Consider the following 1153433-nt stretch of genomic DNA (forward strand, 5'->3'; position numbering starts at 1 on the left):
GCACGTAACACTGCGTCGCGGTCGCAAAAGTTCATGATTCTGGCGATAATGGGTCGTGGTAGTTGGCCAGGGCGAGGTTAAAGCCCCAGAGACCTGTATGCGCGCTCAACAACGAAGCCAGCAGTGAAGGTGTCTCTGCCAAATAGTTCGATGAGAAGGGTTTCGACAAATGTGTCGAACCGGCCCGTGGCCGTTGTCTCTGCCACACCAAGAATGCGAATGTTATTGCGCCGACTACACGCTTCCAAGTCTTTGTTTTTGATAGCCACGTCTTTAAGTATTTTCTCAACCCGCTCCAGTCTCTTAAGCGACTTCGAGGCGCCATCTTCTATGTCCGATATCCTTTATTCAGCCACATCGAGCCTTCTGTCATGGGCCTGCACTTTGGAGCCCATGTCCACTAGCTTTTGCTCTAGGCTGTCGAAGCGGGTGTCAAGTGCCTTGAAGCCGGCGCGCATTTCGCCCATCATGGTGGCGACCATAGCCACGCCGTCACCCAAGTCCATTGAGGTAGAAGCTCCGGCTGCCGAACCAGGTGGAGGGTCCGTAGCGAGAAGGGGGGTCTTATCGAAGCTAAGCTTCCTCTGGTTAGGGTCTCTCTTTCCCATCTCCACGGTAGCCCCGAAGGCGAAATTGAGTTGGAAGCGACTGTGTGGGCAACTCGTAATGGGGGAGAGCGGCAGTGTAACACTAAGCTCCAGACAGTTCCACAAGCAGGTAGGCCTCAGCGTCGGACTGTTAATTGCGCACAGCCGAGGTGAATGAGAACCAGATCAGCGTCTCACGTGGAGAGTTATGGCGTCGGGTTGCAGCAGGGGCCCAGTTCCGAGTTGCAGCGCACCAAGTACGAAGTGCACCTGCTGTGTTCAGCGGGACGGGGAGCGGCCCTCTCCCGTCGCTAGAGCAGGAGGAATGGAGGGATTCGAAGATCTCCTCGAGTGCGTCCGAGGCGGGGCCACCGAATACCACTTAGCAGGGCCCACCGGCCACCTAGCCGCTGCGCTCTCCCACCCCCGCCGTCCCCCAGCGAGAGTCCCCACCCGCCGCCCAGCACCCGGCCAAGGCCCGCAAATCGATGCCCCGGTCCTGGCACCCCCCCCAGGCCAATGGGGTGAGGTCGCACCGGGAACCGGCAGCCCCCACCCGGGAGCCCGCAGGGGATGGGCAGCGCGCGAGAAACTCCGCAGGAGACGTTCGAAAGGGCGGAGGCCCGGCGACCAGGCACCGCGCGGCACTCACCAGGGATCCAGCGCAGTTAGAGAAGATGGCGCCGAGGTCCGAAGGCCCTGCTTCTCCTCCGCCGTGCACACTCTACAGGCCGCTCCCGCGCTCTCTCAAGTCACCCAGATGGTCGGGGCGACATCAGTGTTCGGATCCGCAAGGATGTAGGGAACAGGAGTGGCGGATTACATCTCAGTCGCCGCCGTCAGGAGCCCGCATGGAGGAGCTTCAGGGAAAGGCGGCCATTTCGATCGCCGCAGCGGCCACGCCCCAAGTAAAGTATAAGCTTAAGGTGACCAGAAAGAAGGAAATTGTCATGTTATGAATGTAAGTTACTCAGAGACAGCAAAATAAACCAGACGTTAGCTCCTTAGATAAAATTTGACCTGTGGTGTAAGTTATTGCAGACCCTTTGCCATATTTTGATGGTAGATCGAAACCTAGTGGAGCAATTAAGTTGGATAAGACCAACATCTAAGGGACATCTGGACTTTCAGAACATTGCAGTGTTGAGAGCTCCATTGAAGATATATTGAAGATAATAAAATGACTAAGTGCCTGAAATTGCTGGTACAAACCCTCAGCTGCCCATGTTTGTGGTTCTGTTTCTCCCTATTTGTTTTAGAACATTCTAACATCATTATGTGAAATGTCCTTCGTGCCATTCTGCCTCAAGCTATACCAGTTGTTAAAAGATGCTGCGACTCGGACTAGTAACACGGGAACAAGGCCTTTAACTATCATTATAGCCTTCAGAAGCGCCGCTGGTGGGGCGACAAGCAGCAGCCTTCCAAACCACAGTGGAATTTGTTTATGTGGTCGAACAAATGTATGCGTTTTTATTGATTTATTATCTACAGCACCGCGTTTGTAGCCTATGTTAATGTTAATGTTAATGTTAATGTTAAAACAGTCTTTTATAGCGCATGGCTACTCCAAAGGAGTGTCCCGGCGCTTTTATTGACAGCCAGAAACAGACAAACAAAACACAGTGAAGTAAGAACAGAACAGTAAGATAAGAACAGACCCAGCAATAGAAGAAGAAACAGAGCGCACTAATGCTTTGCAATGCACCGATTCACAGTTAAATATTCCTAGTGCTGTGATAAAATTAAGAATCCCAGAGCACATAAATGCGATTCCGACCTATAACCATCATTTTTCAGGTTCCAAATTGTGGCCCTTAATGCCTAAATGTGAAAGTGCTCCAACATATCCAAAGGATGATGTGGACTAATGGCCAGAGCTGCTAACTTTGAGAATCAGGTTCGAGTCTCGGCTCGGCTGAACATCCTGTGAATGTGTCTTTGTGTAATGTAACTGGTGGCACGGTGCTCATGTAAAGAGCTCCAATACCTTTGGGTTTGCGATAAATAAAACTGAAAACAAACCCGAAGGTGGTGCTGACAGGAAATCACTAAAATGTTTGAAATCCATACTTCTCATCCAAATGTAAAAAACAGAAAAGTGCGGCTTAAACACGGGCCAGGAAATGTATTTGTATCTAAGAAATAATTGAAAACTGGTATATTTTATTCCAAATGATATAAGTTTTACGTTTTCGGTGAAACTCACTCTGTGATTTGACACGATCAATCATGGGAATCAAATATGTAATGAATGACTGGACTTAACACATGAAACGGAATTAAATGACATTGGTTATGTTAAATTTGAAAACCAAGATGAATACAATCGAGCTTTTACTTGCAATCAAAAGCATTGTGAATAATATTGGTCTTATAAATCGCCTCCATCTAGTGGTAAACATGAGCATTACATGTAACTTGAAAGAGAGTTTAAGTAAAATGAGATGTCAAGTTTTAGTAAGCCTTCGGTGCCCACAACATTTCATTCTTAATGAATAACAATTAAAGAGTGATAAGCAAAATCAACTCACATTTAAGGATGAAGTTCCCAACCTTAGAAATCGTAGCTTCACTAGCAAATACGTGGGAGAATGACGAAGTCAAATCGATTGAAAACGAATTGAAATCTTGCGTTATAAATTCAATTATGCCTTGAATTACCAAGAATTCACTGACTATGTGTAGTATCAATGAAGAGTCACTGACGCAGGAAGCTTGTGTTTAAGTTTATTCGGCTCAAGAGCAGCACAGCGACAGGGACATAGTGCAGCATCCAACTGACCAACTGTCAGCATTCCACTCCCCAGCCTCAGAACTCCCAACACTCAGGGTTCCAACTACCAGTGCCATAAGGGCACAAACACAGAATACTACATTATCCTCATTTCTGCAAACAAAAGGAAGAAAAGAAAGGAGTAAAGAGACACACAAAGAAAACGGAGAAACAAAAGAGAAAACGAAAGAAAGAAGAAAGGAAAGAAAGTCTGGCAGTACACAAAACAAAATAAACACCTAACATAGCAAAGCTGGGAAGAAAGGTAGAACTATCTGAACCTGGCAGGAATCCTGGGTACTCTCAAACTCCTGCGAAGAGTGGGCGACAAAACATCTTTACTACAGTTGTTGCCAGAGTTGGTGGTTTCAGTGGAGACATTTTTAACTTTGACAAGCCTACAGACATTCCACCAATGGTTGTTGTTAACACGCACAGCATTGCCACAAACCATGTTGACAACAACCGGTTCAGAGAATTTACTCCTGCCCTTGGTGACATGAACAGGATTCTTAATGCGAACAACATCACCAACACAGAAACCATGAGACACCACCCTTTTCCTCTCATCAAATTGACTTTTCTGCCTAGTCTGTGCTTTGTTAACATTTTCCCTCACAAGACCATCAATGCCATCTATCACATTCATCTTGACCCACTTGGACATCCAACCTGGACAAATCTTTGTCGACGGCTTCCTCCCTCTTAGAAGCTCGAATGGGGAGAAACCAGTGGAAGAATGTGCGGTCGTACGGTAAAACCATAACATGGAGCGAACAGCGTTTTCTATCACACACTTACTGGCAATGGCCCATTGCACACAGTTATTCAACACACGGTTCATTCTCTCGACAAGACCATTAGTCTGGGGATGGTACAAAGAACTCTTCTTGTGAGAGACGCCACTTTGTCTGAGAAAACACTCGAAATCAGAACTAACAAACTGTACCCCATTGTCGGTCATGATACATGAAGGAAAACCCTCTCTTAGAAAAATATCCTTCAGGAACAGAATGACATTTGCCGAGGAAGGCTCATTGATGAACCGAACCTCAGGCCATTTAGAATAATAATCAATGGCCACGATTGCATATCGTGAAGTGGGTGGTAGGAAGTTAAAAGGTCCGACCAGGTCAACTCCAATTTTCTCCCAAGCTCTTTCTGGAAGTTGAACCGGTTCCAGGGGGGACGTCCTCACTTTAAGACTTTTGTCAGAACAATTGCATATGACACAACCATCAATCATTGAATCAACACACGCATCCATTTGTGGCCACCAAAATACATCTCGCAACCTGCGTTTGGTGAAAGTTTTCCCTAAGTGGCCTTCATGCGCACCATCCATAAGCCGTTCCCTCAAACTCTCCGGAGGAATCAGCCTTCCACATCGCAAAAGAATACCATTCTCTACAGTGAGTTCATCGGCAACCTTAACATACGTCTGAAACGGTCCAGAGACATACTTCTCCCTCGGCCAACCAGACTTCAAAAATTCAATGACACGAGCAAGAATAACATCCTTGGCCAATTCTCCTCTCCATTCAGTTTCATTCACAGCACACATGCCTTCCAAGTCTAATGCCGCTACAAAACAATCCTCCTGATCATCTTCCCTCTCAACCTCAGGGTCGTTAGCAGAGATAGGAAAGCATGAGAAATAGTCAGCCCTGACATTTTTTGCTCCAGGCAAATAGGTTATGTCAAAATCATACTGAAGTAGCTTGGTCGACAGTCTTGCAATTCTGGGGGTGTGCTCCTTAATCTTTTCACCAGACAAAATTGAGACCAAAGGACTATGATCCGTGCGTATAGTGAAATGACTACCCCTGGATAAGGTAACAGCACGCACGCGCGCTATGCTGTGGTAATTGTAGGCTGCAGCGCTGGTTATTTTAAAATCATACCGTTTTTCGATTTTCTTTCCTGTTAATTTTTATTTTACTCTGCTTTTAATAGTTCTGTATTGGCCACACACTTGCATTGTAAATTGGGCCCCTCACCGCGTTTTGAGCGGATTAACGATCTGTTTGCCTCGTTTTTGGCGCGTGGCCGCCATCTTGGGGGTGACTTGTGTTGACTGTGCCACTTGTTGAGCGCTCTAGCGCTTATCTGTAACACAGGTGAGCCCTACTTAAGGCGAGCATTCTCTCAGCTCGACCCTGGATAAGGTAACAGCACGCACGCGCGCTATGCTGTGGTAATTGTAGGCTGCAGCGCTGGTTATTTTAAAATCATACCGTTTTTCGATTTTCTTTCCTGTTAATTTTTATTTTACTCTGCTTTTAATAGTTCTGTATTGGCCACACACTTGCATTGTAAATTGGGCCCCTCACCGCGTTTTGAGCGGATTAACGATCTGTTTGCCTCGTTTTTGGCGCGTGGCCGCCATCTTGGGGGTGACTTGTGTTGACTGTGCCACTTGTTGAGTGCTCTAGCGCTTATCTGTAACACAGGTGAGCCCTACTTAAGGTGAGCATTCTCTCAGCTCGACCCTGGATAAGGTAACAGCACGCACGCGCGCTATGCTGTGGTAATTGTAGGCTGCAGCGCTGGTTATTTTAAAATCATACCGTTTTTCGATTTTCTTTCCTGTTAATTTTTATTTTACTCTGCTTTTAATAGTTCTGTATTGGCCACACACTTGCATTGTAAATTGGGCCCCTCACCGCGTTTTGAGTGGATTAACGATCTGTTTGCCTCGATTTTGGCGCGTGGCCGCCATCTTGGGGGTGACTTGTGTTGACTGTGCCACTTGTTGAGCGCTCTAGCGCTTATCTGTAACACAGGTGAGCCCTACTTAAGGCGAGCATTCTCTCAGCTCGACCCTGGATAAGGTAACAGCACGCACGCGCGCTATGCTGTGGTAATTGTAGGCTGCAGCGCTGGTTATTTTAAAATCATACCGTTTTTCGATTTTCTTTCCTGTTAATTTTTATTTTACTCTGCTTTTAATAGTTCTGTATTGGCCACACACTTGCATTGTAAATTGGGCCCCTCACCGCGTTTTGAGCGGATTAACGATCTGTTTGCCTCGTTTTTGGCACGTGGCCGCCATCTTGGGGGTGACTTGTGTTGACTGTGCCACTTGTTGAGCGCTCTAGCGCTTATCTGTAACACAGGTGAGCCCTACTTAAGGCGAGCATTCTCTCAGCTCGACCCTGGATAAGGTAACAGCACGCATGCGCGCTATGCTGTGGTAATTGTAGGCTGCAGCGCTGGTTATTTTAAAATCATACCGTTTTTCGATTTTCTTTCCTGTTAATTTTTATTTTACTCTGCTTTTAATAGTTCTGTATTGGCCACACACTTGCATTGTAAATTGGGCCCCTCACCGCGTTTTGAGCGGATTAACGATCTGTTTGCCTCGTTTTTGGCGCGTGGCCGCCATCTTGGGGGTGACTTGTGTTGACTGTGCCACTTGTTGAGCGCTCTAGCGCTTATCTGTAACACAGGTGAGCCCTACTTAAAGCTCGCTGCACCCGCGCAGCGGTGACGCGCAGCGGTAGCGCCTGACTCGCGCCGGAGTCAAGCCAGAGTCCTGCCCGTCTGCGCCCGTCCGCGCTAAGGACGCGTGGACTACGGCAGGACTCTGTGGTCAGTCATTATGAGTATCATTTACTCCCGTCTGGATCTCCTCCGGATTAGACATAGTCTGCCCCCCTGCCCCCATTCAGATCAGCATCCCCTGTGCGGTCCTCACTCCTGCCCATGTGGTCGGTGGGAACTATCAGCACCGCTTCTAGCTCCCAGCCAGGTACCACTACATCGGAAGAAGGCACCTCCTCCTCCTAGTACCTTCAAACTTTGGCACCATAATGTCAGGTCTCTGCCTAAGCACCATCGAGACATATACGAGCTGATCTCGCTAGAAGGCCCTGATGCCTTCTTCATGACGGAGACCTGGCTAGGTGATGAGGATGTGGCTATTATCAACTTGGCCCTTCCTCCTGGCTACGCAATCCATACCCTAAATCGTAAGGGAAGAGGAGGCGGTATAGCCATGGCTTTTAAAAATTGCCACACTTGTACCTGGAAGCCCATGGACTTGAGTGGGGCTGAGTGTGCCCATTTTTCCATCAGTGTCGGGCAGACACAAACTCTATCAGGCCTCTTGATTTATCGGCCCCCAGGGAGCGATTGTGCCTTTAGGAAAGCTCTTCCAGAGCTGGTTAGCTCTTTGTCTTTGTCCTCCTCCAATATAACCATCATCGGCGACCTTAACATACATTTTGATGCCACTGATATGCCAGCGGTTAGTAGTCTGTTGGATGATCTCGAAGCAATGCAGTTACCTCAACTGGTCTGTCTTCCGACCCACGAGGGTGGCCACACCCTTGATCCGGTTTTTACTAACCTCCAACTGGTCGAGGTTTCTACTCCCAGACCCATGGGATGGAGTGATCACCATCTCATTGAGCTTTGTGTCACTATGACAACACGCCAAACCGGGATGCCTGATAAAACATCTTAGAGGCGCCCCTGGAAAAAGCTCAAACTGGAGGATTTCCATCGTCTTTTGGCCACCTCTCCCTTGGATCTTAAGGAGGACATTGCAACCGGTTATAACACCTTCTGCAACTGGATTGTCCAAGCGCTAGACGCACTTATTCCAGCTAAATGGAGCAGAAATCGCTCTTCTCAACCGAACCCCTGGTATACAGAGGCACTTAGACGGATTAAAGCCACCTGCCGTCAAGCCGAAAGAGCATGGAGGAAAAACTACGACAGAGATCTAAAGGTACTCTACCTGGCGAGGGTTACGATTTATCATAGAGCTGTCTGTCAGGCTCGGGCCGACTACTATGCTGGAGAGTTTCAGGCTAGTTCCAATCCATCCAAGCTGGTCTTTAAGGTCTTGAAGGAGCTCTCTGCAAACAGACTTCCTAACACGGAGATATGCTCCCTTGCGCACTGTGATTTGTTAGCCAGCTTTTTTGTGGAGAAGGTAAATACCATCTACCGCTCCTTTCCTAAAGCTGACTCTGACAGTACGACCTTTACATTGCGCACATCACAATGCCTGGCTATTCTTCCCATACCGTCGGAACTGGAGTTTAATCTCCTAGTAGCCAAGGTTAAGTCTGGGTCGCCGGATGACCCTCTGAGACCGGCCCAGTTTTTGGACTCTGCACCTATCTGCCTCCCACCGATTCGAAAATTGGTGGATCAATCCCTCACCACCGGGTCAGTGCCACCTAGTTGGAAGACGGCCTGTGTTATGCCCATCATAAAAAAGCCGGGACTGGATCCAGTGAAGCCGGAGAGTTATCGACCCATCTCTCTCCTTCCATGGGTGTCAAAGATCACAGAGGCCCATGTGAATAACATCCTAACGAAACATCTGAACTCCGCTCACCTTCTAGATCCTACACAGAATGGTTTTAGATCTGGCCATAGTACAGAGACGGCACTCTTATATATGGTTGAACACCTCCGCTCTGTACTAGATGCAGGTCAAACGGCGGCACTGGTCTTATTAGACCTTAGTGCCGCCTTTGACACTGTATCCCATACCATTCTCATCCGCAGGCTTGGTGAGGCGGGCATATCTGGCAAGGCGTTGGATTGGTTCCAGTCGTTTCTCGCGGAACGATCATTTCAGGTAGTAGTGCCACCATTCAGATCAAAACCTCACGCCATTACTCAAGGAGTTCCGCAAGGTTCGGCGCTGAGCCCCACTCTTTTCAACTTATACGTCCAACCTTTGGCGACGGTTGCGAAGAGTTGGGGTCTCACAATGGTATCTTACGCCGATGATACCCAGCTGGCAGTGGTTCTTGATGGGGACTCTGACCAGTCGGCATCCAACTTTGTGGATGGTTTGAGGGCTGTTGCTAGCTGGCTCACTACCAACTGTCTACAGCTCAACGCCCTCAAAACCGAGGTGATGGTGCTAGGGAAACATCCTGATCTGTGGGGTGCGAGTTGGTGGCCCAACGAGTTGGGTCCCCCACCCAAACCGGTCTCTGAACTCAAAAACCTTGGCGTGTGGCTTGACTCCAAACTTACCTTCTCGTGCCACACTAAGAAGGTGGCATCTACATGCTTTGGCATCCTGCGTGGTTTGAGGCCCATCCTCAAATTTTTTGATGCCCCCACCCGCCAGTTGGTGATTCAAGCCAGCATAGCATCAAGGCTTGACTATGCTAGTTCACTGTTTTTAGGCGCCAATCAGGCGGAGGTCCTGCGACTCCAACGGGTGCAGAACGCGGCTGCCAGGGCTCTGGTAGGCCTGCCACGATTCTGTTCAGCCCGTAGTACAATTTGTAAATTACATTGGCTGCCAGTAATCAGGCGCATAGAGTTTAAGACAATGTGTTTCGCATTTAAAATTCTTAAAACCGACACCCCTTCCATCCTCCAGCATCTTTTGACCCTGTATATGCCATCTCGCAGTCTTCGCTCTGCTAGTCAAAATCTAGCACTTGTTCCACGCTTTAAAAAAAGTAGACTAGGTGGTCGTTCTTTTACTGTATTGGCTGCCAAGCTTTGGAATGCGCTTCCTGGGCACATTCGAGCCTTGGAAGATCTTCTGGTTTTTAGGAAGGCTGTTAAAACGCATCTCTTTCCCCTGCCTTATTAAAAATTTCTGTTCTTTCTGGTTCTGCCTGTTATGTTGCTTTTCCAGTTATACCGCCCCTTCGCTGGGGCAGCTGTGCGCTCAAAAATCTTAGTAACATAACATAACATAACATAACAGAGAAAGGAATTGAATTTTCTGACTGCCCACCAGCAGGCCAGCAACTCTTTCTCGATGACCGAGAAATTCATTTCTGCACCACGCAAAACTCTTGACGCATAAGCTATGGTGTTGTCATCCTGACCATTCTTCTGGGTGAGCACAACCCCTAGACCAAACCTGCTAGCATCAACAGTCACCACACATTCCTTATTGGGGTCAAAAGCTCTAAGAACACTGTCACTCACTAGCTGAGACTTGATCCAACGAAAAATTTCATCACAGTTCTCATTCCACACAAAAGGTACATTTTTCTTGAGCATGTTGGTTAAAGGTTGAATTTTAGACGCGTAATCCTTGATTAATCTAGAGTAGAGTAGAATTCACTCAAACCTATAAAGGATTTTAAACCAGGTTTATCCAGGGGAGGTGAGGCATCGACAATGGCTTTAACTAACCCTGGACGTGGTTCAACCCCATTGTAAGAGACTACATGACCAAGAAATTCCATTTTCTCTTTGAGGAAAACGCATTTCTCTCTTTTAAGAACAACACCTTTACTTTGCATAATACCTAACACCTGACTTAAAGAAACATCATGTTCCCCTTTGCTTTGCCCAAAAATTAAGACATTGTCTTGGAAAACGATCACTCCGGGAGTGTCCTTGAACATCTGACTCATTAACCTCTGGAAAACTGCTGCCGCAGAGGCAAGTCCAAAGGGCATTCTACAGTATTGGAAGCTGCCAAAAGGCGAAACAAAAGCAGTTAAATGCCTAGAGGACTCACTCAAAACCACCTGGTGATATGCAGATGCTAGATCCAACTTGGTGAACCATCTAGCACCCCTGGTAAGAGACAATAAATCGGTGATCTTAGGCAAAGGGTGCGAGTCAACCCAGATGTTTCTGTTAAGGCTGCGTAAGTCGAAACAGGCACGCAAATCTCCATTCCTTTTCCTTGCAACAACAAGGGGAGACAACCACAACGAAGACTCGATAGGTTCGATAATTCCTTTTTTGCACAAGTCCATAAGTTCTTTTTCAAGACTATCTCTGACACTAAAAGGGACACCCCTTACCTTATGCTTGACTGGAATGGCCCCTTCCTTTACTCTGATTTCGTGTTCGAAACCTTTAATCGTTCCAAGCTCCTTACTGAAAACAAAAGGAAACTTATTGGCCAAACCTACCACATAGTCATCAGTTTCTACAACTGCTAAAGTCTCTAAAAAAACATCCTCTTCCATCCCAACCTGTTCCTTAGCACCTGGTCTTAATATTAACCGAAACAATCCACCATGAAACCAACCCAAAATGTTAAGACCCTTGATAGCCACATAAATTTTCCCAAAGATTTTCCTCCCCCTGAACTGAATGATATCCTCAAAATACCCATCCAATGCTATTCTGCGCCCCTCAAAAGATACAGGAGCTCTGTCGGGAGGTTCTAGTTTCCTTCCTGGCCAAGTCTCATTAAATAGCTCTTGGGTGATCATAGTGACCTTTGCACCAGAGTCTACTAATAAGGAAATGATTTTATCACCTACACCAAAATTTTCATAAGGATCAACACAATCGGAAGGGTCTCCAACAATGACACCATCATCACGCACAGCTATGACCATGTCTTTGTCGACTTTGGTGGGCACATCAATGGAATTCTCCCCCTCACGAACCACAACAACCATATCTCTAAGGTCATCTTGGATGGTACTGATGTGATCTCCCCCCCTGCTGGTGTTTTCATTGCATTCAGCAACACATCCTACCCCAGTAGTGTTAACCTGACTCTGAGACTTATTGACAAAACTCGTATTACCCTGCCTAGGATTTTGGCAAATTTTTGCAAAATGACCATACTTCCCACAGGTGCGGCAAGTAGCACTCCTAGCCGGACAGAACTTATTATCCTTATTGTGAGAAGGATTCCCACATCTATAACAAATGTCACGTCTAGAAAACATATTTCTGTTGTTGCATTGTGGATAAGAAGGAAAGTTCTTCTCAAAAGGTTGTTGACCAGGACTAGGTCTGGTTTCTCTGTTCTCCTTGGACCTCACGATGGAGACTGTCTCTTCGTTCTTTCTTTCAAGTTCTTTAACCTCTTTCTTTGATAGTTCAATACTTTTGGCTGTGCGGATTATTTCTTCCAGAGTAGGATTCCCTAACGTGAGCAACTTCTGTTGTATCGACTTGTCGGTGCACTTGCAGATGTACTGATCCCTTATCAATTGTTCTCTGAATCCTTCAAACTCGCACTCTGCACTCAATTGTCTCAGAACGGAAGCATAGGTTTCCACATCTTCGCCTGGGAGTTGGTCCCTTTTGAAAAACGTATGTCTGATCACAACGAGACTTGGTTTCACGTCAAACCTCAACTCCAATTTCATTCTTGTCTCGACATACTCATCGATGTCATCTTCGTTGTTTCTTGCAATAGGGGGTAAGTGTTTAAAGATTTCCCTACCCTCGAAACCCAAAGAATGCAACAGAAGACACTTCTTCCTTTCTGCGCGGTATCTAGACGCGCCTATTGCACCTAGATAGGTTTCGAAGGCGTCGAACCACTTCCTCCAAATTATCGGTGGATTCCCTGGTGTCTCTAGGAAAGGTGGTGGAGGCGAAACTGACTGCATTGCAAGAAAAAGTAATTGGAATGAGAATAAGAGAAAACAACAGGTCTTGTGATGTCGCTGTGCCAACTGAGGAATAAAGTATTCCTTTGAACGTACTGGAAGCTGGCTAGTAAGGTTGCAAAACTGAATGCAGCAGTAAAAACTCGTTTAGCTTTTTTTTTCCTTTTTTTGGATTCAACTCACTGTTCGAGTAACAGTGGAGCGTTATGGAGGAGAGCGTTTTTTTTTCCCTTGTCTTTTTAAAAGTTCCTTGCCCCACAGCGTGTAGCGCACAACAGTATATTACTTTTAACTTGTATTCCGTTTTTAAATTGAACCTTGCCCCATAGCGTATAGCACACAACAGTATTTTGAGTCTCTTCGTGATTTGCCAACCACGTATGTTTTCGTTAGATAAAATGGCCGCTGCGTGCGTGGACCCGCGTTGCCAACCACAGACGTCACGTCACAGTCAAAATGGCCGACGGGTCGAGGTCAGCGTGCCTAACGCTGCCAACCACACGCTCCACTCAGCGCCAACCACGACCGTTGCGCAGCGGCTCTCCGCCCCCAAATGGACGCGCTGAAAAGCAAATCGGAAAACTTATCTTGAACTGTCCATCGTCGTGCGCTCCGCTCAGGACAGGTTCCTTCTCCTTCTGTGGGGACTGTTCTACTCCCAAAACGCGATTCCTCCTCCTCGCCGGCGCTGAGACACACCGACCTTCTCTCTCGATTCAGCAACATTCACGAGGTGAGACTGCAGGTCCGTTTCATGCTCTTGAGCATCGTCGCCATCAATTCTGTAGTATCAATGAAGAGTCACTGACGCAGGAAGCTTGTGTTTAAGTTTATTCGGCTCAAGAGCAGCACAGCGACAGGGACATAGTGCAGCATCCAACTGACCAACTGTCAGCATTCCACTCCCCAGCCTCAGAACTCCCAACACTCAGGGTTCCAACTACCAGTGCCATAAGGGCACAAACACAGAATACTACACTATGCCTACAGAGGAAAGCTTTCAGTGCGGTACTAATATCCTACGTCCGACGAAAGAGCCAGGAAACTGGCATTTCGAATAGTAAATATTAGACAATTGTTAGTTATTCAAATAAGCTGATAAATTGTAGCCGGAACAAAGTAAAAGTTAAACCGTGTCCTTTCACAATGCTAAGCAGTGGTACTCGGCCAAAAGCATTGCAAATTGGAGCACTGATCTACTTTTTGGCTCTACTGTGTATTGTTTTAACATTAAACATTGCTGAAAGTGCTGTGCCAAAAAGCTTTGTGTCGTGAAACGCCAACCTCTTTTTAAAGTACTTCTCAATGGCACCAGGGCACAAGTCCTAAAAATAGAAGTGGGGGGACGCTGTCACCGGAAGTGACTTTACGGCATGAAGTGACGTCACGGCAGGTGGCTCGGATCTCGTCCCAGAGAGGCCAAAGAATGAAGTCGAGCTGTTCGGCAGGGGGGACGGCGTCCCCCCAGTAAAATAAGTGGGGGGGATGCCGTCCACCCGCGTGGTACCGTGACTCGAGCCCTGAATGGCACCTATTCAGTATCTGCTGGCAGAGAACCAGAGTGGAGGGACGGGGAAGGGGTCGCAGGTTTACAAAATAAAAGCAGACACTTACCTTCTCGCCGCATCTCGAGTTGTCCCTCCTCCACATTCCTTGTTGTGATGTCCTCTCCGCCAGAAGCACACAGGTTCCCTCCTCTAAGCCAATCACAACGCTGCAATGCAACGTGGTGATTGGTCTGAGCACTGTGGCTCGGCGTTCAGACAGGGAATGGGAGGCTGGACATGTTCCCCACCACACTGTGTAATGCAGACTGGTGGGGAACATGCAAAGTGTGCAGGACAGGTTGGCTGGCCCGAGAGGGCCGGCCAAGCAGTCCTGCGCACTTTGGAGTGCAGCAACCACTGCAAGGAAGTTAGTTTCAGTTGTAGCCATATTATTTGCCAGGCAAAGACCCAGCAATTTTTCGCAAAAAACGCGAAACTTTTTGGATCCATTATCTGGACACAGTCCGTTTTGGGCACAATGAAGAAATCTCGTGGATAGTAACACTTCAATAATATGGCTACAACTGAAACTAACTTCCTTGCCACCTTAAAACACCTTGCCTCAGCGCAATACCTACCTTATGTCACGACAGACTGCGAACCTTCACAAATAGGTGTTGCTTATAGTCTTATTTTTACCAAATACTGTTAAGTTTTGCCACAATACGGTACCATGTACCTAATTTATGATCACCCTTTCCCATTCTAATATGGCCACCACAGTGCAAGGAAACTCAGCCCTAGTCTGTTAACTATGTTTCACTTCAATACAAAGCATTAGTCCTACCTCTCTGCGAATGACCTTTCACCTGGTCCCAATTGCTGCACCACATTTAAATTGTTTTCCTATGCCTGCAACCCTTTCATGCAGAGATCACTCCCCAGAACCCCCGGTCGCGGCAACAGCACTTCAAGCAATAGGTAAGAGACGCTTTCGAACGCGCCCCGCTCGTGCGCTCAGCCGCTTTAAGCTTATGTGAGCCACTCGTAATTCCAACGCTTGCCGCATTACTCGCTATACTGAATCTAACTTCCTCGATAGGATCTTAGCAAATTAAGGCAGTGTCTAAATAGTCTTAGCGTACCAACTGACCGCTGTTCCTATCACTTCTAGAGGCTGTAAACACGTGTATCTGAATAATTACCCACGTTGGGCTGAGTCCCTGGAAGCGCCGATCACGAAATCGGACCGTTAGGAATCAGGTAAGATGAGCCACTCTCAACATTTAATTCAATCCCCCACGCAGTATACAAACATGCTGCTGTATCAATCTATCGTGCTGCACCTCCAGTCCAAAGCCGCATTACCAACTCTTCTCCGTAAAAACGTAAACTACAGATCAGTTTTTAATCCATATGTAATTATCAAGTTTCAAAAAAACCCCGTAGCAGATACACATTTTAGGTTTCTGTCGACAATGTAGTGCAAATGTGAGAGCAGCTCCTGTTACCGCCGCGTGCTATAAAAACTGAGGTACAAAATCCTACTCCTGTCTACATGTTTTGTTATCTCTTCATACAGATAAAGGCGCTTTATACCAAACGTTCCATGTCTCCTTAATAAAAATATCGCGTAATACGAACGATCAGGTAACTAACCTACTACCTGGTGCAAACTCATTTTTGAGCCCTGCCTCTTATGCGGCCAGTTCATCGACTATATTTTTGGTATTTATACAGCGACTACCCCCCGACATACAGAAGTCCACCGGGTGGCTCTAAAACTGAGAAAACTTAAGGGAGCGCGCCTTGGACACTGAGGTAATTTAATACCAATCCCATTGTCACCTACAATACAGCCTCTCAATAAATAAAAAACTACAGAAATCCTTTTGTATCTTTTAGCACATGCCTCAAAGAGACAGGCCAGAACCTCACCTAAAACACGCCTAGACTCGCCATATCATAGGTATAGTTCTTTTATGTTAACCCAAGATCACAGTACTCCAAAACATTTTTTAAGCACTGCATGCACCTGGCACTTTCAATGTTAACACTCTGGGTGAACCAAATCTAATGGGTATATTTGGTGACTTTACCTCTCATCTCCTCACCATGTGGACTCACAACTCCTATGGTCTTTCTTATCTCTAGTCAGAAAGATGCTTTGTTAGCTATGAGCATTTATTAAATTTTAAAACCTGTAAAGAAGATATGTATATAAATGATGCCATTGATTAAGACTGTGATATATAAAAAAGTAAAAGAAATTCCGATACTTAAAAATCTTTTTGTTCTCTCTGTCTTTCAGAACCTTGTATCATGCCCTCTTATTTTTAAGATTTTATATTATATACTTGTATATTCATTGTCCTTGGCCCTGAGGAAGGTGACTTTCACCGAAACGTACGTCGGCCCAACATCTACTGTCCAGGATACAAACTGGTTAACTACATCCTAACCAGTAGAACCACACCATCTAGGTTCCTATACGTACCCCATTAAGTACACCTTAGAGCTACTACCTGTGTTAGTCTAATATTTTGTATAATTTTGTTTATGTGTTCATGTCGTTAGGTATGTTCCCTTTTTTCTCTTATGAAAATGTATGATTGATGTATGAGTCTGTGTTCTAGATCATTAGGACTAATTGCTATTAGAGGGCATTTTTGAATGATAAGATTACCACTAAAATATGTATGTAAAAATGTTGATTTTCACAGTGACAATGAAATGTACCTTTGCACAAATGTCTCTTAAAAAATTTTAAAAATGAAAAAATTGTTAAATAAACTTTCTATGTTGTGAATAATACTTCAAAGTATCTCTCCTTGGCATCTTTTTCACTAATTTTTATGATACACTCAATGTTAAAAGAAATATAGGTCCCTACAGAGGCTTTGTCTTTTTTCTACACCCGCAGCTAGGCCACCATCAAACTGGAGAGAAGTGTAAACAAACAGACAAGGCCTTTTCCATCCATGCTCGCAGGACCTGGAACAATATCCCCTATCCATCAGGGCTACCTCAAAACTTCTCCAGTTGAGGAAAAAAATAGAAAATGCACCTCTTTAAAGAATACTACATCACAATGCAAAAACTGTACACTTCTTATCCCAGGACCCAGCTGCCTCTTTTATCACTCATTATTCAAAGCTTGCTGGAAGAAACTGGGTTGTTGGTTGTCTGGGTTGCGAACCCTGGCCAAGCAGCAACCACAATCCTTGTCAGGGTGAGGCAAAAGCCAACGCTAAGCTGTTAGCTTGGCACTGAGCAGTCAGGTTTAACTTAGAGGCAATGTGTAAATTATTTGTGCAACACACTCCAAACAGTAATAAAGTGAAAAACACCACACAAAAAGGATGCCACACCAAGTTAGAAAAATAGAGTTAGTTTTAATAAACAGAACAAGATCAAAATGACAAAAATCCAATCAGTAGAACTAGAGATATGCAATTTTAAAGATTCAGCACAAAATACCACCAAAAAGCACAAAGCGCCAACTGTGGATATCAGGTCGCGCTGGACCGGGATAAAGTCACAAGTTAAGGCCAACCATTATGGAACATGGCCCAGCTACTGGGTCCCAGTGAGGTCCACTGAATAAAGTACAGTAAATCCTGGTTTGCGTAGCGTTACAAGGGTTTGTGTTGAAGATTTATGGTGCGGCCGAAGTGATGTGTCAGTTCCAAGATGTGCCGAGGTTGCAGTGAAAAGTTCTGAGTCAGCGAGGATTTCGTCAAAGAGAGCTTGCGATACGAAGTCAGGGCTATGCGTTGGTTCCGAGGAGCTGCGACGCAGAGTCTGATGTCATTGTCAAGGCTGCCGTTGGTGAGGGATAAAAGGGCCTGCGCTGAGGATGCATCATGCAGCAGCAGTTCCGATTAGGCAGTGGGCTGCGATATGGGTCTTTGCGCTGGAGGAGACCCACGCAGCAGATGCGATGCTTTGGTTTTGCTCGGGGTTGAGCCGCGCAGTAGAGAAGATGCGTTGGTTCCACTGGATCCACAAAGTTTTACAGAGCACCTTAGGCCCACTTCCAACGGTCCGGGACTGGGGTGGCACCCCTTGGCAGGGTAGACTCCTGGAAGGCAGAGTCCAGAGGCTGAGCTGAAGGTTGTTGGAGCTTTCTTTTCCTGTGGCTCAAGTCACTCAATAGCCTAAAGTGGAGACAGTAGATGGCGCTAGCGTGAGAGATCTCTTTCCTGGTCTCCACGCCACTTTCAACGCGACTCTGACCTGAGCGGACTGTAGCTTACTTCGACTCGGCGGCTTGGTATATTGGTCCGGCTTCTTCCTTGTTGGAGAGGATGAGCGGACTCAAACTGCCTGACACTGCCGAATCGCGGGTCCCGCAGGCATCCGCATTTGCTCGGCGCGGCCACAGAAGCTTTCCTGTGCATGTCAGGATTACAGCGATTTGGCACGTACGGGTTCGTGCTGGCGTACCTGCAACGGCCGACTGCTCCTCTGCCATTTCTAGTGAAACGCTGCATGTACTCCAAGGATGTTTAGGGCTGCCAAACTCTAACATCTCTATCAACGGCGGTGGTGGACTACCACCGGTACGATTGAACATCGTGAGGGGCGGACTTTTATCTGCTAAACGGAGCAGTGTGGTTAACAACAGAATGACCACACGTACAGAAAATGCTTAAAGCCAAAGAAAACCTGAGCCATGAAGAAAACGGAGACAGAGAAAAACTGGAAAAGGCTATTGAAAGAACAGAACTTCCTAAAAAAGGTACAAGGGAAGATGGGGGGGCAAAAAAGATAAGTTAAACTGGTGGGGCGAATAACATGAATGAAAACTCTGCTGCAGGCACTTTGCCCCAGGGAAATTATCCATCCATAGCTAGACATTTGAAGCAACGTGGCGGCAGAACCAGTTATATAGTATCCATGAATCCCATATGCGTCTACTGGATGATAATAGAAGGTGTTCTAGCCAGTGGTCCGATGGAGATGCCCCGATGTATTTGAGCAAGCCTTGATTAGTTACCAGAAGTCTTGTTCTACAAGGAGTGAGTGATCGGTAGTATCCCCCATACCGCAGGACGCCACACTGGCGTCCACTAGACGCATATGGGATTCATGGATACCTGGTAATTTTAATACGATGTTAAAGCAGCAAACTACTAAGTGACCTATTTTTCACCATTTATATACCCTACCAAGGTTGGTGCTTCGAGCCTTACTACACCTGTACCAACAGGGGTTATCAATATTTACCCCAGCGTACCCAGACTGTAAGGCTGGGAGATTTCTACTCACCCACCTCTGTACTCCCCTGTGGAGTCCCACAAGGTTCCTCGCTAAGTCCCATGCTATTTAACATTTATGTAGCAGACTTAGCGAGGGTAATAAAGGCACATGGAGTACGGCTAACATCTTATGCAGATGATACCCAGCTGGTCCTGAGCATCCATAAGGACGGCTGCGCTGTGGCAGCCAACTTCCAGAGAGCTATGCTTGAGGTCAGTACCTGGATGGCCTCTAATTGTCTTAGGCTCAACTCGGACAAGACCGAGGTTATGACCTTTGGAAAACTCTCTCCAGAATGGTCTTCTAACTGGTGGCCGGAAAAGCTCGGCTATCCACCTGTCCCAGTGGAAAAAGCCAGAAACCTGGGAATCATTTTTGACAGCAAGTTGGTATTTGACCTTCATACAAACAAGGTGGTGTCGTCTTCTTTCTTTATTCTGAAAAAGATTAAGAAGCTGCTGTCTTATCTCCCTCCCTCAGCTGGGAAGACTCTGGTCTCTACCTTAGTCTTCTCCAAAATGGATTATGGAAACGCTCTCTTTCTCCATACCCAGAAGCGTGTTATAACAAAGCTGCAATCCATCCAGAATGCGGCAGCCAGGATTCTCCTGAGCCTTCCTCGCCGCAACTCCACCACTCTTGGCATTCGTCAACTCCACTGGCTGAGAGTAGAGAGCCGCATTAAATTCAAGGCCCTCTGCATTGCATATAGGGCAGTACACGGCATAGGACCCAGGTTCCTGACGGAAGCCTTTCAGCCATACACTCCTAGACGGCAATTAAGATCGGCCAATACCAACCTCCTCACTGTGCCACGCACAAGAACGGCCACCTGGGGAGATAGACGTTTCTTGGTAGCCACCCCAAAACTCTGGAATCTTCTGCCACATTCCATCAAAACTGCCCCGAACCTGATGAGCTTCCGCAGGCTCTTAAAAACGTGGTTATTTAACCAGTGAGAGGATGACTGTCCCCAGTAGCTCCACAGCGCCGAGACACCCCAGGGTATTTGTTGCGCTATAAAAATTACGTAAATAAATAAATAAATAAATAAATAGGACATTGGTTATCATATTGATTATTCTGCTGATATACCGTCAAACTGGTTTACACCGGACGTTGTCCACTTGCAGTCTTTGGGACATTCCATTAAATGCATTATTATTTCTGCCCTGACGAACTTCCCTGGGTAGGAACGAATCGCGTTGGCTGTCTTGTGCACTTCTGAAAAATAAAAATAAAAGACATTTTAATACAACTAGATGCTTCAACTGTCTACTATATAACTGGTGCTGCCTCCACGTTGCTTCAAGTTGTTATCTGGAAATCCAGTGGGACCGAAACACAGCAGGTCCTGGAGGTCTGTCAGCACAGAACTCAAGATATTGTTTGGGACTACTTAAGTTCGAGGTGCTCACACTACAGTCCGCTGTGGTTGTTATTTTTTTGTCATAGCTAGACATTTCCCTGCTGTTAAAACCCCCCCATAATTATCCCTGTTCCTGCTTCTACTCCTGCTATAAATGAGTTAAGCCGCCCAGCTGATGTGGTTCCTGCAACAGCTTCAGATGTCGTGCAACCATTGCACCAGCATGCCCAATTAACCATGGATGCAACCAGAATAGAGCCTGCAGTAGACAAAGAAACAATGCCGCCAGCCTCAAATCACGATGTTCAGATTACCATATCTAGCGATGCCGCCCCTGATAATGGTACTTTATCTTTCACCGTTGATGTACCTATCATAACTGACTTTGAAGCGGTTAAAAGTGTCTCCAGCAAAGATAGAGGGGGCATGGAAGATAGCCTTGGAAATGCAAATAAGAGCTCTCTCGACCCACAGACCCCGGACCTAGTAAATGAGAACTTTTTCTCCGTCTCAGATGGCTCTGTGTCAGGGACGGATGATGAGGCGATAAGTTCACTTGAAAGTAGCAAGTCTGAAGGGGGGCAAAATGATTCAGCATTGAGCACAGTAAAAAGGAAAAAAGTTTGAAGCAGGAAACGCAGTCAGCCGAAATGGTGCCACTCAGGTTTACAAGGGACTTTGTCATTGTCCTCAGGGCATATTAGCCTCCAGCAAGGGGCTAGTCCACAGCTGGACTCCACAAGCACAAACAAACCATCTCTACTCTCAATTCTGGAGTCTATCAAACAGTTTCGAGATGAGGCTAAAACAGAAAGCTTAGCTGCAAGAGGGGCCTCTAAAAAACTCCAGGGCGGCATCCGAAAATTAAACAAAATTTGTACTGATCTTGAAGATAGGGTCGCCATGGTTGAAGGTAGAACAGAGTCTCTCGAGACGGAAGTGGCGCAAGTAAAAGAGCAATCTGCAACCCAGGAGGCTTGTCTTACGGATATGATGATAAAGCTGGAGGATCAAGAAAACCGAATGCGGAGAAACAACCTCAGATTATTAGGAATACCGGAGGGGGTCGAGGGGGACGAGGGGGAAGATCCCAGAGCATTTATGGTGAGACTTCTTTGGGCTGCCTTCCCCTCGCAGTCTAGCTGGAACTGGGATCAAGAAATCCAAAGGGCTCACTGGTTCCCCTTTAACTTGAAATCACGGCGGGACGGTACTAAATCTAGCAATGACAAACCAAGATTTTTTTTTGTTTTTTGGGGGAATTTTTGCTAAGACAGTTAGTATATGATCAGGCCAGGCCAAACTCTCCTAAAGAAGTAGATGGGATAAAATTCTTCTTGAAACCAGACTTTGGGCATGCAACGGTTGAGCGGAGGTGGCGGCTCCGCCAATTGATAACACCATTACAACAGTCAGGGGCTCAAGTTTACTTGATGACCCCGGCGAGACTGAAAGTTATTTTCGAAGGATCAACCTGAGTATTCTTGTCTGAGATTAAAGCCGGAGAATATCTGAAAGAGCTATCCAGAAGAAAGAAAACCTGAAAAACTGATTGCCGTCCTAAAAGATTCTTGACTCAGTTTAAGATCAAATAATATCTAATACAACATATCCAAGTTGGGACTATACCATGATCGACACTTTTGACCAAAATTCTTTTTTTTTCCTTTTTTTTAAATTATTTACTTAGTTTGCTTTCTTTTTTTCTGTCTCTTGTATAAATTGAGCTTCCTTATTTTCCTTTAGGGCTGTTCAGGTCAGATTACCAACTGACGAGGCCATAACCAGGGTGGAGACCAGGACCTCACATGTGCTCACCATCATTCAGGTTTATCCTGACGGTCTATTTTTTTTGGGTGGGGGGGAGGCTGACTGGGTCCCGGGTCAACATAGGCTTAAAAGACAACAGGCTGAGCTCGACTGTATTTAAGTTTCAATCTTTTTTTTGCACTGTAGCTCAGAGGAGTATTATGAGCGAGTTTTTGGATGGTGGGGGATATGGGAACATGATATGGGGGGGGAGGGAGAGACTGGGTGGGTGTGGGTTGGAGGTTATATGGGGGGAGGAGATGTATAGCGAAGGTACAAACTGGCACCACTCAGATATGGATCATCACCAGAATTAAATAATGGGCTCATTAAATAAACGTAAGATTGTTTCACTAACCATCTGTGGTTTGAATGATCCGTCAAATAGACAGAGAACTGCACAGACATTACGGCTAATGGGGGCAGATATAATTTGACTCCAAGAGACACACATTGAAGAGGCCCAGAGATCTTTGTTGAGTTCTCTTGGGTTTAAAGTTATCGGGGCAACGTCACAAGGGGCAAAGGTGAAGGGGGCTGGAATAATGGCTCGGAAAACCTTACCGTTAGTGGCCAGTCAAGTTAAAGTTGATGCACTAAGGAGATGGGTTATTGCGAGGTGCACCTTATTTCGTAAATCTGTATTCACTATTTGTTCTGTTCATGCTAGTAACCTGGACGACCCAGGGGTTATATACCAGGTAAATGAAGAGCTTGCTCATTGGCCGCTTCCTTTATTCTTGTGCGGCGACTTGAAATTAAATTTACCTAGTACATGGGATACAACAGGGGTATGGGCCTATCAGGGTAGGAACCCTAAAGTGTTTCGAGCGTTGCTTGATTTAGTTGGCACTCATGGTGTAAAAGATGTCTGGGCCTACTGGAAACCGGATCAGTTTGGCTTTACTTTTTCTCCGCTCCCCACTTGTCACTAGCCAGACTAGATTATTATTTTTTTATCTCCTGCTTTAATCCAAGACTGTTTTATTGACGTCGCCCCCCGTATTCTGTCTGACCATAACCCTCTTATTTTAACTTTAGAAGGCTGAGGCAGTCAGGAACCAGTCTCACACTGGACTTTTTATCTCACACTGGACCTTTGAAAAAGCACAGCTATATAACAATAATTATAGAGAACATATGGGCGGATGGATACAAGATTTTTTTAGTATAAATAATGGGTCTGCCTCCACTATGGTTGTGTGGGATACTCTTAAGGCCGGCATAAGGGGTGAGACACTCCGATTTTCTATTAGGAAGAATAAAAAAGAGAAGATGCAAATTAGTCTGTCACAAGTGCGGATGGTGGAAGCGGAGAAAAAAACTAATTAACGCGGTCCAGACCGGATCAGGAGTCGATGAGGCACAGTTGGCGGTTTCAGTGGCCAAATCAGAGATGGGCGCTGTGTTGGCAGAGAAAATAGCTATGAAATGGGCAGCTTCTAAAGAAAAATGCTACGAGCTAGGGGAGAGTATTGGTCATCAACTGGCCATTGCCACCAGACAGTAGATAACTGCTAACACCATCACCATAATAAACATAGATAATCTAGGAGTTTCTGATCCTAGGAAGATAGACGAAGCTTTAAGGAAATATTATGAGGAACTCTACTCAGAAGAAGTCGATTTGGATATGCAGATTAGAATTACGGCATATCTAGCTAGGATCCCCATTAGTAAACTTAATCCGAATGAACGGGAGGCAATTGAAACCTTTCCGACGTGGAGCGAGATTGTAACTGCACTCACTTGCCTACCGGATGGTAAAGCTGCCGGGACTGATAACATACCCGTAGAATTTTATAAAGTTTTCTCACTGCAGATAAAAGATATATTCACCGAGGTGGTGAGGTCTATTTTTGGAGGAGCCAAACCCCCAGAGTCTTGGTCATCTGCTAAGATAGTTATTTTTCCTAAAAGGATAAATCACTATTGGAAATGTCATCGTATCGACCTATAACCTTAATTAATACTGATTCAAAAATGTTCTCGAAAATTATTGCTACTAGACTCTCTGCCAACATTGAATCCAACTGGCAACACGGTTTTATTCCCAAAAAAGGGACCACTGAGCACATCCGCCGCTCGATCACCTTATTCGATGCCGCAGAAGTGTCAGGAGACCCGATTCTGTTAATTATTTTAGACGCAGAAAAGGCGTTTGATCGGGTCTCCTGGCAATTTCTATGGGCTACTATGCGGCGGATTGGCTTTGGTCCAAAAATAGTTCAGGCAATCCAGGCACTTTATCAAGACCCCACTGCTAAAATTCTTATTAATGGCCAGCTGACAGAGAAAATCAAGATCACAAGAGGGACGAGGCAGGGGTGTCCTTGATCCCCCCTGTTATTCGCTCTGTATATCGAGCCCCCTAGCCCTCGCCGAAAAGCATCCGAAAAGCCACCATGGGAGGAAGATCCTTCTCTTACCTGGCGGCCAAGACCTGGAATTCCCTCCCCTCTCACCTCCGTCTCACCCAGAACCATCTCTCATTCAGGAAGCACCTTAAGACTTGGTTATTCGATCAGTAACAATCCCCTTTCCCTTAAGCGCCTTGAGACCCTCTGGGTGAGTAGCGCGCTATACAAATTTCTGTGACTTGACTTGACTTGACTTGACTTGACTCCTCTTGCTACTACAATGGGGAAATCACTTCGGAAAATTGACAACTTGCACCCAACTATAGTAGGAAGGTGCAACGTCTTAAAGATGACGTATTTTCCCCAAACTACTATATTTGTTTCGGAATATCCCGCTTGTTTTCAGCAGCCAATCACTAGCTACGTTTGAGCGAATTTTCTCTTGGGTTAGGGGGGGTCCTGATAAAAAAAAAAAGAAGAAAAAGAAATCAAGTCAGGAGGCCAGCCGCTTAGCCCTGGGAGTCACTCTGGGGTTCTGGGCTCAACAAATTCAGGTCCAGTCCTTTTCACCCAGGCAAGAGCATAGCATGTCAGTCGACTGTATTTTTCACGAAGACTAACAAAAACATAAAATTCTTGACAAAAGAAGAGACTCACCGTGGAACGAAGGAGCAAAATACATTATACTCCTTACTCTCCCGTGTCGGGGCGGCCGGGGTCGGCGGGGTAGCCCTAGTCTGGCTGTCCTCCTTCCTAAGGGACCTCACCCAAGCAGTGCGGCTGGGCGAATTCTCGGCTGAGCCCTGCAAGGTGCCATGCGGGGTCCCCCAGGGTTCCTCTCTTTCCCCACTACTCTTCAATCTTTACATTGCCCCTCTTGTCTTCGCCCTTCAACACATGGAGGTCTCCGTATTCAATTATGCGGATGACCTCCAGCTCATATTCAATCTTTCTTCAGCCCCTGAATCCATATCTAACTTTCAAACCACTATGATCTTTATCCGGGACTGGATGAGTCACAACCACCTGAAACTTAACCCGGATAAAACCGAACTGGTTTTAACAGGTGGTTGTGCCTGTCCCTGGTCCTCTCTTTTTACGCCCTCTTCTCTGGGTCCCTCCCCTTCCCCCTCTCCTTCTGTCAAAGCGCTTGGATTCAAGATCAATGATCAACTTACCTTGCACTCCCAGGTGAGTTCGGTGGTGTCCTCTTCTTTTCTTTCTCTCCGCACTATCCGTAAGGTTTCCCGCTTCTTCTCTTTCCCTGCCCTGAAACTTATTGCACTGGCTATGGTCGTCTCTAAATTAGACTATGGCAACGCTCTATATTGTGGTATGCCCGCTTACAGTGTCCGACGGCTGCAGCTGGTACAAAACCAGGCCGCTCGCCTAGTCTATAAGTTGGCCAAGTCACACCACGTCACTCCGCTTCTAAAATCCCTGCACTGGCTCCCTATTCGTGAACGATCATTGTTCAAAATGGGTTGCATCACCTTTCAGGCTCAGTCATGATCCTCCCCAGCCTTTATCTCCTCTGAGATTAAACCCTATACCCCGGCAAGGGAACTACGATCTTCCTCACAACACTTGTTGGTCGTCCCCCGGTTTCGTCGAAAAAAATGGGGAGGCTCCAAATTTTCCACCATTGCCCCCATTTTCTGGAATTCATTTCCGCTTCATCTCAGGTCCCTCACCCAATATCCTCTGTTCCGGAAAGCATTAAAAAACCTTTCTTTTTTCACAAGACTTCCCCCAATGAGTTGCTTTTCTGTCTCCTGGCCCCCCTGCTAATTGAGGCACAGTGAACCACAACGCCATGAAACCGTCAGGTGTACGTGCGCTTTAGAAGTGATTTAAACTCAAACTCAAACTCTTCAAATGGAACATTCTTCGTTCCCTGCATAAATGGGCACAGAAAGATGTGCTGTGCATCCAAAAGGTATTACAAGGAATAGATTGTGTAAATATGAGGATTCAGGTGTGATCCCTTTTCAAACTGTGTACAGTTGTTAAAAAGATTATTTAAAAATTAATTTTGTAATAATGAATTAACGCTAGAAGGAGAACTGACTTTATCATCCAGTAACAAATCGAGGAAAAGCACAATTGTGCAAAACACTGTTATGAAATTAATACATTAAATTATGGCCTAGTGGTAACTCATTAATAGGTGTTACTACATTAAATAAGTAACTGGGTATTGGGTTGTATGACAGAACAACTCATTCCATTGTAACGCATGCCTTTATCATGCATGTATTACAACGCAAATGACTTTTCCAAGTATAGCCTTTACCACGCATGCGCAACAACGCAAATGCCTTTACCTCATATAACCTTTACCACTCATGCTTTTATAATATATTTTGATGTAAAGTATGTATATCAAAGGCCTATGTGTGATAAAAGTTTTCCCAGACCTCTGCCCTGAGTACTCAAGCCGGTCCCCGATGCTCCCCCACTCTGACCCTTTTAACAAATAGCCAACCCCTGCCCTATTCCCTAAAAATAGACCCAAGCGCAGCCCGCACAAAACCCTTGACCATGCACCTACCTTTACCACCGATACCTGCATTGTTTTTGCCTAGTCTTGTATTTTTGCCCTGTGCCTAACTTGCTTTCTTGCCCAGACTTGCTTGTATTCCCCTGTGCCTGTACTTGCTTTCTAGCCCAGACTTGTTTTTATTCCCCTGTGCCTGTACTTGGTTTTTTGCCCAGACTTGTTTTTATTCCGCTGTGCCTGTACTTGCTTTCTTGCCCAGACTTGTTTTTATTCCCATGTGCCTGTACTTGCTTTCTTGCCCAGACTTGATTTTATTCCCCTGTGCCTAACTTGCTCTCTTGCCCAGACTTGTTTTTATTCCTCTGTGCCTGTACTTGTTTTCTTCCCTAAACTTGTTTTTCCATCCTGTGCCCAGTTCCCCTGCGCCCCCCGCCCATTTTTCCCACCGCTGCGTCCCTGCACCCGCCCACCTGCAATCCCATTCCCCGACCGCTCCCGCCTCCCAGCTGCTCCTCCCTCCCACATCCCCTCATATGGAAGCCGCTACACGGCCGCGCTCAGCGGGGGCGCCGACGGCGCATCGCTGGCGCACCTAAGGCAAGCCCGTCCGTGCCTGGACCACTCCCACTCCCAGTGCCAGAACCCCTGACCCTGCACCCCCACCGCACCCGTCCCAGGCTCAGCTACGACGCCGACTCCCTCCACACTCTCAACACTGGCCGAGACCAACACTGCAACCAGGCCGCCCCGAAACACACCCACTGACCCTTCTCCTTCCGCAGCTGCAGATTCACCAGCGACAGAACCATCAAACCACCAAGAACCAGACCCAACCTCCTCCGCTGCATACTCCTCAACACCCGCACCGCACGCAAACACGCCATCGAGCTCTGGGACCTGCTTGACACCACAGGCCCGGACGTAGCCTTCCTGACCGAGACGTGGTGGAACGACTCCTCTGCACCAGACATCGCTGTAGCCATCCCAGACGGATACAAGATCACCCGCAGGGCCCACGCCAACAGCATCGGAGGAGGAATAGCCATCGTCCACAAGTCCACCCTCAAGGTCACCACCCACGCAGGCGATTTCCTCAGCACCGCCGAAGACCTGCACTTTCGGATCCACACCGACCCCAACACCACCCTCAGAGGAACTCTCATCTACAGACCCCCCCGGACCCCGGGCCCGCTTCAGTAACTCCACCAGCACCCACGCACTCGCCTCCATGGACTACATCCTCCTCGGGGACCTGAACTTCCACCTCGAGAACAACAACAACGCCAACTCCTCCACGCTGATCGCCAACCTCGGCCTCAGACAACTCGTCACCGCGCCTACCCACGCCGCCGGCCACACGCTGGACGCCATCTTCTCCACAAGCACCCATGTCACCTTCGACCACACAACCGAACCCCACTGGACCGACCACCGCTGCATTCACTTCACCTTCAAAAAACCAACCGCGCACCATCGCACCCAACAGCTGTCTCGCCGCTGCTGGAGCAAAGTCACCGAAGATCAGCTGACCACCACCCTCTCCAAGAACCCACCCACCAACCCATACCAACCCAGACGACGCAGCCCGCAACCTCAGACAGTGGATCAACGACTGTGCCAACACCCTCGCCCCACTGAAGAAACCCTCCAACAACCACGCCAGCAAGAGAGCCACCTGGTTCACCGACGAGCTCCTGGCCTCCAAGCGCGGAAACTGGAGAAGAAATGGCTCCACGAACGCACACCGGACAACCACGCAGCCCTCAAGGACGCCACCCGCAGACACCACCACCTCATCAGATCAGCCAAGAGATCCTCCTTCAAAGACCGCCTGGATAACAACGCACACGACAGCAAAGAGCTCTTCCGCATTTTTAAAGAACTCTCCAACCCCAGCGCCAACACCAACGACATCCCGCCCTCACAGGAACTGTGCGACTCACTGGCCATCTTCTTCCACCGCAAGATCGCCAACATCCATGAAAGCTTCAACACCACGACCGACCCGACCACGCCAGACTCCACCCCTCTCCCGAAAACCAACAGCACCAACCGCCTGACCTCCTGGTCCAACGTCAGCGACGTCGAGACACGCAAGGTCATGAACTCCATCCACTCAGGATCACCGTTGACCCGTACCCACACCACATATTTAACCAGGCAGACGCAGCCATCGCACCCCAACTACGGAAGATCATCAACATCTCCTTCAAAACAGCAACATTCCTGGAAAGCTGGAAGCACACTGAAATCAACGCCCTCCTCAAAAAGCCCAAGGTGGACCCCAAGGACCTCAAGAACTTCCAGCTCATCTCCCTGCTCCCGTTCCCGGCGAAGGGCATCGAGAAAATCGTCAACATGCAACTGACCTGCCACCTCGAAGACAACAACATTCTGGACCCGTACCAATCCGGTTTCAGACGAAACCACAGCACCGAGACAACCCTCATCGCCTCTACAGACGACATCAAGTGCCAATTAGACAACGGCAAAACATCTGCCCTCATCCTCCTGGACCTCTCGGCCGCGTTCGACACAGAGTGCCATCGCACTCTAGAAACACGCCTCCATGAAGCCGGTATCCAAGAGAATGCCCTCGACTGGACCACATCCTTCCTCTCCGACACATCCCAGAGCGTCCGCCTCCCACCTTTCCGATCCGAAGCCACCGACATCATCTGCGGCGTCCCCCAGGGCTCCTCCCTCAGTTCGACGCTGTTCAACATCTACAGGGCCCCCCTCGCACAAGTGGCCCGCCACCACAACCTCAACATCACCTCCTACGCTGACAACACTCAGCTCATCCTCTCCCTCACCAAGGACCCACGCACCGCCAAAACCAACATCCATGACGGAATGAAGGCCATTGCCGACTGGATGAGGATCAGTCGTCTGAAACTGAACTTGGACAAGACGGAGGTCCTCATCCTCGGACCCAACCCCTCAGCCTGGGACGATTCCTGCTGGCCAACCACTCTGGGGACAGCACCGACACCCACTGACCACGCACGCAATCTTGGATTCATTCTCAACTCCTCCCTCTCCATGTCCAAACAGGTCAACGCCGTCTCCTCCTCCTGCTACAACACCCTCCGCATGATCTTCAAGTGGATCCCGACCGAAACAAGAAGAACGGTGACACAGGCCCTCGTCAGCAGCAGGCTGGACTATGGCAATACACTCTACACCGGAATCCCAGCCAAACACCTACGACGACTACAGCGCATCCAAAATGCCTCCGCCAGACTGATCATCAACGTCCCCCGCCGCAGCCACATCACCCTCCACTTGAGAAACCTACACTGGCTCCCCGTCGACAAGAGGATCACCTTCAAACTCCTCACGCACACAAAGCACTCCACAACGCCAGACCAGCAGACTTAGCTTCCACACCCCTCGCCGCCAGCTCCGCTTCGCCAGCCTCGCCCTCGCTGCCGTCCCACGCATACAACAAACAACCTCAAGGGGCAGATCCTTCTCCTACCTCGCCGCCAAGGCCTGTAAAACCCTTCCTACCCACCTACGGCAGACCGAAGACCTACTCGCCTTCAGAAGACTCCTCAAGACCTGGCTCTTCGAAAAGTAGCGAAGCTTCCACTCCCCTCAGCGCCTTGAGACCCTCATGGGTAAATAGCGCTCTCTACAAATAGATTGATTGATACCAGCATATGCACTCACTGCATACATCATAATAAAACTCGTGATAGCTATGCATGGTAACAGTGCAGACGTTGTAATGCATGTGTGGTAAAGGCTCTGCGTGGAACAGTTATGTTGTAATGGCTGCTTCCCCTTTTAGAACCCCCTTCTTTCGATTATGAGAATGCAATCTTCGGCAGGAGACTCTTAGTAAATGTGGTGCTCCACAATTGCTGAAACCAGTGAGGCATTGGAAGAATGAATACCATACACATGTGGATTTCACTGCAAACACCATACCCTTGAAATTTTCCTAAAGTACATTTTGGCAGGTCAAACCTGTCAACATTTTCCGAGAGAAATATGCTTGTTAAATTCTGGGGCATATGGATTTTGGTGTGGGACCCCCAAAAAATCATGCTATGCCCATTTTTCAAGCAGAACTCTTAATAAGTGCTATATATAGCACCCACCTCTGGGCTTCTGGTAATTAGGGCTTTAGTGTTGAGTCTTTTCTCGGTAGTCACCTATAGATAATAAGTATTTCAATGTTAAGTTGGAGTGGAAGGTTGGACTTGGTGTTTCAGGTAAAGGGGGAACCCAAGGAAACTTTAGTTAGCTCCAAGTCCTCATTACAAGGATCAGTAAAAGAGTTCTGGGGGCTGGCTGAGTTCAGTGCATGGTTTGTCAAGTAGTATGCAGAGAAGACTCCCCCAATCAGAAATTTGCTGAAAAAGAATGTAAAGTTTGTGTGGAACATAGCAAACAAGGAGGCTCATTGTGAAGGCATTGTGATAACGGACAGTAGCGTAGCAAGTGGGGGCAGGAGGGGGTGGTCAGCCCCGGGTTGCATGAGTTTTTGGGGCGGTGGCCTCCCCCCCACTCTTACCTGTGGCTGTCGCGTGGGCCAAACACAGGAATCGGCAGCACCTCACCTCCTTGGTTGTGACCGCCCGCAGGGCGCCAAACGCAGGGACAGCCATGGGGTGCCAAAGGTCTAGCTACGCCACTGATAACGGAAGCTGGTGGATGTGGGTTGGAAGCAGTACTTGTAAAAGAGCATGATGGAGACAGAGTTATAGGGCGACTAGATTTTCAAATCTAAAAACTGGCCCCGATGATCACAGACATAGAAGTAGGACTATACGTTAGCAACAATCATAGATAGAGAATTACAATTTTAGCACTTACTGTTAGATAAAGGACTACAATGGTACTGCACATAGGCTAGATAAAACCATGGAAAGCGTTTTGTTGCTCATGTACTTAGCTTCTTTTTAGCTGGGGGCTGATGTCACTGCGGTGGGGGCTAATTTGGTTGATGGAGACCTGCGTGTGCTTTGCTTTTGAGCAGGAAGGGACAACTTCCTACACAAAAAAATCCTCTCGGGCATTGTCCTATCTCTATGTGTGCTGCTCAATGCAGCACATATAGCAAGAGGAACAAACAAGGTGAAAAAAAGATATTTCTCTTTGTTATGAATTACCTGGAAAAGCATAGCATTTTGACTCATTCCCAGGTCTACCAGTAATTGTAAATGGGGGAATGCACCAAAATCCATGGGTGGATGCATGGGAACACCCACTCTCCACCCATGGAACACCTCCCTGGAACACAGTAACGCAACGCAGTGCAAATCACTGTCTCTAGATTTATCAAGCCACTCAAGGTCGCCTTGTGTGGCTTGCTAAATCTAATTTAGTAGTTGTGTTGCTCTTGCGCACCCTTGCGTGGTGGTGCAAGGGCGATGCAACTGAATGATAAATATTTCCCTCAATATTTAATGAGGGGTAATTAGAGTGAGGGGAAGGCAATGTGGAAGGCTGCCAAATTGGTCCAGGCCCTGTGTGACTTACAACCAGGCTTTTTAGCCTATGGCACTTAGCATTCAAGGATTTCTTAACTACTTGACACAAAAAGCGAAACTACAAGTTTCACAAAGCACAGTTGGTTAAACTATGTTATACAAATGACAGGGCCACGTGGCAGCTTAGCACATGAATCTGTAATAGAAAAAATGCATATTCCATATGGTTTGGACTAGGCATGTGATATTAAGACTACTGTGCTTTCAAACCTCTATGTAGTGTTATCTTATTTAGAAAAAGAACCAGAGTATTACTAATTATACAAAACTAACTAACAAACAAAGGGTCAGGAAAGGCCTAGCTTTGAAGGCCTCAACTCTCTCTCCTTTCTGCAGAGATCTTCAGCAAGAAAATCGCAGGGAGTGGAGCAAAAAGATGGAAAGTGTTGTACATGTCTTGAACATCCTCCCTGTGTTTTCCCCCTGCTGTCCTGCTTGGCCCTTGGTGATGTAATTGGAATGTTGGGTGGGTTGTTGAGTAAGCAGATGTCAGTTGGCTTGAAAGGCTGAGCAGTGGAACTGCTCCTGGTGGGGTCTCCTGATTATCTCTAATAAACTTATGATCCTAACATACCTACAGACTATGGATCTTCTTTCATTGTAACACTGGCGACGTTGTAAAAGAACCTGCGTGCTACTTCAATAGATTTGGACTTCTGACTTGCAAGTAACTAAAGAATCTAGACTGCATTTGAAATTAATGAAACCTGGCACCGAAAAGACCCCACCAGTGACCATGTCATCGGTCGCCCTATTCATGTAAGTGCCAGTTTCAATGTCTTTGGATGAGCTGTTTGGAGAGATGCAGAACTGTTGCTGAGGATAACGTGAAAGCAGCGTGTGGTTTCATTACTTGCCTGCTTCACATACCGGATTTATCAGCTCTTGTTGGGAACAACTGTGACTGATGTGTGGAGCAACTATCTGTCTTGTCACGTTTTGGATGTCTCCAAAATCATCAGAGCCAAGTATCAAGGTTTTATTTGGCAGTTTTAATGTGGCCTGCCTCACTGTCTGGGATCTGCAAGCTGTTCTGTCTTACATTCAATGCCACAACGAGGGGTGGCTGGTGAGATCGTTTTCTTTGTTTTGTTTTAAAATCTACGCAGAGACTTGGGGCCTGTGGTGTTTCTAACTGCTAAATGGATCTGGCAGAAATTCATTTGCTTGTTCATTCCTATCGAGAGAGAACAACACGCATTTGGCAGCATATATTATCTAATTAAGTGTTTACTTTGGACTGTGCTGTACATCGCCTGCTCTGGAGCAAAGGGAGCGACGTTTTTGTTTGTGGATGGGCCCCCCAGTGGAAAGAGTGACGAGCTGTGGAGGTGAAACAGGACTTTGTTTGATTTTTTTTTTTCCCTTTGACTTTGCCTGATACCGTGCGTTTTTTTTCTCTGCGATGTAAAGGTTCGACCAGTTTAACTGTCATTTTCTATTTTTAAATGGTCGTGAGTGCTGCATAGCGCGTGTACTTTGAGCGAGTGCGCTCTTACCTCACAAGCTTCTTTCCTCAGAATTTCCTTGCTGTTCTGCTGCTGACAGACGCTCTGCAGCATATGCGTGCATGGAGCCACCCGGCGAGCGTAAGTTCAACGTGCCGTCCTTGTTCTTCCGTGATGTTGCCTCTCGGTGCTTATGAAGTGCTGGAGTTCACATGAGGCATGCTTCACATGTATATACGACCGATTACCATTAGGTTGCTGTGATGTCTGTAATTACGTAGGTCCACGTTCTTGGAATCTCTTGGCTGACAGGCACAGCTACTTTTTGATATGGACTATAACAACAAGTGAGCTTTCAGACATATCGTCGGCAACATCTGTTTCGGTATTGCTTAAAAGGATTGTCATCGTTTCTACTTTTAATATCATGACACACTGTTTCTTTAACTTGTTCTCCACTTGGATTGACATTCTCGGGTGAGAGATCGCTCACCGGAGTATAAGACTTTAATTTCGTTTTTGCCTTTATTCACTATTTAAGGGGGGTGAAATGTGTGTCTTCATGCAGATCTTGTGTCCAGTCACTTTAGTGTGTGTGATTCTTGGGTTGTTCTTTGAGTTTGGAGTAGTGTATTTTCCCTTGTCCTGCAGTTTTAATTTGTGTATGGAAAAAGGGAAGTGTGTGTGAGAGTGGTATCAGTGGTGTATGGAGAAGTGGTAGTACACGGTTTTCTAGTCTAGTTTTTGTATGCTCTATGTGGTTGTGTGGTTAGCGTTGGATTGTGCGTGACGGGTACGCACAAGAGAAGTTGATTTTTTTTTTTGTAGCTTCTCTTATTTGCTTCTGGTTTTACCCTTTGGATTTTGTTTTTACCTCCTGTGAGGAGTGGTATTTAAGGTTTTGTTTGAGTGTCTGGGAGTTTTTGTGCTCTCATTTGGTTGTGAGTAACTTAGTTGGTTACTCCATAGGCCATGTGCCGTTATCTTGGTTGTGGGTGACATAAGTCTGTCTCCCCATTAGTTTTTCTAGGTTTTTGGGAAGTGTTTTCCCTAATAGGGTGGTTATTTGCCCTATTTTACTGGTTTTTGTGTCTTTGGGAAATGTTTTTTCCCAATAGGGAGGTGATTTGCCCTTTATCTTATTTTTCTGTGTTTTTGGGATGTATGTTTTCCCAATTGGGTTGTGATTTACCCTTTACAGTATGTTTCTAGGTTTTGGGGAGGTGTTTCCCCAATTTTTTTTTTTTTGTATTTTCCTTTGGGAAGGAGGTGGGGTGAGGATGGTTTGCCTCCGTCGTTGTGTCTGTAAAGTCTGAGAAATCTAGTCCTTGTCTTTATTTAAATGTGTTTGGTGTGTTAGAAGATTTTGTACTTAGATGTCGAATCGTTGTGTTATTTGGCTCTTTGTTTCTTAATTTTCTTAACACTCTCTTTGGGCTTTTACATCTTTGCACTTTTACTTTCTTGTGATTTGTTTTGCATGTTTGCTTATTTTACATTTGTTGATTTTGATAAAAGGGGGATGTGTTGTAATGTACATGTCTTGTACATCCTCCCTGTGTTTTCCCCCTGCTGTCCTGCTTGGCCCTTGGTGATGTAATTGGAATGTTGGGTGGGTTGTTGAGTAAGCAGATGTCAGTTGGCTTGAAGGGCTGAGCAGTGGAACTGCTCCTGGTGGGGTCTCCTGATTATCTCTAATAAACTTATGATCCTAACATACCTACAGACTATGGATCTTCTTTCATTGTAACAGAAAGCTTCAGCATCATCAATGGAGATGGGCCAATGGCAGGCGTCCAACAACACACACAGATCAACATACAGTCAGGCACATCGGCGAAGAGACATATAAGCAGTCTTGCATACCTATGAACCCATGAATACACCTTAAAGCACTCTTGTACAAATATACCAACACACATACATGAACACACAGGCCCCAATTCACAAAGGTAAATTCAGGCGTCAATGTAAAATTATGACTAATTTACATTTGTTATGCTTGTCAAGAATCCACAAAGATTCCTGGTGGACATAAATCTATTTACTACCACAAATGTCTCCACTACGAGTTCATGAAAAACTGCATTAGTAAATCCTACTCTGGGGGTGTGCACTCCATTGGCGTGGTTTGCTTTGGCAGTTTGGGAACACCCACAAACAAATATGTTTGTAGGGATTCTTAGAACTCCTCGCTGATCCCTGTTCACACTATAAATTGTCAGAGATTAACTTTCCTTCCAGGACAGGAAGGTGAACAGACCTTCCCTAGACTTGCTGGGGGTGTTGGGTGGGGCTTTCACCTTGGGGTATATGGATGCAATGTAGAGGGGATAAAGGGGATTTTAAAAAAAAGTTGTTACTCGAAGTAGAATTTCCTTAAAAAAGCAGAAGGCAATAGGCATTTAGCAAAACAGGAACAATTTGTTTAAACAAACAGTTCGGCCCAGAGAACAGTACCAGGCACTTGGTCTGAGGACTGTCTCAATTTACATTGAGTTTGAGGTCTTTTTATATACAATATTACAACGAGCAAATTAAGGTTTCCAGCATACCATAGATGGTGAGGAATGTTGGTTGCTGCCTTTAGAGTCATAAATTAATAGTCAATGGTCGCTACAGGTAGGTCTTGACCTGCATGGACACAGTGAGACCAGTGATGAATATGTCCACAGGTCCGACATAGGGCGCGCTTGATCAGTACATGAGCTAGGTCACGATTGGCTATGTGTTCCTATCTCATGTAGCATCTGACTTAATGGTTTTTTTTGGAGCGCGGACCCCCACCGGTCATATGTGCTTTATTGGGGCAATCTCCCCTGACTATTGTAATCTTGTTGCGCCTATCTGTGGATTGATCAAGAGTTTACGGCGCGAGCGTTACCCATCAATCGGTAATCCTGGGCCTAGGTCGCAGAGCCTGCCTGACTACATACTTGCTTGTTGAGGTAGATGGGAAGTTCAGAATGGGTGAATCCATTAATAATTATGATTGTTCATTTTTATTGATAAATTCATCAATTCTTCACCTACACTATCAAATTAATGCGTTTGTACCATTATTTCATTTGGGTCCTACTGTTCTCTATGCTCGCTCTTGATTAAGACAGCCTTCCAAATTACTTGCATTTTACCTAGTTTGAGAGCTGCGTTATTACAGCAGGTGATCCCCAATTGTATAACCCCACAAACCAATAGAAAAACAACGATAACTGGCAACAGTGATTTACAGAGATGTAATATCCATCGTGGGAGCCAGGAGAGCCAATTCAAAAACCACTCCTGCTCAGGGGCACCTCCTTTTTCACAGATGCTTCTCTGTAGCTTATGCAGTGCTTGGATCACAAGTGTCAATGTTCAATTGTCCATGTCCTTCCCTTGGATGAAGGTGCAGCAGGTAGCACCTGCCTTGGCGCAGTCCCCTCCCTCCATTGCTGTCATTAAGTACAGCACACATCGGTACAGCATTACCATGAGGCGGTTGCAAGGATTCTGCACATACACAGAACTATGTGCAGGAACATAGGACCTCAGTGTATAGGGGTGTACCAACCTACCACATTAGTACCCAAAATCCAAAAACCAACTAGCTACAGTGTCTCATTTGTTCTCCTCCAAATATCACAAAGCTAGACAACAATCCAGACTCCCTCAGGAATCGCGGGACCAAGACATACTCTTTCGGTCACTCACTCGTACTTGTCCACAATAAGAACTGGCAGAGTCACTGAAAGAGTTAAAAATATTCATTTTAATCTATCGTGCTCTACAATACAGTATACGAACCACTACCAGCAGCAAAATTCATAAACTCAACACAGTTGCATTGTTACAATTCGATAGAGTATAAAGGGGGAAGTCATTATATAAAGACTGTGGAAAAAGGACAAGGCCTACCCCCCTCCGCTTCCCCCCTCCCCTTGACTAGAACAAGTTTTTTATATAAAGGAAGCTCTCTGGGCTTTGAAAGCAGACCCTATACCTTATAGCCTGAGCTCTTCTCCATGCAATGGCCTTCTTCAAGTATGTTAAAACAACATGCAACCCCGTAATATCTAAGCACGAGTCTTCAGAATTGCAGCTGTGTTTAGCATGTTATGTCTAGGTGCTAGGGCCTGACCAGAACAGAATAACAAGGGGCATTGTTTATCAGGCTTGCACATCGTGTTCAGACTAAACTCCAGGAAAAGCAGAGTACGTGAAAAGGCAGCCCGTTCTCATGTGAAAATGCACAAGCAGAGTCTTGCAAAAACAAGTTATGTAGTAACGTGCGCAAAAGCAGCATTATGGCAGCAAAGGGCATGCTAACTTAGCAATTTCGACAATGTCCCTAAGGGCCATATAACACCCTCGCCTTGGTACAGTCATAGGACATAGACAAAGGACTAAAACAGAGTTCACAAGTCAAGCAGAGTTCAAAACGTTTGAAAAAACCAGATTGAAAAAAATCGAGAAAAAAAAATCAATATTGTTATTAGGACATATGGAAACAGTGCTGCCTCGGGGATAACAAAGTTATTAGGGAGGAGGCGGTTAATCCATCAAGGTGTGAGAAACAAGGAATGAAATTTCCTCCAAAAGCTCATCCCTATAATTGGTAGAAAAAAGGGATGCAATCCACTTTAGTAAGTCAAAGGAATAAAAGTGCTGTTCGTATTCAGATGCATCTAAAAGCATAACTGGGCAACTTGCATGATATTTGATGAAACTTTGATGCAGGACGTTCTGCGCAGCCGCACATAGATCCCATTCAGCCAATACTCCCAGTGCCGCTGCACGTGCAATATGGCCATCCCCAGAACAAGCCTGGTCATGAGCCTCTAAGTGAACCATCAACTGGTTAAAATCCGGGCCTGGATACAGCGTGTTGGAGAGGCATATATCCATTGCCCAATAGAAGGGGCATCGCCAGCAGTAAAACACTGGTTGCACGCAAATGAAGTAGGTAAAGCGAAAAGTTCATCCATAACTCACACCGAGCGTCGCTAATGGCAAGCATCCAAAAACCTGTTGAATTCGATCACTTTACAGCTGCAATTGGCCTGGTCTGTGCATTACCACAAGATGAGCAGCCATTGCGCAGTGGGAACAGAAGAAGCAGGATTCCAACACCTAATACAAATACTAAGGGGAACCCTCTGAAGACGCTGGAGAAAGTAGAATGAAAAAAGGCCAGTATTACTCCAAATATCATCTAAAAGGAAGTCACAAGGCCAGGTCCCACACATTTAAAAAAAGTGCAAGGCCTTTAGAGTCAGACGCATTAAGTATTTGACGTATAAGCTTCCCAAAGTGAAGTGGGAGGTTAGTGTTCAGAAGGGACTGTATCTCATTAGAAGTACTAGCCATCTGTAACTCGAAGGTCTATCTGGCCGAAGTGGGAGCCACTTCTTGTAGGAATAATAGCGCTTTGGGCCTGCTCAACTTGTTGAAATCTGTTTTAAAAGTCAAAATGGAAGGCCAAATGGACCTATCTAAACTCCTTTGCTGGTGTGGAAAAAGCACATTGCTACAACAAGTTACATGCTGGGAAACCGTTACTAAATATGGGACTCCTGCGAGTAAACCACAGCAGTCTTGGTTGTTCAAAATAAGATAGCTGTCGTTAGTAAGCAATGAAAAAGCAGGAATTATTGATGGTACTGGGGTCCCTTTTAAGAAACAAGCCAGATTGGGCGCTGACACATTACATGCTCCGTGCAACTTAACGTGTTTGCCAACAAGGGAATGCCCTACTGTGGATTTTCTGTCCTCCCCTGTACGAAAAACTTCTTTACCCTCCCTCTGACATCTGCAAGTGAAAGACAGTGACAATAATTCATGTAGACATGCACAACCCAGTGGTTCAAACCGGCCAATCGGAAAATGTTGCATTCATGATTTAAATTGAAACAGTGAAAAAGGGAGAGAGATAACCCATGAATTAACCAAACAGCAGAGTCTGTTTCCGCTACCAAGAATGGCAAGGGCTCCAATTGTTCAATATGCAAGAGTGTATATTCAGCATCTTTCATGGACATAAATCTCTGTTTATCAGTTAGATTAAATGGCAAAAACAAAGCAGTGGCATTCAAATAATCCCAAGGCACGTTTCCAATTTTAAGAGTTTGCAATGTTCAAGCCAATTGCATAACAGATCGGAACTGAATTTGACCATGGTATAACACAGACACATCACTTTAAACAATATCAATAACAGATGAAACAATATTATCCAACGTAAAAATGCGGGAGGAAAGTGTGTTGATGCTATTGTCTACTACGGCACGAACATTTTCTAAGTTGGCATGATCAATTTGGCACAGACAAAAGGCAGCCTCCATCTGCGAACGTTTCCAAATGTCATTGTAAGCAGCATAAATAAATCTCTTAGATCTAGGAGACCTAGGACCTAAGATGAAATCAGACAAATTAATGTTGTTTGACAAGAGTGAAAGATGTTGTTTAACTGATGCCAATGTAGAATGTTCCAACCATTGTTGGCATAATTTGCCCACAGAGAATGTGGTGACCAAATGTGTAAGGGGATAACGAGGATCAGGTCTAGTCTGAATGAAACCAGGTGTAACATTAAAAAAAACGCAATTGGCATGCGTTTGTTTATGTTTGCCACACCAACAGCCCAGAAGAATCAATTTTAGAGACATTACAAGTGTAATTTCGAAGCAAAGCTTGCAATGCTTCAATAGTACATTTTGTTTGAGAGCGCCAATCGTCATATTCCGCTAAGGACGGGGTATTTACATTTTTTACAATTGCTAGGCCAAAATAAGTGGTTTGGTACACTGCATCATTTAAAAACAAAATTTGAGCTGGGATCAGGCAGGCACGATGTAAAGCCCCAGTTACCTGAACCTGCCAAGGCTTCGTGCCCCAGATTAATTTTAACTTGATGGTCTCTTTCCAGTGATCATAACCCTGTGTAGCTTATTTAGTTCTAAACAAGTTGGCGCAAATCCATTTAGTTTGGGTCAATAAAAATTGTGAAGACAATTGTATTTTAAAGAAATACGATTTCGGATTAGACGTGTCATAATCTGTAAAATAAGTGAAATTATCTCCAAGAGTTTTAGAACTCCCCTCTACGGGAGTAATCAATGTTCCCATTGTGTATAATTAAAAACAGGTCTTAAACTGTTTGTTTTGTGTAAAAAATTATCCCTATAATGTTGATAGCAAAATAGATCCCCATAATTGGCAAAATTTAAAAACAAATCTTCAGCATCAAAAGCAGCATAATATTTTAAATCTGAAAACAATGCATGTACTGCTTGTATATCCCAATCGTCAGAATGTATGTCCCATGGTACCACATCTCCTATTGAGTCACAAAACATGTATGGTACCCTGAGTACCTCAGTCCAACAATGGATTTCAAAGGCTACTTTATCCCAAACGAGGCCATCTGCAACCGGAAATGCTGAAATGTTCAAAAGTGTCTGATCACTTTTCATGATATGGGACGAAGTGTAAGGGGCCAGAATTCCATCTATCAAGTTCATAGCAGAGCGTTATGGCAAGTAATGACCATTGATGATCAAAAAGAACACTGTCACAAATCTAATTGACATGAAGAGGAAAATTAGTATGCACACCAATCAAATTTAGATCCATGGAGGGACCTGGTAAGTCTTTTTGAACCAAGAGAAGAAAATACTTAATACTTGGTGCATCTGCCAAACTGGATGCCGAGGAGGACAAGCCAGAAGAGAGGCTGTCATGATCTCCATAGTAGCCACTCGTAGGTCGATTAATCAGAGGTGGAAGTTCCGGGTCCGCCTGATGTTGTCGAAGACTGTTCAGCACCTCACTCACGGACTCATCAGCATGATATGTAGGCTCGACATCCATAGTGGAAGATAAAGGACGGATACGAGAAAGGTCAATTACAGTGTCCATCACCTACTTAGCCACCCGAGGACCAGTGGAAGATGATGAAGTTAGTGGGTCCATGAAATTGTGTTGCACAAAACAGCAGGCGTGACACTATTCAGAATCGGCCACACTGTGTAACTTGACATTGTCCACTGAAATGTATCTGTTGTCTTTACGACCAGGTAAAGGTGGTAAAATGACTGTATGAGTACCCTTCAGTCCAAGAACTGGAACCGGTGCACGATAAGAGGGTCCAAATTCTTTTTGTTTTCCAGCTTTCCTCGTATCAGATCTCTGATTTTTGGAAGCCAGCCGGCAACCGGAATCAGCAGTGCTGCATCAATGGAAGAGGGTAAGTGTTCAGTTGCATAGCTGTCATGGGTCTTTTGTAGATCCTGTAACACAGTAGAATGATTACCTACATCAAAGGTTGCGGCAGTCACCACAACGTCTAGACCATCAAGGTCTGGCACAAACATTTTAATGCCAAAAAGCATTCCATATGGGGTCCACCCACCCACAGATCTTCTAGGGAGATTATTAAATACATGTTGAACCCCATGCAAGTGGGCCAGCCAGTTCCTGCCAGTACCTAAGACTCTGAAACTGGGATGGTGCAGTGAGCTAAAACTGAAACTGGGATGGTGCAGTGAGCTAAAACTGAAACTGGGATGGTGCAGTGAGCTAAAACTGAAACTGGGATGGTGCAGTGAGCTAAAACTGAAACTGGGATGGTGCAGTGAGCTAAAAAACGGTGTTGGATCTAGCCCTGATCTCTTGACTGGGTGAGAGCTTTCTGCTTAATTCAGAGACTCTGTCCCTCACCACCCCTTGTTGTAAATAGTACCTAAGACTCTAGCTGTCAAGGATTGCTTTAAGTCACGGTTCATTTGCTCCACTATTGAATTGCCCTCAGGCCTGTATGGAGACGAAAACTGCACCAGCACCCCCATCGACTTCATCGCATCCTTGTTTGCCTTAGAGGCGAACGCTGGACCGTGGTCAGAATGGGAGGTGCCACAGGCAAACATCCTTACAAAGATACGCAAATCCCTGATGACATTTCGAGCATCAGCACTGTGTTGTGGCCAAACCCAAAGCAACCTAGTGCACAAATTAACTGCAACAAATATATAATTATACGCAGTATCTGAAGAGAGTGGACCGAAGTGATCAACATACACACAGCCAAAAGGTTGATTAGAAATACACAGCTGTGTTTGAGGTGGGCGTGTGGCGGTAGACGGTTTGATTTGCTAACAAACGTCACAAGAAAGTACACAATTAATGGTCTGTTTATATAAATCATGCCACTAGTAGCGTTGCTGTAAAATAGAGACTGTCGCTGACACACCGGCATGTGCAGACGAAATGCCTTCGTATGCGGGTTAGAGCAGAGCAGATCTGTGGTTCAAGTTGGGAATCATCTGTTCCCCAACTGAAGGAATCAGAGCATAAGGAACTTGTTCGGAAGTTATATGATAAGAATATTATCGAAGGGAAACCCTGAGGATAAGCTGTTCCCTCCCTCGTTACTGCCACCGCTGTCAAAGTCTCATTAACTATTTCAGTCATGGACCGTGTAACTGCTGCTAAGGAACAGGTGGCTATTGCAGATTTGGCTGCTTCATCAGCCAAAGAATTACCAAGAGCATGTGCTCCCACACGCTGAAGGCCAAGAGTATGTATAACATGTGAGAGGGGCAGATGTCGATTAAAGTCTGCCACTCGAACCCAAAGCGTTTCATGCTTAAATGCACTGCCTTTAGAATCTCGATAGTCATTTTGAGACCAAAAGAATAAGTTGTCACTAAAAGGCTGGACACAGTAAAAGGTATCGTACACAATAAGAGTATTCACATTAGGATAAGCACACTCTAGAGCAAGTACTAAAACCTGCAGCTCCGCCAATTGTGCCATACACTCGACAAGTGCCTGAGTGTGCACAATGGAAGACTTAAACTCTCCATTCATAATTGAGCCAGTAAAAATCAGGCAAGCCGCTGAATAAGCGTGTAAAGAACCGGTGGCCGGTTGTGCCGAGCCATCCATATAAATGATACAGTCGTACTCATGCAGAGGAAGCAGAGACAAGAGAGGAGGATGAACATGTTCATACTGTAAAAACTCCTATGTCTAAAGTACAGTGTCAAAGATAAACGTGAAATCAGAAGATATCAAAGAAGTTGTCTGATTTAGAAATTATTAGATCAAGGTTTGATCCTTTGTCGCGAGCGGGGCTGTCACAAATTTGGGTCAAATTGAGGTCGGATAGGAAAGCTTTTAAGGCTATTGACCTCTGGGTTGTCAAGATCGTTTCAGTGGAGGTTGAAGTCCCCCAGGAAGATCTGTGTATTCTGTTGTCCTACATTTGTCACTAAAATATCCATCATGTGTTCAATGAAGGTGAGGTTGTTACCAGGAGGAGGGTAGAAGGAGTGTAGTGAGCATATTGGCTTGCTATTCTTAGTAATGTGTAGGCAAAGGTATTCACAGGAAGAGAACATCGGGGTGGTAGAGCAACTCACAGAGATGTTGTTCCTATGAATGCAGGCAATACCACTGCCTATCCTATCGGGTCTATCTAGTCTTGTGATGTAGTAGGGGAACTAATATGTCTAGAATGGGCATGGATGACTCAGTTAGCCAGATTTCCGTTAAAATTATAAGGTCGGTTCATTGGTTATAATAAGGTCAGCTATGTCAGTGGCATGACGTGCTGCCGATCTACAATTTAATAGGATGCATTTTAACTGGGCCTTGGTCGAGGTGGTGTTCTGTTCATGGGAGATGGGTACTCTTGTGAGGTTGCTTTCAACAATACCTCTGGGAGCGTGTCTTGTCCATCTAGAGACATTGGGATAGATGGGTTGGATTAAGGATCGCTTCTGTGTATTCTCTAAGTGTACTGGTCCATCAGGTAGGGATGGAGGTTCATAGGAGTGAAGTAGGGAAGTAAGATCCTTTGGTGATAGTGTTCTTCTTTCCCTGGTCAGCCGGGATGAGGCATTGGGGTAAGGTACTGTTCTTCATTTGGGGAGCTCCTGAAGCGAGGGGCTAGAGCAAGGCTGCTGAATGGGTTTCGCTTTGGGCTTGGGTTGTTGCCAGGTCAGATCGTGAAAAGTTTGTATGTCTACTTTTATTTGTTGTAAGGACAGTATTTTTTTTTTTTTAATTTTTAAAACCTTTATTTTCAAATAGTGCACACAGCTATTCAGCCTTACATCCCGGAGGCTAGGCAGCAATTCCAGAAGCAGCAAATCAGAGTGCAAGAAGCAAGGTACCAGAACGAGTGAAGGTTATAATTTTCATTTTTTTAAATATTTTATAAGAAGAAGGAACAAGTACAGAAAGAGGCGCCAAAACTAGCGCTAAGAAAGAAGGCAATTAACCCATTATCAGTGAGGCCTAATCGAGGAGTCAGCTAGGCACAATGACAACAATTAGATTCAAAACAATATAGGTACAAAGAACCGATGGGGGAAGGAAGCACAGGATAATAGGGATATAGAACCGTCAGTTGGAGTTATAGGCTATGGGGTCAAGTGCTCTTCCAGTGGAGCGGATTCCGGTGGTATGCAGATGTCCCCTCTATACTCGTTCCAAGCCCCCCACAACTTCTGCCATTTTTTGGGTTTACCCCTGGCCACGTACACAGTCTTTTCTCGGAACATACACCAATCCATATTGGCCTTCCACTGTACCACTTTCGGGGCTGTTGTTGCTCCCCACATATGTGCAATGTCCCGCTTTGCGACCATATTCCCAAGGGTTACCCACTGGGTTTGAGCACTGTTATGATCTGTTGGGCCCCAGATATTTAAGAGGCATCTCCGGGCCTCCGCGTGTACTTCTACCCCGGTCACCTCACTCATGATCATGTGCACCCGTCTCCAATAGGAAGCTATCACGCTGCATTCCCAAATAATGTGCATAAAGGTGGCGAGAGCACCACAGCCACGCCGACAGAGGCCGTCAACCGAATGTCCCATATGTATTAATCTGGGGCCAGTGACGTAGACTCTGTGCAGGATCTTTAGTTGCACCAATCGAAGATGGGCGGGGATAGCGACCTCCTTAGGGGATGACACAGCACATTGCCAGTCCTCGTCGTCGATCTCTATCCCGTCCCGTACCCATTGCTCTCTCACCCCCAGAAGAAGATCCGTGCGGACATTTATCAGTTTTTTATATGTCAGAGAGATAGCGCTGTCCAGTACTCGGTCCTCCAAGGGAGAACTTTCGGGAATTGCCGCACCCTCCGGCACCGGGACAGGAGTGCGTGTCGCAGCTGAGCGTACCGAAAATATTCCGTTCCACCCAGCTGGAACTCCGTCTGTGGTTGGGCAAAAGACTTCACCTCCCCTCGCAACATCATGTCCTCAACCCTAGAGATCCCGATCATGTCCCACTTATCAAACCCCTTAGTGTGCCACAGTTTACCCAGAATCTCAGAGTCATAAAGTGGAGTTGCCATTGTAAGTTTATCTTTCCACCCCTGTGCCTTTGTGATCGTTCTCCAGATGTGCACAGCGGTTTTCGTTGGCCCAGACATCCGCCTATCAAGAGATCTCGTATACAGCGCCCTATGATATTTCCCGCCATCCAGGAGCCACCGATCCATGCCGTTCCCTGGACTATCCACCGGTCCGTATAGGCCATGATTAATGGCCGCCAACTGGGAGGCCCAATAGTATCTCCGCACGTCGGGTAATGCTATTCCCCCATCATACCACGGGAGCGTGAGCTTCGTGATAGGAATGCGTGGCCGGCCATCCCAGAGCAGGGCACGTTGCAAGCCCTCGATTTCGCCAAAGTATCTGGCCGGGACCGGGTCTTGAGTATTTTGCAGGGCATACAGGAATCTGGGCAAGGACATCATCTTAAATAACGCCGCGCACCCAAGCAGAGAGAGAGGGAGTTTACGCCACCCCTCCACATCACGTCGGAGACGAAGAAGGGGGGGAAGCAAATTGTTCTCATAGCGTGCTTTGGGGTCAGTGGAGATATAGATCCCCAGGTATTTGAATCCCTGTCTCGCCACCTGTATGCCACAGTCTCTCGGAAGACGAGGTGTCCCCCCTCTCAGAACGTATAAGTGCGACTTCGACCAATTAATAACCAGGCCAGAGTACTGACCAAAGAGTCGAAGCACGTCACACGCCACGATGAGAGACTTGCAAGGGGAGGTGAGATACAGAAGCATGTCATCTGCATATAATGACACTCGGTCCTCGAATTCAGGGGACCAGCGAATGCCATGTATGACAGGGTGGTTACGTATCCAGGCTGCCAATGGTTCAAGTGCAAGTGCGAACAAAAGGGGCGACAGAGGACAGCCCTGTCTGGTGCCCCTCTGAAGAGCAAAGGACGCGGAAACACGACCATTGACCGTCACATTAGCCAGCGGGCTGACATACAGAAGTTTAACCCACCCTACGAATTCCGGACCGAAGCCGAGCTTCGCCAACACTGCCCACAGGTAGTTCCATTCAAGGGAGTCAAACGCCATCGTGGCATCCAACGATGCCAGAACAGCTGGCTCCTCAAGGGTGTGGGCCCTAGCCAGGTCTCCGTGGAGTCTCCGAAGGTTAAGGGCAGTGTTGCGGTGTAGAATAAAGCCCGACTGGTCCGGGTGCACTAAGTCGCCGATAGCGCCAATCAAGCGGTTGGCCAGCAGTTTGGCAAGAATTTTAGGCTCTGCATTCAGCAGAGAGATGGGACGATACGATCGGCACAAATCTCTTGGTTGCCCTTCTTTATGGATAACCACAATGGTGGCCAGCCTCTGGTCGTGGGGAAGCATGCCCGTCTCTCGCGCCTCCAGGAACATGTTCCGTAGGGGCGGAGAAACGACATCTGGCTTGATTTTATACAGTTCCACTGGAATGCCATTGGGGCCGGGCGCCTTACCAGACCGGAGGGAATGAATGGCAAGGGCTATCTCGTCAGCAGTAATATTCCTGTCTAGGTCGGCACGGTCTGCCTCCGGCAGGCACGGGAGATCTATGTCCGCCAAAAGAGCACAGGAGTCGGCCTCAGACCGGTCCGAGACCGAAGTGTAAATGCCCTGAAAGTAGTCCGAGAACGACTCAACTATTGCCCTCGGATCAGTAACAAGCAGGCCATCGTCCCCCAGCACCTTCGGAACTACGCGGCCAGCTCTCTCCTTCCTGTCAAGCCAAGCAAGGAGCTTTCCCGCCTTGTCTCCGACATCATAAATTCTACCCTATTGTTCTCTACCCATGACGATGGCAGCATCGGAGGCATGATCGCGATATTCTGATTGCTTAAGAGAGAGGGCATGGAGCAACTCAGGCGTCGGGCCCGCTTCCAATTGGGAGTCCAGCTCCATAATCTCTGCTTCGATGCGCACCATGTTGGCATCTCTGTGCCTGCGGACTTCCGCTATGAGGGTGAGGGCCTCACCTCACAGAACCGCCTTAAATGCCTCCCATAAAGTGGCGGCTGATGCGACCGACCCAGTATTCTCAGTAAAATAGAGCTCAATAGCTCTGGCCAGGAGTCTGTGCGTCTTTGGGTTTCGAAAATTCCACGGGTTGACTACTACAGGCCGCTCGGTAACCACAATGTCGAAGTCAAAGGACTCCCACACTGGGGAGTGGTCCGAGATGCCCCTTGCCAACATGCGGGCCTCGGAAATCGCCGGCGCATGGGCCGCCAAGGCCAGGATATAATCTATTCTAGAGAGACTGCTGTGCGCCCCAGAATGAAACGAGTATTGACTCTGGGTAGGATGCATAAGTCTCCAGCAATCAATCAGTCCCATAGTGTCGAGGAAATCGGGCAACCAGGATTGTGAACCAGGGAGATCTCTAGGCGGATGTCTGTCCAAGGTCCCCGAGCAGACTGAGTTGAAGTCACCACCCACAATAAGGTAGACTCAAAATGGCGCCTCCAAGGTCCTGAAAGGTGTTGTTTTGTAACCCCGGGGGAACATAAACTGAAACCAGATTCAGGGACCGCCCCTCCCATCTCCCCGTGACCGCAGCGTACCGCCCCCTCTCATCCACGACACTGGAGTCAATTTCAAATGGGAGAGACGTGCGCACCATGATCCCTGCCCCCCGGTACCCCGAAAAGAACCCTGAGTGCGCCACCATCTTGAAACCCTTCCTGTTGAGTGCACGACACGTATTTCCCACCAAGTGTGTCTCCTGTAACAAAATACCATCAGGCATACTTCTCCTAAACAATTGCAAAACCACCCCTCTCTTGATGCGGTCACCCAAGCCATTAACATTCCAACACAGAACTTTTAATTTCCTACCCCCCATCGTCAAATCCCGGGCCTCCGCCGACCCCAGTAGGCCTCATCGATACATTAATAGAATTAGAGCAGACGTTGCATTGCCTTAAGAAAGGAAAGAAGAAACAAAGAAAGCAAACAAAACCAACCCCCATACCACCCCCCCACCCTGCACCAGACTAATTAGCCTCCCCAACCAGTAGTGTGCCTGTCGCCCCATGAACTAAACTACAAGAAGACCCTAGAGGAGAAAGGAGATCACGTAGTCCCCCCCGCCACCCTCCATGGTAAAAAAAGGATATTCACAGTAAAGTGCTACTGTAGGGCTTGTAGGCCATAGTCAACAGGACCACCGACCAACAAAGTTGGTGAAATGAATACTACTCCTGACGATCGGGGCCTCCCGAGGCACCCTCCAATTGCTCCTCCCGTTCCTCGCGTCTGTGCGGCAAGGTGTCCAGCCAGTCACTTACAGTCTCAGGCATGTTGAAAAATACAGCACGACCATCGTGCTCAATACGCAGTCTAGCGGGGAACATCATTGAGTATTTCATCCCCAAGTCTCTGAGACGTCGCTTCACTCCCGCAAAACTTTGACGCTGTCTCTGAACAGCCCTAGTAAAGTCCGGGTAAAAGTTGACATCCGCGTTCTGGAACTTGAGTGGCCCATGCCGTCTCGAGGCCTGTAGGATCACATCTCGATCTCTGAAATTGAACAGGCGGGCAATGATGGGTCGCAGCGTGGCGCCCGACTTCGGCGGTCCACCCGGCATTCTGTGGGCCCGCTCGACCGAACAGAAATGGCTGAGGCCCACAGGGGCCAGATGAGTCTTTATCAGGTCCTCGACGAAGAGGTCGGTGGCCGAGTCCTCTGCACCCTCCGGAACCCCAATGATTCGAACGTTCTGCCGCCTGGCACGTCCCTCAAAGTCTTCCAGCCGCTTTGAGAATAGGTCGTTGACAGACCTCAAATTCCGGACCTCCGTCTGCAGGTCCGAGACATCAGTCGTGAGGCTCGCAGTTTTGATATCCAGTGATTTCACTCTATCATTGGTTTTGCCAAGATCGGCCCTAATCAGGTTGAGGTCGATCGCCAGGGTGTCGACTTTGTGCGTCAGGACCTCGTGTTGCTTATGCATCTCCGTTCTGATGCCAGCCATAGCTCCCATGATGTCCCGGAGTGTCGGCTCGGACTCATCTGGCGAGCCCGCGCATAGAGTGTCTTTTGAATGAGCGGCCACAGTTGGCGAGGTTCTCTGTTAGGCATAGCGGTCAATCTTGTTGGTCTGGGGTTGGACCGTCTTCCTGCTGACCCGGTTCGCCGTTCTGTCTGGGTCGCCCTTGCCCGCCATGTTGAAACCAGGGACAGAACAAAGGGTGGCCCACCGGAACCCCTACAAGTATACAAGCAAGTGTGGAGCGTAGCAGCCGCGAATGTTCAGTCAGCGATAAGCCACTCTGCAACTCCGCTTGCTCCGCCAACTGGAACAGGAGTCATTCACTCGGCATATCGATCATACACTTCAGTGTCGCAGCCACCGGCCATCACTGAGACAATGGTCCGCCCCTGGCATGGAACTTCAACACGACGTATCTTCGTCAATGAGTGTCGGATTTTGAATCGGACAGCAGATCCCGTCACTACGACCATTCACCAACAAGAATCCACCACTGTGGAACAGGATTTCGATCAGGATTTATGCAGAGGGTCGGAGGGTCTCCGGAGCTCCGAGCTTACGCGGCCATCTTACTTGCACGCGAAGCTCCTCCCCCGTAAGGACAGTATTATCTCGTCTAGTCTGGGGTCAGACGTAGGGGTTGTCATACTGATGGTGGGAATGTGGTTAGGTGGGGAGGTGTTGAGGCTTGTGGTGGTGCCCCGGGGTGAGACTTGTGTTGGATCGATGGGTGGTGTGGTTACAGTGATGAGTCCCATGGGGATGGAAGGGGTGGAGAGTGCTTTGAGAGTATCAGAACTTTTGTGTGGCATTGTTGTGGAATGGAAGTCACTGGGCAGGGGGAGAGTGACGCGTGGATGTGCAGGTGTAATGATGTGTGCTGTGAGAAGACTGATTTTGAGATTCCGATTGCAGGGAGCGAGGGGGACTGCGGTCATGATAGGATTGGTTATGTATGGGGAGATTGGGGTAGAATTTGGAATAGAGTTAATGGGAGGGGTGTGGGTGGGGTGTGAGCTATCCAAAGAGGTGGAGAAGAAGAGAGTGTGGAGATGGGGAGAGGTAGTGTGGGGTGAAGTAGTGTGTGGGAAGGCCACGGATGAGGTGACGCGAGTGTGAGGCGCTGTGGGTGTAGTAGGAATAGTGGTATTACTGGGGGGGGAGCATGTATACTGTGGATGAGTATTATTCAATGGGGTGACAGTTGGACATGTGGATGTATTTGTGCTATGTGATAACGAGGGAGAATGTCTTGAGGGGGGATCAGGTAAAGAGATCCTCAGAGGATTAGGAGAGGTGGGATAGGGTCTTGTATCCTTCGCTTTGATGATTGGGAAGAAATTATCCAGTAGATTAAAGTTATAGTCTGATGCCTGCATGAGGATGATCCCATTATGATAAATGGTAATTGTGGCAGTTGCGTTGTAGAACGGAGAGGGAATGATGGATAGTGTAATACATTGTGCAGTTTTCTTAGTAGATGCAGTTGAGAATAGGGTGAGAATGGCTTTCCTTGATGTTCATTAATTCTCAGTGCAGTTGGAATGCAGATTATTTAGCAGCCTTTGTGCACCAATCCCATTCAGATTCATAAGGACTACATTGCCGGTATATTGTGAAGATATTAGATGGTGCCCTAGACTTGGGGAATGGGAATTGGCTGCATCTAGGTATGTGCTTAGGTCGACCAAGAAAAGTTTAAAGAGAATTGGTGCAAGAGCACAGCCTGCTTCAAGCCTCTTTTTATTGGCATTTTATTCGATAGGCGTTTGTCCAGGCCATGTTTAACCTGAGACCAGTTATTCGAATATAATAACTGGATGGTGTGTAACAGGTTTGTTGGAATATTCCAGCCAGTCAGTTTTCTCCACAATAGATTATGGTTAACATGACTGAAAGCTTTCAGGAAACCTACAAAACAGGCATATATATAATAGGTGTTGTTTAGAAAAAAGCATTTTTCAATAAACATAGTGAGAGCAACCAAATTATCTGTGGTGCTAGATTTTGCTCTAGATCCTGTTTGGTTAAATTGAATTACATTTTATTACATCCCAGTCCTCCACTTCAGGCCTGCAAAAAGTTTAGAATCAATATCCCCAAGAGTAATCATACAATAGCTATCAGGGGTGGTGGAAGCGCCTTTTATATAGATTGGTTGAAAAATTAAAACACCCCTGAAAGACAAAAAATAAACAATATACAGAAGCGTGAACTCCAAAAACCACAATCTTCTTTAAATGAAGTTGCAGGCAGCCCATTTGGGCTGGGACGCCATTACTTCTGCTATTCTTGATCTTTTCATCTATTTCACTTTGAGAGACGTCTAGAGGCAAAGTGAGCAGGGTTTCTGATGTGAAAGAAAAAAACTGATCTTGGCTAACGTTTAAAGAACCTATGTATATTAGCTATGCTTCTTGTGTTACATTATTACCTGTAGAGCTCGATGTATCTCTATCAAGATGATTTCTTAGGGACCACAGTGTTTTTGTTGTTGTTCTTTTTACACGCTTGAACAATGTCGATTCAGTCCTGATCAACTTGGGCCCTTTTCACATCTCAAAATGCATTTTGCTGTTCTTGAAATGTTAAACACTGTGCCACAGGATCCAAATGACATTTTATAGCCCTCACTTACTTTTCTAGTGCTTTACGCTGTAATTTGGGAGTTACTTGAATACTATATTTTACTCGTTGGCCGTGATGTAAATAGTGGACGATTACTAATAATGTAGCATAAAGCTTAACAGATTTTTCTTACCACTTACACTCAATCAATATCACTAAACCCATTTTCTAGCACAATGAGATCTTATAATCCCTTTACTCTTTACCCACCATTACCATGACATAGGTCCTCTGACGGATCTTTTTGTTGAGTTGATAGGAACTAGAATACTCGAAAGATGCAAACTATGAGGACCTGGAATATATAATTGCTAACGTGACCATAATCTTCTCTAACCTAAAACTAAACCTTCCTTAGCCACACACATTGACTCCTTGACATAATAGATAAGACCAAAAGGAATGAGACAAAATCTATAAAGATAATTCAGGAAAAACATTTATCTAATGCCTCAAATGGCATAGACAGATCAGGAATATATTTCAAGAACAGACTTTTAATTACAATATGTTAATGCAAATAATCACACAATTTAGCAAAGGTCATTTCAGCAGCACAATTCAGTCTATAGAGAGCACGGGAAAAATACAGATTCAGTTATTAATCACACAAACACAGGCAAGGCTGTTCCCTTCAGGTCTGTCCTCAGGTGATTCAGTTAAAGTTCAAGCTACAGCAGCGCATGCCATAGCAGGAGTCAAATGACCTCTCTGCCGAAAGGTTACTTAGCGCACAACTTTGCCAGCCGGCAAAGTACAGGATTTGGAGTTGCAGTTTGAAGTAAAGTTCAGTTCATTAGAGTCAATTCCACCAAGAGTGAGTGGATAAGGGACATAGAGCGAGTAATAGGAATCAAGAGTTAATCTGACAGCATGTCAAGCAGGAAAGATGAATGACAGCCAGCCCCATCTCCTTCCTGTATGGGGCAATTATACTCCAAATGTTCCAGGTTTACACCCACTTAACGTATCCATTTCATCAGTCCATTGGTCACTCACGGTCGGCTGTCATGGGGTAAATCATACAATTCCGGATGACTTAAATATTCCTTTTTTTGCAAGTCTCATTAAATTAATTATGCTTCATTTAGTTAGCATTTCGTCACATCCACAGAAGTAGGAGGTACTTTTATTCGTCCATAGTCAATCGGGCCCTGATTTTTCAATAATATCTGCTACAGTTCTATCGATTACACTTCTAGTGGGTCCATTGTTGGGCTGAACAGAAGTAAAACTTTACATAAAGTTCTCATTGGGCTTAGGTGACTGTTTCACATAATTTTACATTAGAGAAAAGGAAAAAGAAGATTTTGAGGCCTATGTACCAATAATTCTATATGTCTGCACCAACACAAAGTTTTTAATCCATATAACTTGAGGGGAGTGAGCACTCTTACACCTTGGTGTTATGTTAAAGGACAAGATTTTATGAAAAAGAGGGAGAGGTACAAACATATAATCCAAAACAGATTCAACTTTACAAGTTCTCCTTGTTGCAGTCATTGGAATATTTCCTAGGCAGCATCCATTTAGAGCCCGTAGGACAAGAGCCTCCAGAAAAGTCTTGGTCTAGTTTATTGATAGAGCTGAATTTGGAGAGTTAGATTGAGATACACCAGCGCATATCAGTCCGTTTTAAAATGCCACTTCTTCTTGCATGATTGGCCAACTTCAAGTTAAAATTGCCTGTAATTCCTCCATGTAAAATTTCTATATCCATAAGAAAAGAACATTTTCCAGTACCTTTAAATTCTGCCGTTTTTGTGAGGAACTAGGGGTTAATGTATGCAATCATGATTATAATGGGACCTATGTTATTAGCAAAGTTACACCAATTATGTGTTATTATACCAAGCATAAACAGTGAATTGATTGAATGGTGACACAAATATTTTCAAAAGTGGCAAATATCAGCCTTACTGGTCACCGCATTGGTGTTATATATGTATTCTGTGGCCGCTGTGACTTTTAAATGACCAGAATAGGTAAAAGCTGCAGGTTCAGTGCAGCAGCCAGATAAAAGGCACTGTTCTGAAAGACAAGACAGGAACCACCCACTTGGATATGTGTATTCCATGACAGCATGGTATGGTTGACATCATGTAGCAGAAATTAGCAGGTAGAACATATCTTCACTTTACCAACAAAGACATGATGAAAAGTAGAGGATATTCATTGTTTTTATGTGGTTTTCTTGTCCATGACATATGGTGCCTTGAACTCTGGGGAAGCTAGGAACCTGCTAACAAGCTTGCAGGCTCATGTTCTGTATCTAAACTCAAATTCGTTTTGTTTAAAATGGCGGATTCTCCCCACTAACATCTAGTAAAAAATGTAAAGTTCTTAAGCAGCATTTATTGATGCAATATGAAATAGCCTCTGTTAAAAAAAGGAAAGTACGGTTTGTCATTATTAAATTGCCACATTTGACACTTTGATAAGTCAGCATAAAAGTGGGCACACGTTTTGCACAGCTGCATATAATTTTGAGTTTACAATGTAAGCTTGAAGGATTTCCCCATCTTAAATTGAAAGATATAACATAGCCATGTTGTTTTCATGCGGCAGTGGTTTGCTTTTTAAAGTGTCAAAAAATGTCTATTTGTCTGACTTTTGACAAGAAGACTTCAAACTTGATGCATTTAGTTGAATTAGTAAGGCAACATCAATATAAACGCTGGTTTTGAGTTATATATCTTTCTTACAAAGTTTAAAACGTTTAGAAAAGGATATAAGTTATTGCACTATGGTTAGGCTAAACTAAAAGCATATTTTACCTTTTCCTTGGCAGAACCCCCTGTGAAGCACACCTAATTTTCCCACTTCATACCTCATATTTCCTGATACAATGTGGCCAATTGTCCATTGTCAAAGGCGCACAGTACAAGAGGCTTCACTAACACCCTTCACATTTAAAAGACACAAGTCTGTCAGGGGGAGCTCTGATTCATGCTCCCTCTCTTAAAATGAATCTCCAAACTACAGCACAGCTCTTCCCAGCATGGCTTGCTAGTAGATGTGTCCTTGAGGGGCAGGGATTTCCTTTGATGTTTTGGAGTCAGGAGTGGGCTAGCCTGGGTGGAGTTTGGGGAGAACCTGTGAGGAATTTAAAGAAGTAAGACATCAGTAATTATGATATGCCATAGGTCAAATCCCTCAGGGATAGATAGCTTTTGTAGTAAAACTTCATCGTGAATAAAGAAACTGGGCAACACAGTTGTACATATCTGGTGGGGGGAACTGTAAAAACTTCAGTTTAATTTGCTCAGGGGTTGTCACCAAACACAGCTGAGAGTACCTTTTAAATGTACTATGACTCTTTGAGGGAGCTAACTGGGACAGGGGAAGAGAACACTCCCTATTGTTGCCTGGAATAAACCCCATCTTCATGATAGGGGAATACAGAGAGAATTGTGCCTCTTTGATTCAAATGATGCTGCAATTACTAATTCATCTAGGTCAGGGGTCTCCAAACTGGTCCTGGAGGGCCGGATCCATGCCATATTTTTCCATTGAGATACATGTAGTTATTTTAAAAATCTGGCATGGATCCGGCCCTCCAGGACCGGTTTGGATACCCATGGTTATTGCTGCCTAAAGCATGTCCAGGTCCTCGAAGGGGATGGTTGACAGTTGGTTGGATCGTCTTTCCTGAAATGGTAAAGCGCAGAAAGGAAAGGGGGCCGCTCTGCCCCCACACACACATGGCTGGGCCCGGCCCCCCTCACCCGCCCTGATATATATAAAATTGTTTATAAGACAGCTCGTTTTGCACTAGCATACTGCTTACCACGGCCCAGTGGCAGCCTTTGATAAAGTGATCAGTGGGGAGCGAATTGTGTGTTTAAATCAGGCTGTGTGATTTAATAACAATTGAGGCAACGCATTTAGGAAGCTTTTACACAGTGGGGACGTAAAATCCCTCATTTTTTATAGCCAGAATTCGGTTTTTAACAATTTTCTCATTTTAGGCTCAAAGACAAGGGCCGCTGCGGACCGGGTAGCTGGGGAGCTCACAGTGGACGGCGGAATCCGAGGACACGGGCAGGCCTGCATTTCACTGCTTCTGGCGGGCCGCGGGGCTAGAGTTCGCTCGCCCAAACACTCCAAGCTAGCTGGTGTGTGCTGTCACAGTTGCGTGGTGCTTACGGACAGCCTGTGAGCCTCCAACTTGGACAGGTACAAGGCACATTGTGCCAATAATTAACGCATTGTGCAGTGTAGGTGCTAGAGCAGTAGATATGTCTGCCAGACGGGGTGCAGGGAGTTCGCGCATGGAGCTAAAGTTTCAAACCATGATGCGCAGAATATCAGCAATGGACAAGAGATTGGGGAAAGTGGACAAATTGGGTAAGACTGTCGCTGAGTTGGGTGCGAGGGTTGAAGTACAGGCAGGGCCGACGGGAAGGCCTAAGCGTACCATAGTGCCACCCAAACCAAGAGGGGACTTCGAGACACCACCAAAATGTAGCAGAACTAAGAAGGGTAGTAGTCGCCCCTCCAAGTCCGTTGTTGGAGGGGGGTCCCCGAGGCCAGTACCGAATAGAGCGCCTGTTGCACCTGGGTCACCCACGCCTGCTCCGCAATTTCCAGTGAGCATGCCAATATCTGCCAGTTACGCCACCCATTAACCCAGTCCCTGTCGCTGTCCCACAGGTAATTCCATCAAGCCCATCACCTGGGGCGGGTCAGGTACCACCAGAATTAGCGGCACAGATAGCAGCTGTGCTTCCATGGTTGGGGATTGGGGGAATGTTACCTCCCGTAGCTGACCCCACGGCAGAGGCACAGAGAAGGGTTGCACAAATCATGGTGGCTAGGGGCGAAAGTAGCATGCCGAGCACACCGATTTCCCCCCAAACAGGTCCAGCGAGCAATGGGGGCACAGTCAAGACCGTTGAAACAAAGCAACCCGCTGAAAGTGGTAAGGAGGTTGCCCTGCCGGTACTGGGCGAAGGCGCGATTCCTTCCAGGGGGGAGAGTTTGGCGCAGCATGTATCTCAAAGCGTGAAGGAATTGATTTGGGCAGATAAATATATTAATATTTTCTCATTGCTGATTGACAACAGGGAGTGGGAATATGCTAAATCACAGAAGGAGATGATGCTGCCTGGTGAATGGCGGTCTCAGTTGTACAAATGTAGGGTAGAGGAGACGCTCAACAACTGGATGAGGACTTTTTCTGTGTTTATGGCAGTTACCGCCGAATGTTCCCCCGGTATGCAAGCTGAGATGGCTTGCTAGCAGAGCAGGATTACAATGTTTAATGAGAATCATGGGGGGGGGACTCATGGAAAGAATATGACATAGGTTTCAGGAAAGCGAGGGAGTTTAACAGATCTTTAGCTTGGGATAAAGTTGACTCTATTTCCTGGCATTCTCAGTTTGAGAGGGGGCAACCTGCAGGTACTAGCACTAGCTGGAACAAAGGATATTCCCCGAAGCCCCAGCAGCCCTTTCAGCAGCCCTTTCGGCCGGCGCAAGGCGGGGAAGTGGCCAATAAGGCCTGAGGCAATACGGGTGGGAAAGGATTTCAATAGGCGAACTTGCAACAGGGCACCGGGCACTTGCAAATTCAGGCACACGTGTTACATATGCGGCCACCCTTCCCACCCAGAAACGGCATGCCGGTGAAAAAGTAGTGTGTCAGGTAACAGAGGGAGGAGGAAACCCCCATATTGCGCATTCACCTATTAGCGTGGCTGCTATGATTCCTTGGCTTAATAGATACCCAAACCATACTTCCGCAAGGATGCTCCAAGAAGGTTTCACACATGGTTTCCGGATTCCAGCTGGGGGTTATACCGGGACACCACAGTGTAGGAACCAGTTGTCAGTTAAGAACAATCCCGGGGTGGTAGCAAACAAAATAGAGAAGGAACTGCGCCTAGGTAGAGTAGCGGGGCCTTTCCCTGACATCCCTGTACAGAATTTTGTCTGCTCGCCTTTAGGAGTGGTCCCGAAGAACGAAAAGGGCGAGTATAGGCTCATACACAATCTGTCTGCACATAAGGGCTTATCATTGAATGATGTGATTGATGAGTCAATTTGTAGTGTGAAAACTACGTCTTTTGACCAGGCAGTTGAAATGTTGAGAGTGTTGGGTCCTGGGGCACTGATGGTGAAATCAGACATTGAGTCAGCGTTTAGACTACTCCCTGTGCATCAAGCAGACCAACACCTGCTAGGTTTTTCCTTCGAAGGCAAATACTACATGGATATGTGTATGCCCATGGGTTGCTCTATTTCATGTGCTTACTTTGAAACATTCAGTTCTTTCTTGGAGTGGGTTCTGAGACAATCTACGGGCCACTAGTATGTCATGCATTACCTAGACAATTTTCTTTTCCTGGGTCTGGCGGGCTCACAGGAGTGCGCGAGGGCATTGCAGGAATTTTGCGTGCTCATGTGTGCTTTTTGGGTCCCGCTCGGGCAAGGAAAAACTGTAGGGCCATCGACATGTTTGGAATTCTTGAGAATTGAATTGGATTCCGTGGAAGGCTGTTTCAGGTTACCCAAAGAAAAAAATTGAGAAATCCAAGGCAACCATTTAACTATGTTTGCTGAAAAAGAAAGTCACTTTACAGCAGTTGCAGCAGACAGTTGGCCAGCTAAATTTTGCCTTGAGGGTCATCCCTATGGCACGCCCATTTTCACGCTCAATTGCGCTAGCCATGAAGGGCTTGCGGGACAAGCATAATCGCACATGACTGTCAGTCGAGGTTCGCCAGGAAATGCGGATATGGATTGCATTCCTGGAGGATTTCAATGGCGGAGTACTGTGGGGTGCCCCCACGCTGACCTCAGCAGAGTTAGGACTATGGACTGACGCTGCCGGCGGTGTAGGGTTTGGCGCCATACTTGGCAATAAGTGGGTGGCCCAAAGATGGCCCAACTGGTGGGAGGAGAGCGATTTGACAGCAAACATTGGGTTCCTGGAACTGTTCCCAATCTGGGTTGCGTTAAAGGTATGGCCCGAGAAATTGGCTAATCGGTCGGTCATTTTCTGGTCAGATAACATGACTGTGGTTGAATGCATCAATCAACGGGCAGCGCGGTGTAAGTTCTTACTGCGCCTGATAAAGGAGATTGTGCTGAGGTGCATGAAATTGAATGTACATTTCAGGGCCAAACATGTGCTAGGGGTCTTGAATAATGCAGCTGACGCCCTTTCTCGCTTTAAGATGCAGGTATTCAGGGAACACCTACCAGCTGCAGAGGCCTCCCCAGCTCACTTCCCATCGACACTTTGGCAGATTGGTGCCCCCAACTACATGACTTCGTGGCAGCCAGCCTAGCTCCCAGGACCAGGACAGCTTACGAAGGGGCGTTCAGGTCTTACTGTAAATTTCTGGGACAGGATTGGAAGAACAAATGGGATCAGGAGGCCAGTTTTAATGGGTACATGGACACATTACACAAGGAGGGGCGCTCAGCAGCGACAGCAAGCAGACATAAGGCAGCTGTTTCCTTTTTCGCACAAGCGAGGGGAGCCAGGGATCCTACGAACAGCTTCCTAATACAGAAGGCGTTAAAGGGGTGGCGGCGCTTACAGGCAGTCACCGCCGATAGCAGAAGGCCGATAGGTCTAGAACGGTTGGCAGTAGTATTCCTCGCCCTGCCGGACACATGCAGCTCTTCGGGAGAGGTAATATTATTCAAGGCTGCCTTTTCCCTGGCTTTTTACGGGGCATTCCGGGTAGGCGAATTAGTGACTAGCAACAAACTAGACAGGATAGGTGGCCTTCAGCTCAGAGATACCAGTATACGGGGCGACACAATGCGGGTTACCATCCGGAAATCCAAGACTGATCAGGAGGGGGAGAGAGTTTAGTACTACATCGGGTACCGAATAACCCGTGCTGCCCGGTGTCACATGTGGAGGCGTTAATCAAACAACGGGCCAGTGAGGAAAGGGGGGCATTGCTAATGCATGCGGATGGTACCCCTTTGACTAAGTTTCAGTTAGAAAGAGTCTTAGCTATGAGTATTGCCAATGCAGGCTTAAACCCCAAGGAATTTGGGACACATTCTTTCCGGATGGGGCAGCCACCGAGGCCACTGCGAGGGGTTTGATTATCAATAGTGTGAAGAGGATTGGGAGATGGTCTTCCAATGCCTATAAGCGTTATGTGTGGCTGCACATGTTATAAGGGTCAGTCGACACCCCTGACGCCTGCTTTGTCTATGTTTATCTTCTAGTTTCTCTGGCCTGTGACGCAGGGCGGAAATTACTACAGGGTCATCAAAACCAACCATCAACATCTCGGCAACAGCAGGAAGACAAAAGGAGGACACATGTAGTATGGGTAGTCGGTCATTCTTATGTGAAACGTGCTAAACCAATTTTCCTTGCAGGATCGGGTAGACGGAGGGCGGAGTGCGGGGGTTTCAATGTTTCCTTCCATGGCAGAGGGGGGCTTCGCCTCAGTCAGCTTAGGGGCTACATGTCAGATTTACTCGAAAGACACACCCTGGTCATCCTGCACCTGGGGGGGAATGATTTAGTCGACTTAGGCAGAAGGGTCCTGTTGGAAGAAATCATTTCAGCAGCAGGTTGGCTGGCGAAACTGTTACCTGATTGCATTATAGTGTAGTCACAGTTGATACCGAGGCTTCAGTGGAGGGGGGTGAATCAGTCAGGGTGTTAAATCACTCGGTAAAGAGGGTCAACAATAAAATAGACAAGCTTTTTCGAACTCCTCACCTACAGAGTATACCTCATGGTTGCATTTGGGGGGAACAGTTCTACCTGCGGGATGGGGTCCACTTGACAGAGTCAGGGAATGCCCTATTGATAGGGAACATGCTAGCATGGGTAGAAGGTTTTGCTAGGAGGGTTTGACCTTTCAGTGTAGGCAGTCGGGGGGCCAGATAGTCGGTCAACTATGCTGGCCTGTGGTGGTAAGGTCATAATCAGTGAGCAGCAATTTAAGGTCCTTAGGGTGCGGCACCATTAGTGAATGGGGCTGCCCAGGGGAGGGGCCAATGGTCTCCTAGAACTTCAGGGGCAGGATATCCGCTTGCTTGGAAGGGTGCGGGGGAGAGAGTCACGCTTTCCTCGGGCTGGTAGCCACCCCGCACATACACTATGACGTCAGCAAATGGCGCGAATGTAAGGGCCCTCCTTTTTGGTTAAATGGCGCGAGACCCCATGCCTTCCAAAGAATTCTGTTGCTTGACTGATTAATAGGTTTTGTTAACTATAATTTGCATGTTAGGGCGGGGGTGGCCGGCAGTCCCAGACCATGTGTCCTGGAGACAGAAGAAGCTGTGTCTGCAGGGGAGAGAACCAGACGACCATTGGTATCTGGACCTGTGAAACTTCTTAAGTCTGAATAGTGGAGACGGCCTTGCTGGCTGAAGGAGTTGAAGCTGCTGCAGTTTAAACATAGGTACCAAAAACAACTGAACATTTTGCTGTAGACGTGACTGGCATTTGAGGGGAGCCTTTCTCTTTGCCGCATACGCTTTCTTAAAAATCCTCCAATCTATCTAAATTCCTTTGCAATCTATCCTTCAACTCAACTTTCACAGATCAGATGCATTCCCCTCAACTACACAAGACACACTAAAGTGTATGCACCATGCATCCTCAGAAACTCATGCATTTTCTTACCCATAGGCGCATTACTTGCGGTATGTTAGCTCTACAATAGGCTTCTTTCCACCTCCAACATATTCACTCCAATGCTCACAGCCCAGTGCAGACCCTACACTACAATTCTGTTGAATGTCTTCACTGGGAATCGGCTTGCAGAAGGTACAACAGTGTATTTTTTGATGGCTGACTCCACAAGATGTCAGAAAGTGCCCCATGTGATGTAAAGTGCACACATTTTCAGATACAAATTGTGACGGAACCACCCCCCCCCCCCCCCATCGTGAACAAAGCCATTGAAAGGTATATTGCTGACTGTGTTAGGGCCTGCCACAAACCTAGCCTTAGCCCATCCAGACAGATAGTCAACTAACAGGAAATGATATTTCAAGTCTATTAGCAGCACTTGTGAAGGTCCATAAAATTCACTGTAGTCTAATCCAAAGCCCTATTACCTCACCCAACATGTTGCTACAATGCCAACGTTTTAACCAAATACCTACTGTTATAACTAAATCACATCTGATGAATTACTTACTCAATATTGCAACCAATGACTGCTGCCCAAGAGGCAGCGCAATCATTCTTTTTCAAAATGAGTTATAAAAAGTGTTCACTATCTTCTCAGGCAGTGAAAAGTTTCACCCCACATTAAAAATTGGCAATATGTCAGCAGCATTCCATTTAGCATGAAGAGCCAGTTCTTGTCTACCCCCCCCCCCCCCGCACTCCCCCCCCATATATTCAGCCTTGGAATGCAATTATTACAATTTTGACGTCACCCAAACATACATGACTGTGGACTTTAACACTTTTCCAACTAGAAATATAGATCAATGTCCAATGGTCAGTATGTAGTACAAAATGTATGTCCCGCGAAATAGATTTAAAGTTCTCCACATCACAGGCAGAAGAAACATCTCTATCTCAGTGACAGAAAACTATTGCAAGCGTCTTGCCATAAACTGCATGATATTAAACTTGACCATCCTGCATGGTGAGAACAGACCCATAGCCATTGGCACTGCAAGCAAGGGTCAAGCTGCAGACTCTGATAACGATGAAGGCCTGTAGCGCTGTGGCACTGACAGTGTCACATATCATGGGATGAAACACGTTTCTCTTACTTCAGTTCTCAAACATGTAGCCCTTTTACAAGAAAATCGCTAAAACTCTTGGTCTTGTAGGCAAAATGTTTTAGACATTTTGCATAAAGCTCACTGAGTCCTGACAATGAGATTCAGTGGTTCCTGTCTTTTGGGATGAAATTTCACAAAGATTTCCACCAACCCCAAACTGGGTTTTACTCCCAAATACTCCACATCCTTTTACAATACATCATGCTCTTGCTCAGTGTACCCTCCTTCTTCTTTTACCGAGTTTCCAGAATCATTCCCAAGGCTATCATGGGATCCTGATAGCTTTGGCCAAACATTAGCAAACTGTCATGGAATGCCACAACTGTGGGGACACTTCTGGACAATTGCCCCATCAACCTCTGAAAGAAAGAAGTGGGCAAAGCAGAGCAAACAACATGCGGTAAAACTGATGTGCACCATAATGTTGGACAAATCCAATAAGATATTACTGCACCTGAGAATACACTGCCCTCACTGCCCTCTGTAAACTACTAGCATCACCCAGAGCAGTTCGTGGGTAACAGATGCCTGTCAACTAATATATCCCCTTTGGGACTGCAAACGTTAACACAAAAAAGCAAGGTTTCTTTTCTGCCACATAGACTAGTAAACTCCAGATGTAGACAATGTAAACTCAACTGCACAAGTTTTTCAGTAACTGAGTTAAATCCTCCTTTACGCTCAATAGTACATTTCACAATTGGTGTCTAACTAGAACTGTATTCTCTTTTCATTGTTGATCTATTTAAACTTTTCCATTTCCCTAGATTTTCTACCTGCCCAATAACATTCGGAAATCACCTTATGAACTAGTACAGGTCAGGTGCTTGAGTAGAAGAGCGAGGTTCTCTCCTGTGATGCGTATGCTTCCTCACAAACAGAGAACAGGTGCAGCACATGCACCTAAAGTGCAAGCGTCACTTGAGTGTGTATGTGTGTTGTTTGTTAGAACCGGGATACCTAGTTGGCTGAGGTGGGTACCTTAGGCCAAGTAGGGACCCTCATTTCCACGTCAGATAAAGGAAGGACACCTTCTCAGATAACCCCTGCTCACTCCCTTGGTAGCTTGGCACGAGCAGCCAGGCTTATCTTCAAGGCAAATGTGTAACGTATTTGCAACCATGCTCCCAGTGATCGAATGGTGACACCACAAAAGAACTCCATACGAGTTTCATATAAAAACAAGTATGTGTTTATATAAAAAAGATATACGGTGAGACCACACAATAAAAATCCAACATATGTGTATTTGTAATAGACCTCCCGGCCAGTTATTAGGTCAGTCAGCTCTTGTAAGTTCTGGCGGTATTAATGAGCACTTCTAGGTGTTTCTATGCAGTCCTACTGCAAGGCTGCAGGTCCTAATGCTAGAATCAGGCACTTTACAATGTAAGAATAATGCAGTTTGTGATGCAAACTAATGCAATGGATAATACAACCATCCGGCAATTCGTTATGCAGAAATAATGCAATGCGTAATGCAACAATCAGGTAGTTTGGTCTGCACACTAATGCAATGCGTAATACAACAATCAGGCAGTTCATTATGCAGAATTAATGCAATACGTAATGCAACAATCAGGTAGTTCATTCTGCAAACTAATGCAATGTGTAATACAACAATCAGGCAGTTCGTTATGCAGAATTAATGCAATGCGTAATGCAACACTCAAGTAGTTCATTCTGCACACTAATGCAATGCGTAATACAACAATCATGCAGTTTGTTATACAGAATGAATGCAACTCGTAATGCAACACTGAGGTTGGTTGTTTGTTCTGCAAACTAATGCAATGTGTAATACACTCCGGCACCGATCACAGGGCTTCAGACAGTCTCTCCGCCCCTCTGACTGACTCGCGGTCAGTTTCAGTTACCATATGCCCCCAACACAGATCTGGTGTAAACCACAGTGCAGCTCCCTTTCTCGGGCCCGGTACTTCCACTCGCGACACGAGCTGGGACAGAGGCTCACGCTGCCAGAAGGGGAGAGGCCGAGAGCGTCTCTCTCCGAGCCCGTACCCCGCCCCAGGCGCTGCCACATGTTACCTTGGGGGGTGGGGGGGGGAGGGGGGGACCTCGCTCTCCTCTCCGCCTCTCGAGACTTGGGCCTCCGATGCGCTTGGTTGATTTCGGGCTGATGACGATAACAAAGATCTCCGGCTGCAACAGGGCACATGCACACAGCGTCGCTGAGAATCCCTTGAGCCTTGGTTGTGCACGGTCACAGGGCAATCCTCAAAAAAGGTCCCAGGCTGCACGAAGCACATGCAAACAGCGTCGCCGAGACTCCCTTGAGCTCCTGGCGCCGCCCGATCACAGGGCAATTCTTCTGAGGGTCTCAGGCTGCAAAAAGCACACGCACACAACATCAGTGAGACTCACTTGAACTTCTGGTGCCCACAGGGCAATTCTTTCGAGGGTCTCATGCTGCAAAAAGAACACGCACACAGCGTCGCTGAGACACACTTGAACTTCTGGTGCCCACGATCACAAGGCAATTCTTCAAAGGGTCTCAGGCTGCAAGAAGCACAGGCACACAGCATCGCTGAGACACTCTTGACTTCTGGGATGCACGGCCACAGGGCAATCCTCATGAAGGTCTCAGGCTGCACGAAGCACATGCACACAGCGTCGCTGAGACTCACTTGGACACTAGGTGCACACAATCTCAGGGCACAGCTTACGAAGGTCTCAGGCTGCCAAAAAGCACACACACACACACACAGCGTTTGCTGAGATACTTCAGGAAACTGTTGTGTTCCTGAGTTTCCACAACAGGGAGCCAGCTCACCTCGGGCCCTTGGGGTTAAGTTACTTCAGAACACAGCACAGCAAAGTCCTTTCAAGCAGAGGGACACAGCACAGTCCCTGTAACCTCCTCCTTTGTCAAAACAACAAACTGCAGGCCAGCACCAAAACACACAGCAAGGGTCAGTTCTTTCCTTCAGTCTCTTCAGTTGTTCCTTCCTTGGCAAAGGTTTCTCTTGACCACGAAGTAGCTTTAGTCTTGTTAAAACTTGATCAATCCATTTCTCCAAAGTTCAGGGGCTTCAGCTCTCATAGTTATACCCCTAAATGTCTTTGAAGTCTTTGTGTTCAGGGGCACTGACCCCTGTTCAAACCAGTTCTGGGTGCCTCTCTACCAGTGACACCTTCTTCCTTTGATTAGTGAGGGTCTGGATTCTCAATCACTCAGCAGGAGATGGGACCATTGTTTTACGACAGCAACCCAGGCCTCTTTACCTCTAAGGGCTACTCCTCCCCCTACACTCCAGATGCAGGTCAGCCTGTTTCTGTCTCACCTCCTCCCCTGGGCCAAGACATTCCCCAGATCCTATTACTTTCAAATCCAGTCAATCCACAACCAGGCAGAGATACACAGAAATGTTGGAGCACAAAACCCAGCCACATCTAAAAGAGTAGCTTCTAAACACCCAATGCAAAAAACACCTTCATAAAAAAGATGTGTTCATAACATTGTGAGTTCAGGTATACTAAACTTCACCTCTCCATCTTCAGCCTTTGGGAAGATAGGCTGGGAAACATATTATACAGCCTCCCCATTCTGTCCTTTCAACAGTGAAAAACGAAATGGAGATTATTTCACTGCCAGGACATGGTACACACCTCAGTACATGTCTAACTTTCACATACACTGCACCCTGTCCAGGGGGTACATTGGGCTTACCATAGGGGTGGCTGATGTGCATAGAGAGAGAAGGGTAAAGACGGGCAGGTGGGTGCACTTGTCAGAACAACAAATACCGAATTTTACCGAATCGGTATTTAAGAAGCGGTAAAATAGAGGGGGGGGGGTGTAGGTATTACAGAATCGGTAAATACTGAATCGTTAAGATTCGGTATTTACCAATTCTGTAAATACCGATTCGGTAATGCCCATTGATTCCTATGGGCATTGAAGCCCATAGGAATCAATGGGCATTACCGGATCGGTATTTACCGATTCGGTAAATACCGATTCCAGCAAGGGTGCAGGGGGTGTCACTTTGACACCCTCTAGCACCCCAAATACAGGCTAGTGTGCAATGTGGCACAAAGACATGCCCTAAGGGCATGTCTGTGTGTCACATTGCACAGGTGTGCATGCACAGATGTGCATGCACACATGAATTCGGTATTTTACCACACAATAGGATTGTGTGGTAAAATACAGACTCTTAAGGGCCTGTGGCACTGTAAACTGTGCCACCTACATTTGTAATTACAGAATCAGTATATTTACCAATTCGGTAATTTTACAGAATCGGTAAATATACCAATTCTGTACTTTTCAGCCCCCTACATCTGAAAACCCTAATACCGGTCGGAAACGGCCGAAATCGGCCGTTTCCGACCGCTATTAGGGCCCCTACATCTGGCCCATGGTCATTTAACAAACTGCGCGCAGGCACTGCAATGGCAGGCCTGAGTTCCCTCTTTAAGGCTACTTGTGTGGGTGGCACAATTAGTGCTGCAGGCCCACTAGTAGCAGTTGCATTACCAGCACTGGCACACATAGTGCACTTTAATAGGGACTTTACTTGTAAGGCAAACATACCAATCATAGACAACCAATTCCCATTATACTTTACACAGGGAGCACTTGCACTTAGACACTGATCAGCAGTGGCAAAGTGCCCAAAGCATCTAAGTTGGCAACACTGATTCAGAAAAAATATCTAGGGGGAAAGCAAAAAGTTTTGGGAACTTTAGCCAAAAAGGGACAAGTCCATCAGTGGTGTATGTTGACATGAGGAGATCGATAAGGGGAGTGATGTAAACAGAGGATGGGGAGTCTGAGAAGGAGGAGAGGTGGGAGGAGAGATGGAAAGGGAGGGGGAAAATGGGTGAGGTAGAAAGGAGAGTTAAATGTATTCAGAGATCAAGACAAATGAAACTTAATAAGCAAATAAATATATAGGAGTGTGAGACAGGCCTGTGGACTGAGCCTCTTCAATAACACGTCTACAACTTCTACTGTTATACTGGTCTGGGGCGTTGTAGAACCTTGTTGACGTCTTTGCAGCAGTGGTGCTTGTGCTGGCACTGAGTAGTTCTTCTGCACTGAAGACTATGTGAATTGACTAGGATACTCCACAGATGATTATCTCAGAAAGCTCCAGTACGGTTTCCCAACGCACATGACCGCCGTTCGGCCACTGTTAGGAGTCGGGAACTGCTCACATTCAGGGGGGTAGAAGTAGAGGGCTAGGCAATGAATGTAGGGAAAGCCACGGTAACGTGTAATCTGCTTCTTATTTCTGAGCTGTATCCCTTACTACTAAGAGCGAGGCTATGGGAAGAGTAGCTGAAGAGAGTTCGGAAGCTCGCGGGTACCTTCCATCATGAAAGAGATGAAGCAGGGATCCCCCAACAGAAATGAAACAGGTGATGCATCAAGGCTGATAGGAAGTGAGTGGAACTATTGAAGTCCATCAAGTAAGGGCAATGGACAAAGTGCACAACAGACAGGCGTGGTGAGCCACTATGTGGAGATGTACTAGATAACGGAACAGCAGCCACAATTCTGTACCAGTAGCCACTTTTTATTTATTTTACATACACAGACTAGGCCAGTCTCTAAAATGCAGCCCCAGAGCTCACAGTCATCTGCAGAGCAACACTTTACTCACCATGAATTCTCTAGAGGTTCGCCTGGCTTCTGCGTCATGATCTTCTCACTGGTTTCTAAATGGTACCAGTCGGGATCTGTGCCAGCTATGATCTTACCAGACAGCCTTCACGGCCTTTTAGGCTGGGACCATTACTTCACCAGTCACCACATTTTATATGATGAGGAACAAGTTTTTTTTGTTGTAATAAAAGAATTCTGAAAGTTAAGGTGTAATGAAGGTTTATTTATCTTAGTTGCAAGTAAGAGATAAGATCCAATAATAACCTCAACCAACAACAGCCTCTCAGCTGCTCAGCCCATACAGCAACTGACCGTCCAGCACCTCACAGGCACCCTAACATTCCAACACAACACCATGCACCAACATTCAACACAGCACACTCATACTGGCTGAGCAGCAGGTAAAAGAGGTTTTTCACATTACAATTTAAACCATGCTGGGTCGTACAATACTCATAAAAATAATTATGTGGCATTATCAGTCGTGCCTGTGGAGGTAAGAGCGGTGGGGCCGGGTTGAGGGGGGTTCGACAGATGACCATGAGGGAAAATTACATAAATAAGTCATCGTCTATCGAAATCCACTGGCTCCAATGCTCTTACCTGCACGGGCTGCGGTTGGGCATTATTTAGATGAAGAATTCCTGAAATAAATAGTGTTCACTGCCATTCCCCTTGAATGTTTTGACACCCTACGGCTCATTTTCTTCATAGTTGGGGGATAAAGATAGGATGCCTTCTTCCTAAGAGGATCTTGTAGTGTAGTTCCTATTTTCCCAATAGGCCCTGCCCAGACGTCTATTGGAGTATTTACGGGAGAAAGGGGTCTGTGTGAAATATGCACGACTGAGTTACTCTAACGTCTTGCGTTAGTTTATCGCCTTACCAAACGTTGGGCGCCATGTAGCGTAGTTCCTATTTTCCCAATAGGCCCTGCGCATTGGAATAACATAAACAGTAGTATCGACGTAGAAGTGCGGATCTTCCAGGCCTCCACTGACTATGCTAAACTTAATTGGGTTTGTTACCAACTAGCTCAGAGGTCACTGGAAACTTTCTTGACTGAATAGGAAGTGATCAGCCTCCCTGGTACAGACAAGAAGGGATTCAGTTTTCCAACAACCGTGCAACATGACAACTTTGCTCCTCAGATAAGAGTCAATCTCTAGGGTCGTGTGAAACAATAGGCAGTTATTTTACTCAGTCAGTGGTTGTGCAGTTTACTTTCACAATATGTAGAGAATAGAGAGACGGGCGTTTTCAATAAAGGGTAACATTTATTGAACAGTCTTTCTTCTCGTACAAGAGAAATGAATTGCCACAATTGCAAGACTTGTTATTATAAAAAGTACGTACAGTAAGATGAGTATTGCGAAATAATACTGTAAAAGCATTGATATGGTTTCTTAGCTATACAATGGTTTAAAATGAATAAAACATATATACATTCATATATACATTAGGCTAAAATACTCAACCAATGCTTCTAACTACGCCTACCCCAGTGTACCTGACCTAAGCCTAATACTTGAGAGGGGAGTAAGTAAGTAGCTTTAAGTTAAGTTGGTTTTGCCAAGGTTTTCTTCAAGAATTCTCTCTAAGGGTTTAGTCAACACCATACCTCTGGAATAGAATGATGGAGGTCTGGTATCTCCTTCAGGGGGTCGATATCCCAGTCACCCGCAAGGGTAGCCTGGAAACGCCGGAGCTGGATTTCTCTGCAGGAGAAAAGACAGCATCTCTCTCAGCGCGTCGAGGAGGAGGGGCAGCGTCCGCGGGCAGCTTGCATCTGCTGGGCTCTTGCAGGGGGACGGCTATTCAGCTCCTAAGTTCACCACACCATCTTTCGCTCGTTAGCAGCAATAGCAGAAGCGATAGCAGATATGGTATCATCAGCATAACAGCAGCAACTTCAGCAACGAGACAGCGTTTGCTTAAGGCAACGTTGGTAATATTTATACCTGAAAGGTGCCTTGTTTGACGTAAGTTTTTGGACATAAGACGTCAATAAAGATGTCACTAGGAAGTGATCGTCTATCAGTGCTCATTAGAGTTCTATTACTAATCAAAACATAGCAAGCGGGGATTTACAGGTTGCTGAGTTTTTATCTTGTTGAAGAACTCGGAGTGTTAATCTAGGAATCTTAGATAGTAACTTCTGCTATGTCATTGCACTAATTGGTTGCAAAGGAAGTGGCAGAGAAAGTAATTCTGAAATGTGGCTCTGTTCGTGTGAGGCCAGAGACGAGTTTCTGAATATTGCATTTGATCGGTTATGCCAATATAGGGAATAAATGGATTTATAGCCGAATAGGGGCATAAGGTCACAGTATCGATCAGGGTCCTAGATTAGAATGCTACACCCACTCCACGAATTCATGTCCATCAAATTACTAAAACTAGAGCAATAAGATGCATGTGTAACATTGCCCACCCCAAAATACATATATGCATTTGAAATAGGCGTATTTGTAATACGTGAAAATTTAGGGACTGTACGTTTTTGAAGCATAGAAATCATTCAAATCATAGCATATGTAATAAATGAACGATTATGCAAAAAGAATTACACATGAAATATCTCTGAATACAGAAGAAGGGCGAGATAATTTCATCACATATAAATGCATTGCAGTAAAATGTGCTAGAGGCTGGTGTAAAGTTATTATGTCTCTAGATGTAAATAGAAATAGAATTATAAGCTTCTGTTCTCTATGAATAGTTCTACTTTAAGCAAAGAATTTTTCGTGCCAAAAAACATGAATATGAAAAAGTGTTCAATTGAAAAGAATTATTGCATGAACGGGGAAAATAGAGTTCCAACGCTTTTAGCAGTTTTTGTTGTTCAAAACTGAAGGCCGAATTCAGAGTTCATGGGAACGCTGTGTGTCGGAATGCTTCTCTAAAGTTATTGTTTCTGTTCGGGTGAGAACATCATATCAGACAGGCTCTCAAATAATTGGTCTACAAAATCAGGTGAAAGTTCGACCAAATTTGATAGTGCTGTAACTTGGAAGGTGTGAGAATGATTGCTGTCATCAAAGGCTGGATCAGCAATGCTCACAGAAGGTCGTACCTGGGTGATGTTGCTTTTGTCACTCGCTCCACTGTTACCACCTAGTCGTAGCACAGGAGTCTCAACGAATGCCGTCATCAGGATTGGTAGCCGCTGGGGACAACACAATGCGTGAGCCGTTATCGGACTTAGCAAAGTATCGATATCCATTGGTACTGCTGATGGAAGTGAAAGACAGGTGTCCAACACGCACTCATCTCCGCATAGCATACATCGAAGTACAGGTAAAATGCAGTTTTGCCATATCGGTCTGAATGAAAGGAACCAGGTCATGTTTAGATCTCTCAGCCTGGCCAATCCAAGGACTCTAGTTATTCTGTCCCGGTAGCGGATTGCTAGGATTGTTTCTTCCATTCCCATAGGAGTCATGTCTGAGCTGTGGCTTGCCATAACGAAGCAGGAGGGTCAAAAATAAAATCCCTGCTACAAGTACCAAAAATAGGGGTATGCGGCCAAAAACAGAGTGGACAAAATTTGGAACGATTCCCAGAATTGCTTGAAATGGTGTTAGCAGTCCCGTAAAAATCGTCTTAAATATGCCTGGGATGCCTGTGGCACTAGACATGTTAAGGAGTTGGCTCAACATTTTTACGAAATGCACGGGGCAATTTGTTGATAAAAGGTCATGAACCTCCGTAGCTGTCCTTGCAACTAGGAGATCATACGTCTCTTTTGATGACGTGATGGGCACTTTTGTCTGCAAAAGCACAGACTTCATTTTGCTTAAAGTATCAATTCGTATAGAAGAGAAATGCAGACGAGGCCAGATGGGAGTCTCTATGTCTCCAGGGCCAATCGGGAACAATGCTTGCATACAGCATTTGACCATGGAAGTTACGCTTACGAGATACGCTTTTCCTGGCAAAAGGCCACAACATCTGTGATCCGTTCCTAGAATGTAACTCCCATTCGCGAGTTGCATAAAGAAGGGCTCTATCTGCGTTGCAGGTGTGACAAGCTGGTGGCATGAAAGGTTGTTAGAATTACCTTCACAGGCTCCGTGTAAATTAATACCCTGGCACAAAAGTATACCGCTTAGTGAACGTTTACAATTTTCACCACTAATAAATACATTTCCTGTCACTATAGCATGAATGAGTGTATGGTAATTTCCATGCTGATTTAACATATCCTTTACCTAATCGTTCATACTGGCCAGTAGGTATGTATTCAAGGCATTTTTTAAATCGGACAGTTGTTATCGGAATAGTGATAATTCCGTGTATTATCCATTCAATGACAGGACTTTCTGACATTGTCAATGGTAATCTCTCAAGTTTTTCGATGCTCAGGATTGTATAGTCTGCTCCTTTCTGTGCCAAGCTGATTTGTTTATCAGTAAGGTTAAAAATGGAAAACAATGACGTTGTGTTGATTAAACGCCAAGGCACATAGCCTGAACGAAGATTTTGCAGCGTCCAGCCTAATTGTACAATAGAACGTAATTGTGGCTGGCCATGCTGTAACATTAGCAAGTCTCTGTCTATTATATCAAAGGCAGAGGATACAATATTGTCCAACGAATATATTCTGGAGGACAGAGCCATTAACCCATTGGCCACTACAGAAAGTGATTTTTCCAAATTAATACGATTAATTTCTCGTATTTTTTCTGCTTTTCAATTTGTGTGACTTTCCAAGCCTCGTTGTATGCAGCATAGATGCTGGCCGCTATGAAACGCTTTTGACACTGTTTGCGTGGTCCAAGAATGAAATCGCGCAAATCAGCACCATCTTTAAGTAAAGACAAGTGTTGCTTAATTTCAGCCAGTGTGGATGTTCCTAGCCATTCGAGGCAGAGTTTCCCTACACTGTATGTTGTTACTATCCCTGGATGTTGTCTCTGGGAGTATCTAGGGTCTTGTCTGGTCATTTTTAACCCCTGCGTTTTATTCAGGAATCTATCTTGACAGTTTTTTGTGTCAGTAGGCCAGATTAACCACTTTTTCCAATCAGGATGTGTTCTGTTTAAATGTAAAATTTTAGATACGTCTATCTCAATATCTGTTGTATTTTCAGGTATTGGTTTCGGAATAGACGGTTTGTTTAGGTCTTTGATCTTAGCTAGGCCAAGACAGGATGTTTGGTGAATTGTGTCATTTAAAAACATCATTTGTTCTGGTATCATGCAGGTTCTGAATAGTGCTTCTAGGCCTTGTACCTGCCAATCTTTCGTACCCCAAATGGTTTTTGTTTCAATGTTATTTTTCCAATAATCAAAACCAAATGTCATCATTTTTTCATAAAATGCTTCTGAATATATTAATTTAGTATTTGTCAGCATTGTTTTCGTTCCTGTTTTATCTAACAGTTTGTAATAAAATGTTTCTGCATCACTGGTGTTAAACCCTGAGAAGTACTTGAATTTCTCAAAGAATGTTTTAGAACTGCTTTTAGGTGGTGTAGCACAATGTTCTCATTGATTATACTTAAAAACATTTCTAGGCTGTGCAGATTTATGCAAATAATGATTGTCATAATGTGTATAACAGAACAACTGTTCATAACTAGACGAACCTTGTAAATAATCATGTTCTGTGAATCTAGCTGACATTACTAAATCAGACATCATGTCATTAATACTGTTAAAGTCCCAATCATCAGAGAATGTACTAGGTTTTACAAAGTCACTTAAGGAAACCTTCAGTTGATGAGGATACTTCAGGATCTCGACCGGACTATAGATCTCATAGTCAGTTTTCTCCCATACTACCCCACCAGGCATTGGAATGGCTGTGACATTTACTGTTGACAGTTCTCTTTTCTTCACGTGGGATGATCTGTGTGGTTTGAGGACTAGGTTGATGTTCTGACTTGCTGTGTCCATTCAATTGTAAAAAACGTTCCTAAAATTAAAACTAAAATTAGGCATAGTAGGAGTATAAATACCCCCGAAATAATCCAATGCTCAATCAAGGGTGCATCCAGATATACTTCTTTGACTTGTTGAAAGAGTTCTGTTGCTTTTTCTTTAAAAGTCTTTTTTATTTCTGGCATCACTTCGGGGTTACTTTGATCCTCGGAAAAGTTGTCGAAGTCGATGAAATAACCAGAGGCAGTTCTGTCAATTGTTGGGATTGTTCTTTCAATCTGTCTTTCGGTAGCACTTTCTGATGCCACATTATTGTAGACTGGTGCTTCTTGACGAACTGTTTCAATCTGTGTCTCAAGAGGCACGAGTTCCATGGCATTATTGCATAGTCCTTCTCTGTGCTCTGCAGGCTGATCGAATGTGATTAGTCTTTCAGTTTGAACCTCTTGGATTGTTGCAAGTTTGGGTATTCTGTTGTTTCTTGGGAGTCCACTGGGCCTACTTTTGATTATAGGCCACATGCTTGTGGCTTTACCAGGTCGATAGATACAACTCTGTTCTCCTTTTTACCAGCAAGGGGCGGTAGTACTACTGATCTTGTTCCGGTGACTGCCAAGACAGGTACTGCTTTTCTGTAAGAAGGCCCAAATTCCTTCTTCACCGCTATTTTTTCTCTGACTAGATCCCCAATCTTTGGAATCCAGACAGGCTTTGCTGGGGCTGTTGCTTGTGGTGCCTCGTCAGTGGTATCTGGCTGTTGCTTTAACTTTATGTTGCTTAAGGATTTTCTTGTTTCATTCAAGTCCTGTAAAACAGCCAAACGATCTTTGATGTCAAAATCTGTTTTCTTATCTTGTACCACTGATACTTGACTATCTAAGTCCTGAACCCTCATTCAAATTCCGAACAATAGTTCATATGGGCTGAAACCTTTTAGAGAATTTCTTGGCAAGTTATTAAGACTGATTTGGACACTTATTAGATGTTTGACCCACCCAGCACCTGAACCTAATACCTTCGCTGTTATAGATCGCTTTATATCTCGTTTTTTTCTTTCTACCACACTATTCCCTTCGGGGTGTGACGGACAAGAATACCGCAACCCAATTCCCATGCTGGCCATGGCCTCCTTATAAGCTCGAGAGCTGAAAGCAGGACCCTGGTCAGAATGGATTGTGGCAATTGCGTATGTGCCGATAAAGACTCGCAGATCTTTTATAACCGTTCTGGCGTCAGCCGAGCGCTGGGGGCCACATTTTTTAAGTGTGTTTAGCCTTAATGATGTACAGTGGGACGCGTTTCTCTTTTTTGATAGCGCGGATAGATTGTCTAATGCTTTCTATTAGGGCTTCTGACACTTCACTGGCCGATTCTCCACTGCGATCTCTGTTGCAGTCTTCACAGTTTTTTGCAAACTCATGAATGCCTTCACTCATTTCCGGCCACCAGTACTCTGATTCTAATTCTCTCAGAGACTCCCTGATTGTTTGGTGTCTCAGACCCAACCCCATATGTGCTTCCTGTAATAGGAAGCCCCTCCGGACCCTGTTTGGAATTACCCTATCCCCCACTCCAGGGATTCGAGCAAAAGGAACGGAGTTTGCATCGATTACGTATGCATAATTGAGTGGATAGTTCACGGGTAGTGCTGCACAGTCGCCTTTTACGGACGTTTTGACTGCCAGCATGGTTTCCCCGTCTATGTATTTTTCTGCATGCTTTTTTGTGGCTACGGAAGCCGGAATAGTTGCTTCCGCTGTGGCTGTGTCAGCCAATGAATTCCCTGCAACGTGAACGGCATCACGTTGAAGACTCTGTGCGTGTATCACGTGAGTCTTTTGTAGTTCTTTCTGTAAAAGAGCTACCTGTTTCCAGAGCAATTTATGCTTTATTGTGGCACCTGTGTCATCTTTGTAATCGTTTTCAATCCAGCTCTGCAGTTTATTATTGTAAGAGTTGACGCAACAATGAGAATCGCACACGATTAGTGTCGGGAATTCACGTTCTGCATTTTCAAGCGCCATCTTTAAACATCTGATTTCAGCTCTCTGAGCCGAACAGTACTTCACTGATTCAGTTTTTGTTATTTTCGGTCTGAATTTACGGCACAGCCAACGACCTTTAACAATCGCACAGGCTGCATCGTAGGATTTGCTCTCTATGTTGAAATGCTGTACAAATCTATCTGTATAGATTATACAGGCGTACTGTGGGAGAGGCAGAAGTTTGATTGGCAGAGGATATTCTTCTTCATATTCTAAATCATTCAGTTCTTTGAATTGCGGGGCGAAATAGTATTTCACATCTTCCGCTCCTAGAGAATCTATACACTGTATCCATTTTGGATCCAGTGACACTGTAGGCAGGTTTACTGGGCTGAATAGCGCCTCGAAGGCGAATTCCGCTGTGAGGATATTAATCCTTTTGCCGTGTGCTAGTTCTCGTTCATTTGCTAACGCAATTTGCAGTGCTTTCACAGTTCTTTCTGTGCGACTGAATGTTTTTTCTGCTTGTTTGTACAAGTGAGATTTAATTGAAATTGGTACCTTTTCTCCCTCATTAGAGGTCAGGTACGTGAATCCGCATCTTCCTGGGATGACTCGGATTACAAGATCGCGTGTGTTGTCACGTGTATCTAATTTTGTTTTTGCTAACATGTCTGTTTGCAGTGATCTCAAAATTTCTGTGTTTTTGAGTCCAATTGATTTGTTTAAAATCAGGTTTAATTAGTTCGTAGAGAGGTTTACCCTCTCTGCGTAATTTAGAATGTAAGTTCTTCCGAAATTCAGAAAACCTAGTATGGATTGTAAATTCTTCAGCGTTTTTGGAGCTTGGATTACAGCGCACTTCTCTAAGAAGTTGTCCGCTAGGCTTTTTCCTTCACTTGATAATTCGTATCCTAAGAATAGTACTGTCAGATGGGCAATTCGAGACTTTTTAAAGTTGAATTTGTAACCCTCTGCTGCGAACCCAAGTATAATGGTGTTCACTCTTTTCAAGTGAGTATCCAAGTCGTCGTCTGTGAGATAGATATCATCTACGTAAGATAATGCCTCATCATCATATATTTGTAGTAACTCTGTTACTCTCGCTGAGAATAGTCCTGGGCTGTTCTTGAACCCCTGTGGGAGCCTACAGAAATTTTTCTAAGACCCCTTTACGGAGAAAGCGGTCAAATACCTGCTTTCTGGTGCAATGTTTTGACAAAAGAAACCATTAGATATGTCTAATGTCGTTTTATACTTTTTCCTAACTATGTTATTCATTAGGGCTGCACTATGCGAGTTTTGTACTGCAAAGGTTTTGCAACATGCATTAAGGTGTCTGTAGTCCAAAACTAGACGATATGAATTGTCTGGCTTGGAGACAGGAAACAAAGGATTGTTCATTTGAGAGGTGCATGTTTCAATCACCCCCCGGTATTCAAGTTGATCTAAGATCTCCCTGACTTGTTTTTAGCTTCTTGCTTAATGGGATACTGCTGTTGGGCAGTTGGTTCACTTTTTAACTGGATTTTGTGAGGAGGTGAGTCCTCATCCCATCCTACATGATTTTTATATAATGCCGGTGCCTGGGCTACTGCCCATTTCCTTGCATAAGTATATTTTTTGTGAATCGGAATGTGATTAGAGAAGGCAGGCATAATCATTTCTTCGCCACGAGGGCACTCCCTGACAAACTCTGGGGGCCAATCCTTTTCAGCTAACAGAATATATCATAGCCTTTTGAGAGTTTATCCCAAAATAGACCCTTTATTTTCCTAGTCTTATCACCCTCTATACGCAATGTTATTTCGTATATCTTATGGGGCTTGCTAAGTCTGGTGCCGGCAGTTTCAACCTGAATGTATTCATTCGTGTCCACTGTCTCCAGATGACTCATCAGGATCTTGCGGGCTATAGTGATTTCTGCTGCACTGTCCAACATTGTCTGTGCCCACTCCCCGTTTTTCAACTGTGTCCTCAGTATTCTCGGCATGGTTGATTACTCTAATACTGGCTACCTTCTTTTTCGGAAATTGAGATTTTTTACTCTGAGCAGGTTCCTTGTCTTTGGACTTGGTGTGCTCTCCTGGGTCTGACCGTCCTCTTCTTTCCGATTTCTGCGAAAAAGATCGAGAGTGACATGTATCAATACTTTGATATCTATCAGGCTTTTTCAAATTATCCCTATTTCTAAGGTTATATCTCTTCTCAGAGGGCTCCCTCTGGGGAGACTGGTGTTCTCGAGTCGGAGTTCTTTCCCTCCGTCGAGGAGATCTTCCTCTGGGCTGGAAAACTCTTTCCTTGGGAGTGGATTGTTTATTTCCATCCCAGCTCTTTTTAGGAGTGTTTGAATTATTTTTAATAAATAATTTTTCAGGATTTTCGAGCAGTTGGTGCAAGTGGTCTGGCAAGCTCAATTGGCTGATCTGTTATATCTGTTTCCCTCAACTTCTGGCGGATCGCCACAGATGCTGCTTCTCCCTTTATGTTGTCTAATAATATAGCCGAGACCTGCTTGAAGTCTTTCAGTAATTTCATACCAAGAGTTAAAGCAGGTTCTGGACCGTATTCATTTTGAATCTGTTTTAGTACATCTGGTATTACCGCCATAGACGGAACACCATGTGTTTTTGTGTAAATGGAAGCAAAGACTGTACCCCAAGTGTATCAGTCCTCCACGTGTGGTGCGATTCCCATAGGAAGGCAGATGGTCAAGATTCTGTGTTTCTCTATAAGGGGCAGTTTTTGACCTAGGGCATGGAGATCCCCTATTTTTGTGAGGCTGTACTGCTCCCATTGTCTTCCCACAGCGCCGTAAAATAAGGGTGGTAAAAGTGAAGATCGCCACAGCTGAGTATATATGCAGTATTTTTGAAATCCTCATACATTTACCAATCTTGCACCATGCTTTCCAGGTGTTGAGTATCATCTTGAATCATACTTTCTTAAAGTAGCTCGGCTCAAATTGCCACAAAACCAGTCCATCAGACTTTTTTCCTAAAGCAAACTTGTAAATAGTGGGAAGGATATTGGGGCTTTCCTTAACTGTCCTTTCGGTATTTTCGGCAAAAAACTTACATGCGCATCTGTTGTAAAAGGGTCGTCCACTAGTACAGTGTGATGTTGGGGACTGACCAACCACCCCGTTGCTGAGGAAGAGAGAGACATTTTATAGTGCAACTCACCTTCCCATATTGCCAGATGAAGTTTATAAAGATAGAGTCCAATATTTTCAATTTTGACTCGTCAATAGCTACAGGTAATACTACAAATAAATATAGAATCTTTGGAAGCATGATCATCTTAAGGACATTGCCCCTGCCAATGATAGATAGGTGGAGCCCATTCATACACCTTAGATGGGTGGCTGCATCAACGCGCCGTGTATCAAGGTAGGTAATGTTATCTGTACCAATAATTCACATTTTCCCCTTATTCAGTGTATAGCCAGAGGCTTTTCCCATATTCTTCAGCAATAGATTCAATCTCCCTGCTTGCCCCTTCAGGATCAGTAGTAACTACAGCAACATCGTCAGCATATGCTAACACCTTAGTTTCATAGCTTTTACAGATAACCAGCTTTATTTTGTGGTTACTTAAAATTCTCTCAATCAGTGGATATATGCAAAGGCCAAACAGAATGCCTTGCTCATCTTGCCACCTTTATAATTTCCGACTCTTCACCCATTAGTTGGAGTCGAGTATATGGATCAAGTTACATAGCCTTAATGACTGTAATCATTCGAGAGCCAAGCCCTTTAATTCTAATATCCCCAAAAGAAACTTCAGGCCATCCGGTCAAAAGCCTTCTCAGCATCAAGGAGGAGCATAGCCATCTGACCCTCCTGTCTCTGCTGCAACATCAAATAGCGTTATAGCCCACCTTATGTGATCAGTTGTTCCTCTACAGGGTATAAAGCAATGCTGCCAAGGTGACACCAGGCAGGCTATAACCCTCCCCAGCCGACCCACCAAGATTTTTTACTATATCATGACGTCCATATTTATCAGTGATATTGGCCGATAGGAGGTAGGTCTATCCAGGGGCTTGTCCTTCTTCTGGAAGATAATGATATCAGTACCTTTCCATGACTCTGGTGGAAGTCCATTATGCTGAACTCCCAAAAACAAGTTTAATAAAAAAAGGAGTTAGCTCCGATTGGAATACCTTACAAAACTCAAGGGGTATTTTGTCGGGACCAGCCTCTTTACCTGAGGGTCGGTGATGTACAGCAGTTAGGGCCTCTTCGAGGGAGATGTCCACTTCTAACTTGTTGCTGGTGGATTGATCTAGGGCTGCCCCAAGGTCCGACTCGGGCACTACCCGAAAGGCGTCTGGGGTGTGCAGTTATCTTCATTATATAGTTCCTGATAAAATTCTTGGAACACATTCACTATGCCATTGACCTCTGTAAAGGTTGACCCGTCCTTTTTAACTGTAGCTATCCAATTCCTTGCTGTTTTTTGCCTTGTGCATAGAGCAAGTATTTTCCCTACTGATTTACCATACTCGTAGATCTCGTTCTTATGTGTCTGATACTCTTCGGCTGCTCTCAAGGTATAAAATCTATTCATCTCTGCTTTAAGTGTTGGAATTCTGAACGGAGTTTGCGAAACTCCTAGCCCTTGTGTAATCTTTGCCACGTGTTCTTGTTCTGCTTTGGCTAGTTCCCCCAACAACCTCTCATTCTCAGTTTTGTGCTGCCTCTTGGTGTGAGCAACAAAGTATAGAATCTCTCCCCTCAAGCCAACTTTAAAAGCATCTCAGAGTGTACCCCGTGGTGCACTAAATCTATTAGTATCAAAATACCCAAGTGTCCAGTTCTTTATGTGTTTAACAAGGGATGTATTAACCAGAAGTTTCCTATCAAAAGCCCAATTATACTGGCACTTGAAGTATTTGATATTATCATTGGGAGCTTCCTGGTCCCTGCTTTATCTGACAGACCTCTTGGTATTAGGAAACAGTCCAGCCGGACATATTTCTTGTGCGGGCATGAGTAATAGGTATACCCCGGATACCTAGGATGTTTATTATTTCAAGTGTCTACCAGGTCGAGGTAGCCATAAAAGCAGATCGGGCCCTATATACTAGGGGTTTTTTCCCCTGATATTGCAAGGCTAATGTGCTCTTAACTGGTTGATGTATATTCAGATCTCCGCAAATAACCACAGATAAGGCCAGGATGCTAATTCCACCTCGAGATCCTCCAGTACTTTGGGATAATCCTGGTTTGTCCCATAGATGGTACAAATAGTCAGTCCTACCTCCAACTCGACCAATGCCCACCTACCTATACTGTCTGCCAGTTTACGCCTGATAAACCCTATTTTGGGTTTAGCTACAATAGCCACTCCCCTGATATTAGAGCTCTGAGAGGTGCAGGTCAGCAAAATACACCCTCTAATTGATAACAGTGCCCTCCTGCCCCATGGAATATGTGTCTCCTACAGGCACACCAGATCAAGGGATGTGGTCCTCATAAACTCAGCCACCCTTGTTCGTTTGGTTTTATCATTCAGCCCTCCCACATTAACCAAACATATGGTTATTTTACCCACCTAATCAATGATCGAAATACCACGTTATTCATTCTCTTGGCTTTACTAAGTGAAAATTCGATATGGTCCTCATTATTCCATCTCTTGGTACGCTTTTCATATCCCCCCCCCCCCCACTGCACCATCCCTCTGTCAGCATGATCAGCCAACCCACCGTGCCCAATCCTCCAAGCCTTCCGTGCCCTCTCTCCCCAACACCCCAGAAACCCCTCCCTCCTCCCACCCCGTCCCCTCAGCAACCCTGAGAAGCTACCAGACTGCGACATGGTCTGTAGAGAGATGGATGCAGCGCCTGTGACCCGTGTGAATTATACATACATTTCTTCTTTCAATACATACACAAAAAAATAGCAGGCCATAAATCTAGCAGCAGGAACCTGGTGGTTCAATCACTAATCAGGTTTTTGATTCCCCATTTTCCTTTATTTCTCCCCTTGTCCTTTTTTTTTCTTTTTTCTCTTCACTTCTTTCAGAAACTTTTCACAAGAAACATCTAAAAAAGAGCCAAAAAGTATAATATAGGCAGGAATTATATACATATTAAGCCCTATTCTTGTGATTCTTATGGTTTAACACCATCTAGGAACTCCTTTGATCCCAGACCTTGATCCAGGACATCACTCTCCCCGACAGCACCGCGGCATCTGTGTCGCCCTCGAACTCAGCCGCCCTCTGTGGTAGGGTTTGCTCCCTCTCTGAACCCTGTTTTTGTCTAAGTATCCCACTTATTATACTGTTCCTGTGAGCCTGTATTAATTGTATTTGTGCCTGATTCCGTTGGCTGAGGTTATCCCTGTGCGCCCCCTAGTTGTGTTCCTCTATTTCCTCTGGTTTTTCACCCCGTTCCCGCCCCGCACTCGCCTCCCAGCTGCTCGTCCCTTCCCCTTCCCCAACAACTGGCGACCGTTGCGCAGTCGCGCCGCTGGTGCGCCGAAGGCAAGCCCGTCTGCGCCCGTCCGCACCTGGGCCGCGCCCGACCCCCTAGACCCCACAAACACCACGTCAAACACCGCCCCTACACCATCTGCACCCTCCATGCACTCAACACCGGACAACAGCACACCTGCTTCCTGGCTGATCAGAAACACACCAAAGGACCCTTCTCCTGCCAGAGCTGCTGCTTCACCAGCTTCCGAGCCCCCAAACCGCCCACTGTGACAGGACGCGACCACCTCAGGTGCATACTACTGAACACACGCTCCGCACGCAAACATGCCGTCGAACTCTGGGACCTGCTCCACACATCCTCCCCGGACGTCGCCTTCCTGAATGAGACCTGGATAAACGCCTCCTTGACACCCGACATCGCCATAGCCATCCCGGACGGCTACAAGATCACCCGTAGGGACCGCACCAACAGAGTAGGAGGTGGAATCGCCATCATCCACAAGAGCACCCTCAGCATCTCGACCCACACCGACGACACCCTCAGCACCGCCCAACACCTGCACTTCCAGATCCACACTGTTCCCAACATCATCCTAAGAGGAACTCTCGTCTACAGACCCCCCGGTCCCCGGCCCTAGTTCAGCGACTCCATCACCGACTTCGTCAGCACGCACGCCCTTGCCTCCACAGACTACATCCTCCTCGGAGATCTGAACTTCCACCTCAAGAACAACAACTCCACCAACTCCACCACCCTGATTGACAATCTCGCCAACCTCAGTCTCAGACAGCTTGTCACAACACCCACCCACCCCGCCAGTCACAAGCTTCACCCCATCTTCTCTGCAAGCATCCACGTCTCCTTCGGCCACACAACCAAACTCCACTGGACCAACCATTGCTGCATCCATTTCATCTTCCGGAAACCCACCACACACCACCACACTCAACAGATCCCCCGCCGCAGCTGGAGCAAAATCACCGAAGACCAGCTAAAACCACCCTCGCCCGAAGCCCACTTGCGACCCCGACACCGCTGCCCGCAACCTCAGGCGCTGGATCGATGATTGCACCAACACTCCCGCCCCAATCAAGAAACCCTCCAACAGACGCACTGACAAGTAAGCCAGCTGGTTCACCGCGGATCTCCAGGTCTCCAAGCAAACGTGCCGAATACTAAAGAAGAAATGGCACTGCGGACAGCTACGCAGCTCACAAGAAAGCCATCCGCCGACACCATTGCCTCATCAGATCCTTCAAAAGGGCCTCCTTCAAGGACCGCCTCGACAACAATGCGCACAACAGCAAAGAGCTCTTCAACATCATGAAGGAGCTCTCCAACCTCAGCTCCAACATCAACAACATCCCATCGCAAGACCTGTGCGACTCCCTTGCCACCTTCTTCCATCGCAAGATTGCAGACATCCACGACAGCTTCAACAACCTGACCGCCTCGACAGCCACCGACCCCACGGCCACCACCCACATCAACCCCCTGCTCACCTGGACCAACATAAACGACGACACCATCAAAAACATGAACACCATCCACTCCGGATCTCCGCCAGACCCATGCCCGCACCACATCTTCAACAAAGCTGGCGCTACCATCGCACCCCATCTCCACAAGGCCGTCAACATCTCCTTCGAGACCGCGACCTTCCCGGAGAGCTAGAAGCACGCCGAGATCAACGCCCTACTCAAGAAACCCAAGGCGGACCTGAAGGACATCAAGAACTTCCAGCCCATCTCCCTGCTCCTGTTCCCAGCGAAGGTCATCGAGAACACCGTCAACAGGCAGCTGACACGCTACCTCGAGGAGAACAACATCCTGGACCCCTCCCAGTCCGGGTTCAGCAGGAACCACAGCACCAAAACTACCCTCATCGCCGCCAATGATGACATCAGGGCCGTGCTGGACAATGGCAAAACTGCAGCCCTCATCCTCCAGGACCTATCAGCCGCCTTCAACACTGTCTGCCACCGCACCTTGCGCACACGCCTCCACAACGCAGGGATCCGTGACAAGGCTCTGGAATGGACCACCTCCTTCCTCTCCGGCAGAACCCAGAACGTCTGCATCCCCCCTTTCCACTCCAAAGCCTCCAAGATCATCTGTGGCGTACCCCAAGGATCATCCCTCAGCCCAATATTGTTCAACATCTACATGGCACCGCTCGCCCACGTCGCCCGACTGCGCGATCCCAACATCATCTCTTAAGCCGATGACACCCAGCTGATCCTCTCCCTCACCAAGGTCCCCCTCACCACCAAAACCAACCTCCACGAAGGAATGAAAGCCGTCACCGAGTGGATGAAGAACAGCCATCTGAAACTGAACTCGGACAAAACAGAGGTCCTCATCCTCGGCCCCACCCCCTCAGCCTGGAGTGACGCCTGGTGGCCGACCGCACTGGGAGCAGCACCAACACCCACCGACCACGCACGCAATCTGGGGTTTATCCTTGACTCAACACTCTCCTTGGCCAAGCAAGTCAACGCCGTCTCATCCTCCTGCTTCCACACCCTCTGCATGCTTCGCAAGATCTACAGGTGGATCCCCACCGAAAGAAGAAGAACGGTCACCCAGGCCCTCATCAGCAGCAGGCTGGACCACGGAAACGCCCTCTACGCAGGAGCCTCAGCCAAACTCCTGAAACATCTACAGCGCATACAGAACGCCTCTGCACGCCTGATCCTCGACATCCCTCATCACAGCCACATCACACCCCACCTGAGAGATCTACACTGGCTTCCTGTCAATAAGAGGATCACCTTCAAGCTACTCACCCACGCACACAAGGAGCTCCACAACACCGGACCAGCATACCTCAACAGACAACTCACCTTCTACACCCCGAACTGCCAGCTCAGCTCCACCGCCCTCGCCACAGTCCCCCGCATCCGAAGAGAGACAACCGGCGGCATATCGTTCTTCCACCTAGCCGCCAAGACCTGGAATACCCTCCCCATCCTCCTATGGCAGACCCAGGACCTACTAACCTTCAGGAGGCTACTCAAGACCTGGCTGTTCGAGCACTAGCACCCCCCCATCCCCCCAGCGCCTTGAGACCCTCACGGGTGAGTAGTGCACTTTACAAATCTTGTCATTGATTGATTTGGCTTAATTTCAGATACAAAAAAATCATGTTTGCCCCCACTCACTTTCAAGCATGGAGGATTAACCAAATATGCCTGTGCATTTTTGTCCAGAAAAGATTGATTAGCTGCTGCAACCGCCACTGTCTTTCTACAGTGGCATGGTACAAGTCAGGTTGGACAAAGAACGAGACATCACCACTGGACCGCTTTGCTTCAGGACTTGCTTTCTTGAAGATGATTGCCTTAAGAGAAAGTTTGCAAAATAAACTAGAATAGCCCACGGTTCAGAGTCCTCTCTAGATAGTTGTCTCAAGGCAGAGGGTACTCTGAGGCTCACTGCACTTCTTGCAACCAGTTCCATCCTGTTAGTTATGGGAGGGAGGTTTGTAGTAGTTCCACCACATAGGCCTGGATGTCCGGGCCTTCGATGCCTTCTGGGACGGCTAGCAAGCAGAGGTTGTTGCACCTCTGCCAGTTCTCATGATCTTTGAGCTTCCCCTCTATGTCGACCAGCTGGGACTCGTGTGCCTCTGGCAGGTCTGTTTCTGCCATGATAGTTCTTGTTTCAAGATCTGTCAGGCATTCCCTGATGGTATTACATACCTTAGAACGTTTTCTAACTACCCCTTGAACTTTCCTCAAAGCAGTTTGAGACTTGCTGCTGTCTTGTCGCGTTCCCTCACGGTGCATTATTATGGCCAGATATATGGCGTCCAGTGTGGGGGAGTCAGAGCCACCAACATCCTGTGAGGTTCCGGGGGGGGGGGGGGGGGAGGCCGATTAGACGTTCTGTGGGTGTGTAGTCCTGGGCTAGATCTTTGACCTCTGATATTTGACGGCCCACCTTCTTGACCAGCCTGTGTCAAACTGACCTAAAACACATTTTAATGGGCCTCGGTGCTTCGGCAGGCATTCTTCTAGCCTCTAGAGGCTGCTCTTGAGTGGCGCTGATCTTTGAAAGCCCCACGATTCCGCCTGCAGGGATGGTCCCTAAAACGGCTGATTGAGCACAGGAGGGGAAGGTCACGCACCCTCCTGTGATGACGACCACACCGGGCTCGGTGGAGCAGGGGAATGAGACCGTGGTGGCTGACGTCACATCAAGGCAGAAGTCGCCCTCCTTCTGCTCAGAAAGTGGAGCCTCCTCAGGAGAGGAAGTGGAGAGGCGGGCTGCCGGCAATCAAAGTCCGGCTGGCCAAACAGTAGTGTAGCAGCTGAATGGGTCAGCCGGGAAGCAGGGGGATCGGCAGACGCAGGGGGCACCTGGAGCGTCTAACTCAGGCTGGCCAGATACCGCAGTCATAGCAGCTCAGATGCTGATAGCTGCACCCAATCTAGGGGTGCTGGTTGGTAAGAGGTTATCGGACGCTGGGATACCCACCCTCTCTCAGGATGAAGGTATGCTTGCACCCTCTTTTTTCTGCCACTGCCCCTTGCTAAGGGAATGGGGAGCACCCTCATGTACCTTCTGTACTCACTGAGAAGGCTACGAATTCTAATCATGGCCTTGTAAATGTGGGGGAATGGGCCCTCAGGGGACAGTGGGGGGCGGATCAGTTAGGGGGAGCCAGTGATTTAAATAATGCACCTTTGAGAGCATTATTGAGCGGCGATTCTTTGAGTTGCTTCCCACCCGGTGAAAGCAACTACATTTTCCCTGACCCGGCAGAGACAACCTACGAAGCCAATGATCAACCCCAACGCCTCAATTAGCAATCCAGCAGGGGGGACAGAGATTGGAAAATATGATCCAGAAAGGGAGACAAGTGATTGCTTGTTTTCACTGTTCAATGTGGCAGAAGAGTCAGTGGATGGCTCTGGTTCTTCTTCTGATTCTAGTGAGATAGTGACTCAGATAAGGGCCCCTGATGGTATTTTCATCAAAGAAACCAGGCTCAACCCCTCCTCCAACTGACATCGCCACCACAACACCCAACCGCTACAAGATAACACACAGATCCTGCATCAGACAAACCCGGAGACGGTGTCGCCATCATCCACAAAAAAACAATCTGATGTACCACCACAGAGGACAACACCACACCGATCATGGAACCCCTCAATTCCCAACTCCACACCAACGATAGAACGATCTTCAGAGGCACCCATGCCTATAGACCCCTGGGACCACACACCAGTCTCTACGACGCCATCACTGACTTCATCGTCCCACTAGCCATCAGGTCCAAGCACTGCATCTTCTTCGGAGACCTCAACTTCCACCTGGACAACCCCACAGACACAAACTCCGCCAAACTCCTGGAACGCATGAACAACATCGGCCTGACCCAGCTATTCACCGACCCCACACAGAGCATGACACTGATTCCAATTATCACGGCTAGCGACTGAGTCAAATACAAGCATGCCACAGAACTCACCTTGATTGATCACTCTATCTTCCACTTAACCATCGCAGGATCACCATGCACCTCCACCAGCTCCCCCTACCCACATAGCCACGATTTGCAACTGGAACAAAGTAACACAGACCCAATGGATCAACGCTCTCAACACCACCGAGCCCGACCACCAAAGAATCTGGAACAAGCAGTCCAGAAATTCACCTCCTGGATCACCAAGTTGACCCCATCAAACAAGCTAGAACCCGCAGAGCCACAAAACAAGCTAGCTGGCACATGCCAGAACTCAGGATAATTGAACGCAGCTGCAAAGAAATGGAGAGAATATGGCACATCAGCAGAGACAGTACAGACCGAGCCACTTTGAAGTCCGCCCTCAACAAATTCCACCAGCGACTCAAAGACGCTAAAAAAAACGCTCTGGAAAACGACATTACAGCAAGTGCCAACCACACCAAGGGACTCTTCAGCATAGTCAGAGTTCTCCTGCCCTACAGCCACCGAGAACACAATTTCTCCCTCACAGGAACTCTATGACACTTTAGCAGACCACTTGCACAAGATATCCGCCATCTACAAGAACTTAGAGTCCCAAACCATTGACCTCCACATCCTGCTTGCTCCACCAGAAGCCTATCCTGATCAGACACTCACTGTTTGGGAACAGCTCCCCACACAGAACACCACAGTTACTTTGAACTCCATCCACTCTGGAGCACCCACGGACCCCTGCCCCTACCACCTCTTCAACCTCAGAGGCAAGGATATCAGCCACCAACTCACCACTATCCTCAAAGTATTCATCGCCAAAACCACCTTTCCCGACACATGGACACATGCAGAAGTCAGACTTCTCCTCAAGAAAGACTCCGCCAACCCCAGCGGACTCCAGAACTACCGTCCCATCTCGCTCCTCCCTTTTCCCACCAAAATCCTGGAGAAGGCCATCAATCAGCAGCTCACCGAATACCTGGAGAAAAACAACCTGCTTGATGCCTCTCAATCCGGTTTCCATACCAACCACCCAAATCATCGCAACTGATGACCTCTGCACCCTCCTTGATAGAGGAGAATCGGCGGCTCTAATCCTCTGCCACTTCTCTGCAGCATTTGACACCATATCCCTCCACATACTAATCAAGAGACTGCACCACATCAGGATCGGGGAAGATGCCCTCAGATGGATCACATTGTTCCTCACGGGACGAACTCAGAGAATCCACCTACCTTCCTTTGCCTCAAAACCAAGAGCACCATCTGAGGCATCCCTCAAGGTTCGTCCCTCAGCCCCACCCTCTACAACACTTACATGATGCCCCTGGCTGACATTGTCAGAACCCACGACCACAACATCATAGTCGACACCAACGACACCCAGATCATCCTTTCGCTCTCAGCAGACCCTACCATCATGAAGACCAACTTCTACAACAGCATGAAGAACATTTCCAACTGCATGAAGAAGGTCGCCAACTGGATGAAGATAAACTATCTGAAGCTCAACAATGACAAGACCGTAGGGCTGATCTTCAGCACAACGCCTCCTCCTGGAATGACAGCTGGCGGCCCGCCAAACTCAAACCTACTCCAACACCAACAGACCACGCCCACAACCTGGACAGCAAGCTCACAATGAAGCAACACAGTCTCCTCCGCCTGCTTCCACATCCTCCGCTTGATCTGAAGAATGTTTAAATGGCTCCCCATCAGCACGAGAACAATGTCACTCAAGCCCTAGTGACCAGCAGGCTGGACTATGGCGACACACTGTATGCAGGAACCACCATCAAACTCATTAAGAGACTACAGACATTACAGAACACAGCGGCCAGACTCATGCTCAACCCGCCCAAATGGACCCACATTACTCCACACCTTAAAAACCTCCACTGGCTCTCCGTCCAAAAAAAGATGCCAATTCAAGATACTGGCACACGCCTATAAAGCCCTCCATGATCCAGGACCAGCATATATCAACCACATCCTGAACTTCCACCAATCACCCAGACGCCTTTGCTCCGCCACCCTTGCCCTCACAGAGAACCCGCAAATCCCCCAAAGCGACAGCGGAGGCTATTCCTCATTCCTGGAACCACCTTCCCCTCCACCTCTGGACATCACCCTTGTTGGTGAAATTCAGGAAAAGACTCAAGACCTGGCTTTTCAGCCTGCTACCTAGACCTGGATACCCTCACGGGTAATTAGCTGCGCTATACAAATCCCTGATTGATTGATCCTTTCTGTTTCTAGTAATGGGCAACGCAGTGCACTCTTTTAGTCACACAACATTTGCAATGGATCCTGCTACTTCACGCTCCATCTTAAAGATCTTTCCCCAGTGGGTCCCCGATGTGCAAGTATAAAAAGTGATGTTTTGCTGTGGTCAAAATTATTGTTGAAAACTAAAACTAGGAGCTGGATTATTGATCTCTAACATCCAGTGCACTAACCTTAATGTCCAGGTTAGTGCCCCTTCATAAATATTGTTTGTTCCACAAGCAAAGGTGAATTACATGCTTGTCTCATTACAAGCACAAAAGCAAATCATTGTTGCCTGCCTCTGGTCCCAGCTCATCCGGGAGGTGCTTGTTAAGCACCTCAGATTCTAACACTGAACCCTACAAAAACAAACTTGTTAAACAGCATTTTAAAAATGTAGGTTTCTACAAAATCACACAGCACCATATTACTGGTAGTACATTTTTATTCTATGAAATGTGTACTTCATCTAATATTTCAAGAAATATAATTAGAAAACATGATCATCCATAGTGTACAAGCAGGGTAGTTGTTTCGTCCAGCGCTGTATATATGCGTCATATCCTACCACGCAGCCTATAAGGATGTGCTAGACCGGTTAAGACGGGCTTAACACGGTGAACGGCATTGATCATTAAGGCCCAACTGCATCAATGCAAACTTTCCTGCTCACTGTCTCTGGTCCACAACAATTGATTCCCTCATGACTTTAATCAAAGGCACAGAATAAGAGCAGAGTTTTACTGAGCAGGTCTTCAGACAAGATCCCTGCACCTTCCATTTGTATACACCTCAAGGAATGTCTGACTGATGTCCGCCAAATGATGGACACTTTATCACACAACACATTTCAGTACAGTCTGGGAAGTACAGGAATAACAATCGCATGGAGTCAACTTCATGGCACTGGAAACATTCTGATAAAGGCAGGAGGTGAAGCAGTAAACAGTGGTGAAGACCAACGAAGCATCCACACCAGGGCCATAAATCATGGCAAATATGGTACAAGCCTAAGGCCACTGTGAGCAGAAAGGGGTCAGCAAAAGGCGAAAGAGGTAAAGTGAGGTGGGAATTAAGGACCGGAGAGCACAATTTAGGGGATTATGGAATGAAGAAATAGTACAAGTTGACCTCGAACAAGAGATGGAATGGAGAAAAATGGCGGCTGCATGTATCTATTCCTGTGACAGTAATATTTTTGGACTCGGTACTCTCATCTCCATGAAGGGCTGTAGTAGAGCATCCGAGTCTGGTTAAATCACACTTTACAATGCCGGCTATGTTAATTTCTGTTAGGACAAAATTATTTAGACGGGTGGCTGACTAACCTAATTGCAGGGAATTAATTTAGATGGACAAATGGTTATTGTGACCCAAAAACATATTATAAATTCTTGATTGAAAAAGAAGAGCTTAGAAAGGCATTTGTAATAAGAAAATGGGTGAGGTAGGAAAGAGGCTTGGACTAAGAAGAACGAAAAAAAATAAAGTGGGCAGGACATATTTCAAAGAAAGATAATAGGTTATAGCAGCCATACAATTATGCTTTTATCAACCAGAAGGGTGATTGATGCTTTACACTGAATTTGAATTAACGGAGTAGAGACGTGTAGCAGCACGTTTAACAGCGCCTACTTCCAGATGCTCTATGCTTCTAGGTGGCGACAGACACGAAAAAAGGAACACACACCAGGGACCATTTGATTGATTACCCCTAACGTAGCAGCAAATACTTGCATATTAGCCAAATAATCTATTTTTTAAACCCAGTTTCAGTGGCACAGATGTTGAATTACCATTAATACTAATATTAAGAAATACTACTTCATAGGAAGCAAAATTGCAACCCGATGTTAAGCTTGATATTGATCATGTACTTGTAGGCAGTCTGTTGTCAGTTTTGGTGCAGTGGCATGTGCTCGGACGTCACATATCCAATTCTCAGATAGCAGGGGTTTCCCATTCAGCGGGTAATACACTACCCCAGGGTAAATGCTACAGCCTGCGGTATTTGTCCTTTACAGCGGCCATTACTCGACCAGGAGGTACCACGCACAAGCACCGTGTTTGGTTTATGCGCTACAGCTGCGTCCCTGAGTCTGCTGGTAAACCACGTGGGCATCCGTATGGGACACACGTCATGCACAGTATGCTATTCCTCAACGACCACAATCTGTATTGGGTACAGGTGCGCTGGACTGAAACAAAAAAGTAAAGAGTGCAGAAATAAGACTATGGCGGTAAAGCTCGTAGTAGCACTATGGCTGTGTAAGCTTCTAACCAGGCCACACACAACCACTCTGGATAACGAGGGCCCCTTCCGTCATACGGTCCACACACGACAGTCACCTGAAGTACGGGCGCAGGACCAGCAGGTGCCTCAGACTACGCTGATCCTGTTTTGAGGACGTCAACGTCATTGGCTGTGCGTCAGCGCGAGGCACCGTTGACGCTTCCCTGCGCATCAGTAAAACAGTCCATAGTGGGCCCGTTGTACTGCCGGGCCCATCTCAGGTGAGTTGTTAGTGTAATTTGTCTACTACAGCGGCATTTGTGACAGTTAGACTGCGGTGACAGCGTAAAGCGGAGACATATGTCCAGTTTAGGAGCCCAAAGTAATTAGTGTTATATAGCTCAATGTTATGTAGTTTCTTTTTAAAGCTCTTTGGATCTTTGCTACATTCTCTGAACGTACTAATATATAAAGGCGTAAAATACCTTTCAAGATTTTACACTGTGCTGTTTCAGCATTGATTATAGTGTTTATGAACGCTTGCTTCTCTCTGTGTGTGCTACATAAAGAGGCATGGTAACGGTTGAGACAGTTTACATTGTAATTTACGGAATTAAGAAGGAGCAATTCAAACATTGGGCGCAATTAAGAGCTAAGTGTACATTGTAAACTGAAAACTCCTCTTAAATTGCAATGATTACTGCACTATGTAAATTGTATTTTAACTTATGCTTTTCATATATCAATATAGTTTTTGGCACAGCGAATACTAAGGAAATTAGATTTTTTTTATTTAACTGACACATGGCAGACAACAACCTATCTTCTTAAAAGTGCAATGTCAACCCCAGCCTAGAACAGGAGCGCCAAAAAGGCCATATTTTCAACTACAACCTATTCGTTTAAAAAAATCCATGTTTAACTTCAAGAAGAGAGCTGGTCTTAAAAGGACCTTGCACTCATGTGTTATTGGCAGGTGAGTGGATGATACATGTTAACATGTTCAAGACTCGCACAGTTAGCAGCTAGACGCAGGACTTTACTCAGCAGCATTCTGCTGAGGACAACCTGCTGCCAGAGAATATGTAGTGTGGTCCACCAGAGTCCATAAATATGGATGAGTAAAGAACAGCATCAATTGCACATCTTTAAAAAATATAGTGGTCCCAGAAGTAAAATATCCACGAAGTTCTTGTACAAAAATACAGGTACCATTTAGAAATATATTTCTTTTGCAAAATTAAACAACCCCTTCACATTATCTACACGATGTACTAACTAAACATCTGTGTGCCTAACTGTCTTAAACTGCTGAGGAGAACACATATTTATGAGAAAAAACTGTGCAGGCTCCTGAAAGAAATGGTTCTGGTCTATACAATCAGTGCAGTTAATTTATATAAAAAGAGAGGAGGGACTACTGTGGCACTGGCGATCCTTGCAGTGCACATCAATTCCTTCATATATTTGACACCTTGGAGCCTCATTTTGGAGAGGAGCAAAGGCTCTAAATGGCAGGTAAGGTGCGCCTCTGCTGCAAGGTTAGCTCTGGGTGCCAGACGTCCACGATGAAGATGAGCCTGAAATCCTGTGCATCTTGCCACACTTCGTGCTCAAAAGAGTCATCAAAGATGAGCACCTTCCCATCCTCCCAGGACCTGAAATATCAAGAGATACATTACATTAATGTCGCCTTAATGAGGAACAGAAAAAGTGACTTACCTTCGGAAATGTTCCTTCAGGTGGACACTCTATCCACCTGCAGATTCCTGACCTTTGAATATCCCAGGCTCCACAGTGATAATCTGATAATAATACTTTATTTGATTTGTAAAAATCATAAAAGGGTGGATCTTACCACCATGAAATAAACGCTAACATCTTTGAGTCAGCATAGAAACAGCGTAAAATCACATAAAAAAAGGCACAGTGAAATGACACAAGTCATTAGCAACTTTGCACAAGTATGCAGCTAATGTGTACAATGAAGAAAAAAATATATTAAAAAACACAAGCAAGGCTGTGCAAGGGGATAACTGTCTCATTAAGGCTTCGGGACAACCAATGAATATTGTGACAAGGGATACAAATTGCTTGGGGGTTTAATTTAACTAGATATAACTTGAGACTTATTGACTCAGAATAAAGTGCATATGCCGGAAGAGTGGAAAAAAAAAAGGGTATCTATTGGGAAAATATGGGAGAGTCCAGGGCCAGCCGTGGGGGAACCATTTGGCCCAGTTCGTCTTTAATTACTGCCTTGTTTTCCAGCTCTTGGGCAGCGAAAGCCAGGAATTTTATAGTTTTGCAGGAAAGTTGTATCAATGACCCGCTGAGGCATTTTATCACAGCCGCCCTGCAAGTTCTGACTTGCGCTTCTCTTAAGAGTGGTATCAAGAGCATCTTCCTTAGATTTTGTAATACCGGGCAATTACACAATAAGTGCAATAGTGACTCTGCACCCTTGCCACAGAGTCGACAATCTGAAGTTGACCAGGTCCGTAGCCATTTGGGGGTAAGGTCTTTGCTCGAGAACCAACCCAGCCTCAGAAGGCTTAGTTTCCTCTTGTAATAATCTCTGAAACTTTCTTGCAAATATGGCTGTTGTTTCATTTGGTTATATGTTGGCATCACAATCCAGGCATGGCTTTTGCCAGCTACTGAATCTTTGTCCATTTACAGCGATGCTTGTTTGATAGCTTTGTTTGTAATCTGTTTAAAAACATTATAAGACATGGGAGAAAACCAGGCTTCTTCCAGATTTAACGATAGAAGCGCTTCCTGAGAGACTTACATGTTGAGTTGGAAAGCCTAGCCTGTTTTTCAACTTCTTCCCAGCAGAGGTGGGCAAGTGAGTTATCTTCGGCGTCCCTAATACGCCAATAGTATTTGACCAGGGCCCCTTGTCTTGCTGGAATCTGGTTTGTTAGCCCGTATTCCAGAAGTATTTGGGCATGTGAAATATGTCGCGGAATCGAGAAGAGGTTTTAAAACAATCTTGATTGGGCAAGGTTTAGCACTGTAGAGTCCCTGATTGCCATCATTTCCGAGCCGTATGAGAGCGAGGGCAGGAATTTTGCTGCTACAACCTTTAACATATGACCGGTTGAACTTCCACTTAGATGTTTTTGTATGGTTTTAAAAGCAAATTGAAGTTGTTTGGATTTTGATTTCCCCAGATCTAAGTGGTATTTGTACTTTAGTTGATGGTCCAGTAGTGGATCCGGAAACTTTTCCATAACTCTTCCATGGTGGTAGGTGACGCTAACTCTGTGTCGACTCCGGCAGTGAAGTCATCATGACATCAGCAAAGTCATAAAATGCCTGGCATGCTGACATCAGTTTCCCATCGATTTATCCCACATCAATGAGGCGAAAGCACGAAAATGGCATTATGTGAGTAGAGGTGCAACACAACAGCAAACCTGGAACCTTAACAGCCATTACAAGGGACTATCCTTAGAGGGTCCTGCAATTCTAACAGAGAACCATACTACAAGATGGGGAGGAGGGCAGAATTAGTGAGGAATCTGCATGTAGACAGAGTTTCCACCAGAAAGACTACCGCCATAGGTAAGTAAATATTTTTTTCTAATGGATACTTCTACCTGCAGATTCGTTGCCTTTTGAACAGATTAACAATTGGATTAGCAGTACCCCACTTGAAGAAGGGGCTTGAAGGAATAGTTAAACTAAAAGTTCAGACAAGGACGTCTTGAAGAATCAAGTAGGCAAAATAGCCGTATGATGCACTTCTGAATCCAAGCTGTAATGCTTAGCAAAAATGCAGATACCCATGTTGCTGCTCTGAAGATGTCAGCCACAGGAACTCCTCGTACCAAGGCTGGAGTGGAAGACTTGAATCTGGTAGAAAAAGCGCTTATGCAGTTTGAAGATTCTTTTCACGCCTAGGATAACATCCTAATACATTGGGCGTGCCCTCTTCTGGACAGCTCTGTCCTTCCTTTTGCCTGCGAACCCCACAAAGAGCTGGTCATCCGTCCAGAACGCCCTGGAGCAGTCGAAATAGAAACTGACTGCCCCTTTCGAGTCCAGCCTGTGCTGCCTCTTAGTGGGATGTGGTGGTGGATCGAAAAAAAAGGAGTAATTGATTGATCCAGATGGAATGGGGGTCACAACATTGGAGAGGAAAGCAGCCCTGGTTCAAAGAACCAACTTGTCAGGGAAAAAAATGCAAAATGCAGACAAAGCTCTGTGCCTGTAACTCACTGACATGGCTCACTGAAGTAACAGCAGCAAGAAATACAGTTTTAATAGTCAACAGACGTAACTGGCAACTATGAAGGGGCTATGGTGAACCCATCTGAACTGAGGTTCAATTGGGGCATAACAAAGGGAGTAAGGGAAATACATTGTTCAAGCCCCTGACAAAATGCAAAACAATGAGCATCGTAAACAAGGATGGTTGGTCTGGAAAACAGAGGACCTTTATGGTCCCTACCATGCAGTACTGCTGCACAAAGGCTAGCACACATTTTAAGATGTGCAACAGATGGAACTTCAGGAGATCCACCCCATTTTCTGGATACCAAGTGGAAAACCTGTTCCATCCTCCGAAGTACACCGTCGTGGTAGAATGATGGCGAGCAGACATAATAATTCCTACCACTTCCAACGGCAATTGGAATGTGGCCAGACTACCCCGCTCAATCTCCAGGCATGAAAGTGGAGGCTCTAAAGGTTGGGGATATAGAAACTGAACCCCTGATTGAGATAGGATATTTGGCCTGAGAGACTCCAGGGACACAGGTAAAGGTGCAGGAGATCTATGCACCTTCTCAGTCAATCTGGGTAGATGAAGATGACTTGAGTCAAGTCTTGGCGAATTTTGCTCAGGACTCGAGAAATCAAGGGCATGGTTGGAAGCACACAGTGAAGAGGAAAACTCCACATTGCATTTTAATTGTCTGTCAAGATCTGGACTGACCCACTGAGAATGGAGGGAAGGAATGCCTTGAGTGCCAAGTGGATTGCCTTCAGCTCCAGTAGACTATGTCAAAATCTATTGCTACAGAGACCAGAGGCGTCTGATCTCCAATGCCTTCAGATGACCACTGTGGACATAACTCGTGGGAGCTGAAAGGATATCCTTAACACTAGATGCTCCTCTACGCCCCATCAGGTTAGATTCACAGCAGTGTCCCGGGAGATTGCGATTAAATATGACAAGTCTTCCCCATGTTGGAACCACTGCCTGCAGAGGCATGACTTGAGAGCCCTTGTGCCAGCGTACAACCTTGACCAGAGGATACAAGAAACCTACAGACCGAGTAGGCACAAGACCAACTGCACTGGAATCTGAGCCAATTCCAGAAACGAAGGAAACAAGGATTAGATGTCTCAAATCCTCTTAAGAGGCGGGAAAGCTAGGAGTGATAGAGTATGCATGAGGCACTAAGAAGGCTTCAAGTGAGCTTTGGGCAGACTGATAATAAAAAAACCCAGGTTGAACAGCACGGATGCAGTTGACGACAAGTAGCATAGCACCATCTCTGAGGACTTGGCTTTCAGGAGCAAAAAAAGTGTCCAGGGTCTTTCCTTTTCTATATTTGTCGTTGTATCTCCTCCTCTTGTGTTTAAATATCTTCTCCCTCATTGAAGCTAGAAACCAGGGTAATCTCGAACGGGGACAACAGTACTGTTTGCCATGATGATCATCCCTGGCCCTGGCCATGAAGGATTTCTTTGTCTACATCTTCATGGCTTAAGGATGCATGGTCTGACAGGACACACAGGATCTAAAGTCATGGTCTCAGCATAGACACCACAAGTAGATGTGTTGAGGGTCAGTAATAGACATCTGACCTTGACAATCCTTGCAGGGTTTGAAGCCTGAATGCGTATGGAAAGACATGATAGCACTTGACCTGTTAACAAAAATTCTGAAGAGCTCCTGACAGAACTGCAAACAGCAAGCGCCTCATCCATGCCATAGTTGCAGAAATAGGAATGAATGTCGGTATGCCAGGTGGACACTTTATGACTCTGGTGACATCATGATGATGTTGCTTCTGGTGTCAACACAGAGCCAACACAACCTACTGCAGTGGAAGAGCAATTGAAAGGTTTTCAGGTCCAGTCTGGCACCTGGGATATTGAAAAGGTGAGGCGTCTGCTGGTAGAAGTACCCTTCAAAAGCATAATTTTTAAAATTTATTTATGCATTAAATATTTGTAATGTATAAGTAATTGCAGCAAAAAACCTGGTACAAAACGTGCAGCAATGGGAATGGGGACGGTGGAAAAGTAAGGTATGAGAAGAATGAAAGGCGGTAGTGAAGGAATGGAGAAAGGTGTGGTTGAATATTAATACATACTAATGCTAAAGAACTTCAGAAAGTCAATTTGCGATAAAACATTTTACCTCCTCAACCATTTTCCCCAATCCCATCCCAATGTGAGATCTGCCCTGTCCCATTGACAGTTTTTACCTACTAGCAAACAAAAACACCATCCACTACACACAATGTATAACTTTACTCTTCACTTTTCTGCCTAATCCTTAAGACACACCTTGCTTTCTCTGCAAGTTGGTTAGTGAATTATGGGATAGAGTTAGCATTTTCCATGTTACAATGTACCCTAGTAGCTGTGCACCTACCATTTCGTCATATGAATCCAGGCAATGAAGTACCTTCTAGCCCACTGGAAACCTGTGCCCAGAGATTACGAGACTCTAAAACCTGTGACTTTCCAGGTTTGACAGGCTCTTCAGTGGTAGCTAGAATTAAAGAATCTGGCATTTTTCTAGGTACCCATCCTCCCAATGCTTTAACTTAGATGCCAGCAGCAAACAATGGGGTGCAAATCTAGAAAAGGAATCAATCCAAGGTCATTGATCTTCAGAGGAGATTCGGAAGATTTCCAATTTGAACTAGCTAGCTGCCATATATCAAGCCTTGTACCATTTCTGTCCTCTGCTCAGAGGTCATGCAGTCCAAGTGAGAACTGGCAAACAGGTGGCCCAAGCCAATGTAAATTGTCAAGACGGCACTTGCATTGTGGTGTTGGCTTGTCTGGTACAGGAAATCTGCCAATGGGCAGAGCCCAATCTACTCTACCTGACAGCAATTTATCTGTCACAGATTGAAAATGGACCTACAAATGATCTGAGTTGAATCTTTCTGTCCTCAGTATTCTTGAACCTATGTACATTCTGTTTCAGAAGATTGCACTTTAGTTCAGTAATCCCTGGTTGAACCTGTTAGTTTCAATTACAATGTGTTTCTTCTGTATTTTTGTTCTCTGGTTCCATCTCCAAAGGCTATGGGCAGGAGAACTGAGGGAAGGTGAAGGGGTGAATGGTCCATCCATCTAATGGCCAAAAGCTCATCAGTAATCATGTTCCCTCAATTCCACCAAGCTCCATATCTTTCTCACCTGCCTATCATACTGGATATATTGGGAGTTCAGCTAACAGGGTCTCTGCAAGGCAGACTTCAAATGGGCCTCTTTGATATTCTTCTCTAACACAGCCACTTGCCATTTCCCATACTTTATGTCACATTATCAATTGCAGTTTGATGGAGGTTTTCTGTATATTTTCTTTCCAATCTTTTGAGCGCTATTTTTTACTTTGTCAAATAAAACAAGACTGCACAACATTATATTGCACAGCCCACTATTTTGTGGGTGGTGTTCTGATTTGTGTTGCCTCATGGTTACTTGTGAAGGTTTGAGTATTTCCTCACATTGTAAGGGTAGGAATGAGGAAGACGGACGGGGAAGTAATGGGCTAGTTATCTACCAGTAATCTTTATTACTTGCAGTCTTGGTCTTCTTGTCAGAGTCCTCTCACAGGGCCTATAAAAACTTGGCTATATTTTTTAGAAGTTCATAGGGTTAGCTCTGTACTTAAATTCATGTTGAGTAGGCCTAGACTAAGTTAGGTACCTTGGTTATTTTAATGTGCTAATTATTATTATTATTATTAGCGGGTTTATATAGCGCTATGAATAAACTCCCGGAGGAGTATCTCCGTGCTTGTGACAACCTGCCGGAGGAACTGAAGAGTGGAAAATGATATTAAAATGACTCAAAAAGAGCTCATTAGGACCCAACAAGGGTGGATGGCTAAAATGAGCTAAACTAAAAAGTTTTCAGATATTTTCTAAAGTGAAGCTAATGTAGGCAGAACTGTTTATGGAACAGGGCAGACATCACATTGTCAGAACTGTAATGATTTAGATCAGGGCTCGTGTAATAAAGACTACTGTTAAATAATCTGCACATTACCAACCCTGGTGAAAGGATGCAATAGCCTAAAAAATACAAATATTGTGGTTGATAGGGCTTTGAACATAGAAAGATAGATTTTTACCCCTTACTCTCTAAATGATCTGTCTTACTTGTTCTGTTTATAATTTGTATAATACACTTTGACCATTTTGCACACCCACATTGGCAATGGTTAAGTAGAAGTTAGTTAAAATGTTTAAACACAAGATACCGTTCTAGGAGGCTTTGTCAGCACAGAACAAAGGAGGAATATTGGTCTAAGTAACTGAACTACTGGTTAAGGGGGGACTTCCTACTCAAGCAGAAACCACAATCCTTCTCAAAGTTAAGTCACAAGCGAACCCTAAATTTAACCTGTGCCCAACCCCCTGATAGCTTGGCAGAGACCAGTCAGTCTTAACTTAGAGGCACTGTGTAAAGTATTTGTGCAACACTTCAAACAGTAACAACATACCACAAAAGGATTTCACATCAGTTTAGAAAAAATAGAATAATTTTTAATAAATAAAAGAAGACAAAAATGACAAAAATGCAATCCGTAGATACAGAGCTATGCTGGTTTAAAGATATCAGTGATAAATAATGCCAATAAGCACAAAGTAGTGGATATCTGGTCGAGCTCGACCGGGAAAAACTCACAAGTTCAGGCTGTCCATTATGGAGCGCAAGCCGGCTACAAGGACTCAGTTAGGTCCACTGAACAAAAGTACCTTAGGTAGTGGAGCATTGCAAAGTGCAGCCGAAGTAACACAACGGTTTAGAGGTGCTACGGAGCTGTGTTACGAGGTCTGGCGTCATCGTTGAGGGCTTGCGAAGCGAAGTCTGACGTCGAGGATGTGTCTTGCAGCTGAGTCAATGTTTTGGTTCTGAAGAGCTGTGAGGCTGCGATGTGAAAACCTGCCTCGTCATCGAGGCTGCTGTTGATGAGAGATTTGAAATGTAATTACCTGCGTCAAAAAAGCTTAGCACAAGCGGCAGTTTTGATGCAGGCTGCAATGTCTCTGTGGAGTCCTTGCATCAGGAGGAACCTCGCAGAAGAGGTCATGTGTCGGGTTCTGCTGGGGGTTGTGTTGCAGAGGAGATGTGTCAGTTCTGCTGGATCCACAGATGGGCTGGCAGAGACCCTTCTGACCCACTTCCAAGGGTCCAGGACTGGGGTAGCATCACTTGGCAGGGTAAGACTCACAGATCGCAGAGTCCAGGAGCTGAGTTCAGAGTTGTTGGAGCCTTTTGTCCCTGAGGCTCTAATCATGAGGCCAGTCAACTAGCTCTTAGAGTCACTTTGGAGTCCTCGGTTAAAAAGATGCAGGTCCAGTCCTTCTCACCCAGGCAATAGGGCAGCAGGCTGCAGGTCAGCACAGCAAGTCAGTAGTCCAGCATGGTAGCAGTTCAGCAGAGTGGCAATCCTTTCAGCAGCACAGCAGTCCTTCTTGACAGACTATCCACAGGTCCAACAGTGTACTGAAGAGGTGGTGTCTGAGGTCCAATATTCATACCTGGTGTCCTTCCTCTGGAAGGTGCGAGAAGTTAGTAGTTAATGAGTGTTATCAAGTACGGCCATTACATGGAGAATTGGGGTCTCTCTCTCTTTTCTGTTGTTTATTCCACATTGTTCTGTTTAGAAGCAGTTCCTGTTTGCAAAGCGCTGGGCTTCCGGCTATGTTGTTGATGAACTAGAAGCACGGTGGAGGAAAATATCCTCAAAACACCGCAAGTAGAAAGATGGGAACACAATGATACCCACAGAATGGAATGAGGAATTCAATATTTTACCTACTCATACTCTGATATACATGGCTCTCTTTTCAATTAAATGATAACAGAAAGGTGTGGGAATGTGGTCAAAAGGCGCTTATACGCAATATGGACCATAATCATGTACTAAAGAATGGACAGATGCTAGATCTCTGAGATTTTGTTATTTTGACAAGTTTAACTTGAATGGAGAGGGATCATCCCAAACAAAATGGAGTGCCAATGCAATGGGAATGAGCAAAACCTAAAGGCAATAAACTAAAGCCCTGATCCCATGGAGGTCTACTGAGATCATTCTGCAACGTCTACCTCATGGTATGTCCGGTGTAATGCATCAGTTTTGTTGTGAGCCATGAGCCTGTACAAATTGGAAGATTTCCTGAAGGGAAGATTGCAGCAGTTAATCTCCAATCTCAATTCGCAATGCCCGCAATGCAAACAAACCCGTTTCTAACAGCAAGACTGCACAAAGACTTTTAATGCGATTCGAAGAGGAGCAGGCAGGAGACATGCTGTCTTACCAGTTTAACAGCATTTCACAAGAAAGGACAGCAGGTTGAAAAGAGGAACATTTAGTATTAGATCTGTGTATGTGGGAGGAAAATGTCACACAAATTTTCGTTCACTCATGCTTAATTGCTCACTGTTTGATAAAAGATCCCAGACATATTCGATGAATGATCCCCACAGTATTTAGCTGTGCGGATCTCAACACCTGTGTGTTTATTATCATAGCTCACCTACATTAGTGCACTGCATGGAATGTAAAGACTAGGCATACCAGAAATTGCCCCTCAATATTATTTCAAGCTCTCCACTCTTTACTACCATAAACAAAATTTTAGTTTTGAAAAAAGCACAAACAATTTTGATTATGAATCATACCACTGCTAGACATAAAATGCACTGATTGGCCCTGGATGGGCCTTGTTCAAAAATCACTGCAATAACAATAATTACTAGAATAATATGGAAGCCTGAGGTTGCCTGACTGGAATTCGAAGCCATGATCTACACGTTACAATAGATATCAGCCACAAGCATTTAACTCACTGAGAGATCTTGCCACTTAAGCCACAGATGTAAAGTGCAGTTCCATTGTTCAATAAAATAGCCAAAACTGTTCAACAACATGAAGAAATATAAAGTAAAGATTGCAAGTGTTACCTGGTATCATTTGCGCAGCGGATCCTGCAGCCCTCTTTGGGTATGACTAGCCCCAAATGCATCCTCAGGCGACAGTTGGTCGGCCCAGTGTGAGGCCAGACGTGAGTACCTGGGTGCATGACTGAATACTTTATCTGCAAACAAAAGCACACTTCAATAAGCAGCATCCTTCACCAGCTATGTATAATGTTACACAAAATGTAAACACATGGGCACATAAAGACACATGCTCACAGCATTTTCACTTTGCTAGAGTCCTTAGTAACAAGTAAATATCAGTGGGAGGCAACGATAATGTCAACAGCAAACAAATGTGATTAAACAGATTAATAATGCTAGACTTTCAAGGGAATGCACCGATCACTATGTATTTCAGTAAATGGATAATCAGAAAATATTGTGTGACTTGCTAATGAATAGTCTACAACTGAAGGATGGATTATGAATGAAACAGCTACTAACAATGCCAGCACTCTTCTGGAGTTGTGCTCTCTACAAACCATAAAAACACAACTAGAAGATGTTGGAAACCTAATCTAAAAAAAGCAAAAACATCATAAGAGCCTTACCAATTCAGGTATCAGTAAGCAAGGAGAAGGTGCCAGGATACTCTTTGTATGTCACTATATTTCAAAGTCAGCAATCCTGACCTACAATAATAGCGTATCCACTATATCGACCAAGTACTTAATTACAGTTCTTAACCACTTCGATGCTGATGACGAGCTCAGCTCGTCATCAGGCTTACCTGCTGTGTGCTGATGACGAGCTGAGGCCGTTATGTAACGCGGTAATTTTAAAAATGCAGCACACAGCGGGGAAAGCCGCCGCCGCGATGCGGTTAAGACCACTTGTACTTACCTTAGAACGTGAGTGTGAGGGTGTTGGAAACAGCTCTTTCTAGAGTGCTTTCCCTCTACTTTTGCTTTTATTCCTCCTGGTTTTCTGCTAATCTAGGTGCTATCCTTAGGACTTTGAGCGCGTTTTACACTATCATGCAGTGCCAAAGTGCAGTGCTTGTCATATACATACTGGTGATGGGTGTATACATAATTGGCTGATTTGAGTTAGCAGTAAGTACTTGTATAGGGGTAAGACATATACCCAGGGCATGCAGTTTGAATGCTCCTCTGTGGGCCCGCATCACTAGTTGTGCCATTTACAGCGATAGCTCATCGAACGTGCCACAGGTTTGCCCTAGTGGGGCATATGTGTGCAGGTTACTGTTACTCGGCTTGGCACTTAAAAAGCTACATGCCAAGGTTCTGCATGTCTCTTGCTATATCAGAGTTCTCCCTGGGGACAAAGTGCAGTGTAGGGAAGAGGTAGAGTATGAGCGCGTGTGCGAAACATGCAAGGTTAGTGAATGGCACAAGATGGTGTATTCAGTACAATAGAGCCTGCTTCGCACATTGGATTAGCATAGGGGAATATAGGGAAAAGCTATTGAGAAGTTCGTAATGGTCAATCCTCTCAGGTAGTGCAAGTGGATTCCACATATTTTAACTTGGAAATGTCACTTTGGGAACGTGGGTATTTCGATGCTCGTGGCTCTGCATGCCCGTCAGCCTGTCTCCAATTCACATCTGGGTGCTGGGGGGAAAGCTACATCTGTGCATTCCTGATAGAAGGCCATAAACTAGGGGCTCAAGGGAAACTGCCAACCTCTGACTCTGAGGGGCATTCCTGGGATGGAGACTTGGGGTGTGGAATTGGCTCCTGCATGCTAAGGGACAGGGTCTTGGCCCCGATAAAGATAGTGATCAATCATCCCGGGGTAGAATGGCAGACAGGACAGAATTTAGATCGGCCTGTGTATTTCAAAGGTGGGCTTTTGAACTGATCGGATCTTCAAAGGCCATTGTGGGTATAACTACTGGGGCTCTGGCCTCAGAAGTTAGAGACGCTTTTGGGATTGGAACCATACTACACTGGTTTGAAGCTGGACATTGACAAGAGGGATCGTTAGGGCAGGAGGAACTGCAACTGGATTATCCGCAGCGTTGTTGCAGCCTGGGGCTTGCTGTGCTCCAGAAAGGGTACTATCACTCAGTGGTTTTTACCTGGACAATGCTGGCCTGTGGCTAAGTGCCAACTGTTGTGCCCCGGGTCCCTAAGTACCCTCCAAGGGCCAGTTGGATGGCCTCCTGTCCACAAGATCCCAGGGGCAAAATGGATCTCCTTGTTTACACAAGGTCGTAAGGACTGTGTAGGGTGCTGCGAAAACGGGTGGAAGGTATCATCGGTTGGGACAAGGATCACCTGACGCACATCGTCATCATGCTGTGTTGAGGAATGTCCTCATAAAGATCAGCAGCCCACCTGAGATGCCAGGATGTAAGGAGTATGAGTAGTTTGAGGACCCGTGCTCGCAACTCGATACCTGTGCTAGCTTGCATTCAGAAACCTGTGGTGTCTGAAGGGTGTTGGGAGACCTGAGAAGCCTATACTCTCTTTGAACTCCAGATCAGGAGGGCAACAGTACCTGACATTGTGGCCTTCATCCGAGGCCGTTAGCTCCCTCTCCCCGGACCCACACTACAAGGTACTCTGTTGGAGAGAACATATTGACTGGACCCAAGTGGTCTTGTTGTGCCTGGTGGCCACCTACTGCTGACTGCCAGGAGCTCGCACCTCCGCTTGAGGGGAAACCTTTCACCTGACTTGGAAGCGTGCCAGCTTCCTGTGTCACAACCTTTTCCCTACGGGGAAGGGATAGTGATCCCGTACTTGTGTAGGTGCTGCTGGTTGCCTGGAGGCTTAATACGGATGGGCGGAACTAAGTGACTGTTTCTTTCCGCTTTAGGTGGTTCCGACAATCAAATCAACGTGACACCAGCAGGGGCAAATTGTATCATTGGCTGGTGTGGTTGAGTTACTGAGGGACTGGGTCACGAGGTGTAGTCAAAGACCTGCTATTTCTTGACCATTGCAACTGTTGGTGGTATGCAATATTGGGAAATGTCAGATTTGAGGATTGCCTCTGAATAGGGCGTATATGTTCATGCCGTTCTGCTGCTAATAGGATAGTTCGACAATTGCATATAACTGTAAAATATATATTCAATGAGTATATCGTTTTGAATTTAGGCTGTGTGTAACACAAAGACCAGTGTTTTATACATATGGTGTGGAGTCTTCAGGCAGTGTACGCAGTGTGTTGAGAGGCTGATGTTGTTCCAATACTTTACACGGGGACCCGGAGGATAAGCCTGACTGCTCTGTAACAAGCTACCTAAGGGTGAGCACAGGTTATCAGACATGTGTATCGCACTCATCCTATCTAGGACGGTGGATTCTGACTGCCTTTGATGCATCCCAGCCAGCCGGAAATCTCTGGGTGTAACAGAGGGGAATTGGGAGATGTTATTACATATCTACATTACAATGTAGTGGTAGGCCGATGTAGTGATAAGATATCATTGCCATGAGATATATCACATGTGATATAGTGACCTCCTCCCCGGGCCAGAATTAAGGGTTGCAATGTAATGGACATAGCTACCACACAGAGCAAATGAGTAAGTACACAGAGTGAGAAGAGGTTAGGTAAGGCCCAGCTCTATTTACTATGTTATTTGCAGAACTCCTTTCTTACACTATATTCTAAGGTTGATCATGAAAAGGACTGGGAATAACAATCTGAAGGGCATAAAAACATTAACCAAAGTCACACAGTGAGGGAAAGCTGAAAATGCTAATAGTCTTTTATGAATGCATAGTTTGAAAAAAACAATCTGAGTCAGACAAATACAATCTGGTGCCATTGATAATCCTCTAATTTTGCACCAGATTGACACCATAACACATCTGTCAGTCACGCCTATATAAAGGATCTTTGAGTTATCGGCGTGCTGGTCAATACAGAAAGGAAAGCGTGCAATGAAGCCTGCTTGAGTTATCATACATATGTTAGAAAACAACAGTGATAGGGGGAGCCCCTTATGTCTCCCACAAGTTGCCATCTTTATCTAAGTTTTTAGCATGCAATCCATTACATCGCAACAAATTAGATCCATGAGCCATGTCTAAAACTGACTTGAAAGGGATTCAGTTGCTCAGTTCTAAGAAGTTCTAAAAGTGGATGATTCCTCTCATCCATTTAGTTGCATGGGGAATAGTACCTATAAGATAGGTCGAAATTACTCTGATGGCTAGTGAAGGATTGTTTTTGTTAATGGGATATTAGCTTGTAGAGAGCTATCCACTCCACTCTGTCCCCACCTTCTTTGACACATTCAAGGGATACATATCCTTAGGAGAAGGATATATACCTTTTACCGGGTTCTACTAAGGTTACAAGGCCTATATTGGATAGGAATTGAAATGTATTAAATGTGGCATATGTACTCCCAAATCACTAACTATTTAGTTAGTGGGTAGTGGTGTGACAGAAAAGTCCTCTGCATGGAAATGGATGTGCACCCTTGCCCTGAGTCCCCAACTTTACTGATATCTGGATCCTTAATGCTCATTTTTGTTGTTAGAGGCAAACACGGATAATGCGTGTGTGCCATGATATAGGCCTGTCTCACAGATAGCAGTTTGTTGGACTGGAAGGGGCACCCAAAGCGCTACCCTCATAGTGATGGAAGGCTACTGAATTCACCAAGAGATAAGTAGCACGAGCGCAGTGGTGGCATCATACCATGTAGGGATCAGTAGAAGTGAACAGGGCCTTTATAACCTGTGTCACTAAAGTGAGGCCTACTAGCTCATTCAGTTAAAGTTCCACTGCTTAACTAACCATTGGCCTACATTGGGTTTGTTTGTAGTGCTGCAGAGCACATGATTGGTGTAACTGTGCTGGGTGTATGTATTCCTGGTAAGGGTTCAATACAGGGATAACAAAGTACTGAGCAGTGTGTGCATGGTGAAGGCATGTGCTGTAGGTATCTGTGCCTATGAGTGTTACAATACATGGAGGAAGTAGTGCTGTGCATTGCGTGCAAGGTAAATGCATGTGATGGATGTATGTATGACTATAAGTGGTACATTGCATGAAGGATACTGTGCTGTGCAGTGCGTACATGTTAAATGTATGTGCTAGATGTATGTATGTATGCCTGTGAGTGTTACAGTACATAAAGGATACTGTGTTGTGCAGTGTGTGTAGGCTGTATACATGCATTGGGTGTATGTGTGCCTGTGGATAGTATAATACATGGAGGGTTCTGGGTTCCATTTTGGATAACCTGGGCCTGCATGGTGAAACATGGGGAGGAAGTGGAGGAAACCCCCCAGACAGATTTGTGTATAACTCCATTCCTGTAAGCAGATTGGAACACAGACTGGACATGGGAAAAGCCAGATTTCCCCCATACACTGCAAAGCTTGCTCTCTGATTCAGTGAGAGGTCACAAGGAAGGGGCCTGAGCACATCTCAGGAAGGAGATGGGGCTGATCAGAAAATAATAATGAGTAGGGCTGGGACCCTGGGTTAACCTTTTGATATACATGTCACTGTGGCTGACATCACTTTAAGAACTCTAGTCACTCCTGTGGACTGTGTTGTAGGGCTATCAGATTTGGAGTTTTTCCTGCTGTGACAGAATGCTTTCAAGAGGAAGAGAGGGGAGTGGGCACTTCACAAGAACAGACCCCCAATGTAAACTTCAAAGACTCAGACTCTAAATCACATTTGGTGTCTGGAAAAGGACAATAAGAAGGGGAGCTCAAGACCCCCAAAATAGTCATCTTCCAGGCAGCCAGACGGGCTGTGTGAGCTTTTCTCCCTGCTGGGTGAGGGGACATCACCCAGAGAATCCAAGACCACCTATCCTGGAGCCTGGAGTACAAGCACCTGTCTTCTTGCCAAGACCAGTGTGCTTTATGAGGAAGAGGAGAGCGCTGAAGGGAGATAAGTCCAGTGAGGAGCCCAGCCGAGTGGACTCCCATTGTGAGGTGTGAGGAAACTGCTGCTGCCCATTGTGAGGTGTGAGGAAACTGCTGCTGCACCGATTGGGTGGATGTCCATGTGACGGGCACTGTCGGCAACTCTTATATGCCTGAGGAGAGCCTCTGTGTGCATCCGATCTGGTCAGGGCCCGTGCATAGTGAGCAGCTCTGATCCTATAAGCCAGAATGGGCTGCCACGTGAAAACTGCTGTACAGTGAGGCCTTAGCCTTTTTGAGTCGTGGAGATTCGTGACCCCGTATACCAGGAGGGGTGCCACTAATGACTTTGCTGTGCCTTGCCGGCCGGTGCCCATGTTCAAGAGAGGTACAGTGACACCGGATACCAGATGGGATCACCGGGAGCAACAAGATGCGCAACCTGATCTACAACCTCCACCGCAGAAGTGAGACTGCAGTGGGAGCACCACCACTGTTGCCAAGATGTGGAACCTACTTTGGGATTGTCACATCACCCTCCCCTCTTCCCCCTCCCTATCGTTGGATGAACTGGACACTTACTCTGCACAGAGCAGTCACAAGGAACCTCTGGTAGCTTCGGTGGTACCACTTGTGAGGAACTCTGCGCCCCCTGATTGCAGCCTGCATTGGCAGTGTGCAGCAAACTCACCTGATTCCACTGCTGCCGTGGCACACTCGGAATCCAGATGCTTCAAGCCTGCGGGTGCGGACAAGACTGATTTTGTGCGAGTTGGCCCTGGGGAAACTTGTTTACAAGTTAGCGCTTCGGAGCTGGGACACTCTTGACCTTAAAGTAGAGTCAAAGTGGACTCTCTTGAGACTCAAACACTAGTTGGGTTTACCCTGGATGTTGCCTATAGTGGGTGGGAAATAACCACTATTGCTGGGAGCAAGAAAGGAGTTAGACCTTGGAAACCATCTAAAGAAAAACTAGAGCCTCGACTGTGTAGTTGTTTGTGAATGCTGTATTTTTCCTTTGTGTTAGCGGTAGAAATAAAATACTTCTCTCTTTTCATTAAAGTGAGTATTTGGCTGGGCAGTGATATATATATGCTGCTGCGTACATTTTGAGTTGTGAGTTTGTGTTCACTACACTGCATCCACCTCTCCCCCGAGGGAGACTTGGACTGCTCGACCACGTTACTATTGAGAGTCAAGTGCAAAAGGGGCGCTTGGCCCAGTTGCTCAGTGTCTATAGTAGGTCTGGCTCCTGGACATCAAGAGTAAAACTGCAACCTCTGCAGTTGGGTCCCAGTTATCCCTTTGTTTCTGTGGCCCGCTGAAAGGTGTTCTGACTTGGCGATAGTAAAAAAATAATCAAATCTCCTCACAAGGATGTAACAACACAAATGGTAATATTTCGCAAAAAAAATGAAAATCCTGATTTACTGTGAATAAATCATTGGTGTTTGTAGGTAATTAAATTAAATAGGTGATTTTATTTTTTAGTTGTCACAATAAACTAATAGTCTCTTAGATTTCTTAAGAATGCCATTATGTTTTCATCATTTTTGGTTATGCATCCATCATGTTCATTTTTGTACAGGATATCTGCTGACCATATAGAATCTTTACAGTGCTTATTACGGAGCAATAGATTTGTGGAGCAGTCTGGGAGTTTGCAACCTGCATGTCTCCTGGGCTTGCAAGCCTTCCCATTGAATTTTACATCACCTATATAGGCCTCTTGGTGAATGTCATTTAAATTATGCTGTTAATAAAATTGCAATACTCATAACCACCAGCCAGGGTCAGAACCGGCCAATTAATTTCCAACTCGTTTGCCATAAACATAGCACAAGACATGAGTATCTCCTTTCACCTCTGCTTTTGCACTCACAATGAAGCCCCTAGCCCTGCAACTGCGTAGTTGGGGGAGGGAATGGGGTATTCTCAGACAGTGAAATTCATGCTGTGTCATTATATGCTGATGATGTGCTGGTATACATAAAGGATATCCGAAAGAGAATGTCATCTAAGGCACAATTACTAAATACCTTTTAAGGAGCTTCCATCACTGGTGTGAACTGGGCTTAAACCTGCCTATTCCCAATGAACCCTACTTGTCCAGCCATGACATAGTACTGAACAAGCACCCGGTCAAATGAAAAGACATAACCTTTAAATATCTTGGCATTAACATCTACTGTTGGGATAAGGATATGCTAGATGGGAAATTACAGTGAGCAATGTCCTTACTTAAGACACAAATTACTTTCTGGAAGTACCTGCCCCTGTCGGTCCCGGGGTGAGTGGCCCTCAGAAAACTTGTCATGCTGCAGAGATTACTTTATTACTTTCCTAATCTACTTCTTTACTTCTTTACGTACTTAGGAGTATTTTCTATACACTTGATTGCATAATGGGAGACCGCATAGGGAAATCGCAATATTGAAAAATGAAATTGCAATTTTAATGAAAATCGGGATGTCATCCAGAACAAAGGTTGATACGGCACCCTGGGAATTTGTGGGGTGAGACTTCTGAACTGTAATCTAAGGTTAAGTCACAGAAATAGATTACTTGTTTGAAGCCCAGGAGAGTAGAGTCCCTCCTTCAGGACATCTCCATTACTTACAAGTTTATGAAGGAAGTCCATCAAATTGCCTCCACAGTACCAAATGTGGTGAGGTAAAGAGGCACCTGTGGAGCTAAATGCAGTTGCCGTACTCGATTCACGTCAATTTGTGTGCAGTCACGTGACTGAGCGTAAAGTTACAAAGTCCTATGGAAAAATAAACCACAAGGTGCCGCGCCATCTAGGATGCCTAATGCCCATATTGAAATGCAACAGAGACTGAGACAATCTTCTCTGTAACTCTATTATTTGACGAATTTCTAGTGAATGAGTCACTCAGTTGGTCCTATGTGTCAGGAACCAGCCCAATGAGCAAATTTAGCGTTCAGGAAAAAGGACTTAAATAGAGAAGCAAACTGCATGGTACCTTTACATGGGGGACCATGGTGACATACATCCTTGAAATCATAGATATAGGGTTTCTAAGTAAAGATGATTAACACGTTCTGTAATGGGAAACTCGTAGAGAAGAAACTAAAATAGACTTAAGATACTTTGGCACCAGTATGTCAATGACACTACACAGGAATGTATGAGTGAGAACATTTCGCCTTCTCAAAACTCTTGGCTACAGGTATATTTGAAACCCACCAACACTTCCTTTCATTGAAAAATGTATTTGGTCTAAAGATCAGCACAACAATTTATCAAAAGATAATAGACTTGGAAATCCAAGCCATTACAACAGTATAGTATGGAATGCCAAGTGAAAGATGCACTTGGACAGCTGTGCACCAACAATTACTTGGAGAAAAAAAGAAACACAATTTTGAACATTTTCCAATTTCCATGTCTCTCATTTTATTAATTTGCGTGGTCTCACTATCCCTGTATCTTCCCTGATGCTCTCCAGTTATAAGTTGTCGGAAACACTTCGGCAATACAGCATAAAAAGGGAAGCAGGTCCCATAGCGATATTCACATGGTCGCAAGAGAATGTATTGGGAATCCTCAGAGGTGACATTGGATAGTAGGGGCCTACTAAAACGAATACAATCAGACTTTGTCACCGCCCGGATGTCTACTTATATGAGATCTGAAATAAAGAATATAACATGCCCTGTAATGTTTTCTGTATTACTTTTGACCATGATTGGACATATTCGAATTAATTCGTAACTCAGGGTTAATATTAGACTAACCAATCCTATATTTGTCGTTATATATATATATATATATATATATATATATATATATATATATATATCTCCTACTGGCGATAGCTAGTAATAGTTAGGACCATTTGACGAATCTTCACAAAATGGGTTGATTCGTCAAGCAGGGATAGAAAAAGGGGGAGGGGGTCTCGAAACAATTTTTACCCATGTAATGTGTATGGGATTTTGTAATTTTTAGACATGGCGACAGGCCAAAACCGCTGAACAGATTAACACCACATTTGGCAGAAAGCTAGCTCTTGGTCCAGAAAGAGCCCTTTTTGTAATTTGGGGGAAGCCTGTTCAGTAGTTTTGGAGTTATTAAATAAATAAAACTTTGTATATCTAGGGAGTAGGATCCTCCGAGGGTCCAATTATAAGTTACTTTACGTTAAAAAACATATAAGAATTCACTGAAAAAAACGAAGGTTAAAGGGACGTTACAGTTAGGTTGACATTTTACCCACTCAATGCCACAGAAATTCAGCAGTTATATTTATAGTTATACTTATCTGAAGAAACGATAACTCGTGACGTTAAATAACTTTAGGTCAGGAGTTTTTGGTACATTTCTCCTCATATTATGGGACTGCCCTAATAATCATAACTATTGGAGACTAATCCTGGACAAACTTAGTAGAGTCCACAGGGTGCCCCTGGAAACAGACCCCAAATATATATCCTCCTAGGTATTCACAGAGAGATAGACATCCTGAGGGCCCAACTTCTCTTCTGCAATTTGAGTCTGGTGATAGCAAATAGAGATATAACCAAAACATGGGGCTCTCCTGACCCACCAACCCTGAGGAATGTAGAAGAGGAATGAACCTCTATATGGCGGTATAGGTCCATTCCCCTTTCACATTCCTAGGTATATGGCGTACAGAGCTAGAGGTTGCCCTAAGAAGTATATTAAGGTATGGGGTCCTTGGTGTAAATATCATGCAATAAACATGTTTGAAAATGAAGCCGGTCAGACTGATCGTCGAATATATAACTGTCACTCAGCATTATCACTGGTGGTGCATGGTCTATAAACCTGCCCATTGTAGGAATAAGATGCAATGCATAAATGTAAAAGTTTAATTGTAACTATTAACTCAATGAAAATGGCTGTTTTTCTGTTGGAAAATACAAAATATGTATACATTTTTTAAATAAATACAGTCAAGGCGCGAAGCCCACTTTTATAGTCACTATCCTATGCAGGCAGAGGACTTTGTTTATGAAGGCAATGGTAGCATGACATATTGTTTTGGGACATAGTAGGTTGCAGTTAAGATGCCTAATATAATTGATCTAGGCGTATATAAAGACATGGTGGCAAAGATGGAGAGTAAGTGCATGGAGGCTGTGGACAAACTCTTTGATTTACTCAGTGTGGAACCAGAGTCTGGGAGAGATGCAAGTGATTCAGGACCAAATATGGCTTTATCCAGGAAAGGACTTTGGGACAAACTGGAAAAACAGTATAGGAAAGAATTGTCCAAATAGTGGGAAGCTGTCTCACTGCAGAAGTACATTGACAGTGGAAGAATCTCAAGAACACTGCACATTTTTTTCTGTTCCAGCATATCAAAATCCTGATCCCGACATGCTAGAGAGGTGGACGGCAAATCTGCATGAATGTTCGCTTACAATGCTGTGTATAATGGTAAAATATGCATGGAAAGATCGAGAGAAGCTATTGTTGGTGAAATAAGCTGTAACTAAAGAACTAAAAAACATTATGGATCAGAAAAAATATGATACTTGAATGGAGAAATCATCTAAGAACTTAAAGAAAGTGGAAGAGGAGATTAGAATAAAAAAAACAAAGCTAATTTTATCAAAAATACAAGAACTAGCTTAATGGACTAGAGTTTCCTTTATTAATGAAGTATGATGCACTAAGGAGGGATGACAAATCTCTGACTATCTTAGAACAGAGAGTGCAGCCAACTGCATCTCGAAGATCAGAGGACAGCACAGTAAGACAAGAGGTGTCTGGTGATGACAGCAGTGTGAGCGACACTAATACATCAGTGAGTTCAGAGGTATCGGGACCCAAAAAGATTTTTTCACTGGAATTCCAATTGCTCATTAGGATTCAGTTGGAACTCAACGTTATCATGGTTCGGTGAGAGGAAGAGGCAAAAGCGGAAAAGATATAGAGAAGACAAGAATAGATGAAGACTCCGTGGGATTGAAGGCAAGAGCCCAATCAGCAGCAAAGTGAAAGAGTAGATATCAATGTGTTAAACCTGTCTGATTTGTCTCTTTCTGATACACAAATTGAAGTACTTTCTTTAGGATTATCTTTCTCCCCCACCTCTGATTTGAAAAAGCTGCATGATCTCTTCAACTTTACTAGAAAGTTAAAGTAATGGTTCGAGTTGAAAAGCACTAATGCGGTGTGTGCAGATACTGTAATAAGCTCACCTTCTATTCTGAGCATTGGGGATGTTGAGATGCTGCATCCATTGTGTGAATTAGTTGAGAATGTCAATAGCAGTGAGAACCAGTTTTTAAACAAAGGGAATTTTGCTTGATTTAATCTGCCCCAGTGGGTTTAAACCTAAAGAACAAGTTACTTACCTTCAGTAACGCTTTTTCTGGTAGATGCAGTATCTGCCTGTGGATTCCTCACCTTTTGTATACCTCCTGCGTCAGTTTTTCACAGAAATCCACAGGCAGAAGTATCCACCAGAATCTGTGTTTCTGCCTACAATGCCATTTGACACCATCGATGTATTTGAGAAATGTGTCAAAGGATTTGAAGAAATTAGATTTGCAAAGACAGTTGGTATAATCTGTCTAGAAAGCATCGAAAGGCATCAAATGAGCTGCAGGATAATAGGGAAATTGTCATCAGAAAATTTGACAAAGGAGGGAACATTGTGATTATGTTCAAAAATAAAGATTTACGAGAAGGTTACAGGCAACTGTCTGATAATTCATGTCATATTCTATGTGATAAAACAGTGGTTGAATGGGTGAACAAAAAATACTGGGAGAAATTGTTACACTAGTGGGAGCAAGGTCTTCTTGAGTGGAAGGAATATCAATTCTTAAAATGCAGTCACTGTAGAACACCAATTCTTTATCTTCTCCCAGAGTTACATAAGGATTTTAATAACCCCCTGGAAAGGTGTCTAGTTTCTTTTTATAGGTTGTCTGTTGGAAAATAACTTCCTGGTATGTTGATTATTTTCTGCAACCATTTGTAGAAGCGCTCCCTTCACATGTTAGGGATAGTGGTGACTTTCTTAGGATCAAAGATGGCAAAACCAGGGAGAGAGACTATCTGCTAATGGAATTGGATATTAATGACTTAAACACTTGCATTCCTTATGAGTTAGACGCCCAAGCTTGTCGTCATTTTTTGAGAGCAGGATCCCTATCCTATTTGTTGCATACTGAAATGATTACTGACATGATTTGGTTTTGTCTTCATAATAATTACTTCATCTTTGACAGATAACATTTGATGGAAACTCGTTTCGCCCCCAGCTGTGCATGTTTGTACATGGGCTGGTGAGAGGGGAGGTTCGTTGGTAACTTCCATCAATTTGATGACCACATAGTGCTCAGGGCCCAGTATATTGATGACATTTTCATCATTTGAAAGGGGTTGCAATAGGCGGCATTTGAATTTGTTACTGAACTCAATAAGAATGCGTACAATCTGAGTTTCAGCGGCAATATCCATTGGAGTATGCTAGAATTTCTTGACCTGAGGATTGAGGAGTGAGATTTGTGATTCTAGGATAGAGACAAGACTATTCCGCTAAGATACTGCTGGCAATAGTGTGCTACATTCCTATTGCAATCGCTCTAAAAACTTGATCTGTAGCATTCCTTATAGAGAACTATTAAGGACCAGAAGGAATTACAGCTGCAATGCGACCTTTGAAGAAGAAAAGAAGATTATGCTAGAGAGATTCAGTGCATGAAGGTATAATTCTGAGATTTTGAAAGTTGCAGTGATGAAGGTTGATGCACTAAAAAGAAAGACTTTGCTAATAAAGGATAGTAGAAATGGTAATGAGTTGTCTTCAGTTAGATTTATTACCACTTATACTAATCGGGCAAACAAGGTGAGAGGAGTCTTACCTAAGCACTGGCCCACCTTGCACACAGATGAAGTAGCATCCAAATATGTAGCAACTCATCCTAAAATTACTTTTAGGAAGAGTAAGTCATTGAAGGACATCCTGTCCAAGAGTATGGTCTCAAAAGGAGCAAGCGGGTAGAAAGGAACAAAAATTATGGGCCTTGTCTCATGCAGGAATTGTTAGGCGTGTAAATGCAAAAAAGTTTCTGTTCCTAATATGAGATCGCACTTTAGGATTCAGAAACACCTCTCTTGTGACTCTGCCTATTGTGTTTACACTCTAAAATGCACTTGCAACCAGTTCTATATTGGTAGTACCATTCAAAAAGTGAAGAAACATGATAGAGCACATGCAGGCTTTTGAAAAACAGCCATTACAACGCATCTTTTTCCACGCATGCCATTACACGCATGCCATTACAACGCAAGCGTTACACGCATGCATCATTACAACTCGTAGACTTTACCACGCATTTTTTTATTACGCATATGCTTTTACCACACATGCCTTTACAACGAATTTCGTGGTAAAGGTATGTATGGTAAAGGCATATGTGTAGTAAAAAATATATATGGAACAGTTGGCAACTATGTGCGTGGAAACAGCTGTGTTGGTAGGCAATCCACGTAGTTAGAGGAAACGGAGAGACTCTTCTATTTCCTCAAACGACATGCCCCGCCTCCCTCAGATGAGCTGCCTGCATGAAACACGAGGAGAAAGGTAAGGGGTATTGGGCCTGGGGGCTATTACTTTAGGGGCTGGAGGGCCAGGGAGGTTGTGAAGGGGTAGTGGTTAAGGGTAGGGAAAGGGCTGGGGTCGTGCAGGGTTAGTGGTATAGGGTAGGGAAATGGCTGGGGGTCTAGGGGGGTCCTGCAGGGGTAGTCGTTTAGGGTAGGGAATGGGCTGGAGGTCATGGGGGTCGCACAGAGATAGGGTTTTAGAGTTTGGGCAGGAGAAGGGCTGCTGGCCAGGGGGAGTCGCGTTGGGGTAGGGGTTTCGGGAAGGGGAAGTGTATTTTGGGTTGGGGCCAGGGGTGGGGTGCGGCAGGGAACAGAATTAGGGTTTAAGGTAGGGGTCAGGGAAACCTTTACCATGCATATGCTTTTATCATACATGCTTTTACAATGAATTAGTTGTAAAGGCATTCGTGGTATCAGCATAGTTGTTGAAAAAATATGCTTGGGAAAGGTTTGTGTTGTAATGGTATTCAAAGTTTAATACATGTGTGGTAAAGGCATGCATTACAATGGATGTGATGTAACATCATACAACCAGGCTATGCCTTGTTGTGAAAAGCAAAATCTGGTTGCAAGACACTTCAAGAAATATCACTCAAGTGATGTCAGTGAGTTGCAGTTCTTTGTCTTCGACAGGATCCCGCCCAGTAACCGGGGAGTGATAAAGAGATGGCATTAAGGAGACTGGGAATCTCGGTACATTATTAATTTCAACACTTACACCCCTCCGGACTGAACTTAGATGAGGAATTGGCCATACATTTCGGCTGAATGCAGGTTTTATTATTCAAAATATGTTACTAAAGAATCACGCAGTTGTCTGATGGTCTCCTGTGCAATGTACTTGGTTTGTAAAGTGCTTTTATTCTTACACAGGTGCACTTTACTTTGATTGCTAAAAGATGAATATGCAACTACTTAAGCTAAGACATTTATTTTGCTATTTCATGAAGTGTTTAATGTCTATGGATATTGTGTAATGTTAATGCTCATCCAAATGTTTATTAGGAGGGAATGAATTATGGATAATCTGAACATGACTTTTCCCACGTAGGCATGATTTAACATTTATGTTTTTGGTGATATGATCATTTTTGTGTATGTTAAATACAATTGAGGCTTTCTTTTTAAATGTTGAACATCACTATATGTATAAAATTTTGTAGAATGAAATCTCTTTATGGATGTAATGTTATTATTCTTATTAGGCTTGAAACACCCACTTGGGTAGAATGAGGTATATATCAATGTTTAAGCGTTATGCTTCGATGACATTTTGTTCATTCTATATATTTGCAGAATATAGAGATTTTGTTTTGTTCTGTTTTATCGATATTGATAAGCTTGAAAGTTTTAGGATGGTGGCATAGTAGACTGCATTTTTCAGAGGAAATATATGCTTTAAATTAAGCCCACTTGGACGTTATGAGAAATGCTGCTATCATTTAACATGTATGGAAATATGTACGAACAATTATTCATTGTCTTGTACCAGCGTAAAATTGTGCTTTTGAATGCATATGCGCCTAAAATGAAACCTTTCAAGATGGCATTAAATTAGATCACACATCTCTTAGGCCTTTGTTAGTGTTTGTTAATATTTGAGTTATGGGTACAACACATTAAATGTCCGTGTTCACTGTTGGGAACTATCTCGTAAACAAGGCATTTTTTTGCCAAAAGGCATTGATCGTTTTCTTTTTGCTGAATAAAATAACTTTTTTCTGCTAAATATTCCCCTATTGGCGTGCACGTGCCTTCTGTCATGTATTCAGCAGGAGTTTTCATAGATAGCCTAAATAGAGTGTCCTGTCTCTTTTAGGGAGGGAACCATGGAGCAAACAAAATGGTTACTGCTGAAAAAAACATGTTTTAAAATTGTTTTTGAATTGACAAAGTTGTTGAATAGACCAATGGAAGTGAGAAGGAGATTCCACTTTTTGATAGAATGATAACCACAACAAAATGCAATACAATAAAACGAGTTTTGCAAAGTCAATAAATACACATACACATGCGTAGAAAATAGTTTATGCTTTCTAACTAAACAATTTTGATCATAAGCGTGTATTCTATGAAAATGTTCAAGAAAACACTGAGTACCTGTCCTCTTCGGCACCCCGTGGACTCCGGAAATCTTTCAAGTACAGCACACGTTTTGGGAGCAGATTTGCAAGCATTCTCATTTTTCCTTCCTGGAAAAATTCAAGTTTTTTACTGAATAGTAATGATTGCATTTCAGAAATATGTTAGAACATGGTAAACATAAATTTCCAGTGAAAACAAGCATGATTGTTATAGCAGAAATAACTATGCATCATGCTAGAGTTTATCCTATCACTGTGATTGTCCTTTGTAACTTCCCTCCAGACTGGGTCTAACCTTCAATCTGCCTCATTGTTCTACCTGCTTCTCAGTCTGCACCCATATTTGACTTCTTTGGAACATTACTTGTGTATCCTTCTGATAGATGTATGGATGTTTCCAAGCATCGCGTGGAAGGGACGGTAGACAAGTTCATAGCTAACATATAGTTGTTAGCTCTCATTACTTGCATAAAGTGACCCGGGCGTGACAGAATGATGATGCTTTTCTTTTGATTGTTTGGTTAATTATTGTGTTATATTTGCACCAAACTGTATCCATGAAATGGACAATGAGGTACGAAAGAAAAAGGGAACCCCAGATAGGCAAATGGACAAACTATAACATCGGGGTAGGGTAAGGCCAATATACTGTCACTCCAATGAACCTACAACTGTGCCCCACATAGAGTATAAGAAAGCTACAGTGTATTTACATTGTAATACTGTTCAACTTAACCGGTACACTGAGCTTGAGTTGGTATAATATCATTATGTATGAATAAGCACATGGCAATTTTTGTAGTATTTAAAGCGGTTAGCAGAACCCAACCTCCTATGTGTACACTGTTACTTATATTAAAAATGCAAATAAAGATTTAAAAAAAATAGATTTTTCCAAGCTAATGAAGTATTTCTAACCCTTCCTTCTCTGCCGTCCATCTAAATTCTGATTTATGACAACTGATAGACCATCCATCTTAGCTGTCTCACGCTTACACCTTGATGTGCATGCTTGTTTACAACTTTTTGCTGCCACTGCTTTTGATGCAGTTTGATATAATGTATTGTCTTTTATGATCTAGTTATGATTATCTTTATCATTCTGTTTTGTACTTTTGAATTCCAATTTAAAAACTGATTGAAAATCACTAAAATCAAAAAACTAAGTTATGCACATGAAATGGACTTGGTAAAAAGTGTTGCATTGCTCAAGGTAACCATGGTTAATTTAGCAGCAACACTGTGCAGGTGACAATAAAGTTGCAGCCGCAGATGCCAACACAGGCATACTAACAACATGTGTAGGTGCCTGCATCTGTGAAGGTACACACTGTCTTAGCAGCATAAGCGCTACTCTGAGTCCATGGGCATGATAGCGAGCACTACTGTTACGAAGGAACTGAATAGCATGGGAAGTGCCTGAGAGGGTCTCTGATACAAGGAGGCTTAGATCACAGTCCAAGGAAATGCCTCCCTAACGGAGCCTGAATAATTGGATGCTACATGGCCTACAAGAATGCAGAAGGGGAAGTCTTTATGAAATCTGACAACCTTCAATGGCATATACAAACTCCCTTTTGCAGCACTAACTTTGATTTAATGGCTGTCGGGTGACTCAGAGAGCCTCAAATGAAGGAGGGGCTTGGGTGCATGCTATGATATTTGGCAGCCCCTGCTGTGAAGAGCGTTTGATACTAGGTAGTTAGGACCACACTGGAAAGGAGGAAACCTTGTAGAACTTGGACAGCATCAATGGGTCATAGAGTAGCAATTAGAAGTCCTGTCACAACCTTAAATCTCTGCATTGTAATTGATACCTAGATGGTACATATCTAAGTGATATAACTGCAAACACCAGTTCTTTCAGGACCACGCTTCAGATTAATTTTCAAAAATAAAATCTGGTGTTGGCCAGTTTTACATCCAATGTGTGTTGCATCTTTATGGTCTCCAGTTCTAAGTTCTTTAAAATTTTACTTTTAGAATATGTATGTGCTGCCATGGGCCCTATTACAGCGAACTCCCCGTGGGCATAACGGGCATGTGGGCCTGCTTTATGCGCCACCAGAGTACTTTGGTATTGCTAAAGAGGCCACAGGCACTTGTGCTGCCCCTTCTGTAATGCTGATAGCGTAGGCATACAGGCGCTAGCCTTAGAGGGCATTTTTTTATTTTCATGGGCACTTGGCCCTATCCAAAAGAGGGAATCACTTTGCTTCTGTGGCCGCACGATATTATGAACATGGGCACAGATGCAACCATGCCTTAAGGAGGCATACTGGAAGTGTGCCTTAAAAAGGTGGCTCAATTTCAGTGAGCCTCCTAAAATCAGTTCTCTCGAGGGCAGAAAGGGGATCCCATGTACCCTCCCACACATCTCCCAGACAACCTAATGCAGGAGGTTTGCCGCCTGCAAAGTGAAATACGGAGAGGCTTTGAAGCAGCCGCTTCATATTTCACATAAATCATGATGCTAACGTTTGATCTGGATACTATTGCTAGCGTCAAGTAATCAAAAAGAATCATGAAGAAAAAATACATACAAATGTACATACAGAGATGGACATTTGGCCAGCCCTTTTTAAATGGAATGAACATTTTGCTCCCACCTACCAATTCATCTATTGGCTCTCTTGCACTCTGAATGACGCTTTACTTAATCACATGTGCACATCCATCTAAAAAGAAGTGCACCTCAGTATCAGGGCTGGTAAGTCAACACGTTACTAGAAAGAAACTGCACTGTCTTATTACAATTATATGAAATTACTTTTTTATGCACTTAGATTTTTTATTACAAACAAAGCCACCACGTTTAGTCAGCAGAGCATTTTCCTTTTTTTTCTTTTTTGCGGTGTATGCTTGGAATAAATGAAAAATAAGCACCTGAGAAGCTTGCCAAGGTCAGACATATTAACATTGTCCATGCTTGTTTTTACCTTGCTGCCACAAGGTGTACTGGCTCCAGTCGCCCTTTTCTCGTAGATTTTCATCTTCAGGTAAAAAGAGTCCCTTTGTTGGGTCCATCACGGCCAGCCCCTCATCCCTAATAACCTTCCAGTTCTTTTCTAAGGCCTAAAACAAGATAGAATATTGAGTAGTTGAAAAATAAACCTACTGTGAACATTTACTGATTTCAGTCTCTTAGAAAGCATTAATAACCAATTTGCTTTAAAGTCCCGGGAAGCATAAAAATCAAGAACTTGAAAATATATGTCATATATTTAGTTAAATTGTTACAGCTGACAACTAAAATGCAGCATAGAAACAGGGGTTATAGTGCAATACTTAATCAGACAAGTTAAATCCTAAATAGCACACAAGTCACAAGAGGATCAGATAAGTGGTTCTCGTCTCTCTATTGAAGCAGGCATGTGATCGATCAAGTGCATGTGAGCGCTTCAAAGCTCATCATTACATACCTCTTGATGGCGTACTGTGCTGATTGTGGTCTTTTCGATCCACAGAATGGCTCCCACTTACTTACTGCCTCATTCATCTACAAAGCCATGCTGGCAAACGTTGATGCAATTCCCAGGCAATTACTGATCAGAACCAAAGGTAAAACCTCCAACGTCCAAGACTGTAGAATACTGATGAGACATTCTACCCATACAACAATATCTCTATGGAGAACCTAACCTACACAAGCATAGGGATGTATTAAGGACACTCTACAGACCAAATTACCTTTTGGTATGGATCTTAAAATAAATTTAAGCAAGCTAATGCTTTCTTAACACAATTACATCAGTATCTCTCGCTGGGTTGGGTGTTTGTGACTTTCTGCAACAACTACTACGTAAGTGTAAGACACATTAAGAAATGAAGTGAAAGACACCATTACAAACGTAAAGAAAGGTAGTATGTCCACCTCATTTGTGGTTAAGAAGGAATACTTTGCAAAGACTCCACACTAGCAGCCAGTCGGACACTTCCCCAACTTCAGAATACTTTCCAAATTCACTGTCATATCATTCACTTATTCAATCATCCAGTTACTATTTATTCGCTCAACTGCCAGGTTTAGAACTCTCCGAAGATGATTATAGAATGCTAAAGAGATTCATGTTTATGGCAAACGTCATGTAAGTAATTCAGAGCCCTACAAACCATGGGTGTAAATATTTGCAAGGTTAAACTGTATTCATTTTGAAGTTTTATAAACCACATTTCTTTTCGGTGACGTCTTGGCTCTGTACATCAAGTTCCAAGAAACTAGTAAAAGTTTTGCCCACTAATTTAAGCGTAGCAAAAAATCTAACTCTTAACTAGAAGAAGGTAGTGGACAAAAAACAATATGGGGATTGGGAGATCATAATTTTGCCATCTTCAGCCCATTTCAAATGTATTTATTTCATAAGGTGCAGGCAATCTAAGAACATGTTATGCTTCAAAGCACACATACAAAAAAATAATAGTAAATAAAATAATTAACCAATCTAAGATTTAATACACAGATTTTCAACAACTAAAACTCAAACCATAGAATACAACAAATGTGCCTGTGTTGTATGGTATAGCCGTTAACGCAGCAATGCTTTGGAGGGAGGCAGGCAATTAATTCCAAAGCCACGCTGATTTTTCGTCGCAAGTTTCAATACATGGTCGTCATATAAACGTTCAATAATTTCTTCATCTAATTTTGTTCAGTGGTAATATAGCTTGAATAATAATTTATTTAGTTGATACGACAGATTTATTGTGTATTAAAAAGAGGTCTATCACCGCAAGATGTGGACATATGCCATTTTATTCCTCCTTTTCTTTGTCTTTAACCCATCAAAAAAATGGATTAACATCATTCAGTATATGCACTCTTCTAGATTTTCCTGGGGATAGAATACCAAAGGTTGTTTTACATTTATAACTCAATTGGCTTAACATACTTCAGGAGTCAGAAGGCAAATGTAAGCAACTGTGTAAAGATACATAGATACACACATTGCATAAATCTTCCTAAGTTATTGATCTTAGTGTCTACTATAACTTTCCTTTGGAGGATGCAATTTAGTTCAATTTGCATGGGTGGAGGATTGGAGTAGTGAAGTAAAGCATTGTCTGTCCAAGATAATGTTGCAATGTCTAATTAACAAGATAGAAACTAAAAGACAATCAGCAGTATGGGTAAAGACATACGCATGCGAAATATAAATTAAAGTATCATAAAAATGAATACAAATCTCTCTAAAGACATAATTTTCATCCATATTTACACTTAAATCACCTAATATCAGAGTACACTTGGCCACTGCATTTCGTCTCAGCCAGGAATCTGCAGCTAAGTTCTCTGAATCAAATGTACAGATAGGTAAGGGATCTACAAATCTGCGGATGCAACAGGGGTGGTCAGAAAACAAAAAGAAAACAAATGATAGCCTAGGAGAAAAATCAACAATCAGGGTCACATTGGCGGTCATTTTAACATACATACACACTCACTCACCCACCCCCATTCACAACACTCACTCCCAAATATTCATACATACACTAATGCACCAAACATAAATAAAAAAATTAAAAACACTTACCGGCAGCAGGTCTGCATCGGAGGCCCCAGAAGGGTTGAAACTGCTGTCTTCTATCAATGGTTGTCACTACCTTGTCACACAGCGGGATGGAGTCAGTGAATGTTGCTGACCCCACCCCACTCTGTGCCGTGGTGTCGGTGATTGACACTCAGCTATGGGTACTTCAGGGCTTAAAACTGAAGCAACCAGATCAGAGAAAATCAGTGACACACTCCCCTCATTTCGAGGGGGAGGGCCTCAAGGTGCCTGCCAGGCTGAAGAGGCCCCACCCATAGGAGCTTTGATATCTTATGACTGGCAAAGTTCCACTCGAACAGTCAGGAGCCTGTGCATTCAGCTCACCTGGCTTCTGGCTGCCTGACCTGAAAATAAAGACTGCCTGTCAGACTGACCTTTGCTCAGCCTGACAGACACTCTTCTTATTGGGCAAATAGTGAGGGGGGTGGCCCCTCCGCCCATAAGGGCAGGCTGCAGCTCCAGGGTTATATGAAAAGGTCAGATCTGTACAAGGCAACTGAGATTACAACTAATTTATACCTCAAAAAATAAACAATTGTTACCTGACGAAAACGTTAATTAACCAGCACATAACCTTGCAATCAACTGTTTACATGTGGCCATTTGCACCAATACATATACACACAATACATTTTAAAACAATGAAAGGATCAATATGTTTATTCCGTATGTGAGGCAATTATGATTTTTCCTCTTAAAAAAACAATAGCTGAATAGATAAAAACCATAAAAAGACTTCTCTTTTTTTTAAAGCTGTTCAAAAATGCAATCAAGAACCAATTAAGTGGCATAGTGACGTTAGCTCCCACCTGTACCATTTCATTCCTTATTCAAATGTCCATGGCCTGTTAAGTCTTTAATGGATGCTATGCAAAGGAAGGGACAAGCCAATCCCATGCTCAGGTAGTTTGGGAAACGATTCCTAGAGCATGAGATGAAGTTGCAAGCAAACCCAACTGTTCATAAGGTTCATAAAAACAAACCTCCTTTTATTCCTAAGTTCTCATGTGAACTAGGGGTGGGCGGAATTTGCGTAATCGCGTTAGGCAAATCTCCGTGAAATGGTACGCGCGGAATTGCTTGTTCGCAAGTCTTTTTTCCTGTTCGCAATTGCTGTTTGCGTGCTCGGAGGGAAATATCTTGCGAACACGCTTTTTGAGAACGCGAACAAGCAAAAAATTTCGCGAAGTCGCGGAAAGCAGATTTTGGGCAGTTCCGCGGAACGCGAAATTGCCCAAATTCCGAGAGCAGAACGGAATTTACCACCCAGGCCTAATATGAACCATGTCATAGCCAGCTAACATGTATTTCATAAAATGATCATAACTCAGTGATTTATAAGCGCTTCTCAGTGTATATATAATGTAGGTGAATACAGCTTCCTGCAGAACTCTTTATGTGTTCTTGAAAGGTCATCAAATTACTGGAGATTGGTAGTGAGAACGTATCGAATGTGTGCTAAAAAGTAATCTTGGAATGGTATCCAGTGTAGTGGTGCAGCGTAAGGTTGTCCACTCTCTACATGTCATAAAAATCCCAAATTGAATGATCTATGATGCACAGAATAAATGTGCCTTTGCATCTAAATTATGTATGTCTTTGTGTTTCACAATGTTACATTTAATTACTGCTGAAGCAGAAGAGTCTTTACTACTTTGAGGTCTAGTTCTCATATTTAATATTTTACTATGCATAAATATGTTTATATGATTCTTACCACTAAAAGAGATTGATAAGAAATAACACATGTTGTACTGAATAATGAGACATTATAATGTGTGGTTCGGTTTAAACCATCTTTTCATTTTTATTGCTGAAGCTTTCTTACTTGACAATATTGTCCATTTTAGTTTGTGTAACTGCTAGAAATATCATTCATAACTTTAAATTATGTAGGTTGCAAATGTTTATTCCGTATGCGAGGCAATTATGATTTTTCCTCTTGCAAAAACAGTAGCTGAATCGATAAAAGCCATAACAAGACTTAGATTTTTTTTAAAGCTGTTCAAAAATGCAATCAAGAACCAATTAAGTGACATAGTGACGTTAGCTCCCACCTGTACCATTTCAATCCTTATTCAAATGCCCATGGCCTGTTAAGTCGTTAATGGATGCTATGAAAAGGAAGGGAGCAGCCACTCCCATGCTCAGGTAGTTAGGGAAACGATTCCTAGAGCATGAGATGAAGTTAAAGTTGCAAGCACACCCAACTGAAACACCAAATTGTCTTAACAGTTCATAAAAACAAACCTACTTGTATTCCTAGGTTCTCATGTGAACCATGTCATAGCCAGCTAACAGGTATTTCATAAAATGATCATAACTCAATGATTTATAAGGGCTTCTCAGTGTATATATAGTGTAGGTGAATACAGCTTCATGCAGAACTCTGTATGTGTTTTTGAAAGGTCATCAAATTACTGGAGATTGGTAGTGAGAAAGTATCGAATGTGTGCTAAAAAGTAATCTTGGAATGGTATCCAGTGTAGTGGTGCAGCGTAAGGTTGGACACTCTACGCATCATAAAAATCCCAAATTGACTGATCTATGATGCACAGAATAAATGTGCCTTTGCATCTAAATTATGTATGTCTTTGTGTTTCAGAATGTTACATGTAATACTGATGAAGCAGAAGTCTTTACTTTGAGGTCTAGGTCTCATATTTAATATTTTACTATGCATAAAAATGTTTATATGATTCTCACCACTGAAAGAGATTTATAAGAAATAAAACATGCTGTACTGAATAATGAGACATTATACCGTTCGTTTTAAACCATCTTCTCATTTTCATTGCTGAAGCTTTCTTACTTGACAATATAATAGTGTGCAATTTAGTCGGTGTAACTGCTAGAAATGTCATTCATGGCTTTAAATTATGTAGGTTGCAAATTTAGTTGAAACGATAAAAGTTTATGAATGTATGCATTTATGTTACACGTATAAACTTATGAATGTACTTCTCCAGCAGTTTCATTACTTACTACGTGAATTATTAGACTAAAATAATAAACAGAATTATTATGTTTGCATAGGTGATTTAAATGTGCATACACCTATATAAGGATGCACTTTAGGTTTAAATACTTTAAGTTAGCTGTTTCTATTAAAGGCCTGTCTCCTGTTCTCATAAAAATTAATTGCATTTCTACATTAGCTGACTTGCTTTCCTTCGCAGGAGTTCTCACCAACTGTTAGCTTGAAATAACACATTTCTTGTAACAAGTATTAGATACATGTCTGGGAATTGAATTGATAATGAGCACATGAGAATTCTGTGGACAAGCAATGGACTGATGTATTAACCCACGAGTATGGGACAGAGAGGATGTTCCCATGTTCAGTGTGTGAATTTACAACGGTGTTACTTCCTGAACACTATGTGCAACTATGTGGACTTTTTAAACAAATACAATGGGTTACTATTGATGACGTAGCAAAAGGGAAGTTGAGAACAAACTTTGTGGAATATAATTTATGAGTTGCCCTGGATGAAGGGGCAGATGAGCGAGCTGATGACTCTGGACTTTCTTGCAGTCCGTATTCTGAATCCCTTTGCTGAACTATCTCTGCAAATCCCTTTTAAGCCTTACCTTGGACTTCGACCTGAACTAATTTCCTATATTTCCTTTTGTCCTAGATCCCATGGCCCCTTAAAATTGAAGTTTAAAGACTTTTCCCTACATCATGATAACTTCCCTGACAGTGATTTAGACCAACTCTTTCGGACTCTGGAAGACTCTTAAATGAGGTTCTCAGAAGCTGTCGCTAATAAGCCTTGTACTCTTTTGCTCAATCCCCATTGTATTTTGTAAATTTATTCTGCGAGAAATCATGTGCCTTAGTTTGTATTGAAGAGGGCTAACTTGCTAATGCCTAAGAAAGAACAAGCTAGACTATATTCTGACGATCAGGTTCTAAAATTATTGTTCTGCACAGCAACTACAGAGCTGCTTGAGAGCTTAAATTTCCTTAGGAGGCTAGGCTCCCATGTCCCAATCCTGTATTTATACAGTTTAATATTGAGAGTGATTTATTTGAATTGATTTCTAACTTGTAAGAAAATTCCTTGAACTGGTTCCCGAAGGCTGGTCCTCATGGCGTAGCCAATTGTTTGCACTGTTAATTGATTGATCAAACAATAAATGCTAAATTGCCCCTCAATGTGACACAAAAAGGTCAATTGGAGGAACAAGATGGCATGTAAGTAAAGCGAAGTTAAATGATCCAGCCTAGGAGTAAATTAGAAGTGGAAAAGAATAATCTGGGCCAGTATTGTGGGGTATAACTCTGCTGGATCAATAGTGTGGAAACAGCTGAATGTCTTATGCTTGGGATATGTTCATGCTTTTATGATATTTTATATCGAATAAAGTACATACAACAACATTAACAGCCATGAGATATCCAGCAATCTCCACATTATGCACTCTAAATATATATGAGAAACCCTGATTGAAGTCATTGGGTTACGACCAATTGCCGAAACACGTCAGGTAGCTAGAACATGTTTCACATGAGAACCTAGGAATTCAAGAAGATTTGTTTTCATGGAGTGGAGGGATAACTTAGTGTATCATTAGTGTGTGCTTTCAAACTGCAGAAATAAAATCGGTTTATAGAACCAAAATCAGCAAATTAATATTCACAAGACATTTTAATACATACTAAATTCTAACAACAGTAATTGAGAAAAGTGCCACACATTTTACATGCTCTATAGTCAGTTCAACCTGACTTATACGTGGAAATGTTGTTCTTTTAACCATCCCTTTCCTCTAGATGCTTATTGGCTCTTGTGCAAATTTATAAAAATACTTAGAAGCAATAAGAGAAAGAACATTTCAATGCACAAATTATTTGATTGACAAATTATACCCCTCTCAATCAATGCACTGCATAATAACATAACCTTTCTTTCCAGCCCACCTCCTAGCGGTTCATTATTTCACATAATGGCTGAGAATTCTCCATGAATGCACCACACACTGTGAACATTCATGCACTAAATCTCTGGTTGATGGTAATTTACAAAACACTAAAGTGTCTATAGTGAAGAGCATGGTCCACCTCAATAAGGGGTGACTGTTGACTCTGAGAAAACTCTGTGGTACAAACTGATTTAAAAACAAACAACAACAAAAACTCAAAGTTTCCTATTTGAGTCCAGACAGGTTTAAATAAGACTTGCCCTCCCAGTTATCTTTGAATGACCTGTGCTCTGTTGTAGTGAGCATTAGAAATCAAAAAACTAAGTTAAATGTCCCTATCTAGGGTCATCCAAAAGGTCAATGGGACCTAACCTGAAGGGGCCATGAGCATGTAAGGGCCATATTTTAAATGAATGCAAAGAAGGCCAACCACAACCATATACTAAAACGTGTTATGCCCGAGGCCCAAATATACAGGGAGTAATGGAGCACGGAAAGAGACCCCAAGTAGCCTATTAGAAATTACATTCTCTAATGTTATTAATTTGGAGACATTTATGTGGCCCCATGGCTATGCATCGTATGCTGCTATGAGGAAATTGAGCTTCCAAACTACAGCAAGAATCACTTAGTTACACTCACTCTAAGACAACGTGTGGTCACACTTTATGCAATCTGATTGTTACATCTATAATAAGCACATATTCTCACCTCAAGGTAGTCAAGTTCGGGGGGGCGCTAGAGGGCGCCGGGCAAGATGGCCGCACCTATGTGAGGCTCCGCCAGACCGGGATAAAATCCTTTCAACATCCTGCACATCCTGCTTCTGACGCCTTCCAGCTTGATGGCTAATCGTAACTGAGGCGATACGGCGAAGAGTGAGGCCGTTTCTGATCGTCGATCGCTTCACCTGGGCTGCTTCCCAGCGGTTGCATGCCGGCCCGGGGCCGGGCCTAGTGGCGCAAGGACCCAATCGCGGAGCCCCACGGCTGATTAGGGGATCTGCGGCTCCTGCCCTCGGGCGAGGGGGCAGCGACGGTGGTCGGAGGTGCACGGAGAGGCGAGCGAAGGCAATTTCCATCGAACAGCGGAGTTCGGCTGTCCTTTGATCTGGCGCTCAGCCCTGCTGGAAGCGGTGAGTGGGGTAGGGGTCTAGGCGAGTTCGGGGCTGCGGAGGTGGTGCCGGGCCGCACTGGGCCGCTCTGCGCGAGCTGTGACCGGCGGGGACGCGGGCGGGGTGCGGACCCCGGCGGCTGAGGAGTACTGGAGGTGCGGTGTCGGCTGCGAAGCTACAGGGGGCTGCTGCCTGAGATTGGGAGCTTTTACTGGGCTCGAGGGCGGAGTGCGACAGGGTGACCGGCCTCCTGCGATAACGGAATTTGGCCCTACTCTGGTGCTATAGCTGGGCCGGCGGAGGCGCCCGGACGCCGCCTGGATCTACCTCCACGTGGGTGCTGGCTTCAGGTGTGCCACTGATCTGACCTGCGGGCACGACTGGATTGATCTCACATCACGAGCTACTTCTAGGGATATTTGTTGTAGCTATCAGAATACAGCATGGGCAGGCCTGAGAGAAACCAGCCCAAGATAAACTTTGAAGCCAAAAAAACTGCGATGTCTTCCTCGCAGGCGCCCCAAGACAATGACTCCACCGGGGCTCTTGGCGGCACCCCGAACTTGGAAGCCACACTGGTAGCAATGCAGAAAATGCTACAATCCATTGAAGGCACTATGGAAGCGGTCAATCACAGACTCGACCACATGGCGACACAGTTTGACCGGCAAAATGAACGGATAGGCGAAGTCGAACAGAGAGTATCGGCCACGGAGGATGGACTCGCCACGGTGACTACTAAGGTTTTCAACATGGAGCGTGTTTTGGCAGTAATTCAGGCCAAGAATGAGGAGTTGGAAGAGCGGTCCCGACGCAATAACATCCGCGTTACGGGACTGCCGGAATCCACAAATGTTGGCAGAATGGAAGAGTTCATGGAGCGAATGCTGATAGACATATTTGGGTCGGACCAACTGTCCCGAGTATTTATAGTGGAGCGTGCACATCGATCCTTGGCGAAACGGCCAGTGCCAGGGGCACAGCCTCGTCCTATCATTGCCCGTATTCTTAACTATAAAGACCGAGATGTAATCTTACGACTGGCGCGAGAGAAGGGTACTATAGAATATCAGGGCAACAAACTTGAATTTTATCCCGATTTCACAATGGCGGTGCAAACGGCGAGGAAAGAATTCGCTCTCGTGAAACAGCTTCTTCGCGCCGAAAATATCCCATACGCCATGTTGTATCCGGCTCGTCTTCGGATCGGAGCCCCATCGGACAACAACATTTTTGCCTCCCCTAAAGCGGCCATGGACTATGCCAAAAAGTAGAAAAAGCGAAAAAGGTACTCGAAAGTGGCGCAGGGCGGGGAGGAGGACCTATGGGATGAGGTGGCATGAGCCTTCGGTCTAGTACCTTAACTCAATGCTGACTCACACATTATACGAGTAGAGCTGCTGCTCAGTTTCGTGTCGTTCATATTGCTAATGCCTTGGAACCACATACTTTGAATTGCAGGGACTGTGCCTCCATCTACATGTTTCATGCGGCAGACACTCTTGATACTTGTGCATGGTTTAAGCATTGGGTACCTTTGAAATTGCGGAGATTACAACACTGGCCTTCTGCGCATACAATTATCATTGGGGAATTGCACAGTTGGCGGCTATGTTTGGGTGGTTAGTTGCCGATTTGGTATGGCCAGTACTATTATGTTTCACGTGACCTGCAGGTTGCACTAAGGCGGCGCACGAGACATTAATATGGCGCATGTCGATCGCTATGCGAATATAAGACTTTGATATCCTAAAGGCTGTGGAGCTGGAGTGGGGGGAGTGGGATGTTCATATCGCTTACTCGGTCCGCTCCTGATTTAGTTCGCTAACGGGAGCTGAGCGCCTCTACGCCCCAACATATGGGAGTTCCCCACATAATGATGGATGCACTGTTGGGATTTTGGGGTCTGGGGGGTTGGGGACGGCTTTGGCAGGGTGGGGGTGCTGAAGTGGGTGGAGGGGGGTTTGGGGTTTACCGGGGATTTCAGGTCTGGGTGGTCTGTTTTCTTGTCTATGACGGGAGGTTGGGATGGATTGAAAATGGGTTGGGGCAAAGTTGGTCAGTATATCGCCTTGATTGTAAGGCGGTTCCTGCAGATACTCGCTTGCTTGATTGCTGCATGCTTCGCACTTGGTGTTGGGCACTGGAGTTGTCCTACTGTTTTCAGGGTATTCTGAATGTCTGGTCATCTGGATAGGGGGGGTAAACTTACCTGTATCACTTGGAACGTGAGGGGATTGAACAGACCACAGAAAACTAGACAAATGTTAGCATTTATGAATAGGCACGGTGTACATGTGGCTTTCATTCAGGAGACACACCTTAGGGGGAAGGCGGCTGAAACTGTAGGTAGGTAATGGGCTGGCACCAGATTGGCGTCAAATTACTCTTCATATGCACGTGGAGTTATGATCCTAATCAAAAAAAATTTACCGTTCATTCCCCTACATGAGGAAATTGACAAGGATGGCCGATATATCATATTGCATGGGAAGCTGTGTGGAACACTGGTTACGCTGATTAATGTATATGGTCCGAATATTGATGATCCCGACTTTTATGTCACTCTGTGGAATAAGATCTATATGTTGCCCCCCTCGGCCATCATTTGTGGAGGGGATATGAATGTCATTCTGGATGGAGCGCTGGACAGGAAAAATGATAGGCCTTATGTACATAGGAAGGCTGCTGAAGCGGTGCGTGATGGTATGAGTGGGCTTGGGTTGGTGGATGTGTGGCGGCTAGGGCACCCTGGGATGAGAGAGGGCACTTGTTATACATCAGCACATGACACGTGGTCGAGACTGGACTATTGGTTGGTCACCCGGGATGTTAGCGGTTGGGTTATGACTGTAAGACACCTGCCTCGAACGCTTTCTGATCATGCTCCTGTTTGCATGGAGGCATGGATGCCATCGCATGCTCCGGCCCCCTTCTCCTGGCGACTACCGCCAGGGACCTTGACTGACCTAGTGTTGCGTGAAAGGCTAAGAACAATTATTGAAGAATTCTTTGATAAGAATGTTGGTTCTGTGGAGAGCATGTGCACGGTGTGGGAAGCCTTTAAGGTGACAATACGGGGAGCATGTATAGGGCTGCAGTCGGGAGTGCTTAAGTCGCTAAGGGACGCTATGACTAAATTGGAAAGGGAATTGTTATCTCTTGAACGGTAACTAGAGGCGCTACCGGAGGAGTCCTTATTGGCTACCATTCGGCTGAAAGTTACTGAATATAATGATCTAGCGGATCAGGATGTCCAATTCTTATCTAAACACACTAGGGAGCGGTATTATGGCGAAGGGGGACGTCCAGGGCGAGGATTGGCGGATCGAATAAAAGACCCATGGGCTAGGCACTGTGCAGTGCAGGAGATCGAGGACGGGGATGCCACTGTGACTAGTGCGACCGGAGTACTCGACTGTTTTGCGAGATACTATGAGCAGATGTATGAGTATAGGGAGACGGCGGGGGAGGAGGAGATAGCACAATACTTCGAGGATATAGCATTGGTCTGGCTATCGAAGTGCCAACAGGACTTTCTTATGCATCATATAACGGAGGGGGAGTTTCGTGATGCGATAGCGGCCCTGCCAAATGGCAAGGCAGCTGGAACTGATGGTTTACCATCCGAATTCTATAAAGAATATGTGGATCTCTTGCTTCCACACTTGGCGATGGTCCTGGAGGAGGCTTTGGAACAGGGTCAATTGCCGGCTACGATGAGAGAAGCGCTTCTGGTAGCACTGCCAAAACCGGGCAAACCGCGAAATAGGTGCGAGTCATATCGACCCTTGCCCCTTATGAATACCAATGTTAAAATCATTGCCAAAGTGCTAGCAACACGACTGCGCCTGCTCCTCCCGGTTATGGTGTTACCGGATCAGTCCGGTTTTGTCCCCCTCCGATCTACCACTCACAATTTGAGAGCTCTGTTTGCGGTACTACATCTCCTCAAACCAGATCTGGCTGCGGTGGCTGTAATGCTAGACGCCGCGAAAGCGTTCGACTCAGTTGCATGGCGGTATATTATAGCGGTACTGCACCGCATGGGAGTGCCTTTTTTCTTCACCTCACTAATCACTCTGCTCTACACGAATCCGATAGCGCGCGTATGAGTTAACGGTCATGTATCGGCACCATTCCCAGTGCAGAGGGGGACTAGACAGGGCTGTCCTCTTTCGCCTTTGCTATTTGCTATTGTGTTGGAACCTCTGGCGTGTGTTCTGCGGCAAAGATATGCTGATACGGCCCTGAAGTTCCCTCTCCGGTCCCTGGCGGTGTCCATGTATGCCGATGATATGGTCCTGTATGTGCGAGAACCTGCTCGACATCTAGAATCCATACTTCGGGATTTCATCCGGTTTGGGCGTTACTCGGGCCTTTCCATCAACTGGGAGAAATCTGTTATGCTGCCACTCACGGATATCACACTGCCTTTTCACTTGGAATTTCCGTTGGAATGGGCGACGGAACCGGTGCGTTATCTAGGGATCTGATGGCATAGGGATAGCCAAGAAATAATCCGGGCTAACTATGGCGTGGCCATTTCAAAATTAGAAGACCAGGTGGGACGATGGATTCGGCTACCTCTCACATTCGCTGATCGGGTATCTCTGATCAAAATGGTGGTACTTCCGAAATTTTTATATCTTTTTGTTAATATACCTCTTGCACTGGCGTCACATTTCTTCACCAGACTGCAATCCTTGTTGATTACCTTGACCTGGGCTGGGAAGAAGCCACGAGTGAAGTGGGAGGTGTTGACTAAGCCATATGGACTGGGGGGCTTCGCTATACCAGACATGAAACTGTACTATCTTTGCGCCCAAGCACACTTTGCCACTTACTGGCTTCAGGGGGATTGGCTTACATGCCAATCCCCCTGAAGGCGATGATAGTCAATTCACACTCGGTATTTGACAAGGGAGAAGTGGACACGGTGCAATCTATCTCTAAAGCTTGGCGCGAATTGGGTAGACGGGCGAGCAGACTGCCGTTGTATGCCCCAAATATGCCATTGCTGTATCATGCAGAGATCTCGGTCTCGAGCCAAATTGGGGCTTTACAGTTGCTACAGGGCGCGGGGATCCACACTGTCGGAGATCTCTTCCCAGGTGCCACATTCCTCTCATTACAGAAATTGTTGGAACAGTCCCCTAATGCTACTATGTCTACGTTTATATATGTTAGGCTCCGTGCTGCCATACATACTTTATATCCTACGTATCCCGAAGAACCTCCGGTGTTGGGAGCTTTACAGTTGCTGTATACCACAACAAATAGAGTAAAATTAATCTAGAGACTATACCGAGCCTCGCAAGAGGACGAGGGAGGAGGCGCAGAGATAGCCAAAACTAGATGGGATGAGTGCTTACCAGAACCGCTCACTGATGATGAGTGGTCAGAATGCTGCTCCATGACTGGAGGATTTGTGGCCAACGGCAATTTTCGCCACATTCATTATAAATTTTTGCACCAATGGTACTACACTCCAGTGCAGTTGGTTAGGTATGGTCTCTGTGATACGTCTAAATGTGTCCGTTGTGGTATGGAAAATGCAGACTTTGTACACCTGGCCTGGGGATGTTGCGTGTGTATGCCTTCTGGGTTGCTGTGATTGAGGCACTCTCTAAAATGACATTGACTGCTGTTGTGCTGGACATACGCTTGTGCTTGTTGGGATTGGCCTCCGGAGTGCCTGCAGGTGTGAGGCGCTTGATAGTGCTAGCACTGCAAATTGCTAAACGTAGGGTTGCTATGGCTTGGGGGGGGGAAGACGAGCACCAAATGTTCAAATATGGTTGGAAGACATGGCATATTGCAGGGACCAATTGACATGCTATTATGAGGGGCTGCCTGCAACGTCTCGGCCACGTGATATCTGGGGCCCATACACGGCATACATGTTCTCCCTACTCGATGATGATAGTGCCCAAAGTATAAGCGGGGATTCACCAACAGATGAGGGGGGTCCTGAGGGAATTTGAGTGTGTAGTGCCTGCCATACAGTAGTGACTGATGCGCTGTGCTTCTTCCCATCTACACGGATTGTTTCTTGATAACTGATAGAATGGACGCGTGGCTTTCCCCTCTGTGTACCAGTGGCTTGTATCCTACATTGGGATGGACGATCACGGGTTGCGGGATTTGACCAACATGTTCACTGATTGAATGCACTGTGTACGTTGCTTGCCCTATACTCTTCTGTATTACACGACAATGCTATGACCTGAATACTGGGATGTTTGGGTGGGGGGACGTTGTTGTTCTGGGTTGCTGTTTCTATAAAATCACAAAATGAGACTGCATCCAATATGTATAATGATAATACAAGATACACGCAGTGCCTGGAGCAATGTATATCGTTTACTTTTGCTGCTATCATACAGGTTTGCTGGATGCTAACGATTATATGCATCATGTTATTCTCCATTTGTTTGTTTGCAGCCGGCCCTATATATGGGTTGTAGGCTAACTGCTGTGTGCTTGTACCAAGTGAAATAAAGGTCTTCCAAAAAAAACAACAAGAAAAAGGTAGTCAAGTTCAATAACACACTCAAGCAGAATATTATTTTGGAACAAAAAAACTTATGGAGGGTCCAATACCAAATACTTGTTTTCCTTCATTTATGGTTAAACCTCCGGTAGAAGTTTGCAAATCTGTTGACCAGACAAGAGAGTCTTTTTGGGGTGCTGCATGAAACAGCTGAATCATCTGCAAAAAGAAGGGTAGTCACATGCTAACCACCTAATCTGTGCCTGTAAGAAAGTGCCACTTCTTGCATCGTCTCCCCAATTTTCTTGGCTTATGCTGTTGGATTTTGGACTTCTTAGCCTGGGATCCTGCTTACCAGCCCCCAGTGCCTAAGCTCTGACTCCTAAAATCTTGTAGAATTGGTTGAAATCCCTGATTGACACATTTAATTTACCTAGAAGTCCCTAGTATAAGTACCCAATGTGCCCAGGGCCTGTAAGTTAAATGGGACTAGTGAAGTGCAGCACTTATTGTGCCACCACCAAAGTGGCCATGTAAAGCGTGACTCTAGGCCTGCCACAGCAGCTTAGTTCATTTCTAAAGACAGTGGTCCCTAGACGAAGGATCAGAGAAAAGCAATAAATATAGACCCAATCAGTACTATATTGTAGTAGACATCAGTCCAGCCGGGCAGATATTTAATATGCTATTAGTTCAATATAAACAAAAATAAACAAAAAACTATTTTAAGTGGGACACAAGCCTGCATCCAACTCAAGCAACAAAAGACGTACAACATGAAGTGAAAAGGTTCAGGCAAGAAGAGATGTTTGTTTTAGGCACATTTCTCATAGAACAACCATGATATACTTAAATACCATCATATAAGCATTACGGCATTCAAAACAGGTGTATATGGTGTACAGGGTGTCAATGGCGTTTCGATCCCTTAAGTGGATGCCGGGATCATCTTCAGGATATTTAATAAGCAGGCTTGTTATACATATGTCTGAAGTGCGTGAATAAATGGCCAGATTGTTTAGCTACGACCGGCAACCATCATGTTGTAATGCACTGACGACCGGAGACGCATTGTTCCGGGACCCGAATTGAGACCACAATCGCGGCTCATAATTCATTACTGTACTTATACTTTGGAACCCTTCATCGCACTGGCCCAGGAACCGCAATCTGCACCTCACTTTAGACTGGATCATTGTACTTGCTATCCGGTCCCAGCGATTCGTTACGGTTTTTGATGGTAGCAAGGCTGACTGTGCTATAGAAAACACTGTGTTACTGTATTACACTTAATAAAGCTAACATCACATTGTTATTAGCTAGGAAAATACTTCATACACTCATTTGCATAATTAAATAAAATCCAACTTACTGCCAAAGTCAAATTGTGTCTAACTATTTTAGAATTAGTGGCGTTAGAAAGTCACTATTATTCTGTCTAAAGCCTCTGGTAACCTTTCCAGAGTTGATCCCCAGCTGTCACCTGGCAGCCTGTTGCCCCGCTGCAAGGAGGTGAAAATGTCTCCCAGGAAAGGCAACAAAATAGCCCGAGATGGGAGGAGGTGTAATCTCTTTCGCACAGGATGGCCCGGGAAATGTGCCAACCAGCTGCACTTGCTTCATAGGGGACTACCCATTCACAGGCTGATATAATGCACACCTAGGCATGCCCTTTCCATGGTCCAGGTAGTCTGAATGACACCAATCCCAGTGGAGGGAACCTGTTTCAGAACTGGTTTGCAGAGGGACTTTCTAATTTCCATGTGCACACCTTAGGGTGTGTCCAAAGCTCTGCCCAGGGGAAGAAAGGCTATGCCACTTTGGATTTTGACAGAGCAATGTATTGTGAGACGTTTACGGCAAACCCCCCAGAATGTGATGTCAAAGTGGGCATGGGTGCCCTTGAAAACTAATTTCCCTATTGGTCAGGGAGTTTTTCCCACCCTCGAGCTGGTGCCAGACAAAAATATGGCATTCCTGGCTACGTACATCTGGATTTGTGGAACACAATAGGAGGACTGCACCTGCTGATGAACCTGTGTAGAGAGACCCTAGAGGCAGGATATGCTCCCACTAGAACCCAGTGACAGAGAAGTGGCGTTAAAGGGTCAGTTGGTTTACCGCCTGTTAAGCTACCAGACCACTAAAGCTGCAAGAAGTCTACTTTTTACAAGAGCCCAGAGCCCTAGTTGCAACTGGATTTGCCCTAGACCCTGCTGGTGGCTCCTGTGAGAGTGAGTTCTAACCCTCAAGTGAGTCCACAGGGTAATTGAATGTTGTCCTATGACCATGAAACCTGCAAAACTATACACTAAGAAACGTTTTCAGAACTTTTTCTCCAGAGAAGTAGAGGAGACTGAGATTGACACCAAAGCTGCAAGCAAAAACCAATCAGACTCCATTTGCATGCTTTCCATGCTAAAAGTATTTTGATGTCCAGAAAAATATCCAAATTCGAAAATAGAGAGTCTTCATTCAAGTCGACGTTGAGCAACATCCAACTGCTGGCGAGATATTCCTGTGCAAAGATTCCGGAGTTTCCCACTGTGGTCTATGACTGTGCCAAGTTTCCTGCCAGAAACGGAGCTCCCACTGAGGACCCATACTTCACCTGGCTGCCGTCGTCAAGCAGTCCTTTGGACACAGCCTGCAGCCTGACCCTTCAAATAACCGATGATGAGGATTTCTCAGCAGAAAATCATCTAAGTCAAAAGGTAAACTTTAAACTGGGCAAAACCGAGCCCCTGTATCCAACCAGAAGAAGCTTGCGGTCAACCTCAATTTTTGACTCGGAACCGACCTAGCATGACCAGATAATGGTAATGGGCACTTGATGCTTTTAGGCACTATTTTGACTTAAAACTTCCAAAAACCATATTTTTGGTTCCCTACATCTAATGTTTGTTGTTTTTGTGTCCAATTGTTAATTACATTTTACTCTAGTTTTATAAATTGGAGTGCCATTTTTATTGTTGTCTGTTTTAACTTTTAACTGTTTTGGTACTGACAAATGCTTTACACATTTCTCCTTAGTTAAGCCTGTCAATGTTGAGCTCAGGCTTAAATTATTAAGATCTAACTGGAATTGTATGGAATTGTGACATTATTACTTGGTGTAGACTCACATCCACTTCAACTATTAATTCACTATCTCACAGGAACCATCTGCAAGTTCAACTGAGAAATAAGCATGCAGCTTTTATTAGATTAACAGAACAAGTCAAGACAGAGCAAAAACACAACCTTGCCGGATTCCACTGGGAACCTTCAATTCTCTTGTCAAGGCATCTCTTGTGCAGCACCTTACATATGCAAAATTATTAATGCATAATTATTTAACAGCATCTTGATAAAGTAGTATGGAATGCCCATTTTTTGAACAACAGTCCAGAGTTTGAACCAAGGAATGCTACTAAACACACACCTGATAATCACAAATGCTACATATACTGGCAGATTTTTTCAGGGTCATATATTTGGAAGTTATAATATTCAGGTAAAACTCTTGGTCAGCTGTGCTCAGATTAGTTTAAAATTCTGCTTGGAATTGAGAGGGGGTTGATAGTCAGATAAGAAGCAGGTGCTGGAGGAGTGGAATCCCATTAGCATAAATACATTGCTCAGCAATGATCATACCACTTGCCGTCAGGAATCTGAATCTCCTGTTATTTACAAACTTTTTCATCCTTTTTACAGACTGTAAGCCAAAATGATCTCTCTTAGTTGGATGTTCGTAGCAAAGGCTCTAAAAATGTCTTCCCACTCTTGCTTTTTCCATGCAACAAGATTTTTTATTTTGCTTCTGGGTTTTTGATGGTTTATTGTTATCTTCCCTCTGCACACCACTCTGCTTCTTTTAGGCTAAGTTTGCATACCGCATGCAAACATACTCTTTATGGAACCAACTTTTCAATTCATATTTATTTTTGCGTTAAAATAAGTAATGTATGAGTCCTTCACATCTCAACAAGCATTGATGTTATTGTGTGTGGATCAACTCACTAATAAAAAAAACTGCTCTGTAAATTTTGTATTTATGTCAAAAGATATTTAAAATTATATAGTGCAAAATCACTAGATTGCTACTTAATCCTTTTTCTATTGCTTGCAGCTACAAAACAATTTGAAATATGGCTAACTTCAAATATCTCGGGGCGGGGGTTAAGGGGAATTTGGGTCAAATTAAAGGGGATAACTGCAATTAAATTGGATCATGGTCATTTTCAGTGCATTCATCCACTCTTTATCAACCAACAAATGCAAGTTCAAAGTATTCGTAGTTGTGACTGTCAACTACTTTATTATTAGTCCAACCAGCATTAGTTACAAAACAGGTGATTTTGGGACTAACAAGTAGGTTTTTTAAAATGAAAATCCTTAGTCCTCTGAACAATTTTAAGTTTTGCACTCATTTATCACTTTTGGTTTTTCACTGCATCAACACACAAAAGAGCCAGCTCTGCTATAAACGCTGTAGCACACTGGGAGGACATTCGGTCCTTCCAGTGGGAACCCAATGATGAAGCATATCACCACCAGGTTTGTGAGTGAGGGTTCTTTTTATAATTAACTTTTGTGTTCCTTCACCAGGTTTAGCTATTTTTGGTTTTCTTGTTTTCTCATTGGTTTTCTCATTGAATTGCCACTTGAGGTGTTTTGTATTTATCACTCTTCTGTTGTTAACAAAAGTTTGATCTTAGGGGTAAAAGAGTGATTGTCTACACCCTGACTCTCCTATTGTTTAAAGATATATGAGCCGTGAGCTGAAACGCGTTGTTTGTTTTTGCTGCCAATAAATCTCCACAGCACAGCAGACTCTTGGTGTGTCGTCTACGTATTTTCTGGAATGGAAAGCGTGTGGTGAAATATATATATATATATATATATATACATACATATATATATACATACATACATGTATACACACACACACACACATACATTATATACATATATATATAAAAAAAAAAAATATATATATATATATATATGGGGAAAGTACTTTTACAAGGTATAGGACTTCAACACACATGCATTTGCGTTGAAATGGCATGCGTGATAAAGTCATTTGCGGGGTAAAAGTTTGCGCAATGATGGGTTTGCGGAGTAATTGCACCTGTGTTGTAAAAAATGTGGAGTGATGCAATGCGGGATTTTAGTTTGCGGGATCTCGTCATATATTTGTTTTAAAGATCTATTTTTTAATCACAAAATTCCTTTATGGCATTAATCTGAAAGTTCATCCTAAAATCTCTACAAAAACCAAAAACCCAAATGATTATCCTTGTCTATGAGTGTGGGGGTAATCACTCAGACAGAAAGGCCAACAGTCAGGTGGCCAGAGAGGATTCTTTCCCAGAAGCATACCTTTGGGTTTAGAAACATTAGGCTTGAGAACATTCTCATTAATCAAGGGTAGGATGGAAGTTGGACATCCTGACATGTGCTCAGTGATCTCTGAAGTGGGCTTATCTAGTCCATATGTGCACTCATGGTCAATTATACACCATCTTGAAATGCTATTGGATAAGCAGCTAAAGGTTTTTTTTTTTTATGAATTAGAATTATGGCCTCTGCTATACAAATTAAAAAGGTAGCTCACTTGACTAACATTAAAAATCAAACTCAAGATGCCATAGCAAGCGGTACATGAAAGCTCCCCTTTAGTCCACAATGCAAGGTCATTTGCCTAAAGGGTTAAACCAACTACATGCTAGAGAGCATTTTCAAGGGTGGAAAGTGAGTGTGGCCAGTGCTAGTGGTATTACAAATTTGCTGTAATTTGTAGGAGTGTTGGATATTTCCGCTCAGTCATCGTCATGTCATTCAGAACCGCTAGGCGAGAATTGAGTTTACTGTCTGCATGACCATGGGAAGTGACACAGCTGAAGAGAGGAATATATAAATGCACCCTTCACTATCAAAAGGGCAGCACTGGTCCTGTAAAAACTGGATTATACAGAAAATACAGCAGGGTGTGAATCTGGATGGTTGTTGGGTTGTTTTTTGGTTTGGAGCTTTATATAGTTCGAACTCGACCTGAAGGTATTGGAGCACTCCACATAACCACCAGTTACATTACACAAGGTCACATTCATTTTTTTTTAGCAAAGGAAGATTAAGTGATTTGCCCAGAATCAGAGTATGCTGAGACAACCCGGAGAGTTGAACCTGGTTCCCGATTTCCATTTCAGCAGCTCTGGCCGTAACGCCACATCCTCTACCCTAATTGATTTATCTTTCAGTGTTAATTTACAGTAATCAGATGTATCATGCACAGGACTAACACTGGTCACACTCACGGTTTCAAATCTAAATACAGATTTACTCTGGAATGTGTTTCTAAACCATGATTTAAATGTAATTGCTCAGTGAACTCAGTTCCTCATTTTGATTGCTTCTTTAATCAGGACCTTCCTACCACAAATACAGCTACACTGGCCACCCTCACGTCTCACTTGAAAAGGCGGTCAGTAGAAAGAGGGTGGTTCTAAACCAAGCTTGGGCAGCAGTACACACTACGGACATGGATCCTTTGAGATTGTGGACCTCGCTTCTTTCAGGCTGAGCCTTGTTTTCAGTATCCACAACTTAAAGGAGAGTTATGTTTCACGTGATTATCAATGATGCATATGGTGATGTTGTTCGAACTGATGTGGTAACAGGTATGAGACAATGGATGGGAGGATCAAAAGATTTGTTGGTAGGGAAGGAATATGAGGTTGTGCGCCTTGGGTCTTTAAATAACCTAAGGTATGTGGAGCCTTCTCCGTCCCAGCTTGAGTACTGCAAAGGGGCGTGGCCAGATTAAATACTGGTGCAAAGAAGCGCCAACATGTGTCTTTTAGACCTGATGTGAGTGATCTTTTGTGCCATATCAATGATCGCAGTCTCTTTTTAAGGCTCGGTATCATCATTTTCTTTGAAAGAGGTGGAACTCTACTATTCCAAGGTATCATGACCTTGAGGAAGGGACCATCTCCCTGTGGGACAGGAATCAATTCTCCAACTCCTGAATATTAGAACTTGATTTGAGTAACAGAGGTGCCCACTCTCCCCAGAGTTTAGCCTGTGAGGAGTTACTGAACTGATTCATGTTAAGCTTCTTGTGCCACAGGCAGGAGATGTTCTATTTTTTTTATTGCTGCTGACACTATCTTTTATCGGTGCCTGCTATGCGCTTCTCTGGTAAAGTAAACAGATGTAATTTATGATAGAAATGCATTGAAATGTCACGTGTGGATTTTCCACTTGACTCATAAAAAAGTGATGTGAATATGAACATGCGGCAGGTCTCCAACTGAGGCCTGCTGACTAATGTGAGGTCTTAACAGCCTAAGGGCAATTAGGCAGCTCATTATACACTGCAAGCTAACAAGGCTATTGATCGCCTGGGACCAGCGCTACATGGAAGGATTCAGAGGTTAATCTTTAAAGACAACACACCCAGGAGCTAAACGTGAAAGGCAAACTGCTGACCGAGGCTCTCAGCTTTGGGTGTCTGCAACGCATCTGGGATTGAGCTCTCACTTAAAGAACATGAGCCTGCACAAATGAACAAAAGTCTGCAGTCCAAACAAATAACAAAGACTGACACTCTGGATTGGCCTTCTCATCAGAAAAGGACACAGAAACAAACACAGACACAAAGTAGAGGCAGCATCGTTACACTTTTTTAGCACAGGACAAGTACAATCTTAGGCAGCGGGGGCTCTGATCCTCGCACACACAGTAACATGTAGGCAACAGACAGTGCTTAATTTGAGCCGGTGGGTGCAGGTGGGGACCACCAGAAGTCTTTTTTTTGAAGGCCAGAACTTATTTTTTCCATCGTAAGAACAGTAAAAACAGTGACAGAGATAGAAAGTAGGGATGAAAAAGAACCTGCAAGAGTGGGACAACGAGGGACAATTCTTCAAAACATGTTTATCCTGGACTCATTTTTAACAATGGTTCTTTAATAAACTTTGCCCATTAGGAAAACAGGCCTTTATCGTGTTTAATTTGCAGCACTTGTGACCCTTTTATTTATTTCCTGCATACCTTCCTCTTTATGTATTTCCTTCTTCCTTCCTTATTTCTCACATGCCTTCTGTTTGTTTCTTTCTTCTTTCATTCTTTCTTACTTTTTATCATTTCCTTCTTTCTGTTTTCCTTTCTTTCCTTCTTTCTTGGTTCCTTTTATTTCCTTTTTTTATCTTTCTACCCCCTTCCTTTCCTTCCTCTTTGCCTTTCTTTCTTTCCTCTAGTTCATGCTTTCCTTCTTTCTTTTATGCTTTCTTGCCTTTTGTGCCTTCTCTTTCTTTCTTTTTCCTTCGTTCAATCCTTCAAGCCTTCCTTCTTTCTTTTGTGCCTTCTTTATTCTTTTATTTCTTTTTCCTTTCTCTTTTCTTCCTTTCCTTCCTTCTTCCTTTCTTTTCTTCTTTCTCAAAGGCAAGAGGATGGCAGCCAATGGCAGAATGATTAGCTTTTTTAGGTCTGTGTTAGCCAAAACCTTTTGATTTTACTAAAATTAGGGGCATGACAGTTACTTATATGGATTTTCAGTCAAGCTTCACCCATTTGTCTGCGGTTGTGTTATTCACATTTCTCTCCAACCCACTGGTGCATGCATCATGGGGCAATGTGTCAGCCCACTTCATCCAGTGACTGGTCTCTCTTTCTCTCGATCTCTCTCTTTCTCTCCAAAACAGTGAATGTCTCGCTCCAAAATAGTGAATTCTATCAGGAATTATACCAAAATGCTCTACTATATGAACTATCATACTGCGCTGGCATAGGCTACTGAGCCAACAAATGAATATAAAGAAAACGTGTGCACTACATTATACATAATTATCATGCAAAGCAACACTGGGAAGTATAAAGGGCCACTTGCGCCATGAACCTGTACCTGCAAGTGATTTACTAGTCTGATGGAGTGCAGTCTTTTTTAAATACTGGTGTGTTGGTTTGTAGCGAAGACGTGCCTCACTTTCCCTGTCAACTGAGCACAAGCCTACCCACACTTCACTCTACAACACCCTTCTCAACAAACCCACTCTGGGTTCGAAGTTTCTCACCTTTTAGTCCAACAGTGAAGGACATTCTTCTTTCTTTCCATTTTAGCTTGTGCTGCAGGAGCAATCACACCCGCCAGGGGGCGGTCTCACTCCTTAGACGTTTCCCTTACAGAAATGACATGCCTCAGAGTGAGGAGCATTGGTAAACATGCTCCTACAATTCCAAATGGAAAACAAAAAAATTGTAGAAAAGCTAAAGGGATGACAGGGTATGGAAGTCAATGGCGGTGGGGTGGATCGCTAGATCGCGTACACCAGTAGCAAACCATGCCCCCATTAGAGCAGAAAATGTCAGTTTAGCTATGGAGGCAAAAGTCATTACACCCTGGCAGGTGTTCTTCATACAGTCCCATTTCTGACCAATTAGTATGCTGGAATGATGATGCCTCAACTTGGCAGGACATTTGTTGATTTTTGGTTTGGCTTGCTGCTTATGCTTCTGGCACCCGTATGAAGCTAAACCTCAGTCGCCATTAACATTGCCTCAAAGAGCACAATCGAAAATGTAAATGAAGAACCAGAGGCAGGGAGCGTACTGCTGAAAATATTTTTTAAAGGCCGGACAGAAGGGCACATTGTCAAGTGTTCTTAAAGCGACAGTGAGATACCACGAGATGGGATGAGACTGCAGAGCAATGGGTAGGGCAAGAAATTAATACCTTGAACTAGGATCAGTGTGAGAGAGTCACAAAAACAAATGTTTATTCAATTTCTTGCCTGTTTATAAATTCCCAAACATTTCGTCACACTTCTCTTTAGTGTCAGCAAATTTGTGTATTGGCAGCAGATAGTAGTGCGGACAAGCCTTTTTCGTGCTATCGGAAACATCTTGCAGTGGTTTTACTGTGGCACTCAAATAGTTTCTCTGTTGGAATCTAGTCTATAATGCATGACACATTTCCAATGGAAGGAGGAACACCGGGGTTAACCTGTGTTTGCCAAAACAAAGGGTTTCTGGGTGAGATCTAAGTGAGATGTTGCAGGACGGAAAAGCAACACACCAGAGGGGGATATCAGGAAGCATACCTGACTCTGGGGACGAGTGGCTTGTATCACGGGGGAAGGACCAGCATAAGAGGCTACCAGGAAGACACTAAGAAGTGCTGCTGCCCCCTCTTATGCCACCAGGGCTACAGGCAGTGTATGGGAAGGGAAGCCATGGATCTGTACAGAACGGATCTCTATGGTGAATAGAGGACACGCTGCTGTCTGATCCTTCTATCGTCCCCATCTAGGCTCTTCCATCCAGAAGGCCTTGACCCACACCCTTCTCCTGAATTTAAAAACAATGACAGTGGGGCAGCATCAATCTGAATTTAAACAAAATGAGTGAACCCCACTTGTACCAACATGACCTGCTGAGTAAATCACCATAAGAAGGTGAGCAGAGCATGTTATCCATGCTCTGCTGCCTTGTTACAAGCCACACTATTAAAACAGACCCTGCATTGGAGAGGACAAGGGCATAGAGGTCAAGAGAATCTGCATAACCAGGCAGACACAAGGTCTTTTTACTACCAGTACACGGATTGCTGATGGTGATCTGCTCTTTAAATTGTTATGTTATTATAATTTATAACGCGCACAGATACTCATGAGTGTCCCGGCGCGGAGCCACAGGTGAGAGAGAAGAGAGGGGACCGAAAAGCCAAATTAGACAAACAAGTGGGTCTTCAGTTTCCGTTTAAACAGTGCTGTATCCTGGATGGAGCGAAGTTCGAGGGGGAGTGCGTTCCAGGCCGAGCTGGTCTTCACAGTAAAGGAGCTACCTACAAGCCGCTGAAGCTTGTAACGAGGAACTCGGGCCAAGCGAAGGGACTGAGAGCGAAGAGCACGTGTAGGAAGATAAAAGGAAAAGCATCTCTGCAGGTATACAGGGCCAAGCTTATGGAGGGCACGGTGGGCCAAAACCAGAACTTTAAACCTGACTCTGTGCGCCACAGTGAGCCAGTGGAGAGAATGCAAATGATGTTGTACACTGATCCTAGACGAGATGCGTATATGTCAATAAATCACTATTGTCGTAAAGGGCTTTATACGAGCATCATTTTGGAAAGTAGTGTATCCCTACAGACCATTTGGATGCTCTCATTCTCTATACCCTTTGAAGCTTTTTATTTTCATTCTATTACTTTATTTTAAAGTGCCATTTCATAAATCAGGTGCCTCTTAGATGCCCTGCTCCTTATTGCAGGCAGTATCTAAGAGGCAAAAACCTCACATCTCAGACTCCAAGCCTCTGGAACTCTTTGCTAGAGTCAATTTTCCAGACATTGGATGCTATTGTCAGCAATGTCTTCAGCAGCAGACGAGGGAGTGCAGTTAGATACTAGAGAGGAGTCTCTTGGACAGACAGAAGTGGAGAAGAGTAAGATGATGACACAGTTCCCTGTAACTTCCCCAACAGGTTGGTCCAGGTTGCTGGTAGTGAGGCTTGGCCCAGAATAAAATCTGGTTATCAAGAGGGTGTTGATGGAGGAAGCTGCTGAGAGGGGGTACACCTTCCCGAGATCACCTAAAGCTGTCCAGTGGGGTAATTCCATTTTGTAATTCTGAGGATTTCATTCAACGCTGGGAGGTGTTTGCTGTATTGGACTGTTGTGGCAGACTGGACGAATGCATTCCTTAATGAGTTTAAAAGTAACGCATATGCTGAAACTCTGTGCAATTTGGAACAGCTGGAGTAATAGAAGTGTTATTTAAGCTAGAGATGGAGGAGGGATTGAATAACGAGAGCGAAAATTATAGGTTTGGTAGGAGGAACTACTACTTTTGACAGGATTTCGAATATATAGAAGGTTATGGCAGCAGTAGGGAATCTCTTCACTTTTAAAAATAATAGATATGAGATGGGGCTTAGTATATTTTTAAGCATGCACAAATGCATTGTGTGGGGTGATGAGTTTTGGACCAGATTTGCAGCTGCTAGTGTGCAGCAGGAAGTATTGTTAAGGCCATTTTGGTCCCTAGCAAGTTACACATATTGGTGTGAGATGGCTGCTGGAGGGTAAGGCGGGAAACGCAGTCCTTTGTTTAATAGTGAAATGTCTGATTGTAATTGATGTTTTGGGAGTGTATCTTTTTAGAAATGTAACATAGATTTGAATAGATCCTTGTGTAAGGAAAATAACAGAAGGATTATATTACTGAATGCGTTTCTGGTGCTTTGTAATTAGAAAAATAAAAAGCAGAAAGTGGACTTGAGAATGCAAATGATACGTCTTACCTGGCTTGCAGAAGATTTTGTATAGCTATAAACGACAACCAGATAAATTTGGGAATGCGTTGCAGATGTCCTTAGATTGCTATGGTTAGCATGAATATTTTTTGAGCATGTGCTACCTGCAAACATTATTTTTTATTGTTTTATCATTACATTATTTGCAGTGTTACTGTCTACTATTTATTACATTCTGATTGACAGAAAAACCCAGGACAGAGATGGATGGAGAGTCCTGGTTAATGGCCTATACCACTAGGAGGAGTAGTAGGCATGAGTAAGTAAGTAGTGTTAGCTAGTCATCTTTAGTCATTTTAATATCTCTTTATTTTTTCAAGCTTTTTAATTTTATAAATGTGTTTTTTTATGTATACCGTATTGGTTTAAGCTGGAAAAACAGATTACATTGGTATACAATATTAGGAAGCGGTTTTAAAAAAAGAGGTACATGCATAGCCCTCTCGTCTCACAGGAGTCAAAAAGACTGGAAGTAAAAGGACAGACAGCAATGAATAATCAAAGTACCAGAGCAAAGATAGAGCTGGAGGATTAGAAGAGTGGGCCGTGCTGCCCTAAGTAGCGAACAGGCACATGGATCTCTCTATATATCATTCAATGTGTTTACTTCTTATTCACCAGAGCCATAACAAAAATGAAATACCAGCAAATACGAATTTTGTAAACTTCTATACAATAGTTTCAAGCACAAGTAATTTAACACATATACCACCTAGCTTGGTTTCACTAGGCAAGGCCCCTCCCTTGCTGGAATGAAGGGTATTAGCTAGAAAGAGGGAGCACCCAATGGCATTGTATGTGATAAGGTCCCTTGGTGTTGGGCAACTCACTGGGAGAATAGATGGCAGATGATGCAGATTAACGTGTGAGTTATATTTCCCTGGGTATCTCAGCTAGCAGACTAATCACATCTCGTGCTACAAACAGTCACAGGGGAGTTAGAAGCCTGTACAATAGCTCTCTACAGAGAGTGGAAGAATTGATCTTGGTCCATAAAACAAACTCTCTTAGAATAAAGTATAGATAAACTATGGAAATAGATTCTATGTAAATAAATTTTTTTTAAACAAGTATGCTCAAGCCGGCATGCACATTTATTAAGGCATAACATGAAGTTTTCCCAACTATCTATCCAGGACACTGATCGTCTTGGGTTGGCTCATGATAATTGAGATGCACATGGTCTGTCCACTTAAAAAACGTCAGCATTTAAGGAAGCTAAAGCTCTAAATCAATCTTACTCTTGTAGTGGCCCTGAAGTCTGTAACTCATTACCACCCTACATTAGGACAAAGCCTCCCTACGAGGCATTCGAGAATTAGCTTAAAGTCTGGCTCTTCCTGCGTCTCTTTCAATCACAAGCATATATCTTAAACTCTAGCTATAACTGACTAGAGATTTACATTACAGAGACTACTGTGGGCCCTGAGTAACAGGGCTAAAGTCTATTACCTTCATAGCCCAATCCAGACACATGTGATTTAGTGCCTTAGTTAGGGCTCTTGAGCCAGGCATAGCTTGGTTCCAGTGGCACACTGAGCCCGGGACCCACGTCTGGGCATACCCCGTGCACCTAGTGTGTCAACTGCAAAAACATCAAGGTGATGGATGGAATGCTTGAATTAATCTCAGCCACTGATCAGGCCACATCCCAATTCATAGTTGTTTTGCCCACCATGCCAAATAAATTCGGACCCAGCCATAGGCAAATCAGTATTGACCTTGGTCCTCATGAGAACAGCCCAGCCAGAACTGCCAAGCCAGGCCCTCCCTGAACCAGAACACAAGCAACCTAGGACTGGTTTCTTCAGCCATGTATAGGTTAGTTCCATTGGCACAGTGAACATGTGACCTATGTCTGGGTATACCCGACAAACTCAGGGCAGCAAATGGAGAAAAAAACAAGGAAATGGATGGAATGCTTGAATTAATCATCAAGGAAAATATCTGACGAGAAAAAAAATCATAAATTCGTACAACTAAATGAAGAAAATGATACTAACATATGATGCAAACAACTACGGCTTAGGCATAATGTTGACGCAAAAAGGGAAGAATAAGGAAGAAATATTGTCATTTCCATCAAAAACACTTATGCCAACCAAAGAAAAGTATTGAACAATGAGAAGGAAACACAAGCATCTCAATGGGCAACTCATTTGGAAATATACCTTTAGGGTTGAGAGTTTCTTCAAACAGTTCACAAATCGTTATTAAAATGAGTAGAATCAGCAAGAATCAGGGCGAAGTGTCAGGCTAACAAGGCTGGCGTCCAGAAGGCAAAAATAGTTGTACAAAATAGGGTATATCCCTGAGTGGAAGACCAGCTGGCTGACTGCCTCTTCCACAAGACAGATGCAATGGAAAAAGGGGAAGAATAAGAAGTGGAGTATGAAACAATTGTAACTTGCCTACAAGAACTAGGAAAAGAAGAACACCGGTCTAAAAAGTATTGGCTAGAAGGATTAAAGAGAGACAAAACTATCCAAGTAGTGACTGAGTGCACTAAACATAGTTGGAAAGCCGACAAAAGTACTCAACATTCACTGCGATCTTATTCGAAAACAAGAGGAATCCTCATTAAAAGAGAAGTTTATATTCAGAAGAGAATAACTAGCAACACCATCAACCATGCACACATCGTTAATTCATTTAGCACATCAAGGGAACTTGGGAAGAGCAATGACAAAACGTAGGCTGAAAGATGACTACTGGTGGTCAGGGATAAACAATGCAGTGTAATCAGAGTGAAAAAATAGACTCATATCGCACAAAGCACTCTGGTATTGTAGGACTGGAGACGGTATGGTAGAAATTAAGCGTTATCACCAAGGGACTAATGCACGCCATACCACGTAATATAAGGTATGCAGCTGTTGTGGTAGAATATAAAAGCAAATGGATGACAGTAGATTAAAATATGAAATGGATTGAAGTACAATTTTACAGGAAATAACATTTACATTAGCATTTTTAGAAGAAATATTTTGCAGGGAAGGGTGCTACAGGAAATTGTCACAGGCAGTGGAGTACAATTTACGTTACACCAAATGAAGGAATATTTGAAAACATAACAACAAAAACCACAGAGTAACAGCACCTTATTATCCTCTAAGTAATGGAACTGTGGAAAGAATGAACGACATGGTAAAAGTAACCATCTAGATGATGATTTAAAGTAACGTGAATGTAAGAAAAGATATGTTATGTACTGATTACACTACAACCCATAACACTAATGGTATTCTCCAAACTTACGAGGAACACAAAACAAGCAACAAGGTAACACCATGGTGGACAAATACGGTGGACAAAAGGACAAATAGGCAACAAATGAATACTGGAAAAGAAGGAGAATGAGAAACCTGCAATGACCAAAAAGAACTAAATAAATGCAATTTTAAATATGAAATATGGTCAGAGTGAAACTACAAGAATTACAAAAACAAGCATTTGCAATGCATAGGTCTCGTATTAGGAAAGTTTGAGCTATTGGTATTGTAAATGACAAATTTTGTATTTAGGTTTTGTTTTTGAAAATAGCTAAATTAATAGCTTTGTCATTTACCATGCCAATAGTTATAACTTTCGCAAATGTGACACCTATAGCATTTGTAATGCAATATGTGTTGTATTTACGTGACTTACATGTATTGATATTACAAATAACAATGGTTTATAATTTTTTTAAATAATTAATACTTAAATAAAAGTTATTGTAATTTATAATGGCAATAGCTTAAACTTTTGTAAATAACATTTGTGAAGATTATGTTCAGTGTATTTTATTGTGACGAAAATCCAAGAACATATGTCAAATATTAACATCTTTTTCTTACATTTGTAATAAAGCTTGAAACATTGAGATAACATATTTGAACCAGTTGTTGTTGAATGGTTGCACAGATTGATGCTGTGGTGGAGCTCAGTGATGTTGTGGTGCCACAGAGTGATGCTGTGGTGGTGCTGAGTGATGCTGTATGCTATGCTATGTTTTGTTTTGCTATCCTATGTTTTGTTTTGTTTTGTTATGCTATGCTATGCTGTTTTGTTATGCTATGTTTTTTTATGCTATGCTACCCTATGTTTTGCTATGCTATGCTATGTTATGCTATGCTTTGTTATGCTATGCCATGCTTTGTTATGCTATGCTATGTTTTGCTATGCTATGCTTTGTTATGCTATGCTATGTTTTGTTGTGTTTTATTATGCTATGCTTTGTTTTGCTATGCTATACTTACTCTTTGCCTGCCATCTCAGGACTCTGTTGCCTGCTCCTTTAGCTCACCGCACAGCGGATTCAGCGCTGGTTGCGGACTCGAGCACTAAACAATTCCCGCCGCCATTACCGGCGAGCCGCGAGGCCACGCCCACTTTGAGGCCACGCCCCCACCCTGTTCTGCATAAAAACGCTGACTACGAGCGCTTGCATTAGAACCACGTATCCTCCTGAGGCGGAAGCCGGGAGTTCTCTGTACTTTTAAAATGTATGTGTCACTATAGTGTGCTGTTTTTAAATCCACTTACTCTTTGCCTGCCATCTCAGGACTCTGTTGCCTGCTCCTTTAGCTCACCGCACAGCGGATTCAGCGCTGGTTGCGGACTCGAGCACTAAACAATTCCCGCCGCCATTACCGGCGAGCCGCGAGGCCATGCCCACTTTGAGGCCACGCCCGCCCTGTTCTGCATAAAAACACTGACTACGAGCGCTTGCATTAGAACCACGTATCCTCCGGAGGCGAAAGCCGGGAGTTCTCTGTACTAATTTATGTGTCACTATATTGTGCTGTTTTTAAATCCACTTACTCTTTGCCTGCCATCTCAGGACTCTGTTGCCTGCTCCTTTAGCTCACCGCACAGCGGATTCAGCGCTGGTTGCGGACTCGAGCACTAAACAATTCCCGCCGCCATTACCGGAGAGCCGCGAGGCCACGCCCACTTTGAGGCCACGCCCCCGCCCTTCCCACCCCTTGATAACATGTGCATTCACCGTACTCGCAGCGGACGGGCGCAGCGGGCGCGCCATTTGCGCGCCTAAGGCAAGCCCATCTACGCCCGTCATCGCCAAGACATCGCCTCTCGCCTGTCCCCTGGCCAAGCTACACGGGAAGTCTACCACTATGATAGAGATCTCCTTATCGCCCTGAACCCTGGGAGGAGCTGCAGGATGATATCGGGACATCTCGGACAGACATGCCTTCAATGTAACTCATGTCATTTTTCCACCCCCAGCCCTTGTCTACCCCGGCGCCTCTCAGTTGCGCACAAACTAACTCCTCTCACTATCCTACAACTTAATGTTAGGTCTCTCTGCAAGCACCATCAAGAGGTTAATGCTCTTCTACTCGAAGAAAACCCTGACATTCTCTTTATCTGCGAAACCTGGCTACATGATGATACGACTAGTGTTTCTAACCTCACGCTACCAGAGAGCTACCAAATGAAATAGATAGAGATACCAGAGGTGGCGGCATTGCTGTCATCTACAAAAAGCAATTTCTCTGCTCCTTTACTAAAGAAAACATCTCGAGCTGTGAAGGTGCTCGCTTTAAGATCACAGCGGGCCCCCATTTCTCTCTATCTGGCCTCTATATATATATATCGACCCCCCGGACCTACGTCTACATTCATTGAAGCTTTCCTTGAAGCAGCGAACTCCCTTGTGGTGAGCTCGGCAAACTTCACTATACTAGGAGACCTCAATCTCCATTTCGACCGAAACCAAGACCCTATCATTAAAAACCTTCTTGCCGACCTTTCAGCCCTTCAACTCTACCCCCTGATCCAGGACGCTACTCACTCTGCTGGACACATACTAGACCCTGTTTTCACCAACATCCCAGAAACTATAACAGCGGCGCCCAAACCCATGGGATGGACAGACCATTACTTAATCAAATTCTCGATATTGATCAAGGAAACGTTCAACAGGGCTGAACCCACCCGTCGCCTAAAAAGATCATGGCACAAACTCTCAACCAGTGACATGCACTCCATCTTAGGAGAATTCCATCAAGAGACACATATGAATATCAATACAACATATGCTGCCTCCATGACTGGATCACTCAGGGACTAGATACCCTCATCCCTCTTAAATGGACTAAAGGACGTAGTTCCCCCTCCAATCCATGGTATAACAATACCTTGAAAACCATGCGGAGGGAATGTAAGAAAGCCGAGAGAGCCTGGAGACGAGAATACAATGACAGAGATAAAGCTTTCTATCTGTCCAAACAAAAGCTATACCACAAAGCTATTTGTTCCGCACGCGCCGCCTTCTATGCTGAAGAAATTAATTCCAGCCCTAACCCTGCCAAAGTTGTTTTCAAATTAGTAGTAGAGCTGCAGAGTAGCAGATCTCCTTCCTCCAGCATTACCTCTGCGCAGCAATGTGAGGACCTTGCCTCATTCTTTATTGAAAAAGTTCAAGAAATCTATAAATCTTTCCCATGCCACTCTGCTACACCACTCAGCTCCCCTATACCCACTAGTAATAGCACCACGATGACGCACATACCTGAAAATTCTCATCAGGACCTTACTAAACTATGTAGAAAGGTCAAATTGGGTTCCCCATCAGACCCTATGAGACCAGTCCACTTCATCCAATCCCTAGACTTCTTTTTACCCTCCCTGGCATCTATATTGAATCTCTCCTTCTCCTTGGCCAGTGTCCTGACTGCATGGAAACAAGCATGGGTCTCTCCCATTATTAAAAAATCGACCCTCGATCCCTCCAAATTGGAGAATTTTAGACCCATTTCATTGCTCCCATGGCTGTCCAAACTCGCAGAGGCCCATGTAAACATCATCTTGTCCAAACACATGGATCTAAACAACACCTTAGATCCATCTCAAAACAGGTTTAGGCCGGGCCACAGCACTGAGTCTGCCCTCCTAGCCACGTCGGAACATCTCCGGATGATACTTGATGCCAGTCAAAGTGCTGCACTGATCCTATTGGACCTCAGCGCGGCCTTTGACACGGTATCTCATAACATTCTACTAAATCGTCTGGCTACTGTGGGTATCTCGGACCTTGCCTTAGAATGGTTCCGCTCCTTCCTGAAGGATAGAACTTTCCGGGTATCAGCTCCTCCATTCCTCTCCCAGTCCCATTCCATCGGACAGGGAGTCCCTCAGGGCTCTGCACTCAGCCCATCCCTTTTCAACCTATATGTGCAACCACTTGCTGCAGTAGCCAGAAACTGGGACCTCACGCTGGTGTCATACGCCGATGACACACAGCTGGCCATCACTCTCACCGAGGGTCCCTCTACCTCTTCCGCAAAGTTCAGGGATGGTCTGGCTGCGGTGGCCCAGTGAATGTCAGATAACTGCCTGCAGCTTAATGCAGGCAAGACGGAGGTGCTGCTCCTCGGAAAGAATACTAACCACTGGAACCAACACTGGTGGCCATCGTCGCTGGGCACCAGCCCACCCCCCAAATCCTTGGTCAAAAACCTAGGCGTCTGGATGGACTCTTCACTTAACTTCCAAACTCACACAAAAAAAAGTAGCGGCCACCTATGTGGGCCTGCTGAGGAGCCTTAAACCCATACTCGGCTTCTTCGACTCCAAGATTCGCCAAATGATTATCCAAGCCACAATTCGTTCCCGCTTGGACTATGCCAATGTCTTACTTCTGGGCGCCAACAAAGCGGAGATAGCACGACTGCAACGCGTGCAGAATACCGCGGCAAGAACCTTGGTCGGTCTCCCCCACAGGTGTTCAGCCAAAGCCACAATCCGAAAGTTGCACTGGCTACCTATCGAGCCTCGAATCCAGTTTAAAGCTCTCATCATGATCTTTAAAATCCATAAAACTGGACGCCCAGGACTTCTCCGGCCACTCCTCACACCCTATGTGCCACAGCGCAACTTGCGCTCTTTAGGCCAACATCTACTGACGGTCCCCCGCACAAAGCTAGCCCGTACCGGTGGACGCTCTTTCAGGGTGCTAGGAGCCAAACTTTTGAACACCTTGCCAGTAAGCATTCGCTCTTTGGAAAATCTGTCTGCTTTCCGGAAAGCCGTCAAAACCCACCTATTCCCTGCCCTTTAGGTCCCCCGCCTCTTCCCTCTGTCCTCCTTTGAGCTTTCGTGGTTCTTTAGCGCCGGGACGCCTCTTTGCTGGGGCAGCTGTTTGCGCTCTATCAAATTTTAACATAATATAACATATGATTTGTTATGCTATGCTATGTTTTGCTGTGTTTGGTATGCTATGCTGTGTTTTGCTATGCTATTATATGTTTTGTTAAGCCATGCTATGTTTTGTTGTGTTTTGTTATGCTATGCTATGTTTTGTTGTGTTTTGCTAGGCTATGCTTTGTTATGAGATGTTTTGTTATGCTATGCTTTGTTGTGCTATGCTTTGGTATGCTATGTTTTGTTATGCTATGCTTTGTTATGCTATGTTTTGTTATGCTATGTTTTGTTATGCTATGCTAAGCTTTGTTTTGCTATGCTATGCTATGTTGTGTTTTGTTATGCTATGCTATGCTATGCTTTGTTGTGTTTTGTTATGCTATGCTATGTTTTGTTATATATGCTATGGTTTGTTGTGTTTTGCTATGTTTTGTTTTGCTATGTTTTGTTATGCTATGCTGTGTTATGCTATGCTTTGTTGTGTTTTGCTATGTTTTGTTTTTCAATGCTATGCTTTGTTATACTATTCTATGTTTTGTTTTGATATGCTTTGTTTTGTTATGCTATGTTTTGTTATGCTATGGTATGTTTTGTTGTGTTTTGTTATGCTATGCTTTGTTATGCTATGCTATGTTTTCCTATCCTATGCTTTGTTTTGTTATACTATGCTATGTTTTGTTATGCTATGCTGGTGAGGGTGAGTGAGGGTGGGTGGGTGAGTGGGTGAGTGAGTAAGGGTGGGTGAGTGAGGGTGGGTGAGTGAGTGAGTAAGTGAGTGAGTGTGGGTGGGTGAGGGTGGGTGAGTGTGTTAGAGCGAGGGTGAGGGTGAGAGGGTTGTGAGGTTGTGTATCCTATGCTTTTTTTGTTATGCCATGCTATGTTTTGTTATGCTATGCTGATGAGGGTGTATGAGGGTGAGTGAGTAAGGGTGAGTGAGGGTGAGTGAGGGTGTGTGGGGGGGTGTGAGGGTGAGGGCGAGGGTGTGATGGTGTGTGAGGGTGAGAGGGTTGGGAGGGTGAGGGGGTGTGAGGGTGAGGGTGTGAGGATGAGTGAGGGTGTGTGAGGGTGAGGGTGTGTGCGGGTGAGGGTGAGTGAGGGTGTGTGAAGGTGAGGGTGTGTGCGGGTGAGGGGGTGTGAGGGTGAGGGGGGTGAGGGTGTGAGGGTAAGGGTGTGTGAGGGTGTGAGAGGGGGTGTGAGGGTGAGGGTGTGAGGTTGAGTGAGGGTGCGTGAGGGTGTGAGTGAGGGTGTGTGATGGTGAGGAGGTGTGAGGGTGGGTGAGGGTGTGTTAGGGTGGGTGAGGGTGTGAGAGGGTGTGTGAGGGTGTGTGAGAGGGTGAGGGTGTGTGCGGTGAGGGTGGGTGAGGGTGTGTGAGGGTGAGGGTGTGTGAGAGTGAGGGTGTGTGAGGGTGAGGGTGTGTGTGAGGGTGTGTGGGGTCGCGGGTGTGAGAGTGAGGGTATGTAAGGGAGAGGGAGGGTGGGTGGGAGGGTGCGTGACGGTGAGAGGGTGTGTGAGGGTGGGGTGTGTGAGAGTTGTGAGGGTGAGGGTGTGAGGGTGAGTGAGGGAGGGTGTGTGGGTGAGTGAGGGTGAGGGGGTGGGGGGTGTGAGGGTGGGGGTTTGTGGGGTGTGAGGGTGAGGGAGGTGAGGGTGTGTGAGGGTGGGTGAGGGGGTGTGAGGGTGGGTGAGAGGGGGGTGAGGTTGAGGGGTGGGTGAGGGTTGTGAGGGTGAGGGGTGCGAGGGTGTGTGGGGGTGTGGGGGTGTGAGGGTGAGGGGGTGTGAGGGTGAGGGGATGTGAGGGTGAGGGTGTGTGTGTGAGGGTGTGTGGGGTCGCGGGTGTGTGAGTGAGGGCATGTAAGGGAGGGTGGGTGGGAGGGTGTGTGAGGGTGAGAGGGTGCGTGAGGGTGAGAGGGTGTGTGAGGGTGTGGTGTGTGAGAGTTGTGAGGGTAGGGTGTGAGGGTGTGTGAGGGTGAGTGAGGGTGTGTGGGTGAGTGAGGGTGAGGGGGTGGGGGGTGTGAGGGTGGGGGTTTGTGGGGTGTGAGGGTGAGCGAGGTGAGGGTGGGTGAGGGAGGTGAGGGTGGGTGAGGGGGTGTGAGGGTGGGTGAGGGTGGGTGAGGTTGAGGGGGTGTGTGAGGGTGAGGGTTGTGAGGGTGAGGGGTGCGAGGGTGTGTGGGGGTGTGAGGGTGTGGGGGTGTGAGGGTGAGGGGATGTGAGGGTGAGGGTGTGTGTGTGAGGGTGTGTGGGGTCGCGGGTGTGTGAGTGAGGGCATGTCAGGGTGCGTGAGGGTGAGAGGGTGTGTGAGGGTGAGTGAGGGTGTGTAAGGGTGAGGGGGTGTGAAGGTAAGGGTGAGGGGGTTTGAGGGGGTGTGTGAAGGGGTGTGTGGGGGTGTGATGGGGTGTGAGGGTGAGGGTGGGTGAGGGGGTATAAGTTTGCAAACAACAATTGCTTCCATGACGTCATAAATCGAGTGAAGGGAGATTAGTAGCATGTGTGTCTACAGACGCGGACTCTGAGGATTACTGTGTTAAACATTGCGCAGTCAGAGCAGGGAAGAATGTACAGCGCAACGGCCTGCGCAAGCCTACAGTACCATACAGCTTGGTAGCACCAAGAGATCCGTGGACGGGCTAGAAAGGGGCAGACATGACAAGTCCACTCTATCTCCCTCTGATTAGAGCACGCACAGCTGTATCAGGTAGCAATTCAAACAGGCGAGAAGTATTGGTTTTGCCAATGCTTGTTATGGTTGAAAGGACTACTATGAATAACCAAAAAGCAGCGATCCCATTGTTTCTAGCCAGCTGTATTCAGCTACATCTTGACTGCAGTACTTTATTAGAATTCCTTTAAACGTGTATCTTTATATCGTGTGGGTGCAATACGGTTTGCATTGCATGCGTACCTACTCTGCATTTTTAGGAAAGAGTGCCCCTATCTAAGCAACAAAATTCAGCTTATAGATGTTCACTTTTGACTATAGTACTTCAGCAGAATTCTTTTAATGTTTATCTTTGTGTTCCGTGTGTAATACGGTTCGTATTGCATACGTGTGAACTCTGCAGGTTTAGGAGGATGTACCCCATTTAAGCACAAATATTCAGTGTGTGCGTTTTCATTAGAATTCAAATCACCTACATTTTAGCAAGAGTGCGACATAGAGTACACCATCCTCTTCCCTCCAAGTGTTTCCCCGCAAGAATGTAACTTGCTGCAAACTCTTAGCAAAGAACGTTCCCTTGCATTCCAAAACAAAGAAATCATCGCGCAATAGAACATGTTGCTGGAGGCTGGTCATTCACTGTTACCCAACTTTCACTGGGGGAAGCAGCTGGAATGGTAAAACCCATAATCGGCGTTTTATTAAGCAAAGAAAGGCTGTTTGTGGAGTTGTCCTGTGGTGTCTCTCGGTGGTTAGACCTTTCTGGCCCTGTGTACAGTACGTGTGCACTGAACAATGAAAGAGGTGATTAGAAGCAGCGCTGCAGGATAATGAGGAAAGGCAGGCTTTCATTAGCGCTCGCAGCAAAATCGTGCTGCTGCTGGAAGCAAATGTACCAAAATGGTTGAGTTGCATTCTGAAAAGAGGGGGAGGAGAGGTGAGCTGAGGCAATGGAGGGGTGAATGTGAGAGGAGGGTCTCATGAGTGGCAGTACTACCTCTCGGAGAGGATGGAGGAGCAAAAAATATTTTTTAGCAGGCAGCTAGGCAGAGAGCCTGCTGCTCTTCTCTCGATTTCCCTTGTTTTTCTGCTGAAAGAAACCCTATTTTGCAAACGCCCGGTGTCAAAACAGCAGGGAGCGCACTATTGAGGGGGAGGGGGGAGCGGGGGGGGGGGTTAATGACGGATTTTGCAAGCGACAGTGCGGCAGTAACCCCAGCACTTGTGTGGAGTGCTCTCAGACAAAGAGAAGCACTCCTAAACAAACGTATTTAATGTGTGGTTACATTTAAAGCGGGGCCAAGGAATATGAATGCAGTTTTGCATTTGAAGCATTGTTGTAACATTTACGTATTGTTACATCAATCCCGATGCATTTCGGGCAACGGTGTGCCCTTCGTCAGGGGAAACATCTGTGAATGAGACCAGAAAAAACAGCGCTTACAAGAAGTATTCACCCATAGCGGGCGTATAATACTGTCAGGTCCATAACCGAACCTAGTAGCCCACATGTGCGCAATGAACCTGGAAAGGTGAAAAAATAGTAAAAGCATGTAGGCGAGTGCAGTTGTGAAATGCCCACGTGATATCTTAGCAAATGCAACACTAAACAGGGAAGAGTCTAAACAAGCATTGGCCATGAAAGAGACAGGGCCCTGAAAGTGTGGCCTTGAGATGCGCTCTGTGGTGGGGGAGGGGGGGTCAGGGGCTGTTGTGAGAGGCGCAACAACAAAGGAAAGGCAAAGGCAGAGGATGTTTATAAGATTCACCGAAAGTGTCCTATAAACGCCGTGAAGTGTGAAGCAGATCCCTTTGAAGCTCTCGGAGGCAGGAGCAAATGGTAATGGGAGGAGAAATGCTGCTGGAAGGCTCGGGCAAGCTCGTCTTGGCATTGCTGTGGGGAGGGGGAAGGAGAAATGCCGAAGGACTGGGAGGAAGGGTGACTGACGAGAGTGAATAATTATGGGAGGAGAGATGCTGTCCTGAGGCAGAGCGCACCATATGGAGAGGGAGGGGGTGGGCCGAGTGCAGGAGAAATGCTGCTGGCAGGGGGGAAGGCTCAGGCAAGCTCGTGCATGAGGAGCTTGTCAAGTGATTCTTTTCTCATGAACTCTTTGAAATCCGCCTGGTAGGAATTTTTTGGGTTGACAACAAAAGGTTCGAGTAAACTCGACCTAACAAGGGCTAAACAAGTGTGGACCACATGAAACAGTGAAGTCAAGGCACATATCATTGGGGTAGCTAGGTGATGTGAAAGGTGGAAGGTATCCAATGTTGCGCTGTACAAGAGGAAAGAGTGAAACACTGGAATAGATGAACAGAGAAAATCTTGATACTTTCCCCTCACCGGTGATGACTACATTCCACACAGTGAAAGTTCAAGGCAACAGAATGGAGAAAAACCAGATGCTGGGATTTCTTCAAAAACTGGACCACAGGGACCTAGGCATGAATGTGGACCACCGACAAAATAGAAGGACTGCTTGTGGTATTGCTTTCTTCCGTTCTCTCTCTTTTCTTCCTTTTTAGCGCTGTAGTGGTATTTGTGGAGATATAATTTTTTTTCTTCATGTCTTTTGCTACTTTACTCAATTAAGTTCTATGGGTCATTGAAGATTAGAAGAGAAGTGACGTGCACAAAGCAGTTATGAGAGTGGTGGGGTGGTCATAAAACTAAACAACTTGCAATGTGCAGTGGTGGCCTGATGATCTGAAACCCGTTCCATCACCGAAGGAGACGGTAAAGAACTTGGGTGTCTGGTTCGACACCGGTCTAACTTTTGAGAAGCAGACAAGAGCTGTTGCCGCTGTTTCCTTTGGGCTCCTGAGAGGACTGAGGCCCTTGCTTGGTTTCTTTCCTCCCAGAGTACACCAAACTATCTTGCAGGCCTCCATTCTTGCGAGGCTTGATTATGGCAACGCCTTATATCTAGGTGCCAATAAGGCGAGCATTAAACACCTGCAGAGGGTACAGAACACGGCTGCACGTATGCTAGTGGCACTCCCAAGATCTCAATCAGTGGCTCGGGAGCTCTTGAAGTTGCACTGGCTGCCAATTGAAGCCCGCATTCAGTTCAAGGTGCTGTGCAACCCGCACAAAATTCTGATGCATCAAGCCCATATGGGGCTATCGGATTTACTAAAGCCTTATTTGCCCAGAAGCGCTCTGCGTTCTGCCAACCATGGTCTGGTTTGTGTCCCTCAAGTAAGGAAAGCGAGGGCGGGGGGTCACTCGTTTGGCCTTTTGGCAGACAAACTTTGGAATTCCCTCCCAGCAAGCATCCGAGTCATCCCTAAACTTTTGACGTTTCGGAAGTCCCTAAAAACATGGCTGTTCCCCACTATCTGATATTTGACGCTTGTGAGTTTCCCTGTCTCCCTTCAATGCATAACGGCATACAGCTCCTTTTCTGCCATCAAGCCTTTAACTCTAACCCTTTAACACTGCTGCACAGTCTAGTGTTTCCACTCCCTCAATTATTCACTCTCTAATCTCAATATCTAATACAACGCCTGGATTATTCACATTTTAAAATCCCTCTACATTGCAGACAGTTAATCCCTCTTGAGCCCTGTTAAACGCATCCACTTCATGTTACAACAAAACAAGCGCGACCAGCGTCTACAATCACAAATGAAAATTGGACACACAGCCAAAGAGAAGAAATTGAAGTCAAAGGTAAATAAGCAGATGCCGTACGGCCAATTAACGTGGGTACATCTGTCATTAAAGAAAGCTAGGAATAAACACCTTATTAAAAAACGATTACATCTGCTAATTCTGTAAAAAAGATGTTTCCATAACATTGCAAGCATTTCCATTAACATGTGGAGTCAGAGCTGACAGATGGTTATTAGTATCTGTGATATAAACAAAGAGAAAATGCAGGTTAGGGCATTATGTACGCGTTTTTTTTTTTAAATGTTATTTTGTCCCAACTAAAATACCCAGTGGTCCCGCTAGATACAGCTCGTACCAATCAGGAGCCAGTGTGGAATGATAATGTAATAGAGGTGCCGTTCCTCCGAAACAGAACAATATTAATTTTAATTTACTTAAATTTTTTCTAATAAAATTAGAACAAGATATGCTGGCAGAGAGCATTTGTATTTACGCCGTGCCACGACAGACACTAGGATAGATTTTTAGGTTTGGATTTTCACAAAGCATTTTTAAACCATACTTACTGCTTACAATATACCTACAGTGAGCTTTGGGTAAGCTCCTTTCATTATCTTTCTTTGCTCGACTTCTTTAAGCCATCGGCCTCAGCCTTTGCCAACCCTGTCTTAGCCCAGTTACAATTTGGAGGTATCCTTCCACCTCCATTGGATACTTGCATTGAACTGCATGAGGGTCTACTTTACAACGGTGGTCCTCTCTCTGTCTGCGCCTGCTGGCTCACTCCAGTGTTTCACTCTATTGTACTAATGCCGCATGACAATTCTTAACCAATAAAATGGGTTATCTCGCACAGACTGTATTATACTCCCAGCATATCTTGTCAATAATGTTGAACAATGGAACTGCATTTCTTGTATTGTATTGCAATATTTATGTAGCACTTACTACCACTATGGGGCACTTGCTTACATGAGTAGCACACACTACACCTTGTAGGGATGTGGTTGGAAGTGTGTTGTTTTTGCTATGATCCTGTGTGGGAAGTGTTTCCATGTTGCGCGTGAGGACAACTGCGGATTGGTTATTGTGCTACAGGACATAGCGCTTTACAGTATGATGGATGAATAAGTGTGAAAGACAGGAGCACAGATTATGGCTTTGAGGAAGCTGGCAGCTTTGAGCAGCTCTGCGGGTCTCTTTATGGTGTTTCTTATGTTCAGAGTCCACTTAGCTGATTAACACACAGGGTTGTCCATTCTGATATACTTTGATAAAGGTTTATGATCCTGACCAGGAGAAATGGCAGCTGGGTTGGCCTTTGTTAATAAAATTCTCTTAAAATAGAGTGGGTCGAAGGTGGTGGTTGTCATTATGGAGCATGCAGTGGCGGCTCCTCCACTACGGAGGAGGAGCGTCGCCCCACTGAACAAAAGGAAAACTAGAATGAAAGTAACTATTGTTATTATCATTTTAGCTTTCCTTTGCGGTCAGTGGCTCGTCGGGCGGGGCGGGGCTAGGCACAACAGGGGAGAGGAGTGCTTAGCACTCTTTAAGTGGGCATGGCTGCTTGACCGGCCCTCTTGGGCTGGCCAGTTATGTCCACTTCGAATCTTCCTCACCAGGGTACATTACACAGACTGGTGAGGAACATGCAAAGCATCCCATTCCCCAGCTGAGCTCCGATCCACAGCGCTCAGACCAATCACTGTCATTGGCTCAGGGGAACCTGGGAGCTTGGATGCTTGCTGCTGCAGGCCGGGACTGCAGGAAGGAGGAGAGGTTGTGGACGGCCGTTTCAGGTAAGGTTTTTAAAAAAATCTTTTCTTCATAGTCGTCCTTCGTCCCCCCCCCCTTCACCCGAATCCGGTAGCAGCCGCCACTGGAAGCATGTGCACATCAGACTCATGTATGAGATGTAAGCATAGTTCGGGTTCCGCAGCTCTGTGACAGCTTTGCATGTGGTCAGCACACAAGGGTGACCAGGCGTCCCAGATTTGCCTGGACAGTCCCGGTTTTCTGACAACTGTCCCAGCAGATTTCAGGAAATTAAGCTCATGTCCCGGTTTTTTGAGAGGGTAGGCTGAAAAGGGTGGGAGGTATTTTTTTTATGTTTCGCAAAGCAGGGGTAGTTAGCAGCTGTTATAGGAAAGCAATTTAATTAACAGGCATGCAACTAGCTTTAAAAATGGCATTTTATGTATTTTCTTACTGCCTTTTCTGTAATTTTCTGCTAAGGAGCACTGTCCTTCTGTGCACTTTGAAGTAAAATTGTAGTCCCTCTTCTATTTTTGGGGAATGTCCCGGTTTTCTGCTTTAAAATTCTGGTCACCCTACAGCACACTCATCACATACTGTGGAGAAGCGCGTGTTAAGGTACGAAGCCCATTATTTATGCACAGCAGATGGCAAATTGCCATGTGCCATGTTGTGTAATACCACTCAGCTGGAGGCAGCTTTTCACCACTCCAGGTAAAGGTCACCAGCTCATAACAGAAACGTCAGTGTGATGAAGGTCAGCAGCCAACAGAAGGATGAACTAACGTGTAACACGTGACAGTATTTATTGTCTTTGTTTCACGCAGTATTCCCTGGTTGTACTCGCCGTAGTGCTGTTGTCGCGCCTCTACCAGCTTTTCACTTCAAAATAAAGCACTCGTCTTTGTCACGGGGTGCCTGACGCAGGGGCGGCTCTAGGCTCATGGTGGCCCTGGGCAGGGAACATAGGTAGAGGCCCCGGCCGGGGCCCGCACCATTTCTTAAGAGCGTCAGGGGCCCCGTCTGGGGCCCGCACCATTTCTTAAGAACCTCAGGGGCCCCGGGCGGGGCCCGCATCATTTCTTAATAGCCTCAGGGGCCCCGGCAAGGGGCCCGGACCATTTCTTAAGAGCCTTAGGGGCCCCGGCTGGGGCCCGTGCACCATTTATAAGTGCCTCAGGCCTGGCGTGGTGGCCCCTGGGGTTTGGTGGCCCTGTGCAGGTGCACAGCTTGACATGCCTAAGACCGGCCCTGACGTGGGCATCACTCTACAAATCCACAATAATGTTACATCGCTAAATGAACATGTTAATTATTAGAATCACCACACATTTGCATGCACGTTATTACCGTGGTTTTGCTATCTGCAAATACAAATTCTACATTAAAACTGTCCTTGTGACTGTCTCGGGGTCACAGTTATGGTGAGAGGGCAGCTTACCTTGACTAAGTCGATGTACCCAGTTTCCCTTGACGTCCACCACGGCTGAGCCTTCAGTCCGTTGACGTTGTAGAGGGAGCGCTGCCACACCGACGCGAAGTGCCCTCTCTTGTGGCCAGCTTCATACCACGTGTACGCCTGCAAGGTTAGAGTTTATAAAGTATCAAAAACCGCAACGTCCTCAGCGTCATTTATTCTGCCTAAAAATGACGAAAGCTCCATTCTGGCAGTGATGTATTTTCTATTAGATTGGGAGGCCAAATGATGAGCAGAAATAAACTACCTCTCAGAAAGCGCAGTATGAGGGAGTAATCTCCTACAACATATTCATTTCCCAGGGTTAGTTGTGCTGGGATTATCACGTTTAATGTTTTGCACATTTCTGAATTCCATGGAATCTGTGTGTTACAGTAGAGTTGGCTGGAGAGAAGACTGTTAAAACAAATTCATATAAAAACACAGTTAAAGTACAGTTTTGGTTACAAATTGAAACCAAAGAACATCTGCACTTAAATGCGCAAGTTATTTTGATAACTTTATTGCGGTCATAGACCATAAAAGCACAGATAAAATATGTACATACACAAGATAAAAAACATAAATAATTAAGAATACATTGTTAAAAAGTTATTAAACAGTAAGTTATCAAAAGAAAGGTAACAAACATCACAATTAATCACAATTTATCGCAATTCATTAAAGTGAGCCTTCTGCGCCACATACCATGTAAAAACCGGGAGACCGCAAACACAATAAGTGGGGAGGTGTCATATCTTAAAATTCTAGAAGCTTGTGCACATTGCTTTAGGCCAAAACCTCTGCATAACGGTGCCAACCAGCACCTCCGTATTATACTATAAGCTGGGCAGAAGAATAAAACATGGACGATATCCTCTGTGGTATTGTTACAGACTGGACAAATTCCCTCCTCTCGTCCATCCCATTTACAAGTAAATGCCCCAATAGGTAGACAACCATGTCTTAATTGTGTATAAAGTTTTCTTGCAAGGGGAGACTGTATTAAGTCCAGAAACTACTCCCTCTTGGACACGAGTTTTACCTGCAAAAATTCTGTGGACAATCTGCCCAAAGTTGTCGAGCAATGCAGCAGACTCAGGTTGTAATGTCTCAGGGAGGCCAAGAGCTCTATTCTCTTCACTTCCGGGCAGCTCACCTCCGGGGTCTCCCATAATTGGGGCATACCAATTTGATGTGCAAGGGTTTTAATATGGGCTAACCAGGGAATATTCTTGTTCTTCAACTGCCCCAAAACTGCAGTGAATTCAGCTCTATAATCCTCGAGCTCAGGTACTGTCCAAAGCCCTCTCCAATACAGGAGAGGTCGAGCAGCTAGCAGTTCTGAGATGGACTCTAAGCCTAGGTCTAGTCTCAGGGGTGTGAGCGGGGTGCTCTGGGGGAGGCCTACCAAATTCCTCATAAAGGCCTGCTCCACCTTAAGAAGGCTTGGTGTACTCTTATGGCCCCAGAGTTCTGCACCGTACATCACAGCTGGTCTAGCTTGTGCCCCATAGATCTCAAGGACTGGGGCAACTGGCTTAAACAGGGTTGTTCTCTGGAACTTGCCAATGCCCCCTACGATCTGCGACAAACTCAGAGCAGATTTGGATACCTGTGGGCCCCAGCCGAAATCTTCAGTCAGGGTGACACCCAGGTATACAAAGGTTCTCACCCTTTCCAGCGGGACACCATTTAATACAGGGTTAGGGCGAATGCGCTTTGGGGGATGAAAGATCATAAACTTCGTCTTTGCTAAATTTATCTCCAATCCCCTCGAAGCGCAGAATGATATAAAACCGTCCAGAACCCTCTGGATACCTGATGATGTTCGAGACAACAACAAGGTGTCGTCTGCAAACTTCAGAGCAGGCACCCGACCAGTGGCCAACCATGGAGCATCACTGTCCCTGACATTGTCCAGTTCACCCACCAGGCCATTTATATAAAGACTAAAGAGCTTGGGAGCCAGGGCACAGCCCTGGCGTACACCTCTGGTCACGGGGAAGCGGGCTGATAATTCCCCGTTCTTCCCACATCTCACCTGGTCGTAGTACCCTGCATGGAAACGCTTCAGGACGTCTAGTAGATAGGGCGGGAGGTCTAGTTCTTTCAGGACCCTCCATAAACTCTCCCAGGGAACAAGGTTGAAAGCTGCTCGCAGGTCTATGAAGACAAGGTAGAGGCTGCCACCCTCTACTCTTGCTGTCTTTCAAAAAAGGACCTGCAGCCTAAAGATTTGGTCCAGGGTCGAGATTCCAGCTCTAAAGCCGGCCTGAAGGGTAGTCAATACTTTATGCTCCTCCATCCACCCCAGCAGTCTATCCAGGAGGACTCGGCCCATTAGCTTCTGCGAAGTATCCAAGAGACTAATCGGCCGATAATTTCATGGTACTAAAGGGCAGCCCTTCTTAAAGATTGGGACAATCTCGGCCCCTGCCCAGGTGTCCGGTAACTTAGCTCCCCAAAGGACCGCATTAAATAAAACAGCCAAGTACGGCGCCCAGATTTTTGGCTGGGAGCGGAAAAGATCTCCAGGTAATCTGTCAAGGCCTGGGGCTTTATTAGGTAGCTGCCTGGTGATTGTCGATTCCACCTCTTTAACTGAGATATTCTCAATGTCTCCAGGGCCCACCCTTGCCCTGGTATCCCACTGTCCTATCGGATAGCCCAAGTCCGAGGCCCCCCGCAGTCGACACTCGTGCGGGAGGTCTGTGGCTAGGGGCATCCGGAGGGCATCATCTGGCACCAATATCTCTGCCCCATTTAAATATTCACTAGTGTCGGTCTCAGGGCTGGTGTAAAGCGCGCCTCCCAAACTGACGGCACAAGTTATGGTTAGCTCTGTAATCCTTGTAAAACTGCGATGCAAACCTAACTTGCACACCAAATACAATGCTGATGACTTCATCCTTGAAATAACACGCATTTACAAAGGACATAACTGATCCTTCAGGTTAGATTACATAGTACATTAGCACTATAACAGACAGCTATTAATTTAGTATTATTTCATGCTGTACCTTTAGGTGCTGTTATTGACTGGAATACATATTGTGAGGTTATGAGCATTGTATTTGGTGTTCCAGTTAGGTTTTACATTGCTGTGTTTTGAGTTATAGATTGCATAGCAAACCATAAATTGCCAATGTCAGTGTTTTTTTATTGGTTTTAATTGCTAACAACTGTACTCTGTGTTTTTTAAGTGAATGTATGATTTCTTTTAACATGATAAGGTTTTATAGAATATCCTAAACCATAATTTCATTTTAATTGTAGTTTTTTCACCAAATTTCCTTTTTTATGATATACCATAGTCAACTTCTATGAAATTGTTTCCTACGCTATGGTTGTACCTTTGGTGGCATACAGCAAGGACCGGTCTTCAGCCAAGCCTATCCCATAGATCAGACCTTGTCCCCAACCCACTGTAGGTGGTCAACCCAGACTGCGCATCAAACTTCCTGCAGAGTCTGGCCATCAGCTAGGCCTGATCTGATGCAAACGGCCACCCTGCTCAAGGCCTTCGACCACAGGAAGCGGTGTTGGACTGTAGGGCTTGGCCATGTGGCATGCTCTGTGCCCACCCTGCCACTGGTGGTGAAAATTGCAAAAAAAACAGTTGATGGACAGAATGTAGAACAATGTCATACATTCACCCCAGTACAAGGATCTGGGCCTAAATCCATCGTTTTTTTGCACTCCACACCATCCTGGGTTAGACACTGGCTATATGCAAATCAGCTCTGACCCTGTGCCTCATGGGAACAGTCCAGTCCGAACTACCAAGCCATGTCTTTCCCAGACCGGAATCAAGCATCCAAGGACCGGTTTCTGGCTATCAGCCTTCATCAGCCTGGGTAGCTTGACTCCAGTGGTGTGGAGAGCCTGGGACTCTCGTCTGAGTATACCCAGCACACTCGGGGTGAAAATTGCAAAAAACACAGTTGATGGAATTTTGCAATTTTCACCCTGCCACTGGTGGCATCTCCTGCTGCAGCGTGGGTTGGATGTAAGGCCTGGTCTTTGACAAGGTGCACAACCCCCACTCAAGCAAGCCATGCCGCACACAGTCACTGGCCATGTGCAACTGTGTGGTGTCATCTTTTTCCTAAAGAAGGATCCACAACCTTATACACATATCTTGAGACCACCAGGAGGATCCACGAGGCCCAGGATCTACAAATTCAGTCATGGATCCACAACTCCCCCAAAACCCACTTTTATATATTTTTTGTATGTTTTGAGGGTCCCTTTGGTGTCCCCCTAACAATACACGGGCCTGGGTAGTGTACATTCGTCCTGACCCCTCATGCCCTATTTTACTTTATTTTTCACAACAGAGTGCTCAGTGTATCAGCTTGGGTGATGACAGCAGTAACAGAATTTGTTTTGGACAGCCATCCAATCATGGTGCACCGGATTCACAAATCCATAGCAGGATTCACAAATCCCCAATCGACACCAACAGAAAAAGCTCATTAGCCCAGTAGTACTCCTTTATTTGTTGTACATAGATTCACAGATCTTCCAAAGATTTGTGACTCTGAGGAAGATGTGCAAATTAATGGTTCCGATATCTCTCCCTTTTTTTAAATCCTTTTCAGTCCACCCACATTTTTGTAATGCTTGCTTATTTCAAAATACTTAACAAGATTTATTCTCAAATTAAGCATATGCATTCTATAAGTGCAGCTCTACGTTCAGGCCAAGTTTGGTAAAATTCCGTTCAGTGTTTTTTTGTACTTAAGCAGAAACAAAGGATTTCTCTGGAAGTCAAAATGGGGAAAGCCACTTCATCGTCTTCCTTCTTTATCCCACACGCCCCGCCCCGTCCCTTTAATGGATTCGCACAAAATTTGCCATACCAAAACCAAATTGGATGGCATTTTTTGAAAAGTTTGTGCAGATTTGTCAATTGGCAACAAGGTTATTAAGAAAACAAAAAACAATTTTATAATGCAAATTCTAATCTACCCATAACTATAGAATTGCTACCACTGAATGTGTAAAGCTTCTTTTCCCATATAAATTAGAAATTTAAAGATAATTTACTTAACCAATGCACTGAGGGAAAAAAAGTAACAAGAAACTATTTTAAATGGTCATGATATTATGAAAATGCACATTACATTGTAAAATCCTTGGAGAAAAACATTGCAGCAAATAGCTCTATTTTAATGTAGCTGATATCTCTTTGCATATGTCTTGACATTCGTTAGTTCTGTCAAGACACAAACAATTAGTACTCTACCTTTGCATTAGTTTAATATCTTAGAATAATTGCACGGATAGTTTTAAATACATGATTTCAAACTCATACATTTAAAGCAGCAATGACCCAGACCATCCATTGTAGGGTCTTGTTAAACATACAATATTCACACATGTGAGCAGGAATTCATCACCGTATTCATAAGTGGCGCAAGTGATCTTTGTCATCAAATAAGATTCTGGAAAGATTCAGAACTTTCCAAATTTCAAGACTGGGACACCACCATCCTCCCAGGTGGTTTCCTAGTGTGGCATAGGTGGTTTTCTTACCCAACACTGGTTCGAACAACAAATCAGTGAGGCAAGTGAAAGTGTGGTAAGGGATTAACTCTCCTGCATTTCTTGCAGATGCATCAAAAAGGGCGACAATGTCTGTGCACTCTTTGGGAAAACTGTGGTTCGGCACCCAGCAAGGCTCAAGGGAACCTAACCTGAGAGATTCAGAGCTAGGGTCCGACCTGTGCCATAACTCATCGGTTTGGTCTGTCAGGCCAGATATCACTCACTGCTTTGCAGGAATCTATGGATGCGGGTTCCAATATTTGCTCTCTGTCTTCTGCCAAGTCCTCAGCTACAGATAACGTTGTATGAGAGAGCCCGAGAAAAAAGCCCATAGACAGCTTTGCTCAGCCCTTTCCTGTTCCATCTTATGCCCCCTGGATCACCAAAGACCTTATCCACCTCTTGCTGAGGCCGCTTTCTAGTCTATTAGCTACTCTGAGGACATCCAGCCAAAATTGACTACTTTACAACAAAAATTGGGGTAGCTAAAAACTCCTCTAAGGAGCTTTTTAATTCACTCCAATTCCCTATCTAAGCAGCAGCAGGAAAATCAGTTCAGGCCTGACCAAGCTTTCTGTAATAAGATGGCTAACTTCTTTCAAACGAAGGTGCAACTAATTTACGATGACCTCCTCTACACAGCTAATGTTGCGGCCATAACTAATAGGCTGCCTGCTGGGGAGAATGCCACTTAGAGCCAATTAACGAGTTTCTTGACCCTTACACAAGAGAAAGTGAATAACCTCCTCTTAAGAACTAAGTCAGGATCACCCAACGATCCTTGTCCCCCCCCCCCAATTTTACACCTAGTCTCAGAAACGATTAGCTCCCATTTAACTCCCCTCCTAAACAAAGTAGTTGAGTCAGGGATTTTTCTCTGTGCCTGGAAAAAAGCTGGTATTAGGCCGATACTCAAAAAGCCTGCCCTGGACTCGACTGAGGTAAAAAAATTATCAACTGATTTCATGCTTGCCAATAGCAGCCAAAATTCTCGAAAAATTGGTGAACAGGGAGTTAACTCAGTATCTTGATTCCAATAGCTTGTTAGACCCCAGTCAGCATGGCTTTTGATCATGCCATTCTACAGAGTCGGCTTTGATAATGGATACAGAGTAGATTCGAGACAGGTGGACGGGGGGGCTGGGCCGTCCTTATCCTTCTAGACCTATCAGCAGCATTTGACACCGTGAATCACACAGTGTTAGTGCGGCGGCTGTAGGGATTGGGGGGACGGCCCTGGCCCTCCTCGCCTCCTTTCTAGCTTGTAGGGAGCAGAGTATACTCTGGGACAATCTGCAATCTGACACTTTCCATCTCCTGTGCGGGTTGCCGCAGGGATCAGCCTTATCACCGACTCTATTTAACATCTATGTCACTCCCCTGGCCAGAATCATCAGAGAGCATGGTTTCACTTTGGTCTCATATGCGGATGACTCCTCGCTCTTGGCGTTACCTTGTTTGTGGAGACTCTTGCCCGTAATTGGATTTTCCTCTGCACCTAGCTGCACCCGCTTCGCTGGTGCCGCGTCGTCTGTGCCTGTCCTGGGGAGGCTGTTGGGAGCAGGAGTAGCTCACAGCCCAGGCGCTTTGGACTTTGTGCCCTGCACAGCACACCTGGTTCGCGCTGCCTCGGTGCCACGCCCACAGGTCATCAGCCGACCATAAACGCCTGCCAGCCCCTCTGACATTGGGGCTCTTGGCGTTACCTTGTTTGTGGAGACTCTTGCCCGTAATCGGATTTTCCTCTGCACCTAGCCGCACCCGCTTCGCCGGTGCCGCGTCGTCTGTGCCTGTCCTGGGGAGGCTGTTGGGAGCAGGAGTAGCTCACAGCCCAGGCGCTTTGGACTTTGTGGGGCCACCCTGTGGTGTGAGAGGCGGACAGAAGGAGCGGCGCAACTGCAGGGACTCGCTTTCCCAGGAGTCCCTGCCCTGGACAGCACACCTGGTCCGCGCTGCCTCGGTGCCACGCCCACAGGTTATCACACGTCATACTAGAGAGACCCTGAATCCCGCTGCGCGGGAGCGCAACGGGCGAAGCCCGGGCAAAGGGCGAGCCCTCTGAGGCCCTCGGAGACCGCAGGAGACTGGGCTGGGCCCCCTCCATTTCGTCGAACATTTCGTGATTAAGACGCTCTGCTGTATGTAATAGTAAGCCGTGGGTAATAACATTTTCCAGCCAGGTTGTTTGTAAAGTTAGTGGCTTGTATCATTTGGTGGGCCACAGCAGTGTGTTAGAATAAGCCCCATTAGTGATTGATGATGTCATCTCCCATTAAGGATAAGCAACTACTAATAGGAGGAGATAACCAGCGCACGCTTGATAATTTTATATTTAGGGTTGCCACTGGAACAGATAAGGAAATCGCCCTTTCTGAGCGACGAGCTGAGAGACGTCGTTCTATTGAATCTATTAAAAATAAGCTATCATCTTTAGGTTCGCTAAAGTTAACGATTTCACCTATTCACAGTATCTCCTCTGTGAATGGGGACTGTGAGGCATTCCTAAATGATAGTATCCCACTACTCTTGCAAGAAAGAACTCTCCCACTAGTTGCAGTCAGTGACCTGACTATAAATGAATCAGCTTTTTTGTAATATGACTCCAGAGGCAGAAGTCTTGCCCGACACTCTGCTGCCACGAGCGGATTTAACCCACACAGTAAAGGAAGCATCTAAAACCCCCAGAGCCCAAGGCCCACCACCCAAAAGAAAAAAAAAAGAGGGGGGACTCCTTACGTAAAAATAAGACTATTTGCAAAAATGGTGGGCCCAGCAAAAGACCCATTCTTAGTGTATCCACACCACCTATAACGGTTAACCCAACATCTATCCCGACAAATGACCCATCTAGCACTAATCTAATGGGCAGTATAGAACAATTAATAAGATCATTCACACTGTCATTGGTGGAGAGATTGAAAGGACTAACCCACCACCTCGAGAAGCTAGAAAAGGACATTGGGGAAATCAAATTGGCAATTAAGGATTTATCTAAATCAGCACTAGAGCCCCAAACCCCTGTCTTGCTTCCTACCACTATTGTCCAGAATGGAACAAAAACCGCCAATTTGCCCAAACCAAAACCCCGTAAAATATTACCCCTTAATACAGCGGTGCTAAATAGCAAAAATAATGTTAAGAAGACACAGGAAGGAGTAATATCAAATCCACTTGGAAATGCCTCGAAATTGAATTCTCGTGGTATTGCCCCCGAATCTAGTGGCCAAGAAAAACCTGCCAGGACACTCCCAGTCAAGAGGCTTAGAGTAGAACTGCCCCCGGAAGCGGTCCCGTATGTAGCGGTCCTCACCGGAGTGCCAGTCTTAGCGGACGGTTGTGGAGATCAGCGTGGACTGAAAAACAAAGTCATATATTGGTTGAGGCAGAATTGCCCAATCCACCACAAATAAATGGGGTAATTCTTAACGTTAGGCGTCTTCCCTGGCTGGGACTTAATGGGTGACATTGTTATAATAAGAAAAACCTGCCAGGACACTCCCAGTCAAGAGGCTTAGAGTAGAACTGCCCCCGGAAGCGGTCCCGTATGTAGCGGTCCTCACCGGAGTGCCAGTCTTAGCGGACGGTTGTGGAGATCAGCGTGGACTGAAAAACAAAGTCATATATTGGTTGAGGCAGAATTGCCCAATCCACCACAAATAAATTGGGTAATTCTTAACGTTAGGCGTCTTCCCTGGCTGGGACTTAATGGGTGACATTGTTATAATAAATTTTCAAGATGACAGAGTTGTCAGATACATTGTAAATGGGTTCCCCCAAAATGTTGGTAATTCAATCACTGTACGTGATCTGACTTACTTTTATCCCAGAGGAATAGTTGCTCCGGTATACAATCTTAGGCCCTTGGTTTATCAACAGAGCAACTATACTGGCCCTTCACTTTGTCATCCAAATATTGGCTTTGGGCCTTCATTCCAAATGCAGGAAGGTAGTTCCAGACCATTCTTTCACCATCAAGCTGATTACTCCTTGCCCACTTTTAATCGCATTGCAGCATTAGCGGGCATGGAGGGAGTCGATTGACTTTGCTTAGGGGGTGTAGCAGATAATGAAGTCGCTGGTCTACAAAAGGTTCCCTACATACTTGTAGAGCCAACTAAAACTAGCAATGTACATGTTCCTTCCCCAAAGTATACTTGGTCCCAAAATATATTGACTGAGAACGTGGCTGAAGATGAGGGGCAACCAGTTTATGCACAATTCTCAGGTAGGGGAGGCAAAAGGGGGGAGGTTGCTGATGAGGTAGTCAGAATGGTGACCTGGAATATAGCCGGTTTGGCTGCCAAATTTAATAACAAAGAATGGCGCCAGTACATAAGCAAATTCTCTATAATCTGCTTACAAGAAACTTGGGCAGTCGACAATAGCTCCCTACACATACAAGGGTACAAATGTTTCTTTGTTCCGGCAAGAAAATCTAGACCAGGTAGGGCTATGGGTGGGTTATCTGTATATGTGGACCTGAACCTCCCTGGCACATGGTCGACCTCAAATTGTAACTCTCACGATATTCAAGAGGTGCGGCTCAAGGGTAAAGGACTCAATCTGACAATGTTCAATGTTTACAATAATATGGTGGGCGGGGGTTGCAATGTACTGATAAGAGAACTGGAGTATAGATTGTGCCAGGATTCTACTTGTGAAGCCAGGACCCATGCCCAAAATAGTCTGGTCATGGGGGATTTTAACTGTCACCTCTGCCCAGCCCTTTTCCCACTAGATGAGACATGGTCGCGATGTCCAGAGGATAATGGAGCCCATTTTGAGCATTCATTAGAAGGTCATGCTTTTACAAAATTTTTGCATAGCCAAGACCTGATTCACACTATGGATATGGCATATATATCGCAGGATGAGATCTTGCCACCCACTTTCAAGGGCAGAGGATGTTCATCATATATTGACTATATTCTTGCCTCAAGGGCTTTTAAAAATAGAATTTCCAGGGTTGGGATTGATTGGAACCCGTTTAGCGATCATAACCCCTTGGCGTTAGATGTACTCTATCGGGCCTGTCCCAGCGGGAGAAAGCCCGAAGCGGTAACTGAGAGGGTCACTGATCAGGGTAGACGCCTTAGGTGGTCCAAGATTGATGGAGAAAGGTTTTATAGATCACTGATGGAGAAAGGAAAATGAGCCTTTGAGGTGTGTCTAGACGTGACAATAGAAGGGCAGCAGCTACTTATAGCATTTGAACATATTGCGGATTTAGTAGACGGTCTGTTAAAGACTAGCGCCCCGAAAAAAGGGACTGGTAGTCAGCCGCAGTGGTTTGACCGAGACTGCTCTAAAGCCCTGATGGAGCTCAAAGATAGTATTACAATAAGGCCAAGGGACGTCACACGAGTTGCCTCCTGTAGAAAAAAATATAAGAGTGAGCTGAGCAGGAGGAAAAAGGCATTACAAGAAGGTTGGGCGGATCTAAGGGAGGCGGGGGAAAAGAGGGACATGACATAGTTTTGGAGAATTATTAACAGACCCACTTTCCAGGATGATACGGACCCCAAATTAGGAAAAAACATTACGCCTGACATGTGGATTACTCATTACAGGGGTCTATATAACCACGAAACGGGCCCACAGAATGAACAAGGGAATGTTGACCAAGGCCAGCCCGTAGTTTTTTCACTAAAGGAAATCAAGGTCGGGATTGAGGGGCTGTCCAAAAACAAAGCCCCACGCCCAGATGGAATCCCGCCTGATTTGTTCCTAAGTTCTGTGGAACTATGGGCCCCTATAATGACAAGAGTTATTAACACTGCAATCCGCTGTGGCTTACCGCCCTCCTGGTCAACAGCTATCATTGTCCCTATTTTTAAAAAGGGTAGCAGGGACCCGCATAGTGCTGCATGGTTAGACAGTACTGCACGCGGCACATCACTGATCTCTGACTGCTGGTGGAATTCCCTATTCTTACCCCCACCACGGATTGGCATTGTGTATGCAGACTGGCGATCCGAATGCGGTCTCCAATTTCCGCTAAAACTGCCTCCAGCATCAAGAACCACTGCGTGGGTTGGTGAGGCGTTATCCGTGGCGGGAGGCGATTGCTGTCGACGCTGTACCTCCTCTCATCTAGAGCCTTGTGGGACTGCGGGGGCAGAGCGTGGTCTGTTGGGCGGAGTGTGACCGGAGAGCAAAATGGTGCGCCCCGAAAACCGCCAGCCAAAAATAAGCTTCGATGGCGCGAAGAAAGGTACAAAATCGGCGCCTGCTGACCCAGGGCCCAGTGATGCAAATTCGAGAGTAATACTTTTATTTGATTTATAATAAAAAATCATAAAAGGGTGGAGCTTACCACCATTTGAACAATGATGCAAATTCATCTACCGTTGCGTTGCCTGCCAAGGACCTTGACCTGCGCCACCTGTTCCAGGAGATGAGACAGGGGTTCGCCACAGTAGTGGAAAAAGTTGATGGGATGACGTCTCGGCTGGACGCCCTGGTACATAAGGTGGACCATCACGAAGAAAGGATAGCATCAACTGAGCAGCGTATATCGGACAATGACGATATCACCTCATCCCATACCACGCAATTGGTTCGCATCGACAACCTGCTTCGAATCATAGCAGCCAAGAACGAGGACTTGGAAGCCTGTAGCCGACGCAACAACATACGCGTTACGGGCATTCCGGAATCCACAGACACGGGCAGAATGGAACTCTATATCGAGAAGCTCCTCAGAGGATCAGTGGGGGAAGATGCGTTTTCTCCTCAATTCATTGTCGAACGAGCGCACAGGTCATTGGCTCCTATGCCTAAGCCCAGACTGCCGCCTAGGCTGATCATTGCTAAATTACTGAATTATCGCGATCGAGATGTGCCACTTAGGGCAGCCCGTACTCAACAAACCCTGCAATACAATGGAATTACTTTCTCCATATATCTTGATTTCACCCCGCTGGTGCAAGAGGAGCGCCGCAAATACATACCCATGAAAAAGAAGCTACGAGAGGCCCAGGTGGAATATGCCCTGCTCTACCCGGCGAAGCTACGTGTCACACACCAGGGGAAACATCGTTTTTTCACTAATCCCCAGAAAGCTGAGGACTTCCTAAAAACAATTCGTAGGGCCCGGAGGGACGGCCAAGATGCTGAGGCGGACCCGGAGGAAGAGGACCCTTGCTTAGAAGCGAATGAACACTGATCACATTGTTTCACCTCGTCCGGACTTTCTGCCATTTTACACGGCTACACCCGACCCCTGCTCAGGATGTGCAGAGGGCTTGGATTTTCTACTGCAGAGCGGGACTGGCTGACCTCTCCAGTGGTAATGTACTCCAAGGACCACTTTCTCTGCCCTGGCCTCACCGAAGGCCGTATAGTGTGGGAGGCCATCGGCGGGAGAAGTGGCTGTGCGCCCTTGCTGTTGTTTCCCTCACGGGTGCTCCCCATGTGTAATGTTAAGATGTTGCAGTTGAGGGGGGGAGGGAGGGGGGAAGTGGGGGGGAAAGGCGGCTGCTGCCATGATTGGGATGCTGGGGTGGGAGGGGGATGGGCTGGTTCGGGGGGGGGCTTTCCTTACTTGGAACGACTGTTCGAGTTATGCAATGTTATGGTAACTTATATCGTCCGCTTAGAGTGGGCACTGTCGCATCACGCAGGACAAGACTGGTTAAATTGATATCTTTCTGCCTATGGCTGCCTTAAATACTGATCCTTAAATACATGCGCCTGGACGCCCCTTAGCTGGGGCAGCAGTGCGCATTACAAATGTATGTAACATAACATAACATAACATGCGCAATTGACCTGTATGTCATGGTATGTTAGAGGGCTTAATAATGCTAAAAAATGTCGGAATGTCATTGCTTATCTCAATAGACATCATGTCCATGTGGCCATGTTGCAGGAAACTCACTTGTCACCGCAGGGGCCAACCACCTTTGCGAGCAAGTGGGCTGGAGTCCGCATATTCTCCTCATATTCCCCCTACGCGAGAGGGGTCACCATTCTTATTGGTCACACTGTACCCTTTCATAAATGCAGGGAATTGGTGGATAGCGAGGGACGTTATGCTCTCCTATAGGGGCGACTAGGTCGCGACACATATACATTTGTTAATTGCTATGCACCTAACATAGATGCACCCGCTTTTTTTTACTAAACTTTGGGGCAAAATCATGGACATCGGATCTCGCCATATTATCTGGGGTGGAGACTTTAATCTGGCACTGATATCACAAATGGATAGGGCGGACGGGGTGAATCACTACAAGCCTAGGTCTAGGGAGGCGCTGGATGGCGTGATTGCCAAGGACGGGCTGGTGGACATATGGCGGCACTTACACCCTACCGGGAGGGAAGGCACGCATTTTACCTCGCAAACGGGCACATGGGCACGGTTAGAATACTTTCTTCTTACCAGGGAGATAACTGCAGGGGTTTTAAGGGTGACACATTTGCCAAGGACATACTTTGACCATAGCCCTGCACTACTGCACCTCCGTATCCCTGGGTGGGATAGCCCCAGGCCGTACTGGAGACTACAACCTGAGGCATTGTTGGACAACCTGTTCCGAGTCGAGCTGGTTGAAGAAATAGCCGCATTCTTTCCCAGGAACAGGGGATCAGTAGACTCGGTTGAACACATTTGGGAGGCCTTTAAAGTCACAAATTACAGGATACTGCATATCCAAAAGCTTTGGGGTCCTGCGGGATATTCAAAACACTATTCGTACACTAGACAGGGAGCTGCGAGCACTAGAGCTTCGCATGACGGCAGACGACAGCCCTGATACGCATTCTGAGTTTAGGGACAAATTGTCGAAATATGAAGAGGAGGCTAATAGGGAAGCTACATTCCGAGGAAAACACTGGCAGGCCAGAAAATACTGCGAGGGCGACAGGCCGGGAAGGGCGCTTGCGATGCTTACGCGAGCCCCACGGGATCGCACCACCATACTGGAACTTACTGACGATCAAGGGACCACAGTCAGGGATTCGGATGCACTGCTAGATACCTTTACATCTCACTATCACACACTTTACACCTCTAACACCGTGGCTGATACACCTTACGCTGACTTTCTAGGTGATGTAGCGCTCTGCTGGCTCAGCGACGGTGACAGGGCGTTTCTGGCGTCCCCCTTCGAATTGGATGAAATTCGCGAGGCCATCATGTCACTCAAAAACGCAAAGGCTCCTGGTCTCGATGGCATCCCTGCTTAATTTTATAAAGCATACATAGACATCATCGCCCCCGTCCTCCGAGAGGTTTATGAGGAATCACTAGGCGATGGCGTCCTCCCTGGTTCCATGCGGGAGGTGGGTATTACTTCCCTCCTGAAGCCCGGCAAGGATCCTAGTTCCTGCGGTTCTTACCGCCCGCTTTCCCTCTTAAACTGCGATGTCAAGATTCTCGCAAAGGTCCTGGCTACTCGACTGTCCCTCCTTATGTCCAGGATTGTATTGCCCGATCAATCTGGGCTTGTATCTGGTCTTTCCACCTCTCATAACCTACGCACTTTATTCTCTTTACTCCGCACGGTACACCCTGACTTACCGGTAGCGGCCGTCTTCCTAGATGCCTCCAAGGCATTCGACTCGGTTGAATGGCCTTACTTATTTTCTGTCTTGGCTAGCATGGGATTCCCGAAACTCTTCATTTCCTGGATCCGCCTGCTCTATACTCATCCTACGGCGAAAGTCCTTGTCAATGGTCGCCTTTCGGAACCCATCGACATCACTAGAGGCACACGTCAGGGATGCCCACTATCTCCCCTCTTGTTTGCGATAGCTGTTGAACCTCTTGCCTCTAGACTCCGTCAGCTGCATCGAAAGGGAGCGGTACAGTGCCTGCAACGCCAAATTAATGTGTCTCTCTACGCTGACGACATCACGCTTTATATCAAACACCCTGACCTGAACCTCAACCCACTACTGAGAGAATTTGTGGTATTCGGCAGGATGTCAGGTATCCACATTAATTGATCCAAGTCGCAATTCTACCCCCTGACGGATGCAGTTGCCGTTTTTACCCTTGATTACCCACTGGAGTGGTGTCGGACCGATCTCCGATACCTAGGCATACAAATTTCCCGTGACAGAAACGAAACGCTGCGATCCAACTATGGAGTAGCAATCACGAAGCTTACCGCTGCAGTGGACCGCTGGATCACCCTGCCGCTATCCATGGCCGGAATGGGGCTTTCGCACACTCTGCGAAAGAGTGCGGGTTACCTGTTGGGGCGACCTGTTCTTGAACGGTCAGTTCAAATCTGCGGAACTGTTCTTTGCATCCCATGATCGCACCCCGCTCGATGTCTTTTACTACCTACGCCTTCGCACGGGATGAAGGACATCCTGCCTGAATTTCCCGTTGAACCTGATATCCTACCCCCACTTCATTTCTTATTGTGCTCACAGTAAGGGTCACACTTAGTTTCTGGCCTTTATCGTCAGATCAGGACTGCGGCTCCGATGCCGGTGGGTGCCCGGATACATTGGAGTGCTGAAATGGCCGTTGAGCTCACTGATGAGCAATGGCAATACTGCTGCGCCCTTACGTCTCGCAAATCTGCTAGTAGTAGACTCAAGATCATACACTACAAATTCCTGCAGCGATTATATTATACCCCGGTGAGGAAACATAGGTTTGGCTTGGCTGACAGTGACCGGTGAGAGCGCTGGCGTGCCGAGCATGCGGGCTTCCTGCATCTGGCGTGGGAGTGCCCTCTTGTACATCATTACTGGCAACAGGTGACTGACGCCCTCACTGTGATGACAAAGGAAACCATACCTATGGACCCGTTGTTCGCGCTTCTTGGGCATACACCACATATCCCTAAATCCTGTAGGAAATTCGTAGATACTGCACTCCTTTTGGCAAAGAGACGAGTGGCGTGTCGTTGGGGCCGAGGCAGAGGGCCTAAATTTAAGGACTGGCTGGCGGACCTGACCTACTGATCAACATACCACCTTCGCTGAATTGTTGCCGATCCTAAGCCGACCTAAAGATATTTGGGGCCCGCTAGTAGGTTATCTACTCGCACAGACAGATGACAGCGATGTTCCTGAGGGAGGACATACTAGCGACTAGAGGCGCTGCTTACACTCATAGAGGGGACACAATATCGGCCGGCTTATATACATTTCACCTCCTACACAGCAGGGGTGGTAGCCCATAGACCACGCAATGGATCAATGCCTTACCCGAAACACCTCACATGTCACCCATAGACGTTGTACTTCCGGACGTTGCCACCTGACCCCTCGCCCATACTATGGCTCTCCCGCTCTGCCCGCGACATGTGCCCGCCTCTCCACACTCAATGATACTCCATGACACCATATATGATGCTTCTTCTAATGTTAATTGTATATCGCCATGAGTGCTGCTATATAACTGTGTACTAAAGAAAGATCGTTACTACCTGAACTGCTTTGCTGACTCGGACCTCCACCTCCAAGTGTGTTTATCAGGCCTCATAGTTTGTTTACTGTTTGGAATTTAACAAAAAAATTAAAATTCTGTTCTACTGCAGTGCATCCTCAGGTATTCTTTTGCACTAGATACAGTACTCCTATCGACTTACCCTATTGTGCGCCGCCGGGCCTCTGGGATGCCGGTCACAAGGCTGTGTCACAACCAATTAATACGCTGCCGGCCTCAGGGTTATAGGCGAATGAAGCTGTGTACTGTGTGAACTATGCAATAAAGCAGTTTTGAACATCAAAAAAAAAAAAAAAAAGGGTAGCAGGGACGACCCTCAATGTTATCGCCCCATCTTCCTGATGTATCTGCATAAATGTTGGGAAGGGGGATATTAAACCGGTTGTCTGAGTGGACAGAAGTAAATAACATTATCTCAGACACACAGTACGGTTTTAGGACGGGTCGCTCCACGAGTGACCAATGCTTGAACCTTTACATGTTAGCAGCCAAATACACTAAGGCCAGTGATGAATCCATTTACATGGGGTTTATGGATCTGGCAGCTGCTTTCGACCATGTAAATAGGGACAAGCTTTGGGACATGATGACCAGTATGGGGATAGAGGTTGGCCTCATTAACATCTTAAGAGAATTGCATAGTAATACCTCAGCGCAAGTCAGGTATAACATGGAGGGCGGATGTACTGACTCCTTCTACTGTAGAAGTGGGGTACGCCAAGGCTGCATCTTGGCGCCTTTTTTATTCTCCCTTTATATTAATAATCTAGAGCAGCATCTCTTACAGATGGGATCCGATTGTCCACGAGTAGGGACGCGTCATGTTCCTGTGTTACTTTACGCAGATGACGCGGTCCTCCTCGGACGCACACCAAAGAGCTTACAGATTTTAATTGATGGTTTTGTATCTTTTATGGGCTTACTAGACCTTTCTGTTAATCTGGGTAAATCATACGTTTTATCCTTTGGTAATAAACCCTGCAACAAATGTACCTTCACGATAGGGAGCCACAAGATAGAGAAGGTTAAATCATTCTCGTATCTGGGCTTACTATTTGACGGGTTATTAAAATTTAACTGTTTGGTGGAGGAACGCTGCCGCAAGATGAATGTCACCAATGGGGCAATTGCAGGTTATGGTCGAAGGCTGGGGAGGTGGTGCCCTGAACAGGTGATGAACTTGTATAACTCCATGTGTTGCTCTAAAGTAACCTATGGGGCAGAGGTGTGGGGCTTCGCAAATACTTGTCCACTACAGCGGGAGGAGAATAAATATCTACGCTCCGTCCTGAAAGCCGCACATAGTTTAGCTGCAGCAATTGCACACAGGGAGTTAGGGATACCCTACCTTGAAGATTCGGTGAAGGTTAGGCCAATCCTAGCTTGGCTAAAAATTTGGGTAAACCCAGAGGCGAGCTTAAGCAGGGAAATAATGATGGACTGCTTGGGCAGAGAAAAATGGTTGCGAATCCCGTGGCTCAGTTATGTTAAGTCCGTATTGGAAACCCTGGGCCTCAGGAATCTCTTTACCGATCCGACAGTGATTATCCCTCAGCATAAGACAATTGTTAAAAAAGCGTTCTTGGCACGCAAAGCTACACAGAGAACAGAGCTAGAAAGGGCTAAAACCACGGTGTGTGCATATAATCTCATAAAGACCACAGAAGGAATGGAACCTTATCTATATTTGATACATAATGCACAGGACAGGTTTTTAATGAACAGTTTTAGGCTCAATCTTTTACCATATTTATTGGGATCACCACTAGGGTATTCACTTACAATTGAGCCGAAGGGAACCTGCGGCTGCGACAATAGGTCTCCGCAGGATTCCCTTCATTTTGTACTGTTATGTTCATTTTACTCCGAACCTAGGCGCAGATTCTTGGTAGATATCCTAAAAAAATCTAATATAAAATGTGCTCAAGAGGCCTTGATTTTTTTACAACAGGCGACTGATCCCCTTACACTGTGCTGCATCATCAATTTGATTAAAGTAGCGGTTCGATTGAGGGCAACAAGAGGGGGGGGAATTGTGAGACTTTTGTGATTGTTTTTAAAGGTTTTTAATGTCTTTTTTAACGTACTGTGACTTTGTTGTACCTACATTGGGATTCATGTTAATTTAATTGCCTTTTAAATAAAAGGAGTGTATATTGTATGTCTGTACTTTTATGGTGATTTTTAATCATCGAATAAAGAATCCTGACTGACTGACTCACTCCTCGCTTATTATATACGTATCTAAACATCCGGAGGCTACTGCCATCAGTTTCCATACCTGTCAGACTGAAATCATGAGCTGGATGAGTTAAAACTTTCTTAAAATTAACAACGAGAAAACAGAGGTTATGGAGTTTGGCAAGGGCCTCACCCTGTGGAACCAAACACGGTGGCCAACAGAGGCGGATGAGTGTCTTTGTGTGATAACTAAGGTCAGGAATCTAGGAGTGATCTTTGACAACCAACTAAATTTTGCAGGTCAGATAAACCGCCTAACGTCCTCCTGTTTCTTTTTAATGAAGATCTTACGTACGTTTTTCCACTTTATTCCTCAGAAACTCAGTGAAACTGTAGTAGTAGCTCCTTATCTCTCTAAAATAGACTAATGCAATGAACTCTTTCTGGACATTGACAAGGCCCAGATGACTAAATTGCAGTCCCTATAAAATCCAGCTACTCGATTGCTATTAAACATCCCTAAAGGCCATTCTACCTGTGCTGGTATAAGAACACTACATTGGCTCCCTATCCAGCAGCGAATGGAATTCAAGGCCCTATGTCTGGTTCACAAGGCACTACATGGAGGAAGTGCTGGTGACATTTAAAAATTGTTCTTATGGTATTCGCCCACAAAAAATATTAGATCCACAAATGCGGGTCTCATACAAATCTCCAAAACCCACAGAGCAAGATGGGGAGGCAGGAGCCTATCCCACTGTGCAGCTACACTGTGGAACAAGATGCTAGTTGCTATGAGGCTGCAGCCAAACAGGCAGCATTTTAGGAAATCGCTTAAATCCTGGTTGTTTCCTCCCAACTAAGTTGCAGGAACTAATAGAGCAGCCCCTCCTCAAACTTCCCAGCACCAAGACGCCGCGGCAATCGAGCGCTTCATAAACCTATTTGATTAATATGTAATTTATTATTATCTCTCTTACAAAGAGTTAGTGAGGTCAAAATCACACAACAAAGGTTTTCCCCAAACGGCAGTTTAAGACAATATAGCTCTCTTGGAATCATTTTGAACATTATCTCTTTGCTCAGTGCTATGACACTGTTATTTCAGGCACACAACCAATCAGTCACCTATAGAAAATGTCACTTGTACCGCGCCTAGCCCATTAACATTGTGGACACTCCTCCTGTTAATGAAGGAGAGAGTGACGGCCTTGCCTTCGACGGGGAACACTAACTGTGACACCCCAAGGAGGGCTCACTGGTAACCCTTCAAGACAGTGATAGCAAAAACAATTGAACAGAATGTTTCCTGGTTAGAAGAAGTAAATGAGGACAAAAGTGATCACAAAGGGAATGAGGGTGCAGTGTCACTGGCAAGCAGGGAAATCTGAGCCACTGAGAATGAGAAGATCTGATCAGAAGTGGTCTGATTATCATTGTGGCAGCACTTCACATATTGCTTCTTCAAAGAACTGACTAGCCAAAGGAAAAAAGTGCAATATCTGTAGGAGCAAGGGTCACTTTGGGAGAGTCTACACAGAGAACAAGTGAACCATCAAACCCAGGATGGCACAAAAAAGCCATATCAATCCATGTCAAGGTACACCCAGTGGGGCATTTCCCAAACCCATGTAATATGGTTGTTGTTATTCGTGACTCCACTGATAAACAGTGAGGAATTAATGAAGGAAAGCTTATAGAAGAAATAACATTTTCTTGTGGGTTTAACCCATTGTATTAGTCAACAAAAGTGCTGGAGGTTTGAGTTTTATGCATACATTTGGGGCATTAAACTCAAACATTTTCATTGATAAGCAACCACTGCACACAGTAGATTGGACTAATCCCTCCTTTAGATGGTGCTGCTTTGTTTTCCACTATCAAACGTGGGCACGCATATCATCAAGTTGAATTGGGGGAAGCATCAAGACAACTGACCGCCTTTATTATGCCCCTTGGGCTCTTCCAATACAGAAGGATTCAGTTTGGCCCTGCGCTGCCGGCGTTCTTTTTACAGCATGCTCTGTACCACCAGTTTAAAGACTTGGAAGAATACATGTTTCCAAAGAACATCTTAGTATTTACTAAGGATGCTAGTAGTCCCTTACAGACTCATGTTGAGCACATTATTCACTCCACATGAGAACATGGAGTAATTCCTAGAGAGCCACCGGTGTAGGTCATCAAGGATACAACATTTTTGTGGCATTTGGGAGCACTACTCAGAGTTTTTCCGAGTTTTCACCAAGTCATGTAACAATTTAGGAACCACCTACACAAAGGCATGGAGTACATGTTGGCCAGTGATCACCCTTTTTCCTGAGCAATTTGTGTATTATTACTGTCTATTCAGGTGCATATGGGCGGTGGACAGTGCTATCCCAAAGGGCTGGCAGGAAGCATAAGTTAGATTGGTACACCTTAAGAACTCTCAGCAAAGCTAAAAGAATATATGCAGTCATCCCAGCGAGAACCCTTGGTGTGTGTATGGGAAGTCAATCATTTTAGACTGTTCATTTGGGGCAACTTGTGGCCAAGGAATGGGTTGTTGAGCACTGTAAAGTTACTGAGGTTTTTGTTGCAACAAGCACACTCTTGTTGCCTTAACAAAGGCAACAAGTGTGTGCTTTAGGTGGACCACCAACCTTTGACTCACATCCTTTCCCCTGGGTGTTTATTTTATTTGAAAGGTTTTATATAGCGCTGGCTGGTCCCAGAGGTATCAGAGCGCTTTACATGAGCAGAAGCAGTCAAAAAAGCAATTGTTCAGGGCATTAAAAGTAAGCAAGTACATCTCTCATTAATTTAAGGGGGGCAGAATTATGGGTGGTAAAATGGTGGTAATGTCTTGAAGCAGAAAAGAGAGTATCGACAGGAAAGTCAAGTCAAGTCAAGTCAAATGATTTATATAGCGCGCTACATACCCAGAGGGTCTCAAGGCGCTTGAAGAAGGGTGGGGAATTACTTGTCGAATATCCAAGTTTTAAGTTGCTTTCTGAATGCTAGGTGGTTCTGAGTGAGGCGAAGGTGAGTGGGAAGTGAGTTCCAGGTTTTAGCTGCCAGGTAGGAGAAGGATCTACCTCCCATGGTGGTTTTGTTGATGCGAGGTACAGTAGCAAGGGCTTGGTTGGAGGATCGTAGCTGGCGGGAGGGGGTGTAGAAGGAAAGTCGTGTGTTGAGGCATTCGGGTCCAAGTTCGTAAAGTGCTTTGTGTGCGTGGGTTAGGAGGCGGAAAGTAATCCTCTTATTGACGGGGAGCCAGTGGAGGTTTTTCAGGTGACCAAAGATGTGGTCTTTACGCGGGATGTCTAGTATGAGTCTGGCTGAAGCGTTCTGGATGCGTTGGAGTTTTTTCTGGAGTTTTGCGGTGGTACCGGCGTATAGGGTGTTTCCGTAGTCCAGGCGGCTCGTGACCAGTGCGTGGGTGACCGTTTTTCTAGTTTCGGTGAGGATCCAGCAAAATGTTTTTTTGAGCATGCGAAGAATGTTGAAGCAAGATGATGAAACGGCGTTGACTTGTCTGTTCATAGAGAGTGAGGAGTCCAGGATGACGCCCAGGTTCCGTGCGTGGTCCGTCGGGATGGGTGCTTTTCCAAGGGCCTCTGGCCACCAAGAGTCATCCCAAGCGGAGGGGGAGGTACCTAAGATAAGGACTTCTGTTTTGTCTGAGTTCAGTTTCAGACGGCTGTGCTTAATCCACTCGGCTACTTCTTTCATTCCTTCATGTAGGTTGGTTTTGGCAGTGTTAGGGTCTCTTGTGAGTGATAGGATCAGTTGAGTGTCATCAGCGTAGGAGATGATGTTGAGGTTGTGTTGGCGTGCGATGACCGCGAAAGAACAAATTGTAGAGTTAGAGGGCAAGGGTAAGAGAGGGGGGATGGAGAGAAAAAGAGGATAAGATCAGGGTAAACAGGAGGATGTGTAAAAAGGGAGAGCCAGGTACACAGCAAGTAGAAAGTAGAAAAAGCATTGGATTTTGCTCAGGGTATTGTTTAAATGAAGTACATCAGAATGGGATTTGATCTTATAGTAGAGTTGGGTGTCATCAGCATAGAGGTGATAGTTGATTCCAGCTTGTTTCAAAATGAGAGTAAGGGGTTCCATAAAGAGGTTGAAGAGAGAAGGGTGGAGAATTGAGCCCTGGGGGACACCCAGAGAGGCAGGGGTAGAATTGGAGAGGCAGGCATTGATTTTTATTTGTTGTGTTCTGTGCTGGATGAAGGAAGAGGACCATTTGAGGACCAAACCATTAAGGCCAAAGCGAGCTTTAAGAGAATTAAGTAAGGACGAATGGTTGACTGTATCGAAAGCTGCAGAGACCTCAAGGAGGATAAGAAGTCAAGCTTCTCCATTGTCTAGGGAACTGTGAATGTCATCCACAATGTTCAACATGGCGGTTTCTGTACTACAGCCTTTCATGAAACCGGATTGCAAGGAGTCAAGTAAGTTAAATTTGCCTATGTCGTTGTCCAGTTGAAGTAATGTATATTTCCCAAGGGCTTTAGCAAGAAGTGGGAGGTTAGAGATAGGGCGGAGGTTGTTGGGATCATTGGGGTCAGCAGTAAGGTTTTTAAGAATTGGAGTGATTTGTCCGAGTTGGAGGGAGTCGGGACGTATCCAGTGGCAAAAGAGGTGTTAATGATTTTTCTCCAACAAAGGGCTATGATGTGGTTAAGGTTATGAACTAGGTTAGAAGGGAGTAGGTCTTTGGTGTGCGAGGTCGGCTTTAGTTTAGCAATGATATTAAAGACTTCGAGCTCTGTCACAGGAAAGAAATTATACCAGGAGGCGTTGTGTTTCAGTTGTAAATTGGAAAGGATGTCACCGGGCGAAGTTGGAATGGGTAGGTGAGTGAGAGGGTTAGGCGGTAGGAACGGTGCCGAACAAGGAGGTATTTCTATAGCTACGTCTATGGCATATTTGTGGGTTGAGTTCTAGGACCCAGATTTACAGGTTATGCTCCAGATTACAGGAGTATTGTTTTGAAGTGTCATCTGTGCCAAGAAAGAACAATAGGCATGCAGACTGTTAATCATGATTACCATGCCCTAGTTCTGAAAATATAATATGATTACAATGATTTTGACGTGGTTATTTGTATGTAGACTATTTGTATCTATCAGGAAAAGAGAACAAGAGAAAATATAGGAACTCACAAAAGAAATCATCTAACAAAAATAACAAGGGGTATTGGACAACATTCAGTAAAGATATCATGGAAACAACAGAGCTTTAACAAGAAACTTTTTGCTTAGGGAACAACCCCAAAACAGTTATTAGATCCTAGCTGAAGGATCGGTGACCACCCCCTCCATTTTTTTTTTTTTTTTTTCGTTTTTAAATTTTATTCAGAACTGTCCGGCATCTACAGAGCAGGCTTAGATTATGCCAATTTTGTTGGCTACATCCAGTGCATCATAGTCTGGAGCTAGTCGCACATATGCCTTCTTCTCGCCGTCTGGCCTGATCAGGGTGTTGACCTTGGCAACATCAATATCATAAAGCTTCTTTACAGCCTGTTTGATCTGGTGCTTGTTAGCCTTCACATCCACAATGAAGGCCAGCGTGTTGTTATCTTCAATCTTTTTCATGGCAGACTCCGTGGTAAGAGGGAACTTAATACACCACCCCCTCCATAACACCCACTCCTCCGGAGGAGGCACCAATTGTGTCAGTAAAATAACAAACTTGGCTCTTAGGATCACTGGTACGTCTGCATTATAATCATTTCCTAACATTCTCAATATACAAACACACAAATGTACTAGTATAAGAAAATAAAGTGCAGCAAATCTCCTAGTTTTGGAAATTAACAGTAATTGAGCTTAAATTGCAATTTGTGTAACAAAATAAGAGATTTTGGGAGATTGAGACAAAGAAAAAACAAAAAGCCTGGGCAAGGGAATCATATTTCACCTCCTTAACCCAAGGTCATTATATTCTGGATTGCATGACGTCATTCTCTACAATTCACATATCGAGAAACATGTAAAATCCGCATTGATGAAAAAGACTGCTATTTCAACATGCATACCTCTGGATTTCCAACTCGTTGCATGGCATCACCCAAGTGGAAATAAAATCTTCCATCATCAGTTCCAGGGTCACCAGATTCAAGTCCTTCCTATAATGAAAATAATACATTTATTATTTAGAATAACAGTTTCATTTCCTTTTGGAAAATGTACACCAACTAAAATGCACATTAAGTATGAGCTAGAAACAAATTAAAACAACATAATTTTGGGGCTTCCTTTGCCCCAAAAACAGTGGCGACAGCCTCTTCTTAAAGTGCTTTTGCATTCTGTTATTTTTTCTCCTCTTTAAATTCATTCTGTTTTTCATATATTCCATTTTCAGTTATTTCCGCTTCTTATGTCCATCTCAACAGCATGCAAGATAAAGTGCCACATTTTCATAGTTTCTCATATTCAAGCGGGCTCATCACACCCCTATTCATGAATACGTACAAAGGCACCATCCTTCTCTTTTGTCATTAGCAGTTTATTGTTGGCCCAATGCATTTCGGACCCCCACGGGTCCTTCGTCAGGGGAAACTGGCAATAACTGGCAACAACTATCACTGCGTTGTATATAATATTGAAAATGCTACTCTTTTCGTGGACAAAGTTGTTGCGTAAGACTAGAGCAGCCTACCTTTGAATTGAGAAAGCAGGTTTGAGGCTGACATCCTGTCATTCAAAAAGTCAATATGTCCTTATGTAATCTAACTGGTGCTCATGTAATGTGCTCCGAGTTTGTGAAACTGTATAACATGAGACATTAAGCCCATCATCATTATTGTGAAGGGGGAGCAAGCCCTCCCCATCACTACCTTCAGCACCACGGGGTGCCTCCTACCCTAACTTAACAACAGAGTCAGAACCTTAAATGATATTCAGCTCTCTGTTGGAAGGTGCAACATGGCAGAGGCACTGGGTTTGAGATTGGTTGAATTATGATCAATTGGACTTTCGTGATTTCGTACTCGGATATCGGTCAGGCTTGAGTCGAAGTCTGTCGGGGTCCTATATTAGCATTGGCACCTGTGAGAAATTGGGTTGTTGGTTGAGGGAAATGAAGCCCTACTCAAGCAACAGCCACAATCCCTATCATGATGAACCACAAAAAGTAAATGAATTAAACTGTGCTTAACCCTCTGGTAGCCCAGCACAAAATCAGTCAGGCTCAACTTAGAAGTAATTTGTAAAGTCTGTATGCAGCACTTTAACTGTAATAAAGTGAAAACACAGCACAAGAAAAATCCAACACCAATTTAGAAAAATAGAGTCAAAGTATTTTATACCAAAATGGCAAAAATCCAATAAGAAGAACAGAAGATATGCAATGTCAAATATTTTAGGTAATTATAGTGCCTAAAAGCTCCCGGTTATTTGGTTGTGCGAGAGCGATGAAAGTCACAAGTTCAGGCTGACCGCAATGGTGCACAGGCCAGAAACAGGGACCAAGTTAGTCCAGCTGAAAAAGTAACTTTTTCGAAGTCTGGCACAAATAGTCCAGTTCACAGTGGAGGAGGCCATGAGGAGCAAGGAGACGGACGGTCGTAGCGCGAAAAGCGGGCCGGGCTTCCCAGACGGTTGTCACTTTAGCTCGAATATTCTGTTTTGCATCACGGAGGGTCGTTGCTGGAGCTTTGCAATGGCGGTCACAGTGGGATGTCAATGTTGTCGCTCGTAGTGCAGCTCTTGCATTGCCGATCATTGATGTAGCGCGAAGAGTCAGGTTCACCAGAGCTTCATCTTGGCAGTCGTTGCAGGCAGCACTTCCCCAGTCTTTACCTAATTTACAGTCATAAAGAGCCCAAAACGTCAGCATTTCCCCTTTTATTTTACGAGATGCTCAACTGATGCCATACCAAAGGTCCAGAACCTGCTGTGGGGGGACCTCTTGGGGATCAGGAACTCATTCCAGCAGACGCCAGCAGGGATCGGAAAGTTCCAGCTTCAGGTCCAGTGTAGCCTGGGCAGTTGCAGAGAGTCCTCTGAAGCTTGGGGCGTCCTTGTAGCCCAGAACAGGAGGCCAACTAACTAGCCCTTGGAGTAACTCCTGTAGCCTGGGATGAAGTGAGCAGGTCTAGTCTTGCCTCTCAGGCAGCAGGGCAGGCTCTCAAAGAGCAGGGCAGGCCTCTTTCAGCAGGGTAGTTCTTCTTCTGTAGTATCCACAGGTCCTGGAGTGTACTGAATAGTGGGTTTAAGAGTCCTAGTTTTATACCTGGTGCCACCCAGTGGAAGAAAGTTCTGTAGTGTTCTCCCCCACAGAAGTGTCTGGGATTTACTGACTCCCTGCTCTGCAGTCACAATAGGATAGTGTGAAGGTCTTTGTAGGTGTGCTGACACAGTGTCTTTAAAGTATAAGTGGGGGTGTGCACACCTCTGCCCCCTATCCTGCTTGGATGGCCTATCCTGCCATTACCCAGTCCCTCTATTGTGTGGCTGTCTGGGAGGAATTACACAAAGGCCCACGGCCAAATACACCTAGTCATATGACCCAGGAAAAAGGCTGCAAAAAGTAAATGGTTAGTATAAGAAATTCCTTAGACATCAAACATGACAATTTCACCTGCTCCCAAGCAAATGTTATCACTTATTAAATGTAATAAGGTAACCCACTGTTATCCTATGGAAGAGGTGGACCTCATAGTAGTAAAAAATAAATTTGTGAGTTTTTCACTACGAGGACATGTAAAACTTAAAAGTTCATGTCCACCTTTTTAAATACAATGCACCCTGCCTTATGGCTATTAAGGGCCTGTCTTAGGGGTGACTTATATGCAACAAGAAGGGAATTCAAAGCATGGCAAGGACATTATTTTGTTAAGTCGAATTGGCAGTTTAAAACTGCAAAAAGGCTTCAATGACATGTTCAAAGGGGCGGCTTAGGAGGGTGGCACAATAAGTGTTTCAGGCCAATGAGGAGCATATAATTTACCAGCTCTGGGTATATGGTATACCACCTTACTATGGACTTATAAGCAAATTAAAGATGGCAATTAGGTGTAAACTAATTTTACCATGTTTTAGGGAGTGAGCACAAGCACTTTAGCACCAGTTAGCAATAGGAAGGTAGAAGGCAAAAAACTTGGGGGGAGGTCATCCTAATACGGACAGGTCTAACAACACCCAATCATCTTTCGGCTCAGGATGTTGCTGGTACTGGCATCTGGGAGCAGGGAGCAGCGTGGATCTCGTAGCTAAAGTAGAAGTCTGTATCAGTGTTGGGGATAAATGGCACTGGGGATGGACAAGCTAGCGGTAATCCGACTGGAGGACCCTGTGGTTCCATGGGGCTGAAGGCAGTCCAGAGGGAGCCAGAAAGACACAGAAAATTTGAAGCATGGCCTCCTTGAAGGCCTCTTTCTCTGGTGTGATCAAGGATGGCCAGGGACATTCAGGTGAGTCAGGACCAACTGAGTGAAGAATTCTGTGGTCGGAGACATCAAAGAAGTGTAATTGTCATTATGACTCTCTTGTTCCTTCTCTTTGAAATCAGAGTGGAGGGACATAGTTGAGCCCTGCTACACTTTTTTATACTTGCACTTGAACTTTCTGGAGGACATCAAGAACAAAGTTGAACAGTAGCAGGAGGTGCCCCAGGACAGAGTCTGAGACCGCAACTTGAAGCAAGTCCTATCGGAACACCACAACTTATTGCGTTATGCAACAAACAGCTTCATCTTCCGTTCACAGATCACCTTTGGGTGCATGAGGACACACTTAATGCATGACACAAAAGTCGTGAACAGAGCCCAAGCACTAAAGACGCAACTCCTTCTGGTCTATCTACTTCCTGTAGTCGTGGCATGGGTTGAAACTTGAAGTTTTTGGTGGGGACAACATTTCGAGGCACACAGTGAAATCGTTAAAAGTTGTCAGATAACAGACAAAAACAAGCATTAGGAATGCATTAGGGCTCGGGTTTGTTTTAAGTTAGAGATAATGGCATTGTAAATGGAAATGTGTTTTAGGCACTCTGCACTCTGCACTACCAATCTGCACTCTGCACTCTCAATCTGCACTCTGCACTCTCAATCTGCTCTCTCAATCTGCACTCTGCACTACCACTCTGCACTCTGCACTACCACTCTGTACTCTGCACTACCACTCTGCACTCTGCACTACCACTCTGCACTACCACTCTGCACTACCACTCTGCACTACCACTCTGCACTACCACTCTGCACTACCAATCTGCACTACCGCTCTGCACTCTGCACTCTGCACTACCAATCTGCACTCTGCACTACCACTCTGCACTCTGCACTACCACTCTGCACTCTGCACTACCACTCTGCCACTCTGCACTCTGCACTACCACTCTGCACTATGCACTACCACTCTGCACTCTGCACTACCACTCTGCACTCTGCACTACCACTCTGCACTCTGCACTACCACTCTGCACTACCACTCTGCACTACCACTCTGCACTACCACTCTGCACTACCACTCTGCACTACCACTCTGCACTACCACTCTGCACTACCACTCTGCACTACCACTCTGCACTCTGCACTACCAATCTGCACTCTGCACTACCAATCTGCACTCTGCACTACCACTCTGCACTACCACTCTGCACTACCACTCTGCACTACCACTCTGCACTACCACTCTGCACTACCACTCTGCACTCTGCACTACCACTCTGCACTACCACTCTGCACTTGCACTCTGCACTTGCACTCTGCACTACCAATCTGCACTCTGCACTACCAATCTGCACTACCAATCTGCACTACCACTCTGCACTACCACTCTGTACTCTGCACTACCACTCTGCACTCTGCACTACCACTCTGCACTACCACTCTGCACTACCACTCTGCACTACCACTCTGCACTACCACTCTGCACTACCACTCTGCACTACCACTCTGCACTACCAATCTGCACTCTGCACTACCACTCTGCACTCTGCACTACCACTCTGCACTCTGCACTACCACTCTACCACTCTGCACTCTGCACTACCACTCTGCACTATGCACTACCACTCTGCACTCTGCACTACCACTCTGCACTACCACTCTGCACTACCACTCTGCACTCTGCACTACCACTCTGCACTACCACTCTGCACTCTGCACTACCACTCTGCACTACCACTCTGCACTACCAATCTGCACTCTGCACTACCACTCTGCACTCTGCACTACCAATCTGCACTCTGCACTACCACTCTGCACTCTGCACTACCACTCTGCACTACCACTCTGCACTCTGCACTACCACTCTGCACTACCACTCTGCACTACCACTCTGCACTACCACTCTGCACTCTGCACTACCACTCTGCACTACCACTCTGCACTCTGCACTACCACTCTGCACTACCACTCTGCACTACCACTCTGCACTACCACTCTGCACTACCACTCTGCACTACCACTCTGCACTCTGCACTACCACTCTGCACTACCACTCTGCACTACCACTCTGCACTACCACTCTGCACTACCACTCTGCACTACCACTCTGCACTCTGCACTATCACTCTGCACTACCACTCTGCACTACCACTCTGCACTCTGCATCTGCACTCTGCACTACCACTCTGCACTACCACTCTGCACTACCACTCTGCACTCTGCACTACCACTCTGCACTACCAATCTGCACTCTGCACTACCACTCTGCACTCTGCACTACCACTCTGCACTCTGCACTACCACTCTGCACTCTGCACTACCACTCTGCACTCTGCACTACCAATCTGCACTACCACTCTGCACTACCACTCTGCACTACCACTCTGCACTACCACTCTGCACTCTGAATCTGCACTCTGCATTACCACTCTGCACTAACAATCTGCACTCTGCACTACCACTCTGCACTACCACTCGCACTCTCAATCTGCACTCTGCACTCTGCACTACCACTCTGCACTCTGCACTACCACTCTGCACTCTGCACTACCACTCTGCACTACCACTCTGCACTACCAATCTGCACTCTGCACTACCACTCTGCACTCTGCACTACCACTCTGCACTCTGCACTACCACTCTGCACTACCATTCTGCACTCTGCACTACCACTCTGCACTCTGCACTACCACTCTGCACTACCACTCTGCACTACCACTCTGCACTACCACTCTGCACTACCACTCTGCACTACCACTCTGCACTACCACTCTGCACTACCACTCTGCACTACCACTCTGCACTACCACTCTGCACTACCACTCTGCACTACCACTCTGCACTACCACTCTGCACTCTGCACTACCACTCTGCACTACCACTCTGCACTACCACTCTGCACTACCACTCTGCACTACCACTCTGCACTACCACACTCTGCACTACCACTCTGCACTCTGCACTACCACTCTGCACTACCACTCTGCACTACCACTCTGCACTACCACTCTGCACTACCACTCTGCACTACCACTCTGCACTCTGCACTACCACTCTGCACTCTGCACTACCAATCTGCACTACCACTCTGCACTCTGCACTACCACTCTGCACTCTGCACTACCACTCTGCACTCTCAATCTGCACTCTGCACTACCACTCTGCACTAACAATCTGCACTCTGCACTACCACTCTGCACTACCACTCGCACTCTCAATCTGCACTCTGCACTACCACTCTGCACTACCACTCTGCACTCTGCACTACCACTCTGCACTACCACTCTGCACTACCACTCTGCACTACCACTCTGCACTCTGCACTACCACTCTGCACTCTGCACTACCACTCTGCACTCTGCACTACCACTCTGCACTACCACTCTGCACTACCACTCTGCACTACCACTCTGCACTACCACTCTGCACTCTGCAAGACCACTCTGCACTACCACTCTGCACTCTGCACTATCACTCTGCACTACCGCTCTGCACTACCGCTCTGCACTACCGCTCTGCACTACCACTCTGCACTACCACTCTGCACTACCACTCTGCACTACCACTCTGCACTACCACTCTGCACTACCACTCTGCACTACCACTCTGCACTACCACTCTGCACTACCACTCTGCACTACCACTCTGCACTACCACTCTGCACTACCACTCTGCACTACCACTCTGCACTCTGCACTACCACTCTGCACTACCACTCTGCACTACCACTCTGCACTACCACTCTGCACTACCACTCTGCACTACCACACTCTGCACTACCACTCTGCACTCTGCACTACCACTCTGCACTACCACTCTGCACTACCACTCTGCACTACCACTCTGCACTACCACTCTGCACTACCACTCTGCACTCTGCACTACCACTCTGCACTCTGCACTACCAATCTGCACTACCACTCTGCACTCTGCACTACCACTCTGCACTCTGCACTACCACTCTGCACTCTCAATCTGCACTCTGCACTACCACTCTGCACTAACAATCTGCACTCTGCACTACCACTCTGCACTACCACTCGCACTCTCAATCTGCACTCTGCACTACCACTCTGCACTACCACTCTGCACTCTGCACTACCACTCTGCACTACCACTCTGCACTACCACTCTGCACTACCACTCTGCACTCTGCACTACCACTCTGCACTCTGCACTACCACTCTGCACTCTGCACTACCACTCTGCACTACCACTCTGCACTACCACTCTGCACTACCACTCTGCACTACCACTCTGCACTCTGCAAGACCACTCTGCACTACCACTCTGCACTCTGCACTATCACTCTGCACTACCGCTCTGCACTACCGCTCTGCACTACCGCTCTGCACTACCACTCTGCACTACCACTCTGCACTACCACTCTGCACTACCACTCTGCACTACCACTCTGCACTCTGCACTACCACTCTGCACTGCCCCTCTGCACTACCCCTCTGCACTCTGCACTACCACTCTGCACTACCCCTCTGCACTCTGCACTACCACTCTGCACTACCACTCTGCACTCTGCACTACCACTCTGCACTCTGCACTACCACTCTGCACTACCACTCTGCACTCTGCACTACCACTCTGCACTCTGCACTACCACTTTGCACTACCACTCTACACTCTGCACTACCACTCTGCACTACCACTCCACACTACCACTCTGAACTCTGCACTACCACTCTGCACTACCACTCTGCACTCCCACTCTGCCCTACCACTCGCACTCTCAATCTGCACTCTCACTCTGCACTCTACACTACCACTCTGCACTCTACACTACCACTCTGCACTCTACACTACCACTCTGCACTCTACACTACCACTCTGCACTCTACACTACCACTCTGCACTCTACACTACCACTCTGCACTACCACTCTGCACTACCACTCTGCACTACCACTCTGCACTACCACTCTGCACTACCACTCTGCACTACCACTCTGCACTACCACTCTGCACTACCACTCTGCACTACCACTCTACACTACCACTCTACACTACCACTCTGCACTCTACACTACCACTCTGCACTCTGCACTACCACTCTGCACTACCACTCTACACTACCACTCTGCACTCTACACTACCACTCTGCACTCTGCACTACCACTCTGCACTACCACTCTGCACTCTGCACTACCACTCTGCACTCTACACTACCACTCTGCACTCTGCACTACCACTCTGCACTCTGCACTACCACTCTGCACTCTGCACTACCACTCTGCACTCTGCACTACCACTCTGCACTCTGCACTACCACTCTGCACTCTGCACTACCACTTTGCACTCTGCACTACCACTCGCACTCTCAATCTGCACTTTCACTCTGCACTCTACACTACCACTCTGCACTCTACACTACCACTCTGCACTACCACTCTGCACTCTGCACTACCCCTCTGCACTACCACTCTGCACTACCACTCTGCACTACCACTCTGCACTACCACTCTGCACTACCACTCTGCACTCTGCACTACCACTCTGCACTACCACTCTGCACTCTGCACTACCACTCTGCACTACCACTCTGCACTACCACTCTGCACTACCACTCTGCACTACCACTCTGCACTCTGCAGTACCACTCTGTACTCTGCACTACCACTCTGTACTCTGCACTACCACTCTGTACTCTGCACTACCACTCTGCACTCTGCACTACCACTCTGCACTCTGCACTACCACTCTGCACTACCACTCTGCACTCTGCACTACCACTTTGCACTACCACTCTGCACAACCACTCTGCACAACCACTCTGCACAACCACTCTGCACAACCACTCTGCACAACCACTCTGCACAACCACTCTGCACAACCACTCTGCACAACCACTCTGCACAACCACTCTGCACTCTGCACTACCACTCTGCACTACCACTCTGCACTACCACTCTGCACTACCACTCTGCACTACCACTCTGCACTACCACTCTGCACTACCACTCTGCACTACCACTCTGCACTACCACTCTGCACTACCACTCTGCACTCTGCACTACCACTCTGTACTCTGCACTACCACTCTGTACTCTGCACTACCACTCTGTACTCTGCACTACCACTCTGCACTCTGCACTACCACTCTGTACTCTGCACTACAACTCTGCACTCTGCACTACCACTCTGCACTCTGCACTACCACTCTGCACTACCACTCTGCACTACCACTCTGCACTCTGCACTACCACTTTGCACAACCACTTTGCACAACCACTTTGCACAACCACTCTGCACAACCACGCTGCACAACCACTCTGCACAACCACTCTGCACAACCACTCTGCACAACCACTCTGCACAACCACTCTGCACAACCACTCTGCACAACCACTCTGCACAACCACTCTGCACAACCACTCTGCACAACCACTCTGCACAACCACTCTGCACAACCACTCTGCACAACCACTCTGCACAACCACTCTGCACAACCACTCTGCACAACCACTCTGCACAACCACTCTGCACAACCACTCTGCACAACCACTCTGCACAACCACTCTGCACTCTGCACTACCACTCTGCACTCTGCACTACCACTCTGCACTCTGCACTACCACTCTGCACTCTGCACTACCACTCTGCACTCTGCACTACCACTCTGCACTACCACTCTGCATAATCACTCTGCACTCTGCACTACCACTCTGCACTACCACTCTGCACTCTGCACTACCACTCTGCACTACCACTTTGCACTCTGCACTACCACTCTGCACTCTGCACTACCACTCTGCACTCTGCACTACCACTCTGCACTACCACTCTGCACTACCACTCTGCACTACCACTCTGCACTACCACTCTGCACTACCACTCTGCACTACCACTCTGCACTACCACTCTGCACTACCACTCTGCACTCTGCACTACCACTCTGCACAACCACTCTGCACAACCACTCTGCACAACCACTCTGCACTCTGCACAACCACTCTGCACTCTGCACTACCACTCTGCACTCTGCACTACCACTCTGCACTCTGCACTACCACTCTGCACTCTGCACTACCACTCTGCACTCTGCACTACCACTCTGCACTCTGCACTACCACTCTGCACTCTGCACTACCACTCTGCATAACCACTCTGCACTACCACTCTGCACTACCACTCTGCACTACCACTCTGCACTCTGCACTACCACTCTGCACTACCACTTTGCACTCTGCACTACCACTCTGCACTCTGCACTACCACTCTGCACTCTGCACTACCACTCTGCACTCTGCACTACCACTCTGCACTACCACTCTGCACTCTGCACTACCACTCTGCACTCTGCACTACCACTCTGCACTCTGCACTACCACTCTGCACTACCACTTTGCACTCTGCACTACCACTCTGCACTCTGCACTACCACTCTGCACTACCACTCTGCACTCTGCACTCAGCACTACCACTCTGCACTCTGCACTACCACTCTGCACAACCACTCTGCACAACCACTCTGCACAACCACTCTGCACAACCACTCTGCACAACCACTCTGCACTCTGCACTGCCACTCTGCACTCTGCACTACCACTCTGCACTCTGCACTACCACTCTGCACTCTGCACTACCACTCTGCACTCTGCAGTACCACTCTGCACTCTGCAGTACCACTCTGCACTCTGCACTACCACTCTGCATAACCACTCTGCACTACCACTCTGCACTCCCACTTTGCACTCTGCACTACCACTCTGCACTCTGCCTTACCACTCTGCACTCTGCACTACCACTCTGCACTCTGCACTACCACTCTGCACTCTGCACTACCACTCTGCACTCTGCACTACCACTCTGCACTCTGCACTACCACTCTGCACTCTGCACTACCACTCTGCCCTACCACTCTGCACTACCACTCTGCACTACCACTCTGCACTCTGCACTACCACTCTGCACTACCACTCTGCACGACCCCTCTGCACTACCACTCTGCACTCTGCACGACCCCTCTGCACTACCACTCTGCACTCTGCACTACCACTCTGCACTACCACTCTGCACTACCACTCTGCACTCTGCACTACCACTCTGCACTACCACTCTGCACTACCACTCTGCCCTCTGCACTAACACTCTGCCCTCTGCACTACCACTCTGCACTACTACTCTGCACTCTGCACTCTCAATCTGCACCCTGCACTACCACTCTGCACTACCAATCTGCACTCTGCACTACCACTCTGCACTACCACTCGCACTCTCAATCTGCACTCTGCACTACCACTCTGCACTACCACTCTGCACTACCACTCTGCACTCTGCACTACCACTCTGCACTCTGCACTACCACTCTGCACTCTGCACTACCACTCTCCACTCTGCACTACCAATCTGCGCTCTGCACTACCAATCTGCACTCTGCACTCTCAATCTGCACTCTGCACTACCACTCTGCACTACCACTCTGCACTACCACTCTGCACTCTGCACTACCAATCTGCACTCTCAATCTGCACTCTGCACTACCACTCTGCACTCTGCACTCTCAATCTGCACTAAGCACTCTGCACTACCACTCTGCACTCTGCACTACCATTCTGCACAACCACTCTGCACTCTGCACTACCAATCTGCACTCTGCACTACCAATCTGCACTACCAATCTGCACTCTGCACTACCACTCGCACTCTCAATCTGCACTCTCTCTGCACTCTACACTACCACTCTGCACTCTGCACTACCACTCTCCACTCTGCACTACCAATCTGCGCTCTGCACTACCAATCTGCACTCTGCACTCTCAATCTGCACTCTGCACTACCACTCTGCACTACCACTCTGCACTACCACTCTGCACTCTGCACTACCAATCTGCACTCTCAATCTGCACTCTGCACTACCACTCTGCACTCTGCACTCTCAATCTGCACTAAGCACTCTGCACTACCACTCTGCACTCTGCACTACCATTCTGCACAACCACTCTGCACTCTGCACTACCAATCTGCACTCTGCACTACCAATCTGCACTACCAATCTGCACTCTGCACTACCACTCGCACTCTCAATCTGCACTCTCTCTGCACTCTACACTACCACTCTGCACTCTGCACTACCACTCCGCACTCTGCACTACCACTCTGCACTACCACTCTGCACTACCACTCTGCACTACCACTCTGCACTACCACTCTGCATAATCACTCTGCACTCTGCACTACCACTCTGCACTCTGCACTACCACTCTGCACTCTGCACTACCACTCTGCACTACCACTCTGCACTCTGCACTACCACTCTGCACTCTGCACTACCACTCTGCACTCTGCACTACCACTCTGCACTACCACTCTGCACTACCACTCTGCACTCTGCACTACCACTCTCCACTCTGCACTACCAATCTGCGCTCTGCACTACCAATCTGCGCTCTGCACTACCAATCTGCGCTCTGCACTACCAATATGCGATCTGCACTACCAATCTGCACTCTGCACTACCAATCTGCACTCTGCACTATCACTCTGCACTACCACTCTGCACTACCAATCTGCACTCTGCACTACCAATCTGCACTCTCAATCTGCACTCTGCACTACCACTCTGCACTCTGCACTCTCAATCTGCACTAAGAACTCTGCACTACCACTCTGCACTCTGCACTACCACTCTGCACTACCATTCTGCACTACCACTCTGCACTCTGCACTACCACTCTGCACTACCAATCTGCACTCTGCACTACCAATCTGCACTACCAATCTGCACTCTGCACTACCACTCGCACTCTCAATCTGCACTCTCTCTGCACTCTACACTACCACTCTGCACTACCACTCTGCACTCTGCACTACCACTCCGCACTCTGCACTACCACTCTGCACTCTGCACTCTGCGCTACCACTCTGCACTACCACTCTGCACTACCACTTTGCACTACCACTCTGCACTACCACTCTGCACTACCACTCTGCACTACCACTCTGCACTCTGCACTACCACTCTGCACTACCACTCTGCACTCTGCACTACCACTCTGCACTACCACTCTGCACTCTGCACTACCACTCTGCATTACCACTCTGCACTACCACTCTGCACAACCACTCTGCACTCTGCACTACCACTCTGCACAACCACTCTGCACTCTGCACTACCACTCTGCACAACCACTCTGCACTCTGCACTACTCTGCACAACCACTCTGCACTACCACTCTGCACAACCACTCTGCACTCTGCACTACCACTCTGCACTACCACTCTGCACTCTGCACTACCACTCGCACTCTCAATCTGCACTCTCTCTGCACTCTACACTACCACTCTGCACTACCACTCTGCACTCTGCACTACCACTCTGCACTCTGCACTACCACTCCGCACTCTGCACTACCACTCTGCACTACCACTCTGCACTCTGCACTCTGCGCTACCACTCTGCACTACCACTCTGCACTCTGCACTACCACTTTGCACTACCACTCTGCACTACCACTCTGCACTCTGCACTACCACTCTGCACTACCACTCTGCACTCTGCACTACCACTCTGCACTCTGCACTACCACTCTGCACTACCACTCTGCACTCAGCACTACCACTCTGCACTCTGTACTACCACTCTGCACTACCACTCTGCACTCTGCACTACCACTCTGCACAACCACTCTGCACTCTGCACTACCACTCTGCACAACCACTCTGCACTCTGCACTACCACTCTGCACAACCACTCTGCACTCTGCACTACCACTCTGCACAACCACTCTGCACTCTGCACTACCACTCTGCACAACCACTCTGCACTCTGCACTACCACTCTGCACTACCACTCTGCACTCTGCACTACCACTCTGCACTCTGCACTACCACTCTGCATTACCACTCTGCACTCTCACTCTGCACTACCACTTTGCACTTTGCACTACCACTCTGCACTCTGCACTACCACTCTGCACTCTGCCCTACCACTCTGCACTACCACTCTGCACTCTGCACTACCACTCTGCCCTACCACTCTGCACTACCACTCTGCACTCTGCACTACCACTCTGCACTCTGCACTACCACTCTGCGCTCTGCACTAACCATCTGCACTCTGCACTCTCAATCTGCACTCTGCACTATCACTCTGCACTACCACTCTGCACTACCACTCTGCACTCTGCACTACCAATCTGCACTCTGCACTACCAATCTGCACTCTGCACTCTCAATCTGCACTCTGCACTACCACTCTGCACTACCACTCTGCACTCTCAATCTGCACTCAGCACTCTGCACTCTGCACTACCACTCTGCACTCTGCACTACCATTCTGCACTACCACTCTGCACTCTGCACTACCACTCTGCACTCTGCACTACCACTCTGCACTACCAATCTGCACTCTGCACTACCAATCTGCACTCTGCACTACCAATCTGCACTCTGCACTACCAATCTGCACTCTGCACTACCACTTGCACTCTCAATCTGCACTCTCTCTGCACTCTACACTACCACTCTGCACTACCACTCTGCACTCTGGACTACCACTCCGCACTCTGCACGGCCACTCTGCACTACCACTCCGCACTCTGCACGACCACTCTGCACTACCACTCTGCACTCTGCACTACCACTCTGCACTCTGCACTACCACTCTGCACTACCACTCTGCACTCTGCACTACCACTCTGCACTCTGCACTACCACTCTGCACTCTGCACTACCACTCTGCACTACCACTCTGCACTCTGCACTACCACTCTGCACTCTGCACTACCACTCTGCACTCTGCACTACCACTCTGCACTACCACTCTGCACTACCACTCTGCACTACCACTCTGCACTCTGCACTACCACTCTGTACTACCACTCTGCACTCTGCACTACCACTCTGCACTCTGCACTACCACTCTGCACTACCACTCTGCACTACCACTCTGCACTACCACTCTGCACTACCACTCTGCACTCTGCACTACCACTCTGCACTCTGCACTACCACTCTGCACTACCACTCTGCACTATCACTCTGCACTACCACTCTGCACTACCACTCTGCACTCTCAATCTGCACTCTGCACTACCACTCTGCACTACCACTCGCACTCTCAATTACCACTCTGCACTACCACTCTGCACTACCACTCTGCACTACCACTCTGCACCACCAATCTGCACTCTGCACTACCAATCTGCACTCTGCACTACCACTCTGCACTACCACTCTGCACTCTGCACTACCACTCTGCACTCTGCACTACCACTCTGCACTCTGCACTACCACTCTGCACTACCACTCTGCACTCTGCACTACCACTCTGCACTACCACTCTGCACTACCACTTTGCACTACCACTCTGCACTACCACTCTGCACTACCACTCTGCACTACTACTCTGCACTACCACTCTGCACTACCAAACTGCACTCTGCACTACCAAACTGCACTCTGCACATAACGTCGTCACCCCGAAGGCCATATCCTGCTCCCAACCATCGTTGTTCACAATGTCCCTATCCTTCACCCCAGCACAGAGCAGAACGGCGCCTTCCCTCATAGACTGACATACAGCATGGTGCCCAGTAGGACTGCGCCAGATTTATATTTAGCTGGTGTCGCAGCCGCCCAAACTCACACTGTGAACCCGAAGTAGGGCATGAAAAGCGCACTCTTTACCTCTTACTGAACTCGCCACCCGTAACCCTCAAATGTTCACAATAAGCCTGAAAGTTTAAATGCATAATTGTTGGAATGAGTGAATGTTCAATATCATCCGAAATTGCACTTTCCCACTTATTTATATCGCAGCTAAGAGTGACAGTCAAATATACAGCTGGTACCGTGTTCTTCCCTCGTTATTCCACTTACCATGTCAGCCGCTTAAATAAACAAACTGGCAAGCCAGCCCGAAGCACCCACCACGTCGACCCTGAAGTATCACCTCACAGGGCTATCAGTGCTCTAAAACAAACTCGCTTTACATTCCGTGTTCAAACAAGGAGGTGCAAGCTGGCTGAAAACTGTAAACCTTTTATTCCAAACAAACATTTTAAATTTCGGTAAAAGCATTTCAGCTATTCAAACATTTAAATTAGCTGAGTAAACCGGAGATGAAAGGAGCAACAAAAAAATGCATGGCGCGCGCCCACCAAAACGCACTGCAGAATGGTGAACGCGCCCACAGCATCTGGATTCCATTACAGCACCTCCCTGACAGCTCCTAATTGATATTTATGGATGCCCGTGCTCGTAACCACACAGAAAATGCCAGAAATGGCGGACGAAATTACATATAGCCTATCGTGTCAAGGCTACTAAAAGGACAGCACAGCGAAGACGAATCACTATGCAGATGCCATAACAAAAGCATGCGCACTAAGGAATCTATCTGGCCCGAGCCCTAAAGAAACCTTTTTTTTTTCTCTTTAACATAAGAGCTCGAAGCTCCGCCCCACTTCGTGGTGACGTAGGCCGAGCCCTAAAAAGGGAGCGGATATCCAGATCAATGTCACAAGGTGGAGAAAGAAAAGAACTGACATTAATTCTGAGGGGTGATGCTTATATTTGGCTTCGCTCCTTCCAGGGCGGTGTGGAGTTGCATGACGCTACATGGCGGTGTGCGGAAGTAATACTACAAGAAATTTTCCTGCACCAGTCTGGCACCTCAGGCGTATTCTAAGGTGAGTAATCCGTGATTAGAATTATCCATCGCAAATGTGTCAAATATGCACCCTTAAAATTTTTTAACAATTCAGTTACGTTTATACGTATTTTATGAAGTTCCTCTAGTGCTGATTTTAATTGAGGTAATTAACATTTCATATATGTAGAAAGAGGTGACAAATATTTGTGAATTACCTTTAGGAAGGGAATGCTCTCAGCAATGTGATTCTGTGCTTTCAGGATAAATCCATAATGTACCTTTGCAAAGCCATCATTAGGAGCCATGGACAGGACCTGTTAAAATAAATACAAGTCAAATACAATCCATTAATTCACCTGATTAAAAATTACTGCAGTGGCATTTAAATGAGTAATGTCCTTGCAGTGGAAATATCTACTAACCTGCTGTATAATCAGCATATTCTTTATGAACTACAAATTTAGTGCACATTGTGTTCATGGAACTATATTCTGGGCCAATGACGTTCAGAGATATGGTCCAAGTACAACATATATCATTCTTTTATAAAGTATGAACGTAGTTCCTAGATATTGCAATTTTGCCCCATGGTCTAATCACAGTTAAAGTGTGCAGGCATACTACAGTCTAAGCCTATGGTACTCGAGTATATAAAATGGCAGCAGGTGACTAAACTGGGCAGGAGAAACCTCTACATCTGAAACTACATTCCAATGGAACGGAAGCCGCCTGGGGGGCCAGGGAACTGGGAGCTAGTGGAGAGGCTGCGGAAGATTGCTCACAGACTGCATGGACTGAATCTGATACCGAAATGAGTCACATATGACATGTTCTTTCTTTATTATCTCATTTAACAAGAGAAAATATGATATACATGTTAGACGGACCGGGAGGGTCGGCCGAGGATAAGGGGAGAGGTCTCCGGGGAGAGCCGTCTCCAGCGATCGTACAGACAAGTAACTTCCCCCCCCACAGACGGACACCACACAAGGGTAAGGTTCAACGATACTTTATAGGCAATTCTTTAAGTACGATGGATTTGTACAAGGAGGTCTGGACTCAGGGGTCCCCTCGATTCTGGTCTCTGGTTTGGGAAAAGGGTAGCGGGACAGTCTTGTTACCAAAAAGTGGAAATAGCTCTCAATCCTCGAGCTCGGCGTTCTAGATGATCGGGCCGCGGCGGAGCCAGCAGGTCCCGAGATGGACGAAGGAAACGACGGTCCGCGGCGGAGCCAGCAGGTCCCGATGAGATGATGGTTGCAAACGGTCCGCGGCCACGCCAGCAGGTCCCGACGACGATGAAGGATTTGGAAGGTTACGAAGGTTGCGGCAGCGCCGGCAGGCAAGACGAAGGTGCACGAGGCAGAGCTATGGCAGCGCCAGTAGTCCGTCAAGGATGAGTTCTTCTTTGCGTCTCTCGACTCCAAGATACAACTACCCTCCTGCTCTGGGCTGCCCCAGTTATAGGGCTGATGTTCTTTGATGTCCGGACCCTCGCACCTGGAGGTCGGGAGGTCCGGGATGAGGGTGTCCCGACACCCAGCAGGGGGGTGGAGCCAGCGCCCGAGGAGGCGATGGCCGAGCGGCACTTGGCGGGGGAGAGCCATCGACACCTCTTTCTCCCATTGACTTACCAAGTAGCCCGCTCACCTCCTGGGTGGATGGTGGTGCCGGGATGTCTGAGGCCTGGCTAGGCCCAGGGTTGAGGTCGATCGGGGGCCAGGCGGCCTCGTGGTGGAGTGTCCAAGATGGCGTCCCGGAGGGCGCGTGGGCCAGCAGTGGATCGGGCCCACGAGGTCGATATGTTCGAAGGCAGAGGTCCCTGAGGGGACGGAGGGTGTGCAATGGTGGTGGGTGGTACTTGTGTGACCGGGCTCGGGCCTGGTCGGGCCGGGGGAGAGCGGCCCTTCATGTGGCCTGTCCAACATGCGTCCCCCCCAGCTGAAGGCGGGGAGAGTTACCCATCCTCTTGGGGACTCTCCTCGTCGAGGCGGAAAAACCGGGACAGGCCATCTGCGTTGGCGTGATCTGGCCCAGGCCGGTGTTCAACGGTGAAGTCCATCCCTTGTAGGGAGATGGACCAACGTAGTAACTTCGGGTTTTCTCCCCGCATCTGCATCAGCCACTGCAGGGGTCGGTGGTCGGTCTGTACCCGAAAGTGTGTGCCGAAGAGGTAGGGCCGGAGCTTCTTGAGGGCCCATACCACTGCGAAGGCCTCCCTCTCTATGGTGCTCCAGCGTTGTTCTCGTGGTAGGAGTCGTCTGCTGATGAAGGCCACTGGCTGATCAAGGCCCTCGGTGTTTACTTGAGACAGGACTGCCCCAATGCCATGGTCGGAGGCATCCGTCTGGACGACGAACTCCCTGCTGTAGTCGGGGGCCTGGAGCACAGGGGCGGAACACATGGCGGCTTTCAATTGCTCGAATGCTGTTTGACAATCGGCGGTCCAGTTGACTTTCTTGGGTTGATTTTTGGACGTAAGTTCTGTGAGGGGCCCCACTATAGTACCATAGTCTTTCACAAACCTTCGGTAATAGCCCGTGAGGCCCAGGAAGGCTCGTACCTCGGTCTGGGTGATGGGGGGCTGCCAGGACTGGATGGCGGCAATTTTGAGCTGCAGAGGGGCCACCAGGCCGCTTCCCACCTGGTGTCCGAGGTAGGTTACAGACCCTTGACCAATTTGACATTTGCTGGCCTTGATCGTGAGGCCAGCCTGCTGAAGGGCTTGTAACACGGCTCGGAGGTGGTGGAGGTGCTCGGGCCACTGGTGGCTGTATACAGCGATGTCGTCTAGGTAGGCAGCGCTGAACCCTTCGAGCCCCGCCAGGACCTGATTGACGAGCCGCTGAAAGGTTGCGGGAGCATTCTTCATGCCGAAGGGCATGACTTTGAAATGGTAATGGCCATCGGGGGTGGAAAAGGCAGAACGTTCTTGGGCCCGGGGTGTGAGGCCGATTTGCCAGTAGCCCGCCGTCAGGTCGAAAATACTGAGGTAGCGGGCAGCTCCCATGCGGTCAATCAGTTCATCTGCCCGGGGGATGGGATGTGCGTCTGTTCGGGTGACCGCATTCAAGCCCCGGTAGTCAACGCAGAACCGGAGTTCCGGTGTGGTGCCTGGTGCGGCCGCTTTGGGGACCAGTACTACAGGGCTGGCCCAGGGGCTGTCTGAGGGCTCGATGACCCCGAGCGTGAGCATTTTTGCTACCTCTTCCTGGACGCAGGCTCGTACCCGATCTGGCACGCGGTAGGCCCGGTGGCGGATAGGGGGACTGTCCCCCGTGTCCACATCGTGCACACACCAGGAAGTGACACCGGGGGTGAGGGAGAACAGGTTGGCGAACTGTGATAGGAGGGCCCGACACTCCTGGCGTTGCTCTTGGGTGAGGGCCTCTGAGAGTCGGACCCCGTCCACGGAGCCGTCTTTCTCCCGAGTCCGTAGGAGGTCAGGGAGGGGCTCGGAGTCTTCTTCAGCCCCATTGTCTGTGGCCATCAGGAGGCTGAGTTCGGAACGCACAAAGTGGGGTTTCAGTCTGTTAGCGTGGAGGACCCGGAGGGGGTTCCGGGAAGATTCCATGTTGATGAGATAGGTGGCAGGACCCTTGCGCTCGACTACTTTGAAGGGCCCCGTCCACTTGTCTTGCAGGGCGCAGGGTTCGGTGGGGGACATCACCCATACCTGTTGCCCAGGTTCAAATTCGATGGAGGAGGCATTCCGGTCATACCACTTTTTCATGTCCTCTTGGCTGGCCTCTAGGTTGGCTTTTGCCAGCTCTCTGAACCGCCGGGTCTGGTTGCGGAGGGTTAGGAGGTACCGGAAGACATCTGGTGGGTTCTTGAGAGGGGGCATCTCCCAGCCTTCCTTGACGAGGCTGAGCGGCCCCCGTACTGGGTGTCCATACAGCAGTTCAAACGGGCTGAAGCCCAAGGACTTCTGGGGGACCTCTCGATATGCGAAGAGGAGGCATGGCAGCAGCACATCCCACTGGCGACGGAGGGGCTCTTCCAACCCCCCGATCATCCCTTTTAGCGTGCGGTTGAACCGCTCAACGAGTCCGTTTCCTTGAGGGTGATAGGGGGTCGTGAATCGGTAGGTAACCCCGCATTGTTGCCAGAGGGACTTCATATATTTAGAAATAAAGTTCGTGCCTCTGTCGCTGACGACTTCTCGGGGGAAGCCCACACGGGAGAAGATCCCCATTAGGGCCCGGCCGACTACCGGGGCTGTCACAGTTCGCAGGGGAACAGCCTCGGGGTAGCGGGTGGCGTGGTCCACTAGCACCAGGATGAATCGATGGCCTTGTTTTGTACGCGGGTCCAAGGGCCCCACGATGTCGATCCCGACCCTCTCGAACGGGGTGGCGACCACGGGAAACGGTTGCAGGGGGGCTTTTAGTTTGCGGCCGCTCTTTCCACTGGCTTGGCATGTGGGGCAAGATCGGCAATGCTGGTGTACATCGTTCCTCATTTTGGGCCAGAAGAAGTGGGTCACCAGACGATTGTAGGTTTTATCTTGACCCAGGTGTCCCGCCAGGGGGACATCGTGGGCCAGGTTTAGCAGAAAGTCTCTAAAACGGAGGGGCACCACTAGTACTCGGCTGGCTCCCAGCTCCGCGATTCTTTGCTCACTGTAAAGCAGATCATTGTCCCAGTAGATCCAGTGTGTTCCGGAGGTATCCCCTGCGCTTTGGGCGAGCGCTTGCTGGCGGAGTCCCTCGAGGGAGGGACAGGTCTTCTGCTCTTGGCGAAATTGTTCTTGCGTGGGCCCCCCCTCTTGGGGCCACTGGTCGAGGTTAGCGAGGTCTGGAGAGTGAGCTGGTTCTGGGGGGGCGTCACGGTCAGTGGTTTCGGCCGGGGCGACCGGAGGCGGCGGCGCCGGCAATTCGGGTTCCTCTGGGCGGGGGTTGGCACGGGCGGCCATGGACCGGGTGGTGACACACGCCCAGTCCGGGACGCCCAACATCCCCAGGTGTTCTCTTCGTTCTACGGCTGCCCACGGAGAGCTTTCAAGGTCATTCCCCAGGAGGCAGTCTACGGGGGCATCGCCTCGGACCGTTACCTTCAACATGCCGGAGACCCCTCCCCACTCAAAGGGGACGCAGGCCATCCGACACAGGCTTTCTGAGTTATCGGCTGAGCGTACAGGGCAGAGAATGTTCGGCAGATACTGTTCTGGGGTCACCAGGTGACAGCGGACGGCTGTTACACTGGCCCCGGTGTCACGAAGGGCTTCGGCCCGGCGTCCATTGATGCTCACCCATTGGCTGTACTTCTGGGTGTTAGCGGGTAGGGGGACCCGCGGGACCATGTCCTTCCCCCCTAGGCAGGCTAGAGCCATGGCGGCTGGCTCCCATTCCTGATGCTCTTGCTCATATTCTTCTTGCTCCTCGGAGATCTGTTCTTCCCCCAGGGCAGCAGCAGCCACCTGGCGGGGTCTTGGGCTCTGGTACTGTGGGCAATTTGGGTCGTTTGCATAGTGGCCGACTCGTTGGCATCGATGGCACGTAACATTGGCTCGGTATCCCGGTCGCGCCGGGGTGCTGCCCCGGTTGGCCGGGGGGGTGGTGCTGGTAGCGGGGGCGACCGGGGCGTTGTCTCTTCCTCGTCCTTGGCCCCCTCCTCCTCCTCGGGGACGGTGCTGACCGTTGTTGTTCCGGTTCTGTTCGTAGGACCCATTCCGGCCCACTCTGGTGATCTCCCATCGGTCAGCTTCGGCTGCGAGCTGCCGGGGATCGGTTAACTTGCTGTCGAGGAGGTGTTGGCGGAGTTCAATAAAACAATTGTTTGATAGGTGCTCCCATACCATCAGATTGAACAGTTGTTCGTAGGTTGTGACCTTGCTTCCTTTGATCCAGCCCTCGAAGGCTCGGCTAAAGTAGTTTACATAGTCCACCCAAGTTGTACCCGGGATGCGGGTGCAGTCTCGGAACCTCTGACGGTACATCTCGGGTGTGAGGCCATAACGAGTGAGGAGTGCAGCTTTCATATGGTCATAGGAGGTCATCTGGTGGTCCGGGAGCTGTAACAGGGCGTCGCGGCCCTCATTGAGGAATCTCCCCCATAGCCCGGCTCCCCAATCGCTTCTATCGATCCGGTGTGCAGTCATAGCGATTTCATAGGCCTTAAACCATTGCTGGATGTCGTCCTCTCGGAAGTATTCTCGAACGACGTCTTTGGGGATGTGTACCTTTTTCTCTGTTGCCCCTGGGGTGTGGGGTTGCTCGTACACCCCTACTTCTTTATTCTGCTTGCGTAGATCGATCTCAGCTAGTTTTCGCTCGTGTTCATATGCCAGTCTCTTTTCCTCGAGCTCCCTTTGTCTCTGTTTCTCCTCTCTTTCTTCTCGGAGACGCAGGTGCTCTAAGTTGATTTTTTGTTCGGCCAATTTAAGTTCAATGTCCATTTTGAGTCGGGCCATTTCCAGCTCGTGTAGTCGGGTTTTTTCTCGTTCCTGGATCTCGTCTTGCGAGAGACCCGTTCTTTGCTCTTCAGGGGCCGTGGTGGTCTTTGCTGCGATGCTTTGATCCGGGGTTCCGGCAGCCCCGGTTTCTGCCCAAGATTCTAGGGCATGCTTAAAATCGTCTTTGGTACTTAGTCCGGTGGTAGCGATACCTAGTTCGATGCAGAATTGTTTTAGTTCACGATGGCTGTACTCGTCCAATTTCTCCATCTGGAATTTCTCGGTTGCTCCGCTTTCTTTAGTCGTCATCGTGATTTCGTTGTGGGGTGAGCTACTCTCTGTACGATTATGCGGTGATTCGGATCGCGCCGCTGGCCACCAATGTTAGACGGACCGGGAGGGTCGGCCGAGGATAAGGGGAGAGGTCTCCGGGGAGAGCCGTCTCCAGCGATCGTACAGACAAGTAACTTCCCCCCCCACAGACGGACACCACACAAGGGTAAGGTTCAACGATACTTTATAGGCAATTCTTTAAGTACGATGGATTTGTACAAGGAGGTCTGGACTCAGGGGTCCCCTCGATTCTGGTCTCTGGTTTGGGAAAAGGGTAGCGGGACAGTCTTGTTACCAAAAAGTGGAAATAGCTCTCAATCCTCGAGCTCGGCGTTCTAGATGATCGGGCCGCGGCGGAGCCAGCAGGTCCCGAGATGGACGAAGGAAACGACGGTCCGCGGCGGAGCCAGCAGGTCCCGATGAGATGATGGTTGCAAACGGTCCGCGGCCACGCCAGCAGGTCCCGACGACGATGAAGGATTTGGAAGGTTACGAAGGTTGCGGCAGCGCCGGCAGGCAAGACGAAGGTGCACGAGGCAGAGCTATGGCAGCGCCAGTAGTCCGTCAAGGATGAGTTCTTCTTTGCGTCTCTCGACTCCAAGATACAACTACCCTCCTGCTCTGGGCTGCCCCAGTTATAGGGCTGATGTTCTTTGATGTCCGGACCCTCGCACCTGGAGGTCGGGAGGTCCGGGATGAGGGTGTCCCGACACCCAGCAGGGGGGTGGAGCCAGCGCCCGAGGAGGCGATGGCCGAGCGGCACTTGGCGGGGGAGAGCCATCGACACCTCTTTCTCCCATTGACTTACCAAGTAGCCCGCTCACCTCCTGGGTGGATGGTGGTGCCGGGATGTCTGAGGCCTGGCTAGGCCCAGGGTTGAGGTCGATCGGGGGCCAGGCGGCCTCGTGGTGGAGTGTCCAAGATGGCGTCCCGGAGGGCGCGTGGGCCAGCAGTGGATCGGGCCCACGAGGTCGATATGTTCGAAGGCAGAGGTCCCTGAGGGGACGGAGGGTGTGCAATGGTGGTGGGTGGTACTTGTGTGACCGGGCTCGGGCCTGGTCGGGCCGGGGGAGAGCGGCCCTTCATGTGGCCTGTCCAACAATACACGTTTATGTTATTGTGTAACTCTATTATGTCACATTGATATCATCACCTGAAAAGTATTATCTCATCCAATGTATACATTTGAACCCTTAATCACCCCAGCATAGTACTGAGCACTTACTAGATATTTACTTAGAATTCTGTGTATTTCGTTTTTTTTCCCCATAGATAACACTTCTCTTTTGAATTTTTCTCCAACAAAGACGACAACACTTGGACCTTGCTCCTTAGTTTAAAATTACCTTGAATTAACCATGAAAGTCCCACCATATTATCTCAATTCCCCTCCTAGCATCACAAACGTTTCATTGTTTTTAACGTTCCTTATAATTTAACAAGCACTAGAAATCACACACCAACCATCCTTTGCATCCTGCCTGAGGTGCTTGTTTACACCTCGCTTCCATTCTTAGAGGTTCTTCGGTGGTTGATGGAGCAGTGAGTGCTACAGGTGTGGATTATAACTAATAAAATAGCCTTCTTCTTCTTACACCTTCATTTCACACTCTCTTTATGATGCGGTCTACCTTGCTAATCCAGTTCAGTTCACCGAGGTCAATCACGTGTGCTGTCCTGCTTTGGTTTTATCCTGCTCTTATGCTACGGTGGCCTCCAACTCTGCAGCACTGTGATTTCGGCATGGCATGGCATTTGTTACATTTTTTTCCAAATTGGCCAATTACTTTATTATGTGAGAAGCAGGCTGAGGAAGGGTAAGACAGAAAATGCTAAAGATAAAGGCCAAGTGATCTAATGCCCTAACCCTATGTTCCTTCCATGTCTCTTGACGTTGACCTTATCTTGCTCTGTGACTCCTTTGGTAGACATAAACTGCTCCTCAGCGCCCGACTACCTCAAAGCAAAGAAGTAGATCAGGCCCGGAAGATGGAATCTCTTTCCTGTGTTCCTGACCGCACATCTACTCCTTCTAGTGACCACACAGATTCTGGCATTCTACAGAGCTCTATCTCCTGGCATGATTCTAGGTTACGTCAATCAACGATCCAGGATATCAACATGTTGGGTTGTGTCTTGTAGAGCTGGTGAGCTCATGGTTATTGTGCAACATTAACAGTTCAGATAACCCTGGGAGTGTTTTCTGACCTAGAAGAGAGGAAAACAACTTTCTCTTCAATACTACTGTCATTCGAGTGGAAGAAGGAACTCCTGGGATCTACTCGCAGGCTAGGAGTGTGGAGACAGCTAAAGGTCAGGCTAGCAAATGCAAGGATTGAAATGGCCATTGTTAGAATATTCATTGCCTTCTTGGAAGAAACAAATGAAACATAATTTTACATTCTATGATATGGTACAAAGATTCCTACAGATTCAAGATTAATGCTGGAAACTATTCCATAATTATAGAAAATAGGATAGCCCAAAAAGAGACTGAGGTTGTCTTGATTGTTAAGAGTGACCAGGCTGCATGCACAAGTTGGATTCTAAGTGATATTACTGATGATATGGATCATATCTCGGAGACGTTTTAAGGCATGGACAAAGTGGGCAATTGCCAAGGGCCGCCACTTTCCAAGAGCTTTGGGTGGTTGTGGGTAGGTTCTATACAAACACTAACCTTACATAGATAGATGCTTGTGTACACGTGAAATGTGTTTTGTATTGCTTATACTGGTCCCCACCATACTGTGCACATGCCCATCATTCATTTAGGGCTTTCATGGTCAGAGTTTTCATAGGTTGAAAACTGTTGCATATTTCTTTTTATATTGATTATTATTATATCACAATGTGTTTTACATTCATCATGCAATTTTATGGTGTATTTACAGTTTTACATATTCACAAACTTATGTTTTGGCTAGCGTTTTAATATTAGTATAGAGACACCATCAGTGTAAAATAGGGAAATAATTCTCCAAATGATTTGATATTTTTCTCTCAATGAGTTTTCAGTCCTCTCAGGGACACAAACATGTCGACTCCTGTGAACATTTTGATTTTATATCAAGGTTGCAGGCTGAGAACATCCTGGCTTCTCCAAAATGTACAATGTTCTTGCAGCTGCTCTAGACTGTGTGCCAAATGCGTTGAGGTATGGCAAATCTTTTCAGTGCGAATTATCATTAGTGATAAAGTGAATCATATGATGTAATATGTTGTATGTGTTCATGATATCTACTACTGGCTCATTTATAGTCGCTAAAAGTATTTTAATATCTGGTACAATAATTTTACATATGCTATGCATTACATTCGCCTAAAATAAAACCTTATAAAATAAATCTTCATATTGTAGGTGTGTAAAATATTAGGGTAACGGAAAATGAAACCCATCTAAAGCCCTGTGTCTCTGACAGTTACTGTTTCTTTCTCTTGAGAGGTCAAGTAAAGACTCGTGGGATACCACCTGTCTGGCTTCCATGCTCATATTGGTAGGCTGGTATACCTATGCTTGCCTCAGGACCAAGGGATATCCATAGGGTGTGGTCAGGATTGACCCCCGACATGCAACCTGGTACTTAATCACGATTTAGTAAAAACTGAGTACCTTAAGGGGCCACGCGCAAGAGTAAAAACCAATACGGTGACATCTGGTTAATGTTGGTTTAAATCCATCCCTTAAATTGAATAGGAATCCCATGTCATGTTGCAGACAAGGATTGTTAAATTAATTATCAGATTCTTATAACCGGTTCAAAGAAGTTCACTCTCTTACTGTAGAGCTGACAGAGTTTTTTTTGCAGGTGACGTTTTCCAAAGCAGGCTAGTGAAGAAAGGGGTCTCAAAACGGAGCACATAAAACATGAGCATAAACCTGCATGAATACCTTGCATCTGGCATCCAAGACCCTGTGGGAGAAGTACCTATGGGTGAGAAAAAGGGGCAAACCTACCCTGGATGGTTCTCTCTGCATAGCAAATAAGGCATCTGTCTCCGCCCCCACACCCTGTATCGAGCCAAATGGTGGTGCTCAGCAAGAGACAATCAGCAGGCCTCGGCTAAAGGCCACTGCTGCATGACTAAAGCAGCCCCAACTCCATCCTCTCACATCTCACCGTATAAACCCAAAGCTCAGGAATGGCAGCAACACATTTTCCCCAATACACTTTGCTAGCCTCGGGAGGCTGTCCCTCTGCCTTCAGTGGGTGTCCTGCAATACCAGGAACAAGTCAGCTGGGAGCCCACTGGCCTCACTGTCACACACTAGCATTCAACATGGAACCTTCTCGCAGTCGCCATAGACACTCCCCGCGCACACATCACTCAGCCAAGGATGTCAACGCAGGATCCGTGAACATTATGGTAGCAGACATGCATGCAAGTGAGGCTTGAAGGGATCTCACTCTTCAAAGGCAAGCACAAGGCTTGTCCAATACTGTCTGCATATCAGAAAAACTGTGTGATGCCACCACCGCTCCATGAACATGTTCCTAGGACGTGGAGAGTAGCCTTGTGTTCAATGAAAATAAGCTTGGTGCGCCCCTCTAGACCACGCTCTGGGTTCTCGTACCTTTCACACAGACAACACCTTAGCACACGCATGATTATCGTGTGTACTGGGCACAAAAAAACTGGACTTCACTGAAAGCTACATCTGAATTACTCAGTGAAGAGGTGCCCATCTGTAGTACCATGATGGGTGGATTTCTGTTCCAATGAGCTTGTCATGTTAACTAGGAATGAATGGGAACTAGATTCCATACCAGAGCATCCTTCTACCCTGGCAATCCTTCCTGTGAGGTTACATCCCTTTCTTTGCTCCTGTAACATCATTGGATATTGAGTGTAGAATTAATGGGATGAACACTATTTAATGCAAAGAAACTCTTGCCCCGTATTCCTTTTAACGAGGACTGCTTCCATAATGTCTCTGTTAACCCTGTGTTTCTTACATTTTCTGTAATTGAGGGTAGAGTCCCTTAGAGTTTGAAGCACTCAAACCCCTTTACTGAAGAAGCCCTTAGTCCTCCTAATTCAGCAAATGATAGGCCATTAATGTGATCCCTACTTATAAAGCTTCGGAAGAAGCTGGTGATGAAATAGCTTCGAACACACCTTGATGACCACAGACTATAGTGGAAATTAGAATCTGAGCCCAGGCCTCGCGCAGCACGAATAGGTAGCCTTACTGAACATCAGTGAGAGGCTTCTCAATATGGTGGATGTGGCACTGGTAGCTCTTTATGCCTTCAAAATGTCTTGGTCTCTTTTGACACCATGTAGGACAGGAACTTACGGACTCTGAGCGACAGGTCAGGGTACACAAGCTAGTGTTTCACACCATGGAGGACCTCTAGATTCTCACCTGTCCCTGTGCTTTTCACTGTTTAGATGAAACATTTCATGGCTGACTGGAGACATAGGGTTAAATAGCTGTGCAGATTATACTCAGCTGTTGCTTCCTTTAAGGGGTGAGTTGAAGTCTGAGCCATTCCATGTGCGAAGCTTTGTGATGAGAATGAAGCATAGATGTGCTGGATAGCTCTGTATGTAAACAAGACCAAACTGTTGCTTGTGAGGTCTACTTTGGTTGTGAATAAAGCTTACAAAATGGGAAATGCAGACGGTGGACTTAATACGAAAGCACCGATGAAAGGGATCATCTCTGATGGTCATCTACCCATAGAAGGCCAGGTTAATCACTTAAAGACCAGCGATTATCATGTATATTTACTGACTGAACCCAAACCCATTCTGTCGGAATATAACTGAGCCACTATAGTACAGAGAAAGTTTGGCTCTAGACAAAAGGTCTTCAAACTGTGGGGGAGTGACCACGATAGCACCTGAAAATGAAGAAGGCCTTGAAGCCAGGCTTTGTTTATTTGCCGTGTTTACAGGCTATCTTATGTTACAAGCAGCGATTGAGGTGCATAAGACAGCATGGCAACTTCTATCTTGAGTGCTGTAGTGGTGGGGTCAAAGAGGTGGCTGAATAGAAGAAAATATTCTACAAGTATTTTGTTGTGTTTTTGCCCGGTTAGACAACTCCCTATAAAATAATGCACACAGGTTAGATAAAACATAAAAGCAAAATTAAATAATTTGTGGGTGAGGCACTCCCTTACGTTACAAAACCTCAATTCACTAATGTGATCACTCCAGGTGTCTGTTTGTGAGACTAGAGAGTCACAGAATTGAATCCAGGGTGACACAGTTCGGAATAGTTACTTTTTAGTGCTATGAGGTCCCAACCTGCAACAGAAAGCACTGTGACTATATATGTCATTATTTTAAAATTGTATTAGACACACTATAAGCAGAGCCACGCAATTCTGTGGCAGTGGAGGATCACATTTTGCAGGAGAGTAAACTATATTATGTGGTGCGAAATGGCAAAATATGTGGTGTAATGTGGCATATTTGTAATAGGATTACCTTATTTTCTGGTCATTCTTACACCAGGTCACCAGGTGAACACTCAAATTCAGCAACAGTCAACTGAAAGATGACCAGTCAACCTCTGCAAAGAGCTTTCTACTGTGCAGGAACACATTGCTGCGTTATCAGTACTTTTGATCCGTTTAAGCTTGATACAATTTTGTTTGTTAAAATCTGCTGATCAAGAAGCAGATGAAGGATTATGTGGCAATTATGGAAAATCCATAATCATACAGAAAATGCCGCAACCACAGAATCACATAGTTTCAGTGGTCCTGAGTGTAAGATAGGCTGCCACAAATGACTGGGGGCCTGCTTTTGAGTTTAAAGGAGAGGGCACTCCCCGCCGAATTCAAGGTCTGCCCGCCTCATTCATAGGCAGGCAGACCTTCAGTGTTTCGACAGCAGAGACTACACCACCTCTTCTGCCATCATACACCCCTGAAGGCCCGGCTGAGGAAAGGTCGACTGAGGTCTTGCACTTATCCGCCCACCCTACTTAGAGTAGGCGAACAAATGGCAAGTTTTCACTGTTTGTCACTGCCAGGTATTGTATGGGGCAGTGAAAACTGCCAAAATGCCCTCCACGCCATGGGAGAAAACTCCCATGTTGAGTGGGGATCATTGCTTTTTTATTTTACAAAACAAAATTCTACTTTGGGATTTTGTTTTTGAAAAAACCTTGAAAGTTTGCAGTACAGCTCCATCATGTGGACGAGTCGTCCATCAAACTTTCAATGCTTTGACAGGAACCAAAATGAAGTTGGATCCTGCCAATGTAAGCGAGGTCCTCTGGGCCTGAGGACATTGCTAAATTTGGCAGGCGGGTACTCTCTCAGGGTGATGGAGTATTTTACTTCTTGTCCCTGACAGAGTAAATACCATCCGCCTAGCTCTATATCAAGTCCCAAGTGTTTAGGATAAAACAAATGCTTTAAAAGAATACATTTTAGTAATAGGTAATTAGACGTTACCTTCTGCAAACATTCTTAAATGTCCATCAAATGGATACTTTTTCATTATTGAATCAAGTATAGTGCCACCGGGGTCCAGAAGTATGAGGGGCCAACTGCATAACAATTATGACACCCTTACTGTCCACAAGAAGCATGAAGGCTCATTTTCTTTGCTAGCATTAGTACCGAGAGCATCCTTGTTGCAAAGAAATGGGCAACAGGTGGAAGCTTCTTTTTTGATTTTATCAGCTACGGCGGTCGTGTGCTGATGATGAGCTGAGCTCGTCATGTAACCCGGCTTTTTGAAAATTGCCGCACACAGCGGGAAAAGCCGCCGCAGCGATGCGGTTAAGTCATGGTGAGGCATGGTGGCGAAGGTGTGAAAGAGGCAGAGGAGACAGCCTGGATCTCAGGACCGCAGCTATTAGTGCAGGAGGTGCTGTTGCATTGGGGCCCAGGAGTGTGAGGGGTTCACAACACCTCAGTTGTGTGAAGTCGTGTTTTTGTGGGTCAATTCCTACTTTTATTTGATGGTTTTGTTATTTTTTACGTCTTGCATTCAGCGTAGATTATGAGCTAAAGAAAAGGTACCCCAGAAATTTCCTCTTAAGGTCCGCCCCTTTCAATCAGCCTTGCTCCTTCTGGTAGCCCAAGTTTTGCTATAAAGCTTTGGTGGGGGGATCAACTTCAAAACATTTTGCTTAAGGGGGCTCAAAGCAAAAAGATTTGAAGACCTCTGCTCTAGACTTAACAATTGCTGTTTGACCTTTGTGGAACTTTCTCGAGGGGTGTTTAGATGCATAGAAAAAATAAGAATTCTGCAACTTGACTAAAAGCCAGTGTAAATCATTGTCAGTATCTCAGCCTTACTATTTCATGACCCCACTGGCTTCCCACTGTGAGCCATGTGAGAGTTTGAGCTGTGACAATGAAACATTAAATTACCAATGAGATGGGTGTGGACCATCAGATGTTCTGACTTAAACCCTATGAAAGGGAACCATTTAGGAAAGCAAGATAGGAATTAGAAATAAGATCTTCAGTTTAAAATGAAAACCTTGAAGGAACAACCGTTTCAAGCTACAGGGGTACATTGGTGCAACGACTCCCCCCTGGAATTCAAGAGGCTAATATGTCGGAGATAATTCGAAATACCCTGAAATGTTACCCGTTTCTAGGTTTTGTGGACAAAGGAATGGCTTATGAGGCATTATGCTATTGCTTGTATACCTTCTTTGAGCCTGTATACATTGCAAATATTCAAGGAAACATATGTCAAGCCACGGTAGTCTACAATGGCTGAGCCCTCTTACATGTAGGGGGTCATGGCCCAGTTGATATAACCCTCCTAGCAGGTGAGAGCGGGCGGTGAGGGGGGACTGCAAGGGCAGAGAGCAAGGGAAGGGAGGATATGGCAGAAGATGCATGCATTGGGGTGCTGGCAGTAGTATGTGCATCATCAGGAGTTGGCCAAACACCTCTTGGTCTGTGTGGCCTTAAGATCTGTTCCCCAGTGTGGCTCATTGACCCTCGTGTCAGGGGAGGAGTTCAGGTGGGAAGTGTCGACACATCTGTCATAAAGGGGTCCCAGAATATCAGATTGGTCATTCATCCTATAAGTGAGTTTTTTGTATCATGCTATGCGATACAGATCAAGGAACCATTTGGTCTGCGATGGGAGGTTGGGCTGGATCCAGTGTATGCAAAGTTTAGCCGCGGCGAGCGTGGTTGTGAGCCATCTATAGTCATGGTAAATTGGGTAGATCCGAGAAGTCACATAGAAGGGCAAGGGAAGGCGAGGGTGTAATTAGAAGGGCACTATATTATTGTATCTGACACCAAATGTGTCCAGTAGGGTGCAATCGCTGGGCAGGTCCACAGAATGCGGAGCAGGTTACTGTCATGGAGTAGGAGCTTGGCCCTATGGAATTTCCAGGGGGTCCAATACTGATCTCCCAAAATTTTAAATGAAAGAAACTTCAACCCGGATTCCTTGAGGGCCTGGTCATGATCAAGGAGAAGTGAGGTCTTCTGGGGGGTATGCTTTTCCCCGGAGATGCTGCCTGTGGAGTCTGGTAGCTGAGAGGGATGGGAGCGTGTATTGTCCTTTAATGAGGTCCCACTGTATAGGTTTTAGGTTTTCTGTCAAATTGCACTTTGCTTTAGATTTGATTTGTTCTTCTCCTAATTTGTTTCAGTTGCTTGAAAAAAACATGAAGTGAGGTGGAAAACATGGTCTAGAGCTCTCACCATAGGATCAGGAATTCAAATTGCATTTGATCACGGTTTTGATACTCATGATGCCAAACATTTTGGTTGCAAGCAAACAGCCCTATTTAGATTTTGGTTGCGGCCAAGACAGAAAGGTGGAGGTCTTAAGCTGGTGGATAACCACCAAACATATTTAGAAAGCTCAGCCTGCCTGGAGAAGATCGCTGTGAGTTCAGAGGAACCGCTTCCAAGGAGGCTCCGCTGAAGGCACTGTAGTTTGCTGAGTGGCTGTCCTGTTTCATGCAGATACTCAGCAAAGTTTCTTATTTTTTAAATGGAAAATACCAAAGTACGAGTTTGTTTTTGAAAAACAAACTAATGGCCCGACACCCTCCGAGTTTTCTTCGAGTGTGTGTGGATCATTATTATTTTTTCCTTTTTGAGTTCACTTTCCTGGCAGTTTCAAAGAGGAAAAAGTACATAAAAATATCAACTCTACATAGGGTGGATGATCTGAGGTACTTAGGACTGATGGCCCGATGACCATGGGTCTGACAGTGTAAGGTTTCTGGAGGAGGGTCTGGAAGCAGAAACATAATTGCTTATCCGCTGTCTAAATAGAGTGGGTGTGCCGAGAGTTTGGCAGGCAAAGTACTGTGTGCCCCTCCGCCAGGTTGTAGTCCCTTCAAGCGCTGCTATTATGGCACTAAATAGCCTGCTCCTCTTGATTCCCAAAGTTTGATTTTTATTACTTAGGAAATACTTTTTCTCATTTAGGTTGCTTGCACTCCTTCAAGTTTTATTATTCATATCAATTCATATAATTAAAACCACATGACAAATTTTCTTTAGTTGCAAGTTTTCACAATAGTGAGATTCATTGAAACTATTTTTCTAGGGATATCTCCTAGGCAGGGCACGAGAGGGGGTACACGCGGGTGGACAACGTCCACCCACTATTTTCAAAGGGTGAAAGCCGTTCACCCTGCCAAGAATTTGGGCCCCACTGAATAATGTGCTGAACTCATCCTGGTGTAATTTCCAAACACCGTGACACTTTCAGCAGCGCCTGCACGTTGTCTGCTTTCCATCTGCAACAAGTAACAACTTGCAGGTGGGGACTGGGGTTTTGTTATTTAAGACTCCTGCTGGGCCCATAACAAAGGTCGAATTTGAGGGGTAATCAGGCCTCCATTTGTTCGAGTCTCTTGGCAGGGAGCAGTCAGGAGCCTCACACCTGATGCAAATGAATTGGAGGGGGAAACAAAGGCTCACACCTTGTTAGCACTTCACACATACTTGAGAGGCAGCTTTTCACTCTGTTCAGTCCATGTTTGGAGATATGTATGCACTGTAAGAATATCAGATGTGTTGGTCTTTCAGTATTTGTACAAAGAAAATTGCATATTTATAGTGCTTACTTCTCCTGAGGAGGTGTTGAAATAATTTAAGTACCACTATTTTTTCTTGTCTAGCCCTACTCATCCCAATGCAGTGTCAGAGTGCTTTACATCAACACGTGCATATTACATGTACAATAAATTATATAAGTTTGTAAATGAATGTACATGATGTGTTACATAAAACTGGGGGTTTGCAAGGTGTAGAAGTCACATATCTTCCATAGCTCACATTGCTAAAATCCTCACAATGCGCTCAAACGTACACATGATATACCTACTAAACATATATTTGAGGGCTTTAGATCTGATGTCACTTCTTGTGATGCCACTCTGTAAAGTTGTGGCTTGTAATGCCGCTTTCTATGATGTCACTTCTTGTTATGCCACTTCCTGTAAAGTTGTGGCTTGTGACGCTACTTTCTATGATGTCAATTCCTGTGTTGCCATATGTGATGTTGTGTACCGTGATGTCACTTGCCTACTGCCCAACTAGGTAGGTCCCCCTACTGCTTTTTTTAGGACTTGCGCCCTACTCCTCTGCATTGCGAACGTGAGTCCATCTTCAGGGATATACTCTATATTCTGTGACTGATTCATCTCAAACAGATGTACAAAAAGGTTTTTATTTAATATAAATTAAGGCGAAGGGGTAAAAATCTGTGGGCTTGGCCAGCCAGACTCTAGTCCCTAATCTAGACACAGCCTGGTATTATTGTGGAGAACTGCTGTGTTAAAATAAATGTAAATCTGTATGCTACCTATACTGAGCTGCCATGAAGAAAGAAAAAAATAAACCAATTTGTTAATTCAGTGCATGTTAGACTGACACTATTATTCCTCATTGAAAATATTGCAGTAGTTATTCAAGAGATACAAGAAAAATGCCCGGTTACCTTATTCATCACAAGAGAAACGTATTGTTACGATGTACCTTGTAATGGCCTAAGCATTCAATCGCTATATATGGAATACGTAAGCAGTATAGTAACCAATACTTACCTAAAGTGATGGCATTCATAAAGTTGATTTGTAACAAGAATCCCACGAGAGGAGGAAATAAAAGTTATAAAAGTTGTTAGGAATACAATCTCTGTATACCTTCCCTGTGAAATTGAGCTCTAATGAATTACATGCAACCCACTTCCCGGAGAGAGTCATGTATGTGGTGGGAGGTGACCTCAATTCCCAGTTCAAACCCCTTGTCGGTTTACTGGATGCAGTAAACCAGGAAGAGGACGATGTCTGGGGAATCCCTCAAGTAGCTGGACCCGTTGCAAGAGTATGGTCCCCATTAGCTTTACAGATTACAACTCTAACATTGACCCACTCGATAAGGGCATTCAATGGGCGTGTGAAGTAAGATGTGCCACCCGCCTTTACTTTTTCCCAGTCAGGAAGGAGGGCACGCCTAGACTACATGTTTATTGAATGCAGGGAGTGGAAAAGAATTGTAGACTAAGATCATACAGAGGGAGAAGAGCGACCACGACCCACTGACGATAGTTCTTAGGATCCCTGGTGCTGGTGAGGTGCCTCTACCTGAACATGACAACTCCAACACAGCCACATTGTCCAGCAACAGACGCAGGATAAGATGGGACAAGCTGGCCAAAAACTCAACCGAATTGGCCAAAATGTATACCCAAAAAATCCCAGAACTCGAGGGCGTCGCTGCACTTGCCCCGGAGCACCCTCCGGGTGACTTCCATTTAAAACTAGTCAACTTGCATAAAGCATTAGTTAGTGCCATAAAAGAAACCTTAAATCCCGTTGGTGTAACAAAGATTGGGCACTATAGGAAGCCATCCTGGTACAATAAGGCGTGCAGACAGGCAAAAAGGGAGCTCCTAGAGGCGCTAAAACAAAACACAATATACAGGGACCTTACACGCCATGCCAGGGAGGAATGGGAAGCTGACAAATGGGCCGATCTAACCTTAACTTTGGTGGTCAAAGACGCCCGTAAGTTTTGGCAAATTGTAAGTACAGGCTCGGCGGAGCCTGAACAAGCAGTGACACCGAACATCTCACCCGAGGTTTGGGAACAACACTTTGCCAATCTTTATAAGGAAGCACCCAACGACCCCTCGGGGCACATACCTCTAAAGGTAAACTCCCAGGAATGTGACCAGCCTGGGCTCACCTTCTCTTTGACTGAGGTAAGAACAGCTATAGCAAACCTCCCTACGGGCAAGGCGGCAGGCCTGGATAAGGTACCGGGGGATTTATATAAACAGGAACCCGAGATATGGGCCCCCTACCTCCAAAAAATCTTTAATGCAATTCTAGGGGGAATGGCTCCTCCCAATACTTGGATGGAGGCCGAGATGGTGCCAATATTTAAGAAGGGCTCACCTCTCTTACCGCTGAATTACAGGCCTATCAGCCTCATAGATGTTTCGCAGAAACTCTTTTCAAGGTTGATCCTGGATCACCTTTTAGAATGGGTAGAAGATTCAGAAATCTTGAGTGTTTACCAGGCAGGCTTCCGAAAGAAGGTATCCACCGTCGACCAGATTTTTAGATTAAAGATGCTGTTCTGGAAAACGGTCAAAATAAAGAGGGGCTCTCTGCATACTGTTTTTGTTGACCTCCATGCGGCCTTCGATTTGGTCCCACGGGGGAAACTTTGGAGCGTACTAAGGGATTTAGGTATACCCCCGCCCCTTTTAAACATTCTAATTCACCTCCACTCACAGAACTTTGCAAGGGTAAGATGTGGGAGGCTAGGGACCCTGTCGGCAAGCTTCCCTGTTGGCAGAGGGGTAAGGCAGGGTTGTGTGTTAGCACCGACCCTGTTTTGCCTCTTTGTAAACGGGGTGATTGACTACCTGAACAGGGTCCCCAATAGGGACGCTCCTAGGTTGGCGGGAGCAGGTATCTCTGCGATCATGTTCCCCGATGATACCTTGCTGCTCGCAAAGACACCAATGGGTATACAGAGAGTCCTGGATGCCTTTGTTGCCTTCTGCCATGACAGGGGCCTGGAAATAAATAAATCCAAAACAAAGTATATGATCTTTAACCCACCGAGAACGTCTCGTCCTAACCCTATCATAGAAGGTGTACGCTTGGAGAGAGTCTCAACATTCGAATATCTGGGCCTAACTCTGAACGAAGATATGACCTGGGTACACCACCAGACCAAACCCCAACTAAAGCTTTCCCAAAAAATAGGCAGGATTTTTAAACTCCTTAAACAAACCACCTTTAAACCTGTATCTCCTCCTCTTGAAATTTTTAAGTCGCAGGCACGGGGTGCGGTGATCTACGGGGGCGAGTTAGGGGGAGACTGCTGCCACCCAGACATTATCACCACTGAAAACAGGTTTATTAGACAGCTGTTATCTCTACCACCCGGCACGCCCCTTCACCCCACTAGATTAGATTTGGGACTCAGATCGATAAAGGAAGAACTAGGTCTAAAACCTCTTACTTTCTGGAGACGACTATGGGCGAGTCCTGAATTGGCCAGTTATAGGAATGAATTGACTGAACTCCTACAACTACCAAACATCTGGAATATGCCATGGTTAAAACATATTAGGCAAGAGTTCGATAGATTGGGGTATCCCCAAATCTGGAGGAACCCTGTAGAAGCGTGTAGTGGGCTACCCCGGCGGGAATTGGTGAAAACATACTATCACAAAAATTTGTCTGATTACCAATCTAACCCCAAAATAGGGCCATTAACTATGTCATTCCTTGAGCAAAAGGATAATTACAAATTCGAGCCTGTCTTGGACATTATCAGCCCGAGCGCCCACAGGAAGCTATACCTCCAATGGAGATATGACTCCCTACCGCTCAGAGGTTTAACAGCACGATGGTACCATGATGCCCCTGCAAACTGTCCAGTGTGCGATGCCGAACTAGAGTCGGACGTACACATGGTCTTCTTCTGCCCCTCCTATATGACCCCTAGGAAGAAGTGGATTATTCCCATCTGCAAAAATCTGGGCATTAGGCAGTACCACCAATCATACCGAACATTAAAAACTGACTTGTCGCCATGTATTGTTTTTGGGGTCACAACATTTTTGGCTTCAATGTGGAATATCAGGAGGAAATGTCTGGAATAATTAACTATTTTGAGTGGTGTAACCTGGTAGGGGGTAATGAGTTCCTGTTGTATTAAAGGGACAGCTTAAGGGATACGCCCATCCCACGATGTTGGATAATGTGTGTTATATTTCTTTTCTAAACTTCTTATAGCAATTGATGTTTTAACATTTTTAAAGTTGTATTTTATTGTGTTTCTTTTATGACAGTCATATGTCGAAATGAAGATTTAATAAATAAATTACATGCAATGAATTTATGTTTCATAATTCCTCAAGGAGCATGCTGTAAACAAGTGGGAAAAAAACCTGTTAAATAATCAAACCTCTGTTTTTCTTGTTTTTTTTAACGAGGATATAACAAATTAGGAGAGGTAATATATTTATATGTGGATAACACAGTTGGGGGTGTCAGTGACACTTTGATAACAAAAAGAAATCTACACTTTTAGCAACGAAGAATCCACATCAAGATATATAGTTATAATCAGCTCGTCGGCTGAATTTAAGTTTTGCGGTAAGATGTTTAGCAAAGGATTGATATGTTTACAATTTATTATGTGGATAACATGAAACAATGTAGGGAGTTTTTGATATTGATGGTGAAAAAAAATGAGACAGAGGTTATGGAGTGAAGTGTTTGGACAATTGTGCTGACAATGAAGTCAATGGGGATGAGATACAATTGCTAGTTGGTTTAAATCTAGATTCAATGTTCTGGATGAGTAGATTTGTGAACTTTAAAATGAAGATTGTAATAATAACTAAACTTTATATTTTATTGCCAGTTATACAACAGTGAAGAGTGCATTGAATAGGATTTGCACAACACACAGGGCACATGTCAACGCTGACTTTGCCACTGGATTCAAGCTAGCCTGGCTGATGAGGGGTGTTACCCCGAAGCCGGTCCCAGGATGCTTGTTTCTGGTTCAGGGAAGACCTGGCTTGGCAGTTCGAGCTGGACTGTTCCCATGAGGCACAGGGTCAAGACTGATTTGCATATAGCTGGGTCTGAACTGAGGTGGCGAAGTGAGCTAAAGAACGATGATGGATTCAACTCAGATCTGTGACTGGGGGTGAGTGTTTGGAAAGTTTCAACGCTCCGTCCATCAGCTCCATGTGCTTGCTTTGTTTGCCCTAACTTGGCAGGGTATGCCCAGACGTGGGTCCCTTGCTCACTTTGCCACTGGATTCAAGCTAGCCTTGCTGATGAGGGGTGGTACCCCGGAACCGGTCCCAGTATGCTTGTTTCCGGTTCAGGGAAGACCTGACTTGGCAGTTCGGGCTGGACTGTTCCCATGAGGCACAGTGTCAAGACTGATTGCATATAGCTGGGTCTGAACTGAGGTGGCGAAGTGAGCTAAAGAACAATGATGGATTTAACCCAGATCTGTGACTGGGGGCGAGTGTCTGAAAAGTTTCAGTGCTCCGTCCATCATCTTCTTGTGTTTGCTTTGTTCGCCCTAAGTTGGCAGGGAATGCCCAGACGTTGGTCCCTTGCTCACTTTGCCACTGGATTCAAGGTAGCCTGACTGATGAGGGGTATTACCCTGAAACCGGTCCCAGGATGCTTGTTTCTGATTCAGGGAAGACCTGGCTTGGCAGTTCGGACTGGACTATTCCCATGAGGCACAGGGTCAAGACTGATTTGCATATAGCTGGGTCTGAACTGAGGTGGCGAAGTGAGCTAAAGAACGATGATGGGTTCATCCTAGTTATTTGACTAGGGGTGTTTGAAAGGTTTTAGTGCTCCGTCCATCATCTCCTTCTGTTTGCGTTAATGCCTATGCCAGGTTATGTCGCTTCCATGGCTAGAAAACCTGCTTTGGCTGCATTATTTTGGTTCTATGTCTATATATTTTCTTAGTAAACCTTGAAATGGTGAGGAAGAGATAGCTGACCTCGACAAATGTCGCCTTAGATGTTGTATCTATTTAATTAATCCAATAACCTGACGATATCACATTTCCCGGAAAGATAAGGTCTGGTGAAATCTGCGTTGAGAGGCGGCAAAGGTTCTGCATTAATAAGGGAATAAGGTGGTGTCCATTATCAAAGCTGAGGAAGATGGCGACTTCTATGGCCTAAGATGGAGTCTGGATTACATAAAATGGAGTTCGAGCCCAGGGACTTTATGTCAGAGGAAACCATATGGGCAAGTCTTAATACCCCTAAAACAATAATGATTTTAATATATGGAGATGGTGTGGGTATGTTTCTTACTCCTGAATTGGAACCTTTGACTAATGTCTTCAGAGCAACAGAAAGATTTACTGATCTACTAGTTACAAAATGAACAAACCTAATACAGAAGATATCTTGATTCAAAATTAAAATCTGAAATAACAGAAGAAATTCAAACTATGGTGACAAGGTAAGTGGTTAAATATCATGGGTCTAAGGTCAAAGGAGTAGTTTCTGAAACATATAAACTAAACTATGGACCTTTATTAACAAAAAAAAAAGAAAAAGACTTTGAGACATAGTGGTACAAGACGCTCTCTGTTGTAGGGCAGATAATATTAATTAAGATAGACGCCTTGCCACATTGCTTATTTTTGTTTCAATGCTTTTCATGTTGTTTATAACAATGATTGCGTCGCTAAACTGGATCAAACACATTGCTTTTGTGGGCAGGCAAAACCCATCATACTGCCTGAACTAAATCATGTGCTTCATTGATGGACAGTACAATTGCTGTGATTTATGTATAGGCTGTCCAGTTTTAGGTTTAAACCTATAATAACTGATAAAACCCCACTGAAAGAGAAATAGCCCTCACCAGTAAAAACATATAAACACTGAAAAAACACCTGCACAATCACAATCTAAAAGCCATTCAAAGAAAGGAAAAAGAGAGTGAAAGAGTCATTTTTTTCTTCCGGAAGGAGCTAATACAATATAATGTTGTTATACAAGCTAGCAGTAAGAAAGACTGGGCTTACATTATTCTGCTTGAGTTTGGTTGTTTAGGGATGCCACTAAAATATTGTTTCTTCTTCCCTTTGCTTTTTTCAGTTTTGTGGTCTTTGGTCTAAAGATGCAGGGTTCAGAAGCACGTTTTAAGTCTTGTTTAATTATTTTACAGACTGTAGAGAATCAGGAAATACCAAAATCATATTTCATATTGTGGCTGCGTTTGATTCTTTCACTGATAGGTAAAATGGCTGCTTTCATAAGAATCTTTCCTAATATGTGTCATCACATTTACCCACAGAGAATGGGTAAAAACCCTTAATACATCACCCCCAGTTTCTAGTGAGTCAGTACTGATAGTAGGTGAACTGCCAACACCTCAGGCTTTAAACATTCAATGCAAGGTATAGTGACAAGTATATTGTATTTGTATTGTAATTGCATTTATATAGCGCTTACTACCCTTGACGAGGCGTCAAAGTGCTTTTTCAGCGAGTAGCACGCTACTCCGGGACAAGTAAGGGATTAGTGTTCAATTAGTATAGTGAAATATGAAAGTAATTAAAGTGGTAGATAGGTTTGTCAGTTATTTGGATTCGGAAGGATAGCAGAAGGATAGAAGAGGAAAAAAGGCTTGTATTTATATAGCGCTTGTTACTCCTGATGGGGTGTTGAAGTGCTTTTTTTGGAGGGGGGGGAAACCCATAACGGATTAGTGGTGAATTAGTATGGTGAAATATGAAAGTAATTTGAGTGGTGGAAATTAGTCAGTTATTTTGAGTGAGAAGGATAACGGAGGGATAGAAGGTGAGAAAGGTTTGCATTCATTTAGCGTTTGTTACTCCTGAAGGGGTGTTAAAGCGCTTTTCTGGCGAGTAGCGCGCTACTCCGGAACCTATAGAGGAATAGTGTTGAAAATTAGTATAGTGAAATATGAAGTAATTTGAGTGGTGGATATGTTATTCAGTTATTTGGTTAGAGAAGGGTAGCGGCAGGATAGAAGAGGGAAAGAGGTTTGTATTTATGTGAAAAGAGCGCTATCACCAAGCATCTTGGATAGTGGTGAACACATGACACCAGACTTTTGGAAAACATGGAAGCAGTGTCACTTGGAATGCTCTGCAAAAAAGGTTCTTTGCAAGTTTAACAAAGATTGGAGTGCTATTGTTCATATTTGCAGTGATTTCGTTATGTGTATGAAAAATTTGTGTGATGACCTCTCAAAATTGATACTTGAGCTGAAGTACTTCCCTGTAAGAGATCATTGCCACTTGTTAGATGGTATGCTGAAACCATTTTACAATCTTCAGAGTTAATGAGGAATGCTATTGACTTTTTAGTCCATTAGGGTGCACCGTTTTCTTATGCACAGGAACGATAACATTCATCATTTTGTGTTTGCGTGGCATCAAAGAAAGAGTCATCCCAACTGTGTCCCTCAGATGATGGTTCTCGGTCTAAGGGGCTATAAATGCTATATTATCCACGTGGCAACTATGTACAGACTTTTAGCTGAGTGATGATGCCAAAGGTAAGAAATGGGAGTATCTTTGGTCACATATTGATATTGATATACAAAAAGGACACTCTACTGCATGCTTAGATTTGATTTGAAAACACCTTTGTCTGTCAAGTATTCAGCATAATTGGTGTTGATGTGAAACATCTCCTGGAGAGTAGGCTGGGCGACACCTTTAGTGACTTAGGCACTGCAACATGTTGCTTGTTAGATGGCTTGCCACTTGGTAAGCAAAGCAATGTTGAAGAGCAATTCAGGAACTTTTATTTTACAATGTATGAGAAATGGTTTGCATTGATGCATAGAAATGTCCCTTCACCACCAATGGCCTTTGAAGTCAATGATACCTCACTGTGGTACTCTGTACAAGTTCTAGATTCTTTCCGTAAAGGGGAATTTCTTCCATAGTTTCAAAAGTGCTGCTTAATTTTTGACCGCTTCAAAAACTCTGAGGGCATAAGCACCCAGCTCAATGCAATTTTTGCAGAACCAGCCCTGAGAATCGCAATCTTCAAGTGTACCCGTATTGGCATGGAAAGCTATGTCAGTGGCCAGAGTTAACAAATTGTGTACGGACTGTTTTGGCATTGCACGTCTCAAGTGCCAATGCTGAGAGGGCCTTTTCACATACGTTTACATGGAAAGGAAAAGCGAGTGCACAGGACCAAAGACTCACTGAAGAAGTATTGTATGGTGTACTACAATAAGTTTAATTTGCAAAAATCTATTTGGACCTCATCTATACTATACATACAAGGTCTATGTATAATGCCCTATCAGTGCAGAAAACAAACAATAATAAAAGCAAAACGTTCCATAAACATCGGAAAAACACTGTTTCTGGGTTTTTTAATGGCGCGAAAATGTGTAACCACAGATAACCACTGTTTTTTAAGGTATTGAAATCACTGGAAAACACTGAAAAAACCTCAACAGAATTTACCAAAAATAGAAACTGAAAACAGGAAAGCCTATTTATGTAATACATACAAAAGCAACACTGCATCTCAATTTGTTATCAAAAAATGAAAAACAATTTTTCGATAAGAACACACCAGGAGAAGAATTGACTAAAACAGAGTTGATTTACTCTTTTGTTATTTCAAAAAAATAACGAATATAAATATGGCTGTCACAAACACAGAGGTATTGCGGCAATACAAAGGTGACTGATGTGCAGAAGTGACATGTGGTGACAAGTAAAATCAGTGGTACACTATGTACATGACATACATCACCAGATCACACTAAAATCTGTGCCCAATACTAAGGCCTTCCACCTATGGGAACGGGAGGGATGCAGACCAACAGACCACCTTTTTGACGGGGATGGTCCTCTATCCTTTACGAGTCTAGGCTCAGACCTCGCCCTGTGTGAATTTGAGCGATATCCCTATAACCAAGTGCAACATTGGGTGCTGCACTCCTCAGTTCACCCCAATGCACAACAGCCTCTTACAAAACATGTATGTTTTCTAAAACCTCCAATGGTCGTTTATACACTGAGCTCTATAGTCTCACACCCCCTAGGCTACACAAAGGTAAACATGCCCGTAAGCCTGACTGCTGGCGAGACTTGTTGTGACATCCACTTCGATACACAGCTACCTTGCTTCCCGGCCTACGTTATGCTCGGATTACCCAACACACTTACATTCCCACTTAAGTCACACAGAGGCAAACAGATTGGCCTAACTCTGGGCATGGCATTGCAAAACATACTGTCCGACGGGGGTTTCGAACAGGGTGCCACCTATCAAGGATGGCTACAAAGACAATGGCATATGCTTGGCATGGAGAATTTCTCTCTATCACTGCTGAATCAGGGGTCCACTTTCCTAGCCTCTGCGCTCAATGCACCAAATGTGCAAACATTGTGGGGGCCTGGATACAATTAGTAAGGGAGTTCCCAAAAACATAAATCTTTTTGAGCCTCTAATCTTAAGAACCTGGAAAGGGTCTTGGGATTTAATTTGAATTATGGTCCAAAGCTTGGCCTACTTGGGAGGAGGTGAAATCACAGCAATTATGTCATGTCACTGAGAATGTAATCAGAATAATATGGATATCTGGAGGAGAGAGGTCTATTAAGCACTAGGCGACCTTCGAGATATCAAAAGACCTGGGGTCTGTTTTAGGACTGGTTTAGGACTTTGCCATGTAAAAAGCTGAATTAACAGCATGCATTAATTAAATGTATGTATAGAATTGATTAAATCAACTGAATTCTTTTTAAAGTAATTAAGTATATATTTGTAAGGAAACAGTTTTTTTGCAGTGTTCTGACCCATTGAAAAAGGTATGGTTAATTGGTTACAGCCAATCGGCAAGGACTGACTTACTCATAACTCCCTAGTATATGGTACCCAAGGTACCAAGGGCATTTAAGACAGAGTGTTCACTCAGGGACATAGCAATGTTTGTGCAACCCTGCATGTGAAAGAGACAAAATGGATCCCAGCCTATCAATGCAGACTGAAAAGTGACACTGCTAGTTCGACTTTGCCATTACACCTAATGGCAAAACCACCATTTCCCTTAAGGATATATGTAAGTCTCCCTTAGGAAGGCCTATGGAGCCCTATGGCAGGGATCTATATATTATTAAGTAGGACATATTATTTTTAGCAGCAACACTTCTAAATTGTTGCTTTCCTGTGGAAGGGTTAGGTGCCCCATTGGCTAACACAGGGTTACAGGCTGTCACCCCAGCCTGGCTAACTTCTGAATGAGACCACCTAACCAAGTCAAGTAAGGTATCAAATTAATTGTGACAATAACTCCGATCCGATGCCCAGGCCAGATTTAAAGTCACCATTAAAGTTAACCAACTTTTATAAAGTTGCCACTCTGTACTCCAGCTAGTCCAGTGGCCTCAGAAAGGCAATCACTCGTAGAAGAGTTTCTGACAACCTGAGGAGACATGTAAACGACTCCCAGGCCCTAGAACAAAGGCAGCTGCCGAGGAGAGAGGTGTCACCTCCTCCACCAGGATGGCCAATCAGGGAGTTAACCCAAAGGGCAGGCTTCAAATGTGAGGCGGCCTTTGAAGGGCCGCTTGTGACACACCCCTGAAAAAGATGCCTTCTGTTCCTGCAGACAAATAGGAGACAGAGTCAAGGAAGATAAACCTGTGCCCAAACCTGTTTTCCTGTGGGCATGTAGCCCACCGGTAGCCACACCTCTGGGGTGAGCTACCCAGCTTCCAACGACCAAGGCAGCATTATGTCATCTTGAAGGGGCAAGAATGGGGCACTCTGGGATAGCCAGATGCCACACATCACAGGAGCTTCTTCACGAGAGAGGAGGGGACCCAGTGGCCCATTGGTTAGTTACAGCTTGGTCCTCCTCAGGGTACGTTCCTGGGATAAGTGGGAAACCCCTGGCACCCTGACCCTCATTTCCCTTTGGAGAACAAGAAAGGACCGAAAAAGAACTGTCCTGCTGCCTTTAGTTCACATAATGAGAGGCTGCATCGTCGAAAGGACTGCATCTGCTGTATTTTTGGGTTGGTATCTGTGGCTCCTGACCAGGGAAAAAGTCGATTTCCCACCTTCACCAACTGCAGTGACTCCAAGGATCAGTCTGCTGCTCCTCTGGAACCAGCTACAGGGACACATGAACTGAAAGTGCTCAAATCGACAAAGTGGTAGCCACTGCAGTTGCTGTGCCGCTGCCAGTCACCGGACACACAGAGGCAAATCAAGATAGCCCAAACTTGCATCAGTGTTTGCCGGACCCGGGAGTGCTATCTTCTGTGACCAGGTTCATCACACCAAAGGGCACTAGCCCCCACCAAGGATATTCTCTGTGACCGCTGTCATGAGGCCAAGTGACCAGCCACAGCTGACCTTCTACTGTCGCAAAGAGGACGCTGTGGAACCCCAACTGCTCTGGTCAAAGTCATCTCAACGCACCGGTGCAGAAAGGGATCAACCGCACATCAACCCCAACGACAGCACAGCATCAGGAGCATCCTTTGAGTAGCCTTTGCCTGCATCCCTCAGCATCAGGACCACTACATTGAACTCTATGGCAGTCATCCTGTAAAGTTGGGAACTTGCTTCAAATACGCTATTGTGGCAAGGAAACTGATCAAAGTATCCATACTAGACTCCTAGACCTCTGCCCTGTCGGATTAAGTGGTGGAACCTGGGTAGGAATCGCTGAACTGTTTCAAACTTTGCAAAGTTTGTTTTAACCAATGTTTGTTTGTGATTGCATTTGAAAGTATTTATTGTTTTAAAAACTCTGTATCTCCGGAACACGCTACTCGATTTTGATGATCAGGACTGGAAAAATTCATAAAAATATACTCAATTATTATAAATTATTGGGGTGTCTCTTTCTTGAGTGACTTTATTTCGTTGTTTGGCGCAGTTAAATGCTTCACACAAAGAGCCCGATTTAGATCTTGGGGGATAGGTCACTCCCATCCGCCAAAGGGATTTATATTTCGGCGGACAGGATATCCGTTACTGTTATGACGGAGTAACCCATATGAAAAGATCTAAATCAGGCCAGTTCCTTTGCCAAGCCTTACTGCTACCCAAGGCCAAGCTAAGGTTGAGTAAACGATACTGACGGGACCCAAGATTGTGTCTGTGATTATATTCCAGGATAAAGCTCCACAACCATATCATATGGTACTCCCAGATCCTCACAATATTGAATTTAGCTAATGGTTATTTAAATTAAGATTAACCTCCTCTGTCTCTAACTAAAACAAACGAATGGTAGAACCCTGATATTAATGGATAACCATTTAACAGGAATGATGCAGCAAAGAAGTCCTACCTCTCGCTTTTTCCTACAAAGTGTGCTCCATTTTGTGGACAAGAAGAGTCGGCGCTGATATTACTGGCAAACAGCCCCCTCTCTGTTTAGATCTCGCCTACACTGCGTGCATGCGCTGCATAGGACGGAGGCCTTTAGCAAAGGATTCGCCTTTTCAGCCAAAAACGTGCACGCTTTGGATTGCCTTCAATGGCAACGCGTGCACGTTTGGCGATTCCCTTGCGGGAGCGAGCTTTAACATATGGTTCCTGCTAGGGAAACTGGAGCAGGCCCCCTCCTCTCTCCCCTCCCCCTGCTGCCTCTCCTAAAACTTTTATTTTGTTTTACCTTGAGCGTGTTGTGCGCGCTTATTTGACCTGCTAGAGGACAGGCTGTGCCAGCGCGGTCCGTCTTCTCTCAGCATGTTGTCCTTCTCGAAGATTGCTTGTGAATGCCTGTAGTCCTGGCGAATTGCCCTTTCACTGAGATCAAAGGTTGCACTCTGACCCTCTCGGCAAAGGTGCCTTGAAAGCGCCGACACCACAGTGATCACGGCGAGGCACTTTGCATGGTGAAAATGTCCTTGAAGCTGCAACCATATGTTATACTGGTTCTAGAAATAAATATTAGGCAGCGAGGCCACTGTTGGAGACTTCAGGGCGTAGGGCGGGGTTTGGTCCCTAGTCAGTGGCAGCTTCGATAGAGCAGACACAGCCCATTGAATCACCGTATTCTGACACTTTCCCTAAACTCTCTCTTGCTTTGCCTGCAGGGAGCTAGTGCCACCTGGCAACAAGAATTGTGGCTCTTTTGAAAGCCATGCTAAGGGGTTGAGGGAGTGCACTGTACTTGCACGCACAGTCTTGTTGTTTCCAAGCAGTGGGCGACTCTTGCGCAGTTGTGTATTTTGTGCCCCCCCATGTGGAGTGAATAAGAAGCTGAGATTCTCTCACTTTCACCGGGAAAAAGTGCCCCATATCTCTTCAGTCATTAGTTATTAGTAATACACCCCCCCCTCAAAGGTCAGAATCATATTGTAATCTCCTTCGTTTGTTCTGTTGAATCCGTTGATGTATGTGCAGCGTGGGCTCCTGGCTTCATCTTTTAGGCTAACTACAGAGGTGCCGTGTTATGCTTTTCTTTACTGAAACTTTGTATTAAGCTGAAGCTATCTCGGCATCGTGATACGTGTTCTGAGTGCATGCAGTATTTATTATGTTAATGTCATGTCAAAAACTGTAGCCAGCCTTCTAAATTGTGAGTAATTCCGCCCTGAGACAAAAACTGCTCTGCGCATGTTTTCCAGGGCCAATATTGTCTGTTTCCCCTCCACCCTACCACTAACACCCCCCTACGCAATTTTGAGATGTAGTGAGCGGAAACGATAAACATGGTTCAGAATCAGGTTGACTGCACCGGAGTTATGCACATTTTACCCCTTTCTGACCTATGATCTACTTGCTTGTATTATCTGGCGAAATGTGCACAACTTAATTCCGCGATCAGTCGCAAGCATTCTGTGCACCCCCCCCCCTTTGAAGAAGCAACTGTACAGTGTACGCACGCACATGCTCCTCAGATGAAAAAACCTTTAAGCAAATAGTTAAGGCCTTGAACAGACATTAGAGACTTACGTGGTAAACATGCACATCTGTTGCAGTTCAGAAATATGACATAGCATAAGTTGTAATAGCAGCATAGACATAGAATAAAGATCATGCATAGGCCTCCATTTTTGTTCTAAACCATACATCAAAGCAGGAACCCTTCAAACCTTAATTATCTCACCCAGGCTCCCCTCTGCTGCTTTAGAGGACTTCCCTTGTGTACACATACTTTTTGCCTATTTAAATGATCTTTTCTCCAACCTTTCACCCCCACCAGGCCTGGCTTTTCTTTCTGTTCTATTACGCACACTAAATAAATCTACACCGCCCCACACAGACACTTAATAATCAACACTATTAAGCAGCAGCAACCCCCTTAACACTATACACAACACTAGAACATACTGGTTTTTAAATACTTAATTAATCTGATTCCAACAGCCCTTGAAGTACACATTCAATTTAGAAATTCCTAACATTTAAAATGCATCAGTTGATCAATAAAACATTAAAGGCTATTTTATTATTGAACGTACGTACATTCTACACTCACTATAAACGCACACTAGTTCAGAACAAAGGGAAACAAGCATTGGCATAGCCAATAGGTCTCGCCATTGGACCTTATAAGTGTTTAGCCATGCAACAGTTGATGTTGTTGCACCAAGGATATTGTGCTGCATAACTAAATACTTCTAGGGTCCCAAAGGCGAGACCTATTGGCTATGCCAATGCTTTTTCCTTAGTTCTCAGTGTATTGCGATACACGCTCATTATGTTTTTTGGGCATTCCCTTGTATCATTGATCAAATAAAAACACAAAACTAAATATTTAAACATACATGAGATAGTAGTTTAGCCATCTCTAGTTATTTTGTCTTCTTGTTACAATATGAGTTGTAAGAAAATCTTCATGGTTCAGAATTATTCGACCCTTATTAAGGGCCTCATATCCCCATATCTCCTTAAGAATAAAAAAAAAATACCAACAGGGATTTGGGAAAATATACAAAATAAGCCATATGGTCCTCATAACATAATGAAAATTAGTCACTGCAAAGGGGAAAACAGAGTAAAGCACACCAGTATCCAAACAAACGGTATGAGAATATTTATGACGTATCTTTTATGGTTGTATGTGAACCGAAATAAAGAAATTTAGAATGTTTGAGTAAAGCATAAGGCATAATACGTTTTCTGAAGCTTGGAATTTACCTCCTCGTAGACTTTCCTTGCTGCGTTGTTGTCTCCGAGCAAGAGGTATCCAACCCCAAGGTCGTTTCTAACGGAAATATCCTCAGGGAAGAGCTGGACTAGTTTCAGCAGAGTATTCAGCGAATTCCTTGTGCGACCTTATTTTATTCAGAGGGGGAAAGCAGAATATAAATGAAGAGAAGTGTGTCACAAGCACATGAGAAGCACGCGCTATTAAGGTTCAGACTATATCCGGACGCCATTTTTCCATGTAGCGCCGTCTTCGCAAGAAAGGTTCATGGCACCCTAACGACTCCACAGGCAGCCCTGATGCCTGACAGCACTTATCCTAAAGGAGAAAATCATTTTAAGCTATGCTGGACTTGTGGGGGCTTTAGTTATTAATGATTATACGCGTATATTTGAATCCACTTGCATGAAAGACCCCTAATGAGTGCATAATGTAATTATGTGTTGCATATACTTGAAGGAGGTTGAGAGGCGCATTTAGAACAGAAATACTTTGGAAAGCGATTTGCCAACAGTGACGCAGCCGTGGAATGCAAATCTGGAGGTTACATAGATAATTTGTTTACAGGTGAGAAATTAAACAGGAGAACAATCTATATACACATGCACACATATCGGCAAAGCTTTATCAGGGTTTGGGAGAGTAAGAGGCTGATATCAGTGCACCACGCGGCAGGTTTGGGCTGGCCTGCCGGGCACTCAGTCACTCTGGCACTGCCAGATGAGCAGGGTTGAGAGGGCTAATGCATGGACCAGTTTAATCCCTCATGGTCCATAAGACCAAAAAAAATCACCTAACACTGGCCCTTTCAAGGCAGCTCATCTGGCAGTGCCTGAGTACCTGACAGGCCAGTCCAACACAGCCATGCGGGCAGCAAGGAGGGGAAGTTCTGCACAACAGAGTGGGGATAGGTCATAGATTGTACCGAGACCACCATGAGAAGGCTCAACTGGGCTCTGCTAGCAACACAAAACTGGATTAAGAGACATGGATTGGTGATGCGGGAGCTTGTGTACTGAAGACCAGGGGGTCAAATGAGTCTTTCAGAAGACAAATGAGCAGCAGCTGCAATAAACCAACCTAAAAAGTATGGCCCTATTTATGAAGGTAGATTCCCACAGGAGTAAATCAACACATGTAAATTTACTCTGACACTTTGTAGTAACTTTACTACTGTTGGATATTCACAATTTCCAAATGTTACTACTAAGTGTAGACGTACATGTCTTCACCCCCTGAATTGAGGGAGTGAAGCCTAATTTACGAGTGAAAAGTTGCTACCAGTAACGTTTCACACGTAAGCTGAGGTCTCGCCCACTGTACAGAGATCTTCCTGCGGTAAATTATAGGGGTATTTTAAAAAGCAAATTAAGCTTTACAAAACGCTGTGAAAATACTTTTATATTACATATTAATGTAAATTAATTTCATATATATTTTAAAAGACAAAAAGTTAATTTCTTTGTACATTATTTCCTAAGTACACCATTAATTTTTATGGGAGCGTGTTGCAGTACCAGTGGTTGGCCATGTGTTTTGTTGGAATAATTTTCGGTCTCAGACGAGTATATTTACGACTGTTTTGGGCTCTTTTTGGTTGCAGTAATTTTAAAAGCGCTGTTTGTCAATAGAGTGGGGTTACGCTTTTTTAGGTGGGTGCATGTCCCTCCCTGAACCATCCCATTCAGTAGTAATTATTGCCTATTTTACGGCCACTCCCCCATCCCTCCCACATTTACTACTAAAACAAAGGTGTACATATACAGAGATCTGTGCAGTTGTGGTGGAGAGTTCTGCAAAGGAGAGATAAGAGGTATAGGTGGCGACCATGTAGTACATGAGTAGTACTATTGAAGTTCAACTAAACATACTCAAAAAATACAGTTCGTGAATGGGCGCCCCTGTGAATGTGTAAATGAGTGATTTGATGATATACAATGTAATGTGATTGCACTTTTTAAAAACCAGAGTGAAATCTGGCAGCAGTGGCTGTGGACGGGGTGAATGATTTTAGACAAATCTTAGAGTCAAATACAATTAAAAGGTTTCTTGCAAAGGAGAAAGAGTGAAGGGCATAAGCACGGAACATGAATTGTAGGGGAGTCAGAGGAAGCTAGGAAATCAAACTAAGTGGTGGACAAGGAGTGTGAGAAATGGCAGGGGTCATGCAGAGACGAATGGTGGTCTACAGATTAAGATCTGAGTTGGAGTTTGAGGGGGGTCATGGAAAATAGAAGATAATTTGACTGTTGTCAGGAAAGGGGTTGTAAGAGCAGGGTAAGGAGGTGGGATGGCACCAAGGAAAGTGGGAAATATGTAAGAAAAATGGAGGGGGCAGAACCATTGCAACACCCTCAGAAACACATGTGCGCGAGCATTCAACTGAACACTGGAAGAGTGAGAATACACTTGAACTATTATCTCGAACTCTTTAAAGACTCTGCACCAATATGTACTACATGTTTGACCCCTTTGCCTATTTGTATTAGTTGTCTTATTGATTCAAATGATTGGCTTTGCATCCACCTATTTGTACTGTCAGCTCGATTGATTTATCTGTTTGACTATGCTCCCCTTCTATGTAAAGCGCTCTGATATCTGCAAAGATCTTGTCCGCGCTATATAAAACTTTCAAAATAAAAAATAAAAGAAACACTTAGAGAGAATTGTATAGAACCTTTCTAAAACAGTATCCATTCACTGTGAGGAGGTTCAGTAGGATCGTCTGAAGGTGTGAAAAGTGGTAAACAGGTTGCAGAGGAAGACAGATGACAGGCGATTATGATTATTATTAGAAGAGTTGGTGAAGTTAGAGAAGATTGAGGCAGTAGTCTCAGGGAAGAGGGGCTACAGAGTCCAGACAGAAGTTGGCTAAGTTGGTTATTTGAGAATATGTAGAGCTTAAGCTTGTTGAAGATCAACCATTCAAGAGCTTCTGAGAAGAAAAATAGTTATTTTTCTTATAAGTAGCAGTACTACAGCAGACCTGAAAAACTGTGGGTAGATTTCAGTCCAGAAAGAGCAACTGAATTATGTAAAGAGAGAAGTAAGATTTCTGGAGCAAAGCACCAAAGCTTTGACAAAAGCAGAATGGATTGGAAAGGGCACAAGAAGGGTAGGCAATTTTTAGGCTGAGGCGAAATTTGCTTTGAAGGTGTAACAGTGAAGAAGAGGCAACTGGCTAATCGGATGGAAGCAAATAGAAGAAGGACTGTAGGGACACTGGAGACGGTGTATTTTTTGCGTTTTTGATCTTTGTATAGAAGTAGCAAAGCTGCTGGCCAAGTAGTTTATGAAGATAATGGAAGTTGGAGGAGAAAATGGAATTGGCAAATGGGACAGATATTTTCAGTGTGGTTGAAGGACCTGCTTAGGTCTTGAATTTATTGAACTTTGGTTTCTCTGAGAGCAGTGATGTGGGAGTTTAACTGGAGAAGGGAGGTCCTTCCACTGGGCAGGCAGAGGCACACCTTCGTCTTGAAGGTGCAGATAAAGTGGGATAGTGACCCACTGATGGAAAGGTGGGATAGGCTAGAGGGCATTGAAGGTAGAGCCTAGTGTGAAATTATGTGCTTTGAAGGTGTTGCAGGTTCTTGCTAAGGCAAGGCTATTGTAAATCTGCTCAAGTAATGCCAAGATGGAGTCAGAAAGAAAACTACGTTTTTAGATGGGCACATCATTGTTGACTGGGAAGGGTGAGGGATCACTCCACAGTTGATTGGGAGTGTAACAGGAAATCAACAGATGAGAAGTCGTCACTGGAGAGGTGTATCAGGTGGTGATAAAGGGCAATTGCTTTATAGTGTTTTTAGAGTGAATTAAACAGGGCAAGAATCAAAGATTACGGCCGGTATCTTCACGTCAAAATCTGGCTATTACAAAATAATGACCTTGAAATGGGGAATAACCACACCAACTTGAAATAGTGGGTCCTTTTCAACTGTTTATCACCAATCCTGGGGATATGTCCATTCTTGCTGTGCACAAGTAGTAAATCTGCGTGGGGGCGGTGGGCCGTGACAGCTTGTCAGGCAGAAGCAGTGGGTGAGTGGGCCTCAGAGGCAGACTTCTGCAATGATGGTGGGAGAGCTGTGTGCTCCACCAGGGTCAGGTGGGTGCCTGGCTTTCATTCAGCTTACAGCCCCTTGCTGCCTGCGGTTTTACCAAGTGCATAATCGCACCTGGTAAACCGGGGCCTCTTGCGCTTGCACCCAGTACTCCTGGGTGGAAACACCAGGTAACTCATAGTCTGCCGGGTGGTATCCTCATGGGTATACACCTCCACCAGACTCACAAGGAGACCCTTAGTCGTCATCACAGCTCACTAAACCTCATCTGGAACACTTCCAAAGCACTGCAGCTCAATGCGTACCTACGGTGGTTCTCTCCCTGATCATGTGAGGGGTTCATGATACTATACTTCCTCAAAAACGCGAGGGTCCATATGTTCTTGTTATCTTAGTGCTAAATTATTGTGTAAAGTGGTTCATGTCTTTCGAAAAAATCAATAAAATGTTATAATGAAGAAATAAAAAATCGACCTCACCCAGGAACTGTTGCCTGTTGGCTCGCCTCTTCAGGGCCAGTTTCACCAGGTCTGATGGAACGTTCGGTAGATCGGCCACCTCTTCGTAAGTGCTGACAGCCTTCTGCAACATTTCATTGCTCCGCATTTTTTCTGCCAGGTCATCCTCACACTAGATGGAAGCACAAATAACATTTGAACCACTAGTTCTTATCTGTCCAGCTTTGTGACACAGTGAAAATCACAGACAGCTGATGAGATCTTCTGTGTGGCAGAATATGTGTGGTCATGAAAACAAAACAAAAAACTTAGAACTGCCATTAGAATTTGCAAACTCTTTTACACATCTCAACAGAGTATCAGATACACGTATTATATCCTCATATGCAAACATGAATTATTGCAAGGATGCTTACGATTGCCCATATGCCTTCTTGCTTGCTGTCGTGGGTAAGCTCTCCTATTACCACCAATGTAGGCAGCTCATTGTTTAAAACGTTCATGGAAGATAGTATGTTGGATATGGGAGAATCAAAATGTGAACAGACCAATGTGATGTAAATGTAAATGTAAATGTATTTGAGCTTATATAGCGCACAGCTACCCACAAAGGGTTTCCCGGCGCTTGCTTAGGGAACCCGTCCTGGTATTCCCCTGTGAGATAACCCCGGCAGGGTATCCACAAGGTGAAAGCCAGGCATCCCGCCGCGAGGGGCCGTTGTGGAGATTAAGCAAGCTATTGCCCAGAGTCGCAGAGTGTGAACTCGTGAGTTGAGAAGGCACCGGAGCGAGAATTATCGAGTCCGTGGAATTTTTTGAGCCCAAGACCCGCCGAGGCGGGGAATTGAACCCTGGTCCAGGGCCGATCTCAGCTTCCGGATCTGCCGCCTCTAACCCCTGAGCCACACTTCTCCACCAGCAATGTTTTTGTAAAGTTTCTGAACATGAAAATGTCACACGTGTGTCGTCACCGACAATGGTTAGTTTGTACCTGTCCTTGCTAGAAATGGACTCCGGAGCCTACTTCTGGGCACGGATCTACTTATGGACAATTGCCAACCACTTGATACAGCACTCACTCTTCTTCACAGTTGTGCAGCTGTGGCGTGCCCAGTGGGGCTGCCATATTCTGTGCTTGGCTCCTCCTCTGACCGGATCGACCTGGGTTCTGTTATGTGCTGGAGCGCTGGCTGTGCTTTCCCACCACACGGTGGTGGTTGGCAATGGCGAGTACTGTAAACTTCACAGGAGAGGAGGAGCTTACACAGGGGCATCTCTTCCACAATGGTGGAGGAGCAGCACCCGACTGCCTTGTTCAGATCCAGCAAATGAAAACTAAAATGATGATCTGGCATGGTTTTATTTTTCATTTGTCGGCTTTGAGCCAGCTTGTGCAGGCCGGGACGAGGCACAGGAGGAGGAGTGCTGTGTGCATTCCTTAAGTGTGCATATGTGTTTAGCCGGCCATCTCCGGTTGACCAAAATACACATGCCCACTTCGGTTTCTCTAGTCCAGCATTGAACAGCCGGGCTGGAGAAACCCCCACAGACTCGCTGGCCTGAGTAAAGCATCTTTTCGGCTCGCACAGGCCAATCCCTTCGCTGCTCTCTGTGACGTTGGGGTCCCAGTGTCTGCTAGGACAAGGCAGGGAAGAGGAAGTGCGACATGGGAGGTGCCCGGCACCCCGTGTGTGTCCCCTCCTGCACTCCTCCTCCTGCGTTTACCCATGCCTTAAAACTTTTCTGTCTCTCTGCCCACTTCCTGTGTGCCGAGTGTCTGCTGTGGTACCCTGGTCCATAAGTTGTTCGTTTGAGGGGATGTCCATTTTGGTTCAGCAGTGATACACCCTTAGAATCTCTGCTTCTACCACCCCGCCTAGCCTGACCTTCCATGTTTATTGTGATTCCCTTAACCACATGCGCGCTGCTTTGATTCTGCTGGAATGCTGACTTTTTAAAAAACCCATTGTTCATGACGAGCTGGGCTCGTCATCAGTGTTTGAGGAGGCTACACCATGACGAGCCCAGCTCGTCATCAGCCTCGAAGGGGTTAAGTCACCCAGTATGCGCATGGATACTTCAGTATACATAGAAAAGGGAAACCAGAGGCACGGGCTCTGCACTTCAGCTCCTCTAGCATATGGGAGCCAGCACTTCACCACATCACCCTCACTCATCACACCTCAGCGGTTACTAGCTGATGCTAGGCACATCTCCAAAATGGCATGCCTGGTGCATAAAAGAACTGAAAATCACATGGTCTCCGTACCTTTCAGAGCTACTATACTCTCCTCCATGAAACAAGGCACCATGTCACTGCCACTTCCACCTCCTCTGCACTCTAGCTCTCTACCTGCCATTCTGCTTTTAAGTTAGATCAAGGGGTGCGCACTTTTCCTTTGCCACAACTCTGAGAAATTGTGCAAGTCTCACAACTTGTGCAATATTCATCAATTTTGGCTGAGGGAGATCTTTGTGCTAATAAACGGGGCAAAAAAACAAGTGCAGCAAACCATACTCACTTGTTCACATTGTTCGGCTATCTGGTGATAGGATTTTTACATGAATGAAACTGGGATAATGGTGTAATTTCATGGAATGTGACATAAAAAGCGTAAAATGAAATGCTGGAAATTACACCGACATAACATGCATTTCTTTCCACCATCCTTTTAAAAAAAATATATAATAAACAGCTCTTTCCACCATCGTAGTAAGATCTAAAATACATTCCCCTCTGACAAACATCTTCTATGGAGCCCATCTTAATCACACCTTTTCTTCACGGGGCATCTAACTGTACCTATCCTTCCAAAGGACTCACCATTTCTTTGCTGTAGTACTGGGAATCTTTGAATATATCTCTCCACCAGTCTTGCTGCAATATTACAATGTGCCCCCAGTGCTTAATTTGTTAAAAAAAAAAGAAGTGCAGGTGCTGAAAAGTTTGTCAAGGAGGCCACAGCTCACTTCTTCCTCCGGTGAGCCCCACTTTCAACACTCTCACTGCCTAAGTCTCTATCTTCTAACCTTGATCTGCTGTCTGTCCCCTAAGTCTTTGCTTTAAAAGTCTATCATCTCACCTCTCTAACTGTTTTCTATCATCTTTGTCACAGCTGGTGTGTTACCTTATTCCCCGTATTTCTGACTTGCCCTCTATTCATTCTAGCCCTGCCCTTTTTCCTCTTCACTTTTATCCATGCTCTGCTCTCTCTCCCCTCGATCTTGGCTCTTTACTATCACTCTAGTGATTGGCTGTGTCTCCGCTTTATCATGTGTCTGCTTTTCTTCTTCTGTCATGTCCTCTACTTCCTTTCATTCCATCTTCTCTCTTCTTAATGCTCTCTTCTTCACATCATTGCTGCTTTCTCTTTGAATCTGATTTGCTCTGCCTTTTCTTCTACTTAGCTCCATCTTATCTCTGCTCTCCTGTTGTTTCTTTCTCATCTTTGCTCCTGCTCTCTCTCTCTCTCATCTATTAACACTGCTGCTGCCTGTAACCCTGTTGTCAGCCTATATATGTCCTTGCTATTTTGAACTCTGCGTTTTCCTGTTGTCATTCCTAAAGAAGTGGTAGATGGCGTGTTTTACTTTCTTACCTACACCGAGTGCAAAAACAATATACACCAAATGTAAATGCTTTTTTTGCATATATTAATCATGCGGTATGACTGGGTTTATTGCAGAACAGATGGCTGCTCTAGCACAGCTGGTGATGTCACTGCTAGTGCTGCCCTGTAATTAGTAGGTCCAGGGATGGCGACGGCATCGGCATCCACTGCTCCGCTTGCTGTGACCCTGCCTGCTACAACACAGGCATTGTCCCCAGCCTTAATGCTGCCAATGCTGGTAAGTATGGCTGTGGTGCCTACTGGACTCACGCATGCTTAGCAATTACCATGCTGCAGTGCAGCGCACAGATTCTACAGGTGACCCAATGGCGCACAAAAGTTGTGTTGGTCCACAGCCGCATTGAGCACATTGAGAATAGCAGCAATGCAGGGCTGCAGGAAATGCCTCTCTGGCTATGCAGCTCTGGCTACGCAGCAAGTGGAAAGTCCACCCTTACTTTCGTTTATTCTTCCTCAAGAGCCCTCACTCCCAAGTTCAAAATGTGCTCTTGCAGCTTCCTTGCCTCAACTCCATCATGAGCCAGCCACCAGCTACAATTATCCAATGGGAGGCTTAGGCTCAGCAGTGGCAGGGTGCAGCAGACTCAGGGAATAGAATGCAAGCCATAGTTTGTTGATGACTTCTTGGATTTGTGATCGGCGTGATGACATCATTACTAACGTGGGGATACACAATCATGCCTGCCTGGACAGGCGTATGCTGGGCTGTCTATGAACATTTACCAGCTAGTCACCATGCAATGCATTTTATTCTTTTTATTTTGAATTTGAACAATTAATATTGAGACCACCAACTGCAGGGTCAGAAATTGTAGCCCCGGCCCTGTGAAAGAAGTGCCGGTGCTGAGCACCTGCTCAAATCAAGCACTAGCTATGCGCTTAACAAATGCTGTTAATAATAATAATGTTAAAACGTCCGTATATTTGTAAAAATGGCGATACTTAACTTCTAATATGTAATTATACATTTACAATGTTTTCCTTTGCCTCCCTGTAAAGAGCTCTAATGTCCTTTAAGGCTGATTGGAGCTAAAATAAACAAATAAATACAATTATGGATATGACCTTCTACTTCACTACTAAATTGAAGTTCCAGGTCGGCTCTCACAGCAGCTATGCCATCACATTCACTTTAATGTAATATATCTAAAAAAAAAAAGCATTCGTAAGTTGTTTGCACAACATTCTGAGATAAGTGACAGTAATCTATACAAAAAAAATATCCAGCTTTATCTTGCCCATTCGCTTTTATTACAGAGAAACAGTTTAGAACATATTATTCTAAAATAACTCCTAGTATACAAACATGTTGAAAAGAATGGTGTATAACTTGCAAATCACAGGTTCTGATCCAGACTGACCGACATAGAATTTAATCATTAGAACATTGAAAAAAGAGAACAGTTGATTGGGGCAGTGCTCACTTTGTGCCGGTGGTTGCAGTTGGTGGGCACTGGAACTGATTTTATATCATCAAACTTTGACTCAATCATGAGGCAGAAAGGAGACAAGTGAGATGGAAAGCTTCAGAGCATGTGCAAAAGTCTTGCTAAGCAAACAGACAAGTTTTGCACGAGCAGAAAAACCTTGAAAAATATACCATTTGAGATTGTAAAGCGTACACTCTGTAATGTGTAACATTCGCAGCTTGCAGGTTGAAACCACATGAGGCATTGATCCTCTGATTATAAATAACTAATACGAGTGTCGTCAGAATACATTACTTTTTTTGCACCTTCGACAACAGACAAATTATTAGCAGTGACAAAGAGGCGGACGAAGACCGCTTCTATTTGGTGTAAGTAGCTGGCGACCACAGGAGAGATTGAGTAAGGGTCATAGACCCAACATTTTATCTTTGCCCTCCTCGAATATGCCACAACCTAGCATGTTAGACTTATAAAAACAAAAAACACCCTATGTTTGCCTGGAAGAAGCACCAAGAGCAGCTTGGAATTTAGCAAAGAATACGCAGCTTTAATTATACAAAAGCATGATTTCACGGTGAGAAGCAGTAAGTCTTTTCTTTTGCTTATATCTATTGAGTTTTAGTATGGCTTTGGTCTCAGAGGAGTTGTCAGTGGTACCTAGCACTCTTAACTCACTGGTTAAAAGGGATCCTTAGGGGATAATAGTTGTAATCCTGGCAGGGAACCCAACACAAAGGGCAAGGATGTCACAAAACTGGAGGCTAAGAAATGCAAAGACAGGGAGACAGGCCTTCTGCATCTTTGCACTGAGTGTCTGCAACAATAACTGCAGTGACCACAGGACTACTCCCACCGCCCGGCAAGCCAGAAACTAAGGAAAGATCTTTTCAGTGAATACTGCCACCCTACAGACAGAAGGCCACTTTCGCCTGACTTACTGGACTTATTTTTGGGGACATACGCTTATTATCCTCATCAGGCTCTGACCCAGAGGAAGACAGAGAAAAGCACAAAAGGAGAAAAGAAAGAGCAAGACAGAAAAACAGTTGCTAAGACTGCAAGGATGAAACATAACTTACAAGTGTGAGCTAAAGAGGCAAGAGGCAGGGAGAGGCTTGTGGTGGACGGAAAGGGCATGAGGTTGTATCAAGACGAGCAGTTGTGGTAATCGGACCCCTGCTTAGGTCTCGCCTAAGCAGCGCGCATGCGCTGCATAGGGAAAAGACCTTTAGCAATCGCTTTGGTTTTTGTCCCAAAAAACATGCATGCGTTCTGTTAGCGTGCACATTTGACGATTCCCTTGCAGGAGCAAGCTTGACACCTGGTTCGTTACCGCAAGGGAAATGCTTTGTGTGGTGTCGGCCGCACTCCCCTCAACCCTCCCACTTTTGGCATGCGCTCTTGTTTTTAACAGCGCTGGCTGCATACTTCCGTGTACAACTTTCGGCCCCTCAATCTTTTGCAAATGAAGCACTGACTCCTTAACTCTAGCCACTCTTCAGCACCATACTGCTCGCTCCCTCGTGGATTATAAACACCTCTACATACACATATATTTCATTACTATGAAATAAGGTATAGCTAGTTTATCCTTCTATGTTAATTAGGAAGGTTGGGTGAGTAGTACAGAGCATAAATACTGTTTACAATTAGTATTTTATCAAATAAATACGTCACTTCAGATTCCAAGAAATTAATGTACACCCGGAAGAGAGTGGTAGTCTGCTGCAATAAAATTGCTGAATTAATCTATTTCTGGGCCGAATAAAGGCGTTAGGGTTCATGTTAGGTTTTATCCCCTTTTATGGTGCTATGGACATTCATAGCATCTAATCTCTTGAAAAGATAATCATTTTTTGAATGTTATGCAAAAATTGTTTAATGTCCACTAGTGAGATAAAGATTAAATACTGCCTATTGACATTGTTCTTCTAAGTGAGTGCCAACTTAAAGTAGCTTTTGTTTTGTTGTTAGTGCACTATATGCAACACAATGATTGCGGTACTGACCCTATACTTCAGAAGAAAAACATTGTCATGTAGATCATTGAATGAACGGAAGCGTTGGGCTACAAAACAGTGTTTAAAGACTAGCAAATGGTGGTAAGGTGATGTACCAATTTACACTTTTTTTTATAGATCTTGGGAATTCTGCCCATTCAAAAAGAGATTTATATTTAAGAGGAATATTTTGCAGGGGCATAGCGGCAAAGCTTCAGGGAGGGGGTCTTTGGGGATGCACTCTCTCCCCCTCCCCCCAATGCGTCCTTGGCTTGGTAGTTGGGTCTGGGAGCACTGAATCAGGTCTGCTATATTTGTATTGTTTCTTTCTCCTGAGCCACCAACAACAAAAGATGAAACAGTGACCTTTTATGTAAAACAGAAGAGAGAGACCGAGATACACTTCTGTGCTGAATTTCAAAATGTGAAACTAAATAACCTGGAATCATTACCAGCTTCTATGCTTGTCCAAATTGTGTGAATCTAGTCAAACATTTTAATTCATAGAGGCTCTTTTTTCTTTAATATTACAATAAGAGCACTTTTGGATAATTGAGTTCAGGATGTGTGCTGTACCAGCACATCTTATATTTGACATAACAGACTACAATATTTTTCCACCTATAATAAGAATCTAGGCCTCATTTTTGGTTTACATGACTACTGACCTTCATCTTAGTCCACTAATGGCGCTGTTGGAGCACCTGCCTTCATGCACGGATTTGACCACCATTAATGCTTCTTGTAGCAGAGACAAAGAAGAGTGCATAAAGTCAAAATAGATTCAAAATACAAGATCCCAGGGCAGGGCCGCAGGGTCATTGTGTTGAACATGACCATAATCATGAGTTTTCTATGGAAACTAACAGGCCCAAGTGGAATGGGCAGGCAGCAAAGCTTCTGGGCAGGGGGTGGGGGCACATATGGGTGGTGACATTCCCCAAGCAAATTATTGGTTTGGGGGTTGGTCTGGGGGGTCGTGAGACAGGTCTCCTATGTCTGTGTCTGGTTTCCTTGTTGTTCTCATTTCCCTAAGATGATCTTGTTGCGTTTTTGGAGTGAAACGTACATATTTATAGTGACTGGTTTACCAAAAAAAGTAGTAAGTCTGCACCCTCTGAAGTACTCCTTGAATGGATGCAGAGTTACTACTTTTTCACAAACATTGGCAGTAGTAGGCTTAAATTCTGCACCTGTCTCAGGTTTCAAACAGACTACTGGTGATCAATCAACCAAAAGGAGAGTGGATGAAACCTTGTAAATAGTGTAAGGAGTGGCAAACGCTCGAAGTAGCATTCCAACCCATCTGTTTCCCCCCGCTGTGCAACTGTAGACATAGGACGACCCAATGCAAATCACTACTGACCCTGCTCCTCATGGAAACAGTCCATCCAGAACCTTGGTCATCTAAGCCTCCACGCACTGCATTTTTGGGGGATTGAAACTTGGGATTCACACCCCCTGAATTTTGTCCCCTGAAGAAGGCTACGTGAAATCAATGTAAGTCAAAACAACTGTGCTGCCAGCGGTACCAGCAATGATTCTCTTCTACAAAGGACTAGTGAGATCAATTTCTTCAAACTATGTTTCTAGTAACCAATCAGGAAATTAAGAAATATCCTAGTGTATGCTTTTAAATGATGTCAAAGAACAGACGGAGTTAAATGTTGTATTTGGATTCTGGTTGGTGCTAGTCAACATCCTGAGGGTGGTACGTGCATAAAAGTGACCAACGCTGCATCTTACTTCAGAATGAAGCGATCATAAACCCACATAAGTACAACAGACAGTTTGACACTTTAAAGCGTCCTGTACCTGAGCTTTGCCGTATCTGGCTCGTGGACTCTGTGGGTATTTTTTCACTAATTGCTCAAATGCTTTCACTGCGTCATCGGTTTTACCCTGTTAAAAAAGAAACAAAATATCAATCTCTTTCTAGCCTAGGTGTACATGTTCATTTTTAATGAGAACAATGCCATGTCACTCATAGCCACAGAGGTGTAAACAACAAACAGCATATTTAGCCCATAAAGATTTCAATGCCAGGCATTCCTCAAAAAGGAAAAAAATGAACCAGTACCTTTCCTACTTGGAGGAAAGACTTGCGGTCTGTAGGATATCAGAACAAGTAAGACCCAGAGCACATAAAACACTTAGAAAATGGGGATAAAACCGTATCAACCAAATAAACTGTAGCTTATTTTTCAAACTGAGCATAAAACCCCGAACAACATGCGATTTTGCTGTTGTTAAGCAGTGATCATCTCTCACCTGACTGTTTTATTTTGCATCGATCATACCTTTATTCGGTGAACTCATATTTTAGGTTGATTGCTTTCAGTACTATTTGACTAAAGCTAAATTATGAGTTAGCCTAGCAAAGCTCTGCGAGATTACTCAGCGAGTTAAACACTGGCTGATGACATCCAAGGGGCGGTAGAAGCTCCAATCCTGGTTAGGTGTGTGTAGTGGGCTGGTCCCACGTGTTCAGGTGATATAGAAGACGTAGCTGAGTTGAGTTTGCTGTGATTTATTAAGTCCATAAGTAGAAGTTACAGCAAGCCCCACCAGGAGCAGCCAGCTAGCTGCTCAGCCCATCTTCCAACTGACAACACTCACACACAGGCACCCAAGCATTCCACTCATGTCACTCACGTCAACATTCTACATGGAACACTCACACTGGCTGAGCAGCTATTGACAAGGTGTAAGGGAACATTACAGCATAACATGTGAATACTACAGGCAGCTCATCTTTCCATCCTGCCGAAGTCGGTATATTGGATAATAGCATCTGTGTTAAAAGTGGCAAACGTGTGGCATACCGCAGCACCGTGTACAAATAAGTTATTCTCAATCTTATTAATAACTGATCATCTCGGTCATATTGCTGTTTTATTTAAAATAATTTCAGAGCTAAACATACCAAAACGGATTCTAAAAGACTTGAAGGACCAAGTTTCAGTTAGAGTTTTCCCAAACGTTCAGTCATCAAATAAAACCAGCTCAGGACAGGCAAAGAAAACATGTCAATTTCACCAATTTCACACTTTACCAATTTTTTGTGAAAGCCAAACTTATTGGCTTCGTCAACAACTCTTTAGATTAACAAGCAGGCAGGCTGGTGACCAACATCGAAACTGACATAACACAATATGTATTGCCTGAAACCATCTGCATTTTACGTTTATAATAATTCGACAGTTTCTTGCACACAAGAGGATGATGGAAATGTAATATTACAAGAAGGGATGGGGTAAAAAGGGAACCAGTTGAGAAAAGAGGCAGGAAATTCCTTCTGGCGGAGAAGGGATACGAGTTTGGAAGAGAAGAGTAAATTAGGGCCAAGACTGGAAATCACATACAATGTACGAGTCAGCATTTCTGCAAATGTCTTTAAATAATTCCTTCCAGCTTAGGGTTTGGGAATTAAAAAATAAATACGAAAAAATAAATATGGATTTAAAAAATGAAAGGAGTGTAGAATAGACCAACCTGTTCAATCAGTCAGGTTCAACTGGGAAGGTGCTGGCTCCCTTAAACTTTCTGGGCCTTAGAAATTCTGGGAGACCCCTCCTCCCTTAAACCACCGCAGCCTATACACCTCGCAATCTCTCAATTCCGGAATGGGTGCACTCTAGACTTTCTTCAATCGGGATTTGAGTAGTAATTCAGCCAGAAGCTAGTATTCGTCTTTAGACACTCTTCCAGCTGATACACCATTGCCCCTTCCCCTCACATTCATCTTAAGTAAATGTTGAGTCTTTTGGCTGCATTACTTTCTTTTCCTGCAGACGCTAAGGCAACCATGTCTCTCTATAGTTCTCTGATGGAAGTCCTTTATACTCTGGTCCAGGATATCCTGCATTCTCCCTTCACGTTTCGCAATAAGGTCTATTTGATGGTGACTGTGGTTCCTTTTGTAGCCAGGATTATGCTCAGTTTCTGTACAGGTCTTTTCTGGTTGTCAAGGGGTGAGCTCTACTGGCCTCTCGGTCTTCGCTGCTACCACAACTAGCGCTTTGTCTAAAGTGGCCTCTGTCTGGCGTGCACCAGGTGGTTTCATATTTGGTAGCGGCATGTGCACGTCATGAATGTCAGTGGAAAAAGACATCCTCTGAAGTAGCACTTCAATAAAAGGGAGCCAGTCTTGGGGGGCGACTGTGTGTCTAGTTCTCTTCTTAGGACTTGTTGTGAATCTCTGGGATGCTTTTGAAAGTTAGGACCCTTAATGGGCCATATGACTTATTGTAAGTGAGGTAGATCTACAGCATTCTATGCAGCGCAGTGCATGAATATTCTCCTTGCAACTAATTTAATCCAAACCATAGGCACTCAAAAGATCAAACAGCAAATGCTTGTGAGGATTTTATGAAGGTGGTTTAGAAAAGAAAATGCCATGAAACTGTCAAGTTCACTTCTTCAGATTGCCACCCTCGGCTTCTCCTCTTACCCTCACTGTAACATCCTCCTCTTCTGTGCAGTCCTTACCTTCAGCATTCATCTTGCACCCTCAGGAGATAGACTTAGTCGTTAATTGTGCCTAATGCATCACAACTCCACCGACTGTGGTCCACAATATCACCATTTTGGGCTTGAGTGCCACAGAAATTTGAACTCACAATTCATCTAAATGTTCTCCGTTTTTGATTAATAGTACTCGAAAAACGTTGCGCTTGCAGTGATCTAATGTGTGTCACACCATAGAACCTTCCTGTTTCTCCCTAATACTCCAGCAGGAAACAGCATGGTTGGCCATAGGCAAGTGAAAGGGGACAGCCAATGCCACATTTACCTGACCAGGCCATGGCTTGTGGGCACTTGAATGACAGTCGGTGCGGCTTTACAACACTGTGCCAAAAGCAGTCTCTGTCTCCTTGCAGAATGAGTCTGATGTGTTGAAAAGAACAATTTATTGGCCTTCAGGAATGTTCTTTCTGAAGGATACTCTAACTACAGATTCCTAACCTTTTTAGAATATCCCCTGGTGCCAGACTGGATCCTGAAGATATTTCTGTTTAGCCCCTGTGTTCCTAGGTCGACCCAGTTCGATTCCAGAAGGAGAACTGGAGTCACATTATAAAAGTCAACCAAGTACGCTTACCTTAGTTTGTTACTTGAACTGTGCCTTAAGACGCAAAGGTCAAAAAACAATTATCTGTGCTAGTGTGCAGAACACTAATTTGGCACCTTTTTAGCCTTAAAAGAGGCCTGTCAATGGATTGGGGGAGAGGGGTATTCAAGGTGGCAGTGAGAAAACTGCTGTTAAGAATATCACCACAAAGAGCATTACTGAAGGTAAGTAATGGAGACTTCTAACCACAGATTCCTTATCCTTAGAATACATTTGAAAGAGTAACTCCGAAGGTGGTGGGTCTATCGAATGACTGAGGTCAAAAAGTTTTGCAGTACAGAACAGCAAAAATTAGCTTTTCATAGGACTCGGCTGTGAAGGCAGGAATGTTTCGTGAATGTGAGCACTGACGCCCAGTTTGCAACCAGACAAATATCTAGGACGGGCCCCTTGCATGCCAATGAAGTGATAGTAGCCTTGACACTGGTGGAATGGGCCCTCTATCCTTCTGGAGGCTTCTTATTTGGCAACGTGTAGCAGATTGTAATGCCTAGGACTATCCACCTGGACAAAGTCCTGTTTCTGCATTGTGTTGCCATTCCTTGCCCCAGATTTACCCACAAAAAAGCCAACTGTCCACCTGATGATCTTTGGAACGATCGATGTTAAAACTCAGCTGTCTTTTAGGGTCCAAACAATGGAGTCCCTCCTCCAATTTCAAGGGGGGAGGAGGGGAAAAGAATGTCTGAAGTGTTATGGATGTGAAAAAAAAGAGCCATAACCTATGTTAGAAAGGCTGCTCTACTCCTCAGCACCAATTTGTCCTGAAAGAAGGTCATGTAAGTTGGCTGGACTGAACGAGACTGAAGCTCACCAACACAACGAGATGAAGTCCTCACAATAAGATAGGCTGTTTTTAGGGTCAGGAGATGTAGAGGACAGCTGTGCAACAGCTCAAAAAAGATACACATACGCCTTGCTGCTGCAACAGAAGATCCTCCCAAAGTGTCAACCTGATTGGAGGACATCTGCTCATGCCCAAAGGTTTTGAGGACCACACTCTCTTGGCCCAATCTGAAGCCTCTAGGATGAACTGGGCCAGGACATTCTTGATCTTCTTCAGAACTCAGGGCAGGGAAGGCATATAAGAGTCCTGGGCTCTACTCCAGGCGGAATGTGTCTCTGAGAGAGAGCCTTCTTAAGAATGCCAGCAGGCAAAAGTACTGCCATTGAGCATTCTCATAAGTGGTGAAGAGATTGTGACAGGGTCTTCACCATTGCAGGAAGATGCCCTCCACCACCTCTGGGTGTTACTGCCATTCGCAATACGCTAGGCGTTGCCGGTTGAGTTAGTCTATCCTGCCATTTAAAGATCCTGCCAGGAGGTACATGATTAGGGAAATGCCCAGACTACTCAGCCAATTACAGAATTGCAGAGCCTCTTTTCAGAGGACTCAGGACTCCACCCCACTTGTTGCTATACCACATTGCTGGGAGGTAGAAAGGCTGCAATTCAAAGGGAAGGGCCTGCACCTTCAACAGGTTGACGTGAAGGCGGGTTTCTGCTGAAGACCAGAGTCCACTGATCTTTCCTAGATGACCTCCATATCCCAGCAGTGATACATATGTTACCACCATCAGCTTTGAGCAGGATTAGGAGAGGATAGTGCCACTGGTCCAACTGCAGTTGAGCTGCCACCCCTGCAGATCTTATGCAGTCTTCTCCAACACCTGTACAGAATGTGGCAAGTTTGCTTAGAACTAGGCTCACTGACACTTCTCCCTGATCTAGGGCAGATAGAACCCGGGCCAGCAGGGGCATCTTGAATTTGTCCTCCGTGATTGACATTTCTCATAGATTCTTTAAGTAGGCAAATCATCTAATTAAAAGAGGAATCATTCCGAATCTTAAGCAAAAACGTGCATAATAGTTGCACACCTGCAATTTGTAATACTACGAGGTATGGCATTTTGTGGATGTGTTATTGCCACACTGTTTCGATTTGCACACCTCATGAGTGATAACAAGCTAACTTCTCACCCTTTCCTAGATGTGCACACTTAGAATGTGGGGGTGTATGAACGAAGCAATTACACCAGGTATAATCATATGAAATTATCGAGGGCAAACTGCACGTGGGGTAATTAATACAAAACTTTCAACTCTGAACTGGGCTCAAACTGGAGCTTGCCTCCTATTCAGGATTTTTGCTAAGATAAAAAAAAAGGCCTAACGTATTTAGTGAAAAGTGCAAAGCAACCGGCCCATAAATTATATCACTTGCAAGCAACACAGTGATAAGAGGGAGAAATTCCATGATTGGCGGTGGAAGGGGTGACTGGTATGCAAGAGCATACAATATTCTGATCAACATTTATGTAGTAGGTACAGCATGAAAGAATATTAGGAAACATGATAAGGTGAACTGGGACCAGAATACCATATAATTGCTGGACTTGAGCAGTAGATGGTACAGTAATAAATAGGTCATTTTAAAGAAAGGGAAAATTAAAATAAAACCATCATGGGAGTACAATTATTCCTAGCTAAATGGCAAACAAAAACATTTTCCAAGCTATACTGTATCCAGTGGTAAGGAGATGGGCGGGAAGAGTGGAGGTAGAGTTTGATGGTATAGAGGTGTGTGGCGGAAATGCATCAAAAGTGCACAGAAAGCAACACAATTTGCAAGGGAGGGAGAAGATTGGTAAGATGTTGACAGGAAGCTGGAAAACTAGCACAAAAGGTAATTTTGTTCAAATATACCGTCACTCACATATCTGTCAACGATTTACCCAATTTTCCCTTTGAAAAAAAGATAAAAAACGTTATCTAACATCTCCACAAACCTTCTTCCGTAGCTTCTCTGCCACATCCAGCTCCACTTTGATAGATTTATCAAACTTATTTAATACTTTAGGCTTCTTTTTCTTGTCTATGAGAAACAAAGACACACTTTTGCATCAGTCTATTCACATTGTGCCCATTAAAAGACAAAACATAAAGCTGCAGTTCCATTATTTGAATTCATCAGTGGTATTCCTTAGAACTATCAGCTATTTAGAAGTTATAAACAGCTGTGCGTTACACAGATTCTCATATTCTATCAGTGGTGTTCGTTTCAAGACACTCACATATTCACAATTTAAACATATTTCCTGGTGATATGACAAAGTCTTAGAAATGTTATATTTTTGAAAAGGCGTCTGCAGAGAATATTTCAAAGTTGGTAACATAAGGAACTGTTCTGGACAAAAGTGGGTACTAGACTAAGGCAGCACTTTTGTTAAAGTAAAAGTTACTTACCTTTAGTAACGCTATATCTGGTAGAGACACAGTCTAGCCACAGCTTCCTTAACTTAGAATTTCCCCAGGCGTCGGTCTGAATCCAGAGATTTTTCAGCAGTACCTCTGCGCGCCAGGGGACGGCGTCGTAGTGCTCTGAAGCGACATCGACTATGGATATGACGTCAGAGGAGCCATATATTTACCCTCCGGCGTGCGGAAGTCAGTTTTCTACTGTGAAACATTTCAGCGCCAGAACGTGGAGCCACTACTAAAACTGAATGTGGAATCACTGTGCCAAAAAAGATCAAAAATCTTCGAAACAGTAAAATTAAACAACAAATGGTATGAATGTGGTTTGCTTCGTTTTTTAAATATGCATTATATATATATAGCAATTTGCATTGAAGTATGAGTGGATATATAAAAATAAATATATGGATGGATGACTTTAACAATGTATAGTGTCTCACTAAATATAGGGGATAGTGACTAAACTGTGTGAATATCTGTATCACTTTGTCAGTTGTTGTGTAAACTGGTTCTCCAGTTGGTTACTATCTATGTGAAAGTCTATATTAGTTATTGATTAGTTAATTGAATATTTATATGGGAGAGTGATTGTGTGTGTGGTTCGGGGAGGGTGTGTGACTGCCCAAAGATGTGTGAATAGTTGATTCAGTAGATATATGAAGTTAAAACGACATGTTCTAACAGTTGTTTGGGTGAGTGAATATCTTTATGGGTGTGGCGATGAGCAAATATATTTCTCAATGGTACATGTTCAACAAACTAGAAAAATAAAAGGCAGTGTATGTGTCAGTTGTTTTATATAAATAAGTATACATAAGACTCAATGATTGTGTGAGTGACTGTATGGATAACTGTATACTTGTAATAATGATTTTATAATATACTAAATAGGACTTACTATCTAAATGAATAGATGAAGTGGTGTTTGTATAAGTGTGTAGCTAAGTAAGTATGTAAGTATGATCCATTGTTTGCATAAGTGAGTAGGATAACTTCATATGTGAATAGGTTGTGTGCTGGTGTGTAATGTCGATATAGGTGTACAAGTATTTTTGTATATATATATATATATATATATATATATATATATATATATATATATATATATACACTCTCATTCGAAGAAAAACAATTCGTAACATCCTATCCAAGCCCTAAATGGCTAGAGTATGCAAAGCATGAGTATCTAGAGCACATATGCTTTGAACCTATAAAGTGTGTATCATCAGATACTCCTATTGGCCCATCCATTCACCGTATTGTATGAGCAGTGTATACTGCAAAAATGCAGGGACATGTAAAACTAGCCCACTACAGTATCAAAGTTCAGAAGCCGCAACATAACTTTGAGGCACCATAAGCTCCGAATATCAGGGCAACAAAAAAAGAACCTTCGGAACCGGCGGGGATTGCCTCTCTTGATGCCACTATGGCGTTCGACACGGTCGAGTGGCCCTATTTATAGGCAGTATTGGCTAAGTTTGGGTTTGGCCCCGAATTTATATCTTGGGTGCGCTTGTTATATTCTGAGCGGCTAGCACAGATTGTAGTCAATAACCGGGTCTCCTCGACTTTTTCTCTTGGCCATGGCACCCGTCAGGGTTGCCCTCTCTCTCCTCTCCTTGGCTTTGTAACCGTTGGCAGCCTGGCTGCGCTGGGAACCATCAATCCGAGGCATACGGTGGTCCCCTGAGTGGGAAGACCGGGTATCACAGTATGCGGATGATATTCTGCTTTATCTGACCTCTTCTCGTGCGTCCTTAGCCGTTGCCTGTGACGTTCTAGCTTCTTTTGGTAGAAACTCTGGGCTCTCCATTAATTGGGGTAAATCGGTTCTGTTAGTTCTCAAGGGGGATCCTCCGGTTCCCCCACACGGTTGCCCCATCCAGCTCAGCTCTGAGGTGTTCAAATATCTGGGGATCTATATTTCTCTTGACCCGAATGTCAGATATGCGATGAATCTCTTGCCACCTTTACAAAGACTTAGGGAAGACATTGCTAACTGGAGGAGTCTTCCGCTCTCATTGTTAAGACGGGCGGCGCTTTTCAAAATGATGGCTCTCCCTCTTTTTCTGTATGCCCTTCAGAACTCTCTAGACGTAGTTCCAGCTACTTATTTCCGAGAGGTGGAGAAATGACAGCGCACTTTGCTATGGGAGGGCAGGCCTCTTATTGCATTAGCAAAATTAACTTTGCCTTGGTATGACGGGGGGATCGCCCTCCCAGACATCAAGCGATATTACTGGGCCTCTCAACTGGCAGCGATTAATCACGGTACTTATGGCCCCACAACGGACTCGGGCTACGCTATGGATAGATGGTTATTGCCAAACAACAGTTCCAACAGGGCCTTATACTCTCAGTAATCCAAACTAGATTTGTCGGAACCGACCAAACATGCGGTTTGTATTTGGCACGATGCCTCACGCTCGCTGGGATGGTGCAATACACTGACATTAGCGACCCAACTTTTTGATTTGGACCTGCTTGGTAAACTTTGGAAGACGAGAGGGTTTGATAGAGGGGACCTAATAGGTATATCCACTGTTAAGGACATCTGGAGTAAAGGGAAGGTGAAGACATTTGAGGACTTACGAAAGGAATTCCAACTGTCCAGCTCCGAGTACTTTCGCTATGCTCAGGCTCGGCATGCATTGCGGGCAACCCTGCCTGATGACGCTGACCCCCCTGACACCTCCCCACTCGAAGATAGGATATTTGATGGACATCTTCCCGAAAAAATTATTTCTCTTATTTTGAAAAAGTTAATTAACCAGAGAGCGGACCTTCTTGGCGAGCTAAGGGATAGGTGGATCCGAGATGGCATGGAACTGGTCGACGAGGACTGGCAGTCAGCATTTTCATTCCCGAGGGTGGTGGCCATCTCTGCTAGACTCTGACTTGTACAATTAACATTTTTACATAGTGTATATGTCACTGGGCCCCGCCTGGTACTGATGGGACTCTCTGATTCTGATTTATGTCGACGCAAATGCGGCCTTAGTGGCACGTTCCTACATATTATCTGAGAATGTCGCCATGTTGCCGAGTATTGGAGCAAGATTCATAGTACCATACACAAAGTTTTAGGTACCGCCTTGTTCCCCGAGGCCAGGAGGTGCCTCCTTAATATATGGGAGCCGACTGACCTCAACTCAGCGCAGACAGGGTGGGTCACATTAAGTTATATGCTCGCCAAGAGAAACATTGCACAACATTGGGGATCAGAACAACCCCTCACCCTCGAAATCTGGAAAACTAGTTTAGATTGGTGTATGTTCCGGGAAAAATCAGTATACATTGCAAGGGGCCGTCCTCGAAAATGGGCTGCTGTGTGGGGTCTGTGGAACATGTACAGAGGTGAAATTTGTGTACCGCCTAGAAATGCAATTTTTGATGTACCTTCTTCCCCATAAACATGTATTTTATTTTGACCTTGACCACCTTGCTCTCCGCAAGTACCATGTTTCTTTAGATATCCATGCTCTGTGTTGATTGTATTACTGATGCCTGTTAAATAAAAAGAATTTTTTTTAAAAAAGTAAGGGGTCCCTACCAGCTCCTGTATTCATCCCCATAACTTAGCGAGTAAAACACTTTTTCTCGACAACTTGTGCAAGAAATCTAAAATAAATGGCAGTAATGCAAAAAAAAAAGAACCTTCTGTTCTCCCCCCTTTAAATAAATAAATGTTTAAAAAACAAGATGACGTAGTGAAAAGGGGTGCTCATAAAGTGCAGTTCAAATAGAAGTATAGCCCTGTCAACAACAGGTACATACAACAACTGTGATACATGACGATATGAGAGCACAGCAGCATGTAGTAATATGTATACTCTGTATATCATTATATATAACATCTCTGAAATTATATATTTGGTACAATTACACTGCCCCAAGAAAGAAGGGAGAGGGGCGAGAGGCCTGCCACCACCACAACAGTATAGGTGAAGCAAACATAAAAAACAGCCATGAAATCTCACAAAGTGAGAAATGCTGTAGAATAAGTTCATGCCCTCCAGAAGATAGGGAATGTAGACCAGACAGAACTACTATACAAAATACCGCACCACAGTGTGGAGCATGGATAGATACACCGTACCAGAACATGGAGCTTGGCTAGATATTGACTGTATTTGAGTATTAAAATCATGTACATACTAGAAACAGTTCTTTACCCGAAAGGCAGAACTCATAATCAAATACCATCTGAAGAATGCAAAATGTAAGTTGTGAACTGGGGCAACTCGCCAAAGCTCTGATGCACTCAAAGAAATACTTAGGCCACTAAGGAAGCAAAACATATCACACAGAAGCCACTGGGTTGGAAAAAAACATAGATGTGTGAAAATGCAGCATAACCTCGTAAAAAGACTATCACAATAAGAAAATAAAGCTCTTTGCTCACAAAAAAAGTGGACAGGGAAGACATACACTGCAAAGGTAGTATTCCTGAAGAGCTATACAATAGCAAACCAGTACTCCACCTAGAGTAAGTCATATACCCATAAAAAGGGTATAGTCTCTTGAGCCTAGCTCTTTATCAGTGATAAGGGAAAATACATTAAATCAGCTACCCAATGCAATGAAAGCCATAACACAGAGACATCATGGAACAAATTAAACAATACCTGATGAGGTCCAATCATAAGTTGCCAGCCATGAGGCGCTAGACTGCAGAATCAGCATGGCTATCGAATAAATTGAGGCCATCAAAATGTAAGTCCCTTAGACTCTCCTGAACATTCTCGGGGAAACTAGAATCATGCAGCCAAGCATGCCTCCTCAGAGCTACAGATGTAGCTATAGCCCTATCCGCGGAATGCATAGTGTCCATTACCGACCTGATAGTGAACTCAGCCATTTCATGACCATCCTGTACCAACTGAAAAAGTTCAGCTCTAACTTCTTCTGGAAGAGATGGAAGTAGTCGGTCTTCAGATTCCGAATAGGGCAAAAGAAGCCCTTCCAAACACACAGGATGTGTTCATCGACCTTAGGGCCGAGCTAGTGGACCCAAACAAATTTAGGCCACACATCTCCAACCATTGAGACTCCCTGCTTGGTGGAAGCAAGGGAGGAGCTTCCAAATTCAGTGAAGCCAAAGCTGCCTGCACAATAAGATCTCTAGCCTTAGGGTGCTGAGAAAGATGAACAGGGTCATCTGGAGCAGGTCGATGACGGTGTGCAATGGCATGCTCAACAAGTCAAGTCAAGTCAGGGAATTTATATAGCGCACTACATACCCAGAGGGTCCCAAGGCGCTTAGAAAGGGGAGGAGGGTTACTTGTCAAATATCCACGTTTTAAGTTGCTTTCTGAATGCTAGGTGGTTCTGGGTAAGGCGGAGGTGAGCGGGGAGTGAATTCCATGTCTTAGCAGCCAGGTAAGAGAAGGATCTGCCTCCCATGGTGGTCCTGTTGATGCGAGGTACCGTGGCAAGGGCTTGGCTGGAAGAACGTAGTTGGCGGGGGGGGGGTGTAGAAGGACAGACGTGAGTTGAGGCATTCAGGTCCGATGCCGTAGAGAGATTTGTGTGCGTGGGTTAGCAGTCGGAAAGTGATCCTCTTCTCGACGGGTAGCCAATGGAGGTCTTTAAGGTGACCCGAGATGTGTTCGTTGCGTGGGATGTCTAATATGATCCTGGCTGAGGCGTTTTGGATTCGTTGGAGTTTCTTCTGGAGTTTGGCGGTAGTGCCTGCGTAGAGGGTGTTTCCGTAGTCCAGTCGGCTCGTGACCAGAGCATGGGTGACTGTTTTCCTTGTTTCGGTGGGGATCCAGCGAAATGTTTTTCTGAGCATGCGAAGAATGTTGAAGCAGGAAGAGGAAACGGCGCTGACTTGTCTGTTCATTGAGAGTGAAGAATCCAGGATGACGCCTAGGTTCCGCACGTGGTCTGTCGGGATGGGTGCCTTTCCAAGGGCTTCCGGCCACCAGGAGTCGTCCCAAGCAGAGGGGGATGTACCTAAGATGAGGACTTCTGTTTTGTCTGAGTTCAGTTTCAGACGGCTTTGTTTCATCCATTCGGCAACTTCTTTCATTCCTTCGTGTAGGTTAGTTTTGGCGGTGTTGGGGTCTTTGGTGAGTGATAGGATCAATTGGGTGTCATCCGCGTAGGAGATGATGTTGAGGTTGTGTTGGCGTGCGATGGCCGCGAGGGGGCTCATGTATACGTTGAAGAGGGTGGGGCTGAGTGAGGATCCTTGTGGTACGCCGCAGATGACTTCAGTGGCCTCGGACTTGAATGGTGGAAGGCGGACTCTCTGTGTTCTTCCGGTGAGGAAGGAGGTGAGCCATTCAAGTGCTTTTCCTTGTATTCCGATGTTTTTGAGGCGCTGTAGAAGGGTGCTGTGCCAGACTGTGTCGAATGCTGCAGAGAGGTCGAGGAGGATGAGGGCGACGGTGTCTCCATTGTCCAGTAGAGTTCGAATGTCGTCTGTTGCAGCGATGAGGGCGGTCTCAGTGCTGTGTTTTGCTCGGAAGCCTGACTGTGAGGAGTCGAGGGATTTGTTGGCTTCGAGGAAGGCGGCGAGCTGGTTGTTGACCGCTTTCTCGATGACTTTGGCCGGGAATGGAAGGAGCGAGATGGGGCGGTAATTTTTGAGTTCGGTGGGGTCCGCTGTGGGTTTTTTCAGAAGGGCGGTGAGTTCAGCGTGTTTCCAGTCTTCCGGGTAGGTGGCGGAGTTGAAGGAGCAGTTGATGACGTCTTGGAGGTGCGGTGCTATGACGGAGTCTGCTTTGTTGAAGATGTGGTGAGGGCATGGGTCTGTGGGGGATCCTGAGTGGATGGAATTCATCAGGCGGATTGTGTCCTCAATGGAGATTGGGTTCCAGTCGTTAAGGGTGTTCACGGGGGGAGGATGTTCAACAGCTGGTAGGGTGGGTTGGTTTCCGGGTTGGTTGTCGAAGCTGTTGTGGATGTCTGCAATCTTGTTGTGGAAGAATGAGGCTAGGGAGTCGCAGAGGGCTTGAGAGGGGGTGATATCGTTGGAGTTGGCCGAGGGATTGGAAAATTCCTTGACGATGTTGAAAAGTTCCTTGCTGTTGTGAGCGTTGTTGTCAAGTCGATCCTTGAGTGCTGTTTTCTTGGCCTTTCGGATTAGTTGGTGGTGAGTGCGGGTGGCGTTTTTGAAGGCGTCCTTGGTGCTAGTGGTTGGGTCTTTTTTCCAGGCCTTTTCAAGGGAGCGGCAGAGTTTCTTGGACTTCTTAAGATCATCGTTGAACCATGAGGCCTTCTTGCTGCCAGGTTTGCTTTGACGTTTTTTCAGTGGTGCTAAGGTGTCGGCGGTGTTGGATAACCATAGGGTGAGGTTGGCGGCGGCTTCGTTTGCGTTAGAAGAGTGGGCTGGGGTGTTTAGAAGGAGCGATGCGGAGATCTGGTCGGTGGTGATTTTGTTCCAGTTTCTTTGCAGAGTTGGTTGGAGGTGGTTGGTGGGTTTTGGCTTGTTGTAGGTGAAGTGAACGCAGCTGTGGTCAGTCCAGAGGAGGTCTGTAGTGTGGCTGAAGGAGACATGATTGCTGGAGGTGAAGATGGGGTCGAGTGTGTGACCTGCGATGTGGGTGGGGGAAGTGACTAGTTGATTAAGTCCGAGGTTGGCGAGGTTGTCTAAGAGGGTGGCGGTGTTGCGGTCGTTGATCTTTTCGAGGTGGAAGTTGAGGTCTCCCAGGAGGATGTAGTCTTTGGAGGGGAGCGCGTGTGGGGTGATGAAGTCCGTGATGTCTTCACTGAATTTTGCGCGGGGTCCTGGTGGTCTGTAGAGGAGGGTGCCTCTGAGTGTGGTCTTGGGGTCGGTGTGGATTTGGAAGTGAAGGTGTTCAGAGTTAGCGAGGTTGACGTCAGAGCTGGTTGAGATGCGGATTATTTTCTTATGGACGATAGCGATTCCTCCTCCTGTGTGGCCGGTACGGTCCTTGCGTATGATCTTATAATCTTCTGGGATGGCAATGGTGATGTCTGGGGCGGAGGAAGTATTCATCCAAGTTCCTGTTAGGAAGGCGACGTCTGGAGAGATGGTGTCTAGTAGGTTCCAGAGGTCAATGGCGTGTCTGTGGACTGATCGGGTGTTGAGAAGGATGCACTGTAGGTGGTTGGGGTCGAGAGTCTGTGGTGTGATCGTAGCGGAGATGTTGTCGGTGCCGCTGAATTTGCAGGTGTGGCAGGAGAAAGGTCCATGGGTGTGTCCAGGAGCGGCTTGGACACAGTTGGGGGCGCGACCGGGGTCAAGGGCTTGGAGGGTGGCGGCATCGTAGGTAATGCGGGAGGGCAGGGGAGCGCGAGGGGCAGGGGGACTGGCACTGGGCGCGGTCCAGGCGCGGACGGGCGTAGACGGGCTTACCTTTGGCGCACCTTCGGCGTGTACGTAGCGCGTGGGACCATCTGACATTAATGGACAGAGGAGGGGGAGGGGCGAGGGCGGTTCAGCTGGGAGGCGGGTCGGGCTAAGGAGGAGGTCAACAATAACAAAATGGAGGCGGAGGGGTCAGGACGGAGAGAGCGCTTGGGGGGAAAACACTAATGCTGAGAAATACTGTGAAATCACAATGTCAATAAGCAAAGCGGCGATTTTGAGCACACGCAACTAATCAGGGAGCAAATCTGCTACTAAAGTTACGCTGGCAATGCAACAATTGAAACAATCAGCAAATCAAGTATGCAAATGGGCTAAAGCGTTACACAGAGCGCGCAGCGGCAATCCGAACACAAAGCAGGATATAATTGTAGGAAATACTGAAAATCTTGTAGTAAGCCTTCTGCAACGATAACGCAGCAGCAGGGGAGCGACCACTCTGCTCGGAAGCGAAGAGCGAAGACTCCTGACGTCGGCTCAGTCCATGTCTCCAAAAGAATGTCGTAGAGCGACTCTCCAAAGGGAAGCAGTGGCTTGACCCCAGTGCCTCCTTGATGGAGCAGATCCAATAAGGGATCAGAGGGCAGAGACACCACAGGAAGGTGCAGCTTTAAAATGTCAGCAGCCCGTTTAATGACCCCCGCAAAACTGCACTAGCCTCTTTTGCTATTCTAGGAGGTGAAAGTAAATCGTAGGTAGAGGATAGTTGAAGACTGACGTCCCACCAAAAAATAAAGAACCTCCTGCATGCATCTGGCCATGAGCACCCAAATGCTCAATACTACTAGTATTTGCAGGCTTGTCCTGCAACACTGGAGAAATGGCAACTGAAGGGGTCTCATCCTCAATTTGTAGTGGAACTGGAGCAGAAGCCTCAGTGGCAAGAAAAGGCGCCTCCGGCGACGACCAACGTCAAGACCGCCACCACTAGGGGTGTCTGGTGCCTAACGGCGTTAAGGTGGCTTTGTATCAATGTCCACCATGAAGGATGTTTTCGGCATCGCACAGCGTCGAGGTGGTGACAAGTCAACCTTTGCGTATGCCACCGATGTTATAGCAGGAAGCTGCACTGAGCTATGCTCTGACATCGTAGCGACTCCAGCTATGGAACCAGGGTCCTTGTTCAGCACCAAGGGTGAACCCCCTGGCAAACGTCCAATCAGAGTCCCCTCCACCTTCTTGGGGCCCGAAAGTGCTCCAGGGAGAGGAGCTGGCCAAAAAGGGCTTGTAAAGACTGGAAATACACATTTTTATTTGGGCTTTAGTCACCACCTCACCAGGATATGGTGGAAAACGCGGGGTCGACTCCAGTGCAACCTCCTCCAGTAGGAACTGGAAGGAGCTGGTACCAGCATCATGACTTCGCGAAGCCGAGGGCCTCCATGACTTCGATCACTTCTGATCGGATTTATCGCCTCGCGGCTAGGGTTCGATCCCCGGGGCCGGCGGCAGATTAGCCCAGCACCATGTGACTCTGGGCAATAGCTTGCTTAATCTTCCCAACGTACCCCCAGCGCCTAGAGACCCTTACGGGTGATTGTGCGCTTTACAAATGTGGATTATTATTATTATTATTATTATTATTATCTGATTTTGATGTGCACCGTCCACGGGAACGGCTTCTCGACGAGTGACGTCCATGGGAACGGCTTCTCAACCTGCCCAGAGCATGGTCCTGAGAACGGGAGGGAAATCAACGTTGCTTGCATTCCGAACGGGATAGCCGGGCCGACAGCAACTTCATCCGATGTTCCTGTAGCGACTTGGGCTTCAGCCTCCGACAGGTGCTCTCCCAAGCACCATATACAAATGGCATGCGGATCCATCGCCGACATATGATGCATACAGGTCCCGCACGTTTTAAAGCCAGAAGGCATCTCCTTGCTGTTCCAGATGCAAAGGCGTCGAGTAGGCCAAAAAACAGCCTGAGAAACCACTTCTCCTGGATCCTGGTTACAGAGCGGATAAGAAGAAAATTTACATCCGCACACCGCAGGGGTCTTATATGGCGCCACTGACATCATATTCGTAGTCACCGTCACTAAAGAGCAATACAACGTTGCCCCTGGTTCGCAGATGTACTGTTGAAAAATCTCCAGATCCAGACTGGCGCCTGGGGAAATTCTAAGTTAAAGAATCTGAGGCTAGATGTCTTTATCAGGTACATGCTTCATTAAGGTTTATTTATTTATAAATAATTTAATTTTATTTGCAAGGAAAAACAGCATATACAAAACAAAAGTCTCAAGTTACAAAGTAAGTACATTCATCCAAAAACAAGAAGATTTAGTGATAACATGGATGTACAGTACTAAGCAAGTCTTTAACTAAATCCACTCCGTAATAGGGACCCATATCTTTTCTCCCATCACCCTCCTCCTTATCCCTTTAGTTTTATATATCGGCAATTCCAAATTATACATAGATAGAAGTCTTTCGCGCCAGAAAATAAAAGGCGGCGGCTCAGGATTGATCCAATCTTTAGTGATACACGCCCGTATTACAGCCATACATATAAACAAAAAACATTTTGTAGCCTTGGGCCTTGGCTGATTAATAATTCCAGAGCCACATCCAGTCAATACTAACTCGCCAGTTATACTAATATTGTACCCCAGAATCGTAACCAAAAACCTTTTGATATGTAAGAAAATTTCAGAAAGTCTAGGGCATAAAAAAGCATATGGAGCGCATCCGCGGCATATAAGCCACACCTGTTACATCTTGTACCTATGGTCGAGCTCCATTTGGAAACCCTACTTGGAGTATAGTATAAATCGTGTACAGCCATAAAGTATTGTGAACGTATCCTCCCTGTAATAAGAACTCGATTGGCCAACGTTATAGACTCCAGAACATTAACTTCAGATATCCCAAGCTTACTTGGCCATTTACTTTAGCAGTTTTCCAAATAGTCTGGAAATTCTTGAATCAAGCAAGAGTAATATAGACCAATTGGCGTCTTTTTCAACATATATTCAATTAGGGGAATTCTAATCATTTGATGTTCAGATACTGAGTTTAAGGGCAGTAAAAAGCTGCGTATTTGAAGAAATTTAAAAAAGTCATTTTTCGATAAGCCAAAATTATTTTGTAAATCAGTAAAGGAAACTAAATGTCCCTCTTTAAACAAATCCCCTACGCAATAAATTCCATTAATCTTCCACCTAGTCGCAGTTTGATCGCGAAAAATATAGGGTAATAAGTCAGGTGCGGTCAAAGGAGTATATATATTTAACTTCGAAATCCCCATGTGGCGCCTAATCAGTTTCCAAACTGTGTAAGCAGCTGATAAAATCTTGAATTTGGTTTTCTTGAAGTAGCTGGGTTCAATTATCTTTAACAGGCATCCCTTTATCTCTTCACCCATCGCCAACTCGTAAATAGATGGAGTGTTACAGATTGGAATTTGAGCCTTTTAACCAACAACAAGTGGACTAATAAATTGTAGAGCAGCAGCAGCGTAGTAAAATAGAAAATAGGGAATACTCCTCCCACCTCGCTCCTTAGAGAGAATCATCTTTTTATGAGCTCTACTTTGTTGCTGATAACTCCACAAAAATCTTGATGTTACCCTCTCTATTTTTTTTAATAATATCAAAGGAAATTCAATGGGGATTGTGCAAAACATATATAAAAATGTTGGTAATATCAACATTTTCAGAACATTGGCTCGACCATACAAGGATAGGTGAAGATGATCTACTCTTTGTAATATCGCGCTGGTTTTCTCCAACATGGGGTTGAAGTTTAATTCTGGGATTTTGGAGACAAGGAGTGATATCTTGATTCCCAAGTATGTAACTTCAGGAACGGTTACTATAGTGGTAGGAGGGTTACCACCAACATATAGGGTCTGAGTTTTAGCTAGATTCAGCTTTTATCCTGAGAAGCATCCAAACTGTGTTGCTAAGTCACTAATGGCGGGAATTGCAGTGTCTATGTTTGTTGTAACTATGACTAAGTCATCTGCATAAGCTAGTGCTCGATAATCTGTTTTGGCTAGATGAATTGGTCCCACTTCAGTTACTGACAACGCGGATATGGACACTCTAGAGAGTCAAGTAAGTGCTAACACCCCAATTGATGTTGCAGCGATTGGCAGCTTGGCTCGAAGAGGCAGATCCTCTTCTTTGGACTTGGGCAATTCGGTACAAAATACTGGTAAAGCAGATGGCATTAATCCCAAAATACCGGGCATGTTTAAAAGGAAAGCTCAGCTTAAGGGCAAATCTTCAGTGCCAGAAGTGTTAAATCATATCGCTACAACTTTGCAATCTCAACAGTCTGGAATGGTACAACAGAAAACGATGGAGGCATTAGTTAGTAAGGAGGGTCAAACATTTTCACAGATGGAGATTGTTAATCCTGGCTCAGTGATGTTGCAACAAGTTATTTCTGATCCGGATTCTGGGGACTCTGCCGGTAAATTCTACTCAATGTCTGATTTATCCAATCTATCAGGCACTGATAGCATCGATAATGACTGTGCTGATGACAGGAGTTTGACTAGCTCTGCTCCATTGGAGGAAGACGAGGGTAGTTCTGTGAGAGTCAATGCGGTTCGAAGGGTTTCTCTCTTAGCTTGCCTCCCTATGACACGAACATCTCCTACTCAGCATTTTGTAAATGATGGGTCCCCTCTTTTGGCCCCCCCTCATTCTGAATCTGTTCCCTCTGGAGAAAATGGTATAACTTCACCACTCAGAGAGTCTGCAGGGCTTGTTGAGTATACCGCTGCAATCACTGAGGATAATGAAACCCATCAAGGGAATCAGACTGTATCAGATTCTGAAATTACTCTCGCAACAATCCTTCAAGCAATCACATTACATCGGGAGGAGACAAGAGTAGAAGCTTTACGCGTACATGGGGCAATACGCAAACTTCAGAACACAGTACGTCGGAATACCAAGTCAATGACTGAATTGACTATACGGGTTGCTGAAGCTGAAACCAGAATTTCCACAGTTGAAGATGAAATGGTCCAACAAAAGACGGAAGTGGCTGCTCTAACTGCCCTTAGAGATGATATTAACTGGAAGTTAATTGACTTGGAGAACAGAGGAAGAAGAAATAACCTTTGAGTCTTAGGTATTCCTGAAGGCTCTGAGGTGAGTAACATTCTGCAGTTTGTTCAAGAATTATTCTCAGAAGCATTTCCTGACTTAACCCAATGGGATTGGGAGCGTGAACTGCAAAGAGTCCACCGTTTTCCTTTTCATAAACGCACTGGCAGTAACTCTACTGAAGAGAAACCTAGAGCAATCTTGATTTGCTTAAATAATTTTCTTTACGAGAAATTTTGTATAATTTAGCTAGACCGGATAGAAAGAGAAAGGGAAAGGGCTTTGAGTTTTATGTTCACCCTGATTAATGTCAGGCAACAGTCCAACAGCGTTGGCATTTCCGACAGATGATACCCCAGTTTCAAGCTAAGGGAGCCGCAGCTTTTATGCTAAATCCTTCCAAGTTCAGAGTTGTTTATAAAGAGAAAATGTCTTTTTTTTGTTTCAGAGATAGCAGCTAAAAACTACCTAACTACATTAGGTTGACATCTTGTCTTGTTCTTGACCTATCTTATCAAATAGAACAAATGGTAATGATGTTCTCTCTTTTTACATTCATGGCTATAGTAATGATGTTAATATGTAAATGTTTTTTTTGTTTTTCTAGGTATTCTTACTAGCAATTTTTTTTTTGTTCTTGGGGGTAGGGATGACCCGTGGGGGGGCCGTTAGCTTCTCTCTCCATCACCTATGGGGACTTGTCAGTCCTGTCTCCTTTGGGTGGGTTGCAGGGTGGGTTCCTGGGTGGGTTGGATGGGCTCTCAGGGGAGGGGGGGTTTGGTGGGTGGGGCAAGGAAAAACAGTAAAGGAATATTTTGTGCTGTACAAATTTGTGCTCCTGGTAGATCATGTCATTCAATTGTTTTTTGGCCAATTTAAGTATTTTTTATGAGATCTTCTTTTGTATAATCCATCTTGAAAATGGGTAGATTTATAATATGTTCATGGAATATCTGTGGCTTAAATGATAAGAGGAAAAGGGGCATTATGGCTCGAATCTTGAAAAATATGAGAGTTGACCTCTTGTGTATTCAAGAAACTCATATAGCCTGGAAGAATAGGAATTGGTTTAGAGATCTAGGTCTTGAATTAATTGGCTGTTCTTGACAGGGTACAACCACAAGAGGAGTCGCGATACTAATAAGGCATGGGCGAGGTATAAGGATACGTGTCAAAGAGGATCCCTTGGGTCGGTGGGTAATTAGCGAATTATGGCTTGAAGCCACAGTTTTGACTATCTGCACTATCTACGGCCCTAATTCTGATGATCCGGATATGCTGAATTAGTTAAGTATAGAATTAGTGCTGTGGCCATCTCCCCTAATTCTATGTGGGGATCTTATTCTGCATTTGGATGGGCAAGTTGACATCTTTAGTAATTATATATATGGTGGTAAGAAGAAAAAAGTATTTACGGCTAGTAAAGGAATTATCGACTATTTTGGGTTGGTGGACACAGGTTATTTAAAGGGAGGTGGCGCCTCGGGGAGTACTTTCTATTCTGCCCTGCATCAGAGACATTTTCGTCTCGACTACTTCTTTGTAACAGCGGGATTTATAAACGCTGACACGAATATTAGGTTTGGAATTCTCCCCAAAATAATCTCAGACCACAACCCGATTATTCTTGATTTAGATATCAATTCTAGCTCACCGTCGAGGCCATGGACTTTCGAGCATAAACTATTGCTTGATCCCCTTTACATTGAATATATGGGGAAGTGGATTGAGGAACCGGAATTGATTTTTGGTTCTGTGAAACATATAATCACTGTTTAACAATTAGCATGATGTATCTAGATTACGTACCGCAAGTACGCAAACCCTAACATACACCCATATTGCAGTCATTTAGGGTTCTAACATACACTGCATTGCACATCTTTCACTTGCTTGACTTGACCGACGACATTTTGTGGCCTCGCTCGAAGTCCTGTATTAGCAGACCTTGTTCAAGCATTATAACAAAGTCGTTCCCCTGAGAAATAGCCCAACTGTTGCTAAACTGCTGTCTCTGCTCGTTAGGCCTGTCAAGGTTATAGGTAGAAGGAGGAGGCTAGATAGGCACATCCCGGCAGGGGTGCGGGACGGACTCTCTCGGAGTTAGCAGAAGGGAGTCACCCGTACGACCTTGCTAATCTAGGATGAGCTAAACCAAGAGCGCTTTGTCTCCCATATATGGTCATTCCCCCTGCACCAACCTGTACCAACTTGTATTCTTCCATCTTAGGCAAACGGTTTCGAGAATGTAACTGTATATATGTGATGCTCTGATAATGTGCCAGCAGTCTTCTTGGCGGACCTCAAGGGGTTAGGTCGCAAGGAGCTCCTCTGGCAGAGTTATGTTTGTTATAATAAACGATTGGACCTTCTACCATGCCAACCGACTGATTATTGGTAATGGGAATGGTATTGGTTGTAAATATAACTCTAATTGGGTGGTGGTAAATAGTTTTCGGTACTTCAGGATCCCTGAGTTTTTTTAAATCAATCAAGGTTCAGCATCAATTGGGTGGTGTGGGATGCTTTTAAATCTGGGGTTAGGGGAGAAACGCTTAGTTATTCAATTGACAAACAACGGGAAATGCGAAAGACAGTAGACACTGAGCTGGGTAAACTGCGAGATATTGAAATTCAGTTGATGACGGCCTGCAGTAGAGGATTAAATACAGATTTGATTTTAAAAAACTTAGCTATCCAGAAAGTAAGAATATATCAAAGCTTTGCCACAGCTCTAGCTCAACAAATTGTTGCCTTCACATCCGAAGTTTATGAGGTGGGAGAGAATTCGGGGAGACTGTTAGTGAAGAGACTGCGACAGAAGGAGGTTTCCGCAAGGATAGATAAAATCATGGATGACTCAGGCCAATTATATGATACTCCTTCAGAAATATTGGGGTCTTCCGTGACTTTTATTGCAAATTATACACAGAGGATATTATTGGTGGTATTGAAGGAAAGGTAGCTGAGTTCAGTGAAGCCTTCCCTAATATTATCTTGACACCCAAGGAGTCTGCACAATTAGATGCGCCAATCACTTGGGAAGAAATAGAGCAATCCTTAATGTCATTAGCTTCAGGCAAAGCTGTGGGACCAGATGCTATCCCTCTGGAATTTTTTAGAACTTTCCGTACTGTTCTTAAAAGAGAATTGACTACTCTTTTTTTAGAAGCCCAAAAGGGAAAGGCACCACCCTCATGGCAGTCTTCCATCATCACTGTTTTTCTTAAGAAAGACAAATCGCCCCTGCAACCATCTTCCTTTAGGCCTATATCGCTAATTAACACGGATAGCAAGGTGTATTCTAAGATCCTGGCCTCACATTTATCCAGTATTATCACACCATTGGTCTCAAAATTTCAACACAGGTTTATTCCCTCCAGAGACACTGCGGATCATATACGCAGTTTAATTATATTTTTGGATTGGGCTCAAGCAACTGGCTCTACCATTGGAGTAACCCTGTTGGATGCTGAGAAAGCATTCGACAGGGTTGCCTGGGCATATATGTGGGATTCTCTGACCAGTAAGGGATTTGGCCCAGGCATCCTAACTGCTCTGAAAACTATGTATCACTCGCCCTCTGCCTCAATACGGTTGGGTGACCAAATATCCTCATTGTTTCCGATTACTCGCGGTACACGGAAAGGGTATCCATGCTCACCCATGCTCTTTGCTTTTTATATAGACCCCTTCTTAAATCGTTTGAAGAGGCTGTAAATATTAAACCAATTCATCTAGCCAAAACAGATTATCGAGCATTAGCTTATGCAGATGACTAAGTCATTACGTTTTTGTAAAAAAAACATATGTCAATATGAAAGGAACTACGCTTTGCATGCAGCATTTTTGAGAAATCGTTACCAAATATCAGACTGTTGCAGAACTGTATACAAAATGGCTTTGTAAGACAGGGATCTGGTATTGAAGAACCAGAGCCAGCGGACAAATAGAGAGATGGAATATGAAAGCATGCTACATCAAATAAAACAGGATTAGGCGCAAGGAGAGGAAGGAAAAAACAAACGATAAACATGAAAATACATTCGCAAACTGCCACTGAGGCGTACTCTAAGACAAGGATGTTGTAAAGGTGTTGTTTGGTGGGAGAGGGCAGGTTTCAGAGAACCCAGCCCAGTAGTCACCCACCCGGGACATCTATCCCAAGCCAAGTCCACTTGCTCAGCAAGTTGTGACTCCTTAGGCTAGTCTGCCACCCATCCTCATCTCTAAGTGGGCAGTTCCGAAGGATCATTTCGCACGCCTGTGCATGACTAGTAGACCTCTCTGTGGTTCTAATTTCAACAGGGCACCCTCACACTCAGACCATGTAGTCTGCTCACGTCTCCACCCCTGAAGAGTAGGGCTAGTAGGGGATTTCCAAACCATGGACAGGTCCCGTCGGGTCAGGATAAGGGACACATTTGTAAATTGAGTAGTTACCAGTTCGGTCTTGGGTTTTAAGATAAAATCCCACCAGGCAGACCACAGGCGTCTTGTCTGGGTTTCGGTCCCTAGAGGTTTTAATGAGATTCAGGACATGAGAATAAGGGAGTCCCACATCACATTATAAAACTCTGCCCCTTCCAGCTGGCACCTAGAACACATTCCCTGCACTTCAGGGAATGTGACGTGATTCTTTGGGGAGTCTGATATACCCTATGCAGTATAGTATAGTAGAAACTGGATAAATATGAACTGGTCTTGTCAGGATATATGATGAGTGTATGTCAGGACAGAGGCCCAATCTGCATCCGTATGCTCCAGGCCCATGTCTGTGGCCCACTGCTAACAAAGTCCAGTTAGATTGCCCTTACTGTGGGCCAGTAGCAAACTACAGAGGAGCATTATCACCTGTCTGAACCTGCTAGTTGTACAAATATCTTTCAAACAACCATGTTCAGCAGGCTCTTGGTTGCCATTGCCACAGGAACGTCATATGGCAAATGTTACCATGTTCTATAATTGAAGTGTTGTGAGTGGAGCACAAACTCATACGTCAGGCCAGGGAAACTCCGCCACTGCCCATTAGGGGGCCAGTCTCCAAGAGGTCATGCCCCTGCAAGCCCAGACATGTAGATCAGACCAGTCACCGTCATGGGGGAGAAAAGCTGTGAGAGGGAGGTCCTTAATAGGGGAGCTTTGTCCTAGTGCGCTGGACCACACAAGCCCACATAAAACAAAGAGAGCTAAACAGAAACCCGGCTGTCTGCCTTCGCTGATGGAGCCAAGGTTGAAGCAATAAGGCCAGCAGGTCAGTACGGGAAGAGGTGAATAGTGTGTCAGTGGTCGCCCTGCTCCAGAGTTCATTCATCTAACAGGTTGCCCAGTTCAACTGTGTCACAAGTTAGAAAAGCTCCATGTCTGGAACCGATAACTCGCCTTCATCGATGGGAAGTCATTGTTTGCAAGAGCAATTCTGCAATGGTGCACCCCTCAAATAAGATAAGTCAATAGGCCATCCACCTTGCGGATGAGGGATTTAGGAAGGCAAATTGAAAAGGCAAAAAAGAAATATAGAAGGCGTGGAAGAAAAATCATCTTTGGAAGTGCGACCCTACCCATGACAGACAATAGCAGGGTCAAAAACAAGTTCAGTGAGGGAGGTAGGAACGCTAATGCAGCTCTGATGTTGCCCTCCAGTAATTCAGTTTCGGTGTGATAAACATTGATTCCCAAATAGCGGAACGTGACCGATTCCTCCGTAGATGTCTGGCCTAATTCAAGAGGGAGCGTCCACGATGCCGGGATATGTAGCGGGAATGCAATAGATTTGTCCCAATTCTCAAATAATCCTGAACGACAGCCAAAGTCGACTAGTGCCTTGAAGGCACCCTCAACATCGGAGTGTTCACCCTGTAGTTATAACAGTAGGTCATCTACATAGAAGATGTATGGGGGAGAGCCGGTCTGCAGTGAAAAACACTCTGAGCTTTGCACACCTGCCAGGTAATCCAGGAAAATTGATATTCTTGTATTTTCCACCAGGAAAGGGTCTGCAGTGCACACCTGTATCAGTAAATAATCTTGGTCTCAAAAGTGCAGAAGGAAGGCACCAACAGGCCATAGAGTGGCGCCGGGTTCAGGGCTGGCCAGAAAGGAACTCTGTCTGGTCTCTCTCTCTTTCTCTCACTGCATAGGCCTTGGATAGACCCTCCAGAGATATCACTTCCAGCAACCAATCCTCAAGGAAGCCTCGCCTCAATGTTCTCAGGTATTCCAACCAGTCTGATGTTATTGCGCCTAGCTAAATAGTGCAGAGCATGTTCCTGTGCATCTTGGGCCAAAATCTCCACTTTGTGCACTCGGTTAGCCATTTTCCAGTGGTCATCCCTTAGTAGGCTCAAATCTACCACTAGTGAATCAATTTTGCTTTCCAACACCTCTCTTGGAGAGCCTAAAGCAGTCAAGATACCATACAACTTATCTCCAGGGCACGGCCCGATTTAGTGGCTGTGGAGGAGGGAGGCAGATCTGATGTTGCCCCCCAGAAGAAGGGAGCATATGGGGGTTCCTCGCTGGGTATGTGCGTGTGCCCCATTACGCCAAAGGGTGAGCAGAGAAGGGAGTGGGAGAATAAAGAGATCCGTAGGGGGCAGGGCCTTCAATGGAGCAAGGATGACCAAAGAAACTGGGTATGTTCAGTTTGTAAAGCCCAGCTAATGAACAGCTGCTCAAACGTCAGCCTAAGTGGCACCCAAGGTGGCAGGCGAGTATCTTGAGATAACCTTAGGGTCTGAAAGGAGTACCGGTGAATGCAGCAGGAAGGTACAAAGCTGGTCAAGGGGGTAATTACCTCCACTGCAGCTAGACAGTCTCCCGTTGGCAGTGAAGACAACACGTTCCAGGCAACCGCCGAAGGAAGAGGTGCTTTCACTAAAGAGGGGAACTCCAGTAGCTCCAGTAGCCCAGTAGGTGGGTGGGGGTCAAGAGGGGAGACCCCCAGTCCCTTCAAGTCATTGTCCCAGTGCCCAATATATGAGAGTTGGAGGGCGTGCAGTCTTTCAGAGAAGGGGCACCCCAGGCTGCGAGCAAAAACGTTGAAGCCAGTGGCAGAGGGAGGAAAGGAATCTGCCACTCTCATCGGGAGCCCGGGCCTGGTAAGGAAGGCCGCCATCCCACCGTGGCCCTCGCCGGGCGTTCCCCTGTACCGCTGCCGAGCACTGAATCCTGCTCTCTCAGGGAAGGTGGAGGGGGGACTCCGCACAAACCCAAACTGATGCATGGCGGGGACTTTAGGGATAAGACTTTTCTGTGCATTCCGCCCGAGCATCGTGGTTGTCCTTCAGCTGATTTTCTGGCCACAATATCCTCACAGCTGCCTTCTTGGATAGAGACGTGGGCTTAGTCCTCTACTCACCAGAAAGGGCAACTGCAGGGTCTCTCAGCGTTCTACATGCTCCCATTCCTTCTCTATGCTTTAGAGCAGAGCCCAGGCAGTAGGGGTACGAGAAAGGCCCTGGGGGATACACGTAGGTTTGCAACGTCCTCCTCACTGCATGGCAGTTAGCTCTGCCCCACTTAAGGCAGCACTTGAAGATGTTGCCAGGTTGCCAAAATAGGCTACAAAGACTTTTTTGCAAAATAAGGCATCTCTAGTCTTACCTGATAGAATCTAAACACTCGTTTGTCACTCTTCCTCCTGTCTGTTACAGTAAGGGATGAGGATTTAGCAGTATCCTCAGCAGATTCGGGCATGAGCAAGAGATGTCAGAACAGTAACTTGGCACCATAGGTAAGTGTAAAAGGGTGCTGGTAGTGCTCGGGAGCATGAGCATGATGTGATTACCATAGTCATGTTCTTGATGATGGTGAGCCATTGACCCTGGTGCATGACAATGCTGGACTGAGGGTGGAATGGGGCTGCAGGTTTTCTCCTCTAAACATTAAGCATGGATATATTTTTTTAGAATGACCCACCATTGCAAAAACCATGATTCTCTGGAAAAGGAATCAATGCTTACTTTTAAATACAGCATGCGTTTTCAACTATTCAAACATAAGAATTTTCAGACTATTTAGCATATTTAGTAACCAGTTTATGTGGTAACAAGAACTCTATCAAACCGAAGGGATGGATAGAGCTTGAGTACGTCCGACGTACATGCCCTACACTCAAGTCCTGGATGCAGCGGAGCGGGATAGGTCTGCCGACGGGCTCCTAATGGGAGCCCATTAGGAGCCCATTCTGTCTTTTAGACTTCGCTGCAACTGATGAGGCAGTACTCGATACCAAACTAGGTTGCCTCTCTTCCCAAGAGTAATGCCCCAGGGGGACAACTAGTGGAAAGCCCCATTGGGACAACTAGTGGTAGGTAGCATTGCACCTTGCCACCCACGAGTAGATAATTTTTAATTCACTTGGTCCTGAAGAATAACCTATGATCACTACTTGACGATATAAGGCGAGAAACATGTTGACCATCTGGGAGTTGAGTGCATTTTTGTCAAATTATAACAAAAGAGCTACCCCTTTCGACTTTTAACCCGGTTGGATCCCTCGCAGAATAAATTTACCACAGAGGACTCCCTTACCTGTTTTACCATCACTCTATACATATACACTCACGTAGGACCCTCACACCCACAGCACCCTTACGGCGAGGAACAGAAGATCTCCGATAAAGAGCTCCTTTAAGGGTGCCCGTCGGGCATTGCAGCGCCGGCCTGACGAGGAGCAGGCCAATATGATGAAGCATGACACCTAGCTTGTTGGGTGTGTGAGGGCCCTAGTTCCAAAAGGAGGAATTCCCCCTCCTCACTACCTGTAGTATATGTTATTCCTTACCTTGTGAATGGTTAATACATCAATTAGGAACTTCGTACCCTCTTTTTTGTGGAACAAGAACTCTCTATCATAGGTTCCTAAATATTCATGTTGATTGTCTTGATAAATGTGATAATAGACTAAACTATGGAAGAATACCTTGGTCCGGCCCCTCTTGAAGAAAGAAAATCTGGACCCTAAGTACTGTGCTAAGTGCAGCCCAGAATCAATGCTGCCCATCATGGCGAAACTAATGGAGAAGCATGTTAACAGGAAACTCTACAATTATGTAGAGTCATAAGTCTATTTTGATACCTCTCAATCAGGGTTTAGGATGTAATACAGTACTGAATCCATCCTTCTAGGAGTTAAGGAACATCCAAGACGTCTCCAGGATGATGGTGAGATAGCCACATTGATTCTTCTCAACCTTAGCGCGGCCTTTGATACTGTGCCCCATGTCTCGCTCATAAACAGGCTAGTTGAGAAAGGAAAACAGGCAATGGACCTTGCTTGGTTGACATCCTTAGAAGACCAGTCTTTCCAGAATATTTAGGCCACTAACTCCTTCGAGCAGTACGCCCTTAACTCAGGAGTTTAATGTGCACCCACTTGCCAACCTGGTGGAAAGTGGTGGTCTCAACTTATTCTTTTTTTGCAGATGACACTCAAATCATCTTTTACTTGTCATCTGCAAAGCACCACAACTCGGAAGCCTTCAACTCATGTTTGAGTAAAGTGGCAGAGTGGATGAATCGCCACTCACTAAAAATGAATTGAGACAAGACAGAGATGTTGGTGCTGAGAAGAAATCTGTCCCTCTGGGGTCCTCATTATTGGTCCAAAAATACAGTCCCATTGCCAGAGCCAGCCCCTAAAAGTAAGAACCTGGGGTTTGTGCTCGATGACAAGGAGTCAATGAAGCCTCAGGTGTAAAAGGTGGCTGTGACATGTTTTACCATTTTGAAATGGTTGAGAATGATCTGGTCACTCCCATTTTTATCTCAACAGACGGTGGTACAGTGACTTATGGAGAGATTGGGTTACGGCAACATACTCTATTTGGGGACGGACACATCCTCCATTAGACGGTTGCAGGTGGGCCAAAACTCTGCAGCAGGGATACTCTACAGGTTTCCGAAGCAGACCTCGGTAATGGGTCTGCTGCAGGAATGGCCAGGCTCTCAATAGTGAAGCAGTTTCAGTTTAAAAACGTGTTATGTGCACAGAACAAGAGCTGTGGTGGGTCACGCTATCTACAGGACTTTGTGAAAGCCCTATCAACTGGCCTGCTCGCTTCGTTCCATTGGCCGGTCCTTATGTGGGATCCCAACAGTAAAACAGTCACCTATGGAAGGGCATTTGTTTGCATATCAGGGCCCCAAGCTGTGGAACTCTCTCTCTGAACAGCTGAGACAATGTCCCTGACTCATCATTCGAAGAAAGCTGAAAACTTGGATGCTCTCTGTTGCTTGTTCTGGCAGTTACTATCTGATGCTACCACCAGAAACCCCCCATGAGGCAACTGTGCGCTTTATCAATTTTTAAAATAAAAATCCTTTAGAAAATATGGAGAGGATGCAATTTTTGCCAAAAGATCTAGGACTAAAGCACATGTTCGACGGGGGCGTGGCTAGCGCCCGCAGGAGATGGCAGCGTTCTCGTAGCTCTCCCGAGCGGCGGCGGCGGAGAACATGACGCAGCTCCCTCCATTGTCCTGAGGCTTTCAAACAGCCACACCGGTTTTCGGATTGTCTGCTGCATTTGAGGGTCCCCTCAGCTGAAGCTTTTGAAATCGGAAGGCTCTGTTTGCATATCTGCGTAGCTGCGACGCCTGGTGAGAACGCGGCCATTTTCCGGTCCTCGCTGACGGAGCTTTGCTACTAGCGATATTCCGGTTCTTCTTTCAGTCACACTGTGATTTATCATGCCACTCCTTCCCTCTGTGCATTTGCTGAACTGCCTTCGCTGTGTGGAGACTTGAGTGCGGTCTGCAGCCTTTCTTTTGCCGCTTCATTTGTTTCCAGTGCCTCTGAGGTGGCGCGGCCGCCATTTTGCGAGACCTGCTGACGGAGCTTCGCTCCTAGCAGTTACTCGGCAGTTTATTTATGGAGGCAAGCGGTAGCTGGTTCTACTCTGGTTTCTAATGCTGCTTTCTATTGAAATGGTTCCTCAAGTTCACTGCTGCCTCAAGTTTATTTTTCTTCGCTGACTGCAGTTTCTCAGCTGTTATTATTCCTTTTCCTACTGCTATTACAGCTTGCTCTACAGCACATTCCCTGACTTGACTATATGTTGCCATTTCATCACCTTTCAGTTTCATGGATAATGTGCAGTTTCTGAATATTTTTTATATCGCAGTCTAACATTCCTACTTCAGGTTTGGAGGTCAGCTGTGCATGTACTCGTAATGCTTCATTTTCAGCTTCTCATTTGAGCTTTTGGAGCCTTTGTTCTTCCAATTACTTAAGCGGTTTTGCTTAAAGATCCCCTACACTCTCCTTGACTTTTATTATACAGTACCTCTTCTATTTTTTCTCATGTTCTTACTTTGCATTTTCAGTCGTTTTGAGGTCATATGTGCAATGTTTCTTTAACATTTATATACAAACATACCCTTATACCTTCCTTTATATTGTATTGAATGGTTTCTTTGATATATGTTTGCATCTTCTCATATTATTGCATTTTACTGGTCTTTGCTATGCTAGTACCTTACATATAGTGCAATTCTAATTCATTACTTTTGCATTTATGTCATTTGCATATTTCTGCTTCATTTTATAACCGTATGAATGTTTTATCCTCACTTCTATTTGTTTTATTTTACATGTAGACACATTTATCTAATGTAAAGTGTTATTCTATTTTTGGTACAATTTTTTCTTCCTCATGAGTAGGTTTTCAAAAGACTTGCATAAACCTTCAATTCCTTCACGAAAGTTCTTAATTCAGACGAGATCCAGATTTCAGTGTCTTGAAATGGAGGATTCACAGGAATCATCTTCTAAGCATACGTCACCATCATCGAATTTGTCCGTCTCTTCAGCTATTAAAGTTTCAACGAAAAGGCTTAAATAGGATCTTCCTTCTCCTCCAAAGCAGCCTAGCTTGGCTACCATGCACATACTTTTGGAAGAAATAAGAGCATTACGTCCCTTCATTGATGAGTCTAGAGCCACTCTTCAAACGATTACAGACAAGTTATTAGCTGTTGATGGCCGGGTCACCCAATTGGAACGTGATGTTGTTTCCTTGACCTCGTCTATCTCAAAGGTGGATCCGCTCTGTGCGCAAGTCTCAGCCATGCACAAGCAACTTGAAAATTTGGAAAATCGCAATAGAAGGAATAATTTACGAATTTATGGTCTTCCAGAAGGGACAGAGGGGTCAGACCCCCTGGGGTTTTTCAAGTCCTTCTTGCCAAAGGTTCTTTCACTGCCTGATAGTACCAATATTAATATACAAAGGGCGCACCGCTTAGGTCCTCCTTCAAATGCATCTTCCTCCTCAACTGTCAGGAAACCTAAAGAATTTATCATTTACTTCCTTGAATATACGGATCTGCTCAAGATTATCTCAGCTGCGCGAGCTATGAAACGAATCACATGGTCAGGCAATTCCCTCTTTTTCTCCCAAGACTATGCCAAAGCAACAGCGGACAGGCGCAAGGAATTCTTGTCACTAAGGCCTCAATTGCGTTCACTTGGTGCGCGTTATGGTTTGTTTCATCCTTGCCTTTTCAGGGTGACTCTTAATAACAAAACCACTACTTATGAAGACCTGCTGAAACTGAAGAGTTTTTTATACTCACATAGTTCTAGTGATACAGATGTTGCTTCTGTTTCCCAATTTACTTGATGTTCTCTGTGGTTGCCTTATGGTGCTGCTTATATATTTCTCTCACTGTGTTGGTTAGTTCTTAGGTACTGTTCTGTTTTGTATTACTTCTTTGAATTACCTAGTTAATGCTGTTCTTGTTTTTTGTCTCCACTTTATAGATCATTGCCCTACGTATTTTTCACTCTCCTCATTTTATTCCTGGAGTTCGCTGATTCGTCTCTCCCCCCCGCCTTCCCTCACGAGTTGCGTACCCGTCATTATCCTATGTGGCCTTCATCCCTCCCACCCGTACATGTCTTGGATGTTCTGTAAGTCATATTTCTCTCTTTTTATCTTCCTTTTTTGTTTTTTTCTTCTTCCCGTCCTCTAAGGTTTACCCGTTATTCATCTTTTTTCACTCTTCTCCTTCTCTCCTGGACGCTCTCCTATTTTCTCTATTCTTCTCTTTCATTTCTCATGCTTCTAGCTCATTCATCATTTGTTCTCTTGTTTTCTTTGATTATTTATGAATACATTTCTTTTCTCTTGTATTACTATATTGAAAGTTCATTTTTACACATTTTTACTTATTTATATATATAAAATTGGCACATTATGTATTGCTCCTCTTTCCACACTTTAACAGTTTTTTGTCATTTATTCTTCAGATTTATTATTGATTGCTTAATTTTCAGTCTGATTTTCATCATATTATTGAATAGTCTTTACCAGCTTATTATGTATTTTTTCTTGCTTTTTTGAATGCCTTTAAAGATTGTTTCATGGAACGTTAGAGGTTTGCATTCCCCCATAAAGAGGCAGAGAGTTTTGACACACCTAGCCAAACTTAAGGCTGACATTGCCTGTTTACAAGAATCACACCTCTCACCTGAGGAATCTATCAAACTTAAAAGAAATTGGGTTGGGGAGGTATTTTTTTCCCCAGGTGATGGTAAGCGCAATGGAGTTCTCATTTTATTTCATAAATCCCTTTCCGTCAAATTTGTTGCTGACTCAGCGGATCAATCTGGCAGATGGGTTTTAGTTAAATTTGTTGTAGATAGTACCCCAGTTTCCCTCCTCAATGTCTATGCCCCAACTACAGGTGATACTTCTTTTTGGTCTTCCCTATCTCCTCACATTACCCAATATTATGAAGATAATTTCATTTTGGCGGGAGATTGCAATGAAGTTCTTGATCCTTTTCTAGATAGGAATTCTGTCACCACTTACAATCCCCACAAATCACATAAATCTTTCACAGCACTCATACATCAATTTAAACTCATTGACGGCTGGAGGTTGTGTAACCCCACTCTAAGAGAATATTCTTTTTTCTCTCCACCACATCAGGCGCAATCTCGACTAGATTATTTCTTTATCTCACACCATCTTTCTCAATCTCTCTTTGCTTCTGACATTGGTTCCATTTTGATATCGGATCATGCGCCAGTCTCCATTCACCTCGACCTTTTGCAGAAGCCAGCTCTAAACAAAAAATTGAGTTTTAATAATTCTCTCCTTCTTGATTCTGATTTTGTTACACTCTTTACTGCTTTTTTTCACAATTTCTTCCTACGTAATGAATCTTCTGAGGTGTCTTTTCCTGTTGTGTGGGATGCCTTTAAGGCATCTGCTAGGGATTTCATTATTGGTTATGTATCTCGTAAACGTAAGAAAGCTGAGCAAATCACTAACGAACTCTTCTCTAAGATCAAGAATCTGGAGCACTCATACTTTGCTTCTAAATCGTCTATATGCCTAAACGAGCTCATAGCTACTAAGTTGCAATTTAATAAAGATACCACAAACAATGCTTCCAACTACTTATTGCGTTCTAGTGCTAAATTTTATGGAGGCCAAAATAAAGCTGGCAAACTATTGGCTAATTATTTGAAAATTAAAAAGAATAAGACTAATATAGATAGTATTTACGATCGGGATTCCGTTTTAAAACACACAGATGAAGACATCTTAACGGAATTTCTTCAGTTTTACAAATCACTATATTCCTCAGAAACAACCTCCTCATCACAGGATATTTCTCAATTTCTCTCCATTATTAATTCTCCTTTCACTACCCCTCCTGACTTTCCTTCATTAGAATCACATATAACTCAGAAAGAACTTCTTGGTGCTTTGAAGGCTCTCAAAAAAGATAAGGCTTCTGGTCTGGATGGATTCACAGTAGAATTTGTTCTTCACTTCTCAGCTTTACTTATTCCAAAATTAACTTCTCTTATTTCTTCTTTTCTTGATTCTGGTTCTTCCTCTGGTTCTTTTTCTGATGCTCTTATTTGCATTCTCCCCAAACCAGGTAAAGATCTGCAATATTGTAAAAATTATAGACCCATCTCTCTGGTAAATATTGATTACAAAATTTTCTCTAAATCCTTGACGCTTAGTTTGGAATCCTTCTTACCGGATTTATTAGGGAAGGAGCAGTCTGGTTTTGTTAAGGGTAGATTGCTTTCAGATAATACTAGACTGTTCTTTGACATTCTCTCCAAGACTTCACACCCCTCTCATTCTATTGCTGCTATTGCCTTGGATGCGGAAAAGGCTTTTGATAGAGTTGAGTGGTTGTATCTTTTCCAAACGTTGAAATGGTTCGGATTTGGTCCACGAATTTCGACCCTCATTTCTCTTTTGTATTCACACCCCAGAGCTGCTATTGCAGCGAATGGTGGCATTTCTTCTCATTTCCCTCTTGCTAGAGGGGTACGTCAAGGTTGTCCTCTTTCTCCTTTCCTATTTAATCTTGCCCTAGAACCCTTCCTTTTGCGTATCCGCCAAAATGCTGCTATAAAGGGCTTTACGTTTCAACAATCCACAATCAAAATGGCTGCTTATGCAGATGACGTTTTATTATTTTTGTCTGAACCCACACCCTCGCTACCTGCTTTTCTAAATGAAGTCAATTAATTTGCCTCTGTTTCAGGTTACACATTAAACAAAGATAAGTGTGAAATTGTACCTCTCACCAAATTTACTTATAAATCGGATTTCATCTCTTCCGGCTTTACGTGGAATTCTAATTGCATCAAATATTTGGGTCTTCACTTCACTCCCACTCTTTCAGGTACGATTTCTCGTTGTATGGATGAATGCCTTAAAAAATTGACAGATCTTACCACTAAATGGCATCCTTTATATCTTTCTTGGTGGGGTACATTGGATACGATCAAGATGATGCTTTCCCCCTTAATCTTATTTTTGATTTCCAACATTCGATTTTCTATTCCTTTATTTCATTTCAAGAAAATTAACTCCATCTTGTCTTCATTTCTATGAGGTCGCAAAAAGGCTTGCATGCCTTCATCTAAGTTAAGACCAAAGGCTGAGGGTGGGGTGAATTTCCCAAATTTTTCTTTGCACCATAAATCTTTTTTGTTAAACCAAGCTTCTAGATGGCTCGACGATTCACCCAGTTTCTCCCCCCTATGGACAACATTAGAATTGGAATATATATCTCCCTTTTCTTTCCTAGAATACCTCTCTTTTTCTTGTTCACCACAATCCATTTCTCCTCCGATTCTCAGATACACCTTAAAAATTCTACCGCCTCCTTTAATCTCTTCCTTTCACGATCAAACTATATGGCACAACTCATCGATTTTAATAAATAATAAACCTTTCTTCTGGAAGTCATGGAGAAGTCGTGGTCTTATATGGGTACATCAATTATTTCATCAATCGTGTATTCGCCCATTCTCAGTTGTTGCAGAATCCTTCCATCTCCCTTCTTCTTTTTGTACCAATTATCTTAGATTAACAGAAGCACTTCAATCTGCATTTGATTTGCATATCCGGTTATCCTCTACACCACTTCAGGAGTCTTCTAGCATATCTCAACTAAGCATTTTACTTACTAAAGGAACCAGGGCATCACAAATATATTCTTTCTTACATGCTCCAACATCACTACGCACCAAGACAAAGGTAGAGGAGGCATGGGAAGTTGACATGGGTTTTTCATGGCCTGTAGATCTCTGGGATAGACTATGGGTAAAGTTACGGAAATCATCAAGGGCTGCAAACACTATCCAGACTCTATTATTCATTTATAATCGACTCCTACTTTCCCCATTAACACTTATTTATTTATTGAAAGTTTTGTATAGCGCGAACAAGACCCGTAGGTATCAGAGCGCTTCACATTCCATGAGGTAGTTTTAGAGAATACACATATATAGTAATATGATTTAACGAGATACGATGTACATAATTATTCGACTATAAGGAGTGGGCATATGTATATATACATACAATAATGGTAGCAGAAGGTAAATGTCAACATATAGCTTGGTCACCATGTGTACCACTGTCCTGGTTTATAGGTCCTGATTCAAATCGTAGAGCATTTATCCCCATTAAGCCGGTAGCATTCCCTTCTAGTTCCCTAGATGTTCTGTATTGGAACGTCAATATTTCTTTGTCAGTTTCAATAGTTCGACAGTTTTGGGGATGGGTTGTCTTATCTATGTAAGGAACTTACTCATCAGGAGGATCTTCGTTTCCCTCTTAAATGTGACTGTGTTTCGAATTTTCCTAATGTTTGGAGGAAGAGAGTTCCAGATTTTGGGGGCTTTGTTCTGAGAATGCTCTGTCATAAGTTTTCTTCTTCCTGAAAATGGGTGGTCTCAACAACATCTCCTTAGCACTTCTAGCTGGTCTGCTTCCTCCTGATAATTCAATTTTCTCAGCGAGGTATCTCGGTGTATTATAGTTGAGTGCTTTGTGTGTGATGCAAGCTATTTTTAGCTGAATTCTGGCTTCATAGGGTAGCCAATTTAATGCTTTCAGGTGAGAAGAGATATGGCCAAATTTTTTAGATCTGGTGATGAGTCTCGCCGCTGCATTGAGGCATGCTTTTAATGGTGCTGTGGATATTTTTGGTAGACCGGCTAAGGTAGTGCATCCATATTCAATCCTTGAAATAACTAAGGACTGGACTGCCAGTTTGAGATCCATCTTTGATATGAAAGGTTTCACTTTTCTTATGTAGTTCAAATGAAAGCAGGCACTTTTTGCCATTGATTTAATGTGGGCTTTCATGTCTAGGTTCTCATCTAATGTAATTCCTAGTGATTTCGCAGAGTTAATTAGGGTAGGGGTGCATTTTAGTGCTGTCACCAGCTTGATCCATTCCTTCACTTCTGTATGGTTCTTTGGTGGTGAAATTAGTAGGAACTCTGTTTTGTGTGCATTTAGCTTCAGATGATTGGTTGTTAGCCATTGCAGTCTCATTTTTAATGCCTCATTTATTAGTTTGATGTCTTCCAGAGACGCAATCTTGATATATATTTGCGTGTCATCTGCATACATGTGATAGGATATCTTTGAATTTCGAAGAATTTCTGTAAGTGGCTCGACATACAGGTTGAACAGAGATGGAGATAATGTAGATCCTTGTGGGACTCCAATTGAGTTAGGACAATATGGTGAAAGTGATTGGTTGACCAGGAATCTTTGTGTTCTGTTTTGCAGGAAAGATTCAAACCATTTCAGCACATTTCCTGACATTCCAATCCTGTCCTTGAGCCTGGTTAGTAGTGCTTCATGGTTTACCGTGTCAAATGCAGACGATAGGTCCAGGAGGATCAGTAGGCATGTTTGATTTTGGTCAAGGGCCTGTAGTGCGTCATCGGCAATATGAAGGATCGCTGTTTCCGTGCTATGTCCTGTTCTGAATCCTGATTAGTAGTCGTCTAGGAGGGAGAAGTTGGTGATGTGTCGGCTCAGTTGATCTTGTACGCACTTCTTGATTAGTTTGGCAAGTAATGGAATATTGGTCACAGGGCGAAAATTATTAGGATCCGCCGGGTCCGCTGTGGGTTTTTTTAATGATGGGGACGACTTGACCTGTTTTTAGGCAATCTGGAAGGATCCCTTGTGATAACGAGCCATTTATTATATTGGTCCAAATAGGAGTCACAATATGGCTGATTCTTTTTAGGCATTTTGACGGGAGTGGGTCGTTGTAGTGGTTGTTAGGTTTGATATCGGAGAGTATTCTGGTGACGGTATTTTGGCCGTATAAATTGAAGGTATACCAATGTGCCTTGTTTTTTGTACTGTTATCGGCCGTTTTCGATCGAGTGTCAATCGTAGGAGGTCGGTAGTTGGGGAGGTTGTCCGCTGCGCTTTTGAGTTCTCTTTCAAGAGTGTTGGCCTTTTCAGTAAAATATGTCGCGAATTCTTCACAGCTTATTTTCGTTTTCGTGGTCTCTTGGGAAGATTTGGCTAGCTTATTGGATTGTTGCTTTAAGATTTCGAATAGTTTCTGTGGTCTATTTTTGGCATTATCCAATTCTGCTCTTATAAATTCTTTTTTTGGAGTTGAGGATCTTTTTGTTGTATTCGTTTCTGATTTTTCTGAGTGATTCCAGTTCGGGGGATGATGGGTGTTGCCTCCATTTTCTTTCAGCTAGTCTCAGTTTTTGCCTGTCTTCATTCAAGGTCCCATTATACCACGGATTTTTTATCTTCTCTGTGACTCTTTTCAGTTTTAGCGGCATGGCGGTGTTGACAATATTCGCTACTGATGTAGTGTAGTGGTGTGTTAGCTCATTCACATCCTGAAGGTTATTAGGTGGATTTAGGTCCCTCTTACAGCTTTCTACTAATAGATCAATATTGGACTCTTTGGTATCTCGGGACCATTTTTTATGTTTGATGGGTTGCGTGGTCATGCTCTTTTTCACTGTGGGAATCATGAAAGTTATGGCATAGTGGTCTGACCAGTCGCACGGCGTTATAGAGAGGATTGAAGTATCTTTGTGTCTTGATATTATCCAGTCTAACGTAGCTCCTTTCGAGTGTGTAGGTTGCGTGCATGCTTGGGTAAGGTTTAGCTCCGTTAGGAAGTCTTTGAGAGCGTCGACCTGTTTGTCATTGTAATCGTCCCAGTGTAAATTAAAATCCCCTAGGAATATGTTATTGGCGTTGGTGTTAGAGTTGGCTGTTATGATCTCCATTAACTCATCTATGAACGAGGCATTATCTCCTGGTGGTGGTAAAACGCATGTAGGTTGCATCTTTTATTGTCTGCCGATCTTAAATTTAGACCTAGGTATTCACAAGATTCTTGTGGGTAGGATTGGATTTGATTGACCTCTATCTCCGATTGGTGAATGCAGGCTATGCCACCTCCTATCTTTTTTAGTCTATCTAGTCTCACAATGTTGTATTGAGGGGGTACTAAAAGATCCATGATTGGAGACGAGGACTCTGACAGCCAAGTTTCTGTAAGGATTGTCACATTGATTTCCTTGCAGACGATGAGGTCCGCTATGTCTGATGCATGTTTTGTTGCAGACCGACAATTGAGAAGAAGGCATATTAGAGGTTTCCCTGAGCTACTTAGGTTCGGATTTTGTGATTCTGTTATTAGTTGGACATGTTGTAGATTGTTGAGGTTGGGTTTTCTTTCATTCTGTCTGGATGTTCTATTTGGGTCGATCGGTACTGTTTTAATTTCCTCCCCTCTAGTGCGGTCTGATGTCTCATAGGTTCGGAGTAAGTAAAAGATATCCTGCTCTGTCACACGCTTGTTGGTCCTGCTCAGCTCCTCAAGCAGATCTACTACACATGCTTTTCAATTGCACTCTGGTTCGCCTGTTTTGGGTTCAGGTATGGTCTCAAATTAACAAAAAAAATTCTACTACACATCCGTTTCATATCTCTCATATTTTTTTAGGTAGTATATCCCCTATTTAGAACCCTTGCAATCTCAATACAAAAATAATTGACTTACTTCTTGCAGTAGCTTTTCAGCAAATTACCAAGGCTTGGAAAGATTCCACTAAACTCTCTTATCAGGCTTGGTGGTACGCTGTTTGCTATGATCATAGGTTAGACACAACGTATGTTTACCCACTTGCTTTAGCCCCAAAACGAAAGCAGTTATGGGATCCGGTTACTTCATTTTTTGATTCATGTGCTCTTCGTTCTCTGCCTAAATCTCCCTTTCAACAAGAAGTTGCTAAACCTCCTTGAGTTCCTCATATTGTATCATCTTTTTTCTTTTTCATAATACTTACACAATTGCCCTGTTGTTTATTATTGTATTTAAAGGTGCTGTATTTATTCTTTATTTCCTAGCTGGTATTTTTTGTATTTACATTCTATGAATTGTTTTCTCTTATCTATTTTTGATTCTCATTATTATGTATCTTATTTTTTCTGTATTAATTTCATGTATCCATTTATTTAAATTGTTTATATGACTTTTTTTTCTTTCTTAAACTTTCAATAAACTTTACTTTGAACTTAAAAAAAAGCACACGTTCGACATCACAATAGATGTAATATGCACAAAATAAGATCATCTAACAGCACATCCCTGTATTCCACGTTCTGATTTTCCTCCAGAGCTTATGAAAAGGACAGCGGAAAGGTCTTTTGAAACACAAGGAGCTATGAGGAGCACATGATGAAAACCAGCAGCATAGGGGGTGGAGAGAGAGAAGCGCATGGACCAGAGGGAGAGCAACATGGAGCAAGAGGGGGAGAGAAGCAAACCGGGAAGAGTAAGAAAACCCATACACTTGTTATTTATACAATATTTCAGCTATGTAGAATTGGGGAGACAGAACCTCCACCACAAAATGCAATTTATACATTAGAGTGTCTAGGAAGTGTAGATTTAAAATCCTACCAGTTAATATTTACCATAGAACACACCTCACGCTCAAAAAGTCATCCTCTCCCAGATAAAGGGCCACCGAGGTGGATCTTTCCAGATGGTTTAGGCATACCTGCTCAATACTAGAAGAAACATGCATTTTTCTACAGCTCAAGCTACTGGGAAAACAGATAAATGGAAGCCAGAAATATGCCATTAGGCCTTTTACCTCACTAAGGAAAAATAAACCTTAGCAGTAGATTCATACATCTTGCACTGTTGCTGGCTAAGAAACAAATAGCATTGCATTAGAAGTCAGCCAGGGGTCTGTGCATTTCTAAGTGGGAAGCAGAAGTGTTGATGTGGGTTGGGACCTAAAGTACGGACGAAATAATTAATGCAATGATAACTGAGGAGACCCACCATTACTGGCGTCACAGGGATGGGATGACGTTACGTAGGCAGATACTGTATCCTTAGACATCGCCCTGATGGGTCGTACTGGAGTGTGAGACTAAGACTTGAAAATCGATTGTAGTGAGACCAAATGCGTGGGGAAGGTTGCTCCCTGCACTAGAGTTCACCCGTGAAAACGTATTAACCATGTAAGATAATACCATTCTGACTTAAAATATAAGGGCAGGAAAAGTATTTTCATTTACGCATGCTGAGTTTTCCCTTGTTTTCATTAAGGTTTACAGAAGTGACCATATCAGTTCAGACATTGTGACTGGGTCTACGTGAAGTTTGGGGTCATGCTGCATATATCAGTCTCGTAAGTGTACATTTAATGTCTTTGCTAACTATATTTTTCATGATAGAGTTAGGTTATTGAAAAATCAACTTACATTTTTAAAAAAAAATACAACTGCTGAAGCAAAATATCAATTTTAAAGCCACCCCCAGGTTTCCTGTACCAATAGGAGACGGTCTTACTATCTGGAGGAAAAGTCCTTGAATTGGGGGCTCGTGCAGTGTGGCTGGTAGTCGCAGTTAGACGGAGGCAGGGCTGTGCTACTGTCGGCCTCTCATTTCACTCTGCACACCATGCTCCCTCTCTTTGCCACCACCTGCAACTCCCCCGAACTGCTTGGTTGGCCAGGGCTTGTGAATACTTCAACTGAGCACAGTTCTGTCCCAGGTAGCCCTTTGGTTATTGGTATTTTAGGTAAAGACTTCCAGTCTAGTAAGAGATGTATGGTGATTGTTGAAAGATACGTATTGCTAGATTCTTTATGCACTAGTGGACCTGATAAAATGCATCAGATATTGTTTTTTCATTAAAATAGAATATTTAATTCTTTATATTTTGTCTCTGCATGATTAACAGTAGTTTGAACAGAATTGCAATACACATGAGAAGGTTAGCATTCTTTGTAGGAATTACATTGAATAATACTATAATTATTGAAGACATTTTCCACTGGAAAAACAATGTATCGGTTTACCTTTTTCGTGTTTGTCCTTGGTTGCATTGTCAGGAGTCCCTGTAAAAATGTAAATGAAGGTTATAGGGAGCCAGGAAAGGTAAACTGGGTATGGCTTGTTCAACCATTACACTTTAACACATTCCAAGCAGGAAAGAATATCTAATTTTCAATCTGTAGGGGGCAGATTAAGCACATCGGCCACATTGTCATCTGGATCAATTGCGTCAATACAGGATACATCAAAGAAGACATTGAATACGTATGTAATGGTATTTGTGGAGTGAGAACCTGCCTAGAGAAGAGGGAAGCACTGAGCACATGAGAAATGATTCATGCTTAATTACAACTTCAGGTGGAGCTAGGTACAAATGGTGTAGGGGAACAGAAATTCACATAAAGGTGTGACTTCATTTCCTTTCAGATTCACAGGAGCTTCGAATAAATTCTGGGCGCCTTACTGGAAAAAATATACCCTATGTTTACTTTTTTGTACTATATAGTTTCCAATATGGCAAAACATTTGTATCCAGTGTGGCACTTTTCACAAGAAGTGGTATTTTTTCAAACCATTGAGGAGACCTGCTGCCGCGTGTAAGGTGCCCTGCAGGGGAAGAATACAGTGTGAGGAGGTCATTTAGCAGAGTGTTGATTTCTTTCATGTGAGAGAGGGCACAGGTTTAATTATTATTCTGAAGTCAGTTTCTGGAACAAAAGATTTCACTTTTCTCAGGAGAGGGAATGGAGCCATGGAGTCTTCATTTTTGAGGCATTGCGTTCTCTGAAGCAGAGGTCTGTTTTGAGGGTGATTGTGCATGGCTGTCAGCCAGGGAAGTCAAGCCGCTTAATTTCATTTTGGATAGCCAGGTTTGAATCTGTGGTTTGGTTCCCTTGGTAACAAGCTCACATTCTATTTTGGCTGTGGGATAAGCTTCAGGGTGTTACTTGACTTTCGATTGAGGATGAACTAGAGGCAGATGTTGCGTTCCTAGATGCCATCAGCCAAGCATATTTTCAGGTCGAGTGGAGTGCCACTGGTGTTTTGATGGAGATGGATGTTACAGTCAGTGACAAAGGGGTGTGGGGTTCAATATACAAGCTGAAAAGATAGTTCTGGACCTTTCCAAAGTAGATGTGGGGCTTCTGCCATCTTTAAGCTCTCAAAGAGGAGTGATGGGGAGCTGACGAGGTAGGAGGCGAACTATTCTTGAGCCGTGCCAGAGAAGCCCAAGTATTCTTAATGAGTGTGGATTTATGCATGCTTAGTGAGCAACTGATTCAAAGGATGCAGCGAGAACAAGGATGATCAAGTTGCAAGAGCCATTCTTGTAGGTGATAAGGAAGGCATTGCAGACTATCCAACTTCTATTGTAGCATCGTTCCAAGCCAGTCTGGTAGCGTGGGTGATGTAATTCTTGCTGATATGATATTCTAATCATGCTGAAACTGCTTCTGAAAGATTTTGCCAATGAAAGTTAGGTGGATTATATGGCAATAGCTAGATTCTCAGCAGGAACGGCTTTGCTCGGATTAAAAATGCAAGGTTGGGAAGGATCATTGACAGAGTGGCATGGATTATGTCGAGATTGTGTGGAGAGATTTTATGATAAATGGTGCTTGAATGTCTTCTTTGTAGGTGTGGCCTTGAGTGAGTTGAAAACATTTGAGAGATCAGTGAGCGAGAGAAGGTCGAAAACTGTGAACTGGTTAGTGGGGGTTGAGGGGTATTGGAGGCAGTATGGATGTCGGTCTGATATTATTGTGGGGGTTCTGACTTTGCACATCTTCCTGGTAAAAAAATGATTCATACTCTTGCATTTGTCAACTGACAGTATAATTGGTGTTTCTGGGAGAAGAATGCAGCAGTGCTTTAAGGCCTTGAAGAGCGCTTTGCTTACTTTGTCATTTTAACAAATGTACCCTACTAACAAGGAGCCAAAATTAAAATATACTTTTTTGGTTGACGTCAAAGATAAGGCTGTTCCAGTTAGATGTTCAATGATGTACTAAAAGGCCATGTTACACCGCATGCATTTACATTGCATGTCATTACAACGCGGTCATTGCAACAACTGTGTAGTTACATCGCATACCATTACAACGCAGGTCATTACAACGACTTGCTGTAGGGGGGCGCTGGATTTTGGAATAGTATAATTCACTATTCCAACTCCAGTCTGTGCAACAGTAGGGAAGGTGTTGGCTTTAAAATCCAAAACCTTCTGCCCCCTACAGCAAGTCGTTGTACCGACTTGCGTTGTAATGGTATGCAATGAAACAACCCCGTCGTTGTAATGACCGTGTTGTAATGGCATGCGTTGTATTGCATGTGTTATAAATGATGTTTAACATGATGTACCGATAGCCAGACAGACTAGCAGCAGGACCTTTCAGTAATCATCAGAGAAGGAGATTGTATAGTTGTCAATTTTAGGACACTGCACCTGTGAAAACACTTTTAGATGGAAATGCAGGCACATGTAGTGATTTCGCAGATTCAGATACTTATCTTAGTTTATTTTCTCGAACTCACACTTGACTACACACAACAAATAGCAGCCCAGTGACAGGCAAGTATGCACGAAATCAACTCAATATGAGATAGCGAAATGTTTCCCAGGGACCGAAATTGTTCTAATTGCAGGTAATTTAAATTCTAAGGTTAGTATGGGCCACCAAATAACTACTTAAGTTTGTAAAGGATGCTCAGACATATACTGGAGTCCACGTCATGGTCTCCATTACTAAAGCTAATATCTTAACATAATCTGGTACTACTAAATGGCTGCTCCTCTATGAGATACAACAGAAAGACCGATCTATATCTCTAGAGGGCCAGGTAGTATTTGGCCTCACAAGATTATTTCAATAGCTCTGATGACTGAAGGTATAACAAGGTCGAGGAGTGATCAAAATCTTTTACTTCTCACATTGAAGTGACACTCAATAATGTAGGTCACCATCTTGAGCACAGCCAAGGCATTGGTAGGAAAATACGCAAAATAATAAAATCCTGAATGGGAATCATTTATCCAGATTCCATCACAGCAAAAACGGGAAAGAAGTACAGAAGCCTAGGTCCTGCAAAAGTCCTGGCCTCGATGGATTATCCCAAATGTACATACATTTAATCTCCAAGTATGTTGCACTCTACTGACTACAGTATTTAATGCCACTATGAGAACTAACAAACACTTCCAAAAATGCTGGGCAACCTCTATAATCATCCCAATATTTGATAATGAAAAAGGCCCAAAGCAGATCCCATACGGCATTAACCAAGTCCTGAATGTATTAATGTTGATAAAAGAGCAGAGAATACTCCATAACAGTACAATTGATTTGGTGTTCTTGGACCCACCCATAGCTTTTGGCAAAGTGAATAAATACTAAAGACACCGGCAAAATGCAATGACCTACAGAAACTTGCAAAGACTCTGATCTCAACTATATACTACAGTAATATTTGGTGCAAATCTAGAATACACGTTTTGTTGTGACTAGGAGTAGGGCAGGTCGTTGCCCCTCCTCAAGTGTTGTTACATTTTATTTGAGTGGAGAAATACCTTTGTAGCAGACAAACCAATAGTGGGGGCCTCTTCTCTGTGTAAACCGCACTTTACCGCAGTCCACGACGACAAATTGCCTCCGTAATGTAACCGATAATTATAAAACAGTTGCTGCCTTGCTGACCAAAATAAACAATATTTCTAAACCAGATGTGAAGGCATTAGGTCCAGAAAACCTACGGTGAATAGCAGATAAGCCAAAGTGTTTATATCAAAAAGAGTTTATTATTTTCCACTTGTATGAGTAAAGTTTTATGGGGCAGTAAGCTGGGCACCACACTTGACCAAATAACGCTTCATTCTAAGGCTCTGGGTGCCATTATTCTATTTACCACCCTTTCTGGTACAAAACCCATTACCCATGAGCTAAAAATCTATAAAGTAAACAGCGTGCAAGAGGTAATTTACAGTTCTGGTGTCTGGAGCTACGCAAAAGTGAAAACTTGACAGATTGAGGAAAAAATAATCTTAAGGCGCATGCTTGGATTTTATCCAGATTTGCACCTATACATGCAACGCAGCAAGAATATGCTGCCTGAGCTCAGCTGGGCCCTCAATGTCACTCCACTGGTGAAGCGAGCCAAGGCGGATCTCCAGCGGTGGCAGTCGTTGCCCCTCAACCCCATGGGAAGGTGGCCATTTTTAAGATGATGGTTCTCCCCCGCTTTCTGTACATGCTTCAGAACACCCCCATGTGCTTTCCCAGGGCCTGGTTCAGTGAACTTGACGGCTTAGCTTGCATGTTCTTATGGGGGAAGGGTAGGTCAAGGCTAGCGCTCAGTGCTTGCCGGATCCCCTCGTTTGACGGGATTTGGGGATGACTCACCTTTATCTATACTATTTTTTATCTATACTATTTAGCCACAGGACTTCTCTCCATGCATGATTAGTTCAACGGGTGTGGTCAGATCCGGCCTATAGGCTCGAGCTTAGGGACCTGCGCCTCGCCAGAATCCAATCCTTTCTATATGGGGCTCCGATTCCTTCCAGTCTTCTGGAAGTGACGCGTTCTGTGTTACTGGCCTGGCAGGCAGCACTGCGGCATACCAATTGGACACACACACTGACCCACTGTACACCCCTGTGGCACGGGACCTGGCTCAAGGAAGTGACCGGGCTTCGGGGATTTGATGCTTGGGACCTCATATGCATCACGTAGCTGGGAGACGTTTGGGTGGGGGACCATATGCGCTCCTTCGAAGATCTACGAACCCGGTACTCTCTGCACCACTCGCAATTCTTTCGTTGTTTCCAACTGCGGCACGCCCTACACTCACACCTCACAACAGGTACGTGACTGCCAGATCACAGCCCGCCTGAAGCCCAGATTATGTTTGGGGACCTGGGGAAAGGCGGCATTTCCCACACACAGAATAACACCCAGACTTCCTTGGACCGACTGCGGATGCAATGGGAGGACTGGGTGGGCCCCTTGGAAGAAGAAGACTGGAGAGACGCCCTGATGGCCCCTAGAATGGTCACTGCCTCCGCTAGGCTGCGTTTGGAGCAGCTCTATCTACATGCCGCATATCTCACCCCTGTACCCCTTCATCGCGCGGGGCTTAGTCCGCCCTCAGCCTGTACCAGATGTGGCCATGACCCTGCTGACTTCCTCCACATGGTTTGGGCCTGTCCCCTCCTGGCGGGACTTTGGAAAGGCATCGCAGAAGAACTCTCTGAGGTACTTGGGTGGGGGGTTCCACACGACCCTAAGCACATGATCCTGGGCATCACTGATGGGCTGGACGGGTCACGCAACGAAAACTTGTTCTTCACTACAGCTATGGTGGTAGCCAAGAGAGACGTTGCGGCCTCCTGGAAATGCCCCGAACCCCCAACTGTGGGACTTTTGCAGAATGGGGTGGACTGGTGCGCCACACAGGAGAAGGTTATGTGTGCGGCATGTGGTTGCCCCAAGAAATACCGCAGAATATGGGGGAAGTGGCTTTTGATACACTGTATCAAAAGCTGCGGATAAATCCAACAGTACTAGCAACACAGCTTGCTTATTATCAAAAGAACATCGGATATAATCTGTTACTGCTATCAGTGCCGATTCCATGCTATGCATAGGTCTAAAACCAGACTGTGTAGGGTCTAAACTACCAGTAGACTATGTATTATGTAAGTTTTTTGTTAATATTGATTTCCCCACAAAGAATTTGTAATGCAAAACATCAAAACTAGCCTACTGCTTGACTCCAAGATTGTGGTGCTCTATTCCTTATCATAGAAGACTGAATCCTTATCAAAATAGGTAAGTATAGATCCCACTACTACAAATTAGCTGTGCAAATTTCGGAAACCATGGTAGGCAGAGCTCATTTGATATCTGTAAATATTTTTTTTTTTAAAGTAGCTCTGAGCACCCAAATGGGAACTGAAGAGAGTGGAATTGGGAATCCAGATTCCTCTAGATACCTCAATGTCTGCTGGACAGACGTAATGAGATCCGGAATAGGCATTGCGAATATGGCAGAGCAGAAGATGTTTGGAGCAAGGAGGTTCAATAAAGTTTAGCTGTGTAACTTACCAATACTTCTATTAATAAGTGACATGAATAAAGACAATGACTTTCTACACTGCTCATCCTAAAGCAGGCCCAACTAGGATCTTATCCACATGAGTCCCTCAAGCAAAGACATTATCAGATGAGACTACGGATTTCAAAGCAGTGGATAAGAGGCACGTTGGTGTACCCACTCGTCCTAATAACTCAGAACTCTGGCCACTTCCACTGTCCATAAAGGAACCTGGTGTGGGACATGAGGTGGCTTTACCAGCAACGTCACCAACGCATGCGCATTTTGAAGAACTGTATGACACCACTAATAGGGATATCCTGCTAATTACTTTCAGTGCAACATTTTTCTTGGAAGAGGGAGATTGTTTTAATCAAGATATCTCGCAAACCTTTATTTATAGCATGGTTGACTCCAATAAATGTGAAGCTCACATCAGATGTCACTTTGCAAGAGTCCCAAAGTGACAATGTTAGATCTTACACCATACTTTTAGACTTGTTGATTGCCCAAGTGAAGGTCACATCCAGTCGCCAGAGTTAAACAGTCTTTTAAACCTAGTACTGGTAAAAGAGAAGTAAGGAAATACACTAATGTAGTTACTAGACCAATGCATGCAAAACTGGTAACATATGGAATTAAGTGAATTAAGGCATATGACATGTTTTAACTTAAGAGAAGTGAAATGTCAAATCAGACGGCTGACAGTGAGAATGGATCCTAGCATCCCAACTGATACACCAATGATGAATAAAACGGTGTCAAGAGATAGGTAACCTTTTTTTTTTTTTTTTTTAAGAGTACTAAAATATATTTTATAAGCACTGTTTTTACATACAAGTGTATGCATATGAATAGTTAGTGTTAAGTTTGAACTAAATCACTCAATAAATTATGAAAACCAGGGCACAGCCGAAGGCCCTACACAGCGGATTCTGAGGAACATATTGGGTGGGAACAGAGAATGACCTCTGGCCAAGCTTTGCATCCTAATCCTAGTACCAGTGACCACAATGTCAAACATTGTGCTACAAAGTAGCATTTTGTATATGTGAGTTTCTTAACGTCCCATACTGTATGTACATGTGCATTTGTATACAAATTACAAAGTAAGCAAGGTCAATGTGGGCATGATTAGGACCATTAGCCCCTACCACATGGAAATTAAACATTGCTAATCACTTTGGTGCAGATTGACAAACATGCAGCAGCCTAGTTCCTTCAGCTACAGTCCTCGGTTTCAGATTTCGTTCCGATTGGTAAGGGAAGGCAGGATTAGTTGGGACAGTACAAAAGTAAAAATTCACAATTAAATTCCTATAGGAATTTTTGCTCTAAAGCAAACACTATTGAATACAATTACACCACACTGTGTACTTTTTTGGATGTGTGTTGCAAATCAGTTTCAGGTTCAGCAGATTTTCCGTAGTTTGCAAACACTCAGGATCTCCGTGATCTGACCGGCTTCTGCAAGGATGAGGGAGAAGCACAGAGAGGCAAAATCTATACTTAAATGAATAGATCTATATATAAAACATGAGCTTTTGTAGTCCCTGTATAAATGAAGGTCTTTTTTGTTTATAACAGATGACTATTGACGCACTCATTCGCTGATTAAAAAGAAAAGACGTTGACTATTATAAGTTATTACAGTCGAGTTCTGACTTTACAATGCCTTTCTGCCAGAACCAGCACAGGAGGTAAAAGGCAGGTCAGGCCAGGCCACAGAGCATAACTGAAGCTGCTGTTTAAAGCAACAGAAATGGAACATTGCTGTTCTTTCTTATGCTTCATTTTAACAGCATACAATGACAAGCAGACAGAAAATATTTTTTGCACACCTTACACAGAGAAAAGCTAGAATCGAACTGCATGTTTCTACATATTCCGAGCTACTGCATCTTTTTTTTTTTAAACTGACTTGTATTGAACTCTTTCTAAAATCTGCTTGCAACAAATATCCAACAGGTTTTTGATGCGTTTAATTTTACACTAGAGGTTTTATTTTTATTCAATTGTTGCCATTCAGCTATTCACAAAACACCTATAATCCAATTTTGTGGCCATTCAAAAAAATTAATAAATAATCTTTGTAGCGTGGCCACAAGAATATTTTAAAGACGAATGTCTCCATCTCTATGTCCCTGGGCACCTGCTCGTCCCACAAGTCCATGAATGAGTTCTCACAGATGGGGAAAAGGCAGGTACACAATGCACTCCCTCTTAATTGATTATCTAGCATGCCATCAAACAAAATTAACATTTTCTTTGAGACCTAATTCGATCATTTTAAGCATTATCAAAGTGTATTTGTAGTATATAAATTATGTCAGTCCTCAGCCTCGATCCCCTTATGATGCTAAATTCGGACATAAAATAAGTTTACCTCTAGTATAACCATTATGTAAGAGAATACATTGACGTAGGTCATTGATCTTAGTGGTGAAGACATACTGTCCTTCATAAAAGAGGGTACAGTTGACACATATGGAAATAAATAGTGATTAATGTACACTAATGTCCTTTCTATTAAACTGTCAATGGACAGAACAGCTGGTCTTCTAGACTGGACCTTGTCCAATTGACAAACAGGATTATGAAACCGAAATTCATTCTTTGAAAGAACAGATATATTCACCAAATAGCAGATAACAAAACAATCACTTACCTAAAGAGAGAGAATGGAAATCAAAACACTCCAAACAAGGAAGGACAGAGTACTGGAAGAAGAGGGGTAAACGGAGGACAAATACTCACTGATAAGACTGGTAAAACTAAAGGGGGAAAAGTTATACTGAGATGATGGAGGCTGAGAACAGCACCCCCAAAACAAAGGTGGCAGACAGGAATGGATAAATGAGCATTCACAGAACTGAATCTACAGGGCAAAAATAGAATAAAACATGGGTAGCGTGGCTGGATTACTTCGAGTGAACAATACACACCTTTATTGCATTGTATTGTATTGTTTTCCACACCTCTTGCAAATGCATGATCTAAAGGGTTTTTGTGGTTTTGCCCAGGATGATGAGGTGCACGATGTTTGTACCATGCGCTGAATGTCGCTCTGCATAAGCATAAGCCTGGACATGCCATATTGTTTTTACTCTCTGCTACAAAGCCCTTTTGGCAACCAACGATTCATTTGAGCCCAAGTAAAGACAGTACAGAAGCAGCACACACAGGAACAAATGTCAGCACAGAAAGGGATTCCACCTGCCACCCAAAGTATTCTGCGGGACAGAGACGAGGCGCAATGGACCAGGTTCTGACGAGATGGTCGGGCCTCTCTACACTCTGTTTATTAGTTTTGCAAAGGGACACACAGCCAGACAAAAATGACAGGAAGTATGATCATCAGGAATTCCCCAGGAAAACCTGCTACAGTACAGAGACAGCATACTGATAGAGGAAATAACCTCAGTGTCCAAATACTCTCCAGCAGTGGCATCCGTGAACAGAGTGGTAAGGATTTAGAACAAATTTTCAGGAGGCATGATAAGCTTGAATATCAGGCGCATACACTAGCTAAAAGCAAGCTTCAGATGAATACATAACTATATACCCCCTGTAATAGTTCACTGAAAACTTGTCAACAATTTTTCATAATAACCACTGAGAACAGAAGAAAAAACGTGTCCATCACGGGGTCCTGGTGAATTCAAGCCACGGACGAACCTAGGAGTTTAAATACTGGAAGATGCAGGACCAATAAGTAATATCTTGGCTTATATCACACTGCCATGAACTGCTAGTTTGGAACCATCAAGGCAACAACAACACTGACATGGTTGTAACAAAAGTACCAATGTCAACAAGCTGCACCTGGGTTATATGGGTAACCTTGAAGTCTTACCAGTCACAAACCTTGAAGCAATACTGGAAGACCTTCAAGGGTCACTGTGGAAAGATATTAACAATTTCAAGGTATATGTTATACATGCGTCTGACCTTCTAGTGCCACATAACTTTCACTGGTGAGATACCCATTCATATGATACTTAAAAATGGTGGCTTTAAAGCTTTTATAAACAGGCCAATTCTCCTATAGTCTTAAAGCCCGAAGTAGTGGGCGCTACTGGCCTTTACAGGCCCAAGTCAAAGGCTAGGGCCTTTAACAAGATAGTGGGCATTTAGTGACTGTTAGAGCCCGCTATGGGGGGGCGCTCAGGCTATTAGAACATTCTGCCCCCTAGAGGGCAGAATGTTCTAATTTGTAAAAACAAAGGAATGTTGGAGCTCCAGGCTTATACCGGCTATTAGAAGCCCCGAGCACTCCATTTTTTCAATAGAGTTCCCAACATGCCAATGTTCTAATTTTGAATGCAAACCAGAATCCTCAAATCAAGCCGGGTTTATGGCAGCTACTGCTGTGACCTCAGTTACACCGGGACATCTATAGATCATTTTCTTTTCGACCACTACTAATGCACCTCCACATTGTGTCTTTTTCACAATGTAGTTCAATTCAATTCATGAAGCTTTATTCGGTACATATAAAATGACCATAAAAGCACAACAAAAAGAATCATACATAAGATAAAAAATACATCAGATTTCAGGGCAAAGAAAAACAGAACGTTACAGACATGGTTCTTAAAAACACATACTTTTCCTGACATTAATACACTGGGTTAAAAACATCGCAGCATAAAAACAGATATCGATAGATTGCAGGTTAAAAATTAGACTCATTGCCTGGTTAACTGTGCATACGCCATATTTAACAAACATAGGTTTCAGATAGGCAGTACGGAAATTCATATACAGTTTACAGAAAAGTAAAAAGTGCAAAGTGCTCAGTTTAGATACGCCATCACATATACATGGCCCTAGCGGATGTCTCTTCAGATTCGGCAGGGCCACTAACTGATGTGCTACTTCAAACCTTAGTCCGGTCAGCACAAACTTGTGTGATGACTGTCACCCAAACCAAATAATTGGGGAAACCTCCAGTGGTGAGATAACTATTATAAAACATAACAGTAGATAGAGATCCATAGGCTAAGGCCCGCTTCCTTGTTGTAAATGCCAAGAATTTGGTTTTCAGCTCTATTTTGGGTATCTGGGATGCTGTACTGGGATCAACCAAGACATTTAAATTAAACATCTCTGAAAAACAGACAACAATATATTTTAACCAGGGTATATTTAGATGTTTATCCAGCGAGATACAGTCCTCAATAATTGATCTGTTAAAAGATTTTTCTTCCTGGAGCCAAATTGACCGCCGGATCATAAGTGGCCTCAGGGATAACAGATCAATTAGAAAATTGGAATCCAGTTCCCGATGGATTAGCTCAGTGGGAGCAGAGGTTGGTAAACACAGGAGCTTTTTTAGAAAAGAGTTTTCATCCTGCTGCAAGCGATGGTCACTTCTATGACCCCACACACCTGCCCCATAAAGAGCGATTGTAACACACCTTGCTTGGTAAATCTTAAGCATATCCCTGGTGCGTCTGTCCCCCACCTTTGCAGCAAATCTAAAAACACCATGGGCACTTTTGGCCATTTTAATGCGAATATTACTAAATTCATTGGACCACTCTATCCTTGGAAAAGGTTATACCAAGGTAACAAAACTTATCTACTTGTTGCACCTTTTCTTGATCTATAAAAAAGGCATTTAAAAATTTACTTTTGGCCCCACACGTCATGGTGTGCGTTTTCCCCTTATTAATAATCCGTTTTCTGTCTTTAATAAAGACAGAAAATTTATTGAGCAGACGCTGTAGTCCCAGAGGAGTTCTAGAGAGCAAAACAGTGTCATTGGCGTATAATAACACCGGGACTGGTACACCTTTGATCTGGAGTGCATCTGCCTTAACATTTTTTAAGATTGCATCGATTCCGTTAATAAATAGTATAAAAAGTAGGGGGGCCAATACACAGCCCCGTCTAATCCCTCTTTTGACACTGAATTGTGGGGTGCATTCACCTTTTGCACCATAACGCACAGATGTTTGTAGTTTCCCGTACAGCCTCGCTAGGAAAAAGAGGATACCCTCAGCTGCTCCTAGCTGTAACAGGGTTGGCCATAAAATAGAATGGTCAACCATGTCAAAAGCACTACTTAGGTCTGCAAAATAAAGGTACAGTGATCCTTGTTTTGCTTCGGTATATTTCCTGATCAGTAAATCAAGGTTTATGCACTGATCGAGAGTACCCCGACCCTTTCTAAATCCGTACTGGCTATCGGCAAGGATTCCCTCTTGCTCTGCTCATTCCTCCAGCCTAACCAGCATGACTCTGCTCATGATCTTAACTGAGGAGTCAAGAAGGGAAATGGGGCGATAATTTTTTGCTTCAGACCTACTGCCCTTTTTATATATTGGGATAATAATAGATTCCTCCCATGTTTTTGGGGCCTCAGTGCATACTGCGGCATTAAAAACAATGGCCAAGAGAGGGTCCCACATCTTAGGCGCTGCTTTATAAACATCGACGGGCACCACATCATGTAGTTATTTTTGAAGATCGCAGGTAATAGCCCAGTTATTAGTCAGCCAGCTAGAGAGATTTCACACCACCTGAATTGACATTTAAAATGACAGTTACAGTACATGAGATGTCAAATTACATACTTTATTTCATTAAAAACTGTGCCAGTCAAGTACCGTGTTACAGCACAGAACTCAATTACAAGAGTGATTTACAGGAATGTGGTGAATTCGTTTTATATGGGACCCACAATCAAAGCTCTCATGCAATGTTGAAGAGGGGCCAAGAGGTACACCGACTTGCATGTTCAAATAGAACAGGACAGTGGAATTATATGAATAGATCCATCAATGAGAAGAAACGATGGGAAGATCTTAATAGCTAAACATTTGCGTTCAGAATTGGAATACATATGTGACCCTCTGGTGAACCAAAGACTGAATACTGGTAGAATCAAAACTGTCCTAAACCATGCTTAAACCCTAAGACAGGAACCTCTGTGTCAAGAAGAAATCATGAAAGTATGTCCTTTTCGGATCAACAGCCAAACTTTTATGTTACGCAGTTTATGTGTACCTATAGCGCAGTGTTTGTTTGCCATGTGGCCCTTCGGTTCTGTTGCAGCATCGGTAGCCATTGTACTTGATGGCCTTAGCTGAGAATCGGGATTATAATGCATTTGTTATGTAGTAAACTGTCAACTTTCTCCTGTCTTACTCTGTGAGTAGTGTATAGTTCCAACAGAGGACGTTCAAAAGGAGGAATAAGAGCTTTGCAACATTCCAAAAAATTCACATGCGGAGGAGTTTTTGAGTTGTTAAGAGAAAAGTAAATATACCGGTATCGATATATGAGAGTTCCTGGGGATGACCATTGATATAGCTTTGAAGAGGTGTCCGTAGTGTTAGATCCTGCGATCTTCCTGTGGACTCAAATTGTCATATTTGGGTGATATGGATGTACAAGGGAAATCCACGCTATGTGTGTGTTTCAAGGACTTGGGTGATGTGCTTTGCTAGTATGATCCATCAATGTGTCGGTGAAGTTTGTTAGATGGCACTTACCTCTACAAAGGGGTGCAATTTAATGGCATGAGTTACAAGGTGTCTAAAAGTGGGGGTGATGTGGAGAAGGTCTGTGCTGTGGTGTTGAGAAGTTAATATCAATGGGCAGAATCATGTGATGATTGTGTTAAGTTGCCCAAAACTGTATTGAGGAGTGCATGTTCCACAGTTTCCAGTGATACACTCTTATGACGTTCAATTATAACAGGACTCCAAATTGAAGTCATAAAACAGTGTAGAATTGTAGTGTACTGTATGACTGCTGTAGTCTGCACTATATTATTGAATGGTATTGTGAGCTAATTTCTTATGAAGCAGTGTCATTGGAATTGATACAGTGTGTGATACATGGCATCTGGAGTGGTCATGGACCTCTGATACATGTAATAGCAGATGTGGCAACGAAATATGGAGGGGGCAGTGGCAGTGTACGATGTAGTACTTAAGAGTCGACCTGTATGGAGTAGCAGATCTAAGAAGGAAAGCTTGGTGTGGAATGATTTTGAAACCTTTCATAAAATGAAGGTGATGGAATAGGTAGAAAAGGAGGGCCTACTGGTGTTTCTAGAAGACATTAGATGAAACCGGTTATCAACATGCTACTGTGATCAAAGGAAATACTTTAGATGCAAAAGGTGCTATTTGGAACCACTAGACTAAAATGGAGTTACATGGGGGTGGAGCAGAAGTGCTGTGCTCTGTCCTAAAAATGCATGGTAAATTGCATAGGTAGAAAGCCTTCCTAACATGCCTAAGAAATAGGGCCCTTGTAAAATGAATCCTGTGAAGGGGCAGTGGAATATTTTGAGAGATGAATGGATAGCACCAGCCAGATTGAAAAGAAGGGCAAAGGCTTGGTTGGGGGAGCACATCACAACCTGAGTGGAACGTTCTGAAGAACAAGTCCAAGTAGAGGTAGAAGTAAGTCCCTTCGTGCCAGAATGTGCCACCACTGTGATTAAGACTTTTGTGAATTGTCCAAAAAGAGAACATATCTCTATACGGAGTCTTTTATATTGACAATACTAACCCTTACCTTTCTCCGCAAGCCACGAACGAATACAGAATAAGATTTAGTTATTTCTATTGTCTAAGAACAGCTTAACCCCTTCCACGCTGATGACGAGCTGGGCTCGTCATGGCGTAGCCTCCTCGCACGCTGATGACGAGCCCAGCTCGTCACGTAACATGCGCTTTTAAAAATCTCAGCGTACGAGCGGAATTCCGCTAGCGCGCATGAGGTTAAAAAAGAGACAGTCTCCAATACAATGGGAGGCTATGAATTCCACAAAGGTGTCATTTTAAAGCTATTGAAAATAGATGGGTGTGGTCTGTATGCAGTCCCCTAAATAAACTTGCAATCAGTGAAGGATCTGGAGAAGAAGCCCTGGTGCGCTTCCTAAATGGTCAATAGGTGAATCAGACACACTGCAGTTCTTGACTGCATGTAAATGTAAGAATCCAAGACTAATGTCTTGAGCAGTTTAAAAAGTATATTTTGGGAAACGTGTGTATACAGAATGTGATCACTAGAACCAAAAAAGTTTTAAAGTGTACAACAATATCTTCCCTCTCTTTCTTCAAAGTAACAATTACATAGTGTAAAAATTTACTGTAATTTCATTGCATAATAAAATGTGAATTTAAATAAAATATCTTTAAATTTGTAGGCCTAGTGCGAAATTCAGTGTGTTAAGGTGCTAAGGTGGTATCAGGGAATTCTGTCCAACCTACCACCTCACAAATGTACTACCTGTATATTCATTACGGTTATCAGCCATCAAATTTTGTGAAAGCTTGATTTCAGATTTTTTCCCACAAATATTTGGAAACTGGGTTGTGTCCCACTTTCACTACGTGGAAAATCTTGCCAAGCTGTGCTTGAGAGCGGGAACTTTTTTCTTTTTATGGTGTGTATGAAAAAGGTGAAATGCAGGAAGACCAGGATCCGATCCACTATATAGACTTGAATGTCCTCTACATGACAATGCAAAAAGTGGAAAACAAAAAATTTGCAACTGGTATACTGGGTGGCATGCCATAAAGTTGGCCCTTATGGTAGAGTTTACTGCAGGCATATTCTAGCTTTTCAGTGAAGGTCCTCACGAACCAGAGATGTTCTAAATAATCCAGGGAGTTAGCACTAGTAATCTCACCTGTATCAGCAGGACTGAGTGTGTGTACAATTTGAGGGAAAAGGTATCTTGATACTCTACACTCACCCAACTGATCAATGTACAGAGGAGACCATTCTTCGGAATGGTCCTGGAATCGTGGGATCCACTCTGAAAGTATCGACATCGGGGAAAGTGCAAAGTTGGCAACAAGCCCTAAAACAGTTTAAAGATGTTTTCCATTAACTGTCATGCCAGAGACAGACTTTTCCTAATTCTTTTTTGCAGAAAAACCTAAGTTTCTCAGTAGTTTCTCAGCAACAGTTGCTAGCACTGTACAAAGCGTATCTGATGAATTTCCAACGTACAATCACCAAGCTGGTTAAACAGAATAGAAAAAAGTAATTTCTGACAAACTTTTAACAGTAAGGAATAATCAAATAATGGAAACTAGCAAACGTTATTTAAGACTCATTAAGGAATCCACTACCAGGAGAATTGAAAAAAAATAAATTGTAAAAACACTTCCCACAATTCCTAAAGGTGTATTAAAAAAAAAAAGGTCTTCAATAGTAGCCAGGGAAACGCGGTACAGAGGTAAAATAGAAAAACAAAAACGCAAGGAGTAAAAGGTAAAGGGTGAGGTACAGGAACAGAGTTTGAAGGGGTAAGCAGCAGAAACAAATAGAATGGGTAGTGGAATAAAATAAAACACATACTTCATTAGATATCTCTATGTAACACACAATGAAAGGTAAAACACATACTAATAACCCTGAGGCCCCAGAAGGGAATACACAAAACGAGAAAGATAGAACCTGCATAAAAAATGCAATAAAACAATTATACACATACCCATAGATTTGTTCCAAATTAAAACATCCATGATATTGTAGAATCCCACATCAATATATAAAAAATTGACAAAGAAGAGCAATACTGAGGAAGAAAGGGGCACAAGTGGGAGCCTCTGTAAAATATACTAATAAACGATGTTTGTAAATGAGAAGGAGTAGCATGAGGCAGAAGTAGGAGGTTGAAAGTACAAAAAAACCAGACAGATCTGAAACAAGAAGAAGGGGAAGAGAACAGAGACCAGAAAATCAAAAGAAGAATCAGTAGTTTGGCAATAGGAAAGGAATTCTGGGAGTATCCTTTCTAATAAGAATAACCAATAAAATACGAGTTTCAAAAGTAGCTGGGAAAACAAACCTGATAATTTATTTCTACCATACAGAGCACTGAGCAAGTTAAAAATGTGAGGAAATTAGAATAGCAGAAAGGTTTTGTCACAACCAGTTGGACCAGGTTAGTTTTTCTTCAGAATCACTTAAACAAGAGGACGGATGTAAGAGATAAAATGTAATCTATAATAATGAGACAGGCAGACAACATTCCACAAACAAAACAAAAAAAAGAATTTGAACAAAATATGTAAAACTCCTTTTCAGTGTCCAGGAAAGCAGCAGAGGTCTGAGCAATAAAGTGACATACAATCAAAGTTTTGGCAGCAAAAAAAGATTTGAAAAGTAGCCGGATCTGGGTGTAAAACAGGTTGTGTCTTCGATTGAGTCATATTACGTATGGAAAGTTTCACCTTCAACAGACGATTAAAGTCCATCAGCAAGATAGGACAGTAGTTGGCAGTCCAGTTTGCATACTTTCCAAGTTTGAGAATTAGAATATTCACTGTCTCCGTCACTAATGCCCAAAACATTTAATTTCAGTTAGCGTTTGAACTGTTTTGTCATGCAAACTGTGCAGTAATGTTCAAACAACTCTCCTGGCACCATGTCAGGCTCGAAAGCATTATTGTTTTATCTCAGCCCAAAGGACTCCACCTGAGGTGAAGCCATTGTGCAGCGTCTGGAAAGCAAGATAATTAACACTTTGTAAAGAATTTGCCCATGAGATCTTCAGGTACACCAAGTGGTGTAATCTAGTCTGCACCAGTTGGTAATTATCAAAGAGAGAACATGACTCATTTGCTGGCACCTACACTTTATAAAATATGCAAATCTACCTAATTGATTGAGTAAAATGCAACAACGTTTGTACCGCTTTTACTTTGCAATAGAACAGTCATTCCTTCACCATCCTTTTTGATCGTCCCTCACTTTGTTTTAGTTGTTCATAATCATAAATCTCTCTTGGAAGAGCCCTAAAGACATCATAGAACATGAGAAAAAATGCTAAGTAGGGGGTTTGTGATAAGCTAAAAGTTGTGGAAGCACTGTGAATGTTTATTTTGGATATTTATTTGAAGCATTATTTTAAATGTCTACTGTAAAATGTTGCACTGGAGTAAAGGTATTTCGAAAGCCCACTCACAAAATTAAATGATCCTGAAATGAATAAACTAGGCAACACTGACAGCAGAGAGAAATGTTTAGATTTGAGATTCCCAGGCAGACTTGATAGAAAAGTTGGAGCTTAAACTTAAGATGTTGGGCTAATTAAAAGAAGTTTGAAAGTACGGGTCCCCTGCAGTCAGTGAGTTGCAGCTAAATGCATCAGCCAAGTATTTGCACTCATGTCAAATATGAAAAATGACAAAACAACTCATTCTTCTGCTTTTTATTGCAGCCAAATGACTTTACAGAAGAAGTGCACATTGTTAAAAATCAAATCCTGTCAAAATTATCCACCTTGGCACACAGTTGTAAACTTGAAGCTTATTAAATCAGGCGATTAATTACAAAATACGCACAATTTGATCATTGCATGATACACTCTCAAATATTCCCAGCACTCTATAAATAGATTGTCAAATACAAAAGTTTTGCAAATAAAGGTTTATCTTCCACTTTCCCCATTCTTTATTAAAGACCCCAGGATTGCTCCATGAGATATGGCTTTAAACTGCTTCATAACAACCAAGTGGAATGAAGATTTTATTCATCCGAAAATATATATACTCTGCCACAAATATATCACAGCTTCATTGGAATATTGCTTGCATAACCATCTTTAAAAATAAATCACTTTGTCTATTACAGTGTAACTGTAAGAAAATTACAAGCTCATTTGAAAAAGTATTACAACTTAAAAGTTAACCTATAATTAGAAATAATAACTGTTAAAGTCAACACTTGACTTCTTGTAAAAATCTAGTTGTCGTCATTAATTTATCTCCCCTAGGTCCCACAAATGAATTGGCAACAGTAACATTACAACAACACATTTTGAATAAAGAAAAGCAGAAGTAAGACTATCTCTTTTGGGAAAACATTTTGTTTTACACAAATCCCCATAATTAGAACACTACTACCTATAAGCCCACACTAAATGGCACACACCATTAAAACTTAAAAGGTGCAGCAAATAACACTTTAAATAAAAACTATTTCAAAAAGGTAACTGCTTTGGGTGTATTGAACTACTTTGTTCTGCAAATGAATGGATAGCCTGTCTCCTTTACACCTGAGTACTAAAAATCCATCCAAGAGCAGGGGAATCCTCGCCACAGGAATATAATACCGTACACGTATTACCTACTTAGACTATATCAAGGAAAGTAAATCCAGAAAACAATAGCTACTACGAGCAATAGAAGTCCCAGCTGTTGCATCTTGGTGTCATACTCATGGCCTCAACAGGAGATATAACACTACAAGCTAACATTGCAATTTCTCATTACAAACGTTGTGCAAAAAATTTTTAAGTGAATACTAGACTGGTTAAAACCCCAGGTAAAATATAGATGTGTAAATCACAAAATGCTTTTCTTGTTAGCATCCACACTTCTACACTCCAACATACTAAATGCTGTCAGCAGCAATATTTCCAGCAAATTACACCTTCAGCTAAAAGGAGTAAAGTATTGTTTGTACTTGTGTCACCATTTTTTAAATGGAGACAAAGCAGAGAAATATCCCAAAATAAATAACAAGCTCACAAAGTTTCACTGTGCATTCATATCAGTGCAGATACAGTTCCAAACTTCCTTAACAAATAATACCTCTTGATTAGTGTTTTCGAAAAAAAGGGGAGAGGCCCAGACGTTGTGCTAGTGATCACAAAATGTTACAGTAAACAATGGCAACAACTGGATTAGCAAACCAATGAGCAAGTTTTACCTTGGATGCCCACAACTAAAGGTGTATATTAAAATCTGAAAACAGAATGCATTGCAGCTACATTTTTTAAAAACAAATGACTAATCAGTAAGTACATGTGAAATGCAGATCAGCTGCACATTAGTCCATGAAAGTACAAAAAAGTAATGCTACCATTTGACAAATAGGTTCTAAAAATGAAACAGAATGTAAATTAAAACCTAAAAATTGACTTTTAAAAACGTGTACCAAAAATACAATTGGCTAGAACCGATTCACAATATCTTAGTGTTCATTCCCAGAGATGCAAGGGGTGGTTAATTTACTTCATCTACTAAAACCATCTGCTCCCCTTGTGTAGCGTATGGTAAGAGATGGTCTTCTTGCGGAAGGGAAAGTCATTTTGAAGCTTTATAAATCTGCAAAGATAAGGGAAAATCTATATTAAGGACCAACAAAACAAATAAATGTAAAATAAAAAAGCAAATATAAAATAAAACTATTTTTTTCCTAAGATCAGCAACTTTAAATGCTAAGATCTACACCGTTGAAACTGACAGGTCTGCTAGAAAATTGCAGGTAATGGCAGCATCTTCAGTAGTGTTGAAAAACTGGCTGCTGACAGATACACAAACCATCAGTCTTCACAACCACAGGAAGATTACTATTCTCTTTATATGCCTTTGTCTCTCAACTGTAAGTAATTAATGGCAGAGAGGGGAAGATACCTAGTAATGGATGTCTGTCCCTGGGATCTAATATCGGCCATGCCACACTATTTTTATTCTGAAACATATTCTCCCTACAAATAGTGGGTTCAGGAAACTCCTCCTATGCCTGGTTCTGCCCATTATGCTTCAGAGGAAGCCTTGGTAGGTAGGCCATATAGTAACATACATTCCTTCTTTACAACTTCGAGGCATGGTGAAAGCTTTTTCTAGATTAGTTTCGCTAATACTCAACTTTAAGCCACTGATCAATTGACCATCTTGGAATGAGCATGATATTGTTGCAAGTCATCCAGTACTGGAGTACTTCAAGGAAACATTTGTTAAACTGAGTTATTTTAAAGTGCTATTGAGAAACAAGCTACTTACCTTCATAACATACTTTCTGATAGATACACATCTTCACACAGAATTATAATTTTTTAAATGGTAACCACACCCAGGAGCCACACCCAAAACACTGAACATTTTAAGCAGTTGCTCCAAACCAGCAATAGGTGATGTTGCTCGGCTTTGGTCACACGACTCCATGGTCGATGATGTTACACATTCTATAGAATGTGTCACAAGAGCCAGTGATATCACTTTCTCCCATTTTTCTATGGCCTTGGGTGGTAAAGGTGGACGCCAATAGTAAAACAAATATCATACTCTTCTCTCAAAAGAAGGGTGGGGGACAGTTGACAAAAAAGACCAGCAAGTTGATGTGCATCTATCAGAAAGAACGCTATCACAGGTAAGTAACACGGTTTCTGGAGGATACTCCTCCTCCTAGACTTCTTATAAGAAATACTCCTGACACTACACAAAGGACGTGGGGCGAGTGAAAATACAAGAATTACACAAGGAACTCTGAAGTACAGCATTTTCCAAGTTGTGAACCTTCTTTCAAGAGAGCATCCAAACAGAATAGTATTTCAAAAAAGAATGCAGGATTGACCAAGACGCTTCATGATTAACTGCTTACATCAGAACTCCTCTCAACAAAACCAAAGTATTGCTGGTAGTCTGAAACCCCAATAATGGGTCTTTTCCATCAGGCTCATACATTTTAACCAAAGAGGATTAACTCAAGTTAAATCCATCTAAAGAAGGTGTGCTTCGTGACCTAGGTTTTGCACACTCATAGGCTATAAGAAGGGTAGCTTCAATCTTGGAATCTTTAGTTCAGAAGAAATCATAATTAATAGCTCTCCTGAGATTGAGTCTATGTACCTTTTCTCCTGCTCTGACACACGAGGAGGGTAAAAAGAAGGAAAATAATAATACAGCTGCTAAGTAAACTTCAACAGTACATACACTGAAAACTTTCCCAGTTGAACTCCCTGAAACTGGAAGTATATCAACAATATCAGCCTGCACGCGATCCAGATTCCTTCGAGAACAGCTTTTAACAAGAATATTCAATCAGAATAAATGGCTTTCATAGACAATCTACTGGCTGTTAAAAAACAGATCAAACACTGAAGCAGGAAGACAATATTTTGACAGGACTATCTGACAGGGCAAGTTCCATGCAAGAAGACATATTTGGATGAAAAATCGCCCTTCCCCTGATGAGCTGCACTAGAAGGGCAAAAGAGCCACCATGCAACCAAGCTCCAACAGATCTAGAGATCAACAGGTCCTTATCCAATCTGGCGCTAGCAGAATGACATGCACTCCGTTTTGTCGTACTAACGGATCAATCGGAACTGTAGGTAATGAATAACAAAGACTAACATTCCATAGCATTGACAATGATGACGCAGATAAACTGCTGACTCTCCGGACACACAAAACCAATTATAACACATTTGAGAGAAAAATTACAAACGTCTATAAGTTGAAGAATCATGAGAAACAAATTAATGAGAGGACTTAGTTACTGCATCGTTAAAGCATGCAGATAAATTGTAGGGTAGAACAGAAAACATGCATTAAATAACATTGGTACATAATTAACTTGTTTCAGTTGCTAATCCAATGTGTAACAATCAAAGGCTGAATGTGATATATTTAGGTGCCAAACGATTTCTGATCATTCTTATCAAAATTAATTTAGAGACATTTATATGGGATACTGAAAGGTTTCATTCTTAAACTCCATATTTTGCATATGTGAAATTGTGCACCAAGTGAGAAATGGTGCTGCACGCTTATACTAAAGCCGATTATTCTGAAAATATTTGGGAATCATCTTCACATATGTACTGATATGAATTAACAGAAATTATATCAATAATTTATTTTTGAAATAATTTTACACACTGGCACTTTGAAAATGCAGTAATAGGTCATAGTTAAGTGTGTTATTTATAATGAAACTAAAATGCTTAAAAGTGCAAAGTTAGTTGATAAGAAATATATAAGGTCTCAAAAGGTTCTAAATGAAATGTATATTTCCATTGTTTTGCATACTGTATTTCATGAACCAAATTCAATTTAGGCCTGCATTTTCATGACTGCTTGATTCTGTTCTCACGGAAAGGCTTCGTAAACTTGCAATGTGAAATGAAACTATGTCTCATTAGAAGAGCTACCATTGGCATACTAAGAGTGTTCGCAACAATTTCGTTACTTTGGGAACATCTGCCATGGGAAATTGTCCTCTTGAACTCACTCATGTGCTTTTGCAAAAGAACTATTGTTTAGAAATTACCTACACTGGACAGTTTGACAGCTCACATGATAATCACCACCTTTTCTCTATAACATGTGTCTTCTTAATACTGCATGACAATCACCCTATACAAACGGACCAATGGACTGAGTGGTCTGACCAGAGGAGGTGACTCAGGAGGGGTCGCCCCGGAACTTGAGGAATATATTATAGGTTGATGTGACGGAAAGCGAACCTTCCTTCATCCCTTGTTCTTTCTTGCGGGCCGAGAAACCCATTATTCGGTTCTTGGAACTTCCTTGCGGACTGTATTGGCTTCCTTTTGTCCGATATATACCCTGCATGTGCTATACCTGGACAACTTTCCCTCCCATGGGAGAGTACTTTTGAGCTGTCATAGTTCCTGTCCCTTACTGAACTTTCCTAGAGCTTTGATAATTAATGGGAATCAAAGAGATTAATTTGATTATCCTGAACTCTTAAATCTTAAACACCTGATATGGATGTATTTTCTCCTCTTAATTTACTGATAAAACCTATTCCTGTTTCAGTCTCTTCGTGATTTCTCTCCAATAATTGATTGTGCATTCCAATTGAGTTAATCATGAGGGATGGGAATTGTAATAGAGAGATCTCTGGACAGCTGATACTAATGCTATATTGCATATCTTTAACTGAATTATTGGTCTGCATAATAGTTAGACTGAATTTCTTCAGGAGATTTGATCTAGCCGTGATAATATTTTACTTGTATAGCTTGGTTCTGAGAATTATATACATGACTAATTTTGTGTTTTTAGATCCGTTACACAATTCCTGGTCCTCATTGGGTAACTGGAGTGGATCACTTATGTCCAACTCCTCTCAGCACAGAAAAAGATCCATCGGAGGACCAAGTAAATGAACCTGAAGTACAGTGTGAGGGGAGAAAAAGATTGTAAAGAAATTGGGCCCAGTGGTATAGAACAGCACATCCTCCAGACAACCCTTTCTTTATGGAAACTATGTTCAACGAAATCTTACACACTTGTTGATCAGAGTAGCAAAAGGATTTACAAGGGGGAGACTACAACTACAAAAGAGCAGTCGAGACATCTGACGAGCTCTCACTCATAATTTATCTATAACTGTTTGCTCAGGAACTTTGCCTTCATATTCAGTTTTACACACCAGGTAACTTCAGGCAGATCGCTTTCTCTGCCAATGGCCCTCAATCACAGTTCTATCAACTTTTTGAAAAGTTCACATAAAACCCACACCTCTATTCTTGTAGGTATGGACACGATGGACATATCTATTACCAAATGTGCTTGCTTCCCCTGCATTCTTGAAAGGAATGTCCTAAGTGCCTACTTGACTACCCTTAATTCCTACATATTTATGCACAGATGCATTTCCCCATGAGAATATTTCAAATGCATATTGATATCCTAGTGATAAGCAACCCAGTGTAACGTGGAAACACCCATAACTGCTGTCACTTGAGGCAGGGGGATCCTGAGCGGCTGACATAGAAGGTGGCTGATCAAATACACCCATCACTTGAGATTAGACCAAAATGGGTGCTTTGTAGAGAACACATATCCGAAAGAACCTATGGTACCAAAGTAATGACGACACCAGTGACAATGGTGACCTCACTGCCTTACTACCTTCATAGCAAACTTCTGACTCATCGGCTGAATATTTTCCTCTCCTTCAGAAAGGGAAATGCTAATGCCTTTTCCATGTCCATTAAGGAACTTGTGTACTTTTCCTTCTTAAAGTAGAGCAAGTGAAAGGTTTCTCATTTATCAACAACTGAGAAGGTTAGAGATAATATTCTGCACGTGTAGCAACAGCAGTTTTCACCGGTCAATTGCCCAAACCACTGAGGATTAGGATGGGCTATCACCACATCAGAACATAACCAATCTTGTTGATCAGTAAGTGACCGAAGATGGGCCAAACGGAAGCTGGTGAATTTCCATATAGCAATAAGAAAATGACATCTTGGAGGACCAAGGACTTCAACCAATCCAGATCATGAAGAGCATGAAATACCAGTGTAGAGAAACCATCTTGAAATGCCTTTCCTCTGAAACCTAAGGGAAAGCAAGAGGAGATTAGGTCTAAAGCTTCCATCTTTTAAGGGGCTGATGAAATTTCTGGAACCAGTTCTACTGATCCAACTTAAAGAAGTTACAAAATCACCTTGATCTTCCACAATTAAATGATCACTAGGCCAAGGTGATTTCTCTCCATTTCTGACAAAACAGTAACAGAGACTGCGCAAATTGCAATAAATTTGACGGTTTCAAGAAGACCCTAGAGAGGCTGGGGAAGGGAGAATGAGTAAGCTGGATTTGGTCACTTTTCTCTACCAGAGTCTTGTCAGGTGTGGGCAAAAGAACTGCAGCAGAATAAGCGGAGGCTGTTTTGGTCTGCTGAACTGATGCTTCAAGCCAATGAAATTCCTGACTGGTACTAGAACTTTTATACGGAACAAGCCAAAAACAAAATATAAATAGTAGTCAGACTCTGCTTGAAGTTTTTAATTGAATAGCCAGCCATTACACCAAATAATTGCGGACAATGAAATGAAATATAACTAAAAAGAGAAAATGTTTTGCAATTGCACTTAGCAGTGATATTGGAGGTTTTTAATCACGCCACAAAAGTCTAACAATTCGATTTTTTTTAAATAAACTATTTAGAGTAAGCACTATAGCAGTTCTACACTGAAGGATTTAGAGATCCTACATATTACATGACTTGTAAAGATTATGCAAAGAAAAAAGGCTTCTGCTGTGACCACCAAAAGGAACAGCTATCTTCACGGGCATTAAAAGCATAGTTGGTCCGGAATACCAAGGCCAGCAAATGGAAGATATTGCAGATATTGTACACGCAAGGAAGCAGTATTTTCACAGTCAGCAAACAGATAAAAATAAGTCACTTCAGTGACATTCTTTATTCCTTGGTAATGCCATTTGTCATATGTCATGTCCTGTGTGTAAGCGCACTGTGCGGGATCATGGTTGTGTAGCTATTGACAACAGGGCAATGCCAAAGTTTTTTAGTTTTTTTTTTAGATTAAATATTTCAGGAAAATTGGAAGGACTTTAAAAATAAAATTGTTGGTAAACTATGGGAAGATTTTTATGTTATTTTTCTTACTATAATGGTCTGCATGTCTGCCATAAGCATGCTCTACATACAATCCTATGCTTTCCTTGTGCCCAGCGCAGATACGTCCTCCCCTGCAGTGCATAAACTGTCATTTTCATCTACACTGTTTGCCAAACCTCCCTATTCTCTGCTTGTGGACACAGTTCATAGTTGTGCCTGCCAGAACAACTTTGTTGCTACTCCTACTTTCTAAGTGCTACATTGGCAGGATCTAGGCACAGGTCCCTTTAAACATGCAATGGTGCTTCTAAATGTGCAAAGAGTAGTAAACAGATTATTTAGTCCCACACAGCAAAATAGAAATATTTGGTTTCAAAAGGCATTCTGTACTTCGGAGAGAAAGGGGGGGGGGGGGGGGTCTTTCTCCCACCTGAATGTCTAGACGTTGATATAGGCGTATATTTGTTGAGGACTAGGACAAGAAAGCTGGTTCGGTTCATGTATCTAGGAAACAGCTAACACCAAGCAGGTTCCCAGCTCAGATTCAAATTTCAGAAGGCAAATCAGCTTGCAAACTGTCTGAGGTGGCGAAGTGAGCTAAATAATGATGATGGATTCAACCCAGATCTGCGACTGGGAGTGAGTGTCTGAAAAGTTTCAGCGCTCCGTCCATCATCTCCTTGTTTTTTGCTTTGTTTGCTTTCAGTTGGCAGGGTATGCCCAGACGTGGGTCCCTTGCTCACTTTGACACTGGATTCTAGCTAGCCTGGCTGATGAAGGGTGTTACCCAGAAACTGGTCCCAGGATGCTTGTTTCCAGTTCAGGAAAGACCTGACTTGGCAGTTCGGCCTGGACTGTTCCCATGAGGCACAGGGTCAGGCCTGATTTGCATATAGCTGGGTCTGAACTGAGGTGGTGAAGTGAGCTAAAGAATGATGATGGATTCGACCCAGATCTGTGACTGGGGTGAGTGTCTGAAAAGTTTCAGTGCTCCATCCATCATCTCCTTGTGTTTGCTAGGCTTGACAAAGGACTGATAATATTTCTCCCCTTTACAGAGATAACCGGCGTAAAGTGCAAAGGCTTTACCCAACTTACCAAAGTTGAACTAAGTGTAGTTTTTCCCAATTGCAGAACGACAATGTGGAATAACTTAGTAATGATTAGCGTTGCAGTATTTCATGTTTGACTGCATACCTATTTACCTTTCAAACTTCTTCGACAGCTATAAACTCCTCTTGTCTAGCCTCTCTCTCTTCTGTACCATTTACAGAATGTACATTTGTATTCCATATATATTATTAACCATGCATCCATGGCCTCCCCATTAATTTACCTTCAAGCTAACCAATCTTCTCTCTCTACTTCTTCACTTTGTCTCTCACAACTCCACTCTTCTTTTTTTCACTGCCTCATATTCCCACCGGTCCACCTTCTTCTCAGTCATTCCTTTCCTCAACCTTTATTTCCTGTCTGTCCTCCCTCAGACGCGCTCCCTTGCTCTTCCCTTTCTTCTCTCATCCTCATTACCTAGTTTCACATTCAGTATAATTGTTCTCACTTCCCTTTGCACCATTTCCCTCTCCTCACACATCTGCCTCCTAAATGTCTCTGCTCCTCTTCATTAGCGCATTAAAAATCCACTACTGCCTTTTAAAAATGTGAAACCTTCACAACACATTGTGTAGATAATATACCTCTTTTTGGTAGATTGTGCTGCATTTAAAGAAATCACTACATACAAAATTAAATGTTAATTTGCTAGAGAGAGCAATATAGGGTCAGAAGGAGCAGCCCTTATTAGAACAAACGAGAAGCGGTAACTAGATTCTCTACCAGAGCTTTTAAAGTGAAAAACCAAGCAGTTCTCACAGAAAAGGTCCCAATAATTTATTTCAAAAAGAGTAAAATGCAGTCCTTCACCTCAAACACACACCTGTCAGTTTGCACAGTTCTCCAACTTTAAAGATAATTTCTAGGTGACAACATTGGGCTGGGCGTTGAACATTTCAATACTAATGGATTTAACAGCAGATCTTATTGAAAATGTAAATCTTAACCTCAAGACTCTTGCCCTGTAAAGTCACACTTTAAATATGTACCACTCCAGTACCATATTGAAAGATGTATACTAAAACAAGAAACTTGCTGGGACATCTTTCCAACTCAGAATTTTTCAGCACCGGAAACCAATTGATAAGTAGCGCAACATGGTGTCGGGTTAGAACTTGTACAGACCTAAAGAAAATAGCAACTTCCTTGCAATATACAAAATGAATGCATACTCACGTAACTAGCTCCCACAGTCTAATATCCCTCTACCTATTCACGTTTGTTACTCAGTCTTCCATGATGAAATTTATACAAAAAAACACAACGATATGCTAAACAAATGAGCTCCTTTTTAGGTCTCACAGACATGCGCAAGTGGTCTGATTGCGAAAGTCTTTGAGGAGATATTATGTTTTGCCAATGGGGTAGGTGGTGACTGATCCAGTCACAAACAAGGTGACCATGCTGACAGCACGCTACAGGGGTTCGGAGGCTGAGGCACCTGGAGGGTTGGGGAATTGGACAGTACGTTGGCTTTGAGTCCCACATCCTATGTGGGAACAATGTCCATGGCCACGAAAGGGTTGGTAAGTCTGGTGCCCTCGAGGGTATGGTTGACATTGCAGGCGCGGCTGGGAGCCTCTTGTTTAGCAGGGGCCAGGGAGGGCCCCAGCAACCTAGCAGTGACCCAACTCTCCTTCAAGTGCTTGAGCGCTGAACTGGCCTTGAAACCGAATAGGCTAGAGCGATCAAATGCCATATACAACAATGCCGTCTGAACGTCCCCAAGAAGCCAATTGATCTCAACCAGGCGTGGCGGTGAAGAGCCCTGTAAATGCAACTACCCTGCATAATGAGTCTGTGGTGTCCAATCCACACCTAATAGTGAACTTTGCTGCATCCCAGCCATCAAGTAGGGTCTGGTTCATTATAAGAAGAAATATTAAGAAACTTAAAAACGGCAATTCTTTCTTACAGAAGGCAAAATTCTCTCGTTCCCATTTGGGCAAACTTTCTCTCATTGATCATATTGTGCATGTTGAGAATCTATTGATCATGTGCGTGAATTGGTATCTAGAGCGTTCACTCCTAGATCGGTGTGTAGAGAGTGAATGCTGGTTTGCTAAAGGACAGTCCTGCTTGTCGTCCTTGTCCTTAATATGTAAAGGCTGGTGGATTAATTATGACTACAGTTGGTATCTTTGGCCGCAATGTGAGCCTAAAAACAGAGGCGGTCCTGTTAAGTGTATTACATGTCAAGCAAAATGGTGGCGACAAATGTCTTCTGGCTATAGATCAAAGGGAAGCTATCCGGGTAATGAGCGTTATTCTATGCATGCTCCTTTACAGTCGGAACTCTCGAAACAATTTTGTAATATCTCTGAACTATCAATCTTAGTTACTGGAGCACTTAAGATGTCATCTCACAAAAACATAGCCCCTCAGTGCATTGGTTTCAAGGCGGCGTGGTTGGTATATGTTAAGGTGAGAGTTCACTCGACTTCACCTGCTTTAATCATACCTTGATATATGAGGCGTTTACGGTGTAGGCTACTTCGAATTACGTCAAAACAAAGCCCCACGATGCATTGGTGTCAATGCGGCGCAATGTGTGTACTTAAATAATTCAATCGCTTTCACCCGCTGCTTGCCCTATACCGCATACCTTTTCGGAGTTCAATAAATGCCTCCTCGGGCGTGCTGAGAGTGGCTGTACCTGCTGAGAAATTACATATACACATTTCGTATTACACACATGTTTCCACATATACGCTACAGTTTTGTAGCGGAGAGGTTCTTGCGGCGTTCGTACTACCTCCTTTGCAGTTTTGTCACAACTTGTGCTATCTCTGCCTCTCAGTCCCCTGAAGCAGAGGTTGCTTTGTTTCCTGCCTGATGTAGGTCAGAGGAGGATAGACATGGAAAACAGACTTTGTGCTAATGCTGTAGTTATATGGAAATAAATTATACTCAAGTGTCAAAAGCCCAAAAAACAAAATTGTTGCATTTGTGAGAACTAAAAACTGAAAATTGTCTTCGTCTTTGGTATTAATTACAAATATGGGTTTCTCATCTTTTCACAAATCGTGAACCCGGCTCAAGATCGGTTGTCAGGGTGTGCTCAGTATCCTTGATAGGAAAGGGTATCAATGCATAATGGGGTGAAACCGTTCAACTCTACATTAATAAGTGTCCAATTATCAAGGGTTTCTCAAGGAGAGGAGTCTTATTGTGGACTCGTTACCAAAGAGTGTTGAAATAAGTTTTTCAGATATATGATGTTTAGAGAATTCAGCTATTCAGGCTGAGCCACGGAATGTTGTCATTGAGTCCATTGACAGTCGTTTGGAAGAGGTGGACCCATTTTTGCTCCTTTTCGAAAATAATTTTCTCAGCATTGTGGTTCTTGGTGGGTAGGGTTTCTAGTATTACCCATCTCAAATCTTTCACTGTATGTTTATTCTCAATATAGTGATCGCTCATTTTGGTGGTATTGCGTTGGCACTTGACATTGCTTCTGTGTTCTACTATTCTTTGTTCTACTATTCTTTGTTTTACCTTATATAGCGTTCCCAAAAGAAGATCTGGTGCAAGTAGGGGTTATCGGCATTCTGTATATGGGTCTCTTCAAAGTCACTGACGTAGAGCCCTGCGACGCTTGGGGCAAATGTGCTGGCCATTGAAGTTCCGTGGCACTGTTGGTACAAGGTGTTATACTCGAATAATTTTCTGTTAGCACTACACTCTAGAATGATCTGCCTCGGTGTTTTGTGGTCCCACTGTGAGTTGAAGAGTAGTTTTTCTAGGGTTTCTAGGGTCTTTCCTGGGGGGAGACTGGTATAAAGGCTCTTTACGTCCAGTCCTACTAGTAGCATTGTTTCCTCTGAATATGTTTTATCTGTTAAGAGGTTCAATAGATCCCTTGTGTCCTTGAGGTATGTAGAGGTCTCCTGGACTAGGGGTTTGAGATATTGGTCCGAAAACTGGGATAGTGGTTCCAAGACCGACCCAATCCCAGAGACAATTGGTCTCCCTGGTGGTGGTTTGCGGGCTTTGTGAGTCTTTGGAAGGTAATAGAGGTATGGTGTTCTAGGCGTAGGTGTTTGGAGAAAATCTGCCTCATTCTTTGAGATCCAATTGTTTGTTTCCGCCTCATCCACCATGAGAATGATGGTCCTTTGGAGACGTTCTGTTGGGTCAGTTGTTATCTTTTTGTAGAATTTCCAGTCAGAGAGTAATTTTGTGCACTGTAGGTCATATCATTCTTTTGTGAGTAGGACAAACCCTCCGCCTTTGTCCGCTGGCTTGATGATTAGATTGGCATTCTGTCGTAGTTTGTCTAATGCCTTCCGTACCGCATTCGTGATGTTCTGGAATGGTTGTATGGTCTATGCTTTCAGATCATCTATTTGCTTAATCACCGCCTGTTTGAAGGTCAGTATTTTAATTGGAATCTGACTATTCAGTGGGCAGAATTTGGATTTTCGCCAGAGGTTGGTATCTCCGTCCGTGATGCATTCATTCTGGTGGTTGAAGAAGGCTTTTAATTTTAGCTTCCGGCAGAATTCAGCCATTTCACATTGAAGTCTGAAGGTATCTAGTGGTGGTGTCGGGACAAAGCCAAGTCCTTTGTTTAGGATCCTTGTTTGTTCTTCTGTCAGTTCCTGGTCTGTTAAGTTGACGATGAGGTTGTTGTGCTTGTGCTGGGTTTGTTCCCTGTCATGCTTGTCGTTCCTGGTCTGTCCAGGTTACTCCTTTCCGTCTGGTCCTCTGATTCGGTTGGCCTCTCCCTAAAAAAGGAGTCCTTGGTGCGTTCTCTTGTCCCATTTGTGGTGCCATTGGTGGTGGGCCATGAAAGTATGGGTTCATCCAGCCCGTGAAGTTGGGATTGAATGGTTGGAATGCTATCCCTTGGTTTTAGTTTGCATGGTACAGAGTATGCCACGTATGTGGTCAACAGCGATTCATACGGCAATTTTGGCCTCTATTCCTTCTAGGTGTGGAGGTGTCTTCTCCACTCCAGTCTGAGTGGTCTGTGGAGGTTCCGGCGCTAGAGTTGTTGTCAGATGTGTTATCTGGTGCGCTATAGTCATCCGAACTGTATGGGTGCATACGTTCCATTGAAATTTTTTTTAAATCCTTTCCAAGTTTCTGTATTTTGTTCTATGTGAGATATTCCTTGGTCTCATCTCACGATTGATTTCATCAAGTCTCTTCTTGTACACTGTGATGTGTACCATATTTTTTAAATTGGTTTCACTCAATTGGATCTTTACGGTGAGTTCCTCAGTTAATCGGGTGGCTGTTTTAATGATGAGAATTAGGTAATACCTAGTGCACTTCCACGATATTGCAGACCAATCCTTCCGTAAGAGTATATCTTGTAGGAAAATACGGGGTGCATTACTCACCCAAAGGCCTTTGGGTGCTGCCTCTGCACGTAGATATTCTGTCATGATAATGCCATGGACGGCCGTTCTCACTTGTTCTATCTTGATCTCCGTGAGTTCATCCCAGTCAGTTGTTTGAGCTAGGGTATGAGAGAGGTCTTTGTCTTGTAATAAAGATGGTAGTGAAAGAATTGCGTTTATTTCTTCTGTCGTGTAACTCAGGCCAAAATTCTCGGCCATCGCACTCACCCTATTCAGGGTGGTTTTATTGAAGAAGAGAGATTCTTTGAGGGAGAACTCCCACAGCTGTGCGCTTCCGGGGACTAAAAGGCAGAGATAGCACAAGTCGTGACAAAACTGCAAAGGAGCAGGTACAGCCACTCTCAGCACACCCGAGGAGGCATTTATTGAACTCCGAAAAGGTACTATAAGGCCATTCCTAATTCTAGATAAGTAATTCTAAGAATCTAACCTAAAAACATAAGGTTATCTCACCTTTCTCTATTTTTACTAGAGATATTAGGTCCTGAAGAAAGCCAACTTGACCCCTTGAGGGCAACTTGTGGCTGAAACATGTCAACCTTTTTATGGACATAACACAGTGCGGAAGCCTCCTATTCAAGCTTCCTACGCACGCCCAATCTTTTTAACCAGGCCTTCCTTTCAGCACCAATTCAAATTTACCAGCACTGGTTAAAGAAGCTTTTTTAACTGCACACCCCCATCTTTTTGATCACTAAATCACTACTGTACTAACCAGTGGTTTACCTCCGGGTGGAGGAAGCATACAATCAAACTCAATGATGATGCTGTCACGTTGCGTACAACAAGGCGGAGAATCAAGATATATTGCCTATCGAGCCTTGGTACGTGAATGAGGGTTTTTTTTTGTATCGGCACCAGAACCGAATAAGAGACTAAAACCCTGGTTACTAAGGACAAGTGATCCCTTCCCCCATTGATTTCTTGACATTGCAACTAAGGAAGCTGAAAGGATCACAGACTTTTCCTCTCCCCCATCCTGATAAAAACTGGTTCATTATAGCCCAGATCTCGTCCTGGACTATGGGCAGCACTTGCGTAAACTGAATTCCAAAACTTGTGGGAATACTGGCCGAAAAGGCATGCAGTTTTCACCAACAACAATGCTAGGCTGTTAGAAGAGAAAATTATCTTCTCAAAGGTATCCAGACTCTACAATTCCCAGTCTGGTAGGGTGATAGGTTACGTGCTAAGAGTAGCTTCGACAATTGAGGCCAGCACCAGCAGGCTCTCGGGCGAGAAAAGCTGGGCCTGACGATGCAGGCAGTGGCAATGGGCAATCACCCAGTGCACTGGTGCAGGACTTGTCTAAGGCCCCAAGTAGAATATCTGTGAGGGCTTTGTTAAGGGGAGCTGGGGCTCCGCAAAGGATAGCCCCTGTTCGAGCACCTCTGTAAGGACACTGGGCTTGACTGTTACAGAGGGAAGATGCAGGTCAAAAACCTCTGCTGCCATGGGAAAGGATGCACCTTTCTCCGTACCAGAGTTGAAACTAGGCCAGAACTTGTAGATGTGTCCAGTCTGCTGGCACCCCCATCTCCACATACCAGTTGTCCTGTTTGAAGGATTCGGCCTGGTCATTGGTTGGGTCAGGGATAGTAATCATTATCACCAACCCCCACAAGTCTACGTCCGGACTGGGGGATTCACAGGGCAGTGGTCTGTACCCAACAGGCAAGGTCCAGTCACCGGCAGTGTGGATGTCTGAGGTGGACAGGAATATGGATTCCACACAGTCGGGGTGGCACTGGGGACATCTGGTGTGTCTTCAAAAGAACTTCCTCTGGCATGTGTCTGTCTCGAGACCGAGGTCAGTCCACATCCGGGAGTGGATCCAGAGGGCCCACCTGGTGTTGGGGGAAGACCTGCTGGCAGGAACCCAACTAAGGCACCTCTCTGCTCTGTGGTGTGCGAAGGCGAGCCAGAGGGAGTCGGTGGCCCAAAGATGGAGTTCATGGCTTAAAGAAGTCCTTTGGAATGCCTAGAAAGGTGGTGCACAAACACAAACTCAGTTGTGAGTTTTCCTCAAGTTAGTTTGTCGTCAATCCTAAACATGTTCTTAGCCCATTTACAAAGCTGAAAGAGTCAGGTTTTAATATTTTTATAGTCTTCCTATTTTATTTTACTATTATTAGGATTTATATCTATACATATTTATATTACTCCACAAATCCTGGTTTAACCAAAACAAAATGGGCCGCACTCATCGTAGGTACTTGCAATGAATTTCTTTTCTTTTCAGCATTTCAAGATATTTTCGGCATCCAGACAGACAGGCAAACAAACCTACGTGTTTCGGCACCACCTGTGCCTTGATCACAGTTTGAAAAGCGCGCCTATTCCCTCACATTTTATGTTTGAATACAACATTACATCTTTTCCTATAGCGCCAACCAGAACCCTGTGAATTCTGGGAGGTGTAGTTGCCTTGAAAATTAATGGCTTTTTAGGGATATAAAATCCGGAACGGATTATAACTAACATTCTTACTATGTTCTCTTTGAAAACAAAACTTAAGCGTATAGAGTGTCAAACATCAAGGATAAAGTGCTGTGCATCAATAATACAGTCAAAAGTGTCCCTTTCTGTAATCTCAAGTCCAATGTGAGTTCACTATTTATACATCGCTTATTTTTCATGTGCAGATTTTTCCTGCGTTCTAAGGTGAATTTATTACCGTATACCAAGAAGGACCCGTTTCTGCTTCGGGTCTTTTTCGAACTGTTACAGCACGTAAACATTGACCGCCTTTTTAAATAATAAAGTTTCAAAAGAATACCTGGGTTAACAATTACGTCATATCCGGTCAGTGAATGAACTTGGAGGATGCACTGTTAAATACAAGCAGTTAATTTGGCGGCCATCTTAGAGTGGTTGTATTACTCTGTGCACCACTATTCAAAATCAATTCATGTCATTTTTACATTGAAAAACAAACAAAAATAAAGATATTGAGCCTGAATGGGCAGTTGTGTGAAATTATTTACAGTGTATATGCGTGATAATACATTATACTCCATGGCTTCGCAGCGTGATTATATATACAATGTCAAATTCATTGTTATCCTCTCACAATTAATTATATAAGTACACCATAAATCATGATATCAATCATTTGCACATGGATTATTGGGAACAAGAAAATAATTATATGGTTCATACCAATCAAAGCCGATCCAACAAATCTAGACTAGATCTACTACTGATACAATTCGATATGTCTCAAATTGATACATCACAATTTAAAGTTTAGTTTCAAAAGAATATCCCGCGATGGATGGGCTAAAATTCAAATTACAATGTGCAGAACTAATCAATGTGAGAAAGTGATATTGCAACTCATTACGATCTCCTGTTCATCAACTCTATGGACGGGAAAGATCATTCTAAGGAGTAAGTGGTGCTTATTATCAGAAATAGTCTTTAAAGTGGATCTACGAAAAGACTATTAGAAGGAAAAAAAAAGGAAAGTCGGGCAATTACAGTAATTTACAGGGAGGAAGAGCTAGCAATTCACCTATATCTATATCTTGAATACACTGTTAAGACCTGGAGGAGTCTTGGTTTGAAGTCTATAATAAATCTGGATTCTAGTCTACGTAACCGGATTTCTCTGTCCCCTCCTCGTTCTTGGATCGGGACATGATCCAAACAGAAGAATCTGAGCAGATTACGATTGCTCTGGTGCTCTCTGGCAAAATGCCTTGCAACTGGGTAATTTGGGTCATTATGTTCTATTGCCCTTGCATGTTCCAATATTCTGTGCTTTGTGGGGTGTATCGTGCTACAGATGTATTTTAAATTGCATGGGCACACTTAACAATTTACACAGAAAGGTGTAATGCATCCAAATATACCAAGTATTTGATATGTCGTTACTTTTGTGCTGTTTTTACAAGCTTTCCACCGGTTACATGGGGAAAAACTCAGAAAGGCTGCCCAATCTCGGTGTGCGAGGAATTGAGTCAAAATGACTTTGGACCAGAAGATCTTTTAAAGAACGACTTCTTTTATATGTAGCTCTCGGGTGATCTGGGATAGCATTCCCAATCACACTATCGGACTTCAGAATATGCTAGTTGAGAGAAAGGATATGTTGAACTCTCTCAGAGTCCCTTGAATATGTCATGATTGTAGGAGAGTAGGGTCTGCAATCCTATGATCACCCAGATTTTTTGCTTTTGTTTCACTGGTTTACGACTTTCTCTGGCTGTGGGCCTGCCAATCAGACCCACAGCCTAGCTGTTCTCTCGCTAAATTGACATGTGTACCTTAGGTGCATTACCCAATTGGAACTGGGCCACCTTGTCAGACCCTGTAACTCAGGGCATCGGTGTACCCAGGGCCTACCAGGGGCTGAAGCATGTATTATGCCACCCCTGGATGGCCATCTAAATCTGACACAACTGGCTGCACGACAGCTGGGGCAAGGTGGCGTACTCGCCCTTTGCTTTAGATATAGTATACCTATATCTAACCCTAAAATGGACACCAGAACTCCTATCAGGCACTCCTATGGCAGGCCTTGACAATCCTGAAGGCAGAGTGCGTGGAATCGTGTGAATTGGGCTCTGGCACGAGCCGAGCCCGGTTGCAGCTTGCGGAACCAAGACCCAATGGCTGGTCCATGATAACGCATCCCATATCGCTAACTTCGGTATCGTGTTATCAAGACATGTCGAGTAAGGTGTCATACGAATCGGGATACTGACCCCTCACCAATGCTGGCGACGGGGTTAGCATTCCACCCTTCTAGAGGGACACGACATGTAGGTAACTGTGAACCCCGGTTAAAGTTAACTGAAGCCTCAGCTCCACAAAATGGATGCTGCCACCACAGACACCAGTCTGACCTCCTGCTGCTGGGAGTCCTTCCAGCAAGGAAAGCTTGGACAAAGGGTTTCCTGTCCGGGGCGGTGCTCGCACCATCCCAGACAGGGTTTTGTGTATCCTGGGTAGGCAGGGCTTTACAGGAAGGTGACTGCGGAGTGGCACCCCGGTGCTCACTACGCATCTGCCGGCTAGAACCAGTTCCAGGGGCACCCTTGCCCCTGACCTGGGGAAAGTCCGACATGGGACAGGGGTGTAACCACCCCCCTTTCTGGTCCCACCGCTAGGGCAGGACCTGGTCACGTACCCACCCCTTTCTTTAGGATAAAGGCAGGAGCGGGGACCCTTCCAGATTAGATCATCTTTGAATCAAGAACTACTTTCTACGAAAGGAAATTCAAGACTCTTCTCAAGATTTCTCCCTTGTGGCTAAGGAGTAGTCACCCTGCATCCGCAGGCACCATCTAAGAACTCTGCGGTTTGCTGCACGTCCTTCCTCAGGAATCCGACTGCCCAGCTCGACGAGAACCGGCTTCCCTGGCACCTCTGACCTCTACCCACATCGTCAGCTCAGCTGAGATCCGTGGGTGCGACGAGACCTCGAGGGACCGGCCATCATCAGAACCTGCACGATTTCTAAACCAGCACGACCACCGAGGGATCCTCTGGTGAGTGCTTTGGGGTCCGAGAAGCCCCGACCCTGAGCAGCTCCAGCATCAAAGTGCGGCCTCCCAGCATCTCCACGATCTGCGTGGGGCCCTTCTGCTTTTGTCGCTCATCACGTTGTCTGGTTACTAGCCCGCTGGCTTGTGGCCTTCTCGACGACGTCCGACAACAACGCTGCTGGTCTGGTTGCTCCAGACTGACCCTTGCTCCCTTTTGAAAGAGGAGCACCCCGGACCCTCCTGGTCCACTCAAGACGCCATTTAAGGTCCACCACGTGGCCCTGAATTTGCCAAGGCTTGTTGCCCCAATCCTGGGCCCAGCGACGCCGACAGCATCAATCTTCGTGGGACAGCTCGCACCTCGATCCTGGTCGCCGACAACCCCTCCTGGTCCGTGAGACTGCAGAGCCGAGCGTCGCCCACTCACCTAGTCGAGGTGACGATCATCCGGTACCCTCCTGGTACCCTCTGACTACTGGCTAGTAGTTACGAACTTGGTCCCCTCTGCTTTCAGGTGTCATCCATCCCTGATCCAGGCTTGGATCTCTACGAACTATCTCAACTGGTCGCCGGCCAGCAACTCCTTCCTTCCGGCTCCTGGTTCGTCAGCGAGGACTCCCGACGTCTGTAAAGACTTGTGCAGCCGCAGCTCCTGGGCTAGGTAATTTCGGCATTTCGGTGCCCGCATAGCCTCCTTATTGAAGGGTCCCGAGTCCCCATCGCTTCCGACTTACCTTATCGGGTTCGCCCGAGAACACAACTTTCCGTGCCCTCGGGCATTTGTGTAGATTGTGCACTTGAAGTATTTTCTTAAGAGTTTTGTTGTGTGCTTAGTACCCTGTCCTCATAAAGAGTACAGGGCTGTTGTGATTCTAATAAATACACTGTTTATTTTCATAACACTTGTGTGGTGTCTTTTCACTTGGTGTTCAAGGGGTATGTGATGGTATAACAGCTGGTTTAACACGCCCTCTAGAGTTTAGCCCGAAGACTGCTCGTATCCACGCTACTAGGATAGCTGGTCCAAGGTTGACTTACAACCAATCACCATACGGGTCGTTTGGACTGATGCATAGTGATCACTAGAATAGTGAGCACTGCATATCAGGCCAACTTCTCACATTGGTGGCAGCGGTGGGATTTGAGCTTGCTGTTGTTCTACCACGCGTATCCTAAGAATATCTTGGGAAAGATCGCATAAGTACTCCAGGTACATATAACTTAGCTTAGAATACTCTGAGTTCTACTGAACCAGCTGTTGTAGCTCCTCAAGGCTTAGCACACCTTGGCTGCAACTCTTAGCAAGGGATCAGTAGGTAAACATATAGTGTAGGTAGGTGCATCACTTACACCACACTAGAAGCAGCATGTCAGACAAAGGAGGAAACACTGAGTCTCCCCTTGTGTCAGTCGACCTTCCACAGGTCACTTCCAGATATGCTGCACTTAGCTTCCAAGAGATGCGACAAATCTGTACATCTCGGAAGCTAAAACAGGGTCCAAACCCTACCATTCTGTTTCTGATTGGTCTCTTGGAGACTTATGATGCTAGGAGGGCTGGTAACACCGACCCTTCTCATCCAGAAGGGAATATGCCCCCCCTCGAGGGAACCCTAGGTGACCCTGACCTTATCCACCTCTCCGCAGAAGGTGAAGAGGAGGACGAGGAGCCAGAGACATCTGGGGACGAGGCAGACAAAGGTCCAGTAGTAGTTAGCCAGCTAACTAGGGACAACTTAAGCCGGCACGAGAATGGTACTAGGAGACCCCTGGGGCCCCTCTCAGGCCAGCTTAACATTGGGAATGGACGAGTTAGGTCTCTATCGAGAGGCTCGAATAGTTCCGTTCGAACCAATGGCTCTCGAGGCTCTTCTCGAAGAGGGATGACATCCCCTCAGAGGAGAGTGTACGAAGCTAAAGAGCGGGAAGTCAATCTGCGGATCGAAAGGGAAGAACTTGCCCTGGCCAAAGAAAGACTTGCCTTTGCTAGAGAGCAAGAATTGAGTGGGAAGAACCCCACTGGTGGCAGCATTCCCCCACGGGAAAACAGGAGTTTAGACACTAGACACCTGAGTAAGATAGTGCCCCCCTTTAAGCAAGGGGATGACATCCACAAATGGATTACTGCTTTGGAGCGGGCCTGCACTGTACAGTGCGTCCCCCAAAGTCAGTGGGCAGCTATCTTGTGGCTCTCCTTTGAAGGTAAAGGTAGAGATAAGCTCCTCACTACTAGAGCTGAGGACGCTAACGATTACCAGGTCCTGAAGAACACACTGATTGATGGGTTCGGCCTAACCACTGAGCAGTACAGGTTGCTGTTCAGGGATACCCAGAAAACTCAGTCTCAGGACTGGTCTGATTTTGTCGATTGTGCCACTAAGGCTTTGGAGGGCTGGTTGCTGGGCAGTAAGGTTACTGATTACACAGGATTGTATAATTTGATCATGCGAGAACAGATTTTAAACAATTGTCAGAACCAGTTGTTGCATCAGCACCTTGTCGACTCTGATCTGACCTCTCCCCAAGAATTGGGAAAGAAGGCAGACAGATGGGTCAGAACAAGGGTTAAGCAAAACCAGGGCCAGCACCAGGGTGGTCAGAAGAAAGCAGACCAGAAGGGTAAAGATTCTAAAGGGGAGCAAAATGACCAGAAGTCTTCGACAGGTCCCCAACAACCCAAAGAGGGGGGTGGGGGCGTCAGGCTTCCCAGAAAAAGAAGAATCAAGAAGGCCAATCGAAAAGGTGGTGCCAATACTGTAAGAGTAAAACTCACTGGTTTAGTGAGTGCACCAAGAAAGGAGGGCAGACTCCTGCTACTGCAGCCCCTAAGGCACCTGTGCCCCCTAGTACAGCCAGCAGTAGTAGTGCACCTCCCAAGGGACTAGTTGGGTTAACCTTGGGTTCTGAGGGGTGTGACAACTTAGTTGGCACACTCACTCAGGCTGTCCTTGTCTATACAGGGGATGTGGATATGTCCCCTGATGTCAGTCCCAATACCTTGGGCAAATACCGACAGACGCCTTTAATAAATGGAAAAATGGCTCAGGCCTATAGGGACACTTGTGCCAGTGTCACCATGGTGACGCCTAACTTTGTGGACCCTGGACAGATTATGCCAGGTACAGATATCCTGGTGACCAATGCCAGCAACGTCACTACCAGTCATAGTATAGCGATTGTTGCTTTCTCCTGGGGAGGGGTAAATGGCCAGAAAAAGGTTGTTGTTAGTTCAGACCTCCCAGTGGATTGTTTGTTGGGCAATGATTTGGAGTCATCACAATGGTCAGAAGTGGAGCAACGGACTCACATGGAGATGTTAGGCTTGCCAGCACATGTGCTTGCTGTGACTAGGTCACAGGTCAGACGATGCCCCACTGAACCGGTGCTGGATCCTGGAACAATGGACCAGACACCTCCCAAGAAGAAGAGCAGTCGGGTTAAGGCGTCGCCTTCCCCCTTGCCCCAGGTTGAGGATCAAGTCTCAGAGGAGGCTGACCTCCAGGAATTGCGGGAAACTGAACCTAAAGAACTCGAACTTGATCAAGTTGAGTTTCTGGGCTCAGGGGGACCCTCACGAGAAGACCCGGGGAAGGATCAGTTAGACTGCCCTTCCCTTGAACCCCTCAGACAGCAGGCTGCTGCTGAGGCTGCTGGGAACGCCACAGGTACCCACAAGGTATACTGGGAGGATGGACTCCTGTACACTGAGGCAAGAGACCCCAAGCCTGGCATGACCAGGAGGCTGGTTATCCCCTTGTCTCAGCGTGGTTTCCTTCTTACCTTGGCCCACGAGATTCCCTTAGCAGGACACTTAGGCCAGACGAAGACGTGGGACAGGCTTGTCTCACACTTTCACTGGCCTCACATGAACGAGGATACCAAGGAGTTTTGTCGCTCCTGTGTCACTTGCCAAGCCAGTGGTAAGTCAGGTGGCACAACAAAGGCCCCCCTTATACCAATGCCTGTGGTGGGGGTGCCCTTTGAACGAGTGGGGATTGACATTGTCGGTCCAATGGAACCCCAAACAGCATCAGGGCACAAGTTTATACTGGTGGTAGTGGATCATGCCACCAGGTATCCTGAAGCTATTCCCCTTAGGACCACTACAGCACCTGTTGTGGCAAGAGCCCTAGTTGGAGTGTTCTCCAAAGTGGGCTTCCCTAAGGAGGAGGTCTCTGACAGAGGTGCAAACTTCATGTCGAGCTACTTGACTGCTATGTGGAAGGAATGTGGTGTCAACTACAAGTTCACCACACCCTATCATCCACAATGCAATGGGCTTGTTGAGCGGTTCAACAGGACCCTAAAAGGGATGATTCATGGACTACCTGAAAAGCTCCGGCGTAGATGGGACGTCCGGATTCCCTGCCTTTTATTCGCTTATAGAGAAGTCCCACAGAAGGGGGTTGGCTATAGCCCTTTTGAACTTTTGTATGGACATCCTGTAAGAGGACCCCTGTGTTTGGTGAAGGAAGGATGGGAGAGACCTCTCAAAAAGCCTGCAACCAAACATAGTGGACTATGCACTTGGTCTCCGCTCTCGGATGGCCGAGTACATGGAAAAGGCATCTGAAAACCTTAAGGCCAGCCAAGAACTCCAAAAAGCTTGGCATGACCAAAAGGCTGTCCTGACTGTTTATCAGCCTGGACAGAAGGTGTGGGTGTTTGAGTGCTGCTGGGGCCACTGGCTCCAAGACAAATGGTCTGGGCCCCACACAATTCTTGAGCAAAAGGGAGAGGTCACCTACCTGGTAGACCTTGGAACTCCCCGGAGCCCCCACAGGGTGCTCCATGTTAACAGGCTCAAAGCATATGTCGACAGGAAGGACATGAGCTTGCTCATGGCCATAGATGAGGGACAGGAGGAGGAGAGTGACCCTCTCCCAGACCTGCTCACTCAGAATCCTGATGATGGGTCAGTAGACGGTGTTGTCTTTTGTGGCAGCCTCTCTGAACATCAACAGAAGGATTGTAAACAGGTTCTTCAATCCTTCCGGCATATGTTCTCTCTAACACCCAGTCAGACCAATTGGTGTACCCATGAGGGTGACACTGGTGACAGCTTGCCCGTTTAGAGTAAAATCCACCGGCAGCCCTATCACGTTAGAGACTGCATCAAAACTGAAGTGCAGAAAATGTTGGAGTTGGGAGTCATTGAACCCTCGGATAGCCCTTGGGCTAGTCCCGTAGTTCTAGTGCCGAAGCCTCACACCCAGGGTGGTAAGAAAGAGATGAGGTTCTGCGTAGACTACAGGGGTCTCAATGCAGTCACTAAGACTGACGCCCACCCAATACCGAGGGAGGATGAGCTTATAGATAGATTGGCTTCTGCCAACTACTTAAGTACATTCGACCTGACAGCTGGGTATTGGCAAATCAGGTTAGCTGAGGACGCCAAGCCCAAGACAGCATTTTCTACCCCTGGTGGGCATTATCAATTTGTGGTAATGCCCTTTGGTTTGAAAAATGCACCCGCCACCTTCCAAAGGTTGGTGAATCACGTTCTCACTGGGCTGGACGACTTCTGTGCGGCGTATCTTGACGATATTGCTGTCTTTAGCTCCACCTGGGAGGATCACCTGATCCACCTGATGAAAGTGTTAGAGGCTCTGCAAGCAGCAGGTCTCACTATCAAGGCCACCAAGTGCCAGATAGGGCAGACACAGGTTGTATACTTGGGCCACCTTGTAGGTGGAGGCCAAGTTCAACCACTGGAGAGCAAAATACAGTCAATCAGGGACTGGGATCCTCCAACCACCCAGACTCAGGTTCAAGCTTTCTTGGGCCTGACTGGTTACTACCGAAAGTTTGTCAGAAATTACGGATCGATTGTGACTCCGCTTAATGAACTGACAAGTAAGAAAATGCCAAAAAAGGTTCAGTGGACAGCGAGCTGTCAAAAAGCATTCGATGACCTAAAACAGGCCATGTGCACGGCACCTATCCTCAAGAGTCCAGACTACTCCAAACCATTCATTGTCCAAACAGACGCTTCTGAGTTGGGTGTGGGAGCTGTTCTATCTCAACTGAATTTTGATGGTAATGACCAGCCCATTGCTTTTATAAGCAGACGGCTGACCCCCAGAGAGAAAAATTGGTCAGCTATTGAGAGGGAGGCCTTTGCTGTGGTTTGGGCCCTGAAGAAACTGAGGCCATACTTGTTTGGCACTCATTTCAAGATTCAGACCGACCATAAGCCCCTCTTATGGCTAAATCAGATGAAGGGTGAAAACCCCAAACTGCTTAGGTGGTCCATTTCCCTACAGGGGATGGACTTCACAGTGGAGCATAGACCTGGCACTGATCATGGCAATGCAGATGGGCTCTCCAGGTATTTCCACTTAGAACAAGAAGACTCACCTGGTCAAGGTTAGTTTATTGTCCCAACGTTTGGGGGGGGGGTCATGTAGGAGAGTAGGGTCTGCAATCCTATGATCACCCAGATTTTTTGCTTTTGTTTCACTGGTTTACGACTTTCTCTGGCTGTGGGCCTGCCAATCAGACCCACAGCCTAGCTGTTCTCTCGCTAAATTGACATGTGTACCTTAGGTGCATTACCCAATTGGAACTGGGCCACCTTGTCAGACCCTGTAACTCAGGGCATCGGTGTACCCAGGGCCTACCAGGGGCTGAAGCATGTATTATGCCACCCCTGGATGGCCATCTAAATCTGACACAACTGGCTGCACGACAGCTGGGGCAAGGTGGCGCACTCGCCCTTTGCTTTAGATATAGTATACCTATATCTAACCCTAAAATGGACACCCAAATTCCTATCAGACACTCCTATGGCAGGCCTTGACAATCCTGAAGGCAGAGTGCGTGGAATCGTGTGAATTGGGCTCTGGCACGAGCCGAGCCCGGTTGCAGCTTGCGGAACCAAGACCCAATGGCTGGTCCATGATAACGCATCCCATATCGCTAACTTCGGTATCGCGTTATCGCGTTATCAAGACATGTCGAGTAAGGTGTCATACGAATCGGGATACTGACCCCTCACCAATGCTGGCGACGGGGTTAGCATTCCACCCTTCTAGAGGGACACGACATGTAGGTAACTGTGAACCCCGGTTAAAGTTAACTGAAGCCTCAGCTCCACAAAATGGATGCTGCCACCACAGACACGAGTCTGACCTCCTGCTGCTGGGAGTCCTTCCAGCGAGGAGAGCTTGGACAAAGGGTTTCCTGTCCGGGGCGGTGCTCGCACCATCCCAGACAGGGTTTTGTGTATCCTGGGTAGGCAGGGCTTTACAGGAAGGTGACTGCGGAGTGGCACCCCGGTGCTCACTACGCATCTGCTGGCTAGAACCAGTTCCAGGGGCACCCTTGCCCCTGACCTGGGGAAAGTCCGACATGGGAGAGGGGTGTAACCACCCCCCTTTCTGGTACCACCCCTAGGGCAGGACCTGGTCACGTACCCACCCCTTTCTTTAGGATAAAGGCAGAAGCGGGGACCCTTCAAGATTAGATCATCTTTGAATCAAGAACTACTTTCTACGAAAGGAAATTCAAGACTCTTCTCAAGATTTCTCCCTTGTGGCTAAGGAGTAGTCACCCTGCATCCGCAGGCACCATCTAAGAACTCTGCGGTTTGCTGCACGTCCTTCCTCAGGAATCCGACTGCCCAGCTCGACGAGAACCGGCTTCCCTGGCACCTCTGACCTCTACCCACATCGTCAGCTCAGCTGAGATCCGTGGGTGCGACGAGACCTCGCGCGACCGGCCATCATCAGAACCTGCACGATTTCTAAACCAGCACGACCACCGAGGGATCCTCTGGTGAGTGCTTTGGGGTCCGAGAAGCCCCGACCCTGAGCAGCTCCAGCATCAAAGTGCGGCCTCCCAGCATCTCCACGATCTGCGTGGGGCCCTTCTGCTTTTGCAGCTCATCACGTTGTCTGGTTACTAGCCCGCTGGCTTGTGGCCTTCTCGACGACGTCCGACAACAACGCTGCTGGTCTGGTTGCTCCAGACTGACCCTTGCTCCCTTTTGAAAGAGGAGCACCCCGGACCCTCCTGGTCCACTCAAGACGCCATTTTAGGTCCACCACGTGGCCCTGAATTTGCCAAGGCTTGTTGCCCCAATCCTGGGCCCAGCGACGCCGACAGCATCAATCTTCGTGGGACAGCTCGCACAACCATCCTGGTCGCCGACAACGCCTCCTGGTCCGTGAGACTGCAGAGCCGAGCGTCGCCCACTCACCTAGTCGAGGTGACGATCATCCGGTACCCTCCTGGTACCCTCTGACTACTGGCTAGTAGTTACGAACTTGGTCCCCTCTGCTTTCAGGTGTCATCCATCCCTGATCCAGGCTTGGATCTCTACGAACTATCTCAACTTGTCGCCGGCCAGCAACTCCTTCCTTCCGGCTCCTGGTTCGTCAGCGAGGACTCCCGACGTCTGTAAAGACTTGTGCAGCCGCAGCCCCTGGGCTAGGTAATTTCGGCATTTCGGTGCCCGCATAGCCTCCTTATTGAAGGGTCCCGAGTCCCCATCGCTTCCGACTTACCTTATCGGGTTCGCCCGAGAACACTTAACTTTCCGTGCCCTCGGGCATTTGTGTAGATCGTGCACTTGAAGTATTTTCTTAAGAGTTTTGTTGTGTGCTTAGTACCCTGTCCTCATAAAGAGTACAGGGCTGTTGTGATTCTAATAAATACACTGTTTATTTTCATAACACTTGTGTGGTGTCTTTTCACTTGGTGTTCAAGGGGTATGTGATGGTATAACAGCTGGCTTAACACGCCCTCTAGAGTTTAGCCCGAAGACTGCTCGTATCCACGCTACTAGGATAGCTGGTCTAAGGTTGACTTACAACCAATCACCATAAGGGTCGTTTGGACTGATGCATAGTGATCACTAGAATAGTGAGCACTGCATATCAGGCCAACTTCTCACAATGATGAAGCGACGGGTACTCTGATCTTTTGCAGTTGGTTTCACTTTTTCTTTCAAAAGACATGATCTAGGGATTTTGATAACCTTTTCAAGATTTTTCTGTAGAATTTGATCAGGATATCCTCTCACTCTAAACCTATCAATTGACTCCTGTGCTGCTGCTAGGAAATCCTCAACTCTTGAACAGTTTCTCTTGAGCGTAATAGCTCCCCATGCGGGATACTATTCTTTAGAGGTTTAGGGTGGCTGCTCTTAGCTTCTAAAATGGAGTTCCCTGCGGTTACCTTACGGAACAAAGAAGTATATATTTTGCCTTCCCGGATAAAGACTTTCAGATCTAAAAAGTCAACTGCTGTGTCACTTATGTGGCCGCTGAAATGGAGATTCACTGAGTTTATGTTTAGATGTGCTATGTACGCTTCGCCGTCTGTCTTTGCAGCTTTCCGGAAAATGGAAAGGGCGACGATTTATCGGTACCACCCAATAATCGAAGAGACCCAGTGGTGATTCTCATTGGCCCAGGCAAACTGCTTCTCCCACCAGCCTAAAAACAAGTTTTCATAGCTGGGGGCGAAGCAGGTCACCATAGCCGTACCTTTGATCTGTCTGTAGGATTGCCGTTGGGAAAGAAAGATGTTATTGGTAAGGCAGAAGTTCCAAAATTCAAAAAAGCATAGCATTGTGTAATGCAAATTTCAAAGAACGACTTTTCAGAAAATATTATACATAATATGTTTCACCTTCGTTGGTATCACATTACTCCGTTTTCCTTTCTCTGTAGCGACACTATGCCTTCACAATAGTGTGGTAGGGTGTGAATTATTAGAGGTAGTGAACCTAAGGTTCCTTAATTGGGTGTTATGTGTCCTGCTGTGCCTAAACAGATGGAGGGCAGATTACATGCACTAATAAATTGTGTAGGTTAAGCTTATGAAAGTAATCCAACTTTTCATAGTAATTACCAAACCACGTAGTGCTTATTGATTATTTTTGCGTGGTAGGAGTGATTTACAGGGTGTAATACAACCTACAACCAGGACAACAGCAGTCAAGTAATTCGGCTGCCACAGCATTTTCACCTAAATATACATGTGCTGCATTTTCAACACAATCCAACATCTATAGCATCATTTTCAAAATTTCCACCTAAAATTATTTCAGTGCAAAAGTTACAAAAATGTTGAATATTTGGTACAACACTGTGAAAAAAAAACCTGTCACATGAGTGTTTACCTTTTAGCTAATGTTCCTATTTTCAAACATTTAAAAAAGTGATCATTTTGCCTTTGCCCTAGTGGTGTTTATACCCTCTATTGATAGGCTGGGAGGAGGGCTTTTGTCTGCAGCTGTAAACCAATACATTATATATGTTAATGTGATTCAAGCAGTGAGGAAATTGTAATTTTTCTATGGTATGAAAATGTTTTCTTTTTACTAGTTTCGCGAATTCTCGTTTATATCATTCGCTGTTCTCAAAACAGCAGTTATTTCAAGAGGCCACTCAAAGTTTTGGAACATTCCCAAAATATTGAACCCGTTTGGAAAGTCTGGTGTATATTTAGATCTCCCCTATCAGACACTGCAAGGTATCTCATTGAGAAAGACTATTGGGGATTTAGCAATAACTTAGTGAATTTAAAGCAGACCCATAGCTTGCTAATTATTGACTTTATTCTCAATCTTGTTTGCTTGCTTCTCTTTCTATGGCTTTTCTTGTCCGTCTTGTTGGATCTTGTGTTTGTTTTCTTTCTTGAAGCAAGGCCTCTTCACCATCCTCTTTGGGGCCTGATTTTAATCCTTCAACTGCTCACTTTTAGGGAACTACTTTTTTTATTTTTGGTTGAGCACACCATGATAGTGGATGTGCTTTTTAGATCTCCAACTCGTGTTCTGCTCACTCATGTGTTCCCCCCCCCACCCCTGCACGCCCTATGCTGTTCTCTCCAATATGAGCTTCTTACCTCACACCCAGTGTTGGTCTTGCTTATCCGCATTCTGCTTTCCCCTCCTCCCTTTATCTATTGCTCTGCTGTCTTCCCGCCAGATGCTGTTTTAGTTCACAAAGGGGAATCCATCTTCTTGGATCAGTAAATAAAGAAGAAAAGCAAATGACGTGTGCATCATTCTGCTAGCATGTGCATGCCTGGTGACGTGCACCAACGGAAAAACGTGACCAACAGAATCAGCCATATCATTGTGCCTTTATTTATTTTGCCAATACTTGATCAAATTGACAAAAAAATGTTGCTTTTCCGTGGTGCTGCACTGTAGTGGCAAAAGGTAATGACAAAACTAATAGGTCAGCATGGAGAGACCTATGGATTTTGCCAATGTTAGTTTAGAGGAGTTTTCAAAATAGCAGCTGTTTGAAAACAAGCTGCTACCAGCAACAATCTTTCTTAAAAAATGTAATTACATAAAAAAGGTAATGACGGACTCTCTGACCACAAGTTAACATAATAGAGTATGACATGCATTTTCTGAGTAGTCCAACCTTATGCACACACTTGAACTAACGCACCAATTCAAGAACATGAATAAAAAGTTAAAGCTCCTATGGGGACCCTGCCACCTAGAGGCGGAACCAGAAACTGCTTATCTCCGTTTCTATACTGAGATTTTTTTTCCAGTGCATTATACATGGCATTAACAAAACCCTCTACATATGTGCACTTGCACCAGTACCCATCAATGAAAAGAAAGAGCAATCAGTGTTGGTTTTTTAAACAACAGCTGAGGGGTTGATGGGAAGCTGTTAATATGAAAAACTAGTCTAATGTCTATGAGTGATAAGTCATCATAAATGCAACTTTATCCTCCTCTGAAGCGAAGGCTCATCTCGCTATAAGTGTAAACAGGAAAGGAAGGAGGAGAAAGTCAGTACTGGGAAATTTAGGCCAGGCAAGTAGGTTTTGTAGACCTTCTTTGCCAAACTCTGCGTTGCTCCAGGATTAAGTCCAGAGACCGTAGCGTCAACATAATCCAGGGAACACACCATGTGGCTGCAACCATGTAGGTCTGACAAGGACACGCCACAGGATGCCACCACCAATATCTTTGCTCTGATGCAATGTGTCCTGACAGCACATGGAAGCGGGGCTCCATGCAGATTGCATTAATGAGTAATGTGCAATGGTTTCCATCTGGAAATAGTGTCCTCCGCATCTGCTCGGCTGACATCCATGCCCACAAAAGTGAAAATCAGTTAATATGTTTAAGACACCGATCTTAAGTTCAATCCAGATAAGAGTGGAAGGTGTGCTCAATGTCCAAACTGGGCAGGTTCCCCTCAGGCAAAGGGATGTGTGAAAGAGGAGAAAATGCCTGGATAATGTCCTATTTCAGACGGAACTGAACAATACTCTTGGAAAGAAGGAAGAGTCTAGAGAAGCACTCGATCAATAAGGAACATAGACAAGAGCATTCAGCTAAAAGAGGTTTGCAGCGGTTATGTACCTGGTCGATGTTATTACCACCAGGAAGGATGACAGACGTTTTGCTTTGCTACAACGCCTCAAACATCGGAATCCAAGGAAAAGCACTGGAATGGATCACCTCGTTCCTCACCGGAAGAACCCAGAGAGTCCGCCTTCCACCATTCAAGTCAGAGGCCACTGAAGTCATCTGCGGCGTACCACAAGGATCATCACTCAGCCCCACCCTCTTCAACGTATACATGAGCCCTCTGGCGGCCATCGCACGCCAACACAACCTCAACATCATCTCCTACGCGGATGACACTCAACTGATCCTATCACTCACCAATGACCCTAGCACCGCCAAAACTAACCTACACGAAGGAATGAAAGAAGTTGCCGAATGGATGAAACACAGCCGTCTAAAACTGAACTCAGATAAAACAGAAGTCCTTATCTTAGGCACCTCCCCCTCTGCATGGGACGACTCTTGGTGGCCACAAGCCCTTGGAAAAGCACCCATCCCGACAGACCACGCACGGAACCTGGGCGTCATCCTGGATTCCTCACTTTCGATGAACAGACAAGTCAACGCCGTCTCTTCATCTTGCTTCAACATTCTTCGCATGCTCAAAAAAACATTTCACTGGATCCCCACCGAAACTAGGAAAACGGTCACCCACGCTCTGGTCACGAGTCGACTGGACTATGGAAACACCCTCTACGCCGGTACTACAGCTAAACTCCAGAAAAAACTCCAACGAATCCAAAACGCCTCAGCCAGGCTCATATTAGACATCCCGCGTAAAGAACATATCTCTGATCACCTGAAAAACCTTCACTGGCTGCCCGTCAATAAGAGGATCACTTTCCGGCTCCTAACCCACGCACACAAAGCACTCTACGAAATCGGACCAGAATGCCTCAACACACGACTGTCCTTCTACACCCCCTCCTGCCAACTACGATCAACCAACCAGGCCCTTGCCACTGTACCCCGCATCAACAAAACCACCATGGGAGGTAGATCCTTCTCCTACCTGGCAGCTAAAACCTGGAATTCACTTCCCACTTACCTTCGCCTTACCCAGAACCACTTAGCATTCAGAAAGCAACTTAAAATGTGGATATTTGACAAATAATTCCCCACCCCTCCTCAAGCGCCTTGAGACCCTCTGGGTATGTAGCGCGCTATATAAATTCTTTGACTTGACTTGACTTGAGATGCACCCTATTTGAAAAGCTTGTGCATTAACAGGAGCAGTACAAGTTTCAGTTCTCAGAGATTGGCGACACCATACATAGGGTTCAAGAGTTTCAGGTCTGTCTGATATCTCAACAGTCTTAGATGTGCAGAAGGATTCCAAAGGCCTGTTCAATGCGCTCCTTGGGTGCATGGTAGGTCTTGCAATTAGTCCACTCATTCAACGATGATGTGAAAAGAACATCACATCTACTGAGCAAAAGGGGATGCTCCTTTGCAGTGTCCAGTGGATCCTGTGGACACACCAGCCATTTGCTTAGATTCAGTGTTCTTAATAATGAGGCAACCGTCAGGCCATCTCAATTCTCTGTAAAGCAGTCAAAATGTCAGGACTGCAAGAACTATGAGCTCATGCTGAGCGTTGGTAGAGTTTAGAGGGGTAACATCCTACCTTCCTACAACAAGAGCAACCTGGATAACAAAACAATCCACCTCCCCACTGATCTTCTGAAAGACCCTGAATAAAAGTAGTATTGGGGAACAATGGACACAAATCCCTCCTCTGGTCCAATTTCCAGCATCATGGAAGGCCAGTCTCTTCCTGGAAGCAAAAAGAGCATGCGTAGTTGAAACAAAATGAAAAAGAGCATATAGGAGGACAGCAATGCTGTAAAGACGTGTTCAATTACTTCCTAGAATCTCCTACTTCTGAGATAAGTAGAAGCCTGCTGGAGCGGACTGCTGTTGAGATCTGCAATGTAAAAGATCAGAAGGAACATGCCACTACCAACGGCCAAAGTGGAGGAATTGGTAGGCCCCACTGTTTTCTGATGCATAGTGTGCTGTGCAGTTATCTGGTGAACAATCATCATCCTGGATTTCAGAACTAGTAGGAAAGCCTTCAATTCCAAGCAAATTGTCTTCAGCTAGTACACGTTTATATGCCGGAATAAGGCTGAATTCCCTATAAGGAATTGACTGAATTCCTAGCGGTGCGCAATCAACCCATACTCTGAAAAGTCATCTATGGCTATAAGATGCAGAATGAGTAGGTGGAAGGGGTACCCTATGAAGAGTTTGGGAGAAGGTACCCACAATTACAAGTTCGAGATCAAGAATGGATGGACGGACAGGGAAGAGCTTTGAATGATCGCCCTTTAGCAGGTCCCAGTTCCCTGCACGATGGAATGGCGGAGCACAAGGAGCTTGGTTTGAACTATCACCTATATAGGGTTGGCATGAAATCCCAGATTTTGATGGAGCCGTTAGGCTAACACTTGGGGAAATACATACCGGTGAAGAGTTGGGCTTGACTTAGCGCAAAAAGAACAATTTATGGACTGAATGTTGAACCAAGTCAAACATTCACATTAGTACAGAGATCTGGGCCTAAATCTATCGTATTTTGCTCTGCATGTCATTCCAGTTTAAACCCAGTCTTATGCCAATCATTCTTGACCCTGTACCCCATGGGAACAGTCCAGCCCCAACTGCCAGGACAGGTCCTCCCTGGACCAGAAGCAAGCATCCTGGGACAGGTTTCAGGGTTTCACCCCTCATCAGCCAGGCTAGCTTGACTCCAATGGCATGGAAAGCACAGGACCCACATCTGGGCATATCAGTCCCATTCAGGAGCTGACTTGGCAGTTTGGGCTGGACTGTTCCCATGAGGAGCGGGGTCAAGACTTAATTGGATATGGCTGGGTCCAAACTGGTGAGCAAAAGAGCTATGGATTAAACGCAGATCCTTGTGACTGGGGGTGAATATTGGCATTGTTCAGCATTGCGTCGATCATTTATTCCTTTTGCTGTTGTCGCCCTTAGTGGGTAGGGTATGCCCAGGGGTGGATCCCCTGCCCACTGCACCACTGGAATCAAGCTAGCCTCGCTGAACAAGGGTGATGCCCCATATCCGGTCCCAGGATGATTGTTTCTGGTCCAGGGAGCACCCTAACACTGCATGCAAAGCAGGCGGTGTAGAGGTTTGGCACTGGATGCCTTTTTCTAACACAATATGCAGTGGTTACTCAAGTGAATAGTTATAAACGTGCAGTAAGACAACATGGGGGGGTTGAAAGTACACGGAAACACTTCTGAATTTTCTTGTCGTAGTTCAATGTGTACAGACTACACGGCTAAGTAGCTGCTCAGCCACAGCCCTGCACAACCACCAAACTCTGTTTGAATCCCACCACTTCATGCTACCTAGGTAACATGATATAAGGTTCCAGAATGTAGTACACATCATCAAAGACAGGCAAACAATAAAAGACATAAGAGCACAGAAGTACTAAACTACTACATACAGAAATGCTAAACTACTACATATCTCACCTTAAAAAAAACACCAAACAAAAGAAAACAACCAAGCTAAAACAAAGAATTCATGAATCTCGGGAGCGGCTTGGAGTGACCTTAGCCCTGGAACTCCTTCTTGGAAGCACACAACCATGTGCCCCCAAACCCTGATCTTGCACATTTTTCAAATTATTTTTCTGCCACGACACACCTCTGTCTTCAACCAGCATGTGGTCAGAACTGGATTTAACTTTAACAACCTTCGAAAGATTCCACCAATGACCTCCCTCCACCCGTACAGCATTGCATCTGACATGCAGAACCTTGACAGTTCTCACAACCTTGGACGTGCCCTTTTTTACATGAACAGAAGACTTAATCCTGACCATGTCTCCAGGTACTAATGGAACAACTTTGGCACCCACTTTGTCACAGGAGAAACAAAACATGTGGTACAACAGAGTAATATTCTCCTTCACAATGGATATTAACTGTTTGACATCAGACTCCGTTTTTGAGCCACTTCGACATCCACCCAGATCTAAATGAGGTGTTTGCTACACGCCCCCTCAGAAACTCAAAAGGAGTCACTTTGGAAGATGAGTGAGATGTAGTCCTGTAAAACCAAACCATGCTTCTCAGCGCACAATCCACATCCTGATTGCACACGTTAGCCCACTTAACACACTCACCAACCACTCTGTTTATCCTCTCAACCAGGCCATTAGTTTGGGAATGGTATAGAAAGCTCTTATGATGGGTGATTCCACACGACTCCAAAAACATACAGGTCTCATTGCTCACAAACTGTGTCCCATTATCTGTGATGATCTCCTCAGGAAACCGCTCCCTCATGAAAACTTCATTGAGGACCTTTATTACGACACTGGTATTGGGCTCTTTCACCATCAAGACCTCAGGCCATCTGGAGGTGTAATCCATGAGAACAAGAATATACCTGCACCCACAAGGTAGAGAGTCACATGGTCCCATCACATCCAAACCTAGTTTGACCCACCGTTTCTCAGGACACCCAATTGGCATAAGAGGTGGAGTCACAATTTTGAGACTCGTCAGCAGAACAACATACACCACAGATCGTCACCAACTCATCAATCTGTGAGTCCATGCCTGGCCACCAGAACGACTCTCAGACGCGGCGTTTGGTTAACGTGGCTCCCAAATGGCCTTCATGAGCTTTTTTTTTTAACTGTGTCATTCCTAAAACAATGTGGAGGTATAAGTTTATCAGAACGTAATAGCAACCCACCTTCTAGGGAAATTTCACTGTTAACCTTATGGTACGGCTGCATCAAAGGAGACAGCACCTTTTCTCGGGCCTTCTAGACTTGACTAACTCGCACAGATCCTGGAGAACCTGGTCATTTTCAAAAGCATTTGCCCAATCTTTTTCTGAACTCAGTTTGAGTTCACGAATCTTTTAGGTCGCACCAGACAATCCTCACAGTCTTCATTCAAAAAAAATCACACAAGAGAATATCATGATCCTCGATTCCAAGTGGGAAACGAGGCAGAAATTCTGCTCATCCATTCTTTCCCCCTGAGATATGAGTCACATCAAACTGGTATTGTAAGAGCCTTGTAACCATTCTTAAAATTCTTGGAGTGCAGCACTTGCTTACGCCCCCACCCAGAATGCCGACCAGGGGTTTGTGGTCAGGTTGTAACAAAAAACACCTACCCCACGCACTCGGGTGAAATTTACCAATGGCCCACAAACATGCCAACAATTCTTTATCGATCACGGAATACTGCAGTTCAGCATGACTCAACAGCTTTGACGCAAAAATAACAGTATGCTCCATATTATGACTGTTCTGTGTCAAAGTCACACCTAACTCCACTTGTCTGGCATCAACCATATACAACACGGAAAATTGGGATTGAAAGGTTTGAGAGCCTTGCTGCTTGCCAACGTAGACTTAATTAAAGCAAATGCTTCTTTACACACATTACACCATTCAAATTTGACCCCTTTCTTGAGCAAATTGCTAATGGGACGCATCATGGTGGCAAAATAAGAGATAAACCTGGAGTAGAACTCACATAATCCTAAAAGACTTCACATCAGTTTGGTCCGTAGGGGGTGGATCGATAACAATAGCATTTACCAATCCCGGTCTGGGCTTGAGACAAAAAGTGACTCAAATATTCCACTTCTCAACAACAAAACTTGCACTTCTCAGATTTGAGGGCAACTCCCTTTTTGTCGAAGTTAGTGAGTACCTTCTATAAGACAATATCATGTGAATTCCAGTCTTTAGCAAAGATCAAGGCGCTGTTTTGGAAGACCAGGACACATCCACATCCTTGAGCAAATTTGACATTACTCTTTGAAAAACCAAGGTTGCCGAAGCAAGCCCAAACGGCATGCGTCGGTACTGGAGTGTACCTAGGGGAGAAGTAAACTTAGGGAGATGTCATGACTCTGGGTGAAGCTCAACCTGGTGATAGGCACTGGCTAAATCCAGCTTACTAAAAAAATTTGCCCCCTTGATACCAGGAAACAAAATCAGCTATTTTTGGCAAAGGATGTGAGTCAACCCAGATTTCTTTGCTGAGAAATTTCAAGTCTACAAAAATGCATAACTCCCCACTACTCTTTCAGGCAACAACCAGTGGAGAGAGCCACACAGAAGACTCAGTAGGCTCAATGATGCCTTTGGTACACAGACTCTTCAATGTTGGTGTATGGCTTGAGCTTAAGCGCGTACACTAGCAAGATGGTGGCGCTCCACATCATACGACTAGAGCATGTGAAGCATGCCGGTGCGCATAACAGCCGCAACAATGGACTCACTGCTGACCTTTAACACAAGGTAGTGCAGCTCCGTATGGAAGAGGAAAACCAACGGGGTTAGATAAGTTACAGTAACTCAGCTGGCGCGAAGCAGATCACAGCATACTTCATGAGATAATGAAAGCCTTCAACCGCCAGCTGATGAGGCTGTAGGTCCTACTGTATAGTCGATTGTCGCCACAAATATGAAGTACGTACACGGGAACACTTCTGCGTTTCCTTGTCGTAGTTTAATGTATACAGACTACACGGTTAAGTAGCTGCTCAGCCACAGCCCTGCACAACCACCAAACTCTGTTTGAATCTCACCATTCCACGCTACCTAGGTAACATGCTATAAGGTTCCAGAATGAAATAGACATCATTAAAAACAGGCAAACAATAAAAGACATAAGAGCACAGAAATACTAAACTACTACATATAGAAATGCTAAACTACTACATATGTCCAATCTGCAGTTAGAAGATTTTACAGGAATCTAACTAAAAAACAGAACCTACATATCAGGGTTAGACCCTGCCTGAGCAAATCGCTAAGTGCAAGGGAAGTATGTTTGGATCCACACTGGACACACAAAACAAACAATAAAAAGGCAAACAGAGCGGCTTGCCACATATAAAGTAAGAATGCGTAAACACTAATTGTACACCAACTCTACAGAAGCCACATCCAGACAAGCCACTAGGAGGTAGGGTTACCACATGCTGAGTATGAGAACTTTTTAAGACTTAACGCAATGAATTTTAAAAATCTTTAAACAAAGAAATATAAATATAAAATAAGATCTAACTTACACACTCCGTAGCTAAATAAAAGAGCTCTTCAGAGAGATTAACAAACAAAGGTTTGGTATTGCTTCAAAATGTACACTAATTCTTCATATTTGATATATATGGGGTGACTAGGCACATGAAGGCAGAGGATGCCAAAACCTTACCGTCAATAATATAAGCCCACTTGAGTACCTTCTGTAGTGTTGTGGGGGCTTGTAATGAGGGAAACTTTGAAGCTGCTGATAGATTCCATAGAGCTGTGATGTACATATTTTAGAAAGTAGTGAAGTGAATGTAGGTTCAGAATGTTGAGTTTGCGGTTACACGCAAACAAAGACGTGTTATACTAAGCTCCATGAGTGGCACAGTCATAGGTAAGTACCTAGGCTAGGGAGGACCCTAAAGTACGGTTTTGATTTCCACACTAATTGGTCTAGTTCAATAAGTCTGTTCTAGTTTAGGTCGAAACATAATGACTTAACAATTACTACATACAACGGATAAGTCATTAATCAATTGGGATAATCACCCAATAGGGTATCCAGGAGCTTGCAGGTCCTGGACGCTTGTTCAAACAGCAGTGTATTAAGCGCCTTTCGGAATTCCCGAAGTGAGGTGATGGTCCAGAGGTGCATGGGGAGGCTTTTCCAGGTCTTTGCTGTGATGTGGGAGAAAGAGCGTCCTCCACTTCTGCTTCGGTAAATGTGGGGACTATTGGCGAGTGAAATGGAGGCAGAGCGTAGTCTTCTCAATGGTTGGAGGAAGTTCAGGCAGTGACTAATGTATGCAGGTGCTTGGTTGTGTAGAGCCTTGTTTGCGTGGGTCAGCAACTTGAATTGGCATCTCCTCTGTACGAGAAGCCAGTGGAGTTGCCTGAGGCGAGGTGTGATGTGAAGTCATCGGGGAAGGCAGAGGATGAGTCTGGCTGCAACGCTCTGAACTCTGTGGGAGGTGTGCTGCAATTCCTACATAGAGGGCGTTGCTGTAGTTAAGTCGGCTGGCGATGTGGGTCGTGTCACTGTGCGTCTCGTGTATAGGGGTAGCATGCATAGAGCGAGGAAGCAAGTGGAGGAGACTACTATCTGTGATTTGATGGTGAGCTTGTTGTCAATGATGATTCTGAGTTTTGACGTGGTCGGAGGGGGTGGGTGCGTGTTCTAGGTCTGATAGCCACCAGGAGTCGTTCATTGTGTTACTACTGTTGCTAAAGATCAGTACTTCTGTTTTGTCTGTGTTCAGCAGCAAGGAGTTGTTTTAGATCCAGCCAGTGTTGTTTGTCATGCATCTGTCAACGTTAACTTTAGAAAATTGGTATTAAAAAAAGACTTCACATTAACTCTTTGTGATCTCCCTTTTTAACAAAAAAGGATTTCCAAATCCAGCATCTTTTGGATTGTGGCACACATTAAAACTGTAGGGTGGAATAGAGAATGTCCTCATATTATGAATGGAAAACATTTATCATGAAAGGCAGCTATAATTGTAGCATCTTTCGTAAAAAAACCTATTTGAAATAAGTTGGTTTGAAGTCTGTGCTTCACATTACCAGGCACTACTTTCTTGTTACTGATGTCAGTGAGCAGGCACAAATTAGGTTATTTTGGGGAGGCCCTTTTTTCCTCTGTACTACCTATCTATTTGTTAATACTGGTTAGTCATTGCATTGAATGTGACTTTATGTAATACTGCATGTTTGAGAAGAAGATATTTCATAAATTTTTCAACATCAAACTTAAGGCACTTCCTATGAACATGGATAGTGTACAAAAACACGGTTACGCATGCAGATCGAAGGTTTGCAAATGACTCACCACAAATGTCTGTTATGGACAAGGGATGGAGAAATCAAAAAGAAATATGGTGTCGGAACATAATTGAAATGATGGTCTAAGAACTCAAATTCTGTCAAAAGAATTACAAAAATAACTGGTCAGCTTTAGGATGACTGTGTAAGGAGTGTTTAAGAAGACTCTCCAGTGTAGTGTAATGGCCTTTTGCAACTTAGCTGGGAAGCTTGAAGGCTGCTAAATTTAATCAAGTGCATGGAATGCTTAAGGATTAGGAGAACAGATCTTGAGAACTCCATGGTGGGCATATTAAGAAATGGGAAATGAAATAAAAATGCGTACAGACAAACCAAGTCAAATGCAGAAAACAAATTATATAGCCAAAATCCATTTCAAATAAACTGGGGATGGGGTAGTGGAACTTTAGGGAAGGCAGAGTAGGAAAGATAAACGGGAGAGGCAGATCCAAGCAAAGAAGTTTGTAGGGGGCAGCAGGTCATTAAGACTAAGAAAACACTGCAGACAATCACAAACTACAACAAAATTCTCTATAGTTTAAAGCAGGGGAAACAACAATGGCCTCAGAGGATTTCCACAACATTCACCGTTGAACACTCTTAAAATTAAATAACTAAGAGAAACTTGAAAAGGACATAATAGTCCAGCGATAGAAAGCGGATTACAACTGAAGCATACTGGGAAAATTCCAAGGCCCACTGCTAGCCGGTCAAATACTCACGAACGCTAAGGGATGTGTCCATGTACAGATTGTATAGATAGGTAGACAGTCTAGCATTAAGATCTACCAATGACATTAATTTCCCTATTAAAGAAATTGGAGAGATGTATTTAACAAACGTGGAAGGAAATGTGTTGGACAACGTACTGATGAACAAACTCCGAGACTTGGAGAGAACTGGCTTGGTGAAGACCAGCCATCCAAAGAGACTCAAATTATCAATCATATGCGGAATGGCCCCGTTTATTTGGGTCCTCAATGTAAAGCAGAACCTGGCATTTAAAATCTCATAGGGATTTGCACAAGTGGAATTAAGCCAGAATGTCGTGCAACTCATAGAAAGATGCTCAGTTCAGAATCACTTCCTAAATGGCGGCATTGGCTGACATTACCATCCTAAACTGCATCACTGTTGACACCTGACAACTATCCAAAAACAGTCTCTGGGTAAGTGGCAATAACAGCACAATTAAGAGCTGTGCAACTGGTACACTTGTACTGAAGACATGACTCAAGTGAAAGGCTACTTTCAATTAGCTGCGTGAAACATCCAATTGTTTGAGGAGAGTGACCAATAGGGACAATCTTTGCTACAAATCATTTGGAGTGCAATATGGTCCAGACATTTTGGCCTGAGGAAAAGAAGGGAATTGCAGGACATGAGAGGGGACATCAATGAAAACATTTTTAAAGAAACATTGCGAGCGGTGAAAGTAGACATGAAAACCATCACTTACCTGATACTTATGGCAAAGTGTAAATATGAAACTCCACTATAGAAAAGGAGTAGGAATAAGGATTGGGATGTCTAGGGGGCAGGAACATTCACAATCATCTCAAGAAAATGCATGCAAGTCATTATAAAATCCATGGGAACCTCCAAATGCAAAATGTCTCCAGCAATTCAGTGGTACCAGTGAAGAAATAGCATAATGGGTCATGGACTGTAGACTCACCAATATTTTATCTCTTCCTTTGTTACCCTCTTCGAGTATTAAGTTTAACTGCTTTTTCATATGTTGGTATATGAAAACAAGCAAATGCACTGATTCATTTACAATACTGAAATATTTAAGATTGTTCTTGATGAAAGAATTTGTGACAAATGCCCACATTTGAGGCCAATAGGTTCAGACAACATTTTGCTATAAACCAGAGTCCCAAAGACACCAAGTTAAAAAAAAAAAACTTCTTTCCTCATTTTACTGTGATGTGAATCTCCTTTAGGGAATCTATTATTACAAATAACAACTATTTGGGAGATCGTCTTATGGCTAACAAAAGTCTTAGTATGAGACAAGAGTCAAACAGACAATATCCTACCACATACGTTGTCTTTAATATTGGCAAAATGTAGATGAAAAACAAAATTACTCCAAATTTACAAGCGAAAACATTTTGTCCCAAGTGCAACGCATGTAAGCTAATAAAAATAAGATTCTTTCACGAAGCAAACACAGCAATGATTGTATAATAAGGGTTAAGCAAAATTGAATCCCACAATTGCAATTGTATTTATATAGTGCTAACTACCCCTGACGAGGCATTGAAGAACTTTTTGTAGAGTAGCACGGTACTCCGGAACCCCATTATTGTAGAAATAAACGGGGCAAGCAAATGAATGCCTATAATATACCAAGAGTTGCCTCCTTGGCACCAAATGCAAAATAATGTAAACATCAAGCCTACAACAGAAGCAACCACAATCACAACATGAAAGTCCACAATAAACCACATATTAGGACCTCATATCAGGCTCAGTGTTATGTCCTAATTACTTCCACTTACATGCTCTTCGATGACTTTGTGGAAAGAAATAGCAGGACAAAACACCAGTCTGGGAGATAAGAGGGGACTCAATGAAGCACGTCACAAGACGTACACTAAATGTACTATGTTCAAGTTCAAGTTCGGGCATTTGTATAGCGCGCTACTCACCCAGAGGGTCTCAAGGCGCTTGGGAGTGGGTTCATTATTTGTCGAATAGCCAGGTTTTAAGTTCTTTTCTGAAGGAGATGTGGTTATGAGTAAGGCGGAGGCGAGTGGGGAGTGAGTTCAAGGTCTTGGTCGCCAGGAAGGAGAAGGATCTTCCACCCATGGTGGATTTTCGGATGCACGGGACTGCGGCGAGGGCTTGATTGGACGATCTTAGTTTGCGGGTGGGTTTGTAGAAGGACAGTCGAGTGTGGAGGCATTCGGGTCCTAGATTGTAGAGGGCCTTGTGTGTGTGGGTGAGAAGGCGGAATGTAATTCTTTTGCTGACGGGAAGCCAGTGGAGGTCTTTTAGGTGTCCGGTGATGTGATCTTGGCGAGGGATGTCCAATATGAGTCTCGCTGATGCGTTTTGGATGCGTTGGAGTTTTTTCTGTAATTTAGCTGTGATTCCGGCGTATAGTGTGTTGCCATAATCCAGTCGACTTGTGACCAGTGCGTGGGTGACCGTCTTTCTTGTCTCGAGGGGGATCCAGCGGAAGATCTTTTTGAGAGTGCGAAGTACGTTGAAGCAGGAGGATGAGACTGCGTTGACTTGGCTTCATCCTAGACTCCTCTCTCTCGATGTCCAGACAAGGTTGCGTGCGTGGTCTGTGGGTGTGGGTGCTGCGCCCAGAGCGGAAGGCCACCAAGAGTCGTCCCAGGCAGAGGGGGGAGATCCTAGGATGAGCACCTCTGTTTTGGCTGAGTTGAGTTTTAGGCGGCTGTGTTTCATCCATTCGGCTACTTCTTTCATGCCTTCGTGCAGATTGGTTTTGGCGGTGTTGGGGTCTTTGGTGAGTGAAAGGATTAATTGGGTGACGTCGGCGTAAGAGATGATGTTGAGGTTGTGTTGGCGCGCGATGGATGCGAGTGGGCTCATGTAAACGTTGAAGAGGGTGGGACTGAGCGATGATCCTTGTGGAACTCCGCAGATGACTTCAGTGGCCTCTGAGTTGAATGGGGGAAGTCGTACTCTTTGGGTTCTCTCAGCTAGGAACGAGATGATCCAGTCCAAGGCTTTGCCTTGTATGCCGATGTTGCTGAGGCGTTGTATGAGGGTGCTGTGGCAGACTGTGTCGAAAGCGGCGGAGAGGTCGAGTAGAATGAGGGCCACTGTTTCTCCGTTGTCCAGAAGTGTTCGTATGTCGTCTGTTGCTGCAATGAGGGCGGTTTCGGTGCTGTGTTTGGCTCGAAATCCGGATTGAGAGGGGTCGAGGGAGTTGTTGGATTCAAGGAAGGCGGCGAGCTGGCTGTTGACGGCTTTCTCAATGACTTAGGCCGGGAATGGGAGGAGGGATATGGGTCGGTAGTTTTTAAGTTCGGAGGGGTCCGCTGTGGGTTTCTTCAAAAGGGCGCCGAGTTCGGCATGTTTCCAGCTTTCTGGGAAGGTGGCAGAGTTGAACGAGCAGTTGATGACATCACGGAGATGGGGTGCGATGATGGAGTCGGCTTTGTTGAAGATGTGGTGGGGGCAGGGGTCAGTAGGTGAGCCAGAGTGGATTGAGTTCATTAGGCGTATGGTGTCTTCAGTGGTGATTGGGTTCCAGGCGCTAAGGATGTTAGTTGGCGGAGTAGGGTCTGAGGGGGGTGGGGAGGGTTGTTCGCAGGGAGTGTTCTCGAAGCTGTTGTGAATGTCGGCAATTTTGTTGTAGAAGAAGGAGGATAACGCGTCGCAGAGGTCTTGGGAGGGAGTGATGTCGTTAGTTGCTGCGGCCGGGTTGGTGAATTCTTTGACGATGTTGAAAAGTTCCTTGCTGTTGTGGGCGTTGTTGTCGAGACGATCCTTGAAAGCTGATTTCTTGGTGGATCGAATCAGTTGGTGGTGTTTGCGGGTGGCCGCCTTGAGGGTGGCCATGTTGTCGGTGGTTGGGTTTTTTCTCCATGTTTTCTCCAGGGTGCGGCATAGCTTCTTGGATTTTTTAAGGTCATCATTGAACCAGGGAGCCTTTTTGCTGGCCGATTTGATCTGGTGCTTTTTCAGGGGTGCTAATTCGTGAGCACTGTGGGTGATCCATTGCTTGAGATTGGTGGCCGCTTGGTTTGGGTCCAATGGGAGGGTGGGGGGGTTTTGGTTGAGTGAAGTGAGGAGTTGGTCGGAGGTGATTTTTTTCCAGTTTCTCAGAGGAATAGGTTGTGGGCAGTTGTGGGTCAGGGTGGTTTTGTAGCTGAAGTGCACACAGCTGTGTTCCGTCCAGTGGAGAGCTGTGGTGCGGTCGAAGGAGATGTGCTTGCTGGAGGTGAAGATAGGGTCGAGCGTGTGTCCAGCTGAGTGGGTGGGGGTGTCAACAAGTTGTTTGAGTCCGAGGTTGTCCAGGTTGTCCAGGAGGGTGGTGGTGTTGCTGTCGTCTTTGTTTTCGAGGTGGTAGTTGAGGTCTCCTAATAGAATGTAGTTTTCGGAGGCGAGGGCATGTGTGCTGATGAAGTCAGTGATGTCATCGCTGAATTGAGTGCGGGTACCTGGAGGCCTGTAAATGAGGGTGCCTCTGAGTGTGGTCCTAGGGTTGGATGTGGATCTGAAAGTGGAGATGTTCGGCGGTTGCAAGATTATCGTCGGAGCTGGTCGTGATTTTGATGGTGTTCCTGTGGATGATGGTGATGCCTCCTCCTGTTTGATTGGTGCGGTCTTTTCGGGTAATTTTGTAAGCGTCCGGTATGGCTATGGCGATGTCGGGTGCTGATGATATGTGTTCATCCATGTTTCTGTAAGGAAGGCGATGTCCGGTGACGCGGAGTCGAGTAGGTCCCAGAGTTCCGTTGCATGTCTGTGGACCGAGCGGGTGTTGAGCAGGATGCACTTCAGGCGGTTAGAGTCAGAGCTGTGTGTGGAGGAGGTGGATTTGGGGAGGGTCCTGAAGCAGTTGAACTTGCAGGAGAGGCAGGCGAATGGGCCATGGGTACGACCTGGGGTGGCATCGTAGCATTGTGGTGTGCGTCCGGGGTCGAGGGCGTGTTGAGTAGCGGCATCATATGTGACTAGTGGGTTGGGTGCGGCGGGGACCAGGGGGTCTGGCGCTGGGCGCGGTCCAGGCGTAGACGGGCTTACCTTTGGCGCACCTTCGGCGCGCATGGGGCGCGACCGCTGTGCGTGAACGCTGCGCGCAAAAGCATCTGTCATAAATGGATAGTGGAAGGGGAGGGGCGAGGGAGGGTCAGCAGGGAGGCGGGATCGGTCGGAGGGGACGGGCTTACAAATATTACTCCCCAAATAATTCATCCATTGCAATCCCAATCCTTTTCCAAAGCCTTGATTTGATCATATCAATCCCAGCCAAACATGATCCTATTAGACATACTGGTTCTATCATCTGAATACATTACAGGTCCACTTTAATCTCATTTAATATACACAGCTGGTGAACTGGAGAACTCTAATAGTTCATACTGGTATCAATCTAATCACTCTGCCTCTCCGTACCCCAACCTGTGCTTAGTCCCTCCAACATAAGACCTCAGAGTGGACACACCCCTTTTCTGCAACCAGAACACTCACAAATGTGCTAAAAGAAAGAAGTCACGAAATGAAGGGTCTACAGTGCTAACTACTAGCTACCAACCTTCAACAATGATAAATCTGTGCGTCTCTCACCCTGCTTTACATCCATTAAGCTGCTAAGCACAGCACCCCAAACAAGATAAGAACACATTTCCGGTCACTATTCCTTGTCACAACAATGCCTGCCACGTAGGCACCCTTTTATTGACAACACCCTTTTGAACAACACAGCCCCGTACAGTGTAACTTGCTACCCGCCAGTTAAGGTGCTTTGGCACCCCACACTGAAGTATGAAGAACAATATGTATGTTCAATACAATACAATACAAGGACATGATAGTTTAGCACAAAAACCATTCATGAATCACAAATGCAACATTTGAAGGCTGTAATGTGGGCAGCGAAACAAGGCAAATGGCACTTTCAATAGGCAATTACTGAAGGGGGTTAATGCATGGTCCCTCTTCTGTGTATGATTAATATTCAGAAGATTTGACAGACAGCTAAAGCAGCCTCTGCCAGATCTAAATAGAACTGCAGACCATTCAAGAAACTGTGATTGCAAATCAAAGTTCGAAAGCAGGAGGAACATAAATGTCAAAGATGGGCACAGTGAAGAAAACAAAACAGACTCTACATCTGTGTACTAATATCTGCTACTTATACGCCTATTAACCCGGTGAGATTGTAATCAGCTGCCTGTCTTTGGGCTTAAAGCCTGCTCCCTCTGAGCAGGCGCCTTCTTTCTTCTAAACTTCAGACTCAGCGTGCGAAGATTGTGCTGAGGTACCTTTAAAATCAATACCTGGAGCCTTTGCTCAATCGGCATCAGCACTCTCTGTCCTCAGCACTCACCTCATGTTCCCTGCCTGCCACCTTCCACCCTCAGAGCAATACTCAGTCCAGCAAAGCAAGCCCGCAGCCTGAGCGAGCATGCAGGACACTAGGCCTGGGCAGTAAATTCCGTTCCGCTTGCGGAATTTGGGTAATTTTGCGTTTCGCAGAGAATGCGGAATTGCCAAAAATGAGATAATCCGCGGCTTTGCAGACTTTTTGGCTTGTTCGCGCTTTCAAAACGCATGTTCGCAAGATGTTTCTCCCCGAGCACGCAAACCGCGATCGCGAACAGGAAAAAAGCATCGCGAACGGGTGGAACAAGCAATTCCTTGTGTTCACGGAGATTTTTTACCGTTTTCCGGAGCTTTGCGTAGTGCAACTACACAAATTCAGCCCACCCCTAGACACTTGGGCCACCATGTTGGACTCCGTCAGCCATCGGTATGGAATTCTTTACCATCAACAAGAGTAATGAGCTTCTGAGAGAATACAAATTTCCGTGATCTAGAAATAAGCAGCAAGGGCTGCCTTGGAAGAGGAAACTGCAAAGATAAAGCACAAACCTGGGTCAAGCACTGTTTCCGAAAAATGTAACAGCATTTTGGGCCTATATAATGAAAGCCAGACATTCTAGAGAGGTTGATGCAAATTCATCACCAATTTAGCGCAAAAACAAGCATCAGATTAAAATGTTGATAAGAGCACAGAAAAGTTAACGCTAAGTTCATCTGGGCTATGTGGATTATGTGTTTCCATTAACATTTAAGCATTGCTAAATATTAAAGTCATTACCTATGATTTTCCCTTCCCCATTGCGGTTATCTGCTACAATATTATAAATGTTCAATGAGTCCACCAAGTTTGTGCATATGTGCAAGAGGATACTTTTGACATATGTTTTCTCTGGGGGTAGTGGGTCTTCTAGCTTCTTTAATTATATTCATACAGTCTGGTGGTAAGTTTAAGGAACCAAACTCTAGGACATCAGGAGCCAGATCGCCAAATTCAGTTGGCTTGGTTCTGGGTGTCTTATTTCTCCATGGTTCTGTGTTAACAGGGATGGCGTGAGCCGTAATTTCTGATGTGGAACCAATGAGAGATCTAGTAGCGTGGTGAACCACGGTTGACGTGCCCATGTAGGGGCCACTAGTATCAGTTTGAAGGACTGTTGTCTGAGCTTGCGTACTACTAGTGGAATGAGTGGGAGAGGCGGAAAAGCGTACGCAAATCTGCCTGACCAATTCATCCATATTGCATTCCCCTCCGACCGTGGGTGTGGAAACCTGGCGGCGAAGGTTGGGCATTTTGAGTTCTCGTGGGTGGCAAACAGGTCTATTTGTGGATGCCCCCACATTTGAAAGAATTGTAAGTACTTGTGGGTGCAACTCCCATTCGTGAATCTGTTGTGATTGACGACTTAACAGATCTGCTATCTGGTTGTGGATCCCTGGAAGGTGTTCTACTGCCAGATGTATGTTTTGAGGGATGGCCCATCTCCAAATGTTCTGTGCAAGTTGGGACAGTTGCAGAGAGTGCCCCCCCCCCTGTTTTTATATATAGTACATGGCTGTCATATTGTCCATTCGGATTAGGACAGCCTTGTTTTGGACTTGTACCTGAAAGGTTTTGAGTGCTAGGAAAACTGCTAGCAGCTCTAAGTAGTTGATGTGGAACTGTTTCTGTTGATTGTTCCACTGACCCTGTGTGGTATAATGCAGGAGATGGGCTCCCCATCCTGTGAGGGATGCATCTGTTGTGAGCACTATCTGTGGAACAGGTTCTAGGAACTGCCGTCCCTTTGTCAAATTTTTGGTGTTCCACCACTGCAGAGAGCGATATGTACGGCTGTCTACCAACACCAGGTCTGTGAGCTGACCTTGAGCCCGATTCCACTGTTGTTCTAGACATTCTTGTAGTGGGCGCATTTGCAGTCTTGCTTGGGGAACTATGAAGATGCAAGATGCCATCATCCCTATTAGTTTCATGAACACTCTGGCTTGTAGAGAATGCTGGCATTGAAAAAGGGAGACTAAGTTCTGAATACTTTGAATCTGGCTTGACTGGGATACGCTAGAGCTACCGATGTGTTTATAGTAGCTCCTAGATATTGATGAACGTCCGAAGGCTCTAGGTGCGACTTGGTGTAGTTTATCGTAAACCCTAAGTTGTGCAGTGTTTGAATTGTTTGTTTTGTGTGTTGTGCACACTGGTTGTACGATCTTGCTTTTATGAGCCAGTCGTCTAGGTAGGGGAAGACATGTATTTGTGGTCTTCTGAGATGTGCTGCTACTACTGCTAAGCACTTTGTAAACACTTGTGGTGCTGTTGTAACCCCGAATGGAAGGACTTTGAACTGATAGTGTTGTCCTTGTATGACAAACCTTAAATACTTCCTGTGCGCAGGATGTGTTGGAATGTGAAAATAGGCGTCCTTTAGGTCTAGTGTGGACAGAAAATCTACCTGTTGGCAGTAATGGGAGTACCTGTTGTAAAGTGATCATGTGAAAATGATCTGATTGTATGTGGTTGAGTGGCCTGAGGTCGAGAATTGGTCTTAAAGTCCAGTCCTTATTTGGAATTAGGAAGTACAGGGAGTAAACTCCTGTTCCTTGTTCCTCTAACGGAACTACTTGAATAGCATCTTTTTGTAGAAGTACTAGAACTTCCTGTTGAAGCAGAGTTATGTGTTCTGCAAACATTGGACGCTGCCTGGGAGGTATGTTTGGGGGGGTTGCTGTGAGTTCTAGGCAGTAGCCATGTTGGATAATTTGTCTTACCCACCTGTCTGTTGTGATGGAGTTCCAGACAGGTAGGAACTGTGAAAGTCTGCCCTCCACAGGAGTGGAATGCTGTAGGGGAGGCAGAGGGAAGTCACTGTTTAGGAGTGGAAGAGGAGCGGTTGTTGTTACTACCTCTACCTCTTCCCTTGTTGTTATTGCCTCTGTATCCTCCTCTAAAATATCCTTTATTAGAGGAGGTCTGCATGTGTGTTTTAAAAGATGATGTTGTGTCTGCGCCGGTCTGCTTGGAGCCTCCTCTATAAGAGGAGCGGCGAAAGGAACCTCTAGTTTGGGTGGATTGTAATGCCCCCATAGACTTAGCGGTGTCTGTGTCCTTCTTCATCTTTTCTAATGTAATATCTACCTCCGGCCCGAACAATTGGTTTTGATTAAAGGGCTGGTTATGGATGGTAGTTTGTACCTCTGGTTTAAAACCCGAGATGCGTAACCATGCGTGACGCCGGAGGATAACACTAGTGTTCACAGCTCTGGATGCTGTGTCAGCTACATCTAGTGCACATATAATTGTGGCATTTGAAATTAATTTGCCTTCTTGTAAAAGTTCTGCTGCCAGATCATTGTGTTGATCTGTTAGGTGCTCCATTAACTTTTCTAGTTGATCGTAATGAGCCCTGTAGTAGCGTGAGAGTAAAGCCTGTGTGTTTGCTATGCGCCATATGTTTGTTGCTTGTGCAGCAATTCGTTTTCCTGACGCATCAATAATTTTGGACTCTTTGTCAGGCGGGGGTGTGTCCCCAGAAGTTTGAGAATTGGCCCTCTTGAGTGCATTTGACACTACCAAGGAGTCTAATGGCAGATGGCCCTTAATGTATACTGGATCAGCTGGTGCTGGCCTATACTTTTTCTCTATTCTAGGATTTAACACCCTACACCTTACTGGATCTTTAAAAATCTCTGGAGCATGATTCCCCTATCATTGGTAATATTTGGGTAGACCTTTGTGACTGTTCGAAAGTGTCTAACAAGAAGTCCTCCTCAATGGCATCAGAGTGCATAGGAACCCCATGGTAAAGTGCAGCTCTGTTTAATAAATGATTAAAACCAATACTGTCCTCTGTAGGGGAAGGTTTGTTGGGTCGTACTGAGGATCAGGGATGTCTGGTGCATTATTTGGTGCAAAATTATATGCATCATCATCCCGGGGGTATTCTGTGTTAACATCCTCATCTAAAGGGTATGTAAGTGGCTCTGGAACATCATCCCCCCCACCCAAATCATACTCCTCATCAGTGTGGTGTGATGAAGCAGGAGAGTGAATAGGAGGTGTTATGGGTTCCACATATGGAGTAACAGGAGAGGAAGAAAGTGAAGGAGAGGAAGGGTGCATCGGAGAAGTTGCACAGTCCTTTTTGGCAGGAACCACAGGTGTAAGTGAGGTGTCTGCTGGTCTCTTTTTATAAGGGATTGCTTCCACATGTCCAGTTTTTGGATTAATATAGACCTTTTTCTGTCTAGGATCTGGTCTAAACAGATCTTCCTATTCTATAATCTTCGGCGTCGATTTTTTTCGGAGCCGATAGAGGTTGTTTAGTGCTTTTTGCCTTATGAGGAGTAGCTGAGTCTTTTGGCAATGTTTTCGGTACCGAAGGTTGTTTATCCTTATCTGGGGTCTTTGGTACCGATATTAGAGGTTTCGGCGTGGAGACAGGTTTTGCTGTTCCTGTGGCGCCGGAAACTGGCTTCCCCTCTTTGTTTTTTGAACCGGAAGGTTTCGGAGTCGAAGCTTTCGGGTTTGGTACAGGTTTTGGCTTTGGCACAGATGGTACGGGTGCCGAAGTGTCCTTGTCTTTGGGCGCCGAAGGGGGTTTTATCTTCGGTGCCGACGAGTCCTTCAGGGGTAGAAGGATGTTTTGGTGCCAATGGAGGAGGTATAACTGGCACATGGTGTTTCTTCGGTGCTGAGGCACCGGAAGGCGTATTCTCTTTCCTCGGAGCCGGGGCCCGAAGGCGGGGCGTTAGAGGATATATGTCGGTTCTCGGCCGGTCCAATGGGCGGAGTGCTGACCGTTGCCTTCTGTTTGGGTAATGTCTGTCGTGCAGGGGCAGATGTACTCACGGGTTGTCGAGACGGGATCGAATCGTCCGAATCCTCTGCCCCCGATATTATCTGCAGATCAGGCGAGTCCTCTGCGCTGAGTGGAGTCTCGTCCTCGGAGATATCTTCGATTGGATATTCGTCCTCGGAGAAGTCTTCTTCGACGATCTCCTCTTCAAAGACGGCCTCCGGTGCTGATCTCCTCATTTCGTGTCGACGGGCCCACCGATCCCGAATGGTCTTCTTCGATCGGAAGGAGGCGCAGGCTGTGCAGGTCGACTCGTCGTGTTCTGGCGAGAGACAGAGGTTGGAAACCTTGTGATGGTCGCTATGAGGGAATTTTGCTCCACATCTCTTGAATGGAGTTCTGTCCATGAGGCGTAGGCCGCACGGCGCCGATGGGCCCAACAGCCCGCGTTGACGCACCGGAATGTAGCTGGTGATGTCGAAAGTCTATTCGATGTCGAAAGAAGTTTGTTTGAAGTTTCTCGCTTCGAAAAAGTATTTTTCTAGCCAGAGCGGAAAACTTTCATCCGAACCTAGTGGCGGAAAACACAATCTGAGGATGGAGTCGATGACCATGTGCAGTATTGTCCAAGGGAGGAGTCGCCTATCTCGTGACTACAAAAGACTTCTTCCAAGAAGACAACAACCTGCAATCATTCGAGCCCAACACCAGGTGGCGATCTATTGCTAAATGTAGGATCTGCAGCTCATATGCCTCGAACCTTGATTTACTGCGACTTTCATGTGGTTCATTGCGTGTAGATATTTGAAATGATTGATGATTTTCACTCAATAAAATTTGAGTAGTGCAAGATGCGTACGGATCACGAATGATGCATGTAGCGTACATGCAAGCCAGACCCACAGCATACCTTCCATGTACAGAAGAATACTGCTCAAAATTGGGCACGCGAAGACGCTGAGCAGGACTGAAAACTGCCCAAAAATCAGTTTCTGGCTAAACTACCATTGGCCCAGAGTGCAAGACAAACAGGCCGCAAGCAGTAGGGGGTGCGTTGACCTACAGTGTATCTGCTAAATGGGCATCTGCAGACACTACAATAACGTTAGCAAAGAGTTAATTGCTAAAACTTCATAAAAAGCATAACTGGCTTTATCTCTGCACATTTAAAATTAGAACTATTAATGCTTTGGAGAACCGGATTGTTGCTGGTTTATTGTGGTACCCACGCACGTGCACTTTGTATCGGCCGAAGAACTGAGAACCCTGTTCAGGCCTGAAATAAAACTCGGGTTTTAAATCCTATAGTAACAAAACCTATGCAAACATCACGGATGTCAATGAGAGCCGGACTAACTCAAAATTCAGAATTGTAAGTTACACACAATGAAGGAGAATTATGAAGTTTTATATGACACATTTTTTCTAATCATCTTTACATAGCATTTCTGGTCAAAAATGTTTTCTATCCATTCTAGGATTTAAAAATAAGCATGTTCTCTCATATATAGCTAATAATTCAACTACTTTGCCCTAACCCCATTCCTTTTCCTCCATTAACCTGACTTAAAGGAAGGAAATCAGTGTCCCCCACTACACGTGAGTCAACCAATCACTTCAAGCACACGTCCTTTAAAATACATATCATTTTTAAGCAATTATTTTAAACTTATTAAAATTGTACAAACTCTAGGTCAGAACCAAAAATTAGTATTATGCTTTGCAATATCTGTACTGAATGACAGCAGCCGTAAAAAGGTATTGGTAGAGCCAACTGCCCTCAGCTTTGAGACTTATTGACTTTGTCAATGGTTTTTAGACATGTGATGTACAGCGTCCACGATGCTGTGCAGCATGGTTAAATATGAGTATAAAATTCGATCAGCACATAAAAAGAAAACACAGGACGCTGGTGCGGAAACAGAGGAGGGTCCGGGTAGGGCAGCGCAGAGAATGCGAGTTAGGCAGCATGGAGGGCGCTGGGGGTGGAAGAGTGAGAAGCAACATGGAATGAGGCCGCAGGTAGGGTGATGCAACTGGAGGGCGGGAAACAGAAGCAACACAGGTCAGGTGGGGACGAGGAGGAGCAACAAGCAAAAGAGAAGGAGGATGCAGGTGCGAGGAAACAGCATGAGTGCTAGGGGGCGGAATCAACAAAGAGGCTGGGGTGGGTATGAGAAACAGCAGGTGAGAGAGCAACATGGATCTTTTGGGGCAAAAACACATGGACGAGAAAGCAACAGGGAGGGCACAATATTTATGTAACCCCGTTGGCTGGACAAATTAAACGTCATGGTCTAGCGCTCGTGTCTTACGCGGACGACATGCAGCTGATGGTGTCTGTCACTCAAAGTGACAGTATGTCAGCTGAGCGCTTCGGTCACTGTCTCTCCTCTGTGATGTCATGGATGAATGTCCACTTTCTAAACTTAATACTGGAAAAAACGATATTCTGGAATTCGTCAAGAAACCTATATGGAGCCAACGTTGGTGGTCCCCTGAAGCCGGAACATGTCCGTTGTTGGTGTCTAAGGCCAGAAATCTCGGCTTTCTCATTGCCAAAGATGTCACTTGTGCCTGCCAAATAAACCAAGTGGTCTCAGCCTGCTTTTTCACTCTAAAGGTGCTGCGTAAGATTCTGCCTTTTATTCCGTTTTCCCTGAGGAAAACGGTGGTTGGTACCCTTAATCTGTCATGGATAATCATCAAATCAAATCAACTTTATTTCGGTTTTTGTTCAAAACCATAAAAGTGCATATACAGTAATACTCACAATTCATAATACTTTTGTTAAAATCACATATCATGATAAAGTGCAAAAGGTGCAAGAGTAGAATTTCTTCATTACATAAAAGCCAGGAGATTGGAAAAATTCATTACATGAGGATAGATTATTGCAATGCCCTTTATTAAGTTGTTGGAGTAAATCAACTCAAAAAGCCTCAGTCACTTCAAAATGCTGCATTGCAAGTCTTATATGGTCTACCCAAGCATCACTCCACTTCGGCCACCATTAAACAACTACACTGGCTTCCGGTGAGATGTAGGCTGAAGTTTAAAACTCTATGCCTAGCGCATAATGCCCTCTATGGAGGTGGGGCGGAAGACATACAATCATTATTTTCCCGATACATCCCATTGCGCTGTTTAAGGTCTATGGACATAACGTTGGTCCTTCCTCCCGGGATGAAAAGGGTCAGTTGAGGAGGGAAACGCTTTTCATTTCTAGCAGCCAAATTATGGAACTCCCTCCCCGTCTCGCTGCGACTTCAGCCCTCACGCACCATCTTTAGGAAAGGCAATAAACCAGGCTCTTTATGCAATGCTAATCACAGTGCGATTCTCAGATCACTCTACCTAGCGCCAAGACGCCTCGGCATAAGAGCGCTCTATAAATACCCTTAGTCAGTCAGTCAAGAGCGAGCACAGCACAGAGGAGAGGAGAGCAGGGAGAAGCACATGGGTGACAGTGAGCAGAGGGTAGAGAAGTACACGAGGGGCATAACAAGAAAACACACACTTTCGTGGAGCGCTTAACCAAAAAGAAATTGGTGCTTGAAAAGCAAGAAGTGGAAGCATAAAGAAAGCCACTCAAACATGATAGTAAACAGCCTACGCGCCATGGAAGGGGCAAACAAGACTAGGAAACGAATAAGAGGGCAAATGAGAGTAACAGAGTGACAGGAAGCCCACCAATAGGAATCAGTGGGCAGGCTCAAAGTCCCTATATGTTCATGGTAAGCCGACAATAGGTCTTCTGCAACTGCAAATTAAATTCTGTACAAATGTTACATTAAACTAAATATCTAATCTCAAGTAAATACCATCTCCTGTTTTTAGCCTCTTCCTTACCTCTTTCTTTACTGCTCGACAGCTTGAGAGGAGTGCCATTTTCTTTCCACATTCATATTTATTCACTATACCATTTCAGAATTATATTTAGTATGATATTTTGTTAGTCTTTTTAGTTTCAGAGAAACTTTGCAGCATTGCAAGCACTCACTTGCATTATTTGGCATTATCTTCATTATCAAGGTTTTTTCCCCCTCTATCGTGTGCGTTTATCTCACAGGCCGCGCAGACCCTCCTATGTCTGTGTTGTGACTGGCTACAGATTTTGATCTTGAGCGAAAAAGCTGTATTGAGTTCCCAGAGTGCTACAAGGCCTAGCGCTCCATCTGCTCTTTCGTTGGTTTAACTGAACAGCAGCAGAAGCCTTTGCACCCCGTCCACAAGCTCGCAAGAGTTCACCTCACATCACCACATGGTCTGCCAATATAGGACCATAGCCTGCAGTGAGAAGGGCCCCCTCTGACGACCAATGAATTTGAGAGTCTCCAGCCTCCAGTGTTATGTTGGTGCACTGTGTTGCCCCTATGTCATGCTCATAGGCCTCCCAAACATCCCACATGGGGGTACAATCATTCGAACCGAAGCAACCTTAATGTGGGAAACGTGCCCAACAACCACCAGTAATGGAAGACACTTGCATTAATGCCTTTTATTCTCCCTATTAACTAGGTCATACCCTTTTTTACCTCATAGGCTGCAAATACACCAAAAACTGGTAGACTAATTTTCCTGTTACTGATTACTGTAGTTTACTGGCGTATCTGCAGTCTTACTTTTTTTTTATCAATTCGACTAGCATCCCTGACCTAGGGTAAAATGAGGTAGGGGTAGAAGGTGACTTCCTACATGTTTGTCCGAGGGTTACCTGCAGCTACAGATAGCACATTTGAAAGACTCAGTGTGGCACAATGTTGCTGCAGCACTGAAACCTTAGATTAAGCGGCAGAAACTAGTGGGCGCACCTTTCATGCTGCCACCTACTGTAAGGACCTAGGGTTCAGCACTCCAAAGTCAGACCTGGATACACAGTGGCAAATGGAGTTTATAGGCTTAAAAAGAAACTGACAGCAACTCTTTACTTGCCTGGTACAACACAACAGCAATCAAAACAACATAATTGAGAAGAGTGCTTGTTCAAGAGTGGAGCTTTCTCAGACTCTAGTGGGACTGTTGGCTTCTTCAATCTAGAACATTTTACTGGCTCCCTTCGTTACAGAGTACAGCAATAGCTAGAGATGTTGCCCCTCTGCAATCCACTGTGACTTTTAATCTTCATGACTTTCAGCACCCAGGACAGGAGACTTAGTGATGGCTTGAGAACATAAAAAAACTGCAACAGTTAACATTTTCTGCTCCTTTTTAGGTCGAGCGTCAGCGCATGCGCTGTCTGCAAGACCTGCTGTAATAACTCATACTGAGTGTAATCCCGCCTGCTGCTGCCATTGGTTCAAATCTGGGGATCAATGCAGATGTCAATACGTTGGGATGGAGAGTCTGAGGCATCAAACTATCCATTAGAGAAATGGTTTATCTCACAATTACCAATGCTCCCAACTGCAATGAACTGTTTGCGTCTGGCTCTGAACAGGAGATTGAATAACACAGTTGTTAGAATGTGCCTTATTGTTGAGGTTCAATATGTAAGGCAACGTGAGAGATTTGTAAGTTTCTAGTAGTGATAGTCCAGGTATTTTTTTACATTACCTAGACCACAATATATTACTTGTCGAGTAACTTCCAGGCAAAGCCAATGTTATATCAGATTGGAATTCCCGCTACCTCAGAGACTCCAGTGATTTCAAGCTGCATCATGGAGATTTCGGAACCATGCTGGATAGCTCGATTGGTAAATAAAATAATTTGGTGACCCGACAAGGAGGTAAAGGCAGAATATGCTTTTCTTCAGGATTGGATTGGGTTCCAAAAATATGCCTCCCCCATTTTTTATGATACTAAGGCAGACAGCCAGTTCAGGCAACACCATGCAGAATTGGTGCTGATGCCATCACTTTAGTAGGTTGCAAGTTTGCCTTCCAGTTCTTGTGAAACATTTGTGGGCTTCTCCAATCCATATAAACACATTTCTAAGGATTTAGATGAACCTCCTGGCTGGTCTGCACCACTGATCGGCAGGCCAATTGCCTCTGATAATTTGGAGACTTTCAAGGGACGACAGAAAGCAAGAAGACTTCGACATTAATGAAAACTAGTGAACAAGGACACAAAAAAGATGTTCTTCGGCTGAGTAATGACAGTCTCTGTATAGTGATCAAGATTTTGATCCTGTGAGGCTGGATGTTATTTGTGTTCCTTTTCTGTCAATTAAAGAAGGACTGGCTTACAGAAATTTACATTCCTTTAGGTCAGCCATTTCAGCAAGCCATGTTTAGGTGGATACATCTTTTGGAGAACATTCCTTGCTGTTCAAACTCCTGTACATTCTTCACTTGCGCCAAGATAATCTCAATCAAGAAAGATCAATGTAATGTTTTATGAAGACCTGGTACCATATGAAGACACACTGAACAAACAATTGTCAGCAAAGCTGGCAATGTTAGTTAAGAAATCTCCTGCCTATAGGAGAGTATCTGCTGTTCAGAACTTGTATTTAGACAGCAGGATGTTATTGCCAGAGGCCTATTTTTCAAAATCTTATCCCAGTTCCATTTCATATCCTAGTTTACCAGGAATTCTCTGCTAGTCTTTAGTAAACTGTATGAGAAATTATGAGGGCAACATGAGAGACTATAGAACATGGAGGTCTGGTCAATCTTCGATTTCTTTCAGGAAAACATTTGCACATATACCATCTCCTAATTTGGTGCTCTGGATCAAATGGATCTTGGCCATCATTGCCCTAAACAAGCATAATACTTACATTTTCTAGCTTTCACAACACAAAAAGTTTAAGGACACAAAGACGAAGATTATCCCCACCCATTTGCTGAATCTATATTTATCTGAATAGTGTGTATTTCTGAAGCTGTCTTATATGAACTAACAAATGGGCAATATTATCTATTTTCCCTATCTCTGCTTTGCAATTTAGTTTTATTTTGTTTCAGATATTGAACAAAAGCAAGAGTGGAGACAAAGTCATGGTTAATGGATTCTCTGTTTTTTCGTTGCTGTAAAAGAAAGTTTGATACTATTGACTTGTGAGCCCGCACCATGTGCATCCTAATACTTTGTTTGGAACCGCCGACTTACGGTTGGGTCAGTTCACACACCAAAATGGCGTCAGGCGAACTCATGTCCGCCCAACATCGTAATTAGGGCCTAGCATCTCCTATACTTTTGAAATTAGGTGCTTTTTAGAAATAAAACACAAGTTATCATTTAAGTTCAGTTTAGCTGTTACTTCTTTTAATTTTAAAAAAGTTGTAGAATTCGGACTGGTCTATTTTGTATTTACGTTTAAGGTCAGCAAATGATAGGGAAATGTTTCGAGACCCTGCATATCACACCCAAAATATAGCATGGGAGATCTAGTTATCCCAATAAGTTGTGGGACCAATTTTCTCATATTAACCCACAGAAGAGCAAGGTTAAATTTACCAGGTCTAGTATTTGTTAGGACTTGATCTTACATGAAGGTAATCCAGAAATTAATGACAGATTGTGAGGTAGATAGCATTCTACTTTCAATCATTGTGGCACACATTCTAACAACGCAGTTTGGAGAGTCACAAAGTTTTTTAGTTTGATTCTTCCAAACTGTCTGGCCAACTACATTTTTTCACATATACGCAGTTTCTCACCTTTCCATAAAAAGCACTTAACTACACCATTCGAGTTTTGCAAAAAAAATCTAAGAAAAGCGTGGAGGGTTTTATACATATGAAGTAATTCATCATCATAGAGATCATCATTGTTATAATTTCCAATCTCTCCCACCATGGAATAGATGCCAGGGACCCACTACCAAGTAGATAATTTATGTTGTCTAATGTGATTTTTTTCATTCTATCCAATTGTCTGGACAAGTCATCGTTAACCCAGATGACTAAATATTTTAGGAATTCAAGTTGCAAAGCAAGCCAGTAACTCCAACTAAATCTGGAATGCAAAAAACAATAAAACGTCTAACACCCAATTTGTCTCGATTCAGGGTATAACCTAAAGCAATGGAGTAAGCTCCTAGCATATCACAGTGTGTTATCAAAGTTCACAACTACGATGTCAGAGTTCTAAATGCTACAGAAACTGTCTTTATTGCCAGTAAGCGAAAAATAAAGCTTTGTCGGTTATCTTAGTTTAGGTAACAAATATTTAAGGATGGCTCCTCCTGCTTTAACCTTTGCAGTCGAAGAGTCATAAAATGCCATTGAGAAATAAACAAAATTGTTACCGAATCTCCATTGGATTCATGAATACGGACAGTATTTTTTTATTGACTAAAATGTTAACATATATGTTGGCGTCAATGGCAATAAGCTATATTGGCTAAGGGTATTAGAAATGCAGCTGCCATCTTTCAGTATCACCCAGAGCCTCTAAACTCTTCCAGAAGAGGCAGAGTTCTGATATAAATGAATCAGTAGAAACTGGATCCCAACAGGACTAAAATTGGGCTGTAAGCATATAGGGTCCGGGTGCCTTGCCATTATTCAGATGTTGTACTCCTATGAAGCATTGGATTGCTCCATTGGAGCATCTAGAAATTGTCTGTACTTTTCTGAAATAGTTGGGAGGACAATATTGTGACTATGGCGCTCACAGATTGCGGGTTTATGGTCAGATTGGAGGCTTATAAACTAGTATAAACTAGAACTGCAGAATATAAATACATCAGCAATTTCACAGAGTGCTGTGTATATTCTATAAATGTAATCCCCGACAAAGTCAGATCTAGCTTTCCAAAATGTTGGGCATGCTGCTTAATTTTGGCTTGCTTCCCTGGATTCACACCAACCAAAGGATCATAGTTTCATAGCCCACGTCTACTCCGAAACTCAATATGCTGTAATATTCATATTTCTGTGTATTTATTCATTCCATAGTATCACAACCTTTTCAGAGCATAAATTCTAGTCTAAGTTCTTTTACCTAATGTTGGAATATGAGTCTTTCATTGATTGTTTTAATTGTCTTCCGCATGAGGCCACTTAATATACTTGTAATATTGGCTTTTAGTGCACTCCATAAAATCTGAAATGAGGAACAAGAGTTGGAATGCTCGCTAAATAGTGGATATTGGTGGTTTTGATTAAGTTAATGTTGTGTTGAATTATCAGGGACTCTTCAATCTCCAGATTCGACTATTTATAATGGCTATTGCCCATGGCAAGGTCATAAAGATGCATATGTGGTCTCAGACAATTATTGGTTCAATGTCTGTTCCTTCTGGAACGCTAAGGTGCGGGAGAAAGAATAGAAGGTTATCTATTATTGAGTGCATTTGGTAGGGAAAGCCGAAGAATGTGAACTCCTTACTATCAGGGTGGAGAAGTCTACATACATTTTTGAGACCTCATCGTTATGCGATTTATGCATTACTGTATGTGATCCCGAGGGATGGATTTACATTTACAGCATCTAGAAACCCTTCCATAGGGTGGTAGAGGTATATTTCTAAGATCAAAGTGCATTGACAGTCATCATTTACAACTTTTTAATTAATACCACCAACAATAGAGAATGATCCATGGTTGGGACGTAAATACAAACTGGGCATAATTCCTTATCTCCGAGGACTCCAGCAATATTCCATCAACGCACTTCATTCATTTTCACCACTATTAAGCATATATTTGACTTTTTATCTATAAATGTTATCACCCCATTTTTTAGCAGAGGACTAGACGACCTCATCACCACAATAGTTTAAGGCACAAGGCTTCTTCCAGACCTATCCTTGTCTCATGTGGAAGTACAATGTAGCCCCGTGTTTATGACAGAAAATCAGAAATTATCATATTTAGTAGAGTTAAGGGACATAAATGTTATCATAATTATCTTATAATTTATAGTATGCTTATTTAGATGTCATTACTGCAGGTAACAAAAATCTGATGATATTAAGAAAGTAGAAGAGTATAAAAAGGTGCTAAATTACCTAGTTGTAGCTTTTTCTTTAAGAGATGTAAACATATTAATCTGCCTCTGGCTGAAAGCTGCATGTTGAGATTCGGACATCTGTGTAGTCTATCGTAAATATATTACGTATAAGGTACAGAGGAACTGAAAGGAAAGGATCACTGGGAAATTTAAAACCGTCCCATCCTATCCCTAGCCCCCTAAACCCCTACTTAAAGAATAAAGAGCCTGAGAAAGCAAGGGAAATTATCCCTACCCATGGAAAACATTTAATCACTCACAAGAAAATAGCTATGCTTGTAAGTTTAAAAGTGTAACCATGTAGTAACTGAAATTTGTATAACTAGAAATACTCAAGACTAAATGCCTTCTTAACATGAGAATAAAAGCCACATGCAGTATTGATTTACTGAAGGGAGAACAGCAGCAAACGTGGCACACAGATGGAGACGTATAATCAAGGAAATTTAGCATTCTTTCGTGACTCTAAACTTGTCCAGAGTGCTAACATAATGTAAAGGTAATCTGCAACAAATAAAATGCATAGTTAGGTAGAACAAAACAGAACAAACTCGTAGCTTTCCTCATTTCGTGGCATGTGAGCTGAAGTCCATCTCAGCTTCTGAGATACTGTCCAAAGAGATGATTTGCATGATGAAGGCAGAAAGGATTCTTATCCTTGTACATGACTCTAAACGTGGCTAGTCTGGCAGATGAAACAGGCCTTCTGAATAATATTCCACATCTTCTGGTATATTACCATATGCAGTGTTTGTTTTGGTACCTTGTAACAGCTCATGTAAAGCTGAAAGTATGATAAAGATGGTGTAAATAGTGTTGATGTGATTTTTAACCTTTACCAGTGCGTCTGGCTTAGGGGAGGGTGTAAGGGGGAGGGGCGTGGGTAAGGAGGGGTGCTCTGCTTTAGAGAGTTTTGGGCATGATTTAGGTTCTTTTTACACCACAAGTAATCACTATATTTGTTAGATTGTACGACAAACTGCAAAGAGAAACAGATTTAATGATGAATTAGACAGCTGGCAATGGAACTTGCAAACTGAAACTCCAGGTCTCATTTATCCACTAGGAATCCGAGAGGTCATCTTCGATCAGAGTAATTCAGATACATAAAATCATACACAATGAAAGTTAAAATTCAATAGTGTGGCAATGCTTGAGGTGAATTACCTTTCACTTACTATGCGGATGCAAAGACTAGAGAGCAGGCAATTGGAGGCACTGTTGCAGACCTTGCTGCTTCCAGTCTGTTTAAGGATATGCCATCTTGGAGTCATAATTGGTTGAGAGTGATTAATAATTGTTGGCAAGGCCAATCCAATGAGATCTCCATCACTGATAATCAACTTGTTGCTTCATATCTTCCAGAGTGCCCACAATCTTGAAGACAAACTGTACAAGGCAGCCTGCATTTTGTATTCCTCTAGGCACTTCATAAATTGAGTTTTATGGCTTGCAGGGGATATCATTGCAGCTGTCTGAGTGATGAAAGGTGGGTAAATGATTGGTGGTAGAGCAGCACCATTGAATCCATTGAGGATTTCTTTTGATAATCCATCAAGGCTTTGAGTTTTCGTTAAATGTGGGCATCTGCCATTTTGGAATCAGATGTGGTCCCGTGGGGTTTTGGGGAAAGCTAAACATTGATAACCAGTCCTTTTCTGGGCTGTTGCCAGTTTACACAGAATCCGTTAGTATTCAAAGAAATGGAGTGCCAATCAGGAGAGCTATCTTGACCCTATAACCGCCATGAAATTTGAAGCATGTTGCCGAAGGGTTCAGAGCTCAGTGAGGATACTACCATTTCTCCCTTCAGAACATTTTTTGAAGTATAATTTCCTAATAATCTAACATAGGAATAGATAAATTCAACTAAGGAAACTGTTGTAGGAAAATCTTTTTTTTGGACCGCTTTTTTTGTGTGACAGAATAAAATTTTCAAATTGAGCTTAGATGTTATGAAAGCAAAGTTATTGTAAACTTTACTTTGGAAAATAAATGTTAGCAAACGATGCTGAGGTAAACAAATTTATGACAGTTTACCAAATATAAGAGTCTAACCTAGACTTATATAAAGAACCTCAGGTATACAGCTGGAGCTGTGCAGCTATCTCTCAAAACAAAAAAGAACATTAAACGTGTACATATGCAAAATTAACCAAAGTGAATGCTGTTACAGATAGATACCATTTAACAGTACCCTCTCTGTCGTCATGGCAATCTACTAAATATATCAAGAAAGAGATGCATACATTTATGAAAAAAAGTAAAACAACAATACCTGATGGTTGCTCTTTTTGTGTTTCCACAGGCAATGCCTTTTCTTCTGAAAATAAATAATTGGGATTATATTACAATGCTAATAAGAAAGCATATTAAACCTGATAATGCACAATTACGAGTGTTAGTCTGAAAAGTGAAACAAGATTAAAGTCTCTTGATTTTTTCTGATCAAGAGTGAAAAGGCCAAATAGCTATACCCGTTTTGAGTTACATCTAGGCTACATTACCAATCATTATGCATCTACCGAGAAGAGCTCCTCTTCATGGATCTGCTCCCACCATGCATTCATGCCCTTTAGAAACTATCAAAAAGCAAGTAGCATCTGGAGTGCTCAATTGCTACTCAACATAAACAAATAGTATGTTGCAGAGTACCTTAATACCCGTTTTAGGATTTTCTGACCGTAATCTAAAGCGCACCCTTGTCTACAGAACAAGAAGTATGGAGGGTTTGTGGATCCACAGTGAGGATATTTCATTGGTAGAAATATTTAACAGTTTAGTGCCTGGCTCTCATCTACCACGTTCATTACATTGTCAATCAATATGGAAAGGTCCAGAACTAAAACAAGGCTTCAGGTCAAGATTAATTCAAATTCAACAAGGAAAGTGGACTGGACTAATCGAAGAAACAGTTCTGTGCAACTGTACAAGAGAAAAAGGTTAACAGAAATGCCACAGCAATGCCCTTCTTTCAAAAAGAAATACTGGATACCTTCCAAGATACCTGTGAATACATAAGGATGTCCAGACTAAAGTAGTGATAGAGACCTTAGAACTGTTCTTTACCTACAATGGCAGAATACTTTAAAATGAAGTTCAAAAATTGAAAATAGCCTTAAAGTAAAAGGAAAATGCTACTTACCAGTATGCACCTGTTCTTGGCATGTAAAGCTGCAGAGTCTCACACTGTGCAGTAGATCGCCACCTGGTGTTGGGTTCGGATGATTGCGTGTTGGTGTCGTCTTAGAAGAAGTCTTTGTAGTCACGAGATAGGTGACTCCTCCCTTGGATGATAGTGCGCATGGGAATCGACTCCATCCTTACATTGTTTTTCGCCATGATGGGAAATGATGGAGTTAATAGAAAAAGGGATGTCCATATGTGTGTATCTAATTAAGATAGAACTGTAACAGATACAGGCCCCGGGGAGGCGGTTGGGCGTGTGAGACTCTGCAGCTCTACATACTAAGAACAGATGCATGCTGGTAAGTAGCATTTTCTGTTCGAGGCATATTTTTACATCTAGTGTGTGTAGAGCTCTTTTTGATACAGAGTCTGGGTTTTGAAAAAACACTGGTAACTCTACTGATTGATTTAGATGAAAAGGAGTCATTATTTTAGGAAGGAATTTGGGATTAGTCCGTAGAAACACCTTGTTACGGTGTAATTGTAAAAAATATCCTCTATTGGAGGATGTTTGTGTATTGTTTTTAAAGGAAGCTGAATTGTCTGCTCCAGCTTGTTTAGAGCCTCCTCTGTAAAAGGAGCGACAAAAGGAGCCTCGTGCTTAGGTGGACTGCAGAGCTCCCGTAGACGTTGCTGTGTCAGTGTCTTTCTTCATTTTTTCAAGTGCTGTGTCTACCTCTGGACCGAACAATTGTTGTTGGTTGAATGGTTGATTTAAGATAATAGTTTGCACTTCTTGCTTAAATCCTGAAATGCGTAGCCACGTGTGACGCCTAAGGAGGACACTGGTGTTTATTGCTCTGGGTGCAGTTCCTGCTACATCAAGTGCGCATTTAATGGAGGCATTTGATATAAGCTTAGCCTCTTGTATGAGATCATTTGCTTGTGCCTTATGTTGGTCAGGTAGATGCTGTAAGAGCTTCTCTAACTGATCATAGTGAGCCCCGTCGTATCTTGCGAGTAGGGCTTGTGTGTTAGCGATGCGCCATGTATTGCTAGCTTGGGCAGCTATTCTTTTCCCTGAAGCCAATATGATCTTTGATTCTTTATCAGGAGGTGTTGCTTCACCTGATGTTTGGAAATTGGCTCTTTTCCTAGCGTTTAAAGCTACTAGGGAGTCTAAGGGTAGCTGTCCTGTAGGCAGGGTCCCCAGGAGCCGCTCTGTACTTTTTCTCTATCCTTGGGTTTATGATTCTAGCTCGTACAGGATCTTTAAACACTTCTGGTGCATGCTTAAGGACTCCATTAATCTTCGGCAGTATTTGCACAGATTTTTGGGAGTGTTCAAAAGTGTCTAATAAAAAATCTTCCTCTGCCTCATCTGAATGCATGATGACATTGTGATAAATGGCAGCCCTATTAATTAAGTGTCCAAACCCAATATTGTCTTCTGGAGGAGAAGGTTTAGTTGGATATGTATGTGGGTCAGGAATATCTGGTACAGCCTGTGGGTTTAGATACTCACTGGTGAACCTGTTGGGTAGGGAAAAGGGTCATCTGGGTCTCTCCCTCCCCCCATGCTATACTCATCATCATCAACATCTTGAGGAGGTGTATGTGGTGGGAAATGAGGAGGAGAAGTTTGAGGTGAAATATTTAAAGGCAGCGAAGGAGATACAGGAGAAGAAGGGTGCACAGGAGATGTGGCAGAGTCTTTCTTCTTGTTAGGCACTGGAGGTGTAGGTGCTGTATCTGACTTACTCTTCCTGTGTGGTGAAGTGGAAACAGGTCCTGTTTCTGGATCAATGTAGATCCTTTTTTGTAAAGGATCTGGTTGGAAAAGCTCCTCTTCTTGAAGCACAGCCTTCGGCAACGATTTTTTCAGTTACAAACCGGTTTCTTGCTTGTCTTTAGCCTTAGGAGCTGATGTTGAGTCCTTTGGCGTAGATTTCGGCACTGAAGATATTGTCTTTGGAGCCGAAGCCTGTTTCGTGGACTCGGAAGCAGGCTTTGTCTGTTTCGGCATCAAGGGTATCGGCTTCGGAGTGGAAGCTGTTTTTGAGGCATCGGAAACAGGCTTCGTTGTTTTCTGAGCCGCTTTGTCTCTTGGACTCGACTGTTTCGGAGTGTCTTTCAGACCCGGGACTTCTTTTTATTTCGGTGCCGAGGGAGCAGGTGGAATCGGCACATGCGGTTTGCTCGGTATGGAGCAACCGGAAGGCTTCATTATTTTCTTCGGAGCCGGGCTTAATGGCGGGCCTTTCAAAGTGTTTTTTCGGTCTCGACTGGGCCCCGCTGGCGGAGTGTTGGCCTTTGCCTTCGATTTTGGTGTTTGGGCTGGGGTAGGGGCAGTGGTACTCGCACGTTGACCCGAAGGTATGGAGTCATCGGAGTCATCTGCCTCGGATACGATCTGGGAGATTATCAGAATCTTCTGGGACACATGGACCTTTGTCGAAGATATCCACTGGTTCCGGAGCTGATCTCTGCATATCGCATTGACGGGCCCTCCGATCTTGAATGGTCTTTTTCGATAAAAAGGAGTGCATAGGCTGTGCAGCTGGATTCGTTGTGTTCTGGCAATAAGCACAGGTTGCAGACCACGTGATGGTCACTGTGTGGAAATTTTGCTCCACACTCGGGGCATCTTTTGAATGGCGTCCTGTCCATGAGGTGTAGGCCTCACAGCATGGGTAGGCCCAACAGCCCACGTCGACGACCACAATCGAGCTGATGAAGTCGAGTCGATGTTTATCGGTATTGAAAGTTGTTTGGTGAAGTTTGAAGAAAATTTTGACACGTCAAAGTACTTGAAAGGGAGATTTCGGAGCGGAAAAGTTTCATCCGAACCCAGTGGCGGAAAGAAACAATCTAAGGATGGAGTTGATGCCCATGCGCACTATCGTCCAAGGGAGGAGTCACCTATCTCATGACTACAAAGACTTCTTCCAAGACGACAACAACACGCAATCACCCAAGCCCAACAACAGGTGGCGATCTAATGCACAGTGTGAGAACTGCAGCTCATATGCCTCGAACAAAATGTTAGTTCACAGGAGTTACTGACTCCAAGAGGTCTTTCGTCATAGTAAAATAAATCAACAAGGTTCAGGAATCTAGTTGCTCTATTTTACATCAGGGAAGCCTTTTGCTACACCATGAAACCTATTTAGCTGAAGGATGTGAACTATAATTATCTTCACTGAATGACATGCTGTGCAGTTTTTTTACTCCTTGATAACAAGCAAAATGTAAACCAAAAAGGTCTGGCCTGTATGAGATTCTGTATCTCATCAAACCACCAACATGGCTACTAGGCTTTCTGTGCTGCCAGAATCTAACAATTAAGCAATAAGATAGAAAGTTTTGTGAAGCAACAAACTCCTTTTCTGCAGACTAAGATACTTCTTCTGTAGGTTAGCCCTGTGTTTTTTGCAATGCATTTGAAAGGCACGGTGGGCCAGACAAAGAGGTCATCAGAATAATTATTACATTTAGGACACTTGAGATATTCACCACAGGGTGTCCACAAAGGGACTGACATAGGGTAAGACATTAAGGAAGGATTGCATAGTTTAAAAATTGCCCTACAGAACAGGGTTTGCCTTGTAGTATCAAGCATTTTCCATGTTGGAAGGTGGCAAATATGAAAGAGACAATCAAAATGTCACTGAACTGCACCATACAAAATGGAATGACATTACACTTGACAGATAAGGTGAGGAAATAGCAAGCACCTGGACCAAAATCTAAGTAAGTAATGTGTTCTAAATCCTGTAATCTGAGTGGAGTGGTAAGTTCGGAGGTCTAACTGTTTCAATCTGTTGTGCTGCACAATCTGTTGGCCTTTAGTTTTGGACATTCCAGCTGGCAAGAACACATCTTGTGTTCTCCTCCTTGGATCTAGGCATGCAGGCAAGAGGAACAGATCCAGCCTTTTCACCTTTGAAGTTACTCGTTTTCTGAAAAAGTGAAATATAATCCTCCCCTTCACCACCAGTGATCATCCTCCAATTCTGGAATAGATCGCCAGGCTGGTCGACTCACAACATTCTCATCCATCTTAAAACAGTCTTGCGTGGCGCAGGCTGGCAAGGGGGGCGGGTGGTTACATCATGGTGGGGTAACGGGGCATCTACTTGTTATTTGTCCAGTAGTCTGCCACTGCCCCAACAAAGCCTAGAGGCCACTGGATTTGGGACTCCGGTAAATTGGACCTGTTCATTTCCACCAGACAAAGAAATACAGATGAACCCTTTTCCATCAGAGACTAGAAAACTGCCTTCTTAGAGAAGTGTCTTCTGCAAAAAAGCACCATTGAGCGCAGTGTCACTACTAGACAAACTAGAGGCATTGTGAATTTAACAGACAGAAGACCCTGTAGATGAATATGCAGGTGGGATAGCATGTGTGAGAAACACCTCTCTGAGCCACAATTCAACAAAAGCACTGAATGAAAACATTAATAAAAAGCCTAAAGCCATAATAAAAAAAAAAAATCTTTCTCAAGGTGTAGCTACAATATTTAAAACAAAGGGTTTGAGTGGGTATTATATCTCCCTGCTGATTTCACATTGTAAGAACATCCATCAGGAACACAAATTAATCTGGAACTGTTTTCCCAGCAATCGCTCTCCAGATTCACCAGGTAGAACAATGTTGCCTTAGCTGTGACTCAGGACGACAACTGTGTAGAACAGAAGGCGCAAATAGGCATATAGATATCAGTTCCTGGTACTTATTCTGTGCTCTACTGTGGTTTACTGAGAAGAACGAAGACAGCATCAACGGCAAAACAGCATAAGATATGTTTAGAACAATGAGATATTATTACTAATCGTACTAACTTACAGACTAGGAAGGAGGATGGTGAGGAATATGGATGAAGATATATTACCTACCATAAATATCATTACTGAAGGTATGTACATTTTTTCTTCTGAATAAATGACTTTCCTGCAGATTCCTCACCTTAAGAATGAGTCTCAGAGCAATGCTCTACCATGGGATTGAGTAGCACCCATTAATCATGGGTTATGCACAACAGCCCTGGCAAAGTATCCACCACTGTATGATTGAGCTGTGAGGCTTAAAAGAATGTAAATATGACCCTGTGGCTACCCGCCAAATGTGAACCTCTGGGATGCCTCTGGTAAGAGCCAACGTAGCATAATGACACTGTCAAAATAGGCACAAATGCCTCCAGTAGGATCTTTTTTAACCAAGGCACAACAGATTTTAATACAAGGATAAACCCAATGTGGTCTGTCAGGTGGAGTCAATGTAGAAATATGCAAGGGGCACAGTCTATGCAGCAGCTCTCTGCCTCTTTGGAGGGATTAGGAGAAGTTAAAACGATGGCGTGATTGACTGGGCCAGGTGACAGGCAAATCCCACTTTCATGAAATCAAAATAAAAAAAGATGGGCAGGATAAAAAAAAACTTTTTCGATAGAACACAATGAATGGTGGTTGAACCGAGAACTCCTGAGTTCATCAACCTTACTGCCAAAGTCGAACCAGGCAACTGTGGATCAGCTTGAATTGGGATGACATGAGGAACATTTGTACTAGATTTAAATCCCACTCATGAATAATTAACTGAGTGGGAGGTTTTCCTGACTTGTTTAAGTAAATCAAACCTTTCAGTTAATGTGGCAGCTTAAGTAAAATGGGCTGGTCAGGGGGCAAGAAGGCAAATAGAAGATCCAAATAACACTTTATAGTAGCCACTGCTTGGTTCTGAAAGGCAAGAAAACGTGCAAATCATAAAACATTGATGTGATTGTAATGTTTCCAACCTTTTCAGTTAATCCACTGAACAAATGTTCTCCACAGACCTGCATAAATGGATACAGTGGCGGGTTTCCTACCCTCCAAGATGATGTCCACAACCTTAGGCAGCGAGCACAAATAATTCTAGTTGACATCACTCAATTTGGGGATTGGGATGAAGTATAGGGCCACACTGATGGGAGAGAGACGTCTACACTGTGCAGGAGAGAAAGAAGGGACTTAACTTCAGAGTACCAACAGGCCCGCATACTTAAAGTTCCTTCCCAGTTGATGGGTGATCACGATCAGTTGTGCTCCATCCTCCTGCACCTTCTCCAGGAATGCATATCAAAGACCCTGTGATAGGTCGAACCTCCCCGCTCAGTCTGAAAGGAGTAGGAGACCACTCTGCATGAACTCCCGCCCCCCCCCATCCCCCCCCCCCCCCCCCCCACTGCTTCTTCCACAGTACTTTTGCCAGAAACAGGATCAGCCGAAATGTTTTAAGCAGTTCATGTGACTTGTTGAACCTAAAGGCACTCCTTAGGGATCCATTCAGAGGGAAATGTGTGACTTAAAAAACAAAGATATTTTCTGCTCTGGGCTGTGGCGAAGAGATCAATGTGTGTTGTCTTCTATGGAGAGGTGACTCAAGTATCCGCTCTCATGCCTGGGATATCTGTGAGGTATGGGGCTAATGGAAAAATGAACAATTGCTTGGTCCACTGTCATAGCTACACCAACTTACAACATAGGATCCATGGCACAACACTGCCATGTCTGTTAATGTAATGGATGGTGTTGGTGGTGTCCAACAGAACTTGAGTGGCACTGCCTGAGATGGAAGGGGCAAAAGCCTTCATAATAAGAGACCACCCACATCTCCTAAACAATTATGTGTAGACGCTGATCCAACGTGGAACATAGGCCCCACACCGTGATGTTGCCCAGATGAGTACTCCTGCTTAATAAAGAGGCATTTGAAAACTACAATATCCTGCAACAGAACAGATCTGAAAGGATAACCTGCTGACAGATTGGAGGGAGACAAACAGTAAGTCAGAAGCCAAGAGGCTTCCCTGATACCCGAGCCATTGCCTCCTTAGACTGCACTGAAAAGCTCTTGTGTGCCTGCTCATGTATGGGTCAGTTGGAGGATGCAAGAGGACATGCTGCCAGGACCTGCGGGATAAGGATTGGTGTCCGAGCCAGATAGCTGCTGCATGGGCGCTTTCAGGTGCTATTGTGGACCCCAAGTTGTGAAGAAAAGTCATGAGCCACTGAAGACATGGGATGAAGCCTTCAACAGCTGGTTCTACATGTTTAGGTAAAAAAACATTTTACTTACCTGTATCTCTTGTTCTCCAGGTTTGGAACCTTTGATAGATTCACATGCTTGAATTATTCCCCATCGTCAAGATGGGAATCCCACAGTACCTTCTAAAGCAATAGAAGCAGTATACATAGCTTAAAATGGCAAAAAGACATTGACTTTAATAGCTTATTCAAATAATTTATAAAGAACCGAACACCAGTCAATCAGGTGCCAACACCCTCTAGAATACTTTCTACAGAGGAAACTTCCCTCAGATTTTCAAGCACTAGTCTCCACTTACAAGAAGAGCCTCCACGGAGAGGAGGGTGGGTCACATGTGAATCTATGAAAGATACCAATGCTGAAGAAACAGAGTTACAAAAGATGACATAATGCTGCTTATCCCACATCTGTAACACTGCGACGAGTCCAGGCAATAATGCTGTGTGAACGTATGCCTGTTTTTCCAAGTCACTGCACGGCATACACTTTCGATAGGTACTCCAGCAAACAGTGTTTTTGTTTCTGTTGAGATCACCCTTCTAGAGTGTGCCATAACCTTTTCCATTAAAGGCCTACCTGCCTTAGAATAGCAGAATTGAATAGTCGCTGATATCCATCTAGCTATGCTTGCCTTGGAAACCGGACCAACGTTGTTATGGTTTCCATATGCGGTTACAAATTGATCTGTAGTTCTTAATTTTTCGTGCAAGGAAAATGAAACTTTAGGCATCTCTTCATATTCAGTGTATTCAATGTTTTTCCGCAGCAGTCTGTAGATTTGGGAAAAATATTTTAAGCACAATAGGTTTGCTCAGATCAAAATCCATAGTGACTTTTGAAATGAACCTGGAATTAGTCCTAGGAACCACAGTGTCATCCATAAAGGCTCATTGATAGTGAATGCTTGCATTTCACTTACTCTTCTGGTGGATGTCAAAGCTAGAAGTAACGCTACGTTCCATGTCAGGAATTTGATCTCTGTCTTATTAATAGGCTCAACAGGGCTCTTCATGAGCTGTGCCAGTACTGATTTGAGTTGCCAAGTTGGAGGAGGAGATTTTATCAGAGGGAAGACTCTGAATAAACTTTTAAGAAACTGTGTAATAATTCTGTTACACCATAACAAAGGGGCTTGAAATTGCAGCGAAGTATAATTTAACCGAAGAATGAACTAGGCCTGATCTAGCCAAAGATAGCAGGTAAGGCAATATTTGCTCTGGAGGTGCTAAGACAGGGTGAATTTTTACATTTGGGTCCATAAGGAGAAACGCTTCAATTTTAATCCATATGCTTTGTTAGTGTTATCCGCTCTGCTTCTTGCAAGGATATCTCTTAAATCTAGGAGCAAAGCAGATAAGTACAGGGAAGTCTGGTTTGGATGAAACACCTGGTTGCGGCTCATCAACAGTAAAACCCTATAAGGGTTCCAGCTGATTGTGATTCTCCTCTGACAGCAGTAGAGGTTCTGTGAATGAGTGTTGCATAGGCTACCATGGAGCAATTAAAATCTTTTGACATGGCTCTTTATTCATCTTCCTGAGAAGTCTGAGTACGAGAGGGATCAGCGAAAAATCATGTGCAAAGATCCTCATGAACTGACTGAAAACACATTCCCCCACAACCCTTTTGAGGTTGCCAGCATGCAGAAAACTTTCAATTCGGTTTCTCTTGAGATGCAAACAGATCCAGTGTTGGTTTGCCCCATTGTTAGAAGATTGTGTTCAGAAGGGATTGATTTAGTTCACAATAGTGGCAGCTGTATTTTATCTAGGCCGGTCATTGACCGTCCTAGTTGTTTTTTTACAGGATATTCCTAAAACTTGATTCCCTGCCTGTAAATGTACTGCCAAACCTCAGTTTTCACTACTGGGGTATGATCTGTAGATAATACTTATTCCTTCTTTATTTATAATTTAAAAGTCTCATTTCACTTGCTTCCCCGTTTTGTTGGCTCACTATATATGATCAGGTTTGGGGGATTTTAAAAAATCCCAATGCCCTGATCATAAAGACAGGATACTATGGAGGAAAAAGGAAGAAAAGAGATTTTGGGGGGAAAAGACCAATAAAGACCCCTTTCATCAACCTAATAAATTAATGGGCAGGGAATCAAGTACTAAGAATATCCAGTAAATAAACATCTAGGTCAGTCAATGCGTACCTGGATGTAGCAATACAGGAAGGGGATCACTGTATATGGAAGAGAAATAACAGTGATAACCCCACTCAATTGAGAATACAATCCACAATAAAAATGGTATAGAAAGGAAACCCCTTTTTCAGATAAACCTGCCCTTTAAAAAACTGTTTGTCCTGAAGAAGGTGGAGTTAATCATTATAAAAACCACGAAACGCTGTGTCGACAACTTGAGACAAAGATTTGCATCTTTATGTGTTTTGTTTATAATTATTTGTGGGTTTGATGAATTTAGGGTTACTGTCACCCACAACTATTAGATGAAGACATTTATTTTGGAAGGTATTTCTGTTTACTTTTTTATATGTAATTCTGTATGCAATTTTGAAATGTGGATACTTTTATCTATTATAATGTAATATCGTATGCAGCATATTTTATATTATATATATATATATATATGCCGGAAGAAAACCGTGAGAAGAGTTAATAAATCATCCTGAAATACTTATTTGCTGCCTGGTGGTTCGTCAGTCTGTGGTCCAAGAATGCGTTTTTCAGAATGTGCTAGGATAGATATATATATATATATATATATATATACATATATATATCAGGAACACTCCAAACTTCAGCATACAAGTAAGGCACTGACTCCGTGAAATAGATGATCCCAAATAAGTTTTATTCACTCATTAGGCTGCTTGACGCGTTTCGGCGGTAAGCACTTGCCTTGTTCACAACATCTACACAGACTGTGGTTACATTTATACCCCTTAGTCATTGCATTACATCATGCGTGTCTCACTCCTGTTTCCATGCACATTTTAGCTTGTTTTTGCATTTTTTCAACTTTTTTCTACATGGTCCCCATGGCAACGTAGGGCGACGCCTTAGTTCAATTAACATAGCAGAGTATTTTTCCTTTCACAATCTAAACTTACGTCACCCTCCCCCTTGCGTTATCATGTTCCTATAGAAACCCTCCGACATCAAGAGCCCAGCGATTCCCTCACTTTCACTTCGCGTTTAAACACGATGTATTGTGGCTGTCAGACCTTAGCGCGCTACAATGTTTCATTCCCTCAGCGCCGGTGAGTGTTACAATGTATCAAACGCGGTGATGCTTATTGTTGACCGCGTTGTGGCAAATTACTTTGTAAGCGTTTCGCTGTGTATAATTGAAGGTCTGTCTCCTGTTTGCCGAGTGCGTGCGGGTTTTAATTTCAAATGTTTTCCGGTGCCTCCGGATACTTAATGCATAAATGCGCTAAGGTATTGTGTGTGCGGGTTTGCCCTGGGGACCAGGCGGGAATCTCTGTGTTGGTGCAGTCGTATCGCGCTTGGTGCACCCTCGCATTTGCGCTCTGTTAATGTGTTGGTCTGACCTTTACTTATTAACAGATTGTGTCAGTTTCAAACATGCCGCCTATTTATATTCTCGTCGTCTCCTAGTGGGTAGGTGTGATAGCGTGTGTGAATATGAAACGCTTTGCGCTACTGACATACATAATGCAGTATACAATGTGTCAAGTGTCTTTTCAAACCATTATGCTCATTACTCTTTGATATATATATATATATATACACACACATCTGTAATAAAACAGACATATTTACATACATAATACAGTTGTCGGTGTTTAGAGTGTTACATTCCAACAGTTAGGGGAAGTTCCACTATACTTATATAATTTATACTGTTACGATTGGTGTGATACAAAAGGGATCCTTTTCTGGTTTTTAATTAATTTTCAGACCCTGTCCCTTTTGATTAGAAGGGCAACTCACCCAAATTTGTGGAGCGCCTCATCAGAATTTACAGACTTTCTTGAATTTAGCTTTTGTGACCACAATACCCCACTCTTCTCTATCTTTGAGAGTTTTGGATGAAAAGGTGTGACAGATTTTACAGTCCTTTACCTTGTGGGTAGGATAAAGGCAGTAGATACACTTCTTGTGAGTATCTTCAGAGTGCAGCCTTTTGTTTCCACAGGTCCCACATGGTCTGAAAAGTCCTTTGCTCAAGGATTCCGACATATATATGCCAGCCTCTCGTAGGTGAAACAGCAGAAGTGTCTTTGAATGACCAAAATCAGGGTAAAAGTGGAAGAACTGAGCAGAGCTCAGATAGACTCCCTTTCACATGACGTGCAGTAGAAAATCTGAGGGAGATGCCTCTGTAGGGAGTGTTCTAGAGTGTGCTATCGCCTGAATGGCTGGAGTTCAGTTCTTTATAAATTGTATGGATAAGCTATTAAAGTCATTGTCTTTTGCCATCATAAGCTAAGTATACAGTTTCTACTGCTTTAGAAAGTATTGTGGGACTCTAACCTAGACGACGGGGAATGATTCAAGTATGTGCATCTATGAAAGAAGCAATACTGGAGAATTCATAGATCCTTGACCTTTACAATGAAGTCGCCATCATGTTGGAGGAATCTCAGGGGCTAGTAATCAATCCGAAGGTAGGAAACCTGAACTCATACCCCACAATAAACTTTAGGTAACGTGGATATGAAGGATCAGAAGATGAAATTAGGTATCTTGGAGTTCCAGGGATACTAGGTTACCCCTGCAAAGAATGCCAAAAGAATTTGGACCAGAGACACCATCATGGCTTGTGCTGCCAAACTAAAAGGTTGAAGAGGCGAAGTTCAAGTAGGGATTGAGACATCCGTTCTTCATGGGGACTTGAAAGTCCCTTGAACCCACTTATATGGCCCTTTGTAGAACAGGGCAAGACGTGTCACCTTCAAAATTGAAAAAGACATGGCTTGGTAGTTCGGGCTGGACTGTTCCCATGAGGCACAGGGTCAAGGCTGATTTGCATATAGCCATTGTCTGACCTAGGGTGGTGTGGAGTGCAAAAAAACGATGGATTTAGGCCCAGATCTTTGTACGGGGGTGAATGTAAGACATTGTTCTGCATTCTGTCCATCAACTGTGTTTTTTGCAACCTTCAAAATTGAGGCATGGTTGAAGAGTATATTTTGGTGGAAGGAGGATCGACCTTAAGTGAGGTTAGGATAGGTAGGGCATAGCTCTTGAAGATTCGCCTGATAAATCAGAGATCTATCTAATTGTCTCCTAATTGGTAGAGAAATGGGAAACCCTCCACCCACCGAAAAGTGGTAGCGTCTGGGGTGGGATCTAAAAAGTCTGAGGCAGAAGAGCCATCAGAAGGTGGAAGGGACAAGAGCCCCAGCTGTTGGTGGTGAGGGTGTCCCTTACATCTAACCCTTAACTTGAAAAGGGAGAACGTTGTTGCCATGTTTGATTGGCCATGAAGTTTGGAACTGCCAATACTGCTGTGACCTGGAAAGCCTTGAAACTTCCTGAAATGCTGGTGGAAAATTAGGGTTAGGTCCAGAGAGAGTGACAGGACTTTGCTGTTTTGGAAGTGCTCCCTGGAGGAGTTTACTTTTTCTCCGAACAGCATCTTGACATCAAAGGGAATGTCCTTGAGCGTAGTCTGGACATCCAGTGGAATTCATCCTGGTATGATAATGGTGTCCTCAGATTCCAGGACTTAAGGAGGGGTTGTGCCAATGGTTTGATATCAAAACAGGCCTGAAACTTTCTTTTGCCGCTGAGATGATGTCTAGTAATTGAGTATTATGGAGGTGGTGCTGAAATCAGTTCAGATGGTGGCGCTGGAGTTGGCACTCTAGGTGGTGTTGGGCGAACAGGAGTGCGTGGCATGAAGGCCACACACTTCGTACAAAGCAGTGCCAAGACTGAAGCCTGTGGAAACACAAAGTCAAGTGGCATCTGGGTCAGAGTTGCCAGAATCACCAAACCCACAGGAGTAAGCACAGTTTTGGGGAGTGGCCCACTGAATAATGGTCTGCCCCAATGATAGTTAGCATAGCCTGCAGGAAAGTCTTGACCTGTGCATGGTTGGCTATTAGAGTCAGAATTTCTGAATGGTAGTGAGACCATTTCCTCAAGAAAGGATAGAATTTCTCCTTTTTGTGTATGTTTTTTTGTGCTTTATATTGGAAGGTCTCTTGGGAGATTGTTTGTTTCTTGAGGATAAACCTGCCTGAAAGGGAAGAACTTAGTTATTTACCTGTAACTGTGGTTCTCCAGTATTGGAATCTTTCATCGATTCACATGCTTGAATCATCTCCAGTCATCGAGATGGAAGTCTGCCGTTAAATTTAGAAAGCAATTTATTGATAGATATGGTCTAGAAAAGGCCTAGGCCTCTTTGTTTAGTAACCTAAAACAGTAATTTAAAGAAAGAGACCAAACTTATGTTTTAACCAATCAGGTTCACCCTCTAGAACACTCCTGTGAGAAGCTCCAGTCCCTGAGATTTTAGAGCATGAAGTGTACCATATGCATGTCTACTGAGAGAGAGAGCGAGAGAGAGCAGAGAGAGAGCGAGAGAGAGCAGAGAGAGAGAGAGAGAGAGAGAGAGAGAGAGAGAGAGAGAGAGAGAGAGAGAGAGAGAGAGCGAGAGAGAGAGCGAGAGAGAGAGCGAGAGAGAGAGCGAGAGAGAGAGCGAGAGAGAGAGCGAGAGAGAGAGCGAGAGAGAGAGCGAGAGAGCGAGCGAGAGAGCGAGCGAGAGAGAGAGCGAGAGAGCGAGAGAGCGAGAGAGCGAGAGAGCGAGAGAGCGAGAGAGAGAGAGAGAGAGAGAGAGAGAGAAAAGTGAGCTTCCCTGGAAGGAGGGTGAGTTGCATGTGAATCTATAGAAGATTCCAATGCTAGAGAAGTACAGTTACAGGTAACTAATATCTTACTCCAGTATTGGAACTTTCATAGATTCACATGCTTGAACCAGATTAAACATCTGTTGAAGAGCCCTTTTTTGGATTATTCAATGAATAGTACATACAAGAAGTACATTTGCATATAAGTATGTATGAACGAGAACATGTTCACAAACAAAGTAGCAGTATCTAAAGCAAAAACTATATACAAAAATATATATACATATACAATGGAAAACGTGTGTAAAGAATAAGCAGAAGGAGAAAGGCAGGTATAGTTCACCTTTAGTGAAAAAGATGTCAAAGCACTGCCTGGTCCACTGCTGCATCACTGTGGACTGCCGATTCCAAGCAGTAGTGCTGAGTAAAGGTGTGTCTGTTCTTCCCGGTCGCTGATCAGCAAATTTCAGAAGGAGACACACCAGAAAATAATACCATAGAAGTAGATATAGCCCTTGTAGAATGGGCATGAACTGAAATGGTCAACAGCATTCCAGCCATATGGTGACAGAATTGAATGGCTTTGGATATCCATTTGGAAATGCTTTGCTTTGAGAGATGAAGGCCTTTGCTTGGAGCAATATAAGCTACAAACAGTTGAGGATTTGCAAAAAGCTTTACTCTTGTCCAAGTAGAATTTTAGGTCTTGCTTGATGCCTAGAGAGTAAAGTGTTATTTCTGATGAGGTTGTAGAATTTGGAAAGACATTGTAAATGTAAATGTATAGGCATTTATATAGCGCACTACTTACCCGTAGGGTCCCAAGGCGCTTCGACCGCTGCGAAACCCTTCCTGGCTTCCCTGAGAGATGGTCCCTATTGGGTATCTCCAGGGTGAGACCAGGCATCCCCGGCGGTCTGGTGGGGCCGTTAGTGAAGATGAGGCAAGCTAATGACCAGAGTTGCCGAGTGTGATCGCTGATCAGAGTGGGCACCGAGGCGAGAGAATTATCGAGTCCGCTGACCCTGGTCCAGAAACCTGCCGCGCCGGGAATCGAACCCTGGTCCCGGGCCGTGCTCTGCTCTCGGGTCTGCCGCCTCTAACCAGTGAGCTGAGAATTACTATATCATTAAGGTGAAAGTATGCAGGAACCTTCAGAATTAATTTGAGGTTTGTACTAAGGATAACCCTGTTGCCTCTAAATTGGAGGAAAGGTTCTTGTATGGTAAAGGCCTGAATCTCACTAACCCTTCTGGCCAACGCGAGGAGGGCCAGCTTCTATGAGAGAAATTAGATATCCACTTTGTACTGTCTCAGCTTATTAAAGATCCCTTCAAGTCCATCCACAATGTTCAGTTGCCAAAGTGGAGGAGACCTTACAGGAGAGAAATGTTCAGAATAAGCCTTTGAGAAATGTGAGAAATTATTTAATGGTCCTGGAAGACCAGAACAGTTGAGATGTGGGAGATCACCTGAAACTGGAATTGGCTGCCAAGTGGACTTTGATGGAAGGGTGAGCTAGAACTGACCAGGTGAAGGAGATACATGAGAATTTCTTCCTGAGAGGAGGAGAAAGGGTGAATCTTAGCCTGATGACACCACATGCACAATCTTTTCCATTTGAGGCGATACGTTTTATTGATACTATCAGCACAGGCCCTTGGTATGTTCATGTGCTGGAATTCATGGAAAATGAAGAGACTTGGTATCCAGATGGAGCACTTAGCCCTGATTCATTGCCAATAGAGTGGGAAATGTCTTAAATTGAACGTGACACTCGAGATAGGAGAAGCAACGCTGTAAACCAGTGCTGGTGTGTCCATGATGGAGCGATGAGCATTAGCTTGCAGGGTTCTGTTTTTATTTTCCTCAGGACTCATGGAAGGAGAGGAATCTAAGGAATAGCATAGGAAAAGATGCTGGACCATGCAATTGAAAATGGATTCCCTTATGATCCCAGTTGGTGATGCCAGATTGCATAAAGCCAGCATTTGCGGTTCTGGGGGGTGGCAAAGAGGTCCAGATTTGGCTTGCCTCACTGGAGAAAGATGTCCTCTGGTTTCCGATATAGTGTTCTGTTTCATGGGAACATGTTCCACTCGCAAACGCACCTTGTGATGGATGGACCATTGCCATATTTTTTGTGCTTCCAGGAATAGCAGGTGGGCTCTTGTGCCACCCTCCTTGTTGATGTGGTGTACATGGTTGTATTGTCCATGTAGACAATCACTGCAGAATTGTAAACTCTCAGCAAAAAGGACTGCAAGGCGAGATGTACTGCTTTAAACTCTAGTAAGTTGATTTGTAAGTTACGTTGAGCTGGTTGCCATTTTCCATTCACTTTATTATCTTGGAAGTAAGCTCCCCATCCTTCCATGGAAGTATCAGAACAGATTACCATAGGGGACGTTAGAGGGCGAAAAGAGAGTTCAACTGAAAGATGTTCCTGCTTCGTCCACCAGGATAAGGCTCTAACCACTGTCGGAGTGACATGGATGAGGTCAGCGAACAAACCAGTCATCTGCACCCATTCTTTGTCCAATTCCTCTTGAAATGGACGCATGGGTAGACAACAAAATATGAGAGTTATGCAAGAGGACATCATCCCTAGAGGCGAACAGAAATGAACTTTTTTCTTTGAATGGGCTGTGCCATCGTCATGAGTCGTAGTTCTCTCCTGTGTAGGATAAGCAGTGGAGTATATTGTGTCCAGTGTGGCTAAAATTGTTATGATCTGTAATGGATGTGGATTGATTTCTCTAGATTCAACATGAGACCTAGCTGTCTGAAGAGATCCATTCAAACTATTGTGGAAGCACATGCAGTGCATTTGGAAAACGCCTTGACCAACCAGTCGTTTTGCCAAGGACAGACTTGATGGTGGTGTTGTCTAAGAAAAGTTGCTATATGTGCGAGGAACTTTGAGAAGATGTGAGGGGAGGATTTGAGGCCAAAGGTGAGCTTCTTGAACTGGTAGTGGCTTCCGGCCTGTGTTTTGGAAGGATGGGTGTGTGAAAATGCGCATCTTGGAGGTCAAGGGTTGTCAAAGTCCTTCTGGTTCAAGAGCTGCAGCACCTCTTGCAGCGTTACCATACAAATGATTTTTTCCTGAGGAAGACGTTGAGATTTCTGAGGTCTAGAATCGTTTGCCACTTTCTTGAGGTCTAGAATAGTTTGCCACTTTCTTGACATCTTGAGGATTAAGAAGAAACGGGGAGTAGGAAGCTTTTCCCTCTGTGGGCTATAGGACCTCTCTCCATTTTAATCTCCAATTTGAGAAGTTGTAGATATTTGTGGATGGAAGGTTGAGGAGGTGTGGGGAGTTGGGGGTGGTCTTTGACAGCATTCCAATGTGTGGCTGAACTCTATTAGGTCTAGGACCCATTGATAGTTAGGAATTTCCTGCTATCGAAGGAGGAAGTTGGTAACTCTGCCGCCGAGGTGGGCAGCAGGAATAAAGGAAGTAGATAGAGACTGAGATACATCATTGACGTTGGTCGGTGTTCTTTCCTCGACGTCCTGATGGTCCCCTCTGAAGGGGTCTGACATATTAGGATTGCGGTTGGTTCCTCTGCTGGTATTGGGGACAATACTGTTGAGCGGATTAGAAGTATGAGCGGTAACAATATCGTTGGTAGACCCCTCTGTATGAAGGTTGTCCTCTTCCATGTGAGCCATGAGCAGGCACTTTAACTTGTAAGGTCCCCAAAGACTTGGCTGTGTCTGTGTCAGCTAATTGCCGGAAACCGGTAATGGCAAAATCCATGGCGCAATCTATTACTTCACAAGATGTGTGCTCATCTTCAGGCAAAATCTTCTTGGCCTCTGCTTGGACATCCTCTGTTAACTGGTCAATGCACAGAGCAATGTGCGACCACATCTGTTGATAGTACCTTCCCAGAAGGGCTAAAGAGTTGGCTGCCTTGACAGTTAGTGTGGACATTGAGGAAAAGTTTCCCAATATTGTCAAGGCGCCTACACTCTTTATCTGGAGGCACTGAGATACGTGCAGAAGAATTCCTGGAGAGGTGTAAGGCTACTTGGGTGACAACAGTATCCCGTTTAGGGTCGCCAGTGAGACATGCAGGAGCATCTTCAGGAGCCTTGTTTGTAAGACTGCCGCTTTTGAAGATGAGGTCTTCATGACCTCAAACCCTTCCTCCCAAATACAAATTGATTAAAAGGCATAGCCCCTAGTAGATTTAAAGAACAGCTCCTTAAAGTCATACAGAAAGCAATCTGTTTTATTTCTATGCATTGGGAGAGCGAACCTTTTTGATGCTCTCTCTCTGGAGAAGAGTCCGTCAATGGTGGAGTTGGAGATGAGGGAAATGGCATCATGTAATCACCCCATTCTGTATTAGTTTCTGGTACCTCACCCTCTTCCCTACCATCTTTTGAGGATGAGATTTGCAGAATATGCAGAATTGGCGTAGACAATAGTTGTCTAAGAGGCAGTGATGATGAAGCCTGCCTAAGGTGGAGTCATTGCTGGTGAAGTTAGAGGTCTGGTGAGAGGAAGTGATAGAGGGAAGCTCCGGCGATAATCACCAAGCATGAACTGCAGGTCAGATGCCATAGACTAAGGTAGAGAGTATTTCTTCTTGATACTCTCGATGGCAGTGCCCAGAAGGAGCATTATAAGTTTGTGCTTAAAGCTACTCATCACATGTGATTGACACTTAACGTGCAATTCACAAGAACAGCTTGCCACGCCAAAGGGATCCTCTTCAGTAATCTTGATCCAATAGAGGAGTGTGTAATAAATGAGACACTTTACTGGGAGAAGTGCAGGAGTGAGAAGGGAGTTTGTTTTGTATTTTCTGATATCTCCCCCGCCAACGAGGCCGTCTCAGAAAGCTTATCCTTAGAAGATGTCTTCGCCGATGGTGGGGTATTCGTCGACGGTGGTGTCTTCGTCAACTGGAGTGCTGTCGACAGCAGTGCCTTCATGGAGATGACTTTGTTAGGCATTGACGGTATAGGTGTTTGGCTCGTCAATAAGGCTGTCGTCGACAGTGATAATGCCATCGAGAATGCAGCGAGAGTGGAAGTAATGGTGGTGGACATCTTCGTCATTGACCGAGTGGATGACCCTTTCCTCGTCGACGGTGAAGCACTCTGCCAAAGATGGTTTTTTGAAGGAGTGGGTGATTTTTGTGGTGGGCGAGACTCTGAAGTCGCTTTTGACAATAGTTTTTCTGTGGATGGCGAGATGGATCTTCCCTCATGTGAGCTTTATGAGCTGGAACCATGAGGGTATTTTTAGAGCATCTTTTAGCGGCGGTAGAGAGAAATGAGGAGGAAAGAGTCCCTCTGTTTTGCGACTTTCTGGAAGAAGATGATGAGTCTTCACTTTCAGTGTTTAACACGGTCTCCTTTCTTGTTTGAAATTTTTTGGCGCTATAAAAGTAGCCGTCCCCTCATGGTCCTTGAGAGTTTTCACTAAAAAGGAACAACATAACTTTCAGTCTGTAGCTTTATGCGATAAGTATAGGCAGTAGATGCAGTCCTGATTAGGGTTACCTGTGTAAAACCTCTTTTCACCACAGTTAGTACAGCATCTGAAGAGATGTTTTGTTGCTTATTATGACATGGAAAATGACATTTTAGCAGGCAAATAATTGAGAAAGACAGGTGTTTTAATATGTGTGTGTGTGTGTGTGTGTGTGTAGTGATGTGTGTGTGTGTGTGTGTATACACATATATTTCTATATGTTTCTAGACAGCGCAAGTGTTTCATCTCTGAAAATTAACTGAAGAGTTGTCTGGAACAGGAAACTTCTGAACATGGTGTGCGGTAAAAAAAAATCTGAGGTACTGGAGCTTCTCATAGAAGTATTCTAGACAATGATACAACCGTTAAAAGGATACTCGGTCACAAACCTAGATAATATCTCATCCGGCATATCACAAGTGTCATAGGCTATAATGTGTTTGTAATACAACGGACTGGATATCTGCCACATTTTGAACTCGAATTAAGGTCTTCAGTCTAGAAAGGCAGTTTTGTCTAAGGGATCAAACAGCTAGAGCAGAGAGTGCTAAAGAATTGGTGGTTTAAGAAGGTACTATGTCCTTATGTAAGCGTTATTTTAATGTGGCAAAGAATAATAAGAGATTTAGGATTGTCTGGGGAAGCCTCAAGACATAAGGTAGAATTGTGGAGTACACACATTAGCTGTGGTGGAGAAAAATTCTCTAGCCAGAGCTGAAGATTTGCTGATAAAGGCAGACTTTGAGCATTTAAACCTTGACTACCAGTGGGGCCGTTTTTTCCAACCCCTGTCTGCTTACACAGGGCTCTAAATTCGAACTTGAACACAGTTTATGGCGCCCAATAATTATCAGGTGCAATAAAGTTCACACCCCTCGTTAAATGTTAGTACGTAAAATCTGCCAGAATATAACAGGGGGAAATAGCACGGTATTTTATTGTGACATGAACATTTTTGTGCTTGTTATTTGACCAAATTTCGGAATGAGTGCAATTTATTGGACTAAATGACCAAATCCCAGGCAGCTGGATTCCATCAGGTCCAATAGAAGGAACTAACCCTCCGGTGCACTATTAATCAGTGTCACTGTGATCTGTATAATAAGACTGGTTTCTGACACTGTATTTTCAGGTCTTCCTTTTAATCTTTCCACCTGAGCCATTCGAGATGGCAAATTGTTTGGCCCTTAATCAATATGTGGAAACCACTTATTCCACACCTTGTTTATATTAAAACCTACTCCCTTGCCTGGGCCTAACTAAGTTAGTGTAGCAACATTTTGGCTGTCAACGTACAAATAGTCATTTAAAGTTAAATACAGGAAAACATGCATAGCTTTTTGCAAACCTTAGGTGCTTCATGACAGTAGCAATAAAGACAGTTATGAGACAAAGCAGGCCATTGCTGGACAGCAAAAAGACAGTTAAGTTTAATGACAGAAGAAAACTACACATCTGTGCAGGAATGCTAGCCAGCGAGACTTGTGTACACAGAGAGCTGCTGTTCTAGGTGGGAGGAATTGAGTTTAGAAGCGGATATTGCTAATATGATGAATGGCACAAGAACCTTTGTCGCCGTCGTCTTCAAGTTTCGCCATGGACATATAGACATTCTTTACAATAAACATGAATAAATTACTTTCCATTACTTTCGGACATGACAAAATCTAAATGTAAATAGTGGAAGCATTTTAACTGTGAGGGACCAAAAAGAATGAGCAGGTCCTTGTACTTATTCAGGAAGATCCGAGATTGAAGAGTTAAACCTTTAATTCTAATCTATTGGTTTTCCGAATAGAAAAAAAATTCTTTATATATATTACTAGCAGCCCGCCCCAGCGTTGCCCGGGGCAGAAGGGGGCTGGGAGCAGCATTTCAGGCTTGCGTGCACTCCTGCCCCAGCCCCCGCCCGCCACGACATTGTCTGTGTCCCGGACAATGTCGTGGCTGCCGGGGGCCGGGGCGGGAGTGCACGCAAGCCTGAAATGCTGCCCCCAGACCCTGAGCCTTACCGCAGTTGTTCCGGGCCAACCTACCGCACCGGTTCCCCCCCTCCCGTGTACCAGAGCCTTACCTGAGCCGCCGCTCCTCCTCGTCATCACGTACGTTGCGGCCAGTGCTACGTCGTGGCCGTCAGCGTCGCGGCCGGCGCTACTTTCAGGGCACTACTTTTTTTTAAAGTTATATTTTTGAATTTACGTTTTTTTTTAATTTTCTATAGCCTATGCCCTTCTGCACACCCTGAGGATTACAACAATGTATTGGGTGTGTGGATTGGCGCTGTGGTTCCCGAGTTTACCTTGCCAAAAGGTTTGTGTTCTCACTTTATAATAGTAGTATAGATATATATATTTTTTGGAATGCATCATATGAATAAGCAGAATTTACAAGCCATGTGATTGTCATTTCCCAACCATACCCGAGGCTTGGCGAGGAAGAAACTGTATACTCTCTATTCTGTTATTCTACTTCAAAAAGACCCTCAAAATGTAATCTCAAAATATCTCTCTATTTCTTCACATACTGCACACATCAGTCCTCCTACCTCATGAGCAAGCCACCAACATCATGTATTCTCTCAGACTCTTCTTTTCCGCGTCCGCATCATTGCAAGCCTTTAGTACAAACGTGTGGGCATTGCTGGCTGATAAGCACAGCACCATTGCATTCAGTTGTAAATAGACCCAGGTGGAAGTGTATTTCGTAATGGTACCGTGTTGTGCTTACAGCACTGTATACATGATTAACACTAGCAATCCTTAAGAGACTCCCATGTTTAAAAACACTGAAAAAGCATAAAGGTAATCATCAAGTTTCTACTTGAAGGAGTTTATAGACTTCCAAAGACTTGAGCTTAAACTGGAGTCCAAGGAGGAAGATACCTTTTAACATGTACACTGCATACATTTACAGTACACTTAAATTTCAAATACATAAAGCTGCCAGCTAGGTTTTCGTTCTGCTTCAGGGCAGCTAGACTACTGGGATTGTGAACGCAGACTGCAGCAAAGCAAACATCCATTACTGCCACCAGTAAAACATATTACTAGCACAACAGGTGGCTCTAGCGAGTGGACACGAGTGACCGATCATAAAAAGTGACACCATCTATAACCGGTTGTCATTTTCAGTTTCACAGTAAGCACTTAAGAATAATATGTTGAATACCACACTAGAGAAATTATCCCATGAAACAACAGCTTACCTCGCTCATCTGGGTGTTTGTCAGAAATGTGCGCATTCTCTTGCTCCGAGTTACCTTAGAAATAAAGAAAATCAATTAATAGTTTAGGAAGACAAAGTACAACTATTCATTCGGTAGAGCCTATAAACTGGAAAAAATGCTCAAATGTTTTTCCTTTACTTCGAAGTCCTAGGCCACATGTATACTTTATCTAATGCAGTTCAAGCTATATAAAGAAGACTTTGCAAACTCAAATAAAAGGTTTTAAGCTTAAGGTGTACAGTTAGAAACTGCTATCCTTTGGAACAACTTACCAGCAGCCCTAAGAAAGGAAAAGAACATTAAGCTTCTAGAAAACTTTTGAAAGAGCGCCTCTTGACCTAGTTGGTTATCACATAGAACCATTCTTCACAGAGAACAAACAAGTAGATGCTTTGCCACATGACTTGTACAGAAAATTTATTTTTTACTCTAAAATAGTTTCGCACCGATTTAGAAATAGGATGAATTTCTACTGTGTGTTCATTCTCCGGAATATCCAATGATATGCTAAATCCTGGTACCACACTACATAAGACGTGGGAGCTAATCACACAGACAAGCTCCACATCAATAGAACAAACGTGGATTTAAAATGTTTCTTTATTTGGATTTACAAGTCACAGGAAAGTATAAAAATGTCAAACAAACTTTCAAAATAATGAATTGGGCATGTACAAACTTGGAGTGTACGCCACAAAAACAACCTGGTTCAAACATCAAGCAGGCCCTTCGTTGCAGTGTCAAAGAGGCTACCACCAAGAAACCAACTTTGCTCTCTTTTTTTATACATGGTCTAAAATGGTTTCCTATTGCACTACATGGCATGAACAGATACTTACAAGGTGAGTAATATTTTCAGTTTGTGGAATGTGTAGCTTTAGATATACGTGCTCTGCATGGAAGTAATGTAGTTCTCCCCTAAGCAGTGGCTAGCCAGAGGATATTGCAATGCACACCAAAAGTGTGCGTAATACAACTTGGCCAACATTAGCTTTCTGACATTGTAAAATACCTACACGTAATGTTTAGTGAATGTGTGTGAAGTGGACCAAATAGTTGCTTTACAAGTGTCAGCTATGGAAATGTTACCAAGGAAAGCCATGGAGGACCACCTTTTTGCGGGTAGAGTGGGGCTGGGTTGCGTAGGCAGCTGTCTTTTGCCTTTATCGTAGTAAGCCTGAATGCATTTACTAGCCACCTGGCTGTGCCAGCTATGGAGCGAGCATGGCCTTTGTGTTTTGAGAATGAGACAGTTGTTGGATTTTGCAAAAGGGCTTTGTTCTATCAAAGAAGTATATGAAAACTGTTTTAGCGTTTAGTGTGAGAATAGCCTCTTCTGTGAAGTAATCTGGGTGTGGAAAGGACACCAGGCGTTCAATAGTTTAGTTAAAGTGAACCAGAAAATAGAAACAAGGTGACAGACCAATCGGTTAGCACTTCACTATCTCAATGCTGCCTTATCAGGATTGTCCTGCACAGGACTCCGGCACTTATCACCTTTTGGTGCCTCCGGTTACAGTTTCTCACAACGTTTTGATATGAAATTTGTGAACTTTATCACAAATAGGTTGCCTGCCATTGTCATATAAAATTTCAAAATCGAATTTCTTCAGTCACTTTTGGTCTTATATCAGTTGGTTTTGGGGGCAATTGCTGCTCAGAAATTAAGTTTTACGGAATTCCGAGATAGCCTACATACTGCAGGTCATCGTGGCTGGGTGTTGAGCAGTCCGAGCCTTCTATGTCAATGCAGTGGGAGGCCTGCGACCTCTCGTAAACTCGCACTACTATCTTTTTATTTTAACAACTTCTTCAAAGAAAAAGTTGCTAAAATAAAAAGATAAATATGTAATGCTAAGTTATTTGTGTTTCTATCTCCTTCTTGACACTTTGCCGTGGAAGTCAAGGGTTACACTTCCACCCCATAGGGACCACCTTTTTGAAATTATCCGGCACAGGTCCCTGGGTTACTGGGCTGGCCCTTTTGTTTCAGAGGACTTTTACTAACATAGTCACATTGCATCAGAGAGGAATGATAACCATAGTTAAATATACATTATTGTTATGTATCCACAAGCTGAAGATCAGCCAAAGACAGTATTATGAGAATACAGGTCGTAAGATCAGCAAACCAGCTCAAAGATTGTGCAAGCAATACCATAGTTGTCTCCACCCATTACAGCACAACACTTTGGAATGCAAAGTGCCAGCAGGCCTCTTTTCTACACCCACACCCTCAACCACAGGCATCAGGGCATACCTTAGTGTCAACTTCCACTCCATCACTCCGAGGGATGGGCAATACCCGCAGTTCCACATACACCAGGGCACTACATAGTACTCCGCCCCTGTTGTGGTGCCTCTCACCAGGTGAAAGCCCCACAACTTTCAACTCCAGGAAACCCCGGGTAGGGCAAGAAGGTCCAGGACTACCAGCAGATCAGTCCCCTCTCCTGCTTGCCCAGTGCTCGCACAAAACAACCCTACAAGGTGTAAGTTCAGTAAATCATTCCAAATTTTGGGTAGCCCCCTTTTTCTGCTGCAAGAAATTCCATCAATTCCTCCTTCCTCCAGGAGTTGGTTGCTGAGGCATGTTGGCAGGGTGCACGGTGGAGAGAAAAGAGGCGGACCCCCGACCTTGGGATGCCTTATACCGTGCAGCACTAAGCCACCTACAGATGACGTAACAAGCGCCGCCCCTCTCCAAGGTGAAACAGCTGAAGGACTCCCCCCGCCCCCCCCCCGCCCCCCTTTGGCTCACTCCTGCCCTCGGAGCGACTAAGTGGCCCCCCACTTCTTTCTACAGGGGGCGCCTGGTCAATCCCAGATCTGCATCATTTCTGTAGGCACACATGCATAATAGCGCATGCGTGCCTTCTTGCGTTTTGTTTTAGCCCATGCTGCACAGCATCCTGTCAATGCTTTATATCATGGCTAAAAAGCACTGGCAAAGGCAATGGATCCCAAAAACAAGATCTATTTGCTTTCCCGGTGCTTCCTTTTAATCTGAGGCCTGTCACTGGCGGCTACGTGGCTCTACTCTCCCAACAACTCTCTTTCCCCTCACAGCTCCAGCTCAGAATGTATGTTCCGGTTCTGTTTCACCGGCTGTCAGTGCTCTTAAAAACGTCCTCCAGTATGGTTTGGAAGCAATGGCACAGACAGGCCGGCAAGAACTCCAATTGCTTACTGCTGGAGAGAATGCCCAGTGCGGCCGTTTTAATATGCTTTCAATCCTAAACAAGGTCTAACAACAAATATCCGTCACAGGAACTTTACCCAGGTCATTTATCACCCCCAAATGTGTTGAAATGAACCAGCTCGCTTTGCCACAGACTATTTCACCCCATGGCCCTGGTGATTGGTAACCAGACATTTGGAGGCTCTGCCTCCAAGTGTCACAGAAGGCGCACGTGCACTCTGCTCACGTGCATGAGCATGCAGGCCCGTGAGGGCCTCCAGCGAACGTGCACACTACCAAACACCCCATGAGCAGGATTATGGAACTCGGGAAGAAACACGCCTCACCTGACTGAGCACATTCCTCGGCTGACGGGCAGCTTGCCAGCCACGCACTGATAGCGTCTGGCAAAGCGCAGGACCTAAAGAAACCGGAAATGCCAAGTCTTGTTTGCAGGCGTTTGAGTAGATAAACAGCATTTTGAATTCTCTTATTAGTGAGCGTGGTTAAAGCCTGCATGGAGCCGGAAGCACTCCTTGAAGGAGAGCACTCCCATTGCCGCCAAAACCCTCCCACTTCTGCCCCCTCTCAGGTAGAAAGAAGGGGCAAGGAATGCGTCACTAAGCCAAGCCGGTGTCTCAGATCTGCTCATGTTTGAGAACCAACCCGATGACCAGTGCAACTACAACCCATTTGTACCATTTCAATAAACAAGAGAGCGGATTAATACACAAAACGATGAAGCATTAACTAAGAAGTTGCCTGTAAAGGGCGCCATAAAACACGTCATCTAAACGACAGAGCCCCTTGTGCTTACTTTATAAAACATCAAAAAGAAAAAGCGTTATTTAAAAAAAAGATGTGCCATAATGTGCTCTTACGATGTAACTTGAACAGGTTTAATGTGCATGAAACCTACTGCGCTAGCACTGTAAATGTGTACCATTTGTGGAATTAAAAGATTATGAAGCTTAACGTTACATTGGAGAATTGTCAACTAAAACACACCACATTACATAACATTCTGGGGAGAATGGTTTTACTAAGGGGGTTCGAGATCTCACAACGCTGCCAGCTCAACAGGAGCTGGAAAATTCTCTAGATGTTACCAATAGGGTGGCCTCTTTTTGAGGCTAAGATTTTCAAGATTCTCTCTGAATTTCAAGTTGTGGAGGATGGCTCAGTGCCTACATCTATGGAAGATGACGTCTTAGGGTGGTCCCCCATTATTGCTGAATTGTCCTTCTCTAGTTTGCCAGCAGTTAAAATTCAAACTATTCTGGGACATATTACATCACGTTCCCCTGACCATCCTTGCCCACACAGAGATGCATCTTGCACCAGTTCTAATTGCAGCTGTTCCGGAGATGGTGTATGCCCAGGTGTTAGAGTCCGGAGTGTGATCACAGTGCTGGAAAGAAGCAATTGTTATTACCCTAAAAAAGAAACCAAATGGGTATCAAGGAGATTTCTGTTGCCCGTACCAACCAAAATCCTTGAGAGGCACATAAAATCAGGAATTAGCGCGTTTTTTAAATTTGTATTTTTTTAACAGATTCTGCGCTTCTAGATTCCTCACAGAATGGCTTTAGGAGGAACAACAACACTGAATCTGAACTTATTGTAGCAGCAGATTCCATTTGCCGCCACGCAAATCAGGGAGGAGCAGCTGTTCTAGTTAGGCTATAATCATCCTCCGCCATCGATACCTTCTCTCCCAGGCAATTGGTGTAAAGACTGCATCAGGGTGTGCTGAGGGGTTCTGCCCTCAATCTTCCAGTATCCTTCATGGCAAATAGGACCCAAAAAGTGATCTGCGGAGACTTTAGCGCTAGATCTTTCTAGCTCTCCTGTGGTGTCAGAGGGGTCCTCCCTTAGTCTTACCTTGTGCAGCCTTTATGTTGGCCCCTCTGGCTAAACTGATACATTCCTTCGGCTTTCAGGTATTGTCCTATGGGGACGATACACATATCATCGTTTAACACCATCGATGCTAGTGTTATTTTCCTCCTGTGCTGATATTTCGTGATTACTATTGTTTCATGACGAGCTCAGCTCGTCATGAGTGTATGGAGGTGTACCTCATGACGAGCTGAGCTCGTCATGAGCGTCGAAGGTGTTAAATATCAGGTGATAGGGAAGGTGTAGCCGACAACTTTAGGTTGTGCATGGAGCAAGTCAGTACCTGGATGTGAGAGAACTGGCTCAAGATGAATGTCAATAAGGCTGAGATTTTGATCTTCGAGGCAGAGAACTCGGTTTGGCTCGACCACTGGTGGCCAGAGACTTATGGCTCACTACCTGTTCCTAGAACCTCCACTAAAAACCTGGGGATGATCTTCGATAACACCCTGACATTTGATCTCCAGTTTAAGATGACCGAGTTCTTGTATTTGGATCATCAAGTGCCTGAAAAAGATCTTTCCCTTCCTTCTCAAGGAGCCAAGAGTGCCGGTGGCCATTGCGCTAATAACATCTCGCCTTGAGTAGTGTAACACTCTGTATATGAACGCTAATCATTATTCCCTTAAACTTCAGGTTATCCAGAATGCCGCGGCGCGTCTGGTTTTGGGCATTACTAAACATCTATTGGTGAAGGGAGGGGCTGAGGACTCTTCACAGACTGCTAGCGAGGCAGCGCCTGTTGTTCAAAGCCACGTGTCTGGTTTTTCAGGCCCTTAACCAACAGGACTCTTACTATTTAAGAGCCGTTTTAACTAGCATCTTCCCAGCAGACAGTTGAAATCTGCTGGTCAGAGGAAAGTGATTGTTCCCTGCTTTAGGAGGGCACGATGGGGTGAGCGTGCATTTTCAGTGGCAGCTGCTAGGTTACGAAACACTCTCTGGGTACACATTGTTAGTATTACTTCATACTTTGCATTTCTCAAGAATTTGTATACTTGAATTTTCCCACAGCTATAGTTGCCTCTGTTGGTCACCCCCGTATCTCTCTAGCCGGTTAAAGCGCTTTGATGCCTATGGTTTAATGTACTTTACAAATGTACATTTACTAACACAAATGAAATATTTGTCTGAAGATAAAGTGTTGCGGCTGTATAACGGCAAAAGAATACAAAAAGGAAAAGGTTTGAAATACCAGATTGAGAATGTACGTTTGACATAAAGAACCCCAACCCAACAAGTAACATAAATTACCTTCTGCATCTGGTTGACTATGGTCCCTCTGCTCTTCAGTCGGATGCTGTGGTTCAGGCTCTGGTTCAGGCTCTGGTTCCGGCTCTGGTTCCTGTTCCTGCTCGGGTTCCTGTTCCTGCTCGGGTTCCTGCGTGCTTTCAGTTTCTGCTTCCGGCTCAGGCTCATCCTCAAAATCATATTCTCGTTCTGGAGTGGGGTCAGATTCTGGCTGTGACTCGGATGGAAGTTCTACCTCGGATTCAGACTCTAGGTCCAATTCAGCCTCTGGCTCGGTTTCCGGGGTAAGCTCTGCGTCCATCTCTCGCTCTGGCTCCGGCTCTTCCTCGGATTCCAGCTCAGGTTCTGCGTCTAGAAAGGATTCTTGTTCTGGCTCCTCATCCTCATTGCGATCATACTCTCCTTAAATTAAGTTAACAAGCAGTAAATTACTAACTTGCAATGTTCACTCTGTCATGAGCACTTCCCGTTAGCAATTTGTTAAATTCCAAACAAACATCCAACTGGAAAAAACTAAAAAAACTGAAAGCAAAGAAAACATTTAAACCCACATGCACAGACCCAACCTATCAGAGAATGAAACTTACTTCTCTGGCAATAGGTAATGCCAATTCTTAATATAGAAATCAACATTGAGGGCTACTGTAGCTGGAAACCAAGCTCCCACGACACCTGCTAGCCACATTATTACAATGGCAAGAATGGCACCTCATGAGTTGGCTATATTCTTGCCTTCCTCCACCAGATGTGTTGCACTCTGTTGGCATTGTTCAGGGAGGTGTTTGAGCAGTTCACCGACCTCTTCCCAATGCTGGTAAGTATGCCTGTTGAGTAGGGCAATAGAGTTGGCAATACGCCAGTGAACTGCTGCATTCCTCTCGATCTTCCTTCCAGTGAGGTCTATCCTCTTACTCTTCTTGTCAGGCGGTGGGCCTGAGTTTGTGGGAACGTTGGTCTTTTTCTGGCTGTTGCTGTAGTGATGGAGTCAGCTGTGACGGATCCCTGGATGTAGGGAGGATCCTTAGAGGAGTGTTTGTATTTTTTCTCTGTCCTGGGTGTGACAGACCGGCAGCTTGCTGGTTCTTTGAATGCCTCTCTCCCCTGGTCCAGGACACTTGGTAGCATGGGGAGGAATGGACTCCTGGTTTCAGTGGGGAGCAGGGTCTCTAGGAGGAAGCAGGCTTTTGTTGTTTCTTCCTCCAGTTTCACTCCATAAGCTGTTGCAGCGTTCCTGATGACCATGTTGTAGATCCAAATGTCAACTGGCGGCGAAGGCCTCGAAGGGTACGTCTCCACAGCCTCTTCCGGACTTTCGGCGTCGAGGTCCTGCCAATCCAGGTCCTGTGCCACCGAGGATGCAGAGTCCAAACTCGTGCACTGGTAGTCTTCGCCTTCCTCGAAATAGTATAGGCCCTCTTCCTATTGGTGTTCCAGGGGCTCGGAAGTTTTCGGCGGCTCTTCTGCGTCAAATCCGTTTGAGACAAGCGGGAATGACTACATACAAAGCATTACCGTAGTCCAAAAAGTGATTATAAGGGCCAGAATGACAGACCTACAGGAATTACTGGGGAGCTACTGAAAGACTTTGAGCATCTTAAGGATGCTGAAGCAGGTAGCTGGTACCAAGGTACTTTGGTCTGTTAGGTTGACACTGCTGTCTACAATGATTGAGGTTTTTGGCACAAGTGGTAGGGGACAGACAAGTGCTGATGGTCACTAGCTGTCCTCCAGAGATGATCAGAACCTCAGTGTTGTCGCGGTTTTGCTTCAAGCAGTGCTCGTGCATCCAAGGACCTGCCTCATACAGGTATTGAAGCTCCTACGGGTGGAAGCCGTCTCGTCTGAGAGAAATTAAGTTGTGTATCATAAGCATGCGAGGTGGTACTGAAACCCTGTTTCCCAACGATACTTACAAAAAGGGCCACACACAAATTGAACAATGTTGAGCTTAGGGCCAAGCCCTGCGGTGCACTGCAGGTCAGATTGATGAAGTTGAAACAGTAAGGGATAAGTGGGATAGAATGAGTGCTTCCAGAACGAAGGAAATTAAACCAGTTAAGGGCATCCAGGCAGATGCTTCTGTTGTGGAGGAGGGCAAAAAGGAAAGCATCGTAAATGGTGTCCAAAGCTGCAGATAGGTTGAAAAGGATCAGGCTGCAGAGGCTCCCTGATCTGTGATGCGGTGAATGCGGTCTGTAGCAGCAATTAGAGCGGTCTCAGAACTATGAGCCGCTCTGAACCCAGATTTAAACGAATTCAGCAAGGAGTTAGCTTTGAGATAGATAAGATGATTTTGCATGAACTGTTTTTTCAAGGCCTCTACCTAGGAGAGGAGAGTTAAAAGTCAGCAATTTAAAAAGGAATTGAGTTGCATTGGGCTTTTTAAATAGCTGGATAACATTTGCATGTTTCCATGCACTGGGGATCTCGGTAGACAAATGGGGCGTACTGCACAGGAAGGGGACAGCAAAATCCATGATATCAGGGGAGAAGGAGTAAAAGGGAGGGCATGGATCGTCAAGAGACCCAGATTTAATAGAGCTTAATAATTTAGTTACCACATTGGAGAGGGGAAAGAAATTGGAAACAAAGCAGCAATAAGGAGACCAATAAGGGGAGTCTTGAAAAGGGAGTTGGTAGAGAGGGGGCTGAGGTTCAGGTAGTGTTGTTCTTGCCAAGGAAGAGTTCAGAGAGTTGAAGCAGAGGTACTGACATCAAGGGATGGCATTCATGCCGGCTGTGGGCTGGGAAACCTCTTTAATGATGGTATAAATTCCATGGGACTAATTTGAACTGTGATCCACAAAGGTGGACCTACTTTTACAGTGATATCGGTTTAGGGTGACTTTATAGGTTGTCCTGTACAAGCCGTTGCGAGAATTAGTCATTAATAAGGGAGCAATTGTGAGAAAATGCCCCTTTGTGCAAGGACATCCCCATTATTTGCTGAATTTTATTGCTGGCTTTTAGTATATGGTACAGCAATACGGCCATGGTATGAAAAGTTAAATGTCACCTGTAAAGCATATCATGCCACCAGCTAGTGTGACAAAGATCACAGCTTCAGGCCTACCAATGTAGCCCAACTGCTGTTTAAACCTCCAGTCTGACCTGTCAAAATAACCCTTCTGAAGGAACAAAAACCTTCCATGTAATTAAGAAGTACCCTTAAGTAAGCCTGCTGGCCCACAATGTGAGGTGCCTATTATTCAAAAGAGTGATAGGTAGCAATGCAATGTTGGCACGTCCTTACAGGGACAACCCTCCAAAATCTATTTTCACTGTGAAAGTTTGTGTGTCCTATGAGAAAACTAGATTGCATATTAATCTATTAATTTTAATAACTCAGGTTTGAGACAAGAAAGACAAATTGTTCAACAACTACGTTAATAGTTATTAAAAATACACTACAATAGTAACATTATAAATATTTAGGAAAAGTAACTTTAGGAAGTTACCTTTTTTCTTGATGAAGGTCCTGGAGGTTAATTTGCTTAGCCTGCCAACAGCTGACCCTGCCTAAATGGGGTGTGAAAATTGCTCCATGAACAGCAAAAAGCTTAGGTTTGTTGTGCAGGCTGGGCTGGGAGAGAAGTATATGACACCAGCAAAGACAGCTGAGAAGGCGGAGGACTTTAATTTACTTCAAATGGGGAAGGGTGAGGTCTGCACATTCATAGTTAAGTGCGAGGGGAGACCTGAGGAAGGGAAAGTTGTTGTTCTGTAGGCTTCTGAAGCCAGTTGGGCACCACTACAGTGGGAGGGAGAGCTGATCTCAGAAGAAGCTTGGCATAGTTGAAGAGAAGGGACCTGCTCATTTCCCCAAGCACACCAATGGCTGGCCCATAGGCCCTCTTCAGGGGCAGAGGGCCTCTGCCATCTTGGATTTCCCTTAAAATAGTGCAATCTGGGACAGTTTGCAATATGGAAAACATGATGTGTTTCAAAGGTGAGTAGGGTTAAAATCCCTCCACCATCCCACCACCCCAGTACTTTTGCCGATTGGCTACAGAATCGCTAGGAGTCACCCCACCCACTGGCTAATAAACTGTACAAAATGGACACCACCACCAACTCCTCTAACACTTTCTGGACCTGCAGAAGGACAGAATAAGGATGGTACCTGCTGTTTGAGAGCCAAAGGGCTGGTCCTGCTCCAATCATGTACCAAGGCCAAAGAAATGGACTCTAAGCGTCAGCACGCTTACCATCGCTGCAGCTACAGGGACATCAAATGCTGCAAGAGGCCTTTAAATCCTACAGTGACCAGCTACAACTGGAAGAGGACTGAATCCTTCCAGTGAATTCTGCTGAGCGGAGTCCTGGCCCCTGCGTGCTGTCCTTGAGGTCCCGAGACCCTTAGTGTTGTCCTGGATGACATTTTCTGAAATCTCTGAAAAGTCGTAAATTAAAAAATTTTGGCTTTCCAGACCTCTGGAGTACCGGGAACAATCACTCATGTAAATCCGGAACCTTACTGAACAAAACTCAGGTTAGTCTCTCTTGCCACCTCAAAATCCAGTTCAGCATACCCTTGCAACAAGCCTATTAGACTTCAGTATGCCCTTCCCAGATACAGCCTACTGCCTTGCCATGTTGGAAGAATACAAGCTTAAAAAAAGAGACTATGTCCAAAGTTAGAATTCTTGACCGGAAGAAGGCACCAAAAGTATATGGCTAACGAAAGGACTTCCCGGGGTCCAAAATTTGACTGTTCCTGCTCAGCCCTCTACTTGTCAAACCAAACTGTTTCACCTGGAACCATCTTAACTTTATCAGATCTCGAAGGGACCTTTCCAGATACAGCCTGCTGCTTCCCGCTGAAGGGTTCTGGCTTTCATTTTAGAGACTAAATTAGAAGGTAAAACTTTGACAGAGACTCATCTGCTAGGAATCAGACTTGCTCTCCAGCAAGAAATCGCACCCAAGTACCAGTTTTTTTTTTTAAGAAATCTTTTTCCAATTCATATTTTCAGTATTGTATCTGTTGTTTTTGTGTCATTTTGTTTATTAAAATGTTCCCAATCTTTATAAATTAAATGAAAGTGGGATTTTTATTGTGGTGTGTTTTTGACTTTTTAACTGTTTTGGTATTTCTAAAAGCTTTGAACCTTTTCTCTAAATTAAGCCTGCCTGCTCTTTGCCATAACTACCAGGGATTGAGCTCGGCTTTAAATTTAGAATTTTTTGTAAGGACCAAACATGATATTGAATGTATTACACATGGCGAACTACCACCCACCCCAATTATTAAACCACTTTCTTACAGTAAATAATTATGGGATCCTATTTTTTACCCCAAATTGACAGTGCTCACAGTAAAACGTGTGATTTAATGCGACATTTTAATCATTTTTGGCATCCAGTAGATGACAATGTTGTCTCTTGTATTTTTTACATTTGTTTTTTTAATTCTAGTTGGGTGTAAAGCCCTACACATCATCCCTCTTATCGCTTCTTTTTAATTGCCTTGTTCTCGTTATATTTGTAAAAAAAATATGCATTTGTATGTAGATGAGTCTATGTATATCTGACTGGGAAAGAAATAGGAACTCTTAACTTAGAAGGGGACTGTTGGATTCAGACCACAAACATACTGTCAATGGACATAAAGGTAATACAAAATATATAGTGGTCCAACTTTCATTTGTATTTAGAGTGCCCAAACATTAACTATGCAGGATTTGTTTTTCAGTCTAGATATCCTAAGTTCATTCTGTCCAGTGTATCACTGTTGTACACATCATGCCCCAGGTTTGAAGTATGTGTCTCGTATTTTGACCCATTTATTCTTTTTATTTCAGTGAGCATGACAATCACGCATTCAAGTGGCAGATGGCTGACTTATGGGCTCAGACAGAGAGGGAGGGGCTCTGCGATCAAGAGGGGAGGCACCATGTATGCCCCCCAAACCCAGCGTGGATACTGTCAACTCAAAAGGTTCGCCCCAAACGTACAATGGTGGCAGCGCGTTCCATTATAGTGGCAGTTGCCTGCATGAGGAGTTGACCTTCTGTACTTGCCTGTTAAGCTGGTCTGTAAAGACTTTTGCAATCAGTTCTTCACTTCAATGAGTATGCAAGGTTAGGTATGTATGTTGTTCAGATGTGTGAAATGAGGAGCGTGGAGAGCACGAGCCATTGGTGACTGTGCACACACTGGGATCCATTGTGGATCTCTGCTGCAAGCACTGTGCACAAAATAAAGATTGGAAGTAGGCTGGTAGTCTACCAGACGGGAAGCACCAGTTACACCGCAAGCGGTACAACGCATACCATTACCCTGCATGCCGTTGCAATGCAAAAGGTGTGTAGCAGTGGGTAGAAGGTGTTGGATTTAACTTCAACACCTTCCCTACTGTTGCACACACTGGCGTTGGAATAGTAAATTAAACTATTCCAACTTCCAGCGTAACGACAAAGTTGGGGTAAAGTTTTGCGTTGCAACGGCATACGGGGTAATGGCATGCGTTGCAACGCCACATATTCCTACCACACTAGTGATGTTTATTGGTGACATTCCTGAAGCTTGAGGGAGTCCCCAGACTAGGCTACATAGGACTGGGACGAGAAGTCTTTAGAAATACAGAGATAGTCTTTTGAAATGGCATGCCCTTTTTGTCCCCTTCAGGTGTCACCCTCGTCAAGCTGGTAGGTGATGCTGGAGGACAGGAGGCAGAGATCTATTTACAAGTGGAGAATTAGTCTTTGGTCACTAACCTGCCTTTGTTTCCCTAGAGGTACTACACTTAATAGGCGTAGGACTGTAAAACCTGAAAGCTTTTTGCCTCTGAATAAAAGATTCCCAGCTCCACCTCTCCTTCCTGCTGTCATGTAAAGACAAAAACAGAATTTGCCTGTCTAGAAAAGGATACAAAGTGGCAGAACCAACGTGTACCTACCAACTTCCCAGTCAGATGAGGGAACATCTTTCTTCCTGAGTTCCTGAAGGAGGTCCTGCCTTGCATAAGGAGTCTGACTTGCTGCAGACAGTGGGCCTTGAAGGTATCCCTGTAGTAGTAGAAGTCTACCCAGATCAAAATCCAGACATTGCGCCCTGGTAGAAGAGCTGCAAAGAGTGGAGAGACTGCACAAGAAAGAACAGGCAAATGCGGCATTGCAAATCACCAGGGAGAAAATAGCACTGCAGAGGATGGGATCTGTGTTTAGTCCCAGCGTCCCGGCCTGCAAAGTACCTGTTCTTGCTGCTCCCAACCATACCTTGAGAGGCTCGGTCTTCTTTCCTTGCCTGAGAGAGTTTGGTGGGGTTGCCAAATTGAAGTAACACTAATCATTACCCAAGCAGAGTTCAGCAAGGCCCGGACCCTCCTGCTACTAATCAGGCGCCCCTAGTTCTTCGGAGAGCTTGATTGACTGCTACCACAAACAATGTTTTTTGTGACCAGACAAACTGTGTCCAGTGGTCTCACTAACCACTAAGGGCCAGGGATGCTTGAGCGTGGAGTCCAGGGCTCAACAACTTATCCACTGGCCAGTGGAAAACCCTCTTTGCTCAGCAGATATCCAGGAAGGATCCTCTGAGGGTATAGGGACAATGTTTGGACATGTGACCATAGCATTTGTTTGAGACTTTATATGACCCAACCGAGACAACTCTTCACACCAGGAGGAGAAGAGACAACCAGGCGAATAAAGGAACTTTGACTTGGAAGCTACAGAAGAAAAGCACGCCCATCTGACTAGTTTTTCTGCACCTAATTACAAAGATAAAATGTTACATTTCCTGTAAGCAGCTGATCATAGCATGTAGTGCTGTAGATTCACATGCGCTGCATAATCCTGCAATCTAGTGTTAGACTCGTACGTTTGGAAGTTGCTGTTCTTCAAAGAAGTCTTTCAAGTCAAGCAATGAGCTCCGACTCCTTAGCAGGTAATGTGCACAGGCAAGAACTCCATGCTAGATTGCTTTTCGCATAGCGGGGAAGCATATGTATGGAGTGGAGAGTGAACACGAATGAGGACTACGTGAACTGTAAGAGTAAGAAATAGAAAGGAGGAGAGATCTGCAGAAGACACATGCTCTGCTGAAGAGGGTGGGTGCATGTGAGTCTACAGAAGTAGATGCTAAAAACAGATGCTTACAGGATAACATTATCCATTCATAACATGTGTGGCTGTAGATGCACATGCTCTGCACAGACTTTAAAGCAATGCCCCCTGTAAGCGGTGGTTAGCCCATGGATCGTTCAGAAGTCTGAAACAAAGTTCTTAGTATTGTCAGGCCAAACATAGCCCATTGAGGGTCTAGGATATCCATACAGTTATTGTAAAGGCACGTGAAGTTCACTAGGTGGCTGCTTTTTCTATGTCACCTAGCGGAATGTTGCCCAAAAAAGGGCAAAATTGCGCCTTTTCTTGTGGTCGGTGTGCACCCTGGTTAAGGGGTTTTTGGTAGGGCTCTTTTTGTGATTGGTCTGGATCTATTCGACGATCCACCTAGCTATGCCAGCTCTTGAGTTGGGATTGCCCACCAAGAGTATAAAGGGCTCTATGTTGCAGAGTCTGGGTGTGGGAAGAAGACTGGGAGTGCTATAATCTGGTTGAGGTGGAAAGGCGATACTGCCTTGGAGAGGAATTTAGGTTTAGTTCTGACACCCTGTTCCTGCACACTTATGAGTAACTGAAGCACACTGATGCATCTGAGGGAAGTTATGGCTGTGGGGAAGGCCATCTTCCACAAGAGAAACTGTAAAAAGGGAAGAGTGAAGGAGTTTGAACAGGGTACCTATGATCCTGGTGAATAGGTGTGGTAAGTTAGTGCTTGGAAATGGTCTCTTGGGCGTCATCCTGGATTCCTCACTCTCGATGAACAGACAAGTCAACGCCGTTTCTTCATCTTGCTTCAACATTCTTCGCATGCTCAAAAAAACTTTTCGCTGGATCCCCACCGAAACTAGAAAAACAATCACTCACGCTCTGGTCACGAGCCGACTGGACTACGGAAACACCCTCTACGCCGGTACCACCGCAAAAATCCAGAAAAAACTCCAACGCATCCAGAACGCTTCAGCCAGGCTCATATTAGACATACCGCGTAAAGAACACATCTCTGGCCACCTGAAAAACCTCCACTGGCTCCCCGTCAATAAGAGGATTACTTTCCGGCTCCTAACCCACGCACACAAAGCACTCTACGAAATCGGACCCGAATGCCTCAACACACGACTGTCCTTCTACACCCCCTCCCGCCAGCTACAATCCTCCAACCAAGCCCTTGCCACTGTACCTCGCATCAACAAAACCACCATGGGAGGTAGATCCTTCTCCTACCTGGCAGCTAAAACCTGGAACTCACTTCCCACTCATCTTCGCCTTACTCAGAACCACCTAGCATTCAGAAAGCAACTTAAAACGTGGATATTTGACAAGTAATTCCCCACCCTTCCTCAAGCGCCTTGAGACCCTCTGGGTATGTAGCGCGCTATACAAATTTATTGACTTGACTTGACTTGACTCTTTACTAAGACCTATGCGACCCCGTTCTTATAGTTGTTACCCCTGAAGGAATATTTGGTGTAGCCCCTGCTTACCTGTTGGTGGAATGATTGCTGTTGCCTCCGACAGGATCGTAGCTGGTCAAGGGAGGTGGCATTCGTACTCTCGAGATTGCTGCCTCTGAAAGTAGCTCCTAGCACCTGGATTTTGAAGGGCACCCATTGATTATGTGATGGTGGTGGGTGTCCATGATTTTCTCCGGCATCTCTTTACCCGTGTTCCCTTGAGAGGATCTTTCCTCTGATCGGGGGACTTCGCCCATTGCCGACTGGAGCCAGAAGGCAACTGAGGTCCTGGCTCAATGGCCAACTCAGACGGAAGCAGTGCTTTGCATCGGTATGAGGCCTTTGTGAAGCTATGGATTATGTAGCTGCCAACCACACACATAACCATCTTCAATGTTATTCTTCTGGGTTAGAAGTGCTAGAAGAGATGGCCTCTGGAGTGGATAAGGCCTTGTGAACTGAATGTCGGAAGGGCAGGTTCCTCTTTCTCCTTTGTACCGAAGGGTTCTTGCTCGACTGAGATGTTGAGGTATCGGTGGTGGAATACGGAAGCATTTTTCTGTGCAACGAATGCTTCTCTCTTTGGTACTGTAGAGTTATCTGTGAGCAGAAGGCAAGGCAAACTTTCACATGGGGCGTCGTTGCGGTCCGGGTCGAGTAAGAGGGTACGAACTTCATGAGAGTCTAGCCATGGGTACTGTCCATAGACTAGCGAGCAGGGAGCAGTTTTGTAAGAGTGTCCATTCCATCACCCTTGGAAGCTCCACATTTGCTGGTGTCGCAGGCCACTGAAGGGGGTATGCAGTCACAAAAAGGGCGCAGGCCCCAGCATTGAAGAACTCGATTGCTTGGCGTCTGTTTCAGGAGGACATCAACGAAGGGAACAAACATGGTCGGTGGAGAGATTCTTATGACAGGAGTAGTTTACGTTTTTACCATGTGGGCCCATATAAAACGCAAAAGGCACATCAAGTCCTGAAGCCCTGCCAGTATACCTCCCAATGAAATGATGGGAAAAAAACATTGTAACAGAGTCATTGCTCATGCACATTGCCTACTAAGTGAGGAGTTACAGCACATTGCGTGACTCGAATGACTTCTTTGAAGAAAATCCACTTGCAAATGCCGGGCCCAACACTAGATAGCAGGAATATGTAGGGCATGTGTATCTACTGCCACAAACTGCAAAGTACACATTCCGATGAGGATTGCACAAGAGTAAAAACTGAAATTTAGAAAACGCTAATCTATGGATGGCCTCCCATAGAGATAGAATAATGTGGCACAGAAAGCTTATGGAATGACTCACTGGGCTCTTGGAAAGGGCGAAAGCACAATCCCTTAGGACACTGTGAGATCTGGTTCCCAAGTATAATGCTCTATTGACTTGTGCACACAAATGTGCAGATCGTGTTTAGAATACAATTTTATTTACTAAGCTAGAGTACTAGGCAATCATCATTTTGGGGGTTTATTGTAAGATACTCAGCTGCTACTTTATCTTCACAACACTTCCTTGAGTAAGCTCGACCATTGTCCTGACTGCGCTAGTGAGATGCAAGTGGTATACAATTTTCTGGGGCCCTAGTAGATCAGCTCCTGGACACCAAAGGCAAACAGACTGAACTACCATGACTCATAGTTATTTTTTCAGGTTTTTGGGTAGGGTTAGCTTCTGCTAGTTTAAAAGTGGGTGATTTTTTTCCAAACTAATGGCCCAAATTCATAATTGCAAATACGAAATTACACTCGGTAGTACAATATACTTGGTGGTCAAGTGTGACTTCATTCAGCTGGAAGTTTAATTCTTACTTAACAATAAATCCTGCTTGTCACTTGAATTGGAAAAAACGTAGCTGATTAAATCGAAAGGATTGCCATGCCGTTTTGTAAATGCAGTTCAATATTAAACCGTTTGCTGATAATTTGCTGACACATGGTGTGGTCAATTCAGCCACAGAACCAGCGTTTGCGTATCTAGATGACAACTCTTCGTCTTTTGTTTGATGTGCTACTCTTTAGGGGACACGCCCACGTGTTTTTGTCATTCTGAAGCACGTCCTCCCCACAAGGAGAGTAACGCTAAACGTAATTTACATCCCCATTTGATATTCAGCTATAGTGGTTGTTTGCTCTAGAATTGAGAATTTGTAGGATTTGAAATGGAAGGAATTCGTCTATTGCTCCTAAAGTCCTAGAGTGGCCCATACAATCACACACGGGCTGCCACAGAAGATCCAACACAAGGACTTCAAGACTGAATAGGCAGCAGATCATCAAAATACAATCAGATTTGGCAGTAGCAATACCAACTTTGCTTTCTTGACGAAAGGCAAAGACAGCTTGCATCGCTTGAGCTTCCTTCACAAAAACGTAAGCACAAGCTGCAGCAATCCATGCTATGTGCACATGCACAGAAGAGCATACAGGACTCGAGTCGGGGTAGCACGCGGGAGGACGGCGTCCCCCCATTTATTTTACCAGGAGCTTGATTACTGGAGCAAATGGAGCCACTCATTCACTCTTTGGCCTCTCTGGGGCGAGATCGGAGGTAATTCAGAACGCTGCTCAGGTGCTGGCTTCTCTGATGCAATCGCATCTAAGGGGTGAGAGAGGGGAGGCAATGAGTCTGATGGTGCAAGCCACCTTTCGTGACGTCACTTCCTGTCGTGCCGTCAGCATCCCCCCACTTCTTTTGTTAGGACTTGTGCCCTGAGTGCATACACACACAAACAATTATATTAACCCCTTGGGCGCGGCCGCGATTCTGCGCATGTGCGGCCATTTTAAAGAGTGGGCGGGTTCATGACGGCCCCCAGCCGTCATCAGCACACGAGCACTGTGATGCATGACGGCCATCAGCATGGAAGGGGTTAAATAAACTATGGGCACGTAAAAACATTCAGAGGAAGTGTAGATTATGCTAGCAAACCAGAAAGTTACTGCACAAATAACTGTAAGACAAACGCCAGTTTCACAGCTCTGGCAGCAGAACTACAATATTCTCACACACACACCACATTTGGTAAAGCCTGGATCAGGACAATCATCTTTCATACAAAAAATGGGAATATCTCCTAACGAACATCACAACTCCCACTTCAAACGCACGGTCTGATGCAGGTTTATGTATTTGGTGGGTCTCGACAGCCACACCCACACCCACTCCATCCTGGCCCCGTCCGAAGTACGCCATCTAAGCATGGATTCTCAAATAGCAGGAACCCAGAAATCCTAGTTCATTACCAATCATTAGATCATAACTGCGGCTAGAAAGAATAACAAACCTTCTGCTTCAGCCTCTCCAGTTTCATCCGTCTCTTCTGGGATGTCATTGGAATCTGAGAAAAACAAAAACAATTATTTTGTTTACAATGTTGTCACATTTGTCATACAGAAACAATTATGAATAATTCTTACTTTAATACAATGTACCATTCAACTAGCTGTTTCATGGCTTAATACAGGATATCTTTAGGGACTTCATAGCACCACTTATCCCAGATTTTGAGGCCGAAGCAGGTGTTCATCAGCGCTCCTCATTTTAAATCCTTTTGTACTATCGCCAAAGCCTTAATTGTTAATTTCGGCTTGTTTCCCATTTAGGATGCGCCAGCCCATTTTATGCAGCCTCCATAGACTGCCACACAATGGCCAGAGTACCAGTGGGACAGATGAGATGCTGCAGGAAGGGTCAGTGCTGGGGTGGTGCACTTAGTATGTTGCGCGGTACTTCATTGTAAATAAAAAGAGTTAACTAGGATATTGATTTATCCACTAGTTTTACTAATTCACAAATGTAGCATGGTCATTCAATTCATTCAGATTACAAATAATGTAGAGAATGTAATAAAGGGCACCAAGACAAGGAAAACAATGAGAAAACAGAACAAGCATTTGCAAAGCCAATAGGTCTCACCTATGCAAGAGCTATTGCTTTGTCAATATGTTTCAGCCATGTTATACACTGGAGTGGCTGCTAGTTAGTGGTGTTAAGGAGAGTGGCGTAGAGTTTGGTGGCGTGGATTGTTGTAGTGTTGTGCAGTGTCATGGAGGATGTCGAGTATTGTAGAGATGAGTGGCATAAAGAGGAATAGAGTGTCAGAGTGGAGTGACTGTGTTAGCGCAGAGGGCGAGCTGGAGGGTCTATACCAAGAGGAAGTCCCTGCAAAGACCAGGATCCAGGAAGAACATTCAGTGCAAGAGAAATCACGGATCCTGTCATTTTATCCCGGGAGAGACTGACACTAAGGAAGAAAAAAACCTTTATAAAAATAAAACCCTATATACCCAGGTCTGGTCTCCGTGCCCTTCCTTCTACCCCGCCACAAGAGTACAGTGGAACAGAGTGCATTTCTTTTAAGTTGAGTGGTGTAGAGAGCATTGACGTTGAGCGCACTGAAGTACAGTGGTGAGGAGTGCAGTAAAGTGGGGAAGAGTAGAATGCAGTGGTTGCAGTGGCATAGAGTGGTGTAAGTGGCGTAGAGAGAAGTGACAGTACAGTGGTGCAGAGAAGAATAGAGTGGTGTCGAGTGAAGTAGTGTACAATGGTGTAGAGTACAGTGGCGTAGAGTGTTTCAGAGTAAAGTGGTGGAGAGTGCAGTGGTGGATAGTGCAGTGGTGCAGAGTACGCAGGCGTAGAGTGCACCAACATAGAGTGCATTGGTTTTGAGTAAAGTGGTGTAGAGTACATTGACATTGAGAGTAGTGGCGTAGAGTGCAGTGGTTAAAGTAAAGTGCAGTGGCACAGAGTAGAAGAGTGCGGAGTGGAGTGGCGCAAAGTAGAGTGGCAGATTGGCGTGGTGCAGCATAGATTGCAGTGGCATGGAGTAGTGCAGAGCAGATTCTTTCAGAGTAGATTTAAGTGGAGTGGAGTGGAGCAGGGTACAATCAGTGGCAGTGAGTGCAGTGGCGTTGAGCCCAGTGGTGCAGAGTAGCTTAGAATGGCGTAGAGTGGATTGGCCTACTATAGAGTGGTACAGAGTAGAGTGCATGGGCTCAGAGTGCACTGGCATAGAGTGCAGAGTTGCAGAGTAGAGTGGCAAAGAGTGGAGTGGTGCAGAGTGCTGTGGCCTCGATTAGAGTGGTGTAGAGAGCAGTGATGAAGACCTCAGTCTTTGAATGCACAGCAAATGTGAGAAGAAAAGAACAAGATATAAAGGCCTGTTTTCAGAAATCGAGCGCTGGTGGAAGGATAAAGTAAACAGCGAATGGGCCACGTAAACGACTAACTCAACTTGGACAACCTAAAACAAATAATTAAGCCAGCAAATAGAAACCACACAAAAAGTTCCAAAACACAAAGGCAATGGGTGAAATCTCCATTGATCAGTGGACTAAATCCTTGTCCCCTGCTCCCCCCAATCTGACAAAGACCCCACGTCTCTGTACGACAACTACACTAATTGGTTGCGTACAGCACTGGATTCCGTTGCTCCCCTGAGAAATCTTAAAGAGAAAACCAAATCAAGAGACTAACCTTGGTATACCCCCCACCTCAAAGAGTTGAAAAGAGTCTGTAGGAAATTGGAACGAACTTGGAGGGCATCCCGCAGTAATCCAGATAAATTAAACCATCAAGAGGCAATTAAACAATATAAAGCGGAAATCAGAAACACAAAAGCCACTTACTTTGAAAGCAAAATTATCAGTGCCTCCAACTCTCCTAGTGAAATTTTTAAAATCGCAAAATCCCTCATTGATATTCCGACCACTCCCCTTGATCCCAACAAAATCCAGTCACGATGTGATAGCCAAGCGGAATATTTCTATAAAAAAATACAGAACATCACCTCCACGTTTGAATCACCCACTGGGGCTACTGATAACGTAACTATCTCACCGCACTCTACGCCTCAGACATTGGATGAGTTCCCCATGCTTAATGGCACTTGACATCCTAATGCGGAAGGTCAAATCTGGGTCACCTACTGATCCTGCAACCCCCTGCCATCTAATTAAGATCATAGATACCCTTAGGCCTGTCATCCTTAATGTTCTAAACTCCTCCATCGCCACAGGTATAGTTCCCATGGCGTGGAAATGCGCTCAAGTTAGAGTATTACTAAAAAAAAAATACGTTGGACCCCGATAACATGGCCAACTACCGTCCAATTTCACTTCTTCCTTGGGTCAGTAAACTGCTGGAGAAACATATTAATGCCTCCATCACACAATATCTCGAAAACAACCTCCTGCTTCATCACTCTCAGGCAGGCTTCCGTCCCAAGTTAGGAACTGAAGCTGCTCTCCTGTCGGTGACTGAGGTGGCAAGGAAACAGATGGATCGAGGCGGCACTGTAGCAATCATGTTGCTTGATCTCAGTGCCGCCTTCGACACTATCAACACCAGCATTCTTCTCCACCGCCTACGCCAAATAGGAATTTCAGGGAGGGCCATACACTGGCTTCAGTCCTTCCTGGAGAATCGTTCCTTTGAGGTAGTAGAGAGTAACACCCACTCAAAGATTTGGCCCCTTGAACAAGGTGTCCCACAGGGCTTATCTCTGAGCCCTACCCTTTTCAATGTTTATCTACAACCTCTTGCTGACATTGTGCATTCGTTTGGACTAGACATAGTAACCTACGCCGACGATACGCAACTGGTTGTATCATTGAATCAGCCCAACACTTCCCCCCCTAACCTCACTAAATGTCTGGTAGCAATAAATCAGTGGATGACTTCCTCACACTTGAAGCTCAATGGTGAGAAAACAGAGCTCATGATTCTGGGCAATTCACTCATCCCTAGTCCTATGCTAGAGTGGCCCCCATGCATGGGAAACCCGCCCCAACCAAAACCCAAATAAAAAGCCTGGGCATATGGCTGTACTCTAATTTAAATTTTAAACAACAAGCAACTGTCCTGTCCGCCACCTGCTTTGGCCTGATGCGGATGCTCAGGAAGGTGCTGCCACTTTTGCCCTTCCAAGCACGCAGAATGATGGTGCAAGCCATCATTCTATCCCGTTTGGACTATGGAAACTCTTTATATCTAGGAGCTCCTATCTCTACCACAAGGAAACTCCAGACTACTCAAAACGCAGCTGCCCGCCTCCTCCTAGGCCTTAGCAGGCGAGAATCTGGCACAGCAGCCTTGAAGAAGCTTCATTGGCTACCCATTAAGGCCAGAGTCCTATTCAAATCTATGTGCATTATGCACAAGGCCATTTGGAAGACCGCCCCATCTATGATCTGCTCCTTGGCGACCCCTTATCTCCCTCATAGATCCTTGAGATCCAGCACTGCTTTCCTAGCTACAATAAATAAAACCAAACGGGCCAGATGGGGTGGTCGATCCTTCTCTTGGAATGCCGCCAAGGCTTGGAATTCCTTGCCTGATACTCTTCGCAGCGAATCTAATCTGCTGAAATTCCGGAAGGATCTGAAAACTCTCCTCTTCATCTAACTCGGCTATCTTAGCCCACCCTTAACTCAGACAATATAGCGCTACGAGGTTGCGCTTAACAAAACACAATTAATAATAATAATAATAATAATAATAATAATAATAATAATAATAATGTATTCCCAGGGAAGTTTTCTGAATGTCCCCAAGATGTCGTTAGTAAACCACACAGCTGCGCTGTCTGGTAGGCTTCTACCTAAAATCAACTAGGAAACTAATGTTTTTGTGTTCCCTTGACTTTATATGGAGGTTCCTTAAGAACAAAAGAAACATTTATGTTGTTAAGTAGAGATTTTATTGTTTTAGATTTTATGGCGATATAAAAATAGAATACAAATATTTTTGTTTATGCAGAATTACCAAAGAATTACAGACAGATAAAAAAAGGATTAAAACAGCTGTGTTAATAACCATATCGTGTATATTTTTTTAAACTTAAAAAGTAATCTGGACAATATTAACATTGCACTGTACTGGAAAGCGGAAATGCCAATCACCAGACCGGTTTCAAAATGCGAGATCAGAATGACAATTAGGTACCTTACCAATGGCATACTCTATGACTCCATACAAGGATAAGATTAATTGGTTACCATTATGAATATATTGCCATGAGCCAAGAGAAAAGAAGTTTCTCCTTTTGTAGGATTTGCAAACGCATGTTAACTCAAAGGAGTGTGACTTGAATTAATTGTTAAATAGGTATGTAGAATGTGCATTGTAATTTATTAACAACATTAACGGGACAGGTTGACAAGGCACCCTAACGGTTCGCTCACATACTTATGAATATGGAGGAATAACAACTGACAAGTGATTATCGCTTTTGCTGACACATTAAAATCAACTGTATACAGAGGAGGTGCCCCCCATATGTCTCTGATATGGAGCTGGACTTTAAAATAAAGGTTTACAGGCCAGCTGTCTGTCGGAACTTTTAAAGCCGTCTCCAGATACCTCTAGGTGAACACGAGATTGTGAGCCTATGCGTTTGACAAAGGTGGGCAATTTATATTGGTTGGATAGGTTTCTAAACAAATTTCATTCCAAATATTATTGCAATAGTGGTTCTGATGTAGATTATCATGTATACTGAGATTGTGATTCCATCTGCAAGGCCAGCCTTGATGAGATCAGCTCTCTTCACTTTTCAAAACCATTCAGTCCCAACACCAGATACGGTCAGGGCTCACTGCGCTGTTTACTGGCCCCATATCTTTGTGGAAGCTAAACCTTAAAATAAGAACCTGGATACAAACGTTCAGGTTGGACAGTACTATGTCTAACTTTGTTAACTCATCAAAAAACATGCTTCAATCAAGGGAGATGTGGTCTTTCGAAAGATCTAGACTATTAGATTGCTTTCAATAAACACGGATTGATATCTCTAGTGTAGCGGTTAGACTGAATGAGGAAAGGCATGACAGGGTTCGGCTACTTTATTTTTAAGTCACTGGACAGTTTCTACTTCTAGTCTTCTTTTGTTAGACTGATTTCTATACTTGGGAATGCAGTGCTTACATCTTTATTACTTCTGTTAGTCTCTATGTGATCATTTATGGGTAATACTCTTCATAGGGAGTGTTTGGTATAGCCAATGTTAGCGTATGAAAATAAAGTTATCCATTTGCCTCGAAGTTCCCTGTACAGCCCCCTCCAACTGCTTGTCGGTATGGTATAGTCTCAAGCTGTGAGCAGAACCTATCCAAGACTGAGGCTATGTATACTTACAATTGATAGCTTCAAAGTCATTTACAGAACTGCTAAATCAAATACACCCTCCCCTCCAGCAGGAGATTAAACATATGGGATTAAATATTTTATCCAATTCTATAAAGACTGTAATGTTTAATCTTAGCAGTTCCCTGATCCATGTGAAGGACTGTAACAAAAAATCTTATCTTAATTTTTCCTTGTAAGGTAAAGACAATATCGGAAACAAATTTAATTTTGCTCAAAATCGTGGATCAAGTTAGCCGAATACCACACGTGTTATCAAAGAAATACATTTATTCTCTCTGGAAAGTGACTGAGTAACTTCCATGGATCTCTGAATCAAAACCAAAATCTTTTGGAAAGCTGTGAAGAGTGATTTAGCTTCAAGAATAAAACAGATATTTCAGTGGGGTAACTAATGGAAGTATATGGTGCACAAACCAATAAGTATTGCTGCCTTACGCAATGTAGTCATGAACGCGCCTGGCCCTAGAATTACATGTGCAACTCTGCAAATAAATACATTCGTTATCCAAAAACTATGTATACCCTATTGAAAATAGTGGTATGAAGAAGAGATACAACAATAAGAAAACAGCACAACAATCGGTTTCTCTAATATTTCTTATAAAGTTAATTTTTTTGTGGAGAAACGTGCAACTCTGCAGTACTTTTTGAAAGCAAGACATTATTTTCTACGTTCTCTTTTAACAAGTGAGAAATTCATGTGCTCACCATGCACTTCTGCAGGAGCCGGCGCATCTTCTTCAAAGACTTCGGCATTACTGTGAACATCATCTTCAGTTTCTAAAAGAACAGGAAATGACTTTGAATGCCATAGTTCATAGGTTAATGAAACAGACCGGTTCATGTTATCATTCATACACTTTGAAGGTCTTATGGTTTTGCAGCTATGAGTCTAGCCCAAGTAAACTATTGGGGTGTCTGAAACCGAACTGGTCAAGCAAATGAATGTAACATTTCTTAAAATATGTAGGTTCCATGCATTCATTTATCTTATTTTATGTGCATGGGAAGTCAAAGCATAGCCAATACAAGAAAAAACTGATTCCAGAGCAGCGATAACAAGTAAAGAGTTAAGGGAGAAATGCATGTGATATTAGCAATATTACAAAGTTCCGTAAGCAACTGTGTCTTCAATTTACCCTTTTACCAGGACTCAAAAGGTCAGTTTGTGTTATGATCCAAGAAGAATCCTTCACAAGTGTTACAGTCCTGACAAGCAAAGGCATGCTGGGTATGCACCAACAAGTATATAAGCATGTCATTATGCTTTGCATGCAATCCTGATCTTACATTTGCAGATTTTGAAGGTGAAAATCTGCACAAGGGGTGTGATACCGAACTGCTGAGCATCAGCACTCCGTTTCCTACAGACAAATAACCTGACAAGGAGGATCTCTTTTCACAATCTATATGAAAGGTGAGTATGTGAAGCAAAACTCTTAGCTTAGTCTAACCTTTCTAATCCTCTAATCCTCTTAACCAGACTAATGGCATTAACGCCCTTTGTGTTCACGAGAAAGCCTTTCAGATTGCATTAACTAAGGCTAATTTTCCATTATGCCATTTATCCATTGGCAGCCCTTGAATTCTTCTACTACATATATGTTTTATGTATGCTCATTTCGAGTTCGAAAAACAAACAGGCGCAGCTCCAGCTATCATCTGTTCTGTTGCTACTGCAGTTCGTTGGTCAATAACCACAATTTTTCTTGAGCTAAACTTTCAATCTGAGAAGGGTCTTACTTTGAAGGCTTCGCCATTCTTGGAGGGCCTGATGCACATTTCATCTATGAAATTGTGGCCAGTCCAGGGCGTGGTTTGGACGCCGAGGACGATGGCAGCCTAGAGCGTATCTCCTCCCGTGGCGAACTACCGAGCAAGGGACTGGAACCCCTTAAACCAGGCTACAGCTACATCTGACACCCAAATAGCGGATCGGAAAGTAAGGGGCACCCATGGAACCAACTTGAAGGTGTGGGGTCCCCCGACAAGTGCTCTAATTGTGGATTCAACGCTGTGACCGCAACTGGCGCGGGACCAGGGCGGCAGCCTCGACAACTGCTTCGGCGGTCCTAGCGGTGCCGGCGGAGGAAAAGAAAGATCGCAGGCACGCAGCATGAAGCGCGAAGCAGTACAGAAACCGTGAGTACAGCCTGCCCCTACTGCCCTACTGCTCATCGGCACTCCGGAATCAGCACAGGGAACGGGAACGGAGCCAAAATGGCGGGCGCAACCCTCCGAGCCTGTAACAGCTCGCAAGGTAGATCGTGCATCCATTAAAACTAATCTCCAGCAAGCATGCCAGTAATAATGTGCTTAAGCGGCGCCAAAAAGAATATGGAAATGTGTCAGACAAACTGACCAACACGAGGAGCATATAATCGAACCAGAACACGAGGGCAGGCACACTCCCTTAAAATGGCGGGCGCTTCCTACACATAATGCAAGACGGAGCACGGCGAAAATTGTCTATTGCATTGGTCCCTTTCATACAATGGTCTTTTCTTTTGGGCATTTGGCTTCACGAGATGACAGCATTGGAGACAGCAAAGAGAAGCAATAGGAAGAAATAGGAAGCAAAAGGGGCAGTAGGAAGCAGTGGGAAGCAGTAGGAAATAAAAGGAACACAACAAATACTTGCCACACGCTGCAAGTCTCAAAACGCCGGCAGCCACCTCAATAAAGCAGTTTGCAGACAAAGTCACTGCACATGGTAGATCCTGATTCAAGACAGGGTGCCAGGTCAGAAACCAACACCACAACAGTCTTGGTGTAGCCTAAAATGGCGGCACAGTGAGTACGCAGTGTGCGCATAGCTCTGATACTGCTCTACAACCCATGCTACGACCCGAGCTACTACCGAAGCTACAACCCAAGCGCATACCAACTGTGGAATTGTATTTATGCGTTATCTGCTTATCTGATATTATAAATAGTGTGCCAGGTCAGAAACCAACAACGCTCACTCCCTAAAAATGGCGGCGATGTGACTACTCAGTGAGCGCACAGTTCTGCTACTGCACTACAGCCCAGGCGCATACTGTCTGTGGGAATTGTATATCTGCGCTATCTGCCTAGCGAACAACCCCATTTCCAGTCACACTATGGGGGACAAGGAGCACGCGAAGAGCCTCAAGAGACTCAAGGCTGATCAGTCAAGTCCTCTTAAAGGCAGACAGGAAAAAGGTGATGCCATCGACATGATACTGAACAGGCTAGACGAAGTAAGAGATCTAGCAAAATCAACCAGAGACGAGGTCGTAGCCATCAGACAGGACATAAGGGACACGAATGTTCGCCTTGCGGAAGGTGAGTCAAGGATCGGCCAGATAGAGGATGCACAGACCACAACATGTGGAGCTCTAAAACGTTTGTCTATAGCCTCAGATCAAACCACGAGAAGACTGTCCGAGTTGGAAGACAGGAACCGGAGGGGGAACCACCGTATTTTCGGAATTCCGGAGGGATCATAAGAGTCTTACAGCTCCTGCGTACAGTTTCTAGAAACATGGTTTACACAGGCCACCAATATTACATTCCATCAGCCCCTTGAGTTTGATAGAGCACACCGTGTCCCAGGTAGAATACTGAAAAATCAGAGAGGCCCCAGGCCTATCGTCTGCAAACCGTTGAGATACCAGCACGTGGAACAGATCCTGGCATTCATCCGGAAGTGCAATCACATCCTATGGAGAAACACGAAGGTCTTTATCTCACAGGATTACAGCAGGGAAACTGTCGAACTACGGAAGGCGTTCCTGGCCCTCCGACCACAACTTCAAGTGAGAGGCTACCAATACGGATTCGTTGGCCCTTCAAAATACAAAGTGTCATTGCATGGATCCACACAGGTATTCACGGACCCGCTAAAGCTTAAGAGTCTCCTGGGCAACCAGGACATCCAGGCCATGGATACTAACGGTCCAGCTGACGGGAATGCCCCGGCTTCGTCTTCAGCCTCTGCTTCAGCTACAGCCTCTGCGACGACTCCAGCGACGGCATCTGCCTCGGCCTGTGCTTCAGTTCCGGTCACACATTAAGTATCCTTTGCTCTACTACGCACCATGTACTCACATTTTTGATATTACCTTTGCGTAAATCCATAGAATATTTGCATAGATCCTATGCTCCACAAACTCTTGTAGTATGGTAACGGTCTCTAAAAGCTCATGCGTTGGTGACGACAAGTATTGCTGTTGTTGTTTTCACGTTCTCAAATAAGCCTCAATAGAGTTGTTGTGACGGTGGCTGTCAAGCCAATCAGAACGAATTACAATCAGAAATGATACGATGGCAATCATTACCTATTACTATACACAGTATATCGTAAGATTCCGCAGTAGTATGGCGCGGTTTGTATCCTGCTGCAATATGTTAGCCTGTCATGTTAGCAACATGTTAGCCTGTCACTATAGTAGGCCGGCCATGATCAATGTTAGGAGAAGTAGTATCAGTTAGTTCAAGCTTTAGTCACACCAGCTGTGATATCCTGTTGATAATCTGTTATGATGGTCTTTTGTAACTGTTTGATTGGTACAGAATTCCAGTTCCAGCAATTGTAAAGTACATTACTAGCCATGGGATGTTAGTAATGCTGTTGTTATTTTTCTTAAGTCACCATGCCTACTAGTTACTTTTGGGGAGGGATGGGTGGGGGGCTTAGGGGTTGGGGCTGGGGTATATGTGAAGTGGTTTATCTTTTTCTTTTAATTAATGTACTAATTTTCAGCAGTGGTTGCATCTCGTTGTCAGTATATGTGTACTCTCCACACAATGACACACGGAAGGGTTGGTTAAGAGCTCATACTTCGCTGAAGACAATGCTTTCAGCCAGCATAGTCAGCATAGTCACTGCCTTAGTGCCCACACAAATAGGGGAAGTCCATTCCATTATGAGAAGCTTTAGCAGATCCCTGATAAAGGCAGGTTCACTGATCGAAAAGGGAACAACAAAACGCAGGGTTTTGACCTACATCAAGGGGCTACTGACGGTCATACACTCTAAGCATGTCTACGCCTTTGCCAGTGGTTAGCACACCTATGAGGGTTACTCAGATTGGGAAACTAAAGGTGCTTTCCCCCAATGTTAAAGGCCTTAACAATCCAGTAAAGCGCCAAAAGATCTTAGATTATCTGCGCAGACAGAAGGCAGACATTGCCCTGCTCCAAGAAACAAAACTGGAGGCTAAGCAGCTATATACACTTAGAAATAAATTCTTTGGGGAGGCCACGGGCTCAGATCCGATAGGGAAAAAGAATGGGGTGGTAACTCTAATCTCAAAAAAATCTAACATTGACCTCCTATCATCTACGACTGACACCAAGGGGAGATGGGTCACAGCCAAACTCTTAAAGGATGGGACAGAATTCTACGTTACAAACATATACGCCCCAAACACATGCGACTTGAAGTTTTGGTCAGACCTCGTGAAACACATTGAAAAGATCCCGGACTTGGCAGTTCACATTCTCGCCGGGGATTTTAATCTCCCAATTGACCCGACCCTGGACAGAGACTCTCGCTGTCCCTTTCGTAGTAATAGGTCTCATAGAGCATTCAAAAACCTTTGTGAGCGATTCCACCTGGTAGACTCTTGGCGCTTGCAGAACCCGGTGGGTAGGGAATACTCATTCTACACCTCACCCCACGACTCGTTCTCACGGATTGAATATTTATTTATCACTCAGAACCCCATTCCCAAAATTATAGAAACCTCCATTGAACCAAGACTTGTGTCCGATCACTCGTGCATTACACTCCCCATCTCTGACATAAAACCTTCCACTCGCCAATCGGTATGGCGCCTCAATGATGAGGTTCTTGAACACGAACAACACCGAGCAACCATTGAATCCTCTATCAAAGATTATCTGGTCCATAATTCCAGAGGGGACACCTCCGATTTAACAAGGTGGGAAGCACTTAAAAGTACTATAAGAGGTGTAATTATTAAGATCAAATCTGCCATGAATAAGAACCATAATGGTAAACTAGAGGATCTGGAGAAAGAAATAGCAAGCCTAGAGGCTAAACACCTGCAGGACAGGAAAAACGAGTCACTAAATAAGCTAGCCAATAAGAAATACGAGTATAATAAAATTGTAAGTGAGAGGGCGGGGGTTTGGCTGGATAGGAGGAGAAGGTTCAAAATGTGTGAATCAAACAAGGCAGGTAAAAGTCTGGCAGCGTACCTCAAATTTAGATTACAGAAAAACACGATAAATTCCATAGTTGATCACCTGGGAGTTGCCCATTCCGACCCAGCAAAAATAACGGACCTCTTTAAAGAATTTTACGAGAAACTCTACTCCAGGAATGTAGACGTGGAAAACCAAAAGATAAGTGAGTATTTGAGCAACTGCAATCTCCCCTCCTTGTCCGTAAAAGAGCAAATGGATATAAATAGCCCGATCACGTTATTGGAAGTCCAGACTGCCATTAATTCTTTGAAATGTGGTAAAGCCCCCGGGCCGGACGGCTTCTCCGCGAAATTTTACAAATGTTTCTCCATGTCCATCGCGCAGCCTCTGCTAAACATGTTCGAGGAAATAAGTGAAACCGGTGAAGCAAAGGGTACCCTTTCAGAGGCCACCATTGCGGTTATCCCGAAAGAAGGGAAAGATCCCACCTTAAATAAGAACTATAGACCTATTTCACTTATTAACCTTGACTGTAAGCTCTTTGCCTCCATCATAGCGGCACGCCTACAAAAAATACTTCCAAAACTCATACATTCATCGCAAGCGGGATTCATGAAGAACAGGTTGTCTAGTGACAACACCAGGACTCTGGCGCATGTCCTAGAAAAAGCCAAACTTCTATCCACCCCCACAGCAGCAATAACATTAGATGCTGAAAAAGCATTCAATATAGTAGATTGGAGGTATTTGGAAGCTGTGCTCCGTAAATTTAACTTAGGCCCCTCAATCATAAAGATGATCATGTCCCTTTAGTTTTGTCCTATAGCGAGGGTCAGGGCGGGTGGGTCACTCTCTTCACCTTTTCGATTACACCAAGGCACGAGGGAAGGATGCCCCCTTTCCCCGTCGCTATTTGTGTTGGCTATCGAACCATTCCTCTATCGTATTAGACACAACGAGCACATAGCAGGAATTCCCTTCAATGATTGTGTCATAAAATTAACAGCGTATGCTGATGATGTACTGGTAATCTCAGAGAAAGCGGATGAAGCGATTCCGGCCCTGCTCTCGACGATTGACGAATTCTCTAGAGTATCCGGCTATAAATTAAACAAGGACAAGACAGAGGTCAAGTCGCTCAATAATTTTGGGAATAAAGACATGATTGGGGACTCGGGGCTAACTTGGCAGCCAGGCTGCTTTAAATACCTGGGCTTAGACTTCGATAGCGATCTGATCACTACAATACGCACCAATGAGAACATAGTTCTGAACAAAATAAACAAGCCCCTAGATGGTTGGTCGCCTAAATTCCTATCCTGGTGGGGCAGGGCTGAAACCCTGAAGATGATGGTAACACCTTTAGTTAATTACATAGCATGCATGCTCCCAATGACTTTCTCTGAGGATTTCATTCATAGAGTAGAGAAGCTGTTTGGTACGTTTCTGTGGCAAGGGAAGAAGCCAAGGATATTAATGAAGAAGCTACAACTAGCTAAGGATAAAGGCGGCCTGGGTCTCCCGAACTTCAGACACTACCAAACAGCGTTCTTATGTAAACAAGGTGCTTTATGGCTAGTCACAGATCCAGACTATACCCCATTATAAATAGAAATAGAAAAAGCGTTATTGGGAAACATTCCACTCGAGGCCCTACTCACCATGGAGCTTGCACACATACCTCATTCTAAATATATCCTCCTGAACACCAGAAGGGCTCTCTTGAAATTTGACCAAGCAAGTCACAAAGGACTAAAGATCAAAAAATCCACTGCAATTGCTCTCTGGTACAACCCATTACTGAACCTCAACGGAACTTCGCTCCAATGGGCTCATTGGTCCGCGAAAGGTATTAATTTAGCAAGTGATCTTTTCATGGGGACTGACCCTCTTCCATTCGCCTCCCTACAAGCCAAACATTCCCTCACGCCTTTAGACTTATGATTTCCTGAAGTTAAAAACACTCCTTTCTGCGCGAACCTTGTCCCCATCTGAGCCATGGCTATGGAGCTCTGTTACACGCATCTATAAATCTGGGCATTTCGTCTCAAAGATCTATAAAATGCTCCTTCCCCTTCCTCAGAAAGCGAACAGGAAAAATGAGTCGAGATGGGAAACAGAATCGAACACAACGGGTATGCTCTTTGACTGGGATGTAATACACACCACTGCTTTTAGAAACAAGGTTTCGCCTATTCCGTCACAGACTAAATTCATGTTAATCAATAGAACGTATTGGACTCCTGAAAGGCTCTTTAAAACTAATCTAAGGGACACCCCAAACTGCTGGAATTGTGAGTCAGAAGTGGGGGACTTGGTGCACATGTTATTTAATTGCCCTACATTGAGGGAGTACTGGAACAGAATATTTGACTATATTAAGCACATCTTTGGTTTCAATCCGCCTAGAGAGTTTGTGTATGTCCTGTTGGGGGTACAAGAACCACATTTGGCAAATCAGATTGATCGACAACTTCTTGATCTCCTAACCTTGGCATGCAAGGTTATTCTATTCAAGTGGAAGAACTCTTCTGAGGTATCATTCAAAATGTGGCAAGAATGGCTGTCCTTCCTGAGAGGTGCCGATAATCCCACACTACACTCTTCACCAGGACGCATCTCACATAAAAAACTTTGGAGGGCCCATGACGCTTCCTCCTTCTCGTTCGATCCCCCTTAGGCCACTGAGCTAATCTCAAGTAATCCTGCTCTAACCACCTATCCTTCCAGTCAAGACTTGGTCCTACTCATGTCACATGATGGCTCCGCATTTACGAATGTACCCACATGTATGTCATTGCACGACCACTGCTGTTGTCTTTTTGTTTATTTAGGTTTGTCCGCTACACCATTGAAGTCAATGATTCACGTACCATTTTCTTCTTTATTGCATGATTAGACCCTTGCATGTGATGAATCATTTGTAATATCGCTTATGCTTCTTTGATCCTTATTGTATTGTCTTGTATCTTCTATTTCTGTTTTGAAAATAAAAATGATTTGAAATAGAAAAAAAAGAAATTGTGGCCAGTCCCACTACAGTAGTCAGAAAAACAGCAATAATGGAAGACGAAGATAATGTCTGCTCTCCTGGGATCTTTAAAGGCTGCTTTATCCTTTTGGGTCAGACCCTCATGAAATTATATCAAAATGCACCTAATGCTTCTATGATCAACCCTGGGATTTGTAAATTAAGCCTATGTGGGCAGGGCAGGCTTATGTAGTCAATCTTGTAATTTACTTAAAAAAGTAGTAGTAAGAATACCATTCAACTTCAGAAAATTCAACCAGGTCTTCCGTGATTTTCTTTGCAATTTCTCCAAGTATGAAAGCTTATAGAATCGAACACACGGAGTGCGGTTAATTTGTGCATTGCAGAAGCAGTTCCCACTGGTCCAAAAACAAAGTTCAACCAACAGCTTTCTGGACAGAGCCTGCACTCAACCGCCACTTATTTGCTGAACATGCCAACCTTTTTTCTAAAGAAAGGTGGTGGAACCACCTGAAGAATAGAAGAAGAAGTGAAAGTTAATGTGCCATTGAAAAAAAGAAAATCTAGAACTTTAAATACAAATTTTAAAAAATCACTTGGGATACCAAGGGGCACATGCATCAAGCTTTTTACTGGTCGTAAAAGGGCCGATTCGCAGAATCAGCCCGTTTGAGACTCATAAAAAGACATTTCTGATGCATCAACCCAAAATGAATTTGCAAAACGGGTAAATCGCAATTTTTGCAATTACCTATTTTGAGAATGCATTTAGGGAATGGCAATTTCCGACTCCCTAAATACAATGGAAGAAGCATTTTCAAAATGAGACTTTGCATTAAGGAATCTCAAATTAACCAACTTAAAGTTGATGTTAGTTTGCAAATCCTTAGTAAAATGCACAAAATTGCATTTTTCTAGGTGCCATGTGGCGCATACACATGTCCTTAGGGCATGTGTGTACGCAACATATGCACACTTACCTTTTTTGGGGGTGCATCAGGGGGGCCTTAGGCCCCCTCGCAATTGCATTCGCAATTTGCGATTACCCATTTGGTAATCGCAAATTGCGAATGCTCTCCCATTCATTCCTATGGGCCTCTATAGGAATGAATGGGAAAGCATTCCCGAACAGCAAATTACAACTTGCGATTCGCTATTAGGGAATGTGTGCTATAATTTTGCGAAATCTACATGCATAAGGAATTCCGTCTACTGAATAGCGATTCCTTAAAAATCGCCATTGAGGAATCGCAATTCCTTATCTTGATGCATGTGCCCCCAAGTGTGTTAACACAAAGTACTCTAATTCTTTCCATAGTGCCATTAGACTGCTTCAGTATAAGTACACTTTAGAAAAACAGTTTACATGCCAGATACATACATATTTAAAAATGAGGTTTCTCCAAAATTTAATTTTGAAGGAATAACATATCATGGGTGGTTTATAGATGTCAACTGAATGCCAGGCCTACACATTTTCTCTGTAGCTGTTTGGGGGTCGATACATAAACAGAGACCTAGGACGCCCTCTAGATAATTTGTCTATTTTCATTACTGTTTAATTCAAGTTAATTTTGTCTCATCCCGAAGACAAGTACATTACTGAGGTTAGAATGACATTGGGTATGAATTAGGTTTCCCCAGATATCTCCAAAAACATACATTTCCTCAAGGTCTGATGGCAGCTGGGCTAGCCCTAAAGTCCACAGAAGCTGAACTATAAGAAATTAGGCAGGATCTACAACTACAGTAAATATCTGTCTATGACCTGCAACAAACACATTTGATGCAGCTGTTTCGCTCTAATTAATATTTCAGTAGCACTACAAATGTGACAGTCTAACTTGTGAAAGAGCTGCTAACGTATGGTCAAATTTTCCGTTCGAGTTTATATCCTGATGTGGAGGATGACCAAACTTTCTCAAAATCATTGTAGTCTAATCAGCTTTTAACTTGCTTGTTAACATATGTTATCATTAAAGTAATAGGTCTGCTCATTTAGTAGGTATCATTAAAAGTCACTGCACATAATAACATACTTCTCAATTTATAACTGACAAGTTTTACAGCCACCTAAAGCTAGCTACCCACTGGCTTATGTGAATCCAACACATTCTTAAAATGAAAATGGCACTCCAATGCCCAAAATTACTGCAGAATTTGATCAGATTGTGTAGAAAAACTGTAGAGATTTATAAAAATACACATTAATTTGATGTTGACTTTCTAAATTGGGGCAATATTTTTTTGGCAGGCGATTATTAGTTATTCCAAACATTAATCAGCAAGCTACTGACTTTGCAACGGGGTCTATGTACACAGTTGTGGTCAGACCTCAATAATTAATGTACCTACAGCATACATGAGTGAAGATAGATGTAAAAAAACACTAACCAGTTTCATCATTAGTGGCTTCTTCCACGTGGTCTTCAACTCCTTCAGGCTCTTCCTGCTCTGGTTCTCTGTGAAGATCCTGTGCTGCTAAAGGTTCCACCTGTATGTCTCCGTCCTCTACATATTCCTCCTCCTGCTCCTCCTCCAACTGTCTATCTGATGGCAACTCCTCCTTTCCGTCATCATAGAAGTCTTCATCGAGATGTTCTGCATCCGGTTCCTCTTCTTCGAGGGGTGCCTGTTCATCTACTGGGTCTTCCTCTGTTTCATCATCTAGGCAACAAGATATTATTACACATATTGTCATCTTAATAGCAAAAAGAAAGAATGAAAGCAAAAGAATTAAAGATGATATATATATATATATATATATATATATATATATATATATAATGCACTTGCTCTACTTGGGTAGATATATATACACACACATACATACAAATATACATATAATTATTCCACCCCTTCAAAAGCACTGCAGCAGGCTGGGAATCAAAATTGATAACATGTGGGTATCATTCCCTAAACGTTTTGTTTGTCCTGTCCAGTTGTACAGTGCCATATTTTGACCCAGGAAATAACTTACAAGTTCTGCCAAGAATGCCGACTCCTTTCTCCCTTTCGTAAATTCTAAGCCTCTTTCAGGAGCTTTTTTATCTTGCGTCGTGAATGGAATATTCCCCATGACGATTACTACTCAAAGAACTTCTTTTGTGGCCACATAGTTAAAAATGTTTTTAATAACTTTGAGACACTGCCCGTTTTAAACCTAATTTAACGTCCTTTTTTTCCCAATGAAATAATGGCGACCTTAGCCACTACTTGCCTAATTGCTGGTTGTATTGGCCGGATTTGAATGGCACTGCAGCACTTCCACGTCGACTGATGTCATTTTTGTCTACATGGATCAATCTTTTTTCCCATAATGCACTATTAACAATTTTCAGACTATGCCAGCCATGAGGTTTATCCTGTAAATATTATTTTATTTGTTTTTACTGAATATTGTTACAGTCTTTATTACCTTAAAGCAATAAACCATTCAATTAAATGGGAATAAGATATCTGAGCAGGGCTGAAGAAAGGTTATTTGGTGGCAATGGCTTATTAAGTCCTTTTCTTTTTCCATGGCAAACTATGCGGATGACACGCAGATTATATGTCTCTTGCTTAAAACGCAATTGACACCAGGGACTTTTTCAGGGAACGTATGCAGGAAGTAAATAAATGGATGAATAATTCCTCTTTGATGTTTAACTCCTCCAAAACTGAAGTTATTCTGTTTGGAAAACATCTAGTTTTGGTCACTGTCTTGTTGGCCATCAGAACTAGGAGTGCTTCCTATACCAGTCCCAAAGGTTAAAAACCTGGGGATCCAAATTGATAAAGATCTGAAGTTCCAGGGGCAAATATTCTTAAGTCACCTCGGCCTTCTACTACTCGCTAAGGTACAAAAAATTAAAAAATATCTGCCCCTTGAACTTTTAAAAATGGTGGTAATCTCTCTAGTTCTAACAAGGATAGACTATTGTAATAGTCTTTACCTTAACATCTCAGTCGGACTCCACACAAAACAAGGAACCTTGCAAAAGGCTTCTGCACGCTTTCTTTTAAAGGTGCCAAATTTTGAATCTGCAAAGGGAGCCATCAGGGATCTCCACTGGTTGCCAGTGATGCGACGGATCGAGTTTAAGGCTCTATGTACAGCCTTTAGCACCCTCCAGGGGAATGGGCAGAGGTATTTTAGGGAACATTTCAGATGGTACACTCAGAGCAGGACTCTTCTTTCGAGCTCCACTAAAAATCTGGTAGCAGATCCTTTTACAAAAGCAAGAGGGGATGGGGGGGGGGGGGGGGGTGTGAGAGTTTCTTTAGATAAACTGCTTTGCTATGGAACTCCTTGCCAGGGAAGCTTAAGTAGGCCACTTGTTTACTAGAGTTCAGAAAATCTTGAAAAAGTTGGCCTTTTGCTTCCAATTAGGAAATCCAAAATGTACCAGCCTGTCTGATCTGTATAGCGCCTAGACACCTCCAGGCAGTAGCCAAAGCTTTATAAATATTTTCATTCATTCATTCATTCATCCAGTCTTTGGACGAAAGTGTTGGGTGCTCAAGGATAGAGCTGAATGCCTACCCAGGAGCAGGTATTGCTGTAGGAGCCTTCCCCTAAATGGATAAAGTATCTCCAGCCATAAAGTATAAGAATGCCACAAGTCACCAAGGAATTTTAGGTAAAATCTCTAGTGGAACAACTAAACACACCAAACAGCAGTTGGAGATTTGTCTAAAAAAAAGAGATTAAAATCAGCTTAATGCAAGTGAGATTGTAAAAAAAAACACTAACTTAGAATGTGTAGAAGCATGCAGAGATATAGAAAAAAAAAAAAGAAGAACAGAAGGAGTAAAAGCCAGGTTTCGTTTTTATTTTTTTTTAAATGCAGCTTTAATTATGCTCCATGTGCTGCATTCCCTCCTGGTTTCTGGCTTTAGTTACAGGCACTGTAACGTCAGAACTTAACTGTAATAACCTACCATAGTTGAGAGGCTAAGTTATTTCTTTATCACAGAAAACTAGGTGCATCACTGGTCGCCTCAATAAGGAAATTAGAGATGGGCTTTTATACAGGGATTGCAGGATTATACCTTATTCACAAAGTTATTTTGTCTCCTTGGATGGTTGCAGAGGTCAGGCTGACACTACTCTATTCCTTTACCTATTGTTAGTTTGAATGAACGTTTCTATAAAATAAGAATCATTGCCTGCTTGCAGTGATTACTCCCAGGCAGCACTCTTGTGTCAAGCCCGATGCAGTCGGCTATATAAGATATGGGCATCCTTGGCCACTGTAGCCGAGGCTTGTGCGGATGGAGGACAGAAGCTGAAGCGAGGTACTGCAATTAATTCTTTAGTGCCATGAGATCAACTCAGTTTAAGTAGGTTTTAGGAATCACTTAATATACCAGATACATCAATATTTAAAAGTGTAGTTTCTCTAAAATGTAATTTGGAAGGCTAAACAGGTCATGTGTGTGATGGTTTATAGAGATCAACTGAAAGTCAAGACTAGGCCTACATTTCTGCTCTGTAGCTGATTGGTGTAGACACGTACTCAGACATTGAGACCTCTAGAAATGTTTGTCCATTTTAATTTTTGTTTCATTCACGTTAATTTTGTCTCATCCAGATGATAAGTACATTAAGGTTAGAAAGAGGTTTCAAAAAGTGCGTACTCTGAATGAAACCGCTCACGTTACTTTGAGATTCATTCTTTGACAGTGCGGAAAACCAACAAGTGTGGGCTCTCAACGGAAAAAGAAGGTATGGCTGTGAGCAGGCAGTCTTTTCTTGCAGACGGCATGCTTCTCCTCATCCTAAAGGCTTAAAATTCAGCAAGTGAATTATCCTGCAGAATAAGCATTTCAGATTTCCATAAAGAAACCTAAGTATTACCAACCATGTCTCAATAAGGTCCCATGTGTTCATTCTTGATTTGACTTCTGGTCCAACCTTTTTCTTTATACCCACAACCACCATAACAAGGTAGCAACCCCAAACAGTGTAGGCGAGATTCAAAGGAAGCTTCTGCCTGGCCCCTAGGAGGCGCACATGCTTCTTCATGCTCTGAGGAAAAAAGGGGCCTAAGACAGGACCCAAATGTAAGCAATGCAACTACCCCACAATCTCAGGAACTCTACGAATGGGTGACTACTTCCTATGGCTCAATATATACTTTAACATCATTTAGATTGATGCAAAGGGGATCACGCTTTGTGTGTTGGATGATCTAGACTGAATGCTGATTTTGCCCCCACACACCTTGCTGGAAGACATATCCTTGTGTTTACCTCCCTTCTGTGAAGAACGGCCTCCTGTTAACACGGATAAGTCTAATTTCAATGTCCGTGCAATTGAGTCATATCCTTGCGGGAATATGCTCCCCGCCTCACATCCATGTCAACCACAGAGGCACAAAGACATCTCTCCTGTGCAAAACACCAGGAAAAATGAAGGAGGGTACCAATGAGGCAGCTCAAGTATTGGCACAGTATTTCAGAAAAGAATATGTCAAAATTCTAGAGTGGTGACTTCTTGCTAAACAAAGAGCAACATTATTGAAGTAATACTGATCAAGAACTGTGGACCATCTAGAATAATAATTCATACCAGGTGGGGAATGTTGAGCCTCGTGAAGGTGAGTGGCATGGATCAACTCCTCTACATCGTCGCCATCATCTGAAATAAGAAAGCATGGCGACACAGTTATAATCTTCAGATATGCACATCCAATTCCTTCACATATCAGTCACATTTCGATAATTTACAGCAACGTCTGCACAGGGCATTTCTACCTCGCCGTCACCAGTAGCATCACAGGTACAGCACAAAATTTGCTCTGAAGCTACGAAAATTCTCCTGAGTTTAGCGCATCATTACACTGTGAAACATAGACCGCTAGAAAATCGACAGATCATACCAATGCCTTTATTTAGATTTTTAAAGCTGCATTTCTGAGGCGCAAGTCCATCTCTCACCTAAGAAAAGTTGAGTCAAACGTAGATCCAGGAAGACTCGAACCATGATAAGATTTTTAGGAAATCCAAATATATCTCTATATACAATTCATCTAATAGAACACCTTTCTATAGCCCATGGCTATGCAGATATTCGGGCATGGATGCATCTCTCCTGGACCAACATTAGACACCCGTATCTAGCTAACAAGCAATGAGAAGCCAGTCATTGACGGCTATGAATGAAGAAATGTTCCCATGTTTCACTAACGCAGACAAACAGGTACAGCATGGCAGCAGCTTCTGCTTCTATGGCTGATGAGGCTGTCCTCATTTCGAAACAATTTTGGACCATCTTTCTAGGTTCTAAGGTTTAGCTCATTTAAAAAAGTTGCTTCACTCTAGATATCTCTCAGCCATCACTCAGAACTCTAGGGCAAAAAAACATTCCTACTAATCACGGCCACCCATATACTGTGTTTTATTTATTCTTCTTTTAGTGGTATTTACTGTTTCATACCAGAGTTACTAATCCCTGCCACTTCAACCTCGCTACCTAGAGTCATGAGCAAAACTGGAGTAACTTGTTTATTCAAATGTGTGCAATATTATTGTGGCCCTGGAATAACAGTGGAAAGTTACAGCAGCCATACGCATTACTGCTCTACAAACAGGAACAGCCCGATTAAAAAAAAGCCTTGCGAGCACCAATTGATGGATGAAAGGCTGAAAGCAATCCTACCTGGATTCAAAACCAGTGACTTGTAAGTTGCACATCTGGAGGTCAGGCATGTGTACTCTACAGATGTCAAATCACACACACATTTTCTTGGCTTAATCATCACTTGTGCACTGTCCTTGCCTTGCAATAAACCTATGAAAACACAAGGAGATGTTGGATGCTTGTTTACGGTCCAGGGAAGACCTGGCTTGACAGTTTGGGCTGGACTGTTCCCATGAGGAACAGGGTCAAGGCTGATTTGCATATGGCCATGTCTGAACTGGGGTGGCGAAGTGAGCTAAAGAACGATTATGGATTCAACCCAGATCTGTGACTAGGGGTGAGTGTCTGAAAGGTTTCAGCGCTCCGTCCATCATCTCCTTGTGTTTGCTTTGTAATAAACTAATGCCACCCTCTCTGGAGCACTTAAACTATGAAAATGTTTAATTCACGGTGAAGCATGGGCCTCTCATTTTTCACAGCTGGTGTGTTATGAACATTTAATTTGGTAAGCACACAATTGCAGATGTTATTTGCACTGATAGAACAAAACAGCTAAAATCTTAACTAAGTTGAATAGCCATGCTTAACCCTCGAAGGGATCTGGGTTCCATTTTCTTTTAAGGCCAAAACTGTTATGTCCTTCCACTGAACACCAAGGCTTTGCTTCTTCAGTATTCACACGGTCAAAAAAGAATTAAGGAGGTTCTGCAGACTTTAGAGGGACTTTCAGAGAATATACCGGGGCATACAACCTGGAGTCTGTAAAAAAATCTCCTGCTGAGAGCTTTTCTAACTAGTCAATTGTCTAGCTGTGGATGTGGTAAAATCGTAAAAATACAGGGGAAACCCTAAAAGTAACTTGTTGATTCAGGAGAATAAAAGATGGTTATTATGAGATCATCCAATAGACCACCGTATTTTATATCCTATGTGAAAAGCGAGATGTTATCATAAAATAGATCCAACTAATCACCATATGCAATTTGAATGAAAACCGGAATGCACTGAATTATGTCAAATGAGTTCAGGAAATACATCAAGTCATCTAGTTCCAATGCCTCTCAAAGCTCTTTTTGTGTCCCGCTCCTCCATGTTTTTTCTGGAAGGGTGGTGAGTGACATATTTTTGGTGCACCGCAGAAGACCACAACTAAATGAGGGTAGCAATCTGTCTCGAATCAAAGTTAGGCAACGCCACAGATTGCTCGTCCATAATACAACTGAGGAGAGCACTTTTTTGTTGTTATCCAGTGTAAATGGAGGGCATTGCTCCCTTTTTAGGTCGAGCCTTGGCAGTGCATGCGCTGCTCTGGGAGGCAGGCTATATTCCAGTAGGGACTTGAAGCTCCACCCACTCTCCGCCCATATTTTTAATAGGCTTGTGACACTTTCCACTGTAACCTGTGGCTGTTCACTGGCCAATAGGCTTAGTAGTCCCTCCTTAGCACCGCCTTAGTACTGCCTGGTCTCATTTTGTAATCTCACATGGCGACCCCCACGTTACGTGTGTTGTTACTTAGTCTCTGAGCACTATTTTCTCAAATAGCTTTGCTCTGCCTGCTGTTGCAGGAAGGACACGCTCTCTCCTACAAAATGTATAATGTCGCCTAACGTATTTGCAATACAGTAGGTCTCACATTTGCGGGAGTTTAAGCTATTGGCATTGTAAATGAAGTTGCCTTTTGTATGTCTAAAAAATAAAACACAAATAAAAGGGAATCATTTGCAATGCCAATAGCTTAAACTCTCATAAATACAAGATCTATTGCATTGCAAATGCATTGCCCACTCTTTCGTGCCATTTGAACATCATCCTCTACCACCATAGGAGCAGGAACCATGGGGTACTATGGAGGATTTATCCCCCTTTGATTTGCAAGTAGAAACATCACAGAGGCAGACAGAACATATTTCACTAAAGCCATGCAGCAACGACACCTGTGTCCCTGCAGCTCTGTAACCTGTGGAGCAAATTGTGGTGACGGCAAGACCACTTTGTTTTGTTAATTATTTAAATGCAGTCATTGAGCTGTTGAGCCTCTTCCAAGACCATAGAGAGGTGCCAGCAGAGTAGGGAAAAGCAAGAGATGATATTGTATGTTAAAGTTACCATTGGCTCTAATGACTTGAGAAAAGGAACGATTTGAGGAGAGAATCAACACTCTAATTACTGCGATTACTTAACTTACAAAAAGGAAGCCATCTCAGAGCCATCTCCGAGTTTGCTTCTTAGAATACTGCTGGTCAAGGAGATGCCTGCGAAGAGCAACAGGGCTTCAGACTGACATGTTCTGTTTAAGGCACTGAGAAACACTGAAAAGTACATTTTTTCTAATTTTAAAGTCTCTATTATATTTTTTCATGACATTCGATGCCTGGTTTACACCTTTCGTAGGCCGAAACATACCACTTGCATGTCTCTCTCAATGGATGTCCATGCCCCCCACCCCCCAGAAATTAAGTGTTGCCTACGCCCTTGTCTGACACGTTGATAGTTTACATGGTGCAGAGAAGGTAGTTAAACGGTATTCAGCAGATAGAACGCTGCATGAAGTCTGCATACCCTCTTAACTATAATAAGCTTCAACTCAAATTGCCATTGGAGAGGATTAATGTTATTTGCCATTTCAGTTGGCATGTGACCAAGACACCGCCGACATTTGGGGTCACGTGAAAAAGCCACCATTTTACTTCCGATTTTATTTATTTATTTGAAAGGTTTTATATAGAGCTGGCTAGACCCGTGAGTATCAGAGCGCTTTACAGGGGCAAGAGCGGTACAGTAAATAAAAACAAGTCTTCAGGGTAAAGCATAAACAGTCCAATACAAAAAAAATAGCTTGATTTAGGTAAAGAGGGAGGGGCACAAGCGATATACAAAGGAGGAGAGAATAAGGGAAAAACCAAAACAGGCAGTTACATCACCTCAAAAATGGTATGGAAAAAATGGTACGGATCAGGTATTTACGACGGGATATGGGGGGATGGAGGAGCAATTTTACAAGGGTAAACAAAAGCACACCGGAAAGGCTCAGCCATAGGAGGCAGAGTGGGTACTCGCTTGTGAAGACTATTTCACATAATTAATAAACCTATATCTCCTTCACATGGGCCAGGACACCCTCCAGGGTAATATGAACACCCTACAAACCTGAAAAGCATAACAAGAAAAAAAGAGGAAATAAGACAAACGTTATGAAAGCCTTTTCTTTACAGAAAGGTTGCCAACTAAAGACTCAACTGAGGATTACTAAGCAGTTGTTAGAAAATGTAATTGCTTGGAGTGACTGAATATTTGTAAGCATGTGATTCAAATCACAACCAAGTGAACAGACTGTAATACCTTAAAAAAGCCTCTGGGTGGCAAAATATACCCATATTTGCAGAAGTGGCACGGCTGAATAAAGTCTAGTTATCTATATGGACAACGGGCTTTTATTTTCACACCTGCGAAATAAACCAGCATTGGCATAGCCAATAGGTCTCGCCTTTGGGACCTTATAAGTGTTTTGTTATCCAGCACAATATCCTTGGTGCATCAACATCAAGTGTTGCATGGCTAAACACTTATAAGGTCCAAAAGGCGAGACCTATTGGCTATGCCAACGCTTGTCATAGATACGTGTTCTGTTGTAGAGTTTTTGTCCCACAACCGACCATACTACAACTCCTTCCGATAACAACCTAGGCCTCACCAACTGGAGACACATTGCTGATCATTCTCTTACAGACACCAGATTATTTAATCCTTCAGACAGTCACACAATCACAACAACCAATCAATCGGAGTCCTAAATGTGTCTATTTACATCATGGTGGGCTGCAAATCAGAGATGGGTGCAAGGCGAAACAGAACATTCAACAATAGACACACAAAACCACCAGGAAAAAATACAAGTTATTTTGACATCAAAACCTTTCTAGCCTGTGCATGCTGTGAATGAGATCATAGACATAGTAAACAGACCAATCGTCCTCTGCAATTAAGTCAACCTAAGCTGTGAAAATATTACATTTGTATGTTTGCAGCTTGAGACCCACTGGGAACCTCAATGTCTGTGTTTCGTTGTGCAGATATCAAGAGAATCCACAGGTTAACTGAATAATTCTCGGCAATGTACCAAAGTTCCATAAAACTTTTGAACATAAGCAATGTATATCTATTTTCTTGGGATTTCTAGGTGGTGGAACACTGAATAGGTCATAAGCACTGCGTGCACTATGTGCCCAATGCTCTATGGGACTGACACTGCAATACCCAAATGCTAGTGCTAAAATGAAACCTGCAGTCACCATCACTGCTACAGATTTAGCAAAGATGGCTCACTTAACCCTTGGCTGCCTAGAACAGCGTACACCTTAGTCGACTATAGATTTAACTCATAGCACATGTTCCCATTTACACTTTAAATTTAGTTGGGTACAAACATGGCAGTTGTTTGGTCCCTCCTTCTCTTCCATGGCTGGAGGAGATACTTTTACCTATGCACTGTGAACATTCTGTAATCTGTGGGTGAAGTCGTAGAAAAGGTTCCAAGGTATTTTTTCGAGTGAACATCGATGTCCTAGCTGTCTCATGAGTGTAATATTGAAACTGATGACCTTCAGTCAAGAGCCTCATAATGCCAATGAGCTCTTTTTAGAAGGGGCATAGATAATTTCAGTCGTGACCCGAGGGCTCAGCTCAAAATTAATATGGAAAGGTGGGCGTGTAAGTAAGTGAAGGGATGTGTGAATGGCTGGATGAATTAGTGAAAGGGTGAATGTATGAATGAAAGATTGAATAAATGGATAATGAGAGAGGATAGATGGATTGATGAGTGAGGGGAAGGATGGAGAGAAAATTTAAATAGCTGGATGTATGGGTGGAAGGGTAGCTGGATGATTGATGAGGGGAAAGATGGATGAGGGGAAGGATGAGGGATGGAGGGGAAGGATGGATGGATGAGGGAGAAGGATAAATGGATGAGGGGGAAGGATAAATGGATGAGGGGGAAGGATGGATGGATGGAGGGGAAGGATGGATGGATGAAGGGCAGGATAAATGGATGGGATGGATGGATGGGTGAGGGGAAGGATGGATGAAAGGAAGGAAGGATGGATGATGGGAAGGATGAAGGATGGATGGATGAGGGGCAGGATAAATGGATGGGATGGATGGGTGAGGGGAAGGATGATGGATGAGGAGAAGGATGGATGGATGGATGGATGGATGAGGGGCAGGATAAATGGATGGGATGGATGGGTGAGGGGAAGGATGGATGAAAGGAAGGATGGATGAGGGGGAAGGATGGATGGATGACGGGAAAGGATGGATGATGAGGGGAAGGATGGATGGATGATGAGGGGGTGGGTGAAAGGATGGATGATGAGGGGAAGGGTGGATGGATGGATGATGAGGGGATGGATGGATGGATGATGAGGGAATGGATGGATGATGAGGGGGTGGGTGAAAGGATGGATGGATGATAAGGGGAAGGATGGATGGATGATGAGGGGAAGGATGGATGGGTCATGAGGGAAAAGGATGGATGGATGATGAGGGGAAGGATGGATGATGAGGGGAAGGACAGATGGATGGATGGATGGATGATGAGGGGAAGGATGGATGGATGATGAGGGAAAAGGATGGATGATGAGGGAAAAGGATGGATGGATGATGAGGGGAAGGATGGACGGATGATGAGGGGAAGGATGGACGGATGATGAGGGGAAGGATGGATGGATGATGAGGGGATGGATGGATGGATGATGAGGGGATGGATGGATGATGAGGGGATGGATGGATGGATGATGAGGGGATGGATGGATGGGTGATGAGGGGATGGATGGATGGATGATGGGTGGGTGAAAGGATGGATGAAGAGTGGGTGAAGGGATGGATGGATAAGTGGGTGGGTGAAAGGATGGATGGATGGATGATGAGTGGGTGGGTGAAAGGATGGATGGATGGATGATGATGAGTGGGTGGGTGAAAGGATGGATGGATGAGTGGGTGGGTGGATGGTGGATGGGTGAAAGGATGGATCAGTGGATTGGATGGTGGGTGGGTGAAAGGATGGATGAGTGGGTGGGTGGATGGTGGGTGGATGATGGGGGGTAGGTGGATGAGTGAAATGATGGATGGATTGATGGATTGATAAGTGCAAGGGTGAATGAATGGACATATGAGTGAAAGGGTGGGTGTAAGGATGGATGAGTGAGTGAAAGGGAGGGTAGATGGACAAAAGGATGAATAGGTGTGTGAAGGAGTGAAATGATAGATGGATGAGTGATAGGGGCAATGGATGGATTCATGAGTGGATGAGTAGATGGATGGATGGGTGGGTGGATGGATGGATGGATGGAAGGAAGGCTAAGTGAAAGGGTCGATGGAGAGAGAAAGGGAGGATGGATGGATGACTAAAAGAGTGGATGGGTGGAAGGATTAGTAAGTGAAAAGATGGCTGGATTGGTGAAAGGGTAAATGGCTGAATGGATGAGTGAATGGATGGATGGGATGAAGAGTGGATGGATAAGTGTACAGATGGATTGGGTGAAAGGGTGGATGGAATGATAGATAATGGAGGATGAGTGAAAGGATGGATGAGGGGATGGATGAGGGGATGGATGAAGGGATGGATGAAGGGATGGATGAGTGAAATGATAGATGGAAGGATACATGATGGATAGGTTTGCAAATGGTTGAATACTTTTGGAAATGGCTGGGCTTACTTATATACTATTGCGCGACCTCTGATGTGTCTGTAAAACGTACCTATTGTCCTGAAGTTTTGTCCTGAATTTTGACCTCCTGTCCTGAATTTGTGTCCTGAATTTTGACCCTTTGTCGTGAATTTTTACACTCACCGTCCTGAATTTGCACCAATGCCAGTTGGTCACCCTAATTCTTTGTGCGGTAGAACCGAGGCTCTTTAACACAGCAGCATGAGAGTGACGAGAGAGAAACCTGGCAAAGTGCTGCCAAAGAGCTCTCCCACTCAGAATATTTCATTATTCAAGTGATCATGAACAATTAAGGGTAAACTGAGATGTGAAAAACTAAACACAATGCGATACGGCTGCACAAGACTTGAGGAGTTAATTAAGTATTAGTACTAGCAAGTTTGCTGTAAGTTAAATTAAAACATTTTACATGCACTGTGCGCCTCGTGTGTGTAGAATCAGAGTCCCACTAGACCCGGCCCTGCCAATTAAGTGCCGGCGCTAAGCACTGGTACAAATTAAGCCCTGCATTGAACAATTGACACCAGGCTACAAAATGTAAGTAGTATGATGGTGTACCCTTGTATGTTCTTCTGTGTGTCGCTGTTTCCACATGGAATGTTCAATGATGACAGCAACGCCCCCTTCTAGTTTGTGTTGTCGGTTTGAATTGTATAATTTTGTGGAATGGGGAGGTGTAGGATGGCGCTAGATTGTTCATTTAAACATGACTCCATGATGACGTCTGACTTGGCATTACGTATGTCAGTATATTTTTAATTTAGGCTCAATCCTGTCAGTGTTTGGATAATTGCACTACTGGATAGGGGGGCACAAAGTTTTGCAAAGGTTTTGCCCGCTTTCTTCAAGGGGTCCCCACAAAATGACATCATGAGCTAGGCCCACCCCGATTTTATAGTAAGTAGTCTCTGTAAAGGGGGAAACAACCATTACAATGCATGAGTCATAATCGGCCCTTTTTTAGGAACTATCACAAAAATAAACAGTATTAATACAAAGTAAAGCAATGTTTATATTTTGTTGCACTGAAGTAAATGAAGGCAAATTAGTCAAACTAAAATATACCAAAACTAAATACATTTCCTAAAATAAATAGAAATAAATAAATCTGCTAAAATAAATACAATGGCCAGTTAACCCCTTCTGTGCTGATGACGAGCCTAGGCTCGTCATGCAGCATGGTGCTCGTGTGCTGGTGACGAGCCTAGGCTCGTCATGAGCCGTGGAACGCTCACACGCGGGGCTAATTTCCCAGCTGTGCTGAGCGTTCTATTGCGCGGGCGTGGTCATGACGAGCCCAGGCTCGTCACCAGCACACGAGCACCGTGCTGCATGACGAGCCTGGGCTCATCATGAGCACAGCGGCGCCGTGCGCGGCCCCCCTCCCCCCCCGCGCTGTGGGGAAATTAGCCCCGCAGCGAAGGGGTTAATATATCTAAAATGTAGGCATTGACCCAAGTTAATGCCCCGGCAGCTCCATTGTCTTCAGCCAAGATTCCCAATGTTAGACTAATGTTCTGATTTGTTACCTTTGCTGCAAATTGTAAAGCGTTCTGATATCCTTCGGGATCAAGTTCGCGCTATATAAAACTTTATAAATAAAATAAATAAATCTAGCCACAGCTAGAGAGAGGCAGCTGGGACAAAACTATTTAATACAGAGTCGCTAGTTTACAATAGGTGGGGAGATAACATATAACACTCATCGATAGAATAACGTGAATATGGAGCCCTACTGTGTGTAATAGTCATTGTCGAGTGTGGGAAGCAGCCTCTCTGGGAACCTATAATGTATACAAAATCTTGCAGTCAAACTTTCCTGTAGCGTTTTGAAAATGTGTTCATGTCACCTTCGCCAAACTTCATCCACATTTGGGCTGCTAATTCCTCCATACAAGGACCTTAAGTCACAGGCTTAAGTACCAAGCAGCTTCAATTGTTAAATCTTGCATTATATGCAAATGATAGATCTGCCTTACATGTGATGTCACTTCCTGTTGTGATGTCACTTCCTGTTGTGATGTCACTTCCTGTCGTGATGTCACTTCCTGTCGTGATGTCACTTCCTGTGACCACGCCTACCTTGGAGAGTCCCCCCACTTCTTTTTTTAGGACTTGTGCCCTGGCTGCGATCATAACCACAGGAAGGAGTGCAAATGCTACTTACCAGTATGCATCTGTTCTTGGCATGTAGGGCTGCTGACATTCATATCTGTGCATAGATCGCCACCTAGTGTTGGGTCCGGATGATTGCACATTGTTGTCCTGGAAGAGTCTTCGAAGTATCACGAGATAGGTGGCTCCTCCCCTGGACTACAGTGCGCATGGGCATCGCCTCCATCCCCAGATTGTTTTTAGCCATTGGCAGAGATGGAGTGAAGAATGTGAGTGATGACCATGCTATGAGCATATGTATGTATATGAATGAATTCTGCAGCTGCTACAGGCGCCGGGGAGGAGGGTGGGCGATATGAACGTCAGCAGCCCTACATGCCAAGAACAGATGCATACTGGTAAGTAGCATTTGCAGTTCGAGGCATGTGGGCTGCTGAATTCATATCTGTGCATAGAATACATAGCAGTCCCTCCATTAACGGCGGCCGCCCGTGCCAGCTGCAGCAGTCTGAAAAAGCGTTTTTAGAACAGCCTGACCAACAGCTGCCTGCTGTTTGGAATGTACGTCTACACAGTAGTGTTTAGTGAAAGTATGTGTGGTAGACCATGTGGCTGCTCTACAGATATCTTCTAAGGGAATGTTACCTAGGAAAGCCATAGAGGCCCCCAACTTCCTGGTGGAGTGGGCCCTTGGTGGGATAGTGAGAGTGCGCTTAGCTTTAGCGTAACAGATCTGAATGCACTTTACTATCCACCTAGCAATCCCCGCTTTGGAGATTGTGTTTCCCTTGTGGTGAGTGGCAAAAGCAACAAAAAGTTGTTTGGTTTTGCGGAAATCTTTTGTCCTGTCTACATAAGACATCAAGGCCCTCTTAACATCAAGGGTGTGGAGCATGCGCTCCGCCAGTGTCTCTGGGTTTTGGAAAAACACCGGCAATTCGATTGTCTGGTTAATGTGGAATTGTGATACCACCTTGGGTAGGAATTTAGGGTTAGTGCGGAGCACCACCCTGTTAGCATGTACTTGGAAGAAAGGTTCTTGGATGGTGAGCGCCTGCAGCTCGCTAACCCTCCTAAGCGATGTAATCGCCACTAAGAACGCAACCTTCCAAGTCAGAAACTGAAGCTCACAAGAGTGCAGTGGCTCAAAGGGAGGACCCATCAGCCTCGTAAGAACCACATTGAGGTTCCATTCTGGAGCTGGTGGGGTCCTTGGTGGAATGACCCTTTTGAGTCCTTCCAGAAAGGCCTTGATAGCAGGGACCTTAAAGAGTGACAGGTGCTGCCTATTCTGGAGGTATGCTGCCATAGCAGACAGGTGAATGCGGATGGAAGAGTACGCTAGATTGCATTGATACAGGTGGAAAAGATAACAGATGATATTCTGAATGGAAGCATCTAGCGGGTCAATATTGTGGTTAGCACAGTAGATGACAAACCTCTTCCATTTAGCCGCATAACAAGCTCTAGTAGTGGGCTTCCTTGCCTCCCGAATGATGTCCATGCAATCGGGAGGAAGATTGAGGTAGCCAAACTCTAGGACTTCAGGAGCCAGATCGCCAGGTTGAGCTGTTGCGGATCTGGGTACTGAATGTCGCCATGGCTCTGCGTCAGAAGGCTGGGGGTGAGATGAAGCCTTTGATGCGGTACCACGGAGAGTTCCAGAAACGTGGTGTACCATGGTTGGCGAGCCCACGTTGGAGCAACCAGGATGAGCGTCATCGAGTGCTGCCTGAGCTTGCGTGCCACCAGCGGTATCAGAGGTGCTGGGGGAAAAGCGTACGCAAATCTGCCTGACCAGTTCATCCACATCGCATTGCCCTGTGATTGCGGGTGTGGGAACCTGGCGGCGAAGCTTTGGCATTTTGCGTTCTCCTTTGTGGCAAATAGGTCTATCTCTGGATGACCCCACCTTTGGAAGTACGGTTGGAGTACTGATGGATGTATCTCCCACTCGTGCATCTGATGGCTGTGCCTGCTGAGCAGATCCGCCATTTGATTGTCCTTGCCCGGGAGATGCTCTGCCATGAGGAAGATGTTCCTCTGAATGGCCCACTTCCACATGCTCTGAGCCAGATGAGACAGCTGTGGAGAGTGTGTGCCTCCCTGCTTCTGAATGTAGTACATGGCCGTCATGTTGTCCGTCCGGATCAACACGACTTTGTTGCACAGATGTACTTTGAACGCCTTTAAGGCCATGAAGATTGCCATCAGTTCCAACACATTGATGTGCATCTTCCTTTGCTGTAGTGTCCATAGTCCCTGCACCGTGTATTGGAGCACATGCGCTCCCCATCCCTGGAGAGAGGCGTCCGTTGTCAGGATAATCTGTGGCACAGGCTCTTGGAAAGGTCGGCCCTTGCAAAGGTTTTGTGGATTCCACCAATGCAGAGAGTTGTATGCCCGACCGCTCACCAACACTAGGTCTGTCAGTTGCCCATGAGCCTGAGTCCACTGACGTGCAAGGCACTCCTGAAGCGGACGCATATGTAGTCTCGCGTGCGGGACAATGGAGATGCAGGAGGCCATCATGCCTATCAACTGCATGAAAACCTTCGCTGGAAGCGAGTGCTGGGGTCTGAATCGTTGGATCAGCGCCTGGATACTGGCGATTCTCACTGAATTCGGCTGCGCAGTGGCTGCCAGAGTGTTGATTGTCGCGCCCAAATACTGTCGCACGTGGGCGGGCTGGAGATGGGACTTGAGGTAGTTCAGAGAGAATCCCAGATCGTGCAGGAGATGAATGGTGCGTGACACGTGGTCTACGCACTGTCGTTCCGTCCTTGCCTGAATGAGCCAGTCGTCCAGGTAAGGAAAGACGTGGACGTGCTGGCGACGGAGATGCGCCGCCACAGTCGCTAGGCGCTTTGTAAATACCCTTGGTGCCGTGGTGACCCCGAACGGCAGGACCTTGAACTGGTAATGTTGGTCTAAGATTGTGAATCTGAGATACTTCCTGTGTGAAGCATGTAGGGGGATATGAAAATAGGCATCTTTCAGATCCAGCGTAGCCAGGAAATCCCCCTGCTGAAGCAGGGGAAGCACTTGCTGCAACGTGAGCATATGGAAGTGCTCCGAGAGTATGTACCAGTTTAGGGGCCTGAGGTCCAGGATTGGCCTGAGGGATCCGTCCTTCTTGGGAATCAGAAAATACAGGGAGTAAACCCCTGTTCCCCGCTCTCGCAATGGAACGAGCTCTATTGCCCCTTTTTGCAGCATGACTAGAATTTCCTGCTGCAACAAGGTCAAATGCTCGCCTGACATAGGACGGCTTCTTGGGGGTATGTCCGGTGGAATGGAAGTAAGCTCTAGACAGTACCCGTACTGGATAAGAGACCTGTCCGTGGTGATGGTCTTCCACGCCGGCAGGAACTGCTGGAGTCTCCCCACAACCGGTGTTGTATGGTCGGGGGGCAGTGACAAGACGTCACTGTTTGTTGGTGGTGGTGGACCTGGAGCTATTGTTTCCACGTCCCCTGCCCTTAACATTATTGCCCCTGTAACCACCTCTACCCTTGTTGTTGTACGAGGTCTGGGTGTTACTCTTGTAATATTGTGTGGACTGGGATGCCTGCCCCCTTGAGGTGCCTCTGGAGTTTGAGCGGCGAAAGGAACCACTCCGAAACTGCTGACTTTGTAAAGCCCCCATTGATTTGGCAGTTTCCGTATCTTTTTTCATTTTTTCCAGGGTGGCATCCACCTCAGGTCCAAACAGGTGGTCAGGATTCACTGTTTGATTCAGTATTGTAGTTTGGATGTCGGGTTTGAACCCTGAAATTCGAAGCCAGGCATGGCGTCTAAGCAACACACTGGTATTGATAGCCCTGGAGGCTGTTTCAGCCACATCCAGGGCACATTTGATGGATGCATTCGTAATGAGTTTTCCTTCCTGAATCAGCATCTCTCCTGCCTCTTTGTATTGGTCAGGCAAGTGTTGTAGTATGGCTTCTAAGGTGTCATAATGGGCCCTATCATAACGTGCAAGCAGGGCTTGGGTGTTAGAGATTCTCCAGATATTAGCTGCCTGTGCAGCAATCCGCTTGCCTGAGGCCTCGAAGACCTTGGACTCTTTGTCCGGGGGAGGAGCGTCACCAGTAGTTTGAGAGTTCGCCCTCTTCCGAGCGTTGGAAACAACCAAGGAGTCCAATGGCAAGTGTCCCCTGATATTTGTAGGATCCGTGGGCGCTGCCTTATATTTCCTGTCGATGCGAGGGTTGACCACACGCGCCCGTGTGGGCTCCTTGAAGACCTCCGTTGCATGTTTAAGCACCCCTTTGAGCATCGGCAGCGTTTTGACTGACTTTTCAGCTACAGAGAAGGTGTCGAATAAGAAGTCCACATCCACGGGGTCCGAGTACAGCTCGACGTCGTGGTTAGCCGCAGCTCGCTCGATCAGAGCATTAAAGGCCGCCGAGTCCTCCGTCGGGGACGTTTTGGCCGCAAAAAGTTGCGTGTCCTGACCCGATTGCGGGTCCTCTGTGTCGCCTCCGGCGGACCAAGGTTCGCGCTCCTCCTCCGGATCCGAGTACGCCGGATAGGTGTACTCGGCATCTTCTTCGTCCGCATCGCCTGCGGGGGAATGCGTCGGCGAGTGTCCCAGGGCTTGTGGGGACACAGGTTCCACCAGAGCCGAAGAGTCCGCAGAGTCCCTTTTGTTTTTGAGAGGGATCTTGAAATGTTCCAACGCCGGCTCCGTCGTGATCTTCCTCTTGAGGAGAGACAGCTTCCCGGTGTTGGCGTCGATGACTACCTCACGACGTTCCTCTTCAGCAAGCGGCTGGAGCCGAAGCTTCGACACCACCAAGGCAGCTTTCGGCGTCAATACCTCCTTCGAGGGTCCGCCCTGTTTCGAGGCGAAGGCCTTCGGCGCCGACTTGGGTGGTAGGGTGAAACGGATAGGCGTTTGCCCCTTCGCAGGCTTAGGCGTGATCTTAGGCGTTACAGCGTCCTGAGCGGGAACCACACTGTCCTTTCGTATCCGCAGCAGGGATTCCGCTACCTTCATCGTCAAGGCCGGAGAGGGCTTGACCGGTCCGAGCGACCCCTCGTCGTCGAGAGCCTGATCGCCGGCAGCCACTTTCTTCGGAGCCGACGCCCCATGCCTATGAGCGTTGTCGCCCTGACGCTTCTTTGGAGCCTTCTTCGGGTCCACGACCCCTTTCGGATCCGACGCAGCCGCGTCGGACGATTTCGCCTTCGGCACCGACCCCGAGGGCTTCGGGTCGGCCATTTTGGCGTGGCTCTTCGAGTCGGCCATTTTGACTTTCTTGGAAGTGGACGCCTCCAGAACCTTCTTGACCAGCTCAACTTTCGCTTTCGGTTTCGCATCCGAGGGTGCGTGACCAGTTGGCTTCACTTTCGTTTTCTTCGACGTAAGTGATGGTTCACAAATGTCCGTGACCGGGCCCGAAGGCGGGGACGTAGGACTCATAGTTAGATCTTGGGTAAGGCCCGAAGGCGATCCCTCGACCAGGGCCGTATGAAGGGGAATAGCCCCTGAGTCTGGGTGGGGATGCTCCTCCTCCGAGCTATCTCCCATCGTGGCAAAAGCCTGATCGTCGTCCCCTACCTCGTCGGTGACTTCGTCAAAGTTCTCCTCACCCGCGTCGTAGGTCTCCCCCTCGGATGCGGGATTAGAGTCCGAACCTTGCACGTCGTCTTCTTCCTCGACAGATTCTTGGAAAATGTCATCTGGTTTGGGCGCCGTAGCCGATAACTTAGCCTGGAGCCTATGGGCTCGACGAATCTTCAAAGTCTTCTTGCTCCGGAACTTCGAACACGCCGGGCACTTCTTAAACGGAGTCCGCTCCATAGCAAGAGTGTAGTGTAGGCCCGTCCGCGCCGAAAGCACGTGGAAGGGCAGCAAGAGATCAGGGCTGAGAGTCAGAAAGAAACCCGTACGCAACTATACCGACGCCCAGCCTAAAGACCTTTTGGTCTCGAGTAGAAGTTGAACAACTATCGGTTCCGACAGAGGGAACCGAAACACATCCGAACCCAATGGCGGAAAAAAACAATCTGGGGATGGAGGCGATGCCCATGCGCACTGTAGTCCAGGGGAGGAGCCACCTATCTCGTGATACTTCGAAGACTCTTCCAGGACAACAATGTGCAATCATCCGGACCCAACACTAGGTGGCGATCTATGCACAGATATGAATTCAGCAGCCCACATGCCTCGAACTAGGGCAATGACATTGAGTTGTTCAAGTGGTCCTTGAAGCAATAATAAAACAGATGGCACAGAGTCTCTTTCATGCTGGATACTTGTACGAAAACGTATGCTTTGCCAGCGGACCAAGCAAGAACCGTAAGCCGAAATAGTACAATGCACTAGATTCTAAAAGTGCCAGAGACCTCTTTCTCATACACATGACAGAGAAGTTTCTGGTATGTAGAACCCTCCCTATACTTTATGCCAGCTTAGTATGGATCACTTGACTCGCCCAATATGATGCACAAGAGCGGTCTAGACTTTTTTAGGCTAGACTAGCAGAGCACTCTGCACAAAGTACCCCTGCACTGTAGTAGCAGTTGTGAGAATTTTACCAATCTGTGACCAGCTCCTCACCCCCTTTTAGGGGATGTACTGGTTCAAGAACGCCCAGGTTCTGCAGAGGTCATCGGCCAGCAGCACTATCGAATGAGGAGATAGTAACTGTGGGCGGAGCCTGAAGGATTCCTCGACTCTCATCACAAATATACATATCTAAATAGGTTTACATTATTATTTGGGTGTTGCACAGCTGCGTGATATCAACAATGTGGCTGAAAATACATGAAATACAAATAAAATCAGTTAAAAAAATATGGATTGTGTACATTTGCGACTAAACTTTTAAACCTTAGAGCTTGTAATGTCTCAAACTCCAACTTTCTTAACAGGGGACACAGTTTGGAGTTTTCTAGCTCACATAGCCTTGATTCTAAGCCAGAGACGTGGCCTGAGTACGGAAAAGCCATGAGTGGGGCATGTTGATTGGACAAAGGCCCAGAAAGCATAACGTTATCTGATAAGAAAACAGTTACCCTGGTAACAGAGCATAGTGATGCCTATTGCAAATAGGGAGGTAGTGGTGAGCCCTGACCATAATCCAGGCGAGCATTCGTCTAAGGAGGTTTGGCCTCTAGATACTAGGAGGGGTGGCCAGCTACAGGGAGGCGTGCAGTGCGCCCTACGACTGTTAGCAATAATCCTTCAGGGTCCTCCCAGTGGTGTACAAAGAGATAGTTCCAGCAGTGTCTTCTATTCAGCTGAACTCCACTCCGGTGTCCCCTGATGACAGCACATGAAAGAAGGCTGCTTCCGGTAGGTGCACTCTCTTCCCCTGGCCTTCCCTCGTAATTGGGTGTCCTAGATTCAGGGCACCTTAATGCTGCTGCTGGGCTCTCAGGTAGAGCCCAGCACCCATGGTGGGGGAGAGCAGTCCCACAGAGGGAGAATTGGAAGGCTTCGCTGAACAACAATAGGTCAACTCCTAGGCAATGAAGATGGTTAGTTTGAATATGAAAGGGCTTAACTCTGTCAAGAGACTAGCTTTAATTCTTGAAAAGCATGGGAGCCAACATTTGCCTTTTTCAAGAGATCTACTTGCTCTCAGCGTACCAGCATAGAATGCGGGTGAAACATTCCCCCAGACATATTTCCTCCACAGCTACAAAGAGGTCAGGGGCAGTGACTATTTGGTAGGGACTTTCAAGGAAGTAGACTAGAGGGCTTGTCAGGTGAAACAAAAAGGCAAACCCCTTTAAGTGGGAATCCAAACTGGAAATCACACATACATTCTCTTCCATTTTTACACATCTAACAAGCATGTGGAGCTTTTCCTCAAACCAGCTATCTCCACAGGGCTGGAACATGCACAGAGAGAAATGCTCACTGGAAGGGATCTAAATATATTGATGATAATGTGGTGGATAGGGTCCTTCAGAAATATGACAGGAATGGGTTGGCCTCTGACGCATTTAAGGACTCACTGCGGGAGAGTGGGGTGCCTGATAGGTGAAGAGACATACAATAGCAGAGACAAATTTTTACTTTCTGCTCAATGACTCACAAAGCTTACACACCTCTAGATCACGTCCTAGTAACCACACACCTAAGAGCAGCTGTTACTGGTGTGGATAAAGGTCTGATCGCCTTGTCCGACAACACACCCATCACTATCATAGTGGATGTGCACACTCTGCTTCATAGAGCGACCACGTGGTGGCTGAACATATTTTGGCTGCAGGATCCCACCAATAGGGCAGAGCCATCATGTCAAGGAATACACATATTGGAGGTGTGAGAGTGTAAACACTCCAGTAGCCAGATTTCCTCCCCCCAGGACTACCTACCTACCTACCCCACCAGCACCCATACGAAACGTATGGTCGTGGTGCAACAACATCAACATTTTTGCCATACAATGTTTGAATATGTTTAAGGTAAGAACAAAGATAAATCCAGATTTTTTGCCCTACATCTTGATCGTACTGGCAGCCAAACCATCTCACTTGGCCATTTTCTTCTATTTTTCTCCCATCTGTCCTATTCTGGACTCTTTCCCCTTCTCTTCAATGTAATCGTACAAGTCTCAGACGCACACTGTAACAGCAATGCAAGAGAAAAGCCCAACTGGGCTTGACCTGTCTTTTTCCCAATTCCCTCAAAATATCCTGTAGGAACTTCCTCTTGTTCAGTGGGTTTTGAGAGAGGTCATGATACAGATTAAGTGTACAGTCTCTGAAAAGCATGCTGTCTGTCCGAGAGGCCATCCTCAAGATCCTATGCAGATGAGGCAAGTCCTATTAGTATGACCCTCAGGCGAGCTCCAGGAGCAGGTCACGAGGCTGCAGTTGAATACACACATACTATCGGATCATCAAAATTCTCTTTCTCCTCCAGTACATGTCTGAAGAGAGCCTGATAAAAGCGTTCTATTTGGTCACCTTCCTTGTTTTCCCATGCATTTCATATCTGTATATTGTCACTGCATGTCCCATCCTCTAGATCAGTTACCCTTCAAGTCCTTCAGTTTCTCAGATATATTTTCAATTTTCGAATGAGCATCCTCCCGTGCCATAACCATCAATGCAATGGATTCCTTAGAGATGTCCTGCTTATTGGATGTCATCTCTGTTCGCAGGATAGCCAACCATCAGCAAACATTATTTTTTGTTTCTCCTAGAGATCAGCCAGGCAGCTGTGTGTGGTAATTATATGCAAATAAAGTTTGACAGACCCTTGGAAAGCACACAATGCCCAGGATGAGAAGAAATATTTTCAATGCTGTGAATATGAAAATGTATTTGTATAATTTCCTGTGAAAACTTGACCCTTTCAGGGAAGGGGATCACAGCACAATTATTTCAGTAAGGATCCACAGGTTATCTGGATATCACGTTAGCTCATGGGAAATTTCTTTTGTAGTCTTGTCTTTAGCTGCTTAGAGCAAAAGAAGCTGTGCTGACACTGGTAAAGCTAATTTTCAATCCTAGAATACTTGAACTCAAAATGCAATATTACTTAAAATAGTCCAACAGGATAACTAACTGTTCTAATTCCATTCCAAGAATATTTTAGGGAAAGCCCATCAGCTCGGTCTACTGTAAATTTGTGTCGAAAATGCTAAAGATTAGGGTCTTGGACCAACCCAAGCGAATGCTGCCCTGAGGACTCAGCTGAGACAAAAAAAAGGTAGAGAAGACAGTTCCACAAAGTTGAGAGGGATTGACCATTTTGGGTACATAGAACCGTGCAATAAATTTAATGCCACAGAGAATGCACCTAGGGAAGGAGATGCAGAACTTTGCTAGAAGACTGAGAAGCCTTGGTGTTTTCCTAGTGTTGTCTATGACTTGGCACAATCGACTAACCAGTTTATCCTTTAAACTCTATTTTGCCCACTCAAAGAAGTGAGTCTTACTCTTAAGATCTAGGATAGAAATATCTCTTGCCTGATGCAATTACACATTTCTGCCTGCCTGAACACTGGAGAGAGTTGTCTCCAGCTCTGTCTCGAACTTCTACTACAGCATTTCACAGCACGACTAGTAATGCCAGTGTCCTGATGACTCAAGGGTAAAGGGAATTAAGCTCCTGCACCAAAGCCTGCTTACTCTCGAGGCAGAAAGCCTTAAAACAGAGGCAATTGTTGCCTGCCTGGGAGAAAACCAGTGGGCCAGCTGCTATGGAACATATCTTGTGGACCTAAAAGTTGAGTTGTCTGAACCCTGTTTCTACTGGGAATAGAAGACACTGTATTCAAGGTAACAAAGCTACCAGATTCTGTGTATCTTGGAATTCAAAATACATTTTACTCCTGGAGAATTGGAAGAACATTCTAAGCCTACCCAAAAAAGGATGCAGCCTTGGTAGAATCAACTCAGTGTTTTTCCCAGATTTTGGCAGGAAATAAGATACGAAAGCAGGAAGATAAAAATTAACCATCAACTTCAATCTATATTCAATCATGAGTTGGCTACGGAATATTTCTTGACCCTAGTCAACGACTTGGAGAACACTCACTTTTTCTATTTTGTGCATTTTCTATAAAAGAGAAGCGCAATTGGTTTTTCAATGTACTACAAGAAACTATTAAAGTAAGTGCTTCTATGTCAAGCTCCATGAACAATACAGTATGCAATTCAACACAAGTTTTACTTTTACAAAGACTAAAAAATCCCATTTCTGCTTAGTCTTTTAAACTTTTACTGAGTTAGATACAGCAGACTGTCATCCCTTAGAGTTTCTCGCTCTCAGTACCCATGGGAATTGCAATTTATTTGTGTATGGAATGTTTAAGAAGATGCATGTTCATAACATGCGGGCATGGAAAACTGAAGCAGTTGAGTGTAAGTCAATTTGGGCCCATAGCACCATGGCCATTACACGTGTTCAAAGAAAAAGTTTAAGTCATGGAAAGAGAGCAAGAAAGAGTAAAGTGGTGCTGTCAATATGTGAAAAGAAACTGTCCAATATTCAGTTATTTAGTGCTAGGTCACTGCTCGCTGTGCCATTCACTTCAATTTCAGACGCACAACTTCCACATCCAAGGCTACCAGTGGCAAGTTCCCTCTTGTATAACAGAGCAAGACCTTACAAACAGTTCAAATTGAAAACACACATACCAAAAGCAGACTAAAACAAGCATTTGCAAATCAATAGGTCTCGCATTTACTTGAGTTTGAGCTATTGGTATTGTAAATGACAATGCCTTTTATTTATGTTCTGGTTTTTAAAAGAGATAAATAAAAGGCATTGTCATTTATAATGCCAATAGCTTAAACGCGCGTAAATGCAAGACCTATTGCATTGCAAATGCTTGTTAATTGAGCTCTGAGAGCACAGGCAGTAAGCGTACCACGAAGGATCGTACATGTAAGGTGGGTCTACTATTTACTAAGTTGGGATAGCATACAACCATCCAAAGGAGCAGAGCAACATTGTGCCACTTGATTAAAGACAATCCGGCATACCACAATGTCAGGATTTATTTTTTGGGGGGGGGGTATGTAGCGTGAATTCGACAGGAAGGTATCAGAGCGCTTTACATGAGCACCAGTTGCATTATAGACCGAAACATTCTTTTTTTTTTTTTAGGCACGGGGTGATTAAGTGATTTGCCCAGAATCACAGGATGCTTTATGCGGCTCCGTCCAGACTCGAAACTGGTTCCACAGCTTCAAAGTCGGTAGCACTAGAAGTTAAGGCACATTGACCTCTAGCCTCTTTGACCTCCACAGCACTTTGTCTCTTTGGTCTCCCAAATCTTTCTCCTTCTCTCAAAGAACAGGTTTTCAGGGATGGGGCTGGGGCTGGGGCTGGGCAGCAATTACTGTCATTATGTTTCCAAAGGAATTAACCTCCAGGCTCTGGTCAGCACTGCTTCGAGGGCTGAATTCTCAGCAATTTCTACGTCTCTTGTCCAGTGAGTTTCTACTCAGCATTTTTATGTTTCTTTATTGATTTCTAAAGAGTTTAATTTCTTTCAGTAATATCTGGTGTGTCTAAAGCTCAGTTAGCCTATTGTGCATCGCACATAGTATGAGCCCGGATGTTCATCTCCGCCCTGAATCTAGTTTTACCGACCCCATTGTAAAAGATCATATGGGGTGGGGGGGCGTGGAGGGGGATGATGAGAGTCACGTGATTGGATGACACGCGGTAGACTAGTCCACATAGTGACCATGCGGCTGAACCATGTGGCCGTCCAGTCTAGTTACTCAAATCCATATTCTCCCAGAGTCAGGAGTGAAAGGATTCACTATTTGACCTGCAAATCTAATTTTTTGCACTCCACAAACTTTTCGGTTTTCATTCACTTCCTCCCAGGGCACAAGTCCTAAAAAAGAAGTGGGGGGGGGGGGGGGGGGGGACGCTGTTACCAGAAGTGACGTCATGTAAGGTGCAAGGGGCGGGAGCCAAGGGTGATTGGCACATGTGCCCTGGACTGGGATACAGTGAGGGAGCTTGTAGAAGCGAGTGAAGGGGTGAGGGGGGTCTGTGCAGGAGGCGACGAGGACCTCCAACGAGGAGAGGGCTCTTTTCTGGGATACAGTGAGGAGGGCTTGTACAAGCAGCGATGGAATGGGGTGACGGGCACAGAGGAGGAGCAGGCGGGGGGTGCGGGTCGTGGGTTCCTTGCAGGGAGGCATCTACCGAAGACACAGTGCAGCGTCAGACTGAGCTGCCCCTGTCCGACACCTCCTCCTCGCTCAAAAAAGCAGAGGTGTGTAGCGTGCTGTGAGCTCTGATCTCGCCCCAGAGAGGCCAAAAAGTGAAGTCCAGCTGTTTAGCAGGGGGACGGCGTCCACCCGGTAAAATAAGTGGGGGACGCCGCCACCCGCGTGGTACCCAGACTCAAACCCTGCTTCCTCCCAATAAAGGTTTTTGGCGTGATACCCGTCATCTCATACTTGGGCTATTTTACACTAATCAAAACCAGCCAAGCTAGAAATAATATTTATATTAAAACAACTGTGCAGGATTTTTCTATGCATGGTTTCCTTTTGGATAGTTACCAAGTGCAACAGTATTGTGTAGGAAAATAACACGGAGATACCTCTTCGGGCAGGAACGGCAGTAATAAGGGGTGTTATGCTTAGTCCACCCCCTTCTAAATTCTAGCATATTGGACCTGCCAGAATTTAATGCACTATAAACACTGGTAAAAGCGGATGTTTGTGCAGCACATTCTGCACGGTATGCCCATTTCCTGAACAAAACTTGAAATAAGCGATATTATTGTACCTAATAAATGTTAAGCACCTTCTTGTCTAAATAAGAATGCATGCAACCTCTGTTTTGTCACAAATCACGATTTTAATGAAAATACGGCATGGTAGAATGACAACAGTCTTTGCAGTCTTCATGGTGAAAGTTACTTTAACAAATTACGTGTGCTCTGAGCTGGGAGCGGGTGGGGGGCGAGGAGAGGCTCCCTGAGCGGACGTGTGCTCCGAGGGGCTGGGGGGCTCAAGCGAGGAGAGGCTGCCCGTGCAAAACACAGAGTCTGCCTGGATCCTCCTGCGCTCCGTGCCTGCTTCACAGCTGTCCTGATGACTTTTCTTATCTGTTTGTTAAATAAACAAGCAGATCAGAAAAGTCTTCACGGCAGCCGCAAAGCAGGCGATGGTGTCTGGAGGGCCCGTCCAAAAAACAGACCGGGTGTCAACCAAAAACACTCTTTTCCAATGGGAAGCCAGCGTGTACCATAAACGCGGACGCTACCCATTGGAAAAGAGGGGCAGGACTTAAAGTCCCCTTTAGAATTCTTTTTCTAACAATATCTCTCACAGAGCGAGGAGCGCTTTGCGCTCCAATGCCTAGCCGAGACCTAAAAACAGGTTACCAAAATATCAACCACACATTCATATCAGTCTATCCAATTTCCAGCTAGACTTATTTCCCACACGTTGAAGGAATTAATACATCAACCTAACTCATGCCACATTTGTTCTTTGACAGTTGGACGATGTTCGGATCTCCATTATTGCAGTCAGATATTTATTTACAGTCTATTTGTTTTTCTTTCCGTCCATGTGAGGCTATACCTCACTAACCAGGTCAAAATGGTAAAAAAACAGAACTGTGTTATAGCCACCGACTGACAGCTAAGATTTTATGTAAAAAACTCACCAGTTTCATCCGGATAAACAGGCTCCTCCGGCTCCTCTTCTGTTGATGTGGCTTGTGCTACTTCGGGACCTTCCTTGAGTCCTGTAATCAGTTAAACAATATAATTTAGCATTAAGCACTGTATTATTGTAGTATGCAAATAACCTAAAAGAACAAGGTACTTACCTTCGGTAATACCTTATATGGTAGAGCCCATCTAGCTGCAGATTCCTTCCCTTCAAGTCAGACTGGATATGGACATTCTTGAGCAGTACCCCTGCACACCAGTGTGTGGCACTGTTTGGCTCTGCCTCAGTGGAAATGATGTGTGTGGTGTCTATCTAGGTGGCATGCCAGCGCGCAGACATCAGTTTCTTTGTGTGATCTATCCATGCCAGAATCGCAGAACCACTAAGAATGCTGATTAACTGGTGTGCATCACTAAAACCCTCAAAAGGGGGACCCCATGCAGAAATCTATTTGCAGAGTGGGAAAGATGGGAGGGTCAGTAAGGAATCTGCGATTAGACAGTCTCTACTAGATATGGCATTATCGAAGCTAAGTATCCTGCTAATCTGATAGAGCCTTCTAGCCACAGATTCCTTATCCTAGAACAGACACCCAAGCAATACCTATCCAGAGGTGGGATTGTGAATGGATTACACCAAAAAGTCCTGTAGGACCAAATAGACAGAATGCCCCTCACAATGGACTGGACCATCTGGCAATAGTGCTTGGTGAATGCGAGTAAAGATGCCCAGGTTGCTGAATGATAGACATACAGGATAGGGACTCTGCGAGCAAACGCAGTGGTCGCAGTTTGGCTCTGGTGTAATGAGCACACAAACCCTCTGGGGATTGCTTTTTGGCCAATGCATAGACAGCAGATATGTATGCAGAGCACTAACTATCGTGAGATGGTCAGTTTATGCACAGATTTTCTTTCCTTTGCCCAGAGATACTCAACGAACAGTTGATCGTTCACCCGGAACGCTATAGTACGATCAAGGAAGAACAAGAACGCTCTTTTTGGGTCCAGGCAATAGTGTCTCTCCTTTTCTTTAGAAGGGTGAGGCGGGGTAAAGAAAGTAGGAAAGGTGATACTTTAGCCTACATAGAAAAGAGCCACTTCAGAAGGAAGGAATAGTGGATTCTCAGAAACAGTTTGAGTAGAATGTAGTGTAGGGAGGAAACCGGGAGTGCTTGCAGTTCACTGGCCATGCTGGCCGATGTTATGGCTGCCAGAAAAGCTGTTAACCATAGTGGACAGTTGATCAGTGGCTCGAAGGCCGCACACACAAACGTTAAGACCAGATTGAGGTCCCAATGGGGCATAATGAATGGTGATGGGGGAAATAGGTGTTGTAGTCCCAACAGGTGACAAACAAAAAAGGTTCATTCAGAAATGGCAGAAAGGTCTATATGGCAGACAAATAACCTTAAACAGTGCCCAGAGCACAGCCCTGCTGTGCCAGAGTAAGAAGAAACAGGAAAACGTAAGATGAGGGTGCAGCAAGAAGGTCTATAATCTTGGATGCACATCACTTCACAAATTTGTCCCAGAGTCAGGAGTATACGGTCTTGGGGTAGGGATGCTGGGATGCCATAATAACACCACAGAATTCGGGACGAAGGTCGAAGGCTTGCAATTGCTGTGACTCAATCACCACGCATGAAGGTGGAGGGTTGCAGGACCCTGGCTTGCTGTTGCGACAGAAGATCTTCCCAAGGGACATCTGTTTGGAGGACTGATGCTCATGTTCAGGAGTTTTGGAAATTAAACTCTCCATGTCCAATCCGGAGCCTCAAAAATGACTTGGGCAAGGTTGTTCCCAATCTTCTTGAAAACTCTGGAGAGGTGTGGTATCAGCAGAAAGGTGTACAGGAGGCCTGAGCTCCATTCGAGATGGAAAGTATCTCAGAGGGAGCCACCTTGGAATCTCCAGCGGGCAGTACTGCTGACATTGAGCTTTGTCAGCAGTGGCAAACACATCTAACCAAGGTTCTTCCGAGTCTAGAAAGAGAACTTGCACCACTTTCGAATGAAGATGCCATTTGTGATCTGCTAGGCATCGACGGCTGAGTTTGTCTGCTTTGGTGTTCAGAGAGTTCTCTAGATGTTGAACCACTCAGAAAGGGTCCTGACATTCTAGCCATGTCCTGAGATGCAGGTCATCTTGACACAAGGTTTAAAGCAGTACCTCATGGCAATGGAGTTTTCCCTGAACACTTGAACTAGTCTCTCCTTGATTGAAGGAAGAAAGGCTTTTAATGCCAGTCGGATTGCCTGCAGATCCAGAAGGTTGATATGGAACTGGGACTCCACCAGAGACCAGATCCCTCTGATTGCCACCTCTCCCAGATGGCTGTCCCAGCCCATGAGTGAAGCATCGGTCACTACAGTTATCTCTGGGTGGGTCTGCCACTGACCCAATCACGTTTCTAAAGACAGTGGTCCCAAACATTAGCAAAGATAAGACAATCCAAATGAATATAGACCAAAATTGAAATCTATATTTGCTGTCCAGCCGGACAGATTTTAATAGCATAAATAATTATATGTATCCAAGTTTTTAAGCAATTACCAAGCGGGACACAACCTGTGTCCAACTATCACATATGTGAAAACATATGACATACATATAAGGCAAGAAAGGGCAGTCTGCAAGTACTTCAAAATTATAATAGACTATTAATATAAAAAAATACACTTTGTGATTTTTGCAATACAGTATATAAATCATCAAGTGTATATTGTCGACGACGTTTCGATCCCTATTTAATATGGGATCATCGTCAGGACTTATAAATGCATGCCTAAAATGGTAGTTGCCCAACATATAAAACCAAAATACAAATTACAGTACATATACATGACATTCAAAAATAAAAGGGGGAAGTAGGAGAAAAAAAAGAGAACAACATACATGTTAGAAATAATCATAATCATATTGCACATTTAAAAATGTCTGACTTGGCTCCAAGAGAAAAGTTGGAGCAACTACAAAGCCCATGTGATTCTAAGAAATAACAATGGAAAAGCGTGAAACCTAATAATATACAAGCTATAAGCTCGAAAACAGTGCAGAAAGTACAACGTATATAAAAAGGTGGTGCTAGAATAAAGTGGTCAGGGTGCTAAGAAGAAATAGTCAACGTTACCAAGAGCTTCAAAACTAAGTAGACGTGAATTAGTGAAAAGGAAGTTAGAAATGGGCTCGACTTGCACTTGCACTTTTTATGTACCGATCTTGTTTACTCACTCTGTCAAGAAATTCATATGTCTTATGTACTTATTTTATACTGACTTTGTAACCTTGTGATGTTTTTAAATGAAATGTATAATGTATCGTACTTTTATGGATTGCAATATATCCGAAATAAAGTCATTTTGAATTTGAATTTGAATTTTGAAGTTAGAAATGTGTGGTGAAAAAACCATAATCGCCCGAATAGAACTAAAAATCTGCCAGTTATTATATCAGGTTATTTCAAAATACGAGGAACATACCTCGATGTTAAGCAGGAGGACAGGGTCGTCTAAAAGTACACGGCACAGAAGCTTTTTCATATAAGGACCTAATGTGAACAAGGGGGTAATTAGATCCCGATCTTAATGGCTTAAGCGCAAAAATTACGCATGGTGAAGCTTACCACTACAGCGTTCCGAGGATGAGGAACAATTCGAGAGCAGTCTTAAAATTCAAAAGGAGCTATCAATGAAAAAATCTTATTCTGAGAGGAATATAGTGAAAGAGGATCTATCGGAGCAAACGCTTACCCGCATTCCGGTCTGTGGCCGGTTGGGGTAACTGATGGTACCTAAAAAAATAGAGCAAGTACTTAATTGTCCGTTTGAAGAGCCGAAATATTGTCAAGCCGAAATGTTGACAAGCAACTGAGCACTCGTAAAGCTTACCGGCAGTACAGCAGAAGTCCACCGCAATGGGGGTCTGTAACGTCAGACGAGTCTATACTCGTTCCGTGAAAGCGGACGGTGAAACTCGCTTTAATGAGATCAAACAGAAACAGAGTGCCACGGTCATGTGACTGTTAGGCACGTGATAACTGTAGTTTTAGAAAGCGGCCATCTTGTAAGAGGCAATTATTATAACCACAAGATGTATTATTTAAAATAAAAAGGAATCAAAGGGGTACCAGATACTAGTGGACCTTAAACTAAAAATGGAAAATAGGCGAATGATTGCTCCGACCAAATCACAGTTTGTCAGCCACCACTGCAGATCTTGTGCAGTCCCCCCCAGATCTGGACCATGTCAGAGATTCCCCTGAAGCTGCGCCCACTAGGGCTTCAGGCCCCAGTGCATATGCCAACGAGCATGTGGTAACAGGATGCAGGAGAACATGAGGTCTGGACTCATCATTCAGAAGGCTATGCCCAAAACTCCACTGTGTCAGACAGCTCTGATGACAGGGAGCGCCTGAGAGGGAGTCAGGAACGACTTTAGCACATTTATAGTCAACCTCAGCCAGTGCAGCACGCCCACCGTAATCTGGAGTTGGGAGACTCCTGCCTGGGGCGAGCCTGCCTTCAACAGTCAATGGTCAAGGAAAGGGAAGACCGGAACCCTGACCTCTGCAGATGTGCTACAACCACCGCCATCACTTTGGTGACCACCTGAGGGGTGCTGGTATTGCCAAAGGAGAGGACATTGAGCTGAAGTGCTTGTGGACCACCGTGAACGCCGGTAGAGTCTATGGGCCGAAAGGATGGGTGTGTGGAAATAGGTAAGTCCAGCCCTTTGATTCAGACTCCCTGGTCCAGTGCAGACTGGACCTGAACCAACGTGAGTATCTTGAGCTTCTCCTTCAATAAGATGAGAAGGCACAGGTCTAGAATAGGACGGAGCCTCCGACCTTTGTGGGCACCAGAAGGCGGACTGGGTTTGGCAGGGATCAATGGATAGGCCCAAAGATCTAGCCGCAACCCTGCTATCTTTAAAACACTCAAAGGGCATGTTCGTAAGGGAAGCCTGGAAATCTCCCGAAAGTGAAATTCAGTTAGCCGCGAATGCTTATATTAAAAAACACCTGTCAGTCCCACGCAGTTGTCCTAAGGCAGTCTGGCGAGCTGGGCATTCCCTACATTACAGATAAAATTAAGCTATTCCCGCTCTTGCTGTGGCATTCAATTTGGACAACGGAGACAGCAATCCTAAATCAAAAAGTCCTTGAGGACTGCTTGAAATTAGATGCAGCTCTTGACATACCTTGGATGTCATATGTCAAACGGACTTTGGAGGGAATCGGGCTCCCGGATTTATTTTCCTCACCCCAGTCCTGTTTGGTCTGCAGTAAGTCAAAGCTGAAGCAGACCTTTCTGGCCAATGATGCTGAAAAAGGATTGGTGATTAATAAAAAATAAAGCTGCAGTTACCTCTTATAATTTAATCTCTTGGTACGTAAGTTTTCAACCTTATCTGTCTGCCATTCAGAATCTACAGCATCGCGTTGTCCTTACCAAGTCCTGTTTTAACTATTTGCCTCTTATTTTGACTTTTCCCCAAAAGCGTCACTCCCTGAAGGAGCAAGACCCTTTCCCTTGTGATGGATCATCTGCCGAAACCACCCTGCATTTCGTGTTCTTTTGTTTGTTTTACAATGTCTCTAGGATGAGATTGATGGTACCAATTTTTAAAAGGTATAATTTTATACAATGCAGACCTGTGCTGAAGTTTTTGCTACAACTTGATTGCCCTTTGGTATGCCATACTGTGAATCTCTTCATATGGCAATGTCTAAAAAGAAGAACAAGAGTTCAGAAGGGGTTGTTCTGCAAAATGTACTCCTAATGTATGGTTTCATGAATGTTTAGCACTTTGTTGCGTAAGCTTTGCTTCTTGATTACTCAGTGCAACTGTTTTCAACACTCATGAATTGTCTTGCGTGCTGCTTAGCATAGGCTTCCTGTATCCAAGTTATGGTGCCCTTTCTTGGTTCAATTGCACTCTCGAAGCATTTTATTAGTAAGTCAACTGTATGCAAGGGTTCTATGAAATGTTCTGCAGGTTATCCTGTAATTTCTTTGTCTCTGAATTTTAATTGTACCATGATTTCAGTCTACTGGTTTCCCAAACCCAATCAATATCCGGTCAGCCGTATTTAGTACTTCCCTTTGTGCCCAAGCTTGAGTGCAACTTCTTGGCACTATTGCACTTCAAAACAGTTTTGGGAAGACATTTGTGTACCATGGTATGTCTGCAGCCTCTAAGAGGCATGTTTCGCGGGACTGTATGACTGCACTTTATGGCTCAAGGTTTGGACTGATTATACTATGGAGTCAAGCCAAAGGAAACTTAATAAAAAATGATTGTTTAATTCTATTTTATGCGTTTGGGGGGTTTTAATGGGATTGTCAAAGCAAAAGCATTTGCTGTTTATAGCTGTGTTTTATGTGGAAGAGTCATAAGTTGTAGTTTCTGAACGTTCTCTTTTTAATGTGTTTTATTTCACTTGTAGTTTTATGCTACGGCATCGTAGCGAATACATTTTCTTTGATTGGCTGGCTTGGGTAAGTATGGCTCAGACCTTTTCAGAGACCATAGGCAGCCCTTGCACAATCAAATTCGATACTGGCACGCCAAAAGACATGCAGGGTTCACTGACTGCAGTGCTAGGCTAGCGGAAGAGAACATCCTCTTTGCCGAAAGTGGTCAACCTTTTGGACTCCCTATCCACTGGAGTGGTAAGGTGAACTCTAGAGGTGGAAGCTTTGACCACTAAGGTCTCCTGGTAAAATGCTGGTTGAAGAAAGTGGGGTGCCAAGGAGCATAGGCATGGCAGCGGGCAATCTTCATATGCACATTATAGATGTCCTATGCAGGACTTGGGCCCATCCCTAAGCTGGACATTCATAAGGGCTTCACTGAATGAGAGGAGAGTTTCAGTGGGGGAAGACTTCAGCTGAAGCACCTTTGTGAAGATGTTTGCCTTGACTACCATTGAGAACAGCATAAGATTCAGGACCTCAGCCACCCTCCACACCACCATTGCAAAGGAGGTTCCCTTCTCTGTAGCCCCAGTAGGAGGATACACCAAGCCAGTGTCAAGCAAGGTGTCTAATCCACTGGCATCCACAGTTCCTCATACTAAGTGTCTTCTGGCTGATCTAGGGGGTGGTGGAATGCATAAAGGTCCTCTGACCTCTCCCAATTGTCTCCTTTCCCAGGCCTATCAAAAGAAAACTGCACTGGCTCTAACTCGGAGGGCATGGTACCAGCCGGAGGCTGTGTCAGGACGACGCCAATCTGGCTCCGTCTTATGGCCTCATAAATCTCCTTAAGTTGAGCAAGGTCGCTCCGGCTCTGGGAAACCCTGGGAAGCGTGGACCCAGGCACAGGGAACCAAGACTTTGAGGGGTGTCGTCATTTCTGTGCCTCATCTGATAACTTCGACCAGCACGGTGAAGTCAAAAAACGCTTTGACTTCTTACGTTTCTGGGACTTACCAGACGACTTTGATGACGATCGTCCGGAGGAGCACCACAAAAGTCCAGGCACCTTCTGTGTGAGCAGGATCGAGAGAGCTGTTCGGTCGTTTGGCAGAGAGGAGCTTTAGGGAACGTTTCCATAGCACCTTCAGGTTCATGCCACAGCAGTCCTTGCATTCCTTGGAGTCATGGTCCCGCACCAAACACCACAAACAAAACAAGTGTGGGTATGTCACAGACATCCGCCTGTGACAGGCACTGCAGTGTTTGAAAACAGCTGTATTTCTAGGCACCATCCCTAGCAGATCAGGAGAAAAAGAATGTGTGGAAAAATTATAACAATAAGTAAAAATTAAAAAGCCAGTCAAAAACTGACTGGGGGTAGCTCTCTCCAGATCTGCTCTGTCTGGCGCAGAAAGAAAAGAACTGATGTCACTGCACTGGGGTAACGCCTATACAGGCACGCGTAAGTCACTTCAAGCACAGGCAACACTGAGCTGAATAACTTCACCTAACGGCATGCAGGGGTCCTGCTCAAGAATTTTCAGATCCAGTCTGACACTTTGGGACAATTGTAAGGTAAGGAACTGAGGCAAGAAGTCTCTCTCATATGCAAAGAGGCACAGGAAACAGTAGATACAGCCTAGAATCTTGATATGAGCAAACTATTGTTTCTAACTACCCTACCACACAAGTTTCTATATACTCTAAAGGATAACCAAATACTGGTTCAGGATTGAAAGATGTCAAGGTAAGAACCATCACATACGTCACTTCAGATATGATAGGCAAAAGCCAGAATGAGCCAGAGTGGTCTATAAACAGCACCCATCCAATGGCGTAACAATAGCCCCCGCAGGTCAAGAAGGGGCCCCAGAGTTCCATGGAGCCACCTTCAGCACTGTGCACTGGCATCCCTGAGACTTCCTAACTGGGTCTGTAGCATGGGGAGCCCCTTCCATGCTCTTTGCCGGCGGCGGGGGGGGGGGGGGCACAAGCTTTGTTACACCACTGGCTCCATCAATGCTTATCACCAGATTAAGTGTGACCCCAAAATGTTCTTTCGGGAAGTTATTCATATGAAGTCTGGTTTTAGACACTGTCAGTTCTACTGATAAGAATATGAAAAAACATATCTAAATCAGTGTTTGAAAAATGGAGAGGTGAGGGACTTGAGATGGGAACCAACTGCTATAAGGCTGAAATTAAATAAATTAACCAGGACATGAATAGTGTACCTCTGTGCATCAAAAGGAACCTTAAATAAGGCCCTTGGAAAACAAATCCGAAGCTTGTTCCATTATGCAATGTAACCCAATGCTCTCAAACCTTAATTTTGCTAAGCACCAAATGTCAATGTGCCTTGAAGTAAAAAAAAAAAAAAGGGCTATGCATCTCTATAGTGCCCATGTATAGCAAAATAGATATGGTTTACAATCTGAACACCAGTGACATGTGTGAAACACAAACTATACATTTAGGTGCATACATGAGTAAATAAGGGTGTATTTATGTTTGGATTTGATTCGATTGATCAATGATGAATCCAATCCTTTATCTTCCAGTCATCTGCTGTGCTATGCCATCTGGCAAATATTAGTAGCGAAACGAAGCTCTGGAAATAAAGTATCTCTAAATTAAGTTTTGTGGCTATGTTTTGGGAAATGAACACAGGGTCAGACTGATTTGCATATGGCCATGTCTGAACTGGGGTGGTGGAGTGAGCTAAAGAATGGGGATGGATTAAATCCGGATCAGTTGACTGGGGGCGAGTGTTTGATTTGCTCAAACGCTCCGTCCATCATTCCCTTTGGTATCGCTTTGTTCGCCCTAAGTTGGCCGGGTATGCCCAGACGTGGGTTCTGTGCTCACTTTACCACTGGATTCAAGATAGCCTGGCTGATGAGGATTATGAATCCGAAACCGGTCCCAGGATGCTTGTTTCCGGTCCAGGGAAAATATGGCTTGGCAGTTCGTGCTGAACTGTTCCCATGAGGTACAGGGTCCGACTGATTTGCATATGGCCATGTCTGAACTGGGGTGGTGGAGTGAGCTAAAGAATGGTGATGTATTACCCGGATCAGTTGACTGGTAGGGCTATGCCATCTGGCAAATATTAGTAGCGAAACGAAGCTCTAGAAATAAAGTGTCTCTAAATTAAGTTTGTGGCTATGTTTTGGGAACTGGATACAGTCAGAGCAAGCATTGAAAAAAGTGAAGACCTTAAAATGAGCCAAAAGTTCAAATTTACACATATATTTGATATAGGGTAGAAGGGTGTGAGGTTTTCTGGGAACTCAGGGGCACACAGGAGTCATTACCATGCAATCCAACTATGGGTAGCCACATGATTCATGCAGAAAGGAACCGAAACAAGCCCCCCCCGCCCAGGTGTCGGATACACGAGGGATGTGTGCCAAATATAGAATTTCCAGGTAGAGAGTAAGTAGCTGAGGTTAAAGTAATCAGGATATATACACCTGTCAAGGTACACCCCTACAGATCACAAGAACAAAACAAATCACATAGAAAAAAACAATTGGGAAACCATATTGGGACCACTCATGATTTATGAGCTCCGTTTGTGATACATCAAATATCAGTTGTCCCCATAGCTAGTCCACACAATACAGTGCAATTCGTTCACCCTTGACCGTGGAAGATCGCAACCAGGGTCCTTTTAGAAAGGTACAGACTCCCTGGCATTGGAGGAGAATCTGAGGTAGCAACCCTAGGAAGGATCTGAGGGATGAATGAAACAGCCAAGAAGCAGCAACAAGGCTTAGACAGGGCTTACTGACTTTACAGATAGCAGGCTAGGCAAGTCCAATAACCGGTAAAGAAATGGTTCAAGAATGATGCCCAGCCAGCTGAGAAGAAGCCAGAATGGCAGAAGATGAGACTGAAGTAAGGCAACCTGTCCCAGTGACAGAAAAAAAGTCACACTTGTACCAAAGGTCACAGTAGCAAGCCTCCAATGAGATGGTGGAGGTCAGCAAGTGTACATGGCACACAATGCAGTGGGGAATCTGTGGTCTCCGGACACACAGAAGCGAGGGGCAAAGGTACATAGAGCAATACACCACCCCCCACTTAGAATTAACTGCAGTAACTATTACTTACGCTGCCGCAAAGCACAGAGTTGGCATAAATTATGTCATTTCAGATGGCTTCAGTGATGTTATCAATGCTCTTATTGAACATGTTGTAGGAGAGTAGGGTCTGCTATCCTATGGTCACCCCAAATTTTTGCTTTTTGCTTCACTGGTTTCTGACTTAATGTGGCTGTGGGCCTGCTAATCAGACCACAGCCTGCTGTTCTCTCTCTAAATTACTGCCAATGCACGTTAGGTGCATTACGAATTCGAACTGGTTCACCTTATGAGCCCCTGTAGTAGTGTACCATAGGTACCCAGGGCATAGGTGTATCCAAGGCCTACCAGGGGCTGCAGCATGCATTGTGCCACCCCTGGCCTGGCCTCCATATTTGACACAACTGGCTGATCACTCAGCGGGGGTAAGTTGGTGTAATCACCTCTTACTGAGGTACTGTATGTCTGTGCCTAACCCTAAACTGGACACATATGTTCCTATCAGCCACTCCTATGGAAGGCCTCATCAATCCTGGAGGCAGAGTGCTTGGAAATATGTGAGATGGTGCTCTAGCATGAGCTGAGCCTGTCTGCAGCTGTCGGGAACCACTCCCTAAGCTGTTCCGGGATATTGCCATACCATATACTCTTAAGTGCATTATAATCCTCGCGGTTAAATGCTATCTTTGGTTTGGCTTTATCAAAACATGTCGAGTAAGGTGTCATACGAATTGGAATACTATCCCCTCGACAGTTCTGTCGACGGGGATAGCATTCCACCCTTCTAGAGGGACACGACATGTGTGTAACCTTAAACCCCGGTTAAAGTTAACCAGAGCCTCAGCATCACAAAATGGATGCTGCCACCACAGACACGAGTCTGGCCTCCTGCTGCTGACCGAAACTCGGCAGATGGTGGCCTGGACAAAGGGTTTCCTGCCTTGGGAGGTGCGAGCACCACCCCAGACAGGGTTTTGTGTATTGGGTAGGACAGGGCTGAATAGAATCAGACATGCCCGGGGCACACAAGGTGTCCCCGTGCATAGGCCAGTCCAAACCGGTCCTGGGACTTTCCAGACCCAGGCTTGGCGCGGAACTGGACAAAGGAAAGGGGGTGTAACCGCCCCCCTTCCTGGTTCCTCCCAGAGGAGGGACCTAGTAGGTGATCCACCCCTCAGATTGGGAATAAGAGTGGGAGCAGTGCCATTGCACAGCAGATCATCCTGAATCAACTTGAAACTAAGAAGACGACTGGACTTCGACATTCTGCTGCTCAGAAGACTGAAGAGAATCTCCCTTGTGGCCTAGGAGTGGCCACCCTGTGAACACAGGTACCAACCAGCAACTCTACGTCTGCTTTGCCGCCGCCTCCCGCCGGAGCCCGAGCCCAGAGCCCGACAAGAACCAGACTCCCAGACCTCTCAGAGCCCGATCCACAGTCCCTGCAAAGAAGGGACCCGTGGAGGCACCGAGTGACGTGGGACCGGACCTCTTGGAAGACACTCGAAAAGCTGACTGCGCAGCTTCTGAGGTATCCTCGACGTTGTGCTTTGGGGACCGAGAACCCCCACCACCGAGCAGCCCTTGCACCGAAGATCAGCCCTCCAGCATCTCCACGATCTGCGTGGGGCCCTTTTGCATTGTGCCACTCGACGCGCCATCCCGGCCACTAGCCACGTGGTCAGCGGCCATCTTGGTGACGAAACCGACGATTTACACAGCAGGTCAGGTTGCTCCAGACCTACCCAAGCTCCTGTAAAAAGGAGCACTCGCTCTGACCTTGCTGGTCCGAGTGTTAAGCATCTTTCAACTTCTGCTTGGCTTGCATTTGCCAAGGCCTGTTTGCTCCGATCAAGTTGCCGACACCGCCAACAGCGAGAGAGCCTGGGTGGGACAGCTCGTAGCCGACTCCTGGATGTCCTCGACCCCTGGTGTCCACGTGGCTGCAGAGAGAAGCTACCCGACAACGCCTGTTTGCACCCGACATCGCCTGGTTCCAATCTGGTTCCACGGTAGTCACTGGCTAGTGACTTTGAACATTGTCCCCTCTGCTTTCAGGTCTTCACATCTTCAGATCCACCCTTGGATCCACCGGAACTCTTCACATCGAGCCGCCTGCAGCATCTTCAGCTCCAAGCACCATCGACCAGCGTGACGAAACCTGACACTACTTCGACCCTGTGCACCCGCTTCCTGTGGGTGAGGTAACTCAGCTCCGCCGGTGCTCCTACACTGGTACACATCTCAAGGGCCTGTGTCTTAAGTTTCAGCTCCGTAGGTCACTCGGAAGGTTCCTAACTTTCTAACTTTGTACTTTTTACGCACCATAGACTTTGCATTGGAAAGTGCGTGCACTTTGAACACTGCACCCGAGTCCAGCGGGCCTTTCCCGACTTAATCATTGATAGTCTCGAATAGCTCCAGCGATTCCCAAGGCCCTAGGCCTGTTCCCTTTCCTATTGGTATCTCTTATACCACTTTCTTAGTATATGGTTTAGGTGGCCCCTAGGGCTCATCCATATTGTGCAACTTTTGTGTATTTTAAACTGTCTTGTGATTTAACTCTTGTGCTTTTGTGCTCATAAAGAGTCCAGGGGATTTTATAGTTAATAAATCAATATATATTTTCAATATATATCTGTGTGGTGTCCCTTTCATTTGGTATTCAAGGGGGTTGTGTATGGTAATACAGCTGGCTTCACATGCCTTTCAGAGTTTAGCCTAAGACTGCTTTGTCCACGTTACCACTAGGATAACTGGTCTACAACGTTGAATTACAACCATCATCATAAGGGTTGCTTGGCATGGTACAAAGTGATCACTAGAATTAGTGAGCATTATATACCAGGCCAACTTCTCACATTGGTGAGCAGCGGATTGGGATCTGAGCTTGCTGTTTTACCATTACAATCTTTGAGATTATCATTTGAAAGATCATACAGGTACCTGCTAGGTACATATAAAACAAGACTAGTATACATAAGTTCTACTGAACTTAGTTGTTGTAGAGCAAAGGGAGTAGCACACCCTAGCTACAACTACTAGGTTTAGTAGGTAAACACCAGTGTAGGTAGATTGCAACATATCCACCCACACTAGAGCAATGTCTGGAGCAGAGGGTTCCACTGGGAACATCCCTGTTGAGAGTGACCCTCCAAGGGCACCATCCAAATTTGCTATTTTTTCCTTTAAGGAATTAAGACAGCTTTGTGTCTTAAGGGGTCTGGAGACAGGGCCATCCCCTACTACGGACCACCTAAGAGAGCTCTTAGACCAGTCTGAGACTCTAAAGCCCTCTAAGGCAAGCCCCACAGGGAATGCTGAAGGAGGCCATCCCTCAGAGGGTGACACTGTAGACACCCCTGCCCCTATCATCCTGGTAGATGAGGAAGCCTCCACCACTGGAGCTCCTCAGGTAGATGAGGAGGAAGAGGAAGAGGAAGAGGAAGAAGAGGAGGAGGTGGAAAGCAGTGAGTCAGATGATGACAGAAATAGTCAGGTGCTGGTCAGTAGACTGAACCAGGCTAACTTAAGCCTATTTGGGACTGAAATCAGGTAACAACCCATTCAGACCCCCAGGTGGACTTAACCAGAAGCCTAGGAGGAGAAGGAATCACTCAGGTGACTCTGACAACTCCCATGCTTCTAGAGGCTCTCATGGTCACTCCAGGAAGGAGATGACTAGCCCTCAGAGAAGGGAACATGAGGCCAAGATGAGAGAGGCTGAGCTTAGGATTCAGAGGCAAGAATTAGAGGTTGCCCTGGCCCAAGAGAAACTTGCTAGAGCAAGACAGCCTAGAGAGAGAGGGATAATAGAACCCACTGGTGGCAGCAATATCCACAAGGATAAAGACAGGTCTTTTGATAACAGAAACCTGAGTAAGATTGTGCCCCCCTACAAAGCTGGGGATGATATCCATAAATGGATTACTGCAATGGAGAGAGCCTGCAGAGTACAGCAGATCCCTCAGGAGCAGTGGGCAGCAATCTTGTGGCTCTCCTTTGAAGGTAGAGGCCAAGACAGACTCCTCACAGTTAGTGATGGGGATTCTAGAAACTACCTGGTCCTGAAGAGTGCTCTGATTGATGGGTTAGGCTTAACCACTGAACAGTACAGGTTAATGTTCAGAGATACCCAGAAGACACAGACTCAGGACTGGTCTGAATTTGTTGAGTGTGCCACTAAGGCTCTGAAGGGATGGTTGCTGGGAAGCAAGGTTACAGACTATGAAGGATTGTATAATTTGCTGATGAGAGAACACATTTTAAATAATTGTCAGAACCAGCAGTTGCATCAACATTTGGTTGACTCAGATTTGACCTCTCCCCAAGAATTGGGAAAGAGGGCAGATAAATGGGTAAGAACCAGAGTTAAGCAAAAGAACCAGAACCAGAACCAGGGTGGTGACCAGAAGAAAACAGACCAGAAGGGTGGGGAGCAGAAATCTAAAACCAGAAGTCTTCAACAGGGCCCCAAACTGAGACAGAGGGTGGGTCCCAAACTTCCAAGAAGAAGAAGAGAGAAGGTCAGAAGAAACCCTGGTGTAAAACTTGTAAGAACACCTCTCACTGGACAAGTGAGTGTAAAAAGGGTGGAGCCCCCAGCACTGCAGCCCCTAAGGCAACTGCACCCACTAGTACAGCTAGCAGTGCTGGTCCTCAAACCAAGGGGGTAGTGGGTATCACTTTGGGAACTGAAGGAGATTCTGACCTAGTCAGAACCCTTACACAGGCTGTCCTGATTTGTGAAGGGGACATAGATTTGACCCCTGACATAAGTCCCAGTAATCTGGGCAAATACAGACAGACGCCTTTGATCAACAATAAAGTGGCTCAAGCTTACAGGGACACATGTGCCAGTGTCACTATGGTGACACCTAACTTTGTGGACCCTGGACAATACATGCCAGGTGATAATTACCTGGTGACCAATGCCAGCAATGTCACTACTACACATAGTGTGGCACTTGTTAACTTTTCCTGGGGAGGGGTAACTGGCCTAAAAAGAGTTGTGGTTAGTGCTGATCTCCCAGTAGAATGTTTGTTGGGCAATGACCTGGAGAAATCTCTATGGTCAGAAGTTGAGTACAGGACTCATGCAGAGATGTTAGGGATATCATCACATGTCCTTGCTGTGACCAGGTCACAGGCCAAAAAGTGCCTCTCTGAACCTCAGGTCTTGGATCCTGGAACAATGGACCAAGCACCTTCCAAGAAGAAGAACAGGAGGGTAAAGGCAGTGCCTTCCCAACTGCCTGCAAGTGAGGATCAGGCTTCACAGGAAACTGGTCTTGAGACCCCTGAAGGAACTGTCTCTGAAGAACTTGAACCTGATCATGTTGAGTTTTTGGGGACAGGGGGACCTTCTAGGGCAGACTTGGGGCAGGCTCAGTTAACCTGTCCTTCTCTTGAACCCCTCAGACAGCAGGCTGCTGCTGAGGCTGCTGGGAATGCTCAAGGTGCCCATAAAGTTTATTGGGATGAAGGACTCCTTTACACAGAGGGTAGAGACCCCAAGCCTGGTACAACCAGGAGGTTGGTTATACCTCTGCAATTTAGGGGTTTCCTTCTCACCTTGGCCCATGATATTCCTTTAGCAGGACACTTAGGCCAGAACAAGACCTGGGACAGGCTTGTCCCTCACTTTCACTGGCCTCACATGTCTGAAGACACCAAGGAGTTTTGTCGCTCCTGTGAAACCTGCCAAGCCAGTGGTAAAGCAGGTGGAACAACAAAGGCCCCCCTGATACCACTACCTGTGGTGGGGGTTCCCTTTGAAAGAGTGGGGATTGATATTGTTGGTCCAATGGATCCCCCTACAGCATCTGGGCACAGATTCATACTGGTGGTAGTGGATCATGCCACCAGGTACCCAGAGGCAATTCCACTTAGGACCACAACAGCTCCTGTTGTGGCCAGGGCCTTACTTGGAGTTTTCTCCAGAGTGGGGTTTCCTAAGGAGGTAATATCTGATAGAGGTGCCAACTTCATGTCAGGATATTTGACAGCTATGTGGAAGGAATGTGGTGTCAACTACAAGTTCACCACTCCTTATCACCCACAATGCAATGGGCTTGTTGAGAGATTTACCAAGACCCTGAAGGGCATGATTAAAGGATTACCTGAAAAGCTCAGGCGAAGATGGGACATCCTACTGCCCTGCCTTTTGTTTGCTTACAGAGAGGTCCCTCAAAAGGGGGTTGGCTTCAGCCCCTTTGAATTGTTGTTTGGGCACCCTGTAAGAGGACCCCTGTGTCTAGTGAAGGAAGGATGGGAGTTACCTCTCAAAAAGCCTAAGCAAGACATAGTGGACTATGTACTTGGTCTCCGCTCCAGGATGGCAGAGTACATGGTAAAGGCATCCAAAAACCTTGAGGCTAGCCAGGAATTACAGAAAGCTTGGCATGACCAAAAGGCTGTCCTTGTTGAATTTCAGCCTGGACAGAAGGTATGGGTGTTGGAGCCAGTGGCCCCAGCAGCACTCCAAGACAAATGGTCTGGACCCCATACAATTCTGGAAAAGAAGGGAGAGGTTACCTACTTGGTGGACCTAGGAACTCCCAGGAGCCCCCACAGGGTGCTCCATGTAAACAGATTGAAGGCATATGTCAGCAGGGCAGACATGGGCTTGCTCATGGCTACAGATGAGGGACAGGAGGAAGAGAGTGACCCTCTCCCAGACCTGCTCACTCAGAACCCCGAGGATGGTTCAGTTGATGGTGTGGCCTTAGGTGGCAGCCTCACTGAGCATCAGCAACATGACTGCAGACAAGTTCTACAGGCATACAGACATATGTTCTCCTTGACACCCAGTCAGACTAACTGGTGTACCCATGTGGTGGACACTGGTGACAGTCTTCCTGCGAAGAGCAAGATTTACAGGCAACCTGACCACGTCAGGGACTGTATAAAGACTGAGGCGCAAAAGATGCTGGAATTAGGTGTTATTGAGCCTTCAGAGAGCCCCTGGGCTAGCCCAGTGGTTCTGGTCCCCAAACCTCACACCAAAGATGGCAAGAGAGAGATGAGGTTGTGTGTGGATTACAGAGGACTCAATGCTGTCACCAGGACAGATGCACACCCTATTCAAGGGCAGATGAGCTCATTGACAAGTTGGCTTCTGCCAAATATTTGAGCACATTTGACTTGACAGCTGGCTACTGGCAAATCAGGTTAGCTGAGGAGTCTAAAGCCAAAACAGCATTTTCTACGCCTAGTGGGCATTATCAGTTTGTGGTGATGCCCTCTGGTTTGAAAAATGCACCTGCCACCTTCCAAAGGTTGGTGAATCAAGTCCTTACTGGGTTGGATGACTTTTGTGCAGCTTATCTGGATGATATTGCTGTCTTTAGCTCCACCTGGGAGGATCACCTGGTCCACCTGAAGGAAGTGCTTGAGGCTCTGCAGAAGGCAGGCCTCACTATCAAGGCAACAAAGTGCCAGATAGGGCAGAGTAAGGTTGTATACCGGGGCCACCTTGTAGGTGGAGGCCAAGTTCAACCACTGGAGAGTAAGATCCACACCATCAAGGACTGGTCCCCTCCAACCACCAAGACTCAGGTCAGAGCTTTCTTGGGCCTGACTGGGTACTACAGGAAGTTTGTTAAGAACTATGGGTCCATTGTGACTCCTCTTAATGATCTGACATCTAAGAAGATGCCCAAAAAGGTTCAGTGGACAGAAATCTGTCAAAAGGCATTTGATGACCTGAAGAAGGCCATGTGCTCTGCACCTATCCTGAAGAGTCCTGACTACTCAAGAGAGTTCATTGTCCAAACAGATGCTTCTGAGTTGGGAGTGGGAGCAGTGCTTTCACAGCTTAATGTAGATGGCCAGGACCAGCCCATTGCTTTCATTAGCAGAAGGCTGACCCCCAGAGAGAAACGTGGGTCAGCTATAGAGAGGGAGGCCTTTGCTGTGGTGTGGGCCCTGAAGAAGTTGAGACCATACTTGTTTGGCACTCACTTCAAGATTCAGACCGACCATAAGCCCCTCTTATGGCTTAATCAGATGAAGGGTGAAAACCCCAAACTACTCAGGTGGTCCATTTCCCTACAGGGGATGGACTTTACAGTGGAGCACCGCCCATGGACTGACCATGGCAACGCAGATGGTCTCTCCAGGTACTTCCACTTAGAACATGAAGACACAACTGGTCAAGGTTAGTCTAATGTCCCTGCGTTTGGGGGGGGGGGGGGGGGGGGGGGGGGGTTATGTAGGAGAGTAGGGTCTGCTATCCTATGGTCACCCCAAATTTTTGCTTTTTGCTTCACTGGTTTCTGACTTAATGTGGCTGTGGGCCTGCTAATCAGACCCACAGCCTGCTGTTCTCTCTCTAAATTACTGCCAGTGCACGTTAGGTGCATTACGAATTGGAACTGGTTCACCTTATGAGCCCCTGTAGTAGTGTACCATAGGTACCCAGGGCATAGGTGTATCCAAGGCCTACCAGGGGCTGCAGCATGCATTGTGCCACCCCTGGCCTGGCCTCCATATTTGACACAACTGGCTGATCACTCAGCTGGGGTAAGTTGGTGTAATCACCTCTTACTGAGGTACAGTATGTCTGTGCCTAACCCTAAACTGGACCCATATGTTCCTATCAGCCACTCCTATGGAAGGCCTCATCAATCCTGGAGGCAGAGTGCTTGGAAATATGTGAGATGGTGCTCTAGCATGAGCTGAGCCTGTCTGCAGCTGTCGGGAACCACTCCCTAAGCTGTTCCGGGATATTGCCATACCATATACTCTTAAGTGCATTATAATCCTCGCGGTTAAATGCTATCTTTGGTTTGGCTTTATCAAAACATGTCGAGTAAGGTGTCATACGAAATGGAATACTATCCCCTCGACAGTTCTGTCGACGGGGATAGCATTCCACCCTTCTAGAGGGACACGACATGTGTGTAACCTTAAACCCCCGTTAAAGTTAACCATAGCCTCAGCATCACAAAATGGATGCTGCCACCACAGACACGAGTCTGGCCTCCTGCTGCTGACCGAAACTCGGCAGATGGTGGCCTGGACAAAGGGTTTCCTGCCTTGGGAGGTGCGAGCACCACCCCAGACAGGGTTTTGTGTATTGGGTAGGACAGGGCTGAATAGAATCAGACATGCCCGGGGCACACAAGGTGTCCCCGTGCATAGGCCAGTCCAAACCGGTCCTGGGACTTTCCAGACCCAGGCTTGGCGCGGAACTGGACAAAGGAAAGGGGGTGTAACCGCCCCCCTTCCTGGTTCCTCCCAGAGGAGGGACCTAGTAGGTGATCCACCCCTCAGATTGGGAATAAGAGTGGGAGCAGTGCCATTGCACAGCAGATCATCCTGAATCATCTTGAAACTAAGAAGACGACTGGACTTCGACATTCTGCTGCTCAGAAGACTGAAGAGAATCTCCCTTGTGGCCTAGGAGTGGCCACCCTGTGAACACAGGTACCAACCAGCAACTCGACGTCTGCTTTGCCGCCGCCTCCCGCCGGAGCCCGAACCCAGAGCCCGACAAGAACCAGACTCCCAGACCTCTCAGAGCCCGATCCACAGTCCCTGCAAAGAAGGGACCCGTGGAGGCACCGAGTGACGTGGGACCGGACCTCTTGGAAGACACTCGAAAAGCTGACTGTGCAGCTTCTGAGGTATCCTCGACGTTGTGCTTTGGGGACCGAGAACCCCCACCACCGAGCAGCCCTTGCACCGAAGATCAGCCCTCCAGCATCTCCACGATCTGCGTGGGGCCCTTTTGTATTGTGCCACTCGACGCGCCATCCCGGCCACTAGCCACGTGGTCAGCGGCCATCTTGGCGACGAAACCGACGATTTACACAGCAGGTCTGGTTGCTCCAGACCTACCCAAGCTCCTGTAAAAAGGAGCACTTGCTCTGACCTTGCTGGTCCGAGTGTTAAGCATCTTTCAACTTCTGCGTGGCTTGCATTTGCCAAGGCCTGTTTGCTCCGATCAAGTTGCCGACACCGCCAACAGCAAGAAGCCTGCGTGGGACAGCTCGTGACCGACTCCTGGACGTCCTCGACCCCCGGTGTCCACGTGGCTGCAGAGAGAAGCTACCCGACAACGCCTGTTTGCACCCGACATCGCCTGGTTCCAATCTGGTTCCACGGTAGTCACTGGCTAGTGACTTTGAACATTGTCCCCTCTGCTTTCAGGTCTTCACATCTTCAGATCCACCGGAACTCTTCACATCGAGCCGCCTGCAGCATCTTCAGCTCCAAGCACCATCGACCAGCGTGACAAAACCCGACACTACTTCGACCCTGTGCACCCGCTTCCTGTGGGTGAGGTAACTCAGCTCCGCCGGTGCTCCTGCACTGGTACACATCTCAAGGGCCTGTGTCTTAAGTTTCAGCTCCGTAGGTCACTCGGAAGGTTTCTAACTTTCTAACTTTGTACTTTTTACGCACCATAGACTCTGCATTGGAAAGTGAGTGCACTTTGAACACTGCACCCGAGTCCAGCGGGCCTTTCCCGACTTAATCATTGATAGTCTCGAATAGCTCCAGCGATTCCCAAGGCCCTAGGCCTGTTCCCTTTCCTATTGGTATCTCTTATACCACTTTCTTAGTATATGGTTTAGGTGGCCCCTAGGGCTCATCCATATTGTGCAACTTTTGTGTATTTTAAACTGTCTTGTGATTTAACGCTTGTGCTTCTGTGCTCAAAGAGTCCAGGGGATTTTATAGTTAATAAATCAATATATATTTTCAATATATATCTGTGTGGTGTCCCTTTCATTTGGTATTCAAGGGGGTTGTGCATGGTAATACAGCTGGCTTCACATGCCTTTCAGAGTTAAGCCTAAGACTGCTTTGTCCACGTTACCACTAGGATAACTGGTCTACAAGGTTGAATTACAACCATCATCATAAGGGTTGCTTGGCATGGTACAAAGTGATCACTAGAATTAGTGAGCATTATATACCAGGCCAACTTCTCACACATGTCATGAGTGATGAAACATGCAAGGGTATAGGCAGTGCATGGCGGCTGAAAAATGTATGGTTAATTCATGGCCAGAGTTATAGTTACTTCAGTTAACTGTAAGTGGTCGATTTCAGTGGTTTTTTAGTTTAAAATGTTATGTTGTAATTTACATTAAAGAACCTAGAAATTCACTGAATAAAAACAAAGGTTAAAGTGACTTTATAGTTAGGTGAAAAGGTCAGTCAGCTAAATAAATAAAAAGGCAGCCCATTGGTATTGAGCAGGGGTGATTACGGTAATATACAAGACAAGCCTCTTGGCTTTGTCTGGGGATCACCAAATCAATAGGTAAAGGCAAATCTATTGGCTTGGTCAAGGAACCAGTGCATCAATATATAAAGGCAAGCCTATTGACTTTACCAAAAGATCACCCTTTAAAAATAAAATGTTCACATGTTAATAAGCATCTTTAAAAAGAACCAGCGACAAAATCATACTCTTATATTCATCATTAATAACAATCATTGAAGTGTTTGCTATTCACCCTAAAATTAAGCATTTTTATTCAAAACACCTTTGAGCATGTATTAAGAGTCTTTATTGCACTCAGGCCACATAATGTAGCCAAAAGCCCAACCCCAAGGGAACCCTGCATTACTTAGCTGAAGAACAAAAGATCTATCTGTAGAAATGCTAGAAAATATTATCAACTTTCCTGGGGTACTGTTAAATAGACCCCAAGAAATTTAGTTAATTTTTGATTTTTTTTTCTAGGGGCTGCTGGACTACCTGCAGCCTCCACAACCCTTAAATAACATGCTGGTGCTGCCTCTGCCCAGATTGGGGCATCAGCATGAAATATATGTTAATTAGCCCACAAAGTGCATTAAGCGTTCTCCTTGCCAGAAGCTGTGGACAATGACTGAGTGGCTCCTGTACTCTATCCCGCTTTCTTTTTTTAGGTGTCTTTTTTGTGGGTGTCCTGGACCCCACCCAGGACACCCACAGCATGCTTTTTTGTTTGTTTCTTCGGTGGGAAGTTCTAGCACCCCCACGCTTCCCTGCACAAATCGCCTTTTGTATAGCACCACGCAGGAGCCAGCCACTTACTTTTGTTTCTTTTTTTTTGATTGGGTGGCCAAGCCCCACTGGAACACCCAAAAGGTTTAAAACTGCTGGGGACTCGGAGGGGAGGCCTATGCCTCACGAGCACCTGTCCCGGGTGAGATGGGTGCCGGCTTCAAAAGATTGCATCTGCCCATCAGGAGCAACTTTTGCATCTGCTTGTGCCCGGTGGAAGCAATCCTGTGTTCCCTGCCCGTAGGAAGGAAGGCAGGCAGAGAGTTGAAATATTCCCTGCCCATGAGAGGCGGGGTCCCCAGGACACTCTTCCTGGACTTGTCCACTTATACGATGTTACTGGACTACTATCTTCTCACTAATCTCCACTGTGATAGGAGTCAAAGTCACACCACAAGCATTCTAATTGCTGCTTATTTGTCATAAACGATGTGCTGTGTACCCCGTCGATACCTTCTGTACCTGACTGCAATGTGTGTGTTTTTGCATGTGGTCATTTATTGCAAAAATTCAATAAACAAAGTTTCAACAACAACAAAAAACTTTTCTTGCTACCAGTCTGTTTCCAAATAACTTTATAGGTTGCACTGGCTCCCAGTTCGCAACAGACCTATGTTTAACTCACTGAGTGTGGACCATAAAGCATTGAACAACTTAAACCCCAGCTTCACTTCTTCAAGATTCACTGGATACACTTCTCTCAGCCATTTGAAATCAAATCATAAGAAAGAGTTGATGGGTCCCAAGTTTAATGTAGTCGATGGGGAGGTAAATCTTTTTCCTATCTTACGGCAAAACGTTGGAGCTCATTGCCTTTAGCCAATGAGCTTACAGAAAAGCACATCGCCTTCAGGAAACTCATTAAGACTTGGCTGTTTTCTCTGAGTTTCTTTGCCTACTGATTAGATCATTGTTCTAGTTTTAGCGCCAACATGCCTTTGGGTAATAGTTGTGAATTGCAAGATTATTTTAATTTCATTTCATTTTTTCCATTTAATTTCACACAATGGGCTGCCCAGACAGTACCATATTATTGAACTTTCTGCTTCACAAAATGAATCACAAAAACGTAGACCTGTGCAGAATTCCTAAAGAAAACCGGTTTAGCCATTTACTTTCGAATGTCCATTTCAATAACTTTGTGCTATTTCTTAGGAAACCGTTCTCTCTTAAACAATTTTGACAATGTGAAGTTTACAAAGGGTTCCTAATCATCAATTTAAGACACAGGATGCTACAGTTGGTGCGGTTTGAATGGATTTGATATGATTTGTCCCCAATGCTGCCCACATTTTTTAGGCCCCTGCTGTTTTCAGTCTGTCCAAATTCGATACTTTCCTACTGGTCCTTCTGTTCTTCTTTCCGCCGCAATCACCATTTTGCTGTACTTCACAACTTGGTGCGGAGTTTGCCATCTCTTCTCTAAACCATTGCTGTGGTATTAACCTTTTGAGACGCCTCCTCCCATTCCACCCTTAACTTAGCTTCTCTTTCATTATCTCCCTACCCCCCTCCATCCGCCCGACTTCCCAAATGTCATTATTTGATCATTCAGAGGGATTTCTTGGCTAAAAACTCAAATGTTTTTAAAGCCTGCGAGTAGCTCTTTTGCGTGTTTTACACAGTTCAATTATGTGGGTTCGTTCTGCTTTTAAATTGTGAATGGTGTTCGATATTAGTTTATATTGGTTCACTTTTATGAACTGCTTTCATTTGGGCCGAAATTTGTCTACAACAGCATACAGTTTCCGTTTTTGGTACTGCTTTTTTAAAGGCCAGGGCCTAGAGACGGCTTCAGCGGTCTCCTAGACTTATGTTTGCCAAAATAAAAAACAAAAAAAAAAATGAGTCATATGCATACAGCATCTTTCGGCAGGTCATTTGTCTGAAGTGTCATTCGCATTATGCTTCCAGCCAGCCCAACATGCACAAGAGGGCAATGAAAAGCCCACTTCGCTTACAGGGAGTTCTGCACTTTAAGCGATACATTTTGCCTGCTCAGACTTGCACAGCCACCTGAAAGGAGTGCATTTCAGGGTAAAGCCAATATCCCCAGGCCGGTAGACCACTTCTTTATTTTTATAAATGTGCCCCATTGTTTTTCATATGCTTGGAAATGTCAATAATTACGTTTTTTAGATTAAAAATCCATATAAAATTACAAGAAATTCTGCTTCACTCTATTTATGGAATTCAGCTAAGAGCCTCACCTTGATCACAATGGTGTCAGTAACAGACATTGCTGTCCCCATCTGAGTTACAAGATTCACAGTTCACTCAAGCACATAACCTGAAGTAAACAGCTGAGATTATCAGGCAAAAGTGTAGGGAGAGATGGAAAATGTGGCAATCTGGTACAAAATCATGGATTCTCTAGTATAAAAAAAAAACAACAACAAAAAACACCATCCTTACCCTCTTCCCCCTACCCGTCCCCTCCCTTCCCACTCACCCTACCCCACCCCTCAACCTGGAAACTCCAATGCTGGAGGTATTTTTGGGTCTCGCCTAGGAGGGAACCTCTTGGAATCGCACTGTACTTTCTTGAAAACTCATGCATGTTTTGCACTGTTTCCAATGACTACTCGTGCATGCAGAGCGTTTGCCTAGCGGGAGCGAGTAGCGGCTTCATCTGTTTGCAATTATCACGCCTTGCTGCTCGCTCCCGCAAGGCAAACGCTCTGCATGCACGAGTACTCGTTATTTTTCACAGCCGCTGGCCGCGCTTGTGTTTAAGCAATTGTCTTTTTTTGTTTTGATGCATAATTTAACCAACCATGCTACTTAATTCGGCTCTCTCTGGAGCCAAGCCAAGTTTAGGTTTGAGAGAGCATCTCTCGGGTCCAAGGGAAAGACAGGCAAGAAAGTGATAACAGTACAGCAGAAAAATTCAAAATTCTAGCATTAAACTGAAGTATTCTACTGCAGGAGCATTAACCCACGGAGTTTTCTATGAGATGTTTCAAGCGCTTTTCTGGGCATAAGAGTTGAGGGCTGCATGCTGTTTCGGATTTTCACTACTAACGGTCCTGCAGCAGTTGTGTTCTCTCCAGCCGGGCCGGGGTGTGTTTTGCAGAGCCCCCTCGCCTCTTCCCAGTCCTGCATGATGATACGTCGTCTGTCCGTTCCACCCCCCTCCTCCCTCTCGGAGTACATTTTTGGGAGTTCGGGGTTGGACAGCAGAAAGGCCCAGCCTTGGCATTAAACCCAGACTTTGGAAGACTGCTGCACTCTCACGAGGAGAGAGAGCTGAAGCACAGCCAGCTCTGCACACACACTTCCTGAACCGGGCTGGAGCCGAGGGGGGACTAGTGGCAGAATCCACAGCTCCTGGTGAGAGATGGGAACCACCCTAGGGAATGGCAGTGCTAAAGGTAAGTGCCCAGCCGCCCAACTCGCAGGTAGACTGTGGAGCTGAGATCAGCTGATTGCACCATCACCTGGGAAGCCAGCATCAGGTGATCTTATCTTCAGTCCCTGCGCCGCACGTACACACATTGTGTGATAGCGGGCAACAGTTCTGCCTTCCATTGCCTACAATAGCTCATTAGCAAAACTGAAAGTTCTCTTAAGGGTACCCAGCGCAGGCTCACGGGACAGGCTATGTTTCAGTTATGTAGGCTAATGTAAATTGTATTCCTTTACATGTACATTTTTTTCTGTGAAAGCCAGGAAAAATTAAAGGAGCCTTAAGTGAAAAAAGAAGGGCAGTTTCTTGGGTGTGAAACTTCTTGGCTGTGTGTGATGTGTTTTCACATCCAAGGCCTCCTATTTGTATTTATTGTACTGTTTGTTACAATTTAGCACTCTACTTCCTCTCGTCAAGGCTTTGAGCGCTTTTACAGGTACCTGTTGTGAGGAAGAAAGTCGTTTTCTATATTCACACCACAGTGTATTAACAAAGCACCTTCCACAGAATGTATCTGCTTCTAAGCTTTTTCATGCCAGTTCCTAAATACTTATAAAGCGCTCGCCCGCCCACTGGGGCGTTTTAGCGCAGAACAACATATTTAGTCACCCAACTCAATGGTAGTCCTTTAATCGCCCTCAGAAGGTTGAAAGGCTGAGTGAACCTGCAATGGCAGCCGTGTTATCCACCTCGGGAGGATGAAAGGCAGATTTGATCCTGCCAGAGTTGATCCTGAGACCTGAGGTTACAGCCATAACCGAGTATAGTGTGCAGTTTCCTCCGAACTACCCTACCACTTGGAGTACAGTGTTCACTTGTGAAAAACCACATCTTGCCTTTGGGTCATTAGAAGTGTTTAGCCATGCAACAATCTATGTTGTACCAAGGATATTGTGCTGCATAATTAAATACTTAGAAGGTCCCAAAGGGGAGACCTATTGGCTATGCCAATGCTTGTTAATTTAGGTATAAGAAGGTGGTGGTGACACGGGGGGTGTACGTGTAATATTGCAGGAACATTTATTGTATGCTCTTCAAAAATTTTATATAGGTCTTAGTTTTTTCTTTGCTTTTCGTGCCTAGCAGATATCCATTACACTACTTATTAAAAACAAAGTCAATTTGTTAAAAGAAAAAAAAATCATATAATACATTTGAGGTGTTTGTATATAGTGTGAACATAAATAGAAGGCAACACTTCACGTTTCACAAAGGTGGCCATGATCTAATGTCCATTCTGTTGCACGTTACTAAAAGGTCAGTCAAATACACATGAAAACCTCTAACAGCATCAAAATCATGAGAATTATAGTCATGTGCACACTAGTATGTGAGCAATTGAAGCTAAATACACGTTTTGCAAAAAACACAGTTGATGGACAGAATGCAGAACAATGTCTTACATTCACCCCAGTACAAAGATCTGGGCCTAAATCCATAGTTTTTTTGCACTCCACACCACCCTAGGTCAGACAATAGCTATATGCAAATCAGCCTTGACCCTGTGCCTCATGGGAACAGTCCAGCCCGAACTACCAAGCCATCACCACCCCCTTTTGTACCGCTTTTGGCCGCCATAAGTGTGGCAGGGTATGCTCAGACGTGAGTCCCATGCTCACTTTGCCACTGGATTCAAGCAAGAAGACGGCTGGAGTGCCAGAAACCGGTCCTCGGAAGCTTGTTTCCGGTCCAAGGAAGACATGGCTTGGCAGTTCGGGCTGGACTGTTCCCATGAGGCACAGGGTCAGACTGATTTGCATATAGCCATGTCTGAACTGGGGTGGCAGAGTGGGCTAAAGAACGGTGATGGATTAAACCCAGATCTTTTGACTGGGTGTGAGTGTTTGATTCAGATGCTCCGTCCATCACCACCCCTTTTGTACCGCCTTCAGCAGAAAGTAGCAGACCTCTCAAGTGATTTCCCCTCACCTGACTGGGAAGCTGGCCGTCGAGGAAACCAGCTATGGATCTCAGAAGATTTTCCAGCATTCGGAGGAGTAGTGCCTACGCTGGTCAGTGCAAAGCAGCGAGAGAAAGAGAGAGAAAGAGAGAGAGAAAGAGAGAGAAAGATAAAGAGAGATAAAGAGAGAGAAAGATAAAGAGAGAGAGAGATAAAGAGAGAGATAGAGAGAAAGATAAAGAGAGAGATAAAGAGAGATAAAGAGAGAGAAAGAGAAAGAGAGAGTGAGCGAGAAAGAGAGAGAGAGCGAGAAAGAGAGAGTGAGTGAAAAAGTGAGAGAGTGAGAGTGAGTGAGTGAGAGAGAGAGTGAGAGAGTGAGAGAGTGAGAGAGTGAGAGAGTGAGAGAGTGAGAGAGTGAGAGAGTGAGAGAGAGAGAGAGAGAGAGAGAGAGAGAGAGAGAGAGAGAGAGAGAGAGAGAGAGAGAGAGTGAGAGAGAGAGAGAGAGAGAGAGAGAGAGAGAGTGAGAGAGAGAGAGTGAGAGAGTGAGAGAGAGAGAGAGAGAGAGAGAGTGAGAGAGAGAGTGAGAGAGTGAGAGAGTGAGAGAGAGAGAGAGAGAGAGAGAGAGAGAGAGAGAGAGTGAGAGAGAGAGAGAGAGAGTGAGAGAGAGAGAGAGTGAGAGAGTGAGAGAGTGAGAGAGTGAGAGTTTTCATTCCCCTGGCACAGTAGCGGGACTGGAATGAGGAGCTCAGCCACTTTGTGTACCCATGTCTAGACATGGTAGCCAGAGTTGTTGCCTTCAAGTAATATCAGAACAGAACAATGGAATTGGGAGCTTCTTATTCAGAAAGACACAAAGTATGGGCCACAGGAGGAGGAGAAGCATTCAAACAGTACAGCGCCGAGCAGCACCTCCAGGGGAACAAAATTGCAGGTCAGGGTCAAAGACCAATTATGCAGTTTGAAAGAGACCTCTACTCCTGAAGAGAACAAAAGGACCTCACAAAAAGCTACTCTGGCACTTTTAACAGGCCATTCTCCAGTAATCAGTCGTTAGTTAGTTGCCCCACTCAGCTTCAGCACAAAAGAAACAAGCATTGGCATAGCCAATAGGCCTCGCCTTCAGGACCTTATAAGTGTTTAGCCACGCAACAGTTGATTTTGTTGCACCAATGATATTGTGCTGCATAACTAAATACTTATAAGGTTCCAAAAGCGAGACCTATTGGCTATGCCAATGCTTGTTTTTGTTTCTATGCCATTTTGTGTTTTAAGCATGGTACATGGTGAGTATTATGGTGTATGTTGTGTGTATTGCTAAAGAAAACTAGATAATTTCAGTGATTTTGCGCCAGACAAACTCAATTTTCAAATTTTTTTTTGTAACTTAATTTTCAACCCCCACAAAGCAAGGTCTTCAGCTGTGCACAGCGGGGTTGGCAGCAGAACATGGCCCATTACACCATAGTCGGGTAACACTTTCAGTCAGTCTTCTACTGTGCACAGAGAGGAACTGCTGTGTGGCATGGCTTTCAGACAGCTGCCTGCAATTGATTGGTTGAAGGCCTAGCACTGGCTACTCACAGCCATTGGCCAAGCACAGCAGTGGTTGGCCCCTGTGGGCAGCTAGTCCCTGCTGCTTAATTTCAAACACCCGCTAGGCAACACCTAAGGCGGTGGCCAATCCACACTGGTTGCCAACACAGGACGCATGTCCTTTGGCTCAGTGCAGCAAGCTTTTTCCCCATTTTTCATGGGAAAGTTATTTTCTTTGTTTTTGTGAACATTTGCAATTTTCAGCACACAATCGTGACTTTATTACTGTAAGATCACAATTTTCATTGAAATCCTTCACATCTTTTGTGATTTTCTAAAGTTTTGTTTATGGTTCTAAACATTCAAAAGCCTGTGAACTCATCTTGGATGCGCGTCGTGGGACTGGTTAGCCTGCTGGCTACCAGCAATTTCTTCAGATGCGATATTCTGCCACCTGTTATGCGGTTTTCTTGAATAGGAGACACTGGCGGACCGGGTGGTTTTTATCTCTCAGCCCAATTTAGCCACACAAATATGATGAACTCAAAATAATAAGCAAATACAATTTGGACTGGGGGCTTATCCTGTTAATATGCCTTTGATGCCAATGCATCCAGGAATGGTGCACTTCCCCACCTGAGGACAACAATGCTGTTCAAAGAAAGACGAGAAAAGAAATGTTTCGCTTCACTGCAAAGTCTGTAAAGTGAGGCTGATGTGTTTGGATGTGAATAAATCCAATCTGGCCACTTTGCATCCACTCTGTCTTGCTTTATTTAGTTATGTATTTATTTTTCATTTTTAAAACCTTTTATTTCTCTCCATCCAGAGGCTGCACTTGGGAATAGGAAAATGTCAGAAAAAGGGCATTTCCCGCAAGAGTGTTTTCTTTTTTGGATCCATTTCACAGGGAAGCAACTAAATGAAAGAAGGAAAGAGGTTGTGAACCGTTTCTTCAAGTCAAGGTTTTCAGTAAGTGAGGAGCAAGACAGACAGAGAGGGAATAATAGGAAGGGGGTGGGGGGGATAAGCTACCAGCACTGAAAAGAAGAGGACATAGTCTGTCTCTTCTCTGGGCAGTAAGGAAGAGACAGTCCTTTTCCTTTGCTGCCCGTCCCCGATCGTCCGCAAAAGCAACCACGCTCACACATGTTGCCACCTGCCCCCCTCAGAAGTATTCTCGAGCCTCATTGCGTTACAGCCTTAAGAAAAGAGGAAGAAGGAGAGGCATAGCGAGCATTTGAGAGGCAGAGCGAGTGGCGCACGCGCACAAGTGCGTAACCGCAAGCTCTAGACCGCCACAAGCAAAAGAGTGTGGTACCATTTTCTGGAGCCACACACTAAATGTCTTGCAGAGCAGCGCATGCGCTGGCTCAGCGAGACCTAAAAAGGTCCGCATACTCAAGACTTCCATCATAAGTTACTCGGGGCAAGATGGTTGCATGCTTAAAAAGTAATTCAAGGGAACAATGCCTTTCCAACAGAACCCACCCACATTACATACCAGAGAACACCAGGTATATTGAAACAAGTCTGTCCATGAAACAAAATAAAATCATTATATCAAAAGGGAAGTCAGTATCTTAGTTCCAAATATTCAGCCAATTCATAAAGCGGCAAAAAAAAAAAAACATGGGCACCTTCATAGAGGGTCCATTACAGTTATCCATAAAGCTAGAAATCCAAATTGAATAAGAACCACAGAGCCATCTCCCTAAATAATGGACTCGGCAAACTTCTCATCAAAATAGAAGTCACATGCTTAGAATCCATGTTTCCTCATTTAATCCACCAAAACACTCTAGGTTTGATGAAGGGAGATCCTCTGGGTTCAGTACAAGACTTCAAGCCATGATCATATCATAGGTAGAAGATACGAAGCAAAACATTTGATGTGGCAGCGACTTAGATGAGGAAAAAGACTTTGATAGAGTGGAATGAGCTCATCTCTTCAGATCGCAAAAGTGGCACGAACTGACAACATTCATCCATTACAATAAACTACTCTACACTTATCCCACAGGCTTCAGCACTTACGGTCTTCTCTCATCTTGAGCCAGAATAAAATTGCAAAACCGAAACCATGCCCACTTTGCCCCCTTCTGTTCTTCTTGAACCTGAGAATAACCATAGATAGGTTTTTGAACTACCTGATTGAAGACATTAAGGCCGAAATTGACTAATTAGAACTACCAGCATATTGAGGTGATGTTCATAATAATAATAATGTGCTACACCATGTCCATTTTCTAACTTCCATTCCCTCCTCCTTTTCTTGCAACCATCAAAAAACAGATAATCGTCCTATTTAAAAGGGAAGAATCCAAGATTCTCAATTAAGAAATTATAAATACAAAAACAGCGTGGAGTGCCGCTCCTAGATTTCAATCTATACTAGAATGCATTAAGATAGGCATATCATGACGAACAACCTCAAAAGACCCTGTAACACCTTTGTTGATTAAACTTGAAGCCTCCCTCCTCTATTGTTTGCCACTAAATCAACTCCACCAATGGAAACGGGAAAGGTACATTTGAACATAAGATTTAACTAATTAGGTAAAAGCAGCAAAAACAGGAAAGTCATTAACTCCACCAAGAAAGAGCTGCTAAAAAATAAAAATAAATAAAAAATCTACGTTCATCAATAAAACCCAAGGACAACTGTGCCCTGCCCGGTCTAGAATACCAGGTTTTCAATAATTAAGAGTGAAATAATTATAATGTTCAAATGAATCCAAAGCAAATAATTATTGAACACAAAAAAAATATTTCCTAAAGTTATTACAAAGTTTTCTCACATTGGCTATCAAGTAAAATTGACCACAGAACTCTACTCGAATTAACATATATGTTTATTTTAATGAGCTTTTAGTCGGGTCTCCTCTCCCTACTCAATCATATCCATGGAACAATTTGAATGACCTTCCTAGACCTGAGAGGACTAAGAGCAGACCAGTGTGAGGGCCTAGAGCGGTTTCACGTTTGCACTGATCAAACAAAATCTACATTATCCTTGTACCAACACCGTGGTCCCAGAAGACACTCCACAAGGATGTCCAATACATACATCTGCTGGCAATATCAAAAAGAAGATGCGAAAAAGGAACACTTGTTCTTTTTCTGTTCAACTCATGAATTCCATTGCTGTTCGATATTTAGAATCATGTGGAACATCGCACCCTACTCAGACAGGTCTTAAAAACATTTTGCTGAAACTTTTTCCTCCTACTAACCAAAGAATGAATGAAGCTAATAGAACTTCTAGCAGCTCCACGAAATTACAAGAAATTACGACTACCTGAATCCATCCCCCAGACGTGGCAACCAGACAATGACGCCAGCACTTCCTAAATTGGTATGGACACCTCTAGTTAAACAGGACAACAGCAACAGTTGCAAAAGGAAAGGAAAACTGCTGCATCAAGGAAGAACACTGGAAGCATTCTTTACTCAGAAAGAAATTCATGACATTAATCACAGACTTTAATTGCACTCTTCCCAGATTATGTTTAGAATAGAGATTCTATTACAGATTCAACATTTTTCCTGCACTCCTTTCACATCTGTGCCCTTCCACTTCATTATCCACTGTCCACATATTTCTATCCACTTCACCTAACGAACACTATAAAACTGCTGACCTTTAATTCCGTAAATATTTGCCCCTATTCTGGTGAGGAATAACCTGTATTTTGGGTGTCTCCCTATTTTGAAAGACCTAAAACTATTTAGATCCAAAAATAACTGGTGAGAAGTCAAAGCCCATAGGCGACTCAAGTGGTAGGAGGAGCAAATGTAAATGTAAATGTATAGGCATTTATATAGCGCACTACTTACCCGTAGGGTCCCAAGGCGCTTCGACCGCTGCGAAACCCTTCCTGGCTTCCCTGAGAGATGGTCCCTTATTGGGTATCTCCAGGGTGAGACCAGGCATCCCCGGCAGTCTGGTGGGGCCGTTAGTGAAGATGAGGCAAGCTAATGCCCAGAGTTACCGAGTGTGATCGCTGATCAGAGTGGGCACCGAGGCGAGAGAATTATCGAGTCCGCTGACCCTGGTCCAGAAACCTGCCGCGCGGGGAATCGAACCCTGGTCCCGGGCCGTCCTCTGCTCTCGGGTCTGCCGCCTCTAACCAGTGAGCCACACTACTTCACACAGACATGCATTATAATTTCACATACTGAGCTCTGATATGAAAAAATGTGGAAAACCATTTCAAGACTAAACAGACTCCTAAAACACCTTTCAGCATATGGATGTCAGCGTTGAACACAGCCACTAAGACCGACATGATCGGAAGAGAGAACTCCCTAGCAAACAATCAATAAAAAATAAAATCAGCAAGCGCTGGATCAGTGCTGTGACTGGATCAAATGTTTTAGATAACAGTGGCAGTCAAAAAATCGACTTGGAGCCAGGGACATGTACTCACAAGAAATGCGAATCGGTCTGTTAAGGTATACACAATTAAAAATTAGGTATAGAAGCTTTTCTGTACAAAATTATTTAAATCTACAAATGAAATCACAGTTTCCAAGAATCAACAAATGGAAAAGAATACCATCAGTAGACGTTCCACATTATTATATTATGAAAGAAAAGAGCTTCTCTGTGCTCCAGTGTTCACACGGTGAGTGAAACAATAGTGCAGTGCAACAGTGTGCATAGAACATTCAACAAATGGAACAATAATTCTTTGCTTGTAATCTTGGTCCCCAGACATCCAGGTACCGACACAGTTCAGTATGAATACATTCCTATTGTTCTAGTTGTCAATGTTTCGACCCATGGAACAATTTGTTGAAGCCAGAGGAATGGTACAGTCGAAATACATCAAATTGAACAAGGCTGGGGTAAAAAAAAAAAAAAAAAAAAAAAACGAAAAAAATGCAGTGAAATCACCCAGAACTAATATATCAGCAAAGGGATACCAGGAAGGCAGCAGGAAAGTAGACATTTGAGGACTGTATGGTCACTATTCCATTTAGCCAATCTCAGATTCTCCCTTTTATGTTACTTGGAAAAAATGTTCCAGCAGTCAGTCTCATAAAATATCTGTAAACCAGAGGTGCTCCAGTGTTACATCTGTCAGTGCTTTTTAGTGTCTTTGAAATACAGTTGTTGGGAACAACAGGTACAATGGTGAACCACTGCTCTGCCAGGTTTTTATAATGTATAAGCAATCCACATCTTTCCATGTAATGTGGTCAAAAATGTGGGCAGCACATTTCTGATGGAACTTAATTAGTCAAACAGAGATGTGGCTTTACAATTGATCTCCGAAGTAAAAAATAATCAGAATGCGAGTGATTCGCATTTCACTGCAGACTTGCTATTTAATGCAAGCAAATCTGAGTGCAAACAATAAATTCTTATATTTCAACACAGAAGCTTAATAAGTCTTTAGGTATTATAAAAGAAAGAAAAAAAAAACCTAAGAAAATAGGCAGCGTGGATGGCAGTTTGGTGCTACAGTCCCGGACAAGCCCTTTGACACCTAGCAGTAGAGGACAAGGATACAAAAGCCGGTTTTGCCGAGGCAGTAGAGAAATTACATCCTAAAGGCAGAGAAAGGCCAATAAAGTGATCAACAAATAACTTGGCATATGAATTTGGCTGCGCAAGATAACATGTCATCCGATGAAGTTTATGTTTATTTAATCAAGCAAATATTTCACGTTCATTTCATCAGAGGACAACTTTTTTTTTTAAGTAGGTAAGGAATAGGAATGATCTAGTCAATACATTTTAACAATGCCGAACACCAAGGAATTCATAGGTTTTGGTTTACTATATTTACTGTCATGTGTACCTAAGGAGCTAATAAAAAATCCTTCTAAGCTTATGCAATTGTTTACGATTTTATTTGGGACAAATAAAAAGAAATCCAGATTTTCACGGGCTCAACAACTAAGGCGCGAAAGGGGATAAATATTTTATGTTCTATCATCTGGTAATATGATTATTCACTTCTGGGCTACATAACCCCAGATGGATGACAAATTATATTTGTTAAAGAGAGGCAGGTCCTCTCAACCGGAAAGGTGTGGCTATTTCGGGAAGTTTCCCTGTCCAAGAGATCACCATTGTCTAATGCTAAGCAAGCAACAACCTTACCTGTAAGGAAGATATCGGACATGTCCCTTCCGCCACTTAGGAGACCTTGCGGTAAAAACAAGCAACTGTTACATTTAATGGCATGGAAGTTCTGTAGCGGTCTTGAAGGCTTTTCCATCCCCAACAATGTTAACCAATTACATAAGAGGTATAGGATTCGTCATCAGGTGCTAAACACAATACTTTTCTCTTTAAGGATAATCAGAGTGAAGGATGGTTCCATGGAGCATTTCCTATTCACCATTAATTTCAAGAGGCACCAAGCACTATGTTCCAGATATGGACGAAATTCCCAGCTATGTGGCTTTTAAGCATAACCAAGGCTTTTCAAAGTTGGGTGGTGGGAGGACTTGTAGGAAAACTATGTCTAAGCATGAATGGAGTGATATTTCAGTATTGAATTTCCATTTGGTACTTAAGAGTGTAGGCCAGAGAGCAACATTCCCATGTGCACTGTACAACAAGACCAGGTGAGAACACCAATCACAAGAGAAGGCAAGGAGGATTAATGAATCGCGTAATTTATATGGACGAAATCAGAAGCGTTTTGAAAAGAAATATGAATGGGACTACAGGAGTTGGTGCCAAAGTAGCAAGACTGTTATCATCTTTCACTGAACGCTTTTTGAATGATAGGGTGTGTGGAAGACTGGAGCTGGTCTGAAGTACCAGCATTTGTGCAGTTTATAATTAATTAGTTGCCCTACTGGAATTGCATGATAACGATGTAGTTGTGAGTCCTGGGCAAAAGAAATCTCACCATATCTTTAAGGTGGACCTAAAATCAGAACTACATACACTGATGTCACAAACTATGAATAATGGTGTGCATTTTGGTGAACAGATAAACACAGAACTCCTTCTAGAGCTCAGTCCTAGGGGTGAAGTGTTCTGGTACTGACGGTCAGAATAGGGAAATCTATACATGCCTCCACACAATATGAAAAACAATCTCTGTAAGGCTTGACAGTTATTTCAATAGATTAAGTTTACTCGAGCAGTGAATACGAAATATTTTCATTCAATAAGCATTTTCTACACCATTTCATTAAAGGTGGGAGAGGCCAAATATTTGCAGGATGATCACAAAGATATTTTTATTATGAGAACATCTTCGAATTCAAATTCATTGCACCTGTTTCGCCAATAAAACAAACTCTAATTTGTGGAGATGTTCTTCATCTAGCCGAGTTTCTATTTTAGAGCATACTGCCATTATGAGCAGTGCATATTCAGTTAGGCAAACAGTGGGATAGTTTTGGCAGAGGGGTCATGGCTGCCTGTATCAATCCATAGACAGAAAGTGGATGGTAGACCAGTGCCGTAGACAGAAAGTGGACGGTAGATTAGTGCACTCCACAGTATTATCAACAGGTTTTCCCAGCTGGATTTAACGAAGGAATGTGCAAGAAATTGTCTCGGGTCTGATGTTCAGTTGAGGCTGAATGGATTCCTCTAGTGAGAAGTAGCATCTTTGTCTTGAAAGTGCAATGTGCATTGGGTGGTAGCAAACAGTGGAAAGTTTCATACATGTTTCACTAACATAACAGAATTGCAAACAGACTGCCCTAGGACAGAAGCTCTTAAATTTAGAAAAGTCCATGGCACAGTCAAGCTAATTATACATCATTAAGAAAGTTCCTGTAGTCCTGGGGTGGGAATGGGAGAATACTTTCTTCATTGTGGGTACCATCTGGCTTACTGGCAAGGCTGGAAATTGCTTTTCAAAGCTGCTCACTACAGAGCTATACTCAGGTAAACTCATAAATCGGTCACTATATAAACACATAAAGGTTCCCTCTCCATGTTCAGCAATCTATCACTGTGATATATTGGCACTGGGGAGCTAGAAGTGCATAGGGAGCAGAACAGACTCTGCAGATTAGGAGTAAATAGGCCATCACTACATTTTATAATACTTATGATCAAGGTTTTTAGGAATCAAAACTTATGATTAGGATCTACAACAAAAGTCAAAATCAAAAGAAAGAGGAAAAGTAGAGTTAGGAAACTAAAAATGCTCAAGATTGTTTGTTGTTGTTGCAGGATTTCATTACCAAACCCAACACTGGTAGCTACAATGCAAATCTTCCTAACAGGAACGTATCTGGAGCATGCCATTGATGCAGTCAGTGCTCTGGTGCAATGGGCCGAGACATTCAATGGAAGAAATTTCCCCTGCAGGATGTTAACAATCAGAAATGCAGGAAGTGATCAAGCAGAGGTATATCCGCAAGCATGGCTGTATCGGACCTTTCTTCATGTGTTACGCAGAGTCAATCACTGGAATGGAGTTCATTAAACCCATCCAAATCTGAAGGTATCCCCAACACCAAGGTTGTGCAAAGGATTTTCAGTCAAACAGTGTGGTTTGTATTGAAGTGGGAGCCAAAGCAATCCAGATTCATTAAAAAGGACAAAGTTCAAACAGTTTTACGATTGCATACAAATTCGCCCTGATGGCTATGATGAAGGGCCTTTCCAATAGTTTGAATTACTACACAGAACTGGTCTTTTCCCTAATTAAAAGATCACTGAGTTCATGCAGAAGCAAAACTATCGGGAACCTATGGATGGAGGAAGGCACAATAGCACAGACACCACTACAGAATGGTTTAGAAAATGGTAGCAAGCAGTAATGGTGGCTGCCTTGGAAAATGTCCCATACCACATGAATGGTATAATATATATATATTATTATTATTTTTTTTTTTAAATGAATACAATACCGTATGTAACGCATCATGATGCAATTGTTTACAGTTTACAAGTGACAAAATATGTGAAACGAGTTTGTGGACTGAAATCCAAAGACATGTTTAAAACTGCGTGTTTGAGATACTCTTGACATTTTGGTACCGAACAATGATAAAACAATGACTAATACAAAATCGGAGTTGTTTGTGTTATCAGTACATAATTGTATTTAAACAACGACTAAAGCTCACACAGTGAAAGCTGAAACTGAATGTAATCCCTAGATCTTTAAAAGCTAAAGCACAAATGATCTCAAAAGTAAATGCTCAAAGTCCCTCTGAAGAATCACTTTTACCTTCGTGACCTTAATCTTCTCATCATGCCAAGTCATTTCCATCTGAAACAATTTTCTGTTGAGATGGAGATGTGGAAAATGTGTCCTAATACTCACAATAGACTTTACCCCCATTGTGTACACAGCAACAATGCCTGTGACCTCATCCATCTGTCCTCTCTTATTAGGCACCACCACTAAAAGCTACATAACTGCGAGCAGTGACAAATTCAATCAATGGGCTGGCGGGATCATCCCTTAAATAAGCAGGAGTCATCCTGCATTTAAAACAGTCTTAGGAACATTCCAAATGGACAAATGTAGGCATATTTCACATGAAAGTTGTGTAAAAACCTCACCAAAAATGACAGGCCAGCTCCATTATATTTAGTGTCAACCCATTATTGTGCCGATTATAATGAGATTTGACCAATAAGTGTGCGAATCACCAGTGAAGAACTTCAGGGAGATGATGGATGCTATGTACTGATACCAGTGGCGGCCGCCACATACATCAGGTGCTAAGGTGGGTGGAGGCAACACAGGAGGGGAGCGCAAAGGGGAAGGGAGCGCAAAGGGGAAGGGTGCGAGGAGAATATAAAAAAAAAAAATTACAAACGTACCTGAAGCTAACGGCCGTGCTTACTCTTCTTCCTAGCAGCCTCTGGGACAGACTCCCATCCAATCCCGGGGCTGCTCTGATCGGGAGTTAAAGACGCTCCGCTCTGGTCAGGGAGTCTATGGGGGTTTCTCCAGCCCGGCTACTCAATGCATCAAGGCTGGAGAGACCTAAGTGTGCATGTGTGTTTTGGCTGGCCTGAGACGGCCCGCCAAATACATACGCGCACTTAGGGAGTGCAGATATCACTCATCCTCCTATGCCCCACCCCTACCCCTACCTCCACAAGCGGGCTCAGAGCCGACACATGAAAAATACAACTGTGCTAGAACATTATTTTATATTTGCTGGCTCTGAGCTAGGCAGTGGGGCGACGCTCCTCCAATATTGAGAAGGAGCAGCTCCTGACTGATACTACTTGATCACACAAAGGAAGACAGCACAATTACCCACACTGTTCTCCAAAATGATCTTTACCAGATAGATATTAATGACTTGGATCTCGCCTAGCATAAATCAATTATTTCGGGCAGATTTCAGGGAGACTCTGCACCTTTCTTACTTTCTCCCATTTATCTTGTGATATCCCACAGGATTACATAAACTCGGTGTTAAAGGTCTATACTGATGCATACAAGCAGGTAAAATACCAGTTAGGCCAATTTCAACCATCTCCACCACCAGCATGCAGTAAGAAGAAAAGTTCAGGTCACCTCCTGCTTCTCTAAAAGCCAGAGGGAGAAAAGAATCTCTCAAAGCTCAATGCGTATGAGATTGCGGTTACCATTTACCTTTTTTACACAATTTTTTCTACCTACAAAAAACGTGCTATAGCAAGAGAATTTGAGATTGTAGGTAACAGGGACCCATCATCCTGAAGAATTGCCCTTGGCCCAGATAAGGCATTAGAGGCAAGAAACATGTTAACATACAAGAATTGAAGGGCCATAGCCATCTGAAGCGATTACTAACTAATCGAGCAATAACTGTACACACTTGGTCTTAAAAATAATTGCACAACGAAAAGAAAGCTTGCAAACGAACTCCAGAAAATGAACCCACCCACACACAATCTACGTCTTGGAAGAGGAGCCAAAAACAGATGAAGCGTGCCACAACATTAAGTGAGGCATTTTTGCCCTTAAAATAAGAACTTGGCATAAAGTTCCGAATTGGCTTTGTTGGCATTTTACCTTTTTACATGTATCGGCATGCACATCTTTGTTTGTGCAACTTGATTAGGAGGGGAGCAAACAGGTCAATTATAATTCCCTTTAAATCTTTTGTAAGTAGTCTCACAGGGTTAGCGTGTTTCCTCTATTCAATATTGATATGTTGCTCTTGCCAACATGGAAAAAAGCAACACATTATAGTTACACAAATTAACACCAGATTGGCAAATTGCAGGAAGCTCATTAACAACAAAAAAAGATGAACAGCAATTTGAAACCATCAACAGTTGTTTTTGCATTTGTCACCCCTAGTGGGAGGGTATGCTCAGAAGTAAATCCCATGCTTTCCATGCCCTGGCTGATGAGGGCTGAAAGCCCGAAACCGGTCCTAGGATGCTCTTTTCCAGTCCAGAGAGGACCTGGCTTGGCAGTTCGGGCTGGACTGTTCCCATGGGGCACAGGGTCAAGACTGATTTGCATATGGCTGTGTTCAAACTGGAATGGCATGGTGAGCAAAAAAACGATGGATTTAGGCCCAGATCTCAGTACTGGGGTGAATGTATGACATTGCTCTGCATTCTGTCCATTAACTTTTATTTTTGCGTTTGAGAAGGTAAGCACAAAAACTGTACTGTCTAAAAAGTTTCTTATTCTCTAGGTATCTGATAATCACTGCATCCTTCAGAGGAATATGTTTGGGCAGTTATTCATGGTCTGAAAATACCCTAAAACTATGGAAACCGAATGCATAATTAATACAGAAATGCCCTTTCAGTGCATTAAACTACTTGCTTACCAGAATACCCTACAAATCTAGATGTCATAACCCTTTCAGTCTGCAGTATTTCATAGTTGGGTCACAGTCTCCCCCCCCCCCCCCCCCCACCCTCCCATTTCTAGCAACCACTATTTTTTTTATACTACGTTGCACCTAACATGGTTGATAGAAGACAAAATGAGGCAAATAAAATTGAAACCATGTCAAAATGCTGATGGCCCTAAAGATAAAATTTCAAAGCCTTAACAATAAGACCCCCATGCAACCGATATATACCCAAATATCTTAATAAGGGATCTGGGATCAAGATCTTATGAGACTCCCGTTAATGTATTAACATTCCTAGTCTCTTCAGCTCATTAACTGAAACACGTTGCTTTGATTTGATTTCAGTGACGCAATTCTTGTCTATCTGATTGACAGGTATGTGAAATCTTTTCATTGTTCAAATGGCTGCTCTGAATCTGCTCTTAAGCTGTGAAGCTGTTAAAAGAACACCAGCAGCCTCCAGGATCTCTGTGGGGCAGAGGGATTTAGCTTTAATCCTGAAATCTGTGGAATATGATGCCATGCAAAGGCTGAAATACCAGTGATCTGACCAATAGTCTTAATTTCCTTTATGCACCACTACTGGGTCCTTTCCAGGAAGCGCATGTTGTGCACCATATATGTGATATCTAGTGTTTCTAGATGAACGGGAGCTTTCACAACTAGACTGTGCCAGTTTGCTGGACATGTGTCATTGTGAATATCTCTTGCTACACCAGAAACAGGCCATGACTGTGGTTTAAGTTTATTTTCTGTGGTTTATGTTTATTTTTTGTGCACACACTGCATAACTAAAATGCAGTGTATTGAGCAAAATGTAACAGTTTATAATATTTGACAGACCGATTGTAATGTGTTGTGTGCTCCATAAACTACCTAATATATTAGAAGAAAAGCAACAGATGTGGATACTAGTAGAAGAAAGTCAGTCTACAACAGTGCTACGTTTAGTACATTGTACTTATCTAGTTAATTTTGAGAAGATACAGAGGGCAAGGCTAAACCAATTGTAAATTTTATTCAACAGCTAATTTTCATTTTTGCTAAATATTGCTATTTAGTGGCTTATTTGGGAATGGAAAAGACACTAGAACTGAGCAAAGCCATCGATGCTATGCTGTGTTGGGAGTGGTCTTCTAGCCACCCGACGTTTAGAGAAGCCTTGTTTTAACATCTCCTCTCCTTCTACAGGGGAAAGTTGATGTGACTTGCAACATCCAGGTATCTGAAATTCAATAGTATGCAACAATTGACATTTTACCCAAGTTCGCTAGGCTTTTACCAGCAAGTTATTCAAGAACAGCTAACAGGTGCAGAGTTTTTCTATTGCCCACATTTGTGCAGCTGGACCATAAAAAAACAAACTATGGGAAGGAAGAAATCAGAATGAATTTTATGGCAGATTTACAAGCCAGGACATTAAGGCACCGTACAGTAAACCACAACTGGGCTATGAAGGAATGGCATGACAATATTTTCAGACAGAAAAATGCAGAAAATTACATGATCCAGATAACACAGAAGGGACACATGCAATATACCTGGAAATTAATTAAAAGTTGCTCGACAGAGAGGGTGTAGGGGGGCTGGGGGAGGGGGGGGGGGAATTCCAATTAGTATAATATTATGAAAGCCACATAGAGGTCCCCACCCTCAAGACTAAACAACATCACAGTGATTTGTCGGCTGAATTTCAAGAGCATTTGTCAAATCATGACATCAAACTGGAGTTATGAAAAAGTACTAGCTAAAGTACAGGAGGAACAGATAGGAAAACTATGCTTCGAGAACAATTTATTTACAATGCATCTATACAACAAGTGTACAAAATCATCCCTCATATTAAGCATTTCAAAACGTTTTACTAACTATGCTACTGGTAATGAGCTGTGTTTATTTTTCCACTAATTTAGGCAGTTCAACAAAAAAGGATTACGTCATACGAGAATCTGGAAGGTCTATCATGAAATCTAAACATTTCGGTGTAGTAAACCCAAAAAGTGTTAGCTGGAAGGCTAAAGGGGAAGGGGCTGCATTCAATACTGTTCTGAAGCTATAGTGTTATTTTACAGACGTTATTATCTCTACACTATGTACATATATTTATAAAAGAGTCAAATGTAATATGCTCAAATTGTGTTTCGTAAATCTACATTGTGTGTTAACCCATTGTCTGGCACAGACTAATAGGAAGCAGATAAACATTGAAGAATGTTTCCTGGATCTTTTGTGAGCAGGGTGACACCAACACACCCAATAAATGTGTCTGCTGCGTTTTTTACATCTAAAAAGACTTTACTGCACTTCTTGGAGAGAATGATTGCACACATACACAGAGCACAACAGAGGTGTTGCTTCGCATTTACAAATGCCTACACAAGCGGATCACGAATTACAATAACTTTGAAAGAATATCCTCTTTTTCCAAAAATACCGTTTCTACCATGATTATTCCGACAACATCCTTCCACGTCTAATAGCATTTTTAACAAAGTCATTTTTTTAATTCATTAAACTAACTAGGGAACCACAGTGTACTCATTTCTCTTTCTTCTTCTCATCCTTTGCAGCATTTCGAAACAGCTTAGCTAAGATTCGAGATGCCCTGCTCCCCTCCTGCTCTTTCCTGGCCTCCCTCCCGCTGGTCAGTCTAGCAGGTTCCTTGCGTTTTGAGCTCCTGTCCGCTGGCTTTCCCTTCTCTTTCTCTTTGCTCAAATCCTTCTTGGACGTTTCCACCTTCTTGTGTTTCTTTTTGTCTGCAGTTTCCTTGTCCTTCTTGGATTTTCCTTTGTCTTCTAATTTGGCTTTCCTCACATCCAGCTTTTCTTGAGCCTTCTTAAGCTGGACTTTAATCGATTCTCTGACTTTAATGTGTTTTTTTTTTTTTGGAAAGGAGAAACGTGAAATTAAACAATAACACTTGAAAACATTTCTCGAACAGTAAAAAGTGCATTCCTTTACGCCATGCAGGGCTCCTAATCACAGACAGAGGGCAGCTTAAGGCAGTCCTAAAGCATGCCTCACTTTTAGGACAGTTCAACTTTTACAAAGTCTGTAGGCACAACCGTCCGTATGGGTTTTCAATCAAATGAGAACTGCTAAGATTGGCAACCAGAATATGGTTTTATTGATTTGAAGCTTTATGAAGAAAATTAATTTCACCGACCTTTCCTGAAGGCCAGCAGAAGATGAAAAGGAATTAAAGTGTGAGTTTTTAATTTTTAGTTTGTAGTCCGCCCAGTGAGTAAAAGATGTTCTTGGACAGTTTACTCCTAGATTCCACCTAGCAACTACGTACTGATTTACATTAAACAGTTATAGTTCTAGTGGGTTACAAAAATGTATATGTTCTAGTGATTTAAAACAAAATTATATTTGCATTGGAAGAAAACAATTACATTGATTTATGACTGCTAATGTAATGCCAATGCAAAGAATGTTAAGAACTCATACTCCTACTGTACCAAGAGAAGGAAAATTGAGCCAGTCAGCTATTAATCTTCCTATTGTAATACCAGGCATTTCCTTGTAACCTATCCTCACACTAAAGAAAATGCTTGGTGCAAGTGAAAACCAGAGGCACGTTCTCTGAAATGCCAGCTAATTACAGCCAGCTTGGTGAAGGAAGTATTTTGCCCAAGAGTACATTGTCAAGTGGGGCCATTTAGAACAAGAATACGTAGTTTTCAGCGAAAACAAATTTCCACTACGATTAGACGACATCATAGCCAAGCAATTTTGAAGGTGCAATGCTCAAAGCAAATACTCTGGCCGCCACCAAGACCCGGTCATCTTTTTATTATGTTAGCACAAGACCAAAGCCAACCGCAGCAAGTAAAGTTAAGATGCTGTTGGTAGGGCTGGTAAATCCTTAAGACACTGAAGAGTAGAACAGTTCAGAAACTGTAAATAAAGACATATTCCTTCCAACACATGCTTTCAAAAAAGCGTGTGTTAAGGCCAAACCCAGCCTCTGCCCTTCACTGCATTTAGAAGTGAAATACAAAGGTTGCAGCAAGAGGGCAGTATTTACTTGCCATTTTCAATAGACTTTTATTTCTGGTTGATAATACACACACAAAAAAAGAAGTCAACATACTTCTTAAGCAGCTTCACCCTGCCCAGGCATCTCTCGCCCCCAGTGGTTAGAAACATCATATGAGGGAAGATAAAAGCCAGCCACAGTCAACTGAATAGTAAATGCAGGGCACAGAAATGGTTGTTGAAATGATGGTAATCATAGAAGTTAGATTTATGTTTTCTTCCAAAATTTTCATCCTGATTATTCAAGCTACTACCAAAGTGCACAAATGCCTTCGGTGGGGGGGGGGGAGGTGGGGAGGGGGAGGGTGCACTGAAAGCTTGCAATTCTAGAAGTTCATATATATTGTCCTATTGAGACATGTAGATAAAAAAAAATATGTATTGCAATTTGTATGTACCTACACTGTGCTCACTGAACATCTGTTTGGGAGATATTGCAGGTTCACATACAATCAAGCTATCCATTTTAAACGTATAGTCAGTCAGTTGAATATAAATTATTCGTACATGAGATGTGGTGCCTGTTACAAGATAAATGCAACTGACCTCTTCAAATACGTCTGAGTATGCACTATAAAGAGTTGCTGCAGTTAATCAGGATTAAGGCCAAATCAAGATGTAAAGAATCCTTCCAGAGTATATTCTTCCAGACTTACTCGAGAGAGGTGTCTATCATTAAAGATGAATTGTGAAGGCTGATCTGCATTTTTATGTTACCTACAGAACCAGGCTTTGAGGAAGACGCCAACAGAAGAAATTCACCTCTTAGGCTTACAAAACAAGACTTTGAACAGTCAACATGAAGATCCACCACTACCAAATTATACAGCAAAATAACCTAACAAAAGGACACCATTTTGTTAAATTGAGGACATGATATAGGTTGTGCAATAAAAATAAATAGTTGCTGGTCTCTCGGTTAAAGGATCCTACAAATAGCAACATTGTCTGGATGGAGTAAAGAAATGCACATTTACTCTAACAGCAGTAATGAATCAAACATACAAACCCAAGGCAATCTGCATTCATTCACAAGTACGTCAGGGGTGTACAGCTTTAATTCTAGAGTCTATCCAAGTGACGTATTTTAAAGTCAAGTAAAATGAACATGCGAGAAATAGTTTGGACATAAATAATATTCCGCATATTCTTTCAGTATCAAACCCTCCCCACCTCGTAGGTGGCTTGACAGGGCTAATGCTGTACACCCGTGAGGCATATAGCAATTGAACGAGTTGTATTTCCACTCTGCAAGCCCAAATTTAACAAAAGAAAAAACACCAACATAACTACTCGCACTCATAAAAAAAAGCACACTTCCATGCAGCAAGATCATCATGCACAGAAGGAACAGAAAGCATAGTACCTTGACAGGAAAACCAAGATGCAGATAAAGCTTAGCAAGTGCCACAATGACCATCTGGACATCTTTAGCTTTCTTCACATAAATAACAAAAACACACCAGCAAGCAGGAAGCTTACTCGAAGGAACAATAGCATACGTCCCCCAGCTAGGAATGCTATACTTAGCAATAATGTATCCATGTAGCATGCACGCTGGTAAAATCCTGGTGTTCTAAACCTAAATCACACCTATTTGCTTAGTGACCAGACCGAATACCTTTCATTAACAAGTTACATTGCCATGGCTCTTTCATTGCATTTCAAAAACAAAAATAAATTTACATTCACAAGAGATTGCAATACAATGCAATGTACAACCTACCCAGTCATGTTTGAAAGATGTAGGTTTCATAGAGTGGAAAGATAGTTTTTACTTCACACAGTCTAATCACATCTATTCTTTCTCAGTGCAATTCAAACACGAGTAAAAAGCGAACCAGTTAGATCGGCTAAAATGCCATAGTAAAATGTTTTTGAAACAGTGGGTGTTAAGTATTTGCCTGAAGAAGAACCATTATTATTCGAAAAAGTGGATAGAGTACAGGGGCGCATGGAGTGAAAAGTTGACCGCTAGGCCCATACCTCTCCACAGAGGATTGGCAGAGCACAGCCAAAAGCACAGTGTGGAGGGTGTGATGTAGTTTCAGAAGTATGGTAGGTATTGGGGCATTTGTACCTTGCCCAGAAATCTAAAACTAGCTCAGGCTACAAGTTAAGAAAGTCCTTGTAAGAACGGGCTGATTGACTATAAAGCGCAATACAGCTCGGGAATGTTATCTAGGAGCAGAGACCAGTGATTTCAGCAGCGTCTTAAAGGATTATATCGTCAGTTAGAGCAGAGGTGCATAGGCAGGTTCTTCAAGGTGTTCAAAGATTGTAACGGAACAACTCTCCCTCCCTTCAAGCTCAATTTAGCTATAAGACTCTTCCATAGACATTTGAAATCCAGGTTGTGCACACATGTAAACTTAAAGAAAAGCAAAACAGTGGAGATTGGAAGGTTTGAATTAAACTTATTCCCTTGAAATTACTCTAAGCCATATTCTAGTCAATTGTTCGCTTATTAGAAATGAGGCATTCAGGCTGAGCGACGAGGAGAGTCTGAGGGAGAAGAAAGCAATCTTCATCCTTCAATGAACAAAACTTCCCTCCTCTAGGCTGAAGAGGGGAGGGATGTCCAAATACTAAACTTGGTAGTGCCAAGCTAGAGCTTTAAGGATTATTAAGCACTAGAGCTGTTCCTCCTTATCTGAAAGACAGAAGAGAATCTAGAAGAGACAGTACTCCCTATTCTTTCAGGCACCAACTGTGCCCAACCCAAGCCTGAAACAAGGTTCTACTCTTGTTATTGTTATTTTGATTTTATAAGGCGCACAGCTACCCTAGGGTTTCTCGGCGCCACCTAAAAAGAGCTAAAGAAAATAAAAAAGGGAATCTACATATTAAATAGCCATGTTTTAATGCCCCTCCAGAAAATTTCATAAGAAGGTTCACTATGGAGATCTGCCGGAAGGGAATTTCATAAAGAAGGACCGAGGTGGGAGAAAGAGCGATCGCCCATGCGCACTAGTCTCGTCCTAGGAATAAAGAACTTAGCCTGACTAGCTGAACGGAGTGCACAGAAAGGTACATAAGAGTGAAAAAGGGCCATCAAGTAAGGAGGTGCCTTTCCAGATTTTATCTTAAACATAAGACTCAAGCCTTAAACTTAATGTGGCACTCAATCCTGAGCCAATGAAGATCTCTTATTGATCCGGAAATATAAGCTGTTTGGGAATTTTGCACAGCAGCCTCGCCGCAGCATTCTGTACTAACTGCAGCTTGCGTAACACTTCCTTAGAGGACAGCTGGATGTTATCCTCGGTACAGTGCACCGGTTTTGGGAAAACCACTCAACAAGAGTAATATGGAGGGCTCGTCTGAGGCAAGACTGAGCAAGGGCCAGAGCCTCTATGGGTCTTTGATTCTTCCTGTACATCTTATACTTCAGGGGGCCATTAGGAATGTGCCAAGCCAAGGTGGAGGGGGGCGGGAGGGCGAGACAGGTTTCATTTGCTCTTTCTTGTAACAGAGCTTGACACATTAGAGTCCTTTCCCTCTTAAAAGTCGCCTGCGCTATGTGGGTTGGAGGCTCCATCCCCATCCCATGGGGGAGGAAGAGTTGGAACGTGGGCTGACATTCTCAGACCAAGACTGTCGAATAAGGTTCCTACACATAGAGCAATACGATCTCCCTTATGGTGATCACGTCCCACATATTAGTGCTATGGAGAGAAACTTGCTTTGAGGAAAAGGAAGATACCAAACGCTTTCTTGTAAAAACTGCTGAGGAGTAAGTATGCAAAACAGAGAAATAAGCTCTATCAATATGCACGTTTCAAAAATCAGACTGATGAATGAAAATTCATGCACCAAGTATAGTCATTTGTAGCACAACTTAAAAATGGATAGAAGGTGTTTGTATGGTCTTAACTAAGAACATGTTTGGCAAAATAGAGAAAACTAGCATTGAGAACCCTCTGCACCAAATAAGTCAAAAGGGAAGTTGTAGGCTTTTTATTGGAAGACATGGTTCACATTAAGACCACGTTGTTGAATGAGGATTAACTAACAGGGTGGATTGAGGTCCTTTCTTATAATCTTCTCACAATTGTGATACAGTGACATGAACACTAGCTATAGTCTTGGCCTACACACATGCTTGAGCCATTGAAATTCTTCATTTGTCAATTTCTATTAACCAGAAGCAGCCAGTGGAGAAGCAGGAGGATACAGGGGTCAGGATTACAAGTTCTTCAAAGCATCTCTAAAGTGAAAAATTTATTAGTTTTCTTCAAAAATAGCATAACTGAGCATTCAACATTAAACATAAAAATGCATACTCTTAACCCAAAGCAGGCACTCATTCTGACCTTTTAGTCTAATTAGTCAAATGTAATGCAGGCGTATAACTGCAAATCATTGGGTAACCTCTACATCAGCATGCTTATCAGCCTCCAAAAAGGTCAAACTGCACACACGGCTGACAAAGTAGGTCAGAAAAACACAGCAAGGTACCTTCTGCCTTAGATTTGGCCTTTTCTATCCCGCCTGGATCACGTCCTGATATTCACAAGATGAAAATACATAACAGGCATTTCAGGATAAGTTTTACATCAATCAAAATGAATACAAAAAAAGAACCTGGCATTCTATGCAATTAGCAATGGCATTGCACTTGACAAACACGTGAACATTTTTATAGCTCAAATAGTTGTTGAAAAGATTCCTACTACATCTTGGTAATTCCTATCGCCTACTTTACAAACCGTTGTAATTACTATAATATGACTTTTATTGGGAATCAAAGAATTTCGACAAAGCGCTAGGGGAAAACACAGATCTTGAATATAGAGGTGATAATTTAGCTGATGTTGAGTGCAATGAAGTGAAAACACAGACACCAGTTGGGAACCTAGAAAGCAGGTAGCACGTCAAACTCAGTTTGAAGGAAGCAAATGAATGATGGACTGAGGTATGGGGGAGGGCAGGAAGCAATGCTAGCAATACATGATTAACAAAACAATAACGACAACAGTAGAAGTTTTCTAATTAGCAGTACCGTGAATGTATTCAGTCAACCCTATTCATTCCCAATAAAACAAAAGCGGTTTTAAATTCATTAACTCACATTTATCCTTTCACGGCTAATGCTAATCTCAGTTACTATTCAGATTTTTCAAACCTTAAATTCCTTTTTGCCCAAAAGGTCCTGCCTAACAAAAATGTCCGCTTACAGGTCAGTGTTTTTGAGAAGTAAAGCATGAGAGCCTGGGTCCATGCCATCAAGAAAAGGCTGCAGCCTAGCAGGAAGGGTGTGTGTTGGACCCGGCCTCGTGGCGTGATCAGCCCCAGATCTACGGGTGGAACTGATTCCCGTCCACGCAGAACTGTACATGACCCTCCTACACTGGACCCGAGACGATCCCCAGACCGCGTGCCTGCACCCGTGCACGTAACCATCGGACTCCATGTTTGGCCACCCCGGCCGGCCGCCTTCTTTCCTTTCGGCAGCCCTGGCCGCTCCTGACGGCCGCTAAGCCTGCGCGTCCGGCGCGCCCAGATCCACCCGGGGGGTGAACGACTCACCAAGTACCCGAAACCAAGACTTCCATCACACCTCCGGCCCCCTTCCGAGGAACTGGTTTCCCTCACACCTCTGAACTATCCCTGGGGGCTGGTTTCGATGGCACCTTGGGCCTCCTAGTGAGCTGGCTCCAGGCCCTGATGGGCGTCTGGGATTCCATGGGCGCATGGTCCAAAGCATCAAAGAACCAACCGCCCAGACGATCAGGCGCCTGGCCCTCGGACCTCCGGCCTCCTGCCTATGAGGGTCCGGACATCAAAGAGCTTGACGACTATAAGACAGCCTGCCTTCCACCTAATCGGCAGTGGTATCTTGGACAAGAAAGCCCTGCTGATCTGATCGCGGCAGACTTCGAGGAGAACAGACTCTGACCCACCGAGCCCTGCTGACGCCGTCGCGGCTCACCCTAGAACCTATGGAACTGAACCATCGGGGCCCTGCTGACGCTGTTGCGGCTCCCTCTTGAAGCACAAGACCTGAACATCGGAGCCCTGCTGACGCTGTCGCGGCCCCATCTACTTACGAGTACGACGGAGTAATCCTGCCCAAGCCCTGCTGACCTCGTCGCGGCTTGACGAACTCTGGTCCGGCTGGACCATCGACGCTACCCTCACGAACAGCTTGAACCAGAAGTGAGTAGGACAGCAAGTCCCATCGCCAGCACCCGTACCCCCCAGTTCGAGGATTGAGAACTGTGCGCCGGGTACGTGGCGTGCCAACTGGCCTCCTAAGACTGTCCCGCTTCCCCGACCCCTCATTACGAGACTTTCGCGATCCCTCGATCGCTGTGTAATGCTCTTTAATTAATCTTGATAAAGTCTTTCTTGATAAAGAATTACGGTGTGGTGTCCGCTCTTAAGTGTGGTGTGTCGACAGTGTGTACGATCAGTCCTCCCCGGTGGGGACTCCCCCCTCGGTAAGACTCGGCAGTAATTGTGGGAGAGGAGGTTCCAGGGGGTTAGGAGAGTCTACTTGACCCCTGGGGTCACCGCCTTCCAACAGTGTGACTGATGGTGAAACTCCTGACGAGTCCACAAAAGGGTGAACTCACAATGACTTAACATCAGTCAAAGAAACTGTGAAGGACGAGTTAATACGTGTCATAATTCAACATACACTAATTTAACGCTCTGCCATCGTCAGGCAGTTATTTGTGCTGAGGGCACCGACAAGGTACACATAGGTGCAGGTAATTGTCCTTTTGAGGGGACAGCCACAGTATGCTTCAAAGAGAATTCTAACGGAAAGTGCAAGTTTAAAGCAGGAAGCCCCACCACATAACGATATCTGCAAAATTACTCCAGCAGATGCAACATTTTAAAATAATCCGAAGCTTGAAACCAGTTCAGAATTAGCACTCGCAAATCGGGTCGATGAGAGAGGAAGCAAGTTATGTAAATAACTGTAACCCACAAACCCTATCATCTAAAAACAAGGGATAGGTTTGTGATAAAAGCAGACGTATTTTCCCATAACTAAATCTAACAAAACATTGTCTGCATTTCAATGATGTACAGAGAAAAAAAAGCACTTCGCATTAAGAAAGTGGACAGTTATCACTCTATGAGGAATGGACAGCTTAGAAGATCACCCAAGACTCCCCACTACCTCTTAGGTATGTTAGAGAAAAATCACACTCAAACTTTTAAGTGGAATGATGACATTTCTGAGATAAGAAATGATAAACGTGCACAAACTACATGTTCAAGAAAGATTAGCAAAATGAGATCTTTTTTGTTACTGCATCGTAAAAGCATGCAGATAATGACTGAATTATATAGTTCGTATACGTAATATAGACTGATTTATTAACCTGAGAAATTATTTTTTATTAAGGTGTGCTAGAACTGTGTAAATGATACTCATGTGATGGAGTTTACCTCTAATCATTATTATTATACTTCCATATGGGTATAACTAATAAGAATTTAGCAAACATAATGAACAATCTTTGTTATTGGCTAAAACCTATCATTTATGTTTTTATACATGTCCACCGAAAATGAAAAAAGAAAAAGCAGAAGTTACACATTCCTAATTAATGATGCTCACATACATGAACTTTCATAGATTGTATTTCGCACATGTACTAAAGATATGCATCTAGAACGAGATCTTAAAAAATATAAAATGCTTCCGTACACAGCTGGGGGCTTGGGTGCCCCGAATCTTGAACTTTATTACAGAGTCGCGCAGGCCTCTCACGCTTACAGTTGGGTGCATGGCCCACATGATTTGCCTCATCTCCACATAGAAAAGGTCGCTGCTGCACCTTACTCGTTGCCACGCTTTTTAACTCAGGTGCCCACGAGACAATGCGGAATACTTGACTCGGTCAACTCCACTGTTCATGCGTGGAATGCACTTCTTAGAATATACAATGGAGCACAATAGTATTCGCCTCGGTTGCGGGTGGAGTGGTGCCAGTGGTTCGCGCTCAGCTCAGAGAGGGGGACACTATACTCCCTAAATAAATTGCAAATAAATTTAATTGGAAATCTCTTTAAACATGAAGGGTGAGCACATGGGAAGAGGGGGCTGGCGATGACAACTCACACTAACAAAATTCCATTTTTTTAGAACCCGGGACGCTATGCGAGCAGTCTCTGGGGATGAGCTCCTAGAGCCAATGGACATCCCACCTAAACTACACTTTTGAGCTCACAAACTCCTGGTAAGCTGATATATAGACTTTATGCCTTAGCCACTAAGACCTCCACTCTCTGTAAGGTGAGACAAGCCTGGCAGGCGGATATAGGCGTCCTAATCACGGATGAAGTATGGTCATATTGCTGTGAAGTCACTCATAAAATCTCCATAAATAGTAGTCATAGGTTGGAACATTTTAAATGTTTAAACCAAGTTTATTATTCACCTCTACGCATCTTTAGATATGGCTTACGTGATTCTGAGAACTGTGAGCATTGTGATGACCCGGGGACTGGGTTTTTTCATCTGGCCTGGCAATGCCCTCAAGTGGAAGGCTACTGGGGTAGGATCTTTCAGGTATTGAATGACATAATTGGGCTCACCCACACTCCGAAACCCATGCTGGCACTCTAAGGATACATTAAGCACCTCCGGAAAAATGTACAAAAACTTGTGGCGATTGGCCTCCTGTTAGCTAAGCGTCGTCTGGCAATGCGGTGGATGATTTGATTGATTTGATTTGATTTTGGACTTATAGAGCGCATGGCTGCCCTGAAGCGTCCCAGCGCTAATCCTAATCTGAACCCAATGAACTCAAGCGAAGGCAGAATTAAGGGATGGTAGGGAAGAGAAAGGTTTTGAGTGCTCTTCTGAATTTCAAGTGACCTGATTCCATTCGAAGTTCTCTAGGAAGGGCATTCCATTTGTTTGACACATTCAGTGAGAACCGACGGCCTCCTGTGCGTGCCTTCCTCACTCTAGGGATGATGGCCAGATTTTCTCTATCTGAGCGAAGGGCCCTGGTCGACTTGTAGTTGCGGATCAGTCCTCTCAAGGCTGGAGGGCCTTTGCCCTGCAGAGTCTTATGGGCGATGCAGAGTGACTTAAAAGGGATCCGCTCTTGGATGGGGAGCCAATGCAGGGCTCTCAGCAGTGGTTTGGCTGGGGCCCGTCTCGGCGCCCCCATCAGCAACCTAGCTGCGGCGTTCTGGGCTCGCTGAAGAGTATTAATAGTGGCAAGGGGAGCAGCGAGGAAAAGGGAGTTGCCATAATCCAATTTGGACAGGATCAGACCCTGAATCAGCAGCTTTCTGGATTGAAACGGAAGGAGGGGGAGGACCTTCCGGGCTGCCCGTAACAGGCCGAAGCACCCTCCTGCCACCTTCTGCGCATGGGTCTTGAAGGTTAGTTGAGGTTCGAACCAGATCCCTAGGCTTTTGATTTGTTGCTTGGGGGGAGGAAGATCTCCCATACAGGCGGGCCACATCTCAGGGGGCAGAGAGGAGAATTGATTACCTAAGAACATGATCTCAGTCTTAGTTCCGTTTAGCTTGAGTTTCGAACTAGACATCCAGGAGGAAATGGCTGTGAGACAATCCGGGAGGTCGGCTAAGCGGCCCTCTTGTTGTGACAGCGAGACGACAAGCTGGGTGTCGTCTGCGTAGCTAATGGATTTAATCCCGAATGGGGCTACCACCTTCTCTAACGGGGCCATGTAGACATTAAACAGTGTGGGGCTGAGGGAGGAGCCCTGCGGCACCCCACACTGGAGAGGGATGGCCTTAGACATGGACCCGTTTTCCCAGATCCTGAATGATCTCTCCTCCAGGTAAGACTGCAACCATTTGAGGGCTGATCCAGTAATGCCCAGTCGGGCCAAACGCTGGGCCAGGACTGCGTGATCTACGGTATCGAATGCAGCGCTTAGATCCAGGAGGATCAGAGCTACCGATCCCCCTGAATCCAAGATGCATCTCACCTCTTCAGTCACCGCCAAAAGGGCGGTGTCTGTGCCCTGACCCGGGCGAAAGCCAGTCTGAGAATCACTGAGGAGGTGGTTAGACTCCAGGTACTCTGAAATCTGTCTATTCACCACTTTTTCGGCTACTTTGCTCAATCCAGGTAGCAGAGAAATAGGGCGAAAATTGGCCAGATCAGAGGTGTCTAATCCCGGTTTCTTCAAAAGCGTTTTAACTCTGGCCTGCTTCCAGCTCGGGGGCACTATACCCGAGGATAGTGACGTATTGAGTAGCTCGGTGGCTACAGGGGCAATGGTGTTCAGAGTTTGTTTTAAAATGTGCATCGGGGCTGGGTCTGAGGGAGAGCCACTTTTTATAGAGGAGAAGATGTTACAAAAGTCTTCCTTAGATATAAGACTGAATGCCTCAAATTGGGGGCCGGCAGGGTCAGGAGAAGGGGTCTCGGTGGGTCCAGTGGCCGAGGATTGAGGGAGGCTGTCTAGAATTTTCCGAATTTTGGTGTCGAAGAATTCTGCTAACTGATTGCATTTCAGTACTGGGTCATTATGGACCAGAATGGGGGCTGGGACTTTAAGGAGCTGGTTAACAATTTTAAATGTTTCTCTGGCAGAGTTAGAGGAAAGACGGATTTTTTCTTCAAAAAAGGCAGCTTTGGATTTTTGCCGTGCTAGTTTATAGAGTTTTAGGGCAGCTTTATATGCAGATTTATTAATAGGTGCCCAGTCTTTCCGCCATGCGCGCTCCGCTCTTTTACAATCTTTTCTGAGTTCTCTTAGTTCTGGTGAGAACCAGGGGGATTTGAAAGTATTGCTCTTTTTAGTACAAAGAGGCAGAACCGAGTCTAGGGACTTAGTCAGCCAGTCTTGAAAATTTGTGTCTGCCTGTAGGACATCGGATTCTGCAGGTGGCGTCGATTGTTCGAGAGCAGATATCAAATTCTCTACTGACAGCCTTGGCCATGGCCTTTGGAGTATGCGAGGGCAGGAGACCTTAGTTTTTTCATTGTAAAATTCCCACGAAAAAGGTACTAAATAATGGTCTGACCATAGTAGGGGCAGCGGGGGTTTGGCTGCGAGCTGGGGGATGTTGGAGAAGATCGAATCTAACAAATGGCCTTTGTTGTGGGTGGCTTCCTTGTTTGCCAGCTCCAGGTCGAAGGAGTTGAGGTTGGTAATCAATTCGACCGCAGGGTTATCCTTGGGGTCATCGAAATGTAAATTCAAATCGCCCAAAATCAGGAAATTCGGGGCCTGAGCGGCGGCTGATAACGTGATTTCTAGATGGGAGTCAGGGAAGTGTTTTAGGCTCCCCGGGGGTCTATAAATGAGGAGACCTGACAGGGAGTGAGTGGGTGAGAGCTGAATATTAAAGCTAGCGCTTTCAGCATCTGAAATTCCACCCTCCTGCAATCTGCAGGTCAGAGACTCCCGGTGGATTATGGCGAGTCCCCCCCCCTTGCCGTTCTCCCTATTCAAACATTGAATATTAAAATCACTAGGTAGCGCAGAGACAATATCAAAGTCTGTGTGAGGGGTTAACCATGTCTCCGTCAGGAAGAGCAGGTCGAAGTTGCTGTCTTCTAACAGGTTGATCTCGACCGCATGCTTCGGCAGGGATCTGCAGTTAAGGAGAGCCATCTGCAATATTCTACCCGCCTTCTTACCATCAGTCCCCTCACTGATGGGGACCGGACAGGCGGGGCATCGGCAGAAAGGGAGGCTTGAGCCGACCCAAGGAGGACATCCAGGGTTACCAGGGAGCCGTAATGATAGAAGTTCCTCCCGGGAGAACCTTATGGGTCTAGAAGGGACCACAGGCATAGTGACTGGCCCTAGGCCCGGTCTGGCCCGGACGGGCCCAGACGGGCTTGCCTCTGGCGCGCCTCCGGCGCGCCATCGGCGCGCCATCGGCGCCCGCCCGCTGCGCGGACGGAAAACGGACTTCATTAAGTAACGCTCGGGCTGTGATTCGGATGAGGGGTCCTGTACCTACTATTGCAGAATGGGAGCAGGATATGATCTACTGTAACACCCAATCAGATGTGTATAATGAAATCCTCCCGCCTTGCAACTGCCCAAAAAGCTATTGGGGTCCGTTTGCCCAATAACGCCTGGCCCAGCAAATCTCTGAAGACGTCCAAGATGGTTAAAGCAGTGTTGTTGTCATTATTCTTTGTTTAAAGCCCGAACGTATTTTTACTGATAATCGTGCACTGCCATGGGATTTATGAATGCCGGTCTATAATGCTCATTATTGTATAAGGTCCTGCGTGTACCTAAACTCCCCTGCAGTGGTGCCAGCTATGTTTTTCCCCCCTCTCCCCGCCAGCCACTATACCATATATCAACATTTTTGTGTTTCAAAACGGATTGTGGTCTATGTGATCTGTTTCTTTCATTTATTTGCATTTGTTTTATTCGAGATTCAAAATGCAATAAAAACATTTTTTTTACAAAAAACAGCATTTCATCATATTGACATGCATCCTTTGTAACCATACTAAATTATTTCAAGGGCATTAGAGTAATACTAGAATCATGACATCTATATATATTTTATGAATGTATGTTTAACCGTTCAATAGATCTCACCTTATATTAGCACAATTTCATGTAGGCCTAACTGTATGAAGTTTCTTGACTTGCTGAATCTATTGCTCGAGAGAATTTCTCAATATAACTAATAATGTGAAACAGTGTTTCCTTTCCTGAGTTCTCCTGTACTGTACAAGACACTTTGCGACATTTTATGATACCATTTCGGACACAGCGAGGAACAGCTGCCTGGGAAACCGTCCTTTTGAACTTGCTTACGTGCTCTTGCTAAAGGAGCATTCCTCTAACGTTTCATGTGATGGATTTCTTCAGGACCACCTATTTCTCTACAATATGGGTATTCTTATAGTCGCCTGACACTCATCCTATACAAACTGAACAATTGACTGAGTGGTCTGAAGAGATGAGGTGATCAATCAAGTGTCGCCTCCAGAAACTTTAAGAATATAATATCGTTGAGGGGGGCGCTAGAGGGCGCACTGCGGGATGGCTGGCTGAACTGTCGGCTCCGCCGGGCGGACGCGACAATAACGGCCCTTTCGCCCTTTGCATCTGCCGTTACACCCGACCTCAACACAGCATCTGATGTCGGAATGTGAAGCCGACACGATGGTGTAGCTGCGGTGGCTGCCAGAGCGACATGCAGCGAGAAAACAGCAGAAAAGGGGTGAGCTGCCGGAGCACACTCAAAATGGCCGCACCTGGCGATCGCCGGCTCTGAGAAGGAACTTCGCCTACCCAGCGCTGAGAGCTACAGCAAGAAGGTGACGAGGTGGACTGGCGATGCGGCGAGGTCTGCGGGGCTGCGGAACCGCAAATATAAGAGGCTGAGGCACAAAGAGGTGTAATTAGTGATGCGTTCCAGCAGATTCAAGATGGCGGTGGCGCTGGAACGCAAGAGACCGGCACTGTTGACCACCCCCGGGACAGGCGAAATGCAGCCACAGCACACGGAGGAACACCAGCGGACAGCGGAACAAGCATACTCGAGGTGAGCCTACCCACCGATTGCTTCTGTTGGACTCGAACCGCTGGCCCTCATGGTTAGCGCGCCAATCAGCTCTGCGCGCTCGAGGAAGGAGAGTCGGGCACCGGTGACACGGGAACGCATGGTGATCCCCACGAAGCGCTAAAAGCGCGTGCAACACTCCACAGCCAGCCCGCACCCAGCGAACAGTGAGTGAGCCAGCTGCGGACACTGCCACTGCTTACCCCCCGGATGGGCAACAACTTAGATAACGCTCCTAACCGCCGCAAAAGTCGATGAGCAGACGCACCTCGAGGTGGGGGGGCCCAGACACCGGCGGGACACAGTACGCAGACGGCCAGCGACCCGCACACGGCGGACCACCCCTCGCCAGCAGCGGAACATGGGGAAACCAGAGAAACAACAGTCCAAGCTCCCCTTTGAAGCGAGGAAACAGCCTAAAAACGTGACGACCACCCCTGAAGTTGAAGGTGACGGGGAATTGGCGGAAGGGTCAGCCATGGAATCGGTACTCCGCGCAATCCAGCAGAGTCTGCAAGAAATGAACGGAAAACTCGACAACGTGGTGCAGAGGGTGGATAATATGGCGGCCAAAATAGAACACCGCGACGGGCGGATAGTAGAGGAGGAACAACGGATTTCTAACATGGAGGATGAGCATAAAACCACATCGAAGAAGTGCGAGGGACTGGAGAAAACTGTGGAGATTTTACGCGCGAAGGTGGAGGATCAGGAAGCTAGGTCCAGGCGGAACAACCTCCGAATCTCAGGCCTGCCGAAATCCACCAACACTGGAAAGATGGAAACCTATATCGAGACACTCCTGAAAGAAATATTTGGCGCAGACAAACTATCCTCGGTGTTTCTGATCGAAAGGGCTCATCGCTCACTGGCACCTGTACCGAAACCGGGAGCTGCCCCGAGAATGATCATAGCACGTACACTCAACTACAGGGACAGAGACACAGTCCTTCGGCTCGCCAGGGACATGGGCAAAATCACACATCAGGGGAACACTCTGGAGTTCTACCCCGACCATACCATGGCGGTGCAGCTGGCACGGAAAAAGTTTGCACCGGTCAAAAAGAAGCTACGTGACCTGGGACTAGAGTACGCAATGCTGTACCCTGCTAAACTTAAAATCACAAACTTGAGCAAGCCGGTAATTTTGACAACGGTGCAGGCGGCGTATGATTTTGTCAAACAGCAAGGGAAGCGACGGAAGGAACAGAACAGAACGGAATCGGCAAGCGATGTGGAATAACAGGAGAGGCGGTCAAGATACCCGGATGCCCCCTGGTGCGGCTACGGGACTCCACTGGAAGCCAGGTTGATATGGCTAGCTAACGATGGCCTGCCCCGGGGAGCTTGCCCGGACACTGTGGGACTACAATGACTTGCAGCCTAGCTCTCACGACATGAGAACCCAAGATGGACAACCCCACAGTGAGTATGTGTAAGGCTGGTGAGCTCTGAAGGACGCACAGTAACACTACATGCTCAGAGGTCAAACTGGCTCCTCTGGCAGTGGCTATTGTACTGGGGCCGCGAACACTAGCAGGCCATTGAGCCGGACACTATTGCCAACACTGCCTCGAACTTATAATGGCGTGTGAGACTGGGGTCCATAGACTCGCATTGCTTAAGGTTACTAGATGCCATACTTTCCCTTCGGATGGCGGGTGAAGGGAAAAGGGTGAAAGATATTACACACGACATTGCAGCCGTTAAAGGCGTCTGTCCACGTCCACTACGTGGATGGAGATGTGTGAACCTGGCGACACCCCCAAGTGGGTGCGCCCCACACTAAGTTTTCAAAAGAGAGTTCAGTTTGTTACGGGATGGCTTTGGCAAAGTTTGGGGGCTAAAGTGGGTGGGGGGATAGAGGGGGGACCGGGGATGTCCGAATCACAAACTCTGTGTCTGAGAAGCATGGCGACCTCCTTGACCATACCTAAACATGCAGGTTCAAATTTCTGTTTCACCAATCAGACGTGCGACACGCACCACACGCTCCAATGTTTAATGTCTGCACGGTACCGTATAAGGCGGTTACACATCAAGCGATATAATCTGATGGGTTCAGGTAACGATGTCGAGAGTTAATACACTGGCTCTACTCACATGGAATGTTAGGGGGCTAGGCAACCCGAAAAAGATTAGACAAATGTTTGCCTATCTTGACAGGCTGCATGTAGATATAGTGTTCTTACAGGAAACGCATCAGGGCCCCACGCACACACCTACCTTGGGTAACAGATGGGCAGAATCGGTGACAAGCTCGAACTACTCAACTTACTCCAGAGGGGTCAGTGTCCTAATACGTAAAGGGACCCACTTTGAAATCACGAGCGTGGACAGACACTCGGAGGGTAGAAGTGTGGTGGTGGAGGGAAAGCTTAGGGGGCAGAGGATCCTGCTGCTGAACACATATGGTCCCAACGTAGACGACCCGGGGTTTTACAGACGACAGTGGCAGACAATCTCAGATAAACATATAGACCATGTACTGTGGGGAGGTGATTTTAATGTGACGCTGCAAGACCAGTTAGACCGAGCTGCACACACCACAGAACACCATGGAAATGCACGACACATGCTGGGGGAGGCGATGGAGGACCTTCAACTGACTGACATATGGAGAGATGGTAACCCGGGGGTCACGGCTGCGACTCACGTTAATGCAGCGAACAATAGTTGGGCACGACTAGACTACTGGCTGGGTACACGAGAAGTGCTGTCTTGGGTTAAACACGTTTCACACCTGCCCAGGACACTGTCGGATCACAACCCAGTTCTGCTGAAGATTGAGATCCCGCAATATGAGCCGCCGCCGTTCACTTGGCGTTTTAATGCGGCTGCCCTGAAAGACCCACTGTATGTCACCACAATACACGCAGCGATTGTAGACTACTTTGACATAAATGGCCCGACAACGGATGACCCATGTCTTCTGTGGGAAGCTTTCAAGGCCACAATCAAGGGGGTATGCATCAGTACGTCCTCGGGTATACTGAAGGACATCCGACAACAACTACGAACTCGCGAAGAGGCCATACAAGAGCTGGAGCAACTCTACACGCACACAGGGGACACTAAGGTACTCGGAGACATACAATCACTTCTGACTGAACACAGACAGTTCGCCTCTGACGAACTCAAATATGTCACCAAACGGGCCACGGCCAGGCGCTATGGAGAGGGAGGCAGGCAAGGCACTAGCAGACAAGATTTGTTCGGGGAGGGCCCCTCAAAACATAACGGCCATCTGTAGGGCCACGGGGGAAAAGGTGACCGACATCAAGGCGGTCATAAAGGAATTTATGACACACTACGGCACCCTGTATGCAGCACGCCCCTCGCCCACACAGGAAGACTTACTAGCATATATGGAGGATGTGGAGTTGGCATGGCTGTCGGATGGGCACAGGGCCTACTTAGCGCGGCCTGTCACGGTGGAGGAGGTTACTGACACTATCAAGCGGTTGCCGAACAACAAAGCACCGGGGCCAGATGGATACGTGACAGAATTCTACAAAGAATATGTGGATCTGCTCGCTCCCCATTTGGTGCGACTGTATGGCGCTGCACACGAGGCCCAAACCCTGCCTGCATCCATGAGAGAAGCCTTACTCATTGCACTCCTAAAGCCGGGTAAGGAAGAAGATAAATGCGACTCGTATCGCCCTCTATCCTTACTGAATGTAGACACTAAAATAATCGCCAGTCTGCTTGCTGAAAGGCTAAAACCACTTATGCCCCTCTTAGTCAGGCCGGACCAATCTGGATTTATTCCTGACAGAGCCACCACACATAACACTCGCACACAGTTTGCCCTGGCACACTACTTGTCCCCCGACACGAAAGCAGTGGCAGTGTTACTTGATGCTGCCAAGGCGTTTGACACCATAGGATGGTCTTTCATTCAGGCAATTCTGGTGCGCATGGGGTTTCCCCTGATGTTCCTTGGGTGGATATCAATGTTATATACCAACCTGACAGCAAGAATCCGAATTAATAGGCATATTTCAGAGCCAATTCAGATATGCAGGGGCACTAGGCAGGGCTGCCCGCTCTCGCCGATGCTTTTTGCATTAGTCCTGGAGCCTTTGGCCTGTAAAATTAGGCAACACCATCACTATTCGGCCATACAGATGCCATCACGCCCCATTCACATATCATTGTATGCGGATGACATGGTGCTCTATGTCAAGGACCCAGCACACAACCTGAATCCACTGATGAGGGAGTACATCAAGTTCGGGAACCACTCAGGCCTACAAATCAACTGGGACAAATCACTCATCATAGCACTGACTGACAGCACACGCCCTACACCCCTAGACTACCCGCTCGAGTGGCAGGAAGACCCTACGAAGTACTTGGGAGTCTGGTTTCACAGGGACCCTGAAATTGTCATACGCACAAACTATGGGCGAGTTATAGCGACCTTGGAGGATAAAATAAAACGCTGGAATAAACTTCCGTTATCCCTAGCGGACCGGGCCGCCACAGTAAAAATGGTGCTCCTGCCAAAGTTCCTATACCTCTTCAATAACATCCCTATTAAGCCACCAGCAGCAGTATTTCGACATATAAACACCTTGGTGATTAGTCTGCTCTGGGCCGGGAAGCAAGCAAGAATGGAGTTGCACACCATGACACTCCCATATGCGAAGGGGGGCTTCAAGGTGCCAGACTTTTATCTGTACTACTTATGCGCTCAGGCGCAATTCGCGCATTACTGGCACCACGAGGTTCCCTTCCTAACACACGTGGCAGTGGAGGCTGGGGACACGGACCCGATACCACTGGCAAACATATTATTACACAAACGCCCCAGACTGCATGAACGAGACATCAACACTGTTGACGCTACTACGGAGGCATGGAGACTGATGGGTAAGGCGGCTAACGCTCTGCCGCTGTACGCTCCGGCACTCCCGCTGGCCCATCACCCACATATTTCTGTTACGCACGAACAGGCAGGCATGAATTTGTTGAAATGGGCGGGGATAGACAAAATGGGTGACCTGTATCAAAACGGGGTATTCCAAACATTAGACACTTTGCAATACATAAGTAACCCGTCCCTCCTATTCAGGTTTAACTATTATAGGCTGCAGAGGGCTCTACAGGAACATTACCCAGCACACCCGGAAGAACCGACGCCACTAGCGCCCCTGCAACTCCTACTCACCACGCCCACGGCATCGCACCTGGTGTCCAAACTATACACAAGCTTACAGGGAGCGATAGGGGGAGGCACTGACAAAGCACGGCTTCGGTGGAGTGAGGGCCTAGTGACACCCCTAACTGAGGAAGAATGGGCATCGGCGTGTATGCTAACTAACATGCTGACACCAAATGGGAACTTACGGCTCATACATTACAAATATCTACATCAGGTATACTATACGCCACACAAACTATTCAGGTATGGGTTGAAGGAAGACTCAAAGTGCACACGATGTAAACAGGAGGGGGCGGACTTCATGCACCTCGCTTGGCATTGTCGCAAGGTGGCGGGTTACTGGGAACAAGTAATGCAAACGCAGAATGAAATGTTGGGTACTTCCTTACTATGTGAAGCCAAGATTTGCCTCTTAGGTATTGAGCCACAGCTGAGAGCACGGAAGCGTAAGTTCTGCGCAGTAGCGCTGTTACTGGCCAAACGGAGGGTGTCCCTGCACTGGAACAGTAGAAGAGGCCCGGTAGTTAAAAGCTGGTTGGAAGATATGGCGTACTGTCACGATACACTGATCACCTATGAGGAGGACCTCCCAGCTAGGTCTAGGCCCAGGGACTATTGGGACTACTACAGAGACTATTTATTGATGCACGAGGCAGAACGGGAGGTAAATGATGACAACTAGAACCGAAATGTGGAGGGTGTTAATCTGCTGAACACTACTAACGTGGTATGGATCGGGAGGGAGGATGCTGTGACACAGATATTTCATTGCTGATAGACACTAATGAGTTCAGTTAATGGACGGTTAAACTCAATTACAGTTGGGAGAAAATTATACCAAAAAAGTAAGAACCCTGGCATGGTTACGAGTGAATGTAGCACTGGAAACTAATACTATGATCACATTGTAAAACGCCGCCGGTCCTCAGGATGTCGGCTGATGGGCTGTGTACATTTTCCAGCGAGCCCATCCGGGCATACACACGGGCAGCCGGCCAATGATGGTTGTAGGCGAAGCATATGTAAGGTATTATCTTATGTGTTAAGTGCAAATAAACCTCTTACACCAAAAAAAAAAATATATATATATATATAATATCGTCCAAACTGACAGACAATGTTGGTTGGCTGGCTGCGGTCTCACTCCCTCTGAAGTGTTTTTCCTGGTTTCCTTGCTTTTGCTTTGATGGTGGCAGACGAACTGTTGGCTAGCAGTCCTATTGCCTGAATATGGACTCACCTGACTATCTTTATGAACCGACGCATACGGGTAATGCGTTAAGTGGCTTCTTCCTTCTTGGGAGACTGCTTGAATTGGCATATTTCATGTCCCTACCTGAACTCTCTAGCTTTGGCATCTTACTTCAATGATTTTCTCAATTTGCCATATAATCTGATGCAAATTGTATTAATGTACTAGACTCATCTTAAAATCTGATAAACTATACTAAATCACTATTAGACTATCATTTTTTATTCAAATGAATAAACATTATTTACTTGGGGTTACTAATGTCTAGAGGAGATCATATCAGAGCGATCTGCAAGCATCAAATACTAAAGTTATTATTCTGTATAGCCTTAACTGTGTGTGTGTGTGTGACATTGGATTGCCTATGTTTTTTCAGGAGATTTGGGCCTGCAGTGATTATCTTTCACCTATTTAGCATTGTGCTGAGAATAACACATGAGCCTGATTTCTAGCTTGTAGTACAGTCATCCAATTCCTAGTCCTCAGCGGAGGACTGTGGAACACTTTATATCCAACCCCTCTGGGCACAAAATAAGATACATCAGAGGGCCAAGAGAGTGGTACGAGACATTGGCAAGAATAAAGAAAGAAAATAAGCTAGTTTTTCCACAGGTCTAGTGACGATACAGGAGATACCTGGCGGATCCAGCAGCAGGGGACACCCTCGACTGGGGATCCCCTAAGCAAAAGGTTTATCACTGTTAAAACTGTTTGAAGTAAAAGTGCGACGTCGTGGCTGATTAACGTCATGCAGGTCTGACAAAATTGCTTCAGAATAGAGAAAGATGGGGGAAAAAACTTCAGTCACTCCAACAGGAGCATACTACAGGTGACAAATAGAGTCCTTTATGGACTAGCTGCTCCCACTATCCAAAGTCCAATGAAGTGCACCTGCTCCTGCAGCAGTGGGAGGGGCTAAATGTAACCTCGGCCACCTATGCCTGGACCTTTTGAAGAATTCTGAAGAAAGAAAGACAGGCGTGCGGGCACATGACTACCTCGGCTTCCTACCTGAATATCCTCCTTCTTCATCTTCTCAGTGCATCTGTTTAATGGCAAAATGTCCTTTCAGGTGCAAATGATTGCAACTCCAGTAGAAACAACCACTCACTTGTTTCCCTTTCTTCTGAATACCAATATTTAACCATTGTCTCATAACACCAAGATGACGTACCTGTTACTTCATGAATGATCACGGCTCACAGTTGTACATGTTTGATCCCCACAATACAAGTAAACAGCTGCAAGAGCATGCAACGGAGACAAAAAGCTATAACATAAGTTACACCCACCACTAAAAGACTACCCTATTGACTCATGTCCTCCTGATCTTGAAATTCATTTACTTATTTTCCCACCAACAAATTCTCCCGACGGACGTCCCAACTGACTCCTGCAGACCCTGACTAAGACATCACCACAACTTATCACTGAATGCGGTCCCGAATGATTAAAGCACCCTCTCAAATGGGTGCACCACTGACTGCAGACCTAGCTGTCAGTACTATTCCCGGTCTAGATTACTGCAAATAAAAATGGCAAAATCTCACAAATCCTAATGGACTTTAGGAATAAATGAATGGTGTGTTCTGAGCACTGCTTCCTTTCAGTGTAAAATGGTGTAAAGCTCAAAAGGGACTAAAGAACTTAAAGGTGTCAGACTCTCTTGCTGAAACAATTACCTACAGACAAGCAGTATTACATGACACGTCAAAGAACAAAAGGTCAGACGAAATATGGAGACCATCAAAGTGACCAATTGTGCCCCTAGAGAAGAAAAAAGACTGGCTAACCCCGCCTTGTAGGCTATGGTTGTTAAACACAGGTTTAACACATTTCAACCAGCTAACCCACTCAGCTAAATGATTACTTAACATCATAAAATATACCCATATTGGTCTGAGCTCAGCGGTATACAAGCAGCCACCAGTTCTGATAGGATCGCATGGAGTCTTTTCTAGCCACCAACATGATTTTTTAATTGGACCAAGAGAAATTGAGAAGGCTAGTTGTTCAACAACTAAGCATGTTGGTTACAGAGCAATGACCTACTACTACTCCAGAATCAATACATTTCTAAGGAAAGCAGTGAAATTCAGTTCAGGGCACTGTGAAGGACAAATCCCAGATTCTTGCCAAGGAAGGATAGAAAGATAAACACATCTGGTGCTTGCAGCTCAAGCATGCTGCAGTTCGATTCAATTTGCCGTAACCCCATATTTGGATGAACGAGAAGGTAGTCTACCAGGGCTTGATTAAGGACACAAAGCTAAGATGACTCAGTGCACCATCCAGTATAATTAAGACCCCGCTCAGAAGAAGATAATTGCCAGCTAGTTGAAATAGGTGTGGCTTAATCCTCATATTATATGTTGCCTACTTTTGTGTATAACCCAGGATGGCATTTTCATTAAGTCCTATATTGGCATCTGTTCCATAACATATTTGCAATTATGCATCCTTCTGTGGCTACAGTCATTGTGAGGAAAACATTCCACTCTTTACTTTCCCTACAAGTACTAAGTGGTGAAATAAATCTCTGGGTGAGAGCAGTAGAGGAGTGAAACAATCAGAGACAAGAGGAGTCCGAGTGCACCATTAAACAGGCATTGGGGAATTAACGAGATTTCAGGCGAGTTTGTCCTAAGAATGACATGTGATTAGACTATTATCCAGAGAATAATGGTTGGAAAACCATCTTAAGAGATTCTACAATCTATTCTTGGGGGGGCTGCAGACTTTTTGACGTTAACAAATCAAAACTGCTTTTCAGCTTTGGAGAAAGACCAAATGTAAGCCTGTGAGAGGACTACCATTTACCTGAAGAACAAGGTCCATAGGCAACATTAATCATAAAGGCCGTCTATTATAGCTATACAGGTGTGAACACATTCACAGACAAGATTCTTTATTGGTCCAGATTCAGCCTGAACACAAAAGAGGAGTTCAGAACTTTTAGGACTGAAAAAATCCTCTCAATAGAGAGTTCTCATATTAAACAACCTTTGTTTTCCAAAAATGAAAGCGGAACGAATAATGTGTCTGAAGAATCATGTAGTTACATCAACCTAAACAGATGGAGCATAGTGACCAATCAACAGGTACACTGAAAGAAAAATGATGCTGATAAATCACACAACTCAATATAAAACAATCATGCCTTTAAGAAAAGATCTCAGTAATTAGAAAGTAAATTGGTAATGTGAGCAGCCGGCACACCCACTGGCAATTCAGAGCATTACATGCAGGGTTCTGGAATAAAAAACGCTCTGAAATCCAGAACGAGAATAGAAATTGACCTGCTAAAATGTAAGTAATGGGTGAAGAACGTGACTGATGTAAATGATACTAGATAATACATTATTCAGTTCCTGCATTATGTTTCAATAATCAAAACACTATTCCTCTCACGTTTCAACACTTCACAGCAACTTACTTCCTAACAAGTTCATATACTCTATGACAAGGCATGAGCATGCACCAAACACACACAGCATGGTAGTGCTCAACTGTGCATACGGACTACAGATAGCAAGCAGAGTTGGACTCTAATCACCCGATTATTTGTCGTAAAATGGTTCATTGGGCATTAGACAGTAGATAAAAAGTGACAGCAAGAACAATGGACAAATGTGCGATGAGCAAGTTACAAGTTTACAAAACTTTGCAATAGGGCACTTTAACACCTTGGCTGCTAGTGGTTTTCCCCTCCTGTGCTGGAAAGTAAGATCTATACTTGTTCATGACAAGGTCAGCTCATCATAAGCACAGCTCCACTGTGCCTCATGACAAGCTGAGCTCGTCATGAGCAGGGAAGGGGTTACATAAAATCAATGTTATCAAACAAGCACATACATCTACCAATAACTCAAGTACATATTCATGTTCTTAATGTACAAGGTAAGACAAAAATATACTTTAAAACCCCCAGCATGCCAGGTTACAAAATTCTATGCGCTGAATTGCTAGTGCAAGATCCTCCGGAACCCACAATGAAGAATACCATTTTGTAATGATGAATCTCTAATGAGGACAGTAAAGTAATGGATAAAAGAGGTGAAAGGATAGGACATGCCGGGCAACAGGACCTTAATAGCATATTAAACAATGTTTAAAAGGGATAAATGAGATTCACAGACAATATCCCTTAAAAGGAAATGTATGAACAAAAAGAATTTACCTTCCTTTCATAATTCACACTCTGCAGCATTATCGGGAGATTAGTATTTTAGATATGGAAATTTCACAGGAATCCACAGCATAAAAGGTTGTGTCACAGGAATTGGACAACAACGTCCGGTGAGTTATTGGAACTGGAACACAAGCTTATTTGACTTCTTGGAGACAAGTATAGAAAATGGGTGCATTCAATTTAATAATAAACACAATGCTGAAATGGTCTAGAAAACCATTGTGCCAACAGAAACAGTGCAGACTAATATCAACCAGTGTTTTGTAGAGTTGAATTAACAGATACCGTTGGCCATTCTAGAATTGTTGGCCACTAAAGATTCGGTTATGAACACCCTTGGGCAAAGTCTGCAGACACGTGGCTCGACTATTTGTATTAGAGTTCTAATAGAAAGGTAAAACCTTGCATACTGCCAGTTTTAGATACAAAGATGGTAATCTTGCGGTTCAATAGGAAGCTGTTGGTTTGGCTCCCTTCAGCTACGTTTTGGGATTTAGATACATGCCTTTCTTGTCAAAAGTACACAGCTCTGCTGGTTTTTAGGGCTGGTAATAAACAAATTAAAAGGGACCTGCAGCTCTCTGTAGAGATGGCGCAGTAGGCATTGCCCAAAAATATGATGGTACAAAAATCTTCGAATGGATACTGGGTATGTTGTTAGAAAGGGGGCATTGACCTTTTAGGGCAACAGTACTACTCTTCTCAGCAGTTAAAAAGGTCTTCAAGAGGTGGACACGATGCTGAAGTACAGATTAAGGACATCAATTAAATTGTTAAATTATTTGTTTCACAGGTTGAATTATGACATCGTATCCGTTTAAGACATGGAGAGGTTCACTGTTGTGTGGAGAATGGGCTCTTTAGGAGTACACATTATAAAGATATTTGTCTGCGGCACCTTAACCGAATTGTGCTTAAAGTGGTAAGTCAACAATGAAGGATCTGTACCCGCTGCACTTAGAGCAGCTCTGTAGCAATGGCCTTGAGGGAAAATGGTTTCACACAGGAGTGGTACACATGGGGTAAACATACAAACAGAAAATTAATAGTCAATGCTGCTGCCTTGACATTGGATGCAGGGCGTGTGCAAGGGCAAAGTTGATCAATGGTAAGTCTTCAAACCTGAAAATGAAATTCTAAGAGCACTTTAAGCTTGTATTGATCTTTGTAAAATATATATTCACGTAGTCGCATATTGAAAACAAGTACAAAGGGAGGTCAACAAAGTGGAATTTATTTAATTTCACATTCATTTACATGAGGAATGAATGCAGTACATTTATTTTCTCCCTCCCACGCCCCTCGTTTTTTGTTGAGGATAACATAAAAGACAAAACCAAGTATCACATTAAAGGTTAACAAAAATAAGTGGGTAATAAAACATGATGTAATGACTTAACAGGCTGTAACATCTTAAGTAAGTTCTATATGTAAATTCAGTTTAAATATCAGTGTTTCTGCTTAGAAAAAAAGCAACTTTAATAGACCAATTGTAGCCATTTGCTCATTAACATTTTTGATACTTCGGTCTAACTACTGCACATACAAAAGACAACTGTGCCTCTTACCTTACGATTGTCTATTAGGTTAGAAAAAAAAACGATATTGGCTAAACTTGTAAAACTCACGATACAGAACAACTTCTACCCAGAATGTCTTCAGTAAAGATGGGGATTCCTATTTGAGGTTTGTTAAATCAAGAAGACTCAAAACAAAAACTGATTTTATTAAAACTGTATTATTCTCTATGTAAAACGTCACATTTTCTATCCAGTTCATCCACATAGAACAGCCTGATTACAATTCATTTATAAAATCTCAGACTTTAACCATGTGAGAAATGACTGTAGGACTGGTAAACAGAAGGCCACTTTAATTTAGTCTTGGATACTGCAGATTAAGCAGTTTGACCTTTCCAAGCAAACAAGTGCGGTCTCCTTTAGTGGATTGCGGGTGGGCCTCCACCTCAGGGGTACCATTGATATGCCTTGGTGTCCTGAGAGGGATAACTTCATAGCAAGGGCTTCAGCCAAGAGGCACTGAAGTAACAATTCACATATCAAGCACATTGAGCTAACAGACACAAAGAACTCAACCTTATGTTTAGAGGGTATAAACTGCAAAGTTCCTAAAAGAGCAGGGACATTTTTACAGAGGGCAAACGTGTTCAGGTCCTACACATTCCATGACTCTTGAGAAAGTGAGTGAATGAACCAGTAACTCACAATTAAAGGTCACTGTAACACTACCTTCCATATTTCCGCACTTCAAATTTGAAATGTAAGCCTTTAAAACACTGGCTATGTTCCACATAAAAAAACGACAACAATTTAATCTGCTTATACATTATGTAAACCTTCTCCTATGGAAAGAAAAGGGTATAAAGTACTACAGTTTGATTGTTTAGCAGGTGTCCATTGGCCTGCAGAATGATAAGATTAAGCCTTTAACTTACCGCTGTATTTCATCCTGAACAAGAGGTAATAACCATTTACATTAAACAGCAAAACAACCTCTTGATTTGACAAATAGAAGAAACTATTAAAAAAAGAAAATACACCTCTAGCTGATACGAGACCAAAAGCTGTCCCAAAATTTGAGATTTCATAGATATCTCAAGAATAAGACATTGTAAGAGAATGTCTTTATCAGCAGATTTACCCAATGAGTGAGGCAGTTTCATAAACGGAGATTTGGAGCTCACTAACTTTACGACACACAGATAGTCTGTCTGGACACAGGTGAAGAACTACAAAGTCACAAAATGTAAGATCCAAGTTCATGTTCTTGAGGAGGGTATACCTTGTCAAAGATCATTTGGGTTCTATTTTAGACAATAACCCATCTTTGGCTCAAGAATTTATAATGGAAATCCACTCTCAAGTCTCTTATGCGAGTACTGCCTTTTACCTACCACTTCCAAACATTCACTTAATTGCCAGCTTTGAATTCTAGTTCAGGAACGGAGGTGAGATTTATGCTTTTCTTTCTCCTCTTATTACCCCAGCAGCCATTTTAAAACAAAGTAAATTTCCTATAAAACCTCTGTAAAATGAAATAGTTCATTTAACCAATCGAGGACAGATAACCCACTTCATATGCCTCAGATGACTCTTTCCACCTCTTTCTTCACTGCTCCAGCAGCCGTCAAGAGGAGCATCATGGCTATGGCCCGCATTTTTCTCTTGTTCTGGTAGCAAGCATGTGTATTATTTATGCGAAGTTCTATGCGGTTGTAATTTGATGATTCTGTCACTTGTTGGTGTCTGCAGGAACGCTCAGACGATTCTTTGCGGCCACCTCAGGTGTTTTCCTTGGCCTACTACACGCCATGGGGCCACTGGAGGTTGCGAACCTCACGTGAATCGCATCTTCAGCTGTGGTCACGTCTCCCAGTCTCCAGAGACCATAGCACATTCGGTACTTCCCCTTAGAAGCCTGTATGAGTGCCTCTGGACACGCGGAGTAGATTTTCAGCACCTCAACCGCCTGGAGTCATAACTCCACTGTGGGAGTCCATACTTTACAAATATTTGGTTGGACATTGACCCAGGTACCAATATTGGCACCCAGTGTAAAAAAGGGTGTATGGTGTCCTGTATTGCTTTCAGCCTCGCGCCTGTGTGCAACTAATATTACCTAGCCTCTGGTTGGCCTTAATTATTGGGGTACATCAGTTCAATAGCCCTCTATACTATGGTGGCATTTGAAGATGCTTATACAGAAGAGGAGCGGTACAAAAGGGGGTGGTTATGGACGGAGCATCTGAATTAATCAAACACTCACACCCAGTCAAAAGATCTGGGTTTAATCCATCACCGTTCTTTAGCCCACTCTGCCACCCCAGTTCAGACATGGCTATATGCAAATCAGTCTGACCCTGTGCCTCATGGGAACAGTCCAGCCCGAACTGCCAAGCCATGTCTTCCCTGGACCGGAAACAAGCTTTCGAGGACCGGTTTCTGGCATTCCAGCCGTCTTCAGCCCGGCTTGCTTGAATCCAGTGGCAAAGTGAGCAAGGGACTCACGTCTGAGCATACCCTGCCATGTCTGAACTGGGATGGCAGAGTAGGCCAAAGAACGGTGATGGATTAAACCCAGATCTTTTGACTGGGTGTGAATGTTTGATTGATTCAGATGCTCAGTCCATAACCAGCCCCCCTTGTATACAGAAGGAGTCATTCGTCAGTCACAGTTGGTTCTGTGAGGCGGTCCATAAGGCAGACTTCGATGCAGTGGTGCCCTTTGACAGAAAACTTCTTGCAATGTGCCAGAGGTTCCTTCAACCCCTCACGCTAAGGGAAGACCTTCCAGGGCCTTTGGCCCGCTTGCCTCCAGGGCAACCCGCTGCAGGACATTCCAAAAATAGGTGCAAGCACCCGCATACCCCAGGAGTTGACCTCGATGATTTTGCCAGGCTTAAAGATTTCATGAACCAAGCTCCTCCCCTGCCCCCTCTGCTCACACCAAAAGCAAGATGTGTCAGTTGTGTAGTGCGAAAGAGGTAGGCCAGCCTACCTTCCCCTGTCTGGATACTGATGACTTCCACACATGATCTGATGGGGAGGCTGGGCATGACAATCCATGGCGGCCGTCCGCATCTCTCCCAACAGGGACTGTCCCAGACAATGGTGATTCCCAAGCCTATGATTCCGATATTTTGGGTACCAAGGAGCTCATGCACCCATGTTCCTTGGTCAAGGTTGCCTTGACATCAGACATAGACCCCAGAATGGGCACTTTTTTGGCTAAGTATGTCAGGGACCCTAAGAAGGGAATACACCATCACATGTCCCCTGACAAAGATTCTAGACATTGTGGAGGTGCCCGTATCTGCCCTGAGATACTCTCCAGTTGGTCCCAATGTGCCATCATCTTTTGGGAAATGCCAACTGCATCTTCTCTACAGAGCTGCAGGTCCCTTTTAATTAACCCTCACTCAAAACTAGGAAATCTGGCCACCTCAGGACCAGGTCAGGTGATGCACAGTGGGCTCTTCGGGGAGCCATTCAAAGAGCTAGGGGAATTAGTTGCCTCGTTCAACTCTTGACAAAACTCAATCCATCAATAAATGAATATTTATTCCCCGGGTGTTTACAGGGGCCGGACGTGGAAGGGGGCGCTCGGTAGGCTGACCGCAACCTCAAGCATCCACTATAGGCCAGGGCTCCAGATGGGGCCAATGGCAAGACTCCTCCAGGTTCAGGGGCTTCTACCCCACCAGGGTCTACCCAGTCATGATGGTTGGGCTGGTGTAAGCAGAGGGACTTTGAACCCATGTGGACAGATGTTGTCAATATCCTGAACATTCCGGCTTTGCTGGCCTCCGAAAGCATGGCTTACAAATTAGTCAACACCTTTCGCTTGGCGATATCCTCGGGTCATATCATATGGAGGGTCTCTAGGCTTGGAAACACCCATTTGTCAGTAAATTACTTCAAGGCATTTGCCTATCCCTTCTTCAGGAATCAAGATAATCGGTTCTCTGGGAGGTTAATAAGGTTCTGAACCGGTTTCTGTACTGGCCTAACTATAGGCACCTCTCCAGGAAAGACATGCCGCCAAAACTCGCAACATCATTATGTTTAGTCTCCTGCAGAAAGGTCTCTGATGTCTTGGACCTTACGGGCAGAACTTTTACCCCTGCTGGGGACACTTTACACATCTTCAGACGTACAAAATGTAATTCCATGCATCTACTCTCCCGTATTTGTGGAGTCTCCCAAGTTGTGTGGTACGCTGCATCAAGGCATACGAGGCCTTGATGGAGGACGTTCATCCCCACGGAGACCGACAGTTACTAATCACCCTTAGGAAACCTTATAAGCCAGTATATTTCCCTACTATTGTAAGATGGGTCCGATGGGCCATGCAGAAGCTGGCACCTTCACTACACTGCAAGGGGCACATTCCACCATGGGAGATAGGACTTCCAAAGCCTTTGCCCTTGGGGGCTAGTCTGGAGGAAAATTGTAAAATGCAGCACCCTTATTCAGATTCGACCTTAAAAAGGATCTACTACAAACCAGTCTCCTTCTTTGCAGCCCTGGTGGTGGACAAGCTTTAAACAAGCATTATCCTCGCCACCGGCGGGTTATTAGAATGAAAAAATCCCCAGCTATCGTAACAAAGTTTTGATTCTATTAAGGACACTGAGGTGAAGAATAGCCCCTCCCTTATCCCCCCCCATTGTTCGGATGGTTTCTTCCCCACCCATTTGAGAAAGGACACTGTTGGGTTATAAGTAAGTAATCTGGGTAGGTTAGGTCATATTTATGGTCTTTGTTAGAATTATGTACAGAGCTTGCTGTTGTAACGGTTATTTAAATAGATTATTAAAAGCGCTGTTGGTTTTGATAATGTTCCCCATGGACTCGCGTGAATATGTTATTTTCTAGAAACAGTCTTCCAAGTAGGAGTGAGCCCCTCCAATGCAGGCTTTTGTCTCAGGAAGAAAGAGTTGGAAAGAGTCGTCCGAGGCATATGAAGTGGACTATCGGTCCCCGATTGGTTAATGAACTGTTTGAGGTTTCATTGGAAATTAAGTTTAAGCTTGTTTTAAGATGGCTGCTGTGATAATAAAAGTGGAGAAAGAAAAGATTAATCCTCACCTCTGTGTCCAGTCTGTTAAGATAGCTGGGAACTTTTTCATTCTCTATTAGAAGTACCAGCAGTTATCCCAGGCTAATGGGAATTTTTTTTCTTGCTCACGCAATACGAGTATTTATCGCCCTGTGCTGGCTTCCATTAGGCCCCTTTACTACAGCTATGGAAAGGTTTGAGACATTTATACAAACTCTATTTAATGCCTGCTCATGCTACTTCTTTGTACTTTCGTTGCAGTTATTTTACAAGACAGATATTCATTCTATACACTCATTGGTGGGTAGGGTTGCTATTCTGGGGGCTAATTAAAAGTATGAAGGAAAAAACAAAAATAAACACTGCATGCTTATGTGGAGAACAGAGCATCTCTGGTGGGTTTATAAGCAAACAAAATGAAGTGATTGTAATTAAATTTTCCGGTTTTTGTTAACCATCTCATCAGCTATTAAATTCAATTTAAAAAAATCCAGATCGTTCTCATTTAAACCTCAAAGACCTCTTATTTGTCTGACAAATGATTTGCAAGTTATAGCGAATGGATCACAAGGCATCAAAAAGTATGTTGTTATATCCACATCATGAAATGTCATCATGGAGAGAAAGTTATGAGGTGCATCCCACACAGATCTCAGGCAACCACAGCCTCCAGCTGCTCCATAGACTGCATCAGTTTTCTTGCCTCGCACAGTGCAGGAGGCAGACTCCTGTACTTACCTAAGCATATGCATGCTCCTCTCAGAAACCAACTCTTCACATTCTTCCATCTCTAATGTTAACACCACATTAGCAGTATCCTTACTATAACCCAGTCTCCAACTCTTACTCTGAATTTCCTTTTCAACCTAGATCTCTAAATTCTTTCTTTAAAAAAAAGTGTCTCTTATTCAAACTTTTTGAGAAGAAATAGAAAGTGACACATTTGATTCCTCCCCAACTATCATGGTCACCTCTACAGTCTATAATGTCACATTTAAACTGATCATGTTGGCTCTGTTCCCTGCATATCGATTCCTGCTGCCTCTCACCTACTTCCGGATTCACCCTGTCCAAAGAGCTGGAACTCTCAGTACTATGCATCCCAAATCCTCTAGTACCTTTGTCAGCAGGTTCTAGATCCATAGTTACTGATTTTTGTCCTGCATGGATCCCTTTACCTGCACCCGGTAGTCTGCTCCTCCTGGATTTGGTCCTCATCTCCTTCGGCCTGGGTTTGAGAGTGCTAAGCTCCTCTACCATTTTATACCTTGGATATCTGGTTTGCCCGCATGATTTTTATGCCACTAGGCTTTTTCCTCCAATCTGTGATGCCTCAAGAATGCATCAGATGCTTCCATGTGATAATTTTAAGTGTTAAGCAACACAGTTGCGAAAGGAAGGAATTACCCTAATTTTAAGCAGCTTTGATGTGACGGTTAGGTACAACCGTTGCGTCCAGATATTGGCAGAGGATTTAGGAGAACTTCTAGAACATCCCACGGGTAACCTCTCCAGTTTGTGTGCATGTTGAATCAGTTTCTTATTAAAGGTTTTGTAAGTAGAAACAATTTCAGAATTAGTGTGAGATGCACGCTATGAATGGAAGAAGAACGTTGATCAGTCAAACTGCAATTTCACTTTATAAGTTTAGGATTATAGTGGACAAAGCACATGCTTGCTAGCTGTACGTGCCTAATTAAGAGACAAATGCAATGAGGACCACCCTTTACCCATCTTCACAGTTAAAACCAAAGCAGCATATAAATCTTTCTTTTGTTTCACTGGGCAAAAGTTGTTTTCTTAAGTGTAGGATGAGAAGTATACCCACCGAATCCTTTTTTTCATAATCCAATTAAGCTAGCGGAGGAAAAATAATGGATTTTCTTATGCAAGAAGCCACCAAACTGTTAGTCTAACATGGCAAAACTCCACTTAAAATATCTTGTAGAGGCTGTAAAAATAGATGGTGTAATGGGTTAATCTGCAATACTAGAACAAAAAGTTGGCCACGTTTGGAAAAAAGTGAAAGGCCACTTCGGAAGATTTATTATTCTGTCCTGTATGAAATGAGAGTACACACTTGGCTAATTAAAAGTTCAGCAAGAAAAATATAATGTTTTCCTGTACAATAGTCAATCACAACACATGACATCATTGACTAAGCATCACAAAACAGGTCACTCAAAATATTGTTTACAATAAAGTTTAAATGAAGACAGAAATCTACACTGTTAAAGAATGTGATCAATGAGGCTAAATTTATAGCAAACTGTCCCAAAATTGCTACAATTTCATCATTTGGATTACCAAACCTTTTGTTTTTTAAATATATTTATTATTATTTGTTATAAATATCTAATGCTCTTGTTGGCAGTTGATGAAGGTGGTCACAGAATGTGGGGGTTCAAATTTTGCAACAATACTAAAAGTGTGATTTTGGCAGACAGCAGGGATAGAAACACTGTAGATTATAGTCAAACTATTATAGTAGCAAAGCAAAATCATGGCCACTGCAGACAATAAAACTTCACGGCCTGGTTACAACAAATTGGTTTAAAATCACAAGCGATAATTCCAAATTAGATTTGGGTGGAGTGGCTAATTTTCCAAAAAGATGACTCCGTTTTAAAAAGGCAAGTGGAAAAATAATAAATTACTCGAAAATATTCATGCATGGACCATGGATTCACACTTAAATGCAGGAAGGCAAAAATGCTGTCCTGCACATTCCCTTGCATTCTTTAGGACCAGCACAAAGTCATGCTGCAGGGAGTGATATCCCTCAAGTTGATGTGTTTACACCTTCAACGTTCTACTTTGCAGATTCCAGGGACACATGTCATGAATAGTAATAAAATGGGGCAAATCACAAAACGGGAAACACTATGTATTTGGTAGTGGTGATGGTACAGTAGAAAATGATTAGGATTGGAATGCTTGCACTCTTGTGGGCTCCATGAGTTAGCTTTGCTGTTGGAGTTGTCCTGGCTACTTTGGGCCTTGGTGAGATAGTAGTCTTTGAACCTGGGAACCTTGAAGACATTAGTGTTCTGTAGTAAGTGGGGGAGTGGGTCCTATACTGCCTCAATTTCCCTCTGAAGTAGCCCCATACTGAGATTGAAGCACCGTGAGAATACCTTTTCCGCGCGGCGGACAGCAGACGAAATGAAGGTCTGGAAGGAGGAGAGTTGTGACATTGAGTTTTGCAGGTTGTGGTGCAACCAGAGCTGGGGTTGGTCATCCCAAACTCCATGAGGTGGTTACCTAAAAATAACTTAAAACAAACCTGCTCAGCCCTTGCTGGAGAGTGCCCGAAAATCTAGGAGAACAGTACCTTGCCACTGGACCAACCTTAACATTTCCTTCTGCATTAAAGGCACCGGGAATGCAGACCTGATCGGGCCATTGTCCAACTATCTGAGCTTTTTTCTTATGCTTGCTGGCTGTACTTGTTTGCTCTGATATCCCTCAGGATCTTGATCGCGCTATTTAAAACTTTATAAATAAATGCTATAAACATTTTGCCATTCTCCTTTGTTTTCCTTCTACCCCATGCTCTGGGATGCAAGTGCCCTTCTAGGGCTTAATGAATTAGAAAATCTGTTTATATGATTGAGGATATTTTTGGAAGCACTTGTCCCCCTTCATGTTTGTCAAGAACAGCAGTTTTTCAATTTTATTATGTATCTGCCACCAGAAAAAGAGAATTGCAACTAAGACACTCTGCAGAAACTGCTTTGAGCCCAAATCCTTGCTGAATAATGATTATCTTAATATTTTTTGCACCCGCTTTGGACAACCTTGGTCCTCTAAGAATCAGAAAACTAAATAGAGGTTCAAAATCCACTAAGAAGCCCTTCCTTCTTTTAAGGTAAAACTATTAGTAATGATTAAGGCATTCTTTCTCCAGATTTATTTCACACTCCACCATTACGCCTCTGCTGAAGAAACTGACCCAAATGTCTTGGCAAGCTACTGGCCAATGTCCAATTTATCATAACCCAGAAACACCATGGAATGGGAGGTTATAACGCAGTTACAAAAATACAATGAACTAAAATTTTAACAAGATCTCCAGTTGGCAACCGAGAGGCATTGAAACCCATGGGGCTCGTAATTGAAGAACCGCTGCCATCCTTGGAAAAAGCAAGACCAAAGCTCTAATGTTCCTTGTACTCTCAGCGACCAACAACACCAAAGATTATGATATGCTGGTTAGCAGGCTAGATTAATTCCAGCCATATCCACTGACTAGTGTATTTAACTGGTACTTGCAACAAACATTTCTTGATGAAACCAAAGGGATAATTACAGCAGAAGGCGTCACATGGAGCGCTGCAGAGGTTTCCTTTAGCTTTTCCACCTCTATATATACACATTGATTTGTACAGCTGTTACAGCAGTGTCAGGTGTACCTAAAATGATCGCTGACACTCAAATGCACTACCTCTTAGAAACATTCCTACAAACCAGGCCACTATCTTCACTTGGACACATGTCTATTTTGAGGGATGAAAAAGTTTTCAATTCCGGAACAGAGCAAAGTCAGACATGTTTTTGGAATGTCCAGAATCCAGGTCAGAGACATTCCCGTGGCCCACCTAGTTTCCTTCGTCCCCTTTCCCCACTACATCGCACACCTCCGCAGGCTAGGAGCAGCAGTCTGCTAAGTAAGGAAACTGGAAATCATACTTAAATCCAAACTCTACCTTGTTCCCTAGCTTAATGCTGTAGTAAAGAGTGTTGCCCAATATACTTGGGCCTTTGTGTTCCACGGGACAGGAATATAGTTAGAAAGTTCGCACCAAGCTCAAGCAACTGCATGTACACTTCCAAGCCCACTTATCCAGTCATAAGTAGAGTTGCAATTCTAGTCATACGGATGTTCCGGGAATATGATAAAATGTTGGGGATGAGGTGTGAACAGGGAGTTTGAGCAAAGGTAAAAAGGATAGTAAGATCTGTAAAAAAAACAAAAAAACGCTTGGATGTAAGCATGGATTTAATGTCCTTTTCTATAGGTGGGAAAGAAAGGTTTGGTTGACTCATTCTGTAAATCAAAACAAGCCTATCTATGCTGTGATGTGCCTTTACATTTAGTGGTTTAGTATCTTACTTTTTTTACTCTACACACTGTCCAAAATATTAGAGCGCTTGGAAGAGGATTACGAAACATTTTTAAGAGTGGATCCATGGAAAACACAAATATTTCTTCCAAGATAAAGAAAAGTTCAGGTTTCATTTGCATACTGTTGGAATTTTGTTTGGGGCTTCTTTCCGCCACATTTTAAAAAGCCAATTAAAAGGAAGGAGAATGTACTTAATGACAGGATTATGTCAACCTCTATACAGGAGTTTTTAGAAGCAACAAAACAGGCTTTCCAGTACAGTCCCAAAAAGATTATTTGCATAAGTATTCACAAACGAGTTAGTCATTCAACCAAACTTTGGTTCATGCAATCATCATTCCTGGGTCTGGCAGCACAGTTTGTTAATCAAGCAATGTACTTTTTTTGTTAGCATTTCAATAGAATGTAATCACAAATCTCATGTGATAGCCGCCAAATACTAGTAAAGCTAGGTTGAATAACCATTTTATGTGGCCCCTGAATACACTGCAATTTACTATTCTCTTCTACAATCAGTTGACCAAAAACAATCTATAAACTTAGCCTGCATTTTCGACTGCGAGCGAGCCTTACCCTTCGTAAAAAAAAGTATATTAAAGAATATCAAAGTGTACCTTTTCATGTACCTCCAGGACACTAACACATATAAATACATATAGTTCATACTAATTTCCATGCATTTTAATTACTTGTTATGATGACTGTGTTAAGTCAGGCTGAAAGTGGGCTTCTTTAGAATGCCCTCCACATGGTGCAAAATCAAAACTTCACGTCAGCACCCTGTTACTGTATGACCATGGTGAGTCGCTCCACTTGCCTGTGGCTCAGAGTGCCCAGCGTCTGTAGTGACATTGGGCTTAGATTCCAGGTCATACCAAAATACGTTCAGCATCTGAACTCTACGTGACCAGGTCACTCAGATGCACATACTTATGACGCAGACGTACCCAGCATTCCCGTTCATTTGTTTGGGAATTGATTGGAATAAAAAATAAAAATAAAAATAAAAAAAATCTGGAGATTTCTTCAAACAACTGCAGCAAAACAAATACTTGGCAGCTACTATCTTTCTCCCACCTTGCTATTCTCCGACATTTCAAGACTAATGCATGTTACTATGACATTGTGTGTGCAGCATGACAGAAGACAAACTGATGGAGTGTCTGATCTACTTGGAGCCTTGCCAGAGATTAGCAAAGAGAAAGAAATATAGGCGGCAGCCTAGGGTTAGCTTTCAGCTCTTATAGTGCTAAGGCCATTCAATGGCCAATAAAAGTTAGTTAGAACTTACTAATTAAACTCAAACAATGAAGAAAAAAACACATGCCGTCCTTTTTGAGTATTTCTGTATTTATGTGTAATGGTATTCTGAAATAACTTTCAAATCCGATCTTTTAAGAGCAAACGTTCACCACTGTCTGCATAAAACAATGTAACCGTCTTGAAAGCAGATTTCTTTGGGCTCTTTTTATGTACCATGAAATAAATCCTCAGCCATTTCAGGCAGTGCACACATTTGCAATGGTTACCTGCTTACACTACATGAATAACAAATAACAGCATAAAGTGTGCTTACATGCCACACGTAATCTCAGACTTAATGCTCTTCACATAAATACTGTGAACATGGTGATGTGACCTCCTGAAGGAACTGGTCTGCAACATTTAAATGGCTTGTCAAACCGCACCAGAATACTGTTGATAAAACCAAGGTAAAATGTGGTAAGGTTTGTTAGTACAAACAGGAGTTAGTTAAAATCAGTTCAGCCTGTTACAGTTAGAAGTTGCTTATGTTTAGTGCCCTCAATGCACAAACAGAAGCAAAACCACACAGGAACTTACAACACCACTGAGGCGATTAGCCCACATGATTTGCTGACTCACTTTGCACAACTGTGTAATGTCCCTGTCCCCCATTGCACAGGGCCACATCTCACTAATGCCAGATGGCTTCCTGTTCAGAGTTAGTTAGCATTGTCCACTGAAATGTGAAGGATACTTTCCACATGGTGCAACCATAAGGCTCCCCATACGCCAACGGTGAAGGCAGCTCGAACAGGTTTACACACCAGCCAATGAAACGAGGGCAAAACAAGCGGCTACTGGTTCTGCAAATCCAAAATGACGCATGTCTTTTTTCCCTGAACCCCTTCATTCTGTGACGCACCATCAACGTCGTCTGCGGCTTCGCTCTCCTCCTCGTCTAGGTTCTCAAAAGGAGTCATTACATCATAGAGAAACGAGAGGAAGCCATAAAACCAGTCAGAGCTTTCCTCCGCTAGTATGTTAAGCACTTCCTCAAGAGAATCAATATTCTCACTACTGCCATCTTTGGAGAGGCCTACACGAGAGCAGAGGGGGGAAAGGAGAGAGAAAAAGGAGAGAGATTAGGCCGAAAAAGGACACTGGACAAGAGGGATGCAGGACAGACATGAAGGGCAGCAGTCATTGCAGGACAGCACACAGGAGTGAAAGGAGGTAAAAATGAATGAGCTACGCTCCAAAGAGGTAATGGACAGGATGCGCGCACACAACATGCTGTGGTTCAGAACAATTACATATCTTGGAAACTGAACATTGACCAAAGTTATGTGCATGTTCTGCAGAGTTTGAGCACAACCTGAAAGTAGAATTCAGTATCATTGCTACTACACCTCTGACTCTTGTGAACCCTGCCCCTTATGTGGTATTGAACAATGCAAGGGCCCAGAAAAAAACCATAGTATGTCCTGCATCTGACGGTCACATGCACATTTGAAAGACTGTATAGCACCGCACATGCACACAAATCAATTGTATGACAAATTTTCCACTTGGGCTTTCTAATATAAGCTTACAATGTAATGCATGACATTTTGCAGGTTAGTTTGGTTCCGTAGAAACAGACAACATGCAGGAAGAGATGCGGTGTTAAATGTTGGTTTTTTGCTTTCTTTCTTTTTACTTTTCACTCCCTTCGCTCACTGGATTTTTCTAAAACAAAATATGAAAATCAAACCCTCATACAACATGCCACCACAATTCACTATTACAGCACAGACCCTTTCTAATGAGTCATAGTACTGCCTTCCACAAGCGAAAGAAGAAAGTGATTTGAAAAACTCTGTTCATTGGGTCTCTCCCTAACAAGGGGATGAACCTTTAATTCCAGACTTAGCACGGGTGCTGAGAATTTTATTACCTAAAACTCTTTTAGGGTCTGCCGGATAAACAATCTAAACCCGTGGCTGATAATGCCATTCTAAAGCAGTGTGTTTACTTGCTTTAATGAAACCATCGAGTTCATCTTCAATCGATACTCGAGTTCATCTTTAATCGGTACTTTTTCACAGGACGACATTTTTTGCAGATGCCCATCAGAAATGTTTGGAATGCCTCCGTCAAAAGGCAAGCACTGTGGTATATTGACCACTTCCTTATAGCTTGCCTGAAAACTCAAGGGAAAAAGTTGCAAAACACGCTGATACATCTGTATCATGAACAGCATTAATTAATCATGGTCCAATCACTAGGCCACACACAAAATGCACAAAGGCGAAATCCAGCCACCACTGGGTTCCAGGTATATATTTATAAGCAAATCCTTAAAACTAGATTATACTAGTTTGCATGGTACTAAAAAACTCCATAACCCCATTAAATTCGCAACTGGAAAAATCTCTCAGACATCTCTGGTGGAGTACCAGTAATGTAACACATGCCTAAGATTATAGACACCTAAGCTTGATAGGCAGCAGCACAATTGTAATGTGCGTTTGATGCACTGCACTAATTTTGGCCCCCTGACTTGCCCTACACAACAAAGACATACCATTTCAGAGCCTGGCAACATTAGACTACTGCTTGGTTTGTTGTAGCTTTAATATAATTTCCGAAAAATGAAACACGACTGTTCTTATAAGCATCCCTCTGAAGTTTTTTTGTTCAGTGTTACAAGGGGGCTTATCACGAGCTCAAGTGGAAGCTCGGAAATTGTTTATCTGAACTATTGATTCCTATGGACTTGTGGAGTGAAGGATAGCAGAGAGGATGTTCTGGCCAGCAGTCCATCTCACCAAGAAAAAAAATAAGAGGGTGCTAAAGAATTGTAGGTTATGACAACAATAAGACAAGGGATGACTGAGTCACAACATAGGTGAGATCAAGGAAATTAAAACACAATATGCAGATATAATTGAGAAAACAAATCAGGTCACTAGGGCATGTTCATTAACCCCTTGTATGCCGATGACGGAACCGCTCCGTCATCAGCTGCGGTGGCGCTGTGCTGATGACGGAGCGGTTCCGTCATGGCCCGCCCGCCGCTCAAGCGCGGCACGAATTCCGCGCCTGCGCTGAGCATTCTATTGAGTGGGCGGGGCCATGACGGAACCGCTCCGTCATAAGCACAGCGCAACCGACGCTGGTGACAGAGCGGTTCCATCACCAGCATGCGCCCGCCGCTCTTCCGCCCTGCCCCCTTAGCACTGCTGCGGAATAGCGCCACAGTGAAGGGGTTAATTGACCACTTTAGCAAAGGGTAAAATCATTTATGAATGCTCACAATGTTCTCTCCCATTATCAGTATTCACTAATTGAAGACCTTCAAGAAAAGAGCCAACAGTGAGTAGGCTCTATGTAGAAATTAAGTATACAGACAGAATTTAGCATGGTTTGTTTTCCTACAAAATGTAGTACTGCGAAAATGCATGTTTGCCACCTAAACAAAAGGTGGCCATGTTGGTTAAATCTGGAATAAAGTCATGGGGTACAACCATGCTTACTTTTAGAAAGACGATAACTATAGGCCTCTACTCAGTTATTCAATGGAACATAAAGAACATAGTAACATTTTTAATTCTCTGCTTCATCTACACCAGGGTTCTTCAATGTCGTATTTGCCTCACTCTAATGCAGATCAGTAATTTAGCTTAATGTCAAGTTAGTATTGTTGAGAGTCAATCTTGTAGGTAACCGCTACAAAACAGACTAATCAATAGTCCACTCAGGATCTGTATAGCCACGTTAAATCATTTTGTCTTCGCAACTAGGACAGACCTACTGTAGAAATTCGTTAAGTTGCCTAAATTGTCCAGCTTCACAAATTAGTTTATTAAAGGTTGCGACTATGCACAGCACAAGAAAGAGCAAGGTGCATATCCCTGAAAGCTATTTTTCACAATCACACACAAGTCCTTGGATAACTGCCTTGTCTGTGCTCATTTTCGAATTTTCAGCTCCCACTGGTCAAGACTGCGCTGTGATAGACTACAGCAACGGGAACTTCCTGAAGTTTGTGAACGTCAAAGATGAAGTGGCACAGAAGAGCCTCGAAATTGAACCGGATGGTTTCCAAATTTTAATATCTGAAACAGCTGCAGCTCTGACTCAGAGCACGACATAATACAAAGAATAGTATCTTTCCCAAATCTATCAGATGAGGCTGCATGAAAACACACCAACATCCTACCCTCCTCACTGCCCGAGCTCCAATTTTCTTCTACAACATGGAACCTTTGACTCTGGCCAAAAGCAATTAGATTGTCTACAGGTTAGTGTATCCACACCTTTTCCTCAAGCCTACAAGTCTCAGGACCCATATTAATATACCACTATACATGACATTTCGATGAGAATTATACATTGTCAATATCATTGACAGTGAAATGCTTACATTTTATATTAATATTTCAAAGCATGAATAATGATGACAAAATGCATTGAAATAAAAATTTCAATTTTTTGGTATGAAAAATACCAATCAGTGTCTGTATGTACACAAACCTATGGAAGGTGGAGTTTGGGGTGCAATGTCAGTCTGACATGCTTGAGGATCTTGTCACGGGGAACAACACATTTAAAAGAACATCTGATGTGTCAAAGCAGTTTCTGCGAGTGCTTTGATTTTGAAACAACAAAGTTATGTGATCCAAACTGCACCAACAGGATTCTGAATTGGGACACGAACAAATATGATTTTATAGCAGAGCTTGTCCGGCACCCTGATATAAATCCAAGTTCAGTTTTTTTCCTGCAGACCCCACAGCTATTAAACTTGCATTTTTCTAGAAATGTAGAATTTCTAAACTGCATGCTTGAGGTGAAATACCGAATTTCTGCTTTTGAAGGGACTAACCATTTATAGAGTACTCAAAATGAACGTATGTTTTCCTCTCAATAGCAACATCATAATAGGAGAAGTTCAGAATATCTTCAGAATATCTTTGTACTTAGCACACCGATAACTATGTAGAAAATAAATCAGTCCAATTTCAATATGAACTTCAGGCTGGGGTAAAAAAAAAATGTACTAAAATTAGCTGCACTGCTCATGCTTTAGTATGCTTAAGTTGAACCCTTATGCTGAAGTTGCTTTTAGACATAAGGCAGAAGCTGCAAAACCCGTTGGGGCGAAAACGACTGGTTCTATTTTTTTACTTCCGCATTTACAAAGTCGTCTTATCAGCAAAGGGCTTGTGGTTACTAGTAACATCAGAGAGAGTATGGCTTGAAGGAGCACGAATACCAGCCATTTCGGAAGTACTTACAACAATAAATGACTTCACAGACACCACGAAGACAGTTGCCGCAGCCAAGCCCTTGATGCTGATCAAGGTTACTCACAGGGTCAGATACTGATGCAAACTTATTTTAGAAGCATGGCCGTGAATTAGCTATGAACTACTTGGCATTGTATCTATGAAGGTGATTAAACAGTTCTTGAGTAGCAGCGGTTTCATGCTTTTTTTTTTAAGGGCAGTTTTTTTCCAATCTCCAATTATCATCAAGGATGTCCACCACTTATTTGGTAACTACGCTTGAGAGAAATAATTTAGTTAAATTTGAATTAACTTATCCATTGAGCTCCTGGTCAGAGAAAAAGTATGCTTTGTTGCTGAATTCTATCTACATTTAATACAAGAATATTTTTTTACCTCACGCGTCACTGCACTAACAAATATCTGTAGGATGAAAATTAAAGGTAGATTTTTTGTTTTTCGAGATAAACGCTTCTATAAGGTGTGGTGGTATAAACACAACCGTACTTTCCTAAGATCTCATATACTTAAATACCAAAAAACGACGTGATTTAATTTATGTAGATTTCTAAGCACTGGTGAGACGAAGCATTAATGAGTAAGCTTCTAGTTGATGTTGCAATCTCTGCACTCTTGACCCTAAGCTCCACAGCTAACATTATGTTAGGTTATGTTACTTCAGCTTGCACAGATCACATACACCAAATTGTCTCCTGGCACGAGGTAACTGTCCCAGTACGGCTCAGGAAACTTAGGAAACACTAGGAGCAGTGACTGAAAATCTGACTTCACCCATCCTAAACCTCTTAAATTGGGCAAATCCCCAACAGGTGCAAATGGGTGGATGTGAGATCTCTGGTGAGGAAGTACTTATGGATCCTAGATTTAATAAATGCTGGACTTTTCATGTGCAAGGCTTTCAAAATAGTGCAACATGTTTTAAATGCAGATCTCTGTGCAACTGGGAGCCAGTGAAGTCCTTTTGTAACTTTAGAAATATGGCAACCTTTGGGGGAAAGGATAAATCGGCTGAGCCACCTGGTTTTGGATCAACTGAAGTCTCCGCATAAGATGTTTAGAAAGAACCAAGTAAAGAGTTGGCGCAGTCAATTCAACGTGACTGATTATGACCTGAACCAAGGTGTCGTGGTAAGGAATTTCTTGATCTTATTTCTGCGAAGTAGGAAAAAGCAGGAGGATATCAGTGAGCCAAGTTGTGGTTTCAGAGATAGATCCTCGTCAATTGTAAAAACACATAATGGATTCGCACAGAAATATCTCCAAAGCTAACTCGTACACAAAAGAAAGCATGTCAACATACGCTGTACCCTCTAATGTGCCTGCATATGTATCCTGGGTGTATCTTCCAGACCCTCAACATTTGCAAAAAATCTTCTTGGAAGAGGAAACAGCCTAAGTATACATATGTATAAGTTGGGGTTTAGGGGTGGATAAGATTATAGGGTGGGAAGGGTGCTTTAAGCTTTTGATGTGGGTAGATGTGTAGAGTGGAAAGGCATTTTTAGGGTTTAGAGGTGATAGGTTGGTAAAGGAATTGTTATGGTATGGGGTGGGTAAAGGTGTAGGTTGGTATGGGCATTTTTAACGTTTGGGGAGATAAGGGTATTTTTTGTATATATGAGTTTGTGTTTCACTCCACTAACATATGCTTACCTCAAGTTGTAATGGCATGCGCGGTAAAGGTATACGAGTTGGAAAGGCATGCATGGTTAAGGTACTACGTGGTAAATGATGCATGGTAAAGGCATGCTTTGCATTGTCATAGAGCCCTTGGAAGCACAGTGTCAGGGTAGGAAGATGAAAGTGCCTGTAAATAAAGAGCTATGCGAGTGGGACTCCACAAACAGGCAAGTAACTTATTGTTGTCATTGCGTCCAGCATGGAAGCAGGGAGTGGCAACAGCCATCTCTATATTCATCAGACAAATGTGTTAAGTGCCAACTGCCTAAGCTCCACGCCAACTTCTAAACATCCATTTAGGGAGCAGTGCCTGAAGAAAACAAGGGGGTTCAGTCACTCCGGTGGGAAAGTGAGAATGGTGTCAACAAGCTCATAACTAAGAAAAGTTACTGAATGTCTCACATTTCTGATCAGGCAATCATGTGTGACATTCAGATGAAAAGCACCCAAATGGAATGAGATTTAAATGTCAAAGAGGCTATTCAACTATGGCTTAATGGACAAAGCTGGCAGAGGTCTTCCTTACTGATAAAGCTCATTAGTGGAGACCAAACCCAATAAGACTACAAATCTCTTTGCGGCCCATGGGAAACAGCAATGCAACATACCTCTTTAATGCTATACTGTAAATTATTCTGGTACTCGTAAAGATAAGATAATTCTCAAGTAGCACTAGAAAGACAAAAAATGTCTCAGCTCATTAGCACATAGAAAATCTACCTTCCATATTATCAGGTAAAAGAAAAGGTTGCTGCATGTTCAAACTGGGTTCAGAAAAAATACCTACCACAATATTAAAATGGCAACAGAATGTTGCAGGGATGTGGAATTCCTATAGCCCGATGCCCAGGACATTGTTTGGGGTCAAGGGCAACAAGTTTTAATGTGTATTTTGTCCTTGGGACAAGTAGGCTTAACTCCCTGCAGCACAAACCCTTTGGCTGCCAGTTTGCAGTACCACATTAAGGGTCAGGGAAGGGCACTGCCTGCAGTGGAGTTAATATTTGTGTGCATATGTTATTGTTGTTCAAATTTGCATTTATGGTTCATTAATTTAAAGCCTTTATTATTAGGGTGAGCGCTCAAAGTAAATGTAAATTCTGACTGCACTACTGACAGTGGTTCCAGTATAAAAATGTGTACACGGTTTCAAAGTTTGGCAATATGAGGATATGTATAATGCTCCCAGAATGCGCTCTGATTAGATGCAAATATTTGGAGAAGCTTGAAAGCAAGATTAATAATTCTAAGCTTTCAATATATAATGTTCCACAAAAAATTAAAGAAGGGAAAAAAACATTGCCAAACTACTGTAAAATTTCAGGTACCATTTCTTTGCAGCATCATTTAGTAAAATGTGTTTATGCATGCTAGTATTTCCCAAAAATATTTATATTGCAAAATCAGTGTAACCAGTTTCCATAAGATTATGGAAAATATTAAAATAAACAAGCATTGGTAAAGCAAGTAGGTCTGAAATTGGTGGCCAACTTTTTAGTTTTGGCAGTGCGTGACTTGTTTTGCCATGGTTTTTGAAAAACCTTATTGATGCGAAAGCAGCCTGGCCCTCACTATTATACAAACATTGGCAACAGCAAAAATAGTTTTTGGTCTCAAAAAAGCACACACTGCCACATTAGTTAGTGGCACTGAACAAAACTACTTTGTGTGCCGATATGCTCCTTGTGAAAGAGCAGAATGCTGTCACTCACAGTGAAGCCAGCAGATACAGAGAGAGAATTGTAATAAACCCAAAAGGTCATGGTTAACTCCAGACCAAATTAGGGGCCCAATTAAAAGTGCACCCACGGTATATTTCCTTGCAAAGTGCAGCTATATGGCTTTCATGAATTCAAAAGAATTTACAGAAGTAGGGCAAGAAATTGTACACCATGAAAATATTTGTGAACTGCATTTTAGCATGAGCAAATATGCATGTGTAGATTTGCTTATGCGGAAACCTGAGTATTTGCAAGTTAATTTTCCCTCTAACCACTTTTTTCCCAACTCTGGAAGAAGATTTACGTCTGCCATTATCAGGAGTACATTTTCCAACATTTCTCAGTTTGGGAAAAGATTACAGAAGAGTTGTTGAAAACCCTTAAAACACGCCATCACAATCCAACAGTGTGGAGCTAATCTGTTACTTCAATTCACCCTGAATTCCTGAGCCCCACCTACATATCTTTGGCGCTCTAATTTACATGCAACTGCCCGGACACACCGCCTACGGAAGTATGTATTATCATGTAACCTATTGTGTATTGCTTTATACCCTTTTTCGCTTTATTGTACTGTACATTTGTATTAATGTATGCTTTTTAAGTCTATTTTTTTGTATTTATTTAATACTGAAACACCCAATAAAAACCTATTTGAATTGAAAAAAGAAAACCCTTAAAACATGCAAGTAAGTAGGTTTTCACAGACTCAAAAGGCATTCCAACCCTGGAACTATTGCTTACCACTACTTCAGTTCCAGTATGTAGATCTGCCGAAAAGTAGCAACATAAAGGGATTGCTAGTATTAAAACACAACTATGGTATGAGCCCTGGCATAATCAGAGAGGCTATAAGAGAGCTCCTATATAATTAGATTGCTCCCATAATTTGTCGCCGCACTACATGGCACCAAAGGGACAAGTGGATTTTGTTACAGGACAAGTAGATTTATAAAGCAACCTGCCCCATGGAGAACGAGATATTTTAATAAATTCCACACCCCTGATGTTGCCATCAGAATAGTAACCAACATTTTCTATGAACAAACAATATCTTGATCTTCTCCTGTTTATTACTGGATCAGAATGAAGTGCATTAACTGGATTACCCTCATCATTGAGGTATAACAGAATGCCATTACCTAGGCCTAAAAGTACTAAGCTTCTTTAGTGCGCAATAGCAAAAGCAAAGCAGATCTCTCTTAAACTGCAACCCGGCAAAGTACTTAATAATGAACTGCATTACTGGTGAATAGTCAGACAGACCAGAAACAATACTCCGAGCATAGGGAACCAAGTGTTCAAGCTCAGAAACAGATCACAGGAATGAACAATCTGGATATAAGGAAAGTTGCACCTGAATTTGTCAAATAGCTCTGGGGTGATTTGTGCAGACGGAAAAGCATAAACAACATTTTCGTAGACCAGTGGGATTTCCCATGTTGCAATCTAACAAAATTATTTCAGTTCCGATTTATGTATGCCCATGGAAAGAGGCTGCATGGTCTATCCATCTCCAGACTTGTGCCCTTTACCAATCATTTACTTCCATAGGTTCATGAACAAAACATGAAACGGTGTTTAGCCGAACCAAAATCCTCTTGGACAAGAGCAGGAGCAATGTCTTGAGAATCATGAAGATTGCCATTGACTTAGGATGTTAGACAGCTGTCTTCCCTTGATTACTATCCACTTGCCTAAAAGAAGCCTGCCCGCTTTCTGATCTTTTTTGTTAGGCGCCTTGACACCTTCGGGTTTTAGTTTGCGCGATACAAGATGCAAAATAAATAAATAAATAAAAGCCTGAAACAACCACAACAGTTATGCATTTGAGTAGACCTAGGACCCTGAGGGGAAACCATAGGAGTATGTTTCTCCAAGTCCAGACTAGAGCAAGATTAAAGGTCTACAAAATAAGGATTTTCTTTGTCTCTAGATAGGCGCAATGAGCCCTTTGGGGAATTAGCTCCTCCTGTAACCTCTCTTGTCCAATAACTGCAAGTCTTATCTAAAAAGGCAAATTAAAAAGAGAGTAGACAGAAACTACTGGACAGAGATGAATAGACTGCCCCAAAAGTGGAGCTCTGTACATCACTACTCTTTCTTGGAGAAAGGTGTGGTAGTTTCAGGATAGCTCCCAAACAACAAGTGTGTCTTTACTGCTGTAGATAAGATTTGGATTAGTACTGATACAACTAAAGCAATAAGAAGTCTCCTAGATCAGGCAAAGCTGTGCACTGGGTGACCCAAAGAGGAAGTTACCAAAACGCCACCTAGACATGTATTTTCTAATCATACACATGAATTGCTGCTGCACCCAGGACCGATCTGACCATCTTGAATTCTCAAGTAGCAGAGACCAATTTAAGCTTTAGAGGTCCCGAAATACACAAACTCCTATCCCCTTCCACATTAATGCATATTAGTAGAAGTTCTCCTCTTTCTAAACTTCAATAAGCCCCTCTTGAAGGCATGCAAGTCTGCTTGACATCTTGCAGTAGGCACAGTAGAAAAAGTTGTGTTATATAAAAAGGTTATCTGTACCTATAATCGTTCACTAACGTGAGTCCTGTGCATAAAGCATTCCACCCTACAAGAGTTTTGACTGGATGAAGTCAGACAGCCACAGTGCGTTGAGAGGTGTTGCCTTGTATTTAGTATGCCATAGTGAATTATTTATTTAAAGGGGGCATCTGGGAATCCTTGGTAAATCTTTTTTTTTATATAAAAGGCACCAGATTAGGGAAAAATGGATTTTTTGTGAAGGGGATTAAGTTGGGCTCCACAGTACACTCCTCCATCTTTAGTGTACAGTGGCAATTTGGAATGACAAGTCTGGCAGTCTAGCAACAGGCACGCATAACCTGAAAATCGTGAAGATTAGGAATTCACAGCAGTGGGGCTTTGTTTTCTAAATGGCAAGCCTAGATATAGCAGTTGTGAACCTCATGATGTTCTGCAACACAAAAGAGGCCTTTAAGTCTTGCTTCTACATGCCCACTTCTTTTTCACCCCTGCTGTTTTTGCACTAGGTAAATTTCAGCCTCTGCACACCTTTCCTAATGTAAACTCAGCAGTACAAAACAGAAGGGTATATTTCGAAATCATGCAAGAGGCCTTGTTCAGCACCGTAGTACTATGAACAACAAAATAGTTTAGCATGGAACTTCATTCCAAGTTAATTAGCCTTGGTCGTTGACGTCAACACATGGTCAACAAACATGAATATTTAAATTGAGCTGCACCTCTGCCACTGACCGGAAAAGGGTAACCCCCCCTTAACCTAATCCAGGCTAATAACAAGCCACACAATAGACAGGAAAAAGGTTTGTGATCAACATGATCAATTTGGTGGTAGTTTTAATCTATAGGAAATTCACAAAACATTAATATACTACATGTTATAGTAAAAGAGAGGGTGTTTTTCACAATCGAGATTTAGAGCAAAGGGCAGGTGACGGTATAAAAAGTTACAGGCTGTACTGAAGGCAGGCCTGGCGGGAGGTGGGGGGAGGGAGGAGGTGAGGGGAAGGGAGGGGGGGGGAATGTGACCTCTTAGTCTCTCAGGCCCATGCTCTTTAAAGCTACTCCAATAGAAAATGGCATGACCACAAAAATAAGGCTCCATGTGAGGCAATCAGTGCCACTATTTCTCTCTCATGAGTTGAAAGAATGCCGTCAACGTAGGACATCCCCAGAACAATCAAAAATATAGGCTTACATCTATTTAAATGTAAGGACGGAAAAAGAATGGTGACAGGAAGCATACAAGGGAAGTGCATTGAACTACAACTAGGGTATGGTATAAATGTGCAGGCAACTTTGACCTCAGTGCATAGTGCATACGGTATCAATGGCAAATTGGATTGGGGGTGGGAGGTGTTGCATGTACAGTTATTGCTTTTTTTATTGTATCTTTTTTAACAAAAACTATTCCTTCAAATTTCAACTTTGAAAAAACATCTCTATGACACCAATGTTGAGGGAAAAGAACTAACAAATCAAAGTCAGCGCAGAAAAAGAACTGAATAGATATATAAAGCATATAAAAAACTGCAAAAAATCAAGTTAAATCACCCAGAATACAGGGGGATCACACAGTTTGGCCAACATCATTTCGCAGTATATGGCCCTGAACAATTTAAAGATGGATTATCTATGCCATCATAACCAAGCACAGGAGTTTCAAGAGAAATTAAGTTGGATGAAAACTGCAAAGTAGAATGAGTGCCATCCTTTCCAAGAGCTTCGGATGGCTTACTCAGGACATGCAAGGTTCATAATTGGTCCAATATATAAGTAAACAATTTACTTTCAGAAGGCACTTAACTGAAGAACTAGGCAACACTGTGGAATTGCCTCTCCTATGTGCTTGAACCTGCTCAGTAACCCAAAGAGGAAATATTTCCTCAAATTGACCCAAAACACTGCATCTGCCACAATGCAGTGCTGCAGTGACTACCGTGATATCCTTTACAGGGCCATGCGTCTTAAAAATAACAATATCTGCATTTGTTAGTATGTCACCCACTACTTTCAAAAGCAGGGGTGACGTGGATGTTTAGGAGTATTCAAATGCACACCATTTTTAAAGCATTCATAGCCTTCCTTATGATTTTTGTTGTACGGTTAATTTCTCTCTTCTCTCTTTGCCTCAATATTCTCCCATCTGTTCAGCCTGATTGACTGGAAGAATGTTGTTTGATGTCATGGAATGTTGGTGTGAGGGCTTGGTGAGAGTGTCAGCTGAGGATGAGATTTTGAGTAGAGGGAGACTGCTCCTGGTGGGGCTACACTACTATCTTTCTTCCATCTGATTTACCATCCTACTATCATCTTACTACATCTATAATTGAAACTTAATGAAGGAACTACTTGGAACCTACAACTTGTCTGCATATGGATTTTCATACTACAACAATATTCTTTTTAGCTATCAATCCCCCAGTACATTTTCTCCTAAATGGGGGTTTTCCTTTTAGATTAACAGTAAACCATTTAACAAGAACTTACTATCCTTGCAGCAGAACTGCCCTTTGTGGGTTGGAGAAGATAATGCCAGTTACAAACAAGCAAAGGAACATCCATAGCCATAAGCCCCAACATTTGTTTGCACTGCGAGTGTGGGAGGGAGCCCAGGGCATTTAGGAAAGGGTTGTGGTAGGGCAAAGTGCCTGACAAATTCTAAGGGACCAAACAACTAGTGTAACAGGATCATCCAGCTCTGATGTCTCAAAGCATGGCCAACCCACATATGTGGTAACATCAGCCCAAGTAGTATTAGGGACAGGCGATGGGGGCTGCGATTCTGAACTCTACTCCCCCGGGCTCCGTATCACTACTGTTTTTTGTAGCTGTGTATCTAGTAATGATTTTATGTTGCTTTACAGAAAGCCATAATAAAATAGGTTTAGAAAGACCGTCTGAAGAAATGTTCAGCACAACGGAAAGCATTCAAAAGGCCACAAACACTTAGGTGCAGCTTTGTTATATAATATTAGGCATGCCTTAATACAAAACACAAGCCAAAAAAATGAAAGTGGCGCTCACCTGCCTTGTGCATTTGATCAGTTCTCAAGGGTACCAAACCTTCTCTTGAATCAAATGAAGTGTTTGTTAATGCGCATGGCAACTTGGTGCAACCGCAGACCAATGACCCCACCGTGTATCAAGGGCCAGCCATGGAACACGATACACCTCACCACACCAGGCACATGTGTGTAAGGAAAGATCATATGCCTTAAGTTTTTGAAATGGAAGAAGCTAAAGCTTGCCTGAGGAGCAGAAGCTGTAGACGTTTTTCAAACAGCTATCTTTTGGAATCTTTTTATGGCAACGAGTACAGTTTAATATTCATTCAAAAACTTCATGTCATGTTCCACTACTGTGTGGGTTTTCATATCCAATAATTTGCAGTCTTACAATTAAGGTGATCATTAAAATACTTTTTCAAAGTCAGTATCATCAAGCACTAAATTTGACCGGCTTTAAAATGTACCCTTTACCGTGACAGTTCTGCAACCACGCAAAGCAAACGTAAGGCATCTCAACCAAGTGTTTACTGACGAAGGCTGCAGTGCAGCGACATCCACTGAAATGTTGACAATGTGGCAGCTTTTGCATAAGACCGGTTACGTTCATCTTTGCAATGAGGTGAAGGTCTTAAATACGTATACTGTACCTTGCGTTGCATACCACAGGTAACAGGCCTCTTGAGTACCTAGGACGCAGATTGCAGGCTTATCATAAAAAACATGTTTTTCATAGGATCATCTGTTCATAGTCCTCATCGGTAAAGGACAGTATGCAGTAGGGCCAGATTAATGACAACACAGAGCTTTTCAAATCTCTGTGACGTAACAATTGTTCCATGTACAAGGTCGCCTTTGAAAGGAATGTAACTAGACTGCGCTTGCTACACATCACCGTTGACGGTACAAAAAGAGGACAATGTAAATGAGGGTTAGAACAGTGGGCATCTCAAAACAAATGTATGCGAAGCATTAGGATGTTACATGTAGTCCATGAACCTCAAGTGTTCAGTTGTAGGGCAGTTTGGTGGATGGTCCAAGGTATTCAAGGTTCCAGGTAGGGATATTAATTTAATGTTGTGAAGAATACAATGTAACAGAGAAGGGTACGTTTTCTAAAATGTTAAAAATGCTTTAAAGCAACCAGGCTCACTTCACTGCCTTGTTGATTTCACTCCAAAGGTTCCTGAAGATGGCCTCAAAGAATCAGCCAAGTCCTCAGGAAACTTTCAGCAATACCGTGGGGCTAAATATTCAAGACCGTCCAATCATAATGTGTTCTTGGTGGAAAAGAGCAACTATTTAAAATATAAATATCACCTTAGACATTGAAAAACCAACCCATTTATCATATAAGGACACAAGGTGTCTCAAGGGCCCACCCATGTAAAACAAACATGAAGAATGTTTCAGAAACCTGTCAGCAAAATAGTCAACAGAAAGACTGTTCGATGGGTGAGGATGTAAAAACACAAAACAGTAATGCGAGCATCATCATCACAAAAGAAACAACAAATAGCATATTCTCTATGTATTTTTTATGGCTGGACACAAGAAAATATTTAAGTAATAAACGTCATCTTAACTAAAAAAAAAACACAAGTAGGCATAGAAATCTAAAAACTATACTTGCCTAGCAAAATCTTGGCATCATCCACATCGAAATCCCCGTCTCCATCAGCATCATAGACTCCAAGCTTGCCTAGAGGAAGGGTGGAGGGACAAAGTCATTAAATGCATTGCACGGAATTGAAATTAAATGTAACACTTCGTAGCTCTGATGAATCACAGATCCCATCTCTTTCAACAAGATCACATTGATGGACAAGAGTTATCTGCTTGGTCTTTTATTAACTGTTTTGTTCACACATAAATCCTATTTCTAGGGTTTATGCAAACTATTGTTTTACGCAGCATAAAAAACAAGCAAAGCCAATGGGTCTCGCCTTTGTCAATACCTTTTAGCAACGCAGTATCAGTCCCAAAAAAAAAGGTGAGAGGACAAGGCAGCATTTTATAGGGGCATGCATGCTTGAATATGATTGCATACATATGCATGTGCCAAATGCAGGGAAAGAAACACTATACGGAGCAGCACACGACAGAGTCACATGGAGTGCGAATATTTGGCGGAGGAGGAGCGCACAAGGGAGAGAGCTGCTCTCTCGTGGAATGCTTATCCAAATGAAAAAAAAGAGCTCCTAACACTGACAAGTGAAACACCAAAAGACATCCAAACAAAAATATGGTAAAAAGGTTATGCTCCAGGAAAGAGAAACACAAAAGATGGACACGAAGGGCAACAAGGAACGCCACTGAATAAGAAGCAAGCAAATAGGAGTGGCAATAAAGGGAACTAATGGTAAGAAAGGGGCAGTCTGTATAGCCCAGTGCAAGTTCTTGGTTAGCTGCCAATAGGTCTTTTGCAACCATGGCATGGCTCTCGACTCTCAATTTTCAAAGATCGGTCTCTGGGATCTTATGACTGCAATTGAAGGCAATGCATGTTTCCAGCCAATCTTTCCCATCTGCTTAAGAGCCAGTGGAAGTGGCCACATATCTGTGCGTACCCTACGGTCTGGTATGTTAATCTTGGCCAATAGAGAGACCACACACTGTGGTAATAGGGCAAATCAATGGAAATTCTTAATGGTAATGCCTTTCAAAAATAAATCTTTCACCTTCTGAAAGCAATACTTCTGTAATTTGTCAGAAAGCATAAACAAAAGACTGCAAGGAGGTGACGTAGTTTCAGTGTCACAGGCCAATGACAAAAGGTATGGTTAGCCACAGATTTCTCAATCGAGAAGCAGGGTGTGTGGGGCATGGGCATTACTACAATGCAGATGGAGGGAAAGGATGATACCAAAAAAGGTGTGTCAGACATGTACAAACAGGCATTCATACTGTTAAAATGAATGCAGCAGAGATGTAGGTCCCCTCCACTCGTTAGGTAAAAGTATATGAAAGGCCAGGGACATATGGAAAGAATGTACTAGTACACATGCCTTGAAGACCTTGATTATAGAAGCGATTATGCTGATCGAGGGAAAACTATTTTGGAAAGATAATTATTCCATGCAACATCTACTCCTTGAAAGCCCAGCAAAAAAACGTATTATTTTACTGAGAAGCTACACAGGGGGCAAGGCTGATTTCAGCAGGAAAAAAAGAATCCAGTAGGGTGTTGCTCGTTATAGTTCTGTCCATCTCGTCTCATCGGCATCTGCAGTGAAATTTCCTAACACAGGAAGAAACCTGTCTTCCATGTTTGTAACACACATCTTTATTGACAGGACTATGTAACAAATAACAAACTTGCCCATTATTAACAAACACAATTGCATGACACCACAGCAATGAGGACGACTTAAGCAACATTGTGCTCTGTGAATTACAGAAGCTATATGCCATATCTGAAGATCATCATTGAAGACTACATATTAAAAAAATTGCTTCATCTCATCATGGAAAGTATAGTTGCAGTACAATCTTAACACCTTCGGTGCTCATGACGAGCTGAGCTCGTCATGAGGCACAGTGGCGCTGTGCTCATGACGAGCTGAGCTCTTCTACCTGTTCGACCTCTGCTTATTTGTATTTGTTTTATTGTCTTTGCTTATTTGTCTTTGCTTATTTGTATTATTTGTTTTATTGCCTTACACCTATTTGTACTGTTAGCTCTACCGACTTACCTGTTTTGGCTATGATCATGTACCCTCTCTTTGTAAAGCGCTCTGATATCTGCAAAGATCTTGTTCGCGCTATATAAAACTTTCAAAATAAAATAAATAAATAATGAAAAAGGAGCTCTCTAAAGGAGCTGGTTGGACAGTGATGAGCAGACAGGCATGATAGAGAAACACCGAGAATGCTAGTGTTTGAAACTTCAGCCCATCTATCCATGATGTCTCCACATTGGTATATGGCCATGAGGTGTTTATGAATATTCATACTCTACTCCTCAAGCACAACCTACATCTTACATTGATTATGTGTGACAAGGTTTCCTGTTGCAAACAGGTTTGTTGAAATTAGGCAGGACACGTTTCCATCACTTTTTTGCCCCCTTGACATTTATCAGTTTTGGTCTAGAGAACTCGAACAAACAATAATAATAAATAAGTGAGGTGGCTTTCAGACCACCATCTTCATCTATTGGTGTTAAATGGTCATTCAGAATTTGCTTCTGCCCATCACAGCGTACAGCATAGGGCAATGGGTCAGCACATTTCAGCCGTTTCCTGCCTTGTATTGTCAGTGATGGCACTTTTCCAGATTATGAAACACACTAACCCCAGGGAAGCCTAGGGGCGGGAACTAGAGGCATGGGGCACTAAGAGCAGGCAGCCTCCAACATCAAATGTTTACCACATAGGGTCCGCTCCCAGTAAAGTGACCAAGGTTTTACAGTGTTAAAAAGGGTAGGGACATATCACAAAACGTTACGGACTGGTCTCGCACACCACCAGGTGTCATACTTCATCATTGGCCAGTCCTCGCCCTCCAAAAACTTGGTTTGAGGGAGGGTGGGCATACACCCGACGACAAGGATGCACTTCTAAACTAAGTAGGGGCCCGTGAAAGAGTGAGTGATTTTTTAAAAAGCCAATTTAGTTGCCTATTATAATTTAATCGGAGTGGCAGCAATATGGTATTTAAAATCAAGTGGACGGTGTGTTAGGGATATAATTGTCCCCACACCGTTATATATGTGATGGTCGACATGTTTCTGCCTTGTGGCCTGGTCGGGTCCATGGCATTCATCAGGACCATTCTTACCCTGTCGCAAAGAGTAAGTACCACTTTGTGGGGTGACCAATGTCACTGTCTACACAATGAATCCGTGCTCTGGCTCTAAGCCACGGGGCAGGGAAATTTAGGCCCCATAGGAGGAAGTGAGGGGAAGACCCCTGTTCCTAAGGGTCTCAGGGTGCGTCTCCCGTGATAGCACCTAGATGCAGCCTCTCCTTTTCACCGGCGAGGGTCTAGTGTCTTCCTCTCACTTCCTCCTATGGGAGTTGGAGTTGGAACTTGGAAAAAAACAGGAGGAAGAACTCAGTTTTAGGAAAATGTAAAGAGAAAAGACCGCAGATATTCAGGATTGCATATGGTCCTTTAAAATGTGTCCTGCTTATATTATAGACTGCACGTGAGAATATGCCCATTGCTTCCACATTTAAAGTATTAACTGAACGAAACCAAAACGCAGAGTACTCGCTCCGGTTTATTTGCTCCTTTGTGTAATCCCTATTGTATGTACTTTTTAGGGGTAAACCACCAGTATAGCAGTGGCATAACGTAAAATTAAGGAGCCCACCTGCAGAATGTGAACAGGGGACCCAGAGTCTCACATATCTCACAAATATTCATTATTATTGGGCGGAATATTCATTGGCGTTGGGCGGTTGACCTGAGGATCTGGAGGCCCCTGAAGGATTGGAGCCACACAGGCTTGCGCTACACCCCTGCAGTGTAGCTGACAAGGTTTATGGACCCAAGTAAGGCAACTACAGGCCGTTTATTTCATTAATTCAGTCTGTACATTACATAATAAAATTACCATTTTACTCAAACATAATGCCAAACAAGCACAGAACAATTTGAATTGATCTCCTCTGCCCATGATCAAGATACAAATAAAGCGGTACATTTCAGTTGCCCATCACCATACCAAAAATAAATATCAAAAGCAATATCAGTAAATGTAGCCCATGGAAGCCTGAGAGATTAGATGCAGAAATTAAGAACAAGGGGATTACTCAGAATTTGGAATCTTAGATCATCCCTGCTAAGAGTCAGTTTAACAAATTTGAATATAGAGTGGACTCCATGCTGCCATTTGCTAAAGATAGTTTTAAAGATGAGAAACAGAATTTGTTAGAGGAAAGCACAATTTCAGTGGCAGGCAAGAAGGAGTATGAGAGAATTCTGAAATGATTGAGTAGGTCTACAATATCCTACCTTGAAGTACCTCTGATAAGTTATATCGGAAATCCTTGGCTTTGGCTGCATGCACAATAAAAACATGAAATCTGTTATTTATGAGTTTAGAAAAGAGAAATATTTTCTAATTGTTATGTCCTAACACAGTCAAATGCGATGCAAAATACAATTAGACAAAGAAACATTTACACTATAAATATTTTGGGCCTGAAACCTAAAACCCCACATGACAAACGTTACCTACCATCAAATAAATCAAAGATGCTTCTGCAACGAGAATAAACTTTTGCCAATATTGTTCAGGGTGCAGCTACCAATGACAATGCACCTTCCACTCTAACTTTAATGGACACCGCTAATGAGATGGAGCATCGCTTATAGAGTTCTTCACACTGGCTATGGAAGACGGCCCGCTGTCACTAAAGGTAGCTATTGAGCACTTGCAATTTAAAGGAGGACAACTGTACACAGAACAGCACACAGCATATTTATGCCTTATAAAGAAAGCTTACTGGCATCTATATTGGAGAATTTAAGGGACAGGTGCATTGGTTTTCGCATCCATAAATGCTTTTTAGGTCTCGCCTGAGTCAGCGCAAGCGCTGGCTCTGGTGAGACATTTAGTGTGTGGGCTTTAAAAAGCCAACCACAGCTTTTTGGCTGGCATTGAGCGTGCGGTTACGCGCACAATGGCGAGCAGAGTCGCCATCTGGCTTTCCTCTCGTCATGGTGCACACACCACTCGCCAGCCTGCTTTCACTTTTGCTGTCCCGCGCACACCAGTCGCGTCTTTTTCTTTTAGCGGGCGCGCAAACAACTCCTGGGCTTTTTTTTTTTTACTTTCATTTCTTGTCATTTCACCAACCCTGTTTCATGGCTTTCCTACATATTCTTCTATTTGTCCCCCTCAGGGGAATTTTAGTCCCCCAGAGTGTGATTGTGTAGTGTATCGACCGCCGACGTCAGACCTTGCTTTACCCTGGTCTGGTGGGTCGATCGGTTTTCTCTTCCTCTCTCACCTCCCTCCTCGCCCAATGGCCTCTCTTCCACTCCTTGTTTCACCTCATGCAGCATCTGCTTGTTTTAGTCTGCAAAGTTTTTATCTTTTTGATAATAAAGTCAGCATTAACGCAATGAAGATGAATAATGTATAAAGAGGAAACTAAAACAAAACAAAGCAAAGGCAGTGGGAATCAAATGTTGTGCATAAATTGTAACTTTTTCTGCACTGGTAATGTGCATTTGAAAGCTATAGAACAGCATCAAGGGCATATGTGCTGTTGAACAGACATATGTATAGAGAGACATGCCCAGGCAAGGCTGTCTGGTGTCTGTGTCCGTCTGTGTGGTGCTGATTGGCCTCCTTGTTAACCAGCCTCACACGAGGGGGTGCAGGTCTGTGCTCGTTACATCCCAGGTCATTTCGGTGCCCTAAAGGGACTTTGCAGTAACTTCACCAGCGCGGTGGGGTCACATTAGGTCGAGCCGGAATAGCTCCTAAAAGATAATGGTCACCTTTTTGATCACTCTTTTCAAGTTTGCGCACATGTTAACCACTGCCAAACGTGTATCCTTCTGAATCGATCGAACTCTGTCCACTTCTATGCTCTGATAATGTAAATATTATGCTCAGCCTGGGGGCTGAGCCCCCCACCTATAATAATCCACGTTACAGCGTTAATTTTGAGCTGGGCTTTTCAAACATCTATTTTTCAAGGGTTAATTATAAAGGTAATTGGTTACTGACAAATAATTGGTCACAGGTTACTCTATGGTAAGCTCTATGGTTGAGAATACCTTTGGGTGCTGACTTAGCCTTAGGTGTGCTGAGACAATTATACTCCACCAAGTGATTTATGCCCAGACATCAGTACAGAAACCGAATAATACATGAATGGTAACTAAGGCTGAAGAGTGGTGCATTCCCTCAAAAAAGTAGAATGCAGCTGATTAAAGTTAAATTGTTTGAGATTAGGAGAAGGCAATTGCAAACAGCATGTGGATGTGCTTTTCCAGGGCACACTGATCGGGCAAGCAATATATTATAGCAGCAAGTTAAAGTCCCTTTAAGGTAGCATTTTTAAATTGAATGTGTGAGGATGGTGATGATTTACTCTTAACCAGACAATAGTTTAATATTACAGAAAGGAATTACTCTCAAATAAAGCACCAAATTGTAATATTTGTAGTACTTTGACAAGATAAATGTAAGTGTGTTTCCAAGGTTGCCAAGAAGATTGAGATAATTAGGAGTGTATTTCTACACCACCCCTACACTAAGGTGAAAGAAAATTAAGGCAGATGGTGAACATCTTTACAGGAATGGCCCCTAATTTTTCTCAACTGTACTCATATCAATGCTTGTAGTAACATTTCAGATGGATGCCTGTAAATTTGTGGCCACCTTTCTTTCCATCAGCATGCACTGCAGTTTAGCACCGAATTTCATATACATTTATTTCTGGGTATGGGTTTCTTGTCCAAAAGGAAACACCATCATGCTTTTGTCTAGAGCTGCAGCCAGCACTATCTTGCCATTTGTTTTGCTGTTTGTGGCTTGAAACAGGTAGGCACTGATTTACTTTGTTTTCATCCATAACCGTACCACAGAAAGTGTGTTTCTAGAATATCCAGGGTAGTCCTGGGATCATATTCAGGCTATGGATTCTGTGGTTTTGATCGTCTGCTTGCCTAGAAATAGCAGTTGGTTGTGTTCTGGGGATGCCCATGTCAATTGCCCTCAAACCCAGGTTTCCGTGTTTGTGGCTCTGCACTATAAAGTATTAGGCAATTGTTGCTTGCCATGTGTTTTGTGCTCAGTCAAGTAATAAGGTGTCCAATTTTGTATGCATGGTCTTGCATTTACAGTAATAGCTTTAAGTACTTTCTCATGTAGCGCATATTGCTTGCTCGATTCAGACTTTTACATTTCAGTTAAGAAAGTGAGAGCAAAGTGCAGAGCACCTAACGAAGTTGTCGACAGGTTCTTCTTGGGCTCAAAGTGAAGATTCAAGCACAGTGTATATAAATCCAGCTGAATTGTGTGCCAAATCCTCTTCTTCAACGGAGATAATTAAAGAAGCTATCAGAGACATTGGTGAAAATTCTTAAATGTGTGCATTAATGTCAATATGGTAACATCTTCCGGATGTAGGTGTGGTAGGGGTTTGCTATGAAATTGGCAATGGGAGGCAGGTAGTAACAATACCTAAAGCAAGCACTAGAGTCTGCAGGTAAATGGTTTAGCTATAGATAAACTGCCATTAATACTAATTATTTGAGAAGTCACTAGTCTGTATCAGAAAGTTGGTCAATTAAATACCAGAGCATGGAACTTAAGGATCCGCAGTCAAGGCCCCTCATGGCAGATATGCATTGATCATTTAACTTTGCATGGAGAATAACTATTATCTGCGATTTTTCTTACATTCAGTGTGGTCAGCTGACGTATGTTGCAGGTTGCCTTCAGTACATCGGAAAAAAGTGATGATCTAAGCAGTGCTATTGGTCTTTTTAGCAACAAGGTCCATAGAAGTGGAGACAAGACGGAGTTATTAAAGGAGGTGAGTGGGCCAGACGAGACGAGTGTCATGGATTTTGGCTCAACAGTGATTAACTGAGATACAGTAATAGCTATATTATTTGACCGTCTATTCTCTATCCAAAAACGAATCCGTTGCTTTTAAGTCACAACTGCTGTGTCGATGGATGGGTGGTCTGGAAGACGTGGAGAGCTTGGTACTTAAGCAAAAATCTTTAGTAGCAGTTCAATCTTAGTCCTCTGGGCCTTGCCTTCCGCAACTAGCTCTGTGGCAACACAATATGGTTCTTAAACAGCAATGTGCATGGTTCTAACCGGGACACTACAGTACAGCTCTTCTTTAGCAAGAAGTCATTCCAAGATGGCTACGAATCATCATTACCATTGTTGTAAGTCTTTGAGACAGGCCCATCTTGTCAGGTGTTTTGTTCAGAGTTTCCTGTTATACCCGTATATACAAACACTCTTTGACGAGTGTGCCAGCAGGTTGAAACACCTCAATCTTGCTTCTGCAGTTTGAGCCTTCGCTTCTGCTCCGCTCCAGTCCTGATCTTACTTCAGCTCTGTGACACGCCTGACAATTGAATACCAACAACTAGGATAACAATGGGTCAAAAAACAATACTATCTAACAAATGTCTGTGTGTCTAGAGGGTACAACCGCGAAATCTACAAGGAGTATCTCTTATTGAAATAATTGTTCCCATCAGATTGCCAACCTGTACCGCCCTACATCATTTGGGATCCTTCACCCCGAAGGAAAGTGGTTTTATCCACTGTAGATTAGGCAGGTTGTAGCCTAGTCAAATTAAAGATATCACAGAACCAGGCAGCCAGATTGATCTATCAGCAGCCCAAGTGGCAATCGGCTAAAGCTCTGATAAAAAAACTCCATTGGCTCCCACTGCTTCAGCGGGCCACATTCAAAACTGCCTGCCTCACATTTAAATCTTTAAATTGTTATAGCCCAATTTTTATCAACAATCTGATACTAAGGTATGTTCCAACCCGTGATCTCCGTTCCAAACATCAAAACTTGTTGGTGAGCACAAAATTCAAACGTAAACGACACGGTGGGTCTCGATTTGGATATTTGGCACCACAACTATGGAACTCACTCCCATGGGAGATCCGTTCCTGCCCTGATCTACTTCGGTTCAGAAAGCAGCTTAAGACATGGCTGTTCATACAGGCACATGAGTAACCGTCCCTTCTGAAGTCATGTCAGAACAGTTAACTCACAACTGCTCAAAACAGCGCCATGAAACCTTGGTCAAAGTGCGCTTTATAAATTGGTTATAACATAACATAACAAATGTGTGTGTGGTGTTCTAAGGCATCAGGGGGTAAACTGACTAGCAGTGCAAAGAGTGTGAAAATATAATAAATGCTAAGTGCAAGAAAATTGGTTAAGATTGGGTCGTGTAAATGGAGAAACTATTTTAATAGAGTCCTATCCAATCCCAAAATTAAAAACAGTACGTAGTAGTGTTAACAAATAACTACTAGAGTTGGTTACTGGTCGACATGTTTCTGCAGAGAATTTGGAGCCATTAGGTCTCCTACTGCTTCCTCAGGACCTTCGTTACTGCTACTGCGTGATGTGAATAATGGTGAAGTAATATAAACAATATCACCCAATTTCTGGGGAATGCACGCCCCACCTCACCTGGCTGCAGCTCAGGTAAAACGGAGCACCGCTCTGTCCGTCGGTACTCCGGACATCCGTCTAGGCTGTCTTGTAGGGAGGTGTACCATTGTAGTAAGTATTTGAGACAGGCCCATCTTGTCAGGTGTTTTGTTCAGAGTTTCCTGTTATACCCGTATATACAAACACTCTGACGAGTGTGCCAGCAGGTTCAAACACCTCAATATTGCTTCTGCAGTTTGAGCCTTCGCTTCTGCTCCGCTCCAGTCCTGATCTTACTTCAGCTCTGTGACAGGCCTGACAATTGTGTACTGGGACAGGACTTACCTATATCCAAAACCTTAACCTGGCAAGAACCCTACTACAATTAGGAACCTGCATTTGAGTGGTTTGCGATTTTTTTTACCTCCTTATGCCGTCAGGCACTACTTTATAGAGGACAGCCCATCTGCAACACCTGTCACAACCTGGTGAAGCAGTGTGGCTTTCTGAAAAGAGAAAGGGGCACCCTTCCCTCTCTGCCTCTAAGAAAGATGAAACCCTATGTCCAACCTGTGACAACACTTTGTGTTCAGTGCCCTCCAAGTCAAAGTCAGCACTGCACACAATTTGTAGCTATTGGAAGACAAACAGGAAAACAAGGCAACCAGTATCATCTACTCCCACACAAAAACTTAAGGATCAGTGGGATGAGCAGAATCAAGTGTGTAGTAAAAATTAAACAATTGTGGCTACACAGCCGTATGCTTGTTTTCAGCTAAAGATGCACTGTGTTAGTGTTACTTGTAGTTCCGGGCATACAAGCAGGAAATAAAGGTAATTTTTTTTAATTCAACATTACAATGAATATGTACAGCATATAGGTGCACAATGTAAATACTTATTTGCAAAGTGACAGTTGCTCATGCTTCTCATATTAAATGTTTTCATAGAAGACCCAATAACCAATATGATGAGAGCATAAACATCAAGTAGCTGGACATCATCACAACTTCCAAAAACAAACAACACGGTCATGTGAGATGAACAATGAAAAAAATCGCTTAGATATGCAAGGTAAAGTGCGGGGGCTTAAAGATAGCAAATTAATCAGTTATTTTCCGCATCACATTATACATATCCCATTTTAGTTTTAATAAGGTAACTGTAAAAATAGGATGTCATCAGAGCCAGACATACGAATAAAGAAAACATGAATAGAGATCTAAGCAAATTAGAGCACTGAATGTTTTAGAATGTTTTAGAATAATCACCGATAGTTTCAAACTTCAATTTTGTTTTTAATGGAATGCTTTGAAAATGTGTCTATGTGCCTAAACAAAACACTGATGATGCAGGTATTGTTAAAATACATACTTCCAGCATATTAGTTTAATCAGGTTAATGAATCATCCTAAATTAAAGAACCTTCAAAACATGCAAGAATGTTTGATCAAACAGGAATTAGGAGTTTACATTGAAACTTTCACACGTTCTAGAACCAGGACTACTCCACTCATCGAACTTACTTCCTAGTGATTGCCATGTAGAACATTTGAAAATAGTTAGATGGTGTTAAACTGCTAGCAGGTTCTACATACCACTGCTAAGCAATGCCTCAAACAACTGCACTCAATGAATTGGTCAAATCCAGAGACGGGTAACTATACAGCTACTGCATAAGAGGGGATAAACAGCTGCAAAATGTTGCTCTCTCTTTTGTATTGGATATTGTCTATTTTTTGGGATGCTCAAACTGGCACATGTGCTATGAAAAGTGCAATTCACTTGCCACTGGCAACCTGTACCTTCTGGTTGCCACTGGCGAAAGTGCCTTTACATTCTAGCTTTTTTCTTAAATGCACAAAAGCCATAATGAAAAAACTAAAAGGTTTGTAAACAAATTTATAAAGCCAAGTCAACGAAAAAGTGAAATCGTTTCTATGTAACTGAAAAGGAAAGAAATCTGAGGAATTCTAAATACAAAAAACACATGGATTTGAAAGGCTGGAACATCATATGGCGTAGTACACTGTGGCCTCCAATAGCATACAAGAAGAGTACTCTAATTTCATTTCATCCACAAGTTTGCCAACACAAGGAAAATGGCATCCAATCCTAGAGTCAACCACCCATCTTAAGGGTATGTTGCCCATCTGCTGCCCATTCACTAAGTTTCCCTTGGGAAGGCAGGAATAGCATTTATGTTTCTGTTGAATGAGCTGATCAGTATTGAGGGGGCACTTAAAATGTGGGTGTTAAAGTGGAGTAAAATAATCTGGAACACACTGAAGCAAGCATTAATTCAGCACTTACATTGCAGTGTGAGCTACACTGAAAAAGGTTACAAATTTTAATGCTACAACAAATTTTCATTTTCTACTTGTGCTTAAAAAACAAGTACTACCTACAGGTTTAGGACTAAAAGTCCGGAACCCGATCTGCAACATTCCCTTAGTGGAGATATATTCAGCTTTATCACTTAACGGAATTGCCAACATGTTGCTGGACTTTGAAACGGGCTTTATTATGAACTTTGCAAATATGAAATGGGTTTGTTACCAATGGTTTCATTCAGCAATTTCCAAATACAGATTATAGTAAATTTAATAAAATTAAAACTTGAGGCTTGAAAAATGCGCTATCCTGGCAAAGTAGAGACTACTAATCACCAGCAACACTGCCAAGCACTTGCAGCAGCACTTTCTAATTGAAGAGTAAGGTAAAATGTTTGATACTGAAACCGTGTGTTTGTTAGTTTAGTAGAGTCGAGTGGTGTAGCCTATACTCTGTATACGGTTTACAGTGAACATTAGATTAAATGGCTGTGTGGGCTTGAGGAGAGCGAGGAGGAAATGCCTAAAAATGGACACCAGAGACATTGGCGTTTACAAATATTTCTATCGTACGAAGACACAAAAGAAAAAGTAAAAGTCTCTTACCCAGAACTTCTTCATAGTCTACAAGGTCAAACCAAACCACAGCCACAGACGTCCAGACTCCGAGCAGAGCGATGACCATAAACCAGGTGAAGAAGGAGCTGCCCGAACCACCTTCTTTCTTGCCATTCTTGCCACCTGTCTTCGTATCTGCAAAAGGTCAAATGCAAATAAGAATTTGAAAGTAATTTATAAGAACCGTCTTCTCCTCAGGGGAGCAGAGAAAATACTAATAACAAAGTTGTTGAGCACTCTTTTGGTATTTATACAATGGTACGAAAATAAATACAATTTCAAGATAATGCAACATTTTAGTGGGGAGGTTAAATGGCATGGAGATCGTACATGATCAAACTAAGCCATCTGTATGAAGATTCGGACTGATAACTATATGGAAGCAATTGAGGTTTATGAACATTTTTCAATTAAACACGTGTCAGAGGGAGCAAGAACATTTCAAGATTCCCATTTCTTAATTGTCCAGTCTGTACCTCTGACATATATGAACGAACTTTAAAGAGCCTGATTGGCTGGTTTCGTAGGGCACCAACATTTGAGCCTCGAATCTGAAAAAGCTGGACAGGGACAGAAATACTGCAGGTGCTCCTGGGGCCAGGCTGGCGTTATCGTCATTACAGGGCCAGGCAAAGTACTAAACAGTCATGAGATAGAGAAAGTGTTCTGCAAAGAGTGTACCAGAGCTCAACAGTGATGGAAGTTTTAATGAGCATAGTCAAAATTGTTTACTTTACCAGCATCTTTAAGATGGCGCCAGAGTCTGGAGCTTTAAATTCAAGAGGGAAATAAAATGGTTTTGCGGTCATCTGCTCCAATTACCCACTACACTGGCAACACCACCTGGCATCGCTGCTGCTCCTCTCCATTCCCATGCTGCACTGACTACATCGCCTATCCTCTCTACTCCAATGACTGACACATTTGCTGATGATCCTGGTCTCTACTAAGTCCACGTTCCCATTACTGCGGCTGTAGAAACTGGCTTCTGGGGTTTCTCCCCCGTGCATCCCTGCTGCACTCACCACAAAGCCTGCCTGGCATCTGTGCCTACTTTCCATTCTTACTGCTTTGTCTGCAGAATCTACCCACTTAGTGCTGATCATATGGACTTCAGATACACTGACTGGCCAATCTGACATTGCTGCCCTGCTGCATGGTCATACGGAGTCCCGAGATTTGTCTCTTAGGGAATCAGATGTTTCGAGCGTGAACAAACCAAGGGACTGCCAATGCTAAAAAGAAATCCTACTACCAATTGCAATCAATGTAGGAAATGCCAGCATGCACTACCAGTGAGATACCAGACTCCATTCAGTCACCACCCTAGAGAGAGGACACCCTCTGTATATTAGGAGCCGGCATGTCTTCCACCTGGAGTAACGTGAAGGGGGGGGATAGGTCTTACTGCCAGCTGGAAAGAGTTGCTGGGTTTCTAACACCCAGATGTTGCAGGGAACCAAAAAGAAAGATGGAAAAAGCCGGAATTTATTCATTTAAGTGCCCTGCTTTTTAAACGTATTTCTCCTTTCGCTTTACTCTTTACTGATAAACGTAGGAGTGTTTTTGTTTATAAACAATATGCTGTATGAAGCCAGAGCCATAATTATACCCACCCCAACCATTTGTCTGATGAAATGTATCAAACTAGCCCCTTACCTTCTCGTTGAATGGAAGCACTGCACGAAGATATAAGGTTTGAGATACTAGTCAGTAAAGTTTTAAAACCTTAGGTTTGTAAAAAGCATATAGAGGTAGTTATCCAACCTATGATATTAAAACTGCAAAAGGAAAGGCCACCTGATCAGTATGTTGTATTTTTTTGAATTTCACAGGCGAGAAGGATAATTTCGATAGGTGACATCTGCAAAGGGGAGAGGGGGTGTGGGCCGAAAGGGGGTAGGAGGAGAAGAAAGCAATTAGGGAGAATTCCAACGAAGGAGGGCATGGCTGCTTATAAATATTTTGAAAGCAGGATTAGTATTTTTCTTTAGTGCAGGCGAGGTCGCTAGCACACAGGCATCTATTACCTTTCTGACTATTAAAAAATATATATTATATAAACTAGGGCCTTAACACCTTTGACTCGCTTTTGGGAACGAGGAAAATGTGTGATCTCGACTTTACACTTAAGGGAAGAGAAATTAGAGCAGGTAACTGAAACAGATCCTGTTACTGGAAATATACCAGGGCAACACATCACAAACTCAGATGAGCAGGAAAGAATACAAGGCAGAAGCGACTCAACATTTTCTTACCGATACTAACGTTTTAGATTTGGAGGCAGCGAATGTAAAATGGATGTGTTCAGGGATAGTTAAACTCAAGCCTGGTCAAGAGAATCCTCGTAAAAGACCAGAGAAGCTGATCGTGACAATGTGGGAGATATAAAAGCAAAAGTATTTTAGTGGGACAGTCATCACCCGTGAGTCCTAAAATTGTAAACTTCTTTCACTTATCATCAAACTAAAATATTGAGAAAATCACTTTGTTTACTTATTTGTGAGAAAAAAAAATGATTCAACTAATCGCAATATATCTGTTTTGCCAGGTCCAGTCTCTGAAATGGATGTTTTTCATTTTTACACATTAATATCATGTAAATAAAATGAAATTGATAAAATCTACGTGTCAAAAAATAGATGATTTAAAACGAAGTGCGCAAAGAAAAAACTCATACTGTGCATTGACTCACTGGTAAAAAGGTGTTTTACAGGTTTCTGATTAAGTCTTGTGTAAAACAATAACTAATGCAGTTAATATTCTTTTAAAGCTCGCCAAACAACTATCAATCCAGTCATGAAACCTAAAAACAATATTCCTCCCATGTGCCAAATCAGCCTTCTCCTTCAACTTCGAGGATATATTCACAGAATGGCTGCCCTTTTTAGGAAAGAAGTGCTTACTGCTCCTGTCAATCCAAATGCAGAGCATTTATTATTCATTAAGTACAGACATAATAAATAGTGGACTAGAGAAAAAAGTAACACACCAATAATGGATCTTAATGGGCATATTGTTACAGTCCCAGGCCATTATCAGGCCTTCCCAACAAAAGGCATGGCTACCCTGCCAGACACAGAATCAGCTGTCACAGGAGGTAGAAGGCTGGGGTATGTCTGCTTAATAAAGCTAGCCATAAAGCTAGCTCTACTGGGAAAGGAATATCCCATGTTTGGTATCTGGAGGAACACTCCTCCTAGTGACGTAACTGCACCTGAAACCGGTATCCTTACTTTAGACCCAGCCAACATGTTAATCTAGCATATGCACAAAGGGCTAGTCCGGTTTATGGCAATAGTAAGGTCCAGAAATGGCTCTGTAACATGGAGGGGTACAGAGATAGTGTCCTCCTTTGCCGAAATGGAAAAAGTATCCATGTCCTCGGTTGGTGACTTGAAGCAGTGGTGGCCTGGTACCACTTTCTGCAAATTAATGTTTCCGACCAAACCTTTTTCAGAGTTTTTCTTGACTAATGAAGGGAGTACCCTCAAGATTACTTGAAGTTGTTGCGTGGCCTGGGCTATTGCGAGTCTCCTAGAGGTGAGGGGTCATTACCCAAAGTCTGAGCAACTTACTGGAGAAGCTGTGACTTTGCCTCCAGCCTTGAAGCATGCATTTAATCTCAGAGATTAAAGGATAGTACCTAGACCTGCAGAGGAGAGATTGTTGAGAAGCAGAAACCCACCCATCTTTCCGGTGAGCTAAACACACAGAAGAAGCCAACTGCTAAGTGAGACCATCTCCGGGACCAACCTGTGCCATGAGGGGTTCAGTGTGGTTCTTAAAAAAGAAACTTTGAGCCAAGCAACAACATGCTGGCCAGCATCCCTTCAGTCTAACAGACTGGTGCAGCAGCCGCAAATGTGTGGTAAACTCTGTGAGAAGCAGTCACTGAAGCAAGAGAACTGCCTCAGCCTGGAGGCTGCAACTGCTGAAAAGGTGCACCCATCAATATGGCTGAGAGGACTCAAAAGCGAAGGATTAGGACCTGCAAAAGCTGCACAGGGCAGCGCAACTGCCAAAGACCGTTTCCAGCAGTGCAAAGATTCTACGTCCCACTTTCGACACCGTCCCACACGCACGTCTCCTTTCAAGACTCCGGGAGATAGGACTGCGAGGGACGGTGTTGGAATGGTTTCAATACTTTCTAGCCGACCGTCGACGGGTGATCTGGGCTCCTCCCTTCTCCGCTGTAATGCCATCGCTAGAGGTAGGGGTGCCTCAAGGGTCCATTCTGAGCCACACCATTTTAACATCTATATGGCACCTCTAGCGAGGGTAGCGGAGGAGTTCGGGGCCCGGGTCATCTCATACGCTGATGACACCCAGCTCCTGTTTACCTGCAGGAAGGGAGAGGTTTTCGACAGCGACAGAATCAAAGGTTGTCTGAGTGCAGTGTTTGCGTGGTTTCAGCGGCACAGCCTGAAATGCAACTCGGATAAGTCTGAGCTGCTGTTTTTCGGCTGTGCCCCCGATCCGGGCTGGAAGTCGTGGTGGCCCCAGGACATGTTCCCTCCTGAGGATTCATCCTCCCAAGTGAAAAACCTTTGAGTGGTGTTTGATGACGCCCTCTCTTTTCGACCCCATGTTCTGGGGCTTTCTGGGAAATGCTTTGGCATCCTCAAAATGCTCAGGAAATTCCTCCCACTGCTCTCCCTGCAATATCGCAAGACTGTGGTCCAGGCGCTTGTGGGGTCTCGTTTAGATTATGCAAATGCGCTCTTCGCAGGCCTGTCAAAATACCTGTTGTCCAAATTGCAAATTGTCCAGAATTCCGCGGCCAGAGCCATATTTGGCCTGCCAAGGAGAGCTAGTGCCTCATCGCTGCTAAATAGGTTGCACTGGCTACCTATTTCGAAGCAGAATCAGGTTTAAAATCCTTACGCTGGCTTTCAAAGCCCTCCACTCTGTTGGCCCCAACTACATTAAGAAGCGCACTGCTTTCTATGTTCCGCGGAGGAAGCTGCGGTCAGCCGATTTGGCCACAATGGTTGTACCTGCTGTTAAAGGAGTCCGGATGGGAGGTCGGTCCTTCCAATATGTGGCAGCTCGTTTTTGGAATGAGCTCCCTCTCTCCCTCCGCAAAGCTAATAACCTCCTAGCTTTTAGGAAGGAGTTGAAGACTGTGCTGTTTTCCGCGTAATCAGTGTAACCGCTGTGTTTCTGCCTTTCTGTTTCTGGGTTATCAGGCCTCTTTGCTAAAGCGCCGGGACACCCCTTGGGGTAGCCGTGCGCTCAAAAAAGTACGGCTATAACATAACATACGTAGTAGAAACTAAGTATTGCCATGCGTGGTGTGGGGTTGGCTGGCTGCGGGTAGTTGATAGCAGAGCCTGGCTACAAGACATGCCCTGCAGTTAGCTCCACTCCACGTAGGACTAAAGGCTGTGCGTGGTGTTGTATAGTGTTGGCTGCCTGCATGGAGTTGGCCAAAGGCCGTGCACAGCGTGGTCTTGGCTGTCTGTTGGGGGGGTTTACTGCAAGCCAGGCCCCGCAACAAACTCTCGTCATACGCGGCGGCTTTACCTATAGTAATAAAATATTACTATAGCCTTATAGCCCGCCGTAGCGGGCTATACCGGCTATTAAAGGCCCGCTGAATCATTAAAGTCCCTCGCCGAAGGCGAGGGACTTTAACGAGACGGCAGGACTTTAATAGCCGGTATAGAGCTGCTACGAAGAGCTATAAGGCTATTAGAACATTCTGCCACTAGAGGGCAGAATGTTCTAACAAATTAAACAAAGGGTTCTCGAAGTTCGAGGAGATATAAATCCCCTCGAGCTGCGAGAAGCCTTTGTAGAACATTGGAATGTTGCTCGGCGGGCCTTTTCCGGCCCGTAGAACCATGGAGCACTCCATTGTCTGCAATGGAGCTCCCAACATTCCAATGTTCTAATTTGCATTAAATAGCTGTGGGCATTCACAGAAAAATACAAAGGTTAATCTAACGTTATAGTTCAGAGTGAATAGAAGATATGTTTTTTTTAAAGTCACTGAAAAAAACACAAAGGTTAAATTGAGGTTATAGTTAAATGAATGTCAGTGACATCGTTTTGAACCTCCCCTCCCCCCAAAAAAGTAACACAAACATTCACCAGTTATAGTTAGCATAGCTAACTAGAACTTATGCACCGCAATGCACTGCTTATGACCTCACATATTACATCACTCATGACGTTCAATTACATCAATTAGGACATTACTGATGACATCTCAAATGATATTATTGATTACATCACTGACCTCATCCAAGCCTCTTTCGTACAGATTACTTTAAACTAGTATGGCATTAGAGGCCTGAAATGAAGTGCAAAATAGCACAGAATAATATGAAGCACCATTAAACCTATCCCAGACACAACTCTCTCAGGTGTAGCAAGCATGTGCTCTGTGCATTGACCCTATCCCATACCATACACTTCATAGGTAGCCTAGTTGACTTTAACAATCAACCACTGATATGGGAAACCCTTGTTGCACAACTTGTTCCACATGTATACAATTATTCAGAGAAAGTAAGTTCCTCAAGATACTCAACGTCTGTTCAATAATTAATGACCTACGACAGACAGCTTACACAGAAACCAAACCTACATTGAGATAGGAGGTTGATAGGAGTAGAAAAGTGGGTACTGTAAACAGTGTTTACTCTATAGAGAGTTTACCACACTCTTTCAGAGTGCGAAACTCATCAGAAATGCACCACAACGTATTACAAAGTATCTACTAAGAACAGCATACACTATGCAACATTTGTCAAAAAAGACACTAATCGCTTAAAATAACTAACTTCTGATGGTGCTAAAGATCATACAACCTGCAGTCTTCATACTGTGGTGAAAACTTAACAGATAGACTATCTTTTGAAGCAAAAGAAGCACATGTACACATGTTAGTACCTGGTGCACACAGTATATGTTATGCAGAAATTGTCATGCTAAGAGTATTCTGTCCAACAGTTAAAGGCTGCTTACAATACTTAGTATATAGCAGGTAGAATCTGCTGTGTCGGAAACTTTTCAGCAGTGATAAAAAAAAGTGTGAGAAACAATGAACACAAGTCAACAGTCACCTGCACACAGAGTTAGTCTTCAATACAAATATTTATAATGTGTTCAATAGCGCTACACACCTATGGTGCATTAGAAGCTCATGCGTTTTGTAAGCACATACTAATTAACTGCACACTGCCTGTAGAAAATTAGATAGAAAATAAATATGGTAGTTATCCACCACTATGTAAACTATAAAACAAACTAAGTCACCGGATGAGGTCAGTAGTGATATCATTTGAGATGCCAGTGATTTCGAATGATGTCATAAGCAGTGCAACTAATACTTACCGCTGCTAACTATAACTGGCGAATGTCTCTGGTTTCTTTTTTTTTTTTACTTTAGTTCAAAAGGTTTGTGTTGTCTGACAAGCTCACCTAACTGGAATGTTACTTTAACCTTTCAGAGACAGACAGACAGACAGACAGACAAACACCCCGCCCCCACCCCTCCCAACCACAGGTGAATACAAGAAAAAATAAATTAAGTTCTAGGCGTGCTGACATTCTACTTTTATGTTGCCTGTGGACCGTTGAAGTAACCTAACTGCACAAGATAGGAAAGGCCTTTAACCCAGAGCTCCTTAGAAGGTCAAGCAGAGACACAAAAAGATCTGACAACTTTGAAAAAATCCTTATCTGCAACTGTAATCTGATGTAACTATGTAACAATGTTTTATGCAATGTCCTACCTAGAACTATGACGAGGACCCACGGTCTGAAACCAAGGCTATTTGTACTTACTGGAGCCCGAATTTCCTTCGCCGCTGCCCGGTGGAGCTGTCCTATGCAGCTATAGCGGAGTCTGGCCCTGGGTCACCCCATTGCCGTCACCTACCCAGCCGGGCAACGGACATTGTTCTCACAGTTTCTTCATGGTTCTATATTGCTCGCTCTTCGACTACTTTGACTGCTTTGTTCCCCCCTGGAGTTTTTCCCCCTTCAGATCTACCTGAAGCGGTCTGCTTACATCCCCCATTTTTACCTTTCCCTTTCACCGACTATCTTCCATTCCCCGATGATGTACGTCTTGGATATGCTACACGCTAATTTCCTATATTAATATGTATGCTCACGTTTCTCTCCCAAGCATACAACGGTAGCTGTAATCTGATGTAACTATGTTCTATGCAATGTCCTAACTCATGTAAAGCGCTCTGATACCTCCGGGTCTAGCCAGCGCTATATAAAACTTTTCAAATAAAATTAATAAATAAATCAAAGTTAGCAAAACCTCTCAGCTTAATTTAACGTAGGCTGGCAAAAAAGGGGTGAAAAAACACGGAGACTCTACTATTTGATTTAAAATCAGACTATTCATGTTCTAGTAAGCGATACACTGCATGCACAAATTCCATGAGCATGCATAGCAGGTTGAAGGATACCCTCAACAAATGTTTTCAACATAAAAAAGGTGTCCTTCGCACCTTCAGTTGTTTACTGGCATCCATTTTCTCTTCCAAAAGAGTGACGTCGAGAACCCACAGTAGAGGGTGGAGCAACCGTCCAATCTCCCAAAACAAAAGGGCTTCTAGCCAGCAAAGCATGCACAATCACAGATCAACAAGAGGTGGTTGCAGATTCCATTCAGAAGCAAAGATCTTGGTCTAGCAACACATTACATTCTAGTTTTATTGAAAAAATAAAGAATCCATAATACACCCGCCTAAATTATTTACTCAGCAATTTGAAATAACAAAAGTAAACAACCTTCGATTTTAGGAGGTGCTCTTTCCTTTTGCTTAATCCAGGACTATTTGGTATACGATGGCGTAAAATCTTTCTCGTACATTTGAGCAGCCCTGTTCCCTCCCCAAGACTTCCACACAAGCATGGATCATATTTCACATTTCACTGCAGCTGCTTTAAAACTAGGCCAGTTCAAATGAAAGTAGGCCAGATTAAACGACTCGCCAGCATTTGCTGTATACCTCTTTCCTGCTCGCTCCCAAAACACAATATGGGTTTCACTCTCATGCATCAAAGCATAGCAGTGCATACGGGAGAATGCAGGTATCAGCGATTGACTGTGAAATTACAGAAAAGCAATTATTGTGAGTGTATTTTAAAAGCCAGCTAAACTTTCCATCAGGCACGCTGCTCAGAACAGAATGCTAGCAGTAAAGCGATCCGTTTGAAAGTGCAATCTGACAAGCTACCCAGAAGCCATGGTGTTTCTGTAACACATCCACAGGTTATAGCTCGTTTTAAACAGAGGGGGGGGGGGTTAGCTTCAACAATGCAGAACAATGAGAACCCTGACAGTTTTAATCCATTCAAATCTGGAGACCAGATTAAAAATCCTCGAAATGGCGTCGATATTAAGGGTTCAAAAATCAGATCTTACCTGAGTCTTCAGCCATGTCGATGCCCTGTATCCATGGATTTTAAAAAGGTGTACTGCCCAAACCACTGCCCGACGTGGGAATCGAACCCAATTCACTTCCAAACTGCGCTCTTGCTGCAGCGACAGTAAAGTTCAGTGCAGCCAACTCAGCTAGAACCAGAAACCGGACCTGCCCACACAGTCTGCTCGAGGTTATTTTTAGAACTCCCCTCCGCATGTGCCAAACTTCTCCAAGCACTCATATGGAATTGCAGCATGCGGCACAGCACTTGCTCGCAGGACATTCCGGCCCGGGTGCCATTTAGCCGAGACCCTTCACGCGAAATCAAACTCCGGTGCAGGGTAGAAACTGGGCGACAGTTCGACGTGGACCCCGATACACATCTGCTCCTGAGCTCGGGCAGTCGAGAGTAGTCTAGAATAAAACAAAACGGCTCCACGAAAAGCGGGTTTGCGTTAGTTCATTGGGGCCTGGCTTTCTACCAACACTGCCTTTTTAGACCCATTCCACATTCAATTGTAGGTTCCAACAACGGTGTCTATCTCTGCCTTATAAGTACAGAATAAAGAAAGAGCACTTATTACTTATTTTTGGACGAGAACGTCGTGTCGCCAGTGCCTTCATGTGGCGTCCTAATTATTCAGTTTACTTTCAATTATGTTGCGTGAATAAAGCCTCGAGGGGAATCTGAACTCCATGCACAGCTTTAGGAATGCAGCAATTAAGAGGACATGCAAGAAAAAAGTGTTAAGTGAAAGAATTCCTGCTAAACATAGAGAAGCCCTGGAGCGTTTTCCTACTCGGCCCATGAGATGCACTGCAACGCATGCAGGTTAAGCCGACACGTTTCCTTTGTTTACCAGGACACGAACTAGGTTTTATTGTATGCTTAAAATACAGGCAATGAAGTGTAGCAACTAAAGCACATACCTTGAAAAAAGACAAGTTTAGCAGACTACTCGGAACCACAACCTCTGCCTGATCCTGGGCAAGTTGAAAAGATAATAAATTGCGGATATCAGCGTAGGTCTGGTAGGCCTTTCTAACGAACACAATTGTGCTTTTGACACTACACAGACGGCGGCCTATAGCTTAGCCCTGGCCTGCACAGTATTACTCTCCCGCACAGCTTCCAGACCTTGTCCTCAACGGAGTGGCAGCTTCTATACACATTTATCACTCTTGCAATGAAAACTATGCTCCGGTGAAATTTAAATAATGCAAGGTTAGTCATGTAGTTTCAGGTTTTTCACATTATGCTTTGTGACAGGAGATTCCCAAAATTATATCATTATGTCATGCACTTCTATGTCGTTTGAGGCAAGCTTTGACACTGAGCTCCCTGTACCAATGTGAACGGTCAGAACGCAAGCAGCTGTTGATTGTGGCACTTGTGTTTTTGCGCTATTTTATTCAGTGGGAACGTGCCCTCGTGTCAAAAATTGCACTTTATGCTAAAATGGAGCGTTCAATGACGGAGTTAAGTTTCATGTAATTCGGTGTAACTTTCCCTATTGAACTTTTTATGTTCCAAGTGCTTTGGTTATGCTCTTTTGGGAGGCTTTAAAGGTCAGGAAACATCTGAAATGTAGGAGCCCCACAGACTAAGAATTCTGAAGCTGTGCAGTCTATGGCATAATTTAAGCAGCTGATGGATATTTAATTTTCCTCAATGGAAAGTATCGGTATTCTCTATTCACTCCGTGTGCAAGGGACGTGATTGTCCTGGGTCTGAAATCTTCAGAGTGAGATGAAATGGACAATCATAAGTATTCTTAATTAGCAGGGTGGCAATGGCTTGATGTTGAAAAGGGCTAAACCTCCGACACTGGATCTGAGGCTTCTGAAGGTAGGGAGGTAAAGTGTTATGTTAAGTTATGTTAGAACTGTATTTCTTGAGCGCACGGCTACCCAGAACGGGTGTCCCGGTGCTTTGGCAGAGAGTCCTGAACACAACCAAGAAAAAACCCAGCGGCAGAAACACTGTAGGCCCACTGGTTAGGTGGAGAATAGAAGCGTCTTGAGCTCCTTTCTAAAGGCCAGAAGATTAGCCTTGCGGAGTGATAGAGGGAGCTCATTCCACAACCTGGCCGCCATAAACTGGAAAGACCGGCCTCCCATCCGCACGCGTTTGATCACTGGTATCTCCACTTTAGCCAGGTCAGCAGATCTTAAACTCCTCCGGGGAACGTAGCGAACAATCCGCTTCCTGAGGTAAGTTAAACCAATGCAGTGGAGGGCTTTAAACGCCAACGTAAGGACTTTGAAACTAATTCTGCTGGGAATAGACAACCAATGCAGCTTTCCACGCAGTAGAGAGGCACTGGCTCTCCGTGGAAGGCCAAAGATGGCTCTGGCCGCCGAGTTTTGGACCACTTGCAATCTGGATACCAGATATTTAGGCAGACCAGCGAAGAGTGCGTTAGCGTAATCTAAACGCGAACCCACGAGTGCTTGCACAATGTTCTTGCGGTATTGAAGGGAAAGCAGTGGGAGAAATTTCCTCACCATCTTCAGGATACCAAAACATTTTCCCGCCAGGCCCGTGATGTGGGGACGAAAAGAAAGACTGTCGTCGAATACCACACCCAGATTTTTTACTTGGGCAACTGGTTTCTCAGGGGGGAACATGTCGGAAGGCCACCACGATTTCCAGCCAGGGTCTTCAGCACAACCGAAAAAGAGCAACTCGGACTTATCCGAGTTACATTTCAGGTTCTGGTGCTGAAACCAAGCAAAAACAGCACTCAGGCAGTCTCTGATTCTGTCGCCATTAAAAACCTCTCCCTTCCTGCAAGTGAACAGGAGCTGGGTGTCGTCAGCGTATGAAATGACCCGGGCTCCAAATGCCTCCGCGACCTTCGCCAAAGGGGCCACATAAATGTTAAAAATGGTGGGGCTCAGGATGGATCCTTGAGGCACCCCCACCTCTAGCGAAGGCATTTCCGCAGAGAACGGAGGAGCCCAGATCACCTGCCGATGGTCGGTTAAGAAGGATTGAAACCAGTCCAACACCGTCCCCCGCAGACCGACCTCCCGGAGTCTTCGGAGGAGGCCGGCGTGTGGGACGGTGTCGAATGCCGCCGACAGGTCCAGCAAGACCAACATGGCCTTTCCCCCAAGATCAAGCGTCTCCCTGATGGCGTCGGTCACCTCCACAAGAGCTGTCTCCGTACTATAATTAGCACGGAATCCAGATTGGGAGTCATGCAGCAGATTGTTATTCTCTATAAAGGTGGTAAGAGTGTGCTGAACATGTTTCTCCGCCACCTTCGCCAGAGCAGGGAGAAGGGAGATTGGTCTATAGTTGGCCCACTGTAAAGGGTCGAGCAGAGGCTTCTTAATGAGCGGGAGGATAAGAGCGTGCTTCCATTCTTTAGGGACCACTCCAGAACTCAGAGACATGTTGAGCAAGGGGTTCAGCAAGTTGTTAATAGCTGGTGCCACCGAGCTCAGGCATTTGGCCGGACACGCATCCAAGGGGGATCCAGATTTCAACCGGGAAAGCAGCTCCAGAGAGGACTCGCAGGATAGCGGGGGGAACGTCGAAAGAGTGGGCACCTGCTCGGCTGCAGCGGCTGGAAGGACCTTCAGATCACTTTCCACAGCTGCGTCCACTTCCAGGGACTCCACCCGATCGAAAGAGTCCTGAATCCTACGGATCTTGTCCACAAAGAAGTCAGCAAGCTGCTTGATCCACTCCTCAGTATGGGAGTGAACCCTAGCGGCCGCCACCGGTTCTGTGAATTCCTTCACAATTCGGAATAGTTCCCGGCTCATGTTATCAGCCTGGTCTATTCTATGCTCGAAGTAGATCTTTTTAGCTTCGGCAATCTGTCTGTGGTAAGATTTTATCGCACCCCTGTACTTCAGTTTCTCCTCCGGCGCGTAACTGCGCCGCCAGAGCCTTTCAGACCTTTTACAGTGATATCACCAGCTGCAGTGGATGAGAAGAAACAGTGGTTTGTGTGCAATCCAATAGACTTGTTAAAAAAATGGGCAATCATGATTTCGAATGTTAACACCTATTGGTGATCTGCTACTCACTGAAAAATAATGCTTTGACGCAGCAACAGGGGTAGTAAGCGCTATATAAATGCAATTACAATACAATATATTTAATACAAGTGAGGAACACCACCAATAAATGTGCTTCAAGACTAATTGAAACATTAAATATCTGAGTGATTGGATCTCAATTTTAAATATGTAAACAGGGAGACAAAGTAAACCTCTCCAAATGACCTTAAAGATGTTTAAGCATGGATGCCTTTAATATTCCAAAAGACAATTCATCATTTCCACATTTACAAGGATGACACTAAAGGAGATCAATTCCCAAAAGTTAACCTAAGTTCCTAAACCTTCCCCCACTCAGATTTGATCCCCGACCACTAATCCCAGCAATACTATTCCACTGACAATGCTAGCCACATACTTTGTGTAATCTCTTGAACATATGTTATGGACTTTCATCTCAACAGCACACTCATTCAGATTTTAAGGTGCTCCTGGCATACACCATGTATTAAAAAAGTATGTATTCTTGAATTGCTCCTCATTAGACCAATGATTTAGACCACACATCCAATATACAATCTAACGTTTATACCATGCACCTGAATAGCATGCAGTCCTAACTGCAATTCAAAGGGTGGGGGTGGGGCAGAGACCCCCCTGCAGGCAGGTACATTTAGTGAATGCACCCACCTACAGGAGAGAGTCTAGGGGGTCCCTAATGAGCCCTCTTTTGCCCATCCAGAGGTATGCCCTCAGGGGGCTTTACATCACCTTTGTGGTCCACAGGTAGTGCGCCTCCTGTCGGCGTTTTGCCTCTGCGAATGCTTCCATGACGCACAGGCAAAGTAGTAAAGTGTTTTACTCACAGGAGAACGCCCTCTTAAAATAGTGTCAGCACTATCAGTTTTAAAGAAGGTGCACACAAGTCTCCGAGAACCCTTCTGTAATAAAACAGTGCCCGGGGGTGCACAAAATGGCTGCCCAAGCCCATTGTGCCTCTTTTACAAAAGGGGGTTGTGATGGACGGAGCCATTGTGCCTCTGGGGCATAGTATGCAACACAGCCCTTAATGGTATCAAGTCTCTTGACTTTCTCGCCTTTCATTATCCTTCCAGAAACATATCCGTATGTCCTCTCCAATTGTACAAACAAACCAGTAGGCAACTACTTTTTTACTACGCATTATGTAGAATAATATAATATAAAATATGTGTAAACTCAATGATATACAGTGTCTGTACAGTTAGTTGCATGACATGTTAAAAACTAAATAATTCATGACAACTGTATTTTATTAGGATAAACATAGCATGGTCACGTGTGGTTAACCTAGATTCCAGATGCAACTTTAAACTGATACTATTTGATAGTTTAACTGCAACTTTTACAATCATAAAGACATTTTATTTGATGGATTGACAACTGATGGTGTCCAAGGGTAGTTTTTTCGTCCATTAATACAATGAATAGAATATCTCAAGGAGTATATCCGTTCTGCAAGACAACAGAGTGGCATTAATCATGGCTGAATCTTCGTACTGATGGAGCAAGGTTTCACTCGTAAGGACTCAACCCTCTCAAAATAAAACATAATGAACTAATAAACATGTTTAGTCTTACTAATGATGCACCACACAACATTGCTAGTATCTTGTGGAAGCTTTTCAATGTGCTTTCTACTAACCGTAACTCGAGTGTCTTAAAATAGCGGTCACAACGTGGGAACTTTTCTGCGTATATGTCTGTCACACTCACGTGACATGACGTATTCCTTGCTTGGTGGGAAAACTTTGCTTCTGCACACTAGAACTAAAGATGGCTGTTCTATGTTTTCACGTGCTAACGCTTGCATTGCTGCTTTTACTAAATTGTTCTTTCTGCTTAAATCCTAATGCTATAGTTAAAATAAGATAATGGGAATAGAGTAGACATAGGTGATATACAGTGCATTCATTTATTTTTTGTTCTAAAACTGTTTTTGATTTTGCTATTAGCTCGTGTTTGGACCACTCAAGTACAATGTTGCTCCATCTTGGATCCTGCAACTACGCAGGTGTAGAAATCTCAGAGACCACAAGCCATGGCATTGAAACCCTGCCAACGACTGTCTTGCCTGAAGATGCGCCTGGGAAAGTCACCCTTCGACCTCTCAAGAGAAAGCTAAATTGAACATTTTACATACAATGTATTTGTTATTGAAACATTCATTGTCGGGTTGAATAAAAGTGCATGGGAAAATAAAGTTATGGGCGGGGAAGATAATTTGCATTATTGAATCAAGTGACCTCATAACTGGTATGGTGTGATGACCTCTCCTCGTCTTTTGGCCAATCAAAATTGAGGGAATACACACATTTGCAAGATTGAGGGGTGGTACACTGCCCTGGAAAATGGTATAAATAAGGTAGGCTTAGCTAGTTAGATTTTCCGACTTGTCCGAATAGCTGACCTGTAACTGACGCAACGTACTCAATAGGCGATCAAGAGCAGAGGTGCTGTCGGAACACTGTCAGAAGATTCGATAACACAATCGGGGTTGTGGGAAGGAGTTTGATAACCCAACCGGGGTTCTCTGGGAGAAGGTTCGATAACCCAATCGGGGTTCTGGGAAGGAGTTTGATAACCCAACCGGGGTTCTCTGGGAGAAGGTTCGATAACCCAATCGGGGTTCTGGGAAAGAGTTTGATAACCCAACCGGGGTTCTCTGGGAGAAGGTTTGATAACCCAATCGGGGTCCATCTGTTAGCTGCAGAGAGCGTTGCGACGCTGGCGTTGCACTTCAGCTGTGGGTGCCGGTCCGGACCTGCCGGCGGTCCTGTCTTGATCCAATTTGGTCCGTACTTATACCGATTCTGGTCTGCACCTATCCAGTCCTGTTGGCACCTGAACTATCGGGAGTCATGTCCTTTATCCCAGCCCGTGGCCCGGGTTGGTCTTCACAACATTCTAGGTAAATATAAAGTTGTGTGAGTATGTTATTGTACTGTTTCCCTTTTCTTACCCTTCCTATGCTTCAATGCTTAAAAAGTCTCATAATATTTTCACATCATCTTGCCTTGATCATATACTTTCTAACTGAATGAGATTTAATCAAATTGGTATGGGCTCTGACATTTAAGTATTTACATAGATAAAGTGTTTACACCTTTCCAGAGTCTGTGGTTATTTTATAAGTGCAAAGGTTTATTTTACTGCCTATTATGCTAACACCCTTGATCCCTTAGGACTCTAGGTACCGGTGACTAGGATTGGTAAGTCAATTGGTATTAGGTCCAAATGGTTAATTAGAACATTGGAATGTAGGGAGCTCCATTGCAGACAATGGAGTGCTCCCTGCTTCAACTGGACAGTAAAGGCCCGCAGAGCAACATTCCAATATTCTACAAAGGCTTCCTTTGTTTAATTTGTTAGAACATTCTGCCCTCTAGTGGCAGAATGTTCTAATAGCCTTATAGCCCTTCGTAGCAGGACTATACCGGCTATTAAAGTCCAGCTGTCTCGTTAAAAGAGGTTCTTTAACGATTCAGCGGGCCTTTAATAGCCGGTGTAGCCCGCTACGGCGGGCTATAAGGCTATATTAAAATTCTAATTAAGCATAGGTTTACCTGTTCAAAGTGTGTATGTGTTTATGGGCCCAGGTGAGTATGGTAAAACAAGCAGGTGAACCCTCGCTCTCTTGGTACGATGTAAGTTTATCCTAATGAGAGACAGTGGTCATGAAGTATTTTGTTTTTAACCTATTATGCAACTGTACAGACGCTGTATATCATTGATTTTTTGATATTTTGACAGAATAAAACATTCTTATGTTTTGTTTCTATGCGAACACCTAGCCTTCTTTAGAGTGAATTAGCAATTATTCTGCATAATGCCAAGTAAAAAAGTGGCTGCCTAGGATTCGGTGGTACAATTGTATTTTCCCTGCCCTGTGAACTGATATCAGTAGCAGGGGCTCCTGATCTATATGTCCGCGCCATGCAGCTTCCTACTAACCAAGGTTCCACTACAGCCCAGAGACCGAAGGCTACTCGAATGATAGAATCAAAATCAAAACTTTCAACAACTAAATGTGGAATGTGTTGGGTGTGATGCAGAGAAAACTCAATTATGCAGTTATTTGTAAAAATTAGAACATCACCCAGTATTTCTATGAAGCTGCATAGTTAATGATGCAAACAATGTTTAATAATTAAGATGTGAGCAATGCAAAAGCTCATGTAAAAAAAAAAAATTACCACCTTTAGCTGACAATCAACCTTTACGACGAGTAAGAATGAAGACAATATATTTTACCGACCGTAAATGTTCCTGTTCTGTAAATGAAATGTAGATAGGGTAGCTGATAATATGCACATGTACAATGCATGCAAACAGGAATACGCACTTTAATAGTGCATACATTAGCCAATTTGCCTCCTTACTCTTTTACCGATATTCAATAAGTGATCGATAAAAGGTATTCTGGTTGCTTCCCGGAAGGATGAAATATTCAACAGAACCTCCAACATGTCCGAGAGCCCCGGTGTCCGGTAATGCTGCCTTCAAGTCTGAACATGTTACACTCATGGGAAGTTCTTAAGTCCTGCTCTACGAGTTTGCTTCAAGAGATTCTCAGGTGCTATTCAGCCAGGATTGTAAATCATGCAGCTATGCAAGGCATTTCAACAGAATGAGATAGCATCTGCAGAGGGATACATTTGGTAGCTTAGAGGCAAATTCTCTGTCCTCTGTAAATGCTCCTACTCTTTCTTGCTTTGTGGAAATGTAGAGTAGCGCGGCATTCTGAAATTGTGCATAGTAAAAATCCATACGCTAATAGAGATTAAGCAAGTCAGTCTCACGCGATGTTAACAGAAATGATGAAAACCCGCTTAGAAGGAGGATAGAAGAATATATGGCCAGATAATTAAGAGCACTCAAATCAAAAAAACAATGTAACTGGACTCCACAATTCTCTTTGCTTATTATGGTCTTGGTCTTATTTTGTAAACTTTGATCATATTCTTTCAATAAAAAATTTCTAAACTTAAAAAGAAGAATATAGTGCCATGAAGCACTACTTTTACATTCCTGAAACGATTTGGCATTAAGACGGATGACCTTGCAGTAAAACGTTAATTTTAACAGGAGGGGGAAAGAAAAAAATATAAACATTCTGCTAAATAATGACGGAAAAAGGAAAAATGGGACACGTAGTAGGAATTAAGCACTGGCTTCTGCATCATCCTGTGAATATTAGGGCAATGCACAACTAAGCAATAAAAACTCTCGAAAATAATTATGCAAGCAGTTGGTAAGGCCGGTCATTCTGCACAGAATTTTTGGATGGAAATTCACCATATTTACAAGCGTTGCTCTGAAGAATGCCTCCATCTGCTGTTCACGCAGACCTATATGAATAAGAATTCAAGAAACAGATCCATCACCAAGAGAGAACGTCAGCATCACAGATCACAGGCCTTTCATGCTTGTAAAAAAAAAATAACTTACTTTAAAACTAGAGTTTACTTATCAGGGCCTATACATTTATTTAAATTAAGTAAGTCCCATTAAGTCAGAATATTAGAACAAGCATTTGCAATGCAATAGGTTTCGCATTAGGAAAGTTTGAGCTATTGGTATTGTAAATGATAAATTATTTATATGTTGGTTTTGAAAATAGCTAAATTAATAGCTATGTTACTTATAATGCCAATAGTTTTAACTTTCGCAAATGTGACACCTATAGCATTTGTAATGCAATATGTGTTGTATTTACGTGACTTAGATGTATTGATATTACAAATAAAAATGGCTTTTATTTTTTCAATAATTAATACTTAAAAGTTATTGCAATTTATAATGGCAATAGCTTTTGTAAATAACTTTTGTGAAGATTAGGTTCATTGTATTTTATTGTGACGAAAATCCAAGAACAGAAGTGAAATATTAAAAAAATGTTGCGACATTTGTAATAAAGCTTGAAACATTGAGAGAACATATTTGAACCAGTTGTTTAATGGTTGCGCAGAGTGATGCTGTGGTGGCGCAGAGTGATGCTGTGGTGGCGCAGAGTGATGCTGTGGTGGCGCAGAGTGATGCTGTGGCGGCGCAGAGTGATGCTATTGTGATGCGATAGATCGAGTGAGGGCGATAGATAGACAGATAAAGTTTATTTATGATGTATTGAGTAGAGTGTAAATATGAGGTGTGTAATTATATGGCACTGAGTGGTATTATGTGGAGTGTATTTACGTTGCATTGAGAAGAGTAATTATGTGGCGTGTAATTATGTGGCACTGAGTGGTAATCTGGGGAGTGTATGTTGTATTCAGTAGAGTGTAATTTTGTGCAGTGTAATTATGTGGCACTGAGTGGTATTTGGAGTGTTTGTTGCATTGAGTGCAGTGTAATTATGTAGCATACAATTATGTGGGACTGTGTGGTTTCACATGGAGTGTATTTATGTTGCATTGAGAAGAGAGTAATTATGTAGCATATAATTATGAGGCACCGACTAGCATTGTGTGGAGTGTGTTGGATTCAGTAGAGTGTAATTATGTGGTGTGTAATTATGTGACACTAAGTGGTATTTGGAGTGTATGTTGTATTGAATGCAGTGTAATTATGTAACGTGTATTTATGTGACACTGAGTGGTATTTGGAATGTATGTTGCATTGATTGCAGTGTAATGATATGGCGTGTAATTATGAGGCACCGAGTGGTATTTGGAGTGTATGTGGCATGGAGTGCAGTGTAATTATGTGGCATACAATTATGTGGCACTGTGTGCTATTACATGGAGTGTATTTATGTTGCATTGAGTAGAGTGTAATTATGTGGCACTGACTGGTATTATGAGGAGTGGATGTTGCATTGAGTGCAGTGTAATTATGTAGCATATAATTATGAGGCACTGACTAGTATTTTGTGGAGTGTGTGTTCCATTCAGTAGAGTGTAATTATGTGGTGTAGAGTGTAATTATGTGGTGTGTAATTATGTGGCACTGAGTGGTATTTGGAGTGTATGGTGCATTGAATGCAGTGCAATTATGTGGCGTGTATTTATGTGACAGTGGTATTTGGAATGTATGTTGCATTGATTACAGTGTAATGATATGGCATGTAATTATGTGGCACCGAGTGGTATTTGGAGTGTATGTGGCATTGAGTGCAGTGTAATTATGTGGCATGTAATTATGTGGCACTGAGTGGTATTTGGAATGTATGTTGCATTGAGTGCTGTGTAAATATGTGGCGTGTAATTATGTGGCACTGAGTGGTATTGTGTGGAGTGTGTGTTGTATTCAGTAGAGTGAAATTGTGTGGCGTGGCTGGCTGGCTGGATGGATGATGGATGGATGGATGAATGGAAAGTGTAAGAGAGTGCATACAGTGACAGAGCTTGGGAAGGACAGAGGAAGAGAGAACGTGTAATAAAGAGGGAGGGAAAAACAGAAGATGAGATAGAAACAGAAGAAAGCGAGAGAGAACAGAGAGAGAGGGAGAGAAAGGGAATGCTGAAGAGGGACAGAGGGTGAACATGTAAGATTGATTGAGAGAGAATGAGGGGCAAAGAAAATGAGTGGAAAAGAAAGGATGAATGGAGAGAGGGGGAGATGGACAAAGGCAAAGAATGAGAGAGACTTAGAAGGAAAAGAGGAGGAGTGAGAGAAAGAAAAATACTAGAGAATGGGAGAAACACAAAAGAGTATAATAGATACAGCGAGAGGCAGAAAACATCTGGTTAGGTCATAAAAGCAAGATTGTATAAGACAACGAAAAAGAGTAAGGGAAAGAGATAGGGGCAGGGAGAGAAAGTAAATGACATAACTGAAGAGATTAACATCCAAGTATGGTGAAGTGATGACAGACTGATTGAAAGAGGACGGAGCAGACTGTCCTTGAAAGAGGAGATATGAAGGGCATCTGTCGGCCCGAGACCCTTGCTTTGAAGGAAACAAGTTACACGTCCTCACACCCCCTCCCCCCTAAACACGGGGAGGCAGAGGTTCCCTGTGGAGAAGCCTTAGTGAGGTACTCCCCGAGTTTACTGAGAGGGAAGTTAAGCACGAGATACACGAGGCTGGACATCAGCCCTGCCCTCACAAGTGCTTGTGTTTTCACTCCTCTGTTTCCTGTTGCCACTGCCCCATGTGCCCGATCTCAACCCCTGTCAAATTGCCTTCCCATTCGAACATAGGCCAACTCTTTATACAAGGTTCATGATTAAAAAACTATTAATGTTAGGGTGAGAAGTAAACAGTCGCAAATTGATCACTATGCATGGCTGACATTAGAGACACACAAACTTGAATATAAATTTATGTAGCCGCATATTTCAGATGCTCCGTCCATCACCACCCCCTTTTGTACCGCTTTTGGCCGCCATAAGTGTGGCTGGGTATGCTCAGCCGGGAGTCCCTTGCTCACTTTGCCACTGGATTCAAGCAAGCCAGGCTGTAGACTGCTGGAATGCCAGAAACCGGTCCTCGGAAGCTTGTTTCTGGGTCAGGGAAGACATGGCTTGGCAGTTCGGGCTGGACTGTTCCCATGAGGCACAGGGTCAGACTGATTTGCATATAGCCATGTCTGAACTGGGGTGGCAGAGTGGGCTAAAGAACGGTGATGGATTAAACCCAGATCTTTTGACTGGGTGTGAGTGTTTGATTGTTTCAGATGCTCCGTCCATCACCACCACCCCCTTTTGTACCGCATATGTGCTCTCAGCTTATTACTTTTTTATCTATTCCTACATTCAAACAATACTCCTTACCTATATGCAAAAGAGCTGTGGGCGCCCTCTTTGGAGGTTTCAGATACCCTCCTATCGCCTGCCCCTTTCATTTGTGCTCTTTCGAGGATTCGGAAACGCAGCTTAACCTGGGTTTATACACAGAAAAATCTATCATAAAGCAAAAAAAGAGGACTCTTGTTTTCTTTCCCTTGTAGGATCTTGTACAGCCGGATAGCTTCTCACTCAGGCAATCCATTTCGCTTTGTAATGAAATTGCAGCTAGTTTTTATTTTCCATTTAATTGCATGATTCTCTTTTTTAATCCGGTGTGGTGCAAGCTTCTGGCGCGCACACACACACACAGAAGATGGTACAGCACATGTATCCTTCCGTCAAATACTTTAACAGGTGATGTTCAGGGTAGAGGCAGGAATCAGAGATCTTAAGCCATCACAGGTATCTTCCAGATGTCTCTGTGTCAGCTATAACAAGCAGCCAGGCTCCGCTTCCTCCACACATTTTCTGTTGCTTTCTGATAAGGGCTAAGGGCACCACCATAGGCGAGCACTGGAAAGTTCTACACAATCTGTCTCCGGCTGCAACATGGGGTCTTCGCTCCCATCTGACATAAATCTTTCCAGGGGTTCTGAAGTGAGCTGAGACACGATGTTACCACTGAGTGATGCCCAAGAAAAAGAAGAGCCGTTTCATCTAGCAAATGTAAAAGAAATAAAGACACTGCGAAACCAACTGACTTCATTTCTGCTATAACTTTACACGTCTTTGTTGAATATCACAGTTTCTCGCACATATTAGTTTTGAAATACAAACAGAAAAACAAGCACTGGGCAGAGGCAGGCAGGCATGATAAACGAAACGGGCCGGCAATTAAACAAGCTCAGTATTCGGGCTGCAAGGAGACATGGGAGGGAGGGGGCTGCCCGCGCATGCGCGCCATTCATAACTTTCGTTATGAGGAGCGAGCCCGGAGCCAAAGCGAAGTGCGGGAGCCGAAGTCCCGGGTCCCAGGTGGGGGCCCGGGTGAAGACCAGCGGATAGCACGGCGGGCTCCCATGCCTAAGGTGAGAGCCCCGCGTCCTGCTGGCAGAGGAGCTGGAGTGCAGAGATGACACCAGCGCAGCGACAAGAGCCCGGTGAGGTAAGAGAAGGGGGGGGGGGGGGGAAGAGAAGAGATGTGCGCGTGTGTGTGCATGTGTGTGTGCGCGTGGCTGTGTGCGCGTGGCTGTGTGCGCGTGGCTGTGTGCGCGTGGCTGTGTGCGCGTGGCTGTGTGTGTGCGCGACAGAGAGGCATGGCTGACTTCCTGGCAATCTGAGACAGGAGATGTGCACGGCGCCGGGCTGGGTGTGCGCGCCCACAGACACCAAATCGCCGCACGTGCCCGACCCCCATCTCAGATTCCCAGGAGGCGGGCGACATTAGTTGTCGAGCTGGACGCAATGCTTCGCATTGCTTTATCCAACTTGACCTAAAAAGTGTATGCATTAAAAAGTGAAAGAGACTAGTATCTGCGTTCACCAGTCTAGTATACGGTCCTGGACTTGACCACAAAATTTAATAACAGGTGCATAGAGCAAGAACGGAGTACCATTCTAGATAAGATGAGGTTTCAATATATTTGCAGAGCTTCTGGTCACCCGTGAGAGTATCCAGGCACTGACAGGGTCCCGTTGATTAGCAGAATTGCCAGGTTTTCAGGGTCTTCAGAGAAGAAATGGGGGGGGGGGGGGGCTGCAGATGAAAAGGTAGCTCGTTCCAGGTTTTCGCTGCTAAGTAGGGAAAGGAGCGACCTCCCTATCTGCTACGTCAGATGCGGGAGTGAGGGTTAGCCAAAGGGATGCAGGGCAGAGATGTCTGGTGGGATGATGGAAGTTCAGGCGGTGGTTGAAAGTAGGCGGGTCTGCAGTTGTGTAGGACCATGTCTGCATGAGTCGGGAGCTTGAACTGGCATCCTTTCTGTACAGAGAGTCAGTGGAGTTCCCTGAGGTAGGGAGTAATGTTGTTTCGTCTTAGGGAACCAGGACGAGTCTGTCTGCGGCGTTCTGTATGGTCTGTAGTCGTCAGAGAAGGTGAGCTGTGATCCCTCCATAGAGAGCATTGCTGCAGTTCAGTAGGCTGGAGAGGAGTGCCTGGATCTTGAGCTTTGGGGCAGCCATTTGAATATCTTACGAGGCATGTGAAGCATCAAGGAGGAGGAGACTGAGTTGGCCCGAGTTGTCAGGGTGCTGGTTGTCCAGAATGAAGCCTAGGTTCCTAGCTTGGTCAGTGAGAGGAGAAGTAGGTCCGACTTTTAAGGGCCACCAAGAAGCGACCAATGGGGAGCTTTTGTTTCTGAAAATCACTACATCCCTCTTGTCCGTGTTGAGCTCCAGACAGCTGTGGTTCAGCCACTTGGAGACGTCTGTCATGTAGTTGTGTAATTTGGTCTTGGTGGGGTCTTCGGAGAGGGAGAAGATGATATGCCTGTCGTCTGCACAGGATATGATGTTGAGTGCGTGGGTTTTGGCGATGCTAGCTAGAGGGGTCATACAATTGTTGAAGAGGGTGGGGCAGAGCAGGAAGAAAGCCTGGCTACTCTATTTAATAAATAGCTCACTCTCTCATTGCCGAGTCTGACTTAAAACAACTATTAAATGATTTAGAGGAGTGTGACATCATGAAAGGCTTCAAACCAACAGACTACAACCTGAACACATTTTTTAGACAAGTAAACAGCAACAGACTTCTGCATGCAGGGATCTTCGAAAGAAACCTTCATGGCTGTTCAAGATCTTCAATACGCATATGTTCAGGGATTTCAAAGATGCTGCATTTATCTAGCATTAAAGTATTCACAAATGCAAGAAAAGCAAGTGTTTTTCTGGACGAGAAATCCTGGTTATATGAATGCCAAGCAAATTGGCCTACTCTGAAAGTGAATGTCGGAGTTACAAGCGTTTGTCCCCCAATGTATGTTGTGAAAGATTACTATACATATACAGAATAGAGGACAACCTTTTCTTCAATTACAAACTGTATTCACATATCGCCAACTATCCCTGATGAGGCGTTGAAGCGCTTTGCAGTGAGCATCATGGGTCTCCAAAATCCAAGATTTGAGGTTGATGGTAGATTATTTTTTGTCTGCATTTGTTGTGTTAGGTTTGTACTCTTGGTTAGTTATGTATTTAGTAGAGTTTGCAGTAGGGCTAGAGTGATGTAGATGGATTTGGAAGGGCAAGTACTACTTTTTTTGTTGTAAGTAGTGCTTGTGTGTGCCTGTTAGTTGGGCCACATGGCTTAAAAAGGAAAAGAATTTTTTAGATGGATGTTTGCGGGTTCATAGTAGTTAGAAAGGTGTGGGATGAGTCGGAGAGGGATGGGGCAAAGGTTGAAAGGAGGGTTATTTATAACAAAAAACTGAAATAAATGTATAAACACTAATATGCACAAGACATTTGGTAAAACTGTTTTGGCTGGAGAAAACATATATATATATATATTCACTGAAAAAACCATAGGTTTCACACCAGTTATAGTTAGGAATTAGCATTTAAAAAACCTATTAAATTCACTGAAAAAACCATAGGTTTCACACCAGTTATAGTTAGCTGGAAATTTTACTGATATAAAACCATTGAAATTCCCACGTTATAGTTAGTCGGACTCACTATAACTTGCGCGTGCAATGCACTGCTGATGACGTCACATATTACATCACTCATGACATGGTCAGTGACATCACTCATGACATCACTGATGACACCATCCAGTGAATATGTGTCTTTCTGAAAAATAAATATTAGTGAGTTATGTTTAAATATTTAAATACATATATTAGTGTTTCACTTTGTGTATAAGTGGCTACATGTGTTGATAAGTAGCTACATGCGTATGTATATGGGTTATTTGATATTTTTATTAGTATTAGTATGAGTGTCTATATGGTTTGGTGGAGGTATTACTTAGCACATAGATGCATGAGTGACTGACTCTTTGTTTGTATGTGTTTTGAAGACAGCATATGTACAGGACTGTATGGGTGGATGAGTGTCTATATGTGTTTGTTAGTGAGTGAATGACTGTCTCACTAGTGTCTTTATCAGTAACTACATATGTTTTAATCTAGTATATATGAATATTGATGTATATAAGTGAGTATATGTGAGAGTAAGAGATTGTAAGATTTCCTGTTTAAATAAGTATGTGTTTCTATAAGTGATTGTTTAAGAGAATAAATATGTGTAATTTTCAATAGAAGTAAGGTGGAAGTGTGTGTATAACTCTATTTTCAAATAAATGGTTGTTCAATAGTTTATTTGCACGTGTGAATATGTGTGTGAGTAACTTTTGGATGAATGTCGGTGTGTAACAGAATGTATAGGTGTATCTCTTCATATGATGAGTGAGTATATGTATGAGTGACTATATAGAACTGTTGGTGAATGAGTGGATGAGTATATAGATAGTGGAAGTACAGAATTGCTTGTTGTAACTGATATAGGTATGTCCATTTTTTAAAAATTTCAGTTTCTATTTTTGAATATGTGTCTCAAGGGTTACTTTACACTAAGAGGAGGTCTGTCACTGTGTCACAAGGATGGTGTCATCAGTGATGTCATGAGTGATGTCACTGACCATGTCATGAGTGATGTAATATGTGACGTCATCAGCAGTGCATTGCACGCGCAAGTTATAGTGAGTCCGACTAACTATAACGTGGGAATTTCAATGGTTTTATATCAGTAAAATTTCCAGCTAACTATAACTGGTGTGAAACCTATGGTTTTTTCAGTGAATTTAATAGGTTTTTTAAATGCTAATTCCTAACTATAACTGGTGTGAAACCTATGGTTTTTTCAGTGAATTTCAAAGGTTTTTTAAATGCTAATTCCTAACTATAACTGGTGTGAAACCTATGGTTTTTTCAGTGTATTTCATAGGTTTTTTAAATGCTAATTCCTTTGTATATCGAGTTTCTAACCTTTTTTTTTTTTACAATTTGCTGTTTTTTTTAAGTATTCATTTTTTTTATAATTTTTTTTTTTGCGCTCTGGGTGCGCGCTCGGGGAAGCTTTCAGCTAAGCTCTCCTGTAAGCTTCTCCGTGCGCTCATCTGAAAGCGCACCCAGAGCGCAACTGTCGTTCGTGAAAAAAAAATATGAATGAAAAGTTAATAATAATGCAAAACATTTCGTACCATACAAATAAAATTTGTTTTTTTTAATATGGAAAATGATTATGCATTTCTATTAAAGATTGATGACGTCACTTCGGCGCGCAACGTACGTGCCCTCGGAAGCGCATACGTGCGCGGCGCCTAAACGCACGCAAAAGCGCCTACGATCGCGCCACGTGTGCGCCCCGGAAGCGCCTACGATCGCGCTGCGTAAACGCACCCGGAAGTGCACCCGAGCGCGCATCGTAAGCGCGTCAGGTCATGTGACCCTAAAATAACACTTTTCATTGGTTGCTAACAGTTTTTTTTTACAATGAATGAAATCCCCACCCATTTCCTTCACTTCTTCTTTCACTTTTGTGACTGAAAGACCTGCCTTTTTTGCTGCTCCATATTCCTGGATTCATCATGGCTGCCAGATCATCCAGCAGTGAAGATGACTTCATTGATGAAGAGCCACCTACCCCAAAGGTGAAGGGACATTTCATCTGGAAATTCTTTAAATTCCCAGCAGACCAGAAGAAGGTGAATGCACCAAAAGTAGAGTGCAGGATCTGCAAAAAGGTCCTGTCACGGGGTAACCCCCAAAAAAAATACTCTTTTGGCAACTTCACCATGATTCGCCATGTGGAGACCAGGCACCCCCAGAATTTTGCCCGAGAAAGTGTCAGGGCTCTGGCACAGGAGGTTCCCAGAGGTGGGGCCTCTACATCAACAGGAGGAGCAACTTCTTCTGGAAGAGAACAATCTCAGGGGCAGGTAGCAAACATCCAACCTGCATTCAACCATGGGGTCGTCAGATGCAGATACTGCAATCAACTCCTCACCTATGGGGAGCAAAGTGTCCTGCTCATGGTTCGGGCATTAGAGAACCATCACTGCCCTTCCCACCCCTAATTTTTTTCTTTTCTTTTTGCTCCTGTTGAGCAGTTTCTATTCCCTGTTTTTGTTCCTCTTCAGTTAAAAGAAGAAAACCAAAAGTTCTTTTCAGAACTACCTCCAATTCTCATCAAAGAGCTATAATCTTAAAAAATGAAGAGTAAGTGAAATATAGTGCATTGATAATTGAAAGGAGAATGAGTAAGAAAGAACAGAAAGGTATGAGAGGTGAAAGGAAGTGAAGTAGGAGGACTGAAAGAAGGTGAGTGTTAGAAAAGAAATTTATGACACAGTGAATAAACTGGAGGCCTCATTTCTGAAAAGTGACGCATCGCTACGTGAAAATAGCGATGCGTCACTTATCTGGACGCACTCCTTATGACATTCCACATATGTCATATTTAATATATGACTAATCAATTCGCAAGGAGTTACAGATATGTCAGTATTTCTGACATATCTCTAAACACAAAAGTAACGCATTGCAGGAGTGCGTCACAAAAGTGACGCAACTCCAGTAATGTGTCCTTTCACATGGAAAAAGCACCATGTGAAAGTTTTGCTGTGAAGCAGGCGCAAGATTTTGGCGCAACTGCATCCTAAAAGTGACGCACTGCGTCATTATTACCAAGCTTTTTGCAAGGAACACCCCCTCTGCATGCATTATACCTGACACTATTTTTTAAAAAGTGACGCATCTAGGTACATGGGTCACTTTTTAAAACTCTGCGCCATATTGTATCTGCATCAGGTATAATGTATGCAGAGGGGGCAATCCGTCGCAAAAAGCTTGGTAATAACAACGTACTGAAATCTATGAGATTTCCCTGCGTCACTTTTAGGATGCTATTGCGTCAAAATTTTGCGCCGGCCTCGCATCACTTTTATGTTTACACATATGTCAGAAATACTGACGTATCTGTAACTCCTTGCAACATGATTCGTCATACATTAAATATGACACATCTGGAATGTCATAAGGACTGTGTACAGAAAAGTGACGCATCACACCAGCAGTGTAATAAAATGTGCCTCGTTGCACTATATTTAAAGGATGCAACAGCATCCTAAAAGTGACGCAGTGAAATCTCAAACATTTCACTGCGTCGCTATTACAAAGCTTTTTGTGGGGGAACACCCCCTCTGCATGCATTATACCTCACGCAGATATAATGTGGCGCTTGATTTTAAAAAGTGACCCATCTACCTAGATACCTCACTTTTTAAATATAACGCAACGCAACACATTTTTTTACACTACTGGTGCAATGCGTCACTTTTCTGTGCGCACTCCTTATGACATTCCAAGTAACGCATTGCTGGAGTGCGTCACAAAAGTGACGCAACTCCAGTAATGTGTCCTTTCAAATGGGGAAAGCAGCATATGAAAGGTCTTGCCTCAGTCTAACACCTGCTGTAAAGCAGGCACAAGATTTTGACGCAACAGCATCCTAAAACTGACGCAGTGAAATCTCAAAGATTTCACTGCGTCGCTATTACAAAGCTTTTTGCGGGAGAACACCCCCTCTGCATACATTATACCTGACGCTATTTTTAAAAAGTGACGCATCTAGATACATGGGTCACTTTTTAAAACTCTGCGCCATATTGTATCTGCAACATGATTCGTCATACATTAAATATGACACATCTGGAACGTCATAAGGAGTGCGCACAGAAAAGTGACGCATAACACCAGCAGTGTAATAAAATGTACCTCGTTGCACTATATTTAAAAAGTGACGCATCTAGATAGATGCGTCACTTTTTAAATATTGCATAACAATGCGCATTTTTTTACACCGCTGGTGCGTCACAAAAATTGACGCACAGGAAGCGCAAAACTAACAGCGCAAGGCCTTCATAAATATAGTCCTGGATTTAGGGGGTCACAGGGGGTCTACTCTTCCCCCTTATGATCCAATCAGCTTCCTGCGCGCAAGTCGCGTGTCGCGCCTGGAGCGCACTCCCGTGCGCGCACGGGAGAGCGCATATCCCCGCGCAAAACAAAAAAATTTTTTAATGCCCTGCAGGACCCTATTTTAGTCCCTACATCAAACCTAGGGGGTCAGAGGGGGTCTACTCTTCCCCCTTATGGTCATTTGCCCCTTTTTTTTTCAAACCCCTTGTGTCTCGATTTTACCGAGACACAAGATGGCGGCCGCTCCGCACTGTTTAGAATGTTTACAGACAACTGAGATCCAATCAGCTTCCTGCGCGCAAGTCGCGTGTCGCGCCTGGAGCGCACTCCCGTGCGCGCACGGGAGCGCGGCTATAGATATATATATTTTTTTGAACCTAAATTACTCAAAATCCACTGGAGCACATATCTTGAGACATAGCAAAGGCACATCGGGCTACCAGTCCCTACAATTTTGCCAAGTTTGGTGGAAATCCATTCAGCCGTTCGGGCTAAAAGTGAAATCGACCGCCCTATGGAAATTAACATGGGGAAAACGCGTTTTGGGACCCCCCTTTTATCTCGGCCCCCGCTTGACGAATCCCCCCCAAACTTTCAGGGAAGGACCGGACCGCCATGAGACCATTTTCCTGAAAATTTCAGGCAGATTCGTCAACCGGCGCCAAAGTTATTCAAAATAGAATGTTGAGATTTAACATTGAAAATTATCCTAACTATAACTACCTACTGGCGACCGCCAGTAGGTAATATATATATATATATATATATATATATATATATATATATATATATATATATATATATATATATAAATACCCAACTGTGCATAGATGCAGCAATATTTACAGTTCATGTCAAATAGACATTGTAATAATTGCATATGGGCCTTCTAGAGAGTATTGTCTATACTATGTGTCACATCATGTCCATAGGGTGTGCCCCAAAAAGTGGCAGAATTCTGGAAACACAGCCGTGACCATGCTCAGTAACCCACAAAAACTACGAAAAGAAAACTATGACTTTGTAGCAAACAAAATAACATACGATTTTAAGATGTGGACATTTAAAATTTAGTGTTTAAAAAATGGTAAGCGACAAAATAGACATGCTTCTGGACATGAGAATGCAGGTCTGTCAAAATGTCCTTTACTGTTCAGTTAGGAAAATGAAAAGTTCACAAGTAGTAGGTTTTATCTCCCCGAGATTCTGAAAACTAACTACCAATGTCACACAAGATCACAATAACAAGCTTACTACTAGGACATTTCAATATAAAGACTGCCTGGTGATTTAAGAATCTCATCCAGGTCAACAACTTAAGGACACTAGCCACTTCTTTTTCCACACCACACTTCTCTCCTATCTAGAATACTGGCAATATATTTTAAAAAATTAAAAAAACTCTTGCAGAGACATTTAAAAAGTGACATCAAAGTCAATATACATCTTCTGACCTCTAAAATACACCAACAGTTCGATAAAGCAATCTTGATCATCAGCCTCATAGATCTAACTCTCTATTCACTCAGGAGAACAGTATTGTTGGGGGATTAGGACTCCTAACTGATTTGCCCAAAAGGGATTGGTCTATCAACCGAACATACACATTTCAACTTGATCAGGACACAGGACTATTAAAAATCGATGTACCTCATAGAAGGTAACTCAAAAATCCTATCCAAATCCCTAATGAATTCAGTTTCTAAAACAGTAAATGCTTCACCTCCCTGCATTCTTAATTAGACCATCTGTCAAACTCGGTATTGAAATCACTGATGCGATAATAGCCTGACCTTGAACTCATGATACCACAATTCACCTAAATTTACACCAGATGTTCTATTCCCAGCTGAAAACCAACATTAAAAATGGTGGTGTCAAAATTAGTGCCGAGGTAACAGAAATCCATGGGGTCCCTACCTTTTATAAATAACCACTTTTCAAAACGCAGTCCTCTTCGGAGTTCCAAGTTCTTGAAAGGAAATATATTTCATGATCTTCTACAATCCTTAACATTACAATCAACTCCAGTAAAATGTAATTTTCCTTGCAAGAGCTTTTTAACATTTCAGAAAGACCAACCAACTGAATTTATCTGGCAACAATATTTGAAGGGGATTTCAACTTACACTGCAGTAAAGCTAACAATACTGAACACAATATATTGTTTCCTTCCTCACTAGTAAACTTACTCAACACTTTAGCAAAGCAACTCACTGTAAAGGATTAACCAAAGATCTCTGAAAATAACCTATTGAAGACTGCATTCCTTTTGACTAGTGTGACTACTGTCTAATGTGCATTGACATTTCTTACAAGCTCATCAGGTTATTTAATCAAGCGAAAAGACGTAAAAAAAAAAAAGATCACAAAAAAATAACATGAGTTGGAGAAAATAAATGCCCTGACCACAAAGTTATTGGGGAAAATGAACGGAATTGTAATTTAGATCTATTAAATCAAAGATGTTAACTTGGCAACTAAAAAAAAAAAGTAACTGGGTTACAGCGAAACCACTCAATGACTTGGTACATCACAAAAAAAAGATTGTAAACTGTCTTTATAACAGTTTGCCGAAGAACTGAACACAGAAAGAAAATCTTAGAGCATTGAAAAGAAAATGAAGACATTCTTTTTAAAAATCCAATTCGGAACACTTAAAATCTGGGAGGAATTCAGATTTGTTTTTTAAAGAAATTAACTGCACTTTCATTATAGCTCCTACTTAATTCTATATCTTGACTTTAAAGAAAGAGGAAAACTAAAAGCACACACAAAAATTTCCTATAATCATGTAAAAATGTAAGACTATCAATTACACATATCCAACCTAGCCTCTCTCGTCAAGCCCATGAGACACCACTTTCCACTTTTTTGCACAAGCATAGTGAATTGTTTCCTCACCCAAGGGGTTTCTCTTGACAGTTTGAAAATGGGCCATGTGTCAACTTCAGCAAAACATCTATCTATACCTTACACGGACATCAGTAATTTCAGATTTGCTTCATATCTCCTCCTAGTAGCAAAAGTAATCACAAGTTTTATTGCTATATAACTTTTAATACATTCATGATAACCTTCTGAATGAATATAAATCAGATTTCAGATCTGAATGTAGCACAAAGATAGGCATGCAACTTGTGATAGATGAATCTTTACAAATTCTAGATAAAAGCAACTCCAATTCGCTTACATTTGCTGGCTGCCTTCAACTCTGTTGGCTAAAATATACTAATTAAAACTCAAAAGGAACGCAAGCCCTTTGGGGTCAAATACTGCGGTGCATTACCTCGTAGCTTACAGATAGTTCAAAAAATAAAAATAGTAATCTCCACAGAGTCCTACAAGGTCGATCAATCAGGATTTATAAATCGCGGCTAATCAAACAATAGGGTATCCAGGCACATGCAGGTCCTGGAGGTTTATTTGAACAGCCAGGACTTGAAGGCCATTTGGATTTCTGGATGTGAGGTGATGGTACAGAGGTGCGTGGGGAGGCTGTTCCAGGAACACTCTCCACTTGTGCTTTGGTAGATGCAGGGAGTATGGGCAAGTGAATGGGAGACAGAGCAAAGAGTTTGCGAAGATGGTGGACGTTCAGGCAGTAGTTAATGTATGCAGGTCCTTGGTTGTGTAGAGCCTTCTGTGCGTTTGTCAGCATCTCTTCTGTACAGGGAGCCTGTATAAGTTGCCTGAGGTGGGATGTAATGCGAGTTCGTCAGACAAGGCCAAGGATGAGTCTGGCTGCGGCCTTCTGTATGGTCTTAAGTCTCTGTAGGTTTGGGGCGATTCCTACCTTGAGGCTGTTGCCACAGTTCAGTCAGCAGGTGATGAGGGCCTGTGTCACAGTGCATCTTGTGTGTAAGGGGTCGCCACTTGAGGATCTTACGTAGCATGTGCAGAGTGGAAAGCAGGTGGAGGAGACAGCGTTTATCAGTGATTTCATGGTGAGCTTATTGTCAATAATGATGCTGAGGTTTCTGGAGTGGTCGCAGGGAGTGGGTGCAGGTCCTAGGTCTGATGGCCACAAGGAGTCGTTTGATGTGGTGTAGTCAAAAATCAGTCCTTCAGTTTTTCTGTGTTCAGCTGCAGGTAGTTCATCTCTTTTTTTTTTTTTTTTTTTTTTTTTTTTTTGATCTTTATTCGGATTTAATACATCCATAAAAGTACATACAGAAAGTTTTTAAAAACATTTTTTAAAAAGCTAGTTTAAAAAATAAAAACAAATTATCCAATTAGGATAAGCAGCATACATGGCATAAAGTGCATAAAGTATATAGTGCAAAAAAGCATACCACATAATACAAGAGGAACATTAATCCTTTGATGTCCTTAAATTTCAGAAATACTTGTGTTCCCCCACGAGAATTGGTTCAAAACAAACACATATACAGTGTAGTCACTATTCAGTAGCTAGCATGATAATAAAGTGCCCAGATACATAGGATGGCATAATACTATAGTCCATTAGCCATGTTCCATACTAGCCCTTGATTTTACACAGGCTTTTATGAAACAACTGACAGAGTAAATGACATCATCTTTGTCCAACATTTGTAAAAATTGCAGAGCAGGAATAGAGTCTCGTAAATTATACTTGCGGAGGATCGGTTTTAAATATTGGCAAGTGTACAATTTATAATGGCCACAAAAAAAGAAATAATGTAATAAATTTTGTTTTCCACCGTGTAAACAGGGACAATCCAACTCTTCAAGTTTTTTATTGTAGCCAATAGGGAAGCTAAGCAAATAGACTATGCTTCCCTCCCGAAACCTAAATAAGAGACTCCGATTCCATCTTCCTATAGGCATTGACAGATATCTTATAGGATTATGTGATTTATCAACACCTAAATCAATGTTACATAGATATCTACTGACCACTGGTTTGATAGATTCTAAACTCATCCTTTCCTCAGTATATGAATCCATTAATGCCCGTTTAATAATATTCTTGTGGGCGGGTATAATGGAATCAGGAGAGCTAAATAAAGTTCCTTGTCCCACACGCTGCAAACTGTTTTTGACAGCATTAAGCCAGGGTATGTAATGTGATCTATCACTAGACAAGCAGTCAGTTATAATACTGCGCGTTAGTGTAGCCGCTGAGTTGAGCCATATTTTAATCCAAAAAATGGCAGGCCTCGATTTAATAAAATCAGCAATATATGGCAACCTTAATTCATTGTGACAGATCAGAGTGGGAGCACAAGGGACTCCCCCTAACACCCTCCTACAAAATCTGTTTTCCTCCACCTGGAGGGCCGAACTGTTACAGTACCCCCATACTTCAGCTCCATAAGTCCCAGTTGGTCGGCATTGGGTACTGTAGATAGTAAGAAGGGGGGTAACGACGTCAGCCAATTTCGGTTGGCGAAGGGATAGGATCGAGTTAATTGATTTGCCAATTTTATTACTCGCGAAGGCAACATGTTGATGCCATAAACCTGAGTTGGAGAATAACAACCCTAAATAGGGGAAAGTGCTAGTGCATTTTAACATATCGTTGCCGGATTTAATTGATGTGATGTTATACTTCTTTGGTCCGCAATTCATTATAAAAGATTTTTTAAAATTGGTGTTTAGACCAAGATCGGACATGAAGGTAACAAACCCAGAAATTAAAGTGCGTAAAGCTTTCGGTGTACGCCCCATTAATACAGCGTCATCCGCATAGAGTAGCGTGCTAATGGGGGTACCGTTTATTATTGGGACATCCTTAATGATTTCACTCAAAGTACTACTTAACCTATTAATATATAAAATAAAAAGCAATGGGGCAAGTACGCAGCCCTGTCTGACACCTCTGCTGATAGGGATATCATCAGATAAGTCGCCAACATTATTAATTCTTACTCGCGCTTTTAAGTCCCTATGTAAATAAGAAAGAAAATACACCAATGAGTCGTCTAAACCATAATCAAGCAAAAGTGACCACAACTTAGAACGGTTAACAAAATCAAACGCAGAACTCAAATCCATAAAACCTAAATAAAGAGGGGATTTTTTAACAATGATATATTTAGCCATAATTAAATTTAAGTTTAAACATTGTTCAACGGTTCCTACTTTACTTCTGAATCCCAGTTGGCTACAATGAAGGACGTTGTTATCATCAGCCCAGTCCCTTATCCGCTTAAAAATTACCCTTCCCAGGACTTTTAATGTATTATCGATCAATGAGATCGGACGGTAACAGGCGGGATCAGACCTGTCACCTTTCTTAAATATAGGAACGATGACACTGTTCGAGCAGGATGCGGGGATTGAGCTGTCATTTAGGTTATTAAATAGGTTGCATAAAAGGGGTGCCCAAAAATTTATTTCTGATTTTATCTGGTCAATAGAAAGACCATCGGGGCCTGGGGCTTTATTACTAGCACTATCAGTAATTGCATCCTCAACCTCTAATAGTGAAAAGACCAGAGGTTCAGTGCTGTGAGGTAAAGGGACAGTGTTTAGAGGGGTAGCTGATAAGGCGTAGATTTGGGAGAAATGTTCTACCCACGCCTCGCCTGTTATGTTGCTATTAATTGGGTTGATGTTGGAACCAAAGGATCTTAAAGACTTAACTTCTTTCCAGAAACCCATTGTGTCCTTCAATTTGGCCGTACGCGTAAGGGATTCCCAATGGTTAATTACTAGGGCTTCAGATCTAATTCGTAAAGCACTTTTATATTTTGATCTTGCTACTCTCACTAATTGAGAGTCCCTTGGATTAGTATTAAGTGCTGCCCTCAAATCCCTATTGGCCCTAGAGCAGGAGGAATCAAACCAACGAGGAGCCTGGGCGATGTTCTGCCTTACGGGTTTGGAAGATTCAGTTCTAATTGCCCTGCATAGGTCACCAAAAGCGCCAACCACCTCAATGCTGGGATTTGTATAAGACAGACAAGTCTCTACCGTCCCAGGGTGCTTTTTAATTACTCTGGAGAGTATTCCTTTATTGTCAGCACCCTTCCATACTAGTCTCAGTTTATCCGTTGTTAATGCTAGATTTTGAGGCCCTACCACTAACTTCGCTGCAACCCTTGAGGTCTGGGGATTGTGTAACTTAATTCTAATCGGGTAGTGGTCGCTGTAAATAGAACAGATGACTTCCGCTTTTAAGATAATTTCACCTAGTCTTGGACATGTGAAAATATAATCTATTGTGGAGGCATTACCATGACCTATAAAAGTGGGAGTTGTTATGTTATTTGCGCTAGTACATACAATATCCATAACATTAACTAGGTCACGGGAAGCTATATGATTTTTCAATTCTTCCCCATTTTTACATATTGGACTATGGCGATACATATGTGCATTAAAATCCCCACCGATGCAAATACCATCAAAGGGTCCGTACTTTTGCCCCCCCATAATTTCATCTATAAAATTAAACAATAATATAAAATTACCATTTGGGTGGCTAACAAAATCATTATTATAAAAATTAATAATACATAATTTCAATCTGTTAATGTACATTATAGCCGTAAAACAGCAATTTCCTGGTGTTGGGATCAATTTAGTTTGCACCCCACATTTTATTTTGGACCAGATAGATAATCCCCCACTCGGTCGCCCCATATGAGACGGGGAAGCCTTGTGATTATAACAACAAAAGCCCTCAATAGTTGGTGATGTTGTGCTCCAAGTTTCCTGTAGCAACAGTATATCACAATTATTATTAACCCAATTATGCCACTCTATGATTTTCAATTTAGATTTTAAACCTGCTATATTCCAACTGACTAAAGATAGTTCAGAGTCCAAAGGCAGATGGTCAAGGGTCTGAGGAGGTTCTCTCGGAGTACTTTTGGGCGAGGATTCAGGCACAGTCACAGGTTCGGATAACGGAGTCAAGGGTAGTTCGCCAGATATGGTCGAGGATGGTCAGCCTTGCATATCCAGATCCGAAAGGGGTGCAAATCTGTTATACATTTGAAATGGGAAATAAGGTTGTTGAAATTGCATAGATGGTGGCCTAAAGTGCATAGATGGTGGTTGAAAATGCATGGGTGGTGGATGGTAGTGCATTGATGGCAAAGGGAATTGCATCAATTGTGGGCGAGGTTGTGTGGCCAATTGTCTATAAAAGTAACTTAGGGGTAACATAGTTGCAACAGTAGAGATTGATGAATAGTTGCCATTCTTGTTAAGGAGGTTTCTGACAGTCCCCGGGTTGTTGAAGTTAAGAACTATACAGTCGCCTTCCTTGTCCTTAAGTAAAGGGCCAACCCACGATACCCTACGTGCAGATATGATCTCTCTTGAGATATCAAATCCAACTCCTTTGTGTTTAGTCAGCCAATCTATGCTCTTATTTCTCAGTTGCACCCATGATTCCCCCTGGTCCTCCCTCAGTGGTGGAACACCTGCTAAAATCAAAACAAACGGACAAGCATCTGGTGGCAAATGTAAAGCTGGTCCTTGATGTTTGAAAGATTTGGTAGACCCTTGAGAGCCAGTCCCCACAGTATTATTAGCAGCAGCAGCAGCCGCATTTGGAGCTATAGTTGGTTTAATTGGGCCTTTGTTGCTATTTGACACAGGAATATTAGGAGTAGATGGAATAACAGCTTTCCTGGGAGCAGGTATGGGAATCGATTTTGTTGAATTAACTTTATTCACGGTTAGCCCTTCTTTGGTAGTTATGGATTTAGTTGTTGATGGCGTAGGAGTTGGGGGTAAAGAAGCAGAATTGGTCAATACCCCGCCCAAGGTACTGGTGGTATCCTGTGACTTTAGTGCCAGTATATTGTTTGTATTTTCCAGTTCCTTCAAAAGGCGATCTGCTCTGACTTGGTCCAAAACAATTGACCCCTTCTTTTTTGTTTCCCCAGTCTTGACCAGATTATCTAATCTGTCCAGTCTTTTAAAAATATTATTAAACTGACTGATCATTTGTTTCTCAATCCGGTTAAAAATGGTGTCGACGATAGTTTCTATTATGTTTCCATTCTGTCTAGATAAATTGTAGTTGTCACCCATTAGTGCTGTTTGGGTCCATATGGTTTTTGAATTCCCGCACTGGTGAGTGGTAGATACATCAGAAGTACTGCCCATATCAGCGGGATCTTTAACCTCTGTAGGGGCAGTTAGAGCCCCTATAGGTGTATTTTTATTCCACATGCTTTGCGGTGTCGGCTGGTTTTTGTGGGATAGGGGCTGTTTCCTTTTATTAGCACTCTGTTTAGTTGTACCTCTTTTGCGTTTTTCCCTTCCTGTTTTATTACAGCTGGAATCGATGTTGTCCAGAGTAATTACATCATCCTGCGAGGCAGTTATGATGGTAGAAACATTTTCTGTCTGGAGGGAAACTGGAGATGTCACTGTCCGTATGGGATTAGATACTACTACCCCTGATGTTGTGGAGGCAGGATCTTGTGCTATGTAGGTGACAGTGTTTTCATCATCCGTAATAGTGGGCACATCAACGAAGGGATGTGATGATTTTACCACTACTATTTCCGGGTTTATGTGACCATCTCCGTTGGGACAACTGGTGATACTTGCGAGAGACATTTTATTATAAGTTGAATGGGAACCCATAGAAAACCTTCTCTCAGTCTCCACTATTTCATTAAAAGCAGAGTCTATCATTGACTCAAAGGAAGTGATGAGGGAGACAGAAGTGTCAATGACCTTATTTTCAGCATCAATAATATTACTCTCACTCATTTTGTACTCCAATGTTAATTCTCACCTTTGATACAGAAGTTAGTTCTTAGAGGGGTGGCCCGCCCGTCCACTGTAGTCCACTGACGGCCACAGACGGCCCGCCCTTTGCCCGGGCTTAGCCCCGGGCGCTCCCCGCGCGCGACTCGCGGGTCGAGAGGCGTTGCACTCTTTTTACGCGCCTCCGGGCGCTCTGCTGGTGTCACGGCCGCCGGGGCACCTGGGAATTGTAGTTTCCCTGCCCGCTCGGCGCCGTCGCTCAAGGTGTGTCCGTTTGTTGCGCCGTTTCCCTCACGGCGGTGCTGAGGCACAGTTCAGGCGGCCCCAAGGAGGTAAGTGCGGTCAGCCGTTTCCCTCACGGCGCTACTGTCTCACTCCGGAAGCTCCCAGTGCACGCTCGGCGCTGCACTCTTTTTACGCGCCTCCGGGCGCTCTGCTGGTGTCACGGCCGCCGGGGCACCTGGGAATTGTAGTTTCCCTGCCCGCTCGGCGCCGTCGCTCAAGGTGTGTCCGTTCGTTGCGCCGTTTCCCTCACGGCGGTGCTGAGGCACAGTTCAGGCGGCCCCAAGGAGGTAAGTGCGGTCAGCCGTTTCCCTCACGGCGCTACTGTCTCACTCCGGAAGCTCCCATCTCTTATATGGCAACGTTAGACATGGTTCTTTGGAATTTGGTCACTGTTTTATCCTTCAAAAAAGTTTAACGTTTTCAATTACACAATCAATACGACCAAAAATGCTTAATTGCATGAGATTTCAATGTGGAATTAAACCCTCCATGACAGTGCTAAGCCAGAAGAAATTAATTCAATTCCTAGTTCTTTTGAAGCTGGACTAAAGTTAACCCCTTCGATGCTCATGACGGAACCGTTCCGTCATGGTTCAATAAGCCCAATGGAACGTTCAGCACAGAGCACGAATTTGCGCTGCGCTGATGAGGTTAACCCCTTCAAAAGAATTCCCTGAAATGCACTCACACTCATTGAAAGATGCTTTTAATGGAGCAGCTCGCTTTAGTTCTGGAAGTAGATGTATTGAGTACATTATTCCAGTTCTAGCTACTTGGGTAACTTCCAATGAACACAAATTCACATACACAAAATCATTCACAAAGTCCTCAATATGAAGCAAAAAAAAAAATGGATCTCTGGAAGGCAAAGTTCTTTATGGAGTACTGAATCTGTATGCACCTGGCATTTAAGAACAGCCATTGGCAAAGTTAGTGAGCAATCCCCGAGCATTTTTGCAATCACCGGAAGTAAAGAAAAAAGCATTGCAAGTTTGTTGGTCGGTCGTGCATGCACATCTGGAAGGCAAACTGGTATTTTTTTTAATTTTTTTTATAAAGCAGGCATTATGAGTCCACAAACTCAAATACACTCTTGCGATGTTGGAATGGTTTGAAAACCCATTTATAGACGATTGACAGCTTCAGTGTTTGGGGCAAATAAAACACTGGGGGAAGAGCAGAATTTTAAATAAACAGAGTGTGTGGTAAATCAGAGGAACAGAGAAAGCAAGGTAAGAAAGAGGAAGAAAAATAGTCCTACGTGCACTGTAATGCAATGTCCTTACACCAGCAGTGGAGACAACTCATTCAATCAAAACGAGGTGAGAGAACTGCTCCTCTGTGCAGCAGAAACACAAGAAAATGGAGGAAGCCCTCAATGATAGGGGCGGGAAACGGAGATAAAGAAGAAAACTATCCAATCATGAGCAAGGGCGGATGTAAAGCCAACTCTAAGTATATAATATACAAAAGCACACATTAGTGAAGCTGTGCTTTCTCCATTTAAGCAAGGTTTGTGCAAGAAGATAGTGCTTTGAGGCACAGGGTCAAGACTGATTTGCATATAGCTGGGTCTAAACTGAGGTGAGCCGAAGGATGATGGATTCAACCCAGATCTGTAACTGGGTGAGTGAAAAGTTTCAGGGCTCTGTCCATCATCACCCTATGTTTGCTTGGTTTGCCTTACGTTGGCAGGGTATGCCCAGACGTGGGTCCCTTGCTCACTTTTCCATTGGATTCAAGCTAGCCTGGCTGATAAGGGGCGTTACCCCAAAACCAGTCCCAGGATACTTGTTTACGGTTCAGGGAAGACTTGGCTTGGCAGTTTGGGCTAGACTGTTCCCATGAAGCACAGGGTCATGACTGATTTGCATATAGCTGGGTCTGAATTGAGGTGGCGAAGTGAGCTAAAGAATGATGCTGGATTCAACCCAGATCTACGACTGGGGGTGAGTGTCTGAAAAGTTTCAGCTCTCTGCCTATCATCTTATTGTGTTTGCTTTTGGTGTTACAAGGTTCTACATCAGCTCAAGCTCTCTTGACCTTCTACCATAACTGACCAAGAACTATTCTCAAAGTAACAGACATTTCCCACCAACGTATGCCAGTAACATCCAACTATAAACAACAGTATACAGATTAAATTTGCCACTTGGCAAAAACGCTTCAAAATAATGAAATTGAGGACCATTATGGCCGAATTACTCTTAACCTGCCTATAGGCAATACCTAAAATAAAAAAAATAAAAACTACACGCCTTAGGATAATCACAATGCTCCCAAGATCTTAAGTTCGCAGACTCCCTGCCAACTAAATATTTAATGATTAAGAACACAAAACTATTATTTTACCTCCAACGTGAATCATACTAACTTAGAAAGTTCTGATTAAGTTAAAGAACTAGTATCCATTATCCAGTTAACAAAAAGATCACTTCCTTACAAAACATCAAGCGTAAAATGAGTGCCCTGAAAACACAAAGTTCGTATGGAATTGCAATTACAATGTATGTCCCTCCCTCATCTAGCATATGGGGTGTACTGGTCTGTTTGTATCCCCAACTACAATTTTCGTTTAATGTCAGATTGTGGAGTATATGGTCATGATTTCACATTATGCATATTGTACATGTTCTTACTCTCTGTAAGGTGCTTAGATGCATGTGGGCCGAATATACGCTTAAAAAAAAATAAAAAACGCTGGAGACTAAGAATCAAGTCAGAGGCTTAAAAAGGATCAGACAACTTATTTTGAAAACAGACTAGCAAATATTTAAGAATAACGAGGAGAATATGAGTGATGGTATGAAAAGCTTTCTAACCATAAGAGAGAAATATTTCGAAGCATCGCATCTAAAGGTAGCTACAAGCTTATTACAACAATACTTTTTACAAAAAAGGATATAGGATTATGCAAATTTCTCATCTTCCACGTCTCAGAATGACAGATCAATGTGATGGAACATATATTGCACCAGTGCATTTTTAATGTGTTTCCCTTACATTGCTTGTCCTGCACTGTTGCAAAGTGTCACTGCAACGGTTCTTGTCCAGAGTCTCACTAAGGGATATTACTAAAAGCCCTAATATATTACCTTGAACAATCTAGTAAATATACGATTGGTTTCTGTACCTGAGCCGATAATGGGTAATAATATGTGGAGTGTAGCCATTCAAGGAATAGGAAGACAAACCTCAAGAAAGCGATTTTGCACCCTGGCATCTAACGAGCCCTGACACAAAGGGGTAATGGGTCTTTAAAGGAGAAAATATGGAGGGTACAGGCAACCACAATGTCACAAGTGAACAGCTATTCAACTGCTGGTCCAATTTAAGAATCCTTCGAAATTAATCGATTCCACAAGGACTCGCTTTGGATGGTCTACTGTTTTGCTAAGCAGGTACTATCTAAAGAAAAAAATACATTTTTAGAACTTTATTTTTATCACGAATTCCTACTAAGTCGCAAACATACACAAAGATAGCCTTCAGGTGTTTGATGTAAAGCGTCGGAGTTCAGGAGAGTTCATCTAATTATAAGATTTCCTTTGCTCTTGCATCAAATGGTATTGGAACACATGTTTTAGACTGGTCTCTTGGCTTAGAAATGCAGAATGTGTGTGAAGAGCAGGGGGGGCTCCGCCGTTTGAGCGTAAGAGTGTCACCCCACAAACAAAAGACCCAGGCCAGCGCTGAAATATAAAAATGGCAATAAACTTTTACCATTTTTTTTTTTTCAGCAACAGACACGTCCCGAACTGAGCGTCAGGAAAGAGCAGGACCAGTGCTGCTGAGTGGCAGCAGGGAGCAGTGTGCCCGAAGTTTAAAATGTGCATGTTCCTTTGGTCTTGTGACGGCCAGCCAGGTATGCACATGTTGAACCTCTGTAACCTAATTTTCTTAAGACTGCAAAGGCCTCCAATGCTGAGCACTGATAGAGGCCGCTCCCACCAATCCTAGCGCTGATCTCATGCGGCAAGAGAGTGGCTTGGTAGGCAGAAGCCTGCCTCGAGAAGAGAAGGATCGAGGAGGACGTAGCGTTGGCAGAAAAGGTATGTTACTTTTCTTTTTTTTATTGTATTGTTTATGTGCCCTCCCCCCCCCCCCCCCCCGCCCACCACCCTCAGGACATGAAATCCGCCACTGTTATAGCGCCCACATTTTTTATTTTTAAAAAAAAGTTGTGTGAATAGTGTGCTTGCTCTCATTAAGCAAAAATCTCTGATGAGACAGTGTGTAAAAAGCAGTCTTACTTGCAAGTACATGAAAGGCACTGGTTGCCACGTGTTTGTAGAGTTCTTGTGCAAACGTGGCCAAAAGTACACACAAACCACTTTTGGGTTCGAAATTCATCATGGACGAACATGTGTAAAAAAGGCCATTGGACGGACTCGCTCATGAAAGACACCTTGGTTATGTTTTCGTAGGCCCCGGTGGAAGTCAAAGAATACGCTTACGCAAAAAGATATGTGAGGAAAAATGACATACCTTTAACATTTGTTATGTAGCTTACTAGCATTACAGATCACATGCTCTGTATGCATCTGCCATGATGCGTTTCTGAACGGAATGATACATTTATGACACCACTCAAAACATTAGCGATTATTAGAAACCTCTTCAAATCAAGTTCTTTGACTGTATGCAAAGAGTTAAAAGGAATGACAAGCGTGTCAATTTCATTTTTCAAGTCGGATGGGGAGTTCTCCGCTATAGGATGACCAACTCTAAGAAACAATGGCGCCCTAACAGGGAGCTACACAAACCATATGAATTCCAACGGAGTGAAATACACATTGTAAAAGGACTTGTGTATATTTATGGGTAGTTTACTTTCAAGAAAATACTAGGTTATAAATGTTTCTAAATGGCTACGTAACAGTTAATGTTTACCGATCTCCTGGTGTCCCTAAATAAACTCCATGCACTCACAATATGAAGAAAATGATGATACACGATTGCCTCCATATTCCTGCAGGTATCAGAGGCACTACAGAAAAGCTTAAGTAAATATCCGGCATTTGGTTTTCAATACACCATTTCCCTTTTGAGAAGACCGTACATTAAGGCATATTTTTGGCATTGAATGTTCTGCATTGTGGCGAGCAAGTCTCTTTTGGGAAGTCTCATTTCCTTGAATATCGGATCTGGTACAGCAGGAAACAACTGCTGTTCTTGCAAGATATCTTATTACACTGCTGAAAACGTATGCCAAAGCATAGAACATATTTTGTAACAATTGTTTTTAAATATTTTCAGTGACTAGCTGTAAATTAAATGGGTTAGCCACAACAATGCTGAAGACAGGGTGTCATTTTGCTTCAGTATATATGAAGGATACAAATCACCCCTTTAAGAGGGCCTTATTTGCTTAAGTCTTGTCAGATCTATCATATGTTCCCGACACTGTGAGAGAAGCATCAGATTAACCCAAAATCCAATTCTTAGGAAGACTTTCCCTTAGGTAATGGAACTCCCGTTCACTGCAACAACCACTCTATCCCTCCTCACACGCCACATCCCCCACCTCACCTTTCTAGGCCCATCCATAGCCACCGAGCCAGTCCTACAATGGTCTCAAATATCATCCATGCTGAATGTCAGCTCAAAAACAGTCAGTCAGTGTTCTTGCATTCCCAGAAGTCTTATAAAATGGAATATTTTGCCTACGTTTCAGAATTGTGTCCATGCTTCCTTCTGTGAACTACTTCTTTGAGTGAATTTATGCCCGACATTAGAAAGTTAGAACAGGACTCTATTTTTGAAGAGTAAATCCCAGAGGGTACACTTTCACGGCCTTTCTAGTTTCTAGAACAAATCTCTCTTGACAATTGAACAGTAGGAGTACAGATTAAGAACTGCATGGGTCTCTCACCAAAGGAAGTCATTTGCTAAAAACCATTTGAGGGCCTTACGCCAACAAACTGGATCCATTATCCAAACATTATTCACCTACCACAAAGTATTTATACCTCTTATCTTATATTTGATGCAATGATACATGAAACCATGTGTCCTTGAAGACAATGACAGCACATTAATCAACCTCTACTGGCAAGGTTAGTCTTCACATAATGGATTAACAACTTCTGACCTGACCTCAAAGAACCTTTTTTGTGAAAGGGGAGGTTCAGACAACACGGATTACATGCCTTATCTTGTCACCTGTGGAGCTTCCTCAAAGTCCCCCTTCACAAGGAGGGCCTCCTTCCTTTCCAAAATGAAATCTATGTGGTTAGCCTTTGCAACGGTAGGTCTTGGTCAGTTATTCTTCTGATTTGGCAGAGAATTCTCTGAAATGACAATTTATGGCAGTGTGCAGCACACACTGGTCTGAGTAGATGGTGTTTTACACCTGATGGTAAACCCCAGTCTTCCCTGAATAGATGGCTGAGTTTAGGGGATGGATACCTTCCCACTGTTCAGTTTGACCTCTACTTGATGTCCCACCCGCTCCTGCTCTATGTCCTGCAGAACACTCCATAGAAGATTCCTCCCAGTCGTCTTCAGGAAGATGGACCATGAGATACGCCAGGTACTGTGGGATGGGGGCAGCTTGAGAATAGCACTGAATAAACTCCAGAGAGGGGTCTATGAATGGGGGCTGGCAGCCCCTGACATACTTCAATATTATTGGGCTGTGCTGTTGGTGGCAGTCAATGACTGGGTATTTGCTGACCGTTCACAGCCTGGGTATCATGTAAAGAGACACTCTGGGAGGCAGGTGCTACCTGCAGGCTCTATATCGGAGGGAGCGGGAGCGTTCCCTGCCAACGCACACCCAGATTGTTGAGGGTGTAGCACCAGGCTACCAAATATCAGTTCTTGCTTGGTTCAGTTGAGGATACTACACCATAATACTAAAATAGACCACTTTGCACCGACAGGGGAGGTGTGACACTGCCCTATGCCTCAGGGACTGCAGACAAGCAGGCACCTTTTTTGTTCATATACTATAGGATTGCCCCGAAATTCAACCTTATTGGGCGGGACTTGTGTTGATAATGGCCTAGGTCACTGGTATGAATGTGCCCCTGGAGGCTAAATGGCATCTCATGAACATCACTGGTGAGGAGGTATGGCCCGAAACACAATGATTTGGCTGGTGGTGGCTTCAGAGGTAGCTGAGCGTAATATAGCACATGTGAAGGGGTAGGTATGCCTCCCCTTATTGAAGATTGGGAGACTGATCTGAACTGGGGTCAATGGACGAAGCACGCAGTCTACCAAAGCAAGGATGCCCTAAGAAATGGGGAAAGGTCTGGGTAGTTGGAGTACTAATCATAAGGAAACCAGAGTGGGAGTCGGGGGTAGATTTGTGTGGTTGTATCAATTTAATCTTGTGGGTGTACTAACACGTGTAACATTGAGAAGTCACCTCATAACAATTATTGCTTTCCTATATGTAATTTGGTCTGCTCTTTCATCTGCATATACTGTACATTCAATCCATCAACTGTATCTCCTGTATAATGAGCAACTGTTCTCCTCCATGGGATTAATTGCACCTTGAAACTAGTGGATTTCACAGGCTGCTAGATTTGTTTCTCTCAGCCTTGCCATAGGCATACTAAATACATGTTGCTTGTATCCAAGTTTAGCTGCCAGTCACCAAATGTGTGTCTTTTAAAGACTATTCAAGAATTCAGCTGACATCTGGTAAGAACATAACAAATATGACTGCTGCTAGATTTAGTTTCTCAATGAGCCTTAGCTGTCTTATGATGCTATTTTTGGACGAGTTTTATAAGCTCTATATCCGTCTGCTATTGATGGGTGTATCTACACAGGATGGTGATTGAATTAGCAATATACCAAATTACTCATGCTCCATATTCACCTTTTATCCCACAGCATCTGATCTATTACTTCTCTTACAAAAGGAAGAGCTTTGTGGCATCCATAAAAGTGAATATATTGTCCTTGTAATAACCAAAGAGACAGACAATGTCAACATGTTCCCTAAACTAGACCAGATCCTACATGGAAGTTCAACTTTCAGGGTAACTGCTTAATGACAGTGTCTGCGCCGCACACTAAAGCTTTATTTCTTTCAAATGTAGTAGTCACTTACCCGAGTGATATGTTTGAGGTAAGTTTTCAATTTTGCCACCAGTACATTGTGTGTGTCTGTCTCACTCTGTGTGCGTGCCTGTCTTTGTGCATGCGTTTGTGCATGCCGGTGTGTGCGTGCATGCATACGTGTATGTCTTGTCTGTGCGTGCGTGCATGCATGCACCTGTATGTGTGCCTGTGTGCAACTTCTTTCAATGCATTACAAATTGAAAACTAAATGCATTGGTATTTTCAGAAAAGAGGTACTGTACTTTTGTGGTTGCGTGTATATGTATACACACAAACACACCAATCTAAAGCTGTAATACTGTGCTTTGAGTGGTAAAAGGCTTTGGCCATTTTACAGCTCAGAATGGATAGCGCTGCGCTAATCCTATGCTGAAAGACTTTGCTGTAGAAATGGCAAAAGACTTCGTCCCTTTCTATCTCGGCGTGGATGGCACTTTGCTAATACTACGCTTAAAGACTGATAGAAAAGCAGACATTTGAGGTGAGCAAATTTAGAGTGTCGCTGGTGTGAAGAGCGCTCTATACTGGAGCTGCTTTTCACCTACACTTGAGAACTACCCAGAGTTCTCGGCTTCTTTTTTTGCATAATTTATGCGTCACTATGCCTGAAAGAGTTTTGTTTTTACACAAACATGGCTACATTACACTTATTTATGTAGGTTTAGGTTATTTACAAGAATACATGTAAAATATAGCCTTTAGATAACCAGGGTAAAGCAATTACTATGCCTAGAAATAGGCTCAGTACAAAGTTCACGTAATGTAATCACACAATCAGAACAAAGTAAATGAAACTCTGGAAACATCCTATAAAAAAAAGCAAGATGTGCGTGCTGAAAACTGTTCTATGTAATCAACATACGCTGTTAGTTGGAAGGTAAGAAAGTCATTCATCTGCAATACTAGTGCTTCTTTAAGTCATCTCCCTGAGGGACTTTGAAAGGCTCGGAGCACCAAGTAACATCTTTAGAAATTTTAAACTGGGTAACACCAAGAATAATACACAACGGCAGCAAATTTGAATCAACAGCACATTTACTCACTAATTAGTGTCATGAAGTGCAGCCTTCTGAAGTGGAACAACCTGAAAGGACTGCAAAAGTTTGCACCGCACTGCCCCCATTTTGGCATAGTTGCAGGGCTAGTGAAAACCATTATTAAACGAAGCACAGGCTCTTTACTCCATTTCATGCTGCATTAAGAGGAGAAGAAACCAATGAAGGAAGGTCTGCTTCAAGCAGACTGTGGCTTCAGAAATCCTGTATGGATTTATACTCTGAAAACAAACGTCAGAAGATCTAAAACATAATCTGGCTACATTTTGAGAAAAGACTAGAAAAAAAAAAAAAAAAAAAAAAAAAAAAGGATTGTGGTTACAGGATCCAGTTTAAAAAAAAGTAGTACCAATGCAAGTTTCAGAGCGTGCACGAATCCATGCATCCTAAGTTAAGTACAGATGTTGCGTGCATGGCTGAACAAGACAATTAAGGCACAACAAAACAAGAGACGAATCAGAGACAAACACACCAATGCAATACTAAGCCATCAAATACCCATATTAGCTTTTTTCCCAGTAGGCCCATTTTCCATCTTTATTGAAGCGGTTTTTAAGAGTAAACACTTCAAGCGTTTAGTGTTCTCATAATCAGAAACAAAATGTAGTGTCTGTAGTTCAACTGCCTGGCACATTTAGAGATCACTGCCGGTCCAGCAGTCATGTCTGTGCCTTCAAAGGAACCGCCATCACAATAGATTTGGTGATGAAAGATGGCAGCAGCACACCAAACTTTTTTTTTCCTTTTGGAAAACAAACTCACAAACTAGAAGTTTGTTTTTGAAAAATAAGAAACAAAATGAGTCTCTTTCACCCCTCCTCCCCACACCCCCCCCCCCCGGCAGCGGTCTACCAAAGTCTGGGGTACTTTTAATGTCTCGCCTAGGCAGTGTTTGCGTTGTCTCTTCGAGACTTGCTGTATTCAGGATATGTGAATAAAGCTCCGCCTACTTCTCGCCCAAATGCTTGTTCTGTTTGGTACCCGCAGGTTTTTTCTGGTGGTGATAACCAGGAGAAAAAAAAAAATACAGCCAGTCAGAGTCTGCTTTCAGACATGAAGATACAATCCTCAACTACAATCCAATTGCAGGAAGGAAACATAAGATTAAAGTAACGAAGACATCCAATCGGCGCTCTGCTACCATTGATCTTTCCATTATGTTCCCAAAAAACTTAATTTCTATTGTTATGGTGCATGTGGAAAAATAGATTTGTACGGTCCTTAAAATTAATTTGAAAGCTGAACAACTAATTTAGTGGTTGCAACTGTTAACATTTCGTCAGTGAAAAAAAGCATACACATTTGCGTTTTCTCGTCCTGGTTGGTAATAGTAAGGTGATTTCACCTTTAAAGAAATTAACCATGCTGCCCCTCCCCCTGTCTCCCCCCACCAAACAAATCATGATTAGCGTTTCTGCATGATATTCTGCCCCTCCAAGAGGAAGGACACAATAGTCCTGCACTCCGCTACTAAAACCTTTTATGGTCTCTCTGCAGCAATAGGCACCAGACCATCAGAAGATATTTCTTTGAATGTAAATGCTGGGTGGCCCTCTGTTGGTCACCCCAAGGCGGATACGTCTGGCCAGGTTAGGCCAAGGGCTGACCTGGATGTTAACCTAACTCTCAGGGAGGCATGTGAAGGGGATCACAAAGGTTCGGTAGGCCATCAACAAAGAATGAAGGGGAAAGCTTTCTCCACAGGCATGAGTAAGGACCAGGGGAGTTGGAGCAAGTTACCATATAGGAGCCCCAGTCACTTTATGCAACTGTGGTAGACCCATCTTCGGCCTAGCATATTTCTGCTACACACACAGCAAAATTCAGTACAGTGCTGTCAGAAGCATGCCGCTGACCATCTTTATTTGGGTTTCATAATTATCGGGTATTTACCATCCCACAATGACAAAGGGGTCCAGGTGAAGCACAGCAGCTTGGGCTATAGGTTAATTTATTGCTCACCACCTCCATTTAGCACTTTCATATATCCAAGGGCCAAATACTGGTATTATAGGCTTGGTAGCCTGGCTGGATCAGATTTCAGCCTGACCTACAGAAAGCAGTGCAACTACTGTAACAAACGCTGAGAAACAAGGCAGAACACTGCTGTTTGGAATGAATACAAGCTACTAGGACACTAGATGTGCTAGAATATACTGGTCTAGTCTACGTTTTGCCTCCATGACGCTTTCATTCATTTGTATTTATTAATAAGCTGCTGAGAACATTTAGACAAGAAATGCTGTATGTGGTGTGAACAAGATGGTTTCTAAGGATTAGAGTGGATGACAACAGATAATAATAACCCATGAAGGTGAGATAGGGTCCGGGTAACTGTGAAGACACACAAGCTTATAAACTTGAGGCCCAGAGGCACATTGCACTGTTCAAGAGAAAGACCAGAGAGCTGTTAATGCATTTAGACAGAGTAAATTGATAGTAAACTGCGCGGTCGTTATTTGTTGAGATAGTTCTTGAGTATCTGCTTGGAAGCAGTCAGACTTAAATGACCTCAAGGGCGATGGAATGCAGCTCCGTGCAAGAGTGACCACAGAGTTGCAGGTGGTCGCTAAGAAAAGTCAAAATTAAAAACTACCAAGGAAGATCTGTCAGAGAGGCAGATTTGGCACTAGGAACCAGTAAAGACTCATATCCAGGAATATTTAAGGCTATGGTCGCTGAAGCGAGTGGGTGCTTGTGTAGGATGAGGAATCAGAGGCAATTGTAATGCAAGACAGTACTGAAGTTAAAGACAAGCACAAGGGCTGTCTCAGTGCAGTTAATTTTTAAGAACCATGTCTGTAGGAAGATGCATAGGTTGCTAATTCAACCTGGAAGTCAACTGAAGGAAACCATCTCAAGGGTTTCATTGATACAATTTAGAATGGAGATGACAAGTCATTTAAGAAAAGGAGGTGGCTGACTGATAATTTTGATAATAGGTATCACAACAGTAGTTGTAAAGCAATGAGTACAGGTACTGATGAGGGACATATTGATTTATCAGAAGAAGTGCTCAAAGGCACGGAGGCGTGAGTTTCAATGATTCTGCGGTAGAGCAAAGGAACAGGCATGTCACATGAGCGGGTTTGTCTGAACGCATTTTAATAGAGTATCCGCGTATCTATGGAGTGGTGTTTCAATATAGATCTCTCCGAGGCTGGGTTCTTTACGGAGGGATAACTGAACGAATTGTGAAGGGGAGCAAATGGGGTGAGCAAGGGGGGAACCGACGCTCTGATCACTGTACTCTAGGGGTCTCCAACCAGTATCTTGTGAGCTACTATAAATCTCCAGCTACATCTGAGCTGCTCACCTGTGTGCAGCCCAGCTTATTAAATTTGAAAGCTTTTGCTTGGTTGAACTAATATACATATATAAAAAAATGGAGATTATACAACATTAGTAGCTCTCAATGCGTTTCATTGAACATAAGTAGCTCTCAGTACAGAAAAGGTTGGAAACCTGTGCTGGAACCTTATTTGTGAAGGCGGTTGAAAAGCAACAGTCAAGAGTAAAAGAGGGTCAAATAAGTTAGATGATCTTGGTCATTTGCCAGGGACCAGCTGCAGTGGAAACAATAGGACATTTGTATTAACAGCGCTTCTGTTGGTCTTCCTTTAGCAGCTCTTCCCACCTGAACATCCAGGAATGATCGTACATTCTCCCCCCCAATCCATCAGTTTTACAAACGAATTTAAAGTACAATAGCGTGTGAGAGTGGTCATCAGCCACAAGATGCAAGGGAAAATACTCACCTTACACTCTGGGTGTGAATGTGGTTTAACAAATGAATTAATAGATGCTTAAATTAGCTCATGGACTATTAGTTGGGACTGCATCTAAAGATGCAATTATGGGTCTAATGGACAAGAAGGCATGCACACACAGAAAGCACGCTCTTTTGGATGCATTTGAACGCCATGAGCAATCACTGCAGACCACACACCAGTTACCAGTTTATAATCGCCATCAGTGAAGAACCAATCAGGTAAAGATAGGTTTATTTGCTGGATAAAACCGCTAAAAAGAAGAATCCAGAATAAAGGTTAATGCAGAGCATAAAAAGCACTTTTCTTTAATCAACAGTTAGCTGCCTCGAATGCAATAGGCTAAAAGTGAACTACCACATGCACAGAATTTTTTTTTTTTTTTAAATAGCTGTACAGTTAAAAATATTTCACATGAAAAAAGTTAGGAGCATTAATCGCTAGGGTTTCTCAAACGGTTCACTGGTGGGAACATCTTTCTTTTTAGATTTTACTGTCGTGACTTCAATAATCCTTAGCATTGTGAGCCCCAAGTGGGTCCAAGGAATAGCTTTCCTACAGCCTTAAGAAGGATCCCAGCTCATAGGTTTGAGGACTACACCCTAAAGGACAAACTAAAAAGCCAATTTTTGTGACAACATACCAATACCAACATAGCTATTAAAACCAATATTAGACACTCAAGAAAAATCTTTAATGCATATACATATACACACACACACAAAAACTAACTATGAGGAAATCATGAAATATAACAGCTGATCAACCTATCCGGGTTTTTGGTATGTCGGCTCCATAAGCCTACAGGTTTTTCAAAACAGAACAGTCTCTTATACAAACAAGGTTAACCACTGGGATGACTACAAACATGGCAATCCAGTATCCTTTCACACCTTTGTGATCTGTGCGCCTCTTGCCCCAAAACGAACGTAGAAAGCAAAGATAACAAGCAATAGGCCACATGCACGGAAGCTTTAGGCCAGGGTAGCACTTCCAAAAGCCCGCGCGTGCTGCTGTAGGCTCGACCTAAAAACGTATATAGCATTATTTTATTTTTTAATGTGGTTTTTGTTTTTAGAAATTATTGAACTCTTGTGAAATATTGCCACTAGTTCTGCCGAACAGTTACTCTTCAGTTTGAAAACCCTTAAAACCTTTAAACGGAGACGTAAAATAAACAAATGAAAAGAATGAGTGTAGCCAGAGATAAGAAATGCCAAGGGAGCAGGCCGTACTTTCCATCTGATAAGTCACTCTGGGCAATCTTCTCTGGCAGATATCACATTAAATGAAACAAGGTCTTCAGATTTGTTTTCACTTCTTAGTTCAAGTCAAATCAAAAGTTTTTATTTAGATATAAAACAAAAATCTTTAAGAGAATTTTCGATTCATATTGTTGTAAATACTAAAAACAATACAACAGTCAAATACACCAGCGAGAATATAAATAATCATCTCCTCAATCTCCTAGTTACAAGAATTATTAAAACTGCTCCCCTGAGCTATGATTACATACATAAAACAAACCATGATCGCAAGATACTATGTAAACTATTCTTATCACTAATTGCCTAGTGGTTTGAGATTTTTAAAATGCGTTAATTCATTTAAAAACAGGTAGGGGGAAGGCTGTGGTAGACCGCTTTTGTTTAAAATTGCGATATGCATACTGGATCAAGTTTGTCACTAAGTCACTTCTTAGTTAAAAACATACGCCCACGGATCGCACTATTGCACAAGTAGTTTCCCACAAAACTCTATAATATGCGTAATCTAAAAATAACTTTACAATGTTACAACATTTCAAATATATGCATCACAATTAAACAAGTAGATTTAAAACTTTGCAGAGCCTTGGTAAATAGGCATTAGTTTCTGAACTGCTGTTGGGGGCATCAACTGCGCATTCACCATTTCAAATCAGAACTAAGAAGGGAATTACTGAAGAAAGTATACATTAAAAAAAAAAAAAAAGATCAGCTATAAAGGATTTGTTGATTAAGTGAGCCCATTCTCCCTATGGACCTAATGCAGTAAGAAGATAGGACTAAACCAAAATCACTGGCAACGTCAACAGCCCCCCCCCACCACCACCCCTTGGCTTTCCAAATGAAAAAAATGCTAGTTTGCTGATGCTGCACAGCGATGGGAAAAAACACTGAGGTGTATGGTGGTCTAGTGTGATGACGTGATGTGTCTGTGGCACAACACAGCTGACTTTTAAATGGTATTATTATTTTCTGTTCCAGGATGAATGACACCAATCCCTAAAAAGAAAAAAAGAAGGGGGGGGGGATTGAAAATGTGCTTTAAGAAAGAAGCGTTCTGGCAGCAAGTTGAAGAGCCAGGCCTTGGAGGACGGGAAGGGCGAGCGGGCGCAGAAAAAGAAAAAAAGTCTCGAGCTACAGAACTTTTTCTTAAATAAAGCATATACATATACACAAGGAAAAATAATGCAAACTTCGAAGCTCAATGCGGTTTACATGTGCTCATTTGACCATACACATGCACAGAGATCACAGCTTGTCAAAGGAGGAGTGTTTGGCGCAAGTGTTTGCATCTCTAATTCACGAACGGATGCACACAAAGACCAGCTATTCTTTTGTCTCATCTTCTGCTGTGCTGGGTATCACAAGGTGCAGGGTGGCACAGTGGAAGGGTCAAGTCAGAGCGGACATATTGCTGCCTTGGCAAGCCCAGTATGGGTAGGCTAAAGATCTATATGAATGTAGGCATATATTCCCCAACATCTCACTAGACGCTTGCAAATTGAATGCAGGGGGCTTGCTTAAATTTGCAGGACCCAGCAACTCCCCAACAACGTGGATGGTGGGGGTGAATAGATAATTATTGGATGTAGATGCCATCACCTGCCATCCCCTGATGGCAGGTGACGGCAGCATTCGCTTCTCATCACTGACCATTCATTCACTTACATTTGCTGGTGTCATGTCCCAAAATTACGATGTACTCTATCAGCACATGGCTGGCATGCAAAGAGATTTTTGTGATTTAAGAACGTTTTACATTAACTCGCCTAGCACACCTGGAAACTTATGAATTTAACAAACATACAACTGGAACTGCTTCCAGTCATAAAATCTGAATTAGAGTTAAGTTAATATAGGTCGATCGGGGGCTGTCATTTCATCTAAATAAAATCCTGGAAACCTCCACATCATGAAGAGTCTACAAGAAAGCAAAAGAAGAGGGAGGACCGAGTTGTGACCGGGGTCATACTGCGTGGAACTAGAATTATTTTCCCCACCAACTGCTAATTTTAGATCCATAATTATTTTTGCTTGCTAAAAATCAAGCTAAATGTTGAAGGCCTCCAAGAAAGAAATAGTATTGGTAAAGTCAATAGGTCTGGCGTGGGGCTGCCAAATTTTGGAAAGCTTGTTGATTGTCAAGTATTTTGACTGACTTGATTGCTGTGGAAGTTGCAGTGCCCTCTTCGCTTTTCTTTTTTATATAAAAAAAAATAAAAGATTCACTAAACTAAAAAATATTTTTGGGGGACTCAAAAGTACACATTGTCATAGTCTCTGAAACATAAGGGCACTATTTTGTGTGTGGATGTGCTCCTTATGAGAGGGCAGAATTTACTCCCAGTGAAGTCAGCAAATGGCTGAAGTGGCCTACACCACTGCTACATGCTGCAGTGGGCATGGGCAGGTCAAGAGGAGGGAATCTGCCCTGTCTGCAACAAAAGCAAAGAAGACATTGCCAATGTTTTGTTTTTTTGCCCTGCTTATAGCGCAATCCGGAGAGCTTGGCGGGTACCACTATGTAGAAATCTGGGACTAAAACATTGTTCTCAAGCCGTTAGAATTTTAAAATATGATACATCCCCCCTCATTGTGTTCTCGGTCTCCCGCTTTTTGTACGGCATGTGGCGCAGAAGGTCCACTTTGATTAATTGTGACAAATTATAATGGTCATTTTTCGTTTGATAACCGATTGTATAATAATGTTTTAACCGCTGGTTCTTAATTATTTATGTATTTTATTGTATGTGCATATTTTGCCTGTGCTTTTATGGTCGTTGACCGAAATAAAGTTCTCACAAACGAAAAGCAAACGCGAACAACATCAACACACCAATGGATAAAGACGCCTAGATGGAAGAAGCTACAAGTAAATATCATTTCAGTAAAATCAAAAAGGTCTTGGCTACCACCAGATCTAACAAAACAAGCTTCGGCAAAGTCAAGAGGTCTCACCTATCCAAAAACGATTGTCTTTGCCAATGTCTTTTAGCCATGTTGTAGAGAACGCGCAGCGGCTGTGCAGCACGGCTAAAATGTATTACAATTTATTTTTGAAAGCGCTATGACGTAGCCAGTGCTGGCTGCCTCACAGTGCCTTTTTTTTAGGTCTCGCCTAGCTATTGCAAAAGCGATGCTCTGTGAGATATTAAGTAAGGGGCTTTTAAAAGTGCTCCCAAAGGCTGCAGGCGGATTGGGTACAGTGCATGTGAGCCGGGCGCGCGCACCATTTGTCAGCCTGCATGATCACTTTCAAGGCTGCTTTGATGTTCACAGTGAGCCGCGTGGCCACTGAGAACATCAAAGCAGCCTCGAAAGTGATCACAACTCCTGTCTCCCACCTCTTGTTTATGGAGCAAAGCTTTCTCTTGCTTTGTGTGTTCGTGCCCAGCTTTAATACAAATCTCTACTTGGATTCTCATTTCTCACATCTCTCCCTCCTACTCTTGGTCTTGTACTTTTCCTTCGCACTTTACTGGTCATCCTGTTACTATCTGCTCTTTAGTTTACCCTGTGTCTTTAATCCTCGCAGTAAAATTGGACCACGACCACTCCTCCAGTTCGCAATTTTAGGCTTTCACTGCTTTAACTAAGGTTAACTTGTGTTGCATTGCATTCGTTGGCTATGGACTTACACAAAAGGTATACTTAGTTTATTTTAGTGTTCCATATGTTACTGACAATAGACTGATTTACTGTTGTAATAGACTTTCACTTGGTTGTTGTTAGTCAGGGACCTGCACGTTTTACTTTAATATTCTCAATCTCAAGAACGTACTTATTCCAAAGGAGCAACAGTTAAGTGAGAAATGTAATTAAACGCGAGTCCTTGTCTTGAAGCTTTAAGGCGCTGTAAATATGAGCCAACTCAATGCAGTATATTCTTTGGCTGCAGGGATTGAACCTGAAATCTGAAGTGAGTGCATCAGCCTATTTCTGACAGGGAGCCAGTGGAGGGGGGGTAGGAGGGGGGGGGGGGCGACTGGTGGGCGCGGGAGGGAGGGGTTATGCTCCTGGCTTCCCTTGTGAGGTGTTATTCCATTGGCCGTTCTGGGGCACTCGGGCTCCCTGCCACAAGACCTCAAGTGGCATCTCTCTGAAGGAATGTGATTTGTTTTCCCTTTTAGGTATTCATAAAACATTTGTGTGGGCATTTATGTAACTGCAGCAGCCTTTTGTCGACATTGTCTGGAAAGACTCCGGAGATACGCATGTCCTAATGTCTTCCGTGAGCATGCATTGGTCATGTGTGTTTCTCCTTTTAGCGTGTGTTGCTCCCTCCGCCTCCAGGCATTCATTGGTGGGTACGTTGTATGCGCCTGTCTGTGTCACACATTCATGCCAGACCCAGGCGCTTATCGCAGTGAACCTGTGGAGATGGGTGTCTCGGGTTGTAGAGTCCGCAAGCCGAGTGCCCTCACTATGACTGATTCCTACAAGGAGTGAATGAGCACGAGGAGGAGCTGGGACCAGAGCTAAAAGGGTGATTCGCTGAAGAGCGCGCCCAAGAGACAGTCGCAAATATCGGGCAATGCTGAGCGACAGCTCCTGTCCGTCTAGTGCAAGGGGTGGCGTTGGAGGGCTCCCTTACCTTTCCGGCAGGCCACCAAGGCTCTGGCCTCTCGTTTTCATTATCCACGGATCCTTGGAAAGAGTATACCCTGTCTTATGCCAGATGACCTCAGAATTGTGCACCAATCACTTATTTTACCCAGGATTGATCACTGCTAGTGCTCACTTCTACAACTCAAGAATACCTCTTGTTTTTTCCATGTACTTTGACTCCTGGTCACAAGTTAGTATACTGCTCCAATATGAAGGTCAGAGCGAACTGGAACAAATTAGAGGCAGTTTTACTTATCTGTGCTGCACAAAAAATGATACAGGCCCAGTGACGGCATCCTCGCACTTTCCTCAATGACAATGCAGGTATCTGGCAAATAGCGCCCCCTCGAGTTTGGACGTCTGGAGTGGCGGCTCTGACTGGCAAGTTTAGGCTTGAACTATTAACAGCAGGGTTTCCTAGAAGGCTGTCCATTTTCAAAACCCTCCTGTGAGATGACTTTTCCCCAATACAGCGCAATTTTACTCTGACACGTGCACCGACAGGCCAGTGAAAACATAAAACTTGCACTCCCTTCCTGAATTAAAACTGTGCAGACCAAACTGCTTTTTTCAACGTGGTTTGACGGCAAAGTAATTTCATTTTGGACAGTTGCAGCATACTGTGCAGTGTACCCAGCCCCTTTGCGTTGTTGGAAGGATAGAATACATCAGAGGTGTGAATGTGAGTGACAAGAGAGATAACCGGCTCCTTGAAAGAACGGGCTCCATTTGCCTTCAGCCTCCTTTTCACACCGGCCACTTCTGCCAAGCGCCTTCAATAGCAAAGTGCTGCAGGTCATTGTTTCTCGTCTCAGATACTTCCAGCATGTTTGCATCAGAAATCACGCTGGCTGAGCGCGCGCGTCGTGCACAGCTGTCGCAGCTCCTTTGATTTTTTTTTTAACGAGCGTGGACGCTCACTTCTAGTTCAGCTACTTGTCTGACCCCGTCGCCACCCTCACTGAACTCCTCCCCTTTCTTCTCAGGATCACTTTTTTCCATGTACTTTGACTCCTGGTCACAGGTTAGTATACTGCTCCAACATGAAGGGCAGAGCGAACTGGACCAAATTAGAGGCAGTTTTCCTTATCTGTGCTGCACAGAAATAACGATACAGGCCCTTCGACTGCGCTTATCCACCAATCCGTACGCTAGAAGGCGTACAATGGGAATTCGAAAGGTTAATGCTTAAAGTATATATGTACACAAGCCCTTGGAGGCACCACGTGGCACAGAAGTGCGTCTGGGCTGCTGAGTTTACCCATGTGCTGTGAGCACACATCGGAGTGGCAGGGGCGTACCTATCAATAGTGCGGCATGTGCACACACAACCACACACACGACAACCACACACACACACAACCAAAGACACACACAACCAAAGACACACACAACCAACCACAACCACACAACCACCCGGTCAGTGCACACATTCCACAGACACCATCAGTCGTCAGTGCACGCTTTCACCGGGTACAAACACCACCTGCCGTCAATGCACGCTTCCGCCAGGCACACACACACACACACACACACACCATGAGCCGTTAGTGGCCAACTTTACTTTTATCTCAATTAATCATAGGGGGAAGGATCACTTGTCCTCCACAACCAGGGTATGCAGGAGGTATGTGGGGTGTCTCAGGTAAAAAAAAAAAAAACTCATGCACGTGATGGGAAGATCGTGGTAGTGGTATATGTTGATTCTCCGCTCTTCATACACGTGTGTGCATAATCATCAGGTCAGTATGGTTATGCAGCCTCCACCTGGAGGTTCTAACCCATGGTTAAAACAGTAGTGATCAAGTGATGTGGACAGTCCTCAAATTCGTTTAAATACCTGGACAGCCAGATGCTTCGCTTTATTGGGTCTGGATTCGGGTAGCCCGTTAAAGGGTATTGAAAATCGTGCGTTCCGCAAATGTATTAGGGATTCTAACGCACTCAAAGTTGGTGATTAAAAATGGCAGACATGTTTCAGCCCAAATTGCCTAGATAGGTCTTATGGGCTTTCTTCAGAGTAAGAAAAGGAAAAATTCAACCCGTTTCTTTGCAATACGGGAGGTCACAGTGTACCTGCAAAATATAAAGACAATATGTATACAGATTGGGGTGGGGGTGGAGGGATGGGGGTAGGAGACACACAAGGTACATACATTACAAAATCAACCTTGATTTTGTCGCAGCTAGAAAATGGCAATACTTTACAGACCCCACAGTCCTTGGCAGTGTCAACTCTCTCATTGTCTGACTATAGTGGCATGCACATGATCTTCAGTTTTTTTATGATTTTCCAATATCGTTTATGTCTATAGAGAGCATGCAGTGGAATTGCTATGCTTAGCATGCTGCCGCAATTACTGGTGGCGGGCACATGCGCGTGAAGGGGTGACTAGTGTGCACCGTTGGCCGTTTATGAGTTACTGTGAGGGTTGCCTAAATCAGCGCTATGGTACGCATCCATTCAGTGGATGTGTATCGGGTGAACGGAGACAGATGTCTCTTCTTTTTGGGCGTTTTTAAGACGTACCTCAAGTGTGAAATTGTCACACTTCCTCGGGTTATGGCAGGAGGAGAGGGTGCCTTACTAAAAGGAAATTAAATGAAGGGAAACGTTATTCAAAGAGTACTTACGGTTTTGCATTGTGCAGACAATCGGAGATCCGTCTCGGCTACCTATGGCTCTGAACCTCGTGCACTGCTTGTATTGACACTTCGCCCGCTAACCCGGAAATGCCGCGGGGTTGCTACCGGGTCTATTTTGAGTATTCAGTGTTGGTAACTGAAAAAAGACTCGGTCGATAGACGCGAGTCTCTCTTCGAGAGCGAAGTCTTTCAATTATGTGAATATTCATATTGGTGGAAATTTCTGTGAATGCGTTTAATGCGATAAAAATACCTATTCATGGAACTCTAAATTAATTAATACGAGTGTTGAGACTGTTGGTCTAACATGAGAAGTATATCTATAGGGTCGATTTGACTTGCAAATCGGAGTTGGATATGCTTAATACTGTTAATGTTTCCTTTCATGTCATGTTGCTTTTTGGGGGGGGGGGGGGAGATTTTCTGCAATTCTAAATTGGAAAGGTTACTGGTTGTGTTTGAAGAGAGGTTAAGTACTTATACAGGTTTTGTCTATATCTTTTCTGTAGCCATCCTAATCACGTTTCTTAGTTCATGAATAAATGGATTATTATTTTCTCAGGCTCAGCCAAGGTATATTGTCATTTAAGCCCTCGGAATCTGTCTTCAACCTACGGACCTAACGTTGCTCTTTTTCTAAGAGGATCTTCTCTGCATTCCTGTCTTTTGTCTCAAGGGTTTCAAGGATGACCCAGTTAAGCTCTTCTACCGTGTGGCCCACAAGCAAAAAATTATTGGCCATCTTGGTAGTGCTTTTTTTGCACTTAACATGGCGCCAATGCTCGCAAATCCTCTGCTTGGCCTTCCTGCAGGTCATTACGATGTATTGCATATTACACGGGAAAGTTATCATGTACACCACGTGATTAGCGCCGGGACACCTCCGATGGGGGTAGCTGTGCGCTCTATAAGATTCATAAATAAATAAATAAATGAATAAATGAATAAATAAATAAATAGGTGTTACAATTTGTGTGATTCCTTATGATCCATTTTAGGTTTGAGAGAAGTTGTAATTCCTTTGTCGGTTGAGTGAGACTACACACCGAGCAAGAGCCGCAGGGGAAGTGTCCTGTAACAGGTGGATTACCCCATAAGCTTGTTTTTTCTCTGAGTTTGCTAGGAGGTGGTCTCGTGTGGACGAGTATGTCCTTCAGATTCCAGTTTCTTTTGTTGGCGAACCTTGGTTTCGACCATGTCAGGGTACCTGTCGTAAGGATACTCCAATTCTTATTGATTATCTTCTTGACATTGTCAGTCACAGGGCTGTAAGTTGTTATGCATGTCATTAGTTCTTCCTGTGTTGTTTTTTCTGTTGTTTCCAAAAGACCATCTCTATTCTGATGGCGGGCTCGCTTCTTACATTTATTAATCACCTTCCTTGGGCAATTTCGATCCTCAGGTTTTTGACAGAGGTAGTTCGCTTGAGTTTTGTACTCCTTGGTCTTACTGCAGTTCCTCCGCAGCCTGAGAAATTGACTGTAGGGGAGGTTTTCCCTCAGACATCGGGGTGAAAGCTATTAAAGGATAGCAGGCTGTTCTTCGCTGTTGTTTTGAAGACTGTGCGAGTTTGTAAGGTTTCTCCTTCGGCATAGATGGTAAGGTCTAAGAAATCCAGGCTTTGTTTGTCAGCATTGTAAGTGAATTTCAAGCATTCATCTCTGGTATTTATCCAAGAGTGGAAGTTCTGTAGGCTGACCATATCGCCATTCCAGATTAGTAAAATGTTGTCAATATACCATTTCCAGAACAGTATTTGACGTCGGAAGGGGTTGTTCTCATTCTGGATGTGTATCTCCTCAAAGCTGCTGACATAGAGCCCAGCCACGCTTGGGGCAAATGTGCTGCCCATCGAGGTACCGTGCACCCGGGAATTCGACCTGATTTAGTCTACTTCTTTCATTATGGCTTGCTCGAAAGTTAGGATCTCAATTGGTACCTGAGAATTGAGTGGACAAAAAGGTAGATCTGTTTCTCAATGAGGTATCGCCGTCGGGAGTCGGAGAGGGTAGGTCCTTAAAAAAGGCTTTGAGCTTCAATGTACGGCAGAATTCTGCGAGTTCACATTTTGCCTTGAAAATGTCCAAATTGGGAGTAGGAACGTATCCTAGGCCTTTATTTAGCATGCTTTCTTGACCAATAGTAAGAACCTTATCTGTGAGATTCACGATGAGGGTATTGTGCTTGACCCCGTCTTCGCCCTGGTCACGCTCCTGGTTTGGACTTGCCGGGTTTGGTCGGACCACGTGACTCCTCTTCTCCTTGTTCTCTGTGTTTGGCCATTCCATAAAAAAGGAACCCTCTGTTGGTAATTCTGGCCCTGTTGATTCTGTATGTGGGGGTTCATGGGTGTCGGACACTAAAAAGAAGGGTTTAGCCATCCCTGAAAGTGTGGGTTGTAAGGTTGAAAAGGCATCCCTTGTGTGTTCATTTGAAAGAACGGGGGTCTCCACGAATTGCGCCCTCGGCGATTCCCTCTCCTGTTCTGGTGTTTACCTCTGCCGTAGTTGGGAAGTTCATCTCCGCTTTGATCTGATCCTTCTTCTGAGGATCCACTGTTGGAACCATAGTTGGAGGCATTATCGTTGGTTTTGTACTCTTTGCTGCTATAGGGATGTACCCGCTCTCATGAAAATCTCTTCAGTTCCTTTGCCAGTTTTTGTAACTTTGTGTGAGGTATTCTTGCGTTTCATTCATTTCTTTGTTTATTTCTTCTAATCTCTTTTTGTAGATTGTGATGTTAACCGTGTTGTTGAGTTTTGTCTCTAGGATTTCAATTTTCACAGTGAGTTCATCTGTGAGTCTTGTAGCGGTATTAATAATCAAGACTTGGTAGTCCCTCGTGCACTTCCACGGGATGGCTAGCCAGTCTTTCCTAAATGCCAAGTCTTTTAGGAAAATGCGGGGTGCATTGGTTACCCAGAGTCCTCTGGTGCCGCATTTACTCTTAAATATTCAGTCACAATTATGCCGTGGACAGCTGTTCTTACTTGCTCCCTTTTATCTTCAGTCAGTTAAATCCCGATCGGTAGTATTTGACAGAGTTAGAGTGAGGTCACTTTCCAAAAGAAGTGGAGGTCTTGCCAGTATCGCGTCAATTTCTTCAGTTGTATAACTGAGTCCAAGATTCTCCGCCAGGGTTAGTTGTTACCAGGAGGGTAATTCTATCATGGATTGGCTCCGAATAGAATTTTTTGTTATTTTTTTCTCCCACAGCTGGAAGCGGAAAAGAGGCAACATTGAGGGTGGGGACGGGGTGGTGAATAAGCTTCACAGACCATGGCGGTGGAAGGGGAAGAAGCAACACAACCAACAAACACAAATACGGACAACACGGACCCATATATGCGACATAATTGGAAACGTTATGAACTGAAGATAAGGCGGCAGGAGGGGTACTCTACGTAGAAGTGCAGTAGCTGTGAGCAGCAGTAGCCATAAGAGAATGCTGAATATGTTTTGGCCACAGAAAACGAGAGACAAGTGAGAACCATCTAACAATGGATTGACAGAAGCCACAGGGAATATGAGGCAACAGCATTTGAAGCCGCCAACAGTGGGAAGCAGGAATGTGCTGCAATCCCAGGAAATGGAAGACTGCTGAAGGCAGAAATGGCTGGAACCGTGAGTCAGCAACGGCCAGTACTGCAAAAGAGGAGGGCCAAACTGAGGGGGAAGAGGATTCTAAAGGAGTGGCAGGGGAAATAAGCCATAGTGAGAAGGGCGACAGACACGAAATTAAATAGTACCTCAATCAGAAGAAGGGCAGCAATCAAGCTGAAGCAATAATTACTTGGTTCATGCTCCAGCTAAAGTAAGATAAAGTGAAGCCAGAATGCACTGACCAATCAGAAGCTAGCAAACAAGAAACAAATGGTGGGCCACAAGCCTCTTTTAGTAAACAATATCGCTCACAAGCAAGAGCGCATGCGCTATTGCTGGCAAGTCCCAAAAAATCCTTTGGCACATGCCTGTGACTTAAAAGGAGAGTCACTATAAGCATAATATTATTCATCTTGAATATATTCTGCAAAAAGAAAATCCTTTAGTAGCAAAAAGGCTGGTGAGTGCATATTTCAGCCTCATTCCTCGAGTGGGCTCAGGAATGTGGTTTTCTTTTTATATAAAAAAAAAAAAAAAAAAAAAAAAAAAAAACTTACCACCAAAGTATAGTTTTATTTAATTTGTTTATTTTACGGAGTTTTATATAGCCAAACTTGACCGAAGGTATTGGCTATCAGAGAGCTTTGCATAGCACCAGTTGCGTTACATGAGGACACATTCATTTTTTGTTAGTCATGAGGAGATTAAGTGATTTCCCAATAATCACAGGATGTTCAGTGTTGTTGCCGAGACTCGAATCCAGTTTCCCAGATTCGAGGTCGACCACCCTAGCCGTTAGGCCAACTCCTCGAATAGAAAAAAAAAATGTTTTTTACTCCTTAATTATGATGATGTTTTACGGTTTGTGTACTTGGTGATTTTAAGACCTGTTTTTATGACGATTTTTATACGTTTAAGGACGGTATAGTCCAAATAAACTGTCTTTGAACTGAACTGAATAGATTGTCGAAATACATATTACTTCAGGCTTTTGGCCAGGATCATTAAGCACTTGAAAGCCCATTACCAATAGAAAGATACAATGTTTGTGTGTTAAACAAAGTGACGTCTGCTTTAAAAACAATCTCGCTTGGGCGCGAGGTAAAATACTTTGGCTAGTGGTTCAACCAGTGTTCTGATTCAAATGAAGCCATCTATCTGGCTAGCACAGCAAGCAAACGTTTTGAAAAACTGCAGAGAAAATAACAACGTAAAATTAAATGAACTGAAAATGTAAGGCCGAAGGTGATTCCCACGAGTTTACTGGTCAGGAGGGGGAGGGGGGGGGGAGGCAGGGAGGTAGGGGAGGACACCGCCTCGAGTATCTACAAGCATTCGGTGAGTCACACCTTTAGGCAAGCTACAACTAGAGAATGAATCTCCACCCCACACTGGCCAAACAATACCATATCCGCATTAGTCAGAAAACCCCGGATCGCCTAAAGAGGAGTTCATTTGAAAGGACAATGCTCAGAAAGCATTCATAACAGAGTCAAAATTACCTGAACCAAGCCCCGTTGATGATACCTTAACTATTCAGATCCGAAGTCGTCACGTTACTCGCATAAGCAAAGCTATCTGCACAGAAACCAACCAGCTTATGTAGGCACAACAGAAAACTGCACGCCAATTACACATACTTTTATACAGCTGGAACTCTGCCAAACAAATGGAACTGTTCGCTGCTTTGCAGGTTAAAGCCCTTATCAGAGTGGCATACAAGCCTGCAACATAATAAAACATAAGCCGTATCAGCAGCACAGGTATTCGATCTGCTAGACTCCCAACACATTAATGCCTAGAAATTCTGTGGGAGGGACGAAATAAAAGTAGAATGTACGCCGCTCCAAGTAGAGCAGAGAAGAATCGGAACTATGCCCAAAGGTAATACTGGCACGTTACAAGGATTCAGAGCTGCGCTCAGAACAGCCATCTGCGCAGCTCTTCTAGTTTAGAAGGGCCTGGAGAATGACTCCATTTACGGATGCGAATATACGGCTTTGATTTCTCAGTTTTCGCAAATCTATTTTCGTTTTGTCACCCCTTTCCACACTTTTTAAATGCGACAGCGGAAATGAGAACTCTGTGGAGAAGGATATGAAGATTTGTAAATTGGGCAATTTCGTAACGAACATGGCCTCAATAATTCCTAAGAGTCTGACCTACTCCGTATGTGTCTCTGACCAATGCATACTTTTCCTCCATCAGCCAGTAAAGACATGCAACATATACAAGGATATGTGTTTGAGTTGGGCGCAGCAGTGATGACTACGACCGGCTTGTGAGGAAGTGGTGTGATGTTACTGCCTGGAGGTTGGTGGTGTTCAAGGATGTAATGGTGGTTGGTTGCAAAGTCAATGACATGGTGGGATTAAAGTGCCATGCCTTTTGTTTGTGCTATTGGACGTTTGTACTGCTAGAATCACGTGTGGTCGAGGCATAAGCTAAATGCTCTGGTGTTACGCAGGTGCATAGCACACCGTGATAAATTGGGTGGTTGGTTAAGGAGGGTGTGAGCAACAGCCCCAATCATTCTCAGGGTGAACCACAAAAAGGCACTAAATGAACCTGTGCTTAACCCTCTGGTAGCTGGGCACAAAAGCAGTAAGGTTTTACCTGAAGGCAATTTACAAAGTATTTCTGCAGCATACAAACCATTAGAAAGAGAACACACATCAAGAAAAATCCCACACCAATTTAAGAAAAATAGAGTAAAATATTAATAAATATTTGCCACTAAAACAACAAGAATCCAATTAGTAGAACCGGAGATATGCAATTTCAATAAGTTAAGGTAATTATAGCATCAAAAACAACAAAGGGCAACTTGCAGTGATCTGGTTGTGCGAGACTGATGAAAGTCACAATTTCAGGCCATCTTGGTCATTGCTGTAGCGCAAACATCCTATATGGAGTTGCAGAGGATTGTGTTGCAGTCACCGCAAGTTGTCAATGCTGTATCACAAAGTGCAGATCTTGCATTGCAACTCCATAGATTGAGATCTTTGCGCTGCATTCCCAATCATACTTGCCATACCTCTCAACTATCTAGATTACAGGTTATGGCAGGACCCTTGCCCAGACCAGGTTCAACCTTCTGGCCCCACACGAACAGAGTCATAGAAGTAAAAAGATCACTCATTTAGAAAATACAAGAGGAAATGAATCTCAAACATCACCCACATTCTTCTAGAGTGCCAATAGAGTGAACGCTATTATAAGAGTAGGTAATCGTTGCCAGATACATATCCTTAAAGCCAGTCCGATCTGAAAATCACTAAGTCCCTTATTTATATTCTTGTATAGCGCCTGAATCGATCCCTAAAGGGATATCTCCGCGCTTGCGCTCCTATCAGATAGACTCAATCATGAACATATGCTGTTAGCAGAAGTGTTTAAGACTGGGTGAATAAGTAGGTTTTAAGATTGTTCCTGAAGGATTCTAGAGTGGTGATTTGCTTCAGCATGGGGGGGAAGTGAATTCCAAAGGACAGGGCCTTTATAGGAGAGGGCACGACCTCATTGTCTGGTTCTTCCCTTCCACTACTTATGGGTGACTAGGTTTCAAAATTCACATAAAGTTGCAGCTTTTCTAAAGGCAGCCCAGAAAAACAGAAGTGCAAATATCATTGCTCTGGCTGCAACTCTGAAGACCCAATAGGGAGATAATTAAGGCAGTTTCCTAGATATGCACGGTCTAAACCTGCTTTTGCAATAGGTGATAAAGTGGTGACTAAAGTGAGCACAGGACAACGTTTTACCAGAGCTGTAGTTACTCTTACCCTCATTTTCCTCTCCTATTGTCTAATCACTGGGCACCGATCCTTACTTGGGATTATAGTACAAGTCAACATTTAGAGTGTAATTAATGAACTACAGAACAGTAATGCAATGTCATAATGAAATGTCCATGAACTGAAAAGACTGGGCAGTCGCCAAGGCAATTGGCACCAAGATTTGAGGTAAAACGGGATTCATTGCTCCCTCAGATTTTTTTTGTGCATAGCTCTTATAATCGCCTTTAGTCGCATCTGCTTTTCTTTCCAATAAGATGCATAGAATGTTTTTATTCTTTGGTTGTGGACTCTACCAGCCTCTATGGTTACATCCACTTTCTTTTATCATTATCCCCTCACTATAGACCTTTTGTGCAAGTGAAAGCTGCAATTATTTTCTCACTAGACTTTTTCACCATTTTTTAGTATTTGAAGGGGTGCTTTAAAATTGTGTATGCAAAGATGTAAATGAATGAATGCTTTAAAAAAATATTAAAAGTAAAAAAATATATATATATATATATATATTTTGAACAGTAGGCCACTGGGAAGGACTGCGGTGCTTCTTAAACCAGATGTAGGTGTGACAGGGGGTTTACATGTAAAGGGGCTCATTGTTGTGAGAAATAAAAAATATTTTACAGAAACATGTGCATGCACACCACGTATACATTTGTAAAAATGTATGGAACGTTCGAAACTGCTGCATTCCAATTACTCACGTTGTGTGAGAAAATTAGGAAAACTAATTCAGCTCGAAGGTTTTTGTTTTGGAGTATTGTAGTCCAGTTATTGGTTTATGCGGACACCCAGAGACTTTGCATGTAGGAGATTACAGAATTCTATGATTATCTGTTCTGGTAAATTTCTATACCAATTATTGGTAAGTCAAGTATCAAGGTGCTCCACCCACATAGAGGTTTAAGATGACGAGAGATAAGGTGGAATCCAATGTTGAATGTTTAACTACAAGATGTGTGCTGCATGGGGAAGAGAATATGCTCATGGTGAGCATAGCAAGGAGAGGAGAAGCCAAAGTAGTTTTACAAATACAGGCTCAACAAGATCAGCGTGTCTCAAGTACATTTGGCGAGGTCATAGTAGAAGTGTCAGATGCAGTCATTCCACATAGTTGGCACAGCTGCTTCCAAACAATTGCTCTCCCGACCTTACAACTTGCTTACTGCTCTTCCATCTGGTTAGGTCGCTTCCCAATTTCTAGCTGGTTACTGATTAACCCCCCAGTTAGCTAACTTAGTCAAACTTATTTAGAAGGATAAACTAAATATCAGTTTCGCTTCCCAATATACTCTTGATTTAACAAATGTTCCCGGCAGCCCACTATCAAGAAACCCTACAGGGAGCCGCAAAGAGGGGGCCTTGCTGTGATCTCAGGATCAAAATTCTGTTTGATGAGGTATTTGCATAATCGGAGGAGGTTAAGCAAGAAAACGTGTTACTAGCTGTTCTGTCACACCAGTTCTGGGAGTGAGAAGACCTGGTTTGGAGGCTATTTCTCTTAATAGAAGAACTGCCAAACCGTGGTCTGGATGAGTGTGGGTTGAAGCCAGTTTAAAAGTTCATTAGAAACATTTCGGAGTCTGTTAACAGGAACTTTGCTCCATAAAGCTTGGTTTAGTCAACAGCTGCTTTAATTAAGGCTACATGGTATAAGAGACAACAACAAACAACTAAAACGTAAAAAATTAGAGTGACGTTTGAAATACACTACCTTCTTCTGCTTGGACAATATGACGAACTTTCTTTAGTAACTCAAATTGGTAGCAGAGCCTGGATTTGAGGTTAGTGCAAAGTCTCACATTGGTGCTACAATCGTAACGGTAACAGAGCAACGATCTATGTCGACAAAAAACTGAGACTTAACAATGCGCTGTCCAAGAAAGGATAAGCCCATTGTTCGATCACGGACACACTGTGGAATTAAGGAAAGTCAATCTAGTGAATTAAGTGTTTTTGTAATTAAAGAAGATTCCAAAGGAAATGTTCAATTAAAAAACAAATTATAAACAGACTGAAAAAATGCACAGACACTTAAAACAGTGCTGCGTACTGGCAAATATACCAAAATAAACAAAATGCACTCAAAATTGGCAGAGACAGAGCGAGAGATCGCTAGATGACCTCCAGAGAAACACCAGCTCTTTAAGGTGATTCAGTGTTATTAACTAGGAGCCAGTAAATCTAAGACTACTAGGATACAAACAAAGGCACAATCAGCCTGTAAAAGATTGTCCCAGTCTGCCAGAAGCAAAGCCTTTGCAAAAAGACAAGGCAACAAACATGGTAATCGGCTGAATGACAAAGTAAAAAAGCACTGGCAAAGCCAACAGTTGAAGCATATGTGGGATTTATATGCATTTTTGGAGTGAAGTGGTGTGGCACTGTGTGAACAGCGTGGAACAGCACCGTGCGGCGCAGCCTGGAGCGGCGCCATGGGGCATGGCATTGCATAGAGCGGGGAGCGGATGGCATTGCGGAGTGCAGAGAGGCATTGCGGAGAGCAGAGGCATTGCGTGGCACAGTGTGGAGTGGCATTGCATGGCGTGGAGCAGAGTGGCATTGTGCAGCGTGGAGCAGAGTGGCTGAACGGAGTGGATTTGCGTGGAGTGGCATTGCATGAAATGGAGCGACATTGTGCAGAGTGGCATGCGTGGAGTATCACTGCAGAGCATGAAGTGGATTGGCTTTGACTGGAGTGCCATTGTGTGGTATGGAAAGTTGCCAATACATTTGCTCTATAGCACCTCAAAGCCTTGCGCTATATAAATGGAATTATAATATACTATGTTGCCAATTATCTTGACCTACAGTCTATGTAAACATTGGATGTCTCTGATCTGATGCTAGTTAGTAAATACAACGCTTCTGCTAGAACTGGTTTGTTTCAAAATACATTTGTTTTAAACTCGGAGGGGCTAGTGGGCAAGGAAGCAACATATATTGTTTGGGTATGAAGAGGATGGAGCCAGGTGGCTACAGCAGTGCTGTGGAGCTATACATGTTAAAAGCCTTTTCCGAACAGGAGTAGCAGACGTGCTCACTACTCAATTATGATAGAGAAAGCTAGTAACTATCACCTTGTTGTGATAAGAGGCGAACAGAAAAGACTGGCGGAAGTTTAAATCAAAGATACTCCCGAGCTGAAAATTGGGGAGCTCGATGAAGTCTCGCTCAAACGTCGGGCTAGGAGGAGGAAGAAGCAACAAGAAGTGTGGAAGAAACAGTACCTCAATCACAACGCAAGCAGCGATGGCCTCTAATTAAGAAGAGTCAATCTGTGATTTTTCCAAGCTCCATAGACAGAAAAGGAAGAGACGCCACATGCCGGCCAATTAGGAGGCACCAAAGAAGCGTGATAATAATGGGAACAAATGGCAAGTAATGGAAGCGCTCAAAGCCCTATATAGTGAGTAATATCCCTTGCAGCGCCAAGCTCATCCGCTTTCACCAGGCAAGACCTAAAAAGGTCGAACAAAGCCTGCTCAGCAAGATATATATATTTTTTAATTATGGGATGTTTTAAAGATGAACTAATGTTTGTTCATGCCATGACAAGAATAAACTAATTTACGAGTTGGGGGATATTAGGTTAACAGGTTGCATTAAATGACTCAAATTACAGGCAATGCACGGGTCCCTGTGCAAAGAAGCTGTAACTCCTGAAATTTACACCCTAAACAAGTATGACGGCTCACCACGTTACAATGGTTTGAAGAGGCCAACGCTTCAGGTTATCAGGAGAGTGCATAGGAATTCACAGGGTGGGATTCTGGAGGTCCTGCAAACCGTGTGTAAAGGGGAAACCCCATGTATGGACGAGAGAAGATCAAGGAAGGCTCCGTTCAGAAACGTGGATCATTGGCGAAGTTGACACGTGTCCGGTTTCCGAACATACACTTGGCACAGAAACATATATATTTAACTGTACCGCTAGATACGGCATTAATTAGTCTGAATTAACTTGTGTGAAATCCATATATTTTTAATTTGCGATATTTAGCATGGCATGTTCACAAAGTCCGCTTTTCAAATGTGATAAACCTACTCGCCCCTCTGGTGAAGCTGTGATCTACCATTAAATACCCCTTTGAGAAACATTACCTATGAGGCTATTATTGCTATATTGCTAGAAAATACGCTACATGCCAGCATTTTCTAAATAAACATTTGAGCTACTATGGTCAAGAAAGGGACTTCTTCATTCTGCATTGAACCTAGTATCATATTAGTCTGTACTCATTTGATATCCGATGTCCTACCTCTTTTCATCATTATATTTTCTGTTCTAGTGCCCAACACAGAGACCCACAAAATATTATTCCAAGATTCCTGAGCGAACACCGATATACTGGCTCTTTTGAACAACTGTGCTGTAGTCGAGGATGTGACATGGTGAGAAGTTCATGACCAATATATGATGATGAAATCAATTTTGACAAATCGAATCTTTGAATAATATAGCTGTGAGATTTAATGGCTCTGTGTTTCCACCCTACCCAGTCCCTTCCCTTTCACCTCACCTTACAGTTTGTTTTTGTGCGTAAGCGACACCGGGGATGAGCAGTGGGTGGCTTCGCAGTCTTTCGTCCTTTTCATGTGGAGCAAAGAATTGGAAGATACATTTTTATTTGTTCCCAAAATACAAAAGGGGGGCCCCTGGTGCAAGGCTCTGGTCTGTAATGAGAGTGGTCTACACTTAAAGCACAGTAGAGATCAGCGCATACCTTTCTTTCTACTCATCATGTCTAAAAAGGGAAGACGACATGTGCTGCATTGCCCTACTACCAGCTGGACAATGTCATCACTGGTACTGGACACTGAAAGCCACTTTCTCTTAGGTCAACCAAGTGCAGCTATCTTTAGTGCTTTTGTTTTCACCCTACTAACAGGTTTCTTCTCAGTCAAATGTTACGATTGTGGTTTCGTATTCTTAACATTCTGTCATTATTCAAGTTTATATTTTAAGATAATCTCTTTTCATAATGTTGCATTTCACATGTTGCACCAATGATTCCCATGGCAGGTTCTTTCACTGAATGGTGGTACATGGAAGTTGGTTGTGGCTCCCGATTTTTTGTACTTCACCACCAATGAGTGAGAAGAGTAAGACAAAGCAAGTTGTCGGAGCACTAAATTACCCCATTGTTGACTTCTATGATCCCGAATCTACATGCCTCAGGCAATAGGGAGTGCACTTGCCTATAACTTTTAACCCCATTGACGAATTTGCATCAACTCTGGCATTTGCGTGGTATTTTCAGTTATGGTGCAGCATGCCAACTTTCGCACCAATCCATGCTGGAGGAAAAGAAAGCAGAGGGGCAAAAAAAGTATGTATTCCATTTTAGCCCCCATAGAAAACCTTGCACTCGCCGACAGTTGAAACTGCTGAGCAGATTTACTCCAAACATGGCATGAAAGTAGAACTTCACTCCGAACGCCTATTTTTGTTGGTTTGGGGAAAAAAATCCGTGCTCTAGTTTTTGAAATATGAGGGATTTAAAAAGTTGCTGAGTGGGCTTTAAAGAGTGAACACTTCTGAGTAGCTGTCATTTGGGATTCGTGAATTCAAACATTTAAAAAAAGGAATCAGAGTCCAGACCTTCTGGCCAACCACTGCATGCCTATGGCCAACCCCAAAGGCCTTGCACAGCTGCTGATGGCTGCCAGAGTTGTGTTATGCCCGACACACACATAGGGGTTACCTAGTTACTTGAGGGGCTGGGTTAATTACAACAAAGAAGCAAGATGCCACTTGGGCTCAACTGAACCAACATTTTTTAATATCCCTAAAATGGCCAAACTAGTAGGCCGTACTCTGTCAGCTCCATTTCTTGCAAGGCCAAACAATGCTTTGACCCCTTCGCTGCTCATGACGAGCTCAGCTCGTCATGAATTATATACTATAACAATTTCCAGCACAGGAGGGGAATTGCCTTAGCAGTCATGTGGTTAACAAAAGGACAGTGCAGCAGTTTTCAAATGGGAACCTGTAACTGTGCACAATATGGAAAGGATAGCTGCCAGTCGATCCCTGGTGACCACAGTGAATGCTTTTGTATTGCCGATTGCCAAAAAAATAAATATATGAAGCCATGTGAATCTGCAAAAGAAACAAGCACTGGCAAAGTCAATAGGTCTCCCCTTTGCCGATGATAATAAAGACTCGTGGCTTAGCCAAGCTTTATGCCGATGGAAAACAGCAATGTGGAAAAGAAGAAATAGACTGTTCCACAATGGCAGACACCCATTTTGGAGCTTCAAATAGAAAAAGAAAAAAAAAAAAGATATAATAGTGTACAAGTGTATTTAAGAAGTAAATTGGCGTGGTTATGCACAAAAAAAAAAAGGAAGAAGAACAAGTGGGCAACAGAGGCAGGTTGGGATGTAAGGTGGGAAGCATCACATGGAGTGCTGGGGAAAAAAGTATGTGCGGCAATAGAAGAGAGGGGGAGAACACAAGGGAGACAGCGGGAAGACCTGCACAAATCGGAGTGTGTTTGAACAAAAAGAAAAAAATATAGTCTGAATAAGCAAGCAGTGGAAGGGCACAGTAAAGGACCCATGCTCCAGGGGTGCGCCAAACACAAGTAGAGGAAAATTAGATGCACATTGCTAACGGACAACAAGCAAGCAAATGAGTGACAATGAAGCCAACCAATGTTTAGCAACGGGTGGAGACTAGGCCCACTCAAAGACAGAAGGTCTCGAAAGAGACATCGCATATGCTGCTTTAAGCAAGACCTGAAAAGGAGGAGCCCAGACTCTTTAGTCCCTGTATATGATGGACATCAAGTGGTTTTTATTCAAACTTGTGTCCCGGGGAGAAGGTGTGAGATGTCGAAGGTAGCAGGTGTACACAGTCACACATTTCCTCTAGTACACAAGGAGAAATGTCATTATGTTTTGCAGAACACTTCTCAGGTTGATTAAAAGAAAATATGATAATTCTAGTCATTCAAATTTGTCAGGCTCTTTTAAAAAGACGAGACGTCAAAAAAAGGTGAAGAAAATATACCTGATGATGCTAGAAGAACAAAAAGGGATTGAAGATTTGTTTCAAGATACTTTGCATTCGGTCTTAATCAGAGGCAATGAACATAAAATGGATACTCTATGAACATCAAATGTAACACAAAGTATTTAGATTAGTTGAGGTGCCAAGAGATAGTTTGTGCTACATACATTTCTCACTTACTCCATGTAGATTTATATTAATAATAACCAGGTTTTAAGTAGCAAACGATACAATTCAATTGCTGTTTGGCACTTAAAATCTGTTAATTACTGCCCAATGAAATGATGCTTATATTATCGACTTCACAAGACAAAAGCATTGGATTAGCCCTTAAAGAATTCATACGAATGCCTTACAAATTGTATACTGATTGTTTGTGGAGGGTGAATAAGCCAATTAAATAGGTTACCAGTATTCGAACTTGTGGCATGTGGGCTACTCCAGGATCTCAGCAATGAATACATTAGCCCACTAAGCCAAGAGACATGGATTAAAACCCATAACCTGCAGGTGATATACTGACATACGAATTCTCTTACATATATGGTCTTGAGATCTGCTGAATACACAGATCTCTGAAGCCAGGGCCAAAGTCCTAGTTTTAGCTATTTCACCAGCGAAACTATTGCTAAAGATAAGTAGGTAAAATACCCCAATGGATTTACGTTTCATTGTGCTGGTAGTCGGAGGACAACACGATAGTGACAAGGTCAAATCTGTGTGGCCAACTTAATCTTTATTTTTCTAAAGTCAATAAAGTGAGTACCACTGAGCTGGGTAACAACAGTAAAAAAAATAGAGGTAAATAGCAAGTAGGTGTGCGCACACCCACGTATTTACTAAGGGCGAAAAGGATGCTGCAAAATACTGTGCCAAAACGGGTGGGGATCAAAGTCCAGATTTTGCATTAAAACAAACGTGGCAACTATATGCTACGTTTTGCCCTTGGCAGCCCCGGTCTTCTTCTTCACACTTTAAAAACCACAAACCTGCACAGTAAACAAAAAAAAGTGCAGGAACTTTTGCCTGCTTCCTTAATCCTTTTAATACCCGGTAATTATGTGGTCATGTAACTAGGAATTCTATCCAATTGCTTTATGTTAGTGCAAACGGGGGTTTTATTAACTGGGCCACTTACTGCCAAGAAGAGCAGAGTGGAACTTGTTTGGAGTGAGCATTATACCATGCACAGATGAACAGTATTTACGAATGGCCGTAAGCAGACTGTCACCACCTAAGTACAATGTAACTTGTTACCAGTCACAAAAGTGGAAAGAAAGTGTTCAAAGACTATATAAAGTTGACGTAACAATCAATAGCAATGCTAATAGGTCTGACTTTAGTAAATAGCATGGATATGTATTTGTGTGGAAGCAAATACATTTAGGATAATCAGGTGCACTGCTAAGCCAAACCTAAAAACTCTGTGCACGTTACTTGTCCTCCTCCCACTGTACTGATGCCAGAGAAAAATACCATAAATTATCCAGTGCCATGTGTGTGTACAGTGGAGGCTCCTCGGCTAAGGCGCAGGAGCGTCGCCTCACCAAACAAAAAGGAAAAATAACATGATAATAACCATCGTTATGATCATGTTATTTTTCCTATAGCTGTCAGTGTCTCTCGGGCAGAGCTGGCCAGAGCAGGGGAAGAGTGCTGTGCATTCCCAAAGTGTGCTGTTTGGCCGGCCCTCTTGGGACGACAAACAATTTATGCGCACTTCGCATGTTCCTACCAGACTGATATACACAGCCTGGCCAGGAATATGCACAGGCTCCCAGTTGCAGTCTGAGCGCCGATCCACGGCGCTCAAAACAATCACAACGTTGCATTGCAGAGTTGTGATTGGCTCAGGGGAGCCGTTCTGCTGGGTGCTTCCTGTTGCCGGGAGTCTGCGGGAAATGGACTTGGAGGGTGCAGGAGAGGCAGTAGCCAGACTGGCAGCAACCATCTGGCCGGCTGTTCCAGGTTAGTGTTTTCTCCTATCCTTCCGCCCCACCACCAGCACCACCACCACCACCACCCGGGCGCCGGCAGCAGCCACTACTGTTTGTGTGTACACTAAAAAAAGAGGAGGTTTAGACAGTTTAGTAGTGCTGTGTGTGACCCTGAAAATTAAAGCTCAGGCAACTGGATAAATTAAGAAAATGATTACAGCCGTGTGGAACGAAAGCACGTTTTTGTGGAAGCTTACAACTACTACCCAAAACATGTACGCCTGACTCCCAACATGCGGACGGAGCAAAGTCCCTCTCTTGGAGATTCTCATTCTCACATAGCTGTTTAGTGGCAGCTGCGCTGTCAAGTCAGACCATAAAAACAAAGCAGGCAAAAGTAAACATGTGCCAGTCTACCTATTGGGGTGGGGGGGGAGGGGGTTCCGGACAGCGAGCCAAAAGTTGTATCCATTTTTTTAGCATTTTCAAAAGGAGCACCTGATTTCTATTTCTTGTCCGATGGCGATTCTGCTCAAATACGTGATGAAGGGGGTTAAAGAGAGCAAGTAGGACTGTGGAAACAAAGGGGGTACGGTGACTGAAAATATGTTCCAAAGACTGGAGGTCGCAAGTCATGAAGAGTAGATGTGATTGAGAGCAACGTTATGAGCTTCTAATTACGACCACAGGCAGAACCCTTCCTTGGCACTTAGCAACCATTTCACCCCTAAGTTACATTCATCTTGGTATGCGGTACAGTTGCATGCAAGGCGTATGAAGCAGAGTTTAAGCCACGATGATCATTTGACAACGTCCCTCCATTTTTGGCATGGATTGACTTGTGGGTAAGCCAACTCGGCATCCACTAGACAGACCTGTAAGTAAACTGAAGGCCACAAATCCTGCAGTGTCCATTAAGCCGGTGTCATCCTTCCAAGATCAAAGCACGGACTACCACCGAGTTGGGTAAAAAGAATAACTGTCATTGCTTACAAATGGAACAAAATCTTGAAGCATGCTATGTAACCGCAATAATTGTTTCAGTACTCTAGCGCCCCGACTGGGGGTTTGCACTCTACAACATGGACGTTCTTAATAATGCATAAATAACGCTATGCTGAATCTCTACGATGATCCACAGAATAACAATTGCTTAATCGATTCCTGTGGATGGAACTTCAGCAGACTCGAACCACCTGCTTTGACCCTTTAAGTTTCCATGCAAAAACACTTTCTCAATATGCTACAGACCGTGTACGGAAAGGATGCTCGGAAACCCTTTAAGTTTTCAAAAGAACTAAGCTTCATATCCCACTACACACTGCCTGACATCAAACACATTCATGCTAGGGAACCCTTCTAGTGGACCCAGCAACGTTTTTTGGGTATTCTACGATTAAATCCAAAGAGGAAAAAAAATGAGTTTGCCGGCCAGGGAAAGAAATGATCTAGGTTTATAGCATGCCTGGTTTTAAATTGAGGTCGTTCTACAGTCTGAACACGACGAAAAACCTTACATTGGCGCGACAGGCCAGTCAGCAAACATTCCTCAGTGGAGTAACAAAGAAAGTGCACAAACCCATGGCTAGGTAATTTTCAAGACCTTCGACACAGCAGCTTCATGAACTTCAGACTTAACTCAATTTGGCTACAAAGATCACAAAAGGGTACATCTGACAATCAAAATGTCTGGCTCACCATGCTGAATCAGAACTGAGAAACACAAACTGTAGGTGCGTGCTTGTCCTCACATGGTATCTTAGGTAGTAACCTTGACAAAAAAAAAAAAAAAAATGCGCAACTACTGCTCATATCATCAATTATTCTCCTTTTGGCTTCATTTTACTCATTCAAAACCATCTCTGCCTGGCGCCTCATTGCCATATGGATTACTTGACCGTCTCTGGTTAACTTCCTCCTTTTTGGTGTGCACACACTGAGCATCCCGCTGCCCTTTTGGCCAGTACGCAGCTGTGCAGCTGCGTATAAAAAGTTACAATTTGGGCATTCTTATGTATGCTCAATCTTGACCCCGCCAGGGGCTGAGACACAACACAACACCTGCACCTGGGTGAATATGCACTACATAAAAATATTTCCTATATAGGCCGATAACCAAAAGCACCACCCCACACGGTATGGGTTGCTAATAATGCTGCCCCCACAAAGAGCAGAAAACAAATGTGCAAAAAGTGAGCGCGCCTAAAGCTCACAGAGAAGAAGAAAATGCCAGTGATCTGAAAAATCTAAACAGGCTATTCCAGAGTTAAAGCATTTATGGAATGCAAATTAGAACTGCTCACTGAACTTTGTGACTACGAAATAGCCAAGTCATCACAATTCCATTTTGCCGTTTTTGTGATGCAACGAACCACACAGAATGCAATTACAGCCAATTGCGTGAATTTGATTCGCACATCACAGCTTCCGTTTTACTGCTCTCATATTGGCACAGCCACGACAAAACACAACCAGGAGTACATTAAGTGGAGCACGGCTATATGCTATATGAAACCACAAGTCACTGGCGTCTTAATCACACTTTATAATGTTGGAGCCCTCTGCATTTCATTCATTCGGCTCTTGGGTAGTCTCAGGTTAGCAGTACAGTAAATGTTGTTATGCACCCGTTTTGTTTGTCGAGTGAGAGGTATGAAAGGCTGAACATGCTATGCCAGGATTTGAACTTCTGAACTGCAGGTTACATATAGCCTGCATAACAGATAATGAACGCATGGTGCTGTCTTCACGCTGCCCCGGTTTCAATCTCGGGGCACTTTCCATTTCTGTTCACAAGCTCCAACATGAAGCATAGTCATCTGTGGCTTAGAACTGCCGGTGTAGTAGCACTGCTAATCATAAATGTCCTCTCCTAAACTCGACAGACACAATCATACAAAGCGTTAGAACTATGACCTCTCGGGTGTGCAGCGATGGCCCTGAATAAGGCAAGCTACCTAGAACAGCCAACGGTTATTTGCAGTCACTGTTTGCTCATCTGGGTCACGGTGTAATGGAAAGCAAACATGAATTTGTATACTGGAGTCTGTCACCACATGCGGCTTCCAAATCCTCGCACCAGGATCACAGCCAGGAAGTGCTCATTACTCGTGCAAATATTCATTATTCAACGTTAGTGCTTTCTCCCAGAGGCATCAAGACGCGGTGGAAGGACCAGAGAATTGCTGATCAACTGTTTCCAGCCACGACACCATTGAGTTTAAAACTGACAAAAGATAAAACTGAAAGAGAACGCAAAGAACAAAAAAAGTCAAAAAGGAAGCATGCCAAGATGCCTCCCAGGCATGTGTAGCTTAAATATCAGCACACCGCTTACTTCACCCTCTCCAAGATTGTAGCATAGTGTAAGATCCCTTTTACACATTGCTTCCAATAGGGCTCAAATTAAGGAAATTTCTTCCATATAGTTTTGGACTATCCTGCGATTGTAATATACTTAACATCGATACTTACCTCCGTCTCAGAAATGTTAGGTAGACCACCATGCATGGACTACTAGGGATGCTGGAAGATCTTGAAGGCAAGCACATGTCGAGAACATGCTCTAGGTGGAATTGGTACTGTGGTTGCCAAAACGGACAGTGCCAGGCACCAGAAATATGCAATTGTGCGTGATTGAGAGCCATGGACAAAGGCACGATTTTTGAGGAACCAAGTTTCAAGGCTATGGGTTGCCCCCTAAGTGCATGAAGATCTGGGGCATTAGTGGCTTACAATTTTGGTATCCCAAATAACTAACATTAATATTGCCTGTACTAGAGTACTTGTATGAAACATTTGGTTTCGTATGTGCTCTCTTCCTGGTGTGCTATTTAACATTGGAGTTTCTACTTTATAAAATACATTTAAAACATAAAAAGAGATATATAGATTACATTTAAAAAAAGGATAGAAGCAAATCTAAGCCTTCGGAAGGGCAGCAAAAGAATGAATAAAGGTCCCTGAATATGGCAATATTAGAGGCCCCTAGCAAACATGAATAGTGAGAAGTAGCTTGTACCCACCATAACTTTAGACACCCCACTGTTGGAGGCTCTTCTAGAAGAATGGGACTGACGAGGGGCCAGATGTACGTATAACTGGTCGCAAACACTAGTTGCAATTTGCTATCAGTATTTTTGGAGAGACCTATGTACTGATAATTTGCAAATTACTGAGTCACAGTGGGGCTCAATTTGACCTAACCTATTAAGGAGGTAGTTCGCAAATTGTGACCCACTAGGAATCACAGGGATGGTTGTCTACTGAGGTCAGCAGACTTCAATGACAGATTGCTTTTTTAAGTAAAGAGATGATTTTTCTTTAAATGTAACCCAGGTTCCTGAAAGGAAATTGAGATGTGTTGAAACAAAAGAATGAAAAGTGTACTTTTTTTATTTTTTAATGAGTATACAGTGGTTCATTAGACAACAGCCTCCTCTTATTTTTTTCAACATTCACAAAGGGGAAGGGGTTCTTTGCGGACCCCCTTTTGTTTGCGAATGGGATGCCACCTCTGAAATTTTGACAAAACATTAATACATACCACTAAGATTCTGTATTTGGAAGGAATGCCCTAAACACACCCACTCGAAATAGCGAGTGAGTGGGAAACCCCAAATGGGATTTGTTAAAGTGTTATTGAATCGCATGTTGGGTTTGATATTGGATATTGGATATTGGATATTGGATAGGTATTTATAGAGCGCAAACGTTCGCTCCGGAAGGAGCATCATGGCGCTGACAAACCAATGACCAAATCACAAAGAAGGTAGTGGGGGGCTAGAGGGCTGCTTTGGTCCAGTCATCAGAAAGATTAAAAATCCACGTTTTGAGATGTTTCCTAAACGGCTTTTCAAGCGTCTGAAGTCTGAGATGCCTTGGCATGCTGTTCCAGGCTCTGATAGCCAGGGAACTAAGTGTTTTACCGCCTTTAGACTTCAGATTGAATTTGAGGGGGTCATGAGGTTTTCTTGCGAGGATCTGAGAGAGCGGCCCGGTGTGTAGTGGGGGAAACGGCTTGACAAATATGCTGGACCGGATTTGTTGAAGGCTCGGAAAGCTACAATGAGAATTTTAAAGAGTATTCTCTTATGCAAGGGGAGCCAATGTAAGGATTTTAGAGCAGAGGAGATTGAGGATTTGCGTGGGAGTTTAAGGACAAGGCGCGCAGCAGTGTGTAGGACGCCTTGAAGTTTCAGTCGGGTGGACTTTTTGGTCCCTGCCAGGAGGCTGTTACAGTAGTCCACTCGAGAAAGTATGAGGGCTACCGCGATGGTCTTTCTGGAGTCGAGCGGGAGGAAGTCAAAGAACTTTCTCAGGGACTTTATGATGCCGAAGCATTTACTGGCTACGGTCGTGGCGTGGGTATCGAAAGAGAGATCGGAATCAAAAATAACTCCGAGGTTTCTGGCTGATGAAACGGTCTGAGGTGGGGCAGCGGAATTATCAGGCCACCACAGGGCGGGGCAAAAAGAAGCGTTCTTACCAATGGGCAGGATCTCGGTTTTATTCGAGTTGCAGCGGAGGTGGTTGGCGTCCATCCATTGAAAGACCGCTGTGAGACAGTGCTTAAGATTGAGTTCGGCCGTGTTTGAATTGTCGTCGATAGGGATGACAAGCTGGGTATCGTCGGCATAAGACGTGACGGTTATGCCGAACGATTCTATGAGGGTAAGCAGAGGGATGAGATATATATTAAAAAGGAGGGGACTCAGAATGGAGCCCTGAGGAACTCCACAGGAGACCATTTTTTCTTTTGAATGGAAGGGACCCAGTGTGACAGTTTGAGACCTGTTGCAAAGGAAAGAACTAATCCAGGCTAGGGCCGAGTTTGTAACGCCGATGTCCTTGAGTCTGTTAAGCAGAATGGAGTGAGAAATGGTATCGAATGCTGCCGTGAGGTCAAGAAGGATTAGGATACATTAGAAAACGCTGGTTTGCAGCTACAAGTAGCTTGTTTCTGCGAATCAGGCTGTTTTGGACTGCAAAAAGGCTTTGTAAATCTGGCACTAGGTCCTTAATTAGGCTTCAGAGCCTGTTCAGGAGGCGAAGGGGCTACTTGGATACCACAGTGGGGGTTTGAGGTCTTTTTGTCACTGCGGACCTGGTGCTCGTCTTACTATAGCCCTACAAACTAAGCCAAGTACAACCCCTTTCCACACTTGACTCTCAGGAGTAGCGAGGCAAGTAGTCATAGGTTTCTCAGGGCGATTAGTGTGGGCGTACTCCGGCATCAATACCACTCCTGTAACAGCGCAATAAGATTAATGTCCTGCCCAGTTCTTTTGTTCGTAGAAAAGAAAAGTACTTCATTGCACAGAAAACATAATTCCACTACATGTTCAACAATGCAATGACAACAGATTCAATGGTGTGAGTCGGTGTGCCTTCTTTGGGAGCCCCACTCTTGCAGGTTCAGACTTCTAGGTAAGATCTATAGGTGCAGCTTATGCTCCCCCCACCTCATTTGGTCTTATCGCTCAGTCTCTCTGGCCTAGGCCTGCTCAGTCTCTCACCTAGCTAGATGGAGCGCTAAGGGCTGCGTTCGGCCCACCTGCGACAGCGGGGTCTCACCTGTAACTGAAATTTTCCAAGCGGCACACTGCAGTGTTCAAGAAAGCTGCCTGGCAGCCAGCCATGCATTGTGTCACTCCGAGGTTCATGTCAGGATCGGAGGCTTCAGTCTGTGGCCTGTGGGTCGTGGCTCACTCCGTCAATGAGGTGGATACTCACAGCATGGTTAAATGACATTCCAGTGAGTACTTGGCACTTCTTGTGTGCGACGGCCAAACACCTGCAGATGATTCTTCAGAACGGCAGACATCAAGCACAATTTTTTTTTTGTATGCAGTGCCTTGACATGATGACCTCGATTCTTCTCCCGGTCACCTCGCTGGTCACTTAGTCTTCGAGATAGGTTCCAACTCTACAGAAGCCTTGGGCAATGTTGTGGTTATGCAGTCCAACTGCAAGGCCCACTGGCCACCAACAGGCACTTACCCTGCTTAAGTTGGTCCCACCACTCCGACACAGCTCCAGATGTGTTTGTAGATACAAATGGATAACTGACTTCATTAGCACTGGGTCAGCCTGTAGTACTGTGATCCAGTCAGTGCTCTTGCTTAGCAAGTCTCTGCTGGACAGACCCTACACCAGTCAGTTACAGCCGTCTCATCCAAGAATAGTTCCGCCAGAAGAGTTAACACTTCCTTCTCTTGCTCACAAGCAGGATGTCTTGGCACCCAAGACAGTCCAGCAATTCCTCCTTCAGCCGGGACTCCCAAGAAATATTTCCTTCCCTTTTGGGAGTTGGCTGTCAATGCAACACCAACCCTTGGCTTCGTAGAAGTCCCCATATACTCTGCTGATTACCCCCTCCTCGGCAGAGGAGTCTACAATGAACAACGGTGGCACTTAAACTCCCATCTTTATACCGATTTTGCAGATGGAGAAAGTGCATTCCAGTTCTGCTTCCTTGGAACCACTTTAGGTTGGCCCCCCTTTCGTGTGCCCGGGCCATGCCATCTTCCACATCTGGCCTTTGTCTGCATTGCTGATCTGCCTAGTAAAGTTCCCACCACAGAAGTACAAAGGAGGCATGAGCATGCTGCACACAACTATTAATGATCCATCCCCACGGAGATCAGGAACAGTAATAAGAGTCCAGTGCCCATTTAAAGGACTCGTTTCCCCAACAACAGATACTGCAAGACTCATCCTGCATCCCTTGGAATCTACTTAACAGCAGGTAGTCATTTACAGCCCAAAGTATCGGGAAGAACCCTGGCATATCCGCTTTCCACACAACTGACTGCTGCTCCTCCCTCCTTCCAGGAGATGCCAGCATTATCAATATGCTGACAGGGGAGCTTTTTCTCCATCTTGTACTCGGTCTAGGCTTTAGGCTTCTAAAATGGAACATGTAGGCCATTATCACTTGTGCATAGCACACTATTAGTCCTAGCACACATTCATATGTGCATTGCACAAGATAGGTCGGGCTCAGGATCCTAGGTTCAAAGTGAGCAGAGAGCGTTGTACATGGGCCAGTAGGCATCATTCAGGTCTCACAGGTAAAAAGGTTTTACTATAATTAAACACACACACACACACACACACACACGTATGTGGTCACCACTGAACTCTAAGCATGAAACCCACGACATGGACAGTATCTTTTTGTCACTAAGAGTGTGCGAGTGGTGCGCCCACTCCTGATTTCGCACAAGGACCAGAATCAATCAGTCAAAGAGGTACTAAGGTGCACATGAGACTAGTAAGCAACTGCGCGGACGAACTCGCCCCACTGAAGACCCCGCCCAACAGACCCGGCAGCAAGAAGGCCCCATGGTTCACCGACGAACTCAAGAGCTCCAAGAAGAACTGCTGAGCCCTCGAGAAAGCCTGGAGAAGGGAGCCAACACCGGACAACATGACCGCCCTCAAGCTCGCCACCAGCAAGCACCACCAACTGATCCGCGCCACCAAGAAAACTGCATTCAAGGACCGGCTGGACAACAACGCACACAACAGCAAGGAACTCTTCAACATCGTGAAAGAGCTCTCCAACCCCAACGCCGGAAACAACGACATCACCCCATCGCAAGAACTCTGCAACTCCCTCGCCTCCTACTTCCACAACAAGATCACGGACATACACAACAGCTTCAGCACCCAACCGACGAACGCCACGACCGAACCAACGCTCCCCACCACCACCCTCCGCGCCTGGACCCCGATCAGCACCGAAGACACCGTCCGCATGATGAACTCCATCCACTCCGGATCTCCGACCGACCCCTGCCCTCACCACATCTTCAACAAAGCCGACACGGTCATCGCACCCCACCTGCGGGACATCATCAACACCTCCTTCGACACCGCCACCTTCCCGGAGAGCTGGAAGCACGCCGAACTCAGCGCTCTTCTTAAGAAACCAACAGCGGACCCCACCGAACTCAAGAATTACCGCCCCATCTCGCTGCTCCCGTTTCCAGCCAAGGTCATCGAGAAGACCGTCAACAAGCAGCTGGCCGCCTTCCTCGAGACAAATGGATCCCTCGACCCCTCGCAGTCTGGCTTCCGGGCCAACCACAGCACCGAGACCGCCCTCATCGCTGCCACCGATGACATTCGAGCCCTGATGGACAACGGAGAAACAGCGGCCCTCATCCTCCTAGACCTATCCGCGGCTTTCGACACCGTCTGCCACCGCACCCTAGTGCAGCGCCTCAACAACGTCGGGATCCAGGAGAAGGCACTAGAATGGATCATCTCCTTCCTCGACGGAAGGACAGAGAGAGTCCGCCTACCACCGTACAAGTCAGAGGCCACCGAAGTCATCTGCGGCGTACCCCAAGGATCCTCGCTGAGCCCAACCCTCTTCAACGTCTACATGAGCCCCCTCGCGGCCATCGCACGCCAACACAACCTGAACATCATCTTCTACGCCGACGACACCCAGCTGATCCTCTCCCTGACCAACGACCCCGCCGCCGCCAGAGCCAACCTTCACGAAGGGATGAAAGAGGTAGCCGAGTGGATGTCGACCAGCCGCCTGAAGCTGAACTCGGACAAGACGGAAGTCCTCATCCTGGGATCCTCGCCCTCCGCCTGGGACGACTCCTGGTGGCTCCCCGCCCTGGGCACCGCACCCAAACCGACAGACCACGCACGCAACCTGGGCTTCATCCTGGACTCCTCCCTCTCCATGACCAGGTAAGTCAACGCCGTCTCCTCGTCGTGCTTCAACATCCTACGGAAGATCTTCCGGTGGATCCCCACCGAGACCAGGAAGACGGTCACCCAGGCCCTCGACACCAGCCGACTGGACTACAGCAACGCCCTCTACGCCGGAACCACCGCCAAGCTCCAGAAGAGACTCCAACGGATCCAGAACGCCTCAGCCAGACTCATCCTCGACGTCCCACGACACAGCCACATCTCCGGACATCTGAGAGACCTACACTGGCTCCCCGTCAACAAAAGAATCACCTTCCGTCTCCTCACCCACGCACACAAAGCCCTTCACGATCAAGGCCCGAGCTACCTCAACAACCGCATCAACTTCTACGCTCCCAAACGCCACCTCCTATCAGCCAGTCACGCCCTCGCCGCTGTCCCCCGCATCCGAAGAGCGACGACAGGAGGAAGGTCCTTCTCCTACCTGGCCGCCAAGACCTGGAACTCCCTCCCGACTTGCGCCTGACCCAAGACCACCTCGCCTTCAGGAAGAAGCTCAAGACCTGGCTGTTCGACCAGTAGCAGCACTCCCCCCCCCCCCCTCTAGCGCCTTGAGACCCTCCGGGTAAGTAGAGCGCTCTATAAATGTCTATGATTGAAGCTGCATGATCAAAAATAAAAAAAAACTAGGATCAAGGTTTAAGCACTTCGGGCTTGCAGACAGGGGTCACAACTGTAAATCACACAGAGGACATTCTCATCTCAACATCAGGTAACAAGTAGAGTGAGAAACATTCAAGTTACACATTGAGCAATTCTGTTAATGAGAATTGATCATTAGGAGGATATGGCGCTGCCATGTTCTCCCTGCTGATTTTCAAATACACAATGGATCCAAATGGATTCCAGTTGTTAGTCGGCTGCATCATTCACACAGCCCTCTCTGGAATTGAACCAAAATACAAGGTTTCTACCGAAAACAAAAAACACTCAGAAAGACAATTGTTACATTTTATAAACAGACTCCTCTGATTCGCCAACAGAACTAAGTAACCACGGTCAGCAGTGTTTACGTTTTACTAGGAGAATAAAAATCGAATTCACCTCCAAAACACTTTACAATAAATCACAAAGCTATTTCCCGTGAACAAGCTGACAAGATACCCTCTTCTATCCATCTTGTTGTACAACACTGAGCATTTGCGTTAAAGCCACCTACACAGCAAGCAACATTTTAAAAATATGGAACCAGCAGCTTGCTGTAGGGCTCAGATGCCAAATGCAGACCTGTAGAACACAAAAGGTTGTATTCTTAACTCACAACAGGTAGGAGGCCTGCCTAAGAGTACATCAATCATGCTAATCCTTTTTTGGTTTCGTAGTAGCATGCTGCTTTTTGAAAAGCGCTTCAACACATCATCAGGGGTAGGAAGCACTATATAAATGCAAACCTTTCCCCATTCTATCCGTCCACTATCCTTCTCAATCAAAATAATAGACCAACACATCCACTGCTCAAATTAATTTCATATTTCACTATACTAATTCACCACTAATCCTTAGTGTGTTCCGGAGTAGCATGCTACTTGCCGAAAAAGCGGTTTGATGCCTCATTAGTGGTAGTAAGCGTTAGATCAATGAAATTACAGTTAAGATGAGAGCATCCATCCAAAAAGGAGGTGAAATTTAGTAAGAGAAAACATGCAAATGGCAAACATGTCTAAGAATAACCTGGCGTTCTCTAGACTCTGATCCCAACAAGATCAGTTTCATTACTTTCATAAATTGTCTTTATGCTCACCCTTACTTTTGTCTATCACATCCGAAACATCTGCCATGGTAAGTAAGACAGGAGGCCCAGCAACCATAATTTTTTTATAGCATCCAAGAATGCTGTAAAGAGAATGTGAGCAAACAACACTGCAGTCTTTTGGCAGCTACTTAAAAGGGTTAGAAGACTAGTGGGTTCAACTCCCAATCTTGAGGTAGGGGTACACGCCTGGAAAACTTCACCAGCACAGACAGGCTGAAGAAACTCCTCTAGACAGAAGTCATATGAAATACTTGTTTTGACATGCATCCAAAGGGTAGCACCATTTCATGTTAGCTCGCAAGAATATCTTGGCAAACACTCTATATCAGGCTTGTAGCAACCAGTCTTGGATCATTAAATCTGGACCCACTGAAATACGAGTTAAAAAGGCATTATCACAGTTACAGGTTAACTGTTTTGTTGAACCCTTATTTTACTTTGTACATACACCGAATGTAGGTTTGTTGTGTCTGTATGGTATTCAGTACATAAATGCTCAGTTTCATATAGATAAACTAATCTTCCCAAGTTATCCACATAGGGTTTGAGTTCCAATTGTAAAAATTAAATTGCCATCCTGATAGATTTGAATTGGCAGGCATACTCAATTATACAACAGCTCAGAAAGACACCATGCAGGAATGACACACTTTGAGTAATACATTACTCGCAGTTTGTTCTACATACCTCAAATAATCACAGCTAACGACTTTAGGCTCTCTCAGCTAAATGTCTGCGCTACTTTAACTAACGGGAAAGTCTGCCTTATCCTGTTAGAATTGGTCATCCCTATTATAGCTATTCTGAATAGTTGAACAGCACAAAACACGTAAGTGCCAGTTAGCTTAAAGCAAAGAAAGGCAACGTGACGGAGGACAGCAACGAGAGAAACAAATTGGAACCATCTGTTCCCCTCCCCTCAAAGAACTGACACGTGAACATAGTAGCCCAAGTAGTGCAAGGGTGAATTTCCGCCTCTGGGCCCAACCTGTTTACAAAGCATGGCCTCTCCCTCCCTCCTAACATTTTTACACTCCACAGGATTATACTCTCACACGTGAACCGTCTGAGAGAGTCAAAGACATGTGCAGGTTACCCATTTCTGATGAAAATAAGAACTAATGGGTGATTTAGAACCGGACAGGAGGCAATTGAAGATTACTGGAACAGGCCCAAACTATGCAAGATATCTCAATGGGTGCTACTGCATCAATCAGATCGCGAGGCGCTCACCGAACCCTATTTTCTTTGCCTTCGGATACTTATTAGGCCTACCTACATGTACAATGGGAAAAGACAGCACTACTACAAGTAAGAATACAACGAAAAGCATCACACAAAGCATCACACGCGACTCAAGGGACACCACACAACTGGATATTCGCATAGGGAGCCACAAAAATGTACAATTTCAATACCTTTTCAAGCATGAAGCCAAATGTTCTCTCAACGGCGTCTCCATGCAAGCTTTAATAAAAGCAGCCTTGAGCGAAGTGACTCATTCAAGGCTAGTAAAAATGTTCCCAGGCTATTCAGCGGTCTCGCTGACAATGCCTTTCAATTAATTTGACTGCCATGTTTTCGAATGAGTTGTCAAAAACATTTGACTGCTGAAATGATCTACTGTGGACACAACTGTTTTAAATATGGTACAGTCGACGAATGAAAGCAGTCCCAGGCGGGACTGCTTCATCTAACGAGCTTTCCGGTAATTCCTGCACAACTCCCAGCCCCCAGGCCTTGCCTGCTCAGTGAAGAGGGCTCATGGCCTACTTTGCCTGGCGATGCACTAATCCCTTCACCATTTCATTTGTACTAATCTCACAGCAAACGCCACGGATCTACCACAACTCGCAAGTGCGACTTTAAACGTTCAAAAGGTACAAACTGTGGAGTTGATTAAAAAAATAAGTATCACATGACAAGCGTTCAATGACATATACTATGCGTCTGAACACATACTAAATAATAGTAAGGTGGCAGCATACACACTACATGTGGGCCTACGTAGCAGATAATATTCACCCCCTAACATGATTACGAAGGGAAACGTGGATCGATAATGCTCAAAATACTGCTTTATCCAAGCGCAGTAACCTACCAGTGCAAATAATTTAGATATTGAGAAAAAAAAAGTTCAGATTAGGTGGGTTTTTAAGTGAGAAATAAGCAGATGGATAAAGTACACGTTCGAGATGTATTGTGCAATTTACTACCAATTAACAAAATAGTTTAAGATTATGTTGTTCAGCCTTCTAAGATTAGCGTATTGTGTTGCTTTAGAGATATTTACGAGAGGATGAAGGTGGAAAGGTGCAATGTTCTCTAGCAGAGGGCGGTAAAGATTCACGGAGGGCTGTGTAGACAAGTTGATAGGTTACACACTGATGGAGCATAATGGCAGCATCATGCGCTCCGCCACGCCCCCGAAAACACCTTAAATAAAACTCCCTTGGTATGCACGACTACAAAAAGGAGACTACACTACAGGCAGAGGGTTGCAATAAGCAGAGTACAAATTGCCTTAGACACAAACGGAACGCAGAGAGGGCAAAAACGATACATATCGCAGGGCATGGTTTAGGGGCAAGCAGTAAGACACTGCCGAGTTACAGTACGGCAAGGAAGATTACATAAAACACTCGTCCAGTACAGCCGGGCACAAAACCATAGCGCCACACACACGAGGAGCAGATATAGGCACACGTAGGAAACAGGAGTACATGGTAGGGTGCACATACGGAAGGATAAGCATGGGCACCTGCTAATGCATATGTGTCTGTCACACGGGTACCAACCTCGCTTGACCCCGGGGTTCTTGCCCCTGTTGTTCGGTCTAGAAGGCATGGTCTGCTTTTCTCGATTGTTCCTCTGCGTTGTGGAATCTGTGGTCGGTGCAACCTTTATGCTGCCTGTGGAGGTCTCGTAGCGTGGTGGACAGTCTTAATGGATTTGTGGAAAGGAAATCGCCTTGCCTAGCTGCGCCCCTTGCTGCTCCTTCCCCTGGGTTAATGCCAGGTACGGTGGTTGGCACTCCTCGTCTGCGCATGCTCAGTCGTGTTACGCCGCTCCCAATCCAAGGTGGAGGCAATCCTCCTACCGCCCCTTTCCAGGAAAGCTTCGCCACGCAGCAAGGCCTCCTATCCCCGCCCCCAACTGACCGCGACCAATCGGGAGAGGTAGTGGGTCTGGGACGCAGACCGTGCAGGCAAGTAAATCCAGGTTTTGAAAGCCCTGTGCTGCCTGTCAGACCAGTAAGCCCTCTGTGATTGGTCAACTATTCCCCCCTCGCCCACCTTCTCCTCTCCATTCTCTTTCTCCATTGTGTTTATTTTCTTCCCAGACGCCGAAGCTGTAGAGAACCTTTTGAACGTGGCACAATCAAACCGCGCAGCCTCTCGCGAGGTTTCAATGAGCTTTGGGAGGGGGTGAGAGGAGTAACACCCACAGTTTCAAAAGGAGAGCGCCAAGAGCTGTTTTCGCCTGAAAATAGTGGTTACCCCCCATAGTTTTATAACGAAGCACTCTGCCAACGCGTTGTATTGCAGCATTTCATATAACTATTACTAGTCTACTTGGGGGCACTGAAGCGCTTGCCAAAATTGGCAGATAGCTGCGTTTTGTAAATGGTGTGGGTGGGAGTGTGCTGGCTTTGCGTTTTGATGCTATGTGGGATGTGTCGTTTTGATCCTATCATGTGAAAAGTGTTTCAATGTCGTGCGTTTTGACTCCAAAACTGCAGGTTATTCTTTTAGGCGACACAGCACATAATGAAATGAATGAAATGAAATTTGATTTGTAGAGCGCATGGCTGCCCGAAAGCGTCCCAGCGCTTGCTTAGGGAACCCGTCCTGGTATTCCCCTGTGAGATAACCCATTACTGGGCATCCCCAAGGTGAAAGCCAGGCATCCCGCTGCAAGGGGCCGTTGTGGAGATTAAGCAAGCTATTGCCCAGAGTTACAGAGTGGGACTCCATGATTGGAATAGGCACCGAGGCGAGAATTGTCAGGTCCGGGTAAATTTGAGCCCAAGACCCGCCGAGGCAGGGAATTGAACCCTGGTCCAGGCCAGACCTCTGCATCAGGGTCTGCCGCTCCAACCACTTGAGCTACACTTCTCCACAGTGTGGTGTATCAGGATGTGTGAAAAATAGACACAGTTTGTTTTCTGTAAGCTGGCAGCTTAGAGCAGCTCTGCATCTACAGAAGTTGTAAAGGGACTCATTGTATTTGTCGTTGGTTGAACAAATGCAGAACAATAACATACAGTAGCGCAACCAGGGCTCGAGTCGGGGTACCACGCGGGTGGACGTCGTCCCCCTATTTATTTTACTGGGTGGACACCGTCCCCCCTGCCAAACAGCTGGACTTCACTCTTTGGCCTCTCTGGGACGAGATCAGAACTCAGCCGGCTGCTCACGCGCTGATTTCTCAGATGCAATCGCCTCTAAGGGGTGAGCGAGGGGAGGCAATTAGCCCAATGGTGCAAGCCACCTTTTGCGACGTCACTTCCTGTTGTGACATCACTTCCGGTGACAGTGTCCCCCCACCACTATTTTTAGGACTTGTGCCCTAAGCGAAACTAGATCTGAACTTCGGCGGGGGGCGTAGCTATCACTCCCAACCAGGGCTGGCCCTAGCACTGGTCGCACACGGTGCAACATGCTTTTTGGGCGCCCCCTCCCTCGTTTCCTCCTTTTCCAAGAATTCTCTCGTACCACTCACCAATGATGCACCTCATTTCTCTAAAGAACCTTTCTGACAAACATTTTTTTTATAGTGCTACTCATAGTACACTCACACATTTCTGTGATCTGCATGGTACACCTTTGTAGCAGGCACATTAATCCTCTGCACTGTGTTCGTGGCAGGAGTGCCCATGTGTCTGCAGGCTGAGCCTTCCAAGTGTTAGAGTAGGGTAAGAGGAGTGACTGCAGGGTGAGTGAAGTGAACATATGGTGCAGATGTAAGTGCAGAGTGGGATGAATGAATGCATGATTAGTGATGGGCTTGTTTGAGTGAGATTGCAGATGGAGCAGTGAGGGGGACATGTGGATGAAGTGTCACATGAGTGCGGGAGAGTAGTGTGGTTGTGTGACTACAGGGTGAGGTACAGAATTAACAGCGCAAGTGCATTGTAATTGCAGAGTGATTGCTGAGTGCAGGGTGAGCGGATGAAAGGTGTGAGTGCAGGGTGAAAGTGAAGGACGAGAATGAGGAGTGAGCTGTCTGAATGCAGGGTGCATTCCCAGACACTTGAAGTAACTCAGCATGCTATTGACAGCGGCATATAGTTTCAAATATAAGTTAAACTATTGCTATTATGCAAGACTTTAAGTGGGATGAAAAACTGGGGAGTGTAGGAAGTTGGGTTTCTATTGCAGTAACCCCCCCTCTTTTTGCTAGATTTCTGATGCACTTTGACTTGATGTGCCCTGGGTCCCTGCCAATCAGGTTCCTAGGGCTTGGGTTCTTTCCCAAAACTGCACCTTTGGACCCCAAGTTGGGACCTCCCAGGCCACATGTAAGTTCCTTGTAAAAGGTACCATGGGTACCCAGGGCACTGTGATCAGGGAAGGCTTCTAAGGCAGATGTCTTCAAACCATGGAACGTGTGGAAGTGTTCCCATGGGGGCGCAAATGGGTTTGCAATTACATGTAAATGAAGACAGCTTGGTAGCGCAAAAGGCCCCTTTCTACGTTGTCTTCATTTACATGCAGTAGTTAAAGCCCATAAAAACGGGCCAGGACAGTAATTCTGAGTGACATGGAGCAGGGTCAGTGACTGTGAATTCGGGTCCAAGACAGGCGTGCACTGGCCATTGGGCTGAGAGGGCTTTAGACCCCCACCATCAAGTTCAGTGGCATTGGCTAGCAGGGCTGAGGCTACTGGCTTGACTTTCAGTTACATCTAAGTGTTCCCCACAATGATGGTTTAGAGTCCAGACAAGCCACTAGGTGTTTTTATTACTTTCCAAAAACTCTTCTGCCTTCCTGTCACATATTATAAACATGATTGTTTCAATTCATAACAAAAACAATGACCTACCATATTTAATTTGGATTGGTGGAAATCGACAGGGGTTAAAAATGCCATTATCACACCTCACACCCATCAACAAATAGATAGCAGGAGTATTAAGCAACACTTCCACTTCAACATGTAAGCCACAATAAATACCCATCACATGGGGGTTAAAAGGCTGTGCTATGCCAAAAGAATGTTTCTTTCCACAGAAAATTCCTAACATTTAGACCAGTGTATTGAATTATAATTTACATCTTAATAAAGTTTTATTTATTTCTCGGTGCTATTAAGCCAGTGATATTGCGCAGAAGTAAAATGCACGAAAACTCTCAGTTAGTCACCCCTGTTTTATTGGTAGGATATTCTGTAAGGTAAACCCAGGTGACCTTCTTGTATCAATACTCAATAGTTAATCCCCACCGAGGTACTCTCAATTCCGGAAACACATAAACAGATATTACCTCCAAACCTCGTGTTTCTCACACCCAATAGTAGAAGGAGAGGAAGCCAACATATGCCTCTGTTGAAAAATATATATAAAAAGTGTTTTTCAGTGCTTCTTATTGATATAAATAGTAAAGGACTATTACTAATACTACTAGTAATTAATTCTATTTACCTTTCATTTAAAATCACAGACCTTCAGTTATAATAGAAGGAGGTGGGCTGATATCTGCCTCTGTAAAAAAAATATGAAAATTATATTTCAGTGCTTTTTACTTGTGTAGATAGTAATGGATTACTATTCCTAATAATTAGTTCTATTTACCTTTCATTTAAAATCACAGACTCAGACCCCTTCCTCTCTTCCTTCTTGTAGGGTTTTCAGCTATTATCTATTTTCCTCCGAAATTATTCTTTTGTCATAGCAAATTGCAATAGATCTGGAATGTAAAATGTAATATTGAGGTGTTATCGCTAAGGTTCCACCTATACCATACTACTATGCCCCAAGCGTTCTCTCTAATTTGTTAGACGCAATTTATTAAAAACAAAAACAAATATATTTAACTTAGAAACTAGAATGTGAATCTAAGATGTTATGGCCAAGGTTCTATCTATACTATTCTGACTTAAGGCATTCGCTCTACTCATTTGGTGGATTTTTAACAAATGTATTGTCTGAAGTATTGTAATCTTATTACTACGGATATGCCCACACTAACCCGGATAGGGCATCCTCTATGTATATTTAGTGATTTATTAGCGGAAAGTCGTATCTGTCAATCATTTAATAGTTATTACTACGTGCAACCTGAGAAAAAAGGAACCCCGCATAGTAGTCAGAGTTATCTTACACCAAAACACGGTTCCCATCACATGAAATCATGTTTAACTACCTGTATCGTTACAAAACTGTGACAGTTTCAATTACCTTGCTACTACTTGACTAGCATTACCCGGTCTATTAGAGTCCAAGAGTAGCAGTCAAGTACCTGAGTTCCAACAATGGTTTCCGCTGGAGCCGATGCTAATCCTCTAACTCCCACACCTCAATACCAAAATCATGTAGATTCTGACAGCAAGGAGGGGGGAATGGGGAAGTGGAATGAGAGAGAGAACCACGCCACGTCTTCTGCCTGAAGGGGAATTCTGCTTCTGCAGTCTTCTTCCTGTCAAAAGAGTTATTATGTAACCATGTACATACATATAATAATATGCATTCTCTGTTTCTTCATATGGTTAACTCTAAACCTTTTCTATCTATGTTACCTTAACCTTCAGGATGGCTAGCGGTTCTCTATTGAGTTCTTGTATTGGATTGGTCTCACTTACTGCTGTGTAGAACCTAAAACACAAGACACCTGATTATTCTCCACTCAATTTTTACTGTAAAGCTAAACCAGGGCTTTCTGAATCTGGTTACCTCACAGGCTTTACTCTGGAGCCTTATAAATCCAATACAAGAAGTTTTGAAGAAATAGAGGAGTCTTCTCTAAAGGTGGTAAGTATCTTTATATATATATATATATATAATGCACACCTACTTGAAGATAACTCTATAGTTGTCTGGTACCTTCTCCAATATGCAGACTCACACTTGAGTAGAAGTCTTTACTTTAGTCTTTAAAGATAATAAGCAGTTCAGGAATTTCTGGAACTAGCCTAATAGAACTGGCCTTCGGATATCTCTAAGTTATATAGTCACTAGAAAATGAGTTCTTCGACCAGTAGGCTTGTGACGGACTGTCACTTTCCTTGACGAAGATAAATTATACAAATATCCACCAAAAGGAGTATATTGGATAACTCACCACAGATGCGGTAAGCAGGATTTTGAATGCGAGTGGATTTCTACTCACGAACTGCCAAAAAATCCGAAAACTGAAGCGCCACAGGAACAAGAGCAGCCGCTTCGTGAAAACAAACAGTTGAAGTGCGCAGTGGTAAGCGCGTGACAACAGCTGCGGTGATTTACTGGCAAACAACTAGACCAGCTACCGATTTGGTAACATCGGCGGCCATCTTAGGATCCCTGCAAATGCATCTTAAAAGATTCCTATGCCCCAGTTGGGACCAGCGCTTGGCAAGGGTTGAAATGGTTTGCCCAAAACCATGTCGCTGCAGCCTAGAAAGGACCATAACCATTCCCGACACATCATGTGGATTAGCAGATCTAAAGGTATCAGAGGGACCGGGGGGGCGATCCTGACAGTAGCTTCAAGGATATTAAAAAACTCTGATCCTTCCTCTTACCTTGTTTACACTCGAAAATCAGAAACAGGGTAGAAGGCGCCTCCGTAACCGGAAATCTATTTCTCAACAGGATTTGCGGTAGATTTAAATATCCTGCATATGTGCATGTGACCTGTCACGTCACTTCCGCTCCGCCCGTTGTGGTCAATCTGCCCAATTAATCCTTTGTAAATTGTCAGCCTTCTTAGCTTGCCATATATTCTTTAATGATATTCAGCTTTGAATCGAAAAGGCTCTTATTTAAAAAGGTATTCTCAGACAATCAAGTGTTCGATCGCTTTTGATAGTCAAGCGAGCTATATGGGCATTCTATTGAAAAGACCGCCGATTCTGTATTTATATGTTTTATAACAACCCAATATATAATATATAGATAAAGATTAATTTTGAAAGAGTATTGTAGTCTTTCCCAATTTACTCTTGTTAGAACTGGGGGTCTCTCGTTGGCAGAGGTAGGTACCACCGTCCAAATAGGGACCCTTGTTTCTAGTCAGGGTAAGGAGGATACACTCTTAGATAACCCTTGCTCACCCCCTTGGCAGCTTGGCACGAGCAGTCAAGGCTTATCAAAGGCAATGTGTAAAGTATTTGTACCAAAACTCACAGTAACACAGTGAAAACACCACAAACTGACTCCACAACAGTTTAGAAAAAAAAAGGTATTTAATCTAAACTACACAAGACCAAAACGACAAAAATCCAACATACACAGTTCCAGAATATGGTTGCAAAAGAGTTCTTACAGTTGCGATAGAGTAATCCCCAGTTGCGTGAAAAGTTCACAGTTGCGTCACGTTTAGCCAACAGTACCTTTAAATGCGACAAAGTTCCAGAACAGAAGCTGGTGCGGTGGAAAATAAGTGGTGGAAGCGTCGCATCGCCTCCCCAAGGTCTCCTGAGACCTTGGGGAGGCGATGCGACAATCCCGCTGGATGTAGCGGGCGTGGTGCGATGACTCCGGTCTGTATGGGGAGGGATGCGATACCTTGTATGGATTCCGGTGCGGAGGTTTCATAGTGAAAAAGCTTGCAAAGACACAATGCGATGATCTTTGGGGCTGCGACGATCTCCGGGGCCACGATACGCGGACCAGTGGTGATCTTCCACTCACAGCTCCTCGATGCGTTGGCTCTGCAACAACACTCGCAGCGACGTGATGCGGTCCGCAAACAAGCGGTGCGATAATCTCACCCAGCAACAGGCTCTGTGACGACACTCGCAGCGATGGTAATCTTCCTGCATCGGTCTGGTGCGTCCCGCAAACAAAGGATGCTATGAATCTGGCAGTGGCAACAGGCGCTGCGATGATCTCTGCCTTCATAGTGGTGAGAATTTCCTCGCACTGACGGGGATGCGCTCTGCAAGCGAGCGATGCGACAAAACTTGCAGAAAGTCTTTAAAAACTTGGTTTCCAGCTTCCCAAAACAGGTACAACTTCCAGAGGCACCACAACTGGCCCAAGCACTCTAGGAAGGACAGAACTCTCTCAGCAGAGATCAGGGAAGCTGGGTGTGAAGTCCTTTTGTTCCTGGGACTTTTTAACAGGGAACCAGCTATTCTTAGGCCCTTGGAGATTCCTTCAAGCAAGGGGACACAGCACCAAAAGCAAAATCCGTCCCCTCTCCTTGGCAGCAAAGCAACAGCAGGTCAGTCCAGCAGAGCATCAACAACCAGTAAACCCTGTCCTTTGGGCGTAAGTAACGTCGGTATATCTTGCAACAGATTGGTTTCATGTACATAATCTCTGTTACCCTCCCCTATCCACTATCATTTCATCGGGGGTATTTACTGCAATGCGTCCGGTATTTTTAGAGAGTTAAAAAAGGAACATATTGACCAACAACTCTTGAGAGTCGCATAGAACAACAACACAGGATGTCTGAAACCTTAATCTGTACAGTGCATCCACCACATGAAATTGAGAGCACAAAAATCTCTTTAAAAAAATGTGTGGAGAACAGAATGACACCTTACGGGAACACCACCCTCGGGGTAACTGGCGATTACTCACCAGACTAGGCCCCTTTACTCATCATTGGTCGTCATTCAGTTAAAAAAGGAGAGAAAAATGTGTCCAAACAAAAAGCCAAGAAGTGAAAAGAACTTGGTAGCAGAACCTATAACTCTGCTCGTGACAAACAGATGTGATTAAAATCAACAGGCACACCTCTTCGCAATTTTATTCCTAAATATTAGGCGTGGACTGTTGAATTTAAAAGGCTGGTAGCTACCATCGCATACCATTACCTATCGCCAACATGTTTCTCTGCCTCAAAGGTTTCGGCAGATTGTTCAGGGCTACACACCTTGTCGCCACACCACTGTTGGACACTTTGTTTTATGGCGACCTCTGGCAGCCCACTTCACTCATACCAGCTGCCGAGGGACCTGAGCATAGCTTAATACACCAAAAGTGAGTTTTTCTTGCTATAATCTCAGCCAGTGCGATTGTAATCATCAATCGTAAGCTTGCCTCCGGAGTGCGTTGTCTCCTTCTGTTCCAGTCCAGTAGAGCAACAGCAGGACAGGCTTCCTTCTTCAGTTTCGGCTTTCTCCTTGGCAGAGGTTCCTTCTTGATTCCAGGATGATCTAATTTTCTGTAGTCTGGGGTCCTGTACTTATAACCCTAAAAGTCTTTGATCCATTTGTGCAGGAGGGCTCTGAGCCCGGTCTGAACCAGTTCTGGGTGTTCCTTGAGCACTTTGTTTTCCAGGAATAGGAGCCAGAATTGTGGAAGGCAGGCACAGCCCTATTGAGGCCCAGGTGCTACCCCCTCCCACCACTCTAGATGCAGATGGAGCTATTCAGCCCAAGGATGGCCCACTCAGACTCTGTAAGCCACCCAGCCCCTGTCACTCACAAACCAGACAGTCAATTCACAAACAGGCCAAGGCACACAGAAAAGTCAGACAAGAGAACATCAACTTTCTGAAAGTGCTGTTCTCAAACACAGGACTTAAAAACAACCTTTCCCAAAATATGTTTTATTAAATTCTGAGTTCAGGGATACCAGACTTTTATGTCCTATCTTGCTCCTATGGGAAGATATGCTGGTAGCCACTGTAGTCAGCATTCCTCATGATAGCCTATGGGGCAAGATAGCCTTACAATAGTGAAAAACGAAAATGGCTGTAATTCACTACCAGAGGATGTCACCTGCACAAGTACATGCTCTACCTTTCACATACACTGCACCCTACCCAAGGGGGTACCTTGGGCCTTACATAGGGGTGACCAATTTGTACAGAAAGGGAAGGGTTAGGCCTAGGCCAGTGGGGACACTGACCAGGAGGACATGGCAGTTCACAGACTGCACACAGGCACTGCGGTGGCAGGCCTGAGACACCATTTTAGGGCTACTCATGTGGGTGGCACAATCAGAGCTGCAGGCCTACTGGTTGCATTTGTTATCACCAGCCCTGGCACACTCAGTGCACTTTACTAGGGACTTCTTGGTGACACAAATATGCCAATCATGGATAACCAATAATAATAACAATTTACACAGGGAGCACTTGCACTTTGACACTGAACAGCAGTGGCAAAGTGCCCAAAGCATCTAAACCAGCAAAAACGAAATCCATCACAGCATTAAAAATACAGCAGGTAGAGGCAAAAAGATAGGGGGAAACTACGCCAAAGATGCCAGGTCTAACAACTCTAATTCTCTGAGTTTATATTCACATGAACAGACATATTATTAATCTTAACGAGGACGGCCCACACAAACGTGGCAGCAATCTTAGACTATTTTGGCTATAAAATCGGAGGCACTTATTCGCATCACAATGATGGCGGCCTACACAAACGTGGTGGCCATCTTAGACTGTTTTGGCTATTAAATCAAGGGTGTTTGATCGCATCCCAACATGGGTTATATAAGCCACTGTAAACTATTAGCAAATTAGCAGATCGATGTCTCCATACTGGAATCCCTTCTTCTATTCCACAAATTGAAATTATTACTATAAAATGAAATTATTACCATAGATAGACCCTATCTACTGTCTGTTTGTACGATGGAGGTAGATGTTGTTCAGAAACTACCAACCTATTTTCACATTGCACTATTAGCGTTCCCATTCGTCTTTTGAACGAAGGCCATTTTGCACAGTGTTAAACCGCAAGATGTACTATTGCTCTCTAGCTTTACGTTTCAGCTCCATGTTACCGCTTCGTTTATCCGTGAAAATCTTCTCAAGGATAAACCACCTAATATCTGAATCACTATGTCCCATTTCATGAAAGTGGGCTACCAGGGGAGCATTCACTTTATTAGTTCTAATAGCCGAACGATGTTCTTGAAGCCTAGTGCGCAGTTCCCTGCTCGTTTCTCCTACGTAGCCCTTGCCACATGGGCAGCATTGGAAATACACTATATTCTTGCTCCTACAATTATTCAGTGTTCTTGATTGCTCATTATATACAGCTGGGTGTATGTAGGTAGGCATATAAGCCATTTTTGTGCCATCTACAGATATCCATGAGCAACCTGAAGAGAATAGGAATTCAAGCTGGGCTGGCCAAACTTTCATCCTTCATAGGCTGATAAAGTGGATATCACTGAGTTAACGCCAGAACATGTTATTCACAGTGATGCAAAAATTGGAGCATGGATGGTTCCTGTCAGAGATGGGATTGCGAGAAAAGAAATGATGGACTGGAATGCAGCCTCAAGCAGTTACCAGTGGCAGAGAGTAATTCAAGCTTTTCACTCATTCCTTTTGTGCTTTCGTCAGCACCACACTGTAAGAGCCTAGACTTGGTTCCTGTGCTCACTCCATTATAGGACTCAATCACCAGACTGACCAGGGAAAATGGGCCAAAACAGGTTTAGGGCTACTTGTGCTCTTGTTCTGAGGACTCTGGCTTTCAGTCTCAGCAGGACTATTCCTACTGAAGCAGGGCCAGGGCTAATTTGCTCGTTTCTGTCTGGGGTGGTATGGTGGGCAAAACAATCATGTACTGGAATGGGGTCCTGAATAATTACCAGTGGTTGAGATTAACTCAAACATTCCACACAGTACTTTTCTACTTTTTTCAAAATCTGCAGTAGCAATCCCTATGTTGAACGCAACATTATATATTTGTTAAATGACAAAGAAGGGTTCCTTGGACATTGTTGAAGTTTGTACCCTGGCCTTCATGGCGCATGTGGGACTATTGTGACATCAATCTATCAATCAACCAATCACGGAATTGTAAAGCGAGCTATTCACCCATGAGGGTCTGAAGGGGCCTGGGCGGAGGAGGGGGTGTTTAAGCAGCTCTGTTCAGTCGAAAAGCCAGGTCTTGAGTGAATTCCTGAAGATGTTCAGAGAGGGGACGTGTCTGATGTTGATCGGGGGCTCTTGCCAGGTCTTGGCCGCGATGTAGGAGAATGCTCTTCCACCTGTTCTGGTTCTGCGGATGCACAGGGTGAGGTCGGCGGATCAGAGGTTTCTCTTGGGTACGTGGAAGGATATTCTCTCCTTGAGGTATTGGGGTCCAGTGTTGTGGAGGCATTTGTAGGCATGAGTGAGTATCTCGAAGGTTATTCGCTTCTCAAAGGGGAGCCAGTGAAGGTTCTGCAGGTGTTGGGTGATGTGTTGGTATCAAGGGTTGCCGAGGATGAGTCTGGCTGCAGTGTTCTGTATGGTCTGGGGTTTACGGAGCAGAGACTTGTTGATTCCGGCGTAGAGGATGTTTCCGTAGTCCAGTCTGCTGGTTATGAGTGAATGGGTGACGGTCTTCCTTGATTCAGGGGGGATTAATGTGAAGCTCTCCTGGAGGATGCGGAGGGTGTTGAAGCAGGTGGAGGTGATGGTGTTGAGCTGTCAGGCCATGGAGAGGGCAGAGTCGAGTATGATGCTGAGGTTTCGGGCATGGTCCGTGCGGGTGGGGGTGGCTGCTGAGGGCAGTGGCCCACCAGGTGTGTCCCACGCAGAGTGGCGGGTCCGAGTGGAGCTTCAGGCAGCTATTGCTCATCCAGGATGCAAGGTCCTTCATTACTTCTTGGAAGTTGTGTCTGGTGGTGATGGGGTCCTTGGTGAGGGAGAGGATGAGCTGGTTGTTGTCGGTGTAAGATACTATGTTTAGTCCATGCTGTCTGACTATGGCGGTCAGGGGGGCCATGTCGATGTTGAAGAGCGTGGGGCTGAGTGACGATCCTTGGGGTACTCCGTAGTTGGCTTCTGTGGGTTGGGAGAGGAAGGGCGGCAGTCTGACTCTTTGGGTTCTGCCGGTGAGGAAGGAGTGGATCCCTTTGAGGGGGGTTTCCTGTATGCCGGCGTCGTGGAGTCTGGCAGTGAGTGTGCTGTGGGAGACGGTGTCGAATGCTGCAGAGAGGTTGAATAGCATCAGGGCCGCGGTGTGTCCTTGGTCGAGGAGGGTGCGGATGTCATCAGTGATGGAGAGTAGAGCGGTCTCGGTGCTGTGGTTGCTGCTGAATATGGATTGGGAGGGGTCGAACCTTTTACATATTCTGGCCTCTGTTCCACCACTAACACAGTGAGAAATCTGTGCTGATTGTAGAGTACTTACCATCTGCTATGGGCTGGGTGTTTTAGCTCCTACCTTGTTGCTTTCTCTGGGCCTCGTAAGCTCCTACCTTGTTGCTTTCTCTGGGCCTTGTAACCTTAACACCCTGACTGCCTTTACCAGCTTGACTATCTGCCATATTGCAGTCTTCTTTTGTTTTTCTCTGATGGGGTTTACCACCACACCTCCCAGGTGGCTGATGGTATCCTAGCGTCCCCCCCAAAAAAAAAAAAATGTAATGGGCTGGGTGGTGTAATGGGCTGGGTGATTTGCAGATCAGCACTGAGGGACAACAGAGGAATTCTGCGTGATGATAGAGGCATCAGCAGGTGACCACTTACCTAACACTCTGAGCTGGCATCCACCCATGCTCTCCACTTCAGCATATATTGCTGGGGACCTCGAAGCAGACTTCTGCACTTACCCTATCTTCAAACATAGACTTTAATGCAGGGATGATCCTCATGGCATAACCCTGCCCCTCTCAGCAGTCTTCATACACTGTTGGTGTCAGCGGTAGCCCTAGGTTCCTCTTCCTGCAGCTCATGCTGTACCTGTGTTGTCTTTGAGGTAAGCATCTATTGCTTCTGCCAATGATGTATATGTTTTGTGTGGGAGAAAAAAATGCATAAATGGTACTTATACTCTGCCTGTTTAGTGTGTCTTTTGGATGGTGCAATGCTACGATGCCTTTGAAGTAACATTTAATGTTTTGGAAGATAGAGTGGGGCAATGTCCCACATAATATTGTGGCTGGACTACTACTTTTTATTTTAAACCCAACTGCTGGCCGGGTGCATGGGGACCATCTGACAACATGCATCCACCCAAGTTGGGCTGTCCAAAATTCTACTTTTGTGAGACGTCTGTTCTGTGCAAAGAAATAAAGTAGAATAGGCCTGTCAATAAGTGGTGATTGAAAAGGGAGAGGAAGTGCTATGCGGTTGCAGGATGATGAGCAGAGGAGGAACTCAGAAGGATGAGGGGGTCAAAAAGAACAAGAGAATGAGAAAAAGAGAGAGAAAGACTAAAAACGTTCCTAGAAAGAGCAATCCAGGAGAGCATAAAAATCTAGAGGCAATGCAAGACTACGAGAAATTACAGAGAGGGAAAGAGAGAGAGAGAGAGAGAACACATGGGGTTGAAATTCAACAGACTTCAGGCTGTAGAGTTTCCTATTCTTGCACTGTTACTATTTTTAGAAATCACTACTATTTATTACTCCCCTCTTTTACGAATGTACATATATGCGATGCATGCTTGGATGTTGGTCCTGTGCTGTCATGGACTTCAAACATTTAAAGTACCAAAATGAACCTGATATTTTATGCCCTTTAACCATGAATGACAATACATGGTTGATCGGTTGACGCACCTTAGGCCTCTCAGACCTCCTTTTGATTGATCAGTGCAGGACTTTCGGAGCCATGTTTAGTTTCTGATCCAGCAACTGCCTTTTACCCAAAAAGCAGCAATGCCAAAGACACTACCAGGGATAACAAATGTCCAGAAAGCTGTAGCAGCTGATTCAGTTGGATAATTCTAATCTTTGTGCTGTAGATGCATCATGGATAATCATACTTTATGCTCAGTTTCTGTACTTTATTATGAGCTGTTAGCACCAACATCCTTTCAAATATTAGTTGTTTTCATGCGGCTGTGGTACTTGCCAAGCTTATCAAAAGCATGAATACACACTCAAAGCTAGAATTTATGGTTACCATGTAGTACTACTAAATACAGCTTCAATAATTAGTGCGTTATTGTGCTGTCCAGATTATGTAGCATACCACTACGGGAAAGGGAGCCTCAACTAGTCATTGTAACCCAGGTTCTATTAATGGTTAAGCCAGCATTGATCAAAGTATTAGCCCCCCGAATTTGGAGTCTAGTTGTGCCCCTAGTCCAAGACATGGCTAAAAATTCAGCAATTTTTTTTTCGTTAACCTTTGGGCAACTACGTATAAAAACATGGACAAGCCTTTAATAAAAAATAAATGCAAGTTAAACTAATCAAGGGGGGAACTGCTATTTTACCTTATGAAACCCTTGTTGGCTAATGTGATCACTGCAGATGGCTTCGTGTGTGACCAGACAGTCACAAAATTACATCCTGATTGATGCAATGAGAAATAGTGAATTGTTTATAGCACTACGAGGTCCCAGTCTGTGACAGAAAGCACTATGAATTCCTTTATTTTAAAATTGTATTATACTGTATAAAACAGGCTGCTGCAAAGTACTGTTTAAGGAAAAATAAGTGTTTTAAAAAAACACATTTCAGTGATAAGCATTCAAACAATATCGGACATAAAAATATTTATATGTGTCCATTACAAAATGTGCACTCCCTTTAATGGACACATATATTACCTCTCAAAAAGAATACATGTTTTTCACCATGTAGCCGATTGACTCTTTTAATAAAAGCTACACTGACTCCACAGCAGCCTTTATATTTGCTGATTAGCCACTGCATATATTTCCATTTCTTTCAGGTAGCAGGCACCTTGGTGAGAAGGCATGCTTCTTCTTTAGTTCTCTACTATCTGTTTCACAGCACAGGACCCCTCTCCCACCCTCTGTGAGTGGGTACTGGAATCCAGTTATAGCAGTCTTAGTATTAAAAAGAACACAGGGTTAATTTTGCTTACTTGCATTAGGGCTCAAGTCACTATTTTTGCTCACAGAACAGGACCCACGCTGCAGGGGCCATAAAGTGGCGAAAAGGCTGTTTGGGCATCTGGCCTAGAAGTAATGACCCTGTTGAGTGGGCAGAGTGGACAGCCTGAAGCTGTAGGTTTTATTGGTGCAGCAGTTGCATTAGAGAGCAAGGGCATACTTGCTGTGCCAGTGGTTCTTTGAAACTGTGGATCAATGACCTAAGGGAGAGGAAAAATGAGTGCAGAGGAGACAACTTGATTTGGACATCACGGGGAGGGAGGGAGATGGATGATGAGAGATGGGATTGAGAGGGATGGTGTGAGATGAGAGCCTATGTTGTTAAAAAATATCTGTACCTATCATTAATGAAGCAGGTGTAGTGACATGTTTGCCCAGGGGCCCACTGCATCACAAGTTTGAATGTTTTACAATAAAGAGGGCGCATAGGGGCTCATTTTCCTTGCTAGCAGTAGGACGGATGGTGCCCTTGGCGCAAAAAAGGTGAGCAGTAGCTCATTTTCTTTCAGAAAGAGAGCAGGCTTATTGCGATATTGAAGTGATGGTAAGACATCGTGGGGAAGGAGTGAAAGAAGAGAAGATGACTGCTTCTAAAGGCTATAGCCATCATTAGTGCAGCATATGGAGTGCATTGAGGCCCACAGCACCCTAATCATGGGCAGTAGTGTTTTGGGTCAATTCTATTCTTGTTTGGTGCTGTTGTATTTTTATAAGTCCCACATTCAGTGTGGATTACAAGCTACAGAAAAGCAAGCCTGAAATGATGACATGATCCCCGCCCCCTGTGATCATCCCTCTCTCTCCCCAAATCCTTCCCAGATAGTTTTGGAGGGGGGTCGAACTTCAAAACATTTTGCTTAGTGGGGGGTGGGGGAGGGGGGCTCAGAGCAAAACAGTTTGAAGACCTCCGCTCTGAGGGCTGCAGCACATATTGTGTCAACCTTAGAGGTCCTGTACCTTAACACACACACTGCCATTGCAGGCTGCATGTTTTGCTGCAGAGAAAAGTGAAGAGTCGACATGGCACACATTCCTGTGTGCCATGCCTGAAACCCACTGGGGTGGTGTGGTGAGCAAAATAATGATTTAACCCAGATCCTTGTGACTGGGGGTGAATGTTTGCATTGTCCGGCATTCCATCCATCAATTGTTTCTTTTGCATATGCCTGAAACCCACAGCCTATGGTATGGGTGAGACACCGCTCTAGCTGGGTACACATTACCACTGGTGAGGATACGGTTGCATGAGCACTGTACTTCTACACTGTCTAAGTCCATTGTTAGACATTGTAAGTGCTGTAAAGCCATAAAGAGTATATAGTCTGGGAGTGTGTCACTACGAACTCCAGAGCACCATGGTGGCCTTTCTGAATTCTAGGAAGTTTGGTAGCAAACTTCTCAGCATAATAAACCCTCACTGATGCCTATGTGGGATTTTTTATACAATGCACCCAGAGGGCATCTTAGAGATGCCCATTGAAAAATGACAGGCCATGCAGAGCCAACTGTTGCAGGGGAGCTTCAAAGGCCTTGCTGCCTTGGTAACGCAACTCCCAGCCTCTAATGCTATCAGCAGCAGGCCTTCTTCCTTCCCCCCTCCTTTTTGGTGGGAAGGCATGCGGGAAAATTCAGCACAGCTCAGAAGGTGTGCCCTGCTCTGCCAATCCTACCCTTCAGGTGGGGGGAGCGAGGTGAAGCCTACTCTTCAGTGCTCACCATCTTGCAGATGGCAGGCACTCTTCAACCAGGATTAGGGATTGTGCCTACTCCCCCACATGGGGTGAACACACCAAGGGTGTAGTCACCCGAAGGTCAGTAGCACATTGATTACTGACTTCGAGACCCTAAAACGTCCCCTAAATTCAGTATTTAGGGGCAGCCCTGAACCAAGAAGACAGATTCCCTAGAACCTAGATTCCCAGAGAACCTAAGAAGAAGGACAAAAGAAGACGCCCAGCAGAGGAGACTGCTGAGAAGAACTGACTTGGCCCCAACCCTACCGGCCCGTCTGCAGTTTCCAGAGAGCTTGCGCCAAAAGTCGCCATGTCCTGCCACCAGTAACGTCCAGAACCCTTGGAAGGACTGACTGTCTTAAATAAAGACCGGATCTCCTGTGAACAGCAGCACTGTTCAAAACAAACTCCCATGACAGGATTTGAGCCTGCTGAGGACTAAGAAACCCGACGCCTGGAAAAACCACTGCACCCGACACCTACGGCCCAAATCTGGGTAGCCCACTGGTCCCAGCGAGATCCCCAAGTGCTCCAGAGTCTGAGTCCACTGTGGGCTGACTCCCCCCACATCGCCTGCAGCCTCTGCATGGAGACCCCTCAACCGCTTGTTACCCGGTGAGGTGAAATCCAACCTCAAAAGACGCCCCGGCATCCTACCTCCCTGCGCCCTGGACAAGATAACCCAAGGTGCACCTATGACCCCAAGCACTCCAACGTACCTGCCCAGCTGTTGGTTCCTCCCGGAAGTCTTCCTCGTCCGAGCCTGCAGCCAAAAACCAAAACCGGCACTCCCCATTGAAACAACAGGGCACCTGACGCCAAAACAGCACCCTACACCCAGCCGCCCCTGTGCCACAGTGGATGCACCTTGTGTGCTAACTCGGACCCTGAACCTGAGCCTAACACCAAGAGCTTTGCTCGCACAATCGTGTTGCCTGCTTGTGAGCAGCCACCCACCGGAGGCCCTCTATCCCCCACTTGATAACATTAGGCCTCAGCACTCTGCACAGGTCGCCCTAGTTATGCTGAGGATGTTCTGAGAGTGTATTCTCGACCCTGGGAGAACCCTGGTTCAAACCCAGAATACCACCTCCCACAACCAGTACTTACCTGCAAACAGATAACTTAATTTCCTCCCATAGGATTGGATTGACTTCTTTTACTTGAAAAATTTTCTGTGTGTGGAGTTGGTTTGTATGAAACATTGAAAAACTGCTTATGTGTAAAAACAGAATTATTTACCTTTTGTCTAGGAAATGTCTCAGTGTGATATCTAGGCATATCGCACTGATTAGCAAAAGTAACTTGAAAAGTAATCTAAAACATAATGTGTACAGTAATTTGTAAAGTAACTGAAAAGTAATTTTGAACTGTTGACTTACCTGTAAAGCAACCAACTGCATTTGAACCTGCATTCAACTGTAAATCACTGCATACGATTTTGCAAAGTATTATTTCAGTTACCTGCTCCAGGTCTGGCTTGGTTTTAGAAATAAAATAACTAAATAATATTTTTATATGAACAAATTGGTATGAGTTCAGTATTTGAGTGTGTGACATAATTTCTTGCCTGAGTGTGCACAATAAATGCTGAACACTACCCTCTGATAAAGCCGTACTGTTGCCCACACTACCACAAATAGAAAGTAAGGTGCTATCTACTTTTACCTTTGCCTACCTTTGGGGTTCCACTGGACTCTGTGCACACTATACCTAATTTTGGTATAGTAGGTACAAAGCCAGCTTCCTACAGGGGGTCTCTCAAATGGGCAAAATAATTAAGGGCGTGGTTTAAAACATTTATGCTAAAAATATGTGCTCAGCATAATGTGCCGCCCGACTGGTATTTCGCTGCTTCTGTTATTGCCTCCACATAAGTAACATTACACCTACAAAAAGCCAGGACTATTGTCTTTGTTAAAGGTTGTTAGTTGTAGAAAATCAAAATACTACATTCATACATACAACTATGGCTTTGTTGTATATAATATTGAAAATGCTTTAAGTTCTTGTGCAAGAGATTTTGGCATAATGGCTAGAGCTGCCAACGTTGGAGCTGAGGAAGCAGGTTTGAGTGTCAGCATCAGCTCAACGTCCTGTGTTTCTGGACAAATCACTTAATCGTTGGTGCCCACCAAAAAATAAATGAAGATATCCTTGTTGGTGCTCATGTAAATCATTTCAAGTTTAGCAATAGAGAACTGCAAAAAACATAAAAGTTACATCAAAACAGTGAACTGCTGCGGAGTTAAGATTTTTCTTCCAGTCTGAGTTTGAGGGTCAAAATGGAGAGCCCGATAGGGCCCTATCTCAGCACCTGCTTTTACGAACTGCTGATGCTGAGCACCGTCAGGACCTGGCCCATTTAAAGCCATGCTATTATGGCATTAATCAGGGATTGAGGGTGAGGAAATAATTAATGTGCTGATCCTGCAACAAACTTCTAGTCTTATGATTAGGGTTGCCATCTTATTAATTTGATGTCCCAGACGGGACAAAAATAAGCTGTCACCTAAAGACGTATTTTCAGCACTTATCTGTGCATACTTCGAGGTTAATTAATTCAATTTATTTACGAAATGCACCTTGCTACCATTACTACATATTTCACAGTCACACAGAGTCAAGATTTACTGATATGTGACAAATAGTTTCCACAAATCCATTCACCAAGACGCACACGTCAGAAATAGTGCAAAACAAATGTTGTCTGTTTTTTTCTGCATTTGAACTAAAATAAATGGCTTTGTGAAAAATGCCTTTTCTATTTTCTAAGCCATCTAAACAGATGGTTATCTCAGTTCCATAACTTTGCATCACCATTAGAAGTCCAGTGGGCGGAACAGCAAAATTGGCGGGAATATCCATTTGTATTCCTATGTTGCATTCTGGCTATGTGCTCTTCAGTGAAATCTAGGCCTTACAATGAGACCATCTCAATAACTTGTGATTGTCACCCTTCCTAGCCATCAACCACTTGAGTGGCTTGTGATTTGTCTGGACCGCAAACTTAGTACCAGAATAAAAAAGTCTGGAATCTCATCAGGGCGACACTATTGCAAAGCATTCCTTTTCAGTTGCAGCCCAGCTCTAACCCAGTCTAATACGTATCAATTCCACTCCACCTTTGCCATCAAGTTAAGATAGTACTGCTCCTACTCCTTTTTTCTGAGGCGTCCATCTATTCATTGAAAGGTTCATCATGGTATTGCCTCTGAAGAAGTGAATAAACGAAACGCGTCAGGCAAAAAAGTGATTTGCATTTATTTCTGCTTGCAGGCAGATGCTGCCCGTACCAGTGATTCAAGGAACAGGTTGAGACTTACGCAGCTGCTCGTGTGCCTTCCAAACTGCATGTGTCAACCAGGAGCTTGATGTTTTGGCGGCTGCACGGCCGTCGGAAGGGCACCACCCCGCGAACATTGGGGGCCATAAGGCTTGGTATTCACCTACCTGATCCTGGGGCAACTGAGCTGGATTGAGGACAGTGACGCTTGTGGGGGCTCATCCAGAGCTAAAAAGAAATGTGCTTCCATCTGAGGATTAATTTCGCACACTCCATTTCCCAGAAATCACCACAGTTCCATTTGGACAGCCCATCTGGGCGTGGCAGATGTTCATCATGGTATTGCCTCTGAAGAAGTGAATAAACGAAACGCGTCAGGCAAAAAAGTGATTTGCATTTATTTCTGCTTGCAGGCGGATGCTGCCCGTACCAGTGATTCAAGGAACAGGTTGGCGTGTGTCAACCAGGAGCTTGAAATATATATATATATATATATATATATATATATATATATATATATATATATATATATATATATATATATATATATATATATATATATATGTATATATATATATATACATATATATATATATATATATCTCCAACAAGCAAAGTCGTCTCCTTAATAAACAGACAACACACCTTGGCCCATTTGCTTCCAAGTGAGTTTTATTCGACAAAGTCTACCCTACGTGTTTCGAAGCGTCATGCTTCTTGATCACGAGTGAAGGGTATGTTAGAAACAATAAAGCTATATGCAAAACTTTGTGACACTCATTACACCACAAGTGAAGACAGATTATATATCGCTGTCTTAGTCAATCGTTATATACATGAAAAGAGGCATACATCTGCTTCAATTCCTGAACGTGCATTGGAATAGATTTATCAAAATGCACCTTTGTTATTTACTCAATTCTGCATCATTTTGTGCGAGTTATACACGTAGTATTGTCACATATGGACTGCAATAACTATAATGCATTGCAATAAACTTTCCCGTCCCGGTTTTGCAAAGTGGTAAACTTAATATTATTGAACGGAGTTTATTCCCTTCTGCATAAATATTAAATATCAATCATGCCTCAGTGGGCCAATTTCCTCGGACACACGCTGTTACGCCCCAGTGGGCTTAAAGATCTGACAATTTAATGTTTGCACATATAACCAATTTTCGTCAGTTCCGAGAATTGTATTATCATTGGCACAGGGATACTCCACAATTAATCACTCTCTTTAATCAATATATTGGCAATCACGGGTCAATGACCCTCAGCCTGTTACGCCACAGTGGGCACACACACTAATATTTACAATAGTCCCACCACATTGGTGCAGACCACCAAGGACTGCATTATTCACGCCAAAGTGGGCACTCCCCCAAAGCATTCTCTATAGTCCAAATCTCAGGGTGTGATAACACATTTCAATCCCAACATATTTTTTCACAGCTACTAGAATAGCGCAGATACTTTCGCTCTTTAACGTCTTCCATTTGATTTCTCAGACAACAAACAATCTGTAAAATTAAAAGAGAATGTACAAATTTCTCAAATGTGCACACCTTAATAACATACACCTAAATAAACATATGAATTAGATGAGGTAAGAATAAAAACATCAGTTTAAAATTTAACGGCATCTTAAAATGACAAGCAAAGATAGATACTCATTCAACCTAAATGTACCACAAGTTCTTCCTCACCATTATGGCCTAGCGGTTACATTGTGTGATACTTAATTATCATCCTAGATTACATCAGCAGTACCATATATAAAGATAAAAAACGGATGTTGGAACATCTGAGGGCGATTACTCACAACGACAAACAGTATCCCATTGCATGTCGTTTCTTTTCCGAATACAAAAAAAACACAAGTTATTGTCATTTATTGTCCTGGACTGCATCCCCAGAAGGGAGAGAGGGGGAGACAGACAAAAAGAGTTAAGGCGATTGGAATCTAGGATGATAATTAAGTACCTCACAATGCAACCGTTAGGCCATACTGGTGATGAAGCACTTGCGGTACATTTAGGTTGAAGGAGTATCTATCTTTGCTTGTCATTTTAAGATGCTGTTGAATTTTAACCTGATGTTTTTATTCTTACCTCCTCTGATTCTTATGTTTATTTAGGTGTATGTTATTAAGGTGTTCACATTTGAGTAATTTGTACATTCTCTTTTAATTTTACAGATTGTTTGTTGTCTGGGAAATCAAATGGAAGACGTTAAAGAGCGAAAGTATCTGCGCTATTCTAGTAGCTGTGGAAAAATATATTGGGATTGAAATGTGTTTTCACACCCTGAGATTTGGACTAAAGAGAGTGCTTTGGGGGAGTTCCCACTTGGGCGTGAACAATGCAGTCCTTGGTGGTCTGCACCAATGTGGTGGGACTATTGTAAATATTTGTGGGACCACTGTGGCCTAACAGTGTTAGGCTGAGGGCCATTGACCCGTGATTGCCAATATATTGATGAAAAAGAGCGACTAATTGTGGAGTATCCCTTTAACAATGATAATACAATTCTCGGAACTGAAGAAAAGTGGTTATATGTGCAAACATTAAACTGTCAGATCTTTAAGCCCACTGGGGCGTAACAGCGTGTATCCGAGGAATTATTCCCACTGAGGCATCATTGATATTTAATATTTATGCAGAAGGGATAAACTCCATTCAACAATATTAAGTTTACCACTTTGCAAAACCGGGACGGGCAAGTTTATTGCAATGCATTTTGGCTATTGTAGTCCATATGTGACAATACTACGTGTATAACTCGCACAAAATGATGCCGAATTGTGTAAATAACTAAGGTGTACTTGGTAAATCTATTTCAATGCACCTTCAGGAATTGAAGCAGCTGTATGCCTCTTTTCATGTATATAACGATTGACTAAGATAACAGTATATAGTCTGTCTTCACTTGTGGTGTAATGAGTGTCACAATGTTTTGTATATAGCTTTTTTGTTTCTAACATACCCTACACTCGTAATCAAGAAGCAGAACGCTTCGAAACGCGTAGGGTAGACTTTGCCAAATAAAACTCACTTGGAAGCAAATGGACCAAGGTGTGTTGTCTGTTTATTAAGGAGACGACTTTGCTTGTTGGATTTTTGGAGGTTGGCGAACCTCGCTGGGGCCCGCCATTTTAAGCGGCTTTGGTCGATTTCGCCGAAACCTGTTTGGAATATATATATATATATATCTTATCAAATTGAAAAATCATACATATATTTATACAATTTTAGGAAATATAGATACTATTCCCAATCAAATTTATGCAACAGTATGGAAAGTGTTGACCTACGGAGAGGTAAGATTTACTTTTCCCATTTCAGTCTGTGCAACAGCAGGGAAAGCGCTGGACTATTAAGGGGTAAAATGTACTATTCCCACACCAGTTCTATGCAACAGTAGGGAAAGCGTTGAACTTTGGTGAAGTAAAATTTACTATTCCCACTCAAGTCTGTTCAAAAATAGGGAAAGCATTCGAGTTTGGAGGGGTTACATTTACTTTTCCCACTCCAGTCTAAGCAACAGTAGGAAAAGTACCTCACTTCAAACAGATTACATATTTAAATAATCCTATTATGTTGAACAAATATAATATTCTTTTATGAACATTATTAATTAACCAAAAACAACATATATATATATATGTGTATATGTATGCCAAGCAGCTCCTTCCTTTCAAAAAGAGTAGAGACCACATGAAGGGAACACGGGGGAAGCTTCTTTAATTGCGATGATAATAGCGGCTAAAGCATTTCGGCATATCAATGGCTTCTTCAGCGCCCAAGTTCACAGGAGGCTTTCATCATTACAAATGTTCGTTTCAGTCCTGCGGTTAAATGTTCGTGTGCGTTAGGCTCCACCCCTAACGAAATGTTCGCACCTGTTGCAGCTCCCGGTGTTGCCGTGGACTGCCAAGACCAGAATACATCACTCTGCATTCAGGTAGGTGAAGTGTGGGGAAAATATAACCAAATGGTCGAATGCAGGACTCCCATTGTGTAGACAGCCTAGATTTTCCTGCTTGTCATCAGGTTTAAAGAATACTCCATCCGTCCCCTCACCGCTTCAGCCCCAAGGTAAGGAACAGTTTTTGGCGGGGGCAGCAATGTAGTTACACGCTACACACAGCTGAACGCTAGTAAGACCGAGGTCATGGTTTTTGGCAGACAGCCGGATCTGTGGGGAGAGAGATGGTGGCCTGGGGATTTGGGTCCTGCTCCCATCCCAGTCGCCGAGCTTAAGAACCTCGGGGTCTGGCTGGACCCTTCCCTCACGTTTGTGTGCCATACCAAACGCACGGCAGCATGTTGCTTTGGCATCCTGCGCGGCCTCCGTCCTGTGCTTAAGTTCTTCGATGCCCCCACCAGGCAACTCATGATCCAAGCCACTGTCATCTCCAGGCTGGATTATGCGAGTTCCTTGCTGGCTGGTCTGAATCAGGCAGAGATCGGGCGCTTACAAAGGATTCAGAACGCCGCAGCTAGAGCGGTGGTAGGCCTCCCAAGATTCTGTCCTACCTCCAGTACCCTGCGGTCACTGCATTGGCTTCCGGTGGCCCAGCGGATCCAGTTTAAGGTCCTCTGCGTCGCCTATAAAATTCTGAAGGGGTCCCCAGCAACAATCCTTATGGCCCTCCTTGCCAACTACACCCCAGCGCAACTCTTAAGATCTGCGGACCTAGAACTGGCTGTGGTGCCGCGCTTCAAGCGGAGTAGAGCCAGAGGACGCTCGTTCCGAGTGCGCGCGGCGGTCCTGTGGAACTCCCTGCCCCCGGCGATTCGCGCTATGAGAGATTTGCTTTCCTTTCGCCGCGCGGTGAAAACCTTTTTATTCCCTTAGTTTGTGTACATACGTTTGTTTTTTTGTTTTAGTTGTGTTGTGCAGCTACCTTGTCGGGTGCCAGGACGCTCCTTAGCTGGAGCATCTGTGTGCCAAATAAAAACGCATAACATAACACGCCGCCCAAAAGCAAGGCTGAATCTCCCCACAACCGCGTTGTCTGCTCTGTATGTATATGTTTATGTATATAAGTATTAACAAAACATATTTAAACAATTTGCATGAGTTTTAATCAATGTAATAATTAGAAATTAAAAAAAAATATTTTTTACTTAATTAACTTCCCACAATATGCATCTACAAACTTAGCAGTCCACAGTCAAAATATAACTAAAATAAATAAGCATAATACAATTTATATAATTGATGACCAATTAACTGATTACTTAATATTAAATTATTTGTTAATTAATTATTACTTAATTAACATCCCACCCTATACCACTACAAACCTAGTAACCCATCATTAAAATAAATCAGTATAACATAATGTACATAATTAATTGTCAATTAAAGAAATAAATAAAAACAATTATTTGTTTATTAATTATTACTTACTTCCCCCTTTTATCCATACAAATCCAACAGCCCACACCTAAAATAACGATAAACAACGTTTACCACGAATTCTTCTCCCCGCAGGGAATCACAACGCTGTTGTTACAACGACCACGTTGTGATTCTGCATACCATTACTCCGCAAGTCGGAACAATGACTTGCGGAGGGGGGGAAGGTGTTGGATTTAAAATCCAACACCTGGCCTAGTGTCCGCACTGCATGAGAGAGGGTATCCAAAAAAACTAGTAAAACAATCATTAAAACGTGCAAGGTTCTATGACCGGGACCAATTGCTAGATCTGAATAAAAAGAAGGTTAATCGAATGCAAGATAGGATTGTTTTTGTGAGTCAGTATTCGAGTTTCAGTAATAAAATTAAAAATATCGTAAACCGGAATTGGAAGGTAATCAACAGTGGCTTAACTGCACCATTACCTAAACCACTCTTCTCATTCCGGAGGAATAAAACGATTAAAAACACCTTAGTGAGGACATACAAAAATCCTGTGGACACTGTCCAAACAACCTTAACAGGCAATGCAAAGGCAACTGGAAACCACAAATGTGGGTCATGTTCGATCTGCCCCAATTGTATCGTCGCCAAGAAATTAATTTTTAATGACAAAACACTAGTGTCTAGAAGTCTGAACTACTGTAGAAGCAAGAATGTAGTGTACCTGCTCGTCTGCCCCTGTGGCTTAGGGTACGTGGGCGAGACGGGCAGGGAGCTTCGGATCAGACTGCTAGAACACAGGTCAGCGATTAAAAACAAGAAAGAGAATGCACCATTAACACAGCACTACCAGGAATGTAATCATGGCTGTGAAGAATTCACCTGGTACATTTTAGAAAAAATAACTGTGAGCAGACGAGGTGGCAATATTGAGGCAACAAGAAAAAAACGAGAACAATGGTATATATGCCATTTAGACACCATAGAGAAGGGTCTCAACTCTAGGGAGGAATGGACAAAAATAATATTAGGTCTGTAAGAGAAAAATCCAGTAGATCCATAACATAAATACTGCATGTGATTAATATAAACACTGGGTGCGATGAATAGGAAAAATTAGGGAGTATAATAAAAACTGTCAATTCCATACAACAAGAAGCCCGATATGCGCCTATGCGCCACAATAAGACCTCAAGATAAAATGAGTAGACTATCTGAAATGACAGACAAGAACATTTTAAACATCTCCCAAAACGAGGCTTGACTCACGCGTATACGAGCCAAAACGAGGCTTGAATGGAAAAAAGTAAAAAGGAATAGGGTATGACATCGAGACGTGAAACGCGGAAGTAACAGAGTACGCGGTCCACAGGTGAACAGGACTGACCCCGGACCGATTCAAGTAGATTCAGCTGGAACAACTTAGGATTAGCCAATAGGAAGGCAAATCTCCCGTTTAAAAAAGACCCACAAAACAACAACAATAATCCAACACTTTTTCGGAAGACATTGAGGAGCACGAACGTACGAGGTCGGGTGCAGTCCAAAGACCTATATAATCAAAGGTAAGGAGATCGAACCTAAGGGAGCCATAGAGAAGACCTGAATCGGGGGATATTTAACTAATGGAGCTTACAAACTCAATTTTTAAGGAACGCCAGTAAAATCAAGTAAAAGAACACAGCGCCCTTCTCAATCCACCCGACCCTAGGACCCGACCGCAGCAAATATTTGGTAAGGGTTAAGAGAAATACTTGCTTTAAAACTAGCCAAGTAAAATAGAGAAAACAAAATAAAAAATAAATCGTCATTTGAATTTCATTCTAGGCTATAACGCGAAGGCTGGAACTGTAGCACACGATGGTGCGGTAGCGGGGTGAAGTACAAGAGCCACGCAACGAACACAATATAATTAAGGTATATTGACAAAAAGAAATAGAAAATGAGAGTAGCTTTCAAGCACGCTTTACAATAAATTTACAATGAAACTATAGCTAATCGTTCCATAGGAGACAGGCATCCACCCACCCCCTCCCACACAGACTGAACGTGTGTCAACTGATACCGAGGGACTGCAAGACCAACAGGTAACGAAATAACCCAAGAGACTTAGAATTAGACATGGGTAAATAGGAAAACCATGCGGTTAAAATACTTTCTTAAAATTTTTTTTATCAGATTTGACCGAAGATATAGTGGCGAGGATGCAAAAATTTAGAATTAAGAATCCCACCAGAATGAACTATAAAAAGACAATGCTATAAGGCAAACCATCTGACAAACCGCGCTATTAATGAGTGGGAGGATAGGGTTGGTTTGCAGTAGTTAGGATTCCCTAAAATGAGTCCTGGCACTACTAAGGGCATACTGAGAGGTATAACTTGCAATAGAAGCCCACATATTGGTAGGACTGAAGATCTATAGTAAAAGCAAGACTTCAACCTAAGTGTGTGTTTATATATTGTAATACTGCAATGGAAGATGTGGATGAGCTGACTATTGTTTAAAAAGCCAGAATATCGCAAATAGTAAAACGATGGTGAATGCCCAAATAGCAGTATGATGAATAAGATGTACTGAATAATGACAGCTTGAAGTGATATGTTATTCACTGATCCAAATATATCTACCAACAGGATTTCCGTGTAAAGGCAACCACCCAGTGCCAACATAGGAAAGAACCTAATATAAACGTCTTGAAAAAGATGGCATACATCTAATGAGTCCATCGAAACGCGTCGACGCTTATCTCTGCACAATTAAATAACCCAACTCGCCCCATGAACATCGAAAAAAAAAAGAAAAAAAAAAGTCAAGTCTGGGTTTGAGTTACATGTGGGACTTAATGTGCAACACTGTATGACAAATCGTTAATGTCTGTTTTTGTTTCCCTTCTCCCCCCCCCTCCTCCTTCTCATACTGTATACATTAGAGCAGGTGTGTAGGTCTTCTTCCAATCTACTTTTTTATCATTGATGTCTATATAAGTTGTGTATGAAATGCAGTACAAGCATTTGGTGATGTCTATATGAGTTGTGTAAAGAGTTGATAAACTCTATTTTATGCTTCGTGTATGTGTTTTTTAGATTGACAAAAATATTGTTTTAATAAAATATTTTTACATTTTTATATACAAAGTTGTTTATGTTTATACTTTCACTTACTTGAGTCTTGTGTCCAAGATCAACATTTGGGCTTAATTTCTCAGATACTTAACCAAGGGAAATCGCTTAACTCTACTAGTGTCCGCACTGACTGGAGTTGGAATAGTAAATTATACTATTCCAACATCAGGGCCCCCCGTCCGCAAGTCGTTCTTCCGACTTGCGGAGTAATAATAATAATAATAATAATAATAGTAATAAAGCTTATAAAGCGCCTGGTTACACTAGGAGACAGTGTGTCCCCGCGCTGTGGAAACAGAACCATGCAAACTACAATAACAGTCCAGCATAGAGCTCGTAGGACCAGGGAGGAAAAACAGGACCTGCACTACTTAGGAAAGAGGTAAGTCTTCGATTTCTGACAGAACCTCCTCTCGGATGGTTCCATGCGGAGCTCAATCGGAAGATGTACTTCATACAGTGTTGCACATTAAGTCCCACATGTAACTCAATGTAATGCGAGCTCAATCGGAAGAGCGTTCCACTGCTTGCTGGCTAGGTATCTAAAAGAGCGCCGCCCATCCGTGCTCTGTAGATACGCGGAACCTGGAAGAGCATACTCCCAATGGATCTCAACAACCGCTTAGGCTGGTACACGGTCAGCAGATTTTGAGGGTATACAGGTCCCTTTCCCTGTGCAATACGCTGTGCCATGCACATCGTTTTAAACACAATTTGTTCACGGACGGTAAGCCAATGCAAGGTGGCCAGGGCCCGTTTCCCGGATGACTTCCGGGAAAGGTTCAGTGCCAACCTGGCGGCCGCATTCTGCACACACTGAAGTCGGTGCAGACCTTTTGTGCTCAGACCGATGTACGAGTTCCCGTAATCCATGGTTTGCGGAATCACGTTGTTGTAACGACCGCGTTGTGATTCCCTTCGGGGAGAAATACCGCGGAATTACGACACACATTCAAAATAACACATATATAAACGTATTACACCATTTACACAATTAATACTCAAACAATTAATTATAAATTGATAATTAATTGTTCATTAATTATAATTTAATTACCTTCCCACCATATACCAATAGAAACCCAGTAGCCCACACTAAAATGTAACAAAAAATATAATTTACATAATTAAAAGTCAAATATGTAATTAATAAGTAATTGTTAAATTAATTATTACTTAAATAACTTCCCACCCTCCAGCTTTACAAACCCAGCACCTGCTCCTGAAACATCACCCCAAAAATATAACTATTACACAAATGACATCCCTAATACTCAATTCAATTATTATTAATAAATTCATAATTAATTGTTAACCAATTATTACATAATTAACTTCCCTCCCCACACCCCTACAAACCCACCAGCCCGCACCTAAAATGTAACAAAACAAAATGCTATTACACATTTTACATCATTAATAATCAACTGAATTACTTATAAATTAATAATTAAAAGTTAATTTACTATTACTTAATCAACTTTCCATCCTATATCTCTACAATCATTGCAACCCACTATAAAATCCTGTTAGCAATTACATTTAAAATTATAAATCACTTAAAATTGCAAACTATATTTAAAAATATTGTTAACAACTATACAGCCAATAATAAGACATCAAATTAATATATGAACTAAAACACATTAAGATAATTAACAATTAAAAACAATATTATTGAAAACGATATTAACAACAATGATATTACTCACCTGGAAAAAACTATATTCTTGATAATGATATCTCTACATCACAACATGTTTGTATCAGAATATTTGTTTCTGATATTTCTGTCTCCCGATACTTACAACTCAATATGTTGTCCAAATTCCGGCTCAACAATGTGACGTCCTTCCGATCAAATGCAGGAAACGTTGGCTGGTACAAGCTGGGTTTTAATACCAGATCATCAACAGACCCACATTGCATGCTGTCCAGGCTCTTCTGATCCCCAACAACCTCTCTAACAATCTCTAACAATCCAGCATTTTACATAGGAATGATGCCACATCATGCATAATACTAGGTATAAGTAAACCCAATACACAACATGCATCACAAAATTTTTTTTATAACAATATTTTTTTCCGATATTTCTCTCTCTCGATAGTTACAACTCAATCTTTTGTCCAAATACCGTCCCACTATGGGTAATGGAGACAGAGGGGCCGTGTGCTTTGTCTCTGACTTTCCAATGTCCTAGCAGGTCATGGAAGATTTGCAGAAGTCATAAGACTGCATCCACATTTGTGTCTAGTTGACCAGTCTGTATAAGGTTTTGGCCTGCTGCAAATGTCCTACCAAGGGGATATTATTAGCCAACTCCAATAGGAATGCATGGTAGCACTGAGGACCACCAATACACCTTTTGACCCATGCTCAGGGACTTTAGACTCGCTATTTAGGAGACGATTCTCCCATTACACGAGGTGATCACCAGAGGGGTCGCTAGCTGCATGGCCCTTGGCCTGCTGCCGTAGGCCCTTAAGCTTAGGGTACTCGCTCTGCCCTTTGAGCATTTTGCCTGGGTTGCCCCCTCACATTTTGCCCCCTGGCTAACTCAGGTAGGTCCTCCAGGGCAGCAATGTCTTCCCCAATAGGTTCTGGGGTGTCACCCTCATTATCAGCCTCCTCCGGGACTGTGGGAATCTCTGCGGTGAGTTTTCCATGTTCCCTGCCCTTCTCCTTCTTGGCAGTTACGTGGGCCATTTTTACAGGCTCCAGGTACTTTTGACTCCCCTGATGGGCTGTCATTGACTGTGTGGTCAGGCACACCCACTCAGGCATTCCCAACATCTACAGATGAGAACCTATCTCCACCTCTTTCCAGGTGCTGTGCTCTGGGTCATTCCCTAACAGACAGTCAAAGGCATGGCAATCAAAAACTGCACTAGAGGCTGCAATGGCAGGTCTGAGGCATGTTTTTCAGTGCCACTTTAGTGGGTGGTACAATGAGTGCTGTCGCCCACTTGCAGCATTTAGTTTACTGGCCCCAGGTACCTATAATGCAGTGTACTAAGGACATAAAAGTAAATTAAGTGTGCCAATTAGAAGGGTGCACATTTTCCATGTTTAATAGGGAGAGCACAAGCACTTTACAGTCCGAATGCCAACGAAAATGGTTTCAGTTAAAGAAGGCAAAAAATGTGGAGGAATACCAAGCAAAAGATGGCTCAGTAATGAAATCGGCTGATAGCTGCGGCACTGGAACAGTACTTACAGCGCATAGGTGTCAGCAAAATGTTTGCCTGGTTAAACTTGGAGTGCAAATGTCCTGAGTTTCCTACGCCCCGGAATATTTCACAGAATAACTGAAAGACTGGATTAATTCATCTTGTAATACTCAATTGGAAATCCGTCATCTCAAGGTGCTTTCCAGTGCTCATATCTCCAAGAGCCCTCCTTGGCTCCTCATCACGGAACAGTGTTATAGAGTGGAGTGGCATAGAGTGGAGTAGAGTTTAATGGAGTAAAGCATCATAGAGTGGAGTATTGTGTTGTAGAGAGAAGTGCCGTAGCGTGTCACTGAGTGGTCTAGAGTGAAGTGGTGTATAGTACTGTGGTGCAGAGTAGATTAGCATAGAGTGCAGTGGCGTAGAGTGCATTGGTTTTGAGTAAAGTGGTGTAGAGTGCATTGGCATAAAGCAGAGCAGTATAGAGTGCAGAGACCTAGAGTAGGTTGGTACAGAGTAGAGTGGAGTTGTGCTGCATAGATTACAGTGGCATAGAGTGCAGTGCCATAGTGTGTAGTGGCGCAGGATGGAGTAGAGTGGCACATAGAGTGCAGTGGCATAGAGTGCAGTTGCATAGAGTAGATTGTTTCAGAGTAGAGTGGAGTGGTGCAGGTTAGGGTGCAGTGGTGCAAGGTATAGTGCAGTGGTGCAGGGTAGAGTGCAATGGCATAGAGTGCAGTGCAGTATTGTAGAGTCGATTAGAGTGGCATATACTGCATCGGCGTAGAGTGATGAACAGTAGAGTGGGGTAGAGAGCATTGGCGTAGAATACAATTGAGTGGTGTAGAGTTGAGTAGTGCAGAGTAGAGTGCAGCAGCATAGAGTGCAGTGATGCTGAGTAGAGCGGCATAGAGTTCAGTGACGGAGAGTGCAGTATGGCAGAGTTGAGTGTCATAGAGTGCAGTGGTGTAGAGTAGAGTGGTGTAGGGTGCATTGGCATGGAGTGCAGTGGTGCAGAATGGTGCAGATGATAGTGGTCTAGAGAGCACTGGAATAGGGTACAGTGGTGCAGAGTAGAACATAGAGGCGTAGAGTGCAGTGACATAGAGCACAATGGTGTACAGTGATGTAGCATGCAGTGGGGTAGAGTGCAGTGGCGTAGAGTGTTGCAAGCTAAAGTATAGTGGCATAGAGTGCAGGGGTGCAAAGTAGCTAGCCTAGCGTGCATTGGTTTTGATTAAAGTCGTGGAGGGTGCAGTAGTTTAGAGTAGAGTAGTATAGTGTAGAGAGCAGTGGCACAGAGTACAGTGGTGCAGAGTAGAATCGAGTGGCGTAGAGTGCAGTGACAGTATGAAATGGTGTAAAGTGAAGTGGTGTAGAGTGCAGTGGCATAGAGTGCAGTGGTGCACAGTGGATTAGAGTGATATATAGTGGATTGTCATAGAATGCAGAGGCATAGAGTGTAGTGGCATAAAGTGTATTGGCATAGACTGCAGTAAAGTGGCCTTGAGTGATGCACTCTAGAGTGCATTGGAAAAGAGTGCAGTGGCGCAGAGTAGAGTGGCACAGAGGAAAGTGGTATAGAGTTCAGGGGCGGAGAGTGCAATGTTTCAGAGTACAGTGTCATAGAATAGCAGAGTTCAGTGATGTAGTGAGCAGTGGCGCACAGTACAGCGGTGCTGAGTAGAATAGAGTGCAAAAAGAACAATTGATGGACAGAATGCTGCACAATGTCAAACATTCAGCCCAGTACAGAGATCCATCGTTTTTTTGCTCCCCATGCCATTTCAGTTCAGTCCCAGCCATATGCACATCTCTTGACACTGTTCCCCATGGGAGCAGTCCAGCCCAAACTGCCAGGCCAGGTCCTCCCTGGACAGGAAACAAGGACCTTGGGACCGTTTTCAGGCCATCACCCCATATCAGCCAGGCTTGACTCCAGTTGCATGGAGAGCACAGGACCCACGTCTGGGCATACCCGTCCCACTCAGGGTGATATATGCAAAAGGAACAATTGATGAACAGAACGCTTCACAATGTCAAAGATTCCTCCCAGTGCAGAGATCTAGGCCTAAATCCATTGTTTGTTTGCTCCCCATGCCATGCCATTTCAGTTCAGACCCAGTCATATGCAAATCAGTCTTGACCCTATTACCATGAGAACAGTCCAGCTTGAACTGCAAGGCTAGGTCCACCCTGGACTGGAAACACGCATCCTGGGGCAGGTTTCGGGGCATCACCCCTCATCACCCAGGTTAGCTTGAATCCAGAAGTAGAATAGAGTGGCATAGAGGTCAGTGACGCATAGTGCAATAGAGTAGAGTAGAGTGGCATAGAGTTCAGTAATGTAGAGTATAATTGCTCAGAGTAGAGTGGCATAGAGTGTACTAGTTTAGAGTAAAGTGGCGTAAAGTGTATTGGCTTGTAGTGCAGTGGCATAGAGTGCAGCAGCATAGAATAGAGTGGTGCAGAGTAGAGTGGAGGGTAGATTGCAGTGGTGTAGAGTGCAGTGTCATAGAGGGGAGTGGAAAGGCATAGAGTGGAATGGCACAGAATGGAACAGAGTGGCGTAGAGTGAAATGGCATAGAGTAGATTGTTTCAAAGTACAGTGAAGTGGCATGGAATAGAGTGACAGCGTAGAGTGGTATAGAGTAGTGCAGGGTAGATTGCAGTGGCATAGAGTGGAGTGGAATGACAGATAGTTGAATAGTTTGGGATGGAGTGCAGTGGCAGAGAGTAGATTGTTTGAAAGTAGAGTGAGGTGGTGTAGAAAGAAGTGGCGTAGAGTGTAGTGCTGTAGAGTGCAGTGGTGCAGAGTGGATTAGAGTAGTTTAGAGTGGATTGGCGTAGAGTGGAGAGATGCAAATAGAGTGGCATGGAGTTTAGTATCATACATGCATTGGCATAGAGTAGAGTGGTGCATATTAGAGTGGCGTAGAGTTTAATGTTGGAGAGTGCAGTGTTGCAGCGTAGAGTGAAGTGGCATAGAGTGGAGTGGGGCAGAGTAGAATGGAGTGGTACAGGGTAGAATGATGTAGGGTGTAGTGGCACAGAGTGCTTGATGTAGAGTGCAGTAGGTGCATGGAGTAGGCTACAGTGACAAGGAGTGCATTGGTATGGAGTAGAGTGGCTTAGAATTCAGTGGTCCGTGACTATCTGTGCTTATTGTTGTTTACTGCTGATTGTGACCCTTGACGACTCTCTCCCCCTCCCCCCTGTGGCCCCCTTTTGCCTTCTGTGCCACTTTCCCGCCGATGCGTCCCCTACAGCTCGCCCCCTTGTCTCCCATTTGCTGCCCCGCTCCTGCCTCCCAGCTGCTCCTCCCTCCCTGAGCCCCTCATATGGAGGCCGCGCAGCGGCGCGCCAAAGGCAAGCCCATTTGCGCCTGTCCACGCCTGGACCGCGCCCAGCGCCAGAACCCCTGGCCCCGCCGAAGCCAGGAAACCCGACTGAGATACGACACCGCCACCCTCCACTCACTCAACACTGGCTGACCAGCCGACTGCTACAGAGCCACCCCAAAGCACACCCACGGACCCTTCTCCTGCCAAGTCTGCAAATTCACCTGCCTCCGAACCTGCACGCCACCCTCCGGACCAGGGAACAAAAACAACCACCTCAAGTGCATCCTACTCAACACCCGCTCCGTCCACAAGCACGCCATCGAACTCTGGGACCTCCTCGACACAACAGTGCCGGTCGTCGCCTTCCTCACGGAAACCTGGATGAACACCTCCTCAGCCCCCAACATTGCCATAGCCATCCCGGACGGCTACAAGATCACCCGGAAGGACCGCGTCAACCAAACCGGAGGAGGAATCGCCATCATCTACAGGAACACCATCAGCGTCACAACTAACTTCGAAGATACCCTCACTGCCGCGGAACACCTACATTTCCAGATCCACACCGACCCCAAGACCACCCTCAGAGGAACCCTCATCTATAGACCCCCGGGCCCACGCACACAATTCAGTGAACCATCGCCGATTTCATCAGCCAGCATGCCCTCGCCTCATCAGACTACATCCTCCTAGGGGACCTGAACTTCCACCTGGAGAACAATAACAACAACAACACCACCACCCTGCTCGACAACCTCACTAACCTCGGACTCAAGCAACTGGTGAACACCCCCACCCACTACGCCAGCACCACGCTCGACCCCATCTTCTCCGCCAGCAACCACGTCAGCTTCAGCCACTCCATTGGACTACACTGGACCGACCACGGCTGCATCCATTTCACCTTTAAGAAGACCACATCCCACCACCGCCAGCAACAGATCCCCTGCAGATGCTGGAGCAAATTCACCGCAGTCCAGCTAACCACATCACTTAGCCAGAACCCACTAACTGACACTGCCGACACAAACGACGCAGCCCGCAACCTCACACAGTGGATCACCACCTGCGCCGAAGCCCTTGCTCCACTGAAGAACCCCCCAGGTAAGACCGGCAACAGGAAAGCCACATGGTTCACAGACGACCTCAAAGAATCAAAGAAATCCTGCCGAACCCTCGAGAAAACCTGGCGCCGCGAACAGACGACAGAAAACCTGAAAGCTCTCAAGAACGGCACTCGCAAACACCACCAGCTGATCCGCACCACCAAAAAGACATTGTTCAAAGAGCAGCTGGACAACAACATACATAACAGCAAGGAACTCTTCAGCATCCTAAAAGAGCTCTCCAAGCCCAGCGCCAGCAGCAATGACATCACACCATCGCAAGACCTCTGCGACTCCCTCGCCTCGTTGTTCCATCGCAAGATCGCCGATATACACGACAGCTTCGGTGCCCATACTCCGCCTTCAGCCACCGAACCAACTCCCTGTACCGCCAACATCAGCAATTGAACTCCCATCAGCACTGAAGACACCACCCACGTCATGAAAACCATCCACTCCGGTTCTCCCACCGACCCATGCCCTCACCACATCTTCAACAAAGCCGACACCATCATCGCACCCCACCTCCGAAAAATCATAAACAACTCCTTCTCGTCGGCCACCTTCCCGGAGAGCTGGAAGCACGCAGAAATCAACACCCTGGTGAAGAAACCAACAGCAGACCCCAAAGACCTCAAGAACTTCCGTCCCATATCCCTTCTTCCCTTCCCAGCAAAAGTCATTGAGAAAACCGTCAATATACAGCTGACCTCATTCCTCGAGACAAACGGCTCCCTCGACCCATCCCAGTCCGGATTTCGAGCCAACCACAGCACCGAGACCGCCCTCATTGCAGCCACCGACGACATCAGGTCCCTGCTCGACAATGGGAAAACAACCGCCCTCATACTCCTAGACCTCTCAGCCACCTTCGACACCGTCTGCCATCGCACCCTAAAAACCCGCCTCCACAACGCTGGAATCCAAGGAAAAGCCCTGGACTGGTTCACCTCATTCCTCTCTGACAGAACCCAGAGAGTCCGCCTCCCTCCCTTCCGCTCCGCGGCCACCGAGATCATCTGCGGCGTACCCCAAGGATCTTTGCTTAGCCCAACCCTCTTCAATATCTACATGAGCCCCCTCGCCACCATCGTACACAAACACAACCTCAACATCATCTCCTACACCGGCAATACCCAGCTGATACTCTCCCTCACCAAAGACCCAGCCACCGCCCAAATCGACCTCCAGGAAGGAATGAAAGACCTCGCGGAATGGATGAAGCTCTGTCGTCTGAAACTGAACTCAGACAAGACGGAGGTCCTCATCCTCGGACCATCCCCATCCGTCTGCGACGACTCCTGGTGGCCCACCGTGCTGGGTACCGCACCGACACCCACGGACCATGCACACAACCTAGGATTCATCCTGGACTCCTCCCTCACGATGAACAAGCAAGTCAACACCATCTCATCCTCATGCTTCAACACTCTACGCATGCTCCGAAAGATCTTCCGGTGGATCCCTACTGGAACTAGAAAGACGGTCACCCAGGCCCTCGTCACCAGCCGACTGGACTACGGGAACGCCCTATACGCAAGAACCACAGCTAAACTTCAGAAAAGACTCCAGCGCATACAGAACACATCCGCACGACTCATCCTCGAAATCCCTCGCTGCAGCCACATAACTACCCACCTGAGAGCCCTGCACTGGCTCCCCGTCATCAAGAGGATCACGTTCAGGCTCCTCACCCACGCACACAAAGCGCTCCACGACATGGGCCCCGAATACCTCAACAATCGCCTCACGTTCTACACTCCAAACCACCAGCTCTGCTCCGCTAGCCTCGCCCTCACCACTGTCCCACGAATTTGTAGAACCACCACCAGAGGAAGATCGTTCTTCTACCTGGCCGCCAAGACATGGACCTCCCTCCCCGCCCACCTAAGACTGACCCAGGACCATCTCACCTTCAGGAAACACCTCAAGACCTGGCTATTCGAGCAGTAGCAGCACCCCCCCCCCTCCCTTCAGCGTATTGAGACCCTACAGGTGAGTAGCGCACTTTACAAATGGATTGATTGATTGATTGATTGATTGATTGAGAGTGTGCAGTGTTGCAGAGTAGAATGTTGTTGAGTGCAGTGGTGTATAGTAGAGTGATGTAGAGTTCAATCGCGTAGAGTACAGTGGGGCAGAGTCGAATAGCATAGAGTGCAGTGGTGCAGAGTGCATTGGTTCTGAGTAAAGTGGTGTAGAGTGCATTGGCGTAGAGTGCAGTGGTGCAGTGTAGAGTGCCGTGGTTTAGAATGTAGTGGCATAGAGGACAGTGGAAAGGTGCAGAGTGGAGTGGCATAGAGTATATTGTTTCTTAGTAGATTGGAGTGGCGTAGAGTGCGGTTGTGAGGGTAGGGTGAAGTGGCATAGAGAAGAGTGTCATAGAGTGCAGTGGCCTCTAGTGCTGTCGTGGAGAGTAGATTAGAGTGGCATAGAGTGGATTGGCATACAGTGCACTGGGGTAGAGTGGACTGATACAGAGTAGAGTGCATTTGCAGAGTAGAGTGGCATAGAGTGGGGTAGCCCAGACTGGAGTGATGTAGAGGGGTGTGGCGCATAGTAGAGTAAAGTGGGGGTGAAGTAGAGTGCACTGGCATGGGGTAGACTGGTGCAGAGTAGAGTAGAGAGGCACAGAGTGAAGTGGCGCAAAGTGAAGTGGTGCAGAGTAGAATGCAGTGACGCAGTGTGGAATGACGTGGAGTGGAGTCGTGTGGTGTGGATTGGTGCAGAGTAGAGTGCAGTGGCATGGAGTGGTGCAGAGTAGAGGGGAGTGGGGTAAAGTGCAATATGCACTGCCAATACAGAAAATACATCTTGAATTGAAATGACCATCATATTTGCACACGTTTTACTATTAAAAGGATTCAGCGTGCAAATAATAATGTTTGGAAATGTCATCCCCTCGTGTATTGATCATATTTAAGTTTTTGCTTTGACTATATTAAAATATTTGTTTCCACCACAATGTGTCAACTACATAATAAGCAAGAAATATAATTACAAGGCTTGAAAATGAGCTGAGACCAATATAATCATACATAGTTAGTAACCACTGTAAAAGTAGTCCGGGTACTCAAAGAAACATTTGTGAAGGTCATTATACAAGTGAAATCCAGTCTTCATGGAGGTTCAACCCAGAGTTCATAGTGCCCTTCCTTACTATCCTTTTAAGTTCCTCTTTATTCAATAGCTGTTACAAGCTGCCACCTCTGTCGGGGATTGTGATAGTAGGGATGACCTGCCATTTTATCTCATCTTCAGAGTGTCCATGCTCTAGACAGTGAGCACTAGTAGAACATTAAGGACCTTGCTTTTGAGCCTACTCCTTTGTTGACAGATTTGGACTTTTTGAGTTTTCTGGGCAATATACACTAAATTGTATGAGCAGAATATAGCGCAAATGACACTGCTGGTATTGCTGTTTGAAAAAGTTTCGAGAAGTTCAGTTGTATTCATATGACTAAATTCCTTGGTCTCACTGGAAAATTGACAAAGTCTGACTGCATTGTCCACATTTGTAGTGCCTTACAGGTAAGAGATACCCTGGTGGCCGCTCAGAGTAACAAATGGCTTCTGCATTGGTGTTGCAGCACAGGCAGGGTTACATTTCTACTGCTTTTATAAGCAAACATAAGAGTTTCGAAAGCAAGGTGTCCCACTGCTAATGCAAGGCAATGTTTTTTAATACGTTTCGAGATAAAGTTGGAAGTAGGTGAAAAAGTTGTCTCGCAAACAAGCCTTTCTGATTGTTGTTTGTTTTGTTGTGTTAACACGATGTCCCTAGGGCAGTACCATGTCCTCTGTGCAGAATGTTTAATTAAGCGTTATGGATAAACACAAAGCGGTAATTTCTGCTTCTCTGATGTAATCTGCCTTATATTTGCAGTTGTGTCTCAGCCTGAGAACCAGGCTGTAGGGAACTGAGTCCCTAAGACTGCAAAAGTGTGTTCCTTTCGATTGGGTTCCTATATAAAGTAGTGCACAATTGGTCATTCTCTACTATCAATTCTGATTAAGCAATTTTTGGAATGGCATATATCATGATTGATCTCCTTCCCAAAGCAGGAAGATATCATCAATGTACTTTTTCTAAAGAATATGCTTTGTTAAGGATTGGTGGTAATTAAGGGAATCCATATATAAGACCATATATAAAACTGCTAAATTTGGAGCAAAAAATGGCTCAAAGGAAGTACCTCTTATCTGGAGGAAAAATTCATCGGTGAACTTAATTAAGTTCAATTTTAGTGCCAAATTGAGTAAAGAGATAATGAAAGAAGTAAGGACTTAATATGGTTTCGGTCTTTTATTGAGAGGTTATTGTATGACATCTGCTCCCTCAGCTTGAGATTTATTAGTATGGAGGGATTGTATGTCCACTCTGGACAGAAAATAATTGGATTCAGAGAACAGAAAGGTGTCTATCAAACTTATGAACTGCCTGTTGTATCTTATATAGCATTCTGTAAGATGCACAAATAGTTTTATGAAAAATCTACATACTACCCAATGGGTTCTAGAATCGAGCCTCACCCTGAGACGATCAGTCTACCTGGCAGAGTCTCAATATTCTTTTAAACCTTAGGGAGAGCATAAATAACTGGTGTGCAGAGATTTTTCACATTTAGATATTAGAACTTACTATTGCTTAGATAACCTGTCTCTTTGGCCAGGAAAGTGAGTCTCAATATTTCAGTTTGGATCTCTTTAATGGGGTTCCTCATAAGCCCAGTATAGTGGTTAGTAGTGGACAGTTTTTTAAGAAATACGAAATGTGAACCTTTTCTTATTGTCCATTTAATTGTGAAGAATTTTTTTTGATGTCTCTATTTTTACTGTTTTAGCTTTCTCTCGAGCTCCCATTGTATTCAGAGTCCTGATGATGATCCCGACATTTTTGAATGGATCGAAATGTCATTGAATTTAAACATAGACCCTTTATATTCTGCTTATTATATTGACAGACTTTGCTGATCTTATCTTCTTTATAAGTATGTTGATCACGTTTTATCACTTTTATTTATCACATATAAGAGAGAACCGAGTATGTTTTGCACTTGCACCCACTGCGTCAACTGGTGGGGTCAGATATACTACTCCCACTCCGGCTTGAGCACCAGTATGGAAAATGTTGGACTTTGCAAGGTTCAGATTTATGAGTCTGAATCCTAAATAAAAAAACAATGTAAAAATAGATGAAAACATCAAAATGAATTTCAATAAATATAATAAAAAGATATATCATTTTAGTAAATACCTACTAATTATTATAAATTGTTACAAATACAGGTTACAACATTAGTAATTAAGATTATACAAAATATGAAGAATATTTACCAATTAAAATATTAACATATATGTATATATATATATATATATATATATACATATATATATATATATATATATATAAATATATATCCAAACGAACTCTTCAAAAGAAAGAGTAGAGGCCTCAGCTGGGGACAACATGGAAACCATTTCTTTCAACCAATTCGGCGAATGCATTTCGGCAAAAAGATGCCTGCCTCAGTGCCACAAGTATTCAGGAGGTGTCCATCAACGCACTGTAATTGTCCTGCCCCTTTGTTAGCCATGTGACCCAGGCTCCGACCCCGTTGTAAGAAACCCACCTGTTGCAGTTCTCGGCATAGTCCCGAACTGCAACTCCCAGGATGCAGCGCTTGGCTCCCAGGTAGGTGAATGCATGGAATGTCAAACCCAGTGGTCGGGCGGGATGCAGGAATTGCCAAGATGAAAACTGATTCCCCTGCTTGCTGTAGAAACAATGCGCCTCCTTGGGTCCCCATACCGCTTCAACCCCGAATCACAGGTGCAAATGTCCACGGGGGTTGCAGTGTCGGTGCACACCGCCCAAAACAAAGATCAATGTCCTTGTCACCGCATCATTTCTCCCTGAACATCGAGGCGGGCCCAGACCATACCAATCCCTTGGTGTCCACACAAAGCCGGGGCAATGCCAGAAGGGTCCTGGCAAACTTGAAAAAGCGGGGGTCTCCAACTGCGTCTCTGGCAAAACGCTGAAAGTATCCAAACAAACTCTTCAAAAGAAAGAGTAGAGGCCTCAGCTGGGGACAACAAGGAAACCATTTATTTCAACAAATTCGGCGAATGCATTTCGGCATAAAGATGCCTTTCTCAGCGCCACGCGTATTCAGGAGGTGTCCATTAGCGCACTGTAATTGTCCTGCTGCCTTTGTTAGCCATGTGACCCAGGCTCCGCCCCCGTTGTAAGAAACCCACCTGTTGCAGTTCTCGGCATAGTCCCGAACTGCAACTCCCAGGATGCAGCGCTTGGCTCCCAGGTAAGTGAATGCATGGAATGTCAAACCCAGTGGTCGGGCGGGATGCAGGAATTGCCAAGATGAAAACTGATTCCCCTGCTTGCTGTAGAAACAATGCGCCTCCTTGGGTCCCCATACCGCTTCAACCCCGAATCACAGGTGCAAATGTCCGCGGGGGGTTGCAGTGTCGGACCCCTTACCTTCCCATTATCCTTAAAACCCAACAACCCATAGAAATATCATAACAGAAAAAAATATTAGTTCCTAGTAATAAAAAAATGTCTAATTCTATTCAATTAATATATAAAAATATTGAGTCATACTACAATTAATGAATGTAAAAACGAATTAAAGAAATGTAATATTTTACATAATAATATAATAAACAAATTAACAGTTAAAAATGAATTACTGATTTTTAAAAACATATATATGACATCATGATATAATTAATGAATAAAATATTTTACATAATAATCATAGAACAAAATAAAATGTATGAAATAAACGAATTTTAAACAATGCTAAAGTACATAATAAAACATTTCACAACCTCCTCCCCTACAAACCCAACAAATCGCAAAAAAGTAATAAAAATAAAATTAGAATACAATAAAATATACATACTCTTTAAAATGATGCAAAAAATAAAACTACTAATGATATTAAAAAAATAATAACACATTAATATAATCTAATCATGTCAAATGAGGAAACAATTTACAGAATTAGCAATTTAACTAACCAATTACACTATGTCCCTAATTACAATGTTGGCCGGATGAGAGTCCGACCAGCATCGTTGTGGAAACGGGAGCGCACCGACAAGGTGTCAGTAGTTCCACTTCGACTTTTACAATGCGACTGCCTTCACGGTGGTTGGAAAGTGTATTTTTTCTATTGTGGCTTGTGCTGCGGGCTGCAGCACAAGTCGCAATATAGAAAATACACTTTTAAAACATCCATGCGCCGTGCATTTAATATGTATTTTATAATTGTTAATAAATACATTATTTTATATAGGGCCTTATTATGATGTTGGGCAGAAAGCCATCCGACAGCTCTTCAGAGGCTTTCCGCCCGCCATCATAGGTTTCCGTCGGCATGCAGTATTATGATACTGGCAGTCGGAGGGAAAACCATGGGAGAATTCAGCAGTGCTTCTGAAGGGCTCAAGATGCCTGATGAGGCGACAGTTGGATAGATAATCGCCAAATGGCCGTGGTTCCTGCTCAGACACCACCTATGATTTCGGTTTTCCACAGCCTTTCCATGTCGGCATTTCTGACATGGAAAGGCTGTCAGAAAGTGGCTCTGGGGAGCCCTAACAGGGTCCCCATTCCCCCATGGCCTCCAAACATCAAAGCATCGAGTGGTGGTCGGAGCATGGTGTCTGCCACACGGTGCATGGATGTTTTAAAAGTGTATTTTCTACATTGCAGCCCGTAAGACTCAACCCAGAGACACCATATTAATTGCATCACTCCGTAGGGAGTTCAAAAAGGCAAGAAAGCTCAGGGAAAGGTCTCTAAGGGAGGAGATGTGGGTTATATTAAAGGAGACCTCACAATCTGGCAATACCAAAGAGTTTTGTGATATAATTAATGCCCCTCACTTTAAGACGCAAATAGATCCCTCATTAGAGTCTCATATAGGCGAAGAGGATTGGGTGGCACATTATTCAAATATTTTCTCACTCACTGAGTCTCTGCCCTCCCTCCACAATTCACCAGACCCCAAAACTCAGAAAAGATTTATGTGATTCCTTCCAGAGGTAAAGTGTGGCTTAGAAATTGTAAATTGATACTTGTATAGTGCACTACTCACCCGCAAGGGTCTCAAGGCGCTTGTACGAATACCGCTGTGGAACCCGTCCTGGCTTTCCCTGTGAGACGTCCACTCCTGGGCACCCCCTGGGTGGAGGCCAGGCATCCTTAGCGTTGTGGGGGCCATTATGGAGATTAAGCAAGCTATTGCCCAGAGTTGCAGAGTAGGACTCTATGATTAGAATAGGCACCGAGGCAAGAATTATCAGGTCCGTGGAATTTTGAGCCCAAGACCCGCCGAGGCGGGGAATTGAACCCTGGTCCCGGGCTAGACCTCTGCATCAGGGTCTGCCGCTCTAACCATTGAGCCACACTTCTCTTCGCTTCGCTTAGAGGCATGCAGCGTGGGAAAAGCGCCGGGTCCAGATGGGGTTCCTATACAATTCTTTAAGGAGGATCAGGAGCTCTGCGTCCCGGTGCTGACAAATGTTTTAAATAAGATTGCACCACACAAAGAAGGGAGGTCCCCTTTCTAATCCAATCTGGGACGAGGGGAAAGTAGTACGATAAAGTAGACAATGTTCCAATTAAACAAAAAGGACTCTTATATTGGACCTAACTGGACGAACAGGTAAAATCAAAACAAGTTGTATTCTAAACAAACATTAGAAAAAAGATGCTAGTGCCACTTTTATGAACAAACACAATGTAATTAAATATTACAACAGTAACCACAAGACAGTAAATGTCATTTAGACTATCTTTTGCATATTATTGAATAAGGTTTTGCACGTTTGTCTTAAAATTGGACTTAAGCAAAAAAATAAAAACATACATAAATAAAACCACAAAATATAATAACATTTCCAATACAGTTGGAGAAATTGAGACAGTTGTCAACGCAGCGTTTCGTTTTTTTGTTGTTGATTAAAACACCTTGTTCAGGACAGTTCTAAATTAATAAAAACATACAATTACCAACAGTCATAGTGATACAGGGTACATGTTGTTACAAATTGTTGTTCAGTGGCACTATTTAACAGGTATACAATACTTTTTCAGTTATATTTAACACTTTATGAGTAAAGCATCTTATCCATCGCTAGACAGCATTTATGTTCTATCTACAAAACTGGATTCATTAAAAAATGCAAGCTAAATATATGCTACTTAACAAGATTTTCCAAGGATTAATAAACACTGTATCTACAATGCCTATATTCCCTATACGTACCTCAAATTATATCTTTAGTAAAAAAGAGAGAAGTTCATTGTCTCTTTTTCTGTTCTTTAGTGCATCAGGGACCATATGGGGATATTAGGGTTCTGATCCTCACTAGTACTTTGGGTTTCCCTAGTGAAATGTAAAGCTATCTTTAAATAAACACTCAGCATATCAAGAGATCTCAGAGTTATCTGATAATTGTTAGTGTTATACCTCTCTTTTTGGTTGAGCAAGTTAGCGGATATCCAGTAGAGCCACCAATATATAATCTAGGTATCCAACTAATTTCTAGGGGAATAATGTACAAAACCTTATTACTTGGCCCTTGATTTTTTTGTACCTCATAATTATATCCAAAGGTCACAGGCGGAACTTACCAAATTAAAAATATGTGTACATATAAATGGCCGCAGTTTGAATTCTGCTTATATCAACGGCATGAACTCTGTGGAGGTTGTCCTCCCGTGTAAATTTTTTGATTAAAACAAAGTCTGCAAAAAATAAATCAGAGTCTAAATGGATCCAGTATGACTCGTTTTTCTGTTTGCAGGATATACAAATCTATCATGTTATATATTAGCATTTATAATTTATTTGAGGCGATTAAGGAAGCCATGTATGTTCTATTTGTTGATAATTGGCTCTGTTGTACCGGTATTATTATACAGTCCAAGTTACAAAGCGACTATACTTAATTCCATGTCACTTCTTGTGAGTTTATATTATCTTGCACAGCACGTATTTCCGTGTCGGCATATCTTTGCAACTCACAATATTTTAACTATTGAGTAACCTGCGTGGTCTCACCTTTATTGTGTCAAACAAGATGACTTAATTTTGTCTCTAATCACGGTGGTAATGAGTTTTATTGAGTGCCAGCTAATGTTATTGGTGAAAAAAATCAAATCAAACTGCAAATGATTATCGAGCAGTTACACGGGAAAAGAAACACCCATACAGTGCATTCACGGCGAACACTGCACATTCAGTAATGGTCACCATTGACAATATGTTCGGCCTCCATATCGAGTACAATCTAATATTATTGGTGAAAAGGACCACTAAATACAGACTGCAATTATTTATAGAGCAGTTCCTCGAAAAACACAAAGGGCATTCACGGCGAACGCTAAACGTACAGTAGTGCTTACCATCAATGATATATTCGGCCTCCCTTCTCCTTCTGGTTCAGTGACTTTAATAAGATTGCACAATCAGGCCCTTTACCTTCATGGAGGACGAGCGTTATAGTCCCCATTCACCAAAAGGGAGACAAGGGGAATCCAAAAAACTATAGACCAATATCTTTGATAGACACAATAGCCAAATTAATGGGTCGCCGCATACTATCTAGATTGGAACTATGGGCCAGAGATAGAAATCTTTTAATGCAGACCCAATACGGATTCCAACAAGGGAAGGGCACTGTTGAGCAGTGCCAGAACCTCTCCCTTATTTTAGACAAATATGCCAGAGCCAAGGGTTGGAGGATATGTCTTGCCTTTATGGACTTATCTGCAGCTTTTGACTGCATGTCTCACCCAAAGCTCTGGAATATTATGGCGGAGATGGAAGTAGAACAGCCCCTAATCGATTTCATCCGGCAGCTGTATACTCATGCCTCTGCAACTGTTGGGTATGGGAGGAATGGGGAATGATCCCGCTCCTTTAACACCTTAAGAGGGGTAAGGCAAGGCGGCCTCACACCGTTTCTTTTTTCAATTTATACAATAGGTGTGGAGGAAGCGCTGATGGGTGAAAATTTGAATGTCCCCATCTTTGACTCCCAACGCATTCCTATGTTGGCTTGCGCTGATGATGCCGTACTGCTCTCCAGAATGGGTTTGGGCCTCCAATGGCTATCACAGTGTATGCGGCCTTCATGAACACCCTAGACCTGAAAGTCAATCAGGCCAAGTCCTTCATATTAATCGCTGGGGCAAGGAAAAAAACAAAAACCCCTTACTTCTGCATGGACTCTTCAAAAATTGAGGTGGTGAACGCGTTCCCCTACCTGGGAGTTCTGTTCGACAACAATCTTTATTGGACACATTTGGTGGTTGGCAGGGGTTTGGTCATGGATAGGAGTTTGGCGGCACTAAACTCATTTTACGGAAGGCTAGGCTCCCGTCCTCATGACCCTAAAAAAAAGATCTATCACGCTTAGACAATATCAGCTGTGACCTATGGGGCAGGGGTATGGGGGATGGTCCCCGTAGACAATCTCCAGCCAATCGAAAACACATTTTTCAAATCATTGACCTTCCTCCCGCAATCTTACTCAAATGATGTTACCCATTTGGAATTGGGTCTCCCATATATTACGGGCTCAATTTGCAGGCCCCACTTCTGCTGTGGCTCTCAATTTGGCTTAGGGATTCAGTCCCCTTGAACAAAAAGATTATCAGTGATTCGGAAACCACAGCAAGAGTAGATGGTTAAATTATGTCGAGCGGGAATTTAATGCTTTAGGCTTGTCACATCTCTTCAATGATCCTGACTCGTGTAAGAAATTTTCCAGGCATAGATTGGTCGAGACTTTTAAGATGGGAGCCCAATACGATCATAGAGAGAGGAACTATCGAGCACAGATGGTTCGGATGTAACAACTAACCCCACCACTGGCAGATAACGAGTTCTCTTATTTAGCTGAGGTCTCGTTCTCAGCCCATCAGTTCATTTTGATGAGATTTCATCTAAACCTGATTCCTCTGATATCCGGCCAGACGTTTTAAACATTCAGATCTGTCTTGGTGCCTTTGTGACTCTACGTCACCTCAAAATGACCTACATTTGGTACTGTGTCACAGGGTCGGTGCTCCCAGGGAGTCGGTGCAAAGAACAGTAGACTGTCAACTTTCAAAGATTGTGAGAGTCCTGCTGGAGAAACCGGACGCCTAGGGGACAGATCCTCGTACCTGAGTCCTGTGTGTTTCACCACCCCACCCTACACTACCACTACCCCATTTTTAGGCTTCGTCACTCGCTTGGAGGTACCCCTTCCCTTACCCATCCCATAGCACTTGAACCAACCTTGACACTTGCTCGTGTTCTTTCCTTTTTCGCCTCGAGTAACCCCTTGTTGTGGATCAAGGCTGGAACCATAGAAGACCCTGTGGGCACCTATAAGATGCAGTTAGAGGGAGAGAAGACACCGGGAACCCAAGACCAGACCCTTTACTTTGTTGTATCATATTCATATTAAATACACAAAAAAGTGATTGTGGGTCTAAGAAAAAATGTTAGATTGAGCCTGCCTATCAACAGAAATATGACAAAAGAGGAAGAAAGAAAAAGATTCAATCAAGTACCACAGGATATCCCCAAGATTGTAAAGGTACCCATCAGTTTTCGATTGGTTCCGCCCTGTTCATCATTTGGGACTCCTCACACTGAGGAGAGTGGACTTGCAACCACTTGATGTAAAGAATAGTGGTTGCCCTAGTGTGTCATTTGGTGTAAGGCTGTTAACCGTGAGAACTGAATGAAGGCAGTGCATTTAAATAATAATTATAATGGTGTGATAAAGGTGATGGAATATAAAATTGGAGAGCAGGGAGAGAAAAAACTTTATTGAGTATCTCCCATGTTTCCAACGTTAAAAAGTGTGCTCAGATATAGTAGGGAAAACAAATATCTACTATGAATGATCTTATGAGGTCAACATGTTTCTGCAGACTTTGGACCCACCCAGGTGCCCTGCTGCATTCTTCAGGACCAAATCTTGCTACTGCTTGTGCCCCCCTTTGAAAAGAAAGAAGGAGGTGTGTTATTTTTAAAAAAAGAATGCAATATTTGCAAACAGTTTTACGTTACTGCAAGCGGAACGATAGTCCTTTGACTGGTTCAAATCCTCCTTGCTGAAATACAAAAAATTGGAAAAGACAGACAGGCACAACACAACATTTAGAAACAATATTAAGGCTCAAAAACGCAAATGTAGTGAGAGCATGGTGAAGGTATGTAGACGTCATATCCTTCTCAATCTACTATGATTTAGATTACCGATTATTATGTCGGGTAACCCCGGCTTACCTTCGGGGTAGGAGGTACACTCTGCACCTCACCTGGCTACGGCTCAGGTAGGTGGAGCCCCACGCTAGAGGGATAAAAAGACATATACACACACAAGAGAGAGTGTCAATCATGCCACACGTAGTGTAGGTCTTTGAAGATTAGCAAATGCTTGCGTAAATTTATCCGGTTATTCTTGTTTTTAAGAGAGAAGGGACTGATAAAGAAAAGCCCTTCCTCTATATAAATTCACGTTGCCTAAATGTAGTTTAATTAAAGGTGACTCATAGCTCGTATTTCTGAACGGTGGTATATAGAAACACTTATATATCTCTCTGTCTTAGAAACGCTCGTCTTCTAACTGTTCTCACACTGTCCACGTTCTGGGAAAGTGGGCAAGTACCGTTTTGTTCTTTCTACTAAACAGACCGTCTGTGTGACAAGTGGAGCCTCTGCTAGGATTTAGTGTTGTTACTCATTTATTCGAAGTGCGTTTAATCGCTCGCACCATTACAACTGACCACTCATAAAGGAATCATACAGACTGTGATGTAAGGATATTGTCACCGCCTTATCGGATGAGCAGACCAAACCAGACGCTTGTGGCTCGAAAAATGAGACTGTTCTTTTCTTACGAAAACCCTGCCTTACTATTTACAGTGGGGGATGCAAAGAGGTCAGTAAAGTATAACAGGGTCTAAAAGATGCCCCCTGCTCAGTAACATCTCTCGTCCTCAAGTGAAAGCTAATTGTTTGCAATAGAAGTGCAAAGGATTTAAATGGCCCGTGAAAGGTAACAACTCGTATCCTTAAGCCTCATGTTGAGTTGCTTACCTCACCGTCGGTACTCCAGGCGTCCTCTGTGCCGTTTGGGGAGGTACCGTGGTAGAGGTAAGCGCCATATTTGTTTCTTTTCAGAAACATGATCTCGCGCTAAACCTACCCTTGGACCCTCTTTCTAAAATGGTTGTGTTATGTATCATATTTATAACCTGGCATCAAGAAAGAAACCTGTACTACGCAAAATAAAACCTTCCCTAAATCCAGAAGGAGTCGTGCCTGATCGTACTGACCCGCTAACGTACTCTTTTGTAGTTTGTGTGCCCTGGAAAGAAAGAAATTCATCATTCCTATCTTAAAGATGAGCCACTTTCGTTCATGTCGGGTAGCTCTTTATTTTCTGAAATCATTACCCAACCTGATGGCTTGTTTCGCCATGGCAACATCCCTGTGGGCATGCATGAGGAAGAGGAACTATGTGGTTCAAGAATGAAGTTTAGGGTCCCTTTTATTCTTTATGGTTTCCAAATCTTTTTATTAACTTTTAACCTAATGCACTTTGTATGAATTTGAGCGCGTAGTAATGTGGGCCTGTATCCATGAATTTAATAAGGGCTGTCTTGGCACGATCTGAAGTCTGTTTTTATGTGATTTTACTTAGTGGTTTTTATGCATTTGTATGTACTTTTATAATCTTCTGTAGAAAGATCGAATAAAGTTTTTATGATGAAGTTTAATTATTTTAGTAGAGAAGGCCTTAGTTTTGTGAGTATATTTAAAGTTTAAAAAAAATTATTTACATTTTCTTTACTTATCAGTGAGTTGTTGGGTTTCTAGGGAGTAGGTAGGTAAGTGTATTTAATATATATTAAATACCATGACAATAATAATAATGTAATGCAAAAAGGTATAATATTTTTTTTTAATGTTATTAAGTACAGCCATAATAAATTCAATCATATTAAACACTTACAAATTATATTCTTACCTGCAATAGTCTCTCCCATAATATTCTTGAAAACACAATATGTTTTACATTTTATTTGTGCCCATCAATTTTTTTGAAACAACATTAAGGTTATGTGCTTTTCATAAATCGTGTTCAGTGTAACGTCGTTTTTTTGTTGTTTTTTTTGTGGTTTATATCTGGATCCTTCAATTTTACTTTAATTAAATTAGTTTCTATAGCTGTCTATTTAGATCTATCAAGCATTGGGTAGACGGATAACTGAAAGAAAGGCGGATAGATGGATGAGTGAAAGGGTGAATGGATAGATGAATAAGTGAAAGGGTGGATGGAGGATGAGTGAGTGAAAAGATGGATGGATATATAAATGAATTAGTAGATGGATGGGTGCGTAAAACGTGGTTGGATAGATGCAAGGATGAACGAGTGAAAGGATTGATGTAACAATGGATGACTGAAGGGGAGAAAGGATTGATGGATTGGAGGCTGGATGGATGTGTGAGTGAAAGGGTGGATGGATAGATGCATTGATGAATGAGTAAAAAGTGGGATGTAAGATCAGATTAGTGAAAAGGAGCAAGGATGAATGGACAATGAGTAAAAGGGTTGATCGATGATGAGAGAAAGGATGGGTGGATGAGTGAGTGAAACGATGGATAGATGAGTGAAAGGGAGGGTAGATGGATGTATGGATGAAAGTGTTGATGGATGGATGAGGCAAAGGGTAAATTGATGGATCATTTGATAGATGCCTGGATGGATAATGGAGTGAAAGGCTGGATGGATGGATGAGTGAAAGGATGGATGATGAGTGAAAGGATGCATGTCAGAATGGATGGGTGAAATAATGAATGGATGAGTGAAAGGGAGGGGAGATGGATGGCTGGATAAAAGGGTGGATAGATGGATAAGTGAAATGGTGGATGGATGGATAAGTGAGTGACGGGATAGATGGATATGTGAAAGGGTAAATGGCAGGATAGATGAGTGGATAGATGGTCAAAGGGTGGATGGATGAGTGAAAGGTTGGATGGTTGAGTGAAATGGTGGATGGATGGATGAGAGAAAGAGAGGATGGATTCATGTAGTGAAAGTGTGGATGGATGGATGGATGGAATATAAGGGTGGACTGATTACTGGATTGATGAAAGGGGGATGGATAGGTGAAAGGGTGGATGACTGAATGAAAGGGTGGATGGATGGATGGATAGATGGATACATTTGATGGATATGTTTGGATGGATATGTTTGGATATGGACGGGCGGATGGATGGATGGTTGGACAAAATGGTGACAGACTGAAAGATGGATGAAAGACTGAATAGTTGTCAGAATGCAATGGTGAAATGGAAGATATCTGCAGGTGAACGGAAAGATGACAGGATGAATATATAGATGCTTGGATGGAAGAGACAACCAAGCTCTTTTGGGCAGGGTGGCGATTACATCCTTCGCTTGATGGTACCATAAGAGCTTTGATTCAAAGTTGGGGGTATTTAAAAAAAATTCTGGTTACTTCTTTGGTGTGCCCAATGGAAATAAAACAAAAAAGATCTTCTTTTTCTGGTAAAAAAACAATTTTACCTACTTTCTCTTTATTAGTTTTTCATTCCTTCCTACATTAAGTTGTAACTCTAACTGTATTAACTAATTAGCGTTTAACATGTTTACTTTTAGTGTGCATGATATGTTTGCTCTTAACTTGTTATAGCAAGCAGAGCATACTGCTTTTGGTTTCTCTGTCTCTCTACTGTGTTTGCTTTTGGAAATTTATATTTATTTGCTCTTTGAAGCATTTATGGTTTTGAGCCAGTTGGCTCCTCTGCTGCTGGGAACCAGCCTATTCTTGGTGAGTTCTTTCTTATAGGGCCTGATTATGACTTTGGCATTCTTCCTGTAGGACTGCTGCCGGGGCAGTCCCAGGAAGACTGTCAAGCCGTTGGCATTCCCGCCTGCCGGATTACAGCAGTAATCCAGGGATGGTGGTGTGGCGGCAGCGGTGCCCTGGCGGTGGGAAAGTTTGGCTCATAGGAGAACCTAAACAGCATACCTCCTCAGTGACATCCCCTACAGCACATTTGTGCACTGTGTGGCATGCACCATTTCCTGCATGTCACACAGGCCATGCACAACTGTGCTATTTTGGGGGGGATTATGTGCCCCCGTGCACACCCCTATGCGCAGATTTAGCCGAGGGACCTGTTGGGGACCCCTTTACATGCCTTTCCATCAAGCCTTTCATGGTGGGTTCCCACCATGAAAGGCTTGGTGGAAAGGCAGGTCGTAATCTGTGATTCCAGCCTGCTTTCCCCACTGCCGCAGGATCCTCGATCCTGTCAGTGGGGATGACCCCACCGCCACCATCGTAATCAGGCAAAAGACCCAATACAATGGCGGTGGTCAGACTGCTATACAGGTGTACGGCAGACCGCTGTAGTTGTAATTAGACCTTTAGAGTCTTACCTCATACTGTCAGTAACGGTTTCTTAATTAGGATGAGGGACCATCACCCCCCTACCCTCTGAGAGCTGTGGTAAGTGTTAAAAAGAAAATGACAATAAAATCATTTCATTGCCATTTTATTTTTCACAAAGACGCACCATAGATGTCAGCTATCCCTCGAGCCGTGATAAATGGGGGCTTGTCCTCTGATGCAGATTGGCAGCATAGAGGACTAGAGCAGTGGCTTTACTGGATGCTCCAAAGTGCGCATATCACTTTGGATGGCAGTCTTGCGCTGGCCAAAGTGACATGCGCATTTTTAAGCTACCCAGCAAGCTGTCATAGACAGCTGGGTGGAGACCCAGCACAGGCCTACAGGGCCTGAAGGAGCGTCTAGCCAGCCCGCTCCATCCAATCCTGGCCCTGCTCTCATGCTGATTAACAGAATGAAAACAGTGTCTGGATTGCTTAGGGAAGTTAGGTCTTCAACTCAAGCTCGGAGCCAGAAACTGCAGTGGACACAGATGATGCCGCCCGGGTAATTAACATTTATTTTATTTATATTGTTACTGTAATGCATGCTAGTGTTATGGGCCCCAATACGAGTTTGGCAGTCTCATCGCCATACCACAGCGGCGGTAGACCCAAGAAGACCGCTGAGCCGGCGGTCTTTCACCCACCGTATTACGACGCATGCAGCCTGAACCGCCGACCACATCGACGGAGTGTGTCCCAACTGGGCTGCGGCGAACTGCAATGTTGGTGGTGCATACTTCATCGCCATCAGACCCGCGGCTTCCCGCCGAGCTGATTATGAAAATACAGTTGTACTACCGGTCCCCTTTGCAGTGGTTCCCAGATGGCAGTGGACCATTGCGGTAAGCTCTCAGCAAAGCACCAGAACAGTGCCCATTGGATGGATAAAAAAACAACACAGCTGATATTCATTGGCCAAGTGGACACACCTGCAAATCACACTATAAACGCCCCACCATCCCAGACAATTTTTTTTCCTCTCCACTGCAGCACAGCAAGACAGAGACCACACTTTTTTGGTGAGATAAGCAGCCCTTTTTTCCTATCCCATTTAATACTCTCCATATATTTTTGTTGCAGTTTTTCTATCCATGTTTTTTCAGCTAGTGGATGAAATCTTTAGAGTAGAGCCACAATTGTTTGAAGCCCAAGTCCACCATACAGCTCTCAGTGAGAAATGGGACATGTGGGACAGAATAGTTGACAGAGTGAATGCTGTAGGTACCACCCTGCACACACAGGAGGAAATTAGGAAGCAGTGGAATGACCTGAGGGGGAGGTGCGTTCCCTGGCCTCCAAGCAACACCTGGAGGCCCGGAAGACTTGTGATGGTCCTCCCAGCGCCCCATTACAACAATTTCACTGGGAGGAGAAGGCCTTCGCCTGCCTACATTCTGAGGGCTTGATAGGAATAGCTGGGGGAGTGGAGTCTGGTAAGTTATACCTCACTAACTGTCACAACACTTCAATTTCCTGTATGCTCTCATCTCAGCTTTTGCTATTGTGTTGTCTATCTACTTTCCTAACATGCAGAACTCAAAGTATCAGAGATGTTTGTCAGTGCCAATGTGTATTGTTGCATATAAGATAACATTTATCAATCTCCATTACATGCAACATGTTGGAATGGTGTCTGTAAGTGTATTATTATTACAGTATCATCCATGGACCCATGATATGTGTCAATTTGTAAATGTATGGTCCAGCCAACTGCATTTTGGCAACAGGTATGTAAGACTATCCATTTGTTGAGAGTTGTGAAGTAGAGATTGAAATGACTACAACTACTGTGAGCTCAATTTCTGTAACATAAAACAAGAAGCAATAGTGATTTTGCTCATTCTTACTTGTCTGCCATGTTACAACTGATTTTCATTTCTCATGGACAGGGCAATCTACATACAATGCTCTACTCAGAGACATGTCTGCCTTCTTAGCTTGATGTTGTCTGGGTCTCCTCAACTGAAACTATTGATGACATGAGTGACACAATACCAAGTGTGTACATCAAATATTTGTAAGGCATTAAGCTAAGTAAGCTGATTAGAAGTGGCAGGTGACCCATTGACTCTGTACTGCTCACATGATGACTAATGCTAACTAGGCAACCAAGTTGTGTGTTTGCCTGTACTGTACACAAATAGGCCTTGAATTGGTCAAATACACATGTTGCTTATCCACTTTGTTGGCTTAAATGTTTGTGCGATGTCATGTTCATTTCTTAATCCAAAATGCAATATTTGCAAGACATCTAATGAGCTGCTCAACTCTAGTACATGTATTGAATGTCTTTAAATGTCTTGTTAACAAGTTCAACACCAGGGACAAATATATCATAATAGTAATCTCTACATATTTTGTATTTCCTAGGTCTCTACTTACTGTGACACAAAACATTTGGATGTAGATACCACACTTCCACCAAGAACAATGTTCTCTATTTCACAACAGGTCAACCTGGCACAGCACCAGGGCAGAGCTTGGTCACCAAACAGACTACCACTTCACCCCTGGATGAAGCCCTCAGGGATGACAACACTCTGGGACATGTAGACGTGGATGACAGTCTTGGCCCATCTGGTCAGCCTGTCCAGACGGCAACAGTGAGTTTCACTGTGCCCACACCAACACCTCCCACCTCAGCTGCAACACCTAAACCAACTCCAGTCCCCCCAACCTGTGTACCTAGTACAGTCGCTACCATCTTGTGCCCCTCAGTCCTGGATTCTGAGGTGAGAATCACCAGCCCAGTCACAGAGGAACCAGGACCCAGTGGGAGAGGGCACCCTGGGCCAAGGGGTCATTGGAGAGGTATTGTGGGCCATTGAGTGAGGCCACTGGGGTCACTCACACATAGGCTGCCATCAACCACTTCTTGGGAGTCTATCATGAGTCCCAAGGCTTGATGGGCCAGGTACTGACCGAAATCCGGTAGATGAAGCAACTACAGAGGAACTACTGAGACTACAGAACTACAGAGACCTGTCGGTGAGTTGGCACGATATAAAACCCAGATACAAATACAAATACAAATGCATACTCCAGGAGCTGGCCACTCACAGCACCAACATGGGCTCCATAATTGAGTGCTGCAGGACATCAACACAAACATGCTTTTCTACCACCATCTACCTCTACCTGTGGTCCAACTATATTTGATGAATATGGAAGGGTGCTGCACTCAGTTCACATAAATCAATGTGTTAATCCGGTGTGTGTGCTGTACTGGACTAGTGCCTGCAAACTATCTGAAATAAATGTATATGGCCTGGTGTTGTAAGTCACCAGGACTCCAGTACGCACTACTTTAAAACAATTATTTCACGTTAGAACATTCTTTTTATTTTAAACAATCAATGTTGATGCAAATAGTTTTATGAGCTTTGATATCTTACATTACCAAACACAATATATTCGTATCATTGCTTTCACAGAAATGCAAACAAATTCAATAGTTTATACAACATAAATCATAATGATTAATCTACACCCAATGCATTTCGGGGCGAGTGCCCCTTCGTCAGGGGTCTGTGTATAGAAAAAAAGAAGAAAAGAAAGAAAGAAATCTCATTACTCTTGATGCAAGAATGAATCTACAGATTTTGATGCGAAACTAAAATGTTTAAATGGCTCCTTACCACGAGTATGAAGGAATTATATATTCCAATAGAACTTCTTGAATTTGTGTTATCTGAATGAGGGAAAACGATATTTGTCTTATGAAGTACACATATCTATTTGGAAATAGACATCATATGGGCCAAGATATTATGAAACTGTTACCTGAGTAGTTAACTCTGAAAAAATCTGTGAGAAAAATGAAAGACGAGGAAAATATATATAAAAAATGCACATGGAGAGCACTTGACCTTTTATAATTTGCTCAATAATACAGCTCACCTGCGCTGTAGTCCAATATTTTTCGAGAGCCTAAACAAAACATAGATAAACAAAACCACAGTCAAAGACACTTGGTCTAGATTGCGTGTATTCGTAACTATTTCAATGAATTATCCGGCGAGAAGTTACCTGCGAGCCTTGGTTGTTTTGTTGGCGAGACCGCGAGGGTCGCGTCGGCGGTCATTGCATGTCAGGAGGACAAGTTTTCAGGGCAGGGACCGGCGGCTGGGCGTGGGGGGGGCGGAGCACCGAGGGGCTCGGCGAGGGGCGGGAAACGAAAGAGCCTGCCCCCGCGAGTCTTCCCCCCGCTCCAGTTCTTGCCCGGGGCGTCGGGGAATGTTAAGGGGGGCGCGGAGCCCCTGCAGGAGCAACAGGTTACTGCACTAGTGCCTACAGAGGTGGGGGAGGGGGCAGGGCCGGGCGCCCGGTTGTCTGCTGTTGTTATGGACTTCCCTGGGGCTGAAGGGGCGGTTGAAGCTTTTGAGGAAGGGGATCATGTGGAGGACCTGTCCTTGGGGTTGGGCAATGCTGGGGGCTTAGGGTCAAGGGTCGTGGGGCAATGTGATGATGCCCCCATCGACCTGTCCACAAGTTCTAGGGCGCCCACCCCCGCCCCTGTGGGACGGGAGTCGGCTGGGAGGCAGGTGGAGGAGGGGGTGTTCCCTGGGCCTGGATTTCTAGGTGTTGGGGGGGGGGGTGGGCCCCGGGTCCTGCCCTAGGGGGTTGTTTTCCATCCGGGGTGGGGTTTATGGGCTATTGCCCGCCCCCACCACTGCAGATCTGGGGCGCCATGTCCTGGGAAGACAGGAACAGGGAGCAGAGGCTCCTGGATCAAATCCGGGAGGTCAGGTGGGCTGAGGAGACGAGGGCCAGAGTGGGAGCAGTGTGGGGGCCCAAGACGGCTCCAAGACGCAGGACAGAAGCAGCAGAGCAGTCTGCGGCGGTTCTCCCTCCTCCGAGGGCTCGGGCTCCGGCGGCGCGAGTGGAGACTGGCATGCGTGCGCATGGGGGTGTGCAGAAAGGTGTGAAGAGAGCTGTGAAAGAGGTGGAGAGTGCACGGGTGGATCTGGAACCGGTGCTTGAATTGGACTACGGAGTGGAGAGTGATGAGCTTGAAGAAGGGGAGGTGCGGGATGAACGCTGCGGACAACGGCAACATTGGTGTTTTGCAGGCCCCAGCGGTGACGAAGACCAAGGCTGGGACGGCGGTGGTCCAGGTGGCGGTGCCCAGAGGAAGGCCCAGGGAACGGAACACGGCACTCACAGGTGAGGGATCGTGGTGGGCGGCCTGGGATGACGGTCCACGGGGGGGAGGGACGTAAGAGGACTTGCAGGTCAGTGGGAGTTGGCGATGGTTCGGTGCGGGAGGTGGAGAAGCCATCGGGCGGTCCACCTGAGGATGGTGAGAAGGTGGACGGTAAGTCGGTGACGACGGGGGTGCAGACGGACAAAGGGGAGGGTAAAGAGGAGAAAGGAGTGAAGGTGCCGAAGAAGCTACCGTATATGGGTTTGGCAATGCCATTGGGCTCACATCTCTCAGAGAAACTCAGGGCACGGATCTGGAGGCATGAATTTGTGGATGTCTTTAAGCTCCTGCACAGAGAGGTGCAGGCTAAGGAGGGTTCCAAAGAGGAGGAGTGGGAGCTGACGAGGCGCCCTAGGGTGCCAGTGACGATGGAGAACTAGATGTCAGCATTCTTGATTTATGCCAGCATTTCCTGCTGAAAAGTATTTGGACAGGGCGATTGCGCTTTTCAAATATATGGACATCATTCGCAAAGCTCAAATGCAGTTCGGGGGTTTTGCCTGGCTGAGTTATGATGAGGAGTTTAGAGCCAGGGTCAGTGCGAATCCCTAGAAGAGTTGGGGGGAAGTGGATCAGGAACTATGGGTGCAGTGGATGGCGTCCACGCACTCCACTGCGTCCACACACACGGCCAGCGGCTTGCCGGTTGTGTATCGGTCCTTTCCGCCGCGTCCCGCCCAAAGCGGGGCAGGTGGAGGTACAGTGCCCAACACCAGTGTCTCGGGTCAACAGTCCATGCCAGGGGGATATTCCATAGGGGCCTGTTGGAGCTACAATAGGGGGTATTGTTCCAGGTATCACTGTAAGTTCAAGCAAGAGTGCTCGAAATGCGGTGGGAAACATGCCCTTACTCAGTGCCTCACCCTTGCTACTCCCTCTGAACAGTGGAGGAACGCCAAGGGGCGGGGCCACCCTGGACAGAAGGGCGCCTACACCGGTTAGGGTGGAGGTGATGGCCCCGTGGCTCTCGTGCTACCCGGATCAGGAGGCGGCGGCGCGGCTTTTCTGGGGTTTCACTGAGGGTTTTAGAGTGGGCTACCAAGGTCCTAGGGAGCGCCGTTGGGCCGACAATTTGAGATCTGCTAAGGAGTTGCCGAGTGTGGTGTCTGCAAAATTGAGGAAGGAGATTGAGGAAGGAAGGGTGGCTGGCCCGTTTACTGATTGGCCTTTGGATGATCTGGCCTTTGGATGATCTGATCATCCCTCCGTTGCGGATGGTGCAGAAGAAAGAGGAGGGTGAGTTCAGAATGATACATCACCTGTCATGGCCGGAGGGACAGTCTGTGAAAGACTTTATTGCAGAGGAGGATTCTAGAGTGCTATATGCGTCGGTGGACGACGCGATCCGTCCGGTGAGGGTGTGTGGGGCGGGAGCTGAATTGGCGAAATGCGACATCAAGTCAGCCTTCCGTTTACTGCCTATTCACCCGGCGGATTTTTCGCTCTTAGGAATGCAGTTTGGGGGGGGCCATCTATGTGGACAAGGTTTTGCCCATGGGGTGCGCCATCTCCTGCGCTCTTTTCGAGCTGTTCAGCACTTTCCTGCAGTGGGTCCTGGTGCGAGTCAGTGGGTGCCGTGAGGTCACTCACTACTTGGATGATTTCCTCTTCCCGGGGAGGGCGGGTTCCGGGGATTGCGGCAAGGCCCTGTCGCGATTCCAGGGGATGGTCATTCAGTTTGGTGTGCCTCTGGCACTAGAGAAGACGGCTGGTCCCAGCAGCTGCCTGATGTTTCTGGGGATCAAGCTGGACTCGGTGCAGTGGCTGACGCGCCTCCCTGCGGCCAAAGTGGCGGAGATACTGGCATGTTTGGAATGGGCAGTTGGGGAGAAGCGGATTCCTTTGCGGGCGGTTCAGAGACTCCTAGGTTTCCTTAACTTTGCGTGTAGGGTGGCGCGTGCAGGGCGGACGTTCTGTAGGCGGCTCGGCATGGCCATGTCGGGGGCAGTGCTTCCAGATCACAGAGTCAGGATTTCCATGGGGGTAAGGGCCGACTTGCAGACCTGGATTGCATTCCTGCAAGACTTTAATGGTGTGTCCCTGGACTTTGATGAGGAGAGGGTGGTCTGGCAATGCCAAATTTACTCTGATGCGGCTGGGTCAGCAGGGTTTGGTGTTTTCTGGGACGGAAGGTGGTGTGCGGAGAGCTGGCCGGCCTCATGGCTCAAACAGGGGAGGAGCATTGCTTTCTTGGAATTCTTCCCTTTACTGGTGGCGCTGGAGGTGTTGGGGGAGGAATTTCGAAACAGGTCGGTGCTCTTCCATGTGGGCAACATGACGGTGGTGGAGCTGGTGAATCATCAGAGGGCGGGGGACCTGAGAGTGCTGCGACTGTTGCGGAGGTTCATGCTGGCTTGTTTGCGGTTGAATGTGGTGTTTCGAGCAAAGCATGTCCCTGGGGCAAATAATGACATTGCGGATGCTTTGTCTCGTTCGCAGTGGCAGCGGTTTCGGCACCTGGCACCGGGAGCGGATACATGCAAGACCGAGCTGCCTGCCGGCATCTGGGCCTTGGAGGTGTGAGGATGATTGGCCTGGTGGAGGGTTCTGTAGCAGACACCACGAGACAGACGTATCGTTTGGCATGGTCTGAATTTAGTGCTTTCATGGGTTGGAATCCGGATTGTGTCGTGGGGGTTGAGTCTGAGGTGGAACATGGGCTGAGACGGTTTGTGCTGGACTGTATTGATAGGGGTTTGACTGCGGCCACAATTTCTGGTAAATTGGCAGGGATATCCTTTTACTGTGCCTTGTTTTTGGGTTTTGATCCGACTAAGGATGTGATCGTGAGCAGGATGTTGCGGGGTTGGGGTAGGGAATGCAGGAGTGGGGGGGGGAGGGAGGCTGCGGGAAGCGGTTACTTTTGAGTTGTTGGTCCGGCTGGTTGGGGTGTTGCCGGAATGTTGTTACGACCTGGTTGAAGTTGGCCTTTTTCGATTGTGTATGGTGTGGGTGTTTTTCGGGGCGTTCAGGATGTCTGAGTTGCTGGGTACAAGGAGTGTGGCTGGTAGGTTGTTCGAGGAGATTCGAGTGGATGGAGGTCGCTTGGGTATTTGGTTGCGGTGCTCGAAGACTGATCAGCTGGGCAGGGGTAAGTGGGTGTGGCTGAATGAGACAGAGGGAGGGGGAGCATGCCCTGTGGTTGAATAGCGGACTTTCCTGGGGATGGTGAGGGTGGCACGTGGGGACATTTTTTTTGTCATGCATCAGGCCCGAGACTGACGGCGGGCCAATTATTGGCTGTGCTGCGCAAGGCTTTGCGACTATTGGGTATGGATGCGTCTGGTTTCGGGACTCACTCCTTCAGGATTGGGGCTGCAACAGCTGCGGCCCATGTTGGGGTGGTCCTGGGATAGGATTAGGAGGATTGGGCGGTGGAAGTCACGCTGTTGTGAAAGGTATGTGAGGAAATGAGATGGTCCCAGATAGGCTGTTGGTTGATTCATGGTTTGCTGTTCTTGTTTCTAGCATCTTTTTCTTCGTAGGTTGCGTGGGTGGACCGGGCAGTAAGACGGTGACATGGATTGTTGGGCACTCCTTCGTGCATTGGGCGTCCAAATATGCGGAGCAACAGGTTTACGGCCGTAACCTGGGACTGAAAGGACACTTGCACGAGGTATAATGGTGGGGCAAAGGTGGCATGCGATGGGGGGCACTACTGCCCTGGCTCGCGAAGATGATCCCGCAAAAGGGATGCCCTGATTTGTTGATAATACATCTTGGAGAAAATGACTTGGTGCAGCTGTCAGGTTTGGCGCTTTTACAGCTTATGCAACGGAATCTGGAGGTGCTGAAATCTAGGCTTGCAGGGACCTACATTGCCTGGACAGAGTTGGTCCCCAGGAAAGTGTGGAGAGGGGCTATGAAGCATGGGGTGATCGAAAAGGCACGAAGGAAGCTCAACAGGGCAATGAGACTTTACTGTGGTGACAAGGACATCAAAGTGATTGCACACGGAGGGATTCGACTCGAGGAACCTTTAGTTTTTAGGGACGACTGAGTACACTTGTCTCAGCTGGGCAATGCTTATTACATGATGGAGATGAGAGATGTAGTGAGCAAGTTATGGAATGAGGCTATCTGGTGTCGCAGGGAGTGAGTGCGGGTGTGCTTGGTGCAGGCTGACAGACCTGAGAGGAGGGGTGGGGCAGGGAACCGCCCTACAGGGGGTTCCCTGGTTGGCGGTACTTTGAAGGGACAGGGGGGTCAAGAGCAGGCACACCCATCCCTTGGGGGGGAGTTCGAATGGCGGATAGAGGCATGACTGGAAGGACGCAAGGAGTGGGCTGGATGACAAGTGATTGAGGGGCAGGAATAAAGTATGGTATGGAGCCTCTAGGGGTTTGTGATGAGGTGGAACGAGTAAAACGAATGAGAGGAGAGTGTGAGTGGGGGTTTGATGTTATTACCTGTTTATGTTTATTGTTATGTACAGATTACGCAGCCTAGTCTAATACAATGGCCTTTTACGCTGACACTGCGTGGTCTGTTTATTGCGCGATGCCGGGCCCCGGGGGAAGCACAGTCGCAGACTAGTCTTCCCCCGGCGTCATTCGCGCTGGATAGGACAGGCAGGGGAAGGGGAGGAGTTAGGGGGTGGGTATATAGGCGCAGGGGAGGAAGGGAACTTCCTCTTCCTGCGCCTGGCACCATCGGGAGGGAGAAAGAAAGGCCACCCACCCACCCGGCAGTAGGAGGTGTGGTTTTGGGTAGGTCTATAGCGTTGCCAGTTTAGGCCAGAGCTGCTTTAGGCGGTACTTTGAAGGGACAGGGGGGTCAAGAGCGGGCACACCCATCCCTTGGGGGGGGAGTTCGAATGGCGGATAGAGGCATGACTGGAAGGACGCAAGAAGTGGGCTGGATGACAAGTGATTGAGGGGCAGGAATAAAGTATGGTATGGAGCTTCTAGGGGTTTGTGATGAGGTGGAACGAGTGAAATGAATGATAGGGGAGTGTGAGTGGGGGTTTGATGTTATTACCTGTTTATGTTTATTGTTATGTACAGATTATGCAGCCTGGTCTAATAAAATGGCCTTTTACGCTGACACTGCATGGTCTGTTTATTGCGCGATGAGGCCATACTAATGAAAGGGAGGAAAAGGCAGGTGAGGGGTGGCAAAACTAAGGCCTAAGCTCCAAAGGACTGTCCCCCTATAACCTTGCCGTACCATGTCAGCGCAGCTGTGTGACCCATCGTGATTGCTGCCCAGCCCCTCTGGAAAATTTCCAGAGTGAACGCCCGCACCCCCCATCCTGGTGTTGAGATCCAAGCTCTAACCTTCTAATCCATATGACCAAGGGCTGCTGCAAGGAGTGCAAAAAGTAGTATACCGTCAATGGTCAGACAAACCGGCACAAATATGCTACGGATAAAAGCAAAGACAGGTTAGCGTAGGTTTAGAAATTCCAAAGTATTATAAAAGCACTAAGATACACTGGTTCCATGGCTATCTGGCTATAAAAAAGTGCATCCCCCCCCACTCCCCTCCCCCCCAAAGCCTACCAAATGAAAAAGGGGGGCTTCAAGCTGCAACCAAACCAGGTCATACATGCAATCGTCCACTCACTCCCCCACCCCCCACAGGAACACTACAGGGGTGAAATCATAGGCTGACTCATGGCCAAAGGGGGCCAAAGTGCGATCACTAAGCATTAGGGCACTTCCCTGGGTGCCAAATTAAATGTCATAAGGTGAAGATCTATTAACAGATTCTCATATGACGAGGTGTAATTCACGTGTCGCGTGTTTAACACAGCATAAAAAGTCTTTCCAGATGCCAAAAGGAACGCATGAAAAAACTCTTGCAGCACATGGAGCATCACAGTAACAGCAGCAGAGAAATGAGAAAATGAGCTAGGAAATGCTACGAGGCCCAGCCAGGGATGGAACCCCCCCCCTAGATGGCAATCCTGTGAAGCCCATGAGCTTAGCTGCCGCAGAAATTAGGAGAGCATGTAAAAATTACAGGGGATTCCAGTGTTGAATAATCTGGTAATTTAACTTAGATAATGCCATGAAGCTTCCCCAGCGTGTGGCCAATAATGCGTGGGAAGCGCCGGCTCCTCGCCATCCAGCTGAACGCTGCCAGATACATGCAAAAGGCCTCAGCCACTACCAGGAGAAAAACACCGCTCCCGGTTGTTGAGACCAGCCTCAACAAGTCCCAGGCAAATCAGGCGGAGGCTGATACAGCTTCTCAGCTTTGCCTTCTCCACCTACCACACGCCTCAGTCACAACCGGTGAGACTAACCTGCTCCCAGGCATCGCAGCCGGCATGCCACGAACATACAGTGCGTGCAAGGCCAGAAAACCAACATACATGCAACAAGAGTGACAAGACATGCTCCACGTGGGAGACTCACCAACTGCTGGTTGCGCAACAAAATATGTACAAAGCACAAGACAAAATGAACAATGGCAAGACCACAGGAATGCACATCAAACAAACATGCACAACGAATTGGCTACGCAATTGGTGACCCTCCTCCACTGCTTCCCTCACCCATCCTCAGCTTAACTCACTTTCAGAGGCGCTGAGGTTGATTGGAGTATCCTGCGCTGACCAGTTGAGATGACTCCAGAACACAATGAAGAGGGAAAGAGGATAGCTCCAGAGGCACGCTGACTTAAATGCCTCCTGGCCCCCGGTGCATATCTATGACGTCACGCCTCCACCACTGCAACCAACAGTGGAATCCCAGGGCAGGCTCATGCCAATGGCGCGACTAATGTCACCCCAACATAGAGTTGGGGAGGGCGTCTGCCCAGTAACATCTGTGAGAATCAAGTCTTCCAGCACGGGCCAAGAACTGAGTGGTCAGCATGCGGGGTTGGTACAGTAAGACCTGCAGTGCTAACTGGAGCAATGGGCATATGAAAGCCGGAGGAGAAACAGGTTGGACACAGCCTGTGTAAAGATTGAAGTTGAAAGGTACCCAGTGCAGGTGGGAAACATGGCACTGGCCAGGTGCGTGTCGAGTGGGGTGGGGGGTAGGCAAAAGAGATTGCAATGCTTTTTTAAAAAAAAAACATTTTTTAAACTTTTTATTTATGAATTTGTCATACAAATTAACATTACAGCCTAATAAACATACAGTAAGCTTTGAGTGTCTCATGTTTAAGTCTCAGTTACATCATCGTATAATCAAGACGTTAAATGAAGTCCCTTTGCACAGCATATATTCAGCACATACCATATGTATCTAGACGGTGCAGCGATAACATACTTGGGTCACCAGAGGCAGCTTACTATTAGCATACAGTGTTATCCCATCCATATCTCCCACAGGGCCCATCCCGCCCATCTGCAAGCGAGAACCACAGCAACATTGTATATGCGGGAGGCGGAGGGAAAAACCAGCATGAAATGTCACATAGAGGTCATATAGCCTCTCAGAGGGTGGAATTTGTCTCATCTGGAGTTCGCGAGAGGAGATAGCCATGAAGAGGGCCCCATATATCCCGTGGTCTTGAGGTTCTTGGAAGTGTCTCAGCACATGTGGTTGTTTGTTCCTGACAATATATTACATCTGCCAGCCAATCCTTAAACTTCGGGCGTGACCCCTACCCCATTTGCAAGCCACCCTGCTCTTGACCAGTAGCAGTGATATGGCAAGAAATTTCCTGTATGACTAGGGTATCTGCGCTGTATAGCCCAAAAGTGCCATCAAGGGATCCCCCTCTAGTGTGCTATCTGTCATTTTCTCAAGTGCCCCGAAGACCTGGTCCCAAAACTCCTGTACCCTCAGACACTCCCACGCCAGATGCAAAATTCTGCCCCAGGCCTACCGCACCTCTTGCATCTATCGTTATTCGTAAGATTAAATCTGTATTTCTTGACAGGTGTGTAGTAAAGGAGCTGCAGAAATTTATAGTGGATAACCTGCAGTCTGCAACTGGCAGAAATCTTTCCGGTTTGGACACAACAGTATTGCCATTGATCATCAGTTATCTCTCGCCCCAGTTCTTCCTCCCAATGTGTGCGGGCCGAGCTAGTGACACCTCCTGTTTTGCGCGCATGCAACTGTATAGGCCAGACACTAAGGGGCCGATTAGGATGGCGGACGGATCGCCACCGCCATGCAGGCGGTAGCGATCCGTCCGCCATCCTTGCCCATCCGCAACCTATTTCCCCCCACCATATTATAATGGCGGGGTGACCGCGGCGGACAGGAAGACGGTCCTTCGCTTTTCCGCCGCGGTCGCAAGGAAAAGGTCCAATATGGTGGCGGTGTCTATCAGACACCGCCAGCCATATTAGGATGGGCGGAGAGAAATGCCTTTCCATGGCAGCAATGCCGCCACAAAAAGGCATACGGTCCTTGCTTTGGGGGCCCGGTGTAGGCCCCTAGGGTGAGGGGTGCACATGGGGGGTACCTATAGTACCCCCCTGCATTTCACAGTACAACATGGCAGGCACCGCGCGGTGCCTGTCATGTTGTGCTGTGAAACGCACAACATGCATTTTTGACATTGTGGCGGACGGTGCTTTCAGCACCGTCGGCCGCAATGTTAAAAATGTGGGATGCACCCGCCACTGTGGCGGGTGCATCCTGATTCGGGCACGGTACCTCCGCCCCTGTGGCGGACGGTCCCTGTCCCAGACAGGATGGCGGACGGACTTTGTCCGTCTGCCATCCTAATCGACCCCTTAGTGTTTTCCATCTCTAGACCCCAGCATTTGGTGTAATGGGATAAGATTTGGGGGTTCCCGTGGAAAGTCTGGGACAACCGGCCGTATCCCCTTTCGCAGGCGCACGTATAGGAAGATGTCCAGAAGAGTGGGCTGTATCCCTTGGAAAAGATGATCTAAGGAGCGGAATAAACCTTCATGGAAGAGGTCTCCCCACGAAGCGATGTGAGTGCGTTTACATGAATTAAGAAATCCCTTTTCTTGCAGTAGCGATATACAGGTGTGGTAAGATAGTGGGAGCCTAGAGGAGCACAGGAGGGGCTAGGCAACAAGCTCATTAATTCCGTTCCATGCGTCAACCGTGCCGGTGACCGTGGTGGGTGGCGTCGCACAGGTGCGCATAGGGCCATGTATAATGCCATTCAACAGCATAGGGTCTGCAAGCCAATCCTCCGAAGCCACCCGCGGCATATACCTAGGGGTGTGTATCCAATATGAAATAGACCTCAAAATCTGGGTATCAAAACCACCTTGATCGTACGGCTTCGTGAGTATCGACCATTGAAGTCTCCGCCGCTTCCCTCCCCAAAGCAATCTGAGTAATTCAGTGTGTAGGGTTTTAAAAAAGTAAGACCCCGGTGGTAACGTATATTTAGGAATAAGTATAGGAACTGCAGGAGTATAATCATTTTTTTGAGGGACGCTCGACCTGTCAGGGAGAGAGGCAGGGATATCCAGCACGTGATATTACTGGCCAGTACCATAATTGAGCCGTACCCTGTCTTCTCTATCTCTGGTCACCTGTATATCAAGATATCGGATGTCCGCGTAACACCACTCTAATGGAAAGTCAAGTTGAAACTTAGGGACCGCCGGAGTGAGAGGGAAAACCTGAGACTCACCCCAATTAATATTAATGCCAGACAGTCTACCAAACACTATGAACTCCCGTAATAGGGGATTTATGTTCTGTTGGGGATCTCTAACATACAGTGTCATATCATCTGCATACAGCGAGATCAGAATCTGACGCAGACAGCAGTGAAGCGCCTTATCTTGGTGGCACTGACAGAGCCTAGAGGCCAATGTTTTAATTGCAATGGCGAATAGGAGTGGGGACAGCGGACACCCCTGCCGAGTACCCCTCGAAATAGAGAACTGGGGAGACAATGGCCATTTATCAATATCTTGGCAGTGGGTTGGTGGTACAAAAATCTGATCCATGATATATAAAGGAGCGGGAAGACCATACGCTGCAACACCCCAAAGAGATAATCCTACTCCACCGAGTCGAACGCCTTGGTGGCATCTAAAAAAACGCGGCGAGCGGGACCTCAGGTGCCACTGTCTGGCTCAGTGAGAAAAGGGTGTGAAGATTATGGGTAGTAGCTCTACCCGGGACAAAATCCGACTGGTCAGGGAGTATGAGATGAGTTTGTCCATCAGAAGAGTTAGGCGATTAGCCAGTACTTTAGCCAAAATCTTTGTGTCGCAATTGATCAGCGACAATGGCCGGTAGGAGTCGCATGACCTAGGGGTCTTTCCAGGCTTCAGGAGAGATGTGACCAAAGCTTCCCTCATCAAGGGGGGGAGTATCCAAACTTCCAGGGATTCCTCATATATTTCTTTAAGAACTGGTGCCATTATATCAATATAGCTTTTATAAAATTCGGCGGTATCCCGTCTGACCCTGGTGCCTTTCCATTTTTCAATTGCATTATTGCCTCTCTGATTTTCTCTAACTCGAAAGGGAGGCCCAGGAATTCTCTGTGTGTGTCGCTGAGCCACTCGAGTGCCACATCCCCCATGAAACCGTCTAGATCCACTGGTCCTCGTCGCTGTGAAGCATATAGCAGTCTATAGTGTGTGGTGAACATTTCAGGTATGTTGAGGGAATCGTGCTGTATCACATCTCCAGGCCCTTCAATCTCTAATATATGGGTTGTGAAACACAGACATCTGGTCACTTCGGCCAATGCTCTGCCCTGCCGTTCCCCTTCGCCGTACCTACGGGCCACCCATTAACGCCCCTTAAATTTCACCTCCCTCGGTGCAGCATCTTCATACTCTGATAGTTTCTCTTGTAAATCTTTCTGCACCTGACCTGTGTCACCCGTCCCATTTGCTCCTACAGCTCTTTTAACTCCTGATCCAGTTTCCTGATTGTTTCCTGTATGTCCCTGAGCACCCCAAAGCTCTTTGAGATGCAGTACCCCCTGATTGTGACTTTAAAAGCTTCCCATATTACCTCAACGCTGTCTACTGACCCTTTATTTCTGGAGACAAAATCCTTTATTTCATAGCCCAATTCAGCTTGAAAAACTGTGTCTAGTAGTGCATTCGGTTGCATCCTCCAGCTAGGCCAGGGTCTGTCGTATCCTGGCGGGGTAAGTGATAATTTCACGGGGCAATGATCCAAAAAAGTCCTGACTGGGTGTATAACATTACATATGGTGAGCCCCGGCCCCCTTGACAGCAGACAATAACCGATACGTGCCCATGTTCCTGTATGTGATGTAAAGTGTGTTCCCTCCTGGGTCTGTGGGTGTGTGTAATGCCAGCTGTCAATTAAGCCGCCCTCCTCCAGTATTCCCCTCAATACCCATTGGGAATTGTTATAATGGTGCATAGCAGCATTAGACCTATCCTGAGCTGGATTAAAAGCTATGTTAAAATCACCAGCCCAGATTATATGAGTGGATCCCACATTCAGTATTTTCCCCCATAGCGTAGTGAAGAACTCTGGAGTGTCCACATAAGGGCCATAACAATTTGCTATTGTGACCGAGTCCCTTCCAAGCCGCCCCCATGCTATGACACATCTTCCTTGTGGGTCCTCTATTGCACTTGCCAGTTCAAAGGGCATCTGCTTTTTGATTAGTATGGCTGTGCCACGCGCATATGATGAGTATGAGTAGAAGAGCCTACAGCTCGCTCATCTACTTGCGACCGTTACCCGAGCCCGTGGGTTGAGGTGTGTCTCCTGTAGTAGGGCCACTTGTATCGGCTGTCTGTCGAGATAGGCTAGCACTTGCCTGCGTTTTTTCGGATCACCAATGCCCCTGATGTTCCAAGACATCACCCTCAGTATGGATTTATCCTCCATCGTCATTACACCAACCTATTGTACAATAATGAATACGCTGTGAAGTTGTATAGTACCGCATGTGTGTATGGAGAGAGTTATAATTCTTAATAGTATGCCACATGTTATTCCTGTTTCAACATTCAACTACCCGTTCCCCTACCTCCCCCTCCCACTGAAGAATCCCATTTATGCCAGTTGTCCTCCATCCTCCCTCCTCCCTAGTACCCCAGAACTTAACTGTGACAATAGATGTCTCTGCTCCATCACAGAGCAGTCCTGAGAAAAATAAAATAATTACAAACAAACACACTAAGAGAAATAAAGTGGGGTGCACCCATGTGGGGAAACGCAGCTGGGTGGCCCACGGGTACCTCTCGCCAGTCCAGGTAGCTTGTGTTGTTGATCAAGTCCCTGAATAGGCTTCGAGGGTGTCCGGCTGCCTATTGTTTTTGTGTCCCATCCGGCAACTGCATCATCATCGAGGTCGTGCTTCCCAAGTGCATGGTGTCTTCATCTACAGTCATCTGCTGTGTTCATGGTGCGTAATGAGAAAATATCAGCGATCAGTTATTTTCTTTGGTATCTTTCACTCCACGTCTGACGATGTTCCCCATAGCGATTCCTCCGTTGTAGGCGGTGTCCTCTTTTGTTTCTTAAGTTGCTTTAGAAATTCTTCATCCTGCTGAGGCTTCGTGAAAAACATTTGGGTCCCTTGGTGCGTGACTCGGAGGCGAGCGGGATAGAGTAGGGCATAGTCAATTTGAGCTTGTTTCAACTTTTTATTTAACTGCGAGAAACTTGCGACGCTCCTCTTGGACATGCATTGTAAAATCCGGGTACATGGTGCAATTCATCACAAAGTATTTTCATTATTTTTGCATATATTTATTGTGGGGCGTGCTCATAGCTCATTGGCACAGTGCCCGCCACTGGGCATGCTACCTCGGATTGTCATTGCAAGAATATTAAACTATCATGAAAGATACCTAACACTAGGGTTAGCTGCAAGAAAAAGGACCTTGCTAATCAAGGCACACCAATTACTCTGTTCACCAGTTTCATTTAGTATGTGCACTCAGCAGGCATGCATTTACGCCTGCCAAAAAAACTGCAACAAGCAAATATCACATATATCATGCTGTACCCTGCAAGACTGTGCACCATTTTGGATGACAGGCCTCACATCCTCAAGCAAAAAGCAGTGGAATTCATCAAACACATATGTAAGAGGCATCCATTGATGACATCTTCAACTACAACATACTCTCCAGAATTGCACTCTGGCACTGAGAACAATGGATGAACCATGGCCAGTAATACTAGATTATACATATGCACATGCTCCTGGTAAAGTTGGTGTATATACCGCTGTAGGGTAAGGGGGCTGTGCTCACATGGTGACCCAACTCTTGCAAGCCCCTTTGCTGTTTAGAAAGTTCATGTGGGTAGTAAGGGACAATACACCCACTGTGTGAGTGTTGGTGTGGGTGGGAGGAGGTTTAGAAGGGGAGTTAAAGTTAGTCAGTACATTTATGGATGTGCCAAGAGGGAAAATACTGCTGGTCCCCCTCATCAAAATAGGGGATTGCATGTTGGAGGTGTGTTGCTAATAGTAATCTAGATTAAAGAGCCCTATACCCCCTCTCCCAGGATTGCTGTAGCGTTTGAAGCCCGATTCTTTTTCATCTCGTAGACCTGAGCATTTCCACCAGAAGACTGTTAGGTTCTCGGAAATATCTACGAGGGTTCTCATAAAGTAATTTTGCATAACATACAGACAGCGGGGCAACACTACCATCTTAGTTATAGCCGATCTACCCATCAGTGACAGTATGGGTCTTTCCAAAATTGAATTGATGCTTGGAGGTTCACCATGACCCTTCGAATATTTAAATGGAAGAATCGTTATTTGTCAGTTGCAATTCTAATGCCCAAGTAGTGGATTCTGTCACAGCACCAAGGTAGTGGGAGTTGTGGCTGCTGTAACAGGTCTACATCCACTGGCGTTCCAATTGGTATAATTTGTGATTTATGAGGATTTACCACTAAGCCGGAGACAGGTGCGAACTCCAACAGCGCCGTCTGCAGTATAGGCAGTGCCTCTGCCTATACCCGCACATACACCAATACATCATTAACGTAGAGTGACACCAAATGTATGGTCCCTCCTACCTATATGCCCCAGTCCATAGGTCTGTGTCACAGCAACACCGACAGTGCTTCAATCGCCACCGCAAACAGTAGAGGCGACAAGGGACATCCCTGTCTCATACCATGGCACAGCAGGAATGCCTCAGACACATAGTCACCCATCTTGACCCTGGCTATTGGGGCAGCATACAACAATTTCACGCATGTGATGAATTTAGGTTCAAACCCCATTTTGTCCATTACCTGCCATATATACGCCCAGGTTATCGAATCAAAGGCTTGCTCTATGTATAGGAATGTGAGTGCACACGGCTCCCGTTGAACTTCAGGGGCCTGCAAAACATGAAATAATCTAAAGAGCTTTATCACCGTATTTCTCTTGGGTATAAATCCACATTGGTCCTCATGTATGAGTGCAGGTAGGTAAGGAAGCATTTGGGAGGCTAGCAGGCCACTTAGTATTTTAGTATCTACATTAAGCATCAAGAGTGGTCTATATGACTTCATCTCGTATATTGGCTTACCTGGCTTGGGAACTAGCACCACCATTGCCTCATGCATAGTGTCAGGGAGGTTTCCAACTCGCATGGCCTCATTATACACCTCTAATAGTTTGTCCACTATTTGGTCTGCAGACTTGTGATAATATTCTACAGGAAGGCCATCTTCATCTGGCTTTTTAGCTGACTTTTGATGTTTTAGGGATGCAAGGATCTCTTCCATAGTCGATGACCCTCAAGCGCGGTTCTATTCTAAGGGAGACAAGCAAGACAGATCAAGGTTTGCTAAGATACCCAACTAGGCGAGGGTAGATGTTATTTTTGACATTAGGTATAGATCTGTAAGATATTGTTGTGCTAATCAGTTTATAGTTATCTGGGATGTTTACAGTGTGCCCCCCAAATCCTTCATTGCTACTTTGGTTGCTGTGTCGTGCAATTCATCACAAAGTATTTCATTATTTTTGCATATATTTATTATGGAGTGTGCTCATAGCTCATTGGCACAGTGCCCGCCACTGGGCATGCTACCTCGGATTGCCATTGCAAGAATATTAAACTATCATGACAGATACCTAACACTATGGTTAGCTGCAAGAAAAAAGACCTTGCTAATCAAGGCACACCAATTACTCTGTTCACCAGTTTCACTTAGTATGTGCACTCAGCAGGCATCCTTTTACACCTGCCAAAATAACTGCAACAAGCAAATATCACATATGCCATGCTGTACCCTGCAAGACTGTGCACCATTTTGGATGACCTGCCTCAAATCCTCAAGCAAAACGCAGTGAAATTCATCAGCCACATCTGTAAGAGGCATCCATTGATGACATCTTCAACGACAACATACTCTCCAGAATTGCACTCTGGCACTGAGAACAATGGATGAACCATGGCCAGTAATACTAGATTATACATATGCACATGCTCCTGGTAAAGTTGGTGTATATACCACTGAAGGGTAAGGAGGCTGTGCTCACATGGTGACCCCACTCTTGCAAGCCCCTTTGCTGTTTAGAAAGTTCATGTGGGTAGTAAGGGACAATACACCCACTGTGTGAGTGTTGGTGTGGGTGGGCGTAGGTTTAGAAGGGAAATTAAAGTTAGTCAGTACATTTATGGACGTGCCAAGAGGGAAAATACTGCTGGTCCCCCTCATCAAAATAGAGAATTGCATGTTGGAGGTGTGTTGCTAATAGTAATCTAGATTAAAGAGCCTTATACCGCCTCTCTCCCAGGATTGCTGTAGCATATGGAGCCCGATTCTTTTTCATCTCGTAGACCTGGGCATTTCCACCAGAAGACTGTTAGGCTCTCGGAAATATCTACAGGGGATCTCATAAAGTAAATTTTGCGTAACATACAGACAGCGGGGCAACACTACCATCTTAGTTATAGGCTACCTACCCATCAGTGACAGTGTGAGGTCTTTCCAAAATTTAATTGACGCTTGGAGGTTCACCATGACCCTTTGAATATTTAAATGCAAGGATTGTTGCTTGTCAGTAGCAATTCTAATGCCCAAGTAGCGGATTCTGTCACAGCACTAAGGTAGTGAGAGTTGTGGGAGCTGTAACAGGTCTACATCCACTAGCGTTCCAAGTGGCATAAATTGGGATTTAGGAGGATTTACCACTAAGCCTGAGACAGGTGCGAACTCCGACAGCGCCGTCTGCAGTATTGGCAGTTCCACTGCCTGATCCCGCACAAACACCAATACATCGTTGGCGTAGAGTGATACGAAATGTATGGTCCTGCCTTTACGCCCCCTGTCCATAGGTCTTTGTCACAGCAACAATGCCAGTGCTTCAATCGCCACCGCAAACAGTAGCGGCGACAAGGGACATCCCTGTCTCGTACCATGGCACAGCCGGAAGGCCTCAGAGACATACTCACCCATCTTGACCCTGGCTATCTGGGCAGCGTACAACAATTTCACTCATGTGATAAATTTAGGTTCAAACCTCATTTTGTCCATTACCTGCCATATATTGGCCCAGGTTATTGAATCAAAGGCTTGCTCTATGTCTAGGAATTTAAGTGCTCACGGCTCCAGTTGAACTTGCAGGGGCCTGCAAAACATGAAATAATCTAAAGAGGTTTATCACCGTATTTCTCTTGGGTATAAACCCACATTCGTCCTTATGTATGAGTGCAGGTAGGTAAGGAAGCATTTGGGAGGCTAGCAGGCCACTTAGTATTTTAGTATCTACATTAAGCATCAAGAGTGGTCTATATGACTTCATCTCGGCTATTGGTTTACCTGGCTTGGGAACTAGCACCACCATTGCCTCATGCATAGTGTCAGGGAGGTTTCCAACTCGCATGGCCTCATTATACACCTCATTATACACCTCTAATAGTTTGCCCACTATTTGGTCTGCAGACTATTCTGCAGGCAGGCCATCCCTATCTGGTGTTTTAGCTGACTTTTGATGTTTTAGGGATGCAAGGATCTCTTCCATAGTCAGATCAACCTCAAGCGTGGTTCTATTCTCAGGAGACAAGCAAGACAGATCAAGGTTTGCTAAGATACCCGACTGGTCGAGGGTAGACGTTATTTTTGACATTGCGTATAGAACAGTAAGATATTGTTGTGCTAATCAGTTTATAGTTATCTGGGATGTGTGCAGTGTGTCCCCCAAATCCTTCATTGCTAGGATAGGGTCGTGGGATATCTGTTGTCTCACCAGTCTGGCCAGTAGGGCCTCTGCAGGTAATATATGCTTATGGGCTTTGTACATATGTTTCTCTAATCTATGCTGGTCATCTAGTACCGTGCTGCGCTGGTGCCGCCACTCCTCCAACCTGGAGGGCTGTGTTGTGAGCGATTTTTAAATGTCCAGTAACTTGGCCTTGCCACGGTCTATGTCTTGGATCAGCTGTGTCCGCACCCCGTATGTTGTGTTCATACACACTCCCCCGAGCACAACCTTTATTGCGTCCCAGTCATGGGCTATAGTCGTGTAGGTCCCCCAATTTTTGCGGAAATAATGCCCCAGTGCTGTCTGCACGGCATTCAGAAATGGTGGGTCTTCGAGCGCCACAGCACTTAGGCGCCATTGCGGCACCGCAGGCTGCAGTTTCTCTCGTGATAGGCAGACCCCCAAGGCTATTGGGGCTTGGATTCGCGAATTGAGCAGCACAAATATGGAAATTTAGCGTCATTTTTGCGGCACTTTATTTTACTCATAATCATTCATTTTCAGCCTTACATCAATGGAAGCTGATTTAGCAGAATATTCCACTTTAAAATATGCAATCTGGGATATGGAACAGAGGAACAGCCCACAGGTGAAGGCTGCAATCCTCCATTTTCTTTAGTATAGGTTCTGAGAAGCCCATCAAAGATGGGCAGGTAGCATCCCATAGGAAATGGCATTCTAGAACATACCTTAGTGTATGCTTTGGGGGGGGGGTCTAGATTGGAGTGACAGGTAGATACCCAAAGAAATGGGAATTTATTCAACCAGTCACAGTATATGACCTGTGGAATCCACTTAGGAGCAGCAGAGGAGAAACTCATAATAAAGGCACTATGCAACCGTGCATTACTTCAAGGCAAATTACCACAAATGGATAATACATCATGGCATATGATACACTGTCCAGTGCAACAAGCAGTGGATTGTGATGATCACCTTTAGAATGGTGTGCACTACACACTGTACCAATTGCTATTATGCACTTTCTGTGAACCTGTAAGTGCACATTACATGTTTGTGTTACTGATCAGACTGGAAACTGAGCTCTGGATTTTCTTGAGCCTGTGACTTTGGGCTAGCCCATCGGAAGAGTAGTTAGAACAGCCTGGGAAGGCACTTGTTCAGTACAAATGTCTGATTGCACTTACTGATGCTGTGTGGCAGTCATGATGGTTGTTGCTGCAAATGTACATGATCAATCTTGGATGCTGTGAGTGAGGAAGCAGGGTCATATTTGAGAGCGGATTCTCAAGACATGTGTCAGTCTATGCCATCAGTATAATTCAAACCGTCAGAAGTGGGATAGATTTTTTCACCTCTACCCGTAAGTGCGCATTCTTGTGGAGAGCAGCTGAGTCGCCAGGCCTTATTATCAGCATACATGTTTCCAAATCAGACCTTGGCCAGCATGTCAGCATACCCTACCTGCACCACCCATATAAGACACCTCATAAATGTTACAGTACCATCTGTATTTTTATGTATATATTTTGAGGTCTGGGTTTTGTTAGTGCTGCTATTGCTAACAACAGTTGTGCAGTGGCGTGGCTGATTCCCCACTGTTGCAAATAAGGATTTGCCAGAAGGTGCCTTGCTTTCCAAAGGAAATCAGTTCAGTCACTAACATAGTCCATGCAAGGCTTTCTTTGGGAAAATACTATGGCTTTCAGATGCCATATTCTCAGCACTCACTTCTGCTAGACAATCTGATGATCCCTTGACAGAACCCAAAGGTGGACATAAGCTCAAAGCCAATTGATACCCTAGGCTGGGGAGGTTGTTTCACAATGGAACGCTCTTAACATTGACGTAATTTGTGTCAAAGATATGGTATGTGAAAGTTAAATAACTGTGATTACTTTGTGAAGAAACTCTAAGAGCTGTTGAGATTCCCTGATGACACGATAAATGAATTAATCACTTTCTTATTTGTTATTCATGCTGTATGATATAACTTAAAAATGCAAAAATAAAACCTTAAAAAATGGGTCATAAATTCTCAATGGGTAGTGGGTACCAGACCAGGTTATCTGGTAGGTGCAAATGTGATTTTAATAGTACTTTCCAATCAATTATTACCCAGTTAACTTGGAAAAATGTCCTACAGCGGATCCTGCTTGGAAAATGTGCATTTTAAAAAACAGATAGTAGGCTTTGAAAGCGGGGAGGGTAAATAAAAAGTTTGCTGATACTGCTAATATCTGTTCTCCGTGCTTCTGCCGAGGGGACCTGCACACAAATATCCACCTTAGATGCGTGTCGGAGAGGAACATTTTTTTTTTTAAATGTCTGTTCTACTAAACAGAACACCTACACCTGTGCTTCAACAGCAGAATGTCGCCAATGCAAGGTTCAAACCACATGTTGGGCGGAGCAAGTGGGTGGTGACATTACAAAAGGTTGGATTTCCTAAAGAAACATCTCAGCTGAAGACCAGAAGAAAGTTATACATCCTCGCTCAATGCTCGTTGATTAGGTAGAAGAATCTGGACAAGCTATATGCATTAGTGTCATTTGAACCAAGTTGGTGTTCCACTGTAACGTCCATGCCTTGCAGATATATGGACTACATAAAAAAACAAAATTAAGTTATCCTTTATTTGTAGTACCCAACAAAGGGCCATATGTACCAAGTATTTTCCAGTCCTGTTTGCAACCGGAAAAATGCTTTATGGAATGTACAAAGCCCAAATTGCAAATGGGTCACATGTTACGAAATCACAGTTTGGGTTTGTGATTCTGTATTTGGAAGAGGCGTGTTTAGGGCGTCCCTTCCAAATACCGAATTGCATTGGTATGTAAGAATGTTTTGTGACCGAAATGCAGTCTCAAAACACTCACACTTTACCACCATCTCAAAGTTGGTGCTAACACATTTGCAAATTGGAAGGGGTCTCCATGGGACCCTTTCCCATTTCTGAATGTTGGGAAAAGTTTTTTGAAGAGTCGCCTGTGTCCCATGGACAACTGCTGGCTCTTAAAAAATGATAACAAAACATTTTCTATTTTATTGTTGAATCGCATCCTATTTTCTTTTACCCCTTGACAGTGGCGCAAATTCCGCCGCGGTGCTGGGGAATTTATGAGTGGATGTGTTTTGGACGGCCCCCGACCGTCCGACGCACACAACGGGTTAAGGAAAATGGGTTGTATTTCAACAAAAGAAATAAACCTTCAATCAAAGGCAATCACAGACATGGTGGTATGCTGACCCCAGCTGGCCACAATGCCTGTGATGACTGCGATTCTCAATGGGTCACAAACTGCGACCTACATAATTACTATTGTATGAAACAAAAAGTTTCATACATAAAGCAATAAGTGATTTGTGATGTTTGAAGAGTTAGTTGACCCAAACAAGTGTGGCCAGTGTTTCTTTAATGCCCACAGAACCACAAAGGCTACTGTTTTCATAGTGTTGTACACTGTTCCATGAATAGCAAGCTTCTACTAATTAAAGACATGATTTGGTCTTGCCCAACTCAGCTCAGCTCTGCTAGACCTACCCCATGCCATGTTCGGAGGTGTCAGTATTTTTTTAAATTTTTTTTTATTTATTCCTCATTAGCCTTTTCGCCACCCTTTTCTGTACATGATACCGGCCATAGGCTTTTTATCTCATATACCGACTCTGAAGACAAAGGCTTGTGCAGTACTACTACAAATAAAAAGAGCTCTTGTCAACAAGAATTCAAGAGATTTCCTTTTAGAGCACCGCTACCTTATCTGGTTGTTTCCTGAGTGAGAGGAAAGAAAATCGCCGGTGAGATAGGCCAAGGCCTTAATCATTGAATTATTATTGATTAGTTTTCTTAATCCCAGCCTAATTTTACCCCCTCACCCAAAACGTGATAAGAAAGGTACCCAAAATCTGCGCCTTTTCTTTGTCTGATCCAAGGTATCCAATTTGGCAATGTGTCGCATGGCTTGTAACCAATCAAAAACTGTAGGAGATATTGAAGAAACCCACAATTTGCAAATCTCCCTCCGGGCCAGCAGAACACCATAGAAGATAAGTTTGGCTTTATCATTAGTACCCTTGCTTTGCAGATCGTATCTTCCAATTATAATTAATTCAGGGCTTACCTCGATCCTCTGATCCGAGACTTGTGACAAGCAGTAACTTACGTCATCCCAAAACTCTCTGATCTTCGGACATGCCACAAACATATGCAGGTCATCCTCATTCGGGCTTTTACATTTGGGGCACTCCACCACACCACCAGCCTTAAATTTCGACAGTCTCCGAGGTGACCAGTATGCCCTGTGGACTGTAAACAAATGGTTCCGCCTTAGATTTGCAGATTTAACTATTTTGTATAACATAGCCATAGTTACTTGCCATTGCGTCTCCGTTCCGATGCCTGGCAAGCAGTCACCCCAAAGGACCTCAGGGAGTAGAAATGGGCCGTATTCCATCTCAAGTATCGACCAATACCAGAGAGCAACTTCTTTTTTGTAAGAGTGAGTTGAAAAGAGTTTTTCTTCAAACTCATTCTGGAGGCCGACAGCATTATCCACATTACTTGCCCAGCTGTGAATTTGCAGATACTTAAATTTCGAAAGATTCCGGCCCCACATCACCTGGCCTTGATCCCAAGCAATCAACTTTCCATCCGGAAATAAATCACTCCAGCACTCAAGTCCCGCTACTTTCAGAGGCATGGCCAAAGCGTCTCTAGACCAAAGCGGTGACCCTGGAGCATCCCATATTGAGGCCCTATAGCTATAATAGGGAATTTTCAATACCCTCCTAATTCTAAACCAAAGCTCTGCCGCTTCACGCAGTGTCTTGAGCCGAACTTTCTTAAAAAACCTTGGATCAGCAAACTTACACAGAAAGCCCTGTTCATTGTGATTTGAAATCTTAAGCATTACACTAAACATCTTTCCAATAGTTGAATCCGTTGGAGTACCAAACAACATTCTAAAATTTTTTAACTGAAAGGCCCACAAATATATCTGAAAGTCAGGAGCCGCCAGCCCCCCTTTGACAAGCCTTCTTCTTATTTTTTTCCAGGACAAACGAGATCCTTTCGAGGCCCATAGAAAGGAACTAATCTCGCTCTGTAGCCTATTAATCCAGTCTTTTTTAAACGCCAGGGGAATAGTTTCAAACAAAAAAGTCAGTTTTGGCAAAATCACCATCTTTATCAAATTTGTTTGGCCATACAAAGTAAGCGGTAAATGTGCCCAACCCCGCAAAGTGGCAGCTATTTCCATTTTTATCTTTAAAAAGTTGATCTTAGTAAGCTCTCCAATGTTCTGTGTGTTCCTTACCCCCAAATATCTCATCTCAGCTTTACATGTTACCCCTTCCGAATCTATATTCCAAGACATAATCTCGGTCTTGTCTTCATTTATCTCATACCCTGAGACAAGCCCAAACTCTTTGGTTAGTTCTAATAAACCTTGAATTGACTCCTGCAATTTAGGGGTAAAAATAAGTATATCATTTGCATATAGACCTATTTTCTTAGACCACCCTTCCATGACAAAAGGGGGGATCTTTTCCGAATTTCTAATCCTGCAAGCAAGGGGTTCTATATACAGATCGAACAATAACGGGGACAGAGGGCACCCCTGCCTCGTCCCACGCATCACCTTAATAGACTGTGATAAAATCCCGTTGACCAATACTTTTGAAGTAGGTGAATGATATAAGGATAACAGGGAATTAGTAAAGCATGTACCTAAATTAAGATGACCAAAAAGGGCCTTTAAAAAAGACCAATTTACTCGGTCAAAAGCCTTGGCGGCATCAAGTGCTATTACCGCCAAGGGAAGTTTATAGGCCGATGCCATATCCATTGCGCCTATTAGTGAAAAAGTAAGCTCCTTTAAAAATCTGCCCTTTATAAATCCCTTCTGGTCATCATGTACTAATTTTGGGATGACCAAACTTAACCTGTCCGCCATAATTTTCGCAAAAAGCTTGTAGTCACAATTTAATAATGATATTGGCCTGTAAGAATCCAAATATTTGGGTGATTTCCCTGGTTTTGGTATCAAAATAATAGTCGCCTCATTCCATGAGTCCGGTAGTGCGCCCCCCCCCCCCTGAAAAATGCTGTTAAATAATTGAGTCATTATGGGAGCAATATTTCCTATCAAGGTGTTATGCACCTCAACCGGAAGACCATCCGGCCAAAGAGCCTTACCCTTCTTTCCCAACTTTATAGCCCTTTCTACTTCCAATAAAGATATTTCACTATTTAAAAACTGCTTAAGCTCAGCCGGGAGTGGGTCCATAAGCCGTAGCTAACCCCTTATTGCTGAGAATTCGGGATTCAGATCTTCCCTGTACACATTCAAATAATAATCAAAAAAAGCCTCTGCTATTCACTTGCTATCTGTTATGGCAATATCTGACTCCACTTTTTTCACTACCTTAATGTAATCGCGAACTTGATCTTTTTTCGCTTTCCATGCTAGGAGCTTACTGCATCCTTCCCCATAACTAAAGTGGGCCAGTTTCCCATTTTTCTTTAATTCTATGAGTTAAATCTGTCGTAAGACCTGATTTCAACATTGCCAGATCATACAAAACCTGGTCCCCTGTTTCAGATTCACCATTGCTTATGATCTTAGCTTCCATAAGATCAATTTTTCCTTCTAGCTCTGACACTTTAATGTAATAAGACCTCCGCTTCTTTGCTGCCAGAGCTCCCAATCTCCCTCTTAAAAAAGCCTTACAGGTCTCCCAGACTATCTCAATCCTTGCCGTGCCCAAGTTTTTCTCCATAAAATCCTCTAACTCTTCAATTACAATTTTTAGGCATTCCTGGTCCAGAAGGACCGTTCGATCTAACCTCCATGTTGAATCCGCTTCGCCCATCCTTAACTTCAGAGTCAGTGTAATAGCTGAATGGTCCGAAATATGAACCCCTACCTTTCCTACCTTGGTCACACAATCTTTTAATCTAGAATATGTGTAGCCCAACCTCTGCCCTGACTTTACCCTCCAAATGTCGCATAACGGTTATTGAGAAATCAGTAACCTAACCCTACTGGACATTTTAGAATTTACCAACCCTCTGGATTTTTCTGACCAGTCTAATTTACTGTCCAGTACCGTATTGAAATCTCCTGCCAAAATGATTTTTTCCCACAAGGCCTAATAGTTCACTGGCAACCAAAGGCCCCTCATCATCCTGATTCGGTCCATAGTACCCGATAATAATCAATGATTCCCCTGCAACCTTAACTTTCAAAATCACCCATCTCCCTTTCACATCTGCCACTATAGATTCCACAATAATATTAATTCCTTGCCTAATCAGGACTGCCACCCCTTTCGTGACTATAGTTTGAGGCATTTAAAATGAATGGGCAACCCACCTTTGGGCCGCAAAAATTTCCTTACACTCAATGGCAGTCAAATGCGTCTCTTATAAAATTATAAACTGGGCCGATGAATCCTCTAAATATTTTAGTACTATCTGTCTTCTGGATTTTACACGTAAACCTTTCACGTTCCATGAGAGAAATCTTAATTCCGTTGAACTAACCCCACTCATCAAACTCAAGACAAAATATTCCAATCAACCTAATTTTTTCAGTGTTTTTTCCCTTGCCCTGCCGAGACCCCAACCCCATCCCCAACCCCATCCCCCCATCCTGCTTCCCCCAACCCCTACCCACCCTACCCTACCCTGGAAAACCCAACCGACTTACCCATGGTCTCGGCCCTTAGGGTGCCTACAGTGGTGGTGCTACATATCTAACTAATATTAGTGAATATAGCATGTACAAGCTTAATCTCAAAAACTCTATTTTTAGGCTAACTTACAATTTTTTCAAGCTGCTAGTTACAGACTCGCCTCATGACTTGCCCCTTGACATTGCTCAATAAATGCATTCACTTCTCCAACCATTCGAAAGGAATACATCTTATTCCGCCACATAACTTTAAAAAATGCAGGAAACTTAAGCTGAACCGTGGCTCCCAAGCTCCTCAGAGGCTCCATTCGCTTACCTAGCTCCCATTGTCTGCTAGCCGTCACTGGTGACAAATCAGATCTTACTTCAACTTTTGCCCCATCAACTAAAATATTTTTCTTTTTTAAAGCAGCCAAAAAAATGTTTTCTTTCAAATTGTATGTTAAAAAATTGACTAGAATTTTCCTTGGTTTAGTGCGATTCGGATTCAACCTGAAGGGCTCACGATGAACCCTCTGTATATCTGTAAGAATCACCTCTTCATCCTCCTCTAACTCTAACTCAGACTTTAAAAGATATGCCACATATTTCTTAATGTCTGAGCCCTCTTTCCCTTCAGGTAATTTCAAAATGTTTAAGTTATTACACCTTTGCATATTCCCAAGCCTTTCCACTCTGTCCTCCTGTGCCCTTTCTCTGAACTTAATTTCCTCAATTTCTTTACAATTATCCGGGACGGTTTTAAAGAATTAATTAAGAAAGGAGGTGTCAGTATTGCTATAATTGTTTGCCTTAGTCAGGGACCCTCAGCACTGGGTCAGAGCACAATGTTTCCTTCAGAATGTCAATAGCCTTGTCCATGTTGGGTTCCTGGAGAGGGTAATTACATGAATCACTTGGTTCTCTAAATGCGGGAAAGGTTTCTAGAAACCAGCACTCAAGGTACTCTGTCAGCAAGTAGGGTCACTTGATTGTCTGAATAGATATGGCCAAGCAGTCCAAAGCTACAGCACACAATAGCGGTATAGCAAACACATAATTGTTAAGACTCGCTGTTTCCATTTTTACTTATTTTACTGAAAAATACAGACTGAGAACCACGTATTTCTGTCTGTATTCTTTTGTTAATTTTTTTTAATAAGGAAAAATATGGGAAATGGTCTTCTTTTGAGTGATCTTTGATGCTGTCAGATGTGACTGCTAGGCTAATAGCTGCTTAGGAGGAAAAAGGAGTATGTTTTTCTACTGGTGCTTCAATGAGCATGTGTACTAAAATGCAAATGTGACTTGAGTGTATTGCATATGAAAGGCTTCTTACAGCACTAAAGCCCACAAAGCATCCAGCTACATATGTACCATGATCGCTTAAGTAAACATGGTAAATATGCTGGTTTCAAATTATTTTATACACAAAACACAAAATACATACATTTAAATACAGATATAAAAAACATAAAATAATATATTGCTCATTACTGCTGGAAATGTCTAATTCCATAAAGTCAGGAGCTCTAATAATTTTTTGTGGTTCCTTCACTTTTTCCTTCTGATGCTGCAGGCATTAGATCCCTGTGCCCAATGACACAACCAGTCAGTGGCACAGTGCTTTTCCCTTACAACATTTACTGTGGAAATTGTTACACCTAATTGGCTTATTTAACTTTCCAGTAAGGCCATGGTAAGTTGGTTCAGGAAATGTACCATTGGTGTGACAGGTAAAATGCCTTGTGAGTTGCAGTGTATTTTTACAGTAGTCACATATATAATTAAAGTGTATACCTCCAGACAGCACCATTATGCCCTACCGGTCTACAGCTTTAAAATAACTGCAGTAAGACATATAAAGTACATATGCTTTGCATGTAGAATAACAACATTTAGTAAGTCACTTCTAAGTGTTGCAGGGAGGCCTAAATAGTTGGGTGCTTAATGAATACAAGTGTGACATACTAAATAATAAAGAAATTATAACCAATTCCCCAAAGAGTTGCCTAAAGCTGCTTGTAATTGTGTAGGCCAAGTTACATATTCCACGACAAGTCTGATTGTGAATAAAAGTTCATTTTTGCAACTCACCCTGGAAAATAATATAAACTTGATTAGGAGTTATTTTCCACGTTTTCCCAACATTTTCATTTCATTTTGAAAGTGGGTGTTTGATAAGAATATTAAGAGAGTATGTTAAAAAAGTTGGAACTTTGTGCAGCCTGATAGCAAACTGGACTTAAAATCAATTTAGACTTCCATGCTTGTGCATAAGGCCTGGAGTATTGGCTTGCTAGTGCATTCTGGCAACTTGTAGGATAGAGGGGGAAAACCCAACATCAAAAGGCTCCTCTTTCAAGTGGAAATCCCAATTTTGGACCAAAGTGACAAAAACATATTCAGCCCCAGAGCTCTATCAGACATTCCTCACAGCTCTCAGTGGAAGGGACAGCAGTTCCTAGGACAAGAAGAGGAGAAGGTTTTCTCTCTTTTCCATAGGGGTCACATCACTCCACCATCTGAGGTAGTCCCTGAATTTAGTAACCTGTCAAGCAGAGTATCTAGTACCTCAGTGTTCATTTCTGCGGCTTGTATTATGGTTGGTGTCCAGTGGAGAATGCTCACCACTCAATTGGTAAAGAACTTTGCAACATAGATGCCCGCCAAGCCAAAGGTTTAGACTGCCTGTCTCTGCAGCTCTCACTCGTAGTCCTTCTTCATAGACTTCTAGAGCTTCTGGCAAGACACTGCTCAGTGCTCTGGGGCCTTGTCCCCCTGAGGGTTTATTGATCATCTCTTTTGGGGGTCAGACTCTGCCCTGAACCTGTTTAACTACCGTTTTACAGTTATCCCTTCACTTAGACCTACATTATGATCATCCTAGAACATAGGCCTCTATCTCCCTAGCACACAATTAGCAATTCTGGGGGTACAAGTAAATCTGGAGGTGAGAAAAAAATGGCCCATTACACATTGGACCTTGTGGATCCACCAAGAAATGAGGAATTACCAGCGAAATGTGCAATTTCATGTCCAATTCACTGGTAATTCTTCTTTATTCCCAAACTATCACACAAACATTTTGGCTGTTTTCAGCAGCCAAACTATCTGTGAGATAATAATTGGATCCATGGTGCCTCTGCGGATCTCTTAATTCTCATGTGGCCAGTAACTTCTATTACTGGTCCTGTTGGAAGTAAGAGGTTACTAGGTCACTTATATTGAAGGCCTTATTCAGGTAATTGATCTCTAGTACTTGAGTAACATGAGGAAACCACTGTTGAATGAGGCCTATAGGGTTTCTGTCAACCTTCCTCCATCTTGATCAAGCTCCTGTGTTGTGTTCTTAATTTTAATGTTGTTTTTAAGGTGCACACAATTCTTTGGGAGAACTTCCTGCTGTGTGTGCCAATGGATACCAGGAGATAAGCAGAGATTCACATTGAACTGAGGTGTTTTAACCATGCTTTTGTTAAGTTTGTAGGGGCACCATCCTCCTCCCAAAGTAATAATCCAATTGCTAGAAAATGACTAGCCAAGGGTTGAGTATATACAACATTTAAGAAAGTGTATTATTAGTTTGGGTGGATGGTTGTCCAACACAAGTAACAATATCACTTCTGTAAGCCACCCACACTCATCCCATATAGCCTCCAAGTACCAAAACATGAAGTTTGTCTCCCTATCTGAGATTACCTCCCTAGGAGAACATTCTCTGGTAAAAGTAACAAGCAGGGACATGCCCAACATGAGCAAAGTCCCAGTTCTCAAAGATTTGGCTTCAGGGTATTTAATGGCTTAGTTCACCACCACCTAAATTAACCTGTTTCCCAAAGATATTTTATAGTTGAGGTTGGCTACAATTTGAGTCCCCACCCTCTCAAAAGGCATCCCCACCACAGGTAGGAGAATCAGGGGAGCTTTGAGTTTCTCTCCTGTTTTACCATTGGCTTGATAGGTCATGCATGAGCAATAGAACACCTTCACCTTCTCAGACATCTTAAACTAGTAAAAGTGATTGATCAGCCCATCCCAGGTTTTGGTCTGCCCCAAATGCCCAGCCAAGGGGATATAACCAGTTACATTTATGAATAATGCCAGGTACTGCTGGGGGGCCACCAATCTCCTGGTTGCTCTAAGTTTTAGGTTCCTAGCCTCGGTGTATAAGACACCTTCTTCCCCGTAGATCCAGTGGGTTCTGCTGGTATTCTGCTACTCCTGGGCTTCATCCTGGCGCCAAAGGCCTTCAAGACTTGGGCACTCCCTCTGTGCTTGGCTGAGTTCCTCCCTGGAGGGTCCTCCAGCCCTGTGCAACTCCAAAAGTTCTGGCAGGTCTCTCCGGGTAGGTTCTTTTTCCCCTTTAGACTCCAGATCCTCCTCCGGGGGTCAGAATACTTCTTGGCCATGCAATGTTTTGAGGCTGGTGCTTTCTATTGGTTGTGGAAGCCTGGGCCAGTGTTCCAGACTCCAGGCTCCCTTGGCTTCCATGACATGCTCTCTAGGTCCTTTTGGACAAACCCAATCAGGTAGACCAAAGATTTGTCCATGAACCTTCCTTTCAACCTCAGCCCAAGCAGACATTTCTATGTTGTCTCCTAACAGACACTCCACTGAAATGGCAGGGCTAACAGCTACGTTCTTCAAACTAGTAACCTCTTCCCACTCAAAGGTGACCATTGCCATGGGATGAAACTTCACCTTTGCCAGTGTTGACTACCCTATGGAAAGTATCTGGGATAATCTGCGTTGGGGAAACCAGCTGGTCCACCGCTGTGGTCATGCTGGCTCTCTTATCCCTCAGAGCCTGTACCTTGATTTCATTGAGGATTGGCCATTGCCTGCAATTCACCAAGATTGTAAGTAAAGCAGCCAGGGCTTCAACATACCACTCACCCACAGAGACTAAGGTGGCTTCAGTTCATCCCTTGGTTTCCGCGGGCAAACTTCCACCCCAATTCATACATTTTCAATCCCTTGGGAAGGGGCACCTGTGGGTGGCTTATTGGGTCAGACTGAGTCTCCCTTTTCATGACCTGGCTTGTGCAAGTCTAGGCTACCTCTAGCCTTCACTTGTTCAAACGTTTACTTTCCACGGTGCCCCTTTCTTTATCTTTGTTACTCCCTCTTCCCCTGAAGAGGAACTGAACCCCAATTTTTAAGAGAACCCCCTGTGACTTTTTAGACACTGTAGTGCACTCCCACATGTCAGCTACCTCAACAAGCTACCTGGGGTCAGACAAATCCACTTGATGCTATTGTAAATCAGAATGACAATTTCTCAAGATGTGATCCTTCATGATCAGATTATATAGCCCATCATAAGTAGTGACTGTATTGCCTTTTACCATGCCCTCATTTTAGTAATAAATCTACAAAATGAACCGAGGATTGTTGTGTGTCTTTGTGTGTATCTCTGAACCTCTTCCAGTACTCTTCAGGAGTGACTCCAAACTTCTGCTCAAGGGCATCCCTCATGTGAGTGTAAGAGTCACCTTCCCCCTTCTAGAGACATGGAGTGTGTCACTCCCCAGTGTTGATTCCAACTCTCACAGTAAGGCTCCTCAGGGCTATTGATCCACCTTGCTCATTCTCAACACTTTCTCATAGGAGGCACACCGTTTGTCAATGTGGTCCCCACCACAAAGCTGGGAACCATACACTTGGACAAGCGAGGAGTATGGTACTCCTATAAACACCTCACCATTGATAATGGACTCAAGACTCAAGAGTCCTAAGCTGGTCTTCTTCTCCTCCAAGGCTAGTTTCCTTTCCTCCAGTGCAAGATCCCTTTCCTCCAGTGATACAGCTGCCAGTTTGGAATGCAGTACTCTTGCTGATTGCCTGTCACTGAGCTCAAACGTTTGCATAGCCAATTCAGAACAGCTTGTGTTGACAGAGTCCTCTTCACTCCCATCCATGAATGGTACACTAGAAGATCTATTTTGGGGCAGGTGGTTCCATGCCTCTGCATCCTCTGGGCTTACAGCCACTGCTACCTCTTCAGAGGGGATCTGTGCCTATTGGATTCCTCACAGGCCTTGAGGACCCTTTCATAATCTGTCTTTTTGGCATTCTGGCCTCACATCAATTTCCTTTCTCTGCACAGGGCTTTTATCTCCACCACTGCAAGAGTTGTCAATGTAGTCAGACCCAATTCCATGTTCTCTTACACTTTTAAAAGGTGCAAAAAGTGGAATAAAAAATAATTTGGTAAAATAAAAAATGACCCAATAAAATACCTAATACCAATTAAAAACCAAAAATACATTTTTGCTTTCTGTTCAATTTAGGGATTAATAATTTCCAACTTAATAGTGAGTTTTGATCCCACAGCTGCCATCAATGTTCATAGATTATTAGATGGGCTAGGTTGTTCTCCACTACAAGTATCAATGCCACTATTCATGTTAGGTCCGGTACAAATTTCATTAATTTAAACTAGAGCTCAAACCCTGTTAGCTATGGCATAGAGCAGGCTAGCTTAACTTAAGAAAATGTATAAAGCATTCAGAAATGCCAAAGCTGTTAAAAATTCAAAAATAGAATGCAGCAAACACCCCACTCCAATCTATATAATTAGAGAATATTTTAATGAACAAAATGACATAAAAATGACAAAAATTGAATGAGGGGAACTGGAGAAATTCATTTTTAAAGTTTAAAATGAAAATAGCACCAAAATGCCAACTACGGGCAACTGGTTGTGCTAGACCAGGCCAAGAAGAAGGTTAAAGAGCAACCATGATTGAGTGCAGGTCAGATACAAGGACCAGGTCCATCCTGGTGGAAAAGTTACCTTATGATGTCGACAGCCTTCAGTGGAATCAGAAAGTGGGCTGATGCAGAGAGAAGGTTCTCAATGTCTACAGGTCCAGCATTGGGGTGATGACTTGGCACAACCATTGGGTTACTAGGGAGAGTCTCAAGCAGGAGAAGGAAATGTTTTCACACCCCGGATGTCTTCACTGTTGACTGGGTCTTGGTCGCCAGCGGTGTCGAGTGAGCTACAGGACAAAGTCAAAGCGCTTTTGGCATTGACGGATTCCAACATCAACTGTCGATCATATTGGTAACTACGGTGAAGTCAAGCCCACCGCAATGCATCCTCAGCAGGTCAGTTGGCATGTTGGTCCGCATCTATTGATGGTTCTCCAGAAAAAAACTTTGTTAAAAGTTTCTAAGTCACAGGTTTAGGGTTTAGGTAGGAGGAGCACATTCTGACATCAGCCAAGGGTGCCTGGTCCTGAGGAACAACACTTGGGGTCAAGACTCACTTCAACAAAAGGCACCAGCAAGCTCCAGTGGAAACTGGCCAGGTGGGCTCCTCCATGAAGGTGGGCTTCTAGCAGCTTTTGTGTCCTTGTAGCTTAACAGGAGCCCAGCCAACTGAATCATAGACACTATGCCTTTGTCCATGGTACAAGTGGGAGCAGGTCCAGCACTTAGGGTTCTCTTTACAGGTGTTAACCCCAGATACAGTACTTTTCTGTCTTTCACAAGTCTAGCAGTGTTCTCCAGTGTGCCCAGAGGTACAACATTTATGCCTGCCAGTAGGCTTTGGGTGGCTCCTAACCCCTCCCTAACCAATAGGGGAAAAGTTCCCACTGGTAACCCAGCCCATTTTTGCAGCAGTTTATGAAATCCCCACTGCAAGCAATCCCACAGTGCCCATCTCTACCTAAACCAAAATATGTCAGAATCTTTCTTCCCCTGAGGTGAGCTTCTGTACTCACCCTAGACGTGTGGCTAGAGAAGTGAAGAACATTTCCTCTGTGTCACTCAAAATTGGTTTTGGGGGCAATTCCTCTCCCACTGGGCCTGGTGCATGATGGCTAGGAGAACAAAGGAATGGGGCAGCCCAGATGTTAGCTGCATCTGTCTGTGACAGGGTTGGTCTCTATTAAGTTAGTTAAGCTCTCACTCGTAGTCCTTCTTCATAGACTTCTAGAGCTTCTGGCAAGACACTGCTCAGTGCTCTGGGGCCTTGTCCCCCTGAGGGTTTATTGATCATCTCTTTTGGGGGCCAGACTCTGCCCTGAACCTGTTTAACTACCGCTTAACAGTTATCCCTTCACTTAGACCTACATTATGATCATCCTAGAATATAGGCCTCTATCTCCTTAGCACACAATTAGCAATTCTGGGGGTACAAGTAAATCTGGAGGTGAGGAAAAATGGCCCATTACACATTGGACCTTGTGGATCCACCAAGAAATGAGGAATTACCAGCGAAATGTGCAATTTCATGTCCAATTCACTGGCAATTCTTCTTTATTCCCAAACTATCACACAAACATTTTGGCTGTTTTCAGCAGCCAAACTATCTGTGAGATAATAATTGGATCAATGGTGCCTCTGCGGATCTCTTAATTCTCATGTGGCCAGTAACTTCTATTACTGGTCCTGTTGGAAGTAAGAGGTTACTGGGTCACTTATATTGAAGGCCTTATTCAGGTAATTGATCTCTAGTACTTGAGTAACATGAGGAAACCACTGTTGAATGAGGCCTATAGGGTTTCTGTGTCAACCTTCCTCCATCTTGATCAAGCTCCTGTGTTGTGTTCTTAATTTTAATGTTGTTTTTAAGGTGCACACATTTCTTTGGGAGAACTTCCTGCTGTGTGTGCCAATGGATACCAGGAGATAAGCAGAGATTCACATTGAACTGAGGTGTTTTAACCATGCTTTTGTTAAGTTTGTAGGGGCACCATCCTCCTCCCAAAGTAATAATCCAATTGCTAGAAAATGACTAGCCAAGGGTTGAGTATATACAACATTTAAGAAAGTGTATTATTAGTTTGGGTGGATGATTGTCCAAAACAAGTAACAATATCACTTCTGTAAGCCACCCACACTCATCCCATATAGCCTCCAAGGACCGAAACATGAAGTTTGTCTCCCTATCTGAGATTACCTCCCTACGAAAACATTCTCTGGTAAAAGTAACAAGCAGGGACATGCCCAACATGAGCAAAGTCCCAGTTCTCAAAGATTTGGCTTCAGGGTATTTAATGGCTTAGTTCACCACCACCTAAATTAACCTGTTCCCCAAAGATATTTTATAGTTGAGGTTGGCTACAATTTCAGTCCCCACCCTCTCAAAAGACATCCCCACCACAGGTAGGAGAATCAGGGGAGCTTTGAGTTTCTCTCCTGTTTTACCATTGGCTTGATAGGTCATGCATGAGCAATAGAACACCTTCACCTTCTCAGACATCTTAAACTAGTAAAAGTGATTGATCAGTCCATCACAGGTTTTGGTCTGCCCCAAATGCCCAGCCAATGGGATATAACCAGCTAAATTTATGAATAATGCAAGGTACTGCTGGGGGGCCACCAATCTCCTGGTTGCTCTAGGTTTTAGGTTCCTAGCCTCGGTGTATAAGACACCTTCTTCCCCGTAGATCCAGTGGGTTCTGCTGGTATTCTGCTACTCCTGGGCTTCATCCTGGCGCCAAAGGCCTTCAAGACTTGGGCACTCCCTCTGTGCTTGGCTGAGTTCCTCCCTGGAGGGTCCTCCAGCCCTGTGCAACTCCAAAAGTTCTGTCAGGTCTCTCTGGGTAGGTTCTTTTTCCCCTTTAGACTCCAGATCCTCCTCCGGGGGTCAGAATACTTCTTGGCCATGCAATGTTTTGAGGCTGGTGCTTTCTATTGGTTGTGGAAGCCTGGGCCATTGTTCCAGACTCCAGGCTCCCTTGGCTTCCATGACATGCTGTCTAGGTCCTTTTGGACAAACCCACTCAGGTAGACCAAAGATTTGTCCATGAACCTTCCTTTCAACCTCAGCTCAAGCAGACATTTCTATGTTGTCTCCTAACAGACACTCCACTGAAATGGCAGTTCTAACAGCTACGTTCTTCAAACTAGTAACCTCTTCCCACTCAAAGGTGACCATTGCCATGGGATGAAACTTCACCTTTGCCAGTGTTGACTACCCTATGGAAAGTATCTGGGATAATCTGCGTTGGGGAAACCAGCTGGCCCACCGCTGTGGTCATGCTGGCTCTCTTATCCCTCAGAGCCTGTACCTTGATTTTATTGAGGATTGGCCATTGCCTGCAATTCACCAAGATTGTAAGTAAAGCAGCCAGGGCTTCAACATACCACTCACCCACAGAGACTAGGGTGGCTTCAGTTCACCCCTTGGTTTCTGCGGGCAAACTTCCACCCCAATTCATACACTTTCAATCCCTTGGGACTGGGCACCTGTGGGTGGCTTCTTGGGTCAGACTGAGTCTCCCTTTTCATGACCTGGCTTGTGCAAGTCTAGGCTACCTCTAGCCTTCACTTGTTCAAACGTTTACTTTCCATGGTGCCCCTTTCTCTATCTTTGTTACTCCCTCTTCCCCTGAGGAGGAACTGGACCCCAATTTTTGAGAGAACCCCCTGTGACTTTTTAGACACTGTAGTGCACTCCCACATGTAAGCTGCCTCAACAAGCTACCTGGGGTCAGACAAATCCACTTGATGCTATTGTAAATCAGAATGACAATTTCTCAAGATGTGATCCTTCATGATCAGATTATATAGCCCATCATAAGTAGTGACTGTATTGCCTTTTACCACGCCCTCATTTTAGTAATAAATCTACAAAATGAACCGAGGATTGTTGTGTGTCTTTGTGTGTATCTATGAACCTCTTCCAGTACTCTTCAGGAGTGACTCCAAACTTCTGCTCAAGGGCATCCCTCATGTGAGTGTAAGAGTCACCTTCCCCCTTCTAGAGACATGGAGTGTGTCACTCCCCAGTGTTGGTTCCAACTCTCACAGTAAGGCTCTTCAGGGCTATTGATCCACCTTGCTCATTCTCAACACTTTCTCATAGGAGGCACACCGTTTGTCAATGTGGTCCCCACCACAAAGCTGGGAACCATACACTTGGACAAGCGAGGAGTATGGTACTCCTATAAACACGACAGACTCCTTTGGGTTTCAAGAATAAATTGCTTTTAATTTTTGTTCAAGTTTCTCAAAGTTCATTTGATTACTTTTCATAACTTCATCTTATCCATATTAATGCATATGGTGAAATAATTCAACGCTGTTAGGCTTCACATAAAGCAAATGCTCCAATGCATTTCGGGCAGGACAAGCCCTTTTTCAAGGAGCGCTGAAAATGTAATGGTAAACACTTTTAAAACATGGAACTAATACAAAGTAAAAACATACATGTATGCTTAAATGTTATAACAATGTTCATTAATCTGACAATCCATGAATACACATGCTTAAATAGTGATCTTATAGCGGGTGAAAGAGGGTGCCTTGCGCACCTTGGGGGTAGTGATAAAAGCGGCGAGGAAGGTGAAGTGGAGGGCTTTTATCATTGTTATAACATTTAAGCATACATGTATGTTTTTACTTTGGGTTAGTTCCATGTTTTAAAAGTGTTTACCATTACATTTTCAGCGCTCCTTGAAAAAGGGCTTGTCCTGCCCGAAATGCATTGGAGCATTTGCTTTATGTGAAGCCTAACAGCGTTGAATTATTTCACCATATGCATTAATATGGATAAGATGAAGTTATAAAATGCAATCAAATGAACTTTGAGAAACTTGAACAAAAATTAAAAGCAATTTATTCTTGAAACCCAAAGGAGTCTGTTGTATTTATGACTAACCCAACGGTGTGCCCAAACACAAGGATGCGTTTACATACCCTGTAACGCACTCAACCAGTCACAAATCTCCGGCGTATTGGGACGGTTACGCCACTTGTTGGAGCACCCTAAAAATCCCACTAAAATTCATCTTTAAATTCAAATAACCACACAACAACTTTTCGAGTAACCACTCGCGCTGTGCGCCTTGCCCCCGTATCTACACTCCTATAAACACCTCACCATTGATAATGGACTCAAGACTCAGGAGTCCTAAGCTGGTCTTCTTCTCCTCCAAGGCTAGTTTCCTTTCCTCCAGTGCAAGATCCCTTTCCTCCAGTGATACAGCTGCCAGTTTGGAATGCAGTACTCTTGCTGATTGCCTGTCACTGAGCTCAAACGTTTGCATAGCTAATTCAGAAGAGCTTGTGTTGACAGAGTCCTCTTCACTCCCATCCATGAATGGTACACTAGAAGATCTATTTTGGGGCAGGTGGTTCCATGCCTCTGCATTCTCTGGGCTTACAGCCACTGCTACCTCTTCAGAGGGATCTGTGCTTATTGGGATTCCTCCCAGGCCTTGAGGACCCTTTCATAATCTGTCTTTTTGGCATTCTGGCCTCACATCAATTTCCTTTCTCTGCACAGGGCCTTTATCTCCACCACTGCCAGAGTTGTCAATGTAGTCAGACCCAATTCCATGTTCTCTTATACTTTTAAAAGGTGCAAAAAGTGGAATAAAAAATAATTTGGTAAAATAAAAAATGACCCAATAAAATACCTAATACCAATTAAAAACCAAAAATACATTTTTGCTTTCTGTTCAATTTAGGGATTAATAATTTCCAACTTAATAGTGAGTTTGGATCCCACAGCTGCCATCAATGTTCATAGATTATTAGATGGGCTAGGTTGTTCTCCACTACAAGTAACAATGCCACTATTCATGTTAGGTCCGGTACAAATTTCATTAATTTAAACTAGAGCTCAAACCCTGTTAGCTATGGCATAGAGCAGGCTAGCTTAACTTAAGAAAATGTATAAAGCATTCAGAAATTCCAAAGCTGTTAAAAATTCAAAAATAGAATGCAGCAAACACCCCACTCTAATCTATATAATTAGAGAATATTTTAATGAACAAAATGACATAAAAATGACAAAAATCGAATGAGGGGAACTGGAGAAATTCATTTTTAAAGTTTAAAATAAAAATAGCACCAAAATGCCAACTACGGGCAACTGGTTGTGCTAGACCAGGCCAAGAAGAAGGTTAAAGAGCAACCATGATTGAGTGCAGGTCAGATACAAGGACCAGGTCCATCCTGGTGGAAAAGTTACCTTACGATGTCGACAGCCTTCAGTGGAATCAGAAAGTGGGCTGATGCAGAGAGAAGGTTCTCAATGTCTACAGGTCCAGCATTGGGGTGATGACTTGGCACAACCATTGGGTTACTAGGGAGAGCCTCTAGCAGGAGAAGGAAATGTTTTCACACCCCGGATGTCTTCACTGTTGACTGGGTCTTGGTCGCCAGCGGTGTCGAGTGAGCTACAGGACAACGTCAAAGCGCTTTTGGCATTGACGGATTCTGACATCAACCGTCGATCATATTGGTAGCTAAGGTGAAGTCAAGCCCACCGCAATGCATCCTCAGCAGGTCAGTTGGCATGTTGGTCCGCATCTATTGATGGTTCTCCAGACAAAAACTTTGTTAAAAGTTTCTAAGTCACAGGTTTAGGGTTTAGGTAGGAGGAGCACATTCTGACATCAGCCAAGGGTGCCTGGTCCTGAGGAACAACACTTGGGGTCAAGACTCACTCCAACAAAAGGCACCAGCAAGCTCCAGTGGAAACTGGCCAGGTGGGCTCCTCCATGAAGGTGGGCTTCTAGCAGCTTTTGTGTCCTTGTAGCTTAACAGGAGCCCAGCCAACTGAATCATAGACACTATGCCTTTGTCCATGGTACAAGTGGGAGCAGGTCCAGCACTTAGGGTTCTCTTTACAGGTGTTAACCCCAGATACAGTAATTTTCTGTCTTTCACAAGTCTAGCAGTGTTCTCCAGTGTGCCCAGAGGTACAACATTTATGCCTGCCAGTAGGCTTTGGGTGGCTCCTAACCCCTCCCTAACCAATAGGGGAAAAGTTCCCACTGGTAACCTTTCCCATTTTTGCAGCAGTTTATGTAATCCCCACTGCAAGCAATCCCACAGTGCCCATCTCTACCTAAACCAAAATATGTCAGAATCTTTCTTCCCCTGAGGTGAGCTTCTGTACTCACCCTAGACGTGTGGCTAGAGAAGTGAAGAACATTTCCTCTGTGTCACTCAAAATTGGTTTTGGGGGCAATTCCTCTCCCACTGGGCCTGGTGCATGATGGCTAGGAGAACAAAGGAATGGGGCAGGCCCAGATGTTAGCTGCATCTGTCTGTGACAGGGTTGGCCTCTATTAAGTTAGTTAAGTTCCTGGGCACAGCCCATATGGTCATTCTGTCAGAGAAACAGTACACCACCCTACACCCAAGGCCTTTGTCTTAGCATCTTTGAGTAAGTTCACACCTCATCAAGGAGCTATTCATCTCCTTGGTGACAGCTGGAAGCTCATGTAAATTGGTTTCTAGAGCCTTTAGGCTGGTTCAAAGTAACTTTTTTAAATATATTTTGTAAAATATTTATTGCAAGTATGATGTTACCACTGAATTAGATTTTGTGTAACAAAATGTGGCAAAATGTTGTTTTCCAAAATTTGAAAACATTTATGTGAAAGAATGAAAGTAGATGTGAGTTTTTATTTAAAAAAATAGCATAAAAAAGGTTTTCTGTGGTAAGATGACCCTCTCCGCTGATTTTATAAACATAGATTGGGGTCAGTGATTACTATTTTTCCTCTTTCTACATGCTTGCTGTTTGTGGAGGTGGGGAGTAATGAGAAGGGGTAACAGGTAAAAACGCTGAGTAAACCTGAAAAGCTTTACATTTCTGAAGAGTCGACAACATTCAGAATTCAGTCAGGGCTCATTTGTGTAAATCAATCATGGTTTTACCATAGAAAATAATTGTTGAACTAAAAACTAGAAAAACTAGAAAAAGTATGTAAGAAAAGATTTCAAATAGGTGACAAGGTTTTGATCCGTAATTTGTTTTACTGAAAGCCGACCTACATAAGCAAGCTACCATTAGGTCTATCAAACTCTTCTGGTCACAAAGATATAAAACATTTTGGTTGTCCACAAAACTCAATATTCAGAGCCATCTACCATGTTGATGTGGTTTTTATTGTGTTTTAATCATTCATCAGTTCATAAGGTAAATTCTAATGAACCATCAATAGGTCAGAAAGAAAGCTATTCATTTTTTAAATGTTTTCAAAAAATTGAGTTTAGGGACAGGGTTATTCATACTACTGTGAATTTGGGATTAGATAAACTATATTTTGATTTTGTTTTTTTTGTACAAAAAAGTGTTTTTTGTGCACACTGACTTACATTTATAAGCTAAATACTTTGAGAAATTCAACAGATAAAACCAGATGTACCACTATTCCGCATTCCCTCCCAATAAAAACAGAATCCCACATGTGTGAGAGATCCTTTCGGAACAGCAAAGGCCATAAAACACCATGGCAATGTCTAGATTTCTCCGTATGAGTGTAGCTGCAGTATGTGGGCATGAGAACATGCCAACTTTAATTTAGCACATGATCCACTTTTAAATATCAGGCAACCTACTCTATATGTGACAATGTGTACTTAGGGAAACCTTTTAATATTGAAAGGCAGGGGTTTCCCGCCTCAAAAAGGATTATTTTTACAAGTTCAAGAGCAGGTTTTTAGACTGCTGTAGTCAGGGTTCATGTGGTAGCTCTGAAGCAATGTTTTAAGGCAACCCTATGGATTCCACCATAGACCCTGCAGTCCAAAGATTGCATTTAATTTGCAAGCCCTGGGTTCATTATCTACAGCATATGATGGGACTTATATCCAAGTTGCGTATGCCAATCAGGGATAAGCCAGTTAAACCATGTTTACAGATGGACGGGCAGAAAGAGTGGACTTGCAATAGAAGGCCTTCCTCACTGTACACCATGCACAAGTCTCCCATCCACTCCTTTGTTCTTTTTCCCTTCTTCCCAGCCATATAGAAGTCTATTTTCTAACACTCAATCATACCCTATGCCTGCTTCTGTGAGGCACGTATTCCAGTCATCATTGTTCCCCGTGAAGCCCTCCAGAGAGGAAAGGACATGGCCATCATGTCCCCTGGGTGAATAATATGACCTGAGGCATTCCAGCCTTGCATGAGGAGAAGACATGCAGCTGGTGACAAGTTTACCATGGCACACCAGCCAACCTCTATCATTTTCTCTTTTCTTGTGTTAAAGACCGGTAATGCACCATTTACTTAGTTGACATTTTTGCTCTATAGTCTTTACTCCACGTTTGGTTGTTGGGCTGGCATCGACTGGCAGAGAGGGCAGAGTATATTATTTACATCTAAAGCTGCACATATTTGTAACCAATCATATGGACATCTATCTGACTGAGTCTGATTAATGAGAACACCCAGTACCTACACATTTAAACCAAATACAGTGTGTGTTGACACTAAACCAACAGTACATAATAGACACACCCAGGCACAATAACTACTCTAGGCAGTTGGGAAGCAGTACCTCTTCAACTGCTCATCCTGAATACTTTACCCTCAGAGGACGCCCAGCTCCCAAAAAACACCTAGACAGAGAACACCTCCTACATCCAACATACTACAGATATACGTAAACTAACAAAATATAATTAAACCAGTTCACTTGCAACTGGAAGGGAGTGATCATTATCCTTTAAGCACAACTTTAAGCCTGGGAATTGCTACCAAGAAGAAGCAAGTACTCCCTGTGAAAGTTTATTACCCGAAACGGTTAAGGACAAGGATATCAGATAAGTACCAAAATCAACTAAAGGCTCTGCAATATAGATATAGAGATAATAAAGTAGAAGAGATACCCCCCAGACTTTATTACGTGGTACGAGGTCCTAATTACTAAAGTGGTAGCATGCTTAAAATTTGAACCAAAAAGCATTTAGCAAAAAGAAAATAAAGGAGCTGTTTTCAGTAGTAATGAGTAAGAGGACAATTGAGTCCCTAAATCTTACAAGAGCAGCTGGGCCAAACACTCTACCAGCAGTAATTATAAAAAACAATATTGATTGGTGGTCTAGCTTGCTCTAAACTTTATTCACAAAACTCCTTCCTGCGGGACACTTCCCAGCTGGTTGGAAGGGAGCAGTCATCAAACCAATGTATAAAAAAGGCGAGTCCTCCATCCCTGGAAGCTATTGGCAAATAAACCTGTTAGAAGTGGACTGGAAAGTCTTTTAAAAAATCCTCCTGGGGATACTGAAAGAACAGGCAGAAACAAACTCAGTGATCTCCATAGAACAAGGTTGATTCATAGGGGGTCATTCGACAGCAGATCATAGCTTTAGTTTATGTGTTTTAGCCAAACCTTGATAGAGCAATGTGGAGGATTATGCTGTTGCTTTGTGGAGTTTCTCTCCCCATTTGGTTCTGTTATGGGAAGTTTTAAGAAACTATGAAATCCTTCATAGTCTTCTCTTGATTTTACGGGAATTGCACAGAGACAAATGGGCCCAAGTGGAATTAGATATTGAGGGGTTACTTTGAATCAATCAATCAGGACAGCGCAGCTGCTTCACCCGCGAGGGTCTCAAAGCGATGTCTAATATAAACTGCCTGTTTGCCTATCGGTTGAACATCCATGTATTGAGGTCCTTCTTGAATTGCTGGAGCAATGGTGAGGCTCTGATGTGCAGGGGGGAGGTCATTCCAGGTCTTGGCCACCAGATGGGAGAAGAGCGGCCTCCGATGTTTGTCCGGCAGATGCGAGCAGTGGCAGCTAGGGTGCTGGATCCGGATCGGAGTTTCCTGGCGGGCTGGTGAAAGGTCATGCACAGGTTGAAGTACTTTCAAGGAGAAAAGCTGTATGAAACAGCCTCAGACAAGTGTGTGTTTTGGCACCCATTTTGGTTTCTTTATTTTTGGTGAATCTACCAAAAATGTTGTCAATCTAATGGTTTTAGTCCTAAAATGAACTGTATAGATGTGAGCTGTCTCCTATATGCTGACGACCTAGTAATTCTACATCAGTCAGAAATTAGCCTCCAGAGGAAGCTAGATATCTTCTATGATTACTGCACGAGGAGAACATTTACCATAAATCTGGAGAAGACTAAGTGCTTCCTTTTGTGAAGAAGAGGATAAAGTTGGTATGGACTTTAAATCAAGCCAGAATTGAGACTGTTAGCAAATACAATATTGAGGGATGTGTTTTTCAAATATTTTGCCATAGAAAGATCATATAGAATCTCTGTAGGCTAAAGCACTTTTTTTTTTTTTTGGGGATCTTCGAGAATTCAACAAATCGTATGGCGGTCCCTCCCTGAGACCGGCACTGGTACCTTATCAGGGAATGATACTGTCACAGTTCCAGTATGGTGTAGAAGTTTTCTGTATTATTGGGAAATCAAATTGGGATCTCGAAGAGGGCAGGAGCTTACAAAGATTACTTTCCCTTCCACCTTCCACTATGGTCCAGGCTGTTAGAATAGCAACTGGCCTAACACTATGGACTTACTTAGCATTTGCAGAGACAATGACATTCTGGACAAGAATAGATAGTGAGGAGCTCCCTAAAATGTCAACGCTATGTACAAAAGAAATTGTTGCTAGTAAATTAAATTGGGCAAGATCAGTCAGAAGAAGGATTCTTGATCTCAGTAAAGAATTAACACTAAAATGTGAGCTTGATCGGATATGTGTGAGTAAAGTCGAGGTTAGAAGGGTAACAAAACAGGTGGCCTGAGAGGAAGATCTAGGATATCAGAGGAATAAGAAATCAGAATCACTCCTGATGAACTTGTGGATGAAAGAGGAGACCTTTCCTTATTTGCAGAATTTACCCAACGTTTAAGACAATGCCTATTGAAATTTAGGTATGGGGTAACTCAGATTTTAGCTTTCGATGCTCAAGGTTCTTTGTAAGATAAAGATAACATTTGTAAATATGGCCTTAACGTGAAAAGAGACTTATAGTACGTCCTAGTGGATTGTCTGGTGGGTTTGAACTCAAGTGAAGTTTTTATTACAATCAATTTTTCAAAAATATGGTATTAGAGAAAGGGGGCAAGTAGTTTATCTACTTTTGGACATGCGGTTCTTGGATGTAACTAGTGCCTTGGGGCAATTTTTATTGTCAGTGAATGAAGTTTTAGAAAATATTTGAACATTTTATTGTGTCGTTCAATAGGAGTACTGCTATATTTTATATGTGGGTGGGCATGATTTTTATGACAATGGTTTTATAATGTATAGATAATGTGTTTTATTCCGTATATGTTTTTAAAGACCAATGTTAAAAGAAACTTATGTTTGACTAACTGACAGTTCAATTTCACTTTAGAAAGTGAACTCCCAGAACCTACATTTCACTATGCATCAACAAACCCTTCTATAAGTTTTCGTCCTGAACCCTCGGGGTCCATTTTGGGAGCGGCAGCCATTTTGTTATTGCCCTCACATAGCCAAATAACTAAGGCCGAATTCGATCTGAAGGACACGTACACCTTTTCTGACTCCTCTGTGACCTGGGCGAGCTGACTCCACTGCCTCAAGCCAAACCTGTTCAGGCAGTTCCTTTCCCAGTGGCCGAATGAGATTAGTATCAAGGCACAACATGTCATAAACCGTTCATCGCACACAAACTATGCCTAATCTCACACACACCTGTCCCTGTTTCTTCTTTATGACCTGTTTTACGAGGAGGAGGTGCCCGTTTTTATTAGGGGTCCGTCGATATCTGATGAAAGTTCTGGGCCTTGCCGGGTAATTTATTATGAACTGGACAAACTGAAATGTGGGCTTGTCATCATGACTCTGCTTTTCCTTTGTAGTGAAAATATGTGTATGGTCATCTGTAAAATAAGGAATGTTTGCCTGAAGCTTATTATTTTGTATAAAAAGAGAAGGCTGGCTTTGTAAATTCGAGCAGTCTCCTGAGAACATACATGCTGTTGTACTTCTAGGATACCTGTTACTGGCTGCAGCCAATAAATACGATCTTTGACTTCACCTAGAAGACTCTGTGTTTCTGTAGTCTGAAACAGGAAGGACTCGAAGTCTTTGGGTGTTCTCCATGGCACCGCTGGGTTCTTAAAAACCCGGTACTTCAGTTGGTGCCCAACGTAGGGCGGTATCAGCGGTACCGGTCCAAGCCAGAGGTTCGTGAGGAGCTTCGTGTGAAAATTCCCGAGGACGGCCAACCACTTCAGCGACCCCTATATGTCGACGTGGTCCAAAAGTCTTTGCTGCGAGGTTCCCCGCGTCCCGACGGCTACGAGGGACTGCTGCCCTGACTATCACCCTGTTTTGGACCCTCGATGATTGGTAGAGCGAAACGATAAACAAGTCTTCTGGTGACGTCATCGATACCTCAGTTAAATATAAGTGGAGCGTCTCCCAGTCCTTAGTTTGGTTCTTAGTTTTTGGGTATCCTTCGGGACCGTTTTGTTTGGAACTTGCAAGTGCCAAAGCCGAAGGACTCGTGTATTCACGAGACTATCGTATTCGATAATCCTTTGAAGTTTGAAGCTAGACTAGAGAGCGAAGATGCCTGGTCTTAGCAGACTTGGAAATTTGTTTTGTCTTGGTTGTAGTAGGGATTCCCGATTGGAGGACTCGTGTCCGGTTCCTCCGATTGGAACTCTGACCTATGAATTATATGTGAAGCGTGGCGAAGGCCCTATCACATATAACGAAGTATGGATCCGATACACCAGAATGGATGGTGTTTTAAAATGGCCCCAATATGGTAGCTTTGACACAGAAATATTTGATTATCTAGAGGTTAAACTTTTTAAGAAGAAAGCCCAGCCGGCGATGTTTGACTCTTTTCGCCTATGGCGCAAAGAAGCCAAACAGAGAGAAATGAAATTAGCGAAGAAAAATAAACGAGAACGAGGTATGTCAATGGTACAAGCTGCTGTTGTATTTAGGGATAATGAAGAAGAGCAAGAAAGCGAACAGATGAAACGAGTAAAGAAGTTAGCGGCAGATAGGTGCTACCCAGTTTTGCCAACTAAAGAACAGGAAGCAAGGAACGATCTTGAGAAAGATCCGTTAATGTCACATCTCCTGAGTTCGCCACCCCCTTATGCACAAAACGCTACGGCACCACCGCCACCAGTTGTGGCTGTACAACCTCCGATTATTATGCCTCCTGTGATTCCTCCACAAGCAGCTCCTCTTCCGTTGGTTACCGTTCCTTTGGCGCAGCCTCCTCAGGGGCCGCCAACTTTGCCTTTGCCTGCTACTTCTACGTCTGTTCCTAATGCTCCTCCTGCTCCGACTCTGGATTCTTCCCTTATTCTTTCTTCTTCTCCTTCTACCAGACAGCGAATGACTGCTGCCTTTTCTGGTTTCTTTTCTCCTTGGTTGGGACAATTGGGTATGTCCCCTGCTACAGAGCGTAGACAGTCACGCAGTCAATTGCCTGACTCTAGAGAGAAAGAGATATTGGATCGTTTGGCGCATAAATGGGTTACAGACCCGATACGATATGATTTAGAATCTATTATGGATGTCTTCCATCAGTGGGAAGCATCAAAGCAGAGATACGTCTTTGAGACAATGTGTGTTTTCCTTTGCGAGGAACTGGAGGAAGATAATTCGGAACGCAATATGTCTGAGTTGTATCGTGTGCGGTTCGAGTTTGCAAAGGGCACAATTGTGGGTTCTGATGTTAAGACAGCAGTTGCGACATTGTTGTCGTTTAGGAGTGAGAGTGTTTCCCAGTCGTTGTTTGACTCTGAGGTTAAGCGGAAGGCAAGACAATATCCAATGAGAGAGGTTCCCCCGGTGTGGAAAGAGGAAGTGGCTGCTGGTCCAGGTAATAATCCGCCACTTGTACCGGCTCATTTTCAGCGCATCTGGGTGCATGTTCCATGGAAGCGCGCTGAAGTTTTAGCTATCATACAGTCTTTACCTGATCCACGCAAGAATCCAGCAGGGTACTATAAAGAACTGACTCAGACCGTGGGTTCGTGTATTATGAACTTGGCGGACATAGACATGTTGTTTGGTAATGTTGTTCCACAACCTATTTGGAGTAAGATTCGTCATACGGATCATATGGCTGAATTGGGTGATACATGGGTTAATCTTAGGGACGCTGACAATAGACAAGTAGGCGGTGCTAAGCCTGAGGATCTGATTACTGAACTCCCTGATAAGATTATTACGTATATGAAGACTCTAATGCCCGAATTGCGTGTTAATTGGGACAGGTTGTCTGCGTGCAAACAGAAAAAGGATGAAACTGTGTCTGACTTTTTCACGCGGTTTGAAGAGACTTTTGTAGATCATAGTGGTCAGGATATGTCTACGGAGGGTGGTCAGAGATTGTTTGTTGACAAATTTGTACATAATTTGCTTCCTGAAATATGTAATAAGTTGAAGGATTCTGAGAGTGCTTGGGCTGTTTCCACGTCAGCACAGATTTTAGCTACGGCCCAGTACTATGAGAATAGGTGTAAAGATGAGTTAGAGAAAGCGGATAAAAAGACTAAGGAATTGAAAACTAAAGTCCTTCTACAGCAAGCTTATCCACCTCGTACTAATAATCAGCGCGATTATCAGCAGCCTCAGCAATATTCGAGAAACTCGCAGAGAAACGAGTATTTACAACAGCGTTTACCGTATGGCTCCAATCAGTGTGCATATTGTAAAGAGGAAGGCCATTTTAAGAATAGTTGCCCGGTTTTGTTACAACGCACGAATGGTGCTTCCAGTGTGCGAAGCCGCGGTGTTCAACAAACGCCTAGAGGTAGGGGACACGGTGCGTTCCCACAAAACGCACGTTCGTTTCCACCACAGAATTCAATGTACAGTTTTGACCAACAGAATAACGCGTCTGGTAGGACGACTCAGTACTATGCTGATGACTACTATGCAGAAAATGAGAATATGGAAGGTGATGATTGCTAGGACAGCCATGGACAAAGAGAGGGAGTCGTTTCAGTTCCAGTAGATCAGAGTGGGCCTTATGTTGAGATGATTACATCAGGTGTGTCACAGCCTTTTCTGTTGGATACTGGTGCTACAAAGAGTTCTATTATGCACTCAAAACTCCCTGGCGCACCTTTGTCTGGTGAAATGAACGTTTCAGTAGGTTTTTCTGGCGCCCCGGTTAGGAACCCGATTTCTAGTCCTATGTCCCTTTCTGTTGGACCTTGTGAATTCGAAGCACCCCTTATTCTTACGACAGGCTGTGGTGAAAATTTGTTGGGACTGGATTTGTTGAAAAGATTATATGCGACTTTGTACTGTTCTCCTTCGGGAGTACAACTTACATTGGGTAAGAAAGTGGTTTCTCCAATGTATTTGTCGAAGTATAAACTTCTGACAGAATTGTCTTCTCTTCCGGATATTCTTTGGGCTACTGGTCCTAACGATGTGGGTCTCTTGGAAATAGCGCCATATGTTGTAACACTGAAAGCCAATGTTAGAATGCCACGTATTCCCCAATACAAAATCTCTAGCGAAGGTGAAAAGGCGTTGTTAGCGATCATTTATGATCTGATTGAGAAAGATGTAATTGAAGAGACAAGAGACAACGTTTGTAATAGTCCTGTTCTGCCAGTTTTGAAGCGTACTGATCCTTCCCAGCCACCTGTTTACAGATTTGTGATTGATCTTAGGGAGGTCAATAAAATAGTTGTGCCACAGTTTCCCGTTGTCCCTGATATCACTGCCCTATTGACTATGATTCCAGCTTCAGCCACTTGGTTCTCGGTGATTGACTTGAAGAATGCTTTCTTCAGCATCCCGATTGCCGAGGAGAGCAGAGATATTTTTGGCTTCAGTTTAGGAGGCCGAAGCTTCCGCTTCAAACGCGCTCCTCAGGGCTACTGTGAAAGTCCATCAATATACAGTCAGGCTTTAAAAACACAGCTTGACACAATTGTTTTACCTGACGGCGCTACCCTTATTCAATACGTCGATGATGTGCTAATAGCTGCAGATACTGAGGATATTTGTAAAGAAGCCACATTGTCGTTGTTGCATCATTTGTGTGATCTGCATCACAAAGTCTCTCTTTCAAAATTGCAATATTGTCGACAAGAAGTAACCTACTTAGGTCACCTCTTATCGAAGGAGGGAAGGAAACTGACCCCAGAAAGAATACAGGCAATTGCAAAGTTGAGTGTGCCAAGAACGCAGAGAGAAGTACGCGCTTTCTTAGGTATTACATCCTATTGCAGACAATGGATACCGAATTTTTCCTTGCTAGCCAAACCCTTGGCATCTATAGACCCCCGGGACAACGCACACAATTCAGCGAACACATCGCCGACTTCATCAGCCCGCACGCCCTCTGCTCCGCTGACTACATCCTCCTAGGGGACCTCAACTTCCACCTGGAGAACAACAACGACCGCAACACCACCACCCTGCTGGACAACCTCGCCAACCTGGGACTCAAGCAGCTGGTGACCACCCCCACCCACTACGCCGGACACACACTCGACCCCGTCTTCTCATCCTGCAAGGACATCGCCTTCAGCCACGCCACCGGACTCCACTGGACGGACCACAGCTGCGTCCACTTCAGCTTCGGAAGGACCACGATCCACCACCACCAGCAACAGGTTGCACACAGGAGCTGGAACAAGATCACAGCCGACCAGCTCGCGACCTCCCTGAGCATGAACCCTCCCACCAGCACAACGAACCCTAGCCAGGCGGCCACCAACCTCACGAAGTGGTTCAGCAACTGCGCAGACGAGCTCGCCCCCCTGAGGACCCCGCCTAGCAGACCCGGCAGCAAGAAAGCCCCATGGTTCACCGACGAACTCAAGAGCTCCAAGAAGAACTGCCGAGCCCTCGAGAGAACCTGGCGCAGAGACCCAACACCGGACAACATGACTGCCCTCAAGCTCGCCACCCAAAAACACCACCAACTCATCCACGCCACCAAGAAAACTGCATTCAAGGAACGACTGGACAACAACGCACACAACAGCACGGAACTCTTCAACATCGTCAAAGAGCTCTCCAACCCCAACGCCGGAAACAACGACATCACCCCATCGCAAGACCTCTGCAACTCCCTCGCCTCCTACTTCCACAACAAGATCGCGGACATACACAACAGCTTCAGCACTCAACCGACGAACGCCATAACCGAACCACCGCCCCCCCACCACCACCCTCCGCGCCTGGACTCCGATCAGCACCGAAGACACCGTCCGCACGATGAACTCCATCCACTCCGGATCTCCGACCGACCCCTGCCCCCACCACGTCTTCAACAAGGCCGACGCTGTCATCGCACCCCACCTGCGGGACATCATCAACACCTCCTTCAACACCGCTTCCTTCCCGGAGAGCTGGAAGCACGCCGAACTCAGCGCCCTACTCAAGAAGCCATCGGCCGACCCCACCGACCTCAAGAACTACCGCCCCATCTCGCTGCTCCCGTTTCCTGCAAAAGTCATCGAGAAGACTGTCAACAAGCAGCTGGCCGCCTTCCTCGAGACGAACAGATCCCTCGACCCCTCGCAGTCTGGCTTCCGGGCCAACCACAGCACTGAGACCGCCCTGATCGCAGCCACCGATGACATCCGAGCGCTGCTCGACAACGGAGAAACATCGGCCCTCATCCTCCTCGACCTCTCTGCGGCCTTCGACACTGTCTGCCACCGTACCCTAGTACAACGCCTCAGCAACGTCGGAGTCCAGGAGAAGGCACTGGAGTGGATCATCTCCTTCCTCGCCGGAAGGACACAGAGAGTCCGCCTCCCTCCGTTCAGATCTGAAGCCACCGAAGTCATCTGCGGCTTTCCTCAAGGCTCTTCGCTCAGTCCAACCCTCTTCAATGTCTACATGAGCCCCCTCGCAGACATCGCACGCCAGCACAACCTCAACATCATCTCCTACGCCGACGACACCCAGCTGATCCTCTCCCTTACCAACGACCCCGCCACCGCCAGATGAAAGAGGTAGCCGAATGGATGAAGAACAGCCGCCTGAAACTGAACTCGGACAAGACGGAAGTCCTCATCCTGGGATCCTCACCCGCCGCTTGGGACGACTCCTGGTGGCCCCCCGCCCTAGGCAGCGCACCCAAACCAACAGACCACGCACGAAACCTGGGCTTCATCCTGGACTCCTCCCTCTCCATGACCAGACAAGTCAACGCCGTCTCCTCGTCGTGCTTCAACATCCTGCGCATGCTACGTAAGATCTTCCCCACCGAGACCAGGAAGACGGTCACCCAGGCCCTCGTCACCAGCCGTCTGGACTACGACAACTCCCTCTACGCCGGAACCACCGCCAAACTCCAGAAGAGACTCCAGCGGATCCAGAACGCCTCAGGACGACTCATCCTGGACATCCCCCATCGCAGCCACATCTCCGGACACCTGAGAGACCCGCACTGGCTCCCGGTCAACAAGAGAATCACCTTCTGTCTCCTCACCCACGCACACAAAGCCCTACACAACCAAGACCCAGGATACCTCAACAGCCGCCTCAACTTCTACGCTCCCAAACGCCAGCTTCGATCGACCAGTCACGCCCTCGCCGCCGTCCCCCGCATCAGAAGAGCCACCACAGGGGGACGGTCCTTCTCCTACCTCGCCGCCAAGACATGGAACTCCCTCCCCACCCACCTCCGCCTGACCCAGGACCACCTCGCCTTCAGGAAGCAACTCAAGACCTGGCTGTTCGAGCAGTAGCGGACCCCCCTCCCCCAGCGCCTTGAGACCCTCTGGGTGAGTAGTGCGCTATATAAATGCGATGATTGATTGATTAATTGATTGGTAGCATTGACTTGTAAAGATACACCGAATCCCATCCCATGGTCTGAAGAGTGTCAGAAAAGTTTTTCCGAATTGCGTGATGCATTGTGTTCGGCTCCTGTGTTGGGTACCCCCGACTACAGTAAGCCTTTTACATTGTATGTCCATGAGAAAGAAGGTTGCGCATTGTCAGTTCTGACACAGTCTTTTGGGGACAAACAGCGTCCATGCGCGTATTTTTCGGCGACTTTAGATCCGGTAGCTAAGGCGTTGCCAAGTTGCTTGAGAGCCACTGCGGCAGCAGCTATTTCTATTCGACAGTCTGCTGGGTTAGTAATCAATAACATGTTAATTGTGATGGTCCCGCATGCAGTAGACATTCTGTTAAACAGAACAAAGACACAGCACTTAACTAGTGCTCGATTGTCAGGGTATGAGCTGACACTGTTGGCAAGTCATGTGCACATAAAGAGGTGCAATACATTAAACCCAGCCACATTGTTGCCGATTTTAGCTGAGACAAATGATGATAGTGAAGATCAGCATGACTGTTTTCTGAGAACCGAAGAAGAGATGAAAGGGAGAGTAGATCTTAGAGACACTCCTCTTCCGGAATGTGATGGTACTTTGTGGGTTGATGGTTCGTGTTTCAAGTTGCCGAATGGTGATACGACTGCAGCATATGCTGTGACGACTTTGCATACTATTGTTGAAGCTGCACGTATCCCACACAATTCAGCGCAAGCAGCAGAGTTGATTGCACTTACAAGAGCGTGTGTGTTGGCGAAAGGAAAACGAGTGAATGTGTACATGGACAGCCAGTATGCATTTGGTGTGGCCCACAGTTTTGGACGATTGTGGAAGGAACGTGGGTTCCTGACTTCGCATGGTGCTAAGATCCAGCATGGTCAGCTGGTGAATGAACTTCTCGAGTAACTGACCTTGCCGTTACAAGTTTCGATTGTGAAATGCAGTGCACACAAAAAGGTTACGGATGATGTTGGTCGTGGAAATGCGTTTGCGGATGAAGTTGCGAAAGAAACTGCTAGGAATGTAATGAGTCAAATGTATGTTGCAGGCCCTGCGAGATGGAATGGTGATGTTGGTATGTGTGAAGATACGATTGAGAGTGTGAAGTCCATTGAAGCTGAAGCCACAGAGAAAGAGTTGAATGAATGGAGAGAAAGTAAGGGTAAATTGGATGCAAATGGTTGTTGGACTGATTTATCAGAGCATCAGCGATGGTTGTTACCCGATGCGTATGTGCTTGCCATGGTGACAATGGCTCATGGAATGGCTCATATCAGTGTGAAAGGGATCTGTAAGTTGTTGGCTCCAGTATGGCAAAATGCTGGAATCCCTAAGTGTGCAGAGAATGTGGTCAAGAATTGTATGGTGTGTCTGAAATACAATCCTGGTAGGGGAACCCCAACTCCAGCTGGTCATTTTGCGCCTCCAACGTATCCGTTCGAGGTTTTGCAGCTAGATTACATCCACATGGAAAGGTGCAACAATTTGAAATATGTACTCGTTGTCGTTTGTGCCTTTTCAAGATGGGTCGAAGCATACCCCTTAAAGGACAATACTGCCTTGTCCACAGCTGAAGCCCTTGTCAAAGAATTCTTCCCCAGATTTGGGATGCCTAGAATGGTTTGGAGTGATAATGGGAGTGAATTTGTGGGTCGAGTGATGAAGAAAGTGTGTGAGGGGCTAGGCATTCAGCAAAAGTTCCACGCTGCAAATCACCCCCAATCAGCTGGACTAGTAGAGTGCTATAATGGCACCATAAAACTGAAATTGCCCAATATTCAAGCGAGCACAGGCCTTAAATGGCCTGACGCCCTGCCCTTGGCACTCCTATCAATGAGAATGACTGTTCACTCTAGAGTGGGACTTAGTCCCTATGAAATTGTGTTCGGCCGCCCGGCCAACATATGGGGAGTGCCAAGGCTCACCAGGTTTAGCGAAATAGAACACCCTGTACTGCTTGATTATCTGTATGAATTGACGGCTAAATTGCGTGTTTTACACCAACAGGTCCACGACACTCTACCTCAGGCGTCTGAAGCTCCAGGGCATCCTATCGATCCTGGATCCTATGTGCTGATTAAGAATTTTCAGCGAACAAAGAATGACCAGCCCCGGTGGACCAGCCCTCATCTAGTTCTTCTCTCGACAAGATCAGCTGTTCGAGTGGAAGGAAAGAAACACTGGATCCACGGCATTCATTGTAAGAGGGTCACACTGCCTCTTCCGTACGACCGGTGGGTCCAGGAGGGGATTGCTGACTCTGAAACTGAGACCGTGCCTCGTTTCCTACCTTTTAGCGATGCACGTGTAAAAGGAACAACTTCTGAAAAGGAAAGCGACAACATTTTGCAAGAAGCTGTGCGTCCGTCAATTCGATTGAACACTACAGAGCCTGAACTCTTATTCCAAGACCAGACAGCACCTGGCAGAAACCGTTACAATTTAAGGCCAAGAACTATGACTATGGACAAATAAAATATTTCTTTTTACTTTTTGATTGTGCAGCTCTCTCATCCGAGAAACGTGCTCATTTTTAGTTTTTCGAACCGCCATCCGGTTCTGCTGCTAGGGTCGCGGTTGCCCAAGTCTTTGGAGTGCAGCTGAAGACAGTTAGGTCGACAGTTCTGGTTGGTCTAAGGGAGTTGCCCTGGACTAACAGAAGCACTCTTCAGCAGAAACACCCTACCACCGCGGGCAGCAAATTAGAGAGGATGGAGTTTTCTGAGATGGAGAGACCTGCCAAACGAATGAACTTTAAAGATAAAATGTGTATATTAATGTCAAAGAAGAGATCGTTGATATGTTGTATTTTCATGTTGCTTGGTGTCATGATATTTTTAATAGGATATGTTTCATACACTTTTCAAGTGACATTTGCACCCACTACACAGCCCATACCTCCTCCTACTGTTTCCTCACACTCTTTTCACCCCCTGCCCGAACATGAGTCCTCTAGAAGATTAGAGTTTATTAATAACTCTTTCATTCAGCTTTTACACCAACACCAATTAGTAGTAAACACAACTTACTGCTGGGTGTGTGGTCTTATGCCGCATACGACAGACAAGGGTATCCATACCTGGTCTTACTATTTAGCTACAATGGTTCATTATGGGCGTTTCAAACAATGTTCATATTTGCCATTGAACCATATTCCCCACATTCCACGAAAAGTAACTCAAGCAACAAAGCATTAGTAGTAGGAATTGCAAATATGAGCAGAACAATTGACTCGTACAGAACGATTCCTAAAGATGAGTTGCAAGCTTATGTTAAATGGAATATGATGAAATATGGAGTTGCTTTGAGTGAGAACCAGCGAGCGAAGAGATCCTCCTCTATTTGGATTCTACCCCATCAGGGTCACCTATGTCTGCAAGGTAATGGCAAAAATCCCAGAGCTCAGTGTGGGAAGAGTGTCTGCACGGAAACATATGTGTTTACATCTCAAAATTCCCCTTCGTTCTTAGCAGCTAAGGGTACTTATTTCATCTGCCATGATAGAGCCTATACATGGTTGCCCCCTGACTTCTCTGGCACATGTTTTGTCTCGTTCCTGTTGCCTCCCACCTACACGGCCGCGGCAGATTACCAAAGGACAAGGATAGTTAGAGGTGTCACCAGTAAAGAAGACACTGCAGGACAAGAATTCGGAGATTTTGCAAAGGGTTTTCTGCCGTTTTGGGGGCCGATGGTGAACAGCAGGAACATAAGGCAATTGACAAGGGTGGTTGAATCCACTATAGTTGAAACTGCTGGTGCCCTTAGTAACTTGACTGCGGAGCTCCAGTCAGACCGCCTTATGACTCTTCAGAACAGGGTCACCTTAGACGTCATACTTGCAGACCGAGGTGGGGTATGTAAAGTGATCCAATCAAGTTGCTGCATTTTCATCCCCGATAACGCTCCGACGGTATACCAGGCCATCTCCATACTGCATAAAATCTCTGAATCCATTCACGTGGATGAAGGAGACCGGTCCTTGATGGGGTGGTTCTGGGAACTGATATCTGCCTGGGGATGGAAGATTCTGATAGTCATTGGGAATCACCTTCTGTCTCCTCACCCACGCACACAAAGCCCTACACAACCAAGACCCAGGATACCTCAACAGCCGCCTCAACTTCTACGCTCCCAAACGCCAGCTTCGATCGACCAGTCACGCCCTCGCCGCCGTCCCCCGCATCAGAAGAGCCACCACAGGGGGACGGTCCTTCTCCTACCTCGCCGCCAAGACATGGAACTCCCTCCCCACCCACCTCCGCCTGACCCAGGACCACCTCGCCTTCAGGAAGCAACTCAAGACCTGGCTGTTCGAGCAGTAGCGGACCCCCCTCCCCCAGCGCCTTGAGACCCTCTGGGTGAGTAGTGCGCTATATAAATGCGATGATTGATTGATTAATTGATTGGTAGCATTGACTTGTAAAGATACACCGAATCCCATCCCATGGTCTGAAGAGTGTCAGAAAAGTTTTTCCGAATTGCGTGATGCATTGTGTTCGGCTCCTGTGTTGGGTACCCCCGACTACAGTAAGCCTTTTACATTGTATGTCCATGAGAAAGAAGGTTGCGCATTGTCAGTTCTGACACAGTCTTTTGGGGACAAACAGCGTCCATGCGCGTATTTTTCGGCGACTTTAGATCCGGTAGCTAAGGCGTTGCCAAGTTGCTTGAGAGCCACTGCGGCAGCAGCTATTTCTATTCGACAGTCTGCTGGGTTAGTAATCAATAACATGTTAATTGTGATGGTCCCGCATGCAGTAGACATTCTGTTAAACAGAACAAAGACACAGCACTTAACTAGTGCTCGATTGTCAGGGTATGAGCTGACACTGTTGGCAAGTCATGTGCACATAAAGAGGTGCAATACATTAAACCCAGCCACATTGTTGCCGATTTTAGCTGAGACAAATGATGATAGTGAAGATCAGCATGACTGTTTTCTGAGAACCGAAGAAGAGATGAAAGGGAGAGTAGATCTTAGAGACACTCCTCTTCCGGAATGTGATGGTACTTTGTGGGTTGATGGTTCGTGTTTCAAGTTGCCGAATGGTGATACGACTGCAGCATATGCTGTGACGACTTTGCATACTATTGTTGAAGCTGCACGTATCCCACACAATTCAGCGCAAGCAGCAGAGTTGATTGCACTTACAAGAGCGTGTGTGTTGGCGAAAGGAAAACGAGTGAATGTGTACATGGACAGCCAGTATGCATTTGGTGTGGCCCACAGTTTTGGACGATTGTGGAAGGAACGTGGGTTCCTGACTTCGCATGGTGCTAAGATCCAGCATGGTCAGCTGGTGAATGAACTTCTCGAGTAACTGACCTTGCCGTTACAAGTTTCGATTGTGAAATGCAGTGCACACAAAAAGGTTACGGATGATGTTGGTCGTGGAAATGCGTTTGCGGATGAAGTTGCGAAAGAAACTGCTAGGAATGTAATGAGTCAAATGTATGTTGCAGGCCCTGCGAGATGGAATGGTGATGTTGGTATGTGTGAAGATACGATTGAGAGTGTGAAGTCCATTGAAGCTGAAGCCACAGAGAAAGAGTTGAATGAATGGAGAGAAAGTAAGGGTAAATTGGATGCAAATGGTTGTTGGACTGATTTATCAGAGCATCAGCGATGGTTGTTACCCGATGCGTATGTGCTTGCCATGGTGACAATGGCTCATGGAATGGCTCATATCAGTGTGAAAGGGATCTGTAAGTTGTTGGCTCCAGTATGGCAAAATGCTGGAATCCCTAAGTGTGCAGAGAATGTGGTCAAGAATTGTATGGTGTGTCTGAAATACAATCCTGGTAGGGGAACCCCAACTCCAGCTGGTCATTTTGCGCCTCCAACGTATCCGTTCGAGGTTTTGCAGCTAGATTACATCCACATGGAAAGGTGCAACAATTTGAAATATCTACTCGTTGTCGTTTGTGCCTTTTCAAGATGGGTCGAAGCATACCCCTTAAAGGACAATACTGCCTTGTCCACAGCTGAAGCCCTTGTCAAAGAATTCTTCCCCAGATTTGGGATGCCTAGAATGGTTTGGAGTGATAATGGGAGTGAATTTGTGGGTCGAGTGATGAAGAAAGTGTGTGAGGGGCTAGGCATTCAGCAAAAGTTCCACGCTGCAAATCACCCCCAATCAGCTGGACTAGTAGAGTGCTATAATGGCACCATAAAACTGAAATTGCCCAATATTCAAGCGAGCACAGGCCTTAAATGGCCTGACGCCCTGCCCTTGGCACTCCTATCAATGAGAATGACTGTTCACTCTAGAGTGGGACTTAGTCCCTATGAAATTGTGTTCGGCCGCCCGGCCAACATATGGGGAGTGCCAAGGCTCACCAGGTTTAGCGAAATAGAACACCCTGTACTGCTTGATTATCTGTATGAATTGACGGCTAAATTGCGTGTTTTACACCAACAGGTCCACGACACTCTACCTCAGGCGTCTGAAGCTCCAGGGCATCCTATCGATCCTGGATCCTATGTGCTGATTAAGAATTTTCAGCGAACAAAGAATGACCAGCCCCGGTGGACCAGCCCTCATCTAGTTCTTCTCTCGACAAGATCAGCTGTTCGAGTGGAAGGAAAGAAACACTGGATCCACGGCATTCATTGTAAGAGGGTCACACTGCCTCTTCCGTACGACCGGTGGGTCCAGGAGGGGATTGCTGACTCTGAAACTGAGACCGTGCCTCGTTTCCTACCTTTTAGCGATGCACGTGTAAAAGGAACAACTTCTGAAAAGGAAAGCGACAACATTTTGCAAGAAGCTGTGCGTCCGTCAATTCGATTGAACACTACAGAGCCTGAACTCTTATTCCAAGACCAGACAGCACCTGGCAGAAACCGTTACAATTTAAGGCCAAGAACTATGACTATGGACAAATAAAATATTTCTTTTTACTTTTTGATTGTGCAGCTCTCTCATCCGAGAAACGTGCTCATTTTTTGTTTTTCGAACCGCCATCCGGTTCTGCTGCTAGGGTCGCGGTTGCCCAAGTCTTTGGAGTGCAGCTGAAGACAGTTAGGTCGACAGTTCTGGTTGGTCTAAGGGAGTTGCCCTGGACTAACAGAAGCACTCTTCAGCAGAAACACCCTACCACCGCGGGCAGCAAATTAGAGAGGATGGAGTTTTCTGAGATGGAGAGACCTGCCAAACGAATGAACTTTAAAGATAAAATGTGTATATTAATGTCAAAGAAGAGATCGTTGATATGTTGTATTTTCATGTTGCTTGGTGTCATGATATTTTTAATAGGATATGTTTCATACACTTTTCAAGTGACATTTGCACCCACTACACAGCCCATACCTCCTCCTACTGTTTCCTCACACTCTTTTCACCCCCTGCCCGAACATGAGTCCTCTAGAAGATTAGAGTTTATTAATAACTCTTTCATTCAGCTTTTACACCAACACCAATTAGTAGTAAACACAACTTACTGCTGGGTGTGTGGTCTTATGCCGCATACGACAGACAAGGGTATCCATACCTGGTCTTACTATTTAGCTACAATGGTTCATTATGGGCGTTTCAAACAATGTTCATATTTGCCATTGAACCATATTCCCCACATTCCACGAAAAGTAACTCAAGCAACAAAGCATTAGTAGTAGGAATTGCAAATATGAGCAGAACAATTGACTCGTACAGAACGATTCCTAAAGATGAGTTGCAAGCTTATGTTAAATGGAATATGATGAAATATGGAGTTGCTTTGAGTGAGAACCAGCGAGCGAAGAGATCCTCCTCTATTTGGATTCTACCCCATCAGGGTCACCTATGTCTGCAAGGTAATGGCAAAAATCCCAGAGCTCAGTGTGGGAAGAGTGTCTGCACGGAAACATATGTGTTTACATCTCAAAATTCCCCTTCGTTCTTAGCAGCTAAGGGTACTTATTTCATCTGCCATGATAGAGCCTATACATGGTTGCCCCCTGACTTCTCTGGCACATGTTTTGTCTCGTTCCTGTTGCCTCCCACCTACACGGCCGCGGCAGATTACCAAAGGACAAGGATAGTTAGAGGTGTCACCAGTAAAGAAGACACTGCAGGACAAGAATTCGGAGATTTTGCAAAGGGTTTTCTGCCGTTTTGGGGGCCGATGGTGAACAGCAGGAACATAAGGCAATTGACAAGGGTGGTTGAATCCACTATAGTTGAAACTGCTGGTGCCCTTAGTAACTTGACTGCGGAGCTCCAGTCAGACCGCCTTATGACTCTTCAGAACAGGGTCACCTTAGACGTCATACTTGCAGACCGAGGTGGGGTATGTAAAGTGATCCAATCAAGTTGCTGCATTTTCATCCCCGATAACGCTCCGACGGTATACCAGGCCATCTCCATACTGCATAAAATCTCTGAATCCATTCACGTGGATGAAGGAGACCGGTCCTTGATGGGGTGGTTCTGGGAACTGATATCTGCCTGGGGATGGAAGATTCTGATAGTCATTGGGATGATCCTAGCCATCCTTTTCCTGTTCTGTCTGTGTGTACAGTGTGCTCCTGCAATATGTGGCCTCTGTGCTACATCATGTGTAAGGAAACCTGTATCAAGAAACGAACTAAGTAATAGGATGATGCTACAGCAACATCTCAATGACTTCATGAATACAGACCTGGACTCAGATTAGCATGAGTATAGGTTATTGCCTATGTAAGGGCAAAAGGAGGTCTGTGGTACTGAAAATTCTGGACTCAGGTGTTCTGTGGTACCGAAATTCTGCACTCGAGTCATAAACATCGTCGTATCATGACGAATTTGATACTAGCAGACCGGTAATGGCTTAAATACTATACATAAACATTTTCGTCATGTTCGAGTGACGAAATCACCCTGAAATCAAAGTTTTCGTCCTGAACCCTCGGGTTCCATTTTGTGAGCGGCAGCCATTTTGTGATTGCCCTCACATATCCAAATAACTAAGGCCGAATTCGATCTGAAGGACACGTACACCTTTTCTGACTCCTCTGTGACCTGGGCGAGCTGACTCCACTGCTTCAAGCCAAACCTGTTCGGGCAGTTCCTTTCCCAGTGGCCGAATGAGATTAGTATCAAGGCACAACATGTCATGAACCGTTCATCGCACACAAACTATGCCTAATCTCACACACACCTGTCCCTGTTTCTTCTTTATGACCTGTTTTACGAGGAGGAGGTGCCCGTTTTTATTAGGGGTCCGTCGATATCTGATGAAAGTTCTGGGCCTTGCCGGGTAATTTATTATGAACTGGACAAACTGAAATGTGGGCTTGTCATCATGACTCTTCTTTTCCTTTGTGGTGAAAATATGTGTATGGTCAACTGTAAAATAAGGAATGTTTGCCTGAAGCTTATTATTTTGTATAAAAAGAGAAGGCTGGCTTTGTAAATTCGAGCAGTCTCCTGAGAACATACATGCTGTTGTACTTCCAGGATACCTGTTACTGGCTGCAGCCAATAAATACGATCTTTGACTTCACCTAGAAGACTCTGTGTTTCTGTAGTCTGAAACAGGAAGGACTCGAAGTCTTTGGGTGTTCTCCCTGGCACCGCTGGGTTCTTAAAAACCCGGTACTTCAGCAGTGGGCCCCATCGGCTATCCAGTGCTTGGCCTGTGGCGCCGGTTTCACGGTCCCAGTGGATTACCACCCGGAGCTTGGCGAGCACCAGTTGCATTGCAGTTAGTTTGCGATTAGCGTCTGAGATGTCCTTAACACGACCCAGAAGGCACAGTAGGGGGTTCACAGCAATGCGTTCTAGAGTGATATCACTGATTGTGGAGCACACCTCCAGCCAGAAATCGCAGTCCTTGGGGCATGACCAGGCAATGTGTGCAAAACCCGCACTGGGAGCCAAGCAGCGCGCACATCTGTCACTGTCCATCAGTCCCATCTTGCGCAGTGTTACAGGAGTACGGTAGTCAGTGTAGATATTTAGAAATGAGTGAGCCATAAGCGATAGTTAGGGGAGACAAACTTGGTTTAGTTACAGCAATATCGCCACTGCACGAGAGAGAGACCACCATCCAGGTCCGCGCCCCATGCGTTGCATGCATGCTCCATATCTATGGGGGAAGCCACCAGTTTGAAAGCGTATAGCCTTGTGACCATTTTGCATGGGGAAGTGAAGGAGTGGATGTTTTGAGCACAGTATTGGTCTGGGGAGTGAGTGGAAAGGCAGGGTTATCATATTTACATGTGGCCCTACTCTGATTATATAGCAGCTTGTCAAGTGGCGCTGCATCATCAGGAAGTGTGAGGAAATTGTAATAGGGGTAAAAGTGAGCATTGGTGCGGATGCCCAAATCTTCTGCACGGCGAGCCATGCCTGGTGTTTGCAATGGGGGAAATGAGGGTTTGCTCGCAAGCTGCAATGAAGGTGCAAAGAGTACTTTAGCACAAATGTATCTGTGTAGCCCATCCCAGGCCCAACACACATATTCAACCGCGTCGATCTCTCCTCAGGGGATTCTGTGTGTCAAATAGTGCTGTTTGTAGTGGCCAGTGAGAGACCAGGTCTGTCTCGACTGCCACATGTGGCTGGAAAGGCGTTGGATGGATCCAAAAAGGGAGAAAGTTAGCTTAGGCACACAGCACGTAGAGTCAGAGATCAGGGGCCCTCATAAACAATACGGGGCCGGCATCCTGCCCAGATCAACGTAATGATATTCAAGCATAGTTTTTTGAAAAATTGTGATGTAAGCGGAATGGGAATATTTAAATACTAATTTTGGGAGCACGATCATTTTTGCAATGGTTATACACCCAGCTAATGACAGAGGGAGTTTTTGCCACGTGAGTATCTTGGTTTCAAGCCAGTCCATTACTTTGCCAAAGTTGGACCTCTACAACTCTGCTCAGCCAAATGCCCAGGTATTTGGTGGGACCATTCGCCCAGAGGAATGGATTGTCAATTGAGAACGGCTTAGTAGCATCTGTGGGGGGGGAAGAATACGGATTTGCTCCAATTGACCCGAATCCCGGATAAACAGCCAAAACGGATAACCTCCCTGGTCATGGGAGCTAGGTTCTCCTGTGGTTTGCGAATATATATCATGACGTTGTCTGCATGCATAGAGGTAACCAGGGCACGGGATGAGAAGCCGATGCCCAGCTGGGTATGATGCCGAAGTAAGCGTGCCACCAGAGGTTGCATAACGATGGCGAATAACATGGGGGGCAGGGGAAATCCCTGCCTAGTACCCCTCGTGATAGCTAAAGGGTCGGTAACCTGCCTTTTAACCTTGATGCGTACTATATGGAGTGTGTAGGGAAGTTAAATCTTTTGCACGACGTTCAGGCTGAAGCCCAAACATGGAAGAAGATAAAAAAGAAAAGGCCACTCAAGTGTAACAAAAGCCTTAGTGGCGTCCAGGGGGTGCGGCCACTGCAGGCAGAGTAGGATTGATCTGGTGAATAACAGAGAAGATGGTGTGCAGATTGTGCGAGGTGGCGTGACCCGGGATAAACCCGACTGATCAGGACGATCTATTAATGGCATAAGTGGGAGGAGACGATTGGCCAGCAGTTTATCATAAATGTTATTGTCAGTATTGATGAGCGATAAGGGACGATAGGAATCACAGCTCTTGGGGGGGTTTGTCTGGCTTTAGAAGGAGAGTAATCATGGCCTTACGAAGAGATGGGAGAAATCCGCCCAAATCAAGAGATTCATTGTAGATTTCAGCCTGATGTAGGACCAGAAAAGGTGCATACTCTTTGTAAAATGCAGGGGTGAGCCCACCTGAGCCAGGAGCTTTATCGCCCGGGAGTCGCACAATGACTTTGGTGATTTCCGCAAGGGTATATGATTTTTCCAGGTATTCCCGGTGACCATTGCTGAGCCATAGCAGCTCAACTGAATCAAAATATTGATCCAGGATCTCCCTAGGCGCATCCTCCCCAGCAGTATACAGTTGGGAGTAAAAAGCAGAAACCATAGCTATGATGTCTGTGGGGAAGGTGGTTCTCCCAGCAGACTCGATGCAAAGTGCCGTGATATAGGAGGATGCATGTGGCTGTCTAAGAAGGTTTGCAAGGGTCTTGCCAGGGTGATCACGGTCGCCATAGCGGCAAGCATGGGCCTCTCTGCCTAGAAATGCAACCTTTCTATTCGCCACCTTGTGAAACTCAGTGAGCTTAGATTTAATGGAGGCTTGAGTGGCGGGGCTGGGGCCCTGAGATTGTAGGAGATCTAGGGCTTTGATGCCTTTTTTCAGGCGCTGAAGGTCATGACCTTGAAGGCCTCCCAGAGCATCGAGGGCGACTCGGCGGAGCCGGATATTTCACTCAAAATAGTCAATGATGGCACCCTGAATGTCGTCACAGAAAGCAGCGTCGCAAAGAGAGTTGGGGGGCAAGCGCCATGTGAACATGTGGTGAAGGGTAAGCGGGAATCGCAGACACAGGTGCACCGGAGCTTGATCGGCTAATGTGCGGGCCAGGTGGTCCACTGAAGTGGTCCAAGAGGGGACATCTCAGGTAATAAGCCATAAGTCGATGCGGGACCAGGATTCATGTGAACCGGATACGCAAACTGCTTCATGCTCGCCAGGGTGTGCATGCCACCAGGCATCTAGTAAGGAGTTGTCTTCTAAACTTTTTTTTAAATTAATTTTTTATTTTTTTATTTTACTGAGTTTTATATAGCGCAAACTTGACCCGATTTGGGTATCAGAGCGCTTTACATAGCCCCAGTTGCATTACAGGATGACGCATACATTTTTTTTTTGTTAGGCACAGAGAGATTAAGTGATTTGCCTAGAATCACAGGATGTTCAGAATCATTGCCGAGGCTCAAACTCAGTTCCCCAGATTCAAGGTCGACCACCCTAGCCGTTAGGCCAAATCCTCTCAAACTTGAGTGGAGGATAACAGTGGCCTGTGGGTGTTGAGTGCAATCCCCCGGGTTGTCTAGTGTTAGCGAGGGTGCAATATTGAAGTCACCGCCCCATATCAAAGAGTGGGATCCCAGAGAGGATATGATTTGCCAGACATGGGTGAGGAAGCTAGGGCCATCAATATTAGGCCCATAGAGCACCGCTAGTATCAATGGCTGGTTATAGAGGGTGCTGCCAAGGATTACATAGTGACCATCAGTGTCTATGAAGGAATGGGTGCCATGCCAAGGGAGGCCCTTCCTGGAGAGGATGGTGACCCGCACGCATAATTAGAGTAGAAGGCAGTGTAAGACGCCCCCCAGTAATGGGATTGCAGTATGGATGAAATGGTGGGGAGGAGGTGCGTCTCTTGGAGGAAGCAAACGTTCACCCTATGTCTAGTGACATGTGCATGCATAAGGCTTGCCTAGCAATAGTCGTTCACACTCCTAATATTCAATGTCAAAACCAAAAGGTGGTGTCAGTCATGTAGCAGCTGGGGGGAAATTGATGGTGTAGCGTCTGTGGTCCATGGTCAAAGCAAGGAGAGCCAGTCTCTTAATGTGTAGAACACTGTAGAATGTATACAGTCGGTGACATGCCAAAAACAATACATGAGGAACAACAAAACTAACCCCCTGTAGAAGATGCCTGTTACGAAACCCTAAATGAGAAACCCAAGCCCTCCCCCTCCAACCCCTCAAATAGGTTGAGCATCTGAACCACCCAGGAAGACCCAACTTGGAGAACTTAGTACAGGAGTGGGAATCATCCCTTCCCGGTGCGTGAACTCAGCCATTTACCCCTTGCCTCGTAGGCAGAGTGGCCTAGCATTACACGGCTCAGAGGGAGGCAATTTAAAGGTGATACATGCGACCAGAAGTGTACTTCTTTGCAGCAGGCAAAGTGAACGGGGTATACCTAGATTGTCCCATATTCCTATAAACCATGCTAAACATACAATTTTCGCCCATTGCTTGTCGCTTTAGGGGAAAGTGATCAGTTGCAAGGACATTCGAAAAAATACATATGACATTACATTAAACATGGTGCATGGGTTAAGTGCCGAGAGACATGCATAACTGTGAGGCAGGGCTAGGCATGCAAGGTTCAGTCATGTTCACTTTTGTGACTGTCTTTGTAAATGGTTTGGCGGTTCCACGGAGGGGACTTCTGTAGCTGCTTAGCGAAAGTGAGGGCAGCGTTCGGTTCAGTGAAAAATCTTGGCTTCTCCCTAAAGTCAATACAGTGTTTTGAAGGGTAGAGCATAGCATAAGTGATGCGGAGCTGCTGAAAGATGTGCTTGATAGGAAGGACATCCCTGTGGGCCACCTGGATGGACAGGGTGAAGTCAGGATAGAAGGACAGAACGTTGCCTGGATGGTTGATCTCCCTCAGCTCCCGGGCCCTGCATAAAATGGAGTCGCGGTCTCGGTAATTCAACAAGCGGGCGATGATAGGCCTTGCAGGGGACCCAGGGGGGGAATGGGCAAAGGGACCTATGGCCCGTTCGATGATTAATTGTTCAGACAAGACCAGGCCAAAGAGGTTGCTGATCAAGGATTCAAGGTAATCCTCAATTCTTCCAGTCACAATGGACTCCAGAAGTCCAACTACCCAAATGTTTTTACTTCGGGAGCACGCCTCGAGGTCCTTGTTCTTAGCGTGTATGACTTCAAAGATCTTGTCCATTTTGAGGAGCTTCTGCGCACCCTCAGCTCCGGCGTCCTCAGTGTTTGAGACCCTTGATTCGAGCTGGATAATGCGAGCATCATGAGAATCCACCCTCTGTTTGACCTAGTTGAGACAGGTCATTAGGTGATCTATTCTCACGGCGTTAGGTGATCTATTTTCAAGTCGATTGACTTTAGGCTGGATTCACCTCTAGGGAGGATGGTTCGAAGGATGTCATCCTGTTCACCAGAGAGGTCAGTCTGGGTGGATTGCTCGCCGACAACAGGTGGGGCCTCGCCGCATCTGCCCACCCCACCCTGTAAAAGTGATCTTGGGTTGTGTGGTGTCCGTTTTCCCCATGGTTAGCTTGTAGGACAGAGGGAGAGATTTATAGTCCAAGGGGTTTGCCAATGATTGAGGGGGCCCACGGCTTAAAAGTAGGTCGGGCAGGGCGAGGCTGCAAGAGATGGGATGCAGCAACTCCCAGAGGGGTCAAAGCAGGGCATAGATGGGGCCAGCATGTTATCAGTGGGTTTGGGCTGTCCACGGGGCCAGCACGGCCACAGGCGTGTGATGGTGGTGCCGCGGGCTATACTGTAATTAGCACTCGCGCATCAGAGTGCATCAGGCGGCTGCCAGTGTCCCCAGCTAGGATGCAACAATGTGGATAAATATGGGCCAGCAAGAAGTCCAGTTGTCTGCTGTGGTCCAACATGCGGCGCGGGGCAGGCCAAGGAAGAGGGGAAGCCCCAGGAGCGGCCCTCTCCACCTGCAGGCTGATGAGTGCGCCGGCGGGGGCAGCAGTCAGAAGCAGGGAAGGGGTGGCCATTTCAAGAATCCCAACTGCCCCTGCGAGAGCAAGGAGGATCATCAGGGCCTGCAGCAAGCAACCCCCATTCCCAGGTGCCAACCAAGAGGGACAGGCCGCTGAGACCGGACCGTTGCGGCTGCCTCATCACACGCGGCGGCAAGCGGGAAAGCGGGCCAGCTGGCCAGCAGAGTAGGCCCTCGGTATGCGCAGCGGCCTTACTTGGGGTGTCCTTGGGTCCTCGGTTTGCCGCCACCACCACCGCTGCTCAGTACAGACGGCCACCCGCAGGTAGGCCCCCCACAGCCGCAGGCTCGATTTACAGGCAGCCTGAGGCCAGGCCAGGCCAGGCATCGGAGCAGCAGAGGCCTCCTCTCCAACACCAAGTCGTGGCTCCCATGGCAGCAGCAGGCCGGAGTCACCAGAGGGGTGGCACCGCACTCTCGGGCGCAAAGTGGTCCCAGAGGAGCACCGCACCAGGCCAGGCACGGGACGCACCAGAGAGGCACCCCTGGCAACACCAGCAGGAGAGGTTCAGTTGAACAGGCCGGCACAAGCATCCATGTTCTGGCGGGTGTGTGGGCAGCGGGTTAAGTCCTTGGTCCGAAATGCCCAAGCCGCAGTCGTTTTAAGACCCCCTGGAGCCGCAGTGGGGTTGCGCAATGTCAGATGTCATCGCTGGTGGCCGGATGCCTCCCTCTGATGGCGGATCTTGGCGGATTACACAGCGTGGCCGGCAGAGCACGCTCACCGCGCAGCCATCTTGCCGCTGGTGAGACCACGCCCCCCTAATAGAAATAACTTTGAATTTTATTACCTATTTTTTTTCTCATTCAAGTCTGCAGGACACCAAACAATATGTATTTATATGTTAAATATTCAGAAATAAACAGCTGAAATATGTCTTGGCCGGGGTCCCAAAATCCTTAAGATGTCAATGAGCAGAGAGAAACAGAATTTTTCGTAGAGATATACAGACAGGAAAGGAGGGGTTTAGATAGAGCTATAGGTTTGATATAGTGGGAAAAAACACTTCCCTAGGGGTCCCTTGGAAGATGGAGGCCCTGGTCAATTAGTTCTAAGCAATATAACCAGCTAACTCAACATCACCTGCCATCATTTCAAACACAGAGTATAGCAATAAATAGATGTTATTGTCAAGGCATCGTCACCAGAACAAGACTGTCATTTCACCAATCTAGATATAAACTATTCAGAAAACGTTAACTACAATCTAGACACTCACATGCAAACATGTTTGCAGCAAAACGGCTCCAAAGCTGAATAGATACACTAAGGTGAGAAAGGGTCAACTGTGCAGTATGGGAAAACAAAATATATATCAACGTTCTTAGTTCACATTTTTACGCATAATTCTCTAGACATATTCATTACAGGTTTTGGCCAGCAGTTATCCTATGACTGTAATCCATTACTAAACAAGACACCGGTCTATTTAAAATGAATCACCTCTAACATTATGAAACACAACTAAATCCAATGTTCACTCACCATTTTGACTCCAGTCATAAGAATTCCAGAGCCTTAATGGGTGCCCATAATCCAAAGTGATACAAGAACGTGTAAGTGGTAGAAATGCGTTATTCAAGTGGATGTAACATAACGTGGCTTACATGCTCAACTGCAGTATCTCAACACATTACCTATTATCAGGCTTAAATGTATAATATGTAATAAATAAATTACATACGATAACATTTATTATAACAGGCCAATGCAGCCTGCACCCCCATTTACAACCTTAAACCACTTGTGAATCCGCACTACAATGAGAAAAATAGCACACTCATTTAATAATGGGTAGGCTGAAAATTCAAACTTGGAATGTTGGAGGTTTATTAACTGGAGATAAGTTAAGACGAATGACCGAATTGCTTAAACTGGCTCCAATAGATATACTTTGTCTGCAAGAAACGCATCTGCCTTGGGATAAAAAGTCATGGTTAAATATTAATGGGTATAATCTATTGGCGGTCTCCACACAGACTTCAAATATTAGGGGGGTGGCAATTCTTGGGAAAAAAAATTTGGGGCTAAGCGTACGAAATCTATCAGACCCCCATGGCAGATGGGCTATTGCTAAACTGGCTTGCGGTATAAACATCTGTACAGTTTATGGCTCAAATCTAGATGACCCCACAATTTTTGAAGAACTTGAAATTGAGCTGCCTATGTGGCAGGGCCCGTTAATTTTCTGTGGAGATTTTAACATTTCATCAATACCACCACTGTCTAATATCCCCCCCAAAACAAAATACCAAGGACGTAAACCTAAAGTTTATAAAACTCTCAATAGACTTATCAACAATCTGGGGTTAACAGATTTGTGGATACATAACAATTTAAGAGATCAAGGGTCTACCTATTTCTCTCATCCTCATCAAAAATTGGTCCGTATTGATTATATTTTTGTTACCTCTGATCTTATCCCACTATCAACTATAAAAAAAATGCCAAGAACAATTTCAGATCATAATGCCTTAATCTGTGTAATTACATGTAATCCTTTTACTACTCAATCTAGGTCCTGGTCATTTGACCGGAAGTTATTAACCAACTCTGAATTTATCTTGCATATTAAAAATTGGACCGAGGAATTTTTCAACATTAATCGGTTTAGCACCTCCAGAAATATAGTTTGGGATTCATATAAATCTGCTTTAAGAGGTGAGATCTCTAGCTTCCAACATGCAGCATGCCTTAAAGCTAGAAAACTATATGAAACAAAGTTAAATGATTTAACCAAAGCTGAAAGAGAACATACGCGCCTAATAGAATAGAATAAAGAATCTCATAATCAATGGCTCCAGGTGGCGATCTTGAAAACAGAACTTAACTCTGTATTGAGTCAAAAGGCCGCCCAAACTTTCAGAGCTTATAGGAAGAAGGTTTACGAAACAGGTGAAAAAATTGGTAAACAATTGGCCCTGCGCACACGTCAAAAAAACGTGCATAATAATATTATTTCTATTGTAGAAGGAGGACATACTTATGTTCAGCCTACAGATATTATTGCCCAGTTTCAACAGTACTATCAAAAATTATATTCTGAAGAGGGGACTAATTCCGAACTAGATATTGATATGTTTTTAGAGGGCTTCCTCAGCAGCACGACAACTACTAAACTACTGGATGATGAGATGAGAGAAATACTTGAAACTGAGATCACTATTGATGAAGTTAGAGAAGCTTTATTACTTTTATCCTCGGGTAAAGCTGCGGGCCCGGATAAATTGCCAATTGAGATTTATAAGATTCTTAGCCCCCTACTCAGCCCTTTACTACTAGATCTATTTCTGGGTGTACAGTACGGTGGCATTCCCCCACCTTCTTGGGATGAGGCTAGTATTATAGTATTTCCCAAGAAGGGAAAATCGCCCGAACAGCTAACATCATACCGTCCCATTTCATTGATAAATTCGGACTCTAAATTATATGCCAAAGTGATGGCTCTCAGACTCAGCAGGGTCATTGGGCATCTGGTCTCTCCGTGGCAGCATGGTTTCGTTCCAGGTAAGGGGACAACGGATCATATTCGCCGCACCATCGCTCTGTTCGATGCCATGTTGGTCACGGGGGATCAGATGTCTATGATCCTGCTTGACGCTGAGAAAGCCTTTGACCGTGTCTCATGGAATTTTCTGTGGGTTACCATGACACGTCTTAATTTCGGCCCTAAATTTCTCAAATCTATAAAATCTATGTATCATCAACCTAAAGCAAAAGTTTTAACTTCAGGATTGGAATCAGATTTTATTAATATAACAAGAGGCACAAGGCAAGGATGTCCCTGTTCTCCTTTGCTTTTTGCCCTTTATATTAATCCTCTTATTTTAAAACTATTAGAAAGTAACAATATTAAGCCAATAGTATATAATCACCATGAGACTAAAGTTTTAGCATATGCTGACGACATCGCGGTACTAACATCCCACCCGATTGAAGCTATGCGCGAAATTGAATTACTCGCACTACAATACGGTAAATATTCGGGTTATTCTTTAAATAGGGGAAAGACCATTGTGCTGTGCACAGACAATACTATCTGTTCAGATTCGAGAAGAGCAAATAATGCGACATATTTGGGAGTGATATTATCTGCTGACATAAAGATATTAGCCAAAAATAACTTTGATCCATTAATAGAAAAAATTAAGATAGATTTGGATAGGGTAAACGGTTTGCATCTTTCCATTATAGGCAGAGTGAATTATTTAAAAATGAATATATTACCGAAATGTCTGTATCTCTTTCGCTCTATTCCTTTATTTATAGATCCTAATATAATTAATTTAATTAATAAGCTTACTTCTAAATTTGTCTGGCAAAATGGGAAGATCAGACGATCTCTACTCTATCTATCCACTCCGCTCAACAGAGGTGGGCTCACTGCTCCAAATTTAACCTTATATTACTGGGCAGCCTTTTTAAAACATCTAAAACCCATGATTCTAGGAACACCCTTAGCCCTTGATACGTCTAACATTAATATACCAACAATTTATGAATTAATGCTAGGGCAAGAAGCGAAAGGCTTGCTGTTAAGAAAAACTGAAAAAGCCTATTATAATCGAACTAAGAGTGAAATTATTAAAAGTGCCTGGCTGATCTGGAACAAGATACTTAAACATACACAAATTGGCAAATTCAACCGATATACGCCCATTTTCCATTCTACCATTACATCTGACCTTGACTTTGAACATACAGCTAAGAAATGGTATAGTCTAGGCATAAAAACAATTAACGAAGTGTGGATGAATGGGCCACAAACTACATTTCAAGATGTTAAAATAAGATTTGGTCTTCCAGAAGGTGATTTTCTTAAATTTGCACAATTACAGGCAAAATTAAAAGCTAAAAAAGAAGCTATTACTCTTCAGAAGAATGATTTAATAGAAGCAAGTCATCTTGCAAAAACCAAGATTGGAACATTATATAATATCTTATTAACTAATGTCAACGATGATCTCGAGAAAACAGAAACTAAATGGATGGTAAAATTAAATAATCCGGACGTTGATATAGATAAATTATTGGAAATGAGCAGCAAATTATTTATGGCTAGTAATTTAAAGGCTCAATTATACAAAACTATTTATGATTTATATTTTACCCCTGCTAAACTTTTTGCATGGGGGAAAGGGGAAAATGATCATTGCCCACGCTGTTCACAAGGCCCAGCGACTTTAATTCACCTTTTTAGTAGCTGCTCCGAGCTACGTTTATTAAAAAATATGATTGCCACATTTTGGGAGAAAGTCTTTCATCGCAAACTTCCAGAGTCCGATACCTTATTTGTGTTGGGATATGATAGCTCGCTAAAGCTGAGTAAATCTGAACAAAGACTGTTATTTATAGGTACAGCTGTATTGAGACTAATCTTGTCCGCACGCTGGAAGGATACTCTTCCTCCTACCTTTCAAATGTGGCTAGCTCGATTTCTCGCAGTTTATTCTTTTGAATCTGCAATTTATGAAACTAGAGGAATTAAAACAAAATTACGTGGTAAAGAATTGTGGAACCCTATATCACTATGGAAAGAGGAGGTTTGTCCTAGTGGAATTGGTTAATGGAAATTTTTTGGCCTCATATATGTCATATGTTATTTTCTGAAATGTGTTGGTTTTTTCCTTTTCTTTTTGAATTTTAACTGTAAACATTCGATGTATCACATTATGCTTGTAATTTGTATTACCCTCTGCTGAATGCTGGTTCAATAAAAAAAAAAAAAAAAAAAAAAAAAAAAGAGAAAAATAGCACACTCTTTTTACATTTTCTGCTGCGTTCTGTTCCTCTATTTGTGTGTTGCAGTCAGTTTCATTTTTTTAGGATCACATTTTGCTTTTGCTCATCACAGCCCACAGCATAGGGCCCTGGCTCTTAAATCCTTTACTATAGGGGGTGGCATGTTTTTACACTTGCACATGTAGACTTACGACTAGAAAGTAGTCCATCTCAGTGACAGGGTCAGTGGCTGTTCTCTGGTTTTATATCTGCTATTGGTTATTTATTTATTTTTTAGAATTGTCATTTTTCAACTACTTAATTTGCAAACGTCCAGTGCATCTTTGGACTGCAGCCGTTTTACTTACGGCATATGTTTACATAAAATAAATAAATTGAAAATATCCAAGGGCCTTCCAAGACCAGCCCTCTAGTTTTTTTCTTTGTTGTGGTTTCTGTATCATTTATCAGTGATGTGTCTTTTCAACCAACCTTTCACCCGTTCTTCCATGGCATTTGGCAGAGCACACTGTCTGGTTCTTCCTTCCTCTGCCTTGGCTTTCCCTTGGCCTCAGCCCTGCACGGATTGAACTAAAAGAGGGCGGTCACATCTGCTGGCAGGAACCAGATGTTGTCTGTCAGCATCTTGCAAGGAGCCCTGTGCTGTTTGTTCGAAGGCAAGTTTAGAAATGCTTGGCAAAGGCTCCCGGCTTACTTATTTAAGGATCACTGCAGAGATTAGATGTCACCGTGGCATCCATTCATTGCCTTATGGGGCGGAGGAGGGACTAAGCACTCTCAGAAACCTGAATCTTTGGCATCAGTTCCTTTTTTTCTGCATAGTTAAAGGTCAAGGGTCGAATTAAATCTAACTTAGGATAGATGCTAGTAACTAAATTGTACAATTGCCATCATCCAAAATAGACCTGGGCTTAATTAGTTTTAACCCTTTTTTAACACCTGTTTTTAAAAAGCTGATGTGCTTACTTATATCTGCTCTCAATGCAATATACAGTATGCATAGTTTTGTAACAACTGCTTAACTATGCCCTGCTTCTCAAGCAAGTGCCCTTTGGGGACAGCCACGTTTTATGCTGTTAATATTTTAAAGCATGCTGAGGCCTACACCCAGGAAGGAAGGCTTCTTCTGGAAAGCCAAATAACTAGGGTGGGCGTATCTGGCGAAAGGGATACAAACGTTATTTGAGAACGTCTGTGTAAAGGTATAGGCCACTTATTTCGCAGCACAGAGCCTTTGCAAACAAGCTTACACGCCAGATATCTGGCACACACGTGCAGTGATGTTTGTAAAGATGCCAGTGGCAGCCATCTCGCTTCCCGCAGTTATGTGCTGCAATGTTTGAGAATGTTTAACATTCTCCATGAGGAGCCCATTATGTGCACTGGGCACCCATACATATGACTGACAATTTGTTTTAATAGAAAACACAGCCTAACGGGTATTTGAAACCGCACCTGCTACATATTTGATTTCTGCGTTTATTAAAGTGCCCATCGTAGAATGACACTAAACGGGCACCAGCTTTCCCAAATATTTTCAAATCAGGGGCAGTCAAAAAGGAGGCCCTTACAGCCTTCTGCGCGGGGCCCCATCCTCTTGTGTTACGCAACTAGTTCAAATGCAACTCAACTGTTCCTTACAAGTAATCTGCTTTTAACGGGCTCAACAGTGTGACTTTCAATTTCATACTAAATCATACTAAATCATTCCCAGTTTCCTACACCTTTCAAGTTTGGAGTCATGGGGCTAATAATGATATGGTCGGTGTATTCCGACCCCTGCGGAAATCCCAGTTTAAGCATGGTTTGGCATTACAAGTTGAAAGGTATTTAACATATCCGATAATCAGCGGTGGCTACCATGCAATGGCAAAGGAGCATCGCCACACTGGCTCGGAGCCAGCAGCTGACAAATACAACGATATTTTATTATCTTTCTATTTTTCACCTGTTGGCTGAGCCAGTATGTGTAGGGAGAGGCTGGGTCAGGCCATGGGATAGAGGTGTGAAGTGCACTACTAAGTGCGCATGTCTCTGTGGCTGGCCATATTAGGCCGTCCAAACAGATATTCACAGTTAGGTTTCTGCAACCCATAGCATAAGAGCAGTGCGGTGATTGCACAGGGAGTCTTTGATGCTGTCCCAGTGTCTGCTGGGACCAGGAAGAAGAACAACACCGAGGCGCGACACGGTAGGCGGCCGGCAGCTTCAGGTAAATCATTTTTGAAACTTAACATTGTTAAAGTTCCTATCTTGCACTCCCCCACGTCCCCTCAACCCGCCCCTCCAATTCACCACTTCTGATAGTTATCAAATGAGTTAAATACTTCAAGGCTCGATAAAATTAGATGGGGAAAAGGATACCATTTTTATGGTATGGCTCACTGACAAAATATTGATGTCAAAAATATAGATACAAAAATATAGAATGCAAAAATAATGACTCCCTGTACTTAAACAGGTAAACACAAAAATATTAAAAAAAATATTGATGTTAAAAATATAGTTGTACAAAATATCGATTTTTATATATATTTATAATAAAAATATTAAATATATTACATTTTTTAAAAATAAAGTAGATTTAATATACATTTTGACAAATATAACAAATAAACGTAATACCATTTTTTAAACACACATACATGATATATATGTATATTTACTTTAAAACAATTATTAAACTATTCCGCTCATAATTTAGATTTACTTTTTGTCACAGAGACATGGGGTGATAATGCATCTGGCTCAGATTTTAAAACTGCCCTACCAGACGGCTATTGCGTAAGTAGACAAGATAGAACCGTCAAAAAGGGAGGCGGCATTGCTATTATTTATAGACACTGCTATCATTTAAAAACTGTAGCCCTTAACCACAGAGGTTGCGAAGCCTTCTCTTTTTCTATTGGTCTTTCCAACAACCAGTCTTTCACAGGTACCCTTCTCTACTGCCCCCAGTCCCTCAAATCAATTTCCTCTCGAGTCTCAATAATCTCATCGAGACCGCAGCTGGAGTCCCCCACTATACCATTCTATTGGATTTCAATTTTCATTTGGAATCCCTTACGGACAATGACACTATATTCCTCATTAGTGATTTGCTGGCAGCAGGACTTTGCCAACTTGTCACCTCATATACGCATAAGGCAGGATACACCCTTAATTGGGATATTTACCAACAACCCTGACATCATGGTATCTACCCCTATCCCTCTCACTTGGACAGATCACTCTGCCGTATTCTTTACCATCAAACCTAGATGGTCCCTTCCCTCACAAGCCAAACCCTCGTCCCCTTCATTAACCAGAGATTGGAAACATATAGATATTCCCCTTCTTACCTCTATGTTGACAAATTTCCTTAATGCGGTGTAGTCCGATCCGGTATTAGCATCTAGCAACTACCTCACCCACCTGGAAACTGCTTGTAGTGCTTTGGCACCCCCCAAGACCACCTTCCGTAACCGGAGGTTTCTTTCTGCCCCTTGGTTTTCTGAATCCCTTCGTTTACAAAGACAATACTGCAGAAACCTTGAAAGACATTGGCGCAGGCATTATAACACTCTTGATAAACAAATCTATAAAAGTGCCTTGGCCAAATACAAAACTCTTATTTTTTCTGAAAAAAGCAATTACTACATTACCCAAATCAATTCGGCACACAATTCGGCAATACAATTATTTCAGGTGGTCAACCATCTTTCAAACCCCCCTACCCCCACCCCGACACCTCCCAAGCCCTTTGCAATTCCCTGGCAGAATTCTTCTCGGACAAAGTCACTTCTGTCTTCTCCGCCTTTGTTTATGGACCTCCCCCTATACAGAACACCTCTAGGCATGCTCCCATTATCAATCCCCCTTCTTTTCTTAATTTTAATCAGGTTTCTCATGAGCAGATCTCTCATTTAATTTCCACAATTAGATCAGGCTCACCTCTGGATCCTTGCCCTCCTTCCATTCTCAACCTCATTCCAGAGGCCATTACCCCTGCCATAGCTAACATTTGTAACACCATGTTTCTCACAGGTTCCTACCCCTCAGTTTGGAAAAAGGCCATCATCAAACCACTTTTGAAAAAACCTACCATGGACCCCGCATCATCCTCCAGCTATAGACCGATTGCCTGTCTCCTGTTTCCTTTTAAGATCTTTGAAAATCTAATGAACAGACAGCTTTCCGAATTCATCGACTCCAATCATCTACTTGATGACAGTCAGTTCGGTTTCAGGCAAGGACACAGAACTGAGACGGCCCTCATAAAAGCGGCTGACAAAATCAGGATGACCTTAGACAAAGGTGGTGCAGCAGTTTTGATACTGATTGACTTGTCCGCGGCCTTCGACACAGTCGATCATGCTTCTTTGATCGACCGTGTCTCAGCGATGGGAATCCATCACAAGGCTAAAGATCTTCTTGCCTCTTTTTTAGCCAATCGCACCCAATCTGTAAAATTAGGCCCTTTTTTCTCTCCCACTTTCTCCCTTCCATGTGGAGTGCCGCAGGGCTCCTCCCTAAGTCCGACCTTGTTGAACATTTATGTTTCGGACTTAGCGAGGGTGATTAAGTCATATGGCATCAGTCTCACAACCTACGCTGATGACACCCAGCTGGTCCTATCAGTTCATCATGATGGAGACACAGTTGCAGCTAATTTTCAAGAGGGAATGCTTGCCATCAGCTCCTGAATGTCCTCTAATTGTCTAAAATTGAACTCTGGAAAGACGGAGGTAATGACCTTTGGGAAGCTCGAGCCTAGCTGGTCCCCCCACTGGTGGCCTAGCGAGATGGGTCCTCCACCTCAACCCATCACCAAAGTTCGAAATCTCGGGGTTGTGTTCGACGACAGACTGCTCTTCAATCAGCATGTCAATGCGGTAGTATCCACCTCCTTTTTCACGTTAAGAAAAATTAAGAAACTTCTTCCTTACCTCCCCACCTCAGCAGGTAAAACTCTGATCACCACCCTCATTTTCCCTAGAACCGGTTATTGTAATGTCCTCCTCCTCCCGCAGGAAAAGGTTTTAAACAAGCTCCAACTGGTACAGAACGCCTCAGCGAGAATTTTATTAGGTATCCCCAAATTCAGTTCCATTACCCCTTTCATTCGCCAGCTTCATTGGCTCCCTGTCAAAAGCCGGACTAAGTACAAGGCACTGTGCATTGCCTACAAGGCTATTAACAATTCTGGCCCGCAGTTCCTTAGACATGCTTTTCGTCCACTTGTACCATCTAGGACACTTCGGTCAGCCTCAGCACACCTTCTTAATGTCCAACGAACAAGAAAAGCTAACTAGGGCGACAGGTGCTTTGTGGTCTCCACAGCTCGACTGTGGAACTCTCTCCCTCTCATCATCAAAACCTGTCCCACCCTCCTCAGCTTCAGGAAGCAACTAAAAACCTGGCTGTTTACACACTAATGTGTACTCCACTTGTTTATCAGCTAAATCTTTAAGCGCCAAGACACACCCGGGTAGTTGCGCGCTATACAAATTGCCAAAACATAATTATAAACATAAACATATATGCAAGGGGAACAGCATCCACCAGGTCTGGGCCTGAGTTATCATTGGCCGATGTCTCTGTGACAAAGAGACAATCCAGATAATGAGTCTGGATACTCCGTGCAATTTCTTTCTTGTGTTTAATCATGGAGCAGGCATTCAGCAGTGCCCCTTTAATATCCCTAGATTTATGACCAGGGGGAATGTTAGTCCTGAAGGTAGACTTGTCACTCCTGTAGGAGAGTAGGGTCTGCTATCCTATGGTCACCCCAAATTTTTGCTTTTTGCTTCACTGGTTTCTGACTTAATGTGGCTGTGGGCCTGCTAATCAGACCCACAGCCTGCTGTTCTCTCTCTAAATTGATGCCCATGCACTCTAGGTGCATTACGAATTGGAACTGGTTCACCTTATGAGCCCCTGTAATAGTGCACCCTAGGTGCCCAGGGCATAGGTGTATCCAAGGCCTACCAGGGGCTGCAGCACGTATTGTGCCACCCCTGGCCTGGCCTCCATCTGTGACACAACTGGCTGATCACTCAGCTGGGGTAAGTCGGTGTAACCACCTCTTACTTAGGTACAGTATGTCTGTGCCTAACCCTAAACTGGACACATATGTTCCTATCAGCCACTCCTATGGAAGGCCTCATCAATCCTGGAGGCAGAGTGCTTGGAAATATGTGAGATGGTGCTCTAGCATGAGCTGAGCCTGTCTGCAGCTGTCGGGAACCACTCCCTAAGCTGTTCCGGGATATTGCCATACCATATACTCTTAAGTGCATTATAATCCTCGCGGTTAAATGCTATCTTTGGTTTGGCTTTATCAAAACATGTCGAGTAAGGTGTCATACGAATTGGAATACTATCCCCTCGCCAGTTCTGGCGACGGGGATAGCATTCCACCCTTCTAGAGGGACACGACATGTGTGTAGCCTTAACCCCGGTTAAAGTTAAACAGAGCCTCAGCATCACAAAATGGATGCTGCCACCACAGACACAAGTCTGGCCTCCTGCTGCTGACCGAAACTCGGCAGATGGTGGCCTGGACAAAGGGTTTCCTGCCTTGGGAGGTGCGAGCACCACCCCAGACAGGATTTTGTGTATTGGGTAGGACAGGGCTGAATAGAATCAGACATGCCCGGGGCACACAAGGTGTCCCCGTGCATAGGCCAGCCCAAACCGGTTCTGGGGCCTTCCAGCCCCAGTCCTGGCGCGGAGCTGGACAAAGGAAAGGGGGTGTAACCGCCCCCCTTCCTGGTTCCTCCCAGAGGAGGGACCTAGTAGGTGATCCACCCCCTAGATTGGAATAAGAGGGGGAGCAGTGCCATTGCACAGCAGATCATCCCGAAATCAACTTAAACTAAGAAGAAGACTGGACTTCGACATTCTGCTGCACAGAAGACTGAAGAAGAATCTCCCTTGTGGCCAAGGAGTGACCACCCTGTGAACACAGGTACCAACCAGCAACTCGACGTCTGCTTTGCCGCCGCCTCCCGCCGGAGCCCGAGCCCAGAGCCCGACAAGAACCAGATTCCCAGACCTCTCAGAGCCCGATCCACAGTCCCTGCAAAGAAGGGACCCGTGGAGGCACAGAGTGACGTGGGACCGGACCTCTTGAAAGACACCCGAAAAGCTGACTGCGCAGCTTCTGAGGCATCCTCGACGTTGTGCTTTGGGGATTGAGAACCCCCACCACCGAGCAGCCCTTGCACCGAAGATCAGCCCTCCAGCATCTCCACGATCTGCGTGGGGCCCTTTTGCATTGTGCCACTTGACGCGCCATCCCGGCCACTAGCCACGCGGCCAGCGGCCATCTTGGCGACGAACCCGAAGATTTAAACAGCAGGTCTGGTTGCTCCAGACCTACCCAAGCTCCTGTGAAAAGGAGCACCCGCTCTGACCTTGCTGGTCCGAGTGAACAGCATCTTTCAACTTCTGCGTGGCTTGCATTTGCCAAGGCCTGTTTGCTCCGATCAGGTCGCCGACACCGCCAACAGCGAGAAGCCTACGTGGGACAGCTCGTGACCGACTCCTGGACGTCCTCGACCCCGGGTATCCACGTGGCTGCAGAAAGAAGCTACCCGACAACGCCTGTTTGCACCCGACATCACCTGGTTCCACTCTGGTTCCACGGCAGTCACTGGCTAGTGACTTTGAACACTGTCCCCTCTGCTTTCAGGTCTTCACATCTACAGATCCACCCTTGGATCCACCGGAACTCTTCTCATCGAGCCGCCTGCAGCATCTCCTGCTCCAAGCACCATCGACCAGCGTGACGAAACCCGACACATCTTCGACCCTGTGCACCCGCTTCCTGTGGGTGAGGTAACTCAGCTCCGCCGGTGCTCCTGCACTGGTACACATCCCAAGGGCCTGTGTTTTAAGTTTCAGCTCCGTAGGTCACTCGGAAGGTTCCTAACTTTCTAACTTTGTGCTTTTTACGCACCATAGACTTTGTATTGAGAAGTGCGTGCACTTTGGACACTGCACCCGAGTCCCGTGGGCCTTTCCCGACTTAGCTAACTCCAGTCTCGAATAGCTCCAGCGATTCCCAAGGCCCTAGGCCTCTTCACTTTCCTCCTGGTATCCCTTATACCACTTATTTAGTATATGGTTTAGGTGGCCCCTAGGGCTCATCCATATTGTGCAACTTTTGTGTATTTTAAACTGTCTTGTGATTTAACGCTTGTGCTTCTGTGCTCATAAAGAGTCCAGGGGATTTTATAGTTAATAAATCAACATATATTTTCAATATATATCTGTGTGGTGTCCCTTTCATTTGGTATTCAAGGGGGTTGTGTATGGTATAACAGCTGGCTTCACATGCCTTTCAGAGTTTAGCCTAAGACTGCTTTGTCCACGTTACCACTAGGATAACTGGTCTACAAGGTTGAATTACAACCATCATCATAAGGGTTGCTTGGCATGGTACAAAGTGATCACTAGAATTAGTGAGCATTATATACCAGGCCAACTTCTCACATTGGTGAGCAGCGGATTGGGATCTGAGCTTGCTGTTGTTTTACCATTACAATCTTTGAGATTATCATTTGAAAGATCATACAGGTACCTGCTAGGTACATATAAAACAAGACTAGTATACTTAAGTTCTACTGAACTTAGTCGTTGTAGAGCAAAGGGAGTAGCACACCCTAGCTACAACTACTAGATAGGTTTAGTAGGTAAACACCAGTGTAGGTAGATTGCAACACATCCACCCACACTAGAGCAATGTCTGGAACAGAGGGGTCCAGTGGACTTACTCCTGTTGAGAGTGACCCTCCAAGGGCACCATCCCAGTTTGCTATTTTTCCTTTTAAGGAATTAAGACAGCTTTGTGTCTTAAGGGGTCTGAAGACAGGGCCTACCCCTACTGCAGACCACCTAAGAGAGCTCTTGGATCAGTCTGAAGCTCTAAAGACCTCTAAAGCAAACCCCACAGGGAATGCTGAAGGAGGCCATCCTTCAGAGGATGACACTGTAGACACCCCTGCCCCTATCATCCTAGTAGATGAGGAAGCCTCCACCACTGGAGCTCCTCAAGTAGATGTAGAGGAAGAGGAAGAAGAAGAGGGAGAGGAGGTGGAAAGCAGTGAGTCAGATGATGACAGAGATAGTCAGGTGCTGGTCAGTAGACTGAACCAGGCTAACTTAAGTCAACTTGGGAATGAATCAGGTAACAACCCATTCAGACCCTCAGGTGGACTTAACCAGGGCCATAGGAGGAGGAGGCATCACTCAGGTGAATCCAATACCTCCCATGTCTCTAGAGGCTCTCATGGTCACTCCAGAAAGGAGATGACTAGCCCTCAGAGAAGGGAACATGAGGCCAAGATGAGAGAGGCTGAGCTTAGGATCCAGAGGCAAGAGTTAGAGGTTGCCCTGGCTAAGGAGAAACTTGCTAGAGCAAGACAGCCTAGAGAGAGTGGGGTAATAGAACCCACTGGTGGCAGCAATATCCACAAGGATAAAGACAGGTCTTTTGATAATAGAAACCTGAGTAAGATTGTGCCCCCCTACAAAGCTGGGGATGACATCCATAAATGGATTACTGCAATGGAGAGAGCCTGCAGGGTACAGCAGATCCCTCAGGAGCAGTGGGCAGCAATCTTGTGGCTCTCCTTTGAAGGTAGAGGCCGAGACAGACTCCTCACAGTTAGTGATGGGGATTCTAGAAACTACCTGGTCCTGAAGAGTGCTCTGATTGATGGGTTAGGCTTAACCACTGAACAGTACAGGTTAATGTTCAGAGATACCCAGAAGACACAGACTCAGGACTGGTCTGAATTTGTTGAGTGTGCCACTAAGGCTCTGGAGGGTTGGTTGCTGGGAAGCAAGGTTACAGACTATGAAGGATTGTACAATTTGCTGATGAGAGAACAAATTTTAAATAATTGTCAGAACCAGCAGTTGCATCAACATTTGGTTGACTCAGATTTGACCTCTCCCCAAGAATTGGGAAAGAGGGCAGATAAATGGGTAAGAACCAGAGTTAAGCAAAAGAACCAGAACCAGAACCAGGGTGGTGACCAGAAGAAAACAGACCAGAAGGGTGGGGAGCAGAAAGCTAAAGACCAGAAGTCTTCAACAGGGCCCCAAACTGAGACAGAGGGTGGGTCCCAAACTTCCAAGAAGAAGAAGAAAGAAGGTCAGAAGAAACCCTGGTGTAAAACTTGTAAGAACACCTCTCACTGGACAAGTGAGTGTAAAAAGGGTGGAGCCCCCAACACTGCAGCCCCTAAGGCACCTGCACCCACTAGTACAGTTAGCAGTGTTGGTCCTCAAGCCAAGGGTTTAGTGGGAATCACTTTGGGAACTGAAGGAGATTCTGACCTAGTCAGAACCCTTACACAGGCTGTTCTGGTTTGTGAAGGGGACATAGATTTGACCCCTGACATAAGTCCCAGTAACCTGGGCAAATACAGACAGACACCTTTGATTAACAACAAAGTGGCTCAAGCTTACAGGGACACATGTGCCAGTGTCACTATGGTGACACCTAACTTTGTGGACCCTGGACAATACATGCCAGGCGATGATTACCTGGTGACCAATGCCAGCAATGTCACTACTACACATAGTGTGGCACTTGTTAACTTTTCCTGGGGAGGGGTAACTGGCCTAAAGAAAGTTGTGGTTAGTGCTGATCTCCCAGTAGAATGTTTGTTGGGCAATGACCTGGAGAACTCTCTATGGTCAGAAGTTGAGTACAGGACTCATGCAGAGATGTTAGGGATATCATCACATGTCCTTGCTGTGACCAGGTCACAGGCCAAAAAGTGCCTCTCTGAACCTCAGGTCTTGGATCCTGGAACAATGGACCAAGTACCTCCCAAGAAGAAGAACAGGAGGGTTAAGGCTGTGCCTTCCCAACTGCCTACAAGTGAGGATCAGGCTTCACAGGAAACTGATCTAGAGACCCCTGAAGGAACTGTCCCTGAAGAACTTGAACCTGATCAGGTTGAGTTTCTGGGGACAGGGGGACCTTCTAGGGCAGACTTGGGGCAGGCTCAGTTAACCTGTCCTTCTCTTGAACCCCTCAGACAGCAGGCTGCTGCTGAGGCTGCTGGGAATGCTCAAGGTGCCCATAAAGTATATTGGGACGATGGACTCCTTTATTCAGAGGCTAGAGACCCCAAGCCTGGTGCTACCAGGAGGTTGGTTATACCTCTGCAATTTAGGGGCTTCCTACTCACCTTGGCCCATGATATTCCTTTAGCAGGACACCTAGGCCAGAACAAGACTTGGGACAGGCTTGTCCCTCACTTTCACTGGCCTCACATGTCTGAAGACACCAAGGAGTTTTGTCGCTCCTGTGAAACCTGCCAAGCCAGTGGTAAAGCAGGTGGAACAACAAAGGCCCCCCTGATACCACTACCTGTGGTGGGGGTTCCCTTTGAGAGAGTGGGGATTGATATTGTTGGTCCAATGGATCCCCCTACAGCATCTGGGCACAGATTCATACTGGTGGTAGTGGATCATGCCACCAGGTACCCAGAGGCAATTCCCCTTAGGACCACAACAGCTCCTGTTGTGGCCAGGGCCTTACTTGGAGTTTTCTCCAGAGTGGGGTTTCCTAAGGAGGTAATATCAGATAGAGGTACCAACTTCATGTCTGGATATTTGACAGCTATGTGGAAGGAATGTGGTGTAAACTACAAGTTCACCACTCCTTATCACCCACAATGCAATGGGCTTGTTGAGAGATTTAACAAGACCCTAAAGGGCATGATTAAAGGATTACCTGAAAAGCTCAGGCGAGGATGGGACATCCTTCTGCCCTGCCTTTTGTTCGCTTACAGAGAGGTCCCTCAAAAGGGGGTTGGATTCAGCCCCTTTGAATTGTTGTTTGGGCACCCTGTAAGAGGACCCCTGTGTCTTGTGAAGGAAGGATGGGAGTTACCTCTCAAAAAGCCTAAACAGGACATAGTGGACTATGTACTTGGTCTCCGCTCCAGGATGGCAGAGTACATGGAAAAGGCATCCAAAAACCTTGAGGCTAGCCAAGAATTACAAAAAGCTTGGCATGACCAAAAGGCTGTCCTTGTTGAGTTTCAGCCTGGACAGAAGGTATGGGTGTTGGAGCCAGTGGCCCCAGCAGCACTCCAAGACAAATGGTCTGGACCCCATACAGTTCTGGAAAAGAAGGGAGAGGTTACCTACTTGGTGGACCTAGGAACTCCCAGGAGCCCCCACAGGGTGCTCCATGTGAACAGATTGAAGGCATATGTCAGCAGGGCAGACATGGGCTTGCTCATGGCTACAGATGAGGGACAGGAGGAAGAGAGTGACCCTCTCCCAGACCTGCTCACTCAGAACCCTGAGGATGGTTCAGTTGATGGTGTGGCCTTAGGTGACAACCTCACTGAGCATCAGCAACATGACTGCAGACAAGTTCTACAGGCATATGGGCATATGTTCTCCTTGACACCCAGTCAGACTAACTGGTGTACACATGTGGTGGACACTGGTGACAGTCTTCCTGTAAAGAGCAAAATTTACAGGCAACCTGACCACGTCAGGGACTGTATAAAGACTGAGGTGCAAAAGATGCTGGAATTAGGTGTCATTGAGCCTTCAGAGAGCCCCTGGGCTAGCCCAGTGGTTCTGGTCCCCAAACCTCACACCAAAGATGGCAAGAGAGAGATGAGGTTCTGTGTGGATTACAGAGGACTCAATGCTGTCACCAGGACAGATGCACACCCTATTCCAAGGGCAGATGAGCTCATTGACAAGTTGGCTTCTGCCAAATATTTGAGCACATTTGACTTGACAGCTGGCTACTGGCAAATCAGGTTAGCTGAGGAGTCTAAAGCCAAGACAGCATTTTCTACCCCTAGTGGGCATTATCAGTTTGTGGTGATGCCCTTTGGTTTGAAAAATGCACCTGCCACCTTCCAAAGGTTGGTGAACCAAGTCCTCACTGGGTTGGATGACTTTTGTGCAGCTTATCTGGACGATATTGCTGTCTTTAGCTCCACCTGGGAGGATCACCTGATCCACCTGAAGGAAGTGCTTGAGGCTCTGCAGAAGGCAGGCCTCACTATCAAGGCAACAAAGTGCCAGATAGGGCAGAGCAAGGTTGTATACCTGGGCCACCTTGTAGGTGGAGGCCAAGTTCAACCACTGGAGAGTAAGATCCAGACCATCAAGGACTGGTCCCCTCCAACCACCCAGACTCAGGTCAGAGCTTTCTTGGGCCTGACTGGGTACTACAGGAAGTTTGTTAAGAACTATGGGTCCATTGTGACTCCTCTTAATGATCTGACATCCAAGAAGATGCCCAAAAAGGTTCAGTGGACAGAAATCTGTCAAAAGGCATTTGATGACCTGAAGAAGGCCATGTGCTCTGCACCTATCCTGAAGAGTCCTGACTACTCAAGAGAGTTCATTGTCCAAACAGATGCTTCTGAGTTGGGAGTGGGAGCAGTGCTTTCACAGCTTAATGTAGATGGCCAGGACCAGCCCATTGCTTTCATTAGCAGAAGGCTGACCCCCAGAGAGAAACGTTGGTCAGCTATAGAGAGGGAGGCCTTTGCTGTGGTGTGGGCCCTGAAGAAGCTGAGACCATACTTATTTGGCACTCACTTCAAGATTCAGACCGACCATAAGCCCCTCCTATGGCTTAATCAGATGAAGGGTGAAAACCCCAAACTACTCAGGTGGTCCATTTCCCTACAGGGGATGGACTTTACAGTGGAGCACCGCCCAGGGACTGACCATGGCAACGCAGATGGTCTCTCCAGGTACTTCCACTTAGAACATGAAGACACAACTGGTCAAGGTTAGTCTAATGTCCCTGCGTTTGGGGGGGGGTTATGTAGGAGAGTAGGGTCTGCTATCCTATGGTCACCCCAAATTTTTGCTTTTTGCTTCACTGGTTTCTGACTTAATGTGGCTGTGGGCCTGCTAATCAGACCCACAGCCTGCTGTTCTCTCTCTAAATTGATGCCCATGCACTCTAGGTGCATTACGAATTGGAACTGGTTCACCTTATGAGCCCCTGTAATAGTGCACCCTAGGTGCCCAGGGCATAGGTGTATCCAAGGCCTACCAGGGGCTGCAGCACGTATTGTGCCACCCCTGGCCTGGCCTCCATCTGTGACACAACTGGCTGATCACTCAGCTGGGGTAAGTCGGTGTAACCACCTCTTACTTAGGTACAGTATGTCTGTGCCTAACCCTAAACTGGACACATATGTTCCTATCAGCCACTCCTATGGAAGGCCTCATCAATCCTGGAGGCAGAGTGCTTGGAAATATGTGAGATGGTGCTCTAGCATGAGCTGAGCCTGTCTGCAGCTGTCGGGAACCACTCCCTAAGCTGTTCCGGGATATTGCCATACCATATACTCTTAAGTGCATTATAATCCTCGCGGTTAAATGCTATCTTTGGTTTGGCTTTATCAAAACATGTCGAGTAAGGTGTCATACGAATTGGAATACTATCCCCTCGCCAGTTCTGGCGACGGGGATAGCATTCCACCCTTCTAGAGGGACACGACATGTGTGTAGCCTTAACCCCGGTTAAAGTTAAACAGAGCCTCAGCATCACAAAATGGATGCTGCCACCACAGACACAAGTCTGGCCTCCTGCTGCTGACCGAAACTCGGCAGATGGTGGCCTGGACAAAGGGTTTCCTGCCTTGGGAGGTGCGAGCACCACCCCAGACAGGATTTTGTGTATTGGGTAGGACAGGGCTGAATAGAATCAGACATGCCCGGGGCACACAAGGTGTCCCCGTGCATAGGCCAGCCCAAACCGGTTCTGGGGCCTTCCAGCCCCAGTCCTGGCGCGGAGCTGGACAAAGGAAAGGGGGTGTAACCGCCCCCCTTCCTGGTTCCTCCCAGAGGAGGGACCTAGTAGGTGATCCACCCCCTAGATTGGAATAAGAGGGGGAGCAGTGCCATTGCACAGCAGATCATCCCGAAATCAACTTAAACTAAGAAGAAGACTGGACTTCGACATTCTGCTGCACAGAAGACTGAAGAAGAATCTCCCTTGTGGCCAAGGAGTGACCACCCTGTGAACACAGGTACCAACCAGCAACTCGACGTCTGCTTTGCCGCCGCCTCCCGCCGGAGCCCGAGCCCAGAGCCCGACAAGAACCAGATTCCCAGACCTCTCAGAGCCCGATCCACAGTCCCTGCAAAGAAGGGACCCGTGGAGGCACAGAGTGACGTGGGACCGGACCTCTTGAAAGACACCCGAAAAGCTGACTGCGCAGCTTCTGAGGCATCCTCGACGTTGTGCTTTGGGGATTGAGAACCCCCACCACCGAGCAGCCCTTGCACCGAAGATCAGCCCTCCAGCATCTCCACGATCTGCGTGGGGCCCTTTTGCATTGTGCCACTCGACGCGCCATCCCGGCCACTAGCCACGCGGCCAGCGGCCATCTTGGCGACGAACCCGAAGATTTAAACAGCAGGTCTGGTTGCTCCAGACCTACCCAAGCTCCTGTGAAAAGGAGCACCCGCTCTGACCTTGCTGGTCCGAGTGAACAGCATCTTTCAACTTCTGCGTGGCTTGCATTTGCCAAGGCCTGTTTGCTCCGATCAGGTCGCCGACACCGCCAACAGCGAGAAGCCTACGTGGGACAGCTCGTGACCGACTCCTGGACGTCCTCGACCCCGGGTATCCACGTGGCTGCAGAAAGAAGCTACCCGACAACGCCTGTTTGCACCCGACATCACCTGGTTCCACTCTGGTTCCACGGCAGTCACTGGCTAGTGACTTTGAACACTGTCCCCTCTGCTTTCAGGTCTTCACATCTACAGATCCACCCTTGGATCCACCGGAACTCTTCTCATCGAGCCGCCTGCAGCATCTCCTGCTCCAAGCACCATCGACCAGCGTGACGAAACCCGACACATCTTCGACCCTGTGCACCCGCTTCCTGTGGGTGAGGTAACTCAGCTCCGCCGGTGCTCCTGCACTGGTACACATCCCAAGGGCCTGTGTTTTAAGTTTCAGCTCCGTAGGTCACTCGGAAGGTTCCTAACTTTCTAACTTTGTGCTTTTTACGCACCATAGACTTTGTATTGAGAAGTGCGTGCACTTTGGACACTGCACCCGAGTCCCGTGGGCCTTTCCCGACTTAGCTAACTCCAGTCTCGAATAGCTCCAGCGATTCCCAAGGCCCTAGGCCTCTTCACTTTCCTCCTGGTATCCCTTATACCACTTATTTAGTATATGGTTTAGGTGGCCCCTAGGGCTCATCCATATTGTGCAACTTTTGTGTATTTTAAACTGTCTTGTGATTTAACGCTTGTGCTTCTGTGCTCATAAAGAGTCCAGGGGATTTTATAGTTAATAAATCAACATATATTTTCAATATATATCTGTGTGGTGTCCCTTTCATTTGGTATTCAAGGGGGTTGTGTATGGTATAACAGCTGGCTTCACATGCCTTTCAGAGTTTAGCCTAAGACTGCTTTGTCCACGTTACCACTAGGATAACTGGTCTACAAGGTTGAATTACAACCATCATCATAAGGGTTGCTTGGCATGGTACAAAGTGATCACTAGAATTAGTGAGCATTATATACCAGGCCAACTTCTCACAACTCCTCATTATTCAGGGCGCTGTATAGGGGCAGGACCCAGACACCAGTACATTGGTAAATCTTAGGTTGCAATGAGGACAGTATTATGGGCCTCCCAAAGAGGGGTCCAGTACGAAAGCATATTTCCTGAGAGGGCATTTGGGATCTAGCTCCAGGAGCTCTGCCCTGGAGTAGGTTCTGACCTGGTTGCCCCTCTTACCTGGGGAGAAACGGGCAGGGTACTTGGCAGCTGGTGCCGTCCAGGCGCGGACGGGCGCAGATGGGCTTGCCTTTGGCATGCCTGCTACGTGCCCGGGGTTGTGCTGGCATTTAATGTCCTGACCCGGAAGCGCACAATTTTGCTCCATCAATGAAGGGTCAGTGGACTCCCCTTCAATGTTATGGGAGGCCTTCAAGGAGGTGATAAGGGGGGCATGCATAGCTAAGCAATCTGGGGTCCTAAAATCAATTAGACGGACACTGGAAGGGCTGCAACGGGACATACGTGATGCGGAACTCCTATACTATCTAAATGGCGTGGCCGCGCACCTTGCCACCTTTAGAGGGAAAATCTCTGATTACGGTGAAGAGGTGTTTAGGGGAACACACTTTCTGGATAAACATGCTCGGGCTCCAAGTTATGGGCAGGGAGACCGCCCAGGCAGAGCTCTAGCCAATACACTCAGGCCTGCACGCACCTCTGCCTATATTACTAAACTCCTAGAAAATGACTCAAACCCGGTAAGAGGACAGACTGCACATTAAAATGACAAACTGATTTTTACGCCTTCCTTTACACTGCCACACAAGATGGCCCCAACTCAGAGCTGCAAACTTATCTGAACTCAATTGAGCTAGTATGGCTGATTGATGTACACCAGACCTACTTGGATGAGCCTTTCACTACAAATGACATTGTTCAGGCCATAAATAGTATGCCTGGAGACAGGGCCCCAGGACATGATGGACTGACGACTTCATGTTACAAGACCTATGTGATCGAGCTTGCCCCCCACCTCCTAGCGGTTTACCAAGAATCTCTTGAACGTGGCTCTCCGCCTCCAACAATGCGTGAAGCTGTGATAATATCGCTCCTGAAACCAGACAAGCTGGCCAATATATGTGAATTTTACTGCCCACTCTCATTTATTAATATTGATGCAAAAGGTCTTGCTAAGATGCTCGCTACCAGGCTGCAACCGCTCCTTCCACTCATCAACAGGCCAGACCAGTTGGAGGTTATCCCTGGCAGATCCACAGCACACAATCTGTGCACCTTCTTCTCCATATTGCACCAAATAGACCACCAATTACCAGCCCAAGCAGTCTCCTTAGACGCAATCAAAGCGTTTGATTCATTAGAATGGCTATATCTTTTTACCATATTACTCAGGCTGGGAATCAGCTCTAACTTCATCCAGCTAACCAGATTGATCTATTCCCAACCTACTTTGCCACCGAAAGCAAATGTTTTGCTGTCTGACCCATTCCCGATAACACGTGGCACTAGGCAGGGGTGTCCCCTTCCCACTGCTGCTATTTGCGGTGGCCATGGAGCCCCTAGCAGCTAGAATGTGCCAGCATCACACAGCAAGGGGAGTTAAGATTTACAGACAGGGGTTTAATAATATCAATGTATGCAGATGATATCACCCTATATATATATGTTAGCACCTGATGAGAACCTAAACCCTGCTCTGAGGGAGGTCCTCCAATTTGGAGGCATGTCTGGAATAAATGTCAATTGGGCTAAATCAACGTGTTTTCCCCTGACTGCTGTCCCACTTAGGATGGAGTTGGACTTCCCACTAACCTGGGCTGAGGGACCGGTTAAATATTTGGGGATTTGGCCTAGCAGAGACATGCAGGAGATCTGGCGCATGAATTATGGCCGGCTGATGGAGTGGCTGGAGGACACAATAGCTACTTGGTCCAGACTACCGTTATCTCTGGCTGTCAGAATAGCCATAGCCAAAATGATAATACTACCAAAATTATTATACTTATTTGAAAACATACCGTTACCACTCACACAAGTATTCTTCAAGAAACTCAGATCTCTGACGGTCATCCACATATGGTCAGGTAAACAGCCCTGTGCAACCAGGGAAAGCTTGACATTACCACTCTCGCAGGGAGGTATGGGGGGACCAGATTTTTAATTATATGCGCTATATGCGCAAGCTCAATACCTACACTACTGGGTCCACCCGATTCCGTTTCAGCCTCATGTGGCGGTGGAGAGAAATGTCGCCGTGCCCATTCTGTTGCAGGTTGTCATATACCAAACATATCAGAGAACAAGTGAAGAGATAAACACGGTGGAATCCCTGCTGTGGGCATGGGAGAGACTAAGGAGACGCGCAAACATTCCAGCACACTATGCGCCTTCAACACCACTTGCATACCACCCACTCATTCCCCCTCTGCATGACAAAGGAGCCATACAACAAGCTCATCAAAGGGGCCTAACTACCCAGACAACTCATTCCTGGTTCGTCCACTCGGCCTTGATGAATCTCAGGCACCCATCCTGGGTCTACTCTTATATTATGAACTCAGAGCCACATGCAGGCAATTGCACACCTTTTTCCACACTGCACCGCCCACCCTGACAGGACTAAAAAATGTGTTTACAAACCCATCGCCTGGGAAACTAATCACGCATCTCTACATCACTACACAAGGTACCTCACAGGTCATGACAGCCAGAGCATTATGGTGTTAATATCTGGACCCTCCCCCCACAGATAAACAATGGGCATATTGCTGCTCTCAGCTCAAATATATTTCTCCTAATTATATCTGAACTCAGGCACAGTGCGAATGGGTCCAGTTTTCATTATATAAACTACCCTAGGCCTTTTTTTGGCAGTCAAGCATTTCTAGGGATTGCCGTGTTCGCCCCGGGCCTGAGTCCCAACCCAGCTGAATTGCATGACTATGCTGCGAGGGACGGCAGCCTGTTCTGTACCAGACTGGCTTCCGGGTAAAACACACACACAGGTACATGGAGAGTTAGACCACTTTAAGGTATCTGACTAAATCACCTATACCCTAAGCTCTCTAGGTTAGGTAGTGCTAGGTAGGAGTACAATTCTATGTATCCATATAATTAATGCAATAATAATAATGGTTGAATTATTAATCTTTTTCACCATTCTTGTAATTCTGGTCACAATGCTCTGTTTCCTTCTACTAATCATTGCAGCACACATATTTTATTCAAAAATCCAATTGCTTCAATAAATGTCTGAAATGCCAATTTGTGTATTTCTTGTGTCTCCCTTTGGGCATGCCTGAGATTACAGCAAAAGGGTAGATCTGTTACCTCGATTTCCTTGGGGAAACTAGGGTTCTCATGTTCTGATGTTGCAGATGCCATCAGGTAAACTGTAAGGTTTAGCGGTCCATATGGCGCACTGGGAGCTAGCCAGGAACTAGGTCAACATATTTTGATGGTATGAGTGAATGTAGTCTTTTTTTGCTCTTAAGAAATGTATTTATTCTTTGAGCGGTAACATCATAATAATAGAAGAAGACAGTCCTAATATACCAAAACAGATTTTCCTTATTACAAAAGTCACATTAAACATATATATTTCATGTCTATGCAAGGAATATAATAACCTAAAATGTAAACAGATAGAAAAAGTTTCCAATAAAAACAGTCTTTAAAAAATAAGACATAACATAACATAAATAAGGTGCATGTGCATAGAAAAAGATCCATAAAATACACATATATACCTCCCTGGAACAAATCAGCATACCCAATAGCAGCAACCAGCATACAAATTATATGCGTAGAAGATCAAAATTGCATTGTGTAAAAAATAAACGCGAATTCAAGTTGTATGCAGAGCGGGCTAGATTAAAATGGCAGTGCTTAACCAATTCTAGGCAATAAAAATAACAGCATTTGAAACAATAAAAAGCAGGAGTGCATAATTTCATGCCAGTTTGTCCAAACATATATACAAAAATGCGAGTTGTCCAATAAGGTATTGTGACCAGTGTGTTCCCAGACATAAAATGCATCTTATACCCACATTATTAACGTAATCGGCTAATGATTCCCAAACAACTATATACCTCATTAGGGGACCAATCAGCTGAACATATGCCTCCTTAAAGGCTGAGGTCCTCTTAAACTTCTCAAGCCAGCCTTTAACCGTAGGAACCTAAATGGACCTAAACTATGGGAGGATCTGGGATTGAGCAACAGATAAAGCAGCGGATAGGAAATATTGTGCATACATATTAACTGCCAGAGAAGGACGGGAATACACCAAGTAAAACTGTCAAATCCTAAAACATAATCGTAATCTGTAAACATTTATCAAGGATTAAAAATACATCCTGCCAGGCATGTTTGGGGCACAGAACAAAATGTGTAGCCAATCCGCTTTATCCTGCTGCAAACATCTTAAAGGATGGTTCAAGATATTTGGAAACAGTTTATGGCTAGCAAGTGGGTTTAATAGGCCATCCACCTCAAGAGGAATCCCAGTCTTTTAAAATTTGCAGCTCTAAAGGATTTATACCCTACTATAGAAATATGCTCTTATTCACCCTCTGCAAGTTTATTCAGATGTTCTCTTATCAAGGGTGAATCTGAGGTTTTCATCAGAGCCCTTTACCAATTACCAATCCAAGCAATTCAGTTCGACTAGCAACTGAAGAAGACCCTGAGTAGATTAATTTGTCTATTGCCAATTACTAGTGAGGAATCCATAGATCTGCAAAAAGCTATGCCAGAAACAATGGCATTCTGATCACAGACGTTGCAGCATTTCTTCCTAGGTTAATGGCCAATTTCTAATAAGAATGGCGCCTAATACTGCATGACCACAAGAGTTCCAGAATCTGAGCGAAGGCTTGAAAATATCTAAGCCTAAGGCGTCACATTCCTGTAGCTGAACGAACTGAAAAGGTGACACTTGTCTTTCTCGAAAGAAACTTTTCAATATAGCATCCGTATTAACTAACACCTTGAATCTTGTCCGTTGTTGCAACCTAGTCATCTTAAGGAACACAGGAAGGTACATTTCTCGAACGTGACCTTTTCTGAATAGTAGAAAATGATCTAGCCTGTCGGAGACCTCCCCTTTATGAATGTTAGTGTTTAACCACTAATAAGAGTACAAATCTGGCAGTCCTTCCTGGTCTTTATCTAAATGCAAGATGGAATATTTCAATTGTGAGGCTGTGATAATCTACTGCTGCATTTCCCTTCTCTATGGTTTCCTTATCTGCTGCTCAGCCAGTGTGAGTGTTGGTATGCCTGTGGATGTCTGGAATGTTGGGTGCATGATGATGTCATGGAGTGTTGGGTGCTTGGTGAGCTTGGGAGTGACAGTTAGAGTGTGCAGGCTGAGCAGGACAGAGGCTGCTCCTGGTGGGGCATCAAATGGACTTACCATCTTCCTGTGATTTACTTATGTGATTATCTTAACAATAAATCTTAAGAATATACCTACATTACATCTGGCTTCAAAGGACTACCTTATTTACAACACTGGCGACGAGGTAAAAAAAGAACTACGTGCTGCTGTAGGATTAACCTACTTTACCCTGAATTACCCTGGATGACCCTGCAACTAAGGACTTGAGTATTACTGCAACTAATAAACTCTACTTTCAAGGAAGAAGACTACAAGAATCTCCGCTCTGGTAAGCCCCACCAGTGTCCTTAGTCAACAGGACAGCCTGCAGACCAGAGCGTTTGTACTTTGTTTGGTTTTCATTTGCCATCTAAATTAAGGGTCTGTCCGTGTGTGTTTTGCTACATATTGGATGCTGTTACAGACTTTTCCATCATCTGTGGTTATTTGGACACCCTATTGCCAAGCATTTATCTGCTGTGTGCAATTTGGACTGAGGATGCAACATTTAATAATCTAACTTCTTGTCTTCCGTGTGATCACACTTGCTGTTTAGGTTATCAGCAAATTCCTTCATATTTCGGACTGATTTAAGTGTTGTTGCTGCCGCCTACTGGTAAAAAAATATATGGTTAAGGAATTCATTTATTTGGTTGGTGCTCGAGCAAAGCAACTGTGTGATCGAGAGGATTGTTTAATTTAACCCCTTCCGTGCGGCCGCGATTTTCCCCGTGTGCGGCCGCCGGACGAACACGGGCAGGCCGTGACGAACCCCAGCCGTCATCAGCACACGAGCACCGTAGTGCATGACGGCTGGGGTTCGTCACCAGTATGGAAGGGGTTAAAAGAAAAAGACTTCTGTGAGACTGAGTCAGCTGTGCAGCATGTTTTGGCAGAAGTTCAACAATTATTTCCTAGCGCGTGAAGAACATTTCTTTGCATTAACTCACTGTTGTGGAGTCAGTGACGGTTGGCCTGCAGAGCTCCTCTCTGTTCCTCTTCTGTGTCCTTCTGATGACGTTGTTCGAATTCTCCGTGATACTGGTGAAGGTGACCCCTGTGACGTCGGATGTCAGCAGTGTAACCTGCGTCATGCTCAATCTGGTCTATTTCCTTCAGAAAATGACGCTTAACGACGCTGTGGTGGCCATCTTAACCCCTTGGGATGGATTTCTTTGCTTTGCTTTGAAACACGACGTTGGAGATTGGTTTTCATTGGACTTTGGGTTGTTTGATGTTCCACGTTCATTCTTGATGCTCTGTCTCCTCATCATTCACTCCTATCAAGTGATGCAGCGTTTTACCTTTTTAATCCAGGGTGGGTTTGCTGTATCCTTGTTGGTGCTGACCCCTCGCATGTGGTCATTTGGAACTGGGTTGTCATCACTGCGAATGTGGTACTGCTGCAGTGGAAACTCTGGATCTGACAAATACTTTCTGGACTTTGGGTGAGAAGCTACGTGGTGGATTTTCGGGTGAGAAATCGCTCATCAAAGGTAGACTACGGTGACCACGTTTATTGTTTTAGTTTGTTGTGTTACTATTACTTGCCCTTTTTAGGTCTCGCCACCTATCGATGTGCGCAAGCGCATCGAGCGGAGCGAGAATTCAAGTGGCGAAAACATCGTCAAACCAAAGGGCTTTCAGCCCCGCGGTTTTCATGCTGTTCACGTGAACCACGTGATAACATGCACGCGCATTCAGGGCCAGCCAGCCCAGCACATCAAAGGGCTTCTCCTCCCCTAATTATTCAGGGCCGGCCGCAGGCCGGCCGTACTTTCAGTTTCCCGAAACGGCTTCTCCTCACCTAATTAGGGGAGGAGAAGCCCTTTGATGTGCTTCACACCAATGCGCCTCACAGTCATTCCTCTTGTTTGTATTTGCTTCGGCTGCCATTCTCAGACTCCACGATCTGCTCATGTGACATGGTTGCTTCACAAGACGCTTTACACATTACACTCATCTGCCTGCTGAGTTTTAAACAAGCAAAGCTGGTCCTTCTGTACTTGCAGTTTCACTTCTAATGTGTGTTGTTATTTATCATGATTTTTAGCTGAGGTGTATCACGCTCGTTCATGAGTTTGATCTTTTCATACTGTGAAATGTTTTTTAAGTTGTTTTTGATTGTCTTACCGCTGGAGGTCTCCCTGTGCTACATTTAGCCTCTGACACATGCAACGCCACTCAACCACGCAACACCACGCAACAACGCAACGCCACTCAACCATGCAACGCCACTCACACATGCAACGCCACTCACACATGCAACACCACTCACACATGCAACGCCACTCACACAACGCCACTCACACATGCAACGCCACTCACACAACGCAACTCACACATGTAACGCCACTCACACATGCAACGCCACTCAACCACGCAACACCACTCACACATGCAACGCCACTCACACATGCAACGCCACTCACATGCAACGCCACTCAACCACGCAACGCCACTCAACAACCCAACGCCACTCAACAACCCAACGCCACTCAACCACACAACGCCACTCAACCACGCAATGCCACTCAACCACGCAACGCCACTCACACACGCAACGCCACTCACACACGCAATGCCACTCACACACGCAACGCCACTCACACACGCAACGCCACTCACACACGCAACGCCACTCACACACGCAACGCCACACTCACACACGCAACACCACAGTCACACACGCAACGCCACTCACACACGCAATGCCACTCACACACGCAACGCCACTCACACATGCAACGCCACTCACACACGCAACGCCACTCACACACGCAACGCCACACTCACACACGCAACGCCACACTCACACACGCAACGCCACTCACACACGCAACGCCACTCACACACGCAACGCCACTCACACACGCAATGCCACTCACACATGCAACGCCACTCACACGCAACGCCACTCACACACGCAATGCCACTCACACACGCAACACCACTCACACACGCAACCCCACTCACACACGCAACATCACTCACACACACAACGCCACTCACACACGCAACGCCACTCACACACGCAACGCCACTCACACATGCAACGCCACTCACACACGCAATTCCACTCACACACGCAACGCCACTCTTACCCACGCAATGCCACTCTTACCCACGCAGCGCCACTTTTACCCACGCAGCGCCACTTTTACCCACGCAGCGCCACTTTTACCCATGCAGCCCCACTGTTACCCACGCAGCGCCACTTTCAGACACACAACGCCACTCACACCCACGCAAGCCCACTCTCACACACGCAACGCCACACTCACCCATGCAATGCCAATCACAATCGCAACGCCACTCACACACGCAACGCCACTCACACACGCAGCGCCACTCACCCATGCAACAACACTCACACATGCAACGCCACTCACACATGCAACGCCACTCACACATGCAACGCCACTCACCCACGCAACGACACTCACTCAAAGCCACTCACACCCACGCAGTGCCACTTTCACACACACTGTGCAGTGCACAATAGGTCTCGCAGTAGGAAAGTTGGAGATATTGGTTTTGTAAATGACAAAGCCCTTTATGTTTTTAACATGCAAAATAAAAATAAAAGGCATTGTTATTTGCAATTGTAATAGCTCCAACTTTCCTACTGCGAGACCTATTGGCAACGCCAGTGCTTGTTACATCTGGGTTTTCACAACATTGTATTGGGGGCATGTTACAGTTGTAGGTCCTCTTTACATGGTATGCATGTTTTCTTGTATTTGTATAGGAAGGGAGGAGGAGAATATGGGTTGTTTTAATTCATGCTTGCGTATTTGGATGGCGTTTGGGTGAAAGTATGTTTTGTGCTTTGGACTGCGTATGAGTTGACATTTTTACATGGATTTCTCTGCGTTTACACTCGCTGTTTGTTGTGGGTGAATGGTTTTTCCTATTTGGTTATTGTGATTTGGTCTGCGTAGAATAAGTACTTCCACGTGAAGTTTTCTGCGTGTATGCTCACTGTTGTTGTGGGTGAATGGTTTTCCTATTGGCTTTTGTTGTTTGGTCTGCGTAGTGTAAGTACTTCCACGTGAAGTCTTCTGCGCGTACACTCACTGTTTGTTGTGGGTGTAGGGTTTTCCTTTTGGATATTGTGTTTTGGTCTGCGTAGTGTAAGTACTTCCACGTGAAGTCTTCTGTGTGTATGCTCACTACTTGTTGTGGGTGTAGGGTTTTTCCTTTTGGATATTGTGATTTGGTCTGCGTAGAGTAAGTACTTCCACGTGAAGTTTTCTGCGTGTATGCTCACTGTTGTTGTGGGTGAATGGTTTTCCTATTGGTTTTTACTGTTTGGTCTACGTAGTGTAAGTACTTCCACAAGAAGTTTTCTACGTGTACGCTCACGGTTTGGTTTGTGGGCGGATGGTTTTTCCTGTACTTTCTTTAAGTGCAATTCTAGTTCAGACTGTTTTCCAGTTAACACTTTCTTGTGTGTTTTCTTTGCTTCTTACTTTTTATATGTTGGTGTTGAAGCAATTTTGGGTTTTACCTTGTTATTAGTTATTATGATTTTCTGGTTTCACTTACGAATGTTTGCTTGAGTATTTCCATAACTGTCTAGTCTTATATTTTCCGGGAACTTCTTTGATTGTGATGCAAGGTGTGTGCTTACATTGGCATTCTGAATTGTCATGCATTTTCATTAATATTGTATGTACTATATTCAAGTGCTCAGTGTATTTTCTTGCATCTTTTATTATCCTTCATTGTGTTGAGTTTCCTTAGGGAGGGGGATGTGTTATGATTTATTTATTGCTGCATATCCCTTCTCTCTGGCTCCGCATCTTTTATTATCTTTCATTGTGTTTGGTTTCCTTAGGGAGGGGGGTGTGTTATAATCTACTGCTGCATTTCCCTTCTCTATGGTTTCCTTATCTGCTGCTCAGCCAGTGTGAGTGTTGGTATGCCTGTGGATGTCTGGAATGTTGGGTGCATGATGATGTCATGGAGTGTTGGGTGCTTGGCAGCTTGGGAGTAACAGTTGGAATGTGCAGGCTGAGCAGGACAGAGGCTGCTCCTGGTGGGGCATCAAATGGACTTACCATCTTCCTGTGATTTACTTATGTGATTATCTTAACAATAAATCTTAAGAATATACCTACATTACATCTGGCTTCAAAGGACTACCTTATTTACAACACACAAATCTACACAAATCTAAACACACAAATCTAAATATAAGGAGATCCAGCTCCTTTAAAAAACTCTTATTAATTTTTATATGGAGATTTAGAAAAAAGAAAATAAATAAAGTCAAAATAGACATCTTCACTAATGATGCTCTACTAATTAATGGCAGTGGGGAAATCGTCCATTTTGACATCAGGATTTTAACTTTGTCTAGCATGGCTGTATAGTTCAGAAGAAAATGATCTGAATATTGGTTTGTTACATGAACCCCTAAATAACGGACTAGGCAATTTCTATTTTATTGGTCATGTAGATTCAAAGGCAACACCATTAGCGAGGCGTTAAATAAAAGCGATTCTGTGCCTGATTACAAGTTTGGAGGACTGAGTTTCTCCGTCACATTTGTGATGGAGAAACTCTGTCCACCAAATTGCAATTCCATTATATCCCATGAGACTTGTAATATGGTGGACAGAATATCCGTCACTTTTGTGATGGAGTATCCCCTCATCCAAACTAATAATCAGGCTCTCTGTTTTCCCTGGTTGATCTTATATCCTCCTCCCTTTGTCTATTCATGAATTAACTCAATTGCACACTCAACATTGGCCCTTTCCGCTTCTAAATAAAGAAGCCTATTCTCAGCAAAAAGCTTGATCTTGGGCATTCCTTCGATTGGAAGTTTTATGGGGGCGGCTCTGTGGAAAAAGAGCATAAAGGATTGGTGACATCGGTCACCCCTGACGGGTGCCTCTCATAATCTGAACTTGCCCAACGTCCTTTGTGCTAATTATGACTTGTGACTCTGCGCTCTGATACAGGTTACGAATCATGCTGACTACTGCATCTGGAAACCCGAACCTGCTCAAGGTGAAAAAACAGGGGTCCCAATTCACTAAGTCGAATGCTTTTTCAGCGTTGAATATTGTAATAGCCATAGCACCTGTAAGTAGAAGAAAAATCAATAGCCTGAATCAGAAAGTGTGTGTTTACTGCCATCAATCTAGGCAGCAGGAAACCATCTGGTCTTTGTGCATCAGGGTTTTCCCTATGCCAATAAAGCATGAAGCCCAAACCTTTGCGAAAAATGTATAATTTGTATTTAACAGACTAATCTCACCAATAAGAATTCACATTGAGAGGAGGCTTCTCTTTTTTCAAAAAGCTAACTATTACAGATTCCTTAAAGGTGTATTGCTTAGCTGTGCCTTCACTAATAGAATAAAAAAGTTCAGTCAAAAAAGAGAGTAGATCTTTTGAAAAGGCTTTATAAAACACATTTGGTAAGTCATCACTGCCACAGGCTTTGGCATTAGGCATATTCTGCAGGGCTACTGCCACCTCCTGCTCAGAAACGCTGGCTGTTAGATTTGCCTTTTGAGCTGAGTCCATTTGCGGGAGCCTAACTGGACTGATGTACTCTCTCAGATGAGCAGCTCAACAGCAGGAGCTCCTTGATAAACACCTTAATAGTGTTGAATATATATTTCCGCAATATCTCTATCCACGGACAGGACTTAAATAGAGGCAGGATTTAAAATCTTAGTGATATGTTGCGAGTATTGTTTAACCCGTGTAGACCAAGCGAGTAATCTGCAGATCATCTGACTTTCCTTGTATCTTTTCTGCTGAAATGGCCTGGAGCTATTGATCTCTTCATGTGTGAAGAAGTCCCTCATATTCTATTTGGCCGATGTGAGTTATTCTTTTATCCTATCCCTTTTTTCTGGGCTTGCCCTGCCTAAGGCGACTTGTGCCGTATGAACAGCTAGCTGCATTTCCCGTATGTGGGCCTTGTGCTTCTCATGATGCTTAATCTCAGATGTAATTACACAGCCTCAAAGCATTAAAGTACTACCACACCGCAAACACTTCAGCCGATCCGCAATTTAATTAAAATAAATCTCTAATAAACATCTGTATTTCATACAGCCAAGCCTGATGGGATAGAAGAGTTCTATCGAACTGCCACCTTGGTCTGACAAGATTCAACTCTACAAACTCAAAATGGATGTACACAATATAGTGGACAGAGAAGGAATTGGACCTTATATCTGAACTCCTCCAGCTAAAAGACTGGGTCACTAGGAAAAAAATGGAGTCAAGATGCTGAATTGAATTGCTGGGAAAAACATGTATATTGCATGTTGTGTTGGTGGTCCACATGCCAGGGAGCGACCAACTCATAATCCTGCTTAATTGCGGCAAGGACCAAGGCAGTTTTAGGCTTGAGTTGCTTTTTTGTCTAGTTGGACATCTCCAAACTCAGGGCCCGATTCACAGAACTAACTCACGACACAATCCTAAACCTACTACTTTTGGTATTCACAGAAGGTGTTTAGTAGTCTTAAATTAGGATTTTGTTTTATTTTGTCTTAAATTAGGCTTTTGTCCTAAAATTAGGATTTTGTCCTAAATTAGGATTTTGTCTTAAATTAGGATGTTGTCCTAAATTAGGACTTTGTCTTAAATTAGGATTTTTTCTTAAATTAAACTTAAGTGTAACTTAAATTTGTCTTAAATTTAATTTAAGACAAAATCCCAATTTAAGACAAAATCCTAATTTTGGACAAATCCTAATTTAAGACAAAATCCTAATTTAAGACAAAATCCTAATTTAGGACAAAATCCTAATTTAAGACAAAATCCTAATCAAGGACCCAGTTTTGTCGGAAATTGGGCCATAATAGTTAACTAAATTGGATGGAGCATCTTGAATCACACCTTTAGCCAGCTCCATCTCCCCAGCGTATCCCTAATGACTTCCCTGATGTCCCAGATATAGATCTAGCCAGATATATTACATCTCATACATAGCACATCGAGTAAATGCAACATAAGCTTGAGAATATTGCTTCGGAATCAGGATCTTAGGGTAAATATTATTATGTTGTGTCTCTTGCAAAAAAGATAATTTTCGGATTGAGGGAAGACAACCACTTTATCATGTATGTATGTATGTATAGGCATTTATATAGCGCACTACTTACCCGGAGGTTCCCAAGGCGCTTCGACCGCTGCGAAACCCTTCCTGGCTTCCCTGAGAGATGGTCCCTTAATGGGTATCTCCGGGGTGAGACCAGGCATCCCCGGCGGTCTGGTGGGGCCGTTAGTGAAGATGAGGCAAGCTAATGCCCAGAGTTGCCGAGTGTGAACGCTGATCAGAGTGGGCACCGAGGCGAGAGAATTATCGAGTCCGCTGACCCTGGTCCAGAAACCTGCCGCGCCGGGAATCGAACCCTGGTCCCGGGCCGTCCTCTGCTCTCGGGTCTGCCGCCTCTAACCAGTGAGCCACACAGCCCCATACTTCTGCTTATTAAAAAAAAAAGTTGGCATTACATTAAATTATCACCTGCTGCAATCAGAAAAGGTAAACAAACAATAAAGCAAAAACTGTCTTTGCAATATCCGAAGTTGTTTGCTAACTGATGCAACTGCCAATTTTATTCACAATTGCAACCCTCTGTGCCCCCCTTCCCTGCTCCAACCCTCCCAAACCCAACGTGCATGACACAAATACAAACACAGTGATCTGCCCACTGGAAAGGGGGAATTGCCCACCTTACCCCCTGAAACCATGGTGTTTGATAATAGGTGCTGTGTTACTGCACCCATGTACAAAAAAATAACATCAATGCACATCACAAATAGTCTCTTTCATCCATGTTCTGTTAGCACGCACAGACATGACTTCTTAGTCCAAAAGGAATCACGTAGTGAAGACAAATTCCAGATTTTATTTCTTTTAAAACAAGGTTCTTCACAGCCGACGAGCTTTTCGCCCCCTATGGGCTTTCTCAAGGCTGCAAGTCATACATAAAAGAAAAATTTACAGTCTATATTCCAAAAATATTATTTTAAATACATATTTGTTTATGATTATTCCATCCATTTAATTAGATGTTGAAATCACCTCATAAAATCCTGTGTAAAACTGTCTGTGACACAACCACTAATGATTACTTTATACACACCATCATGCTTATTATCATTCTTTATGTATCACAGCCAATATTTGTGCTGCACCACATGAAGCATGAGAGTGCAGAAAGAACAGCCACCACGCGAGACCACCAACACAAGGACCATGCAAGTGACCTAGCTCCACCAATATGTACCCGAGACCATCACAATAAAGAAAGAAAAGAAAAGAAAAAGAAGAAAAACACTGGGATGCACCCTAATTTGATTAATAACCACAACTCCGAAAATCATATGCAAGTGCTCAATATCAAACTCTGTGCGTTCCAAGGTACATCTACAGAAAAAACGCAAGGAAGGAGGGAGCTCACCAAAAATCCACTTTGTACAATACTCTGCCGACGCTTATGTAGTTCACACTCCCTATAGGAACAAATGTGGTAACAAATGGGCAATGCTCCTTTGGTTCCAATTTGTAGCGTTTCCAAAACATAGACAAACTATCATAGTTGGCCCATATCTCAAGATTTTACCTTAGAGAAGAAGCTGCCCAATATCTATTCCAATCTAGTAGCACACTGATGAGAGGTGTTACCTCGAAACCGGTCCGGTCCTCGGATGCTTTATTCCGTTCTGGGAAGGACATGGCTTTTGTAGTTCGGACTGGACTGTTCCCATGGGGCACAGGGTCAGAGCTGATTTGCATATCGCCATTGTCTAACCCGGGGTGGTGTGGAGTGCAAAACAACGATGGATTTGGGCCCAGATCTTTGGACTGGGGTGAATGTGTGACATTGATCCACATTCGGTCCATCACCTGTTTTGTTTGCAAATTCCGCCATAAGTGCGCTGGGGATGCTCAGACATGGGTCCCAGGCACTCCACACCACTGGAGTCAAGCTAGCCGGGCTGATGAGAGGTGTTACCTCGAAACCGGTCCGGTCCTCGGATGCTTGATTCCGTTCTGGGAAGGACATGGCTTTTGTAGTTCGGACTGGACTGTTCCCATGGGGCACAGGGTCAGAGCTGATTTGCATATCGCCATTGTCTAACCCGGGGTGGTGTGGAGTGCAAAAAAACGATGGATTTGGGCCCAGATCTTTGGACTGGGGTGAATGTGTGACATTGATCCACATTCGGTCCATCACCTGTTTTGTTTGCAAATTCCGCCATAAGTACACTGGGGATGCTTAGACGTGGGTCCCAGGCACTCCACACCACTGGAGTCATGCTAGCCGGGCTGATGAGAGGTGTTACCTCGAAACCGGTCCGGTCCTCGGATGCTTGATTCCGTTCTGGGAAGGACATGGGTTTTGTAGTTTGGACTGGACTGTTCCCATGGGGCACAGGGTCAGAGCTGATTTGCATATTGCCATTGTCTAACCCGGGGTGGTGTGGAGTGCAAAAAACGATGGATTTGGGCCCAGATCTTTGGACTGGGGTGAATATGTGACATTGATCCACATTCCGTCCATCACCTGTTTTGTGTTTTTCAATGCGGCGCACCTTGGGCCCAAAACGTCACCGAAGCATTACGCATCTGTGCCATAAAGGCGGCGCATTGCTGGAGTTGCGTTGCAATGATGGCGCAGCTCCAGCAATGCTCTGGGGTGCCCTATCTCCCCAATGCTGCATCAAGCCGTACGTCTGCTTCAAGCAGGCGCAGGGTTTGAGTCACGCATCATTGTCCTAAAAGTGACTGATAGGATGCGTTCCTGCGCAGGAACGCCCTCCCTTGCGCCGGAAAGCCCCCTGATGGCGCAGGGCTTTACAACGTGATGCATCTCCCATATGCGTCACGTTGTTAATATATGCCGCACCATGGCGCCTCTTTTGTTCTGCCGCTGCATCACAAAAGTCACGCAACAATGGAGCAAAAGAGCCGCAAGGGGCTTGTAAATCTGCCCCTACAGACTCAAGTCCAGTCCTTCCTTTGTACACCTGGCAATAAGAAGAAATAGTGGTGGTGGATTGATAGTTTGAGTATTTTAATGACTGGTTAATGTAGTAGGAAACTTTTTAGTGTTGTCGCTGATCTGCAATCACGATGGAGTTTGTCTGTCATTTCGCGTGCTGCGGACTGCTGCCTGCCAGTCCTAGGCGAACCTTTTTAGTAGTTTGTTTAGTGAGTTACATAACTTTCCAAGTCGACGGTCCGCAAATCAAGCAATACTAATATCGTAGTAGACCACATGAGATAGGTCAATATATCCCGTGGAATAGTTGTCTATTTGCTATTTCGCCAAAATATTTTGTTATGGTTCTTTTGAAATGTTTGATTTGGTTGACAACAATCATCCATGTTTTCGGGTCTTTTTTTCATGTTGTACATAAGCTCCCCCCAGGGGCAAGAGGACAGAGGAGGAGGGGTTATCGGCTGCTGCTGCTGTTCAAGGCCAGGATCGGTCAGACGAGGGCTCCTTTGCTGGCCCCGGTAAGTTTTAATTTTAATATAGAGTACCTATTTTTTCCTAGCGTTCCTCATTCGATTTTTTCTAAATCGTCTTTGATCTGCTTGTAGACTGTATCTAAATTCTTATCCTGCCTCTACTATGACTCCCTGTGGTATTACTAGATTATTCTTATTAGTCTGTCTGTGTAGCTAACTAAGATTGCACATTTGGCAAAAGGTGTTAAACTAAACTCCCATTCTAGTCAGCAATAGCTCTATGCACTGAGTGCAGTCCTCTGGGATTGTCCATAATGTCTTTTCAAGTCTTCTAAATGTTTATGCTTTGACAATTACCAACAATAAAAAGGTGAATGACCACCAAGAAAGAATAAGATATTACTTTACTTTTGGTTTGGATAGGATGACAATCCATACTACTACTGTTGCAGGGACAAATCTGCACAAACAGAACTATGGACACTAAATAGTGCATTGTTTATCAATTATAATAGGCGCAGGTAGACTTTCCACATACCTCAGTGATATCAGACTTTGAAGAACCACCAATCTCCTTACTGACTAGATAGTGTGGCAGAGTCATTTAGCTCCCGAATTCATCGATGATTGATCACCAATGATGATTATCCAACGCAGGACAAGAGTACGGAGTCAGAGTCCAGAATTGTCAGAGGCACGGACTCCTGCTTGCAAATTGCAAAACCTTTTCTTCATTCACTCTAGACCAAAAACCACAGAGTCTATTTAAGTTTTAAAGCTTTATTAAAAGTAAAAATATTTATTAAAATCAAGCTTGTCATAAAACATAAACGGTTGATTAAAAATGGAAAAGTGCTTAGTGATTTATTTAACACATTTATTGTGGGCGAGCCGAGCCCTCACGTGGTTTGAACTTTAATTTTTCTTTTTGGTGCTGAATCGTTGGTCACTCCGTCCTAGTGATGATGATTTGTTCTTGGAAGTGAAGCTTCTGTCTGTTATGAGAAAAATGGTGCGTGTTAAAAATCAAGCATTCATCAGTTGTGCCAAAAAGTGCAGCAAGACAACACCCTTCCCTGGAAAAAGGGACATTTTTACTTTAGAGTAGACAGTCACAAATTATTAGATTGGTTTCTGTATTCACATTTCTTCATTCCTAGACAAAATACTAGTGAGTGGTGTATGTCTATGACATCTAACATTCTTAAATGTACTTTGTAGGTGGAACATCTGGTGCTGGGACCAGCGCGGATGTGGAGGAGGAGACTTCTGGGGAGGAGGCGGTGCAAGTGCCGGACGAAACTGGTGTGCGGTTTGCCACGATAGTGGCGGGCAGTGGTAAGCTCCTATATTCCTTACTTATTGAGATTGCAGACTGCATAGTGTGCTCCCTGTGTCCCCGTGAGAAAACGTAAGGTTTGTCCAGATGAGAGACATGAAGAAAAATGATTGACATATAGTTTGAATGGATGGATGCCTCGATCATGGTACTATCTGACTCTTAGATAGCATATGTGTATCTAGAGAGAGTAGACGGTCACTGGATGAACTAAGTGTTACTTTGAAGAGCATGTAACACCGCACCCGCACGTCCGTCCTAGTGTAGGAAAGGCAAGGAAAAGAAGTTGTAATTTTGTCCGAATACTACCATGAATAGTAGCAGTAGTTTGTATTGCAAGCACAGCATATATCCGGCTATTACGATGGCCACTCACTACCTCTGTTGATAAGTTTAGTAGAACTCGGTCATTCATGTGTGGATGTATCACTGTTCACTCAATAAAAAGCAAAGCACCTAAAGTCATCCCGTATGTAAGCAAATACATACCATGCGCAGTGATTGATAATCAGATTATTTATCGTCTTCATTTTCCTTTTATAGTATTCATTGGCACTGTAGGGTGAAAGTTAAATTAATTAAGCAGTAGCCCTCGTAACAGAGTATTCTCAGTGCCACCCGTAATAGAAAAGTAAGAGCATCACCACCTGCATGTACTGGACTGGTACAGTAACGCAAGTCTGTCTCACTCCTCAAGGCGGGCGTCTGTTTTTCTCGGGTGCAAGTTGACTGCGCTGGCATTATGCCGGCTTGCAGAAGTTAACGTACCAATTTTGCTAAACAAGAGAGAAGAAGAATAAGACTGGTGTACTGTCACAGTCGACTCTAATGGAGTGAGTCCATAGTGCTCGTAGAATTGATTCCTTAAACTCCCACTAATGTTAGAGCAAGGATGAAGAAGTGGGAGGTTAGATAGATACTGGCCACAATAGTTATGTACTGCGCTTACAAGTTGCTAGCTCTACTGTGACACAACTTTCTGCTGAATCATTTTGTGTTCATCTTAAAGAGCATTGGTTACAGACTATGTCTTTCTTTCTTCATATAGATGCTCCTTCCAAACCAACACGGAAGGAGCTGGATAAAAGGGCCCGGCAATGGAGGCTGGAGGCCACTGTCGCCGAATATCGGCGGCTGGTTGTCCAGGAGGAGGAGTACACGCAGAGTACGTCGACAACATCCACGGCGACACGTGCATCCTCCTCCGCGCTCCCTGGGTCAGCCAGTCAGCGCAGCAGGTCTCCAGCGGTACGGAGCCAGGGTACCGCAGCCACCCGCCACTGTTGAGCAGCAAAGAAATCAGCTTCCCCCCACAGCAGTTGCAAAAAAAAGGATGCACCGCCTTTCCCTTAGGGTGTCCTACCTCGAGCAGGAGCTCCTCAACACCAAAACCCTGCCCGAGACCCTCCGCAAGGAGCATGCCAACCTGGCCCAAAAAGTCAACAGGAGGCAGCAGTAGGAGGAGACTGTCCCTTGCCCCTTTTTTAAAGACTTCTGGGGGGTCAGAATTGGGAGTTGGGTTTTCTACTTTTTTGGACTTAGTTTTCACGGACATTCGTTTGGGTTCAGGAGGGGGGTGGGTTGGGTCTTGCGGGAGATTATTTATGTTAGGGATATATAAATATACTTTAAACTTTATCTTAGCATACGTGTTTTTTACTGCTTTTGAGGCTGGTGGGTGGGGGTTTAACAGTCCTGAAACTTAAGTGGCATCTTGATTCAAGTTGTGTAAGTACTAATGGCCCAAATGTTTTCAAAACTAAGTGCCTGTCACAGAGTGAGTGAATTCAATAGTCCTAGGACCGTCAGTCTCTCATCTCTCCTAATACTCCATTATACTACCTCCCCCCAAACGCTTATCTTACATGTAATTTGTGTTTGGAAATAGGGCTAGGCACAGGGCTGGCTGCACGGGAAATGGCGATTGAGGTTGGCAATCCTGGGCGGATGAAATGTCATCATTGCGGTGGTACTTGTGGTGTTACACAGTGGCAGTTGCAGCATCTGAAGAAAAAGAAAATGAAACCTCGTTTGTCCTTACCGGAGCATTAGAACGGTACGATAGAGAATATAGCAGGTGACAGTACACTAGAACAGTGCCACAATGTAGCCTAACAAATGGTAAAGTATTGAAAGTATAACTAGTACTTGCGTTGAATTTCTTTGACATTGGATACTACTACAAGAAATAGTACTGAAGGTGAAGGACACAGCAGCGTAATAATTTGCCACGTCTAGGAGGAGGATGTTCTTGATGACCAATCAAGTTGATGGCGCACATGAACATCTGCTTTCATTTGCCAATAGTGACTCAGTGTCAAGCTGAGTAAGAATATATTCTCGGATTCCTTCACCAGCCTGTTGCTATGACCTTATCCTCCCCAGCAAGTGTGTGGAAATATTGCTGTCATTTAGTCACACATCAATCAAATCCACACAGCCCGGGGGAAGAGGGTTAGGGTTTGGAAAATGGATGGGAATGGGGGTTTTTGGGAAAGTTTTGTTGAGAGAAGAAAAAAAAGCACAGCATGGACAAACAATAATTGAAGATAAACAAATCTTTGGGTACAAAGCTAACCATAAATCTTTTAAGTGACATAAAGGAAGTGCATGCATTACTGCATGCATGGTTACTGAAAAGTAAGTAGTACTTTCGACAACCGTGAATGAAAGAATGCAACAGTACAGGGCTGCAGAAATAATTATGCGTTTTCACTTGCCTATCTCTGCACTCAGAGAAATAGCAGAAGTAAAACCTATAGAATGGCTGTAGGGATGAATTTAGAAGCAGAGATCAAAGAAATTCAGAGTCACACTCATAGAAGTTCACAGCAATAACATTACTTAAAAGATCATTAGAAAAGAACGGATACTGTATCTGTATGTTGTTGTAGTTGTCCTGTTGAATTTGGTAAGTTGCATGCATCCAACCATTCCTCCTATTAGCGGGACTCCTCCATTCCATCTGACGCTCCGTCCATCAATGTTGGTGACCAGAAGACACCCTGTCCACTGCCTGCCTGGCGGATGCTGAATTGCGGCTCGCCAATGTGAAGCCTGACTTCATCCTTTTTTTCCCATTGCACAGGCTGAAACCCGGCCTGTAATTATTGATGGAAAAACAGGAAGTGATATTAGAACACCACTCACAAATAAATATAAGGTATGTACGCTGTGTAGTGCAAAAAGTCACACTTTGAGTTTCCTAATAGACAGTACAATATTTTTGAAAGTGCGTACTCTGTATGAGTCTCATTTTGAAGGATAAATAAGTATGGGCAAATTAATTTAGCGGATCTTTCCCCTCAAGCTAGGTGTACTGTAAGCTGTGTATTAGAACAAAATTAGACCTTCCCAGCAGTGCTCCCAGACCCTTACTAAACCCAGTCGCAAAAATGTAGAAGACCCCCAATCAGATGTCCAAAAAGGAGGCCTAGTAGAAAATGGTGACAAAGCGTACTTTGAAAGTAAAGTAGGCCCAAATCCCCCCTTACCCACCATGGATTGTATTCAAACCAATTGCAAGCAAGCAAAAGTATCCATACCCAGCATAGCTCCAAGACTCGCAAACCCCCCCACAAACAGCCCTCCACCCAAACACATGCAATACAATACTGCTAACCCTAACAAGCCCTAAGTTAAGAATAGTGGCAAACACTTTCTTTAACTAGGCCAAATCCCCCCTTTACCACCATGGATTTTCTTCAAACCACTTGCAACCAAAATTACACATTCCCAAGAGTGCTCTAAGACCCCAGAACTCAGTTGCAAAAATCTAGAACACTCCAAAACACATGCAATCCTGCTGCTAGTGCTAACCCTAACGAGCCCTACGTTAATGTGCCAAAACGCTTTTCAGCATGGATTTTCTCCAAACCACTTTGATCCGGTATTAGACATTCCCAGCAATGGCCCAAGACCCCTGCAGCCACCCGCAAAAAAGCAGAACACCCCCAAACTGGCAAAAAGCAAAAATGGGCCTACTACCTGGAATTCAGTCCAAATACGCTGTGCAGCTAGGCCCTAACTCCCCTTTTCCACCATGGATTTCCTGAAAAACAAATGCAATCAACATTAGACTGTGCCAGCAGTGCTCCCAAACCCCAAAACCCACCCACAACAACCTAAAAGCCCGCCAAACAGCACCCCAAAGACAGGCAAGTGATCAAAAGTGCAAAATCTTTTTCTGCTCCGATTTTCTCCAAACCACTTTTATCCGGTATTAGACCTTCACAGCAATGCCCCAGACCCCTCAACTCACCCGCAAAGAAGTAGAACACCCCCAAAAGTGCAGAGTCTTTCTTTATTGGGCGTAATCCAGCCATCTGCTTTGAGGGAAATAGGAGTCTGGAGGAGGAGGATAGAGGAGCATGTTCTTGTGAACTTGTGAACCTGAGGAATGCAGACTGCGGCACCTTCAAATCAATAAGCAAATAAGTGAAGACAGTTCTGATGATGGGCTTGTTTTTGTGATTAGGTGATTAAAGTTTTTTTTATATAGATTTTGCAAAACAAAGAAAGACAGACACACAGGAATAAAAATGAATAAGGACGAAAAAGAAAGTTAGTGATTCATTGACTCATTTTCAGGGCTCGGTGTCAGGGAAGAAGAGCTCGTCCTCATACTCTGCTTATTCAGGCGGGAGTAGGTCACCTAACAGAGAAGAACTTCCCTCATCTATGTTGGTGTCCTCCTCGTCTTCTTACTGCGTGCATTCTCGTATTTTGTAATCTGGTGGTATGAGGTGCTAATTCATCTTGATCATTGTTAACCTCTCCACATTTTTGTGCGAGAGGCGGGTCCTTTTGCAAGTTACAATGCCATCAGCAGCACTGAAAACACGTTCAGAAGACACGCTTGCGAGTGGGCAAGACAAGTAATTTATAGCCAGGTTGGTGATCTCTGGCCACAATTCTCTTTTCCCATGCCAATACGCCAATGGGTCATCATGAACATAGACCTCTGTTGAGTCATTCAGATAGTCCTGCACCATCGACTCACGGTTCTCCACGGTTCCTCCACTTTGCTTACTTTTTGCTGGGACCTTTTGAGAAGCAAACCCAAGCTGAGTTAGCCAATCCTCTTCTTCACACAATGTTACTGTTGTGTCTAGTGCAGATGATCCGGTTGCTGGTGTCTTTAACGGCTGAGAGGGAAAATCACTCACTTCTGCCACAGCCACAGATGCAGAAGTGGATTCTTTTGACTCCGGATGGCCTGCTGATGATGATGTACTGCCTTTTCCTTCAATTTCCTGACGGTCTTTTTCAAACTTCCTGGCTGCCACAGCTAGCCAATATTTGTACTTTGTAACTTCTGCGTCATCAAAAGGAAAGAATACTCTGCCTGCCAGTGCCTTTTTGTACCGTGGATCCAGAATAGTAGCACAAATGTAATGCTGTTCTGTGTGGATCTTTTGAAGACGTTCATCGCAAAGAAGCTCTGTAATAAATTCTGTGCCAACTCAAATGCTTGTTGCTTTTCTTCATCATTTTGAAACGTTGAAGACACCGCCTCAGTTGGTGCTCTAGCATGCGCAACAATGAGATAGCTTTTCCCAAATTACAGTCCTCCCTGCTGACTGCACTTGTGAAGACATCAAAATGACGAAGCATGTCTGTCAGGCTTTGAACTAGCTTCCATTGCTCCACATGTATCCTCAGGTCCTTCGTATCTGTACCCTGTGTAAAGAAATACTGATCGACTACCGCACACTGCTCAAACAGACGCTCAAGCATGTAGAAGGTTGAGTTCCAACGTGTTACCACCTCCTGGATGAGTGCTTTCACTGGCATTTTACGTTCATGTTGCAGGCACCTCAGCTGCTTCCGGATCTTAAAAGAATGGTTGAAATGTGTGCACATTCTTCGGCAGGTGGTCAGTAACTCGCACACTGGACTTTTTTCACTCAAGTATTTTTTAACAACCAGGTTTATACAGTGCGCCAAACACGGCACTCTGAAATAATTACCTTATCCTTGGCCTTAACTACATTGGCACCATTATCCGTGGAAACATAACCAATCATGCGTTTTCTTGGGGACAGCCATTGTAACACCTTTGTCTTAAACGCTTGCAAAATGTTTTCTCCTGTATGACTTTTCTCCATACCAAACATGGCTAGTGTTGCACGTTTCCGAGCAGCTTTAAAAACGTTGTCCGGGTCAACACCTGCGCTTAGCTTTGCTCTAACCCCTGAAAAAGAGACCCAGTGTGCAGTGATGCACATATAATCAACGGCATGGCAACTGGTCCACATGTCTGTTGTCAGATGTATAGTGTGAACACCACTCTTCTGCAAAGCTGCCCCAATCACCTCCAGCACATCTTCATGTAGTGTTGAACCGCAACTCTGGCAAAATAGAACCGGCTAGGAACCTTCCATTTAGGGCAGAGCGTTGTCACTAATTCAAGAAAACCAACCCCTTCCACAAAAGAAAAAGGGAGAAGGTCCAGCGCTAGCATTTTAGCCAGCTTAGTGTTATACAGACGCGTCATTGGGTGGTTGCGTTCAAATGGCGCATCTGAAAACAACATGCTTCTAATGGTGGGCTGGACCATTTTACGGGATGATGATGACTTCTTCGACCCAGTTACGCTCGGTGATGATGAACTTTTTCGCATTGGTGTCTCACTCTCTCCCACACTCTTAGTGTGGCTCATATATCTTGCATGGGGTGTGCTGCTGACAGGGGTACTGGGTGTAAGTGAAGAAATGTTTGACGCTTCTTCCTCCTCGTCATCATCAGATGAAACATCAACGGATACAGTTTGTTGACTTGCAATTTGGGCTTCCTTGATCTCTTTTAGGTGCGCATGCCATTTGACAGTGTGCTGTCTCTCAAGATAACCTCTCTGGCCTCCGGTACCATAGTTGGTACCAAGCTTACCACGACTAACTCCAAGCTTACAAATGGTACAAATGGCTATGTTTTCCCTTGTTGGGCTAACACTAAAGAAGTCCCAAACTGCGGACTTCAAATGTCTGTGGGGGACGGAGGAGGCGATACTGGTAATGCTAATGCCAGATGAAGTGGAGGATGTGTGTTGCCGAACTTTACTACGTTGTGCACTTGCAGCACCACTAATAGAGGAAATGGAGGTTGAGGTGGATGGAGGTCCCTACTGGCGAGAAAATATGGAAGCGGTAGATGGTGGTGTACTAGTTAACTGCATTGGTGGTGGTCCCATTGCCTCGTCGACAACATCACACTCAGCAGCATTTCGGGCTAGGGTAAAAATGTCTGTTTGCTGCATGCCTGCTGGGGCTGCAGTGACGTTTATGATGACTGCGTCGTCGTCGTGAGTCTTCATCAGCCACTTCTTGTTCAGCGTCATCATCACACTCCATAAGTACGAGACTTTCGGGGACCTTCCTTTTACGCTTAGCTATCTTTGTCAGATCATGGTGTGCCTCACTCTCAGACGGCAGTGGTGGTTCCCAATTTGGATCCATATCATCAGAAGGAAGGGGGCTTGAAGAAGATGTAGACACCATCCTTGATCTTTTCCTTGCTAGGGATCTGGAAGACAATGAATGATCAGGAGGAGTGGCTTCCTCAAATGATACCTCGGCTTGAATGTCGATTTCCTGATGTGCCCCTACTTCGGGAGGAACAACTATTGTGGGCACTTGTGCCGCTCCATGCACCTCTGCTTGCGCATCTCCTTGCGCTGCCTCTCCTTCCACATGTACTTGGGCTTGTACTTGCACATGTGGTTGTTGTTGCGGCTGTGGTTGTTGAACACTCGTTAGATGAGTTACAACAACCTGTATTGATTGAGGGATGCTGCTACTTTCTAGCGATGAGCCAACATCACTGGTCGATGGTGATTGAACAACTATACTGCCTGCCTCTACAGCACTCAAGGGCTTGGACTTAAGTTGGCGTGGTGGTGGTGGCACTGAGCCCAATGGAGCGGGGGTGCTGCTCCCAGCTTGGTCCCTAGCAGACCCCGCTGCTGCTGCAGACGTACTTTTTTTTCCCCAAAAAATGTGGGGGTCGGCACACCAGTCTCCTTGGTAAGTGGCGCCACTTGCTTCTTCTGCTCCTTACTGGCAACTTTCTTGCTAGAGGAGCTACAGGGAACTTTTTTTGGGGCTATCTTCTTCAGATGTCAGAACAGCAGGCCGCAGTTGCACAAGTTGCAGAGTGGTCTGTGGCCACACGTGACGTTGTGCTGCACACACCGCAGCAGGACTCGTTCCTGGCACTGATGATGAGGAACGATGAGGCTGATGATTTGTCTTTCTGCACCTAAAAGCAAACGAAGCCAGAGGAACATCAGTTAAATAAATGTTGCATATGTAGCGCTTCAATTAATAGTTTGCAAGTAAGCATTTTATTATACCCACCCCGCAAAATGGAAAGACCAATAAAATGCACCACTGACAGGGTACCCCTGGGCATAATGGATGAAAGCATGGCAGACTGGGTGCAGGCCTATGGCACAACAAAGCACACTGCCTGGTTTCAAAATGGCCCCTAGACCCCCACCACATGGCCAGGCCCTGCCTGTACCAGTCCTCAAAATGGCCCCCACCCACATGGACAGGCCCCATCAACACCCCAAAAAATCGAAAAAACACACAAAAATCACCACAATCCAACGCCATCCATACCCTCCATGATGTTTACATTAAAGAGACCCCACAGAAAGACTCAGCCAATTCACCACTGAGTACCCCTGGGCAAAAGGCCCCAACAACAGCCCAAAAATCGAAAAACACAAAAATCACCACAATCCAATGCCATCCATGCCCTCAATCATGTTCAAATTCAAGACACCCCACAGAAAGACTAGGCCCATGCACCCCTTAGTACCCCTGGGCATAATGGATGAAAGCATGGCAGACTGGTGGCAGGCCTATGGCACAACAAAGCACACTGCCTGGCTTCAAAATGGCCCCTAGACCCCCACCACATGGCCAGGCCCTGCCTGTACCAGTCCTCAAAATAGCCCCCACCCACATGGACAGGCCCCATCAACACCCCAAAAAATCGAAAAAACACACAAAAATCACCACAATCCAACGCCATCCATACCCTCCATGATGTTTACATTAAAGAGACCCCACAGAAAGACTCAGCCAATTCACCACTGAGTACCCCTGGGCAAAAGGCCCCAACAACAGCCCAAAAATCGAAAAACACAAAAATCACCACAATCCAATGCCATCCATGCCCTCAATCATGTTCAAATTCAAGACACCCCACAGAAAGACTAGACCCATGCACCCCTGAGTACCCCTGGGCATAATGGATGAAAGCATGGCAGACTGGGTGCAGGCCTATGGCACACCAAAGCACACTGCCTGGCTTCAAAATGGCCCCTAGACCCCCACCACATGGCCAGGCCCTGCCTGTACCAGTCCTCAAAATGGCCCCCACCCACATGGACAGGCCCCATCAACACCCCAAAAAATCAAAAAAACACACAAAAATCACCACAATCCAATGCCATCCATGCCCTCCATGATGTTTACATTAAAGAGACCCCACAGAAAGACTCAGTCCATGCACCACTGAGTACCGCTGGCAAAAGGCCCCAACAACAGCCCAAAAATCGAAAAACACACAAAAATCACCACAATCCAATGCCATCCATGCCCTCAATCATGTTCAAATTCAAGACACCCCACAGAAAGACTAGGCCCATGCACCCCTGAGTACCCCTGGGCATACTGGATGAAAGCATGGCAGACTGGGTGCAGGCCTATGGCACAACAAAGCACACTGCCTGGCTTCAAAATGGCCCCTGGGCCCCCACCACATAGCCAGGCCCACCCTGTACCAGTCCTCAAAATTGCCCCCACCCACATGGACAGGCCCCATCAACACCCCATAAAATCAAAAAAACACACAAAAATCACCACAATCCAATGCCATCCATGCCCTCCATGATGTTTACATTAAAGAGACCCCACAGAAAGACTCAGTCCATGCACCACTGAGTACCGCTGGGCAAAAGGCCCCAACAACAGCCCAAAAATCGAAAAACACACAAAAATCACCACAATCCAATGCCATCCATGCCCTCAATCATGTTCAAATTCAAGACACCCCACAGAAAGACTAGGCCCATGCACCCCTGAGTACCCCTGGGCATAATGGATGAAAGCATGGCAGACTGGGTGCAGGCCTATGGCACAACAAAGCACACTGCCTGGCTTCAAAATGGCCCCTGGGCCCCCACCACATAGCCAGGCCCACCCTGTACCAGTCCTCAAAATTGCCCCCACCCACATGGACAGGCCCCATCAACACCCCAAAAAATAAAAAAAACACACAAAAATCACCACAACCCAATGCCATCCATGCCCTCCATGATGTTTACATTAAAGAGACCCCACAGCAAGACTCAGTCCATGCACCACTGAGTACCCCTGGGCAAAAAGCCCCAACAACAGCCCAAAAAACGAAAAACACACAAAAATCACCACAATCCAATGCCATCCATGCCCTCAATCATGTTCAAATTCAAGACACCCCACAGAAAGACTAGGCCCATGCACCCCTGAGTACCCCTGGGCATAATGGATGAAAGCATGGCAGACTGGGTGCAGGCCTATGGCACAACAAAGCACACTGCCTGGCTTCAAAATGGCCCCTAGACCCTCACCACATGGCCAGGCCCTGCCTGTACCAGTCCTCAAAATAGCCCCCACCCACATGGACAGGCCCCATCAACACCCCAAAAAATCGAAAAAACACACAAAAATCACCACAATCCAACGCCATCCATACCCTCCATGATGTTTACATTAAAGAGACCCCACAGAAAGACTCAGCCAATTCACCACTGAGTACCCCTGGGCAAAAGGCCCCAACAACAGCCCAAAAATCGAAAAACACAAAAATCACCACAATCCAATGCCATCCATGCCCTCAATCATGTTCAAATTCAAGACACCCCACAGAAAGACTAGGCCCATGCACCCCTGAGTACCCCTGGGCATAATGGATGAAAGCATGGCAGACTGGGTGCAGGCCTATGGCACAACAAAGCACACTGCCTGGCTTCAAAATGGCCCCTAGACCCCCACCACATGGCCAGGCCCTGCCTGTACCAGTCCTCAAAATGGCCCCCACCCACATGGACAGGCCCCATCAACACCCCAAAAAATCAAAAAAACACACAAAAATCACCACAATCCAATGCCATCCATGCCCTCCATGATGTTTACATTAAAGAGACCCCACAGAAAGACTCAGTCCATGCACCACTGAGTACCCCTGGGCAAAAGGCCCCAACAACAGCCCAAAAAACGAAAAACACAAAAAAATCACCACAATCCAATGCCATCCATGCCCTCAATCATGTTCAAATTCAAGACACCCCACAGAAAGACTAGGCCCATGCACCCCTGAGTACCCCTGGGCATAATGGATGAAAGCATGGCAGACTGGGTGCAGGCCTATGGCACAACAAAGCACACTGCCTGGCTTCAAAATGGCCCCTGGGCCCCAACCACATAGCCAGGCCCACCCTGTACCAGTCCTCAAAATTGCCCCCACCCACATGGACAGGCCCCATCAACACCCCAAAAAATCAAAAAAACACACAAAAATCACCACAATCCAATGCCATCCATGCCCTCCATGATGTTTACATTAAAGAGACCCCACAGAAAGACTCAGTCCATGCACCACTGAGTACCGCTGGGCAAAAGGCCCCAACAACAGCCCAAAAATCGAAAAACACACAAAAATCACCACAATCCAATGCCATCCATGCCCTCAATCATGTTCAAATTCAAGACACCCCACAGAAAGACTAGGCCCATGCACCCCTGAGTACCCCTGGGCATAATGGATGAAAGCATGGCAGACTGGGTGCAGGCCTATGGCACAACAAAGCACACTGCCTGGCTTCAAAATGGCCCCTGGGCCCCCACCACATAGCCAGGCCCACCCTGTACCAGTCCTCAAAATTGCCCCCACCCACATGGACAGGCCCCATCAACACCCCAAAAAATCAAAAAAACACACACAAATCACCACAACCCAATGCCATCCATGCCCTCCATGATGTTTACATTAAAGAGACCCCACAGAAAGACTCAGTCCATGCACCACTGAGTACCCTGGGCAAAAGGCCCGAACAACAGCCCAAAAATCGAAAAACACACAAAAATCACCACAATCCAATGCCATCCATGCCCTCAATCATGTTCAAATTCAAGACACCCCACTTAAAGACTAGGCCCATGCACCCCTGAGTACCCCTGGGCGTAATGGATGAAAGCATGGCAGACTGGGTGCAGGCCTATGGCACAACAAAGCACACTGCCTGGCTTCAAAATGGCCCCTAGACCCTCACCACATGGCCAGGCCCTGCCTGTACCATTCCTCAAAATGGCCCCCACCCACATGGACAGGCCCCATCAACACCCCAAAAAATTGAAAAAACACACAAAAATCACCACAATCCAATGCCATCCATGCCCTCCATGATGTTTACATTAAAGAGACCCCACAGAAAGACTCAGTCCATGCACCACTGAGTACCGCCTGGCAAAAGGCCCCAACAACAGCCCAAAAATCGAAAAACACACAAAAATCCCCACAATCCAATGCCATCCATGCCCTCAATCATGTTCAAATTCAAGACAACCCACAGAAAGACTAGGCCCCCGCACCCCTGAGTACCCCTGGGCATAATGGATGAAAGCATGGCAGACTGGGTGCAGGCCTATGGCACAACAAAGCACACTGCCTGGCTTCAAAATGGCCCCTAGACCCCCACCACATGGCCAGACCCTGCCTGTACCAGTCCTTAAAATGGCCCCCACCCACAAAGACAGGCCCCATCAACACCCCAAAAAATCGATCAAACACACAAAAATCACCACAATCCAATGCCATCCATGCCCTCCATGATGTTTACATTAGAAAGACCCCACAGAAAGACTCAGTCCATGCACCACTGAGTACCCCTGGGCAAAAGGCCCCAACAACAGCCCAAACATCGAAAAACACACAAAAATCACCACAATCCAATGCCATCCATGCCCTCCATGATGTTTACATTAAAGAGACCCCACAGAACGAATCAGTCCATGCACCACTGAGTACCCCTGGGCAAACGGCCCCAACAGCAGCCAAAAAAATCGAAAAACACACAAAAATCAGCACAATCCAATGCCATCCATGCCCTAAATCATGTTTAAATTCAGCAAAACAGTTCTATCATGCACCCATAACTAACCCTCGTCCTACTGGATACTGTGGCTACCCACAATATATTTTATTTAATCTTCTGAAAAAGTTCCAAAATTGTAGTTGCAGCAACTGTAATGCCCCAAACAAACTTACTTGTGAAATTTCTAATCCAAAGTGATCCAAAGAAAGTCAAAAAGGCCTCAAATCCAAATATCCCGCAGCATCCACAAAAAGTAATGCTTCCAGGTCAAGATCCAAATAAAGGTGACCAGCAATTATAATGAGGACGGTTTTTTGTGTAAATTTTCTGATCCTAAGTTTTTCAAAAAAGTAAGACTGAAAATCTTGCGGGAAGCGGCAGAGCTCTGGTATAAAATCAGGAGAGCTCTAAAAATGTCTTACTATGGATATAGGGCTCCCATTTGGGATGCCCCAGGCTCACCCCCCCTGGTCTCAGGATGCATTGGCTATGCCGTTAAGAGCTGCAGGCTTACAGAATTGGGGTAATCTATTCTCGGATGGAAAATTGATTGATTGGGGACAGGGGGAAGTCACCTGGGGGAAAGGGTTTTCAAAATTCAAATATTTACAGATACAAAGCTGGGCAAGTAAAATGCATGTTGTGATCGGTCTCCAGAATGACCTCGAAGATAAACTTTTTTTAACTCAAGTGTACAAGAAAGAAGTTGCTCTATGGTATTGGGCAATGTTGGAGATGGAGGATGGCGTGTTCCTGCTTCCAGAGGCTCTGTGGGGTGATTGCTTGCCGGACATCGCCACGGAAGATCAATGACAAGTAACAATGACTATGCTATATAAAATAGTCAAGTCTGCAAATTTAAGGCGAAATCTTTTGTTCACTACCCACAGAGCATATTGGTCTCCCCGTAGACTCTCGAAACTCAAGGCTGGCGGCTTGGTGGAATGTCCTAAATGCAGAAGTATCAACGTAGATGATTTGCATATGTTTGTGGAATGTCCAAGCATTGGGGAGTTCTGGGAGGCAGTAAGTAAAAGCTTGTCAAGGGCAGTTGATCTGAATATTGATGTAAGCCCTGAACTAATTATTACTGGAAGATATGATTTGCAGAATAAGAATATTAATGACAATGTCATGATGGTGTTTTATGGAGTTTTGCTTGCCCGCAGAGAAATCTGTAAATGATGGGTCTCGCCCATATCCCCAACACTTTTGGAATGGGTGAAAGCTATGAGATATTTTGCTAAATTAGACTCAATGGATCAGAAAAGAAAAAAGCACAGATTTTGGTTACCTTTTTTACAACACTTTGGTTAAGGGGGGGAATAGGGTCGGGAATATGGCCTGTTAACAACAATCCAATCCAATGATTAAGGTCTTGGCCTATCTCGCCGGCAGTTTTCCCTCCCTCAAGAGGGATACACAGATAAGGTAGTGGCTGTGGCCTCGGGAAACCCAGGTTGGTACGAACTGAGAGGCTTGGCACCTGTTGGTAAGCTGCACAAGCCCTACTCTGTAAGGCTGGTATATGAGATAAAAAGCCCATAGAAGGTATTGTGTCGTTTTTTGAATATAGGTGGCTCAAAGGCTAATGAGGATAAAAAAAAAAGAAAGTGACCAGCACATGAAGAAAGCACTGGGAGGAGCCTGCTGGACAGGAACAGGAAGTTGGAGACTGTGGGGCACTTCCTTCCTCCCACCCCCCCCCAAAATGGACTCCTTGCAAAACAAATTTCAGGCAAATGTCAACCTGAGGAGTTATTCTGATAAAAATCAAAATTTTCAGAAGGTTTATGTTGCCTGCTGGTGGATTTCTTGTGCGAAATTGCAAATTTTGTAGTTTCGCAATTGATAAGTTATCGCTGCCCGCCGCATCTACGTGTTCGCAAGTGTTTACTCCCACGAACTCCCGCGATGCGTGATCACAGGCCTTTATGACGAACTCACGTTGACAAACTCTCGCTGTGCAAGGTGGCAAGCCGCGATGAAGTAATCGTGGTCGACAAACTCCCGCGGGATCCCGCAGCAAGATCCAAAATGGCGCAGCACACGCAAAACATGGAGAAAAACAACTCTGCAAACGCTGAATGACGGTAAGTGAACGCCGCGCGCCGCAATATTGTATCACCAAGCAAAAAAATCCGCTGCGTGCGAATTTGCGAATATTCGGCAAATTCGTGAGAGTTCGCGGATTGCGAATTTGCCGAAAATCCACAAATTCCGCGAGCGGAACGGATTTTACGCCCATGCCTAATTTGTTTCAGGATGGAGTTGGGAAGATCATGGATTTCGTGGACTTTGGATTACTATCAGGATGCATTTGGACGATAGAAACCTTTCCAGATGGGCTTGGGAAAAACATGGATTTCGTGGAGTATGGATGACTTTCAGGATGTATATGGACTTTGGAAACCTTACCAAATGGACTTGGAAAGAACATGGATTTCGTTGACTTTGAATTCTTTTCAGGATGGAGTTTGAAAGAATATGGATTTCGTGGACTTTGGATTTTTATCAGGATGCACATGGACGTTGGAAACTATTCCAGATGGACTTGGTAAAAATATGGATTTCTTGGAGTTCGGATGATTTCCTTTTATTGTTTGGGTTATTGGATTTTGCCTCCAAATGGATTAATTTTGGAGAAACAAGATGAAGAAAAAAAAGAAGACAACTAAAGGTAAGCTGACCCGACGTTAATTTTTAAAAAATAACTTAGAAAAATGTGAATGCCAATTGAATTGAAACGTTTATATAATTTAGGTAAAAGCAGGAAAGTAAGGTGTAAATTATATTTTGGAATGTAGAATGTTAGCAACATTATCAAGGTAGTCTAAAGCCACACACAACGAAAACTGTTGTAGAATAGCCAATAGTCTCTCAGACATTTCCTTTGATTTTTTGGAAATGCGTGGGTTTAGGCTACCAGTTAATGTTTGAGAGATTCTCATTTCTTAAAAACTTTGCTCCTTCTTCAAAGTTTCCAAAAATGAATAGAAGTTAGGGTGTGGTTTGCCAATTGTATGGTTGAAGGAGTTATGCCATCTCTCTATGGCATTGTTTGTTTTGCTTTCTTCTTCTAAGCAGCTCGTGTAGCAGTTCCACCACTCCAAATGGAAACGTGGCTTCCTTCTGCGACCCGATCTGCTTAGATGTCCAATCCATGTGTCCTCAAAATAATTTAATAAGGGTGCCAATTTTTCTTCATTTTCGTTAAAACAATCTGATTCTGTAATTGCAGTGTAGTACTCGTCTACACTTTCAGGAGGGACAAAACAATGAGCTTTAAGTTTTTTTAATTCAAACTGTAGTTTGCTATCAGTTGAGCACTCTGCAACCAGGGATGTTTTTTGTAGTTTACGCCAGAATGCCTGGGAAAAATGAAAAAAAAACATCCCTGAATTTGGGTATCCGTGTACGTTTTAATGATCACATTGATCATAGCCAATTCAAAATCAACAATTATCTTCCTAGGACTTTTATTGGATGTTTTGCTTTTAATCACTGATAAAAGTTCAGTGTAGTTTGCAGATTGCTTATCAGGTAGCAAACTATATACTAAGTGAATTACATTGTGGTTAATCTTTGCGTGAATAGTGTAAATTTGGGTGAAAGGATGGGGTATACTTTTAAACGTCCCATCCATCATCTAAATGTCACTGTTCTCTAACTTAACAAGGTTGCGGGGTGTACTAAAGATAAGAATACGTTTATGAGGGTTTTGGTTGTCGTGCAGGAGGAAAGGTTCATTAGAAAAAAAAATAGTGAGTTCATTAGGAATTTGAATGTCAAAAAAAGTATGAGTTGTTGAACTTTGTGTATTACTTGCCTGCTTTTGTCTTTGTATAATTCTTCACAAATTGTGAATAATAGGCATACTACTAGCAACATGACTGGGAACATGCTGTGCAACCTCTCTTAAAATAGATCCAGAAGTGTCATTGTAGGTGTGTGCAATTTCTTTCATTTCATTTATTATTTCTCTTACTTCAATCTCCATTGCAGAAGCAGAGTGGTTATGATCAGTTGTTTTAATAATGGTTTCACCAAGGGTAACCGCTCTGCCACTGCAATGGGATGAGTAATATTGCACACACCTCCAATGTCTACGTGGTTCACTTATCCTTTCTTTACAATATATATATTCAGCATGTTTCAACAAACGGTTTCCTTTTTTAGTTTTAATATAGGTTGCAGTTTCTTGAGATGACATGATCTGTAACAAAAATGATGGGGAAAAAATTATGTGAATTTTTACATGTTACTCTTACACTACACTATCACACATTTTCCCTACTAGTACACTTTCCTTGAGTTAGAATAGTAAATTACATCCTTCACTATCCCATACTTTCCTTACTGCTGCACCTTCCTGGAGTTAGAATAGTAAATAGTACCCCTATACTATCTCTCACTTTCCCTACTGCTGCACCTTCCTGGAGTTAGAGTAGTTCATGGTACCCCTATACTATCTCTCACTTTCCCTACTGCTGCACCTTCCTGACGTTAGATTAGTAATTGGTACCTCTATACTATCTCACACTTTCCCTACTGCTACACCTTCCTGGAGTTAGAATAGTATATTAGAACCCTACACTATCATTCACTTTCCTTACTGTTGCACCTAACAGGAATTAGAATAGTAAATTCCACTCTTACACTATCCCTCACTTTCTCTACTGTTGCACCTTCTTGGAGTTTGAATAGTAAATTACACCCCTACACTATCCCTCACTTTCTCTGCTGCTGCGCCTTCTTGGAGATTGAATAGTAAATTACACCCCTTCAGTAGCCTTCACTTTCCCTACTTCTGCACGTTCCTTAAGTTACATTATTAAAGTATTGCTCTCTGTTCAGTTTTATACTGGTGTATTTTGATTTGTTTTACCTTTTTAGTCTGGTCTTCCTTTCTTTTTCTGTAAACTGTGTTTTTGGTCTTGCCTTTGCTTTGCTTTTCTTTGTTCGGTAGTTGAGATTCTGCAAAGATTGAAAAAAAAATGTTATAGCATGTTTTAATTGTTTAAAAAAGTTAAGATGACTGTATTCCTGTGTTCTATCTATCTTTTTGCCTACTGCTGCTCTATGTTTGATTTAGATTTGGAATTTACACCTCTTCACTATAACTCACTTTACCTACTGCTGCACCTTCCTGGAGTTACAATACTAAAATATTGCTTTTTGTTTACTTTTCTATTGTTGCATTTTGATCTGTTTTACCTTTTTTAGTTTGGGGTATTGCCTTTTGCTGGAAACTGTTTTCTTTGTATTGGCTCGGCTTTGGTTTTCTCTGGAAGGTAGTTGTGAATCTGTAAAGATTGAAAAGAAAGATTATGTTTTTTGATGTTTTTATTTTTTTAAAAGTTTACATGACTGTATTCCTCTGTACTATCTATACCTTTCAATACAGATTAAACTCACATGAGCTAGTATACTAAATTGCATCACTACACTATCACTCATTTTTCCTACTGCTGCACCTTCCTGGAGTTAGAATAGTAAATTGGACACCTACACTATCCCTCACTTTCCCTACTGCTGTACCTTCCTGGAGTTAGAATACTAAATTGCACACCTACACTATGCCTCACTTTCCCTACTGCTGCACCTTCATGAATTAGAATAGTAAATTGCACCCCTACAATATCCCTCATTTTTCCTACTGCTGCACCTTCCTGGAGTTAGAATAGTAAATTGGACACCTACACTATCCCTCACTTTCCCTACTGCTGCACCTTCCTGGAGTTTTAATACTAAATTGCACACCTACACTATGCCTCACTTTCCCTACTGCTGCACCTTCATGGAATTAGAATAGTAAATTGCACCCCTACACTATCCCTCACTTTTGTTACTGCTGCACCTTCCTGGAGTTGGAATAGTAAATTGCACCCCTACACTATCCCTCACTTTCACTACTGCTGCACCTTCTTGGAGTTAGAATAGTAAATTGTACCCCTACACTATCCCTCACTTACCCTAATGCTGCACCTTCCTGGAGTTAGAATAGTAAATTGCACCCCTACACTGTCACTCACTTTCCCTAATCCTGCACCTTCCTGGAGTTAGAATAGTAAATGGTACCCCTACATCATCCCACACTTTCCTTACTGCTGCACCTTCCTGGAGTTACACTAGTAAATTGCATTCCTACACTATCCTTCACTTTCTTTACTGCTGCACCTTCTTTGAGTTAGAATAGTAAATCACACCCCTACACTACCCCTCATTTTCCCTAGTGCTACACCTTCCTGGAGTTATAATACTTAAATATTGCTCTTTGTTCACTTTTGACATCCAGTCATCAACCAACTCACATATAAACCCACCACAAGCTAAACTCGACAAACACATATGTCCACACATGTAGATGGTTGGTGCGTCAACAACCTCTGTAAATTAAAAAAAAGATTTTACTGGATTTTTGTTACCTGTCAATTGTCCACCTGAGTCAACATTCTGAGCTTTACTGAAGGCGTGCCTAATGAACCTTTACTACTGGCTCCCACGACATCCACATGTTGCTCATGAAGATGTGTTTTTCCGACACCTTTAGTGCACTCACTATGCTGAATCCAACTTCTTCCAGTTTCTGGAAACAAACTGGAGGGGGGGGTCTGAAATTGCCTTCAAGCACACCTAACTTGGAAACAAAGGTAAACATGTTGAGAAACACCGTCCTAAGTTCCCTAAGTAGTACATCCTAAGCCATGAAGAACGTTAGTTTTTGACACACATGGTGGTCAGAGAGAATGTGGCAGATGCCTCATCCACCATTATGTGTAGTGCTGTGACTAATGCACATGTTATACGGCAAACTGAACACCACTTCTGGCGGAGGATGAATATATCGCAAGCGGGAAAATATATTACCCATAGGTGGTGCTTTGGGTGTAGAGTACTCTGTAATGTTATGATTTTGTGTAAAGTGCACTATCACCCGGGACGATATCCTGCGGACGAAGAAGACCAGCCAGGATGATCCATGGACTCACCTAGTTGAAGAGCCAAGCCTTCAGCTTGCTGCAGAATGCAATAATTTTAGAGGTGGTGCAGATCTGATAGGGCAGGTCATTTGTCCCTTTCGGAGCAAAGTAGAAGACGTCACTACTGCCTGTGCTAGTTCTGTGTGTGAATGGAATGTGCGTAAGTATGAGTCCAGCTTAGCAAAGGTGTCTGGGAAGTTTTAAAAATCTGTGGAGGTTTTGAGGTATGCTGGGCCAGTGTTGGGTAAGGCTTTGGATGTATGTGTTAGGAGTTTGAAAAGGGCTGTTGTTGGGGACCCAGTGAATTTCTTTGAGGTGTGGGGTGAGTTTGTGGTGGGAGGTTGAGGGGCCTCATTTTCTATGGTTTAGAGTCATCTGCTTAGTTGAGAGCGGTCTAATTGAGTATTGGGGTGAGTGCGGAGTGATAGGGTTGAGTCCTTTTGTGAAGATGAAGTAATGGCATGTGTATCTTTACTACCTTGACTATCTGCCTTCTACCTATGTGATATCCTTGTGGAGGCACACCTAACCTAAGCTTTTTCTACCTTTTAATGTCTCTGTATCCTTCAAAGTATCAAAGACTAATCCTGAATACTTGACAAGTGAAGCTCAAGAAAATGTGTCTTTCATGCACCTTTAGCACACTCATTGTGTTAAATCCACCTCCTTTCAGTTTGTGGATGCAGGTTGAGGGTGTCCGAGACATTCAAAGCCCAGATTCCTGAATTGAGTGAGCATATCTACATTTGAAACTAAAGCAAACATGCTTGGGAGGTGTTTAGACAGACTATCAGAACCAAAAATATATTGTGACAAAATATTGTGTCAAGAATATTGAGGACAAAAATATTGTGAAGGTAAGTTTCTATAGGTAAGCAAAGATTTACTCTACATAACTCTAAATATATATACCTTGACAATATGGATGATTGGTATTTAACACTGGGTGTATCAAAGGTTATATTAGAGTGTGAGGAGGTGCATCGTATTATCACATGAATGATATCATCAGTGATGTGATCAGTGATGTCAAATGAGATGTCATCAGTGATGTCAGTTGAGATGTCATCAGTGATGTCATCAGTGATGTCACTGACCATGTCATGAATGATGTAATATGTGACATCATCAGCAGTGGATTGCCCGCAATTTTTTTTTTTTGCTCCTGGCGGTCCTTTTTGGACTCCCTGAGATGGGCTAGAGGGTTGGGGGGTCTCTACTCTGCCCCCTTTTCGTGTTTTCCACGCTTGTTTTGGGCTCTCTTGTGCCTCAGTTCTCCTGAAAACAAGATGGTGGCCAACACTTCCTGGTTTGGACAGTTTGTAATGTTGACAGTCGACTGCCGGAAACTCACTCACGCACGTAAGGGTACGCGCACGTACGCGTACGGTACGTGTACCGTACGCATACGGTGCGCGTACGGTGAGCGCATATAGATATATAATTTGATCAAATTCAATTTTCTCAACAACTACTGGAGGGATTTTCACCAAATATAGAAAAGGCACTACTACATACCTGTCTCTACCATTTTGCCAAGTTTGGTGTAATTCCGTTTAGCCGTTCGGGGTGTAGCCGTGTCTAAAGGTCCCATAGAAAATGCCATTTGAAACATTTCAAATTCAATTTTCTCAAGAACTACTGGAGGGATTTTGACCAAACATTAAAAGGCACATCTGCATACCAGGCCCTACCATTTTTCCAAGTTTGGTGTAATTCCATTCAGCCGTACGGGCTGTAGCCGTGTCTAAAGGTCCCTATGGAAATTAACATGGGGAAAACACGTTTTGGGACCCCCTTTCGGCCCCCACTTGACGAATCCCCCAAAACTTTCAGGGAAGGAGCGGAGCGGAGCTGGCCAAAATTCTCAATCGGAGCCAAAGTTATTCCCAATAGAATGTTGAGCACATATAGATATATAATTTGCTCAAATTCATTTTCTCAACAACTACTGGAGTGATTTTCAACAAATATAGTAAAGGCACTACTGCATACCTGTGCCTACCATTTTGACAAGTTTGGTGTAATTTCGTTCAGCCGTTTGGGCTGTAGCCGTGTCTAAAGGTCCCATAGAAAATGCCATTTGAAAAATTTAAAATTCATTTTTCTCAAGAACTACTGGAGGGATTTACACCAAACATACAAAAGGCACTGCTGCATATCAGTCCCTACCATTTTGCCAAATCTGGTATAATTCCGTTCAGCCGTTCGAGCTGTAGCCTTGTCAGAATGTCCCCATAGAAATTAACATGGGGAAAATACGTTTTGGGACCCCCCTTTTTTCTCGGACCCCGCTTAACGAATCCCCCCGAAACTTTCAGGGAAGGAGCGGAGCACAGCGAGGCACATTTAAGGAAAATTACAGGCAGATCCCTCAATCGGCGCCAAAGTTATTTCCAATAGAATGTTTGGAATTTCCTATGGTAACTAGGTCCTAACTATATATACCTACTGGCGACTGCCAGTAGGTAATATATATATATATATATATATATATATATATATATATATATATATATATATATATATATATATATATATATATATATATATATATATATATATATTTGACTGTGAACAAGGGAAACTGCCCGAAACGCGTCAGTTTCGTGTGCTGCTTTTTAACTGAATAAATAACATCTTGCCTTATATTTGGATTCGCGCTGGCTTTCTGTTCTTGGGAGACCGGAGTTGCAGTTTGTATTTTGCGTGTATATATATATATATATATATATATATATACAAAAATAACATCCAACACAATCGCACAAACGCGTTGAGTAGGAGCTAAGCATTAAAGCTCGTTGAAACTGCATGAAGCTGGCCTGGACATTCCTTCCTGATTGTGTTGGATGTTATTTTTGGATTACTGGGGAGTCGCTACCCCGTCCAGGCCCTCCGCTGCAAGGGGCAGGGGTTCAGAGCGAAACTTCAGTTCTGGATATATATATATATATATATATATATATATATATATATATATATATATATATATATATATATATATATATATATATATATATATATATATATATATATATATATATATATATATATATATATATATATCCAAACTGCGTTTACCAAGGAATCCCAGATCCCCCGGTCAAACAAAAGAAGCCGCCACTCCAGTCACTCGGTTTGTGTGAGACAACTTAATTTATTCTTAAATCCTCTGCAGCATTATTCACAGCACAAAACCAACGCGTTTCGTTAGCTCCCCACTAACTTGATCACGGTTGTTTCAAGCACTGTTTGCTGGGTGTGTTTTAAAAAGGGAGTTCCCGCCCCCCTCGGTCACATGGTTACACCAATCTGTTCTCATTCAGAATGGTATTCTGGGATATGTAGTTTTACATTTACAATTCATGTAAAAATTCATACATTTAACATCAACTCGGTGCCTCACTTTATAACACCCTCGCCCTGCTGTCTCTATTTATAATAACCTGTAGTGTTCTTTGAGGTAATGCCTCCAAAATCAATTATCCAACAATATTCAAACCAAAGCAAAAAGTTCTTCGAACGCAGGGTCACATTCCCAAGTTTTATCCATGAGACATGTTTGGTGCCCTCTAGTGGGCTGACATTACTGAGGGATTGTAAAAAATTTAATATATTGTTTGTAGGTTATACATTTGACACCAACTTGGTGCCTCCCATTCTAATTCCCTCGCCCTGCTGTCCATATTTATAACCATCTTTAGTGTTCATTCAGGTAATACCTCCTAAAGCAATTATCACACCGTTTTTAAGTTAAAGCAAAAAATTCTTCGAAACGCAGGGTCACATTTCCAAGTCTTATTCCTAAGACATATTTGGTGCCCACTAGTGGGCTGACATTACTGAGGGATTGTGAAGAGTTTGGAAAATGTTTGTGAGTCTCTATATTTTATTATCCCAGATGATCAATTGTTTTAAAACCTGTGCCGTGAGTTTTCGGGATGAAAAAAGTTATGGAGTTTTAGAGACGCAGCCTTAGTATTTTCAAATATGTACATAAAGTTCTTCCGACTGATTCAGCCCGTAAGGGGTCATTGTTCGAAAGTTCAAAATGTGACGTGACTCCTTTTGTCGTAGAAGTTTTTCACGATGTCCGCCCCTGTCTGACGGTGCCATCGTTTCCAATCCCAAGAATATCAGCAATCGCCAGTTTCCGTTATGATGTGTCTCCATGTGTTTGGCCACTGCATTCCCTCTGTCCTTGTTTGTAGTGGCCCTTACATGCTCCAAAATTCGCTTTTTCAGCTCGCAGATTGTGCTTCCTATATATCTTAACTGACACGGACATTCAATCAAATAGACCGTGTACTGGCTTTTGCAGGTAATTAATTCCTTTATCTTCCAGATCTTTCGGTTTGCCATCTTGATTTGTTTGGTGGGTCTCGCTATCTCGCAGACTTTGCAATTATAGCATTTGTTAAATCCAACGGTTTTGAGCCATGGTGTTTTTTTCCGATTGACAAAGTGGCTATGGATCAATTGATCTTTCAAATTTTTTGATCTTCTGTATGTCACCACCGGATGATCCCCCATTTTTTGGCTTATCGTCGGGTCAAGTTTTAGTATTTTCCAGTTTTTTTTTGAGAATCTGGATTACTTGTTTGGACTCCTTACTGTAATCCATTATCAGTCTGATTGGTTCTTCCATTGTACTCTCTTTAGCTAGTGGTTTTAGACAATCTGCACTTGATTTCTCATTTGCTCTTTCCCAACATTTTTTAGTCAAGTTTTTCCCATACTTTCTTTTTCGAAATCTATTCATTGTCATTGCACTGTGTCTTTCCCATTCTGTTTTCTCACTACAGATGCGTTTAATGCGAAGAAATTCTCCGTAAGGTATACTTGAGATCAAGGCCGGTTGATGGAAACTTGTGGCTTCTAAAGTGGAGTTTGTAGCTGTTACCTTTCTGTGTAGAGTTGTCTCCACCTTGTTGTTTTTGACGTATACTTCTGTGTCTAGGAAAGATATACGTTCCCTGCTTTTTGTATAAGTGAATTTCAATCCTCGTGTGCTATTGTTCAGTAGTTCAAAGTATTCATCAAACTCCTTCTCACTTCCGTCCCATACAATAAACAAATCATCAATGAATCTTTTCCATTGAATGATGTGTTGGGTGAATCTTACATTTTGGGAATTCCAGGCTATCTCTTCCTCCCACCAGCCCATGGCTATGCAAGCATAGCTTGGGCTGAATGAGAAGCCCATCGCCGCGCCATTTCGCTGCCGATAGAGTTGTTCTCCAAAGAGAAAGATGTTGTTGGTTAGCATCAGAGTAATCATTTCATACAACATATCATTATGTTCCTTGTAATGTATGTTGCGTTTTTTACCAAATATGTCTTAGGAATAAGACTTGGAAATGTGACCCTGCGTTTCGAAGTATTTTTTGCTTTAACTTAAAAACGGTGTGATAATTGCTTTAGGAGGTATTACCTGAATGAACACTAAAGATGGTTATAAATATGGACAGCAGGGCGAGGGAATTAGAATGGGAGGCACCAAGTTGGTGTCAAATGTATAACCTACAAACAATATATTACATTTTTTACAATCCCTCAGTAATGTCAGCCCACTAGAGGGCACCAAACATGTCTCATGGATAAAACTTGGGAATGTGACCCTGCATTCGAAGAACTTTTTGCTTTGGTTTGAATATTGTTTGATAATTGATTTTGGAGGCATTACCTCAAAGAACACAACAGGTTATTATAAATAGAGACAGCAAGGCGAGGGTGTTATAAAGTGAGGCACCGAGTTGATGTTAAATGTATGAATTTTTACATGAATTGTAAATGTAAAACTACATATCCCAGAATACCATTCTGAATGAGAACAGATTGGTGTAACCATGTGACCGAGGGGGGCGGGAACTCCCTTTTTAAAACACACCCAGCAAACAGTGTTTGAAACAACCGTGATCAAGTTAGTGGGGAGCTAACGAAACGCGTTGGTTTTGTGCTGTGAATAATGCTGCAGAGGATTTAAGAATAAATTAAGTTGTCTCACACAAACCGAGTGACTGGAGTGGCGGCTTCTTTTGTTTGACCGGGGGATCTGGGATTCCTTGGTAAACGCAGTTTGGATATATAGCGGTTTGGTTCCACCGCATGAAGCCACGCACCTGCAAGCAGCGCCGAACGCGGAAGGAGACTTGAACCAACTCAGGTTTAATATATATATATATATATATATATATATTACCTACTGGCGGTCGCCAGTAGGTAGTTATAGTTAGGATTTTTTTCAATGTTAAATCTGAAAATTCTATTTGGAATAACTTTGGCGCCGGTTGACGAATCTGCCTGAAAATTTCCTCAAAATGGCCTCGCGGCGTTCCGGTCCTTCCCTGAAAGTTTGGGGGGGATTCGTCAAGCGGGGGCCGAGATAAAAGGGGGGTCCCAAAACGCGTTTTCCCCATGTTAATTTCCATAGGGCGGTCGATTTCACTTTTAGCCCGAACGGCTGAATGGATTTCCACCAAACTTGGCAAAATTGTAGGGACTGGTAGCCCGATGTGCCTTTGCTATGTCTCAAGATATGTGCTCCAGTGGATTTTGAGTAATTAAGGTTCAAAAAAATATATATATCTATAGCCGCGCTCCGGTACGCGCACCGGTACGCGCACCGGGCGCTTACCGCGACTTGCGCGCAGAAAGCTGATTGGCTCTGGGATGTCTGTAAACATTCTAAACAGTCCGGAGCGGCCGCCATCTTGTGTCTCGGTAGGATCGAGACACGAGAGGTGGCCAAAACAAAGAGGGAAATGACCATAAGGGGGCAGAGTAGACCCCCCTTGACCCCCTAGGTTTGATGTGGGGGCCATAAAAGGGCCCCGCGGAGCAAAAAAAAATAAAAAAAATTTTGGATTTTCGCGGGGTGAGCGCCCGGTACGCGCACCGGTACGCGCACCGGTAAGCGTACCGGGGAGTGTACCATGGGGAAAAAGAATGACAGTTTTAAAAGTAGCTGTTTAAAAAAAAAATGTTTTGTTGTTTTTTTTTATACATACACATACATATATATATAAATGCATATGCATATATATATATGCATATATGTGTATATGTGTGCGTGTAGAGAGAGGTAGAGAGGTAGAGGTGTAGAGGTAGAGAGGTAGAGAGGTAGCGGTAGAGAGGTAGAGATTAGTAGAGAGAGAAGAAGAGAGAGGTAGAGAGGTAGAGAGTAGAGAGTGAGTAATAGAGAGTAGAGAGTGAGTAGTAGAGAGTAGTAGAGAGCAGTAGAGAGAGTAGCAGAGAGTGAGTAGTAGAGAGTAGTAGAGTGAATAGTAGAGTGAGTAGTAGAGAGTAGTAGAGAGTGAGTAGTAGAGAGTGAGTAGTAGACAGTAGTAGAGAGTAAGTAGTAGAGTGAGTAGTAGAGAGCAGTAGAAAGTGAGTAGTAGAGAGTAGTAAAGAGTGAGTAGTAGAGAGTGAGTTGTAGAGAGTGAGTAGTAGAGAGTAGTAGAGAATGAGTAGCAGAGAGAATAGTAGTGAGTAGTAGAGAGTGAGTAGTAGAGTGAGTAGTAGAGACTAGTAGAGAGAGAGTAGTAGAGAGTGAGTAGTAGACAGTAGTAGAGAGTGAGAAGTAGAGAGTGAGTAGTAGAGAGTAGTAGTGAGTAGTAAAGAGTGAGTAGTAGAGAGAGTAGTAGAGAGTGAGTAGTAGAGAGTAGTAGATAGTGAGTAGTAGGGAGTAGTGAGTAGCGAGTAGTAGGGAGTGAGTAGTAGAGAGAGAGTAGTAGAGTAGTAGAGAATGAGTAGTAGACAGTGAGTATTTGAGAGTAGTGGAGTAGGAGAGAGTAAGTAGTAGAGAGTAGTGGAGAATATTCCAAAGTTTGGCACAGCACCACTTTCACAATGAGTCCAATCAAATCATATCACTTAGAGTCCTTATTGAAGCGCTGAATCTTGGTGTATATTCAAATGCTTTTATTTTCCTTAAGTTTATGTACCACAGCCAGCCGAAAGGTTTCGTTCTGTACAACAGAACTTCTTCAGGGCGTTCTTATTTCCTTCAAGTTATGTCGGTATCCAGTTGTCATATAACTAGATATTTCTTCCAAATGTTAGACGAGACATAAGTATATTCTTATTCAAAGTGACTAGGTATCAATTTTACCCACACAATTCGGGCAGACTTGAGTAATTTATAGCATCCTCAAAGTCAGTCTTTCAAAAATTCCAAAGTATAGGACATGATAATCCAAATCCAAATGTTTCTCAAGAAAAGTAATTTACAATCGTTCGGAATATCGGTGTTTGGGCAGATATGATCCAGGGACCCCCAGTATGCAAGGGGAATTAGTCCCCCCTCTACAAACGCGCCAGTGGCCTGCATTGCAGAGAGGTGTAACAAGGGTGTGGCCTCATTACACTTCTCTGCAATGCAGCTCCCTCGCGCATACTGGAGGCTCCTGGTGGACCAGTTGACCCCAGGGACCCCCAGTATGCAAGGGGAATTAGTTCCCCCTCTGCAAACGCGGCAGTGGGCTGCGTTGCAGAGAGGTGTAACAAGGGGCATAGTCTCATTACACCTCTGCAATGCAGCCCCTGGCGCATACTGGAGGTTCCAGGTGGGCTAATTGGCCCCCAGGGGCCCCCAGTATGCAAGGGGAATTAGTTCCCCCTCTTCAAACATGCACGGGGGCTGCGTTGCAGAGAGGTGTAAAAAGGGTTGTGGCTTCATTACACCTCTCTGCAATGCAGTCCCCTGGCGCATACTGGAGATTCCTGGTGGGCTTTCAGGTCTTATATAGTTAGGAATTAGCATTAAAAAAACCTTTGAAATTCACTGAAAAAACCATAGGTTTCACACCAGTTATAGTTAGGAATTAGCATTTAAAAAACCTTTGAAATTCACTGAAAAAACCATAGGTTTCACACCAGTTATAGTTAGGAATTAGCATTTAAAAAACCTATTAAATTCACTGACAAAACCATAGATTTCACACCATTTATAGTTAGCTGGAAATTTTACTGACATAAAACCATTGAAATTCCCACGTTATAGTTAGTTGGACTCACTATAACTTGCGCGCCTGTAATGCACTGCTGATGACGTCACATATTACATCACTCATGACATGGTCAGTGACATCACTCATGACATCACTGATGACACCATCCTTGTGACAGAGTGACAGACCTAATTTCAGTGTAATGTAACGCTTGAAACACATATTCAAAAATAGAAACAAACATTTTCAAAAAAATGGAGATACCCAAACCAGTAACAACAACCAATTCAGTAATTCCACCATCTATATACACATCCACTCATTCACCAACAGTTCTATATAGTCACTCATATATATACTCACTCATCATATGTAGTGATACACCTATACATCCTGTTACACATCAGCAGTCATCCAAAAGTTACTCACACACATACTCACACATGCAAATAAACTATTGAACATCCATTTATTTGCATATACATTTATACACACACTACCACCTTACTTCTAAGGAAACTTACCCATACTTACTCTCTTAAACAATCACTTATAGAAACACATACTTATTTAAACAGGAACTCCTACAATCTCTCACTATATATACTATACTCACTTATATACATCAATACTCACATATACTAGATTAAAACATATGTCGTTACTAATGAAGACACTAGTGAGACAGTCATTCACTCACTAACACACACATATACACACTCATCCACCCATACAGTCCTGCACATATGCTGTCTTCAAAACACATACAAACAGTGAGTCAGTCACCAACCCCTGCAGCCACTTATACACAAAGAGAAACACTGATACAAACATTTAAATATTTAAACAATACTCGCTAATATATGTATTCACTAAGATACACGTAATAAGCCAGTTACCCAACCAATTTTTTTTTAAAAAAACATCCATTTACACACTTATTTAAACATTTATTCTTCCATCGACCTTTACAAATACATATATAAAACAAATTTATTTTTCAGAAAGACACACATTCACTGGATGGTGTCATCAGTGATGTCATGAGTGATGTCACTGACCATGTCATGAGTGATGTAATATGTGACGTCATCAGCAGTGCATTACAGGCGCGCAAGTTATAGTGAGTCCAACTAACTATAACGTGGGAATTTCAATGGTTTTATGTCAGTAAAATTTCCAGCTAACTATAAATGGTGTGAAATCTATGGTTTTGTCAGTGAATTTAATAGGTTTTTTAAATGCTAATTCCTAACTATAACTGGTGTGAAACCTATGGTTTTTTCAGTGAATATATATATATATATATATATATATATATATATATATATATATATATATATATATATATATATATACATACATATATATTTATCCAAATGAGAAATAAGTAGTCATGCACTCTCAGAGCTCCAAATTCTGATACCATATGCTTTTATTTTTTACCGCAACGCGTTTCGACACCCAGAGTGTCTTGTTATGTTATGTTAATTATTTTTGTATAGCACTCGACTCGCCCAGGGGGCATCTCGGCGCTGACTAGCAATATTCCTGAAACTGAAAGGGGAGCAAATGAATGCGTATGTAAGCTGCTATTGACTCGCGTTGCAAATTCTGCTTTTAAATCTGTTTTAAATACACTAAAAACGTACCTGCACTGTGCTTTCACGTTGCTCCTGATTTGATTCCTCTCCCCAGCCCCGGTTCTCCACAGCAAGGGCCGATTGTGGAGAAGTGTGGCTCAATGGTTAGAGCAGGCAGACCTCGATGCAGAGCTCTAGCCAGGGACCAGGGTTCGATTCCTGCCCCGGCGGGTCTCGGGCTCATTAATTCCCCTGACCGGATATTCTCGCCTCAGTGCCTATTCTGATCATGGGTCCCACGCTGCAACTCTGGGCAATAGCTTGCTTAGTCTCCACAACAGCCCCCACAATGCGAGGGATGCCTGGTCTGCACCATGGGGTGCCCAGGAATGGACACTTCACAGGGAAAGCCAGGAAGGGTTCCCTTGCGGTATTCGTACAAGCGCCGAGAAACCCACTGCGGGTAGCTGTGCGCTATACAAGTACAAAAACATTTACATTTACATTTGTGCGGAGGGCTTTTAGGGAGATATGTTCACTTCCGGTGGGGTTGGCGCTCCAGCCTTCGCGCCCCAGCACCTACTTAGTTCTGTGCTCATGCGCACGCGCAGTGGACGCGAGCAGCGGACGCGCCGCGCTCCAAAGGCAAGCCCGTCTGCACCCGTCCGCACTTGGCCGGGACCAGGGGCCAGGACCCCTGGCAGTGTAAATAACACTCTCACCTACAGTGCGCAAACCTTAATGACCCTAAGACCTACCCATGGCCCTAACTGTACACACTCATTGTCCCCTGTCTGTAATTCCCTAAGTTGCCCTCATTGCAACTTTAAACCTCTCCACTACGGTAAGGAAGCACCAACGACTATCCCCCCACTAAAACTTTTTCTTCTAAACTGCTGCTCCCTCCCCAAACATTCACTAGAACTACAACTCTTGCTGGAGGACCATAAGTCGGATATATTATTTCTGATCAAATCCTTGTTACAGCAGGAGTAGGACCCTGCCCTCACTCAGGTCCTTCTATCAGGGTACTCAATGTCTAGAGTGGACCGTAAATTGGGAAGAGGCCGCGGTTAGCTATAATTTTTAAAGATAACTTCTGTTGCCACTCTGTTATTGAGGAAATACCTGATTGTGAAGGCATGACCTTCTCGTTAGTATTTTCACCAACTAGCACCTTTTACGGCCTGTTATTATATCGCCCCCCCCCCCGGACCCATAGGTCAATTCCTGAATACACTCTCGATGCGTGTCGCTGAACTGGCCCTTAGCCCAGCAAACTTCATGGTTCTTGGGGAACATCCATCTGGACAACCCCCCCAACCGTCTAGCGGCTGAACTTCTAGCCGGTCTGTCGGCTCTCCAAATCACGCAGAAGGGTTTTGCCCCCACTCACATCAAGGGGCACCTTCTTGAATCTGTGATCAGCAATGCTCAGAATCTCCTAGTTGATACCCCCATCTCCCTTCCGTGTACCGACCACTTGCTAGTCCCTCTGGCTTGGGAAGCTGTTGCTTCCCCTGCCACTCACAATGTCACTCTACAGCTGGAAAGAAAGTGGTCAAACCTTTCAGCCACTTAATGGTCCTCTTTGTTGCCTCCTCTACCCCGGTCGCTGACTCCGATCCAGACATGGCCAACAGCAATTTAAATTTTTGGATACAAAAGTCGCTTGACTTGCTGCTCCCAAAGACACCCTCTTGCATAAACTCCAAACACAAACTGGCACCTTGTTTCTCTCCCAAATTAAGAGAGCTCAAACAAGTATGTAGGAAGCTCGAGAGGTGTTGGAGAGTAAACTTGGCAGAAGACAGGAAAAATGCCTATAGGCAAGCCATTAGGAATTACAAAGCCGAAATCAAGACTACACAATCGGCATTCTTCAAGGACAGAATCAGCGCTGCTGGAATTGCTCCCCCAAAAATATTTTGCATTGCCAAATCGCTTATTTCCGCCCAGCAGAAATCCCTCAATCCGGAGGACGCCCAATCCAGCTGCAATAGCCAGGCAGAATACTCTCATAAAAAAATTCAGGTCATAGCCCAAACCTTTATTTCTGATCAGACTGGGTCCACGCCTCCATCTAATGAGAGCCCCCAGATCCCCCACTCTGTTTGTCAGTGCTCTCTCACTGAGTTTCCCCTGCTAGATGAGAGCCTGCTGAACAGACTCATCACGCAGGTAATATTGGGTCTCCCATGGTCCCCGCTAAACCACAACATCTCACTTTAGTCACCAATGTTATTCTTCCGGTAATCATGAATGCTATCAACACCTCTATCTCTGTAGGAAAGGTTCCCGCGGCATGGAAATGTGCACAAGTCAGAGCTCTTTTAAAAAAAACGAATTTAGACACCACTAACATGGCCAATTACCGTCCCATCTCCCTACTCCCCTGGTTAAGCAAATTAGCTGAGAAACACATAAATTCCATCTTAGTTCACCTTGGAGTGACAGGCCTGGCTATCACCTGGCTCCGCTCTTTCTTACTGGACCGTTCTTTCCAGGTTTGCGAGGGTATGGTCACATCCAATCGGTGGCCTCTGAGCTGTGGGGTTCCTCAGGGTTCTTCCCTGAGCCCCACGCTCTTCAATATCTATATGACAACATTGGCTGAGATAGTGCTACCATTTGGAATTGAAATTGTAACCTACGCGGACGACACCCAGTTGGTGGTTGCACTAAACCACCCCGAAGGGTCATCATGTGATCTTGGCATCTGCTTAGAGGCTGTAGCCAAGTGGATAGCATTGTCCCACCTTAAGCTGAACGGTGACAAGACGGAACTAATGTTTCTGGGGAAGTCTTCCTCACTGTCGCCGGCCCTCTCCTGGCCGCTCTGTCTCGGCACAATGCCCACTCCCAAGTTCCAAATTAAGTGCGGCCCGCCTTCTCCTCGAGATTCCAGGGAGACAGTCGGCTAGACCAGCTCTAAGGAAGCTGCACTGGCTCCCGATTCAGTCCAGAGTTCGCTTCAAGGCCATGTGCCTGGCTCATGGTTCTATGTGGAAAACTGGTCCTGCCATCACTCATTCCTTCGTTACTGCCCACCATCCATCCAGGAATCTTCGTTCCAGCACGGCCTTCCTCGCAACTACGAGGAAGATCCACAGATCCAGATGGGGTGGCCGCTCCTTCTCCTGGAGCGCTTCTGTGCTTTGGAACTCTCTGCCTCCCGCTCTCTGCAGGGAATCTAATCTCCAGATTTTTCGCCGTCTCCTGAAAACTCATCTTTTTACAAATCCCTTCTAACTGGTTTCATTCTGCCCCCCAGTCTGTCCGTTCATAGTTCTACGAAGCCTCAGGGCAGCATGCGCTTTACAAAAATCTCTTCATACATTCATTCATTCATTCATGACCATTTTGCGAAGGAAATCTGGTAACTCGTTCCAGTACCTTGGAGCTAGGTACGAGAAAGATTGCCCTCCAGAGCGACACAGCCTTATGCGTGGTATTTGTAGGAGATCTTGCGACCCCGACCTAAGGTTTCTGTGAGGTACATATTTGGTGAGTCTCTTTTGGAGGTATTTGGGGCCTCTTCCTTTAAGTGCTGTATAAGTGAGACAACAGATCTTAAAATATGATATTTTCCTCACTGGTACCCAGTAAAGTTTGCGCAGTAAAGGAAGCGATGTGGTGCACGCTGGGCAATTCAATACCATTCTAGCTGCAGGGTTTTGAATCACCTGCAGTTTGTTCAGCAGGGTCTCTCCAACCCCTGCCAACAAAGCATTGCCATAATCTAGTCGGCTGAGGGCCATAGCCTGGACCAAGGTTTTTCGATGGGTTGTCAGCATAAAGGGGAGGATTTTGCACAGCAGACGCAGGCTGTAGTAGCATGAGCTGGTTGATGCGGCAATGTGGTCTTTCATAGATAAAGGCTGATCGAGGTTTAGCCCTAGGTTTTTAACACATTGGGTCGGGACTGGGGCTGCTCCCAATTGGGCAGGCCACCAGCCATCCGACCAGCTAGCTGTGGCTTTGCCCATTAGCATGATCTCGGTCTTGCCAGGATTCAGCTGGAAGCAATTCTGCGCCATCCAGTTGGAGATTACAAGCATACCTTTGGCAAACCGTGCTTTCTCAGCTACTGTATCAGTGCAGATCCCGAACATGAGCGGAGTATCATCTGCATAAGAGATGATCTCGAAGCCCTATTGTTCTGCAATACCTGCCAGAGGAGACATATAAATGTTAAATAAGGTTGGGCTTAGGCCGGAGCCCTGAGGGACACCTCTCTCTAAGCTAATTTGGTTAGAGAGATGAGAACCAAGCATGACTGTTTGTGTTCTGCCGGACATAAAGTTTTTTAACCATTTTAGGGCTGTTCCCTGGATTCCACAAGAGGCCAGTCTCTCCGCTAGCATTTTATGAGAGATAGTGTCAAATGCTGCGGAGAGATCTAGTAGCAACAGTATTGCCAATCCACTTTTATCTGTTTCTAATATAAGCGAGTCAGTGACTGCTAAAATGGCGGTTTCTGTGATGAAACCCTTCATTTTGGTTGCGAATGAATTGGCGTCTAGCCATTTTTAAGTTGGAGTGGTAGATGCTCAAGGCTTGTTTGAATTGCGTCCTATCAGGTATTGCTTTACTGATGCACCAGACTCTCTCCAGTCTTTTGCATTTTGATTTTTCCCTTCCTAAGTTCACTGGTGTACCAGGAGGCCGATGGGCGGCTTTGTAACTGGACCATACTTTTATTAGGAATCACTACATCCAGTGCAATTTCGAACGCCTTGTTGAAGCCCTCCAATGTTAGCTCATTTTCCCTATCCCTTTTGCCCACTTCTGATTGGAAGACCTCCTCAAAGGCTTTGGCTGAGAGATTGCGCCAGGGTCTGAGCATGATTCGCTTCTTGCCCGTATTTATTGTGGTGATCTTGGGACAGGGCAGTTTGATGGTAAAGCTGATCAACGCGTGGTCAGACCATGTAAGAGGCTCTGGGGGGTTGCAGACCAGATGGTTAATATTGGAGAAAATAAGGTCTAGTGTGTGTCCCGCACTGTGGCTAGGACCAGTCACTCTTTGGGACAAACCCACCAGATCAAGAGTGGACATGAGTTTATTCACCTCCAAACTCTTTGGTTTTTCACCATGGAAGTTAAAATCCCCCAATAGGAGGAATTTGTTAGCAGCAAGCACATGCATAGCAATTAATTCTGTCAGTTTATCTACAAAATCTGTCTTCACGCCCGGAGGTCGATATAATAGTGCACCATTTCAGCTATCCGTGGGTGAGGTTGTGATCTTGAAAATGCCTAACTCCAAGCTATCATTTCTTAGTGTGGTAATCCAGTTTATAGAAAGATGATTCTAAAAGGCTATTGCTATCCCACCGCCTGTCTTTCCCTCCCTATCCATATGTAAAAAAGTATACTTATCGGGGATGGCCGCTTCAATAAGTGGATAGTTGGTGGCGTTTAACCAGGTTTCCATGAGAAAGCAAATATCTGGGAAATGCGATTAAATCATATCCCAGATTTCAAAAGGGTGCCTAGCCAGTGACCTCACATTACATAATATGCATTTTAGGCCCCAACATTTTGCTCCCTTAAGTTGTTTCTAATCTGTGGGCTGACAGAGATCTGGACACTTTGGAATTGACAATGGCTACAGGCCATAGGGCCCTGCAGTGTTATAGGAAATTTCTGCTGGCAGTTCCGGTGGTTAAGGGGTTTATCTGACTCCCTCCTTCTGAGCCTCCATAGGGCATTACCAGAATATGTAATTCGAGGGGCAAGAGATGAGTTTACCTTAAAACAAGCACGGTTTATGGCCTCTGGGCTCGGTCCGACGTGGACTGGCGCAGACAGGCTTGCCTTTGGCGTGCCTTTGGCGCGCCCGCGGCACGCCCTCTGCAGACGTCCCCTGCCGTGCGCCCAGACATGTGCTTTTGTACCCTCCGCACTGCTCCACACCTATTCCACCACCCTTCTCTACCCCCAAGATGGCAGCTCACTCCACCGGCCGCCTCTGAGGTAGTCAAGTGTCTCCGCTGCCCAGCGCCTCGATCGGCTGAGTCAGGTGAGTGGGGGGAGTGAGAAAGCAACTTAGAGCTTCGTGCTCAGTATTTAGAAAGAAGAGTTAAAAATTAGAGTAACAAAGCACCTTTAATATTCACGCAGCACTTCTCCCGGCTTTCCACCTCAGGAGATGCTAGGACTGCACGTGCGCCCAGATATGTGCTTTTGTACCCTCCGCGCTGCTCCACAACTAGTCTTGATCACACGATAAGGCTGCTCCATAGAGACATGCATAAATAAACATAATAAACATGGAAATGGAACTCCAGATACAAGTAGCTCGCCTAGAGCAGTCATTGCGGCAGCCATTTTGTAACATGTAAAATGTGCAGACAGTATTACAAAATCATACTACATCGTTCATAATGCATGTTCGAGTAGAAAATAGTTGCAATGACCGGTATGAATAACGTGTCGAGTAATTATGCTCCTATTTGTGAGTCCTACCATAATGCACCTGCAAACATCATGTTCATACCATAATATCACTGAACGGGTGAGCATGATAATATCACTTATACGGACTGTGCCTGGTCGATATCAAGCAAGGTGCTACACCTACGTGCTAGCGAGTGCCAAGATGCATAAGCTTAAATAGACTCGTAGCACATTCATCGTGCTCAAGTTCTACGTGTGTATTGACAGGTGAAGGCAGACTAGTGCCTATAGACTCTAGAATAGACTGTAGCCTTTCAAACGTGGACATTAACCCTTTCCATGCTCATGACGAGCTCAGCTCGTCATGAGGCACAGTGGAGCTGTGCTGATGACGAGCTGAGCTCGTCATGGAAGTACCAAAATCACACTTTCCAGCACAGGAGGGGAAAATGCACAGCAGCGATGTGGTTAAGGTTAATTGTACACCTATGAGAGCCTAGTGTGAGAAATGTCCAGAACCAAGTGGCAGTGGGTCAACCGAGTTCATACTTTTTCCATGTACTGCAAAAAAGTGAAAAGAAAACAAAACTACATAATGTAAATCCTAAAGTGGGAAAGTGCAATTAAAATGTCTCTTATCTGGTGCTTGGTACAGAAACCGATCCCGGCAAGGAAAAGGGTAAGGAGCCTGTGATGTGACTTGTAAGGTAATGGTTCCCTTCCTTTCCTTCTGTGAGAAAGAGCAAGACAAGAGAATTAATTAAATACGATATACAACTCAAACAGGTAAATAATGTACATTACTGTTGATAACAACGTTTCTGAGAGTTATCTATGATAAGTATACTGCGATAGTTTGTAACATGAAAGTTCTGACTAATTATTCTTCATGCAAATGTGTTGCCAGCTCCTCGTCAAGGATGTGGCCCGCAGGGAATCTAGTTTCTAGTTCTAGTATCCATTTTTATTCTTCTTTCCTAAGTGCTAGTTCTCTATATCCTCCCCTGCTACCTAAATTAACTTGCTCAATGGCAAAAAATCGTAGAAGAGAGTTTTTAGATTGGTGTTTTTCTTGAAAGAGTCGGGCAATGGGGTAGTGTAAATCAACATTGGTGATGGCCCTTAGATGTTCCTGGATACGTTTCTTGACCATGAAGGTCGTGCTGCTTACGTATCTTAGTGTAAATGGACATACCAAGACATAGATGACATAACTAGTACTGCACGCTAGGAATTGAGGGATTATCCTGTTTTTTTTGGATCCTGGTACATCAAATTCCTTAATCATGTGACTAGATTTACATGCTTTACAATGCCCAGCAAGGGTAGAAACCTTCAAGGTGGTACAGTTTCTTCATGCCCTCAGTAGCTCTCCATAGGGGATGCTCCATTTAAGGGCATCAGGATGAGCACTGAGAGCTATTCCCTGCGGTCTCTTTGCTATGTAGGCTAGTGACTAACATACCTTCCTTCACTGTGATTTGAGTATCAAGGGATTCTGTACTCTCTTTATTAATATTGTTTGTCAGTGCAATATTGTATGTGTTGTTGTTAAGTTTCTTAATGAAGTCGATAGCTTCTCTTTCGCTCCCCTTCCATACAATAAAAAGGTCATCAATGTACCTCATCCATACTATCACTTTCTCAAAATCCAACTGAAAAGCTTCCTCCTTACGAAGTTCCTCCTCCCATTTCCCTAAGAAAAAGTTTGCAAAGCTCAGTCTGAAGCACGTACCCATCACCGTTAAACATACATTTTTTATTGGTGAGACAGATCCTCATCATGTCGGCTAGCATGTTGGTGTGTTCTAGGTAGCGTATGTCTCTCTCACTTAGAAAATGCATACATGCATCTATACCCTGGACGTGATGTTATACAGTGAATTCGCGTCCAGGGTAATGAGAATAAATTTTTCCTCCCATGTTATGCCATCTATTTTATTTATAAAGTTCTTGGTGTCTCTTATGTGAGAAGGTAAACAAACATCATATTCCCTCAGGAAGTGGTCTACATATTTAGATATGTTCTCATTTACGTTACCCACTGATGATTCCTGGGGCACTGTGGGGTTTTTGTGAATTTTATGGAGGAGGTACATTATGGGCAGTTTCGGATAGTCTCTCTTTAAAAAGCAGTATTCATGCCATGTAATCAATCCTGACTTCTGCCACTCAGACAGTTTGTCCAACGTGGTTTTGATACTCATATTGAAAACATTGGTATCACATTTACAATGAAAATTGACATCACTCAGTTGTCTATGAGCTTCATCAATATACATTTGTCTACCTCACAACACAATATTTCCACCCTTATTGGATGGTCTTATTACAATATTGTTGTCCTGGGCCAAAGAGTTCCCTTTATTGTATTGGCAAATTGAAATTCATGTTATTTCTTATAGCTTGGTTGTGTTTCTGTTTAGTCAGTTCTTTAGTAACCACTTCATGGAACGTGTCAATTGAGTCATGTCGAGGAATGGGGAAATAGATAGATTTAAGTTTAAAAGTAGTGCATGCTGCTTTATCAGTGGTAATATCGTTCTGATCTTCTAGCAACAGTTCTTTGCGATTGTCAACTGTAGTGTCTTCGAGTTCCTACATGATCCGTAATACATTAGCAGCCCCCACTGTCAAGTCTGGTTGGCGAATGTCCTTAGGTATAGGAGAATTACTATCAGGGGGTCTGCTATTCCTCAAAGTATGCCACTTCTTGAGCTTCAGTTTCCATATAAATTAGAAAATATCCACTCGTGTGTTGACATAGTTGAACAATTCTGTAGGACAGAACGTTAAACCTAAGCAAAGAGTAGTTTTCTCAAGTTGGGACAGAGAACGTGATGACAGATTAACAATGGTTCTATTTACCGATGTACTAACCATGGTTACTGTGTTTTCTTGAAGCCACCTCTTCTGGTTCCCATTGGCTCTTTGTTTTTTTCTCCTTTGTTTATGTTTGAGTCGCTTTTGCTTGGAGCGCCCCTGCCTCTTCCTCTTCCTTGTCCTCGACCCAGTCCTTGTCCCCTGCGGGGTGTTGTCGGTGCTGGTATTGTTTTCTCTGTTTGTCGTCTTGAACATAGAACTCAAAACTCGTCTAAAAAAGTTGCTGGTTTCGTTATTATCTCAATGTCGGAGGAAGTACTGGCAGTGTGCACAGAGGTATCTGGATCGGAATCACTGGCCAGTGCAGTTTGCGGCAGACCCCCTGTTGTAACTGGTACATCTGATTTGTCATCCTGTATTAAATGTTGATTATACAAATGGTCATATTTGCGACTCTAGGTTAAAATACGCCCATTTTCGTAATCAATGCAGTCCATGTGTAACTTCCTCTGTTTCGGGAGTTTAATGTCCTCCTCGTGCTTTTTTAGTCTCTCTTTGAGTTCTTCCTTGAATTTTGAGATGTTGTCTTGCTCGTTGCTCTTTTTAAATTCATTTTCAATTCTTTAAGTTCTTTGATAATTTTTTCCTGTCTTCCCACGCATACTTGATCAATATGCATAACATGTTTCTTGAACTTGTTGCTGAGTTTGCTGCCCATTCTTCAAGCATTAATTGGGTGGGGGATTCATGTGACTGGGTGATATACATTCTCAGTTCTCGTGGCACCATAAGTTTGTTCACATAATCCTGGAGGGGGATGGCCTCCAACAACTTTGACGATTCCTGTTTCTTGAGTTTTTTATACCTCCTTAGTTTAGTGTTCAATGAGTTATCGGTATCTTTACTGTGTGATGTTCCTGCTGATAACCCTTTTCCTGCAGAACCTGAGATGTACCAAAACGATAGATGTCTATGCTTAAACAATGTATCTACAAAGCATCAACTCATAATTAACATAATATAGTACATGTAAGACCTACATTAAGCCCTAGTGGGCATGAACAAACAACAAGTGAAAACGAAAATTAGTGCCGACTTAAAAGTTCAATTTGAAAACAATATTTTCAAGTTGCTGTCACAGCTGAAGGAATAGGTGCCCTCACCTACAGAAAGATTAAAATGATCAAATATTAAAATTCCAAAAAAGGCCAGAAAACTGCACTGCTAATTACATTCGTCAAAATCATTTCAAATATTCAAATAGATTGCCAGTCCTTCACTAGAATTGAAACCATTTGGTATCAGAGTCTCAAAATCAATAATATACTTTGATTCCAGTTTGCGTAATGAGAGTTCACGATTACCCCCTCTGACACCCATTGTTACTGCATAATGCAACCATTTTCAATAATTTTTCATCCTGGAAATGGCAATCGTAAAAATGGCGTGCTACAGGATACTGTCTGTTGTTATGTCTTATAGCATGAATATGCTCTAGCACTCTCTTTTTTGCACGATGTATCGTGCTTCCTATGGAAAACTTCTTACAGGGACAAATCAGAGCATGTACGCAGTACATGGTATTGCACGTTAGACATTTCTTGGACCGGGGCGTGGCTAGCCGGCCATGTTAGCGGTCAGGGACTGTTAGAGCTCTGGCGCTGCTAGGGGCATAATCTGGACAAAAATACCCTGGGGGTTTCCAGGGTTAAAGGCACAGCTGGCGGAACGACACAGGAATACTTTGGTGTCCCCGGAACCACCTGCACGGCGAGAAGGAGCCCCGAAACGCCAAGGTTGCTGGAGTGAGGTCTGCCGCGAACGCGTGTAGGCCGAAGCCGGGAGCCGTAGTAGGCAACGCGGCCGCTCTCCCTGCGGCCGGCGAGACCGGAAGTGACTGGAGGGCCTACTCCGGGATGCGGCTGTGGCACCGGAGGAGTCCGCCTGCATCGAGAGGCCGCCGAGGAGGAGTGCATGCTGCCGCAACGGGACGGTGAGGCCTGGACACACTGCTGTCTCCGACGGTGAGGGGGAGACCACAGCAGTGGCGCAGGCGGTGGGAGCCTGCCGAGAACTCGGAGCCCCAGAACATCCGGGAGAGGATAATACACATCCCCCCCAGGAGAACTACGCGCTGGGGCGGAGCTGGAGGTTAGGAGTGCACCCCCCGGATTTCCTAACCCATTGGCGACCGATCGTCCCACCTACACTCGGGCCCTGCCAGACAGGGTACTGCCGTGCGGCGACCTCCCCGTGCGAACTCGTTTCTGGGGAGGCCTACAAAGATAGCTAAGAGGGAGCCGTGACCATCGACCATCATGGTCCGCAAGGGAGTCAAGGCGACGGAGGGCCTGGGGGGCACTGTGACAGCCTGTATAGTGCAGTCCGACGAGGGTGAAGGGGCCCCATTGACGTCCCCTGAACAACATCAGGATGAGGGACAGCAATTGGATAAACTGGACATAATTCTGTAAGAAATACGGGACTCTAGGGCGGTGCTGGAACAACAGATGGGCACCCTGACCACGAACTTATCTCTGCTGAAAGCGGATCACAGCAAACTGGTGGACAAAGTCAAAGACCAAGGCCTCGCCATCGGAGAGATCACACCAACTGTGGTGGATCATACCACCTCTATCCGAGGGCTCCAACTACAAATCACCTCTCTCATGGACCGGGTGGAGGACGCGGAAGGCCGTAACCGCCGCAACAATGTCCGCGTTATAGGCCTTCCGGAACATTGTGAGGGGGGCCGGGCTGCGGACTTTATGGAGCAATGGTTCAGCGACCACGTTGCTGAGGAAGGCCTATCACCGTATTTCTGTGTGGAGAGGGCGCACAGGATCCCGACGGGTAGGCCCAGACCGGGTCACCCCCCACGCCCTCTCATAGTGCGAATACTGAACTATCAGGATAGGGATCTGCTCCTACAGAAAGCGCGGGAGAAATCCCTCATCCAATACGATAATCAAAAAAATTCCCTTTACCCGGACTATACCAACACTGTCCAGAAACAGCGCTCCTCATATATGGACTTGAAGAGGAAGCTACAAAAGGCCAACCTTAAGTACGCCTTGCTCTTCCCCGCTCGCTTGAAAATTATACATGGTAGAAAGACGCACTTCTTCGAGAGCCCTTCGGATGTCGAGGAATGGCTTGAGGTAATGGGCATTGACGGGAGCCAGGAGATCACACAGGAGCCGACCATCGACGGATCGCGGGACACCCAGACCGAAGGAGAGATGGAGTCCCCCAAACCAAGACGAGAAGCACGGCGACATGGGTCCTCACGAGAACAGCAAAAAGAAAATCAGCCGGACGCTCTGGCGTTGATGGGCGCTTTTCAAGAAGACCCCAGGAAGATAACAATGGACTCGGAGGACAGTACTGTCCACTCAGACTCGGACCATAGCGTAATTTTGTTCCCCACTGTCATGCCTTGAGCAGCGGATGACTTGATAGACAATTGTGTGAGAGAGGATCGGGCTGGAAACTGATGGACTGCCTACCAACCGTATTGTATCTTTTGTCTTCTTACCTTTTTCATATAGCAAAACTACTTGGTCGTGTGATGGGGGTGGGGGGTATTGCTAAATGTGTATCACCACTATGTCATATTGTTTGGCCTGGATTGTTTTACTTAACGCAAGTAGCACTGACTCCTGGGAGAATGGCTAGGAGGGGGGAGGTCCCCCCCCCTGCTCCCCGTTTCCCTTCTCCCAATGAAGAGGATTTTACCCCTGTGGGAGCAGGGGTGGAACCATACCGTGGCTTGTATATGTCAATAGGGAATTATGTTTCTGTTTCACATTTGTAACATTGCCCCTAAGGACAGCATGCCGTTGAGCCTACAGAGCCAAATGGGTGGAAGTGAGGACTGAAATGGTGCTAGGCCACCCCCCCGAAGGCAAATGCACCGGAATTCGTAACTTTTTAATATTTGTTTTATTGGTGGGCCCAGCTCTGTTATTATGCTGCGCCGTTACTGTTCAGTTCTTTGAGAGGGGAATGGGGTGGGACGTCTCCTGGTGGTTGGTACATAGGGATTAGGTCAGCAGGCTCTGGAAGCTACAGGGCCGGTACAAGTATGGATATGGCTGACGCGGTAGGATCCTATAAACTTACAACTTGAAATGTTCAGGGACTTGGGGCGATTCAGAAGCGACACAGAATACACTCCTTCCTGCTTAGACACCATACGCAGATTGCCTTTCTTCAGGAATCCCACCTTACTGCTTCGGAGGCCCTTAAAATGCGGAAAAAATGGAGAGGCACGATTTATTTTACGACTTACTCTGCCTTCTCCAGAGGGGCGACCATTTGGGTTTGGCACAGTACGCTATTTGCTGAGCTGGAGCGGAAGGTGGACGAGCAAGGCCGATACATATTAGTGACACACGGTTTGGTGCTGGTATCGTAGCGCTCCATTTACGCTATTGTCCCTTCATATTGTAGCGCTTACTGGTGCTGGTATCGTAGCGCTTCATATACGCTACTGTATTTGCATATTGCAGCGCTTGTGTGCCGAGTAGCGCTTTTACTGGTCGCATTGTGTGCTGTAACTTTGTTGTAACTGTGCCTGCGCCCCTGCCCACCCCACCCTCGTCCGGTCTCCATTTATTTATTATTGCAGCCATCTTGTTGTTTTTGTGCCTTCCAGCCCGCCCCTCCGCCCCGCTCCCGCCTCCCAGCTGACCCTCCCTCGCCCCTCTCCCCCCACTATCCATTTATGACAGATGCTTTTGCGCGCAGCGGACGCGTCCCATGCTCGCCGAAGGTGCGCCACAGGTAAGCCCGTCTACGCCCGTCCGCGCCTGGACCGCGCCCAGCGCCAGACCCCCTGGCCCCCGCAAACCGCACTACGAAGCTGCCCCAGGATGTACCCACGGTCCCTTCGCCTGCCACTCCTGCAAGTTCGCCTGCATCAAGACCCACACCAAACCCACTAACTCCAAACACAGCTCCGACTCCAACCACCTGAAGTGCATCCTGCTGAACACCCGCTCGGTTCACAGACACACCACTGAACTCTGGGACCTACTCGACACTACTTCACCGGACATCGCCTTCCTTACAGAAACCTGGATGAACGCATCATCAACACCCGACATCGCCATAGCCATCCCGGACGCTTACAAGATCATCCGAAAAGACCGCACCAACCAAACAGGAGGAGGCATCGCCATCGTCCATAAGAACACCATCAGAATCACGACCAGCTTCGACGATAACCTTGCAACCGCCGAACACCTCCACTTCCAGATCCACACTGACCCCAGGACCACACTTAGAGGCACCCTCATCTACAGACCACCAGGAACCCGTAAACAATTCAGCAAAGACATCACTGACTTCATCAGCCCACATGCCCTCACCTCCGAGAACTACATTCTACTGGGAGACCTCAACTTCCACCTGGAAAAGAAAAACAACAGCAACACCACCACCCTTCTGGACAACCTGGCCAATCTCGGACTCAAACAACTTGTTGACACCCCCACCCATGTAGCCGGACATACGCTCGACCCAATCTTCACCTCCAGCAAGCACATCTCCTTCGATCACACCACAGCTCTCCATTGGACGAACCACAGCTGTGTTCACTTCAGCTACAAAACTACCTCGACCCACAACCCCCTACAACCTATTCCGCGAAGAAACTGGAACAAAATCACCACCGACCAACTCCTCACATCGCTCAACCAAAACCCTCCCGCTCTCTCATCGGACCCAAACCAAGCTGCCACCAAACTCAAACAATGGATCACTCACAGCGTTGACAAATTAGCACCCTTGAAAAACCACCAAACCAAACAGGGTAGCTAAAAGGCCCCCTGGTTCAACGATGACCTTAAGAAATCCAAGAAACTATGCAGTACTCTCGAGAAAACATGGAGAAAAAACCCAACCACTGACAACCTAACCTCCTTCAAGACAGCCACCCACAAACACCACCAATTGATCCGATCCACCAAGAAATCAGCATTCAAGGATCGACTCGACAACAACGCCCATAACAGCAAGGAACTATTCAACATCGTCAAAGAATTTACCAACCCTACCGCAGCCTCAAACGACATTACTCCCTCCCAAGACCTCTGCGATTCATTATCCTCTTTCTTCTACAACAAAATCGCCGACATACATAACAGCTTTGAGAACATTTCCAAAGAACAGTCCACTCCACCCACCTCCGAACCTAAACCGCCCTCTAACAACCTTAGCGCCTGGAACCCAATCACCACTGAAGACACCATCCGTCTAATGAACTCCATCCATTCAGGTTCGCCAACCGACTCCTGTCCCCACCACATCTTCAACAAAGCAGACTCCATCATCGCACCCCATCTCCGTGATGTCATCAACTCCTCCTTCAACTCTGCTACCTTCCCAGAAAGCTGGAAACACGCCGAACTCAGCGCCCTCCTGAAGAAACCCACAGCAGACCCCTCTGAACTTAAGAACTACCGCCCCATCTCCCTCCTCCCATTCCCTGCCAAAGTCATTGAGAAAGCCATCAATAGCTAGCTCGCCGCCTTCCTTGAATCCAACAACTCCCTCGACACCTCACAGTCCGGCTTTCGAGCCAAACACAGCACCAAAACCGCCCTCATTGCAGCGACAGACGACATCCGAACACTACTGGACAACGGAGAAACAGTTGCCCTCATCCTACTCGACCTCTTTGCCGCCTTCGACACAGTCTGTCATAGCACCCTCATACAACACCTCAGCAACATCGGCATACAGGGAAAAGCCTTGGACTGGATCATCTCGTTCCTCGACGGGAGAACCCAAAGAGTCCGACTCCCCCATTCAAATCAGAGGCCACCGAAGTCATCTGCGGAGTACCACAAGGATCATCACTCAGTCCCACCCTCTTCAACGTTTACATGAGTCCACTTGCATCCATCGCGCGGCAACACAACCTTAACATCATCTCTTACGCTGACAACACCCAACTGATCCTTTCCCTCACCAAAGACCCTAACACCGCCAAAACCAATCTTCACGAAGGCATGAAAGAAGTAGCCGAATGGATGAAAAACAGCCGCCTAAAACTTAACTCAGACAAAACGGAAGTCCTCATCCTAGGATCATCCCCCTCTGCCTGGGACAACTCATGGTGGCCATCGGCCCTGGGCACAGCACCCATACCCACAGACCACGCACGTAACCTAGGCTTCATTCTAGACTCCTCCCTCTCGATGACCAGACAAGTCAACGCTGTCTCATCTTCTTGCTTCAACGTACTTCGTATGCTCAAAAAAATCTTCTGTTGGATCCACAACGAAACAAGAAAGACTGTCACCCACGCACTGGTCACTAGCCGACTGGACTATGGAAACACCCTCTACGCCGGAATCACAGCCAATTACAGAAAAAACTCCAGCGCATCCAAAACGCATCAGCCAGACTCATATTGGGACATTCCTCGCCAAGCTCCGATTACCGGTCACCTGAAAGACCTCCACTGGCTTCCCGTCAACAAGAGATTAACGTTCCGTCTCCTCACCCACGCACACAAGGCCCTCTACAAACTAGGACCCGAATGCCTCAACACACGACTGTCCTTCTACACACCCACCCGCCAACTAAGATCCTCCAATCATGCCCTCACGGCAGTTCCGCGCATCCACAAATCTACCATGGGAGGAAGAACCTTCTCCTACTTGGCGGCCTGGAATTCTCTCCCCACTCACCTCCGCCTTACACAGAACCACATTTCCTTCAGAAAGGAACTTAAAACCTGGCTATTCGATAAATAATGCACCCCCTCCCCCAAGCGCCTTGAGACGCTCTTGGTGAGTAGTGCGCTATACAAATTCCTGAACTTGAACTGGAACTTGAAGGGCACATTAGATGGTACACTGATAGTGCTTGGTTGAGTTTATGCCCCGAACTTCGACCAGGACAAATGTTTGACGACGATTGGTCTGGCGCTGGCGGACTGGGCGGACATTCCCTGGGTCTTGGGAGGGGACTGGAACATGGTCCTGGATCTGGACCGGAACAGGTCACATCCCCACCTGCAAGTAGCCATGGTATCCCGACTAGTGGAATTCTTTCAGACGTGGTCTGGGGCCTAGGGGACATATGGCGTGCACTTCACCCGGAGACTAAGGAATATTCTTATTATTCACACATACACATGCTACACACTAGGATTGATAGGTTCTTGTGCTCCGAGTCACTGGTCTCGAAGGTGGGGAACCCGGAGTATCTGGCCAAAACATTTTCGGATCACAGGCCCCTGTCATTTAGCTTCCTCTGGGGCAGAGTCCCAACCCCAATTCCCACTTGGCGCTTAGACCCGCTCCTCCTAGAAGACGCCCCCTTTAGGACGTCCTTATCCGAGGCTCTGAGTAAATACTTTGAGGAAAACTGGGACTAGGCCTCCACTAATCTGGTGGTGTGGGATGCCACGAAGGTAGTGGTGCGCTGCGTAGCAATAGGTCAACTGGTAGGAGCCCGACAGGAAATCCGTCAGAAACTCTGCGATATAGAGGATAGATTGAAAACACTCGAACGAGAGGCAAGCATCGACCCTGACAAGAAGAAAGCGCTGCAGGAAGAGAATATAGACCATGCTGATACACTAGAAACGCTGCGAGTCATAGATCATAAAGAATACCTCCGTCGACAACACACGGAGGCAGACAGGTCCGGGGCGCTATTGGCCCGCCTGGTACGAGAACAACCAGATCTCCCGGTGATAACCCAAATACGGACACGAGCGGGCGACTTGGTTAGTACACAGTCAGAAATTAACAGGGCGTTCTATGACCATCTGACCGCGCTGTATGCCCAACCTGAACGGGAGGACCCGGACCGTGTGTCCGACTTCCTTTACGACCTTCCTTTCCCGACGTTGACGGCAGATGCACAGAAAGACCTTGAGGGACCCATCACACTACATGAAATACGGGCTGCCATCAAATCTTTTAACCGCAACAAAACACCTGGTATGGATGGGCTCCCAGGGGAATTCTATGCGACCTACTCTGATACCCTAGTGCCGATTCTGGAAAAAGTATACCAGACGGCGCTAGAGGAAGGCCACCTGGCCGACTCCACTATGCAGGCATTGGTAGTCCCATTATCGAAGCCGGGTAGGAAGTACCTGAATATGTACAATTAAAGGCCCCTGTTGATGCTTTCCACAGAGTATAAAATACTCAGCAAAGCAATAGCTTTGAGACTGCAGACGTACCTCCCTGCCTTGGTCCATAGAGATCAATGTGGGTTCCTTCCGGGAAGCAGCACCTCCATGAATACACGACGGTTGCATTCGATCATGTCGACCACCCCACAGAATCTTCCCAGGGCGGGCTGTTTAGCATTGGACCTCAGACAGGCATTTGACTCACTGTCTTCGTCGTTCATGTTTGCAACCTTGGAGAAGTTTGGTCTCCCGGTCTCCCTCCTGGTAATGATCAGACTGCTTTACACTGCTCCCTCGGCACGGGCACGCACAGGGCGGCATGTCTCCGATAAATACGCAGTACACCGTTGCACCAGACAAGGCTGCCCCCTGTCCCCACTCTTATTTGTTCTTGCCCTAGAACCCCTGGCCATAGCCTTGCGGGCCCGGGAGGAGCAGAGAGGGATACCGAACGGAGATACACATAATCTGCTGTCAATCTACGCAGACAATATTTTACTGTACCTAAAAGACCTAGAGGCGGGCCATACTGCTATATATGGGATTTTTGACCGCTTCACTGGAGTCTCGGGCCTAGCTATAAACCCAGACAAATCGAATGGATTCTACTTCAGGGATACACCAAGCCCAGCTTCCATTCCTTTTGGAGCTCACCTTATCCCGGTAGCTCAGACCACATTTAAGTACCTGGGGATTCAGGTATATTGGAAGCAGGAAGACCAGATTGATAGGAATATCAAACGGGCCATCAAGCGTCTTCGGAATTCTGTGGGATTCTGGCTGGCGCTACCTTTATCTGTAATGGGCAGGATCGCGATTTCTAAGATGGTAATGCTCCCCCGTATACTGTACTTTTTTGTTAATCTCCCCATCATCCTGCCGCAGTCAATTTTTGACACACCCAATACACTCTTAATTAGCTTAATATGGGGGGTTGGTAGAAGAAGGATTGGTCTCCTCAAGTTACAGCTAGGGACTAGGGCAGGGGGGCTGGGGGCCCCGGATTTCATGGGCTATTATTATGCTAGCCAGCTTCAGTGGCTGTCCTACTGGCCGACAGGGCGGAACCTCCACAAAATAGATCATACGCCTGAGAAACTGAGCCGGGGAGAACTGCACGTCCTACTACTCCCGAAAAACAGAACCCCCACAGACTGCCATCCACTACTACGCACGGCTCTGACGTGCTGGCGGAAAGCCCTAGCATACACATCATCGGCTGTGTCGTGCGCGGCTAATATCCCTTTGCTGGGAATCCCAACACCGCAAGGTAGGCTTACGTATAGAGTCTTGCTGCCCTGGCAGGCAGCTGGGGTAACGGGAGTGGGTGCCTTTTTCGGAGATGACAACCTACTGGACCATGACACATTCTTGCAGACCACGGGCGCTCCCCCCCGACTGTACTTGCTGCATGCCACTGTTATAAATTACATCAAAAACAGATGGGCACCACAACGACTCCAACCCCCACAACACAAACTAGTTCACTTATTGTACTACATGGCGCAGGGGGACATCTAGTCCGTTGGTTGTATTCAGGTGTCAGAACTCATGCTGCGACCTCGCTCACAACACTTATGCATACTTGCGTTCAGCACACGGACAGAATACTGACAGAGAAGGAATGGCAACTGATCCTGGAACACCCCCGGCGGGTTTCACGAAACGTTAAGTTTCGCTTTATACAAGTGATGGTTCTGCACAGGGCATACCTAATCCCCAAACGGCTACATAAAATGTTTCCGGACTCCCCCCACAGCTGCCCACGCTGTGGAGAGGACGAGGCTGGATTCCTCCATATGGTCTGGTCTTGCACGCGACTTCGAGAGTATTGGTCGGATGTGTGCCGGACTTTGCGGACGGTTACAAACTTGCCAGTGCCGGAAGAGGCACTGCCCTGTCTTCTGGGGTTGCGCAGACGATCTAAGTCACTGAAGGCCCAATTGAAATTACTTGACCTTGCGCTCCTGTTGGCAATCAGGGCGATAACGATGAGGTGGAAATCTCCCAGACCACCGGGTACACACTTATGGCAGGCGGAGGTGATAAAATGGGGAAGAGCAGAGGGATCAGCTCTCAGGAGGGAAGAAGCACAGGGCCACTGGAAATTCCCCATATCCCAAGCCTGGGAGGTTATGCTACTGGCACTGGAGGACATAGACATATCCATGGCGGCCGGGAGTGGATCGCATGTATGAGAGAGACAGAGCAAGAGCCACTTTGGAAGGGGACTGGGAGCTCCCGGGTACCCGTACCACACACTATAATACAGCACATACTATGTTACATATGAGACAGTGCAGATTGAGCTTGGTCGTGAGAGACTCCGTACCCACCAGGAGACGGGGGGGACTGGAACACGGGTGGGGCGTGGGGGGACGGAGGCAGGAGAGTGTTATTTGTTTAATCCCACAGAACTGTTGGTCAAGGAAGCAGGCGAGCTGTAACTCGAGATAAGACGTTATAACATGCTGACAACATATGATTTGAATCACCTCTAATGTCTGTCTCAGTGGTTGCCCTATAAGGGTGGAAAGTTATGTAGAAGTGAGAAAAACAGAAAAAAGGCTGTAGAAATGTTGAGAACATACGCAATGTTATATCTCCTGTTATGCAGCTGTGAATAAAGAGTTTAAAAACAAAAAAGAGATTTCTTGATCAGAAGCTCTCTATTGGAGTTGGGTATCACACGTTTGACACAATCACTACTCTTGCCGCAAGCTTTGCAATTTTACACTTACTGTAACATGGTTATGGCATAGTTCATCACGCAATAAGTGACTCCTCTTGAAAGTGATCTGCTTATTACTGCTAACATTTCTTTTGAGATTGTCACGTTAGTAACACATGCCAGTGTTTGTTCAATATTCTGCGTTCCTCATGCTGACCTGAGAAAGTTGTAATGACTCTCATGGTTTCAGAGTCATCCTCATGTCTGACTGGGTGCAACAGCTCTTTTCTAGTAATAGCATCCACTCTCCTACTAGCTTCCATGATAGTTTTCTTACTGTCACTAAATTGTTTTTACAGGATTTCGTTTTCGATTTTAAATGAGGCTTTCGTACTACAGTTGCGTTTCGCATGCAATTGTTCCCCATAGGGGATACTGTAAATTAGATTGCGGGGATGTGAGAATTCGGAACAATTTGTAATGTCTCTCTTATCACATCTAATTTCACATCCAAAAATTCAATGGAACTTTTGCTAATATATTCAGTGAAAATTCGATTAAAAGCATTCACATTTAGTTCATTCACAAAATATCTGGCTGAGTCTTCGTCCCCCCTCCAAATGAAAAAAATAACATCAATAAAGCGCAGCCACAGGCCTACGTTGTTCTCAAATTCTGCCATCTGCCTCACACCACCACTCTGACTCCAAGCAGCTACGATCACCACCAGCTCCCAGCGGGAGCAACCAGACAGCCGTCTGCGGAAATGACAATCCTCCAGAAATCTGGTTCCCCTCACCGGCAGGAAGGGGTCGGACCGGAAAAGAATAACCCGGAACAGCGTAGCTGGTAGGAAACATCGGAACAGAAGGAGAATCCACAAAAAGTGCAGCCGCACAGTCCAGCGATCTCCACAACAAGGTTAGAATTACGCACACCGCTCAGAATGCATCAACAGTTCATATACACCCTAGCCCCTCCCAGATAGAAGGCTGTGGTGTCTTGAAGTAGTAAATAATTAAACTGGAATCAGATAAGTTAGGAGTAAGCTTTAATCAAAGCCTCAGCCACAGGAACAAGCTTCAACTGACTCATTGGAACTCCTTCATGTATTCCAGAATCTCACATGAGATAGGAATACCAGAACAGGGAGTTCCATAAACTTAAAGATACATGCAAAAGGAATAATGAACAACATCACACATCTCCCTCCCAAAGAAAAGCATAAAACAATACATTATAGGAAGGATAAATTCTCAATAGAACAGGAGACAAGGAGAGAAAATTATAGTGAATAGTCTCTTAAATAAACAGGAAGTCTACGTACTCTCTGACTCCTAAGAGAAGAAGAAAATGTATTTGAACCATTAACAACATTAAAAGTAGGAAGATGTAAATTTCGCCTTCCATCATCTCGTACAGGGATTCTTGACTTAACTACAACCACAGCTCTTACATCAGTATATTTTGACCAGGATCTGCAACCAACAGGAGCTTTTATCCGAACAAGATCACCCACTAAAACCTTCTGTACATGCACACGATTACTTTTATCATAATAAAATTTCCTTTCATCCAGTTTTCTTTCTTCCTTCTTACGCCACTCACCAATCCCATTATCAACCAAACCTTTATTGAGATCCATCCACCCAGGACACATCCAAGTGTTGGGGACCCTCCCTTTGAACAATACAAACGGGGATCTTCCAGTTGTGGAATGAGGTGCAAAACGGTACACACTTATTCTTTCTTGAAGAAAAGACTTCCAATTCAAGCCAGATGACCTAGCTAACTGTATAGCCTCTTTCAAAGTTTTATTGACCCTCTCAACCGCACCATTGGTTTCTGGATGATACAAAGAACACTTCTTATGTACCACACCAGATTTCTTCAAATAATCCTCAAAAAGTCTAGAAGAAAATTGTGGCCCGTTATCAGAAAGAAGACTATTTGGAAAACTCTCTTTCTTAAAAAGAGCATCCAGAAACTTTATCACTTCCTCTGAAGTTATCTCTCTCACAGCGCACACCTCAATCCACCTTGAATATAGATCTATGAGAACTAAAAGATAAGGTATATCACTTACACCTGACAGGGGACCAACTATATCTACAGCCAATTCATCCCATGGATGTTTTGGTAATAATCTCTTGACCATGGGCATTTGTTTTGTTTTTAATATCTTGTCACTAGCACAGCACTCTGGACAATCTCTCACCAACCTCTCAATCTCTAAGTCCATTCCGGGCCACCAGAACTGTAAACGTAAAATCTCTTTAGTCTTTACAATTCCAAGGTGTCCAGAATGTGCATGGGATAACAGTTTCTTTCTAATTCCGAGAGGTGGCACCATTTTTGTTCCACGAGTTAAAATCCAGAGTTTATTGAAAGCTCATCAGAAACAAGTGTCCAGGGTTTCTCCAGGTGAGAGTTAGTACTCAAAGAAAGCATAACCTTCTTAATCTCTTCATCCTTCTCAAGCTCATCCCTCCATTCTTTCTCTTCAATAGCCCCTTCTGTAATTTCACAAACATTTATGGAATCATCACAATAACCACAGGCATCCTCTTCATCAAAATTCTCCTTCCCAACCATTCTTGAAAGACAATCAGCTGATTTATTTGACACACCCGGAACATATTCAACAGAGAAGTGAAACTCTTGCAGAGAAACAATCCACCTTCTGATTCTGGAGGAAATTGCATCTAAACCCTTTTTATCAAAGATCTCTTTTAAAGGTTTGTGATCTGAAAAAATAAGTAATTTCGTCCCCCAAATTAAATTCTTCAGTTTCCTCAGTGCCCAAAAAATGGCAAGAGCCTCTTTTTCTATGACAGAATAATTTAATTCTGATCCTCTTAGACACCGCGATGAACAACAAATTAAATAATCCTTTCCTTCTCTTTTCTGTACCAAGACAGCACCTAGACCTTTTTCACTTGCATCAGTATATAGAATAGTTGGCAAACCAGGTACGAACGCTTGAAGTGAAGGTGCCTTATTCAGCTCAGACTTGATTCCATCAAATTCTTTTTTACATTCCTCAGACCATTCATACTCAACATTTCTTGCTGTCAACCTTCTCAAATACTGAGTTTTATCCGCAAAATTGTAAATAAATTTTCCATAAAACTCCACCATACCAAGAAAGGAAATTAATTCCTCCTTGTTTTCAGGCTCTTTTACTTTATTGATGGTGTCAACCAACTCTTTTTTTGGAAAAATACCTTCATCAGTTATCCTGTGACCCAAGTAATTCACCTCTCTCACTCCAAATCTACACTTACTTTTCTTGAGTGTCATTCCTGCATCTTCCAAACGTTTAAGAACAGTACACACACGAACATAATGTTCTTTCATACTATCACCATAAATTAACAAATCATCCTGATAGCATCTCACACCAGGCAAACCTCTCAAAATTCTAGCCATAATCCTCTGGAATACTGAAGCAGCGGACGCAAGACCAAACGGCATTCTTTTATATCTATAAGTGCCCATGGGTGTAATAAATGCCGTTAAGTCTTGGGAGGAATCATCCAAAACGATCTGATGGTATGCCGAGGCTAGATCTAGAGTGGGGAAGAACTTAGCCCCTTCCAATGTGCTCACCATCTCATCTATATTCGGAAGTGGAAATCTGTCAACTACCACCTCCTTATTTAATGCCCTGAGATCAACACAGAGTCTAATTTCTCCAGTTGGTTTCTTCACAATAACCACAGGAGCCAACCATTCAGTAGCCTCCACTTGCTCGATCACATCATTCTTCAATAACTTATCTATTTCTTCTTTTACCTTCTCTTGTTCCATCAATGGTATTCTTCTTACCTTTGCCACAATTGGTACAGCATTCTCTCTCAATCTAATGTGATGCTTATATCCTTTCAGGCATCCCAAACTTTCTCTAAATACATTTGGAAATTTACTGGCCAAATCCTCACCCAAATCCTTTTCCCCGTCATTCATACCATCGGTATCCACTTGTTGAATTTGTACTTGGGGATTGGCATTCGGATTCAAAGTAACACCAAGTTGACCTTGATGTACCCAACCTAGTAATGTATCACCCTTCTTTGCAACATATATTTTTCCTACTATAACTCTTTTCCCAAGTTCTATTTCAGCCATAAAACAACCAACCATTTTAATAGGTTTATCAGAATACCCAAGTGGCCTCACATCAGATCTCATCATTCTTACTTTTCCAGCAAAATGTGTGTTAAATAATTTTTAATCAATTAGGGTAATACGAGAACAAGAATCAAATTTGAAGTTAATCATCACTTTTCCCACTTTTACAAGGTGCGTTGGATGATCAGTCACTTCACATTTTATCTCAAAAGTGATGGTTCTAACTTGTGGCTGTGACTGGCTCCATCGCTTCCTTGTCAAATCAGATCTAAATACCTTTGTTCTACAAAACTTTCCATAATGGCCTTTCTTTCCACATACATTACATATAATTCTTAATGCCGGACACATTTGAGAATTCGCCAAGTGACTTGTTTGTCCACATCTAAAACAGGCAGATTTGTTATTCTGCCCTGGTAAACAGTTCTGACTTGCTGAATTAGATCCTGAGTTTTCTTTCTCAGAAACACTTTGTGTTTCATCTTTTCCACTTCTCTTAACTTGACAAACAACTTCTTCAATTTTTGTTTCTTCTTTCTTTTCACATGAGAGTCCTTTTTCTTTTTCTTTTCTTAACTCACCAACACACTTCGTCATATGTTCTACTTGTTTTGCTATGGCTAACACTTCCTCAAGAGGTGGTTCATCTTTCAACCATAGTTCTTTTCTGATCTCATCATGTGCACATCTAAGTACAAACTGATCTCTGATTCTTTCATCAAGTGTCATGCCAAAAGTACATGAGGATGCCAACTTTCTCAATGAAGAAACATACTCCTCTACAGTTTCATCTCTTTTTTGTTCCCTTAGACCAAAATGATAACGCTCCATAATGGTACTAATCCTCGGAAGATAATGTTTGTCAAGTTGAGCAATCGCAATCTCGTATTCATTTAAATTACGTTGTTCTCCTGCAGATAAATCAGGAAGATGTTCCAAGACGTCTTGTCCTTCCCCTCCCAAGCAATGAAGAAGAAGGGCAAGTTTTCTCTCCGCACTCAGATTAGTGCCACAAACTCTCGCATAATTTGCGAAAATTTTCTTCCACTTTTTCCATTTAATGTTTGGTTCTCCTGGGGTATTCAAGAAGAAAGCAGGTTGTGTTACGTTTTGCATTTTATCTCCCTTTTAAAATTGTTTCTTTTAGAAGTATATCAATTTGTCCCTTTTTAAATCGTATTTCTCTTTTAAATAGATGTAATTTACTTATAATCTGACCTGATTTTTATCTCCTTATGTTATGAAAAAGACTGTGTTGTCTAAGTTCTATTCTTCCTTTGAGCAATATTATTTATTTGCTTTCTTTTGTCTCTCTATGATGTAAAGAAGACATCTATGTTCTTTCCTTTTTATTTTTTTTAGCAGAGCAGTATTTTAATAATCTCCCTTTCTTTGCACTATGATGTAATAAAGAAGCTTCGTGTTGAATATTCTTTTCCCTGCTTTGTGATGCAATTTAGATTTTTCAGCATCAATAATTGACTGTCAATGTTTTATGTATAGCATTCTAATTCTTCAGGAAAGTCAGCTGACAATGCTCAATAGATTCTTTCACGAAGATTCTTTCACACGTGCGCAGCGCACGCGTTTCCTTAGTCATGCGCTCCTTCTTTTGAAAGATGCTTTCACACGTTCTGAAGGTTCTTTTCCAAAGATTCTTTTACACGCACACAGCGCACGCGTTTCCCTTGTCATGCGCCCCTTACTTTCTCCGCGTGTCAATATCAGCGCGAGAGAGAATGTCTCTTCATGTGTCGAAAGGCGTTCGAGACGAAAGGCGCTCGTTACTAAACTTCTTTGTTTTCCGTTATTTTAAATTATTTCAATGTCCGTCAAACTTTTCCGCCCACCAAACTCCTCACCGTGTATTTCTTTTCTGTTTCACAGCCGCTGGGAAGACTTCGCTTCCTTCTTCATACCTTTGATATTAATCTGCCGCTGGAGGAGCTGGAGAGTCATCCTTTTTGCTTTCCTTGTGTTGAGGCGCAGCACAGGGTTCACCCGATCGTCGCCAATTTATGTAGTGTCTTGAAGTAGTAAATAATTAAACTGGAATCAGATAAGTTAGGAGTAAGCTTTAATCAAACCCTCAGCCACAGGAACAAGACTCATTGGAACTCCTTCATGTATTCCAGAATCTCACATGAGATAGGAATACCAGAACAGGGAGTTCCATAAACTTAAAGGTACATGCGAAAGGAATAATGAACAACATCACAAAGGCCTTCTGGGAGTTGTAGTTTTTCACTGCAGCCCAACATGAATGTAATGCAGGCGCAACCGATCAGTACCTGACAGATCGTATTGGGGAACGGGTCTTTCTTTCATTTGGTTTCTCCCTTTCTTTCGCTGAGGCGATGATCCAACCATAATTCAAGACTTAACAAGTCTCCACAAGCAGAGGGTTGTGGATTGATTTGGCAAATAAATCCTTCATCTCCTTCTTTAATCCTTGATGGAAAATAGCAGCTTGTTTGGCCTCTGGCCATTCGGTTTTGGTATTAAAAATATAGAGAGTAACCTCCAAACCAAAAGGGGACTGGGTGCGTAACAACAGTTAAACAAAATTGTTCCCTTGGTGGGATCCTACTTATTGTCAAAATATATCAGATGGACCTTTTCCCTAGCGCACGCCACTTCTACGTCTATGGCTGCTGGATGATAATTGCACTCACACTTAAAATGTACCATGTACCTTGTGCCTTATGAAATTAAAACCACAAAGGCACTGATTGCATTAAAGATTTAGCCTGACAATGTTCATCACATTTCAGTGTTACTTTATTAAAAACATGTATACATTTTATCCTCTGTGCATTAAAACAGTTGATTCAAGACCAAAAAGTCTGTATATGTATGTATGTATGTATATATATATATATATATTCACAGAAAAAACCATAGGTTATAGTGGATATATAGTTAGGAATTTGCATTAACAAAACCTTGAAAATTCAATGAAAAAACCATTGGTTTTAGGCCATATATAGTTAGGGATTTGCATTTACAAAACCTTATTTTACTCGCATAAAACCATTGAAATTCCATATATAGTTATAAGCGCTAACTATATATCGCGCACCCGCAATCCACTGCTGATGATGTCACATATTACATCATTCATGACATGGTTAGTGACATCACTGATGACATCACTGATGACATCTCAAATGACATCACTGATGACATCACTGATGACAACATCCAGTGACTGTATGTTTCTGTAAAGTTAAAATATCTCTTACATATTGAAGAATGAGTGGATATATAAGTGTCTGGATGAAGGATTTAGTAGGTGCATGACTGACTGTATGAGTGAGTGATTAAATGCGTCTCACTGAGTGCATGGGTTAGTGACTAAACTGTCTTAATTTGTGCATCATTATGTCTGTTGTTCTGTAAACTGTTGCATGTGTTGATAAGTAGCTATATGAGTAACTATATGGGTTATTGATTGGTTGCCCAAGTATTTGTATGGGATACTGAGTGTGTGTGTGGGTGGCTGGGAGGTGTGTGACTCTGTGCATAGATGTGTGAGCAGTTGATTCACTAGATGTATGGTTTCAAAAGTGCATGTGGAAACAGCTGTATGGGCGGTTGACTGTGTGCATGAGTGTATTGGTGAGTGAATGGATATCTCAGTGCTACATGTCAAAGTAAGTACATATGTAAAACACAGTACATGTGAGAGTTGACATATATAAATAACTGTGCATAAGAGCCAGTGAATGTGTGAGTGGCTGTATGGATCATTGTGAACTTGTATCAGGGATTGTATAATAGAGTAAATATGTGTTAGTATATGTTTGAATAAGTAAAGTTTGTATAACTGTATAGTTGAGGAAATGGAGGTGTGATTGATTCTTTGCATGACTGACTAGGTGTGTGAGTAACTCCATGGATGAGTGACAGTCTGTGCGTGTCTGTTTACACTGATTGTATCTAAGGTTATATTAGAGTCTGAAGAGGTTCATCGTATTATCACATGAATGATATCATCAGTGATGTTATCAGTCATGTCAAATGAGATGTTTTCAGTGATGTCATCAGTGATGTCATTTGAGATGTCATCAGTGATGTCATCAGTGATGTCACTAACCATGTCATGAATGATGTAATATGTGACATCATCAGCAGTGGATTGCGGGTGCGCGATATATAGTTAGCGCTTATAACTATATATGGAATTTCAATGGTTTTATGCGAGTAAAATAAGGTTTTGTAAATGCAAATCCCTAACTATATATGGCCTAAAACCAATGGTTTTTTCATTGAATTTTCAAGGTTTTGTAAATGCAAATTCCTAACTATATATCCACTATAACCTATGGTTTTTTCTGTGAATTTCATTGGTTTTTTTAATAGCAAATATGAAAAGCTTTAAAATGTCAAGTACGTGATAGATAAAAACATTTTCGTATTTATGCACGCTGATGTGCTTTGAACGCTGCACCCCCCCCCCCCTCCCCTCTTTTGTCTTAGTAGTACTCTCTCTTTGCAGATACTGAAGGGTAGTTAACGCAGGCCTTTACCCCCGTTGTAATCCGTCGTGCCTGCTTGTCTCTCCATTTGATTGATTGTTGTCCAAGCATTTACTGTTTTAGAATTGGTTCTCTTTGGATCATTCTCTATTTACAAACAAGCACAAAGTCGCAATACTCTGTTTAGTCTTTGCAGATAGTGAAAAATCGTGTAAAAAAATAAAAGTAATCGAGCAAAATCAGTAGGCCACTAATTGGATCTCTTTTTGACCTCGCTAAAATAGAAATATTAGGAACAACCCTTCATGAGAAATACGAAAATAGTGAGATGAACTGAGCTCCACACCATGAGGGCTGCAAGACAGCTCGGCTCCATCACCCATCCCGCACAAAATAACGACAAACCCTATGCAAATATTAAAAATATAGACAACACACCAGCAAAGAAACAGGGTAAAACATTTTATTAAAAAACTATTTACATAACGTTGGTTTATAAGATGATGTCAGTAGTGGACCGATGTGTGAATAGGTCGAAAGCAGCACAAGGCTCCAAGATCCGGATGGCAACCTCCTGGATGTTGGGTGCCATAGTTCAGAGTTCTGAGTTTGAGCCTTTTTCAATGCCTGTGCTTTGTTGAATCAAAATGGCGGCTTGACACAAAGCTGACTCAAGCGTTGCTACTGATGCTATGCAGACCAAAACTGGTTTTCAGTTTGTACATTTTTCTAGATTTTTCAATCCAAGTTTGGTTGACTTTGTAGAACGATGGCTTCAAATTTTCAACATACGGTGTGGTGGCGCTGACTGGGAGGGGGCGCTTCGCTCCTGCCCCCTCCACTGGGAGGGGGCGCTTCGCTCCTGCCCCCTCCCCAAGTAAGATTTTCATACGTGAAAGTACGTTAATGGTTTTGGTCCCTGAGTTGCTTCGATGTCACTGCCATTCTCAAATGGCATAAGTTCTGGATGTTGGGTGCCATAGTTAAGAGTTCTGAGCAGTGCTTGTAACACTGTCTGAAGCTTATTCCCACCTACTGCAGCTTCACTATTCTCAAAGTAAGTGAGTGTCGTTTGTGGACCTGACTGCATTAGAAAACAATGTGATATGTTACCTTCCTAAACAGCTTGACGGAGGCCCCTTAGGGGCGGTGTGATGGCCATGGACTCGTAGAAGACGCTTGGCTCCGACACCCTCCCCAAGTCTTATAGCACTGGTGTAGCCTGAGATCGCCCCCGACATAGGCGGCCGGCTCCCGGGGTCCGGCAGAACTTTTTGCCTTTTGATGACTCTTCAATTCTGAACCTTGTCCCACAATCCGTTTGACCTGAAGACACGCTGTAGTGGGGCGCCCCTTTACCGTTTCAGTTGCCATTCCGCCCGCTTTTGCTACACTGTGCCTCTTCCGCCATTCAGCTGTTTACCGCCCGCTCTTGCGACTACAGCGTCTCGCTCATCATGTAGTTGAGTTGCTCCCGCTCTTGCGGTGCAGCGATAGGCGGCTGCCACAGGACTCTCAAAATGGCGGCCGGCTCTTCGGTTTTGGGCCTGGTCCACTAAAATGGCCCTGGGACACCTTTGAACTCGGACGCTTCCCTGATAGGGCTTGGGTCCCATTCTTGAAAAGCGTCCCCTCAGCCGTGAAGATTCTACAAAAGTCTTGGGGGCCTCCGACTCCCGCAGGCTTCTGGTGGGGAGCGGCTGCCATGATTGCTCGTGGAATGGCCACAACGGAGCTACGAGATGGTAGTGGTCTCATGCTGACGCCAGCTTTAGTCTGAAACATCCAGAAACACTGTAGACTACCAATTCGATCAGTTCCGGTAGCGCCCCAACATGACCCGGAAGAGAAGAACTTGCCCTCCCCTCTTTGACTGATGGTTCTTGTTGCCTGTCCCCTCTGTTGTCATTTAACAGAACTTTTTGGACTGCTGAAAGGGGTTGTGTTCCGAACGCTGGTTGGTGGAGACATTTTGACTATATTCTTGACCTACGTTGTCGCGTAATGCGTTATATGACACGCCGCGTTAGCGCACCCGGAAGTGATCCGAGGCGCGGCGCGCAGCGCGTAACGTAAGCATAACAGGTCATGTGACTTGTTAATAAAACTTTTCATTGGTTCATTTTACTTTTGTTAATTTAATGATGAAAAGCTTGATCATATGACCTAAAAATTACGCTTTTTATTGTTTTCGAACAATATTTTTTTTTCAAACATATGTTATAATATTCCAGGCTAATGTACTTTCCCGGAAAATTTACAACTGTCTTGCAAGTAAAATATATTTCTTTTTCGAGAAAAAGGGCGTTTCTTCCTTCCATGACGGAGCCGTTGAGTAAAAGAGATTCGGCCTGCTGTCTTAGTCGCCGATACACCTGATTATCAGATTCTTATCGATCACTTTATGTTGCAGACATGAAAAACACAACTGCCCTTGACCATTTATCTTTACTGCGTTCCTACATATTATACCTTTTATCCGTCATGTAATTGGACTGCTTTATTTCACTTGCCTTTTACTGATTCGAAAACAGTGACTAAAAGTAAAAACTTTACCAATGTAAATACTACTACCGTGTTTTGTTTTAAAAACCTTTATTGTGAAAATGTCAGTATACAAATATGGGCCTATAACCACGTGGGCCGGCCACGGAGCAAACTGAAATCGTATATGATGAGGAGACATTTACACTGTAGAAGAACGTAACGAGCGGGCCATTAGGTTGCAAGAACAAAGGTGTCTAACAGTTGCGGAATCGGTGGACGTACATTTTGTAATTAAAATACGACAGGGCCACTTACAATAACATTTTCTAGATATACATTTGCGGGCAAGGAGTTACGAGTCCCATTTATACCGGCGCCATTTTGGGCGAGGCCGGGCAGGTCCAAGATATAGTCAAAATGTCTCCACCAACCATCGGCCAGACCAGAACCCCTTTCGGCCCTTTATGCTACAAGATGGTGTCTTCCATTCAGAAAATATTGTTGGCAGCATTTAGTGAGTTTCACATTGTTACATTTAGGAAGAATGTTGAAGAGTAGTATGTGGAAAATCTGAAGCCATTTTTCTACAAACTCTCAATCAGACTTGGATGGAAAAAAAAAACATGAAGAATGTACAAACTGAAAACCAATTTTTGTCTGTATAGCATCAACAGTAACGCTTGAGTCAGCTTTGTGTCAAGCCGCCATTTTCATTCAATCAATAGAGTCCCCATACACACATTCAGGGACCTGGTCGTGTCTTCAGATGAAACGGATTGTAGGAAAAGAAGCAGAAAGGAAAAGGAAAAAAGTTCCGCCGGACCTCGGGAGCCGGCCGCCTATGTCATGTGCGACCTTTGGCCACACCAGGGCAATAGTGAAGCTGCAGCAGGTGCAAATAAGCTTCAGACAGTCTTACAAGCACTGCTCAGAACTCTCAACTGAGGCACTCAACATCCAGGACTTGCCATTCGGATCTTGGCGCCTTGTGCTGGTTCCGACCTATTCACACATCGGTCCACTACTGACATCACCTCATAAGCCAACGGGGCACCCTACACTGACTTTCGGCGCAGCATTGTAGGATGGCCACACCAGTGCGGCAACTTGCTGGACACGACCTCGGTGCCATCCGGATCTCGGCGCGTTCGAGTCACTGTACCGCAAGAGTGACCGGAACTCAGCTGAACACGCCGTCTTTCGGCGCAGCATTGTAGGATGGCCACACCAGTGCAGCAATTTGCTGGACACCACCTTGGGCAATAGTGAAGCTGCAAAAGGTGCAAATAAGCTTCAGACAGTCTTCAACTTACTCTGATTCTTATAATAAACTTCAGATAGTCTTACAAGCACTGCTCAGAACTCTCAACTATGGCACTCAACATCCAGAACTTGCCATTCGGATCTTGGCGCCTTGTGCTGGTTCCAACCTATTCACACATCGGTCCACTACTGACATCACCTCATAAGCCAACGGGGCACCCCACGCCGACTTTCGGCGCAGCATTGTAGGATGGCCACACCAGTGCGGCAACTTGCTGGACACAACATCGGGGCCATCCAGATCTCGGCGCGTTCGACTCACTGTACCGCAAGAGTGACCGCAACTCAGCTGGACACGCCATCTTTCGGCGCAGCATTGTAGGATGGCCACACCAGTGCGGCAATTTGCTGGACACCACCTCGGTGCCATCCGGATCTCGGCGCGTTCGAGTCACTGTACCGCAACAGTGACCGCAACTCAGCTGGACACGCCGTCTTTCGGCGCCGCATTGTAGGATGGCCACACCAGTGCGGCAATTTGCTGGACACCACCTCGGTGCCATCCGGATCTCGGGGCGTTCGAGTCACTGTACCGCAACAGTGACCGCAACTCAGCTGGACACGCCGTCTTTCGGCGCAGCATTGTAGGATGGCCACACCAGTGCGGCAATTTGCTGGACACCACCTCGGTGCCATCCGGATCTCGGCGCGTTGTGCTGCCTTCGGCCTATTCGCACATCGGTCCGCTACTGACGCCGCCTCACGTGCCAACGGATTTTCTACGCTTTTTGTAGCCCTATGCCGCATAACAGGTCATGTGACTTGTTTATAAAACTTTTCATTGGTTCATTTTACTTTTGGTTTCCTGAAGATGGAAGTCTTGGTCATATGACCTAAAAATAACACTTTTCATTGGTTTAGAACATTTTTTTTTCCCAAACGATGAAAGCCCCACCTTGTTTCTGGATCATTCAGACTGAAGCTGGCGTCAGCATGAGAGCACCACCATCTCGTGGCTCCGTCGTGGTCATTCCGCGAGCAATCATGGCAGCCGCTCCCCACCGGAAGCCTGCGGGAGTCGGGGGCCCCCAAGACTGTTGTAGAATCTTCACGGCTGAGGGGACGCTTTTCGAGAATGGAGCCCAAGCCCTAACAGGCAAGCGTCCGAGTTCCAAGGTGTCCCAGGGCCATTTCAGTGGACCAGGCCCAAAACCGAGGAGCAGTCCGCCATTTTAAGAGCCATGTGGCAGCCGCCTATCGCTGCACTGCAAGAGTGGGAGCAACTCAACAACATGGTGAGCGAGACGCTGTAGCCGCAAGAGCGGGCGCAACTCAGCTAGATGGCCGCCACCTGGGGAGGCCCGTTCACGCCGCCTCCCCCACGCCCCCCCCCCCCCCGGGCCGCCGCACGCCAATTTTCGGAGCAGCATTGTAGGATACCAAAACCAGTGCGGCAGTTTACTGGACATCACCTGGGTGCCTGTCGTACATGTTGTGTCAGCCATGGGACACTGGACACAGTCCCATCAACATCTCAACGCGTTCTGCTGCCTTGGGACTATTCGCACAACAGACCGCTACTGACGAGGCCTCCCCCCGCACCACCCGGGACGCCCCACGCTGTTTTTCTGTGCTGCATTGTAGGATCCCAAAACCAGTGCGGCACCCAGGCGACATCACCTGGGTGCCGTCCAGAACTCTGCACGTTGTGCTGCCTTGGGACTATTCGCACAAAAGACAGCTTCTAACCATTGTTGCTTTTTGAGTTGAAAAATGTTTAAATGTTTTTAGTTTTTGTTCCGTTCATTATAGTTAAAAGTTAATAAAGTTTTATAATCTTACTTTGTTGGAGTGTTATCTATTTTTTTAAAAACGGGTGAATAGGGCCTTGAATCGGGTTATTGTCATGTGTGGGCTTTGGAAGTGTGCTGCTGCAGGATCGGACATTTCAAACTCAAATGCACGTTCTTTTTCTTACCTTTCCGAAGCATGGAGCGCAATAGCAGGCAGAGAAAGGGTGATGCACGTGTTGAACACTACCTGACCTGGCAAGTTGCTGGCAGTGCCCCCCCGCCCGCTCCTGAAAGAGGGCACACACACACCGCCGCCCCGAGTACTTCACAAATCTTTAAAAGACCATGCGCTTGTTCATGAGGCTTAAATGGTTTATCACCTCTTCTAGAACCCCTGCATCGACCCTCTGACGTTTCCTGGAAAAATTACCATGTAACACAATACCAAGCCCTGTCAGCTGAAACCCCCAAGGAATCGTGGGGCATATTATCAAGGGGGTTTATCTCCGCTTTTTTGGCTTTAAAAGCCATGAAAGCGGAGATAAAATTATCTCCCTATTACCAAGCTGTCGCTAACACCAGTTAGTGACAGCTAAAAGGAGATAGCGACCATCTTGGGCCCCGCTTTGCATGTCAGTGATACTTATCACTAATGACATGCAAAGTGGCGTGCCAAGATGTTAGCGACTGGAAACAGTCCCTAACATCGCTATCTCCTATTACCAACTTTTGGAGATATTCGCGCTAAGCGCGAATATCTCCAAAATCTAACACCTGCCCTGAGCAGTTCTTAGCCATGTTATCCAATGGGAGGTGGATAACATGGCTAAGAGCATTTGCTCGATAATACATGAATATCGCTGACTTTTCTGCGATAATAGCAAGGTTTATCTGCGATAAAAATCGCCGATGTGCGGCGATAATTTTTGTCTCTAAACAAGTTAGAGACAAAAATTATCGCTAGTTGTTCGTAATATGCCCCCGGGTTTTTGCTTGCAGAAATCGGGAGGCGGGAGACTAGCACTGAAATCAGTAGTCACACGCCTGAATCGGGAGGGTTGGCATGTCTGAATTCTCTACAGCTGGGGCCATAAACTACATCCGCAGGGGTAGGTGATAGCCTGGGACCAGCCTGGCATCTAAAATGGCTGCCGTGCACTACAAAATTGTGGCATTGGAAAAAAGGCAAGATGGCGCAGCCGCTGGAAGAGATGTATCAACATATATCAGCCTCCTCAGCCACCCTCAGGAAACATAGGGGATTAGGATACGTCTCCCGCACCCCCTTATACCTAGTAATTTAATTAACGAAGCACAAAATGGCGACTTCCCGTTTCGCTACCAGTTTGCGGCCCGTGAAGCGCTTCTACCGTGAAAAATCATTTTTTTTTTATTTTCCCCACGGGACCCTTTAATAACCCCAACAACATTCCTAGGGGGTCAAGAGGGTGATACCTTGCCCCCTTTCATTAAATTCCCCCTTCGTTTGTCACCTCTTCTTCTCTCTCGATCCTACCGAGAGACAAGATGGCGGCCGCTCCGGACTGTCACGCAGCAGAAAAAAAAAAAGCTCACGCACAGCCGCTGGAAGAGATGTATCAACATATATCAGCCTCCTCAGCCACCCTCAGGAAACATAGGGGATTAGGATACGTCTCCCGCACCCCCTTATACCTAGTAATTAATTAACGAAGCACAAAATGGCGAATTCCCGTTTCGCTACCAGTTTGCGGCCCAGTTCGCGGCCCGTGAAGCGCTTCTACCGTGAAAAATCATTTTTTTTTTCTTTTCCCCACGGGACCCTTTAATAACCCCAACAACATTCCTAGGGGGTCAAGAGGGGGATACCTTGCCCCCTTTCATTAAATTCCCCCTTCGTTTTTCACCTCTTCTTCTCTCTCGATCCTACCGAGAGACAAGATGGCGGCCGCTCCGGACTGTTTAGAATGTTGACAGACACCGGAGAGCCAATCAGCTTTCTGCGCGCAAAGTTCCGAAACGCGAAAAGTAAGCGGACCGGATCGCTGCCCGGAGCGCTGTTACAGATATATATCTTGATTTAAACGTTAATTTCTCAAAATCCACTGAAGCACATATATTGAGACCTAGCAAAGGCACATCGGGCTAACAGTCCCTACAATTTTGCCAAGTTTCGTGCAAATCCATTCAGCCGTTCGAGCTAAAAGTGAGTCCAACCGCCCTATGGAAAAATGAATGGGAAAAACGCGTTTTGGGACCCCCCTTTTTTCTCGGCCCCCCCTTGACGAAACCCCACCAAATTTTCAGGGGCTGCTCAGAAACAAAATGTGCCATATCCTGAAAATTTCAGACGATTCCGTCCACAAACGCCAAAGTTATTAGACATAGAATTTTCAGAAATGCCATAGGGAATTAATCCTAACTATATATACCTACTGGCGATAGCCAGTAGGTAATATATATATATATATATATATATATATATATATATATATATATATATATATATATATATATATATATATTTCAACAGTTTTCCCCACAGAGGAAGGTGGAGCCGCACACGACAACCAGATTTGCCAATTCTCCTTTATTTTCAATTGCTTTCTCAGCACGGCATTGCACAAGACGCGTTTCGTTCTCCTTCGAACTTCTTCAGTTGCAGAACACCGTTCTTCCGGGAAAGCCGATTTGCTGCTACAGGTACGTGGTGATTTTGGTGTTTTTCTAGCCTCCAATGGTCACTTCTTGGCAGGTCTTGGCAGGTCACTTCCTGTTGTTAAGCATTCTGGTACCTGTAGTGCAAGCGGCTCCCAGATTTCTTTAATTGTTTTTAACCCTCCAGTGGGTACGGTGTTGTTTCAATGCCGTTGGCGTTTTTCATATGTTTCTCTTGGAACATTGTCCGGCAACAGGTTTCCCCAAATCAGCTCCTTTGCAAGCACGTTTGGGTCCAATACCGGGTGCCAGTACCCGGGAGCACCACATCCCCCTCAGCCGTATTCACGGAGCAACAAGGAGGTTCAGGTCGGAGGATGTATGGCGCTCTTGATGGCAGCGCAGTCTCCTTCGGCGGAACCAAGCCGATCATATATTTCAACAGTTTTCCCCACAGAGGAAGGTGGAGCCGCACACGACAACCAGATTTGCCAATTCTCCTTTATTTTCAATTGCTTTCTCAGCACGGCATTGCACAAGACGCGTTTCGTTCTCCTTCGAACTTCTTCAGTTGCAGAACACCGTTCTTCCGGGAAAGCCGATTTGCTGCTACAGGTACGTGGTGATTTTGGTGTTTTTCTAGCCTCCAATGGTCACTTCTTGGCAGGTCACTTCCTGTTGTTAAGCATTCTGGTACCTGTAGTGCAAGCGGCTCCCAGATTTCTTTAATTGTTTTTAACCCTCCAGTGGGTACGGTGTTGTTTCAATGCCGTTGGCGTTTTTCATATGTTTCTCTTGGAACATTTTCCGGCAACAGGTTTCCCCAAATCAGCTCCTTTGCAAGCACGTTTGGGTCCAATACCGGGTGCCAGTACCCGGGAGCACCACATCCCCCTCAGCCGTATTCACGGAGCAACAAGGAGGTTCAGGTCGGAGGATGTATGGCGCTCTTGATGGCAGCGCAGTCTCCTTCGGCGGAACCAAGCCGATCATATATTTCAACAGTTTTCCCCACAGAGGAAGGTGGAGCCGCACACGACAACCAGATTTGCCAATTCTCCTTTATTTTCAATTGCTTTCTCAGCACGGCATTGCACAAGACGCGTTTCGTTCTCCTTCGAACTTCTTCAGTTGCAGAACACCGTTCTTCCGGGAAAGCCGATTTGCTGCTACAGGTACGTGGTGATTTTGGTGTTTTTCTAGCCTCCAATGGTCACTTCTTGGCAGGTCACTTCCTGTTGTTAAGCATTCTGGTACCTGTAGTGCAAGCGGCTCCCAGATTTCTTTAATTGTTTTTAACCCTCCAGTGGGTACGGTGTTGTTTCAATGCCGTTGGCGTTTTTCATATGTTTCTCTTGGAACATTGTCCGGCAACAGGTTTCCCCAAATCAGCTCCTTTGCAAGCACATTTGGGTCCAATACCGGGTGCCAGTACCCGGGAGCACCACATCCCCCTCAGCCGTATTCACGGAGCAACAAGGAGGTTCAGGTCGGAGGATGTATGGCGCTCTTGATGGCAGCGCAGTCTCCTTCGGCGGAACCAAGCCGATCATATATTTCAACAGTTTTCCCCACAGAGGAAGGTGGAGCCGCACACGACAACCAGATTTGCCAATTCTCCTTTATTTTCAATTGCTTTCTCAGCACGGCATTGCACAAGACGCGTTTCGTTCTCCTTCGAACTTCTTCAGTTGCAGAACACCGTTCTTCCGGGAAAGCCGATTTGCTGCTACAGGTACGTGGTGATTTTGGTGTTTTTCTAGCCTCCAATGGTCACTTCTTGGCAGGTCACTTCCTGTTGTTAAGCATTCTGGTACCTGTAGTGCAAGCGGCTCCCAGATTTCTTTAATTGTTTTTAACCCTCCAGTGAGTACGGTGTTGTTTCAATGCCGTTGGCGTTTTTCATATGTTTCTCTTGGAACATTGTCCGGCAACAGGTTTCCCCAAATCAGCTCCTTTTCAAGCACGTTTGGGTCCAATACCGGGTGCCAGTACCCGGGAGCACCACATCCCCCTCAGCCGTATTCACGGAGCAACAAGGAGGTTCAGGTCGGAGGATGTATGGCGCTCTTGATGGCAGCGCAGTCTCCTTCGGCGGAACCAAGCCGATCATATATTTCAACAGTTTTCCCCACAGAGGAAGGTGGAGCCGCACACGACAACCAGATTTGCCAATTCTCCTTTATTTTCAATTGCTTTCTCAGCACGGCATTGCACAAGACGCGTTTCGTTCTCCTTCGAACTTCTTCAGTTGCAGAACACCGTTCTTCCGGGAAAGCCGATTTGCTGCTACAGGTACGTGGTGATTTTGGTGTTTTTCTAGCCTCCAATGGTCACTTCTTGGCAGGTCACTTCCTGTTGTTAAGCATTCTGGTACCTGTAGTGCAAGCGGCTCCCAGATTTCTTTAATTGTTTTTAACCCTCCAGTGGGTACGGTGTTGTTTCAATGCCGTTGGCGTTTTTCATATGTTTCTCTTGGAACATTGTCCGGCAACAGGTTTCCCCAAATCAGCTCCTTTGCAAGCACGTTTGGGTCCAATACCGGGTGCCAGTACCCGGAAGCACCACATCCCCCTCAGCCGTATTCACGGAGCAACAAGGAGGTTCAGGTCGGAGGATGTATGGCGCTCTTGATGGCAGCGCAGTCTCCTTCGGCGGAACCAAGCCGATCATATATTTCAACAGTTTTCCCCACAGAGGAAGGTGGAGCCGCACACGACAACCAGATTTGCCAATTCTCCTTTATTTTCAATTGCTTTCTCAGCACGGCATTGCACAAGACGCGTTTCGTTCTCCTTCGAACTTCTTCAGTTGCAGAACACCGTTCTTCCGAGAAAGCCGATTTGCTGCTACAGGTACGTGGTGATTTTGGTGTTTTTCTAGCCTCCAATGGTCACTTCTTGGCAGGTCACTTCCTGTTGTTAAGCATTCTGGTACCTGTACTGCAAGCGGCTCCCAGATTTCTTTAATTGTTTTTAACCCTCCAGTGGGTACGGTGTTGTTTCAATGCCGTTGGCGTTTTTCATATGTTTCTCTTGGAACATTGTCCGGCAACAGGTTTCCCCAAATCAGCTCCTTTGCAAGCACGTTTGGGTCCAATACCGGGTGCCAGTACCCGGGAGCACCACATCCCCCTCAGCCGTATTCATGGAGCAACAAGGAGGTTCAGGTCGGAGGATGTATGGCGCTCTTGATGGCAGCGCAGTCTCCTTCGGCGGAACCAAGCCGATCATATATTTCAACAGTTTTCCCCACAGAGGAAGGTGGAGCCGCACACGACAACCAGATTTGCCAATTCTCCTTTATTTTCAATTGCTTTCTCAGCACGGCATTGCACAAGACGCGTTTCGTTCTCCTTCGAACTTCTTCAGTTGCAGAACACCGTTCTTCCGGGAAAGCCGATTTGCTGCTACAGGTACGTGGTGATTTTGGTGTTTTTCTAGCCTCCAATGGTCACTTCTTGGCAGGTCACTTCCTGTTTTTAAGTATTCTGGTACCTGTAGTGCAAGCGGCTCCCAGATTTCTTTAATTGTTTTAAACCCTCCAGTGGGTACGGTGTTGTTTCTATGCCGTTGGCGTTTTTCATATGTTTCTCTTGGAACATTGTCCGGCAACAGGTTTCCCCAAATCAGCTCCTTTGCAAGCACGTTTGGGTCCAATACCGGGTGCCAGTACCCGGGAGCACCACATCCCCCTCAGCCGTATTCACGGAGCAACAAGGAGGTTCAGGTCGGAGGATGTATGGCGCTCTTGATGGCAGCGCAGTCTCCTTCGGCGGAACCAAGCCGATCATATATTTCAACAGTTTTCCCCACAGAGGAAGGTGGAGCCGCACACGACAACCAGATTTGCCAATTCTCCTTTATTTTCAATTGCTTTCTCAGCACGGCATTGCACAAGACGCGTTTCGTTCTCCTTCGAACTTCTTCAGTTGCAGAACACCGTTCTTCCGGGAAAGCCGATTTGCTGCTACAGGTACGTGGTGATTTTGGTGTTTTTCTAGCCTCCAATGGTCACTTCTTGGCAGGTCACTTCCTGTTGTTAAGCATTCTGGTACCTGTAGTGCAAGCGGCTCCCAGATTTCTTTAATTGTTTTTAACCCTCCAGTGGGTACGGTGTTGTTTCAATGCCGTTGGCGTTTTTCATATGTTTCTCTTGGAACATTGTCCGGCAACAGGTTTCCCCAAATCAGCTCCTTTGCAAGCACGTTTGGGTCCAATACCGGGTGCCAGTACCCGGGAGCACCACATCCCCCTCAGCTGTATTCACGGAGCAACAAGGAGGTTCAGGTCGGAGGATGTATGGCGCTCTTGATGGCAGCGCAGTCTCCTTCGGCGGAACCAAGCCGATCATATATTTCAACAGTTTTCCCCACAGAGGAAGGTGGAGCCGCACACGACAACCAGATTTGCCAATTCTCCTTTATTTTCAATTGCTTTCTCAGCACGGCATTGCACAAGACGCGTTTCGTTCTCCTTCGAACTTCTTCAGTTGCAGAACACCGTTCTTCCGGGAAAGCCGATTTGCTGCTACAGGTACGTGGTGATTTTGGTGTTTTCTAGCCTCCAATGGTCACTTCTTGGCAGGTCACTTCCTGTTGTTAAGCATTCTGGTACCTGTAGTGCAAGCGGCTCCCAGATTTCTTTAATTGTTTTTAACCCTTCAGTGGGTACGGTGTTGTTTCAATGCCGTTGGCGTTTTTCATATGTTTCTCTTGGAACATTGTCCGGCAACAGGTTTCCCCAAATCAGCTCCTTTGCAAGCACGTTTGGGTCCAATACCGGGTGCCAGTACCCGGGAGCACCACATCCCCCTCAGCCGTATTCACGGAGCAACAAGGAGGTTCAGGTCGGAGGATGTATGGCGCTCTTGATGGCAGCGCAGTCTCCTTCGGCGGAACCAAGCCGATCATATATTTCAACAGTTTTCCCCACAGAGGAAGGTGGAGCCGCACACGACAACCAGATTTGCCAATTCTCCTTTATTTTCAATTGCTTTCTCAGCACGGCATTGCACAAGACGCGTTTCGTTCTCCTTCGAACTTCTTCAGTTGCAGAACACCGTTCTTCCGGGAAAGCCGATTTGCTGCTACAGGTACGTGGTGATTTTGGTGTTTTTCTAGCCTCCAATGGTCACTTCTTGGCAGGTAACTTCCTGTTGTTAAGCATTCTGGTACCTGTAGTGCAAGCGGCTCCCAGATTTCTTTAATTGTTTTTAACCCTCCAGTGGGTACGGTGTTGTTTCAATGCCGTTGGCGTTTTTCATATGTTTCTCTTGGAACATTGTCCGGCAACAGGTTTCCCCAAATCAGCTCCTTTGCAAGCACGTTTGGGTCCAATACCGGGTGCCAGTACCCGGGAGCACCACATCCCCCTCAGCCGTATTCACGGAGCAACAAGGAGGTTCAGGTCGGAGGATGTATGGCGCTCTTGATGGCAGCGCAGTCTCCTTCGGCGGAACCAAGCCGATCATATATTTCAACAGTTTTCCCCACAGAGGAAGGTGGAGCCGCACACGACAACCAGATTTGCCAATTCTCCTTTATTTTCAATTGCTTTCTCAGCACGGCATTGCACAAGACGCGTTTCGTTCTCCTTCGAACTTCTTCAGTTGCAGAACACCGTTCTTCCGGGAAAGCCGATTTGCTGCTACAGGTACGTGGTGATTTTGGTGTTTTTCTAGCCTCCAATGGTCACTTCTTGGCAGGTCACTTCCTGTTGTTAAGCATTCTGGTACCTGTAGTGCAAGCGGCTCCCAGATTTCTTTAATTGTTTTTAACCCTCCAGTGGGTACGGTGTTGTTTCAATGCCGTTGGCGTTTTTCATATGTTTCTCTTGGAACATTGTCCGGCAACAGGTTTCCCCAAATCAGCTCCTTTGCAAGCACGTTTGGGTCCAATACCGGGTGCCAGTACCCGGGAGCACCACATCCCCCTCAGCCGTATTCACGGAGCAACAAGGAGGTTCAGGTCGGAGGATGTATGGCGCTCTTGATGGCAGCGCAGTCTCCTTCGGCGGAACCAAGCCGATCATATATTTCAACAGTTTTCCCCACAGAGGAAGGTGGAGCCGCACACGACAACCAGATTTGCCAATTCTCCTTTATTTTCAATTGCTTTCTCAGCACGGCATTGCACAAGACGCGTTTCGTTCTCCTTCGAACTTCTTCAGTTGCAGAACACCGTTCTTCCGGGAAAGCCGATTTGCTGCTACAGGTACGTGGTGATTTTGGTGTTTTTCTAGCCTCCAATGGTCACTTCTTGGCAGGTCACTTCCTGTTGTTAAGCATTCTGGTACCTGTAGTGCAAGCGGCTCCCAGATTTCTTTAATTGTTTTAAACCCTCCAGTGGGTACGGTGTTGTTTCAATGCCGTTGGCGTTTTTCATATGTTTCTCTTGGAACATTGTCCGGCAACAGGTTTCCCCAAATCAGCTCCTTTGCAAGCACGTTTGGGTCCAATACCGGGTGCCAGTACCCGGGAGCACCACATCCCCCTCAGCCGTATTCACGGAGCAACAAGGAGGTTCAGGTCGGAGGATGTATGGCGCTCTTGATGGCAGCGCAGTCTCCTTCGGCGGAACCAAGCCGATCATATATTTCAACAGTTTTCCCCACAGAGGAAGGTGGAGCCGCACACGACAACCAGATTTGCCAATTCTCCTTTATTTTCAATTGCTTTCTCAGCACGGCATTGCACAAGACGCGTTTCGTTCTCCTTCGAACTTCTTCAGTTGCAGAACACCGTTCTTCCGGGAAAGCCGATTTGCTGCTACAGGTACGTGGTGATTTTGGTGTTTTTCTAGCCTCCAATGGTCACTTCTTGGCAGGTCACTTCCTGTTGTTAAGCATTCTGGTACCTGTAGTGCAAGCGGCTCCCAGATTTCTTTAATTGTTTTTAACCCTTCAGTGGGTACGGTGTTGTTTCAATGCCGTTGGCGTTTTTCATATGTTTCTCTTGGAACATTGTCCGGCAACAGGTTTCCCCAAATCAGCTCCTTTGCAAGCACGTTTGGGTCCAATACCGGGTGCCAGTACCCGGGAGCACCACATCCCCCTCAGCCGTATTCACGGAGCAACAAGGAGGTTCAGGTCGGAGGATGTATGGCGCTCTTGATGGCAGCGCAGTCTCCTTCGGCGGAACCAAGCCGATCATATATTTCAACAGTTTTCCCCACAGAGGAAGGTGGAGCCGCACACGACAACCAGATTTGCCAATTCTCCTTTATTTTCAATTGCTTTCTCAGCACGGCATTGCACAAGACGCGTTTCGTTCTCCTTCGAACTTCTTCAGTTGCAGAACACCGTTCTTCCGGGAAAGCCGATTTGCTGCTACAGGTACGTGGTGATTTTGGTGTTTTTCTAGCCTCCAATGGTCACTTCTTGGCAGGTCACTTCCTGCTGTTAAGCATTCTGGTACCTGTAGTGCAAGCGGCTCCCAGATTTCTTTAATTGTTTTTAACCCTCCAGTGGGTACGGTGTTGTTTCAATGCCGTTGGCGTTTTTCATATGTTTCTCTTGGAACATTGTCCGGCAACAGGTTTCCCCAAATCAGCTCCTTTGCAAGCACGTTTGGGTCCAATACCGGGTGCCAGTACCCGGGAGCACCACATCCCCCTCAGCCGTATTCACGGAGCAACAAGGAGGTTCAGGTCGGAGGATGTATGGCGCTCTTGATGGCAGCGCAGTCTCCTTCGGCGGAACCAAGCCGATCATATATTTCAACAGTTTTCCCCACAGAGGAAGGTGGAGCCGCACACGACAACCAGATTTGCCAATTCTCCTTTATTTTCAATTGCTTTCTCAGCACGGCATTGCACAAGACGCGTTTCGTTCTCCTTCGAACTTCTTCAGTTGCAGAACACCGTTCTTCCGGGAAAGCCGATTTGCTGCTACAGGTACGTGGTGATTTTGGTGTTTTTCTAGCCTCCAATGGTCACTTCTTGGCAGGTCACTTCCTGTTGTTAAGCATTCTGGTACCTGTAGTGCAAGCGGCTCCCAGATTTCTTTAATTGTTTTTAACCCTCCAGTGGGTACGGTGTTGTTTCAATGCCGTTGGCGTTTTTCATATGTTTCTCTTGGAACATTGTCCGGCAACAGGTTTCCCCAAACCAGCTCCTTTGCAAGCACGTTTGGGTCCAATACCGGGTGCCAGTACCCGGGAGCACCACATCCCCCTCAGCCGTATTCACGGAGCAACAAGGAGGTTCAGGTCGGAGGATGTATGGCGCTCTTGATGGCAGCGCAGTCTCCTTCGGCGGAACCAAGCCGATCATATATTTCAACAGTTTTCCCCACAGAGGAAGGTGGAGCCGCACACGACAACCAGATTTGCCAATTCTCCTTTATTTTCAATTGCTTTCTCAGCACGGCATTGCACAAGACGCGTTTCGTTCTCCTTCGAACTTCTTCAGTTGCAGAACACCGTTCTTCCGGGAAAGCCGATTTGCTGCTACAGGTACGTGGTGATTTTGGTGTTTTTCTAGCCTCCAATGGTCACTTCTTGGCAGGTCACTTCCTGTTGTTAAGCATTCTGGTACCTGTAGTGCAAGCGGCTCCCAGATTTCTTTAATTGTTTTTAACCCTCCAGTGGGTACGGTGTTGTTTCAATGCCGTTGGCGTTTTTCATATGTTTCTCTTGGAACATTGTCCGGCAACAGGTTTCCCCAAATCAGCTCCTTTGCAAGCACGTTTGGGTCCAATACCGGGTGCCAGTACCCGGGAGCACCACATCCCCCTCAGCCGTATTCACGGAGCAACAAGGAGGTTCAGGTCGGAGGATGTATGGCGCTCTTGATGGCAGCGCAGTCTCCTTCGGCGGAACCAAGCCGATCATATATTTCAACAGTTTTCCCCACAGAGGAAGGTGGAGCCGCACACGACAACCAGATTATATATATATATATATTGACGCTGCGTACCTGGTTGTTGCTGCTGCTGGGGGATTCTGTGGGCTTGTGACGGGACTCGAAGCCCCAGAGAGCCGCAGGGCCATCAGGAGACCACCCCGGCCCTCTCCCTCGCACCGGGCACTCCAAAAACTCCTTGCGCCTCCCGCTTCGCGGGAGAAGCTGCATACCTGGTTGTTGCTGCTGCTGGGGGATTCTGTGGGTTTGTGACAGGACTCGAAGCCCCAGAGAGCCGTGGGGGCCGTCAGGAGACCGCCCCACCTCTCTCCCTCGCACCGGGCATTTAAAAACTCCTTGCACCTCCCGCTTCGCGGGAGACGCTGCGTACCTGGTTGTTGCTGCTGCTGGGGAAATCTGTAGGCTTGTGATGGGACTCGAAGCCCCAGAGAGCCGCGGGGGCCTTCAGGAGACCGCCCGCTTCTCTCCCTCGCACCGGGCACTTCAAAACTCCTTGCACCTCCCGCTTCGCGGAAGACGCTGCATACCTTGTTGTTGCTGCTGCTGGGGAATTCTGTGGGCTTGTGGCAGAACTCGAAGCCCCAGAGAGCCACAGGCCATCAGGAGACCGCACCGCTTCTCTCCCTCGCAGCGGGCACTTCAAAAACTCCTTGCGCCTCCCGCTTCACGGGAGATGCTGCGTACCTGGTTGTTGCTGCTGCTGGGGGATTCTGTGGTTTTGTGACGGGACTCGAAGCCCCAGAGAGCTGTGGGGGCCGTCAGGAGACCGCCTGCCTCTCTCCCTCGCACCGGGCACTCCAAAAAGTCCTTGCGCCTCCCACTTCACGGGAGACGCTGCCTACCTGGTTGTTGCTGCTGCTGGAGGATTCTGTGAGCTTGTGACGGGACTCAAAGCCCCAGAGAGCCGCAGGGCTGTCAGGAGACCGCCCCGCCCCTCTCCCTCGCACCGGGCAGTCCAAAAACTCCTTGCACCTCACGGGTTGTTGCTGCTGCTGGGGGATTCTGTGGGCTTGTGACAGGACTCGAAGCCCCAGAGAGCCGTGGGGTCCGTCAGGAGACCGGCCCTCCTCTCTCCCTCTCACCGGGCACTTCAAAAACTCCTTGCGCCTCCCGCTTCGCGGGAGACGCTGCGTATCTGGTTGTTGCTGCTGCTGGGGGACTGTGATGGACTTGTGACGGGACTGGAAGCCTCAGAGAGCCACGGGGCCGTCAGGAGTCCACCCGCCTCTCTCCATCGCACCGGAAGTACTTCAGGAAGCCCAGATCTCCGCCGCGCGGATGCACGTGGACGTGCCCCGGTCGAAGCCCGGGCAAAGGGCTGGCCGTCTGGGGCTGTCAGGGGCCAGAAGAGGCCAGGCCGGGCCCACTTTCTTTGCAGGTCATTAATTAACCGAGACTCATTTCCTCATTTAGTCCGATTTGGTTCTGTGTATTTCATTCGTATTTAAATGGTTGTGCCTACAAGGTGAATTAGTGGCATGTTAAGATCATAGCTCACTCAGAGGGCGAATAGGGACATTGTCTTGTTGATCTTTCACCCTCCACCCTGTTTGTTACTTAAACAAAGTCCATCTATCTTGCGTACCCAGGGTGAATGTACTCGTGCTCTTTCTTTTTTCAATATATTGGCTTGCTAAGGTCAGGGAGTATGATATGGGGAGGCAGAAGATCACACAGAAGGCGGATAGCCCTAAACGCGTAACAAGGGTGAATGTTTCCACAATGGACGCCTATTTGTTGAGAGCGGCCTCTGCGCTTGACAAAGAAATAGAACTGGGAAACAGACGGTTATCTGGATCACCCTCTATGAGCGTCTCTCTTCCACCTGGTGAGAAAAACAAAGTAAATGAGTCCACTATAGAGGTACTTGATGGGTCCCAGTTATCTTGTGCCAGGTCTGAGTCTGGGAATCCTCAAGACATATCCCTCCCAGAAGTACACCCCCCTGTGCTTTCCCCGGTTGTAATCATTGTATCCAAGGCAAGCAATGTGTTACAGGCAGTGGGATCTGCAGCCCGACGATCTCCTGATATATCATCAGAAACAATAGGTTGTAAGGACAGATCCGAGGAGCGCAGTGGTCCAAATAACAAGTAACATACCAGGGGGGTGAAAAGAAAACCAAAGCCCGCTGGGGGTCCCGCAAAAAAAGCCAAACTAAACATACACTCTAAACCTGGCTCGAAGAACTCCCAATCATCTCTCATACTGGGGAATTCTGCATTGCAGCAGCTTCAGGATGCCTTAATAAAAGCAGTGGGCAGTTTAATGGATGTCAAGCTGGCCCCAGTATGGGAAAAGTTGAAATCTATGGAGAAACTATTACTGGAACAGGGCAAACCACCCATTATGCCTACTAGGGACCCAGTAAATCCCAGTCTCCCACACACAAAGGGACCAGTGAACCAATATTGCCCCATAAATAGAGATCATCACAACAGTTTAGCTAGCAGGGATGTGACTTCTAACGGCCCATTAAGAGTAGTTACAAACAAGCAGGGGCCAAATTATGTGACCGACGCTCATGCTCCCATTCCGTTACAGTCCGATTTAACTCAGTCAAAGCGGGATCAGCCCGTGCTGAGCAAAAGCAGAAACAGTAATTATGAAGTCATCCACTTACCTCCACAATCGACCCCCTTGGTGATAGTCTTGTGTAATGTGCCACCCCTATCTGAGGTTCTAGAGAGAACTTTATGCAGTTAAAAAACAAAGCAACTCACTGGTTATCTAATAACACTTTCATGACACCTATCATAGAACGAAATATAATCATGGCCCGCCGAGTTGATGGATAGGGAAGTCTAGGAAACAGGGGGTGGGAGATTGTATTGATGTAAATTTTAGCACCCTATCTGTTGTGGAATGCATCATTAGGGACACCTATTCAGAAGTACCCCTTGGTGACTCAGGAATTCGGGTGCTTCCCCTTGGTTATTTCTATAAAGATCCCCCTGACAGGGCTATAGTTAGTATGGGGTGGGCCCATAGATTACAGAAATTATCATCCAACAGGAGAGAGGAAATCTCACATCCATCAAGGGACCAATCATACCCGGATACCACAGGGCTGGAACTTTCAAATAGATTCACAGCTTTATCCAGACTTTACGACTGTGACTGACTTCCTGCCAACATGGAGGGTGAGGGAAATGGGTTACAGCACAGGTTTCTCCTGCACCCCTCGAACAAATTACCATGCTGTCAGGTGGGGCCCAGTCTGGGCCAACCGGAGATTACACTGAGACTATATCGTTGACCCCTGTTAATATGTTACCCCCACACAATGGTATGTACAACATTCTATCGTGGAATGTTGCTGGTTTATCTGGTAAAGTCAGGGAACCCTTGTTCCTACAATTTGTTAGACAATTCACTGTGATTTGTCTTCAAGAAACTTGGTTGGTGGCCATTGATTTATATTTGGAGGGCTATAAGGTTTTTTATGCTCCTGCATCCCCATCTTTGAGTGGTAGAGCTATGGGTGGATTGGCTATTTTCATCTGTTTAGCAGTGTCTAGCAGGATTCATCTCATATCATCATCCAGGCCAAATATCCAAGTAATTGTCTTGGGGAAGGGAACTGAAAGCCTTGGAATTGCTAATTTTTATAACTCCCCAGATACAACCGATATAGAAGCTTGATTGACCTGTTGGGTGCTACCTTGAGGGAAGCTAGAGGCTTGCCATTACAGAAATTAATGGTTAAGGGAGATTTTAATGTCCACCCATGTGGTAACCCTTTAACAACGGCCACATCAGAACTGGGTTGTGCAAGAATGAGGGTCTTTCATTTTGAACATACATACCAGGGGGCCGAGTTAAATAATCTCCTAGACGACTTTGATCTGGTTCGATCTAATTCTCTCGTGTCCCCTTTGAGCACGCAAATTATTCCCTCTTTTAAAGGAGGAAGGAGTGGCTCCTTTGTGGATTATATTTTGATCTCCTCTGGTATCCTTGATCGATTTCAGGGGTATGAAATAATGGAGAGCGCATTCAGCGACCACAATCTGGTGTGTGTGTCAATTGGTGGTCGGCCGTTGGTCATACAAACAAGGGTGCCTGTGCCAACCAAAGTTAGTCTGATGGATGGGCGCTGTCGCCTGAGATGGCGCCATGCTGCTCCAGATTTATTCCAAAGCAAGGCGCAGGAGTCATGCTCTGTAGAACTAACTTCTTGTGTGACACCAGGTATCGAATCGAATGTTATTCTTAAATTGTTTGCCTCCATTATCTCCAAGATAGGAGACATGTTGAGTGCCCCGGTTACAAACCCTAAACTCACAGGCTTAAGATGGTTTGACTCAAACTGTTCTAGGGCAGGGAGGAAATTAAAGGAAGCTTTAAAAATGGTCCAGAGAAATAAAGACTTAATTGGTGTTTGCCGCCGCAAGTATAAAAAAGCCCTGGCTGCTCGTAAAAGCTTAATTAAAGACGGAGTGCGGAGGGACCTGTTGGAGGCACGTACCTTGGGGGACAGCTCTAAATTCTGGGGTATAATTAATCAACCACAGTACGAGAATTCTCGGGGTGGCGAAGTACCAAACCAACATAACGGAATAACAATGGGTTTCCCATTTTAGGGATATTTTCAGTGTCTTACAGGACATGGACCTGTCCCAGCCCACAACTAGCGGTAATGTGCCACTAATATTTGAGTTAGCTGAGGTGGAAAAGGGTATTGCAGGTCTCACATGTAATAAAGCGCCTGGGCCGGATGACATTCCCCCGGACCTATACAAATCTAATCCCAGCCGGTGGGGCCCCGTTCTGCAAGCAGTAATTAATGCTGTGGCCAGGTCCGGGTGCCCAGAATCCTGGGGAGTATATACGATCGTCCCAGTATTCAAGAAGGGAGATCGCAACTGTCCTACATGCTACAGACCGATCTCTCTTCTGGATTCAGTGGTGAAAGTGGTAGGTGGGGTAATATTGGAAAGACTTTCAGCGTGGGCAAAAAAAAACAAGATCATGGCAGACATACAGTATGGCTTCCGCCCTGGTCACTCCACTTTAGCCCAGTGTTTAAACCTTTATCTTATCACAGGAAAGTACACAATGGCGCGTCAGGGTAGAATTTACATGGCCTTCATGGACCTCTCCTCAGCCTTCGATTGTGTTAATCAGGGAAAGCTGTGGAGGGCCACGAGGGCCATGGAGGTAGAAGATAACCTGGTTAATTTTCTGAAAGATCTACACCGTAACACTATGGCGAACATTAGATATGCCCAGAATCTCCAGGTATCCATCAACTTTAACATCAAGAGAGGGGTGCGCCAGGGATGCATCCTTGCCTCCTTTCTCTTTAATTTGTATATTAACGACCTGGAGAAATATCTTTTTTTTTTTTTTTTTTTTTTTAAATATATTTTTATTGCAGGAATCAGTAAACTGTTACAATTATGACCAGCATCAAAAATACACTGAAATCAATCGACTGCATCCTGTCCACCCCCCGCAGCACGTTTTTATACACTAGATTCCAGCCCACAGTTCCAAAGTCGGGCGATAAATTCCAGTGGGGGTTCAGCAGGAGCGAAAGGCTGGTCCGGATAATCCACTGTCCGTCATCTGCTTTTCTAAACAAGCCCCCAAACCCAAAAGAAAGTCCCACCCACAAAACACTAACTTGCAAAGAAACCCCTCCCCCACCCAACCCCGCCATCAGTGTATGGTAGCTACCGCAATAGGATTCGTGAGAGGACCCAAGATGTGCGTATCAGTAACAGTAAATACTATCGCCTATCGGGACTCAGGGCGCGCTGCTATCTCGCTATCAGAGTCGCTGGGGGCGCAATAGTCTCTGAGGGCCTGCACTAGTGTCTCCCATTCCAGCGCTGTCTCCTGTGCTCGTTCGTTACTTTGTCTCCCAGCCAGTTGGTATCTCAGCGTGCTCTCCCCCGCCGCCCACTTCAATAATTCGCTATGCCATCTGCTCCCAGTCGGACCAGCTCGTGCCTTCCAGTTCCTGGTCACCTCTCGTTTGGCTAAGAGAAGCCCTAAATCAATAAATTTACTGGAAATTTTGTTTTTGGGGGTATGTGGAAACCAATGCAACAGACCCACCGCCGCATCAACCGATAGAGGTCTCCCCGTCACCTCCGTCAGGGTCTTCTCCACCTCCACCCAGTAGGAGGATAGACCCGGGCAGGCCCACAACATATGGAGGAGGTCTGCCTCTGGCGCCGGGCATCTGGGGCAGGCTGCCGAGCCCGTAGCGAAATACTGTTGGATTTTCGCCGGGGTCAGGTATGCCCGATGGAGTACATAATAGTGGACCAACTGAAAACGTGCGTGACGCGTCCCCTTCCAAGCTCGCCGCACGAGCTGAGACCAGGTCGCTTCCGGGATTTCCTTGCCTATGTCCGCCTCCCACCGGATCTTGAGGGTCGTAAGGGGGGTCAACCCTTCATTGATCAATCTACCGTAGAGGCAGGTGACCGCCTTCACCGTGCCCGCAGACATCATGACGTATTGACACACCGGAGACGTAGGAGGTTCCTCCTGTCCGCCTTTCCAATGCGCCTGGATCGCACGGACCAGGGCCGAGTGCAACAGGAAGTCCCCTGGGGGAATCTCGAAGCGGTCAATGAGCTCCTGGAAAGGCAAGAGTACCCCGGCCTCATAAAGATCCCCCACCAACTGCAGCCCCGCGTCCTCCCAGTCCGCCAACCGTGACCAATCCCCGCCATGGGGCAACGCCGTCAGCATCCCCAATGGTATTTCCGGCGCATACGGTATCCGGAGTTGGCCCCTGGCGTGAGCCCGGTTCCAACACAGGCGAATGGTCTTTTCCTCCAACGTCAGGTCCTGTAAGGTCAAACGTTGGCGTAGAGCTATGAAAGATAGGACATGCCTGGCCATCCCTGTCCCTCTCCTGTCCTCCGGGCCTCGGAACTCCCTGGCAACCTCCTGGGTGAGAGTCTGGAGCTGCGCCGCCAGATAGTATTTCTCGAAGTCCGGCACTGCAAGTCCCCCTTCGGCTTTCGGCCTCATCAGGGTCTTAAGGGCCACTCTACGGCGGCCCGAGCCCCAAAGGAATCCGGTCATCGTCGACCGTAAGAGCCTAAACGTGGCTGGCGGGATCCAAACTGGCAGCGCCCGGAAATAGTATAGCAGTCGGGGGAGAGCCACCATTTTGAGGAGGGCGACCCGCCCCGCCAACGAAAGCGGCAGTGTAGCCCAGAAGTCCATGTTCCCCCGTAGAGCTCGACTACATCTGGCGATGTTTCCGTCCAGGAGGTCAGATGGATCATGATAAATGTACACCCCCAGGTATCTGAAACAGTCAGGTTCCCATCTAAGTCCTCCAATGAGGACTGGACTAGGGGTGCCTCTACGGACCGGGAAGAGGCATGTCTTGCTCCAATTTACCCGTAGACCCGAGACCGCCCGAACGCCGTGAGCGCCGTCTTAGCGCCAAGTAGGGCCTCGACTGGGTCCTCAAGGAAGAGTAATAGGTCGTCGGCATATAACGAAACATGGTGCGGGCCCGAAGGGGTCCGGAAACCACTGTAATGCGCCCCCGACCGGAGTAACACTGCGAGGGGCTCCACCGCCAGCGCAAAGAGAAGTGGGGATAACGAACAGCCCTGTCTCGTGCCCCTTTCTACCGGGTACTGTGAGGATATTAATGGGCCCGCCCGAACCCTGGCCGACACGGAGGCGTACAGGACCGCGGTCCATCTGATGAAGCCCTCACCGAGGCCAAACCGTCGCAGCACCGTGTGTAGGTAGTCCCATTCCAAGCTATCAAACGCCTTCTCTAAGTCCACCGACAGGACCACTGGGCACGGAGCATCTATTAGCGGCTCCCCCAGTAAGCGGAACAACCTACGGATGTTCATTGTTGTATTGCGCTTGGGGATGAACCCGGCCTGGTCCTCATGCACTAGGGAGGCCATGTGGCCGACTAGTCTCGAGGCCAGGATGCTGCTCAGAATCTTATAATCGACCGTCAGCATCGATAAAGGCCGGTAGGACGCCGGATCGGTTGAGTCTCGCCCCGGCTTGAGGAGGGGAACCACCAGGGCCTCACGCATTGAGCCAGGCAGTCGGCCAAGCCTCTTCGCTTCTCTATAAACAATCACCAGTCTCGGAGCCAGGAGGTCGGCATAGGTCGCGTAAAACTCCACAGGAAGACCGTCTAGTCCTGGGGTCTTGTTCCGCGCCATCCTTTTGATGGCGCCGCGGATCTCCCCCAGTTCGATATCGGAACCTAGGGCTTTCGCCACGTCAGGCTCCACCACCGGGAGCACTAGGGGTCGTAAATAATCCTCAAGGAGGTCGGGGTCTTTGGCAGCGCGACTGCGATACAACTGATCGTAGTAGTGCCGGTAGCAGCCCAGAATCTCTGGTTGAGTGTGCACCATGGTCCCGTTCGCCATACGCATGGATGTCGTCAGTGAGGTCTGGCGCGTAGGGTTTGCCAACCATGCCAGCAGTGCACTCGATTTATCCCCTTCTGCAAGGGACCGAACTGTATAGGCCTTGTAGTCGAAGCAGCGCAGCCGCTCGACCTCAGCCGCTACCGCCTCCTTCGCCTCCGCCGTGCGTCCCTGGAGTTCAGGGTGCCCGGGGCGGCGGAGTTCCAACTCCCGAAGCTTCCGGTCGGCCACCTCCAAGTCATCGAGGATAACCCGCCTCATACCTACCTTCTTGGTGATGCAATAACCCCTCACCACCACCTTAAAAGCGTCCCATTCCAGCGCCCTCGAGCTTGCAGAGCCCCCGTTGGACGCGAAATACTCCTCGATCTTGTCACCTAAGTCCGCTCTGAAGACAATGTCCTCGAGCATCTCAGGGCGTAACTTCCAGGTGGGCACCGCCGGCGCCCCCGGAAACCAGCGAAGGGCCAGCAGGAGGGGGTTATGGTCCGAGATGGTCCTAGTCAAGTATTCGGAACAGATGGCCGCCGAAACCAGTTCTGTCGAGCCAAGAAACCCGTCCAGCCGAACGTGCAGCTCGTGGAGGCCCGAAAAGTAGGAGTAATCTCTAGTGTCGGGGTGCTGCGCTCTCCAAATATCCGTCAAACCCCACCGTGTCTGCCAGTCTCTACGGCCCTTGGCCACGCGGCGAACCGGAGAATCAGGGAGGGGCGGGTGCGAGCGATCGGTCTCCACATCCACCACTGAATTAAAGTCCCCACCGAGCAGGAGGGGCCCCGTGAAAAAGTGGGCTAACGAGCCCGATAACCTAGAAAGGAAGGCAATCTGGTCCATGTTAGGTGCGTAAACACAGCAAACGTTCAGGTCCCTCCCCCCCAGAGTACCAGAGATGGCCACGTAACGCCCCTCGGGATCTACCACTGAGTTTGTGACCTGAAAGGGAACCCCAGCCCGGATCCAGATTAGCGCCCCCCTGGCATACGCTGAGTACGACGTGTAGAAGACCTGTCCCCTCCATCTACGCTGTAGCGCCGCCCCTTCCGCCTTGTTCAGATGGGTCTCCTGCAGTAGCGCCATTTGTATTCCCCTACGCACTAAATAAGCGTGGACTTTGTGCCGCCTAGACATGGTGTGAAGCCCCCGCACATTCCAAGTAATACACTTCACATTAGCAACGTCAGCCATTGTCCCATACTGTGCGTGCAAAGTCTCTCCATCTGGGTCTCAGCAATAGGCAAACAACAATCCCCCCAACACTGATGGTGGCCATTTTCCCCAACCAAAACTCAACAAATCTTACGTTACCCAAACCCCTGCCCACCCCCCCCAGAACAGGACCCAAATAACTCCATCTAGTTCCCATCCAAACCATGCCCTCAAGAAATCCCCTCATCCCAAACTAATCCTACAGTCGCCACCGTAGGAAGGCCTTAAGGGCCAGGTGCGGGCTGGGCGGTGGCAGTGGGCCCTCGACGCCCTGGCTGCCAGGACTAAAGCAAGCCCCAAACAGTAACGGAAACCCTCGGGGCAAAGGCAGGGCACCCCACCCCCCCCGCTTCTCCCGTAATCATGTTGAACCATCGGCACCCTCCACCCCCGCTACGGGCCCCCACCCAAAAGGATACAGCTCACCCCGTCAACCCTGTCCATCAAGAAGGTCCTCAACCGATTTTGGTGTAATCACCGGTGTGCCGGTACTATCTGTCACCGAGTTCTCCGAGTCCGTCGATGCCCCCTCGTCACCAGGGTTCTCCTCTTCTGCAATAGCGTCCTCTCGTGACCCAGACAGGGCAGACAACACCTCCAATACACCTTTCCGCTCCGTCGATGTCTCTGCAGTAGTAGGGCCGCCTGAACGGCCCCGGCGACTCCGCACCCTCGTGGATCGCCGTCGCTGTCCCGGCTCCGCCGTTGTCTGAGATGTGGAGGCAAAGCCATCTTTCCCAGCCCTATAAAGTTCAAGCCAGTTACAGGCCTCCTCCGGGGTATCAAAAAATTGAGTCTTGTCGTCAACAATGACGCGGAGCCTTGCAGGAAATAGGAGCGAGTATTGAATACCCTCGCTCCGGAGCTCACGCTTGATCGCCAAGAATGAGTACCGCCTACGTTGGGTTTCATAGGTGTAGTCCGGGAAGATGTTTACCTGGCTGTTCTCCACCTTGAAAGGGCCATTATGTCTAGCGGCATTGAGGATGAGGTCCCTGTCGCGAAAATGTAGGAGGCGCGCCACCACCGGGCGCGGCGCCCGGCCCAGTTGCGGTGGCCGTGCTGGGACTCTATGAGCCCGTTCAAGGGTGTAGAAAGAGGATAGGCCCTCCGGGGCTACCGTGTCTCGGAGCCAGGCCTCCAAGTAGGCCACCATGTCGCCATCCTCGATCTTCTCCGGCAGGCCTACCACTCGGATGTTGTTGCGCCTGTTACGGCCTTCCGCATCCTCCGCTCGCTGTTCCAGGGCAGAAATCCGGGTTAGAGCATCCTTCATTGCCGCGGCCAGGGTTCGCTGCGCCGGCTCCAAGGTTTTCACCGAGCCTTCTACTTCTTTGACCCTGTCCGATAGCTTGCCATGATCCGCCCTGAGGAGGCCCAGACTCGTCGCCACCTGAGCAATGTCCTGCTGGAGGGCCGAGCGTGTGGTCGCAATCGCTTCCAGGACGCGGTCAAACTGTTGCTGCAGCGGAGCGCCACCAGCGTCCCCCGGGTTGCCGCTGCCTTCCTTGTCTGGGGTCTCCGAGTCAGAGGCGGCCGGGGTGGGCCCCTTGGCCCCTCTCGGCTTCCCCATAGCGCGGGAAGCGCACAGTGTGGGCTCAGATAAAGGTGCCACCGAGTGCGGACGCCGACTATAACTCTCCCGAATGGAGGTCCTCGGGGTGAAGGCCGGTGATCCTCTTCTCCAGGGCCAGGTGGATCTCCACAGGTTCGGCTCGCGCCACCACCATGTCGTCTGAGGGCGCTGAGGAGGAGGCGGAGACACTCGGCGCCAGGCCGGGCAGGTCCGTCTGGTTGACGAGGATCCGGAACGAGGGCCACCCACACCTCCAGAGACTTTGTGGCACCAGGGGGTTATGCTTCCCATGGGATCGGGACGATCGGGGGATGCAGCCAGGCGCCGCGTCAGAGGTCGTCACCACCGCCGGGACCTCCAGTCGTCCGCGTGCCAAGGTTCACTATGGTAGGAGCTCCGATCGCCCGGGCGCATTCATCAATACCAGGGTCTCAACAGGGCAGAGTCCAGCACCTCACTCTCCTGGAAAACACAAGAGCGGAGGGCACGTTATGACCAGCGGCGTTCATCCAGGCTAATGGCCCCGTCCAAGGGGACAAAGGGGTCCGGGCGCCATATTGGGTCGCTCTTCCCGGGACCTCAAACTTCGTGTTTCGGGCAAAGCACCACTCGTCCAGGCCGCGCCGGGCGTCTCAGTGGGGTCCAGGTGGGCCGAGCGACGATTTGCGGGGGCTAGGGTGCCCCGCGGCCTCCGATTAACAGGATAATCCCGGGCTCAGTCCCGGAGCCGAGCTCTCAGGCGACCATCGCCATCGGCGCCCAAGCCACGCCCCCCCCGACCTGGAGAAATATCTTGTTAACACTGGGACTGATTTCCCCTGCGTAGGGAAACGGGGTTTGCCCATTTTGCTTTACGCCGATGACGCTGTTCTCACTGCAAGAACAGCTAGGGGTTTACAGATTCTATTAGAGGCTTTTGAGCGTTTTATGTCAGAGCGGGACCTGAACATCAATAATGCTAAATCTTTTATTATGCAGGTTGGCACCCGTCCCGAGACCCAGTATCCCTTTAGAGTAGGTAATGCAAAGGTCCCAATAACCCAATCCTTTTGTTATTTGGGGGTGTTGTTCGACGACACCCTTAAATGGGACCCCCTCCTCCATAGAAAAAGGGGGGTGTTACCAGGGCAAATACTGCCATATTTAATTTTACCTCTAAAATGGGTAAGTGCCAGTGGCGGCATTGCTGAAATTGTATCAGGCCACAAGTGTAGCGATAGCCAGCTATGGCAGTGAAATGTGGAGTTATGTTGCCTTCGGTGCACTCCAAACAGTGGAGAATGCTTTTTTAAAACGTTTATTAGGAGTGCCTAACAGTACTTCAAATGCGGTGGTACATGAGGAACTGGGAGTGCAAGTTTTAAGTGATATATTGGCCCTACGTCCCATAATTTTTTGGCTAAACTGCTGGTTAAACAAGGAGTTGGTTCTTACCCATCAGATTCTCTCTGAAATAATGAATCTAGATCGTAGATTATGCATCCCAAGGGTAAAGAACATAAAAAATTGTTGTGAGGAGCTGAGGCGGCCGGATGTCTTTTACAAACCTGACCGGATTATTAAACAAGATGTTGCCTTTACAAATAATTATTTCTTTCTATTAAGGTCTATGAGTAGAAAAGACCAAGAATTAGGCAAACAGAGTGTCCGTAGTCATTTACTGTTAAAAATTGTGATGGGCATTGAGACCTATCTCATGTACCCCATTTCTACTCAGGAAAGTTTTCTACTGGCAAGATTCCGGCTAGACTATTTACACATGTTATTAGCAGTACCAAAAGGTAGTCACAGAGGCCAAGTGTTAGCACCCTGCGGCTGTGACTATAAGTCTCCGCAGGATCTGCTTCACTTCATGTTTTTCTGTAATTTTTATGTGGGACCTCGCCAATATTTTTTATTTACTCTTTTTTTAAAAAATGACATTTTCCCAAGTGCGCCCTGCTCTCCTTTATCTACAGCTGCTTCACCCTGAATGTATTTTATTTGTGGCAGGAATTTTAAAATCCGTTGTTAGGATTAGAAATAGTCTGCCCGATTGAATTGATAATGTATGACGCATCTGTTTTGAAAAAAAAAAATGTATTTGTTGTTTGTTCCCTGAAGAATCCTATACATTATATTAATTTGTATATTTCATGAGTCTTGTCGGGAGTATCTTCTTGTTTGGGATACTCTTGTCGAACTGTTTTAATATGTTTTAATTATGTATCTTTTATGGTTTTAAAACTTAAAACCGAATAAAGTGTTTTGATATTGAAATATATTGACGCGTTTCGGTGGATCCTGCTTTTTATGCACCACCTTCTTCAGGACAATGTAAAAAACACCTCAATCTGTTAACAAAAATAAAAAATGCATAATCACTAATACGTAATCACCATTGTTTCGACACATTATTATTTCTCCAACGTTATCAACATTGTCATTGCCAAATCCCATTGACTGCTGTTTGTAGACCTACTTTCCCCAAGGATTGGAATTAAATCTAAAATGATTGTGAAACGGTCCTATCCCTTCTCATTCATTCCTCATTTCCATTAGTGTCCATGTTTATTTATGGGATGGGCACCAGAGGTGATCAGCGAATTCATTTAATATTCTACCAAATCTATTCCTTTCTGCCTCATTCATTCTTAGGTTAATTTTTTTTGTACTCCTCATTAATCCTTATGCATACCTTTAATATTGATGTATGGATTCCCTTCAATCAATCTAGGGAAGATGCAATCTAGTTTACACCCCTCTCTATTTCTTAAAAGTAAGGGTATTCCATCAGTTTCCCTCAGCTTGTTTGGCCTCTGGCCATTCCGTTTTGGTAACCAGTCTACGGAAATCATTCAAGTAAGAAATCAGGTCACAATGTCCTATCTCAGTTCTAATAACTCTCGGTCTGCGTAGAATTGAACTGATCTCCTATTGAATGTCTTCTCGAATTCTACGATGAAAGAATCCCAGTCGTATAACAAAGGAATGTGTCTTTTCACTAATGGTAATGGCCATTGGGCCGCATCTCCTGCCAGATACAAGATTAAAAAAGCTACTCTGGCATGATTGGTGTTAAAAGCCTTAACTTCACATTAGAAATGTAATTGCACTTGTGTGAGGAAGACCTGAACCTTACTACTCTTCCCATGGAATCTTTCTGGGGTGGTGAGTGGGACAGGGGTAGGTATTTCCACCACAACAGGAGTGGGATAGTGTAGCGATTACCCATAGCTGGAGAGCTAGTGTAAGGAAATACCGCTGCAGCGCTACATCTCCCAGAAAGCCCTGGGGCCTGACGAAACTGTCCACGCCCTCTGGGAGTGTATAAAAACACTCTTGTCCCATCACCGGATGCTTGTCAATCCGTCCGGTTTATTGATCGTGTTTGGAACTAGCCTTCCGAGAGCTGAGGGTGCGCGGACGCTTGCCTTCCAGCTGAGGACGCCGAGAGCTGAGGGTGCGCGGACGCTTGCCTTCCCGCTGAGGACGCCGAGAGCTGAGGGTGCGCGGACGCTTGCCTTCCCGCTGAGGATGCCGAGATACTTTGAGAATTTCTAGTAAGTAGAAATCTGATCTATACATTTAGCACGGCCGTGCTATCCGAGTGTAGGTATCTACTTTCCTTCGGATATTTCCCAGAGGATATTATTGAACCTAACACGTACTAAAAACATCTTTCCCTCCCGTTAGTGAATCGAACTACTCGAGGAGAGAGTTAACTTAAATTTCCTTCTTGTGAATCGAGCTGTGAATTAACAGCCCCCCTCCCGCTTGAACTAGAGTCTCCATCTTTCCCAGACTTCAGGCCGTTTCAAGCGGTGGTTATTCGTAAGTGACTACTTGTTTATATGTGTATATGTTACCACTGTGATCTTTGCCTAATAGCCGTACTAAACAAGTGTTCTTGTGTTTACAGACATTGTTGTGACTTGAAGTCATCCGAAGCCTTAGACCAGACCTTGAGGGGTGTCTTCACAACAACCTTCCCCGAGCAACTATCCTTCCCCTTACCTGGAGGACTACCTGTCTCCGGTGTGTACATCACCCGGAGAGGGTCAGTGTTATTGGGTATAGGGAAGACTATCTTCTCTCTGTGGTCCCCGCTGGCTAGACACCTAAGGTTAGTGGCTTGTGTATTCTTCACTTGGGTTACTTGTCTGCTGCTAACCTTGACAGATTGACAAGCCCAAGGAAGAAGACTAACCTGGGCCCTGGATACGAGTGCGACTTTGGCCTCGTTACTTGAGGGTTTTAGCTTACTACAACAAGAAGTTCATGCATCCTGAGTTGAGAACCAAGAGCTTAGAAAAGATATGAACACCATGCGTAGAGAAGTCGCTGGCATGTCACGAAGAAATCCCGGGGCAGGGTCTTATATTAAAGAAGCCACGCTTCCTCCTCCAGGACAAACCATATCACAGCCCGCGACCCCAATGGCAGCTGGGGGTGGGTTATTTTCACCTACAGCCGTACCTTCATCCTCCACAGACCACACTCCGACAGTGCACGTCATTCAGAACACTGGAATACCTTTGGCTCCCCCGGAGAGGTTCTACGGAGATCCCAAGAAATTTGAGACATTCTTAAACCAGTGCCGCCTCCACTTTTTATGTAAACCTTCCGTGTTTCAGGATGATGCGGCCAAGACCGCATTCATGATGTCATATATGGGTGGAAACGCTGCAAGCTGGACTATCCCTTTAATGGAAAAGAATGATCCCATTTTACACCGATTCCCCGACTTCTGTACCGCCTTAAGGAAACTTTTCGATCGAAAGACCCACATCAAATTTTATTTATTATGTTTTGGCTCTCGAAGAGGGCCACATAAACATATACAGACAAATCAACACACTCATCAAAAGTACAAGAATTATAAAAACATAATATTCGAACCGTAATAGCTACACTGCAGTCCATCAGTCCAACCGGGCCGGCCAGACACAGTTTTCCAGCGAAATTAATAAATAGCTAAAAATCCTTTAAAAAAGTTAAAAACGTAGGCACAAAACATTTCATTTGGTGGGCAATAAAGTGCATGAAGAAAATCTTGTAAAGTGACAATGCTGAGGCGGAGACAGATTACTTTAAGCCATCGCTTGCGCAAGTTACGTAACATAGGACAAATCAAAAGTACATGCATACAGTCCTGGTTATTCATTTTACATAAATTGCACAAGGGTGAAGTTCCATGCCATTTGTACATCAACACGTTAAGAGGGATTAAGTCATAACACAATAAGAACCAAAACCTACGTATCCCATGTGGTAAGTTCCATAGGGCATACGGTTGCGGCTGTTTCATCCTATAGGAGGAGATGAGCGGCTCCACATTCCTTTTATCTCCAACTGTTTTTTTGTCAGATAAAAAACAATACTCCCACGAAGCCTCCTTAAGTACCTGCTTTAATTGCGTGGGAGAGTAGGAGAAAAGAGCGCTTTCATCCAGTTTAAGGATTTTCACAGCCCCTCTAAAATTACTAACGAGTTTAGAGAACTCCTTAAAATTGCCCAAAAGTTCATTTTTGAGTAAAACTCGCAGGGTTCCTTCTCTCGCTCTGGCCAGACTGGCTACCCACCTTATTAGGGCGCACAGCCCCTGAACCCAGGCACTCCTGAGTCCAAAATCCAACCTGCAGGCAGCCAGTGGACAGGCATTGTTAAGAGTCGAGAGGGATCTTAGGAGTTTTCCCTCGGTCTTGTGGCAAAAGTCCCAATATTTTATCTCTATTATTTCTATACCGTACAAGATGGTTGCGGGGATTTTAGCTCTAAATACTTCTAGAAGGCTAGAAAAATGTCTTTTCCCCGTTGCCAGGTATAGGGACTTTAGCCCATTGCCATGGGCAAGAGCTTTGCGAGAGCAGTGCTCTATATGGAGATTCTCGCTCATATTGGCCGAGAATATTTTCCCTAAAAAGGTATAACAAGTTACGACCTCCAATCTATGCCCTCCAATAGCCCAACCAAAATTTGTCGAACGGCATTTCTTCCTACCAGCAATACACATCACTTTACTTTTATTAATATTGATCTTCATATGATGCACCCCGGCAAAGTCCTGAAGGGCCTGAAGCCGATTTGCTAAACCCATGGGCGTTAAGTCGAGCAACAACACATCGTCGGCATACATCAGACAGGATATTGACGCCCCTCCTATCAACGGCGCGATCCCCTCACTATGAGACACAGCAGCAGGGAGGTCAGTTGTATATAGGGAAAACAGAAGGGGTGCCAATAAGCAGCCTTGTTTAAGGCCATTCTGAGATGGTATTTTGGCCGAGAGCCCCCTTTCGCCCCCCATTAAGACCCTGCACCAGGTCTCAGTGTGCAGAGCCCGCACCAATTCCAACAGGGGAGTAGGGACACCCAGCGCCGCCAATTTTCTTCACAGCGTTCCACGATCTACTTTATCGAACGCTGTGGAGAAATCAATGAAGGCGGCGTATACAACACCCCCCCTCACCTGGACATATTTATCAGTGATCACCTGAAGGGCAGTCAGGTTATCCAGAGTGCCATGCTCCCTTCGGAAACCAGTCTGTTCCAACGGCAAAATATTGCGCTCCTCGACCCAATCAGAAAGAGAACTAAGGAGACATTTCGCAAAGACCTTTCCGATGGAGTCGAGGAGCGCAATCAAGCGATAATTACTGGGGCTGTCCCTTGCCCCCTTTTTGAAGAAAGACCCACATGTTATCCTTAGATAAAGAACTCCTGACACTGCGACAAGGGTCACAGGACTTATTATCGTACATCACCTCTTTTAACCGGCTCTTAGCCGAGACTGATTGGCCACAAGAAAAGAGGACCTTGCTGTTCTATCAAGGCCTGCGGAGTGAATTGAAGGGCGTCTTGTCCCAGGTAGTCCAATTACCTTCGACTTGCGAAGAACTCATCGACCTCACCGTACAATTAGATCATAGGCTGGTGGAGAGAAGAGGAGATCGGAGCAGGGGTGATGGACGTGGATGGTATCCTAAATTCAAACTCCCACAGGAAGACAGCACCAAGAGTTCTGATGGTACTGAGCCCATGCAGATTGGGGGTATTCGAGGTCCTCTGACGTCAGAGGAACGAGAGCGACGGAGGAAAATGAAACTCTGCATGTATTGTGGAAAAGGGGGACACTTTATACGAGAGTGCAGAGCAAGAACCCCACAAACGGAGAAGAATCCCGCACCAAGAAAGTCGGCTGCTCTTGGAACACGAGAGACGTTGGAAAACTAGAACGTCCAAACCAGATTGAGATCTCTGGGATGGACCGGCAACCAACAATGATCTCCACATTACTTGCCAATACGATGATGCCTGCTGTAGCACACATGAACTTGCCAATATCCCTGTGGACAACCCGGGATAACTTCACGCAAATGGATGCGCTGTTAGATTCAGGAGCCACGGGAAATTACATGGACATTGACTACGCAGACCCCCTTGGGATATCGTGGGAACAGAAGAAAGAACCAGAACAGGTAAAGGCCGTGGATGGATCCGCTTTGTCATCCGGGCCTGTTGTTAAACACATGATCCCTTTGCGAATGCAGCATGGAGAACACACGGAGTATATACAATTTGATTTGATTGCTGCTCCTCAGTTTCGTCTGATCTTAGGCATGCCATGGCTCACGTTACATGATCCTGTAGTGAGTTGGTCAGCTCGCACAGTCGCCTTAACCTCACCCTATTGCATGGAACATTGTCACAACCTTTTTTCTGTGTCCAAGGAAGAAGAAGAAGAACGTCCTAGTATTCGACACCTGGCTGTGGCTTGCTCAGAGAAACACCTATGCAGTACTTCCAGTCTACCTGAAATTTATAACGAATACCGTTCCCTGTTCGACAAACAGAAGGCCACCGGTTTGCCCCCACACAGGGTCTACGATTGTTGCATCGAACTCCTCCCGGGTGCAACTATTCCGTGTAGTCGTGTGTATGCCCTGACTGAACATGAAAACATCTATTTACAAAACTACATTGAGGAGAATATTGCTACTGGATTCATCATCCATTCCACGTCACCTGCTTCTTCGCCCCTATTCTTCATCCCGAAGAAGGACTGTGCAGAATTAAGACCCTGCATCGACTACAGGGCCTTGAACAACATCACGGTGAAGAATAGATACCCCCTTCCATTGATTCCAGTCATGATGGACCAGATAAAGGGCGCTCGTTACTTCACCAAGTTAGATCTCAGGGGGGCTTATCATCTGGTCAGAGTGAAAAAAGGCGACGAGTGGAAGACTGCGTTCCGAACAAAGTTCGGCTTATTCGAGTATAATGTCATGCCCTTTGGCTTATGCAACGCCCCTGAGGCATTCCAATTCTTTATGGACGAAGTGCTCAGGGGCCTTCTGGATACCATCTGTATGGTGTACATTGACGATATCCTTGTGTACTCCAGTACTCTCCAGGAACACGAATAACATGTCAAGGAAGTACTGAGTCGTCTGCAACAACACCAGCTGTTCGCCAAACTGGAAAAGTGCCTCTTCCACGCAACAGAAGTCTCATTCCTGGGGTATGTGATCAACGCCGATGGCTTTCAGATGGAAAGTGGCAAGGTTGAGGCCATCACGAACTGGAAAACCCCACAAGACGTGAAATCGGTGCAAAGCTTCCTCGGCTTTGCGAACTATTACTGACGTTTTATCAAAGACTTCTCTAAAATCATCCACCCCATTTCCAATCTATTACGGAAAAACGTTCCTTTCAAGTGGGGAGAGGAGGCAGAACAATCTTTCCGCATTCTGAAAGACAGATTCACCCAGGCCCCCATATTGAGGCATCCCGATGCCCAACTTCCATTCATTTTAGAAACCGACACCTCACAGTATGCCTTGGGTGGGGTGCTCTCACAACGCCACCCTGAAACAGGACAAATCCACCCAGTGGCCTTCTACTCAAAGAAGCTCAGTCCCAGCGAAGTCAATTATTCGATTACGGACAAGGAGTTGCTGGCCATCAAGAGAGGTTGTGAGGAATGGAGACATTACCTGCTGGGAGCACGACATACCATTGAAATCTATACGGACCATCGGAACTTGCTGTTCTTAAAAACAGCAAAGGCTCTAACCCCTAGGCAGTTGAGATGGACTCTCTTTTTCTCTGATTACGATTTTGTCATCAAGTATCGGCCAGGCCCTCAAAATGGAAAAGCCGATACCCTCTCGAGGAATCAAGACACTCATGAGACCCAGTCAGAAATCCCCGTAGAACCATCATCCATCCTTCCTGAAAAATCCTTCCCTGAAAACACTATTGCCTTGCTCACCTCCACTGATTTTATCGAAGATATAAGAGTGGCTTTAACGGATGTCGATGTCCAGAACTGTTCAGTGTGCACCCAAGGAAAAGCAAAACACTCCAAACCCACGGGTCTGCTATGCCCAATTCCAATACCTCCTACACCGTGGCATACGGTCTCGATGGATTTCATAGTGGAGATGCCTTTATGTCAAGGAAAAACTACGGTACTGGTGATTGTAGATCACTTGACAAAAATGGGTCATTTTGTACCTTTGGAGGGCCTACCTACTTCCGCCGAACTGGCCATGATTATCTTGCAGCATCTCATCAGAGCCCATGGCATTCCACGAGTCTTCATTACAGACAGAGTGGCTCAATTTACATCCCGCTTTTGGAAAGCCCTTTGTGAATCATTAGCTATTGATGTTAGGCTCTCTACGAGTTACCACCCGCAGACAGATGGCAAAACGGAGAGGCTCAACCAAACTATCGAACAATATCTGTGTTGCTTCACATTGCAAAACTCGACGGATTGGGTCACCCTATTATGACTAGCGGAATTCACGTATAACAACTCTGACCACTCCACCCTGGGTTGTTCTCCCTTCTTTTGCCTTCTTGGGTACCATCCGAACATTCTTCCCTTCGAGTGGCCTGTAACAACCAACCTGCCCAGTATTCAGGAACATCATGCTCATTTACAGGCTGTAAGGATAGATACGAAACGTCACTTGGCGGAAGCTCAGGCATCGCAGAAACGATACGCCGACAAGAAACGCACTCCTGAACCGGTCTACCAGGTGGGGGACAAGGTATGGCTTTCCACTAAAAACATTCATCTCCGGGGTATCAACAAACTCAAACCTAGATACATTGGTCCCTATAGTGTTGAGGAAGTCATCAACCCTGTGGCCTTAAAATTATCCATTCCCCAGAACTGGAGGATTCATCCTGTTTTTCACGTCTCTCTGCTCCTATTTTGTCCCTTAGACACTAGATTGCCCGTTCATCCTGCACCGGTGTTGGTAGAGGGATTGGAGGAATACGAGGTAGAGGAGTTGTTGGATTCACGGATCCATCGGGGCAGAGTGCAGTATTTGGTTGGTTGGAAGGGATTTGGGGTTGAGGAGAGAACTTGGGAACCAGAGCAGAATCTCCACTGCCCCGAATTTGTGACACAATTTCATCTGTAGAATCCAGGGAAGCCAGGTCGACCGCCGGGTCGGCGATCCTCGAGAGGGGGTTCTGTAGCGATTACCCATAGCTGGAGAGCTAGTGTAAGGAAATACCGCTGCAGCACTACATCTCCCAGAAAGCCCTGGGGCCTGACGAAACTGTCCACGCCCTCTGGGAGTGTATAAAAACACTCTTGTCCCATCACCGGATGCTTGTCAATCCTTCCGGTTTATTGATCGTGTTTGGAACTAGCCTTCCGAGAGCTGAGGGTGCGCGGACGCTTGCCTTCCCGCTGAGGACGCCGAGAGCTGAGGGTGCGCGGACGCTTGCCTTCCCGCTGAGGACGCCGAGATACTTTGAGAATTTCTAGTAAGTAGAAATCTGATCTATACATTTAGCACGGCCGTGCTATCCGAGTGTAGGTATCTACTTTCCTTCGGATATTTCCCAGAGGATATTATTGAACCTAACACGTACTAAAAACATCTTTCCCTCCCGTTAGTGAATCGAACTACTCAAGGAGAGAGTTAACTTAAATTTCCTTCTTGTAAATCGAGCTGTGAATTAACAGCCCCCCTCCCGCTTGAACTAGAGTCTCCATCTTTCCCAGACTTCAGGCCGTTTCAAGCGGTGGTTATTCGTAAGTGACTACTTGTTTTTATGTGTATATGTTACCACTGTGATCTTTGCCTAATAGCCGTACTAAACAAGTGTTCTTGTGTTTACAGACATTGTTGTGACTTGAAGTCATCCGAAGCCTTAGACCAGACCTTGAGGGGTGTCTTCACAACAACCTTCCCCGAGCAACTATCCTTCCCCTTACCTGGAGAACTACCTGTCTCCGGTGTGTACATCACCCGGAGAGGGTCAGTGTTATCGGGTATAGGGAAGACTATCTTCTCTCTGTGGTCCCCGCTGGCTAGACACCTAAGGTTAGTGGCTTGTGTATTCTTCACTTGGGTTACTTGTCTGCTGCTAACCTTGACAGATAGAGTGTTTGCACTAGACTTAAGTCGAATGGGGTTCTCTGTAGCCTCTCTACTTTGGCCTGCAACTCTGCCCTAGAGGCTGTTAGCTCTGTTTGCATTATAGCCAAGGCTGCCAAAATGCCATCCAAGGAAGCCATACCACAACTTACAACCGGGAGGATTATAATTCTTGGGTCGTACATTCTGTCAAAGCCTTGAATCCTCAGGATGGTATGTTGCAAAGTATGGTACACCTCCTGATAGCCCCAAGGTCTGGTATATATAGATATATATTGTTCCTGTTTCACCAATCCACGGTGAAATAGACCAGGTAAGGACCTCTTGACGTGACTTTTCTTTAAAATAGACAAAAAGAAGAAGCAGCAATGATGTTCTCCAGTGAAAGTAAGTATTTATTCCACACAGTTGAAATGAAAAGACATGGTGTCATCCATGATGCGTTTCACTCCTAAAAGGAGCTTGTTCACATAACGCGCCCCAGAAAGTGACCATAATTTATATTAGGTGCACAAGTGATTCGATTTAGACAAAAAAAGTGCAGGAATAGAAATAAAGGAAAGACTAAAGTGAACGCCATATTGCATGAGTCACAGTGTTATAATGCCTAAAATAATTCACCCTTATGGACTCAAAAATACTATACAATCATGTGCTCAATATCCCAAAAACATTGTAAAGTGAATTTGGCTCAATATGTACATTATATACAGAGAAAAATTCATAGCACATATAAATGTAAAAAATGATCGACAAGTGTCTTAATCAAAATACAGTATAGAGTCAAGTGCAAAGAATGGGCCAAAACTGGACAAGTGTCTAAATCTTATCCACAGTTGGAAATGTCCATCCTCAATAAATTTCATTTATACAAAAATATGTACAATATCTACAGAAGTAATTCATGACTCATATAAATGTAAAAAATAATCGACAAGTGTCTTAATCAAAATACATTATAATAAAGTGCAAAAAGTGGACAAAAACTTGATGTGTTTAAATCTTATCCACATTAGGAAATGCCCATCATCAATAACTTTCATTATTGTCCAAATTCAATGTAGTCCAAAGGGAATTTTTCTTTAGAATAGATATTGTAGATTGGCAGTAGAAAATCATGTAGCAAAAATATGGCCTAAAATTGAACAAAAAAATACATATGTAAAAATGAACGTAATTTAAATGTGCTAAATCGTGAGTAAACAGAGTGTTCTTAAAAACAATTATCGAGAGTAGCAGCAGAGAATCTAAAAAAAAGAACCTTCATGTTGTTTGCTTACAGATTTACAATGAATTGCAAAATGCTGAACACTGTGAAGAGGGAGTGCAATTAAAATGCATAAAACTATTCAAATTTTAAAATAGGAATAGATTAAAGAACCCAATGTAAAACCGCAACAACAAAAGTCATAAACATAGAATAACAGTTATAAGTTCATAAACAGGTGACTTGTTGCGATTTTTAAAGAAGTGTTTTAACACAGATTCGATTAGGATGGCCATAGATTACAGTCTTAGATGAATTATAAATGTAAATCTTCTGTAAGATTTAGACCGTTGGGAGCTCTGGTATCGAGTAGAAGAATGAAATGTGATTCTTTTTGTCTTAACAAACGCTCACGATCACCGCCCCGGCCGGGGACTGGTACTGAGCATAAGACAGTGTTCTCTAGATCTTTTAACTGGTTATTATGAACAGCCTTGAAATGTCTTGCGACAGGATAGTCACTATTACTGTTCACAATTGCACGTATGTGCTGTAAAATACGTCTATGCACAGGGAGTTTAGTGCTCCCAATATATTCCAAATTGCAGGTGCATTTGAGTTTATAAACCGCAAATTCTGACCTGCAAGTCAAATGTTCTTTTATAGGAATGTTGATGTCGCTTAAAGCTGATGTATAGTATGTTGAATCACAGGCAAAAGTGCATGCGCGACAAGAAGTGCATTTAAAAAAAACAGTCTTATGAAGCCAAGATTTTTTAGGCAGAACGTCCGGCATTGGTCTGTCTAGAGCATCACGCATTGAGGGTGCTCTTCTAAATGTAATAGATGGCAGATTTGGAACAATTGGACTCAAAATATTATCAGTGAGGTCAATCGGCCATTCAGAACAAATATTACGTCGGATTGCTCTCTCTTGCGAACTATAGGTGGTAATTAGTCTGACAGAGCAATCCGTTTGATGATCAGAATTGATGGATTTAGGTACTAACAGAGTATTTCTGTCAAGAGATTTCGCTTTAACAAGGGCATGCTCCAATATTTTCTTGGAGTATCCCCTCCTGAGAAATCTCTATACAGAAGAATCTAAGCAGGTATTGGCAGCTGTTTCATCACTACAAATTCGTCGAATTCGGATGAATTCGCCGTAAGGGATGCTATTGATAGTGTGGATGGGATGCGCACTTTGGGCATGCAGTATGGAGTTTCCTGCGGTGGATTTGCGGAAAAGTTTAGTTTTTAACTCAGCGTTCTCCACATACAATTAAACATCCAAAAATTCTGCGACCTCGTTGTTAATGGATGCTGTGAATTTTAAGTTTAAGACAATGGTGTTAATTTCATTGACAAAAGACATAGCCTTCGCTACAGTCCTATTCCAAAAAATACACACACCATCGATGTAGCACCAGTAGTGGGAAATGTTTGGCAACCATCTGGCATGTGTGACTCTGAGCACGCGCTCCTCCCACCAGCCAACATGTAAACATGAGTAGCTGGGGGAGAAGCACGAACCCATTGCCAAACCGTGCAGTTGTTGGTAAATATTGCCTTGGAATTTGAAATAATTTGAGGTCAAACAAATCTGTATCATTTCCAACAACATTTTATATATATATATGGAACAGTGGTAGCATATGGTACTATACCACTATTGAAACCAATATATATATAATTTTTGGACACTGTGACTTTTAGAAATGAGTCAAAACTGTGACTATAACTATAACAGTGTACATACTAATAACACAATGTCTTAGTACCTAATATTAAGAATTAAGTGCTGAAATTGCTAATGTTTTTATCATGTCAAACATTCTTTTTTATTTTTCATAAACTACCTCTCCCACAATGCACCTTAATAGCCAGGTGGGATAAATAGTAGACATAGTAGTATGCTCACTTACCGTGAACAAAGCCTGTCTGTCTCTAGGCTGAAACGCGTTGGTCTGAGTTTGGAGCAATAAATCACCTTTGAAACTGAATTGGAACTGTGATGTGCCGCATCCTTCGTGTCAAAAAAAAAATATATATATATATATATGAGAGCACAGGTTTCCCTCTCTCCAGATCTGCGTACGCGGTCAAAGCCTCCACGCCAACCACAGGAAGGAAAAACGGACCACCAATTCAGCAAGCATATTTGTTTATTTCAGTTCACAAGCCAAATTTCAGCCACGCGTTTCAAGCACGACTGCCCTTGTTCACGCTGCAGTATATATATATATATATCCACACACTGGTTCACTTCTCCCCGATTTTGAAGCGCTCTTCGTGGGTGCGTTCACCTACGGCGGAACCACGCCGTTAAACCTCGTCACACTTCCTTTGGCTAGAAAGGATATTGGGCGCAAGAAGAAATCTCTACTGAATGATGACATATCTACAGACCTGAGGGCCAGAGATGCCACTGCATATACGGCATTAATCAATTTGGATGTTGACATCGAAGAAGAAACAACATTAAGCCAAGCGATTGATCAAGCAGGTGCCGGGCTCAGCCAAAAGAAACCAAACTCAAAATTCTATCCTCAATTGGCTCCGGGAAACAAGGTTGATATTTTCCAAGAGGCGGTTGTACAAGATCTTCAGAAAATCAGAGGACTCAGCTACAAAGATAACCTTGCTCCAGAAGAGCGTGAATCGCTCAAAAGTTTAATGAATGATGACAAATCGAGATAAAGATGGCGGACAAGGGAGGAAATATAGTGGTGTGGGAAAAGAGCTCCTACATCATTGAAGCCCATCGTCAATTAAGAGACACGAAAGCTGACGAGGGCATTTGGAGCACTCACCGGGGGTCACGCCACACTCCTGCTGCTGTTGGTCTCCGGCCGCCGCCGCATCCTCCACCACGCGGCAGCCGGCAGGGAGACTACAGCCCCCAGCATCCTTGGCGGTGACACGCCCACCGGGAATCGCGCACGGAGGCGCACTAAAGGCGGGGGTCCCTGCGGACGAGCGGGGGTCCCGAGGGCTGACGAGGGCATTTGGAGCACTCACCGGGGGTCACGCCACACTCCTGCTGCTGTTGGTCTCCGGCCGCCGCATCCTCCACCACGCGGCAGCCGGCAGGGAGACTACAGCCCCCAGCATCCTTGGCGGTGACACGCCCACCGGGAATCGCGCACGGAGGCGCACTAAAGGCGGGGGTCCCTGCGGACGAGCGGAGGTCCCGAGGGCTGACGAGGGCATTTGGAGCACTCACCGGGGGTCACGCCACACTCCTGCTGCTGTTGGTCTCCGGCCGCCGCATCCTCCACCACGCGGCAGCCGGCAGGGAGACTACAGCCCCCAGCATCCTTGGCGGTGACACGCCCACCGGGAATCGCGCACGGAGGCGCACTAAAGGCAGAGGCCCCTACCGCCTCGCGGGACGCGCGCGGGCGGCGCCGGGCTAAGCCCGGGCAAAGGGCGGGCCCTCTGTGGCCCTCAGAGGCTCTAGGAGGACGGGACGGGCCACCACTCTTGGCTCCAGCTTTGGAGAAGGTACAGTCAAGCTCCTTTTCTTCCATCCCTATTGCCTTGAGCTGCTTATAGCTGTTACCAGGATAACTGGATCTCAGTCAGCCAACTTCAATGTCCGTCTGGGAAGAGCTGAATGCCCTCTGTGGCACACACTACATCCCGGATGCCCTATCCCCCCCCATAGTGTCTCGAGACACTGTTCAAACTATTTGCTCCCCCCAGGCTTCCTCCGTTACAACCCTCCCTCCATCTAATAAATGCAGCCCCTCTGTACCCGGACCCAGTACAGCCTCATCACCTGTGGATAAGGCTGAGGCTCGATCCCCCCTTCAATCGTCTCTTCTGGCCCAAATCGAGTTACTGCTTAATACTGCACTCTCTCCACTGGTTGCTAAAATAAATGATTTGGGAGATAGACTGTGCAGGATTGAAAAAACGGTAGCACAGTCATACCCACCGACTAGAAACACTGTAACCCCCATACGCTCTTCCCCCACTAATACCCACAAAAGGCCTACGGAAAATGCACCCAGGATATTGCAAACATGTGACTCCCCTGTTACACCACCTATCCAAAGTGACCACAATATCACCCGTATTCATGATTATGCCCCACTAAGAGCCCCTGTGACCACACTAGATGGAAGACATTGCATCGATTTACCCCCCGTAGCAGCCCCATATGTCACCATTCTCTCTGGGGTCCCCGCTCTCAGACCAGGAAAACGCGAACTGCATCGGGACCTACTGAACAAAGCCATATATTGGCTCCAAAAGAATAGACCATTACCTTCCTGGCTAGACGGTGGGATACAGAGCGTCAGAAGGGTGGGGTGGCTTGGTCATCTGCCCAAAAATGTTCCGGGGGTCTTGATTCTGGTGAGGTTTAAGGACAGGAACACTGCCCCCTACTTGCGATCTATCCAGCCAATACTTGGAGATGGCTCCATTCGTATTTGGGACCTCCATGACTTTTACCCTGGTCCTCGAGCACCGAATCACAATAACTGCGGGTGAAAAAGGGGGATTCTGTGTATTATGGGTTTTTTATTTAGAACTGCTTATGCTAAACTATTTTTAGTTGGGTCTTAACTCATTTTTCTTTTAACTAGGCAATGTTATGTTGAGTTATTTTTTACGTGTATGTATTTTATTGTGTTGCTTTTTATGGCCAAACGCCGAATAAAGCTTATTTTGATCTGATCTTGACACGAAATATTATGAGAAATTGAAGAACAACGCAACATCTGAAGTAAAAATAAAACTCGACAATGACCTGAGACAATGGAAGTTGAAAAACCTGATTGATGATGATGAATTAAAATATCTAACAGTAAACCATCCTATAACGGCTACAATTTACTTTCTCCCGAAAGTACATAAAGACCAAAGAAATCCACGGGGCAGACCAATATTATCTGCAAAAGGATCATTACTTGAGCCAGTTTCCAACTATATTGACTATTTTTTGAAACCCTATGTGACTCAACTGAGTTCTTACATCCAGGACACCAATGACATGCTAAGGAAATTGGAGAACACCCCTTGGCAAGATAGCTATCAACTTATAACAATGGATGTTATATCCCTATACACGAACATCAACAATGATATTGGGATAAAAGCATGTAACTATTTCTTACAGGATAGAAACATCAAATACAGAAACCACAACCAGATGCTGCATGAACTGATCTTACTGTGCCTATCTCAAAATATTTTTTTGTTTGGGGAAGAACTATACAGACAAAACAACGGAACCGCAATGGGTTTTTCTTTTAGCCCAAACTATGCATGCTTAACAATGGGCTATTGGGAGAAAGAAATTGCATGGGCACCAGAAAATGACAACATGACCAGCAAAATCATGTGCTGGATAAGATTTATCGATGACTTGCTAATCATCTGGGATGGATCCCCAGAAGAATTTAAAGAATATCACACTATCATTAATGGAGGCATGCCTGGGATAAACCTAACCTACGAAATCAGCAATGAAAAGATAACCTTCCTGGACACGTGTATATATATCAAGGATAACCAAATTCATTCAACCTTGCACAGAAAATCAACCGCAACCAATGCCACCTTGGAAGCAACAAGTTTTCATCAAAGTTCACTAATTTCAAGCATCCCCTACGGGGAATTCCTCCGAATAAGACGTATATGCAGTGAGGAAAATGAATGGCAAAAGCATAGCGAGGAAACAAAGAGAAGATTCAAAAACCACAAATACAATCAGGGGAATGTTGAACAATGCTGGAAGAGGGCAAATGCGAAACCTAAAGTGGAATGCCTAAACAAACAAATTAAAAGCCAAGATGAACAAGAACCAATCAGATTAATCACAGACTTCTCTGAAGGCAGCAAAACATTTGTAAATATTCTGATGAAAAATTGGCGAATATTACATCTGGATGAGACAGTAGGCAAGATAGTGGGAAAACATCCAACGGTAACCTACAGAAGAGCGCCAAATTTGAAAGACCACCTCATCCACAGCCATTGTAAAACAAAAAATGACAATAAGAAGGATTGGCTAAAAACCACGGGCTTTATCAAATGTCATGGATGTAAAATGTGCCAAATCGCAAAACAAACCAAAGAGGTCAAGATGCCAAACAACAAGACATGGCAAATACGCCAGTTAATCACCTGTAAAACTGAATTTACCATCTATGTCATAGAATGCCCATGCCCACTAATGTATGTGGGTAGCACGAAGGGTGAGTTAAAAAAGCGCATCATGGAACACGCTAGAGCCACCACACATAAAGACTGAGCAAATGCGGTGGCAAAACATATGGAACAGGCACATAATGGAGACTGGTTGAAACTGAAATTCTTTGGAATTGAGACAATACCCAAACACATACGAGGAGGGGACCGGGAAAAGACCCTAAGACAAAAAGAATCACAACATATAATAAATTTTAGAACCTTAAGCCCGTACGGCCTGAATCAGTCAGAAGAGTTATATATTCACCTTTGAAAAAGAATATGATGAATCTATTTTAATGAATGTAACAGTAACATCGAACAAAATTGGTAAATGGGCACTCAAATAAACTAAGGTAACCCTGGTGAGAACGAGGGTGTTTCATAAACAATGGAAATATAACGACTCCCACTGGAGGGATTGAAACTGAACTTGCACTAAGTAAACAAATCCCACTGGAGGGAACAAAATGAAGGTGCAAAATGCAAAATCCAGGATGAACAAATGACAAACTGACATAAGATACAAAAAAGACTAAAGGGATGCACAATTGAAATCCGTTAAAAACATTGAAAATAAGGTGTCATTATTTTCCAATGTATAACTTGTTAACATGTGTGATTTAAGTCGATTTTACATAAAAACTACGTTAACCACAATGCTTAGCGGTTAGGCTCAGGAAATGATGTAATATCCAAGTGAATGCCTTAAATATTGTGAAAAAATAGCAGGAAGTTGATCATGAGCAAGATGCCAGGAGCATCGAAACGCGTTGATCGAATGCTTTCTATTGCTTCAACAAACTGAAAATAAAATGAAAATTGTGGAAAATCAAAAGGAGTGCGCCCAATATCCTTTCTAGGCAAAGGAAGTGTGACGATATATATATATATCTATATATATATATATATAGATATATATATATCTATATATTACCTACTGGCGGTCGCCAGTAGGTATATATAGTTAGGATTTTTTCCCTATGGGACTTCTGAAAATTCTATGTCTAATAACTTTGGCGTTTGTGGACGGAATCGGCTGAAATTTTCAGGAAAATGGCACATTTTGTTTCTGAGCAGCTCCTGACAATTTGGGGGGGTTTCGTCAAGGGGGGGCCGAGAAAAAAGGGGGGTCCCAAAACGCGTTTTTTGCATTGAGTTTTCCATAGGGCGGTTGGACTCACTTTTAGCTCGAACGGCTGAATGGATTTGCACGAAACTTGGCAAAATTGTAGGGACTGTTAGCCCGATGTGCCTTTGCTAGGTCTCAATATATGTGCTCCAGTAGTTTTTGAGAAATTAACGTTCAAACCAAGATATATATCTGTAACAGCGCTCTGGGCAGCGATCCGGTCCGCTTACTTTTCGCGAAACGGAACTTTGCGCGCAGAAAGCTGATTGGCTCTCCGGTGTCTGTCAACATTCTAAACAGTCCGGAGCGGCCGCCATCTTATCTCTCGGTAGGATCGAGAGAGAAGAGGTGAAAAACGAAGGGGGAATTTATTGAAAGGGTGCAAGGTATACCCCTCTTGACCCCCTAGGATTGTTGTTGGGGTTATTAAAGGGTCCCGTGGGGAAAATAAAAAAAAAAAAAGATTTTTCACGGTAGAAGCGTTTCCCGGGCCGCGAACTGGGCCGCAAACTGGTAGCGAAACGGGAATTCGCCATTTTGTGCTTCGTTTTAATTGTTTAGAGACAAAAATTATCGCCGCACATCGGCCACAATGCATGAATATCGTTGAAAAGTCAGCGATATTCATGCATTATCCAGCAAATGCTCTTAGCCATGTTATCCACCTTCCATTGGATAACAGAAAGCTGATTGGCTCTCCGGTGTCTGTCAACATTCTAAATAGTCCGGAGCGGCCGCCATCTTATCTCTCGGTAGGATCGAGAGAGAAGAAGAGGTGAAAAACGAAGGGGGAATTTATTGAAAGGGGGCAAGGTATACCCCTCTTGACCCCCTAGGAATGTTGTTGGGGTTATTAAAGGGTCCCGTGGGGAAAATAAAAAAAAATATATTTTTCACGGTAGAAGCGCTTCACGGGCCGCGAACTGGGCCGCAAACTGGTAGCGAAACGGGAATTCGCCATTTTGTGCTTCGTTTTAATTGTTTAGAGACAAAAATTATCGCCGCACATCGGCCACAATGCATGAATATCGCTGAAAAGTCAGCGATATTCATGCATTATCCAGCAAATGCTCTTAGCCATGTTATCCACCTTCCATTGGATAACATGGCTAAAAACCGCTCTGTGCGTGAGCTTTTTTTTTTTTTGCTGCGTGACGTTTGTTAACGTTCGATTCGATGGAAATCAGGAAGTGTTGAACACCATTTTGTCACTGCGAGTAAATATTTTGTTATAAATGAATCCTTATTGATAAACATTGTCTGCGCCATCTTGCGTTTTTGTCCAATGCCACAATTTTGTCGTGCACAGCAGCCATTTTAGATGCCTTGACCAGGGCCACTCTCTGCACGCCGTCGATTCTCAGCATGGCTCCCCACCCTCGCACGCATCTCCCCCACGCAATGGTCACCCCCGCTCTCTCTCTCATGCATGGGCCATATACTTCCCCCATCTGCGCTGCTCTTCTCTGAGAATCACACCCTGTGCCCGTTCGACACCTCCCTTTCACCCTATTCACTACCGCACCCTCTGACACTTCTCTTCCTCTGTGTCCGATTGTCCAGGCCGGACCTAGGCTATCACCTAGCCCTGCGGATGTAGTGTATGGCTCCAGCTGTAGAGTATCCAGACATGCCAACCCTCCCGATTCAGGTGTGAGACTACTGATTTTAGTGCTAGTCTTTCGTTTCCCGATTCCTGCAAGGAAAAACCCGGGGGCATATTTCCAACAACTAGCGGTAATTTTTGTCTCTAACTTGTTTAGAGACAATAATTATCGCCGCACTTCGGCGAATTTTATCGCACATAAACCTTGCTATTAGCAAGGTTTATCGCAAATGCGATAAAAAACGGCCGCAATGCATGAATATCGCTGAAAAGTCAGCGATATTCATGCATTAGTCAGCAAATGCTCTTAGCCATGTTATCCACTTCCCATTGAACAAGCGCATGGTCTTTTAAAGATTTGTGAAGTACTCGGGGCGGCGGTGTGTGTGTGTCCTCTTTCAGGAGCGGGCGGGGGGGCACTGGCAGCAATTTGCAGGCCAGGCAGTGTTCAACACGTGCATCACCCTTTCTCTGCCTGCTATTGCGCTCCATGCTTCGGAAAGGTAAGAAAAAGAACGTGCATTTGAGTTTGAAATGTCCGATCTTGTAGCAGTACACTTGCAAAGCCCACACATGACAATAACCCGATTCAAGGCCCCATTCACCCGATTTTTTAAAAAAATATAGTACTCCAAGACAGTTACATTTTAAAACTTTATTAATATTTAAATATAACGAACGCAACAAAAACTGTAAATATATTTAACCATTTTTTGAAATTAACCAGAACTATAACGATAACAACAACAACAACAATAATATAACTTTTATGCCTAAATTACGCAAACATTTAGCTAATCTGCTAAAGGGGGGAGTCGCCATTTCTTTACAATAATCAATAATGAAAAATCCACATCAATAGGGTTGCCCGTTTTCTCGATGCAGCACTATAGTGCAATATACACAGCACCTGGGGTGTCAAGAGTGAACAGGTCTTTCTTTGTTCCTTAAGATGTTATCTCCGAGAATGCTGATGCATTGGTGTCTGTACACTTCTTTGTCAATTCTGTCAAGATGATAACTGCTTTATAAACAGACGATATCTTTGTTTCATCATTAGTGTTAAGTGTGTCCGAAACTACAGTGCCCTTCTGTTTTTTTTTCTTCAGGCTCTACAGAGTTTTGTGTGTTGTTCTTTTGAGCGACAATTATTCCAGAGGTTTCAGGTTCACTTGTTTTGTTCTGCAGTGAGTTAACAGCTTTAGAGAGTTCATGTTTATTTGCTATGTCCTGCTGTTCGTGAACTGCTTCAGAGACGTCAGCCTCATTTTTTATGTTTCAGTAGATCCTGGACCTGCCCGGCCGCGCCCAAAATGGCGCCGGTGTAAATGGGACTCGTAACTGCTTGTTCTGTACTGGTTGCCCAACCTTGATATCACGAGATACATATGCAGTTTTGAAGCACATGGCGGAGGCTTGTCTGCTGTAGTGGGGCGCCCCTTTATCGTTTCAGTCGCCATTCCGCCCGCTTTTGCTACACTGTGCCTCATCCGCCATTCAGCTGTTTACCGCCCGCTCTTACGGCTACAGCGTCTCGCTCACCATGTAGTTGAGTTGCTCCCACTCTTGCGGTGCAGCGGTAGGCGGCTTCCACAGGACTCTTAAAATGGCGGCCGGCTCTTCGGATTTGGGCCTGGTCCAGTAAAATGGCCCTGGGACACCTTGGAACTCGGACGCTTGTCTGCCAGGGCTTGGGTTCCATTCTCGAAAGCGTCCCCTCAGCCTTGAAGGTTGTACAAAAGTCTTGGGCGCCCTCGACTCCCGCAGGCTTCCGGTGGGGAGCGGCTGCCATGATTGCTTGCGGAATGGCCACGACGGAGCTACGAGATGGTGGTGCTCTCATGGTGACGCCAGCTTCAGTCTGAAACATCCAGAAACAAGGTGGGGCTTTCATCGTTTGGGAAAAAAAAAGTTTTAATCCAATGAAAAGTGTTATTTTTAGGTCACATGACCTAGTCTTACATAATTAGGAAAAGAAAAGTAAAATGAACCAATGAAAAGTTTTATTAACAAGTCACATGACCTGTTATGCTTACGTTACGCGCTGCGCGGCGCGCTCTGGATCGTTTCCGGGAAGCTGCGCCTTGCGCACCGGAGCACATCCGGGTGCGCTAACGCGTCGCGTCATATGACGCATTACGCGACAATGCAGGTGCAGAATATAGTCAAAATGTCTCCACCAACCAGCGGTCGGAATTCCACCGCTTTCAGCAGTCCAAAAAGTTCGGTCAAATCTTAAGAGCGGGAGCAACTCAACTACATGGTGAGCGAGACGTTGTAGTCGCAAGAGCGAGCGGTAAACAGCTGAATGGCGGAAGAGGCACAGAGTACCAAAAGCGGGCGGAATGGCAACTAAAACGGTAAAGGGGCGCCCTACGACAGCGTGTCTTCAGGTGAAACGGATTGTGGGACAAGGTCCAGAATGAAAGATTCTTCAAAAGGGAAAAAATTCCGCCGGACTCCGGGAGCCGGCCACCTATGCCGGGGTGATCTCAGGCCTCACCAGGGCAACACGACTTGGGGAGGGGGCAGGAGCCAAGCGCCCCCTCTCAGTCCGCGCCATCTCACCGCCCCTCGGGAGCCTCCGTCAAGCGGTTTAGGGAGGCACCGTATCACATTGTTTTCCAATGCAGTCAGGTCCACAAATGGACCGCACTACTTTGAATAAGGTTTAAACAGTGTTACAAGAACTGCTTAGAACTCTGAAGTATGGCACTCAATAACCAGGACTTATGCCATTTATGTAAGGCAGTGACATGGAAGCAACTCAGGGACAAAAAGCATGAACGAACATTCACGTATGAAAATCTTATTTGGAGAAGGGGTAGAATCCAAACGCCCCCTGCCAGTTCGCGCCACTACACTGTATGTGGAAAATCTGAAGCCATCATTCTACAAACTCTCAACGCTTGTTATCAGTGCATGACTTTCATGCTCGATCGATTGAGCTAGCCGGATCGGGCAATAAAAAGTATAAAATAGTTATGTAAATAGTTATTTAATAAAATGTTTTATTCTGTTTCTTTGGTGGTGTGTTGTGTATATTTATAATATTTGCATAGGGTTTGCCGTTATTTTGGGCGGTGTGGGTGGCGGAGTCGAGCTGTTTTGCAGCCCTCATGGTGTGGAGCTCAATTCATTTCACTATTTTCGTATTTCTCATGAAGGGTTATTCCTAATGTTTGTATTTTACCGAGGTTAAAAAGAGATCGAATTAGTGGTCTACTGATTTTGCTCGATTACTTTTATTTTTTTACACGATTTTTCACTATCTGCAAAGACTAAACAGAGTATTGCGACTTTGTGCTTGTTTGTAAATAGAGAATGGTCCAAAGAGAACCAATTGTAAAACAGTAAATGCTTGGATAATAATCAATCAAATGGAGAGACAAGCAGGTACGACGGATTACAACAGGGGTAAAGGTCTGCGTTAACTACCCTTCACTATCTGCAAGGAGAGAGTACTACTAAGAGAAAAGAGGGGAGGGGGGGGGCAGCGTTCAAAGCACATCAGCGTGCATAAACACGAAAACGTTTTTACCTATCACGTACTTGACATTTGACAGCTTTTGATGTTTGCTATTAAAAAACCATTGAAATTCACAGAAAAAACCATAGGTTATACTCCATATATAGTTAGGAATTTGCATTTACAAAACCTTGAAAATTCAATGAAAAAACCATTGGTTTTAGGCCATATATAGTTAGGGATTTGCATTTAGAAAACCTTATTTTACTCGCATAAAACCATTGAAATTCCATATATAGTTATAAGCGCTAACTATATATCGCGCACCCGCAATCCACTGCTGATGATGTCACATATTACATCATTCATGACATGGTTAGTGACATCACTGATGACATCACTGATGACATCTCAAATGACATCACTGATGACATCACTGATAACATCTCATTTGACATGACTGATCACATCACTGATGATATCATTCATGGGATGATACCATGAACCTCTTCAGACTCTAATATAACCTTAGATACAATCAGTGTAAACAGACAGTCACTCATCCATGGAGTTACTCACACACCTAGTCAGTTATGCCAAAAATCAATCACACCTCCATTTTCTCAACTATACAGTTATACACACCTTACTTATTCAAACATATACTAACACATATTTACTTTACTCTCTTATACAATCTCTGATACATGTTCACAATGATCCATACAGCCACTCACACATTCACTAGCTCTTATGCACAGTTATTTATAGATGTCAACTCTCACATGTATTGTGTTTTACATATGTACTTAATATGACATGTAGCACTGAGATATCCATTCACTCACTAATACACTCATGCACAGTCAACCGCCCATACAGCTGTTTCCACATGCAGTTTTGAATCTATACATATAGTGAATCAACTACTCACACATCTATGTACAGAGTAACACACCTCCTAGCCACCCATACACACACACTCAGTTTCCCATACAAATACTTGGACAACCAATCAATAACCCATACAGTTACTCATATAGCTACTGATCAACATATGCAGCAGTTTGTAGAACAACAGATATAATGATGCACAAATTAAAACAGTTTAGTCACTAACCCATGCACTCAGTGAGACACATTTAATCACTCACTCATACAGTCAGTCTTGCACCTACTAAATCCTTCATCCAGACACTTATACATCCACTCATTCTTCAATATGTAAGACATGTTTTAACTTTACAGAAACATACAGTCACTGGATGTTGTCATCAGTGATGTCATCAGTGATGTCACTAACCATGTCATGAATGATGTAATATGTGACATCATCAGCAGTGGATTGCGGGTGCGCGATATATAGTTAGCGCTTATAACTATATATGGAATTTCAATGGTTTTATGCGAGTAAAATAAGGTTTTCTAAATGCAAATCCCTAACTATATATGGCCTAAAACCAATGGTTTTTTCATTGAATATATATATATATATAGATATATATATATATATATATTCAAACAGTGTTTGTAACAACCGTGATCAAGTGAGTGGGGAGCTCACGAAATGCGTTGTTTTTTCGCTGTGAAACATGCTGTAGAGGTTTGAACAATAAATCTACTTGCTTCTTAAAAACGGATTGACTGCAGTGGCGGCTTCTTTTTGTTTGGACCCGGGAGGCTCTGGGGCAAACACAGTTTGAATACATTGCGGTTTGGTTCTACCGCGAGAAGCAACGCACTTGCCAGCAGCGCCCAAAACAAAAGGAGAGCGGAACCATCCAGGGAATATATATATATATATATATACATATCGCTCAGGGTTCCCAGCAGGGAAATGAAAACACACTCTCTCGTCACAACTTTAGTTACAGCGGTTTATTTCAGCAACCAGTACCCAATGCGTTTCGCTTCTTACAAAGCTTGCTCACGGGATATTGAGCAGATTTCTAAGTCCTCCTTTTAAACACAGAGTCATGTGACTTCCTGTGAAATTGATGGATGCCTGCTGGTTAATGTAGTTTGCACCACATTATCGTCACCAGTTTGCTCCATTTTATGTCGTTGTGCAGTTTTTAACAGAAAGATAAAGAGGAGGGGAGTGCAAATGTTCGTGTGCAGACAAATTATTTAACTCTTTAGTGAGTTAGTTCATTTTTTCTCTCCAATGGGGCCTTTGGATGAGTTGTATCATGTCACTCGTTGCTGTTCCCAGGTTTTGGGTTGTAAATCAGCATTCCGGTCACACAGTCTTTTGCTGTTGTTGTATTTTGTGTGAGATTCCCTCTAGTGGGTTATTCCTCCTTGCTGAGATATAGGGTCCATTTCTGCATCCTACACAAGTGGGCCCGTCCTCGATCCCATGTATGGCTGCTGTTTTACTTCCGTGACCCCCAAGGGTAACGGGGTGGTGCATACTCCGCGGCTGGACTGGTGGTGTCCATACAGGACTTGATTGTGTGCTTCCCGGACCACCCTTCCCAGAATGCACAGTCTCATTTGATCCTCCCATCGGTGGGTGTGTTATATATAAAATGGGGAAGTGGGTCGGCGGTTGCGCACACCGCTTCCGTTAAAGCCCCTGAAGAGAAGCATATGGAGCTTCGAAACGCGTCAGGCAGATCCCGTACGGAGCGGCGTCTACGAGTGGATCCCCGTCCTCACCAATACATAAACCAAGCTGCTGTTCGTGTGCTACTCAAAGGTGGACACCTTCGAGCATTGAGTTATACGCGGCTGTCCAGCCGCCGAGTATGCACCACCCCGGTACCCTGGGGGTCACGAAAGTGAAGCAGCAGTCGTACTTGGAATCGAGGACGGGCCCACTGGTGGAGTCCATTCAGGACTTGATTGTGTGCTTCCCGGACCACACTTCCCAGAATGCACAGCCTCATTTGAGCCTCCCATCGGTGGGTGTGTTATATATAAAATGGGGAAGTGGGTCGGCGGTTGCGCACACCGCTTCCGTTAAAGCCCCTGAAGAGAAGCATATGAAGCTTCGAAACGCATCGGGCAGATCCCGTACGGAGCGGCGTCTACGAGTGGATCCCCGTCCTCACCTATACATAAACCAAGCTGCTGTTCGCGTGCTACTCAAAGGTGGACACCTTCGAGCATTGATTTAAACGCGGCCGTCCAGCCGCGGAGTATGCACCACCCCGGTACCCTGGGGGTCCCGAAAGTGAAGCAGCAGTCGTACTTGGAATCGAGGACGGGCCCACTGGTGGAGTCTATACAGGACTTGATTGTGTGCTTCCCGGACCACACTTCCCAGTCTCATTTGATCCTCCCATCGGGGGGTGTGTTATATATAAAATGGGGAAGTGGGTCGGCGGTTGCGCACACCGCTTCCGTTAGAGCCCCTGAAGAGAAGCATATGGAGCTTCGAAACGCGTCGGGCAGATCCCGTACGGAGCGGCGTCTACGAGTGGATCCCCGTCCTCACCTATACATAAACCAAGCTGCTGTTCGCGTGCTACTCAAAGGTGGACACCTTCGAGCATTGATTTATACGTGGCCGTCCAGCCGCGGAGTATGCACCACCCCGGTACCCTGGGGGTCACGAAAGTGAAGCAGCAGTCGTACTTGGAATCGAGGACGGGCCCACTGGTGGAGTCCATACAGGACTTGATTGTGTGCTTCCCGGACCACACTTCCCAGAATGCACAGTCTCATTTGAGCCTCCCATCGGTGGGTGTGTTATATATAAAATGGGGAAGTGGGTCGGCTGTTGCGAACACCGCTTCCGTTAAAGCCCCTGAAGAGAAGCATATGGAGCATCGAAACGCGTCAGGCAGATCCCGTACGGAGCGGCGTCTACGAGTGAATCCCCGTCCTCACCTATACATAAACCAAGCTGCTGTTCGCGTGCTGCTCAAAGATGGACACCTTCGAGCATTGATTTATACGCGGCCGTCCAGCCGCGGAGTATGCACCACCCCGGTACCCTGGGGGTCACGAAAGTGAAGCAGCAGTCGTACTTGGAATCGAGGACGGGCCCACTGGTGGAGTCCATACAGGACTTGATTTTGTGCTTCCCGGACCACACTTCCCAGAATGCACAGTCTCATTTGAGCCTCCCATTGGTGGGTGTGTTATATATAAAATGGGGAAGTGGGTCGGCGGTTGCGCACACCGCTTCCGTTAAAGCCCCTGAAGAGAAGCATATGGAGCTTCGAAACGCGTCGGGCAGATCCCGTACGGAGCGGCGTCTACGAGTGGATCCCCGTCCTCACCTATACATAAACCAAGCTGCTGTTCGCGTGCTACTCAAAGGTGGACACCTTCGAGCATTGAAATATATATATATATATATATATATATATTACCTACTGGCGGTCGCCAGTAGGTATATATAGTTAGGATTTTTTTGAATAGGGATTTCTGAAAATTCTATGTTGAATAACTTTGGCGTGATGGACGGAATTGGCTGAAATTTTCAGGAAAATGGCACATTTTGTTTCTGAGCGTCCCTTTGGGGTGGTTTCGTCAAGCAGGGGCCGAGAAAAAAGGGGGGTCCCAAAACGTGTTTTTAACATTGAGTTTTCCATATTGCGGTTGGACTCACTTTTAGCTCGAACGGCTGAATGGATTTCTATGAAACTTGGCAAAATTGTAGAGACTGTTTGCCCGATGTGCCTTTGCTAGGTCTCAAGATATGTGCTCCAGTGGATTTTGAGAAATTAACGTTCAAAAAAATATATATATCTGTGACAGCGTCCCGGTTAGCGCCCCGGTTCGCGTACCAGACGCGTAACGGAACCACGCGAGGAGATGCAGATTGGCTCTCCGGTGACTGTCAACATTCTAAACAGTCCGGAGAGGCCGCCATCATGTCTCTCGGTAGGATCGAGAGACAAGTGGTCGAAATAAAGAAGGGGGAAATGAATGAAAAGGGGCAAGGTAGACCCCTCCTGACCCCCTAGGATTGATGTGGGGGCTATTAAAGGGCCCCGCGGGGCAAAAAAATTAAAAAAAAAATTCTGATTTTTCGCGGTGGTAGCGCTACCGGGTAGCTCACCGGTAGCGTAACGGGAGCCTGCCATCTTGTGTTTCGGACGTGATGTCATCAGTGATGTCACTGACCATGTCATGAATGATGTAATATGTGACATCATCAGCAGTGAATTGCGGGTGCGCGATATATAGTTAGTGCAACTAACTATATATGCGAATTTCAATGGTTTTGTGTGAGTAAAATAAGGTTTTGTAAATGCTAATTCCTAACTATATATGGCCTATAACCTATGGTTTTTTCAGTGAATTTTCAAGGTTTTGTAAATGCTAATTCCTAACTATATATGGTCTATAACCTATGTTTTTTTCAGTGAATATATATATATATATATATATATATATATCCAAACTCGTTATGCTCAGCAAACACCAAGCAACGCCATGGTCCAGCCGCTTGACGACAGCGGTTCGTGCAAAGGTGGCGAACCTTTAAATAAACTCCAACTACTGTCTCTTCCCAATGATGTCCACTGGCAACAGTAAATACACGAACACCGACTTGCATCGAAAGGTAGCCTTAATCCACTGTACGCGTTTCGGGAAAGTTTCCCTTTCTTACGAGTAATGTTAGCGGATTCATGATTAGTTTAAATAAACATGTGACAATTCCGAATCAAAAAACAGTGAAAACAGACTTCCACTGTTAACAAAATTATAAATCAATGTGAAGAAAGTGCCTCTTTTTACGGTCACAAAATACAAAAACACAAAATTAACATTTGTACCTTATGGCGAATTTTGGCAAAAAATACAATCAAATTACAATTTCGATCTTACATTGACTATTTTTTGGCGGTCAGTCAGTTTCACAGAATCAGCCTTTTTGTTATCTACTGTGTATGTGTTTTTTTGTTAGATTCAATCTAACTTTATTAGCCACCCTTAGTTATTTGTAAAGCAGCGATTCCGCCCCAGTGGGCATTGGGATTTTCTTCCATTCAATAGATGCCGAACTGTGTAAACAATTTAAAAAGGAAGTAACCCTTCTCATAATGTATTTACAGACATACTATAATCATGTCAGATTGCTTCCTGTTACTTAATATTCCATTTTAATTTTGTGATACACAAAATCAAAATATAAAATGTGGGTGCACATAGTTCCTTCGTTGCGTATAATTTCACTCCTGCCCCAGTGGGCTATTTCATACGTCGGTAAAGAATGACATTGCATGCTGTTTATACATATTCTGACTAGCTACCAAGCTCACTTAATACCTGCAGAAATAATTGCTTTTGAGCAGGCAGTATCTCGTGAAGTAGAGCTACTAGAAGAACCAATGCCTTTTAAAAATCTGACAGCTTGTGAATTTAAAGCGATCAGTCACTCCAAAAAAACTCTGACATCGTCATCAAAATTGCAGATAAAGGAGGTGGAATCGTTATACAGGATGTCACTGATTATGATCTAGAATGTAGACGTCTCCTTTATGACACAAACAATTATTCCGTTCTCCATCAGGACCCTTCTCCTTTCTTAAAAGATGAAATCATGGAGTTGGTTATGTCTGCAGAACGTGATGGCTACATAAGTAAACATGAAGCTGATTTTGTAACTGGTTCTGAGGGCAAGATCCCATACTTTTATACTCAACCCAAAACTCATAAATATCGTCTTCCTCCCCCCGGAAGACCGATAGTTTCGGGGATAGGCTCCTTGTTGGAACCACTTTCCAAGTACTGCGATTTCTTCTTTAAACCACTGATTCAATCTACAAATACCTATATCAAGGACACTAAAAGTCTCCTAGCCATGCTTTTAACAGTCAAGATGCTGGAAGATCCGTGCTTTCTAGTCTCATTGGACATAGAACGTTTATACACCTGCATTCCACAGGACGCAACATTGAAAGTTTTGGCTGATTTTCTAGACCAAACCACTTGGGAGTATACCACCTCTAGTACTTTCATTATTGACTGTGCTACCTTAGCCCTTAAACGTAATTTTTTCCAATATCAGGACAAGATCTATTTGCAGAAAACAGGGACCTGGATGGGCAGTACATTTGCCCCTAGTATTGCGGGACTGTACGTCCATAACTTTGGAAAACCCACATTCTGACGGCCACAAACCCTTACACTCTCAATGTTACCCTGTGGCAGAGGTACATTGATGATGTGCTTTTAATCTGGCAGGGCTCAGAAGAAAGTCTTCTGGCGTTTTTTTATTGGGTGAATACATGTGATCCCCACCTAAAATTCACATACCAGTACCACCCAGATTCCATTGTGTTCTTGGATGTTATCATCAATAGGGTTGGTGATCACTTAACTACCAAGACCTATTATAAGCCCACCAGCAAAAACAACCTGCTTCATTTTTCTAGCTTTCACCCGCGCCCCTTGCGGGAGAATTTACCTTTCGGCCAATATCTACGTATCCGTAGAAATTGTAGCAATTTGACTGATTTAAAAAAACAAGCAGATGATCTCACAAATAAGCTACTTACACGAGGCTGTCCCGCGAAAATTTTGAAAAAAAGCCTCAAGAGAGCTAGAAATCAAAATAGACAGGCATTGTTAGAAGACTACAACAAGGACAGAGAGGCTGAGACACCCTTGACCTGTGTAACAACTTACAGTAATATTTCTAATGCTGTAAGTCGCTGCATTGTAAAAAATTGGAAATTTTTGACAAGTAATGGGGATGACTGTCAAAAACCACTTTTTTCTTATAAACGTGAAAGGAGTTTACAAGACGCTCTGTTTCATGCCCGTCCCAAAACTAACAGCATGATACAGGATACTAGTGTGCTTGCGACCTGGGGTTTGCCAGTTAATGGCCATTTTCCTTGCGGTAATTGCAGCGTTTGCCACTTAACAACAGCAACAAAAACTTTGAATTTACAAGTAGGCAAACTTTGGCACCTTAAAGGTCACACTAATTGCCTAATTGCAATTCCAGCAATGTCATTTACTCAATCACCTGCCCCTGCCACCTGAAGTATGTGGGTATGACCACGAGAAAAATAAAACAGCGTATCTGTGAACATCGAAGCAACGTGAGATGCCACAAAAGCACCACAAAATTAACTGCCCACTTCTTGGAACATGGCCATTTCCCTAATGACATGAGATGGACGGTAATCGAGCAACTGAAACAAAGCAATGAGAGTAGCATCTTTGAAAAGGAACAAAGATGGATTTACCGTCTCTACACACATTTACATGGATTGAATGATGCCATACCTTGGGGTTCTGTAATGCGACGATAAGCTCTTAGATTTGTATGACATGGTAACAATATTATCTATAGACGTGTTGCATGAATATATGCCTCTCTCGCCACCTTGTCCGTTTCATTTGATGCATGTTACCTTAAGCTATTAAATTTTCACTTCCAATCAGCGGCTGCTGATTGTGCAGAATACTGACCATTTCGATATTTATATAAGCTATGAGTACTCTGCCCACAACAGTGTATGCTGACTCACATAACATGCGAGAAATTTGGAATATACCTATTTGTTACTTATTATATTTTTTATGTGAATCAATAAAGCTCTTTTGCCCAGCAAAGTGCTAAAAAACAATGACTACACACGTCCTTGTACTTTTCCAACACCTGTCTTTTAGACAGATTCATGGTCACGCAACTGATGCAAATCTCCTACCTCTACCTAGGGTTTTCGGAATGTTTGTATTGTCATTTGTTTTTGTTAATCGATAAAGCTTTTTGCCCATCAACATGCCAAAAAACAATGACAAAATACGTTTTCCTACTCTTCCAACACCTGCCCCTTTAAGACAGATTGGCGGTCACGCAACTGACGCAAATTACGTTTTTTCAAAAAAGATCAGCATTGCGTCCTTTGCGTATTCGGACCGTGACTTGCATCGAATAGGTTAAGCAGAGGGGAGTCGCCTGGGTGAAAGTAAGTTTACTGGAAGCCTTTTTCGTTCTATCATCGTGTATGGCATTTGCTTAAGGTATGCACACCTAACGGGAAATATGTACCAGAAGCAAACGAGATATTCCATCCTGGTTTCTTTGATTTTCTAGCGTGTTCCGGGCGTGAAGGTTTCCCCTGCCACGCGTCCATGTGGATTATTTTCACGTTACTGACAAGTAAGCCAACGGCTTTGAGCCTTCTCTTCTCTTTTCTCTGACCGAGGGTGTAGTTTAAACTTTGTAAGTTTTTCATGGGCACTTTTGATAAATGGCAACACTTCGGGGCGATTATATCAGAACGGGAAATAAACGCCTAACAAAGTTGTTTTTCGCAGGCTAAAATGCCGTGGGATATTTTCCAAACAAAATATGTTTTGGTGCATTTTTGACAATTCTAAAATCTCAATTGTGATGACATATCCGAGAGACAGCGGGTTTGTTTTTTCACTTGGTATTACTTGATGAATTGACTTGAATAATGCTATTCACATGTATTAACCATTGGGTTAGTTTAGCGTCTTTCACTTGAAACTAAACCATTCATTTATAATGATGATATGAGTGGGTTTTGTTTTGTTTGTTGAAAAATCTCTTTTTATGTTTGTGGTTTCATTTCAGATTCAACAGCCCTCACGTGCCGGAGGGGTTACAAGCAGGAAGTTCCTGTGTACCGGTTACATCCAAGTTTGTAATCTTCTCTTTCCTCGCCAATTTGAGTTGGCGCCTTAGCAAGCACCACCTACAGACAAGGATTTCTATGGTCCTAATGAATGCTGAGCTGACTATTGGCTCATTTAAAGCGGAAACATGTCGACCTTTATATTTTCATGTTTAGGACACTTTGGTTCAAACTAACACAACCATTTGCATGTCCGATCTTCACTCTTTTAATGGAGTTAGAACTTTCCCTACATTAAATAAATATTTTTCTGATTTGAGGGATAGTCCACACTCCTTTTAAATCACTTCACACTGTTGAGTACTATCGCATGTACTTACAACAAGAACCCAATGAAGACAACTGGCTACCAACTTTCAGTTGGTGCCTGAGGGTTCTTTTTTTCTTCACTATCAGCCAGATTCATGACGCAAAATTGCGATTGCAATAGCTGCGATTTAGCTATCGCGATCGCAATTACCAGAAAAGCAATTCATCATGCCAAAAACACAGAATTTGCGAATTCGCAAAAATAAATTTGCGAAATCGCAAAATAAATTGCAGAATCTAGGAGGAACCCCCATAGCGAATCGGAAATAGCGAGAATCCATGGATTCTGCGATTTAAATAGCGATTTCGCAAAATATTCTCAAACACAATTCATGAAAACTCGCAAATACCGAAAAGCTGAAAATCGCTATTTGCGAGGCGCAATTTAAGGAGAACCAAAAGCAGGTGTTAACCATGAAGGAAAAAAAAAACAAAAAAAAAACTAATGAGCCACAGGTGCAGTGCTGAACAAACACACTTAAGGAAACACAGTAGTAGCATGATGACTCCCACAATGCCAGGACTCTACATGGTGGTCAGGCGGCGTAGGCTCCAGACTGCAGCACAGAACAGACACAGGATCCAGGAGCGAATATTCCGCCTGCGGGTCACCCTGCTGGGCCAGACTGCAGAGCAAATTTACTCTAAGTACCGCCTGAATGGGCCAATGATCATAAAGCTGATCTGGGACCTAGACCCCCTGATGCAGCACCCAACAAGGAGGACCAATGCTGAGCCCACCCATAGTAATTGTAATTTATATTTATATAGCGCATTATCACCAACGGTCTCTAAGCGCTTGCTTTGGGAACCCGTCCTGGTTTTTCCCTGTGAGATAACCCGTACTGGGCACCCCCAAGGTGAAAGCAAGGCATCCCGCCGCGGGGGGCCATAGTGGAGATTAAGCAACCTATTGCCCAGAGTTGCAGAGGGTGAACCCGTGATTCGAGCAGACACCGAAGCGAGAGTTATTGAGTCCTTGGACATTTGGGCTCAAGACCCTGCCGCGTCGGGAATTGAACCCTGGTCCCGGGTCTGACCTCTGCTTCATGGTCTGCCTCTTCTAACCATTGAGCCACACTTCTCCACTTCTCCATGTCCAGGTCTTGTGCAGCCTGCACCTACTGGCCTCCGGAAGCTTCCAGGGGATAGTCACTGTTGCAGCCGGGATATCCCAGAGCACCATGTCCCGCTGCCTAAGGAGTTTCCTGGAGGCTATGCTGACCCGGCTACAACACTACATCTCATTCCCCACCACCCAACAGGACTTGAATGCGACCAGGCTACATTTCTACAACGTTGCGCATTTCCCACATGTAATCGGATGCATTGACTGTACCCACATCCATATCTGCCCACCAGCACAAACGGAATACATGTACCGCAACCGCAAGTCCTACCACTCCCTCAATATCCAGATGGTGTGCAAAGCTAAGACTTACATCACAGACATAGTGGCACAATACCCAGGGAGCACACATGACTCCTTCTTATTCTGGCACAGCGGCATTCACACACGACTGGCCAGAGGAGACTTTGGCGAAGGACACCTACTAGGTAAGTACACATGCCCCCATATAGTACACTGTGATCATGAGGCTGCGCAGAACAGGCACTCACCCTCTGCTCCTTTCATTTAGGTGTCAGCGCCTTTGGTCTCCGTGAGTACCTCCTCACCCCATACCTCAACCCTGCTACACCACAGCAACGGCGATACAATGCTGCACACATACGCACAAGAAATTGCATTGAGAGGACATTTGGCCTTCTGAAGAGCAGATTCCGCATACTTCACAAGACTGGTGGGGCCATGAAATAAGAGCCTGAGGTCTGCTGTCGCATCGTGGCCGTGTGTGCAATACTCCACAACATTGCTACCAAGCGCAGGATACCTGTAGAGATATCTGGCAGTGAGTCGGAAGAGGACAACTGCCCACCTGCACATGCCCGTCATGCACACGGTGAAAATCCTGCTGTAGGACACAGACGGCGCAACCAAATCACAATGAACTGTTTCTAGTGCACCCACTCCTCTCACCCAACACTTCACTCATGCAGGACAATGGAAATAATGACATGAGTCTGATGTACTGTTATTGAATAAATATTATTGCTGGTTGCATAATAATATTGCATTATTTTCTTCAGAAACATTTGACGTGTATTGCGTCATACATCTCCTGAATTGTTAGTGGGCATGCTTTTGACATCAGCATGTCCCTGCCCAATGAGCATAAATGTCATTGGCGACTCCGGCGCGAAGCTCCGAGTCGCCTCTCAACCTCTTCCTCCGGGTGAGCACGTGATGCCGCAGTGGGCCTGCTGCTGCGGTGTGGAACACTAACCTGTGGCAAAGAAAGGCTGCTGTGGCTAGATGTTCCCTCACTAGTGTCATCCCCTCCTGCCTGGCCGTGGCCAGTTGGCTGCAGAGCCTGAACTGCAGTGGTTGCCTGCTCCAGTGCCCGTGCCACGTCCTGGCAGCATTGGACCATCTGTGTTTGCATGGCTAATGATCTACGGGGCAGCTGGGAAGTTGCGTTGCCAAATAAATAGTTGGAGCGCGTGTACGCCGAGAGGCGTGTTAGGAGCTGGCGGTGGTGGCTCCAGGTGAGGTCTCGCTGGCTCAGCATGGCCTCAGTGTTTGCCTCCACAGCTGTGGTCATTCGGTCCATCCGGTCGGACAGCTGGCCAACATTCCCGGCTGTATTGTGCAGCTGCAGATGTATTGCTGCAAGGTGTCGTGCCTGTTGTTGGTGGACGCGCAGCATGCAGCGCTCTATTGAAAGCCCCGGCACACGCACAGTCATCCCCCTCCTGCCGGCGCGTGGTGTACTTTGGCACCGCTCCCTGACCTATCCGCTGGACTGGGTGGGAACAGTAGGTGTGCGTTGTGTTGGTGGCCTGGCAGCTGCTGGTGTTGCTGATGCCACTGGTATGGGTCTCACAGCTGGCGATGGTGGTGTGCCTGTTGTCGCTGGCGTTGCAGGTGGTGGTAAGGCTGCTGGCGCTGGTGCTTGCCCTGATGGACCAGGTAGCATTGGACCATCTGGGTTTGCATGGCCAATGATCTACAGGGCAGCTGGGAAGTTGGATGCCTCACCCTCAGAATCCTCATGAGTTTCGTCAATTTGTAGCCCCTCACTGTCGCTGCTGGTGTTTTCAGCGCCACCTGTGATGTAAAGTGGACGTTGATTAATTACATGTATCTTTCACATGGAAGGTTGCTACATGCATGCAGGCTACCATTCCCTGACTGGCTGTTGGATTGACTCTATTAGGACATATCTGGCTGTATGGGGCTGAATGTAAATTGTGGTCAGACTACATGTACCACAATGCAATAGGGATATTCTGGTGTACATGGGTTGCATGACTGGGGTTTCTTATGGGTAGCTCTAGGGTCATGGCCATTGTTAGGGGACAGGGTCGCTGTCACATGGCACTTACCTTGGCTTTCTTGGGTGGGTCGGGAGGAGTCCAGCCGGGTTACCCCCACGCATGCCTCAGGTTGCAATGTGTCCTCAACGAGATCCTCCTATGGGGTGTTGGGAAGGGACTGTTGGCTCTCCTCCTCCTCTTGCAAGGTGCTCACCCAGCCTCTCGGCAACCCTCTCCTTGGCACGACCTCGGAGGCCATACCACCTCTTCTTGAGATCGTTGATTGATCTCTGGGTGACTCCAACAGAGTTTACTTTTGCGTGGATGCGCAACCAAAGTCGCCATTTGTCGGCCTCTGGCACCCTCCTGGAGTCCTTCCAGAACAGTCTGTCATGATCTTTAGACACTCCCTCTATCAGATGTTCAAGCTCCTGTTCGGAGAATTAAATTTTCGCTTTCTCCCTGCTGCTTCCTGTGACATTGCTGCAGTGTGGTGTATCCTGAATCAATGCTGTGGGTGGTTTAGAGTGGAGCTCTGGGTAGTGCTGCTTCCAAATCAGCCTCAGTATTCAGAATGAGGGAGGGAACTGCCTGCTTCCTGGTTGTGATGTCATCACTGTGCTCGAAATGCGACTTCCCGTTTTTGGGATCTCGTTAATAGCGAGATCGCAATTTCAACACAGAAATTGTCCGATTTTGCGATTATTCTGCGTTTTTGGGAAAATCGCTATCGGCTTTTGCGGGCGAATGCGAATCGCTATTTTTTATCTCAGATTTTCATGAATCCCATTATACGAATTCTAAATTGCGATTCGGTATTATTCACAATTTAGAATTCGCAGAAAATAGTTTTCATGAATCTGGGGGTATGTCTGCTAAGCTCACATTTTGTTCTTCTTCTTGCTACTTGTAGGTGGTGGTAACTGATTATTTTTACCCCCCCTCTTTTTCTGCTAATTTTGCTTCTGTCACTCTTCTGTTGTTTGATTGTAGCTACCAAGCTGCCAAGTGTTCAGCCCGACCAACATCATTGCCCCAGTAGGCTTAATTCTTTAAAGATATGTAACATATCGCTTCTTATTCTGCAAAAACCATAAGGTTGGAGTAACTTTCGCTCTTTAACATCTCTTCGAAGACCGCAGCATTCCGCACATTGTAGAAAAAACACAAACCAAACAAAATGAAAACCAAATAAGCTGACAGTGATTAAAAATTACAATTAAAATTAAAATTGAGACCTTGACGTACATTATTAACATTATATACAACGAAAACTAATTCTTTGATACAGAAAGACTATAGCGGCTTGAAAACAGACAGTTTATGGTTGTTCTTTCACATTTCAGTTCTAAGACACATTTTTTAGGCAAAAAACCCATTGTTAGTAAAATCCGCAGTGTCATCATGGTGGCATATTGAATCCTCTAACCCAAGTGTACTGCAAGTTCCTCATCGCAGTTATGTCCAATAGGGACTAGCGTTTTATACTGTATGATAAGTCTTGACTCTAATCTGCGTAGACATTGCACTCTATTGCCACCTCTCTCATTGTGTTTTATCATGTCTGGAACAGAGAAACTGAGCAGGTTAGTATTCTGATTGTGGTGACCCTGGAAGTTCCGGGCAAACGGATATGCTTTATCCCCATTTTTGATTGCCCGGAGATGTTCCATTATCCTCATTTTTGCTTTCTGGATTGTGCTGCCTATGTACATCTTTTTACATGGGCAGAACAATGCATACACTGCAAATTCTGTGTTGCTTGACGTATGTTCTTGTATTTTGAAAGGTTGTATACCTGGTGACAATTTAACTTCTTTCAGATTGCGGAAGTTTTTTGCAGGCTTTGCAATTCCTGTATGTGTAGAATTTGCCATAAGGTACAAATGTTATTTTTGTGTTTTTGTATTTTGTGACCGTAAAAAGATACACTTTCTTCACGTTGATTTATAATTTTGTTAACAACGGAAGTCTGTTTTCACAGTTTTTTTTATTTGGAATTGTCAGATGTTTATTTAAACCAATCAGGAATCCGCTAACATTACTCGTGAGCAAGGGAAACTTTCCGGAAATGCTTAGAGTGGATTATTTGCCTAGGAAATTTTGTTAATTAAAAGGCTCCCTTTCGATGCAAGTCGGTGTTCGTGTATTTACTGTTACCAGTGGACATCATTGGGAAGAGACGGTAGTTGGAGTATATATATATATATATATATAGATATATCTATCTATCTATATATATATGTATATATATAGATAGATAGATATATATCTATCTATCAATATATATTCACTGAAAAAAACATAGGTTTCACACCAGTTATAGTTAGGAATTAGCATTTAAAAAACCTATTAAATTCACTGAAAAAACCATAGGTTTCACATCAGTTATAGTTAGCTGGAAATTTTACTGACATAAAACCATTGAAATTCCCACGTTATAGTTAGTTGGACTCACTATTACTTGCGCGTGCAATGCACTGCTGATGACGTCACACATTACATCACTTCTCTATGATGAAGAAACGTAACTGGGAGATAGAATGTTTTAATTCTTTCCAATGTTGTGCTAATGGTGATGCCAATGCTTGGTTCCTGATCTTACTTTTATGCTCCGTCACTCTGACTTTAATTTTACGCTCAGTTTTTCCCACATACATCCTCCCACATGGCCATTTAATGCCATAGATCACATTCTGTGTGTTACAATCCCTTGTGTGCCTTAGTTTGATCGTTTTTCCTGTTGTTGGATGATTGAATGTATCGCCAGTGATCACATTGTTGCAATGTATGCAGTTTTGACAACGTACTGTTCCTTTATGCTGAATTTCATCACTATGTGATTTAGGTTGTTTTAACATTTCTTTCAAATTTCTCCCTCTGGTATATGCATGTAGTGGTCCTCCCTCAAAAGACCTTTAAAGTCTGGTTCAGTGGATAGCAGTTCACATCTTTTGTTGATGATTTTTTTAATCGCTTTCGACTGAGTTGTGTATTTAGATACAAATACCATCTTATCTTTAGTCGTTCTGACTTGAGTTTGTAACCGATCCTTTCTGTCCATGCTTAAGACTCATTCCTTACTTTGGTTCAACACTTCTGTTGGGTATCCTCAGGCTTTGTATTTAAGCAGATGTTCATCCATCTTGGTGAGACATGTGTGTGATTCAGAGCAAATACGTTTTATACGTATCAGTTGTGAGAATGGCAGATTACTAATTAAGCTTCTCGGATGGAAACTAGTGTAAGCCAATGCATTGTTGTGATCCGTTGGTTTGGAATATAATTCTGTCTGGAAACCTGTTTGTGTTTTAATGATTCTTACGTCCAAAAAGTCTATGGTCCGGTCCTCGATTTTGTGTGTGAACTGTATTCTGGGGTTCACTGCATTCAGTTCCATGATCATGTATTCCAATTCTTGTGTAGATGCTTGCCAAATTAAAAAGATATCGTCGATGAATCGACAGTACATCCTTATTTTAGACCATTGTGGTGTATTCATCAAATGTTCTGATTCGAACTGGGCCATAAAGATGTTTGCATATGCCGGTGCTCCCGAAAATCCCATGGAAGTTCCCATGAGTTGGGCGTAATGTCGGCTGTTCCATTCAAAATAACTATTTTGTAAGCAGAATTTTAGCAATTGGAGTATCAAGATCTTTTCTGTTTGTAAATCTCCCATTTGTATAAATGCCCATTCTATCGAGTACAATCCAGCTGTGTGGGGAATAGAGGTGTAAAGTGCGACCACATTGATGGTGCAAAAAATCAAATTTTCCTGATAGTCTTGGGACTAATTTGAAAGTGTATTTAAAAAGTCAGTAGTATCTTTTATATATGATTTCCATCGTTGAACAAATTGCTGTAAAAAGTAATCCAAATATCGTCCGAGGGAACAAAAATTGACCCACACCCCGATACGATAGGTCTAAATGGAGGACCGTGCGAGTTCTTATGAATCTTTGGAATCATATATAATTTGGGGCATCTGGGGTGTGTCGTGTTAAGATATGCCTGGGTGTTTGTGTCTATCCATCCTTGTTCCACTGCATCTTGTAGTAGTCCATTGAGCATTGATTGTATCTGCTGAGTAGGTTTGATTTCCAATGGCAAGTACGTGTTACTATCCATAACATGTATGTCAACTTTGTTCCTGTAGTAAACAGTATCCACAACAACTATTGCTCCCCCTTTGTCCGCTGGGTGGATTGTTAGTTGTTGGTTATTCGCCAGATTTTGTAAAGTGTGTTGTTCTGTTTTAGTTAAATTCTGTTGTTTGATTTTCTTGAAGTACAGTGCTTCAATATCCTTTTTGACCATAATTTCAAATGTGTCCAACATCTAATGTGAGACTGGTGGTTGGTAGGTGCTTTTAGGTTTGAACTGTCCTCCTCTGTCTTGCAAAGTTTGTGTAGGTGATTCCATGACATTTGTGAAAAAATGACGTAATCTTAAAGTTCTCATGAACCGATAGACAGCTGCCTCTGTTTCAATTTTGTTGGCTCTCGTGGTGGGTACAAATGATAATCCTTTATTCAGGACTCTGGTTTGTAGATTAGTTAAGTTCGTCAATGAAATGTTTATGATTAAACCACTGCCCTCCCGCTTCTCAATGATTTGCCTGCCGCTTCCTTGCCTGGTCGGCTGGTTTCGCTTGATCCTCCTGGCTGTTGCGTCGGTTGTAACCCTTTGTTTTGAACCTGTGACGAAAAAGCCACACTTCTGCTTGTTGGTTCTGCTCCAGTGGATTCAGTAGTCACTCTTGTTGTTTGTGAAGATAAGTTAACTGGTCCCCTGCTGATTGTGATTTCTTTGTCTGTGACCAGACTTTCGTCAGAAGAATGAGTTGTTGTTGTGGTTTTTTTGGGGTCAAATCTTCTACGTATATAGATGTCAGCCCACGTGTACACTTCATTACGTTTATAGTAACCCTGGGCGTAGTGTGCGGAGTGGGGCTACGCGAAGTGGGCACAAAACTATGCCCACCCGCACACTCCGCGTAGCCCCACTTCGCGCCGCCCGCCTCCCTCCCGCCCTCCCTAAATACTTAACCACATGGCTGCTAGGCGTTTTCCCCTCCTGTGCTGAGTTTTCATCATTACTACTGATTTATGACGAGCTCAGCTCGTCATCAGCACAGCTCAACCGTGCATCATGACGAGCTGAGCTCGTCATAAGCATCGAAAGGGCTAAATAAAAGGATAGAAAGCTTTAAAAACACTTACCTTGTCCGCCGCGTCCCCGGGGCTCCCTCTCGCTGTCCCGCGATTCGCGCCGCCACCGATTTGCGCGGGCGCCCGCGCATGCGCATTAGTATCCGAAATGGCGGCGCGAATCCAGGGACGGCGAGAGGGAGCCCCGAGGACGCTCGGACAAGGTAAGTGTTTTTAAAAGCTTTCTATCCTTTTATTTAAGTATTTAGGGAGGGCGGGAGGGAGGCGGGTGGCGGCCAGCTACGCACCGTCTGCGGAGCACGCGTAGTGCCGCCTGGCTACGCCCGCTACGCAAAATGCGTAGGAGACGGCACTACGTTCACTCCGTGCACGGAGCTTAGCTGGCCGCCCACCCTTAGTTTATAGTCTATTGTGTCGCGTTTTTATTTACGCAACTTTCCTTCCTGTAATTCCTTGCTATATTTATCCAATTTTTGGTTTATACCTTCCAAATTCATCTGCCATGTGTTAGTTTCCAATATAGCTTCCAAGTCCATTTTCAAAATATTAATCTCTTCTTCCAACTCCCTGATGGTTTTTAAAAGTTCTTCTACTATTAGGAGTATCAGATCCAATGAACATTTATTAAGTATACTGTACTCTATCACCGCCATCTTGGGTGAGGAGCCGGAGCAGGCGAGCGGTTCAGGGCTCCGCCTATCCCGCCCTCACCGGTACAAAATGGCCCCCCCACCAAGGGAGCGCAGCGGGCGCGCCGGCGGCGCGCCGAAGGCGCGCCAAAGGCAAGCCCGTCTGCGCCCGTCCGCGCCCTGACGGGCCCCGGGACTCGCCGTGCTGTTGGCCCTATCACCTATACCCGTGACGAGCTGCTTTCTTACAACACTGGCCACAGCCTCCTTAATGATCCACCACGCCACCGAGCCCAAAGACTGAGGATCTCTGATCACAGCTCCCCAACCACGGACACCACCACTACGTCCACGGTGGGTCGTGACAGTCACATAGTGCCTGTCCCCCCTCCCCCTCTTCTGTCTATTGCTTATTTAAACACCCGTTCCATGGTCAAACATAACTTAGACCTCTTCCTCTTACTGGATGAGGATAAGCCCGACCTACTTCTACTTACAGAGACGTGGCTAACTCAAGACTCTGCCCCAGACATCATCTCGGCCTTACCACCAAATTACCGGATTATTCACTCTGACCGGGGTCCCTCTAAACCGGGCGGGGGAGTGGCAGCAATCTTTCGCCACGACCTAAAAATCACAGCTCTGACTAATCTGAAGCTACCAGACTCTGAAAACCTAGTACTCAAAATTGATACGCCCCATTCCCCCTTAGTATGTGTCCTTCTCTACAGACCGCCCAACAATATGCCATCATTCCCCCTAACGCTTAGTGAACAAATCGCCAACCTGGCTATCGAACATGCCAGGATTTTACTGGTAGGGGATTTCAATTACTGGTTCAACGACCCTAGGGAAAGCCCTCAGTCGCAGGAACTCACCGAGCTCCTTACAAACCTTAACTTTAACCAACAAGTTCAAACACCTACCCATAGCAAGGGTCACATACTGGACCAAGTTTGGACAAACTCCCCCTTAGTGACATCCCTGGCAATATTGCCATGTCTATGGTCTGACCATTTTCTGCTTAAATTTAGTTTAGCCCAACCAGCTAAAAGCAACGCCGCTACAGCTACCGGCGGCCGTGCCAGGAAATGGAACTCCTTAGCCAAACCTGACTTTATACAAACCTTGGCCACTTCCATCCCTTTCCACCACCACGATGTCAATGTAGCTGAAAGCAATCTTGCTCACTGGCTGCAAGAAGCCAGCGATGTACATGCCCCGTACAAAATAATCAAACTAGCCCGAAGAGCTGATGCCCAAAAATGGTTCTCTTCTGACCTGAAGGCAAAGAAATTAGCCCTTCGCCAACTCGAACGTCTTTGGCGCCGCAACTACGCCCCTGACGCTAAAACCCGATACATTAGCGCCAGGAAGGAATACATGAAATCCATCTTAGAAGCTAAAACCATCTACTTCTCTGCCCGAATCACCAATTCAACCAACAAATCCAAAGATATATTTTCAATCCTTAACGATCTAACCAACCTGGATAAAGTCCGGCCCAGTCTGCCCCCAACCCAGGCTCTGTGTGACTCACTGAACCTTTTCTTCACTGAGAAAATCGCCACCATTAAATTCAGTATCCCCCGATGCTCAAACCCCTCCCTTCTAGACTCAGACTTTTCTACTTTGGATTCAGAACCTATAGCAACCAGTTCACTGTGTGAATTCACCCCTATCACCCCAGAAATATTCCAGGAACTACTGATAAGAGTGAAATCAGGCGCTCCTTCTGATAAATGCCCCCCCTACATCTTAAAAGAATGCTTATCAGCAATTCCGGCACCTGCCTGTTCCCTTTTAAATGGTTCACTGACTACCGGACAAGTCCCACGTGCCTTCAAAGAGGCAACAGTAATACCTCTTTTGAAAAAACCGGGCGCAGACCCCACTTGCAATTTAAATTACCGACCCATCTCCCTCCTCCCCTTCCTGGCAAAGGTTTTGGAAGCACATGTCGCCAATTGCTTGTCCAATTTTATTGAAACATCTAACTGCCTCGATATCCATCAAGCAGGCTTCCGTCCTGCGCACTCAACCGAGTCTGTGGTAGTGGCTGTCCTGGACACACTTAGGGACTGTGCTGACAATCGCACCCCGCAGGCCTTAGTGCTCCTGGATTTATCAGCCGCTTTTGACACGGTCGACCACACCATCTTGATCGACCGTGTCACACAGGCTGGCATCCAGGGCACGGCAGCGGCCTGGCTAAAGTCCTTCCTGTCGAACCGTTCCCAAGCAGTTCGACTAGGTAACTTAGTGGGCACTAAACAAGCTATCACCTGCGGCGTACCTCAGGGCTCGTCCCTATCACCACACCTGTTCAACCTCTACATCTCCCCCTTAATTCAGGCCCTCAGGAAAAAACAGGTTACGGTGTTAAACTATGCGGACGACCTACAGCTTCTATTTACAATTGACAACTCAGCCACGTCCATCGCTTTTTTCCAGTCTACAATGAGGTTCATCCAAGCTTGGATGAACCAGAATCATCTTAAATTGAACCCTGGGAAAACGGAGCTGGTCCTCACTGGGGACAGTGCTAAACACTGGGGCCCACATTATTGGCCATCAGACATGGGCCCAGCCCCGTCCCCCTCTCCATCGGCAAAAACGCTTGGCATCACCTTAAACAGTGACCTCTCGCTCAAAACGCAAGTTGGTCAGGTAGTTTCCAAATGCCTTTTTCAACTAAGGAAAATCCGGAAGGTTCGCCGACTTCTGACCCGCGATGCCTTGATACAGGTGGTGCTTGCCACTGTGATTTCCCACTTAGATTATGCCAACTCAATCTACCTGGGTCTCCCTCAGTTCCTCCTCAAACGTCTACAGATGGTGCAGAACCACGCTGCAAGACTGATTCTAAGCCAGCCCAGATGGCACCCAGCAACCCCCCTTCTGAAATCACTCCACTGGCTCCCGGTAACTCAACGCTGCATTTTTAAAGCCAGCTGCTTGATGTTTAAAGCACTCTACGGCAAAAGTCCCAAATTCATCTCCAAACTGATCATAAAATACAACCCGCCTCGTAGTCTACGCTCAGCACACCTTTGTCTTCTACAAACGCCCTCCTTCAAACGCAAAAGGCTGGGTGGCTGTAGATTTGGCATCCTGGCACCTTGCCTATGGAATTCCCTCCCCCTCGAGATCAGATTATGTCCTGACCTCCTGTCATTCAGGAAGCTACTAAAGACCTGGCTCTTTTTACAAGCTTATCACTAATCCCTAACCTCCTCCTCTGACCACACTCTGTTCTCACAGCGCCAGGAAACCAACCGGTGGCAGCGCGCTATACAAACCTTTGTTAACATAACATAACATAACATACTGTACCATTTTTCCATGAATTTAGCATTAAGATTGAAACGAAATAGCATTGGTTTGATTGCTAATCTTAGTCCTCTGGGTTTTCTTTTAGCTTTGTGATATTGGACTAGAGTTGATGCGTGCATTTTTTGGTTAAGTTGACAGCGAGTAAAGTATTCCAATTGTTTGAGCTGTTGACTTATTGAGCTGCCATGGGCCACTTTCCCTTCGGAAAGCAAACAATCTCTTGGCTTTCAGGAAGGAGTTGAAGACCCTGCTCTTCACCAAGTAACCCGCGATAACTGTAGTGTGTCTGCCTTGGTTTTCTCTGTTTATAGGGGCCTCTTTGCTAAAGCGCCGGGACACCCTTTGGGGTAGCCGTGCGCTCTAAAAGTGTGGCTTACATTACATTAACATCTTGAGTTCGAACTTCTTGGATTAGTGAATATATTTGATCTGCTTGATCAGATGTGTATGCCAATGTTGTTGCTCTATTGTCCGTGATTCCTGCAATCTGATCGAACTGCATTTTTTATTGGGTGCTTCCTCACTGAGTTGACAAAATTTGAAAGATGAAAGAACAATGCACAAGGAGCACTCCTAATTTATTAATATTTAGACCATCTTGTCAATTGGTGCAATGATTGCAGAGGGTTGTCACTCCTAGGTTAAAGTGTAAATAAGACTAGCCAAAAGGTTAGTACAATCATGCACTGTTCACTTGGTGTTATCCCACATCTACTCTGCTTTTCAATTTAAATTAATTAATATTACCATCACTTTTCATACTTTTTAATCTTTCTTGATTTTAACAAAATTCATGTTGCATTTCACAAATCATAAGTTCATCACAATCACTTTTTTGGAAATCATATATACATTTTGGTAGTCTTCTCATATAATTTTATATTACAGTCAACATTAACATATAGCACGCCCGATGCATTTCGGTACCCAAGCGGTACGTTCCTCAGGGGTAATTCTAAAAGAAAAAATGAAAGTGTGTTGATTGTCCTGTGTGCCCATGGTGGCTGATAATAAATCTGATTCAATGTAAAGTTTCATACCTCAATTGGGTTGATAATTGTAGAATCTCGCCTAAAAAGTGGAAAAATATCTATATGTAACATGTGCCATCATATCTAGCGTCTTAGTTATGAGCTGTGGCGCTTCTGAATGTTAGCTTACCCGAGTATACTTGGGATTGGTGTAAATTTGTGCTGTAATAGAAAGCCACATATGTGGTCTGTTAATGCGTTGCCTACGTATACCTTGACATTTATACTAAATGCGCAAAGGAGATTGGATATTATCTACGTGTTCGAATTACGTGGCCTACCTGTATATTCAGTCTGTCAGCTTTAAACCTGTGTAATGTTTAAAACACAACGAAAAACGGAATTAATCTCTAACACTTACGAGATAGTTATACGCAACCTGGTAAAAAATAGAGACTTCCTACCTGGAAATATAGCTATCTTCACGTATCTGAAAGACAATCAGACACAGATATAAGTCAAAAATAACGGTCAATAATAACGGAAAACCTCTGTCGTTCTAAACGGAAAAAACGGGAAGAATCGTATTGCATAACTTGTAACCGTTTTATCCACGCTTTTCCATAGTACGCCGAATGTTCAAATTTTCCGAAGGTGGCCGTCATGGCCAGCTATTGTGAATATACATGCTTCCTTTTCTTGGGATCAGAATCTGGCGAAAGAGAATCTAGGCTCTTGATCTATTGTAAAGGAGGAGGAAGCCCAAGGTGTTCTGTATGTCTTTGATTCCTGTGCTTTGCAAATATCAGCTGTTTAATCAATCAATCAATCAATCAAGGGGTTTATATAGCATGCTACTCACCCGTAAAGGTCTCAAGGCGCTGGAGGGGGGGGGGGGGCAGGAGCTCCGGGGCAGTCGAAGAGCCAGGTCTTGAGGTCCTTCCTGAACGTGTGCAGGGTGGGGTAGCGTCCTATGTTCACAGGGAGCTCATTCCAGGTTTTCGCTGCGATGTAGGAAAAAGCTCTCCTGCCTGTTCTCTTTCTGCGGATGCAGGGGACCTCCGCCAGGGCGAGGTTGGCGGAGGGGAGGTTCCTCTTGGGTAGGTGGAAGGATAGTCTCTAGTTGAGGTAATTGGGCCCCATGTTGTTGAGGGATTTGTAGGCGTGGGTGAGGAGTTTGAAAGTGAGTCTCTTTTTGATGGGGAGCCAGTGGAGGCCACGTAGGTGTTGGGTCATGTGCTCATGGCATGGTGTCCCGAGGATGAGTCTAGCTGCGGCGTTCTGGGTGGTTTGTAGTTTGCGTAGAATAGTTTTGTTGATTCCGGCATAGAGGGCGTTGCTGTAGTCCAGTCTGCTGGTTATGAGTGCGTGGGTGACAGTACTTCTGCAGTAGGGGTGGGAGCCATTTGAAGGTCTTGTGGAGGATGCAGAGGCAGTTAAAGCTGGTGGAGGCAACAGGGTTGATCTGGCGGTTCATGGAGAGGGAGGAGTCAAGGATGATGCTGAGGTTTTGAGCATGGCGTGTAGGGGTGGGTGGGCTCCCGAGGATGGGTGGCCACCATGAGTTGTCCCTGGCAGTGGTGCAGGGTCTGAGGATGAGGATCTCGGTTTGGTTCCTTTGCCTCTAATTCATCATTATATCGATCTGTCGGGAGATTTGAATGAAGAAAATGCAGTTTAATAAAGGATATAGTGAGAGACGATTCCTATTCTCTCAAGGTTCTTCCATATTTTTCTGCTTAGCTGAGCACTTCTTTGTTTCTTCTGTTACAAGAACGCTGTGAACCATTAATATGCTGAAATTCTTTATTCTGTGGCTTCCTGCTTCTGTCGTAACCCACACAACCTGTATGCCATGAACTTGAAGCATATGATGCTATGAATCATGAGTGCCCTGAAAAAAAAAGAAAATGTCTTCCTCCGAGGAATAATGGAGGTTACTTCCCAGCACTCAAATACAGCAAACAGAAATGCCGGTAGTTACTTTAACTTCACTCGCTAAAACAGAGCAGAAGTTAAAATACTCAGAAGTAGTGCTAGACTTGTAAAGGGCAAAGCCACCTTTATGCCCTGTTTTGAAGTACCAGTTTTATTGCATTGCATAGGCTAAAACTTGACACCCCACAGTAAAATCCATGCATGCCAGATAGATAAGTTAGCAATAATAATTATAACATTTATTTTGATTCCTTTGGAAACACAGTTTGTGCTACATCTCCGAAAGAGGAACACTTAAAACAGGGTGTGTTGAAGGTGCAGGAAGCAAGTTAAAGCCTATGGAGAGTGACTTTATTTAAAAAGAAAGCTATACAACAAAAGTAAAGGGAGTACGTCTGTAGCCTGTCTTTGGGCAACGTCTCTAACTCAATTGTTAGGAATTGGATGAGAAAGGCAGACTAGATGGTAACATGCATCTGTATTGCTTAGATGTAATGGGGTACACCATATTGCAGTGCATTAAGATTGAAGTAAAATGCTGGCAAGTGGTAAGTTTTGCAAGAGTGATTTGTATGATGAAATATCTACCACAAAAATATTGTGATACAAAAGTATAATAGTGAAAATATTGATATACAAAATATTGACTTTATATATACATAATGTAATGTACAAGAATATCAACTACAAAAATATGGTAGACCAAAATACCAACAACACATTGGATAACAAATGTATTTAAATGTAATTAATATTATTCACATTAAAAAACGATTTAAAAAGTATTACATTTAAAAAACATAATATAGAAAATAGCACATAAACATAATTTATTAACTTATTAATACTACATATACGTTTGAAATTAATATAGTAATTAATATAAACATTTCTAATATGACATTATAAATCAAAATAAATAAATGTACTTTGATATGCATAATTTAATAATATGATGTAAATTAAAGTCACAGTTTAAACACTGAAAATTAGTAATAATTGTAAAAACACTAAAAACATTTTATTCCATTAACATATTAAAAATAAATGTTATAAATACATATACCAAAAAAACAAAACTTTTTAATTGCTAAATTGCATAAAAATCACAGATAAAACACATCCGAGAAAATGTGTACATTGTTTACGTTACAAATTTAAATGGGTGATTACTAATTAATTAACCTTTACAAAAACTACCCATGCATTGCCAAATGTACCTCACAGCCTGTTAAAGAATTCTTGACATTTCTTTAAAATATAGCTGATCCTCTCCCCTCAGCAAACCCAAAGTCGCCAAGAACAACTTCCCCAACGGGATGAAGGCTGTTGCCACCTGGATGAAGGACAGCTGCCTCAAGCTAAACTCAATGAAGACCGAATTCCTTATCCTGGGCTCCTACCCTCTGCCTCATGGTGGCTTGCAGATCTTGGACCACCCCACACCCACATGCTAAGCACGAAATCTCAGCATCATCTTGGACTCCTCGCTCATTCTGAACTGCCAGATCAGCGATGTTGCGTTATCTTGCTTTCACATGCTATGCTTGCTCCGTAAAATCTTCAAATGGATACCCACTGAGTCCAGAAAGACTTTCACCCACTCACTTATCAGCAGCAGGCTCTACTATGGCAATGCACACTACACCAGCATTACCAAGAAACTCCTCAAGAAACTGCGGAACATTCAGAATGCCTCCACCAGACTCAGCCTCAATATTTCCCGCTTCAACCACACCACCAGCCACCTGAGAGACCCCCACTGGCTCCCAGTCAACAAAACAATAACCTTCAATCTCCTCACACATGCTAACAAAGCCCCACACGATGCAGGACCTGCATACCTCAACCACTACATCGCAGTCCACGGACCCACCAGAGACCTCCACTCTGCCCAACTGGCCCAGGCCACTGTCCCACATATCAGCCAGACCACAGCAGCTACCACTACCACTACCTCGCAGCAAAGACCTGTAACACCATTACCCTTCACCTCAGGCAATCACTGTCACTGCCTCAATTCAGGAAGGACCTCAAGACCTGGCTCTTTGACCGAACCACAGTGGCTTTGACAGATCAGCAGTCGTTCCGCCCCCACAGGTGGGTAGTCACGATATGCAAGTAACTTGATTGATTGATTGATTGATTGATTGATTGATTGATAATAAAATATCTTTCTACAATTGTAATATTAATTAAACATACATTAAATTCATTTCTAATTAAAATGTACATAATAGTTACATCACTCAATTAATAGCAACCTATTTATATAATTTAAAATATACCTATCCCATCACCTATTAAAACCCACAACCCAACATTAACATGTATTACATAATTTAAACAAACTGTAAACAGTTAAACAAATAAATGGCAATTACAAAAACAATTACTTATTGATCAAATAAAATTAACATTTAAAATAAAAACACCACACCCATCACATTTCCCAATAAACCCCACAACCTAAAAAAAAAATATTACTACAAAATTAAAATATTATTAAACATTCAAATAAAATTGAATGTACAATCAAATTAATAAATTAATAATTACATATTTAAAAAAAGTAACATATTTAGTACAATAAAAACATACACTGCTATAAACACCATAATAAATAACCATCTAAAAATAAACACTATGTTAAAGTTTGATATTATTGTAGAACAGTAAAAAATTATTTACTTAACTTTGGCATTTTGGTCCACAATATCATTGTAGTCACGATATTGTGACTCCAATATTATGTTTAAACAATATTTTTGAGCCGGTGTTAAAGTGCTATACTAATAGAATAATAAAAACTGAGTAATAGGGTTTTGTAGGGAAGGGTATGAAAACAAATAGAAAGCAATCCTTGCATAATTCTGCATCAACTCTAACTGGGCTAATATTGCAGAGTTACTATACTAACCCTTAAGCATTCACTTTCATTAAAATCTGAAAACTGTTATAAGGCAACCTCTTGGTATAGATACTAGAAGCATCTAGCTAATTTGATGATCTATTTAGATTAGTTTCAAGTATTGGTATCGTATATGTAAAAGTATTTCATTAAGAAGAACAGATTGGGAGGCTCCAGCTTTTCTGTTCTTGCCTCATGCATCTGGAGCTCCCTCCCCTCTCAGTTGAGATGTACATCCAACTGTGCGAGATTACAGAAAGTTTTGAAGTTCAGACAAGCCTATGACTAGGCTTCTATAAACTGTGTGTTATCTCTGTCACCCAGTGCCAAGAAACCAGCCCGGTAAACGAGCGCTTTATAAAACCTAGTAACATGACATAACATTTAGAGAAGTGACAATGCCCACTAGGACTTTCAATGTTTATGACTTGTAATTGTAATTGTGTTTTTATAGCGCTTACTACCTCTGGTGAGGCATTGAAATGCTTTACAGTGAATAACTCACTACTCTGGAACCCAAGGTTAACGGTTAATCCAGTGGTTATTGCAATTAGTCTTGTGCTCTCTTGAAAAACATGCATACATTTACTCCAGTTACTTAGTGATAGAATATATTAATACCAGGTAAGTGTGATCTTATTGGGGACTATGTGGCTTTAGGTGAACAGCTGGTGAAACAGATAGGCTGGTGGAAATGAGGTAATGTTAGGTTACAGGGATACACTTTTAAAAAGTAGAGGTTGTGAACTATGAAATGAGGTATCAGCCAAGTGCAGAATTACTGTAAGAAGTATTAAGGAAGAAAGGCATGAGACTGAGAGGAAGCTATACTCAGAAATAAAAGGCATGCAGAGGATAGAAGGGAAGAAGAGGGCCACTCTGTCAAAACAAAGGAGAGGAATAAAACGGAAGTAAGTCAGGATCAATTTTTCTTGCAGTATTTTAGGAGAATAGTAGGAGAAGCCTTTGTGAGATAGCAACCAATTGGACGTTGTAAACTGTAGAAAGAAACAACAAATTACATATTGCTTCAGATCCAGGGTAAACAGTGTAAACATGTGATTCTGAGTGTACCCCTCATTTAAACATTAAGAGCCCTAGCCTTTTGCGTGCCAATACTAGGACAGCCCTTTTAAACATAGTCTGAAGTCTCACAACCTTAGTTCAGGGTGTATATGCTGCACAAGGGGAGTTGGCACCAAAAAAAGAAAATATCTACTTTAAAGATCTTCTCTCACTATTTTGTAACTAAACATTTTTTCACTCACTCACAAAATACTAGTCATATGGCACTAGCTGAGAGTGTGTTGCCAGGGTGCAGTCAGACTTATGCGGTTTTGTAACCTAATCCCATCCAAATGTAAGTTGTGTGTGTTTGTTAATGTGGCCACTGTAGCATATGCATTCCATATATAAGTTAAGCAGAGTGATAGAAGCCTCTGGGTTCCATTTTGAAATCCTCAGGCCTGTTTCTGTGCACAAGATAGGGGTGATGTTATTGTGTCAAACAGTAGAAATGTATCAGAAGAGATTCAGGACAGAGGAGACCTAGACAGCAAAGTGAGTGCAAAGGAGACAAAGCTCATATAGAAATTTTATTACACGCTTTTGCTGAGAGGAATCCCTGACTTGTCTTCCTGTAGCACTGCCACATAGTGCATGCTGGGGATGCAAGGGGCTGCATTATCTGTTGTTCAGTATGAGAAGGGCTTTTTAGGTAAAACCACCCTTTTGTCTCTTTCCTTGTCACTGTCTTTGTGGCTGTTCATAGTGCCTCTTTTGGGAGTGCTCTAAGCTGGAGGCTTCCCTGCTATGAGGAGAATCACCCCACACAAAAGCTGTGTCAGCCGCATATTGTAGAGAGCCAATTGAAAATGGAGCCCATCCCATCACCTGCCTGCAGATTTTGGGGGGAAAAAACACTCTCCGGTTTTCAGAGAGGGTTTATGGAAAAACTTTAGGAGAGTTTGGCAATCCAGCTACAGGACCAAAGCTTGCAGCTGACCTCATTTTGTAGTGCAGTCACATTTAAGCCTCGCCACAGCTCCTGTAATTATGCACTGGAAGTCACCTATAGGATCAATATTTTTCTTACGGAGAAAGTAACAGCCAATGAGTCATTACAATTTACCCAGTCATATCAGTGGGCAAAGCAGCAGAACTGAGTCACGTCTCCGCCTGAGACAGTAGCAAATCTGTCAGTTGGACTGTTTCCTTAAGAATTAACTCTACATGGCTACTAACAAGATTTGCGGCTTTATAGTTGAAGTATAGGCCTAATCTGGAATCATTGTTTGGTTCACAGAAAATTTGGTATTAACAGATAGAATAAAAATTACACAATTAGGAGTTCAATTAGATCCCTTTGATCGACTATGAGGTTTTAACAAAACGCAGTAGGAGAGCAGTCATGTCTAATACTTTTAGAACAATTACAATATCTTTTGGAAATCAATCAATTGCCACAGATACGTATCAAAGAAAAAATACCCTTTTATTCAAAATATATGTTCCTTTGTTAAACCTATATGTTTTTCAAAGTATTCAGTTTTATATTTGTCTAGACATGTGAAAATATAGACCTAGAGATGTATGTTTAAATATAATAGAGAAAGAAATCAAGGAATGCAAATGCAGGATTTACTTGCATGATATACCCAAATGTTCAAGTTAGGTTTAGTGCTTTACAATGACAAAGGAATCTTCTGAGGTGAATACATATGTATGAATACTAGAGACAACTTTATTAAGTGTAGAATGATCAACCACAAAAACACCCACATTTAAAAGATAGTCTTAGCTTGCCCAGCAATGCACTATAATTCAATTTCAGTGGTACACCTGTAAATGTGTCTCTGGTTGGTGCCAACCTGTACAGAGGTGCACTTACAGTTCAGGTCTCCACGTGTGCAACCTGAAGTATATAGGCACAGCAGCTAAACATCGGGAGTGCCTCTATGCTGACTTTGGATCCAGGAAATCTTCTATTGTGCATCATAAAGAAGAACAAATGCAATATCCTGGAATGTTAAATTGCAAACCCTGTCGCAGGAGAGAGTCTATTATCACCTGAAACAAGCATAGCTCTCCAGAAATCCATTTATATGGGGAACATTTAAACATTCACTCTGTACCTCACTTTCTCTGGCCTTAATATTTCAGACTCATACCAGTGAGAGAGTTAACCTACTCTACACAGGCAGGGAAAATTCCACCCTCTTTGATGGGATGAAATCTGGAAGTGTCCTACTCCTGTGAACAGGTGGTCGCAAAATAAATTGTGGGGCAGAATTGCACCATTTGAGCATGTTTTAGGCGAATTCTACCTAAGTCTGTCTTTGGCCCACGTAATTATTGTGTAATCCCTAAACCTCTTTACAGAAATGTGACAGACTAGTGGTTATGGTTGTGACCTGTCCTCATTGGTGGTGAACTAGGATCCCACCTAGTGCCCTGAAATATGCCCATAGGGTTGGTGGCACGTAGACGTTATGTGCTATGTGTCACATTCCTACGGTCAACTCAAGGATTCTGCAGATCAGGAAACTCCTCTCCATCTTTTGCATCTTGGTGCATCTTGGTGCATCTTGTAGAGATGGGCTGTATAATGTAGTCTCTGGAAATATGCCCATCTGTGGGTTGATAAGGCTTAGTGCTGAGCTATTCACACCTCGTGCCTGCTTTCTTCTGGTCCTTCATGAATCCCTCAGTCCCTCAGAAATCCTAAGTTACAAAAAGTATTCCACACAAAATTGAAAAATGTTATTAGAAAATTACTTTCATTCTCTTACATTTTTGACAAATAAAGCTCATAGTTAAAACGGGTGTTCTATATCTCTACAAGTTAATAAAAAAACGTTATTGTTATTTGGAGGCTCTGGGCAGCATTTTCAAGCACTGCTCTTCTCTCCTTGGTAGCCAGCATGAGTGTATGGCGTTACAATGCATACATTTTCACCGCATGCCTTTACAATGCAGTTTTTACATTGCAACATCCTTTACAACGCATCATTTTACATCGCATGCCATTACATCGCATTTTTGGAAACTCCCTTTACAACGCATTCAATTACATTGCATCCCAGTGAGTGTAACAGTAGGGTAAGTGTTGGATAGTGTAGGGGTAAAAATTACTATTCTAACTCCAGTGAGTGCAACCGTAGGGTAAGCGTTGGAAGGTGCAGGGGTAAATATTGCTATTCTAAATCCAGTGAGTGCAACAGTCGGGTAAGTGTTGGATAGTGTAAGGGTACTATGCGTTATAATGGTATACGTTGTAATGACTTGCGATGTAATGCCTGCGTTGTAGTGATATGCGTTGTAATGACATGCATTGTAGTGACATGCGATGTAATGTCTGCATTGTAATGACATGCTATGTAAACGTTGTTGCGATGTGTAGCATTCTTGCAAAAACAACAGTTGATGGACAGAATGCTGAACAATGTCATACATTCACCCCAGTACAGACACCTGGGACTAAATCAATTGTTCCCCATGCCCCAGGGGAACAGTCCAGCCCGAACTGCCAAGCAAGCATCCTAGGACCGGTTTCGGGCTTTCAGCCCTCATCAGCCAGGATAGCTTGATTCCAGTGGCATGGAGAACACGGGACTCACTTCTGAGCATATCCGTCCCACTCGGGGTGACAAATGCACAAATAATAGTTGATGGACAGAATGCAGAACAATGTCATACATTCACCCCAGTACAGAGATCTGGGCCTAAATCCATCGTTTTTTTGCTCACCATGCTATTCCAGTTTGAACCCAGTCATAAGCAAATCAGCCCGAACTGCCAAGCCAGGTTCTCCCTGGACTGGAAACAAGCATCCTAGGACCTGTTTCGGACTTTCAGCCCTCATCAGTCAGGATAGCTTGATTCCAGTGGAATGGAGAGTACGGGACTCACGTCTGAGCATTCCCGTCCCACTCGAGGTGACAAATGCAAAAACAACAGTTGATGGACAGAATGCAGAACAATGGCATACATTCACCCCATTATAGAGATCTGGGCCTAAATCCATCGTTTTCGTGCTCCCCATGCCATTCCAGTTTGAACCAAGCCATATGCAAATCAGTCTTGACCCTGTGCCCCATGGGAACAGTCCAGCCCAAACTACCAAGCCAGGTCCTCCCTGGACTGGAAACAAGAAACCTAGGACCGGTTTTGGGCTTTCAGCCCTCATCAGCCAGGATAGCTTGATTCCAGTGGCATGGAGACCACAGGAATCAAGCCTGAGCATTCCCGTCCCACTTGGGGTGACGAATGCAAAAACAACAGTAGACGGACAGAATGCAGAACAATGTCATACATTCACTCCAGTACAGAGATCTGGGCCTAAATCCATAGTTTTGTTGCTCGCCATGCCATTCCAGTTTGAACCCACCCATATGCAAATCAGTCTTGACCCTGTGCCCCATGGGAACAGTGCAGCTCGAACTGCCAAGCCAGGTCCTCCATGGACTCGAAACAAGCATCCTAGGACCAGTTTCGGGCTTTCAGCCCTCATCAGCCAGGATAGCTTGATTCCAGTGGCATGGAGAGCACAGGACTCACGTCTGAGCAACATTCCGTCCATCATCATGTGCTTTGCTGTTCGCCCTATGTGGGAAGGGCATGCCCAGACGTGAGTCCCGTGCTCACTACTCCATTGGAGTCAAGCTATCCTGGCTGATGACGGCTGATAGCCAGAAACCGGTCCTAGGATGCTTGATTCCCGTCCAGGGAAGACATGGCTTGGCACTTCGGGCTGGACTGTTCCCATGAGGCACAGGGTCAAGGCTGATTGCATATGGCCATGTCTGAACTGGGGTGGCGTGGGGAGCAAAATAACAATGGATTAAACCCAGATCTGTGAAAGGGGGTGAATGTTTTGTCAATGTGCAAAATTCCGTCCATCATCTTGTGTGTTTTGCTGTTCACCCTATGTGGGAAGGGTATGACCAGACATGGGTCCCGTGCTCACTACGCCACTGGAGTCAAGCTATTCTGGCTGAAGACGGCTGATAGCCAGAAACCGGTGCTAGGATGCTTAACCCCTTAGACGCTGATGACAAGCTCAGCTCGTCATCAGCCACGGGTGGCGTGTGCTGATGACGAGCTGAGCTCGTCATGTAACGCGGAAAAGGGAAAACAGCCGCACAGCACAAAAATCACCGCAGCAGCGATGCAGTTAATTCCAGTCGAGGGAAGACATGCCTTGGCAGTTCGGGCTGAACTGTTCCCATGAGGCACAGGGTCAAGGCTGATTTGCATATGGCCATGTCTGAGCTGGGGTGGCGTGGTGAGCAAAATAACAATGGAATAAACCCAGATCTGTGACCAGGGGTGCATGTTTTGCCAATGTGCAGCATTCCGTCCATCATCTTGTTTGTTTTGCTGTTCGCCATATGTGTGAAGGGTATGCCCAGACGTGGGTCCCGTGCTCACTACGCCACTGGAGTCAAGCTATCCTGGCTGATGACGGCTGATAGCCAGAAACGGGTCCTAGGATGCTTAATTCCACTCCAGGGAAGACATGGCTTTGCAGTTCGGGCTGGACTGTTCCCATGAGGTACAGAGTCAAGGCTGATTTGCATATGGCCATGTCTGAACTGGGGTGGTGTAGTAAGCAAAATAACAATGGATTAAACCCAGATCTGTGACTGGGGGTGAATGTTTTGCCAATGTGCAACATTCCGTCCATCATCTTGTGTGTTTTGCTGTTCGCCCTATATGGGAAGGGTCTGCCCAGAAGCGGGTCCCGTGCTCACTACGCCACTGGAGTCAAGCTATCGTGGCTGATGATGGCTGATAGCCAGAAACCGGTCCTAGGATGCTTGATTCCGGTCCTGGAAAGACATGGCTTGGCAGTTCGGGCTGGACTGATCCCATGAGGCACAGGGTCAAGGCTGATTTGCATATGGCCATATCTAAAAAAGGGGTGGCGTGGTGAGAATAATAACGATGGATTAAACCCAGATCTGTGACTGGGGGTGAATGTTTGGCAATGTGCAACATTCTGTCCAACTACGCCACTGGAGTCAAGCTATCCTGGCTGATGACGGCTGATAGCCAGACACTGGTCCTTGGATGCTTAATTCCAGTCCAGGGAAGACATGGCTTTGAGTTTGGGCTGGACTGTTCCCATGAGGTACAGAGTCAAGTCTGATTTGCATATGGCCATGTCTGAGCTGGGGTGGTGTAGTAAGCAAAATAACGATGGATTAAACCCAGATCTGTGACTGGGGAGTAAATGTTTTGCTAATGTGCAACATTCCATCTATCATCTTGTGTGTTTTGCTGTTTGCCCTATGTGGGAAGGGTATGCCCAGACGTGGGTCCCGTGTTCACCACGCCACTGGAGTCAAGCTATCCTGGCTGATGACGGCTGATAGCCAGAAACCAGTCCTAGGATGCTTGATTCCGGTTGAGGGAAGACATCGCTTGGCAGTACGGGCTGGACTGTTTCCTTGAGGCACAGGGTAAAGGCTGATTTGCATATGGCCATGTCTGATCTGGGGTGGCGTGGTGAACAAAATAACAATGGATTAAACCTAGATCTTTGACTGGGAGTGAATGTTTTGCCAATGTGCAACATTCTGTCCATCATCTTGTGTGTTTTGCTGTTCGCCCTATGTGGGAAGGGTATGCCCAGACGTGGGTCCCGTGTTCACTAAGCCACTGGAGTCAAGCTATCCTGGCTGATGACGGCTGATAGCCAGAAACCAGTCCTAGGATGCTTGATTCCGTTCCTGGAAAGACATGGCTTGGCAGTTCGGGCTGGACTGATCCCATGAGGCACAGGGTCAAGGCTGATTTGCATATGGCCATATCTGAACTGGGGTGGCGTGGTGAGAATAATAACGATGGATTAAACCCAGATCTGTGACTGGGGGTGAATGTTTGGCAATGTGCAACATTCTGTCCAACATCTTGTGTGTTTTGCTGTTTGCCCTATGTGGGATGGGTCTGCCCAGACGTGGGTCTGGTGCTCACTACACCACTGGAGTCAAGCTATCCTGGCTGATGACGGCTGATAGCCAGAAACTGGTCCTTGGATGCTTAATTCCAGTCCAGGGAAGACATGGCTTTGCAGTTCGGGCTGGACTGTTCCCATGAGGTACAGAGTCAAGTCTGATTTGCATATGGCCATGTCTGAACTGGGGTGGTGTAGTAAGCAAAATAACGATGGATTAAACCCAGATCTGTGACTGGGGGGTAAATGTTTTGCTAATGTGCAACATTCCGTCCATCATCTTGTGTGTTCTGCTGTTCGTCCTATGTGGGAAGGGTCTGCCCAGAAGTGGGTCCTGTGCTCACTATGCCACTGGAGTCAAGCTATCCTGGCTGATGATGGCTGATAGCCAGAAACGGGTCCTAGGATGCTTACTTCCAGTCCAGGAAAGACATGGTTTGGCAGCTCGGGCTGGACTGTTCCCATAAGGCACAGGGTCAAGGCTGATTTGCATATGGCCATGTCTGATCTGGGGTGGCGTGGTGAACAAAATAACGATGGATTAAACCTAGATCTTTGACTGGGAGTGAATGTTTTGCCAATGTGCAACATTCCGTCCATCATCTTGTGTGTTTTGCTGTTCGCCCTATGTGGGAAGGGTATGCACAGACGTGGGTCCGGTGCTCACTACACCACTGGAGTCAAGCTATCCTGGCTGATGACGGCTGATAGCCAGAAACGGGTCCTTGGATGCTTAATTCCAGTCCAGGGAAGACATGGCTTTGCAGTTCGGGCTGGACTGTTCCCATGAGGTACAGAGTCAAGTCTGATTTGCATATGGCCATGTCTGAACTGGGGGGTGTAGTAAGCAAAATAACGATGGACTAAACCCAGATCTGTGACTGGGGGTAAATGTTTTGCTAATGTGCAACATTCCGTCCTTCATCTTGTGTGTTTTGCTGTTCGCCCTATGTGGGAAGGGTCTGCCCAGAAGTGGGTCCTGTGCTCACTACACCACTGGAGTCAAGCTATCCTGGCTGATGATGGCTGATAGCCAGAAACGGGTCCTAGGATGCTTACTTCCAGCCCAGGAAAGACATGGTTTGGCAGCTCGGGCTGGACTGTTCCCATAAGGCACAGGGTCAAGGCTGATTTGCATATGGCCATGTCTGATCTGGGGTGGCGTGGTGAACAAAATAACGATGGATTAAACCTAGATCTTTGACTGGGAGTGAATGTTTTGCCAATGTGCAACATTCCGTCCATCATCTTGTGTGTTTTGCTGTTCGCCCTATGTGGGAAGGGTATGCCCAGACGTGGGTCCCGTGTTCACTACGGCACTGGAGTCAAGCTATCCTGGCTGATGACGGCTGATAGCCAGAAACCAGTCCTAGGATGCTTGATTCCAGTCGAGGGAAGACATTGCTTGGCAGTTCGGGCTGGACTGTTCCCTTGAGGCACAGGGTCAAGGCTGATTTGCATATGGCCATGTCTGAACTGGGGTGGCATGGTGAGCAAAATAACAATGGACTAAACACAGATCTGTGACTGTGGTGAATGTTTTGCCAATGTGCAACATTCCACACATTATCTTGTGTGTTTTGGTGTTCACCCTATTTGGGAAGGGTCTGCCCAGACGTGGGATCTGTGCTCACTACGCCACTGGAGTCAAGCTATCCTGGCTGATGATGGCTGATAGCCAGAAACCGGTCCTAGGATGCTTGATTCCGGTCCTGGGAAGACATGGCTTGGCAGTTCGGGCTGGACTGTTCTCATGAGGCACGGGGTTATGGCTTATTTGCATATGGCTATGTCTGAACTGGGGTGGCGTGGTAAGCAAAATAAAGATAGATTAAACCCGGATCTGTGACTAGTGGTGAATATTTTGCCAATGCGCAACATTCCGTCCATTATCTTGTGTGTTTTGCTTTTCACCCTATGTGGAAAGGGTCTCCCCAGACGTTGGTCCTGTGCTCACTACGCCACTGGAGTCAAGCTAGCCTAGCTGATGACAGCTGATAGCTAGAAACCCGTCCTAGGATGCTTGATTCCGTTCCAGGGAAGACAAGGCTTGGCGGTTCGGGCTGGACTGTTCCCATGAGGCACAGGATTAAGGCTAATTTGCATTTGGCCATGTCTGAACTGGGGTGGCGTGGTTAGCAAAATAACGATGGATTAAACCCAGATCTGTGACTGGGGGTGAATGTTTTGCCAATGTGCAACAGTCCGTCCATCATCTTGTGTGTTTTGCTGTTCGCTCTATGTGGGAAGGGTATGCCCAGACGTGGGTCCCGTGTTCACTACGCCACTGGAGTCACGATATCCTGGCTGATGACGGCTGATAGCCAGAAACCAGTCCTAGGATGCTTGATTCCGGTTGAGGGAAGACATCGCTTGGCAGTACGGGCTGGACTGTTTCCTTGAGGCACAGGGTCAAGGCTGATTTAGATATGGCCATGTCTGAACTGGGGTGGCATGGTGAGCAAAATTAATGTAAATAACAAGGACCCCCCCACCTTTCCAACGGCTGCGGGACGCCAACTGATATCCTGAACGCGGCGCCCACAGGTTGATGATACGGCTCAACTTTTAATAATTTTCGTATCGAAATCACATTTTTCAACGGCTGTGAGACGCCAACAAATATTCTGAACGTGGCTCCCACAGGTTGACGGCACTGTTCGTCTTTTATCACCTTTTGCACCGAAATCACATTTTCCAATGGCTGTGAGACGCCATCAAATATTCTGAACGTGGCTCCCACAGGTTGTCGGCACTGTTCGTCTTTTATCACCTTTTGCACTGAAAGAACATTTGCGGGACGCCAGCAGAAATCCTATGTGCGGCTCTCTCGTGTTTGTAATACCGTATAGTCTTTAGCATATCCGTACTGAAGATAATATTGCGGGACGCCAGCAGATATCCTGAATGCGGCTTCCCTCTGATTATGCCACTGGTCACCTTTAATTATATTTGTACCAAAGACCGACGGTTTACTTCTTCGAGTACCCTGACGTAATTTTTCGTCCATTAACATATTCGATCATACTTTCAGTCGGGTGAGGTGTAATTCCACCTAAACGATAGGTCTTGCAACACATATAAGGAACAAACAGTGAACACTCATCCCGTGTTCTCTTTGGATTTGATTGTGGCTCCTGATGAAGGCGTTCTCGTGATAACGCCGAAACGCGCGTCGATGACTTATATTGTTCGCCACTGTTTGACTATTTTTTGTGTAATTGTGTTATAAATACATTATTTATATATGATTGATTGTTTTTATAATTATTTGGTTTTCATGATTTTGCATTAAATGTTTTTAATGTGAATATGTACACTTAGAAATAAATTTAATCTGGTGCTTTTTAATTGGTTGTTGTGCTCTCCATATTTTTCCTCCCTGGTTGTATTATCAATTGTCTATTTTTCTCACAATGGTGAGCAAAATAACATGGACTAAATCCAGATCTGTGACTGGGGTGAATGTTTTGCCAGTGTGCAATATTTCACCCATCATCTTGTGTGTTTTGGTGTTCACACTATTTGGGAAGGGTCTGCCCAGACATGGGTCCTGTGCCCACTACGCCACTGGCGTCAAGCTATTCTGGCTGATGACGGCTGATAGCTAGAAACCGGTCCTAGGATGCTTGATTCCGGTCCAGAGAAGACATGGCTTGGCAGTTCGGGCTGGGCTGTTCCCATGAGGCACAGGGTTAAGGCTGATTTGCAATTGGCCATGTCTGAACTGGGGTGGGGTGGTGAGCAAAATAACAATGGATTAAACCCAGATCTGTGACTGGGGGTGAATATTTTGCCAATATGCAACATTCCATCCATCATCTTTTGTGTTTTGCTGTTCGCCCTATGTGGGAATGGTCTGCCCAGACGTGGGTCCCGTGCTCACTACGCCACTGGAGTCAAGCTATCCTGGCTGATGACGGCTGATAGCCAGAGACGGGTCCTAGGATGCTTGATTCCGGTCCAGGGAAGACAAGGCTTGGCAGTTTGCGCGGGACTGTTCCCATGATGCACAGGGTCAAGGCTGATTTGCATATGGCCATGTATGAACTGAGGTGGCGTGGTGAGCAAAATAACGATGGTTTAAACCCAGATCTGTGACTAGGGGTGAATGTTTTGCCAATGTGTAACATTCCATCCATCATCTTGTGTGTTTTGCTGTGCACCCTATGTGGGAAGGGTATGCCCAGACGTGGGTCCGGTGCTCACTACACCACTGGAGTCAAGCTATCCTGGCTGATGACGGCTGATAGCCAGAAACCGGTGCTAGAATGCTTGATTCCGGTCCAGGGAAGACATGGCTTGGCAGTTCGGGTTGGACTGTTCCCATGAGGCACAGTGTTAAGGCTGATTTGCATTTGGCCATGTCTGAACTGGGGTGGCGTGGTGAGCAAAATAACGATGGATTAAACCTAGATCTGTGACTGGGGGTGAATGTTTTGCTAATGTGCAACATTCTGTCCATCATCTTGTGTGTTTTGCTGTTCGCCCTATGTGGGAAGGGTATGCCCAGATGTGGGTCCCGTGCTCACTATGCCACTGGAGTCAAGCTATCCTGGCTGATGACGGCTGAGAGCCAGAAACCGGTCCTCAGATGCTTGATTCTGGTCCACGGAAGACATGGCTTGGCAGTTCGGGCGGGACTGTTCCCATGAGGCACAGGGTCAATGCGGATTTGCATATGGCCATGTATGAACTGGGGTGGCGTGGTGAGCAAAATAACGATGGTTTAAACCCAGATCTGTGACTAGGGGTGAATGTTTTGCCAATGTGTAACATTCCTTCCATCATCTTGTGTGTTTTGCTGTGCGCCCTATGTGGGAAGGGTATGCCCAGACGTGGGTCGCGTGCTCACTACGCCACTGGAGTCAAGCTATCCTGGCTGATGACGGCTGATAGCCAGAAACCGGTGCTGGGATGCTTGATTCCGGTCCAGGGAAGACATGGCTTGGCAGTTCGGGCTGGACTGTTCCCATGAAGGACAGGGTCAAGGCTGATTTGCGATTAAACCCAGATCTGTGACTGGGGGTGAATGTTTTGCCAATGTGCAACATTCCGTTCATCATCTTGTGTGTTTTACAATAGCATTCAACACCTCCCCAACTATTGGAAAATAGCCACTCAGTGATAATATGCCCCCTCTCAACTATTGGAAAACATTTAACAAACGCTCCTACCAGCTCAAGCAGCAGCCAGGTAACATCACTCATCCTAAAGTTTCTTTTTTTTTCTTTTTTCTTTTTTTATTTTCCTCATTTGCCACCTCGCCACCCATAACTTCTATCTGGAGCTACCACTGGGCTTTTTATCTCATAAGCTGGATTTAGAGTAGTGAGGCGTAGACATCACCTATTTTTTAATCCGGCCTTTCTCTAAACGGTCCTTCTTGGCCACCTGACTCAACAAGTGTGTCTTCCTCCTTCTCTATTTTTCCGTCCTGGAATGCCATAAACCAGCGAGATAGGCACGGGCTTAATCATTGGAAATCATAACAAAAATTATTCAGCCAAAACATAGAAGGAAGGGTACCCAAAATCCTCGGTTTCTCTTAGAATGATCTGCAATATCAAGCTTAGCCATATACCTCATGGCTAAAATCCAATCCATTAAATTAGGGCTGAGTGGTGAGACCCATAACTTACATATCTCTCATAAAAAGTGAGTCTAACATTATTATTCATGTTTTTATTTTCTAAATCATATCTTCCTGTTATAATTAATTCAGGGCTTACCTCAATATGTTGATTCAATGATTTGGATAGGGAATTACTTACATCCAGCCACAATTGGGTAATATTTGGACAAGAAACGAACATGTGCAAGTCATCCACATTTGGGGCTTTGCATTTCGGACACCCAACAATTCCGCAAGCTTTAAATTTGGAAAGTCTATAAGGAGACCAATATGCCCTGTGGATGGTAAACAAAAGATTTTGCCTTAGGTTTGCAGGTTTGACAATACTATAAAGCATAGACATTGTTACTTGCCATTGGTTTTCTGTCGCGATCCTTGGCAAGCTGTCCATCCACAGGGTCTCTGGTAGAACAAATGGTCCATCTTCCATTTCCAATATCGTCCAGTACCAAAAGGCCACTTCCTTCTTAAAAATCCCTATCTCCAGCTTCAACTCAAAATCATTTTTAGTTCCAATCACAGTTTCCAAATCTTTAGCCCAGCTTTAAATCTGTAAATACTTGTATCTTGAGAAGACCAACCCCCACATTTGTTGGCAGAGGCCCCATGATATGAGTTGACCATCCTGAAACAAGTCTTTCCATCTTTGCAAAGCAGGTTCCTTTTTCAGGTGTAATGCTAGCGCATCTTTTGTCCAGAATGGAGCACCAGGAGACTCCCATATTGGAGCCATATAACTAAAGTAAGGTAGTTTTAATAACTTTCTTATTTTATACCATGTCTCAGCCAATCCCGCAAAGTCTTAAGTCTCACCTTTTTAAAGAATTTAGTGCCTGCAAACTTATATAGGAAACCAAAATCATGATATCCAGAACTTTTCAACAAGATTCCAAATATTTCTCCAATTGTAGATTTGAGTAAGGTACCAGCAACACCCTACAGTTTTTTAAACAAAAAGCCCATGCATAAATTTGAATGTCTGGGGCCGCCAATCCTCCTTTATTAATTCTCCTCCTTAATTTTTTCCATGATATCTGAGAGCCCTTTTATGCCCAAATAAATGATGTTACCTCGCTCTGTAATTTAACCAGCCATTCTTTTTTAAAACCAAGTGGAATAGTCTCAAACAAAAATGTGATTTTTGGTACTATCACCATTTTTACAAGGTTAGTCCGGCCATATAATGAAAGAGGTAAATTCATCCATCCCTTTAATGTGGCCACAACTTCTTTTTTAATCCTATCAAAATTAACTTTAGCTTTTGTGTAATCCTAACTCCCAGATATCTCATTTCTGATTTAGTATTTACCCCCACCATATTGAGATTCAAGGCCATTATTTCGGTCTTATCCTGATTAATCTGATAACCAGAAATCTTACCAAATTCTTTTGTTATTTTAACTAGATTATCCAGAGAAGACCTCACATTAGAAGAATAGATAATAATATCGTCTGCGTATAAGCCAAGTTTGTTTGACCAATCCTTAACAACAAAAGGGGGTATATCTTCTGAAGCTCTAATTCTACAAGCGAGAGGCTCTATATACAAATTGAAAAGCAAGGGTGATAAAGGACACCCTTGTCTGGTGCCCCGCATTACTTTAATGGGATGTGTGAGGATTCCATTAACTAAAACACACGATATTGGCGAGCAGTACAATGAAAAAAGAGATTGTGTAAAATTCTCTCCTAGGTTGAGATATTGCAATAATATTTTCAGATATGTAAAATTAACTCGGTCGAAAGCCTTGGCAGCATCTAAAGCGATCACTGCCAAGGGGTACTCAAAGCTAGAGGCCATATCTATCATGCCAATCAGCGTATAGGTCAATTCTTTTAGCTATCTCCCCTTGATGAAACCTCTTTGGTCTTTGTGGATCAATTTATGGATAATTTTGCTAAGTCTATCAGCTAAAATTTTTGAGAAAAGTTTATAGTCACAGTTCAAGAGTGAAATAGGTCTGTAAGCATCTAAACTACTGGGAGATTTCCCTGGTTTAAGAATTAGGGTGATTGTTGCCTCGTTCCATGATCTTGGTATTATTACCTCCCCTCTAAAAACTTTATTAAATAGTTGACATAGAGTGGGAGCAATTATATCCCCTAACACTTTATATACCTCACCTGGGAGGCCATCCGGACCGGGAGCTTTCCCTCTTTTGTTCTCCTTAATCACTTTAAGCACTTCATCTTGCGTGATTTCCTTATTTAACTCTCCCACCCAATTATCTGAGAGTGGTTTCACCAGGGGTAGCCAACTTTCTATCTCTGTTTTATTTGGGCAGAGATCCTCTGTATAGACATTTACAAAGTAATCATAAAATGCTTCTGCAATTTTTTTACTTTCTGTTATGACTTCTCCTGAATCCACCTTTTTGATCTCTTTTATTTGGTTACGCATAAGATCTTTCTTAGCTTTCCACGCTAGTAGTTTACCCCATCCTTCCCCATATGAAAAGTGGGCCAGCTGACTGGCTTCCCATCTTTCTTTAACTCTTTGTGCGAGTACTGCTGTGAGTTCTATTTTTAGATCTAGAAGTTTATTTTTGGCTACCTCTTCAGAAATATTTCCCCCCCTGTGTGGTTTGACCAGTTTCCCAAACTCGAATTTCTTTCTCCAGATTGGTAATTGTATTATGATATAGCCTCTGCTTCTTTGCCCCCTGAGCTCCTAATCTCCCTCTCAGGAATGCCTTGCAAGTCTCCCAAACTATGTCCTCCTTTGCTGATCCTACAATCACTTCCAGAAAGACTCGTAACTCAACCTTTAGAGATTCTAAATACTCTTCATCCGCTAAGATAGTACGATCCAGCCTCCAGACAGAGCTCATTTCATCTGTTCCTAGTTCTAGATTTAGACCCACAGCTGAATGATCTCACAAAAAAACATATGTACCACTTTTGTGACCCGATCTCTCAACCTAATATCTACTAAGAAAAAAACTATTCGGGAACGATGTTTGTATTTTTTATTATGGAAGGTAAATCCTGTTCGCTGTACTGCTTTCAATCTCCATATATCGCATAGACCTTGCTGTGCCATAATCGTCCTTAACTTGGCTGCCATTTTACCATTTACTATAGCCCTGTTATTTCCAGTTCTATCTAGTTTGCAATCTAAAACTGTATTAAAGTCTCCGGCCATGATTATTTTTCCTGAGAATTCCATTAATTCAGCCTCAATTTTATCTAATATTGTTGGGTCATCGACATTCGGGCCATAATATCCAACTATTACAAAGGCTTCCCCTGCCAATCTTAGCTTAACAATCACCCATCTTCCCCTTCTATCTACAGATTTATCCTCAATAACAATGTCAGCCCCTTTCTTAATCAAAATTGCCACCCCCTTTGTTACTATATCTTGAGATGTAAAGATGGCATTAGCAATCCACTTTTGGGCACTAAAAATCTCCTTACTTTCTTTCTCAGTTAAGTGGGTCTCCTGTTAAATAATCACATGAGCAAGGGAGTCTTCTAAATACTTCAATATCGATAATCTCCTAATTTTAACTCTAAGACCGTTCACATTCCATGTAAGGAACCTTAGCTCCTTATTCTTAGCCCCACTCATAATAGCTCGCCCGTATTTCCCATTTTCTCATTTGGCAGCTAGAGAGCTCCTGAGGAATATTTTTCTTATTTTCTCCCCTTACCCTCCCCCTCCCCTCCTTCCCCCTACCTCTACTCCTACTCCTAACCCTACCCCCACCCCAAAACCTACTTACATTATCTCCCACCCCTCTTCCCTCCCTGGAAAACCCAACCAAGACTCCCAAGGCCTAGGCCAGTGGATGTCACAATGGCGGTGCCTCTATTTATCTATATATAATCAGCGATCAGACCATTTTACTATTAACCTTCTTGAGAGTGGTCCAGAAAGGCATCTACCTCTTCCACTGTACGGAACGTATGCATCTTATTTTGCCACATTACTTTCAAGAAAGCAGGGAATTTCAACTGGGCCGTTGCCCCCATTGCTCTAAGGGGTGCCAAACGTTTTCCTAATTCCCACTGTCTACTAGCTGTAGCTGGTGACAGATCTGACCTGATATCAACTGTGGTTCCGTCCACCATTATATTCTTTTTCTTAAGAGCTGCTGTCAGAATATTCTCCTTTAGAGAATAAGTTAAGAAGTTAATTAAAATTTTTCTTAGTTTGGCGCGGTTTGGGTTAAATCGGAAGGGGTCTCGATGCACTCTCTGAATGTAACGTAGCAGCATTTCTTCTGTCTCAACTATCTGTAGTTCCTTCTTCAACAGTTGCACTACAAAACTTTTTATATCTGACCCCTCCTTCCCTTCAGGAACTTTTAGAATTTTCAAATTATTACGCCTTTGCATATTCTCCAACCTCTCAATTCTCTCATCAGATTCTCTGTCTCTGATTTTTATAATCTCAATTTCTTTGCGGTTATCCAATAGTCTTCCCTGCATGACTTTCATCTCTGTTTCAATAACTTCCGTACGAGTACTTAGTTTATCAATTTTATCCTCTAGTAACGTACAGGTAGCACTTATACGTTCCTGGTTTCTTCTGGAAGCTTCAAACCCTAAATGAATATCTTTTTCCAATTTCTTTAGCAGTGCCAGTACTGACGAATCTGGTGTGTCTAGAATATCTTGCTGAAGCAAAGCTGCCCTATTTCGGGTTCTTCCAAGGGTATCAACGCTTTTCCATTATTTAAACTGTCTATTGTCATTGAGGGTGTAACATCCCCCATATCTTTTACTATCCCCAACATCTCTTCTGAGACTATTGATACTTCTTCTCCTATTGTAACCTCATTGATCGCTTCTGCAGACATTATAATGTTTTCCCCCTTATCCGTTTCCATCTCGATTGCGAGTACCTGGAACGGATTTGGAGTTAGAAGAGTCGACCAGTCTTGCTCTTCTTCTATAAACTCCAGCGGGGATTGCACTAACTCACAGGTGGAGTCTTGATCTTGAGATATGGGATGTGGTTTCAAAACCAGTACCTTAGGAACTGGTTTAAAGTAAGAACTTAGCGAAGGGGTTGTTGAAAGCTTATATCCTGCCCCTTTTTGCCTCTTTTTTTTCCCTTTCTTAAAGAACCCTCTCCAGATTTGATGGAATTAATTTCTGTTTCCGAGCACTTTTTTTTTCCTTAATGGATACCTGGGGTGCCCCCGCAACTGCCCCTTCGTGCCTGCCCCTCTCCTTACTTGCTTTGAATCTGCCACCACTGCCTGTGAATGCACTAGCGGACCTTCAGTGCTTCTCACCACCGGGGGGGCAGCGGGTGAGTTACTAAGATCTTCTTCTCCTCTCCCTCGACCTCCACAAGTCGGCGTTCCGATTTTAGCTAGTATTCGGCATCCTCTGCCGATACCCTGAGCTGCTCTCCCCCAGCTCCCAGCCGGTGAATCCACCGAAGTACGCGACTCTGCCTCCTCACTCTCAGAACCCGGCTGGGCTGAGGTCTCCGCCATACGTTCTGAAGCGCCAGCAATCGGCCGACAAACGGCCTCCAGTATCGCCCTATAACTCGTTGTGAAACTTCTGCAGGCGAAGCCCGCTCCTTAGGTTAGTAAACTCCCCTCCTGGAACCGCGTACAAACACCGCCGCTGACAGCTACCTCATCCCGGCACCGCCACTGCTCCAGACATCCGCGACCCGCTAACTAGCCGGCCGCCATGTTTTCCCCGCCCATCCTAAAGTTTCTTGCATTAATATTGTTTTCATTAATCATCCTGCCTTCCAACATGAGTAAGGTTCTGTTTAGGTAGTCTGCTCATTACTTCAATGATAGTGGAGGTTAGTAGACAAGTGACTGTGTCTAGAATCAGTTTAGAAGAAAGTCGTACATTTTATAAGGTTGGTTGATATTGGATATCTGGGAAAGTTGCTGTTATATACTTCTCTCTCACTTTTCTCCCTGCAACAGTATGCACTGCGACAAAAGACATGATAACAGAACCTTAGTGGTCACTCACTCACAACACAGAATCAGTTTCCACATAGGTTCACAACAATACACAACACTCTTCCAACCACACACCTCATGAACTGTAAGCATGGTCATGTGCTTCAGCATCTAATATAAAAGTTGTGAGTGATGTATAAAGGATTCAGTATAACATGTGTGTAGTGTCAGTTTGGACTCGGGATCCAATAGGAGCAATGCAATTTTCTGTCTCTTAATGCCTCAACCAGTGACCACATACAACAAGGATATGTGAACCAATATTAGTAATAGGGAAAGAAGAATGGATCAGAGAGACAACAAAGTCACCATCAATATGACTTGTCACATTTGCTGGTCAGTGATGTCTACAGGTTGGTGTGGGTATCTAAACAGGACAGAACATCTATCAGTAACCCGTTTTTAAAGTCCTGCATCTTGCTAACATAAAACATAGCTCTGTGTCTGTGTAACCAACTCTCTGTTTTCCAAAAGAAAGCTTGATATGCATTAAACAAAGCATACAACAGATAAATATCTAGCATATATCAACATCTGGTAAACATACCCAAGTTCAGACTCTGCCGTGTTGGAGGGCGTTCCTTCCGACTGTTGGCGGCCAAATTGTGGAACTCCTTGCCTGTATCTATTCGTAGCATACATGAGCTTCTCCCTTTTCGGAAAGCCATTAAGACCTGTCTTTTCCCTCTGACTTAGGTTTTTCTCTCTTGCAGTTTCCTTTTCCGGTACAATGATACGGTCAGCGCCGGGACGCCCCTTAGCTGGGGCAGCTGTGCGCTCAAACAAATCATTAACATAACATAACATAACATATGCTCATCTACACTACCCTCTTAAAATTAATAACTTGCCCGAGATTTTTAACACTGTGCTCACTCCTGAAGATAAGATCAGTGACTGCTTGACTCGTTGTACCACTAAAAAGACAATTAACAGTCATTAATATTCTGTGGTTTCGATAGTAGCAATTTGTGATATCCTGTTGTTGTGTTTATATTATTCCAATGTACCTGGTTCCTAGCTGCTCAGCCAGTGTGAGTGTTCTGTGTTGAATGTTGGTATGATGGACTTGTTTGGAATGTATGGGTGTCTGGTTTGAGCCTTGACAGTTGACGATGGGCTGAGCTCCTGGTAGGGTTGTTCTACTTGATCTTTACAACTTGTAACCAAAGCTAATAAATCTACTCATAACTACATCTCTGCCATTTACTTCATTACTGCATATTTTTGGCGACGAGTTGGAGACAGACTCATGTGTGACAACTGGTCATAATAAAGAGGAAGGTGACACAGAGGAGAACTGTGTTCAACTGAAGAAACAATACAAACATTAAGATTTAAAGAAACAGAAGTAATCTAATAAAGATATGAGTTAACAGACAGGTGAACACTGCAACAAAGAACGCCCTGCAGCCCCACCAGTGTCCTTTTCGTCGGATGGCCTGTGCCAGGGTGTCCTTTATTTTACATGGTTTGGGCTGCAAGTTTGTGGTGACAAGCATTGGCATGCTGTCCTTCAACAGCTGTGTTTTATTTATGGAAGCTCAATTGTCTGACAGGGAAAAGTATCCTGTCTCATCGTACAACTCACAGCGATAGCAGTCTATTGGGATAGGTTTTTGTCTGCTTTCGAATATGAGCACTGTCACGTATTCAGTGTCCTATAATCCACCAGCAGTTTCGATTTTCGTATGACTGCGGATTTCGATAGGATCATTCTGGAGTTATATGACATGGAATTTCCTATTGGACACAGCTGTACGTGTGCCAGTTCTGTCAAAGTTTCAACAAAACCCCATTAGTGTGCGAGGAGTTAACGTCATATGCTGTTGGGCAACTGCGAGTACATCGTTAGAATTTTAATTTCGTGGATGCAGTTGTTTGAGTGTTAAATAAATAACCATTGCTTACGCGAGAGGCCTGCGCGAGGCTGACATGCTCCATTTTACTCACGAGGATCCTGACAGTTGGGGTGGAGCCATGGCGCGCGCTTCCCCTTACCGTTTCCTTGGGGCACCGGAAGAGGCAGCGGGAGGTACACTGATGTCGGAGTACTGTGCTGCATGGAGTTTCAGCGTGCGTCCTTGTGCGAGAATGTCCCCATGAGCAAGCTGTGTTGAGGCTGTGTCTCTGAGCAGGTAGTGACATAAATTCTCTAGAATGCAGGCTATGCATTTACGGTTAGAGCACAAGCATGCCTCTAGCCATTCAGCACCCGTCAGCTGTGCATTCTGTCATCTTCCCTTTCTTTGCTTCACGTAAATTTCATTCTATCCCGTAGTTCTAGTCAGCAGCTTTGTCCAAGTAAGCATTGATAAGACTGCCAGCGTTGTGGATCTTTTGCTGACAGATGGTGACCATGGGTTAACTTCTATGAATGGTTTAAGGTGGCATCGGGTAAGAGGTGGAGAAGTTGACTTTCAAATTTGTTGCCTGCCTTCAGCTTCTTCCTTGCTTGCATTTGTACCCATCCCCACATGTATGTGGGACATCTAATGACCAGCCATCTGCTACTAGGCTTGCGAGTTTTTTGCTGAAGGTGTTTATCGAGCTAGAGGACATCCTGCCCATGAACTCACCATGTACTTTCTTATAGTGAGCTCCATCTGCCAAACAGTTTTCTGAAGTGTATTTTGTTGTGTTTCGAAAGATGTTCAAATGAGGAGTAATCATATATATCTTTATTGAAACTTAAACCCCCATACAGCAGGGAAGTGCGGGCACAACCGCAGGTAAACAGCTTCTCTAGCAATCTGCATTCCAATATCGAATCACGCACACAGAACACGAGCACACGCTCAAGCATAAACTTACCCACACTATAAGGTGCTCGAGCCTAGCTCGAGCACAAATACAACACTTGGCTTTCCCTACAATAAACAAAAACAAAATAAAAAAAAGTAAAAAAACAACCAGAATGGATTAAAATACTACATACCGCAAAATACAATGTACACATTAGCGATAAATGTGTGCAACATAATCATCAAATATCTTTGGTTCGGTGCATACACGCTTGGTACGAGGAACAACTACAGCATCGTTGTTCATATGAACATCTCTCTGTACAGTAAAAGAGTCAAACGTAGAACATTGTTCACCACTGCGCGAAGGTTCAATTGGAATATTAATGGATTGGGAGGTAACACTGGTATTATCAGTGTCATCAATCCAGTCGTACCTCTTTGCTTGTCATTCCACATTGATATGTCCTTTGAATAAAGCAATTCTGTTAACATTCCACACCTTACCATCACTCAACAGACCGGAATTACAAAGAATTTTAATAACATTGAGAGGTGCGAAATACATACTGTCACCTATATGTACAATTCTCCCCTTCTTAACTTTGACAGGGTCACCAACTAGCAAATGAACTCTCCTTGCTTTACTAGTATGTGTCTAAACTAAGTGATGTTGATTGGTTTCAAGAGCTTGTTTGGCATTTTTAACAGACAAGGGAACGATGTTTGTACAGTTAAGCCAACCCATATTATCCTTAGTAAGCAGAGAGCGTCCCTCATAAGTTCAAATGGAGAATACCCAGAGGATTGACATTTGGTGACTCTATAGGCACAAATCATTTTTCTCAATTCATCTTCCAAATCTTTTTCATTACTGTTTGAAAGTTCAATAATGCCTTTTATCACTCTGTTGAAGCGCTCAACACTTGTATTACTTTCTGGGTGATATACAGAGGTTGTTCTCCGAATAGTACCAGTGTCTTTTATGAATTTTTTTAAACATTCACCCATAAACTGCCCACCGTTGTCGGAAATTAAATCTTTAGGAAGAACTTCCCTTCCAAAAACCTCTCCCAAAAAGTACAACACATTTTCTGTATCGGCTTTCTCTATTATTTTGTACTCAGGCCATTTAGAAAAATTATGTACTACTACTAAGATGTACTTTGGCAAACCATATACAGTTTTAACTGGCCCAAATATATCAATGCCAACCTTTTCCCAAGGCATGTTAGGAATCACAATGGGATGTAACATGGTTTTGCAAGTAGTTCAATTCTTATCAGAATTAGCACTTTCGAAACACTCACGTACAAACTCTCTATGTCCTTGTCAACACCAGGCCACCAGTAGGATTGTTTAGTTCTGCACTTAGTTTTGACAATCCCTAAGTGACCCTCATGACAAAGGTTAATAACTCTGTCATGAACATTTTTAGGTGGAACTAACTTGCCTCCCCTGAGTAGTAAATCACTTTCAATTGAAATCTGATTCCTCACCTCCCAAAATGGAATGAGAGTTATGTTTAGACTTTATTTCTCCAGACAACCTTTGTGGATAAATTGGCACACTTCTTGTATAACATGGTCAAGAGAAATATTCCTAATCCAGTCACCATGGGGTATACTTGCTAGTTCGCTGCTGAAAACACTAGCTACAAACCATTGGTCTCAATCACTATCAGTACTATCAACAATAGACAGGGGACATCTACTTAAGAAATCCGCGATTCTGCTGCAAATTCCAGGAACATACACCATGTCATACACAAAAACTAAAAGTTGTGCATAGAAACGGGAAATTCTAGGAGAAACGTTATTAAGACCATGAGATGTGAGAACTTTTGTGAGTTGTTTGTGGTCAGTGCGTATCGTGACACATGTTCCCCAAATAAATTGTCTAAAGTGTTTAAGTCCCCACAAACAACCAAGAGCCTCTCTTTCGATCACAGAATATTTGTCTTCCTTGATCGTAAGAGCTCTGGACGCAAACGCCGCCACACACTCAGATCCATCACTTTGCAATTGGGACAAAACTGCACCCAGCCCCTTACCACTCAAATCTGTGGTGATGAAACTTTTGAGATTGGGATTAAAACCTTTGAGGGCTGGTACAGAACAGATATCACTTTTTTTGCTTTCCATACATGCTTGACATTCGTTGGACCAATGAAAGGCACTCCCTTTTTAAACTAATTGTCTGATACAGTACACTTTATTGGCAAAGTCATGTTCCTCTCTATCTTTCCCCATAATCAGGATATCATCCTGAAAGAACAGTACGTTTCTCATGTCCTTGAAAATTTGGTACATGATTCGCTGAAACATTGCCGCAGCTGATGCCAACCCAAATGGAACACGTTTAAATTAGAATAAACCAATCTGGGTGACAAAGGCTGTGAGATGTCTACTGTCTTCATGAAGGGGAACTTGATGATACGCGGAAGTTAAATCAATAGTGGAGAACCATACCATATTCTTAGTAGCAGAAAGTAATTCAGATATCTTAGGAAGGGGAAATACATCAATGAAAATGTTCTTATTAAGTTCTCCTAGATGCACACACAAACGGATCTTACCGTTGGCCTTGCGTGCGACGACAGGGGGGGCGACCCAATCGTACGATTCTATGCCTTCAATTATATTCTTATCAACAAGTTTTTGTATTTCACTCTGAAATTCGTCTTTAACCCCCAAGGGAATGTTCCTAACTTTATAAATGTATGGTCTGGCATTATCTTTGAGGATTATTTTATGGGAAAATCCTTTAAGCTCACCAACACCCCCAGAGAAAACTTTAGAGAACTTCAAGGTAAAATCATCACACTGGTCTTCTTGTACTGGATCAACACTCAAAACAGGGTTCTGACTATTTGGATCTAAACGTATCCCAAGTTTACCCTGATCCCACCAACCCAAAACACAGGGTGCAGCTTTAGACACATACAATTTACATACGGCTACCCTTACTGTAAACTCAAACGTGAGTTTGCGGAAACCTAAAAGGTCTATAGGTTCACCTGTGTGGCTCACTGGGTGTACATCAGGGTTCTCAAGATTAGAAACAGTTCTGGAACTGAGCAATTCCTCCCATTTGTTTTTGTTTACAGTGGTGTAGGGTGATCAAGAACCAGCCATCAATGTTACCTCTACACCTCCTGCTTTTATCATACAAACAGGCTTTTTTCTTAACTTACCCTGTACGATGGTTTCATTATCATTGATACAACAAACCTTATTATAATTTCCATCAGAGTCTGCACTTTTATCCTCCTGTTCACACTCATCCACTATGCATTTACAGATTTAGTATTGCGACAAGCACAAGCAAAATGACCAGTCATTTTACAGTTTGCACATCTCTGGCCTAAAGCTGGGCATTTCCTGTCATTAGCCAGATGTAAAGAGCTACGACACAATAACATATCCCTTTCATGTCTGAAAATCTGTCAGTACACTCTTTCTTTTTGCTTTTCCCTTCAAATGTTTGTTTATCATATTTCTTCTTCATCTTTTCAGAACTGTTGTGGTTTGTAACTGTTACAACTTTAACAACTTTGTCACTGTTGTCTATTTTTGCTTTGGCTATGACAGTTTTTGCACATCTAGATGTTAGTTCCGCTTTGCTGATGATGGCTGAAATTTCTCGTAGACTAGCGTCTCCGTTAATCCAAAGTTTATCTTGCCGATTTTGGTTGTTATGGTGCAAGACCAATTGGTCGCGAATCAATTCCTCTTTAATGACACCAAATTTGCAGGATAACGCTAATCTTCTAAGAGAGGCAATATCATCTTCTACTTTCTCACAAGGTTCTTGCTTTCTGTGGTAAAAGTTAAATCTGTGCACAGCCTTACATACCGTGGGAGCAAAGTATGCATTTAGATCAGCAATAGCTTGAGTGAAAACGTGCACTTCGCTACCGGCTAAAGTTTTCTTTTCAATTCTATTGTATACTTTTAAACCACCAAGGCCCACCAAGGCCCCAACAATGTAACAGGATTTTCTTTTTCCTTTCTAGAGGCAATTCTTTACTCTCGAAGGTATCAAGGTAATTAATCAACTAATCCCTCCATTCTTCCCATCTCTGGATAGACACCTCTCAATCTTTTACCATAAATTGTTGTGGGACAGGCAAATTCATGGTTGCCATTCCTGTTTTAACAAAATATATGTGTAATTAAGCAGAAGTAAAAGAACAAAGGGGAGGAAAAAAAATATATGTGTGTGGCAAACGCGCTTAATGAATGTAAGGGAAAATAAAGAGAAAGTAAAACAAAAATTATAAACAAGTACCTTGATTGACACACAATGTGTCAATATTGTTGACGGAAATCTATACATCACCAGTGGTTTTGTAAACCAACAAAAGGGATGAATAGAGAAGTACCTCAATTGACACGCTGTGTGCGTGATACAGTTGTAGGCGAAAACTTGAAAACTTGAAAATGTTTAAACTGACAAGCAGTGTGCGTATCACTGATGAATAACACAACGTTGAAATGTGGGATGGCAGTTAAATCCTTTAACGAATCCTCTTCGTGATAGTTGAATCCTTTATCGATCCTCTTTGTGTAATCAGAAGGAGAAACTCACAAAATAACCAGTGAACTGTGATTAGCAAAATGCTGGCACGTAACGTGACCTTGTGTGACCTCATAATCAACGTGGCAATGTGTAGCAATACGTGTTACTAATGCCTGGTGATGTCAGCTGAAGAAGGTCGTGCTTGGACTTCGGCTGTGACCAAGGACACCCGAACACTGCTGACGCTAGAAAAATGCAGCCGACAAACAGTTCTCCAAACGGTCGTCCCTGCATCAAACAAGGTACTTCCACACAGTCCAATATATTTAAAACGTTACCCTGAAACCACGAGTGATGAAGAGAGATACAGTCTTTTTTTAATTTTAGACCTCATTTTTTCTCTCGCACGGATAAGATAAGTAACAAGAAAATAGATCCATGTGTGGAAACACTTGCAATTAAACAAAGAGTCGTGACTTACTTAGAATGCAGTTTCATCTTCCCTTTTAAACGCTGTAATAATGAGCATATACGAACGTTCAGTTGAAAATCTTTACTTTTCTTCTTAAATTTCCTTTCTCTTTTTGAAGAATGTCTGGGTGGATTCTTTTCTGGGGTTTAGGCAACCATCGTCGCCATTGTTGTGTTCGGAAAGATGTCCAAACGATGAGTTATCAGATATATCTTTATTGAAGCTTAAACCCCCAAACAGCAGGGAAGTGCGGGCACAGCAGCAGGCAAACATCTTCTCTAGCAATCTGCATTCCAATCTCGAATCACACACACAGAACACAAGCACACGCTCAAGCATAAACTTACCCACACTATAAGGTGGCCTAGCTCGAGCACAAACACAACATATTTTCACAGCCCAGCTGTATAATGTTGGGAGTAACAGAGGAGTATAACTCCATTGTTGTGTTCAGAAGAGCGTACTTCCTTGATTTGTGGTTGACCTTCTGAATATGCAGAACTCTGACTATCTTATGTTCAATCACAAAAATATATTGTCTGTCTTATAGCTTCGCATTAGAATACTTTCTGTTTGGTCACATTAACATTGTTTCAACTTAAACAATCATTATGCTTCAAGCTACCCCAAAGTCAAATGTTTTAAAAGAAACAGTACAAAGTTAGTTTTCTCAACACATCTTGATTTTCAGGATATTTGTTTAGATTCCCAATATATTCAAACAATCACCAAGGTAAGAAGTGGTTCTTTGCAAAATAAATCTTAAATCCACATAACAACTGCAGCAACATTTCATCATAACTATCTAGAAAGAACACCATCAACACGAGAAAAGATATATCCAATAATTCAGGATGGTAACCAGTTGTCTCCAAACAATGTGACAGTTCAGGTACTGTTGGAAACTACAGTTTGTCATCGGGACGCCATCGCATAATGCATTATCCACACACAAGAAACCTTGCACTAAACAGTGCTGACACCATCTGGAGATCTCCAGTCTTTCCTACTCTGACTTGGCAGAAGCAGGTTTGGAGAATTAAGCCCCCGTGCCAGTCTTGCAATAAGCTGTAATCCATACCCCCTGACATGTATTTACAATTAATGCTTATCAATTTATTAAAGTTGTATATTTCAATTTAAATCTTTGTTAGAAGTGAAACTTGTGTTTGAAGGCAACATACAATTTATTTAAAGGTTATTATATTGTTTCAGTTTTCATTTGTGTTGCTTTTTGTAAAGCATACTACACAATTCATTGCAGATATACATTTTTTATACATAGATATATTCCCATACCTTTTAGCTTTACTGATCTCTCACTTGTCCATCTAACTACATATAAAATGACTATTCCAAATATAGCGCTATGTTACTTTATTTTCTCTCTATAAATTGGAATGTCAACAGTATCAGTAGAATGTAATTAAAAAGCGAGCGTGGTAGTGAGCGTATGAGGAAGGGTGATAATGGTTAATACTGGCACAGCATCATATTTATGACATTATTAGCGTTATTGAGAAGAGTATATTTTGTGAGTCGGGCTGTGGGGATACACTGACTGGTGTTTTTTTGGTTACGCAGGGTGGGTTCTTCAGAGAATTGTGGGAAGTGGAGTTTTTCAGTTAGAGGGCGTGGTTATCTGGAGTAAAGTATAGGCGGGAACCCATCAAAGGTTTTGGTTATTTAAAGCATGATGGGTAGAAGAAATTGAGGACATGGGCGGATTTTCAGGAAAGAGGACGTTGTTGGACATCAGTATGAGGGGCCGTTGATCGCGGCGTTCAAAAGGTAATCGAATTAAAAAGTGAGCGTGATAGTGAGTGTATGAGGAAGGGTGAAAGTTCGAGTTAGTGGGTTGTACACATGGGAAGTTTTTGGAGTGGGGACGCTTTGAAGCCTAGGATTCGGGTGATAAGCATGCATGGGTGTTCGAGTATCGTGGGGGATAATTGGAGCATGAGAACTAGCACGGGATGTTGCTTTGAATCACGGATAAGACTCAGGAGGGTGGAGATTTTGTTATTCACTCAGATTGAGTTCTTATTATTGTTTAAGTAATGGGTTGTTTTTTAGTAATGGGTCGCTATTTTATTTTTGCGCATTGGTCAGTTACGTTGTTCTTTCCATTTTTGTCAAAGAAACCCCTGACGAAGAGCTTAGAAGGCTCGAAATGCGTTGGGTCAGCAAACGCTGTGTTAACTCCATCATTGATGCATCTGTAATAAACGAGCCATTGTACAAAGCCAGAATAGGCATACAGCTGGTGGATGAAAAGTTTAATAAAATGTTCAGATGGAATCTCACTGTCTCTGTAGTGATGAATTGAGTTAAATAATGAGAAGTCAATAATAAGGAGCAGTATTAATCAAAAGAATCAATGGATTATCTGAAGAGTACCGGGATGAATCAGTTACATTTGGGGATCAATCCCATCTTTTGCAGTGCAAATGTGGGGAGCGCAAGACAAGTGCCCTGGTTTCATTGTATTCATAACAGTATCAGTCAACCAGCTGATAGGAAACAATCATCAACTTTTTTAAATAAAGGAAAGTAGAAATAGGTTTACTTCAAAAAGCATACAACTGGAAGATGAAGAAACAAGGATATTGAAAAGACATTGGGTTGAGCATAAACTTCACGCATTAGTGATCAACAAACTAGAGGAATACCCTTTAATAAAATATTATGTATGAAAAAAGATACAGAAGGAAGAGATAGACTTTGTTAAGATTATGAGTGAACAGAAAAGAAATACTCATTGGAAATCTGTATTTTCCAATCAGTAACTCATCAATGGATATTTATTTTTTTGGTTCATTGCATTGCAGGAGACTTCAATATTCCAGCAGGTCCTCTATTTGCTAAAAATGATCCATCTTTAGGATTAGGAATAGAAGAGATAGAGCCTCCAAGGTGACTTGGGATGAGTGGATACTTGGAGGGCGATCAATCTGACTCATGAGTTTCCATTCTGCTTCCCACGTTCCACTCTCCAAAACTGCCTATTTTCTATTGACAGTTCAATCATAGGAAAACTAACCATGCCACTACAGATTGCTTTTTCTTGTCTGACCATACACCACCAGAACTTGTAGTGGACCTTGAGGTGTAATCCACAGGAAGTGGGCAATGGAGGTTGGAGCCTATACTCCAGAGAAATAGAGAACTAACTAAATCAAGAAATGAAGGATTGGCAAACTTTCGGAAAGAAAATATGGACTCAGTTAAAAATGTAAATCTGGTTTGATAAGAAAAGAAAATAGCAATGCACTGCAAATGTAATGCAGCACCTGCATTTAACAAAAAATCTAGAAATTAGGAGTAGATGACCTACACAAAGTACAAAGTGAATGGAAAGACAACTTGAAATTTTACTCTCTTCCTATCAGGAAAGTGGATAGGGTGCTGCTCAAGATCTGACAATCCTATTTGCAGTGAGTCAAAAAAGTATATATAATTTTTGGTATATGGACTTAAACATTTGAACAAAAGCAAATGCATAAATAATGTTAAAGAAAAGCTGAGGAAAATAAAGAGCAATACATTTTCAGATAATTTTATACTGATTCGTTTCAAAATAAACAAATTGATCCCACAAAAATAACAGAATATTTGAATTAATTTACTATTACTAAACATCCAGAGGAAGATAATATATATCTGGATGTTCCGGTCTGGGCTCAAGGCCATATACTTGTGAAAGAAGACAAATCACCAAGACCAGATTGTTTCAACAAGCAGTTCTAAAAAACCTTCAATTTCTAGCTTGTTCGCAATCTTCATGGAAATACAGAGTTCTAATATCACTTCCAAATGTTTACCGGACAGTTTTAAAGTTATTCCCAAGCATGGTGCAGACTTACTATACCACAAGAATTGCAGACCAGTCTCAAGATTTGAACTAAGGCAGTAGTTCTCAAACGTTTGATTCTGAGGACTCCCATTAAGTCACTACTTGAAGCCAGAGACCCCCAAGCAATTTGTACAATTTACATTTCAAACATATGTACAGTAATTTGAAAAAAATAAACACACACGCGTGCACACCAAACAAATGCTCAAATTACTTAAGATTTTAGTAATTTAAATTGAAAAATTATGCAAAAATTGATGACTTTTAATAGAAAGGTCAGTGACACATTACCAGGGGGTTCCTCATGCAGCAGTTTTAAGAGCACTGCAAAGTACCTTTTTATAATCAGCAGTTTTCAGGCAATAGAAATGATAATATTAATGTACCTGCTACAGAGAGAGATGGAAGTTTTGTCCAGTGGCAGATTTGACTCATCTAAGGTAGCGCATAGGGTTAATATTCCTGCTGCAAAAAACGTGTACCATGCAATTTTTTGAAAACTGTATTTTGTGTTCATAGCTGAGTGAGTTACTGCTTTTGTGACAGAGATTCTTTTGTTACTTTGCAGTTCATGTTACAATCTCTATCTAGCACAGTGACTTATGGACTGCAATCAAAGAGCTGCATACAAACTGCATGGTATACGTTAATACGTTATATTTTCCCAGTCTTTCATTAACCTGATGCAGGGAAGAAATACATTATTCTTAGCAAAGCCAACGCTAACCACTCTGTTATGTTCTGAATCCTGAGTTTGTGCTTCTCCAGACGGAGCACTCTTGAAAAATGCCTACCAGTATAGATGACCTGTGAATCCATCCTACACCTTGTAGTCCTCTTTGCCTAATGTAATATTTTCTATATACTGATCTCTCACACGTATGATTCATTTTCTCTGTATGTGTGTGAATTAAAGTGCTCTGGCATCCTACACTGGTATGAGAGGTGCTATAAAACAAATGAAATACATAAGAGAGAGGGGCTATGCAGAGTTGAGAGGTACTGTTGAAGTGTGATAGTAAGGGTTCATTGAAGAGCCCACACAAAGGTTGTCGTATCCTGGTGCACAGTAAGGTCATCATTTGCTATGCCTTAAAACAATTACAATTCAATATATAATGACATATGGCCGAGATACCCGCCACCCCCTCTCAACACAATCCCCAAAAGGAGGGAAACCGGAAACAGTTCTTGAAGTTTTTGGAAGTGGGATGGAGTGACCATCCCGGCCGTATTTATTAAAACAAAATTAAAACATTAAACGTTTCATGTTATGTACAATTTCATTACCACATTACGATGTTTGGCTATCCTTAACAGATTCTCTAATCTAAAACTAGCATCCTACAAACATTTCTTGACATATTGAAATTGTACATCCTAACGTTTAAGGGCCAACGGCAAGGTCATAACCGGTGTCAAGATCCCTAACCCGACTTACCCCTCCCACTTGGGAGGGGCGACAGCACGGAGGCGTACCTCAAGTGCAACTACTACCAATTTCCCTTGACTTGACGGGGGCACCTAAAGACTCGACGCCAGTTAAAGGTCGTTCGAATACTCGTGTGAGGTATCTAGAAGGTATCGTAGACCTTATCCCAACCCCACACAACTTACCGCATCTGCCGTCGCAGATGTCACTGGCCCCGGGAAATTCCCCAGGAGGGGGCTGTAACCCCTCCTACAAAGGAAGGGGCCTTGACCGCCTTTTCCTTTACTTCCGGCGACCCATCCTTAGAAGGGACCGCCTCCCCATTGAGGGGCCAATGGCCACCTCTCCCGAGCGCTCCCATCCGTGTTGGGTGACGCCCACTCATAGGGATCTACCAATTAGTGCTCACCGATCATGACCTTACCGCCACAGGCCGGATAGTTGACCGGCTATCCGGACCCCCACAAAACTCCTACCTAAAGGTCATGTTTCAACGTTTTTTAACCATGCTAAGAAGTCTCCTATGAGTAACTCATTTCCCACCCGAGACAAATGCACACCATCCCCTAGATACATACTGTCATCATTAATACAACCATGCGAGATAGAATGCAATGTCCTGGAACGGAACAACCTACTCACTTTGTTATTAAGTTTTCTAACAGGTTCAAAGCAGGAATCGAAACAGCCCCCGCCACACTTTTCGTGGGATCATATGAGACCACGCAATTATGCACCCCGGAACTTTCCTCGCCAACCAACTTACAGTGGAAAGCATTGCCTCTAGGAGAAGTCGTCTACCGGTGGTGACCAAATCATTGCCCCCTAAATGTACTATGACTATAGACGGCGGTGACCTCGTCCGCCCTAACAAACCCTCAAAGAATGCCTGAAACTGGTCAATACAGAGACCGCCCCTTCCGTAGAAGGACACCCTGTACCCGTATTCCCCAGCTACGTGAATCATGTCACCTGCTTTGAATACGTCAGCGGCACGCCTCACGTATGAGTGGCCCACGACCCACACCTCTTTCCTCACAGCCGGTGATGTCTGACCGCTGGCCTGGTGTTGGGTCGACTGCATAGTCCGCCCCGCCTCGAAGGCTTGCGTAACTGAAAACCAAACAAAAGACAAGAAGCGTGAGTACATTATCATAGCTTCACAACATGTGCAACCGCACATACCTCTTATAACAATTGGAGGACCAGCGCCCCACACGTTTCACTTGTTCCACATTGAGACCCCTGGCTGTAGCTTCAGTGGCAGCCCCTATCCGAAAGGAATGGGTCCCAAACTCGCCCGGGTCCAAGCCCGCTGCGGTAATTGACATCGCGAGCACCCGCTGAAACTGAAATTTCGTCAGTGGGGTGGCGTCCGCGTGTCTCAACAATGTCCCTCCCCATGATGCCACCCTTCGTGCTAGGTAGTCTTCTAAACACTTTACCGGACACATGGAGGACCCTGGAATCCTGCGAATGACTATGCAGTCCCCTACCCCACCTTGATCGGTTTTGGACTTGACAAAGGATACAGTCATCGTCTCACCCCAGATCTGAACGTGTTCCTGGCACAAACCCCCCACCACATCCTGTTTATTCCTTGCCACCAGCTCACTTATCCTCATCGCCCCGTGAAATGCAAGCGTAAAAGCAGCTCGGAACAAACAGGCCTCGAACTGAGACGAGCATGTGGCGGGGAGTGTGGCCAGCAACTGGGACAACCTATCCAGACCTATCGGGCGCCTCTCATCTACTCTGCGACCCTCAAGGCGTTGCCACCCACGCAGCGCTTTCTGTACCACAAACGACGCTGTCGGGTCCTGGATATTATGAGCCCTGGCAACAAAGGAAATGGCAGCACGATGCCTCTGGGCTGTAGCCACCGACTTCCCAGCCCTACGCAAGGACATCAGAAAATGCACTACCCAATCCTCATGCCCCCAAAGCCCCCCTCTCTCAGTCCCCAAAAAGGCTAAATAGGCCCGAAACGCCCCTTCGTATGCCTTCCTCGTCCTTGGTGCTAGACTCTCTCCCACGAGGTAACGAAGTTCGGGGCACCGAGAGACCAGAGAGCTTCGGGAAAGGGTGCCGGCTCTGGGTCCGCTGAGGGAAGGAAACCCGAGAAAGCCTGCATTTGAAAACGAGACAGTGCATCAGCTGCCTGATTCATCACCCCTGGGACATGCTTCGCTCTGAATACCACGTTCAGTTGCATACACAGTAAGACAATTTCTTTAAGCAGCCTTAAAATCATTTTACAACGTGCTGCCTGACTATTGATGCATTCTACAACGGTCATATTGTCAGACCAAAATATGACAGAGTGATTTTTGAATCCATCGGGCCAGGTTCTGAGGGCCACCAAAATGGGAAACAGTTCAAGGAAAGCAATATTACTCGTCAGCCCCTCTTCATGCCACCATGTTGGCCACCTTTGTGCCGACCATTTTGTGCCGAAGATGGCGCCAAAGCCCATGCTTCCCGCTGAATCCGTCCATAGACCAAGCTCTTCAGAGGACAAGGCTGGTTTGTTCCAGACGACTCGACCATTGAAATCCGCCAAAAATGCTAACCAAATACGCATGTCTTGGCGGACCTCAGCCGATAGTCTCGTGCGATGATGACCCTCGTTTAGGCCGACCATCGCCTGGGCAATTGAACGGGAAAAGGGGCGGGCCATTGGGATCACCCTCAGGGCAAAATTCAACTTCCCCACTAATTGCTGCAATTGATGCAGCGTAACTTTAGATGCATTTATACACATTTGCAGGGCTGCCCTGAATTTCGACACTTTGGCAGCTGGTAAACGAAAACAACCCTCACTAGAGTCCAACTCGATCCCCAGAAACTCGAGGCAAGTCGAGGGACCCACAGTTTTACCTGGTGCCAATGGCACGCCAAATCGATCCATTAATACACAAAATTCAGTCAAGGCCCGGGCACATTCGTCATCCCCAGCGGCCCCAAGGAACAGAAAGTCATCAAGGTAATGCATCACATTTCGAAAACCCGTTTCCTTCGTGTAAACCCATTGTAGAAAACTACTGAATTTCTCGAAATATGCACAAGATATAGAGCACCCCATCGGCATACACCTATCCATGTAATACGAACCTTGAAACGTGAATCCCAGAAGACGTTGGTCGTCCGGGTGTACCGGGAGCAAACGGAACGCTGACTCGATATCTGATTTCGCCATCAGCGTCCCGGGCCCCAAGCGATTTAAAATGGCTACGGCCTCATCGAATGATGCGTACCGCACCGAACATACCTCTGGATCAATTGCATCGTTCACAGAAAGGCCATGAGGAGCTGATAAATTGTGGATCAATCTAAACTCACCTGGGTCCTTCTTGGGGACCACCCCTAAAGGAGAACAGACAAAATTCTGTACCGGGGGAACACTAAACGGGCCGGCAACCCGACCTCGGATAACCTCTTTCCGGATCTTATCCTGCACTACAGTCGTATGCTGCAAGACGGAAAGTTGATTTTTGCACGTCCCGACACCCTGAAAGTCCCCCACCGGGATGCGGAAACCATATGAAAAACCGTTCCGCAGCACCCCAGCAGAAGTACGATCTGGGTATTCGCTGAGCCAGGGAATCATCGCCAAGGTATCAATCGGGGTTGGTAAAGGCGCCCCTCGGACTACATTAGACCTGTTTGGCGCCTCCTCTACCCCCATTCTCACCCGTTCTGGCTCTGCACGATGACTCAGGATGGGGTGCCCCGCAACCACTACATTCGTGCTTGAACTTACACGATCCCGGGGGCCTAGCACATTTACCTTTGTTGAAATTGAAACAGAAACCCTTCTTCCCTGCATTGCCGGCGGGTCTCGGATAATCGTCGGTACCCGTACCCGACCGAAAGGGCGTCCCCCCATATTGGCGGGAGGATTCACCAACAGTACTCCCCACCAACGGCATTTTCAACATCCCTGACTCTTTCATTTTATCCCATGTCAAAGAATCATAACAGTCCCAGGTTAGACTTTTGTTATGCTCCATCGCTTTCCTGAAAAGGTTGTCATAACAGAACCATTGGTTACCTTGGTGCGATGTCGAGTACCCCATAATTCGTGACTGATATACTGGAAACTCAGGGAGCAATTCAGGCCTGCGTTCCCCCAAAATTGACGTAAAAATTCCCCATGCATTGCCCCAGTTGCCAATATTCTCATTTACTTTAAAGGCGGCCATTTTTGCGCGCCAAACACTTGGATGCATCAGATCCTTTTGACTCTTAACAGTTTCAACCTCATAATGATCAACAAGCAAGGAGAAAATGTTTACATATTCCCCCGCCCAAATCTTCTCCTTTATTGCCAAAGGAACATGTTGCCCCAATTTTTCTCTACGAGAGGGTGCTGACTCATCCCTCGCGATCGGCAATGGCCGCTTACCTGCACCGAACGCTGCTTCCGCCACTCGTGGCTTGTCTATCACCGCAGCCGGCGCGGGTACCTTGGCTGTATCACGTTTCTCGCGCAACTGTTTCATCAGTGCTTGCGCTTCGGCAGCCGTGGCGCCCTCGCTACTGTCCCCCAACCACGCTGCTAACTGTGCCGCCAACTCAGGAGGCATATCCTCAGTGGATGTCGGGGTGACTACGACGGGAATCGGATTCCCTTCCTTCGGTACCGGGGCCGGTACCGGGGCTGGCGCCTCGAGCGGGGAACTGGGGACCGGGACGTCTCCCCCGGCTGGCCCCCTTCTCGGCCTCTTTGGCTTCCCTCCAGCCGGTGGACGCCCCGATCCCTCCTCCCCGTCTCGCTCCGCCAACCGCTTCTTTATTTCGGACATCTCCTTCATGAGGACCCGAACCATCTGGTCAGTCGTCATTCTCTTCGCGCCTTTCTTGGGCATCTTTCAAACGAAGTATCTAGAAGACAAAAAGAAGGATTAAAACGCTCAAAATTGGCTCTTCGTTCTGTCCCGAGCTCACGTGCAGCGAGGAGGTGCAGCTTCAGGGCACAAGAACAAGAGGATGTCTTCTGGTCTTGCGTCCCTCTTTATCCGTCTTCAGGGCGGGCGTATACCCGCCCCTGCCTGCCCCGAGGGCGTGGCTGGCTGCGTCAGTGTCTAGGCCAGCCCACTCTAGGGCGGGAACGGGCGCGCCCCAGCTACGCCGCTTCGGGCATACCAGCCGAGACGCGCCCCCCGCCCAAAAATGGCTTCCCGGGGGGATCGAGGCACTCTGCCATAAGTTCGGGGGGACCGAGTTGGTCGCCCCTTTCCAAATGTTTTGTAAGGTATACACAATTCTTTCCCACATTTCGTGGGGAAGAGCCTCCCCAAGGCCCTGTTTGTTATGGCCAGACTCAATTGCTGCACTTGGTTTACACCGTGTGGAGACTGGTCTGACATCATTTGCCATGGCTGCTTTGGGTTTCCTGTCTGGCCCTGGTAGGAGCAAGAGCCTCATAAAGCAAAATAAAACCAAACATTGAAAAGTTTAGTCGCTGAGATAAAACACCAGCCTTTCCATTAAAAGTCTTTGATTTTTGCACATTTTTTCAATATAAAATACTAAAATGTTTAGTAATTCAAGCGTTTGTTTGGTATGCACATGTGTGTGTTTATATTTTTGAATTACTGTTTTAATGTTTGAAATGTAAATCGTTCAAATCGCTTCGAGGTCCGAGGCTTTCAGTAGTGACTTAATGGGGGTTCTCAGGAGTCAAAAGTTTGCGAACCACTATCATAGATGCTCCAGAATACATCTCAGTCAATCAGACCTTTCGCTGTGACTTAACTTACCTATTTGCAGCTGCATGGAAGTTTGGGATGTTTTCCCTGTTTGCATCATCATTTCAAAACAATTCTTAAATGCATTCTGCGATATTTAATTTAGCATTTCGAAAACTTTACTTTTCATTATTTTGTTCTTGTACATTAAAGCAGAGCTGTCGGAACAGTTCAGCACATCTTTCTGAGGCCAAGCAGAGAATATATTTCACTTGCCTCGATTTATATTTTAAACTGACTTTGTAGTGGCAATCTCTCAGCAATAGGGCTTAGACATGACCTGCAGGGCTCCAGACGACAGAAAAGGATTTATCTAATTTTACCTCAAGAAGGTTTGACGTTTTAAAGTATGGAAATGTGACCGAATGTACTTTGGAGCACTGAGAACGCCGATGCTCTTTACTTTGACTGCTTCGTTACTTTCATAAAAAGCATCCTACAATTGTATCGCTCGACTACGTGACAGTACGAAAGATTCCTCTAGAAGCAGCATGATAGGAAATATAATTTAGCCCGGGCATTCTTTTTGTTTCTTACAGCCAGGCAACAAAAAACAGTAAAGGGAAATTCTGAGATATAAATTGCAGAAACATAAAAGCAAGTATGTAATTATCCTAATTAAATTTACTTTCGAAATAGTTCACATCTTCCTTGGACCTGTAGCGCACTGACTGACATAAGCTAAGCCTTTGCAGGTCCAAAACCAGAATCCTACTACATATAAAAGATGATCGATTTAATAAAGCTACAGGCAAACAGATTTTTTATGTTTCACTCGCCTTTATTTGTGATAGATATAATTTAGTGCTTTAAAGGTGTACAGCGGTTCTGCTTCCTATTTGGATCAGCTAGCATGTCTTAAAAGTACACAATAACATTTATTGAATCCATCTTGTAATGTGAAAGATTAACAAAACCCTCAACTCCCTCCTTGCCCTCCTCCCACCAGCCGTCCCTCGTCTCTCAACCGGTTTACTTTTTTGCTCGGCGCATGTCCCCTTTTGTCTTTCTAAGGGGGTTTGTATCCGTCACCTAAGGTTTGTTAAGTCAACAGTGTCTTCGTGATGTGTAAGACTCTCAGCTGTCTGGGGCAACTTACAGCCTGATTCATCATTGTGAAGTTTTGCGAGTCTGAAATAGCGATTAATTAGGAAACGCTATTCCAGACTCGCAAAACGGGATTCATGTAGGAATCGCAATATTTTTTGCGATTCCCACAGGTTCCTTATTTGCGATTAGCTAATTGCTAATCGCAAATAAGGAATAACTCCCCATTCATTCCTATGGGCCGAAATAAGGAATAACTCCCCATTCATTCCTATGGGCCGAAAGGCCCATAGGAATGAATGGGGAGTTATTCCTTATTTGCGATTAGCAATTAGCTAATCGCAAATGAGATTGCGATTTCAAGGGTGCAGGGGTGTCCAAAGGACACCCTGTAACACCCCTGAAATGTAAATTCACACAGATGTTACACACACACATGTCCAAAGGACATGTGTGTGTGTAACATGCAACTTAGAAAAATGCATTTAAATGCATTTTTCTAAGTTTTCGCTATTTACCACGAGGTTTGACCTCGCGGTAAATAGCGGCCCAAAATTGCGAATTCACAATTTTTAAATGTTTCATGAATAGCATTTAAGGAATCTCTAATAGAGATTCCTTAAATGCTAATCCTCTCAAATTTGCAAATTCTTTATTAGCGAATTTTGCATTTGGGATGATGAATCCCAAATGCAAAAATTGCACTCGCAAAGGGCCAGATTCTCAGAATCTGGCCCTTTGCGAGCGCAATTTCGCTTGATGAATCTGGCTGTTACAGCCTGATTCATCATTCTCCCGTTTTGCGAGCCCCTAATAGCGATTCATAGCGAATCGCTTTTAAGGACTCGCAAAACGGGATTCATGTAGAAATTGCATAAAGAAATGCGATTCCTACATATTCCTTATTTGCGATTAGCAAATTGCTAATCGCAAATAAGGAATAACTCGCCATTCATTCCATAGGAATGAATGGGGAGTATTCCTTATTTGCGATTAGCAATTTGCTAATCGCAAATAAGATAGCGATTTGAAGGGTGCCAGGGGTGTCCAAAGGACACCCTGTAGTACCCCTCAAATGAAATTTTACACAGGTGTTGCACACACACATGTCCAAAGGACATGTGTGTGTGTAACATGCAACTCAGAAAAATGCATTTAAATGCATTTTTCGGAGTTTTCGCAATTTACCACGAGGTCTGACCTCGCGGTAAATTGCAGCCAGAAATTGCGAATTCGCAAAAAAAAATTGGATGATGAATTGCATTTAAGGAATCTCAAATAGAGATTCCTTAAATGTAATTCCTCGCAAAATTGCGAGATCGCAATTAGCGATTTTTGCATTTGGGATGCTGAATCCCAAATGCAAAAATCGCACTCGCAAAGGGCCAGATTCTCAGAATCTGGCCCTTAGTTCCTTTTAGTATTTAGCTAAATAGCAGTCAAGTTGGTCTCATATTTTCCCGAAGTCCTGTCCGTTCATTGGACATTATAGGCCACCTTTTCTATCCCCTTTGAGGACCAGATTTGCGAAAACCAGGCCTCCAACATTGGCACCGATGCTTTCCCATATAATTCCAGCTGTATGATGTTATAACACTTGCTTTTAACACGCCTACTTTTAACACACATTTTTTACATTGCTATATTTACCACGCATCTGCCTTTAGTACACAGGTAAATATAAATAAGGTAAGTAATATGCATGTATGTATATATATATATTCACTGAAAAAACCATAGGTTTCAGGGGTGTTATAGTTAGTTGGACATTTCACTCGTACAAAACCATTGAAATTCCCCTGTTATAGTTAGTTCAGCTAACTATAACTCGCGCGCCCACAATGCCCTGCTGATTATGTCACATATTACATCACTCATGACATGGTCAGTGGCATCACTCATGACATCACTGATGACATCTCAAATGGCATCACTGATGACATCACTGATTACATCATCCAGTGAATGTGTGTTTTTCTTAAAATAAAATATGTTTTATATATGTATATCTGAAGGTCGATGAAAGAATACATGGGTATATAAGTGTCTAAATGGATGATATTAAAAAAAAAATGATTGTATAACTGACTGATTAAGCGTTTTTTAGTGAAAACATGGGTTAGTAAGTAATGTTTAAATATATAAATAAATATCTGTATCAGTCTCTCACTTTGTGTATAAGTGGCTGCATGGGTTGGTGAGTAGCTACATGAGTGTCTATATAGGTTATTAGTTTTTTTTTGAGTATCAGTATGAGTGTCTGAGTGTCTGTATGGTTCGGTGGGGGGTATTACGTAGTGCATAGATGCATGAATGAGTGACTCACTGTTTGTATGTGTTGAAGACGGCATGTGTGCAGGACTGTATGGGTTGATGAGTGTGTGTATGGGTGTGTTAGTGAATGAATGACTGTCTCAATAGTGTCTTTATGAGTAACTAGCAGCCCGCCCCGACGATGCCCAGGAGCAATTAGGCTTCAGGTCCCCCTCCCGCGCCGCTTTTGTAACCTGCAGACGTCACTTTTTCCTCCTGTAATTTACTTTGCTTCAGGGCCCCCGCCCGCCCCACTTTTTGTAACCTGCACACGTTACTTTTTCCTCGTGCACACGTCATCCACCCCCTTCCCTCCACTCCGCCCAAGGGACGCAGGTATTTGTGAAGGAAATATTCCTATATAAATATAATCTCCTATAGTGAAGCAAACGCATCTAAACAATAACATATTCACCTCTGACAGTTATGTGAGCAAACTTCCCCCTTTTTGACAGAAGGTGGCCTCGTTCGAGGGGGTACCGTTTTTCTCCTGACCGTGTGTAGGCCTTCGTTGCGCACTTTGTTAACGGCGGAGCACAGAGTCCCTTTGAGAAGAGCATGGGATTATCCTACGGAAGCTGAGGTGGCTCAAACATTTACAGCATCTAAAACCCCTCTGGCTACACGTCACTTTTTCCTCCTTTTCCTCCTGTAATGCACCGTTTGTCTGACATTTGTAGTGCACCGTTTGCCTCCTCTTTCTTGTCCTCAGGCTTCTCCGACCGCCGCCCGCCCGTCCCATCCCCCGCCTGGCCCGTCCCGGCCCCCGCCTGCCCCGACCCCCACCTGCCCCTACATGAGTGCCCTTACCTCCGCCGGCGCTTCTCCCGCCTGTCCACTCGCACCACTGCTCCTCCCCTGCGCAATGTCCGCCGCTCCTCCTCCGACGCCGGTCCTCTGCTCCTGACATCACTGCTCCTCTCCCGCGCCATGTCCGCTGCTCCTCGGACACCGCTCCTCCCCGTGCTCCTAACGTGACCACGCATGTCGCGGCCGGCCCTACTTTTGAGGGACTACTTTTTTTTAATCTAAAATTTTAAATAACGTTTATTTTTTTAATTTATGTAGCCTATATCCATCTACACACCCTGCCGATTTCAACGTGTATCAGGTGTGTAGATTGGTGCAGTGGTTCCCGAGTTTACCCGCCTCAAAGCCTGAAAGTTTCTGCTTTATTATAGTAGTATAGACTACATATGATTTAAACTAGTATATGTGAGTATAAGTGAGTATATGGAAGAGTGCCTGTATAAATTAGTACGCGTTTCTACAAGTAATTGCTTAAGAAAGTGAGTATGTGTAAGTTTCTGTAGAAGTAATTGTGGTGATGTGTGTATAACTGTATATGCAATATAATGGATGTTTGATACTTTGTTTGCATGTGTGCCTATGTGTGTGAGTAACTCTATGGATGAGTGTAAGTGTGTAACAGGATGTATAGGTGTATGAGTACATATGATGAGTAAGTACAAGTATGAGTGACTGCATAGGATTGTTGGTGAATGAGTGGATGTGTGTGTAGATCTTGGAATTACTGAAAAGGTGTGTTGCAAGTGGTATTGATATGCCCATTGTTTAGTTTGTATTTTTGAGTGTGTGTATCAAAGGTTATATTTGGGTGAGAGGAGGTCTGCCACTCTATCACAAGGATGATGTAATCAGTGATGTCATTTGAGATGTCATCAGTGATGTCATGAATGATGTCACTGACCATGTCATGAGTGATGTAATATGTGATGTCATGAGCAGTGCATTGCGGGTGCGCGAGTTATAGTTAGCTGAACTATAATGGGGGAAATTCAATGGTTTTGTACGAGTGAAATGTCCAACTAACTGTAACGCCCCTGAAACCCATGTTTTTTTCAGTGAATTTCTAAGGTTTTTTAAATGCTAATTTGTAACTATAACGTGCCTGAAACCTATGGTTTTTTCAGTGAATTTCAAAGGTTTTTTTAATTCTAATTTGTAACTATAACGTCCCTGAAACCTATAGTTTTTTCAGATAATTTCATAGGTTTTTTAAATGCTAGGTTCTAACTATGCCTACAGAGGTAGGACATGTGAAGAAAGAAGAAAAAACACACATAAAGAAGAAATAGAAATGCAGAAAGAAGCAACAGAAGTCCTCAAAGATGAAGAAAAGTGCAGTAAGAAGGCAGATGTGCAGAAAGAACAAACAGAGGAGCAGAAAGAGGCCTTGTTGCAAAACCAATCAGTACCCTCAACTTTTTCAGATGGGTACTGGTGGTAACTGACTCTGAATAACTAGGCCTAGAGCAGTTGTATGCTAAAAAACACTTAGAATACAGTGAAAACACCTACATACACTAGGGAACACTATGCATTGGGGTAGCCCTGTGATTAGCATGACCTCCTCTGTATTTACCATGAGTTAATGCATGGGTCATTGCATGAGTACATGAGTAGTGACTGGATGATTAGAGTGCTACAAGGAGAGTGCATGGTGATTTTATAAGTGTCTGGGTATTGACGCAGTGATTGGATAAGCAGATAGGATTGGCTGGTTGATTGGAGGACTGCATAGATAGTACCAGGGAGATTACTGGACTAAATAGGTAGTCCTCAAGGTATTTCAGCAGTGCATGTGTTAGTGACTGGGTCATTGTATAAGTAAATGGGTACTGTGTGGATAATTAGAGTATTACAAGGAGAGTTCATGGTGAATTTATAAGTGCTTGGGTATTGGAGGAGTGTTTGGATTAGTACATGGTAGTGGCTCGGTGACTGGGTGACTGGGGGGGTGCACAGGGATTGACAGTGTGATTGGTGGACTGCATCGGCACTACCTGGGGAACTGAAGGAGCAAATGAAAAGTGTGTATGTGGGTACAGGGGACAGTATGCGTAGGGCATATGGGATTGTAACAGTGATCAGTTAGTGCCTGGATCATTGCATGAGTACATAGCTACTGCCTAAAAGATTAGAATACTGCAACAAGAGTACCTGAGTGAAATTATAAGTGCTTGGGTATTGGCGGAGTGTTTGGATTGGTACATGGTAGTAGCTGGAGGACTGCACGGGAAGTGACAGGGTTTGTAGGTGGTTAGAGGACTGCATGGGTAGTACACAGGGATTATAGCTGTACATGTGTTAGTGCCTGGATCATTGCATGACTACATGGGTAGTGACTGGATGATTAGAGTACTGGAAGGAGAATGCATGGTGAATTTGTAAGTGCTTGGATTTTGGCGCAGTGATTGGATAAGGACATAGGACTGGCTGGATGATTGAGGGGCTGCAAAGGTAGTACCAGTGAGACTACTGGACTGCATAGAAAGTCCTTAATGGATTGCAGCAGTTCATGTGTTCGTGACTGGGTCATTGCATGGGTAGTGACTGGAAGATTAGAGAGCTGCATGGACAGTGCATGGTGATTTTATAACTGCTTGGATTTTGCCTGAGTGATTGGAGAAGTAGATTGTGCTGGTTGGGTGATTTGAGGAGTGCATGGGTAGTGATAGAGGGATTTTTGGAGTGCATGGGTACTACCTGGGTCATTAGAGGAGTGAATCAGTAGTGTGTAGGTGGTTAGAGGTCTGCATGGGAAGTGCTTAGGGGATTTTAACAGTGCATGTGTTAGTGCCTGGGCCATTCCATGAGAACATGGGTACTGACTGGAAAAGTAGAGTACTGCAAGGAGAGTGCATGGTGAATATATAAGTGCTTGGGTTTTGGTGGAGAGATTGGATAAGTACATGGTGCTGGCTGGGTGATTGAAGGAGTCCATGGGTAATGACAGGGCGATGGCTGGACTGCATGAGTAGTGCTCAGGATATTGTAGCAGTGCATGAGTTAGTGCATGGGTCATTGCATGAGTGCATGGGTACTGACTGGATGATTGGAGTACTGCTAGGAGAGTGCATGGTGAAATTATAAGTGCTCCTGTTTTGGTGGAGTGATTGGATAAGTGCACACATGTCACATCAGTCCCGCCCCCTCCCTTCACCACTGAGCAATTGAGCCCCCTGGCAGGTTTTAAGTTGGAGGATTCATTCCCCTTGAATGCATAGGGTCCCTGGGAGCCAACTAGCCCACCGGGTACTTCCAGTAAATGCCACAGAGCTGTGTTGCAGAGAGGTGGTCCAAGCGCACGCCCCTTTTTACACCTCTCTGCAACGCAGATCTGTGGCGCTTACTGGAGGTACCTAGTCGGCTAGTTGGACTCAAGGGAACCTCAGGATTCAAGGAGACTCAATCCCCCAACTTACAATGCACCAGAGGGCTCATTTGCACAGTGGTGAAGGGAGGGGGTGCGGCCTGATGTGACAAGTGTGCAAACACACCCCGTGGTGTGTTTTAAGTTGGGGGATTAAGTCCCCTTGAATCCTGAGGGTCCCTGGGGCCCAACTAGCCCACCAGGTACCTACAGTAAGCACCACAGAGCTGCGTTGCAGAGAGATGGTCCGAGGCCACGCCCCTTTTTTTCACCTCTCTGCAACACAACTCTTTTTTTTTAAAACCCTGGGGCAGCTCGGGGACTGTGTGCCCCCGCGAATATTTAATAAAAGACCCGGGGGTGGCAGTCCCCTGGGCTTGGGGGGGCATTGGAGGCCCCCACACATTAAAAAAGAAGCCCTGGGGGTGGCAGTCCCGGGGGCTGCTGGAGGGCCAAGCGCTCTCCCACACATAATTTTAAGCAAGCCCCGGGGGCTGTATGAGGGCCTAGTGCACTCCCGCACAAAATTTTAAAAAATCCCTGGGGGATGGCGGTCCCCAGGGCCATGAAGGACCATGGAGGGGGGCCACGTGGCCCCCTCCTATTGTGATTGAAGCCCCGGGGATGTGGTGGTCCCCGGGGCTCGTGGGTCCGTAAGGGACCCCCGCATTTGCAATAATAGTGCCCTGGAGAGGTGCCAGTCCCTGGGGCGTGTGGGGGGGCTCAAGCCCCCACACTGGTTTTATTTATTTTTTCTAAAAGCCCCGGGGCAGTGGGGGGACAGTGTGCCTCTGCGAATAATTAATAAAAGCCCCAGGGGTGGCAGTCCCCTGGGCTTGGGGGGGGCCTTGGAGGCCCCCACACATTAAAAAATAAAATCCCGGGGTGGCGGTCCCCAGGGCTGCGGGAGGGCCACGTGCCCTCTTGCATATTTTAAACATAGCCCCAGGAAGGTGGCTTTACCTGGGGCTGAGGGGGCCCCACGGGCCCCCACATATTTTTGTTGACAATGGACCTGGGACTTGGCCCACCCAGGGGCCTCAATTAAATGAAGCCTGGTAGCCCGCACTCCATTTAAAAAATAAAATTTGATGGCATTCGCATCCCCTGCTCGAATTTCACCACAAATTTAAAAAAAAAATCTTTTTTGGGCCCTATGGGTCCTTGTGGAACCCCCTGAGCAGGGTGTTTCTACCCTGCCCCCTTTACTTTTTTTCACCTTTATTTTACTGTTTGCTTATGACTCGGTTTTACAGAGTAAAAAGATGGCTGCCAACACTTCCTGGTTTGGAGTGTTGACAGCCAGTTAAAATAAAGCTTGTGGTTGGGAGGGTTCGCGAACCCTCCTCGGCCATAGATATTGAAACTTTTATTTTGGGATTTTCCCAGCAACTACTGAACAGATTTACACCATTTAAAAAAAGGTCGCTTTCTGAACCAAGCACTATCTTTTTGCCAAATTTGGTGTAATTCCTTTCAGCAGTTCAGGCTGTAGCCTTGCCTAAAGTTTCCTATGGGAAATTGATTTTTTGCTTCTTACTTTTTGAATTTCTCAGCAACTACTGAATGGATTTACACCATTTAAAAAAAGGTCCATTTCTGAACCATGCACTATCTTTTTGCCAAATGTGGGGTAATTCTGTTCAGCATTTTGGGCTGTAGCCTGTTTTAAAATTTCCTATGGAAATTAATACACGAAAAATGCACTTGGAACCCCCCCTTTTTTCTCAGCCCCCGCTTGACAAATCACCCCCAAACGTTCAGGATAGGAGATGACTTTGATAGACTTTGTTTTTGGAGAATTTCGCGAACATTCGTCAAACGACACCAAAGTTATTAGCAAAGCAAAAAATAAAATTTCTATGGAAACTAGGTTCTAACTATAACTAGTAATTATTCTTGATTCATATCTCCTTCTCTCCACCTTACGCGTTTTAAACACAGGGTTCTTGATCACTGTAGTATAGGGAGTCCCTCTTCAATTTCTGCATTTTATAATGGTTCTCCACATTACCCATAATGAGGTATTGTGGGTCCAGTAGTTTTTACATATAAAGCAAAATGTTATCATCTTTCAAACAACCAATTTCTGTTGCAAATGTCCAAATTATACTTGTGTTGCTCAAAAAAGGGTCCATTGTTCTAATCGTATACATCCCATGTTACCTTTCAAGTATATAATTATACTATTCATTGATATATGCATTTCAAGTCTTTTGTCTGATACTTTGTATCTCATATCAGACATTCGGTGATTGATTTCTCCACCTTAGAGATTCTCTCATTATTCATGATGACTGAGTGTTCGTTTTTACTTCTTTGCATGGGCGGAGTGTCCTTTTACTATATATTACCTATTTACAGACATTTACACAATATAATCTATCTAGAGTAGTTGCAACAGAAAAAGAAAAAAGATCACTGCAGTTGTGATCATATAAAGCATCCTATCAATTCCAGGAGGGGTTCATTCAAAGTTGCGGAAATTGGATTATAAGCAGTCTTTCACTGTCTATATGATTCTCTTTGTAGGCACATTTCAGTGTTAGACATGTGTGAGGATTATTTACAGGTGTATATACATTTCTTCATCCCCGTTGAGCCCAATGTGGATCTTTGTTTTGAAGCAAATTATCAATTTGGATTCCATGCACCTCAGCCTCAAGGTACAATCACCTCCTCTCTCATGCACTGGTATGGTTGCCGGTCCAGTATATTTCATGTCCATCCAGTTTCGATTAACGTGTGTTCTCATATGTTTGGCCATGGCATACGTAGTGTCATCATTTTTCACAGCTCTTATGTGCTCCAAAATGTGTTTCCTTAAGGGACATATGGTGCTTATGATGTATCTTTTACCACAGAAGCACTCTAAAAGATACACAACATGGCAGGTTATATTTTCTCTGATCTCGAAAGTTCGTTCCCTTGGATTTTTGATAGATTTTACATTTTTTTACAATTTTACATGATTTACACGTTGTGCACTTTCCGAATCCTTGTTGTTGTGTCCCTAGCCATGTAGATTTTTGGCACTTTCAAAATGACCTCTTACTATCATATCAGATATAGATGGTGCCTTCCTGTATGTGATTAGGGGCCAATCCCCGAGAGCTTTCCCAATATCCGATCTTTAGTTAGCACGTTCCAATATTTTTTCAGTATTTTTGGGATTTTGTAACTTTCTTTACTATATGTTAGAATTAGACGTGGTCTGTCATCCTGATTTTTTCATTTTTTGATTTGTTCTCCACTAGATTCTGTGCTCTGCTTTTTTGTCTTGCTCTTTTTTCACTTTTTTGGATGTCTTTATATTTGTATCCTCTGCATAAGAAATGTGCAGTTGTTTCTTCAAACTTTGTTTTCATTTCCACGGGTTCTGAGCAGTTCCGCTTCATCCTAATGAATTCCCATAGGGGATACTCCTTATGAGGGATTGGGGGTGAACACTCGACATATGTAAGAGGGTGTTGGTAGCTGTCTTTTTTTTTAATACTGAAGTATGGATTTTATTTGCTTTGATATAGACCCTTGTATCCAAGAATTCAATTTCTGTAGGATGGATATTGTGGGTGAATTTGAGTCCCACTTCGTTGTTATTCAAGATTGCCATATATATTAGAAATTCAGCTTCAGTTCCTCTCCACAGAAGAAAAAGATCGTCAATTAAGCAAAACCATAAGGCTACCTTCGCTGTATGGTCTTTATTTTCCTCTCTCCAAGCTATGCACTTCTCCCACCACCCCATCATGAGATTGGCATAGCTTGGCGAGAAAGAAACTCCCAAAGCAGTACCACAGTTCTGGGAGTGCAGCTTTTTGTTGAGCAGGAAAACATTGTTCTTTAGGCAGAGTTCCATCATATCCAACAGCATAATGCCCATGATTGGATCAGATCCTTCCTATGTGACCGCATGCAGGCGGTCGGTCTACCCCTTTCTCCTCTCATAAACTTCAGACCACCTGTGGAGTCCCCCAGGGCTCATCTCTGTCACCTTTGCTATTCAACATTTACATGCTTCCGCTGCTTCAATCCCTCCAATCCTTTAAAGTCACCACTTTCAACTAAGCAGATGACCTGCAACTCACCTTTACAATTGACAATTCCCCTGACTCGATCCATCAATTTCAAAACACCTTGCTCCATATCTGTCAGTGGATGGGCGAGAACCAACTTAAGCTAAATCCGGGAAAGACGGAACTGGTTCAGTTTGGCAATAGTCAACTATTTTGGGGCTCTCATTACTGGCCATCTAAACTGGGCCCCTCACCTGTACCATCGAAATCAGTTAAAAGCTTAGGGGTACACATTGATGGTGAGCTCTCCTTAAAACCACAGGTCAACTCAGTTGTGTCCACCTGCTTTTTCCAATTGAGGAAAATAAAAAAGATCAGCCAGATGCTCACGCATTGAGCTCTGACCCAGGTTGTAAGAGCATTGGTGTTGTCTCATTTAGACTACGCCAAGGCCATCTATCTAGGCCTTCCCGTCACACTCAGTAGACGTCTGCAGATGGCACAAAATCAGGCGGCTCGACTTATATACCGCCTTCCACGATGGCAGTCAGCCAGACCTCTCTTGAGGGAACTCCACTGGGTTCCGACTCAACACCGTGTCACCTTCAAATTGGCCTGTATAATTTTCAAATCCCTACACACTCGTAGTCCCCAGTTTATTCAGAAACTCTTGCTCAGATACACCCCCTCTCACAGCCTTCGGTCTGCTTCCCAATCTCTCCTGATTGTTCCTCGCTATAAGCTATCACGCAAGGGAGGCCGCAGGTTCGCTACCCTTGCTCCCATGCTGTGGAATCTCTCCCCTTGGAGATTCGCTCCTGCACTGATCTCCTTCCATTCAGGAAGCTTCTAAAGACATGGCTGTTTACCCAGACTACGGCCTAAGGCATGATGGTCTCCTTAGTAGAGTTAGTGTTCTGTTGGTTAGCGCCATGAAACCCTTGGGTGTGCGAGCGCTTTATAAAATTTTGATAACATAACATAACATAACATAACATAACATAACATAACATAACATAACATAACATAACATAACATAACTGCATGTTTTTGTTCACCTATTGGTCTCTGCTTAAGAAAATAGGAAGTGGCCTTTATTCCAACATCGTGTTTAATGGATTTGTATAATGACACAACGTCAATGGTGACCAACAGATAGTCTGGCTGCCAGGTGGTTTTGATGTGTTTTATCTAGGACCCCGATCAATATTGTGACCTCATGCCCCTATACGGCTATAATCAATACATATCCCTATAATGGCATAAGAATCAGAGCTATATTTCAGTAACTCGCCTCTGCAGTCCATGACAGTCCATGACACAGCAGAAGCCACTTCCTTAGATTCCTAGATAGCACACCTAGTTCTTTCGACATACCAAACCCCCAGCAACCTGGGAAAGCCCCGCTTGCTTTGTTTTGATTAGTAATAGAACTCCTGCGAACACTGTAAGAACGACCAGTTCTTAGTCACATCTTTATTGACGTCTTATGTCCAAAAACGTACGTCAAACTCGGCACCTTTCAGGTATAAATTTACCAACGTTGCCTTAAGCAAACACACGGTGGGGGTGAATACTGGAGCAGAACAGCTGTCCCCTTGCAGAGAGCCCAGCAGATGCGAGAAGCCCACGGACACTGCCCCTCCTCCTTGACATGCTGAGAAAGACGCTGTCTTTTCTCCTGCCGAGAAAATCCAGCTCCGGCGTTTCCAGCCTACCCTTGCGGGTGACTGGGATATCGGGTCCTAGGAAGGAGATACCAGACCTCCTACATTCTATTCCAGAGGTACGGTACTGACTAAACCCTTAGAGAGAATTCTTGAAACAAACTCTTGGCAAAACCAACTTAACTTAAATTGCTACTTACTTACTCCCTCCCATGTATTAGGCTTAGGTCAGGTACACCGGGGTAGGCATAGTTAGAAGCACCAGTTGAGGTCGTTAGCCTGGAGTTCTGGACTTTTTGGTTCCGTCCAGAGGTGTCAGGGATAACACCCGAAGACCCCGGAGTTCTACCTGTCTCGGTGCACAAATAAACAGAAACACGGGCTTCTCGATGGTGGCGTCAAAGACCAAAGGTTTATTACTGCAGGGACACAGAAGTCACAGAAACTACACACGGGCAGTATCTAGGAGCCTGTTCGATTTGTACAAGAAGGGTTGCTCCTTATATACTAAATATTGGCCTTCTGGCAAATTCTTTACATGCTGTTACATTCCCAAACCTTTGTGTCCTAAACAATAAATATTTGGCGTTGCACAGGAATCGTCGATAATATCTGGTGTCAAACATTACGAAGAGGGGTTCCCACTATTCCATCACAATCCCATGTCAACATTTCATTCAAGAGCCGGACCGCCTCATCGTAAATTTCGTTACCTCCCCCTAATAAAGGTCCAGAAAGAAAGAAACAGGGCCAGGTGTAGAAGATAGAAAGGCAGGATAAGAGATGTTTGTGGGTTGTAAATGGGCAAGGCTACCAGCTTCGGCCGCCTAATCATGATCAGGCCAACGAACACGAGAACCAGTATAGCAGGACTGGCCTCAGGCAGAGGAGGCAGCCTTTGTCGAGTCATGCAGCCACAGCGTGTTCTGTTCTAAGGTGCACGTGTCACTAGAGAGGTGAATCTCCAGCTAAGCCTACGTGTCCTTAATCGAAATGAAGAAATCAGAGGTCATTGCGTGTCCATTGTCTATGTGAGGGCAAGAAACACAAAATGGCTGCCATGATCTAAGATGGATGCCATGGGTAGATCAGAAATGTGTTTGTAACAGGAGTACTCTTGCTCGTAGCACAGCGAAAACACCAGGATACGCTAAATGGACCATTTGCGGTTCACTGATACCAAAATTATGTATTTACGACAATGTTGAAAACACGGGTTCAAATCGTCACGGAACCTCAGACCCTCCTTTTGCCCTTACATAGGCAATTACTCAGTCTATGTCGGAATCTAGTTCTATGCTCATCAGGTCAGTGACATGCTGTTGTATCATCATCCTTTCTCGCGCCTTTTCTCCAAACACAGGTGGTTTTCTAAAACAGGTTGCAGCACAGAGACTACACAGAGCGGGACCACACTGGATAATCAGGCAACACGAGAACAGGAATACTAGGATGACACCAATGACCATCAGAACCTTCCATCCCCACGCTGATATCAGAGTCCAAAACCACTCCATGAAGGACCAGTTTCCCTTGTCTACATGGATAGAGTCGGAAATCTTGTGTAGCTTAGAGATCGCCTCATAAACAGTTGGAGCATTATTGGGAATAAAAACACAGCAGCTCGATTGGATCATTCTGCATACCCCACCTCGATCTGCAAGTATCACGTCTAGAACCATACGGTTCTGCAACGTCATGAGTCGATCCGCCTGAAGCTCAGCTGTCAAGTTGCTAAGGGCACCAGCAGTTTCGGTAATAGTAGATTCAACTACCCGTGTTAGTTGACGTATGTTTCTACTATTGGCCATAGGCCCCCAGAACGGAAGGAAACCTTTGAAGAAGTCTCCAGCTTCCTGACCAGCGGTATCTTCCTTGCTGAAAACACCTCTTGCTACTCTGGTCTTGTGATAATCAGAAGAAGCAGTGTATGTTGGAGGCAACAATCGAGCAATATAACATTAACCTGAAAAGTCAGCAGGCAACCATGTATACGCTCTGTCTTGACAGATGAAGTAGGTACCCCTAGCAGTAAGGAAGGCAGGGGAAGAGTTAGACGGAAACACATAGGTCTCAATGCATTCACTCCTCCCTAGCTGAGCTCTCGGATTTCTCCCGTTTCCTTGCAAACAGACCTGACCTCGGTGAGGCACGACCCAGATTGGAGTTGAGCCTTTACGCTTGCTTTCTCCCAAACTAAGGCGATACTCTGAAGAGTTCCAACTCAAATATACCCGTAATTCGTCTCTAGGGTAAGATGGAGTATTATTGACGTCTCTAATCATGTCAATAATTCCCTGAACTAAAGCTTTGTTGGCAGAGTTATATTTAGTGGAACGTGGTGGACGCGGAGGATAGGTTTCAAGGGCATAAGCAAAAATGGTCTGAAGGGCCTGGAATGATCCATTATAGCTAAAAGGCAAAACCAGGTAGGGAATGCTTTTATCCATAGTGTGGGGTATCAAGCCACACACCCAGCAGTCTGTAGTGTTAACTACCAGTTGGTGTTGGTTCAAGAGCTGTACAAAAGTGTTATTAATGAATTCTGAGCGTCGAGCTTGCTCATGTTCAGGAAACGAGTGAAAAGAATGCATAGAAGAAACAGTAGAAGTAGCAGGATCAAGGGGAGGTACTGTTGTTACTGGCATAAAAATTAAATTCACACCAAAGACGATTCCACCCACCAATGTTATCAAAACAATTAAAAATGTAATAGCACATTGCATTAAAAAGCATTTGCTGTAGAGAATTCTGTAAAGTCTATTTCTGCGAACATAAATCACATTTTCTCGTTGCAGCTCAGGAAGCTCCATCTTCTACAATCCGCTCGCGACCACTGATGATGTGTACGTAGATGAAAATGCCTCTATCAGCCCTGGGAGTTCCCAGAACTAACAGAAAGATCGACCTTGTGTCTGACCCCCGCAGATTCAACTAGGCACACAGCCACGACCCTACGGCTACCCAGACGGCAAGGCAATTTAAAACAATAGAAACAATAGCAAACTTCCCGGCTGAAGGCAAAAAGTGTCAAAATTCAAATATTACAATAGGCAGTTTCCTGCTTTATTTGTCCATATTGCGAGACCGTAAATTGTATCTCAGTTTTGCAGGAGCTGTTTGATCTGGAAACAGTGTCTTATCAGCAGAGGTTACAATGTTCAAGTTCGCAGAAGGCAAAGTTTCTTCTGATGCAGAGGGCAGGTGTTCAGAAGTCAAAGAAGTAGTTTCAGGAGGAGAGCTAGAGTTCGATGTGTCAGTTATCAATTCGGCATCGCTGAAAGGGATAAACCTGGGCGTTCGTTCAAACTCAGAGGCACCAATTCCCTTCTTCACCCAGTTATCATAAGGAAGCGGCAGGGGCACACGTTTGACGTGCGTCGTGTGTATCCAGTTCTTGCGGCCAGCCACTTGAATAGCAGTTCTCGTTGCTAGCAGTACTTGATAGGGGCCGACAAATCTGGGTTGAAGGTTCTTCGTCCTCGCAAAGTTCCGTACAACAACGTGGTCGCCAGGTTTCAGCTGATGACCTGGACTCTCCGGTGGCTTTGGCAATGCATCGAAAACCTGTTGGTGAATAAGACTCAATTTAGCAGTCAAGTCGTAAAGGTAATCAATCAACATTGGATATTCCAGAGAACAGAATTCTTTTGGCCTTGGCACTCCCCAAATATTCGCAGGACGACCAAAGACTATTTCATAAGGACTAAGCCCTACTCTAGAATGTACAGTCGCTCTTGTTGATAACAAAGCCAAGGGTAGTGCGTCTGGCCAGGACAAACCCGTGGATGCCTGTATTTTAGCGAGTTTCAGCTTGAGGGTGCCATTGTAACCCTCAACTAAACCAGCAGACTGGGGATGGTTTGCACTGTGAAATTTTTTCTTGATCCCTAAACCGGCACACACACTCTGCATAACTTTCCCTACAAACTCACTTCCGTTATCTGACCATACAATCCGTGGCATTCCATACCTAGGGAAGTATTCTTTGAGAAGGATTTTGGCAGTTGATAGGGCAGTGTTGTCCTTTAGTGGATATGCTTCGATCCATCTGGAGAAAGCACAAACTACCACCAGGACGTATTTTAGGTTGTTGCAACGATCCATGTGAATGAAATCTAACTGAATCACTTCAAAGGGGCAAGAGGGAGGAGCGAAGTGACCAGTAGGAGTTGGGACTCCCTTGCCAGGATTATGCATCAGGCATACCATACAATTTTTCACCACTCTCTCTGCACATTTACTAATCCCATCATTCTTCCAAACTGGAGCCAACATCTTACAAATTCCTTTAGAACTAATGTGTGCTACTCCATGTGCCATCGTTACCACTGCAAGCACGTACGCATCAGGCAACATCCAACGCTGTTGTTCCGACAAATCAATCCAACATCCACTCGAGTCCAATTTACCCGTACTCTCTTTCCATGCAAGCTTTTCCTCCTCAGTTGCCTCTTTTTGAATCTCTTTCACACTTTCCACTGTATCCTCGCACATTCCAGACTCGGAAATACATCTTGCAGACGTTGCAACATACATCCTACTCATCATATTTCAAGCTGTCTGTTTAGCGGTTTCATCAGCAAAAGCATTCCCACGACCAACATCATCCGCGATTGCTTTATGAGCACTGCATTTCACAATCGCAACTTCAGTCGGCAAGGTTAGAGATTCCAACAAGTCGTTAACTAGCTGACCATGTTGAATCTTAGTCCCATGGGACGTAATGAAACCTCTTTCTTTCCACAAACGGCCAAAACTATGGGCCACGCCGAATGCGTACTGACTATCTGTGAACACATTTACTCTCTTTCCCTTTGCTAAAAAACACGCTCTCGTTAGAGCGATTAATTCTGCAGCTTGGGCAGAATTCTGACTCACTCTTGCAGTCTCCACAATCGTACTCAAAGTCGTTACTGCGTAGGCAGCAGTCACATCACCATTCTCCAATTTAAAGCACGATCCATCAACATACAACGTGCCATCTGGATCTGACAATGGAGTGTCTTTCAAATCAATTCGTCCTTTAGTCTCTTCCTCGGTTCTGAAACAACAATCATGGGGTTCAGAATCACTCGACTCCTGATTAGTCGGCAACAATGTTGCTGGATTCAATACATTGCATCTTTTGATTTGAATATGACTCGCTAACAGTGTCAGCTCATAGCCTGATAATCTAGCACTAGTAAGGTGTTGCGTCTTGGTTCGGTTCATGAGTGTGTCCACAGCATGAGGAACCATGACCACTAGCATGTTGTTCATCACCAAACCAGCAGATTGTCGAATGGAAGCTGCAGCTGCCGCTGTAGCTCTCAAACAACTAGGCAATGCTCTAGCTACCGGATCTAATGTTGATGAAAAATACGCACAAGGGCGTTGTTTATCACCAAATCTCTGTGTCAGAACACTCAACGCGCAACCTTCTCTTTCGTGAACATAGAGCGTGAATGGTTTACTGTAATCTGGTGTACCCAACACAGGAGCTGAACATAGTGCATTACGTAACTCAGAAAAACTCTCCTGACATTCAGCAGACCATGGCACCGGACTCGGAACACCTTTCCCAGTCAAAGCTACCAATGGTTTTGCTAAAAGAGAAACATTTGGGATCCACTGCCTACAGTATGAGGTAATACCTAAAAAGGCACGTACTTCTCTCTGTGTGCGGGGAACACTCATCTGCGTAATTGCTTTTATTCTCTCTGGGGTCAACTTCCTTCCCTCCTTTGACAAGAGATGACCTAGATAGGTCACTTCTTGGCAGCAGTATTGCATTTTCGAAGGTGACACCTTATGATTCAAATTAGACAAATGATGCAATAACGAAATTGTAGCTGCTTTGCAAGTTTCCTTGTCATCAGCAGCCACCAGAAGATCGTCTAGATACTGTACTAGAGCAGAACCAGGAGGAAGTACAAAAGAATCTAACTGACTTTTTAATGCCTGACTGTAAATAGATGGACTCTCACAATAGCCTTGTGGAGCACGTTTAAACCTGAAGCTTCGACCTCCTAGAGAGAAGCCGAAAAAATCTCTGCTTTCCTCGGCTATCGGAATGCTGAAAAAGGCATTCTTCAAGTCGATGACTGAAAACCATGTAGCTGTAGCAGGAATCAACGTTAACAATGCAGTAATGTCTGGAACCACAGGAAACTGCGGAACCACAATTTTATTAACCTCTCTGAGATCGATAACAAATCTATACACTGGAGGCTTTGAAGGATCAGTACGTTTCAAAATCGGTAATACAGGACTGTTACAGACATTTCCTCTAGTTTCCTCAACCACACCTTTCTTAATCAAATCTTGCACAATCAATAAAAGTGCACGTTCACCTTCACTAGAGATCTTGTATTGAGGAATTCGTGGAAATTTAACATTTGCTTTCAAAGTGACTACATATGGTGGTATTTCCAAAAGGCCTACATCGTTAGGACCAGTCGCCCAAAGAGTATCAGGGAGTGAATGCAGCTCTGGCGGGAGTGCATCCATTGACAAGTACATCGGAGAGGTGATTCTTTTACCCAATGTAAGCTGTACTCCTGACGGAGAACAGTACAATGTTGCATATAGGCGTTTTAACAAGTCTAAACCAAGCAGATTTTCATTACAACCTGTCGTCAAAATCAGGGGTGCTTTCAATTGACACGGTCCAACAGAAATAGGCAAAGGACCAGATACTGGATTGTAAACAGGGGCGCCTGAAAAACCTACAGAAACATTTGTTAAGCCGGACAAAGGTGCGCCAGGGAGTTTCGCATGCATGATAGAACTTTTTGCGGCACCAGTATCCAACAGAAACGGTTCGACTACACCTGATGTTGCTACTGCGACATAAGGCCCACTCTGATCCACTGGAACTGATACTACTCCCTCTCTCTGTCCACGGCTGTCCTAGTATTCAGTTTGTTGAAATCCCTCATCTACTTCACAATAGTCCTCAACATGATACTGTTGGGATCTATTTTGCTGGGCAGACTGTCCATTTCGTTGATCAAAGTGATTAGAAGGGCGATCATTCGTTTGTGGAGGCATAGCACCTCGTCCTCGACCTCTAGAATTTTGCATAGAACCACCACGACCTCTCTGAGCTGCTGCAGCATTATTTTGCGCTAAGACTGGACAGTCATTCTTATAATGACCCTCTTTCTTACAGTAGGCACACTGGTTCCACTGATATTGCGGCCTCGGTGAACTATAATCTGTCCTTTGATATGACCCTTGCTGTGTATTGGTTTGATTCATGCGAGGCGGATATGCCTGTTGCAAAAGAACTTTAGTTTTTAAATCTTTCGTCTTTTTATCTGATTTCTCTTTCTCCTCTTTATCCCTATTTTCATAATACTGTGCAGTTGCAAGTATTTGCGCAGTTGTGGAGACAGCCCACGCACTCTCGGAATCTTTCAATTTATTGCAAAGCTCTGGTAGCAGATTGTGTACAAATTTATCGACAAACAATCTCTGTCCTCCTTCTGTACTCATATCCTGACCACTGTGATCCACAAAAGTCTCTTCAAACCTCGTGAAAAAGTCGGAGACACTTTCGTCTTTCTTCTGCCTGCATGCGGACAACTTGTCCCAGTTAACGCGCAATGCTGGCATCAGAGTCTTCATTAAGTCAATTATCCTACCTGGAAGATTAGCAATTAGAGGTTCGGGTTTGGAACCACCTATTTGCTGACCATCCGCTGCTATGATAGCTGCCCAATCACCACCTAGGGCAACTGGATGATTCTCTTTACGAATTTTGGCCCAAATTGGTTGCGGAACTACATTCCCAAATAACATGTCAATGTCCGCTAGACTCATCACACAAGCCTCAACTGTCTGTGCTAATTCTTTATAGTATCCAGCAGGATTCTTACGCGGATCTGGCAAGGCCTGTTTCACCGCTAGCACTTCAGCTCGCTTCCATGGAATGTGTATCCACACTCTCTGGAATTGCGCCGGAGCGGCAGCAATACCATTCACTGCATCAGCTTGCACAGCTTCACGCCAAATTGGTGGAACTTCCCTCATTGGATATTGGCAATTCTGCTTCGTACTACGTTTTTCTAAATCTCTCGGAGAATGAAGAGACGGATCATTCCTATAGCTTAAAATCAGTTCCATCGCTTCCTTTATATTTTGACCAATTATTGTACCTGCAGCAAACTCTTTCTGAACATTAATTAATTCTTCTAAGTTCGATTCAGAATCATCTTCTTCTAATTCATCACGCAAAAGGGAGCACATCTCGTCGAACACATATCGTTGCGTTGGTTCATTCCACTGCATAAAAGTACCCAATACATCTCTCGTACTATATCTCCTACTCTTCGAAATCCATCTGAGAGCCGTGGAATCTAAGATTCCCCGTTCCTCAGTGCTTGGAAGCTGACTACGTCTCTGTACAGACTCAGAGGCAGGAGTCTTAATTAAAGTTTTATAGAAAGGAGACAGAATATTAGAGACAGAATCAGTGATTCTCCGACGAACAGAAAGCGGAGTCATAATACTAGCAGATGTAGAAAACACAGTAGCAGTTGGAACAGATATAACAGGAACAGTAGGAGTATCAGGTAAGGTAGCTTGTGAAACAGTAGGTATAAGCGATACAGGTATAGGCAAAGAAACCGGCACCCCAGGAAGAGGGGGTGCCGAAGGAACATTCACATTGACCACAGGTGGTACAGGAGCTTGATTCAGGGGAGCAGGAGCAGGAATACCAGGTTGTCCAGCAACCGGCAATTGAACATTCGGTAAAGGAGGAACCATAGCACCCTGTGCATACGGTGGGGGTGACTGTAACAAATAAGACAGCAAAGGATCATTCTCGGAGTCCTCTACCGCCTTAGCTGTACTCGATGGCAAGGCAGGGTAGCATTTGTCGATCGCTAAATTACGCTCTCTAGTAGCCACCTCCATTGCCTTCTCAGACTCGTTGATTTGCAGCTGTTTAGCAGCCTGTTCTAAAGTCAACTCCTGCTCTTTCTGTTCTTTCTTCAATCTTTTAATTTCTCTCTGTTTAGATTCCTTTCGCCAGTAACGAAAAGAATCAAACATTGCCGGCCGGGCTTTCTTCTTAAACAATTTCACTTCTAAATTGTCAAGGACTTCAGGTTCAAAACTACCATGCAGTGGCCAACTAAGGACACCGTCTTTTTCTGTATAACGGACCCACACCTCATTATAAGATATAGGACCCACACCATGTTTACAATAAAGATCATATAGAGGAGTTCCAATCGGAGGAACCAGACATGAGTCCTCCAACCGGGAATCACTGTTGCAACCAAAACACGACAACATACAATTTTTCCGACTTACCATTTTGTAATCCGGAACACAGAATGAACAAAAACACAAACAGAAATGTGCACTCGAACCAAGACCTTAGGCCTACCAAAAACGAACCAATGTATCGATACCCAAACTAAACCAATAGATTATCTTAACCAGAACAACCAGTGATAATCTTACGAAACCAAACCAAACCAAGAACTAAAAGGATTTTAACAACCCTTACGAAGCAACCAACTAGCAACCACTAAATACTTAACTGAGGCACTGAAGACGTCACCAAGGAGAAACCCGTCTCGTCTCGCCGTACTAAGGACTGCACCTCAGGTCCAAGACAGGGCGACGGTCAAGGCAACGGACCACTGCAGCCGTCCTGAACGGGAACCCTCGTGGAAGAGAACATCGGGCCACTTTTGCGATATGCCGGGATCGATGAAGTGGGGCGCCTCCCTCAGGAATCTTCACACAAAGCTTCTCGAACTCTTCAGGCTTTTGGACCGGTACCGAATGGGCGCCAATTGGAGTTCTGGACTTTTTGGTTCCGTCCAGAGGTGTCAGGGATAACACCCGAAGACCCCGGAGTTCTACCTGTCTCGGTGCACAAATTAACAGAAACACGGGCTTCTCGATGGTGGCGTCAAAGACCAAAGGTTTATTACTGCAGGGACACAGAAGTCACAGAAACTACACACGGGCAGTATCTAGGAGCCTGTTCGATTTGTACAAGAAGGGTTGCTCCTTATATACTAAATATTGGCCTTCAGGCAAATTCTTTACATGCTGTTACATTCCCAAACCTTTGTGTCCTAAACAATAAATATTTGGCGTTGCACAGGAATCGTCGATAATATCTGGTGTCAAACATTACGAAGAGGGGTTCCCACTATTCCATCACAATCCCATGTCAACATTTCATTCAAGAGCCGGACCGCCTCATCGTAAATTTCGTTACCTCCCCCTAATAAAGGTCCAGAAAGAAAGAAACAGGGCCAGGTGTAGAAGATAGAAAGGCAGGATAAGAGATGTTTGTGGGTTGTTAATGGGCAAGTCTACCAGCTTCGGCCGCCTAATCATGATCAGGCCAACGAACACGAGAACCAGTATAGCAGGACTGGCCTCAGGCAGAGGAGGCAGCCTTTGTCGAGTCATGCGGCCACAGCGTGTTCTGTTCTAAGGTGCACGTGTCACTAGAGAGGTGAATCTCCGGCTAAGCCTACGTGTCCTTAATCGAAATGAAGAAATCAGAGGTCATTGCGTGTCCATTGTCTATGTGAGGGCAAGAAACGCAAAATGGCTGCCATGATCTAAGATGGATGCCATGGGTAGATCAGAAATGTGTTTGTAACAGGAGTACTCTTGCTCGTAGCACAGCGAAAACACCAGGATACGCTAAATGGACCATTTGCGGTTCACTGATACCAAAATTATGTATTTACGACAATGTTGAAAACACGGGTTCAAATCGTCACGGAACCTCAAGCCAATGTATATATGAATGTATATATTTTATTAATTTTAACTATCTTATGGCTAAGAAACCATATCAATGCTTTTACAGTATTATTTCATAATACTCCTTTTACTGTACGCACTTTTCATAATAACAAGTCTTGCAATTGTGGCAATTCATTTCTCTTGCATGAGAAGGAAGACTGCTCAATAAATAATATCTTTTATTGAAAACGCCCGTCTCTCCATTCTCTGCACTCTGGTGAAAGTAAATCTGCACAACTGACTGAGTGAAATAGCTGTCTATTGTTTCACACAACTCTAGAGATTGACTCTTATTCTGAGGAGCAAAGTTGTCATGTTTATGCGGTTGTCGGAAGCTGAATCCCTTCTTGTCTGAGCCAGGGAAGCTGATCACTTCCTATTCAGTCAAGAAAGTTTCCAGTGACCTCTGAGCTAGCTGGCGCAAACCTAAATTAAGTCTAACATAGTCAGTAGAGACCTAGAAGACCGCAGTCCTACGTCTACACTGCTGTTTATGTTATTCCAATGCGCAGGGCCTATAGGGAAAATAGGAACTACACTACATGGCGCTCAACGTTTGGTAAGGCGATAAAACTAACGCAAGACGTTAGAGTAACTCAGTCGTGCTTTTTCACACAGACCCTTTCTCCCGTAAATACTCCAATAGACGTGTGGAGTGGGTGAAAGGTTAAAATCCGCCGGAACTTAGTAGGAAGAGATTCCTATGTAGAGTTTCTGGTTTAGTCAACGTTGAAGGATACAGTGTTCCAAAATATTGTGCACCTAATCTTTGTTTCCTTGGAAACCTGCTCTGCAAACCTTCATTAATACAATGTCAGAACATGACGATAACAACGGAACCAATGAGGTCGCAATAGATGCAAATCAACATTGTTTCGATGTTACAGGGATTAATGAACCGGGTGAAATTATCATCCCGGTCAACATAAGAAAAACTATAACTTTAAAACTTATAGAAAATGGACTGACATCGCAAGGTGGTACAGTCATTTTCGAGATAGAGGCACACGAATATCGGCAGACAGAGGTATTCTATTCTTGGATAAACTTTCCAGCGGCAAACGCTACAACACACGAGTTCCACTATTACAAAATAGAGGAACCACCGGAAGAGTACGCTCCTTTCGAGGAGATTGAAATCCCATTAAAATACCAAGAGCACCTGCTCTGATTTAAAGGCGCCCTAAAACATAATGATCACATTACCAGGCTCGGTCCACTAGGTAGACCAGGAGCAACGTGGCCGGCTCTAGCCAGCTACACACCACATCCAGACATTGAAAAAATGTCAAAAGAAGAACTTTTAGCACAGCTAAAATTATTAATTAAAATACACAGACAGTTAGTCCAATATGTAATGCGGACTGCAACAGTCCAAACAGCTGTTAATATTCCACAGCTAACCCCTCATCAGGGGAACACAAATAAAATGACACAACAAAACATACAATCATGTCTTGGAAAAACTCCCGCAAAACGGGAACAAATTCCTTTCTGGTTAGCACAGAAAATTACCCAAATAGAGGCAGTATTCCCGAATACTACCCTTATTGAGAAACACAGAATTCTGACTATCTGCCTTCCAATGGGGGTCGCACCACATATGGAGGACTGTGACACTTGGGGTACAGTCTTTGCTTCCATTTACACAAAAACACATGGTGTTCCGTCCATAGCGGTAATACCAGATGTGCTAAAAAAAATTCAGAATGAATACGGTCCAGAACCTGCTTTAACTCTTGGTATGAAATTACTGAAAGACTTCAAGCAGGTCTCGGCTATATTACTAGCCAACATAAAGGGAGAAGCAGCATCTGTGGCGATCCACCAGAAATTGAAAGAAACAGATATAACAGAACAACCAATTGAACTTGCCAGAATCATAGAAAAATGCTATGAAGAATTAGGTAGAGATAGTTTGGGTGGGAAACCAGTAAAACCCCAACTACTTGAAAATCCTGAAAAATTATTTATTAAAAATAATCTAAACACTCCTAAAAAGAGCTAGGATGGAAATAAACAATCCACTCCCAAAGAAAAAGTTTTCCAGTCCAGAGGAAGGTCTCCTCGGCGGAGGGAAAGAACTCCGAATCGAGAACACCAGTCTCCCCAGAGGGAGCACTCTGAGAAAAGATATAACCTTAGAAATAGGGATAACTTGAAAAAGCCTGATAGATATCAAAGTATTGATACACGTCCCTCTCGATCTTTTTCGCAGAAATCGGAAAGAAGAGGACGGTCAGACCCAAGGGAAGAGCACACCAAGTCCAAAGACAAGGAACCTGCTCAAAGTAAAAAATTACACTTTCCAAGAAAGAAGGTAGCCAGTATTAGAGTAATCGAACATGCCGAGAATACTGAGGACACAGCTGAAAAGCGGAGACTGGGCACAGACCATTCTAGACAGCGCAGCAGAAATCAGCATAGCTAGCAAGATCCTGATGAGTCATCTGGAGACAGTGGACACGAATGAATACATTCAAGTAGAAACTGCAGACACCAGAGTTAGCGAACCTCATAAGATATACGAAATAACACTGTGTATAGAGGGAGATAAGACTAGAAAAATAAGGGGTCTATTTTGGGATAACTTCTCAAAAGGCTATGACATCCTGTTAGCCGAGAAAGATTGGCCCCCAGAGTTTGTCAGGGAGTGCCCTCATGGCGAAGAAATGATTATGCCTGCCTTCTCAAATCACATTCCAATTCACACTAAATATATATATGCAAGGAAATGGGCAGTAGCCCAGGCACCGGCATTATATAAAAATCATGTAGGATGGGATGAGGACTCTCCTCCTCACAAAATACAGTTAAAATGTCAACCAACTGCACAAAGGCAGTACCCAATTAAGCAAGAAGCTAAAAAACAGGTCAGGGAGATTTTAGATCAACTTGAATACCAAGGGGTAATTGAAACATGTACCTCTCAAATGAACAATCCTTTGTTTCCTGTCTCCAAACCGGACGAATCGTATCATCTAGTCTTGGACTACAGACACCTTAACTCATGTTCCAAAACATTTGCAGTACAAAATTCCCATAGTGCTGCACTAATGAATAACATAGTTCGCAAAAAATACAAAACAACATTAGACATATCTAATGGGTTCTTTTGTCAAAATATTGCACAAGAAAGCAGGTACTTGACCGCTTTCTCAATAATGGGGTCACAGAAAAATTTCTGTAGGCTCCCACAAGGATTCAAGAACAGCCCAGGACTATTCTCAGCCAGAATAACATAGTTACTACAAATGTATGATGATGAGGCATTATCTTATGTCGATGACATCTATCTCACAAACGACGACTTGGATACTCACTTAAAAAGAGTGAACACCATAATACTTGGGTTCGCAGCAGAGGGTTACAAATTCAACTTTAAAAAATCAAGAATTGCTCATCTAACAGTCTTATTTTTAGGATACGAATTATCAAGTGAAGGAAAATGCCTAACAGACAACTTCCTAGAGAAGTGCGCTGTACTCCAAGCACCGAAAACGCTGAAGAACTTACAATCGATTCTAGGCTTCCTGAATTTCCAAAGAACTTACATTCTAAACTATGCAGAGAGGATTAAACCTCTCTACGAATTAATAAAACCTGATTTTAAACCAATCAACTGGACTCAAAAACACACAGAAATTTTGAGATCACTGCAAACAGACATGTTAGCTAAAACAAAATTAGAAACACGTGACAATATACGCAACCTTGTAATCCGGGTCATCCCAGGAAGATGCGGATTCACGTACCTGACCTCTAATGAGGGAGAAACGGTACCAATAGCTTACAAATCACATTTGTACACACAAGCAGAAAAAACATTCGGTCTCACAGAAAATACTGTAAAGGCAGTTCAAACTGCTGAAGCAAGAGAACGAGTCTTAGCCCAAGGCAAAAGAATAACTGTTTTCACAGCAGAATTAGCCTTCGAGGCGCTATTCAGCCCAGTAAATCTAAAAACAGTGGCACTAGATCCGAAATGGATACAGTGGGAAAATTCTCTTGCTGCAGAAAACGTGAAATACTATTTCGTACCGAACATGAAAAAACGGAATGATTTAAAATATGAAAAAGAATATCCTCTGCCAATCGAAATTCTCCCTCTAGAACAGTACTCCTGTATAATCTATACAGACAGATTTGTACAGCATTACAATGTAGAAGATAAATCCTACGATGCAGCCTGCGCGATTGTTAAAGGTCGCTGGCTCTGCGGTAAATTCAGACCGAAAATAACAAAAACTTAATCACTGAGAAAATGTTCGGCTCAGCGAGCTGAAATCAGATCTTTAAAGATGGCGCTTGAAAATGCCGAACGTGAATTCCCGACACTAATCGTGTGCAATTCGCATTTTTGCGTCAATTCTTACAATAATGATTTGCAGAACTGGGTTCAAAATGATTACAAAGACGACACATGTACCACAGTCAAGCATTAAATGCTTTGGAAACAAGTAGTTCTTTTTCAGAAGGAACTATAAAAGACTCACGTGATATACACTCTGAGTCATCAACGTGATGGCGTTCACGTTGCAGGGAATTCATTGGCTGATGAAGCCGCGAAGGCAGCTGTGTAAACGGCTTCCGTCACTGCTATCACCCGGTCAAAAACAAAAATAGACAGCAATATACTACAAGCTGTCAGTGCGTCAGAAAAAGATGATAGAAAAACACTCCCAAAAGGCTTTCCAGATAAGTACTCATATTTAACAGATACGAATAATGTTACTTTTGCTCGAATCCCTGGAGTGGGGGATAGAGTAATTCCAAACATGGAACACAGGTTAGGACTAATTACAGCGGCACACGAAGGGCTTGCTTCTGCACACGCTGGTGTTTCCGCACCATTTTATCATTATTAAAACAGAGATATTGGTGGCCCGCATGAGAATACAAACTAAGAAATATGTGCTAGAATGCGAAATATGCCAAAAAATGAAAGTATCAACAGTGAAAGGACCAGCACAGACACCCCTTCTCATCTCAGATAAACCATTAGCATGTGTTTACCTGGACCACTGTGGTCCCCTACAAAGGGATGGCAACTATAAATATATCATGGTCGCAGTGGATTCCTGTACGAGATTCATATGGATATGGCCACAGCGCTCGGCTGACGCCAGAACTGTTATAAAAGATTTGCGAGTCTTTATCGGCACATACGCAATTGCCATGCTTCATTCTGACCAGGGTCCTGCTTTTAGCTCTAGAGCTTATAAGGAGGCCATGACCAGCATGGGCATTGGGTTGCGGTTCTCTTGTCCCTTCCATCCTGAGGGAAACGGGGTAGTGGAAAGAAAAAACCGAGACATAAAGCAATCTATAACGGCAAAGGTATTAGGTTCGGGTGATGGGTGGGTCCAACATTTAACAAGTGTCCAACGTAGTCTTAACAACTTGCCAAGAAATTCTCTACAAGGTTTCAGCCCGTACGAACCATTGTTCGGAACTAGAATGTATGTTCAGTACTTAGATAGTCTTGCTTCAGTGGTAGAAGATAAGAAAAAAGACTTTGACATCAAAGATTGTTTGGCTGTTTTACAGGACAGATTATACAGACAGATTTGTACAGCATTACAATGTAGAAGATAAATCCTACGATGCAGCCTGCGCGATTGTTAAAGGTCGCTGGCTCTGCGGTAAATTCAGACCGAAAATAACAAAAACTTAATCACTGAGAAAATGTTCGGCTCAGCGAGCTGAAATCAGATCTTTAAAGATGGCGCTTGAAAATGCCGAACGTGAATTCCCGACCCTAATCGTGTGCAATTCGCATTTTTGCGTCAATTCTTACAATAATGATTTGCAGAACTGGGTTCAAAATGATTACAAAGACGACACATGTACCACAATCAAGCATAAAATGCTTTGGAAACAAGTAGTTCTTTTACAGAAGGAAATATAAAAGACTCACGTGATACACACTCTGAGTCATCAACGTGATGGCGTTCACGTTGCAGGGAATTCATTGGCTGATGAAGCCGCGAAGGCAGCTGTGTAAACGGCTTCCGTAGCTGCTAACACCCGGTCAAAAACAAAAATAGACAGCAATATACTACAAGCTGTCAGTGCGTCAGAAAAAGATGATAGAAAAACACTCCCAAAAGGCTTTCCAGATAAGTACTCATATTTAACAGATACGAATAATGTTACTTTTGCTCGAATCCCTGGAGTGGGGGATAGAGTAATTCCAAACATGGAACACAGGTTAGGACTAATTACAGCGGCACACGAAGGGCTTGCTTCTGCACACGCTGGTGTTTCCGCAACAATATCATTATTAAAACAGAGATATTGGTGGCCCCGCATGAGAATACAAACTAAGAAATATGTGCCAGAATGCGAAAAATGCCAAAAAATGAAAGTATCAACAGTGAAAGGACCAGCACAGACACCCCTTCTCATCTCAGATAAACCATTAGCATGTGTTTACCTGGACCACTGTGGTCCCCTACAAAGGGATGGCAACTATAAATATATCATGGTCGCAGTGGATTCCTGTACGAGATTCATATGGATATGGCCCCAGCGCTCGGCTGACGCCAGAACTGTTATAAAAGATTTGCGAGTCTTTATCGGCACATACGCAATTGCCATGCTTCATTCTGACCAGGGTCCTGCTTTTAGCTCTAGAGCTTATAAGGAGGCCATGACCAGCATGGGCATTGGGTTGCGGTTCTCTTGTCCCTTCCATCCTGAGGGAAACGGGGTAGTGGAAAGAAAAAAACGAGACATAAAGCAATCTATAACGGCAAAGGTATTCGGTTCGGGTGATGGGTGGGTCCAACATTTAACAAGTGTCCAACGTAGTCTTAACAACTTGCCAAGAAATTCTCTACAAGGTTTCAGCCCGTACGAACAATTGTTCGGAACTAGAATGTATGTTCAGTACTTAGATAGTCTTGCTTCAGTGGTAGAAGATAAGAAAAAAGACTTTGACATCAAAGATCGTTTGGCTGTTTTACAGGACTTAAATAAAACAAGAAAAGCCCTGAGCAACATAAAGTTAAAGCAACAGCCAACAACCACTGAAGACACACCACCTGTCCCAGCAAGACCTGTCTGGATTCCAAAGATTGGGGATCTGGTCAGAGAAAAAATAGCGGTGAAGAAGGAATTTGGGCCTTCTTACAGAAAAGCAGAACCTGTCTTAGCAATAAACGGAACAAGATCAGTTGTACTACCGCCCCTTGCTGGTAAAAAGAGAGAACCGAATTGTATCCATCGACCTGGTAAAACCACAATCATGTGGCCTATAATCAATAGCAGGCCCAGTGGACTCCCAAGAAGTAACAGAATACCCAAATTTGCTAGTATCCAAGAGGTTCAAACTGAAAGACTAATCACATTTGATAAACCTGCAGTGAATAAAAAAGGACTATGCAGAAATGCCATGGAACTTGTGCCTCTTGAAACCCAAATTGAAACAGTTCGTCATGAAATACCAGTCTACAATGATGTAGCATCAGAATGTGCTAATGAAAGGCAAATTGAGAAAACAATTCCAACAATCGACAGAACTGCATCTGGCTACTTCATCAATTTCGACAACTTTTCGGAAGATCAAAGCGACCCTGAAGTGTCGCCAGAAACAAAGACTTTTAAAGAAAAAGCAACAGAACTCTTTCATCAACTCAAAGAAACCTATCCTATTTCTCCATGGTTAGAATTTTGGATTGGGCTACGTGCATTTTTCCTTCTGCTTTGGCTCATCATGGTACTTTGTTTGGGAAAATTCATTGAGGGAAAATACAGTTCAATGGACACAGCAAGTGAGAACATCAACTTAGTTCTGAAGCCTCACAAATCATCTCACATCGAGAAAAGAGAACTATCATCAGTAAATGTCACAGCCATTCCAATACCCAGCGGGATAGTTTGGGACAAGACAGACTATGAAATATTCTATATACTATATATACTATAAATATAACCAATGGGAACATTGTGCTACTCCACCTAAAAGCAGTTCAAAAACATTCTATGAGAAATTCCAATACTTCTCAGGGTTTAACACAAGTAATGCAGAAACATTTTATTATAAACTGTTGCATAAAACAGGGACAAAAACCATGCTGACAAATGCTAAATTGATATATTCAGAAGCATTTTATGAAAAAATGATTACATTTGGTTTTGATTTCTGGAAAAATAATATTGAAACAAAAACCATCTGGGGTACAAAAGATTGGCAGGTACAAGGCCTAGAAGCATTATTTCGAGCCTGCATGATCCCAGAACAAATAATGTTCCTGAATGACACAATTCAACAAACAACCTGTCTTGGCCTAGCCAAGATTAAAGACCTTAACAAACCGTCTATTCCAAAGCCAATACCTGATAATGCAACCACAGATATTGAAGTAGACGTATCCCAAATTTTAAATGAAAACAGAACACATCCTGATTGGAAAAAGTGGTTAATCTGGCCTACAGACTCGAATAACTGTCAAGATAGATTCCTGAACAAATTACAGGGGTTAAAAATGACCAGACCAGACCCTAGATACTCCCAGAGACAACATCCAGGGATAGTAACAACTTACAGTGTAGGGAAACTATGCCTTGAATGGCTATAAACATCCACACTGGCACAAATTAAGCAACACTTGTCTTTACTTAAAGATGGTGCTGATTTGCGCGATTTCATAATGGGACCACGCAAACAGCGTCAAAAACGTTTCATAGCGGCCAGCATATATGCTGCATACAACGAGGCATGGAAAGAAACTCAAATTGAAACAGCCGAGAAAATACGAGAAATTGATCGTATTAATTTGGAAAAATCACTTTCTGTTGTGGACAATGGGTTAATGACTCTGTCCTCCAGATTATATTCACTGGACAGTATTGTATCATCTGCAATTGATATTATAGACCAGGACTTGCTAATGTTACCACATGGCCAGTTCCAATTACGTTCTATAGTACAGCTAGGCTGGACGTTGCAAAATCTCTGTTCAGGCTATGTACCATGGCGTTTAATCAACACAACGCCATTGTTTTCTATCTTTAACCTTACTGATAAACAAATCAGTTTGGCACAGAAAGGAGCAGACTATACAATCTTGAGCATCGAAAAACTTGAGAGATTACCATTGACAATGTCAGAAAGACCTGTCATTGAATGGATAATACACAGGATTATCACAATTCCGATAACAACTTTCCAGTTTAAAAATTGCCTTGACTATGTACCGGCAGGCCAGTATGAAAAGTTGGGTAAAGGATACATTAAGTCATCATGGAAATTACCTTATACACACACATGCTATAGTGACAACAACAAAAATGTATTTCTTAGTGGTAATGAGTGTAAACATTCACTAAGTGGTATACTTTTGTTCCAAGGTATTAACTTGCATGTGGACTGTGAGGGTACTTCGAATAACCTTTCATGCCACCAGCACGGCACACCTGCAGCACAAATAAAGCCATTCTTTAGGCAACTTTCTAACGGGAGTTATGTTCTAATAACGGATCACAGCTGTTGTGGCTTGGTGCCAGGGAAACCATATCTCTTAAGCGTGAGTTCCATGGTCACTTGCTGTATGCCAGCATTGTATCCAATTGGCCCTGGAGACTCAGTGGCTCCGATTTGGCCTCCTTTGAATATCTCTTTTATACGAATTGATACTTTAAGCAGAATGAAGTCTGTGCTTTTGCAGACAACAGTGCCCATCACGTCATCAAAAGAGAAGTATGATCTCCAAGTTGCAAGGACAACTGCAGAGATACATACACTTTTATCAACAAATTGCCCCGTGCATTTCACAGAAATGCTCAGCCAAATCCTAAATATGTTGAATGCCAGTGGTATCTCGAATGTATTTAAGACAATTTTTTCGGGACTGTTAACACCATTTGAAGCAGACCCGGGCATCTTTCCCAATTTTGTCCATTCGATCTTTGGCGGCCTACCACTACTTTTGGGACTCGTAGCAGGTATTTTATTTTTGACTCTCCTGCTCCGATATGGCAAACCAAAATGCAGACATGACTCCGGCAAGGATGGAAGAAACAATCCTAGCAATACGCTACCGGGACCGCATAACTAAAGTCCTTGGGATAGCCCGGCTAAGAGATCTGAATATGAACTGGTTTCTTTCATTTAGACCTATATGGCAGACCTGCATCTTACCTGTGCTTTGATGTATGCTATGCGGAGAGGAATGCGTGTTAGACACCTGTCTTGCACAATAATCAGCAGTACCCATGGACGTCGATACTTTGCTAAGTCCGGTAACGGCTCACACATCGTGTTGTCCCCAGCGGTTACCAATCCTGATGACGGCATTCGTTGAGACTCCTGCGCTACGACTAGGTGGTGGTAGTGAAGCTAGAAATGAAAGCAACATCACCCAGGTACGACCTTCTGTGAGCATTGCTGATCCTGAAATCGATGCAATCATTCTCACAACTGCCAAGTTACAGCATTATCGAACTTGGTCAAACTGTCACCTGAATATGTAGACCAATTCTTTGCGAGCCTGTCTGATGTCTGTGATGTCATCAGTGATGTCACTGACCATGTAATGAATGATGTAATATGTGTCATCATCACCAGTGGTTTGCGGGCGCGAGAGTTACAGTTAGTACAACTAACTATAACAGAGGAATTTCAATGGTTTTGTATGAGTGAAATGTCCAGCTACCTATAACACCCCGGAAACCTATGGCTTTTTCAATGAATTTCTAAGGTTTTTAAAAGGATAATCCCTAACTATAACCTGCCTGAAACCTATTGTTTTTTCAGGGAATTTCAAACGTTTTTTAAATGATAATTCCTAACCATAACCTGCCTGAAACCTATGGCTTTTTTCAGTAAATTTCAAAGGTTTTTTTAAATGACAATTCCTAATTATAATGTTGACAACTTTTCCATATTTTCAACAAGAAACCAAATCTGCAATGCTACCTAAAATAACAGGAAATAGTTCCACTTGCCACAAACAATTTAGCATCAACATTTAACTAGTGTAAGGACGTTGACTATGTACTGTGTGAATTACATTCAACTCACACCCATATTTAAAGAGCAATATGTGATAGAGGTACTAATTATACACTTCCAACACCAAACAAAATCACAATACCCAGCGCCACCACCACTAGAACCACACCTCCTAACCTCTCCCCCTCTACTACTTCACAGGCAGCGCAAAACAGGACAACGGACCTTCCCAAAATAATATATCCCCTCAACAGCACACTAGCTCAATGTTCAGAGATGTGGCTAGCAACTATGTATAAGGGAAGGAACCCGCACATCAACAATAATTTACACAATGCCAAGACTACCGGTGAAATGCTATACACAACTCACTATAGAAACCAAAAACTATTCTGTGTGTAGATATACTATTGATACGTGTAGTGTACTGCATAGTGGAAGCAACCATATTATCTCAGACAGTGGGGAATATCTAAGTCATGTAGCTGTGTCCCCCCTCCCCTTGAAGCAGAAGCGGAGTGGACTGGTCCAACGTACGCAACGTCAGCGTAAGACTATAAATAATTAGGCTACGACTTAAGCGTGGTTCACTTCTGCAAAGAGAAGAAACTCCACCACAGCGAAGGTCCTTACCTTGCCACATGGCTGCCTCCATGACCACGTGCCTCCTCGATACAGGCCCATTGCGAACTCATCGCCACAGCACCGCAGACTTATGTTTGTATTGACTACTGCCTTCGATCAACACTGTGGACAGCAGGGTTCACAAATTGAATTCAGCTTTGGATCTTCACTACGGACAGCATTGAAGTTATCCTTGATTTATGTAAGGCAGAGACAATTCTACTCTACGTCCTCACACTTTGTTAAAATAAGTGACAAAATTCTTTGTAAATATCTGTGCTGACTACTTCCTTCGATCTACAGTGCGGTCAGTAGAGTTTACAACTTGATACCAGTGGCGGATAAGCACTACAGACAACATTGAATTCAGTCTCGATTTATTTAAGGCAGGGACAATTGTACTATGTCGTCTGATTTTGTTAAAGTATGTGACAAAAAAGCATTCCTCGATATCTGTGTCAACTACTGCCTTCGATCTACACTGCGGACAGCAGGGTTCACAACTTGAATTCAGCTTTCCATGTACACTACGGACAGCATTGAAGTTAGCCTTGATTTATGTAAGGCAGAGAGCATTTTGTTAAATGATGCAACAAAAAATATTCTCCAGTGTCTGTACTGAGTACTGCCTTCAAATGTACACTGCGATCAACAGAGTTCACTACTACATACCAGAATCGCATCAGCACTACAGACAGCTTACATTAATTCTTGATTTATTTAAGTCAGAGACAATTGTACTGTGTCCTCAGATTTTGTTCACTGTGACTAAATAGCATTCATCGATGTTTGTGTCGACTACTGCCTTCGATCTACACTGCGGACAGCAGGGTTCACAACTTCAATTCAGCTTTCCATCTACACTACGGACAGCATTCAAGTTATCCTTTATTTATGTAAGACAAAGACTATTTTGTTAAAGGATGCCACAAAAACCATTCCTCAATGACTGTACTGAGTTTTGTTTTCAAATGTACACTGCGATCAACAGAGTTTACCACTTGGCGCATCAACACTACAGACAACATAAAATTCAGTCTCGATTTATTTAGGGCAGAGAAAATTGTACTGTGTTTTCAGATTTTTGTTAAAGTATGTGACAAAAAAAGCATTCCTTGATGTCTGTGTCAACTACTACCATCGATGTACACTACGGACAGCAGGGTTCACAACTTGAAGTCAACTTTGCATGTATACTATGGACAGTAAGGAATTCAACCTTGATTTATTTAATGCCGAGACAATTGGACCTTATGTGTTCTGATTTTGTTAAAATAAGTGACAAAAATCATTCGTTGAAATCTCTGCTGACTTCTGCCTTCGATTTACGGTGCGGACAGCAGGGTTCACATCTTGAATTCAGCTTTGAAACTATACTACAAACAGCATGAAATTTAGCCTTGTTTTTTTTTAAGGTAGAGTTAATTGTACTTTATGTCCTCAGATTTTGTTAAAAGATACGTCAAAAAGAATTTCTTGATGTCAGTGATGACTACTGCCTACGATCTACATTGTGAGGGCTCACAATTCAGGTAGAATGACGATTGTACTTGACGCATTTCAGTAGACAAGAGACATAATACCGCTGCGACCCCCCCCCCCGAAACACAAATCATCGCAGGGTATGCACACGCTGAGTTCTTTCGGTACCACTAACTCACTACACCTCAGTAATTTCCCCTTAGCCTTATTAGAGCAGAATTCACTAGGCAAAAAACATTGCTCCCAGTACAGCCCCCCTATATTACTCATTATCGCAGGGTAAGTACAAGCTCAACGCCAAAGATTCTACTAACTCAGTGCACCATAAATCATCAGAAAGAAGAGTGAACAGTTTTATGTCAGCAATGAGGCATACTAGCACTTTTAAGTGGAATTCATGCAGAATCGAATCGACAAAAGACATTACTCCAATTACTGTGCCCCCCTCTCCTCCTTCTCCGTCCCAGACCACGCATCATCGCAGGCTACGTACATGCTAAGCACCAAAGGTACTAGTAACTCAGTGCAATCAAAAAACAATATCACATGGCCTTACTAAGGCAGCATTCACAACACAAAAAACATTACTATCGGTACTGCCTGCCTGGACCACACATCATCGCAGGCTCCACAGAACCTTGTTGTTTCAGAAACTAAACTAAGTATAACACCTATCAAACCTACACAAAATCCCTTTAGTATGCTTCCTTCAAAAACTTCTTTTATATCACTTATAGATTTAGTTGAATAATAAAATGTACGCTACATACATGTTCTATCTTTCACTTCAATCAGGATTGCAGATAATGCAGTTCACCCTAAGATCTACTCTGTGGACAGCAGGGTTTACAACTTGAATTCAGCTTTGGATCTACACTACAGACAGTAGGGGATTTAGCCTTGATTTATTTAAGACACAGACAAATAATGCTCCTGTGGCACTGCTACTACACGCAAGCACCTTTAATCCCTACATCCTGTGAACTACGTTTACAAAAAGTGTAGAACACAGCGCCAAAATGTACCTCCACCACCGGCAATACCAAGTACCTCTGGGGTTTCACCTTGAACAACGCCACAAGACATACGTCCCCATTTTGAGAAAGTTAGAATGCACTGCTTGAAATGCAATAGTTTAATTTGTTATGTGGGACAATCAGTAGACCTAGTTTGCAGAGCAATTGATAACCATAGATGGTAGTTTTTCTTTTTAACCTCAAAGTTCATGCATTTCAGTATGCAACACTCAATATTTTGGGTACAGACCGCTCGAACCACGCATCATCGCAGGGTGAGCACACTCTGAGCACCACACGTACCACTAACTCAGTGCACCATAAATAATCGCCCAGTGGTCTTATTAAGTCAAAATTCAGTTGCGAAAATACTTTTTTACCAGTGCACTCTGCTTGAACCACGGATCATTGCAGGCTCTATACAAACCGTCCCTACCTCAGAGTACCACTACTCATAAACCCTTTACAATAGAATCTGTGTATTACTTCACATATAGTGCTCCTACCTTTGTACAGCAGAATTTATAAACCGTTTATGATTGAATATCTGTGTATGATATCATGATTACTATTCTACTTGTTAACAACAGAATCGTATTAAAATGGAGTCGATCACACGTGCCCGTACCCACTTCAATATCTATCTTTGTCAGTGTACTTATTATGTTTGTAAAATGCTGCTCCTGCACACTACCACATTATATTCTGCTGTAAACAGCGTATGCAACCATCTTACCTCTGCCAATAACAAAAACTTTTATTATATAACTTTCTCTTGATCATTCTACAAATATGAACCTACAAAATGGATCATTACAATACTGCAAAGAAACTGTATGGCCAATTTATAAATGTGTTCTATTTCTTGTTTATTTTTTTAGCATATATATATATATATATATATATATATATATATATATATATAGTGCGAAGTCAACCCAAAACTATATCAACACTTTACATGACCACCGTATTTACAGTACATTTTCAGGCATGCATAGATTACGTCATTTCTCTTCAATAACAGAATGTGGACGCGACTCAGAGGCTCGAACACTGATTTTCAGCACCAACTTTCAAATTATACGAGAATGAATACATACGTATATATATTAGCTGCACTTCATGTGCCAAAAACTGCATCCTAAAGCTTTCATAGCCCAGTATTATTACAGCTACAACACTCCACTGAATGTATAACAAACATTCATATACACAGAAATGCGTCATGTCCACCATCTTTTATGTATGCCACTATGAATGAAAATAGAGTCATGGATACCCCGTACCTTCAATGTTGGCCATGTTGTAGGACTTTACTGATATAATGAAACATTTGCAAATAAGACCCGGGTGAAGTCATCACTACAAGACGGACACCAGAATCACTTGATTTCTCATATAGCTCACACCGGAAACACGCCCATAGCTCTGGAATAATGATTCAGAGCCTCGTGCAGCACTGGCATACGTCAGTCCAGCCCACTCCGCTTACGCTACCAGGAAAACACAACAACGCTACATGGCCCAGATTTCCATTGTAGTGATTTTTTACTTCCAGGTCTAGTTGTCAGAACGGCACACATACACTCCCTCATGGCTGGTTTACACCCACACCACACCCATCCACCACAAGCGTAACTACACACGTGACCCTACCAATAAAAAAGATGGGGCACACGTGCTCTACGCCATTTTAGAGTTGTTTCCACCCCAAGCGCTGAAATGGCCTGTCCTAGTGGTTCAGACACCTTATGTAGGCCTAAACCACCGAGTAGGTGGGCCCACCACTATGTGCATGGCCTCTTTGGTCACTGAGTTAGTGGTACCGCAAGGACTGAGCGGGTGAGGAACCTACAATGATGATGGGAGTACGAGTATGTCCTTAACCATAGCAATATCAAGACTCGGCACCATATGTGAGACTTCTTGGTGGAAGAGCGGGACTGCATGATGTACAAGGTGCCCTGTCCATGAAAAGGTGAGCAATGAGGCCTGAGTGCGCAGTGGAGGGAGTAGATGGGGTGCAGCAGACTGGATACAAAAAGGCGATGCAGCAATTTAGGCGTACGCAGTCCTGTATACCGTATCTTATTGCATTTGTATTTTTTTTCTAATAGCAGGAAAGCTTTTATGATCGGTCAAATGTCAATCGCTTGTGATGATCGAAAGCACGTTTATCACTGCGCACCACTTGCTTTCACAACCGGATAAGAAACATTACTACTATAGTAATTTTTCAAAAATCGAAGCCTATTAAACAAGTTGGAACTGTACAAATATTGTTTTTAAATGCCGGAGGGAAGGTGTGTGAAAGGGCGATATAATTCCACTCCACATTAAGGTAGTAATAATTACCAATCATAACATCTTTCTTTTACTATCTTTTAGATGTAAAGCTTCAGGGTGCATTATGTCCTGGCATCTGGTGAAAGACACACAGGTGACAGAAAGGTGAGCTGCTGATAAAAAATTCAAGGCTGAATTTAATCGTCTGCAGTGTAGAACCAAAGCTGAGTTAAAGTTGTGAACTCTATTCATCACAGTGTTTACACAAGGTAAGCAGAGCAGCCTAGATACACAATACCTCCGATTAAATGTGTTGAAAAGAATCAATATTGTCCTGCATAATGACGTGATCTCTCACCTAATTCTGTCTCATGTCTGAATCATTTTAAAGACCTGTTGGTCCATGCTGTAAATCTGACGCAAGAGGTACTTCCGTACAGACACTTCTTCAACGTGGGCCTATAAGAGAGGTGGAATGTATCAGGCACACTGCAGAACTGCAAATTAACAAATGTTGCCAAGTATTACCTTAACTTGTAATCTTTGAACTCCTTCAGTCACATCGATCTAAACACTTATTTTCATTTTTGTTTTGCAGATTACCTACCCTCCTTCTATTGGAGTCCATATCACATTTTGTTTATTATATTGCTTTGTTAAAGTTATGTTTCTAGTTATTTATTAAATTGTTATCCTAAAGTTACGTTTCTAGTTATTTATTATTGTTTTAATAAAAGTTAATAAAAAAGTATATACTTCTTGTTCTGACAACATTTCACTATTATTTAATATGATAATCATGTGCTTAAAAACATTTAAAAATAGAAATGATGTATATAACTAGAAGTACAATACTGAGGCTAACTCTTTACGAGCTCTTTACCAGAGTCTATTGCTGTGACTAATGGTTCCTATGGAAAAAAAATTTAAACTACAGCACAGTAACTGTTTTGATTAGCAACATTGTGTGGTGAACTTCTACCCCGTGTGCTCACTTAAGTGTTCCATGAAATGTTACTATGGTAACAGGCAGTAAGCAGTTTGGGGGTAGGGTTGAAAGGTACTGGCTGTACAGAAACCGTTATATTTACCCAGGATCCTCTACATAACAGAAAGGAAAGCAAACTAAGACAGAACACTGTAGCAGATTTACAAGACCCTTGCGCCACTTTCGCGTCACTTTTCCCATCTTAAAGTGATGCAATAGTAACGCAAGGAACTTGTAAATCTGCCCCTATGCACATTACGAGCAAAAGAAGTACACAACTCTTTCAATTCTTTATCGATCACAATCAGACAGTGTTGCTTCACGTCAGTGGCATCACTAGAGGGGGTGCGGGGGGTGCGGACCGCACCGGGTGACACCATCTCATGGGGTGACACCGTTACGCTGCAGCCTCACCTCACCTCTGCTCTGCTTTGCTTTATAATGAACCCTGGGCCTAATAAAACGTTGACACTTTTATGGTCAGTAATTCTGATTCTATCTGTACGTGATCCCCCGAACTAAGCTCTGTAGACAGGGTGGACGCTCCTTCAAAGTCCTAGGAGCTAAGCTATGGAACTCACTGCCTCTACACATCCGTGCCCAAACCAATCTGATCGCCTTCCGGAAAGCACTTAAGACCCATCTCTTCTCTGTCATTTAATTCCTTTATTGGTTCCCCCCCTCCCCTCTGGTATTAGTTAGGTCAGCGCCGGGACGCTCCGTTGCTGGGGCAGCTGTTTGCGCTTAACAAATTATATAACATAACATAACATAACATGTGCGTTGTGAGTGAGTCCACACGGACTGCCTGTGTGTGGATGTAAAAATTTGTTGCCAAGTATCACGTTCCCACATTGGCTGCAATACCAGCATTTTTTAATGCAGGTATGAATACGTGGTGCCACAGAAACTTTTATCTTCAGAATTTCTCTAATATTCTTATACCGTGTGTGCACGAATAAGGGTTTGTGTGTGAAAACAGTTTTGAAATAGGCTTCTTGGTCCAAGACTTCCCATTTGCGTGAAATTATTTTTTTCTAATTTGGCAGCCTGGTGAGAGAACTTCTACACGATAACGTCTCTCTTTTGCTTCTGGATCGTTATGTCGATGATACAAAATATTTGCGGCCGGGATTTCTGAGTTGTGCAGTCCTTGGCAGAATCCAGTTTTTCCAGAGGATATCCTCGTTTGATATAGCTCTTTGCATTTTGGTCACTGAAAAATACGCAACTGAAAACATTGATTGATTCCATGGACCTGTTAATAATGAATATCTGTTCATGGGACATAGTAAAGTGTATCGGAGCTTTTATTTTATAGCTATAAAGAACAACCAGGAGGAGGCACTAATATAACAATATCTGATGTTGAGTTCTTTGGGACAAAAATTCACAGAGAGCATGGAAACCCCTCCCATACACGGGCTCAGGCATGTGACCCCTCTTCTTCGCTATGAAGGCCAGCACTGAATCAAAACCACACATGCACGTACACACAATCAAACCCAAGTAACATTCCACCTACAGCAAGCCAGGACTTTTGACTTTGTCAATGGCTGGTAGTTGCATAAGATTAAAAAAAAGCAGCAAGTATGGCTTAGTTGCATATAATATTGAAAATGCTTCAGTTTTGAAATGATGAGACTGGAAGTACTATAGCGAGCCTCTTTGAAGTTACAACAGAGGCAGTGAAGGGTGGTACTGTTGTTGAGTTAAGATTTTTTTTTTAAAACCAGGGCTGAGGGCAAAAATGGAGAGCCCGATAGAGACCTGTTACAGCATGTGATTTTTAGAACTGCCGGTGCTGAGCACTTGCAGAACCCGACCCACTTAAAGCCCTGCAGACAACCTCTGGGCAAAGCTAGTTAACTGTTAACATTCTTTTACTGATCCTTGTAACTGACAAACGTCATAGGAACTCACTGGCCGCCACCAGAATCATGTTTGCAATCTTCACTTCTCTCTTTTCTGTCTCTTATAAGAGCTGCTCGACTTTAAGCCACGAACGTTAGGGCCATGGGCATTGACAAATCCAATCAGATTGTACAATATTATCAAAACATGATATAACGAATCAGTGATTCGTTATATCATGTTTTGATAATATTGTACAATCTGATTTGATTCTTCAATCATGTACTGTCTTGTTGTCACAAAGATTTAATTGTAAATATATTCAAAACATGTATTTACTAATCTGATTCACGGAGTCTTTGTTGAATTCATGTTTAAGTGAATAATTATTGTGTTGAAACCTTAGGGGCTAGTTGCTGTGCGCATCGATAGATCATGGAGTTTTCTTCGTACCCATTTGAGTGACAATCTTTAGGAATCTGCTTGCACCCTCTCACCCCCTGCCTGCACTGTGCAGGCAGGGGGTGAGATGGTGCAGGCAGAGGGTGAGATGGTGCAGACAGGGGGTGAGATGGTGCAGGCAGGGGGTGAGATGGTGCAGGCATGGGGTGAGATGGTGCAGGCAGAGGGTGAGATGGTGCAGACAGGGGGTGAGATGGTGCAGGCAGGGGGTGAGATGGTGCAGGCAGAGGGTGAGATGGTGCAGACAGGGGGTGAGATGGTGCAGGCAGGGGGTGAGATGGTGCATGCATGGGGTGAGATGGTGCAGGCGGAGGGGAGATGGTGCGGACAGAGGGAGAGATGCTGCAGGCGGAGAGGAAATGGTGCAGGCGGAGGGCAAATGGTGCAGGCAGAGGGAGAGATGGTGCAGGCGGAGGGGAAATGGTGCAGGCGGAGGGGAAATAGTGCAGGCGGAGGGAGAGATGGTGCAGGCGGAGGGAGAGATGGTGCAGGCGGAGGGGCAATGGTGCAGGCGGAGGGGAAATGGTGCAGGCGGAGGGGAAATGGTGCAGGCGAAGGGGAAATGGTGCAGGCAGAGGGAGAGATGGTGCCGGCGGAGGGATAGATGGTGCAAGCAGAGTAAGAGATGGTGCAGGCGGTGCAGGCACAGGGAGAGATAGTGCAGGCGGATGGGGAGATGGCAGAGGGAGATGATGCAGGCAGAAGGGAGATGTGCATGCAGAGGGAGAGATGGTGCAGGCAGAGGGAGAGATGGTGCAGGCAGAGGGAAAGATGGTGCAGGCAGAGGGGGAGTTGGCGGAGGGGAGATGGTGCAGGCATAGGGATAGATGATGCAGGCAGAGGGAGAGATGGTGCAGGCGGAGGGGAGATGGTGCAGGCAGAGCGATAGATGGCGCAAGCAGAGTGAGAGATGGTGCAGGCGGTGCAGGCAGAGAGAGAGATGGTGCAGGCGGATGGGGAGATGGTGGAGGGGAGATGGTGCAGGCAGAGAGAGAGATGGTGCAGGCGGATGGGGAGATGGCGGAGGGGAGATGGTGCAGGCAGAAGGGAGATGGTGCATGCAGAGGGAGAGATGGTGCAGGCAGAGGGAGAGATGGTGCAGGCAGAGGGAGAGATGGTGCAGGCAGAGGGGGAGTTGGCAGAGGGGAGATGGTGCAGGCATAGGGGTAGATGATGCAGGCAGAGGGAGAGATGGTGCAGGCAGAGGGAGAGATGGTGCAGGCGGAGGGAGAGATGGTGCAGGCGGAGGGGGAGATGGCAGAAGGGAGATGGTGCAAGCAGAGGGAGAGATGGTGCAAGCAGAGGGAGAGATGGTGCAACCAGAGGGAGAGATGGTGTAGGCAGAGGAAGAGATGGTGCAGGCAGAGGGGAGATGGTGCGGACAGAGGGAGAGATGGTGCAGGCAGAGGGGATATGGTGCGGACAGAGGGAGAGATGGTGCAGGCAGAGGGGATATGGTGCAGGCAGAGAGTGAGATGGTCCATGCGGTAAGTTGTGAGGGGGTGACACCATGAGTTACCCGCACAGGGTGACACCAACCCTAGTGACGCCACTGCTTCACGTTTCACAGTGCACTTCACTAAATACTTTGTGCCTATTTAAATGGGAGACAGGATTGTCGACATTACAAAACTTAGGGGCATATTTACAAATACGGCGTTAAAATTTTTGCCGCTTTAACAAAGGCAAACTACAACAAAAACTGTGAAAATGGACTTCAAAATCCTTTGTTATCTTAACGGAAGATTTTTTCAACATTGCTATTTGCTATGCAAGAGTGAGAGCCGAAGCTCTCCACCTGCCATAGGAAAGTTGGGGGCCTATTATCAAAGACAGCGTTAACATGTTCTGGTGTAAACCTGGGCTTCTATTGGAATTGTCACAAATTCTCAAAAGCCAAATATTAAACCATTATGGCCGCTTTAACTACACTTTCATAACGCTAAAGTGACAATAATTTTTATACTGTCCTTAAATATGCCCGGGGTCTGACTTAAAAAAATGCAATTAAAAAAATCAGGAGGGGGCATGGGAGTTCCTGTATATAAGTGGGATTGTAGCAGTATTTTCAGTATTCAATAGGAGTCTATTGACATATTACACATTTATTAACGCAAATAAAAGTGTTAAACGGAAGATTAAGATGTTGCAAGGAATAGATCCATGTAAACTATGAAAATATAATAAGTTGCAGGGTCATACTCTGGCTTATCTTTCGAGAAATGTGTGTCAAAGCACTTTTCATCATTCAATAATGTTAGATGTACACCACTCTGAAATACGGACATTGGTAAGGAGACTTTACTATGTAAAAACTCTTACATTATGTTTAAGTGAAATGAGCTCTTTTGCATGGTACTGTAGCAGATTTACAGAAAGTTTGTGATGGTGTAAAGGTTTTTTTTGGTTCAGAAGAGGAGTGTAGAAAAACTGAGGGTTTGATAACTTTCGGTGTATTAGAATAGGACAAAGAGATTATTATTGATGATTTTGGAGAATAAATTACAAAGTTTAACACTGTTTCCTCTGAAAAACCAAACTGTGTTTGTATTTGTTGCCGACGTTCTAACTACAGAAGTTAAATTAGGAATGTTGATTTATATTTAAAAAGTGATAAAGAAAACAATAATAAGTGGCAGCAATGTGCTCTTAGTTTGTAGAAGGACAATTTGAGTTGTCCAGTGCTTAAGTTATATGTACTATTACAACAATTTAGAAGAAAATAAAAATGCCAGCTAGAACAGTTCATAACAACTTAGAGTTGGTCCTCATTCAGCAACTGGTATATTTAAATGTATATAAGTCTATTCTTATCCAATCTGTACACCCATTCCAGGCCTTAGTTCATAAGTAACCTAAGACAGGTAAGCTGTCATCAACGGATTCTCAAAAAGGTCTCAAAGGAAGAGTTGTGTACTTACCTTTAGAGTTTTAGAAAAATATTAAAAATGTTGGTGTAGACAGAGAGGGAAATGAGCCAGTAGTTATTCTAAATGGTGTACCAACAAAGATTTAAAAAATCTGGCAAGAGTTTGTAGATATTAATAAACTCCGAAATGCTACATTGTACCTGATACAGAACAATATTTATTACAAGAATGTAAATGTTGATGAAGAAATAAGGTGCTTACAAGATGAAACACTAATCTCAACTGGCCAAATTGAAAAAGTGGACAAATCCAGGAGTGAAGAGATTTATGAACATTATACAATACGTCCTCTCCCTTCAAAATAAATTATAGGAAACACTATTGAATTGTTTCAAATGAAAGAAGCAAATGGAGCTCCCATGAGTATATAGGAAAAAAGTTTAGAAGCTCGTTGTTTTCCACAGCTATTTCCCATTGGATAAGGTGAATGATTTGATGAGGGAGCTGTATGGATTCTAGCATCAGAATACAGATCAGCAAGATTGTAGACTGAAGATCCAAGATTTCAGAAGTGCATTCCATATATATTTCATCTTCTGTTTGAGAGTGATTTGTCTGCACTTTCATATGCAGTGAACCATATATTAAAAACAGGAGTTCATCTTCAACATGTTTCTGCGAAAGAGTTCATGGATAAAGTTGAACAAAGAGATAAAAATTTGGAATCTCAGTTAATCAATTTGATGGTGTGCCAACGTGGCACCAATGAATATTGGTATCACCCTCATGGTGAACTTAAATGCATGTTAAGAAACCTAGGTACACACACATGATTTCTAACACTTAGGAGTGCTGAATATGTGTAGGGGTGATTTACTTGAATTCATATGAGAATAAAACTCAAATGTAAAAGACATGGAACTGAAGACAGCTGAGGAACTCTGTTCCTTGGATCCTGGAAATGTTTGCAGGTATTTTAACCATAGGTTTCAAGCTACGATGTCATTTATCTGCAATAAAAACACTCCACCTCTTGGAGAGGTAAATGATTTCTTTTGGCAAAAAGAGTACCAAGCCAGAGCTGCTACTCATATACACATGCTATTTTGGTTAAAGAATGCACCATCATTTGGAACAGATATTGATGAAGTTATTTTGTCTTTTATTGAACCGTATATTACATGTGCCATTCCAAGAGAAGGAGACAGAAGAAAACAGCTTGAGACAACAAGTTTTACGGTTTCAAAGTCATAGGTGTGGAAAAGACTGCAGATAGAAATGCAAATGTAAAGTAAAGTTTTATACAAAATGTCATTTTGGATTCCCATGACCTATAATTTCTAAAGGAAGAGTAAATAGGTTTTTCTCAGCAGTAAGACATACAATAACTTGGAAATGTCCCCAAGACTACATACAACTTAAGAAGAACAGAAGCGTCAAAGTATATTAATGACTATAGTTCAGTCATTTTAAAAATGTGGAATGCAAAGATGCATATTCAGTTTGTTGCAGACAACTCAATTGCTGTTGCTCATTATGTCATATCATATATTACAAAATCTGAAAAAACAGAGAAGAAAGAAATGTAGGAAGAGATTTCTGCGGAAAAGAGTCTGACAAGAAATTGTACAGCTTTAGCTTGATGATGCTTTCCCCTAAAGAGATGGGAACTTATGAGTGTTCGGATCACTTGAGTTCAGGCAGTTTTTATTCAAAGTCATGAGGAATAATTTGGATAAGTCTAGGCCTAGCCTCCACATGAAATAGAGCATTGACATATTTTCCATGAATCCAATACTTAGCACAGTATGAGGCAGTAAGCTCTGATATTGTCAAAACTAATATGTTGGATATATACTATCCCAAAATGAGTCCACACCTTGAAAACCTATGTCTGTATGAAATACTTCAACATTACTGGCTTAAAAAGAATGATTCAGAAAAAATAAAACACAAAAAATATGCAGTAATTGGATGTGATGGATGTTTAGTGAAACATGTCAAAGAGAATCTTATTAATCATAGAAAACTCAGTTGTGAAACTCTAGATAAGAGAGAATGTTTCTATTTAGCACTTCTGCAACTGTTCAAACAGAATTACTTAGAGATTTTGACTGCTAGAAAGATTCTTTTAATACAACAAAACTTACTTAAAAATGATAAATGATGAAATTGAACAAGAAAGAACTATTGCAGCTGAAATGGAGAAGCGTGGCTCAATGGTTAGAGCGGCAGAACCTGATGCAGAGGTCTGGCCCGGGACCAGGGTTCAATTCCCGCCTCGGCGGCTTTTGGACTCAATCTCCCCGGACCTGATAATTCTCGTCTCGGTGCCTAGTCTAATCAAGGGTCCCACTCTGTCACTCTGGGCAATAGCTTGCTTAATCTCCACAATGGCCCCAGCAGCGCTTGGATGCCTGGCTTCACCTTGGGGGGTGCCCAGGAGTGGACATCTCACAGGAAAGCCAGGAAGGGTTCCCCAGCGATATGAATACAGCCCTGCAAGACCTCAGGGTAGAAGTGTGCTATATAAATACAAAACACACACAAATAACTAGAGAAAGTTCACAAAGCAGTCAAAGATCTGGTCCAATGACTGAAGATCCACTTGGACAACCAATTATTGAAAATGAAGCAGCAATAGCCATGAATGAGGTAGAAACTGCAATGCAGCAAGCACAACAGGATTTTTTTTCAGTTTGAAAAGGTAGAGGAACAACTGAATATTTAACAAAAAGAAGTATATCTACATGTAAAACAAGTAGAACATGGTATCCTTCATGAAAAAAAGAATGTTAATGTTCATTATTTCAACCTGTTCTATTGTGTAAGCAATCTAGCAAAAGAAGGGTTGGAGCAAGATGCCTGCACCTGTCGTAGTCAGTGACTCTTGAGTAGTGTGATGGTGCTTCGCTACTTTTGAATCCGTGCCGTTCGTTTCAGCGGGTCACCATGCCGTTTCCAAGTCATTTCTGAATATTCGTAGGACATGACAGATCTCTCACAAGTTTTTCAAGCATATTAAGAACTCGCCAGCTCATACTGCATACCATAAGACAGATGTTTGAGCCCTGAAGAAGTCTCAGTTGTAGAGACGAAACGCGTTGGCTAGAAAAAAAGAAAAAAAGAAAATCCATTGTGAATTGGATCATTTTTCTACTGTGAAATCAAAATAAAGGATTGAACAGTGGCGGTTTCCCCATGGGGGCGTTTGGGCGCCGCCCCCCCTGTTTTCTCGCCGTGCGAGAAGAAGGCAGAAACAAATGGTAGTTATTTATTTATAACTACCATTTGTTTCTGCCTGCCCTTCTCGCACGGCGAGAAAACACTACAGTCAGCAGAACAGAACTTCCTTCCTGGTTACTAACTCGACTCGAGTCTCAGGGAAGGGGGGAGTGGCTTGGGGGAGTGGCTTGCCCAATGTTGTTAATACGGACTGTTTGGACAGCCTGAGAGGCAGTCCAAACAGACAGTATTAGCAACAGAGGGCAAGCCGCTCCCCCAAGCCTCCTCCCACTTTCTGTTCTGCAGGATGCAGACTAAGTGGAATGACGTTTTTAGGGCAGCCGGCCGAACCAATCAGCGCCGGCTGCCATGGAGGGGAGGGAGGCTGCCTGCAGCCTTCCGTGACGAGAGCGGAGGCATTCGAATTTCAGGATGGCGGGAGCAGTCTCGGGACTCAAGAGTCAGAGCGGGAACTCGGGAAGCCATTGCCAAGGTAAGTTTTTTATATTTATTTATAGAGTTAATAAATGTAATGTATTAAGAACGAAACAAAAAATACTTGCCAGTAGTAAAGAAATAAGATTGAGTATTAGTAAGAGAGACAGTGTGTAGTGGACTTCAATCACTCCAGATCAAAGCAGCGAGAGCGCTAAGTGAATATTGAGATGTCATGCAAACGGCACATTTAACCTGGGAATTGCAGGTGATGCACAGTGCTCCGTCCTGCCGCCAGCGCATTTCAGCTTGAGGTTAAAATGACCGGATGGGGTTACGTTTTTGCAAACAAACTCTGACTGCCCTTGACCCCAGTACCAAGTTGAATAAAAGGCCCTCTCGGGTTTAGTATGAAGAAGATGGGTGGCGTCTCTATTTCTAGTGTGCACGTGGAAGCGAAGACGAATAAAAACTGTGCCGATTTTTTTTTTGATAATTAGGGGCAAAGAGCGGACATGTTTCCACAATCTGGTGTTTATAATTCCAATTGGTGTAATGTTCTGTGATGCATAGCATTCCACCTTATATAGACACTTTTGGATTAACGACTCCTTCTCAAGTAACTGACTGCTGCTTTTAAACATATGTTTGTGGAGGATGTTATGATACTTTGAAATGACCAGTTCTGTTGCTTTTACTTCCAGTGAGCTAAAAGGTGGTCAGTCGTGTATATGCACATATAAAACGTCTTGCAATTCCGATCTGGAAATGATGTGGCCTGACGTTATCTGTGGAAAGCACACATTTTGATGGGGTTCACCACTCTTGTTGGAGGTTAGGTTAACCAACAGGGATATTGTCAAGCTGCAGGCGGTTCGGATTTTTGTGCACACCATACCTGTGTTAAGCAAGTAGCTCGAGTAACAAACACGAATGAGAAGGGCGTTGTGTGCCTTTGTTCATGCCTCTGTGTGTATGACATGCGGTGACACTTGTCTTCACACGCACACATAATATGTGTGGTTAGCCCACAGCAGTGTTCCACCCTTGTTTTACTTTGTTAATATGAGACAGTTTGCGTTTATTTATTGTGTATTCTCAATCTCAGGTAACACTGGCGGAGCCTACTACCAAATCTCCCCTTCAGCTACTACTAGGTGTGTTGATACCAAAACAAATTTTGTTCTGTCTACAGCAGGTGGACTGTACACCTGTCGGCATACAGGCCGCGTATTTACATATTTACTTTGAGCACAGAAATCTAAAGCCATGATTTAGTCCACTTTGTTTATTATGCTAAGCGATCTTTGTAAATGCTCACATGAAGATTGTAATTGTGTTTTCATATTAGAATCTGCATAATTCCTTTACCAAATGTACATTATGTTTGTAATACTCTTTGAATCTTCTACGTTTAAACTGTCTCAGATTACACGCTGTTATCCAACTCCGCCTTTCATACTTTTGTTATAGTAAATACCATTAATTCAAAAGCATGTGTTGTTTAAGGCACTGAGAGAGTGCTGGGTCTTCAGTTTATGGAGTAAGGGTGCTGTGTATTGTGTCTAAGAAGATAAGGTGCCGACTCAGTACTGATTAAGGGGTGGGAGGAGTATGCAGGAGGGGTGAGAGAGCGACAAGAGAAAGATAAGGGAGAGAATAGAACGTGTGGAGGGAGAGAGAGAAAAGTAGTGGAAGAGGGGAGGAGAAAAAGTGTGAGCACTTGGAGGAGAGAGAAATATATGGAAAGAGTGACAGGAGATACGGAGGGAAAGGAAAATACAAACCACAAAGAAAGGAGAAAGAGGCAGACTAGAGTGAGCAAGCAGAGAGAGTAAGCAAGAGCAAGACAGGTAAATAATGGGAGGTGGAGAAAGAGAGAGGGAACGAAAGAGGAAGGAGGAAGAGAGGGGAGAGACAGAAGTGTAAAAGAGAAAGAATAGAAGATGAAGATAGAGCAGGAGAGGAGTATAAAGAAAGAAAAAGACAGAAAGATAGAGAAGAGTTAGAAGGATAAGGGAAGAGAGAAGACGAATCAGGGAAGACGAGAGAGAGAGACCAAGTGCTGCGATTTCTGTAATAAACACAAGATGATGGACGGAGTGCTGAATCTTTTCAACCACTCACCCTCAGTGAAGACAGCTGGGTTTAATCCATTGCTCTTTTGCTCACCGTGGAATCCTAGTTTGGACCTAGTCATATGCATATCAGTCTTGAACCTGCTCCTCATGGGAACAGTCCAGCACAAACTGCCAGTTTGCTATGTTTGCCCTAAGTGGGACGGGTAGGCCGGGCTCGCTCGCAGTGGTTCAGTATGACAATAATTTTACGCCCCACCACTTTCAAATGTCACCAGCCGCCACTGGGATTGAAAATATACGATTGCCAAGCTCGGACCTGTTCATTTGATACGGATGCTTACCATTGTTCTAAAGGACATTATCTACAATTGTACTTTATAGATGGGTGCTGATTCCACAGCTTATGCTGTTCTATTGTGTATTAGTGGTCAAGCTTGAACAGGAAAAAGTGTCCTAATTAAAATTCTGACAACATATCTACACAGGACTACAGGATCACGTTTATCTTGTGTCATAGGAACTCCAACTTGCTTTACATCGGTTACTTATGCTACCTGTCGAACATGATAATACATTGGAATTTCAAAAGCTATCAGGAGAAGCTTGTTATGAAGTCTCAAGAGTTGTCAGGGCTCATCAGGCGAGATAGCGCGGTACATGGACACGGGCTTAAAGGGGCGAAATTACAATTCCTGTTGTGCCATTTGCGCTACCAATGAACGCACTGTCGAGCCACGCTCCCAGACGTACTGTCACCGGAGCAGTATAATTCAAGATGGCGCCCAGACGAAGACGCCGATTATTCGTGATGTTCTTGCTGCTTAGGAGAATCCGGATAGTAAGGGTGTGGATGCTCCACCACCTGCTTTGTTGCATTGTTTTCCATGAATCCCGGAGACTTCCAAGATTATCACCCGCTTTCGCCCGTTGGCGAGACACACGCTTCCTTCGTGGTCACTTGCGGGTGGAAGATCAGGTACGCCTGCTTTCGCCCTGTTGGCGAGACACATAACCACTTGTGGTCTCTTGCGGGAGAAAGAACCTTGATTTGTACCTGGACTCTTTGCTTAGTATATGCTTGAGTTGCGAGGGAACTGCTAGAGCCCAACTTCACTTTTGTGGGTTAACTCTTTGTTTTTGGAATCCTTTCATCTCACTATGAAGTAATAGTGGGAACTACCTTAAGAGCGGTTAGTGTCAAACCCTTTTTTCCTGGATATGGGTGTATGTTGATACCAAAGTACTTGTGAATACTGTATGGAGCACATGGCATAGAGCATTTCCAGTGCAGATGTTTTACTACAGAGAACTGATATAGGACTATATGGATCTGTAACTGAAACTGGACTCTGTGTTATCTTTCATTTCTAGGGAAGATGAGTTGGGGGTATCCAGGGCTAAGCTGTTACAGTTTAGTAAGGGACAAGCACAAGTCTATGTAAGGTAGGCACATATACATCTTTGTTGAGAAATCTGAATGAGAAGAACAATTAATTCTTGTCTTGTCTATGGAAACTGACTTTATATATCCTTATAATAGGTTTATTATCTCAGCTATATATTGAGCAGCAAATTAAAGTGAAATGTTAATGAAAGTTTATTAATCTTAAAATAATTGCTGTGTTCACAGAGTGGTTAAGATATCATGATCAGCGCAACAGTCGTGCCAAGATCCGAATCCAGCAGAGTGTTTTTCTTTCAGTTCTTTTTTATTTTGTCCCATTTTTCCCCTTCCCCTGAAGATCTGTTCCTGTTAAGCTGTGTTATACATACGGTTTGACAGGCGTAGATTTATCAGGGGCGTAGAGAACAAGCGTCTCAGCTCTCAAATCGAGCATCCTGGATTACAGGTGAGTGGAGACTTGACAGAAGCGCAAGCCTTCACAAAAACTCAAGTTCTTTTTGAGAGCTATGGACCCAGAGAATGATCTCATTGATGTTCAAGCCATGGCCCAAGCTTTGATTGAGGACAGTAATCAAGATCAAACTGTAAAAGAAATGCTACAGAATCTGCAGTTGGAAATGCAAAGATTAAAAGAAAAAAATACCCAGGGACTCTCTATGGGACAGTCCCTTTCATAAAGCCTTCAAGACTCCTGCAGAAACTGGTGCTAGATCAAAATCGTTGAACACCTTCATGGCATCTGATGCAGCATGATTGCCAGGCCATGTAACAGTAGCGGTTCCTATTGTTGTACCTTTGTCTGCACCGGAATGTTTCTTTGGTGATAATGCTAATTTTAATGTCTTTATTAGTCAATGCCAACAGCATTTTATTTGTAAGCCACAAGCTTTCCCTACTGAAGCATCCAGAGTGGCCTTTGTGCTGTCTTAGTTGGGGTGATGAGCGCTAATTGGTCTATCCCATACATAGATAGTAATCACGCCACCTTGTACAATTGGTAGTTGTTTAAAGCCACCATGACCAAACTGTTTGCTAAGCACACATATGTTCAGACTAGCGATAATGAGTTATTAAATTTAAAACAAGGAAGTAAGGACCTGTTAAGTTATTTAACAGGTTACTGACTGAGGCCCAATGTCCAGAGGAAAAACGCACTTCCCTATTCTATAGGGGATTGCGGGATGACTTGAAAGACGCTCTTGCACCTATTGTTGAGGTCCAGAAGAGTACTCTGACTTCGTATATTTAGTGGTAAAACTTGATCATCACCTTGGAGAACAAAAAGGGGAAAGATCTAGAATAGATACTAGATTTATTGGGGTTAGGTATGCCAAGAAAGATGTTGTAAGCAAATTACCAGAACCCAAACCGATGCAGATAGGAGGGATCAAGGGACCATTATCTGCAGAAGAAAAGGATAGGATACGTAAATTAAATTTATGCTTATATTGTGGTCGGTCTGGACATTTTGCCAGAGATTGCTCTTTTAAAACAAAAGTACCTAAAAAGATTAATGACACAGCTTCCATTAATACAGAGCAGGAAAACTAAAGAGCTCATCCGGAACGGAGGTCGCCTTGACAAGAGGCACAGTTTCACAGATCTCCCAACATTTAGCCAACACATTAGCTCGTATACCCAGACATTTCATCATTCAGGTGACATTGATTTTAAGTGCACAAATCAGACATTCAGTTCCAGTTCTTTTAGACTCTGGAGCTACCGGAAACTTCCTAGGTATCCGATTAGCACAAAAATTGCATATTACCTCAGTATCTAAGGCACAACCTGAACCAGTTTGTGCTGTTTACGTTTCTGCATTTACATCTGGATTAATACTCAATCAGACGTGTCCCATCACAATGGTCTGTCAGGATGGTCACACAGAAATAATAAGCTTTGACCTCAAAGACACACCCACATTTGGACTTATTTTAGGTATACCGTGATTGATGGTGCACAATCCTAAAATTCATTGGGATTTAAGAACAGAGACTTTAGACTCTTTACATTGCCAGTCACATTGTTACCAGGAAGCACACATTGACTCCATGACAATGTTACATTGTGCCACCACCACAACACCTTCTCCTACTATACCTAATGAATATCAGGAGTTTAAATACATTTTTGACCCTGTAAAATCTACTACTCTACTCCCACATAGATCATACGATTGTCATATAGATTTAATCCCAGGAGCTCCGTTTCCCAGTAGTAAAGTATACGCTCATTCAGAGGAAGAAACACAATACCTACTAAGTTATTTGGATAATCTATTGGCCTTAGGCTTTATCCAAAATTCTTCGTCCCCCGTCTCTTCGCCACTATTTTTCATCCCAAAATGGGATGGTTGCTCAAGAGCGTGCATTGACTATCACGGGTTGAATAAAGCCACTATTAAAAATAAGGGATCACTGACACAACATCGACAGCCAAAATATTGAGAGGACAAAATATTGAAGCAAAAATATCGACTGCAAAAATATCGACTTCCTATCGTCAAACAGGTAAGTACAAAAATATCGACTCCAAAATATCGAGTGTAAAAATATAGACTGTCAAAATATCGATTTTTTAAAATGTCTTAAAAGTAAATTAAAAGTAATATAATATTAAATTAAATTAATTTAAACATATTTAAAATACTTAAATAAACGTAAAATTGAGAAATAATTAATGTAACAAAAAAATATATATATTTTAAATACATATATATATATATATATATATATATATATATATATATATATATATATATTATTTACAAAACATATACAATATTTTTACCGTAGGATAGCGAAAGGGTTCAATTTACTGTAACGACTCCAGTGAGTGCAACAGTAGGGAAAGCATTGGATAGCGTAGGGGTAAAAATTTACTATTACCACTCCAGCGAGTGCAACAGTAGGGAAAGCGTTGGATAGCGTAGGGGTAAAAATTACTATTCCCACTCCAGAGACTGCAACTGTAGGGAAAGCGTTGGATAGCGTAGGGGTAAAAATTTACTATTCCCACTATAGAGAGTGCAACAGTAGGGAAATCGTTGGATAGCGTAGGGGTAAAAATTACTATTCCTACTCCGAAGAGTGCAACAGTAGGGAAAACGTTGGATAGCGTAGGGGTAAAAATTACTATTCCCAATCCAGTGAGTGCAACAGTAGGGAAAGCATTGGATAGTTTAGGGGTTTAAATTACTATTCCAACTCCAGTGAGTGTAACAGTAGGGTAAGCGTTGGATAGCGTAGGGATAAAAAATACTATTCCAACTCTAGAGAGTGCAACAGTAGGGAAAACATTGGATAGCGTAGGGGTAAAAATTACTATTACCACTCCAGAGAGTGCAACAGTAGGGAAAGCGTTGGATAGCGTAGGGGTAAAAATTACTATTCCCACTCCAGCGAGTGCAACAATAGGGAAAACATTGGATAGCGTAGGGGTAACAATTACTATTCCCACTCCAGTGAGTGCAACAGTAGGGAAAGCGTTGGATAGCGTAGGGGTAAAAATTACTATTACCACTCCAGAGAATGCAACAGTAGGGAAACCGTTGGATAGCGTAAGGGTAAAAATTACTATTACCACTCCAGCGAGTGCAACAGTAGGGAAAGCGTTATATAGCGTAGGGGTAAAAATGACTATTCCAACTCCAGTGAGTGCAACAGTAGGGAAAGTGTTGGATAGTGTAGGGGTAAAAATTACTATTCCCACTCCAGTGAGTGCAACAGTAGGGAAAGCGTTGGCTAGTGTAGGGGTTTAAATTACTATTCCCACTCCAGTGAGTGCAACAGTAGGGAAAGCGTTGGATAGCGTAGGGGTAAAAATTACTATTACCACTCCAGAGAGTGCAACAGTAGGGAAAGCGTTGGATAGCGTAGGGGTAAAAATTACTATTCCAACTTCAGTGAGTGCAACAGTAGGGAAAGCGTTGGATAGCGTAGGGCTAAAATGACTATTCCAACTACAGTGAGTGCAATAGTAGCGCAAGTAAATACTTCTTATTTAAATATAAATAATATAAATAGTAACACCAAGTACAAATTAATTAAAATATTTTACAATTGTGTTAAATATATTGAATAATCAATTTAAAATAAAAATAAAAATTATTTAATAATAAAAATGACCTACTAATACTAATTATTTACCTATTAATAATAAAATATTTACCTATTTAAAAGTATTTTGAAAAATTAACTCAATACATTTTTTATTCAAAAATGTAACTACTTACAATTAAATTGCTTCACAAGCTATTCCCCTAAAGACACACAACCCACTACAGAAATTAATTTAATAAAAGTAACATAATTATCAATTAATCAATTACAATAATGTACAAAATATATTTTAATTAATTACAAATTAATATACCATTAATTCTAAATAAATACCAATAATTAAAATAACATATTTCATTAATTATAATGAAATTACTTCCCACCCTATTCCCCTATAAACCCACAACCTACTGCAGAAAATAAATTACTAAAATTAACATATTTATCACTTATTCAATTACATTTAATTACCAATAATTTTTTAATTAATTGCCAATCAATTATTAATGATCAATTAAGTCTAAATAAATACCCACAAATTAAATTACATATTTAATTAATTATAATAAAATCACTTCCCACCCTATTCTCCTATAAACCCACAACCCGCTACAGACAAAAAATTAATAACATTAACATATTTATCAATTAATCAATTAAAATTAATTACCAATTATATTTTAATTAATTGGAAATTTGTAATTAATTAATATATAATTCTAAATAAATACCAATAACTAAAATAACATATTTAATTTATTATAATGAAATTACTTCCCACCCTATTCCCCTATAAACCCACAACCGCTACAAAAAATAAATTACTAAAAACACAATATTTATCAATTAATCAATAAAAAATTATTAGCAATTATATTTTAATTAACTGCCAATTAATAATAATTTATCAATTAATTGTAAATAAATACCAATAAATAAAATAACATATTTAATTAATTATAATTAAATTACTTCCCTCCCTATTCCCCTATAAACCCACAACCCGCTACAGAATTATATTACACAAAAATTAAATATGAATATTTACTTACCTTTAATTCAATATTTTTGTTGTCAATATTCTATCTAGTCGATATTATGTCCATTCTATATTTTTTAATCAATATTTTTGCTATTCTAGTCGATATTAATTTTTTCTAGTCGATATTTTCGTAGTCTATATTATGTCTAGTCGATATTATGTCTATTCTATATTTTTGACTCGATATTATGTATTGTCGAAATTAAAAACTCAATATTTTGACTAGTTACCAAAAATAAGTATCCGTTACCATTGATCCCAGTCTTACTTAACCAGCTGCGTCATTCCACTGTGTACACTAAATTAGACATTTGAGGGGCTTATTATCTTAGATGGGTCAAAGAGCATGATGAGTGAAAGACAGCATTTAGAACCAAATTTGGTTTATTCGAATACACTGTCATGCCCTTTGGTCTGTAGTATGCCCCTGCGGCCTTTCAATATTTTATTAATGAGGTCCTAAGAGAGTTTCTTGACATCTGTGTAATAGTGTACATTGATGACATTCTCATTTATTCAAAAAATAAAAAAGATCATGTGCAGCACGTAAACGGCGGTGTTGAAACATTTACAAGAAAACTACCTCTTTGCAAAACTGGAGAATTGCATATTTAATACTGATACTATAGAATTCTTAGGGTATTGTTTGTCACCAGCTGGCATTATGATGGATCCAAAGAAAGTGAGTGCCATATTGGATTGGCCAGAGCCGACGTCTGCTAAGGAAGTACAAGAAGTGTTAGGATTTGCCAATCTTATAGGCATTTTATCCCTCAGTTTGCAGAAACTGTTGTACCTATCACTACACTGTTGCAAAAAGGACAGGCTTTTTCTTGGACAGGCAAGGCAGCTCAAGCTTTCACCAGATTGAAAGAAAAATGTACTTCAGCACCGTTACTGAGGCATCCTGATCCTGAGCTCCCCTTCTTTGTGGAGGCGGATGCTTCACAGGTTGGAGTGGGAGGAGTTCTCTCCCAGAGAGATTCATAGGATGAGCAATTACAGCCTGTAGCGTTTTACTCCAAAAAATGACTTTCTGCTGAGCAGAACTATACGGTGGCTGAGAGGTGGCTACTAGCAATTAAACTTGTCTTTACAGAGTGGCGACATCATTTAATGGAATCCTGTGACCATTTTTAGTGATCACAAGAATTTGCAAAAGTTCTGTCAAGGCACTTACACCTCATCAAATGCGATGGTTAAATTTCTGTAGCGCATTTGACTTTGCCATTACTTACAGGCCAGGCTCACAACAAATCCAATCAGATATTCTGTCACATTATGGGCATACAGCTGACTTAAGGAAAGAGATGGAAAACCCTCCTATTATTCCTCCTCACAAAATTGTAGTACCTATTGTACAACAAAGTTTCATGACTCTGATACAAGAAGAACACATTAAGTTAAATATTCAGGAATGGTTAGCAAATCCAAAAAATGCAATTCAGGATGGGTTATACTACCATAATAGTCTTTTATTCACATCCACTACCGAATTGCAAAATAAAGTGTTCGCATGGAATTATGATTCAGCCTTAGCACATCATCCCAGATATTAAAAGACCTTAGATAATTGGAAGAAACAATTTTAGTGGTCCTCCTTGTCTAAAGATGTTCAAAACTATGTATCATCTTGTCACATTTGTGCCAGAAACAAATCTTTACATAAAGCACCAGCAGGGCTATTACAACATTTATCTACTCCTCCAAGCCCATGGCATTCTATTAGTTTAGACTTTATTACTAATTTACCAGTAGCCAATGAGTACACCACCATCCTTGTGGTTGTAGATTATCTGTCAAAAATGGCACATTCAGTTCCAATGCATAAAATACTAACTGCAGTAGAATTTAGTAATGTTTTTATGACTAATATTGTCTGTTTGCATGGCCTCCCATCTAAGATTATTTCTGATCTTGAAAGTCAGTTCACGTCTAGGTTTTGGAAAGAACTCTGTAAAAACCTAAAAATGGAAATAGCCCTATCTACAGCCTTCCATCCAGAAACGGATGGGCAAACAGAAAGGGCAAATCAGACACTACTTCAGACCTTACGTTGCCTAATGACTGACATTACTAGTGAATGGGATAAGGATTTGCCATTAGCAGAGTTCATTTATAACAACAGTGTTCATTCTGCATTGTATCCTATTTTACTTCTTAAATGGATATCATCCCAAGGTGTTGCTAATTTCTGTAAAGTCTTCCCTTATACCTGCAATCACTGATTGTTTGCAAAATTTACTGGACATTCAAGAAAAAGCCAAAACAAATTTAAATAACTATAAGACTTTAATGAAAAAACAAACAGATAAACATAGAAATTCCACTCCATGTTACAACATTGGAGATAAGGTCTGGTTATCGACTAACAACTTTAATATTGTAGGGCCAAGACAATTACAGCCACGTTATAGTGGACCATTTTCAATAAATAAACTCAAAGCCCCTTTACAGTTCATTTGGATTTAGCCCCTGAATACCCTGTACACTCCACCTTTCATGTCCCTCTGTTGAAAATGGATGTATGACGTTACAACGCATGCTTTTACCACGCATGCTGTTACAACGCAAGTATTACAACGAAAACCTTTACAACGCATTACACTTGGGGGTGCTGGATAGTGAATAGTTTATTTTACTATTCACACTCCAGTCCCCGTGGGCCCTAGGGAAGGTGTTGGATAGTAAATTAAAACTATTCCTTATCCTAGAGCGCCCCCCAGTGTAATGCGTTGTAATGGTTTTCGTTTTAATACATGCGTTGTAACAGCACTGCATTCTAAAAGTTGCATTGTAAAGGTTGCATACCGTTGAAAATGTACAATCCTGAAACTCTTTTTTCAGTCAAAAAAAACACACACACACACACATATATATCATGGATGACCATGAAAGGTGGAGCGACTGGGGTTATTCAAATGGACTCCTGCTAATGTTGGGGTGAGAGCTGGCATTTGATAAAGGCAAAATGCTGAAACGCGTCATGACCTTGCTCGAGTAATAAAGCCCCTACTCAGAGTACCCCATGGAGTTTCTCCGTTCTTTTTGCAAGAAAAGGACCTTCCCTGGCATTTTCTGCATGCAAGTCCTGGGCGCGCATGGGAGAGACCCGTCTCAGCATAGGGCAAGAGCGAACCGAACAGCTTCTGCAACTTTTCTTCTTTCACGGTAGTGAAAAGCTCTGACCCACCACACACGCCCTCGTTACCTGTCCGCTGCAGATTGCGGTTTGTGACTTTACAAAGGAATCTCATTCACTGCATTCGAGTTTTCCAGGCCACTTTCAGGAGCGGACTTGTGTGGTTTGAGGCGTTTTGGGGACTCAGGAGTGAAGCTTTGTTTCAATTACCCTGTCAGCTGCAGCCCTTAACAGTGCTCCTGTCAAAACCTGATAATTACGGACTACACCGTTGTTGGGAGGAACACTTACCTCGCATGCAGTGGCAGTGCATGCTGGGATCTGTGGTTTACCACATAAACTACAGGTTTGTACGTGACTCCAGCTGACCAATCAGGATGACCATGAAAGGCGGAGCGACTGGGGGTATTCAAATGGACTGCTGCTAATGTTGGGGTGAGAGCTGGCATTTGATAAAGGCAAAATGCCGAAACGCGTCATGCCCTTGCTCGAGTAATAAAGCCCCTTCTCACAGTACCGCATGGAGTTTCTCCATTCTTTTCGCAATGAAAGGACCTTCCCTGGCATTTTCTGCGTGCAAGTCCTGGGCGCGCATGGGAGAGACCCATCTCAGCAAAGGGAAAGAGCGAACCGGACAGCTTCTGCAACTTTTCTTCTTTCACAGTAGTGAAAAGCTCTGAAATCGTTATCTGGCTGCTGCAGATTGCGGTTGGTGACTTCACAAAGGAATCTCATTCACTGCATTCGAGTTTTCCAGGCCACTTTCAGGAGCAGACTTGTGTGGTTTGAGTCGTTTTGGGGACTCGGGAGGGAAGATTTGTTTCAATTACCCTGTCAGCTGCAGCCCTTAACAGTGCTCCTGTCAAAACCTGATAATTACGGACTACACCGTTGTTGGGAGGAACACTTACCTCGCATGCAGTGGCAGTGCATGATGAGATCTGTGGTTTACCACATAAATTACAGGTTTGTACGTGACTCCAGCTGACCAATCAGGATGACCATGAAAGGCGCAGCGACTGGGGGTATTCAAATGGATTTCTGCTAATGTTGGGGTGAGAGCTGGCATTTGATAAAGGCAAAATGCCGAAACGCGTCATGCCCTTGCTCGAGTAATATAGCCCCTTCTCACAGTGCCCCATGGAGTTTCTCCTTTCTTTTCGCAATGAAAGGACCTTCCCCGTTGAAAGGCATGAATAAAGCACCTTTGTTTGGCACCAGATTGGGTTTCTACTCTTCGTCATTCCTTATCCGGCAGAAAAGTTGGTGGCGCCGTTGGCGTCTGGCGAGAATTTGTTCATTGTAAGCACCAAGGAAGCTTTCGGTGGTGCGAGTGAAACCCCTCCTCCAACGGGAGCTCGGCGGCAGGAAGCAGTTAGTTCCGTGTCCCAGAACTGATTTTATGAGACTCCGGCGAGGAGTGAGCCGCCTAGAGACCCTGGATACTGAAAATTTGCCTGCCGCATGAAGGGAGTCGGCGCCACCCGAACCAGGAGATCGGACGGTGAACCAGTAGCCCAGTTGAGGTAGGAGACAACGGATTTTCCAGTGGGGAGTTTACCTAGACGGTGATGCGAATATTCAAGTGTTTGAGAACAGCGTCATTCCGTTTAACATTGGTCTAGTGCTCGGCACGACGATACAAGCCACAGCAATAAAATGTCCGTAGATGTGTTGCAGAGCAGGGAGGAGGCAGCCGACTTGGTGTTTGTAGATTCCCCGGCTGGGGGCTTTGGTTTTATAAGGCAATCTACGAGCGCAGTAACCAATCCTACTGCAAGGGATTTGTTCAGGAAGCTAGAGAAGTTGATGTTAAAAGAACAATCTAAATGGTGGGAAAACAAATCACTTTCTGGATACTTGCAGGTGGGTCGTGTACCCAGAGGTCTACGCATAAGCTTGGCCCCAAGCTATGAGACACCCGACCCAGCGATGTTTACGGAATGGGCTGCAGCGAATCTAGAGTCATCAGCTAAATTAATGACTATTCTTGTGAAATACGCAGAAAGTGATCGCTGCAAATTACAAGCGGAAATTGAACAGCTTGAAATTGAAATAGCTAGTATGTGCACAAGTGAAGCGATGGACAAACTAAGGGCCGGCATGATGGTAAGGCTGGGCAAAGAGGAGGACGTTATTAAAAAACGGAAAGCTTTCAAATTTGAGCGAGACCGCCTAGATTACTTAAACGGACAAATCTTTACCAATGTCAAGAGGTATGAAAACGTGAAAGCGCGAGCTAGGAAGACTCGCGTAGTACAAGCAGAAGATACCTCGGCCACAATATCATCCACTGATGCAAGTTCTGCAGCAGAAAGTGACCCTGAAAATGAGGCGGCTAACCCGTCAACGGTGGGGTTTACAAAGTTGTCTATGGCACAGGAAGTAAGCTGCATGTGCCAGGACCGCGAGACACTTTGAGATCACGAGTGCAAGCAGGCGGACAAGGAAACAACAAAGGGCAAACAGGAAGCGCAGTGAAAGGCGCAAATGCAGCAAAAGGAAAAACAAACAACGAGAAAAAGCCACAAAGGGGCCGTTGGAACAAGCAACCCCAGAATAAAACACAGGGGTCAACTCCTGTTCAATAATAAACCTCACAACTTTACAACTTACAAAAAAGGACAAAACAATCCTAAGCTTAGGGTTGTCATATTACCCACCGTGCAACTTCAACTACGCGGATACAGAATGGCCGCTTACAGATTTGTAAGGAAGCTTAAACTAAAGAAATATTTCAAGTTACAACCCACCAGAAAGAAATGTGTGGAGATACCCAGCAGTCCAACGTTATTGGAAGCAGGGGATCGCACAGGGTTTGAGGAAATTTGGGCTCTACAGGAAGAATCTGGCCCGTCAATGTCGTCTCCACTAACAACATCAAGTGGAGATCGAGCTTCATGTAGTACTCCTTTCAAACCCAAATCGGTTTTCTTACCCATCATGACACACGATAACTTGGACGTGTATCAGTAACTCGTTACCAAAGACCTGAAAAAATTGTACACAGCCACTAACAGAAAACATGCCGCAATAAGTAAAATGAGTCAAAGCTATAACAACTTGGTGAAAAAACTTGATTCAAACAAAAACATAATTGTCCGCCAGGCGGACAAAGGCGGAAATATTGTTTTGTGGCCGCGACAAATGTACATTGATGAGGCAGAAAAACAATTACAGGACCCTTCATGCTATAGAAAGAGCAATTTGGCCGCAATAAGAACAGCGTGGCAAGATCAAATTCGAAATTGATGGCATGGAGGAGTGGGAACCTAATCTCTAAGGGAGAGTTTGGCTTTCTCAAGAAGGAATACCCAGTGATACCATCCTTCTAATTGATACCTAAAGTCTTAAAAGTGTGGACATGCCACCTGGTCGTCCTATCATTTCCGCAATAAATAGCTCTACTGAGAAAATTTCGAAATACATCGATTATTTTTTGCAGGATTGGGTGAAAGGTTTGAGATCATATGTGCAGGACTCCTCGGATTTTATCCAAAAATTGAATGATGTTATGTGGAATTCGGAATGTTTGCTCATTACATTGGATGTATCTTCATTGTACACCTCTATAAGACATAGCAATGGTATTAAGGCGGTGAAGCATTATTTAAACAGACGTGCCATCATTTTTTCTTCGCACAACAAAATGCTTCTGTCCATGATCAAGGTCTGTCTAGAACAAAATAATTTTTTGTTTAACAATCAAGTGTACCAGCAGATTTGGGGAGTGGCTATGGGGGCCTGTTTTTCCCCCAGCCTAGCATGCTTGCATATGGGTTGGTGGGAGGAGCAGGTCCTCATGGGACAACATCTAGCCACAATGCAGAACCATGTTCCCTTGTTTCTTAGGTACATAGATGACCTATTTTTGATCTGGCAGGGTCCCCAAAAAGAAGCACAGTCATTTATAGAGCAGTTAAATATCAACGATCTGAATTTAAAATTTACCTCTACAATTGGCAGGACATCTGTCTACTTTTTGGATATAGAGGTGTACATAGAAAATGTGGGATTAGCCACCAGGTTACATAGGAAACCGACAGCAGGCAACACTGTCCTCCATGCGGCCAGCCAGCATCCCCACCACCTGATACGCAGCATTCCTTTTGGGGAAATGTTCCGTATCAGGAGGATCTGCAGCACTGAACAGGAGTCTTTTAGGGCGCAAAAAGCCAGTAAGAAGCGGTTTCAGGCCAGGGGATACTCAGAGGAGATCCTTTCAAAGGCAATAGATCGCTCTAGAGCCATTACTAGAACACAGGCTCTAACATCTAGAGCTTCCCATGAGGCAGATAACAAAGCTACTACATCAGTACAATCTAGGGCAATTGTTACATACAACTGACAGCATAGAGAAATCAGAAGGATTTTCTCTCGAAATTGAAATCTGGTGACAGGGGACCCTGTCATTGGAGGGTTGGTAGGGGAAAAACAAGAACTGACCTATAGAAAATCCATATCAATGTTAGACAAATTGGTTAACAACTACCTGGAGCCACCGGTTTTAAAAACTTGGATGGCACTAAGCAGAGGATTCAAAAAGTGCTTAATCTGTAAAGCCTGCCGATATGGCTGTAACAAAACCCACTACCAGGTTCCATTCAAGGAGTTACCTGTACCCATAACCAAACGACTCACCTGCAAATCAGAATTTGCGGTGTATGTGTTGCAATGCCCTTGTGAGCTACGGTATGTAGGGAGCACCCGTCTACCAGCTCACAAGCGTATCTTGCAACACATAAGGGCCATCGTAACTAAAGATCAGACGTATCCGGTGGCCAGGCATTTCGAAAGTGACCCCAAGCATCTGCAATATTATGTCATCGATTGTGTGATGCCATTGAAATGGGGTGGCAATAGGGAGGCGCTACTGCGGGTCCTTGAAACCAGATACATACTAGAGCTCGATAGCAGAACCCCTGGGGGCCTCAATGCGAGTGAAGATCTCTACACTTGCTTGTAGTCTCCCAGGAGAGTCAACCTATTAGGGTGGGATGTATCAAGATAAATCAAAGGGCCATGTTGACTTTATTTTTGACACTTAACACCTGGAAATCATAGTGAAATGAAAGAGTATAGATTGCTAATAGTAACATCAGTATGAACAAATACAAGCATAGGCAGCTCCTCTTTATTCATAATCAATTCTTTTTTTTATATGCACTATACACTTTATGGCAAAAAAAATTGCACTATTTCTGCACTACTGTTCTGCACTGAAGGATGAGGTACAAATGGTTTACATACTATAAGAACTTTGCACAGGCACTTTATATTAACCCACTTGGGTTACATGGACATTTCTTGGACTTGGAAATTAAAAAGATAGCAATACAAACTAAAAAGACGGAAATGTGTACATAGATATTGTTATAGTATATTATTATGCATTTATTTATTAATATTGCGTGATTTGCACATATTTATTACATTGTATAAAGTGTGTAAAAGGTTGGAAGAAATTTTTAATGACATTTTGGCTATTATAGTTGTTAAATGGATTACAGCCATAGTCTTTTTATAGTTTCCATGTTGCCACTTTAAATAAAAAATGGTGGCAAGATTAGCCCGCCTTTTATGTTCACTATAAGTACCTCCCTCTGATGTAACAAAACACATCATGTGATCAAGCCTGTGGACACAGGCGAAACGCGTCATGGCGGACATGCTGAGCGTTGAAAGGCAAGAATAAAGCACTTTTGTTTGGCACCAGATTGGGTTTCTACTCTTCGTCATTCCTTACCGGCAGAAAAGTTGGTGGCGCCGTTGGCGTCTGGCGAGAATTTGTACATATATATATATATATATGTATATATATATATATATATATATATATATATATATATATATATATATATATATATATATATATATATATATATATATATATATATATATATATATATATATATATATTACCTACTGGCAGTCGCCAGTAGGTATATATAGTTAGGATTTTTTCTCTATGGGATTTTTGAAAATTCTATGTCTAATAACTTTGGCGTTTGTGGACGGAATTGCCTGAAATTTTCAGGAAAATGGAACATTTTGTTTCTGAGCAGCCCCTGACAATTTGGGGGGATTTCATCAAGGGGGGGCCGAGAAAAAAGGGGGGTCCCAAAACACGTTTTTCCCATGTTAATTTCCATAGGGCGGTTGGTCTCACTTTTAGCTCGAACGGCTGAATGGATTTGCACGAAACTTGGCAAAATTGTAGGGACTGTTAGCCTGATGTGCCTTTGCTAGGTCTCAATATATGTGCTCCAGTGGATTTTGAGTAATTTAGGTTCAAAAAAAGATATATATCTGGGCGGAGCCTAACCACACATCTGATCTGATTGGCTGTCAGCACTTCATCCAAGAAGTGTTGGCAGCCATCTTGGGACCAATATACATGATAGCACCTGATTAAAAAGCATTGTAGTTAATAGAGGGTTTTAGGACTTTAGTTACATTATAAATCATTTGTTGATGGTACCATACTCGTTTTAGGAATTGTGGTGGGTTCTAAGGTGATTTTACCATGTGAAAAAACCTTCTGCTGTGATATCATGAATATTGTTTGAAAGAAAACTAATATCTCATGATTTTCCCACAGTGGTTTGGAAGGGGATCTATAAGCTAAACTGAAAGCATATTTTCTGTAAATTCACATTATCTTTCTCAGTCATGTGAAAATGAAGTCTGACATTCTCAGTAAAACATGTACATCCAACAAGGACAGAGACTGTCAGTTGATTCCTTTGTGTTCTACTGCAGCCTCCTAGAGTGTTCTAAAGAACAACTAGAGCGCTAACAGTCCTACTTATTACAAAGGTATGGCACACCTGAAGCCATCTTGATTGGAATAAAGTGGTAACTCTTAAAACATTTAATTTAAAAAGAAACAACATGAGGGGGTATATTTTGCCATAGAAAGTATGATTAGTGCTGCAGAATGAAAAATTAGGGCACATGTTGAGTGACTTCTCAAATCCTTTTCTATTTCATTAAAACATTCTGACATGCAGTCTCCCAAAATGGCCACCAGAGACAAAAGAGCCCAAATGTAGCCCAAATATCACCCAGATGTAGCCCAAGTATAGCCCAATGACAGAATGTCCCAGAGTGTTCTAAAGAACAACTAGAGCGCTAACAGTCCTACTTATTACAAAGGTATGGCACACCTGAAGCCATCTTGATTGGAATAAAGTGGTAACTCTTAAAACATTTAATTTAAAAAGAAACAACATGAGGGGGTATATTTTGCCATAGAAAGTATGATTAGTGCTGCAGAATGAAAAATTAGGGCACATGTTGAGTGACTTCTCAAATCCTTTTCTATTTCATTAAAACATTCTGACATGCAGTCTCCCAAAATGGCCACCAGAGACAAAAGAGCCCAAATGTAGCCCAAATATCGCCCAGATGTAGCCCAAGTATAGCCCAATGACAGAATGTCCCAGAGTGTTCTAAAGAACAACTAGAGCGCTAACAGTCCTACTTATTACAAAGGTATGGAACACCTGAAGCCATCTTGATTGGAATAAAGTGGTAACTCTTAAAACATTTAATTTAAAAAGGAACAAAATGAGGGGGTATATTTTGCCATATGAATTATGATTAGTGCTGCAGAAAGAAAAATTAGGGCACATTTTGAGTGACTTCTCAAACCATCTTCAATTTCATTAAAAAATTCTGACATACAGTCTCCCAAGATGGCCACCAGAGACAAAAGAGCCTAAATGTAGCCCAAATATCACCCAGATGTACCCCAAGTATAGCCCAATGACAGAATGTCCCAGAGTGTTCTAAAGAACAACTAGAGCGCTAACAGTCTTACTTATGACAAAAGTATGGCACACCAGAAGCCATCTTGATTGGAATGAAGTGGTAAGTCTGAAAACACTCAATTTAAAAAGGAACAACATGAGGGGTTTATTTTTGCCATAGAAAGTATGATTAGTGCTTCAGAAAGAAAAATTAGGGATCATTTTGAGTGACTTCTCAAATCCTCTTCTATTTCATTAAAAAAATTGTGACATGCAGACTGAAACATGCACTTTGAATACCAGCAGCAGACGTCCCTGGTGAGCAGTAGCTTTACTACAGTGATCTAATGTGCAACTAGAGTGCTAACATTCAGAATTTATGGCAAATGTGTGACACATCTGAATGCCTTCTTGATGGAACCAAAGTAAACAAGCATTGAAAATGCAATAGATCTCGCCCTCGTTTAAGTTAAAGCCATTCTGTTTGTAATGAGGTGGCTTTTTAGCTTTGCTTTTATTAGTGTTTTTTCAACTTTCATGTAAATAACATGCATCTGTATGCATATAAGTATATGTATGCATGCATTTATGTTTGTATTTATATAGATATACAGATGATATATGTTTATATATGTATGTATATATATATATATCTTCACTGAAAAAACCATAGGCTATAGACCATATATAGTTAGGAATTAGCATTTACAAAACCTTGAAAATTCACTGAAAAACCATAGGTTATAGACCATATATAGTTAGGAATTAGCATTTACAAAACCTTGAAAATTCACTGAAAAAAACATAGGTTATAGACCATATATAGTTAGGAATTCGCATTTACAAAACCTTATTTTACTCACACAAAACCATTGAAATTCCATATATAGTTAGTTGCACTAACTATATATCGCGCACCCGCAATCCACTGCTGATGATGTCACATATTACATCATTCATGACATGGTCAGTGACATCACTGATGACATCACTGATGACATCTCAAATGACATCACTGATGACATCACGGATGACAACATCCAGTGACTGTATGTTTCTGTAAAGTTAAAATATGTCTTACATATTGAAGAATGAGTGGATGTATAAGTGTCTGGATGAAGGATTTAGTAGGTGCATGACTGACTGTATGAGTGAGTGATTAAATGTGTCTCACTGAGTGCATGGGTTAGTGACTAAACTGTCTTAATTTGTGCATCATTATGTCTGTTGTTCTATAAACAGTTGTATGTGTTGATAAGTAGCTATATGAGTAACTTTATGGGTTATTGATTGGTTGCCCAAGTATTTGTATGGGAGACTGAGTGTGTGTGTGGGTGGCTGGGAGGTGTATGACTCTGTGCATAGATGTGTGAGCAGTTGATTCACTAGATGTATGGTTTCAAAAGTGCATGTGGAAACAGCTGTATGGGCGGTTGACTGTGTGCATGAGTGTATTGGTGAGTGAATGGATATCTCAGTGCTACATGTCAAAGTAAGTACATATGTAAAACACAGTACATGTGAGAGTTGACATATATAAATAACTGTGCATAAGAGCCAGTGAATGTGTGAGTGGCTGTATGGATCATTGTGAACTTGTATCAGGGATTGTATAAGAGAGTAAATATGTGTTAGTATATGTTTGAATAAGTAAAGTTTGTATAACTGTATAGTTGAGGAAATGGAGGTGGGATTGATTCTTTGCATGACTGACTAGGTGTGTGAGTAACTCCATGGATGAGTGACAGTCTGTGGGTGTCTGTTTACACTGATTGTATCTAAGGTTATATTAGAGTCTGAAGAGGTTCATCGTATTATCACATGAATGATATCATCAGTGATGTGATCAGTAATGTCAAATGAGATGTCATCAGTGATGTCATCAGTGATGTCATTTGAGGTGTCATCAGTGATGTCATTTGAGATGTCATCAGTGATGTCATCAGTGATGTCACTGACCATGTCATGAATGATGTAATATGTGACATCATCAGCAGTGGATTGCGGGTGCGCGATATATAGTTAGTGCAACTAACTATATATGGAATTTCAATGGTTTTGTGTGAGTAAAATAAGGTTTTGTAAATGCGAATTCCTAACTATATATGGTCTATAACCTATGGTTTTTTCAGTGAATATATATATAGTTAGGATTGTTTTCTATAGGAAATCCGCAACATTCTATTGGGAATAACTTTGGCGCCGGTTGAGAAATCTGCCTGTAATTTTCCTTAAATTTGCCTCGCTGCGCTGCGCTCTTTCCCTGAAAGTTTGGGGGGGATTCGTCAAGTGGGGGCCGAGATAAAAGGGGGTCCCAAAATGTGTTTTCCCCATGTTAATTTCCATAGGGGGGTTGGACTCACTTTTAGCCCGAACGGCTGAATGGATTTCCACAAAACTTGGCAAAATTGTAGGGACTGGTAGCCCGATGTGCCTTTGCTATGTCTCAAGATATGTGCTCCAGTGGATTTTGAGTAATTTAGGTTCAAAAAAATATATATATCTGGGCGGAGCCTAACCACACATCTGATCTGATTGGCTGTCAGCACTTCATCCAAGAAGTGTTGGCAGCCATCTTGGGACCAATATACATGATAGCACCTCATTAAAAAGCATTGTAGTTAATAGAGGGTTTTAGGACTTTAGTTACATTACAAATCATTTGTTGATGGTACCATACTCATTTTAGGAATTGTGGTGTGTTCTAAGTTGATTTTACCATGTGAAAAAGCCTTCTGCTGTGATATCATGAATCATGTTTGAAAGAAAACTAATATCTCATGATTTTCCCACAGTGGTTTGGAAGGGGATCTATAAGCTAAACTGAAAGCATATTTTCTGTAAATTCACATTATCTTTCTCAGTCATGTGAGAATGACGTCTGACATTCTCAGTTACACATGTGCATCCAACAAGGACAGACTGCCAGTTGATTCCTTTGTGTTCTACTGCAGCCTTCTAGAGTGTTCTAAAGAACAACTAGAGCGCTAAAAGTCCTACTTATTACAAAGGTATAGCACACCTGAAGCCATCATGATGGGAATAAAGTGGTAACTCTTAAAAACATTTAATTTAAAAAGGAACAAAATGAGGGGGTATATTATGCCATAGAAAGTATTATTAGTGCTGCAGAAAGAAAAATTAGGGCACATTTTGAGTGACTTCTCAAATCCTCTTCTATTTCATTAAAAAATTCTGACATGCAGTCTCCCAAGATGGCCACCAGAGACAAAAGAGCTCAAATGTAGCCCAAATATCACCCAGATGTAGCCCAAGTATAGCCCAATGACAGAATGTCCCAGAGTGTTCTAAAGAACAACTAGAGCGCTAACAGTCCTACTTATTACAAAGGTATGGCACAACTGAAGCCATCTTGATTGGAATAAAGTAGTAACTCTTAAAACATTTAATTTAAAAAGGAATAAAATGAGGGGGTATATTTTGCCATAGAAAGTATGATTAGTGCTTCAGAAAGAAAAATTAGGGCACATTTTGAGTGACTTCTCAAATCCTCTTCAATTTCATAAAAAAATTCTGATATACAGTCTCCCAAGATGGCCACCAGAAACAAAAGAGCCTAAATGTAGCCCAAATATCACACAGATGTAGCCCAAGTATAGCCCAATGACAGAATGTCCCAGAGTGTTCTAAAGAACAACTAGAGCGCTAACAGTCTTACTTATGACAAAAGTATGGCACACCAGAAGCCATCTTGATTGGAATGAAGTGGTAAGTCTGAAAACATTTCATTTAAAAAGGAACAAAATGAGGGGGTTCATTTTGCCATAGAAAGTATGATTAGTGCTTCAGAAAGAAAAATTAGGGATCATTTTGAGTGACTTCTCAAATCCTTTTCTATTTCATTAAAAAAAAGTCTGACATGCAGACTGAAACATGCACTTTGAATACCAGCAGCAGACTTCCCTGGTGAGCAGTAGCTTTACAACAGTGATCTAATGAGCAACTAGAGTGCTTACATTCAAAATGTATGGCAAATGTGTGACACAACTGAATGCCTTCTTGATGGAACCAAAGTAAACAAGCATTGAAAATGCAACAGATCTCGCCCTTGTTTAAGTTAAAGCCATTCTGTTTGTAATGAGGTGGCTTTTTAGCTTTGCTTTTATTAGTGTTTTTAAAACTTCCATGTAAATAACATGCATCTGTATGCATATATGTATATGTATGCATGCATTTATATTTGTATTTATATAGATATACAGATTATATATGTTTATATATGTATGCATATATATATATATATATATATATCTATATACATATATATAAATGCATATGCATATATATATATGTGTATATGTGCGCGTGTAGAGAGGTAGAGATGTAGAGGTGTAGAGGTAGAGAGGTAGAGGTAGAGAGGTAGCGGTAGAGAGGTAGAGACTAGTAGAGAGAGGTAGAGAGGTAGAGAGTAGAGAGTGAGTAATAGAGAGTAGAGAGTGAGTAGTAGAGAGTAGTAGAGAGAGTAGCAGAGAGTAGTAGAGAGTAGGAGAGTGAATATTAGAGTGAGTAGTAGAGAGTAGTAGAGAGTGAGTAGTAGAGAGTGAGTAGTAGAGAGTTCGTAGTAGAGTGAGTAGTAGAGAGCAGTAGAGAGTGAGTAGTAGAGAGTAGTAAAGAGTGAGAAGTATAGAGTAGTAGAGAGTGAGTAGTAGAGAGTGAGTAGTAGAGAGTAGTAGAGAGTGAGTAGCAGAGAGAATAGTAGAGAGTAGTAGAGAGTGAGTAGTAGAGTGAGTAGTAGAGACTAGTAGAGAGAGAGTAGTAGAGAGTGAGTAGTAGAGAGTAGTAGAGAGTGAGTAGTAGAGTGAGTAGTAGAGAGTGAGTAGTAGAGAGAGAGTAGTAGAGAGTGAGTAGTAGAGAGTAGTAGAGAGTGAGAAGTAGAGAGTGAGTAGTAGAGAGTAGTAGAGAGTGAGTAGTAAAGAGTGAGTAGTAGAGAGAGTAGTAGAGAGTGAGTAGTAGAGAGTAGTAGATAGTGAGTAGTAGGGAGTGAGTGGTAGAGAGAGAGTATTAGAGAGTAGTAGAGTAGTAGAGAATGAGTAGTAGAGAGTGAGTATTTGAGAGTAGTGGAGTAGGAGAGAGTAAGTAGTATCGAGTAGGGGAGAATATTCCAAAGTTTGGCACAGCACCACTTGCACAATAAGTCCAATCAAATCATAGCACTTAGAGTCCTTATTGAAGCCCTGAATCTTGGTGTTTATTCAAATGCTTTTATTTTCCATAGGTTTGACATCAGTTATAGTTAGCTGGAAATGTTACTGACATAAAACCATTGAAATTCCCACGTTATAGTTAGTTGGACTCACTATAACTTGCGCGCCTGCAATGCACTGCTGATGACGTCACATATTACATCACTCATGACATGGTCAGTGACGTCACTCATGACATCACTGATGACACCATACTTGTGACAGAGTGACAGACCTCCTTTCAGTGTAATGTAACCCTTGAAACACATATTCAAAAATAGAAACTAAAATTTTCAAAAAAATAGAGATACCCATACCAGTTACAACAACCAATTCAGTAATACCACCATCTATATACACATCCACTCATTCACCAACAGTTCTATATAGTCACTCATACATATATTCACTCATCATATGTAGTGAAACACCTATACATCCTGTTACACACCGACAGTCATCCAAAAGTTACTCACACACATAATCACACATGCAAATAAACTATTGAACATCCATTTATTTGCATATACAGCTATACACACACTACCACCTTACTTCTAAGGAAACTTACACATACTTACTCTCTTAAACAATCACTTATAGAAACACATACTTATTTAAAGAAGAACTCTTTCAATCTCTCACTCTCACATATACTCACTTATATACATCAATCCTCACATATACTAGATTAAAACATATGTAGTTACTGATAAAGACACTAGTGAGACAGTCATTCACTCACTAACACACACATAAACACACTCCTCCACCTATACAGTCCTGCACATATCCTGTCTTCAAAACACATACAAACAGTGAGTCAGTCATTGATGCATCTATGTGCTAAGTAACACCCCCACCAAACCATACAGACATTCATACTGATACTAAAAAAACATCTAATAACCCATATACACACACATGTAGCTACTCGCCAACCTATGCAGCCACTTATACACAAAGTGAAACACTGATACAAGGATTTAAATATTTAAACAATACTTGCTAATATATGTATTCACTAAGATACACTTAATAAGCCAGTTAACCAATCATTTTTTTTTAAACATCCATTAATACACTTATTTAAACATTTATTCTTCCATTGACCTTTACATATACATATATAAAACATATTTATTTTTCAGAAAGACACACATTCACTGGATGGTGTCATGAGTGATGTCATGAGTAATGTCACTGACCATGTCATGAGTGATGTATTATGTGACGTCATCAGCATTGCATTGCAGGCGCGCAAGTTATAGTGAGTCCAACTAACTATAACGTGGGAATTTCAATGGTTTTATGTCAGTAAAATTTCCAGCTAACTATAACTGGTGTCAAACCAATGGTTTTTTCAGTGAATATGTATATATATATATATATATATATATATATATATATATATATATATATATATATATATATATATATATACACACACTCTGAAAAAAACAAAGATTACAGGGATGTTATTGTTAGGCACACATTTCACTTGTACAAAACCATAGAATTTCAGCAGTCATAGTTACCTTAGCTAACTATACCTTACACCCCCACAATGCGCTGCTTATAACCTCACATATTACATCACTCATAACATGGTCAGTGACATCACTCATGACATCACTGATGACATCTCAATTTACATTCAGTGATCATCCACAAAACCACTCAAACAACCACTCATGTAAATATCTAAAGTATATTCTACATTATAACTGCGTAATGGATGACGAGGAAATGTCTTTAGTGACCTTGTGTGCATTTTGGTAATGTGATTGTTTCTCATACGTCTTCATCCAGAAATCTGTGCTAACATGAAATCCTTCTCCAGAAAAGACAACAAGACAACAACGAGGTAAGTCTCCACCAAACAATGGCTCATCCTCTTAAATATATGAAGTAAGTTTTTTTATGTTTGGTGGAGATGTCCCCATATTTGGTGGCATCAAGAAAGAATCACCAAAAACGGTAGTAAGTGAGCTAGGGGGCTTTTGGTAAACTGGCCTTCATCCTGGCAAAAGGTGAGAAAACCATTGCTTATTACTAAGGTGAATGGGGCAGGGCCAAATGGGCATAGCTTCAGGGGATTTCACACATTTGCATAGTCATAGTCATTTAAAGGGAGAACCATGAACTCTGCTCTCACCAGGTAAGGACAAGAAAAAAAAAACCCTTTTACTACAGATTGAGCTCAAATAGATCAACGATGCATTCACCACCATGGCGCATTTCAGATTGTCTTTCAATTTCGAATTGCTGAGAAAACACATTTGCTTTGCCTTCGTCGAGCCCAGAAGGTCAGGATCATTTAACCTTTACAGAAGTGGATATTTAATTTGGGCACTTACTATGTTTATATCAGTGCTTCTCATTAAGGTTTAATTTCTGTGAAATGAGCATCAGGGTCAGAACAGCCCCACCAAAACATAATGGGGGAGGGGGCCACGCAGCCCTCTTCCCCGGGCTGATTTTGACCACAGGTACCACATCCCCTGGGGCCTGGCCAGGTCAGTGTGCTTTGATTGGGACTGCGGGGATCCTCAATGCACCCGCTGTCTTAGCCAGCTCCCCGCCTCCTGCTGGAGCCAGCATTGCTCCTGAACGCAGGGAGCTGCTAAATTTGCAGCTCCCTGAGCCCAAGAGCAAACTTTCATCTGTTTCCCTGCCCAAAGTCACTCCCAGCAATTGGGAACAGTTTTGACATCTCCCACTTGCTGGGAATGGATTTAGTGTTTGCTGTTTGCTGTTTGCTGGTGCTCCAGCCAAGCAAAAGCAAACAGTTAACTCCCAAGGGTGGGCATCTCGGGAGAGCAGGCACTAGGGGTGTGGAGGTCCTCAGAGCCATTATTGGCTTCAGAAAGAAGGCTGCACGGCACCCCTCCTTTAATTAGCACAGGCCTGCCACGGGTAGGTGGTGGTCCCTGGGACCGTATATGGCCCAGGAGTGGGCCACGCTGCCCCCTCCCAGTTTTAGATGTGAATTTAGTCCTGGGGAGGTGGTGATCCCATGGCTGATTAAAGCCTGTGCTGCCCCTCTCCACTATGTAGTAAATCCCCTGGAGGCGGTGGCCACCGGGGCTCAATGAGCCCCATTGAGGGAGGTCCATGTGGCCCCCTCCTATATTTAAATTAAGCTTAATGGCGATGGTAGTTCCCGGGGATAAAAATAGCACTATGAGGGGGCCTAAGATATTGTTTATGTTATATATTAGGTGTGAGTTCTAACATTTATTGAGCGCTCTTATACCAAGCGGTTTCATGGCGCTTTGGAGATTACGACCAGCAAACAGCAGCAGGAGAGGACATACTAGGTTGCAAAAGCACTAGAAAAAAGAAAAGTTTTCAAGTTTTTCCGGAACTCTAAATAAGAGGATGAAGTTCGGAGCGCCAGGGGGAGGGAGTTCCAGAACACAGGTGCAAGGGCCGCGAATTTCGCCCCGCCAGCTTTCTTTTTCTTAGAACGGGGTGTGGTCAGGAGTGCCATGTGAGTAGAGCGGAGTTCTCTGCCCGGTAAATAGGGCCTGACAGCTGAGCAAATAAACTCAGGAGCAGTGCCCATCCTGGCCTGGAAGGTGAGGCAGCCTAGTTTGAATAAGGACCATTCTCTCACGGGCAGCCAGTACAGTGCCTTCAGCAATGGAGTGGCTCGATGGAATTTGGGCAGTCCATGAATCAGGCGGGCAGCCTGATTCTGCAATAGCTGCAAGCGGTGTATGGCGTAGGCCGGCGCGCCGTTGTAGATTATGTTTCCATAATCAAGGCGCGAGAGCACCATAGCCATTACAATAACCTTTAGCGCCGGAAGGGAGAAAAAACGGGATATTTTCCTGATTATCCTGAGAGAGAAGAAGCAGGAGGATACCACCGAACTGACTTGGGAGTGCACAGAGAGTTGAGAGCTAAGCAGAATCCCAAGGGTTTTGACTTTAGGGACTGGGAGTGGGGGGGCACCAAGTGATAAGGGCCAAAAAGATGGGGACCATGGACTGCAACCACCTCCAGTCAAGACCAGCTCAGTCTTGTCTGGATTAAGCTTGAGGTGGTTGCAGTTCATCCACTCCTGAATGAATAACATAACAGTTTGAACATTCTGAGCGGACGAGGGGGAGTGGGAAAGATTGAAGATTAGCTGTAGGTCATCGGCGTAATTGAACACCGTGACCTCCAGCTGCTGTAACATAAAAATGAGGGGGTAGATGTATAAATTAAACAGAAGGGGGGAAAGTGAAGAACCCTGAGGGACGCCACACTCCACCTTACGGGAGGCGGCTGTGAAGCCAGCAAGGTGGACCGCTTGAGCCCTGTCACACAGGAAGGACTCAAGCCATGAGAGGGCTAAGCCCTCTATGCCTGCCGCCTTGACACGGGTGAGGAGGATGGAATGGTCCACCGTGTCAAAGGCGGCGGACAGGTCCAGGAAGACAAGGGCCTGCGGGAGATTGGTGTCAATGCCCTCGCGAAGTTCATCCATTACCGAAATCACTACCTTCTCCGTGGAGTGTAGAGGTCGAAAGCCCGCCTGGCGGGGAGAGAGGCAGTGATTTGCCTCCACATGGGTGCTCAGGGTGCTGGTGACGTGGGTTTCCAGAACCTTTCCCAAGTAGGGCAGCAGGGAAATGGGACGATAATTGGAAGGGGATGAGGGATCGGTGCCAGGTTTTTTTAAGATTGGGATAACAACTGCTGCTTTGTGAAAGTTAGAGACGACTCCATTGCTGAGCGAGCCGTTAAGGAGTGTGAGGGGAGGGGTAGGGCAAGCCAGGAAAATTTCTCTGAGGACGTGGACGGGGCCGAAGTCCAGGGGGGAGCCCGACTTTACCCGTTGAAGCAACGGAGGAAGTGAGTCCATGGTCAACAGAGGAATACTGGTCAGTTTAGAAGCGGTGGGTGGGGGAGAGGGGTTAACGAATGTTGGTGAAGGGAGGGGTATGTTGATTTTGATCTTTGCAACCTTCTCAATGAAGAATTCATTGAGCGAGTTGGATAAATGCTGGGAAGGGGGGATCGTTGCCGTGGCTCTATCAGATGAGGCTAATTCGTGGACAGTGGCGAAAATTTATTTGGACTGGGACTCTGCCGCTAATATCCTGTTGGAGTAAAAATCAGTCTTGGCCTCGAGAATGCCTTTTTTATAGGCCTGGAGGGCAGAAAGATATGCAGTTTTCAGTACAGGGCAGTAAGCTCTCCTCCAAGCTTGCTCAGCTCTCCGTGCAGCTACCTTTTTCGCCTTGAGGTCTGAGTTAAACCATCTATTAGCTGCATGGGCCCTTTTAACCGTAATCCGTCTCAGGGGGGCGAATTCGTCGCCCGATTGGGTCAGCCAGTTGTTAATGGTTGCCAGCTGAACTGGGGCTGTGAGGCCTGAGAGGTCAGGGCTGGTCTCGGCCAAGGACGAGCAGAAGGAAGGCATATCAGCTTTGCCCCATTTCCTGATCCAAATATTCTTGCGGAGTAGGGGCTTGGCCTCAGGGGCTAGGGCAAGGGAGAATGAAATAACTAAGTGATCAGACCAGGGGCAGGGGGAAACGGTGGGAAGTGATGTGGGGACATTTAAAGCCCAGATCTGGTCCAACATATGACCATGGGTGTGAGTGGGACTGTGGATGTGGGGTATAAAATTAAGACTAGTCATAAGGTCAGTAAAGTTCTTGGAGTGGGAGTTTTCAGCGGGGTCATTGGGCCAGAAATTGAGGTCCCCTAGGACTAGAACTGATGAGTTATTTATCGCCAGTGTGGCCAGGAGATCTTGAAAACAGGAATTGAAGGAGGGGGTGAGTTGAGGGGGACGGTAAATAAGAACACAAGTCGAAGGTGTCTGGTATGAGGTCGAGCGGGCTACCAGGTAGTCCACTTCCAGAATGAGGGGGGAGGGAAGGATCTGAAAGTGGAGATCAGTGCGAGCTATCAAGGCCACTCCTCCACCCCTCTTGCCCTCCGGCCGATCAGCTCGGATGGCAGAGTATGAGGGGGGCAATATAGCTAGAATGTTGGGCTGGGAGTCAGCCTTGAACCAGGTCTCGGTTAAAAACAAGAGATCGGGCGGATGCGTGTCAATATAGTCAAATAGCTCGTGCTGATGATTGACCGCTGACCTGGTATTACGTAGTGTGGCCGAGATGTTGAATGCCGGTATTTGGGGAGTTCAGGGATGAGGAAGGGTCGGGGATGGGAAGACAAGCGAGGGTATCATCTGTGACACAATCGCTGGAGGGGAACAGGGAGGGGAAGTAGACAAACCAAGGACAGACACATGAGTAGCTACAGAGGGGTAGATTGTGCCAGGGGTCCAATATGAGCAGAGTTGAGATGAGGAGTATGTAATCAAACAAGCAGAGTGGGGTGCCCCTAGCCCCTGCCAGCCGCGGACGGGCGCAGACGGGCTTAACTCTGGCGCAACTCCGGCGCGCCTTCGTCGCGCACGCTGCGCTCGTCCGCTGCGCTGACATTTGTAGGATTAAAAGAAGTGAAGTTAATTAAATAATAATTTTTTTAGCATTCTTTGCTTGGCCCGGAGGCCACAAAACATCATCTCTGAGTGCCAGAGCACCACAAATATCCGAGAGGTATCCGGCAGCACGGGACCCTCGAATCACTGACTCTTTGTTTCTGTGCTGGGAAGAAAATTGTGTTATGAACCCCAATGTACCCCAATATAGACCTAGGTGGGAAACATCCTTTACAACGCAACTTTTACAACGCACTACCATTACGACGCAACTTTTACAACGCAAGTCATTACAACGAAGTGCGCTGGAGGGCGCTCTAGGATAGGGAATACTTTAATTACTATCCAACACCTTCTCTACTATCCACGGGGCCTGGAGTTGGAATAGTAAATTAAACTATTCACTATCCAGCGCCCCTCAACGCAAGTTGTTGTAAAGACTTGCGTTGTAAAAGTTGCGTCGTAATGGCATGCGTTGTAAAAGCATACGTTGTCATGACGTACATCCGGCCTAGGTTGTTACACAACCTTTTACCTACATCTGTCCTACCCTTGTTCTACATAACGGGTCTGACGCTGACCTTTTACCTAGTTAGATGCTGAATAAATGTTGTGTAGTTTTCTACAAAAACTAGCCTAATTTATTATGCATGAGGATTCTCAGTATTACAGCAGGATTACCATCTTCTGCATAATAACTCTGTATAAGTGTCACCTCTATCATCATCCTTGCCCTACATGCCCATAGTATACTTTTAGGTAGAACCCCTGAGGGTACCTTTCAGGTATATAAGCACTACATCTTTGCTGGGCAAAATCAGAGGAGAAAGACTTCCATGCTGACACGTTGATGCGAGGAACTGAGGTCCCTGCACGCAGACTCTCTAGCACGCAGTGGTCTGACATCCCTTGTGGGTTGTCCATCTCGAGACTAAGATAGGGTCCTTCACTCTCCTACAATCAGGTAATGGGGTTGACTCTCTCTTAAGGGGATTCTTGGCTATACACCTACATACATGCTACATACATGCTAGGTACATTTAGGTACATCTAGTTAGGGGTTGCATCGTAGGTGTATGCAGAATTCTACCTTTTCTTTACTCTATTGGTGCTCCTAACAGTATATATCTGTTTATGTCTAATGGTTGTTGCAGCACAGGTATTTTATACTAGAATGACGCTGATTATAATAATAATAATATAATAAGGGAAATTTATAAAGCGCCTGGTTAGGCACAGATGGCGTGTCCCCGCGCTGTGGCGAGTGGAATCAGCAGAGTCGCACCGCAAGGTCAGCCCGGCTTACTGCGTGTAGAGGTGAGTTTTTAACTTTTTTCTGAAGCCAAGTTCAGATGGCTCCAGATGGCTCCAGGCGAAGGTCCAGTGGCAAGGCATTCCAGCTTTTCGCGGCCAGGTATCTAAAAGACCTACCTCCCATGCCTGCCTTTTTTATCCTGGGGACCTTTAGTAGCCCCATGCAGGAGGATCGCAGAGCGCGCGCTGGCACGTACCGGGTGATCAAACCCTGAAGCGGAGCTGGTGCCTTACCACCCAAGATGCGGTGGCATGTGCAAAGGGCCTTAAACTCGACCCTGCTCCTTACTGGGAGCCAATGTAGGGCCTGAAGGGCTGCCTTGGACGCTGATCTCTTGGGGAATTTCAGAATCAGGCGAGCCGCTGCATTCTGCAGCACCTGGAGGCGGTTGATAGCCTTACCGGTGGCTCCCAGATAAAGCAGATTGCCATAGTCCAGGCGCGATGTGACGAGGGCATGCACCAGCGTCCTCCGGGCTGACGTGGGGAGAATATCTAATACCTTCCACAGGCTTTTTAGGACGCTGAAGCAAACCCCCACCACACGGCCTATCTGAGGTCCAAAAGACAGATCCGCGTCAAACCACACTCCCAGGTTTCTGGCTTCTTGACAGGGTGTAGGGACCTCCCCTAGACATGATGGCCACCATGCCGATGACCAAACAGACGGGCTCCCCACACCACGAGCACCTCTGTCTTGCTGCCATTTAGCTTAAGACAGTTGGTGGACATCCAGGTAGCCAGTTCCTGCATGCAGGCCCTGAATCTGTCCACCACAAGACCGGGCGCGCGCGAAAGGGAGATGACCAACTGCGTGTCATCGGCATAGGACACTATGTGCAGACCATGGCTTTCAGCGATGGGCGCCACCGGGGAGACATAGAGATTAAATAGGGTTGGGCTCAGGGACGAGCCCTGAGGCACGCCCTGGGCCAAGCCAATCTCCCTAGAGTAAAAGTCTCCCTGGCGAACCTGAAAGCCTCTCCCTGTCAGGAAGGACTGGATCCATTCAAGTGCAGCTCCTGATATCCCACCGTCAAGGTGGTGTGAGCTACAGTGTCAAATGCTGCACTTAGATCCAGTAGGATGAGAGCCATAGTCTAGCCCTCATCCACCCCCTGACGTAAGGTCTCCACTGCCATCAGAAGCGCTGATTCAGTCGAGTGGCGGGGACGGAAACCAAACTGGGTCTCGTGCAGGAGGGCAGCCTCTTCCACGAAATCCATCAGTTGTGTGTTTACTGTTTTCTCCGCCACTTTAGTCATGTTGGCTAAGAGGGAGATTGGCCGGAGGTTCTCCAATTTTTCGAAGCTGATGTTAGGCTTCTTTTGAAGAGGGAGCACCACCGCCTGTTTCCAGTCTCTGGGCACAGTCTTGGTCCTGAAGGAGACGTCCAAAAGATGTCTAATGTACTGTTCAAACACTGGCAAGCTGTCGGCTAGCCGTTTAGGCGTGGTGGGGTCCTGAGGGGAGCCTGATTTAACTGACCCACAGATCTTCAAGAGAATCTCCGGGGATGGGGTGACGAAGTTGGTCAGGATGTGTCGATCCCCCCATTCCCTCGGGTTTCCACAAACTCCGACCCTGCGGTAGGATGGCTAGGGAGGGCCGAGTATATTTTTGCTACTTTTTCGGCAAAGAAGTCCGCAATCCTATTACAGGATTCCACTGAACAATCATCTGGTGCAGTGGAGGGCATCCCACGGAAAGAGTTTTGTATAGCAAAAACAGTTCCTTCATGGAATTCCCAGCTTCCATAATCCTAGTGGCATAGTGTGCCGCTTTGGACTTCCTAATTAGCCCATGATAGGCGCGCTTCTCAGTTAGATAGATCTCCTTGGCATCCGTGGCAAAAGCCCCTCACCACTGCCTTTCAGCCCGCTTCAGTGCTGCTTTAGTGACTCGAAGCTCGTCACTATACCACGGGGCTGTTTTTTGAGTGCGGCCACCCAATTTTGCAAGGGAGAGTGGGGCCGTGCAGTCAAGTGCCTCGGTGATGTGTTTACAGAGGTTGATATTAGCTGTATCCGCTTCATCCCCCCCGGGGCTCCCCCCTCTAATAAGTGCCGCACTAAACTTAGCCTGGGAGAAGGTGGCCCATCTCCGCCTAGGGTGGTACAGTGGCGCTGGCTCTGGTAATCTAACCCCCGGGATGCGTATGGAAAAAGGTACCAGGTGATGGTCCGACCAGGGAATAGGAATGGGACTCAGGGCGTCTACTTCCCCCCAGTTGACGAATATGGGGTCTAGCAGGTGGCCCAGCTGGTGAGTGGGGCAACTTACTATCTGATTCAACTGAAGGGCCCCCAACGCCTGGCAGAAGTCCATGGCTGCTTTGTCCGTGGAGTCATCCAGGTGCATGTTGAGGTCCCCCAGTACCAGGAACTTGTCCCTGCGCAGCGCAGCCTCAATAATGCCTTCTACCAGGCTCTCCCCAAACCTGGCCATAGGGCCAGGGGGTCTGTAGATCAGAAGACCCTTCATCGTGTAGCCGTCATTTACCTTAATGGTAAAGCTACCCGCCTCGCTGTCCAGGATGGGGGAGTAGTCTAAGTGGCACCGTAGGCGTTGCTTGGCTACAATAGCAATGCCCCCTCCTCTTCCGGTGGGTCTATCCTGCCTAAGCATTGTGTAGCCTTCTGGTAACGCCTCCAGAACATCAGAGGCTGAGTACTCATCTAACCAGCTCTCTGTGAGAAACACAAGATCCCACTGCTTCTCAGTGAGTAGATCGTAAAGATTCAGCTTGTGTTTCCGCAGGGAGCGTACATTTAGCAGACCGCAGGCCAGGTTGTGGTGCCTGCTACCCACATCCCTGTCCAAGCTGTAGGAAAAGTGGCAATGCTCACAGCCCGTATTCTCCTCCACTCTCATACTGTGTAAACAGGGGCTGGAGGTGGCACTGCGGAGAGACATCAGCTCCCTTCTACTCCATTGTGAGTGCCCCCCCTGTAGGGCATAAGGTCCGGCCCTGGCGCGTGTACGATCGCGGACGGGCGCCGACGGGCTTGACTAAAGCACGACTTTGGCGCGCCTTCGTCGCGCCCGCTGCGCTCGTCTGCTGCGCTGCCGGGAAGGCATCCGCCTTTTATCTCCCCCCAGCATCAGCAACACTAGAGCGCTGCCCGTCCTCCCCTGCGCACCGGAAGTGGCTTGCTCTGACCTTCCCCGCCCTCTGCTCGAACGGTACTAATCACCGGCATCAGAATGAGGTGGGAAGGAGGAAACGAGCCGAGCCCTTCTACGTGATGTTACTGCCCCTGTGCCTGCCTACAGGTAAAATTTCAAAAAACACAGTTGATGGACAAAATGTAGAACAATGTCATACATTCACCCCAGTACAAGGATCTGGGCCTAAATCCATCGTGTTTTTGCACTCCACACCACCCTGGGTTAGACACTGGCTATACGCAAATCAGCTCTGACCCTGTGCCCCATGGGAACAGTCCAGTCCGAACTACCAAGCCATGTCTTTCCCAGACCGGAATCAAGCATCCAAGGACCGGTTTCTGGCTATCAGCCTTCATTCAGCCTGGATAGCTTGACTCCAGTGGTGTGGAGAGCCTGGGACTCACGTCTGAGTATACCCAGCACACTTGGGGTGAAAATTACAAAAAACACAGTTGATGGACAAAATGTAGAACAATGTCATACATTCACCCCAGTACAAGGATCTGGGCCTAAATCCATCGTTTTATTGCACTCCACACCACCCTGGGTTAGACACTGGCTATATGCAAATCAGCTCTGACCCTGTGCCCCATGGGAACAGTCCAGTCCGAACTACCAAGCCATGTCTTTCCCAGACCGGAATCAAGCATCCAAGGACCGGTTTCTGGCTATCAGCCTTCATTCAGCCTGGATAGCTTGACTCCAGTGGTGTGGAGAGCCTGGGACTCACGTCTGAGTATACCCAGCACACTCGGGGTGAAAATTACAAAAAACACAGTTGATGGACAAAATGTAGAACAATGTCATACATTCACCCCAGTACAAGGATCTGGGCCTAAATCCATCGTTTTTTTGCACTCCACACCACCCTGGGTTAGACACTGGCTATATGCAAATCAGCTCTGACCCTGTGCCCCATGGGAACAGTCCAGTCCGAACTACCAAGCCATGTCTTTCCCAGACCGGAATCAAGCATCCAAGGACCGGTTTCTGGCTATCAGCCTTCATTCAGCCTGGATAGCTTGACTCCAGTGGTGTGGAGAGCCTGGGACTCACGTCTGAGTATACCCAGCACACTCGGGGTGAAAATTACAAAAAACACAGTTGATGGACAAAATGTAGAACAATGTCATACATTCACCCCAGTACAAGGATCTGATCCACATTCGGTCCATCACCTGTTTTGTTTGCAATTGCCGCCATAAGTGCGCTGGGGATGCTCAGACGTGGGTCCCAGGCACTCCACACCACTTGGAGTCAAGCTAGCCGGGCTGATGAGAGGTGTTACCTCGAAACCGGTCCGGTCCTCGGATGCTTGATTCCGTTCTGGTAAGGACATGGCTTTTGTAGTTCGGACTGGACTGTTCCCATGGGGCACAGGGTCAGAGCTGATTTGCATATCGCCATTGTCTAACCCAGGGTGGTGTGGAGTGCAAAAATACGATGGATTTGGGCCCAGATCTTTGGACTGGGTTGAATGTGTGACATTGATCCACATTCGGTCCATCACCTGTTTTGTTTGCAATTGCCGCCATAAGTGCGCTGGGGATGCTCAGACGTGGGTCCGAGGCACTCCACACCACTTGGAGTCAAGCTAGCCGGGCTGATGAGAGGTGTTACCTCGAAACCGGTCCGGTCCTCGGATGCTTGATTCCGTTCTGGTAAGGACATGGCTTTTGTAGTTCGGACTGGACTGTTCCCATGGGGCACAGGGTCAGAGCTGATTTGCATATCGCCATTGTCTAACCCAGGGTGGTGTGGAGTGCAAAAAAACGATGGATTTGGGCCCAGATCTTTGGACTGGGTTGAATGTGTGACATTGATCCACATTCGGTCCATCACCTGTTTTGTTTGCAATTGCCGCCATAAGTGCGCTGGGGATGCTCAGACGTGGGTCCCAGGCACTCCACACCACTTGGAGTCAAGCTAGCCGGGCTGATGAGAGGTGTTACCTCGAAACCGGTCCGGTCCTCGGATGCTTGATTCCGTTCTGGTAAGGACATGGCTTTTGTAGTTCGGACTGGACTGTTCCCATGGGGCACAGGGTCAGAGCTGATTTGCATATCGCCATTGTCTAACCCAGGGTGGTGTGGAGTGCAAAAAATGATGGATTTGGGCCCAGATCTTTGGACTGGGTTGAATGTGTGACATTGATCCACATTCGGTCCATCACCTGTTTTGTTTGCAATTGCCGCCATAAGTGCGCTGGGGATGCTCAGACGTGGGTCCCAGGCACTCCACACCACTTGGAGTCAAGCTAGCCGGGCTGATGAGAGGTGTTACCTCGAAACCGGTCCGGTCCTCGGATGCTTGATTCCGTTCTGGTAAGGACATGGCTTTTGTAGTTCGGACTGGACTGTTCCCATGGGGCACAGGGTCAGAGCTGATTTGCATATCGCCATTGTCTAACCCAGGGTGGTGTGGAGTGCAAAAAAACGATGGATTTGGGCCCAGATCTTTGGACTGGGTTGAATGTGTGACATTGATCCACATTCGGTCCATCACCTGTTTTGTTTGCAATTGCCGCCATAAGTGCGCTGGGGATGCTCAGACGTGGGTCCCAGGCACTCCACACCACTTGGAGTCAAGCTAGCCGGGCTGATGAGAGGTGTTACCTCGAAACCGGTCCGGTCCTCGGATGCTTGATTCCGTTCTGGTAAGGACATGGCTTTTGTAGTTCGGACTGGACTGTTCCCATGGGGCACAGGGTCAGAGCTGATTTGCATATCGCCATTGTCTAACCCAGGGTGGTGTGGAATGCAAAAAAACGATGGATTTGGGCCCAGATCTTCGGACTGGGTTGAATGTGTGACATTGATCCACATTCGGTCCATCACCTGTTTTGTTTGCTACAGGTAAAATTTCAGCAGTGCACAGTGCCCTCAACAAAAAGTTACATGTCACCGTAATGACAGCAACCAGAGGAAGCCAAGCGCTCACCTCCTAATGCCCCTGTGCTATTAAAATCAGTTTAAAAATGCTCGTAGTCAGCTTTTTAAAATATCAGCAGTACACGTGCTGAAATTCGTGCCGTCAAAGCAGCAGGGACACTGTCACTGTCCACTCACTGCCACCAGGGCCCGGAGTCCAGTGCCTTTTATCTCCCCCCAGCGTCAGCAACACTAGAGCGCTTCCCGCCCTCCCCTGCGCGCCGGAAGTGTCTTGCTCGGACCTTCCCCGCCCTCTGCTCGAACGGTGCTAATCACCGGCGTCAGAACAAGGTGGGAAGGAGGAAACGAGCCAAGCCCTTCTACGTGATGTTACTACCCCTGCGCCTGCCTACAGGTAAAATTTCAGCAGTGCACAGTGCCCTCAACACAAAGTTACGTGTCACCGTAATGACAGCAACCCGAGGAAGCCAAGCGCTCACCTCCTAATACCCCTGTGCTTTTAAAATCAGTTTAAAAATGCTCGTAGTCAGCTTTTTAAAACATCAGTAGCACAAGCGCTGAAATTTGCACCGTCAAAGTAGCAGGGACACTGCCACTGTCCACTCACCGCCACCAGGGCCCGTCGTCCAGTGTCTTTTATCTCCCCCCAGCGTCAGCAACACTAGAGCGGTGCCCATCCTCCCCTGCGCGCCGGAAGTGGCTTGCTCGGACCTTCCCCGCTCTCTGCTCGAACGGTGCTAATCACCGGCGTCAGAACGAGGCGGGAAGGAGGAAACGAGCCAAGCCCTTCTACGTGATGTTACTGCCCCTGCGCCTGCCTACAGGTAAAATTTCAGCAGTGCACAGTGCCCTCAACAAAAAGTTACATGTCACCGTAATGACAGCAACCAGAGGAAGCCAAGCGCTCACCTCCTAATGCCCCTGTGCTATTAAAATCAGTTTAAAAATGCTCGTAGTCAGCTTTTTAAAACATCAGCAGCACACGCGCTGAAATTTGCGCCGTCAAAGCAGCAGGGACACTGCCACTGTCCACTCACCGCCACAAGGGCCCGTAGTTCAGTGCCTTTTATCTCCCCCCAGCGTCAGCAACACTAGAGCGCTGCCGGTCCTCCCCTGCGCGCCGGAAGTGGCTTGCTCGGACCTTCCCCGCCCTCTGCTCGAACGGTGCTAATCACCGGCGTCAGAACGAGGCGGGAAGGAGGAAACGAGCCAAGCCCTTCTACGTGATGTTACTGCCCCTGCGCCTGCCTACAGGTAAAATTTCAGCAGTGCACAATGCCCTCAACAAAAAGTTACGTGTCACCGTAATGAGAGCAACCAGAGGATGCCAAGCGCTCACCTCCTAATGCCCCTCTGCTTTTAAAATCAGTTTAAAAATGCTCGTAGTCAGCTATTTAAAACATCAGCAGCACACAAGCTGAAATTTGCGCCGTCAAAGCAGCAGGGAGACTGCCACTGTCCACTCACCGCAAAATACTTATTGAAAAACGTCCCCACCGTTTATTTTGTGTGTCTCTCTGAGACAAATTAAACAGGAGTGACTGAGTGAAAAGTAGTGTACTGTTTCTGCGGTACCTGAGGGGGTCAGGGTTGTCATGTTCAATAGGTGGCAGAAACCATTCGCTTCTTGGTAAGAGGGGCTCATAGTGGCACTGTGAACTAGCTGGTGTACAGACTAACATATCCTTCGTGGGTGCCTGGAATCAGTCTGGACACCAATCCCTTAGTTTATGTTGTCTAAACGTGCAGATCCTTTATAGATTTGTAGGAAGTACACAACAAGAGACCACACCTCATAGCACTCTTTGCTTGGCCCGGAGGCTGCGAAACATCTCAAATTGCTGAGAGGTGTCAGGATTCGGAACTAGTGGCGCCTACCTAGCGCTTATTGACTACAACTCCCATGATCCTCTGTAGTGGGAGGTACTTATTGACATCACGCGCTATGACGAATGCGCGTTATTCTGTGGTTTCATGATCTTTCAACCGGAGTCACGGGAGCTAGACTCTCTGTTTGCGGTTCTCCTGGAGCGTTTCCAGCTATTCCAGTGGTTGATCCTTGCTTGACCCAGCAGAATATGAGTTATTTGGCCGCGGCTGCGCCATCTTCTTACACGGAACGCAGTGTGTCGGCCGACCACGCGTTACCGTGTAGATCCGGATTTCCCTGCTGTTCTCCCCAGTTTGTATCGTCTGTCCAGCGTGGCGGCGCTTGTGTAATTATACATCGGAACGCTGTGTGTCGGCGGACCACGCGTTACCATTCCTATACAACTGGGGTTTAAGGGAGAAGGTGCGGAGCATTGTGGTGGGAGCTACATGCTGCCATATCATCTGTGTCTTATCTTGGTGGTACGAGCGGAACGCAGTGGGTACGTTTACCATGCGTTGCCGTTCCATGAAGTAACACTATCTCAGACTATCTCAGACGCCAGCGGAGCAAGGTGGTTTGGTGACCACTTGCCGCCGTGTGGTTGTGGAGATCCTGGTATCGTTATTTACAACGGAGGACTGTGGTGGCCACTACGTTCTACCAGGTGTAAAACTATTCATTTGATGTTGGGATTGCACGTACATTGTACTTACTGAAATATGAAGTAATATTCTAGGAACATTTAACTTGAAGTTGGAAGCGTATAGCTACTTTCAGTTTTCTATGCAAAAACTCTATGGTTCAATGGAACATTAAGAAACAATATCCTTATTGAAGACTGAGCCTTCTCATTGTTTTTTGGCTGGAGAACTGGACTGTGTATTATTATACTTTATCTTGCGAAAAGTGAGACACTGGGGGATCCCAATGTCTGAATGGTAACGTTTAGCACACTTTCACATGAACCTCAATGGTTCTACTCAAGTATACATGTATCCCAAAGTAATAATGATCCATGCAGTTTTCCTTGTTTCAAAGATCTTTGTTTATTACTTCTTTATCATTCATTTGGATTCTTTCATTTCCAGGACATTTTTAGTTATCATCTCCCATTTACCCAATGCATTTCGGGTCTATGGTGACCCTTCTTCGGGGGTCTCTAGTAAAAAATCAAGAAAAAGTTGCTATCAGCCCTTGAACTCAGGTACATTAACACATTAACATTTATGCATAATACACTAACTTCTTAAATGCAAAATAGAATAAAACATCTGTGCTTCACGAAATGACCTTCTTCGTTAAACGGTATCTCTGTTTATACCACGAAACCTAATGTTTGTTAATGCTACTAAATATGCCAGAACACCAAAAACCTAAATTAAAAAACATCATGAAAGAAAACCGTAATAGCCACCGTTTTAACGTGTATCCTGTTTCTAAACCAAACATAGATTAACTTTAACAGCCATTCTGCTCTCTCTCGCGCTGTACTTACTGGAAAATGAACAACGTCCCTCGCTATTATACTTTATCCCTGAACTGCTGAGTGTGTGCTGGTTCTATGTTGAAGGTATGTTTTTGGGAGACTACAGTAACTCTTCGTTTAGCGAGAATTAATGAGAGTAGTTGTTTGTTACAGGCTTTGCATAATCATGTCTTATGTTTATTTCTTTCAAAACCTTGTTCCAGCAGTTCCTCCCCCTTCCTTTTTTTTCCCTCGCTTAATGGTTCGAAATCCCTGTATATTCATATCAGGGTGTTGGTAACATTAGGAGGTGGACCTCTATGAGCAACAACCGGATCCTGTGGAGCCTATTCCTGACAAGAGGTGTCCAGCAGTGTGGGGCATGTGTGGGGCACGCCCGGGTATGGCCAAGACCGGGCCCATCTTTGCCCATTCATCGCCTGGAGGAGGCGGGCTGGGCCCCCCTCATTGACTGAGAAGCAAGCAGGACATGCTCGGTGGCTAAGTCCCGTATAACAAGCTTATTCTTTTATACCTCGTTTTTAAGATTGTTGGATGTTTGAGCTGTATAATCAAGCTTGACTTTTGACTACCTTGCTCGAGGCGGTGAAAGCACTAAAATGGGGAAGCGAAAAAGTACCGGGCTCCAAAGATTCTGCCATTAAATTCACAAATAGTATAAATTTGGATTCTTTTTGGCCCAAGCAGTAGGAGTCATTACCACTGAGATTGACTTGGCTGAAAGCAGGTTATCGTTGGATGTGGGGTAGGGTGGCATCATGCTAGGGACTGTGTCAATGCATGATTTACACACTGCCCCTCAAGCCCAGCCAGTTGTGGAGAACAATCAAAACTGCTCCAATGTCTCTCTAGTTGAAATCCACCAGGACAGAGCTATATTGGAAAATCCAAACAATAGCATTTGCTCTCCCTTACCTAAAAAGGAGCAGCAAGCAAAAGGCACTGCAACAGCCAAGGGTCCCAAATCTCCCTCGTATTAACCAATGAAACAGGATAGCTCTGCTAACATGTATACAGCAAGTGTTGTAAGTAAAGATTGGACCACGGTCCTTGGAAAAATCAAAGACATCATTTCGCAAAGCATTGCCCCTCTGCTTGAAATATTGTCTGCATTGGAGTCTGTTGTTACAGAGTTGACGAAAGGGATTGAGCCTATCAAGGAATCTATTAACTCACTTTCATCCCTTAGGACCCAAGTTTCTGGGTGTGAACACTCTAATTGGTAGAGAGACTTTGTCCCAACGTCTAGTCCCAGAAGGCCCGGACATTTGTCCTACTAACCCACCCCAGCTGCCTTCCCAACCTTTGATTCCTCCGGTATTGCCTGCTCCAGGGAACTTAACAGGAGGGGGAAGGAACTCTAGTAGACAAACAGATTGAATGGAGACAGGGGCAGTGGGGGGAGGAGGGTACAACAGGAAGCAGGGTTTCCTTGCCTAAATTTACCTCCTTATTGCTGTTCGTATGTAGTAATTTTGACAGGGGTACCGTGTATTAGTGTAAATACTATAGAATGTACTGTTCAACCAACCAACAAAGTGGGCCGTTGGTTAGCTAAAAATGCACATGTTAATGGCAAGGACTATGATGATATTTTATTTGCTAGGAGGGTTGGACCCATGTCAGAAACCCTAGAGGGGGATTGTATTGTAATCAATTGTAGGTCTCCTGTTTTGGCTAAGCGATATATTTAAAGCTCCAATTCATTTCCTATTAAGGATACAGGTATCAATATTCTCCCACTTGGTTTTTCTATCGATGCTTACAGCCTAAACTTCCAATATCGAGCCAAAAGTAACATCTCAATGAGTCCCAGATCCTATGAAATTTTTCAGGACATCCCCTGCTGTGATATGTGACATGTTCAGCCGCCATATATAAGTCAATTTCCCTGGTCCATTCCTGTATGGTAGGTTTGTCTGCCACCCCCCATTTTCGCACTATGTCCCGTTTAGCAACCACCACTCAGTAGTGTCTTTGACCGGGTAAACAGGTCAAAGCTCTGGGGCACTCTGTGTGTATTAGGACTACCTTAGCTTTTGGTCAATTTTCTTAAAGCCCTACACATGGACCTAAATGCCTGTGTCAGATATGGTATGGAAGGGGAGTGCACCCATTAATTTAGTCTCCCACAAGCGTAAGGCAGGGCTGTGTGATGGTGTTAATTTTATTTCTGTTAAACATGAATAGCTTGAACACATGCCTGATTAACAACGGTGCTGATCTGCTTAAGATGAAGTCAGTTAGTGTGCCCTTCCTGCTCTATGCTGATAATGCAGTGTTGATGGCCAGAACGGCAAATGGGCTGAAGCTGTTGGTTCATCTCTTTGTCAATTTTATGGATGACTTGGATTTGGACACAAACATACCCAAGGCTCCATATAGTTTGCAGGGGGAAGGCTGCAAACGCTAGACTTATTGACATAAAGGGGTGAACAATTACTAGGGTCTCTACTTTTCCATATTTGGGAGTTTCATTTGGGCATCAGACAAATTGGCTTATCTGTATATCTAACTGATGCTCTAAATTTAGCCAAGCTTGTAGCGCTCTGTTTAGATTTTACTTGTCAAAGACAATAAACCCATTCTGCCCCTACTTCAAATCTATAGAATTAAATGTCTCCCAGTATTGACTAAACGTGCGGCAATTTGGAGGTACACTAAATGCTAGGTGATACAGCAGGAAGAGGACCAATTTTGTAGAAAATGATTGGGACTAGGTATAAATAGTACATCTTTTTTTATTCATGAAGAACTGGGTTTGGATTATATGGAGGATCAAGATAAATTGGCCCCATTGTTATTTTGGAACTCAGTATGGTGTGACGAGAGACTGAAGTTTAACAAGAGTGTAATTGAGTTTTTTTTCAGTGTATGTATAGCCACAAGATACTGTGGTTAAATTATATTAAAACTGTTGCCTGCTCCCTACACTGTATGGACCTTTTTAATAGGCCACAGTTTCTTAAAAAATTAGATATGAGCCTCCTTAGGGAACGATTTTTAAACCAACTGAAGAATGGGATGGAAGCCAGGGCACTGGAGAAACACATAAATAGATCCTTCTTGCTCCTGTGACAGATCATTGCTTACAAAATTTTGACCCCCATGCACTTTTAGTTTGTCCGTGTGATGGTTGCTCTCCCCAAACCCTGATACATCTGGTTTTATTCTGTAAATGTTATGTTTTTTTGCACAAAAAGTATTTAATACCGCTTTTAAAATCCTGGGGTTTTGTCCAATTTCAATCAGCCTTTTTATATTTACAGCTATTAATTGATCACGTGGTGATGCTAGCGGTTACTGCCTATCTAAGAGGAGTTCTATATTGGAATAAAATTATGTCCGTCTAATTTACAATGATTTGATAGAGAGGTTGGCTTGTTTTCTTCTAAATTGTACTTAATGTTTATAGAAAGTGTGATCTGAGCTTAATATTGTGTACTCTATATTTTAATGTTTTTAGCGTATTTATGTGGCTCATATCTTTTTATCTTTTATGATTATAACGCAGAATTGAACAAAGATTTATTACTACTACTTAATAATCATTTAATTATGTAACATGTGTAAATGTTAACATTTAAAGATGTAATTTTATATATGTATTGTGCACTTTGTAGAAATATAGGGTAGAAAGTTATTTAAGTAATAATACATTTAAAAATAGTTAATTCATTCTCACAAATATGTTATTTATTATTGCATGTGTTAATTGTGTTATTCTTTTTAAATTTAAAAAATATTGTATTTATTGGTTAGTATTAATTTGAGAATATAGTTTTGTATTTTAATTATAATACATTTTGTAGTTATTTATTATATGTTTAAACTTTGTAATAGATATTCAATTTATTTAAAAAAATAATTTAAATTTTTTATATTTATATATTGTTTGTTATATAGAATGTTTTTTTAAATATTATATTTTGTTCAAGTTAATTAGTCGTTTTCTAATGTTGCTCTGATTGGAGTGGTTATAGTAAATGTTATCCCCCTGCAATCCACCACTTTCCTTACTTTTATATTGACTGTAACGGGAATAGTAAATTTTTACCCCTCCGCAATTCAACACTTTCCCGACTGTTGCACTGTCCATCAATATTCTTTATTCGGTTGACATAATTTTAAGGAAACCATAAAAGTACATAAAAAACAATTCATAAGATAAAACTTTAAAAATATGGATAAAAAGAAAGCGGAAACAATCATACAGACATCATTATAACAGTGCGGGTAATTCAGAGAAACACAATTCTGATTAAAGTGCTAGTGCATCAGGAATTATTCGTAGTTTAGCCGATATTTAAAACAGGCCTTCAAAAAGCAAGCAATAGATTTAGCATAAGGCTCGGAATCTAAAAATTGAAGCGCAAGGACGGCAGGGCGACAACATCGCAGACCCAGGAATCTCAGTAAAGGGATAATCCATCTCCTTCGTGGAAATTCATAGTATCTACAAAATAGAACTATATGCATTGAAGATTGTACTGAGACACACTGAAAGGTTCTTAGACCAATCATTCTGCCACTTTACTAAGGGAATCTAAGAGGGAAAAGGGCCTGTAGCAAGCTGGGTTATTTCGGTCTCCCTTTTTAAATATGGGGAGCAAAGTTGAAGTAGACCACGATTTAACTAGGCCTATCGAGGTTGCGGCTTCAAGGACTCGGGTGAGAATTGGGGACCATAGATCCAGGTTATGCTTGAAAATATCCACCGGAACCCCGTCTGGGCCTTTAGAGGCTATCAGGGCATTAATCACTTCATCGTGGTCGAAAACTAATTGGATCGGGTAGAGTGGTTGTTCAAGAAGGTCGCCCCCCCCATCTTCATCTATGGGAATTGAATTTACACCAGTGCTTAGGCCAAACATTTTAGAAAAATGTTTGACCCAAGCATTTGCGTCCACCGCTACTTCTATCTTTGGGGCAGAGTTTGAGTCTGAGAGAAAGAGAGCTTTAACTACTTGCCAGAAAGTAGCACTATCGTTCATACAACAGGTCATATGTAGTTGTTCCCATAGGCCATTTCTTATTTCCATCTTACGCTTTTTCATGGCCACATTGTACTCCTTTCTTAATTTAATGATTTCATCTTTCTCTCTTATGGTCTTAGGTAGGGCAGTTTTTAGTCTAGAGTAGGCCTTCGTACATTCTGAGTTGAACCCGCCCTTTTTAGATTTATTATTATCTTTCTGTTTTTTCGAAATAACTCTTCCCTTATGATATTGGTAATGCCCAGAAAACTAGACAGTATCAGGTAGACCGGAATCAAGCATCCAAGGACCGGTTTCTGGCTATTAGCCTTCTTCAGCCTGGATAGCTTGACTCCAGTGATGTGGAGAGCCTGGGACTCACGTCTGAGCATACCCAGCCCACTCGGGGTGAAAATTGCAAAAAACACAGTTGATGGACAGAATGCAGAACAATGTCTTACATCCATCACCACCCCCTTTTGTACCGCTTTTGGCCACCATAAGCGTGGCAGGGTATGCTCAGACGTGAGTCCCTTGCTCACTTTGCCACTGGATTCAAGCAAGCTGGGCTAAAGATGGCTGTAATGCCAGAAACCGGTCCTCGGAAGCTTGTTTCCGGTCCAGGGAAGACATGGCTTGGCAGTTCGGGCTGGACTGTTTCCATGAGGCACAGGGTCAGACTGATTTGCATATAGCCATGTCTGGACTGGGGTGGCAGAGTGGGCTAAAGAACGGTGATGGATTAAACCCAGATCTTTTGACTGGGTGTGAGTGTTTGATTGATTCAGATGCTCCGTCCGTCACCACCCCCTTTTGTACCGGCCTTCTAACAGAGACGTTACTCTGAGTGTCAGTCTATTGCTGCACCCGTTTGTCAGAGTTTATTCTTGCGCTCTTTCTGTTGGGAGAACTGCTCTTAGTTGCAAGGAAAGCCCCCTGAGTAGATGGAATCTTCTTTGAAGGGGAGTGTGGGGTTCATATACTAATACCCTTGGGGATCGTAAAAATGAGGTTACCCTTCAAGTTTTCAGTGGCCATAGTGGATTGGGTTAACTTATTAGTGAGGAGTTCCTCAATGTTAGCCATTCTTGATGTTAATTGATCTAACCTGACCCTCACATAGAGGTCCAATCTTTCGGCAAGTGAGACCAGGCTCTTGATATCCATTCGCGAGTTGGCATTACTGGGGTTTGAATTTTTATCTGTCCTGTTCGCTTTTTCACTGTTAGTGAAGGTTTAGCCACTTATTTTGGGTCTGACTGGAAATGAATGGTAGCTTGAGCTATGTTTTTACCAGTCTCGGTGGTGATACCTTCAGTTAAACTAGGGTTTTTAGGATGTTTTGGGGGGTTGTGATGGGGAGTCATTTACTAAAGATATAATCTCGTCAGGTCATGGTTGAATACAACCATTATATGGTTGATCTGGTAAATTCCCTAATTCTAATTCGTCCCTATCAATTTGAGGGGAGAATCCTGACTTAGTCTTAAAGAAGATCCCTCAATTGCCTCCTCAACCGAGAGAATCTGCTTGTCCAGTACACCCACCGCCCCAGTTAGATAATTCAATAGAGTCTGTTGGGAATTAGTAATAACCCCATTGCCCTTTGATGGTTTAGAGCTCATTTGCTTCCTCTTTCCCATGATAGCGGTCAGAGATTAGGTTAAAAAAACAATTAATACTGAGTTCCACAAGACACAAGTTGCAATAGGAAAACAATTATACAAATTTAAAAATGGAACAAAGAATGTGGTTGAGGTTAGGAATAAAGCCTGCTTTACTCTGTATAGTCCTAGATGTTTCACAGATAAAACCCAGGTGTGACCCAGAGCTCACCACCTCACTCAGAACTGCGCAGCCTTCCGGACATTGCGCCTCTGAACGCGGAAATGGGCAGAGGTGGGCGGGGTGATGCAGCAGAGAGTTCTGGGGGCTGTAGTCTCCTCCCTCTGTGGCTGCGTGTTGTTTCTGGCAGCGGCGGCGGGGGAGACCAACAGCCGGTGGCCCACAGCGCAGGCGGTGCGTCGGTGCAGGTCGGAAGACGCCAAAAGTTAAGTGTTGCCCCAAAGAGATTGCCGACAGGAGCTGACTGGAGTGGGAATAGTACATTTTACCCCTCCACAAACCAACCCTTGTCCTACTGTTTCACTGACTGGAGTGGGAATAGTCAATTTTACTCTCTTCGCTATCCAAAACGTTCCCTACTGTTGCAATGACTGGAGTGGGAATTACAAATTTTACCTTTCCACCTTCCAACACTTTCCCTACTGTTGCACTGACTGGAGTGGGAATAGTATATTTGACCCCTCTCCAAACCAACATTTGTCCTGCTATTGCACTGACTGGAGTGGGAATTGTAAATTGTATCCCCTCTACAGTCCAACACTTTCCCTACTGTTGCACTGACTGGAGTGGGAATAGTATATTTTATTCCTGTGTAATCCGACAGGTTCCCTACTGTTGCACTGTGTGGAGGGTGACTAGTAACTTTTACCCCTCCGTTGCCTACTTTTGTATAAATTGTAGTGGGAATAGAATATGTATTGATTGTAAAATGTTATAGTTTAGTTTATATTGTTTAAATGTAAATGACTATGTTTTTGTTCATTTAAAATTATAATATTTATTAAAGTTTTTAATATATAATAAATCTTTAGTGAATTGTCATTTGTTATTTTGTAATTTTTTTTATTTGTAATTAAAATGATTTGTAATTTAAATATTTTATGTTATTATATATGCATATGTATATATAAATACATATTTATATATATATATATATATATATAAAATATTATTAAATTAAGAAAATATTAATTTATAATATAAATTAAAATGATTCGTTTATTATTTTTAATTACATATATGCAAATTACAATACTACTATATGTGTGTTTTACTTTTTGAAAATAATTATATATTTTTTTTTAATCATTATATATATATATTTATTTTTTGCTACATTAGTGTTATTATTTAATATATTTAATGTTTACTATTTAGGTTTATACATATTTAAAAACCTAATATTTTAGACATTAGTTGTTAGTGACAAAAATATTTGTTTTTATTATTTTTGTAATTTACATGATAAGTATAGCATGACAATGACATCAATATTTATGTCACAATGATTTTGTACTGCGATATTTTGGGAGTTGATATTTTGTCATTGAACCGTGTTGGCAGTCAATCAGATCTCTGCACGAGATTGGGAGGATTTTTGAAGGGTTTGCACAACTAGATATACATATTTGGTTTTCTTTTGATAACTCTATAACTACTCCACAGATTTACACAGAATAACAAAAAGCATGCTCAGCGGTTCGGGCTGCACCCGTGTCTAAAATTCCTATGCGAATGAACATGGGAAACGCAGATTATATATATAGCAAGGTACACCACAGCATAAAGTTGGGTGCCCCAAAGGAGGTGGATGCAATGTGATATGAAGATTTTTCCAAGCTCCAAGCGTGTGCCCAAGTGCCCATAAACACATTATTTGTCAGAGTGCAGCAATGCCATCATGTTTTGGTTCCCAGGGAAAGCTTTGTAATGGGTCAGAGCATTAATTCTGTTACTATTTCAAGTTACGCCATTTTATCAGCAACAAGAAAGGAACTCAACATTAGAGAACAATAAGACACAATATTGAAAGTGCGCTTGTTCTGGATAATGTCATTCCAAATCCAGGTAACCACATATGCATCTCTTTTGTAACTTCTCAAAACAAATATTCACTTCATACATTACAATCATAACGTTCCCATTCACATATGATGTCCAATAAAAAAACATGAAAGTAAAAATGTTGTTTGCTAATGTGCTTCATAGGTATCAAAGGGAAATACATTGTATGGATGTGTAAATAAAAGAAAATGGCCTGATAAAAGTTATTATGGTTAAAGTTAAAAATGTAACCTCCTGGTTTAAGTATACATAACGCCCAAGAGGGCAAACTCGTCTTAGACTAAATAATGTAAGAAAATAAATGTGATCTTTTCTGCATATTACTACAGTCTAAACCGATGCCAAATAAGCATAGAAATAAGCGCTAATAGGCATGTGGTCAAAGTCAATAATGCATGTCTATTAAAATTTTGACCAAGTGTCCTAATGAGTATTTGTAGTCCTTCTAACAATTATTGTAACCTTATGGTGCTCTTGCCTAATTTCTGTAAACATGTTTGTCTCACCTTAATTCCAGATAGAGATAGTTTCATGTTATTCTCATTCCATTATAACCTGAAATATGTGTCAAAAACAGAACTTATTACATGCCCCATGTACAACAATCAGAGTCTACATAATATGAACTATCCTAGATAACTCTTGTGAGGTGACCAGCGCATAGGATCTCTTAATATGTCAGTAGTAGTAACCATTCTATTGCAACAAAGATCCCTCTACAATAAAAAGTGCATGTGGTGAAATAGTTAAAAGCAATAATAAAACTTATTACATGAGAGCAGAACCCAGAAAATATGACCTATTGTAGGGGTGAGCGGGAAATCCGTTACGCCCGCGGATTTTGCGGATTTTTGGGAAATCCGCAATCCGCGAATTTTGCGGATTTCCCGCAAAATCCGCCAAAAAAAATCCGCGGACGTAACGGGTTCAAAAGTTGAACCCCCACTCATGTAACTATTTTACAATGGCGCCAGCAAGCTGCCAGCGCTGTTGTAAAATAGTTACAAAGTTAGCTTGCACAGGAACCACTAGATAAAACGAAGCAGGTGCTGCTTTATTTTATCTAAGTGCTTCCTGTGCAAGCTAACTTTGTAACTATTTTACAACGGCGCTGGCAGCTTGCTGGCGCCATTGTAAAATAGTTACAGCTCACTCAAGGGACCCCTGCGCCCTTTGGGGCGATTGCATAGTAACACACACATGGTCGCTCGAACTAGTTGATGCTCAAATTCAGTGACTCATTCATTAGCCCAAAAACAATCGTGAGCGTCGTCGAGGCTGGACAGGTGTGCCTTCTTCCCAAATCTACCGTGGAAAATCAGCTGTGATGCTGGATAGACTTTGCATCCTTGACTTTCACGAGCGCAATACCCGTGCTGTTCCTGTGACCAGGAGCTTCTTTCTCTTCATCTGCTGAACTGATCTTTCTCTGACCTTTTATACACACAAGAGGTACATACATGAGCAGGCACATTGTGTTCGCACGGGTTTCTGCAAGTTCGCAATTTGCGAAATTGTACAAAAACCTCGCGAACTTGCAGAAACCCGTGCGAACACAAAAAAAAAAAAATCCGCGAGGATTAGTGGATTTTGCGGATTTTGCGGATTTTCGCAATCCGCAAATTCGCAAAATCGCAAAATCCGCCCATGCCTAACCTATTGATAGTTTTGTCTGTTCCTAACTTGAATCATTTCTGGGTAACGTATGGGAGCGATTTACAGGACACCTGTTCATTGTCCACACTCCAAATAATAAGTTGGTATGGTTGCTGACCAAAGGAAACCTCCTGGGTGTGACTAAGATCATCTGGAAACACAATAACCTAGGTATATTTCACTTTGAGAAAATGTGAAGAGGCAGATGAAACATAGGTGTGATGGAGGAGTGTGGTTCAAATGGCTGAGCATGATAAACTGATTTATGAGTATAAAAGATTCCAAAACCCACTGATTAGGTGGTTTGGATTGAAGACTGCCAATTACCGTCGGAGGATCTATGATGACAGTAAAAAAATCAATGGAGTTCTATTAGAGAATTGGATTCATGACATATGATATGTGAGAGGGAGTGAAGTGAAAGATTAATTATTGCAGACCGACTCAAGGAAGACTGCTCCAACCCACTAAGGCAGTCGTTGCTTGATGTCATGGAGAGGGAGCCAGAAAAGCTTTACGTGTCGGCTGCTGGTGCATCACAGGCATGTAATAAAGGGGGGAGGAACAATTCTCATAAGAAGGTTCCAAACTAGAAGGGAATGAACAGAATGGTTGCTTAGGGTCCTGACTGGGACAGAAGCTTAAAGGGACCCGTTTTCTAGTTAGACCCAGAAAGAGAATGGAGGGTACAGACAGTGGCTCCATACAAGGTGGCAACTTATTTTAGGTGTCCCAGGGAAGGGTATTAAAAGTCTGATTTTCCAGTTAAGGACCCTGTGCCAGCTGCACATCTAATAGACAGCATACTATCAATCTGTATGTGTATCAAGGAGGTCTAGTTGCAATGGACATCTATGGAAAGGATCCAGATACTCTTAAACGCATTCACCAAAATCCCAGGGTTTTGTCTTTGACTTCCAGTCAAAATGATTATCGTGAGGAAGTATCTTAAACCTACCTGATGGAATTCTCCCTGGTACCATTAGTAATGGTCTGGTAGCCGGTAGGGGATTACCTGCTTTTCCAGTTTTGAACAGCAGTCAACAGCAGGATGTTATATTCTATATTCAATGTTACACTGTATAAGTTGTCTCCCATGGATGTTACACTGCACTAAATATCTCTCTGGGTCACTGTTGTCATCAGGTCTGTGATGTCATGTATTCGGTTCCACATAGAATGTTATGCTTCAACTGAGAGAGCCAACTGACTCTGGACATAGATGTGCCAAGATGATGATCAGCTGTGTAGTCTGTTATCTAATAAACTACTCTTTATGAACCCTTGCTATGGAGTAGTTTACTACAGAAATTTGGCGACGAGGATGGGATACGAACCTACGCGTGTATTCAAGGGGAGGAGAATCCTGGGGAAAATCTATGTAGCTGTCAAAGGTCTCAACCTTCTTGGGTGGTTTCACCAGGGCCCTTTTGGCATAATATTAAAACCAGGAACAAAAGAACAGGTTATGTTAGTTACTTGCGAAGAGGAGTGCACCAAATGGAAAGGTGATTTTCCTTCTGTATTCAGTGATGGTCTGGGTAAAATCATAGGTTTCAAACACAAAATTATTGTTAGGGATAGTGCCATCCCTGTGAAGCACAAACTTAGAAGTGTTCCTTTTAGCATCAGAGAAGACCTCAATAAGGAGTTGTTGAAACTATGCGACAAGGGTATCCTTGAACCTACTGAGTCTTCCTTTTGGTTGTCTCCCCTCATCGTAGCACGAAAACGTGATGGTCAATTGCGCTTGTGTGTGGATCTCAGGTCTCTCAACAAAGAAATCTGGGTTGATTCACACTCTTTGCCCAAAATTACTGATCTATTCACCAGCATTAAAGGGGCACGTGTGTTTTCAAAGCTTGACTTGGCTAGCGCCTACCATCAAATAGAACTTCATCCTGACTCACGTGCTCAACAGCGTTTGTGTCTCCTCTCGGAACATTTAGTTATCGGAGGATGCCTTTTGCATTAGCCTCCGTTGCGTCAGTGTTCCAGAGGTTGATGCAGAACATGTTGAGGGGTGTAGAGGGAGTCCTAGTTTTTCAGGACGATGTTCTTATCTATGCAAAAGATAATGATTCACTTGATGCAATTATTAGAAATGTTCTTGAAATTTTCGAGAAAAGTGGTGTTGTGCTCAAAACTGAGAAGTGTAAATTTATGTGCAAAGAAATTGAATATCTTGGGCATCTACTGTCACATGAAGGAATTAAACCCAGCCAAGGGCTTGTTGATGCCATTTTAAATGCTCCTACAGCAAAAGACAAAACTGGTGTCAAATCTTTGTTAGGTTTGCTGGAATATTACTCAAAATTTATCCCTAATTATGCATCAATGGTTAGGCCCATCAGTAATTTGCTCAAGTGTACCTCTAAATTTGTGTGGGATGAAGAGTGTGATCGAGCTCTTGAAGAAGTCAAGAGTTCCTTTAAACATAGTGATGCTCTTACTCCTTTTGACCAAGATTTACCTCGTAGCATAACTGTAGATGCCAGTCAGGGTGGTCTGGGGGCTATTCTCACACAACAGGATGGTGGTCAGGAAAATACTGTTGCTTTCGCTTCAAGAGTGCTTAGGAGTGCAGAAGTCCAATATTCAGTAATTGAAAAATAATTACTAGCTTGTTTATGGCCCATTGATAAATATCGGCCATATGTATGGGGCAGACGCTTCAATTTGATTACTGATCATAAACCCCTTGTTTCGATTTTATCTTCTGGTCCCAATAAATGTTGTACGCCAAGGATTACCAGGATGGTCAGTAAACTACTTCAATATCAGTTTGAGGTTTCACATATCTCTGGGGGAAAGAACACCAGGGCAGATTTTTTGTCACGGTTTCCTCAGAGCAATGGGTCTAGCGAAGGGACCAGTTTTCAAGATTTAAATGATGAAGATACTGAAGATTGCTTTGTTGCTTCTTTAGATATTCCTCTTCTTACTGTTGGTTCTGAAACAGATTAGAGGACAGCACTTTCAGGAGATACTCTTCTACAAGAAGTATTCAAGTTTGTCAAAAATGGTTGGCCAAAGGAGAAATCTTTGTTTAGTGTACTTCAACCATATTGGAAAATTGAGTCTGAATTATCAGTGGAAGATGGTTTGCTAATGAGAGATGATAAACCTATCCCACCACATTCTTTTAGACCCACAATTATCAAAGAAGCACATGAGGGGCAATTGGGAATTACTCTCACAAAGCGGCGTGTACGTCAGGATTTCTGGTGGCCCAGTATGGATAATGAGATCAGCCTAACAGTTGAAAATTGTTCTGTGTGCTGCTCATCAGAAAAAACATTGAAAGTTGTTACGCCACCTTTATCTCCTATTGAACGTCCGCCTGGTCCATGGGTAAAAGTAGGAATTGATATAATGGGGCCATATGAAATCCTACCTTTAGGAATGAAGTACATACTTGTTTTGATGGACTACACATCCAAGTGGCCTGAGGTTAAGGTGGTCAAAGAAGCCAGTTCCTCTGCTGTTGTCAAGTTTCTCAAAGAAATATTTTTGAGAGAGGGGTTTTCACAATTTTTTGTTTCTGACAATAGGAACCAATTTGTAAGTGAAGAATTTCAGTTGTTTCTTAAATCTAGTGGAATTAAACATCTTAAATGTTCTCTTTATCACCCACAGATGAATGGTCTCGTGGAGAGAATGAACAGAGTTGTGGGTGAGTGTGTGAAGTGGGCTGTTAATGGTAAACATGATGTTTATAGCTCGCTTCAAAGCATGTTGTGGTTTTATAGAACAACACCTCATTCATCTACCAAAGTTTCTCCGTTTGATGTATTAAGGGAAAGAAAGGCTAACACTACCTTTCATCCAGGTTGGATGGGGAAATGGATAGACACTCTGACAAATGTTGAATCTCTCATGGAAAAGGTTAAAACCAATTCTGGTATTGCACAGGAAACGGAGAAAAGTTGGTTTGACAAAAAAAAGGTGTCAAATTTGTGCCTCTTGTTATTGGTGATTTTGTTCGCATTAAGAATTCTGTTCACACCAAAAAAGGGAAATGTAAATTTGGCGAACCGGTAAAAGTTATTAGAATCTGTAACAATGCTGTTCAAGTTGAGAGTGGTGGTTGGTGGAATGTATCCAAAGTAGTCAAGACTAGGTCTTGTCCAATTCCTATTGCTCCTCAATTGAATAAATATCTTTGGGGAACGTAGGATGAGCTCAAGAGCTCATGTTACTCCACATAGGTTTCGTGATTAATATTGTATTGTATTCCATTTATTTAAGTTTTATTTATTTATTTTTTTCTTTGGTTTGAAGAAAAGGAGGTATGTTATATTCTATATTCAAAGTTACACTGTATCAGTTGTCTCCCATGGATGTTACACTGCACTAACTATCTCTCTGGATCACTGTTGTCATCAGGTCTGTGATGTCATGTATTAGGTTCCACATAGAATGTTATGCTTCAACTGAGAGAGCCAACTGACTCTGGACATAGATGTGCCAAGATGATGATCAGCTGTGTAGTCTGTTACCTAATAAACTACTCTTTATGAACTCTTGCGATGGAGTAGTTTACTACACAGGATGGCCATGGTCAACGAAGGTATGCCAGGGAAGCAGGATGCTGGGTGTCTGTTCTGCAATACCTGGTGTCCATAACCCCAGCACCAGACAGAGAGGAAGATGAGACTTCAAAGACAGACTGTTGGAATATGGGTCACTGTGAGATCTGTAGGAGTTATCTGATGGGGAACCTACTTAAGGTGAGTTCCGTATGGCACAGGAAGGGTCATGGGCTTACAGATGGCAGGCATATTGGGAGGATGTGCCTGTTGATCCAGGACTTGAAGCCCACAAGAGGTTGGTAGCTCTGCAGGTACACAGGCATTTCCTGCTGTTGCTTGCCCATGAGTTACCTTTAGAGGAGCACCTGGGCATTAAGAAGACTAAGGACTCATCAGAACCTTTGTTCTACTGGCCACGGACGAACCTGAATGTTGAGACGATTGGTAGAACCTGCTCGACATGGCAAGTGAGTTGCAAATCTGGAGGCCAGACCAAAGCACCATTGAGTGAGGATAGAAATCATTGTACTTTTTGATCCCTTTCCTCTTGTTTCAGGTAACAAGTATTTCTTGGTTATGGTGGATCATGCCTCCAGGTTCTAAGAAGTGGTGGTGCCTATGAGGAGCACAACAGTCAAACTAGTGGAAAGGGCTATCTTTCAACCTTCTCCAGAGTCAATTTCCTAAAGACTTTGGTCTTCAACAAAGGAACACATTTCATATCCTCGTATAGGAGGGCATTTTATACTCATGAGAATGTGTGCTATGTTGCTGCAATAGGAGCAGTGATAGATGGTGCAGTAAAAAAACAAATGAGGGTGGGATTAATCCTACTGTTTTTGTTAAAGTTGACATTAAACTGGCCATTTAAAGAAATGTGAGGTAAATTATATGTTTTAGTCATGTATGGCATCATATATTTCAAAAGGGTGAATTGAGTTAATAAGAGATATACTCATATATGTACAATATCCTCTGTCCACATCTTTGTCCTGAGAACATCCATTCTCACTGCTGATTGGTATCTATCTAATTTTAAAAAAGTAACATTTTAAAAGACAAAGGGCTTCACTTGCAATTTGGTGGATAGCTTACCTAGTCAGCAAAAACACTGACCACACCCCATCTCTAGAGATCCCCTCCTTCCTGGTGGAGTTCTTTGTATCTTCAGCACATCCATCAATGTGGCAGATGCACTGAAGGCACACACGAATGCCAAACAGGTGCCATGTGTGATTAGCCAACTCCAAAAGGGGGAGTTTGTCCCTGCAAGTCAGTCCAATAAATGGACAGATTTGCAGGTATTTTTCTCTGTATGTCAATGCAAGCGTGTGTTTTCTGCCCAGGTCTGTCATGCTTTGGGTATTGAACCCGGGCAGTAAAAATCAGTCTAGGTAACCCTGCTCAAAATAGGATGGGATTATCGCCACTACATTCTGATGGCCTACTGGTGGGTAGGCTGCCAGCTCTGCGGTCTCTGACGGTGGGACCAGCTGAGTGTATGCCATCAGAAACCTATTGGTTCCTTAATCTAAATTTGGTGAGGGACCCAAAATTTTGGTGGGGCGGGAGTTCTGCCAATTTATGGAAAACTCTCTTTCTGTCAACCTTTAAATGAGGCCCAAAGAAGGTTTTTTAGTCTTGCGTCTTAATACTTGGGAGTAGTTTTTTTCATATGGGTAAGACTCCTTTTGCTGAAAGATTACATATTTAAAATTGATTCATAGTTTTGTTCTCAAATGTGTAGTCTCCAAAAGAAGTGTTTGGGCACATCATTTTTAGGTCTCGCCTGACACACCGTAAGCTGCATGTTCTTTCGGTTACAAGAGATATTGTATACGACAAGGGGCTTGCAGCCCACCCATTGCCTACTATTTATTGGCTTCATGGGCACTCTTATTTGCTGCCTTCTAATTGGCCAGTGCATGCTGGCTTCACTTCCTCTTCTTTCGACTGGAGCATGAACCAAGTACTGATTGCTTCAGCTTGATTGCTGTCGTTCCACTAAGCATGGGCGGAAAATCCGTTCCGCTCGCGGATTTTGCGGATTTTTGGGAAATTCGCAATCCGCGAGATTCGCGAATCTCCCGCAAAATCCGCAAATCCGCGAGCAGCGGATTTTGCTCGCACTGCTCGCACTGTTTGCGTGAGTTCGCGCCCCGCGAATAAGTGCAAAATTGCAGAAATACGATTTTAGCAAAACTGAAAGTAACTACTTACCAGGTTCAAAAGTTCAGGCTCATCATTAGTAGCCATTTCCTGTAGTGCTTCCTGAGGGGCCCCTCCAGAGTTCAGTTGCCAGTTGAAACTATTATGTGACCCTGCTCTGAACCTCAGAATAGTTACACATATGCCACAAAGGTCCTGAATTACAGCTAAGGGAGACAAGCAGGAGCCAGGCTGGAAGTTAAAATCCATTAATCAGCCCCTAATTCATTATTGTCAGTTGGGGCAGGGCAGGTGTTGTAACTAATTTTGCAACAATGAAAGCACTTAGCAAGTGCAAAAGATCACTAATCAGGGCGCACTAAGGAAGCAGGTGCCAGCTAAAAAAATATTCTGTGACACATTAATCAGCCCCAAATTAATTCAGGTCACTTGAGGCAGGGAAGGTGTGCTTTGCTTTGCCGAAAATAATGTACACTGGACAACCAGAGGGTGTGGTGATGAAACAGAGGGTGGCATGGGTGGGCCAGAGGGTGGCATGAGTAGTCAGAGAGTGGCAGTGGTGACAGAGAGTGGCAGTGATGAAGAAGAGTGTCCCAAACAGGCTGGACACGTAGAAACAACAAGTTCGCAAAACTTGCGACCCGACAGGTAAGTTCGCAAATTGCGAAATTGTAAAAACCCTCGCGAACTGGCAGAAACACGGGCGAACACAAAAAAAAAAAAATCCGCAAATTCGCGGGAATTCGCAGATTTTGCGGATTGCGAATCCGCAAATCCGCATAATTCGCGAACGCGAGATCCGCAAAATTCGCCCATGCTTACGTTCCACTGATTCCCTGCCATCCTTGTCAAACCTATTGTCATTTGTACCTATGTTTCACTATGCCACACACACTTCAAAGGAGTCCTTTTCTTCTTTGAAAAGGATGTTTATTGGTACAACAGATGTTATCTGCTTCCAAATGTGTTTTCACTAAGACATACACAGGAGCGCAATTGCTCTCTATATGTGATCGGATGTTTTCGGACAAATATCAGATTTTTTTTTCACACAAGCGGAGATTAACTGATTTGCTCAGAATCCCTGGTGTGTCATGCTGAGACTTAACAAGCATTGACAAAGCTAAAAGGTCTCACATTGGAAACTATTGGCTTTGTCATTGCCATTTGTTTATGCTGTACAACATGGGCATTGCTGACTTTGCCATTGATGTGGTGGACTATGCTGTATAGCAGTGTGGCTGCTGTGCAGCATGATTAAAAATAAGAATTAAAAAAGGACTATAATGCATCCAGCACTAATTAACTTCTTCTAAACAAAAGTGCATTAGGCCTGACTGAGACCTAGAACTTTCCAACATTTGTTTTAGCCACACTTCAAAGCATCTGTGCTGCTGTACTGCATGGCTACAAAATATTGTCAAAGGCAATAACTTCCATAGATGAGACCTATTGACTTTGCCAATGCTCGTTCTTTGTACTTTTTATTTTATGTGCATGTATTTTTCCATAGTTTTACATGGAAGTTCACTACCTTCAAAATAATTACTATTATGAATAAAATGTAGAAATTGATACAATACACCAACAAAATATATTTGTATATAAATGTGTCTCCACTTTACAAATCACTACATTCAGAGGTCATTAATTATAGCATATGCTAATATTTTAAATAAGTGCAGATTTGGTAAAACAATGTTATTTTATTTCTGAAAGAAATTACTTTGGTGCCTGTCTCATCACAGAAGAAATTGACATGACATTGGAGTTAAAAACCAGCTCCAGCTCCTATGAAAAATAATCCTCTAATTATAATGTAATCCGAAAGAATAGTCCCGAACCTTGCTCTTTATATTTCTGTACTATTCTTTACCTACTGATGTATTATTTGTGCCACTTTAAACCATATCTTAGCTTGTGGTATGATGCTGTTTGGTACTTACCACTACCGCGCTTACTGCATTGTGGCTGCATACACATAAATAATAAATATGACGCTTTGTCTGGTTGTTAAGTAGTAAACATGTTTCAGATTTTAAAACATTACAAGTACATGGTTATAAGTTTAAACACTATGGCGGATATGTACTATGAAGTGGCGGAGCATACCATTAGCCTCCTTGGCTTAAGGACACGCTCCGCCACTTCAGAAATGCAAGGCTGCACCATGTTTACAAGAATGTGGTGCAGCCTTTCGTTTCCCCCTGCGATGGCGTGTGTCTGTGTGTCTGTGTGCAGGGGACAGGCCCGGACTGGCAGTTACGGGCACCGGGCAATCCCATGGTGCGCCCCAAGGGTGGGGGCCGGTTTTGGGCCCTGGGGGCCGTTTTTGTTACAGGGCCGTTTTTGCAGCATAGCTGCAAAATCGGCCGAAAACCGGCCTCAGCAAAGAGCTCGGTCGCACCCAAGGGGCCGGCCGAGCACTTTGCCAGGGCCGGTTTTGGTTCTCAGTCCAGCCCTGGCAGGGGAGGATTAGTTATGTGTAGGAAGGTGCCCCTTCCTGCACATAAACAATCCTAAAATGCCGTTTTCTAACTTTCATGTGTGCTGCTTCATTCAGCACACATGAAAAATACAAAATGCCATTTTTTGGGACACCTTCCTGTACATAAACAAACCATGACATTTTGCTTTTTCCATGTGTGCTGCACAAGGCAGCACACATGGGAAAAGTAAAAACGAGGAGAAATAATTCATTTCTCCTCGTTTCTCCAACTTAAGACCAGGGTTTTCCTGGTCTTAATTTTGGCGCTGCCTCCTATGTACACCACCCTTAGGGGGCAGCATCAAATACAATGGGTGTTGCAGTGGAACACTCACCACAACAAACACTGCACGCCCCTTTCACGCTAAACATACCGTGAAAAAGTGCCTTATGTACAAGGCAACGTTAAGGTACGTTAAGTTGTTTAACACTGCCTTGTACATAAGACAAGGCCCCTATCGCCATGGGAACGTCACAAAGTGACGTTCCCGTGGCGATAGGGGCTTGTACATATGCCCCTATATCTGTGACTGACTGTTTCACGAAAGAAACTATTTCGTAAAATCACGGCCCCTTTCAACGTATGTGCTCATGTGAACAGTAGAGCAACACCGAGAAAGTGATTGTAATTTAAACAGTATAAAACAATCTTCACAGACCGTGAACGTTTTAAATATGTAAGACCAACCCAATGAATGATAAACAAGGATTTTGAGGGCTGTATTATTTCTAGTACTTACAGCAGCAGAGAGTAGAATCAATTTCCACTGGAAACGGAAGGATGCTATGGCTGATTTGTCCATCACCCTTTTCCCAATTCTGGCTCAGTCTGTGAGCTAGGAAGCTAAATACATCATCTCTTCCCTGTGCACACAGAAACTAATGCTGCTATTTTGCGCACACCCTCCAAATTCGCAGCTCTTGATGACAATGTGTCCAGAGTTAAAGGTTACTTCCCATCGCTCGTTTTTGTGCCTGCATTGAAAGGAAATGGAATGAAGTGCTTAATTTGAGCAGGTGCTTCCAGGTGCTCAGCACCTACACTTCTTTCACAGGGCATAGGCTACAATTTATGAACCTGCAGGTGGAGGTCTCAATATTAATTGTTCAATTCAAAGTAAAAAGAATAACATACATTGCATGGTGACTGCCTGGTAAATGTTCATAGGCAGGCCGGCATATGCCTGTCCAGGCAGGCATGATTGTGTATCACCACGTTAGTGATGATGTCATCACGCTGATCACAAATCCAAGAAGTCATCGACAAACTATGGCTTGCATTCTATTCCCCTAATCTGCAGCACCCTGCCACTGCCTGAGCCTAAACCTTCTATTGGATAATTGTAGCTGGGGGCTGGCTCATGACGGAGTTTAGGCAAGGAAGCTGCAAGAGCGCATTCGGAACTTGGGAGTGAGGGCTCTTGAGGAAAAATAAATGAAAGTAAGTGTGGACTTTCCACTTGTTGCGTAGCCAAAGTATCATATCCGGGAGGCCTGCATTGCCGCTATCCTCAATGTGCTCGATGCAGCTGTGGCTCAGCAAAACTTTTGTGCGCCATTGCATCACCATTAGAATCTGTGCTCTGCACCCCAACATGGTAATTGCTGAGCGTGAGTGAGTCCAGTAGGCACAACAGCCATACTTACCGGCATTGGCAGCATTACTGCTTGGGACAATGCCTGTGCTGTAGCAGGAAGGATCACAGCAAGCTGAGCAGTGGATGCCGAGCCGTTGTCATCCCTGCACCTACTAATTACAGGCAGCACTAGCAGTGACATGACCTGCTGTGCTCAAGCAGCCACCTGTTCCACAATAAACCCAGTCATACCACACTGATTTATATATGCAAAATAGCATTTTCATTTGGTGTACATTTTGTTTTTGCACTTGGTGTAGGTAAGAAAATAAAACACGTCATCTTCTGCTTCTTTAGGAATGACAACAGGAAAAAGCAGAGTTTAAAATAGCAGGGGCATGTACAGGCTGATGATAGAGGTCACAGGCAGCAGCAGTGTTAGAGATGAGAGACAGCAAGAATAAAGAGAAGAAACAACAAGAGAGGAGAGAGATAAAACGGAGCAAAGAAGAAAAGGAGGAGAGCAAATCAGATACAAAGAGAAAGCAGCCATGATGTGAAGAAGAGAGCATTAAAAAGAGAGAAGATAGAATGAAAGAATGTGGAGGACAGAGGGGAAAAAAAGCAGATAAATGATAAAATGCAGACACAGCTAATCACTGCTGGAGAGTGATAGTCAAGAGCCAAGATCGAGGGAAGAGAGAGCAGAGCATGGATAAAAGAGAAAAAAGGGCAGGGCTAAAATGAATAGAGGGCACATCAGAAATACAGGGTGTTACAAGGGTGATAGAAAACAATTAGAGAGGTGAGAGGATAGACTCTTAGACCAAAGACTTTGGGGACTGGACAACAGATCAAGGTTAGAAGATAGAGATTGAGGCAGTGATAGTGGTGAAAGTGGGGTTCACCGGAGGAAGACGTGAGCAGTGGCCTCTGTGGCAAAATTTTCAGCACCTGCACTTCTTTTTTTTACAAATTAAGCACTGATGAAGTTCAGGCAGTTCATACTCAGGAAAGGCTTTAAGTCTGTAGTCCAACTGCTTGTTCTCGCCAGACTGCATTATGGAAACTCTCTCTTCTCGCTAGACTCCCAAAAGTTCATGTGGCCCCCTCAGAGTGTGTGCTCCACTCAGCCGCCCACTTTGCTACTGGTACAATAAATGAGTGTCCTCACCTTCTAACTCTTCAATGACTCCCAAGCCAGAGCTCACAATAAGACGACGCATCACTCATAAGACCCTGCATAACTCCACATATACGTGCACAACTAACAAAGTACATATTGCTGGTGCCCAGCGAAGTTCACGAAATGCAGAATCATTTTTCTTTGAACACCCTCTTTTTCTTTGAGCACCCCATTTTCAAAAGCGGTGTTTGAAGAATTATTCTCCGGCCGTGGAACAAGTTTATGAAAGTATCTACTTCTTGCTCTGTGCGTGACGGGATGTCATTAATCCTTTAAAAAGGAACTCAAACCGCTCCTATAGCAGAGACATTTTGGTCGAGAACAAACTGCATGCAGCGTCCAGCCATTTGCGATTGTATGCTGTGAAGAGGAAGCCTTTGAGCATTGCTAGTATGTGGTAGTACATAGTTTACTCGCCAGATGTCAGTGTTGCTGCACTGTACTGAAGAATAAAGTTATCTTCCGTAAATGTGTAGTAAACACCCCCAAATGGAAGAATTTTTTTTTTTTTTTTATGACTGTTTTTGCTTCTATTGAATACCTTTTATAAAGGCTTTTGCTGAGAGTGACACGTTGTCAAACAGATGTGTGTTAACGAAAAGCTACTCTGTTTACCCTGCTGTGTTTTTAGAGCCATTAAATCAACAAGACCGCCTAAATCCTTCCGGCCATGGTCTGTGACAGCGAACAGGATCCCAGACACATTTGAAACACAGCCAACTATCAACTCTAAAATAGGACGTTAAGGATTGTTTGCTTTGTAGCATTCAAGACAAACTTTAACGTATTCTTTTAACATCAGAGCACAGATTAAAAAAACCCATGGTTTAGCAAAGTTTACAAGGGATGTGCTGAAAAATGAATTATCAACCACAAAAATATTGCCTTCAATATGGTATAGAGTAAGCATATCGAGTTGGAAATGTCAACTTGCACTAATTTTGACTTTGAAATACAGATGAACAGAATATTTACCACAAGAATATAGTGGTCCACAATATCGAGGTTAAGGTAAGAAATATCGTTTTTTTTTTTTTTTTAAATCGAAGTCATTAATATCGTTTTCAAAAATATAGTTGTTAAAAAGATCATTTTTTGGTTAGTGTTATGTGTTTTAGTATTTATTTTAAATGTATGTGCTCTGCTTTTTTGTCTGAGTATTGCTTTTGTTTTTTAATATATGTGTTAATTTTTTAATAGTTATAAATTCTATTTTAATTGAATTTTGTGTTTTAGTTCCTTAGCGGGTTGTGGGTTTATAGGGGAATAGAGTGGGAAGTAATTTAATTATAATAAATTAAATATCATTTTTTATTTATTAGTATTTATTTAATTTGGATTTTATATTGTTCATTGTGGGATTTAATTTACCATTAATTATTTAATAACTGGCTGTTCATTTTTATTAATCAATTAATTGGAAAATATATTAATTGTGTAATTTTTTTAGGAGCGGGTTGTGGGTTTATAGGGGATTATGGTGGGAAGTAATTTATTCATAATTAAAACATGTTTTTAATTAATTAATATTTATTTATTATTCTATGCTGTTAATTGTGGGAATTATGTATTAATTGGTTGATTATTATTAATTAATTGATTATGTTATTTGTGTCACTTTAATATATCTATTAATATATTTTATATAATTTTTATTTAATTTAATTTTATAGTGTTAATTGTGGCAATTTATTAATAATTATGTATACTTTGCTAATTGTTATTGATTACTTAATTAATTAATAGTTAATTAATTATGTTAATTGTGTCACGTTTTTAGAAATGGGTGGTGAGCTTTATGGGTGAATAGGGAGGGTGGTAATTTATTTATAAATAATTATTTATTTGTTAATTAATGCTAATTAATTAATTAAAATTTAAATATAGCAATTGTGTAATTAATTTGATGTGTCAGTTGTGGAGTTTATAGTGGTAAATGGTGGGAAGTGATTTTTTTAACTAATTAATGATTTGTGGTTAATCAATATTAATGTATTAATGTAAAATTAGTTATGGAAATTTTTTAATTATTTTTAGGTAGACGGTGGAAACTAATTTAGTTTAAATTAATTAATCATTACTTGAGCATTAAGATTCATTAATTACCTGATATATATTTTTGGTAATTTCATTATGATTAAATTACTTCCCACCCTGTTCCCCTATAAACCCACAACCTGCTCCTAAAAAAAATATCAATTAACATATTTCCCAATTCATTAATTAATAAAAATGAACGGCCAATTATTAATTAATGATACATTAATTCCCACAATTGACAATATAAAATCTAAATTAAATAAATACTAATAAATAAAAAATAATATTTAATTTATTATAATTAAATTACGTCCCAATCTATTCCATTATAAACCCACAACTCGCTACGGATCTAAAACGGAAAATTCAATTAAAATAGAATTAATAACTACAAAAAAATTAGCACATTTAAAAAAATAAAAGCAACACTCAAACAAAAAAACAGAGCACATACATTTAAAATACATACTAAAACACATAACACTAACTAAAAAAACAATAGTTTACAACAACTATGTTTTTGCAAATGATATTAATGACTTCAATATTTAAAAAAACGATATTTCTTACCTTAAACTCGATATTCTGGACCATGAATTCTTGTTGTCAATATTTCTTTTCACCGATATTGCAAAGTCGATATTAGTGCAAGTCGACATTTCCAACTCGATATTCTGACTCTATACCACAGTCGCCGGAGTGGGAATAGTAGTTTTATCCCCTCTGCTATACAACACTTTCCCTACTGTTGCACTCTCTGGAGTGGGAATAGTAATTTTATTCCCTATGCAATCCAACACTTTCCCTAATGTTGCACTTGCTGAAGTGGGAATAGTAATTTTTACACCTCCGCTCTCCAACAGTTTTTCTACTGTTGTCCTCAATGTTGTGAAAAATGTGGGTTTCAAAAATATTTATTATTTCAATATTTTAATTTATAATTTATATATTTTTTAAAAATTGTATGTTTCCGGTGTAATTAAATATATGTATGTATCATTCCTAATATATTTATAACATGACATTAATTAAATGTATTATGTATTAATAGTTTTTAAGTAAATATATATATATATTACATTTTATAATCAAGCCGTTTGTCGGCGAAACGCGTTGTGAATTAAAACAGCACTGGCTTCAATTTGGTGTCTCCGAGTTGTTTCCTGAGAGCGTGGGATATGGACTGTGCTTATTGAGTACATTTTATATATCTATGCTTATTTTTTTTACATTAAGGGGCCGATTTCGATGCTGGAAAAAAATCATCCGTACGATTTTCATCCGGAGCCATTGCCGTACGATTCGTACCTGTCCGTCCGAGTCGCGTAGTACGATCCGTATTCTGTCAATCCGTTCGAATCATCGCGATCCGTACGTATTGCAAGGCTGAAACAGTGAACCGTACGACTTGTACACATGCCGTATGACACTACGAGTACGATCAGGACCGGGTTATGAGGACGCGATTCGTACGATCCACGTCAGGTAAGGGCGATTTGTACGGAAAAGCACATAATCACTGTACGCTGCGTACACCAGATGATCGCAGGGGTACGGTGTGTACCCCTGCGATCACCAGGTGTACGCACCGTACCCTGCGATCGCAGGGTGTACGCACCGTACACCCAGCGAACATGGGGTACGGTGCGTACACCCCAAGATTGCGGGGTACGGGCCGTACACCCCGTGATCGTAGGGGTACGCACCGTACCCCTGCGATCATGGGGTGTACGCATCATAGCCGGGGGGGCAATTCCGTACCTGTTTTGTGGCGAACTCTGCTTTTACGGCTGTTTTCAGCTCCCGTAGAAAAAGGGTCGTATGGTGCGTACCCGACCCAAATTGTACTTGCCGGGTCGGAAAAAACAGCCGCGAACCATACAGATGTTGCGTACAGCGGGTTCCGAGGGAGATTCGTACCAGGATTTGATTTGTATGGTCTCTGTACGATTCGTACGGAGTCCAGCTCCTGGTAAGAATCGTACTTCGTCGTACGTATGGGGGACGTTGCAGGGTACGATTCATATGGGAAAAAAGCTCTGAACAGCTATTCGGAGCGTTTTTTCCCGAATCGGAATCGATCCCTAAATGTATTACTTATAATTGTTAACAATTGCAGATAAATCAAAATATTTTTTTTAAGTTCCATTTATCATTTAATTTATTTTACATTATTTTTAATACATATAATGATAACAATATTTTATACATTGATTTCTTTTACAACAATATTTCTTCCCCCGATATTTTTGTACTTACCAATATGAAGATAGGAGGTCGATTTTTTTGACAACGATATTTATGTTCCGATATTTGTGTAGGTCGATATTGTTGTTGTCGATATTCTGTCAGTGATCGGTTGAATATCTAATGTCTCCAAAATAACGGACAGACACATATCATTATTTGTATGCAGTGTGCATTTTATCCTAATATCTTCTACGTTTTATATTGAATAACATGATATCAATTTTGGCTTTTTGTATGTCTAAGTTTTTTGTATAGTCTTTTCTACTATATTTATTTTAATTGTACAAGCATACACAGCCACACTCACTTGCACAAGAGCAGCAATCAATCCATTAAATATTTATAAAGTGCAGCAAATTACCCATGAGGGTCTCGAGGAGCTGAGCAGAGGTGTCAGTTCATGATAAACAAGGCCATCTCTTGGCTTACCTAGTAGGTACACCAGTGTACCGAAATGGAGCTGCGGCCATTTTAAAGAGTTAGGTGAGGGGTTGGTTGAAGCTTTGACTGATGAGGCCATCTCATGCACAGTGATCACTGGAAGTGTTAATTAGAAACTATCTCGGCTGTGGTTTTTATCTCTCTGGTGTCTTAAAACCTGGAAGAGTTGGAGCAGTGGTATTTTACCACCTTAGAAGGAGATAAACGGTTGTTTGTCACATTTACTTTTATGAATATGATGCTCTTGGCTGCAACTGTAGCAGCATTTTTCGACTTCTCCAAAGTAAACAATAGAACTTTAAATAATCATCTAGTACACAAAGTGTATGTACCAATTGAATATGGTATTTTTAGTATGTAAATATTTCTCCAAATCTCATCTTGGAGCAACACATCACTCTATAAATGTATTCACTGTAAAGGGCCCTGTGTTGAAAATAGAGGGCTGTCTCAAAGGTTACTTTGGTCTTTGAAGGGGTATATCACTAGCCTTCATGGGTTCATATTCCCCAATTCAGTTTATGATCTCACCTTTATCAGTTTACTTAGACTCAGGTGTTCCTTTTAGCCCTTCTTTCTTTTAAAGTAGGCAGGGAATCTTCTCACCTGACCCAGAGGTTTCCCAGATAATGATTGTTCCTGTTTCCATTCTGCATCCTTGCTCCTCCCTCACCATTCCCCACACAGGCATGAAACAGAGTGGTTTCCCAGGTAAAGATTGGTCTTTTAACCATTTTGCATCCTCCCATGACTATTTATGCCTGGCTTGCATAGGGGTGGGCTCCTCTTTCGTTCTCGTCGCCGGAGTGGGAATAGTAGTTTTATCCCCTCTGCTATCCAACACTTTCCCTACTGTTGCACTCTCTGGAGTGGGAATAGTAATTTTATTCCCTATGCAATCCAACACTTTCCCTAATGTTGCACTTGCTGAAGTGGGAATAGTAATTTTTACACCTCCGCTCTCCAACAGTTTTTCTACTGTTGTCCTCAATGTTGTGAAAAATGTGGGTTTCAAAAATATTTATTATTTCAATATTTTAATTTATAATTTATATATTTTTTAAAAATTGTATGTTTCCGGTGTAATTAAATATATGTATGTATCATTCCTAATATATTTATAACATGACATTAATTAAATGTATTATGTATTAATAGTTTTTAAGTAAATATATATATATTACATTTTATATATCTATGCTTATTTTTTTTACATTAAGGGGCCGATTTCGATGCTGGAAAAAAATCATCCGTACGATTTTCATCCGGAGCCATTGCCGTACGATTCGTACCTGTCCGTCCGAGTCGCGTAGTACGATCCGTATTCTGTCAATCCGTTCGAATCATCGCGATCCGTACGTATTGCAAGGCTGAAACAGTGAACCGTACGACTTGTACACATGCCGTATGACACGACGAGTACGATCAGGACCGGGTTATGAGGACGCGATTCGTACGATCCACGTCAGGTAAGGGCGATTTGTACGGAAAAGCACATAATCACTGTACGCTGCGTACACCAGATGATCGCAGGGGTACGGTGTGTACCCCTGCGATCACCAGGTGTACGCACCGTACCCTGCGATCGCAGGGTGTACGCACCGTACACCCAGCGAACATGGGGTACGGTGCGTACACCCCAAGATTGCGGGGTACGGGCCGTACACCCCGTGATCGTAGGGGTACGCACCGTACCCCTGCGATCATGGGGTGTACGCATCATAGCCGGGGGGGCAATTCCGTACCTGTTTTGTGGCGAACTCTGCTTTTACGGCTGTTTTCAGCTCCCGTAGAAAAAGGGTCGTATGGTGCGTACCCAACCCAAATTGTACTTGCCGGGTCGGAAAAAACAGCCGCGAACCATACAGATGTTGCGTACAGCGGGTTCCGAGGGAGATTCGTACCAGGATTTGATTTGTATGGTCTCTGTATGATTCGTACGGAGTCAAGCTCCTGGTAAGAATCGTACTTCGTCGTACGTATGGGGGACGTTGCAGGGTACGATTCATACGGGAAAAAAGCTCTGAACGGCTATTCGGAGCGTTTTTTCCCGAATCGGAATCGATCCCTAAATGTATTACTTATAATTGTTAACAATTGCAGATAAATCAAAATATTTTTTTTAAGTTCCATTTATCATTTAATTTATTTTACATTATTTTTAATACATATAATGATAACAATATTTTATACATTGATTTCTTTTACAACAATATTTCTTCCCCCGATATTTTTGTACTTACCAATATGAAGATAGGAGGTCGATTTTTTTGACAACGATATTTATGTTCCGATATTTGTGTAGGTCGATATTGTTGTTGTCGATATTCTGTCAGTGATCGGTTGAATATCTATCGTCTCCAAAATAACGGACAGACACATATCATTATTTGTATGCAGTGTGCATTGTATCCTAATATCTTCTACGTTTTATATTGAATAACATGATATCAATTTTGGCTTTTTGTATGTCTAAGTTTTTTGTATAGTCTTTTCTACTATATTTATTTTAATTGTACAAGCATACACAGCCACACTCACTTGCACAAGAGCAGCAATCAATCCATTAAATATTTATAAAGTGCAGCAAATTACCCATGAGGGTCTCGAGGAGCTGAGCAGAGGTGTCAGTTCATGATAAACAAGGCCATCTCTTGGCTTACCTAGTAGGTACACCAGTGTACCGAAATGGAGCTGCGGCCATTTTAAAGAGTTAGGTGAGGGGTTGGTTGAAGCTTTGACTGATGAGGCCATCTCATGCACAGTGATCACTGGAAGTGTTAATTAGAAACTATCTCAGCTGTGGTTTTTATCTCTCTGGTGTCTTAAAACCTGGAAGAGTTGGAGCAGTGGTATTTTACCACCTTAGAAGGAGATAAACGGTTGTTTGTCACATTTACTTTTATGAATATGATGCTCTTGGCTGCAACTGTAGCAGCATTTTTCGACTTCTCCAAAGTAAACAATAGAACTTTAAATAATCATCTAGTACACAAAGTGTATGTACCAATTGAATATGGTATTATTTAGTATGTAAATATTTCTCCAAATCTCATCTTGGAGCAACACATCACTCTATAAATGTATTCACTGTAAAGGGCCCTGTGTTGAAAATAGAGGGCTGTCTCAAAGGTTACTTTGGTCTTTGAAGGGGTATATCACTAGCCTTCATGGGTTCATATTCCCCAATTCAGTTTATGATCTCACCTTTATCAGTTTACTTAGACTCAGGTGTTCCTTTTAGCCCTTCTTTCTTTTAAAGTGGGCAGGGAATCTTCTCACCTGACCCAGAGGTTTCCCAGATAATGATTGTTCCTGTTTCCATTCTGCATCCTTGCTCCTCCCTCACCATTCCCCACACAGGCATGAAACAGAGTGGTTTCCCAGGTAAAGATTGGTCTTTTAACCATTTTGCATCCTCACCTGACTATTTATGCCTGGCTTGCATAGGGGTGGGCTCCTCTTTCGTTCTTCCCCATCTTCTTCTTCCCAGGTATCCATTGGTCACCATCTCCCCTCTTTCCCATCTTGTCTCCTCCCTTGTGCTCTTGATTCCTGCACCTTTATGTTCCACCTCCTAGAAAACCCATGACCTTGCCCCCTTCCCTCACAGTGGGGCCATGGAGTTTTTTGGCATTTTGTCTTTGGTGTTCCTGGTATTCTCACTTCCTGATTGGATATCTGCTTTCCTTGTGGGTAAGAAATACCCCAGTTTTAGCCCCACCATTTCTCTTCCCTGCATGCTGTACTGGGAGTGTGCTCATCTTCATTCCTTCTCTGTGCTTTGCCAAAATAGCCCTGTCTGACTCCCTTCCCACCAATTTGAATCCACCCTAACAACCAAGGGTGCCTCCGGTTTTTCTCTAGACCAGAGTTCTCCAAAATCGGTCCTGGAGGGTCGGAGTCATGCCACGTTGTCTGCTGTCAAGGTCTTTCCATGTTCTTTGGTCATACACCATTGTCCACTTACTTATAGAATAGAATAAGGTAACACAACCAACATAACAACACAATTAAAACATAGCAGAGCAAAACATTCAAGAAATGCAACACAACTTCCAAAGTACATCACAATAGGAAAACTATGCAATAATGCACCAAAAACAACACAAAAATCACCACAGCAAAATGCACCACAAAAGATATGCACAAATATTATTGACACACATTGCTACCTCCATAAATCTGCTTTCATAATACAGTTGGGAAAGGTTTGTACCAAGCACTGTCTTGCTTAACATCAAGGACTTGTCATAGTGCCAGGCAAATATGTTTTGTAATCTAAGCCATCAATTTAACAAAACACATGGAAACATGTGAAACTATATTAGTTGACATATGTCAGTGGAAAGTAGGCAAGGTAAATTATTAAACTGTAAGAAAGGTCTTACCACACTAGTAATTGATTTTGCTGTGAAGTAAAAACACTGTTTCAATGTCAAACCCCTGGTAACTATGTTGCACAGCAGCCATACTTTCATCTCAGTAATGCTTGTAAAGTATTAATGAGTACCAAAGCCAAATTAAAGTCAAGAACCAAACCAGTAAAAATCCAGAACTAATTTAGTTAAAAATGAGAAAAATGTAGCACGCAAAACTGGTCAAAATCAAATTACGAGATATCAATTTTTAATTTCCCAAAGTCAAAAAGCACCAAGAAAACAGAAAGCGACAATAATGACAGTAGACTGGGGTCTTGGTGCAACTTTAGGTCATCCTTCTCAAGGTCATTCTGAATCTTCAATCAATGTCAAGATAAAACAGCCTCAGATCATAGTTGATATCTTTCACTAAAAACAGTAGGGCATCAATAGTAGCAGCCTGCTTCACAGGGTGAAAATGTGTAATGGTGCTACAATGGCATACTGCAGAGTACTGGTACCCGTAAACATTTTTCAGTATCAAATGTTTCCACAGAAGTTCATGTGTTTGGAGGAGCATGGCTTCACTCCCATGGATCTAACCACAGCTGAACTGGGCAAATATGTCGGCACAGTTTTAATCTTAGGGTGACAAGTTAGAATCTAAAAGCCTATAGATTCACAGAAGGGACCTAGAATCACTATGGGAGATGCCGAGCAGCTCACATTTCTAACAGCAATGGGACATTCCAGTCCCTGCAGTTATTGGCCCCTGGCACTGCATTGGGTGCACGGGTGGTAGCCTGCTAACAACCACAAAGTGTACAGAAGCACAAATGGTGAATAGTGAGGATGTACTTGAAGCAATCATCCTCTGATGAGTTTACTTGTCATATAATGATGCAGCAATGAACAGCACATTAACATATAGGGCTTGAATACGACTTTGGCGGTGCTGCGCTGGGTCCGCCCTGCCCCCGCACTGCCAAACCCGTCATCAGGCCACCTGCCAGATAAGGAGTTTCCTACTGTCTTGGTTTGGACATTCCCGATGCGGCGGTCCCCTGAAAATGGGCACCTCAAACGGAATGCCGGGAAACCCTGTTAGGTAGCTGCACGCTTTATAAATCTTTATTTAAAAAAAAAAAATCAAAAACAGTCCCTACACAGCATAGACTGAATAGTCTATGCTGTGCAGGAAGAGAATGTTCATGCACATCAGGGGCACATGTTGTGCCCCCTGCATGCATTCACATGTAGAGGAGGACACTACATGTGGAGGAGGACTGTACAGGTGCATGGTCTGAGAGGCCACAGGAGAGTATACGTGTAACCATACCATGGGCAGAGAGTCTGCTGAAATGAAGAAGCAATCAAGCCTGGAGTGGCTTTTGTGCAATACAGAACACTGAGTGTTTGAAAAAGGCCCACCCTGAAGGGTCACCCAAACTTTTTGCCTTCCTTCTCCTCTTTTTCAGACCTTGTTTTTGCTGGCTCCAGGACTTTGCACTTTACCACTGCTAGCCAGTGCTAAAGTGCATGTGCTCTCTCCCTAAAACATGGTAACATTGACTCACGGTAGCACGGTAGCATGAACATCACGTTGGTTGATTTAATAGTGTGCAATCAATGTTTTGGCCAGCATTTGATCTTGAGATTCAGTAAGAAAGGACGAGCTGGCTGAGTAGATATGGGCTTCAAATTAACAAAGATAAAAGGGATGTTCACCCATGATAAAAACATTGGACAAGCACAGTATTTAAGAAACGAGCACATAAAAAGCAGATTATAGGGTAACATAAGTAACGAGTATGTTTTATGCTTTTTTAACATGATATGTAAAAGACTAGGGGCCAGATGTAGGTAAATTTTATTTTCCGACCTCTTAAATACCGAGTCATACCGACTCGGTATTTCAGAGGTCGGAAAATAAAAGTACCGAGATGTAGGTAAATGCAGATGTGCAATTACCGAATCGGAAACAGTCGGTATTTACCGATGCGGTAAATACCGACCAGTTAATGCCCATGCATTCCTATGGGCTTTGAAGCCCATAGGAATGAACGGGCATTTACCGGTCGGTATTTACCACATCGGTAAATACCGATAGCCACAAGGGTGCAGGGGGTGTCACTTTGACACCCTCTGGCGCCCCCAAAAGAGGCTTGGGTGCCATGTGGCAGGCATACCTGCCCTAAGGGCAGGTCTGCCTGTCATATGGCATAGGTGTGCATGCACACATGTGCATGCACACCTGAAACGGTATTTTACCATCAAGTAGTATTTGATGGTAAAATACCGATTTTTTATTGCTTGTGGGACTCAGAAGAGTCCCACCTACATGTCAATTTTCCCTATTCCGTTAAAATACCGACTCGGTATTTTACAGACTCGGTAAATATACCTATCGGTAAATTTACTGAGTCTGTAAAATACAGGGACCTACATGTCAAATTGCTTTTACCGGTCGGTAACGGCCGAATTCGGCCGTTACCACCCGGTAAACGCCTACCTACATCTGGCCCTAGGTGATTTATTCTTTTGCTCTATATGCACACCCCCGAAGAAGGGAATCTTCCCGAAATGCATTGGGTGACTAATAAAACGTGACATGCGGAAACATACGGCATTCCTGTGAAAAAGATGAAGTTGCATGGAGAAAATGCGGAAACAGTTAAAAGGTTCATGAACTTGATTCATTGGATTCGTTGTGGCTGTGCAGTTTAAAGGGGATCAGAAAAGTGGTGCCCACGTGTTCAACATTGGCTCATACCCATATGGCATGTTTAATTTACTTATAAGTCCCTAGTAAAGTTCACTACATGTGTATTTCATGGAGGTGCCATTTACGACGTATGTCCTTTAACCCCAGGGAGGTTGCCCGTCTGTTCTAATGGAGGAGGCGGTCAAGGTGTCTAAGGCTCGTCCACGATGAAGTCGAAGTTCCCCCCAAGAGTAATGTACTGGGTCTTTAGCAATGTGTCTGACAGCTCATGTAATGTTCTAGTAATGAGTGGTGGGGACATACATGCTTCCCACAACCCAAGGTCATCTCTTCAGGGTGCTTTCAAGGAGCACATATCTGCCTTGCTGATGTTGCTGATCTAGATTTTTTTATGACTATCGAGCATGTTTTGTGCAGAAATATGGCCACCCCTCAGTCCTGTCTGGTGAAGCCGGCATGAAAAACCCTAGCAGAGCTATATAGGCTGAGAAAGAGACTGTGTGTGTCCAACAAGAGGGTTTCTCTTGAAGTAGAAGAATGGCAAGAGCTAGTCATACATTTCTGGGTAGTGCCCCCCCTATTTATCGTGTATAAGAGTCCATTAACGTGAACACCCTGAGCTGTGGGCACATGGTGCATGACAATATAAATTGGAAGGGAAATGGTTGTCAAAATGTTAACATCAGTCATAGTGAATGCTTTGTGAGAAAGTAAGCCAAACACAAAGTAGGATCAACGAACAACCCTTCCAACTACCACCCACTCTACAGTACCCACCCAGAAACATCTGTCTGGCCAACACAGATAGTACCCAAAAGACAAATTCAAGAACCTTAACCTGGGTGGGTCAGAGATACAGAGATAAGGTGTTGGTCAGATCAATCTTGAGGGAATCCAATTGTGTTTTCTGCATAACATAGTCATGGGGGTGGGTTGCAGGTTTCATCAGAGTCTGACTAGGCTCGGCCCAGCAGGGTATTTCCAGCCCTCGGTCGATGACCACTTCCTCATCTCTAAAATCGTTTGTGCCCCGCAGGCCAACACCCGGGGACGGCACCGCTGCCCCTCATCCCACACTCTCCCGGCATCCCGGAGCATCCCCATCCAGGCCCACAGGGGCTGCTCCTCAACCGACTCCCACACTCCAACAGAGTGGTTAAAGAACATAGTTTTCCCCTGGAAGAGCACCTTTAGCTTGGCAGGGAATAGGAGCATGTATTTGAGATTCAAGGCCATAGCTACTGCTTGACCTGTTTGAATGAATTCCTCTGGGTCTTGACCAGTTTGGTGTAATGTGGGAAGACAAAGGTTCTTAGTGGATTTGTATAGTGTCTTGACCAAGGACTTCGTCATGCATAGGATAATGTTTCAGTCCCTATAGGTGCAAAACCAAGGAATAATGCATCGGGGAGCCTGAGTGGTAGGCACTGGGCCGACACTCGGTGGGTCCCTTCAATTAGGAAATAGCTGGAGAACTGTCAGGCATTCCAGCCAACATTCCTGCGTAATTTGTCATCTTCCTCGAGGGCCTTGGGTAAATCATGCATTGGTGGTCTCATTATACTACCTGCATTGTGATATGGCATGGTTATGCTTCTGTTTTGTACACATACTGTTTTTTGCTATGTGATATTGTTTGATGCTACCAATGCTTGTTGATTGATGCTGCCAATGCTTGTTGGGGAGTTGCAGGGCAATCAGTGCTCCATGCAAATTTTGGAGCCCTTTGTTTCTTTTGCTACTAGGTAACCATTACGTGTCTGGGGAGAGGACAGCATCTTTCACGTGCCTTCCAAGGGCGATAGCTGGTAGGGTATAAATAGGCACGGGGAACAGCCTTTACGACGCGGCTGTTACACCGCTGTGCCGTTACAACGCGGTCTTTTCAATGCAAGTCGTTACCACAACTTGCGCTGGAGGGCGCTGCAGGACAGGGAATTTTTTAATTTACTATTCAACACCTTCCGTACTGTACGTAGGCTGGTTTTGGAATAGTAAATTAAAAAATTCCTAAGTCCGCACCCCCTCCAACGCAATTCTTGGTAACGACTTGCGTTGAAAAAAACGTGTTGTAACGGCACGCGTTGTAAAAGTACGCGTCGTAAAGCCGCACATCCATAGGCACACCTCACACCCAGCTTTGCTTGGCTTTGTTCTGGTTTCCTTCCCAAAAGACTCCTGCATATCTCCTGTGCTTCGCCTTGTGCCTCCAGTGGCTACTTTGATCCTGCGATCTATGCCGGCTTTGTTCCCCGTGCTTCACCACGCTGGACAGTAGGATACCACGCTGGATTCAGAGGATACCTATCAAGCTAAGTGGAGTGTGCACAGACTGTTTGATTGTATGTTGAGCTGCTCTCAAGAGACTTGACGATTGTTTATTGAAACTGTGAGAGTGCTGCCTAATCATATAGCAAGAATATGACTGAGAAAAACTGTGGCATTCAGGGGATTTGAAGTCTCTTATAAAAGTGTGTTGGACAATTTCAAGCCACTTCCTTCAATTACGATATTGTAGTCTGTGCGGTGTTCACCAGGTGCAGGCTTAGTGCTTCTCACGGTGCACAGGTCTTGTTTGAGGGATGCACTGCCACTTCATTGACTTTGACTTCAAGGGCAAGTCAAGATTCCTGTATGGCTGGCAGGAAGGTGTTGTTACTGATGAGGGAACCGTTCTGTAGTGCCACTGAGACACCAGCTGCCGGGGGCTTGAGGTATCCACCCCTTGTGGGATTGGTTGGAAATATTTATTCAGCAAACTCTGTCTGGACTGGGTCTTGTCCTCTGCTCTTGCTGCTCCCTCCAGGTCTTTTTGGGTTTAGACTGCTGGGGCCTGCCTGACCTTCAAGTGGAAGTGTCACAAGCAGCCCAGAGCTTAGCTTGGGGCTCCTTCATGGTTATCAGCCACCTTAGCCCGACTATCGTGTCTCCCCCGGGAGCACAGGGGACAGCGTGGCTGGTACCTCACTGGCAATCACCAGACACCTTTTTCAAGTGCTGGGTTCAGGGGCAGCCCATCATGGGCCCAGGGACACCCCAAGACAGGCCAGGTGGGAAGGCAAGAAAGTGAAGCAATTAATTCCCCTCTGCTAGAAGGTAGGCCCCAGAGACAAAGACACCCGGTGCAGGTCCCCTGGAGGGGCTCACCCCCAACAACCTGATGTGCGACACCAACAGTAGGGGCGGAAGGGTCACCACAGCCCAGTGTACCTGCAAGGCCCTCCACACAACTCCCAGGGAGAGCAAAGGGGGTAGAAGGGGAGGCACTGCGCCATGGTCGCGACAATCACCACCAGCACCTTCAAGCACTGAGTCCTTTGATGGGGTGTGGCCCTCACCTCAATCAATCAATCAGTATTTGTTATGCGTGACTACTCACCCTTGAGGGTCTCAAGGTGCTGGGGGGCTGCAGCCCGACTGGTTCCTGAGATTCAGTCGAAGAGCCAGGTCTTGAGATCCTTCCTGAATTGGGTCAGTGACTGGGGCAGCCTGAGGTGGAGAGGCAGGGTGTTCCAGGTTTTGGCGGTGAGGTAGGGAAAGGATCTTCCAGTCCTTGACTTGCGAATCTGACAAACGGTGCTAAGGGCCAGATGGCTGAAGCCAAGGTGTCTGGTGGGTGCATGGAATGAGAGGTGGTGGTTCAGGTATGCTGGTCTGGTGTTGTGGAGGGCTTTGTAGGTGTGTGTGAGGAGCTTGAAGGTGCCTCTTTTGTTGGCTGGGAGCCAAATGGGTTCTCGCAGGTGTTTGGAGATGTGGCTTCAGAAGGGGATATTGGGACCAGTCTGGATGCTGCGTTCTGAACATTCTGTAGTTTCCTGAGGAGTTTCTGTGTGACACCTGCATAGATGGCATTGCAGTAGTCAAGTCTACTGCTGATGAGTGCATTGTTGACCATCTTTCTGGCCTCAATGAGGATCCATCTGAAGGTCTTTTGAAGCAGGCGAAGCATGTGGAAGTATGATGAGGAGACAGAGTTGATCTGGCGGTTCACAGTGAGCGAACAGTCCAGTATGTTGCTGAGGTTTTGTGCGTGGTCCATGGGCGTGGGGGGTTCCTAATGCGGCAGGACAAAACGAGTCTTCCCAAGCAGAGATGTTGGTTCCCAGGATGAGGACTTTGGTCTTGTACAAGTTGAGTTTGAGGCAGCTGTCTCTCATCCAGTTGGCAACGGCCTTCATCCCGTTGTGGAAGTTGTTTCTGGAGATTGTGGGCTTGTTGGTGTGGGAGAGGATCAGCTGGGTGTCGTCTGCGTAGGAGACTATGTTGAGTCTGTGGTTCCTAACTATGGCTGCGAGTGGGCTATGTAGATGTTGAAGAGGTTGGTGCTCAGAGAAGAGCCCTGGGGAACTCTGCAGCTGATCTCTGTAGATTCTGAGAAGAATGGTGGCAGTCTGATTCGGTTTGTTCTACAGGTTGAAGTGTGAACAGATCCAGTTCAGGGCTGTGTCGCAAATGCTGGCATCATGGTGTCTCATGCTTAGGGTGCGGTGGGAGACGGTGTCAAAGATGGCCAAGAGGTCCAAGAGTTGGAGGGCTGCTGTTTCTCCCCGGTCGAAGAGGGAGTGGATGTCATCAGTGGCGGTGAGGAGGGCGGTCTTGGTACTGTGGTTGCTTCAGAAGCTGGATTGAGAGGAGTCCAGGACGTGGTTGGTTTTGATGAACTCGTAGAGTTGGGTGTTGATGACCTTCTCGATGACCTTGGCTGGAAAGGGAAGCAGGGAGATGAATCTGGAATTCTTGAGCTCTGTCAGTCGGCCGATGGTTTCTTCAGCAGGGGCTTGATCTTGGCATGTTTCCAGTCATTGAGGAATGTGCTGTCTCGATGGAGCAGTTGATGGTGTGGTGTAGTTCAGGTGCCATGGAGGTGGCGGC

The 1153433-nt window shown here is 44.3% G+C and overlaps 1 protein-coding gene and 1 long non-coding RNA gene across 8 annotated transcripts; both read right to left on the reverse strand.

The window, feature by feature from the left end:
- Positions 1-92231: 92231 nt before the first annotated feature.
- On the reverse strand, positions 92232-676464 carry ASPH (aspartate beta-hydroxylase). 7 transcript variants are annotated; one of them, XM_086965795.1, is made up of 25 exons: positions 676156-676295; positions 637170-637236; positions 583994-584140; positions 575902-575946; positions 571571-571639; positions 473450-473530; positions 449414-449482; positions 445249-445521; positions 434430-434501; positions 427858-427911; positions 415054-415452; positions 408696-408749; positions 385253-385297; positions 301848-301886; positions 265297-265382; positions 259188-259274; positions 250332-250482; positions 245776-245912; positions 212147-212245; positions 194970-195059; positions 169768-169905; positions 124691-124826; positions 121768-121859; positions 105219-105352; positions 92232-95695 (listed from the first exon to the last, which is right to left on the reverse strand). In XM_086965795.1, the coding sequence occupies exons 3-25, from the start codon at positions 584070-584072 to the stop codon at positions 95545-95547; spliced, it is 2580 nt and encodes an 859-aa protein (XP_086821921.1). In that variant the 5' UTR covers positions 584073-584140; positions 637170-637236; positions 676156-676295; the 3' UTR covers positions 92232-95544. The 7 variants fall into 7 exon arrangements, with proteins under 7 accessions (XP_086821921.1, XP_086821916.1, XP_086821915.1 ...); XM_086965790.1 differs by lacking the exon at positions 637170-637236 and having other exon boundaries at positions 385253-385294; positions 676156-676464; XM_086965789.1 differs by lacking the exon at positions 637170-637236 and having other exon boundaries at positions 676156-676402.
- Positions 676465-733370: 56906 nt separating this feature from the next.
- LOC147724234 (uncharacterized) lies at positions 733371-733891 on the reverse strand. Its single transcript, XR_015310086.1, has 4 exons — positions 733860-733891; positions 733743-733766; positions 733598-733650; positions 733371-733487 (listed from the first exon to the last, which is right to left on the reverse strand). It is a non-coding gene; the product is annotated as an uncharacterized LOC147724234 (long non-coding RNA).
- Positions 733892-1153433: the final 419542 nt, after the last annotated feature.

The sequence above is a fragment of the Lissotriton vulgaris genome, chromosome 4_1 (genome assembly GCF_964263255.1).
Source record: "Lissotriton vulgaris chromosome 4_1, aLisVul1.2, whole genome shotgun sequence".
Classification (NCBI taxonomy): Eukaryota; Metazoa; Chordata; class Amphibia; order Caudata; family Salamandridae; genus Lissotriton; species Lissotriton vulgaris.

What these genes read in the sequence shown, in the direction of transcription:
- ASPH (XM_086965789.1), bottom strand. Translation starts at nt 676,204, where the DNA reads ATGCCTTCTAGACCGAACAACAGGGGCAAGAACCCCGGGGTCAAGCGA. An exon ending in TGGAGAGGCTGAAGCAGAAG is followed by an intron (nt 415,453 to 427,857) that starts GTTTGTTATTCT and finishes ACTTAATTTAAG; the next exon opens with GAGAGTATGATCGCAATGAG. An exon ending in CAAGGACAAACACGAAAAAG is followed by an intron (nt 265,383 to 301,847) that starts GTAAACCGATAC and finishes TGTTTCTCATAG; the next exon opens with ACAAGAAAAAGAAGCCTAAA.